General features: G+C 41.7%; 5 protein-coding genes, 1 long non-coding RNA gene and 46 other non-coding genes across 53 annotated transcripts; 24 read left to right on the top strand and 28 right to left on the bottom strand.

The window, feature by feature from the left end:
- Positions 1–8,323: 8,323 nt before the first annotated feature.
- Positions 8,324–8,487, bottom strand: LOC147272220 (U1 spliceosomal RNA). The gene has a single exon (XR_015117024.1). It is a non-coding gene; the product is annotated as a U1 spliceosomal RNA (small nuclear RNA).
- Positions 8,488–9,262: 775 nt separating this feature from the next.
- LOC147272219 (U2 spliceosomal RNA) lies at positions 9,263–9,453 on the bottom strand. Its single transcript, XR_015117179.1, has one exon. It is a non-coding gene; the product is annotated as a U2 spliceosomal RNA (small nuclear RNA).
- Positions 9,454–77,810: 68,357 nt separating this feature from the next.
- trnah-gug (transfer RNA histidin (anticodon GUG)) lies at positions 77,811–77,882 on the top strand. The gene has a single exon. It is a non-coding gene; the product is annotated as a tRNA-His (tRNA).
- Positions 77,883–83,425: 5,543 nt separating this feature from the next.
- Positions 83,426–83,497, top strand: trnam-cau (transfer RNA methionine (anticodon CAU)). Its single transcript has one exon. It is a non-coding gene; the product is annotated as a tRNA-Met (tRNA).
- Positions 83,498–104,100: 20,603 nt separating this feature from the next.
- Positions 104,101–104,172, bottom strand: trnaq-uug (transfer RNA glutamine (anticodon UUG)). The gene has a single exon. It is a non-coding gene; the product is annotated as a tRNA-Gln (tRNA).
- Positions 104,173–106,260: 2,088 nt separating this feature from the next.
- On the bottom strand, positions 106,261–106,333 carry trnar-ucg (transfer RNA arginine (anticodon UCG)). The gene has a single exon. It is a non-coding gene; the product is annotated as a tRNA-Arg (tRNA).
- Positions 106,334–117,999: 11,666 nt separating this feature from the next.
- Positions 118,000–118,072, top strand: trnar-ucg (transfer RNA arginine (anticodon UCG)). The gene has a single exon. It is a non-coding gene; the product is annotated as a tRNA-Arg (tRNA).
- A 2,088-nt stretch (positions 118,073–120,160) lies between these two features.
- On the top strand, positions 120,161–120,232 carry trnaq-uug (transfer RNA glutamine (anticodon UUG)). Its single transcript has one exon. It is a non-coding gene; the product is annotated as a tRNA-Gln (tRNA).
- Positions 120,233–140,333: 20,101 nt separating this feature from the next.
- LOC147272212 (protein NLRC3-like) lies at positions 140,334–157,709 on the top strand. The gene is made up of 8 exons (XM_086202797.1): positions 140,334–140,448; positions 144,913–145,117; positions 145,258–145,368; positions 145,547–145,625; positions 145,727–145,922; positions 146,104–147,898; positions 155,706–155,879; positions 157,670–157,709. Exons 2-8 carry the CDS (start codon positions 144,927–144,929, stop codon positions 157,707–157,709), a joined length of 2,586 nt encoding a protein of 861 aa, XP_086058923.1. The 5' UTR covers positions 140,334–140,448; positions 144,913–144,926.
- Positions 157,710–158,358: 649 nt separating this feature from the next.
- LOC147272211 (uncharacterized) lies at positions 158,359–164,104 on the top strand. Of its 2 annotated transcripts, none has more exons than XR_015116322.1 (4): positions 158,359–158,819; positions 160,277–160,450; positions 161,718–161,891; positions 162,335–164,104. It is a non-coding gene; the product is annotated as an uncharacterized LOC147272211 (long non-coding RNA). The 2 variants fall into 2 exon arrangements; XR_015116318.1 differs by having other exon boundaries at positions 158,359–159,969.
- A 1,900-nt stretch (positions 164,105–166,004) lies between these two features.
- Positions 166,005–166,076, top strand: trnae-cuc (transfer RNA glutamic acid (anticodon CUC)). Its single transcript has one exon. It is a non-coding gene; the product is annotated as a tRNA-Glu (tRNA).
- A 24,077-nt stretch (positions 166,077–190,153) lies between these two features.
- On the top strand, positions 190,154–190,225 carry trnaa-agc (transfer RNA alanine (anticodon AGC)). Its single transcript has one exon. It is a non-coding gene; the product is annotated as a tRNA-Ala (tRNA).
- Positions 190,226–246,395: 56,170 nt separating this feature from the next.
- On the bottom strand, positions 246,396–246,478 carry trnal-cag (transfer RNA leucine (anticodon CAG)). Its single transcript has one exon. It is a non-coding gene; the product is annotated as a tRNA-Leu (tRNA).
- Positions 246,479–290,532: 44,054 nt separating this feature from the next.
- LOC147272207 (U1 spliceosomal RNA) lies at positions 290,533–290,696 on the bottom strand. The gene has a single exon (XR_015116707.1). It is a non-coding gene; the product is annotated as a U1 spliceosomal RNA (small nuclear RNA).
- A 772-nt stretch (positions 290,697–291,468) lies between these two features.
- Positions 291,469–291,659, bottom strand: LOC147272206 (U2 spliceosomal RNA). The gene has a single exon (XR_015117178.1). It is a non-coding gene; the product is annotated as a U2 spliceosomal RNA (small nuclear RNA).
- A 12,408-nt stretch (positions 291,660–304,067) lies between these two features.
- LOC147272201 (protein NLRC3-like) lies at positions 304,068–413,746 on the bottom strand. The gene is made up of 2 exons (XM_086202796.1): positions 413,707–413,746; positions 304,068–305,416 (listed from the first exon to the last, which is right to left on the bottom strand). The coding sequence occupies exons 1-2, from the start codon at positions 413,744–413,746 to the stop codon at positions 304,086–304,088; spliced, it is 1,371 nt and encodes a 456-aa protein (XP_086058922.1). The 3' UTR covers positions 304,068–304,085.
- On the bottom strand, positions 332,670–332,741 carry trnaa-agc (transfer RNA alanine (anticodon AGC)). The gene has a single exon. It is a non-coding gene; the product is annotated as a tRNA-Ala (tRNA).
- trnae-uuc (transfer RNA glutamic acid (anticodon UUC)) lies at positions 407,097–407,168 on the bottom strand. The gene has a single exon. It is a non-coding gene; the product is annotated as a tRNA-Glu (tRNA).
- On the bottom strand, positions 410,120–410,191 carry trnaa-cgc (transfer RNA alanine (anticodon CGC)). The gene has a single exon. It is a non-coding gene; the product is annotated as a tRNA-Ala (tRNA).
- trnae-cuc (transfer RNA glutamic acid (anticodon CUC)) lies at positions 410,990–411,061 on the top strand. Its single transcript has one exon. It is a non-coding gene; the product is annotated as a tRNA-Glu (tRNA).
- On the bottom strand, positions 412,444–415,347 carry LOC147272200 (uncharacterized). The gene has a single exon (XM_086205379.1). The coding sequence runs from the start codon at positions 415,303–415,305 to the stop codon at positions 413,995–413,997; it is 1,311 nt and encodes a 436-aa protein (XP_086061505.1). The 5' UTR covers positions 415,306–415,347; the 3' UTR covers positions 412,444–413,994.
- Positions 415,348–419,966: 4,619 nt separating this feature from the next.
- LOC147272199 (uncharacterized) lies at positions 419,967–422,870 on the bottom strand. Its single transcript, XM_086205462.1, has one exon. It carries the CDS (start codon positions 422,826–422,828, stop codon positions 421,518–421,520), a length of 1,311 nt encoding a protein of 436 aa, XP_086061588.1. The 5' UTR covers positions 422,829–422,870; the 3' UTR covers positions 419,967–421,517.
- A 14,654-nt stretch (positions 422,871–437,524) lies between these two features.
- On the bottom strand, positions 437,525–867,977 carry LOC147272180 (uncharacterized). Its single transcript, XM_086205272.1, has 4 exons — positions 867,593–867,977; positions 852,653–853,251; positions 840,505–840,515; positions 437,525–438,059 (listed from the first exon to the last, which is right to left on the bottom strand). Exons 1-4 carry the CDS (start codon positions 867,975–867,977, stop codon positions 437,525–437,527), a joined length of 1,530 nt encoding a protein of 509 aa, XP_086061398.1.
- On the top strand, positions 439,361–439,432 carry trnae-uuc (transfer RNA glutamic acid (anticodon UUC)). Its single transcript has one exon. It is a non-coding gene; the product is annotated as a tRNA-Glu (tRNA).
- On the top strand, positions 451,392–451,463 carry trnae-cuc (transfer RNA glutamic acid (anticodon CUC)). Its single transcript has one exon. It is a non-coding gene; the product is annotated as a tRNA-Glu (tRNA).
- On the top strand, positions 470,435–470,506 carry trnae-uuc (transfer RNA glutamic acid (anticodon UUC)). The gene has a single exon. It is a non-coding gene; the product is annotated as a tRNA-Glu (tRNA).
- On the bottom strand, positions 524,637–524,800 carry LOC147272195 (U1 spliceosomal RNA). The gene has a single exon (XR_015116915.1). It is a non-coding gene; the product is annotated as a U1 spliceosomal RNA (small nuclear RNA).
- On the bottom strand, positions 525,343–525,533 carry LOC147272194 (U2 spliceosomal RNA). The gene has a single exon (XR_015116447.1). It is a non-coding gene; the product is annotated as a U2 spliceosomal RNA (small nuclear RNA).
- Positions 546,836–546,917, top strand: trnal-aag (transfer RNA leucine (anticodon AAG)). The gene has a single exon. It is a non-coding gene; the product is annotated as a tRNA-Leu (tRNA).
- Positions 550,847–550,920, bottom strand: trnan-guu (transfer RNA asparagine (anticodon GUU)). The gene has a single exon. It is a non-coding gene; the product is annotated as a tRNA-Asn (tRNA).
- On the top strand, positions 564,410–564,482 carry trnak-cuu (transfer RNA lysine (anticodon CUU)). Its single transcript has one exon. It is a non-coding gene; the product is annotated as a tRNA-Lys (tRNA).
- On the bottom strand, positions 568,819–568,890 carry trnae-uuc (transfer RNA glutamic acid (anticodon UUC)). The gene has a single exon. It is a non-coding gene; the product is annotated as a tRNA-Glu (tRNA).
- On the top strand, positions 570,516–570,587 carry trnaa-ugc (transfer RNA alanine (anticodon UGC)). Its single transcript has one exon. It is a non-coding gene; the product is annotated as a tRNA-Ala (tRNA).
- On the top strand, positions 629,499–629,581 carry trnal-aag (transfer RNA leucine (anticodon AAG)). Its single transcript has one exon. It is a non-coding gene; the product is annotated as a tRNA-Leu (tRNA).
- On the bottom strand, positions 633,573–633,646 carry trnan-guu (transfer RNA asparagine (anticodon GUU)). Its single transcript has one exon. It is a non-coding gene; the product is annotated as a tRNA-Asn (tRNA).
- trnal-aag (transfer RNA leucine (anticodon AAG)) lies at positions 647,612–647,693 on the top strand. Its single transcript has one exon. It is a non-coding gene; the product is annotated as a tRNA-Leu (tRNA).
- Positions 651,740–651,812, bottom strand: trnar-ucg (transfer RNA arginine (anticodon UCG)). The gene has a single exon. It is a non-coding gene; the product is annotated as a tRNA-Arg (tRNA).
- Positions 714,331–714,402, bottom strand: trnam-cau (transfer RNA methionine (anticodon CAU)). Its single transcript has one exon. It is a non-coding gene; the product is annotated as a tRNA-Met (tRNA).
- Positions 720,431–720,502, top strand: trnam-cau (transfer RNA methionine (anticodon CAU)). Its single transcript has one exon. It is a non-coding gene; the product is annotated as a tRNA-Met (tRNA).
- On the bottom strand, positions 740,889–740,971 carry trnal-aag (transfer RNA leucine (anticodon AAG)). Its single transcript has one exon. It is a non-coding gene; the product is annotated as a tRNA-Leu (tRNA).
- Positions 846,686–846,757, bottom strand: trnaa-cgc (transfer RNA alanine (anticodon CGC)). The gene has a single exon. It is a non-coding gene; the product is annotated as a tRNA-Ala (tRNA).
- Positions 867,978–869,269: 1,292 nt separating the features above from the next.
- trnae-uuc (transfer RNA glutamic acid (anticodon UUC)) lies at positions 869,270–869,341 on the top strand. Its single transcript has one exon. It is a non-coding gene; the product is annotated as a tRNA-Glu (tRNA).
- A 12,041-nt stretch (positions 869,342–881,382) lies between these two features.
- On the top strand, positions 881,383–881,454 carry trnae-cuc (transfer RNA glutamic acid (anticodon CUC)). Its single transcript has one exon. It is a non-coding gene; the product is annotated as a tRNA-Glu (tRNA).
- Positions 881,455–950,554: 69,100 nt separating this feature from the next.
- On the bottom strand, positions 950,555–950,626 carry trnaa-agc (transfer RNA alanine (anticodon AGC)). Its single transcript has one exon. It is a non-coding gene; the product is annotated as a tRNA-Ala (tRNA).
- A 6,081-nt stretch (positions 950,627–956,707) lies between these two features.
- trnal-uag (transfer RNA leucine (anticodon UAG)) lies at positions 956,708–956,789 on the top strand. The gene has a single exon. It is a non-coding gene; the product is annotated as a tRNA-Leu (tRNA).
- Positions 956,790–1,057,742: 100,953 nt separating this feature from the next.
- On the bottom strand, positions 1,057,743–1,057,814 carry trnaa-agc (transfer RNA alanine (anticodon AGC)). Its single transcript has one exon. It is a non-coding gene; the product is annotated as a tRNA-Ala (tRNA).
- Positions 1,057,815–1,064,022: 6,208 nt separating this feature from the next.
- On the top strand, positions 1,064,023–1,064,104 carry trnal-uag (transfer RNA leucine (anticodon UAG)). The gene has a single exon. It is a non-coding gene; the product is annotated as a tRNA-Leu (tRNA).
- A 52,756-nt stretch (positions 1,064,105–1,116,860) lies between these two features.
- On the bottom strand, positions 1,116,861–1,116,933 carry trnar-acg (transfer RNA arginine (anticodon ACG)). The gene has a single exon. It is a non-coding gene; the product is annotated as a tRNA-Arg (tRNA).
- A 2,189-nt stretch (positions 1,116,934–1,119,122) lies between these two features.
- Positions 1,119,123–1,119,196, bottom strand: trnan-guu (transfer RNA asparagine (anticodon GUU)). Its single transcript has one exon. It is a non-coding gene; the product is annotated as a tRNA-Asn (tRNA).
- A 5,639-nt stretch (positions 1,119,197–1,124,835) lies between these two features.
- Positions 1,124,836–1,124,907, top strand: trnaq-uug (transfer RNA glutamine (anticodon UUG)). Its single transcript has one exon. It is a non-coding gene; the product is annotated as a tRNA-Gln (tRNA).
- Positions 1,124,908–1,142,988: 18,081 nt separating this feature from the next.
- Positions 1,142,989–1,143,060, bottom strand: trnam-cau (transfer RNA methionine (anticodon CAU)). The gene has a single exon. It is a non-coding gene; the product is annotated as a tRNA-Met (tRNA).
- A 5,958-nt stretch (positions 1,143,061–1,149,018) lies between these two features.
- On the top strand, positions 1,149,019–1,149,090 carry trnam-cau (transfer RNA methionine (anticodon CAU)). The gene has a single exon. It is a non-coding gene; the product is annotated as a tRNA-Met (tRNA).
- Positions 1,149,091–1,153,433: the final 4,343 nt, after the last annotated feature.

Raw genomic sequence — 1,153,433 nt, 5'->3', positions numbered from 1 at the left:
AACATGGAAGGGGCTTTGGGGTCTTGTGTTTCAGCTCTGTAAGTTCTGGATGGTTGAAAATGTCAGAATCAGTCCTCTCACTGACATCAATCATTGGTGTGACTTTTGGTAGCTTCAGCTCAAATGAAACCAGGGAAGAGGGGCCAGACTTTGAGGAGCCCCTTAGGGTTAGTGGATGCCCCCGGACCGTGCTTGGGCCCCTGAGCACCTAGATGGCTGAAATTCCCAGCACATGCTACTCTGGGGCATCACACTATGTGTGTAAAGTTTGGTGGATGTAGCCCAAGCAGAAACACCAGAACCCAGATTTGATCCTCAATTCTGCTCCAAAAGGCTCTCGGAGTGCAAAAGTCCCAGACCCTGATTTTTCCCAGTTTCACAAGGGGATAGTTTTTTCTCTTTGAACCTAGGAAGTTTAAATTTGAGTGTGTTGTTCTGTTCTCGAAGGATCACATCTGTGCTGGTTTGACCCCCCTAAGTCCTTTCTGCTGTCCGTAAAGGGCGTGGCAAAGTCCAGTAAAGTCTTTAAATGAAGCATCATAACTGGTCAAAGTTGCTCCAAATGAGATGAGCTTTCTGGGAGGAGTTCACACCTCTGCCAGAAACCAATATTTAAAACTTTGAAGCCCCACCTCCTTCCTGAAGCCACTTCCTGTTTGGGAGGGGGTTCTAGAATTATTCCACCAGATTAGGATTTCATAAAGTTTCAGGTCTGTATCCACTGGAGAGGCCAATGAGAGCAAAAGAGCAACAGGGTCAAAGGTCAACAGGCCTCGTGTCTCAGCCAGGCCTCAAAGGGTTAAGTGAGCCTTTTGGAGCTCCTTTGAAAAAAGGCCTGACACCAATCTTGTTCAGGACCAACATGAAGAAGGATCTTTGGAACATTTTCACATCTTTAAGACCGCCTTGACTCCTTTTTATAGCAGGAGTCACTGAACAGCACAAAGCTGCTATTGCAGCCATCAGGCCTCATTTCTGATCAGTTATTATTGTTGAAACAAAGCTGAATATCAATTATTGATTTTTATTGTCATCATTTTGAACACCTGATGAGAGAAACACAATAAAAACATTTGAAAAGGAAGGATCAGAGTGTTGTTGTACTGCAATACTACAGTACAGCATCAGAGACACTCAGTTATTGATTGCCTGAATGATTGATTTACCCAGAAGAGGAACAGCTTTGTTGGAGCAGTAAAAATACACACATCAGAACGACAAAGTTACATTTGAAAAGAAACTACATGACATTACCAGCACAACATCTGAAGAACAGTTAGGATCAATTTAACTGGTCAGATAGTTAGGACTTCTTTAATGATATCCTTGATGAACCCAGACATCAGAGTGGTTTGTTCCCCTCAATCATAAATCTGTAAATACAGCGTGAAGTGATGGAACTAAAAGGCCACCTCTGAGTGCAGGAGTGAGCCTCTGTGACGGATGTGACGTCAGCAGACCGCCATTAGTTTGAGTCATTGTTTATATTCTTAATGCTGATTGGTCGATCTATAATGGTGACAAATGGACTTCGTAGGTAGAATAAACATCCAGAAATTAAATGAATTTGTAGATTGTCTTATTAATCAAAAGATGAAGTATTAAAAATATTTGTTTTTTTTCCTCGGAGTGAGCGACAACTACCGGATTTTCTCACAGAAGAACGGGGCCGACTTCCCCGGAAGCAGATGTTTGACATTCCTGGGGCACTAAAATCCATTTCATATTATTCTTTATTGAACAGCGAACATTATGGAAATAAAATTTATATTTCTCGCCAGAAATGTCCTTAAAATGCTTTTTAAAAATCAAACCTATCTTGAAATGACACTCGTCCGTAATGGCGTCCTTAGCAACCAACATAGCAACAGTAGAAATGTGACACTGTAACGACTCTCTTCCGAGAGGTGAAAGATTCACCGTAATAACGAACAAACCAAAGATAAAACACAAGAACTGAGCAAAGATTATGAAAACAAAATGCATATTTCTCTCTAGAAATGTCATCAGAATGCTTTATTAAATCAAAACTATCTTGGAAGAAGGCACTTTCCTCCGAAAATGACAGGAGCGGCCGCCATGTTTTTGTTTTGAGAGGCCCGCATGAAAGAGTCACATGACCTACCAGCGCTCCAATAGAAAAGAAGAGGGGAAAAAAACATACACATTTCACAATTTTTTGGCCTTTATCGTAGAACTGATATGTTTTGACCTGTGGACAAACGGAGCCTTTTCACGTTTTGACATGAGACTGGGTTGTCAAAAGCAAAGACCAGACAGCAGGACATCAAAATAAAAGATCCAGACACTAAAACTACAAGTAGAAACAAGAAGAAATACTAAAAGCTTTGGAAAGATACTACAAGGTTGGATATACATTATTATATACACTACTATTCTCACTGACTCCTAAAGAGGGACAGGAAACATTAGAATGTGGATCAGATCAGCTGATTTCAGTGTTGAGTCCATCCCTCCATCCACTTTCTGTTCTTATCCTTTAAGGGTCATGGAGGGGGGGGGGGCGATCCCAGGTGACATTGGGCAAGAGGCAGGGTTCACCCTGGACAGGTCACCAGTCCATCAGGAGAAATGAGGTGGTTGGTGTCATGCAACCTAAACTAAAACATTAGTCAGATCAAATTCAGATTAAAGCAAGAGTCTCCAGATCAAAGTCAGAATTCCTGATGATGTCATCAGGGCTTTGACAGTAGCTAGAATTCTGTCTTTGATCTCAGGAGGACATGAAAGAAACACAATTGAGGAAAGTAGAAGAGAGCTTGGCAGCATGATGGTGCAGTGGTGAGCACTGTGGCCTCACAGCAAGAAGGTTCTGGGTTTGAGTCCAGGCTCGGGTGAGGAATCTTTCTGTGTAGAGCCTGCATGTTCTCCCCATGAATGCGTGGGTTCTCTCTGGTACTCCGGCTCCTTCCCACTGTCCAAAGACATGTAATTGGGGACGAGGCTGATTGGACACTCTAAATTGACCGTAGGTATGAATGTGAGTGTGAATGGTTGTTCGTCTCTGTATGCTGACCCTGTGATGGACTGGTGACCTGTCCAGGGTGAACCCCGCCTCTGGCCCGTAGATGCTGGGATAGGCTACACCCCCCATGACCATCAATGTGGGTGTTTTGTTAATTGCATGCCACATGAAATTATTATTGGTCACTTTTCTAGCAACAGTCTCACAGTGGCAAGACAAGAACACTTCTACTTTTAATGTTGACAGTTTGTTCAACACTAAGCTTCATCCAGTACCATGTTGTCAAACACTGGAACCTCCACAGCACCTGAACAGGGACTTGAACCCTGGACCCTCACATTAAAAGTCTGATGCTCTACCGTCTGAGCTCCTCAGGCTCTTTCTACAGCATTGAGACAGGAACAGAAACACCTGTGAAGGTCAAACTGATGCTTTCTTGACTTGTTCAGTCCTCCATGTTAAAGTCCTCCATGCTTTTGATTGGTTCTGATTCTCTGTGGCAAAATCCAACAAGAGGCTCCAAAAATGTCCTGAATGTCACAAGAATGCACAGGACAAGATGTTAGTTTCCTTCATGTCTGCAGTTCCTCCACTGGAAAGTAAAGTCAATGCTGCTCCTCTGCTGAAACCTGGGATCGGACCAGGGACCTTTAGATCTTCAGTCTAAGGCTCTCCCAACTGAGCTGGTTCAGTTCTGAGTGAGGGCTCTGCTTCTCTCATTTATAATCTCTTCCACTCTCACTGGACCTTAGAGAGGATTGGAGCTTCTGAAGTCCTGACACATTGAACAGTTCTCCAGGACCATTTTTGATGGATGTCTGAATCACACCAGCCTTTTTTGTTTGTCTTCTTGCACCACCGTGCCGCCCCTACTAGTCGTCTACATATCAGTGTTCTCAGTATTGCACGAACATTCACATCAGTATTGTGCTAATATTTTATTTCCTGGCTCTTCAATCCTCCTATTATGAAGTTGATTGCTTCAGCGACCAGGAGACGTTATCATTGGCAGCTAGTTTACTATTATTGCTGCTGCTGTTGTTGGTTGTGTGTCTGTCTTCCATCCCCCTGTCCCTCTGTCTTTCTCTCTGCTTGTCTTTCACCCTCATCTTGTTCCCATCTTTTTGTCATTCTCTCCCTCCTTTCTCTCTGTCTTTTGTCTTTCCTTCTCTATATTTGTCTTCTGCTGTCTGTCCTGTCCTGCTCTCTTTCAACAACCAACCAGTCAAAGCAGACGTCCGGTTAAAAAAATATGATAAAAGAACTCTTGGTTTGATTTGGCTTGAGACATGAAGAAGATAGGATTGTTTTCCTTTCATTTTAGAAGCTTTTCCAGATTCATGAAAAGATCATCAATCAGTGCAGTATTTCAGACAGACTTCTGGTCCGTGAGGACGAGGAATCCAGCACAGATCCACAGAACTCCAACTGCCATCTTTGATGGTTCCTTTACAGTCTGTAGGGTGGAGAGATCCTCCTGAGTCTGGCTTGGAATGTTTGTCTGTGGATGTGTTGGCCCTGTGATGGACTGGTGACCTGTCCAGGGTGAACACGGCCTGTCGCCCAAAAGCTGCTGGGATAGGCTCCACCCCCTCATGACCCTGAACAGGATAAGCAGAAGACAATGGACAGAAGTCCTGACACATTGAACAGTTCTCCAGGACCATTTTTGATGAAGGTCTGGATCACACCAGCCTTTTTTGTTTGTCTTCTTCCAGTGTCCTCAACATTGTGTGAGCCAATAATTCCACATCTGTACCAGACACACCTCTGGTTGGTGGGTTGATGGATCTTTCTGTTCGAACAGTGTCTTTTATCTTGCTTTTATCTTTTCTATCTTTTCTTTGTATCTGCATTCTGTGGTGCACGGTGGCTCTGGAAGAGCGCTCTAACTATTGTCACTGTACCCCCCCCCCCCCGTACAACAAAAATAAAAGATTCTGATTCCGATTCTGACACACACACACACACACACACACACACACACACACACACACACACACACGTGTATCAACATGATGTTCCGAATGTTTCACTGTCTGTGGTTGTCCAGCTCTCCTTGCCTCTTCACTGTCATTGTCAGAACTCGGAGCAGTCTTCCTCTCTAGGTGATGTCTCTGAGTGATGATGATTGCTGTCTGTTCAACCAGCTTCATTTGTTGATATCTGAGAAGGACTGAAGACAGCAAAGTGTGCTGATTGGCCAACAACCCCTCACAGGTCAAAGGTCACTGCTCTGAGGCGGACCAGTTTACTGTAACAGTGGTGGCACCACCCACTGCTGGCGCTCTCTTCAGTGCTTCTTGTTTCTGCCCTTTATGTGTGAGCTCCTAGAGCAGCTGGTCCGGCTCCTCCCCCTTTTCTTTTCTATTCCTCTAATTTATTTTTTGATTTTCTATTTTTGTAATTCATCATCGATCTCGGCTCACGGTCGCTACACTCTTGACCTCCTGTGAGCCTTGAAGAGAGAGAAGCCACCTTTGTGTCGGAGCAGAGCAGCTTAGTCCAGGCAGCCAGCAGCCTGAGACCAGAGGGTAGCCAATCAACACGCTTCCCTTCTTCATCGATCGAATCTCAGCGGGAGCCACGGTCGACGAGGTGGAGGCTTTGGAGACAGTCCTCCCACCAGTTCGTTGGAGAGGCGTCGTACATCGATGGGAGAATCCAGCTGAGAACGTCAGCCGGTTACGTTGGTTTTCACCGATTCAGGCCTGGACTCCTGTCTCGCTGCCAAACTCCGCCTGACTCCGTAGAGCTGGTCAGCCTCCACTCAGTCCTCTTCATTTGGTTGGAGGTCACTATCGTTCATCCTACACACCTTTCCACCTGCCTCTTAGCCGTCTACTTGAAGCTCAGATAAATCCAGGTTAATTCATACCTGCTACTCAATATGGGCCTTAATTACTCTGCTGGAATTATCACTCTGTCTTAAGGGTTTTCTTAATTGTATTAAATCCTCTTTAATTTCCAAGAAGTCTTCCAACTCATTCATTCATGCAAGCCACTGATCCACAAGACCTCATTGATGAGCTTCAACCTGAGACTGATTGTTTCTCATTGGACGAGACACCCATTCAATGAGACTCATTGGCAGTCCATTGAAATCTACTGGTATTCCTGGTGAGTTGATTTAACAACATGAGCTGACAGAATCTACGTTCAGGTAGGAACCACCACATCCAGGGGTCTGGACCTTTGAGCAGGCAGAGCCATCAAAGTAGCAGACTAAGCTAGCAGACATTAGCATTGAGAAGAAACTGATACCTGAGCCTACTTTTGGGTCTGGTCAGGTGATGACACAATAAAATGACATCATTGTCAGACTGACGCCTGCTCAACACTGACCAAACGCCGCCCTATTGCATCGTGGGAAATTTCTGCTTGGCTTGCGTCCATCAAAACACACAAAGAAATTTCTCCAGAATCAGGATTGACAGTGGATACAATTGATTCCACACTGGTTTTTCATTCTGAGTCGGGTGCAGGTGTGGAATTTCAGACACAGTCTGTGTTTGTGTTGTTTATTCAGTGATTTTTCTTACAATTCCCAATCAAAGCCCCACATTGCTAATGAACTCAAAATGATGCTAACAGTAATGTAGTGATAGTTGCCAATAAACTAAGTGATGCTGACAGTCATGTGGTAAGAGTTGCTTCGAACCTCAAAGTAATGCGACAGTGATTTCAGAAGAATTGCTAATGATCTCAAAATGATGCGACAGTGATGTAGTAAGAGATGCTAAAAAACTCAAAACGATGCAAACAGTAATGTAGTGATAGTTGCTAATAAACTCAGTGATGCTTACAGTAATGTAGTAAGTGTTTCGAACTCCCTCAAAATGATGCTGACAGTCATGTTGTAAGAGTTGCTAAAAACCACAAAATAATGCGACTGTGATGTCGGAAGAATTGCTCATGATCTCAAAATGATGCGACGGTAATCTAGTAAGAGCTGCTAATAAATTCAAAATGATGCTAACAGTAATGTAGTGAAAGTTTCGAATAACCTCAAAGTGATGCTGACAGTCATGTGGTTAGAGTTTCGAGTAACCTAAAAATGATGCGGACAGTAATGTATTAAGAGTTGCTAATAACCTCAAAATAATGCGACAGTGATTTCAGAAGAATTTCTAATGAACTCAAAATGATGCTAACAGTAATGTAGTGATAGTTGCTAATAAACTCAGTGATACTTACAATAATGTAGTAAGAGTTTCAAACTCCCTCAAAATGATGCTGACAGTCATGTAGTAAGAGTTGCTACTAAACTCAAAATAATGCGACAGTGATGTCGGAAAAGTTGCTAATGAACTCAAAATGATGCTACAGTGATGTAGTAAGAGATGCTAAAAAACTAAAAATGATGCTGACGGTAATGTAGGAAGAGTTGAAACTAACGTTAAAATGATGCTACACTGATGTCATAAGAATTGCTCATGAACTCAAAATGATGCTAACAGTAATGTAGTAAGAGTTTCGAACTACCTCAAAGTGATGCTGACAGTCATGTAGTAAGAGTTGCTACGAACCTCAAAATAATGCGACAGTGATGTCGGAAGAACTGCTAAGGAACTCAAAATGATGCTAACTGTAATGTAGTGAAAGTTTCGAATAACCTCAAAGTGATGCTGACAGTCATGCAGTAAGAGTTGCTACGAACCTCAAAATAATGCGACAGTGATGTCAGAAGAATTGCTAATGATCTCAAAATGATGCGACAGTGATTAAGTAAGAATTGCTCATGATCTCAAAATGATGCTACAGTGATGCCGGAAGAATTGTTAATGAATTCAAGAATGATGCTGACAGTAATGTAGTGATAGTTGCTAATAAACTCAAAGTTATGCTGACAGTAATTTATTAAGAGTTGCTAAAAACCTTAAAATAATGACACAGTAATGTAGTAAGAGTTGCTATGAAACTAAAAATAATGCGACAGTGATGTAAGAAGAATTGCTAATGATCTCAAAATGATGCGACAGTGATGTCGTCAGAACTGAGAGTCCGGGTTTTCCAAGTTGATCTCCTCCCACGCATGAATTCTCTCTGGTATCCTTCCACTTACTGCGAAGACGAGCCGTGGATGTATTGTCCTGAGCCCAGGGCTTGTCAGATACCATGACCCTCAACTAAATGTGGCAGAAACCCTGCCCTCTTCATTTAGGGCTGGAAGGTGTGAGAGGTACTGTGAGCTCATCGAGGCTACGTCCTCCGCGGTCTCCTCAGGCTGGCCAGCACAAGAGGAGACCGCCAACTGGCCGGGACAGGCGGTCACCGTTGTTGTTGTTGCCGCCGTGGTCGGCCTTTCTTTCTTTCTTTCCTTTTTTCACACGATCACAGGGGAGAGCACGGACGCAGTCCCCCACTGTCAGAAATTATGCAGTTGAGATTCGCACATTTGGGGAATACACCAGGGTCAGCACAGCCCCAGTGCAATGGCTGTGCCTCACCCGGGGAGAACCACCTTGCTGATCATGGTATCTCCCCTGCCAGGTAAGTATGACTTGCTGAGCTTAGGAACAGACATGAGCTTCAGGGACACAGCCTTCTGACTGACAGGCAGGGAGGCCGACACAGCGCCTGATCTTTCGTTACTTGTGCAAATCTGCCGCGTGCGCAGCCCCCTTTGTTTCTCACAACGATGCCGGATGTCGGATATCCCAAGCCTGGGAAGCTCGACCGATGCCGTTTTCAAGGCTCACCTTCTCGCTGGGGGCACCAGCGTGGCCTCTAACCGCACGCATCGTGCCCCGCAGTAAAAAAAACAATCTCCGTCCGCTTTCACCCTTGGATGGAGCGTCGCGACCATGAGAGCTGTCAACGCAAGCGGCCCAATTCCGAAAGACTGAAGGCAGCAAGCTGGGGTTTCACATTTCAACATCAAGTTCACAACCCATCTCTGGGCAAAACAGGCACATTGAAGGTTCAGGTCTTTCAGAGTCCATTCCAAAGCCTTTTGGGAAAGGCTCCGAGAGCAGTGCCGTCAGCGGACCTCCATCCTTATCTGGAGTGCAAACGGAGCCACAACTTGACGCCCAGCGGCAGCGCGGGCGGAAATCCAGCCCCGGCCTCATGTGCAGCACTCAACAGTTGGCCTGAAGAGCACGGGATTTGCTCCTGACAAAAGGGGAGGGGCCCGCACTGTTCCTGGAAGGCCATTGCGGCCGCAGGCTGAGGAAAAGCTGCAGTGCAGGAGGACAACCCTGGTCCGGCTTTGGGTGGAGCAGGTGAGCGAGTGCCTGGCGGAGGCTTGTTTTATTTCCAACAAGAAATGCGGGGCATTGCACCACTCCTGGAAACACTGCAATACCAGGTTGATGCGTGGAAAGGACGGAGCAAGCTCCCGTTCCATCTCCCTGTTCCAAAAAGCAATTTAATATATGGTTCCCGGATAGGGAACGTACCAGATATTAAACTGATAAGAACAGATACTACACTTGATCTTAGCCAAAAGGCCGAGAAGCGATGCCTGTCAGCCACCCGACGTGAGAGCCAGCACCCCCGGTACAGCCAATCCCGGCCGCGGCTGTGGGCAGGAACTGCAACATTTTGGGTGGCGACACAAAATGCAGTGCCATAAACACTACATCTGGCACACTGGTTGTCCCCACTGCTATCCAAAGCAAAGGCAATCGGTGCCTTCACCCTGCTATGCTAGTGGGGCGACTCAAAGTAAAACAAAGCAGTGTTCAAAGCCACAAGCCAGCGACTCATCCTGGAGTCGGGGTTTTCCAAGTCCCCCACTGTCAGAAATTATGCAGTTGAGATTCCCACATTTGGGGAATTCACCAGGGTATCCAAAGCCCGGGAAGCTCAGCCGATGCCGTTTTCAAGGCTCAACTTCACGCTCGGTGAACCAGCGTGGCCTCGAACCGCATTAGAATTGCTAATAAACTCAAAATGATGCTAAAAGTAATGTTGTGAAAGTTTCTAATAACCTCAAAGTAATGCTGACAGTCATGTAGTAAGAGTTTCTATGAACTTCAAAATAATGCGACAATGATGTCGTAAGAATTGCTAATAAACTCAAAATGATGCTAACAGTAATGTAGTGATAGTTGCTAATAAACTCAGTGATGCTTACAGTAATGTAGTAAGTGTTTCGAACAACCTCAAAGTGATGCTGAAAGTCATGTAGTAAGAGTTGCTACTAACCTCAAAATAATGCAACAGTAATGTAGTAAGAATTGCTAATGAACTCAAAATGATGCTGACAGTAATCTAGTGAGAGCTGCTAATAAACTCAAAATGATTCTGACAGTAATGTAGTAAGAGCTGCTAATAACGTCAAAATAATGCTACAGTGATGTCGTAAGAATTGCTAATAAAATCAAAATGATGCTCACAGTGATGTAGTGATAGTTGTTAATAAACTCAGTGAAGCTTAAAGTAATGTAGTAAGTGTTTTTAACAACCTCAAAGTGATTCTGACAGTCATGTAGTAAGAGTTAAAAACGAACCTTAAAATAATGCTAACAGTAATTTAGTAAGAGCTGCTAATAACCTCAAAATAATGCGACAGTAATGTAGGAAGAATTGTTAATGAAATCAAAAATGATGCTAACATTAATGTAGTGATAGTTGCTTATAAACTAAAAGTGATGCTTAAAGTAATGTAGTAAGTGTTTCGAACAACCTCAAAGTGATGCTGACAGTCAGTTAGAAAGAGTTGCTTAAAATAATGCAACAGTAATGTAGTAAGAGTTGCTAACAACCTCAAAATAATGCGACAGTGATGTCAGAAGAATTGGTAATAACCTCAAAATGATGCTGAAAGTGATGTCGTCAGAATTGCTCATGAACTCAAGATGATGCTAACAGTAATGTAGTGATAGTTGCTAATAAACTCACTGGTGCTTAAAGTAATGTAGTCAGTGTTTTAAACAACCTCAAAGTGATGCTGACAGTCATGTAGTAAGAGTTGCTACGAAACTCAAAATAATGCGACAGTGATGTCGTAAGAATTGCTATTGAACTCAAAACGATGCTAACAGTAACGTGGTGATAGATGCTAATAAACTCAGTGATGCTGACAGTAATGTAGTAATAGTTGCTAAAAACCTCAAAATGATGCGACAGTGATGTCGTAAGAATTGCTAATGAACTCAAAATGATGCGACAGTGATGTCGTAAGAATTCCTAATGAACTCAAAATGATGCGACAGTGATGTCAGAAGAATTGCAAATGAACTCAAAATGATGCTGACGGTCATGAAGTGAGAGTTGCTACTATCCTCAAAATGATGCTACAGTGATGTAGGAAGAGTTGCTACGAACCTCAAAATAATGCGACAGTTATGTTCTAAGAATTTCAAATGAACTCAAAATGATGCTGATGGTAATCTAGTAAGAGTTGCTAAAAAACTCAAAATAATGCGAAAGTGATGTCGTAAGAATTGCTAATAAACTCAAAATAATACTGACATTATTGTAGTAATAGTTGCTACGAACCTCAAAATGATGCTACAGTGAGGTCGTAAAGATTGCTAATGAACTCAAAATGATGCTACAGTGATGTAGGAAGAATTGTTAATGAATTAAAGAATGATGCTGATGGTAATGTTGTGAGAGTTGCGAAAAACCTCAATATGATGATTACAATAATGTCGTAAGAATTCCTAATGAACTCAAAATGATGCTACAGTGATATTCTAAGGATTGCTAATAAACTCAAAATGATGCTAACAGTAATGTAGTGATAGTTGCTAACAAACTCAAAGTGATGCTGACAGTAATGTAGTGAAAGTTTCGAATAACCTCAAAGTGATGCTGACAGTCTTGTAGTAATATTTGCTACGAACCTCAAAATGATGCTACAGTGATGTAATTAGAGTTACTAATGATCTCAAAATGATGCTGAGAGTGATGTCGTAAGATTTGCTAATAACCTCAAAAAATGCTACAGTGATGTAGGAAGAGTTGCTAACGACCTCAAAAACAATGCTACAGGGATGTAGGAAGAGTTGCTAATAACCTCAAAATAATGCGACAGAGATGTCGTAAGAATTGCTAATGAAATCAAAATAATGCTAACAGTAATGCAGTGAAAGATTCGAATAACCTCAATGATAATAATGAACTCAAAATGATGCTGACAGTGATGTAATGAGAGTATCTACTAATTTCAAAAAGATGCGAAAGTGATGTCATGAGAGTTGCTTCTATCCTCAAAATGATGCTACAGTGATGTAGTGAGAGTTTCGATGAACCTCAAAATGATGCTACAGTGATGTACTGAGAGTTGCTTAAAACCTTAAAATGATGCTGACAGTCATGTAGTGAGAGTTGCTACTATCCTCCAAATGATGCTACAGTGATGTAGTGAGAGTTGCTTAAAATCTCAAAATAATGCAACAGTGATGTGGTGAGAGTTGCTTCTGTCACGACCCGGCTCAGAAATCGTGACATCGAAGGAGGGAGACGCAGACTAAACGTGACACACAACTAATAATTTATTATTAGTAACGCAAAATCAACACAAGGCAAACCATAACGTTTAGTGGAGTGTGGTTATCAGTAGTGTCAGTGGTGAGTGCGAGTGTGTGCATGAGTGTACAGGGGGTGTATGTGTGCGGTGTGATGGATGCAGAGAACTAAACAAGACATAACTCAAGAAACACAACCATCGCTCCGACGTGGGCCAGGAGGAGTGAGCGAGAGACAGCCGGCCAGGTTGGCCGCCTGCTTTATAGCTGGGAGACGCCGGGCCCAGGTGCTCCCAATTAGTCAGCAGCTCCGCCCCATGAAGCTCGAACCAGAGAAGGGAAGGAAGTGAAAAATAATGCAACGCCCCCATGCCCGTGACCATGGAGACGTGACACTACGAACCTCAATATGATGCTACAGTAATGTAGTGAGAGTTAGTACTAATCTAAGAAATGATGCTCCAGTGATGTAAAAAAAAATTGCTACAAACCTAAGAAATGATGCTACAGTGATTTAGTGAGAGTTGCTGAAAACCTCAAAATGATGCTAAGTGTCATGAAGTGAGAGTTGCTACTTTCCTCAAAATGATGCTGCAGTGATGTAGTAAGAGTTGCTAAAAATCTCAAAATGATGCTTCAGTGATGTGGTGAGAGTTGCTAAAAACCTCAAAATGATGCGACAGTAATGTAGTGAGAGTTGCTTAAAACCTCAAAATGATGCCACAGTAATGTAGTGAGAGTTGCTAAAAACCTCAAAATGATGCTACAGTGATGTAGTAAGAGTTGCTTAAAACCTCGAAATGATGCTACAGTAATGTAGTGAGAGTTCCTAAAAACCTCAAAATGATGCTTACAGTCATGTAGTGAGAGTTGCTAAAAACCTCAAAATGATGCTACAGTGATGTAGGAAGAGTTGCTAAAAACCTCAAAATAATGCTCCAGTGATGTAGTGAGAGTTGCTACTAATCTAAGAAATGATGCTCCAGTGATGTAGTGAGAGTTGCTTAAAACCTCAAAATGATGCTACAGTGATGTAGTGAGAGTTGCTACTATCCTCAAAATGATGCTACAGTGACGTAGTGAGAGTTGCTTAAAATCTCAAAATGATTCAACAGTGATGTGGTGAGAGTTGCTTCTAACCTCAAAATGATGCTACAGTGATGTAGTGAGAGTTGCTACGAACCTCAAAATGATACTACAGTGATGTGGTGAGAGTTGCGAAAAACCTCAAAATGATGCTACAGGAATGTAGTGAGAGTTGCTACGAACCTCAAAATGATGCTAACAGTAATGTAGTGAGAGTTGCTACGAACCTCAAAATGATGCTACAGTGATGTAGTGAGAGTTGCTACTAACCTCAAAATGATGCTACAGTGATGTGGTGAGAGTTGCTACTAACCACAAAATGATGCTACAGTAATGTAGTGAGTTGCTACGAACCTCAAAATGATGCTACAGTGATGTGGTGAGAGTTGCGAAAAACCTCATAATGATGCTACAGTAATGTAGTGAGAGTTGCTACGAACCTCAAAATCATGCTCCAGTGATGCAGTGAGAGTTGCTTAAAACCTTAAAATGATGCTGACAGTCATTTAGTGAGAGTTGCTACTATCCTCCAAATGATGCTACAGTGATGTAGTGAGAGTTGCGACTATCCGACAAATGATGCTACAGTGATGTAGTGAGAGTTGCTACTATCCTCAAACTGATGCTACAGTTATGTAGTGAGAGTTGCTTAAAATCTATAAATGATGCTTCAGTGATGTGGTGAGAGTTGCTAAAAATCTCAAAATGATGCTTCAGTGATGTAGTGAGAGTTGCTACTTATCTCAAAATGATGCTACAGTGATGTAGTGAGAGTTGCTAAAACCCTAAAAATGATACTGACAGTAGTGTAGTGACAGTTTCTGCTGAACTCAAAATAAAGCTACAGTAATGTAGTGAGAGTTGCTACGAACCTCAAAATGATGCCAAAGTGAGGGAATGAGAGCTGCTACGAACCTCAAAATGATGCTAAAGTCATTTAGTGAGAGTTGCTAAAAACCTAAAAATGATACTGACAGTAATGTAGTGTGAGTTTCTGTTAACTCAAAATAATGCTACAGTGATGTAGTGAGAGTTGCTACCAACCTCAAAATGATGCTGATAGTGATGTAGTGACAGTTGCTAAAAATCTCAAAATGATGCTATCAGTAATGTTGTGACAGTTGCTAAAAACCTCAAACTGATGCTACAGTGATGTAGTGAGAGTTGCTACTAATCTCAAAATGACGCTGACACTCATGTCGTGGGAGTTTCAAAAATCCTCAAAATGATGCTCCAGTGATGTAGTGAGAGTTGCTACTAATCTCAAAATGATGCTGACAGTGATGTAATGAGAGTTGCTACTAACCTAAGAAATGATGCTACAGTGATGTGGTGAGAGTTGCTAAAAACCTCAAAATGATGATTACAGTAATGTATTGAGAGTTGCAACTCACCTAAAAATGATGCTGGAGTGATGTCGTGAGAGTTGCTAAAAACCTAAGAAATGATGCTGCAGTGATGTGGTGAGAGTTGCTACGATGCTCAAATGATGCTACAGTGATGTAATAAGAATTGCCACTCACCAAACAAATGATGCTACAGTGATGTAGTGAGAGTTGCGAAAAACCTCAAAATGATGCCACAATAATGTAGTGAGAGTTGCGACGAACCTCAAAATGATGCTGAAGTGATGTAATGAGAGTTGCTACTAACCTAAGAAAGGATGCTACAGTGATGTGGTGAGAGTTCTACGAACCTCAAAATGATGCTGACAGTTATGTAGTGAGAATTGCTACGAACCTTTAAATGATTCTACAGTGATGTAGTGAGTTACTACTATCCTCAAAATGATGCTTCAGTGATGTAGTAAGAGTTGCTACTACCCTAAGAAATGATGCTCCAGTGATGTGGTGAGAGTTGCTACTACCCTAAGAAATGATGCTCCAGTGATGTGGTGAGAGTTGCTAAAAACCTCAAAATGATGCTGACAGTAATGTAGTGAGAGTTTCTGCTAAACTCAAAATGATTCTTCAGTGATGTAGTGAGAGTTTCAACTATTCTCAAAATGATTCTTCAGTGATGTAGTGAGAGTTGCTACTAACCTGAAAATGATGTGACACTGATGTGGTGAGAGTTCTACGAACCTCAAAATGATGCTCAAGTGATGTAATGACAGTTGCTACTAATTTAAAAATGATGCTAAAGTGATGTAATGAGAGTTGCTACGAACCTAAGAAATGATGCGACAGTGATGTAGTGAGAGTTACTAGGATGCTCAAAATGATGCTGACAGTAATGTAGTAAGAGTTGCTTAAAACCTAAAAATTGACGCTAAAGTCATGGAGTGAGAGTTGCTACGAACCTCAAAATGATGCAGTGATGAAGTAAGAGTTGACACTATCCTCAAATTGATGCTTACAGTAATGTAGTGAGAGTTTCTTCTTAACTGAAAATAAAGCTACAGTGATGTCGTGAGAGTTTCTTCTTAACTGAAAATAAAGCTACAGTGATGTAGTGAGAGTTTCTTCTCACATAAGAAATGATAATCAAGTGATGTAATGAGAGATGCTACGAACCTAAGAAATGATGCTACAGTGTTGTGGTGAGAGTTGCTACTAATGTCAAAATGATGCGGACAGTGATGTAATGAGAGTTGCTACTAACCTAAGAAATGATGCTGCAGAGATGTGGTGAGAGTTGCTACGATGCTCAAAATGATGCTAAAGTGATGTAATGACAGTTGCTACTAACCTAAGAAATGATGCTACAGTGATGTGGTGAGAGTTGCTACGAATCTCAAAATGATGCGACAGTGATGTAAAGAGAGTTGCGACGAACCTCAAAATGATGCTAAAGTGATGTAGTGAAACTGCGACTAACCTCAAAATGATGCTTGCAGTGATGTCGTGAGAGTTGCTATGAACCTCAAAATGATGCGAACGTGATGTAATGAGAGTTGCTATTAACCTAAGAAATGATGCGACAGTGATGTAATGAGATTTGCTTAAAACCTAAAAATGATGCTACAGTGATGTAGTGAGAGTTACTACGAACCTCAAAATGAATCTGCAGTGATGAAGTAAGAGTTTCTGCTTAACTGAAAATAGAGCTACAGTGATGTAGTGAGAGTTGCTACTCATCTAAAAATTATGCTACAGTCATGTCATAAGAGTTTCTTCTCACATAAGAAATGATAATCAAGTCATGTAATGAGAGATGCTACTCACCTAAGAAATGATGCTACATTAATGTCGTGGGAGTTGCTACTCATTTCAAAATGATGCTGACAGTGATGGAGTGAGAGTTGCTCGTAACCTAAAAATGATACGACAGTGATGTAGTGAGAGTTGCTACTAAGCTAAGAAGTGATGCTACAGTGATGTGGTGAGAGTTGATAGTAATTTCAAAATAATGCTAAAGCAGTGTAATGAGAGTTGCTACTTCCCTAAGAAATGATGCTACAGTGATGTAGTGAGAGTTGCTACGAACCGCAAAATGATGCTACAGTGATATAATGAGGTTTGCTATTTACCTAAGAAATGATGCTACAGTGATGTGGTGAGAGCTGCTACAAAGCTCAAAATGATGCTACAGTGATGTAATGAGGGTTGCTACGAATCTCAAAAAGATGCTACAGTAATGTCGTGAGAGTTGCGACTATCCTCAAAATGATGCTAAAGTGATGTGGTGAGAGTTGCTACTTACCTAAGAAATGATGCTACAGTGATGTGGTGAGAGTTGCTACTAATCTCAAAATGATGCTAAAGTGATGTGGTGAGAGTTGCTACTTACCTAAGAAATGATGCTACAGTGATGTGGTGAGAGTTGCTACTAATCTCAAAATGATGCTGACAGTGATGGAGTGAGATTTGCTACGAATCTCAAAATGATGCTACAGTGATGTCGTGAGAGTTGCGACTATCCTCAAAATGATGCGACAGTGATGTAGTGAGAGTTGCTACAAATCTCAAAATGATGCTGACAGTGATGTCGTGAGAGTTGCTACGATCCTCAAAATGATGCTAAAGTGATGTAATGAGAGTTGCTACAAACCTAAGAAGTGATGCTACAGTGATGTGGTGAGAGTTGATAGTAATTTCAAAATAATGCTAAAAGAAGTGTAATGAGAGTTGCTACTTCCCTAAGAAATGATGCTACAGTGATGTAGTGAGAGTTGCTACGAACCGCAAAATGATGCTGCAGTGATGTAGTGAGAGTTGCTACGAATCTCAAAATGATGCTGACAGTGATGTCGTGAGAGTTGCTACGATCCTCAAAATGATGCTAAAGTGATGTAATGAGAGTTGCTACAAACCTAAGAAGTGATGCTACAGTGATGTGATGAGAGTTGATAGTAATTTCAAAATAATGCTAAAGCAGTGTAATGAGAGTTGCTACTTCCCTAAGAAATGATGCTACAGTGATGTCGTGAGAGTTGCTACGAACCGCAAAATGATGCTACAGTAATATAATGAGGTTTGCTATTTACCAAAGAAATGATGCTACAGTGATGTGGTGAGAGTTTCTACAAAGCTCAAAATGATACTGAGAGTAATGTAGTGTGAGTTGCTACGAATTTCAAAATGATGCTAAAGTGATGTAATGAGAGTTGCTAATAACCTCAAAATGATGCTACAGTGATGTGAGCTTCATAAAGACCCAGGCCACTATTTGTGGTCATGCATCATTGTTGCTGACCAATGGTCCAACTTCATCAGTCAGTCAGTCAGAGACATTAGCATTTGTCGGCCTGGCCTGCTGCCAAAGACTAACACTGCTTTAGTTGATTTACCTGTGCAGCCATGTCACGCTCCTCTCTGCCACCTCCACGGTCAGACGCCAGGTTAAACCAGCCAATGGCGTAAGAATCACTCTCAGAATCTGAAGCCCTCGTAGCTGCAGGGTTTTTCCACACAGCTTCTGTTGAGAGACAAAGTCCATCACTTGATTAACTCTCACCAACAGAAATGTGCAGTTTTCCACTCAGGACAGCTGCTGCATGCTGCTGTTTGTAAAAAGAAGGTCCAGTGGATCCGTTCAGTTCTACATTATTCAGCAGAGAGATGTCACCATTGAATAATGACCATATTTCCTAAAATTATAGCTCAACCACAGAGGGACCAGGCTACTAGAATGACCTCTGTTTACTAGAAGTGCTTCTCCTATGGTGGTGAACTCCTCAGCTGTCAGTGGAGTCAGATCTGTCTTAGAGAGGCCAGAGGTTCCCACACTGGTTCCCTCTCATCATGCAGCCCTGACAGCTGTGTGTGCTGTTCCAGCGTGTTGGCACCTCACTGATGAGTTTCAGGGTTGGCCCTCCCATCTGTTGCTGCACCTGAGCCAGCTTCTCCTTGGCTGTAGTGCTGATCTGAAGGATGTGACAGTGTTCCTGGCTTTGTGTCTGATGATGGAAGTGGGGATCTGATCACAGGATTTTCTGACTCCTAGATTCAGACGATGTGCAGTGCAGACTGAGTGGTGAATTTGGAGCTGTCTAGTGGATGCTGTCATGTTTGGTGCTGCGTCGCTCACAAGACACTTGACTTTGTTGGTGATGGCCCAGTCCTCCATCAGGCCTCTTTGGACTGGGGCCAAACTGTCAGCAGGGTGACTTTGTGGAAAGTCTTGCACTCCCAACACATTCATTCTCACTAATGCAGTGACAGGTCAGAGCCAAGGGAGCCTCCATGTCCACAGATGTCCACATGGCAGCTGGACTTCCTTTTTCACTCCTTCCCGTTCCTCCTGGTACTTTTTGGCCACCGTTTGTTTGATGGTCTGAAAATGACACCCAGAGTAAATCAATACATTGAAATTCAAGATGAAATAAACTGGAGATATCAACAACTGCTTTAGATCATTTCCACACAAACCTTTCTGGTTGGCAAACATATGAGGCTCAAGGACCTGAACCAGTTCCCTGAACCCTTCCCTCTCAACAGTGCTGAGGGGCTGGCAGTCCTTCAGGATCAAATTCAGCAGAGCCTCATCCAGCATCTGCTTCCTGGAAGCTGGATGGTTCAAAATGAAGGAGAGAAGAAATGAATAGGAATTAATGATCAATGAAGCAACTGTGAGTCAGTTGGAGAGTGGCTGTATACCTGAGTTCATCCTGGTGGATCTGGGACTTCATTCTCATGCCTGGCCCCATCAGGCCTCAGCACTGAAGAGGTGCTTTTGTTGAGATGAGACGCTTCTGTCCAACAAATGCCACATTCAACCTGCAGAAAAGAACATGAGTGCTCAGCTAAAAGTTCCTTTCTTCATGGTGACTGGTGTTTCTTAGTCTTAGACCACCAGGTTTCCAATGAGGTGTATCGGATACGTTGTTGTGTGCCGCTGAAATCCGTCCAATTCCGGCGTTGTTTCCTCATGAAATATGTTTGCCTTAAAGCTCATTAAAGTGTTGAACCACAATATCGTTCACCATAACTGAGTCATCTTCAAGATAACCTACTTCTACATTCCAGTCCCGGCTGCTCCTGTTCTGCTGCAGTCCAGAAAACAACAACCCGATACAATTGGCGCTCCTTCCCACAGCTCCGGCCCGGATCCGCATGGTTCCGCTGACTGACTGTGAGACGCGCTCCCTCCAGAGTGGCACAGCCCGATGGGGGTCCTTATCTGGCACGGGGGCGTAAAACAGGTGCGACTGAAAAGCCTGGTTTATTCTGCGTCGAGGGAACGCGTTGCTCTGCAATTCACCGCCAAGCCGCTAGGGGGTGTGGCTTTGTCTTTGTATTGTTTACGGGGCTCTTGTCGGATTCCTTGGTTTTCTTCCGGTCACAGACAACAATTGTTGGCCATTTGTCAGTCTTTGTAGTGCCGCCAATAATCCTTTCTTCGGCTTGGTCCATTTTTTCTTGGAGCTTTCACCACAGAAACTTTGAAAATGGCGGTGTTGTTGTGCTGCGAACGGTTCTGATCCACCTTCCCTCCCCCTGTAGCTCCTCCTGTGTCCCCTCAGCGCTCTTGTTAGAACGGTTCTGATCCATCTTCCCTCCCCCCGTAGCTCCTCCTGTGTCCCCTCAGCGCTCTTGTTAGAACGGTTCTGATCCACCTTCCCTCCCCCTGTAGCTCCTCCTGTGTCCCCTCAGCGCTCTTGTTAGAACGGTTCTGATCCACCTTCCCTCCCCCTGTTGCTCCTCCTGTGTCCCCTCAGCGCTCTTGTTAGAACGGTTCTGATCCACCTTCCCTCCCCCTGTAGCTCCTCCTGTGTCCCCTCAGCGCTCTTGTTAGAATGGTTCTTATCCACCTTCCCTCCCCCTGTAGCTCCTCCTGTGTCCCCTCAGGTTTCCAAACTCCCTCCCACTGGCTGGTGCTGAAGGAGGGCCAGAGCTCCTCCTACAGGAGCCCATCCTGGCCTCCCCTGCTGCAGCTCCTCCACTGACCTCCCACCAGAGAGATGAGTCCCCTGGTTCAGAGGTGACAGACCACCTCTGGGAGCAGACAACAGAGACCACATCAGGCTGGACTCCTTGCAGGTACGGAGGCTGACGGCTGCTGAGTGAGTGAGTTTACGACGCTCCCACCACTGCTGCTGGATTGATTTAACACATCTGGAATATTTAGATTTATTCTGGGTCAACATCTGCATCTGTTGAAGTCCTCAGTCTCCATGCAGGTGGTGTTGTTCCAGATAAAAGGTCTCAATAACAGCATCACTCCAGATGAAACCATTCCAAAGAAGGCTAAGTGGAGCTGGCATATCAGCCCCCAATGGAAGCCTGCTGCTGCTGCCAAGCTCTCCATGTCATCATGGAAAAGTTGATTGTTCAACTCAATGTTTTTCCCATTGGGAGGAGATTTGTTGTTCCACCATGAAGTCTTTTCTGGTGATGAGTTTGTGTGTTGTAGTAGCATGAAGATATCTTGTTATCATGATCAACTCATCTGGCCTGGTGGAAGAACGCTGCTGTGGATTCAGACGAGTCAAATCTGAACCAGGGACTTGTAGTTTTTTCCTCGGTCTCTGGACTCATAAAATGGAGACCGGCCCAGTTTGACACTTTTGAACTCCTCCATGAGGTTCAAATCTCATGACTGAGATTCATGATTGGAAACATGTACCATTGAACATCGCTCTCATCCTTCTACTCAGAACGCTGCGGTGGACTCCACCGTGTCCAGGCTTTGGGCAGATACGTCTTCATCCTCCACCGCCACCAGCCGCTCCACCCCACCCACCCTGTGCAGGTCTACATTACCAGGGTCGGATCTGGCAGGGTGGAGGATCTTTGATTCATCTTAGCTTTCCTGCTCCAGCTGTTTGAGAAACATTCAAATGGAGATGGTTGTTTGTGTCTTTCAGGCCACGCCAACGCCTCCTTCTGTCCCCACGCTTACGGCTGCCGAAAAGTGCCGGTGTCTGAAAACCAGATCATTCTGGATGTGCCGGACCACCAGGTCCTCCTCACCTGCAGGTTCCTGCAGGCAGAGCACTGTGGTGGTAGGTTTCCTGCTCCTCTGCTGGACTGATACCCTCTCCCTTTCCCCACACGTATCTGCTGTTTCTACTCTGTGCCTCCTTCTCCTCTGTCAGGCCTGGACTTCTTCCTTCTGTCTCTCCAGGATTACGTCCTGGTGGTGCCTGAGAGCAGCTCCAGCTCCAGCTCCCTGAACCAAGAACCACTGGAGAAATCTGACCACTTCATCAGCAACTGTGGCCTCAACAGCTTTCATGTCAAGTCGGTGTCTCTCAGCCTGAGTTGGTCCCTGTTCTGTATCCCTGAATGTTCTAGAGGAACTAAACTGGGCCTGGCTGGGACGCTTCTGTCTGCTCAGATTTGGGTTGTGAATGCATTCAGATGTTATTTACAAGCATTGGAACTGACGACCTGAGCCTCAAGAATATTTAGTTCTTGATTTACTTTCTCTTGCAGGGTTTCATTTTGTGCTAATTTTCTTTTGAAGATCTTTGTTTTTTGTTGTCCTTCCATTGAGCAAGTTTGGCTAAGAACCTTTTCCCCTCTAAACTAATTTTCCTAAAATGTCTCGCTAACGTTTCCTTTTTCTCTGTCGTCCCTCCTGTCCTTCGTCTCCATTCTGTCTCAGCTCAGCTGTGTCTCTTGGGCTCTCTTCAACAAGGGCGCCCTGCCTTGTGCCTGCCATGAGGTTGGAGCTGAGAGTGACACCTGCGAGCCATTTGGTGGTCGGTGCCGCTGCAGGCCCCACGTGATTGGCCGAGACTGCTCCATGTGGGCCGCGGGTTGCTGGGGATTCCCTACTGCAGACGTGAGTGTCAGATTGGATGAATGATGAGTAATAAGGGCTTTAAATGATGAGTGAGAGGACGGACCAAACCAACCTGTCCAACCATCAGAGGAAAGTTTGTTGTTCTAGTTTCAACTATCACTACATTACTGTCAGCATCATTTTGAGTTCATTAGCAATTCTTACGACATCACTGTTAGCATCATTTTGACATCATTAGCAATTCTTCCTAAATCACTGTAGCATTATTTTGAGGTGATTAGCAACTCTTACTACATGACTCTCAGCATCATTTTTAGGTTATTCGCAAGTGTCACTACATTACTGTTAGCATCATTTTGAGTTCATTAGCAATTATTACAACATCACTGTCGCAATATTTTGAGGTTCGTAGCAACTCTTACTACATGACTGTCAGCATCACTTTGAGGTTATTCGAAACTTTCACTCCATTAATCTTAGCATCATTTTAGTTCATTAGCAATTCTTACTTAATCACTGTCGCATCATTTTGATATCATTTGCAATTCTTCTGACATTACTGTCGCATTATTTTGAGGTTCATAGCAACTCTTACTACATGACTGTCAGCATCACTTTGAGGTTGTTCGAAACACTTACTACATCACTGTAAGCATCACTGAGTTGATTAGCAACTATCACTACATTACTGTTAGCATCATTTTGAGTTCATCAGCAATTCTTCCAACATCACGATCGCAATATTTTGAGATCACTAGCAATTCTTACTACATCACTGTAGCATTATTTTGAGGTTCGTAGCAACACTTACTACATGACTGTCAGCATCACATTGAGGTTGTTCAAAACTTTCACTTCATTACTGTTAGCATCATTTTGAGTTCATTAGCAATTCTTACTCAATCACTGTCGCATCATTTTGAGGTTCGGAGCAACTCTTACTACATGACTGTCAGCATCAATTTGAGGTTGTTCAAAACACTTACTACATTACTGTAAGCATCACTGAGTTGATTAGCAACTATCACTACGTTACTGTTAGCATCATTTTGAGTTCAATAGCAATTCTTCCAACATCACTGTCGCATCATTTTGAGATCATTAGCAATTCTTACTACATCACTGTAGCATTATTTTGAGGTTCATAGCAACTCTTACTACATGACTGTCAGCATCACTTTGAGGTTATTCGAAACTTTCACTCCATTAATCTTAGCATCATTTTAGTTCATTAGCAATTCTTACTTAATCACTGTCGCATCATTTTGATATCATTTGCAATTCTTCTGACATTACTGTCGCATTATTTTGAGGTTCATAGCAACTCTTACTACATGACTGTCAGCATCACTTTGAGGTTGTTCGAAACACTTACTACATCACTGTAAGCATCACTGAGTTGATTAGCAACTATCACTACATTACTGTTAGCATCATTTTGAGTTCATCAGCAATTCTTCCAACATCACTATCGCAATATTTTGAGGTTCGTAGCAACTCTTATTACATTACTGTTGCATTATTTAAAGGTTCGTAGCAACTCTTACTAAATTACTGTCAGCATCGCTTTGAGTTTATTAGCAACTATCACTACATTACTGTTAGCATCATTTTGAGTTCATTAGCAATTCTTACGACATCACTGTAGCATTAAATTGAGGTTCGTAGCAACTCTTACTACATGACTGTCAGCATCACTTTGAGGTTGTTCGAAACACTTATTACATTACTGTAAGCATCACTGAGTTTATTAGCAACTATCACTACATTACTGTTAGCATCATCTTGAGTTCATTAGCAATTCATAAGACATCACTGTCAAAATCATTTTTGATTTTATTAAAATCTTCCTACATCACTGAAGCATCATTTTTAAGTTCTTAGCAGCTATCACTACGTTACTGTGAGCATCATTTTTAGTTTATTAGCAATTCTTTCAACATCACTGTCGCATCATTTTGAGTTCATTAGCAATTCTTCTGACATCACTGTAGCATTATTTTGAGGTTCATAGCAACTCTTACTACATGACTGTCAGCATCACTTTGAGGTTATTCGAAACTTTCACTCCATTAATCTTAGCATCATTTTAGTTCATTAGCAATTCTTACTTAATCACTGTCGCATCATTTTGATATCATTTGCAATTCTTCTGACATTACTGTCGCATTATTTTGAGGTTCATAGCAACTCTTACTACATGACTGTCAGCATCACTTTGAGGTTGTTCGAAACACTTACTACATCACTGTAAGCATCACTGAGTTGATTAGCAACTATCACTACATTACTGTTAGCATCATTTTGAGTTCATCAGCAATTCTTCCAACATCACTATCGCAATATTTTGAGGTTCGTAGCAACTCTTATTACATTACTGTTGCATTATTTAAAGGTTCGTAGCAACTCTTACTAAATTACTGTCAGCATCGCTTTGAGTTTATTAGCAACTATCACTACATTACTGTTAGCATCATTTTGAGTTCATTAGCAATTCTTACGACATCACTGTAGCATTAAATTGAGGTTCGTAGCAACTCTTACTACATGACTGTCAGCATCACTTTGAGGTTGTTCGAAACACTTATTACATTACTGTAAGCATCACTGAGTTTATTAGCAACTATCACTACATTACTGTTAGCATCATCTTGAGTTCATTAGCAATTCATAAGACATCACTGTCAAAATCATTTTTGATTTTATTAAAATCTTCCTACATCACTGAAGCATCATTTTTAAGTTCTTAGCAGCTATCACTACGTTACTGTGAGCATCATTTTTAGTTTATTAGCAATTCTTTCAACATCACTGTCGCATCATTTTGAGTTCATTAGCAATTCTTCTGACATCACTGTCAGCATCATTTTGAGTTCATTAGCAATTCTTACGACATCACTGTAGCATTAAATTGAGGTTCGTAGCAACTCTTACTACATGACTGTCAGCATCACTTTGAGGTTCTTCGAAACACTTACGACATTACTGTAAGCATCACTGAGTTGATTAGCAATTATCACTACATTACTGTAAGCATCACTGAGTTTCTTAGCAACTATCACTACATTACTGTTAGCATCATCTTGAGTTCATTAGCAATTCTTCCGACATCACTGTCGCAATATTTTGAGGTTCGTAGAAACTTTGACTACATTACTGTAGCATTATTTTGAGGTTCGTAGCAACTCTTACTACATGACCATCAGCATCATTTTGAGGTTATTCGAAACTTTCACTCCATTACTTTTAGCATCATTTTGAGTTCATTAGCAATTCTTCCAACATCACTATCGCAATATTTTGAGGTTCGGAGTAAATCTTATTACATTACTGTTGCATTATTTAATGGTTCGTAGCAACTGTTACTACATTACTGTCAGCATCACTTTGAGTTTATTAGCAACTATCACTACATTACTGTTAGCATCATTTTGAGTTCATTAGCAATTCATAAGACATCACTGTCAAAATCATTTTTGATTTTATTAAAATCTTCCTACATCACTGTAGCATCATTTTTAAGTTCTTAGCAGATATCACTACGTTACTGTGAGCATCATTTTTAGTTTATTAGCAATTCTTTCAACATCACTGTCAACATCATTTTGAGTTCATTAGCAATTCTTCTGACATCACTGTCGCATCATTTTTAAGTTCTTAGTAACTATCACTACGTTACTGTCAGCATCACTTTAAGTTCATTAGCAATTCTTTCAACATCACTGTCAGCATTATTTTGAGTTCATTAGCAATTCTTCTGACATCACTGTTGCATTATTTTGAGGTTCGTAGCAACTCTTACTACATGACTGTCAGCATCACTTTGAGGTTGTTCGAAACACTTACTACATTACTGTAAGCATCACTGAGTTGATTAGCAACTATCACTACGTTACTGTTAGGATCATTTTGAGTTCATTAGCAATTCTTACTACATCACTGCGCATCATTTTGAGATCATTAGCAATTCTTCCGACATCACTGTCGCATTATTTTGAGGTTCGTAGCAACTCTTACTACATGACTGTCAGCATCACTTTGAGGTTATTCGAAACGTTCACTCCATTACTGTTAGCATCATTTTGAGTTCATTAGCAATTCTTACTAAATCACTGTCGCATCATTTTGAGATCTTTTGCAATTCTTCTGACATCACTGTCGCATTATTTTGAGGTTCGTAGCAACTCTTACTACATGACTGTCAGCATCACTTTGAGGTTTTTCGAAACACTTACTACATTACTGGAAGCATCACTGAGTTGATTAGCAACTATCACTACATTACTGTTACTATCATTTTGAGTTCATTAGAAATTCATCCGACATCACTGTCGCAATATTTTGAGGTTCGTAGCAACTTTTACTACATCACTGTCGCATTATTTTGAGGTTCGTAGCAACTCTTACTACATGACCGTCAGCATTACTTTGAGGTTATTCAAAACTTTCACTCCATGACTCTTAGCATCATTTTGAGTTCATTAGCAATTCTTACTAAATGACTGTCGCATCATTTTGAGATCATTAGCAATTCTTCCGACATCCCTTTCGCATCATTTTGAGGTTCGTAGCAACTCTTACTACATGACTGTCAGCATCACTTTGAGTTTATTAGCAACTATCACGACATTACTGTTAGCATCATTTTGAGTTTATTAGTAATTCTTACGACATCACTGTAGCATTAAATTGAGTTCATTAGCAACTCTGACTACATGACTGTCAGCATCACTTTGAAGTTCTTCGAAACACTTACTACATGACTGTCAGCATCACTTTGAGGTTGTTCGAAACTCCTACTACATTATTGTAAGCATCACTGAGTTCATTCGCAACTATCACTACATTATTGTTAGCATCATCTTGTGTTCATTAGCAATTCTTACGACATCACTGTCGCATTATTTTGAGGTTTGAAGCAACTCTTACTACTGTACTTTTTGCATCATTTTGAGGTTAGAAGCAACTCTTAATACATGACTGTCAGCATCACTTTGAGGTTGTTCGAAACGTTCACTCCATTACTGTTAGCATCATTTTGAGTTCATTAGCAATTCTTACTAAATCACTGTCGCATCATTTTGAGATCTTTTGCAATTCTTCTGACATCACTGTCGCATTATTTTGAGATTCGTAGCAACTCTTACTACATGACTGTCAGCATCACTTTGAGGTTATTCGAAACACTGACTACATTACTGTAAGCCTCACTGAGTTGATAAGCAACTATCAATACATTACTGTTAGCATCATTTTAAGTTCATTAGCAATTCTTCCGACATCACTGTCGCAATATTTTGAGGTTCGTAGCATCTTTTACTACATTACTGTCGCATTATTTTGAGGTTCGTAGCAACTCTTAATACATGACTGTCAGCATCACTTTGAGGTTATTCGAAACACTTACTACATTACTGTAAGCATCACTGAGTTGATTAGCAACTATCACTACATTACTGTTAGCATCATTTTGAGTTCATTATGAATTCTTCCGACATCACTGTCGCAATATTTTGAGGTTCGTAGCAACTTTTACTACATTACTGTCACATTATTTTGAGGTTCGTAGCAACTCTTAGTACATGACTGTCAGCATCATTTTGAGGTTATTCAAAGTTTCACTCCATTATTGTTAGCATCATTTGGAGTTCATTAGCAATTCTTACTACATCACTGTCGCATCATTATGAGATCATTAGCAATTCTTCCGACATCACTGTCGCAATATTTTGAGGTTCGTAGCAACTCTGACTACATTATTTTTGCATTATTTTAAGGTTCGTAGCAACTCTTAGTACATGACTTTCAGCATCACGTTGAGGTTGTTCAAAGTTTCACTCCATTAGTGTTAGCATCATTTTGAGTTCATTAGCAATTCTTCCGACATCACTGTCGCAATATTTTGAGGTTCGTAGCAACTCTTACTACATTATTGTTGCATTATTTTAAGGTTTGTTGCAACTCTTACTGCATTACTGTCAGCATCACTTTGAGTGTATTCGCAACTATCATACATTACTGTTAGCATCATTTTGCGTTGTTGAGCAATTCTCACAACATCACTGTAGCATTAAATTGAGTTCATTAGCAACTCTTACTAAATGACTGTCAGCATCACATTGAGGTTATTCAAAGTTTCACTCCATTACTTTTAGCATCATTTTGAGTCCATTAGCAATTCTTACTACATCACTGTCGCATCACTTTGAGGTTGTTTGAAACTCTGACTACATGACTGTCAGCATCATTTTGAGGTTGTTGGAAACACTTACTACATTAATTTAAGCATCACTGAGTTAATAGCAACTATCACTACATTACTTTTAGCATCATTTTGAGTTCATTAGCAATTCTTACGACATCACTGTCCCATCATTTTGAGTTCATTAGCAATTCTTACTACATCACTGTCGCATCATTTTGAGTTCATTAGCAATTCTTACTACATCACTGTCGCATCATTTTGAGATCATTAGCAATTCTTCTACAATCACTGTCGCATTATTTTGAGGTTCGTAGCAACTCTTACTACATTATTGTTGCATTATTTAAAGGTTCGTAGCAACTCTTACTAGATTACTGTCAGCATCACTTTGAGTTTATTAGCAACTATCACGACATTACTGTTAGCATCATTTTGAGTTTATTAGCAATTCTTACGACATCACTGTAGCATTGAATTGAGTTCATTAGCAACTCTTACTACATGACTGTCAGCATCACTTTGAGGTTATTCGAAACTTTCACTCCATTACTGTTAGCATCATTTTGAGTTCATGAGCAAATCTTACTACATCACTGTCGCATCATTTTTAGATCATTAGCAATTCTTCCGACATCACTGTCGCATTAGTTTGAGGTTCGTAGCAACTGTTACTACATGACTGTCAGCATCACTTTGAGGTTATTCGAAACACTTACTACATTACTGTAAGCATCACTGAGTTGATTAGCAACTATCACTACATTACTGTAAGCATCATTTTAAGTTCATTAGCAATTCTTCCGACATCACTGTCGCAATATTTTGAGGTTCGTAACAACTCTAACTACATTATTGTTGCATTATTTCAAGGTTCGTAGCAACTCTTACTACATTATTGTTGCATTATTTTAAGGTTCGTAGCAACTCTTACTACATTACTGTCAGCATCACTTTAAGTTTATTAGCAACTATCACTACATTACTGTTAGCATCATTTTGAGTTCATGAGCAATTCTCACGACATCACTGTAGTATTAAATTGAGTTCATTAGCAACTCTTATTAAATGACTGTCAGCATCACTTTGAGTTTATTTTGAAAATTTCACTCCATTTCTGTTCGCATCATTTTGAGTTCATTAGCAATTCTTACTACATCACTGTCGCATCATTTTGAGATCATTAGCAATTCTTCCGACATCACTGTCGCATCATTTTGAGTTCATTAGCAATTCTTACTACATCACTGCGCATCATTTTGAGATCATTAGCAATTCTTCTGACATCACTGTCGCATTATTTTGAGGTTCGCAGCAACTCTTAGTACATGACTGTCAGCATCACTTTGAGGTTATTCGAAACGTTCACTCCATTACTGTTAGCATCATTTTGAGTTCATTAGCAATTCTTACTAAATCACTGTCGTATCATTTTGAGATCTTTTGCAATTCTTCTGACATCACTGTCGCATTATTTTGAGGTTCGTAGCAACTCTTACTACATGACTGTCAGCATCACTTTGAGGTTATTCGAAACACTTACTACATTACTGTAAGCCTCACTGAGTTGATAAGCAACCATCACTACATTACTATTAGCATCATTTTAAGTTCATTAGCAATTCTTCCGAAATCACTGTCGCAATATTTTGAGGTTCGTAGCATCTTTTACTACATTACTGTCGCATTATTTTGAGGTTCGTAGCAACTCTTTGTACATGACTGTCAGCATCACTTTGAGGTTATTCGAAACACTTACTACATTACTGTCAGCATCACTGAGTTGATTAGCAGCTATCACTATATTACTGTTTGCATCATTTTGAGTTCATGAGGAATTCTTCCGACATCACTGTCGCAATATTTTGAGGTTCGTAGCAACTTTTATTACATTACTGTCACATTGTTTTGAGGTTCGTAGCAACTCTTAGTACATGACTGTCAGCATCACTTTGAGGTTATTCAAAGTTTCACTCCATTACTGTTAGCATCATTTTGAGTTCATTAGCAATTCATAAGACATCACTGTCAAAATCATTTTTGATTTTATTAAAATCTTCCTACATCACTGTAGCATCATTTTTAAGTTCCTAGCAGCTATCACTACGTTCCTGTGAGCATCATTTTTAGTTTATTAGCAATTCTTTCAACATCACTGTCAGCATCATTTTGAGTTCATTAGCAATTCTTCTGACATCACTGTTGCATTATTTTGAGGTTCGTAGCAACTCTTAATACATGACTCTCAGCATCACTTTAAGGTTGTTCAAAACACTTACTACATGACTGTCAGCATCACTTTGAGGTTGTTCGAAACACTGACTACATTACTGAAAGCATCACTGAGTTGATTAGCAACTATCACTACGTTACTGTTAGCATCATTTTGAGTTCAATAGCAATTCATACTACATCACTGTAGCATTATTTTGAGATCATTAGCAATTCTTACTACATCACTGGAGCATTATTTCGAGGTTCGTAGCAACTCTTACGACATGACTGTCAGCATCACTTTGAGGTTATTCGAAACTTTCACTCCATTAATCTTAGCATCATTTTGAGTTCATTAGCAATTCTTACGAAATCACTGTCGCATCATTTTGATATCATTAGCAATTCTTCTGACATCACTGTCGCATTATTTTGAGGTTCGTAGCAACTCTTACTACATGACTGTCAGCATCACTTTGAGGTTTTTCGAAACACTTACTACATTACTGGAAGCATCACTGAGTTGATTAGCAACTATCACTACATTACTGTTACTATCATTTTGATATCATTAGCAATTCTTCTGACATCACTGTCGCAATATTTTGAGATTCGGAGCAACTTTTACTACATTACTGTAGCATTATTTTGAGGTTCGTAGCAACTCTTACTACAGGACCGTTAGCATCACTTTGAGGTAATTCGAAACTTTCACTCCATTACTGTTAGCATCATTTTGAGTTCATTAGCCATTCTTACTACATCACTGCGCATCATTTTGAGATCATTAGCAATTCTTCTGACATCACTGTCGCATTATTTTGAGGTTCGTAGCAACTCTTAGTACATGACTGTCAGCATCACTTTGAGGTTATTCGAAACGTTCACTCCATTACTGTTAGCATCATTTTGAGTTCATTAGCAATTCTTTCTAAATCACTGTCGTATCATTTTGAGATCTTTTGCAATTCTTCTGACATCACTGTCGCATTATTTTGAGGTTCGTAGCAACTCTTACTACATGACTGTCAGCATCACTTTGAGGTTATTCGAAACACTTACTACATTACTGTAAGCCTCACTGAGTTGATAAGCAACCATCACTACATTACTATTAGCATCATTTTAAGTTCATTAGCAATTCTTCCGAAATCACTGTCGCAATATTTTGAGGTTCGTAGCATCTTTTACTACATTACTGTTGCATTATTTTGAGGTTCGTAGCAACTCTTTGTACATGACTGTCAGCATCACTTTGAGGTTATTCGAAACACTTACTACATTACTGTCAGCATAACTGAGTTGATTAGCAGCTATCACTTTATTACTGTTTGCATCATTTTGAGTTCATTAGGAATTCTTCCGACATCACTGTCGCAATATTTTGAGGTTCGTAGCAACTTTTATTACATTACTGTCACATTGTTTTGAGGTTCGTAGCAACTCTTAGTACATGACTGTCAGCATCACTTTGAGGTTATTCAAAGTTTCACTCCATTACTGTTAGCATCATTTTGAGTTCATTAGCAATTCATAAGACATCACTGTCAAAATCATTTTTGATTTTATTAAAATCTTCCTACATCACTGTAGCATCATTTTTAAGTTCCTAGCAGCTATCACTACGTTCCTGTGAGCATCATTTTTAGTTTATTAGCAATTCTTTCAACATCACTGTCAGCATCATTTTGAGTTCATTAGCAATTCTTCTGACATCACTGTTGCATTATTTTGAGGTTCGTAGCAACTCTTAATACATGACTCTCAGCATCACTTTAAGGTTGTTCAAAACACTTACTACATGACTGTCAGCATCACTTTGAGGTTGTTCGAAACACTTACTACATTACTGTAAGCATCACTGAGTTGATTAGCAACTATCACTACGTTACTGTTAGCATCATTTTGAGTTCAATAGCAATTCATACTACATCACTGTAGCATTATTTTGAGATCATTAGCAATTCTTACTACATCACTGGAGCATTATTTCGAGGTTCGTAGCAACTCTTACGACATGACTGTCAGCATCACTTTGAGGTTATTCGAAACTTTCACTCCATTAATCTTAGCATCATTTTGAGTTCATTAGCAATTCTTACGAAATCACTGTCGCATCATTTTGATATCATTAGCAATTCTTCTGACATCACTGTCGCATTATTTTGAGGTTCGTAGCAACTCTTACTACATGACTGTCAGCATCACTTTGAGGTTTTTCGAAACACTTACTACATTACTGGAAGCATCACTGAGTTGATTAGCAACTATCACTACATTACTGTTACTATCATTTTGATATCATTAGCAATTCTTCTGACATCACTGTCGCAATATTTTGAGGTTCGTAGCAACTTTTACTACATCACTGTCGCATTATTTTGAGGTTCGTAGCAACTCTTACTACATGACCGTCAGCATTACTTTGAGGTTATTCAAAACTTTCACTCCATGACTCTTAGCATCATTTTGAGTTCATTAGCAATTCTTACTAAATGACTGTCGCATCATTTTGAGATCATTAGCAATTCTTTCGACATCCCTTTCGCATTATTTTGTGGTTCGTAGCAACTCTTACTACATGACTGTCAGCATCACTTTGAGGTTGTTCGAAACACATACTATATCACTGTCGCATCATTTTGAGATCATTAGCAATTCTTCTACAATCACTGTCGCATTATTTTGAGGTTCGTAGCAACTCTTACTACATTATTGTTGCATTATTTAAAGGTTCGTAGCAACTCTTACTAGATTACTGTCAGCATCACTTTGAGTTTATTAGCAACTATCACGACATTACTGTTAGCATCATTTTGAGTTTATTAGCAATTCTTACGACATCACTGTAGCATTAAATTGAGTTCATTAGCAACTCTTACTACATGACTGTCAGCATCACTTTGAGGTTATTCGAAACTTTCACTCCATTACTGTTAGCATCATTTTGAGTTCATGAGCAAATCTTACTACATCACTGTCGCATCATTTTTAGATCATTAGCAATTCTTCCGACATCACTGTCGCATTAGTTTGAGGTTCGTAGCAACTGTTACTACATGACTGTCAGCATCACTTTGAGGTTATTCGAAACACTTACTACATTACTGTAAGCATCACTGAGTTGATTAGCAACTATCACTACATTACTGTAAGCATCATTTTAAGTTCATTAGCAATTCTTCCGACATCACTGTCGCAATATTTTGAGGTTCGTAACAACTCTAACTACATTATTGTTGCATTATTTCAAGGTTCGTAGCAACTCTTACTACATTATTGTTGCATTATTTTAAGGTTCGTAGCAACTCTTACTACATTACTGTCAGCATCACTTTAAGTTTATTAGCAACTATCACTACATTACTGTTAGCATCATTTTGAGTTCATGAGCAATTCTCACGACATCACTGTAGTATTAAATTGAGTTCATTAGCAATTCTTATTAAATGACTGTCAGCATCACTTTGAGGTTATTTTGAAAATTTCACTCCATTTCTGTTAGCATCATTTTGAGTTCATTAGCAATTCTTACTACATCACTGTCGCATCATTTTGAGATCATTAGCAATTCTTCCGACATCACTGTCGCATCATTTTGAGATCATTAGCAATTTTTCGAGATCACTGTCGCATTATTTTGAGGTTCGTAGAAACTCTTAGTACATGACTGTCAGCATCACTTTGAGGTTATTCGAAACACTTACTACATTACTGTAAGCCTCACTGAGTTGATAAGCAACTATCAGTACATTACTGTTACCATCATTTTAAGTTCATTAGCAATTCTTCCGACATCACTGGCGCAATATTTTGAGGTTCGTAGCAACTTTTACTACATTACTGTCGCATTATTTTGAGGTTCGTAGCAACTCTTTGTACATGACTGTCAGCATCACTTTGAGGTTATTCTAAACACTTACTACATTACTGTAAGCATCACTGAGTTGATTAGCAACTATCACTACATTACTGTGAGCATCATTTTGAGTTCATTCGGAATTCTTCCGACATCACTGTCGCAATATTTTGAGGTTCGTAGCAACTTTTACTACATTACTGTCACATTATTTTGAGGTTCGTAGCAACTCTTAGTACATGACTGTCAGCATCACTTTGAGATTATTCAAAGTTTCACTCCATTACTGTTAGCATCATTTTGAGTTCATTAGCAATTCTTACTACATCACTGTCGCATCATTTTGAGATCATTAGCAATTCTTCCGACATCACTGTCGCAATATTTTGAGGTTCGTAGCAACTCTTACTCCATTATTGTTGCATTATTTTAAGGTTCGTAGCAACTCTTAGTACATGACTGTCAGCATCACTTTGAGGTTATTCAAAGTTTCACTCCATTACTGTTAGCATCATTTTGAGTTCATTAGCAATTCTTACTACATCACTGTCGCATCATTTTGAGATCATTAGCAATTCTTCCGACATCACTGTCGCAATATTTTGAGGTTCGTAGCAACTTATACTACATTATTGTTGCATTATTTTAAGGTTCATAGCAACTCTTACTACATTACTGTCAGCGTCACTTTGAGTTTATTAGCAACTATCACTACATTACTGTTAGCATCATTTTGCGTTGTTGAGCAATTCTCACAACATCACTGTAGCATTAAATTGAGTTCATTCGCAACTCTTACTAAATGACTGTCAGCATCACTTTGAGGTTATTCAAAGTTTCACTCCATTACTGTTAGCATCATTTTGAGTTCATTAGCAATTCTTACTACATCACTGTCGCATCACTTTGAGGTTGTTTGAAACTCTTACTACATGACTGTCAGCATCACTTTGAGGTTGTTGGAAACACTTACTACATTACTTTAAGCATCACTGAGTTAATAGCAACTATCACTACATTACTTTTAGCATCATTTTGAGTTCCTTAGCAATTCTTACTACATCACTGTCGCATCATTTTGAGTTCATTAGCAATTCTTACAACATCACTGTCGCATCATTTTGAGATCATTAGCAATTCTTCCGACATCACTGTCGCAATATTTTGAGGTTCGTAGCAACTCTTCCTACATTATTGTTGCATTATTGTAAGGTTCGTAGCAACTCTTACTACATGACTGTCAGCATCACTTTGAGTTTATTAGCAACTATACCTACATTACTGTCAGCATCACTTTAAGTTTATTAGCAACTATCACTACATTACTGTTAGCATCATTTTGAGTTCATGATTAATTCTCACGACATCACTGTAGCATTAAATTGAGTTCATTAGCAACTCTTACGAAATGACTGTAAGCATCACTTTGAGTTTATTAGCAACTATCACTACATTACTGTTAGCATCACTGAGTTAATAGCAACTATCACTACATTACTTTTAGCATCATTTTGAGTTCATTTGCAATTCTTACGACATCACTGTCCCATCATTTTGAGTTCATTAGCAATTCTTAATACATCACTGTCGCATCATTTTGAGTTCATTAGCAATTCTTACTACATCACTGTCGCATCATTTTGAGATCATTAGCAATTCTTCCAACATCACTGTCGCAATATTTTGAGGTTCGTAGCAACTCTTACTACATTATTGTTGCATTATTTTAAGGTTCGTAGCAAGTCTTCCTACATGACTGTCAGCATCACTTTGAGTTTATTAGCAACTATACCTACATTACTGTCAGCATCACTTTAAGTTTCTTCGCAACTATCACTACATTACTGTGAGCATCATTTTGAGTTCATGAGCAATTCTCACGACATCACTGTAGCATTAAATTGAGTTCATTAGCAACTCTTACTAAATGACTGTCAGCATCACTTTGAGTTTATTAGCAACTATCACTACATTACTGTTAGCATCACTGAGTTGATTAGCAACTATCACTACATTACTGTTAGCATCATATTGAGTTCATTAGCAATTCTTCCGACATCACTGTCACAATATTTTGAGGTTCGTAGCAACTTTTACTACATTACTGTCGCATTATTTTGAGGTTCGTAGCAACACTTACTACATGACTTTCAGCATCACTTTGAGGTTATTTTGAAAATTTCACTCCATTTCTGTTAGCATCATTTTGAGTTCATTAGCAATTCTTACTACATCACTGTCGCATCATTTTGAGATCATTCGCAATTCTTCCGACATCACTGTCGCAATATGTTGAGGTTCGTAGCAACTCTTAGTACATGACTGTCAGCATCACTTTGAGGTTATTCGAAACGTTCACTCCATGACTGTTAGCATCATTTTGAGTTCATTAAAAATTCTTTCTAAAGCGACATCACATCTTTAGCAATTCTTCCGACATCACTGTCGCAATATTTTGAGGTTCGTAGCAACTCTTACTAAATTATTGTTGCATTATTTTAAGGTTTGTAGCAACTCTTACTACATGACTGTTAGCATCACTTTGAGTTTATTAGCAACTATACCTACATTACTGTCAGCATCACTTTAAGTTTATTAGCAACTATCACTACATTACTGTTCGCATCATTTTGAGTTTATGAGCAATTCTCACGACATCACTGTAGCATTAAATTGAGTTCATTAGCAACTCTTACTAAATGACTGTCAGCATCACTTTGAGTTTATTAGCAACTTTCACTACATTACTGTTAGCATCACTGAGTTAATAGCAACTATCACTACATTACTTTTAGCATCATTTTGAGTTCATTAGCAATTCTTACGACATCACTGTCCCATCATTTTGAGTTCTTTAGCAATTCTTACTACATCACTGTCGCATCATTTTGAGTTCATTAGCAATTCTTACTACATCACTGTCGCATCATTTTGAGATCATTAGCAATTCTTCCGACATCACTGTCGCAATATTTTGAGGTTCGTAGCAACTCATACTACATTATTGTTGCATTATTTTAAGGTTCGTAGCAACTCTTACTACATGACTGTCAGCATCACTTTGAGTTTATTAGCAACTATACCTACATTACTGTCAGCATCACTTTAAGTTTATTAGCAACTATCACTACATTACTGTTAGCATCATTTTGAGTTCATGAGCAATTCTCACGACATCACTGTAGCATTAAATTGAGTTCATTAGCAACTCTTACTAAATGACTGTCAGCATCACTTTGAGTTTATTAGCAACTATCACTACATTACTTTTAGCATCATTTTGAGTTCATTAGCAATTCTTACGACATCACTGTCCCATCATTTTGAGTTCATTAGCAATTCTTACTACATCACTGTCGCATCATTTTGAGTTCATTAGCAATTCTTACTACATCACTGTCGCATCATTTTGAGATCATTAGCAATTCTTCCGACATCACTGTCGCAATATTTTGAGGTTCGTAGCATCTCTTACTACATTATTGTTGCATTATTTTAAGGTTCGTAGCAACTCTTACTACATGACTGTCAGCATCACTTTGAGTTTATTAGCAACTATACCTACATTACTGTCAGCATCACTTTAAGTTTATTAGCAACTATCACTACATTACTGTTCGCATCATTTTGAGTTCATGAGCAATTCTCACGACATCACTGTAGCATTAAATTGAGTTCATTAGCAACTCTTACTAAATGACTGTCAGCATCACTTTGAGTTTATTAGCAACTATCACTACATTACTGTTAGCATCACTGAGTTGATTAGCAACTATCACTACATTACTGTTAGCATCATATTGAGTTCATTAGCAATTCTTCCGACATCACTGTCACAATATTTTGAGGTTCGTAGCAACTTTTACTACATTACTGTCGCATTATTTTGAGGTTCGTAGCAACACTTACTACATGACTTTCAGCATCACTTTGAGGTTATTTTGAAAATTTCACTCCATTTCTGTTAGCATCATTTTGAGTTCATTAGCAATTCTTACTACATCACTGTCGCATCATTTTGAGATCATTCGCAATTCTTCCAACATCACTGTCGCAATATGTTGAGGTTCGTAGCAACTCTTAGTACATGACTGTCAGCATCACTTTGAGGTTATTCGAAACGTTCACTCCATGACTGTTAGCATCATTTTGAGTTCATTAAAAATTCTTTCTAAAGCGACATCACATCTTTAGCAATTCTTCCGACATCACTGTCGCAATATTTTGAGGTTCGTAGCAACTCTTACTAAATTATTGTTGCATTATTTTAAGGTTTGTAGCAACTCTTACTACATGACTGTCAGCATCACTTTGAGTTTATTAGCAACTATACCTACATTACTGTCAGCATCACTTTAAGTTTATTAGCAACTATCACTACATTACTGTTCGCATCATTTTGAGTTTATGAGCAATTCTCACGACATCACTGTAGCATTAAATTGAGTTCATTAGCAACTCTTACTAAATGACTGTCAGCATCACTTTGAGTTTATTAGCAACTTTCACTACATTACTGTTAGCATCACTGAGTTAATAGCAACTATCACTACATTACTTTTAGCATCATTTTGAGTTCATTAGCAATTCTTACGACATCACTGTCCCATCATTTTGAGTTCTTTAGCAATTCTTACTACATCACTGTCGCATCATTTTGAGTTCATTAGCAATTCTTACTACATCACTGTCGCATCATTTTGAGATCATTAGCAATTCTTCCGACATCACTGTCGCAATATTTTGAGGTTCGTAGCAACTCATACTACATTATTGTTGCATTATTTTAAGGTTCGTAGCAACTCTTACTACATGACTGTCAGCATCACTTTGAGTTTATTAGCAACTATACCTACATTACTGTCAGCATCACTTTAAGTTTATTAGCAACTATCACTACATTACTGTTAGCATCATTTTGAGTTCATGAGCAATTCTCACGACATCACTGTAGCATTAAATTGAGTTCATTAGCAACTCTTACTAAATGACTGTCAGCATCACTTTGAGTTTATTAGCAACTATCACTACATTACTTTTAGCATCATTTTGAGTTCATTAGCAATTCTTACGACATCACTGTCCCATCATTTTGAGTTCATTAGCAATTCTTACTACATCACTGTCGCATCATTTTGAGTTCATTAGCAATTCTTACTACATCACTGTCGCATCATTTTGAGATCATTAGCAATTCTTCCGACATCACTGTCGCAATATTTTGAGGTTCGTAGCATCTCTTACTACATTATTGTTGCATTATTTTAAGGTTCGTAGCAACTCTTACTACATGACTGTCAGCATCACTTTGAGTTTATTAGCAACTATACCTACATTACTGTCAGCATCACTTTAAGTTTATTAGCAACTATCACTACATTACTGTTCGCATCATTTTGAGTTCATGAGCAATTCTCACGACATCACTGTAGCATTAAATTGAGTTCATTAGCAACTCTTACTAAATGACTGTCAGCATCACTTTGAGTTTATTAGCAACTATCACTACATTACTGTTAGCATCACTGAGTTGATTAGCAACTATCACTACATTACTGTTAGCATCATATTGAGTTCATTAGCAATTCTTCCGACATCACTGTCACAATATTTTGAGGTTCGTAGCAACTTTTACTACATTACTGTCGCATTATTTTGAGGTTCGTAGCAACACTTACTACATGACTTTCAGCATCACTTTGAGGTTATTTTGAAAATTTCACTCCATTTCTGTTAGCATCATTTTGAGTTCATTAGCAATTCTTACTACATCACTGTCGCATCATTTTGAGATCATTCGCAATTCTTCCGACATCACTGTCGCAATATGTTGAGGTTCGTAGCAACTCTTAGTACATGACTGTCAGCATCACTTTGAGGTTATTCGAAACGTTCACTCCATGACTGTTAGCATCATTTTGAGTTCATTAAAAATTCTTTCTAAAGCGACATCACATCTTTAGCAATTCTTCCGACATCACTGTCGCAATATTTTGAGGTTCGTAGCAACTCTTACTAAATTATTGTTGCATTATTTTAAGGTTTGTAGCAACTCTTACTACATGACTGTCAGCATCACTTTGAGTTTATTAGCAACTATACCTACATTACTGTCAGCATCACTTTAAGTTTATTAGCAACTATCACTACATTACTGTTCGCATCATTTTGAGTTTATGAGCAATTCTCACGACATCACTGTAGCATTAAATTGAGTTCATTAGCAACTCTTACTAAATGACTGTCAGCATCACTTTGAGTTTATTAGCAACTTTCACTACATTACTGTTAGCATCACTGAGTTAATAGCAACTATCACTACATTACTTTTAGCATCATTTTGAGTTCATTAGCAATTCTTACGACATCACTGTCCCATCATTTTGAGTTCTTTAGCAATTCTTACTACATCACTGTCGCATCATTTTGAGTTCATTAGCAATTCTTACTACATCACTGTCGCATCATTTTGAGATCATTAGCAATTCTTCCGACATCACTGTCGCAATATTTTGAGGTTCGTAGCAACTCATACTACATTATTGTTGCATTATTTTAAGGTTCGTAGCAACTCTTACTACATGACTGTCAGCATCACTTTGAGTTTATTAGCAACTATACCTACATTACTGTCAGCATCACTTTAAGTTTATTAGCAACTATCACCACATTACTGTTAGCATCATTTTGAGTTCATGAGCAATTCTCACGACATCACTGTAGCATTAAATTGAGTTCATTAGCAACTCTTACTAAATGACTGTCAGCATCACTTTGAGTTTATTAGCAACTATCACTACATTACTTTTAGCATCATTTTGAGTTCATTAGCAATTCTTACGACATCACTGTCCCATCATTTTGAGTTCATTAGCAATTCTTACTACATCACTGTCGCATCATTTTGAGTTCATTAGCAATTCTTACTACATCACTGTCGCATCATTTTGAGATCATTAGCAATTCTTCCGACATCACTGTCGCAATATTTTGAGGTTCGTAGCATCTCTTACTACATTATTGTTGCATTATTTTAAGGTTCGTAGCAACTCTTACTACATGACTGTCAGCATCACTTTGAGTTTATTAGCAACTATACCTACATTACTGTCAGCATCACTTTAAGTTTATTAGCAACTATCACTACATTACTGTTCGCATCATTTTGAGTTCATGAGCAATTCTCACGACATCACTGTAGCATTAAATTGAGTTCATTAGCAACTCTTACTAAATGACTGTCAGCATCACTTTGAGTTTATTAGCAACTATCACTACATTACTGTTAGCATCACTGAGTTGATTAGCAACTATCACTACATTACTGTTAGCATCATTTTGAGTTCATTAGCAATTCTTCCGACATCACTGTCGCAATATTTTGAGGTTCGTAGCAACTCTGACTACATTATTGTTGCATTATTTTAAGGTTCGTAGCAACTCTTAGTACATGACTGTCAGCATCACTTTGAGGTTATTTTGAAAATTTCACTCCATTTCTGTTAGCATCATTTTGAGTTCATTAGCAATTCTTACTACATCACTGTCGCATCATTTTGAGATCATTAGCAATTCTTCCGACATCACTGTCGCATTATTTTGAGGTTCGTAGCAACTCTTAGTACATGACTGTCAGCATCACTTTGAGGTTATTCGAAACACTTACTACATTACTGTAAGCATCACTGAGTTGATTAGCAATTCTTACTAAATCACTGTCTCATCATTTTGAGATCTTGAGCAATTCTTCTGACATCACTGTCGCATTATTTTGAGGTTCGTCGCAACTTTTACTACATTACTGTCACATTATTTTGAGGTTTGTAGCAACTCTTAGTACATGACTTTCAGCATCACTTTGAGGTTATTCAAAGTTTCAATCCATTACTGTTCGCATCATTTTGAGTTCATTAGCAATTCTTACTACATCACTGTCGCATCATTTTGAGATCATTAGCAATTCTTCCGACATCACTGTCGCAATATTTTGAGGTTCGTAGCAACTCTTACTACATTATTGTTGCATTATTTTAAGGTTCGTAGCAACTCTTACTACATTACTGTCAGCATCACTTTGAGTTTATTAGCAACTATCACTACATTACTGTTAGCATCATTTTGCGTTGTTGAGCAATTCTCAGAACATCACTGCAGCATTAAATTGAGTTCATTAGCAACTCTTACTAAATGACTGTCAGCATCACTTTGAGGTTATTCAAAGTTTCACTCCATTACTGTTAGCATCATTTTGAGTTCATTTGCAATTCTTACTCCATCACTGTCGCATCACTTTGAGGTTCGTAGCAACTCTTACTACATGACTGTCACCATCATTTTGAGGTTATTCGAAACACGTACTACATTACTGTAAGCCTCACTGAGTTGATAAGCAACTATCACTACATTACTGTTAGCATCATTTTGAGTTCATTAGCAATTCTTACGACATCACGGTCGCATCATTTTGAGTTCATTAGCAATTCTTACTACATCACTGTCGCATCATTTTGAGATCATTAGCAATTCTTCCTACATCACTGTCGCATCATTTTGAGATCATTAGCAATTCTTCTGACATCACTGTCGCAATATTTTGAGGTTCGTAGCAACTCTTACAACATTATTGTTGCATTATTGTAAGGTTCGTAGCAACTCTTACTACATTACTGTCAGCATCACTTTGAGTTTATTAGCAACTATCACTACATTACTGTTAGCATCATTTTGAGTTTATGAGCAATTCTCACGACATCACTGTAGCATTAAATTGAGTTCATTAGCAACTCTTACTAAATGACTGTCAGCATCACTTTGAGGTTGTTCGAAACTCTTACTACATTACTGTAAGCATCACTGAGTTTCTTAGCAACTATCACTACATTACTGTTAGCATCATCTTGAGTTCATTAGCAATTCATCCGACTTCACTGTCGCAATATTTTGAGGTTCGCAGCAACTATCACTACATTACTGTTAGCATCATTTTGAGGTTAGAAGCAACTGTTACTACATGACTGACAGCATCACTTTTAGGTTGTTGGAAACACTTACTACATTACTGTAAGCATCACTGAGTTAATTAGCAACTATCACTACATGACTGACAGCATCACTTTTAGGTTGTTGGAAACACTTACTACATTACTTTAAGCATCACTGAGTTTCTTAGCAACTATCACTACATTACTGTTAGCATCATCTTGAGTTCATTAGCAATTCTTCCGACATTACTGTCACAATATTTTGAGGTTCGTAGCGACTTTTACTCCATTACTGTCGCATTATTTTGAGGTTTGTAGCAACACTTACTACATGACTGTCAGCATCACTTTGAGGTTATTCGAAAGTTTCACTCCATTACTGTTAGCATCATTTTGAGTTCATTAGCAATTCTTACTACATCACTGTCGCATCATTTTGAGATCATTAGCAATTCTCCCGACATCACTGTCGCATTATATTGAGGTTCGTAGCAACTCTTGCTACATGACTGTCACCATCACTTTGAGGTTATTCGAAACACTAACTACATTACTGCAAGCATCACTGAGTTGATTAGCAACTATCACTACATTACTTTTAGCATCATTTTAAGTTCATTAGCAATTCTTCCGACATCACTGTCGCAATATTTTGAGGTTCGTAGCAACTTTTACTACATTACTGTCGCATTATTTTGAGGTTCGTAGCAACTATTAGTACATGACTGTCAGCATCACTTTGAGGTTATTTGAAACTTTCACTCCATTACTGTTAGCATCATTTTGAGTTCATTTGCAATTCTTACTTCATCACTGTCGCATCATTTTGAGATCATTTGCAATTCTTCTGACATCACTGTCACATTATTTTGAGGTTCGTAGCAACTCTGACTACATTATTGTTGCATTATTTTAAGGTTCGTAGCAACTCTTACTACATGACTGTCAGCATCACTTTTAGTTTATTAGCAACTATCATTACATTACTGTTAGCATCATTTTGAGTTTATTAGAAATGCTTCCGACACCACTGTCGCAATATTTTGAGGTTCGTAGCAACACTTACTACATGACTGTCAGCATCACTTTGAGGTTATTCGAAACTTTCACTCCATTACTGTTAGCATCATTTTGAGTTCATTAGCAATTCTTACTACATCACTGTGGCATCAGTTTGAGATCATCAAGAATTCTTTTGACATCACTGTCAGCATCACTTTGAGTTCATTAGCAACTATCACTACATTAGTTGTAGCATCATTTTGAGGTTAGAAGCAACTCTTACTGCATGACTGTCAGCGTCACTTTGAGGTTGTTCGAAACACTTACTACATTACTGTAAGCATCACTGAGTTGATTAGTTACTATCACTACATTACTGTTAGCATCATTTTGAGTTCATTAGCAATTCTTCCGACATCACTGTCGCAATATTTTGAGGTTTGTAGCAACACTTACTACGACTGACAGCATCACTTTGAGGTTGTTCGAAACATTTACTACATTACTGTAAGCATCACTGACTTGATTAGCAACTATCACTACATTACTGTCGCATCATTTTGACATCATTAGCAATTCTTCTGACATCACTGTCGCAATATTTTGAGGTTTGTAGCAACTTTTACTACATTACTGTCGCATTATTTTTAGGTTCGTAGCAACTCTTACTACATGACTGTAAGCATCACTTTGAGTTTCTTAGCAACTATCACTACATTACTGTTAGCATCATTTTGAGTTAATGAGCAATTCTTACGACATCACTGTAGCATTGAATTGAGTTCATTAGCAACTCTGACTAAATGACTGTCAGCATCACTTTGTGGTTGTTCGAAACTCTTACTACATTACTTTAAGCATCACTGAGTTTCTTAGCAACTATCGCTACATTACTGTTAGCATCATCTTGACTTCATTATCAATTCTTCCGACATCACTGTCGCAATATTTTGAGGTTCGTAGCAACTTTTACTACATGACTGTCGCATTATTTTGAGATTTGTAGCAACACTTACGACATGACTGTCAGCATCACTTTGAGGTTATTCAAAAGTTTCACTCCATTACTGTTAGCATCACTTTGAGGTTATTCGAAAGTTTCACTCCATTACTGTTAGCATCATTTTGAGTTCATTAGCGATTCTTACTACATCACTGTCGCATCATTTTGAGATCATTAGCAATTCTCCCGACATCACTGTCGCATTATATTGAGGTTCGTAGCAACTCTTGCTACATGACTGTCAGCATCAATTTGAGGTTATTCGAAACACTTACTACATTACTGCAAGCATCACTGAGTTGATTAGCAACTATCACTACATTACTTTTAGCATCATTTTAAGTTCATTAGCAATTCTTCCGACATCACTGTCGCAATATTTTGAGGTTTGTAGCAACTTTTACTACATTACTGTCGCATTATTTTGAGGTTCGTAGCAACTATTAGTACATGACTGTCAGCATCACTTTGAGGTTATTTGAAACTTTCACTCCATTACTGTTAGCATCATTTTGAGTTCATTCGCAATTCTTACTTCATCACTGTCGCATCATTTTGAGATCATTTGCAATTCTTCTGACATCACTGTCACGCTATTTTGAGGTTCGTAGCAACTCTGACTACATTATTGTTGCATTATTTTAAGGTTCGTAGCAACTCTTACTACATGACTGTCAGCATCACTTTTAGTTTATTAGCAACTATCACTACATTACTGTTAGCATCATTTTGAGTTTATTAGAAAAACTTCCGACATCACTGTCGCAATATTTTGAGGTTCGTAGCAACACTTACTACATGACTGTCAGCATCACTTTGAGGTTATTCGAAACTTTCACTCCATTACTGTTAGCATCATTTTGAGTTCATTAGCAATTCTTACTACATCACTGTGGCATCAGTTTGAGATCATTTACAATTCTTTTGACATCACTGTCAGCATCACTTTGAGTTCATTAGCAACTATCACTACATTACTTGTAGCATCATTTTGAGGTTAGAAGCAACTCTTACTACATGACTGTCAGCGTCACTTTGAGGTTGTTCGAAACACTTACTACATTACTGTAAGCATCACTGACTTGATTAGCAACTATCACTACATTACTGTCGCATCATTTTGAGATCATTAGCAATTCTTCTGACATCACTGTCGCAATATTTTGAGGTTTGTAGCAACTTTTACTACATTACTGTCGCATTATTTTTAGGTTCGTAGCAACTCTTACTACATGACTGTCAGCATCACTTTGAGTTTATTAGCAACTATCACTACATTACTGTTAGCATCATTTTGAGTTAATGAGCAATTCTTACGACATCACTGTAGCATTGAATTGAGTTCATTAGCAACTCTTACTAAATGAGTGTCAGCATCACTTTGAGGTTGTTCGAAACTCTTACTACATTACTTTAAACATCACTGAGTTTCTTCGCAACTATCGCTACATTACTGTTAGCATCATCTTGAGTTCATTAGCAATTCTTCCGACATCACTGTCGCAATATTTTGAGGTTCGTAGCAACTTTTACTACATGACTGTCACATTATTTTGAGGTTTGTAGCAACACTTACGACATGACTTTCAGCATCACTTTGAGGTTATTCGAAAGTTTCACTCCATTACTGTTAACATCATTTTAAGTTCATTAGCAATTCTTCCGACATCACTGTCGCAATATTTTGAGGTTCGTAGCAACTCTTACTACATGACTGTCAGCATCACTTTGAGGTTGTTTGAAACACTTACTACATCACTGTCAGCATCACTGAGTTGATTAGCCAGTATCACTACATTACTGTTAGCATCATTTTGAGGTTAGAAGCAACTTTTACTACATGACTGACAGCATCACTTTTAGGTTGTTCGAAACACTTACTACAATACTGTAAGCATCACTGAGTTAATTAGCAACTATCACTACATTACTGTTAGCATCATTTTTAGTTCATTAGCAATTCTTCCAACATCACTGTCGCAATATTTTGAGGTTCATAGCAACACTTACTACATGACTGTCAGCATCACTTTGAGGTTATTTCGAAACTTTCACTCCATTACTGTTAGCATCATTTTGAGTTCATTAGCAATTCTTACTACACCACTGTCGCATCATTTTGAGTTCATTAGCAATTCTTCCGACATCACTGTCGCAATATTTTGAGGTTCGTAGCAACTTTTACTAAAATTCTGTCGCATTATTTTGAGGTTTGTAGCAACACTTACTACATGACTGTCAGCATCACTTTGAGGTTATTCGAAAGTTTCACTACATTACTGTTAGCATCATCTTGAGTTCATTAGCAATTCTTCCGACATCACTGTTGCAATATTTTGAGGTTCGTAGCAACTTTTACTACATTACTGTTGCATTATTTTGAGGTTCGTAGCAACTCTTAGTACATGACTGTCAGCATCACTTTGAGGTTGTTCGAAACTCTTCCTACATTACTTTAAGCATCACTGATTTTCTTAGCAACTATCGCTAAATTACTGTTAGCATCATCTTGACTTCATTATCAATTCTTCCGACATCACTGTTGCAATATTTTGAGGTTCGTAGCAACTTTTACTACATGACTGTCGCATTATTTTGAGATTTGTAGCAACACTTACGACATGACTGTCAGCATCACTTTGAGGTTATTCGAAAGTTTCACTCCATTACTGTTAGCATCATTTTGAGTTCATTAGCGATTGTTACTACATCACTGTCGCATCATTTTGAGATCATTAGCAATTCTCCCGACATCACTGTCGCATTATTTTGAGGTTCGTAGCAACTCTTGCTACATGACTGTCAGCATCACTTTGAGGTTGTTCGAAACACTTACTACATTACTGCAAGCATCACTGAGTTGATTAGCAACTATCACTACATTACTTTTAGCATCATTTTAAGTTCATTAGCAATTCTTCCGACATCACTGTTGCAATATTTTGAGGTTCGTAGCAACTTTTACTACATCACTGTCGCATTATTTTGAGATTTGTAGCAACACTTACGACATGACTGTCAGCATCACTTTGAGGTTATTCGAAAGTTTCACTCCATTACTGTTAGCATCATTTTGAGTTCATTAGCGATTGTTACTACATCACTGTCGCATCATTTTGAGATCATTAGCAATTCTCCCGACATCACTGTCGCATTACTTTGAGGTTCGTAGCAACTCTTGCTACATGACTGTCAGCATCACTTTGAGGTTATTCGAAACACTTACTACATTACTGCAAGCATCACTGAGTTGATTAGCAACTATCACTACATTACTTTTAGCATCATTTTAAGTTCATGAGCAATTCTTCCGACATCACTGTCGCAATATTTTGAGGTTCGTAGCAACTTTTACTACATTACTGTCGCATTATTTTGAGGTTCGTAGCAACTATTAGTACATGACTGTCAGCATCACTTTGAGGTTATTCGAAACGTTCACTGCATTACTGTTAGCATCATTTTGTGATCATTAGCAATTCTTCTAACATCACTATCGCATCATTTTGAGATCTTTAGCAATTCTTCTGACATCACTGTTGCATCATTTTGAGGTTCGTTGCAACACTTACTACATGACTATCAGCATCACTTTGAGGTTATTCGAAAGTTTCACTCCATTACTGTTAGCATCATCTTGAGTTAATTAGCAATTCTTCCGACATCACTGTCGCAATATTTTGAGGTTCGTAGCAACTTTTACTACATTACTTTTAGCATCATTTTGAGGTTCGTAGCAACTCTTACTACATGACTGTCGCATTATTTTGAGGTTCGTAGCAACTCTTACTACATGACTGTCAGCATCACTTTGAGGTTATTCGAAACGTTCACTCCATTACTGTTAGCATCATTTTGAGTTCATTAGCAATTCTTACTAAATCACTGTCGCATCATTTTGAGATCATTAGCAATTCTTCTGACATCACTGTCACATTATTTTGAGGTTCGTAGCAACTCTTACTACATTATTGTTGCATTATTTTAAGGTTCGTGGCAACTCTTACTACATTACTGTCAGCATCACTTTGAGTTTTTTAGCAACTATCACTACATTACTGTTAGCATCATTTTGAGTTGTTGAGCAATTCTCACGACATCACTGTAGCATTCATACCTTCACGACGGAGGACGTGGTGAGAGCCCTCAGGAGGACCAGGGAAAGGAGCTCACCCGGCCCCGACAACATCAGAAGCAGAGTCCTGAGGCACTGTGCGGGGCAACTAGGCATCGTTTTCCGGACTCTATTTCAACACTCCATGGACAGTCACACAGTTCCCCAGCTGTGGAAACACTCCACAGTCATCCCCATCCCCAAAAAAACCAACCCAAAGTCTCTGAACGATCTCCGCCCCGTGGCCTTCACCTCCCTGGTGATGAAGGCCATGGAGAAGATCATAAAACAGCACATCATCAGAGCAACCGACCCCCTGATGGACCCACTCCAGTTTTCTTATCGCGCACGCAGAGGCGTCGAGGATGCAAAAATCTTCATCTTGGACTCCATCCACAAGCACCTGGAGCTTCCTAACTCCTCCGCCAGACTTCTGTTCGCTGATTTCTCATCAGCATTTAACACACTGCAGCCCCACATCCTGGCCACCAAACTCTCCTCCTGCTTCCATCTGGACGACCAGCTTATACTGTGGATTCTGGACTTTCTGACCAACAGGACTCAGAAAGTTCGGGTCAACAACTCCCTTTCGGACCTCCGCTTCACCTCAACTGGCTCCCCCCAAGGCTGTGTGCTCTCCCCCCTGCTCTTCCTCCTCTACACAGATGACTGCCGATCCACACAGCCCAACTGCCACCTGGTGAAATATGCTGACGACACAGTTCTCCTGTCACTGCTGTCAGGCCCAGCACGACATCATGGACCCACTCTTCAGGAGTTTGTAGAGTGGTGTGACAGCTCCAAACTAGAACTGAACGTCAGCAAGACCAAAGAGATGGTGGTGACCTTCTCCAGCAAGCAGAGGGATCTGGCTTCTGCTGTCATCACCACCATCCACGGGAAGCCAGTGGAAGTGGTCGAAGAGTACAAATACCTGGGCACAATCTTTGACAACCTCCTGAACTTTTCTGCCAACACAGAGGAGATTCTCAGGAGGTGTCACCAACGACTGTTCCTCCTCAGGAAACTCAATTCCTTTGGAGTCAGCGCACCCATAATGATGACTTTCTACTACACCTTTGTGGAAAGCATCATCACATCCTCCATAACCTGCTGGTTCCACTCCCTCAGCCTCCAGAACCGGAACAGACTGCAGCGCACTGCATCAGTGTGCTCCAAAATCATCGGCCTGCCTGTAAGAACTCTTTCACACGTTTACAGCCAACAGGCCCTGAGACAGGGAGCCAAGATCATCGAAGACCCCTCACACATACTCCACTCTGCATTTGAATGGCTCCCCTCTGGGCGACGCCTCCGCTGTGTGGCCTGCAGAACTGAGAGGAGGAAAGCCACCATTGTCCCCAAAGCCATTCTTCTCTTTAACTCCAGCTGCTAACACCTTCCCCACACCAACACCCGACACACACACACCTACATACTCTCCCCGGACTACTCAATATCCTGTCTTCACTGTTACACTGTTTATACTGTTTACATTGTCTGCACATTATTCACTCACTCCAGTCACCTTACTCTTCATTCTACATTGTGTACATACTGTATGTAGTATATTTATTGTATTTTTATCTTTAATCTTATTTTTATTCTCTTATTTATTCCCACTGTCATGTCCGTTTTTTTTTTTCTTTGTTTTGTTTTTTAATGTCATGCTGCTCAGTTGTACCGTATTTTAATTGCCCCTCGGGGATAAATAAAGTCATCTGAATCTGAATCTGAATCTGAATCTGAATTTGAATGAATCTGAAGCATTAAATTGAGTTCATTAGCAACTCTTACTAAATAACTGTCAGCATCACTTTGAGGTTATTCGAAACTCTTACTACATTACTGTAAGCATCACTGACTTGATTAGCAACTATCACTACATTACTGTTAGCATCATTTTGAGTTGTTGAGCAATTCTCACGACATCACTGTAGCATTAAATTGAGTTCATTAGCAACTCTTAATAAATGACTGTCAGCATCACTTTGAGGTTGTTCGAAACTCTTACTACATTACTGTAAGCATCACTGAGTTTCTTAGCAACTTTAGCTACATTACTGTTAGCATCATCTTGAGTTCATTAGCAATTCTTCCAACATCACTGTCGCAATATTTTGAGGTTCGTAGCAAGTTTACTACATTACTGTCGTATTATTTTGAGGTTCGTAGCAACTCTGACTACATGACTGTCAGCATCACTTTGAGGTTATTCGAAACGTTCACTCCATTACTGTTAGCATCATTTTGAGATCAATACCAATTCTTCTGACATCACTGTCGCATCATTTTGAGATCTTTAGCAATTCTTCCGACATCACTGTCGCATTATTTTGAGGTTCGTAGCAACTCTTACTACATGACTGTCAGCATCACTTTGAGGTTATTCGAAACACTTACTACATTACTGTAAGCATCATTGACTTGATTAGCAACTATCACTACATTACTGTTAGCATCATCTTGAGTTCATTAGCAATTCTTCCGACATCACTGTCGCAATATTTTGAGGTTCGTAGCAACTCTTTCTACATTATTGTTGCATTATTTTAAAGTTCGTAGCAACTCTTAATACATTACTGTCGCATCACTTTGAGTTTATTTGCAACAATCACTACATTAGTGTTGGCATCATTTTGAGTTTTTGCGCAATTCTCACGAAATCACTGTAGCATTAAATTGAGTTCATTAGCAACTCTTACTACATGACTGTCAGCATCACTTTGAGGTTGTTCGAAACTCTTACTACATTACTGTAAGCATCACTGAGTTTCTTAGCAACTATCACTACATTATTGTTAGCATCATCTTGAGTTCATTAGCAATTCTTCCGACATCACTTTCGCAATATTTTGAGGTTCGTAGCAACTCTTGACATCACTGTAGCATTAAATTGAGTTCATTAGCAACTCTTACTAAATGCTACGAAATGCTACTAAAGTGTACTCGACAACTCGACATCACTGTAGCATTACATTGAGTTCATTGGCAACTCTTACTAAATGACTGTCAGCATCACTTTGAGGTTGTTCGAAACTCTTACTACATTACTGTAAGCATCACTGAGTTTCTGAGCAACTATCACTACATTACTGTTCGCATCATCTTGAATTCATTAGCAATTCTTCCGACATCACTGTCGCAATATTTTGAGGTTCGTAGCAACTTTTACTACATTACTGTCGCATTATTTTGAGGTTCGTAGCAACACTTACTACATGACTGTCAGCATCACTTTGAGGTTATTCGAAACACTTACTACATTACTGTAAGCATCACTGAGTTGATGAGCAACTATCACTACATTACTGTTAGCATCATTTTGAGTTCATTAGAAATTCTTACTACATCACTGTCGCATCATTTTGAGATCTTCAGCAACTCTTCCTACATGACTGTCAACATCACTTTGAGGTTATTCGAAACGTTCACTCCATAACTGTTAGCATCACTTTGAGTTCATTAGCAATTCTTACTAAATCACTGTCGCATCATTTTGAGATCATTAGCAATTCTTCTGACATCACTGTCACATTATTTTGAGGTTCGTAGCAACTCTTACTACATTATTGTTGCATTATTTTAAGGTTCGTACCAAGTCTTACTACATTACTGTCAGCATCACTTTGAGTTTATGAGCAACTATCACTACATTACTGTTAACATCATTTTGAGTTATTGAGCAATTCTCACAACATCACTGTAGCATTAAATTGAGTTCATTAGCAACTCTTCCTAAATGACCTTCAGCATCACTTTGAGGTTGTTCGAAACTCTTTCTACATTACTTTAAGCATCACTGAGTTTCTTAGCAACTATCACTACATTACTGTTAGCATCATCTTGAGTTCATTAGCAATACTTCCGACATCACTGTCGCAATATATGAGGTTCGTAGCAACTTTTACTACATTACTGTCGCATTATTTTGAGGTTCGTAGCAACTCTTAGTACATGACTGTCAGCATCACTTTGAGGTTATTCGATACGTTCACTCCATTACTGTTAGCATCATTTTGAGTTCATTAGCAATTCTTACTCAATCACTGTCGCATCATTTTGAGATCATGAGCAATTCTTCTGACATCACTGTCACATTATTTTGAGGTTCGTAGCAACTCTTACTACATTATTGTTGCATTATTTTAAGGTTCGTAGCAACTCTTACTACATTACTGTCAGCATCACTTTGAGTTTATTAGCAACTATCACTCCATTACTTTTAGCATCATTTTGAGTTCATGACCAATTCTCACGACATCACTTTAGCATTGAATTGAGTTCATTAGCAACTCTTTCTAAATGACTGTCAGCATCACTTTGAGGTTATTCGAAAGTTTCACTCCATTACTGTTAGCATCATTTTGAGTTCATTAGCAATTCTTACTACATCACTGTCGCATCATTTTGAGATCATTAGCAAATCTTCCGACATCACTGTCGCATTATTTTGAGGTTCGTAGCAACTCTTACTACATTATTGTTGCATTATTTTAAGGTTCGTAGCAACTCTTACTACATTACTGTCAGCATCACTCTGAGTTTATGAGCAACTATCACTTCATTACTGTTAGCATCATTTTAAGTTCATTAGCAATTCTTCCGACATCACTGTTCCCAATATTTTGAGGTTTGTCGCAACTTTTACTACATTACTTTCGCATTATTTTGAGGTTCGTAGCAACTCTTAGTACATGACTGTCAGCATCACTTTGAGTTTATTAGCAACTATCACTACATTACTGTTCGCATCATTTTGAGTTTATGAGCAATTCTCACGACATCACTTTAGGATTGTATTGAGTTCATTAGCAACTCTTTCTAAATGACTGTCAGCATCACTTTGAGGTTGTTCGAAACTCTTACTACATTACTGTCAGCATCACTGAGTTTCTTAGCAACTATCACTACATTACTTTTAGCATCATCTTGAGTTCATTAGCAATTCTTCCGACATCACTGTCGCAATATTTTGAGGTTCGTAGCAACTCTTTCTACATTACTGTCGCATTATTTAAAGATTCGTAGCAACTCTTAGTACATAACTGTCAGCATCACTTTGAGGTTGTTCGAAACACTTACTACATTACTATAAGCATCACTGACTTGATTAGCAACTATCACTACATTACTGTTAGCATCATTTTAAGTTCATTAGCAATTCTTCCGACATCACTGTCGCAATATTTTGAGGTTCGTAGCAACTTTTACTACATTACTGTCGCATTATTTTGAGGTTCGTAGCAACTCTTAGTACATGACTGTCAGCATCACTTTGAGGTTATTCGAAACACTTACTACATTACTGTAAGCATCACTGAGTTGATTAGCAACTATCACTACATTACTGTTAGCATCATTTTGAGTTCATTAGCAATTCTTCCGACATCACTGTCGCAATATTTTGAGGTTCTTAGCAACTTTTACTACATTACTGTCGCATTATTTTGAGGGTCGTAGCAACACTTACTACATGACTGTAAGCATCACTTTGAGGTTATTTGAAAGTTTCACTCCATTACTGTTATCATCATTTTGAGTTCATTAGCAATTTTTACTACATCACTGTCGCATCATTTTGAGATCATTAGCAATTCTTCCGACATCACTGTCACATTATTTTGAGGTCCGTAGCAACTCTTACTACATTATTGTTGCATTATTTTAAGGTTCGTAGCAACTCTTTCTACATTACTGTCAGTTTCACTTTGAGTTTATTAGCAACTATCACTACATTACTGTTAGCATCATTTTGAGTTGTTGAGCAATTCTCACGACATCACTGTGGCATTAAATTGAGTTCATAAGCAACTCTTCCTAAATGACCTTCAGCATCACTTTGAGGTTGTTCGAAACTCTTTCTACATTACTTTAAGCATCACTGAGTTTCTTAGCAACTATCACTACATTATTTTTAGCATCATCTTGAGTTCATTCGCAATACTTCCGACATCACTGTCGCAATATTTTGAGGTTCGTAGCAACTCTTAGTACATGACTGTCAGCATCACTTTGAGGTTATTCGAAACGTTCACTCCACTACTGTTAGCATCATTTTGAGTTCATTAGCAATTCTTACTACATCACTGTCGCATCATTTTGAGATCATTAGCAATTCTTCTGACATCACTGTCACATTATTTTGAGGTTCGTAGCAACTCTTACTACATTATTGTTGCATTATTTTAAAATTCGTAGCAACTCTTACTACATTACTGTCAGCATCACTTTGAGTTTATTAGCAACTGTCACTACATGACTGTCAGCATCACTTTGAGGTTGTTCGAAACACTTACTACATTACTGTAAGCATCACTGACTTGATTAGCAACTATCACTACATCACTGTTTGCATCATTTTAAGTTCATTAGCGATTCTTCCGACATCACTGTCGCAATATTTTGAGGTTCGTAGCAACTTTTACTGCATTACTGTCGCATTATTTTGAGGTTCGTAGCAACTCTTAGTACGTGACTGTCAGCATCACTTTGAGGTTATTCGAAACACTTACTACATTACTGTAAGCATCACTGACTTGATTAGCAACTATCACTACATTACTGTTAGCATCATTTTGAGTTGTTGAGCAGTTCTCACGACATCACTGTAGAATTAAATTGAGTTCATTAGCAACTCTTAATAAATGACTGTCAGCATCACTTTGAGGTTGTTCGAAACTCTTACTACATTACTGTAAGCATCACTGAGTTTCTTAGCAACTTTAGCTACATTACTGTTTGCATCATCTTGAGTTCATGAGCAATTCTTCCAACATCACTGTCGCAATATTTTGAGGTTCGTAGCAACTTTACTACATTACTGTCGTATTATTTTGAGGTTCGTAGCAACTCTGACTACATGACTGTCAGCATCACTTTGAGGTTATTCGAAACGTTCACTCCATTACTGTTAGCATCATTTTGAGATCAATACCAATTCTTCTGACATCACTGTCGCATCATTTTGAGATCTTTAGCAATTCTTTCGACATCACTGTCGCATTATTTTGAGGTTCGTAGCAACTCTTACTACATGACTGTCAGCATCACTTTGAGGTTATTCGAAACACTTACTACATTACTGTAAGCATCATTGACTTGATTAGCAACTATCACTACATTACTGTTAGCATCATCTTGAGTTCATTAGCAATTCTTCCGACATCACTGTCGCAATATTTTGAGGTTCGTACCAACTCTTACTACATTATTGTTGCATTATTTTAAAGTTCGTAGCAACTCTTAATACATTACTGTCGCATCACTTTGAGTTTATGAGCAACAATCACTACATTAGTGTTGGCATCATTTTGAGTTTTTGCGCAATTCTCACGAAATCACTGTAGCATTAAATTGAGTTCATTAGCAACTCTTACTACATGACTGTCAGCATCACTTTGAGGTTGTTCGAAACTCTTACTACATTACTGTAAGCATCACTGAGTTTCTTAGCAACTATCACTACATTACTGTTAGCATCATCTTGAGTTCATTAGCAATTCTTCCGACATCACTTTCGCAATATTTTGAGGTTCGTAGCAACTCTTGACATCACTGTAGCATTAAATTGAGTTCATTAGCAACTCTTACTAAATGCTATGAAATGCTACTAAAGTGTACTCGACAACTCGACATCACTGTAGCATTACATTGAGTTCATTGGCAACTCTTACTAAATGACTGTCAGCATCACTTTGAGGTTGTTCGAAACTCTTACTACATTACTGTAAGCATCACTGAGTTTCTGAACAACTATCACTACATTACTGTTCGCATCATCTTGAATTCATTAGCAATTCTTCCGACATCACTGTCGCAATATTTTGAGGTTCGTCGCAACTTTTACTACATTACTGTCGCATTATTTTGAGGTTCGTAGCAACACTTACTACATGACTGTCAGCATCACTTTGAGGTTATTCGAAACACTTACTACATTACTGTAAGCATCACTGAGTTGATGAGCAACTATCACTACATTACTGTTAGCATCATTTTGAGTTCATTAGAAATTCTTACTACATCACTGTCGCATCATTTTGAGATCTTCAGCAACTCTTCATACATGACTGTCAACATCACTTTGAGGTTATTCGAAACTCTTACTACATTACTGTAAGCATCACTGACTTGATTAGCAACTATCACTACATTACTGTTAGCATCATCTTGAGTTCATTAGCAATACTTCCGACATCACTGTCGCAATATTTTGAGGTTCGTAGCAACTTTTACTACATTACTGTCGCATTATTTTGAGGTTTCGGAGGAACTCTTAGTACATGACTGTCAGCATCACTTTGAGGTTATTCGAAACGTTCACTCCATAACTGCTAGCATCATTTTGAGTTCATTAGCAATTCTTACTAAATCACTGTCGCATCATTTTGAGGTCATTAGCAATTCTTCTGACATCACTGTCACATTATTTTGAGGTTCGTAGCAACTCTTACTACATTATTGTTGCATTATTTTAAGGTTCGTAGCAAGTCTTACTACATTACTGTCAGCATCACTTTGAGTTTATGAGCAACTATCACTACATTACTGTTAACATCATTTTGAGTTATTGAGCAATTCTCACAACATCACTGTAGCATTAAATTGAGTTCATTAGCAACTCTTCCTAAATGACCTTCAGCATCACTTTGAGGTTGTTCGAAACTCTTTCTACATTACTTTAAGCATCACTGAGTTTCTTAGCAACTATCACTACATTACTGTTAGCATCATCTTGAGTTCATTAGCAATACTTCCGACATCACTGTCGCAATATATGAGGTTCGTAGCAACTTTTACTACATTACTGTCGCATTATTTTGAGGTTCGTAGCAACTCTTAGTACATGACTGTCAGCATCACTTTGAGGTTATTCGATACGTTCACTCCATTACTGTTAGCATCATTTTGAGTTCATTAGCAATTCTTACTCAATCACTGTCGCATCATTTTGAGATCATGAGCAATTCTTCTGACATCACTGTCACAATTTTTTGAGGTTCGTAGCAACTCTTACTACATTATTGTTGCATTATTTTAAGGTTCGTAGCAACTCTTACTACATTACTGTCAGCATCACTTTGAGTTTATTAGCAACTATCACTCCATTACTTTTAGCATCATTTTGAGTTCATGAACAATTCTCACGACATCACTTTAGCATTGAATTGAGTTCATTAGCAACTCTTTCTAAATGACTGTCAGCATCACTTTGAGGTTATTCGAAAGTTTCACTCCATTACTGTTAGCATCATTTTGAGTTCATTAGCAATTCTTACTACATCACTGTCACATCATTTTGAGATCATTAGCAATTCTTCCGACATCACTGTCGCATTATTTTGAGGTTCGTAGCAACTCTTACTACATTATTGTTGCATTATTTTAAGGTTCGTAGCAACTCTTACTACATTACTGTCAGCATCACTCTGAGTTTATGAGCAACTATCACTTCATTACTGTTAGCATCATTTTAAGTTCATTAGCAATTCTTCCGACATCACTGTCGCAATATTTTGAGGTTTGTCGCAACTTTTACTACATTACTGTTCGCATCATTTTGAGTTTATGAGCAATTCTCACGACATCACTTTAGGATTGTATTGAGTTCATTAGCAACTCTTTCTAAATGACTGTCAGCATCACTTTGAGGTTGTTCGAAACTCTTACTACATTACTGTCAGCATCACTGAGTTTCTTAGCAACTATCACTACATTACTTTTAGCATCATCTTGAGTTCATTAGCAATTCTTCCGACATCACTGTCGCAATATTTTGAGGTTCGTAGCAACTTTGACTACATTACTGTCGCATTATTTAGAGATTCGTAGCAACACTTACTACATGACTGTCAGCATCACTTTGAGGTTATTCGAAACACTTACTACATTACTATAAGCATCACTGACTTGATTAGCAACTATCACTACATTACTGTTAGCATCATTTTGAGTTCATTAGCAATTCTTCCGACATCACTGTCGCAATATTTTGAGGTTCGTAGCAACTTTTACTACATTACTGTCGCATTATTTTGACATTCGTAGCAACTCTTAGTACATGACTGTCAGCATCACTTTGAGGTTATTCGAAACGTTCACTCCACTACTGTTAGCATCATTTTGAGTTCATTAGCAATTCTTACTACATCACTGTCGCATCATTTTGAGATCATTAGCAATTCTTCTGACATCACTGTCACATTATTTTGAGGTTCGTAGCAACTCTTACTACATTATTGTTGCATTATTTTAAGGTTCGTAGCAACTCTTACTACATTACTGTCAGCATCACTTTGAGTTTATTAGCAACTATCACTACATTACTGTTAGCATCATTTTGAGTTTATGAGCATTTCTCACGACATCACTGTAGCATTGAATTGAGTTCATTAGCTACTCTTTCTAAATGAATGTCAGCATCACTTTGAGGTTGTTCGAAACTCTTCCTACATTACTGTAAGCATCACTGACTTGATTAGCAAATACCACTACATGACTGTTAGCATCATTTTAAGTTCATTAGCAATTCTTCCGACATCACTGTCGCAATATTTTGAGGTTCGTAGCAACTTTTACTACATTACTGTCGCAATATTTTGAGGTTCTTATCAAATCTTAGTACATGACTGTCAGCATCACTTTGAGGTTCTTCGAAACACTTACTACATTACTGTAAGCATCACTGAGTTGATTAGCAACTATCACTACATTACTGTTAGCATCATTTTGAGGGTCGTAGCAACACTTACTACATGACTGTAAGCTTCACTTTGAGGTTATTCGAAAGTTTCACTCCATTACTGTTCGCATCATTTTGAGTTCATTCGCAATTCTTAGTACATCACTGTTGCATCATTTTGAGATTATTAGTAATTCTTCCGACATCACTGTCGCAATATTTTGAGGTTCGTAGCAACTCTTACTACATTACTGTCAGCATCACTTTGAGTTTATTAGCAACGATCACTACATTACTGTTAGCATCATTTTGAGTTGTTGAGCAATTCTCACGACATCACTGTAGAATTAAATTGAGTTCATTAGCAACTCTTCCTTAATGACCTTCAGCATCACTTTGAGGTTGTTCGAAACACTTACTACATGACTGTCAGCATCACTTTGAGGTTATTCGAAACGTTCACTACATTACTGTTAGCATCATTTTGAGTTCATTACCAATTCTTTCTAAATCACTGTCGCATCATTTTGAGATCATTCGCAATTCTTCTGACATCACTGTAACATTATTTCGAGGTTCGTAGCAACTTTTACTACATTATTGTTGCATTATTTTAAGGTTCGTAGCAACTCTTACTACATTACTGTCAGCATCACTTTGAGTTTATTCGCAACTATCACTACATTACTGTTAGCATCATTTTGAGTTTATGAGCAATTCTCACGACATCACATTAGCATTGAATTGAGTTCATTAGCAACTCTTTCTAAATGACTGTCAGCATCACTTTGAGGTTGTTCGAAAGTCTTACTACATTACTGTAAGTATCACTGAGTTTCTTAGCAACTATCACTACATTACTGTTAGCATCATCTTGAGTTCATTAGCAATTCTTCCGACATCACTGTCGCAATATTTTGAGGTTCGTAGCAACTTTTACTACATTACTGTCGCATTATTTTGAGGTTCGTAGCAACACTTACTACATGACTGTAAGCATCACTTTGAGGTTATTCGAAACTTTCACTCCATTACTGTTCGCATCATTTTGAGTTCATGAGCAATTCTTACTACATCACAGTCGCATCATTTTGAGATCATTAGCAATTCTTCCGACATCACTGTCGCAATATTTTAAGGTTCATAGCAACTCTTACTACATTACTGTCAGCATCACTTTGAGTTTATTAGCAACTATCACTACATTACTGTTAGCATCATTTTGAGTTGATGAGCAATTCTCACGACATCACTGTAGCATTGAATTGAGTTCATTAGCAACTCTTTCTAAATGACCTTCAGCATCACTTTGAGGTTGTTCGAAACACTTACTACATGACTGTCAGCATCACTTTGAGGTTATTCGAAACGTTCACTACATTACTGTTAGCATCATTTTGAGTTCATTACCAATTCTTTCTAAATCACTGTCGCATCATTTTGAGATCATTCGCAATTCTTCTGACATCACTGTAACATTATTTCGAGGTTCGTAGCAACTTTTACTACATTATTGTTGCATTATTTTAAGGTTCGTAGCAACTCTTACTACATTACTGTCAGCATCACTTTGAGTTTATTCGCAACTATCACTACATTACTGTTAGCATCATTTTGAGTTTATGAGCAATTCTCACGACATCACATTAGCATTGAATTGAGTTCATTAGCAACTCTTTCTAAATGACTGTCAGCATCACTTTGAGGTTGTTCGAAAGTCTTACTACATTACTGTAAGTATCACTGAGTTTCTTAGCAACTATCACTACATTACTGTTAGCATCATCTTGAGTTCATTAGCAATTCTTCCGACATCACTGTCGCAATATTTTGAGGTTCGTAGCAACTTTTACTACATTACTGTCGCATTATTTTGAGGTTCGTTGCAACACTTACTACATGACTGTAAGCATCACTTTGAGGTTATTCGAAACTTTCACTCCATTACTGTTCGCATCATTTTGAGATCATTAGCAATTCTTACTACATCACTGTCGCAATATTTTAAGGTTCATAGCAACTCTTACTACATTACTGTCAGCATCACTTTGAGTTTATTAGCAACTATCACTACATTACTGTTAGCATCATTTTGAGTTGATGAGCAATTCTCACGACATCACTGTAGCATTGAATTGAGTTCATTAGCAACTCTTTCTAAATGACTGTCAGCATCACTTTGAGGTTGTTCGAAACTCTTACATTACTGTAAGCATCACTGAGTTTCTTTGCAACTATCACTACATTACTGTTAGCATCATCTTGAGTTCATTAGCAATTCTTCCGACATCACTGTCGCAATATTTTGAGGTTCGTAGCAACTTTTACGACATTACTGTCGCATTATTTAGAGATTCGTAGCAACTCTTCGTACATAACTGTCAGCATCACTTTGAGGTTGTTCGAAACACTTACTACATTATTATAAGCATCACTGACTTGATTAGCAAATATCACTACATTACTGTTAGCATCATTTTAAGTTCATTAGCAATTCTTCCGACATCACTTTCGCAATATTTTGAGGTTCGTAGCAACTTTTACTACATTACTGTCTTATTATTTTGAGGTTCGTAGCAACTCTTAATACATGACTGTCAGCATCACTTTGAGGTTATTCGAAAGACTTACTACATTACTGTAAGCATCACTGAGTTGATTAGCAACTATCACTACATTACTGTTAGCATCATTTTGAGTTCATTAGCAATTCTTCCGACATCACTGTCGCAATATTTTGAGGTTCGTAGCAACTTTTACTACATTACTGTGACATTATTTTGAGGTTCGTAGCAACTCTTAGTACATGACTGTCAGCATCACTTTGAGGTTATTCGAAACGTTCACTCCATTACTGTTAGCATCATTTTGAGTTCATTAGCAATTCTTACTAAATCACTGTCGCATCATTTTGAGATCATGAGCAATTCTTCTGACATCACTGTCACATTATTTTGAGGTTCGTAGCAACTCTTACTACATTATTGTTGCATTATTTTAAGGTTCGTAGCAACTCTTACTACATTACTGTCAGCATCACTTTGAGTTTATTAGCAACTATCACTCCATTACTTTTAGCATCATTTTGAGTTCATGACCAATTCTCACGACATCACTTTAGCATTGAATTGAGTTCATTAGCAACTCTTATTAAATGCCTGTCAGCATCACTTTGAGGTTGTTCGAAACTCTTACTAAATTACTGTAAGCATCACTGAGTTGATTAGCAACTATCACTACATTACTGTTAGCATCATTTTGAGTTTATGAGCAATTGTCACGACATCACTGTAGCATTGAATTGAGTTCATTAGCAACTCTTCCTAAATGACTGTCAGCATCACTTTGAAGTTTTTCGAAACACTTCCTCCATGACTGTCAGCATCACTGAGTTGATTAGCAACTACCACTACATTACTGTTAGCATCATTTTGAGTTAATTAGCAATTCTTCCGACATCACTGTCGCAATATTTTGAGGTTCGTAGCAACTTTTACTACATTACTGTCGCATTATTTTGAGGTTCGTAGCAACACTTACTACATGACTGTAAGCATCACTTTGAGGTTATTCGAAAGTTTCACTCCATTACTGTTAGCATCATTTTGAGTTCATTAGCAATTCTTACTACATCACTGTCGCATCATTTTTAGATCATTAGCAATTCTTCCGACATCACTGTCGCAATATTTTGAGGTTCATAGCAACTCTTACTACATTACTGTTGCATTATTTTAAGGTTCGTAGCAACTCTTACTACATTACTGTCAGCATCACTTTGAGTTTATTAGCAACTATCACTACATTACTGTTAGCATCATTTTGAGTTCATGAGCAATTCTCACGACATCACTGTAGCATTAAATTGAGTTCATTAGCAACTCTAACTACATGACTGTCAACATCACTTTGAGGTTATTCGAAAGTTTTACTCCATTACTGTTAGCATCATTTTGAGTTCATTAGCAATTCTTACTACATCACTGTCTCATCATTTTGAGATCATTAGCAATTCTTCCGACATCAATGTCGCAATATTTTGAGGTTCGTAGCAACTCTTACTACATTACTCTCAGCATCACTTTGAGTTTATTAGCAGCTATCACTACATTACTATTAGCATCATTTTGAGTTGTTGAGCAATTCTCACGACATCACTGTAGCACTAAATTGAGTTCATTAGCAACTCTTACTACATGACTGTCAGCATCACTTTGAGGTAGTTCGAAACTCTTACTACATTACTGTAAGCATTACTGAGTTTCTTAGCAACTATCACTACATTACTGTTAGCATCATCTTGAGTTCATTAGCAATTCTTCCGACATCACTGTCGCATTATTTTGAGGTTCGTAGCAACTCTAACTACATTATTGTTTCATTATTTTAAGGTTCGTAGCAACTCTTACTACATTACTGTCAGCATCACTTTGAGTTTATTAGCAACTATCACTACATTACTGTTAGCATCATTTTGAGTTGTTGAGCAATTCTCACGACATCACTGTAGCATTATTTTGAGGTTCGTAGCAACTCTAACTACATGACTGCAAGCATCACTTTGAGGTTGTTCGAAACTCTTACTACATTACTGTAAGCATCACTGAGTTTCTTAGCAACTATCACTACATTACTGTTAGCATCATCTTGAGTTCATTAGCAATTCTTCCGACATCACTGTCGCAATATTTTGAGGTTCGTAGCAACTTTTACTACATTACTGTCGCATTATTTTGAGGTTCGTAGCAACACTTACTACATGACTGTAAGTATCACTTTGAGGTTATTCGAAACGTTCACTCCATTACTGTTAGCATCATTCTGAGTTCATTAGCAATTCTTCCGACAGCACTGTTGCATCATTTTGAGATCATTACCAATTCTTCTGACATCACTGTCACATTATTTTGAGGTTCGTAGCAACTCTTACTCCATTATTGTTGCATTATTTTAAGGTTCGTAGCAACTCTTACTACATTACTGTCATCATCACTTTGAGTTTATTAGCAACTATCACTACATTACTGTCACATCATTTTGAGTTTATGAGCAATTCTCACGACATCACTGTAGCATTGAATTGAGTTCATTAGCAACTCTTACTAAATGACTGTCAGCATCACTTTAGGTTGTTCGAAACTCTTCCTACATTACTGTAAGCATCACTGAGTTGATTAGCAACTATCACTACATTACTGTTAGCATCATTTTGAGTTCATGAGCAATTCTTCCGACATCACTGTTGCAATATTTTGAGGTTCGTAGCAACTTTTACTACATTACTGTCGCATTATTTTGAGGTTCGTAGCAACACTTACTACATAACTGTAAGTATCACTTTGAGGTTATTCGAAAGTTTCACTCCATTACTGTTAGCATCATTTTGAGTTCATTGGCAATTCTTAGTACATCACTGTCGCATCATTTTGAAATCATTAGCAATTCTTCAGACATCACTGTCGCAATATTTTGAGGTTCGTAGCAACTCTTACTACATTACTGTAAGCATCACTGAGTTTCTTTGCAACTGTCACATTACTGTTGGCATCATTTTAAGTTCATTAGCAATTCTTACTACATCACTGTCACATCATTTTGAGATCATTAGCAGTTCTTCCGACATCACTGTCGCAATATTTTGAGGTTCATAGCAACTCTTAGTACAAGACTGTCAGCATCACTTTGAGGTTATTCGAAACGTTCCCTCCATTACTGTTAGCATCATTTTGAGTTCATTAGCAATTCTTACTAAATCACTGTCGCATCATTTTAAGATCTTTAGCAATTCTTCTGACATCACTGTCGCATTATTTTGAGGTTCGTAGCAACTCTTACTACATTATTGTTGCATTATTTTAAGGTTCGGAGCAACTCTTACTACATTACTGTCAGCATCACTTTGAGTTCATTAGCAACTATCACTACATTACTGTTTGCATCATTTTGAGTTAATCAGCAATTCTCACGACATCACTGTAGCATTGAATTGAGTTCATTAGCAACTCTTACTAAATGACTGTCAGCATCACTTTGAGGTTGTTCGAAACTCTTACTACATTACTGTAAGCATCACTGAGTTTCTGAGCAACTATCACTACATTACTGTTAGCATCCTCTTGAGTTCATGAGCAATTCTTCCGACATCACTGTCGCAATATTTTGAGGTTCGTAGCAATTTTTACTACATCACTGTCGCATTATTTTGAGGTTCGTAGCAACTCTTAGTACATGACTGTCAGCATCACTTTGAGGTTATTCGAAACGTTCACTCCATTACTGTTAGCATCATTTTGAGTTCATCAGCAATTCTTATGACATCACTGTAGCATCATTTTGAGATCTTTAGCAATTCTTCTGACATCACTGTCGCATTATTTGAGGTTCGTAGCAACTCTTACTACATGACTGTCAGGATCACTTTGAGGTTGTTCGAAACACGTACTGCATTACTGTAAGCATCACTGAGTTGATTAGCAACTTGAAGTCCATCACTGTTAGCGTCATTTTGACTTCATTAGCAATTCTTACTACATCACTGTCGCATCATTTTTAGATCATTAGCAATTCTTCCGATATCACTGTCGCATTATTTTGAGGTTCGTAGCAACTCTTACTACATTACTGTTGCATTATTTAAAGGTTCGAAGCAACTCTTACTACATTACTGTTGCATTATTTAAATGTTCGTAGCAACTCTTACGACATTACTGTAAGCATCACTGAGTTTATTAGCAACTATCACTACATTACTGTTAGCATCATTTTGAGTTCATTAGCAATTCTTAGGACATCACTGTCCCATCAGTTTGAGATCATTAGCAATTCTTCTGACATCACTGTCGCATTATTTTGAGGTTCGTAGCAACTTTTACTACATTACTGTCGCATTATTTTGAGGTTCGTAGCAACTCTTACTACATGATTGTCAGCATCACTTTGAGGTTGTTCGAAACACTTACTACATTACTTTCAGCATGACTTTGAGGTTATTCGAAACGTTCACTCCATTACTGTTAGCATCATTTTGAGTTCATTAGCAATTCTTACTAAATCACTGTCGCATCATTTTGAGATCTTTCGCAATTCTTCTGACATCACTGTCGCATTGTTTTGAGGTTCGTAGCAACTCTTACTACATGACCGTCAGCATCACTTTGAGGTTGTTCCAAACTCTTACTACATTACTGTAAGCATAACTGAGTTGATTAGCAACTATCACTACATTACTGCTAGCATCATTTTGAGTTTATTAGCAATTCTTACGACATCACTGTAGCATTAAATTGAGGTTCGTAGCAATTCTTGCTACATGACTGTCAGCATCACTTTGAGGTTGTTCGAAACTCTTACTACATTACTGTAAGCATTACTGAGTTTCTTAGCAAATATCACTACATTACTGTTAGCATCATCTTGAGTTCATTAGCAATTCTTCCGACATCACTGTCGCAATATTTTGAGGTTCGTAGCAACTCTTACTACATTATTGTTGCATTATTTTAAGTTTCGTAGCAACTCTTACTATATTACTGTCAGCATCACTTTGAGTTTATTAGCAACTATCACTACATTACTGTTAGCATCATTTTGAGTTGTTGAGCAATTCTCACGACATCACTGTAGCATTAAATTGAGTTCATTAGCAACTCTTACTACATGACTGTCAGCATCACTTTGAGGTTGTTCGAAACTCTTACTACATTACTTTAAGCGTCACTGAGTTTCTTAGCAACTATCACTACATTACTGTTAGCATCATCTTGAGTTCATTAGCAATCCTTCCGACATCACTGTCGCAATATTTTGAGGTTCGTAGCAACTCTTACTACATTATTGTTGCATTATTTTAAGGTTCGTAGCAACTCTTACTACATGACTGTCAGTCTCACTTTGAGTTTATTAGCAACTATCACTACATTACTGTTTGCATCATTTTGAGTTGTTGAGCAATTCTCACGACATCACTGTAGCATTGAACTGAGTTCATTAGCAACTCTTACTAAATGACTGTCAGCATCACTTTGAGGTTATTCGAAACTCTTACTACTTTACTGTAAGCATCACTGAGTTTCTTAGCAACTATCACTACATTGCTGTTAGCATCATCTTGATTTCATTAGCAATTCCTACGACATCACTGTCGCAATATTTTGAGGTTTGTAGCAACTTTTACTACATGACTTTCAGCATCATTTGAAATTGTTCGAAACACTTACGACATTACTGTAAGCCTCACTGAGTTTATTCGCAACTATCACTACATTACTGTTAGCATCATTTTGAGTTCATTAGCAATTCTGACTCCATCACTGTCACATCATTTTGGGATCATAAGCAATTCTTCCGACATCACTGTCGCATTTTTTGGAGGTTCGTAGCAACTCTTACTACATTACAATTGCATTGTTTTGAGGTTAGTAGCAACTCTTACTACATGACTGTCAGCATCACTTTGAGGTTGTTCGAAACTTTGACTTCATTACTGAAAGAATCACTGAGTTTATAGCAACTATCACTACATTACTGTTGGCATCATTTTGAGTTTATGAGCAATTCTTACTCCATCACTGTCGCATCATTTTGAGATCATTGGCAATGTTTCCAACATCACTGTTGCATTATTTTGAGGTTCGAAGCAACTCTTACTACATGACTGTCAGCATTACTTTGAGGTTATTCGAAACTTTCACTACATTACTGTTAGCATCATTTTGAGTTCATTAGCAATTCTTCCGACATCACTGTAGCATTATTTTGTTGTTAGTAGCAACTCTTACTACACGACTGTCAGCATTACTTTGAGGTTGTTCAAAACACTTTCTACATTACATTTAGCATCTTTTTTAGTTCATTAGCAATTCTTAATCCATTACTGTCACATCACTTTGAGATCATTAGCAATTCTTCAAACATCACTGTCGCATTATTTTGAGGTTGGGAGCAACTCTTACTACATTCGTGTCAGCATCACTTTGAGTTTATTAGCAACTATCACTACATTACTGTTAGCATCATTTTGAGATCATTAGCAATTCTTCCGACATCACTGTAGCATTATTTTGAGGTTTTGAGGTACCTTTGTTTGTAACCGATCTGCTGACCAGCGAGACGCCACCACGCACGGCTGTCGGCTCCGTAAAGGAGGGAGAGGAAGTGGAAAGGACGGAGAAGGGTCGGACCAGGTCTACTGCAAGGTGACCACTCACTATCGTCTGCCACACTGCCCCTCATGGTGGGGAGTGTAGCGCTATCCTGCCACAGTACATTTGTTTCATTCTTTTGCTCTTGCACTTTCATTAAAATGGACTTGACTTGAGAATGTTTTGTTTCAAAATATAGAAGAATTCCCAGATTTATAGGTAGCATGAGTATGAAGTTGCACTTGCACCCGGTGGGAAAATGTCCTCTGCATTTGACTCTCACTATGTAGGAGCAGTGGTAGCAGTGTCAGCCTGGGGGCTTGGTCAAGATCAATGACAGGAGTAGCAGACAGGTAATATCCATAGCATGCATGTTGTTTGAGAGGAGTAAGGGTACACTGTTGGTCTCTGACCTGATGCGCTGTCATCAGCACAAATGATCTGTTCCTAAACATCAAAATCTACCATCCCCCCTGATTGTTTTTTACAACTGGAGTACTGGTTAACACTTTAGAAAGCCTTCATTCAGAGCTGTGAAGAACCTTTAACCTGATATCCCAGACAAAGTGGGCCACTAACTGGCCAGATGAAGCTATGCTAGGCTGCTGTACTCTGAAGAGCTAAAGTAGCAGCTTCTGAGAGGGATGCTAACCTGGATGTGTTCATCTCCTACTTTAATATCAGCCCCCAACTTGGAGCTCTGACAGCCTCCAGCTTTTTGTTCCTGTTTCTGCTTCAGTCAACAGGGAACTCCAACCTGCAGTCGAATCTTCAACAACAATGGAATAGAAAAGTGAGGAAGAAAAACTAGAATAAACTTACAAAGCTGAGAAATGTTCATGAAGAAGAAAGGCACACGTTATGATTGAGGCCAGAAACTAAAACTCCACACCAAATGTACTTTGACTTGTAGGATAATGAACTTGAATGTGTTGAAACAGAAGATCAATGAATCCACTACCACACAACAAGATGATGACCCCCTACCACAAGATGGCGTCACAGATCCTGACGCTCTGAGCAGGAAACACCAAGCAAAACATTACAACAAAGCTCCTGTTGTTCCCTACAGGAAAAACTGTGGCTCTGATGAGAAGAAGGATCCCAGCCTCCTCTGAGGATCCATGGCCGCACCATTGGGTAGAAGGACGATGGGGTCGGCACCAGGAGGAACCCTGGTGTCTCCGATGCAGGGGAGATGGAGCAGTGAAGAGGCCACATTGTGGCGTCCTAAAGAGGACATTTGGTGGAGCCTGAGACAGCAAACATCACGCCCCCTTCATCAGAAGAACCACAGCACCAGAAGAAAGAATCCTGGCAGTGACGACAGGGAGGATCAGGGTGACCTCCTCTCCTCCACCTTTGAACCTTCAAATGAACTTTAAAAAGCTTTAGAGTGGAGAAGGATTTTAAAACATTTTATTGTTTTTTCCTTTCATTCTCATTTGTGCGATTGTCTGATTTATTAGAAATAAACACTGTCTGCTGGGTTTCCATTGACTGTGATTCTCTTTGCATGCAAGTTGAAAGTTCTGCCAATAAAAACCACAAGTATTTGAAGACCAAAGGAAGAACCCCCAAAGTCAGGACCCTGAGATCAAAGTGAGCGCTCTGATCTCAGAGGTCTGGGATATTTCCCATCCCATGGCCCTTCAAATAAGAGCCCTGTGTCTCTGTCTCAAAGTTTTCAACCGTATTTGTTTGTTAAATTAAAACCAGACGACCACTGTGGTCCTTTTTACACGGTAAGTAAAGCACAGATGCCCTGGTGGACCTGTTGGCACCCTGGACTTTGAATCCAGTGATCTGAGTCCAAGTCTCAGTTCCAGCAGGTTTCCTGCAGCCTTCAGCAGAGCTGCCATGTTTCTCTGTAGAGAACTAAGTGATGCTCTCAGCAGGTTGAGGGCACCACCAACACGTGAGGGATGAACCTCTGACTTCCTTCTTGTCAAACAGGAAACTCCTAGTACCTCATTTGAGTAAAGTACCTCATATTCCTGACATCCAAGTAGTAGTGAAGTGGAGGAAGAAGGGAGGAGATCTCCAACAGGATCCTTCTTCCCTCTGTCCTCCTTGATCTCATGGATCACCACAGTCAAGGGGAGACCCAAGCTCCCGGATGGATCTGGCACTCAGGAACTGCTGAGTTTTCCAGTGGACTTTGTTCCATCCATGGTTCAGGAACAGGACTCCTCCTGGTTAACCTGGTATCTTTCCACCCAACTGTGGGTTCTTGGAGAATTTTTCATGTCATGTCAAGAAATCAGGCTGGTGGGTTTTTCAATGAGAGAAATTCTGGTAACTTAATTAAGTGGCATGTTTGTTGAAGCAGTAATTAACTGATAAATTAAGGAAGGCCTGGCCAGTCTTTGCTCCCAGGTCATACGATGGAGTTAGAAAGTCCTGAATCAATCTGGAGTTCCATGATTTCCTTGTGGTTCATGATCCTTTTGCCAATGTAGTCTGGAACAAGAGCAAGATGAACCTCCAAATATCAACAGGTTGATTGCAGGTGATGTCAAGTGGTATTTAGAGGAACCTCCTCTTTGTGTTTGGTTCCATGGTGGAATGGTGAGCCCTCTGGACTCTGGGTCCAGTGATCCCAGTTCAAGTCTCAGAAGGACCTTCCTGTCTGGAATGTGTCCCATGTAACAAACTGATCAAGAGATGTTACGTGGTTCAAACGTTCTGGTTTCTTACTGCCATGAACTCAGACTGTGTGTTTTATGTTAACAATAAATGTAACAACTAAGGAGCCAGTAGCTCCTGTGGAAAAAATTCTACTTTGTCAGTGAATGAATTCATTTGATATTGAAGTCTGCAACTGTCAGTGTCTGTCAGGATGGCCGAGCGGTCTAAGGCGCTGCGTTCAGGTCGCAGTCTCTCCTGCAGGCGTGGGTTCAAATCCCACTTCTGACAAAGGACATTTTCTCCACATTCCTATGCATCCACAATGGTAAATTCCAAACCCAGTTGAAGCTGCTCTCCACTGATGGGAGTGAGTGGTTGAACTGGCAGTAGAGGATGCAAAGGAGCTTCCCTGTGATGGTCCAACATCGCCTGGTTTCCTCCAACATGGAGCAGCCACTAAACTCTAACTTCAATGTTGGATCAAAGTCTACTGAAGAAATGTGTTTTCTTTCAAGTCACATTTTGTCCATTAACTTCATAATCAGAGACTCCATCTCATCACATGACTAAAGTCTGGGTTCTGGATTGGTGGTAAAATATCCTTCCATGCCCCTCACTAGTTTGCAGACAGAAAAGCATATTTTACTGGTTTCAAATCTCTTAGCTTGTTCTCTCTCTTAAAGCAGCTGAGGCAGCTTTCATTGTGTGATTTATTTTAAAATATAAATATGGAACAGAACCATTGGAATCAGATGTCAGGACATTTGAAGGAATGTCAATCTCCTGTTGAAATGTTGCAGTGTGCAGCTGAGGCTCTCTGGCAGTGGCACCAGGAGCCCCAATGGCAGAACCTGGACCCTCCTGGAGGAGAACCACAGGTGAGGGCCTTCTTGGCTCCAGATTGATGGAAATCAAGTGTCTGAGGCTGTTAGCAGCCATTAAGTTGATCTGGTTGGCACTGGTATTTGTTCTTGCTGCAGCTCAGGAGTGATTCAGGAGAAGAGTTTCAGAACAGCCCAGGTTGGGGAGTGGAATTTTAAAATTTCCCCTGGAACCAGACAACCTTGGGAGGTAAAACCTCCAATCATAGCCACTCAGATGCAGCAGCAGAAGAAGCTGTCATCCACCCTGACAGTCAGAGCATCAAGTCAAGAAAACATCACCATCTTGTAGTTCCAAACCTCCACCTGTCAGATTCAGCTACTTCTGATTGTGGGACTTTAAACTTGAACACAATGGAATTTGGACAAGGAGTTTTCCTTCCAGTCCAAACATCATCATCCAGCCTCCAACCAGAGGTCCATCAGTTATCATGGAGCCACAGGTGGAGTCTGGATTCTTTTCTGGAATGAGACGGCAATGACAGTCCTGCCAAGTGACATCACTGACATGACAGGATGACTTCAGTCATGTGACTGGATGACTTCAGTCATGTGACTGGATGGCAGTGCAGATTCCAATGTAGAGGTTGGGGAAATAGTCTCTGAGAATCCAACTTGAAGCCATGCCCTCCTTGTTCTTCAAAAACCCAAACAGCGACCATCAGTCTCCCACCAATCCTGTACTTGGGTTCAATGTTGCTGTTCCATTTTGCAGCATTCATCCCCTCATTCTAGAGGCTTTAACATGAAAATGAAAATGCTGAGAGACACAAATGCAAATCAGGGTATTTGACCAGAGGTGACACATCTTTTAATACTTTTCTTGTTATATTTGTTATATATGTTCTGTATGGTTATATTTGTTATGGTTGTTATGGAGTTTATGGTTATTATCTCTGTTTCTTGTGTCTTTGTCTTTGTTGTCCTCCCCTTCGTCCGTCCTGGATTTTTGACCTTGGTTGCAGGAAGCGTGTGACCTCAAGTCCTTTTTCTGTGTTGCTGAACGTAGAGCCTTGCTTCATTGTGCTCGCTAAAGTGTGATCGTCCCTGCTAATTCCTTATTTCGTTGACTAATTGACAACCAAAAATTAATACCTACTTGCTTTATTTGGCTGAAGTTTAAAAGACCATCATTCTGGTAGCAACAGTCTTTCTGCCTTGTAAACACGCTAAGCTAACGATGGCTTCTCCCTCTTGTCCTCCTCTCTCCTGCTCAGAGTGCCACATGTTTTCTTCCTCCTCTGCCTCCTTTCGTGATACTGATAAGTGTGTTAAATGTAGTTTTTTTGTTGTGTTGGAGGTGAGGCTTAGCGATGTTGAATTGGACCAGCAGCGGCTCTGCACCAAAAGCTGCGAGAGCTAGCCAACCCTCACTAGCTGGTGCAGACCATCTTAGCTGAGCTCCTGGCTTAGGCCCAACTAGCACTCCCCCAGAAGCTCCCAAGCATCTGGGAGAGCGCCAAGAAAAGTTGGGCCTAAGCTAGGATGTGCTTGCTCATGAAGAATTGTTGGGTGTAAATTCATTTAAGGAGTGTTGAACTGGACCTGTTCTACTTGTAAAGTGTAACTTTTGTTATTTGGTGCTTTACAGGGTGATGACTTGCTGGGGACACTTTATCACAGCAGTGGACAAACATCAGCATTCAACACCCAGCAGCTCCTCTGATCAACAGAACAAGTTAAAGTATTCTGAGAAGGAGGGCATCGATCCCTCTACTGCTCACATGCTAAGCTAGAGCTCTACCATTGGAGCTAATTCCCCTGTTAAGGAGCGCAGCAGATAATGCACCTTGACCTTCATGCATGGTTTAATGAGCGTCACCAGTTGAAGCTTCTCTGGTTGACCAATGTAATGGAGACCAAGGGTTCCATGACATCAATGATTAATTGAAGGTAGCATTTGTCTTGGTATTAACAGTTTATGTAAATTAGAGGCACACACACATGTTAATGGTCAGGTTTATTGAATCAGCAAACAAGTGAAACTTTTTCTCTGCCATGTGTTCCAGGGAGGGACCTGGGAAGCACAGGGGGACCGGCCATCCTGCCTGTGGAAAATGAAGACCCCAGTGTCAGTCAGTGGGAATCACTGTGCAAGGCCTGGTATTTAGTGTTGATCTAGTTTGTGTCATGTAAATGTGGCAGTTTCAGTCGTCACGGTCAGTCCTCACCTCTTCCTGGTGGTTTCCTTAAAGGGGGTGGAGCCAAAAGGGGAGAGTGGCCCAAGGAAGCTCCTTAAGAGCTGTAGGTGCAAACCTTTGCTCCCAGATGGGGGAGGGGGTACAATCACAGACAAGGTTCATTGAATGATTATGTGGATGTATGACTGAGTTGGTGTAGTAGTCTGGAATCATGTATATATTTAGTCAGGTTAAGTTGTTGAGATGGTGCTGGTTTGATGTAAATATTGATTGTAGAGCATGGTTGTGGTCTCACCTCCACTCTATGGGCCATCCATCGTCATCTTCTGCTTATTCCTTACTAGTAAGGGTCGCGGGGGGGCTGGAGCCTATCCCAGCATCTATGGGCGAGAGGCGGGGTTCACCCTGGACAGGTCGCCAGTCCATCGCAGGGCCAACACACAGAGACAAACAACCATTCACACTCATACCTACGGTCAATTTAGAGAATCCAATCAGCCTCGTCCCCAAATTGCATGTTTTTGGACTGTGGGAGGAAGCTGGAGTATCAGAGAGGACGCACGCCGGCACGGGGAGAACATGGAGACTCCACACAGAAAGATCCCGCGCCCGAGCCAAAACTCAAACCTGGAACCTTCTTGCTGTGAGGGCACAGTGCTAACCACTGCACCACCATGCAGGCTCGCTCTAGGGGCTGGTCTGTCTAATTTCCTTTAGCCAGGAGGGAATTAAAGGCAGTCAGGGGTTTTTAATTTAAGTTGATGGTGTCTCATGCAATCTCTTTCAATACTCCAGTGGTGGTTTAAGTGAAGAAAAACATGGGTTAGTCAGTAGGACTCTGTGTGTGTGTGTGTGTGTGTGTGTGTGTGTGTGTTTGTGTGTGTGTGTTTGTGTGTGTGTTTCCATGCAGACTTTCCCTTGTAACAACCGATTTGATTTGGAAACCATCTCATCTAAATCTCCTCTCCAAAAACCCTCTTCTGCAACTTTGTACCCAAGTTGTCTCCTCATCAGGCACCACAGTATCCAGTAGGTTCAGTTAAAACAGTCATCAGTGATTAATGTTCATGTTCAATGATGAGGTTTTGATTTATTCTTCTAGAATCATCTGAAGAAACCCTCCTCAACACAGTGAAGCCTTCATCTGACAGGAGGAGTTTCTTTTCCCAGTGATTCCACTGACAGTGAAAAGCTTTGTTCATCAGACTGGTCTGATAGGATCAACTACTGGTTGCTCTGGAGTGCAAACAGCAACCTGTCAGGAAACATTAGTCAGATCAAAGCCAAGATTAAAGAAAGGGCCTCCAGATCAAAGACAGAATTGATGATGATGTCATCAGGGGGCTTTGATAGTATATTTATTTGTACCTGGAATTCTGTCTTTGATCTCAGGAGGACATGAAAGAAACCCAATTGAGGAAAGCAGAGGAGAACATTCAGCTTCATTAGAAACACTTGAACTGTTGAACAGTAGAATTTGTTTGAAACAGTTTACAACACTGAGTGACAGGACTGAAGAGGGGAGATTTTGGTATTTTCAGTTTAATTCTAACTTAAAACTGGGCATGAACATTTTTAGTCGTTCATATTCTAACATACAGAGGAAGTCATGACATTCCCTTTTTTTAACCTGTCCTGTTCAGGAAATGGAAATGGAAATTTAGCTGCTATGTTGAATCAGAAAAACCTTTTGAAGTCTACATTTGCTTCAGTCAGAAAGTGGACTGTTGTTAACTCTCAAAATGGTTGGTGACTCTGGTGGAAGAAAATATCCTTATGAACCTCTTTTTAACAGACACATATTTCTAAAGATGCAGGTTTATTTTATTTTTCTTCTTTTAGCAGAGGATGGTTTCAATCCATCCACCTCTGGGTTCTGGGCCCAGCACGCTTCCTCTGCGCCACTCTGCTCTACCATTGACAGAACAGTCCTTGTTTTAGGAGAGCATTCTCTGTCTTTGTCTCTGCCCTGCTCTCCTGCTCTCTTTCCCCTCATTTAGTCCTTGACATGATCCATGCTCTACAGCTCTGCGGGTGGAATGAAGACCTGCGTCTGCTCTGCCCGTGCCGTCCTTCGTCTCAACCTAAATTGTTTGACCCACCTTTATAATGCTGCAGACAACACAACCAAACTGGCCCCGATCAGGATTTGACAGGCCGAAACATGCCCTAAAAACACCAAGAATAATATCCACCACCTTCTGAACGGGGCCTGGCCCGTCTCCTGCATCAGGGGCCGCCGCAGTCGCCCATCAGCTGTTCAACAGCTGTTCGCCGCAACACTCAATGAGACAAAGACATCGAAGCTCAAACTGCTGTTGAGGAAGCCGTGATCGTATAGTGGTTAGTACTCTGCGTTGTGGCCGCAGCAACCCCGGTTTGAATCCGGGTCACGGCAGCATGAGATAAATTTCTCTGTGTGTATTGATGGACACAAGCCAAGCAGAAATTTCCCACAATGCAATAGGGCAGTGTTTGGTCAGTGCTGAGCAGGCGTCAGTCTGAAAATGATGTCATATTATTGTGTCATCACTTGACCAGACCCAAAAGTAGGCTCAGGTATCAGTTTCTTCTCAATGCTAACGTCTGCTAGCTTAGTCTGCTACTTTGATGGCTCTGCCTGCTCAAAGGTCCAGACCCCTGGATGTGGTGGTTCCTACCTGAACGTAGATTCTGTCAGCTCATGTTGTTAAATCAACTCATCAGGAACACCAGTAGATTTCAATGGACTGACAATGAGTCTCATTGAATGGTCAACATGTCAAATATGAAGTCATCACCTGAGGAGGTCTGCTGCTGGAATGAAGCTCCAGATATTCACAAGATATTCTAGATCTTAAAATAAAGCATTTTTATATTTGATTTCTTATTCATTCAGGTCATCCAGTCATGTGACTGAAGTCATCCAGTCACGTGACTGAAGTCATCCAGTCATGTCAGTGTTGTCACTTGGCAGGACTGTCACTGCCGTCTCATTCTAGAAAAGAATCCAGACTCCACATACAAGATGGTTGATGTTTCCTTGACTTGATGCTCTGACTGTCAGGGTAGATGACAGCTTCTTCTGCTGCTGCATCTGAGTGGCTAGGATTGGAGGTTTTACCTCCCAAGGTTGTTTGGTTTTAGGGGAAACTTCAAAATTCCAGTCCCCAACCTGGGCTGTTCTGAAACTCTTCTCCTGAATCACTCCTGAGTTCTTGTTAAGAGCTGGAAATGAGCTGCAGCAAGAAAAAATACCAGTGCCAACCAGATCAACTTCATGGCTGTTTTTGTAGTGATTTGGTTCTAAACAAATAAAACTGACTTGACTTGATTTGGTGCCTCATGAGGAGAAAATTTGGGCACAAATGTTGGACAAGAGTGTTTGTGGAGGGTGTTTTTTTGTTGTTGTTGCAGTGTTGTAAGTCACTGTAACTGCAGCTGAATGATTGAACTTTCTCCAAATGTCCTCAAGATGGTTTCCAATGACATCAGTTGTCACAAGAGGAAGTCTGCATGTAAACACACTCAGGTGTGCCCAGCTATTCTTATGAGAACATTCGATCAACTTCATTCTATGTGCAGCCTAACCTTAATCTTAATCTTAATCTTAACCAACTGAATCTTAATCTTTATTTGAAACTAAACTCAATCCAGACCTTCACTCTGAAAGAACTCACAAACTGCATTGCGCTGCATCAGGGCCGGTCTTTGGTCCCCATGAGGACGAGGACTCCTGATCAGTGTTGATGATGGAAATGGTCTCCAACACCATAAAACAAGAAATACACACACGTGTAAACACACACAGTGACCCCGCATGTCGTTTTTGCCCAACTTAAATTTTCATTCATTACCCAGAACCTCTCAAAAGCCCTGAAGAAAAATTGAATATTTGGAGTTTGAAAGCCATAAATCACATCCATATCATCTCGTCCATCTCAGTCTGATCTCATCTTTGTTGTTTTTTTTAAAGAGGGACAAATTGGTACTTGGTTAAAAAAGCACTGTGGGAAAATGATCCTGCTTTCAGGGAGGTCTTTGGTGAGTTTGCTAACAATGCAGAGAACCATGACGGTACCAAGCACAAGGCTGCTGCCCTCTGCATCACAGCTACACTTTGGAGTCTGTTTGAACTGAATGGGAAGGGTCTGACATCATCATACCAGTACAACAACAAGTGACCATGAACCAAAAGAAAACCTTCACTGATGAGTCCATGGATCTCATTGATCTGTGCCATTTCCTGATCTTCAGGTTCTGTCTTTGATTTCTTTCTTTGATCTCTAAATTCTGTGCTTTGGTTTCCTTGGTCAGTCTTTGAATTCTGGTTCATAATAAAAAAGAACTCCCAGCATATTTCTGCAGACCATAGATAGGGATTTTTACCAACTGCACCATAGCAACCCTCTTGCTGTCTGCTGTTGTACCATTGAAAAGTAAGACAGCCTGGCAGTCAACAAACTGGGCTCAACAGAAGAATGTCAACTAAAGATGGATTAAAGACCAGGAGGAAATGTAACCAACCTACAAAGATGGAGGGGAATTGAGACCCACATGTTTGCCATCCTTGATGAACTGTCCACTGGTGCAGGGGATGAGGTCATGGCCATGATCTGGGAGCCAGTCCTGGATGTTAAATGCCCTGATGATGGACAGTGCAGTGGCAAAATGTCCGGTCCACTGACTGAACTCTGCCACAAATGAGGAACAACAGTCAGCAAGGAGTAGAAACGAAGAGGAGAAATGGAGAGAACAGAAAGAATGAGAGATCATGGAGGAAAGAGGCTGATATTTGCAAGTGTCCTGAGTACAACACAGCAATCTAGAGAAACCATGACCTGGATTACTGAGGACCTCCACTGGCAGTTCATTTTTGTTGATCATAGGGCCATGCTGGGTGAAGCAGGAATGAATCCTGGGACTGAGGTTGTGGAGCAATGGTCACCTTTCCTGCTGAAACTGTCAATTCTTCTGCTTGGTTCTCTCCACAAAACCAGTCCCTTAACGGAGCTCAAACCCCAGTTACAGCTGTGAGAGCCCAGAATCTGACACACTGGACCATCAGGAACAGCTTTGTGCTTTCAAACAACAGAGACGACACTCAAGGACTCAGGGAACGCAGGAATCTCTGGCCTCAGCTGACATGTTGAATTTCAGCAACACTTCATGATGCTGAGTTTAGCAAACCAATGAGAAGATGAAGGAGGCCATCAACTCCTTCAAGCTCAACATCTCCACTGCTTTACCCAGGAGGTCAGGAGGTCAAAGCAGAACCTGCACCCCCCACCTCTGATGTTTACTCCACACAGAGATGAGGGGTCTGTTCAGAAGAGTGAGCTGGAGTCTGGGCAAGTCTTTTCATTCAGTCCCTGGTTGAAACAATTGTCTCCACCAACTTCAGTGTGGGTCTGGACCTGCACAGGTTACAATTCGTGTCTTGGTCCCAAGGGTTTGTTGAACCAGAGAAGCTTCAAGTGGTGACGCTCATTAAACCCTGCATGAAGGTCAACCTGCATTATCTGCTGTGCTCATTAGCAGGGACTTAGCTCCAATGGTAGAGTGCTAGCTTAGCATGTGAGAGGTAGAGGGATCCATGCCGTCCTTCTGAGAATACTTTAACTTGTTCTGTTGATCAGAGGAGCTGCTGGTTGATGAATGCTGATGTTTGTCCACTGCTGTGATAAAGTGTCCCCTGTTACTGAGATGTGGATGAACACCTGCTCAGGTCAAAGCTGCAATCAAACCAGGGACTCTGAACCACACAGTGAAGGAGTTTGTCATCAAGATTTATGGCAGCTTTGAAACTTCCCACCATCTCCTGAATGTGGAGCAACTTGTCCTGCCAAAACTGTCCCCTCTTCCATTCTTAATAACACCTGTCCTGACTGGCAATCAAGCTAGGCTGCAGCGGTGAAAGCACTGAATGCAGCCAGGATACACAATGACTCAGGATACACAGGAATCTGTTGACTCAGCTGGAGAAGCAGAGGGTCCACCAAGACCAGCAGACACCTTCATTCTTGATTCTTGATTTCAAGGGCAGCCCCTTGAGATGCACCATCTCATTTTGGAGGGGGTCCTGACAAATAATGACCAACAATACAACAATAATAAAAGTAGATTCTATTTTCAACACAAGGACACACACATCATACACCCAGGTACAGGCCAACAATGTTCCCCAAAGCCCCCCCCCCCCCCCCACCACCACCACCACCATCCAGTATTATACAAAGTATGATCAGAGATCCCACTGCAGAATAAGAGTGGGCCTGTGTTCACATACTCATACATTTAAACACCCATCTAAATAAATACTGCTTCCATGCACCATTAAAGTACACAATGCATATTCATACACAAATATCCACATATTTACAGTACAGAGAACAAACAAGAACAAGTAGAGAGTGAATCCTGGAGAGAAAAGGGGAGGTGCATCAGAAACAAGAGCAGATGTTTGAAAATGCTTGATGATTTGAAGATGAGAAAGGAAGAGAGAGACCCAAGTGAGGAGGAAAGGTTGTTCCAATCTGATGGAGCTTTAAATACAACCGGTCAAAGCAGGAGGCCGTCCCCACTGATCCTGGATCTGCTCGACGTTCCTGCCTGTTAAAAGGAAGGTGTTCATCACCACTGTTGCAGGATGTGCTGCTGATGGAGAATAGTTGGGTGTAGATTCATTGAAGCAGTTTGGTGCTGGACCTGCTCTACTAGTAAAGAGTCATGAGAGAACTTTGTTGTGATTTGGTTCTAACAAATAAAAATGATTTGACTTGATTTGGTGCCTCAGGAGGAGAAAATTTGGGCACAAAAGTTGGACAAGAGTGTTTGTGGAGGTTGTGGATCAAAGTTCTATTTATATCCAACACATAAAATCAAACAATGTGAAGCAGGCTAATGAACAATAAATCAAATATAAAAATGCTATATTTTAAGATCTAGAATATCTTGTGAATATCTGGAGCTTCATTCCAGCAGCAGACCTCCTCAGGTGATGACTTCATATTTGACATGTTTACCATTCAATGAGACTCATTGTCAGTCCATTGAAATCTACTGGTGTTCCTGGTGAGTTGATTTAACAACATGAGCTGACAGAATCTACGTTCAGGTAGGAACCACCACATCCAGGGGTCTGGACCTTTGAGCAGGCAGAGCCATCAAAGTAGCAGACTAAGCTAGCAGACGTTAGCATTGAGAAGAAACTGATACCTGAGTCTACTTTTGGGTCTGGTCAAGTGATGACACAATAATATGACATCATTGTCAGACTGACGCCTGCTCAACACTGACCAAACACTGCCCTATTGCATCGTGGGAAATTTCTGCTTGGCTTGTGTCCATCAACACACACAAAGAAATTTATCTCATGCTGCCGTGACGCAGATTCGAACCAGGGTTGCTGCGGCCACAACACAGAGTACTAACCACTATACGATCATGGCTTCCGCAACAGCAGTTTGAGCTTCTATGTCTTTGTCTCATTGAGTGTTGCGGCGAACAGCTGTTGAACAGCTGATGGGCGACTGCGGCGGCCCCTGATGCAGGAGACGGGCCAGGACCCGTTCAGAAGGTGGTGAATATTATTCTTGATGTTTTTAGGGCATGTTCCCACCCATCTTCACGTGGGTGACAAAAATGGATTTTTTGTAAAGATTTCGGCGCGAGTTCGGCCTGTCAAATCCTGACAGCCAGTTTGGTTGTGTATTCTGCAGCGAGAGCGCGCCTGGCACGCTCAGCGGGAGCGAGTCCGATCATTATAAAGGTGGGTCAAACAATTTAGGTTGAGACGAAGGATGGCACGGGCAGAGCAGACGAAGGTCTTCATTCCACCCGCAGAGCTGTAGAGCATGGATCATGTCAAGGACTAAATGAGGGGAAAGAGAGCAGGAGAGCAGGGCAGAGACAAAGACAGAGAATGCTCTCATAAAACAAGGACTGTTCCGTCAATGGTAGAGCAGAGTGGCGCAGCGGAAGCGTGCTGGGCCCATAACCCAGAGGTCGATGGATCGAAACCATCCTCTGCTAGAAGAAGAAAAATAATATGAACCAGTGTCTTTAGAAATGCGTGTCTGTTAAAAAGAGGTTCATAAGAATTTTTTCTTCCTCCACAATCACCAACCATTGTGAGAGTTAACAACAGTCCACTTTCTGACTGAAGCAAAAGTAGACTTCAAAAGGTTTTTCTGATTCAACATAGCAGCTAAATTTCCATTTCCATTTCCTGAACAGGACAGGTTAAAAAAAAGGGAATGTCATGACTTCCTCTGTATGTTAGAATGTGAACAACTAAAAATGTTCATGCCCAGTTTTAAGTTAGAATTAAACTGAAAATACCAAAATCTCCCCTCTTCAATCCTGTCACTCAGTGTTGTAAACTGTTTCAAACAAATTCTACTGTTCAACAGTTCGAGTGTTTCTAATGAAGCTGAATGTTCTCCTCTACTTTCCTCAGTTGTGTTTCTTTCATGTCCTCCTGAGATCAAAGACAGAATTCCAGGTACAAATAAAGACACTATCAAAGCCCCCCTGATGACATCATCATCAATTCTGTCTTTGATCTGGAGGCTCTTGCTTTAATCTTGGCTTTGATCTGACTAATGTTTCCTGACAGGTTGCTGTTTCCACTCCAGAGCAACCAGTAGTTGATCCTATCAGACCAGTCTGATGAACGTAGCTTTTCACTGTCAGTGGAATCACTGGGAAAAGAAACTCCTCCTGTCAGATGAAGGCTTCACTGTGTTGAGGAGGGTTTGTTCAGATGATTCTAGAAGAATAAATCAAAACCTCATCATTGAACATGAACATTAATCACTGATGACTGTTTTAACTGAACCTACTGGATACTGTGGTGCCTGATGAGGAGACAACTTGGGTACAAAGTTGCAGAAGAGGGTTTTTGGAGAGGAGATTTAGATGAGATGGTTTCCAACACACACACAGAGTCCTACTGACTAACCCATGTTTTTCTTCACTTAAACCACCACTGGAGTATTGAAAGAGATTGCATGAGACACCATCAACTTACATTAAAAACCCCTGACTGCCTTTAATTCCCTCCTGGCTGCAGGAAATTAGACAGACTAGCCCACAGCGGGGCTGCACGGTGGTGCAGTGGTCAGCACTGTGCCTTCACAGCAAGAAGGTTCCGGGTTCGGGTCCTGGCTCGGGCGTGGGATCTTTCTGTGTGGAGTTTGCATGTTCTCCCCGGGCCTGCGTGGGTTCTCTCCAGGTACTCCGGCTTCCTCCCACTGTCCAAAGACATGGACATTAGGGGACGAGGCTGATTGATACTCTAAATTGACCGTAGGCGTGAGCGTGAATGGTTGTTCGTCTGTGTGTTGGACCTGCGATGGACTGGTGACCTGTCCAGGGTGAACCCCGCCTCTCGCCCGTAGATGCTGGGATAGGCTCCAGCCCCCCCCCCCCCCGCGACCCTTACTAGTAAGGAATAAGCAGAAGATGACGATGGATGGCCCATAGAGTGGAGGTGAGACCACAACCATGCTCTACAATCAATATTTACATCAAACCAGCAACAACTTAACCTGACTAAATATATACATGATTCCAGACTACTACACCAACTCAATCATACATCCACATAATCATTCAATGAACCTCGCCTGTGATTGTACCCCCTCTCCCATCTGGGAGCAAAGGTTTGCACCTACAGCTCTTAAGGAGCTTCCTTGGGCCACTCTCCCCTTTTGGCTCAACCCCTTTAAGGAAACCACCAGGAAGAGGTGAGGACTGACGTGACGACTGAAACTGCCACATTTACATAAGACAAACTAGATCAACACTAAATACCAGGCCTTGCACAGTGATTCCCACTGACTGACACTGGGGTCTTCATTTTCCACAGGCAGGATGGCCGGTCCCCCTGTGCTTCCCAGGTCCCTCCCTGGAACACATGGCAGAGAAAAAGTTTCACTTGTTTGCTGATTCAATAAACCTGACCATTAACATGTGTGTGTGCCTCTAATTTACATAAACTGTTAATACCAAGACAAATGCTACCTTCAATTCATCATTTATGTCATGGAACCCTTGGTCTCCATTACATTGGTCAACCAGAGAAGCTTCAACTGGTGAAGGTCATTCAACCATGCATGAAGGTCAACCTGCATCATCTGCTGTGCTCCTTAACAGGGGAATTAGCTCAAATGGTAGAGCGCTCGCTTAGCATGTGAGAGGTAGAGGGATCGATGCCCTCATTCTCCAGTATACTTTAACTTGTTCTGTTGATCAGAAGAGCTGCTGGGTGATGAATGCTGATGTTTGTCCACTGCTGTGATAAAGTGTCCCCTGTTACTAAGATGAGGATGAACACCTGCTCAGGTCAAAGCTGCAATGAAGTCAAGTCATCACCCTGTAAAGCACCAAATAACAAAAGTTACACTTTACAAGTAGAACAGGTCCAGTTCCACACTCTTTAAATGAATTTACACCCAACAATTCTTCATGAGCAAGCACATCCTAGCTTAGGCCCAACTTTTCTTGGCGCTCTCCCAGATGCTTGGGAGCTTCTGGGGGAGCGCTAGTTGGGCCTAAGCCAGGAGCTAAGCTAAGTTGGTCTGCACCAGCGAGTGAGGGTTGGCTAGCTCTTGCAGCTTTTGGTGCAGAGCCGCTGCAGGTCCAATTCAACATCGCTAAGCCTCACCTCCAACACAACAAGAAAACTATATTTAACACACTTATCAGTATCACTAAAGGAGGCAGAGGAGGAACAAAACATGTGGCACTCTGAGCAGGAGAGAGGAGGACAAGAGGGAGAAGCCATCGTTAGCTTAGCGTGTTTACAAGGCAGAAAGACTGTTGCTACAAAAATGATGGTCTTTTAAACTTCAGCCAAATAAAGCAAGTAGGTATTAATTTTTGGTGGGTAATTAGTCAACGAAATAAGGAATTAGCAGGGAGGATCACACTTTAGCTAACACAATGAAGCAAGGCTCTACGTTCAGCAACACAGAAAAAGGAGTTGAGGTCACACGCTTCCTGCAACCAGGGTCAAAAATCCAGGACAGACGAAGGGGAGGACAACAAAGACAAAGACACAAGAAACAGAGATAATAACCATAAACTCCATAACAACCATAACAAATATAACCATACAGAACATATATAACAAATATAACAAGAAAAGCATTAAAAAATGTCACCTCTGGTCAAATACTCTGATTTGCATTTGTGTCTCTCAGCATTTTCATTTTCATGTTAAAGCCTCCAGAATGAGGGGAGGGGTCAGGGGCAGTTTTCTGTGTTGTCTGCAAACTGAATTACAGGAAACCTGAACTTCCACTGTCAATGTATCCAACTGATTCATCATTGTTTGATCTATACATAGATAACTTGTAGTTATTGCCCACACACTCACACACACACACACACACACACACACACACACACACACACACACACACACACACACACACACACACACACACACATTTTGTGAAACAACTCAGGAGACATTAGGTGTTTTACTTCGAGGGATTCATTCATGATAAATGAGCATGGAGGAGACCCAGTAATCATCAACACAAGCGTCACATGAGCAGGTCACCACCCACTTTTATTGATTGGTTCTTGTAAGAATCACTCCTAACGCCATCAGGATGCCATTTTTTGTCCTGCCCTGTCTCAACTGTTGGAGCACAGCTACAGCCTGAACTCTGCCACTACCTTATCCCTCCCTAACAACCTCATCCAGACCCACTATCTGGACTAGCCTGACCCCCCTGACCCTCAGTCACTCGTAGCGCCTCCCACCGGAGGGAATAGGAGCATCGGTGAGCTCTGACTGTTGGGATGCACATCCATGTGATGGAAGAGCTGTTTTATACAGGGAATCATTTGACCTCTTGACCTGTGTGGGCAGGTACAGAGGGACGATTCCATCATGAACAATAATATTACGAAACAAATGGGTCTTTAGCTTCTTTCTGAAGGCGTCCTCAGCGTCCTCATGTCCAGTGGGAGAGCGTTCCAGAGTCTAGGAGCTGCAAACTGGAAGGTTCACTCTCCTTCAGTGAGGCTGAATCCCTGTGGTCAGGGAGGATAAAGGACCCCACAGGTATCACTAAAGTGCTTTAGACTGCAAAGCACTCAGCTAATCAAGCTGGGATCAACTGCTGTGGTGATCAAGGTATCATCATATAGAACAAACAAAGAAAACAAAGTTGAGGAAAAGCACACAAAGAAAAAACTATGAACATAAACAGAACATCTTCTACACCAGATGTCACACGGCTCAGTAGACCTCTGGTTTGACCCCTAGCAGGTCCAGTCTCCAGGGTGCCCCCATCATTCTGCTTTTCAGTTGCAGGATATGCAGCAGAATCCCGTCGCTCCTCTGCAGAAGAACATATGAGAGCGTCTGCTTGCTCTTCTCTGGCTGGACGAAGGGGAGAGTCTGCTTGCTCTTCTCTGGCTGGACGTAGGGGAGAGTCTGTTTGCTCTTCTCTGGCTGGACGTAGGGGAGAGTCTGCTTGCTCTTCTCTGGCTGGACGTAGGGGAGAGTCTGCTTTCTCTTCTCTGGCTGGACGTAGGGGAGAGTCTGCTTGCTCTTCTCTGGCTGGACGTAGGGGAGAGTCTGTTTGCTCTTCTCTGGCTGGACGTAGGGGAGAGTCTGCTTGCTCTTCTCTGGCTGGACGTAGGGGAGAGTCTGTTTGCTCTTCTCTGGCTGGACGTAGGGGAGAGTCTGCTTGCTCTTCAGAAGTTTGCTGGACCTTCACTTGAAGGTTATGATTTTCCTCTTTCAAACAGCTTTTTAAATCATGAAGATTTCCCAGGATTTCCCTCTGAGCACTGCTCCTTTTCTTCTTTTGTGTTCTCACTGCACATAGAAGACTCTGAACTTCACCGTTCAGACTGTCACTCTTTGTGGGGTCCTGGTCCTTCCTTGATTCAAGGTGGGCCAACTCTGCAGTGAAGGTCTCTGTCTCCTGAGATGCAGTAGAAACTCGTCTCCTCAAACATCCATTTTCTGCCTCTCTCTCCTCACTCTGGGACCTCAGCTGTTCAAGAGTCGCCTTCTTCTCAGTGAGTTCTTGTCTCATTTTGTTCTTCTCTGCTTGGATGGAGTTGAGCTCACACTTGAGGTCACACTTCTCCTTGTAAACCATCTTCACCTGAAGCTGAAGATTGTGGAGTTGTGTGTTCAGGTCTCTGATCTGAGTCTGGTTCTCCTCCCTCACAGATTCAAGGTTGCCCACCATGGCAGACATGTTCTCTACCAGCTGATATGCAATAATCTTCTCTTGTCCAAGACTAGAAACCTGTCCCCACAAATTCTGGTTTTCTGTCCATCTCTTGTCACACAGAGACTGAAGCTGATCAAGTGCACTTTTCTTCTCTGTCAGGTCTTCCTCAAGACATTTCATCTCCACCTGTTCACTCTCCCTCAGAGACTGAACCTGGGTCAGCTCTTTTCTGAGCTCATTGTTCTCTCCATCAACCTTCCTCCCCTCACACTGAAGACTGTGGACTGTTGCGTTCAGATCTTCTATCTGAGTCTGGTTCTTGTCCTGGACCGTTTGGAGGTTGGCCACCACAGCAGTGAGGTTCTGGAGCTCCTGGATTGCTCTTTTATTCTCACGTTCAAGAGTAGAAACTTGTTCCCTCAAATTCAGGTTTTCTGCCTGTGTGTTGTCACACAGAGACTGAAGCTGCTCAAGGGCAGCTTTCTTCTCAGTCAGGTCCTCCTGCTCTGTCAGCCTGAGAGATGGAGGAGCAGGATCACATTGACCAGGATCATTCAGTGGATAAATCCAGCTCCTACTGAGACCCACCAGATCTCTGAATGCTCCAACTACACAATCCAATGGAGTCATAGCCTTCTGTCCTGGGTTGATCTGAAGATCTTGAGCCAGACTAAATCTCCTGGAACTGTCAAGTCTTTAAAGACCAAAACTGCCCCATAAAAGTGGAGTCTGGATTCTTTTCTAGAATGAGACGGCAATGACAGTCCTGCAGAGTGACATCACTGATATGACTGGATGACTTCAGTCACGTGACTGGATGACTTCAGTCACATGACTGGAGGACAGTGTAGATACCAATGTAGAGGTTGGGGAAATAGTCTCTGAGAATCCAGCTTGAAGCCACGCCCTCCTTGTTCTTCAAAAACCCAAACAGCGACCATCAGTCTCCCTCCAATCCTGTACTTGGGTTCAGTGTTGCTGTTCCATTTTGCAGCAGTAGGTGTCGCTGTGATACCAGGTTCAGATCAAGATTCCCAACTCCAGCTCATGTTGGTGACCTAAGTACCAGGGTAAAATGGCGCTTCAGTGGATCATGTGATCAACTCATGTGTGTCCTCACTGCTCCACAGGTCTGTCAAATGTTCTGTAAAATAGTTGGACCCAGCAGAGCTGCTAGATTAGGAGCTGATGGAGTCGTTGCAGATACCAGGGTCCAAAGTCCAGCTTGAACCTGGTTTGTGTAGTTCTTTGTCAAGCTAGCAGCCATTCTTTTCACTGCCAAGCTAAAGTGACTTCTGTCAACAAAGGTCAACATACAAAAGGATATTTCTACTGGCAGTTCAAGATTTTGATCAAACTCCTTTTTCAGAGCTGGAACCTTCCTCTTGTGTCAGCTTTCTGTTCCCATCTCTATGGTAACGGTCAGTTTTGACCCACGTCTTCAATCAGCTGTCAAATAAACTAAAACAATTTTCTATCCTCCAAGTTGTTTCCATCTCTTGGTGACCTTGTTAGGCTTCCTTATCCATGGAAATATTGGTTTGAAAATTTAGTTGTGGGCCTCTGGACATTTTTTTAGTCACTAAACCCTCGATTTCAGTTTAAAAAATGGTAAAATGAACCTCAAGAAAATCCTAGAAATGTCCCCAGTCTGAGACCCCAGCTCCACCCCATGGACAGCCTCCTGGATGATGTCCTCAAGCAGCATCCCTGTTTGTCTCCTGGCTGCAGCTGGATGCCCTCACAACCCTTAGACAGAGACAACCAGCACTGGCATCATTTTAATGCCACCGTTCAACAGTGAATCTGCTGGTTTCCTTTTTTTAGGAGCTGATGGGAGCTGCACAGAGAAGCTCTTTGAGACAGGAACCATTCAGAGCTCCACCCTGCTTCTTCCAGCAGGATCCACAGATCCACCAACACACCAGCTGCCTGATGTCCATAGCCTATGCCAGTATCTTCAGGCGAGAGGCAGGGTTCACCCTGGACAGGTCACCAGTCCATCACAGGTCCAACACATAGAGACAGACAACCATTCGCTCTCACAGTCACACCTACAGTCAATTTAGAGTATCAATCAGCCTCGTCCCCTCTTGATGTCTTTGGACTGTGCGAGGAAGCTGGAGTACCAGAGAGAACCCACACAGGAACAGGGAGAACATGGAGACTCACACAGAAAGATCCTGTGCTGGAGCCGGGACCTTCTTGCTGTGAGGAGACAGTGCTGACCACTGCACCACCGTGCAGTCGCTGTCTAATGTGTGGAGGCTTTTGACCAGGATTCCTAGACAGCACAGCTGGACTCACTCAACAGCTAACTTGTTAGCACCGACTAGACAGGAGTGCTTCTATGGTTTTACTCAGAGTTTCAATGTTTTTAAAAGATGTCTCATTCAGCCTGTGGGTTTGAGTGATCACTCTTCAGTCTCCTGTTCTGTTTTCTGTTTGAGAGTCAGGTTGTCATCAACACTCACCGTCACACCGTGATGTCACTGCTTGACCTGAAGTCCCAGTCTTCAAGAGTTTCTCCCCAAACTGTCAACCTGCTGTGACTCATACGACAGCCGACACACAAACATTTGTTAAAATGACTAAACATTTCAAATGCTTTTATTGTGAAGCCCTGGATGGAACACATTCCCATGAAAATGCTGCTTTTATTGTGAGGCTTGGCCTCCAAATCAGTCCACACATTCAACTCTGATGTCATCAGATCAGAAGGTGGCAGTGTTGTGTCTGTTTGTGTGTCTCTGGTTCCTCTTCCTGCCTCTGCTGTCTTCTTTCAGGTCTTCTTGATGGTCCGGCTTCTTCTCCTCCATCGAGGGGTTGCTCTCACCGAGTGGAAGCCTTGTAAACCTGGTGATTCCAAGATGGCTGCTGTGTTCATTCCTTGTTACTGTTATGGTGTTGATTCACTACACGCCCACATTGTTGTGCTGATTAGAGAAAAAGGTTATGTTTCCATCCAAGTGTCCTGCATAACTCTCAGCTAGTAACTTAACATAAGAGGTAACTTGGTGTGGAGAGTAGAAAATACTTGAAGTGAGAAAATACTTGAAGTGGGAAGACTGAGAATACTTCAATATGTGAGCCTGTGTACTTGAGCTTTGGCCTTGTTTCAGTGTCAGGAACCAATCAGAGCAGCCTCCTCCTGACTAAACAGCTCTACTCATCAAGCCCCTGACCCCAGACTCTTCTTGGTGAACTGATCAGAGATCAGATTAGTAGAGAAGCAGTGACACAAAGGGAAACTTCCTCATTCCCTGAACGCAGCTTCATCAAACAGAGCAATGCTAACTGTTCACCTGCAGTGTTGTTCAAGAGGGGTGGAGAGAGCAGGGAGGAAGAGAGGTGGAGAGAAGAGCACGGGGTCTCCATCCAGGGATCTGCTGTTATTTTCTCAGCCCCCCTTCTCCCTTCCTTCCTGCTCACACACTTTGTCACGTGGACACGTGTTATTTGTAAATGGAAAGGTGCCAGAGTTCAACAGGGCTGAGTTTTCTCTCCAGTTTGACGGCCAAATTTGGTCAAATAATTGGAGATGAAGAGGAAGAGAGCGTTGTATCGTCCACGTTTGTGAGGAAGATCTTTTCGTGCCATCACTGAGGAATCGCTCTCTTGATTTCTTTTGTTTTTGAAAGAAAGATATGGTCAGTTCCAAAAATTGGATCATTGTGATTGACAGGACCAGGCTCAGACACAGGACAGAAGCAGGGTTCACGGCAAGGGACGTTGATGTTCTTGTACTCCGAGCAGAGAAACCAAACGGCTGCAAACGTATCCACTAAATCTAGACTATCGGATAAAACTTTCAAAAACTCTCAGGGGCCGAAGAACACAAGACAGGCACGGCTGCATTAACAAGGTAGAGGCTGTGGCAGGAACTGTGGATCGACGGGCTGGAGTGAGCACACAAGGACGAGACAGGAGTGAAGGCTGGATGAGGCGTCATGAAGCCTGTGGACGCCATGACACTGTGTTACTGTCACTGAATACTGACACCTGCTGGACTGCAAACTTCCCTGCAGGCTTGACCGACTGAACTGACACTGATTTGATGACCCGTGAACACAATAAGATCATTGAAGTCTTTGCGTTCATACTGGATCGTTCCATGTCTTTGAACAATGGGACCATGATGTGAAAGTCTCAGTGAAAGTGATGGGAATGAGGACGCTTTGTTTTTACAATTTTTATTAAAAAAAGAAGTTTTTCCAACGTTTTCAAATCAAGTCTGTTGGGTTTCTTGAAGCGATTTCTCCTGCCGTGGAGAACACACGCTCACATGGCCCTGATGATGACGGCCTGCACAGGAAGTCTGTGGCCAGCAGGAAGAGGCTGGGACAGGCAGTCTGCTGGCTCTTCAGTGCACCAGAGGATCTTGAGTCCGTCCAGTATCTGCTAGTGTAACGAAGTTAAGAGTTGTGATCCCACTTGCCATTTAAAACACATTCACAAAACACGGGAACTGGGGTTTCCTACTGCAATTAAAGGCAGCACCCCCTGTGGTTTAGGGTCGTGCACCCTGGGGGGGTAGCAACAGTCGGACCTCGCTGCCTCCGGGGTCGGTGTATGACTTATGAGCTCTGTCTTTGTTTTATATTAATTACTTTATTTTAATATGAAGGAGTGGTTTAAGTTATATTTTGAATCATAAAGCTCCCGTACAGTCGAGCCTGTCCTTTTTTTTTTTATAAAAAGCTGACTGTGTTTTTCTTTTATTTTTGTTTACAAATGGCTAGAGTTACACGTGTTAGCTAACCTGCACTTTTTTTCATTTTACTTCTTGCAGCCGTGTATGTGTGTGTGTGAACGGGCGAACTGGACTGACTGTGTGTTAAATCTCCATGCCAGGTACGCATTGTGTTATTTTATGTTCATTTGTGGATTGTATGAACAGTCGGACCTCGCTGCCTCCGGGCCGTGTATGTGTGTGTGTGTGTGTGAACGGGCGAACTGGACTGACTGTGTGTTAAATCTCCATGCCAGGTCAGTCCAGACGAGAAATAAACGGCGAGTGTGCCAACGGTGAAACAGACTACCTCGTCCTTAAATACACAACGCAAGTGAAGTACAAGAACCGCTACACTAGTATCGCTGTACTCGCTGTACTTGATGTACTCGCTGTACTTGATGTACTCGCTGGAGTTGCACTTCTTCCAAGTCTCCCCACTTCATCATCCAAGTGCTGCCACAGGTCATTTAAAGAAAAAAACAAACAAACAAACAAACCGTCCTTTTAGTACAATTTCCAAAAACGAACACGATGATGAACAACATGGCTGATGGGGCTGAGAGAACTGTAATGGAAACGAAGCTCCAACAGACGCGCGAACCAGAGGGAGGAAACCACGGCGTTTCACTGCTTTACATTTAGAATCTCACGCCAAGCCGGAGAAGCAGGTCCTGAATCAGTCACGTGGTCACTGCCAGCTGGCGAGGCTTCGGACGTCACCACATACGTCATCAATACGCGCTTCACAAAACGAGAAGAAGACGCGGGAAGCTTTGAACACAACAAGGAAAGAAGGAGAAGTCCGTGAAGCCCCGGCCTCGGTCTTTGTCTCCTGAAGGCTGAGTGGCGCCGGTAGAACCTCAACATGTGCGCCGCGCAGCTGCTGCTGGTGTCGGTCCAGGAGCGGATCCTCGCCGCCGCTGAAGACTTCCTGCTGCAGCTGGGAGAAGGAGACTCAGCGGCTGGAGTCCCGGTGCTGAGAGCGCTGCTCACCGAGCGGCTGGCGGCGGCCGCGGAGCAGATCGTGGCTCTGCTGGAGGAAACCGTGGCGGAGTACGAGCGGGAGAACCGCCGGCAGAGGTTGCTGCTCGATGCCGTGCTGAAGCCCCGAGTCAGGCTGGACAGAGCAGGTGAGTCCCCGCAGGGACCTGCTGGGCCCCTCATTCAGTCCAGGAAGTGGAGCTGCAGCAGGGCCGGTTCTAGACAGGCATTTGTAAGGGGGCAGACAGGAATGTGAAGGGGGCACATGGTGGCGACTGAAGCCTGATTTATGCTTCTGCGTCGTGGCGACGCCGTCGCCCCTACGTCGTCATTGTGCATTTATAGTTCTGCGTCGAGGGAACGCGTTGCTCTGTAATTCACTGCCAAGCCACTAGAGGGGTGTGGCTTTATCTTCGTATGGTTTTGGGGGACTCTTGTCGAATTCCTTAGTTTTCTTCCGGTCAAAGCACATGGGTCAGAGACAGAGACAACAATGGAAGTTGTAAAGGTGGTCATACCTGCGAACCTCCTCGATAACTCTTTCTTCGGCTTGGTCCATTTTTATTTTTGCGTGTTGCTCTCACCACAGAAACTTAAAAAATAGCGGTGTTGTTGTGCTGAACCGGAAACCTCGTGTCAGTGGACCAATCACAGTTTGTTGACGTTCACGTCACGTCAGGATTTTTTGGAGGTGCACGTCGGGCTACGGCGTAGGGGTCTGCGTTGACGGCGTAGGTACGGCGTCGCCACGACGCAGAAGCATAAATCAGGCTTGAGGCCGGAAAGGGTGTGGTGGTTTTGGGGGGGGGGGGGGTAAGGTGGTTCTCTGGATCACTGTTTTTGTCATGTAATTGGATTGCACTTTGTCAGACCTTCACCCTCAGACCGGTCCAACCTGGTCCCACATGAAGGCTAAAGCCCAGTTCACACTGCAAGATTTTAGGCGTCAGTGACTTCCCTCCCCCAATCAGGCTGAGGCATTAATGAACGCTCCTGTGCGCCGACAAATCTTGTCGTGTGAACAGCAGCCTGATTGAGCGTCGATGGTGTGAACAGCAGGGCCTGTCGCTAACAAAAGTAGCGTAGTTTGAACAGGGCTTGAGCTTCTGCTGGTGGAACTCTGAGGGTCCCTGAGGCCCCAAACCCCTGACCAGGAGGAGGTGGCAGTCCCTCGGGGCCAAATTAAAAAAGAAAACTAAAAAAACATTTCTGGTTCCAATTCTAAGATCAACTTACAAAATAAAGTCAGACCCAATAAGAGCTCTCAATGTAGCCGATATTTACCAAACTGAAGGGTTGGCGTTGTGTTAAACCTCTTGTTTGTCTTCTTGTCCTGTTCTCAGCTTCTTGTTTGGAGCACCTGAACTCTGCACCTGAACAGCTCCACTCTCCTTTCTCACCAATCCACTCCTCAACAACAGCCTCCTGTTTCCCTTTGCAAACTCTAACAAACCTCCATATCCAAGTCATGTGTTCTGGACTTCTCATGGCCCAAGTTGACCAAAGTCCTCTTTCTTTGATGGAACGTGGTTTGATGGTAGGGGGTTCAGATCTGTGACAAAGCAGAGAAGGAACTCTCCCAAGATGCTGAGACGCATCAATGACAGGGCTCGGAGGGAAAGAGAGGAGGTGAACCTGTCCTCTCAGTGATGCCTTTTCCAGTGGATTCTTCAGCTTCTGCAATAAATCTGGTCCACATTCAGTTTGTGGCTCATCTGTTACTTTCTGAAGGGAGAGAGAGAGAAAGAGAAACGTCATTCTGAGTGCAACCCAACACAGCAAAAAGCTGTGCTGGAACCTGACGGGCTACATCCTGGCTCGTTAGGGTCCAAGCAGTGATTGATGGTGATGGAGGCAGTGGGGTTGGGAGGGGGTGTGTGTGTGTTTGTGTGTCACGAGAAGATACACACACAAACACACACACAGCGGTGTGACAGAGAGATGAGAGGAAGCTGACACTGTATCACGCACCTTTTTCAGCAGATTTTTCCGCTGCTGCAGATCATTTTGTCAACTCTTAATCCAGTAATGTTGGGAGTCCATCAGGATTTGTGGGGTTTTTAACTTCTAAAATTTTGTGGAAAAATCCCAGAGACAAACTCCACCTTCAGGAGCCAGAAAGAAGGATTGGATTGTTTTTCTGAAGGCAAAGGTGGTCCAATCCCATCCATGATCCCAGACCTGCTCAGTGCCCCCTCAGATAAAGATGGTGGATCAAATCAACAACAACAAGTCAGTAAAAGTCAAAGAGCAGGCAGCACAATGTTGGTGGGACTTGTTCTGATGATGGAGCTCCATTCTACCACCATCATGGATCAGACACATGAGGAAAGCTGTGGAGCAGCTGAAGGTGGTTGCTGCCAGGCTGAAGACCACCAGACACATCAGGAGGACCAGGATGGTGATGCTGAAAGAGCAGCACTGACTCAGTCAGCACACACACACACACACACACACACACACACGTGTCAGCAGTCTCTCTGTCTCCTGCAGCAAGTCACATGATATCCAAATGAGTCCCGTCAGAATGAACCAATGTTACAGCAGCTTTAGGGGACAAAATCCAAAGGCAAACCTCCTGCAGACACCAGTGAAGCTCTGTTGTTTCATTTCAATGCAGTTTCAGTCCAGATCAGTGAGTCCAGAGCTGCTAGCTTGACAGCTAAACACGGAGCATCACAACACTCAGCAGGACCCTGGCTGGAGTCGTTCTGCCAGCTTGAAGTGACGTCACTCATGCAGCTCTTTGAGTGTCTCAGTGGTTCAGACCTCCAGTGCTCCAACATGAACAGGAACCTTGAAGACCATCAACCATTCATCAACAGTACAGAACAATGAGAAGAGTTTCCACTTCTAAATAAAAGGCTATCACACTGTTACTACTACAATATTACAGTATTAGAGGTTTAGAAAGTTCACCAAATTAAGAGTAAAATGATATCATAGGCATTGACTCAGCTACATGTAGAATACAAATGCAAAGCCAGAAAACCTGGAGAGAACCCACGTAGGAACAGGGAGAACATGCAGACTCACACAGAAAGATCCTGTGCTTGAGCAGGGGCTCGAACCCAGAACCTTGTTGCTGTGAGGTGACAGGTTGAACCACTGCACCACTGTGCCTCCTATAATGGAAACTATACAGGCCTTTTAAAAAGTTATTTTTGTTCACTGCCCAGCCGGCCTGGGCTGGACCGGCCATTCAAGAATTGTCCCACTTTTCCCAGTGGCCAGGATGTCCCTGGACCCCACACACTGACCAGGACACTGGGAGGCGGTACTCATGCTAATGCTAGCCAGCAAGTGTCTCTGGTCTTGTTGTGTCTGTAATGAGGGCCATTGTGTTCCAACTGAGCAGGAATGTAAAAACATAGAAGATTTTAATAGCTGACGGCTATTTGGTGTTGTTAGAGTGGATAAACCTCACCTTGTGATTATGAATGGACAAAACCATTCAGTGATGGGGACCTATGACCTTTGACCTGGGTGACCCAACGTTGATCCAAGCATCTGAAGCCAGCGTTTCTGTTCCCAGTTTGCTGACTGGTCCTCAGTAGCAGGACGTCTCTTTTCATTGAGTTGATTTCTGTTTCTGTCTGTTGCTCCGCTGTTTCAGAGTCAAATGAAGAGATTTCTGATGTTGCTGTTTGTGTCCTGCAGATGTGGAGCAGCTGCTGGTGATTAAAGAAGAGGTTCCCCCTGAGCTGCAGGACCCAGAGCCCCCCCACATTAAAGAGGAGAGGGAGGAGCTCTGGACCAGTGAGGAGGGAGGGCAGCTTCAAGGGCAGCAGGAGGCTGATATCACCACGTTCCCCTTCACTCTGGTCCCTGTGAAGAGAGAAGGGGACGAAGAGAAACCTCAGTTCCCACAGCTTCATCAGAGTCTAACTGAGGAGAACTTGAAGGAAGAGTGTCTGAGCAGCAGCCCAGTTCATCCTCTGAAAACAGAAGCTGATGGAGAAGAGAGTGGAGGACCAGAACCAGAACCAGCCAGCAAGGTAGATCCAGATCCACTTGTACAACCCCAGACTGAAGACCAGATGTCAGACTCTTCTGAAGCTGAGCCTGAAGTCAGTGAGGATGATTGGGTCAGACCTGATAACACGGCCACCTCTGAGCACAAGGAACCCTTTGGCTCCAGGAGGAATTTGCTTCAGAAATTGAGACCAGGACAGGAAGTGAGTCATTGCAGCTCAAAAGAGCAAAAAGTAAAGACTGAAAGAGAATCAGAGATCATCAGGAACGTGAACTTTGGTCCTTCTGAATCTGAGACAGAAGTCAGGAAGGATGAGCGTCCCTTTAGGTGCTCAACATGCAGTAAAGATTTTAGGAACAGAAGGAGTTTGAATAATCACATGAGAACACACACTGGGGAGAAAACATTCCCATGCTCAGTTTGTGGCAGAAGATTCTCAGAAAAGGGTAATTTGAGAAGACACATGAGAAGACACACTGGAGAGAAACCATTTCCCTGCTCAGTTTGTGGCAAAAGATTCTCAGAAAAGAGAGGTCTGAAAAGACACATGAAAATGCACAATGGGGAGAAACCATTCCCCTGCTCAGTTTGTGGCACAAGATTTTCAGAAAATGGGCATCTGAAAATGCACATGAGAACTCACACAGGGGAGAAGCCATTCCCCTGCTCCATTTGTGGAAAAATGTTCTCTGTTCAAGGATATTTGAAAAGCCACATAAGAACACATACTAGAGAGAAACCATTCCTCTGCTCAATTTGTGGCACAAGATTCTCAGAAAAGAGATATCTGAAAAACCACGAGAACACACACTGGGGAGAAACCATTCCCCTGCTCACTTGGTGCTGAAAGATTCTTGATAAAGGCACAACTGAAAAAACACATAAGAACGCACACTGGGGAGAAACCATTCCCCTGCTCAGTTTGTGCTAAAAGATTCTCGGTAAAGGGACACCTGAAAAGACACATGAGAATGCACAGTGGGGAGAAACCATTTTTCCAAACATGACACTGAAGCCATGACAAAAGAGTGGGAGACGCAGGTTGAAAGCCAATAATGAATGTATTTAACTAAAAAAAAACACAACAATAAATCAAAAATGGGCCCAGGTGCTTCCAACTAGGAGGAATGAACAGCTCCCCACCCTCCAGATACCTGCTGCAACACAAGAAACATCATGAAAGACACGAGATTCTGCGTGACTTTTCTGTTAAACCTGTGTTGAGAGCTAATTTGCAGTATGCAACCAAACCAGGTTACTTTTGAATGTTGCAAAAATACATCCCTGCAATTCTTCAAAAATAATTAATAATACAAGAACACACATTTGGTTTGTTTTGCACTGGAATTGTCCTTTAAGAGCTTCACAAGCTGGGAGAAGGATTTTAAACACTACTCTGGATTTTACTGGAGGCCAGTGCAGCGAAGCTAAGATTTGCGTGATGTGCTCTCTCTTCCTAGTTTCTGTCTATGCTTCTTGTCTATGCTTTATGCTTTATTTCTATGCATGCACCTGCATTGTGGACCAGCTGCAGAGTCTTCAACCACTTGTTAGTACAGCCTGATAATAAAGTAAATAAAAATATATGATAATAAAGAGTTAAAATAGAGCAGTGACATCACTAGATAATGTGTCTCTAAGGGGTTTTGGGCCAAGCACAGGAACTTCTGTCTTATCAGAGTTGAACAGTAACAAGTTATAAGTCATCCAGGCCTTCATGTCTGGAATGCATGCTTGTAGTTTGGATAACTGTTGGCCTTCATCCGGCTTTATTGATAAATATAATTGATTATCATCTGTGAAACAATGGAAATGTATGGAGTGTTTTTGAATAATATGACCTAAAGGAAGCATATATAAAGTGAAGAGTATCGGCCCCAGCACTGAACCTTGGGGAACACCGTGTTTAACTTTGGTTTGCATGGAAGATTTATTGTTAATGAGTAGGGCTGGGTTTAAAAAATCGATTTAATCCATTTGAATCAATTTTCCTTTTCATGGTTTGATATCGATTCATAAAACCCACAGATCGATTCCTAACTTGCAGAGAACAGCCTGTGTATCAACTCTGGCAGTCTCGCATGATCAGCGTTTGGCGGCAGTTTTAATGGAATGTGATCTTGCGAGAATTTACTACCAGTCAAGCAAACATGGCGGACTGAAGCACAACCCTGAAGGCACACTCGGTGAGATTAAAGGCCGATGTTTGGGTGCACTTTGGTTTTAAGGACGGAGAAAATGACGACTTGGGGGGGGGGGCAATATGCAAACTATGCAACGGGATGGTAAAGTACTGTGGGAATATGACAAATCTCCACTTGTCAAGACATCACCCAGCAGAAAACCAGTCGACACGGCTCAAACAACGCAGCCTGGAGCAGGTATAAGATAACCGAGGCTGTTGCAGTTTTTATATGCAAAGACATTGGACAATACCAAACATGAACGCAAGCTTAAAACAAAGCATCGAAACTTCGCTTCACTCAGCAGAGAACGTGGCATTGACTTGTGATTGTTAGACGTCAAGAGCAACAGATTCATATCTGACCATTCCAGCTCACTACATTAGCGACTGGGTCCTCGCATGCCATGTTCTTCAAACCAGAGCCGTGGAAACCAGCCACACAGCGAGAAAACTCAGCGAACTGTTATTCAGTGCAATAGGCGAGTGGAAGCTTAGGAACAAGGTGCCAGCCATCGAAACTGACAATGCAGCAAATATTGTCCGCGCTGCGGAGATGACGGGCTTGTTGCACATTGGTTGCTTTGCACACCTTCTTAATTTAGCCTCGCAAACTGCGCTGAAAGTCCCTACAGCTGCACGCTTGCTCGGCAGAGTCAGACGCATGGCTGCATTTTTTCATCGTAGCTCTACGGCGAGCCGCATCCTCAGTGAGAAGCAAAGGGTGCTGGAGCTTCCTGAGCACAAGATGGTGATTGACGTGGTGACACGTTGGAATAGCTCACTGGAGATGCTGGACCGTTTCCTCCAGCAGCAACCAGCCATCTCAGCAGCTCTGCTGTCACCTGAAGTACGCAGAAACGAGAAAGATGTCTGCACGTTGACAGAAGTGGACGTAAGAGTCCCAGAGGATGTGGTCAAAGCCCTTCAGCCACTGAAAGCAGCTACTCTTGCCAAGTCTGAGGAAAAATCCCCGACTCTGTCCATCATTGCACCCTTGCATGCACAACTGTTGGAAGAGATGCGCTGTGTCCCCCAGGATTCAACAGTCATCAAAGAGGTCAGGACAGCAGCAGACAACAACCTCAATTCAAGGTAAGCTTAAAAAGTATGTTGGTGAATGCGTGTGCATTCATGCACATTCATTTCCAATTAAATTATATTTAAGTGATCAAATATATCTTTTCAAGGTTCGTGCCTTGAAGGACAGGCTCTATGTTGCTTCAGCGTCAGACCCTCGTTTCAAGGCTCTGCCTTTCTTGCCTGATGAGGCCTGGAACCACACATTCTCCCGACTGGTGACTGAAGCTTCTGTTGTGGCACAGGCGGAGGCTTCTAATGTAAGTTATTGACACAAAAAAAACCTTATTTCCTACAGTTTTTGTACTTTACTGTATTCAACTCAAATTTAATTTGTCTTCATTATTTTAATATTAAGCAGATGTATTCTGAATTGTATTCCAAGTGTCTTTCCAGATCATTTTCTTGCTATTTTCAAACAGCAAACATCTGCTTTTGGTGGAAAAGAAGAAGCTGTGCCTGATCCCGTTGAAGATGTTGCTCCACCAAAGAGACCAAAGGAATCCTCTGCGCTGATGTCTCTCCTAGGGTCAGCCTACATGCGGAAAGAGACAGTTACACAGAAAACTGTATTTGAAAAGGCCCAGGATGAAATCAAAATATACAGGGAAGTAACACCCATTCCACTCTCTGAGAATCCTCTCAACTGGTGGAGAACACATGCAAAGCAGGATCCCCTATTGGCCCACCAAGTAAAACGGTACCTTTGTGTACCTGGTACCAGTGTCCCGTCCGAGCGGGTTTTTTCCACCACTGGGGATGTTGTGACGGCAAAAAGGAGCTGCCTTACTCCTCAACATGTTGATCAACTCCTTTTCATGCAGAAAAATCGTACTCTCTCCAACAAGTAAGAAAAGGGATGACAGGTCTTGAAGTTTTATGGACTTAGGTTTGTGATTATTGTTCAGAAGTTTACAAGATCTTTTTTATTCGTGTGTCAAGAAAACCCTTTAAGGAGTAATTCAGAACTGTTTAGACTTGTAAATACTTTTCTTTTTTGCATGAATGAAAAACAAACCAAACCCAAACAGGAAGTTCAGAATGCCTGGAAAACAAGATGGAATGTCACCACTTGTCTGATGGTGTTTTTCAGTTTACATTGTATGTTTCAAATATACAGACCATGTTCCAAAAAACTGAGATATTGGCGCTATTTTAATTTGCCTACATTTATTTGAGTCAACAGATGGCTGTTAATTCTGTTCTGATGCAGTTGTCACAACCATTGTAGTGTTATTGCACAGAAGCTGTGAGACAGTTGTAGCTAAGTGAGTGTCCTGTTTATGTGTGTCATCTTTGGAGAAACTTTATTTACAATGTCTATCTTGTAATTTATTTCAATTTGATTTATATACATTCATTTTTTGTTGTTGTCAGTCACTTGGTCAGGTTTAAATAAATAAATAAATGGACGTTGAATCGAATTGAATCGTGAATTGAATTGAATCGGACCTCGGAAAATCAAATCAAATCGATTAGGAAAATCTGAATCGATACTCAGCCCTACTGACTGGTATTTGTTGTTAAACTGGACAGTTTGTCTGTTGAAGCTCTTTAAGTTGATCTGGTTGGACACAAATCTTAGCCACTCAGATGCAGCAGCAGAAGAAGCTGTCATCCACCCTGACAGTCAGAGCATCAAGTCAAGGAAACATCAACCATCTTGTAGTTCCAAACCTTCACCTGTCAGATTCAGCTACTTCTTATTGTGGGATTTTAACTTTGAACACAAACAGTGTCTCGACGCACGATGGCCCAAAAACGGCCCGCATCCCGATTGCAGATCAGCACCACACCAGACCCAGGATTGGTCCAGTTCTGATTTTACTTCAGTATTTGGCACCTTCGGATGTTCGGACCGAATCCAGTTAGTTACACACATTTTCATTTCACCTTGGATTTTGGAGCTTTCGGGTTAAAACCTGTATTTCATGTGTGGGCCACAACCGTCATGTGTGCACCACAGCCGGATCAGGAAGCTTTCAAACGGATCTGGCCCAAAGACTCCTGCTATCTGGGTAGTGTAGATGCCAATGTAGTGGTTGGGGAAATAGTCTCTGAGAATCCAACTTGAAGGTCCTGCTAAGTGTTGTGATGCTCAAATGTTCTGTAAAATAGTTGGACCCTCAGCAAAGATACTAGATTAGGAGTTGATGGAGTCGTTGCAGATACCAGGGTCCAAAGTCCAGCTTGAACCTGGTTTGTGCAGTTCTTTGTCAAGCTAGCAGCGATTCTTTCTTTTCACATGGCCGTGTCTCCTGATGACTCAGGACCAGTTGATGTCCATTTACCTGTCATGGTGACAGAGAACTTTGTCCAGCTCAACCAGGACAAAACTGAGGTCTTAATTGAAGGTGGTGGCAGCGTTGTTAGGGCCTGAGCCTCCTCCCAACCAGCCACAGCCAAGTAGCACGAGTTGGCCATAGAAAAATGCAATTCCTCTTTCAATGTCCGTCACAGACTTGCTGGAGACTCCACCGAGATTTGAACTCGGATCACTGGATTCAAAGTCCAGAGTGCTAACCATTACACCATGGAACCAGTCCAAAAAAAAAAGACATGAGTGAGAAAAATTATGGCGCTTATCATGTAGGAGGGACTACAGTGGTTGTCTGGTTTAAATTTTCACGAACATCCATCCATCCATTCATCCATTGTCTTCCGCTCATTCCTGTTAATGGTTGCAGACTCCTTTTTCATAGCTGGAACCTTCCTCTTGTGTCAGCTTCCTGTTCCCATCTCTATGTTAATGGTCAGTTTTGACCCACGTCTTCAATCAGCTGTCAAATAAACTAAAACAATTTTCTATCATGGTTCAGGTTAACAAAATCCTCATCAACTTCTCTGGTCCAATCACATTTATGTTGGCACACAGAGAACAGATCTAGAGTCAGAGCTGAGACTTCAGTCTAAGCACCTTAAGATGGAGGAGAAGAAGCCCTGATTTCTGGGTCTCACAGTCTTTTTACTCTCTTGGCTCCACCCACACAGGGCAGGAGAACATCCTCATAGAGAGTCAGTGTTTTTCCATGTTTAACCAAATCAGCTCTCAGTGGTTAAGAACAGGTGAGTTAGTGAGTGTGGTTCGTTCTAATCTGATGTCCAAGCTGCAGGAAACAGCAAAGCCAAACAGTACAGAAGCCTTTCAGCATTCATGCAGACTGGAAAGAGGCTGAAATGCTCCCTGCTTCTGGAAGGAGCAGAGATGGAGCCAGAAAAAACACAGAATTTACCCAGACTCTGATTTGAACTAGCAAGAGACTCAAGCTGGTCATGAAGTATGATTGGCTGCCTCTTCGTGATGTCATTCACACACTTGTATAATCAGGATGTGAGCTGAGGGGTGGAGATCAATGAGTCCTGGAGACGTTCAATAATGTCCACAACTTTGGCACCAGGAAGACAGCAGGTGATGGCACCTGGGAGTTCAACAGACCTGATGATTGAACCACCAATCACAAGGATTTCAGCCTCCATTGTAAACAGAGAGTTTAGATGAGAGAGAACCTGCTGTCAGCCTCACCAGTCAGGGCAGTGGTAGAGGCAGCAGAGTTGAATGAAGCAGGATCACCTGGCAGGTCTCAGCTGGAGGTGATGACATCACTGGCCTCAGTCCTAACCAGTGCTCTGCCTAACAACACGGACGATGGTGAGAAACCAGTAGAAGCACTCTGAGAGTTGGAGACAGCAGGAGGAGAGAGACCACGACAGAGTCACCCATGGGAAACTGTTGGATCCACTCAGGACAAACTGGACAGACACAGATCAAAGACAGAATTGATGATGATGTCATCAGGGGGCTTTGATGGTGTCTTTATTTGTACCCAGAATTCTGTCTTTGATCTCAGGAGGACATGAAAGAAACACAACTGAGGAAAGAAGAGGCGAACATTCAGCTTCATTAGAAACACTTGAACTGTTGAACAGTAGAATTTGTTTGAAACAGTTTACAACACTGAGTGACAGGATTGAAGAGGGAAGAGTTTTCTACTTTAAATTTAATTCTAACTTTGAACTGGGGATGAACATTTTTAGTCGTTCATATTCTAACATACAGAGGAAGTCATGTCATTCCCTTTTTTAAAAAAGAAAAACATGTGAAGCTCCTCCCCCCAGCTCCAGATGGACAGACAGACATGAGAGTGGCCAGGAAGCAAAGAAGTGTTGTGCTCCTCTCCAGTGCTCTGGTGTTGTTGTGCTCTTCTCAGCTCCATCATGAAGACCTGCTGGCACTGGGCGCTGGTGGAAGTTTGCAGCTCTCACTGGAAAGTCCTGAGGCTCCTCCCACTCTGAAGCAGGCAGTTGCTCCCAGCCAGCCCACACTTTCACTCTCTGGTGTAGGAGTGAAGAACAAAATCATAATCAAGAACCATCACTCTTTCATTGGGGCTCCTTTCTCCTTGTTCTGATACAGAAACTCAACAGCTTCTATCATTGATTTGACAGGAAATGTTGATGACACACTGGGATTTTTGTTCTCCTGCTGTCACTGTCAAGTGCAGCTTAACATGAGAGGTAGCAGGATCATTCATGTGTTCATGTTTCCAGCAGACAAGGAGGGAACCTGGGAGGACTTCAGTGACTTTGATCAGTGGTTCTCACTTCATCTTCTCAGTATAAAGTTTAAAGTGAGCTGGCCAGGAGTTGAACCTAGAATCTTCTGATCCGAAGTCAGACGCGTTGTCCATTGCGCCACCAGCCCTACAGAGGGGAGGTGCTTATACAAAAAGAGTCAACACCTTCATTTGTATGTCAGAAAATTTCAATGATATGGTGGCATTTTCTGTTTTTGTGCTGTCTGATTGTCTAAATATCAGGTTTAGATCATCAAATTAACACTGGAACAAAACATAATAAACATTAATTATTTAACATTCAAAAAAAAAAAGAAAGAGAACCTGCATCATCCCAGCCATGAAGACCTCAACATGGTTGAAGAGAAAGTCTTGGGTTGGATTCTTGTGTTTTGCAGCATCCTTGATGAGTCTGCATAGAAACATTGGTGTTGTGGACCCACATCCACCAGGAGTGGAGCTCAACCAAGAAGAGCAAGAGGAGAATGTTTGTGGAGGAGCTGGGAAGTTCCCTGGTCAAGCCACACACTGAGGGAAGGGAACGGACGCCCCGAGACCCAGACGCTGCAGCCTTGCTCAGACAGCTGCAGAGCTCAGCAGCACTCCATCCATGCCATCAGCAACACAGAGAGCATCCACACCAGCGTCCTCCTCAGCAGCCCTGCCTCAACACCAACCAGAACAGCCACAGCCACAACCCCCTCAGGACCTGGATTCTTTCTAAATACTTTTTAAAGGCGTGTTCTGTCCAGGTAGAAGACATGATTTGTTTCTTTGGATGAAATAAAAATGGATGAAAACGTCCAGAACATCCCTCCCAAATCTGATTTCTTCAATTGAAAGAACTCTAACATTTCTAGATTCATTCCCTCCAGTAAGGTCTTATTTCCAGCTCTGCTCTCCCTCCACTACTGTTCAGTGTAGTATTTATTTTACTGACTACTTCATTGACAGGTGGTAAAACTTTCTGGTGTTTCCTGAACTTAACTGAGTGCTGCTCAGTAAAGTTGCCATGACTTGAGATTCTCTTCCTGCTGGGTCCATTTCAACATTCTTATCCTTCCTATCACTGGAGATAAAGTATCAGTCAGGGCTGTACTTGATTAGTACTGCATATAGTACACATCAGTCACTGCCATTACACAGTGGAATGGTAGTTGAAGTACTGTTTACCAGCAAGCTGAAAACTGTTGTGGTCTTTGACAATTCTCTTGTTTCTGAATGAAAATCCTGTGAAGGAGAATCATGGAGACATCCTAAAAATGGCTGAGGTCTCTGAGCTGCAGCAGGTCTGAGCTGCTTTTGATGCCCAGATGATGAGGAGGCAGTGAATGGTGGGTTTGGTGGAGCTGGAAAAAGGCTGCAGGTGGTGAGGGGTCTGCTGGTGTCAGGACTTCCTCTCCAGGTCTGAGGGCTTCTCCCTGCAGTTCCCACAAACACCACAACAGTCCTGGAACCCCTGTGGAGGACCATGATGACCCCGATGCACCATCAGGCCATCAAAAACCAGTCCTGATGGTCAAAAAGGTCCCTCCACTCATCCAGGCTCAACTCTAGAAGAAGCTTCTGGAACAGATGAGCAAACACACTCAAATATAAATCCTGATGTAAACACACTGGCAAACCAACGTTTACCACAATGTTGATTTTTACAATTTCCTTCAATGTTTGAAAACCATCAAAGTGGACAGAAGCCCAGATGGTCCAAACCTGTTTCCTGTCTCCTGCCATTGTGGAGAGCCTCTGTTCTGTCCTGCTGCTGTCCAGTTATCTCTCCTGAGCTCCTCTGCTGGTTCCACCTTGAAGAGGGTCTGAGCTAGAACGAGGGAACGCGTTGCTCTGTAATTCACTGCCAAGCCACTAGAGGGGTGTGGCTTTATCTTCGTATGGTTTTGGGGGACTCTTGTCGAATTCCTTAGTTTTCTTCCGGTCAAAGCACATGGGTCAGAGACAGAGACAACAATGGAAGTTGTAAAGGTGGTCATACCTGCGAACCTCCTCGATAACTCTTTCTTCGGCTTGGTCCATTTTTATTTTTGCGTGTTGCTCTCACCACAGAAACTTAAAAAATAGCGGTGTTGTTGTGCTGAACCGGAAACCTCGTGTCAGTGGACCAATCACAGTTTGTTGACGTTCACGTCACGTCAGGATTTTTTGGAGGTGCACGTCGGGCTACGGCGTAGGGGTCTGCGTTGACGGCGTAGGTACGGCGTCGCCACGACGCAGAAGCATAAATCAGGCTTGAGGCCGGAAAGGGTGTGGTGGTTTTGGGGGGGGGGGGGGTAAGGTGGTTCTCTGGATCACTGTTTTTGTCATGTAATTGGATTGCACTTTGTCAGACCTTCACCCTCAGACCGGTCCAACCTGGTCCCACATGAAGGCTAAAGCCCAGTTCACACTGCAAGATTTTAGGCGTCAGTGACTTCCCTCCCCCAATCAGGCTGAGGCATTAATGAACGCTCCTGTGCGCCGACAAATCTTGTCGTGTGAACAGCAGCCTGATTGAGCGTCGATGGTGTGAACAGCAGGGCCTGTCGCTAACAAAAGTAGCGTAGTTTGAACAGGGCTTGAGCTTCTGCTGGTGGAACTCTGAGGGTCCCTGAGGCCCCAAACCCCTGACCAGGAGGAGGTGGCAGTCCCTCGGGGCCAAATTAAAAAAGAAAACTAAAAAAACATTTCTGGTTCCAATTCTAAGACCAACTTACAAAATAAAGTCAGACCCAATAAGAGCTCTCAATGTAGCCGATATTTACCAAACTGAAGGGTTGGCGTTGTGTTAAACCTCTTGTTTGTCTTCTTGTCCTGTTCTCAGCTTCTTGTTTGGAGCACCTGAACTCTGCACCTGAACAGCTCCACTCTCCTTTCTCACCAATCCACTCCTCAACAACAGCCTCCTGTTTCCCTTTGCAAACTCTAACAAACCTCCACATCCAAGTCATTTGTTCTGGACTTCTCATGGCCCAAGTTGACCAAAGTCCTCTTTCTTTGATGGATCGTGGTTTGATGGTAGGGGGTTCAGATCTGTGACAAAGCAGAGAAGGAACTCTCCCAAGATGCTGAGACGCATCAAAGACAGGGCACGGAGGGAAAGAGAGGAGGTGAACCTGTCCTCTCAGTGATGCCTTTTCCAGTGGATTCTTCAGCTTCTGCAATAAATCTGGTCCACATTCAGTCTGTGGCTCATCTGTTACTTTCTGAAGGGAGAGAGAGAGAAAGAGAAATGTCATTCTGAGTGCAACCCAGTGGGCCAAAATCCCATCACAGCGATGTGAAAGACTCATCGCCTCTTATCGCTCATGCTTGACTGCAGTTATTGCTGCAAAAGGTGGTTCAACCAGCTGTTAGGGTCAGATACTGGGCAAATACTTTTGTACAGCACTGTAACTCTCATTCTCCTGCAGGATCACATGATAGAAATTAACTGATGAATCAACTAGCAGATGTGATCATGAATGGACAAAACCATTCAGCAGAGGGGACCTATGACCTTTGACCTGTGTGACCCAACGTTGATCCAAGCATCTGAAGCCAGCGTTTCTGTTCCCAGTTTGCTGACTGGTCCTCAGTAGCAGGACGTCTCTGTTCATTGAGTTGATTTCTGTTTCTGTCTGTTGCTCCGCTGTTTCAGAGTCAAATGAAGAGATTTCTGATGTTGCTGTTTGTGTCCTGCAGATGTGGAGCAGCTGCTGGTGATTAAAGAAGAGGTTCCCCCTGAGCTGCAGGATCCAGAGCCCCCCCACATTAAAGAGGAGTGGGAGGAGCTCTGGACCAGTGAGGAGGGAGGGCAGCTTCAAGGGCAGGAGGAGGCTGATATCACCACGTTCCCCTTCACTCTGGTCCCTGTGAAGAGTGAAGGGGACGAAGAGAAACCTCAGTTCCCACAGCTTCACCAGAGTCTAACTGAGGAGAACTTGAAAGAAGAGTCTCTGAGCAGCAGCCCAGTTCATCAACTGAAAACAGAAGTTGATGGAGAAGAGAGTGGAGGACCAGAACCAGAACCAGCCAGCAAGGTAGATCCAGATCCACTTGTACAACCCCAGACTGAAGACCAGATGTCAGCGTCTTCTGAAGCTGAGACTGAAGTCAGTGAGAATGATTGGGTCAGACCTGATAACACGGCCACCTCTGAGCACAAGGAACCCTTTGGCTCAAGGAGGAATTTGCCTCAGAAACTGAGCCCAGGACAGGAAGTGACTCACTGCAGCTCAAAAGAGCAAAAAGTAAAGACTGAAAGAGAATCAGAGATCATCAGGAACGTGACCTTTGGTCCTTCTGAACCTCAGAAAGAAGTCAGGAAGGATAAGCGTCCATTTAGGTGCTCAACATGCAGTAAAGGTTTTGATTACAGAGGTGGTTTAGATACACACATGAGAACTCACACTGGGGAGAAACCGTTCCCCTGCTCAGTTTGTGGCAAAAGATTCTCAGTTAAGGGAGATCTGAAAAGACACATGAGAACACACACTGGGGAGAAACCATTTCCCAGCTCAGAGTGTGGAAAAAGATTCTCATTGAAGGGACATCTAAAAAGACACATGAGAACACACACTGGGGACAAACTGTTTCTCTGCTCAGCTTGTGGCAGAAGGTTTTCAGAAAAGGGATGTCTGAAAAAGCACATGAGAACGCACACTGGAGAGAAACTGTTTCCCTGCTCAGTTTGTGGCGGAAGATTTGCAGAAAAGGGATATCTGAAAATACACATGAGAACACACACTGGGGAGAAACCATTCCTTTGCTCAGTTTGTGGCAGAAGATTCCCAGTGAAGGCAAATTTAGAATCACACATGAGAAGACACACTGGGGAGAAACCATTTCCCTGCTCAGTGTGTGGAAAAAGATTCTCATTGAAGGGACATCTTAAAACACACATGAGAACCCATACTGGGGAGAAACCACCTTGCCATGCTGTGGCTTTGAAGCGTGACAAGAGAGCGAGACGCAGGTTGAAGGCCCATCCAGCCATCCAGCCATTGTCTTCTGCTTCCTGTTAAGGGAAGGGGGGGGGTGGAGCTTATCCCAGCGTCTATGGGCAAGAGGTGGGTTCACCCTGGACAGGTCGCCAGTTCGTCACAGGGCCAACACATAGAGACAGACAACCATTCACTCTCACAGTCACACCTACAGTCAATTTAGAGTATCAATCAGCCTCGTCCCCTCTTGATGTCTTTGGACTGTGGGAGGAAGCTGGAGTACCAGAGAGAACCCACACAGGAACAGAGAGAACATGCAGACTCACACAGAAAGATCCGGCACTTGAGCTGGGACTCGAATCCGGAACCTTCTTTCTGTGAGGCAACAGTGCTGACCACTGCACCACTGGGCAGCTCAGGTTGCAGGCCAAATAATGAAATTATTTCATGAAGAAAAAAATGCAACAATAAACCAAAATTGAACTCAGAACAATGTGATGTGATCATCAGTACAGTTGGTGGTGTGGGTTCGTGTGTGCATGTGTGTAAGGGAGGTGGGAGGAAGAGATGTTGGCTGCTGAACTTCAAAGAGACAATGGATGAGGAGGAAGAGAGGCTCCTGGCCAGCAAGGCAGGTTCTGTATGTAGAGAGCACCGGGCCCAGGAGCTTCAACTAGGAGGAACGAACAGCCCCCCACCCTCCAGATACCTGCTGCAACACAGCTGCTTTCTCCAGGATTTTAGAGAGGAGGGGAGGTTAGCTATCAGTCCATAGTTGGCTAGAACCTCAGGGTCTAGAGGAGGCCTCTGAAGCAGTGGTTTAATGACAGCTCCCTTCAAGGACTGTGGTTCATATCCTGTTACTACAGACAGAGGAATCAGATTGAATAAAGAGGTGCTCACTGAGGGAAGACTTCCTTAGGCAGCCTAGTAGGAAATAATCTAAGAGACAGGATGAAGGTTTTGATGAGGTCATCATTGAATGAAGTTCTGGACTGTTAATTTGATAAAACTGGTCTAAAGAAATATCTGGTTTAACAGCAGTTTCTGTGTTTACTGAGGCTCTGGCTCTACTGAGGACCTTCTTATGTATTTTAAGACGATTCTGCCTCTTGTTTAGTTGCCAAGTTTTGAAAACTACCACAGAGCTGTTCTCTGTTGTTAATGTTCTTCTTTTTGAAGGACCGATGGAGTCGTTAGTGTGGTGGTGTTTATTGTACTGCTGTGTTGTGATGTCGAAGTCTACGTCAAGCATTGTGACAGCCACCAATCACGAGCCACAAGTCTCCAGTCACGAGCTGCTCGTCTCAAGCCTCCAGGTTTCCCTGGTCTCTCACCTCCAGTCTCTCATCTTAAGCCAAGTCTCCAGTCTCCAGTCTCTCGTCTTAAGCCTCCAGTCTCTCCAGTCTCCAGCCTCCAGTCTCCAGTCTCTTTCACAAACCTCTTTTGTTCACCCTCCTTCCCCTCCTCTTCATTTGGGTCTACTTCCCTTCACCCTGCCTCCTGCCAAACAAAGGAAATGCGTCACCAAACAAAGGAAAAAGCAAGCTTCTGCAGCAGTGAGCCTGCAGTTTTATCTCCCATGAGATCAACCTCCAAATGACTCAACTCAGAACAGGCATCTCTGTTGTTGTCTTCCATCCAGTTACTTAACAGTGAACTTAAAGTTAACAGAAGAATAGAAAGTTTATTAAAAGACAAGTTTATGAGGACAGTTCATAAAAAGGTTTAAAGAGAGTATTTTTCTTAACTCACTGTACAGTTTTAAAGTTGTCAGTGCTTTTGCTTCCATGTAGAGGCTCTGCTTGTATCCTCACCCCTGTGTTTGACTATTTGGAGTGGATGTTATCAACCTTCATCAACCCTAACTGACCAATGAACAGCCTGGTGTCAAAGTGCCGCCGGGTCTCATTTGATGGCCGAGGGTCCGACCTCATTTTGTAAAGTAGACGCCTGTCTCAAATAAACGCCAGGTTCGTTTAAACGCCTGGGGGCCGTTATTTGAGATTAATGTTATCTTAACTTGGTTTCATGTAAGATTTTGCAATTTATTTTAACTTCCCAGTAATTTATGTCTCATGATGTCAGTGCACCACAGACAGCAAATCTTCAAGCTCACGGTTCCATGCAAAAAAAGAAAAAAAAAGATCTTCAAGGTGGTAACGCATCGTTGTGAATGTGTAGATCTGCTATTTTGGCCTCATGAGACTGTCGTGGAAGTGGAAGGATACGGGCCTCAAGTTGTCACGCCCTTTTCTTACTAATAAAGTGTTCTTGTGTAAAGTGTTCTCTGGACAATCTTGATATTTGCACTACTGTTCTTTAAAGTACTACAGTATATTGTTATACCTTGTATACCTATTGCTAAAAAAATAATAATAGTGGCCCAGTGCTGGCCAGTGCCAAAATAAAAGCCTGTTACCAATCGACGCCTGGTCTCTTTTAAACGCCCGGGCCACTAATTAGTCATTTACTGTCTCTCTAAAGGAAAGAGCAACAATACAGTTTAAATAGATTGATTGAAGGCAATCAACAAAAACAGCATTTGCTATTTTTCATGTTTTTCACTTTTCAATTTTTTTTTAAATCTAAGTTCTGTAGAAAAGAAAATCACTCTTCTTCTTCTTCTGTGTTTTACGGCAACTGTTGTCCAAGTTTGAAACTCCACATTAGAACTGCAGCATCAATCAATCAATCAATGGATTTGGATGGATTTTGCGTTTGTTTTGTCTTGTCTTTTATTCCTTGTACTTGTGGTCATCATTGTCTCCAATCAGAAAATCTGAGGCTGGGACGTCTTGATGACGCTTGAAGAAAGGAAGCAGGTCTCAGAGGAGTGTGGACAGTGCAGTCCTCAGCTTTCTAGTTCCTGGTCTCCAGCCCTTCTCTCTTGTTGAGCAGCCAGCATCTCAGAGCCTTGTCCAAGACCTGCAGCCAAACTGCACCGTCTGCTCCACATTCACGTTTAAAAACTGAGTGGATGTCATCAGGGAGGGAAAATGCTGGAGTTCCTTGTCCTTTGCTTGGATTTGTTTGCTTTTTTATTGAGTTTGACTCGCTGGAAGAAGACTTGTTGATCCAGGAATGAAGCTGGATTCTTCTGTGCAGAGCATTCATTGAGTTGAAGTGTGGCTGTACATTCAATGATCAGTGTTATGGTTTCCTCTCCTGTGTTAAGTTGTTGCTCACACACACACACACACACACACACACACACACACACACACGCGCGCGTGTATCAACATGATGTTCCGAATGTTTCACTGTCTGTGGTTGTCCAGCTCTCCTTGCCTCTTCACTGTCATTGTCAGAACTCTGAGCAGTCTTCCTCTCCAGGTGATGTCTCTGAGTGATGATGATTGCTGTCTGTTCAACCAGCTTCATTTGTTGATATCTGAGAAGGACTGAAGACAGCAAAGTGTCCTGATTGGCCAACAACCCCTCACAGGTCAAGGTCACTGCTCTGAGGTGGACCAGTTTACTGTAACAGTGGTGGCACCATCCACTGCTGGCGCTCTCTTCAGTGCTTCTTGTTTCTGCCCTTTGTGTGTGAGCTCCTAGAGCAGCTGGTCCGGCTCCCCCCCCCTTTTCTTTTCTATTCCACTAATTTTTTGGGGGGATTTTCTATTTTTGTAATTCATCATCGATCTCGGCTCACGGTCGCTACACTCTTGACCTCCTGTGAGCCTTGAAGAGAGAGAAGCCACCTTTGTGTCGGAGAAGAGCAGCTTAGTCCAGGCAGCCAGCAGCCTGAGACCAGAGGGTAGCCCATCAACGCGCTTCCCTTCTTCATCGAGCGAATCTCAGCGGGAGCCACGGTCGACGAGGTGGAGGCTTTGAAGGCCGTCCTCCCACCAGTTCGTTGGAGAGGCGTCGTACATCGATGGGAGAATCCAGCTGAGAACGTGAGCCGGTTACGTTGGTTTTCACCGATTCAGGCCTGGACTCCTCCTGATTAAGAGTCTCATGCTCTACCGACTGAGCTAGTCAGGCTACACCTGAGTAGCTTCAATAGCCTGAAGTGATCAGAGTGAGAGACGCTACAAGCTCTTCATCAGACTCACAGTCACATGAGCCATCACATGATTGATGGATGACCACAAACACCTTCATCTTTGACAAAGAAGTCAAATAAAAGGTGAACCACAGATGAGACACCAGTGGTAAAAACACTAAAGTGCTGTCAAGGAGAAACAGGATACGAGCAAACACACACACAAGTTACAGAGAGAGAACTCTCCCAGAGGGAACCACTCAAAGGAGAACCTAGAGATCATCAGGCTGGATGACCTCATCAACATGAGACAGGTGGATAGGAAACAAGCTCAGAGATGTCAGGAACATGAGATCCAAGTGGTGAGAGAGCAAGAACTGGTGAGGTTCCAGAACCAGGAGTGAGGTGAAGCCTGCATCACCTACTGGGAGCTTTTAGTCTAAGGTTCAACTTGGACTTGAATGATTTCTGCAGAGACAACGTGCAGGGAGGGAATTTGGAGATGAAGAACAAGTTCCTCTCAGGCTTTCATGGAGTTTTCAGGGGTCAAACAGACCCTCCTCTGATTGGTTGTCAGATGTGTTCTCATTGCACCACAGCCTCCAGGTTGAGGGTTCTGATCCTAGTCAGACACATTGACTCTGATGCTGCTGAGCCTGAAGGGAGGATGAAGAAAGGAGTGTCTGAGAGAGCTTCACCAGACAAACTGTCCAGTTGAACAACAAACACTAGTCAGTAGGAATGTTGCTGCTGGGACCCTGATTCAAACCAGGGTTGCTGCAGCCACAACACAGAGGACTGACCACTAGAGGATCAGGGCCTCCTGGAGGCTGAGGTTGGAGCTGCTATGTCTTTGTCTCACTGAGAGATGAAAGACAATTGGAGTCCACAAAGAAATCATTGAGAAATCAAGGAGAGATCAAAGAAAGAATTCTAAGATCAAACACAGAACTCTGAGATCAAAGACAATTGGAGTCCACAGAGAAATCATTGAGAAATCAAGGAGAGATCAAAGAAAGAATTCTAAGATCAAACACAAACACAAACCCAACCCAACGACTCGGGTCCTGGACACCAGCAGACCTCTCAACACCTGCAGCATTTTTTCAGCTCCACACAAACCCAAAATTCACTGAATTTTTAGATCAAACACAAAACTCTGAGATCAAAGGTTGAAGTTTCCCAAGGTTCAGTTCTAGCTCAGACCCTCTTCAAGGTGGAACCAGCAGAGGAGCTCAGGAGAGATAACTGGACAGCAGCAGGACAGAACAGAGGCTCTCCACAATGGCAGGAGACAGGAAACAGGTTTGGACCATCTGGGCTTCTGTCCACTTTGATGGTTTTCAAACATTGAAGGAAATTGTAAAAATCAACATTGTGGTAAACGTTGGTTTGCCAGTGTGTTTACATCAGGATTTATATTTGAGTGTGTTTGCTCATCTGTTCCAGAAGCTTCTTCTAGAGTTGAGCCTGGATGAGTGGAGGGACCTTTTTGACCATCAGGACTGGTTTTTGATGGCCTGATGGTGCATCGGGGTCATCATGGTCCTCCACAGGGGTTCCAGGACTGTTGTGGTGTTTGTGGGAACTGCAGGGAGAAGCCCTCAGACCTGGAGAGGAAGTCCTGACACCAGCAGACCCCTCACCACCTGCAGCCTTTTTCCAGCTCCACCAAACCCACCATTCACTGCCTCCTCATCATCTGGGCATCAAAAGCAGCTCAGACCTGCTGCAGCTCAGAGACCTCAGCCATTTTTAGGATGTCTCCATGATTCTCCTTCACAGGATTTTCATTCAGAAACAAGAGAATTGTCAAAGACCACAACAGTTTTCAGCTTGCTGGTAAACAGTACTTCAACTACCATTCCACTGTGTAATGGCAGTGACTGATGTGTACTATATGCAGTACTAATCAAGTACAGCCCTGACTGATACTTTATCTCCAGTGATAGGAAGGATAAGAATGTTGAAATGGACCCAGCAGGAAGAGAATCTCAAGTCATGGCAACTTTACTGAGCAGCACTCAGTTAAGTTCAGGAAACACCAGAAAGTTTTACCACCTGTCAATGAAGTAGTCAGTAAAATAAATACTACACTGAACAGTAGTGGAGGGAGAGCAGAGCTGGAAATAAGACCTTACTGGAGGGAATGAATCTAGAAATGTTAGAGTTCTTTCAATTGAAGAAATCAGATTTGGGAGGGATGTTCTGGACGTTTTCATCCATTTTTATTTCATCCAAAGAAACAAATCATGTCTTCTACCTGGACAGAACACGCCTTTAAAAAGTATTTAGAAAGAATCCAGGTCCTGAGGGGGTTGTGGCTGTGGCTGTTCTGGTTGGTGTTGAGGCAGGGCTGCTGAGGAGGACGCTGGTGTGGATGCTCTCTGTGTTGCTGATGGCATGGATGGAGTGCTGCTGAGCTCTGCAGCTGTCTGAGCAAGGCTGCAGCGTCTGGGTCTCGGGGCGTCCGTTCCCTTCCCTCAGTGTGTGGCTTGACCAGGGAACTTCCCAGCTCCTCCACAAACATTCTCCTCTTGCTCTTCTTGGTTGAGCTCCACTCCTGGTGGATGTGGGTCCACAACACCAATGTTTCTATGCAGACTCATCAAGGATGCTGCAAAACACAAGAATCCAACCCAAGACTTTCTCTTCAACCATGTTGAGGTCTTCATGGCTGGGATGATGCAGGTTCTCTTTCTTTTTTTTTTTGAATGTTAAATAATTAATGTTTATTATGTTTTGTTCCAGTGTTAATTTGATGATCTAAACCTGATATTTAGACAATCAGACAGCACAAAAACAGAAAATGCCACCATATCATTGAAATTTTCTGACATACAAATGAAGGTGTTGACTCTTTTTGTATAAGCACCTCCCCTCTGTAGGGCTGGTGGCGCAATGGACAACGCGTCTGACTTCGGATCAGAAGATTCTAGGTTCAACTCCTGGCCAGCTCACTTTAAACTTTATACTGAGAAGATGAAGTGAGAACCACTGATCAAAGTCACTGAAGTCCTCCCAGGTTCCCTCCTTGTCTGCTGGAAACATGAACACATGAATGATCCTGCTACCTCTCATGTTAAGCTGCACTTGACAGTGACAGCAGGAGAACAAAAATCCCAGTGTGTCATCAACATTTCCTGTCAAATCAATGATAGAAGCTGTTGAGTTTCTGTATCAGAACAAGGAGAAAGGAGCCCCAATGAAAGAGTGATGGTTCTTGATTATGATTTTGTTCTTCACTCCTACACCAGAGAGTGAAAGTGTGGGCTGGCTGGGAGCAACTGCCTGCTTCAGAGTGGGAGGAGCCTCAGGACTTTCCAGTGAGAGCTGCAAACTTCCACCAGCGCCCAGTGCCAGCAGGTCTTCATGATGGAGCTGAGAAGAGCACAACAACACCAGAGCACTGGAGAGGAGCACAACACTTCTTTGCTTCCTGGCCACTCTCATGTCTGTCTGTCCATCTGGAGCTGGGGGGAGGAGCTTCACATGTTTTTCTTTTTTAAAAAAGGGAATGACATGACTTCCTCTGTATGTTAGAATATGAACGACTAAAAATGTTCATCCCCAGTTCAAAGTTAGAATTAAATTTAAAGTAGAAAACTCTTCCCTCTTCAATCCTGTCACTCAGTGTTGTAAACTGTTTCAAACAAATTCTACTGTTCAACAGTTCAAGTGTTTCTAATGAAGCTGAATGTTCGCCTCTTCTTTCCTCAGTTGTGTTTCTTTCATGTCCTCCTGAGATCAAAGACAGAATTCTGGGTACAAATAAAGACACCATCAAAGCCCCCTGATGACATCATCATCAATTCTGTCTTTGATCTGTGTCTGTCCAGTTTGTCCTGAGTGGATCCAACAGTTTCCCATGGGTGACTCTGTCGTGGTCTCTCTCCTCCTGCTGTCTCCAACTCTCAGAGTGCTTCTACTGGTTTCTCACCATCGTCCGTGTTGTTAGGCAGAGCACTGGTTAGGACTGAGGCCAGTGATGTCATCACCTCCAGCTGAGACCTGCCAGGTGATCCTGCTTCATTCAACTCTGCTGCCTCTACCACTGCCCTGACTGGTGAGGCTGACAGCAGGTTCTCTCTCATCTAAACTCTCTGTTTACAATGGAGGCTGAAATCCTTGTGATTGGTGGTTCAATCATCAGGTCTGTTGAACTCCCAGGTGCCATCACCTGCTGTCTTCCTGGTGCCAAAGTTGTGGACATTATTGAACGTCTCCAGGACTCATTGATCTCCACCCCTCAGCTCACATCCTGATTATACAAGTGTGTGAATGACATCACGAAGAGGCAGCCAATCATACTTCATGACCAGCTTGAGTCTCTTGCTAGTTCAAATCAGAGTCTGGGTAAATTCTGTGTTTTTTCTGGCTCCATCTCTGCTCCTTCCAGAAGCAGGGAGCATTTCAGCCTCTTTCCAGTCTGCATGAATGCTGAAAGGCTTCTGTACTGTTTGGCTTTGCTGTTTCCTGCAGCTTGGACATCAGATTAGAACGAACCACACTCACTAACTCACCTGTTCTTAACCACTGAGAGCTGATTTGGTTAAACATGGAAAAACACTGACTCTCTATGAGGATGTTCTCCTGCCCTGTGTGGGTGGAGCCAAGAGAGTAAAAAGACTGTGAGACCCAGAAATCAGGGCTTCTTCTCCTCCATCTTAAGGTGCTTAGACTGAAGTCTCAGCTCTGACTCTAGATCTGTTCTCTGTGTGCCAACATAAATGTGATTGGACCAGAGAAGTTGATGAGGATTTTGTTAACCTGAACCATGATAGAAAATTGTTTTAGTTTATTTGACAGCTGATTGAAGACGTGGGTCAAAACTGACCATTAACATAGAGATGGGAACAGGAAGCTGACACAAGAGGAAGGTTCCAGCTATGAAAAAGGAGTCTGCAACCATTAACAGGAATGAGCGGAAGACAATGGATGAATGGATGGATGGATGTTCGTGAAAATTTAAACCAGACAACCACTGTAGTCCCTCCTACATGATAAGCGCCATAATTTTTCTCACTCATGTCTTTTTTTTTTGGACTGGTTCCATGGTGTAATGGTTAGCACTCTGGACTTTGAATCCAGTGATCCGAGTTCAAATCTCGGTGGAGTCTCCAGCAAGTCTGTGACGGACATTGAAAGAGGAATTGCATTTTTCTATGGCCAACTCGTGCTACTTGGCTGTGGCTGGTTGGGAGGAGGCTCAGGCCCTAACAACGCTGCCACCACCTTCAATTAAGACCTCAGTTTTGTCCTGGTTGAGCTGGACAAAGTTCTCTGTCACCATGACAGGTAAATGGACATCAACTGGTCCTGAGTCATCAGGAGACACGGCCATGTGAAAAGAAAGAATCGCTGCTAGCTTGACAAAGAACTGCACAAACCAGGTTCAAGCTGGACTTTGGACCCTGGTATCTGCAACGACTCCATCAACTCCTAATCTAGTATCTTTGCTGAGGGTCCAACTATTTTACAGAACATTTGAGCATCACAACACTTAGCAGGACCTTCAAGTTGGATTCTCAGAGACTATTTCCCCAACCACTACATTGGCATCTACACTACCCAGATAGCAGGAGTCTTTGGGCCAGATCCGTTTGAAAGCTTCCTGATCCGGCTGTGGTGCACACATGACGGTTGTGGCCCACACATGAAATACAGGTTTTAACCCGAAAGCTCCAAAATCCAAGGTGAAATGAAAATGTGTGTAACTAACTGGATTCGGTCCGAACATCCGAAGGTGCCAAATACTGAAGTAAAATCAGAACTGGACCAATCCTGGGTCTGGTGTGGTGCTGATCTGCAATCGGGATGCGGGCCGTTTTTGGGCCATCGTGCGTCGAGACACTGTTTGTGTTCAAAGTTAAAATCCCACAATAAGAAGTAGCTGAATCTGACAGGTGAAGGTTTGGAACTACAAGATGGTTGATGTTTCCTTGACTTGATGCTCTGACTGTCAGGGTGGATGACAGCTTCTTCTGCTGCTGCATCTGAGTGGCTAAGATTTGTGTCCAACCAGATCAACTTAAAGAGCTTCAACAGACAAACTGTCCAGTTTAACAACAAATACCAGTCAGTAGGGCTGAGTATCGATTCAGATTTTCCTAATCGATTTGATTTGATTTTCCGAGGTCCGATTCAATTCAATTCACGATTCAATTCGATTCAACGTCCATTTATTTATTTATTTAAACCTGACCAAGTGACTGACAACAACAAAAAATGAATGTATATAAATCAAATTGAAATAAATTACAAGATAGACATTGTAAATAAAGTTTCTCCAAAGATGACACACATAAACAGGACACTCACTTAGCTACAACTGTCTCACAGCTTCTGTGCAATAACACTACAATGGTTGTGACAACTGCATCAGAACAGAATTAACAGCCATCTGTTGACTCAAATAAATGTAGGCAAATTAAAATAGCGCCAATATCTCAGTTTTTTGGAACATGGTCTGTATATTTGAAACATACAATGTAAACTGAAAAACACCATCAGACAAGTGGTGACATTCCATCTTGTTTTCCAGGCATTCTGAACTTCCTGTTTGGGTTTGGTTTGTTTTTCATTCATGCAAAAAAGAAAAGTATTTACAAGTCTAAACAGTTCTGAATTACTCCTTAAAGGGTTTTCTTGACACACGAATAAAAAAGATCTTGTAAACTTCTGAACAATAATCACAAACCTAAGTCCATAAAACTTCAAGACCTGTCATCCCTTTTCTTACTTGTTGGAGAGAGTACGATTTTTCTGCATGAAAAGGAGTTGATCAACATGTTGAGGAGTAAGGCAGCTCCTTTTTGCCGTCACAACATCCCCAGTGGTGGAAAAAACCCGCTCGGACGGGACACTGGTACCAGGTACACAAAGGTACCGTTTTACTTGGTGGGCCAATAGGGGATCCTGCTTTGCATGTGTTCTCCACCAGTTGAGAGGATTCTCAGAGAGTGGAATGGGTGTTACTTCCCTGTATATTTTGATTTCATCCTGGGCCTTTTCAAATACAGTTTTCTGTGTAACTGTCTCTTTCCGCATGTAGGCTGACCCTAGGAGAGACATCAGCGCAGAGGATTCCTTTGGTCTCTTTGGTGGAGCAACATCTTCAACGGGATCAGGCACAGCTTCTTCTTTTCCACCAAAAGCAGATGTTTGCTGTTTGAAAATAGCAAGAAAATGATCTGGAAAGACACTTGGAATACAATTCAGAATACATCTGCTTAATATTAAAATAATGAAGACAAATTAAATTTGAGTTGAATACAGTAAAGTACAAAAACTGTAGGAAATAAGGTTTTTTTTGTGTCAATAACTTACATTAGAAGCCTCCGCCTGTGCCACAACAGAAGCTTCAGTCACCAGTCGGGAGAATGTGTGGTTCCAGGCCTCATCAGGCAAGAAAGGCAGAGCCTTGAAACGAGGGTCTGACGCTGAAGCAACATAGAGCCTGTCCTTCAAGGCACGAACCTTGAAAAGATATATTTGATCACTTAAATATAATTTAATTGGAAATGAATGTGCATGAATGCACACGCATTCACCAACATACTTTTTAAGCTTACCTTGAATTGAGGTTGTTGTCTGCTGCTGTCCTGACCTCTTTGATGACTGTTGAATCCTGGGGGACACAGCGCATCTCTTCCAACAGTTGTGCATGCAAGGGTGCAATGATGGACAGAGTCGGGGATTTTTCCTCAGACTTGGCAAGAGTAGCTGCTTTCAGTGGCTGAAGGGCTTTGACCACATCCTCTGGGACTCTTACGTCCACTTCTGTCAACGTGCAGACATCTTTCTCGTTTCTGCGTACTTCAGGTGACAGCAGAGCTGCTGAGATGGCTGGTTGCTGCTGGAGGAAACGGTCCAGCATCTCCAGTGAGCTATTCCAACGTGTCACCACGTCAATCACCATCTTGTGCTCAGGAAGCTCCAGCACCCTTTGCTTCTCACTGAGGATGCGGCTCGCCGTAGAGCTACGATGAAAAAATGCAGCCATGCGTCTGACTCTGCCGAGCAAGCGTGCAGCTGTAGGGACTTTCAGCGCAGTTTGCGAGGCTAAATTAAGAAGGTGTGCAAAGCAACCAATGTGCAACAAGCCCGTCATCTCCGCAGCGCGGACAATATTTGCTGCATTGTCAGTTTCGATGGCTGGCACCTTGTTCCTAAGCTTCCACTCGCCTATTGCACTGAATAACAGTTCGCTGAGTTTTCTCGCTGTGTGGCTGGTTTCCACGGCTCTGGTTTGAAGAACATGGCATGCGAGGACCCAGTCGCTAATGTAGTGAGCTGGAATGGTCAGATATGAATCTGTTGCTCTTGACGTCTAACAATCACAAGTCAATGCCACGTTCTCTGCTGAGTGAAGCGAAGTTTCGATGCTTTGTTTTAAGCTTGCGTTCATGTTTGGTATTGTCCAATGTCTTTGCATATAAAAACTGCAACAGCCTCGGTTATCTTATACCTGCTCCAGGCTGCGTTGTTTGAGCCGTGTCGACTGGTTTTCTGCTGGGTGATGTCTTGACAAGTGGAGATTTGTCATATTCCCACAGTACTTTACCATCCCGTTGCATAGTTTGCATATTGCCCCCCCCCCCCAAGTCGTCATTTTCTCCGTCCTTAAAACCAAAGTGCACCCAAACATCGGCCTTTAATCTCACCGAGTGTGCCTTCAGGGTTGTGCTTCAGTCCGCCATGTTTGCTTGACTGGTAGTAAATTCTCGCAAGATCACATTCCATTAAAACTGCCGCCAAACGCTGATCATGCGAGACTGCCAGAGTTGATACACAGGCTGTTCTCTGCAAGTTAGGAATCGATCTGTGGGTTTTATGAATCGATATCAAACCATGAAAAGGAAAATTGATTCAAATGGATTAAATCGATTTTTTAAACCCAGCCCTACTCATTAACAATAAATCTTCCATGCAAACCAAAGTTAAACACGGTGTTCCCCAAGGTTCAGTGCTGGGGCCGATACTCTTCACTTTATATATGCTTCCTTTAGGTCATATTATTCAAAAACACTCCATACATTTCCATTGTTTCACAGATGATAATCAATTATATTTATCAATAAAGCCGGATGAAGGCCAACAGTTATCCAAACTACAAGCATGCATTCCAGACATGAAGGCCTGGATGACTTATAACTTGTTACTGTTCAACTCTGATAAGACAGAAGTTCCTGTGCTTGGCCCAAAACCCCTTAGAGACACATTATCTAGTGATGTCACTGCTCTATTTTAACTCTTTATTATCATATATTTTTATTTACTTTATTATCAGGCTGTACTAACAAGTGGTTGAAGACTCTGCAGCTGGTCCACAATGCAGGTGCATGCATAGAAATAAAGCATAAAGCATAGACAAGAAGCATAGACAGAAACTAGGAAGAGAGAGCACATCACGCAAATCTTAGCTTCGCTGCACTGGCCTCCAGTAAAATCCAGAGTAGTGTTTAAAATCCTTCTCCCAGCTTGTGAAGCTCTTAAAGGACAATTCCAGTGCAAAACAAACCAAATGTGTGTTCTTGTATTATTAATTATTTTTGAAGAATTGCAGGGATGTATTTTTGCAACATTCAAAAGTAACCTGGTTTGGTTGCATACTGCAAATTAGCTCTCAACACAGGTTTAACAGAAAAGTCACGCAGAATCTCGTGTCTTTCATGATGTTTCTTGTGTTGCAGCAGGTATCTGGAGGGTGGGGAGCTGTTCATTCCTCCTAGTTGGAAGCACCTGGGCCCATTTTTGATTTATTGTTGTGTTTTTTTTTAGTTAAATACATTCATTATTGGCTTTCAACCTGCGTCTCCCACTCTTTTGTCATGGCTTCAGTGTCATGTTTGGAAAAATGGTTTCTCCCCACTGTGCATTCTCATGTGTCTTTTCAGGTGTCCCTTTACCGAGAATCTTTTAGCACAAACTGAGCAGGGGAATGGTTTCTCCCCAGTGTGCGTTCTTATGTGTTTTTTCAGTTGTGCCTTTATCAAGAATCTTTCAGCACCAAGTGAGCAGGGGAATGGTTTCTCCCCAGTGTGTGTTCTCGTGGTTTTTCAGATATCTCTTTTCTGAGAATCTTGTGCCACAAATTGAGCAGAGGAATGGTTTCTCTTTAGTATGTGTTCTTATGTGGCTTTTCAAATATCCTTGAACAGAGAACATTTTTCCACAAATGGAGCAGGGGAATGGCTTCTCCCCTGTGTGAGTTCTCATGTGCATTTTCAGATGTCCATTTTCTGAAAATCTTGTGCCACAAACTGAGCAGGGGAATGGTTTCTCCCCATTGTGCATTTTCATGTGTCTTTTCAGACCTCTCTTTTCTGAGAATCTTTTGCCACAAACTGAGCAGGGAAATGGTTTCTCTCCAGTGTGTCTTCTCATGTGTCTTCTCAAATTACCCTTTTCTGAGAATCTTCTGCCACAAACTGAGCATGGGAATGTTTTCTCCCCAGTGTGTGTTCTCATGTGATTATTCAAACTCCTTCTGTTCCTAAAATCTTTACTGCATGTTGAGCACCTAAAGGGACGCTCATCCTTCCTGACTTCTGTCTCAGATTCAGAAGGACCAAAGTTCACGTTCCTGATGATCTCTGATTCTCTTTCAGTCTTTACTTTTTGCTCTTTTGAGCTGCAATGACTCACTTCCTGTCCTGGTCTCAATTTCTGAAGCAAATTCCTCCTGGAGCCAAAGGGTTCCTTGTGCTCAGAGGTGGCCGTGTTATCAGGTCTGACCCAATCATCCTCACTGACTTCAGGCTCAGCTTCAGAAGAGTCTGACATCTGGTCTTCAGTCTGGGGTTGTACAAGTGGATCTGGATCTACCTTGCTGGCTGGTTCTGGTTCTGGTCCTCCACTCTCTTCTCCATCAGCTTCTGTTTTCAGAGGATGAACTGGGCTGCTGCTCAGACACTCTTCCTTCAAGTTCTCCTCAGTTAGACTCTGATGAAGCTGTGGGAACTGAGGTTTCTCTTCGTCCCCTTCTCTCTTCACAGGGACCAGAGTGAAGGGGAACGTGGTGATATCAGCCTCCTGCTGCCCTTGAAGCTGCCCTCCCTCCTCACTGGTCCAGAGCTCCTCCCTCTCCTCTTTAATGTGGGGGGGCTCTGGGTCCTGCAGCTCAGGGGGAACCTCTTCTTTAATCACCAGCAGCTGCTCCACATCTGCAGGACACAAACAGCAACATCAGAAATCTCTTCATTTGACTCTGAAACAGCGGAGCAACAGACAGAAACAGAAATCAACTCAATGAAAAGAGACGTCCTGCTACTGACAACCAGTCAGCAAACTGGGAACAGAAACGCTGGCTTCAGATGCTTGGATCAACGTTGGGTCACCCAGGTCAAAGGTCATAGGTCCCCATCACTGAATGGTTTTGTCCATTCATAATCACAAGGTGAGGTTTATCCACTCTAACAACACCAAATAGCCGTCAGCTATTAAAATCTTCTATGTTTTTACATTCCTGCTCAGTTGGAACACAATGGCCCTCATTACAGACACAACAAGACCAGAGACACTTGCTGGCTAGCATTAGCATGAGTACCGCCTCCCAGTGTCCTGGTCAGTGTGTGGGGTCCAGGGACATCCTGGCCACTGGGAAAAGTGGGACAATTCTTGAATGGCCGGTCCAGCCCAGGCCGGCTGGGCAGTGAACAAAAATAACTTTTTAAAAGGCCTGTATAGTTTCCATTATAGGAGGCACAGTGGTGCAGTGGTTCAACCTGTCACCTCACAGCAACAAGGTTCTGGGTTCGAGCCCCTGCTCAAGCACAGGATCTTTCTGTGTGAGTCTGCATGTTCTCCCTGTTCCTACGTGGGTTCTCTCCAGGTTTTCTGGCTTTGCATTTGTATTCTACATGTAGCTGAGTCAATGCCTATGATATCATTTTACTCTTAATTTGGTGAACTTTCTAAACCTCTAATACTGTAATATTGTAGTAGTAACAGTGTGATAGCCTTTTATTTAGAAGTGGAAACTCTTCTCATTGTTCTGTACTGTTGATGAATGGTTGATGGTCTTCAAGGTTCCTGTTCATGTTGGAGCACTGGAGGTCTGAACCACTGAGACACTCAAAGAGCTGCATGAGTGACGTCACTTCAAGCTGGCAGAACGACTCCAGCCAGGGTCCTGCTGAGTGTTGTGATGCTCCGTGTTTAGCTGTCAAGCTAGCAGCTCTGGACTCACTGATCTGGACTGAAACTGCATTGAAATGAAACAACAGAGCTTCACTGGTGTCTGCAGGAGGTTTGCCTTTGGATTTTGTCCCCTAAAGCTGCTGTAACATTGGTTCATTCTGACGGGACTCATTTGGATATCATGTGACTTGCTGCAGGAGACAGAGAGACTGCTGACACGTGTGTGTGTGTGTGTGTGTGTGTGTGTGTGTGTGTGTGTGTGTGTGTGTGTGTGTGTGTGTGTGTGCTGACTGAGTCAGTGCTGCTCTTTCAGCATCACCATCCTGGTCCTCCTGATGTGTCTGGTGGTCTTCAGCCTGGCAGCAACCACCTTCAGCTGCTCCACAGCTTTCCTCATGTGTCTGATCCATGATGGTGGTAGAATGGAGCTCCATCATCAGAACAAGTCCCACCAACATTGTGCTGCCTGCTCTTTGACTTTTACTGACTTGTTGTTGTTGATTTGATCCACCATCTTTATCTGAGGGGGCACTGAGCAGGTCTGGGATCATGGATGGGATTGGACCACCTTTGCCTTCAGAAAAACAATCCAATCCTTCTTTCTGGCTCCTGAAGGTGGAGTTTGTCTCTGGGATTTTTCCACAAAATTTTAGAAGTTAAAAACCCCACAAATCCTGATGGACTCCCAACATTACTGGATTAAGAGTTGACAAAATGATCTGCAGCAGCGGAAAAATCTGCTGAAAAAGGTGCGTGATACAGTGTCAGCTTCCTCTCATCTCTCTGTCACACCGCTGTGTGTGTGTTTGTGTGTGTATCTTCTCGTGACACACAAACACACACACACCCCCTCCCAACCCCACTGCCTCCATCACCATCAATCACTGCTTGGACCCTAACGAGCCAGGATGTAGCCCGTCAGGTTCCAGCACAGCTTTTTGCTGTGTTGGGTTGCACTCAGAATGACGTTTCTCTTTCTCTCTCTCTCCCTTCAGAAAGTAACAGATGAGCCACAAACTGAATGTGGACCAGATTTATTGCAGAAGCTGAAGAATCCACTGGAAAAGGCATCACTGAGAGGACAGGTTCACCTCCTCTCTTTCCCTCCGAGCCCTGTCATTGATGCGTCTCAGCATCTTGGGAGAGTTCCTTCTCTGCTTTGTCACAGATCTGAACCCCCTACCATCAAACCACGTTCCATCAAAGAAAGAGGACTTTGGTCAACTTGGGCCATGAGAAGTCCAGAACACATGACTTGGATATGGAGGTTTGTTAGAGTTTGCAAAGGGAAACAGGAGGCTGTTGTTGAGGAGTGGATTGGTGAGAAAGGAGAGTGGAGCTGTTCAGGTGCAAACAGAGTTCAGGTGCTCCAAACAAGAAGCTGAGAACAGGACAAGAAGACAAACAAGAGGTTTAACACAACGCCAACCCTTCAGTTTGGTAAATATCGGCTACATTGAGAGCTCTTATCGAGTCTGACTTTATTTTGTAAGTTGATCTCAGAATTGGAACCAGAAATGTTTTTTTAGTTTTCTTTTTTAATTTGGCCCCGAGGGACTGCCACCTCCTCCTGGTCAGGGGTTTGGGGCCTCAGGGACCCTCAGAGTTCCACCAGCAGAAGCTCAAGCCCTGTTCAAACTACGCTACTTTTTGTTAGCGACAGGCCCTGCTGTTCACACCATCGGCGCTCAATCAGGCTGCTGTTCACACTACAAGATTTGTCGGTGCACAGGAGTGTTCAGACTACAGGATTTTCCCCGTCAGGAGGCGTGGCCAACTGCACAGCTGACCAGGAAACTCTTGGACGCAGCGCACGCCCCTTTCATTGTAAACATGGAGGTGGAGCAGAACGCAGCCCTCCAGGTCCTTAGTGCGCTACCATGGAGCCAAGAATCCTGTGTCCAAGGATATGGTGAACCCTTCCTAGAATCCATGCCCCTCCTCATTGTTGTTGGTGGCTCTGCGTCACTCCCCCACTGCCAGAGCTCCCATGTCTGCTGTCATTGGCTGCAGCTCCGTTTACGTCACTGCCACAAGTCCTGATATCCAGCAGTGCTGGTGTCCACTTTTTGTCACCGACGTCGCATGCGACCTCCCAGTCCACTGTCTTGGATCTGTTCACCCTCATTACTGTAGTGTGGTGGTCATTGATGCCTCAGCCTGATTGGGGGAGGGAAGTCACTGACGCCTAAAATCTTGGAGTGAACTGGGCTTTAGCCTTCATGTGGGACCAGGTTGGACCGGTCTGAGGGTGAAGGTCTGACAAAGTGCAATCCAATTACATGACAACAACAGTGATCCAGAGACCCACCTACCCCCCCCCCCCAACACCACCACACCCTTTCCCGCCTCAGTCGCCATCATGTGCCCCTTCACATTTCTGTCTGCCCCCTTATAAATGCCCGTCGAGAACCGGCCCTGCTGCAGCTCCACTTCCTGGACTGAATGAGGGGCCCAGCAGGTCCCTGCGGGGACTCACCTGCTCTGTCCAGCCTGACTCGGGGCTTCAGCACGGCATCGAGCAGCAACCTCTGCCGGCGGTTCTCCCGCTCGTACTCCGCCACGGTTTCCTCCAGCAGAGCCACGATCTGCTCCGCGGCCGCCGCCAGCCGCTCGGTGAGCAGCGCTCTCAGCACCGGGACTCCAGCCGCTGAGTCTCCTTCTCCCAGCTGCAGCAGGAAGTCTTCAGCGGCGGCGAGGATCCGCTCCTGGACCGACACCCGCAGCAGCTGCGCGGCGCACATGTTGAGGTTCTACCGGCGCCACTCAGCCTTCAGGAGACAAAGACCGAGGCCGGGGGTTCACGGACTTCTCCTTCTTTCCTTGTTGTGTTCAAAGCTTCCCGCGTCTTCTTCTCGTTTTTTGAAGTGCGTATTGATGACGTATGTGGTGACGTCCGAAGCCTCGCCAGCCGGCAGTGACCACGTGACTGATTCAGGACCTGCTTCTCCGGCTTGGCGTGAGATTCTAAATCTAAAGCAGTGAAACGCCGTGGTTTCCTCCCTCTGGTCCGCGCATCTGTTGGAGTTTCGTTTCCAGAGGTGAACCAGCGAGGAAGAGCAGGTTTTCCCCGTCTGGGAACATCTGGAGTTGATTTCTCCTCATCAGCTCTGCTCCTACTGATGACTGTAGGAATTTTTCAACAAGTCATCATTAATCAATCAGAAGGACCCACAGAGTCTATATTACGCTGTTCAAAATCTGAAGAGGACACCCTCTAGTCTAAAGTGATCCTTAAATGTGACAACAGTTGATAACAAACTACCAGAAGAGAAACCAGTGTGTTGCATATCAAAGTATTTGTAGCTGGGTCAGTGTGACTGTGAGCCTTCATCTTAACAGCTAAATTGATCCTTAAATGTGACAACAGTTGATAACAAACTACCAGAAGAGAAACCAGTCTGTTGCATTTCAAAGTATTTGTAGCTGCGTCAGTGTGACTGTGAGCCTTCATAGCCAGCATGAAGGAGCTGGTTTCATCTTTGCTGGGGAAATCCCACACACAACTGCTCTCAGTTCCAAATGTGTGTGTCCTCACTCCTCCGTCCTCCTGCTGCCCTCAGAATACAGACACAATTCAACCTGGCAAGTTTGGAGCATAGAAGTGCTCCTGAAGAGATGTGTGTCAGCCCACAGCTGGCTGTTCTTACCTGGAACCTCAAGATGAAACTGCTTCCACAGATTCGAAATGAATCTGATGTTGACTTTTGGACAAATCACCTGTTCATCAGTTCATCATCACTTCCATCCATTTCTACTGCTTATCTTGTTATAGAAAGGAGTCTATCTGCTGTGTGACTGAGGCAGTTACTGTGAGCTGCTGCATGTCTCAGTGTGTGTGTGTGTGTGTGTGTGTGTGTGTGTGTGTGTGTGTCAGTGACGTGCGGTCAGGGGAGGCAAGTGAGGCCGTGCCTCGCCCGTCATCATGGAAAGAAAAAAATGTAAATTGAAAAAAATAAAAGCAATTATTGTATTTTTCCTTTGATTTGTACGATAAAGTTATTTTGCTTTTAACTCAACCAGTTTTAAGTTATTTTTTATTCAAAATCACAGATTTTTCATATTTATCGTTCAAATACTGAGAAGAGACGTGCGGTGAGGCACCAGGCAGCTGAGCCTCACCAGGCATTGCTCAATGACTCGGCTAACTGTGCTGCATGCTATGCAGGGAGCCCGTATTGCTGTCTCTTTCTATGGCGCTATTAAAATGTTCAAATACTTCTGCGAAACAAACTACATTTCTATAGTTTAGCTGGTGAATATCATGTAGAGTGTTTTTGTATACACTGAGTGTAACGTGTTTCTTGTGCTGAGCGATCATAAAACGGCTGCGAAAAGGTGCTGGGTGAGGCACGCAGTTCTCCTGCCTCATGGAGGAGGCGCTAGTGAGCCCAGGGATTCTGCTTGCGCCTCCTCCGGTCCGCTGCAGAAGAAGAAGTGACAGCGAACTACAATTTACTGTTAGGAAAGTCAAGTGCAGTCATTCAGTTATTGTAATCATTTTTGGACCTAAACACCACAGGGACACACTCTTGAATCGGATCTCTACTCTAGATGGCATCACCCTAACTTTGAGTACAACTGCAAGGAACCTTGAGGTCATTTTTGACCAGGACCTTTCCTTCAGCTCCCACATAAAGCATGTGACTAGGACCGCCTTCTTCCATCTGCGAAGTATCGCTAAGATTAGGAAGATCCTTTCCCAGAGTGATGCTGAAAAACTGGTGCATGCATTTATCACTTCTCGGCTGGACTACTGCAACTCTCTCCTGTCAGGATGTCCTAAATACTCCCTAAAGAGTCTCCAGCTGGTCCAGAACGCTGCAGCGAGGGTTTTGACGGGAGTTAAGAAGAGAGAACACATCTCTCCCACTTTAGCTTCTCTCCACTGGCTTCCTGTAGGATCGAGAATCGACTTCAAAGTCCTTCTGCTGACTTATAAGGCTCTCAATGATAAAGCTCCATCCTATTTGAAAGAGCTCATTAGTCCCTACTGTCCGACCAGAGCACTCCGCTCCCAGAATGCAGGTCTTTTCGTGATTCCCAGTATCTCTAAAATCAGACTGGGAGGTAGAGCCTTTAGTTACCGGGCTCCTCTACTATGGAACCAGCTCTCTCCATGGGTCAGAGAGGCAGACACTTTAACTACGTTTAAGTCCAGGCTTAAGACCTTCCTCTATGACAGAGCCTTCAGTTAGGACTGGTTCAGGTAGCTCTGAACCATTGATAGCTATGCTGCTATAGGCTTAGACTGCTGGGGGACACATCAGGTTACATGGAGCCCTTCCCTCCTCTCCTCTCCTCTCCCCCTCTCTCCTCCCTGCACATTTTTGGAACTGTCATTACCATTACTTGTTGCACTTTGTAGTTTGGCCTTGGTGTCTCGCAGTCTCTCTGTGTTTCCACAGATCCACCAGAGCCCCAACCGCCGCCTGCATCGCCCCCCCCCCTCTTATTCCCTACTGTTACACCGGCCTGCGCTCCCCTTCCATGAACCAGTCTGCCATCCAGTCCCCCATCAAGCTGGCTTGATGGCTCTCCCTGCCTCCCCTACCAGAAGCTTCCTTCTTCAGCTGTTATTAACATTTCCGTGTTTCTCACATTTTGTATTGTAAACTGTTTTCTTGTCTGTAACAACATCTACTGCACGTCTGTCCGTCCTGGGTGAGGGATCCCTCCTCTGTTGCTCACCCTGAGGTTTCTCAGATTTTTCCCTGTTAAAAGGGTTTTCTATGGAGTTTTTCCTCAGTCGATGTGAGGGTCTAAGGGCAGAGGATGTTGTTATGATGCCATGTGAAGCCCTTTGAGACAAACTGTTTGTGAAAACGGGCTATACAAATAAAATTGCCTTGCCTTGCCTTGCCTTATTTTTTTTCTCCTGAGTGGCCGTAATGTCACAATGGAGGATTACATTTCTAAGCTAAAACAATTTTCTAAATTGGATTTTCAATGGAAGCAGGAGGTTCACGCTAAAGTATCCAGAGCGCTGAAGAAGCTGTGGCAGACAGAAGCCAAAACATGGAGAACATTTTTTGACTGTTTTTATTATTAAATGCAGGTTTTTTTTCATATGTTGACAGATCTGATTGTGATGGAGTCGGTGCCTCACCAGCCATGAACCTCACCACACGTCACTGTCTTCCAGTGAACGTCCAACTATCCTCTGAAATAAGAGATGAATCTTTCCCTGCTGAGACTCCTGATCTCTGACTGTCACTAGCATGTGCTAGCAGAATACAGCACTCCTTCTTCATGATCTGTCTTTGTCTCTGACCAGCTCTCCTGCTCTCTTTCCTCCTACCAGTCAAAGCAGACATCCGCACCTACTGATCTTGGATCTGCTGCCCGTTCCTGCCTGGTAAAAGAAGGAACCAGCACCTGGTTCTCCAGGCTGAATGAACTCCAGGACGTTGGCCAGCCGTGTCAGTTGAAACCTTATTTGTCCAAATAGAGAAAAAATAAGTCTGATTGTTGATGAAAGATGTCATCATGGCTTTGAAACTGTGGTTGGTGACCAGCCAACATGAGCACATTCATGGAAGAATAGCAGTAAAAACAGGAAGTGTCAGTTAGCAAATACTCACCAGTCTGTCACGATCATACTTGATTCTAGTGGAACAAAATGGCTGCTGCTGACTGTGCTGCCTGGTGGAGGATCACTCTTCACCATCCTCTCAGGCCTTGATGGAACCTAAAAGGCCAGTTCCTGGAGAAGATCCTCTAGGGGTCCAGGTTAAAGCGGCGCCCCAGCTGGCACCAGGCGCTGACCCAGGTCCTGCATGGGAGATACTGTCAGTTCTGTTCTGCCCTGCTCACAACCACAGGCTGGTGTTGAGGCCTGCAGCAACCAGGGCCCCAGTCACCAAGAGTATAAAGGCTGGTCATTGTGGCAGTGGGAGGAGTCAAAATGAAGACAGACCAATGAGAGCAGGACGTTCCTGGAGAAGTCAGAAGAACTTGACCATGTTTCCTACAGTACCCAGGAGGCCTGGTAGTTGTTGAAGGAAGCTCCAAAAGCAAAGAGCAGACAGCAGGACATCAAAAGAAAAGATCCAGACACTAAAACTACAAGTAGAAACAAGAAGAAATACTCAAAGCTTTGGAAAGATACTACAAGGTTGGATATACATTATTATATACACTACTATTCTCATTGACTCCTAAAGAGGGACAGGAAACATTAGAATGTGGGTCAGATCAGCTGATTTCAGTGTTGAGTCCATCCCTCCATCCACTTTCTGTTGTTGTCCTTTAAGGGTCATGGGGGGGGGGGGCGATCCCAGGTGACATTGTTCAAGAGGCAGGGTTCACCCTGGACAGGTCACCAGTCCATCAGGAGAAATGAGGTGGTCAGCATCATGCAACCTAAACTAAAACATTAGTCAGATCAAATTCAGATTAAAGCAAGAGTCTCCAGATCAAAGTCAGAATTCCTGACGATGTCATCAGGGCTTTGACAGTAACTAGAATTCTGTGTTTGATCTCAGGAGGATATGAAAGAAACACAATTGAGAAAAGTATATGAGACCACGGCGGCATGATGGTGCAGTGGTTAGCACTGTGGCCTTACAGCAAGAAGGTTCTGGGTTTGAGTCCAGGCTCAGGTGCAGAATCTGCATCTTCTCCCCGTTCATGCGTGGGTTCTCTCTGGTACTCCGGCTCCTTCCCACCGTCCAAAGATGTGTAATTTGGGATGAGGCTGATTGGACACTCTAAATTGACCGTAGGTATGAATGGTTGTTCGTCTCTGTATGTTGGCCCTGCAATGGACTGGCAACCTGTCCAGGGTGAACCCTGCCTCTGGCCTGTAGATGCTGGGATAGGTTCCAGACCCCTCGACCATCAATGTAGGTCTTTTGTTAATTGCATGCCACATTAAATTATTATTGGTCACTTTTCTAGCAACAGTCTCACAGTGTCAAGACAAGAACACTTCTACTTTTGATGATGACAGTTTGTTCAACACTAAACTTCATCCAGTACCATGTTGTCCAACACTGGAACCTCCACAGCACCTGAACAGGGACTTGAACCCTGGACCCTCACATTAAAAGTCTGATGCTCTACCATCTGAGCTACTCAGGCTCTTTCTACAGCATTGAGACAGGAACAGAAACACCTGTGAAGGTCAAACTGATGCTTTCTTGACTTGTTCAGTCCTCCATGTTAAAGTCCACCAGGCTTTTGATTGGCTCTGATTCTCTGTGGCAAAATCCAACAAGAGGCTCCAAAAATGTCCTGAATGTCACAAGGTAAGGCGATTTTATTTGTAGAGCCCATTTTCACCAACAGTTTGTCTCAAAGGGCTTCACATGGCATCATAACAACATCCTCTGCCCTTAGACCCTCACATCGACTGAGGAAAAACTCCATAGAAAACCCTTTTAACAGGGAAAAATCTGAGAAACCTCAGGGTGAGCAACAGAGGAGGATCCCTCACCCAGGACGGACAGACGTGCAGTAGATGTTGTTACAGACAAGAAAACAGTTTACAATACAAAATGTGGGAAACACGGAAATGTTAATAACAGCTGAAGAAGGAAGCTTCTGGAAGGGGAGGCAGGGAGAGCAAGCCAGCTTGATGGGGGACTGGATGGCAGACTGGTTCATGGAAGGGGAGCGCAGGCCGCTGTAACAGTAGGGAATAAGGGGGGGGGGCGATGCAGGCGGCGGTTGGGGCTCAGGTGGATCTGTGGAAACACAGAGAGACTGCGAGACACCAAGGCCAAACTACAAAGTGCAACAAGTAGTGGTAGTGACAGTTCCAAAAATGTGTGGGGAGGAGAGAGGGGGAGAGGAGAGGAGAGGAGGGAAGGGCTCCATGTAACCTGATGTGTCCCCCAGCAGTCTAAGCCTGTAGCAGCATAGCTATCAATGGTTCAGAGCTACCTGAACCAGTCCTAACTGAAGGCTCTGTCATAAAGGAAAGTCTTAAGCCTGGACTTAAACGTAGTTAAAGTGTCTGCCTCTCTGACCCATGGAGAGAGCTGGTTCCACAGTAGAGGAGCCCGGTCACTAAAGGCTCTACCTCCCAGTCTGTTTTTAGAGATACTGGGAATCACTAAAAGACCTGCATTCTGGGAGCGGAGTGCTCTGGTCGGACAGTAGGGACTAATGAGCTCTTTCAAATAGGATGGAGCTTTATCATTGAGAGCCTTATAAGTCAGCAGAAGGACTTTGAAGTCGATTCTATTTGAGTATTTGAGTGTTTTATTTGTCACCAAGGGATCGAGCCCAAGGCGAAATTGCATTACACTACTCAAAGCCTGATACAACGATCACAAGCGGTCACAATTATTACAGATTGAAAGTAATAATGGTACACTTCAGAAATTTAACAACAGCACATATACATTTGCTGTGTATGTACGCTAAACTTGAGCAGTCCGTTGACCCAATGGAGGCAAGATCCTACAGGAAGCCAGTGGAGAGAAGCTAAAGTGGAGAGATGTGTTCTCTCTTCTTAACTCCTGTCAGAACCCTGGCTGCAGCGTTCTGGACCAGCTGGAGACCCTTTAGGGAGTATTTAGGACATCCTGACAGGAGAGAGTTGCAGTAGTCCAGCCTAGAAGTGATAAATGCATGGACCAGTTTTTCAGCATCACTCTGGGAAAGGATATTCCTAATCTTAACGATACTTTGCAGATGGAAGAAGGCGGTCCTAGTCACATGCTTTATGTGGGAGCTGAAGGAAAGGTCCTGGTCAAAAATGACCCCAAGGTTCCTTGCAGTTGTACTCGGAGTTAGGGTGATGCCATCTAGAGTAGAGATCCGATTCAAGAGTGTGTCCCTGAGGTGTTTAGGTCCAAACACGATGACCTCAGTTTTATCTGAATTTAGCATTAAGAAGTTAGAAGACATCCAGGATTTAATGTCTTTCAGGCAGTCTTGCAGATGAGTAAACTGGCTTGTGTCGTCTGGCTCCATCGACAAGTAAGGTTGTGTGTCATCTGCATAACAGTGAACAGAGGGCAGTAGAATATCAAATCTAGAGGTTTGGTCCATTGTATCACGATGACATCAAAGACAAAATTCTGAAATCAAAGAGTAAAAAAATTCTGGGTTCAAAGAATTCTGAAGTCAAGTTTTGGAAGTCGACCATGAACATGAACCTCCAAGTCTGAAGTTTAAACTGGTAGCTGTGGTTTGACTGGTTTGTTGTTTAAGTTACCAGGTTTGTAAATACTTTCCCATTCAGGGCCTTGAATTTCAGGGGAGTCCTTCGACAAAGTCATGTCCAAATAAGGGCATTTCTGGTTCCTTGAAGCTGCCTTTGATGCTCAGCCACAGGTAAATCCCTCCTCCTGGTAACAGGACAAAGTAAACATTGTCCCCATGGTACTGAATCAGGGAGATTTGAATGTGTGGGGTTTCTTTGTTCTTCATCTTCATGACTGAACAGAGAAGCTTTAGTTGATGGCAGTTTTCAAAGTGGAGCTGCTGCCAAAGGGGCTTTCCTCCATTGTCAGGGTCCTGCTTCTATTTGGGCGGTGAGGACTCTTTCTGAGCCGCTTCTTGAAGGGAAGTGAAACAATGTGTGAGTGAGTGACTGCTGGAGCAGAGAAACATCTGACAGAAACTCCTTCAAGAGGAAATCTGCTCTCACAGTCCTGGTGTCCTAGCAGCAGGATTTGATTGACAGCTAGCCTGTCCTCTAATCTGAGCGGTGTCTTCTAGGTGATGTCCCTCCCTCCCTAACGGTGCTGCCCCCCTCCAGCCAGGAGCTGCAGCAGGGGAGGGTCACGCTGGTGTTGTTGGCCAACAAGGGCTTCCCTTCAGACTGGAGTCTGGCCTGGAAGGTGGACGGCAGCAGCAGCGGCGGCTGGGAGGAGAGCAGGAGCCCCGGGGTGCTGGAGAAGGACGGCCTCTACAGCTGGAGCAGCACCCTGAGGCTCCCCGCAGACCAGTGGAGGAAGGTGGGCTGGGTGAGTTGTGAGGCCACCCAGGGCTCCCAGACTCCAGTGTCAGAGGTGCTGAGGAGAGACCAGTGTTCCCAGTCCTGACCTGACTCACTGGGACTCTGAACTCTGCAACAGTTTTCCTCTGTAAACGTTGCCATCAGAATGTTTGCTGCTCCATTTTGATTGTTGCTCTCCAGCTTCAGCTCAATAAAAACCTCTTCATCACATCAGTCCCATGTGGAGCTGCGTTGTTCCAACAACACTGAGCTCTCAGCTCATAGCAGTTCTACAATAAAGGTTCCAACACAACGTTCCATTGATCCATGAACAAAGCAGGCAGTGAGACCATGATGATGTCACATCTGTCCACTGTCCAGATGTCAGAGCTGAAAATGATACGATGCCATGTTCCCTTCAACAACAGTCCAGCAGAAAGCCACCATGAAGACCTGAGGAGAAGCAAGGCAGCTCACCACAGTCAGGAACTCCCAGTCACCTCAACAAGGTTTCTGTCCACTCACGTTCAACCAGACCAGCAGATCAACTGCATCCCCACTGCCTCACCACCAGAGGGAAGTAGAACATCAACCATAGAGGCTCCCACTGAGGAATGAACACCACCACCAGCAGACGGCTCTCCCTCTCTGACAGCATTTAAAGGAGGTTTCCTGGAGTGACTGGTCTGATCAGTCACTCCAGCTTCCAGTAAACCATTCAGTTGAAAATACCAGCAAGTCCCATAAACCTCCTGAACATAGAGAGGGAAACATCCCTCAGAATAAGGACACACAATAAAAACCAAAGAAATGCTTGGGTCCAGTCCCCCCTGACTGAGGACACCTGAGCAGACCTGACTCAGGCTGACCAGGTTGTGTTTGTTCATGTTTAGTGTTGGTGAGTGTGTGTCCTTGTGTGTTTGTGAGTGTTCATATGTGTGGTGTGACTGAGCTTCATCCAGGAGTGTGGCTGAGAGGAGCAGAGAGAGAGCAGTGCTGTGTGAAAGGAACTAAACTCCACGTTCCAGTACACAGAGCTTGATGGGCTCTGTTGGTCCTCTAGCAGTCAGACCTGGGTTCAACACTGCTGCAGTTCTACATCTGGACCACGTTTTGTTCAAGTCTAATTCATGTTTCCCCTTCACACAAAACTGGTCATGCATTTGTTTTAAATCAAAGAATTCTTGTACTTTATTCCATCAATGTGAACCCTTTGTTCATGGAAACTGTTTCATCTAGCAAATCTATAACCTGCACTTCTTCTGAAGATCTTGTGTCGCTCCATGTTGGAGTTCCAAAGTTGGAGGTAAGAGTGAGGGTGTGAGAGGAGGGCTGGACGGGTGAGGAGGGAGAGGTTGAAGTGGACAAAAGGCCAGGCTGCAGCACAGATAGAGGAGTTGTTGTTGCCCAGTTCTGATGGAGGAGTCAGAGTGAAAGGAGGGAAAGGAACCTGAACGAGTGAAAGGAGAGGTGTGTATGACTGAAGGGGAAACGCCTCCTGGCTCCTCCAGCTGTGATTGGTGGGAATGGTCAGTGGGCGTGACTAAGGTGTGTGTGGGTATTGTAGTACAGTTGACTCATAGCTTGGCAACCAGCCCAGAAGATACACAGACACAGAAAGTTAAAAATAGTCCCCCCGTGCTCACCTGGACTCCTGCACAGACGTTCATGTTTTTCCTCTTGTCTTTTATTCCAAGTGCCAATAGAAGAACAGGTTAAAGGTGCAACTTGTAAAATGAGTACCGTATCAACCGTCCTAATCGGGGCGAAGAACCCAGAGCTTTTAAAACAAAGGTTAGAAATTTCTGAAAAGTGGGAGAAGCGAACCAAAGGGACGACCCCAGCATGGCCCGAGGGTGGCACCTCTAATGTGTAAAGACTTCAGTCAGATAACAATATGAATAATATTGATGGCAGTTCAGGTCTGAATGGGGGAGCAGGAGGAAAACTGGGAGATGATGAGACCCTGGACAGAGACAAGCTGCAGCTGTTCAAAGACGTCTCTCAGGGAATCCTGGAAGAACTCGATGTGACCTCATGAAGGTCTGGAAGTGTTGAAGCAGGGACAGGAACTCAACTGCTGCTGCTGGGATCCATCTGATCTGGAGCCATCATAGAGGCAGGCAGCACCATCTAGTGGAGAGATGGGACAACTGCATGTAACTGGTTTCTGCCTGTGGCCTGACTGGTTTTCAGGTTGTTCTCGTTGACTTGTTATGAGGAAGCGACGCCAGATCAAATGCACATAAACACCTGGCCTGAGGAGGGAGAAGGAGCAGCGTCTCTCTGATCCAGGTATGAAGGCCATGATTAATGGACATGTCTGTCCATGTCGGTCACCTGTTTGTCTTGAACCGCTAACTGAATTAAAGGAGGGGGAAGAAGGAGGGAAGAAAAGAACCATTGAACGAGTGTGCAGGTTGAGTTCAGCAGGTGAGAACCCCCCAGACCAACAGGATCCCTCTGACTGAGTTGGCTCCCTGCTTGAGTGTCCAGCTGAACCGTCTCCATCAGGAGGTGTGAAGGTGGGATTCTAGCTGGTTCACAACGAGCGTCAGTGGGAACGTTCACAGCAAACCAGCAGCGCTTGGTTTCTCATGTTGTGTCATCAGGGAAGAATGCAGGGAGAGTATGAACGGGTCCAACCGGATCTTAACATGCCAGACTTCACACTGGAGTTGAGGGACAGCCGCTGTGTCTCATCCAGACATGAAAGAGGGTCCTGACCACAGCATCATTCAGTGTTGCTGTTTGAGGTCCTGGAGGCGGAGCAGCTGCTAGAAAAGCCTGAGTTTATGATTCTGAGCTGTTGGAGGAGTGAAGCTGAGACTCAAACCTGGAATCTGATCCGAACCATCAGAGTTTCCTGATGCTTGGATCAACATTCCGAGTAGGAATGTTGGACTGAGATCTTTCCAAAGTCAGAGCTGCTGGTTCCTTCACCTGCACTCGCTGCTTCATGGAGATTCTGTTCTCCATCAGAAGGTGATGACACCAACAGTCTGATAGTCAGGTTGTCATGGTGATACGTTTGTGACTCTGGTCCCAGGTTGGGACCGGAGTCACAAACTGTTCTGTGAAACACAGAGAAACACAGCAACAATGAAGACACACAGCAGCCCGTTCATCGTCCAGATCATGGACATAGTAAAGAGTAGATCCCGCATCCGCCGCTACCACGAATGGGCGCTGTCAAGAAATGCCGCCGCCAACTTGGTCCGGTCGCCCGCCTCACTCTGCACCGCTGTTTAACCGGCGCAATGAAGTCTCAGCGCATTAAATGAATCATAGTTCGCTCAATACTACGCTATTTTTTCCTCTACAAAAGTCATTCAAAGATTCATGATGGAGGCCATAACTTTTTGGCGTTTTCAAACACTCATGATGAATCAAATAATATTTTAGAAGATGCCGGCAGTGGCTGTAGATGCCATAGTAACATAATTAATCAAGGATAACTAGGTTAGAGCTGGTTCCTGCTACGTCTCAGTGATTATTAAAAACTGGCCATTTTAATTGGCTAATTTAATATATATTTGATTTTGTTTAATTTTATAGATCTGTATACACACACTAATAATGTCATATAGAAGCAGACTGTCTACTTTAATAATTGGAAAATTGAAGAAATACCCACAAATATAGAGCCTACATATCCAAAAATTGCACAATTTCAAGTTAAACCTAAGAACATCCATCCATCATCATCTGCTGCTTATTCCTACACATTAATGGTCGCGGGGGGCTGGAGCCTATCCCATCACCTATGGGCAAGAGGCGGTGTTCACCCTGGACAGGTCACCAGTCCATCACAGGGCCAACACACAGAGACGAACAACCATTCACACTCACACCTACGGTCAATTTAGAGTATCAATCAGCCTCATCCCCTCTTGATGTCTTTGGACTGTGGGAGGAAGCTGGAGTACCAGAGAGAACCCACACAGGAACAGGGAGAACATGGAGACTCACACAGAAAGATCCTATGCTGGAGCCGGGACTCCAACCTGGAACCTTCTTGCTGTGAGGCCACAGTGCTGACCACTGCACCACCGTGCAGACCCCCAAGAACATATGAGATAATATTCAATTTGTAGTCATAGTACAATGAATACTATTAGTATTAATAGTATACTATAAATAGTACCATAAACTGAGCAAACACGTACTGTAATGCTTAAAGTAGTATTTTTGTGGCTGCCGGGTCATCCTGAGGAGTCTCAGATCTGCTGGAGGCAAGACAGAAAGACAGGGATGGATGGATAAGATGGATAGATACAAAAAAATCTTTAAAAAAAAAGAGTTCACTTTCCTACTTTCTATTTTATTCCTTCAAGTTTCTTCTCTCCCAAACAGTTTTCCAATCGAATGCTAATCTGTTGCTAACACCAAAGTTGCTATAATTGTGAATAAGTCAGCTGTCTTCAAGTGACTCTACCATCAGGTAGAATGTTGAGGAAACGTTTAATCCTACTTGTGAAAAGTTAACCCTTGAGCCCTGCTCGCTACCGTCCGCACACTGGCACAGGAATACGGCGCACAGTGCTCCGGCATCGCTGAATCACCATACGAATGACTGGAGCGTATGGGAGCTTGACCGGACCAAGATGGCGGCCGTATTTCTCGCTGCGCAGCAGTCCGAGCGGTGTCTACTCTTTATTGTGTCCATGGTCCAGATCGTGTCTGAGGCATACCACCCAGGCGCACCTGCTCCTGTGACGAAGGTTCCACCCTGATGCGGCACATTTTCACCATGTTTCAATGTCGAAACTGACATAAAATTTAACATGACAGCGATGTTGTTCAATTCTATTAAGGGGGTATTAAACCCTGGCAACAAAGAAATTTTTTTTTTAATTAAATGAATATCTAAACAGGCTGCACGGTGGTGCAGTGGTCAGCACTGTGGCCTCACAGCAAGAAGGTTCCGGGTTCGAGTCCTGGCTCCAGCACAGGATCTTTCTGTGTGGAGTCTCCATGTTCTCCCTGTTCCTGTCTGGTCCCTTCTGTATATAGCTGCTTTATTACATTTGTGTATCACAACTGGGGAAATAAATATTGTTACAACTTATGCAACTCTGTCGTGTTTTGCCATCAGTGGTTTAATGTCTGGATCCCACCACTGCCACCAAATGTCACACCCCGGACACGGTTATGGGTAGTGTGAGACCCAGACATTAAACCATTGATGGCAAAACACGACAGAGTTGCATAAGTTGTAACAATATTTATGTCCCCAGTTGTGATACACAAATGTAATAAAGCAGCTATATACAGAAGGGACCAGAGGTCTGTAATAAAAATAATCAAAACTAAATAACAAGCTCAAAACCAAAGCATAATAACTCAGATACAAATCAAAATATTTAACAATGATCAAATGCATACATTCTATGTTTTAGCAGTATACTTTCAAGAATAAATCAAATATGCATATTCTGTGTTTTAGCAGTCACAATACTTTCAACAAGAATAAATCAAATATGCATATTCTATGTTTTAGCAGTCAATACTTTCAACAAGAATAAGTCAATGCGCATATCAACCATGGTTTACTCTTAGCTTAATCAATAGAAAGAACATCATAACTTGGAAACAATAGAACTTTTGAGAAACAATATTCACCTCTGGACCTCAGCAATGAGCACCTCACCCCAGCAGAGTTAACAGCAGACTGCCTTGTAAGCCCACTCTCACCCCTTATATACTCTCATGGCCCCTCCCACCAGACAGACCAAAGACCAGTTAAGGGGAGTTGTATTGTTTTCCCAAATTGTTCTGTGTACCTTAACATACAGCAAAGAAACACCATGTCCTTCAGTGACCATATATATCTGCTACTTTGCAATAAACAAATGTCCAGTGTCCTTCATTGACCAAACCCATTCACATGTCCATGTACTGTTCGAGTTCCCCTGTCTCCGGACAGGGAATGGTTCGCCCCAATTTGGGCGTAGCCTTCGACGCCTACTTAAAGGCTCCAGCCCCACCCTGACTCTTTTAGGATCCAGTTCAGAGCCCTGGTGAGGGAGAAGGTTGTAATTTGTTTGATGCATGGTTTTGTGAATAAATGTCCTTTAATGTTGCTGGTTGTTTCCGGGTTTGTCCATGTTATCCCACCAAACAATTGTGCACTTATTGAGGTGGGTTAGGGACAAACAGTGACAGTGGGGTCTAGACTGTCACAGGTTCTCTCTGGTACTCCAGCTTCCTCCACAGTCCAAAGACATCAAGAGGGGACGAGGCTGATTGATACTCTAAATTGACTGTAGGTGTGACTGTGAGTGAGAATGGTTGTTTGTCTCTGTATGTTGGTCCTGCGATGGACTGGCGACCTGTCCAGGGTGAACCCCGCCTCTCACCTGTAGATGCTGGGATAGGCTCCACCCTCCCACCCCGCGACCCTGACTAGTAAGGAATAAGCGGCAGACGACGATGGAATATCTCAACACAAAAATGGTCGCACTATTTTTGGGCATGTCACACGTTCATTTGTCAGACTTTGATGTTGGATCTGATAGCAGCTCTTTCAGTTCAGAGCAGCTCAACCAGACAAAGTTCAACTGTCCTCCTGGAGTCCAAAGGTTCAGGTCTTCTTGCTGCTATCAGATGACTTCCATCCTCCAGACAGAGAAGAATGAATGTCTCTCCACCATGTTTCTGAAGAGGAGAAGGATTTGAACTTGGAGGAGTCACAAGTTTGGGTCCTGAGATGTGAAGCTTGTTGATAAATGAAGGTGTTGTTGTGTTTGTGTGAAGGTTTGAACTCTGATATGAATCAGAGTGAGGACCTAGAGGAGGGAGCCCCTCCCCAGAAAACCAGGCTGGACTCTACTGGTCCTGGAGCTGGAGCTGGAGCTGGACCTGGAGCTGGACCTGGACCCAGGTGTGTGTCCTTCAGAAGCAACGCCTGTATGGATCAGCCGATTTCTTTCAAAGATGGTCAACAGTCTTCTGGTCAGAGGTGAGCTCTGAGGACTGAAACTCATTTTTCTCAGGCATTTTTTTTATCGTCATCATTAAAACGTTTGACCTTCAACATTTTCCTGTTTTCCTGGATGATTTTTCCTGATCGTCAGCATTGATCAGTGTTGTTTCCATCAGGTTCTCTCAGAGGACACCAGACCCCCCCGAACCCAGCTGTGTGTCCATGAAGAGTGATTGGTCTATGGGTCTTCCTCTCAAGTTCAAAGGTGGACTGGAGTCTGATCCCAGGTGAGAATGTAAACTGTCTGTTCTGATACGATCTCTTCCACTCAAGAGCAGGGGGCTATGGGCAGGTCTGGGACCAGCCACAGACCCCCCCATCTCTGCTGGGTCCAGGTCCCTGCTACCATGAAGGTCCCTGGTGTTCCTTTACTATTGGTTCTTTGACTTCATCTTGTCTCCACAGACTTGATCAGCAGAACTCAGATGGTCTCGGTGGTGAGTCCATCCAGCAACACCCAGCACACCTGGACTCCATCTTTATGGTCTGTGAGGGTTCAGTCACTCACTGGAGACCAGCAGGTTTTCAGTCACATGACCTGTTTTTGCCTCCACTCGTTTCACTCTGACATTTATTCTGTTCCAGCTGCTGGAGGAGAAGATTGTTGACTTTGTGAAGAAGGAGCTGAAGAGATTCCGGAGGGTTCTGAGTCCAGATGAACCAGAGGAGTGGTTGGATGATGAGGAGGAGCAGAGGAGGAGCAGAGAGGCGTTCATGAAGATCACACTGGACTTCCTCAAGAGAATGAATCAGGAGCAGCTGGCTGACCGTCTGCTCAGCAGTAAGATGATTTGAACAGCTTTAAAGCTGGAGTGCATCATGTTTTGATCCAAATGAAGGTTCCTCACATTCAAGCCCTCGTCAAACCAGTTCCAGCTTCCTTCCTGCAGCACCCAGATATATCAGGACCAGGACGAGTCCCAGTGTTCACCCTTGACTCCATTTGTTCTTTGTTCATTCAGGAACTTCTGCAGCCTGCCAAAGTCAACTGAAGTCCAACCTGCAGAAGAAGTTTGAGTGTGTATTTGAGGGGGTCGCTAAAGCAGGAAACCCAAGCCTTCTGAATCAGATCTACACAGAGCTCCACATCACCGAGGGAGGGGCTGCAGAGGTCAATGAGGAACACGAGGTCAGACAGATTGAGGCAGCATCCAGGAAACCAGCCGCACGAGACACAACCATCAGACTAGAAGACCTCTTTAGAGCCTCAGCTGGAAGAGAGACAGCAGTCAGGACCGTGCTGACAAAGGGAGTGGCTGGCATCGGGAAGACGGTCCTAACACACAAGTTGACACTGGACTGGGCTGAAGGCAGAACCAACCAGCACATAGACTTCATGTTCCCGTTCACCTTCAGAGAGCTGAATGTGCTGAAGCAGAGGAACTTCAGCTTGGTGGAACTTGTTCATCTCTTCTTCTCTGAAATCAAAGAAGCAGGAATCAGCAGGTTGGAAGAGTTCCAGGTTGCGTTGATCTTTGACGGTCTGGACGAGTGTCGACTCCCTCTGGACTTCCACAACAACCGGACCGTGACCGATGCTACAGAGTCCACCTCAGTGGACGAGCTGCTGACAAACCTCATCAGAGGGACACTGCTTCCCTCCGCTCACCTCTTGATGACCACACGACCTGCAGCAGCCAATCAGATCCCTGCTGAGTGTGTTGACATGGTGACGGAGGTGAGAGGGTTCACTGACCCCCAGAAGGAGGAGTACTTCAGGAAGAGATTCAGAGATGAGGAACAGGCCGAGACCATGGTCTCCCACATCAAGAGGTCCCGAAGCCTCCACATCATGTGTCACATCCCCGTCTTCTGCTGGATCACTGCGACCGTCCTGGAGGACCTGTTGACCACCAGAGAGAGAGGAGAATTGCCAAAGACCCTGACTGAGATGTACATCCACTTCCTGGTGGTTCAGGCCAAAGTCAAGAAGGTCAAGTATGATGGAGGAGCTGAGACGGATCCACACTGGACTCCAGAGAGCAGGAGGATGATGAAGGCTCTGGGAAAACTGGCTTTTGATCAGCTGCAGAGAGGCAACCTGATCTTCTATGAATGTGACCTGACAGAGTGTGGCATCGACATCAGAGCAGCCTCTGTGTACTCAGGAGTGTTCACTCAGATCTTCAGAGAGGAGAGAGGACTGTACCAGGACCGGGTGTTCTGCTTCGTTCATCTGAGTGTTCAGGAGTTTCTGGCTGCTCTTCATGTCCATCTGACCTTCATCAACTCTGGAGTCAATCTGCTGACAGAGAAACAAACATCCCGGAGGTCACGAGTCTTCAGAGGTGAACCTGAACTAAATAACCTGCACCAGAGAGCTGTGGACCAGGCCTTGAAGAGTCCCAATGGACACCTGGACTTGTTCCTCCGCTTCCTCCTGGGTCTCTCACTGCAGACCAATCAGACTCTCCTGCAAGGTTTGGTGTCACAGACAGAAAGAAGCTCAGAGACCAAACAGGAAATAGTTGAGTTCATCAAGACGAAGATGAATGAGGATCTGTCTCCAGAGAGAAGCATCAACCTGATCCACTGTCTGAATGAACTGAACGATGATTCTCTGGTGGAGGAGATCCAGCGTCTGCTGGGATCAGGACGTCTGTCCTCAGCTAAACTGTCTCCAGCTCAGTGGTCGGCTCTGGTCTTCATCTTACTGTCCTCAGAAGATCTGGACGTGTTTGACCTGAGCAAATATTCAGCTTCAGAGGAGGCTCTTCTGAGGCTGCTGCCAGTGGTCAAAGCTTCAACTGCAGCTCGGTAGGTGGATGAAGTCCTGGATGTGTGATGAGACTTTTACCAGTTGAACTTCATATGTGAGGAACACCTCTGGTTCTCATCCTCCACCCTCTCATGGTCTGAGTCTCTGTAGGAAGTTGGAGCAGGATAGAACAGGAAAGAACAGAGACCAGAATGTGGTGGAACAGGGAGGACATTTGGCCGATGTCCCGTCCAAAGAGTTTGGTCAGAATGATGAGAGCAGAACATCCTGAGCTGGACTACTAGATATTTCTTCTAGTTTAACAAGCTCTCCTCCACATGAAGGGAAGGCATTCATGAGGGCTGAAGTTCAATCATGATGTCCATGTTCTGTTTCTCCAACAACTGATCAGAAGAGTCTTTTTGTTCTGATCTCATCAGATGTCTGTGTAGGTTCTCATTCATCCAGGTCATCGTAGATCGAAGCGAAGTAAAATCTGGTCAACTGGAAGTAAGTTTATCTTGAAGACGTTTCACCTCTCATCCGAGAGGCTTCTTCAGTTCTAGTGAAGAGTGTGGAAACTCCAGCTTATAAACCTATGTGGGAGTGGTCAGTGCTATTGTGGTGGAAACGACCCTCCCGAGACTCACCTGGCCTCCCCAAACGACAGTCGTGGTGCAGTGTCAGGGAGTTTCAGGGGTGGTCGTTAGGGAGTTTCACCGACCACTCAGATGCTAATGGGCTGTGCTGGCAGCAGCCGTTCCACATGGGTCTTTCAGCTGAGCTCTTTGGGGAAGGTTTGAAAGGACTTGGTTGTAAATAGGTGAAAGGAAATGTCGCAGTCCACCTCCTCTGTTCAAAGATGGTTTCTCTATCTTGACGTGGATGGCTTCTTTAACTCCTCTTTCAAACCATCTGTCCTCTCTGTCGAGGATTTGGACATGGTCGTCCTGGAAGGAGTGGCTTTCCTCCTTGAGGTGGAGGAAAACCGCTGAGTCCTGTCCTCCAGAGTTGGCTCTTCTATGTTGGGCCATGCGCTTGTTGAGGGGCTGTTTGGTTTCCCCTATGTAGAGATCCGTACAGTGAGGTCTGCACGGATCTGCCTGCAGAGGAGGTGGACTGCGACATTTCCTTTCACCTATTTACAACCAAGTCCTTTCAAAGCTTCCCCAAAGAGCTCAGCTGAAAGACCCATGTGGAACGGCTGCTGCCAGCACAGTCCATTAGCATCTGAGTGGTCGGTGAAACTCCCTAACGACCACCCCTGAAACTCCCTGACACCTCACAACGACTGTCGTTTGGGGAGGCCAGGTGAGTCTCGGGAGGGTCGTTTCCACCACAATAGCACTGACCACTCCCACATAGGTTTATAAGCTGGAAATTCCACACTCTTCACTAGAACTGAAGAAGCCTCTTGGATGAGAGGTGAAACGTCTTCAAGATAAACCTACGTCCAGTTGACCAGATTTTACTTCGCTTCGATCTCATCAGATGTTCTTCTGGTTTTACTTTGTTCTTCTCCTCCTTTTCCTCTGGTGGATGCTTGATAAATTCCCTCCAGAGCCTATTTTTCTTCTTAAAGTCTTTCTCCAAACCCTTTGTTCACCTTGGTTCCCTCCTCTTTAGGAACTTGTCTCAACTCCTTCAACAGACAACGTCGGTCAAAAAGAGTCCAAAATGGCTGTCAAACCTCATCCTAGGATTCCCTGCTGTCCTCTCCAGAAACTTCCTGTCAATCAGGACTCTCAGGTTCTGCTCTGAGCCTTCATTGCCTCTGGTGATTTGTTCCCTCCAAACTCTTCCTCTGCCTGTTTGTTCTGAGTTTGAAGTTCTTCTTCATCTCTGCCACTGTAAACAGGCAAATGGTGGCTCCCACCAGCCACTAACAGTTGACTTTCCTCTGTCCATCAATCACATTGATAGAAAGATTGTCCATCAGTGCTGCTCTGTTCTCTCAGGTTCTCTTAGGTTCTACAACGACTGGATAGAAACTCCACTCAACATGAAGGAACAAATTCTGCAGTTTTGAATGATCAACAGATTTCACCAAATCCAACAAACCAAACTCTCACTTTATCCTGATGCTCTTCATGTCATCCTGGAAGTGGATGAAACTGATCGACGCGTGACCCGGCGCTCTAGAAACACAACTAACTAATATGGTTCTGCATCTGTCAGCCTCAATTTCAGAGGTCACACATCCATCAGCTTCTCAGTAACCATGGTGATCTGATCAAGAACCTGGCATTGAAGAGCAACAGCCCCCTCTCTCTCTGACCCTGGTTGGACTAAACCTTTCAGAGCCTCTCCTCCATGCTGCAGCTCATTATCATTCAGCCAAGGCTCCAAAGTTGCTGCTCACTAAATCTCTGCTGAAACTGATGACGCTCTCTTTGATTGAGGAGAAGTTGCTGCAGAGCCTCCTGCTGGTGAAGTGAAGGACTGAAAACTGCTCCATTTGACTCCAGAACTGAACTCCTCTTCAGAATAACAGTCACAGTTCAAGCTGATGTTCTGGTGGAAGTGGATCTCTGATCAGTGGCATTTTCTAACTCCTAAATTGTTGGATCTTGACAGCAGAAGACTTCCAAAGTGTGGATTCACTCATTTTCTTCCAGTTTTCCCAGATTTATCTCTCCCAAACTGAGGTTGCTGATATTTCACAGCACAACTCCATTGACAGTGGGACATCTCCTCACCCCTCCTCCTCTCCTCCTCAACATTCAACATTGTCATGAATGTTGATCAAGATCTTCCAGGTCTCTGACCACTGTCACTTTTACCTGCTCAGGTGAGCGTTCAGTCTGATCAGGACTCTCCAGCTCCTCTCCACCAGTCCTGAATTCTCTTCCTCTTTGTCAGGATTCTGTCTCAGTCTCAGTTTGTCTTTGTGAGAGGCTCTTCTGCATGGACACCTGGACTCTTTGCTCCTCAGCTTCATGTTTTCTGCTCACAAATGGAGCGATGATGCTGAGCCTGTTGTTGTGTCTCTGGTTTGGTGGACGAGCAGCGATCTGGTCCCTGTTCATAGGAACCTCTCTGTTGTTGAAGAACTCCCTGACTCGCTGCTCAAGTGACTGCAGTTCACCTCTGGGTGCGTCCTCACCCTGCTGGTCAGCAGCTGTGAGGCAGCAGAGGTGCGGTGGCTGGTCTCAGGTCCAGACATCACCAAGTCCTCGTCCTTGTTTGTTGCTCCAAATCTTCCCCTCTCTTTTCAGTCTCTTCTCTTCTCTGGTCTTCTTCTTTGATGGCAGCCTTCAGGTGCTGCTCTTCATCAGTCTAATCTAGTTGGTCCCTCTGTTGCTGGCAACCTGACGTCGATCCTCTGACTTGAAGTTCAGAGACTTTTGAACTTCCTCATCGTCTTCTGCTGGTTTATTAGCAATGTTTTCTTTGGTTCATTATGAATGGACTTGGAAAGAAAAAAGAAAACAACTTTCCTGAGAGACTCCAGCTCATCCAATATGGCCGCTGTGACATCACATTGTAGCACACGTCATCAAAAGAGACCAAAAATAGTAGAAATCAATCAGACAAGTTTTTTTTTTTTACCCTGTCCTGTTCAGCAGCAGCATCCATGTTCCTGGTGCCTTGTTGGACTGAAGCAGTTCTACTCTGCTAAGGAGGAACCTGATAAACTCCTCCTATCTGTGTTGAACTTCATTAGGAATGGTGTTGGTTCATTGATGAAGCTACCAGACTGAGACTCAGGAGAGGACAGGAAGAGAGACCAAGGACAGGACAGGGAGGACAAGGGGGGGGGGGGGGACAAAAACAACAACAGCAATAGCAGAAAAAAAACAAAAAAACAAAAACCAAACAAACAAACAAAGAAAAAGTAACAACAACAACAGAGAGGAGAAAAGAAAAAAAAAAGGAAAAAACATTGGTTGCAGAATTTCCAGTGCAGGTTTACCATTTGGTTTAATATAATTTTTAGATAAATGTCTGAGTGTGTGATTATGGGTCAGTTGTGCACCGCATGCGTTTGTGTGTATACGTGTGTGTATGTGTATGTGTGTGTGCAACAGTTTGTCTTGGATGCTGTGCGTAGCTGGCTGTAGCTGATGTGGGGGGCCAGGACATCGCACCCCCAGTCCAGGATAGCAGGCAGGTCAGGAACAAGCCACCAGAGCACCCAGAAACCCCCAGGACACAGGGAGCCCCAGGCCACCCCTCCCCCAGGAAACAGCCACAGGCCAAACCCATGCCAGGACCCGTAGGAAAGCATAGGAGCAGCAAACCCCACCCAGAAGCAACCCACAGAGAGACGGGGCAGAGATGACCCCGGTCCCACCGGGCACCCCCCCCCCCCACAGCATGAGCAGAGCCCAGGGGCACAGGGCCCCTCTGGCCCGAGACCCGACCAGAGCCCCCCAAGAGGTCCGCCAGCGGCGAGGCCGACACCCACCCACACCCCACACCCAGGCAGGGCAGCCACAGCCCACCACAACGACCAGGCCCACCGCCCCCGAATGGAGATACCCCCCCAACCCCCGATCCCCATCCCCTCCACCCATCCCCTGTTCTCCCCCTCCCCCCAGAGCAGGCGGGCTTCAGGCTATAGGGCACCACCAGCCAGCCAGCCGGGAACCCCCACTCCCCTGAGAGGCCCAGCCCACCCGCCAGGGTGAGCTGAAGGCACGCACGCCCAGGACCGCCACCCCCGGACAAAACAATCATACCCTCATCTTCCTCCATACAGGTGCTGAGTACTCCATAGATGCTGATACGGTCCAGGGCACCTCAGACTTAGTGAAACCGCCAGCGAGCGATCCACCACACAACAGCAGGGCCCGTGACCAACCCCAGCCCAACCACCATGCTGGGAAGAGGACCAGCCCCCCCCACAAAGAGCCCCGGGCAGGCCCCCAGGCCTGCAATCGTGCAGTTAGCAAAGGAGGCAGCACTGGACCCACTCCCTGCCCCAGCTGCCCCCCCATCCCAACATGGGTGCAGGGTGCGTGTTGTGCATAGGAATGTAGATGTGATGATGTGGATGACTAGAATGTAGTTAAAATTGGCGGAGGCACCCAGGGCATGGGAGCCCCGCCGGTTGCAGACGGCAGAGTCTCCCAGTACATCCTCATGCACTCCCCCAAGCCCTAAATGTCTACGATGTGATTAAAATTGGGGGGTCCAGCCCCTCAAGGCCTAGTGATACATAAGATGTGATGTGATGGGACAGAGAGGCGATGAGAGGGGCTGAGGAATGGGCCAGACCTGCAGGGGGCCAACTTCCAGACTGGTCCCGCTGGACACCCCGTCACCACTGCAACCAGCCGACAGGGAGTCTAGCCTACCTGGTCCAGGGGTCTGATTGGAGCACCAAGGGGCACTGTCCAGAGATCTGGGCAGAGGGTCCACCACCGCGCAGTGCGAGGGCAGACTCCAGCTCATCCAATATGGCTGCTGTGACATCACATTGTAGCACACGTCACGCCAGTTGAGTCTTCCTGTTCTTATAAAGCTGGAAACTCCCTCAGAATCAGACCAGTGGGTTCAAACTAGTTCACATTGTTAAAGTGATGCTTCACCTAACAAGTGGATTCTGCTGGTCAAGAACTCACCAACAGGAGTCGTGAGCTCTCAGAGAGGTTCTCCTCCTGCATGACTTGTGTGGGACTGCAGAATGCAGGAGGATCCGGTCACGTCTCTTTAGCTTGAAGCTACTTTACTTTATTTATATCTATATGGCACTTTTCAGACAGAAACTGCAACACAAAGTGCTTCACAGAAATAAAAGAAAAACATTAAATACAATATAAAGCCACCGAGACCGCCCGACCCGGACAGACGGGCACACTCCACATATAATGCAGAGGCCCCCGGCTCTCTGGGCCTGGACGATCCCAAGGATGACGCCCCTGCGGGCGGACCAGACACACCTCCCAGTGTGGAGGGCCCCCACCAGGAAACACTGGAGCTAAAAACTGAAAGACTAAAAACTAAAAGACTAAAAGAAGGTAGAATAGGAAAGAACAGAAATTACAATGATATTTAAGTATCAGAATGACATAAAAATATATATATATATATATACATATATACTTTTATATATATATATGTATGTATATATATATATATACATACATATAAAATCTAAAAGTTTAAGAGCTAATTGAAAAGTAGAATAAAAAAATTAAAAGATAAAATATAGTGATGAAATTAAAGGATAAAAGAGACTGCATCAGTTAAATCAGTTCAAAGCGAAGCTAAAAAGGTGAGTCTTGAGCCTGATAACGACAGCTACCAACAGCTAAACTGTCCAGAAACTTCTGTTTCCAAACTCTCCAGGTCATCGTCTTCTTGTCCAGGCGCATATTTTTGAGTACTTGAAAGTCAAAAGCACTCATTGGGTGATGTATCGCTTTAAAGATGAACACTAAAGAATTAAAATCAATCACTGAGCAGAGAATGAGAACAGATTTCATCATTGATGAGTTGGTGTTGACGCCATGTTTGCTCATGTTTCCATTTCTTCTTCAGGCTGAGGGATTGTGAGCTCTCAGAGAGAAGTTGTTCAGTTCTGTCTTCAGTTCTCAGCTCTCAGTCCTCCAGTCTGAGACAACTGGACCTGAGTGGGAACCTGCTGCAGGATTCAGGAGTGGAGCTGCTGTCTGCTGGACTGGAGGATCCACACTGTCACCTGGAAACTCTCAGGTCAGAGTCCAGCTCTCATCTTAGCAGGCCTCCACTCCACCCTCTCCTGGTGGGATATATATATATAGATATAGATATCTATATCTATCTATATCTATCTATATTTATATCTATATCTATATCTATATCGATATATATATATATATATATATATATATATATATATATATATCGATATAGATAGATAGATAGATATAAAATAATCCTGAAAATAATGAATTGGAATAAAATAGAGGCAGAGAGGAAATGATGGCAAAAGACAAAGAGAATTAAAATGGAGCAGTGAAATACAGGAAGATGAGGATCAAAGCTCTGGTGAAGAGAGAACAATGTTGAAGAATGAATGAAGGAAGAAAGACAGAACTAGAAACTGATTCAAAATGGAGTCAAACGATCAACCAGGAAGACATCAGTTTAATTGAAAGGATAAATTTTATATATATACATATATATGTATATATATGTATATATGTATATATATATATATGTGTATATATGTATATATGTATGTATATATGTATATATATGTATATGTATGTATATATATGTATATATGTATATATGTATGTATATATGTATTTATGTGTATATATATGTGTGTGTGTGTGTGTGTGTGTGTGTGTGTGTGTGTGTATATATATATATATATATATATATATATATATATATATATGTGTGTGTGTATTCATTTATTTATTTCTACTGGTGCGATATATATATATATACAGTGTATATATATATATATATATATATATATATATATATATATATGTATATATATATATATATATATACATATATACATACATATAAAATCTAAAAGTTTAAGAGCTAATTGAAAAGTAGAATAAAAAAATTAAAAGATAAAATATAGTGATGAAATTAAAGGATAAAAGAGACTGCATCAGTTAAATCAGTTCAAAGCGAAGCTAAAAAGGTGAGTCTTGAGCCTGATAACGACAGCTACCAACAGCTAAACTGTCCAGAAACTTCTGTTTCCAAACTCTCCAGGTCATCGTCTTCTTGTCCAGACGCATATTTTTGAGTACTTGAAAGTCAAAAGCACTCATTGGGTGATGTATCGCTTTAAAGATGAACACTAAAGAATTAAAATCAATCACTGAGCAGAGAATGAGAACAGATTTCATCATTGATGAGTTGGTGTTGACGCCATGTTTGCTCATGTTTCCATTTCTTCTTCAGGCTGGAGACGTGTGAGCTCTCAGAGAGAAGTTGTTCAGTTCTGTCTTCAGTTCTCAGCTCTCAGTCCTCCAGTCTGAGAGAACTGGACCTGAGCCTGAACCTGCTGCAGGATTCAGGAGTGGAGCTGCTGTGTGCTGGACTGGAGGATCCACACTGTCACCTGGAAACTCTCAGGTCAGAGTCCAGCTCTCATCTTAGCAGGCCTCCACTCCACCCTCTCCTGGTGGGATATATATATATATATATATATATATATATATATATATATATATATATATATATATATATATATATATATATATATATATATATATATATATATATATATATATATATATATATATATATATATATATAAAGATATATATATATATATATAAAGATATATATATATATATATATATAAAGATATATATAAAGATATATAAAGATATATATATATATATACATATATATATATATATATATATATATGAAACTCTGAACATATTGAATGAAACTCTGAATATATTGAATGAAACTCTGAATATATATATTCGAAACTCTGAATATATATATTCGAAACTCTGAATATATGGAATGAAACTTTGAATATATGGAATGAAACTTTGAATATATATATGAAACTCTGAATATATATATGAAACTCTGAATATATATATTCAGTTTCATTCCATATATTCAGAGTTTCATTCCATATATTCAGAGTTTCATTCCATATATTCAGAGTTTCATATATATATTCAGTTTCATTCAATATATTCAAGGTTTCGGCAAATCTCATTTGCATTTGTCTGTCTGTCCACAGTCCGCTGTGTCAGTAACGTGTCCAAAGCTGACAATGTGTCGCCGATCATCAAATATGTTCAGTACTAAACTTACGTTCAGCCTGCATTGGTCTATGAATGTGGGCGATTCTTACTGTATATGAACAATATATGAAGAGCTACCCTTTCAGTTCACGAAATCCCTGCAGCTGCAGCAGCTTCTCCAGTCCCGGAGAAGTGCCGCGTCAGAGCACAGTGCCATTACGCATGGCCGATCACTGTTTTACCTTCATTGAACCACCTGAAAATTATACCAAGCGAACCATACAGATCTAAATACGATCACTGTTTAACCTTCAATGAACCACCTGAAAACTATATCAAGCGAACCATACAGATCTAAATACGATCACTGTTTTACCTTCATTGAACCACCTGAAAACTATATCGAGCGAACCATACAGATCTAAATACGATCACTGTTTTACCTTCATTGAACCACCTGAAAACTATATCGAGCTAACCATACAGATCTAAATATGATCACTGTTTAACCTTCATTGAACCACCTGAAAACTATATTGAGCGAACCATACAGATCTAAATACGATCACTGTTTTACCTTCATTGAACCACCTGAAAACTATATCGAGCGAACCATACAGATCTAAATACGATCACTGTTTTACCTTCATTGAACCACCTGAAAACTATATCGAGCGAACCATACAGATCTAAATACGATCACTGTTTTACCTTCATTGAACCACCTGAAAACTATATCGAGCGAACCATACAGATCTAAATACGATCACTGTTTTACCTTCATTGAACCACCTGAAAACTATATCGAGCGAACCATACAGATCTAAATACGATCACTGTTTAACCTTCATTGAACCACCTGAAAACTATATCGAGCGAACCATACAGATCTAAATACGATCACTGTTTTACCTTCATTGAACCACCTGAAAACTATATCAAGCTAACCATACAGATCTAAATACGATCACTGTTTTACCTTCATTGAACCACCTGAAAACTATATCGAGCGAACCATACAGATCTAAATACGATCACTGTTTTACCTTCATTGATCCACCTGAAAACTATATCGAGCGAACCATACAGATCTAAATACGGACCTCGACACACAGCAGAGTGTTCCGTTAATAGTTCTGCTTTTCTATGAAGGAAAAACATGGCCGCCCGCAGGCACTGCCATGAAGTCTGACGTCAGTCGAGTTTCATATATATATTCAGAGTTTCACTCCATATATTCAGGATTCATTATATATATTCAAAGTTTCATTCAATATATTCAAAGTTTCATTCAATATATTCAAAGTTTCATTCCATATATTCAGGGTTTCATTCAATATATTAAGATTTTCATATATATATTCAGAGTTTATTTCAATATATTCAGAGTTTCATATATATATTCAGAGTTTTGTATACATATTCAGAGTTTCATTCAATATATTCAGATTTTCATATATATATTCAGAGTTTATTTCAATATATTCAGAGTTTCGTATATATATTCAGAGTTTATTTCAATATATTCAGAGTTTCGTATATATATTCAGAGTTTCATATATATATATTCAGCTCAAGGGGCCTCACCAGAGGTTTTAGTGGGCACTTTAGAGCAGCGACTAAACTCCTAGGAGGAGCTGAGGGGCTGCACTGGTTCATCCACTGAAGACCAGTAGACATGCTGGTTGAGACCAGGAAGTGCTTGAACAACAAGCCCACAACAGGACCATCAATGTGCACACTGGAAGACAACCAGTGGAGACACTTAGAACCATGAAATGTGGCTCTGCTTCTGGTTCTGCTCAGGACTGGGACTGCCCAGTTCTGACTGATGACACGGATCCTAAAGGTCAAAGGTCAACTTGACTGTGACATCATCATCCATCACTGAAGGCCTCTTAGTGACATCTTCAGGATCAATGATGACTTCATTTTCCCACCATGACATTTCAATGTTCTATCAAAGTTCTTGAAGGTTCCCTATCAACCTGTTTAAATATGCAAATGAGGCATCAACTCCAAACGTCCACATATCAAAGCTGATCCTGAACCAGAGATGAGAACAGATTTCATCATTGATGAGTTGGTGTTGACGCCATGTTTGCTCATGTTTCCATTTCTTCTTCAGGCTGGTGAAGTGTAAGCTCTCAGAGAGAAGTTGTTCAGTTCTGTCTTCAGTTCTCAGCTCTCAGTCCTCCAGTCTGAGACAACTGGACCTGAGCCTGAACCTGCTGCAGGATTCAGGAGTGGAGCTGCTGGGTGCTGGACTGGAGGATCCCCACTGTCACCTGGAAACTCTCAGGTCAGTAGCAGAAACCTGCCTCCCCCACTGAGCGTCACCTGGATGGATCTTATGTGGTTGGAATGATTCACCTTAACAAAGATTTGATTTGAATCACGATTCATGACTGCAGCTTTGATTCATTTAGAACGATTGGAGTCGATTCAATTCGGGGTCTCTAAAGTGATTCAGTCACTTTTTGCCAGACTTCAACTGAACTGTCCAACTGTGCCATGAATACCAGGCTACTAGAGAGTTCAGGGAGGAGTCCCAGATCTCTGCTGTTTGCTGTAGGGAATCAGGTTTAAAATAATGGACAGAAACAAGAACACAACAGTTCATGGCAAATGTCTACCTTTTGTTTGAATTATCAGTGCTTTGCATGTTGCAGCATCACAGCACAACAATAAAGTGCACCAAAGCTCTGTTCAGGTTCATGAGGGCGGTCCTGGCCGGCCCAGGTGTGGCGCCTCAGGAGGTGGTTGAACAGATCAGTGGTGTTGCCGTTGTGTTTTATTCCACATTTACATTCTCCAAACAGCCACTGACTGATTGAAACCTCCTCCGTCTTTCTAAAAGCCAAAGTGTTGACATGCACTCTCCAAAACCATGGCAGGAAAATGTCTCTCTCTCCTCTGCGTGTCCATCAGAACGCCAGTTTGCTGAGCACAGATGGATGCATGTGAATGGTAGGGTTAGAAAGTGGTTCATCGATCTCTGGATGAGTGGTTCCACACCTGGATCTGATAGTGGGAGAGAGACACAGAGAGCAGAGAATGAGTGGACACGGCAGCCAAACGTCCTGAAACGTGACCTGTGATTGAGACACAACCCCATGAGGTCATGTTGTCCTCAGAGCCGTCAGAAGAATCTCTCTCAGTGAGCTGTCACGTGATCAGACGGTGTCATAATACGCCGCCGTTCGCTCAGCGATGGTCTTTCTGCTTCAACAGAGGACATCAGCTGATCCTTCACTGGGGCCCAGGACTCATTGGTGGACAAACCACTGAGAGAATGTGGCCCCATGTGGACCAGACCACCTCTGAATGTGGTTCCAGTGATCAGATCTCAGGAAACATGGAGTGCTGGCACGCCTGCTATTAAGACTGACAGCAAGAGGAGAGAGAAGTCAATGATTCACTCTGAAGAAACAAGAGACTCTCAAACGTCTGTGAGCATGAAATCATGACAATTAATATCCCCAAGGTCAACTTGACTGTGACATCATCATCCAGCACTAAAGGCCTCTTAGTGACATCTTCAGGATCAATGATGACTTCATTTTCCCACCATGACATTTGAATGTTCTATCAAAGTTCTTGAAGGTTCCCTATCAACCTGTTTAAATATGCAAATGAGGCTTCAACTCCAAACGTCCACATATCAAAGCTGATCCTGAACCAGAGATGAGAAGAGATTTCATCATTGATAAGTTGGTGTTGACGCCATGTTTGCTCATGTTTCCATTTCTTCTTCAGGCTGAGGGGCTGTAAGCTCTCAGAGAGAAGTTGTTCAGTTCTGTCTTCAGTTCTCAGCTCTCAGTCCTCCAGTCTGAGACAACTGGACCTGAGCCTGAACCTGCTGCAGGATTCAGGAGTGGAGCTGCTGTGTGCTGGACTGGAGGATCCACACTGTCACCTGGAAACTCTCAGGTCAGAGTCCAGCTCTCATCTTAGCAGGCCTCCACTCCACCCACAATTTCTTTACTTTGACTCAAACGTTCATGATGAATTGGTTAGATTTTGGGGTTCAAAGGTCATGTGACAACAAAACATGTTCTTAATGAAGAGATTTGAGCCGATGTTCAAGCCACATGAAGGTCAGTTTTATTCTGGAGGGTCGATCGTAGCCTGATCAGTGAGCAACCGGCCGTCTGACATTTGGAGGAATTTCAAACGCTCAGAAGTGTCGGTCAGCGTCGTCGTGATCTCCTACAGTGGAAGCAGAGCTACCAGCCCTTTCTCCAACCTCAGGTCACCTGACACTTATACAGTGATGAGCCACATCACGGAGGCAGGTTGGTTGCTATGGCAACAGCAGGAATGCCTGTCAACTACTGCTGTGAATCTGTTCTTTATGAATAGTCACCTTCCAAACCTCCCTCAGTGGTCACCATGTAGCAGTGGGACGTCACTCAAGAAGTGATGGTCAACTTCAGCACGAGTGCCTGAGTCCAATGTGTTGTTTTCCTGACCTCCAGCCTGGATTTCCAGTTGTTTCCAGGGAACAGCAGCATTTGCTGCCGCCTCCATAAAAAGGCTCCAGCCACCCAGAGGTGTCTGCCTGCTTCGTGCAGCGGCTCCAAGCACTTCTGGTTGAACACGTCTCTCTTTGATGTGGGTGGGGACTCGTCACCATGGTAACACAGTGGAGGAGGAGCTTGTTCCTGTGGTTCATCCTTAACTATGAATGTGTGATAGATTCTCTAGTAATGGAGAAAGAAGCGTTTTATCAGAGGGTAGTGAGAAGGTGAACTCCTGTCGTGAGTGACGGGACTCAACAACCTGTACGCTGTCATGACAGTGAAACAGCAGAAACCTCACTGATCAAAGCAGGTCACCAGAGAGAAGTCAGAACAAAGACTGGAGGAGGAAGTGTTCCATTTGTTGGTGAAGACCAGAGGAACTTGACAAAGCAGCTGCTGGTGTGGGAAGCAGTGAGAGCAGATGGACAGAATCCAGCTGTTTGTCAACAGTTCCTCTGGAATATCCTGCTGGTAGTAGATTACTGAGGCCTGGTAGCTTTGTTCCCGAGGAAACTGTCACTGTGACGGTGCAGTTGGACCACAGCCTTTAGCCTGGCACTGCAAAAGCAACTATAAAAACCTCACTAACTTGGAGTGAAGACCATCAACATCTGAGAGGTTCAGGTTCCAGGATTTGGTAGAACAGTGAATTAACTCTGTTCTCTTAACTGCAGCCTTTTAGGTTGTGGGATCAGAGAGGAAGGTTTTACTTCTCTGGCCTCGTCTCTGAGCTCCAACCCCTCCCACCTGAGAGAGCTGCACCTGAGGTTCAATCATCCAGGAGGCCCAGGAGTGGAGCTGCTGTCTGCTGGACTGAAGGATCCTCACTGGAGGCTGGAGACTCTCAGGTAGGAACATAGAAGCAGAGCTTCAGAACAACAATAAAGGTTCTCCCCAGAACTTCCTCAGAACTGATTCAGTCATATTTGCTTTGTTCTCTGGTGTTTGATCAGACGTTAGACCAACTGGAGGAGGCCCTCAGGGAGATGTTGGGCCCCAAAGTGACATCAAAATATTTCAGACATGATGGACAGTTTCACAAAATACTGATTATTTTTAGTTTGTTTCATTCATAACTGTTACAGTGAAATACTATAAAGCAGCACATCTAAAGTTCACTGCAGTTTGTAAAGACAATTTCCCTGAAATGTGGGTGCAGAGGGACTTCCTGCAAGGTGGTGCCTGAGGCCTCCATCAGACCTCCTGTGTCTTTAAACTGTCCCACTATGCTGAGCGTTTGCTTCCTGCTGAGGCTCATACCCACCACGTCTTTTTGATGTCTTTCCTCCAGGCTCTAGACACCAGCCTGATGGACTTGAAGGTGCTTCACATGTGGAGTTTGTCTCCTGAAGGACGAGCTACTTGAGTGCATCCTTGCTGGTCTCTCCCTGCCCAGAAAAGGAGTGTTGAGTTTCTCTGTACAGCTTCTGAGCCCAACCAGCGGAGGTTGATTCCCTGAGGCTCAGTTCCCCAGACAGCTTCAAGATTCAGGCTTTCTCAGCTTTTCCAGATGAAGGTTGTTCCTGATTGTCTCATGTTTGTATTCCTGCTGACCCCTGACCCTGGTAACCCTCCTGATGAAGGTTGTTCCTGATTGTCTCATGTTTGTATTCCTGCTGACCCCTGACCCTGGTAACCCTCCTGATGAAGGTTGTTCCTGATTGTCTCTTGTTTGTATTCCTGCTGACCCCTGACCCTGGTAACCCTCCTGATGAAGGTTGTTCCTGATTGTCTCTTGTTTGTATTCCTGCTGACCCCTGACCCTGGTAACCCTCCTGATGAAGGTTGTTCCTGATTGTCTCATGTTTGTATTCCTGCTGACCCCTGACCCTGGTAACCCTCCTGATGAAGGTTGTTCCTGATTGTCTCTTGTTTGTATTCCTGCTGACCCCTGACCCTGGTAACCCACCTGATGAAGGTTGTTCCTGATTGTCTCTTGTTTGTATTCCTGCTGACCTCTGACCCTGGTAACCCTCCTGATGAAGGTTGTTCCTGATTGTCTCTTGTTTGTATTCCTGCTGACCCCTGACCCTGGTAACCCTCCTGATGAAGGTTTCTGCTGCATTCAAAGAGAACTTCTTGACATGAACTTTTTTATAGACTTTACAACGACGTTAAAATGAAACAGATGTTTGATTCCCAAGAACTCAGGTTGTCAAAGGTTGTTGAAGCTGAGCTGAAACGAATCCCTTGGGCCAGCAGACGTTCTCTTTTCTATCCATGTTAGAATTAAATAGATGAGGACTCCCAACTCCTTGAACCGTTGAGCAAAGGAAGTCAGAAGTGAGGTTCATCTTGAAAGAGTACCAAACTCCATGTGATGTTAAAGGGAGACAGGATTCAGGTCTGTCCTCCTCAGCATGGATGAGGACTGCAAGGTAGTGATTGGATGATGATCCCTTAAGGAGTGAACTGACACACTACACTAACTGTGTCGGCACTGTTTTGACACTGTGTTGGCCACTCAATAGCGACCCCTGCAGGAGCTCTCAATCATTGCAGATAAACAAACTGAAAAAAGATGGAAAAGCTTCCATACTGCTAACCCAACATCAGCCTGTGAAATAACATTTAATCGCTCATCCTTTCCTTCAAATATCATCTCATCATTGCAGAATTTCATTTGTTCAATTTGTTTGTGTAAATGCTGAAATGAGTCGCTGTGTAAAATGGAGCAAATTTGTCTATAAAACAATTCAGAACTGAAATTTTCAACTTCTCTATGGAATTTTGTGAACTTAAGTGTTGAATCATATAAAATAAAAGACTAAAAAGTGATTCATTTCTGCATTTTTATTGAGGAACACAAGTTCTGTCAGGTCCATTCACGTCAAGAAACAATGGGATGATAATGTGCTTGATTGTTTATTCTAGCACAAACTGGTGGTACGGCTCTGTTCAGAGGAGTCCCCTGAGAATTTTTCATGAGCACCATGAAACAGGGGACCAGCAGCATGAGGGAAGGTTCTCCCAGTTTAAGACTGGAAGAGCAAACATACCCCCGTGAACAGAGCAGCAACATGACATGGAATGAACTATGCCATGTATACACGACAAGGTGGAGCTGGGGAGGTGGAGGGTAGCAAGTTGTGAGCAGGAGCAATTGTACAGGAAATGGCAGCAGATAGCAGCAGGCAGAGCAGCATAGCCAGAAGCTAGCAGAGCGGTCGTTGAGGCCGGGTGACATTTAAGTTGAGAGGGGTCAATCAGAAGTGAGGGATTTGATCAGCTGATGCGGAGCAGCTGTAGATAAGCTGATTGATCAGTTCGATTGATGGATGGGAAAGCCAATCGCGGCTTTCCCGCGGACTTTAGCTTTTTGGTGACAGCGCCACCTATCGAATTAGATGACAGCAAAATACTCCTTTCTAACTATAGTATAAAAGGTTTATTCCACCAAAATACTACTTCCTGTCCTTTCGTTTCTAACTATAGTATAAATGGTTTCTTCCAATTCCACAAAATACTTTCTAATTTATAGTTTTAAAGGTTCGTTCCACCAAAATACTTTCTAATTTATAGTTTTAAAGGTTCGTTCCACCAAAATACTTTCTAATTTATAGTTTTAAAGGTTTGTTCCACCAAAATACTTTCTAATTTATAGTTTTAAAGGTTCGTTCCACCAAAATACTTTCTAATTTATAGTTTTAAAGGTTCGTTCCACCAAAATACTGCTTCCTGTCCAACTTCTCAGTTTTAAAGGTTCCTTCAGTTGAGGGCTCCTGGTTCTGTGTGAGGGGTTGAGGGTCGATATGGGATGATGAGGAAGATTTCATGTCCCGATGGTCCTGCTAAAGTAACTGTGAGTCATGACATCAAACAATGTCATCAAAATACGCTTGAACTTTTAAAATGGTAATAAAATCCACTGGAATCATTTTACCACAAACACTTTTATTGTGATTTTGTGAGCATCATTTTTCAAACATTATAACATAAACTTTAAAAAGGGTCCATTCACTAACACTCTTACTTGAAGGTAGTCACTGATATCAGTAAATAGCTGATAAAGATTTGTGCTCATGTTTTAATTCTCTACTCTGACCTGTGCTGAGACACTGGACCAGAGAGGAAGACCTGCTCAGCCTCCTGCATGGACCAATTCTGCAGCTCAGTGATGACGACGAGGGATTCAGCATTGAGTTCAAGCATTGAGCGATCTACCACTGAGCTACACCCCCTCTGTCAGAGTCACTGTTTTACTGATGCAGCAACACAAACACAGACACAACATTTTTATTCTTCATTTTAGGGATAAAAAGGAAGTCAGCCTGTGATCTCAAAGGCTCTGTGATCTCAGTAGTTTCACTGTGATGTCAGCCCACACAACCTTAGACCACAGAGGCAAGTCAGGCTCCAGGAAGCTGAGGCTGCTCCGTTCTCAGTCCAGTCCAGAGTGAAGGTTTCCCTCTCTGAAGCTTTCCAATCCAGCCCAGATCCTCTCTGACTAGCAGGAGTCTTTGACCAGGAAATGAGAATTATATTGAACGTCTGCTCATCCTCAGAATGAAGTAAAAGTATTTGTGTTCCTAAAATAATCTCCAGATGCTAAGATCAATTATTAACATTGATTGACAGCTCTAAACTGACCCATCATCACTATACAGTTGCAAACTGAGGACTGGAATATTTAGAAATCCACAGATGCTCATAACAACTGGTAGTACAAGTACATAGTAGAGACGACTGTAGGAAGTAGCAGTTGTGAGCCTTGAAGAAAATGCAGTAAAGACAGGAAGCCCCATCACATTGTCAGTGTTTCAGTGACTGGCATTGTGAAGAGACTGAGACAAAGTCAGTTATGAATGGAGGGCTGAGTTGGAGCAGAGGGGGGCAGGATCCTGGGGGGGCTGAGGTGTCTGGTGGTCTTGGTGGACCCTCTGCATCTCAAGCTGAGACCACAGAGTCCTGTGTTCTTGAGTCATTGTGTATAGTCTCTTTTGTTGGAGAGCTCAGTGTGGTCCCTGATGGTCTAGTGGCTAGGATTCGGCGCTCTCACCGCCGCGGCCTGGGTTCGATTCCCGGTCAGGGAATGAGTTATTTAGAGGTTGAGGGAGAGGTGATCAGGTGGTCCACATGATGGTGGAGGTGATGAACTGTGAATCCATCATGGCTCCACTCTCACCCCCATTGTAGTGTTCTTGGTTCACTCTGCCATGGCCCCATGTTGAAGGGTGACTGTCTCATTCAGGTTCAACCCTTTGTAAGACACTATTAAGTCACTGACTCCTGCAAGGACAAACTCTGGTCAGTGTGGTCCCTGATAGTCCAGTGGCTAGGACTGGTGCTCTCACTGCCACAGCCTAGGGTTCAAGTCCTGGTCAGGGAAGCTGTGGATACCCTGAGGTTCTAGCCAACTATGGACTGATAGCTGACCTCCCCTCCTCTCTAAAATCCTGGAGAAAGTAGCTGCTAATCAGCTGAGTGACTTCCTCCATAACAAGAGTTGATTTGAGGGTTTCAGCCTGGTTTTAGAGCACAGCACTGGTAGAAGTCACTGGATATATAAATATATATTATAGATAAATATCGGCCGACTCATCAATGGCTGAGGAATACATTCAGTCAGTAGCATATCAGTCCTCTGAAGCTGTAACGTGAGCCCACTTCTACCGACTAGAGGAGAGGTAAAATTACACCTGAAATCTGAGGTTTGTCCCTCAAAAAGAACCGCGATGTACTAAAAGTTTCCTCCCCAGAATGATTCTATCAACAAACACTTTAAATTGATATTCTGGAGTTTTATTTCAGTCGCCTGGAATGTGCTGTGGAGTGAGTAAGATGGTATTTAAATGGCAGGCCTATCCACTCGCGCTAGCACTAGCATTGCAGATAGCGTCAGCAGGACCAGACCCAATGGGTCCAAAACTGTCTCCAGTTGCTGGTAGCACCCTGGTGAGCTGGGAAGGCCAAAGGTCCAAAAAAGTGAACCTCCCCTTCAAGACTGCAACTGCTCCAGAAAGCAGCTGCACGTGCATGGACAGGAACTAGGAGGAGAGACCACATCACCAATCCAGAACACAGTTTAAAATCCTTCTCCTCACTCTTAAAGCTCTGAAAGGAAAATTCCAGCTAAAAAGGAACCTCGGGTGTGTTCTTGTGTTTTTATTATTTCTAACGATTGCAAATGGAACCCAGTTGTGGTGAATAGTAATAAAAAGAAGAAAGAGAAGTAACATAATTTCTTAATTTCTGTATAGATTTGCCAATCCGATTCAAAACCAGATATTATCGCTGCCTGTTTTGCTTCATTTCTCCATCTCACTGCTTCTCTTAGTTCTGTGTCCACCCAGGGTGATTTCATATTCCTGACTGTATATTTTCTTAGAGGAGCATGTCCTTTCCTTGCAGTTACCACTGGGTTCTGATCAGAACACCCCACTGGTCTAGATAATGCTTTGGAACAGAAATAGCTCCAGTTTGGGAGTATGTGGTCTGTGCATGTTTCACTTTCGCCCCATCTTTCCTAGAACACTCTTGTTGATCTTTCCACCATCTGTGTTCAATTACATGTTCTTGCATCGCAGCTTCTCTTGAAGTGGACAAGTTCCAATCTATGTTTGTGTCTCCAGGCAAATAAATGTCTCGATCAAGATGGCGTCCTCTATCTAACATGAAACCTTGCACTTGGTGGTCTGGACACACCCTACAAGCAATGGTTGAACATGAGGTAGACTGATTTGCACCCAGATCACTTCAGTATTGCAGCCATCAAATCCAATCTTTCTTTTGCTGGAATGTGATTTTGTACATAAACTGCTCCACCTCCTCCATAGCTGTTCCTGTCTCTTGTAAAAATATTGTACCCCTGGATTCCCAGTGCATCCTCATTGAATGTATCATCAAGGTGAGTTTGTGATCTTGCCAATCGATGGATATCCAAGGACAAGAGTTGGGACACTTCTGTTATTCTATTTCTCAGGCTGCAGATATTTATGTGAGCCGACTGAAACCCTTTTCTTGGTAAATTAATTACAATCATAATAAACATAAATGGGACTTAATCGTCTTTCCTTTATTTTGTGAACCATAACACACAACCACACAACCACACACACAGACACACACGATTTTCCAATTAACATACTGCAACCTCATCTTCTCACCCCACCCCCACTGATGAACTATCTGGCCACGACTTGTCTTCCAATAACAATACAGCCACATGCAACAGGACAGTTTGTGTCCATGTGTAGAGTCAAAACATATATACACATACACACATGTACACACATGATGTCATCATAAAGAAACCCTTCCTCTGGGGAATTGTGAGTCATGTAATGTGCTATAGGGCCGAGTCGTTGTGCTTCTATTCCTTCTACAGCAGCCACGGAAATATGGGGCGAGGTTTTATCAACCTGAAACAGTGACAAAGCCAAACCTCCAACGTTTGGTAGATAGAAAACACCTTTTGGGGTTCTTGCCAAAGTATCTGAGAACACAGAGAATTGTGATCCCGTATTTGGGTCTAACAGTTTGAAGTAGGCAACATCCGTTCCTGTCATATCAACATGTAGAGTTACATGGAGGTCTTGTAAACCTGTTAACCTGGAATGATCTGGCAGGTCTTCTTTTCCTGCTAAGAAATCATCCGTCTGAATCCAGGACACCGTCAGCATCTGATTGAAAAGGAGTACATGAGAGAATAATAGCATCCTGTATTTACAGCCTGTAGCATGTTGAAGAAGCACTTAGAGTCATGGTCAGGGACTGTGGTATGAACGCCTTCAGGAGAACAATGAATAGTTGCACGCCACTTGGTGAACAAATCCCGACCCAATAGATTACTTGGTGAGTTATCAGTGATTACAAATGGATGCTCTCATGAAATGAGTCCAAATTGAACTTTGGCTGGTGCTCCAATGGACTTTGCATAGTTGCTCCAGCAATTGCTACTGTTTTTATATTTTCAGAAGTAGGAACTAATCCTACACGGTTAGCATCTGACTTATTAATGGTGGAAACTGTTGCACCTGTGTCCACTAAGAGTTCAGCAGATTTTCCATCTCCTGATAATTCAACTTTAGGTTCAGCAGTTAGAGTTATTTGAGAGCATTCAGTTACAACTTTCTGTTTTTCATTTTTAGTGTTTCACACACTGGAAGACACTGAAGTGCTGTCCTATTGTTGAGGGGGATGCCACAGGTTCAGAGGCGGTCCTGGTCTGGGGCCCTGTTGAGTCTGAGGTCTGGGGTGCCAGTTTCCTCTTCCTGTTGGTCTTGGCCTTCAACCCCTCTACCTCTTCTAGGATACAATCCTCTTCATTAATCACTTCTTCTCCTTCATCATTTAACACACATTTTTGTCCTGGTATCCTAGGTTTCCAGGTTCTAGTTCTTCTTCTAAATGCAGGGCTCCATTGAGCAGTGGGAGAGAGTGAGGCAGACAAGTTCTGCTCTCTTTTAGGAAGCTTAGACAGTTCACCAAGTGACGGAACAGGACTTTGGAGATCATCATTGGCAGCAGCTGCTCAAGCAGAGGTGGAGGACTGAGTAGGTTTGCTATTGGGAGTCTGCTGCTGTAACTGGTAAAAGGTGTTCTCCTACCAGTCTACATGATCAGTGGAGTCGTTGCATCGAGTCTGTAACCTCAGGTGTTTAGGATCCCATCCTCGTCACCATTAATTGTGGTCCAGTGGCCCAGTGTGGGGGGGTCGTCCGGCGGAGCAGTGAACAGAAAGGAGGCGTGGTCTCTTTCTCAAACCTTACACACTTTATTCATGCATGAGAGAGAAGTTACAGCACTCATAGAGCATCAGAAGTTCTCTGGTGTTTCTGAGGAACAGTCAGCTATTGATCACCGTGGGGAGGGGACATACAGATTGGAGGTAGAGTCATGTCACATCCAAGGATTCTCAAAATCTCAATATAGGCGCCCAGGTTGAGGTCAAATGGTTCAGATTATTAAAATTAACACATACAAACATCAATCTGCCAACCACAAAGTAAGTTTACAACTTTGAAACCTGGAGCATGAGGGTACACACTTCAGCTCCTGTGGTTTGACCCAAATATATTGTAACGTCCATGAATAAGCATCCTATTCTGCATGAATAGCACTTTTACAACATGAGCAAACATTCTCTAAGGTTTTAACCGTCTCAGCTGTGACGCTCTTCCACATTCTGCCTGACGTTTGCAGAGAAACATAGAAACCAACAGGTCATCTTCAGCTGCACAGTCATATATTTCCATTAGCTCATTTCTGAAGAACTCACATTAAATAATAGAAAAAGATACATAAGAGAAACATAGAACAGGAGAGTGCTCAAACAATAAAGAAACTAAGCGAGGTTCAACAGAATGAAAGGAGATCCCTGACATGGCCGGATTCCTTTCCTTTGCTAATTAATTAGTAAGATCATGATTAGAATGTTAGCATTTTACAGTTCTGTGACCTCAGAATATCTGGGACTCTAAAGGAAATCACTTACATGACTGGAATCCCTTTCTTGGCTTATTAAAGGATCTCAAGCCCTTCAGGACCCTGTTCTTCTGGGGGGGGGGGGGTTGACGTTCCCCTCGCTGTGTCTCTTGTATGGCAGCAGGTATCTGGAGGGAAGGGAGCTGTTCATTCCTCCGAGATGGAAGCACCTGGGTCCAGAGCTCTCTTCATTAACTAATATTAAGTGTTTTTCTGTTGTCTTATATATTATCTTTTAATAACACTTTGTACTCACGCATACTTACAAGTCAAGCATATACATGATATAAGCTTACGTAGATCTAAAAGACAATTGTTCTTGGAATGTGTATCTGTGTTATCTCCACTATTTATGAGTTCCTTCCTGGTGTCGGAACGGTACCAACTAGTCCTGGTGCTCAGGAGATTTGTGGGACCCCCTTGTAAAACCCCTTTAACTACTTCCAGATGTTCAAGAGTTCAAAAAAGGTGACTTGCAGCTAAGTCATTGATTCTGCCTGGGATGCATGAGCAGGACATCCCGGATCAATCACTAACATTCAAGAAGTACATTGATGAACTAAATACAGTGTTGGATCATTTTCTACCTCTTTGGGAACTGCCACAGAAACAACTTTGTTACACAGTGAAAGTTTCGAATAACCTCAAAGTGATGCTGACAGTCATGTAGTAAGAGTTGCTAACAACCTCAAAATAATGCGTCAGTGTGTCAGATGCGGGATATGATGGATGATGAGACCAAAGTGCAGACCGTAGGAATGGTGCAAAAGAGGTTTATTCGGAACTGAAGGCTTGAGGCGGGGCGAGAGGCCGAAGGCTTGAGGCGTGGCGAGAGGCCGAAGGCTTGACGTGAGACAGGAGGCTTGACAAGACGAGACGAGAAAAAACTGTGATAACGACAAATGCAGACAAATGATGACAGCCAAAAAACGACAACTGATGACAATGACCTGACCAGGAACTAAGGAGACACACAGGTTAAATACAAGCGGGGAAAAGAGACACAGGTGGTGCAATCACCCAGGTGAGACACATGAGGTAATCACAGGAGGGAGGTGAGGAAGACAGGACATGACTACAAAATAAAACAGGACACACGAGACAGGGATCTTGACACAGTGATGTCGGAAGAATTTCTAATGATCTCAAAATGATGCGACAGTGATGTAGTAAGAATTGCTAATGAACTCAAAATGATGCCAACAGTAATGGAGTGAAAGTTTCGAATAACCTCAAAGTGATGCTGACAGTCATGTAGTAAGAGTTGCTACAAACCTCAAAATAATGCGAAAGTAATGTAGTAAAAGTTGCTACGAACCTCAAAATATTGCTACAGTGATGTCGGAAGAATTGCTAATGAACTCAAAATGATGCTAACAGTAATGTAGTGATAGTTGCTAATCAACTCAGTGATGCTTACAGTAATATAGTAAGAGTTGCTACGAACCTTAAAATAATGCAACAATAATGTAGTAAGAGTTGCTGCGAACCTCAAAATAATGCAACAGTGATGTCAGAAGAATTGCTAATGATCTCAAAATGATTCTAACAGTGATTTAGTAGGAATTGCTAATGAACTCAAAATGATGATAAGATTAATGGAGTGAAAGTTTCGAATAACCTCAAAGCGATGCTGACAATCATGTAGTAAGAGTTGCTATGAACCTCAAAATAATGCGACAGTAATGTAGTAAGAGTTGCTACGAACCTCAAAATAATGCGAAAGTGATTTCGGAAGAATTGCTAATGATCTCAAAATGATGCGACAGTGATGTAGTAAGAATTGTTTATGTACTCAAAATGTTTTAACAGTAATGCAGTGATAGTTTAGGATAACCTCAAAGTGATGCTGACAGTCATGTAGTAAGAGTTGCTACGAACCTCAAAATAAGGCGACAGTGATTTTGTAAGAACTGCTAATGAACTCAAAATGATGCTGACATTAATGTAGTGATAGTTGTGAATAAACTCATTGATGCTTACAGTAATGTAGTAAGAGTTGATACGAACCTCAAAATAATGCGACAGTGATGTAGGAAGAATTGCTAATGATCTCAAAATGATGCTAACACTGATGTAGTAAGAATTGCTAATGAACTCAAAATGATGCTGACAGTAATGTAGTAAGAGTTGAAACTAACCTCAAAATGATGCGACAGTGATGTTGAAGAATTACTAATAAACTCAAAATGATGCTAACGGTAATGTAGTGCCAGTTGCTAATAAACTCAGTGATGCTAACAGTAATGTAGTAAGTTTTTCGAACAACCTAAAAGTGATGCTGACAGTCATGTAGTAAGAGTTGCTACTAACCTCAAACTAATGCAACAGTAATGTAAGAGTTGCTACGAACTTCAAAATAATGCGACAGTTATGTCGGAAGAATTGCTAATGATCTCAAAATGATGCGACAGTGATGTCGTAAGAATTGCTAATGAACTCAAAATGATGCTAAGAGTAATGAAGTGATAGCTGCTAATAAAATCAGTGATACTTTCAGTAATGTACTAAGTGTTTCGAACAACCTCAAAGTGAGGCTGAAAGTCATGTGATTAAAGTTGCGAGTCACCTAAAAATGATGCTGACAGTAATGTAGCAAGAGTTGCTACGAAGCTCAAAATAATGCGAGTGATGTAGTAAGAATTGCTCATGAACTCAAAATGATGCTAACAGTAATGTAGTGATGGTTACTAATGAACTCAGTGATGCTTACAGTAATGTAGTAAGAGTTACTACTAATCTCAAACTAATGCAAAAGTAATTTAGTAAGAGTTGATACGAACCTCAAAAAAATGCGACAGTGATGTCGGACGAATGGCAAATGATCTCAAAATGATGCGACAGTGATGTAGTAAGAATTGCTAATGAACTCAAAATGATGTTAAAAGTAATGTAGTGATAGTAGCGAATAAACTCAAAGTGATGCTGACAGTAATGTAGTAAGAGTTGCTAAGAACCTCAAAATAATGCCAGAGTGATGTTGGAAGAATTGCTAATGATCCCAAAATAATGCGACAGTGATATCGTAATTATTGCTAATAACCTCAAAATAATGCGACAGTGATGTCGTGAGAATTGCTAATGATTTCAAAATGATGCGACAGTGATGTAGTAAGAATTGCTAATAAACTCAAAATGATGCGACAGTGATGTAGAAAGAATTGCAAATTAACTCAAAATGATGCTAACAGTAATGGAGTGAAAGTTTTGAATAACCTCAAAGTGATGCTGACAGTCATGTAGTAAGAGTTGCTACAAAACTTAAAATAATGCAACAGTAATGTAGTAAAAGTTGCTACGGACCTCAAAATAATGCGAAAGTGATGTCGTAAGAATTGCTAATGATCTCAAAATGATGCGACAGTGATGTAGTAAGAATTGCTAATGAACTCAAAATGATGCTAACAGTAATGGAGTAAAGTTTCGAATAACCTCAAAGTGATGCTGACAGTCATGTAGTAAGAGTTGCTACGAACCTTAAAATAATGCAAAAGTAATGTAGTAAGAGTTACTACGAACCACAAAATAATGCGGCAGTAATGTAGTAAAAGATGCAACGAACCTCAAAATATTGCGACAGTGATGTCGGAAGAATTGGTAATGAACTCAAGATGATTCTAACAGTAATGTAGTGATGGTTACTAATAAACTCAGCGAAGCTTACAGTAATGTAGTAAGTGTTTCCAACAACCTCAAAGTGATGCTGACAGTCATGTAGTAAGAGTTACTACTAACCTCAAACTAATGCAAAAGTAATTTAGTAAGAGTTGATACAAACCTAAAAAAGATGCGACAGTGATGTCAGAAGAATGGCTAATGATCTCAAAATGATGCGACAGTGATGTAGTAAGAATTGCTAATGAACTCAAAATGATGCTAACAGTAATGGAGTGAAAGTTTCGAATAACCTCAAAGTGATGCTGACAGTCATGTGGTTCGAGATGCGAGTAACCTAAAAATGATGCTGACAGTGATGTAGTAAGAGCTGCTAATAACCTAAAAATAATGCTACAGTGAGGAAGGATGAATTGTTAATTAACTCAAAAATGATGCCAACAGTAATGTAGTGATAGTTGCTAATAAACTCAAAGTGATGCTGACAGTAATGGAGCAAGTGTTTCGAACAACCTCAAAGTGGTGCTTACAGTCATGTAGAAAGAGTTGTCATGAACCTTAAAATATTGCAACAGTAATGTAGTATGAGTTGCTAAGAACCTCAAAATAATGCGACAATGATGTCAGAAGAATTGGTAATGATCTCAAAATGATGCTAACAGTAATGGAGTGAAAGTTTCAAATAACCTCAAAGTGATGCTGACAGTCATGTAGTAAGAGTTGCTATTAACCTCAAAATGATGCGACAGTGATGGAGAAGGAATTGGTAATGATCTCAAAATGATGCTAACAGTAATGGAGTGAAAGTTTCAAATAACCTCAAAGTGATGCTGACAGTCATATGGTTAGAGTTGCGAGTAACCTAAAATTGATGCTGACAGTAATCTAGTAAGAATTGCTAAGAACCTAAAAATAATGCTACAGTGATGTCGTGAGAATTGCTAATGATTTCAAAATGATGCGACAGTGATGTAGGAAGAATTGTTAATGAATTCAAAAATGATGCTGACAGTAATGGAGTGATAGTTGCTAATAAACACAGTGATGCTTACAGTAATATAGTAAGTGTTTCGAACAACTTCAAAGTGATGCTGTAAGTCATGTAGTAAGAGTTGCTACGAACCTCCAAATAATGCGACAGTGATGTAGAAAGAATTGCTCATGAACTCAAAATGATGCTAACAGTAATGGAGTGAAAGTTTCCAATAACCTCAAAGTGATGCGGACAGTCATGTGGTTAGAGTTGCAAGTAACCGAAAAATGATGCTGACAGTGATGTAGTAAGAATTGCTATTAAACTCAAAAAGATGCGAACAGTAACTTAGTGATAGCTTCTAATAAACTCAGTGATGCTTACAGTAATGTAGGAAGTTACTAATAACCTGAAAATAATGCTACAGTGATGTAGTAAGAGTTGCTACGAACCTCAAAAAAATGCGACAGTGATGTCGGAAGAATTGCTAATGATCTCAAAATGATGCGACAGTGATGTAGTTAGAATTGCTAACGAACTCAAAATGATGCTAACAGTAATGGAGTGAAAGTTTCCAATAACCTCAAAGTGATGCTGACAGTCGTGGTTAGAGTTGCGAGTAACCTAAAAATGATGCTGACAGTGATGTAGTTAGAATTGCTATTAAACTCAAAATGATGCTAAAAATGACGTAGTGATAGTTGATAATAAACTCAGTGATGCTTACAGTAATGTAGTAAGTGTTTCAAACAACCTCAAAGTGATGCTGACAGTCATGTGGTTAGAGTTGCTACGAACCTTAAAATAATGCGACAGTGATGTCGGAAGAATTGCTAATCATCTCAAAATGATGCTGACAGTCATGTAGTAAGAATTGCTAATAAACTCAAAATGATGCTAACAGTAATGTAGTGAAAGTTTGGAATAACCTCAAAGTGATGCTGACAGTAATGTAGTAAGAATTGCTCATGAATCCAAAATGATGCTAACAGTAATGTAGTGATGGTTACTAATAAACTCAGTGATGCTGACAGTAATGTAGAAAGAATTGCTACAAACCTCAAAATAATGCTATAGTGATGTAGAAAGAGTTGCTACGAACCTCAAAATAATGCGACAGTGATGTCAGAAGAATTGCTAAGGTACTCAAAATGATGCTTACAGTAATGAAGTGAAAACTTCGAATAACCTCAAAGTGATGCTGAAAGTCATGTGGTTAGAGTTGCGAGTAACCTAAAAATGATGCTGACAGCGATGTCGTAAGAATTGCTATGAAACTCAAAATGTTGCTAACAGTAACGTTGTGATAGTTGCTAATAAACTCAGTGATGCTTACAGTAATGTAGTAAGTGATTCGAACAACCTCAGAGTGATAGTGAAAGTCACGTAGTAAGAGTTGCTACTAACCTCAAAAAAACACTACAGTGATGTCTTAAGAATTGCTAATGATCTCAAAATGATGCTAACTGTAACGTAGTGATAGTTGCTAATAAACTCAGTGATGCTGACAGTAATGTAGTAAGAGTTGCTACGAATATCAAAATAATGCGACAGTGATGTCAGAAGAATTGATAATGATCTCAAAATGATGCGACAGTGATGTCGTCAGAGTTGCTATGAAACTCAAAATGATGCTAACAGTAACGTAGTGATAGTTGCTAATAAACTCAGTGATGCTGACCGTAATGTAGTAAGTGTTTCGAACAACCTCAGAGTGATGCTGACAGTAATGAGGTAAGAGTTGCTACGAATATCAAAATAATGCGACAGTGATGTCAGAAGAATTGATAATGATCTCAAAATGATGCGACAGTGATGTCGTCAGAGTTGCTACGGACCTCCAAATAACGCGACAGTGATGGCGGAAGAATTGCTAATGATCTCAAAATGATGCGACAGTGATGGAGTAAGAATTGCGAATGTACTCAAAATGATGCGAATAGTAATGGATTGAAAGTTTCGAATCACCTCAAAGTGATGCTGACAGTCATGCTGTTGGAGTTGAAAGTAACCTAAAAATGATGCTGACAGTGATGTCGTAAGAACTGCTATTAAACTCAAAAAGATGCTAACAGTAACGTAGTGATAGTTGCTAATAAAGTCAGTGATGCTTACAGTAATGTAGTAAGAGTTTCAAACAACCTCAAAGTGATGCTGACAGTCATGTAGTAATGGTTGCTACAAACCTCAAAATAATGCTTCAGTGATGTAGTAAGAGTTGCTACAAACCTCAAAATGATGCTAACAGTAATGTAGTGAGAATTGCTAATAAACTCAGTGATGCAGACAGTATTGTAGTATGTGTTTCGAACAACCTCAAAGTGATGCTGACAGTCATGTGGTTAGAGTTGCTACTAACCTTAAAATAATGCAAAAGTAATGTAGTAAGAGTTGCTACTAACCTTAAAATAATGCAACAGTAATGTAGTCAGAGTTGCTACGAATATCAAAATAATGCGACAGTGATGTGAGAAGAATTGGTAATGATCTCAAAATGATGCGACAGTGATGTCATGTGAATTGCTAATCATCTCAAAAGGATGCTAACTGTAATGTAGTGAAAGTTTCGAATAACCTCAAAGTGATGCTGACAGTCTTGTAATAAAAGTTGCTACGAACCTCAAAATAATGCGACAGTGATGTCGTTAGAATTGCGAATAAACTCAAAATGATGCTAACAGTAATGTAGTGATAGTTGCTAATAAACTCAGTGATGTTTACAGTAATGTAGTAAGTGTTTCGAACAACCTCAAAGTGATGCTGACAGTCATGTAGTGAGAGTTGCTACGAACCTCAAAATAATGCGACAGTGATGTAGTAAGAAATGCTAATGATCTCAAAATGATGGTGACAGTAATGGAGTAAGAATTGCTAATGAACTCAAAATGATGCTAACAGTATTTTCGTGATAGTTGCTAATAAACTCAAAGTGATGCTGACAGTAATGTAGCAAGTGTTTCGAATAACCTCAAAGTGATGCTGACAGTCATGTAGTAAGAGTTGCTACGAACCTCAAAATAATGCAACAGTAATGTAGTAAGAGTTGCTATGAACCTCCAAATAATGCGACAGTGATGTCAGAAGAATTGGAAATTATCTCAAAATGCCAACAGTGATGTAGTGAAAGTTTCGAATAACCTCAAAGGGATGCTGACAGTCATGTGGTTAGAGTTGCGAGTAACTTAAAAATGATGCTAAACTCAAAACAATGCAACAGTAATGTAGTAAGAGTTGCAACTAATCTCAAAATAATGCTACAGTGATGAAGGAAGAATATCTAATGATCTCAAAATGATGTGACAGTGATGTCGTAATAATTGCTAATGACCTCAAAATGATGCTAACAGTAATGGAGTGAAAGTTTCGAATGACCTCATAGTGATGCTGACAGTCATGTGGTTCGAGGTGCAAGTAACCTAAAAATGATGCTGACAGTGATGTAGTAAGAGCTGCTAATAACCTCAAAATAATGCTACAGTGAGGTAGGAAGAATTGTTAATGAACTCAAAAATGATGCTGACAGTGATGTAGTGATAGTTGCTAATGAACTCAAAGTGATGCTGACAGTCATGTAGAAAGAGTTGCCATGCACCTTAAAATATTACAACAGTAAGGTAGTATGAGATGCTATGAACATCAAAATAATAAGACAGTGATGTAGTAAGAAATGCTAATGATCTCAAAATGATGGTGACAGTAATGGAGTAAGAATTGCTAATGAACTCAAAATGATGCTAACAGTTTTGTAGTGATAGTTGCAAATAAACTCAAAGTGATGCTGACAGTAATGCAGTAAGTGTTTCGAGTAACATCAAAGTGATTATTATTATTATTATTATTATTATGATTATTATTATTATGTGACAGTCATGTAGAAAGAGTTGCTATGAACCTCCAAATAATGCGACAGTGATGTCAGAAGAATTGGAAATTATCTCAAAATGCCAACAGTGATGTAGTGAACGTTTCGAATAACCTCAAAGTGATGCTGACAGTGATGTAGTAAGAGTTGCTACTAACCTCAAAATAATGCAACAGTAATGTAGTAAGAGTTGCTACTAACCTCAAAATAATGCTACAGTGATGTCGTAAGAATTGCTAATGAACTCAAAATGATGCTAACAGTAATGTAGTGATAGTTGCGAATAAACTCCGCGATGCTTACAGTAATGTAGTAAGTGTTTCGAACAACCTCAAAGTGAAGCTGACAGTCATGCAGTAAGAGTTGCTACAAACCTTCAAATAATGCAACAGTCATGTCGTAAGAGTTGCTACGAACCTCAAAATAATGCGACAGTGATGTCAGAAGAATTGGTAATGATCTCAAAATGATGCTAACAGTAATGTAGTGATAGTTGCTAATAAACTCAGTGATGCTTACAGTGATGTAGTAAGAGTTGCTACGAACCTCAAAATAATGCGAAAGTGATGTCGGAAGAATTGCTAATGAACTCAAAATGATGCTGACAGTGATGTCATAAGAAATGCTATTTAACTCAAAATGATGCTAACAGTAATGCAGTGATAGTTGCTAATCAACTAAGTGATGCTTCCAGTAATGTAGGAAGTGTTTCGAACAACCTCAAAGTGATGCTGACAGTCATGTAGTAAGAGTTGCTACGAACCTCAAAATAATGCGACAGTAATGTCGTAAAAGTTGCTACAAACCTCAAAATATTGCGACAGTGATGTCGGAAGAATTGCTAATGAACTCAAGATGATGCTAACAGTAATGTAGTGAAAGTTTCGAATAACCTCAAAGTGATGCTGAAAGTCATGTACGAAGAGTTGCTACGAACCTCAAAATAATGCGACAGTAATGTCGTAAAAGTTGCTACAAACCTCAAAATATTGCGACAGTGATGTCGGAAGAATTGCTAATGAACTCAAGATGATGCTAACAGTAATGTAGTGATAGTTGCTAATAAACTCAGTGATGCTACAGTGATGTAGGGAGAGTTGGTCATGACATCAAAATGATGCTCCAGTGATGTCAGCTTCATAAAGACCCAGGCCACTATTTGTGGTCATGCATCATTGTGGCTGACCAATGGTCCAACTTCATCAGTCAGTCAGTCAGAGACATTAGCATTTGTCGGCCTGGCCTGCTGCCAAAGACTAACTCTGCTTTAGTTGATTTACCTCTTCAGCCATGTCACGCTCCTCTCGGCCACCTCCACGGTCAGACGCCAGGTTAAACCAGCCAATGGCGGAAGAATCACTCTCAGAATCTGAAGCGCTCGTAGCTGCAGGGTTTTTCCACACAGCTTCTGTTGAGAGACAAAGTCCATCGCTTGATTAACTCTCACCAACAGAAATGTGCAGTTTTCCACTCAGGACAGCTGCTGCATGCTGCTGTTTGTAAAAAGAAGGTCCAGTGGATCCGTTCAGTTCTACATTATTCAGCAGAGAGATGTCACCATTGAATAATGACCATATTTCCTCAAATTATAGCTCAACCACAGAGGGACCAGGCTACTAGAATGACCTCTGTTTACTAGAAGTGCTTCTCCTATGGTGGTGAACTCCTCAGCTGTCAGTGGAGTCAAATCTGTCTTAGAGAGGCCAGAGGTTCCCACACTGGTTCCCTCTCATCATGCAGCCCTGACAGCTGTGTGTGCTGTTCCAGCGTGTTGGCACCTCACTGATGAGTTTCAGGGTTGGCCCTCCCATCTGTTGCTGCACCTGAGCCAGCTTCTCCTTGGCTGTAGTGCTGATCTGAAGGATGTGACAGTGTTCCTGGCTTTGTGTCTGATGATGGAAGTGGGGATCTGATCACAGGATTTTCTGACTCCTAGATTCAGACGATGTGCAGTGCAGACTGAGTGGTGAATTTGGAGCTGTCTAGTGGATGCTGTCATGTTTGGTGCTGCGTCGCTCACAAGACACTTGACTTTGTTGGTGATGGCCCAGTCCTCCATCAGGCCTCTTTGGACTGGGGCCAAACTGTCAGCAGGGTGACTTTGTGGAAAGTCTTGCACTCCCAACACATTCATTCTCACGAATGCAGTGACAGGTCAGAGCCAAGGGAGCCTCCATGTCCACAGATGTCCACACGGCAGCTGGACTTCCTTTTTCACTCCTTCCCGTTCCTCCTGGTACTTTTTGGCCACCGTTTGTTTGATGGTCTGAAAATGACACCCAGAGTAAATCAATACATTGAAATTACAGATGAAATAAACTGGAGATATCAACGACTGCTTTAGATCATTTCCACACAAACCTTCCTGGTTGGCAAACATATGAGGCTCAAGGACCTGAACCAGTTCCCTGAACCCTTCCCTCTCAACAGTGCTGAGGGGCTGGCAGTCCTTCAGGATCAAATTCAGCAGAGCCTCATCCAGCATCTGCTTCCTGGAAGCTGGATGGTTAAAGATGAAGGAGAGAAGAAATGAATAGGAATTAATGATCAATGAAGCAACTGTGAGTCAGTTGGAGAGTGGCTGTATACCTGAGTTCATCCTGGTGGATCTGGGACTTCATTCTCATGCCTGGCCCCATCATGCCTCAGCACTGAAGAGGTGCTTTTGTTGAGATGAGACGCTTCAGTCCAACAAATGCCACATTCAACCTGCAGAAAAGAACATGAGTACTCAGCTAAAAGTTCCTTTCTTCATGGTGACTGGTGTTTCTTAGTCTTAGACCACCAGGTTTCCAATGAGGTGTATCGGATACGTTGTTGTGTGCCGCTGAAATCCGTCCAATTGCGGCGTTGTTTCCTCATGAAATGTGTTTGCCTTAAAGCTCATTAAAGTGTTGAACCACAATATCGTTCACCATAACTGAGTCAACTTCAAGATAACCTACTTCTACATTCCAGTCCCGGCTGCTCCTGTTCTGCTGCAGTCCAGAAAACAACAACCCGATACAATTGGCGCTCCTTCCCACAGCTCCGGCCCGGATCCGCATGGTTCCGCTGACTGACTGTGAGACGCGCTCCCTCCAGAGTGGCACAGCCCGATGGGGGTCCTTATCTGGCACGGGGGCGTAAAACAGGTGCGACTGGAAAGCCTGGTTTATTCTGCGTCGAGGGAACGCGTTGCTCTGCAATTCACCGCCAAGCCGCTAGGGGGTGTGGCTTTGTCTTTGTATTGTTTACGGGGCTCTTGTCGGATTCCTTGGTTTTCTTCCGGTCACAGACAACAATTGTTGGCCATTTGTCAGTCTTTGTAGTGCCGCCAATAATCCTTTCTTCGGCTTGGTCCATTTTTTCTTGGAGCTTTCACCACAGAAACTTTGAAAATGGCGGTGTTTTTGTGATGCGATTGAACCGGAAATGACGTTCTGAGCGGACCAATCACAGTCCTCGACGTTGAAGTCACCACGCGTCGACGCGACACGGAGGCAGGATTTTGTTGGGGTTTTCGTCGACGCGACGCAGAAGCATAAATCAGGATTTAGTGGTTTAGAATCTCACGCCAAACCGGAGAACCAGGTCTTGAATCAGTCATGTGGTCACTGCCGGCCGGCGAGGCTTTGGACGTCACTAAATACGTCATCGATAACCGTTTTTCAAAACGAAATCCTGGATCACTCCACTCATCACTACCGCTGCTACCAGGTTAGCGAGTCTGGAGTGACACAGAGAACAGAGCTTGGACTCTGCTCGTTTTGAAGAAGAAGAAGAAGAAGAAAAGAAGCGGAAGGCCTCGGTCTTTGTCTCCTGAAGGCTGAGTGGCGCCGGTAGAACATCAACATGTGCGCCGCGCAGCTGCTGCGGGTGTCGGTCCAGGAGCGGATCCTCGCCGCCGCTGAAGACTTCCTGCTGCAGCTGGGAGAAGGAGACTCAGCGGCTGGAGTCCCGGTGCTGAGAGCGCTGCTCACCGAGCGGCTGGCGGCGGCCGCGGAGCAGATCGTGGCTCTGCTGGAGGAAACCGTGGCGGAGTACGAGCGGGAGAACCGCCGGCAGAGGTTGCTGCTCGATGCCGTGCTGAAGCCCCGAGTCAGGCTGGACAGAGCAGGTGAGTCCCCCCACACTGACCAGGAGAACCGAGAGACCGCAGTCCTGCCAGCAAGTGTCTCCGGTCTGGTTGTGTCCGTAATCCGGGTCATTGTGCTCAGACCGTCTGAGCAGGAATGGAACAACGTAGAAGTGTTTCGTAGTTGACGGCTATTCGGTGTTGGTGGAGCCTTAAAACCTCACCTGGCTCGGGACACGCTGGGCGCCATCTTGGCTGCTTCCTGACCAACATGTAGATGGCGCTGTTTGGTTTCCAGGCTGCGTCCTTCCCGCCGTAGTTCTACTGCTTTTTGTATTTGTTTGGAAGAAAAAAACAAAACTAAGAAACACGGAGAAACATCTCATAGGTTACACGTTACAAATTTTGTCCCAGCCAGAGTTTTCCTCAGTTACTGGGAAGGAAAGACACATTTCCTGATTATTATTAATAAACTAATCTTCGACCTTGGCTGACTGCATGTTGCTGTGTTTGGGTGGGCTGACATGTTTAGCATCAGTACAGGTTCCCTCTGGTTCTAGGGACTGAACTCTCATTCTCCTACAGGGTCTCATTCTAGAAATGAACATTCTGACTAGCAGATGTGATCATGAATGGACAAAACCATTCAGCAGAGGGGACCTATGACCTTTGACCTGGGTGACCCAACGTTGATCCAAGCATCTGAAGCCAGCGTTTCTGTTCCCAGTTTGCTGACTGGTCGTCAGTGGCAGGACGTCTCTTTTCACTGAGTTGATTTCTGTTTCTGTCTGTTGCTCCGCTGTTTCAGAGTCAAATGAAGAGATTTCTGATGTTGCTGTTTGTGTCCTCCAGATGTGGAGCAGCTGCTGGTGATTAAAGAAGAGGTTCCCCCTGAGCTGCAGGACCCAGAGCCCCCCCACATTAAAGAGGAGTGGGAGGAGCTCAGGATCAGTGAGGAGGGAGGGCAGCTTCAAGGGCAGGAGGAGGCTGATATCACCACGTTCCCCTTCACTCTGGTTCCTGTGAAGAGTGAAGGGGACGAAGAGAAACCTCAGTTCCCACAGCTTCACCAGAGTCTAACTGAGGAGAACTTGAAAGAAGAGTCTCTGAGCAGCAGCCCAGTTCATCCTCTGAAAACAGAAGCTGATGGAGAAGAGTGTGGAGGACCAGAACCAGAACCAGCCAGCAAGGTAGATCCAGATCCACTTGTACAACCCCAGACTGAAGACCAGATGTCAGACTCTTCTGAAGCTGAGACTGAAGTCAGTGAGGATGATTGGGTCAGACCTGATAACACGGCCACTTCTGAGCACAAGGAACCCTTTGGCTCAAGGAGGAATATGCTTCAGAAATTGAGCCCAGGACAGGAAGCGAGTCATTGCAGCTCAAAAGAACAAATACTAAAGACTGGAAGAGAATCAGAGATCATCAGGAACGTGACCCTTGGTCCTTCTGAATCTGAGACAGAAGTCAGTGAGGATGAGCGTCCCTTTAGGTGCTCAAAGTGCAGTAAAGGTTTTAGTTACAGAAGGAATTTGGATGTACACATGAAAACACACACTGGAGAAAAACCATACCCGTGCTCAGTTTGCGGCACAGGGTTTTCAGAAAATGGATATCTAAAAAGACACATGAAGAGAACACATACTGGAGAGAAACCATTCCCATGCTCAGTTTGTGGCACCAAATTTGCAGAAAAGGCAAGTGTGAAAAGACACATTAGGAGAGCCCATACTGGAGAGAAACCATTCCCATGCGCAGTTTGCAGCACAAGATTTTCAGAAAGGGATTGTCTGAAAAGACACATTAGGAGAGCCCATACTGGAGAGAAACCATTCCCCTGCTCAGTTTGCGGCACAAGATTTTCAGAAAGGGGTTGTCTGAATAGACATATGAGAAGACATACTGGAGAGAAACCATTCGGCTGCTCAGTGTGTGGCAAAACATTCTCAGAACAGGGACATCTGAAAAGGCACCTGAACGTGCACACTGGGGAGAAACCATTTCCCTGTGCACTTTGTGGCAAAAGATTCTCACAAAAGGGAAATCTGGGAAAGCACATGAAAACGCACACTGGGGAGAAAACATTCCCCTGTGCATTTTGTTGCAAAAGATTTTCAGAAAAAGGATGTCTGAAAAGACACATGAGGAGAACACACACTTGAGAGACATTTGTCTTGCTGAATTAGTTGCAAAAACTTCCTAGATGAGGAAAACATGAAACAACACAACAGAAAAATGTCCTTTGTCCATTCTGTGTTGGTGTGACTCAAACTGAGTAGATAATGCAATTTATCATGGTCGTTCAGACCCAACTTGGAGGTTCTGGTTTTAGAAAGCGTTTTTCAGATAATGCAGCAGGAAATGAACTCAGTTAACCCGACATAATGGAGCCATCATTGGATATGACGGTGAGAGGGCTGATCTTATTTTCTCTGAGGTCACCATGGAAAGATCCACCTGGTACCACTTACTGATCTTTATATTGACGTATTGATCACTGATCAAACACTGAATTATCTTTGAGTGTCTTCAGACTATCTTACATGAGTGTATGTTATTGTTACGATGGTTTCTCTTCCTGGTTCCTGTCAATACATGTGCAGCTGTCAAGTCTTTAATCACTTGTTGGTGCAGCCTGATAATAAAGAATTACAAAAGTCCAGCCTAGATGGAACTCATACATGGAGTTTTAGACAACTGCTGGCCTTCATCCAGCTTTATTGATAAATATAATTGAGTATCATCTGTGTAACAATGGAAATTTATGGACTGTTTCCCAATAATATGACCTAAAGGAAGCATACATAAAGTGAAGAGTATTGGCCCCAGCACTGAACCTTGAGGAACACCGTGTTTAACTTTGGTTTGTATAGAAGATTTATCATTAACGTCTACAAACTGAAATCAACCTGGTGAATACGATTGAAACCACTTTAATGTTCCCTGAATGCACAGTTTAATCGTAATAATGGTTGTGTATGTACGCTGAACTTGAACAGTCCGTTGTCCCAATGGAGGCAAGTGAGAGTGAGGCCTGCAGCCAGACTACAAGGTCGGCGCTGCCACCCCAAGGGAGGTGGAGAGGGCAGAGGCAGGGGTCAGGAACACACGGGGGAAGGGGAGGGGAGGATAGTACGCGCCATTTACGTCACCAAGACAGAAGGAGTTCTCCTGGAGGATAAACAATGGGGCGGCCGACCTTCAGCAGCCGATAAGGAAGCTGTGTTTGGGTTTGGGCGGAGGAGAACACATTCCAATCTGTCTTCTCTTTCAGTCCAATCCAAATTGTAAAGTTAAATTTCTGGTCTTCAACATCACTCTCCTCTTTGCAGAGCGGCCAACTGCTCCAAGATGGTTTCCATCCTGGGTTTCAGTTCAAGAGTCTGTTGTTGCCCCGCTCTGCCAACCTCAGTCATTGCGTTGTCAATGACTGAGGTTGTGTGAGCTGCACATCACATCAAGTGTTGATGCCCACCAAGGGGTGTCTTTTCAAAAAGAGGAATATTACGCCTCCATTTCACACAGACGAGACGGCAAATTTGGCACATTTTCTGTCTAAAAAGGGCTGGAGAGAGATGGAGGTGAGGGAGGAGAGGAGACAGAGAGGTGGGGAAGAGAAGAGAGAGAGACCAGACATTATGTTTGCTGCTCCATTTTGATTGTTGCTCTCCAGCTTCAGCTCAATAAAAACCTCTTCATCACATCAGTCCCATGTGGAGCTGCGTTGTTCCAACAACACTGAGCTCTCAGCTCATAGCAGTTCTACAATAAAGGTTCCAACACAACGTTCTATTGATCCATGAACAAAGCAGGCAGTGAGACCATGATGATGTCACATCTGTCCACTGTCCAGATGTCAGAGCTGAAAATGATAGGATGCCATGTTCCCTTCAACAACAGTCCAGCAGAAAGCCACCATGAAGACCTGAGGAGGAGCAAGGCAGCTCACCACAGTCAGGAACTCCCAGTCACCTCAACAAGGTTTCTGTCCACTCACGTTCAACCAGACCAGCAGATCACCTGCATCCCCACTGCCTCACCACCAGAGGGCAGTAGAACATCAACCATAGAGGCTCCCACTGAGGAATGAACACCACCAGCAGCAGACAGCTCTCCCTCCCTGACAGCATTTAAAGGAGATGAATGATGGATCATCAAACTCCACCATTCACTGTGACTCAGGGCCGCTCCCTCTGCTCTGACTCTCTTTGATTGTTTGTCTTTGTTTTATTCAATCAAGTTGTTCCTCCTCTCTCTCTTCTTGCTGCTCTACCCCCCCCCCCATGTGATGTCTACTACCTCCTCCTCCTTGATGACACTCATTGTGAGGTCTCTTCATCAGCCCTCCTCTGCTTTCTGAGCCACAAACAGTTTTTCTGAGTCGCTAAAACCCCGAACTCCATCTTGAACCCAGACTCTCAGAAGCCTGACCACATTTACTGAACTGGTCCCTCTTTGGTGAAACCATCACCACGTTTCTGAAGGCTCTGAATGTCCTGATGCTGATGTCATTCTGCTTCCTCTGACACAGGCAGCTTTGGTCCGTTCTGGCACTGTGACATCAAAGACTAAATGCTGAGATCAAGAAGAACATTTACAAAACATGAACAAAACTTGATGACAGAATTCTTTGTCCTCCTCCATCACCACGATGCCATCGATGGTCCGTTACTGTTGCAGTGCAGTAACATCATGAGTTGTGTCAAACCATCTCTGTCAGCTCTGCCAGTGTCTGGAGTGACGTCTCCAAGGACACTTGCTGCCAGGACTACAGAGGAAACATCAACATCTGTTTGCATCTGGCTTCAACTGTACTTTTCCTCTAGGTTCAACTTTGCTAGGTTACAGTGACTTGTGTACAGAGTAGTGACTTGATCAGCTGGTGGTGATGATGTAGCTTTAGGATGCTAACACAGTTGTTACTCAGGGCACCGCTGGTTGTAATTTAGAGTCCAATGAGAAACGCTCAGTCTCAGGTTCCAGCTTGTCAGTGAGTTCTTTGAGGGTCAGAGGCTTACATACAAATATAAAAACCAGTTGAAACACTTCCTGGAATTTTAAGAGGATTGAATACAAACAAGGAAGCGCGTAAGACAGAGTAATAATACCAGTAAAGCAATGAAGGCACATGGAGGATCAGACATGAATCATAAGATTTATCTGAGACTCAAGTGGACGGCAAAGGTAGCAGGTGAGAAGGTGTTCAGGATGAAGGGTCAGTGACCTCCAAACAAAGAAAACTACTGAATGGAGGTTGAGCAGAGTCTGGGGAGTCAGGTGGAGCTGGCAGTGAGACAGGAGTTGAGGCCGGAACAGATGCAGCACTGGTCTTTGTTACTGTGACAGCATGACAACCAACAGGACCTGCTCACGTTCTCAGCTGGATTGTTCTCATCAATGTACGGAACCTCTCCAACAACCTGGTGGGGGGACGGCCTACCAAGCCTCCATCTCAACGACCGTGGCTCCCACTGGGATCCGCGATGCTCTTCTCAGGCACAAGGGGGCTTCTCTCCGCTGGTCAGGATGGAGATTCAAGGCTCACGGGAGGTCAACAGTATTGTGACCGTGAAAAGGGGGAGAGGAGAAGTTCTGTTTCAAGTTAAAGAACAAAGAAACAAAAAAGTAAGCAGAAGAGAAAGAAAAGAGGAGAGACGGACCAGCAGCTGGAGGAGCTCACGGAAAAATAAGAAGCGCTGAAGAGCCTGAACCCAACCCAACTGTAACGGATGGTGTCGTGACTATTATAATAAACTGGTCCGCCGTGGGGGTGACCTTTGACCTGTGTGGGGCTGCTGGCCAATCAGCACCCTTTGCCGTCCTCAGTACTTCTCAGATATTCCTGTATTAAACGGGTCAACAGAGGGCAGTCATGCATCCCTCAGATCCTCTAGAGCAGGGGTTTTCAGTTAAAATTCTCCTGGGTCCAGTTTTCAAACCTCTTCAAGCTTGGGTCTGGAGGCCTAGCACAGTTTTTCATGACTGCTGATTTCAGTGATGGGCCCACGCCTGCATGTTAGCCAGCAGTCGAGCTGTGCTTTATGATCCAGGGGCATCTTTAGCCGATGGAGGTAGACTTTAAGGCTGTTGTATCAGTGTCTGTTTGGTCAACAATGAACTTTCAGATCGAATGAAGTCGCCGACATTTCAATAATAGTCGGTTTTATTGTCTGCTTTTTTTCCACATTAACCTTAAACCTATTGTCCAGCAGGGGGCAACATAAAGAGAAGAGTGAAATGAAAATGGATTCAAAAATACTCAGAATTTACTGGCATTTGACTGCACGTATATGACTATGTGAGTGTGTGTGTGTGTGTGTTTGTGTGTGTGTGTGTGTGTGTGTGTGTGTTTTGAAGACGACTTCTTGACTCCATTTTTGTTGTCACTCTTCTCTTAATTTTCAGTTTCACTCATTAAAATGAAGCAGCTTTGACGTGTGTACTTCTCTTGTACGTCAACAACTTTGATCTTTAAGCTGACAAACACACCACACGTCACTCACTCTATAGATTAAATCTGCTGATAACACAAAACACGTGACCCTGTGACCCTGCATGACGTTTTGCTCCAACTTTCCAGAACTAATAGGAGGAACAGCATGGATCGTTCTGAGCAAGAACTCTGACATCACCATCATCATGAACAAGAAGGCAGTAGGACTCAACTTCAACAAATCTGAAATGTCCCCTTAAGCTCCTGCTACTTTGAACTGATGCCTAAACCTTCAGTTTCCATTCATCACTCAGAACCTCTCACAACCACAGAAGAACAAGCAAAGGTTAGGAGCAGTAAAGCCTTCAATAATGACATCATCATGTTTGAGGGTTTCCTTCCCTCAAACTGTTTCTACCAACACGACAGAATCCTGGAAATATTTCAGGTGTTGACCTCCCAGCAGCCTGAAGGTCAACCTGCATTATCTGTTATGTTGCTGAGCAGAGGAAGGAGCTCAATGGTAGAGTGCTAGCTTAGCATGTGAGAGGTGGTGGGATCGGTGCCCTCGTTCTCCAGAAGACTTCAGCTTGTTCTGTTGTTGAGCTCTGATGAAACCACTGACTTTGAACCACACACAAAGTGAAGGAGTGACTTAAGATTGATGGCACCTGAGGAACTTCTAGGTTTCCTAAAATCAACTGGAAATTCATTCACCAGTTAAACAGTGACTCTACCAGAGGGGATGTAGCTTAGTGGTAGAGCGCATGCTGAGCATGTGTGAGGCCCTGGGTTCAATCCCCGGCATCTCCGGCTGGTCATCGTAGCCTTCATCTTATCTGCTAAAGTGATCCTTAAATGTGACAACAGTCGATTCACTATCAGAAGACATCTTCTCCATGTTCAAGGTGGGCGAACTTTCCACAAATATTCAAAATTACTTTTGAAAATGAAAACATGGATCAAACCTGCCCTGTCAATCACCCACAATGGGCGGATCGTCCCACTCCCTATCAGGTTCCCCACTCCGTGACCCAGGAGGCTCCCTCTCCCTATCAGGACTAGAAATCCATTGGGGTCTCCCTGCTCAGGTAGGAGTCCTGCCCACAACGTTAAGCTGTTGATGTTCTAGAGGAGACAACATCTGATCTTTGTTAGATCCACCAGTCAAAGGGTTTCTTTAAAGGCTGTAGCAGCTGAGAATGAGGAATTAATAACCATCTTAGTGAGGACATTTTGAAACATGATGACATTTTATTGACTTGTAGCACTGCAAAAATCATCTCCCCTCCAAAAACCCTCTTCTCCAACTCTGTACTCAAGTTGTCTCCTCATCAGGCACCACAGGATCCAGGATGTTCAGTCAAAAAATCATTAGTGATTTCAAAAATGGCCATCAGACACAAAATAAGACTTCAAACAGGTTTACAACTTTATTTGATGTTGGCTCATTTTGTCCATTTTGCCTCCACACTGTCCTTCATCACAGCATTTAACATCAGGACTGCTCCCAGATCAGCTCCATGACCTCATCCCTGCACCAGAGTACCGCCCAAGTTCATCAAGGATGGCCAACATGAGCAGGTCTAGATTCACCTCCATCTTTGGAGGTTGTTGAATTTCCTCCTGAGGACCGTCAGGCTGTTTCCTTACTTTGCTGTGACCCAACAGCAGACAGCAACAAGGACTGTGGTGCACTTGGTAAAATCACCATCTGGAGTCTGGACCAAGATGATGATGTGATCCTTTGATGAGTTTAGAATCAGTCAGAGATCAAAGACTGGAGCAGGAATTCAATGCACAGAACCCAGAGATCAAAGACAGAATTCAGACATCAAACTCAGAATTCAACGATCAATCAATTTGAGGAACCAGCATCTCATGTGAAGATGCTTCTGAACTCATGAAGTGAAATCCTAACAAATAGAGATGAATGAGTCCAACTGGGACTGGCAACCTGTCCAGGGTGTACCCTGCCTCTTGCCCGTAGATGCTGGGATAGGCTCCAGCCCCCCCGCGACCCTTAATAGTAAGGAATAAGCGGAAGATGACGATGGATGATGGATGGAGTCCAACTGGACCTGAACAGGAGAGAAATAAAGGAGTTATTGTTATGCAATTGTTATTTATTTCCAGGCCAGGTGAGGGTTGGATTTTGTTCATTCATGTTGAAGTGAACTGACAGTGGGACTGAGGACCTGGGCTGAAGTCCAGCTCACTGCTGGTTTAATAAAACCACCTGATTGTTTTTCCTATCAGCTCTGATCTGATGGAAGAAACAAAAAGCCAAACTTCATTCGTCCGTGTCCAAACTCCAAGTCTGTTGATGTACAGCACTCCAGTTATTTGTTTCTTTCCAGACAGAAGCAGGTTGGTGGAGGAATAAAACCTCAACAGTGAACAAACAGCAATGAGAGAAGTGAATCCTGCACTCAGAGAAGTTGTGTCTGCACTCGCCAACCAGGAAACGCGTCTATCTTCTGTGTGACTGGGGCAGCTGCTGAGAGCTGCGTTTCTCAGCTGTGTGGGGGCGGGACTCTGTGTGTGATTGACAGGTCAACTGTCTGCCAGACAATGTTGTGGGACACAAACACAAAATGCGAGGTGCCATTTCCATTCTGGGTCGATCAGCTCTGGGACCGTTTTGTCTTTTGAATGAAGAAATGCATTAATTTCAGGTAGCAGCTTGTAAAAATGCCCCGGCTCAACCACCAGACCTCTGTGTACACTGTCAAGAAAAAAAATTATAAAAAAACAGTAAAAAGTCTGGCAGCAGAGTTTCCAGACGAATACCGGCAAATTACAGTAATGAACTGTTCCACAAAATTACATGGAACAAACTGTAAAAATACACAGCAGGTTTCACAGTCCCAACTCATTAAATTACAGTCCATTTAGTGTTGATAAATGTGCATTCAACTGCAGGAAAACAGGCCCATCATGGAAAAACACATGAAGAACAAGGACCTTTCAGGTTCTTCTCTAAGTTCAGGGCTCTTACTGGTTCATTTATGAAACAAACCAGTCTATGAGCAGGAATTTCCCATTAAAAAGTTCATTTGACAGTTGAAAAGCAAGCATAGTCCATCAAAATAGCCAAGTTTAAGGTCAATCACTGTCAATTGAAGCTATTTAGTTGTTACTTTATGAAACTGAGCCAACTTTCTACAGTGATTTCCTGTTAGATTCTGGTTTCTCCAAGTATAAAAACTACAACAATGTATAAACACAGAATCTGTACTTGGAACAATAGAGAATTTCTGCATATTTCCAGTATCAGTCCATCACTTTAGAGGATTGGAATGTAAAATAATCATTGGACAATGGAAATCATTTATCCTTTAACGAAACAACTTCAGTGCAGAGTTGATAACTGCACTTCAAACTCTGAACTGGTGTCCACATCAATGTGGAATTTGAGGAGGCCACAGCCACCAAATTTCCCAGAGTTCTTGACTATTTGCAGTCTCTTCCCTTGGAGAAGTCAAGTGGAACTACAAGACAAGGAGCAGAAATCCAAGCTGCTGGTGGACCACGTGGTGCTGTGTTGATGCTACTTTCCCACTCAAAGGGGATCGTGCAGGAATGTTCCACACGGTTGACCAAACTTCCATTGCAGAAGAGATTCAGGCAGTTCCACCCACGCCATGCATCCTTGTATGCTGTAAGTGTGAGGCAATACAATACAGTATGTTTCAGTGACATACATTTAGACAAAAGACCTTGGTTTACTGGGTGATGTTTATTGACATGCCAATTGGATTGTGGTGCCAATATGGCTGACTTGGTCGGTGTAAATCTTATCATCAATAAACAAAGTACACACAAATGTTCAAATTACTTTTCTAGACTTTAGTCCCCAAAGGAATTTCAGGCACCTGAAAGTGACTTTCATAAATCTGTGTGTGTGTGTACAGTACATGTCCCCAAAATGGACAATAAAATTATTGGTCCCCAATCTCAAGGATAAAATGATGCTCCAGTGATGCAGTGAGAGTTGCTACAAAACTCAAAATGATGCTGTCAATAATACAGTAAGACTTGCGACTAAGATCAAAATGATGCAAAAGTGATGTAATGAGAGTTTCTTCTCAACTAAGAAATGATGCTCCAGTGATGTAGTGAGAGTTGCTAAAGACCTCAAAATGATGCTACAGTGATGTAATGAGAGTTGCTACGATCCTAAAAATGATGCTGTCAGTGATGTGGTGAGAGTTGCTACTAATCTCAAAATGATGCTAAAGTGATGTGGTGAGAGTTGCTACTAATCTCAAAATGATGCGACAGTGATGTAGTGAGAGTTGCTACGTACCTCAAAATGATACAACAGTAATGTGGTGAGAGTTGCTATTAAACTAAAAATGATGCTAAAGTGATGTAATGAGGGTTGCTAAAAACCTAAAAATGATGCTCCAGTGATGTAGTGAGCTGCTTAAAACCTCAAAATGATGCTACAGTGATGTAGTGAGAGTTGCTCGAAACCTCTAAATGATGCTACAGTGATGTTGTGAGAGTTGCTACTAATCTCAAAATGATGCTTCAGTGATGTCATGAGAGTTGCTACATATTTCAAAATGATGCTAAAGTGATGTAATGACAGTTGCTAAAAACCTAAGAAATTATGCTACAGTGATGTAGTGAGAGTTGCTACGAACCTAAAAATGATGCTCCAGTAATGAAGTGAGAGTTGCTACGAACCTATAAATGATGCTAGAGTGATGTAGTAAGAGTTGCTTTAAACCTCAAAATGATTCCACAGTCATGTAGTGAGAGTTGCTTAAAACGTTAAAATGATGCTGACAGTTATGTAGTGAGAGTTGCTACTAACCTCAAAATGATGCTCTTGTGATGGATTTAGAGTTGCTAGAAACCTAAAAAATGATGTTACAGTAATATTGTAAGAGTTGCTACGAACCTCAAAATGATGCTACAGTAATGTATTAAGTTGCTAAAAACCTCAAAATGATGCTAAAGTGATGTGGTGAGAGTTGCTTAAAATCTCAAAATGATGCTACAGTGATGTGGTGAGAGTTTCTTAAAATCTTAAAATGATGCTAAAGTAATGTAGTGAGAGTTGCTCAAAACCTCAAAATGATGCTCCAGTAATGTAGTGAGAGTTGCTATGAACCTCAAAATGATGCCCCAGTGATGTTGTGAGAGTTGCTAGGAACCTCAAAATGATGCTACAGTAATGTCGTGAGAGTTGCTACGAAGCTCAAAATGATGCGACAGTAATGTGGCGTGAGTTGCTAGGAACCTCAAAATGATGCTACAGTAATGTAGTGAGAGTTGCTACGATCCTAAAAATGATGCTCCAGTAATGTATTAAGTTGCTAAAAACCTCAAAATGATGCTCCAGTGATGTAGTGAGAGTTGCTACTATCCTCCAAATGATGCTAAAGTGTTGTAGTAAGAGTTGCTAAAAATCTCAAAATGATGCTCCAGTGATATCGTGAGAGTTGCTACGAACCTCAAAATGAAGCTCCAGTGATGCAGTAAGAGTTGCTTAAAACCTTAAAATGATGCTGACATTCATGTAGTGAGAGTTGCTAAAAATCTAAAAATGATGCTGTAAGTAATGTACTGAGACTTGCTACGAACCTCAATAATGCTACAGTAATGTTGTAAGTGTTGCTAAAAATCTCCAAATGATGCTACAGTAATGTAGTGAGAGTTGCTACGAACATCAAAATGATGCGACAGTAATGTGGTGAGAGTTGCTAAGAACCTCAAAATGATGCTACAGTAATGTATTAAGTTGCTAAAAACCTCAAAATGATGCTAAAGTGATGTGGTGAGAGTTGCTTAAAATCTCAAAATGATGCTACAGTGATGTGGTGAGAGTTTCTTAAAATCTTAAAATGATGCTACAGTAATGTAGTGAGAGTTGCTCAAAACCTCAAAATGATGCTCCAGTAATGTAGTGAGAGTTGCTATGAACCTCAAAATGATGCCCCAGTGATGTTGTGAGAGTTGCTAGGAACCTCAAAATGATGCTACAGTAATGTCGTGAGAGTTGCTACGAAGCTCAAAATGATGCGACAGTAATGTGGCGTGAGTTGCTAGGAACCTCAAAATGATGCTACAGTAATGTAGTGAGAGTTGCTACGATCCTAAAAATGATGCTCCAGTAATGTATTAAGTTGCTAAAAACCTCAAAATGATGCTACAGTGATGTAGTGAGAGTTGCTACGAACCTCAAAATGATGCGACAGTGATGTAGTGAGAGTTGCTACGAACCTCAAAATGATGCTACAGTAATGTAGTGAGAGTTGCTATTAACCTAAAAATGATGCTACAGTTATGTAGTGAGAGTTGCTATGAACCTCAAAATGATGCTACAGTAATGTAGTAAGAGTTGCTAAAAATCTCAAAATGATGCTAAAGTGATGTATTTAGTGTTGGTAAAAACCTCAAAATGATGCTCCAGTGATGTAGTGAGAGTTGCTACTATCCTCCAAATGATGCTAAAGTGTTGTAGTAAGAGTTGCTAAAAATCTCAAAATGATGCTCCAGTGATATCGTGAGAGTTGCTACGAACCTCAAAATGAAGCTCCAGTGATGCAGTAAGAGTTGCTTAAAACCTTAAAATGATGCTGACATTCATGTTGTGAGAGTTGCTAAAAATCTAAAAATGATGCTGTAAGTAATGTACTGAGACTTGCTACGAACCTCAATAATGCTACAGTAATGTTGTAAGTGTTGCTAAAAATCTCCAAATGATGCTACAGTAATGTAGTGAGAGTTGCTACGAACATCAAAATGATGCGACAGTAATGTGGTGAGAGTTGCTAAGAACCTCAAAATTATGCTACAGTAATGTAGTAAGAGTTGCTACGATCCTAAAAATGATGCTCCAGTAATGTATTAAGTTGCTAAAAACCTCAAAATGATGCTACAGTGATGTAGTGAGAGTTGCTACGATCCTAAAAATGATGCTCCAGTGATGTAGTAAGTTGCTAAAAACCTCAAAATGATGCTACAGTGATGTAGTGAGAGTTGCTACGAAACTCAAAATGATGCTACAGTCATGTATGAAGTTGCGAAAAACCTCAAAATGATGCTGCAGTGATGTAGTGAGAGTTGCTACTAATCTAAGAAATGATGCTAAAGTGATGTAGTGAGAGTTGCTTCAAATCTCAAAATGATGCTACAGTGATGTGGTGAGAGTTTCTTAAAATCTTAAAATGATGCGACAGTGATGTGGTGAGAGTTGCTACTATCCTCCAAATGATGCTACAGTGATGTAGTGAGAGTTGCTAAAAATCTCAAAATGATGCGACAGTGATGTGGTGAGAGTTGCTAAAAACCTCAAAATGATAGTGTCAGTAATGTAGTAAGAGTTGGTAAAAATCTCAAAATGATGCTAAAGTGATATAGTGAGAGTTGCTACGAACCTCAAAATGATGCTACAGTAATGTAGTAGGACTTGCTAAAAATCTAAAAATGATGCTGTAAGTAATGTAGTGAGACTTGCTACGAACCTCAATAATGCTACAGTAATGTTGTAAGTGTTGCTAAAAATCTCAAAATGATGCCACAGTGATGTAGTGAGAGTTGCCACGAACCTCAAAATGATGCTACAGTAATGTAGTGAGAGTTGCTATGATCCTAAAAATGATGCTACAGTCATGTAGTAAGAGTTGCTAAAAATCTAAAAATGATGCTAAAGTGATGTGTTGAGAATTAAAAAAAAAAAAAGTCAAAATGATGCTGTCAGTAATGTAGTGAGAGTTGCTACGAACCTCAAAATGATGCTACAGTCATGTAGTGAGAGTTGCTACGAACCTCAAAATGATGCTACAGTGATGTAGTAAGTGTTGGTAAAAACCTCAAAATGATGCTCCAGTGATATAGTGAGAGTTGCTACTCATCTAAGAAATGATGCTAAAGTGATGTAGTGAGAGTTGCTTCAAATTTCAAAATGATGCGACAGTGATGTGGTGAGAGTTGCTACGAACCTCAAAATGATGCTACAGTGATGTAGTGAGAGTTGCTACGATCCTCAAAATGATGCTACAGTAATGTATTAGGTTGCTAAAAACCTCAAAATGATGCTACAGTGATGTAGTGAGAGTTGCTACGATCCTAAAAATGATGCTCCAGTGATGTAGTAAGTTGCTAAAAACCTCAAAATGATGCTACAGTGATGTAGTGAGAGTTGCTACGAAACTCAAAATGATGCTACAGTCATGTATGAAGTTGCGAAAAACCTCAAAATGATGCTGCAGTGATGTAGTGAGAGTTGCTACTAATCTAAGAAATGATGCTAAAGTGATGTAGTGAGAGTTGCTTCAAATCTCAAAATGATGCTACAGTGATGTGGTGAGAGTTTCTTAAAATCTTAAAATGATGCGACGGTGATGTGGTGAGAGTTGCTACTATCCTCCAAATGATGCTACAGTGATGTAGTGAGAGTTGCTTAAAATCTCAAAATGATGCGACAGTGATGTGGTGAGAGTTGCTAAAAACCTCAAAATGATAGTGTCAGTAATGTAGTAAGAGTTGGTAAAATCTCAAAATGATGCTAAAGTGATGTATTTAGTGTTGGTAAAAACCTCAAAATGATGCTCCAGTGATGTAGTGAGAGTTGCTACTATCCTCCAAATGATGCTAAAGTGATGTAGTAAGAGCTGCTAAAAATCTCAAAATGATGCTCCAGTGATATCGTGAGAGTTGCTACGAACCTCAAAATGAAGCTCCAGTGATGCAGTAAGAGTTGCTTAAAACCTTAAAATGATGCTGACATTCATGTAGTGAGAGTTGCTAAAATTCTAAAAATGATGCTGTAAGTAATGTACTGAGACTTGCTACGAACCTCAATAATGCTACAGTAATGTTGTAAGTGTTGCTAAAAATCTCCAAATGATGCTACAGTAATGTAGTGAGAGTTGCTACGAACATCAAAATGATGCGACAGTAATGTGGTGAGAGTTGCTAAGAACCTCAAAATTATGCTACAGTAATGTAGTAAGAGTTGCTACGATCCTAAAAATGATGCTCCAGTAATGTATTAAGTTGCTAAAAACCTCAAAATGATGCTACAGTGATGTAGTGAGAGTTGCTACGAAACTCAAAATGATGCTACAGTCATGTATTAAGTTGCGAAAAACCTCAAAATGATGCTGCAGTGATGTAGTGAGAGTTGCTACTAATCTAAGAAATGATGCTAAAGTGATGTAGTGAGAGTTGCTTCAAATCTCAAAATGATGCTACAGTGATGTGGTGAGAGTTTCTTAAAATCTTAAAATGATGCGACAGTGATGTGGTGAGAGTTGCTTAAAATCTCAAAATGATGCGACAGTGATGTGGTGAGAGTTTCTTAAAATCTCAAAATGATGCGACAGTGATGTTGTGAGAGTTGCTAAAAACCTCAAAATGATAGTGTCAGTAATGTAGTAAGAGTTGGTAAAAATCTCAAAATGATGCTAAAGTGATATAGTGAGAGTTGCTACGAACCTCAAAATGATGCTACAGTAATGTAGTAGGAGTTGCTAAAAATCTAAAAATGATGCTGTAAGTAATGTAGTGAGACTTGCTACGAACCTCAAAAATGCTACAGTAATGTTGTAAGTGTTGCTAAAAATCTCAAAATGATGCTACAGTGATGTAGTAAGTGTTGGTAAAAACCTCAAAATGATGCTCCAGTGATATAGTGAGAGTTGCTACTCATCTAAGAAATGATGCTAAAGTGATGTAGTGAGAGTTGCTTCAAATTTCAAAATGATGCGACAGTGATGTGATGAGAGTTGCTACTATCCTCCAAATGATGCTACAGTGATGTTGTGAGAGTTGCTTAAAATCTCCAAATGATGCTACAGTCATGTAGTGAGAGTTGCTACGGACCTCAAAATGATGCTCCAGTGATGCAGTCAGAGTTGCTTAAAACCTCAAAATGATGCTGACAGTAATGTAGTGAGAGTTGTTAAGAACCTCAAAATGATGCTACAGTGATGTAGTGAGAGTTGCTACGAACCTCAAAATGATGCTACAGTGATGTTGTGAGAGTTGCTTAAAATCTCAAAATGATGCAACAGTGATGTGGTGAGAGTTTCTCAAAAAACTCAAAATAATGCAACAGTGATGTGGTGAGAGTTTCTCAAAAAACTCAAAATGATGCGACAGTGATGTGGTGAGAGTTGCTACTATCCTCCAAATGATGCTACAGTGATGTAGTGAGAGTTGCTACGGACCTCAAAATGATGCTCCAGTGATGCAGTAAGAGTTGCTTAAAACCTCAAAATGATGCTGACAGTAATGTAGTGAGAGTTGTTAAGATCCTCAAAATGATTCTACAGTGATGTAGTGAGAGTTGCTACGATACTCAAAATGATGCCACAGAAATGTAGTGAGAGTTGTTACTATCCTCAAAATGATGCGACAGTAATGTGGTGAGAGTTGCTACGAACCTCAAAATGATGCTACAGTGATGTAGTGAGAGTTGCTACGATCCTGAAAATGATGCTACAGTAAAGTATTTGGTTGCTAAAAACCTCAAAATGATGCTACAGTGATGTAGTGAGAGTTGCTACTAACCTCAAAATGATGCTCTTGTGATGTATTTAGAGTTGCTAGAAACCTCGAAATGATGCTACAGTAATGTATTAAGTTGCTAAAAACCTCAAAATGATGCTACAGTGATGTGGTGAGAGTTGCTACTATCCTCCAAATGATGCTGCAGTAATGTAGTGAGAGTTGCTAAAAACCTCAAAATGCTGCTACAGTGATGTCGGAAGAGTTGCTAAAAATCTCAAAATGATGCTAAAGTGATGTGGTGAGAGTTGCTTACAATCTCACAATGTTGCTAAAGTGATGTGATGAGAGTTGCTCAAAACCTCAAAATGATGCTGTCTGTAATGTAGTGAGAGTTGCTACGAACCTCAAAATGATGCTCCAGTGATGTCGTGAGAGTTGCTACGAACCTCAAAATGATGCTACAGTAATGTAGTAGGAGTTGCTAAAAATCTAAAAATGATGCTGAAGTGATGTGGTGAGAGTTGCTAAAATCCTCAAAATGATGCTACAGGATGTAGTGAGAGTTGCCACGAACCTCAAAATGATGCTACAATAATGTTATAAGAGTTGCTATTAAACTAAAATGATGCTAACAGTAAAGTAGTGATAGTTGCTAAAAACTCAGTGATGCTTACAGTAATGTAGTAAGAGTTGCTATTAAACTCAAAATGATGCTAACAGTAATGTAGTGATAGTTGCAAATAAACTCAGTGATGCTTACAGTAATGTAGTAAGTCTTTCGAACAACCTCAAAATAATGCAACAGTAGTGTAGTAAGAGTTGCTACGAACCTCAAAATAATGCGACAGTGATGTCGGAAGAATTGCTAATGATCTCAAAATGATGCGACAGTGATGGAGTAAGAATAGCTAATGAATTCAAAATGATGCTAACAGTAACGTAGTGATAGTTGCTAATAAACTCAGTAATGCTTACAGTAATTTAGTAAGTGTTTCGAACAACTTTAAAAGTGATGCTGACAGTCATGTAGTCAGAGTTGCTGCGAACCTCAAAATAATGCGACAATGATGTCAAAGAATTGCTAATGATCTCAAAATGATGCTAACAGTAATGGAGTGATAGTTGCTAATAAACTAAAAGTGATGCTGACAGTAATATAGTAAGAGTTGCTACGAACCTTAAAATAATGCAACAATAATGTAGTAAGAGTTGCTACGAACCTCAAAATATTGCGACAGTGATGTCGGAAGAATTGCTAATGATCTCAAAATGATGCGACAGTGATGTAGTAAGAATTGCTAATGAACTCAAAATGATGCTAACAGTAATGGAGTGAACAATTCGAATAACCTCAAAGTGATGCTTAAAGTCATGTAGTAAGTGTTGCTACGACCCTCAAAATAATGCGACAGTAATGTAGTAAAAGTTGCTACGAACCTCAAAATATTGCGACAGTGATGTCGGAAGAATTGCTAATGAACTCAAAATGATGCTAACAGTAATGTAGTGACAGTTGATAATCAACTCAATGATGCTTACAGTAATGTAGTAAGAGTTTCGAATAACCTCAAAGTGATGCTGACAGTCATGTACTAAGAGTTGCTACAAACGTCAAAATAATGCGACAGTAATGTCGTAAAAGTTGCTACGAACCTCAAAATATTGCGACAGTGATGTCGGAAGAATTGCTAATTAACTTAAAATGATGCTAACAGTAATGTAGTGGTAGTTGCTAATCAAGTCAGTGATGCTTACAGTAATGTAGTAAGTGTTTCGAACAACCTCAAAGTGATTGTGACAGTCATGTAGTAAGAGTTGCTACGAACCTCAAAATAATGCGACAGTGATGTCGGAAGAATTGCTCAAGATCTCAAAATGATGCGAAAGTGATGTCGGAAGAATTGCTAATGAACTCAAAATGATGCTAACAGTAATGTAGTGAAAGTTTCAATAACCTCAAAGTGATGCTGACAGTCATGTGGTTAGAGTTGCAAGTAACCTAAAAATGATGCTGACAGTAATGTAGTAAGAGTTGCTAATAACCTCAAAATGATGCTAACAGTAACGTAGTGGTAGTTGCTAATAAACTCAGTGATGCTTACAGTAATGTAGTAAGAGTTGCTACTAACCTCAAAATGATGCGACAGTGATGTCGGAAGAATTGCTCATGAACTCAAAACGATGCTAAAAGTAATGGAGTGAAAGTTTCAAATAACCTCAAAGTGATGATCACAGTCAAGTAGTAAGAGTTGCTACGAACCTCAAAATGATGCGACAGTGATGTAGTAAGAATTGCTAATGAACTCAAAATGATGCTAACAGTAATGGAGTGAAAGTTTCAAATAACCTCAAAGTGATGCTGACAGTCATGTAGTAAGAGTTGCTACGAACCTTAAAATAATGCAACAGTAATGCAGAGAAAGTTGCTACGAACCTCAAAATAATGCGACAGTGATGTCGGAAGAATTGCTAATGATCTCAAAATGATGCGACAGTGATGTAGTAAGAATTGCTAATGAACTCAAATTGATGCTAACAGTAATGGAGTGAAAGTTTCAAATAACCTCAAAGTGATGCTGACAGTCATGTAGTAAGAGTTGCTCCGACCCTCAAAATAATGCGACAGTGATGTCGGAAGAATTGCTAATCATCTCAAAATGATGTGACAGTGATGGAGTAAGAATTGCTAATGAACTCAAAATGATGCTAACAGTAATGGAGTGATAGTTGCTAATCAACTCAGTGATGCTAACAGTAATGTAGTAAGAGTTTCGAATAACCTCAAAGTGATGCTGACAGTCATGTACTAAGAGTTGCTACGAACGTCAAAATAATGCGACAGTAATGGAGTAAAAGTTGCTACGAACCTCAAAATATTGCGACAGTGATGTCGGAAGAATTGCTAATGAACTTAAAATGATGCTAACCGTAATGTAGTGATAGTTGCTAATCAAGTCAGTGATGCTTACAGTAATGTAGTAAGTGTTTCGAACAACCTCAAAGTGATTGTGACAGTCATGTAGTAAGAGTTGCTACGAACCTCAAAATAATGCGACAGTGATGTCGGAAGAATCGCTAAAGATCTCAAAATGATGCGACAGTGATGTCAGAAGAATTGGTCATGATCTCAAAATGATGCGAACAGTAATGGAGTGAATGTTTCAAATAACCTCAAAGTGATGCTGACAGTCATGTACGAAGAGTTGCTTCGAATCTCAAAATAATGCTAAGAGTAATGTAGTGATAGTTGCTAATAACCTCAAAGTGATGCTGACAGTCATGTACTAAGAGTTGCTACGAAAGTCAAAATAATGCGACAGTAATGTAGTAAAAGTTGCTACGAACCTCAAAATATTGCGACAGTGATGTCTGAAGAATTGCTCATGAACTCAAAACGATGCTAAAAGTAATGGAGTGAACGTTTCAAATAACCTCAAAGTGATGATCACAGTCAAGTAGTAAGAGTTGCTACGAACCTCAAAATAATGCGACAGTGATGTCGGAAGAATTGCTAATGATCTCAAAATGATGCGACAGTGATGTAGTGAAAGTTTCAAATAACCTCAAAGTGATGCTGACAGTCATGTAGTAAGTGTTGCTATGAACCTTAAAATAATGCTACAATAATGTAGTAAGAGTTGTTAAAACCTCAAAATAATGCTACAGTGATGTCGGAAGAATTGCTAATCATCTCAAAATGATGTGACAGTGATGGAGTAAGAATTGCTAATGAACTCAAAATGATGCTAACAGTAATGGAGTGAAAGTTTCAAAAAACCTCAAAGTATTGCTGACAGTCATGTGGTTATTGTTGCGACGAACCTTTAAATAATGCAACACTAATGCAATGAAAGTTGCTACGAACCTCAAAATAATGCGACAGTGATGGCAGAAGAATTGCTAATGATCTCAAAATTGTGCTAACAGTAATGTAGTGAAAGTTTCGAATAACCTCAAAGTGATGCTGACAGTCATGTAGTAAGTGTTGCTACGAACCTCAAAATATTGCAACAGTGATGTCGGAAGAATTGCTAATGATCTCAAAATGATGTGACAGTGATGTCAGAAGAATTGCTAATGAACTCAAAATGATGCTAAGAGTAATGTAGTGATAGTTGCTAATAACCTCAAAGTGATGCTGACAGTCAAGTACTAAGAGTTGCTACGAAAGTCAAAATAATGCGACAGTAATGTAGTAAAAGTTGCTACGAACCTCAAAATATTGCGACAGTGATGTCGGAAGAATTGCTAATGAACTTAAAATGATGCTAACAGTAATGTAGTGGTCGTTGCTAATCAAGTCAGTGATGCTTACAGTAATGTAGTAAGTGTTTCGAACTACCTCAAAGTGATTGTGACAGTCATGTAGTAAGAGTTGCTACGAACCTCAAAATGATGCGACAGTGATGTAGTAAGAATTGCTAATGAACTCAAAATGATGCTAACAGTAATGGAGTGAAAGTTTCAAATAACCTCAAAGTGATGCTGACAGTCATGTAGTAAGAGTTGCTACGAACCTTAAAATAATGCAACAGTAATGCAGAGAAAGTTGCTACGAACCTCAAAATAATGCGACAGTGATGTCGGAAGAATTGCCATTAAACTCAAAATGATGCTTACAGTAATATCGTGAAGGTTTCAAATAACCTCAAAGTGATGGTGACAGTCATGTAGTAAGAGTTGCTCCGACCCTCAAAATAATGCGACAGTGATGTCGGAAGAATTGCTAATGATGTCAAAATGATGCGACAGTGATGGAGTAAGAATTGCTAATGAACTCAAAATGATGCTAACAGTAATGTAGTGAAAGTTTCAATCAACTCAAAGTGATGCTGACAGTCATATGGTTAGAGTTGCGGATAACCTAAAAATGATGCTGACAGTAATGTAGTAAGAGTTGCTAAAAACCTCAAAATAATGCTACAGTCATGTCGGAAGAATTGCTAATCATCTCAAAATGATGTGACAGTGATGGAGTAAGAATTGCTAGAGATCTCAAAATGATGCGACAGTGATGTCATAAGAATTGCTAATGAACTCAAAATGATGGTAACAGTAATGGAGTGAAAGTTTCAAAAAACCTCAAAGTGATGCTGACAGTCATGCAGTAAGTGTTGCCACGAACTTCAAAATATTGCAACAGTGATGTCGTAAGAATTGCTAATGATCTCAAAATGATGCGACAGTGATGTCGTAAGAATTGCTAGAGATCTCAAAATGATGCGACAGTGATGTCGTAAGAATTGCTAATGAATTCAAAATGATGCAAAATGTAATGGAGAGAACGTTTCAAATAATCTAAAAATGATGCTGAAAGTCATGTAGTAAGAGTTGCTACGAACCTTAAAATAATGCGACAATGATGTCGGAAGAATTGCTAATGAACTCAAAATGATGCTAACAGTAATGTAGTGAAAGTTTCAATAACCTCAAAGTGATGCTGACAGTCATGTGGTTAGAGTTGCAAGTAACCTAAAAATTATGCTGACAGTAATGTAGTAAGAGTTGCTAATAACCTCAAAATGATGCTAACAGTAACGAAGTGGTAGTTGCTAATAAACTCAGTGATGCTTACAGTAATGTAGTAAGAGTTGCTACGAACCTCAAAATAATGCGACAGTGATGTCGGAAGAATTGCTAATGATCTCAAAATGATGCGACAGTGATGTAGTAAGAATTGCTAATGAACTCAAAATGATGCTAACAGTAATGGAGTGAAAGTTTCAAATAACCTCAAAGTGATGCTGACAGTCATGTAGTAAGAGTTGCTCCGACCCTCAAAATAATGCGACAGTGATGTCGGAAGAATTGCTAATCATCTCAAAATGATGTGACAGTGATGGAGTAAGAATTGCTAATGAACTCAAAATGATGCTAACAGTAATGGAGTGATAGTTGCTAATCAACTCAGTGATGCTAACAGTAATGTAGTAAGAGTTTCGAATAACCTCAAAGTGATGCTGACAGTCATGTACTAAGAGTTGCTACGAACGTCAAAATAATGCGACAATAATGGAGTAAAAGTTGCTACGAACCTCAAAATATTGCGACAGTGATGTCGGAAGAATTGCTAATGAACTTAAAATGATGCTAACTGTAATGTAGTGATAGTTGCTAATCAAGTCAGTGATGCTTACAGTAATGTAGTAAGTGTTTCGAACAACCTCAAAGTGATTGTGACAGTCATGTAGTAAGAGTTGCTACGAACCTCAAAATAATGCGACAGTGATGTCGGAAGAATCGCTAAAGATCTCAAAATGATGCGACAGTGATGTCAGAAGAATTGGTAATGATCTCAAAATGATGCGAACAGTAATGGAGTGAATGTTTCAAATAACCTCAAAGTGATGCTGACAGTCATGTACGAAGAGTTGCTACGAATCTCAAAATAATGCGACAGTAATGTAGTAAAAGTTGCAACGAACCTCAAAATATTGCGACCTCAAAGTGATGCTTACAGTCATGTAGTAAGAGTTGCTAATGAACTCAATTTAATGCTACAGTGATGTAGTGATAGTTGCTAATAAACTCAAAGTGATGCTGACAGTAATGTAGTAAGAGTTGCTACAAACCTAAAAATGATGCTGACAGTAATGTAGTAAGAGTTGCTAATAACCTCAAAATGATGCTAACAGTAACGTAGTGGTAGTTGCTAATAAATTCAGTGATGCTTACAGTAATGTAGTAAGAGTTGCTACTAACCTCAAAATGATGCGACAGTGATGTCGGAAGAATTGCTCATGAACTCAAAACGATGCTTACAGTAATGGAGTGAAAGTTTCAAATAACCTCAAAGTGATGATCACAGTCAAGTAGTAAGAGTTGCTACGAACCTCAAAATAATGCGACAGTGATGTCGGAAGAATTGCTAATGATCTCAAAATGATGCGACAGTGATGTAGTAAGAATTGCTAATGAACTCAAAATGATGTTAACAGCAATGGAGTGAAAGTTTCAAATAACCTCAAAGTGATGCTGACAGTCATGTAGTAAGTGTTGCTACGAACCTTAAAATAATGCAACAGTAATGCAGAGAAAGTTGCTACGAACCTCAAAATAATGCGACAGTGATGTCGGAAGAATTGCAATTAAACTCAAAATGATGCTAACAGTAATGTCGTGAAGGTTTCAAATAACCTCAAAGTGATGGTGACAGTCATGGAGTAAGAGTTGCTCCGACCCTCAAAATAATGCGACTGTGATGTCGGAAGAATTGCTAATGATGTCAAAATGATGCGACAGTGATGGAGTAAGAATTGCTAATGAACTCAAAAAGATGATAACAGTAATGGAGTGAAAGTTTCAATAAACTCAAAGTGATGCTGACAGTCATATGGGTAGAGTTGCGGATAACCTAAAAATGATGCTGACAGTAATGTAGTAAGAGTTGCTAAAAACCTCAAAATAATGCTACAGTGATGTCGGAAGAATTGCTAATCATCTAAAAATGATGTGAAAGTGATGGAGTAAAAATTGCTAATGAACTCAAAATGATGCTAACAGTAATGGAGTGAAAGTTTCAAAAAACCTCAAACTATTGCTGACAGTCATGTGGTTGGAGTTGCTAATAACCTCAAAATGATGCTAAAAGTAATGGAGTGAAAGTTTCAAATAACCTCAAAGTGATGATCACAGTCAAGTAGTAAGAGTTGCTACGAACCTCAAAATAATGCGACAGTGATGTCGGAAGAATTGCTAATGATCTCAAAATGATGCGACAGTGATGTAGTAAGAATTGCGAATGAACTCAAAATGATGCAAACAGTCATGTAGTGAAAGTTTCAATAAACTCAAAGTGATGCTGACAGTCATATGGTTAGAGTTGCGGATAACCTAAAAATGATGCTGACAGTCATGTACTAAGAGTTGCTACGAACGTCAAAATAATGCAACCGTAATGTAGTAAAAGTTGCTACGAACCTCAAAATATTGCGACAGTGATGTCGGAAGAATTGCTAATGAACTTAAAATGATGCTAACAGTAATGTAGTGGTAGTTGCTAATCAAGTCAGTGATGCTTACAGTAATGTAGTAAGTGTTTCGAACAACCTCAAAGTGATTGTGACAGTCATGTAGTAAGAGTTGATAGGAACCTCAAAATAATGCGACAGTGATGTCGGAAGAATTGCTAAAGATCTCAAAATGATGCGACAGTGATGTCAGAAGAATTGGTAACGATCTCAAAATGATGCTAACAGTAATGGAGTGAATGTTTCAAAAAACCTCAAAGTGATGCTGACAGTCATGTACTAAGAGTTGCTACGAATCTCAAAATAATGCGACAATAATGTAGTAAGAGTTGCGACGAACCTAAAAATATTGCGACAGTGATGTCGGAAGAATTGCGAATGATCTCAAAATGATGCGACAGTGATGTAGTAAGAATTGGTAACGATCTCAAAATGATGCTAACAGTAATGGAGTGAATGTTTCGAATAACCTCAAAGTGATGCTGACAGTCATGTAGTAAGAGTTGCTGCGAACCTTAAAATAATGCAACAATAATGTAGTAAGAGTTGCTACGAACCTCAAAATAATGTGACAGTGATGTCAGAAGAATTGCTAATGATCTCAAAATGATGCGACAGTGACTTAGTAAGAATTGCTAATGAACTCAAAATGATGCTAACAGTAATGGAGTGATAGTTGCTAATCAACTCAGTGATGCTTACAGTAATGTAGTAAGTGTTTCAAATAACCTCAAAGTGATGCTGACAGTCATGTAGTAAGAGTTGCTACGAACCTCAAAATAATGCGACAGTGATGTCGGAAGAATTGCTAAAGATCTCAAAATGATGCGACAGTGATGTCAGAAGAATTGGTAATGATCTCAAAATGATGCTAACAGTAATGGAGTGAATGTTTCAAATAACCTCAAAGTGATGCTGACAGTCATGTACTAAGAGTTGCTACGAACCTCAAAATAATGCGACAGTGATGTCAGAAGAATTGCTAATGAACTCAAGATGATGCTAACAGTAATGGAGTGAAACTTTCGAATAACCTCAAAGTGATGCTGACAGTCATGTAGTAAAAGTTGCTACGAACCTCAAAATATTGGGACAGTGATGTCGGAAGAATTGCTAATGAACTCAAAATGATGCTAACAGTAATGTAGTGATAGTTGCTAAGAAACTCAGCGATGCTTACAGTAATGTCGTAAGTGTTTCGAATAACCTCAAAGTGATGCTGACAGTCATGTAGTAAGAGTTGCAACTAATCTCAAAATAATGCAACAATAATGTAGTAAGAGTTGCTACAAACCTCAAAATAATGTGACAGTGATGTCAGAAGAATTGCTAATGATCTCAAAATGATGCGACAGTGACTTAGTAAGAATTGCTAATGAACTCAATTTAATGCTACAGTGATGTCGTGAGAATTGCTCATGAACTCAAAATGATGCTAACAGTAATGTAGTGATAGTTGCTAATAAAGTCAAAGTGATGCTGACAGTCATGTAGTAAAAGTTGCTACGAACCTCAAAATATTGGGACAGTGATGTCGGAAGAATTGCTAATGAACTCAAAATGATGCTAACAGTAATGTAGTGATAGTTGCTAAGAAACTCAGTGATGCTTACAGTAATGTAGTAAGTGTTTCGAATAACCTCAAAGTGATGCTGACAGTCATGTAGTAAGAGTTGCAACTAATCTCAAAATAATGCAACAATAATGTAGTAAGAGTTGCTACGAACCTCAAAATAATGTGACAGTGATGTCAGAAGAATTGCTAATGATCTCAAAATGATGCGACAGTGACTTAGAAAGAATTGCTAATGAACTCAAAATGATGCTAACAGTAATGGAGTGATAGTTGCTAATCAACTCAGTGATGCTTACAGTAATGTAATAAGTGTTTCGAATAACTTCAAAGTGATGCTGACAGTCATGTAGTAAGAGTTGCTAGGGACCTCAATATAATGCGACAGTAATGTAGTAAAAGTCGCTACGAACCTCAAAATATTTCGACAGTGATGTCGGAAGAATTGCTAATGAACTAAAAATGATGCTAACAGTAATGTAGTGATAGTTGCTAATAAACTCAGTGATGCTTACAGTAATGTAGTAGGTGTTTCGAATAACCTCAAAGTGATGGTGACAGTCATTAGGAAGAGTTGCTACGAACCTCAAAATAATACGACAGTGATGTCAGAAGAATTGCTAAAGATCTCAAAATGATGCGACAGTGATTTAGTAAGAATTGCTCATGAACTCAAAATGATGCAAACAGTAATGGAGTGAACGTTTTGAATAACCTCAAAGTGATGCTGACAGTCATGTAGTAAAAGTTGCTACGAATCTCAAAATATTGCGACAGTGATGTCGGAAGAATTGCTAATGATCTCAAAATGATGCGACAGTGATGTAGTAAGAATTGCTACTGAACTCAAAATGATGCTAACAGTAATGGAGTGAATGTTTCAAATAACCTGAAAGTGATGATCACAGTCAAGTAGTAAGAGTTGCTACGAACCTCAAAATAATGCGACAGTGATGCGACAGTGATGTCGTAAGAATTGCTCATGAACTCAAAATGATGTGACAGTGATGGAGTAAGAATTGCTAATGAACTCAAAATGATGCTAACAGTAATGTAGTGATAGTTGCTAATAACCTCAAAGTGATGCTGACAGTCATGTACTAAGAGTTGCTACGAACGTCAAAATAATGCGACAATAATGTAGTAAAAGTTGCTACGAACCTCAAAATATTGCGACAGTGATGTCGGAAGAATTGCTAATGAACTTAAAATGATGCTAACAGTAATGTAGTGGTCGTTGCTAATCAAGTCAGTGATGCTTACCGTAATGTAGTAAGTGTTTCGAACAACCTCAAAGTGATTGTGACAGTCATGTAGTAAGAGTTGCTACGAACCTCAAAATAATGCGACAGTGATGTCGGAAGAATTGCTAAAGATCTCAAAATGATGCTAACAGTAATGGAGTGAAACTTTCGAATAACCTCAAAGTGATGCTTAAAGTCATGTAGTAAGAGTTGCTAATGAACTCAATTTAATGCTACAGTGATGTCGTGAGAATTGCTTAAAAACTTAAAATGATGCTAAAAGTAATGTAGTGATAGTTGCTAATAAACTCAAAGTGATGCTGACAGTAATGTAGTAAGAGTTGCTACGAACCTTAAAATAATGCAACAGTAATGTAGTAAGAGTTGCTACGAACCTCAAAATATTGCGACAGTGATGTAGTAAGAATTCCAAATGATCTCAAAATGATGCTAACAGTAATGTAGTGATAGTTGCTAATCAACTCAGTGATGCTTCCAGTAATGTAGGAAGAGTTTCGAATAACCTCAAAGTGATGGTGACAGTCATGAAGGAAGAGTTGCTACGAACCTCAAAATAATGCGACAGTGATGTCAGAAGAATTGCTAAAGATCTCAAAATGATGCGACAGTGATTTAGTAAGAATTGCTCATGAACTCAAAATGATGCTAACAGCAATGGAGTGAACGTTTCGAATAAACTCAAAGTGATGCTGACAGTCATGTCGTAAAAGTTGCTACGAACCTTAAAATAATGCAACAACAATGTAGTAAGAGTTGCTACGAACCTCAAAATAATGTGACAGTGATGTCAGAAGAATTGCTAATGATCTCAAAGTGATGCGACAGTGATTTAGTAAGAATTGCTAATGAACTCAAAATGATGCTAACAGTAATGGAGTGAAACTTTCGAATAACCTCAAAGTGATGCTGACAGTAATGTAGTAAGTGTTGCTACAAACCTCAAAATAATGCGAAAGTAATGCAGTAAAAGTTGCTACGAACCTCAAAATATTGCAACAGTGATGTCGGAAGAATTGCTAATGAACTCAAGATGATGCTAACAGTAATGTAGTGATAGTTGCTAATCAACTCAGTGATGCTTACAGTAATGTAGTAGGTGTTTCGAATAACCTCAAAGTGATGGTGACAGTCATTAGGAAGAGTTGCTACGAACCTCAAAATAATACGACAGTGATGTCAGAAGAATTGCGAAAGATCTCAAAATGATGCGACAGTGATTTAGTAAGAATTGCTCATGAACTCAAAATGATGCTAACAGTAATGGAGTGAACGTTTCGAATAAACTCAAAGTGATGCTGACAGTCATGTAGTAAAAGTTGCTACGAACCTTAAAATAATGCAACAACAATGTAGTAAGAGTTGCTAAAAAACCTCAAAATAATGCGACAGTGATGTCGGAAGAATTGCTAAAGATCTCAAAATGATGCGACAGTGATGTCAGAAGAATTGGTAATGATCTCAAAATGATGCTAACATTAATGGAGTGAACGTTTCGAATAACCTCAAAGTGATGCTGACAGTCATGTACTAAGAGTTGCTACGAATCTCAAAAAAAAATGCGACAGTAATGTAGTAAAAGTTGCTACGAACCTCAAAATATTGCGACAGTGATGTCGGAAGAATTGCTAATGAACTCAAGATGATGCTAACAGTAATGGAGTGAAACTTTCGAATAACCTCAAAGTGATGCTGACAGTCATGTAGTAAGAGTTGCTACGAACCTCAATATAATGCGAAAGTAATGTAGTAAAAGTCGCTACGAACCTCAAAATATTGCGACAGTGATGTCGGAAGAATTGCTAATCATCTCAAAATGATGTGACAGTGATGGAGTAAGAATTGCTAATGAACTCAAAATGATGCTAACAGTAATGGAGTGATAGTTGCTAATCAACTCAGTGATGCTAACAGTAATGTAGTAAGAGTTTCGAATAACCTCAAAGTGATGCTGACAGTCATGTACTAAGAGTTGCTACGAACGTCAAAATAATGCAACAATAATGTAGTAAGAGTTGCTACGAACCTCAAAATATTGCGACAGTGATGTCGGAAGAATTGCTAATGAACTCAAAATGATGCGACAGTGATGTAGGAAGAATTGCTAATGAACTCAAAATGATGCTAGCAGTAATGGAGTGAAACTTTCGAATAACCTCAAAGTGATGCTGACAGTCATGTAAAAAGAGTTGCTACGAACCTCAAAATAATGCGACAGTAATGTAGTAAAAGTTGCTACGAACCTCAAAATATTGCGACAGTGATGTCGGAAGAATTGCTAATGAACTCAAGATGATGCTAACAGTAATGTAGTGATAGTTGCTAAGAAACTCAGTGATGCTTACAGTAATGTAGTAAGAGTTTCGAACAACCTCAAAGTGATGCTGACAGTCATTTAGTAAGAGTTGCTAATGAACTCAATTTAATGCTACAGTGATGTCATGAGAATTGCTCAACATCTCAAAATGATGCTAACAGTAATGTAGTGATAGTTGCTACTCAAGTCAGTGATGCTTACAGTAATGTAGTAAGTGTTGCTACAAACCTCAAAATAATGCGACAGTAATGTAGTAAAAGTTGCTACGAACCTCAAAATATTGCGACAGTGATGTCGGAAGAATTACTAATGAACTCAAGATGATGCTCACAGTAATGTAGTGATAGTTGCTAATCAACTCAGTGATGCTTACAGTAATGTAGTAGGTGTTTCGAATAACCTCAAAGTGATGGTGACAGTCATTTGGAAGAGTTGCTACGAACCTCAAAATAATACGTCAGTGATGTCAGAAGAATTGCTAAAGATCTCAAAATGATGCGACAGTGATTTAGTAAGAATTGCTCATGAACTCAAAATGATGCTAACAGTCATGGAGTGAACGTTTCGAATAAACTCAAAGTGATGCTGACAGTCATGTAGTAAAAGTTGCTACGAACCTTAAAATAATGCAACAACAATGTAGTAAGAGTTGCTACGAACCTCAAAATAATGTGACAGTGATGTCAGAAGAATTGCTAATGATCTCAAAGTGATGCGACAGTGATTTAGTAAGAATTGCTAAACAACTCAAAATGATGCTAACAGTAATGGAGTGAAACTTTCGAATAACCTCAAAGTGATGCTTACAGTCATGTAGTAAGAGTTGCTACGAACCTCAAAATAATGCGACAGTAATGTAGTAAAAGTTGCTATGAACCTCAAAATATTGCGACAGTGATGTCGGAAGAATTGCTAATGAACTCAAAATGATGCTAACAGTAATGTAGTGATAGTTGCTAATCAACTCAGTGATGCTTACAGTAAAGTAGTAAGTGTTTCGGACAATTTCAAATGATGCTGAAAGTCATGTAGTAAGAGTTGCTAATGAACTCAATTTAATGCTACAGTGATGTCGTGAGAATTGCTCAACATCTCAAAATGATGCTAACAGTAATGTAGTGATAGTTGCTAATAAAGTCAAAGTGATGCTGAGAGTCATGTAGTAAGAGTTGCTACGAACCTCAATATAATGCGACAGTAATGTCGGAAGATTTGCAAATGATCTCAAAATGATGCGACAGTGATGTAGTAAGAATTGCTAATGAACTCAAAATGATGCTAACAGTAATGTAGTGATAGTTGCTAATCAACTCAGTGATGCTTACAGTAATGTAGTAAGTGTTTCGAATAACCTCAAAGTGATGCTGACAGTCATGTAGTAAGTGTTTCGAACAACTTCAAAGTGATGCTGACAGTCATGTAGTAAGAGTTGCTAATGAACTCAATTTAATGCTACAGTGATGTCGTGAGAATTGCTCATGAACTCAAAATGATGCTAACAGTAATGTAGTGATAGTTGCTAATAAACTCAAAGTGATGCTGACAGTAATGTAGTAAGAGTTGCTACGAACCTTAAAATAATGCAAAAATAGTGTAGTAAGAGTTGCTACGAACATCAAAATAATGCGAAAGTGATGTCGGAAGAATTGCTAATGATCTCAAAATGATGCGACACTGATGTAGGAAGAATTGCTAATGAACTCAAAATGATGCTAACAACAAAGGAGTGAAAGTTTCGAATAACCTCAAAGTGATGCTGACAGTCATGTAGTTAGAGTTGCTACTAACCTCAATTTAATGCTACAGTGATGTGGTGAGAGTTGATAGTAATTTCAAAATCACACTAAAGTGATGTAATGAGAGTTGCTACATACCTAAGAAATGATGCTAAAGTGATGTGGTGAGAGTTGCTACTTACCTAATAAATGATGCTACAGTGATGTGGTGAGAGTTGCTACGAACCTCAAAATGATGCTACAGTAATGTCGTGAGAGTTGCTACGATCCTCAAAATGATGCTAAAGTGATGTAATGAGAGTTGCGACAAACCTAAGAAGTGATGCTACAGTGATGTGGTGAGAGTTGCTACGAACCTAAAAATGATGCTACAGTGATGTAATGAGAGTTGCTAGGAATCTCAAAATGATGCTCCAGTAATGTCGTGAGAGTTGCAACTATCCTCAAAATTATGCTACAGTGATGTAATGAGAGTTGCTACAAATGTCCAAATGATGCTAGAGTGATGTAATGAGAGTTGCTACAAACCTAAGAAATGATGCTACAGTGATGTGGTGAGAGTTGATAGTAATTTCAAACTCACGCTGAAGTGATGTAATGAGAGTTGCTACTTACCTAAGAAATGATGCTACAGTGATGTGATGAGAGTTGCTACGAATCTCAAAATGATGCTACAGTAATGTCGTGAGAGTCGCGACTATCCTCAAAATGATGCGACAATGATGTAGTGAGAGTTGCTACGATCCTCAAAATGATGCTACAGTGATGTTATGACAGTTGCTACTAACCTAAGAAATTATGCTGACAGTGTTGTGGTGACAGTTGATAGTAATTTCAAAATCATGCTAAAGAGATGTCATGAGAGTTGCTTCTAACCAAACAAATGATGCTCCAGTGATGTGGTGAGAGTTGCTACGAACCTCAAACTGATACTTCCAGTAATGTCGTGAGAGTTGCTACAAACCTCAAAATGATGCTGCAGTGATGTCATGGGAGTTGCTACTAACCTAAGAAATGATGCTACAGTTATATAATGAGAGTTGCTACAAATGTCAAAGTGATGCAACAGTGATGTAGTGAGAGTTGCTACGATCCTCAAAATGATGCTCCAGCGATGTGGTGAGAGTTGATAGTAATTTAAAAATCACGCTAAAGTGATGTCTTGAGAGTTGCTACGATCCTCAAAATGATGCTAAAGTGATGTAATAAGAGTTGCTACTTACCTGAGAAATGATGTTACAGTGATGTGGTGAGAGTTGCTACGAACCTCAAAATGGTGCTAAAGTGATGTAATGAGAGTTGCTCCGAATCTCAAAATGATTCTAGAGTGATGTCGTGAGAGTTGCGACTATCCTCAAAATGATGCGACAGTGATGTAGTGAGAGTTGCTACGATCCTCAAAATGATGCTACAGTGATGTAATGACAGTTGCTACTAACCTAAGAAATTATACTGACAGTGTTGTGGTGAGAGTTGATAGTAATTTCAAAATCATGCTAAAGTGATGTCATGAGAGTTGCTTCTAACCGAAGAAATGATGCTACAGTGATGTCATGGGAGATGCTACTAACCTAAGAAATGATGCTACAGTGATGTCGTGAGAGTTGCAACAAACCTCAAAATGATGCTACAGTGATGTGGTGAGAGTTGCTACTAACCTAAGAAATGATGCCACAGTGATGTAATGAGAGTTGCGACAAACCTAAGAAGTGATGCTACAGTGATGTGGTGAGAGTTGATACTCATTTCAAAATAATGCTAAAGTGGTGTCGTGAGAGTTGCTACGAACCGCAAAATGATGCTACAGTGATGTAATGAGAGTTGCTACTTACCTAAGAAATGATGCTACAGTGATGTGGTGAGAGTTGCTACGAACCTCAAAATGATGGTACAGTGATGTAATGACAGTTGCTAGGAATCTCAAAATGATGCTCCAGTAATGTCGTGAGAGTTGCGACTATCCTAAAAATGATGCGACAGTGATGTGATAATTACGATAAAGCTCATAATGAAATTACAGTGATGTAGTGAGAGTGGCTAAAAACCTCAAAAACGCTGCTAAAGTGATGTCTTAAGAATTGCTACTAACCAAAGAAATGAATCTCCAGTGATGTGGTGAGAGTTGTTAATTACCTGAAAATGATGTGACAGTGATGTAATGAGAGTTGATACTAATCTCAAAATGATGCTACAGTGATGTGGTGAGAGTTGATAGTAATTTAAAAATCACGCTAAAGTGATGTAATGAGTTGCTACTTACCTAAGAAATGATGCTACAGTGATGTCGTGAGAGTTGCTAGGAACCTCAAAATGATGCAGGGTGACTTTGTGGAAAGTCTTGCACTCAGAGAGAGAGAGAGACAGCAGTCAGGACCGTGCTGACAAAGGGAGTGGCTGGCATCGGGAAGACGGTCCTAACACACAAGTTGACACTGGACTGGGCTGAAGGCAGAACCAACCAGCACATAGACTTCATGTTCCCGTTCACCTTCAGAGAGCTGAATGTGCTGAAGCAGAGGAACTTGAGCTTGGTGGAACTTGTTCATCTCTTCTTCTCTGAAATCAAAGAAGCAGGAATCAGCAGGTTGGAAGAGTTCATCACTGCGACAGTGATGTAATGAGAGCTGCTACGATCCTCAAAATGAGGTGGCAGTGATGTAGTGAGAGTTGATACTAATCTCAAAATGATGCTGACAGTGATGTGGTGAGAGTTGATAGTAATTTCAAAATCATGCTAAAGTGATGTCATGAGAGTTGCTACTTACCTAAGAAATGATGCTACAGTGATGTCACGGGAGTTGCTACTGACCTAAGAAATGATGCTACAGTGATGAATTGAGAGTTGCTACAAATGTCAAAATGATGCGACTGATGTAGTGAGAGTTGCTACGATCCTCAAAATGATGCTACATTCATGTGGTGAGAGTTGATAGTAATTTCAAAATCATGCTAAAGTGATGTAATGAAAGTTGCTACATACCTAAGAAATGATGCTACAGTGATGTGGTGAGAGTTGTTAATTACCTGAAAATGATGCGACAGTGATGTAATGAGAGTTGCTACTATCCTCAAAATGATGCGACAGTGATGCGATAATTGCGATGAAGCTCAAAATGAAACTACAGTGATGTAGTGAGAGTTGCTAGGAACCTCAAAATGATGCAGGGTGACTTTGTGGAAAGTCTTGCACTCCCAACACATTCATTCTCATGAATGCAGTGACAGGTCAGAGCCAAGGGAGCCTCCATGTCCACAGATGTCCACATGGCAGCTGGACTTCCTTTTTCACTCCTTCCCGTTCCTCCTGGTACTTTTTGGCCACCGTTTGTTTGATGGTCTGAAAATGACACCCAGAGTAAATCAATACATTGAAATTCAAGATGAAATAAACTGGAGATATCAACTACTGCTTTAGATCATTTCCACACAAACCTTTCTGGTTGGCAAACATATGAGGCTCAAGGACCTGAACCAGTTCCCTGAACCCTTCCCTCTCAACAGTGCTGAGGGGCTGGCAGTCCTTCAGGATGAAATTCAGCAGAGCCTCATCCAGCATCTGCTTCCTGGAAGCTGGATGGTTAAAGATGAAGGAGAGAAGAAATGAATAGGAATTAATTCTCCATGAAGCAACTGTGAGTCAGTTGGAGAGTGGCTGTATACCTGAGTTCATCCTGGTGGATCTGGGACTTCATTCTCATGCCTGGCCCATCATGCCTCAGCACTGAAGAGGTGCTTTTGTTGAGATGAGACGCTTCTGTCCAACAAATGCCACATTCAACCTGCAGAAAAGAACATGAGTACTCAGCTAAAAGTTCCTTTCTTCATGGTGACTGGTGTTTCTTAGTCTTAGACCACCAGGTTTCCAATGAGGTGTATCGGATACGTTGTTGTGTGCCGCTGAAATCCGTCCAATTCCGGCGTTGTTTCCTCATGAAATATGTTTGCCTTAAAGCTCATTAAAGTGTTGAACCACAATATCGTTCACCATAACTTAGTCAACTTCAAGATAACCTACTTCTACATTCCAGTCCCGGCTGCTCCTGTTCTGCTGCAGTCCAGAAAACAACAACCCGATACAATTGGCGCTCCTTCCCACAGCTCCGGCCCGGATCCGCATGGTTCCGCTGACTGACTGTGAGACGCGCTCCCTCCAGGGTGGCACAGCCCGATGGGGGTCCTTATCTGGCACGGGGGCGTAAAACAGGTGAGACTGAAAAGCCTGGTTTATTCTGCGTCGAGGGAACGCGTTGCTCTGCAATTCACCGCCAAGCCGCTAGGGGGTGTGGCTTTGTCTTTGTATTGTTTACGGGGCTCTTGTCGGATTCCTTGGTTTTCTTCCGGTCACAGACAACAATTGTTGGCCATTTGTCAGTCTTTGTAGTGCCGCCAATAATCCTTTCTTCGGCTTGGTCCATTTTTTCTTGAAGCTTTCACCACAGAAACTTTGAAAATGGCGGTGTTTTTGTGCTGCGACTGAACCGGAAATGACGTTCTGAGCAAACCAATCAAAGTCCTCGACGTTGACGTCACCACGCGTTGACGCGACACGGAGGCAGGATTTTGTTGGGGTTTTCGTCGACGCGACGCAGAAGCATAAATCAGGCTTTAGTGGTTTAGAATCTCACGCCAAGCCGGAGAACCAGGGTTTGAATCCGTCACGTGGTCACTGCCGGTCGGCGAGGCTTTGGACGTCACTAAATACGTCATCAATACCCGTTTTTCAAAACGAAATCCTGGATCACTCCACTCACCACTACCGCTGCTACCAGGTTAGCGAGTCTGGAGTGACACAGAGAACAGAGCTTGGACTCTGCTCGTTTTGAAGAAGAAGAAGAAGAAAAGAAGCGGAAGGCCTCGGTCTTTGTCTCCTGAAGGCTGAGTGGCGCCGGTAGAACCTCAACATGTGCGCCGCGCAGCTGCTGCGGGTGTCGGTCCAGGAGCGGATCCTCGCCGCCGCTGAAGACTTCCTGCTGCAGCTGGGAGAAGGAGACTCAGCGGCTGGAGTCCCGGTGCTGAGAGCGCTGCTCACCGAGCGGCTGGCGGCGGCCGCGGAGCAGATCGTGGCTCTGCTGGAGGAAACCGTGGCGGAGTACGAGCGGGAGAACCGCCGGCAGAGGTTGCTGCTCGATGCCGTGGTGAAGCCCCGAGTCAGGCTGGACAGAGCAGGTGAGTCCCCCCACACTGACCAGGAGAACCGAGAGACCGCACTCCTGCCAGCAAGTGTCTCCTGTCTGGTTGTGTCCGTAATCCGGGTCATTGTGTTCAGACCGTCTGAGCAGGAGTGGAACAACGTAGAAGTGTTTAGTAGTTGACGGCTATTCGGTGTTGGTGGAGCCGTTAAACCTCCAAAGGCCCGGGACGCGCTGGGCGCCATCTTGGCTGCGTCCCGCCCAACAAGTAGGTGGCGCCGTCCGGTTTCCGGGGGTCAGATCGAACTTTGCTCAGCTCCAACCCAGACTGTCACTGTCAGGATTGTTGTGTCAGAGAGGTGGAGGAGAGGAATCAGTGATGGAGACTCAGGATCGATGGAGAACCTCTTGATTCACAGCAGCCCTGCTAACAACACAGTCAGAGATGTCTTCCAATGAGACAGAACACAGCTTTATACTGATGACAGGCTGTGTGTGTGTGTGTCTTCTCTTTTTTCTGGTGGTTGACATGTTGAGCATCAGTACAGGTCACCTCTGGTTCTAGTATTTGTGAATATTCTCAGTTTTCCAGGTCATCCTAATTCTCAAGCCAGGCAGCTGGACTCTCCTCTTGTAAGTGAAGACGTTTGGCCTCTCATCCAAGAAGCTCCTTCAGTTCTAAAATTCAGTGGAAGTATCAGGAACAGAACCACCCCAGGGGGTGGAGGCAAAAACAAGTGGTGGTCAGGCCAGAACGAGAGGCTCATGAGGTGGAGATGTGAGTCCTTGGCCTCAGTTCTGGGTCGTTACCCTCCCAGCCCTCTTGGGGGGTCGTTCAGGTCACCTGAATGAAGGCGTGAAGGCTGGCTGCACCTCCTGGGGAGGGTCTGAGGACAGCATTGTAGGTGGGTGCCAGGTGGTGTCTGAGGCTCTGGTTTTCTGTCTCATGGTGTTGTTGGGCTTAAAGTGCACAGGGATCTGATGTGTGTTAAAGATCCTTCTAAGTTTCTCTGAAACTCCTGCCACATATGGTCATGGGGGGGGGGGGGGGGGGGGGGGGGCTCAGACACCATTTATGACCCCCCCACAATGCCATCTCTAGATCCACTGAGCTTTCACGCCTTCATTCGGGTGACCTGAACGACCCTGTTTCCATGCCCCTGGGGTGGTTCTCTACCTGAGACTTCCCAATGAATTTTAGAACTGAAGCAGCTTCTTGGATGAGAGGCGTCTTCACTTACAAGAGGAGAGTCCAGTTTCTGGTTTGATCATCTTTTGAGACCTCTGGTTCGAGGGACTGAACTCTCATTCTCCTACAGGGTCTCATTCTAGAAATGAACATTCTGACTAGCAGATGTGATCATGAATGGACAAAACCATTCAGCAGAGGGGACCTTTGACCTTTGACCTGGGTGACCCAACGTTGATCCAAGCATCTGAAGCCAGCGTTTCTGTTCCCAGTTTGCTGACTGGTCGTCAGTAGCAGGACGTCTCTTTTCATTGAGTTGATTTCTGTTTCTGTCTGTTGCTCCGCTGTTTCAGAGTCAAATGAAGAGATTTCTGATGTTGCTGTTTGTGTCCTGCAGATGTGGAGCAGCTGCTGGTGATTAAAGAAGAGGTTCCCCCTGAGCTGCAGGACCCAGAGCCCCCCCCCCCCCACATTAAAGAGGAGTGGGAGGAGCTCTGGACCAGTGAGGAGGGAGGGCAGCTTCAAGGGCAGGAGGAGGCTGATATCACCACGTTCCCCTTCACTCTGGTTCCTGTGAAGAGTGAAGGGAACGAAGAGAAACCTCAGTTCCCACATCTTCATCAGAGTCTAACTGAGGAGAACTTGAAAGAAGAGTCTCTGAGCAGCAGCCCAGTTCATCCTCTGAAAACAGAAGCTGATGGAGAAGAGTGTGGAGGACCAGAACCAGAACCAGCCAGCAAGGTAGATCCAGATCCACTTGTACAACCCCAGACTGAAGACCAGATGTCAGACTCTTCTGAAGCTGAGACTGAAGTCAGTGAGGATGATTGGGTCAGACCTGATAACACGGCCACCTCTGAGCACAAGGAACCCTTTGGCTCAAGGAGGAATTTGCTTCAGAAATTGAGCCCAGGACAGGAAGTGACTCATTGCAGCTCAAAACATGAAAAAGTAAAGACTGAAAGAGAATCAGAGATCATCAGGAACGTGACCTTTGGTCCTTCTGAACCTCAGACAGAAGTCAGGAAGGATGAGCGTCCCTTTAGGTGCTCAACATGCAGGAAAGGTTTTAGATATAGAAGTGGTTTAGGTACACACATGAGAACACACACTGGGGAGAAACCATTTCCCTGCTCAGTTTGTGGCAAAAGTTTTTCAGTAAAGGGAAGTCTGAAAAATCACATGAGAACACACACTGGGGAGAAACCATTTCCCTGCTCAGTTTGTGGCAAAAGTTTTTCAGTAAAGGGAAGTCTGAAGAAACACATGAGAACACACACTGGGGAGAAACCTTTCCCCTGCTCAGTTTGTGGCACAAGATTGTCAAATAAGGCAAATCTAGAATCACACATGAGAACCCACACTGGGGAGAAACCATTCCCCTGCTCAGTTTGTGGCAAAAAATTCTCAGTTAAGGCAAGTCTTGAAAGACACATGAGAACCCATACTGGGGAGAAAACACTTTGCCATGCTGTGGCTTTGAAGCATGACAAGAGAGCGAGGTGCAGGTAGGGCTGAATGAACTGCCCCCCACCCTCCAGATACCTGCTGCAACACAACTGCTTTCTCCAGGATTTTAGAGAGGAGGGGAGGTTAGCTATCAGTCCATAGTTGGCTAGAACCTCAGGGTCTAGAGGAGGCCTCTGAAGCAGTGGTTTAATGACAGCTCCCTTCAAGGACTGTGGTTCATGTCCTGTTACTACAGACAGAGGAATTGGATTGAATAAAGAGGTGCTCACTGAGGGAAGACTTCCTGAAGCAGCCTAGTGGAAGTGGAAGGATACGGGCCTCAAGTTGTCACGCCCCTTTCCTTCCTAATAAAGTGTTCTTGTGTAAAGTGTTCTCTGGACAATCTTGATATTTGCACTACTGTTCTTTAAAGTACTACAGTATATTGTTATACCTTGTATACCTATTGCTAAAAAAATAATAATAGTGGCCCAGTGCTGGCCAGTGCCAAAATAAAAGCCTGTTACCAATCAACGCCTGGTCTCTTTTAAACGCCCGGGGTCCACATCGATTTTGCTACTAATTTGTCATTTATGGTACATATGCATGCACACACACACACACACACACTTGGATATATATGCCTTTTACTGCAGGAACCAACCAGAACCATCCAGAACCTGAACCTCTATATCTGATTCTGGGTCTGTTTGTTTACATAAGCTAACACACGGCACAGGTCGGCCTGGTTTTAGAAAGTTTCTTGGAATCCTTATCATCAATAAAGTATCAAATATTTTGCATAGTAAATGCATGCATGGCCTCATATTTTGCCATTTTAACGTGCTTTAAGTTGACGGTGCCCACCTGTGGTGTCAATGTTTCTATGTTTGTCTGTTCTGGTCTGAATGAAAGAAGAGGTTTTCTTGGTCATGTGACGTGGATGAGAGTTCAACTAGAACTTCCTGATTCAACAGGATTTGAGTTTGTTGGGATTTTGTCAAAGCCACCAACCAAACCTCTGAGTGGTGCAGATGTCTGCTGCCTCCTCAGAGCAGACTGGAGCTCAGCCTCACTCACCTGTGGGGGCCCCAGCAGAGCCACCGTGTGATGGAGTTTCAGTTCAGGCTCCAAGGTCCTGGATTGAATTGGTGTTTTGTGTTTTTAGGCCTCCTGGCACCGATGAATGAATGAACCTTTGTTCCAGAGGGAGCTGGTGTCAGGTCAGTCCCTGTTTCTACAAGACCTCCTGCTGCAGAGCCACATTGGGAAACATCCATCCATCCATTTTCTTCCACTTATCCTGTTTAGGATTGTGTGTGTGTGTGTGTCAAGTCAAGTCACAACAAAGTTCTCTCATGACTCTTTACTAGTAGAGCAGGTCCAGCACCAAACTCCTTCAATAAACCTCCACCCAACAATTCTCCACCAGCAGCACATCCTGCAACAGTGGTGATGAAAACCTTCCTTTTAACAGGCAGGAACGTCGAGCAGATCCAGGATCAGTGGGGACGGCCTTCTGCTTTGACCGATTGGGGGGAAAGAGAGCAGGAGAGCAGGGCAGAGACAAAGACAGATAAGGCTCTCCTAAAACAAGGAGTGTTCAGTCAATGGTAGAGCAGAGGAAGCGTGCTGGGCCCATAACCCAGAGGTCGATGGATCAAAACCATCCTCTGCTAAAAGAAGAAAAATAAAATGAACCAGTGTCTTTAGAAATGTGTGTCTGTTAAAAAGAGGTTCATAAGGATTTTTTCTTCCTCCACAATCACCAACCATTGTGAGAGTTAACAACAGTCCACTTTCTGACTGAAGCAAAAGTAGACTTCAAAAGGTTCTTCTGATTCAACATAGCAGCTAAATTTCCATTTCCATTTCCTGCAGGACAGGTTAAAAAAAAGGGAATGTCATGACTTCCTCTGTATGTTAGAATATGAACGACTAAAAATGTTCATGCCCAGTTTTAAGTTAGAATTAAACTGAAAATACAAAACTCTTCCCTCTTCAATCCTGTCACTCAGTGTTGTAAACTGTTTCAAACAAATTCTACTGTTCAACAGTTCAAGTGTTTCTAATGAAGCTGAATGTTCTCCTCTACTTTCCTCAATTGTGTTTCTTTCATGTCCTCTTGAGATCAAAGACAGAATTCTTGGTACAAATAAATACACTATCAAAGCCCCCTGATGACATCATCATCAATTCTGACTTTGATCTGGAGGCTCTTGCTTTAATCTTGGCTTTGATCTGGCTAATGTTTCCTGACAGGCTGCTGTTTCCACTCCAGAGCAACCAGTAGTTGATCCTATCAGACCAGTCTGATGAACGAAGCTTTTCACTGTCAGTGGAATCACTGGGAAAAGAAACTCCTCCTGTCAGATGAAGGCTTCACTGTGTTGAGGAGGGTTTGTTCAGATGATTCTGGAAGAATAAATCAAAACCTCATCATTGAACATGAACATTAATCACTGATGACTGTTTTAACTGAACCTACTGGATACTGTGGTGCCTGATGAGGAGACAACTTGGGTACAAAGTTGAAGAAGAGGGTTTTTGGAGGGAGATTTAGATGAGATGGTTTCCAAATCAAATCGGTTGCCACGAGGGAAAATCTGCATGGAAACAAACACACACACACACACACACACACACACAGAGTCCTACTGACTAACCCATGTTTTTCTTCACTTAAACCACCACTGGAGTATTGAAAGAGATTGCATGAGACACCATCAACTTACATTAAAAACCCCTGATTGCCTTTAATTCCCTCCTGGCTGCAGGAAATTAGACAGACGAGCCCCTAGAGCGGGGCTGCATGGTGGTGCAGTGGTTAGCACTGTGCCCTCACAGCAAGAAGGTCCCGGCTCGGGCGTGGGATCTTTCTGTGTGGAGTTTGCATGTTCTCCCCAGGCCTGCGTGTGTTCTCTTCAGGTACTCCGGCTTCCTCCCACAGTCCAAAGACATGGACATTAGGGGACTAGGCTGATTGATACTCTAAATTGACCGTAGGTGTGTGGGTGAATGGTTGTTCGTCTCTGTGTGTTGGCCCTGTGATGGACTGGCAACCTGTCCAGGGTGAACACCGCCTCTCGCCCGTAGATGCTGGGATAGGCTCCAGTTTATTTGACAGCTGATTGGAACAGCAACATTGAACCAAGTACAGGATTGGAGGGAGACTGATGGTTGCTGTTTGGGTTTTTGAAGAACAAGGAGGGTGTGGCTTCAATGTGGATTCTCAGAGACTATTTCCCCAACCTCTACATTGGAATCTGCACTGCCATCCAGTCTCATGACTGAAGTCATCCAGTCATGTCAGTGAGTGAGGACACACATGAGTTGATCACATGATCCACTGAAGCACCATTTTACCTGCCACTGAGGTCACCAACATGAACTGGAGTTGGGAATCTTGAACTGAACCTGGTATCACAGCGACACCTGCTGCTGCAAAATGGAACAGCAACATTGAACCAAGTACAGGATTTGAGGGAGACTGATGGTCTCCTTTTGGGTTTTTCAAAAACAAGGAATGCGTGGCTTCAAGCTGGATTCTCAGAGACTATTTACCCAACCTCTACATTGGCATCTACACTGTCATCCAGTCATGTGACTGAAGTCATCCAGTCACATGACTGAAGTCATCCATTCATGTCAGTGATGTCACTCTGCAGGACTGTCATTGCCATCTCCTTCGAGAAAAGAATCCAGACTCCTCATTTCTGGGGCAGTTTTGGTCTTTAAACACTTGACAGTTCCAGGAGATTTAGTATGGCTCAAGATCTTCAGATCAACCCAGGACAGAAGGCTATGACTCCATTGGATTGTATAGTTGGAGCATTCAGAGATCTGGTGGATCTCAGTAGGAGCTGTATTTATCCACTGAATGATCCTGGTCAGTGTGATCCTGCTCCTCCATCTCTAAGGCTGACAGAGCAGGAGGACCTGACTGAGAAGAAAGCTGCCCTTGAGCAGCTTCAGTCTCTGAATGACAACACACAGGCAGAAAACCAGAACTTGAGGGAGCAAGTTTCTACTCTTGAACGTGAGAATAAAAGAGCAATCCAGGAGCTACAGAACCTCACTGCTGTGGTGGCCAACCTCAAAACGGTCCAGGACAAGAACCAGACTCAGAAAGAAGATCTGAACGCAACAGTCCACAGTCTTCAGTGTGAGGGGAGGAAGGTTGATGGAGAGAACAATGAGCTCAGAAAAGAGCTGACCCAGGTTCAGTCTCTGAGGGAGAGTGAACAGGTGGAGATGAAATGTCTTGAGGAAGACCTGACAGAGAAGAAAAGTGCGCTTGATCAGCTTCAGTCTCTGTGTGACAAGAGATGGACAGAAAACCAGAATTTGTGGGGACAGGTTTCTAGTCTTGGACAAGAGAAGATTATTGCCTATCAGCTGGTAGAGAACATGTCTGCCATGGTGGGCAACCTTGAATCTGTGAGGGAGGAGAACCAGACTCAGATCAGAGACCTGAACACACAAGTCCACAATCTTCAGCTTGAGGTGAAGATGGTTTGCAAGGAGAAGTGTGACCTCAAGTGTGAGCTCAACTCCATCCAGGCAGAGATTAACAATATGAGAGAAGAACTCACTGAGAAGAAGATGACTCTTGAACAGCTGAGGTCCCAGAGTGAGGAGAGACAGGCAGAAAATGGATGTTTGAGGAGACGAGTTTCTACTGCATCTCAGGAGACAGAGAATGTATGAGAATGCAGGTTGACCTTCATCATGGTTGGATGAGCGTCACCAGTTGAAGCTTCTCTGGTTGGCCAATGTAATGGAGACCAAGGGTTCCATGACATCAATGATTAATTGAAGGTAGCATTTGTCTTGGTATTAACAGTTTATGTAAATCAGAGGCACACACACATGTTAATGGTGAGGTTTATTGAATCAGCAAACAAGTGAAACATTTTCTATGCCATGTGTTCTGGGGGGGGACCTGGGAAGCACAGGGGGACCGGCCATCCTGCCTGTGGAAAATGAAGACCCCAGTGTCAGTCAGTGGTAATCACTGTGCAAGGCCTGGTATTTCGTGTTGATCTAGTTTGTCTCATGTAAATGTGGCAGTTTCAGTCGTCACGTCAGTCCTCACCTCTTCCTGGTGGTTTCCTTAAAGGGGGTGGAGCCAAAAGGGGAGAGTGGCCCAAGGAAGCTCCTTAAGAGCTGTAGGTGCAAACCTTTGCTCCCAGATGGGGGAGGGGGTACAATCACAGGCGAGGTTCATTGAATGATTATGCATGTGGATGTATGATTGAGTTGGTGTAGTAGTCTGGAATCATGTATATATTTAGTCAGATTCAGTTGTTGAGATGGTGCTGGTTTGATGTAAATATTGATTGTAGAGCATGGTTGTGGTCTCACCTCCACTCTGTGGGCCATCCATCATCATCTTCTGCTTATTCCTTACTAGTAAGGGTCGCGGGGGGGCTGGAGCCTATCCCAGCATCTACGGGCGAGAGGCGGGGTTCACCCTGGACAGGTCGCCAGTCCATCGCAGGGCCAACACATAGAGACGAACAAACATTCACACTCACAGTCACACCTACAGTCAATTTAGAGTATCAATCAGCCTCGTCCCCTAATGTCCATGTCTTTGGACAGTGGGAGGAAGCCGGAGTACCTGGAGAGAACCCACGCAGGCCTGGGGAGAACATGGAGACTCCACACAGAAAGATCCCACGCCCGAGCCGGGACTCGAACCCGGGACCTTCTTGCTATGAGGGCACAGTGCTGACCACTGCACCACCGTGCAGCCCCGCTATGGGCTGGTCTGTCTAATTTCCTGCAGCCAGGAGGGAATTAAAGGCAGTCAGGGGTTTTTAATTTAAGTTGATGGTGTCTCATGCAATCTCTTTCAATACTCCAGTGGTGGTTTAAGTGAAGAAAAACATGGGTTAGTCAGTAGGACTCTGTGTGTTTGTGTGTGTGAGAAGTGGACTGTTGTTAACTCTCACAATGGTTGGTGATTGTGGAGGAAGAAAAAATCCTTATGAACCTCTTTTTAACAGACACACATTTCTAAAGACACTGGTTCATTTTATTTTTCTTCTTCTAGCAGAGGATGGTTTCGATCCATTGACCTCTGGGTTATGGGCCCAGCACGCTTCCTCTGCGCCACTCTGCTCTAACATTAACTGAACAGTCCTTGTTGTAGAAGAGCATTATCTGTCTTTGTCTCTGCCCTGCTCTCCTGCTCTCTTTCCCCTCATTTAGTCCTTGACATGATCCATGCTCTACAGCTCTGCGGGTGGAATGAAGACCTGCGTCTGCTCTGCCCGTGCCGTCCTTCGTCTCAACCTAAATTGTTTGACCCACCTTTATAATGATCGGACTCGCTCCCGCTGAGCGCGCCAGGCGCTGCAGACAACACAACCAAACTGGCCCCGATCAGGATTTGACAGGCCGAACTCGCGCCGAAATCTTTACAAAAAATCCATTTTTGTCACCCACATGAAGATGGGTGGGAACATGCCCTAAAAACACCAAGAATAATATCCACCACCTTCTGAACGGGGCCTGGCCCGTCTCCTGCATCAGGGGCCGCCGCAGTCGCGCCTCAGCTTTTCAACAGCTGTTCGCCGCAACACTCAATGAGACAAAGACATAGAAGCTCACGCTGCTGTTGAGGAGGCCCTGATCCTAGAGTGGTTAGTACTCTGTGTTGTGACCACAGCAACCCGGTTTGAATCCGGGTCACGGCAGCATGAGATAAATTTCTTTGTGTGTATTGATGGACACAAGCCAAGCAGAAATTTCCCACGATGCAATAGGGCAGTGTTTGGTCAGTGTTGAGCAGGCGTCAGTCTGACAATGATGTCATATTATTGTGTCATCACCTGACCAGACCCAAAAGTAGGCTCAGGTATCAGTTTCTTCTCAATGCTAACGTCTGCTAGCTTGGTCTGCTACTTTGATGGCTCTGCCTGCTCAAAGGTCCAGACCCCTGGATGTGGTGGTTCCTACCTGAACGTAGATTCTGTCAGCTCATGTTGTTAAATCAACTCACCAGGAACACCAGTAGATTTCAATGGACTGACAATGAGTCTCATTGAATGGTAAACATGTCAAATATGAAGTCATCACCTGAGGAGGTCTGCTGCTGGAATGAAGCTCCAGATATTCACAAGATATTGTAGATCTTAAAATAAAGCATTTTTATATTTGATTTATTGTTCATTAGCCTGCTTCACATTGTTTGATTTTATGTGTTGTATATCAATAGAACTTTGATCCACAACCTCCACAAACACTCCAACTTTTGTGCCCAAATTTTCTCCTCCTGAGGCACCAAATCAAGTCAAGTCATTTTATTTGTTAGAACCAAATCACAACAAAAGTTCTCTCATGACTCTTTACTAGTAGAGCAGGTCCAGCACCAAACTGCTTCAATGAACCTCCACCCAACAGTTCTCCATCAGCAGGACATCCTGCAACAGTGGTGATGAAAACCTTCCTTTTAACAGGCAGGAACGTCGAGCAGATCCAGGATCAGTGGGGACGGCATCCTGCTTTGACCGGTTGTATTTTAAGCTCCATCAGATTGGAACAACCTTTCCTCCTCACTTGGGTCTCTCTCTTCCTTTCTCATCTTCAAATCATCAAGCATTTTCAAACATCTGCTCTTGTTTCTGATGCACCTCCCCTTTTCTCTCCAGGATTCACTCTCTACTTGTTCTTGTTTGTTCTCTGTACTGTAAATATGTGGATATTTGTGTATGAATATGCATTGTGTACTTTCATGGTGCATGGAAGCAGTATTTATTTAGATGGGTGTTTAAATGTATGCGTATGTGAACACAGGCCCACTCCTTTTCTGCAGTGAGATCTCTGATCATACTTTGTATAATACTGGATGGTGGGGGGGGGGGGCTTTGGGGAACATTGTTGGCCTGTACCTGGGTGTATGATGTGTGTGTCCTTGTGTTGAAAATAGAATCTACTTTTATTATTGTTGTATTGTTGGTCATTATTTGTCAGTACCCCCTCCAAAATGAGATGGTGCATCTCAAGGGGCTGCCCTTGAAATCAAGAATCAAGAATGAAGGTGTCTGCTGGTCTTGGTGGACCCTCTGCTTCTCCAGCTGAGTCAACAGATTCCTGTGTTGCTTGAGTCATTGTGTATCCTGGCTGCATTCAGCGCTTTCACCGCTGCAGCCCAGCGTGATTGCCAGTCAGGACAGGTGTTATTAACAATGGAAGAGGGGACAGTTTTGGCAGGACAAGTTGCTCCACATTCAGGAGATGGTGGGAAGTTTCAAAGCTGCCATAAATCTTGATAACAAACTCCTTCACTGTGTGGGAGGCTCAGAGTCCCTGGTTTGATTGCAGCTTTGACCTGAGCAGGTGTTCATCCACATCTCAGTAACAGGGGACACTTTGTCACACCAGTGGACAAACATCAGCATTCATCACCCAGCAGCTCCTCTGATCAACAGAACAAGCTGAAGTATTCTGGAGAATGAGGGCATCGATCCCTCTACCTCTCACATGCTAAGCTAGCACTCTACCATTGGAGCTAAGTCCCTGCTAATGAGCACAGCAGATGATGCAGGTTGACCTTCATGCAGGGTTGAATGAGCGTCACCACTTGAAGCTTCTCTGGTTCAACAAACCCTTGGGACCAAGACAGGAATTGGAACCTGTGCAGGTCCAGACCCATACTGAAGTTGGTGGAGACAATTGTTTCAACCAGGGACTGAATGAAAAGACTTGCCCAGACTCCTGCTCGCTCTTCTGAACCGACCCCTCATCTCTGTGTGGAGTAAACATCAGAGGTGGGGGGTGCAGGTTCTGCTTTGACCTCTGACCTCCTGAGGTAAAGCAGTGGAGATGTTGAGCTTGAAGGAGTTGACGGCCTCCTTCATCTTCTCATTGGTTTGCTAAACTCAGCATCATGAAGTGTTGCTGAAATTCAACATGTCAGCTGAGGCCAGAGATTCCTGCGTTCCCTGAGTCCTTGAGTGTCGTCTCTGTTGTTTGAAAGCACAAAGCTGTTCCAGATGGTCCAGTGTGTCAGATTCTGGGCTCTCACAGCTGTAACTGGGGTTTGAGCTTCGTTAAGGGACTGGTTTTGTGGAGAGAACCAAGCAGAAGAATTGACAGTTTCAGCAGGAAAGGTGACCATTGCTCCACAACCTCAGTCCCAGGATTCATTCCTGCTTCACCCAGCATGGCCCTATGATCAACAGAAATGAACTGCCAGTGGAGGTCCTCAGTAATCCAGGTCATGGTTTCTCTAGATTGCTGTGTTGTAGTCAGGACACTTGCAAATATCAGCCTCTTTCCTCCATGATCTCTCATTCTTTCTGTTCTCTCCATTTCTCCTCTTCGTTTCTACTCCTTGCTGACTGTTGTTCCTCATTTGTGGCAGAGTTCAGTCAGTGGACCAGACATTTTGCCACTACACTGTCCATCATCAGGGCATTTAACATCCAGGACTGGCTCCCAGATCATCGCCATGACCTCATCCCCTGCACCAGTGGACAGTTCATCAAGGATGGCAAACATGTGGGTCTCAATTCCCCTCCATCTTTGTAGGTTGGTTACATTTCCTCCTGGTCTTTAATCCATCTTTAGTTGACATTTTTCTGTTGAGCCCAGTTTGTTGACTGTCAGGCTGTCTTACTTTTCAATGGCACAACAGCAGACAGCAAGAGGGTTGCTATGGTGCAGTTGGTAAAATCCCTATCAATGGTCTGCAGAAATATGCTGGGAGTTCTTTTTTTTTCATTAACAGAAATTCAAAGACTGACCAAGGACACCAAAGCTCAGAATTTAGAGATCAAAGAAAGAAATCAAAGACAGACCCTGAAGATCAGGAAATGGCACAGATCAATGAGATCCATGGATTCATGAGTGACGGTTTTCTTTGTTTCACGGTCAGTTTTTGTCGTACTGGTGTGATGATGTCAGGCCCTTCACATTCAGTTCAAACAGACTCCAAAGTGTAGCTGTGATGCAGAGGGCAGCAGCCTTGTGCTTGGTTCCGTCATGGTTCTCTGCATTGTTAGCAAACTCACCAAAGACCTCCCTGAAAGCAGGATCATTTTCCCAGAGTGCTTTTTTAACCAAGTACCAATTTGTCCCTCTTTAAAAAACAACAAACAAAGATGAGGTCAGACTGAGATGGACGAGATGATATGGATGTGATTTATGGCTTTCAAACACCAAATATTCAATTTTTCTTCAGGGATTTTGAGAGGTTCTGGGTAATGAATGAAAATTTAAGTTGGACAGAAACGACATGCGGGGTCACTGTGTGTGTTTACACGTGTGTGTATTTCTTGTTTTATTGTGTTGGAGACCATTTCCATCATCAACACTGATCAGGAGTCCCCGTCCTCATGGGGACCAAAGACCGGCCCTGATGCAGCGCAATGCAGTTTGTGAGTTCTTGCATGAATTTCAGAGTCAAGGTCTGGATTGAGTTTAGTTTCAAATAAAGATTAAGATTCAGTTGGTTAAGATTAAGATTAAGATTAAGATTAAGGTTAGGCTGCACATAGAATGAAGTTGATCGAATGTTCTCATAAGAATAGCTGGGCACACCTGAGTGTGTTTACATGCAGACTTCCTCTTGTGACAACTGATGTCATTGGAAACCATCTTGAGGAGATTTGGAGAAAGTTCAATCTTTTAGCTGCAGTTACAGTGACTTACAACACTGCAACAACAACAAAAAACACCCTCCACAAACACTCTTGTCCAACATTTGTGCCCAAATTTTCTCCTCATGAGGCGAAATCACGACAAAAACAGCCATTAAATTGATCTGGTTGGGCACTGGTATTTGTTCTTGCTGCAGCTCATTTCCAGCTCTTAACAAGAACTCAGGAGTGATTCAGGAGAAGAGTTTCAGAACAGCGAAGGTTGGGGATTGGAATTTTGAAGTTTCACCATGAACCAAACAACCTTGGGAGGTAAAACCTCCAATCATAGCCACTCAGATGCAGCAACAGAAGAAGCTGTCATCTACCCTGACAGTCAGAGCATCAAGTCAATAAAACATCAACCATCTTGTATGTGGAGTCTGGATTCTTTTCTAGAATGTGACGGCAATGACAGTCCTGCCAAGTGACATCACTGACATGACTGGATGACTTCAGTCACGTGACTGGATGACTTCAGTCACATGACTGGATGACCTGAATGAATAAGAAATCAAATATAAAAATGCTTTATTTTAAGATCTAGAATATCTTGTGAATATCTGGAGCTTCATTCCAGCAGCAGACCTCCTCAGGTGATGACTTCATATTTGACATGTTTACCATTCAATGAGACTCATTGTCAGTCCATTGAAATCTACTGGTGTTCCTGGTGAGTTGATTTAACAACATGAGCTGACAGAATCTACGTTCAGGTAGGAACCACCACATCCAGGGGTCTGGACCTTTGAGCAGGCAGAGCCATCAAAGCAGCAGACTAAGCTAGCAGACATTAGCATTGAGAAGAAACTGATACCTGAGCCTACTTTTGGGTCTGGTCAGGTGATGACACAATAATATGACATCATTGTCAGACTGACACCTGCTCAACACTGACCAAACACCACCCTATTGCATTGTGGGAAGTTTCTGCTTGGCTTGTGTCCATCAATACACACAAAGGAATTTGTCTCATGCTGCCGGGACCCGGATTTGAACCGGGGTTGCTGCGGCCACAACACAGAGTACTAACCACTATACGATCACGGCCTCCTCAACAGCAGCTTGAGCTTCTTTGTCTTTGTCTCATTGAGTGTTAGGGCGAACAGCTGTTGAACAGCTGAGGCGCGACTGCGGCGGCCCCTGATGCAGGAGACGGGCCAGGCCCCGTTCAGAAGGTGGTGGATATTATTCTTGGTGTTTTTAGGGCATGTTTCGGCCTGTCAAATCCTGATCGGGGCCAGTTTGGTTGTGTTGTCTGCAGCACCTGGCGCGCTCAGCGGGAGCGAGTCCGATCATTATAAAGGTGGGTCAAACAATTTAGGTTTAGACGAAGGACGGCACGGGCAGAGCAGACGCAGTTCTTCATTCCACCCGCAGAGCTGTCGAGCATGTATCATGTCAAGGACTAAATGAGGGGAAAGAGAGCAGGAGAGCAGGGGAGCAGGGGAGCAGGAGAGCAGGGCAGAGACAAAGACAGAGAATGCTCTCCTAAAACAAGACCTGTTCAGTCAATGGTAGAGCAGAGTGGTGCAGAGGAAGCGTGCTGGGCCCATAACCCAGAGGTCGATGGATCAAAACCATCCTCTGCTAAAAGAACAAAATAAAATGAACCTTAGAAATGTGTGTCTGTTAAAAAGAGGTTCATAAGGATTCTTTCTTCCTCCACAATCACCAACCATTGTGAGAGTTAACAACAGTCCACTTTCTGACTGAAGCAAAAGTAGACTTCATAAGTTTTTTCTGATTCACCATAGCAGCTAAATTTCCATTTCCTGAACAGGACAGGTTAAAAAAAAGGGAATGACATGACTTCCTCTGTATATTAGAATATGAATGACTAAAAATGTTCATGCCCAGTTTTAAGTTAGAATTAAACTGGAAATACCAAAATCTTCCCTCTTCAATCCTGTCACTCAGTGTTGTAAACTGTTTCAAACAAATTCTACTGTTCAACAGTTCAAGTGTTTCTAATGAAGCTGAATGTTCTCCTCTGCTTTCCTCAATTGGGTTTCTTTCATGTCCTCCTGAAATCAAAGACAGAATTCTAGGTACAAATAAATATACTATCAAAGCCCCCTGATGACGTCATCATCAATTCTGACTTTGATCTGGAGGCTCTTGCTTTAATCTTGGCTTTGATCTGACTAATGTTTCCTGACAGGTTGCTGTTTCCACTCCAGAGCAACCAGTAGTTGATCCTATCAGACCAGTCAGATGAACGAAGCTTTTCACTTTACCAGTGGAAAATCTGGGAAAAGAAACTCCTCCTGTCAGATGAAGGCTTCACTGTGTTGAGGAGGGTTTGTTCAGATGATTCTAGAAGAATAAATCAAAACCTCATCATTGAACATGAACATTAATCACTGATGACTGTTTTAACTGAACCTACTGGATACTGTGGTGCCTGATGAGGAGACAACTTGGGTACAAAGTTGAAGAAGAGGGTTTTTGGAGAGGAGATTTAGATGAGATGGTTTCCAAATCAAATCGGTTGTCACAAGGGAAAGTCTGCATGGAAACACACACACACACACACACACACACACACACACACACACACACACACACACACACACACACACACACACACACACAGAGTCCTACTGACTAACCCATGTTTTTCTTCACTTAAACCACCACTGGAGTATTGAAAGAGATTGCATGAGACATCATCAACTTAAATTAAAAACCCCTGACTGCCTTTAATTCCCTCCTGGCTGCAGGAAATTAGACAGACCAGCCCCTAGAACGGGGCTGCACGGTGGTGCCGTGGTTAGCACTGTGCCCTCACAGCAAGAAGGTTCCGGGTTCGAGTCCTGGCTCGGGCGTGGGATCTTTCTGTGTGGAGTCTCCATGTTCTCCCCGTGCCTGCGTGCGTCCTCTCTGATACTCCAGCTTCCTCCCACAGTCCAAAGACATGCAATTTGGGGACGAGGCTGATTGGATTCTCTAAATTGACCGTAGATGTGAGTGTGAATGGTTGTTTGTCTCTGTGTGTTGGCCCTGCCATGGACTGGCGACCTGTCCAGGGTGAACACCGCCTCTCGCCCGTAGATGCTGGGATAGGCTCCACCCCCCCCGCGACCCTTACTAGTAAGAAATAAGCAGAAGATGACGATGGATGGCCCATAGAGTGGAGGTGAGACCACAACCATGCTCCACAATCAATATTTACATCAAACCAGCACCATCTCAATAACATAACCTGACTAAATATATACATGATTCCAGACTACTACACCAACTCAATAATACATCCACATGCATAATCATTCAATGAACCTTGCCTGTGATTGTACCCCCTCCCCCATCTGGGAGCAAAGGTTTGCACCTACAGCTCTTAAGGAGCTTCCTTGGGCCACTCTCCCCTTTTGGCTCCACCCCCTTTAAGGAAACCACCAGGAAGAGGTGAGGACTGACTGTGACGACTGAAACTGCCACATTTACATGAGACAAACTAGATCAACACTAAATACCAGTTCTTGCACAGTGATTCCCACTGACTGACACTGGGGTCTTCATTTTCCACAGGCAGGATGGCCGGTCCCCCTGTGCTTCCCAGGTCCCTCCCTGGAACACATGGCATAGAAAATGTTTCACATGTTTGCTGATTCAATAAACCTCACCATTAACATGTGTGTGTGCCTATAATTTACATAAACTGTTAATGCCAAGACAAATGCTGCCTTCAATTAATCATTTATGTCATGGAACCCTTGGTCTCCATTACATTGGTCAACCAGAGAAGCTTCAACTGGTGACGCTCATTCAATCATGCATGAAGGTCAAGGTGCATTATCTGCTGTGCTCCTTAGCAGGGGAATTAGCTCAAATGGTAGAGCGCTCGCTTAGCATGTGAGAGGTAGAGGGATCGATGCCCTCATTCTCCAGAATACTTTAACTTGTTCTGTTGATCAGAGGAGCTGCTGGGTGATGAATGCTGATGTTTGTCCACTGGTGTGATAAAGTGTCCCCTTTTACTGAGATGTGAATAAACACCTGCTCAGTTCAAATCTGCAATGAAGTCAAGTCATCACCCTGTAAAGCACCAAATAACAAAAGTTACACTTTACAAGTAGAACAGGTCCAGTTCCACACTCCTTAAATGAATTTACACCCAACTATTCTTCATGAGCAAGCACATCCTAGCTTAGGCCCAACTTTTCTTGGCGCTCTCCCAGATGCTTGGGAGCTGCTGGGGGAGCGCTAGTTGGGCCTAAGCTAGGAGCTAAGCTAAGGTGGTCTTCACCAGCTAATGAGGGCTGGCTAGCTCTTGCAGCTTTTGGTGCAGAGCCGCTGCAGGTCCAATTCAACCTCGCTAAGCCTCACCTCCAACACAACAAAAAACTACATTTAACACACTTATCAGTATCACTAAAGGAGGCAGAGGAGGAACAAAACATGTGGCACCCTGAGCAGGAGAGAGGAGAACAAGAGGGAGAAGCCATCGTTAGCTTAGCGTGTTTACAAGGCAGAAAGACTGTTGCTACAAGAATGATGGTCTTTTAAACTTCAGCCAAATAAAGCAAGTAGGTATTAATTTTTGGTGGGTAATTAGTCAACGAAATAAGGAATTAGCAGGGAGGATCACACTTTAGCGAGCACAATGAAGCAAGGCTCTACGTTCAGCAACACAGAAAAAGGAGTTGAGGTCACACGCTTCCTGCAACCAAGGTCAAAAATCCAGGACGGACGAAGGGGAGGACAACAAAGACAAAGAAACAAGAAACAGAGATAATAACCTTAAACTCCATAACAACCATAACACATATTGCTCACACACACACACACATACACACACACACATTTTGTGAAACATCTCAGGAGTCATCAGGTGTTTTACTCAGAGGGATTCATTCATGATAAATGAGCATGGAGGAGACCCAGTAATCATCAACACAAGCGTCACATGAGCAGGTCACCACCCACTTTTATTGATTGGTTCTTGTAAGAATCACTCCTAACGCCATCAGGAGGTCATTTTTTTGTCCTGCCCTGTCTCAACTGTTGGAGCACAACTACAGCCTGAACTCTGCCACTACCTTATCCCTCCCTAACATCCTCATACAGACCCACTATCTGGACTAGCCTGACCCCCCTGACCCTCATCAGTCACTCGTTGTGCCTCACACTGGAGGGAATAGGAGCGTCTGTGAGCTCTGACTGTTGGGATGCACATCCATGTGATGAAGAGCTGTTTTAAAGAGGGAATCATTTGACCTCTTGACCTGTGTGGGCAGGTACAGAGGGACAATTCCATCATGAACAATAATATTACGAAACAAATGGGTCTTTAGCTTCTTTCTGAAGGTGTCCACAGCGTCCTCATGTCCAGTGGGAGAGCGTTCCAGATTCTAGGAGCTGCAACCTGGAAGGTTCACTCTCCTTCAGTGAGGCTGAATCCCTGTGGTCAGGGAGGATAAGGGACCCCACAGGTATCACTAAAGTGCTTTAGACTGCAAAGCACTCAGCTAATCAAGCTAGGATCAACTGCTGTGGTGATCAAGGTATCATCATATATAACAAACAAAGAAAACAGAGTTGAGGAAAAGCACACAAAGAAGAAACTGTGAACATAAACAGAGCATCTTCTACACCAGATGTCACACGGCTCAGTAGACCTCTGGTTTGACCCGTAGCAGGTCCAGTCTCCAGGGTGCCCCCATCATTCTGCTTTTCAGTCGCAGGACATGCAGCAGAATCCCATCGCTCCTCTGCAGAAGAACATGTGAGAGCGTCTGCTTGCTCTTCTCTGGCTGGACGTAGGGGAGAGTCTTCTTGCTCTTCTCTGGCTGGACGTAGGGGAGAGTCTGTTTGCTCCTCTCTGGCTGGACGTAGGGGAGGGTCTGCTTGCTCTTCTCTGGCTGGACGTAGGGGAGAGTCTGCTTGCTCTTCTCTGGCTGGACGTAGGGGAGAGTCTGTTTGCTCTTCTCTGGCTGGACGTAGGGGAGGGTCTGCTTGCTCTTCAGAAGTTTGCTGGACCTTCGCTTGAAGGTCATGATTTTCCTCTTTCAAAAAGCTTTTTAAATCATGAAGATTTCCCAGGATTTCCCACTGAGCACTGCTCCTTTTCTTCTTTTGTGTTCTCACTGCACATAGAAGACTCTGAACTTCAACGTTCAGACTGCCAGTCTTTGTGGGGTCCTGGTCCTTCCTTGATTCAAGGTGGGCCAACTCAGCAGTGAAGGTCTCTGTCTCCTGAGATGCAGTAGAAACTCGTCTCCTCAAACATCCATTTTCTGCCTGTCTCTCCTCACTCTGGGACCTCAGCTGTTCAAGAGTCATCTTCTTCTCAGTGAGTTCTTCTCTCATATTGTTAATCTCTGCCTGGATGGAGTTGAGCTCACACTTGAGGTCACACTTCTCCTTGCAAACCATCTTCACCTCAAGCTGAAGATTGTGGACTTGTGTGTTCAGGTCTCTGATCTGAGTCTGGTTCTCCTCCCTCACAGATTCAAGGTTGCCCACCATGGCAGACATGTTCTCTACCAGCTGATAGGCAATAATCTTCTCTTGTCCAAGACTAGAAACCTGTCCCCACAAATTCTGGTTTTCTGTCCATCTCTTGTCACACAGAGACTGAAGCTGATCAAGCGCACTTTTCTTCTCTGTCAGGTCTTCCTCAAGACATTTCATCTCCACCTGTTCACTCTCCCTCAGAGACTGAACCTGGGTCAGCTCTTTTCTGAGCTCATTGTTCTCTCCATCAACCTTCCTCCCCTCACACTGAAGACTGTGGACTGTTGCGTTCAGATCTTCTTTCTGAGTCTGGTTCTTGTCCTGGACCGTTTTGAGGTTGGCCACCACAGCAGTGAGGTTCTGTAGCTCCTGGATTGCTCTTTTATTCTCACGTTCAAGAGTAGAAACTTGCTCCCTCAAGTTCTGGTTTTCTGCCTGTGTGTTGTCATTCAGAGACTGAAGCTGCTCAAGGGCAGCTTTCTTCTCAGTCAGGTCCTCCTGCTCTGTCAGCCTTAGAGATGGAGGAGCAGGATCACATTGACCAGGATCATTCAGTGGATAAATACAGCTCCTACTGAGATCCACCAGATCTCTGAATGCTCCAACTATACAATCCAATGGAGTCATAGCCTTCTGTCCTGGGTTGATCTGAAGATCTTGAGCCAGACTAAATCTCCTGGAACTGTCAAGTGTTTAAAGACCAAAACTGCCCCAGAAATGAGGAGTCTGGATTCTTTTCTCGAAGGAGATGGCAATGACAGTCCTGCAGAGTGACATCACTGACATGAATGGATGACTTCAGTCATGTGACTGGATGACTTCAGTCACATGACTGGATGACAGTGTAGATGCCAATGTAGAGGTTGGGTAAATAGTCTCTGAGAATCCAGCTTGAAGCCACGCATTCCTTGTTTTTGAAAAACCCAAAAGGAGACCATCAGTCTCCCTCAAATCCTGTACTTGGTTCAATGTTGCTGTTCCATTTTGCAGCAGCAGGTGTCGCTGTGATACCAGGTTCAGTTCAAGATTCCCAACTCCAGTTCATGTTGGTGACCTCAGTGGCAGGTAAAATGGTGCTTCAGTGGATCATGTGATCAACTCATGTGTGTCCTCACTTCTCCACAGGTCTGTCAAATGTTCTGTAAAATAGTTGGACCCAGCAGAGCTGCTAGATTAGGAGTTGATGGAGTCGTTGCAGATACCAGGGTCCAAAGTCCAGCTTGAACCTGGTTTGTGCAGTTCTTTGTCAAGCTAGCAGCCATTCTTGTCACTGCCAAGCTAAAGTGACTTCTGTCAACAAAGGTCAACATACAAAAGGATATTTCTACTGGCAGTTCAAGATTTTGATCAAACTCCTTTTTCAGAGCTGGAACCTTCCTCTTGTGTCAGCTTTCTGTTCCCATCTCTATGGTAATGGTCAGTTTTGACCCACGTCTTCAATCAGCTGTCAAATAAACTATGACAATTTTCTATCCTCCAAGCTGTTTCCATCTCTTGGTGACCTTGTTAGGCTTCCTTATCCATGGAAATATTGGTTTGAAGATTTAGTTGTTGGCCTCTGGACCTTTTTTTAGTCACTAAATCTTCAATTTCAGTTAAAAAAAATGGCAAAAAGAATCTCAAGAAAATCCTAGAAATAAACCAAAGGTTGTTGTGTTTCCTGACCGTTACTGAGGGTGTTAGAACACATCTCTGACATGGATTGGTTTGATTTAGTATTCATTTTAGTATCATTAACTATTGGAACATCCATGGTGTTATGGGTCAGTTTAGACCCTCATAAATTTACTTCAAGAAATATGGCAAAAAAGTATCTTTTTCAGCAACAGAACTTTAATACAAACACAAAATGAAAAGCAGAACAAGCCAGAACCCAAAATATGGATTTGCAAGGTCAACAAACAACAACCAGTCAAGCAAACCAAACCAACAGAAACCAGTTACTGGTTCAAAACCAGGAAAAAACAAAAACAGAGTAAGAGTCGTTTAAAGTTCAGATGCTTGTGTGTCACTTCTGTGTGTTCTTTCCAGAGATGTTCCTGCAGTTGAAGCACCATCCGTCCGTCCTGCTGTCCTGACTGCTAGGGCAGTCCTGACCCTCTTTCTTCTGGAACCAGGTCCTGAGGGGGTTGTGGCTGTGGCTGTTCTGGTTGGTGTTGAGGCAGGGCTGCTGGGGAGGACGCTGGTGTGGATGCTCTCTGTGTTGCTGATGGCATGGATGGAGTGCTGCTGAGCTCTGCAGCTGTCTGAGCAAGGCTGCAGCGTCTGGGTCTCGGGGCGTCCGTTCCCTTCCCTCAGTGTGTGGCTTGACCAGGGAACTTCCCAGCTCCTCCAGAAACATTCTCCTCTTGCTCTTCTTGGTTGAGCTCCACTCCTGGTGGATGTTGGTCCACAACACCAATGTTTCTATGCAGACTCATCAAGGATGCTGCAAAACACAAGAATCCACCACAAGACTTTCTCTTCAACCATGTTGAGGTCTTCATGGCTGTGATGATGCAGGTTCTCTTTCTTATTTTCTTTTTTAAAAATTCAGTAGTTTCATGTTAAATAATTAATGTAATATTAAAAAAGTTGATCACCTTTTATTAATTACTGTATTCTGTTTTGTTCCAGTGTTGATGATCTAAACCTGATATTTAGAAAAGCAGACAGCACAAAAACAGAAAATGCCACCATATCATTGAAATTTTCTTTCATGCATCTGAATGTGTAGACTCTTTTTGCAGAAGCCCCTCCCCTCTGTAGGGCTGGTGGTGCAATGGACAACGCGTCTGACTTTGGATCAGAAGATTCTGGATTCAACTCCTGGCTCCGTTCAAACTTCATAAACAAAAGCTTTCACACCTGAAGTGAGAACCAGTGATCAAAGTCACTGAAGTCCTCCCAGGTTTCCTCCTTGTCTGCTGGAAACATGAACACATGAATGATCCTGCTACCTCTCATGTTAAGCTGCACTTGACAGTGACAGCAGGAGAACAAAAATCCCAGTGTGTCATCAACATTTCCTGTCAATCAATGATAGAAGCTGTTGAGTTTCTGGATCAGAACAAGGAGAAAGGAGCCCCAATGAAAGAGTGATGGTTCTTGATTCTGATTTTGTTCTTCACTCCTACACCAGAGAGTGAAAGTGTGGGCTGGCTGGGCGCAACTGCCTGCTTCAGAGTGGGAGGAGCCTCAGGACTTTCCAGTGAGAGCTGCAAACTTCCACCAGCGCCCAGTGCCAGCAGGTCTTCATGATGGAGCTGAGAAGAACACAACAACACCAGAGCACTGGAGAGGAGCACAACACTTCTTTGCTTCCTGGCCACTCTCATGTCTGTCTGTCCATCTGGAGTTGGGGGGAGGAGCTTCACATGTTTTTCTTTTTTAAAAAAGGGAATGTCATGACTTCCTCTGTATGTTAGAATATGAACTACTAAAAATGTTTATCCACAGTTTAAAGTTACAAATTAATTTTAAAGTAGAAAACTCTCCCCTCTTCAATCCTGTCACTCAGTGTTGTAAACTGTTTCAAACAAATTCTACTGTTCAACAGTTCAAGTGTTTCTAATGAAGCTGAATGTTCTCCTCTACATTCCTCAGTTGGGTTTCTTTCATGTCCTCCTGAGATCAAAGACAGAATTCTAGTTACTGTCAAAGCCCTGATGACATCATCAGGAATTCTGACCTGTCCAGGGTAAACTCTGAACCCACGCCTCCTCAAAGACTGGGGATCTGCTGACCCTGCCTCTTGCCCAATGTCACCTGGGATCGCCACCCCCCCCCCCCATGACCCTTAAAGGATAAGAACAGAAAGTGGATGGAGGGATGGACTCAGCACTGAAATCAGCTGATCTGATCCACATTCTAATGTTTCCTGTCCCTCTTTAGGAGTCAATGAGAATAGTAGTGTATATAATAATGTATATCCAACCTTGTAGTATCTTTCCAAAGCTTTTAGTATTTCTTCTTGTTTCTACTTGTAGTTTTAGTGTCTGGATCTTTTCTTTTGATGTCCTGCTGTCTGCTCTTTGCTTTTGGAGCTTCCTTCAACAACTACCAGGCCTCCTGGGTACTGTAGGAAACATGGTCAAGTTCTTCTGACTTCTCCAGGAACGTCCTGCTCACATTGGTCTGTCTTCATTTTGACTCCTCCCACTGCCACAATGACCAGCCTTTATACTCTTGGTGACTGGGGCCCTGGTTGCTGCAGGCCTCAACACCAGCCTGTGGTTGTGAGCAGGGCAGAACAGAACTGACAGTATCTCCCATGCAGGACCTGGGTCAGCGCCTGGTGCCAGCTGGGGCACCGCTTTAACCTGGACCCCTAGAAGATCTTCTCCAGGAACTGGCCTTTTTCAGTCGAAACAGCGTGAAACTTCAAGTAAAGAATTAAAATTATTTAATTCACAATGAGGCCTCTGTCAAAAAATGAAGGCACAACTGACTACCTCCCCATGACTTCACTCTGATAACCAGGAGGTAACCTGGTAGTCAGAGCAGCGATGCTCAGGTCTGTGGACTCAGAAGAGGGTTCTTCTTTTGGTCACAGGTTTGAAGTGGAAGTGAAAGGAGAGGCAGTTAGAGACCTGCCACACCTCTCCAGTGACCTGGGACATGATGGCAGTGGTGGGATTTGAACCCACGCCTCCTCAGAGACTGGAACCTTAATCCAGCGCCTTAGACCGCTCAGCCACACTACCTCACTGTGCTGCTCTCTGAGTTGGTCTGCTAAAGGCATGTTGAAGAGGAAGTAACAATAATATAAAACTTATTCTGAAGGGGGACCCCTTTCCTCCCACGGTCACAGGAAGTGACAACAGCGCCGCTAGAAGCAGGAAAGAAATGGTAAAAGGACTCAGTTTGTACAGAGCCTTTCTACCTCAGCAGCACTCAAGGAGCTGAACAATGTCCTCTCATTCACACACACTCACACACTGATGCTGAAGGCTGCCATGCAAGGAGCCAACCTACTCATCAGAAGTATTTAGGGGTTCAGTCTCTTACTCAAGGACACTTTGACATGGTCACTGGAGAAAGTGAGGATCAAACCAGCCACCCTTTGGTTGCCAGACGGCCACGCTACTCCTGAGTCATGTGACCTGGATAAGATGGTGAACTACAGCTGATCGCCATGCTAGCAAACCTCTTTTGTTTGGTTGTTGTTTAGTGACTGTGGATGAATACACAGGAGAAGTTGAGCATAAATTTGTGTTCCCTGTTCACTTGAATATCTGCAGGAGTGTGAGGTGGAAATAATACTCGGAGGAGAATGAGAGTTCAGTCTCTGCGCTATGACCTGTGCTGACACTAAAACATGTCAGCCCACAGAACAAAGATGGCAGTCCTCTGGGAGAGCAGGTACACCACACATACATGAAGAAACCCTACAGGAAACAAATGTGTTGCCAGAGACTTTTACTCTGTTTTTGTTGTTTACCCAAGAACAGGATTGGAGGGAGACTGATGGTCGCTGTTTGGGTTTTTGGAAAACAAGGAGGCTGTGGGTTCAAGCTGGATTCTCAGAGACTATTTCCCCAACCTGTACATTGGCATCTACACTGTCATCCAGTCACATGACTGAAGTCATCCAGTCACGTGACTGAAGTCATCCAGTCACGTGACTGAAGTCATCCAGTCACGTGACTGAAGTCATCCAGTCACATGACCTGAGTCATCCATTCATGTCAGTGATGTCACTTGGCAGGACTGTCATTGCCGTCTCATTCCAGAAAAGAACCCAGACTCCACCTGTGGCTCCATGATAACTGATGGACCTCTGGTTGGAGGCTGGACGATGATGTTTGGACTGGAAGGAAAACTCCTTGTCCAAATTCCATTGTGTTCAAGTTTAAAGTCCCACAATAAGAAGTAGCTGAATCTGACAGGTGGAGGTTTGGAACTACAAGATGGTGATGTTTCCTTGACTTGATGCTTTGACTGTCAGGGTGGATGACAGCTTCTTCTGCTGCTTCATCTGAGTGGCTATGATTGGAGGTTTTACCCTCCAAGGTTGTTTGGTTCCAGGGGAAATTTTAGAATTCCAGTCCCCAACCTGGGCTGTTCTGAAACTCTTCTCCTGAATCACTCCTGAGCTGCAGCAAGAACAAATACCAGTGCCAACCAGATCAACTTCATGGCTGCTAACAGCCTCAGACACTTGATTTTCATCAATCTGGAGCCAAGAAGGCCCTCACCTGTGGTTCTCCTCCAGGAGGGTCCAGGTTCTGCCATTGTGGCTCCTGGTGCCACTGCCAGAGAGCCTCAGCTGCACACTGCAACATTTCAACAGGAGATTGACATTCCTTCAAATGTCCTGACATCTGATTCCAATGGTTCTGTTCCATATTTATATTGTAAATCAATCACACAATGAAAGCTGCCTCAGCAGGTTTAAGAGAGAGAACAAGCTAAGAGATCTGAAACCAGTAAAATATGCTTTTCTGTGTGCAAACTAGTGAGGGGCATGGAAGGATATTTTACCACCAATACAGAACCCAGACTTTAGTCATGTGATGAGATGGAGTCTCTGATGATGAAGTTAATGGACAAAATTTGAATTAAAAGAAAACACATTTCTTCAGCAGACTTTGATCCAACATTGAAGTTAGAGTTTGGTGGCTGCTCCATGTTGGAGGAAACCAGGCGATGTTGGGACATCACAGGGAAGCTCCTTTGCCTCCTCTGCTGCCAGTTCAACCACTCACTCCCATCAGTGGAGAGCAGCTTCAACTGGGTTTGGAATGTACCACTGTGGATGCATAGGAATGTGGAGAAAATGTCCTTTGTCAGAAGTGGGATTTGAACCCACACCTCCAGGAGAGACTGCGACCTGAACGCAGCGCCTTAGACCGCTCGGCCATCCTGACAGACACTGACAGTTGCAGACTGAATTAATTGACTGACAAAGTAGAATTTTTTCCACAGGAGCTACTGGCTCCTTAGTTGTTGCATTTATTGTTAACATTAAACACACAGTCTGAGTTTATGGCAGTAAGAAATGATTTTCATTTTTCTAAAGGACAAGAAATGAACCAGAACATTAGAACCACATTGCATCTCTTGATCAGTTTGTTACATGGGACACCTTCCAGACAGGAAGGTCCCACCAAGACTTGAACTGGGATCACTGGATCCAGAGTCCAGAGGGCTCACCATTCCACCATGGAACCAAACACAAGGAGGACGTTCCTCAAAATACCACTTGACATCACCTGCAATCAACCTGTTGATATTTGGAGGTTCATCTTGCTCTTGTTCCAGACTACATTGGCAAAAGGATCATGAACCACAAGGAAATCATGGAACTCCAGATTTATTCAGGACTTTCTAACTCCATCGTATGACCTGGGAGCAAAGACTGGCCAGGCCTTCCTTAATTTATCAGTTAATTACTGCTTCAACAAACATGCCACTTAATTAAGTCACCAGAATTTCTCTCATTGAAAAACCCACCAGCCTGATTTCTTGACATGACATGAAAAATTCTCCAAGAACCCACAGTTGGGTGGAAAGATACCAGGTTAACCAGGAGGAGTCCTGCTCCTGAACCATGGATGGAACAAAGTCCACTGGAAAACTCAGCAGTTCCTGAGTGCCAGATCCATCCGGGAACTTGGGTCTCCCCTTGACTGTGGTGATCCATGAGATCAAGGAGGACAGAGGGAAGAAGGATCCTGTTGGAGATCTCCTACCTTCTTCCTCCACTTCACTACTACTTGGATGTCAGGAATATGAGGTACTTTACTCAAATGACGTATTAGGAGTTTCCTGTTTGACAAGAAGGAAGTCAGAGGTTCATACCTCACTTGTTGGTGGTGCCCTCAACCTGCTGAGAGCATCACTTAGTTCTCTACAGAGAAACATGGCAGCTCTGCTGAAGGCTGCAGGAAACCTGCTAAAACCTGCTGGAACTGAGACTTGGACTCAGGTCACTGGATTCAAAGTCCAGGGTGCCAACAGGTCCACCAGGGCATCTGTGCTTTACTTACCGTGTAAAAAGGACCACAGTGGTCGTCTGGTTTTAATTTAACAAACAAATATGGTTGAAAACTTTGAGACAGAGACACAGGGCTCTTATTTGAAGGGCCATGGGATGGGAAATATCCTAGACCTCTGAGATCAGAGCTCTCACTTTGATCTCAGGGTCCTGACTTTGGGGGTTCTTCCTTTGGTCTTCAAATACTTGTGGTTTTTATTGGCAGAACTTTCAACTTGCATGCAAAAAGAGAATCACAGTCAATGTAAACCCAGCAGACAGTGTTTATTTCTAATAAATCAGACAATCACACAAATGAGAATGAAAGGAAAAAACAAAGAAAGGTTTTAAAATCCTTCTCCACTCTAAAGCTTTTTAAAGTTCATTTGAAGGTTCAAAGGTGGAGGTGAGGAGGTCACCCTGATCCTCCCTGTCGTCACTGCCGTGATTCTTTCTTCTGGTGCTGTGGTTCTTCTGATGAAGGGGGCGTGATGTTTGCTGTCTCAGGCTCCACCAAATGTCCTCTTTAGGACGCCACAATGTGGCCTCTTCACTGCTCCATCTTCCCTGCATCGGAGACACCAGGGTTCCTCCTGGTGCCGACCCCATCGTCCTTCTACCCAATGGTGCGGCCATGGATCCTCAGAGGACGCTGGGATCCTTCTTCTCATCAGAGCCACAGTTTTTCCTGGAGGGAACAACAGGAGCTTTGTTGTAATGTTTTGCTCGATGTTTCCTGCACAGACCGTCAGGATCTGTGACGCCATCTTGTGGTAGGGGGTCATCATCTTGTTGTGTGGTAGTGGATTCATTGATCTGCTGTTTCAACACATTCAAGTTCATTATCCTACAAGTCAAAGTACATTTGGTGTGGAGTTTTAGTTTCTGGCCTCAATCATAACGTGTGCCTTTCTTCTTCATGAACATTTCTCAGCTTTGTAAGTTTATTCTAGTTTTTCTTCCTCACTTTTCTATTCCATTGTTGTTGAAGATTCTATTGCAGGTTGGAGTTCCCTGTTGACTGAAGCAGAAACAGGAACAACAAGCTGGAGGCTGTCAGAGCTCCAAGTTGGGCCGCTGATATTAAAGTAGGAGATGAACACATCCAGGTTAGCATCCCTCTCAGAAGCTGCTACTTTAGCTCTTCAGAGTACAGCAGCCTAGCATAGCTTCATCTGGCCAGTTAGTGGCCCACTTTGATGTCTGGGATATCAGGTTCAAGGTTCTTCACAGCTCTGAATGAAGGCTTTCTAAAGTGTTAACCAGTACTCCAGTTGTAAAAAACAATCAGGGGGGATGGTAGATTTTGATGTTTAGGAACAGATCATTTGTGCTGATGACAGCGCATCAGGTGAGAGACCAACAGTGTACCCTTACTCCTCTCAAACAACATGCATGCTATGGATATTACCTGTCTGCTACTCCTGTCATTGATCTTGACCAAGCCCCCAGGCTGACACTGCTACCACTGCTCCTACATAGTTAGAGTCAAATGCAGAGGACATTTTCCCACCGGGTGCAAGTGCAACTTCATACTCATGCTACCTATAAATCTGGGAATTCATCTATATTTTGAAACAAAACGTTCTCAAGTCAAGTCCATTTTAATTAAAGTGCAAGAGCAAAAGAATGAAACAAATGTACTGTGGCAGGATGGCGCTACACTCCCCACCGTGAGGGGCAGTGTGGCAGACGATAGTGAGTGGTCACCTAGAAGTAGACCTGGTCCGACCCTTCTCCGTCCTTTCCACTTCCTCTCCCTCCTTCACGGAGCTGACAGCCGTGCGTGGTGGCGTCTCGCTGGTCAGCAGAAAGGTTACAAACAAAGGTACCTCAAAACCTCAAAATAATGCTACAGTGATGTCGGAAGAATTGCTAATGAACTCAAAATGATGCTAACAGTAATGGAGGAAGAGTTGCTAATAACCTCAAAATAATGCTACAATGATGTTGTAAAAATTGCTAATGATCTCAAAATGATGCGACAGTGATGTCATAAGAATTGCTAATGAACTCAAAATTATGCTAACAGTAATGTAGTGATAGTTGCTAATAAACTCAAAGTGATGCTGACAGTCGTGTAGTAAGAGTTGCTACTAACCACAAAATAATGCTACAGTGATGTCGGAAGAATTGCTAATGAACTCAAAATGATGCTAACAGTAATGTAGTGATAGTTGCTAATAAACTCAGTGAGGCTTACAGTAATGTAGTACGTGTTTCTAACAATTTCAAATGATGCTGAAAGTCATGTAGTAAGAGTTGCTACTACCCTCAAAATAATGCTACAGTGATGACGTAGGAATTGCTAATGAACGCAAAATAATGCGAAAGTAATGTCGGAAGAATTGCTAATGATCTCAAAATGATGCTAAGAGTAATGTAGTGATAGTTGCTAATAAACTCAGTGATGCTTTCAGTAATATAGTAAATGTTTCGGATAACCTCAAAGTGATGCTGACAGTCATGTACTAAGAGTTGCTACTAACCTCAAAACAATGCAACAGTAATGTAGTAAGAGTTGCTACGAACCTCCAAATAATGCGACAGTGATGTCGGAAGAATTGCTAATGATCTCAAAATGATGTGACAGTGATGTCGTAAGAATCACTAATGAACACAAAATGATGCTAACAGTAATGTAGTGATAGTTGCTAATAAACTCAGTGAGGCTTACAGTAATGCAGTACGTGTTTCGAACAATTTCAAATGATGCTGAAAGTCATGTAGTCAGAGTTGCTACTACCCTCAAAATAATGCTACAGTGATGTCGTAGGAATTGCTAATGAACGCAAAATAATGCGAAAGTAATGTCGGAAGAATTGCCAATGATCTCAAAATGATGCTAAGAGTAATGTAGTGATAGTTGCTAATAAACTCAGTGATGCTTTCAGTAATATAGTAAATGTTTCGGAAAACCTCAAAGTGATAGTGACAGTCATGTAGTAAGAGTTGCTACGAACCTCAAAATAATGTAACAGTGATGTTGGAAGCATTGCTAATGATCTCAAAATGATGCGACAGTGATGGAGTAAGAATTGCTAATGAACTCAAAATGATGCTAAGAGTAATGTAGTGATAGTTGCTAATGATCTCAAAGTGATGCTAACAGTAATGTAGTGAAAGTTTCGAATAACCTCAAAGTGATGCTGACAGTCATGTAGTAAGAGTTGCTAGTAACCTCAAAACAATGCGACAGTGATGTTGGAAGCATTGCTAATGATCTCAAAATGATGCGACAGTGATGGAGTAAGAATTGCTAATGAACTCAAAATGATGCTAAGAGTAATGTAGTGATAGTTGCTAATGACCTCAAAGTGATGCCGACAGTCATGTAGTAAGAGTTGCTTCGAACCTCAAAATAATGCGACAGTGATGTCGGAAGAATTGCTAATGATCTCAAAATGATGCGACAGTGATGTAGTAAGAATTGCTAATGAAGTCAAAATGACGCTAACAGTGATGTACTTAAAGTTGCTCATCAACTCAGTGATGCTTACAGTAATGCAGTACGTGTTTCGAACAACCTCAAAGTGATGCTGAAAATCATGCAGTAAGAGTTGCTTGAACCTCAAAATAATGCGACAGTGATGTAGTAAGAATTGCTAATGAAGTCAAAATGACGCTAACAGTGATGTAGTAAGAATTGCTAATGAACTCAAAATGATGCTAACAGTAATGGAGTGAAAGTTTCGAATAACCTCAAAGTGATGCTGACAATCATGTAGTAAGTGTTGCTACGAACCTCAAAATATTGCGACAGTGATGTCGGAAGAATTGCTAATGAACTCAAAATGATGCTAACAGTAATGTAGTGATAGTTGCTAATTAACTCAGTGATGCTTACGGTAATGTAGTAAGTGTTTGGAACAACCTCAAAGTGATGCTGACAGTCATTTAGTAAGAGTTGCAACTAACCTCATAATGATGCTAACAGTAATGTAGTGATAGTTGCTAATGAACTCAAAGTGATGCTGACATTCATGTAGTAAGTGTTTCGAACAACCTCAAAGTGATGCTGACAGTGATGTAGTAAGAGTTGCTACGGACCTCAAAATAATGCGACAGTGATGTAGTAAGAATTGCTAATGAACTCAAAATGATGCTAACAGTAATGGAGTGAAAGTTTCGAATGACCTCAAAGTGATGCTGACAGTCATGTGGTTTGAGTTGCGAGTAAATTAAAAATGATGCTGACAGTGATGTCGTAAGAATTGCTATTGAACTCAAAACAATGCTAACAGTAACGTAGTGATAGTTGCTAACAAACTCAGTGATGCTTACAGTAATGTAGTAAGAGTTGCTACGAACCTTTAAATAATGCAACAGTAATGTAGTCAGAGTTGCTACGAACCTCAAAATAGTGCGACAGTGATGTCAGAAGAATTGCTAATGATCTCAATTTAATGCTACAGTGATGTCGTAAGAATTGCTAATAAACTCAAAATGATGCGAACAGTAATGTAGTGATAGTTGCTAATAAACTCCAAGTGATGCTGACAGTAATGTAGTAAGAGTTGCTACGAACCTCAAAATAATGCAACAGTAATGTAGTAAGAGTTGCTACGAACCTCAAAATAATGCGACAGTGATGTCAGAAGAATTGCTAATGATCTCAAAATGTTGCGACAGTGATGTAGTAAGAATTGCAAATGAACTCAAACTGATGCTACCAGTAATGGAGTGAAAGTTTCGAATAACCTCAAAGTGATGCTGACAGTCATGTAGTAAGTGTTGCTACGAACCTCAAAATAATGCGACAGTAATGTAGTAAAAGTTGCTACGAACCTCAAAATATTGCGACAGTGATGTCGGAAGAATTGCTAATGAACTCAAAATGATGCTAACAGTAATGTAGTGATAGTTGCTAATTAACTTAGTGATGCTTACAGTAATGTAGTAAGAGTTTCGAACAACCTCAAAGTGAAGCTGACAGTCATGTAGTAACAGTTGCTTCTAACCTCAAAATGATGCTAACAGTAATGTAGTAAGAGTTGCTACGAACCTCAAAATAATGCGACAGTGATGTCGGAAGAATTGCTAATGAACTCAAAATGATGTTAACAGTAATGTAGTGATAGTTGGTAATAAACTCAGTGATGCTGACAGTAATGTAGTAAGAGTTGCTACGAACCTTTAAATAATGCAACAATAATGTAGTAAGAGTTGCTACGAACCTCAAAATAATGCGACAGTGATGTCAGAAGAATTGCGAATGATCTCAAAATGATGCGACAGTGATGTAGTAAGAATTGCTAATGAACTCAAAATGATGCTAACAGTAATGGAGTGAAAGTTTCGAATAACCTCAAAGTGATGCTGACAGTCATGTAGTAAGTGTTGCTACGAACCTCAAAATAATGCGACAGTAATGTAGTAAAAGTTGCTACGAACCTCAAAATATTGCGACAGTGATGTCGGAAGAATTGCTAATGAACTCAAAATGATGCTAACAGTAATGTAGTGATAGTTGCTAATTAACTTAGTGATGCTTACAGTAATGTAGTAAGAGTTTCGAACAACCTCAAAGTGAAGCTGACAGTCATGTAGTAACAGTTGCTTCTAACCTCAAAATGATGCTAACAGTAATGTAGTAAGAGTTGCTACGAACCTCAAAATAATGCGACAGTGATGTCGGAAGAATTGCTAATGAACTCAAAATGATGTTAACAGTAATGTAGTGATAGTTGGTAATAAACTCAGTGATGCTGACAGTAATGTAGTAAGAGTTGCTACGAACCTTTAAATAATGCAACAATAATGTAGTAAGAGTTGCTACGAACCTCAAAATAATGCGACAGTGATGTCAGAAGAATTGCTAATGATCTCAAAATGATGCGACAGTGATGTAGTAAGAATTGCTAATGAACTCAAAATGATGCTTACAGTAATGGAGTGAAAGTTTCGAATAACCTCAAAGTGATGCTGACAGTCATGTAGTAAAAGTTGCTACGAACCTCAAAATATTGCGACAGTGATGTCGGAAGAATTGCTCATGAACTCAAAATGATGCTAACAGTAATGTAGTTATAGTTGCTAATTAACTCAGTGATGCTTACAGAAATGTAGTAAGTGTTTCGAACAACCTCAAAGTGATGCTGACAGTCATGTAGTAAGAGTTTCGAACAATCTCATCCACCCCCGGGGCTCTGCCACCGCGGAGTTGTTTAACTGCCTCGGCGACTTCTTCCCCGGAGATTGGACGACCCCCCCCCAAGCACTCCCCAGACTCGGTCTCCTCCACGGAGTACGTGCTGGTGGGATTGAGGAGTTCCTCAAAGTATTCCTTCCACCGCCCAATTATCTCCCCAGTTGACGTCAGCAGCCTCCCACCCCCACTGTAAACAGTGTGGGCAAGTTGCCGCCTTCCCCCACTGAGGCGACGGACGGTTTGCCAGAACCTTTTTGGAGCTGACCGATAGTCGTTCTCCATGGCCTCACCGAACTCTTCCCACGCCCGCGTTTTTGCTTTGGCGACCGCCACAGCTGCACACCGTTTGGCCTGCCGGTAGCGGTCAGCTGCCTCTGGAGACCCACAGGCCAGCCATGCCCTGTAAGCCTCCTTCTTCAGCCTGACGGCTCCCCTCACCTCTGGTGTCCACCAGCGTGTTCGAGGATTACCCCCGCGGCCGGCCCCAGCAGCGTTGCGGCCACAGCTCACAGCAGCCGCCTCAACAATGGCAGAGCGGAACATGGCCCATTCGGACTCAATGTCCCCCACTACCCCCGTGATGTGATCAAAGCTCTGCCGGAGGTGGGAGTTAAAGATCGTTCTGACTGGTTCTTCTGCCAGGCGTTCCCAACAAACCCTCACTACTCGTTTGGGCCTGCCAGGTCTGCGCGGCATCTTCCCCTGCCATCTGATCCATCTCACCACCAGGTGGTGATCAGTTGACAGCTCAGCTCCTCTCTTCACCCGAGTGTCCAGAACATGCGGTCGCAGGTCAAATGATACGACTATAAAATCGATCATAGACCTGCGACCTAGGGTGTCCTGGTGCCATGTGCAATGTGGGCATCCTTATGCCCGAACATGGTGTTCGTTATGGCCAAACTGCGACTTGCACAGAAGTTCAATAACTGAACACCACTCGGGTTCAGGTCGAGCCTGCCGTTCCTCCCAATCACACCTCTCCAGGTCACGCTGTCGTTGCCCACGTGAGCGTTGAAGTCTCCCAGTAGGACAATGGAGTCCCCAGCCGGGGCACCATCCAGTACCCTTCCCAAGGACTCCAAAAAGGGTGGGTACTCTGAACTAGTGTTCGGCGCATATGCGCAGACCACAGTCAGGACCCGTTCCCCGACCCGAAGGCGCAGGGAAGCAACCCTTTCGTCCACGGGGGTAAACCCCAACGTACAGGCAGAGAGTCGAGGGGCAACCAAAAAGCCCACCCCCGCCCTCTGCCTCTCACCCGGAGCAACTCCAGCAAAAGAGAAAGTCCAACCCCTCTCAAGGACTCGGGTTCCGGACCCAGAGCTATATGTCGAGGTGAGGCCGACTATATCTAGCCGGTAACACTCAACCTCTTCCACCAGCTCCAGCTCCTTCCCCACCAGAGAGGTAACGTTCCATGTCCCAAAAGCCAGCTTCCATGTCTGTGGTTCAGACAGCCGAGGCACCCACCTGAAACTGCCACCCAAACCACATTGCACTGGACCCCTCCGGTTCCCCCGATGAGTGGTGAGTCCAAGGGAGGACGTGCCTGTGTCTCCTCTTCGGGCTGGGCCTGGCCGGGCCCCGCGGACCAAGGCCCGGACACCAGGCGCTCGCCTTCGAGCCGCCACCCTGGGCCTGGCTCAAGGGCGGGGCCCCAGTGCCCCTCCGAGCAGGGTACATGTAGCACTTGCTGGTTTTTCCATGAAGGGTCTGTTGAACCGTTCTTTGTCTGGCCCTTCGCCTAGGACCAGTCTGCCTTGGGTGACCCTACCAGGGGAAAAATGCCCCCGACAGCATTGCTCCTAGGGTCACTAGGGCACTCAAACTCCTCCATCACGGTAAGGTGACGGTTCCAGGAGGAGTAAGAGTTGCTACTAAACTCAATTTAATGCTACAGTGATGTCGTAAGAATTGCTAATAAACTCAAAATGATGCTAACAGTAATGTAGTGATAGTTGCTAATAAACTCAAAGTGATGCTGACAGTAATGTAGTAAGAGTTGCTACGAACCTTTAAATAATGCAACAGTAATGTAGTAAGAGTTGCTACGAACCTCAAAATATTGCGAAAATGATGTTGGAAGAATTGCTAATGAACTCAAAATAATGCTAACAGTAATGGAGTGAAAGTTTCGAATAACCTCAAAGTGATGCTGACAGTCATGTAGTAAGAGTTGCTAGTAATCTCAAAACAATGCGACAGTGATGTTGGAAGCATTGCTAATGATCTCAAAATGATGCGACAGTGATGGAGTAAGAATTGCTAATGAACTCAAAATGATGCTAAGAGTAATGTAGTGATAGTTGCTAATGACCTCAAAGTGATGCCGACAGTCATGTAGTAAGAGTTGCTTCGAACCTCAAAATAATGCGACAGTGATGTCGGAAGAATTGCTAATGATCTGAAAATGATGCAACAGTGATGTAGTAAGAATTGCTAATGAACTCAAAATAATGCTAACAGTAATGGAGTGAAACTTTCGAATAACCTCAAAGTGATGCTGACAGTCATGTAGTAAGTGTTGCTACAAACCTCAAAATAATGCAAAAGAAATGTAGTAAAAGTTGCTACGAACCTCAAAATATTGCGACAGTGATGTCGGAAGAATTGCTAATGAACTCAAGATGATGCTAACAGTAATGTAGTGATAGTTGCTAATAAACTCAAAGTGATGCTGACAGTAATGTAGTAAGAGTTGCTACGAACCTTAAAATAATGCAACAATAATGTAGTAAGAGTTGCTACGAACCTCAAAATAATGTGACAGTGATTTCAGAAGAATTGCTAATGATCTGAAAATGATGCGACAGTGATGTAGTAAGAATTGCTAATGAACTCAAAATGATGCTAACAGTAATGGAGTGAAATTTTCGAATAACCTCAAAGTGATGCTGACAGTCATGTAGTAAGAGTTGCTGCGAAACTCAAAATATTGCGACAGTGAAGTCGGAAGAATTGCTAATGATCTCAAAATGATGCGACAGTGATGTCGTAAGAATTGCTAATGAACTCAAAATGATGCTAACAGTAATGGAGTGAAACTTTCGAATAACCTCAAAGTGATGCTGACAGTCATGTAGTAAGTGTTGCTACGAACCTCAAAATAATGCGACAGTAATGTCGTAAAAGTTGCTACGAACCTCAAAATATTGCGACAGTGATGTCGGAAGAATTGCTAATGAACTCAAGATGATGCTAACAGTAATGTAGTGATAGTTGCTAAGAAACTCAGTGATGCTTACAGTAATGTAGTAAGAGTTTCGAACAACCTCAAAGTGATGCTGACAGTCAGTTAGTAAGAGTTGCTAATGAACTCAATTTAATGCTACAGAGATGTCGTGAGAATTGCTCAACAACTCAAAATGATGCGAACAGTAATGTAGTGATAGTTGCTAATAAACTCAAAGTGATGCTGACAGTCATGTACTAAGAGTTGCTACGAACCTGAAAATAATGCAACAATATTGTAGTAAGAGTTGCGACGAACCTCAAAATAATGTGACAGTGATGTCAGAAGAATTGCTAATAATCTGAAAATGATGCGACAGTGATGTAGTAAGAATTGCTAATGAACTCAAAATGATGCTAACAGTAATGGAGTGAAAGTTTCTAATAACCTCAAAGTGATGCTGACAGTCATGTAGTAAGTGTTGCTACGAACCTCAAAATAATGCGACAGTAATGTCGTAAAAGTTGCTACCAAGCTCAAAATATTGCGACAGTGATGTCGGAAGAATTGCTAATGAACTCAAGATGATGCTAACAGTAATGTAGTGATAGTTGCTAAGAAACTCAGTGATGCTTACAGTAATGTAGTAAGAGTTTCGAACAACCTCAAAGTGATGCTCACAGTCATTTAGTAAGAGTTGCTAATGACCTCAATTTAATGCTACAGTGATGTCGTGAGAATTGCTCAACAACTCAAAATGATGCTAACAGTAATGTAGTGATAGTTGTTACGAACCTCAAAATATTGCGACAGTGATGTCGGAAGAATTGCTAATGAACTCAAAATGATGCTAACAGAAATGTAGTGATAGTTGCAAATCAAGTCAGTGATGCTTACAGTAATGTAGTAAGTGTTTCGAACAACCTCAAAGTGATGCTGTCAGTCATGTAGTAAGAGTTGCTACGAACCTCAAAATAATGCGACAGTGATGTCAGAAGAATTGCTAAAAATCTCAAAATGATGCGACAGTGATGTCAGAAGAATTGGTAATGATCTCAAAATGATGCTAACAGTAACGTAGTGATAGATGCTAATAAACTCAGTGATGCTTACAGTAATGTAGTAAGAGTTGCTACTAACCTCAAAATGATGCTAATAGTAATGTAGTGATAGTTGCTAATAAAGTTAAAGTGATGCTGACAGTAATGTAGTAAGTGTTTCGAACAAACTCAAAGTGATGCTGACAGTCATTTAGTAAGAGTTGCTAATGAACTCAATTTAATGCTACAGTGATATCGTGAGAATTGCTCAACAACTCAAAATGATGCTAACAGTAACGCAGTGATAGATGCTAATAAACTCAGTGATGCTGACAGTAATGTAGTTAGAGATGCTTTGAACCTCAAAATAATGCGACAGTGATGTCAGAAGAATTGGTAATGATCTCAAACTGATGGGACAGTGATGTCGTAAGAATTGCTAATGAACTCAACATGATGCTAACAGTAATGTAGTAAGTGTTTCGAATAACCTCAAAGTGATGCTGACAGTCATGTACTAAGAGTTGCTACGAACCTCAAAATAATGGGACAGTAATGTAATAAAAGTTGCTACGAACCTCAAAATATTGCGACAGTGATGTCGGAAGAATTGCGAATGAACTCAAGATGATGCTAACAGTAATGTAGTGATAGTTGCGACGAAACTCAGTGATGCTGACAGTAATGTCGTAAGAGTTGCTACGAACCTTAAAATAATGCAACAATAATGTAGTAAGAGTTGCCACGAAACTCAATATAATGCGACAGTAATGTAGTAAAAGTTGCTACGAACCTCAAAATATTGCGACAGTGATGTCAGAAGAATTGCTAATGAACTTAAAATGATGCTAACAGTAATGTAGTAAGTGTTTCGAATAACCTCAAAGTGATGGTGACAGTCATGTAGTAAGAGTTGCTACGAACCTTGAAATAATGCGACAGTGATGTCAGAAGAATTGCTAAAGATCTCAAAATGATGCGACAGTGATTTAGTAAGGATTGCTAATGAACTCAAAATGATGCTAACAGTAATGTAGTGATAGTTGCTCATAAACTCAAAGTGATGCTGACAGTAATGTAGTCAGAGTTGCTATGAACCTTAAAATAATGCAACAATAATGTAGTAAGAGTTGCTACCAAGCTCAAAATATTGCGACAGTGATGTCGGAAGAATGGGTAATGATCTCAAAATGATGCGACAGTGATGTCAGAAGAATTACTAATTAACTCAAAATGATGCTAACAGTAATGGAGTGAAAGTTTCGAATAACCTCAAAGTGATGCTGACAGTCATGTACTAAGAGTTGCTATGAACCTCAAAATAATGCGACAGTAATGTAGTAAAAGTTGTGACGAACCTCAAAATATTGCGACAGTTATGTCAGAAGAATTGCTAATGAACTTAAATGATGCTAAAAGTAATGTAGTGATAGTTGCTAATCAACTCAGTGATGCTTGAAGTAATGTAGTAAGTGTTTCGAATAACCTCAAAGTGATGCTGACAGTCATGTAGGAAGAGTTGCTACGAACCTCAAAATAATGCGACAGTGATGTCAGAAGAATTACTAATGATCTCAAAATGATGCGACAGTGAAGTAGTAAGAATTGCTAGTGAACTCAAAATGATGCTAACAGTAATGGAGTGAAAGTTTCGAATAAACTCAAAGAGATGCTGACAGTCATGTAGTAAGAGTTGCTACGAACCTCAAAATAATGCGACAGTAATGTAGTAAAGTTGCTACGAACCTCAAAATATTGCGACAGTGATGTCGGAAGAATTGCTAATGAACTCAAAATGATGCTAACAGTAATGTAGTGATAGTTGCTAATCAACTCAGTGATGCTGACAGTGATGTAGTAAGTGTTTCGAACAACCTCAAAGTGATGCTGAAAGTCATGTAGTAAGAGTTGCTACGAACCTCAAAATAATGCGACAGTGATGTCAGAAGAATTGCTAAAGATGTAAAAATGATGCGACAGTGATGTCAGAAGAATTGGTAATGATCTCAAAATGATGTGACAGTGATGTCGTAAGAATTACTAATTAACTCAAAAAAATGCTAACAGTAATGGAGTGAAACTTTCGAATAACCTCAAAGTGATGCTTACAGTCATGTAGTAAGTGTTGCTAAGAACCTCAAAATAATGCGACAGTAATGTAGTAAAAGTTGCTACGAAGCTCAAAATATTGCAACAGTGATGTCGGAAGAATTGCTCATGAACTCAAGATGATGCTTACAGTAATGTAGTGATAGTTGCTAAGAAACTCAGTGATGCTTAAAGTAATGTAGTAAGAGTTTCGAACAACCTCAAAGTGATGCTGACAGTCATTTAGAAAGAGTTGCTAATGAACTCAATTTAATGCTACAGTGATGTCGTGAGAATTGCTCCACAACTCAAAATGATGCTAACAGTAATGTAGTGATAGTTTCGAATAACCTCAAAGTGATGCTCACAGTAATGTAGTAAGAGTTGCTACGAACCTTAAAATAATGCAACAATAATGTAGTAAGAGTTGCTACGAACCTCAAAATATTGCGACAGTGATGTCGTGAGAATTGCTCAACAACTCAAAATGATGCTAACAGTAATGTAGTGATAGTTGCTAATAAACTCAAAGTGATGCTGACAGTAATGTAGTAAGAGTTGCTACGAACCTCAAAATATTGCGACAGTGATGTCGGAAGAATGGCTAATGATCTCAAAATGATGCGACAGTGATGTCGGAAGAATTACTAATGAACTCAAAATGATGCTAACAGTAATGGAGTGAAACTTTCAAATAACCTCAAAGTGATGCTGACAGTCATGTACTAAGAGTTGCTATGAACCTCAAAATAATGCGACAGTAATGTAGTAAAAGTTGCAACGAACCTCAAAATATTGCGACAGTGATGTCGGAAGAAATGCTCATGAACTCAAGATGATGCTAACAGCAATGTAGTGATAGTTGCTAAGAACCTCAGTGATGCTTACAGTAATGTAATAAGAGATCCGAAAAACCTCAAAGTGATGCTGACAGTCATGTAGTAAGAGTTGCTACGAACCTCAAAATAATGCGACAGTAATGTAGTAAAAGTTGCTACGAACCACAAAATATTGCGACAGTGATGTCGGAAGAATTGCTAATGAACTCAAAATGATGCCAACAGTAATGTAGTGATAGTTGCTCATCAACTCAGTGATGCTGACAGTGATGTAGTAAGTGTTTCGAACAACCTCAAAGTGATACTGACAGTCATGTAGTAAGAGTTGCTACAAACCTCAAAATAATGCGACAGTAATGTAGTAAAAGTTGCAACGAACCTCACATTATTGCGACAGTGATGTCGGAAGAATTGCTCATGAACTCAAGATGATGCTAACAGCAATGTAGTGATAGTTGCTAAGAAACTCAGTGATGCTTATAGTAATGTAGTAAGAGTTTCGAAAAACCTCAAAGTGATGCTGACAGTCATTCAGTAAGAGTTGCGAATGAACTCAATTCAATGCTACAGTGATGTCGTGAGAATTGTTCATGAACTCAAAATGATGCTAACAGTAATGTAGTGATAGTTGCTAATAAACTCAAAGTGATGCTGACAGTAATGTAGTAAGAGTTGCTACAAATCTCAAAATAATGTGACAGTGATGTCAGAAGAATTGCTAATGATCTCAAAATGATGCGACAGTGATGTAGTAAGAATTGCAAATGAACTCAAAATGATGCTAACAGTAATGGAGTAAGAATTGCTAATGAACTCAAAATGATGCGACAGTGATGTAGTAAGAATTGCTAATGAACTCAAAATGATGTGAACAGTAATGGAGTGAATGTTTCGAATAACCTCAAAGTGATGCTGACAGTCATTTAGTAAGAGTTGCCAATGAACTCAATTCAATGCTACAGTGATGTCGTGAGAATTGCTAATAAACTCAAAGTGATGCTGACAGTCATGTAGTTAGAGTTGCTAGGAACCTTAAAATAATGCAACAATAATGTAGTAAGAGTTGCTACGAACCTCAAAATAATGTGACTGTGATGTCAGAAGAATTGCTAATGATCTCAAAATGATGCGACAGTGATTTAGTAAGAATTGCTGATGAACTCAAAATGATGCTAACAGTAATGAAGAGAAAGTTTCGAATAACCTCAAAGTGATGCTGACAGTCATGTAGTAAGAGTTGCTACGAACCTCAAAATATTGCGACAGTGATGTCGGAAGAATTGCTAATGAACTCCAAATGATGCTGAATGTAATGTAGTAAGAATTGCTAGTGAACTCAAAATGATGCTAACAGTAATGGAGTGAAAGTTTCGAATAACCTCAAAGAGATGCTGACAGTCATGTAGTAAGAGTTGCTACGAACCTCAAAATAATGCGACAGTAATGTAGTAAAAGTTGCTACGAACCTCAAAATATTGCGACAGTGATGTCGGAAGAATTGTTAATGAACTCAAAATGATGCCAACAGTAATGTAGTGATAGTTGCTAATCAACTCAGTGATGCTGACTGTGATGTAGTAAGTGTTTCGAACAACCTCAAAGTGATGCTGACAGTCATGTTGTAAGAGTTGCTACGAACCTCAAAATAATGCGACAGTGATGTCAGAAGAATTGCTAATGATCTCAAAATGATGCGACAGTGATTTAGTAAGAATTGCTAATGAACTCAAAATGATGCTAACAGTAATGGAGTGAACGTTTCGAATAACCTCAAAGTCATGCTGACAGTCATGTACTAAGAGTTGCTACGAACCTCAAAACAATGCAACAGTGATGTCGGAAGAGTTGCTAATGAACTCAAGATGATGCTAACAGTAATGGAGTGAAACTTTCGAATAACCTCAAAGTGATGCTGACAGTCATGAAGTAAGTGTTGCTACGAACCTCAAAATCATGCGACAGTAATGTAGTAAAAGTTGCTACGAACCTCAAAATATTGCGACAGTGATGTCCGAAGAATTGCTAATGAACTCAAGATGATGCTAACAGTAATGGAGTGAAACTTTCGAATAACCTCAAAGTGATGCTGACAGTCATTTAGTAAGAGTTGCTAATGAACTCAAAATGATGCGACAGTGATGTCGTGAGAATTGCTCAACAACTCAAAATGATGCTAACAGTAATGTAGTGATAGTTGCTAATCAACTCAGTGATGCTTACAGTAATGTAGTAAGTGTTTCGAATAACCTCAAAGTGATGCTTACAGTCATTCAGTAAGAGTTGCTACGAACCTGAAAATAATGCGACAGTAATGTATTAAAAGTTGCTACGAACCTCAAAAAATTGCGACAGTGATGTCGGAAGAATTGCTAATGAACTTAAAATGATGCTAACAGTAATGTAGTGATAGTTGCTAATCAAGTCAGTGATGCTAAAAGTAATGTAGTAAGTGTTTCGAAACACCTCAAAGTGATGCTGACAGTCATGTAGTAAGAGTTGCTACGAACCTCAAAATAATGCAACAATAATGTAGTAAGAGTTGCTACGAACCTCAAAATAATGTGACAGTGATGTCAGAAGAATTGCTAATGAACTCAAAATGATGCGACAGTGATGTAGTAAGAATTGCTAATGAACTCAAAATGATGCAAACAGTAATGTAGTGATAGTTGCTAATAAACTCAAAGTGATGCTGACAGTCATGTAGTAAGAGTTGCTAGGAACCTTAAAATAATGCAACAATAATGTCGTAAGAGTTGCTATGAACCTCAAAATAATGTGACAGTGATGTCAGAAGAATTGCTAATGATCTCAAAATGATGCGACAGTGATTTAGTAAGAATTGCTGATGAACTCAAAATGATGCTAACAGTAATGGAGTGAAAGTTTCGAATAACCTCAAAGTGATGCTGACAGTCATGTGGTAAGAGTTGCTACGAACCTTAAATTATTACGACAGTGATGTAGTAAAAGTTGCTACGAACCTCAAAATATTGCGACAGTGATGTCGGAAGAATTGCTAATGAACTTAAAATGATGCTAACAGTAATGAAGTGATAGTTGCTAATCAACTCAGTGATACTTACAGTAATGTAGTAAGTGTTTCGAACAACCTCAAAGTGATGCTGACAGTCATTCAGTAAGAGTTGCGAATGAACTCAATTCAATGCTACAGTGATGTCGTGAGAATTGTTCATGAACTCAAAATGATGCTAACAGTAATGTAGTGATAGTTGCTAATAAACTCAAAGTGATGCTGACAGTAATGTAGTAAGAGTTGCTACCAATCTCAAAATAATGTGACAGTGATGTCAGAAGAATTGCTAATGATCTCAAAATGATGCGACAGTGATGTCGGAAGAATTGCTAATGAACTTAAAATGAAGCTAACAGTAATGAAGTGATAGTTGCTAATCAACTCAGTGATACTTACAGTAATGTAGTAAGTGTTTCGAACAACCTCAAAGTGATGCTGACAGTCATTTCGTAAGAGTTGCTAATGAACTCAATTTAATGCTACAGTGATGTCGTGAGAATTGCTCAACAACGCAAAATGATGCTAACAGTAATGTAGTGATAGTTGCAAATGAACTCAAAGTGATGCTGACAGTAATGTAGTAAGAGTTGCGACGAACCTTAAAATATTGCGAAAGTGATGTCGGAAGAATTGCTAATGATCTCAAACTGATGCGACAGTGATGTAGTAAGAATTGCTAATGAACTCAAAATGATGCAAAAAGTAATGGAGTGAAACTTTCAAAATAACCTCAAAGTGATGCTGAAAGTCATGGAGCAAGAGTTGCTACGAACCTCAAAATAATGCGACAGTGATGTCAGAAGAATTGCTAAAGATCTCAAAATGATGCGCCAGTGATGTCAGAAAAATTGGTCATGATCTCAAAATGATGCTAACAGTAATGGAGTGAACGTTTCGAATAACCTCAAAGTGATGCTGACAGTAATGTAGTAAAAGTTGCTAGGAACCTCAAAATATTGCGACAGTGATGTCGGAAGAATTGTTAATGAACTCAAAATGATGCCAACAGTAATGTAGTGATAGTTGCTAATCAACTCAGTGATGCTGACAGTGATGTAGTAAGTGTTTCGAACAACCTCAAAGTGATGCTGACAGTCATGTTGTAAGAGTTGCTACGAACCTCAAAATAATGCGACAGTGATGTCAGAAGAATTGCTAATGATCTCAAAATGATGCGACAGTGATTTAGTAAGAATTGCTAATGAACTCAAAATGATGCTAACAGTAATGGAGTGAACGTTTCGAATAACCTCAAAGTCATGCTGACAGTCATGTACTAAGAGTTGCTACAACCTCAAAACAATGCAACAGTGATGTCGGAAGAGTTGCTAATGAACTCAAGATGATGCTAACAGTAATGGAGTGAAACTTTCGAATAACCTCAAAGTGATGCTGACAGTCATGAAGTAATTGTTGCTACGAACCTCAAAATCATGCGACAGTAATGTAGTAAAAGTTGCTACGAACCTCAAAATATTGCGACAGTGATGTCCGAAGAATTGCTAATGAACTCAAGATGATGCTAACAGTAATGGAGTGAAACTTTCGAATAACCTCAAAGTGATGCTGACAGTCATTTAGTAAGAGTTGCTAATGAACTCAAAATGATGCGACAGTGATGTCGTGAGAATTGCTCAACAACTCAAAATGATGCTAACAGTGATGTAGTGATAGTTGCTAATGAACTCAAAATGATGCTAACAGTAATGGAGTGAAACTTTCGAATAACCTCAAAGTGATGCTTACAGTCATGTAGTAAGTGTTGCTACGAACCTCAAAATAATGCGACAGTATTGTAGTAAAAGTTGCTACGAACCTCAAAATATTGCGACAGTGATGTCGGAAGAATTGCTAATGAACTTAAAATGATGCTAACAGTAATGTAGTGATAGTTGCTAATCAAGTCAGTGATGCTAAAAGTAATGTAGTAAGTGTTTCGAAACACCTCAAAGTGATGCTGACAGTCATGTACTAAGAGTTGCTACGAACCTCAAAATAATGCAACAATAATGTAGTAAGAGTTGCTACGAACCTCAAAATAATGTGACAGTGATGTCAGAAGAATTGCTAATGAACTCAAAATGATGCGACAGTGATGTAGTAAGAATTGCTAATGAACTCAAAATGATGCAAACTGTAATGTAGTGATAGTTGCTAATGAACTCAAAATGATGCTAACAGTAATGGAGTGAAACTTTCGAATAACCTCAAAGTGATGCTTACAGTCATGTAGTAAGTGTTGCTACGAACCTCAAAATAATGCGACAGTATTGTAGTAAAAGTTGCTACGAACCTCAAAATATTGCGACAGTGATGTCGGAAGAATTGCTAATGAACTCAAAATGATGCTAACAGTAATGTAGTGATAGTTGCTAATCAACTCAGTGATGCTTACAGTAATGTAGTAAGTGTTTCGAATAACCTCAAAGTGATGCTTACAGTCATGTACTAAGAGTTGCTACGAACCTGAAAATAATGCGACAGTAATGTATTAAAAGTTGCTACGAACCTCAAAAAATTGCGACAGTGATGTCGGAAGAATTGCTAATGAACTTAAAATGATGCTAACAGTAATGTAGTGATAGTTGCTAATCAAGTCAGTGATGCTAAAAGTAATGTAGTAAGTGTTTCGAAACACCTCAAAGTGATGCTGACAGTCATGTAGTAAGAGTTGCTACGAACCTCAAAATAATGCAACAATAATGTAGTAAAAGTTGCTACGAACCTCAAAATATTGCGACAGTGATGTCGGAAGAATTGCTAATGAACTCAAAATGATGCTAACAGTAATGTAGTGATAGTTGCTAATCAACTCAGTGATGCTTACAGTAATGTAGTAAGTGTTTCGAATAACCTCAAAGTGATGCTTACAGTCATGTACTAAGAGTTGCTACGAACCTGAAAATAATGCGACAGTAATGTATTAAAAGTTGCTACGAACCTCAAAAAATTGCGACAGTGATGTCGGAAGAATTGCTAATGAACTTAAAATGATGCTAACAGTAATGTAGTGATAGTTGCTAATCAAGTCAGTGATGCTAAAAGTAATGTAGTAAGTGTTTCGAAACACCTCAAAGTGATGCTGACAGTCATGTAGTAAGAGTTGCTACGAACCTCAAAATAATGCAACAATAATGTAGTAAGAGTTGCTACGAACCTCAAAATAATGTGACAGTGATGTCAGAAGAATTGCTAATGAACTCAAAATGATGCGACAGTGATGTAGTAAGAATTGCTAATGAACTCAAAATGATGCAAACAGTAATGTAGTGATAGTTGCTAATAAACTCAAAGTGATGCTGACAGTCATGTAGTAAGAGTTGCTAGGAACCTTAAAATAATGCAACAATAATGTCGTAAGAGTTGCTATGAACCTCAAAATAATGTGACAGTGATGTCAGAAGAATTGCTAATGATCTCAAAATGATGCGACAGTGATTTAGTAAGAATTGCTGATGAACTCAAAATGATGCTAACAGTAATGGAGTGAAAGTTTCGAATAACCTCAAAGTGATGCTGACAGTCATGTGGTAAGAGTTGCTACGAACCTTAAATTATTGCGACAGTGATGTAGTAAAAGTTGCTACGAACCTCAAAATATTGCGACAGTGATGTCGGAAGAATTGCTAATGAACTCCAAATGATGCAAACAGTAATGTAGTGATAGTTGCTAATCAAGTCAGTGATGCTTACAGTAATGTAGTAAGTGTTTCGAATAACCTCAAAGTGATGCAGAAAGTCATGTAGGAAGAGTTGCTACAAACCTCAATATAATGCAACAGTAATGTAGTAAAAGTTGCTACGAACCTCAAAATATTGCGACAGTGATGTCGGAAGAATTGCTAATGAACTTAAAATGATGCTAACAGTAATGAAGTGATAGTTGCTAATCAACTCAGTGATACTTACAGTCATGTAGTAAGTGTTTCGAACAACCTCAAAGTGATGCTGACAGTCATGTAGTAAGAGTTGCTACGAACCTCAAAATAATGCGACAGTGATGTCAGAAGAATTGCTAATGAACTCAAAATGATGCTAAAAGTAATGGAGTGAAACTTTCAAATAACCTCAAAGTGATGCTGACAGTCATGTACGAAGAGTTGCTAATGAACTCGATTCAATGCTACAGTGATGTCGTGAGAATTGTTCATAAACTCAAAATGATGCTAATAGTAATGTAGTGATAGTTGCTAATAAACTCAAAGTGATGCTGACAGTCATGTAGTAAGAGTTGCTACGAACCTTAAAATAATGCAACAATAATGTAGTAAGAGTTCCTACGAACCTCAAAATAATGTGACAGTTATGTCAGAAGAATTGCTAGTGATCTCAAAATGATGCGACAGTGATTTAGTAAGAATTGCGAATGAACTCAAAATGATGCTAACAGTAATGGAGTGAACGTTTCGAATAACCTCAAAGTCATGCTGACAGTCATGTACTAAGAGTTGCTACGAACCTCAAAATAATGCGACAGTAATGTCAGAAGAATTGCTAATGATCTCAAAATGATGCGACAGTGATGTAGTAAGAATTGCTAATGAACTCAAAATGATGCTAACAGTAATGGAGTGAAACTTTTGAATAACCTCAAAGTGATGCTGACAGTCATGTAGTAAGTGTTGCTACGAACCTCAAAATATTGCGACAGTGATGTCGGAAGAATTGCTAATGTTCTCAAAATGATGCTAAAGTGATGTCGTAAGAATTGCTAATGAACTCAAGATGATGCTAACAGTAATGGAGTGAAACTTTCGAATAACCTCAAAGTGATGCTGACAGTCACGTTGTAAGTGTTGCTACGAACCTCAAAATAATGCGACAGTAATGTAGTAAAAGTTGCTACGAACCTCAAAATATTGCGACAGTGATGTCAGAAGAATTGCTAATGAACTCAAAATGATGCTAACAGTAATGTAGTGATAGTTGCTAATAAACTCAGTGATGCTTACAGTAATGTAGTCAAAGTTTCGAACAACCTCAAAGTGATGCTGAAAGTCATGTAGTAAGAGTTGCTAATGAACTCAATTTAATGCGACTGTGATGTCGTAAGAATTGCTAATGAACTCAAAATGATGCTAACAGTAATGGAGTGAAAGTTTCGAATAACCTCAAAGTGATGCTGACAGTCATGTAGTAAGAGTTGCTATAAAACCTCAAAATAATGCGACAGTAATGCAGTAAAAGTTGCTACGAACCTCAAAATATTGCGACAGTGATGTCGGAAGAATTGCAAACGAACTCAAAATGATGCTAACAGTAATGTAGTGATAGTTGCTAATCAACTCAGTGATGCTTACAGTAATGTACTAAGTGTTTCGAACAACCTCAAAGTGATGCTGAAAGTCATGTAGTAAGAGTTGCTACGAACCTCAAAATAATGTGACAGTGATGTAGTGATAGTTGCTAATCAACTCAGTGATGCTGACAGTCATGTAGTAAGAGTTGCTACGAACCTCAGAATAATGTGACAGTAATGTAGTAAAAGTTGCTACAAACCTCAAAATATTGCGACAGTGATGTCAGAAGAATTGCTAATGATCTCAAAATGATGCGACAGTAATGTAGTGATAGTTGCTAATCAAGTCAGTGATGCTTACAGTAATGTAGTAAGAGTTGCTTCGAACCTCAAAGTAATGCGACAGTGATGTCAAAAGAATTGTTAATGATCTCAAACTGATGCGACAGTGATGTAGTAAGAATTGCTAATGAACTCAAAATGATGCTAACAGTAATGGAGTGAAAGTTTCGAATAATCTCAAAGTGATGCTGACAGTCATGTAGTAAGTGTTGCTATGAACCTCAAAATATTGCGACAGTGATGTCGGAAGAATTGCTAATGAACCTAAAATGATGCTAGCAGTAATGTAGTGACAGTTGCTGAGAAACTCAGTGATGCTTACAGTAATGTAGTAAGAGTTTCGAACAACCTCAAAGTGATGCTGACAGTCATTTAGTAAGAGTTGCTAATGAACTCAATTTAATGCTACAGTGATGTCGTGAGAATTGTTCAACAACGCAAAATGATGCTAACAGTAATGTAGTGATAATTGCTAATGAACTCAAAGTGATGCTGACAGTCATTTAGTAAGAGTTGCTAATGAACTCAATTTAATGCTACAGTGATGTCGTGAGAATTGCTCAACAACGCAAAATGATGCTAACAGTAATGTAGTGATAGTTGCTAATGAACTCAAAGTGATGCTGACAGTAATGTAGTAAGAGTTGCGACGAACCTTAAAATATTGCGAAAGTGATGTCGGAAGAATTGCTAATGATCTCAAACTGATGCGACAGTGATGTAGTAAGAATTGCTAATGAACTCAAAATGATGCTAACAGTAATGGAGTGAAACTTTCAAAATAACCTCAAAGTGATGCTGAAAGTCATGGAGCAAGAGTTGCTACGAACCTCAAAATAATGCGACAGTGATGTCAGAAGAATTGCTGAAGATCTCAAAATGATGCGACAGTGATGTCAGAAAAATTGGTCATGATCTCAAAATGATGCTAACAGTAATGGAGTGAACGTTTCGAATAACCTCAAAGTGATGCTGACAGTAATGTAGTAAAAGTTGCTAGGAACCTCAAAATATTGCGACAGTGATGTCGGAAGAATCGCTAATGAACTCAAGATGATGCTAACAGTAATGTAGTGAAAGTTGCTAAGAAACTCAGTGATGCTGACAGTCATGTAGTCAGAGTTGCTAATGAACTCAATTTAATGCTACAGTGATGTCGTAAGAATTGCTAATAAACTCAAAATGATGCTAACATTAATGTAGTAAGAGTTGCTACGAACCTTAAAATAATGCAACAATAATGCAGGAAGAGTTGCTACGAACCTCAAAATAATGTGACAGTGATGTCAGAAGATTGCAAATGATCTCAAAATGATGTAACAGTAATGTAGTAAGACTTGCTAAGAACCTCAAAATAATGCGACAGTAATGTAGTAAAAGTGGCTACGAACCTCAAAATATTGCGACAGTCATGTCGGAAGAATTGCTAATGAACTCAAAATGATGCTAACACTAATGTAGTGATAATTGCTAATCAACTCAGTGATGCTTACAGTAATGTAGTAAGTGTTTAAAACAGCCTCAAAGTGATGCTGACAGTAATGTCGTAAGTGTTTCGAAAAACCTCAAAGTGATTATGACAGTCATGTAGTAAGAGTTGCTTCGAACCTCTAAGTAATGCGACAGTGATGTCAAAAGAATTGTTAATGATCTCAAAATGATGCGACATTGATGTAGTAAGAATTGCTAATGAACTCAAAATGATGCTAACAGTAATGGAGTGATAGTTGCTAATTAACTCAGTGATGCTTACAGTAATGTAGTAAGTGTTTCGAATAACCTCAAAGTGATGGTGACAGTCATGTCGTAAGAGTTGCTACGAACCTTGAAATAATGCGACAGTGATGTCAGAAGAATTGCTAAAGATCTCAAAATGATGCGACAGTGATTTAGTAAGGATTGCTAATGAACTCAAAATCATGCTAACAGTAATGGAGTGAAAGTTTCGAATAACCTCAAAGTGATGCTGACAGTCATGGACTAAGAGTTGCTACGAACCTCAAAATAATGCGACAGTAATGTTGTAAAAGTTGCTACGAACCTCAAAATATCGCGACAGTGATGTCAGAAGAATTGCTAATGAACTCAAAATGATGCTAACAGTAATGTAGTGATAGTTGCAAATAAACTCAGTGATGCTTACAGTAATGTAGTAAGTGTTTCGAACAACCTCAAAGTGATGCTGACAGTCATAGAATAAGAGTTGCCACTAACCTCAAAATAATGCGACAGTCATGTCAGAAGAATTGCTAAAGATCTCAAAATGATGCAACAGTGATTTAGTAAGAATTGCCAATGAACTCAAAATGATGCTAACAGTAATGGAGTGAACGTTTCGAATAACCTCAAAGTGATGCTGACAGTCATGTAGTAAGTGTCGCTACTTACCTCAATTTAATGGTACAGTGATGTCTATGAATTGCAAATAAACTCAAAATGATGCTAACTGTAATGTAGTGATAGTTTCTAATAAACTCAAAGTGATGCTGACAGTAATGTAGTAAGAGTTGCTACGAACCTTGAAATAATGCAACGGTAATGTTGTAAAAGGCAAGGCAATTTATTTAAAAGTTGCTGCGAACATCAAAATAATGAGACAGTGATGTCAGAAGAATTGGTAATGATCTCAAACTGATGGGACAGTGATGTCGTAAGAATTGCTAATGAACGCAAATTGATGCTCCAGTGATGTAGTGAGAGTTGCTACGAATATCAAAATGATGCTACAGTAATGTAGTGAGAGTTGCTACAAACCTCAAAATGATGCTACAGTGATGTCATGGGAGTTGCTACTAACCTAAGAAATGATGCTACAGTGATGAAATGAGAGTTGCTACAAATGTCAAAATGATGCTTCCAGTATTGTAGTGAGAGTTGCTACAAACCTCAAAATGATGCTACAGTGATGTCATGGGAGTTGCTACTAACCTAAGAAATGATGCTACAGTGATGCAGTGAGAGTTGATAGTAATTTCAAAATAAAGCTAAAGCGGTGTAATGAGAGTTGATACTTCCCTAAGAAATGATGCTACAGTGATGTAGTGAGAGTTGCTACGAACCGCAAAATGATGCTACAGTGATGTAATGAGGGTTGCTATTTACCTAAGAAATGATGCTACAGTGATGTGGTGAGAGTTGCTACTAACCTAAGAAATGATGCGACAGTGATGTAGAGAGAGTTGCGACTAATCTCAAAATGATGGTTACAGTGATGTAGTGAGAGTTGCTACGATGCTCAAAATGATGCTTACAGTAACGTCGTGAGAGTTGCTACGAACCTCAAAATGATGCTGAAAGTGATGTAGTGAGAGTTGCTACTAACCTAAGAAACGATGCTACAGTGATGTCATAAGAATTGCTACTAACCAAAGAAATGATGCTACAGTGATGTGGTGAGAGTTGCTACGAATCTCAAAATCATGCTACAGTGATGTAATGAGAGTTGCTACTAACCTAAGAAGTTATGCTCCAGTGATGTGGTGAGTGTTGATAGTAATTTAAAAATCATGCTAAAGTGATGTAGTGAGAGTTGCTACGATCCTCAAAATGATGCTACAGTGATGTAATGAGAGTTGCTACGAATCTCAAAATGATGATACAGTAATGTCGTGAGAGTTGCGACTATCCTCAAAATGATACTAAAGTGATGTAGTGAGAGTTGCTACGATCCTCAAAATTATGTTAAGTGATGTAATGAGAGTTGCGACAAACCTAAGAAGTGATGCTACAGTGATGTGGTGAGAGTTGATACTAATTTCAAAATAATGCTAAAGTGGTGTAGTGAGAGTTGCTACGAACCGCAAAATGATGCTACAGTGATGTAATGAGAGTTGCTACTTACCTAAGAAATGATGCTACAGTGATGTGGTGAGAGTTGCTACGAACCTCAAAATGATGCGACAGTGATGTAATGACAGTTGCTAGGAATCTCAAAATGATGCTCCAGTAATGTTGTGAGAGTTGCGACTATCCTCAAAATGATGCTACAGTGATGTAATGAGAGTTGCTACAAATGTCCAAATGATGCTAGAGTGATGTAATGAGAGTTGCTACAAACCTGAGAAATGATGCGACAGTCATGTGCTGAGAGTTGATAGTAATTTCAAAATCATGCTAAAGTGATGTAATGAGAGTTGCTACTTACCTCAGAAATGATGCGACAGTGATGTGGTGGGATTGCTCCGAACCTCAAAATGATGCTACAGTGATGTAATGAGAGTTGCTACTTACCTGAGAAATGATGCGACAGTGATGTGGTGAGAGTTGCTACGAACCTCAAAATGATGCTACAGTGATATAATGAGAGTTGCGACTTACCTAAGAAATGATGTTACAGTGATGTGGTGAGAGTTGCTACGAACCTCAAAATGATGCTACAGTGATGTAATGAGAGTTCCTACAAATCTCAAAATGATGCTGCAGTAATGTCGCGAGAGTTGCGACTATCCTCAAAATGATGCGACAGTGAAGTAGTGAGAGTTGCCAGGATCCTCAAAATGATGCGACAGTGATGTGGTGAGAGTTGCTACGATCCTCAAAATGAGGTGGCAATGATGTAGTGAGAGTTGATACTAATCTCAAAATGATGCTGACAGTGATGTAGTGAGAGTTGATACGATGCTCAAAATGATGCTTACAGTAATGTTGTGAGAGTTGCTTAAAACCTCAAAATAATGCTACAGTAATGTCGTGAGAGTTGCCTCTATCCTCAAAATGATGCGACAGTGATGTAGTGAGAGTTGCTACGATCCTCAAAATGATGTTAAGTGATGTAATGAGAGTTGCGACAAACCTAAGAAGTGATGCTACAGTGATGTGGTGAGAGTTGATACTAATTTCAAAATAATGCTAAAGTGGTGTAGTGAGAGTTGCTACGAACCGCAAAATGATGCTACAGTGATGTAATGAGAGTTGCCACAAATGTCCAAATGATGCTTAAGTGATGTAATGAGAGTGGCTACAAACCTAAGAAATGATGCTACAGTGATGTAATGAGAGTTGCTACAAATGACCAAATGATGCTAGAGTGATGTAATGAGAGTTGCTACAAACCTATGAAATTATGCTACAGACATGTGCTGAGAGTTGATAGTAATTTCAAAATCATGCTAAAGTGATGTAATGAGAGTTGCTACTTACCTGAGAAATGATGCGACAGTGATGTGGTGAGAGTTGCTACGATCCTCAAAATGATGCTAAAGTGATGTAATGAGGGTTGCGACAAACCTAAGAAGTGATGCTACAGTGATGTCGTGAGAGTTGCTACATACCTAAGAAATGATGCTACAGTGATGTGGTGAGAGTTGCTACAAACCTAAAAATTATGCTACAGTGATGTAATGAGAGTTGCTAGGAATCTCAAAATGATGCTCCAGTAATGTGGTGAGAGTTGCGACTATCCTCAAAATGATGCGACAGTGATGTGGTGAGAGTTGCTACGATCCTCAAAATGAGGTGGCAATGATGTAGTGAGAGTTGATACTAATCTCAAAATGATGCTGACAGTGATGTAGTGAGAGTTGATACTAATCTCAAAATGATGCTACAGTGATGCAGTGAGAGTTGATAGTAATTTCAAAATAAAGCTATAGCGGTGTAATGAGAGTTGATTCTTCCCTAAGAAATTATACTACAGTGATGTCATGAGAGTTGCTTCTAACCGAAGAAATGATGCTACAGTGATGTAGGCAGAGTTGGTAGGATTCTCAAACTGATGCTTCCAGTAATGTAGTGAGAGTTGCTACAAACCTCAAAATGATGCTACAGTGATGTCATGGGAGTTGCTACTAACCTAAGAAATGATGCTACAGTGATGCAGTGAGAGTTGATAGTAATTTCAAAATAAAGCTATAGCGGTGTAATGAGAGTTGATTCTTCCCTCAGAAATGATGCTACAGTGATGTAGTGAGAGTTGCTACGAACCGCAAAATGATGCTACAGTGATGTAATGAGGGTTGCTATTTACCTAAGAAATGATGCTACAGTGATGTGGTGAGAGTTGCTACTAACCTAAGAAATGATGCGACAGTGATGTAGTGAGAGTTGCGACTAATCTCAAAATGATGGTACAGTGATGTAGTGAGAGTTGCTACGATGCTGAAAAATGATGGTACAGTGATGTAGTGAGAGTTGCTACGATGCTCAAAATGATGCTTACAGTAATGTTGTGAGAGTTGCTTAAAACCTCAAAATAATGCTACAGTAATGTCGTGAGAGTTGCCTCTATCCTCAAAATGATGCGACAGTGATGTAGTGAGAGTTGCTACGATCCTCAAAATGATGTTAAGTGATGTAATGAGAGTTGCGACAAACCTAAGAAGTGATGCTACAGTGATGTGGTGAGAGTTGATACTAATTTCAAAATAATGCTAAAGTGGTGTAGTGAGAGTTGCTACGAACCGCAAAATGATGCTACAGTGATGTAATGAGAGTTGCCACAAATGTCCAAATGATGCTTAAGTGATGTAATGAGAGTGGCTACAAACCTAAGAAATGATGCTACAGTGATGTAATGAGAGTTGCTACAAATGACCAAATGATGCTAGAGTGATGTAATGAGAGTTGCTACAAACCTATGAAATTATGCTACAGACATGTGCTGAGAGTTGACAGTAATTTCAAAATCATGCTAAAGTGATGTAATGAGAGTTGCTACTTACCTGAGAAATGATGCGACAGTGATGTAGTGAGAGTTGCTACGATCCTCAAAATGATGCTACAGTGATGTTATGACAGTTGCTACTAACGTAAGAAATTATGCTGACAATGTTGTGGTGACAGTTGATAGTCATTTCAAAATCATGCTAAAGTGATGTCATGAGAGTTGCTTCTAACCAAACAAATGATGCTACATTGATGTGGTGAAATTTGCTACGAACCTCAAACTGATGCTACAGTGATGTCATGGGAGTTGCTACTAACCTAAGAAATGATGCTACAGTGATATAATGAGAGTTGCTACAAATGTCAAAATGATGCAATAGTGATGTAGTGAGAGTTACTACGATCCTCAAAATGATGCTACAGTGATGTGGTGAGAGTTGCTACGAACCTCAAAATGATGCTACAGTTATGTAATGAGAGTTGCCTCTTACCTAAGAAATGATGCTACAGTGATGTGGTGATAGTTGCTACGAACCTCAAAATAATGCTACAGTGATGTAATGAGAGTTGCCACGAATCTCAAAATGATGCTACAGTAATGTCGCGAGAGTTGCGACTATCCTCAAAATGATACGACAGTAATGTAGTGAGAGTTGCTACGATTCTCAAAATGATGCAACAGTGATGTGATGAGAGCTGCTACGATCCTCAAAATGAGGTGGCAGTGATGTAGTGACAATTGATACTAATCTCAAAATGATGCTAAAGTGATGTAATGAGAGTAGCTACAAACCTAAGAAGTGATGCTACAGTGATGTGGTGAGAGTTGATAGTAATTTCAAAATGATGCTAAAGCGGTGTAATGAGAGTTGCTACTAACCGAAGAAATGATGCTACAGTGATGTGGTGAGAGTTGCTACGAACCTCAAAATGATGCAACAGTGATGTAATGAGAGTTGCTACGAATCTCAAAATGATGCCAGAGTGATGTAATGAGATTTGCTACAAACCTAAGAAATGATGCTACAGTAATGTCGTGAGAGTTGCGACTATCCTCAAAATGATGCGACAATGATGTATTGAGAGTTGCTACGATCCTCAAAATGATGCTACAGTGATGTGGTGAGAGTTGCTACGATCCTCAAAATGATGCTACAGTGATGTTATGACAGTTGCTACTAACCTAAGAAATTATACTGACAGTGTTGTGGTGAGAGTTGATAGTAATTTCAAAATCATGCTGAAGTGATGTCATGAGAGTTGCTACGATCCTCAAAATGATGCAACAGTGATGTAATGAGAGTTGCTACGAATATCAAAATGATGCTACAGTAATGTAGTGAGAGTTGCTACAAACCTCAAAATGATGCTCCAGTGATGTCATGGGAGTTGCTACTAACCTAAGAAATGATGCTACAGTGATGCAGTGAGAGTTGATAGTAATTTCAAAATAAAGCTAAAGCGGTGTAATGAGAGTTGATACTTCCCGAAGAAATGATGCTACAGTGATGTAGTGAGAGTTGCTACGAACCGCAAAATGATGCTACAGTGATGTAATGAGGGTTGCTATTTACCTAAGAAATGATGCTACAGTGATGTGGTGAGAGTTGCTACTAACCTAAGAAATGATGCGACAGTGATGTAGAGAGAGTTGCGACTAATCTCAAAATGATGGTTACAGTGATGTAGTGAGAGTTGCTACGATGCTCAAAATGATGCTTACAGTAACGTCGTGAGAGTTGCTACGAACCTCAAAATGATGCTGAAAGTGATGTAGTGAGAGTTGCTACTAACCTAAGAAACGATGCTACAGTGATGTCATAAGAATTGCTACTTCCCTAAGAAATGATGCTACAGTGATGTAGTGAGGTTTGCTACGAACCGCAAAATGATGCTACAGTGATGTAATGAGGGTTGCTATTTACCTAAGAAATGATGCTACAGTGATGTGGTGAGAGTTGCTACTAACCTAAGAAATGATGCGACAGTGATGTAGTGAGAGTTGCAACTAATCTCAAAATGATGGTACAGTGATGTAGTGAGAGTTGCTACGATGCTCAAAATGATGGTACAGTGATGTAGTGAGAGTTGCTACGATGCTCAAAATGATGCTTACAGTAATGTTGTGAGAGTTGCTTAAAACCTCAAAATAATGCTACAGTAATGTCGTGAGAGTTGCCTCTATCCTCAAAATGATGCGACAGTGATGTAGTGAGAGTTGCTACGATCCTCAAAATGATGTTAAGTGATGTAATGAGAGTTGCGACAAACCTAAGAAGTGATGCTACAGTGATGTGGTGAGAGTTGATACTAATTTCAAAATAATGCTAAAGTGGTGTAGTGAGAGTTGCTACGAACCGCAAAATGATGCTACAGTGATGTAATGAGAGTTGCCACAAATGTCCAAATGATGCTTAAGTGATGTAATGAGAGTGGCTACAAACCTAAGAAATGATGGTTCAGTGATGTAATGAGAGTTGCTACAAATGACCAAATGATGCTAGAGTGATGTAATGAGAGTTGCTACAAACCTATGAAATTATGCTACAGACATGTGCTGAGAGTTGATAGTAATTTCAAAATCATGCTAAAGTGATGTAATGAGAGTTGCTACTTACCTGAGAAATGATGCGACAGTGATGTGGTGAGAGTTGCTACGATCCTCAAAATGATGCTAAAGTGATGTAATGAGGGTTGCGACAAACCTAAGAAGTGATGCTACAGTGATGTCGTGAGAGTTGCTACATACCTAAGAAATGATGCTACAGTGATGTGGTGAGAGTTGCTACAAACCTAAAAATTATGCTACAGTGATGTAATGAGAGTTGCTAGGAATCTCAAAATGATGCTCCAGTAATGTCGTGAGAGTTGCGACTATCCTCAAAATGATGCGACAATGATGTAGTGAGAGTTGCTACGAACCTCAAAATGATGCTACAGTGATGTTATGACAGTTGCTACTAACGTAAGAAATTATGCTGACAATGTTGTGCTGAGAGTTGATAGTAATTTCAAAATCATGCTAAAGTGATGTAATGAGAGTTGCTACTTACCTGAGAAATGATGCGACAGTGATGTGGTGAGAGTTGCTACGATCCTCAAAATGATGCTAAAGTGATGTAATGAGGGTTGCGACAAACCTAAGAAGTGATGCTACAGTGATGTCGTGAGAGTTGCTACATACCTAAGAAATGATGCTACAGTGATGTGGTGAGAGTTGCTACAAACCTAAAAATTATGCTACAGTGATGTAATGAGAGTTGCTAGGAATCTCAAAATGATGCTCCAGTAATATCGTGAGAGTTGCGACTATCCTCAAAATGATGCGACAATGATGTAGTGAGAGTTGCTACGATCCTCAAAATGATGCTACAGTGATGTTATGACAGTTGCTACTAACGTAAGAAATTATGCTGACAATGTTGTGGTGACAGTTGATAGTCATTTCAAAATCATGCTAAAGTGATGTCATGAGAGTTGCTTCTAACCAAACAAATGATGCTACATTGATGTGGTGAAATTTGCTACGAACCTCAAACTGATGCTACAGTGATGTCATGGGAGTTGCTACTAACCTAAGAAATGATGCTACAGTGATATAATGAGAGTTGCTACAAATGTCAAAATGATGCAATAGTGATGTAGTGAGAGTTACTACGATCCTCAAAATGATGCTACAGTGATGTGGTGAGAGTTGCTACGAACCTCAAAATGATGCTACAGTTATGTAATGAGAGTTGCCTCTTACCTAAGAAATGATGCTACAGTGATGTGGTGATAGTTGCTACGAACCTCAAAATAATGCTACAGTGATGTAATGAGAGTTGCCACGAATCTCAAAATGATGCTACAGTAATGTCGCGAGAGTTGCGACTATCCTCAAAATGATACGACAGTAATGTAGTGAGAGTTGCTACGATTCTCAAAATGATGCAACAGTGATGTGATGAGAGCTGCTACGATCCTCAAAATGAGGTGGCAGTGATGTAGTGACAATTGATACTAATCTCAAAATGATGCTAAAGTGATGTAATGAGAGTAGCTACAAACCTAAGAAGTGATGCTACAGTGATGTGGTGAGAGTTGATAGTAATTTCAAAATGATGCTAAAGCGGTGTAATGAGAGTTGCTACTAACCGAAGAAATGATGCTACAGTGATGTGGTGAGAGTTGCTACGAACCTCAAAATGATGCAACAGTGATGTAATGAGAGTTGCTACGAATCTCAAAATGATGCTAGAGTGATGTAATGAGATTTGCTACAAACCTAAGAAATGATGCTACAGTAATGTCGTGAGAGTTGCGACTATCCTCAAAATGATGCGACAATGATGTATTGAGAGTTGCTACGATCCTCAAAATGATGCTACAGTGATGTGGTGAGAGTTGCTACGAATATCAAAATGATGCTACAGTAATGTAGTGAGAGTTGCTACAAACCTCAAAATGATGCTCCAGTGATGTCATGGGAGTTGCTACTAACCTAAGAAATGATGCTACAGTGATGAAATGAGAGTTGCTACAAATGTCAAAATGATGCTTCCAGTATTGTAGTGAGAGTTGCTACAAACCTCAAAATGATGCTACAGTGATGTCATGGGAGTTGCTACTAACCTAAGAAATGATGCTACAGTGATGCAGTGAGAGTTGATAGTAATTTCAAAATAAAGCTAAAGCGGTGTAATGAGAGTTGATACTTCCCGAAGAAATGATGCTACAGTGATGTAGTGAGAGTTGCTACGAACCGCAAAATGATGCTACAGTGATGTAATGAGGGTTGCTATTTACCTAAGAAATGATGCTACAGTGATGTGGTGAGAGTTGCTACTAACCTAAGAAATGATGCGACAGTGATGTCATAAGAATTGCTACTAACCAAAGAAATGATGCTACAGTGATGTGGTGAGAGTTGCTACGAATCTCAAAATGATGCTACAGTGATGTAATGAGAGTTGCTACTAACCTAAGAAGTTATGCTCCAGTGATGTGGTGAGTGTTGATAGTAATTTAAAAATCATGCTAAAGTGATGTAGTGAGAGTTGCTACGATCCTCAAAATGATGCTACAGTGATGTAATGAGAGTTGCTACGAATCTCAAAATGATGATACAGTAATGTCGTGAGAGTTGCGACTATCCTCAAAATGATGCTACAGTGATGTGGTGTGAGTTGCTACGAACCTCAAAATAATGCTACAGTGATGTAATGAGAGTTGCTACTAATCTCAAAATGATGCTAGAGTGATGTAATGAGATTTGCTACAAACCTAAGAAATGATGCTACCGTGATGTGGTGAGAGTTGATAGTAATTTCAAAATCATGCTAAAGTGATGTAATGAGAGTTGCTACTTATCAAAGAAATGATGCTACAGTGATGTAGGCAGAGTTGCTACGATGCTCAAACTGATGCTTCCAGTAATGTTGTAAGAGTTGCTACAAACCTCAAAATGATGCTACAGTGATGTCATGGGAGTTGCTACTGACCTAAGAAATGATGCTACAGTGATGAATTGAGAGTTGCTACAAATGTCAAAATGGTGCGACTGATGTCGTGAGAGTTGCTACGATCCTCAAAATGATGCTACATTCATGTGGTGAGAGTTGATAGTAATTTCAAAATCATGCTAAAGTATTGTAATGAAAGTTGCTACATACCTAAGAAATGATGCTACAGTGATGTGGTGAGAGTTGCTACGAACCTCAAAATGATGCTACAGTGATGTAATGAGAGTTGCTACGAATCTCAAAATGATGCTACAGTAATGTCGTGAGAGTTGCTACGAAACGGAGAAATGATGCGACAGTGATGTGGTGAGAGTTGCTACGAACCTCAAAATGATGCAACAGTGATGTAATGAGAGTTGCTACGAATCTCAAAATGATGCTACAGTAATGACGTGAGAGTTGCTACTATCCTAAAAATGATGCGACAGTGATGTGATAATTACGATGAAGCTCATAATGAAATTACAGTGATGTAATGAGAGCTGCTCCGATCCTCAAAATGAGGTGGCAGTGATGTAGTGAGAGTTGATACTAATCTCAAAATCAAGCTACAGTGATGGAATGAGAGTTGCTACGAATCTCAAAATGATGCTACAGTAATGTCGTGAGAGTTGCGACTATCCTCAAAATGATGCGACAATGATGTATTGAGAGTTGCTACGATCCTCAAAATGATGCTACAGTGATGTAATGAGGGTTGCTACGGTCCTCAAAATGATGCTGCAGTGATGTTATGACAGTTGCTACTAACCTAAGAAATTATGCTGACAGTGTTGTGGTGAGAGTTGATAGTAATTTCAAAATCATGCTACAGTGATGTCATGAGAGTTGCTTCTAACCGAAGAAATGATGCTACAGTGATGTAGGCAGAGTTGCTACGATGCTCAAACTGATGCTTCCAGTAATGTAGTGAGAGTTGCTACAAACTTCAAAATCATGCTACAGTGATGTAGTGAGAGCTGCTACGAACCTCAAAATGATGCAGGGTGACTTTGTGGAAAGTCTTGCACTCCCAACACATTCATTCTCACGAATGCAGTGACAGGTCAGAGCCAAGGGAGCCTCCATGTCCACAGATGTCCACATGGCAGCTGGACTTCCTTTTTCACTCCTTCCCGTTCCTCCTGGTACTTTTTAGCCACCGTTTGTTTGATGGTCTGAAAATGACACCCAGAGTAAATCAATCCATTGAAATTCAAGATGAAATAAACTGGAGATATCAACGACTGCTTTAGATCATTTCCACACAAACCTTTCTGGTTGGCAAACATATGAGGCTCAAGGACCTGAACCAGTTCCCTGAACCCATCCCTCTCAACAGTGCTGAGGGGCTGGCAGTCCTTCAGGATCAAATTCAGCAGAGCCTCATCCAGCATCTGCTTCCTGGAAGCTGGATGGTTAAAGATGAAGGAGAGAAGAAATGAATAGGAATTAATTCTCAACGAAGCAACTGTGAGTCAGTTGGAGAGTGGCTGTATACCTGAGTTCATCCTGGTGGATCTGGGACTTCATTCTCATGCCTGGCCCCATCATGCCTCAGCACTGAAGAGGTGCTTTTGTTGAGATGAGACGCTTCTGTCCAACAAATGCGACATTCAACCTGCTGAAAAGAACATGAGTACTCAGCTAAAAGTTCCTTTCTTCATGGTGACTGGTGTTTCTTAGTCTTAGACCACCAGGTTTCCAATGAGGTGTATCGGATACGTTGTTGTGTGCCGCTGAAATCCGTCCAATTCTGGCGTTGTTTCCTCATGAAATATGTTTGCCTTAAAGCTCATTTAAGTGTTGAACCACAATATCGTTCACCATAACTGAGTCAACTTCAAGATAACCTACTTCTACATTCCAGTCCCGGCTGCTCCTGTTCTGCTGCAGTCCAGAAAACAACAACCCGATACAATTGGCGCTCCTTCCCACAGCTCCGGCCCGGATCCGCATGGTTCCGCTGACTGACTGTGAGACGCGCTCCCTCCAGAGTGGCACAGCTCGATGGGGGTCCTTATCTGGCACGGGGGCGTAAAACAGGTGCGACTGGAAAGCCTGGTTTATTCTGCGTCGAGGGAACGCGTTGCTCTGCAATACACCGCCGAACCGCTAGGGGGCGTGGCTTTGTCTTTGTATTGTTTACGGGGCTCTTGTCGGATTCCTCGGTTTTCTTCCGGTCACAGACAACAATTGTTGGCCATTTGTCAGTCTTTGTAGTGCCGCGAAGAGGCGTTGTAGACGTGGTCGTACTTGAGCACCTCCTCGATAATCCTTTCTTCAGCTTGGTCCATTTTTTCTTGGAGCCTTCACCACAGAAACTTTGAAAATGGCGGGGTTGTGCTGCGACTGAACCGGAAATAACGTTCTGAGCGGACCAATCACAGTCCTCGACCTTGACGTCACCACGCGTCGACGCGATGCGTCAGCAGGATTTTTTGGAGGCGCGTCTCAGGCTACAGCGTCTTTAGGGGTCTGCGTCGACGGCGGAGGTACGAATACTACTCGACACAGAAGCATAAATCAGGCTTAAATCAGGCTTTATAGTCCAACAGGAAGTTAGCATGTCAGGGATGAGACACCCTGATAGTCCAAAAGGAAGTTAGCATGTCAGGGATGAGACACCCTCATAGTCCAACAGGAAGTTAGCATGTCAGGGATGAGACACGCTGATCGTCCAACAGGAAGTTAGCATGTAAGGGATGAGACACGCTTATCGTCCAACAGGAAGTTAGCATGTCAGGGATGAGACGCGCTTATCGTCCAACAGGAAGTTAGCATGTCAGGGATGAGACACCCTGATCGTCCAACAGGAAGTTAGCATGTCAGGGATGAGACACCCTGATAGTCCAACAGGAAGTTAGCATCTCCATGGTTCCCTTGACCAGAAGCCAGTGGGATCGTTCCATTCTGACATCTTGATTGACATTTGTCCTTCTCTTAGCTAAATAGCTGGCAATTATTTGAAAAAAAAAACGTGATTTACTTTTTGTATTTTGATCTTCAGCTCATTTGCATACTTTTGTTGAAATTCTCCCCTTTTTGTCTTTTTTTTCTGCTGTTTTTAGCACAAAGTCCACCTGGTGCCTAAAGACCAGTTCAGCATGGACTACGTTGAACCTTCAGTCCGCTGCATCAGCACCCATGGACGGTTCCCCCCTGACAGGAGGATTCTGGTGAGGAACATTAGTGGGACAGCGCTCTCTTCAACTCTGATCCACCTTCCCTCCCCCTGTAGCTCCTCCTGTGTCCCCTCAGAGCTCTTGTTAGAACGGTTCTGATCCACCTTCCCTCCCCCTGTAGCTCCTCCTGTGTCCCCTCAGCGCTCTTGTTAGAACGGTTCTGATCCACCGTCCCTCCCCCTGTAGCTCCTCCTGTGTCCCCTCAGCGCTCTTGTTAGAACGGTTCTGATCCACCTTCCCTCCCCCTGTAGCTCCTCCTGTGTCCCCTCAGCGCTCTTGTTAGAAGGGTTCTGATCCACCTTCCCTCCCCCTGTAGCTCCTCCTGTGTCCCCTCAGCGCTCTTGTTAGAACGGTTCTGATCCACCTTCCCTCCCCCTGTAGCTCCTCCTGTGTCCCCTCAGCGCTCTTGTTAGAACGGTTCTGATCCACCTTCCCTCCCCCTGTAGCTCCTCCTGTGTCCCCTCAGCGCTCTTGTTAGAACGGTTCTGATCCACCTTCCCTCCCCCTGTAGCTCCTCCTGTGTCCCCTCAGGCTCTTGTTAGAACGGTTCTGATCCACCTTCCCTCCCCCTGTAGCTCCTCCTGTGTCCCCTCAGCGCTCTTGTTAGAACGGTTCTGATCCACCTTCCCTCCCCCTGTAGCTCCTCCTGTGTCCCCTCAGGCTCTTGTTAGAACGGTTCTGATCCACCTTCCCTCCCCCTGTAGCTCCTCCTGTGTCCCCTCAGCGCTCTTGTTAGAACGGTTCTGATCCACCTTCCCTCCCCCTGTAGCTCCTCCTGTGTCCCCTCAGGCTCTTGTTAGAACGGTTCTGATCCACCTTCCCTCCCCCTGTAGCTCCTCCTGTGTCCCCTCAGCGCTCTTGTTAGAACGGTTCTGATCCACCTTCCCTCCCCCTGTAGCTCCTCCTGTGTCCCCTCAGTGCTCTTGTTAGAACGGTTCTGATCCACCTTCCCTCCCCCTGAAACTCCTCCTGTGTCCCTTCAGCGCTCTTGTTAGAACGGTTCTGATCCACCTCCCCTCCCCCTGTAGCTCCTCCTGTGTCCCCTCACGTTTCCAAACTCCCTCCCACTGGCTGGTGCTGAAGGAGGGCCAGAGCTCCTCCTACAGGAGCCCATCCTGGCCTCCCCCGCTGCAGCTCCTCCACTGCCCTCCCACCAGAGAGATGAGCCCCCTGGTTCAGAGGTGACAGACCACCTCTGGGAGCAGACAACAGAGACCACATCAGGCTGGACTCCGTGCAGGTACGGAGGCTGACGGCTGCTGAGGGAGTGAGTTTACGACGCTCCCACCACTGCTGCTGGATTGATTTAACACATCTGGAATATTTAGATTTATTCTGGGTCAACATCTGCATCTGTTGAAGTCCTCAGTCTCCATGCAGGTGGTGTTGTTCCAGATAAAAGGTCTCAATAACAGCATCACTCCAGATGAAACCATTCCAAAGAAGGCTAAGTGGAGCTGGCATATCAGCCCCCAATGACAGATGATGACAGTTTGTTCAACACTAAACTTCATCCAGTACCATGTTGTCAAACACTGGAACCTCCACAGCACCTGAACAAGGACTTGAACCCTGGACCCTCAGATTAAAAGTCTGATGCTCTACCCTCTGAGCTCCTCAGGCTCTTTCTACAGCATTGAGACAGGAACAGAAACACCCGTGAAGGTCAAACTGATGCTTTCTTGACTTGTTCAGTCCTCCATGTTAAAGTCCTCCATGCTTTTGATTGGCTCTGATTCTCTGTGGCAAAATCCAACAAGAGGCTCCAAAAATGTCCTGAATGTCACAAGAATGCACAGGACAAGATGTTAGTTTCCTTCATGTCTGCAGTTCCTCCACTGGAAAGTAAAGTCAATGCTGCTCCTCTGCTGAAACCTGGGATCGGACCAGGGACCTTTAGATCTTCAGTCTAAGGCTCTCCCAACTGAGCTGGTTCAGTTCTGAGGGAGGGCCCTGCTTCTCTCATTTATAATCTCTTCCACTCTCACTGGACCTTAGAGAGGATTGGAGCTTCTGAAGTCCTGACACATTGAACAGTTCTCCAGGACCATTTTTGATGGATGTCTGGATCACACCAGCCTTTTTTGTTTGTCTTCTTGCACCACCGTGCCGCCCCTACTAGTCGTCTACATATCAGTGTTCTCAGTATTGCACGAACATTCACATCAGTATTGTGCTAATATTTTATTTCCTGGCTCTTCAATCCTCCTATTATGAAGTTGATTGCTTCAGCGACCAGGAGACGTTATCATTGGCAGCTAGTTTACTATTATTGCTGCTGCAGTTGTTGGTTGTGTGTCTGTCTTCCATCCCCCTGTCCCTCTGTCTTTCTCTCTGCTTGTCTTTCACCCTCATCTTGTTCCCATCTTTTTGTCATTCTCTCCCTCCTTTCTCTCTGTCTTTTGTCTTTTCTTCTCTTTGTTTGTCTTCTGCTGTCTGTCCTGTCCTGCTCTCTTTCAACAACCAACCAGTCAAAGCAGATGTCCGGTGAAAAAAATATGATAAAAGAACTCTTGGTTTGATTTGGCTTGAGACATGAAGAAGATAGGATTGTTTTCCTTTCATTTTAGAAGCTTTTCCAGATTCATGAAAAGATCATCAATCAGAGCAGTATTTCAGACAGACTTCTGGTCCGTGAGGACGAGGAATCCAGCACAGATCCACAGAACTCCAACTGCCATCTTTGATGGTTCCTTTACAGTCTGTAGGGTGGAGAAATCCTCCTGAGTCTGGCTTGGAATGTTTGTCTGTGGATGTGTTGGCCCTGTGATGGACTGGTGACCTGTCCAGGGTGAACACGGCCTGTCGCCCAAAAGCTGCTGGGATAGGCTCCACCCCCTCATGACCCTGAACAGGATAAGCAGAAGACAATGGACAGAAGTCCTGACACATTGAACAGTTCTCCAGGACCATTTTTGATGAAGGTCTGGATCACACCAGCCTTTTTTGTTTGTCTTCTTCCAGTGTCCTCAACATTGTGTGAGCCAATAATTCCACATCTGTACCAGACACACCTCTGGTTGGTGGGTTGATGGATCTTTCTGTTCTAACAGTGTCTTTTATCTTGCTTTTATCTTTTCTATCTTTTCTTTGTATCTGCATTCTGTGGTGCACGGTGGCTCTGGAAGAGCGCTCTAACTAACTATTGTCACTGTACCCCCCCCCCCCCCCCGTACAACGAAAATAAAAGATTCTGATTCCGATTCTGACACACACACACACACACACACACACACACACACACACGTGTATCAACATGATGTTCCGAATGTTTCACTGTCTGTGGTTGTCCAGCTCTCCTTGCCTCTTCACTGTCATTGTCAGAACTCGGAGCAGTCTTCCTCTCCAGGTGATGTCTCTGAGTGATGATGATTGCTGTCTGTTCAACCAGCTTCATTTGTTGATATCTGAGAAGGACTGAAGACAGCAAAGTGTGCTGATTGGCCAACAACCCCTCACAGGTCAAAGGTCACTGCTCTGAGGCGGACCAGTTTACTGTAACAGTGGTGGCACCATCCACTGCTGGCGCTCTCTTCAGTGCTTCTTGTTTCTGCCCTTTGTGTGTGAGCTCCTAGAGCAGCTGGTCCGGCTCACCCCCCCCCCCCTTTTCTTTTCTATTCCTCTAATTTATTTTTTGATTTTCTATTTTTGTAATTCATCATCGATCTCGGCTCACGGTCGCTACACTCTTGACCTCCTGTGAGCCTTGAAGAGAGAGAAGCCACCTTTGTGTCGGAGAAGAGCAGCTTAGTCCAGGCAGCCAGCAGCCTGAGACCAGAGGGTAGCCAATCAACGCGCTTCCCTTCTTCATCGAGCGAATCTCAGCGGGAGCCACGGTCGACGAGGTGGAGGCTTTGGAGGCCGTCCTCCCACCAGTTCGTTGGAGAGGCGTCGTACATCGATGGGAGAATCCAGCTGAGAATGTAAGCCGGTTACGTTGGTTTTCACCGATTCAGGCCTGGACTCCTGTCTCGCTGCCAAACTCCGCCTGACTCCGTAGAGCTGGTCAGCCTCCACTCAGTCCTCTTCATTTGGTTGGAGGTCACCATCGTTCATCCTACACACCTTTCCACCTGCCTCTTTGCCGTCTACTTGAAGCTCAGATAAATCCAGGCTAATTCATACCTGCTACTCAATATAGGCCTTAATTACTCTGCTGGAATTATCACTCTGTCTTAAGGGTTTTCTTCATTGTATTAAATCCTCTTTAATTTCCAAGAAGTCTTCCAACTCATTCATTCATGCAAGCCACTGATCCACAAGACCTCATTGATGAGCTTCAACCTGAGACTGATTGTTTCTCGTTGGACGAGACACCCATTCAATGAGACTCATTGTCAGTCCATTGAAATCTACTGGTGTTCCTGGTGAGTTGATTTAACAACATGAGCTGACAGAATCAACGTTCAGGTAGGAACCACCACATCCAGGGGTCTGGACCTTTGAGCAGGCAGAGCCATCAAAGTAGCAGACTAAGCTAGCAGACATTAGCATTGAGAAGAAACTGATACCTGAGCCTACTTTTGGGTCTGGACCTTTGAGCAGGCAGAGCCATCAAAGCAGCAGACTAAGCTAGCAGACGTTAGCATTGAGAAGAAACTGATACCTGAGCCTACTTTTGGGTCTGGTCAGGTGATGACACAATAATATGACATCATTGTCAGACTGACGCCTGCTCAACACTGACCAAACGCCGCCCTATTGCATTGTGAGAAATTTCTGCTTGGCTCGCGTACATCAAAACACACAAAGAAATTTCTCCAGAATCAGGATTGACAGTGGATACAATTGATTCCACACTGGTTTTTCATTCTGAGTCGGGTGCAGGTGTGGAATTTCAGACACAGTCTGTGCTTGTGTTGTTTATTCAGTGATTTTTCTTACAATTCCCAATCAAAGCCCCACATTGCTAATGAACTCAAAATGATGCTAACAGTAATGTAGTGATAGTTGCTAATAAACTAAGTGATGCTGACAGTAATGTAGTAAGTGTTTCGAACTCCCTCAAAATGATGCTGACAGTAATGTAGTAAGAGTTGCTAATAACCTCAAAATAATGCGACTGTGATGTGGGAAGAATTGCTAATGACCTTAAAATGATGCTTCAGTGATGTAGTAAGAATTGCTAATAAACTCAAAATGATGCTAACAGTAATGTAGTGATAGTTGCAGCTAAACTCAGTGATGCTTACAGTAATGTAGTAAGTGTTTCGAACTACCTCAAAGTGATGCTGACAGTCATGTAGTAAGAGTTGCTACGAACCTCAAAATAATGCGACAGTGATGTTGGAAGAATTGCTAATGATCTCAAAATGATGCGACAGTGATTTAGTAAGAATTGCTAACGAACTCAAAATGACGCTAACAGTAATGGAATGAAAGTTTCGAACAACCTCAAAGTGATGCTGACAGTGATGTCGTCAGAATTGAGAGTCGGGGTTTTCCAAGTTGATCTCCTCCCACGCATGAATTCTCTGGTATCCTTCCACTTACTGCGAAGACGAGCCGTGGATGTATTGTCCTGAGCCCAGGGCTTGTCAGATACCATGACCCTCAACTAAATGTGGCAGAAACCCTGCCCTCTTCATTTAGGGCTGGAAGGTGTGAGAGATACTGGGAGCTCATCGAGGCTACGTCCTCCGCGGTCTCCTCAGGCTGGCCAGCAAAAGAGGAGACCACCAACTGGACGGGACAGGCGGTCACCGTTGTTGTTGCCGCCGTCGTCGGCCTTTCTTTCTTTCTTTCGTTTTTTTCACACGATCACAGGGGAGAGCGCGGACGCAGTCCCCCACTGTCAGAAATTATGCAGTTGAGACTCCCACATTTGGGGAATTCACCAGGGTCAGCACAGCCCCAGTGCAATGGCTGAGCCTCACCCGGGGAGAACCACCTTGCTGATCATGGTATCTCCCCTGCCAGGTAAGTATGACTCGCTGAGCTTAGGAACAGACATGAGCTCCAGGGACACAGCCTTCTGACTGACAGGCAGGGAGGCCGACACAGCGCCTGATCTTTCCTACCTTGTGCCAATCTGCCGCGTGCGCAGCCCCCTTTGTTTCTCACAACGATGCCGGATGTCGGATATCCCAAGCCCGGGAAGCTCGACCGATGCCGTTTTCAAGGCTCACCTTCTCGCTGGGGGCACCAGCGTGGCCTCTAACCGCACGCATCGTGCCCCGCAGTAAAAAAAACAATCTCCGTCCGCTTTCACCCTTGGATGGAGCGTCGCGACCATGAGAGCTGTCAACGCAAGCGGCCCAATTCCGAAAGACTGAAGGCAGCAAGCTGGGGTTTCACATTTCAACATCAAGTTCACAACCCATCTCTGGGCAAAACAGGCACATTGAAGGTTCAGGTCTTTCAGAGTGCATTCCAAAGCCTTTTGGGAAAGGCTCCGAGAGCAGTGCCGTCAGCGGACCTCCATCCTTATCTGGAGTGCAAACGGAGCCACAACTTGACGCCCAGCGGCAGCGCGGGCGGAAATCCAGCCCCGGCCTCATGTGCAGCACTCGAGAGTTGGCCTGAAGAGCACGGGATTTGCTCCTGACAAAAGGGGAGGGGCCCGCACTGTTCCTGGAAGGCCATTGCGGCCGCAGGCTGAGGAAAAGCTGCAGTGCAGGAGAACCCTGGTCCGGCTTTGGGTGGAGCAGGTGAGCGAGTGCCTGGCGGAGGCTTGTTTTATTTCCGACGAGAAATGCGGGGCATTGCACCACTCCTGGAAACACTGCAATACCAGGTTGATGCGTGGAAAGGACGGAGCAAGCTCCCGTTCCATCTCCCTGTTCCAAAAAGCAATTTAATATATGGTTCCCGGATAGGGAACGTACCAGATATTAAACTGATAAGAACAGATACTACACTTGATCTTAGCCAAAAGGCCGAGAAGCGATGCCTGTCAGCCACCCGACGTGAGAGCCAGCACCCCCGGTACAGCCAATCCCGGCCGCGGCTGTGGGCAGGAACTGCAACATTTTGGGTGGCGACACAAAATGCAGTGCCATAAACACTACATCTTGCACACTGGTTGTCCCCACTGCTATCCAAAGCAAAGGCAATCGGTGCCTTCACCCCGCTATGCTTGTGGGGCGACTCAAAGTAAAACAAAGCGGTGTTCAAAGCCACAAGCCAGCGACTCATCCTGGAGTCGGGGTTTTCCAAGTTGATCTCCTCCCACGCATGAATTCTCTGGTATCATTCCACTTACTGCGAAGACGAGCCGTGGATGTATTGTCCTGAGCCCAGGGCTTGTCGGATACCATGACCCTCAACTAAATGTGGCAGAAACCCTGCCCTCTTCATTTAGGGCTGGAAGGTGTGAGAGATACTGGGAGCTCATCGAGGCTACGTCCTCCGCGGTCTCCTCAGGCTGGCCAGCACAAGAGGAGACCGCCAACTGGCCGGGACAGGCGGTCACCGTTGTTGTTGTTGCCGCCGTGGTCGGCCTTTCTTTCTTTCTTTCCTTTTTTCACACGATCACAGGGGAGAGCACGGACGCAGTCCCCCACTGTCAGAAATTATGCAGTTGAGATTCCCACATTTGGGGAATTCACCAGGGTATCCAAAGCCCGGGAAGCTCGGCCGATGCCGTTTTCAAGGCTCACCTTCTCGCTCGGTGAACCAGCGTGGCCTCGAACCGCATTAGAATTGCTAATGAACTCAAAATGATGCTAAAAGCAATGTTGTGAAAGTTTCGAATAACCTCAAAGTAATGCTGACAGTCATGTAGTAAGAGTTTCTTTGAACTTCAAAATAATGCGACAATGATGTCGGAAGAATTGCTAATAATCTCAAAATAATGCGACAGTGATGTCGGAAGAATTGCTAATAAACTCAAAATGATGCTGACGGTAATTTTGGAAAAGTTGAAACTAACCTCAAATTGATAATACAGTGATGTCGTAAGAATTGCTAATAAACTCAAAATGATGCTAACAGTAATGTAGTGATAGTTGCTAATAAACTCAGTGATGCTTACAGTAATGTAGTAAGTGTTGCTACTAACCTCAAAATAATGCAACAGTAATGTAGTAAGAATTGCTAATGAACTCAAAATGATGCTGACAGTAATCTAGTAAAAGTTGCTACGAACCTCAAAATATTGCAACAGTGATGTCGGAAGAATTGCTAATAAACTCAAAATGATGCTAACAGTGATGTAGTGATAGTTGTTAATAAACTCAGTGAAGCTTAAAGTAATGTAGTAAGTGTTTTTAACAACCTCAAAGTGATTCTGACAGTCATGTAGTAAGAGTTAAAAACGAACCTTAAAATAATGCTAACAGTAATTTAGTAAGAGCTGCTAATAACTTCAAAATAATGCGACAGTAATGTAGGAAGAATTGTTAATGAAATAAAAAATGATGCTAACATTAATGTAGTGATAGTTGCTTATAAACTAAAAGTGATGCTTAAAGTAATGTAGTAAGTGTTTTGAACAACCTCAAAATAATGCGACAGTGATGTCAGAAGAATTGGTAATAACCTCAAAATGATGCTGAAAGTGATGTGGTCAGAATTGCTAATGAACTCAAGATGATGCTAACAGTAATGTAGTGATAGTTGCTAATAAACTCATTGGTGCTTAAAGTAATGTAGTAAGAGTTTTTAACAACCTCAAAGTGATGCTGACAGTCATGTAGTAAGAGTTGCTACGAAACTCAAAATAATGCGACAGTGATGTAGTAAAAGTTGCTACGAACCTCAAAAAAATGCGACAGTGATGTCGGAAGAATTGATAATGATCTCAAAATTATGCGACAGTGATGTCGTAAGAATTGCAAATAAACTCAAAATGATACTAACAGTAATGTAGTGAAAGTTTCGAATAACCTCAAAGTGATGCTGACAGTCATGTGGTTAGAGCTGCGAGTAACCTAAAATTGATGATGACAGTGATGTCGTAAGAATTGCTATTGAACTCAAAACGATGCTAACAGTCACGTGGTGAGAGATGCTAATAAACTCAGTGATGCTGACAGTAATGTAGTAATAGTTGCTAATAACCTCAAAATGATGCGACAGTGATGTCGTAAGAATTTCTACTGAACTCAAAATGATGCGACAGTGATGTTGTAAGAATTGCTAATGAACTCAAAATGATGCGACAGTGATGTCAGAAGAATTGCAAATGAACTCAAAATGATGCTGACGGTCATGAAGTGAGAGTTGCTACTATCCTCAAAATGATGCTACAGTGGTGTAGGAAGAGTTGCTACGAACCTTAAAATAATGCGACAGTGATGTTCTAAGAATTTCAAATGAACTCAAAATGATGCTGACGGTAATCTAGTAAGAGTTGCTAAAAAACTCAAAATAATGCGACAGTGATGTCGTACGAATTCCAAATGAACTCAAAATGATGCTACCGTGATGTTCTAAGGATTGCTAATAAACTCAAAATGATGCTAACAGTAATGTAGTGATAGTTGCTAACAAACTCAAAGTGATGCTGACAGTAATGTAGTGAAAGTTTCGAATAACCTTAAAGTGATGCTGACAGTCTTGTAGTAATATTTGCTACGAACCTCAAAATGATGCTACAGTGATGTAATTAAAGTTACTAATGATCTCAAAATGTTGCTGAGAGTGATGTCGTAAGATTTGCTAATAACCTCAAAAAATGCTACAGTGATGTAGGAAGAGTTGCTAACGACCTCAAAAACAATGCTACAGGGATGTAGGAAGAGTTGCTAATAACCTCAAAATAATGCGACAGAGATGTCGTAAGAATTGCTAATGAAATCAAAATAATGCTAACAGTAATGCAGTGAAAGATTCGAATAACCTCAATGATAATAATGAACTCAAAATGATGCTGACAGTGATGTAATGAGAGTATCTACTAATTTCAAAAAGATGCGAAAGTGATGTCATGAGAGTTGCTTCTAACCTAATAAATGATGCGAAAGTGATGTGGTGAGAGTTGCTTAAAACCTTAAAATGATGCTGACAGTCATGTAGTGAGAGTTGCTACTATCCTCCAAATGATGCTACAGTGATGTAGTGAGAGTTGCTTAAAATCTCAAAATAATGCGACAGTGATGTGGTGAGATTTGCTTCTGTCACGACCCGGCTCAGAAATCGTGACATCGAAGGAGGGAGACGCAGACTAAACGTGACACACAACTAATAATTTATTATTAGTAAGGCAAAATCAACACAAGGCAAACCATAACGTACAGTGGAGTGTGGTTATCAGTCGTGTCAGTGGTGAGTGTGAGTGTGTGCATGAGTGTACAGGGGGTGTATGTGTGCGGTGTGATGGATGCAGAGAACTAAACAAGACATAACTCAAGAAACACAACCATCGCTCCGACGTGGGCCAGGAGGAGTGAGCGAGAGACAACCGGCCAGGTTGGTCGCCTGCTTTATAGCTGGGAGACGCCGGGCCCAGGTGCTCCCAATTAGTCAGCAGCTCCGCCCCATGAAGCTCGAACCTGAGAAGGGAAGGAAGTCAAAAATAATGCAACGCCCCCATGCCCGTGACCATGGGGACGTGACACTACGAACCTCAATATGATGCTCCAGTAATGTAGTGAGAGTTGCTACTAATCTAAGAAATGATGCTCCAGTGATGTAAAAAGAATTGCTACAAACCTAAGAAATGATGCTACAGTGATTTAGTGAGAGTTGCTTAAAACCTCAAAATGATGCTGACAGTGATGTAGTGAGAGTTGCTTAAAACCTCAAAATGATGCTCCAGTAATGTAGTGAGAGTTGCTACTAATCTAAGAAATGATGCTCCAGTGATGTAAAAAGAATTGCTACAAACCTAAGAAATGATGCTACAGTGATGTAGTGAGAGTTGCTACTAATCTAAGAAATGATGCTCCAGTGATGTAATAAGAATTGCTACAAACCTAAGAAATGATGCTACAGTGATTTAGTGAGAGTTGCTTAAAACCTCAAAATGATGCTACAGTGATGTAGTGAGAGTTGCTACTAATCTAAGAAATGATGCTCCAGTGATGTAATAAGAATTGCTACAAACCTAAGAAATGATGCTACAGTGATTTAGTGAGAGTTGCTTAAAACCTCAAAATGATTCTTCAGTGATGTGGTGAGAGTTGCTAAAAACCTCAAAATGATGCTACAGTAATGTAGTGAGAGTTGCTTAAAACCTCAAAATGATGCTACAGTAATGAAGTGAGAGTTGCTAAAAACCTCAAAATGATGCTGTCAGTAATGTAGTGAGAGTTGCTAAAAACCTCAAAATGATGCTACAGTGATGTAGTGAGAGTTGCTACGAACCTCAAAATGATGCTACAGTAATGTAGTGAGAGTTGCTACGAACCTCAAAATGATGCTAACAGTAATGTAGGGAGAGTTGCGACGAACCTCAAAATGATGCTACAGTGATGTAGTGAGAGTTGCTCCAAACCTCAAAATGATGCTACAGTGATATAATGAGGTTTGCTATTTACCTAAGAAATGATGCTACAGTGATGTGGTGAGAGTTTCTACAAAGCTCAAAATGATACTGAGAGTAATGTAGTGTGAGTTGCTACGAATTTCAAAATGATGCTAAAGTGATGTAATGAGAGTTGCTAATAACCTCAAAATGATGCTACAGTGATGTGAGCTTCATCAAGACCCAGGCCACTATTTGTGGTCATGCATCATTGTTGCTGACCAATGGTCCAACTTCATCAGTCAGTCAGTCAGAGACATTAGCATTTGTCGGCCTGGCCTGCTGCCAAAGACTAACACTGCTTTAGTTGATTTACCTGTGCAGCCATGTCACGCTCCTCTCGGCCACCTCCACGGTCAGACGCCAGGTTAAACCAGCCAATGGCGTAAGAATCACTCTCAGAATCTGAAGCGCTCGTAGCTGCAGGGTTTTTCCACACAGCTTTGTTGAGAGACAAAGTCCATCACTTGACTAACTCTCACCAACAGAAATGTGCAGTTTTCCACTCAGGACAGCTGCTGCATGCTGCTGTTTGTAAAAAGAAGGTCCAGTGGATCCGTTCAGTTCTACATTATTCAGCAGAGAGATGTCACCATTGAATAATGACCATATTTCCTAAAATTATAGCTCAACCACAGAGGGACCAGGCTACTAGAATGACCTCTGTTTACTAGAAGTGCTTCTCCTATGGTGGTGAACTCCTCAGCTGTCAGTGGAGTCAAATCTGTCTTAGAGAGGCCAGAGGTTCCCACACTGGTTCCCTCTCACCATGCAGCCCTGACAGCTGTGTGTGCTGTTCCAGCGTGTTGGCACCTCACTGATGAGTTTCAGGGTTGGCCCTCCCATCTGTTGCTGCACCTGAGCCAGCTTCTCCTTGGCTGTAGTGCTGATCTGAAGGATGTGACAGTGTTCCTGGCTTTGTGTCTGATGATGGAAGTGGGGATCTGATCACAGGATTTTCTGACTCCTAGATTCAGACGATGTGCAGTGCAGACTGAGTGGTGAATTTGGAGCTGTCTAGTGGATGCTGTCATGTTTGGTGCTGCGTCGCTCACAAGACACTTGACTTTGTTGGTGATGGCCCAGTCCTCCATCATGCCTCTTTGGACTGGGGCCAAACTGTCAGCAGGGTGACTTTGTGGAAAGTCTTGCACTCCCAACACATTCATTCTCACGAATGCAGTGACAGGTCAGAGCCAAGGGAGCCTCCATGTCCACAGATGTCCACATGGCAGCTGGACTTCCTTTTTCACTCCTTCCCGTTCCTCCTGGTACTTTTTGGCCACCGTTTGTTTGATGGTCTGAAAATGACACCCAGAGTAAATCAATACATTGAAATTAGAGATGAAATAAACTGGAGATATCAACGACTGCTTTAGATCATTTCCACACAAACCTTTCTGGTTGGCAAACATATGAGGCTCAAGGACCTGAACCAGTTCCCTGAACCCATCCCTCTCAACAGTGCTGAGGGGCTGGCAGTCCTTCAGGATGAAATTCAGCAGAGCCTCATCCAGCATCTGCTTCCTGGAAGCTGGATGGTTAAAGATGAAGGAGAGAAGAAATGAATAGGAATTAATTCTCAACGAAGCAACTGTGAGTCAGTTGGAGAGTGGCTGTATACCTGAGTTCATCCTGGTGGATCTGGGACTTCATTCTCATGCCTGGCCCCATCATGCCTCAGCACTGAAGAGGTGCTTTTGTTGAGACGAGACGCTTCTGTCCAACAAATGCGACATTCAACCTGCAGAAAAGAACATGAGTACTCAGCTAAAAGTTCCTTTCTTCATGGTGACTGGTGTTTCTTAGTCTTAGACCACCAGGTTTCCAATGAGGTGTATCGGATACGTTGTTGTGTGCCGCTGAAATCCGTCCAATTCTGGCGTTGTTTCCTCATGAAATATGTTTGCCTTAAAGCTCATTAAAGTGTTGAACCACAATATCGTTCACCATAACTGAGTCAACTTCAAGATAACCTACTTCTACATTCCAGTCTCGGCTGCTCCTGTTCTGCTGCAGTCCAGAAAACAACAACCCGATACAATTGGCGCTCCTTCCCACAGCTCCGGCCCGGATCCGCATGGTTCCGCTGACTGACTGTGAGACCGCTCCCTCCAGAGTGGCACAGCCCGATGGGGGTCCTTATCTGGCACGGGGGCGTAAAACAGGTGCGACTGGAAAGCCTTGTTTATTCTGCGTCGAGGGAACGCGTTGCTCTGCTCTTCACCGCCAAGCCGCTAGGGGGTGTGGCTTTGTCTTTGTATTGTTTACGGGCTCTTGTCGGATTCCTTGGTTTTCTTCCGGTCACAGACAACAATTGTTGGCCATTTGTCAGTCTTTGTAGTGCCGCCAATAATCCTTTCTTCGTCTTGGTCAATTTTTTTCTTGGAGCTTTCACCACAGAAACTTTGAAAATGGCGGTGTTGTTGTGCTGCGACTGAACCGGAAAGACGTTTTGAGCGGACAAATCACAGTCCTCGACGTTGACGTCACCACGCGTCGACGCGACGCAGAAGCATAAATCAGGCTTTAGTGGTGTAGAATCTCACGCCAAGCCGGAGAACCAGGTCCTGAATCCGTCACGTGGCCACTTCCGGTCGGCGAGGCTTTGGACGTCACTAAATACGTCATCAATACGCGCTTTTCAAACCGAAATCCTGGATCACTCCACTCATCACTACCGCTGCTACCAGGTTAGCGAGTCTGGAGTGGCACAGAGAACAGAGCTTGGACTCTGCTCGTTTTGAAGAAGACGAAGAAGAAAAGAAGCGGAAGGCCTCGGTCTTTGTCTCCTGAAGGCTGAGTGGCGCCGGTAGAACCTCAACATGTGCGCCGCGCAGCTGCTGCGGGTGTCGGTCCAGGAGCGGATCCTCGCCGCCGCTGAAGACTTCCTGCTGCAGCTGGGAGAAGGAGACTCAGCGGCTGGAGTCCCGGTGCTGAGAGCGCTGCTCACCGAGCGGCTGGCGGCGGCCGCGGAGCAGATCGTGGCTCTGCTGGAGGAAACCGTGGCGGAGTACGAGCGGGAGAACCGCCGGCAGAGGTTGCTGCTCGATGCCGTGCTGAAGCCCCGAGTCAGGCTGGACAGAGCAGGTGAGTCCCCCCACACTGACCAGGAGAACCGGTGTTGTGTCGCTCCCAGCAGCATCGACCGATAGCGATGTCTGTCTGTTTATGCCACTGTGACGCTCATTAAATGTCGGTCACATTTTATGTTATTTTGATTAATTTTTAATGTTATTTCTGTCCCATGTAAAATGGGAGAGTTTTGTCATTCCGCCAGCAGGGGGCAGTGTCGCGGGCTGCTTCTCCCGGTGAACGCCGGTTTGCTTCCCAGTCTTCACGGAGAAGCTGAACAGAGCAGACGCGTCTCACCGATTGTCTTAATTATCCTGTTTTACAGGAAACATCATCTGCATACAGAGTCTCAATCTGAGACCTGTAACACCACCGCCTCAAAAAATCACATCTTTGTGTTTGGTCCTTTTTGGCTCCTCATAACCACTGCAGGCTCCTCTTAATCAAGCTAAGGATCGTTCCAGGCTCACTAATGAGCCCCTCCTCTCCATTCAGGCCCAGGTTTAAAATCCTGTCAGCTCAATTCTCTCAGTGAGCAAATGCTGTGGGGGGGGGGGGGGGGTGCCCGGTGGGACCGGGGTCATCTCTGCCCCGTCTCTCTGTGGGTTGCTTCTGGGTGGGGTTTGCTGCTCCTATGCTTTCCTACGGGTCCTGGCATGGGTTTGGCCTGTGGCTGTTTCCTGGGGGAGGGGTGGCCTGGGGCTCCCTGTGTCCTGGGGGTTTCTGGGTGCTCTGGTGGCTTGTTCCTGGACTGCCTGCTATCCTGGACTGGGGGTGCGATGTCCTGGCCCCCCACATCAGCTACAGCCAGCTACGCACAGCATCCAAGACAAACTGTTGCACACACACATACACATACACACACGTATACACACATAAACGCATGCGGTGCACAACTGACCCATAATCACACACTCAGACATTTATCTAAAAATTATATTAAACCAAATGGTAAACCTGCTCTGGAAATTCTGCAACCAATGTTTTTTTCCTTTTTTTTTCTTTTCTCCTCTCTGTTGTTGTTGTTACTTTTTCTTTGTTTGTTTGTTTGGTTTTTGTTTTTGTTTTTTTTTCTGCTATTGCTGTTGTTGTTTTTGTCCCCCCCACTTGTCTTCCCCTGTCCTGTCCCTGCTCTCTCTTCCTGTCCTCTCCCTGCTCTCTCTTCCTGTCCTCTTCTGTCCTCAGTCCGGTAGCTTCATCAATGAACCAACACCATTCCTAATAAAGTTCAACACAGATGGTGATAGGAGGAGTTTATCAGGTTCCTCCTTAGCAGAGTAGAACTGCTTCAGTCCAACAAGGCACCAGGAACATGCATGCTGCTGATGAACAGGACAGGTTAAAAAAAAAAAACTTGTCTGATTGATTTCTACTATTTTTGGTCTCTTTTGATGACGTGTGCTACAATGTGATGTCACAGCGGCCATATTGGATGAGCTGGAGTCTCTCAGGAAAGTTGTTTTCTTTTTTCTCTCCAAGTCCATTCAGAATGAACCAAAGAAAACACTGCTAATAAACCAGCAGAAGACGAGGAGGAAGTTCAAAAGTCTCTGAACTTCAAGTCAGAGGATCGACGTCAGGTTGCCAGCAACAGAGGGACCAACTAGATTAGACTGATGAAGAGCAGCACCTGAAGGCTGCCATCAAAGAAGAAGACCAGAGAAGAGAAGAGACTGAAAAGAGAGGGGAAGATTTGGAGCAACAAACAAGGACGAGGACTTGGTGATGTCTGGACCTGAGACCAGCCACCGCACCTCTGCTGCCTCACAGCTGCTGACCAGCAGGGTGAGGACGCACCCAGAGGTGAACTGCAGTCACTTGAGCAGCGAGTCAGGGAGTTCTTCAACAACAGAGAGGTTCCTATGAACAGGGACCAGATCGCTGCTCGTCCACCAAACCAGAGACACAACAACAGGCTCAGCATCATCGCTCCATTTGTGAGCAGAAAACATGAAGCTGAGGAGCAAAGAGTCCAGGTGTCCATGCAGAAGAGCCTCTCACAAAGACAAACTGAGACTGAGACAGAATCCTGACAAAGAGGAAGAGAATTCAGGACTGGTGGAGAGGAGCTGGAGAGTCCTGATCAGACTGAACGCTCACCTGAGCAGGTAAAAGTGACAGTGGTCAGAGACCTGGAAGATCTTGATCAACATTCATGACAATGTTGAATGTTGAGGAGGAGAGGAGGAGGAGTGAGGAGATGTCCCACTGTCAATGGAGTTGTGCTGTGAAATATCAGCAACCTCAGTTTGGGAGAGATAAATCTGGGAAAACTGGAAGAAAATGAGTGAATCCACACTTTGGAAGTCTTCTGCTGTCAAGATCCAACAATTTAGGAGTTAGAAAATGTCACTGATCAGAGATCCACTTCCACCAGAACATCAGCTTGAACTGTGACTGTTATTCTGAAGAGGAGTTCAGTTCTGGAGTCAAATGGAGCAGTTTTCAGTCCTTCACTTCACCAGCAGGAGGCTCTGCAGCAACTTCTCCTCAATCAAAGAGAGCGTCATCAGTTTCAGCAGAGATTTAGTGAGCAGCAACTTTGGAGCCTTGGCTGAATGATAATAATGAGCTGCAGCATGGAGGAGAGGCTCTGAAAGGTTTAGTCCAACCAGGGTCAGAGAGAGAGGGGGCTGTTGCTCTTCAATGCCAGGTTCTTGATCAGATCACCATGGTTACTGAGAAGCTGATGGATGTGTGACCTCTGAAATTGAGGCTGACAGATGCAGAACCATATTAGTTAGTTGTGTTTCTAGAGCGCCGGGTCACGCGTCGATCAGTTTCATCCACTTCCAGGATGACGTGAAGAGCATCAGGATAAAGTGAGAGTTTGGTTTGTTGGATTTGGTGAAATCTGTTGATCATTCAAAACTGCAGAATTTGTTCCTTCATGTTTAGTGGAGTTTCTATCCAGTCGTTGTAGAACCTAAGAGAACCTGAGAGAACAGAGCAGCACTGATTGACAATCTTTCTATCAATGTGATTGATGGACAGAGGAAAGTCAACTGTTAGTGGCTGGTGGGAGCCACCATTTGCCTGTTTACAGTGGCAGAGATGAAGAAGAACTTCAAACTCAGAACAAACAGACAGAGGAACAGTTTGGAGGGAACAAATCACGGGAGGCAATGAAGGCTCAGAGCAGAACCTGAGAGTCTTCATTGACAGGAAGTTTCTGGAGAGGACAGCAGGGAATCCTAGGATGAGGTTTGACAGCCATTTTGGACTCTTTTTGACCGATGTTGTCTGTTGAAGGAGTTGAGACAAGTTCCTAAAGAGGAGGGAACCAAGGTGAACAAAGGGTTTGGAGAAAGACTTTAAGAAGAAAAATAGGCTCTGGAGGGAATTTATCAAGCATCCACCAGAGGAAAAGGAGGAGAAGAACAAAGTAAAACCAGAAGAACATCTGATGAGATCGAAGCGAAGTAAAATCTGGTCAACTGGACGTAAGTTTATCTTGAAGACGTTTCACCTCTCATCCGAGAGGCTTCTTCAGTTCTAGTGAAGAGTGTGGAAACTCCAGCTTATAAACCTATGTGGGAGTGGTCAGTGCTATTGTGGTGGAAACGACCCTCCCGAGACTCACCTGGCCTCCCCAAACGACAGTCGTTGTGAGGTGTCAGGGAGTTTCAGGGGTGGTCGTTAGGGAGTTTCACCGACCACTCAGATGCTAATGGACTGTGCTGGCAGCAGCCGTTCCACATGGGTCTTTCAGCTGAGCTCTTTGGGGAAGCTTTGAAAGGACTTGGTTGTAAATAGGTGAAAGGAAATGTCGCAGTCCACCTCCTCTGCAGGCAGATCCGTGCAGGCCTCACTGCACGGATCTCTACATAGGGGAAACCAAACAGCCCCTCAACAAGCGCATGGCCCAACATAGAAGAGCCAACTCTGGAGGACAGGACTCAGCGGTTTTCCTCCACCTCAAGGAGGAAAGCCACTCTTTCCAGGACGATCATGTCCAAATCCTCGACAGAGAGGACAGATGGTTTGAAAGAGGAGTTAAAGAAGCCATCCACGTCAGGATAGAGAAACCATCTTTGAACAGAGGAGGTGGACTGCGACATTTCCTTTCACCTATTTACAACCAAGTCCTTTCAAAGCTTCCCCAAAGAGTTCAGCTGAAAGACCCATGTGGAACGGCTGCTGCCAGCACAGCCCATTAGCATCTGAGTGGTCGGTGAAACTCCCTAACGACCACCCCTGAAACTCCCTGACACCTCACAACGACTGTCGTTTGGGGAGGCCAGGTGAGTCTCGGGAGGGTCGTTTCCACCACAATAGCACTGACCACTCCCACATAGGGTTATAAGCTGGAGTTTCCACACTCTTCACTAGAACTGAAGAAGCCTCTCGGATGAGAGGTGAAACGTCTTCTAGATAAACCTACGTCCAGTTGACCAGATTTTACTTCGCTTCGATCTACGATGACCTGGATGAATGAGAACCTACACAGACATCTGATGAGATCAGAACAAAAAGACTCTTCTGATCAGTTGTTGGAGAAACAGAACATGGACATCATGATTGAACTTCAGCCCTCATGAATGCCTTCCCTTCATGTGGAGGAGAGCTTGTTAAACTAGAAGAAATATCTAGTTGTCCAGCTCAGGATGTTCTGCTCTCATCATTCTGACCAAACTCTTTGGACGGGACATCGGCCAAATGTCCTCCCTGTTCCACCACATTCTGGTCTCTGTTCTTTCCTGTTCTATCCTGCTCCAACTTCCTACAGAGACTCAGACCATGAGAGGAAGGAGGATGAGAACCAGAGGTGTTCCTCACGTATGAAGTTCAACTGGTAAAAGTCTCCTCACACATCCAGGACTTCATCCACCTACCGAGCTGCAGTTGAAGCTTTGACCACTGGCAGCAGCCTCAGAAGAGCCTCCTCTGAAGCTGAATATTTGCTCAGGTCAAACACGTCCAGATCTTCTGAGGACAGTAAGATGAAGACCAGAGCCGACCACTGAGCTGGAGACAGTTTAGCTGAGGACAGACGTCCTGATCCCAGCAGAGGCTGGATCTCCTCCACCAGAGAATCATCGTTCAGTTCATTCAGACAGTGGATCAGGTTGATGCTTCTCTCTGGAGACAGATCCTCATTCATCTTCGTCTTGATGAACTCAACTATTTCCTGTTTGGTCTCTGAGCTTCTTTCTGTCTGTGACACCAAACCTTGCAGGAGAGTCTGATTGGTCTGCAGTGAGAGACCCAGGAGGAAGCGGAGGAACAAGTCCAGGTGTCCATTGGGACTCTTCAAGGCCTCGTCCACAGCTCTCTGGTGCAGGTGTTTTAGTTCAGGTTCACCTCTGAAGACTCGTGACCTCGGGGATGTTTGTTCCTCTGTCAGCAGATTGACTCCAGAGTTGATGAAGGTCAGATGGACATGAAGAGCAGCCAGAAACTCCTGAACACTCAGATGGACAAAGCAGAACACCCGGTCCTGGTACAGTCCTCTCTCCTCTCTGAAGATCTGAGTGAACACTCCTGAGTACACTGAGGCTGCTCTGATGTCGATGCCACACTCTGTCAGGTCGCATTCATAGAAGATCAGGTTGCCTCTCTGCAGCTGATCAAAAGCCAGGTTTCCCAGAGCCTCCATCATCCTCCTGCTCTCTGGAGTCCAGTGTGGATCCGTCTCAGCTCCTCCATCATACTTGACCTTCTTGACTTTGGCCTGAACCACCAGGAAGTGGATGTACATCTCAGTCAGGGTCTTTGGTAGTTCTCCTCTCTCTCTGGTGGTCAACAGGTCCTCCAGGACGGTCGCAGTGATCCAGCAGAAGACGGGGATGTGACACATGATGTGGAGGCTTCGGGACCTCTTGATGTGGGAGACCATGGTCTCGGCCTGTTCCTCATCTCTGAATCTCTTCCTGAAGTACTCCTCCTTCTGGGGGTCAGTGAACCCTCTCACCTCCGTCACCATGTCAACACACTCAGCAGGGATCTGATTGGCTGCCGCAGGTCGTGTGGTCATCAAGAGGTGAGCGGAGGGAAGCAGTGTCCCTCTGATGAGGTCTGTCAGCAGCTCGTCCACTGAGGTGGACTCTGTAGCATCGGTCACGGTCTGGTTGTTGTGGAAGTCCAGAGGGAGTCGACACTCGTCCAGGCCATCAAAGATCAACGCAACCTGGAACTCTTCCAACCTGCTGATTCCTGCTTCTTTGATTTCAGAGAAGAAGAGATGAACAAGTTCCACCAAGCTCAAGTTCCTCTGCTTCAGCACATTCAGCTCTCTGAAGGTGAACGGGAACATGAAGTCTATGTGCTGGTTGGTTCTGCCTTCAGCCCAGTCCAGTGTCAACTTGTGTGTTAGGACCGTCTTCCCAATGCCAGCCACTCCCTTTGTCAGCACGGTCCTGACTGCTGTCTCTCTCTCTCTCTGAGTGCAAGACTTTCCACAAAGTCACCCTGCATCATTTTGAGGTTCCTAGCAACTCTCACGACATCACTGTAGCATCATTTCTTAGGTAAGTAGCAACTCTCATTACATCACTTTAGCGTGATTTTTAAATTACTATCAACTCTCACCACATCACTGTAGCATCATTTTGAGATTAGTATCAACTCTCATTACATCACTGTCGCATCATTTTCAGGTAATTAACAACTCTCACCACATCACTGGAGCATCATTTCTTTGGTTAGTAGCAATTCTTAAGACATCACTATAGCATCGTTTTTGAGGTTTTTAGCCACTCTCACTACATCACTTTCAACATAATTTTGAGGTTAGTAGCAACTCTCACTACATCGCTGTAATTTCATTCTGAGCTTCATCGTAATTATCATATCACTGTCGCATCATTTTTAGGATAGTAGCAACTCTCACGTCATTACTGTAGCATCATTTTGAGATTCGTAGCAACTCTCACTCCATCACTGTAGCATCATTTCTTCGGTTAGTAGCAACTCTCATGACATCACTGTTGAATCATTTTGAGGTTCGTAGCAACTCTCACCACATCACTGTAGCATCATTTCTTAGGTATGTAGCAACTTTCATTACATCACTTTAGCATGATTTTGAAATTACTATCAACTCTCACCACATGAATGTAGCATCATTTTGAGGATCGTAGCAACTCTCACTACATCAGTCGCATCATTTTGACATTTGTAGCAACTCTCAATTCATCACTGTAGCATCATTTCTTAGGTCAGTAGCAACTCCCATGACATCACTTTAGCATCATTTCTTAGGTAAGTAGCAACTCTCATTACATCACTTAAGCATGATTTTGAAATTACTATCAACTCTCACCACATCACTGTGGCATCATTTCTTAGGTTTGTAGCAAATCTCATTGCATCACTCTAGCATCATTTTGAGATTAGTAGCAACTCTCATTACATCACTGTAGCATAATTTTGAGGATAGTCGCAACTCTCACGACATTACTGGAGCATCATTTTGAGATTCCTAGCAACTGTCATTACATCACTGTAGCATCATTTTTAGGTTCGTAGCAACTCTCACCACATCACTGTAGCATCATTTCTTAGGTAAGTAGCAACTCTCACGACATCACTGTAGCATCACTTCTTAGGTTTGTCGCAACTCTCATTACATCACTTTAGCATCATTTTGAGGATCGTAGCAACTCTCACGACATTACTGTAGCATCATTTTGAGGTTCGTAGCAACTCTCACCACATCACTGTAGCATCATTTATTAGGTAAGTAGCAACTCTCACCACATCACTTTAGCATCATTTCTTAGGTATGTAACAACTCTCATTACATCACTTTAGCGTGATTTTGAAATTACTATCAACTCTCACCACATCACTGTAGCATTAAATTGAGGTTAGTAGCAACTCTTACTACATGACTGTCAGCATCACTTTGAGGTTATTCGAAACTTTCACTACTTTGTTGTGAGCATCATTTTGAGTTCATTAGCAATTCTTACGACATCACTTTCGCATTATTTTGATGTTCGTAGCAACTCTTACTACATTATTTTTGCATTATTTAAAGGTTCGTAGCAACTCTCACGACATTACTGTTAGCATCATTTTGAGTTTATTAGCAATTCTTCCTAAATCACTGTCGCATCATATTGAGATCTTTAGCAATTCTTCTGACATAACTGTCTCAATATATTTAGGTTCGTAGCAACTTTTACTACATTACTGTCGCATTATTTTGAGGTTCATAGCAACTCTTACTACATTATTGTTGCATTATTTAAAGGTTCGTAGCAACTCTTACTACATGACTGTCAGCATCACTTTGAGGTTGTTCAAAACACTTACTACATTACTGTAAGCATCACTGAGTTTATTAGTAACTATCATTACGTTACTGTTAGCATCGTTTTGAGGTCAATAGCAATTCTTACGACATCACTGTCAGGATCATTTTTAATTTACTCGCAACTCAAACCACATGACTGTCAGCATCACTTTGAGGTTTTTCGAAACATTCACTCCATTACTGTGAGCATCATTTTGAGTTCATTAGCAATTCTTACTACATCACTGTCACATCATTTTGAGATCATTAGCAATTCTTCCGACATCACTGTCGCATTATTTTGAGGTTCGTAGCAACTCTTACGACATGACTGTCAGCATCACTTTGAGGTTGTTCAAAACACTTACTACATTACTGGAAGCATCACTGAGTTGAATAGCAACTATCATTACGTTACTGTTAGCATCGTTTTGAGGTCAATAGCAATTCTTACGACATCACTGTCAGGATCATTTTTAATTTACTCGCAACTCAAACCACATGACTGTCAGCATCACTTTGAGGTTTTTCGAAACTTTCACTCCATTACTGTTAGCATCATTTTGAGTTCATTAGCAATTCTTACTACATCACTGTCACATCATTTTGAGATCATTAGCAATTCTTCCGACATCACTGTCGCATTATTTTGAGGTTCGTAGCAACTCTTACTACATGACTGTCAGCATCACTTTGAGGTTGTTCAAAACACTTACTACATTACTGTAAGCATCACTGAGTTTATTGGTAACTATCATTACGTTACTGTTAGCATCGTTTTGAGGTCAATAGCAATTCTTACGACATCACTGTCAGGATCATTTTTAATTTACTCGCAACTCAAACCACATGACGGTCAGCATCACTTTGAGGTTTTTGGAAACTTTCACTCCATTACTGTTAGCATCATTTTGAGTTCATTAGCAATTCTTACTACATCACTGTCACATCATTTTGAGTTTTTTAGCAATTCTTACAACATCACTGTCGCATTATTTTGAGGTTAGTAGGAACTCTTACTACATGACTGTCAGCATCACTTTGAGGTTGTTCAAAACACTTACTATATTACTGTAAGCATCACTGAGTTTATTAGTAACTATCATTACGTTACTGTTAGCATCGTTTTGAGGTCAATAGCAATTCTTACGACATCACTGTCAGGATCATTTTTAATTTACTCGCAACTCAAACCACATGACGGTCAGCATCACTTTGAGGTTATTCGAAAGTTTCACTCCATTACTGTTAGCATCATTTTGAGTTCATTAGCAACTTTCACTACATCACTGTCGCATCATTTTGAGATCATTAGCACTTCTTCCAACATCACTGTCGCATTATTTTGAGGTTCGTAGCAACTCTTAGTACAAGACTGTCAGCATCACTTTGAGGTTATTCGAAACGTTCACTCCATTACTGTTAGTTGCTATTCAACTCAGTGATGCTATCAGTACATCACTGTTAGCATCATTTTGAGTTCATTAGCAATTCTTACTACATCACTGTCGCATCATTTTGAGATCATTAGCAATTCTTCCGACATCACTGTCGCAATATTTTGAGGTTCGTAGCAACTCTTACTACATTTTTGTTGCATTATGTTAAAGTTCGTAGCAACTCTTACTACATTACTGTGAGCATCACTTTGAGTTTATTAGCAACTATCACTCCATTACTGTTAGCATCATTTTGAGTTGTTGAGCAATTCTTCCGACATCACTGTCGCATTATTTTGAGGTTCGTAGCGACTTTTACTACATTACTGTCGCATTATATTGAGGTTCGTAGCAACACTTACTCCATGACTGTCAGCATCACTGACTTGATTAGCAACTATCACTACATTACTGTTGAGATCATTAGCAATTCTTCCCACATCACTGTCTCATTATTTTGAGGTTCGTAGCAACACTTACTACATGACTGTCAGCATCACTTTGAGGTTATTCGAAAGTTTCACTCCATTACTGTTAGCATCATTTTGAGTTCATTAGCAACTTTCACTACATCACTGTCGCATCATTTTGAGATCATTAGCACTTCTTCCAACATCACTGTCGCATTATTTTGAGGTTCGTAGCAACTCTTACTACATTATTGTTGCATTATTTTGAGGCTCGTAGCAACTCTTAGTACAAGACTGTCAGCATCACTTTGAGGTTATTCGAAACGTTCATTCCATTACTGTTAGCATCATTTTGAGTTCATGAGCAATTCTTATTAAATCACTGTCGCATCATTTTGAGATCTTTAGCAATTCTTCTGAAATCACTGTCGCATTATTTTGAGGTTCGTAGCAACTCTTACTACATGACTGTCAGCATCACTTTGAGGTTATTAGCAACTATCACAACATTACTGTTAGCATCATTTTGAGTTCATGAGCAATTCTCACGACATATCTGTAGCATTAAATTGAGTTCATTAGCAACTCTTACTAAATGACTGTCAGCATCACTTTGAGGTTGTTCGAAACTCTTCCTACATTACTGTAAGCATCACTGAGTTGATTAGCAACTATCACTACATTACTGTTAGCATCATTTTGAGTTCATGAGCAATTCTTACTACATCACTGTCGCATCATTTTGAGATCATTAGCAATTCTTCTGAAATCACTGTCACATTATTTTGAGGTTCGTCGCAACTCTTCCTACATTATTGTTGCATTATTTTAAGGTTCGTAGCAACTCTTACTACATTACTGTCAGCATCACTTTGAGTTTATTAGCAACTATCACTACATTACTGTTAGCATCATTTTGAGTTCATGAGCAATTCTCACGACATCACTGTAGCATTAAATTGAGTTTATTAGCAACTCTGACTACATGACTGTCAGCATCACTTTGAGGTTATTCGAAACTCTTACGACATTACTGTAAGCATCACTGACTTGATTAGCAACTACCACTACATTACTGTTAGCATCATTTTAAGTTCATTAGAAATTCTTCCGACATCACTGTCGCAATATTTTGAGGTTCGTAGCAACTTTTACTACATGACTGTCAGCATCACTTTGAGGTTATTCGAAACGTTCACTCCATTACTGTTAGCATCATTTTGAGTTCATGAGCAATTCTTACTAAATCACTGTCCCATCATTTTGAGATCTTTAGCAATTCTTCTGACATCACTGTCGTATTATTTTGAGGTTCGTAGCAACTCTTACTACATGACTGTCAGCATCACTTTGAGGTTATTCGAAACACTTCCTACATTACTGTAAGCATCACTGAGTTGATTAGCAACTATCACTACATTACTGTTAGCATCATTTTAAGTTCATTAGCAATTCTTCCGACATCACTGTCGCAATATTTTGAGGTTCGTCGCGACTTTTACTACATTACTGTTGCATTATATTGAGGTCCGTAGCAACTCTTACTACATGACTGTCAGCATCACTTTGAGGTTATTCGAAACACTTACTACATTACTGTAAGCATCACTTTGAGTTGATTAGCAACTCTCACTACATTACTGTTAGCATCATTTTGAGTTCATTAGCAATTCTTCTGAAATCACTGTCACATTATTTTGAGGTTCGTCGCAACTCTTCCTACATTATTGTTGCATTATTTTAAGGTTCGTAGCAACTCTTACTACATTACTGTCAGCATCACTTTGAGTTTATTAGCAACTATCACTACATTACTGTTAGCATCATTTTGAGTTCATGAGCAATTCTCACGACATCACTGTAGCATTAAATTGAGTTTATTAGCAACTCTTACTACATGACTGTCAGCATCACTTTGAGGTTATTCGAAACTCTAACTACATTACTGTAAGCATCACTGACTTGATTAGCAACTACCACTACATTACTGTTAGCATCATTTTAAGTTCATTAGAAATTCTTCCGACATCACTGTCGCAATATTTTGAGGTTCGTAGCAACTTTTACTACATGACTGTCAGCGTCACTTTGAGGTTATTCGAAACGTTCACTCCATTACTGTTAGCACCATTTTGAGTTCATGAGCAATTCTTACTAAATCACTGTCGCATCATTTTGAGATCTTTAGCAATTCTTCTGACATCACTGTCGTATTATTTTGAGGTTCGTAGCAACTCTTACTACATGACTGTCAGCATCACTTTGAGGTTATTCGAAACACTTCCTACATTACTGTAAGCATCACTGAGTTGATTAGCAACTATCACTACATTACTGTTAGCATCATTTTAAGTTCATTAGCAATTCTTCCGACATCACTGTCGCAATATTTTGAGGTTCGTTGCGACTTTTACTACATTACTGTTGCATTATATTGAGGTCCGTAGCAACTCTTACTACATGACTGTCAGCATCACTTTGAGGTTATTCGAAACACTTACTACATTACTGTAAGCATCACTTTGAGTTGATTAGCAACTATCACTACATTACTGTCAGCATCATTTTGAGTTCATTAGCAATTCTTACTAAATCACTGTCGCATCATTTTGAGATCATTAGCAATTCTTCTGACATCACTGTCACATTATTTTGAGGTTCGTCGCAACTCTTCCTACATTATTGTTGCATTATTTTAAGGTTCGTAGCAACTCTTACTACATTGCTGTCAGCATCACTTTGACTTTATTAGCAACTATCACTACATAACTGTTAGCATCATTTTGAGTTCATGAACAATTCTCACGACATCACTGTAGCATTAAATTGAGTTCATTAGCAACTCTTATTAAATGACTGTCAGCATCACTTTGAGGTTGTTCGAAACTCTTCCTACATTACTGTAAGCATCACTGAGTTGATTAGCAACTATCACTACATTACTGTTAGCATCATTTTCAGTTCATTAGCAATTCTTCTGACATCACTTTCGCAATATTTTGAGGTTCGTAGCAACTTTTACTACATTACTGTCTCATTATTTTGAGGTTCGTAGCAACACTTACTACATGACTGTCAGCATCACTTTGAGGTTATTCGAAAGTTTCACTCCATTACTGTTAGCATCATCTTGAGTTCATTAGCAATTCTTCCGACATCACTGTCGCAATATTTTGAGGTTCGTTGCAACTTTTACTACATTACTGTCGCATTATTTTGAGATTCGTAGCAACTCTTTGTACATGACTGTCAGCATCACTTTGAGGTTATTCGAAACATTCAATCCATTACTGTTAGCATCATTTTGAGATCATTACCAATTCTTCTGACATCACTGTCGCATCATTTTGAGATCATTAGCAATTCTTCCGACATCACTGTCGCATTATTTTGAGGTTCGTAGCAACTCTTACTACATGACTGTCACAATCACTTTGAGGTTGTTCGAAACACTTACTACATTACTGTAAGCATCACTGACTTGATTAGCAACTACCACTACATTACTGTTAGCATCATTTTAAGTTCATTAGCAATTCTTCCGACATCACTGTCGCAATATTTTGAGGTTCGTAGCAACTTTTACTACATTACTGTCGCATTATTTTGAGGTTCGTAGCAACTCTCACGACATTACTGTTAGCATCATTTTGAGTTTATTAGCAATTCTTCCTAAATCACTGTCGCATCATTTTGAGATCTTTAGCAATTCTTCTGACATCACTGTCTCAATATATTTAGGTTCGTAGCAACTTTTACTACATTACTGTCGCATTATTTTGAGGTTCATTGCAACTCTTACTACATTATTGTTGCATTATTTAAAGGTTCGTAGCAACTCTTACTACATGACTGTCAGCATCACTTTGAGGTTGTTCAAAACACTTACTACATTACTGTAAGCATCACTGAGTTTATTAGTAACTATCATTACGTTACTGTTAGCATCGTTTTGAGGTCAATAGCAATTCTTACGACATCACTGTCAGGATCATTTTTAATTTACTCGCAACTCAAACCACATGACTGTCAGCATCACTTTGAGGTTTTTCGAAACATTCACTCCATTACTGTGAGCATCATTTTGAGTTCATTAGCAATTCTTACTACATCACTGTCACATCATTTTGAGATCATTAGCAATTCTTCCGACATCACTGTCGCATTATTTTGAGGTTCGTAGCAACTCTTACGACATGACTGTCAGCATCACTTTGAGGTTGTTCAAAACACTTACTACATTACTGGAAGCATCACTGAGTTGAATAGCAACTATCATTACGTTACTGTTAGCATCGTTTTGAGGTCAATAGCAATTCTTACGACATCACTGTCAGGATCATTTTTAATTTACTCGCAACTCAAACCACATGACTGTCAGCATCACTTTGAGGTTTTTCGAAACTTTCACTCCATTACTGTTAGCATCATTTTGAGTTCATTAGCAATTCTTACTACATCACTGTCACATCATTTTGAGATCATTAGCAATTCTTCCGACATCACTGTCGCATTATTTTGAGGTTCGTAGCAACTCTTACTACATGACTGTCAGCATCACTTTGAGGTTGTTCAAAACACTTACTACATTACTGTAAGCATCACTGAGTTTATTGGTAACTATCATTACGTTACTGTTAGCATCGTTTTGAGGTCAATAGCAATTCTTACGACATCACTGTCAGGATCATTTTTAATTTACTCGCAACTCAAACCACATGACTGTCAGCATCACTTTGAGGTTTTTCGAAACTTTCACTCCATTACTGTTAGCATCATTTTGAGTTCATTAGCAATTCTTACTACATCACTGTCACATCATTTTGAGTTTTTTAGCAATTCTTACAACATCACTGTCGCATTATTTTGAGGTTAGTAGGAACTCTTACTACATGACTGTCAGCATCACTTTGAGGTTGTTCAAAACACTTACTACATTACTGTAAGCATCACTGAGTTTATTAGTAACTATCATTACGTTACTGTTAGCATCGTTTTGAGGTCAATAGCAATTCTTACGACATCACTGTCAGGATCATTTTTAATTTACTCGCAACTCAAACCACATGACTGTCAGCATCACTTTGAGGTTTTTCGAAACTTTCACTCCATTACAATTAGCATCATTTTGAGTTCATTAGCAATTCTTACTACATCACTGTCACATCATTTTGAGATCATTAGCAATTCTTCCGACATCACTGTCGCATTATTTTGAGGTTCGTAGCAACTCTTACTACATGACTTTCAGCATCACTTTGAGGTTATTCGAAACGTTCACTCCATTACTGTTAGTTGCTATTCAACTCAGTGATGCTATCAGTACATTACTGTTAGCATCATTTTGAGTTCATTAGCAATTCTTACTACATCACTGTCGCATCATTTTGAGATCATTAGCAATTCTTCCGACATCACTGTCGCAATATTTTGAGGTTCGTAGCAACTCTTACTACATTATTGTTGCATTATGTTAAAGTTCGTAGCAACTCTTACTACATTACTGTGAGCATCACTTTGAGTTTATTAGCAACTATCACTCCATTACTGTTAGCATCATTTTGAGTTGTTGAGCAATTCTTCCGACATCACTGTCGCATTATTTTGAGGTTCGTAGCGACTTTTACTACATTACTGTCGCATTATATTGAGGTTCGTAGCAACACTTACTCCATGACTGTCAGCATCACTGACTTGATTAGCAACTATCACTACATTACTGTTAGCATCATTTTGAGTTCATTAGCAATTCTTACTACATCACTGTCGCATCATTTTGAGATCATTAGCAATTCTTCCCACATCACTGTCTCATTATTTTGAGGTTCGTAGCAACACTTACTACATGACTGTCAGCATCACTTTGAGGTTATTCGAAAGTTTCACTCCATTACTGTTAGCATCATTTTGAGTTCATTAGCAACTTTCACTACATCACTGTCGCATCATTTTGAGATCATTAGCACTTCTTCCAACATCACTGTCGCATTATTTTGAGGTTCGTAGCAACTCTTAGTACAAGACTGTCAGCATCACTTTGAGGTTATTCGAAACTTTCACTACATTACTGTTAGCATCATTTTGAGTTCATGAGCAATTCTTATTAAATCACTGTCGCATCATTTTCAGATCTTTAGCAATTCTTCTGACATCACTATCGCATTATTTTGAGGTTCGTAGCAACTCTTACTACATGACTGTCAGCATCATTTTGAGGTTATTAGCAACTATCACAACATTACTGTTAGCATCATTTTTAGTTCATGAGCAATTCTCACGACATATCTGTAGCATTAAATTGAGTTCATTAGCAACTCTTACTAAATGACTGTCAGCATCACTTTGAGGTTGTTCGAAACTCTTCCTACATTACTGTAAGCATCACTGAGTTGATTAGCAACTATCACTACATTACTGTTAGCATCATTTTGAGTTCATGAGCAATTCTTACTACATCACTGTCGCATCATTTTGAGATCTTTTGCAATTCTTACGACATCACTGTCGCAATATTTTGAGGTTCGTAGCAACTCTTACTACATTACTGTTGCATTATTTTAAGGTTCGGAGCAACTCTTACTACATTACTTTCAGCATCACTTTGACTTTATTAGCAACTATCACTACATTACTGTTAGCATCATTTTGAGTTTTTGAGCAATTCTCACGACATCACTGTAGCATTAAATTGAGTTTATTAGCAACTCTTACTACATGACTGTCAGCATCACTTTGAGGTTGTTCGAAACTCTTACTACATTACTGTAAGCATCACTGACTTGATTAGCAACTACCACTACATTACTGTTAGCATCATTTTAAGTTCATTAGAAATTCTTCCGACATCACTGTCGCAATATTTTGAGGTTCGTAGCAACTTTTACTACATGACTGTCAGCATCACTTTGAGGTTATCCGAAACGTTCACTCCATTACTGTTAGCATCATTTTGAGTTCATGAGCAATTCTTACTAAATCACTGTCGCATCATTTTGAGATCTTTAGCAATTCTTCTGACATCACTGTCGTATTATTTTGAGGTTCGTAGCAACTCTGACTACATGACTGTCAGCATCACTTTGAGGTTATTCGAAACACTTCCTACATTACTGTAAGCATCACTGAGTTGATTAGCAACTATCACTACATTACTGTTAGCATCATTTTAAGTTCATTAGCAATTCTTCCGACATCACTGTCGCAATATTTTGAGGTTCGTCGCGACTTTTACTACATTACTGTTGCATTATATTGAGGTCCGTAGCAACTCTTACTACATGACTGTCAGCATCACTTTGAGGTTATTCGAAACACTTACTACATTACTGTAAGCATCACTTTGAGTTGATTAGCAACTCTCACTACATTACTGTTAGCATCATTTTGAGTTCATTAGCAATTCTTACTAAATCACTGTCGCATCATTTTGAGATCATTAGCAATTCTTCTGAAATCACTGTCACATTATTTTGAGGTTCGTCGCAACTCTTCCTACATTATTGTTGCATTATTTTAAGGTTCGTAGCAACTCTTACTAATTACTGTCAGCATCACTTTGAGTTTATTAGCAACTATCACTAGATTACTGTTAGCATCATTTTGAGTTCATTAGCAATTCTTCCGACATCACTGTCGCAATATTTTGAGGTTCGTTGCGACTTTTACTACATTACTGTTGCATTATATTGAGGTCCGTAGCAACTCTTACTACATGACTGTCAGCATCACTTTGAGGTTATTCGAAACACTTACTACATTACTGTAAGCATCACTTTGAGTTGATTAGCAACTCTCACTACATTACTGTTAGCATCATTTTGAGTTCATTAGCAATTCTTACTAAATCACTGTCGCATCATTTTGAGATCATTAGCAATTCTTCTGAAATCACTGTCACATTATTTTGAGGTTCGTCGCAACTCTTCCTACATTATTGTTGCATTATTTTAAGGTTCGTAGCAACTCTTACTACATTACTGTCAGCATCACTTTGAGTTTATTAGCAACTATCACTACATTACTGTTAGCATCATTTTGAGTTCATGAGCAATTCTCACGACATCACTGTAGCATTAAATTGAGTTTATTAGCAACTCTTACTACATGACTGTAAGCATCACTGACTTGATTAGCAACTACCACTACATTACTGTTAGCATCATTTTAAGTTCATTAGAAATTCTTCCGACATCACTGTCGCAATATTTTGAGGTTCGTAGCAACTTTTACTACATTACTGTCTCATTATTTTGAGGTTCGTAGCAACACTTACTACATGACTGTCAGCATCACTTTGAGGTTATTCGAAAGTTTCACTCCATTACTGTTAGCATCATCTTGAGTTCATTAGCAATTCTTCCGACATCACTGTCGCAATATTTTGAGGTTCGTTGCAACTTTTACTACATTACTGTGGCATTATTTTGAGATTCGTAGCAACTCTTTGTACATGACTGTCAGCATCACTTTGAGGTTATTCGAAACATTCAATCCATTACTGTTAGCATCATTTTGAGATCATTACCAATTCCTCTGACATCACTGTCGCTTCATTTTGAGATCATTAGCAATTCTTCCGACATCACTGTCGCATTATTTTGAGGTTCGTAGCAACTCTTACTACATGACTGTCACAATCACTTTGAGGTTGTTCGAAACACTTACTACATTACTGTAAGCATCACTGACTTGATTAGCAACTATCACTACATTACTGTTAGCATCATCTTGAGTTCATTACCAATTCTTCCGACATCACTGTCGCAATATTTTGAGGTTCGTAGCAACTTTTACTACATTACTGTCGCATTATTTTGAGGGTCGTAGCAACACTTACTACATGACTGTAAGCATCACGTTGAGGTTATTCGAAAGTTTCACTCCATTACTGTTAGCATCATTTTGAGTTCATTAGCAATTCTTACTACATCACTGTCGCATCATTTTGAGATCATTAGCAATTCTTCCGACATCACTGTCGCAATATTTTGAGGTTCGTCGCAACTCTTACTCTATTATTGTTGCATTATTTTAAGGTTCGTAGCAACTCTTACTACATGACTGTCAGCATCACTTTGAGTTTATTAGCAACTATCACTACATTACTGTGAGCATCATTTTGAGTTGTTGAGCAATTCTCATGACATCACTGTAGCATTAAATTGAGTTCATTAGCAACTCTTCCTAAATGACATTCAGCATCACTTTGAGGTTATTCGAAACGTTCACTCCATTACTGTTAGCATCATTTTGAGTTCATTAGCAATTCTTACGAAATCACTGTCGCATCACTTTGAGATCATTAGCAATTCTTCTGACATCACTGTCACATTATTTTGATGTTCGTAGCAACTCTTACTACATTGTTGTTGCATTATTTTAAGGTTCGTAGCAACTTTTAATACATGACTGTCAGCATCACTTTGAGTTTATTCGAAACGTTCACTCCATTACTGTTAGCATCATTTTGAGTTCATGAGCAATTCTTACTAAATCACTGTCGCATCATTTTGAGATCTTTAGCAATTCTTCTGACATCACTGTCGTATTATTTTGAGGTTCGTAGCAACTCTTCCTAATGACTGTCACCATCACTTTGAGGTTATTCGAAACACCTACTACATTACTGTAAGCATCACTGAGTTGATTAGCAACTTTCACTACATTACTGTTAGCATCATTTTGAGTTCATTAGCAATTCTTACTCCATCACTGTCGCATCATTTTGACGTCATTAGCAATTCTTCCGACATCACTGTCGCATTATTTTGAGGGTCGGAGCAACTCTTACTACATGACTGTCAGCATCACTTTGAGGTTATTTGAAACCTTCTCGACATTACTGTTAGCATCATTTTGAGTTTAATAGCAATTCTTCCGACATCACTGTCGCATTATTTTGAGGTTCGTAGCAACTTTCTCTGCATTACTGTTGCATTATTTTAAGGTTCGTAGCAACTCTTACTACATGACTGTCAGCATCACTTTGAGGTTATTTGAAACTTTCACTCCATTACTGTTAGCATCATTTTGAGTTCATTAGAAATTCTTACTACATCACTGTCGCATCATTTTGAGATCATTAGCAATTCTTCCGACATCACTGTCGCATTATTTTGAGGTTCGTAGCAACTCTTACTACTTGACTGTGATCATCACTTTGAGGTTATTTGAAACTTTCACTCCATTACTTTTAGCATCGTTTTGAGTTCATTAGCAATTCTTACTACATCACTGTCGCATAATTTTGAGATCATTAGCAATTCTTCCGACATCACTGTGGCATCATTTTGAGGTTAGTAGCAACTCTTACTACATTACTGTAAGCATCACTGAGTTTATTAGCAACTACCACTACGTTACTGTTAGCATCATTTTGAGATCATGAGCAATTCTTCCGACATCACTGTCGCATTATTTTGAGGTTCGAAGCAACTCTTACTACATGACTGTCAGCATCACTTTGAGGTTATTGAAACTCTTACTACATTACTGTCGCATCATTTTGAGGTTCGTGGCAACTCTCACTACATCCTGTAGCATCATTTTTAGATTTTTAGCAACTCCTACTACATTACTGTGACATCATTTTGAGGTTCGTAGCAACTCTCACGACATCACTGAAGCATCATTTTGAGGTTCGTAGCAACTCTCACTACATTACAGACAGCATCATTTTGATGTTTTGAGCAACTCTCATCACATCACTTTAGCAACATTGTGAGATTTTTAGCAACTCTCACCACATCACTTTAGCATCATTTTGAGATTTTTAGCAACTCTTCCGACATAACTGTAGCAGCATTTTGAGGTTTTTAGCAACTCTCACCACATCACTGTCGCATCATTTTAAGATTATAAGAAACTCTCACCACATAACTTTAGCATCATTTTGAGGTTTTTAGCAACTTAATACATTACTGTAGCATCATTTTGAGGTTTCTAGCAACTCTAAATACATCACAAGAGCATCATTTTGAGGTTAGTAGCAACTCTCACTACATCACTGTAGCATCATTTTGAGGTTTTTAGCAACCAAATACTTTACTGTAGCATCATTTTCAGGATCGTAGCAACTCTCACTACATCACTGTAGCATCATTTTGAGGTTTTAGCAACCTAATACATTACTGTAGCATCATTTTGAGGATCGTAGCAACTCTCACTACATCACTGTAGCATCATTTTGAGGTTCGTAGCAACTCTCACCACATCACTGTAGCATCATTTTGAGGATAGTAAAAACTCTCACTCCATTTCTGTAGCATCATTTATAGTATCGTAGCAACTCTCACTACATCACTGTCGCATCATTTTGAGGATAGTAACAACTCTCACTACATTTCTGTAGCATCATTTTGAGTATCGTAGCAACTCTCACTACATCTCTGTAGAATCATTTTGAGGATCGTAGCAACTCTCACTACATTACTGTCAGCATCATTTTGAGGTTTTAAGCAACTCTTACTGCATCACTGGAGCATCATTTTGAGGTCCGTAGCAACTCTCACTACATCACTGTTGCATCATTTGGAGATATTAAGCAACTCTAACTACATCACTGTAGCATCATTTTGAGGTTCGTAGCAACTCTCACAACATTACTGTCAGCATCATTTTGAGGTTTTTAGCAACTCTCATTACATCACTGTTGCATCATTTTGAGGTTCTTAACAACTCTCACTACATTACTGTCAGCATCATTTTGAGGTTTTAAGCAACTCTAACCACATCACTGTAGCCTTATTTTGAGATTTTTAGCAACTATCACTACATAAATGTAGCATCATTTTGAGATTAGTAGCAACTCTCATTACATCACTTTAGCATCATTTTGAGGTTAGTCGCAACTCTCACTACATCACTGACAGCATCATTTTTAGGATCGTAGCAACTCTCACTACATTACTGTAGCATCATTTTGAGGTCCGTAGCAACTCTCACTACATGACTGTAGCATCATTTGGAGGATAGTAGCAACTCTCACCACATCACTGTCGCATCATTTTGAAATTTGAAGCAACTCTCACTACATCACTTTAGCATCATTTCTTAGATGAGTAGCAACTCTCACTATATCACTGGAGCATCATTTTGTGGTTTTTACCAACACTTACTACATCACTGTAGCATCATTTTGAGGTTCGTAGCAACTCCCACTACATGACTGTAGCATCATTTTGAGGTTCGTAGCAACTCTCACTACATTACTGACAGCATCATTTTGACTTTTTTTTTTTCAACTCTCAACACATCACTTTAGCATCATTTTTAGATTTTTAGCAACTCTTACTACATGACTGTAGCATCATTTTTAGGATCATAGCAACTCTCACTACATTACTGTAGCATCACTTTGAGGTTCTTAGCAACTCTCACCACATTACTGTAGCATCATTTTGAGGTTCGTGGCAACTCTCACTACATCACTGTTGCATCATTTTGAGATTTTTAGCAACACTTACAACATTACTGTAGCATTATTGAGGTTCGTAGCAAGTCTCACTACATTACTTACAGCATCATTTTTAGATTTTTAGCAACTCCTACTACATTACTGTAGCATCATTTTGAGGTTCGTAGCAACTCTCACTGTATCACTTTAGCATCATTTTGAGATTTTTACCAACTCTTACTCCATTACTGACACGATCATTTTGAGGTTTTTAGCAACTCTCACCACATCACTGTCGCATCATTTTGAGATTTTAAGCAACTCTCACTACATCACTGTAGCATCATTTGGAGGATAGTAGCAACTCTCACCACATCACTGTCACATCATTTTAAGATTTTAAGAAACTCTCACCACATCACTGTAGCATCATTTTGAGATTTGAAGCAACTCTCACTACATCACTTTAGCATCATTTCTTAGATTAGTAGCAACTCTCACTACATCACTGCAGCATCATTTTGAGGTTTTTCGCAACTTAATACATGACTGTAGCATCATTTTGAGGTTCGTAGCAACTCTCACTATATCACTGTAGCATCATTTTGAGGTTTTTAGCAACTTAATACATTACTGGAGCATCATTTTTAGGATCGTAGCAACTCTCACTACATCACTGTAGCATCATTTTGAGGTTTTTAGCAACTTAATACATTACTGGAGCATCATTTTTAGGATCGTAGCAACTCTTACTACATTACTGTAGCATAATTTTGAGGTTCTTAGCAACTCTCACCACATTACTGTCGCATCATTTTGATGTTCGTAGCAACTCTCACTACATTACTGTAGCATCATTTGGAGATTTTTAGCAACACTTACAACATTACTGTAGCATTATTGAGGTTCGTAGCAAGTCTCAGTACATTACTTACAGCATCATTTTTAGATTTTTAGCAACTCTCACTACATGAATGTCAGCATCATTTTAAGGTTTTAAGCAACTCTTACTGCATCACTGGAGCTTCATTTTGAGGTTCGTAGCAACTCTCACGATATCACTGGATCATCATTTTGAGATTTTTAGCAACTCTTACTACATCACTTTAGCATCATTTGGAGGATAGTAGCAACTCTCACTACATCACTGGAGCATCATTTTGAGATTTTTAGCAACTCTTACTACATTACTGTAGCATCATTTGGAGGTTCATAGCAACTCTCACTACATAACTGTAGCATCATTTTGAGGTTCATAGCAACTCTCATTACATTACTGTAGCATCATTTTGAGGTTCGTAGCAACTCTCACTACATAACTGTAGCATCATTTTGAGGTTCGTAGCAACTCTCACTACATCACTGTAGCATCATTTTGAGGTTTTTAGCAACTTAATACATTACTGGAGCATCATTTTTAGGATCATAGCAACTCTCACTACATTACTGTAGCATCATTTTGAGGTTCCTAGCAACTCACGCCACATTATTGTCGCATCATTTTGAGCTTCGTAGCAACTCTCACTACATTACTGTAGCATCATTTTGAGGTTCCTAGCAACTCTCACAACATCACTGGGGCATCATTTTGAGGTTCATAGCAACTCTCACTACATTACTGGAGCATCATTTTGAGGTTTTGAGCAACTCTCACGACATTACTGGAGCATCATTTTAAGATTTTAAGAAACTCTCACCACATCACTGTAGCATCATTTTGAGATTTTAAGAAACTCTCACCACATCACTGTAGCATCATTTTGAGATTTTAAGAAACTCTCACCACATCATTGTAGCATCATTATGAGATTTTAAGCAACTCTCACCACATCACTTTAGCATCATTTTGAGGTTTTTAGCAACTTAATACATTACTGTAGCATCATTTTGAGGTTCGTAGCAACTCTTACAATATTACTGTAACATCATTTTTTAGGTTTCTAGCAACTCTAAATCCATCACAAGAGCATCATTTTGAGGTTAGTAGCAACTCTCACTTCATAACTGTCAGCATCATTTTAACGTTTTAAGCAACTCTCACTACATGACTGTGGAATCATTTTGAGGTTTAAAGCAACTCTTACCACATCACTCTAGCATCATTTATAGGTTCGTAGCAACTCTCACTTCATTACTGGAGCATCATTTTTAGGTTCGTAGCAACTCTCAATTCATCACTTTTGCATCATTTTGAGGTTTTTCGCAACTCTCACCACATCACTGACAGCATCATTTTGAGATTTTTAGCAACTCTTCCTACATCACTGTAGCATCATTTTTAGGATAGTTGCAAATCTCACTTCATGACTGTCAGCATCATTTTGAGGTTCGTAGCAACTATTACCACATCACTGTCACATCATTTTGAGATTTTAAGCAACTCTCACTACATCACTGTAGCATCATTTGGAGGATAGTAGCAACTCTCACCACATCACTGTAGCATCATTTTTAAAGGTTTTAAGCAACTCTTACTGCATCACTGGAGCTTCATTTTGAGGTTCGTAGCAACTCTCACGATATCACTGGAGAATCATTTTGAGATTTTTTGCAACTCTTACTCCATCACTTGAGCATCATTTGGAGGATAGTAGCAACTCTCACGACATTACTGCAGCATCATTTTGAGGTTGTAGCAAGTCTCACTACATTACTGACAGCATCATTTTTAATTTTTTTGCAACTTTCACCACATCACTTGAGCATCATTTTGAGATTTTTAGCAACTCTTACTACATTACTGTAGCATCATTTTGAGGTTCGTAGCAACTCTCACTACATAACTGTAGCATCATTTTGAGGTTCGTAGCAACTCTCACTACATCACTGTAGCATCATTTTGACGTTTTTAGCAACTTAATACATTACTGGAGCATCATTTTCAGGATCGTAGCAACTCTCACTACATTACTGTAGCATCATTTTGAGGTTCCTAGCAACTCACGCCACATTACTGTCGCATCATTTTGAGCTTCGTAGCAACTCTCACTACATTACTGTAGCATCATTTTGAGGTTCCTAGCAACTCTCACAACATCACTGGGGCATCATTTTGAGGTTCATAGCAACTCTCACTACATTACTAGAGCATCATTTTGAGGTTTTAAGAAACTCTCACCACATCACTGTAGCATCATTTTGAGATTTTAAGAAACTCTCACCACATCACTGTAGCATCATTTTGAGATTTTAAGAAACTCTCACCACATCACTGTAGCATCATTTTGAGATTTTAAGCAACTCTCACCACATCACTTTAGCATCATTTTGAGGTTTTTAGCAACTTAATACATTACTGTAGCATCATTTTGAGGTTCGTAGCAACTCTTACAATATTACTGTAACATCATTTTTTAGGTTTCTAGCAACTCTAAATCCATCACAAGAGCATCATATTGAGGTTAGTAGCAACTCTCACTTCATAACTGTCAGCATCATTTTAACGTTTTAAGCAACTCTCACTACATGACTGTGGAATCATTTTGAGGTTTAAAGCAACTCTCACTACATTACTGGAGCATCATTTTTAGGTTCGTAGCAACTCTCAATTCATCACTTTTGCATCATTTTGAGGTTTTTAGCAACTCTCACCACATCACTGTAGCATCATTTTTAGGATAGTAGCAAATCTCACTTCATGACTGTCAGCATCATTTTGAGGTTCGTAGCAACTATTACCACATCACTGTCACATCATTTTGAGATTTTAAGCAACTCTCACTACATCACTGTAGCATCATTTGGAGGATAGTAGCAACTCTCACCACTTCACTGTAGCATCATTTTTAAAGGTTTTAAGCAACTCTTACTGCATCACTGGAGCTTCATTTTGAGGTTCGTAGCAACTCTCACGATATCACTGGAGAATCATTTTGAGATTTTTAGCAACTCTTACTACATCACTTTAGCATCATTTGGAGGATAGTAGCAACTCTCACGACATTACTGCAGCATCATTTTGAGGTTGTAGCAAGTCTCACTACATTACTGACAGCATCATTTTTAATTTTTTTGCAACTTTCACCACATCACTTGAGCATCATTTTGAGATTTTTAGCAACTCTTACTACATTACTGTAGCATCATTTTGAGGTTCGTAGCAACTCTCACTACATAACTGTAGCATCATTTTGAGGTTCGTAGCAACTCTCACTACATCACTGTAGCATCATTTTGACGTTTTTAGCAACTTAATACATTACTGGAGCATCATTTTTAGGATCGTAGCAACTCTCACTACATTACTGTAGCATCATTTTGAGGTTCCTAGCAACTCACGCCACATTACTGTCGCATCATTTTGAGCTTCGTAGCAACTCTCACTACATTACTGTAGCATCATTTTGAGGTTCCTAGCAACTCTCACAACATCACTGGGGCATCATTTTGAGGTTCATAGCAACTCTCACTACATTACTAGAGCATCATTTTGAGGTTTTAAGAAACTCTCACCACATCACTGTAGCATCATTTTGAGATTTTAAGAAACTCTCACCACATCACTGTAGCATCATTTTGAGATTTTAAGAAACTCTCACCACATCACTGTAGCATCATTTTCAGATTTTAAGCAACTCTCACCACATCACTTTAGCATCATTTTGAGGTTTTTAGCAACTTAATACATTACTGTAGCATCATTTTGAGGTTCGGAGCAACTCTTACAATATTACTGTAACATCATTTTTTAGGTTTCTAGCAACTCTAAATCCATCACAAGAGCATCATATTGAGGTTAGTAGCAACTCTCACTTCATAACTGTCAGCATCATTTTAACGTTTTAAGCAACTCTCACTACATGACTGTGGAATCATTTTGAGGTTTAAAGCAACTCTCACTACATTACTGGAGCATCATTTTTAGGTTCGTAGCAACTCTCACTACATTACTGGAGCATCATTTTTAGGATAGTAGCAAATCTCACTTCATGACTGTCAGCATCATTTTGAGGTTCGTAGCAACTATTACCACATCACTGTAGCATCATTTTTAGGATAGTAGCAAATCTCACTTCATGACTGTCAGCATCATTTTGAGGTTTTTAGCAACTCTCACCACATCACTGTAGCATCATTTTTAGGATAGTAGCAAATCTCACTTCATGACTGTCAGCATCATTTTGAGGTTCGTAGCAACTATTACCACATCACTGTCACATCATTTTGAGATTTTTAGCAACTCTCACTACATCACTGTAGCATCATTTGGAGGATAGTAGCAACTCTCACTACATCACTGTAGCATCATTTTTAAAGGTTTTAAGCAACTCTTACTGCATCACTGGAGCTTCATTTTGAGGTTCGTAGCAACTCTCACGATATCACTGGAGAATCATTTTGAGATTTTTAGCAACTCTTACTACATCACTTTAGCATCATTTGGAGGATAGTAGCAACTCTCACGACATTACTGCAGCATCATTTTGAGGTTGTAGCAACTCTCACTACATTACTGACAGCATCATTTTGAGATTTTTAGCAACTCTTACTACATTACTGTAGCATCATTTTGAGGTTCGTAGCAACTCTCACTACATAACTGTAGCATCATTTTGAGGTTCGTAGCAACTCTCACTACATCACTGTAGCATCATTTTGAGGTTCGTAGCAACTCTCACTACATCACTGTAGCATCATTTTGAGGTTTTTCGCAACTTAATACATTACTGGAGCATCATTTTTAGGATCACAGAAACTCTCACCACATTACTGTCAGCATCATTTTGATGTTCGTAGCAACTCTCACTACATTACTGTAGCATCATTTTGAGGTTTGTGGCAACTCTCACCACATCACTTTAGCAACATTTTGAGATTTTTAGCAACACTTACAACATTACTGTAGCATTATTGAGGTTCGTAGCAAGTCTCACTATATTACTTACAGCATCATTTTTAGATTTTTAGCAACTCTCATCACATTACTTTAGCATCATTTTGAGGTTCGTAGCAACTCTCACTACATCACTGAAGCAGCATTTTGAGGTTTTTCGCAACTTTCACTACTTCACTGTAGCATCATTTGGAGGATAGTAGCAACTCTCACCACATCACTGTCGCATCTTTTTAAGATTTGAAGAAACTCTCATCACATCACTGTAGCATCATTTCTTAGATTAGTAGCAACTCTCACTACATCACTGGAGCATCATTTTGAGGTTTTAAGCAACTCTTACTACATCACTGTAGCAACATTTTGAGGTTTTTAGCAACTTAATACATTACTGTAGCATCATTTTGAGGTTTTTAGCAAGTCTCACCACATCACTATAGCATCATTTTGAGATTTTTAGCAACTCTTACTACATCACTTTAGCATCATTTCTTAGATTAGTAGAAACTCTCACTACATCACTGGAGCATCATTTTGAGGTTTTTACCAACACTAAATACATCACTGCAGCATCATTTTTTAATTTTTTTGCAACTCTCACCACATCACTTTAGCATCATTTTGAGATTTTTAGCAACTCTTACTACATTACTGTAGCATCATTTTGAGGTTCATAGCAACTCTCACTACATAACTGTAGCATCATTTTGAGGATCGTAGCAACTCTCACTACATTACTGTAGCATCATTTTGACATTTTTAGCAACTCCTACTGTATTACTGTAGCATCATTTTGAGGTTGGTAGAAACTCTCACTACAATACTGTAGCATCATTTCTTAGGTTTGTAGCAATTCTTATTACATCACTGGAGCATCATTTCTTAGATTCGTAGCAACTCTCATTACATCACTGCAGCATCATTTTGTGATTCGTAGCAACTCTCACTACATTACTGTCAGCATCATTTTGATGTTTTTAGCAACTCTTACTACATCACTGTAGCATCATTCTGAGGTTCTTCACAACTCTCACTACATTACTGTCAGCATCATTTTGAGGTTTTTAGCAACTCTCACTACATCACTGGAGCATCATTTTGAGGTCCGTAGCAACTCTCACTACATCACTGTAGCATCATTTTGAGATTTTAAGCAACTCTCACTACATCACTGTAGCATCATTTGGAGGATAGCAGCAACTCTCACCACATCACTGTCGCATCATTTTGAGTTTTTTAAGAAACTCTCACTACATCACTGTCGCATCATTTTGAGATTTTAAGCAACTCTTACTGCATCACTGGAGCATCATTTTGAGGTTCGTAGCAACTCTCACTACATCACTGTCAGCATCATTTTTAGCATAGTAGCAACTCTCACTACATCACTGTAGCATAATTTCTTAGGTTTTTAGCAACTGTCATTACATCACTTTAGCATCATTTTGAAATATGTAGCAACTCTCATGACATCACTGAAGCATCATTTTGAGATTAGTAGCAACTCTCACAACATCACTGTAGAATCATTTTGAGGATCTTAACAACTCTCACTACATTACTGTAGCATCATTTTGAGGTTTTAAGCAGCTCACTACATCACTGTAGCATCATTTTGAGGATCTTAACAACTTTCACCACATCACAATAGCATCATTTTGAGGTTTTTAGCAACCCTCATTACATCACTGTCGCATCATTTTTAGTTTAATAGCAACTCTCACGACATCACTATAAGCATCATTTTGAGGTTAGTCGCAACTCTCGCTACATCACTGACAGCATCATTTTTAGGATCGTAGCAACTCTCATTACATCACTGTAGCATCATTTTGAGGTCTTTAGCAACTCTCACTACATCACTGGAGCATCATTTCTTAGTTGAGAAGAAACTCTCATTACATCACTTTAGCATCATTTTGATCTTAGTCGCAAGTCTTACTGTATTATTGGCAGCATCATTTTGAGGTTTGTAGCAACTCTCACTACATCACTGGAGCATCATTTTATCCTTGAGATTGGGGACCAATAATTTTAATGTCCATTTTGGGGACATGTACTGTACACACACACACAGATTTATGAAAGTCACTTTCAGGTGCCTGAAATTCCTTTGGGGACTAAAGTCTAGAAAAGTAATTTGAACATTTGTGTGTACTTTGTTTATTGATGATAAGATTTACACCGACCAAGTCAGCCATATTGGCACCACAATCCAATTGGCATGTCAATAAACATCACCCAATAAACCTAGGTCTTCTGTCTCAATGTATGTCACTGAAACATACTGTATTGTATTGCCTCACACTTACAGCATAAAAGGATGCATGGCGTGCGTGGAACTGCCTGAATCTCTTCTGCAATGGAAGTTTGGTCAACCGTGTGGAACATTCCTGCACGATCCCCTTTGAGTGGGAAAGTAGCATCAACACAGCACCACGTGGTCCACCAGCAGCTTGGATTTCTGCTCCTTGTCTTGTAGTTCCACTTGACTTCTCCAAGGGAAGAGACTGCAAATAGTCAAGAACTCTGGGAAATTTGGTGGCTGTGGCCTCCTCAAATTCCACATTGATGTGGACACCAGTTCAAAGTTTGAAGTGCAGTTATCAACTCTGCACTGAAGTTGTTTCGTTAAAGGATAAATGATTTCCATTGTCCAATGATTTTTTTACATTCCAATCCTCTAAAGTGATGGACTGATACTGTAAATATGTAGAAATTCTCTATTGTTCAAAGTACAGATTCTGTGTTTATACATTGTTGTAGTTTTTATACTTGGAGAAACCAGAATCTAACAGGAAATCACTGTAGAAAGTTGGCTCAGTTTCATAAAGTAACAACTAAATAGCTTCAATTGACAGCGATTGACCTTAAACTTGGCTATTTTGATGGACTATGCTTGCTTTTCCACTGTCAAATGAACTTTTTAACGGGAAATTCCTGCTCATAGACTGGTTTGTTTCATAAATGAACCAGTAAGAGCCCTGAACTTAGAGAAGAACCTGAAAGGTCCTTGTTCTTCATGTGTTTTTCCATGATGGGCCTGTTTTCCTGCAGTTGAATGCACATTTATCAACACTAAATGGACTGTAATTTAATGAGTTGGGACTGTGAAACCTGCTGTGTATTTTTACAGTTTATTCCATGTAATTTTGTGGAACAGTTCATTACTGTAATTTGACGGTATTCGTCTGGAAACTCTGCTGACTGACTTTTTACTGTTTTTTTTCTAGTTTTTTTTCTTGACAGTGTACACAGAGGTCTGGTGGTTGAGCCGGGGCATTTTTACAAGCTGCTACCCGCATTCAAAAGACAAAACGGTCCCAGAGCTGATCGACCCAGAATGGAAATGGCACCTCGCATTTTGTGTTTGTGCCCCACAACATTGTCTGGCAGACAGTTGACCTGTCAATCACACACAGAGTCCCGCCCCCACACAGCTGAGAAACGCAGCTCTCAGCAGCTGCCTCAGTCACACAGAAGATAGACGCGTTTCCTGGTTGGCGAGTGCAGACACAACTTCTCTGAGTGCAGGATTCACTTCTCTCATTGCTGTTTGTTCACTGTTGAGGTTTTATTCCTCCACCAACCTGCTTCTGTCTGGAAAGAAACAAATAACTGGAGTGCTGCACATCAACAGACGTGGAGTTTGGACACGGACGAATGAAGTTTGGCTTTTTGTTTCTTCCATCAGATCAGAGCTGATAGGAAAAACAATCAGGTGGTTTTATTAAACCAGCAGTGAGCTGGACTTCAGCCCAGGTCCTCAGTCCCACTGTCAGTTCACTTCAACATGAATGAACAAAATCCAACCCTCACCTGGCCTGGAAATAAATAACAATTACATAACAATAACTCCTTTATTTCTCTCCTGTTCAGGTCCAGTTGGACTCATTTATCTCTATATGGTAGGATTTCACTTCATGAGTTCAGAAGCATCTTCACATGAGACGCTGGTTCCTCACATTGATTGATCGTTGAATTCTGTATTTGATCTCTGAATTCTGTGTTTGATGTCTGAATTCTGTGTTTGATCTCTGAATTCTGTGTTTGATGTCTGAATTCTATGTGTGATGTCGGAATTCTGTGTTTGATCTCTGGGTTCTGAGCATTGATCTCCTGCTTCAGTCTTTGATCTCTGACTGATTCTAAACTCATCAAAGGATCACATCAGCATCTTGCTCCAGACTCCAGATGGTGGTTTTACCAAGTGCACCATAGTCCTTGTTGCTGTCTGCTGTTGGGTCACAGCAAAGTAAGGAAACAGCCTGACGGTCCTCAGGAGGAAATTCAACAGCCTCCAAAGATGGAGGTGAATCTAGACCTGCTCATGTTGGCCATCCTTGATGAACTTGGGCGGTACTCTGGTGCAGGGATGAGGTCATGGAGCTGATCTGGGAGCAGTCCTGATGTTAAATGATGGGATGAAGGACAGAGTGGAGGCAAAATGGACAAAATGTGTCAACATCAAATAAAATTGTAAACCTGTTTGAAGTCTTATTTTGTGTCTGATGGCCATTTTTAAAATCACTAATGATTTTTTTGACTGAACGTCCTGGATCCTGTGGTGCCTGATGAGGAGACAACTTGAGTACAGAGTTGGAGAAGAGGGTTTTTGGCGGGGAGATGATTTTTGCAGTGCTACAAGTCAATAAAATGTCATCATGTTTCAAAATGTCCTCACTAAGATGGTTATTAATTCCTCATTCTCAGCTGCTACAGCCTTTAAAGAAACCCTTTGACTGGTGGATCTAACAAAGATCAGATGTTGTCTCCTCTAGAACATCAACAGCTTAACGTTGTGGGCAGGACTCCTACCTGAGCAGGGAGACCCCAATGGATTTCTAGTCCTGATAGGGAGAGGGAGCCTCCTGGGTCGCGGAGTGGGGAACCTGATAGGGAGTGGGACGATCCGCCCATTGTGGGTGATTGACAGGGCAGGTTTGATCTATGTTTTCATTTTCAAAAGTAATTTTGAATATTTGTGGAAAGTTCGCCCACCTTGAACATGTAGAAGATGTCTTCTGATAGTTAATCGACTGTTGTCACATTTAAGGATCACTTTAGCTGACAAGATGAAGGCTACAAAGGACCAGCTGGAGATGCCGGGGATTGAACCCAGGGCCTCATACATGCTCAGCATGCGCTCTACCACTGAGCTACACCCCCTCTGGTAGAGTCACTGTTTAACTGGTGAATGAATTTCCAGTTGATTTTAGGAAACCTAGAAGTTCCTCAGGTGCCATCAATCTTAAGTCACTCCTTCACTTTGTGTGTGGTTCAAAGTCAGTGGTTTCATCAGAGCTCAACAACAGAACAAGCTGAAGTCTTCTGGAGAACGAGGGCACCGATCCCACCACCTCTCACATACTAAGCTAGCGCTCTACCATTGAGCTCCCTCCTCTGCTCAGCAACATAACAGATAATGCAGCTTGACCTTCAGGCTGCTGGGAGGTCAACACCTGAAATATTTCCAGGATTCTGTCGTGTTGGTAGAAACAGTTTGAGGGAAGAAAACCCTCAAACATGATGATGTCATTATTGAAGGCTTTACTGCTCCAAACCTTTGCTTGTTCTTCTGTGGTTGTGAGAGGTTCTGAGTGATGAATGGAAACTGAAGGTTTAGGCATCAGTTCAAAGTAGCAGGAGCTGAAGGGGACATTTCAGATTTGTTGAAGTTGAGTCCTACTGCCTTCTTGTTCATGATGATGGTGATGTCAGAGTTCTTGCTCAGAACGGTCCATGCTGTTCCTCCTATTAGTTCTGGAAAGTTGGAGCAAAACGTCATGCAGGGTCACAAGGTCACGTGTTTTGTGTTATCAGCAGATTTAATCTATAGAGTGAGTGACGTGTGGTGTGTTTGTTAGGAGTTTAAAGACCAAAGTTGTTGATGCACAAGAGAAGTAAACACGTCAAAGCTGCTTCATTTTAATGAGTGAAACTGAAAATTAAGAGAAGAGTGACAACAAAAATGGAGTCAAGAAGTCGTCTTCAAAACACACACACACACACACACACACTCACATAGTCATATACGTGCAGTCAAATGCCAGTAAATTCTGAGTATTTTTGAATCCATTTTCATTTCACTCTTCTCTTTATGTTGCCCCCTGCTGGACAATAGGTTTAAGGTTAATGTGGAAAAAAAGCAGACAATAAAAGCGACTATTATTGAAATGTCGGCGACTTCATTCGATCTGAAAGTTCATTGTTGACCAAACAGACACTGATACAACAGGCTTAAAGTCTACCTCCATCGGCTAAAGATGCCCCTGGATCATAAAGCACAGCTCGACTGCTGGCTAACATGCAGGCGTGGGCCTATCACTGAAATCAGCAGTCATGAAAAACTGTGCTAGGCCTCCAGACCCAAGCTTGAAGAGGTTTGAAAACTGGACCCAGGAGAATTTTAACTGAAAACCCCTGCTGTAGAGGATCTGAGGGATGCATGACTGCCCTCTGTTGACCCGTTTAATACAGGAATATCTGAGAAGTACTGAGGACGGCAAAGGGTGCTGATTGGCCAGCAGCCCCACACAGGTCAAAGGTCACCCCCACGGCGGACCAGTTTATTATGATAGTCACGACACCATCCGTTACAGTTGGTTGGGTTCAGGCTCTTCAGCGCTTCTTATTTTTCCGTGAGCTCCTCCAGCTGCTGGTCCGTCTCTCCCCTTTTCTTTCTCTTCTGCTTACTTTTTTGTTTCTTTGTTCTTTAACTTTAAACAGAACTTCTCCTCTCCCCCTTTTCACGGTCACAATACTGTTGACCTCCCGTGAGCCTTGAATCTCCATCCTGACCAGTGGAGAGAAACCACCTTGTGCCTGAGAAGAGCATCGCGAATCCCAGTGGGAGCCACGGTCGTTGAGGTGGAGGCTTGGTAGGCCGTCCCCCCACCAGGTCGTTGGAGAGGTTCCGTACATTGATGAGAACAATCCAGCTGAGAACGTAAGCAGGTCCTGTTGGTTGTCGTGCTGTCACAGTGACAAAGACCAGTGCTGCATCTGTTCAGGCCTCAACTCCTGTCTCACTGCCAGCTCCACCTGACTCCTCAGACTCTGCTCAACCTCCATTCAGGAGTTTTCTTTGTTTGGAGGTCACTAACCCTTCATCCTGAACACCTTCTCACCTGCTACCTTTGCCGTCCACTTGAGTCTCAGATAAATCTTGTGATTCATGTCTGATCCTCCATATGCCTTCATTGCTTTACTGGTATTATTACTCTGTCTTACGCGCTTCCTTGTTTGTATTCAATCCTCTTAAAATTCCAGGAAGTGTTTCAACTGGTTTTTATATTTGTATGTAAGTCTCTGACCCTCAAAGAACTCACTGACAAGCTGGAACCTGAGACTGAGCGTTTCTCATTGGACTCTAAATTACAACCAGCGATGCCCTGAGTAACAACTGTGTTAGCATCCTAAAGCTACATCATCACCACCAGCTGATCAAGTCACTACTCTGTACACAAGTCACTGTAACCTAGCAAAGTTGAACCTAGAGGAAAAGTACAGTTGAAGCCAGATGCAAACAGATGTTGATGTTTCCTCTGTAGTCCTGGCAGCAAGTGTCCTTGGAGACGTCACTCCAGACACTGGCAGAGCTGACAGAGATGGTTTGACACAACTCATGATGTTACTGCACTGCAACAGTAACGGACCATCGATGGCATCGTGGTGATGGAGGAGGACAAAGAATTCTGTCATCGTTTTGTTCATGTTTTGTAAATGTTCTTCTTGATCTCAGCATTTAGTCTTTGATGTCACAGTGACAGAACGGACCAAACCTGCCTGTGTCAGAGGAAGCAGAATGACATCAGCATCAGGACATTCAGAGCCTTCAGAAACGTGGTGATGGTTTCACCAAAGAGGGACCAGTTCAGTAAATGTGGTCAGGCTTCTGAGAGTCTGGGTTCAAGATGGAGTTCGGGGTTTTAGCGACTCAGAAAAACTGTTTGTGGCTCAGAAAGCAGAGGAGGGCTGATGAAGAGACCTCACAATGAGTGTCATCAAGGAGGAGGAGGTAGTAGACATCACATGGGGGGGGGGTAGAGCAGCAAGAAGAGAGAGAGGAGGAACAACTTGTTTGAATAAAACAAAGACAAACAATCAAAGAGAGTCAAAGCAGAGGGAGTGGCCCTGAGTCACAGTGAATGGTGGAGTTTGATGATCCATCATTCATCTCCTTTAAATGCTGTCAGGGAGGGAGAGCTGTCTGCTGCTGGTGGTGTTCATTCCTCAGTGGGAGCCTCTATGGTTGATGTTCTACTGCCCTCTGGTGGTGAGGCAGTGGGGATGCAGGTGATCTGCTGGTCTGGTTGAACGTGAGTGGACAGAAACCTTGTTGAGGTGACTGGGAGTTCCTGACTGTGGTGAGCTGCCTTGCTTCTCCTCAGGTCTTCATGGTGGCTTTCTGCTGGACTGTTGTTGAAGGGAACATGGCATCCTATCATTTTCAGCTCTGACATCTGGACAGTGGACAGATGTGACATCATCATGGTCTCACTGCCTGCTTTGTTCATGGATCAATGGAACGTTGTGTTGGAACCTTTATTGTAGAACTGCTATGAGCTGAGAGCTCAGTGTTGTTGGAACAACGCAGCTCCACATGGGACTGATGTGAAGAAGAGGTTTTTATTGAGCTGAAGCTGGAGAGCAACAATCAAAATGGAGCAGCAAACATAATGTCTGGTCTCTCTCTCTTCTCTTCCCCACCTCTCTGTCTCCTCTCCTCCCTCACCTCCATCTCTCTCCAGCCCTTTTTAGACAGAAAATGTGCCAAATTTGCCGTCTCGTCTGTGTGAAATGGAGGCGTAATATTCCTCTTTTTAAAAAGACACCCCTTGGTGGGCATCAACACTTGATGTGATGTGCAGCTCACACAACCTCAGTCATTGACAACGCAATGACTGAGGTTGGCAGAGCGGGGCAACAACAGACTCTTGAACTGAAACCCAAGATGGAAACCATCTCGGAGCAGTTGGCCGCTCTGCGAAGAGGAGAGTGATGTTGAAGACCAGAAATTTAACTTTACAATTTGGATTGGACTGAAAGAGAAGACAGATTGGAATGTGTGCTCCTCTGCCCAAACCCACAGCTTCCTTATCGGCTGCCCCATTGTTTATCCTCCAGGAGAACTCCTTCTGCCTTGGTGACGTAAATGGCGCGTACTATCCTCCCCTCCCCTTCCCCCGTGTGTTCCTGACCCCTGCCTCTGCCCTCTCCACCTCCCTTGGGGTGGCAGCACCAACCTTGTAGTCTGGCTGCAGGCCTCACTCTCACTTGCCTCCATTGGGACAACGGACTGTTCAAGTTCAGCGTACATACACAACAAATGTATATGTGCTGTCGTTAATTCTGAAGTGTACCATTATTACGATTAAACTGTGCATTCAGGGAACATTAAAGTGGTTTCAATCGTATTCATCAGGTTGATTTCAGTTTGTAGACGTTAATGATAAATCTTCTATACAAACCAAAGTTAAACACGGTGTTCCTCAAGGTTCAGTGCTGGGGCCAATACTCTTCACTTTATGTATGCTTCCTTTAGGTCATATTATTGGGAAACAGTTCATAAATTTCCATTGTTACACAGATGATACTCAATTATATTTATCAATAAAGCTGGATGAAGGCCAGCAGTTGTCTAAAACTCCATGTATGAGTTCCATCTAGGCTGGACTTTTGTAATTCTTTATTATCAGGCTGCACCAACAAGTGATGAAAGACTTGACAGCTGCACATGTATTGACAGGAACCAGGAAGAGAAACCATCGTAACAATAACATACACTCATGTAAGATAGTCTGAAGACACTCAAAGATAATTCAGTGTTTGATCAGTGATCAATACGTCAATACAAAGATCAGTAAGTGGTACCAGGTGGATCTTTCCATGGTGACCTCAGAGAAAATAAGATCAGCCCCCTCACCGTCATATCCAATGATGGCTCCATTATGTCAGGTTAACTGAGTTTATTTCCTGCTGCATTATCTCAAAAACGCTTTCTTAAACCAGAACCTCCAAGTTGGGTCTGAACGACCATGATAGATTGCATTATCTACTCAGTTTGAGTCACACCAACACAGAATGGACAAAGGACATTTTTCTGTTGTGTTGTTTCATGTTTTCCTCATCTAGGAAGTTTTTGCAACTAATTCAGCAAGACAAATGTCTCTCAAGTGTGTGTTCTCCTCATGTGTCTTTTCAGACATCCTTTTTCTGAAAATCTTTTGCAACAAAATGCACAGGGGAATGGTTTCTCCCCAGTGTGCGTTTTCATGTGCTTTCCCAGATTTCCCTTTTGTGAGAATCTTTTGCCACAAAGTGCACAGGGAAATGGTTTCTCCCCAGTGTGCACGTTCAGGTGCCTTTTCAGATGTCCCTGTTCTGAGAATGTTTTGCCACACACTGAGCAGCCGAATGGTTTCTCTCCAGTATGTCTTCTCATATGTCTATTCAGACAACCCCTTTCTGAAAATCTTGTGCCGCAAACTGAGCAGGGGAATGGTTTCTCTCCAGTATGGGCTCTCCTAATGTGTCTTTTCAGACAACCCCTTTCTGAAAATCTTGTGCTGCAAACTGAGCATGGGAATGGTTTCTCTCCAGTATGTGTTCTCGTCATGTGTCTTTTCACACTTGCCTTTTCTGCAAATGTGGTGCCACAAACTGAGCATGGGAATGGTTTCTCTCCAGTATGTGTTCTCTTCATGTGTCTTTTTAGATATCCATTTTCTGAAAACCCTGTGCCGCAAACTGAGCACGGGTATGGTTTTTCTCCAGTGTGTGTTTTCATGTGTACATCCAAATTCCTTCTGTAACTAAAACCTTTACTGCACTTTGAGCACCTAAAGGGACGCTCATCCTCACTGACTTCTGTCTCAGATTCAGAAGGACCAAAGGTCACGTTCCTGATGATCTCTGATTCTCTTCCAGTCTTTAGTTTTTGTTCTTTTGAGCTGCAATGACTCGCTTCCTGTCCTGGGCTCAATTTCTGAAGCATATTCCTCCTTGAGCCAAAGGGTTCCTTGTGCTCAGAAGTGGCCGTGTTATCAGGTCTGACCCAATCATCCTCACTGACTTCAGTCTCAGCTTCAGAAGAGTCTGACATCTGGTCTTCAGTCTGGGGTTGTACAAGTGGATCTGGATCTACCTTGCTGGCTGGTTCTGGTTCTGGTCCTCCACACTCTTCTCCATCAGCTTCTGTTTTCAGAGGATGAACTGGGCTGCTGCTCAGAGACTCTTCTTTCAAGTTCTCCTCAGTTAGACGCTGATGAAGATGTGGGAACTGAGGTTTCTCTTCGTTCCCTTCACTCTTCACAGGAACCAGAGTGAAGGGGAACGTGGTGATATCAGCCTCCTCCTGCCCTTGAAGCTGCCCTCCCTCCTCACTGGTCCAGAGCTCCTCCCACTCCTCTTTAATGTGGGGGGGCTCTGGGTCCTGCAGCTCAGGGGGAACCTCTTCTTTAATCACCAGCAGCTGCTCCACATCTGCAGGACACAAACAGCAACATCAGAAATCTCTTCATTTGACTCTGAAACAGCGGAGCAACAGACAGAAACAGAAATCAACTCAATGAAAAGAGACGTCCTGCTACTGACGACCAGTCAGCAAACTGGGAATAGAAACGCTGGCTTCAGATGCTTGGATCAACGTTGGGTCACCCAGGTCAAAGGTCACTGGTCCCCTCTGCTGAATGGTTTTGTCCATTCATGATCACATCTGCTAGTCAGAATGTTCATTTCTAGAATGAGAGGTGAGTGCTGGACCACTGTGACCTGTACTGATGCTAAAAATGTCAGCCCACCCAAACACAGCAACATGCAGTCAGCCAAGGTCTAAGATTACTTTATTAATAACAATCAGGAAATGTCCCTTTCCTTTCCAGTAATTGAGGAAAACTCTGGCTGGGACAAAATTTGTAACGTGTAACCTATGAGATGTTTCTCCGTGTTTCTTAGTTTTGTTTTTTTCTTCCATACAAATACAAAAAGCAGTAGAACTACGGCGGGAAGGACGCAGCCTGGAAACCAAACAGCGCCATCTACATGTTGGTCAGGAGGCAGCCAAGATGGCGCCCAGCGTGTCCCGAGCCAGGTGAGGTTTTAAGGCTCCACCAACACTGAATAGCCGTCAACTACGAAACACTTCTACGTTGTTCCACTCCTGCTCAGACGGTCTGAGCACAATGACCCGGATTACGGACACAACCAGACCGGACACACTTGCTGGCAGGACTGCGGTCTCTCGGTTCTCCTGGTCAGTGTGGGGGGACTCACCTGCTCTGTCCAGCCTGACTCGGGGCTTCACCACGGCATCGAGCAGCAACCTCTGCCGGCGGTTCTCCCGCTCGTACTCCGCCACGGTTTCCTCCAGCAGAGCCACGATCTGCTCCGCGGCCGCCGCCAGCCGCTCGGTGAGCAGCGCTCTCAGCACCGGGACTCCAGCCGCTGAGTCTCCTTCTCCCAGCTGCAGCAGGAAGTCTTCAGCGGCGGCGAGGATCCGCTCCTGGACCGACACCCGCAGCAGCTGCGCGGCGCACATGTTGAGGTTCTACCGGCGCCACTCAGCCTTCCGGAGACAAAGACCGAGGCCTTCCGCTTCTTTTCTTCTTCGTCTTCTTCAAAACGAGCAGAGTCCAAGCTCTGTTCTCTGTGCCACTCCAGACTCGCTAACCTGGTAGCAGCGGTAGTGATGAGTGGAGTGATCCAGGATTTCGTTTTGAAAAACGATTATCGATGACGTATTTAGTGACGTCCAAAGCCTCGCCGACCGGCAGTGACCACGTGACTGATTCAAGACCTGGTTCTCCGGCTTGGCGTGAGATTCGAAACCACTAAAGCCTGATTTATGCTTCTGCGTCGCGTCCACGCAAACCCCAACAAAATCCTGCCTCCGTGTCGCGTCAACGCGTGGTGACGTCAACGTCGAGGACTGTAATTGGTCTGCTCAGAACGTCATTTCCGGTTCAGTCGCAGCACAACAACACCGCCATTTTCAAAGTTTCTGTGGTGAAAGCTTCAAGAAAAAATGGACCAAGCCGAAGAAAGGATTATTCGCGGCACTACAAAGACTGACAAATGGCCAACAATTGTTGTCTGTGACCGGAAGAAAACCAAGGAATCCGACAAGAGCCCCGTAAACAATACAAAGACAAAGCCACACCCCCTAGCGGCTTGGCGGTGAATTGCAGAGCAACGCGTTCCCTCGACGCAGAATAAACCAGGCTTTCCAGTCGCACCTGTTTTACGCCCCCGTGCCAGATAAGGACCCCCATCGAGCTGTGCCACTCTGGAGGGAGCGCGTCTCACAGTCAGTCAGCGGAACCATGCGGATCCGGGCCGGAGCTGTGGGAAGGAGCGCCAATTGTATCGGGTTGTTGTTTTCTGGACTGCAGCAGAACAGGAGCAGCCGGGACTGGAATGTAGAAGTAGGTTATCTTGAAGTTGACTCAGTTATGGTGAACGATATTGTGGTTCAACACTTTAATGAGCTTTAAGGCAAACATGTTTCATGAGGAAACAACGCCGGAATTGGACGGATTTCAGCGGCACACAACAACGTATCCGATACACCTCATTGGAAACCTGGTGGTCTCAGACTAAGAAACACCAGTCACCATGAAGAAAGGAACTTTTAGCTGAGCACTCATGTTCTTTTCTGCAGGTTGAATGTCGCATTTGTTGGACAGAAGCGTCTCATCTCAACAAAAGCACCTCTTCAGTGCTGAGGCATGATGGGGCCAGGCATGAGAATGAAGTCCCAGATCCACCAGGATGAACTCAGGTAACAGCCACTCTCCAACTGACTCACAGTTGCTTCATTGATCATTAATTCCTCTTCATTTCTTCTCTCCTTCATCTTTAACCATCCAGCTTCCAGGAAGCAGATGCTGGATGAGGCTCTGCTGAATTTCATCCTGAAGGACTGCCAGCCCCTCAGCACTGTTGAGAGGGAAGGGTTCAGGGAACTGGTTCAGGTCCTTGAGCCTCATATGTTTGCCAACCAGAAAGGTTTGTGTGGAAATGATCTAAAGCAGTCGTTGATATCTCCAGTTTATTTCATCTCTAATTTCAATGTATTGATTTACTCTGGGTGTCATTTTCAGACCATCAAACAAACGGTGGCCAAAAAGTACCAGGAGGAACGGGAAGGAGTGAAAAAGGAAGTCCAGCTGCCATGTGGACATCTGTGGACATGGAGGCTCCCTTGGCTCTGACCTGTCACTGCATTCGTGAGAATGAATGTGTTGGGAGTGCAAGACTTTCCACAAAGTCACCCTGCTGACAGTTTGGCCCCAGTCCAAAGAGGCATGATGGAGGACTGGGCCATCACCAACAAAGTCAAGTGTCTTTTGAGCGACGCAGCACCAAACATGACAGCATCCACTAGACAGCTCCAAATTCACCACTCAGTCTGCACTGCACATCGTCTGAATCTAGGAGTCAGAAAATCCTGTGATCAGATCCCCACTTCCATCATCAGACACAAAGCCAGGAACACTGTCACATCCTTCAGATCAGCACTACAGCCAAGGAGAAGCTGGCTCAGGTGCAGCAACAGATGGGAGGGCCAACCCTGAAACTCATCAGTGAGGTGCCAACACGCTGGAACAGCACACACAGCTGTCAGGGCTGCATGATGAGAGGGAACCAGTGTGGGAACCTCTGGCCTCTCTAAGACAGATTTGACTCCACTGACAGCTGAGGAGTTCACCACCATAGGAGAAGCACTTCTAGTAAACAGAGGTCATTCTAGTAGCCTGGTCCCTCTGTGGTTGAGCTATAATTTTAGGAAATATGGTCATTATTCAATGGTGACATCTCTCTGCTGAATAATGTAGAACTGAACGGATCCACTGGACCTTCTTTTTACAAACAGCAGCATGCAGCAGCTGTCCTGAGTGGAAAACTGCACATTTCTGTTGGTGAGAGTTAATCAAGTGATGGACTTTGTCTCTCAACAGAAGCTGTGTGGAAAAACCCTGCAGCTACGAGCGCTTCAGATTCTGAGAGTGATTCTTACGCCATTGGCTGGTTTAACCTGGCGTCTGACCGTGGAGGCGGCAGAGAGGAGCGTGACATGGCTGCACAGGTAAATCAACTAAAGCAGTGTTAGTCTTTGGCAGCAGGCCAGACCGACAAATGCTAATGTCTCTGACTGACTGATGAAGTTGGACCATTGGTCAGCCACAATGATGCATGACCACAAATAGTGGCCTGGGTCTTGATGGAGCTCACAAGACTGTTAGCATCATTTTGAGTTTACTACCAACTCTTACTACATCACTGTAGCATTATTTTGAGGTTCGTAGCAACTCTTACTACATGACTGTCAGCATCACTTTGAGGTTATTTTGGAAGTTTCACTCCATTACTGTTAGCATCATTTTGAGTTCATTAGCAATTCTTACTAAATCACTGTCGCATCATTTTGAGATCTTTAGCAATTCTACTGACATCACTGTCGCATTATTTTGAGGTTCGTAGCAACTCTTACTACATGACTGTAAGCCTCACTGAGTTGATTAGCAACTATCACTACATTACTGTTAGCATCATTTTGAGTTCATTAGCAATTCTTCCTACATCACTGTCGCATCATTTTGAGATCTTTAGCAATTCTACTGACATCACTGTCGCATTATTTTGAGGTTCGTAGCAACTCTTACTACATGACTGTCAGCATCACTTTGAGGTTATTCAAAACACTTACTACATGACTGCAAGCATCACTGAGTTGATTAGCAACTATCACTACATTACTGTTAGCATCATTTTGAGTTCATTAGCAATTCTTCCTACATCACTGTCGCATCATTTTGAGGTTCGTAGCAACTCTTACTACATGACTGTCAGCATCACTTTGAGGTTATTCGGAACTCTTACTACATTACTGTAAGCATCACTGAGTTGATTAGCAACTATCACTACATTACTGTTAGCATCATTTTGAGTTCATTCGCAATTCTTCCGACATCACTGTCGCATTATTTTGAGGTCCGTAGCAACTCTTACTCCATGACTGTCAGCATCACTTTGAGGTTATTCGAAATGTTCACTCCATTACTGTTAGCATCATTTTGATTTCATTAGCAATTCTTACTACATCACTGTCGCATCATTTTGAGATCATTAGCAATTCTTCCGACATCACTGTCACATTATTTTGAGGTTCGTAGCAACTCTCACTCCATTATTGTTGCATTATTTTAAGGTTCGTAGCAACTCTTACTACATTACTGTCAGCATCACTTTGAGTTTATTAGCAACTATCACTACATTACTGTTCGCATCATTTTGAGTTTATGAGCAATTCTCATGACATCACTGTAGCATTGAATTGAGTTCATTAGCAACTCTTACTAAATGACTGTGAGCATCACTTTGAGGTTGTTCGAAACTCTTTCTACATTACTGTAAGCATCACTGAGTTTCTTAGCAACTATGACTACATTACTGTTAGCATCATCTTGAGGTCATTAGCGATTCTTCCGACATCACTGTCGCATTATTTTGAGGTTCGTAGCAACTCTTACTACATGACTGTCAGCATCACTTTGAGGTTATTCGAAACACTTAGTACATTACTGTAATTATCACTGAGTTGATTAGCAACTATAACTACATTACTGTTAGCATCATTTTAAGTTCATTAGCAATTCTTCCGACATCACTGTCGCAATATTTTTAGGTTCGTAGCATCTTTTACTACATTACTGTCGCAATATTTTGAGGTTCGTAGCAACACTTACTACATGACTGTCAGCATCACTTTGAGGTTATTCGAAACTTTCACTCCATTACTGTTAGCATCATCTTGAGTTCATTAGCAATTCTTCCGACATCACTGTCGCATTATTTTGAGGTTCGTAGCAACACTTACTACATGACTGTCAGCATCACTTTGACGTTATTCGAAACTTTCACTCCATTACTGTTAGCATCATTTTGAGTTCATTCGCAATTCTTACTACATCACTGTCGCATCATTTTGAGATCATTAGCAGTTCTTCCGACATCACTGTCGCATTATTTTGAGGTTCGTAGCAACTCTTAGTACATGACTGTCAGCATCACTTTGAGGTTATTCGAAACACTTACTACATTACTGTAAGCATCACTGAGTTGATTAGCAACTATCACTACATTACTGTTAGCATCATTTTGAGTTCATTAGCAGTTCTTCCGACATCACTGTCGCAATATTTTGAGGTTCGTTGCAACTCTTACTACATTATTGTTGCATTATTTTAAGGTTCGTAGAAACTCTTACAACATTACTGTCAGCATCACTTTGAGTTTATTAGCAACTATCACTACATTACTGTTAGCATCATTTTGAGTTGTTGAGCAATTCTCACGACATCACTGTAGCATTAAATTGAGGTCATTAGCAACTCTTACTAAATGACTGTCAGCATCACATTGAGGTTGTTCGAAACTCTTACTACATTACTGTAAGCATCACTGAGTTTCTTAGCAACTATCACTACATTACTGTTAGCATCATTTTAAGTTCATTAGCAATTCTTACGACATCACTTTCGCAATATTTTGAGGTTCGTAGCAACACTTACTACATGACTGTCAGCATCACTTTGAGGTTAATCGAAACTTTCACTCCATTACTGTTAGCATCATTTTGAGTTCATTAGCAATTCTTACTACATCACTGTCGCATCAGTTTGAGATCATTAACAATTCTTTTGACATCACTGTCGCATTACTTTGAGGTTCGTAGCAACTCTTACTACATTACTGTCAGCGTCACTTTGAGTTTATTAGCAACTATCACCACATTACTGTTAGCATCATTTTGAGTTCATTAGCAATTCTTACTACATCACTTTCACATCATTTTGAGATCATTAGCAGTTCTTCCGACATCACTGTCGCAATATTTTGAGGTTCGTAGCAACTCTAACTGCATTATTTTTGCATTATTTTAAGGTTCGTAGCAACTCTTACTGCATTACTGTCAGCATCACTTTCAGTTTATAAGCAACTATCACTACATTACTGTTAGCATCATTTTGAGTTTTTGAGCAATTATCACGACATCACTGTAGCATTGAATTGAGTTCATTAGCAACTCTTACTAAATGACTGTCAGCATCACTTTGAGGTTGTTCGAAACTCTTTCTACATTACTGTAAGCATCACTGAGTTTCTTAGCAACTATGACTACATTACTGTTAGCATCATCTTGAGGTCATTAGCGATTCTTCCGACATCACTGTCGCATTATTTTGAGGTTCGTAGCAACTCTTACTACATGACTGTCAGCATCACTTTGAGGTTATTCGAAACACTTAGTACATTACTGTAATTATCACTGAGTTGATTAGCAACTATAACTACATTACTGTTAGCATCATTTTAAGTTCATTAGCAATTCTTCCGACATCACTGTCGCAATATTTTTAGGTTCGTAGCATCTTTTACTACATTACTGTCGCAATATTTTGAGGTTCGTAGCAACACTTACTACATGACTGTCAGCATCACTTTGAGGTTATTCGAAACTTTCACTCCATTACTGTTAGCATCATCTTGAGTTCATTAGCAATTCTTCCGACATCACTGTCGCATTATTTTGAGGTTCGTAGCAACACTTACTACATGACTGTCAGCATCACTTTGACGTTATTCGAAACTTTCACTCCATTACTGTTAGCATCATTTTGAGTTCATTCGCAATTCTTACTACATCACTGTCGCATCATTTTGAGATCATTAGCAGTTCTTCCGACATCACTGTCGCATTATTTTGAGGTTCGTAGCAACTCTTAGTACATGACTGTCAGCATCACTTTGAGGTTATTCGAAACACTTACTACATTACTGTAAGCATCACTGAGTTGATTAGCAACTATCACTACATTACTGTTAGCATCATTTTGAGTTCATTAGCAGTTCTTCCGACATCACTGTCGCAATATTTTGAGGTTCGTTGCAACTCTTACTACATTATTGTTGCATTATTTTAAGGTTCGTAGAAACTCTTACAACATTACTGTCAGCATCACTTTGAGTTTATTAGCAACTATCACTACATTACTGTTAGCATCATTTTGAGTTGTTGAGCAATTCTCACGACATCACTGTAGCATTAAATTGAGGTCATTAGCAACTCTTACTAAATGACTGTCAGCATCACATTGAGGTTGTTCGAAACTCTTACTACATTACTGTAAGCATCACTGAGTTTCTTAGCAACTATCACTACATTACTGTTAGCATCATTTTAAGTTCATTAGCAATTCTTACGACATCACTTTCGCAATATTTTGAGGTTCGTAGCAACACTTACTACATGACTGTCAGCATCACTTTGAGGTTAATCGAAACTTTCACTCCATTACTGTTAGCATCATTTTGAGTTCATTAGCAATTCTTACTACATCACTGTCGCATCAGTTTGAGATCATTAACAATTCTTTTGACATCACTGTCGCATTACTTTGAGGTTCGTAGCAACTCTTACTACATTACTGTCAGCGTCACTTTGAGTTTATTAGCAACTATCACCACATTACTGTTAGCATCATTTTGAGTTCATTAGCAATTCTTACTACATCACTTTCACATCATTTTGAGATCATTAGCAGTTCTTCCGACATCACTGTCGCAATATTTTGAGGTTCGTAGCAACTCTAACTGCATTATTTTTGCATTATTTTAAGGTTCGTAGCAACTCTTACTGCATTACTGTCAGCATCACTTTCAGTTTATAAGCAACTATCACTACATTACTGTTAGCATCATTTTGAGTTTTTGAGCAATTATCACGACATCACTGTAGCATTAAAATGAGTTCATTCGCAACTCTTACTAAATGACTGTCAGCATCACTTTGAGGTTGTTCGAAACTCTTTCTACATTACTTTAAGCATCACTGAGTTTCTTAGCAACTATCACTACATTACTGTTAGCATCATCTTGAGTTCATTAGCAATTCTTCCAACATCACTGTCGCAATATTTTGAGGTTCGTAGCAAGTTTTACTACAATACTGTCGCATTATTTTGAGGTTCGTAGCAACTCTTACTACATGACTGTCAGCATCTCTTTGAGGTTATTCGAAACATTCACTCCATTACTGTTAGCATCATTTTGAGTTCATTAGCAATTCTTACCAAATCACTGTCGCATCATTTTGAGATCTTTAGCAATTCTTCCGACATCACTGTCGCAATATTTTGAGGTTCGAAGCAACTCTAACTACATTATTTTTGCATTATTTTAAGGTTCGTAGCAACTCTTCCTGCATTACTGTCAGCATCACTTTCAGTTTATTAATTACTGTTCGCATCATTTTGAGTTAATGAGCAATTCTCACGACATCACTGTAGCGTTAAATTGAGTTCATGAGCAACTCTTTCTAAATGACTGTCAGCATCACTTTGAGGTTGTTCGAAACTCTTACTACATTACTGTAAGCATCACTGAGTTTCTGAGCAACTATCACTACATTCCTGTTAGCATCATCTTGAGTTCATGAGCAATTCTTCCGACATCACTGTCGCAATATTTTGAGGTTCGTAGCAACTTTTACTACATTACTGTCGCATTATTTTGAGGTTCGTAGCAACACTTACTACATGACTTTCAGCATCACTTTGAGGTTATTCGAAAGTTTCACTCCATTACTGTTCGCATCATCTTGAGTTCATTAGCAATTCTTCCGACATCACTGTCACATCATTTTGAGATCATTAGCAATTCTTCCGACATCACTGTCGCATTATTTTGAGGTTCGTAGCAACTCTTACTACATGACTGTCAGCATCACTTTGAGGTTATTCGAAACACTTACTACATTACTGTAAGCATCACTGAGTTGATTAGCAACTATCACTACATTACTGTTAGCATCATTTTGAGTTCATTAGCAATTCTTCCGACATCACTGTCGCAATATTTTGAGGTTCGTAGCAACTCTTACTAAATTACTGTTGCATCATTTTGAATTCATGAGCAATTCTTCCTAAATCACTGTCGCATCATTTTGAGATCTTGACCAATTCTTCCGACATCACTGTCGCATTATTTTGAGGTTCGTAGCAACTCTTACTACATGACTGTCAGCATCACTTTGAGGCTGTTCGAAACACTTACTACATCACTGTCAGCATCACTGAGATGATTAGCAACTATCACTACATTACTGTTAGCATCATTTTGAGTTCATTAGCAATTCTTCCGACATCACTGTCGCAATATTTTAAGGTTCGTAGCAACTCTTACTACATTATTGTTGCATTATTTTAAGGTTCGTAGCAACTCTTACCACATTACTGTCAGCATCACTTTGAGTTTATTAGCAACTATCACTACATTACTGTTAGCATCATTTTGAGTTTTTGAGCAATTCTCACGACATCACTGTAGCATTAAATTGAGTTCATTAGCAACTCTTACTAAATGACTGTCAGCATCACTTTGAGGTTGTTCGAAACTCTTTCTACATTACTTTAAGCATCACTGAGTTTCTTAGCAACTATCACTACATTACTGTTAGCATCATCTTGAGTTCATTAGCAATTCTTCCAACATCACTGTCGCAATATTTTGAGGTTCGTTGCAACTTTTACTACATGACTGTCAGCATCTCTTTGAGGTTATTCGAAACGTTCACTCCATTACTCTTAGCATCATTTTGAGTTCATTAGCAATTCTTACTAAATCACTGTCGCATCATTTTGAGATCTTTAGCAATTCTTCTGACATCACTGTCGCATTATTTTGAGGTTCGTAGCAACTCTTACTACATGACTGTCAGCATCACTTTGAAGTTGTTCGAAACACTTACTACATCACTGTCAGCATCACTGAGTTCATTAGCAACTATCACTACATTACTGTTAGCATCATTTTGAGTTCATTAGCAATTCTTCCGACATCACTGTCGCAATATTTTGAGGTTCGTAGCAACTTTTACTACATTACTGTCGCATTATTTTGAGGTTCGTAGCAACACTTACTACATGACTGTCAGCATCACTTTGAGGTTATTCGAAAGTTTCACTCCATTACTGTTAGCATCATCTTGAGTTCATGAGCAATTCTTCCGACATTACTGTCGCATTATTTTGAGGTTCGTTGCAACTTTTACTACATTACTGTCGCATTATTTTGAGGTTCGTAGCAACTCTTACGACATGACTGTCAGTATCACTTTGAGTTTATAAGCAACTATCACTACATTACTGTTAGCATCATTTTGAGTTTTTGAGCAATTCTCACGACATCACTGTAGCATTAAATTGAGTTCATTAGCAACTCTTACTAAATGACTGTCAACATCACTTTGAGGTTGTTCGAAACTCTTTCTACATTACTTTAAGCATCACTGAGTTTCTTAGCAACTATCACTACATTACTGTTAGCATCATCTTGAGTTCATTAGCAATTCTTCCAACATCACTGTCGCAATATTTTGAGGTTCGTAGCAACTTTTACTACAATACTATCGCATTATTTTGAGGTTCGTAGCAACTCTTACCACATGACTGTCAGCATCACTTTGAGGTTATTCGAAACTTTCACTCCATTACTGTTAGCATCATTTTGAGTTCACTAGCAATTCTTACTACATCACTGTCGCAATATTTTGAGGTTCGTAGCAACTCTTACTTCATGACTGTCAGCATCACTTTGAGGTTGTTCGAAACACTTACTACATCACTGTCAGCATCACTGAGATGATTAGCAACTATCACTACATTACTGTTAGCATCATTTTGAGTTCATTAGCAATTCTTCCGACATCACTGTCGCAATATTTTAAGGTTCGTAGCAACTCTTACTACATTATTGTTGCATTATTTTAAGGTTCGTAGCAACTCTTACTACATGACTGTCAGCATCACTTTGAGTTTATTAGCAACTATCAATACATTACTGTAAGCATCATTTTGAGTTTTTGAGCAATTCTCACGACATCACTGTAGCATTAAATTGAGTTCATTAGCAACTCTTACTAAATGACTGTCAGCATCACTTTGAGGTTGTTCGAAACTCTTTCTACATTACTTTAAGCATCACTGAGTTTCTTAGCAACTATCACTACATTACTGTTAGCATCATCTTGAGTTCATTAGCAATTCTTCCAACATCACTGTCGCAATATTTTGAGGTTCGTTGCAACTTTTACTACATTACTGTCGCATTATTTTGAGGTTCGGAGCAACTCTTACTACATGACTGTCAGCATCTCTTTGAGGTTATTCGAAACGTTCACTCCATTACTCTTAGCATCATTTTGAGTTCATTAGCAATTCTTACTAAATCACTGTCGCATCATTTTGAGATCTTTAGCAATTCTTCTGACATCACTGTCGCATTATTTTGAGGTTCGTAGCAACTCTTACTACATGACTGTCAGCATCACTTTGAAGTTGTTCGAAACACTTACTACATCACTGTCAGCATCACTGAGTTCATTAGCAACTATCACTGCATTACTGTTAGCATTATTTTGAGTTCATTAGCAATTCTTCCGACATCACTTTCGCAATATTTTGAGGTTCGTAGCAACACTTACTACATGACTGTCGCATTATTTTGAGGTTCGTAGCAACACTTACTACATGACTGTAAGCATCACTTTGAGGTTTTTCGAAACTTTCACTCCATCAATGTTAGCATCATTTTGAGTTCATTAGCAATTCTTACTACATCACTGTCGCATCATTTTGAGATCATTAGCAATTCTTCTGAAATCACTGTCGCATTACTTTGAGGTTATTAGCAACTCTTACTACATTACTGTCTGCATCATTTTTAGGTTACTTGAAACTCTTACTACATTACTGTCAGCATCACTTAGTTTATGAGCAACTATCACGACATTACTGTTAGCATCATTTTGAGTTCTTTAGCAATGTGGGGCTTTGATTGGGAATTGTAAGAAAAATCACTGAATGAACAACACAAACACAGACTGTGTCTGAAATTCCACACCTGCACCCGACTCAGAATGAAAAACCAGTGTGGACTCAATTGTATCCACTATCCATACTGATTCTGGAGAAATTTCTTTGTGTGTTTTGATGGACGGGAGCCAAGCAGAAATTTCCCACAATGCAATAGGGCGGCGTTTGGTCAGTGTTGAGCAGGCGTCAGTCTGACAATGATGTCATATTATTGTGTCATCACTTGACCAGACCCAAAAGTAGGCTCAGGTATCAGTTTCTTCTCAATGCTAACGTCTGCTAGCTTAGTCTGCTACTTTGATGGCTCTGCCTGCTCAAAGGTCCAGACCCCTGGATGTGGTGGTTCCTACCTGAACGTAGATTCTGTCAGCTCATGTTGTTAAATCAACTCACCAGGAACACCAGTAGATTTCAATGGACTGACAATGAGTCTCATTGAATGGGTGTCTCGTCCAACGAGAAACAATCAGTCTCAGGTTGAAGCTCATCAATGAGGTCTTGTGGATCAGTGGCTTGCATGAATGAATGAGTTGGAAGACTTCTTGGAAATAAAAGAGGATTTAATACAATTAAGAAACCCTTAAGACAGAGTGATAATTCCAGCAGAGTAAGGCCCATATTGAGTAGCAGGTATGAATTAGCCTGGATTTATCTGAGCTTCAAGTACACGGCTAAGAGGCAGGTGGAAAGGTGTGTAGGATGAACGATGGTGACCTCCAACCAAATGAAGAGGACTGAGTGGAGGCTGACCAGCTCTACGGAGTCAGGCGGAGTTTGGCAGCGAGACAGGAGTCCAGGCCTGAATCGGTGAAAACCAACGTAACCGGCTTACGTTCTCAGCTGGATTCTCCCATCGATGTACGACGCCTCTCCAACGAACTGGTGGGAGGACGGCCTCCAAAGCCTCCACCTCGTCGACCGTGGCTCCCGCTGAGATTCGCTCGATGAAGAAGGGAAGCGCGTTGATGGGCGACCCTCTGGTCTCAGGCTGCTGGCTGCCTGGACTAAGCTGCTCTTCTCCGACACAAAGGTGGCTTCTCTCTCTTCAAGGCTCACAGGAGGTCAAGAGTGTAGCGACCGTGAGCCGAGATCGATGATGAATTACAAAAATAGAAAATCAAAAAATAAATTAGAGGAATAGAAAAGAAAAGGGGGAGGAGCCGGACCAGCTGCTCTAGGAGCTCACACACAAAGGGCAGAAACAAGAAGCACTGAAGAGAGCGCCAGCAGTGGATGGTGCCACCACTGTTACAGTAAACTGGTCCGCCTCAGAGCAGTGACCTTTGACCTGTGAGGGGTTGTTGGCCAATCAGCACACTTTGCTGTCTTCAGTCCTTCTCAGATATCAACAAATGAAGCTGGTTGAACAGACAGCAATCATCATCACTCAGAGACATCACCTGGAGAGGAAGACTGCTCCGAGTTCTGACAATGACAGTGAAGAGGCAAGGAGAGCTGGACAACCACAGACAGTGAAACATTCGGAACATCATGTTGATACACGTGTGTGTGTGTGTGTGTGTGTGTGTGTGTGTGTGTGTGTGTGTAACCATGTTAAACTCTTTTAAATAAATGTTTCAACCTGCTATTTTTTGGATGCTGTATGATTCCTGCAACCCCAGACTAACTCAGGTGTTCGTACTGCAACCTAAAGTATGGTGATGAGGAGAATGATGAACAATCCACAAGGTGATCAGAAAATAAGAAATGGATTCAGGAACAACAAACCCATCTCTGAACATGTGATTGAAACATGTGAGTGGGACTGGCAGAACCTGGCTTTACCTCAAAGTGTCTCATCCAGAGATCTGTGACAGGCGTCTGCTGTGGAGGGTCAATCTGTCCGTCCACATTCAGATCATCGATGCAGCGACTCTGCTAGGATCAAACTACTCAGGATGAAACAGACCAATGTGGACATCAAGTAGCAACTCAGCAGCTGATCAACAGAGTCCTCAGCACCAGTAGAGCCTGGTCCTGGTCCCTGGGGGGCTCCAACCACCAGCCTCTCTGTTAACAGCCGAGCGCCACAGAGACTCTGAGTCTCCTGCATGAAGAGTTTTCAGGCTAAATTCAGTGTGTGAGGTCCACACTGCACATTTGAGGGACCATCAAGGACAGAGGAGAGTCTGACTGTCATGGTGAAAGCCTTCAGCACTAGAACTGAAACAGCCCCACCATCTTAACCCCCCCAGACCAAACATCATCGTCCAGCCTCCAACCAGAGGTCCATCAGTTATCATGGAGCCACAGGTGGAGTCTGGATTCTTTTCTAGAATGAGACGGCAGTGACAGTCCTGCAGAGTGACATCACTGACATGACTGGATGACTTCAGTCACGTGACTGGATGACTTCAGTCACGTGACTGGATGACTTCAGTCACGTGACTTCAGTGCCAAACAGTGCACATTGGTGCCGACCAGTCAAAACCACCTCAGACTGTATCATTCTATATGCTTGGCTGTAGTGTGTGTGTGTGTGTGTGTGTGTGTGTTTTTAAAAAGGCAAAAAACTCTTTTTTTAAGCAACAGAACTTTAATACAAACACAAAATGAAAAGCAGAACAAGCCAGAACCCAAAATATGGATTTACAGAGGAAGCGTGCTGGGCCCAGAACCCAGAGGTGGATGGATCAAAACCATCCTCTGCTGAAAGAAGGGAACAAAATAAACCTGGTTGTTTTGAAATGTGAATCTGTTGAAGAGGGTGGAAATGGTGAGGGAGTCAGTTGTTCCTTTTGTTTTATGACAGAGACCTCATTGTGAACTAAATCATTTTAATTCTTTACTTGAAGATTCATGCTTTTTCGCTCAAAATGTTTGACAACTTCCTCCATGCTGGTGCCCCATCACACACAACAGGTGCACTTGTCCTCTTTTCTCCTCTGACCCTCAAACATTCACAGTCTTCCAGTGAACGTCCAATTGTCCTCTGAAATAAGAGATGAATCTTTCCCTGCTGAGACTCCTGATCTCTGACTGTCACTAGCATGTGCTAGCAGAATACAGCACTCCTTCTTCATGATCTGTCTTTGTCTCTGACCAGCTCTCCTGCTCTCTTTCCTCCTACCAGTCAAAGCAGACATCTTCACCTACTGATCTTGGATCTGCTGCCCGTTCCTGCCTGGTAAAAGAAGGAACCAGCACCTGGTTCTCCAGGCTGAATGAACTCCAGGACGTTGGCCAGCCATGTCAGTTGAAACCTTATTTGTCCTAATAGAGAAAAAATAAGTCTGATTGTTGATGAAAGATGTCATCATGGCTTTGAAACTGTGGTTGGGGACCAGCCAACATGAGCACATTCATGGAAGAATAGCAGGAAAAACAGGAAGTGTTAGTTAGCAAGTACTCACCAGTCTGTCACTATCATACTTGATTCTAGTGGAACAAAATGGCTGCTGCTGACTGTGCTGCCTGGTGGAGGATCACTCTTCACCATCCTCTCAGGCCTTGATGGAACCAAAAAGGCCAGTTCCTGGAGAAGATCCTCTAGGGGTCCAGGTTAAAGCGGTGCCCCAGCTGGCACCAGGCGCTGACCCAGGTCCTGCATGGGAGATACTGTCAGTTCTGTTCTGCCCTGCTCACAACCACAGGCTGGTGTTGAGGCCTGCAGCAACCAGGGCCCCAGTCACCAAGAGTATAAAGGCTGGTCATTGTGGCAGTGGGAGGAGTCAAAATGAAGACAGACCAATGTGAGCAGGACGTTCCTGGAGAAGTCAGAAGAACTTGACCATGTTTCCTACAGTACCCAGGAGGCCTGGTAGTTGTTGAAGGAAGCTCCAAAAGCAAAGAGCAGACAGCAGGACATCAAAAGAAAAGATCCAGACACTAAAACTACAAGTAGAAACAAGAAGAAATACTAAAAGCTTTGGAAAGATACTACAAGGTTGGATATACATTATTATATACACTACTATTCTCACTGACTCCGAAAGAGGGACAGGAAACATTAGAATGTGGATCAGATCAGCTGATTTCAGTGTTGAGTCCATCCCTCCATCCACTTTCTGTTCTTATCCTTTAAGGGTCACGGGGGGGGGGGGGCGATCCCAGGTGACGTTGTTCAAGAGGCAGGGTTCACCCTGGACAGGTCACCAGTCCATCAGGAGACATGAGGTGGACGGTATCATGCAACCTAAACTAAAACATTCGTCAGATCAAATTCAGATTAAAGCAAGAGTCTCCAGATCAAAGTCAGAATTCCTGATGATGTCATCAGGGCTTTGACAGTAGCTAGAATTCTGTCTTTGATCTCAGGAGGACATGAAAGAAACACAATTGAGGAAAGTAGAAGAGAGCATGGCTGCATGATGGTGCAGTGGTGAGCACTGTGGCCTCACAGCAAGAAGGTTCTGGTTTGAGTCCAGGCTCGGGTGGGGAATCTTTCTGTGTAGAGCCTGCATGTTCTCCCCATGAATGCGTGGGTTCTCTCTGGTACTCCGGCTCCTTCCCACCGTCCAAAGACATGTAATTGGGGACGAGGCTGATTGGACACTCTAAATTGACCGTAGGTATAAATGGTTGTTCGTCTCTGTGTGCTGACCCTGTGATGGACTGGTGACCTGTCCAGGGTGAACCCCGCCTCTGGCCCGTAGATGCTGGGATAGGCTCCACCCCCCCCCCCCTCGACCATCAGTGTAGGTGTTTTGTTAATTGCATGCCACATGAAATTATTGTTTATTACTGTTGGTCAGTTTTCTAGCGACAGTCTCACAGTGGCAAGACAAGAACACTTCTACTTTTGATGATGACAGTTTGTTCAACACTAAACTTCATCCAGTACCATGTTGTCAAACACTGGAACCTCCACAGCACCTGAACAGGGACTTGAACCCTGGACCCTCAGATTAAAAGTCTGATGCTCTACCGTCTGAGCTCCTCAGGCTCTTTCTACAGCATTGAGACAGGAACAGAAACACCTGTGAAGGTCAAACTGATGCTTTCTTGACTTGTTCAGTCCTCCATGTTAAAGTCCACCATGCTTTTGATTGGCTCTGATTCTCTGTGGCAAAATCCAACAAGAGGCTCCAAAAATGTCCTGAATGTCACAAGAATGCACAGGACAAGATGTTAGTTTCCTTCATGTCTGCAGTTCCTCCACTGGAAAGTAAAGTCAATGCTGCTCCTCTGCTGAAACCTGGGATCGGACCAGGGACCTTTAGATCTTCAGTCTAAGGCTCTCCCAACTGAGCTGGTTCAGTTCTGAGTGAGGGCCCTGCTTCTCTCATTTATAATCTCTTCCACTCTCACTGGACCTTAGAGAGGATTGGAGCTTCTGAAGTCCTGACACATTGAACAGTTCTCCAGGACCATTTTTGATGAAGGTCTGGATCACACCAGCCTTTTTTGTTTGTCTTCTTGCACCACCGTGCCGCCCCTACTAGTCGTCTACATATCAGTGTTCTCAGTATTGCACGAACATTCACATCAGTATTGTGCTAATATTTTATTTCCTGGCTCTTCAATCCTCCTATTATGAAGTTGATTGCTTCAGCGACCAGGAGACGTTATCATTGGCAGCTAGTTTACTATTATTGCTGCTGCTGTTGTTGGTTGCGTGTCTGTCTTTCATCCCCCTGTCCCTCTGTCTTTCTCTCTGCTTGTCTTTCACCCTCATCTTGTTCCCATCTTTTTGTCATTCTCTCCCTCCTTTCTCTCTGTCTTTTGTCTTTCCTTCTCTATATTTGTCTTCTGCTGTCTGTCCTGTCCTGCTCTCTTTCAACAACCAACCAGTCAAAGCAGATGTCCGGTTAAAAAAATATGATAAAAGAACTCTTGGTTTGATTTGGCTTGAGACATGAAGAAGATAGGATTGTTTTCCTTTCATTTTAGAAGCTTTTCCAGATTCATGAAAAGATCATCAATCAGTGCAGTATTTCAGACAGACTTCTGGTCCGTGAGGACGAGGAATCCAGCACAGATCCACAGAACTCCAACTGCCATCTTTGATGGTTCCTTTACAGTCTGTAGGGTGGAGAGATCCTCCTGAGTCTGGCTTGGAATGTTTGTCTGTAGATGTGTTGGCCCTGTGATGGACTGGTGACCTGTCCAGGGTGAACACGGCCTGTCGCCCAAAAGCTGCTGGGATAGGCTCCACCCCCTCCATGACCCTGAACAGGATAAGCAGAAGACAATGGACAGAAGTCCTGACACATTGAACAGTTCTCCAGGACCATTTTTGATGAAGGTCTGGATCACACCAGCCTTTTTTGTTTGTCTTCTTCCAGTGTCCTCAACATTGTGTGAGCCAATAATTCCACATCTGTACCAGACACACCTCTGGTTGGTGGGTTGATGGATCTTTCTGTTCTAACAGTGTCTTTTATCTTGCTTTTATCTTTTCTATCTTTTCTTTGTATCTGCATTCTGTGGGGCACGGTGGCTCTGGAAGAGCGCTCTAACTATTGTCACTGTACCCCCCCCCCCCCCCGTACAACGAAAATAAAAGATTCTGATTCCGATTCTGACACACACACACACACACACACACACACACGCGTGTATCAACATGATGTTCCGAATGTTTCACTGTCTGTGGTTGTCCAGCTCTCCTTGCCTCTTCACTGTCATTGTCAGAACTCGGAGCAGTCTTCCTCTCCAGGTGATGTCTCTGAGTGATGATGATTGCTGTCTGTTCAACCAGCTTCATTTGTTGATATCTGAGAAGGACTGAAGACAGCAAAGTGTGCTGATTGGCCAACAACCCCTCACAGGTCAAAGGTCACTGCTCTGAGGCGGACCAGTTTACTGTAACAGTGGTGGCACCATCCACTGCTGGCGCTCTCTTCAGTGCTTCTTGTTTCTGCCCTTTGTGTGTGAGCTCCTAGAGCAGCTGGTCCGGCTCCTCCCCCTTTTCTTTTCTATTCCTCTAATTTATTTTTTGATTTTCTATTTTTGTAATTCATCATCGATCTCGGCTCACGGTCGCTACACTCTTGACCTCCTGTGAGCCTTGAAGAGAGAGAAGCCACCTTTGTGTTGGAGAAGAGCAGCTTAGTCCAGGCAGCCAGCAGCCTGAGACCAGAGGGTAGCCCATCAACGCGCTTCCCTTCTTCATCGAGCGAATCTCAGCGGGAGCCACGGTCGACGAGGTGGAGGCTTTGGAGGCCGTCCTCCCACCAGTTCGTTGGAGAGGCGTCGTACATCGATGGGAGAATCCAGCTGAGAACGTAAGCCGGTTACGTTGGTTTTCACCGATTCAGGCCTGGACTCCTGTGTCGCTGCCAAACTCCGCCTGACTCCGTAGAGCTGGTCAGCCTCCACTCAGTCCTCTTCATTTGGTTGGAGGTCACCATCGTTCATCCTACACACCTTTCCACCTGCCTCTTAGCCGTCTACTTGAAGCTCAGATAAATCCAGGCTAATTCATACCTGCTACTCAATATGGGCCTTAATTACTCTGCTGGAATTATCACTCTGTCTTAAGGGTTTTCTTCATTGTATTAAATCCTCTTTAATTTCCAAGAAGTCTTCCAACTCATTCATTCATGCAAGCCACTGATCCACAAGACCTCATTGATGAGCTTCAACCTGAGACTGATTGTTTCTCGTTGGACGAGACACCCATTCAATGAGACTCATTGTCAGTCCATTGAAATCTACTGGTGTTCCTGGTGAGTTGATTTAACAACATGAGCTGAGAGAATCTACGTTCAGGTAGGAACCACCACATCCAGGGGTCTGGACCTTTGAGCAGGCAGAGCCATCAAAGTAGCAGACTAAGCTAGCAGACATTAGCATTGAGAAGAAACTGATACCTGAGCCTACTTTTGGGTCTGGTCAGGTGATGACACAATAAAATGACATCATTGTCAGACTGACGCCTGCTCAACACTGACCAAACGCCGCCCTATTGCATTGTGGGAAATTTCTACTTGGCTCGCGTCCATCAAAACACACAAAGAAATTTCTCCAGAATCAGTATGGTTAGTGGATACAATTGAGTCCACACTGGTTTTTCATTCTGAGTCGGGTGCAGGTGTGGAATTTCAGACACAGTCTGTGTTTGTGTTGTTCATTCAGTGATTTTTCTTACAATTCCCAATCAAAGCCCCACATTGCTAATGAACTCAAAATGATGCGAACAGTAATGTAGTGATAGTTGCTAATAAACTAAGTGATGCTGACACTCATGTGGTTAGAGTTTCAAGTAACCTAAAAATGATGCAGACAGTAATGTAGTAAGAGTTGCTAATAACCTCAAAGTAATGCGACAGTGATTTCAGAAGAATTGCTAATGATCTCAAAATGATGCGACAGTGATTTAGTAAGAATTGCTAATGAACTCAAAATGATGCTGACAGTAATGTAGTGATAGTTGCTACGAACCTCAAAATAATGCGACTGTGATGTCAGAAGAATTGCAAATGAACTTAAAATGATGCTAAAAGTAATGTAGTGATAGTTGCTAATCAAGTCAGTGATGCTTGCAGTAATGTAGTAAGTGTTTCAAACAACCTCAAAGTGATGCTGACAGTCATGTAGTAAGAGTTGCTACGAACCTCAAAATAATGTGACAGTAATGTAGTAAAAGTTGCCACGAACCTCAAAATATTGCGACAGTGATGTCGGAGTAATTGCTAATAAACTCAAAATGATGCTAACAGTTATGTAGTGATAGTTGCTAATCAACTCAGTGATGCTTACAGTAATGTAGTAAGAGTTTCCAACAACCTGAAAGTGATGCTGACAGTCATGTAGTAAGTGTTTTCAACAACTTCAAAGTGATGCTGACAGTCTTGTAGTAAGAGTTGCTAATGAACTCAATTTAATGCGACAGTGATGTCTTAAGAATTGCTAATAGACTCAAAATTATGCTAACAGTAAAGTAGTAAGAGTTGCTTCGAACCTCAAAATAAAACAACGGTGATGTGGTAAAAGTTGCTACGAACCTCAAAATATTGCGACAGTGTATCGGAAGAATAGCTAATTAACTCAAAATGAAGCTAACAGTAATGTAGTGATAGTTGCTAATCAATTCAGTGATGCTTACAGTAATGTAGTAAGTGTTTCGAAAAACCTCAAAGTGATGCTGACAGTCATGTAGTAAGAGTTGCTACGAACCTCAAAATAATGCGACAGTGATGTCAGAAGAATTGCTAAAGATCTCAAAATGATGCGACAGTGATTTAGAAAGAATTGCTAATGAACTCAAAATGATGCTAACAGTAATGGAGTGAACATTTCGAACAACCTCAAAGTGATGCTGAAAGTCATGTACTAAGAGTTGCTACGAAGCTAAAAATAATGTGACAGTGATGTCGGAAGAATTGCTAATGATCTCAAAATGATGCGACAGTGATGTAGTAAGAATTGCTAATGAACTCAAAATGATGCTAACAGTAATGGAGTGAAAGTTTCGAATAACCTCAAAATGATGCTGACGGTCATGTAGTAAGAGTTGCTACGAACCTCAAAATAATGCGACTGATGTCAGAAGAATTGCTAAAGATCTCAAAATGATGCGACACTGATTTAGTAAGAATTGCTAATGAACTCAAAATGATGCTAACAGTAATGGAGTGAAAGTTTCGAACAACCTCAAAGTGATGCTGATAGTCATGTAGTAAGAGTTGCTTCGAACCTCAAAATAATGCGACAGTGATGTCGGAAGAATTGCTAGTGATCTCAAATGATGTGACAGTGATGTAGTAAGAATTGCTAATGAACTCAAAATGATGCTAACAGTAATGGAGTGAAAGTTTCGAATAACCTCAAAGTGATGCTGACAGTCATGTGGTTTGAGTTGCGAGTAAATTAAAAATGATGCTGAAAGTGATGTTGTAAGAATTGCTATTGAACTCAAAACGATGCTAACAGTATCGTAGTGATAGTTGCAAATAAACTCAGTGATGCTTACAGTAATGTAGTAAGTGTTTCGAACAACCTCAAAGTGATGCTGACAGTCATGTAGTAAGAGTTGCTACTAACCTCAAAGTGATGCTAACAGTAATGTAATGATAGTTGCTAATGAACTCAAAGTGATGCTGACAGTAATGTAGTAAGTGTTTCAAACAACCTCAAAGTGATGCTGACAGTCATGTCGTAAGAGTTGCTACTAACCTCAATTTAATGCTACAGTGATGTCTATGAATTGCTAATAAACTCAAAATGACGCTAACAGTAATGTAGTGATAGTTGCTAATAAACTCAGTGATGCTTACAGTAATGTAGTAAGTGTTTCAAACAACCTCAAAGTGATGCTGACAGTCATGTAGTAAGAGTTGCTACTAACCTCAATTTAATGCTACAGTGATGTCTATGAATTGCTAATAAACTCAAAATGACGCTAACAGTAATGTAGTGATAGTTGCTAATAAACTCAAAATGATGCTAAAAGTAATGTAGTGATAGTTGCTAATCAACTCAGTGATGCTTACAGTAATGTAGTCAGTGTTTCGAACAACCTCAAAGTGACGCTGACAGTCATTTAGTAAGAGTTGCTACTAACCTCAATTTAATGCTACAGTGATGTCTATGAATTGCTAATAAACTCAAAATGATGCTAACAGTAATGGAGTGAAAGTTTCGAATAACCTCAAAGTGATGCTGACAGTCATGTGGTTTGAGTTGCGAGTAAATTAAAAATGATGCTGAAAGTGATGTTGTAAGAATTGCTATTGAACTCAAAACGATGCTAACCGTATCGTAGTGATAGTTGCAAATAAACTCAGTTATGCTTAAAGTAATGTAGTAAGTGTTTCGAACAACCTCAAAGTGATGCTGACAGTCATGTAGTAAGAGTTGCTACTAACCTCAAAGTGATGCTAACAGTAATGTAATGATAGTTGCTAATGAACTCAAAGTGATGCTGACAGTAATGTAGTAAGTGTTTCAAACAACCTCAAAGTGATGCTGACAGTCATGTCGTAAGAGTTGCTACTAACCTCAATTTAATGCTACAGTGATGTCTATGAATTGCTAATAAACTCAAAATGACGCTAACAGTAATGTAGTGATAGTTGCTAATAAACTCAGTGATGCTTACAGTAATGTAGTAAGTGTTTCAAACAACCTCAAAGTGATGCTGACAGTCATGTAGTAAGAGTTGCTACTAACCTCAATTTAATGCTACAGTGATGTCTATGAATTGCTAATAAACTCAAAATGACGCTAACAGTAATGTAGTGATAGTTGCTAATAAACTCAAAATGATGCTAAAAGTAATGTAGTGATAGTTGCTAATCAACTCAGTGATGCTTACAGTAATGTAGTCAGTGTTTCGAACAACCTCAAAGTGACGCTGACAGTCATTTAGTAAGAGTTGCTACTAACCTCAATTTAATGCTACAGTGATGTCTATGAATTGCTAATAAACTCAAAATGACGCTAACAGTAATGTAGTGATAGTTGCTAATAAACTCAGTGATGCTTACAGTAATGTAGTAAGTGTTTCAAACAACCTCAAAGTGATGCTGAAAGTCATGTAGTAAGAGTTGCTACTAACCTCAATTTAATGCTACAGTGATGTCTATGAATTGCTAATAAACTCAAAATGACGCTAACAGTAATGTAGTGATAGTTGCTAATAAACTCAGTGATGCTTACAGTAATGTAGTAAGTGTTTCAAACAACCTCAAAGTGATGCTGACAGTCATGTAGTAAGAGTTGCTTCTAACCTCAAAATGATGCTAAAAGTAATGTAGTGATAGTTGCTAATGAACTCAAAGTGATGCTGACAGTAATGTAATGATAGTTGTTAATAAACTCAGTGATGCTTACAGTAATGTAGTAAGTGTTTCGAACAACCTCAAAGTGATGCTGATAGTCATATAGTAAGAGTTGCTACGAACCTCAAAATAATGCGACAGTGATGTCAGTAGAATTGCTAAAGATCTCAAAAAGATGCGACAGTGATTTAGTAAGAATTGCTAATGAACTCAAAATGATGCTAACAGTAATGGAGTGAACGTTTCGAATAACCTAAAAGTGATGCTGACAGTCATATAGTAAAAGTTGCTACGAACCTCGAAATATTGCGACAGTGATGTCGGAAGAGTTGCTAATGAACTCAATTTAATGCGACAGTGATGTCGTGAGAATTGCTCAACAACTCAAAATGATGCTAACAGTAATGTAGTGATAGTTGCTAATAAACTCAAAGTGATGCTGACAGTAATGTAGAAAGAGTTGCTACGAACCTTAAAATAATGCAACAATAATGTAGTAAGAGTTGCAACGAACCTCAAGATATTGCGACAGTGATGTCGGAAGAATTGCTAATGATCTCAAAATGATGCTACAGTGATGTAGTAAGAATTGCTAATGAACTCAAAATGATGCTAACAGTAATGTAGTGATAGTTGCTAATCAACTCAAAATGATGCTAACAGTAATGTAGTGAAAGTTTCGAACAACCTCAAAGTGATGCTGACAGTCATGTAGTAAGATTTGCAACGAACCTCAAAATGATGCAACAGTGAATGAGTAAGAATTGCGAATGAACTCAAAATGATTCTAACAGTAATGTAGTGAAAGTTTCGAATAACCACAAGTGATGCTGACAGTCATTTAGTTGGAGTTGCAACGAACCTCAAAATGATGCGACAGTTATGGAGTAAGAATTGCTGATGAACTCAAAATAATGTTAACAGTAATGTAGTGAAAGTTTCGAATAACTTCAAAGTGATGCTGACAGTCTTGTGGTTAGAGTTGCGAGTAACCTAAAAATGATGCTGACAGTAATGTAGTAAGAGTTGCTAATAACCTCAAAATAATGCTACAGTGATGTCGTAAGAATTGCTAATGATATCAAAATGATGCGACAGTGAATGAGTAAGAATTGCTAATGAACTCAAAATAATGCTAACAGTAATGGAGTGAAAGTTTCGAATAACCTCAAAGTGATGCTGACAGTCATGTAGTTAGAGGTGCGAGTAACCTAAAAATGATGCTGACAGTGATGTCGTGAGAATTGCTCAACAACTCAAAATGATGCTAACAGTAATGTAGTGATAGTTGCAAATGATATCAAAATAATGCGACAGTGATGGAGTAAGTGTTGCTACGAACCTCAAAATAAAGCGACAGTGATGTCAGAAGAATTGCTAATGAACTCAAAATGATGCTAACAGTAATGTAGTGATAGTTGCTAATTAACTCAGTGATGCTTACAGTAATGTAGTAAGAGTTTCGAATAACCTCAAAGTGATGCTGACAGTCATGTAGTAAGAGTTGGTTCGAACCTCAAAATAATGCGACAGTGATGTCAGAAGAATTGGTAATGATCTCAAACTGATGGGACAGTGATGTCGTAAGAATTGCTAATGAACTCAAAATGATGCTAAAAGTAATGTAGTGATAGTTGCTAATAAACTCAGTGATGCTTACAGTAATGTAGTAAGAGTTGCTACGAACCTCAAAATAATGCTACAGTGATGTCGTAAGAATTGATAATGAACTCAAAATGATGCTAACAGTAATGTAGTGATAGTTTCTAATAAACTCACAGTGATGCTGACAGTAATTTAGTAAGAATTGCTACGAACCTTTAAATAATGCAACAGTCATGTAGTAAGAATTGCTACGATTCTCAAAATAATGCGACAGTGATGTCGAAAGTATTGCTAATGATCTCAAAATGATGCGACAGTGATGTAGTAAGAATTGCTAATGAACATAAAATGATGCTAACAGTAATGGAGTGAAAGTTTCGAATAACCTCAAAGTGATACTGACAGTCATGTAGTAAGAGTTGCTACGAACCTCAAAATAATGCCACAGAAATGTAGTTAAAGTTGCTACGAACCTCAAAATAATGCGACAGTGATGTCAGAAGAATTGGTAATGATCTCAAACTGATGGGACAGTGATGTCGTAAGAATAGCTTATGAACTCAAGATGATGCTAAAAGTAATGTAGTGATAGTTGCTAATAAACTCAGTGATGCTTACAGTAATGTAGTAAGTGTTTCGAACAACCTCAAACTGATGCTGACGGTCATGTAGTAAGAGTTTCTACGAACCTCAAAATAATACGACAGTGATGTCGGAAGAATTGCTAATGATCTCAAAGTGATGCGACAGTGATGTAGTAAGAATTGCTAATGAACTCAAAATGATGCTAACAGTAATGGAGTGAAAGTTTCGAATAACCTCAAAGTGATGCTGACAGTCATGTACTAAGAGTTGGTACGAACCTTAAAATAATGCAACAGTAATGCAGTAAGAGTTGCTCCGAACCTAAAAATAATGCGACAGTGATGTCGGAAGAATTGCTAATGATCTCAAAATGATGCAACAGTAATGGAGTAAGAATTGCTAATGTACTCAAAATGATGCTAATAGTAATGTAGTGAAAGTTTCGAATAACCTCGAAGCGATGCTGACAGTCATGTGGTTAGAGTTGCTACGAACCTCAAAATAATGCGAAAGTGATGTCAGAAGAATTGGTAATGATCTCAAACTGATGGGACAGTGATGTCGTAAGAATTGCTAATGAACTTAAAATGATGCTAAAAGTAATGTAGTGATAGTTGCTAATCAACTCATTGATGCTTACAGTAATGTAGTAAGAGTTTCGAACAACCTCAAAGTGATGCTGACAGTCATGTAGTAAGTGTTTCGAACAACTTCAAAGTGATGCTGACAGTCATGTAGTAAGAGTTGCTCATGAACTCAATTTAATGCTACAGTGATGTCGTAAGAATTGCTAACAAACTCAAAATGATGCTAAAAGTAATGTAGTGATAGTTGCTAATCAACTCATTGATGCTTACAGTAATGTAGTAAGTGTTTCGAAAAACCTCAAAATAATGCGACAGTCATGTACTAAGAGTTGCTTCGAACCTCAGAATGATGGTAACAGTAATGGAGTGATCGTTGCTAATCAACTCATTGATGCTTACAGTAATGTAGTAAGTGTTTCGAAAAACCTCAAAATAATGCGACAGTGATTTCGGAAGAATTGCCAATGAACTCAACATGATGCTAACAGTAATGGAGTAAGAAGTGCGAATGTACTCAAATTGATGCTAAATGTAATGTAGTGAAAGTTTTGAATAACTTCAAAGTGATGCTGACAGTCATGTAGTAAGAGTTGCTACGAACCTAAAAATAATGCGACAGTGATGTAGTAAAAGTTGCTACGAACCTCAAAATAATGCGACAGTGATGTCGGAAGAATTGCTAATGATCTCAAAATGATGCGACAGTAATGGAGTAAGAATTGCTAATGTACTCAAAATGATGCTAATAGTAATGTAGTGAAAGTTTCGAATAACCTCAAAGTGATGCTGACAGTCATGTAGTAAGAGTTGCTACGAACCTAAAAATAATGCGACAGTGATGTTGGAAAAATTGCTAAAAAAACTCAAAATGATGCTGACGGTAATGTAGGAAGAGTTGAAACTAACGTTAAAATGATGCTACAGTGATGTCATAAGAATTGCTAATAAACTCAAAATGATGCTAAAAGTAATGTAGTGACAGTTGCGAATGAACTCAGTGATGCTTACAGTAACGTAGTTAGTATTTCGAACTACCTCCAATTGATGCTGACAGTAATGTATTAAGAATTGCTATGAACCTCAAAATAATGCGACAGTGATTTCAGAAGAATTGGTAATGAACTCAAAATAATGCTAACATCACTGTAGTGAAGGTTTGGAATAACCTCGAAGTGATTATGACAGTCATGTAGTAAGAGTTGCTACAAACCTCAAAATAATGCGACAGTGATTTCAGAAGAATTGGTAATGATCTCAAACTGATGCTACAGTGATGTCATAAGAATTGCTAATAAATTAAAATGATGCTAACAGTAATGTAGTGACAGTTGCTAATAAACTATGTGATGCTTACAGTAATGGAGTAAGTGTTTCAAACTACCTCCAAGTGATGCTGACAGTCATGTAGTAAGAATTTCTACGAACCTTAAAATAATGCGACAGTGATGGAGGAAGAATTGATAATAAACTCAAAATGATGTTAACAGTAATGTAGCAAGTGTTTCGAAAAACCTCAAAGTGATGCTGAAAGTCATGTAGTAAGAGTTGCAACAAACCTCAAAATAATGCGACAGTGATTTCAGAAGAATTGCTAATGATCTCAAAATGATGGTACAGTGATGTCGTAAGAATTGCTAATGAACTCAAAATGATGCTAACAGTAATGTAGTGATAGTTGCTAATAAACTCAGTGATGCATACAGTAATGTAGTAAGTGTTTCAAACAACCTCAAAGTGATGCTGACAGTCATGTAGTAAGAGTTGCTACTAACCTCAAAATAATGCGACAGTGATGTAGTAAGAATTGCTAATGAACTCAAAATGATGCTAACAGTAATGGAGTGATAGTTGCTAATAAACTCAAAGTGATGCTGACAGTAATGTAGTAAAAGTTGCTACGAACCTTTAAATAATGCAACAGTGATGTCAGAAGAATTGCTAATGAACTCAAAATGATGCTAACAGTAATGGAGTGAAAGTTTCAAACAACCTCAAAGTGATGCTGACAGTCATGTAGTAAGAGTTGCTACTAACCTCAAAATAATGCGACAGTGATGTAGTAAGAATTGCTAATGAACTCAAAATGATGCTAACAGTAATGTAGTGATAGTTGCTAATAAACTCAAAGTGATGCTGACAGTAATGTAGTAAAAGTTGGTACGAACCTTTAAATAATGCGACAGTGATGTCAGAAGAATTGCTAATGAACTCAAAATGATGCTAACAGTAATGGAGTGAAAGTTTCGAATAACCTCAGAGTGATGCTGACAGTCATGTAGGAAGAGTTGCTACGAACCTCAAAATAATGCGACAGTTATTTCGTAAGAATTGCTAATAAACTCTAAATGATGCTGACGGTAATGGAGGAAGAGTTGAAACTAACCTCAAAATGATGCTACAGTTATGTCGTAAGAATTGCTCTTAAATTCAAAATGATGCTAACAGTAATGTAGTGATAGTTCCTAATAAACTCAGTGATGCTTACAGTAATGTAGTAAGTGTTTTGAACAACCTCAAAGTGATGCTGACAGTCATGTGGTCATGAAACTTTCAGTCCATTACTGTTAGCATCATTTTGAGTTCATTAGCAATTCTTACTACATCACTGTCACATCATTTTGGGATCATTAGCAGTTCTTCCGACATCACTGTCGCATTATTCGGAGGTTCGTAGCAACTCTGACTACATGACTGTCAGCATCACTTTGAGGTTATTCGAAACTCTTACTACATTACTGTAAGCATCACTGAGTTTATTGGGAACTATCACTACATTACTTTTTGCATCATTTTGAGTTCATTAGCAATTCTTACTAAATCACTGTAGCATCATTTTGAGATCATTAGCAATTCTTCTGACATCACTGTTGCATTATTTTGAGGTTCGTCGCAACTCTTACTACATGACTGTCAGCATTACTTTGAGGTTGTTCAAAACTCTTACTACATTACTGTAAGCATCACTGAGTTGATTAACAACTATCACTACGTTACTGTTAGCATCATTTTGAGTTCAATAGCAATTCTTCCAACATCACTGTCGCATCATTTTTTTGCAACTCTTACGACATTAATTAGCAACTCTTACTACATTACAATCAGCATCATTTTTAGGTTACTCGAAACTCTAACCACATGACTGTCAGCATCGCTTTGAGGTTATTCGAAACTTTCACTACATTACAGTTAGCATCATATTGAGTTCATTACATTTCTTACGACATCACTGTCGCATCATTTTGAGATAATTAGCAGTTCTTCTGACATCACTGTCGCATTATTTTTTAGGTTCATAGCAACTCTTACTACATTACTGTTGTATTATTTTAAGGTTCGTACCAACTCTTACTCCATGACTGTCAGCATCACTTTTAGGTTGTTCAAAACACTTACTACATTACTGTAAGCATCACTGAGTTTATGAGCAACTATCACTACGATACTGTTGTCATCATTTTGAGTTCAATAGCAATTCTTACGACATCAATGTCGCATCATTTTGAGAATATTTGCAATTCTTCCTACATCACTGTATCATTATTTTGAGGTTATTAGCAACTCTTACTACATTACAATCAGCATCATTTTTAGGTTACTCGCAACTCTAACCACATGACTGTCAGCATCACTTTGAGGTTGTTCGAAAAACTTACTACATTACTGTAAGCATCACTTTGACTTTATAAGCAACTATCACTACATTACTGTTAGTATCATTTTGAGGTTAGTTGCAACTCTTACTACATGACTGTCAGCATCACTTTGAGGTTGTTCGAAACACTTACTACAATACTGTAAGCATCACTGAGTTGATTCGCAACTATCACTACATTACTGTTACCATCATTTTGAGTTCATTAGAAATTCATCCGACATCACTGTCGCAATATTTTGAGGTTCGTAGCAACTTTTACGACATCACTGTCGCATTATTTTGAGGTTCGTAGCTACTCTTACGACATGACCGTCAGCATTACTTTGAGGTTCTTCAAAACTTTCACTCCATTACTGTAATTATCATTTTGAGTTCATTAGCAACTCTTACTACATGACTGTCATCATCACTTTGAGGTTGTTCGAAACACTTACTACATCACTGTCGCATCATTTTGAGATCATTAGCAATTCTTCTCCAATCACTGTCGCATTATTTTGAGGTTCGAAGCAACTCTTACTACATTATTGTTGCATTATTTAAAGGTTCGTAGCAACTCTTACTACATTACTGTCAGCATCACTGAGTTCATTAGCAACTATCACCACATTATTGTTAGCATCATCTTGTGTTCATTAGCAATTCTTACGACATCACTGTCGCAATATTTTGAGGTTCGTAGCAACACTTACTACATGACTGTCAGCATCACTTTGAGGTTATTCGAAACTTTCACTCCATTACTGTTAGCATCATTTTGAGTTCCTTAGCAATTCTTACTACATCACCGTCGCATCAGTTTGAGATCATTAACAATATTTTTGACATCACTGTCGCATTACTTTGAGGTTCGAAGCAACTCTTACTACATTACTGTTAGCATCATTTTGAGTTTATTAGCAACTATCACTACATTACTGTTAGCGTCATTTTGAGTTTATTAGCAATTCATAGACATCACTGTAGCATTAAATTGAGGTTAGTAGCAACTCTTACTACATGACTGTCAGCATCACTTTGAGGTTGTTTGAAACACTTACTACATTACTGTAAGCATCACTGACTTTATTAGCAACTATCACTACATTACTGTTAGCATCATTTTGAGGTTAGAAGCAACTGTTACTACATGACTGACAGCATCACTTTTAGGTTGTTGGAAACACTTACTACATTACTGTAAGCATCACTGAGTTAATTAGCAACTATCACTCCATTACTGTTAGCATCATTTTGAGTTCATTAGCAATTCTTCCGACATCACTGTCGCATTATTTTGAGGTTCGTAGCAACTCTTACTACATGACTGTCAGCATCACTTTGAGGTTATTCGAAACACTTACTACATTACTGTAAGCATCACTGACTTGATTAGCAACTATCACTACATTACTGTTAGCATCATTTTGAGTTCATTAGCAATTCTTCCGACATCACTGTCGCAATATTTTGAGGTTCGTCGCAACTTTTACTACATTACTGTCACATTATTTTGAGGTTCGTAGCAACTCTTACTACATTATTGTTGCATTATTTTAAGGACCGTAGCAACTCTTACTACATTACTGTCAGCATCACTTTGAGTTTATTAGCAACTATCACTACATTACTTTTTGCATCATTTTGAATTAATGAGCAATTCTCACAACATCACTGTAGCATTGAATTGAGTTCATTCGCAACTCTTACTAAATGACTGTCAGCATCACTTTGAGGTTATTCGAAACACTTACTACATTACTGCAAGCATCACTGACTTGATTAGCAACTATCACTACATTACTGTTAGCATCATTTTAAGTTCATTAGCAATTCTTCCAACATTACTGTCGCAATATTTTTAGGTTCGTAGCAACTTTTACTACATTACTGTCGCATTATTTTGAGGTTTGTCGCAACTCTTAGTACATGACTGTCAGCATCACTTTGAGATTATTCGAAACGTTCACTCCATTACTGTGAGCATCATTTTGAGTTCATTAGCAATTCTTCTGACATCACTGTCGCATCATTTTGAGATCTTTAGCAATTCTTCTGACATCACTGTCACAATATTTTGAGGTTCGTAGCAACTCTTACTACATTATTGTTGCATTATTTTAAGGTTGGTAGCAACTCTTACTACATTACTGTCAGCATCACTTTGAGTTTATTTGCAACTATCACTACATTACTGTAAGCATCATTTTGAGTTGTTCAGCAATTCTCACGACATCACTGTAGCATTAAATTGAGTTCATTAGCCACTCTTACTAAATGAATCTCAGCATCACTTTGAGGTTGTTCGAAACTCTTACTACATTACTGTCAGCATCACTGAGTTTCTTAGCAACTTTCACTACATTACTGTTAGCATCATCTTGAGTTCATTAGCGATTCTTCCGACATCACTGTCGCAATATTTTGAGGTTCGTAGCAACTTTTACTACATTACTGTCGCATTATTTTGAGGTTCGTAGCAACTCTTAGTACGTGACTGTCAGCATCACTTTGAGGTTATTCGAAACACTTACTACATTACTGTAAGCATCACTGAGTTGATTAGCAACTATCACTACATTACTGTTAGCATCATTTTGAGTTCATTAGCAATTCTTCCGACATCACTGTCGCAATATTTTGAGGTTCGTAGCAACTCTGTCTACATTATTGTTGCATTATTTTAAGGTTCGTAGCAACTCTTACTACATGACTGTCAGGATCACTTTGAGGTTCTTCGAAAGTTTCACTCCATTACTGTTATCATCATTTTGAGTTCATTAGCAATTCTTACTACATCACTGTCGCATTATTTTGAGGTTCGTAGCAACTCTTACTACATGACTGTCAGCATCACTTTGAGGTTATTCGAAACACTTACTACATTACTGTAAGCACCACTGAGTTGATTAGCAACTATCACTACATTACTGTTAGCATCATTTTGAGTTCATTAGCAATTCTTCCGACATCACTGTCGCAATATTTTGAGGTTCGTTGCAACTTTTACTACATTACTGTCGCATTATTTTGAGGATCGTAGCAACTCTTAGTACATGACTGTCAGCATCACTTTGAGGTTATTCGAAACACTTACTACATGACTGTCAGCATCACTTTCAGGTTATTCGAAACTTTTACTCCATTACTGTTAACATCATTTTGAGTTCACTAGCAATTCTTACTATATCACTGTCGCATCATTTTGAGATCATTTGCAATTCTTCTGACATCACTGTCGCAATATTTTGAGGTTCGTAGCAACTTTTACTGCATTACTGTCGCATTATTTTGAGGTTCGTAGCAACTCTTAGTACATGACTGTCAGCATCACTTTGAGGTTATTCGAAACGTTCACTCCATTACTGTTAGCATCATTTTGATTTCATTAGCAATTCTTACTAAATCACTGTCGCATCATTTTGAGATCATTAGCAATTCTTCTGACATCACCGTCACATTATTTTGAGGTTCGTAGCAACTCTTACTACATGACTGTCAGCATCACTTTGAGGTTATTAGCAACTATCACTACATTACTGTTCGCATCATTTTGAGTTCATGAGCAATTCTCACGACATCACTGTAGCATTGAATTGAGTTCATTAGCAACTCTTACTACATTATTGTTGCATTATTATAAGGTTCGTAGCAACTCTTACTACATTACTTTCAGCATCACTTTGAGTTTATTAGCAACTATCACTACATTACTGTTCGCATCATTTTGAGTTCATGAGCAATTCTCACGACATCACTGTAGCATTGAATTGAGTTCATTAGCAAATCTTATTAAATGACTGTCAGCATCACTTTGAGGTTGTTCGAAACTCTTACTACATTACTGTAAGCATCACTGAGTTTCTTTGCAACTTTCACTACATTACTGTTAGCATCATCTTGAGTTCATTAGCGATTCTTCCGACATCACTGTCGCAATATTTTGAGGTTCGTAGCAACTTTTACGACATTACTTTCGCATTATTTTGAGGTTTTATAGCAACACTTACTACATGACTGTCAGCATCACTTTGAGGATATTCGAAACGTTCACTCCATTACTGTTAGCATCATTTTGAGTTCATTAGCAATTCTTACTACATCACTGTCGCATCATTTTGAGATCATTAGCAATTCTTCCGACATCACTGTCGCATTATTTTGAGGTTCGTAGCAACTCTTTGTACAAGACTGTCAGCATCACTTTGAGGTTATTCGAAACGTTCACTCCATTACTGTTAGCATCATTTTGAGTTCATTAGCAATTCTTCCGACATCACTTTCGCAATATGTTGAGGTTCGTAGCAACTTTTACTACATTACTGTCGCATTATTTTAAGGTTCCTAGCAACTCTTACTACATGACTGTCAGCATCACTTTGAGTTTATTTGCAACTATCACTACATTACTGTTAGCATCATTTTGAGTTAATGAGCAATTCTCACGACATCACTGTAGCGTTGAATTGAGTTCATTAGCAACTCTTACTAAATGACTTTCAGCATCACTTTGAGGTTGCTCGAAACTCTTACTACATTACTTTAAACATCACTGAGTTTCTTAGCAACTATCGGTACATTACTGTTAGCATCATCTTTTGTTCATTAGCAATTCTTCCGACATCACGGTCGCAATATTTTGAGGTTCGTAGAAACTTTTACTACATTACTGTCGCATTTTTTGAGGTTCGTAGCAACACTTACTACGTGACTGTCAGCATCACTTTGAGGTTATTCGAAACACTTACTGCATTACTGTCAGCATCACTGAGTTGATTAGCAACTATCACTACATTACTTTTGCGTCATTTTGAGTCCATTAGCAATTCTTAATACATCACTGTCGCATCATTTTGAGATCATTAGCAATTCTTCCGACATCACTGTCGCAATATTTTTAGGTTCGTTGCAACTCTTACTACATTATTGTTGCATTATTTTAAGGTTCGTAGCAACTCTTACTACATGACTGTAAGCATCACTTTGAGGTTATTCGAAAGTTTCACTCCATTACTGTTAGCATCATTTTGAGGTCATTAGCAATTCTTACTACATCACTGTCGCATCATTTTGAGATCATTCGCAATTCTTCTGACATCACTGTCGCATTATTTTGATGTTCGTAGCAACACTTAGTACAAGACTGTCAGCATCACTTTGAGGTTATTCGAAACGTTCACTCCATTACTGTTAGCATCATTTTGGGTTCATGAGCAATTCTTCCGACATCACTGTCGCAATATGTTGAGGTTCGTAGCAACTTTTACTACATTACTGTCGCATTATTTTAAGGTTCCTAGCAACTCTTACTACATGACTGTCAGCATCACTTTGAGTTTATTTGCAACTATCACTACATTACTGTTAGCATCATTATGAGTTAATGAGCAATTCTCACGACATCACTGTAGCGTTGAAATGAGTTCATTAGCAACTCTTACTAAATGACTGTCAGCATCACTTTGAGGTTGTTCGAAACTCTTACTACATTACTTTAAACATCACTGAGTTTCTTAGCAACTATCGGTACGTTACTGTTAGCATCATCTTTAGTTCATTAGCAATTCTTCCGACATCACTGTCGCAATATTTTGAGGTTCGTAGCAACTTTTACTACATGACTGTCACATTATTTTGAGGTTTGTAGCAAAACTTACGACATGACTGTAAGCATCACTTTGAGGTTATTCGAAAGTTTCACTCCATTACTGTTAGCATCATTTTGAGTTCATTCGCAGTTCTTCCAACATCACTGTCGCAATATTTTGAGGTTCTTATTAACTTTTACTACATTACTGTCGCATTATTTTGAGGTTCGTAGCAACTCTTACTACCTGACTGTCAGCATCACTTTGAGGTTATTCGAAAGTTTCACTCCATTACTGTTAGCATCATTTTGAGTTCATTAGCAATTCTTACTACATCACTGTCGCATCATTTTGAGATCATTAGCAATTCTTCTGACATCACTGTCAAAATATTTTGAGGTTCGTAGAAACTCTTACTACATTATTGTTGCATTATTTTAAGGTTGGTAGCAACTCTTACTACATTACTGTCAGCATCACTTTGAGTTTATTAGCAACTATCACTACATTACTGTTAGCATCATTTTGAGTTGTTGAGCAATTCTCACGACATCACTGTAGCATTAAATTGAGTTCATTAGTAACTCTTACTAAATGACTCTCAGCATCACTTTGAGGTTGTTCGAAACTCTTACTACATTACTGTCATCATCACTGAGTTGATGAGCAACTATCACTACATTACTGTTAGCATCATTTTGAGTTCATTAGCAATTCTTCCGACATCACTGTCGCAATATTTTGAGGTTCGTAGCAACTTTTACTACATTACTGTCGCATTATTTTGAGGTTCGTAGCAACTCTTAGTACTTGACTGTCAGCATCACTTTGAGGTTATTCGAAACACTTACTACATTACTGTAAGCATCACTGAGTTGATGAGCAACTATCACTACATTACTGTTCGCATCATTTTGAGTTCATTAGCAATTCTTCCGACATCACTGTCGCAGTATTTTGAGGTTCGTAGCAACTCTTACTACATTACTGTCAGCATCACTTTGAGTTTATTAGCAACTATCACTACATTACTGTTGGCATCATTTTGAGTTTTTGAGCAATTCTTCTGACATCACTGTCACATTATTTTGAGGTTCGTAGCAACTCTTACTACATTATTGTTGCATTATTTTAAGGTTCGGAGCAACTCTTACTACATGGCAGTCAGCATCACTTTGAGGTTATTCGAAAGTTTCACTCCATTACTGTTGTCATCATTTTGAGTTCATTAGCAATTCTTACTACATCACTGTCGCATTATATTGAGGTTCGTAGCAACTCTTACTACATGACTGTCAGCATCACTTTGAGGTTATTCGAAACACTTACTACATTACTGTAAGCACCACTGAGTTGATTAGCAACTATCACTACATAACTGTTAGCATCCTTTTGAGTTCATTAGCAATTCTTCTGACATCACTGTCGCAATATTTTGAGGTTCGTAGCAACTCTTACTACATTATTGTTGCATTATTTTAAGGTTCGTAGCAACTCTTACTACATGACTGTCAGCATCTCTTTGAGTTTATTAGCAACTATCACTACATTACTGTTAGCATCATTTTGAGTTTATTCGAAATGCTTCCGACATCACTGTCGCAATATTTTGAGGTTCGTAGCAACACTTACTACATGACTGTCAGCATCACTTTGAGGTTATTCGAAACTTTCACTCCATTACTGTTAGCATCATTTTGAGTTCATTAGCATTTCTTACTACGTCACTGTCGCATCATTTTGAGATATTTAGCAATTCTTCCGACATCACTGTCGCATTATTTTGAGGTTCGTAGCAACTCTTACTACATGACATTCACCATCACTTTGAGGTTATTCGAAACACTTACTACATTACTGTAAGCATCACTGAGTTGATGAGCAACTATCAATACATTACTGTTAGCATCATTTTAAGTTCATTAGCAATTCTTCCGACATCACTGTCGCAATATTTTGAGGTTCCTAGCAACTTTTACTACATTACTGTCGCATTATTTTGAGGTTCGTAGCAACTCTTACTACATGACTGTCAGCATCTCTTTGAGGTTATTCGAAACTTTCACTCCATTACTGTTAGCATCATTTTTTAGTTCACTAGCAATTCTTACTACATCACTGTCGCATCATTTTCAGATCATTAACAATTCTTCTGACATCACTGTCACATTATTTTGAGGTTCGTAGCAACTCTTACTACATGACTGTCAGCATCACTTTGAGGTTCTTCGAAACACTTACTACATTACTGTAAGCATCACTGACTTGATTAGCAACTATCACTACATTACTGTTAGCATCATTTTAAGTTCATTAGCAATTCTTCCGACATCACTGTCGCAATATTTTGAGGTTCGTAGCAACTTTTACTACATTCCCGTGCAATATTTTGAGGTTTGTAGCAACTCTTACTACATGACTGTCAGCATCTCTTTGAGGTTATTCGAAACTTTCACTCCATTACTGTTAGCATCATTTTGAGTTCACTAGCAATTCTTACTACATCACTGTCGCATCATTTTCAGATCATTAACAATTCTTCTGACATCACTGTCACTTTATTTTGAGGTTCGTAGCAACTCTTACTACATGACTGTCAGCATCACTTTGAGGTTATTCGAAACACTTACTACATTACTGTAAGCATCACTGACTTGATTAGCAACTATCACTACATTACTTTTAGCATCATTTTGAGTTCATTAGCAATTCTTCCGACATAACTGTCGCAATATTTTGAGGTTCGTAGCAACTTTTACAACATTACTGTCGCATTATTTTGAGGTTCGTAGCAACTCTTACTACATGACTGTCAGCATCACTTTGAGGTTGTTCGAAACACTTAATACATTACTGTCAGCATCACTGAGTTGATTAGCAACTATCACTTCATTACTGTTCGCATCATTTTGAGTTCATTAGCAGTTCTTCCGACATCACTGTCGCAATATTTTGAGGTTCGTATTAACTTTTACTACATGACTGTCGCAATATTTTGAGGTTCGTAGCAACTTTTACTACATTATTGTTGCATTATTTTGAGGTTCGTAGCAACTTTTACTACATTATTGTCAGCATCACTTTGAGTTTTTTAGCAACTATCACTACATTACTGTTAGCATCATTTTGAGTTGTTGAGCAATTCTCACGACATCACTGTAGCATTAAATTGAGTTGATTAGCAACTCTTACTAAATTACTGTCAGCATCACTTTGAGGTTGTTAGAAACTCTTTCTACATTACTTCAAGCATCACTGAGTTTCTTAGCAACTATCACTACATTACTGTTAGCATCATTTTGAGTTCATTAGCAATTCTTCCGACATCACTGTCGCAATATTTTGAGGTTCGTAGCAACTTTTACTACATTACTGTCGCATTATTTTGAGGTTCGTAGCAACACTTACTACATGACTGTCAGCATCACTTTGAGGTTATTCGAAAGTTTCACTCCATTACTGTGAGCATCATCTTGAGTTCATTAGCAATTCTTCCGACATCACTGTCGCAATATTTTGAGGTTCGTAGCAACTTTTACTACATTCCCGTGCAATATTTTGAGGTTCTTAGCAACTCTTACTACATGACTGTCAGCATCACTTTGAGGTTCTTCGAAACACTTACTACATTACTGTAAGCATCACTGACTTGATTAGCAACTATCACTACATTACTGTTAGCATCATTTTAAGTTCATTAGCAATTCTTCCGACATCACTGTCGCAATATTTTGAGGTTCGTAGCCACTTTTTCTACATTCCCGTGCAATATTTTGAGGTTCTTAGCAACTCTTACTACATGACTGTCAGCATCACTTTGAGGTTCTTCGAAACACTTACTACATTACTGAAAGCATTACTGACTTGATTCGCAACTATCACTACATTACTTTTAGCATCATTTTGAGTTCATTAGCAATTCTTCCGACATCACTGTCGCAATATTTTGAGGTTCGTAGCAACTTTTACTACATTACTGTCGCATTATTTTAGGTTCGAAGCAACTCTTACTACATGACTGTCAGCATCTCTTTGAGGTTATTCGAAACTTTCACTCCATTACTGTTAGCATCATTTTAAGTTGTTGAGCAATTCTCACGACATCACTGTAGCATTAAATTGAGTTCATTATCAACTCTTACTAAATGACTGTCAGCATCACTTTGAGGTTGTTAGAAACTCTTTCTACATTACTTTAAGCATCACTGAGTTTCTTAGCAACTATCACTACTTTACTGTTAGCATCATTTTGAGTTCATTAGCAATTCTTCCGACATCACTGTCGCAATATTTTGAGGTTCGTAGCAACTTTTACTACATTACTGTCGCATTATTTTGAGGTTCGTAGCAACACTTACTACATGACTGTCAGCATCACTTTGAGGTTATTCGAAAGTTTCACTCCATTACTGTTAGCATCATCTTGAGTTCATTAGCAATTCTTCCGACATCACTGTCGCAATATTTTGAGGTTTGTAGCAACTTTTACTACATTCCCGTGCAATATTTTGAGGTTCTTAGCAACTCTTACTACATGACTGTCAGCATCACTTTGAGGTTCTTCGAAACACTTACTACATTACTGAAAGCATTACTGACTTGATTCGCAACTATCACTACATTACTTTTAGCATCATTTTGAGTTCATTAGCAATTCTTCCGACATCACTGTCGCAATATTTTGAGGTTCGTAGCAACTTTTACTACATTACTGTCGCATTATTTTAGGTTCGAAGCAACTCTTACTACATGACTGTCAGCATCTCTTTGAGGTTATTCGAAACTTTCACTCCATTACTGTTAGCATCATTTTGAGTTGTTGAGCAATTCTCACGACATCACTGTAGCATTAAATTGAGTTCATTAGGAACTCTTACTAAATGACTGTCAGCATCACTTTGAGGTTGTTAGAAACTTTTTCTACATTACTTTAAGCATCACTGAGTTTCTTAGCAACTATCACTACTTTACTGTTAGCATCATTTTGAGTTCATTAGCAATTCTTCCGACATCACTGTCGCAATATTTTGAGGTTCGTAGCAACTTTTACTACATTACTGTCGCATTATTTTGAGGTTCGTAGCAACACTTACTACATGACTGTCAGCATCACTTTGAGGTTATTCGAAAGTTTCACTCCATTACTGTTAGCATCATCTTGAGTTCATTAGCAATTCTTCCGACATCACTGTCGCAATATTTTGAGGTTTGTAGCAACTTTTACTACATTCCCGTGCAATATTTTGAGGTTCTTAGCAACTCTTACTACATGACTGTCAGCATCACTTTGAGGTTCTTCGAAACACTTACTACATTACTGAAAGCATTACTGACTTGATTCGCAACTATCACTACATTACTTTTAGCATCATTTTGAGTTCATTAGCGATTCTTCCGACATCACTGTCGCAATATTTTGAGGTTCGTAGCAACTTTTACTACATTACTGTCGCATTATTTTAGGTTCGAAGCAACTCTTACTACGTGACTGTCAGCATCTCTTTGAGGTTATTCGAAACTTTCACTCCATTACTGTTAGCATCATTTTGAGTTGTTGAGCAATTCTCACGACATCACTGTAGCATTAAATTGAGTTCATTAGGAACTCTTACTAAATGACTGTCAGCATCACTTTGAGGTTGTTAGAAACTCTTTCTACATTATTTTAAGCATCACTGAGTTTCTGAGCAACTATCACTACATTACTGTTAGCATCATTTTGAGTTCATTAGCAATTCTTCCGACATCACTGTCGCAATATTTTGAGGTTCGTAGCAACTTTTACTACATTACTGTCGCATTATTTTGAGGTTCGTAGCAACACTTACTACATGACTGTCAGCATCACTTTGAGGTTATTCGAAAGTTTCACTCCATTACTGTTAGCATCATCTTGAGTTCATTAGCATTTCTTACTACGTCACTGTCGCATCATTTTGAGATCATTAGCAATTCTTCCGACATCACTGTCGCAATATTTTGAGGTTCGTAGCAACTTTTACTACATGACTGTCACCATCACTTTGAGGTTTTTCGAAACACTTACTACATTACTGTAAGCATCACTGAGTTGATGAGCAACTATCACTACATTACTGTTAGCATCATTTTAAGTTCATTAGCAATTCTTCCGACATCACTGTCGCAATATTTTGAGGTTCGTAGCAACTTTTACTCCATTACTGTGGCATTATATTGAGTTCATTAGCAACTCTTACTACATGACTGTCAGCATCACTTTGAGGTTATTCGAAACACTTACTACATTACTGTAAGCATCACTGACTTGATTAGCAACTATCACTACATTACTGTTAGCATCATTTTAAGTTCATTAGCAACTCTTACTACATGACTGTCAGCATCACTTTGAGGTTATTCGAAACACTTACTACATTACTGTAAGCATCACTGACTTGATTAGCAACTATCACTACATTACTGTTCGCATCATTTTAAGTTCATTAGCAATTCTTCCGACATCACTGTCGCAATATTTTGAGATTCGTAGCAACTTTTACTACATTCCCGTGCAATATTTTGAGGTTCTTTGCAACTCTTACTACATGACTGTCAGCATCACTTTGAGGTTCTTCGAAACACTTACTACATTACTGTAAGCATCACTGACTTGATTAGCAACTATCACTACATTACTTTTAGCATCATTTTAAGTTCATTAGCAATTCTTCCGACATCACTGTCGCAATATTTTGAGGTTCGTAGCAATTTTTACTACATTATTGTTGCATTATTTTGAGGTTCGTAGCAACTTTTACTACATTATTGTCAGCATCACTTTGAGTTTTTTAGCAACTATCACTACATTACTGTTAGCATCATTTTGAGTTGTTGAGCAATTCTCACGACATCACTGTAGCATTAAATTGAGTTCATTAGCAACTCTTACTAAATTACTGTCAGCATCACTTTGAGGTTGTTAGAAACTCTTTCTACATTACTTTAAGCATCACTGAGTTTCTTAGCAACTATCACTACATTACTGTTAGCATCATTTTGAGTTCATTAGCAATTCTTCCGACATCACTGTCGCAATATTTTGAGGTTCGTAGCAACTTTTACTACATTACTGTCGCATTATTTTGAGGTTCGTAGCAACACTTACTACATGACTGTCAGCATCACTTTGAGGTTATTCGAAAGTTTCACTCCATTACTGTTAGCATCATTTTGAGTTCACTAGCAATTCTTACTACATCACTGTCGCATCATTTTCAGATCATTAACAATTCTTCTGACATCACTGTCACATTATTTTGAGATTTGTAGCAACTCTTACTACATGACTGTCAGCATCACTTTGAGGTTGTTCGAAACACTTAATACATTACTGTCAGCATCACTGAGTTGATGAGCAACTATCACTACATTACTGTTAGCATCATTTTAAGTTCATTAGCAATTCTTCCGACATCACTGTCGCAATATTTTGAGGTTCGTAGCAACTTTTACTCCATTACTGTGGCATTATATTGAGTTCATTAGCAATTCTTCCGACATCACTGTCGCAATATTTTGAGGTTCGTAGCAACTTTTACTACATTACTGTCGCATTATTTTGAGGTTCGTAGCAACACTTACTACATGACTGTCAGCATCACTTTGAGGTTATTCGAAAGTTTCACTCCATTACTGTTAGCATCATCTTGAGTTCATTAGCATTTCTTACTACGTCACTGTCGCATCATTTTGAGATCATTAGCAATTCTTCCGACATCACTGTCGCATTATTTTGAGGTTCGTAGCAACTCTTACTACATGACTGTCACCATCACTTTGAGGTTATTCGAAACACTTACTACATTACTGTAAGCATCACTGAGTTGATGAGCAACTATCACTACATTACTGTTAGCATCATTTTAAGTTCATTAGCAATTCTTCCGACATCACTGTCGCAATATTTTGAGGTTCGTAGCAACTTTTACTCCATTACTGTGGCATTATATTGAGTTCATTAGCAACTCTTACTACATGACTGTCAGCATCACTTTGAGGTTATTCGAAACACTTACTACATTACTGTAAGCATCACTGACTTGATTAGCAACTATCACTACATTACTGTTAGCATCATTTTAAGTTCATTAGCAACTCTTACTACATGACTGTCAGCATCACTTTGAGGTTATTCGAAACACTTACTACATTACTGTAAGCATCACTGACTTGATTAGCAACTATCACTACATTACTGTTAGCATCATTTTAAGTTCATTAGCAATTCTTCCGACATCACTGTCGCAATATTTTGAGGTTCGTAGCAACTTTTACTACATTCCCGTGTAATATTTTGAGGTTCTTAGCAACTCTTACTACATGACTGTCAGCATCACTTTGAGGTTCTTCGAAACACTTACTACATTACTGAAAGCATTACTGACTTGATTAGCAACTATCACTACATTACTTTTAGCATCATTTTGAGTTCATTAGCAATTCTTCCGACATCACTGTCGCAATATTTTGAGGTTCCTAGCAACTTTTACTACATTACTGTCGCATTATTTTGAGGTTCGAAGCAACTCTTACTACATGACTGTCAGCATCTCTTTGAGGTTATTCGAAACTTTCACTCCATTACTGTTAGCATTATTTTGAGTTCACTAGCAATTCTTACTACATCACTGTCGCATCATTTTCAGATCATTAACAATTCTTCTGACATCACTGTCACATTATTTTGAGGTTCGTAGCAACTCTTACTACATTACTGTCAGCATCACTGAGTTGATTAGCAACTATCACTACATTACTGTTAGCATCATTTTGAGTTCATTAGCAGTTCTTCCGACATCACTGTCGCAATATTTTGAGGTTCGTATTAACTTTTACTACATGACTTTCGCAATATTTTGAGGTTCGTAGCAACTTTTACTACATTATTGTTGCATTATTTTGAGGTTCGTAGCAACTTTTACTACATTATTGTCAGCATCACTTTGAGTTTTTTAGCAACTATCACTACATTACTGTTAGCATCATTTTGAGTTGTTGAGCAATTCTCACGACATCACTGTAGCATTAAATTGAGTTCATTAGCAACTCTTACTAAATGACTGTCAGCATCACTTTGAGGTTGTTAGAAACTCTTTCTACATTACTTTAAGCATCACTGAGTTTCTTAGCAACTATCACTACATTACTGTTAGCATCATTTTGAGGTCATTAGCAATTCTTCCGACATCACTGTCGCAATATTTTGAGGTTCGTAGCAACTTTTACTACATTACTGTCGCATTATTTTGAGGTTCGTAGCAACACTTACTACATGACTGTCAGCATCACTTTGTGGTTATTCGAAAGTTTCACTCCATTACTGTTAGCATCATCTTGAGTTCATTTGCAATTCTTCCGACATCACTGTCGCAATATTTTGAGGTTCGTTGCAACTTTTACTACATTACTGTCGCATTATTTTGAGGTTCGTAGCAACTCTTAGTACATGACTGTCAGCATCACTTTGAGGTTATTCGAAACGTTCACTCCATTACTGTTAGCATCATTTTGAGTTCATTAGCAATTCTGACTAAATCACTTTCGCATCAGTTTTCGATCTTTAGGATTTCTTCTGACATCACTGTCGCATTATTTTGAGGTTCGTAGCAACTCTTACTACATGACTGTCAGCATCACTTTGAGGTTGTTCGAAAAACTTACTACATCACTGTCAGCAACAATGAGTTGATTAGCAACTATCACTACATTACTGTTAGCATCATTTTGAGTTCATTAGCAATTCTTCCGACATCACTGTCGCAATATTTTGAGGTTCGTAGCAACTTTTACTACATTACTGTCGCATTATTTTGAGGTTCGTAGCAACTCTTACTACATGACTGTCAGCATCTCTTTGAGGTTATTCGAAACTTTCACTCCATTACTGTTAGCATCATTTTGAGTTCACAAGCAATTCTTACTACATCACTGTCGCATCATTTTCAGATCATTAACAATTCTTCTGACATCACTGTCACATTATTTTGAGGTTCGTAGCAACTCTTACTACATGACTGTCAGCATCACTTTGAGGTTGTTCGAAACACTTAATACATTACTGTCAGCATCACTGAGTTGATTAGCAACTATCACTTCATTACTGTTAGCATCATTTTGAGTTCATTAGCAGTTCTTCCGACATCACTGTCGCAATATTTTGAGGTTCGTATTAACTTTTACGACATGACTGTCGCAATATTTTGAGGTTCGTAGCAACTTTTACGACATTATTGTTGCATTATTTTGAGGTTCGTAGCAACTTTTACTACATTACTGTTAGCATCATCTTGAGTTCATGAGCGATTCTTCCGACATCACGGTCGCAATATTTTGAGGTTCGTAGCAACTTTTACTACATTACTGTCGCATTATTTTGAGGTTTGTAGCAACACTTACTCCATGACTGTCAGCATCATTTTGAGGTTTTTCGAAAGTTTCACTCCATCACTGTCGCATCATTTTCAGATCATTAACAATTCTGATGACATTACTGTCGCATCATTTTTGAGATCATTCGCAATTCTTCTGACATCACCGTCACATTATTTTAAGGTTCGTCGCAACTCTTACTACATGACTGTCAGCATCACTTTGAGTTTATTAGCAACTATCACTACATTACTGTTCGCATCATTTTGAGTTTATGAGCAATTCTCACGACATCACTGTAGCATTGAATTGAGTTCATTAGCAACTCTTACTACATTATTGTTGCATTATTTTAAGGTTCGTAGCAACTCTTACTACATTACTGTCAGCATCACTTTGAGTTTATTAGCAACTATCACTACATTACTGTTCGCATTATTTTGAGTTCATGAGCAATTCTCACGACATCACTGTAGCATTGAATTGAGTTCATTAGCAACTCTTACTAAATGACTGTCAGCATCACTTTGAGGTTGTTCGAAACTCTTACTACATTACTGTAAGCATCACTGAGTTTCTTAGCAACTTTCACTACATTACTGTTAGCATCATCTTGAGTTCATGAGCGATTCTTCCGACATCACGGTCGCAATATTTTGAGGTTCGTAGCAACTTTTACTACATTACTGTCGCATTATTTTGAGGTTTGTAGCAACACTTACTCCATGACTGTCAGCATCATTTTGAGGTTTTTCGAAAGTTTCACTCCATTACTGTTAGCATCATTTTGAGTTCATTAGCAATTCTTACTACATCACTGTCGCATCATTTTGAGATCATTAGCAATTCTTCCGACATCACTGTCGCATTATTTTGAGGTTCGTAGCAACTCTTTGTACAAGACTGTCAGCATCACTTTGAGGTTATTCGAAACGTTCACTCCATTACTGTTAGCATCATTTTGAGTTCATGAGCACTTTTTTCTAAATCACTGTCGCATCATTTTGAGATCTTTAGCAATTCTTCCGACATCACTGTCACATTATTTTGAGGTTCGTAGCAACTCTTAGTACATGACTGTCAGCATCACTTTGAGGATATTCGAAAGTTTCACTCCATTGCTGTTAGCATCATCTTGAGTTCATTCGCAATTCTTCCGACATCACTGTCGGAATATTTTAAGGTTCGTAGCAACTCTTACTACATTACTGTCAACATCACTTTGAGTTTATTAGCAACTATCACTACATTACTGTTAGCATTATTTTGAGTTTTTGAGCAATTCCCACGACATCACTGTAGCATTGAACTGAGTTCATTAGCAACTGTTACTGAATGACTGTCAGCATCACTTTGAGGTTGTTCGAAACTCTTACTACATTATTTTAAGCATCACTTAGTTTCTTAGCAACTATCACTACATTACTGTTAGCATCATCTTGAGTTCATTAGCAATTCTTCCGACATCACTGTCGCATCATTTTGAGATCATTACCAATTCTTCTGATATCACTGTCACATTATTTTGAGGTTCGTAGCAACTCTTACTACATAACTGTAAGTATCACTTTGAGGTTATTCGAAAGTTTCACTCCATTACTGTTAGCATCATTTTGAGTTCATTAGCAATTCTTACGACATCACTGTTGCTTCATTTTGAGATCATTAGCAATTCTTCCGACATCACTGTCGCAATATTTTGAGGTTCGTAGCAACTCTTACTACATTACTGCAAGCATCACTGAGTTTCTTATAAACTATCACTACATTACTGTTTGCATCATTTTGAGTTAATGAGCAATTCTCACGACATCACTGTAGCAATATTTTGAGGTTCGTAGCAACTCTTACTACATTACTGTCAGCATCACTTTGAGTTCATTAGAAACTATCACTACATTACTGTTAGCATCATTTTCAGTTAATGATTAATTCTCACGACATCACTGTAGCATTAAATTGAGTTCATTAGCAACTCTTACTAAATGACTGTCAGCATCACTTTGAGGTTGTTCGAAACTCTTACTACATTACTGTAATCATCACTGAGTTTCTTAGCAACTATCACTACATTACTGTTAGCATCATCTTGAGTTCATGAGCAATTCTTACTATATCACTGTCGCATCATTTTAAGATCTTCAGCAATTCTTCTGACATCACTGTCGCATTATTTTGAGGTTCGTAGCAACTCTTACTAAATGACTGTCAGCATCACTTTGAGGTTATTCGAAACACTTACTACATTACTGTAAGCATCACTGACTTGATTAGCAACTATCACTACATTACTGTTAGCATCATTTTGAGTTCATTAGCAATTCTTCCGACATCACTGTCGCAATATTTTGAGGTTCGTAGCAACTTTTACTACATTACTGTTGCATTATTTTGAGGTTCGTAGCAACTCTTACTACATGACTGTCAGCATCACTTTGAGGTTATTGGAAACTTTCACTCCATTACTTTTAGCATCATTTTGAGTTCATTAGCAATTCTTACTAAATCACTGTCGCATCATTTTAAGATCATTAGCAATTCTTCTGACATCACTGTCACATTATTTTGAGGTTCGTAGCAACTCTAACTACATTACTTTTGCTTTATTTAAAGGTTCGTAGCAACTCTTACTACATTACTGTCAGCATTACTTTGAGTTTATTAGCAACTATCACTACATTACTTTTAGCATCATTTTGAGTTCATGAGCAATTCTCACGACATCACTGTAGCATTGATTTGAGTTCATTAGCAACTCTTATTAAATGACTGTCAGCATCACTTTGAGGTTGTTCGAAACTCTGACTACATTACTGTCAGCATCACTGAGTTTCTTAGCAACTATCACTACATTACTGTTAGCATCATTTTGAGTTCATTGGCAATCCTTCCGACATCACTGTCCCATTATTTTGAGGTTCGTAGCAACTCTTACTACATGACTGTCAGCATCACTTTGAGGTTGTTCGAATCTCTTACTACATTACTGTAAGCATCACTGACTTGATTAGCAACTACCACTACATTACTGTTAGCATCACCTTGAGTTCATTAGCAATTCTTCCGACATCACTGTCGCAATATTTTGAGGTTCGTAGCAACTTTTACTACATTACTTTCGCATTATTTTGAGGTTCGTAGCAACTTTTACTACATTACTTTCGCATTATTTTGAGGTTCGTAGCAACTCTTACTACATGACTGTCAGCATCACTTTGAGGTTATTCGAAACACTAACTACATTACTGTAAGCATGACTGAGTTGATTAGCAACTATCACTACATTACTGTTCGCATCATTTTGAGTTCATAAGCAATTCTTCCGACATCACTGTTGCAATATTTTGAGGTTCGTAGCAACTTTTACTCCATGACTGTCGCATTATTTTGAGGTTCGTAGCAACACTTACTACATGACTGTCAGCATCACTTTGAGGTTGTTCGAAACTCTTACTACATTACTGTAAGCATCACTGACTTGATTAGCAACTACCACAACATTACTGTTAGCATCATCTTGAGTTCGATAGCAATTCTTCCGACATCACTGTCGCAATATTTTGAGGTTGGTAGCAACTTTTACTACATGACTGTCAGCATCACTTTGAGGTTATTCGAAACACTTACTACATTACTGTAAGCATCACTGACTTGATTAGCAACTATCACTACATTAATGTTAGCAATATTTTGAGTTCATTAGCAATTCTTCCGACATCACTGTCACATTATTTTGAGGTTCGTAGCAACTCTAACTACATTACTGTTGCTTTATTTAAAGGTTCGTAGCAACTCTTACTACATTACTGTCAGCATTACTTTGAGTTTATTAGCAACTATCACTACATTACTGTTAGCATCATTTTGAGTTTATGAGCAATTCTCACGACATCACTGTAGCATTGAACTGAGTTCATTCGCAACTCTTACTAAATGACTGTCAGCATCACTTTGAGGTTATTCGAAACTCTTACTACATTACTGTAAGCATCACTGAGTTTCTTAGCAACTATCACTACATTGCTGTTAGCATCATCTTGAGTTCATGAACAATTCTTCCGACATCACTGTCGCAATATTTTGAGGTTCGTAGCAACTTTTACTACATTACTTTCGCATTATTTTGAGGTTTGTAGCAACACTTACTACATGACTGTCAGCATCACTTTGAGGTTATTCGAAAGTTTGACTCCATTACTGTTAGCATCATTTTGAGTTCATTTGCAATTCTTACTACATCACTGTCGCATCATTTTGAGATCATTAGCAATTCTTCCGACATCACTGTCGCAATATTTTGAGGTTCGTAGCAACTTTACTACATTACTTTCGCATTATTTTGAGGTTTGTAGCAACACTTACTACATGTCTGTCAGCATCACTTTGAGGTTATTCGAAAGTTTCACTCCATTACTGTTAGCATCATTTTGAGTTCATTAGCAATTCTTACTACATCACTGTCGCATCATTTTGAGATCATTAGCAATTCTTCTGACATCACTGTCACATTATTTTGAGGTTCGTAGCAACTCTTAGTACATTATTGTTGCATTATTTTAAGGTTCGTAGCAACTCTTACTACATTACTGTCATCATCACTTTGAGTTTATTAGCAACTGTCACTACATTACTGTCGCATCATTTTGAGTTTATGAGCAATTCTCACGACATCACTGTAGCATTGAATTGAGTTCATTAGCAACTCTTACTAAATGACTGTCAGCATCACTTTGAGGTTGTTCGAAACTCTTCCTACATTACTGTAAGCATCACTGAGCTGATTAGCAACTATCAGTACATTACTGTTAGCATCATTTTGAGTTCATTAGCAATTCTTCCGACATCACTGTCGCAATATTTTGAGGTTCGTAGCAACTTTTACTACATTACTGTCGCATTATTTTGAGGTTCGTAGCAACACTTACTACATTACTGTCAACATCACTTTGAGTTTCTTAGCAACTATCACTACATTACTGTTAGCATCATTTTAAGTTCATTAGCAATTCTTACTACATCACTGTCACATCATTTTGAGATCATTAGCAGTTCTTCCGACATCACTGTAGCATTAAATTGAGTTCATTAGCAACTCTTACTAAATGACTGTCAGCATCACTTTGAGGTTGTTCGAAACTCTTACTACATTACTGTAAGCATCACTGAGTTTCTTAGCAACTATCCCTACATTACTGTTAGCATCATCTTGAGTTCATGAGCAATTGTTACTAAATCACCGTCGCATCATTTTACGATCTTTAGCAATTCTTCTGACATCACTGTCGCATTATTTTAAGGTTCGTAGCAACTCTTACTACATGACTGTCAGCATCACTTTGAGGTTGTTCGAAACACTTATTACATCACTGTAAGCATCACTGAGTTAATTAGCAACTACCACTACATTACTGTTAGCATCATCTTGAGTTCATTAGCAATTCTTCCGACATCACTGTCGCAATATTTTGAGGTTCGTAGCAACTTTTACTACATTACTGTCAGCATCACTTTGAGTTTATTAGAAACTATCACGACATTACTGTTAGCATCATTTTGAGTTAATGAGCAATTCTCACGACATCACTGTAGCATTAAATTGAGTTCATTAGCAACTGTTACTAAATGACTGTCAGCATCACTTTGAGGGTGTTCGAAACTCTTACTACATTACTGTAAGCATCACTGAGTTTCTTAGCAACTATCACTACATTACTGTTAGCATCATCTTGAGTTCATTAGCAATTCTTACTAAATCACTGTCGCATCATTTTAAGATCTTGAGCAATTCTTCTGACATCACTGTCGCATTATTTTGAGGTTCGTAGCAACTCTTAGTACAAGACTGTCAGCATCACTTTGAGGTTATTCGAAACGTTCAAGCCATTACTGTTCGCATCATTTTCAGTTCATGAGCAATTCTTACGACATCACTGTCGCATCATTTTGAGTTCATTAGCAATTCTTCCGACATCACTGTCGCATCATTTTGAGATCATGACCAATTCTTCTGACATCACTGTCACATTATTTTGAGGTTAGTAGCAACTCTTACTACATTATTGTTGCATTATTTTAAGGTTCCTAGCAACTCTTACTACATTACTGTCAGCTTCACTTTGAGTTTATTAGCAACTATCACTACATTACTGTTAGCATCATTTTGAGTTGTTGAGCAATTCTCAAGACATCACTGTAGCATTGAACTGAGTTCATTAGCAACTCTCACTAAATGACTGTCAGCATCACTTTGAGGTTATTCGAAACTCTTACTACATTACTGTAAGCATCACTGAGTTTCTTAGCAACTATCACTACATTGCTGTTAGCATCATCTTGAGTTCATTAGCAATTCTTCCGACATCACTGTCGCAATATTTTGAGGTTCGTAGCAACTTTTACTACATTACTTTCGCATTATTTTGAGGTTTGTAACAACACTTACTACATGACTGTCAGCATCACTTTGAGGTTATTCGAAAGTTTCACTCCATTACTGTGAGCATCATTTTGAGTTCATTAGCAATTCTTACTATATCACTGTCGCATCATTTTGAGATCATTAGCAATTCTTCCGACATCACTGTCGCAATATTTTGAGGTTCGTAACAACTTTTACTACATTACTTTCGCATTATTTTGAGGTTTTTAGCAACACTTACTACATGACTGTCAGCATCACTTTGAGGTTATTCGAAAGTTTCACTCCATTACTGTTTGCATCATTTTGAGTTCATTAGCAATTCTTACTACATCACTACATCACCTCATATTTTGAGGTTCGTAGCAACTTTTACTACATTACTGTCGCATTATTTGGAGGTTCGTAGCAACACTTACTACATAACTGTCAGCATCACTTTGAGGTTATTCGAAAGTTTCACTCCATTATTGTTAGCATCATTTTGAGTTCATTTGCAATTCTTCCGACATCACTGTCGCAATATTTTGACGTTCGTAGCAACTCTTTCTACATTACTGCAAGCATCACTGAGTTTCTTCGCAACCATCACTACATTACTGTTAGCATCATTTTAAGTTCATTAGCAATTCTTACTACATCACTGTCACATCATTTTGAGATCATTAGCAGTTCTTCCGACATCACTGTCGCAATATTTTGAGGTTCGTAGCAACTCTTACTACATTACTGTCAGCATCACTTTGAGTTAATGAGCAATTCTCACGACATCACTGTAGCATTAAATTGAGTTCATTAGCAACTGTTACTAAATGACTGTCAGCATCACTTTGAGGTTGTTTGAAACTCTTACTACATTACTGTAAGCATCACTGAGTTTCTTAGCAACTATCACTACATTACTGTTAGCATCATCTTGAGTTCATTAGCAATTCTTACTAAATCACTGTCGCATCATTTTAAGATCTTTAGCAATTCTTCTGACATCACTGTCGCATTATTTTGAGGTTCGTAGCAACTCTTACTACATGACTGTCAGCATCACTTTGAGGTTATTCGAAACACTTACTACATTACTGTAAGCATCACTGACTTGATTCGCAACTATCACTACATTACTGTTAGCATCATTTTGAGTTCATTAGCAATTCTTCTGACATCACTGTCGCAATATTTTGAGGTTCGTAGCAACTTTTACTACATTACTGTCGCATTGTTTTGAGGTTCGTAGCAACTCTCACTACATGACTGTCAGCATCACTTTGAGGTTATTGGAAACTTTCACTCCATTACTTTTAGCATCATTTTGAGTTCATGAGCAATTCTTACTACATCACTGTCGCATCATTTTGAGATCATGAGCAATTCTTCTGACATCACTGTCACATTATTTTGAGGTTCGTAGCAACTCTAACTACATTACTGTTGCTTTATTTAAAGGTTCGTAGCAACTCTTACTACATTACTGTCAGCATTACTTTGATTTTATTAGCAATTCTCACGACATCACTGTCCCATTATTTTAAGGTTCGTAGCAACTCTTACTACATGACTGTCAGCATCACTTTGAGGTTGTTCGAAACTCTTACTACATTACTGTTAGCATCACTGACTTGATTAGCAACTACCACTACATTACTCTTAGCATCATCTTGAGTTCATTAGCAATTCTTCCGACATCACTGTCGCAATATTTTGAGGTTCGTAGCAACTTTTCCTACATTACTTTCGCGTTATTTTGAGGTTCGTATAAACTCCTACTACATGACTGTCAGCATCACTTTGAGGTTATTTGAAAGTTTCACTGCATTACTGTTAGCATCACTGACTTGATTAGCAACTACCACTACATTACTGTTTGCATCATTTTGAGTTCATGAGCAATTCTTCTGACATCACTGTCACATTATTTTGAGGTTCGTAGCAACTCTTAGTACGTGACTGTCAGCATCACTTTGAGGTTATTCGAAACGTTCACTCCATTACTGTTAGCATCATTTTGAGTTCATTAGCAATTCTTACTAAATCACTGTCGCATCATTTTGAGATCATTAGCAATTCTTCTGACATCACTGTCACATTATTTTGAGGTTCGTAGCAACTCTTACTACATTATTGTTGCATTATTTTAAGGTTCGTAGCAACTCTTACTACATTACTGTCAGCATCACTTTGAGTTTATTAGCAACTATCACTACATTACTGTGAGCATCATTTTGAGTTCATGAGCAATTCTCACGACATCACTGTAGCATTGAATTGAGTTCATTAGCAACTCTTACTAAATGACTGTCAGCATCACTTTGAGGTTGTTCGAAACTCTGACTACATTACTGTAAGCATCACTGAGTTTCTTAGCAACTATCACTACATGACTGTTAGCATCATCTTGAGTTCATTAGCAATTCTTTCGACATCACTGTCGTATTTATTTTTAGGTTCGTAGCAACTTTAACTACATTACTGTCTTATTATTTTGAGGTTCGTAGCAACTCTTAGTACATGACTGTCAGCATCACTTTGAGGTTGTTCGAAACTCTTACTACATTACTGTAAGCATCACTGAGTTTCTTAGCAACTATCACTACCTTACTGTTAGCATCTTCTTGAGTTCATTAGCAATTCTTCCGACATCACTGTCGCAATATTTTGACGTTCGTAGCAACTCTTACTACATGACTGTCAGCATCACTTTGAGGTTATTCGAAACACTCACTACATTACTGTAAGCATCACTGAGTTGATTAGCAAGTATCACTACATTACTGTTAGCATCATTTTGAGTTCATTAGCAATTCTTCCGACATCACTGTCGCAATATTTTGAGGTTCGTAGCAACACTTACTACATGACTGTCAGCATCACTTTGAGGTTATTCGAAAGTTTCACTCCATTACTGTTAGCATCATTTTGAGTTCATTAGCAATTCTTTCTACATCACTGTCGCATCATTTTGAGACCATTAGCAATTCTTCCGACATCACTGTCGCAATATTTTGAGGTTCGTAGCAACTCTTAATACATTACTGTTGCATTATTTTGAGGTTCGTAGCAACTCTTACTACATTAATGTTGCATTATTTTGAGGTTCGTAGCAACTCTTACTACATTACTGTCAGCATCACTTTGAGTTTATTAGCAACTATCACTACATTACTGTTAGCATCATTTTGAGTTGTTGAGAAATTCTCACGACATCACTGTAGCATTAAATTGAGTTCATTAGCAACTCTTACTAAAAGGCTGTCAGCATCACTTTGAGGTTATTCGAAAGTTTCACTCCATTACTGTTAGCATCATCTTGAGTTCATTAGCAATTCTTCCGACATCACTGTCGCAATATTTTGAGGTTCGTAGCAACTTTTACTACATTACTGTCGCATTATTTTTAGATTCGTAGCAACTCTTAGTACATGACTGTCAGCATGACTTTGAGGTTATTCGAAACTTTCACTCCATCACTGTCGCATCATTTTTAGATCTTTAGCAATTCTTCCGACATCACTGTAGTATTATTTTGTGGTAAGTAGCAACTCTTACTACATGACTGTCAGCATCACTTTGAGGTTGTTCGAAACACCTACTACATTTCTGTCAGCATCACTCTGAGATCATGAGCAACTATCACTACATTACTTTTAGCATCATTTTGAGTTTATTAGCAATTCTTACTCCATCACTGTCGCATTATTTACGTTCGAAGCAACTCTCACTACATGACTGTCAGCATCACTGATTTTATTAGCAACTATCACTACATTACTCTTAGCATCATTTTGAGTTCATTAGCAATTCTTATGACATCACTGTAGCATCATTTTGAGATCATTAGCAATTCTTCCGACATTACTTTCGCATTATTTTGAGTTCATTAGCAATTCCTACGACATCACTGTAGCATTATTTTGAGGTTATTAGTAACTCTTACTACATTACTGTCAGCATCACTGAGTTTATTAGCAACTCTCACTACATTACTGTTAGCATCATTTTGAGTTCATCAGCAATTCTTCCGACATCACTGTCGCAATATTTTGAGGTTCGTAGCAACACTTACTACATGACTGTCAGCATCACTTTGAGGTTATTCAAAAGTTTCACTCCATTACTGTTAACATCATTTTGAGTTCATTAGCAATTCTTACTACATCACTGTCGCATCATTTTGAGACCATTAGCAATTCTTCCGACATCACTGTCGCAATATTTTGAGGTTCGTAGCAACTCTTACTACATTACTGTTGCATTATTTTGAGGTTCGTAGCAACTCTTACTACATTACTGTCAGCATCACTTTGAGTTTATTAGCAACTATCACTACATTACTGTTAGCATCATTTTGAGTTGTTGAGAAATTCTCACGACATCACTGTAGCATTAAATTGAGTTCATTAGCAACTCTTACTAAAAGGCTGTCAGCATCACTTTGAGGTTATTCGAAAGTTTCACTCCATTACTGTTAGCATCATCTTGAGTTCATTAGCAATTCTTTCGACATCACTGTCGTATTTATTTTTAGGTTCGTAGCAACTTTAACTACATTAATGTCGCATTATTTTGAGGTTCGTAGCAACTCTTAGTACATGACTGTCAGCATCACTTTGAGGTTATTCGAAACGTTCACTCCATTACTGTTAGCATCATTTTGAGTTCATTAGCAATTCTTACTAAATCACTGTCGCATCATTTTGAGATCATTAGCAATTCTTCCGACATCACTGTAGTATTATTTTGTGGTAAGTAGCAACTCTTACTACATGACTGTCAGCATCACTTTGAGGTTGTTCGAAACACTTTCTACATTTCTGTCAGCATCACTTTGAGATCATGAGCAACTATCACTACATTACTTTTAGCATCATTTTGAGTTTATTAGCAATTCTTACTCCATCACTGTCGCAACATTTTGAGATCATTATCAATTCTTCCAACATCACTGTCGCATTATTTACGTTCGAAGCAACTCTCACTACATGACTGTCAGCATCACTGATTTTATTTGCAACTATCACTACATTACTCTTAGCATCATTTTGAGTTCATTAGCAATTCTTATGACATCACTGTAGCATCATTTTGAGATCATTAGCAATTCTTCCGACATTACTTTCGCATTATTTTGAGGTTCGTAGCAACTCTTACTACATTACTGTTGCATTATTTTGAGGTTTGTAGCAACTCTTACTACATTACTGTCAGCATCACTTTGAGTTTATTAGCAACTATCACTACATTACTGTTAGCATCATTTTGAGTTGTTGAGAAATTCTCACGACATCACTGTAGCATTAAATTGAGTTCATTAGCAACTCTTACTAAAAGGCTGTCAGCATCACTTTGAGGTTATTCGAAAGTTTCACTCCATTACTGTTAGCATCATCTTGAGTTCATTAGCAATTCTTTCGACATCACTGTCGTATTTATTTTTAGGTTCGTAGCAACTTTAACTACATTACTGTCGCATTATTTTGAGGTTCGTAGCAACTCTTAGTACATGACTGTCAGCATCACTTTGAGGTTATTCGAAACGTTCACTCCATTACTGTTAGCATCATTTTGAGTTCATTAGCAATTCTTACTAAATCACTGTCGCATCATTTTGAGATCATTAGCAATTCTTCTGACATCACTGTCAAATTATTTTGAGGTTCGTAGCAAGTCTTACTACATTATTGTTGCATTATTTTAAGGTTCGTAGCAACTCTTACTACATTACTGTAAGCATCACTGAGTTTCTTAGCAACTATCACTACATGACTGTTAGCATCATCTTGAGTTCATTAGCAATTCTTCCGACATCACTGTCGTATTTATTTTTAGGTTCGTAGCAACTTTAACTACATTACTGTCTTATTATTTTGAGGTTCGTAGCAACTCTTAGTACATGACTGTCAGCATCACTTTGAGGTTGTTCGAAACTCTTACTACAATACTGTAAGCATCACTGAGTTTCTTAGCAACTATCACTACCTTACTGTTAGCATCATCTTGAGTTCATTAGCAATTCTTCCGACATCACTGTCGCAATATTTTGAGGTTCGTAGCAACTCTTACTACATGACTGTCAGCATCACTTTGAGGTTATTCGAAACACTCACTACATTACTGTAAGCATCACTGAGTTGATTAGCAAGTATCACTACATTACTGTTAGCATCAGTTTGAGTTCATTAGCAATTCTTCCGACATCACTGTCGCAATATTTTGAGGTTCGTCGCAACACTTACTACATGACTGTCAGCATCACTTTGAGGTTATTCGAAAGTTTCACTCCATTACTGTTAGCATCATTTTGAGTTCATTAGCAATTCTTTCTACATCACTGTCGCATCATTTTGAGACCATTAGCAATTCTTCCGACATCACTGTCGCAATATTTTGAGGTTCGTAGCAACTCTTACTACATTACTGTTGCATTATTTTGAGGTTCGTAGCAACTCTTACTACATTACTGTTGCATTATTTTGAGGTTCGTAGCAACTCTTACTACATTACTTTCAGCATCACTTTGAGTTTTTTAGCAACTATCACTACATTACTGTTAGCATCATTTTGAGTTGTTGAGCAATTCTCACGACATCACTGTAGCATTAAATTGAGTTCATTAGCAACTCTTACTAAAAGGCTGTCAACATCACTTTGAGGTTATTCGAAAGTTTCACTCCATTACTGTTAGCATCATCTTGAGTTCATTAGCAATTCTTCCGACATCACTGTCGCAATATTTTGAGGTTCGTAGCAACTTTTACTACATTACTGTCGCATTATTTTTAGATTCGTAGCAACTCTTAGTACATGACTGTCAGCATGACTTTGAGGTTATTCGAAACTTTCACTCCATCACTGTCGCATCATTTTGAGATCTTTAGCAATTCTTCCGACATCACTGTAGTATTATTTTGTGGTAAGTAGCAACTCTTACTACATGACTGTCAGCATCACTTTGAGGTTGTTCGAAACACTTACTACATTTCTGTCAGCATCACTTTGAGATCATGAGCAACTATCACTACATTACTGTTAGCATCATTTTGAGTTTATTAGCAATTCTTACTCCATCACTGTCGCAACATTTTGAGATCATTAGCAATTCTTCCAACATCACTGTCGCATTATTTACGTTCGAAGCAACTCTCACTACATGACTGTCAGCATCACTGATTTTATTAGCAACTATCACTACATTACTCTTAGCATCATTTTGAGTTCATTAGCAATTCTTATGACATCACTGTAGCATCATTTTGAGATCATTAGCAATTCTTCCGACATTACTTTCGCATTATTTTGAGTTCATTAGCAATTCCTACGACATCACTGTAGCATTATTTTGAGGTTATTAGTAACTCTTACTACATTACTGTCAGCATCACTGAGTTTATTAGCAACTCTCACTACATTACTGTTAGCATCATTTTGAGTTCATTAGCAATTCTTCCGACATCACTGTCGCAATATTTTGAGGTTCGTAGCAACACTTACTACATGACTGTCAGCATCACTTTGAGGTTATTCGAAAGTTTCACTCCATTACTGTTAGCATCATTTTGAGTTCATTAGCAATTCTTCCGACATCACTGTCGCAATATTTTGAGGTTCGTAGCAACTCTTACTACATTACTGTTGCATTATTTTGAGGTTCGTAGCAACTCTTACTACATTACTGTTGCATTATTTTGAGGTTCGTAGCAACTCTGACTACATTACTGTCAGCATCACTTTGAGTTTATTAGCAACTATCACTACATTACTGTGAGCATCATTTTGAGTTGTTGAGAAATTCTCACGACATCACTGTAGCATTAAATTGAGTTCATTAGCAACTCTTACTAAAAGGCTGTCAGCATCACTTTGAGGTTATTCGAAAGTTTCACTCCATTACTGTTAGCATCATCTTGAGTTCATTAGCAATTCTTCCGACATCACTGTCGCAATATTTTGAGGTTCGTAGCAACTTTTACTACATTACTGTCGCATTATTTTTAGATTCGTAGCAACTCTTAGTACCTGACTGTCAGCATGACTTTGAGGTTATTCGAAACTTTCACTCCATCACTGTTGCATCATCTTGAGTTCATTAGCAATTCTTTCGACATCACTGTCGTATTTATTTTTAGGTTCGTAGCAACTTTAACTACATTACTGTCGCATTATTTTTCGGTTCGTAGCAACTCTTAGTACATGACTGTCAGCATCACTTTGAGGTTATTCGAAACGTTCACTCCATTACTGTTAGCATCATTTTGAGTTCATTAGCAATTCTTACTAAATCACTGTCGCATCATTTTGAGATCATTAGCAATTCTTCTGACATCACTGTCACATTATTTTGAGGTTCGTAGCAACTCTTACTACATTACTGTTGCATTATTTTAAGGTTCGTAGCAACTCTTACTACATTACTGTAAGCATCACTGAGTTTCTTAGCAACTATCACTACATGACTGTTAGCATCATCTTGAGTTCATTAGCAATTCCTACGACATCACTGTCGTATTTATTTTTAGGTTCGTAGCAACTTTAACTACATTACTGTCTTATTATTTTGAGGTTCGTAGCAACTCTTAGTACATGACTGTCAGCATCACTTTGAGGTTGTTCGAAACTCTTACTACATTACTGTAAGCATCACTGAGTTTCTTAGCAACTATCACTACCTTACTGTTAGCATCATCTTGAGTTCATTAGCAATTCTTCCGACATCACTGTCGCAATATTTTGAGGTTCGTAGCAACTCTTACTACATGACTGTCAGCATCACTTTGAGGTTATTCGAAACACTCACTACATTACTGTAAGCATCACTGAGTTGATTAGCAAGTATCACTACATTACTGTTAGCATCATTTTGAGTTCATTAGCAATTCTTCCGACATCACTGTCGCAATATTTTGAGGTTCGTAGCAACTCTTACTACATGACTGTCAGCATCACTTTGAGGTTATTCGAAAGTTTCACTCCATTACTGTTAGCATCATTTTGAGTTCATTAGCAATTCTTTCTACATCACTGTCGCATCATTTTGAGACCATTAGCAATTCTTCCGACATCACTGTCGCAATATTTTGAGGTTCGTAGCAACTCTTACTACATTACTGTTGCATTATTTTGAGGTTCGTAGCAACTCTTACTACATTACTGTTGCATTATTTTGAGGTTCGTAGCAACTCTTACTACATTACTGTCAGCATCACTTTGAGTTTATTAGCAACTATCACTACATTACTGTTAGCATCATTTTGAGTTGTTGAGAAATTCTCACGACATCACTGTAGCATTAAATTGAGTTCATTAGCAACTCTTACTAAAAGGCTGTCAGCATCACTTTGAGGTTATTCGAAAGTTTCACTCCATTACTGTTAGCATCATCTTGAGTTCATTGGCAATTCTTCCGACATCACTGTCGCAATATTTTGAGGTTCGTAGCAACTTTTACTACATTACTGTCGCATTATTTTTAGATTCGTAGCAACTCTTAGTACATGACTGTCAGCATGACTTTGAGGTTATTCGAAACTTTCACTCCATCACTGTCGCATCATTTTGAGATCTTTAGCAATTCTTCCGACATCACTGTAGTATTATTTTGTGGTAAGTTGCAACTCTTACTACATGACTGTCAGCATCACTTTGAGGTTGTTCGAAACACTTACTACATTTCTGTCAGCATCACTTTGAGATCATGAGCAACTATCACTACATTACTGTTAGCATCATTTTGAGTTTATTAGCAATTCTTACTCCATCACTGTCGCAACATTTTGAGATCATTAGCAATTCTTCCAACATCACTGTCGCATTATTTACGTTCGAAGCAACTCTCACTACATGACTGTCAGCATCACTGATTTTATTAGCAACTATCACTACATTACTCTTAGCATCATTTTGAGTTCATTAGCAATTCTTATGACATCACTGTAGCATCATTTTGAGATCATTAGCAATTCTTCCGACATTACTTTCGCATTATTTTGAGTTCATTAGCAATTCCTACGACATCACTGTAGCATTATTTTGAGGTTATTAGTAACTCTTACTACATTACTGTCAGCATCACTGAGTTTATTAGCAACTCTCACTACATTACTGTTAGCATCATTTTGAGTTCATTAGCAATTCTTCCGACATCACTGTCGCAATATTTTGAGGTTCGTAGCAACACTTACTACATGACTGTCAGCATCACTTTGAGGTTATTCGAAAGTTTCACTCCATTACTGTTAGCATCATCTTGAGTTCATTAGCAATTCTTCCGACATCACTGTCGCAATATTTTGAGGTTCGTAGCAACTCTTACTACATTACTGTTGCATTATTTTGAGGTTCGTAGCAACTCTTACTTCATTACTGTCAGCATCACTTTGAGTTTATTAGCAACTATCACTACATTACTGTTAGCATCATTTTGAGTTGTTGAGAAATTCTCACGACATCACTGTAGCATTAAATTGAGTTCATTAGCAACTCTTACTAAAAGGCTTTCAGCATCACTTTGAGGTTATTCGAAAGTTTCACTCCATTACTGTTAGCATCATCTTGAGTTCATTAGCAATTCTTCCGACATCACTGTCGCAATATTTTGAGGTTCATAGCAACTTTTACTACATTACTGTCGCATTATTTTTAGATTCGTAGCAACTCTTAGTACATGACTGTCAGCATGACTTTGAGGTTATTCGAAACTTTCACTCCATCACTGTCGCATCATTTTGAGATCTTTAGCAATTCTTCCGACATCACTGTAGTATTATTTTGTGGTAAGTAGCAACTCTTACTACATGACTGTCAGCATCACTTATAGGTTGTTCGAAACACTTACTACATTTCTGTCAGCATCACTTTGAGATCATGAGCAACTATCACTACATTACTGTGAGCATCATTTTGAGTTTATTCGCAATTCTTACTCCATCACTGTCGCAACATTTTGAGATCATTAGCAATTCTTCCAACATCACTGTCGCATTATTTACGTTCGAAGCAACTCTCACTACATGACTGTCAGCATCACTGATTTTATTAGCAACTATCACTACATTACTCTTAGCATCATTTTGAGTTCATTAGCAATTCTTATGACATCACTGTAGCATCATTTTGAGATCATTAGCAATTCTTCCGACATTACTTTCGCATTATTTTGAGTTCATTAGCAATTCCTACGACATCACTGTAGCATTATTTTGAGGTTATTAGTAACTCTTACTACATTACTGTCAGCATCACTGAGTTTATTAGCAACTCTCACTACATTACTGTTAGCATCATTTTGAGTTCATTAGCAATTCTTCCGACATCACTGTCGCAATATTTTGAGTTTCGTAGCAACACTTACTACATGACTGTCAACATCACTTTGAGGTTATTCGAAAGTTTCACTCCATTACTGTTAGCATCATTTTGAGTTCATTAGCAATTCTTACTACATCACTGTCGCATCATTTTGAGATCATTAGCAATTCTTCCGACATCACTGTCGCAATATTTTGAGGTTCGTAGCAACTCTTACTACATTACTGTCAGCATCACTTTGAGTTTATTAGCAACTATCACTACATTACTGTTAGCATAATTTTGAGTTGTTGAGCAATTCTCACAACATCACTGTAGCATTAAATTGAGTTCATTAGCAACTCTTACTAAATGACTGTCGCATTTTTTGGAGGTTCGTAGCAACTGTTACTACATCACTGTCAGCATTACTTTGAGGTTATTCGAAACTTTCACTACATTACTGTTCGCATCATTTTGAGTTCATTAGCAATTCTTCCGACATCACTGTATCATTATTTTGTGGTTAGTAGCAACTCTTACCACATGACTGTCAGCATCACTTTGAGGTTGTTCGAAACTTTCACTTCATTACTGAAAGAATCACTGAGTTTATTAGCAACTATCACTACATTACTTTTAGCATCATTTTGAGTTCATTAGTAATTCTTACTACATCACTGTCGCATCATTTTGAGATCATTGGCAATGTTTCCAACATCACTGTCGCATTATTTTGAGGTTCGTAGCAACTCTTACTACATCACTGTCAGCATTACTTTGAGGTTATTCGAAACTTTCACTACATTACTTTTAGCATCATTTTGAGTTCATTAGCAATTTTTACAACATCATTGTAGCATTATTTTGAGTTCATTAGCAACTCTTTCTCCATTACTGTCGCATCATTTTGAGATCATGAGCAATTCTTCCGACATCACTGTTTTGAGGTTTTGAGGTACCTTTGTTTGTAACCTCGTCCCCACTGATCCTGGATCTGCTCGAGGTTCCTGCCTGTTAAAAGGAAGGTTTTTATCACCACTGTTGCAGGATGTGCTGCTGATGGAGAATTGTTGGCTATAAACTCATTGAACTCACTCCAAGTCAATAGTTTTGAGCAAACTCACGACTCCTGATGTTTAACTCAATTGTTTGTTAAACACAGAGATCCAGGTGTAGTCCCTCTATGTTCATCCACTAAACTAGAATAGAGTTCTCCTCTTTCCATGGTGGAACAAAGAAGGGGGTGGGTCAATAAGAATATGATCTTTGGACGTTACAGCATCTAAAGACTCAAATCCATATTTCAGGATACATATTTGAGAGGGAGGAAACAGTGATGGGAGGCTGGAGGCTTGAAGGGCTTGATTTTTAGCGGCCAGTGAAGCCACCTTTTGCTGGCTGAGTTCCAGAGACTCATGGAGGCTCTTTGTGGAGGATTTCCACGAGAGAGTCCAGCATCGAAACTTGTTAGTTTCCTGTCAACTGAGTCCAGGATGTCCCCGAGGTCCTTATTGGGTGATGAGGGTGCGCTGGACGGTCGGCTTCTTTTGGGAAGTGGGGTCACCACGTTACCGGTCCTCCCCATGACGGGTCGGTGGCAGCACTCGTCTACGTTCTCCTGCAGACTTTCTGCGGTTCCTTCTTCCAGATTTTATTGATGAGGATTGTTGTGGATGAGAGAATTGAAAATTCTTACTGCAGTTTGAGGTTTTGATGATTCAAACTGTGTAGATTGGCGTTAAGAAGTTAGCTAGTTTGGATAAATTCAGGTGTGAGCCACCACACTGAATCAGGCACAGGTAGGACGTTCACCCTGACATAGAACATCAACAGTTTAACGTTGCTGGCAGGACTCCAACCTGAGCAGGGACACCCCAATGGATTTCTAGTCCATCGCCTTCACCACTCAGCCACAACGACCACATTCACACACACATTTGAAGAGGATGGATATTCACAAAATGATCTTAATTTCTGTCACAAGCCCATTTGTGTGAGGTCCTATTTTCTCTTTTTCAGCATTCCTTTGTTTCCAGGTCTCTAATAAGTGCAGAATTACAAAGACAAGCAAGCTGGATCCATCCTGGGCAGGTGATATGAGCCATTGACCACTGGCCAGAGACCCTGGCACAGACGTTGGGGGTGGTGAGAGAGAGCATTTCTACAATTATATTCTACATTTATAGAAGTCTACAATCCTACAATTTCATTGAGCAGACGCTTTTGTCCACAGCCACGTACGTACATCACATGTATAGAATATATATGTTCCTCTTTCATCTACTGATTAACCACTAAATGCAGTCAAATGCCAGTAAATTCTGAGCATTTATTCATTATTCATGATTATTCATTATTTTTGAATCCATTTTCACTGTCACTCTTCTGTTCATTTTCAGTTTGATTCATAAAAATGAACAAACTTTGACGTGTTTTCTTCTCTTGTGTGTCAACAACTTTGGATTGAATCTCCTGACAAACAGACCACATGACCAGGAGGAAGTGTTGTTGGTGAGTTTGGCCCCTGAGCTCAAGACAGTTGGGACCAATAAAGGACAGCTTCCAATGCAGCTGTGAAGCCTCGTTGTCAGCTGGGAGGAACGACAGGTGTCTCCCTCTAGTGGCTCCTCACAGCAACACCAGCCTCATTTCATTCACATGCATCCACCACCTCACTACCAAAGGCCAGTTGGGCCTCCACAGACAGGAGAGTTTCAAGTGTTGGACAAAGGTCTTTAAGATGTTCTTATTAATTCTATAACATCTGAGATTAAAATCTATGGAATTACAACCAACAAGCAGCCAAACACCTGATCAGATGCTCCTTCATGAGGCTGAGAAGAATCAATCTAAACTGGGATGAAGAAAATTAACTGAGAGGAGAAACCTCCTGATTGGATGACATGGACCCACCTGATCCATGTCAGCCTTGTTGGAGCAGAAAGAGGTGGATCAGAGGAATCAGTGGATCAAGACTCAGGTGGCAGATGAAGAATCTCTTTATTCACAATGGAGTCAGAGAAATCTTCCAACGTGAGAGAACGTGACAGACCATTTTATACTGAAGACAGGCTGTGTGTGTGTGTGTGTGTGCGTGTGCGTGTGTGTGTGTGTGTGTGTGTGTGTGTGTGTGTGTGTGTGTGTGTGTGTGTTTATGTGCAGACTTTTCCCTGGAACAACGTTTTTTATTTGAAGCAAGAAAGCAAGAGCCTCCAGATCAAAGTCAGAATTGATGATGATGTCATCAGGGCTTTGATAGTGTATTTATTTGTACCTAGAATTCTGTCTTTGATCTCAGGAGGATGTGAGAGAAACTCAACTTTAAAAAGTATATGAGAGCATTCAGCTTGGTTAGAAAACATTTTGACTGTTCAACAGTAGAGTTTGTTAGAAACAGTTTACAACACTCAGAATTAAATTGAAGATACAAAAACCTTCCACACTTAAATCCTGTCTCTAACTTCAAACTGGGGATGAACATTTTTATAATCAATCTGTCTCTATGTGATGGCCCTGCCATGGACTGGTGACCTGTCCAGGATAATCCCCGCCCCTCACCTGAGGGATAGGCTCCACCCCCACAAACCATTGCAGATCATCAATAACCAAAGCTACTAAGGAGGATTACAGAGTTTGGGAGTCAGTGACTTAATAGAGTCTAACAAAGGGTTGGACCTGAATGAGACAGTCACCCTTCAACATGGGGCCATGGCAGAGTGAACCAAGAACACTACAATGGGGGTGAGAGTGGAGCCATGATGGACTCACAGTTCATCACCTCCACCATCATGTGGACCACCTGATCACCTCTCCCTCAACCTCTAAATAACTCATTCCCTGACCGGGAATCGAACCCGGGCCGCGGCGGTGAAAGCGCCGAATCCTAGCCACTAGACCATCAGGGACCACACTGAGCTCTCCAACAACAGAGACTATAGACAATGACTCAAGAACACAGGACTCTGTGGTCTCAGCTTGAGATGCAGAAGGTCCACCAAGACCACCAGACACCTCAGCCCCCTAAAGACAGTCCACCCCCAGGATCCTGCCCCCTCTGCTCCAACTCAGCCCTCCATTCATAACGTGACTTTCGCTACGTCCGAACTGCCAAGTACCAACCTACGTTCTCCTGCTACGACCTGAACATGGCGGCACCACTCAGACACCCGAGAAGATTGGTGGGGAAGCACGACCTCTGCTGGCAGAGCACAGACACCGCAATTAGGTAGACAGCACCAACGAAAGCCCCACCTGCTGGCCTGACTGTGGTACTGCACTCCACTCTGAACGCACCCTTCACTCATTCTCTATTATTAAGCACGTTAACGCACCTGTAAAGGTGTGTTCACATTATATACATATTATATATTTATGCTTGGCCGTTTTTGATGAACTTGGGCGGTACTCTGGTGCAAAGATGAGGTCATGGAGCTGATCTGGGAGCAGTCCTGATGTTAAATGCTGTGATGAAGGACAGTGTAGAGGAAAAATGCGTCAAATTTAAATTTTAAACAGTTTAACGTTGTTGGCAGGACTCCAACCTGAGCAGGGAGACCCCAATGGATTTCTAGTCCATCGCCTTCACCACTCGGCCACAACGACCACATTCACACACTTTTGTAGGAGACTGAAATTAGACAATGAAAGTTCATGTCAGCACAGTCAAACATTTTTTGTCCTCTCTCAAAGACAAACTATTGTGTGTGTGTGTGTGTGTGTGTGTGTGTGTGTGTGTGTGTGTGTGTGTGTGTGTGTGTCAGTGTTGTGACTGAGCGGTGAAGAAGACGACCTTCTGACTCCATTTTCTTTGTTGCTCTTCTATCAGTTCCTCAGTTTCTCTCATCAAGTGAAGCAGCTTTGACAGGTTTACTTCTCTGTGTGTTCACAACTTTGGTCTTTAAACTCCTGACAAACTCACCACGTCACACATTTGGTGAATTAAAGCAACAAATAATGACATCATGATGATTCAGGTTCGGGGGGCACGGCCTGGAGGAAGAGTGGCCGTCTAGCAGAGTTGCTGGTTCAGTTCTCACTTCAGCTGGTGACCATGTTGAAGTGTCCTTGAGCAAGACACTGAGCCCCTCATTGCCCCTGATGACCAGCATCCAAGACCAACAAGCTTCTGATTGGCTCTGATTCTCTGAGCCAAAATCCAACACAGGAAACAGAAACTCTTGAGGTTGTCTCACATTTTTTAAAGAAACTCAGCACAGGACAGTGATAGGAGGCTGGTTTCCTTGATGTGGGCTTCACCTCCACTGTTGTCCACATTTAAATGCTGGCTGATGCTGGTCCCCTGTTGAAACCTGGACCAGACCAGGGACCTTCAGACCTTCAGTCTAACGCTGTTCCAGCATTGGATGAAAAAGTCTGGTCCTCTCATCTTCTTCAACATTGACTTGTTCTACCAGGACAAGAGAATCTGAGCTTGGATGTCATTTAGCAGTCAAAGGCTTGTTAAACTGGTCAACATCAGCTGGTGTTCACTCTGATGATGTAGCGATGGTCTGGATTCTTCCTTCTGGAGCACCAAGCTGCTGGGAAGAAGCCTGATGATGTCAGAGTTGTGTTCAGTGGCTCCTGCTGGGTCCATTTCTGACAAATGGGCTCCAAAGAGTTCAGCTGTTTCAAAGGCTAAGAGAAAGCAGCACATCATGGCGGTCAGGAGACGAGGTGGCCGAGTGGTTAAGGTGATGGACTGCTGATCCATTGAGCTCTGCAGGCGTGGGTTCCAATCCCATCCTCATCGTAGGAGACTTTGGTTTCTGCTCCTAGATTCTGGAACGACTCTGAACTGTGAGGCTTTGCAAGAGGAGATTCTGCAGCACCTGAGAGCTGCAGTTCCAGGACCCCACAGCACCACCTACTGAATTGGATGATAAAATGCATTTGTTGGACTTTTGTTTTTTGGTGACAGCGCCACCTATCAAATTAGATGATAGCAAAATACTACTTTCTAACTGTAGTATTAAAGGTTTATTCATTCATTTTAAACTTTTTGGAGGAAACAACTGTAAATTAACCAGCAGTTACTGGTGATGCTTCACAGTTTCCAAGCTCAAACGGCCTCCTGCTTGTTGGACTCACAATTTCCAAAAAATGTAGACATCAAAAGTCAAATCATGTTTTTGTTTGGTTTTGTGTTGTTTTGTTTTTTACTGGAGGAAAACTTCAAATTGTGATGATGTGTCTGACTTAGAAACTGAACCCCCAAAAATCAAAAAGTCTCCTTCTTCTGTGCCGTGATCTCTGAGCTGATCATGATTGATCTCATCAATAATCCTTGGCAGCCGACCAGTCACACACAGCCCCCCCCCCCCACACACACACACTGAGACATGCAGCAGCTCACAGTAACTGCCTCAGTCACACAGCAGATAGACTCCTTTCTATAACAAGATAAGCAGTAGAAAATGGATGGAAGTGATGATGAACTGATGAACAGGTGATTTGTCCAAAAGTCAACATCAGATTCATTTCCAATCTGTGGAAGCAGTTTCATCTTGAGGTTCCAGGTAAGAACAGCCAGCTGTGGGCTGACACACATCTCTTCAGGAGCACTTCTATGCTCCAAACTTGCCAGGTTGAATTGTGTCTGTATTCTGAGGGCAGCAGGAGGACGGAGGAGTGAGGACACACACATTTGGAACTGAGAGCAGCTGTGTGTGGGATTTCCCCAGCAAAGATAAAACCAGCTCCTTCATGCTGGCAATGAAGGCTCACAGTCACACTGACCCAGCTACAAATACTTTGATATGCAACAGACTGGTTTCTCTTCTGGTAGTTTGTTATCAACTGTTGTCACATTTATGGATCAATTTAGCTGGTAAGATGAAGGCTCCAAAGGACCAGCTGGAGATGCCGGGGATTGAACCCGGGGCCTCATACATGCGAAGCATGCCCTCTACCACTGAGCTACATCCCCTCTGTCAGAGTCACTGTTTAACTGATGCAGCAACACAAACACAGACACAACATTTTTCTCCTTCATTTTAGGGATAAAAAGGAAGTCAGCCTGTGATCTCAAAGGCTCTGTGATCTCAGTAGTTTCACTGTGATGTCAGCCCACACAGCCTTAGACCACAGAGGCAAGTAAGGCTCCAGGAAGCTGAGGCTGCTCCGTTCTCAGTCCAGTCCAGAGTGCAGGTTTTCCTCTCTGAAGCTTTCCAATCCAGCCCAGATCCTCTCTGACTAGCAGGAGTCTTTGACCAGGAAATGAGAATTATATTGAACGTCTGCTCATCCTCAGAATGAAGTAAAAGTATTTGTGTTCCTAAAATAATCTTCAGATGTTAAGATCAATTATTAACATTGATTGACAGCTCTAAACTGACCCATCATCACTATACAGTTGCAAACTGAGGACTGGAATATTTAGAAATCCACAGTTGCTCATAACAACTGGTAGTACAAGTACACAGTAGAGACGACTGTAGGAAGTAGCAGTTGTGAGCCTTGAAAAAAATGCAGTAAAGACAGGAAGCCCCCATCACATTGTCAGTGTTTCAGTGACTGGCATTGTGAAGAGACTGAGACAAAGTCACGTTATGAATGGAGGGCTGAGTTGGAGCAGAGGGGGACAGGATCCTGGGGGTGGACTGTCTTTAGGGGGCTGAGGTGTCTGGTGGTCTTGGTGGACCCTCTGCATCTCAAGCTGAGACCACAGAGTCCTGTGTTCTTGAGTCATTGTTTATAGTCTCTGTTGTTGGAGAGCTCAGTGTGGTCCCTGATGGTCTAGTGGTTAGGATTCGGCGCTCTCACCGCCGCGGTCCGGGTTCGATTCCCGGTCAGGGAATGAGTTATTTAGAGGTTGAGGGAGAGGTGATCAGGTGGTCCACATGATGGTGGAGGTGATGAACTGTGAGTCCATCATGGCTCCACTCTCACCCCCATTGTAGTGTTCTTGGTTCACTCTGCCATGGCCCCACGTTGAAGGGAAACTGTCTCATTCAGGTTCAACCCTTTGTTAGACTCTATTAAGTCACTGACTCCTGCAAGGACAAACTCTGGTCAGTGTGGTCCCTGATGGTCTAGTGGCTAGAATTGGTGCTCACACTGCCACAGCCTAGGGTTCAAGTCCTGGTCAGGGAAGCTGTGGATACCCTGAGGTTCTAGCCAACTATGGACTGATAGCTGACCTCCCCTCCTCTCTAAAATCCTGGAGAAAGCAGCTGCTAATCAGCTGAGTGACTTCCTCCATAACAAGAGTTGATTTGAGGGTTTTAGAGCCCAGCACAGAGACAGCACTGGTAGAAGTCACTGGATATATAAATATATATTATAGATAAATATCGGCCGACTCATCAATGGCTGAGGAATACATTCAGTCAGTAGCATAACAGTCCTCTGAAGCTGTAACGTGAGCCCACTTCTACCGACTAGAGGAGAGGTAAAATTACACCTGAAATCTGAGGTTTGTCCCTCAAAAAGAACCGCGATGTACTAAAAGTTTCCTCCCCAGAATGATTCTATCAACAAACACTTTAAATTGATATTCTGGAGTTTTATTTCAGTCGCCTGGAATTTGCTGTGGAGTGAGTAAGATGGTATTTAAATGGCAGGCCTATCCACTCGCGCTAGCACGAGCATTGCAGATAGCGTCAGCAGGACCAGACCCAATGGGTCCAGAACTGTCTCCAGTTGCTGGGAGCACCCTGGTGAGCTGGGAAGGCCAAAGGTCCAGAAAAGTGAACCTCCACTTCAAGACTGCAGCTGCTCCAGAAAGCAGCTGCAGTCTTGAAGTGGAGGAAGAAGTGCATGGACAGGAACTAGGAGGAGAGACCACATCACCAATCCAGAACAGAGTTTAAAATCCTTCTCCTCAGTCTTAAAGCTCTGAAAGGAACATTCCAGCTAAAAAGGAACCTCAGATGTGTTCTTGTGTTTTTATTATTTCGAACGATGGCAGGGATTTGGTTTGAGAGCATCCATGTCTAACTAGGTTTTGGTGCATACTGCTAATTAGCTCCCACCGCAGGTCGTGGGGGCAGCAGATAAACAGACAAATCATAACAAGAACATCCACTCCAAATAGTCAAACACCAGGGTGGTGATCAAGTAGAGCCTCTGCATGTCAACAAAAGCACTGACAACTTTAAAAGAGAACAGAAAGTTTATTAAAAGACAAGTTTATAAGGACAGTTAAAGGTGTGTAGACGGCTGTTTACACTTTAATTCAGCTGTAGAAGAAGAAGACCTTCACTGTGAAAACTCATCCTGTGTTACAGCCGCCCCTCCAGGACGGTCAGGGACCAACTTCAGTCCTGGTCCTGATACACCGGAAATCCAACCAATCCCTCCCATAGGAACCATGTATTTGTTAAAGCAGCGCTCGCTGTGTCTGTGTAGGAGCCGGTACTGAGCGTATACTGCATGTGTACTACTACTAAAGGTACTTCACCAGAGGCTCCAGCTGATGTCACATATTTCTCCATCAGCTGGATGACATCACTGATATCAGAGACTCCGCCCACTCATTTATTTTCACACATCTCAAAGACAATTCAGTGTTTGATCAGGGATCAATACATCAATATAAAGATCAGTACTTGGTGCCAAGTGGATCTTTGATGGTGACCTCAGAGAAATCAGATCAGCCCTCACACCCTCCTGTCCAATGGTGGCTCCATGATTTCAGCTTCATCCTGTCTCTTTCCTGATGTGTTTTCCCTTCTGCTTTCAAAAACTCTTTACACCCACAACCTTCATGTCTGGCCTCCACCACCATGATTAGTTTCAGTTTCTCCTCAGCTTCAGTCACACAACACAGGATGGACAAAGGAAGTTTCTCTGTTGCGTCGTCTCAAGTTTTCCTGACCTGAGGAGCTTTGTTAACTAACTCAGCAAGACTGATGTCTCTCAGCTGTGTGTTCTCATCATTGTTCTCCATGTAGACACGTTGTCTCCACTGACCATAATCCACTCACCTTCCTTCATTCGTTGCAGTGTCCCAACCAGAGACCAGTCAGGTGGTCTCTGTTCCTGCAGTCATACTGGATATTCGCTATGTGAAGGGGACCAACAAAGTGGTGGTGGACGTGTTGTCTAGAGTTCCTCAGTGTGGTATTTGATTGTGACCGGTTTTCCTCTCTCTGGTTCTCCTCTTGTCTTTTCCTAGCCTCTTAAATTGCAACAAGAGATGCTGGACCACCGGAGCAGGCCACTGGTTCCCCTCCTGATAGTTTGACCTTATCCGAGCAGTCCAATGGGGGACGTATATGGTTTTTAGAGGTTTAGTGAATTATCATTTTGGGATTCAAGAAAAATTACATTCATGGTATTTTGGTAGCGGGATTCCCTTCAGGACCCTGTTCTTGTAGGGGGGTGTGATGGTCCCTTGGCTGATGTCTTTCATGATGTTTCTTGTGTTGCAGCAGGGAGCTGGAGAGTGGGGAGCTGTTCATTCCTCCTAGTTGGTTAGTTGCTCTCTTCATAAAGAACCCGCCTTGCCGGCCAGGAGCCGCTCTTCCTCCTCATCCATTGTCACTTTCATTTTCAGCAGCCAACATCTCTTCCTTACAGCTCCCTTACACTCATGCAACCATAACATTGACTCCATTGCCTGTCAAATCCCATGGCTCTTTTTGTTCTATTTTGTTTTGTTGTTGTTTTCTTGGTTAAAAAAAACATTATTTGGCTTCCTACCCACATCTCCCACTGTTTTGCCATTGCTTCAGAGCCAAGTCGTGAGAAATGGTTTCTCCCCAGTGTGGGTTCTCATGTGACTTTTCAGATGTCCCTATTCTGAGAATTTTTTACCACAAACTGAGCAGGGGAAGGGTTCTCCTCAGTGTGCATTCTCGTGTGTCTTTTCAGACATCCCTTTTCTGAGAATCTTTTGCCACACACAGTGCAGGGGAATGGTTTCTCCCCAGTGTGCATTTTCATATGTCTTTTCAGATGTCCCTTTTCTGGGAATCTTTTATGACATACTGAGCAAGGGAATGGTTTCTCCCCAGTGTGCACTTTCATGTGTCTTTTCAGACATCCCCTTTCTGAAAATCTTTTGCAACAAACTGAGCAGGGGAATGGTTTCTCCCCAGTGTGCATTCTCATGTGTCTTTTCAGATGTCCCTTTTCTGAGAATCTTTTACTACACACTGAGCAGGGGAATGGTTTCTCCCCAGTGTGTGCTCTCATGTGTGATTCTAGATGTGCCTTCACTGAGAATCTTGTGCCACAAACTGAGCAAGGGAATGGTTTCTCCCCAGTATGTGTTCTCATGTGTCTTTTCACACATCCCTTATCTGAAAATTTTATGCCACAAACAGAGCAGGGGAATGGTTTCTCCCCAGTGTGCGTTCTCATGTGTCTTTTCAGACATCCCTTTTCTGAAAATTTTTTGATACAAAGTAAGCATGGAAAAGGTTTCTCTCCAGTGTGTGTTCTCATGTGTCTTTTCAGACATCCCTTTTCTGAAAACGTTCTGCCACAAACTGAGCAGGGGAATGGTTTCTCCAAAGTGTGTGTTCTCATGTGTGATTTCAGATTCCCCGTTGAGAATCTTTTACCACAAACTGGGCATGGGAATGGTTTCACTCCAGTATGTGTTCTCATGTGTCTATTCAGACATCCCTTTACAGAAAATCTTTTGCCGCAAACTGAGCAGGGGAATGGTTTTTCTCCAGTATGTGTTCTCATGTGCGTTTTAAGATGTCGCTTTTCTGAGAATCTTTTGCCACACACTGAGCATGGGAATGGTTTCACACCAGAGTGTGTTCTCATGTGAGTATCCAAACTACTTCTGTAACGAAAACCTTTACTGCATGTTGAGCACCTAAATGGACGCTCATCCTCACTGACTTCTGTCTCAGATTCAGAAGGACCAAAGGTCACGTTCCTGATGATTTCTGATTCTCTTCCAGTTTTTAGTTTTTGCTCTTTTGAGCTGCAATGACTCACTTCCTGTCCTGGGCTCAGTTTCTGAAGCAAATTCCTCCTTGAGCCAAAGGGTTCCTTGTGCTCAGAGGTGGCCGTGTTATCAGGTCTGACCCAATCATCCTCACTGACTTCAGTCTCAGCTTCAGAAGAGTCTGACATCTGGTCTTCAGTCTTAGGTTGTACAAGTGTATCTGGATCTACCTTGCTGGCTGGTTCTGGTTCTGGTCCTCCACTCTCTTCTCCATCAGCTTCTGTTTTCAGAGGATGAATTGGGCTCCTGCTCAGAGACTCTTCTTTCAAGTTCTCCTCAGTTAGACTCTGATGAAGCTGTGGGAACTGAGGTTTCTCTTCGTCCCCTTCACTCTTCACAGGGACCAGAGTGAAGGGGAACGTGGTGATATCAGCCTCCTCCTGCCCTTGAAGCTGCGCTCCCTCCTCACTGGTCCAGAGCTCCTCCCACTCCTCTTTAATGTGGGGGGGCTCTGGGTCCTGCAGCTCAGGGGGAACCTCTTCTTTAATCACCAGCAGCTGCTCCACATCTGCAGGACACAAACAGCAACATCAGAAATCTCTTCATTTGACTCTGAAACAGCGGAGCAACAGACAGAAACAGAAATCAACTCAATGAAAAGAGACGTCCTGCTACTGACGACCAGTCAGCAAACTGGGAACAGAAACGCTGGCTTCAGATGCTTGGATCAACGTTGTGTCACCCAGGTCAAAGGTCATAGGTCCCCTCTGCTGAATGCCTTTGTCCATTCATAATCACATTCACTCGTTGGAATGTTAGTGTCTATAATGGGACAAATGGACAATTCTTGAACGGCCAGTCCAACCCAAGGTCGCCAAGAAAAATCTTTCTTTTTTTAAGTAGGCCTTTATAATATCCGTGTCAGCCTACATCTTAATGTCAAAAAAGAAGCAACATGCACAGCATCCTGGGCCAGCCTGACACACACACACGACACGGCAAGGCTGAGTGAAGCAGTCCTAGTCCCCTATTATCCAGCTAGAACCCTTCGCTCCCAGGATGGAGGGTTACTGGTGGTTCCTAGAGTTCTAAAAGTAGAATGGGAGCCAGAGCCTTCAGCTATCAGGCTCCCCTCCTGTGGAACGGTTTGAGTCCGGGATGCCCCCCCCCCCCCAAGACCTTCCTTTTTGATCAAACTTATAGTTAGGACAGCTTAAACCGGCCCTTCGATATTTTGCTGTAGGCTTCAACCTGGTTTATGCTTCTGCATGGCATCAACGCCGTACCTACACTGTCGACGCAGACCTACATGGACCCTACGCCGCAGCAGACGTGCACCTCCAAAATGTCCTGACTATTCATTGTGTCGACACGTCGTGACGTGAACATCAAGGACTGTGATTGGTCCGTTCAGAGGAGTCGCCGAATGCATTTAGAGGTGGAAGAACCTCCACGACAAAATGTGCGTCTCCGGAAGAAAATGGCCACAAGTCGTGTTTTTCATGTTCAAGGTTTTAAGTTTGATTCATGAAAACAAAGTCGTTCAAAGAGAAGCACTGGACTTTCTGTTGGAAATAGTTTTGTTTTGGAATCTGACAAGAGCCCCCGAAACCATAGAAAGACACAGCCACACCCCCTAGCAGCTTGGAGGTGAGCTGCAGAGCAACGCATTCCCTCAACACAGAACTGGGCACTGGGCTTCTCTCTCCTCCTCTCTGTCCTCCTATATGTGTCATACATAAATCACACACATAACTAACTCCTCTTCTCCCCTCATCCCAGATCCTGGTGCTGCTGAGGAGGCTGCAGACCTGAAGAGGCTCAAGCTGCCACCCGTAGCTCCACCTGCTCACGTCCCCGTCTGTCCATCAGTCTCTTCCTTTCTCTCTCTCTTTATCTCTGTCCCTCTCTTTCCTTCTGCATATCTGTCTTCCTCCATTCTCTGTCTTTGTCTCTGCCCTGCTCTCCTGCTCTCTTTCCCCCTAACCAGTCAAAGCAGAAGGCCATCCCCACTGATCCTGGATCTGCTCGACGTTCCTGCCTGTTAAAAGGAAGGTTTTCATCACCACTGTTGCAGGATGTGCTGCTGGTGGAGAATTGTTGGGTGGAGGTTCATTGAAGGAGTTTGGTTCGAGACCTGCTCTACTAGTAAAGAGTCATGAGAGAACTTTGTTGTGATTTGGTTCAAACAAATAAAATTGACTTGACTTGAACGTGATGATAGTGTGGAAAAACTGTCAAAAAGAATGAAGACAGGTGAGAAAGAAAAGGGAGGATTAAAAAGAAGAGATTAAAGAAAAGCTATGGTTCTGCTGAGTGTTGTGATGCTCATGTTTAGCTGTCAAGCTAGCAGCTCTGGACTCACTGATCTGGACTGAAACTGCATTGAAATGAAACAACAGAGCTTCACTGGTGTCTGCAGGAGGTTTGCCTTTGGATTTTGTCCCCTAAATCGACTGTAACATTGGTTCATTCTGACGGGACTCATTTGGATATCATGTGACTTGCTGGAGACAGAGAGACTGCTGACACGTGTGTGTGTGTGTGTGTGTGTGTGTGTGTGTGTGTGTGTGTGTGTGTGTGTGTGTGTGTGTGTGTGCTGACTGAGTCCCACCAACATTGTGCTGCCTGCTCTTTGACTTTGTCTCAGGGGTTTTTCCAGCTGGTCTGGACCACTTGGTCTGATGAAGCTCCAGCTAGAATTCCTAGACTTTGTTTCTGAGCTACTAAAACCTCCCTTTATGTTGGGAACAATGCAGCAGGTCCCTGCGGGGACTCACCTGCTCTGTCCAGCCTGACTCGGGGCTTCAGCACGGCATCGAGCAGCAACCTCTGCCGGCGGTTCTCCCGCTCGTACTCCGCCACGGTTTCCTCCAGCAGAGCCACGATCTGCTCCGCGGCCGCCGCCAGCCGCTCGGTGAGCAGCGCTCTCAGCACCGGGACTCCAGCCGCTGAGTCTCCTTCTCCCAGCTGCAGCAGGAAGTCTTCAGCGGCGGCGAGGATCCGCTCCTGGACCGACACCCGCAGCAGCTGCGCGGCGCACATGTTGAGGTTCTACCGGCGCCACTCAGCCTTCAGGAGACAAAGACCGAGGCCGGGGGTTCACGGACTTCTCCTTCTTTCCTTGTTGTTTGAAAACGTCCCGCGTCTTCGTCTCGTTCTGTGAAGCGCGTATTGATGACGTATGTGGTGACGTCCAAAGCCTCGTGAGCCGGCAGTGACCACGTGACTGATTCAGGACCTCCTTCTCCGGCTTGGCCTGAGATTCTAAATGTAAAGCAGTGAAACGCCGTGGTTTCCTCCCTCCTCGTCCAAAAGCGTTCGCTATTTGATCAAAGGAAGGAGAAACAAGTGACTCGATGTTGTGGAGGCTGAACTCCGAGTTGAGAGAACTTTCATTCTGATCTGAGAGCAGCAACAAAGCCACTGAGAAAAACTGAACCACTGTCAGAGTCGGCACAGCATCAGCAGTCAGGCTGTGTTCACACTGGGAGAAACCATCGGACAGAAACCTCCCTCAGTCACACTGAAGGAACCTGAACTGACTGCTGCAGCTGGGACACACACACACACACACACACACACACACACACACACACTCAGCAGGAAACATGAACAGAGAGATAAAAGCACAGGATGCCTCCTCCTCCTCCTTCCAGAGATCAACTGATCTCCAGATTGACTTCAATTCTTTGATCAGAATTCTTCTTCCTCCTTGATAGATTTATTGATACTTTGTCATAGACGGTCCATTCCTATTGGAGGATGTTAAAGAGCAGGAGAACCAGGTTCCCATGGACTGATAGCTGACCTCCCCTCCTCTCTAAAATCCTGGAGAAAGCAGCTGCTAATCAGCTGAGTGACTTCCTCCATAACAAGAGTTGATTTGAGGGTTTTAGAGCCCAGCACAGAGACAGCACTGGTAGAAGTCACTGGATATATAAATATATATTATAGATAAATATCGGCCGACTCATCAATGGCTGAGGAATACATTCAGTCAGTAGCATAACAGTCCTCTGAAGCTGTAACGTGAGCCCACTTCTACCGACTAGAGGAGAGGTAAAATTACACCTGAAATCTGAGGTTTGTCCCTCAAAAAGAACCGCGATGTACTAAAAGTTTCCTCCCCAGAATGATTCTATCAACAAACACTTTAAATTGATATTCTGGAGTTTTATTTCAGTCGCCTGGAATTTGCTGTGGAGTGAGTAAGATGGTATTTAAATGGCAGGCCTATCCACTCGCGCTAGCACGAGCATTGCAGATAGCGTCAGCAGGACCAGACCCAATGGGTCCAGAACTGTCTCCAGTTGCTGGGAGCACCCTGGTGAGCTGGGAAGGCCAAAGGTCCAGAAAAGTGAACCTCCACTTCAAGACTGCAGCTGCTCCAGAAAGCAGCTGCAGTCTTGAAGTGGAGGAAGAAGTGCATGGACAGGAACTAGGAGGAGAGACCACATCACCAATCCAGAACAGAGTTTAAAATCCTTCTCCTCAGTCTTAAAGCTCTGAAAGGAACATTCCAGCTAAAAAGGAACCTCAGATGTGTTCTTGTGTTTTTATTATTTCGAACGATGGCAGGGATTTGGTTTGAGAGCATCCATGTCTAACTAGGTTTTGGTGCATACTGCTAATTAGCTCCCACCGCAGGTCGTGGGGGCAGCAGATAAACAGACAAATCATAACAAGAACATCCACTCCAAATAGTCAAACACCAGGGTGGTGATCAAGTAGAGCCTCTGCATGTCAACAAAAGCACTGACAACTTTAAAAGAGAACAGAAAGTTTATTAAAAGACAAGTTTATAAGGACAGTTAAAGGTGTGTAGACGGCTGTTTACACTTTAATTCAGCTGTAGAAGAAGAAGACCTTCACTGTGAAAACTCATCCTGTGTTACAGCCGCCCCTCCAGGACGGTCAGGGACCAACTTCAGTCCTGGTCCTGATACACCGGAAATCCAACCAATCCCTCCCATAGGAACCATGTATTTGTTAAAGCAGCGCTCGCTGTGTCTGTGTAGGAGCCGGTACTGAGCGTATACTGCATGTGTACTACTACTAAAGGTACTTCACCAGAGGCTCCAGCTGATGTCACATATTTCTCCATCAGCTGGATGACATCACTGATATCAGAGACTCCGCCCACTCATTTATTTTCACACATCTCAAAGACAATTCAGTGTTTGATCAGGGATCAATACATCAATATAAAGATCAGTACTTGGTGCCAAGTGGATCTTTGATGGTGACCTCAGAGAAATCAGATCAGCCCTCACACCCTCCTGTCCAATGGTGGCTCCATGATTTCAGCTTCATCCTGTCTCTTTCCTGATGTGTTTTCCCTTCTGCTTTCAAAAACTCTTTACACCCACAACCTTCATGTCTGGCCTCCACCACCATGATTAGTTTCAGTTTCTCCTCAGCTTCAGTCACACAACACAGGATGGACAAAGGAAGTTTCTCTGTTGCGTCGTCTCAAGTTTTCCTGACCTGAGGAGCTTTGTTAACTAACTCAGCAAGACTGATGTCTCTCAGCTGTGTGTTCTCATCATTGTTCTCCATGTAGACACGTTGTCTCCACTGACCATAATCCACTCACCTTCCTTCATTCGTTGCAGTGTCCCAACCAGAGACCAGTCAGGTGGTCTCTGTTCCTGCAGTCATACTGGATATTCGCTATGTGAAGGGGACCAACAAAGTGGTGGTGGACGTGTTGTCTAGAGTTCCTCAGTGTGGTATTTGATTGTGACCGGTTTTCCTCTCTCTGGTTCTCCTCTTGTCTTTTCCTAGCCTCTTAAATTGCAACAAGAGATGCTGGACCACCGGAGCAGGCCACTGGTTCCCCTCCTGATAGTTTGACCTTATCCGAGCAGTCCAATGGGGGACGTATATGGTTTTTAGAGGTTTAGTGAATTATCATTTTGGGATTCAAGAAAAATTACATTCATGGTATTTTGGTAGCGGGATTCCCTTCAGGACCCTGTTCTTGTAGGGGGGTGTGATGGTCCCTTGGCTGATGTCTTTCATGATGTTTCTTGTGTTGCAGCAGGGAGCTGGAGAGTGGGGAGCTGTTCATTCCTCCTAGTTGGTTAGTTGCTCTCTTCATAAAGAACCCGCCTTGCCGGCCAGGAGCCGCTCTTCCTCCTCATCCATTGTCACTTTCATTTTCAGCAGCCAACATCTCTTCCTTACAGCTCCCTTACACTCATGCAACCATAACATTGACTCCATTGCCTGTCAAATCCCATGGCTCTTTTTGTTCTATTTTGTTTTGTTGTTGTTTTCTTGGTTAAAAAAAACATTATTTGGCTTCCTACCCACATCTCCCACTGTTTTGCCATTGCTTCAGAGCAAGTCGTGAGAAATGGTTTCTCCCCAGTGTGGGTTCTCATGTGACTTTTCAGATGTCCCTATTCTGAGAATTTTTTACCACAAACTGAGCAGGGGAAGGGTTCTCCTCAGTGTGCATTCTCGTGTGTCTTTTCAGACATCCCTTTTCTGAGAATCTTTTGCCACACACAGTGCAGGGGAATGGTTTCTCCCCAGTGTGCATTTTCATATGTCTTTTCAGATGTCCCTTTTCTGGGAATCTTTTATGACATACTGAGCAAGGGAATGGTTTCTCCCCAGTGTGCACTTTCATGTGTCTTTTCAGACATCCCCTTTCTGAAAATCTTTTGCAACAAACTGAGCAGGGGAATGGTTTCTCCCCAGTGTGCATTCTCATGTGTCTTTTCAGATGTCCCTTTTCTGAGAATCTTTTACTACACACTGAGCAGGGGAATGGTTTCTCCCCAGTGTGTGCTCTCATGTGTGATTCTAGATGTGCCTTCACTGAGAATCTTGTGCCACAAACTGAGCAAGGGAATGGTTTCTCCCCAGTATGTGTTCTCATGTGTCTTTTCACACATCCCTTATCTGAAAATTTTATGCCACAAACAGAGCAGGGGAATGGTTTCTCCCCAGTGTGCGTTCTCATGTGTCTTTTCAGACATCCCTTTTCTGAAAATTTTTTGATACAAAGTAAGCATGGAAAAGGTTTCTCTCCAGTGTGTGTTCTCATGTGTCTTTTCAGACATCCCTTTTCTGAAAACGTTCTGCCACAAACTGAGCAGGGGAATGGTTTCTCCAAAGTGTGTGTTCTCATGTGTGATTTCAGATTCCCCGTTGAGAATCTTTTACCACAAACTGGGCATGGGAATGGTTTCACTCCAGTATGTGTTCTCATGTGTCTATTCAGACATCCCTTTACAGAAAATCTTTTGCCGCAAACTGAGCAGGGGAATGGTTTTTCTCCAGTATGTGTTCTCATGTGCGTTTTAAGATGTCGCTTTTCTGAGAATCTTTTGCCACACACTGAGCATGGGAATGGTTTCACACCAGAGTGTGTTCTCATGTGAGTATCCAAACTACTTCTGTAACGAAAACCTTTACTGCATGTTGAGCACCTAAATGGACGCTCATCCTCACTGACTTCTGTCTCAGATTCAGAAGGACCAAAGGTCACGTTCCTGATGATTTCTGATTCTCTTCCAGTTTTTAGTTTTTGCTCTTTTGAGCTGCAATGACTCACTTCCTGTCCTGGGCTCAGTTTCTGAAGCAAATTCCTCCTTGAGCCAAAGGGTTCCTTGTGCTCAGAGGTGGCCGTGTTATCAGGTCTGACCCAATCATCCTCACTGACTTCAGTCTCAGCTTCAGAAGAGTCTGACATCTGGTCTTCAGTCTTAGGTTGTACAAGTGTATCTGGATCTACCTTGCTGGCTGGTTCTGGTTCTGGTCCTCCACTCTCTTCTCCATCAGCTTCTGTTTTCAGAGGATGAATTGGGCTCCTGCTCAGAGACTCTTCTTTCAAGTTCTCCTCAGTTAGACTCTGATGAAGCTGTGGGAACTGAGGTTTCTCTTCGTCCCCTTCACTCTTCACAGGGACCAGAGTGAAGGGGAACGTGGTGATATCAGCCTCCTCCTGCCCTTGAAGCTGCGCTCCCTCCTCACTGGTCCAGAGCTCCTCCCACTCCTCTTTAATGTGGGGGGGCTCTGGGTCCTGCAGCTCAGGGGGAACCTCTTCTTTAATCACCAGCAGCTGCTCCACATCTGCAGGACACAAACAGCAACATCAGAAATCTCTTCATTTGACTCTGAAACAGCGGAGCAACAGACAGAAACAGAAATCAACTCAATGAAAAGAGACGTCCTGCTACTGACGACCAGTCAGCAAACTGGGAACAGAAACGCTGGCTTCAGATGCTTGGATCAACGTTGTGTCACCCAGGTCAAAGGTCATAGGTCCCCTCTGCTGAATGCCTTTGTCCATTCATAATCACATTCACTCGTTGGAATGTTAGTGTCTATAATGGGACAAATGGACAATTCTTGAACGGCCAGTCCAACCCAAGGTCGCCAAGAAAAATCTTTCTTTTTTTAAGTAGGCCTTTATAATATCCGTGTCAGCCTACATCTTAATGTCAAAAAAGAAGCAACATGCACAGCATCCTGGGCCAGCCTGACACACACACACGACACGGCAAGGCTGAGTGAAGCAGTCCTAGTCCCCTATTATCCAGCTAGAACCCTTCGCTCCCAGGATGGAGGGTTACTGGTGGTTCCTAGAGTTCTAAAAGTAGAATGGGAGCCAGAGCCTTCAGCTATCAGGCTCCCCTCCTGTGGAACGGTTTGAGTCCGGGATGCCCCCCCCCCCCCAAGACCTTCCTTTTTGATCAAACTTATAGTTAGGACAGCTTAAACCGGCCCTTCGATATTTTGCTGTAGGCTTCAACCTGGTTTATGCTTCTGCATGGCATCAACGCCGTACCTACACTGTCGACGCAGACCTACATGGACCCTACGCCGCAGCAGACGTGCACCTCCAAAATGTCCTGACTATTCATTGTGTCGACACGTCGTGACGTGAACATCAAGGACTGTGATTGGTCCGTTCAGAGGAGTCGCCGAATGCATTTAGAGGTGGAAGAACCTCCACGACAAAATGTGCGTCTCCGGAAGAAAATGGCCACAAGTCGTGTTTTTCATGTTCAAGGTTTTAAGTTTGATTCATGAAAACAAAGTCGTTCAAAGAGAAGCACTGGACTTTCTGTTGGAAATAGTTTTGTTTTGGAATCTGACAAGAGCCCCCGAAACCATAGAAAGACACAGCCACACCCCCTAGCAGCTTGGAGGTGAGCTGCAGAGCAACGCATTCCCTCAACACAGAACTGGGCACTGGGCTTCTCTCTCCTCCTCTCTGTCCTCCTATATGTGTCATACATAAATCACACACATAACTAACTCCTCTTCTCCCCTCATCCCAGATCCTGGTGCTGCTGAGGAGGCTGCAGACCTGAAGAGGCTCAAGCTGCCACCCGTAGCTCCACCTGCTCACGTCCCCGTCTGTCCATCAGTCTCTTCCTTTCTCTCTCTCTTTATCTCTGTCCCTCTCTTTCCTTCTGCATATCTGTCTTCCTCCATTCTCTGTCTTTGTCTCTGCCCTGCTCTCCTGCTCTCTTTCCCCCTAACCAGTCAAAGCAGAAGGCCATCCCCACTGATCCTGGATCTGCTCGACGTTCCTGCCTGTTAAAAGGAAGGTTTTCATCACCACTGTTGCAGGATGTGCTGCTGGTGGAGAATTGTTGGGTGGAGGTTCATTGAAGGAGTTTGGTTCGAGACCTGCTCTACTAGTAAAGAGTCATGAGAGAACTTTTGTTGTGATTTGGTTCAAACAAATAAAATTGACTTGACTTGAACGTGATGATAGTGTGGAAAAACTGTCAAAAAGAATGAAGACAGGTGAGAAAGAAAAGGGAGGATTAAAAAGAAGAGATTAAAGAAAAGCTATGGTTCTGCTGAGTGTTGTGATGCTCATGTTTAGCTGTCAAGCTAGCAGCTCTGGACTCACTGATCTGGACTGAAACTGCATTGAAATGAAACAACAGAGCTTCACTGGTGTCTGCAGGAGGTTTGCCTTTGGATTTTGTCCCCTAAATCGACTGTAACATTGGTTCATTCTGACGGGACTCATTTGGATATCATGTGACTTGCTGGAGACAGAGAGACTGCTGACACGTGTGTGTGTGTGTGTGTGTGTGTGTGTGTGTGTGTGTGTGTGTGTGTGTGTGTGTGTGTGTGTGTGTGCTGACTGAGTCCCACCAACATTGTGCTGCCTGCTCTTTGACTTTGTCTCAGGGGTTTTTCCAGCTGGTCTGGACCACTTGGTCTGATGAAGCTCCAGCTAGAATTCCTAGACTTTGTTTCTGAGCTACTAAAACCTCCCTTTATGTTGGGAACAATGCAGCAGGTCCCTGCGGGGACTCACCTGCTCTGTCCAGCCTGACTCGGGGCTTCAGCACGGCATCGAGCAGCAACCTCTGCCGGCGGTTCTCCCGCTCGTACTCCGCCACGGTTTCCTCCAGCAGAGCCACGATCTGCTCCGCGGCCGCCGCCAGCCGCTCGGTGAGCAGCGCTCTCAGCACCGGGACTCCAGCCGCTGAGTCTCCTTCTCCCAGCTGCAGCAGGAAGTCTTCAGCGGCGGCGAGGATCCGCTCCTGGACCGACACCCGCAGCAGCTGCGCGGCGCACATGTTGAGGTTCTACCGGCGCCACTCAGCCTTCAGGAGACAAAGACCGAGGCCGGGGGTTCACGGACTTCTCCTTCTTTCCTTGTTGTTTGAAAACGTCCCGCGTCTTCGTCTCGTTCTGTGAAGCGCGTATTGATGACGTATGTGGTGACGTCCAAAGCCTCGTGAGCCGGCAGTGACCACGTGACTGATTCAGGACCTCCTTCTCCGGCTTGGCCTGAGATTCTAAATGTAAAGCAGTGAAACGCCGTGGTTTCCTCCCTCCTCGTCCAAAAGCGTTCGCTATTTGATCAAAGGAAGGAGAAACAAGTGACTCGATGTTGTGGAGGCTGAACTCCGAGTTGAGAGAACTTTCATTCTGATCTGAGAGCAGCAACAAAGCCACTGAGAAAAACTGAACCACTGTCAGAGTCGGCACAGCATCAGCAGTCAGGCTGTGTTCACACTGGGAGAAACCATCGGACAGAAACCTCCCTCAGTCACACTGAAGGAACCTGAACTGACTGCTGCAGCTGGGACACACACACACACACACACACACACACACACACACACACTCAGCAGGAAACATGAACAGAGAGATAAAAGCACAGGATGCCTCCTCCTCCTCCTTCCAGAGATCAACTGATCTCCAGATTGACTTCAATTCTTTGATCAGAATTCTTCTTCCTCCTTGATAGATTTATTGATACTTTGTCATAGACGGTCCATTCCTATTGGAGGATGTTAAAGAGCAGGAGAACCAGGTTCCCATGTATGGAACTAGAATATTTATATACTGTATTGCAGTCGTTTCCAACATCCATCCATCCATTGTCTTCCACTTATTCCTGTTAAGGGTCATGGGGGTGGAGCCTATCGCAGAGTCTACAGGTGAGAGGCGGGGTTCACCCTGGACAGGTCAGCAGTCCATCACAGGACCAACACATAGAGACAGACAACCATTCACTCTCACAGTCACACCTACAGTCAATTTAGAGTATCAATCAGCCTCGTCCCCTCTTGATGTCTTTGGACTGTGGAGGAAGCTGGAGTACCAGAGAGAACCCACACAGGAACAGGGAGAACATGGAGACTCACACAGAAAGATCCTGTGCTCCAGCCGGGACTGGAACCCTGAACCTTCTTGCTGTGAGGTATTTTTATCTCACAAGTGGAAAAATGTAGAATCTTCATGTCATTACATGTCGTTCTCCATTGGGTCACTAGGGGGCAGCACCTACCTGCATCACCAATATGAGCCTTCAGTCTGTCAGGGGGTAGAATTCAGTCACCACCAATGACATCAGAGTCAGAGTTTAGATATCAAAGACAGACATTAAAGCCTCTCTGATAAAACAAAAATATACTGCAATATTTTTTTCCAAAGTGAGACCCTCTTTATTCTCTAGTTTAATCTGCTGCAGTAATAATGAGCATCTTTGTCAGTCTACTGATGAATGTCAGATATCTTTGATGACCAAACCTGGACGTTTGTCTCAGTTTGACTGGAAGTCTCATTCATTCATTTCTCCTCCATGATTTCCTGCAATGATTTCCTGGTTCTGCTCCATTCAGGTTCAGAGAGCTGAGATTAAAATCACTCAGGAATAAAAGAGGAGACACCAACAAGTCAGCATGGAAGAGGAGCAGCTTTTCAAACTGGTCACCCTGGCTGCTGGTCTGGGCCTCCCTTTGCCTCGGTGCTCCTTGAACCAGTGAAGGTCCTGGTCCAGTCTTCTCCACTGAGTCCTCGTGAACAGGGAGCACCTCCCCACCAGAGAGGTGCAGGGCAAAGGAAAGGAAAACTCCAACCAGAATGAACGCTGCACTAAAAACTGCCCTCCATTTCTTGAGGGGAACGTTGGGTCTTCCTCAGGCAAATGGCAGTCAGCAGTGGCTCAACATCTGAACTGAGCCCAGACCTGGTCAGCTGATCATTCACCAGCTCAGCCCCTCCCACTCATGACGAAGACCTTGAAAACCCCAACATCACCTCCTCCACCTCAGTCTGGCGTGTGTGGATGGAGGGCTGTGACGTCAGCGGCGATGACATCACTGACACAAACACACTGATCTCTGACTGGTCTGGTCTGAGTGGGATTCAGTGACATCACACAACCTGCACCAGATGAAGGGGCGGGGCACCCAGGAGCTGTGACATCACTGGTGACTCTTGTTGGGCCGCCTTCTTGGCCAAAGTGGAGGAGAACAGGACCCAAATACAGACGGGGGAGAGGAGCGTTCAACAAAAGGAGGCTTGAATGATGAAAATACAAAGAACAACAAAGGAACTCAAAGCACCAACAGAGGAGAAAAGACAAAGTAGCAAACAAAAGCCAAACTTCCACTGGAAACTTGGAGGAGCTGGAACAGGAGGGAGAGAACATGAGGCTGAGAACCCTGGAGAATGAGAGGTGGACAAATCCACCAGCGCAGCATCAGGAGAGCAAAGAAACCAGAAGGAGCTTTGAGGAGCTGCTGACATGCAGCCAGGGAGCGTCTGCCTGAGATGGGAGGAGCTGCTCATCCACCCAGATGGAGAAGCAGCCATCTTGCTCTTCTGACGCCGACTCAGAAGGAACAGAGGAGGTGAGGGGCCTCACGTTGTCATGGCGACATGGAAACATTCCACTCTGTCAGTGGTGCCTCCATCAGACGCACTTTGTCTTTGTGAAGATCAAAGTGAAAGGAAATAATAAAATAAAACAATGAAGGCTGCATGAACTGAGTGACACACTTGAGGATGACATCAGCGAAATGTGTGATGTCACACTGCTGAGTCGTGAGGTCACCACCAGAGAACAAATGAGTGATGAGATGCTGATTATTGACTCTCTACTTTAAATGATCTCACTCTCTTCCAGCTGGAAGAAGTTTGAGGATGAATGAAGTCAAGAACTGGAAAAATGGAGAACATTCATGTCATTACATGTTGTTCTCCACTGGGTCACTAGGGGGCAGCACCTACCTGCAACTCCTGGGAGCCCTCAGTCTCACCTCATTTTCAGGCTCCAACTAAAATGAAGCTTCAACTCTTCTGAATCCTCTCCACCTGTCAGATCTGTTTGAAACTTCCAGGTTTGATCAACATCCCAGTCTGAACACATCTACAGGTCAGCAGTGACCACAGCACCACCTACTGGCAGCAGGAAATGACAGATTTGACACTGAGATGTCCTCGTCACGGCGTGATGGAGAGTTCTGATGATTCATCAGCACAATCAAACTCTGAGAACTCCTCCCTGCATGGTTGATGAGGGTCAAAGTTCCCATGTGGCTCACTTCAGGTGGAGGACCAGAGATTTTAGGCTCATGTGAGTGGTTGATTCTAATGTAAGAATAACAGACCACAGACTAGTCAGTGAATAAAACTGCCGACTTCTTTATAGACAGAAAATGTCAGAAAAACAAAAACTATTGGTTCCAAACCCTTTACATCCACACACATTCAATAAAGGAGTCTCCCTCCAACCAACAGACAGAAACCAGACCTCAGGAGAATCAGGTTATTGACCTCTTTTGAGTCTTATTTGAAGTTAACCCGACTTATTTGAGTTGAGGTTTAATTTGGTGGCTGGATTTCTATGATTGTTTGTTTACTTCACGGTGTCTATTTGAGTTTCCTCAGTCTAGGTTCTCATTTGATCTTGGTTCAGCCTATTGATGAGTTTTAGTTCTACGTTCCCTCTTCCTGTTGGGTTGTTTCACCGGCTCTATCCAAGCTTGAACTCCCTTTCAACAACCCACTCATGGAACACCGATTTGGCACACAATCAGGAAACGTGAACAAAACAAAGTCATAAAAATAAAACTCAGGGCCAAAGTATTTCAATTTACAACTCAATCTCACAAATCAATGATCAGAGTCTCTCCCGTTCATCACCAGTCTTTTCGTTCAGTCCGTTATCAGTCCAAAAGAAATTCAAGGTGTCTCTGTGAAACCTGTCAGTTCTGTCCTACCACAATCCCACCGTCAGGGTCAGTGTCACCTGGGTGGGTGAGGTTTGCAGCGCCATTTTCCACTCCGACTCTCTCTCTCCTGTGGGTGGCTCGCCATCTTTTCTCCACAGCGTCAGGTGTGTTCGCACACCAGTGATCCCGCCTACAAAACCTGGCAAAATCCTCGTTCACAACGCAATCAACAAAATCCAGAATCATGGACAGCAGTTGAGTCCAGTGTCTTCTCAAAAAATGAAGGGACCAAGGAGAAAACCTCAAAAGAGTCTGCTTTGTTTACTCTTTCCTCTCTCATTCTCGAGTCGTCCGTCTGCTTTAGTTTACTTTATTTATATTTGTACAGCACTTTTCATCCAGAGACTGCAACACAAAGTGCTTCACAGAACTGAGAGAAAACAGGCAACGTTTAATAAAATATAAAACAATACAATAAATACATGTTAAGAACCCGGCCTTCCCAACCCACATGACCTCATACATGCACACACCACCCCCCCCTCCCACACACACACACACACAACCACACACTGACTGTCAGTAGGAACATGGCAGGGCACTGAAAATCCTAGTGAGGAAAGACCACCTATGGGGGGCCATCCTCACCAGGAGGTGCCACAGCCCACAACCACAGGGAGCGCCGCCACCCAGACCCCCCCGACCCGGACAGACGGGTACACTCCACATATAATGCAGAGCCCCCCAGCTCTCCGGGCCTGGACGATCCCAAGGACGACGCCCCTGTGGGCGGACCAGACACACCTCCCAGTGTGGAGGGCCCCCACCAGGAAACACTGGAGCTAAAAACTAAAAGACTCAAAGAAGGTAGAATAGGAAAGAACAGAAATTACAATGATATTAAAATATCAGAATGACATAAAATATATATAAAATCTAAAAGTTTTAAGAGCTAATAAAAAAGTAGAATAAAATAATTAAAAGACAAAAGTAACAATAAGATATCGTGATAAAATTAAAGGCTAAGAGAGACTAAGTCAGTTAAAAGCTAAGCTAAAAAGGGGAGTCTTGAGCCTCCTTTTGAAAACATCAACAGTCTCTGCGGTCCTGATGTTCTCTGGCAGGCTGTTCCAGAACTTTGGGCCATAATGGCTGGATGCAGCCTCCCCGTGGGTTTTAGTTCTGACTCTTGGAACGACTAAAAGGCCGGTGCCAGAGGACCTCAGGGTCCGCGATGGTTGATATGATAAAAGCAGTTCAGATAAATAAGGTGGGCCAAGACCATTAAGACACTTAAAAACTACTAAAAGAACCTTAAAATCGATCCTGAAACACACGGGGAGCCGATGCAGCGACATTAAAACTGGTGTAATGAGCTCCCGCCCTCTGGTCCTCGTCAGCACACGTGCTGCAGAATTCTGGAGTCATTGTAGATTATAGATGGTTGTTTTGGGGAGACCAGAGAGCAGCAGGGCACTACAAGAATCTGAAGGACTGGAAATAAAAGCATGCATCAGCACCTCCGTGTTGGCCTGAGAGGAACGGGCGACTCTGGCTCTGTTCTTAAGATGATAAAAACCTCTCTTAGTTATGTTCTTGACATGTGGAATGAAATTCAGCTCAGAGTCAAAAATGACGCCCAGGTTCTTTACAGATTGTGAAGGTGATGTGATCCTTTGATGAGTTTAGGATCAGTCAGAGATCAAAGACTGAAGCAGGAGATCAATGAACAGAATTCAGACATCAAAGACAGAATTCAGACATCAAACACATCCCCGATGGAGGCTACACCCCCCCCAGACAGTTTCCATTTAAGTCGTAAGTTTTACGACTTAAATGATCCATTGTGCGCTTCACGCGTGGGTTCGAATCCCGTCGTAGGAGACTTTCTTCTCCTAGATTATGGAATTACTGTGAGGCTTTTAACTGACACAGATACCAGCTGACTCAACTTCCCTTTCACATCCTGACCAAAACAACTCTGACACCCAGAGCTTGCATGTGTCAATCACCTCTGGAGAAGGTCCCGCCCCCTTAGAGCAAAAATCCTCCCATCAGTGAAGAAAACTGAAGACACCTCTTGGATGAGAGCTGAAGCGTCTTCTAGAAACCTGAAACAGTCCACTTGACACATTTAAATAATTCTACAATCCTACAGTTTCACTGAGCTTTTGTCCAAAGCCATGTTCATGTATCACATGTATATAATATATATGTGACACTCTTTCATCTACTCATTAACAAAAATGCAGTCTAATTCCAGTAAATTTGTGCAGAAGAAAACGTTATTTGTGCTGCTTCTTTATTTATTTATTAAGTTTAGTTAGTATTTTTTAATGTGTTTTCTTTCAAGTCACATTTTGTCCATTAACTTCATAATCAGAGTCTCCATCTCATCACATGACTAAAGTCTGGGTTCTGTATTGGTGGTAAAATATCCTTCCATGCCCCTCACTAGTTTGCACACAGAAAAGCATATTTTACTGGTTTCAGATCTCTTAGCTTGTTCTCTCTCTTAAACCTGCTGAGGCAGCTTTCATTGTGTGATTGATTTTAAAATATAAATATGGAACAGAACCATTGGAATCAGATGTCAGGACATTTGAAGGAATGTCAATCTCCTGTTGAAATGTTGCAGTGTTCAGCTGAGGCTCTCTGGCAGTGGCACCAGGAGCCACAATGGCAGAACCTGGACCCTCCTGGAGGAGAACCACAGGTGAGGGCCTTCTTGGCTCCAGATTGATGGAAATCAAGTGTCTGAGGCTGTTAGCAGCCATTAAGTTGATCTGGTTGGCACTGGTATTTGTTCTTGCTGCAGCTCAGGAGTGATTCAGGAGAAGAGTTTCAGAACAGCCAAGGTTGGGGACTGGAATTCTAAAATTTCCCCTGGAACCAAACAACCTTGGAGGGTAAAACCTCCAATCATAGCCACTCAGATGCAGCAGCAGAAGAAGCTGTCATCTACCCTGATAGTCAGAGCATCAAGTCAAGAAAACATCACCATCTTGTAGTTCCAAACCTCCACCTGTCAGATTCAGCTACTTCTTATTGTGGGACTTTAAACTTGAACACAATGGAATTTGGACAAGGAGTTTTCCTTCCAGTCCAAACATCATCGTCCAGCCTCCAACTAGAGGTCCATCAGTTATCATGGAGCCACAGGTGGAGTCTGGATTCTTTTCTAGAATGAGACGGCAGTGACAGTTCTGCCAAGTGACATCACTGACATGAATGGATGACTTCAGTCACATGACTGGATGACTTCAGTCACGTGACTGGATGACTTCAGTCACGTGACTGGATGACAGTGTAGATGCCAATGTAGAGGTTTGGGAAATAGTCTCTGAGAATCCAGCTTGAAGCCACGCCCTCCTTGTTCTTCAAAAAGTCTCCCTGCAATCCTGTACTTGGGTTCAGTGTTGCTGTTCCATTTTTCAGCTGCAGGTGTCGCTGTGATACCAGGTTCAGTTCAAGATTCCCAACTCCAGCTCATGTTGGTGACCTCAGTGGCAGGTAAAATGGTGCTTCAGTGGATCATGTGATCAACTCATGTGTGTCCTCACTGCTCCACAGGTCTGTCAAATGTTCTGTAAAATAGTTGGACCCAGCAGAGCTGCTAGATTAGGAGTTGATGGAGTCGTTGCAGATACCAGGGTCCAAAGTCCAGCTTGAACCTGGTTTGTGCAGTTCTTTGTCAAGCTAGCAGCCATTCTTGTCACTGCCAAGCTAAAGTGACTTCTGTCAACAAAGGTCAACATACAGAAGGATATTTCTACTGGCAGTTCAAGATTTTGATCAAACTCCTTTTTCAGAGCTGGAACCTTCCTCTTGTGTCAGCTTCCTGTTCCCATCTCTATGGTAACGGTCAGTTTTGACCCACGTCTTCAATCAGCTGTCAAATACACTAAAACAATTTTCTATCCTCCAAGTTGTTTCCATCTCTTGGTGACCTTGTTAGGCTTCCTTATCCATGGAAATATTGGTTTGAATATTTAGTTGTGGGCCTCTGGACCTTTTTTTAGTCACTAAATCTTCAATTTCAGTTAAAAAAAATGGTAAAAAGAACCTCAAGAAAATCCTAGAAATAAACCAAAGGTTGTTGTGTTTCCTGACCGTTACTGAGGGTGTTAGAACACATCTCTGACATGGATTGGTTTGATTTAGTATTCATTTTAATATCATTAACTATTGGAACATCCATGGTGTTATGGGTCAGTTTAGACCCTCATATTTACTTCAAGAAAAAGAGAAAAAAGTCTCTTTTTCATCAACAGAACTTTAATACAAACACAAAATGAAAAGCAGAACAAGCCAGAACCCAAAATATGGATTTGGAAGGTCAACAAACAACAACCAGTCAAGCAAACCAAACCAACAGAAACCAGTTACTGGTTCAAAACCAGTAAAAAACAAAAACAGAGGAAAAGTCTCTGTGTGTAAGAACATGCATGTGTGTGTGTGTGTGTGTGTGTGTGTGTGTGTGTGTGTGTGTGTCAAAAACTGACCCACTTCTTTTGCCAACATGAGCCCACAGTGGTGGTGTCTCTAAAGAGGTGGAGCTCTGTCCTTCACCTGCTAGGTTCCAGCAGGCAGCTCAGGTCTAGTTTTCTTCACTGAGCCACCATGATGAGTTTCCTCTGAGAAGTTCTTGTCCAAGGTCCCAGCTGGTAAAACCACTGTCACCAGTGATACTGGGACCCTGCAGTCCAGTGGTCTTATCAGGACCACACTGGACCTGCCGTCTTTGTTTGTTGTGTTGTTGTGCAGGTCGATGGGAGAACGAGGCTGATGAGAGTCCCTGAAGCTCCCATGACTGGGAGAGGAGCTGCTGGCAGTGTTGCTGACAGTGCACTTCTGACTTCAGGTTTGGCTCTGATTGTTGCTTTATCATCTTATTTTGATAACTGGGTCTAAACCAATCCTTATGATTTTATAATTCAGTGAAAAACATTTTCTGTTTTATTTTGTTGAACTAGAGGTTCCTGACAAAGTCAGAAAGCCTTGATGCAGTCAACAAGTTGATGTGCTTCTTTGATGCATTTAGAACCTCCAACAAGTCACACAGGAGGAAGGTTAAATCATGTGACCATCATCATAACAGCTGTTGACCTTGTTTAACTAGTTGGTGGTGCTAAATATCACCAGCTAGCTAAAGTTAACTAGCTAATGTTGCTAGCTAGCTAATATTATTTTCTAACTTCAGGCCTAAAATTTGGATTGACTGTTAAAATTGTTCACCTCACCTTTGTAACACCAGGTTTTTTCTTGATGATGTCATTGTAACTGCCTTTCTGATTCTAAAATATAAATGCATCCAAGAATAAAAATGTCAAACTGCCCCTCCATGGAAACATCATATTTAATATACTGCATTATTCTTTTCCAGTGTACTACACTATATTTTTGTTTTATCAGAGAGACTTTAATGTCTGTCTTTGATCTCTGAACTATGACTCTGATGTCATTGGTGGTGACTGAATTCTACCACCTGACAGACTGGGAAGGCTCATATTGGTGATGTCATCATAAATATATGAAGGTCTTGTTTCAATGAATTGAAGTGAAATAACTCGTTATTTTGTTTGTGGTTGTCATGGTGACTCAGGGTGTCGGGGCTCCATTGATGATGGCATTTTGTCGTGGTTGTGCACGTGTGACACTCAAGGTGAACACACTCACAGCTGATTGGACCAACTCAGATCAGCTGTTCTGAACCTGATACTCAGAGTTTCCATCTCAGTGTCAACTCAGGAGTGACTGAGGAGAAGAGTTTCAGAACAGCCACAGTTGGGGGACTTCCATCCAGCAGCCATTTTCTATCCCTGTAAGGAGTTAAGGGATCTGGAGCTGCTGGGTTCAGGTGGATCCAGAACACAAGATGGAGGTCAGTCAGGACCCCAGAAGGAGACCAGCATCTGGAAGGTGGAGATGCTTTAATCTGACACCGTTGTGTCAACAGTTCTGAAATCAGAACAAAAATAAACAGTAGTATTTCCACCTGCTGCTCCTGCATGTATTCAAGTGAACAGGAACACAGATTCATGCTCAACTTCTCCTGTGTGTTCATCCACAGTCACTAAACAACAACAACCAAACAAAGGGGGGTAGGAGGTAGAAAGGCTCTGTACAAACTGAGTCCTTTTACCATTTCTTTCCTGCTTCTAGTGGCGCTGTCGTCACTTCCTGTGACCGCAGGATGGAAGGGGTCCCCCTTCAGAATACGTTTTTTATCATTGTTACTTCCTCTTCAACATGCCTTTAGCAGACCAACTCACTGACTGGCTCAGTGAGGTAGTGTGGCCGAGCGGTCTAAGGTGCTGGATTAAGGCTCCAGTCTCTGAGGAGGTGTGGGTTCAAATCCCACCACTGCCATCATGTCTCTGGAGAGGTGTGGCAGGTCTCTCCCAACCACTCTGTGCTGGAGGTGTTGGCTGCTTTTATCACTCTGGGAAGAAAATGTCCTGAACTTGAGGTGTTCTCCTCATCTTGAGCGCTCCAAAACAACAATGTGCAGTAACGCTGAGCTGCCTTCAAGTCAACAACATGGGCACAGTGTACCCAGAGCCACAGGCTCCTCCCAGTATATGCAGCACTGCCGGTGACTCTCCAAACTGAAGCTGATCCAGGACCAGCTCAGGAGGAGCCATGGAGAAGACAGGCTCTCTGATTTAATGCTGCTGTCTATTGAGAGGAACATCCCAGTTGACTCCAATAAGGCTGCTGATGTCTTCAAACCCAGGACCAGAAGAAGAACCCTCCTCTGAGTCCACAGACCTGAGCACCGCTGCTCTGACTACCAGGTTACCTCCTGGTTATCAGTGTGAAGTCATGGTGAGGTGGTCAGTTGTTCCTGGTGTTTTATGACAGAGGCCTGGTAGTTAAACACTGAATTAAATCATTTTAATTCTTTACTTGAAGTTTCTTGCTGTTTAGCTGGAAATGTATGACAACTTCCTCCATGCTGGTGCCCCATCACACACAACAGGTGCACTTGTCCTCTTTTCTCCTCTGACCCTCAAACATTCCACCAGTGAACGTCCAATTATCTTCTGAAATAAGAGATGAATCTTTCCCTGCTGAGACTCCTGATCTCTGACTGTCACTAGCATGTGCTAGCAGAATACAGCACTCCTTCTTCATGATCTGTCTTTGTCTCTGACCAGCTCTAATAAATAACTAATTAATATTAAATATTAATTATACGGGGCACCACCCTGAAGAGTTCAGGGAAACTAAAAAACGACCAAACTTGTAACAGTTACCAGTCTCTAACAGAGTTTATCTACTAACAGTCAATATTCTGTAACATTAACGACCAAGGGACAGCTCTGATGTTGGAGGATGAGATCAGAGCACTGCTATTGCTGAGACACGTGACCACAAGTTGGTACACAAAAGACACTACGACTCCTCTCTTATAATAAAAATATATTTATTAACACAGTGCATCCATCAATCAGCAACTATCTAACTAACAATCTTAACACAGTCGTCTCATTCACCCATTCACACACACAATGATGGTGGAGGCTGCCATGCAAGGCGCCAACCTACTCATCAGGAGCAATTATGGGTTCAGTATCTTGCTCAAGGACACTTGGACATGGTCACCGGGGTCGGGGATCGAACCTTTGGTTGCTCGACCTCTACCCCTGAGCCATGCCGCTTGTTTGCAGTAGCCTTGCTTTTTCCCCATTAACTAATACTAATGAAATGTTCTTTTTAGAACACTTGTGATAATGTGTTCACACAATGTGAGGGATCTTCATGTTTTTGCATGTAACCAAGTCAGTATTTACTTGTCTGTTGCAATGTGGGTGATGCCATCTGTTACATCATAATGTAGAACTGCACCAGCTTTAAACCACTTGCTTTACAGCAGAACACTCACATTTATTGGGCAACTGTATCTGACAATCTAGTCACATACTGGGGAGGGGAACAATTACTCCCCATTGTGCATTCTCATGTGGGATTTCAGACTTTCCTTAACTGAGAATTTTTTGCCACAAACCATGCAGGAGAATGGTTTCTCTCCAGCATGCATTCTCACGTGTCTTTTTCGATTCCATTTTGAGAAACTCTTGCCACATATTGAGCAGAGGAACGGTTTCTCCCCAGTGTGTACGCTCATGTGTGATTCCAGATTCCCGTTAACTCGGAATCCTTTGCCACAAAACGGGCAGGAGAATGGTTTCTCCCCAGTATGCGTTCTCATGTGTGTTTTCAGATGTTGCTTTCCTTTGAATCTTGTTCCGCAAAATGAGCAGGGGAATGGTTTCTCCCCAGAATGCGTTCTCATGTGCATTTTCATATGTTCATTTTCTGAGAATTCTTTGCCACAAAATGGGCAGGGGAATGGTTTCTCCCCAGTGTGTATTCTCATATGTCTTTTCAGATTTCCCTTTGAGAATCTTTTGCCACAAACTGAGCAGGGGAATGGTTTCTCCCCAGTGTGTGTTCTCATGTGAGTATCCAAACTACTTCTGTAACTAAAACCTTTACTGCATGTTGAGCACCTAAAGGGACGCTCATCCTCACTGACTTCAGTCTCAGATTCAGAAGGACCAAAGTTCACATTCCCGATGATCTTTGATTCTCTTTCAGTCTGTAGTTTTTGCTCTTTTGAGCTGCAATGAGTCACTTCCTGTCCTGGTCTCAGTTTCTGAAGCAAATTCCTCCTTGAGCCAAAGGGTTCCTTGTGCTCAGAGGAGGCCGTGTTATCAGGTCTGACCCAATCATCCTCACTGACTTCAGTCTCAGCTTCAGAAGAGTCTGACATCTGGTCTTCAGTCTGGGGTTGTACAAGTGGATCTGGATCTACCTTGCTGGCTGGTTCTGGTTCTGGTCCTCCACTCTCTTCTTCATCAGCTTCTGTTTTCAGAGGATGAACTGGGCTGCTGCTCAGAGACTCTTCTTTCAAGTTCTCCTCAGTTAGACTCTGATGAAGCTGTGGGAACTGAGGTTTCTCTTCGTCCCCTTCACTCTTCACAGGGACCAGAGTGAAGGGGAACGTGGTGATATCAGCCTCCTCCTGCCCTTGAAGCTGCCCTCCCTCCTCACTGGTCCAGAGCTCCTCCCACTCCTCTTTAATGTGGGGGGGCTCTGGGTCCTGCAGCTCAGGGGGAACCTCTTCTTTGATCACCAGCAGCTGCTCCACATCTGCAGGACACAAACAGCAACATCAGAAATCTCTTCATTTGACTCTGAAACAGCGGAGCAACATTTATCCTATTCAGCTGGCGATTTATCAAAGATATCAGATCTTTCTGAAGACAGGCTGTGTGTGTGTGTGCGTGTGTGTGTGTGTGTGTGTGTGTGTGTGTGTGTGTGTGTGTGTGTGTGTGTGTGTGTGTGACTGAATAATAACCAGACTAACTTTTATCATTGACCAAGTCGAGTTGACTCACTAAATTCATAACTGAATGATTATTTAATTAATAAACAGAACATGTGTCTAAAGTCATGATCAAATTCATGTAAAATCTGAGCAACGAGGGTTTGAAAATGTTCCAATGAGACAAACCAATGTTGACAGTTAAAGGATCTTAGTTGTGGTGGCAGCAGGCCTGTTCCAAGAGCTTTGCTCACATTCCTGATCAGGCTTCATAATGGTTCTGGACCACTGTGTGATAGAAGCTGATCCTGCGGGTGGACTGTCTTTAGGGGGCTGAGGTGTCTGGTGGTCTTGGTGGACCCTCTGCATCTCAAACTGAGACCACAGAGTCCTGTGTTCTTGAGTCATTGTCTATAGTCTCTGTTGTTGGAGTGCTCTGTGTGGTCCCTGATGGTCTAGTGGCTAGGATTTGGCGCTTTCACCGCTGCGGCCCGGGTTCGATTCCCGGTCAGGGAATGAGTTATTTAGAGGTTGAGGGAGAGGTGATCAGGTGGTCCACATGATGGTGGAGGTGATGAACTGTGAATCCATCATGGCTCCACTCTCACCCCCATTGTAGTGTCCTTGGTTCACTCTGCCATGGCCCCATGTTGAAGGGTGACTGTCTCATTCAGGTTCAACCCTTTGTTAGACTCTATTAAGCCACTGACTCCTGCAAGGACAAACTCTGTAATCCTCCTTAGTAGCTTTGGTTCCTTGCAGCACAGAAAGTCCATTCACTGATGTAGGAACTGGAAAACTTAGAGCTCCATTCCTTCCTCCATTGAGCAGAACAAACACAGAACAGAGAGCAGTTCCTCCTACAGTTCTCAGAAAGTCTGAGGGCACCAAAGAAAGGAGGGAAATGTAATCAATGTTGAATTCATTTACATTTCTTATATTTGATCAAAGCTAGAACTTAATAAGCTGCCATCAACCTTGATGACCAACTCCTTCACTGTGTAGTTTAAAGTCCCTGGTTTGATTTGTGTCAGGACTTCAGAAGCTCCAATCCTCTCTAAGGTCCAGTGAGAGTGGAAGAGATTATAAATGAGAGAAGCAGGGCCCTCACTCAGAACTGAACCAGCTCAGTTGGGAGAGCCTTAGACTGAAGATCTAAAGGTCCCTGGTCCAATCCCAGGTTTCAGCAGAGGAGCAGCATTGACTTTACTTTCCAGTGGAGGAACTGCAGACATGAAGGAAACTAACATCTTGTCCTGTGCATTCTTGTGACATTCAGGACATTTTTGGAGCCTCTTGTTGGATTTTGCCACAGAGAATCAGAGCCAATCAAAAGCCTGGTGGACTTCAACATGGAGGACTGAACAAGTCAAGAAAGCATCAGTTTGACCTTCACAGGTGTTTCTGTTCCTGTCTCAATGCTGTAGAAAGAGCCTGAGGAGCTCAGACGGTAGAGCATCAGACTTTTAATGTGAGGGTCCAGGGTTCAAGTCCCTGTTCAGGTGCTGTGGAGGTTCCACTGTTTGACAACATGGTACTGGATGAAGTTTAGTGTTGAACAAACTGTCATCATCAAAAGTAGAAGTGTTCTTGTCTTGCCACTGTGAGACAGTCGCTAGAAAACTGACCAACAATAATTTCATGTGGCATGCAATTAACAAAAGACCACAAATGAAACTGGTCAAGTCAGTTTTATTTGTATTGCGCCAAACAACAAAGTTCTCTCATGACTCTTTACTAGTAGAGCAGGTCCAGCACCAAACTCCTTCAATGAACCTCCACCCAACAATTCTCCACCAGCAGCACATCCTGCAACAGTGGTGATAAAAACCTTCCTTTTAACAGGCAGGAACGTGGAGCAGATCCAGGATCAGTAGAAAGGGATGTTTGCTTTGACCGGATGGGGGGGAAAGAGAGCAGGAGAGCGGGGCAGAGACAAAGACAGAGAATGGAGGAAGACAGATATACAGAAGGAAAGAGAGGGACAGAGATAAAGAGAGAGAGAAGTGAAGAGACTGGTGGACAGACAGGAGAAATGGTGAAGGGTGGATGAGGCGTCATGAAGCCTGTGGACGCCATGACACTGTGTTACTGTCACTGAATACTGACACCTGCTGTACTGTAAACTTCCCTGCAGGCTTGACCGACTGAACTGACACTGATTTGATGACCCGTGAACACAATGAGATCATTGAAGTCTTTGCATTCATACTGGATCGTTCCATGTCTTTGAACAATGGGACCATGATGTGAAAGTCTCAGTGAAAGTGATGGGAATGAGGACGCTTTGTTTTTACAAATTTTTAATAAAAAAGAAGTTTTTCCAACGTTTTCAAATCAAGTCTGTTGGGTTTCTTGAAGCGATTTCTCCTGCCGTGGAGAACACACGCTCACATGGCCCTGATGATGACGGCCTGCACAGGAAGTCTGTGGCCAGCAGGAAGAGGCTGGGACAGGCAGTCTGCTGGCTCTTCAGTGCACCAGAGGATCTTGAGTCCGTCCAGTATCTGCTAGTATCGCTGTACTTGCTGTACTTGATGTACTCGCTGTACTTGATGTACTCGCTGTACTTGATGTACTCGCTGGAGTTCCACTTCTTCCAAGTCTCCGCACTTCATCATCCAAGTGCTGCCACAGGTCATTTAAAGAAAAAACAAACAAACAAACAAACTGTCCTTTTAGTACAATTTCCAAAAACCAACACGATGATGAACAACATGGCTGATGGGGCTGAGAGAGCTGTGATGGAAACGAAGCTGCAACAGACGCGCGGACCAGAGGGAGGAAACCACGGCGTTTCACTGCTTTACATTTAGAATCTCACGCCAAGCCGGAGAAGCAGGTCCTGAATCAGTCACATGGTCACTGCTGGCTGGCGAGGCTTCGGACGTCACCACATACGTCATCAATACGCGCTTCACAGAACGAGACGAAGACGCGGGAAGCTTTGAACACAACAAGGAAAGAAGGAGAAGTCCGTGAACCCCCGGCCTCGGTCTTTGTCTCCTGAAGGCTGAGTGGCGCCGGTAGAACCTCAACATGTGCGCCGCGCAGCTGCTGCGGGTGTCGGTCCAGGAGCGGATCCTCGCCGCCGCTGAAGACTTCCTGCTGCAGCTGGGAGAAGGAGACTCAGCGGCTGGAGTCCCGGTGCTGAGAGCGCTGCTCACCGAGCGGCTGGCGGCGGCCGCGGAGCAGATCGGGGCTCTGCTGGAGGAAACCGTGGCGGAGTACGAGCGGGAGAACCGCCGGCAGAGGTTGCTGCTCGATGCCGTGCTGAAGCCCCGAGTCAGGCTGGACAGAGCAGGTGAGTCCCGCAGGGACCTGCTGGGCCCCGAATTCAGCCAGGAAGTGGAGCTGCAGAGGCCCTCAGAGAGCATTTTAGGGGATTTTAGGTATAAAAAGCCATTTCCGGGTTGTGTGTGAACGTCTGAAAGGTAAAATGTAAAAATTCAAAGGTCAAAATCAAAGGGTAAACTAGTTTTTCTGTGGATTGTTGTCCAGCCTTCTTGTGTAGTTTTTACCCTGTCCTGTTCAGCAGCAGCATCCATGTTCCTGGTGCCATGTTGGACTGAAGCAGTTCTACTCTGCTAAGGAGGAACCTGATAAACTCCTCCTATCACCATCTGGGTTGAACTTTATTAGGAATGTGTTGGTTCATTGATGAAGCTACCGGACTGAGACTCAGGAGAGGACAGGAAGAGAGAGCAGGGACAGGACAGGAAGAGAGAGCAGGGACAGGACAGGGAGGACAAGGGGGGGGGGCAACAATAGGAGAAAAACAAACAAACAAAAACAGTAACAACAATAACAACAGAGATTTATCGAGGATTCGATCTGAAATTCTACTGGTCACCAAGAGACAAACTATAAAAATAGACCAGAGAGAGAGAGAGAGAGAGAGTAGAGCCAGCAGGTATTTCTTCTCAGAGTATTACAGTTCTACAACACAGAACAACAGAAGTTATCAGTCGAGAAAAACTCTCACTGACCTGTCTTTGTAGCCAGAGAGGCGTGTATTTTGAGACCAGGTGTGTGTGTGCGTGTGTGTGTGTGTGTGTGTGTGTGTGTGTGTGTGTGTGTGTGTGTGTGTGTGTGTGTGTGTGTGCTACGGTTTGTCTTGGATGCTGTGGGTAGCTGACTGTAGCTGATGTGGGGGACCAGAACATCACACCCCCAGTCCAGGATAGCAGGCAGGTCAGGACCAAACCACCAGGGCACCCAGAAACCCCCTGAACACAGGGAGCCCCAGGAACCCCCCCCCCCCAGGCCCCCAGGCCCGCGCTGGTGCAGTTAGCAAAAGGGGCAGCAATGGACCCACTCCCCGCCCCAGCTGCCCCCCCATCCCAACATGGGTGCAGGGTGTGTGTTGTGCGTGGGAGTGTAGATGTGATGGTGTGGATGACTAGAATGTAGTTAAAATCCAGGGAGGCACCCGGGGCGTGGGAGCGCCGCCGGTTGCTTGTTTGTGCCATTTATTCTTTTTTATATATAAATATTAATATTAATATTGGCCCAGACGTTATGTGTGCCAGAGAGCTAAGTATTTCCTGTGTAGGTGTTTTTTGTGTTGTGTTATTTTTTGATGGCGCCATGAGGATCATGAAGTGAAAGAAACAAAGACCTGACGCATCAGTGGATCTCAGGAATCATCACTCCAGGGCTGGAACCTGAGGTGTGAGTCACTGTCAGTGGTCAATGTTAAGAACACTCCCATTGACAGGCATCAGAAGCATGTTACCATTGGACTGAACCAAGACAAGACCAAGCTGAGGGGACATTCACACTGTGTTGCTAACTCCTGCTAACTGAGTCGTGTGTGACAGGCTGGCCCAGCATGCTGTGCATGTTGGTGTCCTTGTGTCGTTCTTCTGTAGGCTGCTACGGTGCTACCTTGTTAAAAGATGATCCTGTAGACTGGAAGTTATATCAGCCCATTAAAAACAACCTTTTTTTCTCCACTGCCCGGTTGGCCTGGGCTGGACCGGCCATTAGGGAATCATTCCACTTCTCCCAGTGGCCAGCACCTCCCTGGCTGTGAGTGCAGGTGGGCTGACATGTTTAGCATCGGTACAGGTTCCCTCTGGTTCTAGGGACTGAACTCTCATTCTCCTACAGGGTCTCATTCTAGAAATGAACATTCTGACTAGCAGATGTGATGATGAATGGACAAAACCATTCAGCAGAGGGGACCTTTGACCTTTGACCTGGGTGACACAACGTTGATCCAAGCATCTGAAGCCAGCGTTTCTGTTCCCAGTTTGCTGACTGGTCGTCAGTAGCAGGACGTCTCTTTTCATTGAGTTGATTTCTGTTTCTGTCTGTTGCTCCGCTGTTTCAGAGTCAAATGAAGAGATTTCTGATGTTGCTGTTTGTGTCCTGCAGATGTGGAGCAGCTGCTGGTGATTAAAGAAGAGGTTCCCCCTGAGCTGCAGGACCCAGAGCCCCCCCACATTAAAGAGGAGTGGGAGGAGCTCTGGACCAGTGAGGAGGGAGGGCAGCTTCAAGGACAGGAGGAGGCTGATATCACCACGTTCCCCTTCACTCTGTTCCCTGTGAAGAGTGAAGGGGACGAAGAGAAACCTCAGTTCCCACAGCTTCATCAGAGTCTAACTGAGGAGAACATGCAAGAAGAGTCTCTGAGCAGCAGCCCAGTTCATCCTCTGAAAACAGAAGCTGATGGAGAAGAGAGTGGAGGACCAGAACCAGAACCAGCCAGCAAGGTAGATCCAGATCCACTTGTACAACCCCAGACTGAAGACCAGATGTCAGACTCTTCTGAAGCTGAGACTGAAGTCAGTGAGGATGATTGGGTCAGACCTGATAACACGGCCTCCTCTGAGCACAAGGAACCCTTTGGCTCAAGGAGGAATTTGCTTCAGAAACTGAGCCCAGGACAGGAAGTGACTCATTGCAGCTCAAAAGAGCAAGAAGTAAAGACTGAAAGAGAATCAGAAATCATCAGGAACGTGAACTTTGGTCCTTCTGAATCTGAGACAGAAGTCAGTGAGGATGAGCGTCCATTTAGGTGCTCAAAGTGCAGTAAAGGTTTTAGATATAGAAGTGGTTTAGGTACACACATGAGAAAACACACTGGGGAGAAACCGTTCCCCTGCTCAGTTTGTGGCATAAGATTTTCAGTTAAGGAACGTCTAGAATTACACATGAGAACACACACTGGGGAGAAACCATTCCCCTGCTCAGTTTGTGGCAAAAGATTCTCTGTTAAGGTTTGTCTGACGAGACACATGAAAACACACACTGGGGAGAAACCATTTCCCTGCTCAGTTTGTGACAAAAGGTTCCCAGAAAAGACATGTCTGATAAGACACATGAGAACACACACTGGGGAGAAACCATTCTCATGCTCAGTTTGTGGCACAAGATTTTCAGAAAAGGGATCTCTGAAAAGACACATGAGAATGCACACTGGGGTGGAACCTCTTGTCTTGACAGCTCTGAAGCAGACAAGAGTGGGAGATGTAGGTTGAAGGCCAAATAATGACTTTATTTAAACCAATGATACATCAAAGATGAACTCAGTGAGCGATGTCACTGTCAGTGAAGTCTATGGTTGTGGTTGTGTGTGAGTGTTAGGGAGGTGTAAGGAGGAGACGATGGATGAGGAGGAAGAGAGGCAACTCGAGACAAGACGTCCACCACCATGTTGTCGTCCCCTTCACATAGTAAATATCCAGGCAGTATAACTGCAGGAACAGAGACCACCTGACTGGTCTCTGGTTGGGACACTGCAACGAATGAAGGAAGGTGAGTGGATTATGGTCAGTGTAGACAACGTGTCTACATGGAGAACAATGATGAGAACACACAGCTGAGAGACATCAGTCTTGCTGAGTTAGTTAACAAAGGAAAAGATGAGACGACGCAACAGAGAGACTTCCTTTGTCCATCCTGTGTTGTGTGACTGAAGCTGAGGAGAAACTGAAACTAATCATGGTGGTGGAGGCCAGACTTGAGGGTTGTGGGTGTAAAGAGTTTTTGAAAGCAGAAGGGAAAACACAGCAGGAAAGAGACAGGATGAAGCTGAAATCATGGAGCCACCATTGGACAGGAGGGTGTGAGGGCTGATCTGATTTCTCTGAGGTCACCATCAAAGATCCACTTGGCACCAAGTACTGATCTTTATAATGAAGTATTGATCCCTGATCAAACACTGAATTGTCTTTGAGATGTGTGAAAATAAATGAGTGGGTGGAGTCTCTGATATCAGTGATGTCATCCAGCTGTTTGAGAAATATGTGGCATAAGCTGGAGCCTCCGGTGAAGTACCTTTAGTAGTAGTACACATGCAGTATACGCTCAGTACCGGCTCCTACACAGACACAGCGAGCGCTGCTTTAACAAATACATGGTTCCTATGGGAGGGATTGCTTGGATTTCCGGTGTATCAGGACCAGGACTGAAGTTGGTCCCTGACCGTCCTGGAGGGGCGGCTGTAACACAGGATGAGTTTTCACAGTGAAGGTCTTCTTCTTCTACAGCTGAATTAAAGTGTAAACAGCAGTCTACACACCTTTAAATGTCCTTATAAACTTGTCTTTTCATAAACTTTCTGTTCTCTTTTAAAGTCGTCAGTGCTTTTGTTTCCATGTAGAGGCTGTACTTGATCACCACCCTTGTGTTTGACTGTTTGGAGTGGATGTTATCTACAGACATCTTTCTACTTTAAATAGATGAAAGACTTGTTTTTCCATCTCATGTTGTTCCTGCAATGATTGAAGGCAACAAACAACAACACATAATTTGCCATTTTTCATGTTATTTTGAACTTTTCCATTTTTATCTCAGTTCCGGGTAAAAATCCTTCTTCCTCTTCTGTGTTTTACGGCAGCTGTTCTCTGAGTTTGAAACTCCACATTAGAACTGCAGCATCAATCAATCAATCAATCAATCAATGGATTTGGATGGATTTTGCGTTTGTTTTGTCTGCTCTTTTTTTCGTTGTACTTGTGGTCATCATTGTCTCCAATCAGAAAATCTGAGGCTGGGACGTCTTGATGACGCTTGAAGACAGGAAGCAGGTCTCAGAAGAGTGTCGACAGTCTGGTGCTGCATTTCTCTCTCTTCTAGACTCAACTGGTGTCCATCAGTCTGTCCATGAACGCCCTCACTGTCACAACCACACCTCCACCTCCTCCTAACATGTGGAACTGAAGCTGAACATCTAGTTGTGTTTCCACAGAACGCTTTTATCAGACCACCAATCAATCACTTTGGAATTTGGACTGATCAACTACAGTCCACTCAGGAAAACAGTGGTTTCCAGATGTTTGTCTGATCAGGCCACACCTGGATTTAAGGAAGCGATTCCAGTGGTGCTAAATTCAGTGTCGTGTCCCATTGTTACAGAGGACACTGTTGTCAACCTTAGTCCCTCCCAAATTGATAGTTTTATCAATAGAGCAACAGGCACCTTAGGATCAACTCTGGACTCATTTGCCCCACTAAAAACTAAATCTATAAATCCAAGGAAACAAGCACCTTGGTACAATTCAGAAACCAGACAGCTTCAACAAAAAACCCAGAAGTTCAAGAGAATATGGCGCTGCCCCAACTGGAGGAGTCTCATTTAGTCTGGCAAGACAGCCTTAAAAGCTATAAGAAAGCCCTTCGTATAGCGAGAGCAGCCTACTACTCAGCACTAATAGAGGAACACAAGAACAACCCAGGTTCCTCTTCTTTCATGGACTTCTTTAATGACAAAATTGTCCTTATTAGAGAGAAAATTCACCTCCTCCTGCCATCAGCTGACAACATGGCACCTATAGCCTCAGAAGCCTTAGAGGCTGCTGGAGGACCAGACGTACACTTGATAGTTTTTGTACCGTGAGCCTTGATGAGCTCAGTTCAATCATTTCCTCCTCTAAACTATCCACCTGTCTTCTAGACCCCATCCCAACCAAGCTACTTAAGGACTCTCTACCCTTCGTTAGCACCTCCCTCTTAGATATGATCAATGTGTCTAGTATCTGGTTACGTCCCACAGTCCTTTAAAGTGGCAGTAATTAGACCCCTCCTCAAAAAGCAACCCTGGATCCAGAAGTTTTGGCCAACTTCAGACCAACATCAAATCTTCCTTTTCTCACCAAAATTCTGGAGAAAGCAGTTGCTAAACAGCTCTGTGACTTCTCCATAGCAACAGCCTATGAGAGGATTTCCAGTCAGGGTTCAGGATTCATCCTAGCACAGAAACAGGACTAGTCAAAGTTACCAATGACCTCCTACTAGCATCAGATGAGGGACTGGTCTCTGTGCTGGTCTTATTAGATCTTAGTGCAGCTTTTGATACCATTGATCACCATATCCTTCTACGGAGACTGGAACATGTCATTGGCATTAAAGGAACTGCACTTAACTGGTTCAGGTCCTATTTACTAGGTCGATCTCAGTTTGTACTGACTAATGATAAACCCTCGGAAACCACTGCAGTCTCTTATTGTGTTCCTCAAGGCTCTGAGCTTGGACCAATCCTCTTCACCCTTTATCTGCTTCCTCTCGGTCACATTATTAGGAAACACTCAATTAATTTTCACTGCTATGCTGACGACACACAGCTGTACTTATCAATGCATCCACATGAAATAAATCAGCTGACTAAACTGGAGGCCTGTCTAAAGGAGATAAAAAACTTGGATGACCCTTAATTTCCTTTTATTGAACTCTGACAAAACTGTGTCATGAAATAACTTCTGTTGTGATTTGGTGACTTGACTTGACTTTTAGGTTAGAATTAATTTTAAAGCAGAAAACTCTTCCCTCTTCAATCCTGTCACTCAGTGTTGTAAACTGTTTCAAACAAATTCTACTGTTCAACAGTTCAAGTGTTTCTAATGAAGCTGAATGTTCTCTTCTACTTTCCTCAATTGTGTTTCTTTCATGTCCTCCTGAGATCAAAGACAGAATTCTAGCTACTGTCAAAGCCCTGATGACATCGTCAGGAATTCTGACTTTGATCTGGAGACTCTTGCTTTAATCTTAATTTGATCTGACTAATGTTTTAGTTTAGGTTGCATGATACCGACCACCTCATTTCTCCTGATGGACTGGTGACCTGTCCAGGGTGAACCCTGCCTCTTGAACAATGTCACCTGGGATCGCCCCCCCCCCCCCATGACCCTTAAAGGATAAGAACAGAAAGTGGATGGAGGGATGGACTCAACACTGAAATCAGCTGATCTGATCCACATTCTAATGTTTCCTGTCCCTCTTTAGGAGTCAGTGAGAATAGTAGTGTATATAATAATGTATATCCAACCTTGTAGTATCTTTCCAAAGCTTTGAGTATTTCTTCTTGTTTCTACTTGTAGTTTTAGTGTCTGGATCTTTTCTTTTGATATCCTGCTGTCTGCTCTTTGCTTTTGGAGCTTCCTTCCCAACAACTACCAGGCCTCCTGGGTACTGTAGGAAACATGGTCAAGTTCTTCTGACTTCTCCAGTAACGTCCTGCTCACATTGGTCTGTCTTCATTTTGACTCCTCCCACTGCCACAATGACCAGCCTTTATACTCTTGGTGACTGGGGCCCTGGTTGCTGCAGGCCTCAACACCAGCCTGTGGTTGTGAGCAGTGCAGAACAGAACTGACAGTATCTCCCATGCAGGACCTGGGTCAGCGCCTGGTGCCAGCTGGGGCACCGCTTTAACCTGGACCCCTAGAAGATCTTCTCCAGGAACTGGCCTTTTTGGTTCCATCAAGGCCTGAGAGGATGGTGAAGAGTGATCCTCCACCAGGCAGCACAGTCAGCAGCAGCCATTTTGTTCCACTAGAATCAAGTATGATAGTGACAGACTGGTGAGTACTTGCTAACTGACACTTCCTGTTTTTACTGCTATTCTTCCATGAATGTGCTCATGTTGGCTGGTCCCCAACCACAGTTTCAAAGCCATGATGACATCTTTCATCAACAATCAGACTTATATTTTCTCTATTTGGACAAATAAGGTTTCAACTGACACGGCTGGCCAACGTCCTGGAGTTCATTCAGCCTGGAGAACCAGGTGCTGGTTCCTTCTTTTACCAGGCAGGAACGGGCAGCAGATCCAAGATCAGTAGGTGCGGATGTCTGCTTGACTGGTAGGAGGAAAGAGAGCAGGAGAGCTGGTCAGAGACAAAGACAGACAATGAAGAAGGAGTGCTGTATTCTGCTAGCACATGCTAGTGACAGTCAGAGATCAGGAGTCTCAGCAGGGAAAGATTCATCTCTTATTTCAGAGGACAATTGGACGTTCACTGGAAGACAGTGAATGTTTGAGGGTCAGAGGTGAAAAGAGGACAAGTGCACCTGTTGTGTGTGATGGGGCACCAGCATGGAGGAAGTTGTCAAACATTTTGAGTGAAAAAGCGTGAATCTTCAAGTAAAGAATTAAAATGATTTAGTTCACAATGAGGTCTCTGTCATAAAACAAAAGGAACAACTGACTCCCTCACCATTTCCACCCTCTTCAACAGATTCACATTTCAAAACAACCAGGTTTATTTTGTTCCCTTCTTTTAGCAGAGGATGGTTTTGATCCATCCACCTCTGGGTTCTGGGCCCAGCACGCTTCCTCTGTAAATCCATATTTTGGGTTCTGGCTTGTTCTGCTTTTCATTTTGTGTTTGTATTAAAGTTCTGTTGCTGAAAAAAAATACTTTTTTGCCTTTTTAAAAACACACACACACAAATAGTTTGTCTTTGAGAGAGGACAAAAAAATATTTGACTGTGCTGACATTAAGATGAATTTTTGAATTTCAGTCTCCTACAAAAGTGTGTGAATGTGGTCGTTGTGGCCGAGTGGTGAAGGCGATGGACTAGAAATCCATTGGGGTCTCCCTGCTCAGGTTGGAGTCCTGCCAACAACGTTGAACTGTTGACAATTTAAATTTGACTCATTTTTCCTCCACACTGTCCTTCATCACAGCATTTAACATCAGGACTGCTCCCAGATCAGCTCCATGACCTCATCCCTGCACCAGAGTCCCACCCAAGTTCATCAAAAACGGCCAAACATAAATATATAATATGTATATAATGTGAACACACCTTTACAGGTGCGTTAATGTGCTTAATAATCGAGAATGAGTGAAGGGTTTGTTCAGAGTGGAGTGCAGTACCACAGTCAGGCCAGCAGGTGGGGCTTTCGTTGGTGCTGTCGACCTAACTGCAGTATCTGTGCTCTGCCAGCAGAGGTCGTGCTTCACCACCAATCTTCTCGGGTGTCTGAGTGGTGCCGCCATGTTTAGGTCGTAGCAGGAGGACGTAGGTTGGTACTTGGCAGTTCGGACGTAGCGAAAGTCAGTTATGAATGGAGGGCTGAGTTGGAGCAGAGGGGGGACAGGATCCTGGGGGTGGACTGTCTTTCGGGGGCTGAGGTGTCTGGTGGTCTTGGTGGACCCTCTGCATCTCAAGCTGAGACCACAGAGTCCTGTGTTCTTGAGTCATTGTGTATAGTCTCTGTTGTTGGAGAGCTCAGTGTGGTCCCTGATGGTCTAGTGGCTAGGATTCGGCGCTCTCACCGCCGCGGCCCGGGTTCGATTCCCGGTCAGGGAATGAGTTATTTAGAGGTTGAGGGAGAGGTGATCAGGTGGTCCACGTGATGGTGGAGGTGATGAACTGTGAATCCATCATGGCTCCACTCTCACCCCCATTGTAGTGTTCTTGGTTCACTCTGCCATGGCCCCATGTTGAAGGGTGACTGTCTCATTCAGGTTCAACCCTTTGTTAGACTCTATTAAGTCACTGACTCCTGCAAGGACAAACTGTAATCCTCCTTAGTAGCTTTGGTTATTGATGATCTGCAATGGTTCGTGGGGGGTGGAGCCTATCCCAGCAGCCCTCAGGTGAGGGGCGGGGTTTATCCTGGACAGGTCACCAGTCCATGGCAGGGCCAACACATAGAGACAGATTGATTATAAAAATGTTCATCCCCAGTTTGAAGTTAGAGACAGGATTTAAGTGTGGAAGGTTTTTGTCTTCAATTTAATTCTGAGTGTTGTAAACTGTTTCTAACAAACTCTACTGTTGAACAGTCAAAATGTTTTCTAACCAAGCTGAATGCTCTCATATACTTTTTAAAGTTGAGTTTCTTTCATGTCCTCCTGAGATCAAAGACAGAATTCTAGGTACAAATAAATACACTATCAAAGCCCCCTGATGACATCATCATCAATTCTCTCTTTGATCTGGAGGCTCTTGCTTCAAATAAAAACCGTTGTTCCATGGAAAGATTTGCATATAAACACACAGACACACAGACACAGACACAGACACACACAGACACAGACACACACACACACACACACACACACACACACACACACACACTCCCAGTCACTAACCCATATTGTCACCACTTAAACACCACTAGAGTATTGACAGAGATTCCACATGTTGGTCAACCAGAGAAGCTCCAACTGGTGAAGGTCATCCAACCCTGCATGAAGGTCAACCTCCATCATCTGCTGCTCATTAGCAGGGACTTAGCTCCAATGGTAGAGTGCTAGCTTAGCATGTGAGAGGTAGAGGGATCGATGCCCTCATTCTCCAGAATACTTCAGCTTGTTCTGTTGATCAGAGGAGCTGCTGGGTGATGAATGCTGATGTTTGTCCACTACTGTGATAAAGTGTCCCCTGTTACTGAGATGAGGATGAACACCTGCTCAGGTCAAAGCTGCAATCAAACCAGGGACTCTGAACCTCCCACACAGTGAAGGAGTTTGTCCTGCAGGTTGATGGACGCTTTGGAATTCCTTCAACATTGATTCCTTTCCTGTCTCCTGCTGAGTCAGCATCCAGAACCTGGTCAAGAGGAGGCTGAGAGCTCAGGAGGTGATGTGACGGCTGGTTGGACAACTCAGCAGCCAGAGCTTCCAGTCTGAGACCCCAGCTCCACACCATGGAGAGCCTCCTGGATGATGTCCTCAAGCAGCGTCCCTGTTTGTCTCCTGGCTGCACCTGGACGCCTTAACAGCTCTGAGAGTCCAGCAGTGTTGCTCTCTGTCCATCTGATGTCCGTCCTCTCCTGTGTTCATCCGTTGAGGAGAAGGGAGATGGATTTCTCTTCCTCTCTTCTCTCCAGACGACCTTCATGTGTCAAACTACTTTGTGCTGCTCAAAGATCAAACTGATCCAGTGGCTCCAGGTGCCTCCACCTCTCTGGACTCAATTCTGACTTTGATCTGTGTCTGTCCAGCCAGTCCTGAGTGGATCCAACAGTTTCCCATGGGTGACTCTGTCGTGGTCTCTCTCCTGCTGTCTCCAACTCTCAGAGTGCTTCTACTGGTTTCTCTCCATCGTCCCTGTTGCTAGGCAGAGCACTGGTGAGGACTGAGGCCAGTGATGTCATCACCTCCAGCTGAGACCTGCCAGGTGGTCCTGCTTCATTCAACTCTGCTGCCTCTGCCACTGCCCTGACTGGTGAGGCTGACAGCAGGTTCTCTCTCATCTAAACTCTCTGTTTACAATGGAGGCTGAAATCCTTGTGATTGGTGGTTCAATCATCAGGTCTGTTGAACTCCCAGGTGCCATCACCTGCTGTCTTCCTGGTGCCAAATTTGTGGACATTATTGAACGTCTCCAGGACTCATCGACCTCCACCCCTCCTGCAGGTTCTCCCTGTCTCTGTGTGGGTTCTCTCTGGTTCTCCAGCTTCCTCCCACAGTCCAAAGACATCAAGAGGGTAGTGGTTACCTGGACACTCTAAATGACTGAGTGTGAATGGTTGTCTGTCTGTGTGTGCTGGTCCTGGGATGGACTGGCGACCCATCAAGGGTGAACCCCCTCCTCACCCATTGTCAGCTGTGATAGGCTCCACCCCCATGTACCATTGCAGACAATCAGTATAGAAATGGAAACTTAGCTGCAATGTTGAATCACTAAAACCTTCTGAAGACTTCTTTTGCTTCAGTGGAAAAGTAGAATGTTATTAACTCTCTCAATGATTTGAATTCTGACTTCCACCTCTTTTTATCAGATCCACATTTCAAAACAACCAGGTTTATTTGGCTCCTTTCTTTTAGCAGAGGATGGTTTTGATCCATCAACCTCTGGGTTCTGGTCCCAGCTCTCTTCCTCTGCTCCTCTCTGCTCCTCTCTGCTCTACCATCTATTAAACAGGCCTTGATTTAGTATTATTTATTTCTTTTATTATTATTATTAATTATTTTATTGACTTCACACTGATAACCAGGAGGTAACCTGGTAGTCAGAGCAGCGGTGCTCAGGTCTGTGGACTCAGAGGAGGATTATGTCTGGATCTTTTCTTTTGATATCCTGCTGTCTGCTCTTTGCTTTTGGAGCTTCCTTCAACAACTACCAGGCCTCCTGGGTACTGTAGGAAACATGGTCAAGTTCTTCTGACTTCTCCAGGAACGTCCTGCTCTCATTGGTCTGTCTTCATTTTGACTCCTCCCACTGCCACAATGACCAGCCTTTATACTCTTGGTGACTGGGGCCCTGGTTGCTGCAGACCTCAACACCAGCCTGTGGTTGTGAGCAGTGCAGAACAGAACTGACAGTATCTCCCATGCAGGACCTGGGTCAGCGCCTGGTGCCAGCTGGGGCACCGCTTTAACCTGGACCCCTAGAAGATCTTCTCCAGGAACTGGCCTTTTTGGTTCCATCAAGGCCTGAGAGGATGGTGAAGAGTGATCCTCCACCAGGCAGCACAGTCAGCAGCAGCCATTTTGTTCCACTAGAATCAAGTATGATAGTGACAGACTGGTGAGTACTTGCTAACTGACACTTCCTGTTTTTACTGCTATTCTTCCATGAATGTGCTCATGTTGGCTGCTCCCCAACCACAGTTTCAAAGCCATGAGGACATCTTTCATCAACAATCAGACTTATTTTTTCTCTATTTGGACAAATAAGGTTTCAACTGACACGGCTGGCCAACGTCCTGGAGTTCATTCAGCCTGGAGAACCAGGTGCTGGTTCCTTCTTTTACCAGGCAGGAACGGGCAGCAGATCCAAGATCAGTAGGTGCGGATGTCTGCTTTGACTGGTAGGAGGAAAGAGAGCAGGAGAGCTGGTCAGAGACAAAGACAGATCATGAAGAAGGAGTGCTGTATTCTGCTAGCACATGCTAGTGACAGTCAGAGATCAGGAGTCTCAGCAGGGAAAGATTCATCTCTTCTTTCAGAGGACAATTGGACGTTCACTGGAAGACAGTGAATGTTTGAGGGTCAGAGGAGAAAAGAGGACAAGTGCACCTGTTGTGTGTGATGGGGCACCAGCATGGAGGAAGTTGTCAAACATTTTGAGCGAAAAAGCGTGAATCTTCAAGTAAAGAATTAAAATGATTTAGTTCACAATGAGGTCTCTGTCATAAAACAAAAGGAACAACTGACTCCATCACCATTTCCACCCTCTTCAACAGATTCACATTTCAAAACAACCAGGTTTATTTTGTTCCCTTCTTTTAGCAGAGGATGGTTTTGATCCATCCACCTCTGGGTTCTGGGCCCAGCACGCTTCCTCTGTAAATCCATATTTTGGGTTCTGGCTTGTTCTGCTTTTCATTTTGTGTTTGTATTAAAGTTCTGTTGCTGAAAAAAAGACTTTTTTGCCTTTTTAAAAACACACACACACACACACTACAGCCAAGCATATAGAATGATACAGTCTGAGGTGGTTTTGACTGGTAGGCACCAGTGTGCACTGTTTGGCACTGAAGTCACGTGACTGAAGTCATCCAGTCACGTGACTGAAGTCATCCATTCATGTCAGTGATGTCACTCTGCAGGACTGTCACTGCCGTCTCATTCTAGAAAAGAATCCAGACTCCACCTGTGGCTCCATGATAACTGATGGACCTCTGGTTGGAGGCTGGACGATAATGTTTGGTCTGGGGGGGTTAAGATGGTGGGGCTGTTTCAGCTCTAGTGCTGAAGGCTTTCACCATGACAGTCAGACTCTCCTCTGTCCTTCATGGTCCCTCAAATGTGCAGTGTGGACCTCACACACTGAATTTAGCCTGAAAACTCTTCATGAACAGCAGGAGACTCAGAGTCTCTGTGGCGCTCGGCTGTTAACAGAGAGGCTGGTGGTTGGAGCCCCCCAGGGACCAGGACCAGGCTCTACTGGTGCTGAGGACTCTGTTGATCAGCTGCTGAGTTGCTACTTGATGTCAACATTGGTCTGTTTCATCCTGAGTAGTTTGATCCTAGCAGAGTGGCTGCATCGATGATCTGAATGTGGACGGACAGACTGACCCTCCACAGCAGACGCCTGTCACAGATCTCTGGATGAGACACTTTGAGGTAAAGCCAGGTTCTGCCAGTCCCACTCACATGTTTCAATCACATGTTCAGAGATGGGTTTGTTGTTCCTGAATCCATTTCTTATTTTCTGATCACCTTGTGGATTGTTCATCATTCTCCTCATCACCATACTTTAGGTTGCAGTACGAACACCTGAGTTAGTCTGGGGTTGCAGGAATCATACAGCATCCAGATAATAGCAGGCTGAAACATTTATTTAAAAGAGTTTAACATGGTTACACACACACACACACACACACACACACACACAGCCTGTCTTTGGTATAAAATGGTCTGTCACATTCTCTCACATTGCACAACAACACAACAAACAAAGACGGCAGGTCCAGTGTGGTCCTGATAAGACCACTGGACTGCAGGGTCCCAGTATCACTGGTGACAATGGTTTTACCAGCTGGGACCTTGGACAAGAACTTCTCAGAGGAAACTCATCATGGAGGCTCAGTGAAGAAAACTAGACCTGAGCTGCCTGCTGGAACCTAGCAGGTGAAGGACAGAGCTCCACCTCTTTAGAGACACCACCACTGTGGGCTCATGTTGGCAAAAGAAGTGGGTCAGTTTTTGACACACACACACACACACACACATACACACACACTTGGATATACATGCCTTTAACTGCTTCAATTACTGCAGGAACCAACCAGAACCATCCAGAACCTGAACCTCTATATCTGATTCTGGGTCTGTTTGTTTCCATAGGCTAGCACACGGCACAGGTCGGCCTGGTTTTAGAAAGTTTCTTGGAATCCTTATTATCAATAAAGTATTCAATATTTTGCATAGTAAATGCATGCATGGCCTAATATTTTGCCATTTTAACGTGCTTTAAGTTGACGGTGCCCACCTGTCGTGTCAATGTTTCTATGTTTGTCTGTTCTGGTCTGAATGAAAGAGGAGGTTTTCTTGGTCATGTGACGTGGGTGAGAGTTCAACTAGAACTTCCTGCTTCAACAGGATTTGAGTTTGTTGGGATTTTGTCAAAGACACCAACCAAACCTCTGAGTGGTGCAGATGTCTGCTGCCTCCTCAGAGCAGACTGGAGCTCAGCCTCACTCACCTGTGGGAGCCCCAGCAGAGCCACCGTGTGATGGAGTTTCAGTTTAGGATCCAAGGTCCTGGATTGAATTGGTGTTTTGTGTTTTTAGGCCTCCTGGCACCGATGAATGAATGAACCATTGTTCCAGAGGGAGCTGGTGTCAGGTCAGTCCCTGTTTCTACAAGACCTCCTGCTGCAGAGCCACACTGGGAAACATCCATCCATCCATTTTCTTCCACTTATCCTGTTTAGGATTGTGTGTGTGTGTGTGTGTGTGTGTGTGTGTGTGTGTGTGTGTGTTAAGTCACAACAAAGTTCTCTCATGACTCTTTACTAGTACAGCAGGTCCAGCACCAAACTGCTTCAATGAATCTACACCAACAATTCTCCACCAGCAGCACATCCTGCAACAGTGGTGATGAACACCTTCCTTTTAACAGGCAGGAACGTGGAGCAGATCCAGGATCAGTGGGGACGGCCTTCTGCTTTGACCGGGTGGGGGGGAAAGAGAGCAGGAGAGCAGGGCAGAGACAAAGACAGAGAATGCTGTCCTAAAACAAGGCCTGTTCAGTCAATGGTAGAGCAGAGTGGCGCAGAGGAAGTGTGCTGGGCCCAGAACCCAGAGGTTGATGGATCAAAACCATCCTCTGCTAAAAGAAGAAAAATAAAATGAACCTGCATCTTTAGAAATGTGTGTCTGTTAAAAAGAGGTTCATAAGGATTTTTTCTTCCTCCACAATCACCAACCATTGTGAGAGTTAACAACAGTCCACTTTCTGACTGAAGCAAAAGTAGACTTCAAAAGGTTTTTCTGATTCAACATAGCAGCTAAATTTCCATTTCCATTTCCTGAACAGGACAGGTTAAAAAAAGGGAATGACATGACCAAACTGGGAAACATCCATTTTCTTCCACTTATCGAGGGGGGTGGGGGTGGGCTGGAGCCTATCAATGTAAAACATTTGAAATTCAGATCCCTTCTTCTTTTCCTGCTCCAGCAGAGTGGCTCAGCAGAAGAGAGCTGGGCCCAGAACCCAGAGGTCAATGGATTGAAACCATCCTCTGCTGAAAGAACAAATAAAACAAACCACAACCAGGCTCTACAATCAGTACCCCCCCCCCCCCCCCCCCCAATCTGGGACCAAAGGTTTGCACCTACAGCTCCTAAGGAGCTTCCTTGGGCCACTCTCCCCTTTTGGCTCCACCCCCTTTAAGGAAACCACCAGGAAGAGGTGAGGACTGACCGTGACGACTGAAACTGCCACATTTACATGAGACAAACTAGATCAACACTAAATACCAGGCCTTGCACAGTGATTCCCACTGACTGACACTGGGGTCTTCATTTTCCACAGGCAGGATGGCCGGTCCCCCTGTGCTTCCCAGGTCCCTCCCTGGAACACATGGCATAGAAAATGTTTCACATGTTTGCTGATTCAATAAACCTGACCATTAACATGTGTGTGTGCCTCTAATTTACATAAACTGTTAATACCAAGACAAATGCTACCTTCAATTCATCATTCATGTCATGGAACCCTGGGTCTCCATTACATTGGTCAACCAGAGAAGCTTCAACTGGTGACGCTCATTCAACCCTGCATGAAGGTCAACCTGCATCATCTGCTGCTCATTAGCAGGGAATTAGCTCAAATGGTAGAGCGCTCGCTTAGCATATGAGAGGTAGAGGGATCGATGCCCTCATTCTCCAGAATACTTTAACTTGTTCTGTTGATCAGAGGAGCTGCTGGGTGATGAATGCTGATGTTTGTCCACTGGTGTGATAAAGTGTCCCCTGTTACTGAGATGTGAATGAACACCTGCTCAGGTCAAAGCTGCAATGAAGTCAAGTCATCACCCTGTAAAGCACCAAGTAACAAAAGTTACACTTTACAAGTAGAACAGGTCCAGTTCCACACTCCTTAAATGAATTTACACCCAACAATTCTTCATGAGCAAGCACATCCTAGTTTAGGCCCAACTTTTCTTGGCGCTCTCCCAGATGCTTGGGAGCTTCTGGGGGAGCGCTAGTTGGGCCTAAGCTAGGAGCTAAGCTAAGTTGGTCTGCACCAGCTAGTGAGGGTTGGCTAGCTCTCGCAGCTTTTGGTGCAGAGCCGCTGCAGGTCCAATTCAACCTCGCTAAGCCTCACCTCCAACACAACAAAAAACTACATTTAACACACTTATCAGTATCACTAAAGGAGGCAGAGGAGGAACAAAACATGTGGCACTCTGAGCAGGAGAGAGGAGAACAAGAGGGAGAAGCCATCGTTAGCTTAGCGTGTTTACAAGGCAGAAAGACTGTTGCTACAAGAATGATGGTCTTTTAAACTTCAGCCAAATAAAGCAAGTAGGTATTAATTTTTGGTGGGTAATTAGTCAATGAAATAAGGAATTAGCAGGGAGGATCACACTTTAGCTAGCACAATGAAGCAAGGCTCTACGTTCAGCAACACAGAAAAAGGAGTTGAGGTCAAACGCTTCCTGCAACCAAGGTCAAAAATCCAGGACGGACGAAGGGGAGGACAACAAAGACAAAGACACAAGAAACAGTGATAATAACCATCAACTCCATAACAACCATAACAAATATAACCATACAGAACATATATAACAAATATAACAAGAAAAGTATGAAAAGATATGTCACCTCTGGTCAAATACCCTGATTTGCATTTGTGTCTGTCAGCATTTTCATTTTCATGTTAAAGCCTCCAGAATGAGGGGAGGGGTCAGGGGCAGTTTTCTGTGTTGTCTGCAAACTGAATTACAGGAAACCTGAACTTCCACTGTCAATGTATCCAACTGATGAATAATTGTTTGATCTATACATAGATAACTTGTAGTTATTGCCCACACACACACACACACACACACACACACACACACAAACATTTTGTGAAACAACTCAGGAGTCATCAGGTGTTTTACTTAGAGGGATTCATTTATGATAAACGAGCATGGAGGAGACCCAGTAATCATCAACACAAGCGTCACATGAGCAGGTCACCACCCACTTTTATTGATTGGTTCTTGTAAGAATCACTCCTAACGCCATCAGGATGTCATTTTTTGTCCTGCCCTGTCTCAACTGTTGGAGCACAACTACAGCCTGAACTCTGCCACTACCTTATCCCTCCCTAACAACCTCATACAGACCCACTATCTGGACTAGCCTGACCCCCCTGACCCTCATCAGTCACTCGTAGTGCCTCCCACTGGAGGGAATAGGAGCATCTGTGAGCTCTGACTGTTGGGATGCACATCCATGTGATGAAGAGCTGTTTTAAACAGGGAATCATTTGACCTCTTGACCTGTGTGGGCAGGTACAGAGGGACGATTCCATCATGAACAATAATATTACTAAACAAATGGGTCTTTAGCTTCTTTCTGAAGGTGTCCACAGCGTCCTCATGTCCAGTGGGAGAGCATTCCAGAGTCTAGGAGCTGCAACCTGGAAGGTTCCCTCTCCTTCAGTGAGGCTGAATCCCTGTGGTCAGGGAGGATAAGGGACCCCACAGGTATCACGAAAGTGCTTTAGACTGCAAAGGACACAGCTAATCAAGCTGGGATCAACTGCTGTGGTGATCAAGGTATCATCATATATAACAAACAAAGAAAACAAAGTTGAGGAAAAGCACACAAAGAAAAAACGATGAACATGAACAGAGCATCTTCTACACCAGATGTCACACGGCTCAGTAGACCTCTGGTTTGACCCCTAGCAGGTCCAGTCTCCAGGGTGCCCCCATCATTCTGCTCTTCAGTCACAGGACATGCAGCAGAATCCCGTCGCTCCTCTGCAGAAGAACATGTGAGAGCCTGCTTGCTCTTCTCTGGCTGGACGTAGGGGAGAGTCTGTTTGCTCTTCTCTGGCTGGACGTAGGGGAGAGTCTGTTTGCTCTTCTCTGGCTGGACGTAGGGGAGTGTCTGCTTGCTCTTCTCTGGCTGGACGTAGGGGAGAGTCTGCTTGCTCTTCTCTGGCTGGACGTAGGGGAGAGTCTGTTTGCTCTTCTCTGGCTGGACGTAGGGGAGAGTCTGTTTGCTCTTCTCTGGCTGCACGTAGGGGAGAGTCTGTTTGCTCTTCTCTGGCTGGACGTAGGGGAGAGTCTGCTTGCTCTTCTCTGGCTGGACGTAGGGGAGTGTCTGCTTGCTCTTCTCTGGCTGGACGTAGGGGAGAGTCTGCTTGCTCTTCTCTGGCTGGACGTAGGGGAGAGTCTGTTTGCTCTTCTCTGGCTGGACGTAGGGGAGAGTCTGTTTGCTCTTCTCTGGCTGCACGTAGGGGAGAGTCTGTTTGCTCTTCTCTGGCTGGACGTAGGGGAGAGTCTGCTTGCTCTTCTCTGGCTGGACGTAGGGGAGAGTCTGCTTGCTCTTCTCTGGCTGGACGTAGGGGAGAGTCTGCTTGCTCTTCTCTGGCTGGACGTAGGGGAGAGTCTGTTTGCTCTTCTCTGGCTGGACGTAGGGGAGAGTCTGCTTGCTCTTCTCTGGCTGGACGTAGGGGAGAGTCTGCTTGCTCTTCTCTGGCTGGACGTATGGGAGAGTCTGTTTGCTCTTCTGTGGCTGGACGTAGGGGAGAGTCTGACTTGACACACACACACACACACACACACACACAATCCTAAACAGGATAAGTGGAAGAAAATGGATGGATGGATGTTTCCCAGTGTGGCTCTGCAGCAGGAGGTCTTGTAGAAACAGGGACTGACCTGACACCAGCTCCCTCTGGAACAATGGTTCATTCATTCATCGGTGCCAGGAGGCCTAAAAACACACAAAACACCAATTCAATCCAGGACCTTGGATCCTAAACTGAAACTCCATCACACGGTGGCTCTGCTGGGGCCCCCACAGGTGAGTGAGGCTGAGCTCCAGTCTGCTCTGAGGAGGCAGCAGACATCTGCACCACTCAGAGGTTTGGTTGGTGTCTTTGACAAAATCCCAACAAACTCAAATCCTGTTGAATCAGGAAGTTCTAGTTGAACTCTCATCCACGTCACATGACCAAGAAAACCTCCTCTTTCATTCAGACCAGAACAGACAAACATAGAAACATTGACACCACAGGTGGGCACCGTCAACTTAAAGCACGTTAAAATGGCAAAATATGAGGCCATGCATGCATTTATTATGCAAAATATTTGATACTTTATTGATAATAAGGATTCCAAGAAACTTTCTAAAACCAGGCCACCCTGTGCCGTGTGCTAGACTATGGAAACAAACAGACCCAGGATCAGATATAGAGGTTCAGGTTCTGGATGGTTCTGGTTGGTTCCTGCAGTTAAAGGCATATATATCCAAGTGTGTGTGTGTGTGTGTGTGTGTGTGCATGCATGTGTACCATAAATGAGCAATTCGTAGCAAAGTCGATGTGGACCCCGGGCGTTTAAAAGAGACCAGGCGTCGATTGGTAACAGGCTTTTATTTTGGCGCTGGCCAGCACTGGGCCACTATTATTATTTTTTTTAGCAATAGGTATACAAGGTATAACAATATACTGTAGTACTTTAAAGAACAGTAGTGCAAATATCAAGATTGTCCAGAGAACACTTTACACAAGAACACTTTATTAGTAAGAAAAGGGGCGTGACAACTTGAGGCCCGTATCCTTCCACTTCCACGACAGTCTCATGAGGCCAAAAGAGCAGATCTACACATTCACAACGACGCGTTACCACCTTGTAGATCTTTTTTTTTGCATGGAACCGTGAGCTTGAAGATTTGCTGTCTGCGGTGCACTGACATCATGAGACATAAATTACTGGGAAGTTCAAATAAATTGCAACATCTTACATGAAACCAAGTTAAGATAACATTAATCTCTGTCACGACCCGGCTCACAGATCGTGACATCGAAGGAGGGAAACGCGGAGTCAACGTCACACACAACTAATAATTTATTATTAACAATGCAAAATCAAAACAAGGCAAACCATAACATACAATGGAGTGTGGTTATCAGTAGTGTCAGTGGTGAGTGCGAGTGTGTGCATGAGTGTACAGGGGGTGTATGTGTGCGGTGTGATGGATGCAGAGAACTAAACAAGACATAACTCAAGAAACACAACCATCGCTCCGACGTGGGCCAGGAGGAGTGAGCGAGAGCCTGTCGGCCAGGTTGGCCGCCTGCTTTATAGCTGGGAGACGCCCGGGCCCAGGTGCTCCCAATTAGTCAGCAGCTCCGCCCCGTAAAGCTCCAACCTGGGAAGGGAAGGAAGTCACAAATGATGCCACGCCCCCATGCCCATGACCATGGGGACGTGACACCCCCCCCCCACAAAAACGGGGTCCCAAAAGGAACCCCGACAACAGAGCAAAAAACAAAAACAACTAAAGTGCGCGCCCACAAGCCAGCACGTGTGCCACTACAACTGAACACCAAGGAAAGAGAACAAATCCACCGACAGAAGGACCAAGAGAGACCCACATAACCAACCAGCCAGAAGATAACCACCACCGATTGTTCTGGAAGCTTGACAAATCCCGAACCAACAGCCTTCCCCAGCAACCGGTGCACCTGGGAAGCAAATTAAGAGGCAGGAGGAGGCCAGGAGAGAACAGCAAACAGAACACATGAAGACTCTGGAAAGAATCAGGGAACCCTGGACAACGCGTCTGCCACCACGTTATCCGACCCTTTCACATGCCGAATGTCCAAGCAGTACGACTGCAGGAAGAGGGACCACCTAATCAGGCGCTGGTTTGGACACTGCAGTGAATGAAGGAAAGTCAGGGGGTTATGATCTGTAAAAACAACCAGCGGAGTGCTGCCGCCTACATAAACATCAAAGTGCTTCAAGGCTAAAATCAGAGCTAGCGCCTCCTTCTCAATAACCGAGTAGTTCATTTGGCATGGAGTAAACTTTTTGGAAAAAAAACTGACAGGCCTCTCTACTCCCAGGTCATCAACCTGCATAAGCACAGCTCCTGCTCCGACGTGACTGGCGTCAACAGACAGCTGGAACGGTCGGTCCAGCCGTGGTGCCGCCAGGACTGGAGCCCTGCAAAGGAGTGTTTTAACCTGTTCAAATGCGTTGTGGCAGGCTGGCGTCCAGACATACTTGGCTTTCTCCTTAAGTAGGTCAGTGAGAGGTGCCACCACTGTGGAGAAATTCCTGCAGAAACTTCTATAATAACCCACAAGGCCAAGGAACCGCATCAGCTCCTTCTTTGACGTTGGAACTGAATATTTCGACACAGCCTCAACCTTCGCACCCACCGGACGCACCTCACCCTGCCCAACCACTCTGCCAAGGTAGGTCACAGTTGCCCTTGCAAACTCACACTTTGCAAGATTAACTGTGAGCCTAGCCTCTGCTAACCGGCTGAACAACTCACGGACGCGGCCCATGTGAGCTTCCCAGGTGTCAGAGAACACCACAACATCATCTAAATATACGGCGCATCCCTGCATATCACCCACCACACGGTTCATCAAACGTTGAAATGTAGCTGGAGCGTTCCGCAGCCCAAACGGCATTACCGTGTATGAGTATAAACCTGTTGGAGTGATAAACGCTGCAATCTCCCGTGCTCGCGGGGAAAGGGGAATTTGCCAATAACCCTTCAGGAGGTCAAACTTGCTGACAAACTTTGCCGCGCCAACCTGGTCAACACAGTCATCCATCCTAGGAAGGGGAAAGGAGTCCGGCTTAGTCACGGAGTTCACCTTTCTAAAATCAGAGCAAAAACGCAGGGTGTTATCTGACTTTGGTACGAGCAGGCATGGAGAGGACCAGCTAGATGAGCAAGGCTCTGCAATACTATTCTCCAGCATATACTTAACCTCGTGTTCAAGTCGATTGCGTTTTTCAAGGTTAACCCGATAAAACCTCTGCCGGATCGGTTTGGCATCCCCCACATCAATATCATGCTCGGCCAGGTGAGTGCGGCTAGGAGTGTCGCCAAACAAAGAAGGGAAACCCTGGATCAGCTGGGTTAGCTCTATCTGGCGTGACTTAGGCAAGTGTGCCAGCAGCCCCCCTAGGTTGCAGAGGGTCTCAGAATTTCTCAATCGGCTGTGCATTAGAGCTTCATCTATGACATCAGTCTCCGCGTTCCCCTCAACTAACGGCCCGGGAGGAGGCACCCCCGACACGGGACCAACCACGCAAACTGACCGCACCACTGGACCCAATCCTGCCACCACTGGGACCGCCCCAGAGTCACGCGCATGGTAGGGCTTCAACAGGTTGACATGGCACAGTTGGGTTGGCCTGCGGCGCTGCGGTGTTGAAATTATATAGTTCTGGTCAGAGATCTTCTTAAGCACCGTATGTGGGCCGGAGAATTTTGCCTGAAATGGAGAAGAAACCAAAGGAAGAAGGGCCAAAACCTGATCACCCGGGGTTAAGACGCGACGCTCTGTCAGACGATCATACAGACCCTTCATCTTACCCTGGGCCGAGGCCAACTTACTTCTTGCCAGCTCACCAGCAGCATACAGCCTGTGTCTGAACCCATTCACATAATCAAGCAAGTTCTCCGGCGGCTCAGAGTCCCTCCAGCCACTAGACACCGCAGCCAACGGGCCCCTCACCGTGTGCGAGAAAACCAGTTCGTTTGGACTGAACCCAGTACTTTCCTGCGTGGCCTCTCTCGCCGCCAGCATCAACCATGGCAGACCGTCCTCCCAGTCCCTACCCAGCTCTGTGCAATAGGCACGTAGGGCTGACTTCAGCGTCTGATGGAAGCGCTCCAAAGCCCCCTGACTTTGAGCATGGTAGGCAGAGCTCTGATTATGTTGTATTCGGAGCTGCTTTAAAACCTGAGAAAACAGGCGAGACGAGAAATTAGAACCCTGATCCGACTGCACAACCCTTGGGATACCAAACACGGAGATGAACTGGGAAAGGGCCCGAACAACAGCCCGGGTCGTAATTGTACGCAGAGGATAAGCGGCTGGGTAACGGGTACTCTGACACATGACCGTCAAAAGGTATGCTGCCCCCGACTTTGAGCGTGGCAGGGGGCCCACACAATCCACTAGTAGATGTTCAAAGGGCTGACTGATGGCTGGGATGGGACATAATGGCACTGGTTTTAAAACCTGATTTGGCTTATCAGTCAACTGACAGGTATGACAGGTCTTTACAAAAGCAGCCACATCCTTCTTCAACAGAGGCCAGAAGAAATGTCTCAGTAACCTGTCGTATGTTTTCCTTACCCCGGCGTGACCTGACTCGTCATGGGCTACCTTCAGCACCGACTGCCTGAGAGTCACCGGCACCACAATCTGCCACACAGGGTCGCCTGGTGAACTCCCATCATGCCGCATCCACTTCCTGACCAGCAGTGAATCCTCCAAGAAATACCCACACACACAGTCATCGCGCTCACTCGTGGGCCGGACCTTCTCAAATAAACCCGTCAAGGACAGGTCCCCCTGCTGCTGTGCCACCAAATCACTGCGCGTTACTGACCCTGGAAAATCAGCCAAAGGAATAGCGAACTTTTCAGAAATTTCTGCCCCATCCACCTGGCCACCAGTGCTAGCCTTGGCCATGGCTCGTGTCACCGCACAGGCGGAAAAGACATCTGGGAAGTCACGCTCCACATTATCAGGTGTTGACCTCAGCAGCGGCACGGACGCCACGACCGGTGGGGGAATGTCAGGCCACACCTGGGCGCCAACCAAATTGTTCCCCAGGACAACAGACACCCCTGGGATCGGCAATGCCGGTCGCACGGCCAATTCAGCAAAGCCCTGGAACAGGTCACACTCCAACCACACCTTGTGCAGTGGAACCCACAACACATTGAGGTCCATCCCCCTAACAGGTACAGAACAACCTGTATCCGTCTCCTCTGAGAGTGGCAGAACCCCAGCCTGAATGAATGAGTCAACCGCCCCCGTGTCTCTCAACACCCGCACTGAAGTTTTGTGGTCACTCTCCGACAGTGAAACAAAACCGTCACCAATGAATGGTTTGTAAGCTGCCAACTCAGGGGGGTAAGAACACGCCTCCCGCAGGGAAACATTGGGCATCGCTTTAGGTGCTGGTGAAACTGGCACAGCAAGGCCAGCCCCCTTCGGCTTACCCAACACAGCAGTCTTAGGTCTGCCATGAAGCACCGGACAGTCCTGCTTCCAATGTCCCTGTTTTCGGCAGTAATGGCAGGTTGTTTCTCTTTCACCGCCACTGCTCACACGCTTACCAGGGCCAGCAACCGGCAGAGTTTTATCTCGTTGACAAAAATAATTTGCACCACCGGCACCACCCCAATTACCTTGACCCCCCAGCGGGAACTCACCAAACCCGCACCTGTGGGTTAGCACATAATCATCCGCCAGAGCGGCAGCCTCTGCCGCAGTCTCTGCCTTCTGTTCACTGATATATGTCGCAACCCGCGTAGGAACAGAGTTTTTTAATTGCTCCAAGACCACCAGGTTACACAACCCGTCAAAGTCACTCACGTTGGAAGCGGAGCACCAGCGGTTAAAATGACACGTCAACTCACGTGCAAACTCCAAGTGACTTTGCTTAACCCCGCGCTTCCAAGATCTGAACCGCAGCCGGTAAGCCTCGGGAACCAGTTCGTAGGCTTTGAGGACTGCCGACTTCACCGATGCGTAACTACGGGAGTCCGCGTCACTCAGCGATGAATACGCCTGGGCTCTTCCCGTTAACACACACTGCAGCATCAGCGTGCGCGCGGAATCGGGCCAGTTGCGCGCCTCAGCCACCCGCTCAAAAAGCGAAAAGAAAAGCTCCGGATCATGCTCCGAAAATTTTGGCAAAAGCCGCAGGTTGCTCAGCACGTCAAAATCATCCGGAGACTCGAAAAGGTAACCGGACGTCCTAGGGCTAGCCTCGGCGGCACGGAGCTTACCCTCGCCAACCAGCGCCAGTCTCACCCGCTCAACCTCCAGCCGGGCCTGCTCGCCCTGCTGGCGCAACCTCTCCTTTTCGAGCTTGAACTTCTCCTGTTCTAACTGCAGTAGGAGAAGTTCCTTCTGCTGCTCGTACGATAAACTCGACGCCGACGGGTTCAACGGCGACTCAACTTCCGGCAGAACACCCTTGTCCTGCAAACTCGCTCTTAACACGGCCTTCACTCGCTGTTTCTGGCCCCGATCATCAACTTCTACATTATAATGCTCAGCAATCCTACACAGCTGCTCCTTGGTGAACAAATCAAGCAAGTCCCCCGAGGGGCAAGCAAAAAAGTCGTCCACTGACGCCATCTTACTGCGAACCTAAGAACGAAGCGCACAAGTGAAGCCCCAACCGGTGCACTGACTGCCGCAGCGCAAGTGAGCAAGCGAACCCCACTAGCTCACTGCCTAGCCGTGTCTACCTACCTAACTCAACCCTGGTCTTCGTGCAGGTACAGGTGGCGGGTAATTACGCACAGTAAACCAGCGGACGAGTAGAGCAACCAGAAACTGGCGACCCACTCGGACCCACGGATGTGCTCCCGAGCATGTAGCTCTAACCACTTTCTCCGCAACACTAAAAGAAAACAACAACCAGGCGAAACCCAAAGGAGCAACGCCTCTTTACCTGGCAGGGGAACACTCGCTCTCCACAAAAGCGCACACAGCCAACACCAGGAACATTCACTTACCTATAGCCGAGCCGTCATGCCCGCGAACAGGACTCCGCGCCCTCCAACACGACGCGGCCACAGCTGGCACTGCGGCCACCGTAGCTCCAGCGACGTCACAAGTGAAACGCACCCGGAAGAGCGCCGAACACTGCCCGACCACCAGGCAGGACAGACAGACGAGCCACAACCAACAAAACTACAAGGCTCCCGGACGAGCCCCCATATGTCACGACCCGGCTCACAGATCGTGACATCGAAGGAGGGAAACGCGGAGTCAACGTCACACACAACTAATAATTTATTATTAACAATGCAAAATCAACACAAGGCAAACCATAACATACAATGGAGTGTGGTTATCAGTAGTGTCAGTGGTGAGTGCGAGTGTGTGCATGAGTGTACAGGGGGTGTATGTGCGCGGTGTGATGGATGCAGAGAACTAAACAAGACATAACTCAAGAAACACAACCATCGCTCTGACGTGGGCCAGGAGGAGTGAGCGAGAGCCTGTCGGCCAGGTTGGCCGCCTGCTTTATAGCTGGGAGACGCCCGGGCCCAGGTGCTCCCAATTAGTCAGCAGCTCCGCCCCGTAAAGCTCCAACCTGGGAAGGGAAGGAAGTCACAAATGATGCCACGCCCCCATGCCCATGACCATGGGGACGTGACAAGTTTAAAGACCAAAGTTGTGAACACACAGAGAAGTAAACCTGTCAAAGCTGCTTCACTTGATGAGAGAAACTGAGGAACTGATAGAAGAGCAACAAAGAAAATGGAGTCAGAAGGTCGTCTTCTTCACCGCTCAGTCACAACACTGACACACACACACACACACACACACACACACACACACAAATAGTTTGTCTTTGAGAGAGGACAAAAAATGTTTGACTGTGCTGACATGAACTTTCATTGTCTAATTTCAGTCTCCTACAAAAGTGTGTGAATGTGGTCGTTGTGGCCGAGTGGTGAAGGCGATGGACTAGAAATCCATTGGGGTCTCCCTGCTCAGGTTGGAGTCCTGCCAACAACGTTAAACTGTTTAAAATTTAAATTTGACGCATTTTTCCTCTACACTGTCCTTCATCACAGCATTTAACATCAGGACTGCTCCCAGATCAGCTCCATGACCTCATCTTTGCACCAGAGTACCGCCCAAGTTCATCAAAAACGGCCAAGCATAAATATATAATATGTATATAATGTGAACACACCTTTACAGGTGCGTTAACGTGCTTAATAATAGAGAATGAGTGAAGGGTGCGTTCAGAGTGGAGTGCAGTACCACAGTCAGGCCAGCAGGTGGGGCTTTCGTTGGTGCTGTCTACCTAATTGCGGTGTCTGTGCTCTGCCAGCAGAGGTCGTGCTTCCCCACCAATCTTCTCGGGTGTCTGAGTGGTGCCGCCATGTTCAGGTCGTAGCAGGAGGACGTAGGTTGGTACTTGGCAGTTCGGACGTAGCGAAAGTCACGTTATGAATGGAGGGCTGAGTTGGAGCAGAGGGGGCAGGATCCTGGGGGTGGACTGTCTTTAGGGGGCTGAGGTGTCTGGTGGTCTTGGTGGACCTTCTGCATCTCAAGCTGAGACCACAGAGTCCTGTGTTCTTGAGTCATTGTCTATAGTCTCTGTTGTTGGAGAGCTCAGTGTGGTCCCTGATGGTCTAGTGGCTAGGATTCGGCGCTTTCACCGCCGCGGCCCGGGTTCGATTCCCGGTCAGGGAATGAGTTATTTAGAGGTTGAGGGAGAGGTGATCAGGTGGTCCACATGATGGTGGAGGTGATGAACTGTGAGTCCATCATGGCTCCACTCTCACCCCCATTGTAGTGTTCTTGGTTCACTCTGCCATGGCCCCATGTTGAAGGGTGACTGTCTCATTCAGGTCCAACCCTTTGTTAGACTCTATTAAGTCACTGACTCCCAAACTCTGTAATCCTCCTTAGTAGCTTTGGTTATTGATGATCTGCAATGGTTCGTGGGGGTGGAGCCTATCCCTCAGGTGAGGGGCGGGGTTTATCCTGGACAGGTCACCAGTCCATGGCAGGGCCATCACATAGAGACAGATTGATTATAAAAATGTTCATCCCCAGTTTGAAGTTAGAGACAGGATTTAAGTGTGGAAGGTTTTTGTATCTTCAATTTAATTCTGAGTGTTGTAAACTGTTTCTAACAAACTCTACTGTTGAACAGTCAAAATGTTTTCTAACCAAGCTGGATGCTCTCATATACTTTTTAAAGTTGAGTTTCTCTCACATCCTCCTGAGATCAAAGACAGAATTCTAGGTACAAATAAATACACTATCAAAGCCCTGATGACATCATCATCAATTCTGACTTTGATCTGGAGGCTCTTGCTTTCTTGCTTCAAATAAAAAACGTTGTTCCAGGGAAAAGTCTGCACATAAACACACACACACACACACACACGCACACGCACACGCACACGCACACGCACAGCCTGTCTTCAGTATAAAATGGTCTGTCACGTTCTCTCACGTTGGAAGATTTCTCTGACTCCATTGTGAATAAAGAGATTCTTCATCTGCCACCTGAGTCTTGATCCACTGATTCCTCTGATCCACCTCTTTCTGATCCAACAAGGCTGACATGGATCAGGTGGGTCCATGTCATCCAATCAGGAGGTTTCTCCTCTCAGTTAATTTTCTTCATCCCAGTTTAGATTGATTCTTCTCAGCCTCATGAAGGAGCATCTGATCAGGTGTTTGGCTGCTTGTTGGTTGTAATTCCATAGATTTTAATCTCAGATGTTATAGAATTAATAAGAACATCTTAAAGACCTTTGTCCAACACTTGAAACTCTCCTGTCTGTGGAGGCCCAACTGGCCTTTGGTAGTGAGGTGGTGGATGCATGTGAATGAAATGAGGCTGGTGTTGCTGTGAGGAGCCACTAGAGGGAGACACCTGTCGTTCCTCCCAGCTGACAACGAGGCTTCACAGCTGCATTGGAAGCTGTCCTTTATTGGTCCCAACTGTCTTGAGCTCAGGGGCCAAACTCACCAACAACACTTCCTCCTGGTCATGTGGTCTGTTTGTCAGGAGATTCAATCCAAAGTTGTTGACACACAAGAGAAGAAAACACGTCAAAGTTTGTTCATTTTTATGAATCAAACTGAAAATGAACAGAAGAGTGACAGTGAAAATGGATTCAAAAATAATGAATAATCATGAATAATGAATAAATGCTCAGAATTTACTGGCATTTGACTGCATTTTGTGGTTAATCAGTAGATGAAAGAGGAACATATATATTCTATACATGTGATGTACGTACGTGGCTGTGGACAAAAGCGTCTGCTCAATGAAATTGTAGGATTGTAGACTTCTATAAATGTAGAATATAATTGTAGAAATGCTCTCTCTCACCACCCCCAACGTCTGTGCCAGGGTCTCTGGCCAGTGGTCAATGGCTCATATCACCTGCCCAGGATGGATCCAGCTTGCTTGTCTTTGTAATTCTGCACTTATTAGAGACCTGGAAACAAAGGAATGCTGAAAAAGAGAAAATAGGACCTCACACAAATGGGCTTGTGACAGAAATTAAGATCATTTTGTGAATATCCATCCTCTTCAAATGTGTGTGTGAATGTGGTCGTTGTGGCTGAGTGGTGAAGGCGATGGACTAGAAATCCATTGGGGTGTCCCTGCTCAGGTTGGAGTCCTGCCAGCAACGTTAAACTGTTGATGTTCTATGTCAGGGTGAACGTCCTACCTGTGCCTGATTCAGTGTGGTGGCTCACACCTGAATTTATCCAAACTAGCTAACTTCTTAACGCCAATCTACACAGTTTGAATCATCAAAACCTCAAACTGCAGTAAGAATTTTCAATTCTCTCATCCACAACAATCCTCATCAATAAAATCTGGAAGAAGGAACCGCAGAAAGTCTGCAGGAGAACGTAGACGAGTGCTGCCACCGACCCGTCATGGGGAGGACCGGTAACGTGGTGACCCCACTTCCCAAAAGAAGCCGACCGTCCAGCGCACCCTCATCACCCAATAAGGACCTCGGGGACATCCTGGACTCAGTTGACAGGAAACTAACAAGTTTCGATGCTGGACTCTCTCGTGGAAATCCTCCACAAAGAGCCTCCATGAGTCTCTGGAACTCAGCCAGCAAAAGGTGGCTTCACTGGCCGCTAAAAATCAAGCCCTTCAAGCCTCCAGCCTCCCATCACTGTTTCCTCCCTCTCAAATATGTATCCTGAAATATGGATTTGAGTCTTTAGATGCTGTAACGTCCAAAGATCATATTCTTATTGACCCTCCCCCTTCTTTGTTCCACCATGGAAAGAGGAGAACTCTATTCTAGTTTAGTGGATGAACATAGAGGGACTACACCTGGATCTCTGTGTTTAACAAACAATTGAGTTAAACATCAGGAGTCATGAGTTTGCTCAAAACTATTGACTTGGAGTGAGTTCAATGAGTTTATAGCTAACAATTCTCCATCAGCAGCACATCCTGCAACAGTGGTGATAAAAACCTTCCTTTTAACAGGCAGGAACCTCGAGCAGATCCAGGATCAGTGGGGACGAGGTTACAAACAAAGGTACCTCAAAACCTCAAAACAGTGATGTCGGAAGAATTGCTCATGATCTCAAAATGATGCGACAGTAATGGAGAAAGAGTTGCTAATGAACTCAAAATAATGCTACAATGATGTTGTAAAAATTGCTAATGAACTCAAAATGATGCTAACAGTAATGTAGTGAAAGTTTCGAATAACCTCAAAGTAATGCTGACAGTGATGTAGTAAGAGTTGCTACGAACCTCAAAATAATGCGACAGTGATGTTGGAAACATTGCCAATGATCTCAAAATGATGCGACAGTGATGTAGTAAGAATTACTAATGAACTCAAAATGATGCTAACAGTAATGTAGTGATAGTTGCTAATAAACTCAGTGATTCTTTCAGTAATGAAGTGAAAGTTTCGAACAACCTCAAAGTGATGCTGACAGTCATGTGGTAAGAGTTGCTACTAACCACAAAATAATGATACAGTGATGTCGGAAGAATTGCTAATGAACTCAAAATGATGCGAACAGTAATGTAGTGAAAGTTTCGAATAACCTCAAAGTAATGCTGACAGTGATGTAGTAACAGTTGCTACGAACCTCCAAAAAATGCGACAGTCATTTAGTAAGAGTTGCTAATGAACTCAATTTAATGCTACAGTGATGTTGTGAGAATTGCTCAACAACTCAAAATTATGCTAACAGTAATGTAGTGATAGTTGCTAATAAACTCAAAGTGATGCTGACAGTAATGTAGTAAGAGTTGCTACGAACCTCAAAATATTGCGACAGTGATGTCGGAAGAATTGCTAATGATCTCAAAATGATGCGACAGTGATGTAGTAAGAATTGCTAATGAACTCAAAATGATGCTAACAGTAATGTAGTGAGAGTTGCTAATAAACTCAGTGATGCTGACAGTAATGTAGTAAGAGTTACTAATAACCTCAAAATAATGCTACAGTGATGTCGTAGGAATTGCTAATGAACTCAAAATAATGCGAAAGTAATGTCGGAAGAATTGCTAATGATCTCAAAATGATGCTACAGTGATGTAATAAGAATTGCTAATGAACTCAAAATGATGCTAAGAGTAATGTAGTGATAGTTGCTAATAAAATCAGTGATGCTGACAGTCATGTAGTGAGAGTTGCTTCGAACGTAAATAATGCGACAGTGATGTTGGAAGAATTGCTAATGATCTCAAAATGTTGCGACAGTGATGGAGTAAGAATTGCGAATAAACTCAAAATGATGCTCACAGTAATGTAGTGATAGTTGCTCATGATCTCAAAGTGATGCTGACAGAAATGTAGTAAGTGTTTCGAACAACCTATAAGTGATGCTGACAGTCATGTAGTAAGAGTTGCTACTTACCACAAAATAATACTACAGTGATGTCGGAAGAATTGCTAAAGATCTCAAAATGATGCGACAGTGATGGAGTGAAAGTTTCGAATAACCTCAAAGTCATGCTGACAGTCATGTACTAAGAGTTGCTACGAATCTAAAAATAATGCGACAGTAATGTAGTAAAAGTTGCTATGAACCTCAAAATATTGCGACAGTGATGTCGGAAGAATTGCTAATGAACTCAAGATGATGCTAACAGTAATGGAGTGAAACTTTCGAATAACCTCAAAGTGATGCTGACAGCCTTTTAGTAAGAGTTGCTAATGAACTCAATTTAATGCTACAGTGATGTCGTGAGAATTTCTCAACAACTCAAAATGATGCTAACAGTAATGTAGTGATAGTTGCTAATAAACTCAAAGTGATGCTGACAGTAATGTAGTAAGAGTTGCTACGAACCTCAAAATAATGCAACAGTAATGTAGTAAGAGTTGCTACGAACCTCAAAATAATGCAACAGTAATGTAGTAAGAGTTGCTACGAACCTCAAAATATTGCGACAGTGATGTCGGAAGAATTGCTAATGGTCTCAAAATGATGCGACAGTGATGTAGAAAGAATTGCTAATGATCTCAAAATGATGCTAAAAGTAATGTAGTGATACTTGCTAATCAACTCAGTGATGCTTACAGTAATGTAGTAAGAGTTGCTACGAACCTCAAAATAATGTGACAGTGATGTCAGAAGAATTGCTAATGATCTCAAAATGATGCGACAGTGATTTAGTAAGAATTGCTAATGAACTCAAAATGATGCTAACAGTAATGGAGTGAACGTTTCGAATAACCTCAAAGTGATGCTGACAGTCATGTACTAAGAGTTGCTACGAACCGAAAAATAATGCGACAGTAATGTAGTTAAAGTTGCTACGAACCTAAAAATAAATACGACAGTGATGTCGAAAGAATTGCTAATGAACTCAAGATGATGCGACAGTGATGGAGTGAAAGTTTCGAATAACCTCAAAGTCATGCTGACAGTCATGTACTAAGAGTTGCTACGAATCTAAAAATAATGCGACAGTAATGTAGTAAAAGTTGCTACGAACCTCAAAATATTGCGACAGTGATGTCGGAAGAATTGCTAATGAACTCAAGATGATGCTAACAGTAATGGAGTGAAACTTTCGAATAACCTCAAAGTGATGCTGACAGCCTTTTAGTAAGAGTTGCTAATGAACTCAATTTAATGCTACAGTGATGTCGTGAGAATTTCTCAACAACTCAAAATGATGCTAACAGTAATGTAGTGATAGTTGCTAATAAACTCAAAGTGATGCTGACAGTAATGTAGTAAGAGTTGCTACGAACCTCAAAATAATGCAACAGTAATGTAGTAAGAGTTGCTACGAACCTCAAAATAATGCAACAGTAATGTAGTAAGAGTTGCTACGAACCTCAAAATATTGCGACAGTGATGTCGGAAGAATTGCTAATGAACTCAAAATGATGCTAACAGTAATGGAGTGAAACTTTCGAATAACCTCAAAGTGATGCTGACAGTCATGTAGTAAGTGTTGCTACGAACCTCAAAATATTGCGACAGTAATGTCGGAAGAATTGCTAATGAACTCAAAATGATGCTAACAGTAATGTAGTGAGAGTTGCTAATAAACTCAGTGATGCTGACAGTAATGTAGTAAGAGTTACTAATAACCTCAAAATAATGCTACAGTGATGTCGTAGGAATTGCTAATGAACTCAAAATAATGCGAAAGTAATGTCGGAAGAATTGCTAATGATCTCAAAATGATGCTACAGTGATGTCATAAGAATTGCTAATGAACTCAAAATGATGCTAAGAGTAATGTAGTGATAGTTGCTAATAAAATCAGTGATGCTGACAGTCATGTAGTGAGAGTTGCTTCGAACGTAAATAATGCGACAGTGATGTTGGAAGAATTGCTAATGATCTCAAAATGTTGCGACAGTGATGGAGTAAGAATTGCGAATAAACTCAAAATGATGCTAACAGTAATGTAGTGATAGTTGCTCATGATCTCAAAGTGATGCTGACAGAAATGTAGTAAGTGTTTCGAACAACCTATAAGTGATGCTGACAGTCATGTAGTAAGAGTTGCTACTTACCACAAAATAATACTACAGTGATGTCGGAAGAATTGCTAAAGATCTCAAAATGATGCGACAGTGATGGAGTGAAAGTTTCGAATAACCTCAAAGTCATGCTGACAGTCATGTACTAAGAGTTGCTACGAATCTAAAAATAATGCGACAGTAATGTAGTAAAAGTTGCTACGAACCTCAAAATATTGCGACAGTGATGTCGGAAGAATTGCTAATGAACTCAAGATGATGCTAACAGTAATGGAGTGAAACTTTCGAATAACCTCAAAGTGATGCTGACAGCCTTTTAGTAAGAGTTGCTAATGAACTCAATTTAATGCTACAGTGATGTCGTGAGAATTTCTCAACAACTCAAAATGATGCTAACAGTAATGTAGTGATAGTTGCTAATAAACTCAAAGTGATGCTGACAGTAATGTAGTAAGAGTTGCTACGAACCTCAAAATAATGCAACAGTAATGTAGTAAGAGTTGCTACGAACCTCAAAATAATGCAACAGTAATGTAGTAAGAGTTGCTACGAACCTCAAAATATTGCGACAGTGATGTCGGAAGAATTGCTAATGGTCTCAAAATGATGCGACAGTGATGTAGAAAGAATTGCTAATGAACTCAAAATGATGCTAACAGTAATGGAGTGAAACTTTCGAATAACCTCAAAGTGATGCTGACAGTCATGTAGTAAGTGTTGCGACGAACCTCAAAATATTGCGACAGTGATGTCGGAAGAATTGCTAATGAACTCAAAATGATGCTAACAGTAATGTAGTGATACTTGCTAATCAACTCAGTGATGCTTACAGTAATGTAGTGAGTGTTTCGAATAACCTCAAAGTGATGCTGACAGTCATGTAGTAAGAGTTGCTACGAACCTCAAAATATTGCGACAGTGATGTCGGAAGAATTGCTAATGAACTCAAGATGATGCTAACAGTAAGGTAGTGATAGTTGCTAAGAAACTCAGTGATGCTTACAGTAATGTAGTAAGAGTTTCGAACAACCTCAAAGTGATGCTGACAGTCATGTACTAAGAGTTGCTACGAACCTCAAAATAATAAGACAGTAATGTAGTTAAAGTTGCTACGAACCTAAAAATAAATACGACAGTGATGTCGGAAGAATTGCTAATGAACTCAAGATGATGCTAACAGTCATGTAGTGATAGTTGCTAAGAAACTCAGTGATGCTTACAGTAATGTAGTAAGAGTTGCTACGAACCTTAAAATAATGCAACAGTAATGTAGTAAGACTTGCTACGAACCTCAAAATAATGTGACAGTGATGTCAGAAGAATTGCTAATGATCTCAAAATGATGCGACAGTGATTTAGTAAGAATTGCTAATGAACTCAAAATGATGCTAACAGTAATGGAGTGAACGTTTCGAATAACCTCAAAGTGATGCTGACAGTCATGTAGTAAGTGTTGCTACGAACCTCAAAATATTGCGACAGTGATGTCGGAAGAATTGCTGATGACCTCAAAATGATGCTAACAGTAATGTAGTGAGAGTTGCTAATAAACTCAGTGATGCTGACAGTAATGTAGTAAGAGTTACTAATAACCTCAAAATAATGCTACAGTGATGTCGTAGGAATTGCTAATGAACTCAAAATAATGCGAAAGTAATGTCGGAAGAATTGCTAATGATCTCAAAATGATGCTACAGTGATGTCATAAGAATTGCTAATGAACTCAAAATGATGCTAAGAGTAATGTAGTGATAGTTGCTAATAAAATCAGTGATGCTGACAGTCATGTAGTGAGAGTTGCTTCGAACGTAAATAATGCGACAGTGATGTTGGAAGAATTGCTAATGATCTCAAAATGTTGCGACAGTGATGGAGTAAGAATTGCTAATAAACTCAAAATGATGCTAAAAGTAATGTAGTGATAGTTGCTCATGATCTCAAAGTGATGCTGACAGAAATGTAGTAGGTGTTTCGAACAACCTCAAAGTGATGCTGACAGTCATGTAGTAAGAGTTGCTACTTACCACAAAATAATACTACAGTGATGTCGGAAGAATTGCTAAAGATCTCAAAATGATGCGACAGTGATGGAGTGAAAGTTTCGAATAACCTCAAAGTCATGCTGACAGTCATGTACTAAGAGTTGCTACGAATCTAAAAATAATGCGACAGTAATGTAGTAAAAGTTGCTACGAACCTCAAAATATTGCGACAGTGATGTCGGAAGAATTGCTAATGAACTCAAGATGATGCTAACAGTAATGGAGTGAAACTTTCGAATAACCTCAAAGTGATGCTGACAGCCTTTTAGTAAGAGTTGCTAATGAACTCAATTTAATGCTACAGTGATGTCGTGAGAATTTCTCAACAACTCAAAATGATGCTAACAGTAATGTAGTGATAGTTGCTAATAAACTCAAAGTGATGCTGACAGTAATGTAGTAAGAGTTGCTACGAACCTCAAAATAATGCAACATTAATGTAGTAAGAGTTGCTACGAACCTCAAAATAATGCAACAGTAATGTAGTAAGAGTTGCTACGAACCTCAAAATATTGCGACAGTGATGTCGGAAGAATTGCTAATGGTCTCAAAATGATGCGACAGTGATGTAGAAAGAATTGCTAATGAACTCAAAATGATGCTAACAGTAATGGAGTGAAACTTTCGAATAACCTCAAAGTGATGCTGACAGTCATGTAGTAAGTGTTGCTACGAACCTCAAAATATTGCGACAGTGATGTCGGAAGAATTGCTAATGAACTCAAAATGATGCTAACAGTAATGTAGTGATACTTGCTAATCAACTCAGTGATGCTTACAGTAATGTAGTGAGTGTTTCGAATAACCTCAAAGTGATGCTGACAGTCATGTAGTAAGAGTTGCTACGAACGTCAAAATATTGCGACAGTGATGTCGGAAGAATTGCTAATGAACTCAAGATGATGCTAACAGTAAGGTAGTGATAGTTGCTAAGAAACTCAGTGATGCTTACAGTAATGTAGTAAGAGTTTCGAACAACCTCAAAGTGATGCTGACAGTCATGTACTAAGAGTTGCTACGAACCTCAAAATAAAAAGACAGTAATGTAGTTAAAGTTGCTACAAACCTAAAAATAAATACGACAGTGATGTCGGAAGAATTGCTAATGAACTCAAGATGATGCTAACAGTCATGTAGTGATAGTTGCTAAGAAACTCAGTGATGCTTACAGTAATGTAGTAAGAGTTGCTACGAACCTTAAAATAATGCAACAATAATGTAGTAAGACTTGCTACGAACCTCAAAATAATTTGACAGTGATGTCAGAAGAATTGCTAATGATCTCAAAATGATGCGACAGTGATTTAGTAAGAATTGCTAATGAACTCAAAATGATGCTAACAGTAATGGAGTGAACGTTTCGAATAACCTCAAAGTGATGCTGACAGTCATGTACTAAGAGTTGCTACGAACCTCAAAATAATGCGACAGTAATGTAGTTAAAGTTGCTACGAACCTAAAAATAAATACGACAGTGATGTCGAAAGAATTGCTAATGAACTCAAGATGATGCTAACAGTAATGGAGTGAAACTTTCGAATAACCTCAAAGTGATGCTGACAGCCTTTTAGTAAGAGTTGCTAATGAACTCAATTTAATGCTACAGTGATGTCGTGAGAATTTCTCAACAACTCAAAATGATGCTAACAGTAATGTAGTGATAGTTGCTAATAAACTCAAAGTGATGCTGACAGTAATGTAGTAAGAGTTGCTACGAACCTCAAAATAATGCAACAGTAATGTAGTAAGAGTTGCTACGAACCTCAAAATAATGCAACAGTAATGTAGTAAGAGTTGCTACGAACCTCAAAATATTGCGACAGTGATGTCGGAAGAATTGCTAATGGTCTCAAAATGATGCGACAGTGATGTAGTAAGAATTGCTAATGAACTCAAAATGATGTTAACAGTAATGGAGCGAAACTTTCGAATAACCTCAAAGTGATGCTGACAGTCATGTAGTAAGTGTTGCTACGAACCTCAAAATATTGCGACAGTGATGTCGGAAGAATTGCTGATGAACTCAAAATGATGCTAAGAGTAATGTAGTGAGAGTTGCTAATAAACTCAGTGATGCTGACAGTAATGTAGTAAGAGTTACTAATAACCTCAAAATAATGCTACAGTGATGTCGTAGGAATTGCTAATGAACTCAAAATAATGCGAAAGTAATGTCGGAAGAATTGCTAATGATCTCAAAATGATGCTACAGTGATGTCATAAGAATTGCTAATGAACTCAAAATGATGCTAAGAGTAATGTAGTGATAGTTGCTAATAAAATCAGTGATGCTGACAGTCATGTAGTGAGAGTTGCTTCGAACGTAAATAATGCGACAGTGATGTTGGAAGAATTGCTAATGATCTCAAAATGTTGCGACAGTGATGGAGTAAGAATTGCTAATAAACTCAAAATGATGCTAAAAGTAATGTAGTGATAGTTGCTCATGATCTCAAAGTGATGCTGACAGAAATGTAGTAAGTGTTTCGAACAACCTCAAAGTGATGCTGACAGTCATGTACTAAGAGTTGCTACGAACCTCAAAATAATGCGACATTAATGTAGTTAAAGTTGCTACGAACCTAAAAATAAATACGACAGTGATGTCGAAAGAATTGCTAATGAACTCAAGATGATGCTAACAGTAATGGAGTGAAACTTTCGAATAACCTCAAAGTGATGCTGACAGCCTTTTAGTAAGAGTTGCTAATGAACTCAATTTAATGCTACAGTGATGTCGTGAGAATTTCTCAACAACTCAAAATGATGCTAACAGTAATGTAGTGATAGTTGCTAATAAACTCAAAGTGATGCTGACAGTAATGTAGTAAGAGTTGCTACGAACCTCAAAATAATGCAACAGTAATTTAGTAAGAGTTGCTACGAACCTCAAAATAATGCAACAGTAATGTAGTAAGAGTTGCTACGAACCTCAAAATATTGCGACAGTGATGTCGGAAGAATTGCTAATGGTCTCAAAATGATGCGACAGTGATGTAGTAAGAATTGCTAATGAACTCAAAATGATGCTAACAGTAATGGAGTGAAACTTTCGAATAACCTCAAAGTGATGCTGACAGTCATGTAGTAAGAGTTGCTAATGAACTCAAAATAATGCAACAGTAATGTAGTAAGAGTTGCTACGAACCTCAAAATATTGCGACAGTGATGTCGGAAGAATTGCTAATGGTCTCAAAATGATGCGACAGTGATGTAGAAAGAATTGCTAATGAACTCAAAATGATGCTAACAGTAATGGAGTGAAACTTTCGAATAACCTCAAAGTGATGCTGACAGTCATGTAGTAAGTGTTGCTACGAACCTCAAAATATTGCGACAGTGATGTCGGAAGAATTGCTAATGAACTCAAAATGATGCTAACAGTAATGTAGTGATACTTGCTAATCAACTCAGTGATGCTTACAGTAATGTAGTGAGTGTTTCGAATAACCTCAAAGTGATGCTGACAGTCATGTAGTAAGAGTTGCTACGAACGTCAAAATATTGCGACAGTGATGTCGGAAGAATTGCTAATGAACTCAAGATGATGCTAACAGTAAGGTAGTGATAGTTGCTAAGAAACTCAGTGATGCTTACAGTAATGTAGTAAGAGTTTCGAACAACCTCAAAGTGATGCTGACAGTCATGTACTAAGAGTTGCTACGAACCTCAAAATAAAAAGACAGTAATGTAGTTAAAGTTGCTACAAACCTAAAAATAAATACGACAGTGATGTCGGAAGAATTGCTAATGAACTCAAGATGATGCTAACAGTCATGTAGTGATAGTTGCTAAGAAACTCAGTGATGCTTACAGTAATGTAGTAAGAGTTGCTACGAACCTTAAAATAATGCAACAATAATGTAGTAAGACTTGCTACGAACCTCAAAATAATTTGACAGTGATGTCAGAAGAATTGCTAATGATCTCAAAATGATGCGACAGTGATTAAGTAAGAATTGCTAATGAACTCAAAATGATGCTAACAGTAATGGAGTGAACGTTTCGAATAACCTCAAAGTGATGCTGACAGTCATGTACTAAGAGTTGCTACGAACCTCAAAATAATGCGACAGTAATGTAGTTAAAGTTGCTACGAACCTAAAAATAAATACGACAGTGATGTCGAAAGAATTGCTAATGAACTCAAGATGATGCTAACAGTAATGGAGTGAAACTTTCGAATAACCTCAAAGTGATGCTGACAGCCTTTTAGTAAGAGTTGCTAATGAACTCAATTTAATGCTACAGTGATGTCGTGAGAATTTCTCAACAACTCAAAATGATGCTAACAGTAATGTAGTGATAGTTGCTAATAAACTCAAAGTGATGCTGACAGTAATGTAGTAAGAGTTGCTACGAACCTCAAAATAATGCAACAGTAATGTAGTAAGAGTTGCTACGAACCTCAAAATAATGCAACAGTAATGTAGTAAGAGTTGCTACGAACCTCAAAATATTGCGACAGTGATGTCGGAAGAATTGCTAATGGTCTCAAAATGATGCGACAGTGATGTAGTAAGAATTGCTAATGAACTCAAAATGATGTTAACAGTAATGGAGCGAAACTTTCGAATAACCTCAAAGTGATGCTGACAGTCATGTAGTAAGTGTTGCTACGAACCTCAAAATATTGCGACAGTGATGTCGGAAGAATTGCTGATGAACTCAAAATGATGCTAAGAGTAATGTAGTGAGAGTTGCTAATAAACTCAGTGATGCTGACAGTAATGTAGTAAGAGTTACTAATAACCTCAAAATAATGCTACAGTGATGTCGTAGGAATTGCTAATGAACTCAAAATAATGCGAAAGTAATGTCGGAAGAATTGCTAATGATCTCAAAATGATGCTACAGTGATGTCATAAGAATTGCTAATGAACTCAAAATGATGCTAAGAGTAATGTAGTGATAGTTGCTAATAAAATCAGTGATGCTGACAGTCATGTAGTGAGAGTTGCTTCGAACGTAAATAATGCGACAGTGATGTTGGAAGAATTGCTAATGATCTCAAAATGTTGCGACAGTGATGGAGTAAGAATTGCTAATAAACTCAAAATGATGCTAAAAGTAATGTAGTGATAGTTGCTCATGATCTCAAAGTGATGCTGACAGAAATGTAGTAAGTGTTTCGAACAACCTCAAAGTGATGCTGACAGTCATGTAGTAAGAGTTGCTACTTACCACAAAATAATACTACAGTGATGTCGGAAGAATTGCTAATGATCTCAAAATGATGCGACAGTGATTTAGTAAGAATTGCTAATGAACTCAAAATGATGCTAACAGTAATGGAGTGAACGTTTCGAATAACCTCAAAGTGATGCTGACAGTCATGTACTAAGAGTTGCTACGAACCTCAAAATAATGCGACATTAATGTAGTTAAAGTTGCTACGAACCTAAAAATAAATACGACAGTGATGTCGAAAGAATTGCTAATGAACTCAAGATGATGCTAACAGTAATGGAGTGAAACTTTCGAATAACCTCAAAGTGATGCTGACAGCCTTTTAGTAAGAGTTGCTAATGAACTCAATTTAATGCTACAGTGATGTCGTGAGAATTTCTCAACAACTCAAAATGATGCTAACAGTAATGTAGTGATAGTTGCTAATATACTCAAAGTGATGCTGACAGTAATGTAGTAAGAGTTGCTACGAACCTCAAAATAATGCAACAGTAATGTAGTAAGAGTTGCTACGAACCTCAAAATAATGCAACAGTAATGTAGTAAGAGTTGCTACGAACCTCAAAATATTGCGACAGTGATGTCGGAAGAATTGCTAATGGTCTCAAAATGATGCGACAGTGATGTAGTAAGAATTGCTAATGAACTCAAAATGATGCTAACAGTAATGGAGTGAAACTTTCGAATAACCTCAAAGTGATGCTGACAGTCATGTAGTAAGAGTTGCTAATGAACTCAAAATAATGCAACAGTAATGTAGTAAGAGTTGCTACGAACCTCAAAATATTGCGACAGTGATGTCGGAAGAATTGCTGATGAACTCAAAATGATGCTAACAGTAATGTAGTGATACTTGCTAATCAACTCAGTGATGCTTACAGTAATGTAGTGAGTGTTTCGAATAACCTCAAAGTGATGCTGACAGTCATGTAGTAAGAATTGCTACGAACGTCAAAATATTGCGACAGTGATGTCGGAAGAATTGCTAATGAACTCAAGATGATGCTAACAGTAAGGTAGTGATAGTTGCTAAGAAACTCAGTGATGCTTACAGTAATGTAGTAAGAGTTTCGAACAACCTCAAAGTGATGCTGACAGTCATGTACTAAGAGTTGCTACGAACCTCAAAATAAAAAGACAGTAATGTAGTTAAAGTTGCTACAAACCTAAAAATAAATACGACAGTGATGTCGGAAGAATTGCTAATGAACTCAAGATGATGCTAACAGTCATGTAGTGATAGTTGCTAAGAAACTCAGTGATGCTTACAGTAATGTAGTAAGAGTTGCTACGAACCTTAAAATAATGCAACAATAATGTAGTAAGACTTGCTACGAACCTCAAAATAATTTGACAGTGATGTCAGAAGAATTGCTAATGATCTCAAAATGATGCGACAGTGATTTAGTAAGAATTGCTAATGAACTCAAAATGATGCTAACAGTAATGGAGTGAACGTTTCGAATAACCTCAAAGTCATGCTGACAGTCATGTACTAAGAGTTGCTACGAACCTCAAAATAATGCGACAGTAATGTAGTTAAAGTTGCTACGAACCTAAAAATAAATACGACAGTGATGTCGAAAGAATTGCTAATGAACTCAAGATGATGCTAACAGTAATGGAGTGAAACTTTCGAATAACCTCAAAGTGATGCTGACAGCCTTTTAGTAAGAGTTGCTAATGAACTCAATTTAATGCTACAGTGATGTCGTGAGAATTTCTCAATAACTCAAAATGATGCTCACAGTAATGTAGTGATAGTTGCTAATAAACTCAAAGTGATGCTGACAGTAATGTAGTAAGAGTTGCTACGAACCTCAAAATAATGCAACAGTAATGTAATAAGAGTTGCTACGAACCTCAAAATAATGCAACAGTAATGTAGTAAGAGTTGCTACGAACCTCAAAATATTGCGACAGTGATGTCGGAAGAATTGCTAATGGTCTCAAAATGATGCGACAGCGATGTACTAAGAATTGCTAATGAACTCAAAATGATGCTAACAGTAATGGAGCGAAACTTTCGAATAACCTCAAAGTGATGCTGACAGTCATGTAGTAAAAGTTGCTACGAACCTCAAAATATTGCGACAGTGATGTCGGAAGAATTGCTGATGAACTCAAAATGATGCTAAGAGTAATGTAGTGAGAGTTGCTAATAAACTCAGTGATGCTGACAGTAATGTAGTAAGAGTTACTAATAACCTCAAAATAATGCTACAGTGATGTCGTAGGAATTGCTAATGAACTCAAAATAATGCGAAAGTAATGTCGGAAGAATTGCTAATGATCTCAAAATGATGCTACAGTGATGTCATAAGAATTGCTAATGAACTCAAAATGATGCTAAGAGTAATGTAGTGATAGTTGCTAATAAAATCAGTGATGCTGACATTCATGTAGTGAGAGTTGCTTCGAACGTAAATAATGCGACAGTGATGTTGGAAGAATTGCTAATGATCTCAAAATGTTGCGACAGTGATGGAGTAAGAATTGCTAATAAACTCAAAATGATGCTAAAAGTAATGTCGTGATAGTTGCTCATGATCTCAAAGTGATGCTGACAGAAATGTAGTAGGTGTTTCAAACAACCTCAAAGTGATGCTGACAGTCATGTAGTAAGAGTTGCTACTTACCACAAAATAATACTACAGTGATGTCGGAAGAATTGCTAATGATCTCAAAATGATGCGACAGTGATTTAGTAAGAATTGCTAATGAACTCAAAATGATGCTAACAGTAATGGAGTGAACGTTTCGAATAACCTCAAAGTGATGCTGACAGTCATGTACTAAGAGTTGCTACGAACCTCAAAATAATGCGACATTAATGTAGTTAAAGTTGCTACGAACCTAAAAATAAATACGACAGTGATGTCGAAAGAATTGCTAATGAACTCAAGATGATGCTAACAGTAATGGAGTGAAACTTTCGAATAACCTCAAAGTGATGCTGACAGCCTTTTAGTAAGAGTTGCTAATGAACTCAATTTAATGCTACAGTGATGTCGTGAGAATTTCTCAACAACTCAAAATGATGCTAACAGTAATGTAGTGATAGTTGCTAATAAACTCAAAGTGATGCTGACAGTAATGTAGTAAGAGTTGCTACGAACCTCAAAATAATGCAACAGTAATGTAGTAAGAGTTGCTACGAACCTCAAAATAATGCAACAGTAATGTAGTAAGAGTTGCTACGAACCTCAAAATATTGCGACAGTGATGTCGGAAGAATTGCTAATGGTCTCAAAATGATGCGACAGTGATGTAGTAAGAATTGCTAATGAACTCAAAATGATGCTAACAGTAATGGAGTGAAACTTTCGAATAACCTCAAAGTGATGCTGACAGTCATGTAGTAAGTGTTGCTACGAACCTCAAAATATTGCGACAGTGATGTCGGAAGAATTGCTGATGAACTCAAAATGATGCTAACAGTAATGTAGTGAGAGTTGCTAATAAACTCAGTGATGCTGAAAGTAATGTAGTAAGAGTTACTAATAACCTCAAAATAATGCTACAGTGATGTCGTAGGAATTGCTAATGAACTCAAAATAATGCGAAAGTAATGTCGGAAGAATTGCTAATGATCTCAAAATGATGCTACAGTGATGTCATAAGAATTGCTAATGAACTCAAAATGATGCTAAGAGTAATGTAGTGATAGTTGCTAATAAAATCAGTGATGCTGACATTCATGTAGTGAGAGTTGCTTCGAACGTAAATAATGTGACAGTGATGTTGGAAGAATTGCTAATCTCAAAATGTTGCGACAGTGATGGAGTAAGAATTGCTAATAAACTCAAAATGATGCTAAAAGTAATGTAGTGATAGTTGCTCATGATCTCAAAGTGATGCTGACAGAAATGTAGTAGGTGTTTCAAACAACCTCAAAGTGATGCTGACAGTCATGTAGTAAGAGTTGCTACTTACCACAAAAAAATACTACAGTGATGTCGGAAGAATTGCTAAAGATCTAAAAATGATGCGACAGTGATGGAGTGAAAGTTTCGAATAACCTCAAAGTCATGCTGACAGTCATGTACTAAGAGTTGCTACGAATCTAAAAATAATGCGACAGTAATGTAGTAAAAGTTGCTACGAACCTCAAAATATTGCGACAGTGATGTCGGAAGAGTTGCTAATGAACTCAAGATGATGCTAACAGTAATGGAGTGAAACTTTCGAATAACCTCAAAGTGATGCTGACAGCCTTTTAGTAAGAGTTGCTAATGAACTCAATTTAATGCTACAGTGATGTCGTGAGAATTTCTCAACAACTCAAAATGATGCTAACAGTAATGTAGTGATAGTTGCTAATAAACTCAAAGTGATGCTGACAGTAATGTAGTAAGAGTTGCTACGAACCTCAAAATAATGCAACATTAATGTAGTAAGAGTTGCTACGAACCTCAAAATAATGCAACAGTAATGTAGTAAGAGTTGCTACGAACCTCAAAATATTGCGACAGTGATGTCGGAAGAATTGCTAATGGTCTCAAAATGATGCGACAGTGATGTAGAAAGAATTGCTAATGAACTCAAAATGATGCTAACAGTAATGGAGTGAAACTTTCGAATAACCTCAAAGTGATGCTGACAGTCATGTAGTAAGTGTTGCTACGAACCTCAAAATATTGTGACAGTGATGTCGGAAGAATTGCTAATGAACTCAAAATGATGCTAACAGTAATGTAGTGATACTTGCTAATCAACTCAGTGATGCTTACAGTAATGTAGTGAGTGTTTCGAATAACCTCAAAGTGATGCTGACAGTCATGTAGTAAGAGTTGCTACGAACGTCAAAATATTGCGACAGTGATGTCGGAAGAATTGCTAATGAACTCAAGATGATGCTAACAGTAAGGTAGTGATAGTTGCTAAGAAACTCAGTGATGCTTACAGTAATGTAGTAAGAGTTTCGAACAACCTCAAAGTGATGCTGACAGTCATGTACTAAGAGTTGCTACGAACCTCAAAATAATAAGACAGTAATGTAGTTAAAGTTGCTACGAACCTAAAAATAAATACGACAGTGATGTCGAAAGAATTGCTAATGAACTCAAGATGATGCTAACAGTCATGTAGTGATAGTTGCTAAGAAACTCAGTGATGCTTACAGTAATGTAGTCAGAGTTTCGAACAACCTCAAAGTGATGCTGACAGTCATTTAGTAAGAGTTGCTAATGAACTCAATTCAATGCTACAGTGATGTCGTGAGAATTGCTCATGAACTCAAAATAATGCTCACAGTAATGTAGTGATAGTTGCTAATAAACTCAAAGTGATGCTGACAGTAATGTAGTAAGAGTTGCTACGAACCTTAAAATAATGCAACAATAATGTAGTAAGACTTGCTACGAACCTCAAAATAATGTGACAGTGATGTCAGAAGAATTGCTAATGATCTCAAAATGATGCGACAGTGATTTAGTAAGAATTGCTAATGAACTCAAAATGATGCTAACAGTAATGGAGTGAACGTTTCGAATAACCTCAAAGTGATGCTGACAGTCACGTACTAAGAGTTGCTACGAACCTCAAAATAATGTGACAGTGATGTCAGAAGAATTGCTCATGAACTCAAAATGATGCAAACAGTAATGTAGTGGTAGTTGCTAATCAAGTCAGTGATGCTAACAGTAATGCAGTGAAACTTTCAAATAACCTCAAAGTGATGCTGACAGTCATGTAGTAGGAGTTTATACGAACCTCAAAATAACGCGAAAGTAATGTAGGAAAAGTTGCTACGAACCTCAAAATATTGCGACAGTGATGTCGGAAGAATTGCTAATGAACTCAAGATGATGCTAAGAGTAATGTAGTGGTAGTTGCTAATCAAGTCAGTGATGCTAACAGTAATGTAGAAAGAGTTTCGAACAACCTCAAAGTGATGCTGACAGTCATGTAGTAAGAGTTGCTACGAACCTTAAAATAATGGGACAGTGATGTCGGAAGAATTGCTAATAAACTCAAAATGATGCTAACAGTAATGTAGTGATAGTTGCTAAGAAACTCAGTGATGCTTACAGTAATGTAGTAAGAGTTTCGAACAACCTCAAAGTGATGCTGACAGTCATTTAGTCAGAGTTGCTAATGAACTCAATTCAATGCTACAGTGATGTCGTGAGAATTGCTAATAAAATCAAAGTAATGCTGAGAGTAATGTAGTAAGAGTTGCTACGAACCTTTAAATAAAGCAACAGTAATGTAGTTAGAGTTGCTACGAACCTCAAAATAATGTGACAGTGATGTCAGAAGAATTGCTCATGATCTCAAAATGATGCGACAGTGATGTAGTAAGAATTGCTCATGAACTCAAAATGATGCTAAAAGTAATGGAGTGAAAGTTTCCAATCACCTCAAAGTGATGCTGACAGTCATGTAGTGAGAGTTGCTACGAACCTCAAAACAATGCGACAGTAATGTAGTAAAAGTTGCTACGAACCTCAAAATATTGCGACAGTGATGTCAGAAGAATTGCTAATGAACTCAAAATGATGCTAACAGTAATGTAGTGATAGTTGCTAATCAAGTCAGTGATGCTTACAGTAATGTAGTAAGTGTTTCGAATAACCTCAAAGTGATGCTGACAGTCATGTAGTAAGAGTTGCTACGAACCTCAAAATAATGCGACAGTGATGTCAGAAGAATTGCTAAAGATCTTAAAATGATGCGACAGTGATTTAGTAAGAATTGCTAATGAACTCAAGATGATGCTAACAGTAATGTAGTGATAGTTGCTAAGAAACTCAGTGATGCTTACAGTAATGTAGTAAGAGTTTCAAACAACCTCAAAGTGATGCTGACAGTCATTTAGTAACAGTTGCTAATGAACTCAATTTAATGCTACAGTGATGTCGTGAGAATTGCTCATTAACTCAAAGTGATGCTGACAGTAATGTAGTAAGAGTTGCTACGAACCTCAAAATATTGCATCAGTGATGTCGGAAGAACTGCTAATGATCTCAAAATGATGTGACAGTGATGTAGTAAGAATTGCTAATGAACTTAAAATGATGCTAACAGTAATGTAGTGATGGTTGCGAAGAAACTCAGTGATGCTTGCAGTAATGTAGAAAGAGTTGCTACGAACGTCAAAATATTGCGACAGTGATGTCGGAAGAATTGCAAATGAACTCAAAATGATGCTAACAATAATGGAGTGAAACTTTCGAATAACCTCAAAGTGATGCTGACAGTTATGTAGTAAGTGTTGCTACGAACCTCCAAATAATGCGACAGTAATGTAGTAAAAGTTCCTACGAACCTCAAAATATGAGGTGATGTAGTGATGTAGTAAGAATTGCTAATGAACTCAAAATGATGCAAACAGTAATGGAATGAAACTTTCGAATAACCTCAAAGTGATGCTGACAGTCATGTAGTAAGTGTTGCTAAAAACCTCAAAATAATGCGAAAGTAATGTAGTAAAAGTTGCTACGAACCTGAAAATATTGCGACAGTGATGTCGGAAGAATTGCTAATGATCTCAAAATGATGCGACAGTGATAAAGTAAGAATTGCTAATGAACTCAAAATGATGCTCACAGTAATGGAGTGAAACTTTCGAATAACCTCAAAGTGATGCTGACAGTCATGTAGTAAGTGTTGTTACAAACCTCAAAATAATGCGAAAGTAATGTAGGAAAAGTTGCTACGAACCTCAAAATATTGCGACAGTGATGTCTGAAGAATTGCTAATGAACTCAAGATGATGCTAAAAGCAATGTAGTGATAGTTGCTAAGAAACTCAGTGATGCTTACAGTAATGTAGTAAGAGTTTCGAATAACCTCAAAGTGATGCTGACAGTCATTTAGTGAGAGTTGCTAATGAACTCAGTTCAATGCTACAGTGATGTCTTGAGAATTGCTCAACAACTCAAAATGATGCTAACAGTAATGTAGTGATAGTTGCTAATAAACTCAAAGTGAAGCTGACAGTAATGTAGTAAGAGTTGCTACGAACCTTAAAATAATGCAACAATAATGTAGTAAGAGTTGCTACGAACCTCAAAATAATGTGACAGTGATGTCAGAAGAATTGGTCATGATCTCAAAATGATGCGACAGTGATGTCGGAAGAATTGCTAATGATCTCAAAATGATGCGACAGTGATGTCGTAAGAATTGCTCATGAACTGAAAATGATGCGAACAGTAATGGCGTGAACGTTTCGAATAACCTCAAAGTGATGCTGACAGTCTTGTACTAAGAGTTGCTACGAACCTCAAAATAATGCGACAGTGATGTCAGAAGAATTGCTAAAGATCTTAAAATGATGCGACAGTGATTTAGTAAGAATTGCTAATGAACTCAAGATGATGCTAACAGTAATGTAGTGATAGTTGCTAAGAAACTCAGTGATGCTTACAGTAATGTGGTAAGAGTTTCGAACACCCTCAAAGTGATGCTGACAGTCATTTAGTAACAGTTGCTAATGAACTCAATTTAATGCTACAGTGATGTCGTGAGAATTGCTCATTAACTCAAAATGATGCTAACAGTAATGTCGTGATAGTTTCTAATAAACTCAAAGTGATGCTGACAGTAATGTAGTAAAAGTTGCAACGAACCTCAAAATATTGCGACAGTGATGTCGGAAGAATTGCAAATGAACTCAAGATGATGCTAACAGTAATGGAGTGAAACTTTCGAATAACCACAAAGTGATGCTGACAGTCATGTAGTAAGTGTTGCTACGAACCTCAAAATAATGCGACAGTAATGTAGTAAAAGTTGCTACGAACCTCAAAATATTGCGACAGTGATGTCGGAAGAATTGCTAATGAACTCAAAATGATGCTAACAGTAATGTAGTGATAGTTGCTAAGAAACTCAGTGATGCTTAAAGTAATGTAGAAAGAGTTTCTAACAACCTCAAAGTGATGCTGACAGTCATTTAGTAAGAGTTGCTAATGAACTCAATTTAATGCTACAGTGATGTCGTGAGAATTGCTCAACAACTCAAAATGATGCTAACAGTAATGTAGTGATAGTTGCTAAAAAACTCAAAGTGATGCTGACAATAATGTAGTAAAAGTTGCTACGAACCTCAAAATAATGCAACAATAATGTAGTAAAAGTTGCTACGAACCTCAAAATATTGCGACAGTCATGTAGTAAAAGTTAATACGAACCTCAAAATATTGCGACAGTGATGTCGGAAGAACAGCTAATGAACTCAAAATGATGCTGACAGTAATGTAGTGATAGTTGCTAAGAAACTCAGTGATGCTTAAAGTAATGTAGAAAGAGTTTCTAACAACCTCAAAGTGATGCTGACAGTCATTTAGTAAGAGTTGCTAATGAACTCAATTTAATGCTACAGTGATGTCGTGAGAATTGCTCAACAACTCAAAATGATGCTAACAGTAATGTAGTGATAGTTGCTAAAAAACTCAAAGTGATGCTGACAATAATGTAGTAAAAGTTGCTACGAACCTCAAAATAATGCAACAATAATGTAGTAAAAGTTGCTACGAACCTCAAAATATTGCGACAGTCATGTAGTAAAAGTTAATACGAACCTCAAAATATTGCGACAGTGATGTCGGAAGAACTGCTAATGAACTCAAAATGATGCTAACAGTAATGTAGTGATAGTTGCTAATCAACTCAGTGATGCTGACAGTAATGTAGTAAGTGTTTCGAACAACCTCAAAGTGATGCTGACAGTCATGTAGTAAGAGTTGCTACGAACCTCAAAATAATGTGACAGTGATGTCAGAAGAATTGTTAATGATCTGAAAATGATGCGACAGTGATGTAGTAAGAATTGCTAGTGAACTCAAAATGATGCTAACAGTAATGGAGTGAAAGTTTCGAATAACCTCAAAGAGATGCTGACAGTCATGTAGTAAGAGTTGCTTCGAACCTAAAATAATGCGACAGTAATGTCGGAAGAATTGCTAATGAACTCAAAATGATGCTAAAAGTAATGTAGTGATAGTTGCGAATAAAGTCAGTAATGCTTTCAGTAATGTAGTAAGTGTTTCGAAGAACCTCAAAGTGATGCTGACAGTCATGTAGTAAGAGTTGCTAAGAACCTCAAAATATTGCACGGGAATGTAGTAAAAGTTGCTACGAACCTCAAAATATTGCGACAGTGATGTCGGAAGAATTGCTAATGAACTTAAAATGATGCTAAAAGTAATGTAGTGATAGTTGCTAATCAAGTCAGTGATGCTTACAGTAATGTAGTAAGTGTTTCGAAGAACCTCAAAGTGATGCTGACAGTCATGTAGTAAGAGTTGCTAAGAACCTCAAAATATTGCACGGGAATGTAGTAAAAGTTGCTACGAATCTCAAAATATTGCGACAGTGATGTCGGAAGAATTGCTAATGAACTTAAAATGATGCTAACAGTAATGTAGTGATAGTTGCTAATCAAGTCAGTGATGCTTACAGTCATGTAGTAAGTGTTTCGAATAACCTCAAAGTGATGCTGACAGTCATGTAGTAAGAGTTGCTAATGAACTTAAAATGATGCTAACAGTAATGTAGTGATAGTTGCTAATCAAGTCAGTGATGCTTACAGTAATGTAGTAAGTGTTTCGAATAACCTCAAAGTGATGCTGACAGTCATGTAGTAAGAGTTGCTAATGAACTCAATATAATGCCACAGTAATGGAGTAAAAGTTGCTACGAACCTCAAAATATTGCGACAGTGATGTCGGAAGAATTGCTAATGAACTTAAAATGATGCTAACAGTAATGTAGTGATAGTTGCTCATCAACTCAGTGATGCTTACAGTCATGTAGTAAGTGTTTCGAATAACCTCAAAGTGATGGTGACAGTCATGTAGTAAGAGTTGCTACGAACCTCAAAATAATGCGACAGTGATGTCGGAAGAATTGCTAATGATCTCAAATGATGCGACAGTGACGTAGTAAGAAATGCTAATGAACTCAAGATGATGCTAACAGTAATGGAGTGAAACTTTCGAATAACCTCAAAGTGATGCTGACAGTCATGTAGTAAGTGTTGCTACGAACCTCAAAATAATGCGACAGTAATGTAGTAAAAGTTGCTACGAACCTCAAAATATTGCTACAGTGATGTCGTGAGAATTGCTCATTAACTCAAAATGATGCAAACAGTAATGTAGTGATAGTTGCTAAGAAACTCAGTGATGCTTGCAGTAATGTAGTAAGAGTTGCTACGAACCTCAAAATATTGCGACAGTGATGTCGGAAGAATTGCTAATGATCTCAAAATGATGCGACAGTGATGTTGTAAGAATTGCTAATGAACTCAAAATGATGCTAACAGTAATGGAGTGAAACTTTCGAATAACCTCAAAGTGATACTTACAGTTATGTAGTAAGAGTTGCTACGAACCTCAAAATAATGTGACAGTGATATTAGAAGAATTGGTAATGATCTCAAAATGATGCGACAGTGATGTCGGAAGAATTGCTAATGAACTCAAGATGATGCTAACGGTAATGTAGTGATAGTTGCTAAGAAACTAAGTGATGCTTAAAATAATGTAGTAAGAGTTTCGAACAACCTCAAAGTGATGCTGACAGTCATTCAGTAACAGTTGCTAATGAACTCAGTTCAATGCTACAGTGATGTCGTGGGAATTGCTCAACAACTCAAAATAATGCTAACAGTAATGTAGTGATAGTTGCTAATAAACTCAAAGTGATGTTGACAGTAATGTAGTAAGAGTTGCTACGAACCTTAAAATATTCCGACAGTGATGTCGGAAGAATTGCGAATGAACTCAAGATGATGCTAACAGCAATGGAGTGAAACTTTCGAATATCCTCAAAGTGATGCTGACAGTCATGTACTAAGAGTTGCTACGAACCTCAAAATAATGCGACAGTGATGTCGGAAGAATTGCTAAAGATCTCAAAATGATGCGACAGTGATTTAGAAAAAAGTGCTCATGAACTCAAAATGATGCTAACAGTAATGGAGTGAACGTTTCGAATAACCTCAAAGTGATGCTGACAGTCTTGTACAAAGAGTTGCTACGAACCTCAAAATAATGCGACAGTGATGTCGGAAGAATTGCTAATGATCTCAAAATGATGCGACAGTGATGTAGTAAGAATTGCTAATGAACTCAAAATGATGCTAACAGTAATGGAGTGAAACTTTCGAAAAACCTCAAAATGATGCTGACAGTCATGGAGTAAGTGTTGCTACAAACCTCAAAATAATGCGACAGTAATGTAGTAAAAGTTGCTACGAACCTCAAAATATTGCGACCGTGATGTCGGAAGAATCGCTAATGAACTCAAGATGATGCTAACAGTAATGTAGTGAAAGTTGCTAAGAAACTCAGTGATGCTTACAGTAATGTAGTAAGAGTTTCGAACAACCTCAAAGTGATGCTGACAGTCATTTAGTAAGAGTTGCTAATGAACTCAATTCAATGCTACAGTGATGTCGTGAGAATTGCTCATAAACTCAAAATAATGCGAACAGTAATGTAGTGATAGTTGCTAATAAACTCAAAGTGATGCTGACAGTAATGTAGTAAGAGTTGCTACGAACCTTAAAATAATGCAACAATAATGTAGTAAGAGTTGCTAATGAACTCAATTCAATGCTACAGTGATGTCGTGAGAATTGCTCATAAACTCAAAATGATGCGAACAGTAATGTAGTGATAGTTGCTAATAAACTCAAAGTGATGCTGACAGTCATGTAGTAAGAGTTGCTACGAACCTTAAAATAATGTGACGGTGATGTCAGAAGAATTGCTAATGATCTCAAAATGATGCGACAGTGATGTCATCAGAATTGTTAATGATCTGAAAATGATGCGACAGTGATGTAGAAAGAATTGCTAATGAACTCAAAATGATGCTAACAGTGATGTAGTGATAGTTGCTAAAAAACTCAAAGTGATGCTGACAATAATGTAGTAAAAGTTGCTACGAACCTCAAAATAATGCAACAATAATGTAGTAAAAGTTGCTACGAACCTCAAAATATTGCGACAGTCATGTAGTAAAAGTTAATACGAACCTCAAAATATTGCGACAGTGATGTCGGAAGAACTGCTAATGAACTCAAAATGATGCTAACAGTAATGTAGTGATAGTTGCTAATCAACTCAGTGATGCTGACAGTAATGTAGTAAGTGTTTCGAACAACCTCAAAGTGATGCTAACAGTCATGTAGTAAGAGTTGCTACGAACCTCAAAATAATGTGACAGTGATGTCAGAAGAATTGTTAATGATCTGAAAATGATGCGACAGTGATGTAGTAAGAATTGCTAGTGAACTCAAAATAATGCAAACAGTAATGGAGTGAAAGTTTCGAATAACCTCAAAGAGATGCTGACAGTCATGTAGTAAGAGTTGCTTCGAACCTCAAAATAATGCGACAGTAATGTAGTAAAAGTTGCTAGGAACCTCAAAATATTGCGACAGTGATGTCGGAAGAATTGCTAATGAACTCAAAATGATGCTAAAAGTAATGTAGTGATAGTTGCTAATCAAGTCAGTAATGCTTTCAGTAATGTAGTAAGTGTTTCGAAGAACCTCAAAGTGATGCTGACAGTCATGTAGTAAGAGTTGCTAAGAACCTCAAAATATTACACGGGAATGTAGTAAAAGTTGCTACGAACCTCAAAATATTGCGACAGTGATGTCGGAAGAATTGCTAATGAACTTAAAATGATGCTAACAGTAATGTAGTGATAGTTGCTAATCAAGTCAGTGATGCTTACAGTAATGTAGTAAGTGTTTCGAATAACCTCAAAGTGATGCTGACAGTCATGTAGTAAGAGTTGCTAATGAACTCAATATAATGCCACAGTAATGGAGTAAAAGTTGCTACGAACCTCAATATAATGCTACAGTGATGTCGTGAGAATTGCTCATTAACTCAAAATGATGCAAACAGTAATGTAGTGATAGTTGCTAAGAAACTCAGTGATGCTTGCAGTAATGTAGTAAGAGTTTCTACGAACCTCAAAATATTGCGACAGTGATGTCGGAAGAATTGCTAATGATCTCAAAATGATGCGACAGTGATGTCGTAAGAATTGCTAATGAACTCAAAATGATGCTAACAGTAATGGAGTGAAACTTTCGAATAACCTCAAAGTGATACTTACAGTTATGTAGTAAGAGTTGCTACGAACCTCAAAATAATGTGACAGTGATATCAGAAGAATTGGTAATGATCTCAAAATGATGCGACAGTGATGTCGGAAGAATTGCTAATGAACTCAAGATGATGCTAACAGTAATGTAGTGATAGTTGCTAAGAAACTAAGTGATGCTTAAAATAATGTAGTAAGAGTTTCGAACAACCTCAAAGTGATGCTGACAGTCATTCAGTAACAGTTGCTAATGAACTCAGTTCAATGCTACAGTGATGTCGTGGGAATTGCTCAACAACTCAAAATAATGCTAACAGTAATGTAGTGATAGTTGCTAATAAACTCAAAGTGATGTTGACAGTAATGTAGTAAGAGTTGCTACGAACCTTAAAATATTCCGACAGTGATGTCGGAAGAATTGCGAATGAACTCAAGATGATGCTAACAGCAATGGAGTGAAACTTTCGAATATCCTCAAAGTGATGCTGACAGTCATGTACTAAGAGTTGCTACGAACCTCAAAATAATGCGACAGTGATGTCGGAAGAATTGCTAAAGATCTCAAAATGATGCGACAGTGATTTAGAAAAAAGTGCTCATGAACTCAAAATGATGCTAACAGTAATGGAGTGAACGTTTCGAATAACCTCAAAGTGATGCTGACAGTCTTGTACAAAGAGTTGCTACGAACCTCAAAATAATGCGACAGTGATGTCGGAAGAATTGCTAATGATCTCAAAATGATGCGACAGTGATGTAGTAAGAATTGCTAATGAACTCAAAATGATGCTAACAGTAATGGAGTAAGTGTTGCTACAAACCTCAAAATAATGCGACAGTAATGTAGTAAAAGTTGCTACGAACCTCAAAATATTGCGACCGTGATGTCGGAAGAATCGCTAATGAACTCAAGATGATGCTAACAGTAATGTAGTAAGAGTTTCGAACAACCTCAAAGTGATGCTGACAGTCATTTAGTAAGAGTTGCTAATGAACTCAATTCAATGCTACAGTGATGTCGTGAGAATTGCTCATAAACTCAAAATAATGCGAACAGTAATGTAGTGATAGTTGCTAATAAACTCAAAGTGATGCTGACAGTAATGTAGTAAGTGTTGCTACGAACCTTAAAATAATGCAACAATAATGTAGTAAGAGTTGCTAATGAACTCAATTCAATGCTACAGTGATGTCGTGAGAATTGCTCATAAACTCAAAATGATGCGAACAGTAATGTAGTGATAGTTGCTAATAAACTCAAAGTGATGCTGACAGTCATGTAGTAAGAGTTGCTACGAACCTTAAAATAATGTGACGGTGATGTCAGAAGAATTGCTAATGATCTCAAAATGATGCGACAGTGATGTCATCAGAATTGTTAATGATCTGAAAATGATGCGACAGTGATGTAGTAAGAATTGCTAATGAACTCAAAATGATGCTAACAGTGATGTAGTGATAGTTGCTAAAAAACTCAAAGTGATGCTGACAATAATGTAGTAAAAGTTGCTACGAACCTCAAAATAATGCAACAATAATGTAGTAAAAGTTGCTACGAACCTCAAAATATTGCGACAGTCATGTCGTAAAAGTTAATACGAACCTCAAAATATTGCGACAGTGATGTCGGAAGAACTGCTAATGAACTCAAAATGATGCTAACAGTAATGAAGTGATAGTTGCTAATCAACTCAGTGATGCTGACAGTAATGTATTAAGTGTTTCGAACAACCTCAAAGTGATGCTAACAGTCATGTAGTAAGAGTTGCTACGAACCTCAAAATAATGTGACAGTGATGTCAGAAGAATTGTTAATGATCTGAAAATGATGCGACAGTGATGTAGTAAGAATTGCTAGTGAACTCAAAATGATTCTAACAGTAATGGAGTGAAAGTTTCGAATAACCTCAAAGAGATGCTGACAGTCATGTAGTAAGAGTTGCTACGAACCTCAAAATAATGCGACAGTAATGTAGTAAAAGTTGCTACGAACCTCAAAATATTGCGACAGTGATGTCGGAAGAATTGCTAATGAACTCAAAATGATGCTAACAGTAATGTAGTGATAGTTGCTAATCAACTCATTGTTGCTGACAGTGATGTAGTAAGTGTTTCGAACAACCTCAAAGTGATGCTGACAGTCATGTAGTAAGAGTTGCTACGAACCTCAAAATAATGCGACAGTGATGTCAGAAGAAATCCTAAAGATCTAAAAATGATGCGACAGTGATTTAGTCAGAATTGCTAATGAACTCAAAATGATGCTAACAGTAATGGAGTGAACGTTTCGAATAACCTCAAAGTGATGCTGACAGTCATGTACTAAGAGTTGCTACGAACCTCAAAATAATGCGACAGTAATGTAGTAAAAGTTGCAACGAACCTCAAAATATTGCGACAGTGATGTCGGAAGAATTACAAATGAACTCAAGATGATGCTAACAGTAATGGAGTGAAACTTTCGAATAACCACAAAGTGATGCTGACAGTCATGTAGTAAGTGTTGCTACGAACCTCAAAATAATGCGACAGTAATGTAGTAAAAGTTGCTACGAACCTCAAAATATTGCGACAGTGATGTCGGAAGAATTGCTAATGAACTCAAAATGATGCTAACAGTAATGTAGTGATAGTTGCTAAGAAACTCAGTGATGCTTAAAGTAATGTAGAAAGAGTTTCTAACAACCTCAAAGTGATGCTGACAGTCATTTAGTAAGAGTTGCTAATGAACTCAATTTAATGCTACAGTGATGTCGTGAGAATTGCTCAACAACTCAAAATGATGCTAACAGTAATGTAGTGATAGTTGCTAAAAAACTCAAAGTGATGCTGACAATAATGTAGTAAAAGTTGCTACGAACCTCAAAATAATGCAACAATAATGTAGTAAAAGTTGCTACGAACCTCAAAATATTGCGACAGTCATGTAGTAAAAGTTAATACGAACCTCAAAATATTGCGACAGTGATGTCGGAAGAACTGCTAATGAACTCAAAATGATGCTAACAGTAATGTAGTGATCGTTGCTAATCAACTCAGTGATGCTGACAGTAATGTAGTAAGTGTTTCGAACAACCTCAAAGTGATGCTGACAGTCATGTAGTAAGAGTTGCTACGAACCTCAAAATAATGTGACAGTGATGTCAGAAGAATTGTTAATGATCTGAAAATGATGCGACAGTGATGTAGTAAGAATTGCTAGTGAACTCAAAATAATGCTAACAGTAATGGAGTGAAAGTTTCGAATAACCTCAAAGAGATGCTGACAGTCATGTAGTAAGAGTTGCTTCGAACCTCAAAATAATGCGACAGTAATGTAGTAAAAGTTGCTAGGAACCTCAAAATATTGCGACAGTGATGTCGGAAGAATTGCTAATGAACTCAAAATGATGCTAAAAGTAATGTAGTGATAGTTGCTAATCAAGTCAGTGATGCTTACAGTAATGTAGTAAGTGTTTCGAATAACCTCAAAGTGATGCTGACAGTCATGTAGTAAGAGTTGCTAATGAACTCAATATAATGCCACAGTAATGGAGTAAAAGTTGCTACGAACCTCAAAATATTGCGACAGTGATGTCGGAAGAATTGCTAATGAACTTAAAATGATGCTAACAGTAATGTAGTGATAGTTGCTCATCAACTCAGTGATGCTGACAGTAATGTATTAAGTGTTTCGAACAACCTCAAAGTGATGCTGACAGTCATGTAGTAAGAGTTGCTACGAACCTCAAAATAATGTGACAGTGATGTCAGAAGAATTGTTAATGATCTGAAAATGATGCGACAGTGATGTAGTAAGAATTGCTAGTGAACTCAAAATGATGCTAACAGTAATGGAGTGAAACTTTCGAATAACCTCAAAGTGATGCTGACAGTCATGTAGTAAGTGTTGCTACGAACCTCAAAATAATGCGACAGTAATGTAGTAAAAGTTGCTACGAACCTCAAAATATTGCAACAGTGATGTCGGAAGAATTGCTAATGAACTCAAAATGATGCTAACAGTAATGTAGTGATAGTTGCTAAGAAACTCAGTGATGCTTGAAGTAATGTAGAAAGAGTTTCTAACAACCTCAAAGTGATGCTGACAGTAATTTAGTAAGAGTTGCTAATGAACTCAATTTAATGCTACAGTGATGTCGTGAGAATTGCTCAACAACTCAAAATGATGCTAACAGTAATGTAGTGATAGTTGCTAAAAAACTCAAAGTGATGCTGACAATAATGTAGTAAAAGTTGCTACGAACCTCAAAATAATGCAACAATAATGTAGTAAAAGTTGCTACGAACCTCAAAATATTGCGACAGTCATGTAGTAAAAGTTAATACGAACCTCAAAATATTGCGACAGTGATGTCGGAAGAACTGCTAATGAACTCAAAATGATGCTAACAGTAATGTAGTGATAGTTGCTAATCAACTCAGTGATGCTGACAGTAATGTAGTAAGTGTTTCGAACAACCTCAAAGTGATGCTGACAGTCATGTAGTAAGAGTTGCTACGAACCTCAAAATAATGTGACAGTGATGTCAGAAGAATTGTTAATGATCTGAAAATGATGCGACAGTGATGTAGTAAGAATTGCTAGTGAACTCAAAATGATGCTAACAGTAATGGAGTGAAAGTTTCGAATAACCTCAAAGAGATGCTGACAGTCATGTAGTAAGAGTTGCTTCGAACCTAAAATAATGCGACAGTAATGTAGTAAAAGTTGCTACGAACCTCAAAATATTGCGACAGTGATGTCGGAAGAATTGCTAATGAACTCAAAATGATGCTAAAAGTAATGTAGTGATAGTTGCGAATCAAGTCAGTAATGCTTTCAGTAATGTAGTAAGTGTTTCGAAGAACCTCAAAGTGATGCTGACAGTCATGTAGTAAGAGTTGCTAAGAACCTCAAAATATTGTACGGGAATGTAGTAAAAGTTGCTACGAACCTCAAAATATTGCGACAGTGATGTCGGAAGAATTGCTAATGAACTTAAAATGATGCTAAAAGTAATGTAGTGATAGTTGCTAATCAAGTCAGTGATGCTTACAGTAATGTAGTAAGTGTTTCGAAGAACCTCAAAGTGATGCTGACAGTCATGTAGTAAGAGTTGCTAAGAACCTCAAAATATTGCACGGGAATGTAATAAAAGTTGCTACGAATCTCAAAATATTGCGACAGTGATGTCGGAAGAATTGCTAATGAACTTAAAATGATGCTAACAGTAATGTAGTGATAGTTGCTAATCAAGTCAGTGATGCTTACAGTAATGTAGTAAGTGTTTCGAATAACCTCAAAGTGATGCTGACAGTCATGTAGTAAGAGTTGCTAATGAACTTAAAATGATGCTAACAGTAATGTAGTGATAGTTGCTAATCAAGTCAGTGATGCTTACAGTAATGTAGTAAGTGTTTCGAATAACCTCAAAGTGATGCTGACAGTCATGTAGTAAGAGTTGCTAATGAACTCAATATAATGCCACAGTAATGGAGTAAAAGTTGCTACGAACCTCAAAATATTGCGACAGTGATGTCGGAAGAATTGCTAATGAACTTAAAATGATGCTAACAGTAATGTAGTGATAGTTGCTCATCAACTCAGTGATGCTTACAGTAATGTAGTAAGTGTTTCGAATAACCTCAAAGTGATGGTGACAGTCATGTAGTAAGAGTTGCTACGAACCTCAAAATAATGCGACAGTGATGTCGGAAGAATTGGTAATGATCTCAAAATGATGCGACAGTGACGTAGTAAGAAATGCTAATGAACTCAAGATGATGCTAACAGTAATGGAGTGAAACTTTCGAATAACCTCAAAGTGATGCTGACAGTCATGTAGTAAGTGTTGCTACGAACCTCAAAATAATGCGACAGTAATGTAGTAAAAGTTGCTACGAACCTCAAAATATTGCGACAGTGATGTCGGAAGAATTGCTAATGAACTCAAAATGATGCTAACAGTAATGTAGTGATAGTTGCTAAGAAACTCAGTGATGCTTGAAGTAATGTAGAAAGAGTTTCTAACAACCTCAAAGTGATGCTGATAGTAATTTAGTAAGAGTTGCTAATGAACTCAATTTAATGCTACAGTGATGTCGTGAGAATTGCTCAACAACTCAAAATGATGCTAACAGTAATGTAGTGAAAGTTGCTAAAAAACTCAAAGTGATGCTGACAATAATGTAGTAAAAGTTGCTACGAATCTCAAAATAATGCAACAATAATGTAGTAAAAGTTGCTACGAACCTCAAAATATTGCGACAGTCATGTAGTAAAAGTTAATACGAACCTCAAAATATTGCGACAGTGATGTCGGAAGAACTGCTAATGAACTCAAAACGATGCGAACAGTAATGAAGTGATAGTTGCTAATCAACTCAGTGATGCTGACAGTAATGTATTAAGTGTTTCGAACAACCTCAAAGTGATGCTGACAGTCATGTGGTAAGAGTTGCTACGAACCTCAAAATAATGCGACAGTAATGTTGTAAAAGTTGCTACGAACCTCAAAATATTGCGACAGTTATGTCGGAAGAATTGCTAATGAACTCAAAATGATGCTAAAAGTAATGTAGTGATAGTTGCTAATCAAGTCAGTGATGCTTACAGTAATGTAGTAAGTGTTTCGAATAACCTCAAAGTGATGCTGACAGTCATGTAGTAAGAGTTGCTACGAACCTCAAAATAATGTGACAGTGATGTCAGAAGAATTGTTAATGATCTGAAAATGATGCGACAGTGATGTAGTAAGAATTGCTAGTGAACTCAAAATGATGCTAACAGTAATGGAGTGAAACTTTCGAATAACCTCAAAGTGATGCTGACAGTCATGTAGTAAGTGTTGCTACGAACCTCAAAATAATGCAACAGTAATGTAGTAAAAGTTGCTACGAACCTCAAAATATTGCGACAGTCATGTAGTAAAAGTTAATACGAACCTCAAAATATTGCGACTGATGTCGGAAGAACTGCTAATGAACTCAAAATGATGCTAACAGTAATGTAGTGATAGTTGCTAATCAACTCAGTGATGCTGACAGTAATGTAGTAAGTGTTTCGAACAACCTCAAAGTGATGCTGACAGTCATGTAGTAAGAGTTGCTACGAACCTCAAAATAATGTGACAGTGATGTCAGAAGAATTGTTAATGATCTGAAAATGATGCGACAGTGATGTAGTAAGAATTGCTAGTGAACTCAAAATGATGCTAACAGTAATGGAGTGAAACTTTCGAATAACCTCAAAGAGATGCTGACAGTCATGTAGTAAGAGTTGCTAAGAACCTCAAAATATTGCACGGGAATGTAGTAAAAGTTTCTACCAACCTCAAAATATTGCGACAGTGATGTCGGTAGAATTGCTAATGAACTTAAAATGATGCTAACAGTAATGTAGTGATAGTTGCTAATCAAGTCAGTGATGCTTACAGTAATGTAGTAAGTGTTTCGAATAACCTCAAAGTGATCCTGACAGTCATGTAGTAAGAGTTGCTAATGAACTCAATATAATGCCACAGTAATGGAGTAAAAGTTGCTACGAACCTCAAAATATTGCGACAGTGATGTCGGAAGAATTGCTAATGAACTTAAAATGATGCTAACAGTAATGTAGTGATAGTTGCTAATCAAGTCAGTGATGCTTACAGTAATGTAGTAAGTGTTTCGAATAACCTCAAAGTGATGCTGACAGTCATGTAGTAAGAGTTGCTAATGAACTCAATATAATGCCACAGTAATGGAGTAAAAGTTGCTACGAACCTCAAAATATTGCGACAGTGATGTCGGAAGAATTGCTAATGAACTTAAAATGATGCTAACAGTAATGTAGTGATAGTTGCTCATCAACTCAGTGATGCTTACAGTAATGTAGTAAGTGTTTCGAATAACCTCAAAGTGATGGTGACAGTCATGTAGTAAGAGTTGCTACGAACCTCAAAATAATGCGACAGTGATGTCGGAAGAATTGCTAATGATCTCAAAATGATGCGACAGTGACGTAGTAAGAAATGCTAATGAACTCAACATGATGCTAACAGTAATGGAGTGAAAGTTTCGAATAACCTCAAAGTGATGCTGACAGTCATGTAGTAAGTGTTGCTACGAACCTCAAAATAATGCGACAGTAATGTAGTAAAAGTTGCTACGAACCTCAAAATATTGCGACAGTGATGTCGGAAGAATTGCTAATGAACTCAAAATGATGCTAACAGTAAAGTAGTGATAGTTGCTAAGAAACTCAGTGATGCTTGAAGTAATGTAGAAAGAGTTTCTAACAACCTCAAAGTGATGCTGACAGTCATTTAGTAAGAGTTGCTAATGAACTCAATTTAATGCTACAGTGATGTCGTGAGAATTGCTCAACAACTCAAAATGATGCTAACAGTAATGTAGTGATAGTTGCTAAAAAACTCAAAGTGATGCTGACAATAATGTAGAAAAAGTTGCTACGAACCTCAAAATAATGCAACAATAATGTAGTAAAAGTTGCTACGAACCTCAAAATATTGCGACAGTCATGTAGTAAAAGTTAATACGAACCTCAAAATATTGCGACAGTGATGTCGGAAGAACTGCTAATGAACTCAAAACGATGCGAACAGTAATGAAGTGATAGTTGCTAATCAACTCAGTGATGCTGACAGTAATGTATTAAGTGTTTCGAACAACCTTAAAGTGATGCTGACAGTCATGTGGTAAGAGTTGCTACGAACCTCAAAATAATGCGACAGTAATGTTGTAAAAGTTGCTACGAACCTCAAAATATTGCGACAGTTATGTCGGAAGAATTGCTAATGAACTCAAAATGATGCTAAAAGTAATGTAGTGATAGTTGCTAATCAAGTCAGTGATGCTTACAGTAATGTAGTAAGTGTTTCGAATAACCTCAAAGTGATGCTGACAGTCATGTAGTAAGAGTTGCTACGAACCTCAAAATAATGTGACAGTGATGTCAGAAGAATTGTTAATGATCTGAAAATGATGCGACAGTGATGTAGTAAGAATTGCTAGTGAACTCAAAATGATGCTAACAGTAATGGAGTGAAACTTTCAAATAACCTCAAAGTGATGCTGACAGTCATGTAGTAAGTGTTGCTACGAACCTCAAAATAATGCAACAGTAATGTAGTAAAAGTTGCTACGAACCTCAAAATATTGCGACAGTCATGGAGTAAAAGTTAATACGAACCTCAAAATATTGCGACAGTGATGTCGGAAGAACTGCTAATGAACTCAAAATGATGCTAACGGTAATGTAGTGATAGTTGCTAATCAACTCAGTGATGCTGACAGTAATGTAGTAAGTGTTTCGAACAACCTCAAAGTGATGCTGACAGTCATGTAGTAAGAGTTGCTACGAACCTCAAAATAATGTGACAGTGATGTCAGAAGAATTGTTAATGATCTGAAAATGATGCGACAGTGATGTAGTAAGAATTGCTAGTGAACTCAAAATGATGCTAACAGTAATGGAGTGAAAGTTTCGAATAACCTCAAAGAGATGCTGACAGTCATGTAGTAAGAGTTGCTACGAACCTCAAAATATTGCACGGGAATGTAGTAAAAGTTGCTACGAACCTCAAAATATTGCGACAGTGATGTCGGAAGAATTGCTAATGAACTTAAAATGATGCTAACAGTAATGTAGTGATAGTTGCTAATCAAGTAAGTGATGCTTACAGTCATGTAGTAAGTGTTTCGAAGAACCTCAAAGTGATGCTGACAGTCATGTAGTAAGAGTTGCTAAGAACCTCAAAATATTGCACGGGAATGTAGTAAAAGTTGCTACGAACCTCAAAATATTGCGACAGTGATGTCGGAAGAATTGCTAATGAACTTAAATTGATGCTAACAGTAATGTAGTGATAGTTGCTAATCAAGTCAGTGATGCTTACAGTAATGTAGTAAGAGTTGCTAATGAACTTAAAATGATGCTAACAGTAATGTAGTGATAGTTGCTAATCAAGTCAGTGATGCTTACAGTAATGTAGTAAGTGTTTCGAATGACCTCAAACTGATCCTGACAGTCATGTAGTAAGACTTGCTAATGAACTCAATATAATGCCACAATTGCTCAACAACTTAAAATGATGCTAACAGTAATGGAGTGAAAGTTTCGAATAACCTCAAAGAGATGCTGACAGTCATGTAGTAAGAGTTGCTTCGAACCTAAAATAATGCGACAGTAATGTAGTAAAAGTTGCTACGAACGTCAAAATATTGCGACAGTGATGTCGGAAGAATTGCTAATGAACTCAAAATGATGCTAAAAGTAATGTAGTGATAGTTGCGAATCAAGTCAGTAATGCTTTTAGTAATGTAGTAAGTGTTTCGAAGAACCTCAAAGTGATGCTGACAGTCATGTAGTAAGAGTTGCTAAGAACCTCAAAATATTGCACGGGAATGTAGTAAAAGTGGCTACGAACCTCAAAATATTGCGACAGTGATGTCGGAAGAATTGCTAATGAACTTAAAATGATGCTAACAGTAATGTAGTGATAGTTGCTAATCAAGTCAGTGATGCTTACAGTAATGTAGTAAGTGTTTCGAAGAACCTCAAAGTGATGCTGACAGTCATGTAGTAAGAGTTGCTACGAACCTCAAAATATTGCACGGGAATGTAGTAAAAGTTGCTACATACCTCAAAATATTGCGACAGTGATGTCGGAAGAATTGCTAATGAACTCAAGATGATGCTAACAGTAATGGAGTGAAACTTTCGAATAACCTCAAAGTGATGCTGACAGTCATGTAGTAAGTGTTGCTACGAACCTCAAAATAATGCGACAGTAATGTAGTAAAAGTTGCAACGAACCTCAAAATATTGCGACAGTGATGTCGGAAGAATTGCTAATGAACTCAAAATGATGCTAACAGTAATGTAGTGATAGTTGCTAAGAAACTCAGTGATGCTTGAAGTAATGTAGAAAGAGTTTCTAACAACCTCAAAGTGATGCTGACAGTAATTTAGTAAGAGTTGCTAATGAACTCAATTTAATGCTACAGTGATGTCGTGAGAATTGCTCAACAACTCAAAATGATGCTAACAGTAATGTAGTGATAGTTGCTAAAAAACTCAAAGTAATGCTGACAATAATGTAGTAAAAGTTGCTACGAACCTCAAAATAATGCAACAATAATGTAGTAAAAGTTGCTACGAACCTCAAAATATTGCGACAGTCATGTAGTAAAAGTTAATACGAACCTCAAAATATTGCGACAGTGATGTCGGAAGAACTGCGAATGAACTCAAAATGATGCGAACAGTAATGAAGTGATAGTTGCTAATCAACTCAGTGATGCTGACAGTAATGTATTAAGTGTTTCGAACAACCTCAAAGTGATGCTGACAGTCATGTAGTAAGAGTTGCTACGAACCTCAAAATAATGCGACAGTAATGTTGTAAAAGTTGCTACGAACCTCAAAATATTGCGACAGTGATGTCGGAAGAATTGCTAATGAACTCAAAATGATGCTAAAAGTAATGTAGTGATAGTTGCTAATCAAGTCAGTGATGCTTACAGTAATGTAGTAAGTGTTTCGAATAACCTCAAAGTGATGCTGACAGTCATGTAGTAAGAGTTGCTACGAACCTCAAAATAATGTGACAGTGATGTCAGAAGAATTGTTAATGATCTGAAAATGATGCGACAGTGATGTAGTAAGAATTGCTAGTGAACTCAAAATGATGCTAACAGTAATGGAGTGAAAGTTTCGAATAACCTCAAAGAGATGCTGACAGTCATGTAGTAAGAGTTGCTACGAACCTCAAAATAATGCGACAGTAATGTAGTAAAAGTTGCTACGAACCTCAAAATATTGCGACAGTGATGTCGGAAGAATTGCTAATGAACTCAAAATGATGCTAACAGTAATGTAGTGATAGTTGCTAATCAAGTCAGTGATGCTTACAGTAATGTAGTAAGTGTTTCGAATAACCTCAAAGTGATGCTGACAGTCATGTAGTAAGAGTTGCTAATGAACTTAAAATGATGCTAACAGTAATGTAGTGATAGTTGCTAATCAAGTCAGTGATGCTTACAGTAATGTAGTAAGTGTTTCGAATAACCTCAAAGTGATCCTGACAGTCATGTAGTAAGACTTGCTAATGAACTCAATATAATGCCACAGTAATGGAGTAAAAGTTGCTACGAACCTCAAAATATTGCGACAGTGATGTCGGAAGAATTGCTAATGAACTCAAAATGATGCTAAAAGTAATGTAGTGATAGTTGCGAATCAAGTCAGTAATGCTTTCAGTAATGTAGTAAGTGTTTCGAAGAACCTCAAAGTGATGCTGACAGTCATGTAGTAAGAGTTGCTAAGAACCTCAAAATATTGGACGGGAATGTAGTAAAAGTTGCTACGAACCTCAAAATATTGCGACAGTGATGTCGGAAGAATTGCTAATGAACTTAAAATGATGCTAACAGTAATGTAGTGATAGTTGCTAATCAAGTCAGTGATGCTTACAGTAATGTAGTAAGTGTTTCGAAGAACCTCAAAGTGATGCTGACAGTCATGTAGTAAGAGTTGCTAAGAACCTAAAAATATTGCACGGGAATGTAGTAAAAGTTGCTGAGAACCTCAAAATATTGCGACAGTGATGTCGGAAGAATTGCTAATGAACTTAAAATGATGCTAACAGTAATGTAGTGATAGTTGCTAATCAAGTCAGTGATGCTTACAGTAATGTAGTAAGTGTTTCGAATAACCTCAAAGTGATGCTGACAGTCATGTAGTAAGAGTTGCTAATGAACTTAAAATGATGCTAACAGTAATGTAGTGATAGTTGCTAATCAAGTCAGTGATGCTGACAGTAATGTAGTAAGTGTTTCAAATAACCTCAAAGTGATCCTGACAGTCATGTAGTAAGAGTTGCTAATGAACTCAATATAATGCCACAGTAATGGAGTAAAAGTTGCTACGAACCCCAAAATATTGCGACAGTGATGTCGGAAGAATTGCTAATGAACTTAAAATGATGCTAACAGTAATGTAGTGATAGTTGCTAATCAAGTCAGTGATGCTTACAATAATGTAGTAAGTGTTTCGAATAACCTCAAAGTGATGGTGACAGTCATGTAGTAAGAGTTGCTACGAACCTCAAAATAATGCGACAGTGATGTCGGAAGAATTGCTAATGATCTCAAAATGATGCTACAGTGACGTAGTAAGAAATGCTAATGAACTCAAGATGATGCTAACAGTAATGGAGTGAAACTTTCGAATAACCTCAAAGTGATGCTGACAGTCATGTAGTAAGTGTTGCTACGAACCTCAAAATAATGCGACAGTAATGTAGTAAAAGTTGCTACGAACCTCAAAATATTGCGACAGTGATGTCGGAAGAATTGCGAATGAACTCAAAATGATGCTAACAGTAATGTAGTGATAGTTGCTAAGAAACTCAGTGATGCTTAAAGTAATGTAGAAAGAGTTTCTAACAACCTCAAAGTGATGCTGACAGTCATTTAGTAAAAGTTGCTAATGAACTCAATTTAATGCTACAGTGATGTCGTGAGAATTGCTCAACAACTCAAAATGATGCTAACAGTAATGGAGTGAAAGTTTCGAATAACCTCAAAGAGATGCTGACAGTCATGTAGTAAGAGTTACTTCGAACCTAAAATAATGCGACAGTAATGTAGTAAAAGTTGCTACGAACCTCAAAATATTGCGACAGTGATGTCGGAAGAATTGCTAATGAACTCAAAATGATGCTAAAAGTAATGTAGTGAGAGTTGCGAATCAAGTCAGTAATGCTTACAGTAATGTAGTAAGTGTTTCGAAGAACCTCAAAGTGATGCTGACAGTCATGTAGTAAGAGTTGCTAAGAACCTCAAAATATTGCACGGGAATGCAGTAAAAGTTGCTACGAACCTCAAAATATTGCGACAGTGATGTCGGAAGAATTGCTAATGAACTCAAAATGATGCTAACAGTAATGTAGTGATAGTTGCTAAAAAACTCAAAGTGATGCTGACAATAATGTAGTAAAAGTTGCTACGAACCTCAAAATAATGCAACAATAATGTAGTAAAAGTTGCTACGAACCTCAAAATATTGCGACAGTCATGTAGTAAAAGTTAATACGAACCTCAAAATATTGCGACAGTGATGTCGGAAGAACTGCTAATGAACTCAAAATGATGCTAACAGTAATGAAGTGATAGTTGCTAATCAACTCAGTGATGCTGACAGTAATGTAGTAAGTGTTTCGAACAACTTCAAAGTGATGCTGACAGTCATGTAGTAAGAGTTGCTACGAACCTCAAAATAATGTGACAGTGATGTCAGAAGAATTGTTAATGATCTGAAAATGATGCGACAGTGATGTAGTAAGAATTGCTAGTGAACTCAAAATGATGCTAACAGTAATGGAGTGAAAGTTTCGAATAACCTCAAAGAGATGCTGACAGTCATGTAGTAAGAGTTGCTACGAACCTCAAAATAATGCGACAGTAATGTAGTAAAAGTTGCTACGAACCTCAAAATATTGCGACAGTGATGTCGGAAGAATTGCTAATGATCTCAAAATGATGCGACAGTGACGTAGTAAGAATTGCTAATGAACTCAAAATGATGCTAACAGTAATGGAGTGAACGTTTCGAATAACCTCAAAGTGATGCTGACAGTCATGTAGTAAGTGTTGCTACAAACCTTAAAAAAATGGGACAGTAATGTAGTAAAAGTTGCTACGAACCTCAAAATATTGCGACAGTGATGTCTGAAGAATTGCTAATAAACTCAAGATGATGCAAACAGTAATGTAGTGATAGTTGCTAAGAAACTCAGTGATGCTTACAGTAATGTAGTAAGTGTTTCAAACAACCTCAAAGTGATGCTGACAGTCATTTCGTAAGAGTTGCTAATGAACTCAATTAAATGCTACAGTGATGTCGTGAGAATTGCTCATGAACTCAAAATGATGCTAACAGTAATGTAGTGATAGTTGCTAATAAACTCAAAGTGATGCTGACAGTAATGTATTAAGAGTTGCTACGAACCTGAAAATAATGCAACAAAAATGTAGTAAGAGTTGCTACGAACCTCAAAATATTGCGAAAGTGATGTCGGAAGAACTGCTAATGATCTCAAAATGATGTGAAAGTGATGTAGTAAGAATTGCTAATGAACTCAAAATGATGCTAACAGTAATGGAGTGAAAGTTTCGAATAACCTCAAAGTGATGCTGACAGTCATGTAGTAAGTGTTGCTACGAACCTCAAAATAATGCGACAGTAATGTAGTAAAAGTTGCTACGAACCTCAAAATATTGCGACAGTTATGTCGGAAGAATTGCTAATGAACTCAAAATGATGCTAAAAGTAATGTAGTGATAGTTGCTAATCAAGTCAGTGATGCTTACAGTAATGTAGTAAGTGTTTAGAATAACCTCAAAGTGATGCTGACAGTCATGTAGTAAGAGTTGCTACGAACCTCAAAATAATACGACAGTGATGTCGGAAGAATTGCTAAAGATCTCAAAATGATGCGACAGTGATTTAGAAAAAAGTGCTCATGAACTCAAAATGATGCTAACAGTAATGGAGTGAACGTTACGAATAACCTCAAAGTGATGCTGACAGTCTTGTACAAAGAGTTGCTACGAACCTCAAAATAATGAGACAGTGATGTCGGAAGAATTGCTAATGATCTCAAAATGATGCGACAGTGATGTAGTAAGAATTGCTAATGAACTCAAAATGATGCTAACAGTAATGGAGTGAAACTTTCGAAAAACCTCAAAATGATGCTGACAGTCATGGAGTAAGTGTTGCTACAAACCTCAAAATAATGCGACAGTAATGTAGTAAAAGTTGCTACGAACCTCAAAATATTGCGACAGTGATGTCGGAAGAATTGCTAATGAACTCAAGATGATGCTAACAGTAATGCAGTGATAGTTGCTAAGAAACTCAGTGATGCTTAAAGTAATGTGGAAAGAGTTTCTAACAACCTCAAAGTGATGCTGACAGTCATTTAGTAAGAGTTGCTAATGAACTCAATTTAATGCTACAGTGATGTCGTGAGAATTGCTCAACAACTCAAAATGATGCTAACAGTAATGTAGTGATAGTTGCTAAAAAACTCAAAGTGATGCTGAAAATAATGTAGTAAAAGTTGCTACGAACCTCAAAATAATGCAACAATAATGTAGTAAAAGTTGCTACGAACCTCAAAATATTGCAACAGTCATGTAGTAAAAGTTAATACGAACCTCAAAATATTGCGACAGTGATGTCGGAAGAACTGCTAATGAACTCAAAATGATGCTAACAGTAATGAAGTGATAGTTGCTAATCAACTCAGTGATGCTGACAGTAATGTAGTAAGTGTTTCGAACAACCTCAAAGTGATGCTGACAGTCATGTAGTAAGAGTTGCTACGAACCTCAAAATAATGTGACAGTGATGTCAGAAGAATTGTTAATGATCTGAAAATGATGCGACAGTGATGTAGTAAGAATTGCTAGTGAACTAAAAAATGATGCTAACAGTAATGGAGTGAAAGTTTCGAATAACCTCAAAGAGATGCTGACAGTCATGTAGTAAGAGTTGCTACGAACCTCAAAATAATGCGACAGTAATGTAGTAAAAGTTGCTAGGAACCTCAAAATATTGCGACAGTGATGTCGGAAGAATTGCTAATGAACTTAAAATGATGCGAACAGTAATGTAGTGATAGTTGCTCATCAACTCAGTGATGCTTACAGTAATGTAGTAAGTGTTTCGAATAACCTCAAAGTGATGGTGAATGTCATGTAGTAAGAGTTGCTACGAACCTCAAAATAATGCGACAGTGATGTCGGAAGAATTGCTAAATATCTCAAAATGATGCGACAGTGACGTAGTAAGAAATGCTAATGAACTCAAAATGATGCTAACAGTAATGGAGTGAAAGTTTCGAATAACCTCAAAGTGATGCTGACAGTCATGTAGTAAGTGTTGCTACGAACCTCAAAATATTGCGACAGTGATGTCGGAAGCATTTCGAATAAACTCAAAATGATGCTAACAGTAATGTAGTGATAGTTGCTAATAAACTCAAAGAGATGCTGACAGTCATGTAGTAAGAGTTGCTACGAACCTTAAAATAATGCAACAATAATGTAGTAAGAGTTGCTACGAACCTCAAAATATTGCGACAGTGATGTCAGAAGAATTGCTAATGAACTCAAAAGGATGCTAACAGTTATGTAGTGATAGTTGCTAATCAACTCAGTGATGCTTACAGTAATGTAGTAAGTGTTTCGAATAACCTCAAAGTGATGGTGACAGTCATGTAGTAAGAGTTGCTACGAACCTCAAAATAATGCGACAGTGATGTCGGAAGAATTGCTAATGATCTCAAAATGATGCGACAGTGACGTAGTAAGAAATGCTAATGAACTCAAGATGATGCTAACAGTAATGGAGTGAAACTTTCGAATAACCTCAAAGTGATGCTGACAGTCATGTAGTAAGTGTTGCTACGAACCTCAAAATAATGCGACAGTAATGTAGTCAAAGTTGCTACGAACCTCAAAATATTGCGACAGTGATGTCGGAAAAATTGCTAATGAACTCAAAATGATGCTAAAAGTAATGTAGTGATAGTTGCTAAGAAACTCAGTGATGCTTAAAGTAATGTAGAAAGAGTTTCTAACAACCTCAAAGTGATGCTGACAGTCATTTAGTAAGAGTTGCTAATGAACTCAATTTAATGCTACAGTGATGTCGTGAGAATTGCTCAACAACTCAAAATGATGCTAACAGTAATGTAGTGATAGTTGCTAAAAAACTCAAAGTGATGCTGACAATAATGTAGTAAAAGTTGCTACGAACCTCAAAATAATGCAAAAATAATGTAGTAAAAGTTGCTACGAACCTCAAAATATTGCAACAGTCATGTAGTAAAAGTTAATACGAACCTCAAAATATTGCGACAGTGATGTCGGAAGAACTGCTAATGAACTCAAAATGATGCTAACAGTAATGAAGTGATAGTTGCTAATCAACTCAGTGATGCTGACAGTAATGTAGTAAGTGTTTCGAACAACCTCAAAGTGATGCTGACAGTCATGTAGTAAGAGTTGCTACGAACCTCAAAATAATGTGACAGTGATGTCAGAAGAATTGTTAATGATCTGAAAATGATGCGACAGTGATGTAGTAAGAATTGCTAGTGAACTAAAAAATGATGCTAACAGTAATGGAGTGAAAGTTTCGAATAACCTCAAAGAGATGCTGACAGTCATGTAGTAAGAGTTGCTACGAACCTCAAAATAATGCGACAGTAATGTAGTAAAAGTTGCTACGAACCTCAAAATATTGCGACAGTGATGTCGGAAGAATTGCTAATGAACTTAAAATGATGCGAACAGTAATGTAGTGATAGTTGCTCATCAACTCAGTGATGCTTACAGTAATGTAGTAAGTGTTTCGAATAACCTCAAAGTGATGGTGAATGTCATGTAGTAAGAGTTGCTACGAACCTCAAAATAATGCGACAGTGATGTCGGAAGAATTGCTAAATATCTCAAAATGATGCGACAGTGACGTAGTAAGAAATGCTAATGAACTCAAAATGATGCTAACAGTAATGGAGTGAAAGTTTCCAATAACCTCAAAGTGATGCTGACAGTCATGTAGTAAGTGTTGCTACGAACCTTAAAATAATGCAACAATAATGTAGTAAGAGTTGCTACGAACCTCAAAATAATGTGACAGTGATGTCAGAAGAATTGCTCAAAAACTCAAAATGATGCCAACAGTAATGTAGTGATAGTTGCTAATAAACTCAAAGTGATGCTGACAGTAATGTAGTAAGAGTTGCTACGAACCTCAAAATACTGCGACAGTGATGTCGGAAGAATTGCTAATGAACTCAAAATGATGCTAACAGTAATGTAGTGATAGTTGCTCATCAATTCAGTGATGCTTACAGTTATGTAGTAAGTGTTTCGAATAACCTCAAAGTGATGCTGACAGTCAAGTACTAAGAGTTGCTACGAACCTCAAAATAATGCGACAGTAATGTAGTAAAAGTTGCTACGAACCTCAAAATATTGCGACAGTGATGTCGGAAGAATTGCTAATGAACTCAAAATGATGCTAACAGTAATGTAGTGATAGTTGCTAATCAACTCAGTGATGCTGACAGTAATGTAGTAAGAGTTTCGAACAACCTCAAAGTGATGCTGAGAGTCATTTAGTAAGAGTTGCTAATGAACTCAATTTAATGCTACAGTGATGTCGTGAGAATTGCTCAACAACTCAAAATGATGCTAACAGTAATGTAGTGATAGTTGCTAATAAACTCAAAGTGATGCTGACAGTAATGTAGTAAGAGTTGCTACCAACCTTAAAATAATGCAACAATAATGTAGTAAGAGTTGCTACGAACCTCAAAATATTGTGACAGTGATGTCAGAAGAATTGCTAATGATCTCAAAATGATGCGACAGTGATGTAGTAAGAATTGCTAATGAACTCAAAATGATGCTAACAGTAATGGAGTGAAACTTTCGAATAACCTCAAAGTGATGCTGACAGTCAGGTAGTAAGAGTTGCTACGAACCTCAAAATAATGCGACAGTAATGTTGTAAAAGTTAATAAGAACCTCAAAATATTGCGACAGTGATGTTGGAAGAACTGCGAATGAACTCAAAATGATGCTAACAGTAATGGAGTGAAACTTTCGAATAACCTCAAAGTGATGCTTACAGTCATGTCGTAAGTGTTGCTACAAACCTCAAAATAATGTGACAGTCATGTAGTAAAAGTTGCTACGAACCTCAAAATATTGCGACAGTGATGTCGGAAGAATTGCTAATGAACTAAAGATGATGCTAACAGTAACGTACCGATAGTTGCTAAGAAACTCAGTGATGTTTAAAGTAATGTAGTAAGAGTTTCGAACAACCTCAAAGTGATGCTGACAGTCATTTAGTAAGAGTTGCTAATGAACTCATTTCAACGCTACAGTGATGTCGTGAGAATTGCTCATTAACTCAAAATGATGCTAACAGTAATGTAGTGATAGTTGCAAATAAACTCAAAGTGATGCTGACAGTCATGTAGTAAGAGTTGCTAGGAACCTTAAAATAATGCGACAGTAATGTAGTAAAAGTTGCTACGAACCTCAACATATTGCGACAGTGATGTCGGAAGAATTGCTCATGAACCCAAAAAGATGCTAACAGTAATGGAGTGAACGTTTCGAATAACCTCAAAGTGATGCTGACAGTCTTGTACTAAGTGTTGCTACGAACATCAAAATAATGCGACAGTGATGTCAGAAGAATTGCGAATGATCTCAAAATGATGCGACAGTGATGTAGTAAGAATTGCTAATGACCTCAAAATGATGCTAACAGTAATGGAGTGAAACTTTCGAATAACCTCAAAGTGATGCTTACAGTCATGTAGTAAGAGTTGCTCCGAACCTTAAAATAATGCAACAATAATGTAGTAAGAGTTGCAACGAACCTAAAAATATTGCGACAGTGATGTCGGAAGAATTGCTAATGATCTCAAAATGATGCGACAGTGATGTATTACGAATTGCTAATGGACTCAAAATGATGCAAAAGTAATGTAGTGATAGTTGCTAATCAACTCAGTGATGCTGAGAGTAATGCAGTAAGTGTTTCGAATAACCTCAAAGTGATGCTGACAGTCACGTAGTAAGTGTTGCTACGAACCTCAAAAAATGCGACAGTAATGTAGTAAAAGTTTCTACGAACCTCAAAATATTGCGACAGTGATGTCGGAATAATTGCTAATGAACTAAAGATGATGCTAACAGTAATGTACCGATAGTTGCTAAGAAACTCAGTGATGTTTAAAGTAATGTAGTAAGAGTTTCGAACAACCTCAAAGTGATGCTGAAAGTCATTTAGTAAGAGTTGCTAATGAACTCAATTCAACGCTACAGTGATGTCGTGAGAATTGCTGAACAACTCAAAATGATGCTAACAGTAATGTAGTGATAGTTGCAAATAAACTCAAAGTGATGCTGACAGTCATGTAGTAAGAGTTGCTAGGAACCTTAAAATAATGCGACAGTAATGTAGTAAAAGTTGCTACGAACCTCAACATATTGCGAAAGTGATGTCGGAAGAATTGCTCATGAACTCAAAATGATGCTAACAGTAATGGAGTGAACGTTTCGAATAACCTCAAAGTGATGCTGACAGTCTTGTACAAAGAGTTGCTACGAACCTCAAAATAATGCGACAGTGATGTCGGAAGAATTGCTAATGATCTCAAAATGATGCGACAGTGATGTAGTAAGAATTGCTAATGAACTCAAAATGATGCTAACAGTAATGGAGTGAACGTTTCGAATATCCTCAAAGTGATGCTGACAGTCATGTAGTAAGTGTTGCTATAAAACCTCAAAATAATGCGAAAGTAATGTCGTAAAAGTTGCTACGAACCTCAAAATATTGCGACAGTGATGTCGGAAGAATCGCTAATGAACTCAAGATGATGCTAACAGTAATGTAGTGAAAGTTGCTAAGAAACTCAGTGATGCTTACAGTAATGTAGTAAGAGTTTCGAACAACCTCAAAGTGATGCTGACAGTCATTTAATAAGATTTGCTAATGAACTCAATTCAATGCTACAGTGATGTCGTGAGAATTGCTCATGAACTCAAAATGATGCGAACAGTAATGTAGTGATAGTTGCTAATAAACTCAAAGTGATGCTGAAAGTAATGTAGTAAGAGTTGCTACGAACCTTAAAATAATGCAACAATAATGTAGTAAGAGTTGCTAATGAACTCAATTCAATGCTACAGTGATGTCGTGAGAATTGCTCATGAACTCAAAATGATGCGAACAGTAATGTAGTGATAGTTGCTAATAACCTCAAAGTGATGCTGACAGTCATGTAGTAAGAGTTGCTACGAACCTCAAAATAATGTGACGGTGATGTCAGAAGAATTGCTAATGATCTCAAAATGATGCGACAGTGATTTAGTAAGAATTGCTAATGAAATCAAAATGATGCTAACAGTAATGGAGTGAACGTTTCGAATAACCTCAAAGTGATGCTGACAGTCATGTACTAAGAGTTGCTACGAACCTCAAAATAATGCGACAGTAATGCAGTAAAAGTTGCTACGAACCTCAAAATATTGCGACAGTGATGTCAGAAGAATTGCAAATGATCTCAAAATGATGCGACAGTGATATAGTAAGAATTGCTAATGAACTCAAAATGATGTTAACAGTAATGGAGTAAAAGTTTCGAATAACCTGAAAGTGATGCTGACAGTCATGTAGTAAGTGTTTCGAATAACCTCAAAGTGATGCTGACAGTCATGTACTAAGAGTTGCTACGATCCTCAAAATAATGCGACAGTAATGTAGTAAAAGTTGCGACGAACCTCAAAATATTGCGACAGTGATGTCGGAAGAATTGCTAATGAACTCAAAATGATGCTAACAGTAATGTAGTGATAGTTGCTAATCAACTCAGTGGTGCTAACAGTAATGTAGTAAGTGTTTCGAATAACCTCAAAGTGATGCTGACAGTCATGTAGTAAGAGTTGCTACGAACCTCAAAATAATGCGACAGTGATGTAGTAAGAATTGCTAATGAACTCAAAATGATGATAACAGTAATGGAGTGAAACTTTCGAAGAACCTCAAAGTGATCCTGACAGTCATGTAGTAAGAGTTGCTACGAACCTTAAAATAATGCAACAATAATGTAGACAGAGTTGCTACGAACCTCAAAATATTGCGACAGTGATGTCGGAAGAATTGCTAATGAACTCAAAATGATGCTAACAGTAATGTAGTGATAGTTGCTAATCAACTCAGTGATGCTTACAGTAATGTAGTAAGTGTTTCGAATAACCTCAAAGTGATGCTGACAGTCACGTACTAAGAGTTGCTACGAACCTCAAAATAATGCGACAGTAATGTAGTAAAAGTTGCTACGAACCTCAAAATATTGCGACAGTGATGTCGGAAGAATCGCTAATGAACTCAAGATGATGCTAACAGTAATGTAGTGAAAGTTGCTAAGAAACTCAGTGATGCTGACAGTAATGTAGTAAGAGTTTCGAACAACCTCAAAGTGATGCTGAGATTCATTTAGTAAGAGTTGCTAATGAACTCAATTTAATGCTACAGTGATGTCGTGAGAATTGCTGAACAACTCAAAATGATGCTAACAGTAATGTAGTGATAGTTGCAAATAAACTCAAAGTGATGCTGACAGTAATGTAGTAAGAGTTGCTACCAACCTTAAAATAATGCAACAATAATGTAGTAAGAGTTGCTACGAACCTCAAAATATTGTGACAGTGATGTCAGAAGAATTGCTAAAGATCTCAAAATGATGCGACAGTGATGTCAGAAGAATTGCTAATGAACTCAAAATGATGCTCACAGTAATGGAGTGAACGTTTCGAATAATCTCAAAGTGATGCTGACAGTCATGTACTAAGAGTTGCGACAAACCTCAAAATAATGCGACAGTAATGTAGTAAAAGTTGCTACGAACCTCAAAATATTGCGACAGTAATGTCGGAAGAATTGCTAATGAACGTAAAATGATGCTAACAGTAATGTAGTGATAGTTGCTAATCAAGTCAGTGATGCTTGCAGTAATGTAGTAAGTGTTTCGAATAACCTCAAAGTGATGCTGACAGTCATTTAGTAAGAGTTGCGAATGAACTCAATTCAATGCTACAGTGATGTTGTGAGAATTGCTCATTAATTCAAAATGATGCAAAAAGTAATGTAGTGATAGTTGCTAATAAACTCAAAGTGATGCTGACAGTAATGTAGTAAGAGTTGCTACGGTCCTTAAAATAATGCAACAATAATGTAGTAAGAGTTGCTACGAACCTCAAAATAATGTGACAGTAATGTAGTAAAAGTTAATACGAACCTCAAAATATTGCGACAGTGATGTCGGAAGAATTGCTAATGAACTCAAAATGATGCTAACAGTAATGTAGTGATAGTTGCTAATCAAGTCAGTGATGCTTACAGTCATGTAGTAAGTGTTTCGAATAACCTCAAAGTGATGCTGACAGTCATGTAGGAAGAGTTGCTACGAACCTCAAAATAATGCGACAGTGATGTCGGAAGAATTGCTAATGAACTCAAAATGATGCTAACAGTAATGGAGTGATAGTTGCTAATTAACTCAGTGATGCTTACAGTAATGTAGTAAGTGTTTCCAACAACCTAAAAGTGATGCTGTCAGTCATGTAGTAACAGTTGCTTCTAACCTCAAAATGATGCTAACAGTAATGTAGTGATAGTTGCTAATAAACTCAGTGATGCTTACAGTCATGTAGTAAGAGTTGCTACGAACCTCAAAATAATGCAAGAATAATGTAGTAAGAGTTGCTAAAAACCACAAAATAATGCGACTGTGATGTCGGAAGAATTGCTCATGATCTCAAAATGATGCGACGGTAATCTAGTAAGAGCTGCTAATAAATTCAAAATGATGCTAACAGTAATGTAGTGAAAGTTTCGAATAACCTCAAAGTGATGCTGACAGTCATGTGGTTAGAGTTTCGAGTAACCTAAAAATGATGCGGACAGTAATGTATTAAGAGTTACTAATAACCTCAAAATAATGCGACAGTGATTTCAGAAAAATTTCTAATGAACTCAAAATGATGCTAACAGTAACGTAGTGATAGTTGCTAATAAACTCAGTGGTACTTACAATAATGTAGTAAGAGTTTCAAACTCCCTCAAAATGATGCTGACAGTCATGTAGTAAGAGTTGCTACTAAACTCAAAATAATGCGACAGTGATGTCGGAAGAGTTGCTAATGAACTCAAAATGATGCTACAGTGATGTAGTAAGAGATGCTAAAAAACTAAAAATGATGCTGACGGTAATGTAGGAAGAGTTGAAACTAACGTTAAAATTATGCTACACTGTTGTCATAAGAATTGCTAATACACTCAAAATGATGCTTACAGTAATGTAGTAAGTGTTTCGAACTACCTCAAAGTGATGCTGACAGTCATGTAGTCAGAGTTGCTACGAACCTCAAAATAATGCGACAGTGATGTTGGAAGTATTGCTAATGAACTCAAAATGATGCTAACTGTAATGGAATGAAAGTTTCGAATGGCCTCAAAGTGATGCTGACAGTCATGTAGTAAGAGTTGCTACAAAACTCAAAATAATGCGACAGCGATGTCGGAAGAATTGCTAATAAACTCAAAATGATGCTGACGGAAATCTAGTAAGAGCTGCTAATGATCTCAAACTGATGCTACAGTGATGTTGTAAGAATTGCTAATGATATCAAAATGATGTGACGGTCATGTAGTAAGAATTGCTAATGAACTCAAAATAATGCCAACAGTAATGTAGCGATAGTTGCTAATAAACTCAGTGATGCTTACAGTAATGTCGTAAGTGTTTCGAACTACCTCAAAGTGATGCTGACAGTCATGTAGTAAGAGTTGCTACGAACCTCAAAATAATGCGACAGTGATGTCGGAAGAACTGCTAAGGAACTCAAAATGATGCTAACTGTAATGTCGTGAAAGTTTCGAATAACCTCAAAGTGATGCTGACAGTCATGCAGTAAGAGTTGCTACGAACCTCAAAATAATGCGACAGTGATGTCAGAAGAATTGCTAATGATCTCAAAATGATGCGACAGTGATGTAGTGAAAGTTTCGAATAACCTCAAAGTGATGCTGACAGTCACCTGGTTAGAGTTGCGAGTAACCTAAAAATGATGCTGAGAGTAATGTAGTAAGAGTTGCTAATAACCTCAAAATAATGCTACAGTGATGTCGGAAGAATTGTTAATGAACTCAAAGTGATGCTGACAGTCATGTAGTGATAGTTGCTAATAAACTCAGTTATGCTTACAGTAACGTAGTAAGTGTTTTGAACAACCTCAAAGTGAAGCTGACAGTCATGTAGTAAGAGTTGCTACTAACCTCAAAATTATACTACGGTGATGTCGTAAGAATTGCTAATGATCTCAAAATGATGCTACAGTGATGCCGGAAGAATTGCTAATGAATTCAAGAATGATGCTGACAGTAATGTAGTGATAGTTGCTAATAAACTCAAAGTGATGCTGACAGTAATTTATGAAGAGTTGCTAAAAACCTTAAAATAATGACACAGTAATGTAGTAAGAGTTGCTATGAAACTAAAAATAATGCGACAGTGATGTAAGAAGAATTGCTAATGATCTGAGATGAGAGTCAGGGTTTTCCAAGTTGATCTCCTCCCACGCATGAATTCTCTGGTATCATTCCACTTACTGCGAAGACGAGCCGTGGATGTATTGTCCTGAGCTCAGGGCTTGTCAGATACCATGACCCTCAACTAAATGTGGCAGAAACCCTGCCCTCTTCATTTAGGGCTGGAAGGTGTGAGAGATACTGGGAGCTCATCGAGGCTACGTCCTCCGCGGTCTCCTCAGGCTGGCCAGCACAAGAGGAGACCGCCAACTGGCCGGGACAGGCGGTCACCGTTGTTGTTGTTGCCGCCGTGGTCGGCCTTTCTTTCTTTCTTTCCTTTTTTCACACGATCACAGGGGAGAGCGCGGACGCAGTCCCCCACTGTCAGAAATTATGCAGTTGAGATTCCCACATTTGGGGAATTCACCAGGGTCAGCAGAGCCCCAGTGCAATGGCTGAGCCTCACCCGGGGAGAACCACCTTGCTGATCATGGTATCTCCCCTGCCAGGTAAGTATGACTCGCTGAGCTTAGGAACAGACATGAGCTCCAGGGACACAGCCTTCTGACTGACAGGCAGGGAGGCCGACACAGCGCCTGATCTTTCCTACCTTGTGCCAATCTGCCGCGTGCGCAGCCCCCTTTGTTTCTCACAACGATGCCGGATGTCGGATATCCCAAGCCCGGGAAGCTCAGGCACATTGAAGGTTCAGGTCTTTCAGAGTGCATTCCAAAGCCTTTTGGGAAAGGCTCCGAGAGCAGTGCCGTCAGCGGACCTCCATCCTTATCTGGAGTGCAAACGGAGCCACAACTTGACGCCCAGCGGCAGCGCGGGCGGAAATCCAGCCCCGGCCTCATGTGCAGCACTCGAGAGTTGGCCTGAAGAGCACGGGATTTGCTCCTGACAAAAGGGGAGGGGCCCGCACTGTTCCTGGAAGGCCATTGCGGCCGCAGGCTGAGGAAAAGCTGCAGTGCAGGAGGAGAACCCTGGTCCGGCTTTGGGTGGAGCAGGTGAGCGAGTGCCTGGCGGAGGCTTGTTTTATTTCTGACGAGAAATGCGGGGTATTGCACCACTCCTGGAAACACTGCAATACCAGGTTGATCCGTGGAATGGACGAAGCAAGCTCCCGTTCCATCTCCCTGTTCCAAAAAGCTATTTAATACATGGTTCCCGGATAGGGAACGTACCAGATATTAAACTGATAAGAACAGATACTACACTTGATCTTAGCCAAAAGGCCGAGAAGCGATGCCTGTCAGCCACCCGACGTGAGAGCCAGCACCCCCGGTACAGCCAATCCCGGCCGCGGCTGTGGGCAGGAACTGCAACATTTTGGGTGGCGACACAAAATGCAGTGCCATAAACACTGCATCTGGCGCACTGGTTGTCCCCACTGCTATCCAAAGCAAAGGCAATCGGTGCCTTCACCCTGCTATGCTAGTGGGGCGACTCAAAGTAAAACAAAGCGGTGTTCAAAGCCACGAGCCAGCGACTCATCCTGGAGTCGGGGTTTTCCAAGTTGATCTCCTCCCACGCATGAATTCTCTGGTATCATTCCACTTACTGCGAAGACGAGCCGTGGATGTATTGTCCTGAGCCCAGGGCTTGTCAGATACCATGACCCTCAACTAAATGTGGCAGAAACCCTGCCCTCTTCATTTAGGGCTGGAAGGTGTGAGAGATACTGGGAGCTCATCGAGGCTACGTCCTCCGCGGTCTCCTCAGGCTGGCCAGCACAAGAGGAGACCGCCAACTGGCCGGGACAGGCGGTCACCGTTGTTGTTGTTGCCGCCGTGGTCGGCCTTTCTTTCTTTCTTTCCTTTTTTCACACGATCACAGGGGAGAGCGCGACAACAGACACGCTTATCGTCCAACAGGAAGGTAGCATGTCGGGGATGAGACACGCTTATCGTCCAACAGGAAGTTAGCATGTCGGGGATGAGACACGCTTATCGTCCAACAGGAAGTTAGCATGTCGGGGATGAGACACGCTTATCGTCCAACAGGAAGTTAGCATGTCGGGGATGAGACACGCTTATCGTCCAACAGGAAGTTAGCATGTCGGGGATGAGACACGCTTATCGTCCAACAGGAAGTTAGCATGTCGGGGATGAGACACGCTTATCGTCCAACAGGAAGTTAGCATGTCAGGGATGAGACACGCTTATTGTCCAACAGGAAGTTAGCATGTCAGGGATGAGACACCCTGATAGTCCAACAGGAAGTTAGCATCTCCATGGTTCCCTTGACCAGAAGCCAGTGGGATCGTTCCATTCTGACATCTTGATTGACATTTGTCCTTCTCTTAGCTAAATAGCTGGCAATCATTTGAAAAAAACCTTGATTTACTTTTTGTATTTTGATCTTCAGCTCATTTGCATACTTTTGTTAAAATTCTCCCCTTTTTGTCTTTTTTTTCTGCTGTTTTTAGCACAAAGTCCACCTGGTGCCTAAAGACCAGTTCAGCATGGACTACGTTGAACCTTCAGTCCGCTGCATCAGCACCCATGGACGGTTCCCCCCTGACAGGAGGATTCTGGTGAGGAATATTAGTGGGACAGCGCTCTTGTTAGAACGGTTCTGATCCACCTTCCTCCCCCTGTAGCTCCTCCTGTGTCCCCTCAGCGCTCTTGTTAGAACGGTTCTGATCCACCTTCCCTCCCCCTGTAGCTCCTCCTGTGTCCCCTCAGAGCTCTTGTTAGAACGGTTCTGATCCACCTTCCCTCCCCCTGTAGCTCCTCCTGTGTCCCCTCAGCGCTCTTGTTAGATCGGTTCTGATCCACCTTCCCTCCCCCTGTAGCTCCTCCTGTGTCCCCTCAGCGCTCTTGTTAGAACGGTTCTGATCCACCTTCCCTCCCCCTGTAGCTCCTCCTGTGTCCCCTCAGCGCTCTTGTTAGAAGGGTTCTGATCCACCTTCCCTCCCCCTGTAGCTCCTCCTGTGTCCCCTCAGCGCTCTTGTTAGAAGGGTTCTGATCCACCTTCCCTCCCCCTGTAGCTCCTCCTGTGTCCCCTCAGCGGTCTTGTTAGAAGGGTTCTGATCCACCTTCCCTCCCCCGTAGCTCCTCCTGTGTCCCCTCAGAGCTCTTGTTAGAAGGGTTCTGATCCACCTTCCCTCCCCCTGTAGCTCCTCCTGTGTCCCCTCATGTTTCCAAACTCCCTCCCACTGGCTGGTGCTGAAGGAGGGCCAGAGCTCCTCCTACAGGAGCCCATCCTGGCCTCCCCCGCTGCAGCTCCTCCACTGACCTCCCACCAGAGAGATGAGCCCCCTGGTTCAGAGGTGACAGACCACCTCTGGGAGCAGACAACAGAGACCACATCAGGCTGGACTCCGTGCAGGTACGGAGGCTGACGGCTGCTGAGTGAGTGAGTTTACGACGCTCCCACCACTGCTGCTGGATTGATTTCACACATCTGGAATATTTAGATTTATTCTGGGTCAACATCTGCATCTGTTGAAGTCCTCAGTCTCCATGCAGGTGGTGTTGTTCCAGATAAAAGGTCTCAATAACAGCATCACTCCAGGTGAAACCATTCCAAAGAAGGCTAAGTGGAGCTGGCATATCAGCCCCCAATGGAAGCCTGCTGCTGCTGCCAAGCTCTCCATGTCATCATGGAAAAGTTGATTGTTCAACTCAATGTTTTTCCCATTGGGAGGAGATTTGTTGTTCCACCATGAAGTCTTTTCTGGTGATGAGTTTGTGTGTTGTAGTAGCATGAAGATATCTTGTTATCATGATCAACTCATCTGGCCTGGTGGAAGAACGCTGCTGTGTTTGGATTCAGACGAGTCAAATCTGAACCAGGGACTTGTAGTTTTATCCTCGGTCTCTGGACTCATAAAATGGAGACCGGCCCAGTTTGACACTTTTGAACTCCTTCATGATGTTCAAATCTCATGACTGAGATTCGTGATTGGAAACATCGGCGGTTCAGGAAAGAAAACATGTACCATTGAACATCGCTCTCATCCTTCTACTCAGAAGGCTGCGGTGGACTCCACCGTGTCCAGGCTTTGGGCAGATACGTCTTCATCCTCCACCACCACCAGCCGCTCCACCCCACCCACCCTGTGCAGGTCTACATTACCAGGGTCGGATCTGGCAGGGTGGAGGATCTTTGATTCATCTTAGCTTTCCTGCTCCGGCTGTTTGAGAAACATTCAAATGGAGATGGTTGTTTGTGTCTTTCAGGCCACGCCAACGCCTCCTTCTGTCCCCACGCTTACGGCTGCCGAAACGTGGCGTTGTCTGAAAACCAGATCATTCTGGATGTGCCGGACCACCAGGTCCTCCTCACCTGCAGGTTCCTGCAGGCAGAGCACTGTGGTGGTAGGTTTCCTGCTCCTCTGCTGGACTGATACCCTCTCCCTTTCCCCACACGTATCTGCTGTTTCTACTCTGTGCCTCCTTCTCCTCTGTCAGGCCTGGACTTCTTCCTTCTGTCTCTCCAGGATCACGTCCTGGTGGTGCCTGAGAGCAGCTCCAGCTCCAGCTCCCTGAACCAAGAACCACTGGAGAAATCTGACCACTTCATCAGCAACTGTGGCCTCAACAGCTTTCATGTCAAGTCGGTGTCTCTCAGCCTGAGTTGGTCCATGTTCTGTATCCCTGAATGTTCTTGAGGAACTAAACTGGGCCTGACTGGGACGCTTCTGTCTGCTCAGATTTGGGTTGTGAATGCATTCAGATGTCATTTACAAGCATTGGAACTGAAGACCTGAGCCTCAAGAATATTTAGTTCTTGATTTACTTTCTCTTGCAGGGTTTCATTTTGTGCTAATTTTCCTTTGAAGATCTTTGTTTTTTTGTTCTCCTTCCATTTAGCAAGTTTGGCTAAGAACCTTTTCCCCACTAAACTAATTTTCCTAAAATGTCTCGCTAACGTTTCCTTTTTCTCTGTCGTCCCTCCTGTCCTTCGTCTCCATTCTGTCTCAGCTCAGCTGTGTCTCTTGGGCTCTCTTCAACAACGGCGCCCTGCCTTGTGCCTGCCATGAGGTTGGAGCTGAGAGTGAAACCTGCGAGTCATTTGGTGGTCGGTGTCGCTGCAGGCCCCACGTGATTGGCCGAGACTGCTCCATGTGGGCCGCGGGCTGCTGGGGATTCCCCACTGCAGACGTGAGTGTCAGATTGGATGAATGATGAGTAATAAGGGCTTTTAATGATGAGTGAGAGGACGGACCAAACCAACCTGTCCAACCATCAGAGGACAGTTTGTTGTTCTAGTTTCAACTCTTACTACATTACTGTTAGCATCATTTTGGGATCATTAGCAATTCTTACTACATCACTGTAGCATTATTTTTAGGTAACTCGCAACTTTCACTACATTACTGTTAGCATCATTTCGAGTTCATTAGCAATTCTTATTACATCACTGTCGCATCATTTTGAGATCATCAGCAATTCTTACGACATCATTGTCGCATCATTTTGAGATCATTAGCAAATCTTCTGACATCACTGTTGCATTATTTTGAGGTTCGTAGCAACTCTTACTACATGACTGTCAGCATCACTTTGAGGTTATTCAAAACTTTCACTACATTACTGTTCGCATCATTTTGAGTTTATTTGCAATTCTTCCGACATCACTGTAGCATTATTTTGAGGTTATAAGCAACTCTTACTACATTAGTGTTGCATTATTTTAAGATTCGTAGCAACTCTTCCTACATGACTGTCAGCATCACTTTGAGGTTATTCGAAACTTTCACTACATTACAGTTAGCATCATTTTGAGTTCATTACAATTCTTACTACGTCACTGTCGCATCATTTTGAGATCATTAGCAATTCTTCCAAAAATCACTGGCGCATTATTTTGAGGTTCGTAGCAACTCTTACTACATTATTGTTGCATTATTTTAAGGTTCGTAGCAACTCTTCCTACATGACTGTCAGCATCACTTTGAGGTTATTCGAAACTTTCACTCCATTACTGTTAGCATCATTTTGAGTTCATTAGCAATTCTTACTACATCACTGTCACATCATTTTGAGATCATTAGCAATTCTTCCGACATCACTGTCGCAATATTTTGAGGTTCGTAGCAACTCTTACTACATTACTGTTGCATTATTTTGAGGTTAGTAGCAACTCTAACTACATGACTGTCAGCATCACTTTGAGGTTGTTCGAAACACTGACTAAATTACTGTAAGCATCACAGAGTTGATTAGCAAATATCACTACATTACTGTGAGCATCATTTTGAGTTCATTAGCAATTCTTACGACATCACTGTAGCATCATTTTGAGGTTAGTTTCAACTCTTTCTACATTACCGTTAGCATCATTTTTAGTTTATTAGCAATTCTTCTGACATCACTGTCGCATCATTTTTAGATCATTAGCAATTCTTCTGACATCACTGTCGCATTATTTGGAGGTTCGTAGCAACTCTTACTACATGACTGTCAGCATCACTTTAACTTTATTGGCAACTTTCACTACATTACTGTTAGCATCACTTTGAGTTTATTAGCAACTATCACTACATTACTGTTAGCATCATTTTGAGTTTATGAGCAATACTTACGACATCACTGTAGCATTAAATTGAGGTTAGTAGCAACTCTTACTACATGACTGTCAGCATCACTTTGAGGTTGTTCGAATCTCTTACTACATTACTGTAAGCATCACTGAGTTGAATAGCAACTATCACTACATTACTGTTAGCATCATTTTTAGTTCATTAGCAATTCTTCCGACATCACTGTCGCAATATTTTGAGGTTCGTAGCAACTTTTACTACATTACTGTAGCATTATTTGGAGATTCGGAGCAACTCTTACTACATGACCGTTAGCATCACTTTGAGGTAATTCGAAACTTTCACTCCATTACTGTTGGCATCATTTTGAGTTCATTAGCATTTCTTACTACATCACTGTCGCATCATTTTGAGATCATTAGCAATTCTTCCGACATCAGTGTCGCATCATTTTGAGGTTAGAAGCAACTCTTACTACATGACTGTCATCATTTTGAGTTCATTAGCAATTCTTACTAAATCACTGTCGCATCATTTTGAGATCATGAGCAATTCTTCTGACATCAATGTCACATTATTTTGAGGTTCGTAGCAACTCTTACTACATGACTGTCAGCATCACTTTGAGTTTATTAGCAATTTTCACTCCATTACTTTTAGCATCATTTTGAGTTCATGACCAATTCTCACGACATTACATTATTACATTATTGTTGCATTATTTTAAGTTCATTAGCAATTCTCACGACATCACTGTAGCATTGAATTGAGTTCATTAGCAACTCTTTCTAAATGACTGTCAGCATCACTTTGAGGTTGTTCGAAACACTTACTACATTACTTTAAGCATCACCGAGTTGATTAGCAACTATCACTACATTACTGTTAGCATCATTTTGAGTTCATTAGAAATTCTTCCGACATCACTGTCGCAATATTTTGAGGTTCGTAGCAACTTTTACTACATTACTTTCGCATTATTTTGAGGTTCGTAGCAACTCTTACTACATGACTGTCAGCATCACTTTGAGGTTATTCGAAAGTTTCACTCCATTACTTTTAGCATCATCTTGAGTTCATTAGCAATTCTTCCGACATCACTGTCGCAATATTTTGAGGTTCGTAGCAACTTTTACTACATTACTGTCGCATTATTTTGAGGTTCGTAGCAACTCTTAGTACATGACTGTCAGCATCACTTTGAGGTTATTCGAAACGTTCACTCCATTACTGTTAGCATCATTTTGAGTTCATTAGCAATTCTTACTAAATCACTGTCGCATCACTTTGAGATCATTAGCAATCCTTCCAACATCACTGTCGCAATATTTTGAGGTTCGTAGCAACCTTTACTACATTACTGTTGCATTATTTTAAGGTTCGTAGCAACTCTTACGACATTACTGTCAGCATCACTTTGAGTTTATTAGCAACTATCACTACATTACTGTTAGCATCATTTTGAGATCATTACCAATTCTTCTGACATCACTGTCGCATCATTTTGAGATCTTTAGCAATTCTTCCGACATCACTGTCGCATTATTTTGAGGTTCGTAGCAACTCTTACTACATGACTGTCAGCATCACTTTGAGGTTGTTCGAAACACTTACTACATTACTGTCAGCATCACTGACTTGATTAGCAACGACCACTACATTACTTTTAGCATCATTTTAATTTCATTAGCAATTCTTCCGACATCACTGTCGCAATATTTTGAGGTTCGTAGCAACTTTTACTACATGACTGTCAGCATCACTTTGAGGTTATTCGAAACGTTCACTCCATGACTGTTAGCATCATTTTGAGTTCATGAGCAATTCTTACTAAATCACTGTCGCATCATTTTGAGATCTTTAGCAATTCTTCTGACATCACTATCGTATTATTTTGAGGTTCGTAGCAACTATTCCTAATAACTGTCACCATCACTTTGAGGTTATTCGAAACACTTACTACATTACTGTAAGCATCACTGAGTTTATTTGCAACTATCACTACATTACTGTTAGCATCATTTTAAGTTCATTAGCAATTCTTCCGACATCACTGTCGCAATATTTTGAGGTTCGTAGCGACTTTTACTACATTACTGTCGCATTATGTTGAGGTCCGTAGCAACTCTTACTACATGACTGTCAGCATCACTTTGAGGTTATTCGAAAGTTTCACTCCATTACTGTTAGCATCATTTTGAGTTCATTAGCAATTCTTACTACATCACTGTCGCATCATTTTGAGATCATTAGCAATTCTTCAGACATCACTGTCGCAATATTTTGAGGTTCATAGCAACTCTTACTACATTACTGTTGCATTATTTTAAGGTTCGTAGCAACTCTTACTACATTACTGTCAGCATCACTTTGAGTTTATTAGCAACTATCACTACATTACTGTTAGCATCATTTTGAGTTTTTGAGCAATTCTCACGACATCACTGTAGCATTAAATTGAGTTCATTAGCAACTCTTACTAAATTACTGTCAGCATCACTTTGAGGTTATTCGAAAGTTTTACTCCATTACTGTTAGCATAATTTTGAGTTCATTCGCAATTCTTACTGCATCACTGTCGCATCATTTTGAGATCATTAGCAATTCTTCCGACATCACTGTCGCATTATTTTTAGGTTCGTAGCAACTCTTACTACATTACTGTCAGCATCACTTTGAGTTTATTAGCAACTATCACTACATTACTGTTAGCATCATTTTAAGTTCATTAGCAATTCTTCCGACATCACTGTCGCAATATTTTGAGGTTCGTAGCAACTTTTACTACATTACTGTCTTATTATTTTGAGGTTCGTAGCAACTCTTTCTACATGACTGTCAGCATCACTTTGAGTTTATTAGCAACTATCACTACATTACTGTTAGCATCATTTTGAGTTTATGAGCAATTCTCACGACATCACTTTAGCATTGAATTGAGTTCATTAGCAACTCTTTCTAAATGACTGTCAGCATCACTTTGAGGTTGTTCGAAACTCTTACTACATTACTGTAAGCATCACTGAGTTTCTTAGCAACTATCACTACATTACTTTTAGCATCATCTTGAGTTCATTAGCAATTCTTCCGACATCACTGTCGCAATATTTTGAGGTTCGTAGCAACTTTTACTACATTACTGTCGCATTATTTAGAGATTCGTAGCAACTCTTAGTACATAACTATCAGCATCACTTTGAGGTTATTTGAAAGTTTCACTCCATTACTGTTAGCATCATTTTGAGTTCATTAGCAATTCTTACTACATCACTGTCGCATCATTTTGAGATCATTAGCAATTCTTCCGACATCACTGTCGCAATGTTTTGAGGTTCGTAGCAACTCTTACTACATCATTGTTGCATTATTTTAAGGTTCGTAGCAACTCTTACTACATTACTGTCAGCATCACTTTGAGTTTATTGGACTATCACTACATTACTGTTAGCATCATTTTGAGTTTATGAGCAATTCTCACGACATCACTGTAGCATTGAATTGAGTTCATTAGCAACTCCTTAATGAACTTCAGCATCACTTTGAGGTTGTTCGAAACACTTACTACATGACTGTCAGCATCACTTTGAGGTTATTCGAAAGTTTCACTCCATTACTGTTAGCATCATCTTGAGTTCATTAGCAATACTTCAGACATCACTGTCGCAATATTTTGAGGTTCGTAGTAACTTTTACTAAATTACTGTCGCATTATTTTGAGGTTCGTAGCTACACTTACTACATGACTGTCAGCATCACTTTGAGTTTATTCGAAACGTTCACTCCATTACTGTTAGCATCATTTTGAGTTCATTAGCAATTCTTACTAAATCACTGTCGCATCATTTTGAGATCATTCGCAATTCTTCTGACATCACTGTCACATTATTTCGAGGTTCGTAGCAACTCTTACTACATTATTGTTGCATTATTTTAAGGTTCGTAGCAACTCTTACTACATTACTGTCATCATCACTTTGAGTTTATAAGCAACTATCACTACATTACTGTTAGCATCATTTTGAGTTGATGAGCAATTCTCACGACATCACTGTAGCATTGAATTGAGTTCATTAGCAACTCTTTCTAAATGACTGTCAGCATCACTTTGAGGTTGTTCGAAACTCTTACTACATTACTGTAAGCATTACTGAGTTTCTTAGCAACTATCACTCCATTACTGTTAGCATCATCTTGAGTTCATTAGCAATTCTTCCGACATCACTGTCGCATTATTTTGAGGTTTGTAGCAACTCTTACTACATTTTTGTTTCATTATTTTAAGGTTCGTAGAAACTCTTACTACATTACTGTCAGCATCACTTTGAGTTTATTAGCAACTGTCACAACATTACTGTTAGCATCATTTTGAGTTGTTGAGCAATTCTCACGACATCACTGTAGCATTATTTTGAGGTTCGTAGCAACTCTAACTACATGACTGTCAGCATCACTTTGAGGTTGTTCGAAACTCTTACTACATTACTTTAAGCATCACTGAGTTTCTTAGCAACTATCACTACATTACTGTTAGCATCATCTTGAGTTCATTAGCAATCCTTCTGACAATACTGTCGCAATATTTTGAGGTTCGTAGCAACTTTCACTACATCACTGTCGCATCATTTTGAGATCATTACCAATTCTTCTGACATCACTGTCACATTATTTTGAGGTTCCTAGCAACTCTTATTACATTATTGTTGCATTATTTTAAGGTTCGTAGCAACTCTTACTACATTACTGTCATCATCACTTTGAGTTTATTAGCAACTATCACTACATTACTGTCGCATCATTTTGAGTTTATGAGCAATTCTCACGACATCACTGTAGCATTGAATTGATATCATTAGCAACTCTTACTAAATGACTGTCAGCATCACTTTAGGTTGTTCGAAACTCTTCCTACATTACTGTAAGCATCACTGAGTTGATTAGCAACTATCACAACATTACTGTTAGCATCATTTTGAGTTCATGAGCAATTCTTCCGACATCACTGTTGCAATATTTTGAGGTTCGTAGCAACTTTTACTAAATTACTGTCGCATTATTTTGAGGTTCGTAGCAACACTGACTACATAACTGTAAGTATCACTTTGAGGTTATTCGAAAGTTTCACTCCATTACTGTTAGCATCATTTTGAGTTCATTTGCAATTCTTAGTACATCACTGTCGCATCATTTTGAAATCATTAGCAATTCTTCCGACATCACTGTCGCAATATTTTGAGGTTCGTAGCAACTCTTACTACATTACTGTAAGCATCACTGAGTTTCTTTGCAACTATCACTACATTACTGTTAGCATCATTTTAAGTTCATTAGCAATTCTTACTACATCACTGTCACATCATTTTGAGATCATGAACAATTCTTCTGACATCACTGTCGCATTATTTTGAGGTTCGTAGCAACTCTTACTACAAGACTGTCAGCATCACTTTGAGGTTATTCGAAACGTTCACTCCATTACTGTTAGCATCATTTTGAGTTCATGAGCAATTCTTACTACATCACTGTCGCATCATTTTGAGATCATTAACAATTCTTCTGACATAACTGTCGCATTATTTTGAGGTTATTCGAAACTCTTACTACATTACTGTAAGCATCACTGAGTTTCTTTGCAACTATCACTACATTACTGTTAGCATCATTTTAAGTTCATTAGCAATTCTTCCGACATCACTGTCGCAATATTTTGAGGTTCGTAGCGACTTTTACTACATTACTGTCGCATTATGTTGAGGTCCGTAGCAACTCTTACTACATGACTGTCAGCATCACTTTGAGGTTATTCGAAAGTTTCACTCCATTACTGTTAGCATCATTTTGAGTTCATTAGCAATTCTTACTACATCACTGTCGCATCATTTTGAGATCATTAGCAATTCTTCCGACATCACTGTCGCAATATTTTGAGGTTCATAGCAACTCTTACTACATTACTGTTGCATTATTTTAAGGTTCGTAGCAACTCTTACTACATTACTGTCAGCATCACTTTGAGTTTATTAGCAACTATCACTACATTACTGTTAGCATCATTTTGAGTTTTTGAGCAATTCTCACGACATCACTGTAGCATTAAATTGAGTTCATTAGCAACTCTTACTAAATGACTGTCAGCATCACTTTGAGGTTATTCGAAAGTTTTACTCCATTACTGTTAGCATCATTTTGAGTTCATTCGCAATTCTTACTGCATCACTGTCGCATCATTTTGAGATCATTAGCAATTCTTCCGACATCACTGTCGCATTATTTTTAGGTTCGTAGCAACTCTTACTACATTACTGTCAGCATCACTTTGAGTTTATTAGCAACTATCACTACATTACTGTTAGCATCATTTTAAGTTCATTAGCAATTCTTCCGACATCACTGTCGCAATATTTTGAGGTTCGTAGCAACTTTTACTACATTACTGTCTTATTATTTTGAGGTTCGTAGCAACTCTTTCTACATGACTGTCAGCATCACTTTGAGTTTATTAGCAACTATCACTACATTACTGTTAGCATCATTTTGAGTTTATGAGCAATTCTCACGACATCACTTTAGCATTGAATTGAGTTCATTAGCAACTCTTTCTAAACGACTGTCAGCATAACTTTGAGGTTGTTCGAAACTCTTACTACATTACTGTAAGCATCACTGAGTTTCTTAGCAACTATCACTACATTACTGTTAGCATCATTTTAAGTTCATTAGCAATTCTTACTACATCACTGTCACATCATTTTGAGATCATGAGCAGTTCTTCCGACATCACTGTCGCAATATTTTGAGGTTCGTAGCAACTTTTACTACATTACTGTCGCATTATTTTGAGGTTCGTAGCAACTCTTAGTACATGACTGTGAGCATCACTTTGAGGTTATTCGAAACGTTCACTCCATTACTGTTAGCATCATTTTGAGTTCATTAGCAATTCTTACTACATCACTGTCACATCATTTTGAGATCATTAACAATTCTTCTGACATCACTGTCGCATTATTTTGAGGTTCGTAGCAACTCTTACTACAAGACTGTCAGCATCACTTTGAGGTTATTCGAAACGTTCACTCCATAACTGTTAGCATCATTTTGAGTTCATGAGCAATTCTTACTACATCACTGTCGCATCATTTTGAGATCATTAACAATTCTTCTGACATCACTGTCGCATTATTTTGAGGTTCGTAGCAACTCTTACTACATTATTGTTGCATTATTTTTAGGTTCGTAGCAACTCTTACTACATTACTGTCAGCATCACTTTGAGTTTATTAGCAACTATCACTACATTACTGTTAGCATCATTTTGAGTTTATCAGCAATTCTCACGACATCACTGTAGCATTGAATTGAGTTCATTAGCAACTCTTACTAAATGACTGTCAGCATCACTTTGAGGTTGTTCGAAACTCTTACTACATTACTGTAAGCATCACTGAGTTTCTTAGCAACTGTCACTACATTACTGTTAGCATCATCTTGAGTTCATTAGCAATTCTTCCGACATCACTGTCGCAATATTTTGAGGTTCGTAGCAACTTTTACTACATTACTGTCGCATTATTTTGAGGTTCGTAGCAACTCTTAGTACATGACTGTCAGCATCACTTTGAGGTTATTCGAAACGTTCACTCCATTACTGTCAGCATCATCTTGAGTTCATTAGCAATCCTTCCGACAACACTGTCGCAATATTTTGAGGTTCGTAGCAACTTTTACTACATTACTGTCGCATTATTTTGAGGTTCGTAGCAACTCTTACTACATGACTGTAAGCATCACTTTGAGATTATTCGAAACGTTCACTCCATTAATGTTAGCATCATTCTGAGTTCATTAGCAATTCTTCTGACATCGCTGTCACATTCTTTTGAGGTTCGTAGCAACTCTTACTACATTATTGTTGCATTATTTTAAGGTTCGTAGCAACTCTTACTACATCACTGTCATCATCACTTTGAGTTTATTAGCAACTATCACTACATTACTGTCGCATCATTTTGAGTTTATGAGCAATTCTCACGACATCACTGTAGCATTGAATTGAGTTCATTAGCAACTCTTACTACATGACTGTCAGCATCACTTTGAGGTTGTTTGAAACACTTACTACATTACTGTAAGCATCACTGAGTTGATTAGCAACTATCACTACATTACTGTTAGCATCATTTTGAGTTCATTAGCAATTCTTCCGACATCACTGTTGCAATATTTTGAGGTTCGTAGCAAGTTTTACTACATTACTGTCGCATTATTTTGAGGTTCATAGCAACACTTACTACATAACTGGAAGTATCACTTTGAGGTTATTCGAAAGTTTCACTCCATTACGGTTAGCATCATTTTGAGTTCATTAGCAGTTCTTCCGACATCACTGTCGCAATATTTTGAGGTTCGTAGCAACTTTTACTACATTACTGTCGCATTATTTTGAGGTTCGTAGCAACTCTTAGTACATGACTGTGAGCATCACTTTGAGGTTATTCGAAACGTTCACTCCATTACTGTTAGCATCATTTTGAGTTCATGAGCAATTCTTACTAAATCACTGTCGCATCATTTTAAGATCTTTAGCAATTCTTCTGACATCACTGTCGCATTATTTTGAGGTTCGTAGCAACTCTTACTACATTATTGTTGCATTATGTTAAAGTTCGTAGCAACTCTTACTACATTACTGTCAGCATCACTTTGAGTTTATTAGCAACTATCACTACATTACTGTTAGCATCATTTTGAGTTTATCAGCAATTCTCACGACATCACTGTAGCATTGAATTGAGTTCATTAGCAACTCTTACTAAATGACTGTCAGCATCACTTTGAGGTTGTTCGAAACTCTTACTACATTACTGTAAGCATCACTGAGTTTCTGAGCAACTATCACTACATTACTGTTAGCATCATCTTGAGTTCATGAGCAATTCTTCCGACATCACTGTCGCAATATTTTGAGGTTCGTAGCAACTCTTAGTACATGACTGTCAGCATCACTTTGAGGTTATTCGAAACGTTCACTCCATTACTGTTAGCATCATTTTGAGTTCATCAGCAATTCTTATGACATCACTGTAGCATCATTTTGAGATCTTTAGCAATTCTTCTGACATCACTGTCGCATTATTTGAGGTTCGTAGCAACTCTTACTACATGACTGTCAGGATCACTTTGAGGTTGTTCGAAACACGTACTGCATTACTGTAAGCATCACTGAGTTGATTAGCAACTTTAAGTCCATCACTGTTAGCGTCATTTTGACTTCATTAGCAATTCTTACTACATCACTGTCGCATCATTTTTAGATCATTAGCAATTCTTCCGACATCACTGTCGCATTATTTTGAGGTTCGTAGCAACTCTTACTACATTACTGTTGCATTATTTAAAGGTTCATAGCAACTCTTACTACATTACTGTTGCATTATTTAAATGTTCGTAGCAACTCTTACGACATTACTGTAAGCATCACTGAGTTTATTAGCAACTATCACTACATTACTGTTAGCATCATTTTGAGTTCATCAGCAATTCTTAGGACATCACTGTCCCATCAGTTTGAGATCATTAGCAATTCTTCTGACATCACTGTCGCATTATTTTGAGGTTCGTAGCAACTTTTACTACATTACTGTCGCATTATTTTGAGGTTCGTAGCAACTGTTACTACATGATTGTCAGCATCACTTTGAGGTTGTTCGAAACACTTACTACATTACTGTCAGCATCACTTTGAGGTTGTTCGAAAGTGTCACTCCATTTCTGTTCGCACCATTTTGAGTTCATTAGCAATTCTTACTAAATCACTGTTGCATCATTTTGAGATCTTTAGCATTTCTTCTGACATCACTGTCGCATTATTTTGAGGTTCATAGCAACTCTTACTACATGACTGTCAGCATCACTTTGAGTTTATGAGCAACTATCACTACATTACTGCTAGCATCATTTTGAGTTTATTAGCAATTCTTACGACATCACTGTAGCATTAAATTGAGGTTCGTAGCAACTCTTGCTACATGACTGTCAGCATCACTTTGAGGTTGTTCGAAACTCTTACTACATTACTGTAAGCATTACTGAGTTTCTTAGCAACTATCACTACATTACTGTTAGCATCATCTTGAGTTCATTAGCAATTCTTCCGACATCACTGTCGCAATATTTTGAGGTTCGTAGCAACTCTTACTACATTATTGTTGCATTATTTTAAGGTTCGTAGCAACTCTTACTACATTACTGTAAGCATCACTGAGTTTCTTAGCAACTATCAGTACATTACTGTTAGCATCATTTTGAGTTCATTAGCAATTCTGACTCCATCACTGTCACATCATTTTGAGATCATTAGCAATTCTTCTGACATCACTGTCGCATTTTTTGGAGGTTCGTAGCAACTCTTACTACATTACAACTGCATTGTTTTGAGGTTAGTAGCAACTCTTACTACATGACTGTCAGCATCACTTTGAGGTTGTTCGAAACTTTCACTTCATTACTGAGTTAATCACTGAGTTTATAGCAACTATCACTCCATTACTGTTGGCATCATTTTAAGTTTATTAGCAATGTTTCCAACATCACTGTCGCATTATTTTGAGGTTCGAAGCAACTCTTACTACATGACTGTCAGCATTACTTTGAGGTTATTCGAAACTTTCACTACATTACTGTTAGCATCATTTTGATTTCATTAGCAATTCTTCCGACATCACTGTAGCATTATTTTGTTGTTAGTAGCAACTCTTACTACACGACTGTCAGCATTACTTTGAGGTTGTTCGAAACACTTTCTACATTACATTTAGCATCTTTGTTAGTTCATTAGCAATTCTTAATCCATTACTGTCACATCACTTTGAGATCATCAGCAATTCTTCAAACATCACTGTCGCATTATTTTGAGGTTGGTAGCAACTCTTACTACATTCGTGTCCGCATCACTTTGAGTTTATTAGCAACTATCACTACATTACTGTTAGCATCATTTTGAGATCATGAGCAATTCTTCCGACATCACTGTAGCATTATTTTGAGGTTTTGAGGTACCTTTTTTTAACCGATCTGCTGACCAGCGAGACGCCACCACGCACGGCTGTCGGCTCCGTAAAGGAGGGAGAGGAAGTGGAAAGGACGGAGAAGGGTCGGACCAGGTCTACTGCTAGGTGACCACTCACTATCGTCTGCCATACTGCCCCTCATGGTGGGGAGTGTAGCGCTATCCTGCCACGGTACATTTGTTTCATTCTTTTGCTCTTGCACTTTCATTAAAATGGACTTGACTTTAGAATGTTTTGTTTCAAAATATAGAAGAATTCCCAGATTTATAGGTAGCATGAGTATGAAGTTGCACTTGCACCCGGTGGGAAAATGTCCTCTGCATTTGACTCTCACTATGTAGGAGCAGTGGTAGCAGTGTCAGCCTGGGGGCTTGGTCAAGATCAATGACAGGAGTAGCAGACAGGTAATATCCATAGCATGCTTGTTGTTTTAGAGGAGTAAGGGTACACTGTTGGTCTCTCACCTGATGCGCTGTCATCAGCACAAATGATCTGTTCCTAAACATCAAAATCTACCATCCCCCTGATTGTTTTTTACAACTGGAGTACTGGTTAACACTTTAGAAAGCCTTCATTCAGAGCTGTGAAGAACCTTGAACCTGATATCCCAGACATCAAAGTGGGCCACTAACTGGCCAGATGAAGCTATGCTAGGCTGCTGTATTCTGAAGAGCTAAAGTAGCAGCTTCTGAGAGGGATGCTAACCTGGATGTGTTCATCTCCTACTTTAATATCAGCCCCCAACTTGGAGCTCTGACAGCCTCCAGCTTGTTGTTCCTGTTTCTGCTTCAGTCAACAGGGAACTCCAACCTGCAGTAGAATCTTCAACAACAATGGAATAGAAAAGTGAGGAAGAAAAACTAGAATAAACTTACAAAGCTGAGAAATGTTCATGAAGAAGAAAGGCACACGTTATGATTGAGGCCAGAAACTAAAACTCCACACCAAATGTACTTTGACTTGTAGGATAATGAACTTGAATGTGTTGAAACAGCAGATCAATGAATCCACTACCACACAACAAGATGATGATCCACTACCACAAGATGGCGTCACAGATCCTGACACTCTAAGCAGGAAACACAGAGCAAAACATTACAACAAAGCTCCTGTTGTTCCCTCCAGGAAAAACTGTGGCTCTGATGAGAAAAGGATCCCAGCCTCTTCTGAGGATCCATGGCCGCACCATTGGGTAGAAGGACGATGGGGTCGGCACCAGGAGGAACGCTGGTGTCTCCGATGCAGGGAAGATGGAGCAGTGAAGAGACCACATTGTGGCGTCCTAAAGAGGACATTTGGTGGAGACTGAGACAGCAAACATCCCGCCCCCTTCATCAGAAGAACCACAGCACAAGAAGAAAGAATCCTGGCAGTGACGACAGGGAGGATCAGGGTGACCTCCTCACCACCACCTTTGAACCTTCAAATGAACTTTAAAAAGCTTTAGAGTGGAGAAGGATTTTAAAACATTTTATTGTTTTTTTTCTTTCATTCTCATTTGTGCGATTGTCTGATTTATTAGAAATAAACACTGTCTGCTGGGTTTACATTGACTGTGATTCTCTTTTTGCATGCAAGTTGAAAGTTCTGCCAATAAAAACCACAAGTATTTGAAGACCAAAGGAAGAACCCCCAAAGTCAGGACCCTGAGATCAAAGTGAGCGCTCTGATCTCTGAGGTCTGGGATATTTCCCATCCCATGGCCCTTCAAATAAGAGCCCTGTGTCTCTGTCTCAAAGTTTTCAAACCGTATTTGTTTGTTAAATTAAAACCAGACGACCACTGTGGTCCTTTTTACACGGTAAGTAAAGCACAGATGCCCTGGTGGACCTGTTGGCACCCTGGACTTTGAATCCAGTGACCTGAGTCCAAGTCTCCGTTCCAGCAGGTTTCCTGCAGCCTTCAGCAGAGCTGCCATGTTTCTCTGTAGAGAACTAAGTGATGCTCTCAGCAGGTTGAGGGCACCACCAACAAGTGAGGGATGAACCTCTGACTTCCTTCTTGTCAAACAGGAAACTCCTAATACCTCATTTGAGTAAAGTACCTCATTTTCCTGACATCCAAGTAGTAGTGAAGTGGAGGAAGAAGGGAGGAGATCTCCAACAGGATCCTTCTTTCCTCTGTCCTCCTTGATCTCATGGATCTCCACAGTCAAGGGGAGACCCAAGCTCCTGGATGGATCTGGCACTCAGGAACTGCTGAGTTTTCCAGTGGACTTTGTTCCATCCATGGTTCAGGAACAGGACTCCTCCTGGTTAACCTGGTATCTTTCCACCCAACTGTGTGTTCTTGGAGAATTTTTCATGTCATGTCAAGAAATCAGGCTGGTGGGTTTTTCAATGAGAGAAATTCTGGTAACTTAATTAAGTGGCATGTTTGTTGAAGCAGTAATTAACTGATAAATTAAGGAAGGCCTGGCCAGTCTTTGCTCCCAGGTCATACGATGGAGTTAGAAAGTCCTGAATCAATCTGGAGTTCCATGATTTCCTTGTGGTTCATGATCCTTTTGCCAATGTAGTCTGGAACAAGAGCAAGATGAACCTCCAAATATCAACAGGTTGATTGCAGGTGATGTCAAGTGGTATTTAGAGGAACCTCCTCCTTGTGTTTGGTTCCATGGTGGAAGGGTGAGAACTCTGGATCCAGTGATCCCAGTTCAAGTCTTGGTGGGACCTTCCTGTCTGGAATGTGTCCCATGTAACAAACTGATCAAGAGATGCAATGTGGTTCTAATGTTCTCGTTCCTTTCTTACTGCCATGAACACAGACTGTGTGTTTAATGTTAACAATAAATGCAACAACTCATGAGCCAGTAGCTCCTGTGGAAAAAATTCTACTTTGTCAGTGAATTAATTCAGTCTGCAACTGTCAGTGTCTGTCACGATGGCCGAGCGGTCTAAGGCGCTGCGTTCAGGTCGCAGTCTCTCCTGGAGGCGTGGGTTCGAATCCCACTTCTGACAAAGGACATTTTCTCCACATTCCTATGCATCCACAATGGTACATTCCAAACCCAGTTGAAGCTGCTCTCCACTGAGGGGAGTGAGTGGTTGAACTGGCAGCAGAGGAGGCAAAGGAGCTTCCCTGTTATGGCCTGGTTTCCTCCAACATGGAGCAGCCACCAAAATCTAACTTCAATGTTGGATCAAAGTCTGCTGAAGAAATGTATTTTCTTTCAAGTCACATTTTGTCGATTAACTTCATAATCAGAGTCTCCATCTCATCACATGACTAAAGTCTGGGTTCTGTATTGGTGGTAAAATATCCTTCCATGCCCCTCACTAGTTTGCACACAGAAAAGCATATTTTACTGGTTTCAGATCTCTTAGCTTGTTCTCTCTCTTAAAGCAGCTGAGGCAGCTTTCATTGTGTGATTCATTTTAAAATATAAATATGGAACAGAACCATTGGAATCAGATGTCAGGACATTTGAAGGAATGTCAATCTCCTGTTGAAATGTTGCAGTGTGCAGCTGAGGCTCTCTGGCAGTGGCACCAGGAGCCCCAATGGCAGAACCTGGACCCTCCTGGAGGAGAACCACAGGTGAGGGCCTTCTTGGCTCCAGATTGATGGAAATCAAGTGTCTGAGGCTGTTAGCAGCCATGAAGTTGATCTGGTTGGCACTGGTATTTTTTCTTGCTGCAGCTCAGGAGTGATTCAGGAGAAGAGTTTCAGAACAGCCCAGGTTGGGGACTGGAATTTTAGAATTTCCCCTGGAACCAAACAACCTTGGAGGGTAAAACCTCCAATCATAGCCACTCAGATGCAGCAGCAGAAGAAGCTGTCATCTACCCTGACAGTCAGAGCATCAAGTCAAGAAAACATCACCATCTTGTAGTTCCAAACCTCCACCTGTCAGCTTCAGCTACTTCTTATTGTGGGACTTTAAATTTGAACACAATGGAATTTGGACAAGGAGTTTTCCTTCCAGTCCAAACATCATCGTCCAGCCTCCAACCAGAGGTCCATCAGTTATCATGGAGCCACAGGTGGAGTCTGGGTTCTTTTCTAGAATGAGACGGCAATGACAGTCCTGCCAAGTGACATCACTGACATGACAGGATGACTTCAGTCACGTGACTGGATGACTTCAGTCATGACTGGATGACTTCAGTCACATGACTGGATGACAGTGGAGATGCCAATGTAGAGGTTGGGGAAATCGTCTCTGAGAATCCAGCTTGAACCCACAGCCTCCTTGTTTTCCAAAAACCCAAACAGCGACCATCAGTCTCCCTCCAATCCTGTACTTGGGTAAACAACAAAAACAGAGTAAAAGTCTCTGGCAACATATTTGTTTCCTGTAGGGTTTCTTCATGTATGTGTGATGTACCTGCTTTCCCAGAGGACTGCCATCTTTGTTCTGTGGGCTGACATGTTTTAGTGTCAGCACAGGTCATAGCGCTGAGACTGAACTCTCATTCTCCTCCAAGTAGTATTTCCACCTCACACTCCTGCATATTCAAGTGAACAGGGAACACAAACTTATGCTCAACTTCTCCTGTGTATTCATCCACAGTCACTAAACAACAACCAAACCAAACAAAAGGGGTTTGCTAGCATGGCGATCAGCTGTAGTTCACCCTCTTATCCAGGTCACATGACTCAGGAGTAGCGTGGCCATCTGGCAACCAAAGGGTGGCTGGTTTGATCCTCACTTTCTCCAGTGACCATGTCAAAGTGTCCTTGAGTAAGAGACTGAACCCCTAAATACTTCTGATGAGTAGGTTGGCTCCTTGCATGGCAGCCTTCAGCATCAGTGTGTGAGTGTGTGTGAATGAGTGGACATTGTTCAGCTCCTTGAGTGCTGCTGAGGTAGAAAGGCTCTGTACAAACTGAGTCCTTTTACCATTTCTTTCCTGCTTCTAGCAGCGCTGTCATCACTTCCTGTGACCGTGGAGGGAAGGGGTCCCCCTTCAGAATAAGTTTGATATCATTGTTACTTCCTCTTCAACATGCCTTTAGCAGACCAACTCAGAGAGCAGCACAGTGAGGTAGTGTGGCCGAGCGGTCTAAGGCGCTGGATTAAGGCTCCAGTCTCTGAGGAGCCGTGGGTTCAAATCCCACCACTGCCATCATGTCCCAGGTCACTGGAGAGGTGTGGCAGGTCTCTTACTGCCTCTCCTCTCTCTTCCACTGAGGTCTTCAAACCTGTGACCAGAAGAAGAACCCTCCTCTGAGCACCACTGCTCTGACTACCAGGTTACCTCATGGTGATCAGTGTGAAGTCATGGGGAGGTGGTCAGTTGTTCCTCTGTTTTATGACAGAGGCTTCATTGTGAATTAAATAATTTTAATTCTTTACTTGAAGTTTCACGCTGTTTCGATTGAAAAAGGCCAGTTCCTGGAGAAGATCTTCTAGGGGTCCAGGTTAAAGCGGTGCCCCAGCTGGCACCAGGCGCTGACCCAGGTCCTGCATGGGAGATACTGTCAGTTCTGTTCTGCACTGCTCACAACCACAGGCTGGTGTTGAGGCCTGCAGCAACCAGGGCCCCAGTCACCAAGAGTATAAAGGCTGGTCATTGTGGCAGTGGGAGGAGTCAAAATGAAGACAGACCAATGTGAGCAGGACGTTCCTGGAGAAGTCAGAAGAACTTGACCATGTTTCCTACAGTACCCAGGAGGCCTGGTAGTTGTTGAAGGAAGCTCCAAAAGCAAAGAGCAGACAGCAGGACATCAAAAGAAAAGATCCAGACACTAAAACTACAAGTAGAAACAAGAAGAAATACTAAAAGCTTTGGAAAGATACTACAAGGTTGGATATACATTATTATATACACTACTATTCTCCTGACTCCTAAAGAGGGACAGGAAACATTAGAATGTGGATCAGATCAGCTGATTTCAGTGTTGAGTCCATCCCTCCATCCACTTTCTGTTCTTATCCTTTAAGGGTCATGGGGGGGGGGGGGGCGGCGATCCCAGGTGACATTGTTGAAGAGGCAGGGTCAGCAGATCCCCAGTCTTTGAGGAGGCGTGGGTTCAGAGTTCACCCTGGACAGGTCAGAATTCCTGATGATGTCATCAGGGCTTTGACAGTAACTAGAATTCAGTCTTTGATGTCAGGAGAACATGAAAGAAACACAATTGAGGAAAGTAGAGGAGAACATTCAGCTTCATTAGAAACACTTGAACTGTTGAACAGTAGAATTTGTTAGAAACAGTTTACAACACTGAGTGACAGGATTGAAGAGGGAAGATTTTTCTACTTAAAATTTAATTCTAACTTTAAACTGGGCATGAACATTTTTAGTCGTTCATATTCTAACATGCAGAGGAAGTCATGTCATTCCCTTTTTAAAAAAAGAAAAAACATGTGAAGCTCCTCCCCCCAACTCCAGATGGACAGACAGACATGAGAGTGGCTAGGAAGCAAAGAAGTGTTGTGCTCCTCTCCAGTGCTCTGGTGTTGTTGTGTTCTTCTCAGCTCCATCATGAAGACCTGCTGGCACTGGGCGCTGGTGGAAGTTTGCAGCTCTCACTGGAAAGTCCTGAGGCTCCTCCCACTCTGAAGCAGGCAGTTGCTCCCAGCCAGCCCTCACTTTCACTCTCTGGTGTAGGAGTGAAGAACAAAATCAGAATCAAGAACCATCACTCTTTCATTGGGGCTCCTTTCTCCTTGTTCTGATCCAGAAATTCAACAGCTTCTATCATTGATTGACAGGAAATGTTGATGACACACTGGGATTTTTGTTCTCCTGCTGTCACTGTCAAGTGCAGCTTAACATGAGAGGTAGCAGGATCATTCATGTGTTCATGTTTCCAGCAGACAAGGAGGAAACCTGGGAGGACTTCAGTGACTCTGATCAGTGGTTCTCACTTCATCTTCTCAGTATAAAGTTTAAAGCGAGCTGGCCAGGAGTTGAACCTAGAATCTTCTGATCCGTAGTCAGACACGTTATCCATTGCACCACCAGCCCTGTGAAGAAGCTGCTATGTTCATGTGTGCTTGCTTTTACAGAAAATCCCAACAACGTGGTGGCATTTTCAGGGGACACAATGGTGCAGTGGTCAGCACTGTGGCCTCCCAGCAAGAAGGTTCAGCTCTCCTCCTATTTGGTTGCTAGGAACCTGAATCAGTCCTCAGTGGAGCGGTGCTGCTGAGGCTGAGTGAGGCTGAGTGAGGGACTGAGCAGGAGCCAGCAGGTCCAAGCAGGTTCAAGCAGGTTCAGGCAAACTCCCCTCGGTCCACCAACATCAAAGCAGAGGAACTGAGTTCATCGAACAAAATGATTCATATCATCTCCTCTTGGAATGTTCTGGAACTACAAGTACACTTAAAATGGCTGACTTATGACAACAGAAGGAACTTTGAAGTAGATTTGATTTATTTAAGTCAGTGACAGTCATTTTTTCAAGAATTTAGTTCAGGTAACTTGATTGTTTTACTAAGATGAGCTTTAATGTTATACCATTGAAAAAAGACCTTCATGTATTTATGATGACATCACCAATAGGAGCCTTCAGTCTGTCAGGGGGTAGAGTTCAGTCACCACCATGACATCAGAGTCAGAGTTTAGAGATCAAAGACAGACATTAAAGTCTCACATTAAAGTCTCTCTTATTAAAAAAATTAAAGTGTTATATCTTTGAAAATATACTGCAATACATGAAATATTATATTTACATGAATGGTAACCTCGTTCTTATATTCTTTAATATACTGCAATAGTAATGGACCCTCTATGACACTGTAGTGATGAATCTATCAAGGAGTAAAAATGATTATAATCAGAATTTTGAAGTCAAGTTTGAGATCAGTTTGATCCTCTATCTCCCTCCCCCCTCTCTCTCCCTGTCTCCCCCCCTCTCTCCCTCTCTCTCTGTCTCCCCCCTCTCTCTGTCTACCCCCCCTCTCCCTCTCTCTCTCCCCCTCCCCCCCCTCCCTCTATCTCTCTCTCCCCCCTCTCTCTGTCTCTCTCTGTCTCTCTCTCAGGAGCTTTTAAATGAAAATTTTAATAAAACAGAACAGGAGACTGAAGAGTGATCACTCAAACCCACAGGCTGAATGGGACATCTTTTAAAAAATTGAACCACTGAGTAAAACCATAGAAGCGCTCCTGTCTAGTCGGTGCTAACAAGTTAGCTGTTGAGTGAGTCCAGCTGTGCTGTCTAGGAATCCTGGTCAAAAGCCTCCACTCATCAAACAGCTGGTGTGTTGGTGGATCTGTGGATCCTGCTGGAAGAAGCAGGGTGGAGCTCTGAATGGTTCCTGTCTCAAAGAGCTTCTCTGTGCAGCTCCCATCAGCTCCTAAAAACAGGAAACCAGCAGATTCAGTGTTGAACAGTGGCATTAAAATGTCTCAAAAGCTGTCCTGTCCACCATTTGTTGGTGCAAAGACATTTAAAAACACAAGTTGAACATTTGCCAAAGTTGCTCTCACCTTCTTTCAAACACCTGGAATGATTTCCTCCAAACCAAAAGAAACTGGTAAAAAAAACAACAACAACAAAAACTCCTGGAGAATCAAACTCCACCCTCTGCTCCAACTGGACTTGGGACTTCAAATGACCCCCATTAAAAGCCTGCCTGCATCCCCATTCACTGACTGTTGTGCTGTGGGTCTCCTGGACAAACATGGCAGGATCCTCTTGATCTCCAGGAGAATAAAAGAGGGAACCCTAGAAAACAAGTCAGCGTGAAAGAGGAGCAGATTTTAAAACTCCTCATCATTTCCACCTCCAGGAGTGAAGCCTCCCGGGACCCAAGAGGCTCCAGCTGGCAGAGCTCTCACTGGTTTCTCCACCACCTCGCTAACCTGAGCTGGAGCATCTGAGAACCAAACAGTGACCCCCTTCACTCCAGAGCCGACTCCACAAACTCTGAGCCCCCACTTTACCCACAGCCAGCAGGCCTCCTCAACACTGCATGACACACGACGACTAAATTTAACACTTCTCATCAAGAGATCTGTCACAGGTGTCTACTGTGGAGGGTCAATCTATCCGTCCACATTCAGATCATTAACGCAGCGACTCCTAAGCACCAGTAGAGCCTGTTCATCGTCCCTGGGTGGGCTTGAACCACCAGCCTCTCGGTTAACAGCCGAGCGCGCTGACCGATTGCGCCACAGAGACTCTGAGTCACCTGCTTTTCATGAAGAGTTTTCAGGCTAAATTCAGTGTGTGAGGTCCACACTGCACATTTGAGGGACCATGAAGGACAGAGGAGAGTCTGGCTGTCATGGTGAAAGCCTTCAGCACTAGAACTGAAACAGCCCCACCATCTGAACCCCCCCAGACCAAACAGGCTTCATCAGAAACAGACACACCTCCTAGAACATCCAGAGATCATCAGTCTGATTAATAGAACATGACAAACAATCAAGAACATGTTATTGTTTGATCAGAAGCTGAAACAATGTTTCTATGTTTGTCAGTTCTGGTCTGAATGAAAGAGGAGGTTTTCTTGGTCATGTGACGTGGATGAGAGTTCAACTAGAACTTCCTGATTCAACAGGATTTGAGTTTGTTGGGATTTTGTCAAAGCCACCAACCAAACCTCTGAGTGGTGCAGATGTCTGCTGCCTCCTCAGAGCAGACTGGAGCTCAGCCTCACTCACCTGTGGGAGCCCCAGCAGAGCCACCGTGTGATGGAGTTTCAGTTTAGGATCCAAGGTCCTGGATTGAATTGGTGTTTTGTGTTTTTAGGCCTCCTGGCACCATCAATGGTAGATGTCTGTGTAGGTTCTCATTCATCCAGGTCATCGTAGATCGAAGCGAAGTAAAATCTGGTCAAATGGACGCAAGTTTATCTTGAAGACGTTTCACCTCTCATCCGAGAGGCTTCTTCAGTTCTAGTGAAGAGTGTGGAAGCTCCAGCTTATAAACCTATTTGGGAGTGGTCAGTGCTTTTGTGGTGGAAACGACCCTCCCGAGACTCACCTGGCCTCCCCAAACGACAGTCGTTGTGAGGTGTCAGGGAGTTTCAGGGGTGGTCGTTAGGGAGTTTCACCGACCACTCAGATGCTAATGGGCTGTGCTGGCATCAGCCGTTCCACATGGGTCTTTCAGCTGAACTCTTTGGGGAAGCTTTGAAAGGACTTGGTTGTAAATAGGTGAAAGGAAATGTCGCAGTCCACCTCCTCTGTTCAAAGATGGTTTCTCTATCCTGACGTGGATGGCTTCTTTAACTCCTCTTTCAAACCATCTGTCCTCTCTGTCGAGTATTTGGACATGGTCGTCCTGGAAGGAGTGGCTTTCCTCCTTGAGGTGGAGGAAAACCGCTGAGTCCTGTCCTCCAGAGTTGGCTCTTCTATGTTGGGCCATGCGCTTGTTGAGGGGCTGTTTGGTTTCCCCTATGTAGAGATCCGTGCAGGCCTCACTGCATCTGACAGCGGATACCAGATTGCTTTTCTGGCTGTGAGGGGTGGGATCTTTGGGGTGAACCAGTCTTTGTCTCAGAGTGTTGTCTGGTTTGGGGAGGCCAGGTGAGTCTCGGGAGGGTCGTTTCCACCACAATAGCACTGGACACAATAGCACAAGGAGCTTCACATGTTTTTTCTTTTTTTAAAAAGGGAATGTCATGACTTCCTCTGTATGTTAGAATATGAACGACTAAAAATGTTCATGCCCAGTTTTAAGTTAGAATTAAACTGAAAATACAAAAATCTCCCCTCTTCAATCCTGTCACTCAGTGTTGGAAATTGTTTCAAACAAATTCTACTGTTCAACAGTTCAAGCGTTTCTAATGAAGCTGAATGTTCTCCTCTGCGTTCCTCAACTGTGTTTCTTTCATGTCCTCCTGAGATCAAAGACAGAATTCTAGGTACAAATAAAAACACTATCAAAGCCTCCTGATGACATCATCATCAATTCTGTCTTTGATCTGTGTCTGTCCAGCTTGTCCTGAGTGGATCCAACAGTTTCCCATGGGTGACTCTGTCGTGGTCTCTCTCCTGCTGTCTCCAACTCTCAGAGTGCTTCTACTGGTTTCTCTCCATCGTCCCTGTTGCTAGGCAGAGCACTGGTGAGGACTGAGGCCAGTGATGTCATCACCTCCAGCTGAGACCTGCCAGGTGATCCTGCTTCATTCGACTCTGCTGCCTCTGCCACTGCCCTGACTGGTGAGGCTGACAGCAGGTTCTCTCTCATCTAAACTCTCTGTTTACAATGGAGGCTGAAATCCTTGTGATTGTTGGTTCAATCATCAGGTCTGTTGAACTCCCAGGTGCCATCACCTGCTGTCTTCCTGGTGCCAAAGTTGTGGACATTATTGAACGTCTCCAGGACTCATCGATCTCCACCCCTCCTGCAGGTTCTCCCTGTCTCTGTGTTGGTTCTCTCTGGTACTCCAGCTTCCTCCCAAAGTCCAAAGACATCAAGAGGGTAGTGGTTACCTGGACACTCTAAATGACTGTGAGTGTGAATGGTTGTCTGTCTGTGTGTGTTGGTCCTGGGATGGACTGGTGACCCATCAAGGGTGAACCCAGGGCTGGACTGGCCACCTGGCCGATGCACATCTTTGGGCCGGCCCATAACTGTCATAATTTTTTTTTCAAAAGTGTATAGTTTTTAATCGACTGTAACGGTATCGGAGACGCGAAACGCGGCCCATTGGTTGATTTTCTTGAAGGACATTGGGCTCATCCAATGAAATCTCTCAGCTCTCTCTCTTTCTCTTAGTCAAGCCATGCTGTTGCAATGGAAGTGGAGGAGTCAGATCAGACAGTTGGAGACTATTTTAGTCGCCCTTCTTCCACACAGAGGACTGATTTTTTTAAGTTTCATCCTCAACAAGATTCCATAAACCCTGTCGTCCAGAGGCTCTTCGTTAGAACGGACGGCACGACGTGGAAATGGCTGACTTATTGTGGTCAACGTCATGCTTTGTTTTGTTTTGTTTGCCCTGCTTTTAGCAAGCCCAGTGATCCAAGTGTCTTCATTAGAGGCCTGACAGACTGGAGGCATGTGCACCAAAGAGTAGAGGAGCATGAGAGAGGCATGGCACAGAGGCAGTGTGCTGAGGCCTATTTTTGAAACTGCTCCAGAGCAAGACTGGCCACCTCCTTGAGGGAAGACAGCTGACAGGACACCGTGAGCAGGTTAAGAAGCAGGGCTGGACTGGGACCAAAAAATGGCCCTGGCATTTTTCATCCCTGGCAGCCCTCCATGGTTATTTACACGATATGTGTAAGCACACGCCATACCAGAGGATGTATGCGCACATTTTGAAGTTTCAAAAATTAAAATAAAGTGCAGTATTCTACATGGAAGACAGTAACCATGTTAAAAGAGTGATACTCTTTCACTACTCACAGAGACCTTCTTCTTCCACTACACGTTCCAACACCTGACGTCTCTTCTTCCCAGTCCAGCCCTGGAAGAACGCGTCGAGTTTTGGAAATTCGGCTGCTTTTCTTCTCCGGAGTCTCTCTTTTTCGGCTCCTCCTTTCTCCTTCCTCTTACTGGGCAACATTCTTCATGGCTTCTGACTGCAAGGCGGCCGCTGAGTGGTGGCACTACAACTGGATGGGTCTGTTTCTCATTTTAACACAAAAACAAACTAACCGCTGTTTCTGCATGTTTACCAGAAATATACTGTATATTTTGAAATGCCTGCTCACACCGGCCCATCCGGCTACATCCACCAAACTTTACACACATAATATAATATCATACTAATAATATAATACCCCTAAACACAAGCCCCAAAGCAGTAGTTGTTTTGTTTTTCTTCATAAAGGAGGTGCACTGTCATGACTACGATATCTCTGGCAACAAACATGGAAGGGGCTTTGGGGTCTTGTGTTTCAGCTCTGTAACTTCTGGATGGCTGAAAATGTCAGAATCAGTCCTCTCACTGACATCAACCATTGGTGTGACTTTTGGTAGCTTCAGCTCAAATGAAACCAGGGAAGAGGGGCCAGACTTTGAGGAGCCCATTAGGGTTAGTGGATGCCCCGGGACCGTGCTTGGGCCCCTTAGCACCTAGATGGCTGAAATTCCCAGCACATGCTACTCTGGGGCATCACACTATGTGTGTAAAGTTTGGTGGATGTAGCCCAAGTAGAAACACCAGAACCCAGATTTGATCCTCAATTCTGCTCCAAAAGGCTCTCGGAGTGCAGAAGTCCCAGACCCTGATTTTGCCCAGTTTCACAAGGGGATAGTTTTTTCTCTTTGAACCTAGGAAGTTGAAATTTTAGTGTGTTGTTCTGTTCTTGAAGGATCACATCTGTGGTGGTTTGACCCCCCTAAGTCCTTTCTGCTGTCCGTAAAGGGCGTGGCAAAGTCCAGTAAAGTCTTTAAATGAAGCATCATAACTGGTCAAAGTTGCTCCAAATGAGATGAGCTTTCTGGGAGGAGTTCACACCTCTGCCAGAAACCAATATTTAAAACTTTGAAGCCCCACCTCCTTCCTGAAGCCACTTCCTGTTTGGGAGGGGGTTCTAGAATTATTCCACCAGATTAGGATTTCATAAAGTTTCAGGTCTGTATCCACTGGAGAGGCCAATGAGAGCAAAAGAGCAACAGGGTCAAAGGTCAACAGGCCTCATGTCTCAGCCAGGCCTCAAAGGGTTAAGTGAGCCTTTTGGAGCTCCTTTGAAAAAAGGCCTGACACCAATCTTGTTCAGGACCAACATGAAGAAGGATCTTTGGAACATTTTCACATCTTTAAGACCGCCTTGACTCTTTTTTATAGCAGGAGTCACTGAACAGCACAAAGCTGCTATTGCAGCCATCAGGCCTCATTTCTGATCATTTATTATTGTTGAAACAAAGCTGAATATCAATTATTGATTTTTATTGTCATCATTGTGAACACCTGATAAGAGAAACACAATAAAAACATTTGAAAAGGAAGGATCAGAGTGTTGTTGTACTGCAATACTACAGTACAGCATCAGAGACACTCAGTTATTGATTGCCTGAATGATTGATTTCCCCAGAAGAGGGACAGCTTTGTTGGAGCAGTAAAAATACACACATCAGAACGACAAAGTTACATTGGAAAAGAAACTACATGACATTACCAGCACAACATCTGAAGAACAGTTAGGATCAATTTAACTGGCCAGATAGTTAGGATTTCTTTAAAGATATCCTTGATGAACCCAGACATCAGAGTGGTTTGTTCCCCTCAATCATAAATCTGTAAATACAGCGTGAAGTGATGGAACTAAAAGGCCACCTCTGAGTGCAGGAGTTAGCCTCTGAGACGGATGTGACGTCAGCAGACCGCCATTAGTTTGAGTCATTGTTTATATTCTTAATGCTGATTGGTCGATCTATAATGGTGACAAATGGACTTTGTAGGTAGAATAAACATCCAGAAATTAAATGAATTTGTAGATTGTCTTATTAATCAAAAGATAAAGTATTAAAAATATTTGTTTTTTTTCCTTGGAGTGAGCGACAACTACTGGATTTTCTCACAGAAGACAAACCAAACAAACAAACAAACCAAAGATTATACTCAAGAACTGAGCGAAGATTCTGAAAACAAAATGCACCCCGCCTCTCGCCCGTAGACGCTGGGATAGCAGTTGAAGAGGCCAATGACCACGAGGAAAGACAACCTGAGGCTGACGCAGCGCAGAAAAGACATCAGGCAGAACCCCTGAGAGCAGAGCTTGCTAGCATTGGTGAAGGCATGAGACTCAAGCAGGAACTCCAGAACCACTGAGAACAATTAAAGACCAACTTAAAAGAACCATGAGGTAAGAAGTTCCCCCTCAGATGTGATATTGAACACAAAGTCCCAGAAAGTAATGAAGAACTAGAGGAGCAAAAATGATCTCCTGGATAAAAGTCAACACAACTGCTAGAGAACAAACTGATGACATCAATGAGTCCCTAAATAAGAGGCCACTTTGATTCTTAAGCCATGATTCAGCGCTCAGACCCTGATAAACCCTCCAGATGAGGGTTGTTCCTGATTCTCTCATGTTTGTATTCCTGCTGGCCCCTGACCCTGGTAACCCTCCTGATGAAGGTTGTTCCTGATTGTCTCTTGTTTGTATTCCTGCTGACCCCTGACCCTGGTAACCCTACTGATGAAGGTTGTTCCTGATTGTCTCTTGTTTGTATTCCTGCTGACCCCTGACCCTGGTAACCCTCCTGATGAAGGTTGTTCCTGATTGTCTCTTGTTTGTCTTCCTGCTGACCCCTGACCCAGCTAACCCTCCTGATGAAGGTTGTTCCTGATTGTCTCTTGTTTGTATTCCTGCTGACCCCTGACCCTGGTAACCCTCCTGATGAAGGTTGTTCCTGATTGTCTCTTGTTTGTATTCCTGCTGACCCCTGACCCTGGTAACCCTCCTGATGAAGGTTGTTCCTGATTGTCTCATGTTTGTATTCCTGTTGACCCCAGACCCTGGTAACCCTCCTGATGAAGGTTGTTCCTGATTGTCTCTTGTTTGTATTCATGTTGACCCCTGACCCTGGTAACCCTCCTGATGAAGGTTGTTCCTTATTGTCTCTTGTTTGTATTCCTGCTGACCCCTGACCCTGGTAACCCTCCTGATGCAGGTTGTTCCTGATTGTCTCTTGTTTGTATTCCTGCTGACCCCTGACCCTGGTAACCCTCCTGATGAAGGTTGTTCCTGATTGTCTCTTGTTTGTATTCCTGCTGACCCCTGACCCAGCTAACCCTCCTGATGAAGGTTGTTCCTGATTGTCTCTTGTTTGTATTCCTGCTGACCCCTGACCCTGGTAACCCTCCTGATGAAGGTTGTTCCTGATTGTCTCTTGTTTGTATTCCTGCTGACCCCTGACCCTGGTAACCCTCCTGATGAAGGTTGTTCCTGATTGTCTCTTGTTTGTATTCCTGCTGACCCCTGACCCTGGTAACCCTCCCGATGAAGGTTGTTCCTGATTGTCTCTTGTTTGTATTCCTGCTGACCCCTGACCCTGGTAACCCTCCTGATGAAGGTTGTTCCTGATTGTCTCATGTTTGTATTCCTGCTGACCCCTGACCCTGGTAACCCTCCTGATGAAGGTTGTTCCTGATTGTCTCATGTTTGTATTCCTGCTGACCCCAGACCCTGGTAACCCTCCTGATGAGGGTTGTTCCTGATTCTCTCATGTTTGTATTCCTGCTGACCCCTGACCCTGGTAACCCTCCTGATGAAGGTTGTTCCTGGAGCAGGGGTTCGAGTGCCATCTCCACCTTAACACCAGATGTTACAGTTGATTGCAACTTTAGTTTTGGTTTGTAATTCTAACATTGTACCACATAAAACACAAAAATACATTCATATGAACAATAATGAACTGGGCCCTTTAAGAAAATAAAGTGTCCTCATGTGAGTTTTCTCACTTTTGTTAACCTTGAAAGTTCACAGGCTCCAAGTCAGAGTTCCTTCAGATCAAGTGGGGTTTGATCTGTGAGTTCCAAAGCTAATAATCCCTGAGATTGAAAGTAGCAATGAGTGCATTCTTTCTACCGTAAACTGTAGCTGGTGCCGATCCAGATGCCTGGCGTGATCCTACCACAGAGCAGATGGTTCACCTGCTATTCCAGAGCATGTAGACACTGGTGTCTGGAATCAAGCTGGGTGGCTCACCATCTCTGGAATCTACTGGAATCTTGTGGACCGTCCCCACTGATCTAAAGACACAGGCTTCCAGTCTCTGTTGTGATTCATTCAGGACTGATCTCTCTTCTGTTTCTCTGTTGTTGAACAACTTTAGACCTGATTAGCAAAGCACTCAGTCCTGCTGAATGCAAGTACTTGTATGAAGATTCTCTCTTGTGGTTCAATTTCTTGAATTCAATTCTTGAATGAATTCACAGTAAAATTATTTTACTCTCACACAAAAAAAAATACGCTCAGCATATTTTGACACAATAAGAATACCATTACATATTAAACTGCTCCTGTTTAACCAACGTGTCAATAAAAATATCAACTATTTCACATGTTTAACATGCTTTAAATCAATAACCTCACCAGTTTTTGGTGAAATCAACATTGTTAGTGTTTTAACTCAGAATAAAATAAATATGTGAATAAATCCCCATTTTTCTCTCTTTGCATAAAATACACCACTTTGCATGAAGACTTGTTCTCTAAACAATAACAACAAACATTCCTCACATCAGCACAAAACAGCTGTGTGCTAAGACCAGTAGAAGAAATGTGCATTTTAGGGTGCTCCTCCAAACTGAGGTGCTCTTATGGCTCCAATAAACCCTGACAGAAGAATGGAGATTCAGCATAGCACCGCCCCCACAGCGTGAGACAGCAGCAGCAGCAGCAGCAGCAGCAGCAGCAGCAGCAGCAGCAGCAGCTCATCTACCAACAGTCAAAGGATATCTCTCTGATTTGCATGTGCTCCACTCCTGAAGACGTCAGGGTTCAGACTCCCAGCAGGGTGGAAAGAGTTGGCCGACGTGATGACCGATTATTCTGGTGTCAAACTGGCGTCAGGACTCCTCCTGGCTCTGATTAATGTGGTCACTACCTGCGGCGCCACAGAATGGACAGCACATCTGAAATTAAAACAAGAGGACAGGCTTGGACGCCTGGGATAGAGGGTTGAATGTAGTATTTGAACGATAATCAGGCTCTAATCTCAGTTTATCTCATCGCTACCAGCAAGCAGGCTCACAACAGACAAGCAAAGGGGCAGCGTGAACATGTTAGTAACATGAACGTCCCGTAATGTGAGGCGTTGTACCGTGATATCTTTGAATTAGCATTTTAAGTTAATTTTATGTAAACACAGTCAAATAAATCACATTACCACGCTACGCCGTAACTTGATTTTCTTCCCGCTCTTCTTGGAAACCAAACGTCTGTCAGCCGTCTCGTCTCCTCTCCTACGCGTCTCTGCATTGAGCTGTTGGGCTGAGAGCGCCCCCTGCAGGTTCGGTGCACTTCCGTTGGGGGCAACTGGTTTTGCAGCGTTTTCATTTTGGAGCCGCTTTCTTGGTTCGCTTCCTGTTGTGCGATGCATCGTTTCTCTGTTTGCGGCGCAAAATGTGATGATGCATTTGTTTTTGTTTGTTGCATCACGCTTTTTTCACTTGCACGGCGTTAGTCTTTTTACCACCTCGTGTACATGGAGCCGGTCTGGGCCTACATCTCAGCAGACCCTTGCTACTGCTCTGCGTTGTGTTGAGTGGGAGAAGGAGACTCAGTGTTTGGTATTCGCCCAAACAGGTGGTGTGATTTATTTCTGCACAGAAATAAATTTGAAAAATGCAGCAGCATTCATCCACCGGACCGGGGGCGCCGCCAGAAATTTTGGGCCCCTTGAAAGATTCAAATTTTGCCCCCCAAATCCCCCCCCCCCCCCCATCATCATAACTGCATTTTTTGTCAGACTTTTCATTGCCTGTTCATGGACCATGAGTTTGTGTGACTTTAAATAAACGTATAAACTTATTACAAGTTACTTAATTACAAACGTGGAAAACTTTCTGAAGTGCTGAATGTTGTGTTGATTTAAACTAAGAATCTGACCAAAAACATGTGAGACAAGCCCCCAGCACCAGCACCACCCCACCTCTCCCACCAGCTCGTTGAGGTTTCACCACGTTTCAAAATAATGCGTCTCAATGAGGTTCCAGCTTTCACTGAGTGGCTGCCTTTTTTTCTGTCCCAGTCTGTGCAGAGATAAAAGCAATTCCAATCCTTTTTTGTCTTTTCCCTGCCATTTGCTGCCTTTTTGTACTTCAAGTTCATCACCAAAATATTTCCACTACATACAAACAACATGAAGACATCTTCACTTACACTGCTCACACAGTAAAGACTTCAATGCCCAAGTCGAGGCGCCGAGTCTTCTTTGTAGCAAAGTCACAAATTCAATATTTGAAGTCCAGTGAGCGAGCCAATTCCCTTTCAGCTGAAAGTGTTGCAGGACCCTTCAGGCTCTCTTGCCCCATGGTCGACCTGAGGTGACTCAGGATCAGTCTGAGTTTACTGAATGCCCTTCCTCCACCAGCAACCGTAACGGGCAGAGGGCAAAAAAATCCTAAGTGCACACAAACCTCTCCCAAAATGCTCTGGAGTTGCATTTGATAGACTGCATAGAGCAGATCAGGACGAGTGCAGTCAGAAGGGAGAGTGGCAGAATGGACTGCACTGTTTCAGGGATGCAGGCCAGTGAGATGCATTGTAGTGAACTCACACTCAGCCTTCCATGAGTTCCCCTAACAGTCAATAATTTAACTGAACTGTGATCAAGGCTGGAAGTAACACAATAAAGAAATCAACTATAAAGAATGTGTGACAGATTAGACCCACATAGGGATACCCACACGCCCCCAACCCACAAGTTGGGTTTGTGGCAGAGCACTGATGGACCAGGGCCTTAAAAACTAGAATCCTACAGCCTTTATGTACTGCTTAGCTCCTTCTCCAAACCTGGTTCCAGTAGTTTGGGTGGGCGTGTCCTCCTGAAGCTGAATCTGTGCATATTTAGGGCACCCATTAGTCATGAGCTCAGCACCAGCAGAACGTAGTATTTTATCTTGTACTGAGTCCAGTTTATCTCGCAAGTTCACCCACTTCAGCTGTTTGTTCACCGTGACGACAAAGGCAGCGTTTTTAAATGAGAACTGGCACTGCACCGCTCGCTGTAAACTTGTTCTCCTGGTTGGCTCATCGGGCCGCGTTCATCAGAACCCTGTTCTCATTCACGAGCGTTTAGAACTCTCAAGGCCAGTGAGCCTACCTTCTTGGAGAAGAACTGAGGGACCAGTTGTCTGCCTCTTTTCTTCCTCTCTTCTTTCTCCCGTCTTCCTCTTCGTTTGAGCCAACCAGACTTCATTATTACCGCTCGTTTCTCACACCGTCCATCAGCGACTCAGCGGCTGTGAGCGCACACCTGCAGCAGCGGCAGAGTGACGGAGCTCAGAGCGGCATTCGCGGGTTTGAATTGGACTGCACCATTGTGCAAGAGGGGGGGGGGGATGACAATGTGATGAAGAACTCAAGAAAAAAGTAATGGAAATCGACAACCATGTTTAATTAGCTTATTTTAAATGATCTTTTTTTTTTTTTACTTTACAGCCCCACTGAGGGCCCCTGTCAGTGCTCGGGCCCTTAGAACCGTTCCCATGTACCCCCCCCCCCCCAGCAGCGCCCAAGGTCATGCCATCCATTGGATCACCAGCCCTGTGAAAACCTCTTCATGTTCATGTGTACTTCATTTTACAGAGAATCCAAACGATCTGGTGGCATTTTCAGGGGACACAATGGTGCAGTGGTGAGCACTGCTGCCTCCCAGCAGGAAGGTTCCAGATTGGAGCCCCAGCTGTGTGAGTCTGCATGTTCCCTCTGTTCCTGTGTGGGTTCTCTCTGGCCTCAGTGGCAGGTAAAATGGTGCTTCAGTGGATCATGTGATCAACTCATGTGTGTCCTCACTGCTCCACAGGTCTGTCAAATGTTCTGTAAAATAGTTGGACCCAGCAGAGCTGCTAGATTAGGAGTTGATGGAGTCGTTGCAGATACCAGGGTCCAAAGTCCAGCTTGAACCTGGTTTGTGCAGTTCTTTGTCAAGCTAGCAGCCATTCTTGTCACTGCCAAGCTAAAGTGACTTCTGTCAACAAAGGTCAACATACAAAAGGATATTTCTACTGGCAGTTCAAGATTTTGATCAAACTCCTTTTTCAGAGCTGGAACCTTCCTCTTGTGTCAGCTTTCTGTTCCCATCTCTATGGTAACGGTCAGTTTTGACCCACGTCTTCAATCAGCTGTCAAATAAACTAAAACAATTTTCTATCCTCTAAGTTGTTTCCATCTCTTGGTGACCTTGTCAGGCTTCCTTATCCATGGAAATATTGGTTTGAATATTTAGTTGTGGGCCTCTGGACCTTTTTTTAGTCACTAAACCCTGGATTTATTTTTTCAGCAACAGAACTTTAATACAAACACAAAATGAAAAGCAGAACAAGCCAGAACCCAAAATATGGATTTGCAAGGTCAACAAACAACAACCAGTCAAGCAAACCAAACCAACAGAAACCAACTACAAATTGTTTGAGTCATGACAAAGTCCAGGACCCACTTTTCACCCTGCAATGTAAACCAATGGGAGGCTGTCTCCTCAGACACACATAGCCTCAAACTGACGCTTCTCTCGTCTACACTGTAACTCTCTCCACTTCACAAATAACTTCACTACATTCCTGACAAAAATGCCTACTAAAATAAGTTACATTCAACTTTTGACCACAATCTGGGGATTGATGAGCCTTTTTCAAACAACAAACTCTCCAAAAATCCTCTCTCCTCTCCACTCTGACAGAGAGCAGCGGGGGAGGGGCTCTTAGAGGCTCAGCTCTGATTCTCACTTGGTGTCACACTGAGGCTTCTACCTCCTAAACTACAAGTCCCACCGCTCTCATAAAATACATCCTTGGATTCAGGACGACTCCTGCTACTTTTCTGCAGTGGACAGAAGGAGGCTCAGGCCCAAACTACACTGCCTCCAGCTTTAATTAAGACCTCAGTTTTGTTCTCTGCCTCCATGACAGGTTAATGGACATCAACTGGTCCTGAGTCACCAGGAGACACGGCGATGTCCAGCTGAGTGACATCAGCAGGACTGTGGAGGTTTATACTGAGTCTCCTGACGACAAGTGGCAGTACAGAGATATTAAAGAGGGTCTGAGCTAAAACTGAACCTTGGGGAACTTCAACCTTTGATCTCAGAGTTCTGTTTTTAATCTTAGAATTCTTTCTTTGATCTCTCCTTGATTTCTCAATGATTTCTTTGTGGACTCCAATTGTCTCTGATCTCTCAGTGAGACAAAGACAGAGCAGCTCCAACCTCAGCCTCCAGGAGGCCCTGATCCTCTAGTGGTCAGTCCTCTGTGTTGTGATTGCAGCAACCCTGGTTTGAATCAGGGTCCCAGCAGCAACATTCCTACTGACTAGTGTTTGTTGTTCAGCTGGACAGTTTGTCTGGTGAAGCTCTCTCAGACACTCCTTTCTTCATCCTCCCTTCAGGCTCAGCAGCATCAGAGTCAATGTGTCTGACTAGGATCAGAACCCTCAACCTGGAGGCTGTGGTGCAATGAGAACACATCTGACAACCAATCAGAGGAGGGTCTGTTTGACTCCTGAAAACTCCATTAAAGCTGAGAGGAACTTGTTCTTCATCTCCAAATTCCCTCCCTGCACGTTGTCTCTCCAGAAATCATTCCAGTCCAAGTTGAACCTTAGACTAAAAGCTCCCAGGAGGTGATGCAGGCTCCACCTCACTCCTGGTTCTGGAACCTCACCAGTTCTTGCTCTCTCACCACTTGGATCTCATGTTCCTGACATCTCTGAGCTTGTTTCCTATCCACCTGTCTCATGTTGATGAGGTCATCCAGCCTGATGATCTCTAGGTTCTCCTTTGAGTGGTTCCCTTTGGGAGAGTTCTCTCTCTGTAACTTGTGTGTGTGTTTGCTCGTATCCTGTTTCTCCTTGACAGCACTTTAGTGTTTTTACCACTGGTGTGTCATCTGTGGTTCACCTTTTATTTGACTTCTTTGTCAAAGATGAAGGTGTTTGTGGTCATTCATCAATCATGTGATGGCTCATGTGACTGTGAGTCTGATGGAGAGCTTGTAGCGTCTCTCAATCTGATCACTTCAGGCTATTGAAGCTACTCTGATGTAGCCTGACTAGCTCAGTCGGTAGAGCATGAGACTCTTAATCTCAGGGTCGTGGGTTCAAGCCCCACGTTGGGCGTTCATCTTGAACATCCCTGCTTGTCCTCTCACTTTCTGCAGCTGTGGGGCTTTGATTGGAATTGAAAGAAAAATCACTGAATGAACAACACAAACACAGACTGTGTCTGAAGTTCCACACCTGCACCCGACTCAGAATGAAAAACCAGTGTGGAATCAATTGTATCCACTGTCAATTCTGATTCTGGACAAATTTCTTCATATGTATTGATGGACGCGAGCCAAGCAGAAATTTCCCACAATGCCATAGTGTTTGGTCAGTGTTGAGCAGGCGTCAGTCTGACAATGATCTCATATTATTGTGTCATCACCTGACCAGACCCAAAAGTAGGCTCAGGTATCAGTTTCTTCTCAATGCTAATGTCTGCTAGCTTAGTCTGCTACTTTGATGGCTCTGCCTGCTCAAAGGTCCAGACCCAAAAGTAGGCTCAGGTATCAGTTTCTTCTCAATGCTAATGTCTGCTAGCTTAGTCTGCTACTTTGATGGCTCTGCCTGCTCAAAGGTCCAGACCCCTGGATGTGGTGGTTCCTACCTGAACGTAGATTCTGTCAGCTCATGTTGTTAAATCAACTCACCAGGAACACCAGTAGATTTCAATGGACTGACAATGAGTCTCATTGAATGGGTGTCTCGTCCAATGAGAAACACTCAGTCTCAGGTTGAAGCTCATCAATGAGGTCTTGTGGATCAGTGGCTTGCATGAATGAATGAGTTGGAAGACTTCTTGGAAATTAAAGAGGATTTAATACAATTAAGAAAACCCTTAAGACAGAGTGATAATTCCAGCAGAGTAATTAAGGCCCATATTGAGTAGCAGGTATGAATTAGCCTGGATTTATCTGAGCTTCAAGTAGACGGCTAAGAGGCAGGTGGAAAGGTGTGTAGGATGAACGATGGTGACCTCCAACCAAATGAAGAGGACTGAGTGGAGGCTGACCAGCTCTACGGAGTCAGGCGGAGTTTGGCAGCGAGACAGGAGTCCAGGCCTGAATCGGTGTGTGGCAGCACAGACAGCTGTGAGCTGTCATGCCTAATTGGCAATTGCACAGCCAACCACCGGAGACGCCCTCACTCATAAGAGGGGCGATTCCCTCCCTGCCCCATCTCTCTCCCTCTCTCTCTCTCGCTGCTCCTGACGGGTGACGTCATTTCCGCGCCGGATGTTTTGCTTCGGACAGGTAACGCGGCTTGTCTGCTCACCTGCTGCTCTTGGCTCACGTAGCACTGAGCTAATGATTGTGTATTGTGCTGCAGAGCGGCCGATTTGGTAATGAGAGTCCTGCCAAGTGACATCACTGACATGAATGGATGACTTCAGTCACATGACCCAAACAGCGACCATCAGTCTCCCTCCAATCCTGTACTTGGGTAAACAACAAAAACAGAGTAAAAGTCTCTGGCAACATATTTGTTTCCTGTAGGGTTTCTTCATGTATGTGTGGTGTACCTGCTTTCCCAGAGGACTGCCATCTTTGTTCTGTGGGCTGACATGTTTTAGTGTCAGCACAGGTCATAGCGCTGAGACTGAACTCTCATTCTCCTCCAAGTATTATTTCCACCTCACACTCCTGCAGATATTCAAGTGAACAGGGAACACAAATTTATGCTCAACTTCTCTTGTGTATTCATCCACAGTCACTAAACAACAACCAAACCAAACAAAAGGGGTTTGCTAGCATGGCGATCAGCTGTAGTTCACCATCTTATCCAGGTCACATGACTCAGGAGTAGCGTGGCCATCTGGCAACCAAAGGGTGGCTGGTTTGATCCTCACTTTCTCCAGTGACCATGTCAAAGTGTCCTTGAGTAAGAAACTGAACCCCTAAATACTTCTGATGAGTAGGTTGGCTCCTTGCATGGCAGCCTTCAGCATCAGTGTGTGAGTGTGTGTGAATGAGAGGACATTGTTCAGCTCCTTGAGTGCTGCTGAGGTAGAAAGGCTCTGTACAAACTGAGTCCTTTTACCATTTCTTTCCTGCTTCTAGCAGAGCTGTCGTCACTTCCTGTGACCGTGGAGGGAAGGGGTCCCCCTTCAGAATAAGTTTTATATCATTATGTTACTTCCTCTTCAACATGCCTTTCACAGACCAACTCAGAGAACAGCTCAGTGAGGTAGTGTGGCTGAGCGGTCTAAGGTGCTGGATTAAGGCTCCAGTCTCTGAGGAGGTGTGGGTTCAAATCCCACCACTGCCATCATGTCCCAGGTCACTGGAGAGGTGTGGCTCTCACAGCCTTTCCTTTCACTTCCACAGGTATCTTCAAACCTGTGACCAAAAGAAGAAGTAGGTCCTGAAAACTCTCCAGCTGGTCCAGAACACTGCTGCCCGTGTGTTGACTAGAACTGGTAGAAGAGACCATGTCTCTCCTGTACTGGCTTCTCTGCATGGCTCCCTGTCACATTCAGAATAGAATTCTAAATTCTCCTTCTACCATCAAAGTCCTCAACAGTCAGGCTCCTTCCTACCTGACAGAGCTCCTAGTCCCCTATTATCCAGCTAGAACCCTTCGCTCCCAGGATGCAGGGTTACTGGTGGTTCCTAGAGTTCTGAAAGTAGAATGGAGCCAGAGCCTTCAGCTATCAGGCTCCCCTCCTGTGGAACCGTCTCCCAGTTTCAGTGCTCACAGTGGTCCTCAGTGAGCTCAGGGAGCTTGTGAGGATAACCAGACACATGAAAAACTCGAGGGAACATTGGCTGGAGCTCAGTGTCTCCTGATGTACATGGCAGGGCAGCTGCTGCTGATGTCATCAAAATGAGCCCTGGAATCACAAGGTTTGCTGTGACGAGAGGCAGTGACATCAAGACATGTTTGGAGCTGTTTATGGTTGATGGTTCTGTTCATGCCACTGTCACTACAAAGAGTCAGCATTGCTGTGACAAACCTCAAAGGAAAAAAAGTCCATGGTGACAAGTGGAAAGACATTGATGAGGGACACCTGGATGCTTCTATTGGTGTTCTTCTTCTTCCTGGAGTGTTCAGATCCTGCAGTGAGGCCACTGATCGTCTCTGGGACGCATCGACAGGCAGAAATATTTTCCGGGCCACAAGGCCACTTCAGAACTTTCAACGAACATCAAGAGTCCTCAGATTTGACGACAGAGACACCGGAGCAAGAACTGACAAGCTTGCCCCCATTGGGGATGTCTGGGAAAGATGGGTGCAGCTCCTTGCACCAACATTCAACCCAGGGCCAGAGGTGAGAGTGGATGAACGTCTTGTCCCTTTCTGAGGAAAATGCCCCTTCCAGCAGTCCATGCCCAGTAACCAGGAAGGACGGCAGAGCAGAGTTTGTGTTCTGGCTTGTTCTGCTTTTCATTTAGTGTTTATATTAAAGTTCTGTTGCTGAAAAAAAGACTTTTATGCCAAACCCAAAGGTTCATTTTTTCATTTTTTTAATTGAAATCGAGGGTTTACTGAGTAAAAAAAGGTCCAGAGGCCCACAACAAAATATTCAAATCAATATTTCCATGGATAAGGAAGCCTACCAAGGAAACCAAGAGATGGAAACAACTTGGATGATAGAAAATTGTTTTTAGTGAATTTTACAGCTGATTGAAGATGTGGGTCAAAACTGACCGTTACCATAGAGATGGGAACAGAAAACTCAAATGGAAGCTCAAAAGGGGACTTAGCTCCAATGGTAGAGTGCTAGCTTAGCATGTGGGAGGTAGAGGGATCCATGCCCTCCTTCTCAGAATACTTCAGCTTGTTCTGTTGATCAGAGGAGCTGCTGGGTGATGAATGCTGATGTTTGTCCACTGCTGTGATAAAGTGTCCCCTGTTACTGAGATGAGGATGAACACCTGCTCAGGTCAAAGCTGCAATCAAACCAGGGACTCTGAACCTCCCACACAGTGAAGGAGTTTGTCCTGCAGGTTGATGGACGCTTATTAAGTTCTATCTTTGATCAAATATAAGAAATGTAAAATAATTCAACATTGATTGCATTTCCCTCCTTTCTTTGGTGCCCTCAGACTTTCTGAGAACTGTAGGAGGAACTGCTCACTATTCTGTGTTTCTTCTGCTCAGTGGAGGAAGGAACGAAGGACCGGAGCTCTAAGATTTTCAGTTCCTACATCAGTGAACAGACTTTCTGTGCTGCAAGGAACCAAAGCTACTAAGGAGGATTACAGAGTTTGGGAGTCAGTGACTTAATAGAGTCTAACAAAGGGTTGAACCTGAATGAGACAGTCACCCTTCAACATGGGGCCATGGCAGAGTGAACCAAGAACACTACAATGGGGGTGAGAGTGGAGCCATGATGGATTCACAGTTCATCACCTCCACCATCATGTGGACCACCTGATCACCTCTCCCTCAACCTCTAAATAACTCATTCCCTGACCGGGAATCGAACCCGGGCTGCGGCGGTGAAAGCGCCGAATCCTAGCCACTAGACCATCAGGGACCACACTGAGCTCTCCAACAACAGAGAGTATAGACAATGACTCAAGAACACAGGACTCTGTTGTCTCAGCTTGAGATGCAGAGGGTCCACCAAGACCACCAGACACCTCAGCCTCCTAAAGACAGTCCACCCCAAGGATCCTGTCCCCCTCTGCTCCAACTCAGCCCTCCATTCATAACTGACTTTGTCTCAGTCTCTTCCCAATGCCAGTCACTGAAACACTGACAATGTGATGGGGGCTTCCTGTCTTTATTACATTTTCTTCAAAGGATCCCGTGTGTCTTCTTTCTCTCTGTCTGTACTGGAGTGTGGTACCAGGCCCAGCTTGAACGGGTGACTGTGTCTGAGTGGGTCGAGGCTGGGCTGCAGGTATTGGGAGGTTTGAACCCATCTGTGAGGCTCCAGGTGGAGCGATCACCTGTGAGGGTCCAGGGACAGCAGGAAGCTGCACAGATGGTAAAGACATGGAGGGGAGACAGGTGGTGCTGGAGCAGTGACAGGAAGTGTCTGGCATTTTGGTTCATCCTGTGAGATGACGTGAGGTTGTGGTTTTGCCTCCAGCCTCACCTCCTCATCAGTGTTCAAAAGGTTCAAAGGTGAAAAAATGGGATTCAACCAAACAGCTGGAATGAAGAGTTGGTAACACTTGCAGAGCTGCAGGGAGCTGGACAGGTCTCACCGTGGGGGGATTTGTCCCACAGATCCTGCTGAAGTGGCTCCTCCTCCTGAGACCTGCAATGCTGGCTGGACCTTTGGAAAAAGAACACAACAAATCTTCATAAACATTTACTTCAGCAGGAACACACAAGAAGGTGGGACTGGTTCCTTTTTCATGTTCACTATTTTGTCGTCTTGGTTCATGTTTTGGTTGTCAAAGTTAATTCTGAATATTTGTGGAAAGTTCGCCTGCCTTTACTTGTACCAATACTTCCTTTAGTAACAAATTAAAAAGCTCAAGCTAAACTTCAGTCAGGACAACCATTCTTTCTCATTCTTCGACCTCTGTTTTATGTCCATGACCATCCTGTCTGTCACCTTTTGTGATGGAGACATCGGTTGATGACATCAGCAACGGTCCTCAACCTAACTGCCTCTGCCAGAAGTGAGCTGTCATCTGTCTCAGGGGACACAGTCGGGTGGACCGGGGCGGATGAGGGCCTGCTGCTTCCTTGAAATATTTCTAAATATTTCAGTTGCAACTGTATAGTGATGGTGGCTCAGTTTAGAGCTGTCAATCAATGTTAATAACTGATCTTAGCATCTGGAGATTATTTTAGGAACACAAATACTTTTACTTCATTCTGAGGATGAGCAGACGTTCAATATAATTCTCATTTCCTGGTCAAAGACTCCTGCCAGTCAGAGAGGATCTGGGCTGGATTGGAAAGCTTCTGAGAGGAAAACCTTCACTCTGGACTGGACTGAGAACGGAGCAGCCTCAGCTTCCTGGAGCCTGACTTGCCTCTGTGGTCTAAGGTTGTGTGGGCTGACATCACAGTGAAACTACTGAGATCACAGAGCCTTTGAGATCACAGGCTGACTTCCTTTTTATCCCTAAAATGAAGAATAAAAATGTTGTGTCTGTGTTTGTGTTGCTGCATCAGTTAAACAGTGACTCTGACAGAGGGGGTGTAGCTCAGTGGTAGAGCGCATGCTTTGCATGTATGAGGCCCCGGGTTCAATCCCTGGCATCTCCAGCTGGTCCATTGGAGCCTTCATCTTATCAGCTAAATTGATCCTTAAATGTGACAACAGTTGATAACAAACTACCAGAAGAGAAACCAGTCTGTTGCATATCAAAGTATTTGTAGCTGGGTCAGTGTGACTGTGAGCCTTCATAGCCAGCATGAAGGAGCTGGTTTTATCTTTGGAGGGGAAATCACACACACAGCTGCTCTCAGTTCCAAATGTGTGTGTCCTCACTCCTCCGTCCTCCTGCTGCCCTCAGAATACAGACACAATTCAACCTGGCAAGTTTGGAGCATAGAAGTGCTCCTGAAGAGATGTGTGTCAGCCCACAGCTGGCTGTTCTTACCTGGAACCTCAAGATGAAACTGCTTCCACAGATTGGAAATGAATCTGATGTTGACTTTTGGACAAATCACCTGTTCATCAGTTCATCATCACTTCCATCCATTTTCTACTGCTTATCTTGTTATAGAAAGGAGTCTATCTGCTGTGTGACGGAGGCAGTTACTGTGAGCTGCTGCATGTCTCAGTGTGTGTGTGTGTGGGGGGGGGGGGGCTGTGTGTGACTGGTCGGCTGCCAAGGATTATTGATGAGATCAATCATGATCAGCTCTGAGATCACGGCACAGAAGAAGGAGACTTTTTGATTTTTGGGGGTTCAGTTTCTAAGTCAGACACATCATCACAATTTGAAGTTTTCCTCCAGTAAAAAACAAAACCAAACAAAAACATGATTTGACTTTTGATGTCTCCATTTTTTGGAAATTGTGAGTCCAACAAGCAGGAGGCCGTTTGAGCTTGGAAACTGTGAAGCATCACCAGTAACTGCTGGTTAATTTACAGGTGTTTCCTCCAAAAAGTTTAAAATGAACTCAATGCTGAATCCCTCGTCGTCATCACTGAGCTGCAGAATTGGTCCATGCAGGAGGCTGAGCAGGTCTTCCTCTCTGGTCCAGTGTCTCAGCACAGGTCAGAGTAGAGAATTAAAACATGAACACAAATCTTTATCAGCTATTTACTGATATCAGTGACTACCTTCAAGTAAGAGTGTTAGTGAATGGACCCTTTTTTAAGTTTATGTTATAATGTTTGAAAAATGATGCTCACAAAAACACAATAAAAGTGTTTGTGGTAAAATGATTCCAGTAGATTTTATTGCCATTTTAAGAGTTCAAGCGTATTTTGATGACATTGTTTGATATCATGACTCACAGTTACTTTAGCAGGACCATCGGGACATGAAATCTTCCTCATCATCCCATATCGACCCTCAACCCCTCACACAGAACCAGGAGCCCTCAACTGAATGAACCTTTAAAACTATAAATTAGAAAGTATTTTGGTGGAACGAACCTTTAAAACTATAAATTAGAAAGTATTTTGGTGGAATGAACCTTTAAAACTATAAATTAGAAAGTATTTTGGTGGAATGAACCTTTAAAACTATAAATTATAAAGTATTTTGGTGGAACGAACCTTTAAAACTATAAATTAGAAAGTATTTTGGTGGAACGAACCTTTAAAACTATAAATTAGAAAGTATTTTGGTGGAACGAACCTTTAAAACTATAAATTAGAAAGTATTTTGGTGGAACGAACCTTTAAAACTATAAATTAGAAAGTATTTTGGTGGAATGAACCTTTAAAACTATAAATTAGAAAGTATTTTGGTGGAATGAACCTTTAAAACTATAAATTAGAAAGTATTTTGGTGGAATGAACCTTTAAAACTATAAATTAGAAAGTATTTTGGAGGAATTGGAAATTAGGTATAAAAGGAAAATAATCCTTTTATACAGTAGTTAGAAACTAAAGGACAGGAAGTAGTATTTTGGTGGAATAAACCTTTAAAACCATCGTTACAAAGTAGTATTTTGAGATCATCTAATTCGATAGGTGGCGCTGTCACCAAACTAGAGCCCCAGGACTGCATGTTATCATCCAATTCAGTAGGTGGTGCTGTGGGGTCCTGGAACTGCAGCTCTCTGGTGCTGCAGGATCTCCTCTTGAAAAGCCTCACACTTCAGAGTCGTTCCAGAATCTAGGAGCAGAAACCAAAGTCTCCTACGACGAGGATGGGATTGGAACCCACGCCTGCAGAGCTCAATGGATCAGCAGTCCATCACCTTAACCACTCGGCCACCTCGTCTCCTGACCACCATGATGTGCTGCTTTCTCTGAGCCTTTTAAACAGCTGAACTCTTTGGAGCCCATTTGTCAGAAATGGACCCAGCAGGAGCCACTGAACACAACTCTGACATCATCAGGCTTCTTCCCAGCAGCTTGGTGCTCCAGAAGGAAGAATCCAGACCATCGCTACATCATCAGAGTGAACACCAGCTGATGTTGACCAGTTTAACAAGCCTTTGACTGCTAAATGACATCCAAGCTCAGATTCTCTTGTCCTGGTAGAACAAGTCAGTGTTGAAGAAGATGAGAGCACCAGTCTCTTTCATCCAATGCTGGAACAGCGTTAGACTGAAGGTTAAAGGCAAGTTTTGAACTGAAGAAGCTTCTTGGACCTCTAAACTTCTTAACTCTCTTTCTCCAAGAACTGCGCCTGGACGACGGCCGTTTCCAGCGCTACTTCAGGCTGACGAGGTTCCTGTTCGATGACCTGTTTGTGAGGATCGGTGCCAGGATATCAAGGTCCAACACCAACTCCAGGCTCCAGGACCGTTGACATGACTTCCCTGACGCCAGGGGAATCTCAACGCTGACAGGCTCTCTGGACTCCTTGTCATGAGAATTTGTCACAAAAGTTGAATACTTTCAAATGCATGAATACGCGTCACTCACGTTGCCGGCGAGTACACACACCAGTTCAGCTCTCTACATGGACTTTACATGTGAACTTGTTGCACGAAAATTTGTGTCACGATTGATGTGAACACGCCTTCAGACTGTGAGGGCTGACATCACAGTGAAATGACAGAGATCACAGAGCCTTTGAGATCACAGGCTCAGTTACGTCCAGTTGACCAGATTTTACTTCGCTTCGATCTACGATGACCTGGATGAATGAGAACCTACACAGACATCTTGCCGAACACTATGGGAAGGACATCCTTAGTGTGGTGCGGGAATGCGAAAGGACTGCAAGGAAAATCGCAGACTACAGGAACCATCTACGTTCCAACCTCCGATGCCGCCAATACAACCTCATTCCCACTAGCCTACTACTAGGATCCACCGTGAGGGGCCACAGGGCCAGCAAGATTTTGGAACGGGCACAAAATCAGCTTCTCAACGAGAGAGTGAGACAGGTCCATTTCACCATCGAGGGACTAAAGACCAAGCTAGATCACCTTAATCAAGAGTTATCGCCATTTTTGCCACCCGCCATCTTGGACAAGGTCACCTCCTTCGTTGGGACAGCCCAACTATCTCAACATCAGAAGAGCAAGGAGAGGCAGAAAAGGACTTTCGCTCGCCTCCAGTCTCGCCTCGACCGGGAACGAGAAGCAGAAGGCCCAACCCCAGCGGACTCACAGGACAGGTGGATAAGGAACTTATCCAACAGGGAGCTCACCAGTCCTGAGAAACGCGTCCTTGCCAAAGGAATGAACTTTGCTGTCACCCCGAAACATCTCCCGACGGTGGACCTCATCACTGCCACAGAATCCGCCATCAAGAAGAACAACCTCTCCACCACAAAAGCAGATGAACTACGACTCAAGGTCACAGCGGCCCTCTCCGAAGCGAAGGTCCCCTCTGCCAACCTCTTGGTCCAGGAAAGGAAGGCCTTGAATGCACTGAGCAAAGATGAGAACATCACCATCCTTCCGGCTGACAAAGGAAGATGCATGGTGGTCCTTGACACAACTGACTACCAGGACAAGATCAGTTCTCTTCTCAGTGACATTCACACATATGAGACCTTAAAACGCGACTGAGTTGCTGCTGCCAGCACAGTCCATTAGCATCTGAGTGGTCGGTGAAACTCCCTAACGACCACCCCTGAAACTCCCTGACACCTCACAACGACTGTCGTTTGGGGAGGCCTGGTGAGTCTCGGGAGGGTCGTTTCCACCACATTAGCACTGACCACTCCCACATAGGTTTATAAGCTGGAGTTTCCACACTCTTCACTAGAACTGAAGAAGCCTCTCGGATGAGAGGTGAAACGTCTTCAAGATAAACTTACGTCCATTTGACCAGATTTTACTTCGCTTCGATCTACGATGACCTGGATGAATGAGAACCTACACAGACATCCCTAAAATGAAGAAAATAAATGTTGTGTCTGTGTTTGTGTTCCTGCATCAGTTAAACAGTGACTCTACCACAGGGGGTGTAGCTCAGTGGTAGAGCGCATGCTGAGCATGTGTGAGGCCCTGGGTTCAATCCCTGGCATCTCCAGCTGGTCCTGTGTAGCCTTCATCTTATCAGCTCAAGTGATCCTTAAATGTGACAACAGTCGATTCACTATCAGAAGACATCTTCTCCATGTTCAAGTTGGGCTAACTGTCCACAAATATTCAAAATTACTTTTGAAAATGAAAACATAGATCAAACCTGCCCTGTCAATCACCCACAATGGGCGGGTCATCCCACTCCCTATCAGGTTCCCCACTCCGTGACCCAGGAGGCTCCCTCTCCCTATCAGGACTAGAAATCCATTGGGGTCTCCCTGCTCAGGTAGGAGTCCTGCCCACAACGTTAAGCTGTTGATGTTCTAGAGGAGACAACATCTGATCTTTGTTAGATCCACCAGTCAAAGGTTTTCTTTAAAGGCTGTAGCAGCTGAGAATGAGGGAGAGAGAGAATTAATAACCATCTTAGTGAGGACATTTTGAAAAATGATGACATTTTATTGACTTGTAGCACTGCAAAAATCATCTCCCCTCCAAAAACCCTCTTCTCCAACTCTGTACTCAAGTTGTCTCCTCATCAGGCACCACAGGATCCAGGACGTTCAGTCAAAAAAATCATTAGTGATTTTAAAAATGTCCATCAAACACAAAATAAGACTTCAAACAGGTTTACAACTTTATTTGATGTTGACACATTTTGTCCATTTTGCCTCCACACTGTCCTTCATCACAGCATTTAATATCAGGACTGCTCCCAGATCAGCTCCATGACCTCATCCCTGCACCAGAGTACCGCCCAAGTTCATCAAGGATGGCCAACATGAGAGGGTCTAGATTCACCTCCATCTTTGGAGGTTGTTGGATTTCCTCCTGAGGACCGTCAGGCTGTTTCCTTACTTTGCTGTGACCCAACAGCAGACAGCAACAAGGACTGTGGTGCACTTGGTAAAATCACCATCTGGAGTCTGGACCAAGATGCTGATGTGATCCTTTGATGAGTTTAGAATCAGTCAGAGATCAAAGACTGGAGCAGGAATTCAATGCACAGAACCCAGAGATCAAAGACAGAATTCAGACATCAAACACAGAATTCAACGATCAATCAATTTGAGGAACCAGCATCTCATGTGAAGATGCTTCTGAACTCATGAAGTGAAATCCTAACAAATAGAGATGAATGAGTCCAACTGGGACTGGCGACCTGTCCAGGGTGTACCCCGCCTCTTGCCCGTAGATGCTGGGATAGGCTCCAGCCCCCCCGCGACCCTTAATAGTAAGGAATAAGCGGAAGATGATGATGGATGGAGTCCAACTGGACCTGAACAGGAGAGAAATAAAGGAGTTGTTATGTAATTGTTATTGATTTCCAGGCCAGGTGAGGGTTGGATTTTGTTCGTTCATGTTGAAGTGAACTGACAGTGGGACTGAGGACCTGGGCTGAAGTCCAGCTCACTGCTTGTTTAATAAACCACCTGATTGTTTTTCCTATCAGCTCTGATCTGATGGAAGAAACAAAAAGCCAAACTTCATTCGTCCGTGTCCAAACTCCAAGTCTGTTGATGTGCAGCACTCCAGTTATTTGTTTCTTTCCAGACAGAAGCAGGTTGGTGGAGGAATAAAACCTCAAGAGTGAACAAACAGCAATGAGAGAAGTGAATCCTGCACTCAGAGAAGTTGTGTCTGCACTCGCCAACCAGGAAACGCGTCTATCTTCTGTGTGACTGAGGCAGCTGCTGAGAGCTGCGTTTCTCAGCTGTGTGGGGGCGGGACTCTGTGTGCCCCGGCTCAACCACGAGACCTCTGTGTACACTGTCAAGAAAAAAAACTATAAAAAAACGGTAAAAAGTCTGGCAGCAGAGTTTCCAGACGAATACCGTCAAATTACAGTGATGAACTGTTCCACAAAATTACATGGAATAAACTGTAAAAATACACAGCAGCTTTCACAGTCCCAACTCATTAAATTACAGTACATTAAAGGTGCCATAGAGAGGTTGAAGGGGTATTAATTCTTGTTCTGTGGTGTGATATGTAACCCCACAAAAAATGGTTGGGTCTGTGATGGCTCAGTAGCTTCCTAAAAGGCTCTCTGAAACCGCTATGTTACCATGTTGGGTTTAGAATGCCTCATTTGTCCCTATTGGGGTCGTTTCTGACCTCATCTGGCAACCTCATTATTTATGCAAGTGCATGAGTTGACGGAGATCAGTTGCAGTTGTTTATCTGGCAACCTCATTTAACTACTACTCGGTGATTGGCTGCCCTCACTGTCACTGAAAAGAAAGTACTCCCACTTTCTTGGCTAACTGTCGCCAGTGCTAAGTGTGACGGCTACTGTCAATTGACAACATTCCATATCATACAACAACATTCGTAAGATAAGATACCAAGTAGCCACGGCCCATTCGCAGATCCAACCGTATATGCAGCGGCGGGGTGACCGTCGGGACAACTGGGAGTTTTCCTGGTGGCCTGGCCCCTTGGTAGCCTGCCTGGCTGGCGAGATTCCTTCCCCCTCAAGCCAGGCCAGGCCAGCTAGCGACAGACAGCGCAGATAAAACAAAGGTCTCAATTGTATCGAGGCCATTCCTTCAATCAATCTGCTCAGTCAGTGCTGCTGCTGCAGGCTCCAGTTTGTGTCACGCTAGCGAGCGACACAAGAGGGCTGCGCTCACTCGGCTCGCTCAAATAATCGCCCCCCCCCCCCCGAAATATGTCAAAGGGGTGTGTGTGAGTGGGGGGGGGGGGGGCACTGACTGAACTGTGACGTAACACTTCAGCCAAAATCGCATTGGTCCATTTTCCCACGGCGATTCAAAAAAGGGGAGATCCTTCAAACAGAGGTTATGACACTGCCTCACACTTGGTGTGTGTTCCCCACAGCTGGGGGACGTTGAAGAAACACCAAAAACACAAAAACAATGATTTTCATTCTAGGTACCCTTTAATTGTTGATAAATGTGAATTAAACTGCAGGAAAAAAGGCCCATCACGTAAAAACACATGAAGAACAAGGACCTTTCAGGTTCTTCTCTAAGTTCAGGGCTCTTACTGGTTCATTTATGAAACAAACCAGTCTATGAGCAGGAATTTCCCATTAAAAAGTTCATTTGACAGTGGAAAAGCAAGCATAGTCCATCAAAATAGCCAAGTTTAAGGTCAATCACTGTCAATTGAAGCTATTTAGTTGTTACTTTATGAAACTGAGCCAACTTTCTACAGTGATTTCCTGTTAGATTCTGATTTCTCCAAGTATAAAAACTACAACAATGTATAAACACAGAATCTGTACTTTGAACAATAGAGAATTTCTGCATATTTACAGTATCAGTCCATCACTTTAGAGGATTGGAATGTAAAATAATCATTGGACAATGGAAATCATTTATCCTTTAACGAAACAACTTCAGTGCAGAGTTGATAACTGCACTTCAAAATTTGAACTGGTGTCCACATCAATGTGGAATTTGAGGAGGCCACAGCCACCAAATTTCCCAGAGTTCTTGACTATTTGCAGTCTCTTCCCTTGGAGAAGTCAAGTGGAACTACAAGACAAGGAGCAGAAATCCAAGCTGCTGGTGGACCACGTGGTGCTGTGTTGATGCTACTTTCCCACTCAAAGGGGATCGTGCAGGAATGTTCCACACGGTTGACCAAACTTCCATTGCAGAAGAGATTCAGGCAGTTCCACCCACGCCATGCATCCTTTTATGCTGTAAGTGTGAGGCAATACAATACAGTATGTTTCAGTGAAATACATTGAGACAGAAGACCTTGGTTTATTGGGTGATGTTTATTGACATGCCAATTGGATTGTGGTGCCAATATGGCTGACTTGGTCGGTGTAAATCTTATCATCACAAAACAAAGTACAATTTGTACTTGTAAGTACACACAAATGTTCAAATTACTTTTATAGACTTTAGTCCCCAAAGGAATTTAAGGCACCTGAAAGTGACTTTCATAAATCTGTGTGTCTGTGTACAGTACATGTCCCAAAAATGGAAAATAAAATTATTGGTCCCCAATCTCAAGGATAAAATTACGCTACAGTGATGTAGTGAGAGTTGCGACAAACCTCAAAATGATGCTACAGTGATGTAGTGAGAGTTTCTACTAAACTTAAAATAATGCAACAGTATTGTAGTAAGAGTTGCTACGAACCTCAAAATAATGCGACAGTCATGTAGTGAGAGTTGCTACTAACCTCAAAATAATGCGACAGTGATGTCGGAAGAATTGCTAATGATCTCAAAATGATGCTAACAGAAATGTAGTGAAAGTTTCGAATAACCTCAAAGTGATGTTGACAGTCATGTGGTTAGAGTTGCGAGTAACCTAAAAATGATGCTGACAGTGATGTAGTAAGAGTCGCTAATAACCTCAAAATGATGCTACAGTGATGTCGTAAGAATTGCTAATGATCTCCAAATGATGCTACGGTGATTAAGTAAGAATTGCTAATGAACTCAAAATGATGCTAACAGTAATGTAGTGATAGTTGCTAATAAACTCAGTGATGCTGAATGTAATGTAGTAAGAGTTGATACAAACCTAAAAATGCGACAGTGATGTGGGAAGAATTGCTAATGATCTCAAAATGATGCGACAGTGCTGTAGTAAGAATTGCTAATAAACTCAAAATGATGCTAACAGTAATGGAGTGATAGTTGCTAATAAACTCAGTGATGCTGATAGTAATGTAGTAAGGGTTGCAACAAACCTTAAAATAATGACACAGTAATGTGGTAAGAGTTGCTACGAACCTAAAAATAATGCGACAGTGATGTCAGAAGAATTGCAAATGATCTCAAAATGAGGTGACAGTGATATTCTTAAGACTAGCTAATAAACTCAAAATGGTACTGACGGTAATGTAGTGATAGTTGCTAATAAACTCAGTGATGCTTACAGTAATGTAGTAAGTGTTTCGAACAACCTCAAAGTGATGCTGACAGTCATGTAGTCAGGGTTGCGACGAACTTAAAAATAATGCGACAGTGATCTTGGAACAATTGCTAATGATCTAAAAATGATGCGACAGTGATGTAGTAAGAATTGATACCAATCTCAAAATAATGCAACAGTGATGTCGTAAGAATTGCTAATGAACTAAAAATGATGCTAAAAGCAATGTAGTGAGAGTTGCTAATAAACTCAGGGATGCTTACAGTAATGTAGAAAGAGTTTACAACAACCTCAAAGTGATGCTGACAGTCACGTAGTAAGAGTTGGTACGAACCTTAAAATAATGCAACAATAATGTAGTAAGAGTTGCTACGAATATCAAAATAATGCGACAGTGATGTCAGAAGAATTGCTAATAAACTCAAAATGATGCTAACAGTAATGTAGTGAAAGTTTTGAATAACCTCAAAGTGATGTTGACACTCATGCGGTTAGAGTTGCGAGTAACCTAAAAATGATGCTGACAGTAATATAGTAAGAGTTGCTAATAACCTCAAAATAATGCTACAGTGATGTCTTAAGAATTGCTAATGATCTCAAAATGATGCGACAGTGATCTAGTAAGAATTGCTAATGAACTCAAAATGATGCCAACAGTAATGGAGTGAAAGTTTCGAATAACCTCAAAGTGATGCTGAAAGTCATGTAGTAAGGGTTGCTACGAACCTCAAAATAATGCGAAAGTGACATCGGAAGAATTGGTAATGATCTCAAAATGATGCTACAGTGATGTCGTAAGAATTGCGAATGATCTCAAAATGATGCGACAGTGATGTCGTAAGAATTGCTAATGAACTCAGTGATGCTTACAATAATGTAGTAAGTGTTTCTAACAACCTCAAAGTGATGCTGACAGTGATGTAGTAAGAGATGCTACTAAACTCAAAATAATGCAACAGTAATGTAGTAAGAGTTGCTACGAACCTCAAAAAATGCGAAAGTGATGTCAGAAGAATTGCTAATGATCTCAAAATGATGCGACAGTGATGTAGTAAGAATTGTTAATGAACTCAAAATGATGCTAACAGTAATGTAGTGAAAGTTTCGAATAACCTCAAAGTGATGCTGACAGTCATGTGGTTAGAGTTGCGAGTAACCTAAAAATGATGCTGACAGTGATGTCGTAAGAATTGCTATTAAACTCAAAACGATGCTAACAGTAACGAAGTGATAGTTGCTAAAAAACTCAGTGATGCTTACAGTAATGTAGTCAGTGTTTCGAACAACCTCAAAGTGATGCTGACAGTCATGTAGTAAGAGTTGCTACGAACCTCAAAATAATGCGACAGTGATGTCGGTAGAATTGCTCATGATCCCAAAATGATGCGACGGTGATGGAGTAAGAATTGCTAAGGAAATTAAAATGATGGTAAAAGAAATGTAGTGAAAGTTTCAAATAACCTCAAAGTGATGCTGACAGTCATGTGGTTAGAGTTGCGAGTAACCTAAAAATGATGCTGACAGTGATGTCGTGAGATTTGCTAATGATTTCAAAATGATGCGACAGTGATGTAGTAAGAATTGCTAATAAACTCAAAATGATGCGACAGTGATGTAGTAAGAGTTGCTAGTAACCTCAAAATAATGCTACAGTGATGTAGTAAGAGTTGCTACGAACCTCAAAATAATGCGACAGTGATGTCGGAAGAATTGCTAATGATCTCAAAATGATGCGACAGTGATGTAGTAAGAATTGCTAATGTACTCAAAATGATGCGAATAGTAATGGAGTGAAAGTTTCGAATAACCTAAAAATGATGCTGACAGTGATGTCTTAAGAACTGCTATTGAACTCAAAAAGATGCTAACAGTAACGTAGTGAGAGTTGCTAATAAACTCAGTGATGCTGACAGTAATGTCGTAAGTGTTTCGAACAACCTCAAAGTGAGGCTGATAGTCATGTGGTTAGAGTTGCTACGAACCTTAAAATAATGCAACAATAATGTAGTAAGAGTTGCTACGAACCTCAAAATAATGCGACAGTGATGTCGGAAGAATTGCTAATGATCTCAAAATGATGCGACAGTGATTTAGAAAGAATTGCTAATGAACTCAAAATGATGCTAACAGTAATGGAGTGAACGTTTCGAATAACCTCAAAGTGATGCTAACAGTAATGTAGTAAGAGTTGCTACGAACCTCAAAATATTGCGACAGTGATGTCAGAAGAATTGCTAAAGATCTCAAAATGATGCGACAGTGATGTAGTAAGAATTGCTAATGAACTCAAAATGATGCTAACAGTAATGGAGTGAAAGTTTCGAGTAACCTCAAAGTGATGCTTACAGTCCTGTAGTAAGTGTTGCTTCGAACAACCTTAAGGTGATGCTGACAGTCATTTAGTAAGAGTTGCTATTGAACTCAATTCAATGCTACAGTGATGTCGTGGGAATTGCTCATAAACTCAAAATGATGCTAACAGTAATGTAGTGATAGTTGCTAATAAACTCAAAGTGATGGTGACAGTAATGTAGTAAGAGTTGCTAGGAACCTTAAAATAATGCAACAATAATGTAGTAAGAGTTGCTACGAACCTCAAACTATTGCGGCAGTGATGTCAGAAGAATTGCTGATGATCTCAAAATGATGCGACAGTGATTTAGTAAGAATTGCTAATGAACTCAAAATGATGCTAACAGTAATGGAGTGAACGTTTAGAATAACCTCAAATTGATGCTGACAGTCATGTACTAACAGTTGCTACGAACCTCAAAATAATGCGACAGTAATGTAGTAAAAGTTGCTACGAACCTCAAAATATTGCGACAGTGATGTCGGAAGAATTGCTAATGAACTCAAGATGATGCTAACAGTAATGGAGTGAAACTTTCGAAAAACCTCAAAGTGATGCTGATAGTCATGTACTAAGAGTTGCTACGAACCTCAAAATAATGCGACAGTAATGTAGTAAAACTTGCTACGAACCTCAAAATATTGCGAAAGTGATGTCGGAAGATTTGCTAATGAACTCAAGATTATGCTAACAGAAATGTAGTGATAGTTGCTAAGAAACTCAGTGATGCTTACAGTAATGTAGAAAGAGTTTCGAAAAACCTCAAAGTGATGCTGACAGTCATTTAGTAAGAGTTGCTAATGAACTCAATTTAATGCTAAAGTGATGTCGTGAGAATTGCTCATAAACTCAAAATGATGCTAACAGTAATGTAGTGATAGTTGCTAATAAACTCAAAGTGATGCTGACAGTAATGTAGTAAGATTTGCTACAAATCTCAAAATAATGTGACAGTGATGTCAGAAGAAATGATAATGACGTCAAAATGATGCGACAGTGATGTAGTTAGAATTGCTAATGAACTCAAAATGATGCCAACAGTAATGGAGTGAAACTTTCGAATAACCTCAAAGTGATGCTTACAGTCATGAAGTAAGTGTTGCTACGAACCTCAAAATAATGCGACAGTAATGTAGTAAAAGTTGCTACGAACCTCAAAATATTGCGACAGTGATGTCGGAAGAATTGCTAATGAACTCAAGATGATGCTAACAGTAATGGAGTGAAACTTTCGAAAAACCTCAAAGTGATGCTGATAGTCATGTACTAAGAGTTGCTACGAACCTCAAAATAATGCGACAGTAATGTAGTAAAACTTGCTACGAACCTCAAAATATTGCGAAAGTGATGTCGGAAGATTTGCTAATGAACTCAAGATTATGCTAACAGAAATGTAGTGATAGTTGCTAAGAAACTCAGTGATGCTTACAGTAATGTAGAAAGAGTTTCGAAAAACCTCAAAGTGATGCTGACAGTCATTTAGTAAGAGTTGCTAATGAACTCAATTTAATGCTAAAGTGATGTCGTGAGAATTGCTCATAAACTCAAAATGATGTTAACAGTAATGTAGTGATAGTTGCTAATAAACTCAAAGTGATGCTGACAGTAATGTAGTAAGATTTGCTACAAATCTCAAAATAATGTGACAGTGATGTCAGAAGAAATGATAATGACGTCAAAATGATGCGACAGTGATGTAGTTAGAATTGCTAATGAACTCAAAATGATGCCAACAGTAATGGAGTGAAACTTTCGAATAACCTCAAAGTGATGCTTACAGTCATGAAGTAAGTGTTGCTACGAACCTCAAAATAATGCGACAGTAATGTAGTAAAAGTTGCTACGAACCTCAAAATATTGCGACATTGATGTCGGAAGAATTGCTAATGAACTCAAAATGATGCTAACAGTAATGTAGTGATAGTTGCTAATCAATTCAGTGATGCTTACAGTAATGTAGGAAGTGTTTCGAATAACCTCAAAGTGATGCTGACAGTCATGTACTAAGAGTTGCTACGAACCTCAATATAATGCAACAGTAATGAAGTAAAAGTTGCTACGAACCTCAAAATATTGAGACAGTGATGTCGGAAGAATTGCTAATGAACTCAAAATGATGCTAACAGTAATGTAGTGATAGTTGCTAATCAACTCAGTGATGCTAACAGTAATGTAGTAAGAGTTTCGAATAACCTCAAAGTGATGGTGAAAGTCATGTAGGAAGAGTTGCTACGAATCTCAAAATAATGCGACAGTGATGTCAGAAGAATTGCTCATGAACTTAAAATGATGCTAACAGTAATGTAGTGATAGTTGCTAATCAACTCAGTGATGCTTACAGTAATGTAGTAAGTGTTTCGAATAACCTCAAAGTGACGGTGACAGTCATGTAGTAAGAGTTGCTACGTACCTTAAAATAATGCAACAATAATGTTGTAAGAGTTGCTACAAACCTCAAAATAATGTGACAGTGATGTCAGAAGAATTGCTAATGATCTCAAAATGATGCGACAGCGATTTAGTAAGAATTGCTAATGAACCAGTCATGTAGTAAGAGTTGCTACGAAACTCAATATAATGGGACAATAATGTCGTAAAAGTCGCTACGAACCTCAAAATATTGCGACAGTGATGTCAAAAGAATTGCTAATGAACTTAAAATGATGCTAACAGTAATGTAGTGATAGTTGCTAATCAACTCAGTGATGCTAAAAGTAATGTAGTAAGTGTTTCGAATAACCTCAAAGTGATGCTGACAGTCATGTAGTAAGAGTTGCTACGAACCTCAAAATAATGCGACAGTGATGTCAGAAGAATTGCTAAAGCTCTCAAAATGATTCGAAAGTGATTTAGTAAGAATTGCTCATGAACTCAAAATGATGCTAACAGTAATGGAGTGAACGTTTCGAATAACCTCAAAGTGATGCTGACAGTCATGTAGTAAGTGTTGCTATGAACCTCAAAATAATGCGACAGTGATGTCGGAGGAATTGCAAATGAACTCAAGATGATGCTAACAGCAATGTAGTGATAGTTGCTAATAAACTCAGTAATGCTTACAGTAATGTAGTAAGAGTTTCGAACAACCTCAAAGTGATGCTGACAGTCATGTAGTAAGAGTTGCCAATGAACTCAATTCAGTGCTACAGTGATGTCGTGAGAATTGCTCAACAACTCAAAATGATGCTAACAGTAATGTAGTGATAGCTGCTGATAAACTAAAAGTGATGCTGACAGTAATGTATTAAGAGTTGCTACGAACCTTAAAATAATGCAACAATAATGTAGTAAGAGTTGCTACGAACCTCAAAATATTGCGACAGTGATGTTGGAAGAATTGCTAATGATCTCAAAATGATGCGACAGTGATGTAGTAAGAATTGCTAATCAACTCAAAATGATGCTAACAGTAATGGAGTGAACGTTTTGAATAACCTCAAAGTGATACTTACAGTCATGTAGTAAGTGTTGCTACGAACCTCAAAATAATGGGACAATAATGTAGTAAAAGTCGCTACGAACCTCAAAATATTGCGACAGTGATGTCGGAAGAATTGCTAATGAACTCAAAATGATGCTGACAGTCATGTAGTGATAGGTGCTAATCAACTCAGTGATGCTTACAGTAATGTAGGAAGAGTTTCGAATAACCTCAAAGTGTTGCTTACAGTCATGTAGTAAGTGTTGCTCCGAACCTCAAAATAATGCGACAGTAATGTAGTAAAAGTTGCTACGAACCTCAAAATATTGCGACAGTGACGTCGGAAGAATTGCTAATGATCTCAATATGATGCGACAGTGATTTAGTAAGAATTGCTAATGAACTCAAAATGATGCTAACAGTAATGGAGTGAACGTTTCGAATAACCTCAAAGTGTTGCTTACAGTCATGTAGTAAGTGTTGCTACGAACCTCAAAAAAATGCGACAGGAATGTAGTAAAAGTTGCTACGAACCTCAAAATATTGCGACAGTGATGTCAGAAGAATTGCTAATGAACTCAAGATGATGCTAACAGTAATGGAGTGAAACTTTCGAATAACTTCAAAGTGATGCTGACAGTCATGTAGTAAGAGTTGCTACGAACCTCAAAATAATGCGACAGTAATGTAGTAAAAGTTGCTACGAACCTCAAAATATTGCGACAGTGATGTCGGAAGAATTGCTAATGAACTCAAGATGATGCTAACAATAATGTAGTGATAGTTGCTAAGAAACTCAGTGATGCTTACAGTAATGTAGTAAGAGTTTCGAACAACCTCAAAGTGATGTTGACCGTCATTTAGTGAGAGTTGCTTATGAACTCAATTTAATGCTACAGTGATGTCGTGAGAATTGCTCAACAACTCAAAATGATGCTAACAGTAATGTAGTGATAGTTGCTCATAAACTCAAAGTAATGCTGACAGTAATGTAGTAAGAGTTGCTACGAACCTTAAAATAATGCAACAATAATGTAGTAAGAGTTGCTACGAACCTCAAAATATTGCGACAGTGATGTCGGAAGAATTGCTAATGAACTCAAAATGATGCTAACAGTAATGTAGTGATAGTTGCTAATCAACTCAGTGATGCTTACAGTAATGTAGTAAGTGTTTCGAATAACCTATAAGTAATGCTGACAGTCATGTAGTAAGAGTTCCTACGTACCTTAAAATAATGCAACAATAATGTAGTAAGAGTTGCTACAAACCTCAAAATAATGTGACAGTGATGTCAGAAGAACTGCTAATGAACCAGTCATGTAGTAAGAGTTGCTACGAACCTCAATATAATGGGACAATAATGTAGTAAAAGTCGCTACGAACCTCAAAATATTGCGACAGTGATGTCAAAAGAATTGCTAATGAACTTAAAATGATGCGACAGTAATGTAGTGATAGTTGCTAATCAACTCAGTGATGCTTACAGTAATGTAGTAAGAGTTTCGAACAACCTCAAAGTGATGCTGACAGTCATGTAGTAAGAGTTGCTAAGAAACCCCAAAATAATGCGACAGTGATGTCAGAAGAATTGCTATAGCTCTCAAAATGATTCGAAAGTGATTTAGTAAGAATTGCTCATGAACTCAAAATGATGCTAACAGTAATGGAGTGAACGTTTCGAATAACCTCAAAGTGATGCTGACAGTCTTGTAGTAAGAGTTGCTACGAACCTCAAAATAATGCGACAGTGATGTCGGAAGAATTGCTCATGATCTCAAAATGATGCGACAGTGATGTAGTAAGAATTGCTCATGAACTCAAAATGATGCTAACAGTAATGGAGTGAAACTTTCGAATAACCTCAAAGTGATGCTGACAGTCATGTACTAAGAGTTGCTACAAACCTCAAAATAACGTGACAGTAATGTAGTAAAAGTTGCTACGAACCTCAAAATAATGCGACAGTAATGTAGTAAAAGTTGCTACGAACCTCAAAATATTGCGACAGTGATATCGGAAGAAATGCTCATGAACTCAAAATGATGCTAACAGTAATGTAGTGATAGTTGCTAATCAACTCAGTGATGCTTACAGTAATGTAGTAAGTGTTTCGAATAACCTCAAAGTGATGCTTACAGTCATGCAGTAAGTGTTGCTACAAACCTCAAAATAATGCGAAAGTAATGTCGTAAAAGTTGCTAGAAACCTCAAAATATTGCGACAGTGATGTCGGAAGAATTGCTAATGAACTCAAGATGATGCTAACCGTAATGTAGTGATAGTTGCTAATCAACTCAGTGATGCTGACAGTAATGTAGTAAGAGTTGCTACGAACCTTAAAATAATGCAACAATAATGTAAAAAGAGTTGCTACGAACCTCAAAATATTGCGACAGTGATGTCAGAAGAATTGCTAATGATCTCAAAATGATGCGACAGTGATGGAGTAAGAATTGCTCATGAACTCAAAATGATGCTAACAGTAATGGAGTGAAACTTTCAAATAACCTCAAAGTGATGCTTACAGTCATGTAGTAAGTGTTGCTACGAACCTCAAAATAATGCGACAGTAATGTAGTAAAAGTTGCTACGAACCTCAAAATATTACGACAGTGATGTCGGAAGAATTGCTAATGATCTCAAAATGATGCGACAGTGATGGAGTAAGAATTGCTCATGAACTCAAAATGATGCTAACAGTAATGGAGTGAAACTTTCAAATAACCTCAAAGTGATGCTTACAGTCATGTAGTAAGTGTTGCTACGAACCTCAAAATAATGCGACAGTAGTGTAGTAAAAGTTGCTACGAACCTCAAAATATTGCAACAGTGATGTCGGAAGAATTGCGAATGAACTCAAAATGATGCAAACAGTAATGTAGTGATAGTTGCTAATCAACTCAGTGATGCTTACAGTAATGTAGTAAGTGTTTCGAATAACCTCAAAGTGATGCTGACAGTCATGTAGGAAGAGTTGCTACGAACCTCAAAATAATGCGACAGTGATGTCAGAAGAATTGCTAAAGATCTCAAAATGATTCAAAAGTGATTTAGTAAGAATTGCTCATGAACTCAAAATGATGCTAACAGTAATGGAGTGAACGTTTCGAATAACCTCAAAGTGATGCTGACAGTCTTGTAGTAAGAGTTGCTACGAACCTTAAAATAATGCAACAATAATGTAGTAAGAGTTGCTACGAACCTCAAAATAATGTGACAGTGATGTCGGAAGAATTGCTAATGATGTCAAAATGATGCGACAGTGATGTAGTAAGAATTGCTAATGAACTCAAAATGATGATAACAGTAATGGAGTGAAACTTTCGAATAACCTCAAAGTGATGCTAATAGTCATGTAGTAAGTGTTGCTCCGAACCTCAAAATAATGAAACAGTCATGTAGTTAAAGTTGCTACGAACCTCAAAATATTGCGACAGTGATGTCAGAAGAATTGCTAATGAACTCAAGATGATGCTAACAGTAATGTAGTGATAGTTGCTAATAACCTCAAAGTGATGCTGACAGTAATGTAGTAAGAGTTGCTACGAACCTCAAAATATTGCGACAGTGATGTCGGAAGAATTGCTAATGAACTCAAGATGATGCTAACAGTAATGTAGTGATAGTTGCTAAGAAACTCAGTGATGCTTACAGTAATGTAGTAAGAGTTTCGAACAACCTCAAAGTGATGCTGACAGTCATGTAGTAAGAGTTGCTAATGAACTCAATTTAGTGCTACAGTGATGTCGGGAGAATTGCTCAACAACTCAAAATGATGCTAACAGTAATGTAGTGATAGCTGCTAATAAACTCAAAGTGATGCTGACAGTAATGTATTAAGGAGTTGCTACGAACCTTAAAATAATGCAACAATAATGTAGTCAGAGTTGCTACGAACCTCAAAATATTGCGACAGTGATGTCGGAAGAATTGCTAATGATCTCAAAATGATGCGACGGTGATTTAGTAAGAATTGCTAATGAACTCAAAATGATGCTAACAGTAATGGAGTGAACGTTTCGAATAACCTCAAAGTGATGCTTACAGTCATGTAGTAAGTGTTGCTACGAACCTCAAAATAATGCGAATGGAATGTAGTAAAAGTTGCTACGAACCTCAAAATATTGCGACAGTGATGTCAGAAGAATTGCTAATGAACTCAAGATGATGCTAACAGTAATGGAGTGAAACTTTCGAATAACCTCAAAGTGATGCTGACAGTCATGTAGTAACAGTTGCTACGAACCTCAAAATAATGCGACAGTAATGTAGTAAAAGTTGCTACGAACCTCAAAATATTGCGACAGTGATGTCGGAAGAATTGCTAATGAACTCAAGATGATGCTAACAGTAATGTAGTGATAGTTGCTAAGAAACTCAGTGATGCTTACAGTAATGTAGTAAGAGTTTCGAACAACCTCAAAGTGATGCTGACAGTCATTTAGTAAGAGTTGCTAATGAACTCAATTTAATGCTACAGTGATGTCGTGAGAATTGCTCAACAACTCAAAATGATGCTAACAGTAATGTAGTGATAGTTGCTAATAAACTCAAAGTGATGCTGACAGTAATGTAGTAAGAGTTGCTACGAACCTCAAAATAATGCGACAGTGATGTCAGAAGAATTGCTAAAGCTCTCAAAATGATTCGAAAGTGATTTAGTAAGAATTGCTCATGAACTCAAAATGATGCTAACAGTAATGGAGTGAACGTTTCGAATAACCTCAAAGTGATGCTGACAGTCATGTAGTAACAGTTGCTACGAACCTCAAAATAATGCGACAGTAATGTAGTAAAAGTTGCTACGAACCTCAAAATATTGCGACAGTGATGTCGGAAGAATTGTTAATGAACTCAAGATGATGCTAACATTAATGTAGTGATAGTTGCTAAGAAACTCAGTGATGCTTACAGTAATGTAGTAAGAGTTTCGAACAACCTCAAAGTGATGCTGACAGTCATTTAGTAAGAGTTGCTAATGAACTCAATTTAATGCTACAGTGATGTCGTGAGAATTGCTCAACAACTCAAAATGATGCTAACAGTAATGTAGTGATAGTTGCTAATAAACTCAAAGTGATGCTGACAGTAATGTAGTAAGAGTTGCTACGAACCTCAAAATAATGCGACAGTGATGTCAGAAGAATTGCTAAAGCTCTCAAAATGATTCGAAAGTGATTTAGTAAGAATTGCTCATGAACTCAAAATGATGCTAACAGTAATGGAGTGAACGTTTCGAATAACCTCAAAGTGATGCTGACAGTCATGTAGTAAGTGTTGCTATGAACCTCAAAATAATGCGACAGTGATGTCGGAGGAATTGCTAATGAACTCAAGATGATGCTAACAGCAATGTAGTGATAGTTGCTAATAAACTCAGTAATGCTTACAGTAATGTAGTAAGAGTTTCGAACAACCTCAAAGTGATGCTGACAGTCATGTAGTAAGAGTTGCCAATGAACTCAATTCAGTGCTACAGTGATGTCGTGAGAATTGCTCAACAACTCAAAATGATGCTAACAGTAATGTAGTGATAGCTGCTGATAAACTCAAAGTGATGCTGACAGTAATGTATTAAGAGTTGCTACGAACCTTAAAATAATGCAACAATAATGTAGTAAGAGTTGCTATGAACCTCAAAATATTGCGACAGTGATGTCGGAAGAATTGCTAATGATCTCAAAATGATGCGACAGTGATGGAGTAGGAATTGCTCATGAACTTAAAATGATGCTAACAGTAATGGAGTGAAACTTTCAAATAACCTCAAAGTGATGCTTACAGTCATGTAGTAAGAGTTGCTATGAACCTCCAGATAATGCGACAGTAATGTAGTAAAAGTTGCTACGAACCTCAAAATATTGCGACAGTGATGTCGGAAGAATTGCTAATGAACTCAAAATGATGCTAACAGTAATGTAGTGATAGTTGCTAATCAACTCAGTGATGCTTACAGTAATGTAGTAAGTGTTTCGAATAACCTCAAAGTGATGCTGACAGTCATGTAGTAAGAGTTGCTACGTACCTTAAAATAATGCAACAATAATGTAGTAAGAGTTGCTACAAACCTCAAAATAATGTGACAGTGATGTCAGAAAAATTGCTAATGATCTCAAAATGATGCGACAGTGATTTAGTAAGAATTGCTCATGAACCAGTCATGTAGTAAGAGTTGCTACGAACCTCAATATAATGGGACAATAATGTAGTAAAAGTCGCTACGAACCTCAAAATATTGCGACAGTGATGTCAAAAGAATTGCTAATGAACTTAAAATGATGCTAACAGTAATGTAGTGATAGTTGCTAATCAACTCAGTGATGCTTACAGTAATGTAGAAAGTGTTTCGAATAACCTCGAAGTGATGCTGACAGTCATGTAGTAAGAGTTGCTATGAACCTCAAAATAATGCGACAGTGATGTCAGAAGAATTGCTAAAGCTCTCAAAATGATTCGAAAGTGATTTAGTAAGAATTGCTCATGAACTCAAAATGATGCTAACAGTAATGGAGTGAACGTTTCGAATAACCTCAAAGTGATGCTGACAGTCATGTAGTAAGAGTTGCTACGAACCTCAAAATAATGCGACAGTAATGTCGTAAAAGTTGCTACGAACCTCAAAATATTGCGACAGTGATGTCGGAAGAATTGCTAATGAACTCAAAATGATGCTAACAGTAATGTAGTGATAGTTGCTAATCAACTCAGTGATGCTTACAGTAATGTAGTAAGTGTTTCGAATAACCTCAAAGTGATGCTGACAGTCATGTAGTAAGAGTTGTTACGTACCTCAAAATAATGCGACAGTGATGTCAAAAGAATTTCTAAAGATCTCAAAATGATTCAAAAGTGATTTAGTAAGAATTGCTCATGAACTCAAAATGATGCTAACAGTAATGGAGTGAACGTTTCGAATAACCTCAAAGTGATGCTGACAGTCTTGTAGTAAGAGTTGGTACGAACCTCAAAATAATGCGACAATGATGTCGGAAGAATTGCTAATGATCTCAAAATGTTGCGACAGTGATGTAGTAAGAATTGCTCATGAACTCAAAACGATGCTAACAGTAATGGAGTGAAACTTTCGAATAACCTCAAAGTGATGCTGACAGTCATGTACTTAGAGTTGCTACGAACCTCAAAATAATGTGACAGTAATGTAGTAAAAGTTGCTACGAACCTCAAAATAATGCGACAGTAATGTAGTAAAAGTTGCTACGAACCTCAAAATATTGCGACAATGATGTCGGAAGAAATGCTCATGAACTCAAAATGATGCTAAAAGTAATGGAGTGAAACTTTCGAATAACCTCAAAGTGATGCTGACAGTCATGTACTAAGAGTTGCTACGAACCTCAAAATAATGTGACAGTAATGTAGTAAAAGTTGCTACGAACCTCAAAATAATGCGACAGTAATGTAGTAAAAGTTGCTACGAACCTCAAAATATTGCGACAGTGATGTCGGAAGAAATGCTAATGAACTCAAAATGATGCTAACAGTAATGTAGTGATAGTTGCTAATCAACTCAGTGATGCTTACAGTAATGTAGTAAGTGTTTCGAATAACCTCAAAGTGATGCTGACAGTCATGTAGTAAGTGTTGCTACAAACCTCAAAATAATGCGAAAGTAATGTAGTAAAAGTTGCTAGAAACCTCAAAATATTGCGACAGTGATGTCGGAAGAATTGCTAATGAACTCAAGATGATGCTAACAGTAATGTAGTGATAGTTGCTAATAACCTCAAAGTGATGCTGACAGTAATGTAGTAAGAGTTGCTACGAACCTCAAAATATTGCGACAGTGATGTCGGAAAAATTGCTAATGAACTCAAGATGATGCAAACAGTAATGTAGTGATAGTTGCTAAGAAACTCAGTGATGCTTACAGTAATGTAGTAAGAGTTTCGAACAACCTCAAAGTGATGCTGACAGTCATGTAGTAAGTGTTGCTACAAACCTCAAAATAATGCGAAAGTAATGTAGTAAAAGTTGCTAGAAACCTCAAAATATTGCGACAGTGATGTCTGAAGAATTGCTAATAAACTCAAGATGATGCTAACAGTAATGTAGTGATAGTTGCTAAGAAACTCAGTGATGCTTACAGTAATGTAGTAAGAGTTTCGAACAACCTCAAAGTGATGCTGACAGTCATTTAGTAAGAGTTGCGAATGTACTCAGTTCAATGCTACAGTGATTTCGTGAGAATTGCTCAAATACTCAAAATGATGCTAACAGTAATGTAGTGATAGTTGGTAATAAACTCAAAGTGATGCTGACAGTAATGTAGTAAGAGTTGCTACGAACCTTAAAATAATGCAACAATAATGTAGTAAGAGTTGCTACGAACCTCAAAATAATGTGACAGTGATGTCGGAAGAATTGCTAATGATGTCAAAATGATGCGACAGTGATGTAGTAAGAATTGCTAATGAACTCAAAATGATGATCACAGTAATGGAGTGAAACTTTCGAATAACCTCAAAGTGATGCTGACAGTCATGTCGCAAGTGTTGCTCCGAACCTTAAAATAATGCAACAATAATGTAGTAAGAGTTGCTACGAACCTCAAAATAATGTGACAGTGATGTCGGAAGAATTGCTAATGATGTCAAAATGATGCGACAGTGATGTAGTAAGAATTGCTAATGAACTCAAAATGATGATCACAGTAATGGAGTGAAACTTTCGAATAACCTCAAAGTGATGCTGACAGTCATGTCGTAAGTGTTGCTCCGAACCTCAAAATAATGCGACAGTAATGTAGTAAAAGTTGCTACGAACCTCAAAATATTGCGACAGTGATGTCGGAAGAATTGCTAATGAACTCAGTGATGCTAACAGTAATGGAGTGATAGTTGCTAATAACCTCAAAGTGATGCTGACAGTAATGTAGTAAGAGTTGCTACGAACCTCAAAATAATGCAACAGTGATGTCAGAAGAATTGCTAATGATCCCCAAAAAACTGTTACAGTGATGTCGTAAGAATTGCTAATGATCTCAAAATGATGCGACAATGATGTCGTAAGAATTGCTAATAAACTCAAAATGATGCTCACAGTAATGTAGTGATAGTTGCTAATAAACTACATGATGCTTGCAGTAATGTAGTAAGTGTTTTGAACAACCTCAAAGTGATGCTGACAGTCATGTAGTAAGAGTTGCTACTAACGTCAAAATAATGCTACAGTGATGTCGTAAGAATTGCTAATGAACTCAAAATGATGTTGACAGGAATGTAGTAAGTCTGGTAATAACCTTAAAATAATGCTAGTGATGTAGTACGAATGGCTAATGATCTGAAATGATGGGACAGTGATGTTGTAATAATTGCTAATAACCTCGAAATGATGCTAACAGTCATGTAGTAAGAGTTGAAACTAGAACAACAAACTGTCCTCTGATGGTTGGACAGGTTGGTCTGGTCCGTCCTCTCACTCATCATTAAAAGCCCTTATTACTCATCATTCATCCAATCTGACACTCACGTCTGCAGTGGGGAATCCCCAGCAACCCGCGGCCCACATGGAGAAGTCTCGGCCAATCTCATGGGGACTGCAGCGGCACCAACCACCAAATGGCTCGCAGTTGTCACTTTCAGCTCCAACCTCATGGCAGGCACAAGGCAGGGCGCCGTTGTTGAAGAGAGCCCAAGAGACACAGCTGAGCTGAGACAGAATGGAGACGAAGGACAAGAGGGACGACAGAGAAAAAGGAAACGTTAGCGAGACATTTTAGGAAAATTAGTTTAGTGGGGAAAAGGTTCTTAGCCAAACTTGCTAAATGGAAGGACAACAAAAAAACAAAGATCTTCAAAAGAAAATTAGCACAAAATGAAAACCTGCAAGAGAAAGTAAATCAAGAACTAAATATTCTTGAGGCTCAGGTCTTTAGTTCCAATGCTTGTAAATGACATCTGAATGCATTCACAACCCAAATCTGAGCAGACAGAAGCGTCCCAGTCAGGCCCAGTTTAGTTCCTCTAGAACATTCAGGGATACAGAACATGGACCAACTCAGGCTGAGAGACACCGACTTGACATGAAAGCTGTTGAGGCCACAGTTGCTGATGAAGTGGTCAGATTTCTCCAGTGGTTCTTGGTTCAGGGAGCTGGAGCTGGAGCTGCTCTCAGGCACCACCAGGACGTAATCCTGGAGAGACAGAAGGAAGAAGTCCAGGCCTGACAGAGGAGAAGGAGGCACAGAGTAGAAACAGCAGATACGTGTCGGGAAAGGGAGAGGGTATCAGTCCAGCAGAGGAGCAGGAAACCTACCACCACAGGGCTCTGCCTGCAGGAACCTGCAGGTGAGGAGGACCTGGTGGTCCGGCACATCCACAATGATCTGGTTTTCAGACACCGGCACGTTTCGGCAGCCGTAAGCGTGGGGACAGAAGGAGGCGTTGGCGTGGCCTGAAAGACACAAACAACCATCTCCATTTTAATGTTTCTCAAACAGCCGGAGCAGGAAAGCTAAGATGAATCCAAGATCCTCCACCCTGCCAGATCCGACCCTGGTAATGTAGACCTGCACAGGGTGGGTGGGGTGGAGCGGCTGGTGGTGGTGGAGGATGAAGACGTATCTGCCCAAAGCCTGGACACGGTGGAGTCCACCGCAGCCTTCTGAGTAGAAGGATGAGAGCGATGTTCAATGGTACATGTTTTCTTTCCTGAACCGCCGATGTTTCCAAACACGAATCTCAGTCATGAGATTTGAACATCATGAAGGAGTTCAAAAGTGTCAAACTGGGCCGGTCTCCATTTTATGAGTCCAGAGACAGAGGATAAAACTACAAGTCCCTGGTTCAGATTTGACTCGTCTGAATCCAAACACAGCAGCGTTCTTCCACCAGGCCAGATGAGTTGATCATGATAACAAGATATCTTCATGCTACTACAACACACAAACTCATCACCAGAAAAGACTTCATGGTGGAACAACAAATCTCCTCCCAATGGGAAAAACATTGGGAGGAGAAACAAGAGCGCTGAGGGGACACAGGAGGAGCTACAGGGGGAGGGAAGGTGGATCAGAACCGTTCTAACAAGAGCGCTGAGGGGACACAGGAGGAGCTACAGGGGGAGGGAAGGTGGATCAGAACCGTTCTAACAAGAGCGCTGTCCCACTAATGTTCCTCACCAGAATCCTCCTGTCAGGGGGGAACCGTCCATGGGTGCTGACGCAGCGGACTGAAGGTTCAACGTAGTCCATGCTGAACTGGTCTTGAGGCACCAGGTGGACTTTGTGCTAAAAACAGCAGAAAAAAAAGACAAAAAGGGGAGAATTTTATCAAAAGTATGCAAATGAGGTGAAGATCAAAATACAAAAAGTAAATCAAGGTTTTTTTTTTCAAATGATTGCCAGCTATTTAGCTCAGAGAAGGACAAATGTCAATCAAGATGTCAGAATGGAACGATCCCACTGGCTTCTGGTCAAGGGAACCATGGAGATGCTAACTTCCTGTTGGACTATCAGGGTGTCTCATCCCTGACATGCTAACTTCCTGTTGGACGATAAACGTGTCTCATCCATGACATGCTAACTTCCTGTTGGACGATAAATGTGTCTCATCCCTGACATGCTAACTTCCTGTTGGACTATCAGGGTGTCTCATCCCTGACATGCTAACTTACTGTTGGACGATAAGCGTGTCTCATCCCTGACATGCGAACTTCCTGTTGGACTATCAGGGTGTCTCATCCCTGACATGCTAACTTCCTGTTGGACGATCAGGGTGTCTCATCCCTGACATGCTAACTTCCTGTTGGACGATAAGCGTGTCTCATCCCTGACATGCTAACTTCCTGTTGGACGATAAGCGTGTCTCATCCCTGACATGCTAACTACCTGTTGGACTATGAGGGTGTCTCATCCCTGACATGCTAACTTCCTTTTGGACTATCAGGGTGTCTCATCCCTGACATGCTAACTTCCTGTTGGACGATAAGCGTGTCTCATCCCTGACATGCTAACTTCCTTTTGGACTATCAGGGTGTCTCATCCCTGACATGCTAACTTCCTGTTGGACTATAAAGCCTGATTTAAGCCTGATTTATGCTTCTGCGTCGAGTAGTATTGTATAGTATTCGTACCTACGCCGTCGACGCAGACCAGACGCTGTAGCCTGAGACGCGCCTCCAAAAAATCCTGCTTCCGCATCGCGTCGACGCGAGGTGACGTCAACGTCGAGGACTGTGATGGGTCCGCTCAGGACGTTATTTCCGGTTCAGTCGCAGCACAACACCGCCATTTTCAAAGTTTCTGAGGTGAAAGCTTCAAGAAAAAATGGACCAAGCAGAAGAAAGGATTATTCGCGGCACTACAAAGACTGACAAATGGCCAACAATTGTTGTCTGTGACCGGAAGAAAACCAAGGAATCCGACAAGAGCCCCGTAAACAATACAAAGACAAAGCCACACCCCCTAGCGGCTTGGCGGTGTATTGCAGAGCAACGCGTTCCCTCGACGCAGAATAAACCAGGCTTTCCAGTCGCACCTGTTTCACGCCCCCGTGCCAGATAAGGACCCCCATCGGGCTGTGCCACTCTGGAGGGAGCGCGTCTCACAGTCAGTCAGCGGAACCATGCGGATCCGGGCCGGAGCTGTGGGAAGGAGCGCCAATTGTATCGGATTGTTGTTTTCTGGACTGCAGCAGAACAGGAGCAGCCGGGACTGGAATGTAGAAGTAGGTTATCTTGAAGTTGACTCAGTTATGGTGAACGATATTGTGGTTCAACACTTTAATGAGCTTTAAGGCAAACACATTTCATGAGGAAACAACGCCGGAATTGGACGGATTTCAGCGGCACACAACAACGTATCCGATACACCTCATTGGAAACCTGGTGGTCTAAGACTAAGAAACACCAGTCACCATGAAGAAAGGAACTTTTAGCTGAGCACTCATGTTCTTTTCTGCAGGTTGAATGTCTCATTTGTTGGACAGAAGCGTCTCATCTCAACAAAAGCACCTCTTCAGTGCTGAGGCATGATGGGGCCAGGCATGAGAATGAAGTCCCAGATCCACCAGGATGAACTCAGGTATACAGCCACTCTCCAACTGACTCACAGTTGCTTCATTGATCATTAATTCCTATTCATTTCTTCTCTCCTTCATCTTTAACCATCCAGCTTCCAGGAAGCAGATGCTGGATGAGGCTCTGCTGAATTTCATCCTGAAGGACTGCCAGCCCCTCAGCACTGTTGAGAGGGAAGGGTTCAGGGAACTGGTTCAGGTCCTTGAGCCTCATATGTTTGCCAACCAGAAAGGTTTGTGTGGAAATGATCTAAAGCAGTCGTTGATATCTCCAGTTTATTTCATCTCTAAATTCAATGTATTGATTTACTCTGGGTGTCATTTTCAGACCATCAAAACAAACGGTGGCCAAAAAGTACCAGGAGGAACGGGAAGGAGTGAAAAAGGAAGTCCAGCTGCCATGTGGACATCTGTGGACATGGAGGCTCCCTTGGCTCTGACCTGTCACTGCATTCGTGAGAATGAATGTGTTGGGAGTGCAAGACTTTCCACAAAGTCACCCTGCTGACAGTTTGGCCCCAGTCCAAAGAGGCCTGATGGAGGACTGGGCCATCACCAACAAAGTGAAGTGTCTTGTGAGCGACGCAGCACCAAACATGACAGCATCCACTAGACAGCTCCAAATTCACCACTCAGTCTGCACTGCACATCGTCTGAATCTAGGAGTCAGAAAATCCTGTGATCAGATCCCCACTTCCATCATCAGACACAAAGCCAGGAACACTGTCACATCCTTCAGATCAGCACTACAGCCAAGGAGAAGCTGGCTCAGGTGCAGCAACAGATGGGAGGGCCAACCCTGAAACTCATCAGTGAGGTGCCAACACGCTGGAACAGCACACACAGCTGTTAGGGCTGCATGATGAGAGGGAACCAGTGTGGGAACCTCTGGCCTCTCTAAGACAGATTTGACTCCACTGACAGCTGAGGAGTTCACCACCATAGGAGAAGCACTTCTAGTAAACAGAGGTCATTCTAGTAGCCTGGTCCCTCTGTGGTTGAGCTATAATTGTAGGAAATATGGTCATTATTCAATGGTGACATCTCTCTGCTGAATAATGTAGAACTGAACGGATCCACTGGACCTTCTTTTTACAAACAGCAGCATGCAGCAGCTGTCCTGAGTGGAAAACTGCACATTTCTGTTGGTGAGAGTTAATCAAGCGATGGACTTTGTCTCTCAACAGAAGCTGTGTGGAAAAACCCTGCAGCTACGAGCGCTTCAGATTCTGAGAGTGATTCTTACGCCATTGGCTGGTTTAACCTGGCGTCTGACCGTGGAGGTGGCCGAGAGGAGTGTGACATGGCTGCACAGGTAAATCAAGTAAAGCAGTGTTAGTGTTTGGCAGCAGGCCAGGCCGACAAATGCTAATGTCTCTGACTGACTGACTGATGAAGTTGGACCATTGGTCAGCCACAATGATGCATGACCACAAATAGTGGCCTGGGTCTTTATGAAGCTCACATCACTGTAGCATCATTTTGAGGTTACGAGCAACTCTCATTACATCACTTAAGCATCATTTCTTAGCTTAGTAGCAACTCTCATTGCATAACTTTAGCATCATTTTGAGATTAGTAGCAACTCTCACTACATTACTGTAGCATCATTTTGACATTAGTAGCAACTCTCACTACATCACTTAAGCATCATTTTGAGATTCGTAGCAACTCTCACTACATCACTGTGGCATCATTTCTTAGGTTAGTAGCAACTCTCACTACATTACTGTAGCATCATTTTGACATTAGTAGCAACTCTCATTACATCACTTTTGCATCATTTTGAGATTCGTAGCAAATCTCACTACATTACTGTTGCATAATTTCTTAGATTAGTAGCAACTCTCATTACATCACTGTAGCATCATTTTGACATTAGTAGCAACTCTCACTACATCACTTAAGCATCATTTTGAGATTCGTAGCAACTCTCACTACATCACTGTGGCATCATTTCTTAGGTTAGTAGCAACTCTCACTACATTACTGTAGCATCATTTTGACATTCGTAGCAACTCTCATTACATCACTTTTGCATCATTTTGAGATTCGTAGCAAATCTCACTACATTACTGTAGCATAATTTCTTAGATTAGTAGCAACTCTCATTGCATAACTTTAGCATCATTTTGAGATTAGTTGCAACTCCCACTACATCACTGTAGCATAATTTCTTAGGTTAGTAGCATCTCTCATTGCATTACTTGATTATCATTTCTTATTTGAGAAGAAACTCTTATTACATGACTGTAGCATAATTTTTAGATGAGTAGCAACTCTCACTACATCACTGAAACTCCATTTTCAGTTAAGCAGAAACTCTCACTCCATGACTGTAGCATCATTTTGAGGTTTTAAGCAACTCTCACTACATCACTGTCGCATCATTTCTTAGGTTAGTAGCGACTCTCATTACATCACTGAAGCATCACTTTGAAAATAGGAGCAACTCTCACTACATCAGTGTAAAATCATTCTTAGGTTTGTAGCAACTCTCATTGCATCACTTTAGCATCATTTTGAGGTTAGTCGTGACTCTCATTACATCACTTTAGCATCATTTTGAGATTCGTAGCGAATCTCACTACATCACTGTCGCATCATTTCTTAGGTTAATAGCAACTCTCATTACATCACGTTCGCATCATTTTGAGGTTCGTAACAACTCTCATTATATCACTGTCAGCATCATTTACTAGGTTCTTTACATCACTTTAGCATCATTTGGAAATTAGTAGCAACTGTCATTCCATCACTTTAGCATCATTTTGAGATTCGTAGCAACTCCCACTACATTAATATAGCATCATTTCTTAGATGAGTAGCAACTCTCATGACATCACTGTCACCATCATTTTGATGTTAGTCGCAGTTTCACGACATCACTGTAAGCATCATTTTGAGGTTCGTCGCAACTCTCATTACATCACTGTCAGCATCATTTTAACATTAGTAGCAACTCTCACTACATCACTGTCGCATCATTTACTAGGTTCTTTACATCACTTTAGCATCATTTGGAAATTAGTAGCAACTGTCATTCCATCACTTTATCATCATTTTGAGATTCGTAGCAACTCCCACTACATTAATATAGCATCATTTCGTAGGTGAGTAGCAACTCTCATTACATCACTGTCACCATCATTTTGACATTAGTAGCAACTCTCACTACATCACTGTAGCATCATTTCTTAGGTTCGTAGCATCTCTCATTACATCACTTGATTATCATTTGTTATGTGAGAAGAAACTCTCACTACATCACTGTAGCTTTATTTTCAGTTTAGAAGAACCTCTCACTACATTACTGTAAGCATCATTTTAAGGATAGTGTCAACTCTTACTTCATCACTGTAGCATCATTTTGAGGTTCGTAGTAACTCTCACTCCATGACCTTTGCATCATTTTTTAGGTTTTAAGGAACTCTCACTACATTACTGTCAGCATCATTTTGAGCATCCTAGTAACTCTCACTACATCACTGTTGCATCATTTTGAGGTTCGTAGCAACTCTCATTACATCACTTTTGCATCATTTTGAGATTAGTAGCAACTCTCACTACATCACTGTAGCATCATTTTGAGGTTCGTAGCAACTCTCATTACATCACTTTTGCATCATTTTGAAATTAGTAGCAACTCTCATTACATCACTTTAGCATCATTTTGAGATTAGTAGCAACTCTCACCACATCACTGTAGCATCATTTTGAGGTTCGTAGAAACTCTCACCACATCACTGTCGCATCATTTCTTAGGTTAATAGACACTCTGATTACATCACGTTCGCATCGTTTTGAGGTTCGTAGCAACTCTCACGACATCACTGCAAGCATTATTTTGAGGTTAGTCGCAGTTTCACTACATCACTGTAAGCATCATTTTGAGGTTCGTCGCAACTCTCATTACATCACTGTAGCATCATTTTGACATTAGTAGCAACTCTCACTACATCACTGTAGCATCATTTTGAGGTTCGTAGCAACTCTCACCACATCACTGTAGCATAATTTCTTAGGGAAGTAGCAACTCTCATTACATCACTTAGCATCATTTTGAGGTTCGTAGCAACTCTTACTACATGACTGTCAGTATCACTTCGAGGTTGTTCGAAACACTAAGTACATTACTGTAAGCATCACTGAGTTGATTAGCAACTGTCACTGCACGACGGTTCGCATCATTTTGAGTTCATTAGCAATTCTTCCGACATCACTGTCGCAATATTTTGAGGTTCGTAGCAACTTTTACTACATTACTGTCGCATTATTTTGAGGTTCGTAGCAACTGTCAGCATCACTTTGAAGTTGTTCGAAACACTTACTCCATGAATGTCAGCATCACTTTGAGGTTGTTTGAAACTCTTACTACATTACTGTAAGCATCACTGAGCTTATTTGCAACTATCACTACATTACTGTTAGCATCATCTTGAGTTCATTAGCAAATCTTACGACATCACTGTCGCATCATTTTGAGACCATTAGCAATTATTCTGACATCACTGTCGCAATATTTTGAGGTTCGTATTAACTATTACTACATGTCTTTCAGCATCACTTTGAAGTTGTTCGAAACTTTCACTCCATTAATGTTAGCATCATTTTGAGTTTATTAGCAATTCTTACTAAATCACTGTCGCATCATTTTGAGATCTTTAGCAATTCTTCTGACATCACTGTCGCATTATTTTGAGGTTCGTAGCAACTCTTCCTGCATGACTGTCAGCATCACTTTGAGGTTGTTGGAAACACTTAGTACATTACTGTCAGCATCACTGAGTTGATTAGCAACTATCACTACATTACTGTTAGCATCGTTTTGAGTTCAATAGCAATTCTTACGACATCACTGTCAGCATCATTTTTTTTTACTCGCAACTCAAACCACATGACTGTCAGCATCACTTTGAGGTTATTCGAAACTTTCACTCCATTACTGTTAGCATCACTTTGAGTTAATTAGCAATTCTTACTAAATCACAGTCGCATCATTTTGAGATCTTCAGCAATTCTTCTGACATCACTGTCGCATTATTTTGAGTTTCGTAGCAACTCTTACTACATTACTGTCAGCATCACTTTGAAGTTGTTCGAAACTTTCACTCCATTAATGTTAGCATCATTTTGAGTTTATTAGCAATTCTTACTAAATCACTGTCGCATCATTTTGAGATCTTTAGCAATTCTTCTGACATCACTGTCGCATTATTTTGAGGTTCGTAGCAACTCTTCCTGCATGACTGTCAGCATCACTTTGAGGTTGTTGGAAACACTTAGTACATTACTGTCAGCATCACTGAGTTGATTAGCAACTATCACTACATTACTGTTAGCATCGTTTTGAGTTCAATAGCAATTCTTACGACATCACTGTCAGCATCATTTTTTTTTACTCGCAACTCAAACCACATGACTGTCAGCATCACTTTGAGGTTATTCGAAACTTTCACTCCATTACTGTTAGCATCACTTTGAGTTCATTAGCAATTCTTACTAAATCACAGTCGCATCATTTTGAGATCTTCAGCAATTCTTCTGACATCACTGTCGCATTATTTTGAGTTTCGTAGCAACTCTTACTACATTACTGTCAGCATCACTTTGAGGTTGTTCTAAACGTTCACTCCATTACTGTTAGCATCATTTTGAGTTGATTAGCAATTCTTACTAAATCACTGTCGCATCATTTGAGATCTTTAGCAATTCATCTGACATCACTGTCGCAATATTTTGAGGTTCGTAGCAACTTTTTCTACATTACTGTCGCATTATTTTGAGGTTCGTAGCAACTCTTACTACATGACCGTCAGCATCACTTTGAGGTTATTCGAAACTTTCATTCCATTACTGTTAGCATCATTTTGAGTTCATTAGCAATTCTTACGACATCACAGTAGCATTCAATTGAGTTCATTAGCAACTCTTACTACATGACTGTCAGCATCACTTTGAAGTTTTTCGAAACACTTACTACATGACTGTCAGCATCACTTTGAGGTTGTTTGAAACTCTTACTACATTACTGTAAGCATCACTGAGTTTATTAGCAACTATCACGACATTACTGTTAGCATCATCTTGAGTTCATTCGCAATTCTTACGACATCACTGTCGCATCATTTAAAGACCATGAGCAATTATTCTGACATCACTGTCGCAATATTTTGAGGTTCGTATTAACTCTTACTACATGTCTTTCAGCATCACTTTGAAGTTGTTCGAAACTTTCACTCCATTAATGTTAGCATCATTTTGAGTTTATTAGCAATTCTTCTGACATCACTGTCGCATTATTTTGATGTTCGTAGCAACTCTTACTACATTACTGTTGCATTATTTAAAGGTTCGTAGCAACTCTTACTACATTACTGTCAGCATAACTTTGAGTTTATTAGCAACTTTCACTCCATTCATGTTAGCATCAATTTGAGTTCATTAGCAATTCTTACTAAATCACTGTAGCATCATTTTGAGATCTTTAGCAATTCTTCTGACATCACTGTCGCATTATTTTGAGGTTCGTAGCAACTCTTACTACATGACTGTCAGCATCACTTTGAGGTTGTTCTAAACGTTCACTCCATTACTGTTAGCATCATTTTGAGTTGATTAGCAATTCTTACTAAATCACTGTCGCATCATTTGAGATCTTTAGCAATTCATCTGACATCACTGTCGCAATATTTTGAGGTTCGTAGCAACTTTTTCTACATTACTGTCGCATTATTTTGAGGTTCGTAGCAACTCTTACTACATGACCGTCAGCATCACTTTGAGGTTATTCGAAACTTTCACTCCATTACTGTGAGCACCCTTTTGAGTTCATCAGCAATTCTTACTAAATCACTGTAGCATCATTTTGAGATCATTAGCAATTCTTCTGACTTCACTGTCGCATTATTTTGAGGTTCGTAGCAACTCTTACTACATGACTGTCAGCATCACTTTGAGGTTGTTCAAAACGTTCACTCCATTAATGTTAGCATCATTTTGACTTTATTAGCAATTCTTACTAAATCACTGTCGCATCATTTTGAGATCTTTAGCAATTCTTCTGACATCACTGTCGCATTATTTTGAGGTTCGTAGCAACTCTTACTACATGATTGTCAGCATCACTTTGAGGTTGTTCGAAACACTTACTACATTACTGTAAGCATCACTGAGTTGATTAGCAACTATCACTACATTACTGTAAGCATTATCTTGAGTTCATTAGAAATTCTTCCGACATCACTGTCGCAATATTTTGAGGTTCGTATCAACTTTTACTAAATTACTGTCGCATTATTTTGAGGTTCGTAGCAACTCTTACTACATCACTGTCGCATCATTTTGAGATCATTAGCAATTCTTCCGACATCACTGTCGCATTATTTTGAGGTTCGTAGCAACTCTTACTACATTACTGTCAGCATCACTTTGAGGTTGTTCGAAACACTTACTACATTACTGTAAGCATCACTGAGTTGATTAGCAGCTATCACTACATTACTGTTTGCATCATTTTGAGTTCATTAGCAATTCTTACTAAGTCACTGTCGCATCATTTTGAGATCTTTAGCAATTCATGTGACATCACTGTCGCAATATTTTGAGGTTCGTAGCAACTTTTTCTACATTACTGTCGCATTATTTTAAGGTTCATAGCAACTCTTACTACATGACCGTCAGCATCACTTTGAGGTTATTCGAAACTTTCACTCCATTACTGTTAGCATCATTTTGAGTTCATTAGCAATTCTTCCGACATCACTGTCGCATTATTTTGAGGTTCGTAGCAACTCTTAGTACAAGACTGTCAGCATCACTTTGAGGTTATTCGAAAGTTTCACTCCATTACTGTTAGCATCATTTTGAGTTCATTAGCAATTCTTTCTACATCACTGTCGCATCATTTTGAGATCATTAGCAATTCTTCCGACATCACTGTCGAAATATTTTGAGGTTCGTAGCAACTTTTACTACATTACTGTCGCATTATTTTTAGGTTCGTAGCAACACTTACTACATGACTGTCAGCATCACTTTGAGGTTATTCGAAAGTTTCACTCCATTACTGTTAGCATTATCTTGAGTTCATTAGCAATTCTTCCGACATTACTGTCGCAATATTTTGACGTTCGTAGCAACTCTTACTACATTATTGTTGCATTATTTTAAGGTTCGTAGCAACTCTTACTACATTACTGTCAGCATCACTTTGAGGTTGTTCGAAACTCTTACTACATTACTTTAAGCATCACTGAGTTTCTTAGCAACTATCACTACATTACTGTTAGCATCATCTTGAGTTCATTAGCAATTCTTCCGACATCACTGTCGCAATATTTTCAGGTTCGAAGCAACTTTTACTACATTACTGTCGCATTACTTTGAGGTTCGTAGCAACACTTACTACATGACTGTAAGCATCACTTTGAGGTTATTCGAAAGTTTCACTCCATTACTGTTAGCATCATTTTGAGTTCATTAGCAATTCTTACTACATCACTGTCGCATCATTTTGAGATCATTAGCAATTCTTCCGACATCACTGTTGCAATATTTTGAGGTTCGTAGCAACTCTAACTACATTACTGTTGCATTATTTTAAGGTTTGTAGGAACTCTTACTTCATTACTATCAGCATCACTTTGAGTTTATTAGCAACTATCACTACATCACTGTTAGCATCATTTTGAGTTGTTGAGCAATTCTCACGACATCACTGTAGCATTAAATTGAGTTCATTAGCAACTCTTACTAAATGACTGTCAGCATCACTTTGAGGTTGTTCGAAACTCTTTCTACATTACTGTAAGCATCACTGAGTTTCTTAGCAACTATCACTACATTACTGTTAGCATCATCTTGAGTTCATTAGCAATTCTTCCAACATCACTGTCGCAATATTTTGAGGTTCGTAGCAATTCTTACTACATGACTGTCAGCATCACTTTGAGGTTGTTTGAAACTCTTACTACATTACTGTAAGCATCACTGAGTTTATTAGCAACTATCACTACATTACTGTTAGCATCATCTTGAGTTCATTAGCAATTCTTACGACATCATTGTCGCAATATTTTGAGGTTCGTATTAACTATTACTACATGTCTTTCAGCATCACTTTGAAGTTGTTCGAAACTTTCACTCCATTAATGTAAGCATCATTTTGAGATCTTTAGCAATTCTTCTGACATCACTGTCGCATTATTTTTAGGTTCGTAGCAACTCTTACTGCATGACTGTCAGCATCACTTTGAGGTTGTTCGAAACACTTAGTACATTACTGTAAGCATCACTGAGTTGATTAGCAACTATCACTACATTACTGTTAGCATCATTTTGAGTTCATTAGCAATTCTTCCGACATCACTGTCGCAATATTTTGAGGTTCGTAGCAACTTTTACTACATTGCCGTCGCATTATTTTGAGGTTCGTAGCAACTCTTACTACATGACTGTCAGCATCACTTTGAGGTTATTCGAAACTTTCACTCCATTACTGTTAGCATCATTTTGAGTTCATTAGCAACTCTTACTACATGACTGTCAGCATCACTTTGAAGTTTTTCGAAACACTTACTACATGACTGTCAGCATCACTTTGAGGTTCGTAGCAACTCTTACTACATTACTGTCAGCATCACTTTGAGTTTTTTAGCAACTATCACTACATTACTGTTAGCATCATCTTGAGTTCATTAGCAATTCTTACGACATCACTGTCGCATCATTTTGAGACCATTAGCAATTATTCTGACATCACTGTCGCAATATTTTGAGGTTCGTATTAACTCTTACTACATGTCTTTCAGCATCACTTTGAAGTTGTTCGAAACTTTCACTCCATTAATGTTAGCATCATTTTGAGTTTATTAGCAATTCTTACTAAATTACTGTCGCATCATTTTGAGATCTTTAGCAATTCTTCTGACATCACTGTCGCATTATTTTGATGTTCGTAGCAACTCTTACTACATTACTGTTGCATATTTAAAGGTTCGTAGCAACTCTTTCTACATTACTGTCAGCAGAACTTTGAGTTTATTAGCAACTTTCACTCCATTCATGTCAACATCAATTTGAGTTCATTAGCAATTCTTACTAAATCACTGTAGCATTATTTTGAGATCTTTAGCAATTCTTCTGACATCACTGTCGCATTATTTTGAGGTTTGTAGCAACTCTTACTACATGACTGTCAGCATCACTTTAAGGTTGTTCGAAACACTTACTACATTACTGTAAGCATCACTGAGTTGATTAGCAACTATCACTACATTACTGTAAGCATTATCTTGAGTTCATTAAAAATTCTTCCGACATCACTGTCGCAATATTTTGAGGTTCGTATCAACTTTTACTAAATTACTGTCGCATTATTTTGAGGTACGTTGTAGCACTTACTACATGACTGTTAGCATCACTTTGAGGTTATTCGAAACTTTCACTCCATTAGTGTTAGCATCATTTTGAGTTCATTAGCAATTCTTACTACATCACTGTCGCATCATTTTGAGATCATTAGCAATTCTTCCGACAACACTGTCGCATTATTTTGAGGTTCGTAGCAACTCTTACTATATCACTGTCAGGATCACTTTGAGGTTTTTCGAAACGTTCACTCCATTACTGTTAGCATCAATTTGAGTTTATTAGCAATTCTTACTAAATTACTGTCGCATCATTTTGAGATCTTTAGCAATTCTTCTGACATCACTGTCGCATTATTTTGATGTTCGTAGCAACTCTTACTACATTATTGTTGCATTATTTTGAGGTTCGTAGCAACTCTTACTACATGATTGTCAGCATCACTTTGAGGTTGTTCGAAACACTTACTACATTACTGTAAGCATCACTGAGTTGATTAGCAACTATCACTACATTACTGTAAGCATCATTTTGAGATCATTAGCAATTCTTCCGACATCACTGTCGCATTATTTTGAGGTTCGTAGCAACTCTTACTACATTACTGTCAGCATCACTTTGAGGGTGTTCGAAACACTTACTACATTACTGTAAGCATCACTGAGTTGATTAGCAGCTATCACTACATTACTGTTTGCATCATTTTGAATTCATTAGCAATTCTTACAAAATCACTGTCGCATCATTTTGAGATCTTTAGCAATTCATGTGACATCACTGTCGCAATATTTTGAGGTTCGTAGCAACTTTTTCTACATTACTGTCGCATTATTTTAAGGTTCATAGCAACTCTTACTACATGACCGTCAGCATCACTTTGAGGTTATTCGAAACTTTCACTCCATTACTGTTAGCATCATTTTGAGTTCATTAGCAACTATCACTACTTTACTGTTAGCATCATTTTAAGTTCATTAGCAATTCTTCCAACATCACTGTCGCATTATTTTGAGGTTCGTAGCAACTTTTACTACATTACTTTCGCAATATTTTGAGGTTCGTAGCAACACTTACTACATGACTGTGAGCATCACTTTGAGGTTATTCGAAACGTTCACTCCATTACTGTTAGCATCATTTTGAGTTCATTAGCAATTCTTACGAAATCACTGTAGCATCATTTTGAGATCATTAGCAATTCTTCCGACATTACTGTCGCATCATTTTGAGATCTTTAGCAATTCATGTGACATCACTGTCGCAATATTTTGAGGTTCGTAGCAACTTTTTCTACATTACTGTCGCATTATTTTGAGGTTCGTAGCAACTTTTCCTACATTACTGTCGCATTATTTTGAGGTTCGTAGCAACTCTTAGTACATGACTGTCAGCATCACTTTGAGGTTATTCTAAACGTTCCCTCCATTACTGTTAGCATCATTTTGAGTTCATTAGCAATTCTTACTAAATCACTGTCGCATCATTTTGAGATCCTTAGCAATTCTTCTGACATTACTGTCGCATTATTTTGAGGTTCGTAGCAACTCTTACTACATTATTGTTGCATTATTTTAAGGTTCGTAGCAACTCTTACTACATTACTTTCAGCATCACTTTGAGTTTATTAGCAACTATCACTAAATTACTGTTAGCATCATTTTGAGTTGTTGAGCAATTCTCACGACATCACTGTAGCATTAAATTGAGTTCATTAGCAACTCTTACTAAATGACTGTCAGCATCACTTTGAGGTTGTTCGAAACTCTTACTACATTACTGTAAGCATCACTGAGTTTCTTAGCAACTATCACTACATTACTGTTAGAATCATCTTGAGTTCATTAGCAATTCTTCCGACATCACTGTCGCAATATTTTGAGGTCCGTAGCAACTTTTACTACATTTCTGTCACATTATTTTGAGGTTCGTAGCAAATCTTACTACATGACTGTAAGCATCACTTTGAGGTTATTTGAAAGTTTCCCTCCATTACTGTTTGCATCATTTTGAGCTATGAGCAATTCTTACTACATCACTGTCGCATCATTTTGAGATCATTAGCAATTCTTCCGACATCACTGTCGCAATATTTTGAGGTTCGTAGCAACTCTTACTACATGACTGTCAGCATCACTTTGAGGTTATTCGAAAGTTTCACTCCATTACTGTTAGCAACATCTTGAGTTCATTAGCTATTCTTCCGACATCACTGTCGCAATATTTTGAGGTTCGTAGCAACTTTTACTACATTACTGTCGCATTATCTTGATGTTCGTAGCAATTTTTACTACATTACTGTCGCATTATCTTGAGGTTCGTAGCAACTCTTACTACATGACTGTCAGCATCACTTTGAGGTTATTCGAAACGTTCACTACATTACTGTTAGCATCATTTTAAGTTCATTAGCAATTCTTACTACATTACTGTTAGCATCATTTTGAGATCATTAGCAGTTCTGCCGACATCACTGTCGCAATATTTTGAGGTTCGTAGCAACTCTTACTACATTATTGTTGCATTATTTTACGGTTCGTAGCAACTCTTACTACATTACTGTCAGCATCACTTTGAGTTTATTAGCAACTATCACTACATTACTGTCGCATCATTTTGAGTTCATTAGCAATTCTTACGACATCACAGTAGCATTCAATTGAGTTCATTAGCAACTCTTACAAAATGACTGTCAGCATCACTTTGAGGTTGTTCGAAACTCTTACTACATTACTGTAAGCATCACTGAGTTTCTTAGCAACTATCACTACATTATTGTTAGCATCATCTTGAGTTCATTAGCAATTCTTCCGACATCACTGTCGCAATATTTTGAGGTTCGTAGCAACTTTTACTAAATTACTGTCGCATTATCTTGAGGTTCGTAGCAACTCTTAGTATATGACTGTCAGCATCACTTTGAGGTTATTCGAAAATTTCACTCCATTACTGTTAGCATCATTTTGAGTTCATTAGCAATTCTTACTACAACACTGTCGCATCATTTTTAGATCATTAGCAATTCTTCTGACATCACTGTCGCAATATTTTGAGGTTCGTAGCAACTCTTACTACATTATTGTTGCATTATTTTAAGGTTCGTAGCAACTCTTACTACATTACTGTCAGCATCACTTTGAGTCTATTAGCAACTATCACTACATTACTGTTAGCATCATTTTAAGTTCATTAGCAATTCTTACTACATTACTGTTAGCATCATTTTGAGTTCATTAGCAGTTCTTCCGACATCACTGTCGCAATATTTTGAGGTTCGTAGCAACTCTTACTACATTATTGTTGCATTATTTTAAGGTTCGTAGCAACTCTTACTACATTACTGTCAGCATCACTTTGAGTTTATTAGCAACTATCACTACATTACTGTCGCATCATTTTGAGTTCATTAGCAATTCTTACGACATCACAGTAGCATTCAATTGAGTTCATTAGCAACTCTTACTACATGACTGTCAGCATCACTTTGAAGTTTTTCGAAACACTTACTACATGACTGTCAGCATCACTTTGAGGTTGTTTGAAACTCTTACTACATTACTGTAAGCATCACTGAGTTTATTAGCAACTATCACTACATTACTGTCGCATCATTTTGAGTTCATGAGCAATTCTCACGACATCACTGTAGCATTGAATTGAGTTCATTAGCAACTCTTACTAAATGACTGTCAGCATCACTTTGAGGTTGTTCGAAACTCTTTCTACATTACTGTAAGCATCACTGAGTTTCTTAGCAACTATCACTACATTATTGTTAGCATCATCTTGAGTTCATTAGCAATTCTTCCGACATCACTGTCGCAATATTTTGAGGTTCGTAGCAACTTTTACTACATTACTGTCGCATTATTTTGAGGTTCGTAGCAACACTTACTACATGACTGTCAGCATCACTTTGAGGTCATTCAAAACATTCACTCCATTACTGTTAGCATCATTTTGAGTTCATTAACAATTCTTACTAAATCACTGTCGCATCATTTTGAGATCATGAGCAATTCTTCCGACAACACTGTCGCATTATTTTGAGGTTCGTAGCAACTCTTCCTACATGACTGTCACCATCACTTTTGAGGTTATTCGAAACACTTACTACATGACTGTAAGCATCACTGAGTTGATTAGCAACTATCACTACATTACTGTTAGCATCATTTTAAGTTCATTAGCAATTCTTCCGACATCACTGTCGCAATATTTTGAGGTTCGTAGCGACGTTTACTACATTACTGTCGCATTATATTGAGGTTCGTAGCAACTTTTCCTACATGACTGTCACCATCACTTTTGAGGTTATTCGAAACATTTACTACATTACTGTAAGCATCACTGACTTGATTAGCAACTATCACTCCATTACTGTTAGCATCATTTTGAGTTCATTAGCAATTCTTACTACATCACTGTCGCATCATTTTGAGATCATTAGCAATTCTTCTGACATCACTGTCCCATTAATTTGAGGTTCGTAGCAACTCTTCCTACATTATTGTTGCATTATTTTAAGGTTCGTAGAAACTCTGACTACATTACTGTCAGCATCACTTTGAGTTTATTAGCAACTATCACTACATTACTGTTAGCATCATTTTGAGTTCATGAGCAATTCTCACGACATCACTGTAGCATTGAATTGAGTTCATTAGCAACTCTTACTAAATGACTGTCAGCATCACTTTGAGGTTGTTCGAAACTCTTACTACATTACTGGAAGCATCACTGAGTTTCTTAGCAACTATCACTACATTATTGTTAGCATCATCTTGAGTTCATTAGCAGTTCTTCCGACATCACTGTCGCAATATTTTGAGGTTCGTAGCAACTTTTACTACATTACTGTCGCATTATCTTGAGGTTCGTAGCAACTCTTAGTACATGACTGTCAGCATCACTTTGAGGTTATTCGAAAATTTCACTCCATTACTGTTAGCATCATTTTGAGTTCATTAGCAATTCTTCCGACATCACTGTCGCATCATTTTGAGATCATTAGCAATTCTTCTGACATCACTGTCGCAATATTTTGAGGTTCGTAGCAACTCTTACTACATTATTGTTGCATTATTTTAAGGTTCGTAGCAACTCTTACTACATTACTGTCAGTATCACTTTGAGTTTATTAGCAACTATCACTACATTACTGTTAGCATCATTTTAAGTTCATTAGCAATTCTTACTACATTACTGTTAGCATCATTTTAAGATCATTAGCAGTTCTTCCGACATCACTGTCGCAATATTTTGAGGTTCGTAGCAACTCTTACTACATGACTGTTGCATTATTTAAAGGTTCGTAGAAACTCTTACTACATTACTGTAAGCATCACTGAGTTTATTAGCAACTATCACTACATTGCTGTTAGCATCATTTTCAGTTCATTAGCAATTCTTCCGACATCACTGTCGCAATATTTTGAGGTTCGTAGCAACTTTTACTACATTACTGTTGCATTATTTTGAGGTTAGTAGCAACTCTTACTACATGACTGTCAGCATCACTTTGAGGTTATTCGAAACTTTCACTCCATTACTGTTAGCATCATTTTTGGTACATTAGCAATTCTTACTACATCACTGTTGCATCATTTTTAGATCATTAGTAATTCTTCTGACATCACTGTCGCATTATTTTGAGGTTCGTAGCAACTCTTACTACATTACTGTCAGCATCACTTTGAGTTTTTTAGCAACTATCACTACATTACTGTTAGCATCATTTTGAGTTTATGAGCAATTCTCACGACATCACTGTAGCATTGAATTGAGTTCATTAGCAACTCTTACTAAATGACTGTCAGCATCACTTTGAGATTGTTCGAAACTCTTACTACATTACTGTAAGCACCAATGAGTTTCTTAGCAACTATCACTACATTACTGTTAGCATCATTTTAAGTTCATTAGCAATTCTTACTACATTACTGTCGCATCATTTTGAGATCATTAGCAATTCTTCCGACATCACTATCGCAATATTTTGAGGTTCGTAGCAACTTTTACTACATTTCTGTCGCATTATATTGAGGTTCGTAGCAACTCTTCCTACATGACTGTCAGCATCACTTTGAGGTTGTTCGAAACTCTTACTACATTACTGTAAGCATCACCGAGTTGATTAGCAACTATCACTACATTACTGTTAGCATCATTTTAAGTTCATTAGCAATTCTTCCGACATCACTGTCGCAATATTTTGAGGTTTGTAGCGACTTTTACTACATTACTGTCGCATTATATTGAGATTCTTAGCAACTATCACTACATTATTGTTAGCATCATCTTGAGTTCATTAGCAATTCTTCCGACATCACTGTCGCAATATTTTGAGGTTCGTAGCAACTTTTACTACATTACTGTCGCATTATTTTGAGGTTCGTAGCAACACTTACTACATGACTGTCAGCATCACTTTGAGGTTATTCGAAGGTTTCACTCCATTACTGTTAGCATCATTTTTAGTTCATTAGCAATTCTTACTACATCACTGTCGCATCATTTTGAGATCATTAGCAATTCTTACTTAATCACTGTCGCATCATTTTTAGATCATTAGCAATTCTTCTGACATCACTGTCACATTATTTTGAGGTTCGTAGCAACTATCACTACATTATTGTTGCATTATTTAAAGGTTCGTAGAAACTCTTACTACATCACTGTCAGCATCACTTTGAGTTTATTAGCAACTATCACTACATTACTGTTAGCATCATTTTGAGTTTATTAGCAATTCTCACGACATCACTGTAGCATTGAATTGAGTTCATTAGCAACTCTTACTAAATGACTTTCAGCATCACTTTGAGGTTGTTCGAAACTCTTACTACATTACTGTAAGCATCACTGAGTTTCTGAGCAACTATCACTACATTACTGTTAGCATCATTTTAAGTTCATTAGCAATTCTTACTACATTACTGTCGCATCATTTTGAGATAATTAGCAATTCTTCCGACATCACTGTCGCAATATTTTGAGGTTCGTTGCAACTCTTACTACATTACTGTTGCATTTTTTAAGGTTCGTAGCAACTCTTACTACATGACTGTCAGCATCACTTTGAGGTTGTTTGAAACTCTTACTACATTACTGTAAGCATCACTGAGTTTATTAGCAACTATCACTACATTACTGTCGCATCATTTTGAGTTCATGAGCAATTCTCACGACATCACTGTAGCATTGAATTGAGTTCATTAGCAACTCTTACTAAATGACTGTCAGCATCACTTTGAGGTTGTTCGAAACTCTTTCTACATTACTGTAAGCATCACTGAGTTTCTTAGCAACTATCACTACATTATTGTTAGCATCATCTTGAGTTCATTAGCAATTCTTCCGACATCACTGTCGCAATATTTTGCGGTTCGTAGCAACTTTTACTACATTACTGTCGCATTATTTTGAGGTTCGTAGCAAAACTTACTACATGACTGTCAGCATCACTTTGAGGTCATTCAAAACATTCACTCCATTACTGTTAGCATCATTTTGAGTTCATTAACAATTCTTACTAAATCACTGTTGCATCATTTTGAGATCATGAGCAATTCTTCCGACAACACTGTCGCATTATTTTGAGGTTCGTAGCAACTCTTCCTACATGACTGTCACCATCACTTTTGAGGTTATTCGAAACACTTACTACATGACTGTAAGCATCTCTGAGTTGATTAGCAATTATCACTACATTACTGTTAGCATCATTTTAAGTTCATTAGCAATTCTTCCGACATCACTGTCGCAATATTTTGAGGTTCGTAGCGACTTTTACTACATTACTGTCGCATTATATTGAGGTTCGTAGCAACTATCACTACATTACTGTTAGCATCATTTTAATTTCATTAGCAATTCTTCCGACATCACTGTCGCAATATTTTGAGGTTCGTAGCGACTTTTACTACATTACTGTCGCATTATATTGAGGTTCGTAGCAACTCTTACTACATGACTGTCAGTATCACTTTGAGGTTTTTCGAAACACTTACTACATTACTGTAAGCATCACTGACTTGATTAGCAACTATTACTACATTACTGTTAGCATCATTTTGAGTTCATTAGCAATTCTTCCGACATCACTGTCGCAATATTTTGAGGTTCGTAGCAACTTTTTCTACATTACTGTCGCATTATTTTGAGGTTCGTAGCAACTCCTACTACATGACTGTCAGCATCACTTTGAGGTTGTTCGAAACTCTTACTACATTACTGTAAGCATCACTGACTTGATTAGCAACTATCACTACGTTACTGTTAGCATCATTTTGAGTTTATGAGCAATTCTTACTAAATCACTTTCGCATCATTTTGAGATCTTTAGCAATTTTTCTGACATCACTGTCGCATTATTTAGAGGTTCGTAGCAACTCTTCCTACATGACTGTCACCATCACTTTTGAGGTTATTCGAAACACTTACTACATGACTGTAAGCATCACTGAGTTGATTAGCAACTATCACTACATTACTGTTAGCATCATTTTAAGTTCATTAGCAATTCTTCCGACATCACTGTCGCAATATTTTGAGGTTCGTAGCGACTTTTACTACATTACTGTCGCATTATATTGAGGTTCTTAGCATCTATCACTACATTATTGTTAGCATCATTTTGAGATAATTAGCAATTCTTCCGACATCACTGTCGCAATATTTTGAGGTTCGTTGCAACTCTTACTACATTACTGTTGCATTTTTTAAGGTTCGTAGCAACTCTTACTACATGACTGTCAGCATCACTTTGAGGTTGTTTGAAACTCTTACTACATTACTGTAAGCATCACTGAGTTTATTAGCAACTATCACTACATTACTGTCGCATCATTTTGAGTTCATGAGCAATTCTCACGACATCACTGTAGCATTGAATTGAGTTCATTAGCAACTCTTACTAAATGACTGTCAGCATCACTTTGAGGTTGTTCGAAACTCTTTCTACATTACTGTAAGCATCACTGAGTTTCTTAGCAACTATCACTACATTATTGTTAGCATCATCTTGAGTTCATTAGCAATTCTTCCGACATCACTGTCGCAATATTTTGCGGTTCGTAGCAACTTTTACTACATTACTGTCGCATTATTTTGAGGTTCGTAGCAAAACTTACTACATGACTGTCAGCATCACTTTGAGGTCATTCAAAACATTCACTCCATTACTGTTAGCATCATTTTGAGTTCATTAACAATTCTTACTAAATCACTGTTGCATCATTTTGAGATCATGAGCAATTCTTCCGACAACACTGTCGCATTATTTTGAGGTTCGTAGCAACTCTTCCTACATGACTGTCACCATCACTTTTGAGGTTATTCGAAACACTTACTACATGACTGTAAGCATCTCTGAGTTGATTAGCAATTATCACTACATTACTGTTAGCATCATTTTAAGTTCATTAGCAATTCTTCCGACATCACTGTCGCAATATTTTGAGGTTCGTAGCGACTTTTACTACATTACTGTCGCATTATATTGAGGTTCGTAGCAACTATCACTACATTACTGTTAGCATCATTTTAATTTCATTAGCAATTCTTCCGACATCACTGTCGCAATATTTTGAGGTTCGTAGCGACTTTTACTACATTACTGTCGCATTATATTGAGGTTCGTAGCAACTCTTACTACATGACTGTCAGTATCACTTTGAGGTTTTTCGAAACACTTACTACATTACTGTAAGCATCACTGACTTGATTAGCAACTATTACTACATTACTGTTAGCATCATTTTGAGTTCATTAGCAATTCTTCCGACATCACTGTCGCAATATTTTGAGGTTCGTAGCAACTTTTTCTACATTACTGTCGCATTATTTTGAGGTTCGTAGCAACTCCTACTACATGACTGTCAGCATCACTTTGAGGTTGTTCGAAACTCTTACTACATTACTGTAAGCATCACTGACTTGATTAGCAACTATCACTACGTTACTGTTAGCATCATTTTGAGTTTATGAGCAATTCTTACTAAATCACTTTCGCATCATTTTGAGATCTTTAGCAATTTTTCTGACATCACTGTCGCATTATTTAGAGGTTCGTAGCAACTCTTCCTACATGACTGTCACCATCACTTTTGAGGTTATTCGAAACACTTACTACATGACTGTAAGCATCACTGAGTTGATTAGCAACTATCACTACATTACTGTTAGCATCATTTTAAGTTCATTAGCAATTCTTCCGACATCACTGTCGCAATATTTTGAGGTTCGTAGCGACTTTTACTACATTACTGTCACATTATATTGAGGTTCTTAGCATCTATCACTACATTATTGTTAGCATCATCTTGAGTTCATTAGCAATTCTTCCGACATCACTGTCGCAATATTTTGAGGTTCGTAGCAACTTTTACTACATTACTGTCGCATTATTTTGAGGTTCGTAGCAACACTTACTACATGACTGTCAGCATCACTTTGACGTTATTCGAAGGTTTCACTCCATTACTGTTAGCGTCATTTTGAGTTCATTAGCAATTCTTACTACATCACTGTCGCATCATTTTGAGATCATTAGCAATTCTTACTTAATCACTGTCGCATCATTTTGAGATCATTAGCAATTCTTCTGACATCACTGTCACATTATTTTGAGGTTCGTAGCAACTATCGCTACATTATTGTTGCATTATTTTAAGTTCATTAGCAATTCTCACGACATCACTGTAGCATTGAATTGAGTTCATTAGCAACTCTTACTAAATGACTGTCAGCATCACTTTGAGGTTATTCGAAACTCTTACTACATTACTGTAAGCATCACTGAGTTTCTTAGCAACTATCACTACATTACTGTTAGCATCATTTTAAGTTCATTAGCAATTCTTACTACATCACTGTCGCAATATTTTGAGGTTCGTAGCAACTTTTACTACATTACTGTCGCATTATATTGAGGTTCGTAGCAACTCTTACTACATGACTGTCAGCATCACTTTGAGGTTTTTCGAAACTCTTACTACATTACTGTAAGCATCACTGACTTGATTAGCAACTATCACTCCATTACTGTTAGCATCATTTTGAGTTCATGAGCAATTCTTACTACATCACTGTCGCATTATTTTGAGGTTCGTAGCAACTCTTACTACAAGACTGTCAGCATCACTTTGAGCTTATTCGAAACGTTCACTCCATTTCTTTTAGCATCATTTTGAGTTCATGAGCAATTCTTACTAAATCACTTTCGCATCATTTTGAGATCTTTAGCAATTTTTCTGACATCACTGTCGCATTATTTTGAGGTTCGTAGCAACTCTTCCTACATGACTGTCACCATCACTTTTGAGGTTATTCGAAACACTTACTACATGACTGTAAGCATCACTGAGTTGATTAGCAATTATCACTACATTACTGTTAGGATCATTTTAAGTTCATTAGCAATTCTTCCGACATCACTGTCGCAATATTTTGAGGTTCGTAGCGACTTTTACTACATTACTGTCGCATTATATTGAGGTTCGTAGCAACTATCACTACATTACTGTTAGCATCATTTTAATTTCATTCGCAATTCTTCCGACATCACTGTCGCAATATTTTGAGGTTCGTAGCGACTTTTACTACATTACTGTCGCATTATATTGAGGTTCGTAGCAACTCTTACTACATGACTGTCAGCATCACTTTGAGGTTATTTGAAAGTTTCACTCCATTACTGTTAGCATCATTTTGAGTTCATTAGCAATTCTTCCGACATCACTGTCACAATATTTTGAGGTTCGTAGCAACTCTTACTACATTATTGTTGCATTATTTTAAGGTTCGTAGAAACTCTGACTACATTACTGTCAGCATCACTTTGAGTTTATTAGCAACTATCACTACATTACTGTTAGCATCATTTTGAGTTCATGAGCAATTCTCACGACATCACTGTAGCATTGAATTGAGTTCATTAGCAACTCTTACTAAATGACTGTCAGCATCACTTTGAGGTTGTTCGAAACTCTTACTACATTACTGTAAGCATCACTGAGTTTTTTTAGCAACTATCACTACATTATTGTTAGCATCATCTTGAGTTCATTAGCAATTCTTCCGACATCACTGTCGCAATATTTTGAGGTTCGTAGCAACTTTTACTACATTACTGTCGCATTATCTTGAGGTTCGTAGCAACTTTTCCTACATGACTGTCAGCATCACTTTGAGGTTATTCGAAAATTTCACTCCATTACTGTTAGCATCATTTTGAGTTCATTAGCAATTCTTCCGACATCACTGTCGCATCATTTTGAGATCATTAGCAATTCTTCTGACATCACTGTCGCAATATTTTGAGGTTCGTAGCAACTTTTACTACATTACTGTCGCATTATATTGAGGTTCGTAGCAACTCTTACTACATGACTGTCAGCATCACTTTGAGGTTGTTCGAAACTCTTACGACATTACTGTAAGCATCACTGACTTGATTAGCAACTATCACTCCATTACTGTTAGCATCATTTTGAGTTCATGGGCAATTCTTACTACATCACTTTCGCATTATTTTGAGGTTCGTAGCAACTCTTACTACAAGACTGTCAGCATCACTTTGAGCTTATTCGAAACGTTCACTCCATTCCTGTTAGCATCATTTTGAGTTCATGAGCAATTCTAACTAAATCACTTTCGCATCATTTTGAGATCTTTAGCAATTTTTCTGACATCACTGTCGCATAATTTTGAGGTTCGTAGCAACTCTTCCAACATGACTGTCACCATCACTTTTGAGGTTATTCGAAACACTTACTACATGACTGTAAGCATCACTGAGTTGATTAGCAACTACCACTACATTACTGTTAGCATCATCTTGAGTTCATTAGCAATTCTTCCGACATCACTGTCGCAATATTTTAAGGTTCGAAGCAACTTTTACTACATTACTGTTAGCATCATCTTGAGTTCATTAGCAATTCTTCAAACATCACTGTCGCAATATTTTGAGGTTCGTAGCAACACTTACTACATGACTGTCAGCATCACTTTGAGGTTATTCGAAAGTTTCACTCCATTACTGTTTGCATCATTTTGAGTTCATTTGCAATTCTTACTACATCACTGTCGCATCATTTTAAGATCATGTGCAATTCTTCCGACATCACTGTCGCATTATTTTGAGGTTCGTAGCAACTCTTAGTACAAGACTGTCAGCATCACTTTGAGGTTATTCGAAACGTTCACTCCATTACAGTTAGCATCATTTTGAGTTCATGAGCAATTCTTACTAAATCACTGTCGCATCATTTTGAGATCTTTAGCAATTCTTCTGACATCACTGTCGCAATATTTTGAGGTTCGTAGCAACTTTTACTACATTACTTTCGCATTATTTTGAGGTTCGTAGCAACTCTTAGTACATGACTGTCAGCATCACTTTGAGGTTATTTGAAACGTTCACTCCATTACTTTTAGCATCATTTTGAGTTCATTAGCAATTCTTACTAAATCACTGTCGCATCATTTTGAGATCATTAGCAATACTTCTGACATCACTGTCACATTATTTTGAGGTTCGTAGCAACTCTTACTACATTATTGTTGCATTATTTTTAGGTTCCTAGCAACTCTTCCTACATTACTGTCAGCATCACTTTGAGTTTATTAGCAACTATCACTACATTACTGTTAGCATTATTTAAAGTTCATTATCAGTTCTTCCGACATCACTGTCGCAATATTTTGAGTTTCGTAGCAACTCTTACTACATTACTGTCAGCATCACTTTGAGTTTATTAGCAACTATCACTACATTACTGTTAGCATCATTTTGAGTTCATTAGCAATTCTTACTACATCACTGTCGCATCATTTTCAGATCATTAGCAATTCTTCTGACATCACTGTCGCATTATTTTGAGGTTCGTAGCAACTCTTACTACATTACTGTTGCATTATTTTAAGGTTCGTAGCAACTCTTACTACATTACTTTCAGCATCACTTTTAGTTTATTAGCAACTATCACTACATTACTGTTAGCATCATTTTGAGTTTATTACCAATTCTCACGACATCACTGTAGCATTAAATTGAGGTTAGTAGCAACTCTTCCTACATGACTGTCAGGATCACTTTGAAGTTGTTTGAAACACTTACTACATTACTGTCAGCATCACTTTGAGTTCATTAGCAACTTTCACCACATTACTGTTAACATCATTATGAGGTTGGAACAACCTCAAAGTGATGCTGACAGTCATGTGGTAAGAGTTGCTACTAAACACTTACTACATTACCGGAAGCATCACTGAGTTAATTAGCAACTATCACTACATTACTGTTAACATCATTTTGAGTTCATTCGCAATTCTTCCGACATCACTGTCGCAATATTTTGAGGTTCGTAGCAACACTTACTACATGACTTTCAGCATCACTTTGAGGTTGTTCAAAACCCTTACTGCATAACTGTCAGCATCACTTTGAGTTTATTAGCAACTATCACTACATTACTGTTAGCATCATTTTGAGTTCATTAGCAATTCTTATGACATCACTGTAGCATTACTTTGAGGTTAGTAGCAACTCTTACTACACTACTGTCAGCATTACTTTGAGGTTGTTCGAAACACTTACTACATTACTGTAAGCATCACTGAGTTTATTAGCAACTATCACTACATTACTGTTAGCATCATTTTGAGTTCATTAGCAATTCTTATGACATCACTGTAGCATCATTTTGAGATCATTAGCAATTCTTCCGACATTACTTTCGCATTATTTTGCGTTCATTAGCAATTCTTACGACATCACTGTAGCATTATTTTGAGGGTAGTAGCAACTCTTACTACATGACTTTCAGCATCATTTGAAATTGTTCTAAACTTTCACTTCATTACTGAAAGCATCACTGAGTTTATAGCAACTATCACTCCATCACTGTCGCATTAATTTGAGGTTCGAAGCAACTCTTACTACATCACTGTCAGCCTTACATTGAGGTTATTCGAAACTTTCACTTCATTACTGTTAGCATCACTGAGTTTATTAGCAACTATCACTACATTACTGTTAGCATCATTTTGAGTTCATTAGCAATTCTTCTGACATCACTGTAGCATTATTTTGTGGTTAGTAGCAACTTTTACTACATTACTGTCGCATTATCTTGAGGTTCGTAGCAACTCTTACTGCACGACTGTCAGCATCACTTTGAGTTTATTAGCAACTATCACTACATTACTTTTAGCATAATTTTGAGTTCATTAGCAATTCTGATGACATCACTGTCGCATAATTTTGAGATCATTAGGAATTCTTCTGACATCACTGTAGCATTATTTTGAGGTTATTAGCAACTCTTCCTCCATTACTGTTAGCATCATTTTGAGTTCATTAGCAATTCTTCCGACATCACTGTAGCATTATTTTGAGGTTTTGAGGTACCTTTGTTTGTAACCGATCTGCTGACCAGCGAGATGCCACCACGCACGGCTGTCGGCTCCGTAAAGGAGGGAGAGGAAGTGGAAAGGACGGAGAAGGGTCGGACCAGGTCTACTGCTAGGTGACCACTCACTATGTGTGCCACACTGCCCCTCATGGTGGGGAGTGTAGCGCTATCCTGCCACAGTACATTTGTTTCATTCTTTTGCTCTTGCACTTTAATTAAAATGGACTGGACTTGAGAATGTTTTGTTTCAAAATATAGAAGAATTCCCAGATTTATAGGTAGCATGAGTATGAAGTTGCACTTGCACCCGGTGGGAAAATGTCCTCTGCATTTGACTCTAACTATGTAGGAGCAGTGGTAGCAGTGTCAGCCTGGGGGCTTGGTCAAGATCAATGACAGGAGTAGCAGACAGGTAATATCCATAGCATGCATGTTGTTTTAGAGGAGTAAGGGTACACTGTTGGTCTCTCACCTGATGCGCTGTCATCAGCACAAATGATCTGTTCCTAAACATCAAAATCTACCATCCCCCCTGATTGTTTTTTACAACTGGAGTACTGGTTAACACTTTAGAAAGCCTTCATTCAGAGCTGTGAAGAACCTTTAACCTGATATCCCAGACATCAAAGTGGGCCACTAACTGGCCAGATGAAGCTATGCTAGGCTGCTGTACTCTGAAGAGCTAAAGTAGCAGCTTCTGAGAGGGATGCTAACCTGGATGTGTTCATCTCCTACTTTAATATCAGCCCCCAACTTGGAGCTCTGACAGCCTCCAGCTTGTTGTTCCTGTTTCTGCTTCAGTCAACAGGGAACTCCAACCTGCAGTAGAATCTTCAACAACAATGGAATAGAAAAGTGAGGAAGAAAAACTAGAATAAACTTACAAAGCTGAGAAATGTTCATGAAGAAGAAAGGCACACGTTATGATTGAGGCCAGAAACTAAAACTCCACACCAAATGTACTTTGACTTGTAGGATAATGAACTTGAATGTGTTGAAACAGCAGATCAATGAATCCACTACCACACAACAAGATGATGACCCCCGACCACAAGATGGCGTCACAGATCCTGACGCTCTGAGCAGGAAACACCGAGCAAAACATTACAACAAAGCTCCTGTTGTTCCCTCCAGGAAAAACTGTGGCTCTGATGAGAAGAAGGATCCCAGCCTCCTCTGAGGATCCATGGCCGCACCATTGGGTAGAAGGACGATGGGGTCGGCACCAGGAGGAACCCTGGTGTCTCCGATGCAGGGAAGATGGAGCAGTGAAGAGGCCACATTGTGGCGTCCTAAAGAGGACATTTGGTGGAGCCTGAGACAGCAAACATCACGCCCCCTTCATCAGAAGAACCACAGCACCAGAAGAAAGAATCCTGGCAGTGACGACAGGGAGGATCAGGGTGACCTCCTCACCTCCACCTTTGAACCTTCAAATGAACTTTAAAAAGCTTCAGAGTGGAGAAGGATTTTAAAACATTTTATTGTTTTTTTCCTTTCATTCTCATTTGTGCGATTGTCTGATTTATTAGAAATAAACACTGTCTGCTGGGTTTACATTGACTGTGATTCTCTTTTTGCATGCAAGTTGAAAGTTCTGCCAATAAAAACCACAAGTATTTGAAGACCAAAGGAAGAACCCCCAAAGTCAGGACCCTGAGATCAAAGTGAACGCTCTGATCTCAGAGGTCTGGGATATTTCCCATCCAATGGCCCTTCAAATAAGAGCCCTGTGTCTCTGTCTCAAAGTTTTCAACCGTATTTGTTTGTTAAATTAAAACCAGACGACCACTGTGGTCCTTTTTACACGGTAAGTAAAGCACAGATGCCCTGGTGGACCTGTTTGCACCCTGGACTTTGAATCCAGTGACCTGAGTCCAAGTCTCAGTTCCAGCAGGTTTCCTGCAGCCTTCAGCAGAGCTGAATGTTTCTCTGTAGAGAACTAAGTGATGCTCTCAGCAGGTTGAGGGCACCACCAACAAGTGAGGTATGAACCTCTGACTTCCTTCTTGTCAAACAGGAAACTCCTAATACCTCATTTGAGTAAAGTACCTCATATTCCTGACATCCAAGTAGTAGTGAAGTGGAGGAAGAAGGGAGGAGATCTCCAACAGGATCCTTCTTCCCTCTGTCCTCCTTGATCTCATGGATCACCACTGTCAAGTGGAGACCCAAGCTCCCGGATGGATCTGGCACTCAGGAACTGCTGAGTTTTCCAGTGGACTTTGTTCCATCCATGGTTCAGGAACAGGACTCCTCCTGGTTAACCTGGTATCTTTCCACCCAACTGTGGGTTCTTGGAGAATTTTTCATGTCATGTCAAGAAATCAGGCTGGTGGGTTTTTCAATGAGAGAAATTCTGGTAACTTAATTAAGTGGCATGTTTGTTGAAGCAGTAATTAACTGATAAATTAAGGAAGGCCTGGCCAGTCTTTGCTCCCAGGTCATACGATGGAGTTAGAAAGTCCTGAATAAATCTGGAGTTCCTTGATTTCCTTGTGGTTCTTGTTCCTTTTGCCAATGTAGTCTGGAACAAGAGCAAGATGAACCTCCACATAGCAACAGGTTGATTGCAGGTGATGTCAAGTGGTATTTTGAGGAACCTCCTCCTTGTGTTTGGTTCCATGGTGGAAGGGTGAGCACTCTGGACTCTGGATCCAGTGATCCCAGTTCAAGTCTTGGTGGGACCTTCCTGTCTGGAATGTGTCCCATGTAACAAACTGATCAAGAGATGTTTTGTGGTTCAAATGTTCTGGTTCATTTCTTGTCCTTTAGAAAAATGAAAATCATTTCTTACTGCCATGAACTCAGACTGTGTGTTTAATGTTAACAATAAATAAACCAACTAAGGAGCCAGTAGCTCCTGTGGAAAAAAATTCTACTTTGTCAGTGAATTAATTCAGTCTGCAACTAAGTTTCTGTCAGGATGGCCGAGCGGTCTAAGGCGCTGCGTTCAGGTCGCAGTCTCTCCTGGAGGCGAGGGTTCAAATCCCACTTCTGATAAAGGACATTTTCTCCACATTCCTATGCATCCACAGTGGTACATTCCAATCCCAGTTGAAGCTGCTCTCCACTGATGGGAGTGAGTGGTTGAACTTGCAGCAGAAGAGGCAAAGGAGCTTCCCTGTGACAGTCCAACATCGCCTGGTTTCCTCCAACATGGAGCAGCCACCAAAACTGATCTTCAAATGTTGGATCAAAGTCTGCTGAAGGAATGTGTTTTCTTTGAAGTCACATTTTGTCCATTAACTTCATAATCAGAGTCTCCATCTCATCACATGACTAAAGTCTGGGTTCTGTATTGGTGGTAAAATATCCTTCCATGCCCCTCACTAGTTTGCACACAGAAAAGCATATTTTACTGGTTTCAGATCTCTTAGCTTGTTCTCTCTCTTAAAGCAGCTGAGGCAGCTTTCATTGTGTGATTGATTTAAAATATAAATATGGAACAGAACCATTGGAATCAGATGTCAGGACATTTGAAGGAATGTCAATCTCCTGTTGAAATGTTGCAGTGTGCAGCTGAGGCTCTCTGGCAGTGGCACCAGGAGCCCCAATGGCAGAACCTGGACCCTCCTGGAGGAGAACCACAGGTGAGGGCCTTCTTGGCTCCAGATTGATGGAAGTCAAGTGTCTGAGGCTGTTAGCAGCCATGAAGTTGATCTGGTTGGCACTGGTATTTGTTCTTGCTGCAGCTCAGGAGTGATTCAGGAGAAGAGTTTCAGAACAGCCCAGGTTGGGGACTGGAATTTTAAAATTTCCCCTGGAACCAAACAACCTTGGAGGGTAAAAGCTCCAATCATAGCCACTCAGATGCAGCAGCAGAAGAAGCTGTCATCCACCCTGACAGTCAGAGCATCAAGTCAAGAAAACATCACCATCTTGTAGTTCCAAACCTCCACCTGTCAGATTCAGCTACTTCTGATTGTGGGACTTTAAATTTGAACACAATGGAATTTGGACAAGGAGTTTTCCTTCCAGTCCAAACATCATCGTCCAGCCTCCAACCAGAGGTCCATCAGTTATCATGGAGCCACAGGTGGAGTCTGGATTCTTTTCTAGAATGAGACGGCAATGACAGTCCTGCCAAGTGACATCACTGACATGAATGGATGACTTCAGTCACGTGACTGGATGACTTCAGTCACGTGACTGGATGACTTCAGTCACGTGACTGGATGACTTCAGTCACGTGACTGGATGACTTCAGTCACATGACTGGATGACAGTGTAGATGCCAATGTAGAGGTTGGGGAAATAGTCTCTGAGAATCCAGCTTGAACCCACAGCCTCCTTGTTTTCCAAAAACCCAAACAGCGACCATCAGTCTCCCTCCAATCCTGTACTTGGGTAAACAACAAAAACAGAGTAAAAGTCTCTGGCAACATATTTGTTTCCTGTAGGGTTTCTTCATGTATGTGTGGTGTACCTGCTTTCCCAGAGGACTGCCATCTTTGTTCTGTGGGCTGACATGTTTTAGTGTCAGCACAGGTCATCGCGCTGAGACTGAACTCTCATTCTCCTCCAAGTATTATTTCCACCTCACACTCCTGCATATATTCAAGTGAACAGGGAACACAAATTTATGCTCAACTTCTCCTGTGTATTCATCCACAGTCACTAAACAACAACCAAACCAAACAAAAGAGGTTTGCTAGCATGGCGATCAGCTGTAGTTCACCATCTTATCCAGGTCACATGACTCAGGAGTAGCGTGGCCATCTGGCAACCAAAGGGTGGCTGGTTTGATCCTCACTTTCTCCAGTGACCATGTCAAAGTGTCCTTGAGTAAGAGACTGAACCCCTAAATACTTCTGATGAGTAGGTTGGCTCCTTGCATGGCAGCCTTCAGCATCAGTGTGTGAGTGTGTGTGAATGAGAGGACATTGTTCAGCTCCTTGAGTGCTGCTGAGGTAGAAAGGCTCTGTACAAATTGAGTCCTTTTACCATTTCTTTCCTGCTTCTAGCAGCGCTGTTGTCACTTCCTGTGACCGTGGAGGGAAGGAGTCCCCCTTCAGAATAAGTTTGATATCATTGTTACTTCCTCTTCAACATGCCTTTCGCAGAACAACTCAGAGAGCAGCACAGTGAGGTAGTGTGGCCGAGCGGTCTAAGGTGCTGGATTAAGGTTCCAGTCCTCTCAGGAGGCGTGGGTTCAAATCCCACCACTGCCATCATGTCCCAGGTCACTGGAGAGGTGTAGCAGGTCTCTAACTACCTCTCCTCTGTCTTCCACTGATATCTTCAAACCTGTGACCAAAAGAAGAACCCTCCTTTGAGTCCACAGACCTGAGCATCACTGCTCTGACTACCAGGTTACCTCCTGGTTATCAGGGTGAAGTCATGGTGAGGTAGTCAGTTGTTCCTTTGTTTTATGACAGAGGCCTCATTGTGAATTAAATAATTTTAATTCTTTACTTGAAGTTTCACGCTGTTTCGACTGAAAAAGGCCAGTTCCTGGAGAAGATCTTCTAGGGGTCCAGGTTAAAGCGGTGCCCCAGCTGGCACCAGGTGCTGACCCAGGTCCTGCATGGGAGATACTGTCAGTTCTGTTCTGCCCTGCTCACAACCACAGGCTGGTGTTGAGGCCTGCAGCAACCAGGGCCCCAGTCACCAAGAGTATAAAGGCTGGTCATTGTGGCAGTGGGAGGAGTCAAAATGAAGACAGACCAATGTGAGCAGGACGTTCCTGGAGAAGTCAGAAGAACTTGACCATGTTTCCTACAGTACCCAGGAGGCCTGGTAGTTGTTGGGAAGGAAGCTCCAAAAGCAAAGAGCAGACAGCAGGACATCAAAAGAAAAGATCCAGACACTAAAACTACAAGTAGAAACAAGAAGAAATACTAAAAGCTTTGGAAAGATACTACAAGGTTGGATATACATTATTATATACACTACTATTCTCATTGACTCCTAAAGAGGGACAGGAAACATTAGAATGTGGATCAGATCAGCTGATTTCAGTGTTGAGTCCATCCCTCCATCCACTTTCTGTTCTTATCCTTTAAGGGTCATGGGGGGGGGGGGGGGAATCGCAGGTGACATTGGGCAAGAGGCAGGGTTCACCCTGGACAGGTCACCAGTCCATCAGGAGAAATGAGGTGGTCGGTATCATGCAACCTAAACTAAAACATTAGTCAGATCAAATTCAGGTTAAAGCAAGAGTCTCCAGATCAAAGTCAGAATTCCTGATGATGTCATCAGGGCTTTGACAGTAGCTAGAATTCTGTCTTTGATCTCAGGAGGACATGAAAGAAACCCAATTGAGGAAAGTAGAGGAGAACATTCAGCTTCATTAGAAACACTTGATCTGTTGAACAGTAGAATTTGTTTGAAACAGTTTACAACACTGAGGGACAGGATTGAAGAGGGAAGAGTTTTGTATTTTCAGTTTAATTCTAACTTTAAACTGGAGATGAACATTTTTAGTAGTTCATATTCTAACATACAGAGGAAGTCATGTCATTCCCTTTTTAAAAAAATAAAAACATGTGAAGCTCCTCCCCCCAGCTCCAGATGGACAGACAGACATGAGAGAGGCCAGGAAGCAAAGAAGTGTTGTGCTCCTCTCCAGTGCTCTGGTGTTGTTGTGTTCTTCTCAGCTCCATCATGAAGACCTGCTGGCACTGGGCGCTGGTGGAAGTTTGCAGCTCTCACTGGAAAGTCCTGAGGCTCCTCCCACTCTGAAGCAGGCAGTTGCTCCCAGCCAGCCCACACTTTCACTCTCTGGTGTAGGAGTGAAGAACAAAATCAGAATCAAGAACCATCTCTCTTTCATTGGGGCTCCTTTCTCCTTGTTCTGATCCAGAAATTCAACAGCTTCTATCATTGATTGACAGGAAATGTTGATGACACACTGGGATTTTTGTTCTCCTGCTGTCACTGTCAAGTGCAGCTTAACATGAGAGGTAGCAGGATCATTCATGTGTTCATGTTTCCAGCAGACAAGGAGGAAACCTGGGAGGACTTCAGTGACTCTGATCAGTGGTTCTCACTTCATCTTCTCAGTAAAAAGTTCCAAGCGAGCTGGCCAGGAGTTGAACCTAGAATCTTCTGATCCGTAGTCAGACGCGTTATCCATTGCGCCACTAGCCCTGTGAAGAAGCTGCTGTGTTCATGTGTGCTTGCTTTTACAGAAAATCCCAACAAGGTGGTGGCATTTTCAGGGGACACAATGGTGCAGTGGTCAGCACTGTGGCCTCACAGCAAGAAGGTTCAGCTCTCCTCCTATTTGGTTGCTAGGAACCTGAATCAGGCCTCAGTGGAGCGGTGCTGCTGAGGCTGAGTGAGGCTGAGTGAGGGACTGAGCAGGAGCCAGCAGGTCCAAGCAGTTTCAGGCAAACTCCCCTCGGTCCACCAACATCAAAGCAGAGGAACTGAGTTCATCTAACAAAATGATTCATATCATCTCCTCTTGGAATGTTCTGGAACTACAAGTACACTTAAAATGGCCGACTTATGACAACAGAAGGAACTTTGAAGTAGATTTGATTTATTTAAGTCAGTGACAGTCATTTTTTCAAGAATTTAGTAACTTGATTGTTTTACTAAGATGAGCTTTAATGTTATACCATTGAAAAAAGACCTTCATGTATTTATGATGACATCACCAATAGGAGCCTTCCCAGTCTGTCAGGGGGTAGAGTTCAGTCACCACCAATGACATCAGAGTCAGAGTTAGAGATCAAAGACAGACATTAAAGTCTCACATTAAAGTCTCTTATTAAAAAAATTAAAGTGTTATATCTTTGAAAATATACTGCAATACATGAAATATTATATTTACATGAATGGTAACCTCGTTCTTATATTCTTTAATATACTGCAATAGTAATGGACCCTCTATGACACTGTAGTGATGAATCTATCAAGGAGTACAAATGATTATAATCAGAATTTTGAAGTCAAGTTTGAGATCAGTTTGATCCTCTATCTCCCTCCCCCCTCTCTCTCCCTGTCTCCCCCCCTCTCTCCCTCTCTCTCTGTCTCCCCCCTCTCTCTGTCTACCCCCCCTCTCCCTCTCTCTCTCCCCCTCCCCCCCTCCCTCTATCTCTCTCTCCCCCCTCTCTCTGTCTCTCTCTGTCTCTCTCTCAGGAGCTTTTAAATGAAAATTTTAATAAAACAGAACAGGAGACTGAAGAGTGATCACTCAAACCCACAGGCTGAATGGGACATCTCTTAAAAACATTGAACCACTGAGTAAAACCATAGAATCGCTCCTGTCTAGTCGGTGCTAACAAGTTAGCTGTTGAGTGAGTCCAGCTGTGCTGTCTAGGAATCCTGGTCAAAAGCCTCCACTCATCAAACAGCTGGTGTGTTGGTGGATCTGTGGATCCTGCTGGAAGAAGCAGGGTGGAGCTCTGAATGGTTCCTGTCTCAAAGAGCTTCTCTGTGCAGCTCCCATCAGCTCCTAAAAACAGGAAACCAGCAGATTCAGTGTTGAACAGTGGCATTAAAATGTTTCCAAAGCTGTCCTGTCCACCATTTGTTGGTGCAAAGACATTTAAAAACACCAGTTGAACATTTTCCAAAGTTGCTCTCACCTTCTTTCAAACACCTGGAATGATTTCCTCCAAATCAAAAGAAACTGGTGAAAAAAACAACAACAAAAACTCCTGGAGAATCAAACTCCACCCTCTGCTCCACTGGACTTGGGACTTCAAATGACCCCCATTAAAAGCCTGCCTGCATCCCCATTCACTGACTGTTGTGCTGTGGGTCTCCTGGACAAACATGGCAGGATCCTCTTGATCTCCAGGAGAATAAAAGAGGGAACCCTAGAAAACAAGTCAGCGTGAAAGAGGAGCAGATTTTAAAACTCCTCATCATTTCCACCTCCAGGAGTGAAGCCTCCCAGGACCCAAGAGGCTCCAGCTGGCAGAGCTCTCACTGGTTTCTCCACCACCTCGCTAACCTGAGCTGGAGCATCTGAGAACCAAACAGTGACCCCCTTCACTCCAGAGCCGACTCCACAAACTCTGAGCCCCCACTTTACCCACAGCCAGCAGGCCTCCTCAACACTGCATGACACACGACGACTAAAATTAACACTGAAGCGTCTCATCCAGAGATCTGTGACACGAGTCTGCTGTGGAGGGTCAGTCTGTCCGTCCACATTCAGATCATTAACACAGCAACTCCTAAGCACCAGTAGAGGCTGGTCATCGTCCCTGGGTGGGCTCGAACCACCAGCCTCTCGGTTAACAGCCGAGCGCGCTGACCGATTGCGCCACAGAGACTCTGAGTCTCCCGCTTTTCATGAAGAGTTTTCAGGCTAAATTCAGTGTGTGAGGTCCACACTGCACATTTGAGGGACCATGAAGGACAGAGGAGAGTCTGACTGTCATGGTGAAAGCCTTCAGCACTAGAGCTGAAACAGCCCCACCATCTTAACCCCCCCAGACCAAACAGGCTTCATCAGAAACAGACCCCCCTCCTAGAACATCCAGAGATCATCAGTCTGATTCCTAGAACATGGCAAAAAAATCAAGAACTTGTTATTGTTTGATCAGAAGCTGAAACAATGTTTCTATGTTTGTCTGTTCTGGTCTGAATGAAAGAGGAGGTTTTCTTGGTCATGTGACGTGGATGAGAGTTCAACTAGAACTTCCTGATTCAACAGGATTTGAGTTTGTTGGGATTTTGTCAAAGCCACCAACCAAACCTCTGAGTGGTGCAGATGTCTGCTGCCTCCTCAGAGCAGACTGGAGCTCAGCCTCACTCACCTGTGGGAGCCCCAGCAGAGCCACCGTGTGATGGAGTTTCAGTTTAGGATCCAAGGTCCTGGATTGAATTGGTGTTTTGTGTTTTTAGGCCTCCTGGCACCATCAATGGTAGAGCAGAGTGGAGCAGAGGAAGCGTGCTGGGCCCAGAACCCAGAGGTCGATGGATCGAAACCATCCTCTGCTAAAAGAAGAAAAATAAAATGATCCAGTGTCTTTAGAAATGTGTGTCTGTTAAAAAGAGGTTCATCAGGATTTTGTCTTCCTCCACAATCACCAACCATTGTGAGAGTTAACAACAGTCCACTTTCTGACTGAAGCAAAAGTAGACTTCAAAAGGTTCTTCTGATTCAACATAGCAGCTAAATTTCCATTTCCATTTCCTGAACAGGACAGGTTAAAAAAAGGGAGTCATGACTTCCTCTGTATGTTAGAATATGAACGACTAAAAATGTTCATGCCCAGTTTTAAGTTAGAATTAAACTGAAAATACCAAAATCTTCCTTCTTCAATCCTGTCACTCAGTGTTGTAAACTGTTTCAAACAAATTCTACTGTTCAACAGTTCAAGTGTTTCTAATGAAGCTGAATGTTCTCCTCTACTTTTCTCTATTGGGTTTCTTTCATGTCCTCCTGAGATCAAAGACAGAATTCTAGGTACAAATAAAGACACTATCAAAGCCTCCTGATGACATCATCAATTCTGTCTTTGATCTGTGTCTGTCCAGCCTGTCCTGAGTGGATCCAACAGTTTCCCATGGGTGACTCTGTCGTGGTCTCTCTCCTCCTGCTGTCTCCAACTCTCAGAGTGCTTCTACTGGTTTCTCCCCATCGTCCCTGTTGCGAGGCAGAGCACTGGTGAGGACTGAGGCCAGTGATGTCATCACCTCCAGCTGAGACCTGCCAGGTGATCCTGCTTCATTCAACTCTGCTGCCTCTGCCACTGCCCTGACTGGTGAGGCTGACAGCAGGTTCTCTCTCATCTAAACTCTCTGTTTACAATGGAGGCTGAAATCCTTGTGATTGGTGGTTCAATCATCAGGTCTGTTGAACTCCCAGGAGCCACCACCTGCTGTCTTCCTGGTGCCAAAGTTTGTGGACATTATTGAACGTCTCCAGGACTCATCGACCTTCACCCCTCCTGCAGGTTCTCCCTGTCTCTGTGTGGGTTCTCTCTGGTTCTCCAGCTTCCTCCCACAGTCCAAAGACATCAAGAGGGTAGTGGTTACCTGGACACTCTAAATGACTGTGAGTGTGAATGGTTGTCTGTCTGTGTGTGTGTGTTGGTCCTGGGATGGACTGGTGACCCATCAGGGGTGAACCCAGGGCTGGACTGGCCATCTGGCCGATGCACATCTTTGGGCCGGCCCATAACTGTCATAATTTTTTTTTCAAAAGTGTATAGTTTTTAATCGACCGTAACGGTATCGGAGACGCGAAACGCGGCCCATTGGTTGATTTTCTTGAAGGACATTGGGCTCGTCCAATGAAATCTCTCAGCTCTCTCTCTTTCTCTTCGTCAAGCCATGCTGTTGCAATGGAAATGGAGGAGTCAGATCAGACAGTTGGAGACTATTTTAGTCACCCTTCTTCCACACAGAGGACTGATTTTTTTAAGTTTCATCCTCAACAAGATTCCATAAACCCTGTCGTCCAGAGGCTCTTCATTAGAACGGACGGCACGACGTGGAAATGGCTGACTTATTGTGGTCAACGTCATGCTTTGTTTTGTTTTGTTTGCCCTGCTTTTAGCAAGCCCAGTGATCCAAGTGTCTTCATTAGAGGCCTGACAGACTGGAGGCATGTGCACCAAAGAGTAGAGGAGCATGAGAGAGGCATGGCACAGAGGCAGTGTGCTGAGGCCTATTTTTGAAACTGCTCCAGAGCAAGACTGGCCTCCTCCTTGAGGGAAGACAGCTGACAGGACACCGTGAGCAGGTTAAGAAGCAGGGCTGGACTGGGACCAAAAAATGGCCCTGGCATTTCTCATCCCTGGCAGCCCTCCATGGTTATTTACACGATATGTGTAAGCACACGCCATACCAGAGGATGTATGCGCACATTTTGAAGTTTCAAAAATTAAAATAAAGTGCAGTATTCTACATGGAAGACAGTAACCATGTTAAAAGAGTGATACTCTTTCACTACTCAGAGACCTTCTTCTTCCACTACACGTTCCAACACCTGACGTCTCTTCTTCCCAGTCCAGCCCTGGAAAGAACGCGTCGAGTTTTGGAAATTCGGCTGCTTTTCTTCTCCGGTGTCTCTCTTTTTCGGCTCCTCCTTTCTCCTTCCTCTTACTGGGCAACATTCTTCATGGCTTCTGACTGCAAGGCGGCCGCTGAGTGGTGGCACTACAACTGGATGGGTCTGTTTCTCATTTTAACACAAAAACAAACTAACCGCTGTTCCTGCGTTTTTACCAGAAATATATATTTTGAAATGCCTGCTCACACCGGCCCATCCGGCTACATCCACCAAACTTTACACACATAATATAATATAATAATATAATATAATAACGCTGAACACAAGCCCCAAAGCAGTAGTTGTTTTGTTTTTCTTCATAAAGGAGGTGCACTGTCATGACTACGATATCTCTGGCAACAAACATGGAAGGGGCTTTGGGGTCTTGTGTTTCAGCTCTGTAACTTCTGGATGGCTGAAAATGTCAGAATCAGTCCTCTCACTGACATCCACCATTGGTGTGACTTTTGGTGGCTTCAGCTCAAATGAAACCAGGGAAGAGGGGCCAGACTTTGAGGAGCCCCTTAGGGTTAGTGGATGCCCCGGGACCGTGCTTGGGCCCCTTAGCACCTAGATGGCTGAAATTCCCAGCACATGCTACTCTGGGGCATCACACTATGTGTGTAAAGTTTGGTGGATGTAGCCCAAGTACAAACACCAGAACCCAGATTTGATCCTCAATTCTGCTCCAAAAGGCTCTCGGAGTGCAGAAGTCCCAGACCCTGATTTTGCCCAGTTTCACAAGGGGATAGTTTTTTCTCTTTGAACCTAGGAAGTTGAAATTTTAGTGTGTTGTTCTGTTCTCGAAGGATCGCATCTGTGCTGGTTTGACCCCCCTAAGTCCTTTCTGCTCTCCGTAAAGGGCGTGGCAAAGTCCAGTAAAGTCTTGAAATGAAGCATCATAACTGGTCAAAGTTGCTCCAAATGAGATGAGATTTCTGGGAGGAGTTCACACCTCTGCCAGAAACCAATATTTAAAACTTTGAAGCCCCACCTCCTTCCTGAAGCTACTTCCTGTTTGGGAGGGGGTTCTAGAATTATTCCACCAGATTAGGATTTCATAAAGTTTCAGGTCTGTACCCACTGGAGAGGCCAATGAGAGCAAAAGAGCAACAGGGTCAAAGGTCAACAGGCCTCGTGTCTCAGCCAGGCCTCAAAGGGTTAAGTGAGCCTTTTGGAGCTCCTTTGAAAAAAGGCCTGTCACCAATCTTGTTCAGGACCAACATGAAGGATCTTTGGAACATTTTCACATCTTTAAGACCGCCTTGACTCCTTTTTATAGCAGGAGTCACTGAACAGCACAAAGCTGCTATTGCAGCCATCAGGCCTCATTTCTGATCAGTTATTATTGTTGAAACAAAGCTGAATATCAATTATTGATTTTTATTGTCATCATTTTGAACACCTGATAAGAGAAACACAATAAAAACATTTGAAAAGGAAGGATCAGAGTGTTGTTGTACTGCAATACTACAGTACAGCATCAGAGACACTCAGTTAGTGATTGCCTGAAAGATTGATTTACCCAGAAGAGGAACAGCATTGTTGGAGCAGTAAAAATACACACATCATAACAACAAAGTTACATTGGAAAAGAAACATGACATTACCAGCACAACATCTGAAGAACAGTTAGGATTAATTTAACTGGCCAGATAGTTAGGATTTCTTTAATGATATCCTTGATGAACCCAGACATCAGAGTGGTTTGTTCCCCTCAATCATAAATCTGACCCTGGTAACCCTCCTGATGAAGGTTGTTCCTGATTGTCTCTTGTTTGTATTCCTGCTGACCCCTGACCCTGGTAACCCTCCAGATGAAGGTTGTTCCTGATTGTCTCATGTTTGTATTCCTGCTGACCCCTGACCCTGGTAACCCTCCTGATGAAGGTTGTTCCTGATTCTCTCATGTTTGTATTCCTGCTGACCCCTGACCCTGGTAACCCTCCTGATGAGGGTTGTTCCTGATTCTCTCGTTTTTATTCCTGCTGACCCCTGACCCTGGTAACCCTCCTGATGAAGGTTGTTCCTGATTGTCTCATGTTTGTATTCCTGCTGACCCCTGACCCTGGTAACCCTCCTGATGAAGGTTGTTCCTGATTGTCTCTTGTTTGTCTTCCTGCTGACCCCTGACCCTGGTAACCCTCCAGATGAAGGTTGTTCCTGATGGTCTCATGTTTGTATTCCTGCTGACCCCTGACCCTGGTAACCCTCCTGATGAAGGTTGTTCCTGATTGTCTCTTGTTTGTCTTCCTGCTGACCCCTGACCCTGGTAACCCTCCTGATGAAGGTTGTTCCTGATTCTCTCATGTTTTTATTCCTGCTGACCCCTGACCCTGGTAACCCTCCTGATGAAGGTTGTTGCTGATTGTCTCATGTTTTTATTCCTGCTGACCCCTGACCCTGGTAACCCTCCTGATGAAGGTTGTTCCTGATTGTCTCTTGTTTGTCTTCCTGCTGACCCTGGTAACCCTCCTGATGAAGGTTGTTCCTGATTCTCTCATGTTTTTATTCCTTCTGACCCCAGACCCTGATAAAACCTCCTGATGCAGGTTTCTGTTTGCTTTTGTAACCCAATCCTGGAATATCCATGTCTCTCTGGGTTCATGTGGAGCAGGGGTTCGAGTGCCATCTCCACCTTAACACCAGATGTTACAGTTGATTGCAACTTTAGTTTTGGTTTGTAATTCTAAGATTGTACCACATAAAACACAAAAATACATTCATATGAACAATAATGAACTGGGCCCTTTAAGAAAATAAAGTGTCCTCATGTGAGTTTTCTCACTTTTGTTAACCTTGAAAGTTCACAGGCTCCAGGTCAGAGTTCCTTCAGATCAAGTGGGGTTTGATCTGTGAGTTCCAAAGCTAATAATCCCTGAGATTGAAAGTAGCAATGAGTGCATTCTTTCTACCGTAAACTGGAGCTGGTGCCGATCCAGATGCCTGGCGTGATCCTACCACAGAGCAGATGGTTCACCTGCTATTCCAGAGCATGTAGACACTGGTGTCTGGAATCAAGCTGGGTGGCTCACCATCTCTGGAATCTACTGGAATCTTGTGGACTGCCCCCACTGATCTAAAGACACAGGGTTCCAGTCTCTGTTGTGATTCATTCAGGACTGATCTCTCTTCTGTTTCTCTGTTGTTGAACAACTTTAGACCTGATGAGCAAAGCACTCAGTCCTGCTGAATGCAAGTACTTGTATGAAGATTCTCTCTTGTGGTTCAATTTCTTGAATTCAATTCTTGAATGAATTCACAGTAAAATTATTTCACTCTCACACAAAAAAAAAAAATACGCTCAGCATATTTTGACACAATAAGAATACCATTACATATTAAACTGCTCCTGTTTAACCAACGTGTCAATAAAAATATCAACTATTTCACATGTTTAACATGCTTTAAATCAATAACCTCACCAGTTTTTGGTGAAATCAACATTGTTAGTGTTTTAACTCAGAATAAAATAAATATGCGAATAAATCCCCATTTTTCTCTCTTTGCATAAAATACACCACTTTGCATGAAGACTTGTTCTCTAAACAATAACAACAAACATTCCTCACATCAGCACAAAACAGCTGTGTGCTAAGACCAGTAGAAGAAATGTGCATTTTAGGGTGCTCCTACAAACTGAGGTGCTCTTATGGCTCCAATAAACCCTGACAGAAGAATGGAGATTCAGCATAGCACCGCCCCCACAGCGTGAGGCAGCAGCAGCAGCAGCAGCAGCAGCAGCAGCAGCAGCAGCAGCAGCAGCAGCAGCAGCAGCAGCAGCAGCAGCAGCAGCAGCAGCTCATCTACCAACAGTCAAAGGATATCTCTCTGATTTGCATGTGCTCCACTCCTGAAGGTGTCAGGGTTCAGACTCCCAGCAGGGCGGAATGAGTTGGCCGACGTGATGACCGATTATTCTGGTGTCAAACTGGCGTCAGGAGTCCTCCTGGCTCTGATTAATGTGGTCACTACCTGCGGCGCCACAGAATGGACAGCACATCTGAAATTAGAAAGAAGAGGACAGGCTTGGACGCCTGGGATAGAGGGTTGAATGTAGTATTTGAACGATAATCAGTCTCTAATCTCAGTTTATCTCATCGCTACCAGCAAGCAGGCTCACAATAGACAAGCAAAGGGGCAGCGTGAACATGTTAATAACATGAACGTCCCGTAATGTGAGGCGTTGTACCGTGATATCTTTGAATTAGCATTTTAAGTTAATTTTATGTAAACACAGTCAAATAAAGTCACATTACCACGCTACGCCGTAACTTGATTTTCTTCCCGCTCTTCTTGGAAACCAAACGTCTGTCAGCCGTCTCGTCTCCTCTCCTACGCGTCTCTGCATTGAGCTGTTGGGCTGAGAGCGCCCCCTGCAGGTTCGGTGCACTTCCGTTGGGGGCAACTGGTTTTGCAGCGTTTTCATTTTGGAGCCGCTTTCTTGGTTCGCTTCCTGTTGTGCGATGCATCGTTTCTCTGTTTGCGGCGCAAAATGTGATGATGCATTTGTTTTTGTTTGTTGCATCACGCTTTTTTCACTTGCACCGCGTTAGTCTTTTTACCACCTCGTGTACATGGAGCCGGTCTGGGCCTACATCTCAGCAGACCCTTGCTACTGCTCTGCGTTGTGTTGAGTGTTGAGTGGGAGAAGGAGACTCAGTGTTTGGTATTCGCCCAAACAGGTGGTGTAATTTATTTCTGCACAGAAATAAATTTGAAAAATGCAGCAGCATTCATCCACCGGACCGGGGGCGCCGCCAGAAATTTTGGGCCCCTTGAAAGATTCAAATTTTGCCCCCCAAATCCCCCCCCCCCCCATCATCATAACTGCCTTCTTTGTCAGACTTTTCATTGCCTGTTCATGGACCATGAGTTTGTGTGACTTTAAATAAACGTATAAACTTATTACAAGTTACTTAATTACAAAGCCTGGAAAACTTTCTGAAGTGCTGAATGTTGTGTTGATTTGAACTAAGAATCTGACCAAAACTCGATCATAGACCTGCGACCTAGGGTGTCCTGGTGCCACGTGCACCGGTGGGCATCCTTCAAGCAAACATGGTGTTCGTTATGGACAAACTGCGACTTGCACAGAAGTCCAATAACTGAACACCACTCTGGTTCAGGTCGGGCCTGCCGTCCCTCCCAATCACACCCCTCCAGGTCACGCTGTCGTTGCCCACGTGAGCGTTGAAGTCTCCCAGTAGGACAATGGAGTCCCCAGCCGGAGCACCATCCAGTACTCTTCCCAAGGACTCCAAAAAGGGTGGGTACTCTGAACTGGTGTTCGGAGCATTCGCGCACACCACCGTCAGGACCCGTTCCCTGACCCGAAGGCGCAGGGAAGCAACCCTTTCGTCCACCGGGGTAAACCCCAACGTACAGGAAGAGGGTCGAGGGGCAAAAACATGTGAGACAAGCCCCCAGCACCAGCACCACCCCACCTCTCCCACCAGCTCGTTGAGGTTTCACCACGTTTCAAAATAATGCGTCTCAATGGGGTTCCAGCTTTCACTGAGTGGCTGCCTTTTTTTCTGTCCCAGTCTGTGCAGAGATAAAAGCAATTCCAATCCTTTTTTGTCTTTTCCCTGCCATTTGCTGCCTTTTTGTACTTCAAGTTCATCACCAAAATATTTCCACTACATACAAACAACATGAAGACATCTTCACTTACACTGCTCACACAGTAAAGACTTCAATGCCCAGGTCGAGGTGCCGAGTCTTCTTTGTAGCAAAGTCACAAATTCAATATTTGAAGTCCAGTGAGCGAGCCAATTCCCTTTCAGCTGAAAGTGTTGCAGGACCCTTCAGGCTCTCTTGCCCCATGGTCGACCTGAGGTGACTCAGGATCAGTCTGAGTTCACTGAATGCCCTTCCTCCACCAGCAACCGTAACGGGCAGAGGGCAAAAAAATCCAAAGTGCACACAAACCTCTCCAAAAATGCTCTGGAGTTGCATTTGATAGACTGCATAGAGCAGATCAGGACGAGTGCAGTCAGAAGGGAGAGTGGCAGAATGGACTGCACTGTTTCAGGGATGCAGGCCAGTGAGATGCATTGTAGTGAACTCACACTCAGCCTTCCATGAGTTCCCCTAACAGTCAATAATTTAACTGAACTGTGATGAAGGCTGGAAGTAACACAATAAAGAAATCAACTATAAAGAATGTGTGACAGATTAGACCCACATAGGGATACCCACACGCCCCCAACCCACAAGTTGGGTTTGTGGCAGAGCACTGATGGACCAGGGCCTTAAAAACTAGAATCCTACAGCCTTTATGTACTGCTTAGCTCCTTCTCCAAACCTGGTTCCAGTAGTTTGGGTGGGCGTGTCCTCCTGAAGCTGAATCTGTGCATATTTAGGGCACCCATTAGTCATGAGTTCAGCACCAGCAGAACGTAGTATTTTATCTTGTACTGAGTCCAGTTTATCTCGCAAGTTCACCCACTTCAGCTGTTTGTTCACCGTGACGACAAAGGCAGCGTTTTTAAATGAGAACTGGCACTGCACCGCTCGCTGTAAACTTGTTCTCCTGGTTGGCTCATCGGGCCGCGTTCACCAGAACCCTGTTCTCATTCACGAGCGTTTAGAACTCTCAAGGCCAGTGAGCCTACCTTCTTGGAGAAGAACTGAGGGACCAGTTGTCTGCCTCTTTTCTTCCTCTCTTCTTTCTCCCGTCTTCCTCTTCGTTTGAGCCAACCAGACTTCATTATTACCGCTCGTTTCTCACACCGTCCATCAGCGACTCAGCGGCTGTCAGCGCACACCTGCAGCAGCGGCAGAGTGACGGAGCTCAGAGCGGCATTCGCGGGTTTGAATTGGACTGCACCATTGTGCAAGAGGGGGGGGGGAAATGACAATGTGATGAAGAACTCAAGAAAAAAGTAATGGAAATCGACAACCATGTTTAATTAGATCATTTTAAATGATCTTTTTTTTTTTTTTACTTTACAGCCCCACTGAGGGCCCCTGTCAGTGCTCGGGCCCTTAGAACCGTTCCCATGTACCCCCCCCCCCAGCAGCGCCCATGGTCATGCCATCCATTGGCTCACCAGCCCTGTGAAAACCTCTTCATGTTCATGTGTACTTCATTTTACAGAGAATCCAAACGATCTGGTGGCATTTTCAGGGGACACAATGGTGCAGTGGTGAGCACTGCTGCCTCCCAGCAGGAAGGTTCCAGATTGGAGCCCCAGCTGTGTGCGTCTGCATGTTCTCCCTGTTCCTGCGTGGGTTCTCTCTGGCCTCAGTGGCAGGTAAAATGGTGCTTCAGTGGATCATGTGATCAACTCATGTGTGTCCTCACTGCTCCACAGGTCTGTCAAATGTTCTGTAAAATAGTTGGACCCAGCAGAGCTGCTAGATTCGGAGTTGATGGAGTCGTTGCAGATACCAGGGTCCAAAGTCCAGCTTGAACCTGGTTTGTGCAGCTCTTTGTCAAGCTAGCAGCCATTCTTGTCACTGCCAAGCTAAAGTGACTTCTGTCAACAAAGGTCAACATACAAAAGGACATTTCTACTGGCAGTTCAATATTTTGATCAAACTCCTTTTTCAGAGCTGGAACCTTCCTCTAGTGTCAGCTTTCTGTTCCCATCTCTATGTTAACGGTCAGTTTTGACCCACGTCTTCAATCAGCTGTCAAATAAACAAACAATTTTCTATCCTCCAAGTTGTTTCCATCTCTTGTTTCCTTGTTAGGCTTCCTTATCCATGGAAATATTGGTTTGAATATTTAGTTGTGGGCCTCTGGACCTTTTTTTAGTCACTAAACCCTCGATTTCAGTTAAAAAAATGGTAAAATGAACCTCAAGAAAATCCTAGAAATAAACCAAAGGTTGTTGTGTTTCCTGACCGTTACTGAGGGTGTTAGAACACATCTCTGACATGGATTGGTTTGATTTAGTATTCATTTTAATATCATTAACTATCGGAACATCCATGGTGTTATGGGTCAGTTTAGACCCTCATAAATTTACTTCAAGAAAAAGAGAAAAAAAGTCTCTTTTTCAGCAACAGAACTTTAATACAAACACAAAATGAAAAGCAGAACAAGCCAGAACCCAAAATATGGATTTGGAAGGTGTGACAGTCTAGACCCCACTGTCACTGTTTGTCCCTAACCCACCTCAATAAGTGCACAATTGTTTGGTGGGATAACATGGACAAACCCGGAAACAACCAGCAACATTAAAGGACATTTATTCAACAAAACCATGCATCAAACAAACAAATTACAACCTTCTCCCTCACCAGGGCTCTGAACTGGATCCTAAAAGAGTCAGGGTGGGGCTGGAGCCTTTAAGTAGGCGTCGAAGGCTACGCCCAAATTGGGGCGAACCATTCCCTGTCCGGAGACAGGGGAACTTGAACAGTACATGGACATGTGAATGGGTTTGGTCAATGAAGGACACTGGACATTTGTTTATTGCAAAGTGGCAGATATATATGGTCACTGAAGGACATGGTGTTTCTTTGCTGTATGTTAAGGTACACAGAACAATTTGGGAAAACAATACAACTCCCCTTAACTGGTCTTTGGTCTGTCTGGTGGGAGGGGCCATGAGAGTATATAACGGGTGAGAGTGGGCTTACAAGGCAGTCTGCTGTTAACTCTGCTGGGGTGAGGTGCTCATTGCTGAGGTCCAGAGGTGAATATTGTTTCTCAAAAGTTCTATTGTTTCCAAGTTATGATGTTCTTTCTATTGATTAAGCTAAGAGTAAACCATGGTTGATATGCGCATTGACTTATTCTTGTTGAAAGTGTTGTGACTGCTAAAACATAGAATATGCATATTTGATTTATTCTTGTTGAAAGTATACTGCTAAAACATAGAATGTATGTGTTTGATCATTGTTAAATAATTTGATTTGCATTTTGCTAAATTAATTTGTATGAGTTATTATGCTTTTGTTTTGAACTTGTTATTGAGTTTTGATTATTTTTATTACAGACCTCTGGTCCCTTCTGTATATAGCTGCTTTATTACATTTGTGTATCACAACTGGGGAAATAAATATTGTTACAACTTATGCAACTCTGTCGTGTTTTGCCATCAATGGTTTAATGTCTGGGTCTCACACTACCCATACCCGTGTCTGGGGTGTGACAGAAGGTCAACAAGCAACAACCAGTCAAGCAAATCAAACCAACAGAAACCAGTTACTGGTTCAAAACCAGTAAAAAACAAAAACGGAGGAAAAGTCTACGTGTGTAACAACATGTGTGTGTCAAAAACTGACCCACTTCTTTTGCCAACATGAGCCCACAGTGGTGGTGTCTCTAAAGAGGTGGAGCTCTGTCCTTCACCTGCTAGGTTCCAGCAGGCAGCTCAGGTCTAGTTTTCTTCACTGAGCCTCCATGATGAGTTTCCTCTGAGAAGTTCTTGTCCAAGGTCCCAGCTGGTAAAATCATTGTCACCAGTGATACTGGGACCCTGCAGTCCAGTGGTCTTATCAGGACCACACTGGACCTGCAGTCTTTGTTTGTTGTGGTGTTGTGCAGGTCGATGGGAGAACGAGGCTGAGAGTCCCTGAAGCTCCCATGACTGGGAGAGGAGCTGCTGGCAGTGTTGCTGACAGTGCACTTCTGACTTAAGGTTTGGCTCTGATTGTTGCATCATCCTATTTTGATCACTGGTCCAGACAGACCCTCACTATTTGATCATTCAGTGAACATTTGTTGGTTTGATTTGGTTGAACTAGAGCTTCCTGACAAAGTCAAAAAGCCTTGATGCAGTCCACAAATTGATGTGGTTCTTTGCTGCATTTAAAACCTCACACAGGAGGAAGGTTAAATCACGTGACCATCACCTTTTGTAAGGAGGTTTTGTCTTGATGTCACTGCCTTTCTACAATTTCATTTAGCAGACGCTTTTGTCCAAAGCAACGTACAACACAAGAAAGAATTAAGACCTAATTAAGGAAAAGTCCAAAGGAAGCACAAAAGTACTACAGTGGTGACTTGGTCACAGGTACCGCCATCTAGCGGCAGAAGAAGTGTCGCCCCCCTCTTTTTTTTTAATATAACAGACATACAACACACTTAGTGCTACATAATCACTAAGTGCTGGGTCTTGGACCCTCTGACTGATTCTACCCCACAGGACAAAGAGGAGCAGAGTCAGGTTAAGTGCCTCGGTGCTCTCTGAACAATTGAGTCTTCAATTGTCTCTTAAAAGTAGAGAGGGACTCAGCAGAACGCACAGAGTTCGGTAGTTTGTTCCACCATTTGGGAACAACAGAAGTGAAGAGTCTGGCTAGGGATTTGGAGCAGCGCTGGGCTGGAAGCACCAGGCGTCTTTCGCATGCAGAGCGTAGTGGGCAAGAAGGAGAGTAGACCTGGATCAGGGATTCCAGGTAGGCTGGAGCTGTTCTTGTGACTGTTTTGTAAGCCAAGAGAAGTGCCTTGAATTTGATCCTGGCTGCCACTGGAAGCCAGTGAAGAGAAACCAGCAGCGGGGTGACATGTGTCCTTTTGGGCTGGTTGAAGACCAGATGTGCTGCTGCATTCTGGATCATCTGCAGAGGCTTGAATGAGCATGCAGGGAGGCCTGCCAGAAGAGAGTTGCAGTAGTCAATGCGTGAGATGACAAGAGCCTGAACCAGAATCTGTGTGGTCTGTTGGATCAGGAAGGGTCTGATCTTCCTGATGTTGTAAAGGGCATAACGGCAAGACCGAGAAACTGAGGCCACATGAACCTGAAAGGTCAGTTGGTCATCAATCATGACACCCAGGTTTCTGGTTGAGTTTGTGGGTGCAAGTAGGCTCGGGTCAAGTTGGACACTGACGTGAGGCTGAACAGATGGACAAGCTGGAAAGACCATAAGTTCAGGTGGATCCAGAACACAAGGTGGAGGTCAGTCAGGACCCCAGAAGGAGACCAGCATCTGGAAGGTGGAGATGCAAAAATAAACAGTATTTCCACCTCACACTCCTGCATGTATTCAAGTGAACAGGAACACAGATTCATGCTCAACTTCTCCTGTGTGTTCATACACAATCACTAAACAACAACAACCAAACAAAGGGGGTTTGCTAGCATGGCTGCTGAGGTAGAAAGGCTCTGTACAAACTGAGTCCTTTTACCATTTCTTTCCTGCTTCTAGCGGCGCTGTTGTCACTTCCTGTGACCGTGGAGGGAAGGAGTCCCCCTTCAGAATCATTTTGATATCATTGTTACTTTCTCTTCAACATGCCTTTAGCAGACCAACTCACTGACTAGCTCAGTGAGGTAGTGTGGCTGAGTGGTCTAAGGCACTGGATTAAGGCTCCAGTCTCTGAGGAGGCGTGGGTTCAAATCCCACCACTGCCATCATGTCCCAGGTCTCTGGAGAGGTGTGGCAGGTCTCTGCCAGCCTCTCTGTGCTGCAGGTGTTGGCTGCTTTTATCACTCTGGGAAGAAAATGTCCTGAAGTTGAGGTGTTCTCCTCATCTTGAACTCTCCAAAACAACAATGTGCAGTAACGCTGAGCTGCCTTCAAGCCAACAACATGGGCACAGTGTACCCAGAGCCACAGGCTCCTCCCAGTATATGCAGCACTGCCAGTGACCTCTGCTTCAGTGTAACGGTGACGCTCCAAACTGAAGCTGATCCAGGACCAGCTCAGGAGGAGCCATGGAGCAGACAGGCTCTCTGATTTAATGCTGCTGTCTATTGAGAGGAACATCCCAGTTGACTCCAACAAGGCTGCTGATGTCTTCAAACCCAGGACCAGAAGAAGAACCCTCCTGAGTCCACAGACCTGAGCACCGCTGCTCTGACTACCAGGTTACCTCCTGGTTATCAGGGTGAAGTCATGGTGAGGTGGTCAGTTGTTCCTTGGGTTTTATTCCAGAGGCCTGGTAGTTAAACACAGAATTAAATCATTTTAATTCTTTACTTGAAGTTTCATGCTGTTTAGCTGGAAATGTTTTCCAACTTCCTCCATGCTGGTGCCCCATCACACACAACAGGTGCACTTGTCCTCTTTTCACCTCTGACCCTCAAACATTCAGTCTTCCAGTGAACATCCAATTGTCCTCTGAAATAAGAGATGAATCTTTCCCTGCTGAGACTCCTGATCTCTGACTGTCACTAGCATGTGCTAGCAGAATACAGCACTCCTTCTTCATGATCTGTCTTTGTCTCTGACCAGCTCTCCTGCTCTCTTTCCTCCTACCAGTCAAAGCAGACATCCGCACCTACTGAGCTTGGATCTGCTGCCCGTTCCTGCCTGGTAAAAGAAGGAACCAGCACCTGTTTCTCCAGGCTGAATGAACTCCAGGACGTTGGCCAGCCGTGTCAGTTGAAACCTTATTTGTCCAAATAGAGAAAAAAATAAGTCTGATTGTTGATGAAAGATGTCATCATGGCTTTGAAACTGTGGTTGGGGACCAGCAAACATGAGCACATTCATGGAAGAATAGCAGTAAAAAAAGGAAGTGTTAGTTAGCAAGTACTCACCAGTCTGTCACTATCATACTTGATTCTAGTGGAACAAAATGGCTGCTGCTGACTGTGCTGCCTGGTGGAGGATCACTCTTCACCATCCTCTCAGGCCTTGATGGAACCAAAAAGGCCAGTTCCTGGAGAAGATCTTCTAGGGGTCCAGGTTAAAGCGGTGCCCCAGCTGGCACCAGGCGCTGACCCAGGTCCTGCATGGGAGATACTGTCAGTTCTGTTCTGCCCTGCTCACAACCACAGGCTGGTGTTGAGGCCTGCAGCAACCAGGGCCCCAGTCACCAAGAGTATAAAGGCTGGTCATTGTGGCAGTGGGAGGAGTCAAAATGAAGACAGACCAATGAGAGCAGGACGTTCCTGGAGAAGTCAGAAGAACTTGACCATGTTTCCTACAGTACCCAGGAGGCCTGGTAGTTGTTGAAGGAAGCTCCAAAAGCAAAGAGCAGACAGCAGGATATCAAAAGAAAAGATCCAGACACTAAAACTACAAGTAGAAACAAGAAGAAATACTAAAAGCTTTGGAAAGATACAAGGTTGGATATACATTATTATATACACTACTATTCTGACTGACTCCTAAAGAGGGACAGGAAACATTAGAATGTGGATCAGATCAGCTGATTTCAGTGTTGAGTCCATCCCTCCATCCACTTTCTGTTCTATCCTTTAAGGGTCATGGGGGGGGCGATCCCAGGTGACATTGTTCAAGAGGCAGGGTTCACCCTGGACAGGTCACCAGTCCATCAGGAGAAATGAGGTGGTCGGTATCATGCAACCTAAACTAAAACATTAGTCAGATCAAATTCAGATTAAAGCAAGAGTCTCCAGATCAAAGTCAGAATTCCTGATGATGTCATCAGGGCTTTGACAGTAACTAGAATTCTGTCTTTGATCTCAGGAGGACATGAAAGAAAGACAATTGAGAACAGTATATGAGACCACGGCGGCATGATGGTGCAGTGGTCAGCACTGTGGCCTCACAGCAAGAAGGTTCTGGGTATGAGTCCAGGCTCGGGTGCAGAATCTGCATCTTCTCCCCGTTCATGCGTGGGTTCTCTCTGGTACTCCAGCTTCCTCCCACAGTCCAAAGACATGTAATTGGGGACGAGGCTGATTGATACTCTAAATTGACTGTAGGTATGAATGTGAGTGTGAATGGTTGTTCGTCTCTGTATGTTGGCCCTGCGATGGACTGGCGACCTGTCCAGGGTGAACCCCGCCTCTGGCCTGTAGATGCTGGGATAGGCTCCACCCCCCATGACCATCAATGTGGGTGTTTTGTTAATTGCATGCCACATGAAATTATTATTGGTCACTTTTCGAGCGACTGTCTCACAGTAGCAAGACAATAACACCTCCTTTTGACGTTGACAGTTTGTTCAACACTAAACTTCATCCAGTACCATGTTGTCAAACACTGGAACCTCCACAGCACCTGAACAGGGACTTGAACCCTGGACCCTCACATTAAAAGTCTGATGCTCTGCCGTCTGAGCTCCTCAGGCTCTTTCTACAGCATTGAGACAGGAACAGAAACACCTGTGAAGGTCAAACTGATGCTTTCTTGACTTGTTCAGTCCTCCATGTTGAAGTCCACCATGCTTTTGATTGGCTCTGATTCTCTGTGGCAAAATCCAACAAGAGGCTCCAAAAATGTCCTGAATGTCACAAGGTAAGGCAATTTTATTTGTAGAGCCCGTTTTCACAAACAGTTTGTCTCAAAGGGCTTCACATGGCATCATAACAACATCCTCTGCCCTTAGACCCTCACATCGACTGAGGAAAAACTCCATAGAAAACCCTTTTAACAGGGAAAAATCTGAGAAACCTCAGGGTGAGCAACAGAGGAAGGATCCCTCACCCAGGAGGACAGACGTGCAGTAGATGTTGTTACAGACAAGAAAACAGTTTACAATGCAGAATGTGGGAAACATGGAAATGTTAATAACAGCTGAAGAAGGAAGCTTCTGGTAGGGGAGGCAGGGAGAGCAAGCCAGCTTGATGGGGGACTGGATGGCAGACTGGTTCATGGAAGGGGAGCGCAGGCCGGTAGGGAATAAGGGGGGGGGGGGCGATGCAGGCGGCGGTTGGGGCTCTGGTGGATCTGTGGAAACACAGAGAGACTGCGAGACACCAAGGCCAAACTACAAAGTGCAACAAGTAGTGGTAGTGACAGTTCCAAAAATGTGCAGGGAGGAGAGGAGGAGGGAAGGGCTCCATGTAACCTGATGTGTCCCCCAGCAGTCTAAGCCTGTAGCAGCATAGCTATCAATGGTTCAGAGCTACCTGAACCAGTCCTAACTGAAGGCTCTGTCATAGAGGAAGGTCTTAAGCCTGGACTTAAACGTAGTTAAAGTGTCTGCCTCTCTGACCCATGGAGAGAGCTGGTTCCACAGTAAAGGAGCCCGGTAACTAAAGGCTCTACCTCCCAGTCTGTTTTCAGAGATACTGGGAATCACTAAAAGACCTGCATTCTGGGAGCGGAGTGCTCTGGTCGGACAGTAGGGACTAATGAGCTCTTTCAAATAGGATGGAGCTTTATCATTGAGAGCCTTATAAGTTAGCAGAAGGACTTTGAAGTCGATTCTAGATCCTACAGGAAGCCAGTGGAGAGAAGCGTTCTCTCTTCTTAACTCCCGTCAAAACCCTCGCTGCAGCGTTCTGGACCAGCTGGAGACTCTTTCGAGAGTATTTAGGACATCCTGACAGGAGAGAGTTGCAGTAGTCAAGCCGAGAAGTGATAAATGCATGCACCAGTTTTTCAGCATCACTCTGGGAAAGGATCTTCCTAATCTTAGCGATACTTCGCAGATGGAAGAAGGCGGTCCTGGTCACATGCTTTAAGCACCAAAGAGAAGCCACCTTGGAGGATTTCAGTGACTTTTATCAAAGGTCCCACTTGAGTAGGAAGTTCCAACCGAGCTGGCCAGGAGTTGAACCTAGAATCTTCTGATCCGAAGTCAGACGCGTTCTCCTTTACGCCACCAGCCCTACAGGAAAGGTTTGTCTGAATAGAAGAAAGGCAACATGTTCATTTGTACTTGATTTGACAGGAAGTTTCAATGATAGGGTGGCATTTTCTGGTTTTGTGCTGCCAGATTGTCTAAATATCAAGTTTACATCATCAAGTTATCACTGGAACACGAGGAGAGAATACAGTAATAAAAACATGATCATTTACAAAATATATCATACATGAATTATTTTACATGAAATGATTCACTTTTTGAAGAAGAAAATAAGAAAGACAACCTAAACGACCAGGGCTCTGCACACGACGTGTAGCGACCAGCGGGACGGCTTTGGCCCTCTTAATGACTGCTAAGTGTCACTGACAGAAACTGACGCCTCAAATGGAGACGTGAGGCCAACAAGAACACCCTTCAGCAGCTTCCTGAACACTGTCTCTCCCTAGAATTGCAGATTATTCACAACACAGTAAAGTGTTGAAGGAGGAACTGTTGCCTCTTCTTCTGCCCAGGATGGTTCCACCTCAGGGGAGAGGTTCACTAAATACTCATCAGCTTCTCTGGTCCAAGAAAATTGATGTTGGCTCACAGAGACCAGATGCAGAGTCAGACCTGAGACTTCAGTCCAACCACCTTAAGATGGAGGAGAAGAAGCCCTGATTTCTGGGTCTCAGTCTTTTTCCACTCTCTTGGCTCCACCCACACAGGGGGCGGATCTATCATCAGCCACATCTGGAGCATCCCAGCATCCCTGGATATGTGGAAAGGGTTTTTTCAAGAATGGCCACCAAATGGAGTGACAGCAGGAACAGGAGCTCCATGGAGCTCAAAGGAGGGATCCCTCTCAGCTTGGAGCAGTCCCGGGGCCTCATGTATCAACGAGGTTTACGCAAGAAAAACTTGCGTACGCCAGGATCGACGCTCATGTTCAGATGTATCAATGCGAAAAATTCTGCGATTCTTGCGTTGTTTCACCCGAACTCTAGAGCTGCCGTAGAAGTTGGCGGAAAGCCGATTCTTGCGTTAACTGCACTTTGGTCAGTTGGCGACACCCTGTGGCGGTGTTTGGTAACTGGCATTTTTTGATAACCGCACATACATTGGGTCCAAAAAGCCTTCCAGCGGGAGATGGCGGACCATTCCGGGGTGAGTCAGTCGACCCTCGGCCAGGCCAGGCCCTGGGTGGGGGACCTGATCATTGAACAGACCAATATTAATTTGCAGCAAGAGCCGGATTCTCTAATGTCTAATTCTCTAATGACTGCACTCATGTTGCCAGAAAAATGCCGTCCCATGAGGAACACGCTTACGTTCATCGTAAGGGTTTCCACTCCAATGTGCAGATCATCGATGCGCAGAGGCTGGAGGGATGGACATCGATCCCGGCCGGGCAGCCGTCCTCGCACGCCAGAATTTCATTTCCACAGTGTGAAAGGGTAAGAAGCTACCACACGATTCCTGAAGCCAGATTAATTTATTTTGTCCACTAAACGTTCCAGAACATTTATCAGGCGGTCGAGCCGCTCACTGATCCCCGTTATTCCCCTAATAATGTCCTCGTGCGACTGCAGGACTGCCTGTGTGAGGACCCTCCCTCTGGATCCCTGTGGGCCGGAGGATGTGCCGCTGGGTCCAGGTGGGCGGGAGGACCGTCCACCGCTTGTTGGCCTGGTGCTGGTGCTGGGGCCGGGGGACGGGCTGCCCGAATGCTGCTGGTCCTGGCGGATGACTCTGAGCCCGTGGACGGGCTGGCGCGGGAGCCGGCAGGGGTGCTGCACGTTGGCGGCATGGCTGACGGATCAATTTCTATTAAACATATTGGTTTATTTAATGTCTGATTCTGTGTATTTGTTGCCTTTACATCTGTGGCAAAGCATTTCTTACTGCCATGAACTCAGACTGTGTGTTTAATGTTAACAATAAATGCAACAACTAAGGAGCCAGTAGCTCCTGTGGAAAAAATTCTACTTTGTCAATGAATTAATTCAGTCTGCATCTAAGTTTCTGTCAGGATGGCCGAGCGGTCTAAGGCGCTGCGTTCAGGTCGCAGTCGCTCCGGGAGGCGTGGGTTCAAAGCCCACTTCTGACAAAGGACCAACATTCCTATGCATCCACAGTGGTAAACTCCAAACCCAGTTGAAGCTGCTCTCACTGATGGGAGTGAGTGGTTGAACTGGCAGCAGAGGAGGCAAAAGAGCTTCCCTGTGACGTCCCAACATCGCCTGGTTTCCTCCAACATGGAGCAGCCACCAAACTCTAACTTCAATGTTGGATCAAAGTCTGCTGAAGGAATGTGTTTTCTTTCAAGTCACATTTTGTCCATTAACTTCATAATCAGAGTCGCCATCTCATCACATGACTAAAGTCTGGGTTCTGTATTGGTGGTAAAATATCCTTCCATGCCCCTCACTAGTTTGCACACAGAAAAGCATATTTTACTGGTTTCAGACCTCTTAGCTTGTTCTCTCTCTTAAAGCAGCTGAGGCAGCTTTCATTGTGTGATTGATTTAAAATATAAATATGGAACAGAACCATTGGAATCAGATGTCAGGACATTTGAAGGAATGTCAATCTCCTGTTGAAATGTTGCAGTGTGCAGCTGAGGCTCTCTGGCAGTGGCACCAGGAGCCACAATGGCAGAACCTGGACCCTCCTGGAGGAGAACCACAGGTGAGGGCCTTCTTGGCTCCAGATTGATGGAAATCAAGTGTCTGAGGCTGTTAGCAGCCATTAAGTTGATCTGGTTGGCACTGGTATTTGTTCTTGCTGCAGCTCAGGAGTGATTCAGGAGAAGAGTTTCAGAACAGCCCAGGTTGGGGACTGGAATTCTAAAATTTCCCCTGGAACCAGACAACCTTGGGAGGTAAAAGCTCCAATCATAGCCACTCAGATGCAGCAGCAGAAAGACGCTGTCATCTACCCTGACAGTCAGAGCATCAAGTCAAGGAAACATCACCATCTTGTAGTTCCAAACCTCCACCTGTCAGATTCAGCTACTTCTTATTGTGGGACTTTAAACTTGAACACAATGGAATTTGGACAAGGAGTTTTCCTTCCAGTCCAAACATCATCGTCCAGCCTCCAACCAGAGGTCCATCAGTTATCATGGAGCCACAGGTGGAGTCTGGATTCTTTTCTAGAATGAGACGGCAATGACAGTCCTGCCAAGTGACATCACTGACATAAATGGATGACTTCAGTCACGTGACTGGATGACTTCAGTCACGTGACTGGATGACTTCAGTCACATGACTGGATGACTTCAGTCACATGACTGGATGACAGTGTAGATACCAATGTAGAGGTTGGGGAAATAGTCTCTGAGAATCCAGCTTGAACCCACAGCCTCCTTGTTTTCCAAAAACCCAAACAGCGACCATCAGTCTCCCTCCAATCCTGTTCTTGGGTAAACAACAAAAACAGAGTAAAAGTCTCTGGCAACATATTTGTTTCCTGTAGGGTTTCTTCATGTATGTGTGGTGTACCTGCTTTCCCAGAGGACTGCCATCTTTGTTCTGTGGGCTGACATGTTTTAGTGTCAGCACAGGTCATAGCGCTGAGACTGAACTCTCATTCTCCTCCAACTATTATTTCCACCTCACACTCCTGCAGATATTCAAGTGAACAGGGAACACAAATTTATGCTCAACTTCTCCTGTGTATTCATCCACAGTCACTAAACAACAACCAAACCAAACAAAAGAGGTTTGCTAGCATGGCGATCAGCTGTAGTTCACCATCTTATCCAGGTCACATGACTCAGGAGTAGCGTGGCCGTCTGGCAACCAAAGGGTGGCTGGTTTGATCCTCACTTTCTCCAGTGACCATGTCAAAGTGTCCTTGAGTAAGATACTGAACCCCTAAATACTTCTGATGAGTAGGTTGGCTCCTTGCATGGCAGCCTTCAGCATCAGTGTGTGAGTGTGTGAATGAGAGGACATTGTTCAGCTCCTTGAGTGCTGCTGAGGTAGAAAGGCTCTGTACAAACTGAGTCCTTTTACCATTTCTTTCCTGCTTCTAGCAGCGCTGTCGTCACTTCCTGTGACCGTGGAGGGAAGGGGTCCCCCTTCAGAATCAGTTTGATATCACTGTTACTTCCTCTTCAAAATGCCTTTTGCAGACCAACTCAGAGAGCAGCACAGTGAGGTAGTGTGGCCAAGCGGTCTAAGGGGCTGGATTAAGGCTCCAGTCTCTGAGGAGGCCTGGGTTCAAATCCCACCACTGCCATCATGTCCCAGGTCACTGGAGAGGTGTGGCAGGTCTCTCACAGCCTCTCCTCTCTCTTCCACTGATATCTTCAAACCTGTGACCAAAAGAAGAACCCTCCTTTGAGTCCACAGACCTGAGCATCGCTGCTCTGACTACCAGGTTACCTCCTGGTTATCAGGGTGAAGTCATGGTGAGGTAGTCAGTTGTTCCTTTGTTTTATGACAGAGGCCTCATTGTGAATTAAATAATTTTAATTCTTTACTTGAAGTTTCACGCTGTTTCGATTGAAAAAGACCAGTTCCTGGACAAGATCTTCCAGGGGTCCAGGTTAAAGCGGTGCCCCAGCTGGCACCAGGCGCTGACCCAGGTCCTGCATGGGAGATACTGTCAGTTCTGTTCTGCCCTGCTCACAACCACAGGCTGGTGTTGAGGCCTGCAGCAACCAGGACCCCAGTCACCAAGAGTATAAAGGCTGGTCATTGTGGCAGTGGGAGGAGTCAAAATGAAGACAGACCAATGAGAGCAGGACGTTCCTGGAGAAGTCAGAAGAACTTGACCATGTTTCCTACAGTACCCAGGAGGCCTGGTAGTTGTTGAAGGAAGCTCCAAAAGCAAAGAGCAGACAGCAGGACATCAAAAGAAAAGATCCAGACACTAAAACTACAAGTAGAAACAAGAAGAAATACTCAAAGCTTTGGAAAGATACTACAAGGTTGGATATACATTATTATATACACTACTATTCTCATTGACTCCTAAAGAGGGACAGGAAACATTAGAATGTGGATCAGATCAGCTGATTTCAGTGTTGAGTCCATCCCTCCATCCACTTTCTGTTCTTATCCTTTAAGGGTCACGGGGGGGGGGGGGGGGGCGATCCCAGGTGACATTGTTCAAGAGGCAGGGTTCACCCTGGACAGGTCACCAGTCCATCAGGAGAAATGAGGTGGTCGGTATCATGCAACCTAAACTAAAACATTAGTCAGATCAAATTCAGATTAAAGCAAGAGTCTCCAGATCAAAGTCAGAATTCCTGATGATGTCATCAGGGCTTTGACAGTAGCTAGAATTCTGTCTTTGATCTCAGGAGGACATGAAAGAAACACAATTGAGGAAAGTAGAAGAGAGCATGGCAGCATGATGGTGCAGTGGTGAGCACTGTGGCCTCACAGCAAGAAGGTTCTGGGTTTGAGTCCAGGCTCGGGTGGGGAATCTTTCTGTGTAGAGCCTGCATGTTCTCCCCATGAATGCGTGGGTTCTCTCTGGTACTCCGGCTCCTTCCCACTGTCCAAAGACATGTAATTGGGGACGAGGCTGATTGGACACTCTAAATTGACCGTAGGTATGAATGGTTGTTCGTCTCTGTGTGCTGACCCTGTGATGGACTGGCGACCTGTCCAGGCTCCGGCCCGTAGATGCTGGGATAGGCTCCAGCCCCCCCCTCGACCATCAATGTGGGTGTTTTGTTAATTGCATGCCACATGAAATTATTATTGGTCAGTTTTCTAGCAACTGTCTCACAGTGGCAAGACAAGAACACTTCTACTTTTGATGATGACAGTTTGTTCAACACTAAACTTCATCTAGTACCATGTTGTCAAACACTGGAACCTCCACAGCACCTGAACAGGGACTTGAACCATGGACCCTCAGATTAAAAGTCTGATGCTCTACCCTCTGAGCTCCTCAGGCTCTTTCTACAGCATTGAGACAGGAACAGAAACACTTGTGAAGGTCAAACTGATGCTTTCTTGACTTGTTCAGTCCTCCATGTTGAAGTCCACCATGCTTTTGATTGGCTCTGATTCTCTGTGGCAAAATCCAACAAGAGGCTCCAAAAATGTCCTGAATGTCACAAGAATGCACAGGACAAGATGTTAGTTTCCTTCATGTCTGCAGTTCCTCCACTGGAAAGTAAAGTCAATGCTGCTCCTCTGCTGAAACCTGGGATCGGACCAGGGACCTTTAGATCTTCAGTCTAAGGCTCTCCCAACTGAGCTGGTTCAGTTCTGAGTGAGGGCCCTGCTTCTCTCATTTATAATCTCTTCCACTCTCACTGGACCTTAGAGAGGATTAGAGCTTCTGAAGTCCTGACACATTGAACAGTTCTCCAGGACCATTTTTGATGAAGGTCTGGATCACACCAGCCTTTTTTGTTTGTCTTCTTGCACCACCGTGCCGCCCCTACTAGTCGTCTTCATATCAGTGTTCTCAGTATTGCACGAACATTCACATCAGTATTGTGCTAATATTTTATTTCCTGGCTCTTCAATCCTCCTATTATGAAGTTGATTGCTTCAGCGACCAGGAGACGTTATCATTGGCAGCTAGTTTACTATTATTGCTGCTGCTGTTGTTTGTTGTGTGTCTGTCTTCCATCCCCCTGTCCCTCTGTCTTTCTCTCTGCTTGTCTTTCACCCTCATCTTGTTCCCATCTTTTTGTCATTCTCTCCCTCCTTTGTCTCTGTCTTTTGTCTTTCCTTCTCTATATTTGTCTTCTGCTGTCTGTCCTGTCCTGCTCTCTTTCAACAACCAACCAGTCAAAAAAATATGATAAAAGAACTCTTGGTTTGATTTGGCTTGAGACATGAAGAAGATAGGATTGTTTTCCTTTCATTTTAGAAGCTTTTCCAGATTCATGAAAAGATCATCAATCAGTGCCGTATTTCAGACAGACTTCTGGTCCGTGAGGACGAGGAATCCAGCACAGATCCACAGAACTCCAACTGCCATCTTTGATGGTTCCTTTACAGTCTGTAGGGTGGAGAGATCCTCCTGAGTCTGGCTTGGAATGTTTTTCTGTGGATGTGTTGGCCCTGTGATGGACTGGTGACCTGTCCAGGGTGAACACGGCCTGTCGCCCAAAAGCTGCTGGGATAGGCTCCACCCCTCCATGACCCTGAACAGGATAAGCAGAAGACAATGGACAGAAGTCCTGACACATTGAACAGTTCTCCAGGACCATTTTTGATGAAGGTCTGGATCACACCAGCCTTTTTTGTTTGTCTTCTTCCAGTGTCCTCAACATTGTGTGAGCCAATAATTCCACATCTGTACCAGACACACCTCTGGTTGGTGGGTTTATGGATCTTTCTGTTCTAACAGTGTCTTTTATCTTGCTTTTATCTTTTCTATCTTTTCTTTGTATCTGCATTCTGTGGTGCACGGTGGCTCTGGAAGAGCACTCTAACTATTGTCACTGTACCCCCCCCCCCCGTACAACGAAAATAAAAGATTCTGATTCCGATTCTGACACACACACACACACACACACACACACACACACACACGTGTATCAACATGATGTTCCGAATGTTTCACTGTCTGTGGTTGTCCAGCTCTCCTTGCCTCTTCACTGTCATTGTCAGAACTCTGAGCAGTCTTCCTCTCCAGGTGATGTCTCTGAGTGATGATGATTGCTGTCTGTTCAACCAGCTTCATTTGTTGATATCTGAGAAGGACTGAAGACAGCAAAGTGTGCTGATTGGCCAACAACCCCTCACAGGTCAAAGGTCACTGCTCTGAGGCGGACCAGTTTACTGTAACAGTGGTGGCACCATCCACTGCTGGCGCTCTCTTCAGTGCTTCTTGTTTCTGCCCTTTGTGTGTGAGCTCCTAGAGCAGCTGGTCCGCCCCCCCCCCTTTTCTTTTCTATTCCTCTAATTTATTTTTTGATTTTCTATTTTTGTAATTCATCATCGATCTCGGCTCACGGTCGCTACACTCTTGACCTCCTGTGAGCCTTGAAGAGAGAGAAGCCACCTTTGTGTCGGAGAAGAGCAGCTTAGTCCAGGCAGCCAGCAGCCTGAGACCAGAGGGTAGCCCATCAACGCGCTTCCCTTCTTCATCGAGCGAATCTCAGCGGGAACCACGGTCGACGAGGTGGAGGCTTTGGAGGCGGTCCTCCCACCAGTTCGTTGGAGAGGCGTCGTACATCGATGGGAGAATCCAGCTGAGAACGTAAGCCGGTTACGTTGGTTTTCACCGATTCAGGCCTGGACTCCTGTCTCGCTGCCAAACTCCGCCTGACTCCGTAGAGCTGGTCAGCCTCCACTCAGTCCTCTTCATTTGGTTGGAGGTCACCATCGTTCATCCTACACACCTTTCCACCTGCCTCTTTGCCGTCTTTAAGCTCAGATAAATCCAGGCTAATTCATACCTGCTACTCAATATGGGCCTTAATTACTCTGCTGGAATTATCACTCTGTCTTAAGGGTTTTCTTAATTGTATTAAATCCTCTTTAATTTCCAAGAAGTCTTCCAACTCATTCATTCATGCAAGCCACTGATCCACAAGACCTCATTGATGAGCTTCAACCTGAGACTGATTGTTTCTCGTTGGACGAGACACCCATTCAATGAGACTCATTGTCAGTCCATTGAAATCTACTGGTGTTCCTGGTGAGTTGATTTAACAACATGAGCTGACAGAATCTATGTTCAGGTAGGAACCACCACATCCAGGGGTCTGGACCTTTGAGCAGGCAGAGCCATCAAAGTAGCAGACTAAGCTAGCAGACATTAGCATTGAGAAGAAACTGATACCTGAGCCTACTTTTGGGTCTGGTCAAGTGATGACACAATAATACGAGATCATTGTCAGACTGACGCCTGCTCAACACTGACCAAACGCCACCCTATTGCATTATGGGAAATTTCTGCTTGGCTCGCGTCCATCAAAACACACAAAGAAATTTCTCCAGAATCAGTATTGACAGTGGATACAATTGAGTCCACACTGGTTTTTTCATTTTGAGTCAGGTGCAGGTGTGGAACTTCAGACACAGCCTGTGTTTGTGTTGTTCATTCAGTGATTTTTCTTTCAATTCCCAATCACAGCTGCAGAAAGTGAGAGAACAAGCAGGGATGTTCAAGATGAACGCCCAACGTGGGGCTTGAACCCACGACCCTGAGATTAAGAGTCTCATGCTCTTCATCAGACTCACAGTCACATGAGCCATCACATGATTGATGAATGACCACAAACACCTTCATCTTTGACAAAGAAGTCAAATAAAAGGTGAACCACAGATGAGACACCAGTGGTAAAAACACTAAAGTGCTGTCAAGGAGAAACAGGATACGAGCAAACACACACACAAGTTACAGAGAGAGAACTCTCCCAGAGGGAACCACTCAAAGGAGAACCTCGAGATCATCAGGCTGGATGACCTCATCAACATGAGAAAGGTGGATCAGTAGACTTTGATCCAACATTTGAAGATCAGTTTTGGTGGCTCCTCCATGTTGGAGGAAACCAGGCAATGTTGGACCCTCACAGGGAAGCTCCTTTGCCTCCTCTGCTGCCAGTTCAACCACTCACTCCCATCAGTGGAGAGCAGCTTCAACTGGTTTCCATTGTGGATGCACAGGAATGTGGAGAAAACGTCCTTTGTCAGAAGTGGGATTCGAACCCACACCTCCAGGAGAGACTGCGACCTGAACGCAGCGCCTTAGACCGCTCAGCCATCCTGACAGACACTGAAAGGTGCAGACTTCAATATCAAATGAATTAGTTCATTGACAAAGTAGAATTTTTTAAAATGTTAACATTAAACACACAGTCTGAGTTCATGACAGTAAGAAATGAATTTCATTTTTCTGAAGGACAAGAAATGAACCAGAACATTAGAACCACATTGATCAGTTTGTTACATGGGACACCTTCCAGACAGTGATGTAGTAAGAATTGCTAATGAACTCAAAATGATGCGAAAAGAAATGGAGTGAAAGTTTCGAATAACCTCAAAGTGATGCTGAAAGTAATGTAGTAAGAGTTGCTAAGAACCTCAAAATAATGCAACAGTGATGTCGGAAGAATTGATAATGAACTCAAAATGATGCTAACAGTAATGTAGTGGTAGTTGCTAATCAAGTCAGTGATGCTTACAGTAATGTAGTAAGTGTTTCGAACAACCTCAAAGTGATGCTGACAGTCATGTAGGAAGAGTTGCTACGAACCTCAAAATAATGCGACAGTAATGTAGTAAAAGTTGCTACGAACCTCAAAATATTGCGACAGTGATGTCGGAAGAATTGCTAATGAACTCAAGATGATGCTAAAAGTGATGTAGTGGTAGTTGCTAATCAAGTCAGTGATGCTTACAGTAATGTAGTAAGTGTTTCGAACAACCTCAAAGTGATGGTGACAGTCATGTAGTAAGACTTGCTACGAACCTCAAAATAATGCGACAGTGATGTCGGAAGAATTGCTAATGAACTCAAGATGATGCTAAAAGTAATGTAGTAAGAGTTTCAAACACCCTCAAAGTGATGCTGACAGTCATTTAGAAAGAGCTGCTAATGAACTCAATTCAATGCAACAGTGATGTCGTGAGAATTGCTCATTAACTCAAAATGATGCTAACAGTAATGTAGTGATAGTTGCTAAAAAACTCAAAGTGATGCTGACAGTAATGTAGTAAGAGTTGCTACGAACCTCAAAATAATGTGACAGTGATGTCAGAAGAATTGCTAATGATCTCAATATGATGCGACAGTGATTTAGTAAGAATTGCTAATGAACTCAAAATGATGCTAACAGTAATGGAGTGAACGTTACGAATAACCTCAAAGTGATGCTAACAGTCATGTACTAAGAGTTGCTCCGAACCTCAAAATAATGCGACAGTAATGTCAGAAGAATTGCTAATGAACTCAAGATGATGCGACAGTGATGTAGTAAGAATTGCTAATGAACTCAAAATGATGCTAACAGTAATGGAGTGAAACTTTCGAATAACCTCAAAGTGATGCTCACAGTCATGTAGTAAGTGTTGCTACGAACCTCAAAATAATGCGACAGTAATGTAGTAAAAGTTGCTACGAACCTCAAAATATTGCCACAGTGATGTCGGAAGAATTGCTAATGAACTCAAAGTGATGCTAACAGTAATGTAGTGATAGTTGCTCATCAACTCAGTGATGCTGACAGTAATGTAGTAAGTGTTTCGAATAACCTCAAAGTGATGCTGACAGTCATGTAGGATGAGTTGCTACGAACCTCAAAATAATGCGACAGTAATTTAGTAAAAGTTGCGACGACCCTCAAAATATTGCGACAGTGATGTCGGAAGAATTGCTCATGAACTTAAAATGATGCGACAGTAATGTAGTGGTAGTTGCTAATCAAGTCAGTGATGCTTACAGTAATGTAGTAAGTGTTTCGAACAACCTCAAAGTGATGCTGACAGTCATATAGTAAGAGTTGCTATGAACCTCAAAATAATGCGACAGTGATGTCGGAAGAACTGCTTAAGATCTCAAAATGATGCGACAGTGATGTCGGCAGAAATGCTAATGAACTTAAAATGATGCTAACAGTAATGTAGTGGTAGTTGCTAATCAAGTCAGTGATGCTTACAGTAATGTAGTAAGTGTTTCGAATAACCTCAAAGTGATGGCGACAGTCATGTAGGAAGAGTTGCTACGAACCTCAAAATAATGCGACAGTCATGGAGTAAGACTTGCTACGAACCACAAAATAATGCGACAGTGATGTCGGAAGAATTGCTAATGATCTCAAAATGATGCGACAGTGATGTAGTAAGAATTGCTAATGAACTCAAAATGATGCTAACAGTAATGGAGTGATAGTTGCTAATCAACTCAGTGATGCTTACAGTAATGTAGTAAGTGTTTCGAATAACCACAAAGTGATGCTGACAGTCATGTACTAAGAGTTGCGACGAACCTCAAAATAATGCGACAGAAATGTAGTAAAAGTTACTACGAACCTCAAAATATTGCGACAGTGATGTCGGAAGAATTGCTCATGAACTTAAAATGATGCTAACAGTAATGTAGTGGTAGTTGCTAATCAAGTCAGTGATGCTTACAGTCATGTAGTAAGTGTTTCAAACAACCTCAAAGTGATGCTGACAGTCATATAGTAAGAGTTGCTACGAACCTCAAAATAATGCGACAGTCATGTCGGAAGAATTGCTTCAGATCTCAAAATGATGCGACAGTGATGTCGGCAGAAATGCTAATGAACTTAAAATGATGCAAACAGTAATGTAGTGATAGTTGCTAATCAAGTCAGTGATGCTTACAGTAATGTAGTAAGTGTTTCGAATAACCTCAAAATGATGGTGACAGTCATGTAGGAAGAGTTGCTACGAACCTCAAAATAATGCGACAGTAATGTAGTAAGAGTTGCTACGAACCTCAAAATAATGCGACAGTGATGTCAGAAGAATTGCTAATGAACTAAAGATGATGCTAACAGTAATGTAGTGGTAGTTGCTAATCAAGTCAGTGATGCTTACAGTAATGTAGTAAGTGTTTCGAACAACCTCAAAGTGATGCTGACAGTCATGTAGTAAGACTTGCTACGAACCTCAAAATAATGCGACAGTGATGTCGGAAGAATTGCTAATGAACTCAAGATGATGCTAACAGTAATGTAGTAAGAGTTTCGAACACCCTCAAAGTGATGCTGACAGTCATTTAGTAAGAGTTGCTAATGAACTCAATTCAATGCTACAGTGATGTCGTGAGAATTGCTCATAAACTCAAAATGATGCTAACAGTAATGTAGTGATAGTAATTTAATCAACTCAGTGATGCTTACAGTAATGTAGTAAGTGTTTCGAATAACCTCAAAGTGATGCTGACAGTCATGTACTAAGAGTTGCTACGAACCTCAAAATAATGCGACAGTAATATAGTAAAAGTTGCTACGAACCTCAAAATATTGCGACAGTGATGTCGGAAGAATTGCTCATGAACTTAAAATGATAAGACAGTAATGTAGTGGTAGTTGCTAATCAAGTCAGTGATGCTTACAGTAATGTAGTAAGTGTTTCGAATAACCTCAAAGTGATGCTGACAGTCATGTACTAAGAGTTGCTACGAACCTCAAAATAATGCGACAGTAATGTAGTAAGAGTTGCTACGAACCTCAAAATATTGCGACAGTGATGTCGGAATAATTGCTCATGAACTTAAAATGATGCTAACAGTAATGTAGTGGTAGTTGCTAATCAAGTCAGTGATGCTTACAGTAATGTACTAAGTGTTTCGAACAACCTCAAAGTTATGCTGACAGTCATATAGTAAGAGTTGCTACGAACCTCAAAATAATGTGACAGTGATGTCGGAAGAATTGCTTAAGATCTGAAAATGATGCGACAGTGATGTCGGCAGAAATGCTAATGAACTTAAAATGATGCAAACAGTAATGTAGTGGTAGTTGCTAATCAAGTCAGTGATGCTTACAGTAATGTAGTAAGTGTTTCGAATAACCTCAAAGTGATGGTGACAGTCATGTAGGAAGAGTTGCTACGAACCTCAAAATAATGCGACAGTAATGTAGTAAGAGTTGCTACGAACCTCAAAATAATGCGACAGTGATGTCAGAAGAATTGCGAAAGATCTCAAAATGATGCGACAGTGATTTAGTAAGAAATGCTCATGAACTCAAAATGATGCTAACAGTAATGGAGTGAACGTTTCGAATAACCTCAAAGTGATGCTGACAGTCTTGTACTAAGAGTTGCTACGGACCTCAAAATAATGCGACAGTGATGTCGGAAGAATTGCGAATGATCTCAAAATGATGCAACAGTGATGTAATAAGAATTGCTAATGAACTCAAAAGATTCTAACAGTAATGGAGTGAAAGTTTCGAATAACCTCAAAGTGATGCTGACAGTCATGTAGTAAGTGTTGCTACGAACCTTAAAATAATGCAAAAACAATGTAGTAAGAGTTGCTACAAACCTCAAAATAATGCGAAAGTAATGTAGTAAAAGTTGCTACGAACCTCAAAATATTGCGACAGTGATGTCGGAAGAACTGCTAATGAACTAAAGATGATGCTAACAGTAATATAGTGGTAGTTGCTAATCAAGTCAGTGATGCTTACAGTAATGTAGTAAGTGTTTCGAACAACCTCAAAGTGATGCTGACAGTCATGTAGTAAGAGTTGCTACGAACCTCAAAATAATGCGACAGTGATGTCGGAAGAATTGCTAATGAACTCAAGATGATGCTAACAGTAATGTAGTAAGAGTTTCGAACACCCTCAAAGTGATGCTGACAGTCATTTAGTAAGAGTTGCTAATGAACTCAATTCAATGCTACAGTGATGTCGTGAGAATTGCTCATAAACTCAAAATGATGCTAACAGTAATGGAGTGAAAGTTTCGAATAACCTCAAAGTGATGCTGACAGTCATGTAGTAAGAGTTGCTACGAACCTCAAAATAATGTGACAGTGATGTCGGAAGCATTGCTAATGAACTCAAGATGATGCTAACAGTAATGTAGTGATAGTTGCTAATCAACTCAGTGATACTTACAGTAATGTAGTAAGTGTTTCGAACAACCTCAAAGTGATGCTGACAGTCATGTAGGAAGAGTTGGTACGAACCTCAAAATAATGCGAAAGTAATGTAGTAAAAGTTGCCACGAACCTCAAAATATTGCGACAGTGATGTCGGAAGAATTGCTAATGAACTCAAGATGATGCTAACAGTAATGCAGTGGTAGTTGCTAATCAAGTCAGTGATGCTTACAGTAATGTAGTAAGTGTTTCGAACAACCTCAAAGTGATGCTGACAGTCATGTAGTAAGACTTGCTACGAACCTCAAAATAATGTGACAGTGATGTCGGAAGCATTGCTAATGAACTCAAGATGATGCTCACAGTAATGTAGTAAGAGTTTCGAACACCCTCAAAGTGATGCTGACAGTCATTTAGTAAGAGTTGCAAATGAACTCAATTCAATGCTACAGTGATGTCGTGAGAATTGCTAAAAAACTCAAAGTGATGCTGACAGTAATGTAGTAAGAGTTGCTACGAACCTCAAAATAATGTGACAGTGATGTCAGAAGAATTGCTAATGATCTCAAAATGATGCGACAGTGATTTAGTAAGAATTGCTAATGAACTCAAAATGATGCTAACAGTAATGGAGTGAACGTTTCGAATAACCTCAAAGTGATGCTGACAGTCATGTAGGAAGAGTTTCGAACACCCTCAAAGTGATGCTGACAGTCATTTAGTAAGAGTTGCTAATGAACTCAATTCAATGCTACAGTGATGTCGTGAGAATTGCTCATAAACTCAAAATGATGCTAACTGTAATGGAGTGAAACTTTCGAATAACCTCAAAGTGATGCTGACAGTCATGTAGAAAGAGTTGCTACGAACCTCAAAATATTGCGACAGTGATGTCGGAAGAATTGCTAATGAACTCCAAATGATGCCAACAGTCATGTAGTGATAATTGATAATCAAGTCAGTGATGCTTACAGTAATGTAGTGAAAGTTTCGAATAACCTCAAAGTGATGCTTACAGTCATGTAGTAAGTGTTGCTACGAACCTCAAAATATTGCGACAGTAATGCAGTAGAAGTTGCTACGAACCTCAAAATATTGCAACAGTGATGTCGGAAGAATTGCTAATGAACTCAAAATGATGATAACAGTAATGTAGTGATAGTTGCGAATCAACTCAGTGATGCTTACAGTAATGTAGTAAGTGTTTCGAATAACCTCAAAGTGATGCTTACAGTCATGTAGTAAGTGTTGCTACGAACCTCAAAATATTGCGACAGTAATGCAGTAAAAGTTGCTCCGAACCTCAAAATATTGCGACAGTGATGTCGGAAGAATTGCTCATGAACTCAAAATGATGATAACAGTAATGTAGTGATAGTTGCTAATCAACTCAGTGATGCTTACAGTAATGTAGTAAGTGTTTCGAATAACCTCAAAGTGATGCTGACAGTCATGTACTAAGAGTTGCTACGAACCTCAAAACAATGCGACAGTGATGTCGGAAGAATTGCTCATGAACTTAAAATGATGCGACAGTAATGTAGTGGTAGTTGCTAATCAAGTAAGTGATGCTTACAGTAATGTAGTAAGTGTTTCGAATAACCTCAAAGTGATGGTGACAGTCATGTAGGAAGAGTTGCTACGAACCTCAAAATAATGCGACAGTAATGTAGTAAGAGTTGCTACGAACCTCAAAATAATGCGACAGTGATGTCAGAAGAATTGCTAATGATCTCAAAATGATGCGACAGTGATTTAGTAAGAATTGCTAATGAACTCTTAATGATGCTAACAGTAATAGAGTGAACGTTTCAAATAACCTCAAAGTCATGCTGACAGTCATGTACTAAGAGTTGCTACGAACCTCAAAATAATGCGACAGAAATGCAGTAAAAGTTGCTACGAATCTCAAAATATTGCGACAGTGATGTCCGAAGAATTGCTAATGAACTCAAGATGATGCTAACAGTAATGGAGTGAAACTTTCGAATAACCTCAAAGTGATGCTGACAGTCATGTAGTAAGAGTTGCTACGAACCTCAAAATAGTGCGACAGTGATGTCGGAAGAATTGCTAATGAACTCCAAATGATGCTAACAGTAATGTTGTGATAGTTGCTAATCAAGTCAGTGATGCTTACAGTAATGTAGTGAAAGTTTCGAATAACCTCAAAGTGATGCTGACAGTCATGTAGTAAGAGTTGCTACAAACCTCAATATAATGCAACAGTAATGTAGTAAAAGTTGCTTCGAGCCTCAAAATATTGCGACAGTGATGTCGGAAGAATTGCTAATGAACTTAAAATGATGCTAACAGTAATGTAGTGATAGTTGCTAATCAACTCAGTGATACTTACAGTAATGATGTAAGTGTTTCGAACAACCTCAAAGTGATGCTGACAGTCATGTAGGAAGAGTTGGTACGAACCTCAAAATAATGCGACAGTGATGTCGGAAGAATTGCTAAAGATCTCAAAATGATGCGACAGTGATTTAGTAAGAATTGCTCATGAACTCAAAATGATGCTAACAGTAATGGAGTGAACGTTTCGAATAACCTCAAAGTGATGCTTACAGTCATGTAGTAAGTGTTGCTACGAACCTCAAAATAATGCGACAGTAATGTAGTAAAAGTTGCTACGAACCTCAAAATATTGCGACAGTGATGTCGGAAGAATTGCTCATGAACTTAAAATGATGCTAACAGTAATGTAGTGGTAGTTGCTAATCAAGTCAGTGATGCTTACAGTAATGTAGTAAGTGTTTCGAACAACCTCAAAGTGATGCTGACAGTCATATAGTAAGAGTTGCTACGAACCTCAAAATAATGCGACAGTGATGTCGGAAGAATTGCTTAAGATCTCAAAATGATGCGACAGTGATGTCGGAAGAAATGCTAATGAACTTAAAATGATGCTAACAGTAATGTAGTGGTAGTTGCTAATCAAGTCAGTGATGCTTACAGTAATGTAGTAAGTGTTTCGAATAACCTCAAAGTGATGCTGACAGTCATGTAGGAAGAGTTGGTACGAACCTCAAAATAATGCGACAGTGATGTCGGAAGAATTGCTAAAGATCTCAAAATGATGCGACAGTGATTTAGTAAGAATTGCTCATGAACTCAAAATGATGCTAACAGTAATGGAGTGAACGTTTCGAATAACCTCAAAGTGATGCTTACAGTCATGTAGTAAGTGTTGCTACGAACCTCAAAATAATGCGACAGTAATGTAGTAAAAGTTGCTACGAACCTCAAAATATTGCGACAGTGATGTCGGAAGAATTGCTCATGAACTTAAAATGATGCTAACAGTAATGTAGTGGTAGTTGCTAATCAAGTCAGTGATGCTTACAGTAATGTAGTAAGTGTTTCGAACAACCTCAAAGTGATGCTGACAGTCATATAGTAAGAGTTGCTACGAACCTCAAAATAATGCGACAGTGATGTCGGAAGAATTGCTTAAGATCTCAAAATGATGCGACAGTGATGTCGGAAGAAATGCTAATGAACTCAAAATGATGCTAACAGTAATGTAGTGATAGTTGCTAATCAACTCAGTGATACTTACAGTAATGATGTAAGTGTTTCGAACAACCTCAAAGTGATGCTGACAGTCATGTAGGAAGAGTTGGTACGAACCTCAAAATAATGCGACAGTGATGTCGGAAGAATTGCTAAAGATCTCAAAATGATGCGACAGTGATTTAGTAAGAATTGCTCATGAACTCAAAATGATGCTAACAGTAATGGAGTGAACGTTTCGAATAACCTCAAAGTGATGCTTACAGTCATGTAGTAAGTGTTGCTACGAACCTCAAAATAATGCGACAGTAATGTAGTAAAAGTTGCTACGAACCTCAAAATATTGCGACAGTGATGTCGGAAGAATTGCTCATGAACTTAAAATGATGCTAACAGTAATGTAGTGGTAGTTGCTAATCAAGTCAGTGATGCTTACAGTAATGTAGTAAGTGTTTCGAACAACCTCAAAGTGATGCTGACAGTCATATAGTAAGAGTTGCTACGAACCTCAAAATAATGCGACAGTGATGTCGGAAGAATTGCTTAAGATCTCAAAATGATGCGACAGTGATGTCGGAAGAAATGCTAATGAACTTAAAATGATGCTAACAGTAATGTAGTGGTAGTTGCTAATCAAGTCAGTGATGCTTACAGTAATGTAGTAAGTGTTTCGAATAACCTCAAAGTGATGCTGACAGTCATGTAGGAAGAGTTGGTACGAACCTCAAAATAATGCGACAGTGATGTCGGAAGAATTGCTAAAGATCTCAAAATGATGCGACAGTGATTTAGTAAGAATTGCTCATGAACTCAAAATGATGCTAACAGTAATGGAGTGAACGTTTCGAATAACCTCAAAGTGATGCTTACAGTCATGTAGTAAGTGTTGCTACGAACCTCAAAATAATGCGACAGTAATGTAGTAAAAGTTGCTACGAACCTCAAAATATTGCGACAGTGATGTCGGAAGAATTGCTCATGAACTTAAAATGATGCTAACAGTAATGTAGTGGTAGTTGCTAATCAAGTCAGTGATGCTTACAGTAATGTAGTAAGTGTTTCGAACAACCTCAAAGTGATGCTGACAGTCATATAGTAAGAGTTGCTACGAACCTCAAAATAATGCGACAGTGATGTCGGAAGAATTGCTTAAGATCTCAAAATGATGCGACAGTGATGTCGGAAGAAATGCTAATGAACTTAAAATGATGCTAACAGTAATGTAGTGGTAGTTGCTAATCAAGTCAGTGATGCTTACAGTAATGTAGTAAGTGTTTCGAATAACCTCAAAGTGATGGTGACAGTCATGTAGGAAGAGTTGCTAAGAACCTCAAAATAATGCGACAGTAATGTAGTAAGAGTTGCTACGAACCTCAAAATAATGCGACAGTGATGTCAGAAGAATTGCTGAAGATCTCAAAATGATGCGACAGTGATTTAGTAAGAATTGCTCATGAACTCAAAATGATGCTAACAGTAATGGAGTGAAACTTTCGAATAACCTCAAAGTGATGCTTACAGTCATGTAGTAAGTGTTTCGAATAACCTCAAAGTGATGCTGACAGTCATGTACTAAGAGTTGCTCGGAACCTCAAAATAATGCGACAGTAATGTAGTAAAAGTTGCTACGAACCTCAAAATATTGCGACAGTGATGTCGGAACAATTGCTAATGAAATAAAAATGATGCGAACAGTAATGTAGTGATAGTTGCTAATCAACTCAGTGAGGCTTACAGTAATGTATTCAGTGTTTCGAATAACCTCAAAGTGATGGTGACAGTCATGTAGTAAGAGTTGCTACGAACCTCAAAATAATGCGACAGTGATGTCAGAAAAATTGCTAAAGATCTCAAAATGATGCGACAGTGATTTAGTAAGAATTGCTAATGAACTCAAAATGATGCTAACAGTAATGGAGTGAACGTTTCGAATAACCTCAAAGTGATGCTGACAGTCATGTACTAAGAGTTGCTACGAACCTCAAAATAATGCGACAGTGATGTCGGAAGAATTGCTAATGATCTCAAAATGATCCTACAGTGATGTAGTAAGAATTGCTAATGAACTCAAAATGATGCTAGGAGTAATGGAGTGAAACTTTCAAAATAACCTCAAAGTGATGCTAACAGTCATGTAGTAAGTGTTGCTACGAACCTCAAAATAATGCGACAGTAATGTAGTAAAAGTTGCTACGAACCTCAAAATATTGCGACAGTGATGTAGGAAGAATTGCTAATGAACTCAAGATGATGCTAACAGTAATGTAGTGGTAGTTGCTAATCAAGTCAGTGATGCTTACAGTAATGTAGTAAGTGTTTCGAACAACCTCAAAGTGATGCTGACAGTCATGTAGTAAGAGTTGCTACGAACCTCAAAATAATGCGACAGTGATGTCGGAAGAATTGCTAATGAACTCAAGATGATGCTAACAGTAATGTAGTAAGAGTTTCGAACACCCTCAAAGTGATGCTGACAGTCATTTAGTAAGAGTTGCTAATGAACTCAATTCAATGCTACAGTGATGTCGTGAGAATTGCTCATAAACTCAAAATGATGCTAACAGTAATGGAGTGAAACTTTCGAATAACCTCAAAGTGATGCTGACAGTCATGTAGTAAGAGTTGCTACGAACCTCAAAATATTGCGACAGTGATGTCGGAAGAATTGCTAATGAACTCCAAATGATGCTAACAGTCATGTAGTGATAATTGATAATCAAGTCAGTGATGCTTACAGTAATGTAGTGAAAGTTTCGAATAACCTCAAAGTGATGCTGACAGTCATGTAGTAAGAGTTGCTACGAACCTCAAAATATTGCGACAGTGATGTCGGAAGAATTGCTAATGAACTCCAAATGATGCTAACAGTAATGTAGTGATAGTTGATAATCAAGTCAGTGATGCTTACAGTAATGTTGTGAAAGTTTCGAATAACCTCAAAGTGATGCTGACAGTCATGTAGTAAGAGTTGCTACAAACCTCAAAATAATGCGACAGTGATGTCGGAAGAATTGCTAATGAACTCCAAATGATGCTAACAGTCATGTAGTGATAATTGATAATCAAGTCAGTGATGCTTACAGTAATGTAGTGAAAGTTTCGAATAACCTCAAAGTGATGCTGACAGTCATGTAGTAAGAGTTGCTACGAACCTCAAAATATTGCGACAGTGATGTCAGAAGAATTGCTAATGATCTCAAAATGATGCGACAGTCATTTAGTAAGAGTTGCGAATGAACTCAATTCAATGCTACAATGATGTCGTGAGAATTGCTAAAAAACTCAAAGTGATGCTGACAGTAATGTAGTAAGAGTTGCTACGAACCTCAAAATAATGCGACAGTAATGTCAGAAGAATTGCTAATGATCTCAAAATGATGCGACAGTGATGTCGTAAGAATTGTTATTAAACTCAAAATCATGCTAACAGTAAGGTAGTGATAGTTGCTAATAAACTCAGTGATGCTTACAGTAATGTAGTAAGTGTTTCGAACAACCTCAAAGTGATGCTGACTGTCATGTAGTAAGAGTCGCTACTAACCTCCAAATAATGCTACAGTGATGTCGGAAGAAATGCTAATGATCTCAAAATGATGCGACAGTGATGTCAGAAGAATTGCTAATGAACTCAAAATGATGCTAACAGTAATGGAGTGAAAGTTTCGAATAACCTCAAAGTGATGCTGACAGTCATGTGGTTAGAGTTGCGAGTAACCTAAAAATGATGCTGACGGTGATGTCATAAGAATTGCTATTAAAATCAAAATGATGCTAACAGTAATTTAGTGATAGTTGCTAATAAACTCAGTGATGCTTACAGTAATATCGTAAGAGTTGCTATGATCCTTAAAATAATGCAACAGTCATGTAGTAAGAGTTGCTACGAACCTCAAAGTAATGCGACAGTGATTTCAGAAGAATTGGTAATGATCTCAAAATGATGCGACAGTGATGTCGTAAGAATTGCAATTAAACTCAAAATGATTCTAACAGTAATGTAGTGATAGTTGCTAATAATCTCAGTGATGCTTACAGTAATGTAGTAAGTGTTTCGAACAACCTCAAAGTGATGCTGACAGTCATGTAGTAAGAGTTGCTACGAACCTCCAAATAATGCGACAGTGATTTAGTAAGAATTGCTAATAAACTCAAAATGATGTTAACAGTAATGTAGAGATAGTTGCTAATAAACTCAAAGTGATGCTGACAGTAATGTAGTAAGAGTTGCTATGAACCTTAAAATAATGCGACAGTGATGTCAGATGAATTGGTAATGATCTCAAAATGATGCGACAGTGATGTCCGAAGAATTGCGAATGCACTCAAAATGATGCTAACAGTAATGCAGTGATAGTTGCTAATAATCTCAGTGATGCTTACAGTAATGTAGTAAGAGTTTCGAACAACCTCAAAGTGATGCTGACAGTCTTGTAGTAAGAGTTGCGACTACCCTCAAAATAATGCTACAGTGATGTAGTGGGAGTTTCAACTATTCTCAAAAGGATGCTTCAGTGATGTAGTGAGATTTGCTACTAACCTCAAAATGATGCTACAGTAATGCAATGAGAGTTGCTATTGACCTAACAAATGATGCTACTGTGATGTGGTGAGAGTTGCGAAAAACCTCAAACATGCTGACAATAATGTAGAAAGAGTTGCTAAAAATCTCAAAATGATGCCACAGAAATGTAGTGAGAGTTGCTACGAACCTCAAAATGATGCTACAGTGATGTGGTGAGAGTTGCTACGAACCTCAAAATGATGCTACAGTGATGTGGTGAGAGTTGCGACTAACATTAAAATGATGCTCCAGTGATGTAGTGAGAGTTGCTAAAAACCTCAAAATGATGCTACAGTCATGTAGTGAGAGTTGCTACTATCATCAGATTGATGCTACAGTAATGTCGTGAGAGTTCTCCTCACCTCAAAATAATGCTGACAGTAATGTAGTGAGAATTGCTAGGAACCTTTAAATGATTCGACAGTGGTGTAGTAAGAGTTACTACTATCCTCAAAACGATGCTCCAGTGATGTAGTAAGAGTTGCTACTACCCTCAGAAATGATGCTCTAGTGATGTGGTGAGAGTTGCTAAAAACCTCAAAATGATGCTACACTGATGTGGTGAGAGTTCTACGAACCTCAAAATGATGCTAGAGTGATGTGAGAGTTGCTACTAATTTAAAAATGATGCTAAAGTGATGTAATGAGAGTTGCTACGAACCTAAGAAATTATGCGACAGTGATGTAGTGAGAGTTGCTACTAATGTTAAAATGATGCTGACAGTGATGTAATGAGAGTTTCGACGAACCTCAAAATGATACTTACAGTGATGTAGTGAAACTGCGACGAACATCAAAATGATGCTTGCAGTGATATAATGAGAGTTGTTCCGAACCTCAAAATGATGCGAACGTGATGTAATGAGAGTTGCTATTAACCTAAGAAATGATGCTACAGTGATGTAGTGAGAGTTGCTACTATTTTCAAAATGATGCTTCAGTGATGTAATGAGAGTCACGACTAACCTCAAAATGATGCTAAAGTGATGCAATGAGAGTTGCTACGAATCTCAAAATGATGCTAAAGTGATGTAATGAGAGTCGCTACTAACCTAAGAAATGATGCTACAGTGATGTAGTGAGAGTTTCAACTAATCTCAAAATGATGCTTCAGTGATGTGAGAGTTGCTCCTAACCTCAAAATGATGTTACAGTCATGTGGTGAGAGTTGCTACTAATCTCAAAATGATGCTAAAGTGATGTAATTAGAGTTGCTACTAACCTAAGAAATGATGCGACAGTGATGTAGTGAGAGTTGCTGGGATGCTCAAAATGATGCTTACAGTCATGTAGTGAGAGTTTCAACTAATCTCAAAATGATGCTTCAGTGATGTGAGAGTTGCTCCTAACCTCAAAATGATGTTACAGTCATGTAGTGAGAGTTGCTACTCATCTAAAAATTATGCGACAGTCATGTAATAAGAGTTTCTTCTCAAATAAGAAATGATAATCAAGTAATGCAAAATGATGCTACACTGATGTGGTGAGAGTTCTACGAACCTCAAAATGATGCTAGAGTGATGTGAGAGTTGCTACTAATTTAAAAATGATGCTAAAGTGATGTAATGAGAGTTGCTACTAACCTAAGAAATTATGCTACAGTGATGTAGTGAGAGTTGCTACTAATGTCAAAATGATGCTGACAGTGATGTAATGAAAGTTGCAACAAACCTCAAAATGATGATTACAGTGATGTAGTGAGAGTTTCAACTAATCTCAAAATGATGCTTCAGTGATGTGAGAGTTGCTCCTAACCTCAAAATGATGTTACAGTCATGTGGTGAGAGTTGCTACTAATCTCAAAATGATGCTAAAGTGATGTAATTAGAGTTGCTACTAACCTAAGAAATGATGCGACAGTGATGTAGTGAGAGTTGCTGGGATGCTCAAAATGATGCTTACAGTCATGTAGTGAGAGTTTCAACTAATCTCAAAATGATGCTTCAGTGATGTGAGAGTTGCTCCTAACCTCAAAATGATGTTACAGTCATGTAGTGAGAGTTGCTACTCATCTAAAAATTATGCGACAGTCATGTAATAAGAGTTTCTTCTCAAATAAGAAATGATAATCAAGTAATGCAAAATGATGCTACACTGATGTGGTGAGAGTTCTACGAACCTCAAAATGATGCTAGAGTGATGTGAGAGTTGCTACTAATTTAAAAATGATGCTAAAGTGATGTAATGAGAGTTGCTACTAACCTAAGAAATTATGCTACAGTGATGTAGTGAGAGTTGCTACTAATGTCAAAATGATGCTGACAGTGATGTAATGAAAGTTGCAACAAACCTCAAAATGATGATTACAGTGATGTAGTGAGAGTTGCTACTAATCTAAGAAATGATGCTACAGTGATGTAGTGAGAGTTTCAATTAATCTCAAAATGATGCTTCAGTGATGTGAGATTTGCGACTAACCTAAAATGATTTTACAGTCATGTGGAAACAGTTGCTAAAAATCTAAAAATGATGCCACAGTAATGTAGTGAGAGTTGCGACGAATCTCAAAATGATGCTTCCAGTGATGTAGTGAGATTTGCTACGAATCTCAAAATGATGCTACAGTGATGTAACGAGAGTTGCTACTAATGTCAAAATGATGCTTAAGTGATGTAGTGAGAGTTGCTACGAATCTCAAAATGATGCTTAAGTGATGTAGTGAGAGTTGCTACTAATGTCAAAATGATGCTACAGTAATGTAGTGAGAGTTGCTACTAATGTCAAAATGATGCTACAGTAATGTAGTGACAGTTGCTACTAATTTCAAAATGATGCTAAAGTGATGTAATGAGAGTTGCTACTAACCTGAGAAATGATGCGACAGTGATGTAGTGAGAGTTGCTTACAACCTCAAAATGATGCTACAGTCATGGAGTGAGAGTTACTACGAATCTCAAAATGATGCTAACAGTCTTGTGAGCTTCATCAAGACACAGGCCACGATTTGTGGTCATGCATCATTGTTGCTGAACAATGGTCCAACTTCATCTGTCAGTCAGTCAGAGACATTAGCATTTGTCGGCCTGGCCTGCTGCCAAAGAGTAACTCTGCTTTAGTTGATTTACCTGTGCAGCCATGTCACGCTCCTCTCGGCCACCTCCACGGTCAGACGCCAGGTTAAACCAGCCAATGGCGTAAGAATCACTCTCAGAATCTGAAGCGCTCGTAGCTGCAGGGTTTTTCCACACAGCTTCTGTTGAGAGACAAAGTCCATCACTTGATTAACTCTCACCAACAGAAATGTGCAGTTTTCCACTCAGGACAGCTGCTGCATGCTGCTGTTTGTAAAAAGAAGGTCCAGTGGATCCGTTCAGTTCTACATTATTCAGCAGAGAGACGTCACCATTGAATAATGACCATATTTCCTAAAATTATAGCTCAACCACAGAGGGACCAGGCTACTAGAATGACCTCTGTTTACTAGAAGTGCTTCTCCTATGGTGGTGAACTCCTCAGCTGTCAGTGGAGTCAAATCTGTCTTAGAGAGGCCAGAGGTTCCCACACTGGTTCCCTCTCACCATGCAGCCCTGACAGCTGTGTGTGCTGTTCCAGCGTGTTGGCACCTCACTGATGAGTTTCAGGGTTGGCCCTCCCATCTGTTGCTGCACCTGAGCCAGCTTCTCCTTGGCTGTAGTGCTGATCTGAAGGATGTGACAGTGTTCCTGGCTTTGTGTCTGATGATGGAAGTGGGGATCTGATCACAGGATTTTCTGACTCCTAGATTCAGACGATGTGCAGTGCAGACTGAGTGGTGAATTTGGAGCTGTCTAGTGGATGCTGTCATGTTTGGTGCTGCGTCGCTCACAAGACACTTGACTTTGTTGGTGATGGCCCAGTCCTCCATCAGGCCTCTTTGGACTGGGGCCAAACTGTCAGCAGGGTGACTTTGTGGAAAGTCTTGCACTCCCAACACATTCATTCTCACGAATGCAGTGACAGGTCAGAGCCAAGGGAGCCTCCATGTCCACAGATGTCCACATGGCAGCTGGACTTCCTTTTTCACTCCTTCCCGTTCCTCCTGGTACTTTTTGGCCACCGTTTGTTTGATGGTCTGAAAATGACACCCAGAGTAAATCAATACATTGAAATTAGAGATAAAATAAACTGGAGATATCAACTACTGCTTTAGATCATTTCCACACAAACCTTTCTGGTTGGCAAACATATGAGGCTCAAGGACCTGAACCAGTTCCCTGAACCCTTCCCTCTCAACAGTGCTGAGGGGCTGGCAGTCCTTCAGGATGAAATTCAGCAGAGCCTCATCCAGCATCTGCTTCCTGGAAGCTGGATGGTTAAAGATGAAGGAGAGAAGAAATGAATAGGAATTAATGATCAACGAAGCAACTGTGAGTCAGTTGGAGAGTGGCTGTATACCTGAGTTCATCCTGGTGGATCTGGGACTTCATTCTCATGCCTGGCCCCATCATGCCTCAGCACTGAAGAGGTGCTTTTGTTGAGATGAGACGCTTCTGTCCAACAAATGAGACATTCAACCTGCAGAAAAGAACATGAGTACTCAGCTAAAAGTTCCTTTCTTCATGGTGACTGGTGTTTCTTAGTCTTAGACCACCAGGTTTCCAATGAGGTGTATCGGATACGTTGTTGTGTGCCGCTGAAATCCGTCCAATTCCGGCGTTGTTTCCTCATGAAATATGTTTGCCTTAAAGCTCATGAAAGTGTTGAACCACAATTTCGTTCACCATAACTTAGTCAACTTCAAGATAACCTACTTCTACATTCCAGTCCCGGCTGCTCCTGTTCTGCTGCAGTCCAGAAAACAACAACCCGATACAATTGGCGCTCCTTCCCACAGCTCCGGCCCGGATCCGCATGGTTCCGCTGACTGACTGTGAGACGCGCTCCCTCCAGAGTGGCACAGCCCGATGGGGGTCCTTATCTGGCACGGGGGCGTAAAACAGGTGCGACTGGAAAGCCTGGTTTATTCTGCGTCGAGGGAACGCGTTGCTCTGCAATACACCGCCAAGCCGCTAGGGGGTGTGGCTTTGTCCTTGTAATGTTTACGGGGCTCTTGTCGGATTCCTTGCTTTTCTTCCGGTCACAGACAACAATTGTTGGCCATTTGTCAGTCTTTGTAGTGCCGCGAAGAGGCGTTGTAGAGGTGGTCGTACTTGAGCACCTCCTCGATAATCCTCTCTTCGGCTTGGTCCATTTTTTCTTGGAGCTTTCACCACAGAAACTTTGAAAATGGCGGTGTTGCTTTGCCGCGACTGAACCGGAAATAACGTTGTGAGCGGGACCAATCACAGTCCTCGACGTTGACGTCACCACGCGTCGACGCGATGCGTAAACAGGATTTTTTGGAGGCGCGTTTCAGGCTACGGCGTACGGTCTGCGTCGACGGCGTAGGTACGAATACTACTCGACACAGAAGCATAAATCAGGCTTAAATCAGGCTTTATAGTCCAACAGGAAGTTAGCATGTCATGGATGAGACACGCTTATCGTCCAACAGGAAGTTAGCATGTCAGGGATGAGACACGCTGATAGTCCAACAGGAAGTTAGCATGTCAGGGATGAGACACGCTTATCGTCCAACAGGAAGTTAGCATGTCAGGGATGAGACACGCTTATCGTCCAACAGGAAGTTAGCATGTCAGGGATGAGACACCCTGATAGTCCAACAGGAGGTTAGCATGTCAGGGATGAGACACGCTTATCGTCCAACAGGAAGTTAGCATGTCAGGGATGAGACACCCTGATAGTCCAACAGGAAGTTAGCATCTCCATGGTTCCCTTGACCAGAAGCCAGTGGGATCGTTCCATTCTGACATCTTGATTGACATTTGTCCTTCTCTTAGCTAAATAGCTGGCAATCATTTGAAAAAAACCTTGATTTACTTTTTTTATTTTGATCTTCAGCTCATTTGCATACTTTTGTTAAAATTCTCCCCTTTTTGTCTTTTTTTTCTGCTGTTTTTAGCACAAAGTCCACCTGGTGCCTAAAGACCAGTTCAGCATGGACTACGTTGAACCTTCAGTCCGCTGCATCAGCACCCATGGACGGTTCCCCCCTGACAGGAGGATTCTGGTGAGGAACATTAGTGGGACAGCGCTCTTGTTAGAACGGTTCTGATCCACCTTCCCTCCCCCTGTAGCTCCTCCTGTGTCCCCTCAGCGCTCTTGTTAGAACGGTTCTGATCCACCTTCCCTCCCCCTGTAGCTCCTCCTGTGTCCTCTCAGCGCTCTTGTTAGAACGGTTCTGATCCACCTTCCCTTCCCCTGTAGCTCCTCCAGTGACCCCTCAGCGCTCTTGTTAGAAGGGTTCTGATCCACCTTCCCTCCCCCTGTAGCTCCTCCAGTGTCCCCTCAGCGCTCTTGTTAGAACGGTTCTGATCCACCTTCCCTCCCCCTGTAGCTCCTCCTGTGTCCCCTCAGCGCTCTTGTTCGAACGGTTCTGATCCACCTTCCCTCCCCCTGTAGCTCCTCCTGTGTCCCCTTAGCGCTCTTGTTAGAACGGTTCTGATCCACCTTCCCTCCCCCTGTAGCTCCTCCTGTGTCCCCTCAGCGCTCTTGTTAGAACGGTTCTGATCCACCTTCCCTCCCCCTGTAGCTCCTCCTGTGTCCCCTCAGGCTCTTGTTAGAACGGTTCTGATCCACCTTCCCTCCCCCTGTAGCTCCTCCTGTGTCCCCTCATCGCTCTTGTTAGAACGGTTCGGATCCACCTTCCCTACCCCTGTAGCTCCTCCTGTGTCCCCTCAGCGCTCTTGTTAGAACGGATCTGATCCACCTTCCCTCCCCCTGTAGCTCCTCCTGTGTCCCCTCAGCGCTCTTGTTGGAAGGGTTCTGATCCACCTTCCCTCCCCCTGTAGCTCCTCCTGTGTCCCCTCAGGCTCTTGTTAGAACGGATCTGATCCACCTTCCCTCCCCCTGTAGCTCCTCCTGTGTCCCCTCAGCGCTCTTGTTGGAAGGGTTCTGATCCACCTTCCCTCCCCCTGTAGCTCCTCCTGTGTCCCCTCAGCGTTCTTGTTAGAAGGGTTCTGATCCACCTTCCCTCCCCCTGTAGCTCCTCCTGTGTCCCCTCAGCGTTCTTGTTAGAAGGGTTCTGATCCACCTTCCCTCCCCCTGTAGCTCCTCCTGTGTCCCCTCAGCGCTCTTGTTGGAAGGGTTCTGATCCACCTTCCTTCCCCCTGTAGCTCCTCCAGTGTCCCCTCAGCGCTCTTGTTAGAACGGTTCTGATCCACCTTCCATCCCCCTGTAGCTCCTCCTGTGTCCCCTCAGCGCTCTTGTGAGAATGGTTCTGATCCACCTTCCCTCCCCCTGTAGCTCCTCCTGTGTCCCCTCAGCGCTCTTGTTGGAAGGGTTCTGATCCACCTTCCCTCCCCCTGTAGCTCCTCCTGTGTCCCCTCAGCGCTCTTGTTAGAAGGGTTCTGATCCACCTTCCCTTCCCCTGTAGCTCCTCCTGTGTCCCCTCAGCGCTCTTGTTAGAAGGGTTCTGATCCACCTTCCCTCCCCCTGTAGCTCCTCCTGTGTCCCCTCACGTTTCCAAACTCCCTCCCACTGGCTGGTGCTGAAGGAGGGCCAGAGCTCCTCCTACAGGAGCCCATCCTGGCCTCCCCCGCTGCAGCTCCTCCACTGACCTCCCACCAGAGAGATGAGCCCCCTGGTTCAGAGGTGACAGACCACCTCTGGGAGCAGACAACAGAGACCACATCAGGCTGGACTCCGTGCAGGTACGGAGGCTGACGGCTGCTGAGTGAGTGAGTTTACGACGCTCCCACCACTGCTGCTGGATTGATTTAACACATCTGGAATATTTAGATTTATTCTGGGTCAACATCTGCATCTGTTGAAGTCCTCAGTCTCCATGCAGGTGGTGTTGTTCCAGATAAAAGGTCTCAATAACAGCATCACTCAAGGTGAAACCATTCCAAAGAAGGCTAAGTGGAGCTGGCATATCAGCCCCCAATGGAAGCCTGCTGCTGCTGCCAAGCTCTCCATGTCATCATGGAAAAGTTGATTGTTCAACTCAATGTTTTTCCCATTGGGAGGAGATTTGTTGTTCCACCATGAAGTCTTTTCTTGTGATGAGTTTGTGTGTTGTAGTAGCATGAAGATATCTTGTTATCATGATCAACTCATCTGGCCTGGTGGAAGAACGCTGCTGTGTTTGGATTCAGACGAGTCAAATCTGAACCAGGGACTTGTAGTTTTATCCTCGGTCTCTGGACTCATAAAATGGAGACCGGCCCAGTTTGACACTTTTGAACTCCTCCATGATGTTCAAATCTCATGACTGAGATTCGTGATTGGAAACATCGGCGGTTCAGGAAAGAAAACATGTACCATTGAACATCGCTCTCATCCTTCTACTCAGAACGCTGCGGTGGACTCCACCGTGTCCAGGCTTTGGGCAGATACGTCTTCATCCTCCACCACCACCAGCCGCTCCACCCCACCCACCCTGTGCAGGTCTACATTACCAGGGTCGGATCTGGCAGGGTGGTGGATCTTTGATTCATCTTAGCTTTCCTGCTCCGGCTGTTTGAGAAACATTAAAATGGAGATGGTTGTTTGTGTCTTTCAGGCCACGCCAACGCCTCCTTCTGTCCCCACGCTTACGGCTGCCGAAACGTGCCGGTGTCTGAAAACCAGATCATTCTGGATGTGCCGGACCACCAGGTCCTCCTCACCTGCAGGTTCCTGCAGGCAGGGCCCTGTGGTGGTAGGTTTCCTGCTCCTCTGCTGGACTGATACCCTCTCCCTTTCCTGACACGTATCTGCTGTTTCTACTCTGTGCCTCCTTCTCCTCTGTCAGGCCTGGACTTCTTCCTTCTGTCTCTCCAGGATTACGTCCTGGTGGTGCCTGAGAGCAGCTCCAGCTCCAGCTCCCTGAACCAAGAACCACTGGAGAAATCTGACCACTTCATCAGCAACTGTGGCCTCAACAGCTTTCATGTCAAGTCGGTGTCTCTCAGCCTGAGTTGGTCCCTGTTCTGTATCCCTGAATGTTCTAGAGGAACTAAACTGGGCCTGACTGGGACGCTTCTGTCTGCTCAGATTTGGGTTGTGAATGCATTCAGATGTCATTTACAAGCATTGGAACTAAAGACCTGAGCCTCAAGAATATTTAGTTCTTGATTTACTTTCTCTTGCAGGGTTTCATTTTGTGCAATTTTTCTTTTGAAGATCTTTGTTTTTTTGTTGTCCTTCCATTTAGCAAGTTTGGCTAAGAACCTTTTCCCCACTAAACTAATTTTCCTAAAATGTCTCGCTAACGTTTCCTTTTTCTCTGTCGTCCCTCCTGTCCTTGGTCTCCATTCTGTCTCAGGTCAGCTGTGTCTCTTGGGCTCTCTTCAACAACGGCGCCCTGCCTTGTGCCTGCCATGAGGTTGGAGCTGAGAGTGACACCTGCGAGTCATTTGCTGGTCGGTGCCGCTGCAGGCCCCACGTGATTGGCCGAGACTGCTCCATGTGGGCCGCGGGCTGCTGGGGATTCCCCACTGCAGACGTGAGTGTCAGATTGGATGAATGATGAGTAATAAGGGCTTTTAATGATGAGTGAGAGGACGGACCAAACCAACCTGTCCAACCATCAGAGGACAGTTTGTTGTTCTCGTTTCAACTCTTACTACATTACTGTAAGCATCACTGAGTTTTATTAGGAACTATCACTACATTACTGTTAGCATCATTTTGAGTTCATCAGCAACTTTCACTACATTACTGTTAGCATCATTTTGGGATCATTAGCAATTCTTACTACATCACTGTCAGCCTCATTTTGAGTTTATTATCAGTTCTTACTACATCACTGTCAGCATCATTTTTGAATTCATTAACAATTCTTCCTACATAACTGTAGCATTATTTTGAGGTTTTTAGCAGCTCTTACTAAATTACTGTCATCATTTTGAGGTTATTAGCAGCTCTTACTAGATTACTGTTAGCATCATTTTGAGGTTATTCGAAAATTTCACTCCATTACTGTTAGCATCATTTTGAGTTCATTAGCAATTCTTGCGCCAGCACTGTCACATCATTTTGAGTTCATTAGCAATTCTTGCGCCAGCACTGTCACATCATTTTGAGATCAATAGAAATGCTTCCAACATCACTGTAGCATTATTTTGAGGTTCGTAGCAACTCTTACTACATGACTCTCAGCATCATTTTTAGGTTACTCGCAACTTTCACTACATTACTGTTAGCATCATTTTGAGTTCATTAGCAATTATTATTACATCACTGTCATATCATTTTAGATCATTACCAATTCTTCTGACATCACTATAGCATTATTTTGAGGTTCGGAGCAACTCTTCCTACATGACTGTCAGCATCACTTTGAGGTTATTCGAAACTTTCACTCCATTACTGTTAGCATCATTTTGAGTTCATTAATGAGTTCATTAGCAATTCTTAAGACATCACTAGCATTATTTTGAGGTTATTAGCAATTCTTACTACATCACTGTCCCATCATTTCAGATCATTAGCCATTCGTACTACATCACTGTCACATTATTTTGAGGTTCATAGTAACTCTTACTACATCACTCGCATTATTTTAAGGTTATTACCAGACTTACTACATTCCTGTCAGCATCATTTTGAGTTTATTAGCAGCTCTTACTAGATTACCGTCAGCATCATTTTGAGATCATTAGCAATTTTTACGACATCACTGTAGCATTATTTTGAGGTTATTAGCAACTCTTAATACATTACTGTCAGCATCATTTTTAGGTTATTCGAAACTTTCACTCCATTACTGTTAGCATTATTTTGAGTTCATTAGCAACTCTTCTGACATCACTGTCACATCATTTTGAGGTTAGTATCAACTCTTACTCCATGACTGTCAGCATCACTTTGAGGTTGTTCGAAACACTCACAACATTACTGTAAACATCACTGAGATTATTAGCAATTATCACTACGTTACTTTTGGCATCATTTTGAGTTCATTCCCAAATATTCCTACATCACTGTCCCATCATTTTGAGATCATGAGCAATTCTTACGACATCACTGTCGCATTATTTTGAGGTTATTAGCAACTCTTACTACATTTCTGTCAGCACCATTTTTAGGTTACTCGCATCTCTAACCACATGACTGTCAGCATCACTTTAAGGTTATTCGAAACTTTCACTACATTACTGTCAGCATCACTTTGAGTTTATTGGCAATTTTCACTACATTACTGTAAAAATCATTTTGAGTTCATAAGCAATTCTTACGACATCATTGTCGCATCATTTTGAGATCATTAGCAATTCTTCTGACATCACTGTCACATTTTTTTGGGATCATTAGCAATTCTTCTGACATCACTGACGCATTGTTTTGAGGTTCGTAGCAACTCTTACTACATTGCTGTTGCATTATTTTGAGGTTCGTAGCAACTCTTATTACATGACTGTCAGCATCACTTTGAGGTTATTCAAAACTTTCACTACATTACTGTTAGCATCATTTTGAGTTTATTTGCAATTCTTACTCCATCACTGTCGCATCATTTTGAGATCATAAGCAATTCTTCCGACATCACTGTAGCATTATTTTGAGGTTATCAACACCTCTTACTACATTACTGTCAGCATCATTTTTAGGTTACTCACAACTTTCACTACATTACTGTTAGCATCATTTCGAGTTCATTAGCAATTCTTACTACATCACTGTCCCATCATTTCAGATCATAAGCAATTCTTACTACATCAATGTCACATCATTTTGAAGTTCGTAGTAACTCTTACTACATTACTGTTGCATTATTTTAAGGTTTGTAGCAACTCTTCCTATATGACTGTCAGTACATTTTGAGTTTATTGGCAACTTTCACTACATTACTGTTACCATCATTTTGAGTTCATTAGCAATTCTTTCGACATTATTATCGCATCATTTTGAGATCATTAGCAATTCTTCCGACATCACTGTCAGCATCATTTTTAGGTTACTCGCAACTCAAACCACATTACTGTCAGCATCACTTTTAGGTTATTCGAAACTTTCACTACATTACTGTTAGCATCATTTTGAGTTTATTTGCAATTCTTACTCCATCACTGTCGCATCATTTTGAGATCATTACCAATTCTTCTGACATCACTGTTGCATTATTTTGAGGTTCGTAGCAAGTCTTACTACATGACTCTCAGCATCATCTTGAGGTTATCTGAAACTTTCACTACATTACTGTTAGCATCATTTTGAGTTCATTAGCAATTCTTGCGAAATCACTGTAGCATTATTTTGAGGTTATTAGCAACTCTTACTACATTATTGTCAGCATCATTTTTAGGTTACTCGAAACTTTAACCACATGACTGTCAGCATTACTTTGAGGTTAATCGAAACTTTCACGAAATTACTGTTCGCATCATTTTGAGTTCATTAGCAATTCTTACTCCATCACTGTCGCATCATTTTGATATCATTAGCAATTCTTACGACATCAGTGTAGCATTATTTTGAGGTCATTAGCAACTCTGACTACATTACTGTCAGCATCATTTTTAGGTTACTCGCAACTCTAACCACATGACTGTCAGCATCACTTTAAAGTTGTTCGAAACTTTCACTACATTACTGTTAGCATCATTTTGAGTTCATTAGCAATTCTTACTCAATCACTGTCGCATCATTTTGAGGTACGTTGCGACTCTTACTACATTACTGTCAGCATCACTTTGAGGTTGTTCGAAACTTTCACTACATTACTGTTCCCATCATTTTGAGTTCATTAGCAATTCTTCCGACATCACTGTCGCATTGTTTTGAGGTTCGTAGCAGCTCTTACTACATTACTGTCAGCATCATTTTTAGGTTACTCGCAACTTTCACTACATTACTGTTAGCATCATTTTGAACTTAATAGCAATTCTTACGACATAACTGAAGCATCATTTTGAGGTTAGTTTCAACTCTTCCTCCATTACCGTCAGCATCATTTAGAGTTTATTAGCAATTATTTCGAAATAACTGTCGCATTATTTTGGAGTTCGTAGCAACACTTACTACATGACTGTCAGCATCACTTTGAGGATATTCGAAACTTTCACTCCATTACTGTTAGCATCATTTTGAGTTCATTAGCAATTCTTACTACATCACTGTCGCATCATTTTGAGATAATTAACAATTCTTCTGACATCACTGTTGCATAATTTTGAGATCATTAGCAATTCTTCTGACATCACTGTCGCATTATTTTGAGGTTATTAGCAACTCTTACTACATTACAATCAGCATCATTTTTAGGTTACTCGCAACTCCAACCACATGACTGTCAGCATCGCTTTGAGGTTATTCGAAACTTTCACTACATTACAGTTAGCATCATTTGAGTTCATGAGCAATTCTTACTACATCACTGTCGCATCATTTTGAGATCATTAGCAATTCTTCTGACATCACTGTCGCATTATTTTTTAGGTTCATAGAAACTCTTACTACATTACTGTTGTATTATTTTAAGGTTCGTAGCAACTCTTACTACATGACTGTCAGCATCACTTTGAGGTTGTTCGAAACACTTACTACATTACTGTAAGCATCACTGAGTTTATTAGCAACTATCACGACGTTACTGTTGTCATCATTTTGAGTTCAATAGCAATTCTTACGACATCAATGTCGCATCATTTTGAGATCATTAGCAATTCTTACTACATCACTGTAGCATTGTTTTGAGGTTATTAGCAACTCTTACTACATTACAATCAGCATCATTTTTAGGTTACTCGCCACTCTAACCACATGACTGTCAGCATCACTTTGAGGTTGTTCGAAACACTTACTACATCACTGTCGCATCATTTTGAGATCATTAGCAATTCTTCTGACATCACTGTCACATTATTTTGAGGTTCGTAGCAACTCTTACTACATTATTGTTGCATTATTTAAAGGTTCGTAGCAACTCTTACTACATTACTGTCAGCATCACTTTGAGTTTATTAGCAACTATCACGACATTACTGTTAGCATCATTTTGAGTTTATTAGCAATTCTTACGACATCACTGTCGCATTAAATTGAGTTCATTAGCAACTCTTACTACATGACTGTCAGCATCACTTTGAAGTTGTTCGAAGCACTTACTACATGACTGTCAGCATCACTTTGAGGTTGTTCGAAACTCTTACTACATTACTGTAAGCATCACTGAGTTCATTAGCAACTATCACTACATCACTGTTAACATCATCTTGAGTTCATGAGCAATTCTTACGACATCACTGTCCCATCAGTTTGAGATCATTACCAATTCTTCTAACATCAGTGTCGCATTATTTTGAGGTTCGAAGCAACTCTTACTACTTTACTGTTGCATTTTTTAAGGTTCGTAGCAACCCTTACTACTTGACTGTCAGAATCACTTTGAGGTTGTTCGAAACACTTACTATATTACTATCAGCATCACTTTGAGTTAATTAGCAACTATCACTACATTACTGTTAGCATCATTTTGAGGTTAGAAGCAACTCTTACTACATGACTGTCAGCATCACTTTGAGGTTGTTCGAAACACTTACTTCATTACTGTAAGCATCACTGAGTTGATTAGCAACTATCACTACATTACTGTTAGCATCATTTTGAGTTCATTAGCAATTCTTCTGACATCACTGTCGCAATATTTTGAAGTTCGTAGCAACTTTTGCTACATTAATGTCGCATTATTTTTAGGTTCGTAGCAACACTTAGTACATGACTGTCAGCATCACTTTGAGGTTATTCGAAACGTTCACTCCATTACTGTTAGCATCATTTTGAGTTCATTAGCAATTCTTACTAAATCACTGTCGCATCATTTTGAGATCTTTAGCAATTCTTATGACATCACTGTCGCATTATTTTGAGGTTCGAAGCAACTCTTACTCCATGACTGTCAGCATCACTTTGAGGTTGTTCGAAACACTTACTACATTACTTTAAGCATCACTGACTTGATTAGCAACTATCACTACATTACTGTTAGCATCATTTTGAGTTCATTAGCAATTCTTTGGACATCACTGTCGCAATATTTTGAGGTTCGTAGCAACTTTTACTACATTACTGTCGCATTATTTTGATGTTCGTAGCAACTCTTACTACTTGACTGTCAGCATCACTTTGAGGTTATTCGAAACTTTCACTCCATTACTTTTAGCATCATTTTGAGATCATTAGCAATTCTTCTGACATCACTGTCGCATCATTTTGAGATCTTTAGCAATTCTTCTGACATCACTGTTGCATTATTTTGAGGTTCGTAGCAATTCTTACTACATGACTGTCAGCATCACTTTGAGGTTCTTCGAAACACTTATTACATTACTGTAAGCATTACTGACTTGATTAGCAACTGTCACTACATTACTGTTGGCATCATTTTGAGTTCATTAACAATTCTTCCGACATCACTGTCAAAATATTTTGAGGTTCGTAGCAACTCTTACTACATTACTGTTGCATTATTTTAAGGTTCGTAGCAACTCTTACTACATTACTGTCAGCATCACTTTGAGTTTATTAGCAACTATCACTACATTACTGTTAGCATCATTTTGAGTTTATGAGCAATTCTCATGACATCACTGTAGCATTAAATTGAGTTCATTCGCAACTCCTACTAAATGACTGTCAGCATCGCTTTGAGGTTATTCGAAACACTTACTACATGACTGTCAGCATCACTTTGAGGTTTTTCGAAACGTTCACTCCATTACTGTTAGCATCATTTTGAGATCATTACCAATTCTTCTGACATTACTGTCGCATCATTTTGAGATCTTTAGCAATTCTTCTGACATCACTGTCGCATTATTTTGAGGTTCGTAGCAACTGTGACTACATGACTGTAAGCATCACTTTGAGGTTTTTCGAAACACTTACTACATTACTGCAAGCATCACTGAGTTGAATAGCAACTATCACTACATTACTGTTCGCATCATTTTAACTTCATTAGCAATTCTTCCGACATCACTGTCGCAATATTTTGAGGTTCGTAGCAACTTTTACTACATTACTGTCGCATTATTTTGAGGTTCGGAGCAACTCTTAGTACATCACTGTCAGCATCACTTTGAGGTTATTCGAAACGTTCACTCCATTACTGTTAGCATCATTTTGAGACCATTACCAATTGATCTGACATCACTGTCGCATCATTTTGAGATCTTTAGCAATTCTTCTGACATCACTGTCGCATTATTTTGAGGTTCGTAGCAACTCTTACTACATTACTGTCAGCATCACTTTGAGGTTCTTCGAAACACTTACTACATTACTGTAAGCATTACTGACTTGATTAGCAACTATCACTACATTACTGTTAGCATCATTTTGAGTTCATTAGCAATTCTTCCGACATCACTGTCGCAATATTTTGAGGTTTGTAGCAACTTTTACTACATTACTGTCGCATTATTTTGAGGTTCGTACCAACTCTTAGTGCATGACTGTCAGCATCACTTTGAGGTTATTCGAAACTTTCACTCCATTACTGTTAGCATCATTTTGAGTTCATTAGCAATTCTTACTACATCACTGTCGCATCATTTTGAGATCATTAGCAATTCTTCCGACATCACTGTCGCATTATTTTGAGGTTCGTAGCAACTCTTAGTACAAGACTGTCAGCATCACTTTGAGGTTATTCTAAACACTTACTACATTACTGTAAACATCACTGAGTTGATTAGCAACTATCACTACATTACTGTTAGCATCATTTTGAGTTCATTAGCAATTCTTCCAACATCACTGTCGCAATATTTTGAGGTTCGTAGCAACTTTTACTACATTACTGTAGCATTATTTTGAGGTTCGTAGCAACTCTTTCTACATGACTGTCAGCATATCTTTGAGGTTTTTCGAAACGTTCACTCCATTACTGTTAGCATCATTTTGAGATCATTACCAATTCTTCTGACATCACTGTCGCATCATTTTGAGGTTCGTAGCAACTCTTACTACATGACTGTCAGCATCACTTTGAGGTTGTTCGAAACACTTACTACATTACTGTAATCATCACTGACTTGATTAGCAACTACCACTACATTACTGTTAGCATCATTTTAAGTTCATGAGCAATTCTTCCGACATCACTGTCGCAATATTTTGAGGTTCGTAGCAACTTTTACTACATTACTGTCGCATTATTTTGAGGTTCGTAGCAACTCTTACTACATGACTGTCAGCATCACTTTGAGGTTATTCGAAACTTTCACTCCATTACTTTTAGCATCATTTTGAGTTCATTCGCAATTCTTACTACATCACTGTCGCATCATTTTGAGATCATTAGCAATTCTTCCGACATCACTGTCGCATTATTTTGAGGTTCGTAGCAACTCTTAGTACAAGACTGTCAGCATCACTTTGAGGTTATTCGAAACGTTCACTCCATTACTGTTAGCATCATTTTGAGTTCATGAGCAATTCTTTCTTAATCACTGTCGCATCATTTTGAGATCTTTAGCAATTCTTCCGACATCACCGTCGCATTATTTTGAGGTTCGTAGCAACTCTTACTACATGACTGTCACCATCACTTTGAGGTTATTTGAAACACTTACTACATTATGGTAAGCATCACTGAGTTGATTAGCAACTATCACTACATTACTGTTAGCATCATTTTGAGTTCATTAGAAATTCTTCCGACATCACTGTCACATCATTTTGAGGCTCGTAGCAACTCTTACTACATTATTGTTGCATTATTTTTAGGTTCGTAGCAACTCTTACTACATTACTGTCAGCATCACTTTGAGTTTATTAGCAACTATCACTACATTACTGTTAGCATCATTATGAGTTCATGAGCAATTCTCACGACATCACTGTCGCATTGAATTGAGTTCATTCGCAAGTCTTACTAAATGACTGTCAGCATCACTTTGAGGTTGTTCGAAACGTTCACTCCATTACTGTTAGCATCATTTTGAGATCATTACCAATTCTTCTGACATCACTGTCGCATTATTTTGAGGTTCGTAGCAACTCTTACTACATGACTGTCAGCATCATTTTGAGGTTCTTCAAAACACTTACTACATTACTGTAAGCATTACTTACTTGATTAGGAAGTATCACTACATTACTGTTAACATCATCTTGAGTTCATTAGCAATTCTTCCGACATCACTGTCGCAATATTTTGAGGTTCGTAGCAACTTTTACTACATTACTGTCGCATTATTTTGAGGTTTTTAGCAACACTTACGACATGACTGTCGGAATCACTTTGAGGTTTTTCGAAAGTTTCATTCCATTCCTGTTAGCATCATTTTGAGTTCATTAGCAATTCTTACTACATCACTGTCGCATCATTTTGAGATCATTAGCAATTCTTCCGACATCACTGTCGCATTATTTTGAGGTTCGTAGCAACTCTTAGTACAACACTGTCAGCATCACTTTGAGGTTATTCGAAACGTTCACTCCATTACTGTTAGCATCATTTTGAGTTCATGAGCAATTCTTACTACATCACTGTCCCATCATTTTGAGATCTTTAGCAATTCTTCCGACATCACTGTCGCATTATTTTGAGCTTCGTAGCAACTCTTATTACATGACTGTCACCATCACTTTGAGGTTATTCGAAACACTTACTACATTACTGTAAGCATCACTGAGTTGATTAGCAACTATCACTACATTACTGTTAGCATCATTTTAAGTTCATTAGCTATTCTTCCGACATCACTGTTGCAATATTTTGAGGTTCGTAGCAACTTTTACTCCATAACTGTCGCATTATATTGAGGTTCGTAGCAACTCTTACTACATGACTGTCAGCATCACTTTGAGGTTATTCGAAACACTTACTACATTACTGTCAGCATCACTTTGACTTTTTTAGCAACTATCACTACATTACTGTTAGCATCATTTTGAGTTCATGAGCAATTCTCACGACATCACTGTAGCATTGAATTGAGTTCATTAGCAACTCTTACTAAATGACTGTCAGCATCACTTTGAGGTTGTTCGAAACTCTTACTACATTCCTGTAAGCATCACTGAGTTTCTTAGCAACTTTCACTACATTACTGTTAGCATCATCTTGAGTTCATTAGCGATTCTTCTGACATCACTGTCGCATCATTTTGAGATCTTAAGCAATTCTTCCGACATCACTGTCGCATTATATTGAGGTTCGTAGCAACTCTTACTACATTACTGTCAGCATCACTTTGAGTTTATTAGCAACTATCACTACATTACTGTTAGCATCATTTTGAGATCATTACCAATTCTTCTGACATCACTGTCGCATCATTTTGAGATCTTTAGCAATTCTTCTGACATCACTGTCACATCATTTTGAGGTTCGTAGCAACTCTTGCTACATGACTGTCAACATCACTTTGAGGTTATTCGAAACACTTACTCCATTACTGTAAGCGTCACTGAGTTGATTCGCAACTATCACTACATTACTGTTAGCATCATTTTGAGTTCATTAGCAATTCTTCCGACATCACTGTCGCAATATTTTGAGGTTCGTAGCAACTTTTACTACATTACTGTCGCATTATTTTTAGGTTTTTAGCAACACTTACGACATGACTGTCAGAATCACTTTGAGGTTATTCGAAACGTTCACTCCATTACTGTTAGCATCATTTTGAGATCATTACCAATTCTTCTGACATCACATTCGCATCATTTTGAGGTTCGTAGCAACTCTTACTACATGACTGTCAGCATCACTTTGAGGTTGTTCGAAACACTTACTACATTACTGTAATCATCACTGACTTGATTAGCAACTATCACTACATTACTGTTAGCATCATTTTGAGTTCATTAGCAATTCTTCCGACATCACTCGAAATATTTTGAGGTTCGTAGCAACTTTTACTACATTACTGTCGCATTATTTTGAGGTTCGTCGCAACTCTTACTACATGACTGTCAGCATCACTTTGAGGTTATTCGAAACTTTCACTCCATTACTGTTAGCATCATTTTGAGTTCATTAGCAATTCTTACTACATCACTGTCGCATCATTTTGGGATCATTAGCAATTCTTCCGACATCACTGTCACTTCATTTTGAGGCTCGTAGCAACTCTTACTACATTATTGTTGCATTATTTTTAGGTTCGTAGCAACTCTTACTACATTACTGTCAGCATCACTTTGAGTTTATGAGCAACTATCACTACATTACTGTTACCATCATTATGAGTTCATGAGCAATTCTCACGACATCACTGTAGCATTGAATTGAGTTCATTAGCAAGTCTTACTAAATGACTTTCAGCATCACTTTGAGGTTGTTCGAAACGTTCACTCCATTACTGTTAGCATCATTTTGAGATCATTACCAATTCTTCTGACATCACTGTCGCATTATTTTGAGGTTCGTAGCAACTCTTACTACATGACTGTCAGCATCATTTTGAGGTTCTTCAAAACACTTACTACATTACTTTAAGCATTAATTTCTTGATTAGGAAGTATCACTACATTACTGTTAACATCATCTTGAGTTCATTAGCAATTCTTCCGACATCACTGTCGCAATATTTTGAGGTTCGTAGCAACTCTTAATACAACACTGTCAGCATCACTTTGAGGTTATTCGAAACGTTCACTCCATTACTGTTTGCATCATTTTGAGTTCATGAGCAATTCTTACTACATCACTGTCCCATCATTTTGAGATCTTTAGCAATTCTTCCGACATCACTGTCGCATTATTTTGAGCTTCGTAGCAACTCTTACTACATGACTGTCAGCATCACTTTGAGGTTATTCGAAACACTTACTACATTACTGTAAGCATCACTGAGTTGATTAGCAACTATCACTACATTACTGTTAGCATCATTTTAAGTTCATTAGCTATTCTTCCGACATCACTGTTGCAATATTTTGAGGTTCGTAGCAACTTTTACTACATAACTGTCGCATTATATTGAGGTTCGTAGCAACTCTTACTACATGACTGTCAGCATCACTTTGAGGTTGTTCGAAACTCTTACTACATTCCTGTAAGCATCACTGAGTTTCTTAGCAACTTTCACTACATTACTGTTAGCATCATCTTGAGTTCATTAGCGATTCTTCTGACATCACTGTCGCATCATTTTGAGATCTTAAGCAATTCTTCCGACATCACTGTCGCATTATTTTGAGGTTCGTAGCAACTCTTACTATATGACTGTCAGCATCACTTTGAGGTTGTTCGAAACACTTACTACATTACTGTAAGCATCACTGACTTGATTAGCAACTACCACTACATTACTGTTAGCATCATTTTAAGTTCATGAGCAATTCTTCCGACATCACTGTCGCAATATTTTGAGGTTCGTAGCAACTTATACTACATTACTGTCGCATTATTTTGAGGTTCGTAGCAACTCTTACTACATGACTGTCAGCATCACTTTGAGGTTATTCGAAACACTTACTACATTACTGTAAGCATTACTGAGTTGATTAGCAACTATCACTACATTACTGTTCGCATCATTTTGAGTTCATTAGAAATTCTTCCGACATCACTGTCGCATTATATTGAGGTTCGTAGCAACTCTTACTACATTACTGTCAGCATAACTTTGAGTTTATTAGCAACTATCACTACATTACTGTTAGCATCATTTTGAGATCATTACCAATTCTTCTGACATCACTGTCGCATCATTTTGAGATCTTTAGCAATTCTTCTGACATCACTGTCACATCATTTTGAGGTTCGTAGCAACTCTTGCTACATGACTGTCAACATCACTTTGAGGTTATTCGAAACACTTACTACATTACTGTAAGCGTCACTGAGTTGATAAGCAACTATCACTACATTACTGTTAGCATCATTTTGAGTTCATTAGCAATTCTTCCGACATCACTGTCGCAATATTTTGAGGTTCGTAGCAACTTTTACTACATTACTGTCGCATTATTTTTAGGTTTTTAGCAACACTTACGACATGACTGTCAGAATCACTTTGAGGTTATTCGAAACGTTCACTCCATTACTGTTAGCATCATTTTGAGATCATTAGCAATTCTTCTGACATCACTGTCGCATCATTTTGAGATCTTTAGCAATTCTTCTGACATCACTGTTGCATTATTTTGAGGTTCGAAGCAATTCTTACTACATGACTGTCAGCATCACTTGGAGGTTCTTCGAAACACTTACTACATTACTGTAAGCATTACTGACTTGATTAACAACTATCACTACATTACTGTTAGCATCATTTTGAGTCCATTAACAATTCTTCCGACATCACTGTCAAAATATTTTGAGGTTTGTAGCAACTTTTAGTACATTACTGTCGCATTATTTTGAGGTTCGTAGCAACTCTTAGTACATGACTGTCAGCATCACTTTGAGGTTATTCGAAACGTTCACTCCATTACTGTTAGCATCATTTTGAGATCATTACCAATTCTTCTGACATCACTGTCACATCATTTTGAGGTTCGTAGCAACTCTTACTACATGACTGTCAGCATCACTTTGAGGTTGTTCGAAACACTTACTACATTACTGGAAGCATCACTGACTTGATTAGCAACTATCACTACATTACTGTTAGCATCATTTTGAGTTCATTAGCAATTCTTCCGACATCACTCGAAATATTTTGAGGTTCGTAGCAACTTTTACTACATTACTGTCGCATTATTTTGAGGTTCGTAGCAACTCTTACTACATGACTGTCAGCATCACTTTGAGGTTATTCGAAACTTTCACTCCATTACTGTTAGCATCATTTTGAGTTCATTAGCAATTCTTACTACATCACTGTCGCATCATTTTGGGATCATTAGCAATTCTTCTGACATCACTGTCACATTATATTGAGGTTCGTAGCAACTCTTACTACATTATTGTTGCATTATTTTAAGGTTTGTAGCAACTCTTACTACATTACTGTCAGCATCACTTTGAGTTTAATAGCAACTTTCACTACATTACTGTTAGCATCATTTTGAGTTCATGAGCAATTCTCATGACATCACTGTAGCATTGAATTGAGTTCATTAGCAACTCTTACTAAATGACTGTCAGCATCACTTTGAGGTTGTTCGAAACGTTCACTCCATTACTGTTAGCATCATTTTGAGATCATTCCCAATTCTTCTGACATCACTGTCGCATTATTTTGAGGTTCGTAGCAACTCTTACTACATGACTGTCAGCATCATTTTGAGGTTCTTCGAAACACTTACTACATTACTGTAAGCATTACTTACTTGATTAGGAAGTATCACTACATTACTGTTAACATCATCTTGAGTTCATTAGCAATTCTTCCGACATCACTGTCGCATTATTTTGAGCTTCGTAGCAACTCTTATTACATGACTGTCACCATCACTTTGAGGTTATTTGAAACACTTACTACATTACTGTAAGCATCACTGAGTTGATTAGCAACTATCACTACATTACTGTTAGCATCATTTTAAGTTAATTAGCTATTCTTCCGACATCACTGTTGCAATATTTTGAGGTTCGTAGCAACTTTTACTAAATGACTGTCAGCATCACTTTGAGGTTGTTCGAAACTCTTACTACATTCCTGTAAGCATCACTGAGTTTCTTAGCAACTTTCACTACATTACTGTTAGCATCATCTTGAGTTCATTAGCGATTCTTCTGACATCACTGTCGCATCATTTTGAGATCTTAAGCAATTCTTCCGACATCACTGTCGCATTATTTTGAGGTTCGTAGCAACTCTTACTATATGACTGTCAGCATCACTTTGAGGTTGTTCGAAACACTTACTACATTACTGTAAGCGTCACTGAGTTGATTCGCAACTACCACTACATTACTGTTAGCATCATTTTAAGTTCATAAGCAATTCTTCCGACATCACTGTCGCATTATTTTGAGGTTCGTAGCAACTCTTACTAAATGACTGTCAGCATCACTTTGAGGTTATTCGAAACACTTACTACATTACTGTAAGCGTCACTGAGTTGATTCGCAACTATCACTACATTACTGTTAGCATCATTTTGAGTTCATTAGCAATTCTTCCGACATCACTGTCGCAATATTTTGAGGTTCGTAGCAACTTTTACTACATTACTGTCGCATTATTTTGAGGTTTTTAGCAACACTTACGACATGACTGTCAGAATCACTTTGAGGTTATTCGAAACGTTCACTCCATTACTGTTAGCATCATTTTGAGATCATTAGCAATTCTTCTGACATCACTTTCGCATCATTTTGAGATCTTTTGCAATTCTTCTGACATCACTGTTGCATTATTTTGAGGTTCGTAGCAATTCTTACTACATGACTGTCAGCATCACTTTGAGGTTCTTCAAAACACTTACTACATTACTGTAAGCATTACTGACTTGATTAGCAACTATCACTACATTACTGTTAGCATCATTTTGAGTCCATTAACAATTCTTCCGACATCACTGTCAAAATATTTTTACGTTTGTAGCAACTTTTACTACATTACTGTCGCATTATTTTGAGGTTCGTAGCAACTCTTAGTACATGACTTTCAGCATCACTTTGAGGTTATTCGAAACGTTCACTCCATTACTGTTAGCATCATTTTGAGATCATTACCAATTCTTCTGACATCACTGTCACATCATTTTGAGGTTCGTAGCAACTCTTACTACATGACTGTCAGCATCACTTTGAGGTTGTTCGAAACACTTACTACATTACTGTAATCATCACTGACTTGATTAGCAACTATCACTACATTACTGTTAGCATCATTTTGAGTTCATTAGCAATTCTTCCGACATCACTCGAAATATTTTGAGGTTCGTAGCAACTTTTACTACATTACTGTCGCATTATTTTGAGGTTCGTAGCAACTCTTACTACATGACTGTCAGCATCACTTTGAGGTTATTCGAAACTTTCACTCAATTACTGTTAGCATCATTTTGAGTTCATTAGCAATTCTTACTACATCACTGTCGCATCATTTTGGGATCATTAGCAATTCTTCTGACATCACTGTCACATTATTTTAAGGTTCGTAGCAACTCTTACTACATTATTGTTGCATTATTTTAAGGTTTGTAGCAACTCTTTCTACATTACTGTCAGCATCACTTTGAGTTTAATAGCAACTTTCACTACATTACTGTTAGCATTATTTTGAGTTCATGAGCAATTCTCACGACATCACTGTAGCATTGAATTGAGTTCATTAGCAATGCTTACTAAATGACTGTCAGCATCACTTTGAGGTTGTTTGAAACGTTCACTCCATTACTGTTAGCATCATTTTGAGATCATTACCAATTCTTCCGACATCACTGTCGCATTATTTTGAGGTTTTTAGCAACACTTACGACATGACTGTCAGAATCACTTTGAGGTTATTCGAAAATTTCATTCCATTCCTGTTAGCATCATTTTGAGTTCATTAGCAATTCTTACTACATCACTGTCGCATCATTTTGAGATCATTAGCAATTCTTCCGACATCACTGTCGCATTATTTTGAGGTTCGTAGCCACTCTTAGTACAACACTGTCAGCATCACTTTGAGGTTATTTGAAACGTTCACTCCATTACTGTTAGCATCATTTTGAGTTCATGAGCAATTTTTACTACATCACTGTCGCATCATTTTGAGATCTTTAGCAATTCTTCCGACATTACTGTCGCATTATTTTGAGGTTCGTAGCAACTCTTATTACATGACTGTCACCATCACTTTGAGGTTATTCGAAACACTTACTACATTACTGTAAGCATCACTGAGTTGATTAGCAACTATCACTACATTACTGTTAGCATCATTTTGAGTTCATTAGCTATTCTTCCGACATCACTGTTGCAATATTTTGAGGTTCGTAGCAACTTTTACTACATTACTGTCGCATTATATTGAGGTTCGTAGCAACTCTTATTACATGACTGTCAGCATCACTTTGAGGTTATTCGAAACACTTACTACATTACTGTAAGCATCACTGACTTGATTAGCAACTATCACTACATTACTGTTAGCATCATTTTGAGTTCATTTGCAATTCTTCTGACATCACTGTCACATCATTTTGAGGTTTGTAGCAACTCTTACTACATTATTGTTGCATTATTTTAAGGTTCGTAGCAACTCTTACTACATTACTGTCAGCATCACTTTGAGTTTTTTAGCAACTATCACTACATTACTGTTAGCATCATTTTGAGTTTATGAGCAATTCTCACGACATCACTGTAGCATTGAATTGAGTTCATTAGCAACTCTTACTAAATGACTGTCAGCATCACTTTGAGGTTGTTCGAAACTCTTACTACATTCCTGTAAGCATCACTGAGTTTCTTAGCAACTTTCACTACATTACTGTTAGCATCATCTTGAGTTCATTAGCGATTCTTCTGACATCACTGTCGCATCATTTTGAGATCTTAAGCAATTCTTCCGACATCACTGTCGCATTATTTTGAGGTTCGTAGCAACTCTTACTATATGACTGTCAGCATCACTTTGAGGTTGTTCGAAACACTTACTACATTACTGTAAGCATCACTGACTTGATTAGCAACTACCACTACATTACTGTTAGCATCATTTTAAGTTCATGAGCAATTCTTCCGACATCACTGTCGCAATATTTTGAGGTTTGTAGCAACTTATACTACATTACTGTCGCATTATTTTGAGGTTCGTAGCAACTCTTACTACATGACTGTCAGCATCATTTTGAGGTTCTTCGAAACACTTACTACATTACTGTAAGCATTACTTACTTGATTAGGAAGTATCACTACATTACTGTTAACATCATCTTGAGTTCATTAGCAATTCTTCCGACATCACTGTCGCAATATTTTGAGGTTCGTAGCAACTTTTACTACATTACTGTCGCATTATTTTGAGGTTTTTAGCAACACTTACGACATGACTGTCAGAATCACTTTGAGGTTATTCGAAAGTTTCATTCCATTCCTGTTAGCATCATTTTGAGTTCATTAGCAATTCTTACTACATCACTGTCGCATCATTTTGAGATCATTAGCAATTCTTCCGACATCACTGTCGCATTATTTTGAGCTTCGTAGCAACTCTTATTACATGACTGTCACCATCACTTTGAGGTTATTCGAAACACTTACTACATTACTGTAAGCATCACTGAGTTGATTAGCAACTATCACTACATTACTGTTAGCATCATTTTGAGTTCATTAGCTATTCTTCCGACATCACTGTTGCAATATTTTGAGGTTCGTAGCAACTTTTACTACATTACTGTCGCATTATATTGAGGTTCGTAGCAACTCTTATTACATGACTGTCAGCATCACTTTGAGGTTATTCGAAACACTTACTACATTACTGTAAGCATCACTGACTTGATTAGCAACTATCACTACATTACTGTTAGCATCATTTTGAGTTCATTTGCAATTCTTCTGACATCACTGTCACATCATTTTGAGGTTTGTAGCAACTCTTACTACATTATTGTTGCATTATTTTAAGGTTCGTAGCAACTCTTACTACATTACTGTCAGCATCACTTTGAGTTTTTTAGCAACTATCACTACATTACTGTTAGCATCATTTTGAGTTTATGAGCAATTCTCACGACATCACTGTAGCATTGAATTGAGTTCATTAGCAACTCTTACTAAATGACTGTCAGCATCACTTTGAGGTTGTTCGAAACTCTTTCTACATTCCTGTGAGCATCACTGAGTTTCTTAGCAACTTTCACTTCATTACTGTTAGCATCATCTTGAGTTCATTAGCGATTCTTCTGACATCACTGTCGCATCATTTTGAGATCTTAAGCAATTCTTCCGACATCACTGTCGCATTATTTTGAGGTTCGTTGCAACTCTTACTATATGACTGTCAGCATCACTTTGAGGTTGTTCGAAACACTTACTACATTACTGTAAGCATCACTGACTTGATTAGCAACTACCACTACATTACTGTTAGCATCATTTTAAGTTCATGAGCAATTCTTCCGACATCACTGTCGCAATATTTTGAGGTTCATAGCAACTTTTACTACATTATTGTCGCATTATTTTGAGGTTCGTAGCAACTCTTACTACATGACTGTCAGCATCACTTTGAGGTTATTCGAAACACTTACTACATTACTGTATGCATCACTGACTTGATTAGCAACTACCACTACATTACTGTTAGCATCATTTTGAGTTCATTAGAAATTCTTCCGACATCACTGTCGCATTATATTGAGGTTCGTAGCAACTCTTACTACATTACTGTCAGCATCACTTTGAGTTTATTAGCAACTATCACTACATTACTTTTAGCATCATTTTGAGACCATTACCAATTCTTCTGACATCACTGTCGCATCATTTTGAGATCTTTAGCAATTCTTCCGACATCACTGTCGCATTATTTTGAGGTTCGTTGCAACTCTTTCTACATTTCTGTTGCATTATTTTAAGGTTCGTAGCAACTCTTACTACATTACTGTCAGCATCACTTTGAGTTCATTAGCAACTCTTACTAAATGACTGTCAGCATCACTTTGAGGTTGTTCGAAACTCTTACTACATTACTGTAAGCATCAGTGAGTTTCTTAGCAACTATCACTACATTACTGTTAGCATCATTTTGAGTTGTTGAGCAAATCTCACGACATCACTGTAGCATTAAATTGAGTTCATAGCAACTCTTACTAAATGACCGTCAGCATCACTTTGAGGTTGTTCGAAACTCTTTCTACATTACTGTAAGCATCACTGAGTTTCTTAGCAACTATCACTACATTACTGTTAGAAATAATCTTGAGTTCATTCGCAATTCTTACTACATCACTTTCGCATTATTTGGAGGTTTGTAACAACTCTTACTACATGACTGTCAGCATCACTTTGAGGTTATTCGAAACTTTCACTCCATTACTGTTAGCATCATTTTGAGTTTATTAGCAAATCTTACGACATCACTGTCGCATTATTTTGAGGTTCGTAGTGTGGCAAGGCGAGCGGTGGAGAACAGTTGCCAACAACGCCACCTCGGGGCTTTCACCCCAGGATATAAACAAAATTTCAAAATGACCAGGCTTCCACTTGAACAAAGGCACACAGTTCGAGAGATACAACAGGAAAGGATCGTGATTTCCAATTATAAAATACTTTTATTAGAAAAATAGTTTAAAATGAGCAACAGACTAAATGAATACCAATGGATATAATAAGGAGTGCAAGAGGAATTACCGAAAGGAACAGGGGACAGGGCTGGGGCTTACCATGACAGCGGTAACGAAAAGGGAGGGATCCAAAAAAACTACACTGCGGCCGTGACACAGCAAACCAAAAAATAATCATGAATAAGGAACCACCACCAGGGGGACCGCTGCCGCTCTGGGCCCTCAACACCTGTCAAAGAAAAGAACACCATTAAAAACATGAAATCAAGGCAACCCTCACACACGAACCAAATATCACTACTCCAAATATCCCAACAGAAACTGTTTTAAATCCAAATGATCAAAATGGGGAGCAAAAGGAACTAATAATAATAATAATAATAATAATAATAATCAGGGTTCTAAACAATAAATCAAATGTAACCCACAAAAACTAACAGTAATAATTCAAAGAAAGAAATAACAAATAGAAAAGGAATAAACTCAAGTAATTAAGGAAATGTCTGCCCCTCTAATCAAAACCAGGCTCCAAGGGGGATGGCTCAGCGCCGATGAGGGTCGGGATGCCCTCTCTTGGCCCACGTTGAGGCTCTTATAAAGGCCATAGTGCACGGCTTTAACTGCCGTTACTGGGAGCAGAGCCGTTATGAGTCGAATCAGCAAGAATCCAGACTGAAGAAGAGGAGAAGAAGAAGAAGAAGAAGAACCAAAACAGCAGCGAGGCTCACAGCAGCGATTGACGGCTACGCACTGCAAAATAAACAAGTTAACCTGATTAAAATGTGGATGAAGGGCATTACAGAATAACAAAAGCTAAGAATAAACATTTCCTACCGGAGAGCAGAATCGTGGCGTCAGACGAGGCAGGAGGAGGAAGCCCGCAGCCCAGACTACACAAACGATGGCCGGGAGAGGATAATCAGAACACCACAGACCATCGGCAGCTTGATATGAAAGGCAGACAACTACGCGTCTTACCCACAGAAAGCGCACCACGCACACACCGGCCCAAGGGAGACAGCCCAGCTCCCGGTAACACCACACCGCTGGACGGAGCAAAACTGGAGTAAACAGGGGGCCCAGGACACTGAATAATGGAGCAGAGCAAGCATGCATACCTTTGTTTGTAACCGATCTGCTGACCAGCGAGACGCCACCACGCACGGCTGTCGGCTCTGTAAAGGAGGGAGAGGAAGTGGAAAGGACGGAGAAGGGTCGGACCAGGTCTATTTCTAGGTGACCACTCACTATCGTCTGCCACACTGCCCCTCATGGTGGGGAGTGTAGCGCTATCCTGCCACAGTACATTTGTTTCATTCTTTTGCTCTTGCACTTTCATTAAAATGGACTTGACTTGAGAATGTTTCGTTTCAAAATATAGATGAATTCCCAGATTTATAGGTATCATGAGTATGAAGTTGCACTTGCACCCGGTGGGAAAATGTCCTCTGCATTTGACTCTAACTATGTAGGAGCAGTGGTAGCAGTGTCAGCCTGGGGGCTTGGTCAAGATCAATGACAGGAGTAGCAGACAGGTAATATCCATAGCATGCATGTTGTTTTAGAGGAGTAAGGGTACACTGTTGGTCTCTCACCTGATGCGCTGTCATCAGCACAAATGATCTGTTCCTAAACATCAAAATCTACCATCCCCCCTGATTGTTTTTTACAACTGGAGTACTGGTTAACACTTTAGAAAGCCTTCATTCAGAGCTGTGAAGAACCTTGAACCTGATATCCCAGACATCAAAGTGGGCCACTAACTGGCCAGATGAAGCTATGCTAGGCTGCTGTATCCTGAAGAGCTAAAGTAGCAGCTTCTGAGAGGGATGCTAACCTGGATGTGTTCATCTCCTACTTTGATATCAGCCCCCAACTTGGAGCTCTGACAGCCTCCAGCTTGTTGTTCCTGTTTCTGCTTCAGTCAACAGGGAACTCCAACCTGCAGTAGAATCTTCAACAACAATGGAATAGAAAAGTGAGGAAGAAAAACTAGAATAAACTGACAAAGCTGAGAAATGTTCATGAAGAAGAAAGGCACACGTTATGATTGAGGCCAGAAACTAAAACTCCACACCAAATGTGCTTTGACTTGTAGGGTAATGAACTTGAATGTGTTGAAACAGCAGATCAATGAATCCACTACCACACAACAAGATGATGACCCCCTACCTCAAGATGGCGTCACAGATCCTGACGCTCTGAGCAGGAAACACCGAGCAAAACATTACAACAAAGCTCCTGTTGTACCCTCCAGGAAAAACTTTGGCTCTGATGAGAAGAAGGATCCCAGCGTCCTCTGAGGATCCATGGCCGCACCATTCGGTAGAAGGACGATGGGGTCAGCACCAGGAGGAACCCTGGTGTCTCCGATGCAGGGAAGATGGAGCAGTGAAGAGGCCACATTGTGGCGTCCTAAAGAGGACATTTGGTGGAGCCTGAGACAGCAAACATCACGCCCCCTTCATCAGAAGAACCACAGCACCAGAAGAAAGAATCCTGGCAGTGACGACAGGGAGGATCAGGGTGACCTCCTCACCACCACCTTTGAACCTTCAAATGAACTTTAAAAAGCTTTAGAGTGGAGAAGGATTTTAAAACATTTCATTGTTTTTTCCTTTCATTCTCATTTGTGCGATTGTCTGATTCATTAGAAATAAACACTGTCTGCTGGGTTTACATTGACTGTGATTCTCTTTTTGCATGCAAGTTGAAAGTTCTGCCAATAAAAACCACAAGTATTTGAAGACCAAAGGAAGGACCCCCAAAGTCAGGACCCTGAGATCAAAGTGAGCGCTCTGATCTCAGAGGTCTGGGATATTTCCCATCCCATGGCCCTTCAAATAAGAGCCCTGTGTCACTGTCTCAAAGTTTTCAACCGTATTTGTTTGTTAAATTAAAACCAGACGACCACTGTGGTCCTTTTTACACGGTAAGTAAAGCACAGATGCCCTGGTGGACCTGTTGGCACCCTGGACTTTGAATCCAGTGACCTGAGTCCAAGTCTCAGTTCCAGCAGGTTTCCTGCAGCCTTCAGCAGAGCTGCCATGTTTCTCTGTAGAGAACTAAGTGATGCTCTCAGCAGGTTGAGGGCACCACCAACAAGTGAGGGATGAACCTCTGACTTCCTTCTTGTCAAACAGGAAACTCCTAATACGTCATTTGAGTAAAGTACCTCATATTCCTGACATCCAAGTAGTAGTGAAGTGGAGGAAGAAGGGAGGAGATCTCCAACAGGATCCTTCTTCCCTCTGTCCTCCTTGATCTCATGGATCACCACAGTCAAGGGGAGACCCAAGCTCCCGGATGGATCTGGCACTCAGGAACTGCTGAGTTTTCCAGTGGACTTTGTTCCATCCATGGTTCAGGAGCAGGACTCCTCCTGGTCAACCTGGTATCTTTCCACCCAACTGTGGGTTCTTGGAGAATTTTTCATGTCATGTCAAGAAATCAGGCTGGTGGGTTTTTCAATGAGAGAAATTCTGGTAACTTAATTAAGTGGCATGTTTGTTGAAGCAGTAATTAACTGATAAATTAAGGAAGGCCTGGCCAGTCTTTGCTCCTAGGTCATACGATGGAGTTAGAAAGTCCTGAATCAATCTGGAGTTCCATGATTTCCTTGTGGTTCATGATCCTTTTGCCAATGTAGTCTGGAACAAGAGCAAGATGAACCTCCAAATAGCAACAGGTTTATTGCAGGTGATGTCAAGTGGTATTTGGAGGAACCTCCTCCTTGTGTTTGGTTACATGGTGGAATGGTGAGAACTCTGGATCCAGTGATCCCAGTTCAAGTCTTGGTGGGACCTTCCTGTCTGGAAGGTGTCCCATGTAACAAACTGATCAAGAGATGCAATGTGGTTCTAATGTTCTGGTTCATTTCTTCCTGCCATTAACTCAGACAGTGTGTTTAATGTTAACAATTTAAAAAATTCTACTTTGTCAGTGAATTAATTCATTTCATATTACAGTCTCCACCTTTCAGTGTCTGTCAGGATGGCCGAGCGGTCTAAGGCGCTGTGTTCAGGTCGCAGCCTCTCCTGGAGGCGTGGGTTCAAATCCCACTTCTGACAAAGGACATTTTCTCCACATTCCTATGCATCCACAGTGGTACATTCCAAACCCAGTTGAAGCTGCTCTCCACTGATGGGAGTGAGTGGTTGAACTGGCAGCAGAGGAGGCAAAGGAGCTTCCCTGTGACGGTCCAACATTGCCTGGTTTCCTCCAACATGGAGCAGCCACCAAACTCTAACTTCAATGTTGGATCAAAGTCTGCTGAAGAAATGTGTTTGGTTCAAAAACCCATTTGTGTTCATCCTTCAATTCACATTTTGTCCATTAACTTCATCATCAGAGTCTCCATCTCATCACATGACTAAAGTCTGGGTTCTGTGTTGGTGGTAAACATCCTTCCACTCACCCAGGCTCCTCACTGGTCTGCACACAGAAATGCATATTTTACTGGTTTAACCAGTTCCTCAAGTAGTTTAGGAAAAAAGACACTTTGTTAGCTCCTGTAAAGGTCCCACTTTGGGTCGTAACACTTTTTTCCTGACTGCTTGACGTCTCAGTCAGAACAGCTGAGATGAGAACTGAATGTCTGGATTTCTTCCTGACATCATCAGGGTCTGAGGAGTTCATTAAAAAAAGGATTCAGTCAGATGGGAGTTAGAACTTGGAGACCAAAGAAGGAACCTCCAAATTCAGGACCCTGAGATCAAAGTGAAAGCTCTGATCTCAGAGGTCTGGGATATTTCACATCCTGATGGCCCTCCAAAATAAGAGCCCTGTGTCACTGTCTAAAAATCATCATTTGTTTGTGAAAAAATCAGGGTATGTTTGTCAGACTTTGTCAGACCTTTCCCCAAATCATCATTTGTTTGTGGAAATTAGATCCAGAAAACCACTGCAGTCCCTCGTACATGATTAGTGCCATAGTTTGTCTCACACGTTTCCTCTTTGATGGTTCCATGGTGGAATGGTGAGCACTCTGGACTCTGAATCCAGTGATCCCAGTTCAAACCTCAGTGGGGCCTCCAGCAGGTCTCTGACAGGTGTTGATAGAGGAGTTGTGGCTGCTGACTACAGTGGAAGACACCATCAACAATGATGTGTAGAAGCTCTCAGCTCCTTCAGTCACATGACTGGGTCATCCTGTCATGTCAGTGATGTCACTTGGCAGGACTGCCATTGCATTCTTAATTCTATAACATCTGAGATTAAAATCTATGGAATTACAACCAACAAGCAGCCAAACACCTGATCAGATGCTCCTTCATCAGGCTGAGAAGAATCAATCTAAACTGGGATGAAGAAAATTAACTGAGAGGAGAAACCTCCTGATTGGATGACATGGACCCACCTGATCCATGTCAGCCTTGTTGGAGCAGAAAGAGGTGGATCAGAGGAATCAGTGGATCAAGACTCAGGTGGCAGATGAAGAATCTCTGTATTCACAATGGAGTCAGAGAAATCTTCCAACGTGAGAGAACGTGACAGACCATTTTATACTGAAGACAGGCTGTGTGTGTGTGTGTGTGTGTGTGTGTGTGTGTGTGTGTGTGTGTGTGTGTGTGTGTGTGTGTGTCCCTACTGACTGGAAACTGAATAATAACCAGACTAACTTTTGTCATGGACCAAGTCTGGTTGACTCACTAAATTCATAACTCAAGTGATTATTTAATTAATGAACAGAACATTTGTCTAAAGTCATGATCAAATTCATGTAAAATCTGAGCAACGAGGGTTTGAAAATGTTCCAATGAGCCAAACCAATGTTGACAGTTAAAAGAAGCCAATGTGGGAGGATTCTTTCTGTCTCAGCAGTAAAGACCAATCCCACAGCGCCAACCAGGTTGATTGCAGGTGATGTCAAGTGGTATTTAGAGGAAGCTCCTCCTTGTGTTTGGTTCCATGGTGGAATGGTGAGCCCTCTGGACTCTGGGTCCAGTGATCCCAGTTCAAGTCTCAGAAGGACCTTCCTGTCTGGAATGTGTCCCATGTAACAAACTGATCAAGAGATGTTACGTGGTTCAAATGTTCTGGTTCGTTTCTTACTGCCATGAACACAGACTGTGTGTTTAATGTTAACAATAAATGCAACAACTAAGGAGCCAGTAGCTCCTGTGGAAAAAAAATTCTACTTTGTCAGTGAATTAATTCAGTCTGCAACTTTCAGTGTCTGTCAGGATGGCCGAGCGGTCTAAAGCGCTGCGTTCAGGTCGCAGTCTCTCCTGGAGGCGTGGGTTCGAATCCCACTTCTGACAAAGGACATTTTCTCCACATTCCTATGCATCCACAATAGTAAATTCCAAACCCAGTTGAAGCTGCTCTCCACTGATGGGAGTGAGTGGTTGAACTGGCAGCAGAGGAGGCAAAGGAGCTTCCCTGTGATGGTCCAACATCGCCTGGTTTCCTCCAACATGGAGCAGCCACCAAAATCTAACTTCAATGTTGGATCAAAGTCTGCTGAAGAAATGTGTTTTCTTTCAATTCACATTTTGTCCATTAACTTCATAATCAGAGACTCCATCTCATCACATGACTAAAATCTGGGTTCTGTATTGGTGGTAAAACATCCTTCCATGCCCCTCACTAGTTTGCACACAGAAAAGCATATTTTACTGGTTTCAGATCTCTTAGCTTGTTCTCTCTCTTAAAGCAGCTGAGGCAGTTTTCATTGTGTGATTCATTTTAAAATATAAAGATGGAACAGAACCATTGGAATCAGATGTCAGGACATTTGAAGGAATGTCAATCTCCTGTTGAAATGTTGCAGTGTGCAGCTGAGTCTCTCTGGCAGTGGCACCAGGAGCCACAATGGCAGAACCTGGACCCTCCTGGAGGAGAACCACAGGTGAGGGCCTTCTTGGCTCCAGATTGATGGAAATCAAGTGTCTGAGGCTGTTAGCAGCCATGAAGTTGATCTGGTTGGCACTGGTATTTGTTCTTGCTGCAGCTCAGGAGTGATTCAGGAGAAGAGTTTCAGAACAGCCCAGGTTGGGGACTGGAATTCTAAAATTTCCCCTGGAACCAAACAACCTTGGAGGGTAAAAGCTCCAATCATAGCCACTCAGATGCAGCAGCAGAAGAAGCTGTCATCTACCCTGACAGTCAGAGCATCAAGTCAAGAAAACATCACCATCTTGTAGTTCCAAACCTCCACCTGTCAGATTCAGCTACTTCTGATTGTGGGACTTTAAACTTGAACACAATGGAATTTGGACAAGGAGTTTTCCTTCCAGTCCAAACATCATCGTCCAGCCTCCAACCAGAGGTCCATCAGTTATCATGGAGCCACAGGTGGAGTCTGGATTCTTTTCAAGAAGGAGACGGCAATGACAGTCCTGCCAAGTGACATCACTGACATGACAAGATGACTTCAGTCATGTGACTGGATGACTTCAGTCATGTGACTGGATGGCAGTGCAGATTCCAATGTGGAGGTTGGGGAAATAGTCTCTGAGAATCCAACTTGAAGCCACGCCCTCCTTGTTCTTCAAAAACCCAAACAGCGACCATCAGTCTCCCACCAATCCTGTACTTGGTTCAATGTTGCTGTTCCATTTTGCAGCATTCATCCCCTCATTCTGGAGGCTTTAACATGAAAATGAAAATGCTGAGAGACACAAATGCAAATCAGGGTATTTGACCAGAGGTGACATATCTTTTAATGCCTTTCTTGTTATATTTGTGATATATGTTCTGTATGGTTATATTTGTTATGGTTGTTATGGAGTTTATGGTTATTATCTCTGTTTCTTGTGTCTTTGTCTTTGTTGTCCTCCCCTTCGTCCGTCCTGGATTTTTGACCTTGGTTGCAGGAAGCGTGTGACCTCAAGTCCTTTTTCTGTGTTGCTGAACGTAGAGCCTTGCTTCATTGTGCTAGCTAAAGTGTGATCCTCCCTGCTAATTCCTTATTTCGTTGACTAATTACCCACCAAAAATTAATACCTACTTGCTTTATTTGGCTGAAGTTTAAAAGACCATCATTCTGGTAGCAACAGTCTTTCTGCCTTGTAAATTCTCCACTCCAAGCTAACGATGGCTTCTCCCTCTTGTCCTCCTCTCTCCTGCTCAGAGTGCCACATGTTTTCTTCCTCCTCTGCCTCCTTTAGTGATACTGATAAGTGTGTTAAATGTAGTTTTCTTGTTGTGTTGGAGGTGAGGCTTAGCGATGTTGAATTGGACCTGCAGCGGCTCTGCACCAAAAGCTGCGAGAGCTAGCCAATGCTCACTAGCTGGTGCAGACCAACTTAGCTTAGCTCCTGGCTTAGGCCCAACTAGCGCTCCCCCAGAAGCTCCCAAGCATCTGGGAGAGCGCCAAGAAAAGTTGGGCCTAAGCTAGGATATGCTTGCTCATGAAGAATTGTTGGGTGTAAATTCATTTAAGGAGTGTTGAACTGGACCTGTTCTACTTGTAAAGTGTAACTTTTGTTATTTGGTGCTTTACAGGGTGATGACTTGCTGGGGACACTTTATCACAGCAGTGGACAAACATCAGCATTCAACACCCAGCAGCTCCTCTGATCAACAGAACAAGTTAAAGTATTCTGAGAAGGAGGGCATCGATCCCTCTACTGCTCACATGCTTAGCTAGCGCTCTACCATTGGAGCTAATTCCCCTGTTAAGGAGCACAGCAGATAATGCAGCTTGACCTTCATGCATGGTTTAATGAGCGTCACCAGTTGAAGCTTCTCTGGTTGACCAATGTAATGGAGACCAAGGGTTCCATGACATCAATGATTAATTGAAGGTAGCATTTGTCTTGGTATTAAGAGTTTATGTAAATTAGAGGATCACACACATGTTAATGGTGAGGTTTATTGAATCAGCAAACAAGTGAAACATTTTCTATGCCATGTGTTCCAGGGGGGGACCTGGGAAGCACAGGGGGACCGGCCATCCTGCCTGTGGAAAATGAAGACCCCAGTGTCAGTCAGTGGTAATCACTGTGCAAGGCCTGGTATTTAGTGATGATCTAGTTTGTCTCATGTAAATTTGGCAGTTTCAGTCATCACGGTCAGTCCTCACCTCTTCCTGGTGGTTTCCTTAAAGGGGGTGGAGCCAAAAGGGGAGAGTGGCCCAAGGAAGCTCCTTAAGAGCTGTAGGTGCAAACCTTTGCTCCCAGATGGGGGAGGTGGTACAATCACAGACAAGGTTCATTGAATGATTATGTGGATGTATGACTGAGTTGGTGTAGTAGTCTGGAATCATGTATATATTTAGTCAGGTTAAGTTGTTGTTGGTTTGATGTAAATATTGATTGTAGAGCATGGTTGTGGTCTCACCTCCACTCTATGGGCCATCCATCGTCATCTTCTGCTTATTCCTTACTAGTAAGGGTCGCGGGGGGGGGGGGCTGGAGCCTATCCCAGCATCTATGGGCGAGAGGCGGGGTTCACCCTGGACAGGTCGCCAGTCCATCACAGGGCCAACACACAGAGACGAACAACCATTCACACTCATACCTACGGTCAATTTAGAGAATCCAATCAGCCTCGTCCCCAAATTGCATGTTTTTGGACTGTGGGAGGAAGCTGGAGTATCAGAGAGGACGCACGCAGGCACGGGGAGAACATGGAGACTCCACACAGAAAGATCCCGCGCCCGAGCCAGGACTCGAACCCGGAACCTTCTTGCTGTGAGGGCACAGTGCTAACCACTGCACCATCGTGCAGGCCCGCTATGGGGGCTGGTCTGTCTAATTTCCTGCAGCCAGGAGGGAATTAAAGGCAGTCAGGGGTTTTTAATTTAAGTTGATGGTGTCTCATGCAATCTCTTTCAATACTCCAGTGGTGGTTTAAGTGAAGAAAAACATGGGTTAGTCAGTAGGACTCTGTGTGTGTGTGTGTGTGTGTGTGTGTGTGTGTGTGTGTGTGTGTGTGTGTGTGTGTGTGTGTGTGTGTGTGTGTTTCCATGCAGACTTTCCCTTGTGACAACCGATTTGATTTGGAAACCATCTCATCTAAATCTCCTCTCCAAAAACCCTCTTCTGCAACTTTGTACCCAAGTTGTCTCCTCATCAGGCACCACAGTATCCAGTAGGTTCAGTTCAAACAGTCATCAGTGATTAATGTTCATGTTCAATGATGAGGTTTTGATTTATTCTTCTAGAATCATTTGAACAAACCCTCCTCAACACTGTGAAGCCTTCATCTGACAGGAGGAGTTTCTTTTCCCAGTGATTCCACTGACAGTGAAAAGCTACGTTCATCAGACTGGTCTGATAGGATCAACTACTGGTTGCTCTGGAGTGCAAACAGCAACCTGTCAGGAAACATTAGTTAGATCAAAGCCAAGATTAAAGCAAGAGCCTCCAGATCAAAGACAGAATTGATGATAATGTCATCAGGGGGCTTTGATAGTATATTTATTTGTACCTAGAATTCTGTCTTTGATCTCAGGAGGACATGAAAGAAACACAATTGAGGAAAGCAGAGGAGAACATTCAGCTTCATTAGAAACACTTGAACTGTTCAACGGTAGAATTTGTTTGAAACAGTTTACAACACTGAGTGACAGGATTGAAGAGGGGAGATTTTGGTATTTTCAGTTTAATTCTAACTTAAAACTGGGCATGAACATTTTTAGTATTTCATATTCTAACATACAGAGGAAGTCATGACATTCCCTTTTTTTTAACCTGTCCTGTTCAGGAAATGGAAATGGAAATTTAGCTGCTATGTTGAATCAGAAAAACCTTTTGAAGTCTACTTTTGCTTCAGTCAGGAAGTGGACTGTTGTTAACTCTCACAATGGTTGGTGATTCTGGTGGAAGAAAATATCCTTATGAACCTCTTTTTAACAGACACATATTTCTAAAGATGCAGGTTTATTTTATTTTTCTTCTTTTAGCAGAGGATGGTTTCGATCCATCGACCTCTGGGTTATGGGCCCAGCACGCTTCCTCTGCGCCACTCTGCTCTACCATTGACGGAACAGTCCTTGTTTTAGGAGAGCATTATCTGTCTTTGTCTCTGCCCTGCTCTCCTGCTCTCTTTCCCCTCATTTAGTCCTTGACATGATCCATGCTCTACAGCTCTGCGGGTGGAATGAAGACCTGCGTCTGCTCTGCCTGTGCCGTCCTTCGTCTCAACCTAAATTGTTTGACCCACCTTTATAATGCTGCAGACAACACAACCAAACTGGCCCCGATCAGGATTTGACAGGCCGAAACATGCCCTAAAAACACCAAGAATAATATCCACCACCTTCTGAACGGCGCCTGGCCCGTCTCCTGCATCAGGGGCCGCCGCAGTCGCGCATCAGCTGTTCAACAGCTGTTCGCCGCAACACTCAATGAGACAAAGACATCGAAGCTCAAACTGCTGTTGAGGAAGCCGTGATCGTATAGTGGTTAGTACTCTGCGTTGTGGCCGCAGCAACCCGGGTTCGAATCCGGGTCACGGCAGCATGAGATAAATTTCTTTGTGTGTATTGATGGACACAAGCCAAGCAGAAATTTCCCACAATGCAATTGGGCAGTGTTTGGTCAGTGCTGAGCAGGCGTCAGTCTGAAAATGATGTCACATTATTGTGTCATCACTTGACCAGACCCAAAAGTAGGCTCAGGTATCAGTTTCTTCTCAATGCTAACGTCTGCTAGCTTAGTCTGCTACTTTGATGGCTCTGTCTGCTCTAAGGTCCAGACCCCTGGATGTGGTGGTTCCTACCTGAACGTAGATTCTGTCAGCTCATGTTGTTAAATCAACTCACCAGGAACACCAGTAGATTTCAATGGACTGACAATGAGTCTCATTGAATGGTAAACATGTCAAATATGAAGTCATCACCTGAGGAGGTCTGCTGCTGGAATGAAGCTCCAGATATTCACAAGATATTCTGGATCTTAAAATAAAGCATTTTTATATTTGATTTCTTATTCATTCAGGTCATCCAGTCATGTGACTGAAGTCATCCAGTCACGTGACTGAAGTCATCCATTCATGTCAGTGATGTCACTTGGCAGGACTGTCATTGCCGTCTCATTCTAGAAAAGAATCCAGACTCCACATACAAGATGGTTGATGTTTTCTTGACTTGATGCTCTGACTGTCAGGGTAGATGACAGCTTCTTCTGCTGCTGCATCTGAGTGGCTAGGATTGGAGGTTTTACCTCCCAAGGTTGTTTGGTTCCAGGGGAAACTTCAAAATTCCAGTCCCCAACCTGGGCTGTTCTGAAACTCTTCTCCTGAATCACTCCTGAGCTCTTGTTAAGAGCTGGAAATGAGCTGCAGCAAGAAAAAATACCAGTGCCAACCAGATCAACTTCATGGCTGTTTTTGTAGTGATTTGGTTCTAAACAAATAAAACTGACTTGACTTGATTTGGTGCCTCATGAGGAGAAAATTTGGGCACAAAGGTTGGACAAGAGTGTTTGTGGAGGGGTGTTTTTTTGTTGTTGTTGCAGTGTTGTAAGTCACTGTAACTGCAGCTGAATGATTGAACTTTCTCCAAATGTCCTCAAGATGGTTTCCAATGACATCAGTTGTCACAAGAGGAAGTCTGCATGTAAACACACTCAGGTGTGCCCAGCTATTCTTATGAGAACATTCGATCAACTTCATTCTATGTGCAGCCTAACCTTAATCTTAATCTTAATCTTAACCAACTGAATCTTAATCTTTATTTGAAACTAAACTCAATCCAGACCTTCACTCTGAAAGAACTCACAAACTGCATTGCGCTGCATCAGGGCCGGTCTTTGGTCCCCATGAGGACGAGGACTCCTGATCAGTGTTGATGATGGAAATGGTCTCCAACACCATAAAACAAGAAATACACACACGTGTAAACACACACAGTGACCCCGCATGTCGTTTTTGCCCAACTTAAATTTTCATTCATTACCCAGAACCTCTCAAAAGCCCTGAAGAAAAATTGAATATTTGGAGTTTGAAAACCATAAATCACATCCATATCATCTTGTCCATCTCAGTCTGATCTCATCTTTGTTGTTTTTTTAAAGAGGGACAAATTGGTACTTGGTTAAAAAAGCACTGTGGGAAAATGATCCTGCTTTCAGGGAGGTCTTTGGTGAGTTTGCTAACAATGCAGAGAACCATGACGGTACCAAGCACAAGGCTGCTGCCCTCTGCATCACAGCTACACTTTGGAGTCTGTTTGAACTGAATGTGAAGGGTCTGACATCATCACACCAGTACGACAACAAGTGACCATGAACCAAAAGAAAACCTTCACTGATGAGTCCATGGATCTCATTGATCTGTGCCATTTCCTGATCTTCAGGTTCTGTCTTTGATTTCTTTCTTTGATCTCTAAATTCTGTGCTTTGGTTTCCTTGGTCAGTCTTTGAATTCTGGTTCATAATAAAAAAGAACTCCCAGCATATTTCTGCAGACCATAGATAGGGATTTTACCAACTGCACCATAGCAACCCTCTTGCTGTCTGCTGTTGTGCCATTGAAAAGTAAGACAGCCTGGCAGTCAACAAACTGGGCTCAACAGAAGAATGTCAACGAAAGATGGATTAAAGACCAGGAGGAAATGTAACCAACCTACAAAGATGGAGGGGAATTGAGACCCACATGTTTGCCATCCTTGATGAACTGTCCACTGGTGCAGGGGATGAGGTCATGGCCATGATCTGGGAGCCAGTCCTGGATGTTAAATGCCCTGATGATGGACAGTGCAGTGGCAAAATGTCTGGTCCACTGACTGAACTCTGCCACAAATGAGGAACAACAGTCAGCAAGGAGTAGAAACGAAGAGGAGAAATGGAGAGAACAGAAAGAATGAGAGATCATGGAGGAAAGAGGCTGATATTTGCAAGTGTCCTGAGTACAACACAGCAATCTAGAGAAACCATGACCTGGATTACTGAGGACCTCCACTGGCAGTTCATTTCTGTTGATCATAGGGCCATGCTGGGTGAAGCAGGAATGAATCCTGGGACTGAGGTTGTGGAGCAATGGTCACCTTTCCTGCTGAAACTGTCAATTCTTCTGCTTGGTTCTCTCCACAAAACCAGTCCCTTAACGGAGCTCAAACTCCAGTTACAGCTGTGAGAGCCCAGAATCGGACACACTGGACCATCAGGAACAGCTTTGTGCTTTCAAACAACAGAGACGACACTCAAGGACTCAGGGAATGCAGGAATCTCTGGCCTCAGCTGACATGTTGAATTTCAGCAACACTTCATGATGCTGAGTTTCGCAAACCAATGAGAAGATGAAGGAGGCCGTCAACTCCTTCAAGCTCAACATCTCCACTGCTTTACCCAGGAGGTCAGGAGGTCAAAGCAGAACCTGCACCCCCCACCTCTGATGTTTACTCCACACAGAGATGAGGGGTCTGTTCAGAAGAGTGAGCTGGAGTCTGGGCAAGTCTTTTCATTCAGTCCCTGGTTGAAACAATTGTCTCCACCAACTTCAGTATGGGTCTGGACCTGCACAGGTTCCAATCCCTGTCTTGGTCCCAAGGGTTTGTTGAACCAGAGAAGCTTCAAGTGGTGACGCTCATTAAACCCTGCATGAAGGTCAACCTGCATTATCTGCTGTGCTCATTAGCAGGGACTTAGCTCCAATGGTAGAGTGCTAGCTTAGCATGTGAGAGGTAGAGGGATCCATGCCGTCCTTCTGAGAATACTTTAACTTGTTCTGTTGATCAGAGGAGCTGCTGGGTGATGAATGCTGATGTTTGTCCACTGCTGTGATAAAGTGTCCCCTGTTACTGAGATGTGGATGAACACCTGCTCAGGTCAAAGCTGCAATCAAACCAGGGACTCTGAACCACACAGTGAAGGAGTTTGTCATCAAGATTTATGGCAGCTTTGAAACTTCCCACCATCTCCTGAATGTGGAGCAACTTGTCCTGCCAAAACTGTCCCCTCTTCCATTCTTAATAACACCTGTCCTGACTGGCAATCAAGCTAGGCTGCAGCGGTGAAAGCACTGAATGCAGCCAGGATACACAATGACTCAGGATACACAGGAATCTGTTGACTCAGCTGGAGAAGCAGAGGGTCCACCAAGACCAGCAGACACCTTCATTCTTGATTCTTGATTTCAAGGGCAGCCCCTTGAGATGCACCATCTCATTTTGGAGGGGGTCCTGACAAATAATGACCAACAATACAACAATAATAAAAGTAGATTCTATTTTCAACACAAGGACACACACATCATACACCCAGGTACAGGCCAACAATGTTCCCCAAAGCCCCCCCCCCCACCACCACCACCACCACCACCATCCAGTATATTATACAAAGTATGATCAGAGATCCCACTGCAGAATAAGAGTGGGCCTGTGTTCACATACTCATACATTTAAACACCCATCTCAATAAATACTGCTTCCATGCACCATTAAAGTACACAATGAATATTCATACACAAATATCCACATATTTACAGTACAGAGAACAAACAAGAACAAGTAGAGAGTGAATCCTGGAGAGAAAAGGGGAGGTGCATCAGAAACGAGAGCAGATGTTTGAAAATGCTTCATGATTTGAAGATGAGAAAGGAAGAGAGAGACCCAAGTGAGGAGGAAAGGTTGTTCCAATCTGATGGAGCTTTACATACAACCGGTCAAAGCAGGAGGCCGTCCCCACTGATCCTGGATCTGCTCGACGTTCCTGCCTGTTAAAAGGAAGGTGTTCATCACCACTGTTGCAGGATGTGCTGCTGATGGAGAATTGTTGGGTGTAGATTCATTGAAGCAGTTTGGTGCTGGACCTGTTCTACTAGTAAAGAGTCATGAGAGAACTTTTGTTGTGATTTGGTTCTAACAAATAAAAATGATTTGACTTGATTTGGTGCCTCAGGAGGAGAAAATTTGGGCACAAAAGTTGGACAAGAGTGTTTGTGGAGGTTGTGCATCAAAGTTCTATTTATATCCAACACATAAAATCAAACAATGTGAAGCAAGCTAATGAACAATAAATCAAATATAAAAATGCTTTATTTTAAGATCTAGAATATCTTGTGAATATCTGGAGCTTCATTCCAGCAGCAGACCTCCTCAGGTGATGACTTCATATTTGACATGTTTACCATTCAATGAGACTCATTGTCAGTCCATTGAAATCTACTGGTGTTCCTGGTGAGTTGATTTAACAACATGAGCTGACAGAATCTACGTTCAGGTAGGAACCACCACATCCAGGGGTCTGGACCTTTGAGCAGGCAGAGCCATCAAAGTAGCAGACTAAGCTAGCAGACATTAGCATTGAGAAGAAACTGATACCTGAGTCTACTTTTGGGTCTGGTCAAGTGATGACACAATAATATGACATCATTGTCAGACTGACGCCTGCTCAACACTGACCAAACACTGCCCTATTGCATCGTGGGAAATTTCTGCTTGGCTTGTGTCCATCAACACACACAAAGAAATTTATCTCATGCTACCGTGACGCGGATTCGAACCAGGGTTGCTGCGGCCACAACACAGAGTACTGACCACTATACGATCATGGCTTCCGCAACAGCAGTTTGAGCTTCTATGTCTTTGTCTGATTGAGTGTTGCGGCGAACAGCTGTTGAACAGCTGATGGGCGACTGAGGCGGCCCCTGATGCAGGAGACGGGCCAGGACCCGTTCAGAAGGTGGTGAATATTATTCTTGGTGTTTTTAGGGCATGTTCCCACCCATCTTCACGTGGGTGACAAAAATGGATTTTTTGTAAAGATTTCGGCGCGAGTTCGGCCTGTCAAATTCTGATCGGGGCCAGTTTGGTTGTGTTGTCTGCAGCGCCTGGCGCGCTCAGCGGGAGCGAGTCCGATCATTATAAAGGTGGGTCAAACAATTTAGGTTGAGACGAAGGACGGCACGGGCAGAGCAGACGCAGGTCTTCATTCCACCCGCAGAGCTGTAGAGCATGGATCATGTCAAGGACTAAATGAGGGGAAAGAGAGCAGGAGAGCAGGGCAGAGACAAAGACAGAGAATGCTCTCATAAAACAAGGACTGTTCCGTCAATGGTAGAGCAGAGTGGCGCAGAGGAAGCGTGCTGGGCCCATAACCCAGAGGTCGATGGATCGAAACCATCCTCTGCTAAAGGAAGAAAAATAAAATGAACCAGTGTCTTTAGAAATGCGTGTCTGTTAAAAAGAGGTTCATAAGGATTTTTTCTTCCTCCACAATCACCAACCATTGTGAGAGTTAACAACAGTCCACTTTCTGACTGAAGCAAAAGTAGACTTCAAAAGGTTTTTCTGATTCAACATAGCAGCTAAATTTCCATTTCCATTTCCTGAACAGGACAGGTTAAAAAAAAGGGAATGTCATGACTTCCTCTGTATGTTAGAATGTGAACGACTAAAAATGTTCATGCCCAGTTTTAAGTTAGAATTAAACTGAAAATACCAAAATCTCCCCTCTTCAATCCTGTCACTCAGTGTTGTAAACTGTTTCAAACAAATTCTACTGTTCAACAGTTCGAGTGTTTCAAATGAAGCTGAATGTTCTCCTCTACTTTCCTCAGTTGTGTTTCTTTCATGTCCTCCTGAGATCAAAGATAGAATTCCAGGTACAAATAAAGACACTATCAAAGCCCCCCTGATGACATCATCATCAATTCTGTCTTTGATCTGGAGGCTCTTGCTTTAATCTTGGCTTTGATCTGACTAATGTTTCCTGACAGGTTGCTGTTTGCACTCCAGAGCAACCAGTAGTTGATCCTATCAGACCAGTCTGATGAACGTAGCTTTTCACTGTCAGTGGAATCACTGGGAAAAGAAACTCCTCCTGTCAGATGAAGGCTTCACTGTGTTGAGGAGGGTTTGTTCAGATGATTCTGGAAGAATAAATCAAAACCTCATCATTGAACATGAACATTAATCACTGATGACTGTTTGAACTGAACCTACTGGATACTGTGGTGCCTGATGAGGAGACAACTTGGGTACAAAGTTGAAGAAGAGGGTTTTTGGAGAGGAGATTTAGATGAGATGGTTTCCAAATCAAATCGGTTGTCACAAGGGAAAGTCTGCATGGAAACACACACACACACACACACACACACACACACACACACAGAGTCCTACTGACTAACCCATGTTTTTCTTCACTTAAACCACCACTGGAGTATTGAAAGAGATTGCATGAGACACCATCAACTTACATTAAAAACCCCTGACTGCCTTTAATTCCCTCCTGGCTGCAGGAAATTAGACAGACTAGCCCATAGCGGGGCTGCACGGTGGTGCAGTGGTCAGCACTGTGCCTTCACAGCAAGAAGGTTCTGGGTTCGGGTCCTGGCTCGGGCGTGGGATCTTTCTGTGTGGAGTTTGCATGTTCTCCCCGGGCCTGCGTGGGTTCTCTCCAGGTACTCCGGCTTCCTCCCACTGTCCAAAGACATGGACATTAGGGGACGAGGCTGATTGATACTCTAAATTGACCGTAGGCGTGAGCGTGAATGGTTGTTCGTCTGTGTGTTGGACCTGCGATGGACTGGTGACCTGTCCAGGTTGAACCCCGCCTCTCGCCCGTAGATGCTGGGATAGGCTCCAGCCCCCCCCCCCCCCGTGACCCTTACTAGTATGGAATAAGCAGAAGATGACGATGGATGACCCATAGAGTGGAGGTGAGACCACAACCATGCTCTACAATCAATATTTACATCAAACCAGCAACAACTTAACCTGACTAAATATATACATGATTCCAGACTACTACACCAACTCAATCATACATCCACATAATCATTCAATGAACCTCGCCTGTGATTGTACCCCCTCTCCCATCTGGGAGCAAAGGTTTGCACCTACAGCTCTAAAGGAGCTTCCTTGGGCCACTCTCCCCTTTTGGCTCCACCCCCTTTAAGGAAACCACCAGGAAGAGGTGAGGACTGACGTGACGACTGAAACTGCCACATTTACATAAGACAAACTCGATCAACACTAAATACCAGGCCTTGCACAGTGATTCCCACTGACTGACACTGGGGTCTTCATTTTCCACAGGCAGGATGGCCGGTCCCCCTGTGCTTCCCAGGTCCCTCCCTGGAACACATGGCATAGCAAATGTTTCACATATTTGCTGATTCAATAAACCTGACCATTAACATGTGTGTGTGCCTCTAATTTACATAAACTGTTAATACCAAGACAAATGCTACCTTCAATTCATCATTTATGTCATGGAACCCTTGGTCTCCATTACATTGGTCAACCAGAGAAGCTTCAACTGGTGACGCTCATTCAACCATGCATGAAGGTCAACCTGCATCATCTGCTATGCTTTTTAACAGGGGAATTAGCTCAAATGGTAGAGCGCTCGCTTAGCATGTGAGAGGTAGAGGGATCGATGCCCTCATTCTCCATTATACTTTAACTTGTTCTGTTGATCAGAAGAGCTGCTGGGTGATGAATGCTGATGTTTGTCCACTGGTGTGATAAAGTGTCCCCTGTTACTGAGATGAGGATGAACACCTGCTCAGGTCAAAGCTGCAATGAAGTCGAGTCATCACCCTGTAAAGCACCAAATAACAAAAGTTACACTTTACAAGTAGAACAGGTCCAGTTCCACACTCTTTAAATGAATTTACATCCAACAATTCTTCATGAGCAAGCACATCCTAGCTTAGGCCCAACTTTTCTTGGCGCTCTCCCAGATGCTTGGGAGCTTCTGGGGGAGCGCTAGTTGGGCCTAAGCCAGGAGCTAAGCTAAGTTGGTCTGCACCAGCGAGTGAGGGTTGGCTAGCTCTTGCAGCTTTTGGTGCAGAGCCGCTGCAGGTCCAATTCAACATCGCTAAGCCTCACCTCCAACACAACAAGAAAACTACATTTAACACACTTATCAGTATCACTAAAGGAGGCAGAGGAGGAACAAAACATGTGGCACTCTGAGCAGGAGAGAGGAGGACAAGAGGGAGAAGCCATCATTAGCTTAGCCTGTTTACAAGGCAGAAAGACTGTTGCTACAAGAATGATGGTCTTTTAAACTTCAGCCAAATAAAGCAAGTAGGTATTAATTTTTGGTGGGTAATTTGTCAACGAAATAAGGAATTAGCAGGGAGGATCACACTTTAGCTAACACAATGAAGCAAGGCTCTACGTTCAGCAACACAGAAAAAGGAGTTGAGGTCACATGCTTCCTGCAACCAGGGTCAAAAATCCAGGACGGACGAAGGGGAGGACAACAAAGACAAAGACACAAGAAACAGAGATAATAACCATAAACTCCATAACAACCATAACAAATATAACCATACAGAACATATATAACAAATATAACAAGAAAAGCATTAAAAAATGTCACCTCTGGTCAAATACTCTGATTTGCATTTGTGTCTCTCAGCATTTTCATTTTCATGTTAAAGCCTCCAGAATGAGGGGAGGGGTCAGGGGCAGTTTTCTGTGTTGTCTGCAAACTGAATTACAGGAAACCTGAACTTCCACTGTCAATGTATCCAACTGATTCATAATTTTTTGATCTATACATAGATAACTTGTAGTTATTGCCCACACACTCACACACACACACACACACACACACACACACACACACACACACACACACACACACACACACACACACATTTTGTGAAACAACTCAGGAGACATTAGGTGTTTTACTCAGAGGGATTCATTCATGATAAATGAGCATGGAGGAGACCCAGTAATCATCAACACAAGCGTCACATGAGCAGGTCACCACCCACTTTTATTGATTGGTTCTTGTAAGAATCACTCCTAACGCCATCAGGATGTCATTTTTTGTCCTGCCCTGTCTCAACTGTTGGAGCACAGCTACAGCCTGAACTCTGCCACTACCTTATCCCTCCCTAACAACCTCATACAGACCCACTATCTGGACTAGCCTGACCCCCCTGACCCTCAGTCACTCGTAGCGCCTCCCACCGGAGGGAATAGGAGCATCGGTGAGCTCTGACTGTTGGGATGCACATCCATGTGATGGAAGAGCTGTTTTAAACAGGGAATCATTTGACCTCTTGACCTGTGTGGGCAGGTACAGAGGGACGATTCCATCATGAACAATAATATTACTAAACAAATGGGTCTTTAGCTTCTTTCTGAAGGCGTCCTCAGCATCCTCATGTCCAGTGGGAGAGCGTTCCAGAGTCTAGGAGCTGCAAACTGGAAGGTTCACTCTCCTTCAGTGAGGCTGAATCCCTGTGGTCAGGGAGGATAAGGGACCCCACAGGTATCACTAAAGTGCTTTAGACTGCAAAGCACTCAGCTAATCAAGCTGGGATCAACTGCTGTGGTGATCAAGGTATCATCATATAGAACAAACAAAGAAAACAAAGTTGAGGAAAAGCACACAAAGAAAAAACTATGAACATAAACAGAACATCTTCTACACCAGATGTCACACGGCTCAGTAGACCTCTGGTTTGACCCTTAGCAGGTCCAGTCTCCAGGGTGCCCCCATCATTCTGCTTTTCAGTTGCAGGATATGCAGCAGAATCCCGTCGCTCCTCTGCAGAAGAACATATGAGAGCGTCTGCTTGCTCTTCTCTGGCTGCACGTAGGGGAGAGTCTGCTTGCTCTTCTCTGGCTGGACGTAGGGGAGAGTCTGCTTGCTCTTCTCTGGCTGGACGTAGGGGAGAGTCTGTTTGCTCTTCTCTGGCTGGACGTAGGGGAGAGTCTGCTTGCTCTTCTCTGGCTGGACGTAGGGGAGAGTCTGTTTGCTCTTCTCTGGCTGGACGTAGGGGAGAGTCTGCTTGCTCTTCTCTGGCTGGACGTAGGGGAGAGTCTGCTTGCTCTTCTCTGGCTGGACGTAGGGGAGAGTCTGCTTGCTCTTCTCTGGCAGGACGTAGGGGAGAGTCTGTTTGGTCTTCTCTGGCTGGACGTAGGGGAGAGTCTGCTTGCTCTTCTCTGGCTGGACGTAGGGCAGAGTCTGCTTGCTCTTCTCTGGCTGGACGTAGGGGAGAGTCTGTTTGCTCTTCTCTGGCTGGACATAGGGGAGAGTCTGCTTGCTCTTCTCTGGCTGGACGTAGGGGAGAGTCTGCTTGCTCTTCTCTGGCTGGACGTAGGGGAGAGTCTGTTTGCTCTTCTCTGGCTGGACGTAGGGGAGAGTCTGCTTGCTCTTCTCTGGCTGGACGTAGGGGAGAGTCTGTTTGCTCTTCTCTGGCTGGACGTAGGGGAGAGTCTGCTTGCTCTTCAGAAGTTTGCTGGACCTTCACTTGAAGGTTATGATTTTCCTCTTTCAAACAGCTTTTTAAATCATGAAGATTTCCCAGGATTTCCCTCTGAGCACTGCTCCTTTTCTTCTTTTGTGTTCTCACTGCACATATAAGACTCTGAACTTCACCGTTCAGACTGTCACTCTTTGTGGGGTCCTGGTCCTTCCTTGATTCAAGGTGGGCCAACTCTGCAGTGAAGGTCTCTGTCTCCTGAGATGCAGTAGAAACTCGTCTCCTCAAACATCCATTTTCTGCCTCTCTCTACTCACTCTGGGACCTCAGCTGTTCAAGAGTCGCCTTCTTCTCAGTGAGTTCTTGTCTCATTTTTTTCTTCTCTGCTTGGATGGAGTTGAGCTCACACTTGAGGTCACACTTCTCCTTGTAAACCATCTTCACCTGAAGCTGAAGATTGTGGAGTTGTGTGTTCAGGTCTCTGATCTTAGTCTGGTTCTCCTCTCTCACAGATTCAAGGTTGCCCACCATGGCAGACATGTTCTCTACCAGCTGATATGCAATAATCTTCTCTTGTCCAAGACTAGAAACCTGTCCCCACAAATTCTGGTTTTCTGTCCATCTCTTGTCACACAGAGACTGAAGCTGATCAAGTGCACTTTTCTTCTCTGTCAGGTCTTCCTCAAGACATTTCATCTCCACCTGTTCACTCTCCCTCAGAGACTGAACCTGGGTCAGCTCTTTTCTGAGCTCATTGTTCTCTCCATCAACCTTCCTCCCCTCACACTGAAGACTGTGGACTGTTGCGTTCAGATCTTCTATCTGAGTCTGGTTCTTGTCCTGGACCGTTTGGAGGTTGGCCACCACAGCAGTGAGGTTCTGGAGCTCCTGGATTGCTCTTTTATTCTCATGTTCAAGAGTAGAAACTTGTTCCCTCAAATTCAGGTTTTCTGCCTCTGTGTTGTCACACAGAGACTGAAGCTGCTCAAGGGCAGCTTTCTTCTCAGTCAGGTCCTCCTGCTCTGTCAGCCTGAGAGATGGAGGAGCAGGATCACATTGACCAGGATCATTCAGTGGATAAATCCAGCTCCTACTGAGATCCACCAGATCTCTGAATGCTCCAACTACACAATCCAATGGAGTCATAGCCTGTTCTGGGTTGATCTGAAGATCTTGAGCCAGACTAAATCTCCTGGAACTGTCAAGTCTTTAAAGACCAAAACTGCCCCATAAAAGTGGAGTCTGGATTCTTTTCTAGAATGAGACGGCAATGACAGTCCTGCAGAGTGACATCACTGATATGACTGGATGACTTCAGTCACGTGACTGGATGACTTCAGTCACATGACTGGAGGACAGTGTAGATACCAATGTAGAGGTTGGGGAAATAGTCTCTGAGAATCCAGCTTGAAGCCACGCCCTCCTTGTTCTTCAAAAACCCAAACAGCGACCATCAGTCTCCCTCCAATCCTGTACTTGGGTTCAGTGTTGCTGTTCCATTTTGCAGCAGTAGGTGTCACTGTGATACCAGGTTCAGTTCAAGATTCCCAACTCCAGCTCATATTGGTGACCTCAGTACCAGGGTAAAATGGTGCTTCAGTGGATCATGTGATCAACTCATGTCTGTCCTCACTGCTCCACAGGTCTGTCAAATGTTCTGTAAAATACTTGGACCCAGCAGAGCTGCTAGATTAGGAGTTGATGGAGTCGTTGCAGATACCAGGGTCCAAAGTCCAGCTTGAACCTGGTTTGTGCAGCTCTTTGTCAAGCTAGCAGCCATTCTTTTCACTGCCAAGCTAAAGTGACTTCTGTCAACAAAGGTCAACATACAAAAGGATATTTCTACTGGCAGTTCAAGATTTTGATCAAACTCCTTTTTCAGAGCTGGAACCTTCCTCTTGTGTCAGCTTTCTGTTCCCATCTCTATGGTAACGGTCAGTTTTGACCCACGTCTTCAATCAGCTGTCAAATAAACTAAAACAATTTTCTATCCTCCAAGTTGTTTCCATCTCTTGGTGACCTTGTTAGGCTTCCTTATGCATGGAAATATTGGTTTGAAGATTTAGTTGTTGGCCTCTGGACCTTTTTTTAGTCACTAAACCCTCGATTTCAGTTAAAAAATGGTAAAATGAACCTCAAGAAAATCCTAGAAATGAACCAAAGGTTGTTGTGTTTCCTGACCGTTACTGAGGGTGTTAGAACACATCTCTGACATGGACTGGTTTGATTTAGTATTCATTTTAATATCATTAACTATTGGAACATCAATGGTGTTATGGGTCAGTTTCGACCCTCATATATTTACTTCAAGAAAAAGAGAAAGAAGTCTCTTTTTCAGCAACAGAACTTTAATACAAACACAAAATGAAAAGCAGAACAAGCCAGAACCCAAAATATGGATTTGGAAGGTCAACAAACAACAACCAGTCAAGCAAACCAAACCAACAGAAACCACTTACTGGTTCAAAACCAGTAAAAAACAAAAACAGAGGAAAAGTCTCTGTGTGTAAGAACATGCATGTATGTGTGTGTGTGTGTGTGTGTGTGTGTGTGTGTGTGTGTGTGTGTGTGTGTGTGTGTGTGTGTGTGTGTCAAATACTGACCCACTTCTTTTGCCAACATGAGCCCACAGTGGTGGTGTCTCCAAAGAGGTGGAGCTCTGTCCTTCACCTGCTAGGTTCCAGCAGGCAGCTCAGGTCTAGTTTTCTTCACTGAGCCACCATGATGAGTTCCCTCTGAGAAGTTCTTGTCCAATGTCCCCAGTCTGAGACCCCAGCTCCACCCCATGGACAGCCTCCTGGATGATGTCCTCAAGCAGCATCCCTGTTTGTCTCCTGGCTGCAGCTGGATGCCCTCAAAACCCTTAGACAGAGACAACCAGCACTGGCATCATTTTAATGCCACTGTTCAACACTGAATCTGCTGGTTTCCTGTTTTTAGGAGCTGATGGGAGCTGCACAGAGAAGCTCTTTGAGACAGGAACCATTCAGAGCTCCACCCTGCTTCTTCCAGCAGGATCCACAGATCCACCAACACACCAGCTGCCTGATGTCCATAGCCTATGCCAGTATCTTCAGGCGAGAGGCAGGGTTCACCCTGGACAGGTCACCAGTCCATCACAGGTCCAACACATAGAGACAGACAACCATTCGCTCTCACAGTCACACCTACAGTCAATTTAGAGTCTGGATTAACCTGGTCCCCTCTTGATGTCTTTGGACTGTGGGAGGAAGCTGGAGTACCAGAGAGAACCCACACAGGAACAGGAGAACATGGAGACTCACACAGAGAGATCCTGTGCTGGAGCCGGGACTGGAACCAGGAACCTTCTTGCTGTGAGGAGACAGTGCTGACCACTGCACCACCGTGCAGCCCTGGATGGGACACATTCCCATGAAAATGCTGCTTTTATTGTGAGGCTTGGCCTCCAAATAGTCCACACATTCAACTCTGATGTCATCAGATCAGAAGGTGGCAGTGTTGTGTCTGTTTGTGTGTCTCTGGTCCCTCTTCCTGCCTCTGCTGTCTTCTTTCAGGTCTTCTTGATGGTCCGGCTTCTTCTCCTCCATCGAGGGGTTGCTCTCACCGAGTGGAAGCCTTGTAAACCTGGTGATTCCAAGATGGCTGCTGCGTTCATTCCTCGTTACTGTTATGGTGTTGATTCACTCCACGCCCACATTGTTGTGCTGATTAGAGAAAAAGGTTATGTTTCCATCCAAGTGTCCTGCACAACTCTCAGCTAGTAACTTAACATAAGAGGTAACTTGGTGTGCAGAGTAGAAAATACTTGAAGTGAGAAAATACTTGAAGTGGGAAGACTGAGAATACTACAATATGTGAGCCTGTGTACTTGAGCTTTGGCCTTGTTTCAGTGTCAGGAACCAATCAGAGCAGCCTCCTCCTGACTAAACAGCTCTACTCATCAAGCCCCTGACCCCAGACTCTTCTTGGTGAACTGATCAGAGATCAGATCAGTAGAGAAGCAGTGACACAAAGGGAAACTTCCTCATTCCTGAACGCAGCTTCATCAAACAGAGCAATGCTAACTGTTCACCTGCAGTGTTGTTCAAGAGGGGTGGAGAGAGCAGGGAGGAAGAGAGGTGGAGAGAAGAGCACGGGGTCTCCATCCAGGGATCTGCTGTTATTTTCTCAGCCCCCCTTCTCCCTTCCTTCCTGCTCACACACTTTGTCACGTGGACACGTGCTATTTGTAAATGGAAAGCTGCCAGAGTTCAAAAGGGCTGAGTTTTCTCTCCAGTTTGACGGCCAAATTTGGTCAAATAATTGGAGATGAAGAGGAAGAGAGCTTTGTATCGTCCACGTTTGTGAGGAAGATCTTTTCATGCCATCACAGAGGAATCGCTCTCTTGATTTCTTTTGTTTTTGAAAGAAAGATATGGTCAGTTCCAAAAATTGGATCATTGTGATTGACAGGACCAGGCTCAGACACAGGACAGAAGCAGGGTTCACGGCAAGGGACGTTGATGTTCTTGTACTCCGAGCAGAGAAACCAAACGGCTGCAAACGTATCCACTAAATCTAGACTATCGGATAAAACTTTCAAAAACTCTCAGAGGCCGAAGAACACAAGACAGGCACGGCTGCATTAACAAGGTAGAGGCTGTGGCAGGAACTGTGCATCAACGGGCTGGAGTGAGCACACAAGGACGAGACAGGAGTGAAGGGTGGATGAGGCGTCATGAAGCCTGTGGACGCCATGACACTGTGTTACTGTCACTGAATACTGACACCTGCTGGACTGTAAACTTCCCTGCAGGCTTGACCGACTGAACTGACACTGATTTGATGACCCGTGAACACAATGAGATCATTGAAGTCTGCGTTCATACTGGATCGTTCCATGTCTTTGAACAATGGGACCATGATGTGAAAGTCTCAGTGAAAGTGATGGGAATGAGGACGCTTGTGGGCTTTGATTTTACAATTTTTTATTAAAAAAAAGTTTTACCAACGTTTTCAAATCAAGTCTGTTGGGTTTCTTGAAGCGATTTCTCCTGCCGTGGAGCTCCAACAGACGCGCGAACCAGAGGGAGGAAACCACGGCGTTTCACTGCTTTACATTTAGAATCTCACGCCAAGCCGGAGAAGCAGGTCCTGAATCAGTCACGTGGTCACTGCCGGCTGAAGAGGCTTCGGACGTCACCACATACGTCATCAATACGCGCTTCACAAAACGAGAAGAAGACGCGGGAAGCTTTGAACACCACAAGGAAAGAAGGAGAAGTCCGTGAAGCCCCGGCCTCGGTCTTTGTCTCCTGAAGGCTGAGTGGCGCCGGTAGAACCTCAACATGTGCGCCGCGCAGCTGCTGCGGGTGTCGGTCCAGGAGCGGATCCTCGCCGCCGCTGAAGACTTCCTGCTGCAGCTGGGAGAAGGAGACTCAGCGGCTGGAGTCCCGGTGCTGAGAGCGCTGCTCACCGAGCGGCTGGCGGCGGCCGCGGAGCAGATCGTGGCTCTGCTGGAGGAAACCGTGGCGGAGTACAAGCGGGAGAACCGCCGGCAGAGGTTGCTGCTCGATGCCGTGCTGAAGCCCCGAGTCAGGCTGGACAGAGCAGGTGAGTCCCCGCAGGGACCTGCTGCATCGTTCCCAACATAAAGGGAGGTTTTAGTAGCTCAGGAAACAAAGTCCAGGAATTCTAGCTGGAGCTTCATCAGACCAAGTGGTCCAGACCAGCTGGAAAAACCCCTGAGACAAAGTCAAAGAGCAGGCAGCACAATGTTGGTGGGACTCAGTCAGCGCACACACACACACACACACACACTCACCTCAGCAGTCTCTCTGTCTCCTGCAGCAAGTCACATGATATGCAAATGAGTCCCGTCAGAATTCACTAAAGTTACAGCAGCTTTAGTGGACAAACTACAAAGGTAGAACTCCTGGAGACACCAGTGAAGCTCTGTTGATCATTTTAATGCAGTTTCAGTCCAGATCCAGAGACCAGATCCAACTTTGCTCAGCTCCAACCCAGACTGTCACTGTCAGGATTGTTGTGTCAGAAAGAGGTGGAGGAGAGGAATCAGTGATGGAGACTCAGGTATGGATGGAGAGCCTCTTGATTGACAGCAGCCCTGCTAACAACACAGTCAGAGATGTCTTCCAACGAGACAGAACACAGCTTTATACTGAAGACAGGCTGTGTGTGTGTGTGTGTGTGTGTGTGTGTGTGTGTGTGTGTGTGTGTGTGTGTGTGTGTGTGTGTGTGTGTGTGTTTGCCTTGATGATCTACCAGGAAGGGATGGTCATTCCCAGATTGTTCTTATCTTGGACCTTGGCTGACTGTACGTGGGTGTGCAGGGACGTGCTGGGCCCCTAATTCAGTCCAGGAAGTTCAACTACTGAGGCCCTCAGCCACGCGCCAGCGAGAGCATTTTAGGAGACTTGAGGTGTGAATCACTGTCAGTGGTCAATGTTAAGAACACTCCCATTGACAGGCATCAGTAGCATGTTACCATTGAACTGAACCAAGACAAGACCAAGCTGAGGGGACATTCACACTGTGTTGCTAACTACTGCTAACTGAGTCGTGTGTGACAGGCTGGCCCAGCATGCTGTGCATGTTGGTGTCCTTGTGTCGTTCTTCTGTAGGCTGCTACGGTGCTACCTTGTTAAAAGATGATCCTGTAGACTGGAAATTATATCAGCCCATTAAAAACAACCTTTTTTTCTCCCCTGCCTGGTTGGCCTGGGCTGGACCGGCCATTAGGGAATCATTCCACTTCTCCCAGTGGCCAGCACCTCCCTGGCTGTGAGTGTAGGTGGGCTGACATGTTTAGCATCGGTACAGGTTCCCTCTGGTTCTAGGGACTGAACTCTCTTTCTCCTACAGGGTCTCATTCTAGAAATGAACATTCTGACTAGCAGATGTGATCATGAATGGACAAAACCATTCAGCAGAGGGGACCTATGACCTTTGACCTGGGTGACCCAACGTTGATCCAAACATCTGAAGCCAGCGTTTCTGTTCCCAGTTTGCTGACTGGTCGTCAGTAGCAGGACGTCTCTTTTCATTGAGTTGATTTCTGTTTCTGTCTGTTGCTCCGCTGTTTCAGAGTCAAATGAAGAGATTTCTGATGTTGCTGTTTGTGTCCTGCAGATGTGGAGCAGCTGCTGGTGATTAAAGAAGAGGTTCCCCCTGAGCTGCAGGACCCAGAGCCCCCCCACATTAAAGAGGAGTGGGAGGAGCTCTGGACCAGTGAGGAGGGAGGGCAGCTTCAAGGACAGGAGGAGGCTGATATCACCACGTTCCCCTTCACTCTGGTCCCTGTGAAGAGTGAAGGAGACGAAGAGAAACCTCAGTTCCCACAGCTTCACCAGAGTCTAACTGAGGAGAACTTGAAAGAAGAGTCTCTGAGCAGCAGCCCAGTTCATCCTCTGAAAACAGAAGCTGATGGAGAAGAGTGTGGAGGACCAGAACCACAACCAGAACCAGCCAGCAAGGTAGATCCAGATCCACTTGTACAACCCCAGACTGAAGACCAGATGTCAGACTCTTCTGAAGCTGAGCCTGAAGTCAGTGAGGATGATTGGGTCAGACCTGATAACACGGCCACCTCTGAGCACAAGGAACCCTTTGGCTCAAGGAGGAATTTGCTTCAGAAACTGAGCCTAGGACAGGAAGTGACTCATTGCAGCTCAAAAGAGCAAAAAGTAAAGACTGAAAGAGAATCAGAGATCATCAGGAACGTGAACTTTGGTCCTTCTGAATCTGAGACAGAAGTCAGGAAGGATGAGCGTCCCTTTAGGTGCTCAACATGCAGTAAAGGTTTTAGAAACAGAAGGAGTTTGGATAAACACATGAGAACACACACTGGGGAGAAACCGTTCCCATGCTCAGTTTGTGGAGGAAGGTTTTCAGAAAAGGGATATCTGAAAAGACACATGAGAACACACACAGGGGAGAAACCATTCTCCTGCTCAGTTTGTGGCACAACATTTTCAGAAAAGGGGCATCTGAAAAGACACATGAGAACGCACACTGGGGAGAAACCATTCCCATGCTCAGTTTGTGGCACAAGATTCTCAGTTAAGGAACATCTAGAATCACACATGAGAATGCACACAGGGGAGAAACCATATCCCTGCTCAGTGTGTGGCACAAGATTTTCAGAAAGGGGGCATCTGAAAAGACACATGAGAACACACACTGGGGAGAAACCATATCCCTGTTCAGTTTGTTGCAAAAGATTCTCAGTTAAGGGAGATCTGAAAACACACATGAGAACACACACTGGGGAGAAACCATTTCCCTGCTCAGTTTGTGGCAGAAAGTTTTCAGAAAAGGGATATCTGAATAGACACATGAGAACACACACTGGGGAGAAACCATTCCCCTGCTCCGTTTGTGGCACAAGATTTTCAGAAAAGGGGCATCTGAAAAGACACATGAGAACTCACACTGGGGAGAAACCATATCCCTGCTCACTTTGTGGCAAAAGATTCTCAGTTCAGGGAGATCTGAAAACACACACGAGAACTCATACTGGGGAGAAACCATTCCCCTGCTCAGTTTGTGGTAAAAGATTCTCAGAAAAGGGACATCTGAAAAGACACATGAGAACGCACACTGGGAAGAAACCACCTTTGCAAGACGTGGCTTTGAAGCGTGACAAGAGTGGGAGACGCAGGTTGACGGCCAAAAAATAAATTTATTTCATGAAAAAACACAACCATGAACCAAAATTGAACTCAGACAACAATGTGATGTGAACATCAGTCCAGTTGGTGGTGTGGGTTCATGTGTGCATGTGTGTAAGGGAGGTGGAAAGAAGAGATGTTGTCTGCTGAAAGTCGAAGTCATAATGGATGAGGAGGAAGAGAGGCTCCCGGCCAGCAAGGCGGGTTCTGTATGTAGAGAGCACCGGGCCCAGGAGCTTCAACTAGGAGGAACGAACGGCCCCCCACCCTCCAGATACCTGCTGCAACACAAGGAACAGCATGAAAGGCACCAGCCACGGGACCTTTATACCCCCCCCCCCCCCCACACACACACACACACACACACACCCTCAAGAAAGAGGTCCGGAAGCAAGTCACGGCACCTGAAAGTACCTGAAATGCATTTTTTTTAAAAGCCAAAATGATAATGATCCAAACCCCCTCAAACCATGTACATCACCCATTGTTCTGTACAGATGAGGTAAACCTATCAGGAGGTGAACCAGTGGCTGCTCCGGTGGTCCAGCATCTCTTGTCCCAAGGTACCGCATTGACCGGTGCACCCAGAAAGCAATGATGTAGGAGGCTAGGAAAAGACAAGAGGAGAACCAGAGAGAGGAAAACAGTTCACTGTCAATTTCCACACTGAAGGAACTCTAGACAACGCGTCCACCACCACTTTGTTGGTCCCCTTCACACAGGAACTATCCAGTGTGACTGCAGGAACAGAGACAAAGAGAGGAGAAAACACAGCAGGAAAGAAACAGGATGAAGCTGAAATCATGGAGCCACCATTGGACAGGAGGGTGTGAGGGCTGATCTGATTTCTCTGAGGTCACCATCAAAGATCCACTTGGCACCAAGTACTGATCTTTATATTGATGTATTGATCCCTGATCAAACACTGAATTGTCTTTGAGATGTGTGAAAATAAATGAGTGGGCGGAGTCTCTGATATCAGTGATGTCATCCAGCTGATGGAGACATATGTGACATCAGCTGGAGCCTCTGGTGAAGTACCTTTAGTAGTAGTACACATGCAGTACACGCTCAGGACCGGCTCCTACACTTCCTACTACGCTCAGGCAGGGTGCTGTGCTGCTGGGCACCACTCAAACAAATACATGGTTCCTATGGGAGGAATTGGTTGGATTTCCGGTGGATCAGCACCAGGACTGAAGTTGGTCCCTGACCGTCCTGGAGGGGCGGCTGTAACATAGGATGAGTTTTCACAGTGAAGGTCTTCTTCTTCTACAGCTGAATTAAAGTGTAAACAGTCGTCTACACACCTTTTAACTGTCCTTATAAACTTGTCTTTTAATAAACTTTCTGTTCTCTTTTAAAGTCATCAGTGCTTTTGTTTCCATGTAGAGGCTCTACTTGATCACCACCCTTGTGTTTGACTATTTGGAGTGGATGTTCTCTACTAGGAGTGCCACGATAGGTCGTGCTAGAGCTGTAAAACTGTTTTGCGATAACTGATAGGTCATTTTTCTAGTCATACAATCAAGGGCACATTTCAATCTCTGAAAAAGCCATTCTTCTCTTCTTGACTGTAGTCATTTATTTTCAACACAAGATGGCGCTCTGAACTATGTAGTGGTCTGCACTCTGACCCGCGTCAGTCACCCCTCCCTTCCTGTTAATTTGTTGACATTTCAGAGCGAGCACATGGAAGATGGACACTAATTCAGACAACATTGAAATCGAAGATGTCCCCATTTCTTTTAAATCCCTTGTATGGCACCATTTCGGTTTCCCAGTTGAGAAGAAAAATGGAGAACGAGTTGCAGACAAAACAGCAACGATCTGCAAACTTTGCAAGACGATTTGTCGTACACCCTTTCTAACACGTCCAACATGCAGTCATATGCAGCTCCACCACAGAGAAATTAAATTAGCGCCTGCTACTGCAAACAGAGAATCACTCCCCAAAGGCCAGACGACGCTGACAACCAGATTTGCCCCTCAACTTCCACCATCAAGTCCAAGAGCGATGGCAATTACACGGGATATTGGCTACATGATCGCATATGGTAAGAGACCATTTTCTATTGTGGAAGATCCGTCGGTCAGGCGTTTACTCAGGAGGATGGACCTGAAATACACTGTCCCATTACGTACGCATTTTAGCACTAAAGTAGTCCCTAAAATCTATGAAGAGACGAAGGCCAGAGTCAAACAGTCCCTTCAAGAGACAAAAAGCATCACGATTGCAACGGACGGCTGGACTTCAAGAAGCACAAAGAGCTACATCACAATCACAGCACACGGTATCAACAACGACTGGGAAATGGAAAATGTGCTCCAAACGCGTCCCATCTCCGAGTCCCACACAGGTAGGGCTGATGCAGTACTGCTGGTTAATGCAGATTATTCTTGTTTTGTGAAAATTGCTTTGTGAAGCACTTTGTCACTTTTTCCTTGAGAGATTTAAATAATAAACGTACGTATTTACTGATCGGTGTCAACATTGCAGACGTCCTGTGGAAAGCCCTTGCTGAATGGGAACTTCAGAGGGCAAACCATGTGATCGCAATCGTCACTGACAACGCTCGCAATATGGATGTGGCTGTGCGCGAGGCGGGCTTCGAGCTCCACATCAAGTGCTTTGCACATAGCGCCAATCTGGCATCTCAAGCTGGCCTTCGTGTTGGGCCCATCAGCCGTTTACTCGGGAGAGTGAGGCGCGTGAGTACTTTTTTCCACAAGAGTCCCCCTGCTGAGGCCGTGTTGGAGTCCAAACAGAAGCAGTTACAGCTGCCATCGCGCAAGCTGATCACGGATGTACCAACTCGGTGGAACTCCAACCTGGACATATTGGAAAGATATCTGGAGCAGCAAGCCACCATCGGAGCAACTCTCACCAGCCCTGAGATCAAACGCAACGCCCGGGACGTCAATACCCTGGACAGAAGAGACTTCTCACTTGCTGAAGACCTGGTGAAACTCCTCCAACCCCTCAAAACTGCTACTGTGGTCATGTGTGACGAGAAGGCTCCCACCGTGTCTCTTATTGTGCCACTCAAAAGCATGATCGAACAGGTAGGCCTAATTTAAATGAATACTACCACTGCTTTTTATATTGTTCTTTACCTGTTTTCCCTGTTCTTATTTTTGCTTCGTCTGTTTCAATACTTTGTGTTCATATTGTAAGTGCTACAACTAAAGCAAATTGTTATTTATTGTTTTTCTAACAGAGCATGGCGCCACACCCAGATGATTCCCCTGCCATAGCTGAAACAAAGAGAGAAATCCTCAACAATATCTCAGAAAGATACAGTGGGGATGTGTATGACCGTCTGCTGGAGTGCACAGCGCTGGACCCCAGGTTTCGGGGTCTACCTCAGCTAAACCACGACCAGCGTGAGGCTGTCTTCCTCAGGATCCAGGAAACAGTAAATCTGGTAGGCCCATGTCTTTCTTCTTTTCATCTTCCACAATTCCTTTGTTGGTTAATTGTGTGTGTGTGTGTGTGTGTGTGTGTGTGTGTGTGTGTGTGTGTGTGTGTGTGTGTGTGTGTGTGTGTTTTGAGACAGTTTCAGAGTAAATGTGTGTTGAGGAGGGGGGCTTTGTTGCTTGTCTAAAGGAAGGATCATGCACTGATGCCAGTCTTTCTACTCTTAGACCACAGATGAGGAGACTAATGCCAGGGGAGCAGCCGGTGAAGATCCGCCAGATGAAGGACAGGGGGCTGGGCTGCAACTGGAAGAGCCTGCTTCCAAGAAGACAGCACTTGAAGATCTACTTGGGGACTCATTTTCTGCTGTGCCAGAAGAACTGTTCAGAGAGAGTAGTGAGAGAGATTGGCATGTACAGAAGAGAGGCATCCATCCCACTCACCAGTTGCCCCTTGAAGTGGTGGAAAGAGAACTGTTTTCAGTGTCCTTTGCTGTCTCGTCTTGCGAAAGCTTATCTTTCCATCCCTGCTACCTCAGTTCCAAGTGAACGTGTATTTTCTACTGCAGGGGACATCGTTACTGCCCAAAGATCCCAACTGCTGCCAGAAAATGTGGACATGCTAGTATTCCTCAAGAAGAATGTGGTCCTCCCTCCTGACGAGGCTGGGGCATGTGGCTTGATACCCTTAGCTCTGTGATGAGCTTTAACAAAGCCTACTGATAATAAGTGATCATTGATCATTGATCAGCCTACTGCTAATTGATATGTTGGCATTTTGAGTTTTGGACGTTTCATAGTAACAGTTAATTTATTTTTTGTTGTACTTGTTCAATTTCTGGAAGACACACTATTCAGCTGAGTTTGTAGCAAAATAATTTTACTTTTAAGGAAAGAAGAAACTGATGATGCATGCTTTTAGTTAAGTTTGTGAACTACTTGTGTCAAGTTTATTCATAATGGTTGGTCAGGCTTGCCTGTTACATAAAGTGTAACTAAATAGAAAAATATGGCAAAAGCACTTTTGTTTAATATTTTGTCATCAAATCCTGATGAATCTCTGGTGGAAGTAATGACCTGGTTCTCTCTGTGTTAGAAATTCATGGTACCTGCTAAAAATCCTACACTTGTACTTTAATGCGACTGATCGCTCATGGAAACCCTTAAATGGCAGCTCAACACTGGGAATGGGAAAAGATTTGCTTTCAAAGCAACTTGTGATGTGTTTGAGTTCTGGAGCATCTCAACATTTCAGAAATGAAGGTGGAGATTAGTAGTCAGTATGTTTTTTTATGTCAGTTTGTTTCATAAATGAACCAGTCAGAGCCCTGAACTTAGAGAAGAACCTGAAAGGTCCTTGTTCTTCATGTGTTTTTCCATGATGGGCCTGTTTTCCTGCAGTTGAATGCACATTTATCAACACTAAATGGACTGTAATTTCATCAGTTTGGACTGTGAAAGCTGCTGTGTATTTCTACAGTTTCTTCCATGTAATTTTGAGGAACAGTTTATTACTGTAATTTGACGGTACCGTCTGGAAACTCTGCTGCCAGACTTTTTACCGTTTTTTTTACAGTGCAGGCATCGATTCAACCTTCTTCCTCAAGTAAAGTACAGGCACTTCAGTGTACTTGTACATCTTCAGTATTGTCTTTTGTTCCTTTGCAGTGTTTGCTGCTTCAGTTTCATCCATGGTTCAACGTTCACATGGCACATTAAATCAGAAAATCCAGCCACATGAGACACTTGACAGGTGTTGATGTGGACTGAAGTGTCAGCAGACCTCTGGTCAGGGCGGCCACCTGCTGGTTTGGTGCCATGAAAAGAGGCCAGGCAGGGTTATGAGTATGATTTATGTATGACACATATAGGAGGACAGAGAGGAGGAGAGAGAAGCCCAGAAATTTGCTTCATGTGGGCATTAAAGGACAGATCCTGATCAAAGAGAACTCCTAGGTTCCTTAGGGTGGTGCTGGGGGCCAAGGTGATACCTTCCAGGGTACCTGTCTCATTAGATAAACTTGTAAAGTGTCATGAGATAACTTCTGTTGGGATTTGGCACAGAATAAATAAAATTGACTTGACTTGACTTTGAAGTTAGAATTAAATTTAAATTAGAAAACTCTTCCCTCTTCAATCCTGTCCCTCAGTGTTGTAAACTGTTTCAAACAAATTCTACTGTTCAACAGTTCACGTGTTTCTAATGAAGCTGAATGTGCTCTCTTCTACTTTCCTCAATTGGGTTTCTTTCATGTCCTCCTGAGATCAAAGACAGAATTCTAGCTACTGTCAAAGCCCTGATGACATCATCAGGAATTCTGACCTGTCCAGGGTTCACCCTGAACCCACGCCTCCTCAGAGACTGGAGATCTGCTGACCCTGCCTCTTGCCCAATGTCACTTGGGATCGCCCCCCCCCCCCCCCCATGACCCTTAAAGGATAAGAATAGAAAGTGGATGGAGGGATGGACTCAACACTGAAATCAGCTGATCTGATCCACATTCTAATGTTTCCTGTCCCTCTTTAGGAGTCAGTGAGAATAGTAGTGTATATAATAATATATATCCAACCTTGTAGTATCTTTCCAAAGCTTTTAGTATTTCTTCTTGTTTCTACTTGTAGTTTTAGTGTCTGGATCTTTTCTTTTGATGTCCTGCTGTCTGCTCTTTGCTTTTGGAGCTTCCTTCAACAACTACCAGGCCTCCTGGGTACTGTAGGAAACATGGTCAAGTTCTTCTGACTTCTCCAGGAACGTCCTGCTCACATTGGTCTGTCTTCATTTTGACTCCTCCCACTGCCACAATGACCAGCCTTTATACTCTTGGTGACTGGGGCCCTGGTTGCTGCAGGCCTCAACACCAGCCTGTGGTTGTGAGCAGGGCAGAACAGAACTGACAGTATCTCCCATGCAGGACCTGGGTCAGCACCTGGTGCCAGCTGGGGCACCGCTTTAACCTGGACCCCGAGAAGATCTTCTCCAGGAACTGGCCTTTTTCAGTCGAAACAGCGTGAAACTTCAAGTAAAGAATTAAAATTATTTAATTCACAATGAGGCCTTTGTCATAAAACAAAGGAACAACTGACTACCTCACCATTGACTTCACACTGACAACCAGGAGGTAACCTGGTAGTCAGAGCAGCAATGCTCAGGTCTGTGGACTCAGAGGAGGATTCTTCTTTTGGTCACAGGTTTGAAGACCTCAGTGGAAGAGAGAGGAGAGGCAGTTAGAGACCTGCCACACCTCTCCAGTGACCTGGGATATGATGGCAGTGGTGGGATTTGAACCCACGCCTCCTCAGAGGACTGGAGCCTTAATCCAGCACCTTAGACCACTCGGCCACACCACCTCACTGTGCTGTTCTCTGAGTTGGTCTGCTAAAGGCATGTTGAAGAGGAAGTAACAATGATATCAAACTTATTCTGAAGGGGGACCCCTTTCCTTCCACGGTCACAGGAAGTGACGACAGCGCTGCTAGAAGCAGGAAAGAAATGGTAAAAGGACTCAGTTTGTACAGAGCCTTTCTACCTCAGCAGCACTCAAGGAGCTGAACAATGTCCTCTCATTCACACACACTCACACACTGATGCTGAAAGCTGCCATGCAAGGAGCCAGCCTACTCATCAGAAGTATTTAGGGGTTCAGTATCTTACTCAAGGACACTTTGACATGGTCACTGGAGAAAGTGAGGATCAAACCAGCCACCCTTTGGTTGCCAGACGGCCACGCTAATCCTGAGTCATGTGACCTGGATAAGATGGTGAACTACAGCTGATCGCCACGCTAGCAAACCTCTTTTGTTTGGTTTGGTTGTTGTTTAGTGACTGTGGATGAATACACAGGAGAAGTTGAGCATAAATTTGTGTTCCCTGTTCACTTGAATATCTGCAGGAGTGTGAGGTGGAAATACTACTTGGAGGAGAATGAGAGTTCAGTCTCAGCGCTATGACCTGTGCTGACACTAAAACATGTCAGCCCACAGAACAAAGATGGCAGTCCTCTGGGAAAGCAGGTACACCACACATACATGAAGAAACCCTACAGGAAACAAATATCTCCAGATGCGATGGAGGAGCAAGTAGCCCTGTTCCAAGATGGCCGCCCTGTAGGCACGCTGCTGTTGCGAGCCTTAGCAGTCAATGCAGTATGAATAGATGTCTATGGATGGAATTCACTGCAAGAGCAGGCTAGCAAACATTTAATGAATGTAAAGAATCAGAAAGGCAATAACAATGACATCATCAATACAAAACCTTGTGTTACAAAGGTGAGGTGAACAATTTCAACAGTCAATCCCAAATTTAGGCCTGAAATTGGAAAATAATATTAGCTAGCTAGCTAACATGAGCTAGTTAATGTTAGCAAGCTGGCAAGATTTAGCACCATCAACTAGTTAAACAAGGTCAACAGCTGTTATGATGATGGTCACATGATTGAAAAGATTCAAATCAACTCTCTGTATCAATGTGAGATAGAGTGACATAAATGAATAGAACATTACTCACTGACTGAAAACTGAAAAAGCACCAGACTTTGGTCAACTTTTTTATTGACTTTTTATACTTCTTCCAATCAACACTGCCCAGACTTGATTTGTGGAAATAAGACTCACACATTCGACTGTCATGGAGGGAGCGCCACTGATGAAGTTTGGTCAGACGGTGCAGACACACTTGACCCCAGAGAGGTGAGCAGGTTTTGGACCAAGTTGGAACTTGTCAAGTATTTGAGACAGAAAATGACAGAAAGCTGAGGCTGTGTTCTGGTTCTGCTTGTTTCAGATTCATTCCCTCCCAGTAAGGTCTTATTTCCAGCTCTGCTCTCCCTCCACTACTGTTCAGTGTAGTATTTATTTTACTGACTACTTCATTGACAGGTGGTAAAAATGTCTGGTGTTTCCTGAACTTAACTGAGTGCTGCTCAGTAAAGTTGCCATGACTTGAGCTTCTCTTCCTGCTGGGTCCATTTCAACATTCTTATCCTTCCTATCACTGGAGATAAAGTATCAGTCAGGGCTGTACTTGATTAGTACTGCATATAGTACACATCAGTCACTGCCATTACACAGTGGAATGGTAGTTGAAGTACTGTTTAGCAGCAAGCTGAAAACTGTTGTGGTCTTTGACAGTTCTCTTGTTTGTGAATGAAAATCCTGTGAAGGAGAATCATGGAGACATCCTAAAAATGGCTGAGGTCTCTGAGCTGCAGCAGGTCTGAGCTGCTTTTGATGCCCAGATGATGAGGAGGCAGTGAATGGTGGGTTTGGTGGAGCTGGAAAAAGGCTGCAGGTCGTGACGGGTCTGCTGGTGTCAGGACTTCCTCTCCAGGTCTGAGGGCTCCCCCCTGCAGTTCCCACAAACACCACAACAGTCCTGGAACCCCTGCAGGTGGTGGAGTACCATGATGACCCTGATGCACCATCAGGGCATCAAAAACCAGTCCTGATGGTCAAAAAGGTCCCTCCACTCATCCAGGGTCAACTCTAGGAGAAGCTTCTGGAACAGATGAGCAAACACTCTCAAATATAAATCCTGATGTAAACACACTGGCAAACCAACTGAGGCAGGATGGCGCTACACTCCCCACCGTGAGGGGCAGTGTGGCAGACGATAGTGAGTGGTCACCTAGAAGTAGACCTGGTCCGACCCTTCTCCGTCCTTTCCGCTTCCTCTCCCTCCTTTACGGAGCCAACAGCCGTGTGTGGTGGCGTCTCGCTGGTCAGCAGATCAGTTACAAACAAAGGTATGCATGCTTGCTCTGCTCCATTCTTCAGTGTCATGGGCCCCCTGTTTACTCCAGTTTTGCTCCGTCCAGCGGTGTGGTGTTACCGGGAGCTGGGCTGTCTCCCTTGGGCCGGTGTGTGCATGGTGCGCTTTCTGTGGGTAAGACGCGTAGTTGTCTGCCTTTCATATCAAGCTGCCGATGGTCTGTGGTGTTCTGATTATCCTCTCCCGGCCATCGTTTGTGTAGTCTGGGCTGCGGGCTTCCTCCTCCTGCCTCGTCTGACGCCACGATTCTGCTCTCCGGTAGGAAATGTTTATTCTTAGCTTTTGTTATTCTGTAATGCCCTTCATCCACATTTTAATCAGGTTAACTTGTTTATTTTGCAGTGCGTAGCCGTCAATCGCTGCTGTGAGCCTCGCTGCTGTTTTGGTTCTTCTTCTTCTTCTTCTTCTCCTCTTCTTCAGTCTGGATTCTTGCTGATTCGACTCATAACGGCTCTGCTCCCAGTAACGGCAGTTAAAGCCGTGCACTATGGCCTTTATAAGAGCCTCAACGTGGGCCAAGAGAGGGCATCCCGACCCTCATCGGCGCTGAGCCATCCCCCTTGGAGCCTGGTTTTGATTAGAGGGGCAGACATTTCCTTAATTACTTGAGTTTATTCCTTTTCTATTTGTTATTTCTTTCTTTGAATTATTACTGTTAGTTTTTGTGGGTTACATTTGATTTATTGTTTAGAACCCTGATTATTATTATTATTATTATTATTATTATTAGTTCCTTTTGCTCCCCATTTTGATCATTTGGATTTAAAACAGTTTCTGTTGGGATATTTGGAGTAGTGATATTTGGTTCGTGTGTGAGGGTTGCCTTGATTTCATGTTTTTAATGGTGTTCTTTTCTTTGACAGGTGTTGAGGGCCCAGAGCGGCAGCGGTCCCCCTGGTGGTGGTTCCTTATTCATGATTATTTTTTGGTTTGCTGTGTCACGGCCGCAGTGTAGTTTTTTTGGATCCCTCCCTTTTCGTTACCGCTGTCATGGTAAGCCCCAGCCCTGTCCCCTGTTCCTTTCGGTAATTCCTCTTGCACTCCTTATTATATCCATTGGTATTCATTTAATCTGTTGCTCATTTTAAACTATTTTTCTAATAAAAGTATTTTATAATTGGAAATCACGATCCTTTCCTGTTGTATCTCTCGAACTGTGTGCCTTTGTTCAAGTGGAAGCCTGGTCATTTTGAAATTTTGTTTATATCCTGGGGTGAAAGCCCCCAGGTGGCGTTGTTGGCAACTGTTCTCCACCGCTCGCCTTGCCACACTACGAACCTCAAAATAATGCGACAGTGATGTCGTAAGATTTGCTAATAAACTCAAAATGATGCTAACAGTAATGGAGTGAAAGTTTCGAATAACCTCAAAGTGATGCTGACAGTCATGTAGTAAGAGTTGTTACAAACCTCCAAATAATGCGAAAGTGATGTAGTAAGAATTGCGAATGAACTCAAGATTATTTCTAACAGTAATGTAGTGATAGTTGCTAAGAAACTCAGTGATGCTTACAGTAATGTAGAAAGAGTTTCGAACAACCTCAAAGTGATGCTGACGGTCATTTAGTAAGAGTTGCTATGAACTCAATTTAATGCTACAGTGATGTCGTGAGATTTGCTCAACAACTCAAAATGATGCTAACAGTAATGTAGTGATAGTTGCTAAGAAACTCACTGATGCTTACAGTAATGTAGTAAGAGTTTCGAACAACCTCAAAGTGATGCTGACAGTCATTTAGTAAGAGTTGCTAATGAACTCAAAGTGATGCTGACAGTAATGTAGTAAGAGTTGCTACGAACCTTAAAATAATGCAACAGAAATGTAGAAAGAGTTGCAACGAACCTCAAAATAATGCGACAGTGATGTCGGAAGAATTGCTAAAGATCTCAAAATGATGCGACAGTGATGTCAGAAGAATTGGTAATGGTCTCAAAATGATGCTAAAAGTAATGTAGTGATAGTTGCTAATAAACTCAAAGTGATGCTGACAGTAATGTAGTAAGAGTTGCTACGAACCTCAATATAATGCGACAGTGATGTCGGAAGAATTTCTAATGAACTCAAAATGATGCTAACAGTAATGTAGTGGTAGTTGCTAATCAAGTCAGTGATGCATACAGTAATGTAGTAAGTGTTTCGAATAACCTCAAAGTGATGCTGACAGTCATGTAGTAAGAGTTGCTACGAACCTCAAAATAATGCGACAATAATGTAGTAAAAGTTGCTATGAACCTCAAAATATTGCGACAGTGATGTCGGAAGAATTGCTCATGAACTTAAAATGATGCTAACAGTAATGTAGTGGTAGTTGCTAATCAAGTCAGTGATGCTTACAGTAATGTAGTAAGTGTTTCGAACAACCTCAAAGTGATGCTGACAGTCATATAGTAAGAGTTGCAACGAACCTCAAAATAATGCGACAGTGATGTCGGAAGAATTGCTTAAGATCTCAAAATGATGCGACAGTGATGTCAGAAGAATCGCTAATGAACTCAAGATGATGCTAACAGTAATGAAGTGAAAGTTGCTAAGAAACTCAGTGATGCTCACAGGAATGTAGAAAGAGTTTCGAACAACCTCAAAGTGATGCTGACAGTCATTTAGTAAGAGTTGCTAATGAACTCAATTCAATGCTACAGTGATGTCGTGAGAATTGCTCATAAACTCAAAATGATGCTAACAGTAATGTAGTGATAGTTGCTAAAAAACTCAAAGTGATGCTGACAGTAATGTAGTAAGAGTTGCTACGAACCTTAAAATAATGCAACAATAATGTAGTAAGAGTTGCTACAAACCTCAAAATGATGTGACAGTGATGTCAGAAGAATTGCAAATGAACTCAAAATGATGCTAACAGTAATGTAGTGATAGTTGCTAATCAAGTCAGTGATGCTTACAGTAATGTAGTAAGTGTTTCGAATAACCTCAAAGTGATGCTGACAGTCATGTAATAAGAGTTGCTACGAACCTCAATATAATGCGACAGTAATGTAGTAAAAGTTGCTACGAACCTCAAAATATTGCAACAGTGATGTCGGAAGAATAGCTAATGAACTCAAAATGATGCTAACAGTAATGTAGTGATAGTTGCTAATCAACTCAGTGATGCTTACAGTAATGTAGTAAGTGTTTCGAATAACCTCAAAGTGATGGTGACAGTCATGTAATAAGAGTTGCTACGAAGCTCAAAATAATGCGACAGTGATGTCGGAAGAATTGCTAATGATCTCAAAATGATGCGACAGTGATGTAGTAAGAATTGCTAATGAACTCAAAATGATGCTAACAGGAATGGAATGAAACTTTCGAATAACCTCAAAGTGATTCTGACAGTCATGTCGTAAGTGTTGCTAAAAACCTCAAAATAATGCGACAGTAATGTAGTAAAAGTTGCTACGAACCTCAAAATATTGCGACAGTGATGTCGGAAGAATTGCTAATGAACTCAAGATGATGTTAACAGTAATGTAGTGATACTTCCTAATCAAGTAAGTAATGCTTACAGTAATGTAGTAAGTGTTTCGAAGAACCTCAAAATGATGCTGACAGTCATGTAGTAAGAGTTGCTACGAACCTCAAAATAATGCGACAGTGATGTCAGAAGAATTGGTAATGATCTCAAAATGATGCTAACAGTAATGGAGTGAACGTTTCGAACAACCTCAAAGTGATGCTGACAGACATTTAGTAAGCATTGCTAATGAACTCAATTCAATGCTACAGTGATGTCGTGAGAATTGCTCATGAACTCAAAATGATGCTAACAGTAATGTAGTGAAAGTTGCTATTAAACTCAAAGTGATGCTGACAGTAATGTAGAAAGAGTTGCTACAAACCTTAAAATATTGCGACAGTGATGTCGGAAGAAATGCTAATGAACTCAAAATGATGCTAACAGTAATGTAGTGATAGTTGCGAATCAACTCAGTGACGCTTACAGTAATGTAGTAAGTGTTTCGAATAACCTCAAAGTGATGTTGACAGTCATGTACTAAGAGTTGCTACGAACCTCAAAATAATGCGACAGTAATGTAGTAAAAGTTTCTACAAACGTAAAAATATTTTGACAGTGATGTCGGAAGAATTGTTAATGGACTCAAAATGATGCTAACAGTAATGTAGTGATAGTTGCTAATCAAGTCAGTAATGCTTACAGTAATGTAGTAAGTGTTTCAAAGAACCTCAAAGTGATGCAGACAGTCATGAAGTAAGAATTGCTACGAACCTCAAAATGATGTGACAGTGATGTCAGAAGAATTGCTAAAGATCTCAAAATGATGCGACAGTGATGTCAGAAGAATTGGTAATGATCTCAAAATGATGCTAACAGTAATGTAGTGATAGTTGCTAATAAACTCAAAGTGATGCTGACAGTAATGTAGTAAGAGTTGCTACGAACCTCAATATAATGCGACAGTGATGTCGGAAGAATTTCTAATGAACTCAAAATGATGCGAACAGTAATGTAGTGATAGTTGCTAATCAACTCAGTAATGCTTACAGTAATGTAGTAAGTGTTTCGAATAACCTCAAAGTGATGCTGACAGTCATGTAGTAAGAGTTGCTACGAACCTCAAAATAATGCGACAGTAATGTAGTATAAGTTGCTACAAACCTCAAAATATTGCGACAGTGATGTCGGAAGAATTGCTCATGAACTTAAAATGATGCTAACAGTAATGTAGTGGTAGTTGCTAATCAAGTCAGTGATGCTTACAGTAATGTAGTAAGTGTTTCGAACAACCTCAAAGTGATGCTGACAGTCATATAGTAAGAGTTGCTACGAACCTCAAAATAATGCGACAGTGATGTCGGAAGAATTGCTTAAGATCTCAAAATGATGCGACAGTGATGTCAGAAGAATCGCTAATGAACTCAAGATGATGCTAACAGTAATGTAGTGAAAGTTGCTAAGAAACTCAGTGATGCTTACAGGAATGTAGTAAGAGTTTCGAACAACCTCAAAGTGATGCTGACAGTCATTTAGTAAGAGTTGCTAATGAACTCAATTCAATGCTACAGTGATGTCGTGAGAATTGCTCATAAACTCAAAATGATGCAAACAGTAATGTAGTGATAGTTGCTAAAAAACTCAAAGTGATGCTGACAGTAATGTAGTAAGAGTTGCTACGAACCTTAAAATAATGCAACAATAATGTAGTAAGAGTTGCTACAAACCTCAAAATGATGTGACAGTGATGTCAGAAGAATTGCAAATGAACTCAAAATGATGCTAACAGTAATGTAGTGATAGTTGCTAATCAAGTCAGTGATGCTTACAGTAATGTAGTAAGTGTTTCGAATAACCTCAAAGTGATGCTGACAGTCATGTAATAAGAGTTGCTACGAACCTCAATATAATGCGACAGTAATGTAGTAAAAGTTGCTACGAACCTCAAAATATTGCAACAGTGATGTCGGAAGAATAGCTAATGAACTCAAAATGATGCTAACAGTAATGTAGTGATAGTTGCTAATCAACTCAGTGATGCTTACAGTAATGTAGTAAGTGTTTCGAATAACCTCAAAGTGATGGTGACAGTCATGTAATAAGAGTTGCTACGAACCTCAAAATAATGCGACAGTAATGTCGGAAGAATTGCTAAAGATCTCAAAATGATGCGACAGTGATGTAGTAAAAATTGCTCATGAACTCAAAATGATGCTAACAGTAATGGAGTGAACGTTTCAAATAACCTCAAAGTGATGCTGACAGTGTTGTACTAAGAGTGGCTACGAACCTCAAAATAATGCGACAGTGATGTCGGAAGAATTGCTAATGATCTCAAAATGATGCGACAGTGATGTAGTAAGAATTGCTAATGAACTCAAAATGATGCTAACAGGAATGGAATGAAATTTTCGAATAACCTCAAAGTGATTCTGACAGTCATGTCGTAAGTGTTGCTAAAAACCTCAAAATAATGCGACAGTGATGTCGGAAGAATTGGTAATGATCTCAAAATGATGCTAACAGTAATGGAGTGAACGTTTCAAACAACCTCAAAGTGATGCTGACAGTCATTTAGTAAGCATTGCTAATGAACTCAATTCAATGCTACAGTGATGTCGTGAGAATTGCTCATGAACTCAAAATAATGCTAACAGTAATGTAGTGAAAGTTGCTATTAAACTCAAAGTGATGCTGACAGTAATGTAGAAAGAGTTGCTACAAACCTTAAAATAATGCAACAATAATGTAGTAAGAGTTGCTACGAACCTTAAAATAATGTGACAGTGATGTCAGAAGAATTGCTAATGATCCCAAAATGATGCGACAGTGATGTAGTAAGAATTGCTAATGAACTCAAAATGATGCTAACAGTAATTGAGTGAAAGTTTCGAATAACCTCAAAGTGATGCTGACAATCATGTAGTAAGAGTTGCTACGAACCTCAAAATAATGCGACAGTAATGTAGTAAAAGTTGCTACGAACCTCAAAATATTTCGAGTGATGTCGGAAGAATTGCTAATGAACTCAAAATGATGCTAACAGTAATGTAGTGATAGTTGCTAATCAAGTCAGTGATGATTACAGTAATGTAGTAAGTGTTTCGAACAACCTCAAAGTGATGCTGACAGTCATGTAGTAAGAGTTGCTACGAACCTCAAAATGATGTGACAGTGATGTCAGAAGAATTGGTAATGATCTCAAAATGATGCTAACAGTAATGGAGTGAACGTTTCGAATAACCTCAAAGTGATGCTGAAAGTCATGTACTAAGAGTTGCTACGAACCTCAAAATAATGCGACAGTAATGTAGTAAAAGTTGCTACAAACGTAAAAATATTTTGACAGTGATGTCGGAAGAATTGTTAATGGACTCAAAATGATGCTAACAGTAATGTAGTGATAGTTGCTAATCAAGTCAGTAATGCTTACAGTAATGTAGTAAGTGTTTTGAAGAACCTCAAAGTGATGCTGACAGTCATGTAGTAAGAATTGCTACGAACCTCAAAATAATGCAACAGTGATGTCAGAAGAATTGCAAAAGATCTCAAAATGATGCGAAAGTGATGTCAGAAGAATTGCTAATGATCTCAAAATGATGCTAACAGTAATGGAGTGAACGTTTCGAATAACCTCAAAGTGATTCTGACAGTCATGTCGTAAGTGTTGCTAAAAACCTCAAAATAATGCGACAGTAATGTAGTAAAAGTTGCTACGAACCTCAAAATATTGCGACAGTGATGTCGGAAGAATTGCTAATGAACTCAAAATGATGCTAACAGTAATGTAGTGATAGTTGCGAATCAACTCAGTGACGCTTACAGTAATGTAGTAAGTGTTTCGAATAACCTCAAAGTGATGCTGACAGTCATATAGTAAGAGTTGCTACGAACCTCAAAATAATGCGACAGTGATGTCGGAAGAATTGCTTAAGATCTCAAAATGATGCGACAGTGATGTCAGAAGAATCGCTAATGAACTCAAGATGATGCTAACAGTAATGTAGTGAAAGTTGCTAAGAAACTCAGTGATGCTTACAGGAATGTAGTAAGAGTTTCGAACAACCTCAAAGTGATGCTGACAGTCATTTAGTAAAAGTTGCTACGAACCTCAAAATATTGCAACAGTGATGTCGGAAGAATAGCTAATTAACTTAAAATGATGCTAACAGTAATGTAGTGATAGTTGCTAATCAACTCAGTGATGCTTACAGTAATGTAGTAAGTGTTTCAAATAACCTCAAAGTGATGGTGACAGTCATGTAATAAGAGTTGCTACGAAGCTCAAAATAATGCGACAGTGATGTCGGAAGAATTGCTAATGAACTCAAGATGATGTTAACAGTAATGTAGTGATACTTCCTAATCAAGTAAGTAATGCTTACAGTAATGTAGTAAGTGTTTCGAAGAACCTCAAAATGATGCTGACAGTCATGTAGTAAGAGTTGCTACGAACCTCAAAATAATGCGACAGTGATGTCAGAAGAATTGGGAATGATCTCAAAATGATGCTAACAGTAATGGAGTGAACGTTTCGAACAACCTCAAAGTGATGCTGACAGTCATTTAGTAAGAGTTGCTAATGAACTCAATTCAATGCTACAGTGATGTCATGAGAATTGCTCATGAACTCAAAATGATGCTAACAGTAATGTAGTGAAAGTTGCTATTAAACTCAAAGTGATGCTGACAGTAATGTAGTAAGAGTTGCTACAAACCTTAAAATAATGCAACAATAATGTAGTAAGAGTTGCTACGAACCTCAATATAATGTGACAGTGATGTCAGAAGAATTGCTAATGATCCCAAAATGATGCGACAGTGATGTAGTAAGAATTGCTAATGAACTCAAAATGATGCTAACAGTAATGGAGTGAAAGTTTCGAATAACCTCAAAGTGATGCTGACAGTCATGTAGTAAGAGTTGCTACGAACCTCAAAATAATGCGACAGTAATGTAGTAAAAGTTGCTACGAACCTCAAAATATTTCGAGTGATGTCGGAAGAATTGCTAATGAACTCAAAATGATGCTAACAGTAATGTAGTGATAGTTGCTAATCAAGTCAGTGATGCTTCCAGTAATGTAGTAAGTGTTTCGAACAACCTCAAAGTGATGCTGACAGTCATGTAGTAAGAGTTGCTACGAACCTCAAAATGATGTGACAGTGATGTCAGAAGAATTGGTAATGATCTCAAAATGATGCTAACAGTAATGGAGTGAACGTTTCGAATAACCTCAAAGTGATGCTGACAGTCATGTACTAAGAGTTGCTACGAACCTCAAAATAATGCGACAGTAATGTACTAAAAGTTGCTACAAACCTCAAAATATTTTGACAGTGATGTCGGAAGAATTGTTAATGGACTCAAAATGATGCTAACAGTAATGTAGTGATAGTTGTTAATCAAGTCAGTAATGCTTACAGTAATGTAGTAAGTGTTTCGAAGAACCTCCAAGTGATGCTGACAGTCATGTAGTAAGAATTGCTTCGAACCTCAAAATAATGCAACAGTGATGTCAGAAGAATTGCTAAAGATCTCAAAATGATGCGACAGTGATGTCAGAAGAATTGCTAATGATCTCAAAATGATGCTAACAGTAATGGAGTGAACGTTTCGAATAACCTCAAAGTGATTCTGACAGTCATGTCGTAAGTGTTGCTAAAAACCTAAAAATAATGCGACAGTAATGTAGTAAAAGTTGCTACGAACCTCAAAATATTGCGACAGTGATGTCGGAAGAATTGCTAATGAACTCAAAATGATGCTAACAGTAATGTAGTGATAGTTGCTTATCAACTCAGTGACGCTTACAGTAATGTAGTAAGTGTTTCGAATAACCTCAAAGTGATGTTGACAGTCATGTAGCAAGAGTTGCTACGAACCTCAAAATGATGTGACAGTGATGTCAGAAGAATTGCTAAAGATCTCAAAATGATGCGACAGTGATGTCAGAAGAATTGGTAATGATCTCAAAATGATGCTAACAGTAATGTAGTGATAGTTGCTAATAAACTCAAAGTTATGCTGACAGTAATGTAGTAAGAGTTGCTACGAACCTCAATATAATGCGACAGTGATGTCGGAAGAATTTCTAATGAACTCAAAATGATGCGAACAGTAATGTAGTGATAGTTGCTAATCAACTCAGTAATGCTTACAGTAATGTAGTAAGTGTTTCGAATAACCTCAAAGTGATGCTGACAGTCATGTAGTAAGAGTTGCTACGAACCTCAAAATAATGCGACAGTAATGTAGTATAAGTTGCTACGAACCTCAAAATATTGCGACAGTGATGTCGGAAGAATTGCTCATGAACTTAAAATGATGCTAACAGTAATGTAGTGGTAGTTGCTAATCAAGTCAGTGATGCTTACAGTAATGTAGTAAGTGTTTCGAACAACCTCAAAGTGATGCTGACAGTCATATAGTAAGAGTTGCTACGAACCTCAAAATAATGCGACAGTGATGTCGGAAGAATTGCTTAAGATCTCAAAATGATGCGACAGTGATGTCAGAAGAATCGCTAATGAACTCAAGATGATGCTAACAGTAATGTAGTGAAAGTTGCTAAGAAACTCAGTGATGCTTACAGGAATGTAGTAAGAGTTTCGAACAACCTCAAAGTGATGCTGACAGTCATGTAGTAAGAGTTGCTACGAACCTCAATATAATGCGACAGTTATGTAGTAAAAGTTGCTACGAACCTCAAAATATTGCAACAGTGATGTCGGAAGAATAGCTAATGAACTTAAAATGATGCTAACAGTAATGTAGTGATAGTTGCTAATCAACTCAGTGATGCTTACAGTAATGTAGTAAGTGTTTCGAATAACCTCAAAGTGATGCTGACAGTCATGTAGTAAGAGTTGCTAATGAACTCAAAGTGATGCTGACAGTAATGTAGTAAGAGTTGCTACGAACCTTAAAATAATGCAACAGTAATGTAGTAAAAGTTGCTACGAACCTCAAAATAATGCGACAGTGATGTCGGAAGAATTGCTAATGATCTCAAAATGATGCGACAGTGATGTAGTAAGAATGGCTAATGATCTCAAAATGATGCGACAGTGATGTAGTAAGAATGGCTAATGATCTAAAAATGATGCTACAGTGATGTAGTAAGAATTGCTAATGAACTCAAAATGATGCTGACAGTAATGGAGTGAAAGTTTCGAATAACCTCAAAATAATGCAACAGTAATATAGTTAGAGTTGCTACGAACCTCAAAATAATGCGACAGTGATGTCGGAAGAATTGCTAATGATCTCAAAATGATGCGACAGTGATGGAGTAAGAATTGCTAATGAACTCAAAATGATGCTAACAGTAATGTAGTGAAAGTTTTGAATAACCTCAAAGTGATGCTGACAGTCATGTGGTTAGAGTTGCGAGTAAATTAAAAATGATGCTGACAGTGATGTCAGAAGAATAAGTAATGATCCCAAAATGATGCGACAGTGATGTCGTAAGAATTGCTAATAAACTCAAAATGATGCAAACAGTAATGTAGTGAAAGTTGATAATAAACTAAGTGATGCTTACAGTAATGTAGTAAGTGTTTCGAACAACCTAAAAGTGATGCTGAGAGTCATGTAGTAAGAGTTGCTACGATCCTTAAAATAATGTAAGAGTTATGTAGTAAGACTTGCTACGAATATCAAAATAATAAGACAGTGATGTCAGAAGAATTGGTAATGAACTCAAAATGATGCTAACAGTAATGGAGTGAAAGATTCGAATAACCTCAAAGTGATGCTTACAGTCATGTAGTAAGTGTTGCTATGAACCTTAAAATAATGCAACAGTAATTTCGAAAGAGTTGCTACTAACCTCAAAATAATGCGACAGTGATGTCGGAAGACTTGGTAATGATGTCAAAATGATGCGACAGTGATGGAGTAAAAATTGCAAATGAACTCAAAATGATGCTAACTGTAATGTAGTGATAGTTGCTAATGAACTCAGTGATGCTTCCAGTAATGTAGTAAGTGTTTCGAACAACCTCAAAGTGATGCTGACAGTCATGGAGTAAGAGTTGCTTCTAAACTCAAAATGATGCTAACAGTAATGTAGTGATAGTTGCTAATAAACTCAGTGATGCATACAGTAACGTAGTAAGTGTTTCGAACATCCTCAAAGTGATGCTGACAGTCACGTAGTAAGAGTTGCGACTAACCTCAAAATAATGCGACAGTGATGTCAGAAGAATTGCTAATGATCTCAAAATGATGCGACAGTGATGTCTTAAGAATTGCAAATGAACTCAAAATGATGCTAACAGTAATGTAGTGATAGTTGCTAATGAACTCAGTGATGCTTACAGTAATGTAGTATGAGTTGCTACTAACCTCAAAATAATGCGACAGTGATGTCGGAAGAATTGCTAATGATCTCAAAATAATGCAACAGTGATGTCAGGAGAATTGCTAATGAACTCAAAATGATGCTAACAGAAATGGAGTGAAAGTTTCGAATAACCTCAAAGTGATGCTGACAGTCATGTAGTAAGAGTTGCTACGAACCTCAAAATATTGCGACAGTGATGTCGGAAGAATTGCTAATAAACTCAAAATGATGCTAACAGTAACGTAGTGATCGTAACTCATAAACTCAAAGTGATGCTGACAGTAATGTAGTAAGAGTTGCTACGAACCTTAAAATAATGCAACAATAATGGAGGAAGAGATGCAATGAACCTCAAAATAATGTGACAGTGATGTCAGAAGAATTGCTAATGATCTCAAAATGATGCGACAGTGATGTAGTAAGAATTGCTAATGAACTCAAAATGATGCTAACAGTAATGTAGTGATAGTTGCTAATCAACTCAGTGATGCTTACAGAAATGTAGTAAATGTTTCGAACAACCTCAAAGTGATGCTGACATTCATTTAGTAAGAGTTGCTTCTAACCTCAAAATGATGCTAACAGTAATGTAGTGATAGTTGCTCATAAACTCAAAGTGATGCTGACAGTCATGTAGTAAGTGTTTCGAACAACTTCAAAGTGATGCTGACAGTCATGTTGTAAGAGTTGCCAATGAAATCAATTTAATGCTACAGTGATGTCGGAAGAATTGCTAATGATCTCAAAATGATGCAACAGTAATGTGGTAAGAGTTGCTACGGACCTCAAAATAATGCGACAGTGATGTCAGAAGAATTGCTAATGATCTCAAAATGATGCAACAGTAATGTAGGAAGAGTTGCATAGAACCTCAAAATAATGCGACAGTAATGTAGTAAAAGTTGCTACGAATATCAAAATAATGCGACAGTGATGTCAGAAGAATTGCTAATGATCTCAAAATGATGCGACAGTGATGTAGTAAGAATGGCTAATGATCTCAAAATGATGCGAATGTGATGTAGTAAGAATTGCTAATGAACTCAAAATGATGCTGACAGTAATGTAGTAAAAGTTGCTACGAACCTCAAAATAATGCGACAGTGATGTCGGAAGAATTGCTAATGATCTCAAAATGATGCGACAGTGATGTAGTAAGAATGGCTAATGATCTCAAAATGATGCGACAGTGATGTAGTAAGAATGGCTAATGATCTAAAAATGATGCTACAGTGATGTAGTAAGAATTGCTAATGAACTCAAAATGATGCTGACAGTAATGGAGTGAAAGTTTCGAATAACCTCAAAATAATGCAACAGTAATATAGTTAGAGTTGCTACGAACCTCAAAATAATGCGACAGTGATGTCGGAAGAATTGCTAATGATCTCAAAATGATGCGACAGTGATGGAGTAAGAATTGCTAATGAACTCAAAATGATGCTAACAGTAATGTAGTGAAAGTTTTGAATAACCTCAAAGTGATGCTGACAGTCATGTGGTTAGAGTTGCGAGTAAATTAAAAATGATGCTGACAGTGATGTCAGAAGAATAAGTAATGATCCCAAAATGATGCGACAGTGATGTCGTAAGAATTGCTAATAAACTCAAAATGATGCAAACAGTAATGTAGTGAAAGTTGATAATAAACTAAGTGATGCTTACAGTAATGTAGTAAGTGTTTCGAACAACCTAAAAGTGATGCTGAGAGTCATGTAGTAAGAGTTGCTACGATCCTTAAAATAATGTAAGAGTTATGTAGTAAGACTTGCTACGAATATCAAAATAATAAGACAGTGATGTCAGAAGAATTGGTAATGAACTCAAAATGATGCTAACAGTAATGGAGTGAAAGATTCGAATAACCTCAAAGTGATACTTACAGTCATGTAGTAAGTGTTGCTATGAACCTTAAAATAATGCAACAGTAATTTCGAAAGAGTTGCTACTAACCTCAAAATAATGCGACAGTGATGTCGGAAGACTTGGTAATGATGTCAAAATGATGCGACAGTGATGGAGTAAAAATTGCAAATGAACTCAAAATGATGCTAACTGTAATGTAGTGATAGTTGCTAATGAACTCAGTGATGCTTCCAGTAATGTAGTAAGTGTTTCGAACAACCTCAAAGTGATGCTGACAGTCATGGAGTAAGAGTTGCTTCTAAACTCAAAATGATGCTAACAGTAATGTAGTGATAGTTGCTAATAAACTCAGTGATGCATACAGTAACGTAGTAAGTGTTTCGAACATCCTCAAAGTGATGCTGACAGTCACGTAGTAAGAGTTGCGACTAACCTCAAAATAATGCGACAGTGATGTCAGAAGAATTGCTAATGATCTCAAAATGATGCGACAGTGATGTCTTAAGAATTGCAAATGAACTCAAAATGATGCTAACAGTAATGTAGTGATAGTTGCTAATGAACTCAGTGATGCTTACAGTAATGTAGTATGAGTTGCTACTAACCTCAAAATAATGCGACAGTGATGTCGGAAGAATTGCTAATGATCTCAAAATAATGCAACAGTGATGTCAGGAGAATTGCTAATGAACTCAAAATGATGCTAACAGAAATGGAGTGAAAGTTTCGAATAACCTCAAAGTGATGCTGACAGTCATGTAGTAAGAGTTGCTACGAACCTCAAAATATTGCGACAGTGATGTCGGAAGAATTGCTCATGAACTCAAAATGATGCTAACAGTAACGTAGTGATCGTAACTCATAAACTCAAAGTGATGCTGACAGTAATGTAGTAAGAGTTGCTACGAACCTTAAAATAATGCAACAATAATGGAGGAAGAGATGCAATGAACCTCAAAATAATGTGACAGTGATGTCAGAAGAATTGCTAATGATCTCAAAATGATGCGACAGTGATGTAGTAAGAATTGCTAATGAACTCAAAATGATGCTAACAGTAATGTAGTGATAGTTGCTAATCAACTCAGTGATGCTTACAGAAATGTAGTAAATGTTTCGAACAACCTCAAAGTGATGCTGACATTCATTTAGTAAGAGTTGCTTCTAACCTCAAAATGATGCTAACAGTAATGTAGTGATAGTTGCTCATAAACTCAAAGTGATGCTGACAGTCATGTAGTAAGTGTTTCGAACAACTTCAAAGTGATGCTGACAGTCATGTTGTAAGAGTTGCCAATGAAATCAATTTAATGCTACAGTGATGTCGGAAGAATTGCTAATAAACTCAAAATGATGCTAACAGTAATGTAGTAATAGTTGCTAATAAACTCAAAGTGATGCTGACAGTAATGTAGTAAGTGTTGCTACGAACCTCAAAATAATGTGACAGTGATGTCAGAAGAATTGCTAATGATCTCAAAATGATGCAACAGTAATGTGGTAAGAGTTGCTACGGACCTCAAAATAATGCGACAGTGATGTCAGAAGAATTGCTAATGATCTCAAAATGATGCAACAGTAATGTAGGAAGAGTTGCATAGAACCTCAAAATAATGCGACAGTAATGTAGTAAAAGTTGCTACGAACCTCAAAATATTGCGACAGTCATGTCGGAAGAATTGCTAATGAACTCAAAATGATGCGACAGTGATGTCGGAAGAATTGCTAATGATCTCAAAATGATGCGACAGTGATGTAGTAAGAATTGCTCATGAACTCAAAAGGGTGCTAACAGTAATGGAGTGAAAGTTTCGAAAAACCTCAAAGTGATGCTGACAGTCATGTGGTTTGAGTTGCGAGTAAATAAAAAATGATGCTGACAGTGATGTAGTAAGAGTTGCTACGAACCTAAAAAATAATGCGACAGTGATGTCAGAAGAATTGCTAATGATCTCAAAATGATGCTACAGTGATTAAGTAAGAATTGCTAATGAACTCAAAATGATGCTAACAGTAATGTAGTGATAGTTGCTAATAAACTCAAAGTGATGCTGACAGTAATGTAGTAAGAGTTGCTTCGAACCTTAAAATAATGCAACAATAATGTAGTAAGAGTTGCTACGAACCTCAAAATAATACGACAGTGATGTCAGAAGAATTGCTAAAGATCTCAAAATGATGCGACAGTGATGTCAGAAGAATTGCTAATGATCTCAAATGATGCTAACAGTAATTTAGTAAGAATTGCTAATGAACTCAAAATGATGCTAACAGTAATGGAGTGAAAGTTTCTAATAACCTCAAAGTGATGCTGACAGTCATGTAGTAAGTGTTGCAACAAACCTTAAAATAATGCGACAGTAATGTAGTAAAAGTTGCTACGAACCTCAAAATATTGCGACAGTGATGTCGGAAGAATTGCTGATGAACTCAAGATGATGCTAACAGTAATGTAGTGATAGTTGCTAATCAAGTCAGTGATGCTTACAGTAATGTAGTAAGTGTTTCGAACAACCTCAAAGTGATGCTGACAGTCATGTAGTAAGAGTTGCTACGAACCTCAAAATAATGCTACAGTGATGTCTTGAGAATTGCTCAACAACTAAAAATGATGCTAACAGTAATGTAGTGATAGTTGCTAATCAACTCAGTGATACTTACAGTAATGTAATAAGTGTTTCGAACAACCTCAAAGTGATGCTGACAGTCATGTAGTAAGAGTTGCTAGGAACCTTAAAATAATGCAACAAGAATGTAGTAAGAGTTGCTACGAAACTCAAAATAATGTGACAGTGATGTCAGAAGAATTGCTCATGATCTCAAAATGATGCGACAGTGATTTAGTAAGAATTGCTGATGAACTCAAAATGATGCGAACAGTAATGGAGTGAATGTTTCGAATAACCTCAAAGTGATGGTGACAGTCATGTAGTAAGAGTTGCTACAAACCTCAATATAATGCAACAGTAATGTAGTAAAAGTTGCTACGAACCTAAAAATAATGCGACAGTGATGTAGTAAGAGTTGCCACGAACCTCAAAATATTGCGACAGTGATGTTGGAAGAATTGCTAATGAACTCAAGATGATGCTAACAGTAATGGAGTGAAACTTTCGAATGACCTCAAAGTGATGCTGACAGTCATGTAGTAAGTGTTGCTACGAACCTCAAAATAATGCGACAGTAATGTAGTAAAAGTTGCTACGAACCTAAAAATATTGCGACAGTGATGTCGGAAGAATTGCTAATGAACTCAAGATGATGCCAACAGTAATGTAGCGATAGTTGCTAAAAAACTCAGTGATGCTTACAGTTATGTAGTAAGAGATTCGAACAACCTCAAAGTGATGCTGACAGTCATGTAGTAAGAGTTGCTAAAAAACTCAATTTAATGCTACTGTGATGTCGTAAGAAGTGCTAATGAACTCAAAATGATGCGAACCGTAATGTAGTGATAGTTTCTAATCAACTCAGTGATGCTTCCAGTAATGTACTAAGTGTTTCGAACAACCTCAAAGTGATGCTGACAGTAATGTAGTAAGAGTTGCTACGAACCTCAAAATAATGCGACAGTGATGTCAGAAGAATTGCTAATGATCTCAAAATGATGCGACAGTGATGTAATAAGAATTGCTAATGAACTCAAAATGATGCTAACTGTAATGGAGTGAAAGTTTCGAACAACCTCAAAGTGATGCTGACAGTCGTGGTTTGAGTTGCGAGTAAATAATAAATGATGCTGACAGTGATGTCATAAGAGTTGCTACGAACCTCAAAATAATGCGACAGTGATGTCGGAAGAATTGCTGATGATCTCAAAATGATGCGACAGTGATGTAGCAAGAATTGCTCATGAACTCAAAATGATGCTAACAGTAATGGAGTGAAAGTTTCAAATAACCTCAAAGTGATGATGACAGTCATGTAGTAAGTGTTGCAACGAACCTTAAAATAATGCAACAGAAATGTAGTAAAAGTTGCTACGAACCTCAAAATATTGCGAAAGTGATGTCGGAAGAATTTCTAATGAACTCAAGATGATGCTAACAGTAATGTACTGAAAGTTGCTAATCAACTCAGTGATGCTTACAGTAATGTAGTAAGTGTTTCGAACAACCTCAAAGTGATGCTGACAGTCATGTAGTAAGAGTTGCTACAAACCTCAAAATAATGCGACAGTGATGTCAGAAGAATTGCTAAAGATCTCAAAATGATGCAACAGTGATTTAATAAGAATTGCTAATGAACTCAAAATGATGCTAACAGTAATGGAGTGAACGTTTCGAACAAACTCAAAGTGATGCTGACAGTAATGTAGTAAGAGTTGCTACGAACCTCAAAATAATGTTAGAGTGATGTGGGAAGAATTGCTAATGATCTCAAAATGATGCGACAGTGATGTAGTAAGAATTGCTAATGAACTCAAAATGATGCTAACAGTAATGGAGTGAAAGTTTCGAATAACCTCAAAGTGATGCTGACAGTCATGTAGTAAGTGTTGCAACGAACCTCAAAATAATTCGACGGTAATGAAGTAAAAGTTGCTATGAACCTCAAAATATTGCGACAGTGATGTCGGAAGAATTTCTAATGAACTCAAGATGATGCTAACAGTAATGTAGTGATAGTTGCTAATCAACTCAGTGATGCTTACAGTAATGTAGTAAGTGTTTCGAATGACCTCAAAGTGATGCTGACGGTTATGTAGTAAGAGTTGCTACGAACCTCAAAATAATGCGACAGTAATGTAGAAAATGTTGCTAGGAACCTCAAAATATTGCGACAGTGATGTCAGATGAATTGGTTAAGATCTCAAAATGATGCGACAGTGATGTAGTAAGAATTGCTTATGAACTTAAAATGATGCTAACAGTAATGGAGTGAAAGTTTCGAATAACCTCAAAGTGATGCTGACAGTCATGTGGTTTGAGTTGCGAGTAAATAAAAAATGATGGTGACAGTGATGTCTTAAGAATTGCTATTGAACTCAAAACGATGCTAACAGTAATGTAGTGATAGTTGCTCATCAACTCAGTGATGCTTACAGTAATGTAGCAAGAGTTTCGAACAACCTCAAAGTGATGCTGACAGTCATTTAGTAAGAGTTGCTACGAACCTCAAAATAATGCGACAGTGATGTCAGAAGAATTGCTAAAGATCTCAAAATGATGCGACAGTGATTTAGTAAGAATTGCAAATGATCTCAAAATGATGCAACAGGGATTTAGTAAGAATTGCTAATGAACTCAAAATGATGCTAACATTGATGGAGTGAAAGTTTCGAATAACCTCAAAGTGATGCTGACAGACATGTAGAAAGAGTTAAAACGAACCTAAAAATATTGTGACAGTGATGTCGGAAGAATTGCTAATGATCTCAAAATGATGCGACAGTGATGTCGTCAGAATTGCTAATTAACTCAAGATGATGCTAACAGTAATGTAGCGATACTTGCTAAAAAACTCAGTGATGCTTACAGTATTGTAGTAAGTGTTTCGAACAACCTCAAAGTGATGCTGACAGTCATGCAGTAAGAGTTGCTACGAACCTCAAAATAATGCGACAGTGATGTCAGAAGAATTGTGAATGTTCGCAAAATGATGCGACAGTGATGTAGTAAGAATTGCTAATGAACTCAAAATGATGGTAACAGTAATGGAGTGAAAGTTTCGAATAACCTCAAAGTGATTCTGACAGTCATGTGGTTTGACTTGCGAGTAAATAAAAAATGATGCTGACAATGATGTCGTAAGAATTGCTCTTGAACTCAAAACGATGCTAACAGTAATGTAGTGATAGTTGCTAATCAACTCAGTGATGCTTACAGTAATGTAGCAAGAGTTTCGAACAACCTCAAAGTGATGCTGACAGTCATGTAGTAAGAGTTGCTACGAACCTCATAATAATGCGACAGTGCTGTCAGAAGAATTGCTAAAGATCTCAAAATGATGCGACAGTGATTTAGTAACAATTGCTAATGAACTCAAAATGATGCTAACAGTAATGGATTGAACGTTTCGAATAACCTCAAGGTGATGCTGAATGTAATGTAGTAAGAGTTGCTACGTACCTCAAAATAATGCGACAGTGATGTCAAAAGAATTGCTAAAGATCTCAAAATGATGCGACAGTGATTTAGTAAGAATTGCTAATGAACTCAAAATGATGCTAACAGTAATGGAGTGAAAGTTTCGAATAACCTCAAAGTGATGCTGACAGTCATGTAGGAAGTGTTGCAACGAACCTTAAAATAATGCGACAGTAATGTAGTAAAAGTTGCTACGAACCTCAAAATATTGCGACAGTTATGTCGGAAGAATTGCTAATGATCTCAAAATGATGCGACGGTGATTTAGTAAGAGTTGCTAATGAACTCAATTTAATGCTACAGTGATGTCGTGAGAATTGCTCATGAACTCAAAATGATGCTAACCGTAATGTAGTGATAGTTGCTAATAAACTCAAAGTGATGCTGACAGTAATGTAGTAAGAGTTGCTACGAACCTTAAAATAATACAACAATAATGTAGTAAGAGTTGCTACGAACCTCAAAATATTGCGACAGTGATGTCGGAATAATTGCTAATGATCTCAGAATGATGCGACAGTGATGTAGTAAGAATTGCTAATCAACTCAAAATGATGCTAAAAGTAATGGAGTGAAACTTTCGAATAACCTCAAAGTGATGCTGACAGTCATGTCGTAAGTGTTGCTACGAACCTCAAAATAATGCGACAGTAATGTAGTAAAAGTCGCTACGAACCTCAAAATATTGCGACAGTGGTGTCGGAAGAATTGCAAATGAACTCAAAATGATGCTAACAGTAATGTAGTGATACTTGCTAATCAACTCAGTGATGCTTACAGTAAGGTAGTAAGTGTTTCGAACAACCTCAAAGTGATGCTGACAGTCATATAGGAAGAGTTGCTACGAACATCATAATAATGCAACAGTGATGTCAGAAGAATTGCTAAAGATCTCAAAATGATGCGACAGTGATGTAGTAAGAATTGCTAATGAACTCAAAATGATGCTAACAGTAATGGAGTGAACGTTTCGAATATCCTCAAAGTGATGCTGACAGTCATGAACTAAGAGTTGGTACGAACCTTAAAATAATGCGACAGTAATGTAGTAAAAGTTGCTACGAACCTCATAATATTGCGACAGTGATGTCGGAAGAATTGCTAATGAACTCAAAATGACGCTAACAGTAATGGAGTGAACGTTTCGAATAACCTCGAAGTGATGCTGACAGTCATGTAGTAAGAGTTGCTACGAACCTCAAAATAATGCGACAGTGATGTCAGAAGAATTGGTAATGATCTCAAACTGATGGGACAGTGATGTCGTAAGAATTGCTAATGAAGTAGAAATGATGCTAACAGTAATGTAGTGATAGTTGCTAATAAACTCAGTGATGCTTACAGTAATGTAGTAAGAGTTTCGAACAACCTCAAAGTGATGCTGACAGTCATGTGGTTTGAGTTGCGAATAAATAAAAAATGATGCTGACAGTGATGTCGTATGAATTGCTATTGAACTCAAAACAATGCTAACAGTGAGGTAGTGATAGATGCTAATAAACGCAGTGATGCTAACAGTAATGTAGTGATAGTTGCTAATCAACTCAGTGATGCTGAAAGTAATGTAGTAAGTGTTGCTACGAACCTCAAAATAATGCGACAGTAATGTAGTAAAAGTTGCTACGAACCTCAAAATATTGCAACAGTGATGTCGGAAGAATTGCTCATGAACTCAAGATGATGTTAACAGTAATGTAGTGATAGTTGCTAAGGAACTCAGTGATGCTGACAGACATGTAGTAAGTGTTTCGAACAACCTCAAAGTGATGCTGACAGTCATGTAGTAAGAGTTACTACGAACCTCAAAATAATGCAACAGTGATGTCAGAAGAATTGCTAAAGATCTCAAAATGATGCGACAGTGATTTAGTAAGAATTGCGAATGAACTCAAAATGATGCGAACAGTCATGGAGTGAACGTTTCGAATAACCTCAAAGTGATGCTGACAGTCATGTACTAAGAGTTGCTACGAACCTCAAAATAATGCGACAGTAATGTAGTAAATGTTGCTACGAACCTCAAAATATTGCGACAGTGATGTCGGAAGAATTGCTAATGAACTCAAGATGATGCTAACAGTAATGCAGTGAAACTTTCGAATAACCTTAAAGTGATGCTGAAAGTCATGTAGTAAGAGTTTCGAACAACCTCAAAGTGATGCTGACAGTCATTTAGTAAGAGATGATAATGAACTCAATTTAATGCTACAGTGATGTTGTGAGAATTGCTCATCAAAACAAAATGATGCTAACAGTAATGTAGTGATAGTTGCAAATAAATTCAAAGTGATGCTGACAGTAATATGTAAGAGTTGCTACGAACCTCAAAATATTGCGACAGTAATGTCGGAAGAATTGCTAATGATCTCAAAATGATGCGACAGTGATGTATTAAGAATTGCTAATGAACTCAAAATGATGCTAAAAGTAATGGAGTGAAACTTTCGAATAACCTCAAAGTGATGCTGACAGTCATGAAGTAAGTGTTGCTACGAACCTCAAAATAATGCGACAGTAATGTAGTAAAAGTTGCTACGAACATCAAAATAATGCGACAGTGATGTAAGAAGAATTGGTAATGATCTCAAACTGATGGGAAAGTGATGTCGTAAGAATTGCTAATGAACTCAAGATGATGCTAACAGTAATGTAGTGATAGTTGCTAATAAACTCAGTGATGCTTACAGTAATGTAGTCAGAGTTTCGAACAACCGAAAGTGATGCTGACAGTCATGTCGTAAGAGTTGCTACGAACATCAAAATATTGCGACAGTGATGTCAGAAGAATTGCTAAAGATCTTAAAATGATGCGACAGTGATTTCGTAAGAATTGCTAATGAACTCAAAATGATGCTAACAGTAATGGAGTGAACGTTTCGAATAACCTCAAAGTGATGCTGACAGTCATGTACTAAGAGTTGCTACGAACCTCAAAATATTGCGACAGTAATGTCGGAAGAATTGCTAATGATCTCAAAATGATGCGACAGTGATGTATTAAGAATTGCTAATGAACTCAAAATGATGCTAAAAGTAATGGAGTGAAACTTTCGAATAACCTCAAAGTGATGCTGACAGTCATGTACTAAGAGTTGCTACAAACCTAAAAATGATGCTAACAGCAATGTAGTGATAGTTGCTAATGAACTCAAAGTGATGCTGAAAGTAATGTAGTAAGTGTTTCGAAAAACCTCAAAGTGATTCTGACAGTCATGCAGTAAGAGTTGCTACGAACCTCAAAATAATGCGACAGTGATGTCAGAAGAATTGCTAAAGATCTCAAAATGATGCGACAGTGATTTAGTAAGAATTGCTCATGAACTCAAAATGATGCTAACAGTAATGGAGTGAAACTTTCGAATAACCTCAAAGTGATGCTGACAGTCATGTGGTTTGATTTGCGAGTAAAGTAAAAATGATGCTGTCAGTCATGTAGTAAGAGTTGCTACTAACCTTAAAATGATGCTAACAGTAATGTAGTGATAGTTGCTAATGAACTCAAAGTGATGCTGACAGTAATGTAGTCAGTGTTTCGAACAACCTCAAAGTGATTATGACAGTCACGTAGTAAGGGTTGCTACGAACCTAACAATAATGCTGCAGTAAAGTAGTAAGACTTGCTTCGAACCTCTAAGTAATGCGACAGTGATGTCAAAAGAATTGTTAATGATCTCAAAATGATGCGACAGTGATTAAGTAAGAATTGCTAATGAACTCCAAATGATGCTAACAGTAATGGAGGGAACGTTTCGAATAACCTCAAAGTGATGCTGACAGTCATATCGTAAGAGTTGCCATGAAACTAAAAAAAAATGCGAAAGTGATGTCGGAAGAATTGCTAATGATCTCAAAATGATGCGACAGTGATGTAGTAAGAATTGCTAATGAACTCAAAATTATGCAAACAGTAATGGAGTGAAAGTTTCGAATAACCTCAAAGTGATGCTGACAGTCATGTTGTAAGTGTTGCTACGAACCTAAAAATAATGCGAAACTAATGGAGTAAAAGTTGCTACGAACCTCAAAATATTGCGACAGTGATGTCGGAAGAATTGCTCAAAAGAATTGTTAATGATCTCAAACTGATGGGACAGTGAGTGTCGTAAAAATTGCTAATGAACTAAAAATGATGCTAACAGTAATGTAGTGATAGTTGATATGAACTCAGTGATGCTTACAGTATTGTAGTAAGAGTTTCGAACAACCTCAAAGTGATGCTGTCAGTCAAGTAGTAAGAGTTGCTACGAACCTAAAAATAATGTGAGTGATGTCAGAAGAATTGCTAATGAACTCAAAATGATGCTAACAGCAATGGAGTGAACGTTTCGAATAACCTCAAAGTGATGCTGAAACTCATGTAGTAAGAGTTGCTAATGAACTCAATTTAATGCTACAGTCATGTCGTAAGAATTGCTAATAAACTCAAAATGATGCTAACATTAATGTAGTAAGAGTTGCTACGAACCTTAAAATAATGCAACAATAATGCAGTAAGAGTTGCTACGAACCTCAAAATAATGTGACAGTGATGTCAGAAGATTGCAAATGATCTCAAAATGATGTAACAGTAATGTAGTAAGAGTTGCTAAGAACCTCAAAATAATGCGACAGTAATGTAGTAAAAGTGGCTACGAACCTCAAAATATTGCGACAGTCATGTCGGAAGAATTGCTAATGAACTCAAAATGATGCTAACACTAATGTAGTGATAATTGCTAATCAACTCAGTGATGCTTACAGTAATGTAGTAAGTGTTTAAAACAACCTCAAAGTGATGCTGACAGTCATGTAGTAAGAGTTGCTACAAACCTCAAAATAATGCTAACAGTAATGGAGTGATAGTTGCTAATAAACTCAAAGTGATGCTGACAGTAATGTAGTAAGAGCTGCTACGAACCTCAAAAAAAATGTGAAAGTGATGTCGGAAGAATTGCGAATGATCTCAAAATGATGCGACAGTGATGTAGTAAGAATTGCTAATGAACTCAAAATTATGCTAACAGTAATGGAGTGAAAGTTTCGAATAACCTCAAAGTGATGCTGACAGTCATGTCGTTTGATTTGCGAGTAAATTAAAAATGATGCTGTCAGTCATGTAGTAAGAGTTGCTACTAACCTTAAAATGATGCCAACAGTAATGTAGTGATAGTTGCTAATTAACTCAGTGATGCTTACAGTAATGTAGTAAGTATTTCGAACAACCTCAAAGTGATGCTGACAGTCATGTAGTAAGAGTTGCAACGAACCTCAAAATAATGCGACAGTGATGTCAGAAGAACTGCTAATGATCTCAAAATGATGCAACAGTGATGTAGGAATAATTGCTAATGAACTCAAAATGATGCTAACAGTAATGGAGTGAAAGTTTCGAATAACCTCAAAATGATGCTGACAGTAATGTAGTAAGAGTTGCTACGAATATCAAAATAATGCGACAGTGATGTCTATGAATTGCTAATAAACTCAAAATGATGCTAACAGTAATGTAGTGATAGTTGCTAATGAACTCAAAGTGATGCTGACAGTAATGTAGTAAGGGTTGCTACGAACCTTAAAATAATGCAACAGTAAAGTAGTAAGAGTTGCTACGAACATCAAAATAATGCAACAGTGATGTCAGAAGAATTGCTAATGATCTCAAAATGATGCGACAGTTATTTAGTAAGAATTGCTAATGAACTCAAAATCATGCTAACAGTAATGGAGTGAAAGTTTCGAATAACCTCAAAGTGATGCTGACAGTCATGTACTAAGAGTTGCTACGAACCTCAAAATAATGCGACAGTAATGTAGTTAAAGTTGCTACGAACCTCAAAATATCGCGACAGTGATGTCAGAAGAATTGCTAATGAACTCAAAATGATGCTAACAGTAATGTAGTGATAGTTGCTAATAAACTCAGTGATGCTTACAGTAATGTAGTAAGTGTTTCGAACAACCTCAAAGTGATGCTGACAGTCATGTAGTAAGAGTTGCCACTAACCTCAAAATAATGCGACAGTCATGTCAGAAGAATTGCTAAAGATCTCAAAATGATGCAACAGTGATTTAGTAAGAATTGCTAATGAACTCAAAATGATGCTAACAGTAATGTAGTAAGTGTTTCGAAAAACCTCAAAGTGATGCTGACAGTCATGTAGTAAGAGTTGCTCCGAACATCAAAATAATGTGACAGTAATGTCAGAAGAATTGCTGAAGATCTCAAAATGATGCGACAGTGATTTAGTAAGAATTTCTAATGAACTCAAAATGATGCTAACAGTAATGGAGTGAACGTTTCGAATAACCTCAAAGTGATGCTGACAGTCATGTAGTAAGTGTTGCTACTTACCTCAATTTAATGTTACAGTGATGTCTATGAATTGCTAATAAACTCAAAATGATGCTGACAGTGATGTCTTAAGAATTGCTATTGAACTCAAAACGATGCTAACAGTAATGTAGTGAAAGTTGCTAATCAACTCAGTCATTCTTACAGTAATGTAGCAAGAGTTTCGAACAACCTCAAAGTGATGCTGACAGTCATGTAGTAAGAGCTGCTACGAACCTCAAAAAAAATGTGAAAGTGATGTCGGAAGAATTGCGAATGATCTCAAAATGATGCGACAGTGATGTAGTAAGAATTGCTAATGAACTCAAAATTATGCTAACAGTAATGGAGTGAAAGTTTCGAATAACCTCAAAGTGATGCTGACAGTCATGTCGTTTGATTTGCGAGTAAATTAAAAATGATGCTGTCAGTCATGTAGTAAGAGTTGCTACTAACCTTAAAATGATGCCAACAGTAATGTAGTGATAGTTGCTAATTAACTCAGTGATGCTTACAGTAATGTAGTAAGTATTTCGAACAACCTCAAAGTGATGCTGACAGTCATGTAGTAAGAGTTGCAACGAACCTCAAAATAATGCGACAGTGATGTCGGAAGAACTGCTAATGATCTCAAAATGATGCAACAGTGATGTAGGAATAATTGCTAATGAACTCAAAATGATGCTAACAGTAATGGAGTGAAAGTTTCGAATAACCTCAAAATGATGCTGACAGTAATGTAGTAAGAGTTGCTACGAATATCAAAATAATGCGACAGTGATGTCTATGAATTGCTAATAAACTCAAAATGATGCTAACAGTAATGTAGTGATAGTTGCTAATGAACTCAAAGTGATGCTGACAGTAATGTAGTAAGGGTTGCTACGAACCTTAAAATAATGCAACAGTAAAGTAGTAAGAGTTGCTACGAACATCAAAATAATGCTAACAGTAATGGAGTGATAGTTGCTAATAAACTCAAAGTGATGCTGACAGTAATGTAGTAAGAGCTGCTACGAACCTCAAAAAAAATGTGAAAGTGATGTCGGAAGAATTGCGAATGATCTCAAAATGATGCGACAGTGATGTAGTAAGAATTGCTAATGAACTCAAAATTATGCTAACAGTAATGGAGTGAAAGTTTCGAATAACCTCAAAGTGATGCTGACAGTCATGTCGTTTGATTTGCGAGTAAATTAAAAATGATGCTGTCAGTCATGTAGTAAGAGTTGCTACTAACCTTAAAATGATGCCAACAGTAATGTAGTGATAGTTGCTAATTAACTCAGTGATGCTTACAGTAATGTAGTAAGTATTTCGAACAACCTCAAAGTGATGCTGACAGTCATGTAGTAAGAGTTGCAACGAACCTCAAAATAATGCGACAGTGATGTAGTAAGTGTTGCTACTTACCTCAATTTAATGGTACAGTGATGTCTATGAATTGCTAATAAACTCAAAATGATGCTGACAGTGATGTCTTAAGAATTGCTATTGAACTCAAAACGATGCTAACAGTAATGTAGTGAAAGTTGCTAATCAACTCAGTCATTCTTACAGTAATGTAGCAAGAGTTTCGAACAACCTCAAAGTGATGCTGACAGTCATGTAGTAAGAGTTGCTACGAACCTCAAAATAATGCGACAGTGATGTCAGAAGAATTGCTAAAGATCTCAAAATGATGCGACAGTGATTTAGTAAGAATTGCTAATGATCTCAAAATGATGCGACAGTGATGTAGTAAGAATTACGAATGAACTCAAAATGATGCTAACAGTAATGGAGTGAAAGTTTCGAATAACCTCAAAGTGATGCTGACAGTCATGTGGTTTGAGTTGCGAGTAAATAAAAAATGATGCTGACAGTGATGTCTTAAGAATTGCTATTGAACTCAAAACGATGCTAACAGTAATGTAGTGATAGTTGCTTATCAACTCAGTGATGCTTACAGTAATGCAGCAAGAGTTTCGAATAACCTCAAAGTGATGCTGACAGTAATGTAGTAAGAGTTGCTACGAACCTCAAAATAATGCGACAGTGATGTCAGAAGAAGTGCTAATGATCTCAAAATGATGCGACAGTGATGAAGTAAGAATTGCTAATGAACTCAAAATTATGCTAACAGTAATGGAGTGAAAGTTTCGAAGAACCTCAAAGTGATGCTGACAGTCATGTAGTAAGTGTTGCTACTTACCTCAATTTAATGGTACAGTGATGTCTATGAATTGCTAATAAACTCAAAATGATGCTAACAGTTATGTAGTGATAGTTGCTAATGAACTCAAAGTGATGCTGAAAGTAATGTCGTAAGTGTTTTGAACAACCTCAAAGTGATTATGACAGTCATGAAGTAAGGGTTGCTATGAACCTTAAAATAATGCAACAGTAAAGTAGTAAGAGTTGCTACGAACATCAAAATAATGCAACAGTGATGTCAGAAGAATTGCTAATGATCTCAAAATGATGCGACAGTGATTTAGTAAGAATTGCTAATGAACTCAAAATCATGCTAACAGTAATGGAGTGAAAGTTTCGAATAACCTCAAAGTGATGCTGACAGTCATGTACTAAGAGTTGCTACGAACCTAAAAATAATGCGACAGTAATGTAGTAAAAGTTGCTACGAACCTCAAATTATCGCGACAGTGATGTCAGAAGAATTGCTAATGAACTCAAAATGATGCTAACAGTAATGTAGTGATAGTTGCTAATAAACTCAGTGATGCTTACAGTAATGTAGTAAGTGTTTCGAACAACCTCAAAGTGATGCTGACAGTCATGTAGTAAGAGTTGCCACTAACCTCAAAATAATGCGACACTCATGTCAGAAGAATTGCTAAAGATCTCAAAATGATGCAACAGTGATTTAGTAAGAATTGCAAATGAACTCAAAATGATGATAACAGTAATGTAGTAAGTGTTTCGAACAACCTCAAAGTGATGCTGACAGTCATGTAGTAAGAGTTGCTCCGAACATCAAAATAATGCGACAGTAATGTCAGAAGAATTGCTAAAGATCTCAAAATGATGCGACAGTGATTTAGTAAGAATTGCTAATGAACTCAAAATGATGCTAACAGTAATGGAGTGAACGTTTCGAATAACCTCAAAGTGATGCTGACAGTCATGTAGTAAGTGTTGCTACTTACCTCAATTTAATGGTACAGTGATGTCTATGAATTGCTAATAAACTCAAAATGATGCTAACTGTAATGTAGTGATAGTTTCTAATAAACTCAAAGTGATGCTGACAGTCATGTAGTAAGAGTTGCTACGAACCTTTAAATAATGCAACGGTAATGTAGTAAAAGGCAAGGCAATTTATTTAAAAGTTGCTACGAACATCAAAATAATGCGACAGTGATGTCAGAAGAATTGGTTATGATCTCAAACTGATGGGACAGTGACGTCGTAAGAATTGCTAATGAACGCAAAATGATGCTAAAGTAATGTAGTGAAAGTTGGTAATAAACCTCAAAGTGATGCTGACAGTCACGTAGTAAGAGTTGCTACGAACCTCAATTTAATGCGACAGTGATGTGGTGAGAGTTGATAGTAATTTCAAAATCACGCTAAAGTGATGTAATGAGAGTTGCTACATACCTAAGAAATGATGCTAAAGTGATGTGGTGAGAGTTGCTACTTACCTAATAAATGATGCTACAGTGATGTGGTGAGAGTTGCTACGATCCTCAAAATGATGCTAAAGTGATGTAATGAGAGTTGCGACAAACCTAAGAAGTGATGCTTCAGTGATGTCGTGAGAGTTGCTACATACCTAAGAAATGATGCTGCAGTGATGTGGTGAGAGTTGCTAGGAATCTCAAAATGATGCTCCAGTAATGTCATGAGAGTTGCGACTATCCTCAAAATGATGCGACAATGATGTAGTGAGAGTTGCTACGATCCTCAAAATGATGCTACAGTGATGTTATGACAGTTGCTACTAACCTAAGAAATTATGCTGACAATGTTGTGGTGACAGTTGATAGTCATTTCAAAATCATGCTAAAGTGATGTCATGAGAGTTGCTTCTAACCAAACAAATGATGCTACATTGATGTGGTGAGATTTGCTACGAACCTCAAACTGATGCTACAGTGATGTCATGGGAGTTGCTACTAACCTAAGAAATGATGCTACAGTGATATAATGAGAGTTGCTACAAATGTCAAAATGATGCAACAGTGATGTAGTGAGAGTTACTACGATCCTCAAAATGATGCTACAGTGATGTGGTGAGAGTTGCTAGTAATTTCAAAATCACGCTAAAGTGATGTCGTGAGAGTTGCTACGATCCTCAAAATGATGCTAAAGTGATGTAATGAGAGTTGCGAATAACCTAAGAAGTGATGCTACAGTGATGTGGTGAGAGTTGATACTCATTTCAAAATAATGCTAAAGTGGTGTCGTGAGAGTTGCTACGAACCGCAAAATGATGCTACAGTGATGTAATGAGAGTTGCTACTTACCTAAGAAATGATGCTACAGTGATGTGGTGAGAGTTGATACTCATTTCAAAATAATGCTAAAGTGGTGTCGTGAGAGTTGCTACGAACCGCAAAATGATGCTACAGTGATGTAATGAGAGTTGCTACTTACCTAAGAAATGATGTTACAGTGATGTGGTGAGAGTTGCTACGAACCTCAAAATGATGCTACAGTGATGTAATGAGAGTTGCTACAAATCTCCAAATGATGCTAGAGTGATGTAATGAGAGTTGCTACAAACCTAAGAAATGATGCTACAGTGATGTAATGAGAGTTGCTACAAATGTCCAAATGATGCTAGAGTGATGTAATGAGAGTTGCTACAAACCTAAGAAATGATGCTACAGTGATGTGGTGAGAGTTGATAGTAATTTCAAAATCATGCTAAAGTGATGTAATGAGAGTTGCTACTTACCTTAGAAATGATGGTACAGTGATGTGGTGATAGTTGCTACGAACCTCAAAATGATGCTACAGTGATGTAATGAGAGTTGCCACGAATCTCAAAATGATGCTACAGTAATGTCGCGAGAGTTGCGACTATCCTCAAAATGATGTGGCAGTGATGTAGTGACAATTGATACTAATCTCAAAATGATGCTAAAGTGATGTAATGAGAGTAGCTACAAACCTAAGTGATGCTACAGTGATGTGGTGAGAGTTGATAGTAATTTCAAAATGATGCTAAAGCGGTGTAATGAGAGCTGCTACTAACCGAAGAAATGATGCTACAGTGATGTGGTGAGAGTTGCTACGAATCTCAAAATGATGCTAGAGTGATGTAATGAGATTTGCTACGATCCTCAAAATGATGCTACAGTGATGTTATGACAGTTGCTACTAACCTAAGAAATTATACTGACAGTGTTGTGGTGAGAGTTGATAGTAATTTCAAAATCATGCTAAAGTGATGTCATGAGAGTTGCTACGATCCTCAAAATGATGCAACAGTGATGTAATGAGAGTTGCTACGAATATCAAAATGATGCTACAGTAATGTAGTGAGAGTTGCTACAAACCTCAAAATGATGCTACAGTGATGTCATGGGAGTTGCTACTAACCTAAGAAATGATGCTACAGTGATGTGGTGAGAGTTGCTACTAACCTAAGAAATGATGCAACAGTGATGTAGTGAGAGTTGCGACTAATCTCAAAATGATGGTTACAGTGATGTAGTGAGAGTTGCTACGATGCTCAAAATGATGCTTACAGTAACGTCGGGAGTTGCTACGAACCTCAAAATGATGCTGAATGTGATGTAGTGAGAGTTGCTACTAACCTAAGAAACGATGCTACAGTGATGTAGTGAGAGTTGCTACGAATCTCAAAATGATGCTACAGTGATGTTATGAGAGTTGCTACTAACCTAAGAAGTTATGCTACAGTGATGTGGTGAGTGTTGATAGTAATTTAAAAATCATGCTAAAGTGATGTAGTGAGAGTTGCTACGATCCTCAAAATGATGCTACAGTGATGTAATGAGAGTTGCTACTAACCTAAGAAGTTATGCTACAGTGATGTGGTGAGTGTTGATAGTAATTTAAAAATCATGCTAAAGTGATGTAGTGAGAGTTGCTACTATCCTCAAAATGATGCTACAGTGATGTAATGAGAGTTGCTACGAATCTCAAAATGATGCGACAGTAATGTCGTGAGAGTTGCGACTATCCTCAAAATGATACTAAAGTGATGTAGTGAGAGTTGCTACTATCCTCAAAATGATGCTACAGTGGTGGAATGGGAGTTGCTAAGAATCTCAAAATGATGCTACAGTAATGTCGTGAGAGTTTCGAGTATCCTCAAAATGATGCGACAGTGATGTAGTGAGAGTTGCTACGATCCTCAAAATGATGTTAAAGTGATGTAATGAGAGTTGCGACAAACCTAAGAAGTGATGCTACAGTGATGTGGTGAGAGTTGATACTAATTTCAAAATAATGCTAAAGTGGTGTAGTGAGAGTTGCTACGATCCTCAAAATGATGTTAAGTGATGTAATGAGAGTTGCGACAAACCTAAGAAGTGATGCTACAGTGATGTGGTGAGAGTTGATACTAATTTAAAAATAATGCTAAAGTGGTGTAGTGAGAGTTGCTACGACCCGCAAAATGATGCTGCAGTGATGTAATGAGAGTTGCTACTTACCTAAGAAATGATGCTACAGTGATGTGGTGAGAGTTGCTACGAACCTCAAAATGATGCTACAGTGATGTAATGACAGTTGCTAGGAATCTCAAAATGATGCTCCAGTAATGTTGTGAGAGTTGCGACTATCCTCAAAATGATGCGACAGTGATGTAATGAGAGTTGCTACAAATGTCCAAATGATGCTAGAGTGATGTAATGAGAGTTGCTACAAACCTAAGAAATGATGCGACAGTCATGTGCTGAGAGTTGATAGTAATTTCAAAATCATGCTAAAGTGATGTAGTGAGAGTTGCTACGAACCTCAAAATGATGCAGGGTGACTTTGTGGAAAGTCTTGCACTCCCAACACATTCATTCTCACTAATGCAGTGACAGGTCAGAGCAAAGGGAGCCTCCATGTCCACAGATGTCCACATGGCAGCTGGACTTCCTTTTTCACTCCTTCCCTTTCCTCCTGGTACTTTTTAGCCACCGTTTGTTTGATGGTCTGAAAATGACACCCAGAGTAAATCAATACATTGAAATTAGAGATGAAATAAACTGGAGATATCAACTACTGCTTCAGATCATTTCCACTCAAACCTTTCTGGTTGGCAAACATATGAGGCTCAAGGACCTGAACCAGTTCCCTGAACCCTTCCCTCTCAACAGTGCTGAGGGGCTGGCAGTCCTTCAGGATGAAATTCAGCAGAGCCTCATCCAGCATCTGCTTCCTGGAAGCTGGATGGTTAAAGATGAAGGAGAGAAGAAATGAATAGGAATTAATGATCAGTGAAGCAACTGTGAGTCAGTTGGAGAGTGGCTGTATACCTGAGTTCATCCTGGTGGATCTGGGACTTCATTCTCATGCCTGGCCCCATCATGCCTCAGCACTGAAGAGGTGCTTTGGTTGAGATGAGACGCTTCTGTCCAACAAATGCGACATTCAACCTGCAGAAAAGAACATGAGTACTCAGCTAAAAGTTCCTTTCTTCATGGTGACTGGTGTTTCTTAGTCTTAGACCACCAGGTTTCCAATGAGGTGTATCGGATACGTTGTTGTGTGCCGCTGAAATCCGTCCAATTCCGGCGTTGTTTCCTCATGAAATATGTTTGCCTTAAAGCTCATTAAAGTGTTGAACCACAATATCGTTCACCATAACTTAGTCAACTTCAAGATAACCTACTTCTACATTCCAGTCCCGGCTGCTCCTGTTCTGCTGCAGTCCAGAAAACAACAACCCGATACAATTGGCGCTCCTTCCCACAGCTCCGGCCCGGATCCGCATGGTTCCGCTGACTGACTGTGAGACGCGCTCCCTCCAGAGTGGCACAGCCCGATGGGGGTCCTTATCTGGCACGGGGGCGTAAAACAGGTGCGACTGGAAAGCCTGGTTTATTCTGCGTCGAGGGAACGCGTTGCTCTGCAATTCACCGCCAAGCCGCTAGGGGGTGTGGCTTTGTCTTTGTGTTGTTTACGGGGCTCTTGTCGGATTCCTTGGTTTTCTTCCGGTCACAGACAACAATTGTTGGCCATTTGTCAGTCTTTGTAGTGCCGCAATAAATCCTTTCTTCGGCTTAGTCCATTTTTTCTTGAAGCTTTCACCACAGAAACTTTGAAAATGGCAGTGTTGTTGTGCTGCGACTGAACCGGAAATGACGTTCTGAGCAAACCAATCACAGTCCTCGACGTTGACGTCACCACGCGTTGACGCGACGCGTAGGCAGGATATTTTGGAGGCGCGCGTCCGGCTACGGCGTCGGGTCCGCGGAGGGGTCTGCGTTGACGGCGTAGGTACGGTGTCAACGCGACGCAGAAGCATAAATCAGGCTTTATAATCCAATAGGAAGTTAGCATGTCAGGGATGAGACACCCTTATCGTCCAACAGGAAATTAGCATGTCAGGGATGAGACACCCTTATCGTCCAACAGGAAGTTAACATGTCAGGATGAGACTCCCTTACAGTCTAACAGGAAGTTAGCATGTCAGGGATGAGACATCCTTATCGTCCAACAGGAAGTTAACATGTCAGGATGAGACACCCTTATAGTCCAACAGGAAGTTAGCATGTCAGGGATGAGACACCCTGATCGTCCAACAGGAGGTTAGCATGTCAGGGATGAGACACCCTTATCGTCCAACAGGAAGTTAGCATCTCCATGGTTCCCTTGACCAGAAGCCAGTGGGATCGTTCCATTCTGACATCTTGATTGACATTTGTCCTTCTCTTAGCTAAATAGCTGGCAATCATTTGAAAAAAACCTTGATTTACTTTTTCTATTTTGATCTTCAGCTCATTTGCATACTTTTGTGAAAATTCCCCCCCCCTTTTTTTTTTTTTTGCTGCTGTTTTTAGCACAAAGTCCACCTGGTGCCTAAAGACCAGTTCAGCATGGACTACGTTGAACATTCAGTCCGCTGCATCAGCACCCATGGACGGTTCCCCCCTGACAGGAGGATTCTGGTGAGGAATATTAGTGGGACAGCACTCTTGTTAGAAGGGTTCTGATCCACCTTCCCTCCCCCTGTAGCTCCTCCTGTGTCCCCTCAGCGCTCTTGTTAGAAGGGTTCTGATCCACCTTCCCTCCCCCTGTAGCTCCTCCTGTGTCCCCTCAGCGCTCTTGTTAGAACGGTTCTGATCCACCTTCCCTCCTCCTGTAGCTCCTCCTGTCTCCCCTCAGCTCTCTTGTTGAACGGTTCTGATCCACCTTCCCTCCCCCTGTAGCTCCTCCTGTGTCCCCTCAGCGCTCTTGTTAGAACGGTTCTGATCCACCTTCCCTCCCCCTTTAGCTCCTCCTGTGTCCCCTCAGCGCTCTTGTTAGAACGGTTCTGATCCACCTTCCCTCCCCCTGTAGCTCCTCCTGTGTCCCCTCATGTTTCCAAACTCCCTCCCACTGGTTGGTGCTTAAGGAGGGCCAGAGCTCCTCCTACAGGAGCCCATCCTGGCCTCCCCCGCTGCAGCTCCTCCACTGCCCTCCCACCAGAGAGATGAGCCCCCTGGTTCAGAGGTGACAGACCACCTCTGGGAGCAGACAACAGAGACCACATCAGGCTGGACTCCGTGCAGGTACGGAGGCTGACGGCTGCTGAGTGAGTGAGTTTACGACGCTCCCACCACTGCTGCTGGATTGATTTAACACATCTGGAATATTTAGATTTATTCTGGGTCAACATCTGCATATGTTGAAGTCCTCAGTCTCCATGCAGGTGGTGTTGTTCCAGATAAAAGGTCTCAATAACAGCATCACTCCAGATGAAACCATTCCAAAGAAGGCTAAGTGGAGCTGGCATATCAGCCCCCAATGGAAGCCTGCTGCTGCTGCCAAGCTCTCCATGTCATCATGGAAAAGTTGATTGTTCAACTCAATGTTTTTCCCATTGGGAGGAGATTTGTTGTTCCACCATGAAGTTTTTTCTTGTGATGAGTTTGTGTGTTGTAGTAGCATGAAGATATCTTGTTATCATGATCAACTCATCTGGCCTGGTGGAAGAACGCTGCTGTGTTTGGATTCAGACGAGTCAAATCTGAACCAGGGACTTGTAGTTTTATCCTCGGTCTCCGGACTCATAAAATGGAGACCGGCCCAGTTTGACACTTTTGAACTCCTCCATGAGGTTCAAATCTCATGACTGAGATTCGTGATTGGAAACATCGGCGGTTCAGGAAAGAAAACATGTACCATTGAACATCGCTCTCATCCTTCTACTCAGAACGCTGCGGTGGACTCCACCGTGTCCAGGCTTTGGGCAGATACGTCTTCATCCTCCACCACCACCAGCCACTCCACCCCACCCACCCTGTGCAGGTCTACATTACCAGGGTCGGATCTGGCAGGGTGGAGGATCTTTGATTCATCTTAGCTTTCCTGATCCGGCTGTTTGAGAAACATTAAAATGGAGATGGTTGTTTGTGTCTTTCAGGCCACGCCAACGCCTCCTTCTGTCCCCACGCTTACGGCTGCCGAAACGTGCCGGTGTCTGAAAACCAGATCATTTTGGATGTGCCGGACCACCAGGTCCTCCTCACCTGCAGGTTCCTGCAGGCAGAGCCCTGTGGTGGTAGGTTTCCTGCTCCTCTGCTGGACTGATACCCTCTCCCTTTCCCGACACGTATCTGCTGTTTCTACTCTGTGCCTCCTTCTCCTCTGTCAGGCCTGGACTTCTTCCTTCTGTCTCTCCAGGATTACGTCCTGGTGGTGCCTGAGAGCAGCTCCAGCTCCAGCTCCCTGAACCAAGAACCACTGGAGAAATCTGACCACTTCATCAGCAACTGTGGCCTCAACAGCTTTCATGTCAAGTCGGTGTCTCTCAGCCTGAGTTGGTCCATGTTCTGTATCCCTGAATGTTCTAGAGGAACTAAACTGGGCCTGACTGGGACCCTTCTGTCTGCTCAGATTTGGGTTGTGAATGCATTCAGATGTCATTTACAAGCATTGGAACTAAAGACCTGTGCCTCAAGAATATTCAGTTCTTGATTTACTTTCTCTTGCAGGGTTTCATTTTGTGCTAATTTTCTTTGTTTGTTTGTTTCTTTCTTTCTTTGTTTGTTTGATCTTTGTTTTTTGTTGTCCTTCCATTTAGCAAGTTTGGCTAAGAACCGTTTCCCCACTAAACTAATTTTCCTAAAATGTCTCGCTAACGTTTCCTTTTTCTCTGTCGTCCCTCCTGTCCTTCGTCTCCATTCTGTCTCAGCTCAGCTGTGTCTCTTGGGCTCTCTTCAACAACGGCGCCCTGCCTTGTGCCTGCCATGAGGTTGGAGCTGAGAGTGACACCTGCGAGCCATTTGGTGGTCGGTGCCGCTGCAGGCCCCACGTGATTGGCCGAGACTGCTCCATGTGGGCCGCGGGCTGCTGGGGATTCCCCACTGCAGACGTGAGTGTCAGATTGGATGAATGATGAGTAATAAGGGCTTTTAATGATGAGTGAGAGGACGGACCAAACCAACCTGTCCAACCATCATAGGACAGTTTGTTGTTCTCGTTTCAACACTTACTACATTACTGTCAGCATCATTTTGAGTTTATGAGCAACGATCACTACATTACTGTTAGCATCATTTTGAGTTTATTATCAATTCTTACTACATCACTGTCAGCATCATTTTTGAATTCATGAACAATTCTTCCTACATAACTGTAGCATTATTTTGAGGTTTTTAGCAGCTCTTACTAGATTACTGTTAGCATCATTTTGAGGTTATTCGAAAATTTCTCTCCATTAATGTTAGCATCATTTTGAGTTCATTAGCAATTCTTCCGACATCACTGTCGCAATATTTTGAGGTTCGTAGCAACTTTTACTACATTAATGTCGCATTATTTTTAGGTTCGTAGCAACACTTAGTACATGACTGTCAGCATCACTTTGAGGTTATTCGAAACGTTCACTCCATTACTGCTAGCATCATTTTGTGTTCATTAGCAATTCTTACTAAATCACTGTCGCATCATTTTGAGATCTTTAGCAATTCTTCTGACATCACTGTCGCATTATTTTGAGGTTCGTAGCAACTCTTATGACATGACTGTCACCATCACTTTGAGGTTATTCGAAACACTTACTACATTACTGTAAGCATCACTGAGTTGATTATCAACTATCACTACATTACTGTTAGCATCATTTTGAGTTCATTAGCAATTCTTACGACATCATTGTCGCATTATTTTGAGGATCGTAGCAACTGTTACTACATGACTGTCAGCATCACTTTGAGGTTATTCGAAACACTTAGTACATTACTGTAAGCATCACTGAGTTGATTATCAACTATCACTACATTACTGTTAGCATCATTTTAAGTTCATTAGCAATTCTTCCGACATCACTGTCGCAATATTTTGAGGTACGTAGCAACTTTTACTACATTACTGTCGCATTATTATGAGGTTCGGAGCAACTCTTAGGACATGACTGTCAGCATCACTTTGAGGTTATTCGAAACGTTCACTCCATTACTGTTAGCATCATCTTGAGGCCATGAGCAATTCTTCTGACATCACTGTCGCAATATTTTGAGGTTCGTAGCAACTTTTACTACATTACTGTTGCATTATTTTCAGGTTCATAGCAACTGTTTGTACATGACTGTCAGCATCACTTTGAGGTTATTCGAAACGTTCACTCCATTACTGTTAGCATCATTTTGAGTTCATTAGCAATTCTTACTAAATCACTGTTGCATCATTTTGAAATCTTTAGCAATTCTTCTGACATCACTGTCGCATTATTTTGAGGTTCGTAGCAACTCTTACTACTTGACTGTGAGCATCACTTTGAGGTTATTCGAAACGTTCACTCCATTATTGTTAGCATCATTTTGAGATCATTAGCAATTCTTACTACATCACTGTCGCATCATTTTGAGGTTAGAAGCAACTCTTACTACATGACTGTCAGCGTCACTTTGAGGTTTTGCGAAACACTTACTACATTACTGTAAGCATCACTGAGTTGATTAGCAACTATCACTACATTACTTTTAGCATCATTTTGAGTTTATTAGCAACTATCACGACATTACTGTTCGCGTCATTTTGAGTTTATTAGAAATTCATAGACATCACTGTAGCATAAAATTGAGGTTAGTAGCAACTCTTACTACATGACTGTCAGCATCACTTTGAGGTTGTTTGAAACACTTACTACATTACTGTAAGCATCACTGAGTTTATTAGCAACTATCACTACATTACTGTTAGCATCATTTTGAGGTTAGAAGCAACTGTTACTACATGACTGACATCATCAGTTTTAGGTTGTTCGAAACACTTACTACATTACTGTAACCATCACTGAGTTAATTAGCAACTATCACTACATTACTGTTAGCATCATTTTGAGTTCATTAGCAATTCTTCCGACATCACTGTTGCATTATTTTGAGGTTCGTAGCAACTCCTACGACATGACTGTCAGCATCACTTTGAGGTTGTTCGAAACACTTACTGCATTACTGTAAGCATCACTGACTTGATTAGCAACTATCACTACATTACTGTTGGCATCATTTTGAGTTTTGAGTCAACTTCAAAGTGATGCTGACAGTCATGTAGTCAGTGTTGCTACAAACCTCAATATAATGCGACAGTAATGTAGTAAAAGTTGCTACGAACCTCAAAATATTGCGACAGTGATGTCGGAAGACTTGCTAATGAACTTAAAATGATGCTAACAGTAATGTAGTTTATAGTTGCTAATCAACTCAGTGATGCTTCCAGTAATGTAGTTAGAGTTTCGAACAACCTCAAAGTGATGGTGACAGTCATGTAGTAACAGTTGCTACGAACCTCAAAATAATGCGAAAGTAATGTAGGAATAGTTGCTACGAACCTCAAAATATTGCGACAGTGATGTCGGAAGAATCGCTAATGAACTCAAGATGATGCAAACAGTAATGTTGTGAAAGTTGCTAAGAAACTCAGTGATGCTTACAGTAATGTAGTAAGAGTTGCTACGAACCTTAAAATAATGCAACAATAATGTAGTAAGAGTTGCTACGAACCTCAAAATATTTCGACAGTGATGTCGGAAGAATTGCTAATGAACTCAAAATGATGCTAACAGTAATGTAGTGATAGTTGCTAATCAACTCAGTGATGCTTACAGTAATGTAGTAAGTGTTTCGAACAACCTCAAAGTGACGCTGACAGTCATGTAGTAAGAGTTGCTTCTAACCTCAAAATGATGCTAAAAGTAATGTAGTGATAGTTGCTAATAAACTTTAAGTGATGCTGACAGTAATGTAGTGATAGTTGCTAATGAACTCAAAGTGATGCTGACAGTAATGTAGTAAGAGTTGCTTCGAACCTCAAAGTAATGTGACAGTGATGTCAAAAGTATTGTTAATGATCTCAAACTGATGCGACAGTGATGTAGTAAGAATTGCTAATGAACTCAAAATGATGCAAACAGTAATGGAGTGAAAGTTTCGAATAACCTCAAAGTGATGCTGACGGTCATGTAGTAAGAGTTGCTACGAACCTCAAAATAATGCGACAGTAATGTAGTAAAAGTTGCTACGAACCTCAAAATATTGCGACAGTGATGTCGGAAGAATTGCTGATGAACTCAAAATGATGCTAACAGTAATGTAGTGATAGTTGCAAATCAACTCAGTGGTGCTTACAGTAATGTAGTAAGTGTTTCGAATAACCTCAAAGTGATGCTGACAGTCATGTAGTAAGTGTTTCGAATAACCTCAAAGTGATGCTGACAGTCATGTACTAAGAGTTGCTACGAACCTCAAAATAATGCGACAGTCATGTAGTAAAAGTTGCTACGAACCTCAAAATATTGCGACAGTGATGTCGGAAGAATTGCTGATGAACTCAAAATGATGCTAAAAGTAATGTAGTGATAGTTGCTAATCAAGTCAGTGATGCTTACAGTAATGTAGTAAGTATTTCGAATAACCTCAAAGTGATGCTGACAGTCATGTATTAAGTGTTGCTACGAACCTCAATATAATGCGACAGTAATATAGTAAAAGTTGCTACGAACCTCAAAATATTGCGACAGTGATGTCGGAAGAATTGCTAATGAACTCAAAATGATGCTAAAAGTAATGTAGTGATAGTTGCTAATCAACTCAGTGATGCTTACAGTAATGTAGTTAGAGTTTCGAACAACCTCAAAGTGATGGTGACAGTCATGTAGTAACAGTTGCTACATACCTCAAAATAATGCGACAGTGATGTCGAAAGAATTGCTAAAGATCTCAAAATGATGCGACAGTGATTTAGAAAGAATTGCTCATGAACTCAAAATGATGCTAACAGTAATGGAGTGAACGTTTCGAATAACCTCAAAGTGATGCTGACAGTCATGTAGTAAGTGTTGCTACAAACCTCAAAATAATGCGAAAGTAATGTAGTAAAAGTTGCTACGAACCTCAAAATATTGCAACAGTGATGTCGGAAGAATCGCTAATGAACTCAAGATGATGCTAACAGTAATGTTGTGAAAGTTGCTAAGAAACTCAGTGATGCTTACAGTAATGTAGTAAGTGTTTCGAACAACCTCAAAGTGACGCCGACAGTCATGTAGTAAGAGTTGCTTCTAACCTCAACATGATGCTAAAAGTAATGTAGTGATAGTTGCTAATGAACTCAAAGTGATGCTGACAGTAATGTAGTAAGAGTTGCTATGAACCTTAAAATAATGCAACAATAATGTAGTAAGAGTTGCTACGAACCTCAAAATAATGTGACGGTGATGTCAGAAGAATTGCTAATGATCTCAAAATGATGCGACAGTGATTTAGTAAGAATTGCTATTTAAATCAAAATGATGCTAAAAGTAATGGAGTGAACGTTTCGAATAACCTCAAAGTGATGCTGACAGTCATGTACTAAGAGTTGCGACGAACCTCAAAATAATGCGACAGTAATGTAGTAAAAGTTGCTACGAACCTCAAAATATTGCGACAGTGATGTCTATGAATTGCTAATAAACTCAAAATGACGCTAACAGTAATGTAGTGATAGTTGCTAATAAACTCAAAATGATGCTAAAAGTAATGTAGTGATAGTTGCGAAACAACTCAGTGATGCTTACAGTAATGTAGTAAGTGTTTCGAACAACCTCAAAGTGACGCTGACAGTCATGTAGTAAGAGTTGCTTCTAACCTCAAAATGATGCTAAAAGTAATGTAGTGATAGTTACGAATGAACTCAAAGTGATGCTAGCAGTAATGTAGTAAGAGTTGCTTCGAACCTCAAAGTAATGCGACAGTGATGTCAAAAATATTGTTAATGATCTCAAACTGATGCGACAGTGATGTAGTAAGAATTGCTAATGAACTCAAAATGATGCTAACAGTAATGGAGTGAACGTTTCGAATAACCTCAAAGTGATGCTGATAGTCTTGTACAAAGAGTTGCTACGAACCTCAAAATAATGCGACAGTGATGTCGGAAGAATTGCTAATGATCTCAAAATGACGAGACAGTGATGTAGTAAGAATTGCTAATGAACTCAAGATGATGCCAACAGTAATGTTGTGAAAGTTGCTAAGAAACACAGTGATGCTTACAGTAATGTCGTAAGAGTTTCGAACAACCTCAAAGTGATGCTGACAGTCATGTAGTAAGAGTTGCTACTAACCTCAAAATAATGCAACAGTAATGTAGTAAGAGTTGCTACGAACCTCCGCATAATGCGACAGTGATGTCAGAAGAATTGCTAATGATCTCAAAATGATGTGACAGTGATGTAGTAAGAATTGCTAATGAACTCAAAATGATGCTAACAGTAATGGAGTGAAAGTTTCGAATAACCTCAGAGTGATGCTGACAGTCATGTACTAAGAGTTGCTACGAACCTCAAAATAATGCGCCAGTTATTTCGTAAGAATTGCTAATAAACTCTAAATGATGCTGACGGTAATGGAGGAAGAGTTGAAACTAACCTCAAAATGATGCTACAGTTATGTCGTAAGAATTGCAATTAAATTCAAAATGATGCTCACAGTAATGTAGAGATAGTTCCTAATAAACTCAGTGATGCTTACAGTAATGTAGTCAGTGTTTTGAACAACCTCAAAGTGATGCTGACAGTCATGTGGTCAGAGTTGCGAGTAACCTAAAATTGATGCTGACAGTAATGTAGTAAGAGTTGCTACGAACCTCAAAATAATGCTACAGTGATGTCGTAAGAATTGCTAATCATCTAAAAATGATGCGACAGTGATGTCGTAAGTGTTTCGAACAACCTCAAAGTGATGCTGACAGTAATGTAGTAAGAGTTGCTACGAACCTTAAAATAATGCAACAGTAATGTAGTAAGAGTTGCTACGAACCTCAAAATGATGCGACAGTGATGTAGTAAGAATTGCTAAAAAACTCAAAATGATGCTAACAGTATGGAAGTGAAAGTTTCGAATAACCTCAAAGTGATGCTGACAGTAATGTAGTAAGAGTTGCTATGAACCTAAAAATAATGCAACAGTAATGTGGTAAGAGTTTCTATGAACCTCAAAATAGTGCGAGAGTGATGTCAGAAGACTCGGTAATGATGTCAACATGATGCGACAGTGACGTAGTAAGAATTGTAATGAACTCAAAATGATGCTAACAGTAATGAAGTGAAAGTTTCGAATAACCTCAAAGTGATGCTGACAGTCATGTGGGAAGAGTTGCTATGAACCTTAAAATAATGCAACACTAATGTAGTAAGAGTTACGACGAACTTCAAAATGATGTGACAGTGATGTAGTAAGAATTGCTTATGATTTGAAATGATGGGACAGTGATGTCGTAAGAATTGCAAATGAACTCAAAATGATGATAACAGAAATGGAGTGAATGTTTCGAATAACCTCAAAGTGATGCTGACAGTCATGTAGTCAGAGTTGCTACGAGCCTCAAAATGATGCGACAGTGATTGAGTAAGAATTGCTAATGAATTCAAAATGATGCTAACAGTAATGAAGTGAAAGTTTCGAACAACCTCAAAGTGATGCTGACAGTCATGTTGTAAGAGTTGCAACGAACCCCAAAATGATGCGACAGTGATGGAGTAAGAATTGCTAATGAACTCAAAATAATGCTAACAGTAATGTAGTGAAAGTTGCCAATAAACTCAAAATGTACTGACAGTCATGTAGGAAGAGTTGCTACAAACCTTAAAATAATGCAACAGTAATGTAGTAAGAGTTACTACGAACTTCAAAATGATGTGACAGTGATGTAGTAAGAATTGCTTATGATCTGAAATGATGGCACAGTGATGTAGTAAGAGCTGCTGATAACCTCAAAATGATGCTGACAGTGATGTCGGAAGAATTGCTAATGAACTCAAAATGATGCTAACAGTAATGTAGTGAAAGTTTATAATAACCTCAAAGTGATGCTGACAGTCATGTAGTAAGAGTTGCTACGAACCTCAAAATAATGCAACAGTAATGTAGTAAGAGTTGCTACGAACCTTAAAAAATGCAACAATAATGTAGTAAGAGTTGCTACGAACCTCCAAATAATGCGACAGTGATGTCGGAAGAATTGCTAATGATCTCAAAATGATGCGACAGTGATGTTGTAATAATTGCTAATGAACTCAAAATGATGCTAACAGTAATGGAGTGAAAGTTTGGAATAACCTCAAAGTGATGCTGACAGTCATGTAGTAAGAGTTGCTAATAACCTCAAAATAATGCTACAGTGATTTAGGAAGAATTGCTAATGATCTCAAAATGACGTGACAGTGATGTCGGAAGAATTGCTAATGAACTCAAAATGATGCTCACAGTAATGTAGTGATAGTTGCTAATCAACTCAGTGATGCTTACAGTAATGTAGTAAGTGTTAAAACTAGAACAACAAACTGTCCTCTGATGGTTGGACAGGTTGGTTTGGTCCGTCCTCTCACTCATCATTAAAAGCCCTTATTACTCATCCTTCATCCAATCTGACACTCACGTCTGCAGTGGGGAATCCCCAGCAGCCCGCGGCACACATGGAGCAGTCTCGGCCAATCACGTGGGGCCTGCAGCGGCACCGACCACCAAATGACTCGCAGGTGTCACTCTCAGCTCCAACCTCATGGCAGGCACAAGGCAGGGCGCCGTTGGTGAAAAGAGCCCAAGAGACACAGCATAGCTGAGACAGAATGGAGACGAAGGACAGGAGGGATGACAGAGAAAAAGGAAACGTTAGCGAGACATTTTAGGAAAATTAGTTTAGTGGGGAAACGGTTCTTAGCCAAACTTGCTCAATGGAAGGACAACAAAAAACAAAGATCTTCAAAAGAAAATTAGCACAAAATGAAACCCTGCAAGAGAAAGTAAATCAAGAACTAAATATTCTTGAGGCTCAGGTCTTTAGTTCCAATGCTTGTAAATGACATTTGAATGCATTCACAACCCAAATCTGAGCAGACAGAAGCGTCCCAGTCAGGCCCAGTTTAGTTCCTCTAGAACATTCAGGGATACAGAACATGGACCAACTCAGGCTTGGAGACACCGACTTGACATGAAAGCTGTTGAGGCCACAGTTGCTGATGAAGTGGTCAGATTTCTCCAGTGGTTCTTGGTTCAGGGAGCTGGAGCTGGAGCTGCTCTCAGGCACCACCAGGATGTGATCCTGGAGAGACAGAAGGAAGAAGTCCAGGCCTGACAGAGGAGAAGGAGGCACAGAGTAGAAACAGCAGATACGTGTCGGGAAAGGGAGAGGGTATCAGTCCAGCAGAGGAGCAGGAAACCTACCACCACAGGGCTCTGCCTGCAGGAACCTGCAGGTGAGGAGGACCTGGTGGTCCGGCACATCCAGAATGATCTGGTTTTCAGACACCGGCACGTTTCGGCAGCCGTAAGCTTGGGGACAGAAGGAGGCGTTGGCGTGGCCTGAAAGACACAAACAACCATCTCCATTTGAATGTTTCTCAAACAGCCGGAGCAGGAAAGCTAAGATGAATCAAAGATCCTCCACCCTGCCAGATCCGACCCTGGTAATGTAGACCTGCACAGGGTGGGTGGGGTGGAGCGGCTGGTGGTGGTGGAGGATGAAGACGTATCTGCCCAAAGCCTGGACACGGTGGAGTCCACCGCAGCGTTCTGAGTAGAAGGATGAGAGCGATGTTCAATGGTACATGTTTTCTTTCCTGAACCGCCGATGTTTCCAATCACGAATCTCAGTCATGAGATTTGAACATCATGGAGGAGTTCAAAAGTGTCAAACTGGGCCGGTCTCCATTTTATGAGTCCGGAGACCGAGGATAAAACTCCAAGTCCCTGGTTCAGATTTGACTCGTCTGAATCCAAACACAGCAGCGTTCTTCCACCAGGCCAGATGAGTTGATCATGATAACAAGATATCTACATGCTACTACAACACACAAACTCATCACCAGAAAAGACTTCATGGTGGAACAACAAATCTCCTCCCAATGGGAAAAACATTGAGTTGAACAATCAACTTTTCCATGATGACATGGAGACCTTGGCAGCAGCAGCAGGCTTCCATTGGGGGCTGATATGCCAGCTCCACTTAGCCTTCTTTGGAATGGTTTCACCTGGAGTGATGCTGTTATTGAGACCTTTTATCTGGAACAACACCACCTGCATGGAGACTGAGGACTTCAACAGATGCAGATGTTGACCCAGAATAAATCTAAATATTCCAGATGTGTTAAATCAATCCAGCAGCGGTGGTGGGAGCGTCGTAAACTCACTCACTCAGCAGCTGTCAGCCTCCGTACCTGCACGGAGTCCAGCCTGATGTGGTCTCTGTTGTCTGCTCCCAGAGGTGGTCTGTCACCTCTGAACCAGGGGGCTCATCTCTCTGGTGGGAGGTCAGTGGAGGAGCTGCAGCGGGGGAGGCCAGGATGGGCTCCTGTAGGAGGAGCTCTGGCCCTCCTTCAGCACCAGCCAGTGGGAGGGAGTTTGGAATCGTGAGGGGACACAGGAGGAGCTTCAGGGGGACGGAAGTTGGATCAGAACCGTTCTAACAAGAGCGCTGAGGGGACACAGGAGGAGCTACAGGGGGAGGGAAGGTGGATCAGAACCGTTCCAACAAGAGCGCTGAGGGGACACAGGAGGAGCTACAGGAGGAGGGAAGGTGGATCAGAACCGTTCTAACAAGAGCGCTGAGGGGACACAGGAGGAGCTACAGGGGGAGGGAAGGTGGATCAGAACCGTTCTAACAAGAGCGCTGAGGGGACACAGGAGGAGCTACAGGGGGAGGGAAGGTGGATCAGAACCGTTCTAACAAGAGCGCTGAGGGGACACAGGAGGAGCTACAGGGGGAGGGAAGGTGGATCAGAATCGTTCTAACAAGAGCGCTGAGGGGACACAGGAGGAGCTACAGGGGGAGGGAAGGTGGATCAGAACCGTTCTAACAAGAGCGCTGAGGGGACACAGGAGGAGCTACAGGGGGAGGGAAGGTGGATCAGAACCGTTCTAACAAGAGCGCTGTCCCACTAATGTTCCTCACCAGAATCCACCTGTCAGGGGGGAACCGTCCATGGGTGCTGATGCAGCGGACTGAAGGTTCAACGTAGTCCATGCTGAACTGGTCTTTAGGCACCAGGTGGACTTTGTGCTAAAAACAGCAGAAAAAAAGACAAAAAGGGGAGAATTTTAACAAAAGTATGCAAATGAGCTGAAGATCAAAATAGAAAAAGTAAATCAAGTTTTTCTTCAAATGATTGCCAGCTATTTAGCTCAGAGAAGGACAAATGTCAATCAAGATGTCAGAATGGAACGATCCCACTGGCTTCTGGTCAAGGGAACCATGGAGATGCTATCTTCCTGTTGGACTATCAGGGTGTCTCATCCCTGACATGCTAACTTCCTGTTGGACTATCAGGGTGTCTCATCCCTGACATGCTAACTTCCTGTTGGACTATCAGGGTGTCTCATCCCTGACATGCTAACTTCCTGTTGGACGATCAGGGTGTCTCATCCCTGACATGCTAACTTCCTGTTGGATGATAAGCGTGTCTCATCCCTGACATGCTAACTTCCTGTTGGACGATAAGCGTGTCTCATCCCTGACATGCTAACTACCTGTTGGACTATCAGGGTGTCTCATCCCTGACATGCTAACTACCTGTTGGACTATGAGGGTGTCTCATCCCTGACATGCTAACTTCCTTTTGGACGATCAAGGTGTCTCATCCCTGACATGCTAACTTCCTTTTCGACTTTCAAGCCTAATTTCAGCCTGAATTATGCTTCTGTGTCGGGTAGTATTCGTACCTCCACCGTCGACGCAGACCGTACGCTGTAGCCTGACACGCGCCTCCAAAAAATCCTGTTTCCGCAACGCGTCAACGCGTGGTGACGTCAACGTCGAGGACTGTGATTGGTCCGCCCAAAACGTCATTTCCGGTTCAGTCGCAGCACAACACCGCCATTTTCAAAGTTTCTGTGGTGAAGGCTCCAAGAAAAAATGGACCAAGCTGAAGAAAGGATTATCGAGGAGGTGCTCAAGTACGACCACCTCTACAACGCCTCTTCGCGGCACTACAAAGACTGACAAATGGCCAACAATTGTTGTCTGTGACCGGAAGAAAACCAAGGAATCCGACAAGAGCCCCGTAAACAATACAAAGACAAAGCCACACCCCCTAGCGGCTTGGCGGTGAATTGCAGAGCAACGCGTTCCCTTGAAGCAGAATAAACCAGGCTTTCCAGTCGCACCTGTTTTACGCCCCCGTGCCAGATAAGGACCCCCATCGGGCTGTGCCACTCTGGAGGGAGCGCGTCTCACAGTCAGTCAGCGGAACCATGCGGATCCGGGCCGGAGCTGTGGGAAGGAGCGCCAATTGTATCGGGTTGTTGTTTTCTGGACTGCAGCAGAACAGGAGCAGCCGGGACTGGAATGTAGAAGTAGGTTATCTTGAAGTTGACTAAGTTATGGTGAACGATATTGTGGTTCAACACTTGAATGAGCTTTAAGGCAAACACATTTCATGAGGAAACAACGCCGGAATTGGACGGATTTCAGCGGCACACAACAACGTATCCGATACACCTCATTGGAAACCTTGTGGTCTAAGACTAAGAAACACCAGTCACCATGAAGAAAGGAACTTTTAGCTGAGCACTCATGTTCTTTTCTGCAGGTTGAATGTGGCATTTGTTGGACAGAAGCATCTCATCTCAACAAAAGCACCTCTTCAGTGCTGAGGCATGATGGGGCCAGGCATGAGAATGAAGTCCCAGATCCACCAGGATGAACTCAGGTATACAGCCACTCTCCAACTGACTCAAAGTTGCTTCATTGATCATTAATTCCTCTTCATTTCTTCTCTCCTTCATCTTTAACCATCCAGCTTCCAGGAAGCAGATGCTGGATGAGGCTCTGCTGAATTTGATCCTGAAGGACTGCCAGCCCCTCAGCACTGTTGAGAGGGAACTGGTTCAGGTCCTTGAGCCTCATATGTTTGCCAACCAGAAAGGTTTGTGTGGAAATGATCTAAAGCAGTAGTTGATATCTCCAGTTTATTTCATCTCTAATTTCAATGTATTGATTTACTCTGGGTGTCATTTTCAGACCATCAAACAAACAGTGGCCAAAAAGTACCAGGAGGAACGGGAAGGAGTGAAAAAGGAAGTCCAGCTGCCATGTGGACATCTGTGGACATGGAGGCTCCCTTGGCTCTGACCTGTCACTGCATTCGTGAGAATGAATGTGTTGGGAGTGCAAGACTTTCCACAAAGGCACCCTGCATCATTTTGAGGTTCGTAGCAACTCTCACCACATCACTAGAGCATCATTTCTTTGGTTAGAAGCAATTCTTATGAGATCACTGTAGCATCGGTTTGAGGTTTGAGGTCAACTCTCAATACATCACTGTAGTTTCATTATGAGCTTCATCGCAATTGTCGCATCATTTTTAGGATTTTGAGGACATCGCTCACCACATCACTGTAGCATCATTTCTTAGGTATGTAGCAACTCTCATTAAATCACTTTAGCGTGATTTTGAAATTACTATCAACTCTCACCACATCACTGTAAGCATTCATTTTGAGATTAGTATCAACTCTCACTACATCACTGCCACCTCATTTTAAGGATCGTAGCAACTCTCACTACATCACTGTCAGCTTCATTTTGAGATTCGTATCAACTCTCACTACATCACTCTTGCATCATTTTCAGGATCGTAGCAACTCTCACTACGTCACTGTCGCATCATTTTGAGTATAGTCGCAACTCTCGCGACATTACTGTAGCATCATTTTGAGATTCGTAGCAACTCTCATTACATCACTCTAGCATCATTTGGACATTTGTAACAACTCTCATTACATCACTTTAGCGTGATTTTGAAATTACTATCAACTCTCACCACATCACTGTAGCATCATTTTGAGATTAGTAACAACTCTCACTACATCACTGTAGCATCATTTTGCGGTTCGTAGCAACTCTCACTACACCACTTTAGCATTATTTTGAAATTAGTATCAACTCTGGCCACATCACTGTAGCATCACTTCTTAGGTTTGTCGCAACTCTCATTACATCACTGTCGTATCATTTTGAGGATAGTCGCAACTCTCACCACATCACTGCAGCATCATTTCTTAGGTAAGTAGCAACTCTCATTACATCACTTTAGCGTGATTTTGAAATTACTATCAACTCTCACCACATCACTGTCGCATCATTTTGAGGATCTGTCGCATCATTTTGAGGATAGTCGCAACTCTCACCACATCACTGCAGCATCACTTCTTAGGTTTTTTAGCAACTCTCATTACATCACTTTAGCATCATTTTGAGAATCGTAGCAACTCTCACTACATCACTGTTGCATCATTTTGAGGATAGTAGCAACTCTCACGACATTACTTTAGCATCATTTTGAGATTCGTAGCAACTCTCATTTCATCACTGTAGCATCATTTTGAGGTTCGTCGCAACTCTCACCACATCACTGTAGCATCATTTCTTAGGTAAATAGCAACCCTCATTACATCACTGTACCATCATTTTGAGGTTCGTAGCAACTCTCACCACATCACTGTCGCATCATTTCTTAGGGAAGTAGCAACTCTCATTACACCGCTTTAGCATTATTTTGAAATTACTATCATCTCTCACCACATCACTGTAGCATCACTTCTTAGGTTTTTTAGCAACTCTCATTACATCACTTTAGCATCATTTTGAGAATCGCAGCAACTCTCACTACATCACTGTTGCATCATTTCGAGGATAGTAGCAACTCTCACGACATTACTTTAGCATCATTTTGAGATTCGTAGCAACTCTCACTACATCATTGTAGCATATTTTCTTAGGGAAGTAGCAACTCTCATTACACCTCTTTAGCATTATTTTGAAATAGTATCAACTCTCACCACATCACTGTAGCATCACTTCTTAGGTTTGTAGCAACTCTCATTACATCACTTTAGCGTGATATGGAAATTACTATCAACTCTCACCACATCACTGTAGCATTATTTCTTAGTTAAATAGCAACCCTCATTATATCACTGTAGCATCATTTTGCGGTTCGTAGCAACTCTCACCACATCACTGTAGCATCATTTCTTAGGGAAGTAGAAACTCTCATTACACCCCTTTAGCATTATTTTGAAATTAATATCAACTCTCACCACATCACTGTAGCATCATTTTGAGGATCGTAGCAACTCTCACTACATCACTGTCGCATCATTTTGAGGATAGTCGCAACTCTCGCGACATCAGTGTTGCATCATTTTTTAGGGAAGTAGCAACTCTCATTACACTGCTTTAGCATTATTTTGAAATTACTATCAACTCTCACCACATCACAGTAGCATCACTTCTTAGGTTTGTAGCAACTCTCATTACATCACTTTAGCAACATTTAGAGGTTCGTAGCAACTCTCACCACATCACTGTAGCGTGATTTTGAGATTAGTAGCAACTCTCATTACATCACTGTAGCATCACTTCTTAGGTTCGTAGCAACTCTCACTACATCACTGTCGCATCATTTTGAGATTCGTAGCAACTCTCACCACATCACTGTAGCATCATTTTGAGGTTCGTAGCAACTCTCACCACATCACTGTAGCATCATTTCTTAGGTAAATAGCAACCCTCATTACATCACTGTAGCATCATTTTGAGGTTCGTAGCAACTCTCACCACATCACTGTAGCATCATTTTGCGGTTCGTAGCAACTCTCACTACATCATTGTAGCATCATTTCTTAGGGAAGTAGCAACTCTCATTACACCGCTTTAGCATTATTTTGAAATTACTATCAACTCTCACCACATCACTGTAGCATCACTTCTTAGGTTTGTAGCAACTCTCATTACATCACTTTAGCGTGATATGGAAATTACTATCAACTCTCACCACATCACTGTCGCATCATTTTGAGGATCGTAGCAACCCTCATTACATCACTGTAGCATCATTTTGAAGTTCGTAGCAACTCTCACCACATCACTGTAGCATTATTTCTTAGGTAAATAGCAACCCTCATTATATCACTGTGGCATCATTTTGCGGTTCGTAGCAACTCTCACTACATCACTGTAACATCATTTTGAGGTTCGTAGCAACTCTCACCACATCACTGTAACATCATTTTGAGGTTCGTAGCAACTCTCACCACATCACTGTGGCATCATTTCTTAGGTAAATAGCAACCCTCATTACATCACTGTACCATCATTTTGAGGTTCGTAGCAACTCTCACCACATCACTGTCGCATCATTTCTTAGGGAAGTAGCAACTCTCATTACACCGCTTTAGCATTATTTTGAAATTACTATCATCTCTCACCACATCACTGTAGCATCACTTCTTAGGTTTTTTAGCAACTCTCATTACATCACTTTAGCATCATTTTGAGACTCGTAGCAACTCTCACTACATCACTGTTGCATCATTTTGAGGATAGTAGCAACTCTCACGACATTACTTTAGCATCATTTTGAGATTCGTAGCAACTCTCATTTCATCACTGTAGCATCATTTTGAGGTTCGTAGCAACTCTCACCACATCACTGTAGCATCATTTCTTAGGTAAATAGCAACCCTCATTATATCACTGTGGCATCATTTTGCGGTTCGTAGCAACTCTCACCACATCACTGTAACATCATTTTGAGGTTCGTAGCAACTCTCACCACATCACTGTGGCATCATTTCTTAGGTAAATAGCAACCCTCATTACATCACTATACCATCATTTTGCGGTTCGTAGCAACTCTCACTACATCATTGTAGCATAATTTCTTAGGGAAGTAGCAACTCTCATTACACCGCTTTAGCATTATTTTGAAATTAGTATCAACTCTCACCACATCACTGTAGCATCACTTCTTAGGTTTGTAGCAACTCTCATTACATCACTTTAGCGTGATATGGAAATTACTATCAACTCTCACCACATCACTGTAGCATTATTTCTTAGTTAAATAGCAACCCTCATTATATCACTGTAGCATCATTTTGCGGTTCGTAGCAACTCTCACTACATCACTGTAGCATCATTTCTTAGGGAAGTAGCAACTCTCATTAGACCCGTTTAGCATTATTTTGAAATTACTATCAACTCTCACCACATCACTGTAGCATCACTTCTTAGGTTTGTAGCAACTCTTATTACATCACTTTAGCGTGATTTTGAAATTACTATCAACTCTCACCACATCACTGTAAGCATTCATTTTGAGATTAGTATCAACTCTCACTACATCACTGCCAGCTCATTTTAAGGATCGTAGCAACTCTCACCACATCACTGTCGCATCATTTTGAGGATCGCAGCAACTCTCACTACAAAACTGTCGCATCATTTTGAGGATAGTCGCAACTCTCGCGACATTACTGTAGCATCATTTTGAGATTCGTAGCAACTCTCACCACATCACTGTAGCATCATTTTGAGGATCGTAGCAACTCTCACTACATCACTGTCGCATCATTTTGAGGATAGTCGCAACTCTCGCGACATCAGTGTAGCATCATTTTTTAGGGAAGTAGCAACTCTCATTACACTGCTTTAGCATTATTTTGAAATTACTATCAACTCTCACCACATCACAGTAGCATCACTTCTTAGGTTTGTAGCAACTCTCATTAAATCACTTTAGCAACATTTTGAGGTTCGTAGCAACTCTCACCACATCACTGTAGCGTGATTTTGAGATTAGTAGCAACTCTCATTACATCACTGTAGCATCACTTCTTAGGTTCGTAGCAACTCTCACTACATCACTGTCGCATCATTTTGAGATTCGTAGCAACTCTCACCACATCACTGTAGCATCATTTTGAGGTTCGTAGCAACTCTCACCACATCACTGTAGCATCACTTCTTAGGTTTGTAGCAACTGTCACGACATTACTGTACCATCATTTTGAGATTCGTAGCAACTCTCACCACATCACTGTAGCATCATTTCTTTGGTAAATAGCAACCCTCATTACATCACTGTAGCATCATTTTGAGGTTCGTAGCAACTCTCACCACATCACTGTCGCATCATTTCTTAGGTAGATAGCAACCCTCATCATATCACTGGAGCATCATCTTGCGGTTCATAGCAACCCTCATTACATCACTGTAGCATCATTTTGAGGTTCGTAGCAACTCTCACCACATCACTGTAGCATCATTTCTTAGGTAAATAGCAACCCTCATTACATCACTGTAGCATCATTTTGAGGTTCGTAGCAACTCTCACCACATCACTGTGGCATCATTTTGCGGTTCGTAGCAACTCTCACTACATCATTGTAGCATCATTTCTTAGGGAAGTAGCAACTCTCATTACACCGCTTTAGCATTATTTTGAAATTACTATCAACTCTCACCACATCACTGTAGCATCACTTCTTAGGTTTGTAGCAACTCTCATTACATCACTTTAGCGTGATATGGAAATTACTATCAACTCTCACCACATCACTGTCGCATCATTTTGAGGATCGTAGCAACCCTCATTACATCACTGTAGCATCATTTTGAAGTTCGTAGCAACTCTCACCACATCACTGTAGCATTATTTCTTAGGTAAATAGCAACCCTCATTATATCACTGTGGCATCATTTTGCGGTTCGTAGCAGCTCTCACCACATCACTGTACCATCATTTTGAGGTTCGTAGCAACTCTCACCACATCACTGTACCATCATTTTGAGGTTCGTAGCAACTCTCACTACATCACTGTAGCATCATTTCTTAGGGAAGTAGCAACTCTCATTACACCGCTTTAGCATTATTTTGAAATTACTATCATCTCTCACTTCATCACTGTAGCATCACTTCTTAGGTTTTTTAGCAACTCTCATTACATCACTTTAGCATCATTTTGAGAATCGTAGCAACTCTCACTACATCACTGTTGCATCATTTTGAGGATAGTAGCAACTCTCACGACATTACTTTAGCATCATTTGGAGATTCGTCGCAACTCTCATTTCATCACTGTAGCATCATTTTGAGGTTCGTAGCAACTCTCACCACATCACTGTAGCATCATTTCTTAGGTAAATAGCAACCCTCATTATATCACTGTGGCATCATTTTGTGGTTCGTAGCAACTCTCACCACATCACTGTAACATCATTTTGAGGTTCGTCGCAACTCTCACCACATCACTGTAGCATCATTTCTTAGGTTTGTAGCAACTCTCATTACATCACTTTAGCGTGATTTTGAAATTACTATCAACTCTCACCACATCACTGTGGCATCACTTCTTAGGTTTGTAGCAACTCTCATTACATCACTTTAGCGTGATTTTGAAATTACTATCAACTCTCACCACATCACTGTAAGCATTCATTTTGAGATTAGTATCAACTCTCACTACATCACTGCCACCTCATTTTAAGGATCGTAGCAACTCTCACCACATCACTGTCGCATCATTTTGAGGATTGCAGCAACTCTCACTACAAAACTGTCGCATCATTTTGAGGATAGTCCCAACTCTCGCGACATTACTGTAGCATCATTTTGAGATTCGTAGCAACTCTCACCACATCACTGTAGCATAATTTTGAGGATCGTAGCAACTCTCACTACATCACTGTCCCATCATTTTGAGGATAGTCGCAACTCTCGCGACATCAGTGTAGCATCATTTTTTAGGGAAGTAGCAACTCTCATTACACTGCTTTAGCATTATTTTGAAATTACTATCAACTCTCACCACATCACAGTAGCATCACTTCTTAGGTTTGTAGCAACTCTCATTAAATCACTTTAGCAACATTTTGAGGTTCGTAGCAACTTTCACCACATCACTTTAGCGTGATTTTGAGATTAGTAGCAACTCTCATAACATCACTGTAGCATCACTTCTTAGGTTCGTAGCAACTCTCACTACATCACTGTCGCATCATTTTGAGATTCGTAGCAACTCTCACCACATCACTGTAGCATCATTTTGAGGTTCGTAGCAACTCTCACCACATCACTGTAGCATCACTTCTTAGGTTTGTAGCAACTGTCACGACATTACTGTACCATCATTTTGAGATTCGTAGCAACTCTCACCACATCACTGTAGCATCATTTCTTTGGTAAATAGCAACCCTCATTACATCACTGTAGCATCATTTTGAGGTTCGTAGCAACTCTCACCACATCACTGTAGCATCATTTCTTAGGTAGAATGCAACCCTCATCATATCACTGGAGCATCATCTTGCGGTTCATAGCAACCCTCATTACATCACTGTAGCATCACTTCTTAGGTTTGTCGCAACTCTCATTACATCACTTTAGCATCATTTTGAGGATCGTAGCAACTCTCACTACATCACTGTCGCATCATTTTGAGATTCGTAGCAACTCTCACCACATCACTGTAGCATCATTTTGAGATTCGTAGCAACTCTCACCACATCACTGTAGCATCATTTCTTAGGGAAATAGCAACCCTCATTATATCACTGTAGCATCATTTTGCGGTTCGTAGCAACTCTCACTACATCACTTTAGCATCATTTCTTAGGGAAGTAGCAACTCTCATTACACCCCTTTAGCATTATTTTGAAATTACTTTTAACTCTCACCACATCACTGTAGCATCACTTCTTAGGTTTGTAGCAACTCTCATTACATCACTTTAGCGTGATTTTGAAATTACTATCAACTCTCACCACATCACTGTCAGCATCATTTTGAGATTAGTATCAACTCTCACTACATCACTGCCACCTCATTTTAAGGATCGTAGCAACTCTCACCACATCACTGTAGCATCATTTATTAGGTAAGTAGCGACTCTCATTACATCACTGTCGCATCATTTTGAGGATAGTCGCAACTCTCACAACATTACTGTAGCATCATTTTGAGATTCGTAGCAGCTCTCATTACATCACTTTAGCATCATTTTAAGGATCGTAGCAACTCTCACCAAATCACTGTCAGCATCATTTTGAGGTAAGTAGCAACTGTCACGACATTACTGTAGCATCATTTTGAGATTTATAGCATCTCTCATTACATCACGTTAGCATCACTTCTTAGGTTCGTAGCAACTCTCACTACATCACTGTCGCATCATTTTGAGATTCGTAGCAACTCTCACCACATCACTGTAGCATCATTTCTTAGTTAAATAGCAACCCTCACCACATCACTGTAGCATCATTTTGAAGTTCGCAGCAACTCTCACCACATCACTGTAGCATCATTTCTTAGGTAAATAGCAACCCTCATTATATCACTGGAGCATCATTTTGAGGATCGTAGCAACTCTCACCACATCCCTGCAGCATCACTTCTTAGGTTTGTCGCAACTCTCATTACATCACTTTAGCATCATTTTGAGGATCGTAGCAACTCTCACCACATCACTGTCGGATCATTTTGAGATTCGTAGCAACTCTCACCACATCACTGTAGCATCATTTTGAGATTCGTAGCAACTCTCACCACATCACTGTAGCATCATTTCTTAGGTAAATAGCAACCCTCATTACATCACTGTAACATCATTTTGAGATTCGTAGCAACTCTCCCCACATCACTGTCGCATCATTTTGAGGATCGTAGAAACCCTCATTACATCACTGTAGCATCATTTTGAAGTTCGTAGCAACTCTCACCACATCACTGTAGCATCATTTCTTAGGGAAATAGCAACCCTCATTATATCACTGTAGCATCATTTTGCGGTTCGTAGCAACTCTCACTACATCACTGTAGCATCATTTCTAAGGGAAGTAGCAACTCTCATTACACCCCTTTAGCATTATTTTGAAATTACTTTTAACTCTCACCACATCACTGTAGCATCACTTCTTAGGTTTGTAGCAACTCTCATTACACCACTTTAGCGTGATTTTTTAAATTACTATCAACTCTCACCACATCACTGTCAGCATCATTTTGAGATTAGTATCAACTCTCACTACATCGCTGCCACCTCATTTTAAGGATCGTAGCAACTCTCACCACATCACTGTCGCATCATTTTGAGATTCGTAGCAACTCTCACCACATCACTGTAGCATCATTTCTTAGGTAAATAGCAACCCTCATTACATCACTGTAGCATCATTTTGAGGTTCGTAGAAACTCTCACTACATCACTGTCGCATCGTTTTGAGGATAGTCGCAACTCTCACGACATTACTGTAGCATGATTTTGAGATTCGTAGCAACTCTCACTACATCACTGTAGCATCATTTTGAGGTTCGTCGCAACTCTCACCACATCACTGTAGCATCATTTCTTAGGAAAGTAGCAACTCTCATTACATCACTTTAGCATGATTTTGAAATTACTATCAACTCTCACTACATCACTCTAGCATCATTTCTTAGGTAAGTAGCAACTCTCATTACATCACAATACCATGATTTTGAAATTACTATCAACTCTCATTACATCACTGTAGCATCATTTGGACATTTGTAGCAACTCTCATTACATCACTGGAGCATCATTTTGAGGTTCGTAGCAACTCTCACCACATCACTGTAGCATCATTTATTAGGTAAGTAGCAACTCTCATTACATCACTGTCGCATCATTTTGAGGATAGTCGCAACTCTCACGACATTACTGTAGCATCATTTTGAGATTCGTAGCAGCTCTCATTACATCACTTTAGCATCATTTTAAGGATCGTAGCAACTCTCACCACATCACTGTCAGCATCATTTTGAGCTAAGTAGCAACTGTCACGACATTACTGAAACATCATTTTGAGATTTATAGCATCTCTCATTACATCACTGTAGCATCACTTCTTAGGTTCGTAGCAACTCTCACTACATCACTGTCGCATCATTTCTTAGGTAAATAGCAACCCTCATGATATCACTGTAGCATCATTTTGCGGTTCGTAGCAACTCTCACTACATCACTGTAGCATCATTTCTTAGGTAAATCGCAACCCTCATTACATCACTGTAGCATCATTTTGAGGTTCGTAGCAACTCTCACCACATCACTGTAGCATCATTTCTTAGGGAAGTAGCAACTCTCATTACACCGCTTTAGCATTATTTGAAATTACTATCAACTCTCACCACATCACTGTAGCATCACTTCTTTGGTTTGTAGCAACTGTCACGACATTACTGTACCATCATTTTGAGATTCGTAGCAACTCTCACCACATCACTGTAGCATCATTTCTTGGTAAATAGCAACCCTCATTACATCACATCATTTCTCTCTCTGACTGTAGCATCATTTTGAAATTAGTAGCAACTCTCATTACATCAGTTTAGCATCATTTTCAGGTTTTAACACCTCTCACCTCTCACATCACTGGAGCATCATTTTGAGGTTCGTAGCAACTCTCACTACATCACTGTAGCATCATTTTGAGGTTTTAAAAAAATCTCACCACATCACTGGAGCATTATTTCTTAGGTTAGTAGCAACTCTCATTACATCACTTTAGCATCATTTTGAGCATCGTAGCAACTCTCACTACATCACTGTCAGCATCATTTTGAGGTTAGTCGCAACTCTCACTACATCACTGTCAGCATCATTTTGAGGTGAGCAGCAACTCTCACTACATGACTGTAGCATCATTTTGAGGTTTTATGCAACTCTCACTGCAATACTGTCAGCATCATTTTAGCATAGTAGAAGCTCTCACCACATCACTGAAGCATAATTTCTTAGGTTAGAAGAAACTCATTACATCACTTCAGCATCATTTTGACATTAGTAGCAACTCTCACTACATCACTGGAGCATCATAATGAAATTAGTCGCAACTCTCACTACATCACTGTAGCAGCATTTCTTAGGTTAGTAGCGACATTCATTACATTACTTTAGCATTATTTTGAAATTAGTAGTAACTCTCACTACATTACTGTCATCATCATTTTGAGGTTAGTAGCAACTCTCACTACATTACTGTGTCTTCATTTTGAGGTTAGTAGCAACTCTCATTACATCACTGTAGCATCATTTTGAGGTTAGTAGCAACTCTCATTACATCACTGTAGCATCATTTCTCAGGTTAGGATCAAGTCTCATTAAGTCACGAGCATCATTTTTTTGAGGTTCGCAACAACTCTCACTACATTACTGTCAGCATAATTTCTCAGGTTCATAGCAACTCTCATTACATCACTTTAGCATGATTTTGAGCATCGCAGCAACTCTCATCACATCACTGTAGTATCATTTCTTAGGTTCGTAGCAACTCTCATTAAATCAATTTAGCATCATTTTGAAATTAGTAGCAACTCTCATTACATCATTTTAGCATCATTTTCAGGTTTTAAGCAACTCTCACCACATCACTGGAGCATCATTTTCAGGTTCGTAGCAACTCTCACAACATCACTGTAGCATCATTTTGAGGTTTTAAACAGATCTCACCACATCACTGTAGCATCATTTCTTTGGTTTGTAGCAACTCTCATTACATCACTTTAGCATGATTTTGAGCATCGTAGAAACTCTCATCACATCACTGTAGCATCATTTCTTAGGTTCGTAGCAACTCTCATTACATCACTTTAGCATCATTTTGAGATTAGTAGCAACTCTCACTACATCACTGTAGCATCATTTCTGAGCTTAGTAGCAACTCTTACGACATCACTTGACCATCATTTTTAGGTTCGTAGCAACTCTCACTACATCACTCTAGCATCATTTTGAGGTTTTAAACAACTCTCACCACATCACTTCAGCATCATTTTAAGATTAGTAGCAACTGTCACCACATCACTGGAGCATCATTTTGAGGTTCATAGCAACTCTCACTACATCACTGTAGCATCATTTTGAGATTCGTAGCAACTCTCACTACATCACTGTAGCATAATTTTGAGGTTTTAAACAAATCTCACCACATCACTGTAGCATCATTTCTTTGGTTTGTAGCAACTCTCATTACATGACTTTAGCATGATTTTGAGCATCGTAGCAACTCTCACTACATCAGTGTCAGCATCATTTTGAGCATTGCAGCAACTCTCATCACATCACTGTAGCATCATGTCTTAGGTTAGTTGCAACTCTCATTACAACACTTTCGCATCATTTTGAGATTCGTAGCAACTCTCACTACATCACTGTAGCACCATTTCTTAGGTTCGTAGCAACTGTCATTACATCACTTCAGCATCATTTTGAGATTCGTTGCAAATGTGATTACATCACTTTGCATTATTTTGAGATCAGTAGCAACTCTCACCTCATCACTTTCACATCATTTCTTGGGTTCGTAGCAACTCTCATTACATCACTGTAGCATCATTTATTAGGTTTGTAGCAACTCTCATTACATCACTTCAGCATCATTTTGAGGTTAGTCGCAACTCTCACTACATGACTGTAACATCATTTTGAGGTTTTAAGCAACTCTCACCACATCACTGGAGCATTATTTCTTAGGTTAGTAGCAACTCTCATTACATCACTTTAGCATCATTTTGAGCATCGTAGCAACTCTCACTACATCACTGTCAGCATCATTTTGAGGTTAGTCGCAACTCTCACTACATCACTGTCAGCATCATTTTGAGGTGAGCAGCAACTCTCACTACATGACTGTAGCATCATTTTGAGGTTTTATGCAACTCTCACTACAATACTGTCAGCATCATTTTAGCATAGTAGCAGCTTTCACCACATCACTGTAGCATAATTTCTTAGGTTAGAAGAAACTCATTACATCACTTCAGCATCATTTTGAGATTAGTAGCAACTCTCACTACATCACTGTAGCATCATAATGAAATTAGTCGCAACTCTCACTACATCACTGTAGCATCATTTCTTAGGTTAGTAGCGACATTCATTACATTACTTTAGCATTATTTTGAAATTAGTAGTAACTCTCACTACATTACTGTCATCATCATTTTGAGGTTAGTAGCAACTCTCACTACATTACTGTGTCTTCATTTTGAGGTTAGTAGCAACTCTCATTACATCACTGTAGCATCATTTTGAGGTTAGTTGCAACTCTCACTACATTACTGTCAGCATAATTTCTCAGGTTCATAGCAACTCTCATTACATCACTTAAGCATGATTTTGAGCATCGCAGCAACTCTCATCACATCACTGTAGTATCATTTCTTAGGTTCGTAGCAACTCTCATTAAATCAATTTAGCATCATTTTGAAATTAGTAGCAACTCTCATTACATCATTTTAGCATCATTTTCAGGTTTTAAGCAACTCTCACCACATCACTGGAGCATCATTTTCAGGTTCGTAGCAACTCTCACAACATCACTGTAGCATCATTTTGAGGTTTTAAACAAATCTCACCACATCACTGTAGCATCATTTCTTAGGTTCGTAGCAACTCTCATTAAATCAATTTAGCATCATTTTGAAATTAGTAGCAACTCTCATTACATCACTTTAGCATGATTTTGAGCATCGTAGCAACTCTCATCACATCACTGTAGCATCATTTCTTAGGTTCGTAGCAACTCTCATTACATCACTTTGGCATTATTTTGAGCATCGTAGCAACTCTCACCTCATCACTTTCGCATCATTTCTTGGGTTCGTAGCAACTCTCATTACATCACTGTATCATCATTTCTTATGTTAGTAGCAACTCTCATGAAGTCACTTCAGCATCATTTTGAGGTTAGTAGCAACTCTCTCTACATCACTGTGCCTTCATTTTGACGTTCGTAGGAACTCTCATGACATCACTGTCAGCATCATTTTGAGGTTCGTAGCAACTCTCACCACATCACTTTCGCATCATTTCTTGGGTTCGTAGCAACTCTCACCACATCACTGGAGCATTATTTCTTAGGTTAGTAGCAACTCTCTCTACATCACTGTGCCTTCATTTTGACGTTCGTAGCAACTCTCACTACATTACTGTCAGCATCATTTCTTAAGTTCGTAGCAACTCTCACCACATCACTTTCGCATCATTTCTTGGGTTCGTAGCAACTCTCATTACATCACTGGAGCATTATTTCTTAGGTTAGTAGCAACTCTCATTACATCACTGTAGCATAATTTCTTAGGTTTGTCGCAACTGTCCTTACATAACTTCAGCATCATTATGAAATTAGTAGCAACTCTCGGAGCGGAAGTTCCCGTCAGAGCCGGAGATGGTCGCTTAAGGAAAGCTTGCTCGATTACGAACTAAACTTTTGCCCCTAAGAAGTATAAAACTGAGAAGTTAAGCCAATTAAAGTCATCGCGGGGTGAGGATGGCGTCTGGTGCAGCCAAAGACAGGAAAACTAGAGCGCTGAAGCCGACGTCTAACAAGCCTGCCGTTGGAGAAAGCGAGCAGCGGCAGCCGGGAGCTACCGCTAAAGCTACTGTGGGAGCCGCAGCCAAGGAAGCAGTCCGTTCGCCGCCGCCTGCTACGACCGCCTGGGCTGAGGCGGACAAGGAGGAGGAGGAGACGGTTGGTCTCGCCACGATCCTGAGAGAACTACGTGACTTCAGGCAAGACAACAAACGTCAGTTGCAGGAAATTAAAGGAGAACTTGATAAAACGAACTCCAGGCTAACTGATGCCGAGGCTAGGATATCGGCTAACGAGGATGGGCTGCAGCAGGTGAACGAGGTGCTCTCCAGCAGAGAATAACGGCACTGGAGGGCTACGGGAGAAGATCGAACATCCGCATTCACGGCGTGAAGGAGGGTTCCGAGCCTCCGGGCCCCATGATTCCGTTTGTTGAGAAACTGCTGCGGGAAAATCTGGGCATCCCTGACGGAAGAGTCTTACAAATACAGAGAGCTCATCGTGCGTTGGCGCCACTGCCCGACAAAGATAGACCACCGAGATCCATAGTGGTCAATTTCCTCAACTTTACGGATAAAGAAGAAGTGGTGAAGCTTGCCTGGCAGAAGAGAGGTTTTGTGTGGCAGAACCAGAAAGTCAATATTGACCATGACTATCCACCTGAAATTCTTGTCAAGAGGAAGGAGTATGCGGAGTCGCGCAGGGTCCTGAAGGAGAATGACATTCGGTTCCAGACATTGTATCCAGCCCGCTTCAATATCCACCATGCCGACGGGGTGAGGATCTACACTGCGGTGGAAGAGGCGACGGCAGACCTGGCGAACCGGGGGCTCCCGGTCAAGGTTTTCAAGGAACCAGCATCACTGTGGGAGAGGATCCAGAGGGGGTCGTGGCAGAAGGCGAGAGGTGGAAGGCAGACCACACGGCAAAGCGGAGCTCCGGGATATAAAGAAAAACTGCAGGCGTTTAGAAGAGGCGACGTGGAGTGAAAAGGAGCATCTCTTCTGAATTGGACAGCGAGGAAGGCAAAAAGGAGGTTTTTGCACCGACACAGACGCTAATATGCTATCATGTTTAAAGAGAGATCGAGACTTTTCTTTAGGTTGTCATCGGTATGGAGGGCCCTCTAACACGGTTAGGTTATGGAGGCTATCCCTCGGATGGGAGGCTGGTCGGCTGGGGAAGACCACAGCCGGAACACAAGTTCATCAGGGTGACGTTGTTAGTGTTTGATTGCACTATTGTTAATAATTTTGAGTTTGTTTCTGCTTCCCCAGGTGCTGAGGGGTTTTGGTTTACATGTATGAGGAGAAGGGGTGCCATAAAATGCCTACTGTATATAACATGCAGGGGGATCCAGTCAAAATAATTACTTTCAATGTAAATGGGGTTTTGAATCCTATTAAAAGACATAAAATACAAACAAAGTTGAAAAGGGAGAAGGCGCAGTTTGCTCTGCTTCAAGAGACACATATGAGTCAGGCTGAGCATCTGAAACTTAAAAGGATGGGAGTTCAACACGTGTTCTCGTCAGCTGATGGGACCAGTCATGAAAAAGGAGTTGCAACCCTAATTTCAAGTGCAATCAATTACGAACACATTTCTGAAGTGATGGATGGAGAGGGGAGGTTTGTGAGTAATACAGGCAAGATAGAGGGTACATTGGTGACCATTATAAATGTGTATATACCACCGGGAAGCGATTGGCCCTTATACAGACGTATTCTAGACTTAATGGTGAATTCACAGGGAGTGGTCATTTGTGGGGGAGACTTTAACATAAAATTGTCCAACATGGACTCTTCTGCCACGACGGGTTTGAATAATCCTATTAGTAGGAAGGTGAACGCGCTCATGGGAGAACTGGGATTGATCGATGTGTGGAGAGAGCTGCATCCTGACGACAGAGAGTATACACTTTATAGTTGCCCTCACGCTGCATACGGTTGGACTATTTTGTTATGTTTACAGTCGATGGGTTCAGAGTACGGAGCTGCGATATTGAAACAATAGACTTGTCTGATCATAGCCCAGTTTCTATGTCAATACACCTCGGGAGAAAGAAAAGAGCAAGCCTCTGGCGATTAAATTCATATATATTGAACAAGCCAACAATAGTGGCGAAGATAAAGAAAGATATTCAAGAATTTATGGAATTAAACAATTCTGAGGAAATATCCCCAGCAATATTATGGGACACTTTAAAGGCAGTGATGAGAGGGAAACTTATATCTTTGACTGCTCATTTGAAAAAAGTTAAACGACAGAAGCTATTGACTTTAGAAGACAAATTAAAACATTTACAGTTGGCGGAGGTGGTACTAATCATACTCTAAAGCAAGAAATTAAAAAAATTCAGGCTGAAATTAATAACATTTACTCCCAGGAAACACAGAAGAATTTTCTTTTCTTAAGGCAAAAGTATTACGAAGCAGGTGGCAAATCAGCCAAGTACCTGGCTTTTCAGGCTCCACAGGCGATGCGGGAGGAATACGAATTATTATGGGATAATGATCACATTAAATATTTGGGTATAAACGTATCAAAGGACCCATCAAAGTTATCCCAGGCAAATTTTGACCCTATATCAATAAAAATTAAATCAGACTTACACAGGTGGAACTTAATTCCCTTCTTAAGCTTGATTTCGAGAATAAGTGCAATTAAAATGAATGTACTTCCCCGCTTGCTCTACTTATTTAGAAATTTGCCAATAAAAGTGGAGGAGAACCAATTTAGGGAATGGGATAAATTGATCTCGCGCTTTATATGGCAAGGGAAAAAACCGAGAATCAAATTTAGCACTCTTCAGTTGAGAAAAGATAAGGGGCGCTTGGCTCTTCCAAACTTGAGGAAATACTATGATGCTGCACAACTAACGCCCTTACTATACTGGAGCAACGAGGGGTACAGATCTAGCTAAACAAACACCTGGTTGCATATTTGAGTAACTGTTTGCTGTTGTCTGTGGTTTGAGATGTAAATAGATTAAACAGTGGTAGAACCACTACTTCCATTGGATGCTGCTGCTCAGATGTGGGGACAGAGATCTTCTACATAACAGGAGCAACTGTGAGAAAAATCTTAAGATTCATTGTTCTAGAGGTAGAATATTAGGAAAATATGGCCGTTGGTGGCTTAAATCAGTCCAACACACACTGTAGCAGTATGAATTCTGATTGGACACACGACTCAACATTTACGGCAACACGAAAGGTCGACAGTTTTTCCTCATTGGTGGCTGGACTTCATTTTGGCGTCCTGCTGACAACCTTTCATTCAAGGGAGTTGTCTTTAAATCTCATTCATCATAATGGAAAACCAGTGTATTGCAGGAAACAAATGCATTGTGACATTGAATATGATGAGCATAAATGATTAAAAGTAAAGTTAGAGATACATTGAAAGTGATTATATAAAAGATGTAATTATAATTTTTAATTACAAATTAAAAAGAGAATAGAAAATATCTAATAATTTGAAAATCAATTCTAAATTATTTACCACTACAATTCTCTTGGCATCAATTATTTAAATGTTTTGAACTCTATTTATTCTGGTGGAACTCTCTAGGTTCTTCATGACATAGTTCACTCTATGTTTGGGTTCATCCACTGTATAAGCTTCTGCTTGGAATGCCACTGAACTTTTGTCTATTATTGTCAGGACGGCAGAGATGGAGGCAAAGCTCTGAGTAATCATCAATGATCGAACTGAGAAGTTGGTCCTTCCATCAGGAATCCCACCCACTGTGAATGAGCTGCAAACTATTGTGAAGGAGACCTTTCAGTCTTCAGTATTTGGACTTGGAATTTGAAGATTACTTTACTCTCCATAACAGTGGTCAGATTAAACACAAAGACACCATAAAGGTTGTTCACACTGCCCCCCTTGTTCTGAACTTGCTTCCAGTTGAGGAAAGTTTGAACACTTCCTTTGTTCAGCAGTTAACTGACTCTGAGTCTGTATGCTATGCAGAGTCAACTGCAGCTGATGCAGTGTCATCTCCTGGAACATCATCTTCACAGGACACCATTAGCCTGTCAACTGTCAGGGCGAAGTACACCAGAACGTTGTCAACCATGGCCAAAACAGTTCCCCATTCCACAGTTTGCGTACGAAACTGAGATGTACCTTGAAAGAGCCACTGAAGTCTTCAAGAAGGATGGAACACTTCTGACTACCTCGAAGATCAAGTCTGACACAATTGAGAAGCTGGCTGAAACTGTCTATAGATATACAGCCTGTCCATCAGGGTCACACATAGGGGATGTTGCTGAAGCACTTGTTAAGAAATATCCTTGTCTCAAGGAACCCGGCTCCTTTGGAGGTTACTGTGGCTGGCAACAAAGCATCAAATATAAGATGGCAAATTATCGCACCAAACTCCGAGGCTATGGTGTTCCTGAGGTGTTGTGCAGTGCACAGAAACGCAAGGCTCCCGCAGACCAGAAGTCTGCAAAAAATGTAAAAAAGCCTCGAAAGGCAGAGGTTAACTACCTCCCTCCTTACCCAGCCGGAGAAGATGAAGAAAGCCAAGGGCAAGAGAGGATTCAGTTGCTTACTGAAGTAAAGAAAAAGGACAATAACGCATTGGTAAAAGAAAAAATGGCCAAAGCATTTGCACACAGAAGAAATGAAATCATCAACCTGTCACCCAGCACAGAGGACATCAAAGCCAGATGGCGGGCTCTATTTGAGCCAACTCAAGTGAGTTACAAGTGCATGCTAATCAGAAATATTCCTTGCCCATCGTGAAGGATTGCACTTGTGGTTCTGCTTTTGGCTCTTGGATACAAAATGTACGTTGCATTACTGTCATCTATTTTCTAAATTACATTTTCAAGATCAAATTTTGAAATGAATAAAATATTTTTTAATGTATTACTTGGAAAAATGTAAATAGTAGAGGAACATTGAAGATTACAGTATGCTAACCAAAACATTTAATTAAAAGGGTCATATTATGTTCCTTTCCCAGTTTAATATTGATGTATTCACGATGCATTAACTAACATTCGTTGAGAAGCCCACTCTTCTGTGATTGGCCAACTGCTTAGAGTACCGTATTTTCCGCACTATAAGGCGCACCTAAAAGCCCTTAATTTTCTCAAAAACCGACATTGCGCCTTATTATCCGACGCGTCTTATATATGGATCAACATTGGTTAATTATGGATACCGTAGTCAGGGGGCGTGGCCGAAGTAACAGTGGTAAAAACAGTACAGGAGAATTCTGGTCTCACACCACTTGTGTGTGTATAAAAACCCCAAAATGGCACCTTTCAAGAGACGCGCTTACGACGCAGAGTTCAAACTCAAGGCTGCCAGTCAGCAGCTACCGGTACGCACGGTACCGTGTTGTGAATGCACTGACTTGTTTTGGGAGTGAACAGTGTTGTCAGAACGTTGCTTTGTATTCTATTAATAAAGTTTGACTGACTGACTTAGCTGACTGTTTTGTTGACATTCCCTTGAGCACAGCTCCATCTAGTGGATGCATAACGCATCCCCAGCCACGACAGTCGTTGATATTCTATGCTCTTATAATGCGGTGTGCCCTGTATTTGAAAACAGTTTTAAAACAGGCCAAAGAGCTGCTTTGTGAATACACAGACATTTTTACGTAGATTCGGGCAACTTCTTAAATAAGTAATGGAAAGTAGAGTTGAACCAGTTGCTGTGGATGACTTCAAGCTTCAGGAATGAACTTTCAGTGACACATAGAGATTGGTTGTCAGGTGACCAGCCTGTGCTAGCGAAGGTAGAATAAGATATTCATCAGTACAGTGCCTGGCAGAAATGATGTAGCAATGGATTGATATCATTGACAAATATTTACAACTGTAACCATAGTTTCTGGTGTTAGTGAATTGTTTTGATTTGTTGGTGAACTGATTGGATCCTATTCAACTTACCTGGTGTATTTTTTATGCACGTTTTGTAAGTACATTATCTCAGATTTATTTTATGTAAATAGGGTGCATCACAAGCAACAGCCATGACAAACCGAACTGCTGGAAGCAATTTGTGAGATGGGACCTTCTCCTTTGGCTGTACTGTCCGATATACACAATGCTGTCTCTATGACAGGATGCTGATGGTGACACTGTGTCGCTGGACCTTGCTGTTAAAAGCCTGAAGATCTACAACCTCAAGACCAATATGTCCGAGGGTCCTGAGGACATCGGTATTGTGGTCGAGGGTGTGAGAGTTCTGACTGATCTGGGTAACTTTCCAAGGGCTTGTTCCCTGCTCGTTGGGTTGGCATTTGCTGTGAATCTTGCCTATCCAAAGGAACTCAGGTACACGTTTGAAGTATTCCAGAAGCTTCTCCTCGAGCTGGATAGTTCAAAGCTGTCCCCAAAAGTGGACCGCCTCAGGAGTAAGCTACTGGCTTAACAAGAAGGACCATTGCAGGTCAACAAAGGACTCTCACTCTTACTGTCAAAACTGATCAACAAGACTTTGTTCAATGCTGGAGTTTCAGTGAAGGTAGTCATTAAGGTAAAATGTCAAAAAGTTTGAATTTCCGCAGCGTATTTTTTCTTGCAGTGCATAATAACTGTTAATACGTTGTTTTTTGTCTGTGTTGACAATACAAGGTTGTGAATGCTTCTGTGCCATGGGATGGCACTGTCCAAGAGCCCCCCTTTCCAAGGACAGACCCAGTTGTTGTCATTTGTGGTGATGTGGCTTTTTACACGGCTTTTGCATCTTCAGAGACCTGTCACATGACCCTTGTGTAACTGTGACTTTTTGTTGTTCATGCCAACTGCACGACTGAAGAGTTATCGTCCATCCATCGTCATCTTCCGCTTATTCCTACACACATTAAGGGTCGCGGGGGGTGGAGCCTATCCCAGCATCTACGGGCGAGAGGCGGGGTTCACCCTGGACAGGTCGCCAGTCCATTGCAGGGCCAACATACAGAGATGGACAACCATTCACACTCACATTCATACCTACGGTCAATTTAGAGTATCAATCAGCCTCGTCCCCTAATGTCCATGTCTTTGGACAGTGGGAGGAAGCTGGAGTACCCGGAAAGAACCCACGCAGACACGGGGAGAACATGCAAACTCCACACAGAAAGATCCTGTGCTGGAGCCGGGACTCAAACCCGGAACCTTCTTGCTGTGAGGCCACAGTGCTGACCACTGCACCACCGTGCACCCGTCATTGTATGATTCATTTTGAAATATAAAGATGGAACAGAACCATTGGAATCAGATGTCAGGACATTTGAAGGAATGTCAATCTCCTGTTGAAATGTTGCAGTGTGCAGCTGAGGCTCTCTGGCAGTGGCACCAGGAGCCACAATGGCAGAACCTGGACCCTCCTGGAGGAGAACCACAGGTGAGGGCCTTCTTGGCTCCAGATTGATGGAAATCAAGTGTCTAAGTTCTGTTAGCAGCCATGAAGTTGATCTGGTTGGCACTGGTATTTGTTCTTGCTGCAGCTCAGGAGTGATTCAGGAGTGATTCAGGAGAAGAGTTTCAGAACAGCCCAGGTTGGGGACTGGAATTTTAGAATTTCCCCTGGAACCAGACAACCTTGGGAGGTAAAACCTCCAATCATAGCCACTCAGATGCAGCAGCAGAAGAAGCTGTCATCCACCCTGACAGTCAGAGCATCAAGTCAAGAAAACATCACCATCTTGTAGTTCCAAACCTCCACCTGTCAGATTCAGCTACTTCTTATTGTGGGACTTTAAATTTGAACACAATGGAATTTGGACAAGGAGTTTTCCTTCCAGTCCAAACATCATCGTCCAGCCTCCAACCAGAGGTCCATCAGTTATCATGGAGCCACAGGTGGAGTCTGGATTCTTTTCTAGAATGAGACGGCAATGACAGTCCTGCCAAGTGACATCACTGACATGAATGGATGACTTCAGTCACGTGACTGGATGACTTCAGTCACATGACAGGATGACTTCAGTCACGTGACTGGATGACTTCAGTCACATGACTGGATGACAGTGTAGATGCCAATGTAGAGGTTGGGGAAATAGTCTCTGAGAATCCAGCTTGAAGCCACAGCCTCCTTGTTTTCCAAAAACCCAAACAGCGACCATCAGTCTCCCTCCAATCCTGTACTTGGGTAAACAACAAAAACAGAGTAAAAGTCTCTGGCAACATATTTGTTTCCTGTAGGGTTTCTTCATGTATGTGTGGTGTACCTGCTTTCCCAGAGGACTGCCATCTTTGTTCTGTGGGCTGACATGTTTTAGTGTCAGCACAGGTCATAGTGCTGAGACTGAACTCTCATTCTCCTCCAAGTAGTATTTCCACCTCACACTCCTGCATATATTCAAGTGAACAGGGAACACAAATTTATGCACAACTTCTCCTGTGTATTCATCCACAGTCACTAAACAACAACCAAACCAAACAAAAGAGGTTTGCTAGCATGGCGATCAGCTGTAGTTCACCATCTTATCCAGGTCACATGACTCAGGAGTGGCGTGGCCGTCTGGCAACCAAAGGGTGGCTGGTTTGATCCTCACTTTCTCTAGTGACCATGTCAAAGTGTCCTTGAGTGAGATACTGAACCCCTAAATACTTCTGATGAGTAGGTTGGCTCCTTGCATGGCAGCCTTCAGCATCAGTGTGTGAGTGTGTGTGAATGAGAGGACATTGTTCAGCTCCTTGAGTGCTGCTGAGGTAGAAAGGCTCTGTACAAACTGAGTCCTTTTACCATTTCTTTCCTGCTTCTAGCAGCGCTGTCGTCACTTCCTGTGACCGTGGAAGGAAGGGGTCCCCCTTCAGAATCAGTTTGATATCATGATGTTACTTCCTCTTCAACATGCCTTTAGCAGACCAACTCAGAGAACAGCTCAGTGAGGTAGTGTGGCCAAGCGGTCTAAGGCGCTGGATTAAGGCTCCAGTCTCTGAAGAGGTGTGGGTTCAAATCCCACCACTGCCATCATGTCCAAGGTCACTGGAGAGGTGTGGCAGGTCTCTCACAGCCTTTCCTTTCACTTCTACTCATATTTTCAAACCTGTGACCAAAAGAAGAAATAGGACCTTAAAGACTCTCCAGCTGGTCCAGAACACTGCTGCCTGACTAGAACTAGTAGAAGAGACCATGTCTGTCCTGTGCTGGCTTCTCTGCATGGCCCCCAGTCAAATTCAGAATAGAATTCTAAATTCTCCTTCTACCATCAAAGTCCTCAACAGTCAGGCTCCTTCCTACCTGACAGAGCTCCTAGTCCCCTAGGGGTTACTGGTGGTTCCTAGAGTTCTAAAAGTAGAATGGAGCCAGAGCCTTCAGCTATCAGGCTCCCCTCCTGTGGAACCGTCTCACAGTTTCAGTCCAGGATGCAGGCACCCTCTCGACCTATAAGAGCAGACTAAAGACCTTCCTTTTTGATCAGGCTTATAGTTGGGCTGCTTAGGCTGGCCATTAGATCTGCTGCTATAGGCTTAGGCTGCTGGGGGATCTCCCATGGTGCACTGGGCTTCTCTCTACTCCTCTCTTCCCTCTCTGTCCTCCTTTAATTGTCATTTATAAATCATACTCAGATGTGTCACTAACTCCCTCTCCCCTCATCCCAGATCTGGGTGCTGCTGGAGGAGGCTGCAAACCTGCAAACCTGAAGAGCTCAGTCTCCCACAATAACCTCAAAGTGATGCTGACAGTCATGTGGTAAGAGTTGCTACGAACCTTTGAATAATGCAACAGTGATGTCAGAAGAATTGCTAATGATCTCAAAATGATGCGACAGTGATGTAGTAAGAATTGCTAATGATCTCAAAATGATGCTAACAGTAATGGAGTGAAACTTTCGAATAACCTCAAAGTGATGCTGACAGTCATGTAGTAAGTGTTGCTACGAACCTCAAAAAAATGCGACAGTGATGTCAGAAGAATTGCTAATGATCTCAAAATGATGCTACAGTGATGTCGTAAGAATTGCAAATGAACTCAAGATGATGCTAACAGTAATGTCGTGATAGTTGCTAATAAACTCAGTGATGCTTACAGTAATGTAGTAAGAGTTTCGAACAACCTCAAAGTGATGCTGACAGTCATGTAGTAAGAGTTGCTACTGAACTCAATTTAATGCGACAGTGATGTCGTAAGAATTGCTAATGAACTCAAAATGATGCTAACAGTAATGGAGTGAAAGTTTCGAATAACCTCAAAGTGATGCTGACAGTCATGTAGTAAGAGTTGCTACGAACCTCAAAATAATGCGACAGTGATGTCGGAAGAATTGCTAATGAACTCAAAATGATGCTAACAGTAATGTAGTGATAGTTGCTAATCAACTCAGTGATGCTTACAGTAATGTACTAAGTGTTTCGAACAACCTCAAAGTGATGCTGACAGTCATGCAGTAAGAGTTGCTACGAACCTCAATATAATGCGACAGTGAGGTCAGAAGAATTGCTAAAGATCTCAAAATGATGCGACAGTGATTTAGTAAGAATTGCTAATGAACTCAAAATGATGATAACAGTAATGGAGTGAATGTTTCGAATAACCTCAAAGTGATGCTGACAGTCATGTAGGAAGAGTTTCTATGAACCTCAAAATAATGCGACAGTGATGTCGGAAGAATTGCTAATGATCTCAAAATGATGCGACAGTGATGTAGTAAGAATTGCTAATGAACTCAAAATGATGCTAAAAGTAATGGAGTGAAAGTTTCGAAAAACCTCGGAGTGATGCTGACAGTCATGTAGGAAGAGTTGCTACGAACCTCAAAATAATGCGACAGTTATTTCGTAAGAATTGCTAATAAACTCTAAACGATGCTGACGGTATTGGAGGAAGAGTTGAAACTAACCTCAAAATGATGCTAAAGTTATGTCGTAAGAATTGCTATTAAACTCAAAATGATGCTAACAGTAATGTAGAGATAGTTGCTAATAAACTCAGTGATGCTTACAGTAATGTAGTAAGTGTTTCGAACAACCTCAAAGTGATGCTGACAGTCATGTAGTAACAGTTGCTACGAACCTCCAAATAATGCAACAGTGATGTTGGAAGAATTGCTAATGATCTTAAAATGATGCAACAGTGACGTAGTAAGCATTGTAATGAACTCAAAATGATGCTGACGTAATGGAGGAAGAGTTGAAAATAACCTAAAAATGCTGCTACAGTGATGTCGTAAGAATTGCTAATCATCTAAAAATGATGCGACAGTGATGTCGTAAGAATTGTTAATGAACTCAAAATGATGGTAACAGTAATGGAGTGAAAGTTGCTAATAAACTCAAAGTGATGCTGACAGTAATGTAGTAAGTGTTTCGAACAACCTCAAAGTCATGCTGACAGTCATGTAGTAAGAGTTTCTACGAACCTTAAAATAATGCGAGAGTGATGTCAGAAGAATCGGTAATGATCTCAAAATGATGCGACAGTGATGGAGTAAGAATTGCAAATAAACTCAAAATGATGCTAACAGTAATGTAGTGAAAGTTTCGAATAACCTCAAAGTGATGCTGACAGTCATGTAGTAAGAGTTGATACTAACCTCAAAATAATGCAACAGTGATGTAGTAAGAGTTGCTACGAACCTAAAAATAATGCGACAGTGATGTCAGAAGAGTTGCTAATGAACTCAAAATGATGCTAACAGCAATGGAGTGAAAGTTTCGAATAACCTCAAAGTGATGTTGACAGTCATGGAATAAGAGTAGCTCTGAACCTTAAAATAATGCAACAGTGATGTAGTAAGAGTTGCTACGAACCTAAAAATAATGCGACAGTGATGTCAGAAGAGTTGCTAATGAACTCAAAATGATGCTAACAGTAATGGAGTGAAAGTTTCGAATAACCTCAAAGTGATGTTGACAGTCATGTAATAAGAGTAGCTATGAACCTTAAAATAATGCAACAGTGATGTCAGAAGAATTGCTAATGATCTCAAAATGATGCGACAGTGATGTCGTACGAACTGCTAATGAACTCAAAATGATGCTAACAATAATGTAGTGAAAGTTTCAAACAACCTAAAAATGATGCTGACAGTAATGTAGTAAGAGTTGCTACGAACCTCCAAATAATGCGACAGTGATGTCGGAAGAATTGCTAATGATCTCAAAATGATGCGACAGTGATGGAGTAAGAATTGCTAATGAACTCAAAATGATGCTAACAGTAATGCAGTGAAAGTTTCGAATAACCTCAAAGTGATGCTGACAGTCATGTGGTTAGAGTTGCGAGTAACCTAAAAATGATGCTGACAGTAATGTAGTAAGAGTTGCTAATAACCTCAAAATAATGCTACAGTGATGTCGCAAGAATTGCTAATGAACTCAAAATGATGCTAACAGTAATGTAGTGAAAGTTTCGAATAACCTCAAAATGATGCTGACAGTCATGTAGTAAGAGTCGCTACGAACCTCAAAATAATGCAACAGTGATGTCGGAAGAATTGCTAATAAACTCAAAATGAAGCTCACAGTAATGTAGTGATAGTTGCAAATAAACTACATGATGCTTGCAGTAATGTAGTCAGTGTTTTGAACAACCTCAAAGTGATGCTGACAGTCATGTAGTAAGAGTTGCTACTAACGTCAAAATAATGCTCCAGTGATGTCGTAAGAATTGCTAATCACCTCAAATTGATGCTGACAGGAATGTAGTAAGTCTGCTAATAACCTTAAAATAATGCAACAGTGATGTAGTAAGAGTTACTACGAACCTCAAAATAATGTGACAGTGATGTAGTACGAATGGCGAATGATCTGAAATGATGGGACAGTGATGTAGTAAGAATTGCTAATGAACTTAAAATGATGCTAACAGTAATGTAGTGAAAGATGCGAGTAACCTCAAAGTGATGCTGAAAGTCATGTGGTTAGAGTTGGGAGTAACCTAAAAATGAGGCTGACAGTAATGTAGTAAGAGCTGCGAATGAACTCAAAATAATGCGACAGTGATGTCGGAAGAATTTCTAATGATTTCTAAATGATGCGACAGTAATGTACTAAGAATTGCTAATAACCTCAAAATAATGCTAGTGATGTCGTAAGAATTGCTAATGAACTCATTAATGAACTCAAAATGATGCTAACAGTAATGGAGTGAAATTTTCGAATAACCTCAAAGTGATGCTGACAGTCATGTAGTAAGAGCTGCTAAAAACCTCAAAATAATGCTACAGTGATGTAGTAAGAATTGATAATAAACTCAAAATGATGCTGACAGTCATGTAGTAAGAGTTGAAACTAGAACAACAAACTGTCCTCTGATGGTTGGACAGGTTGGTTTGGTCCGTCCTCTCACTCATCATTAAAAGCCCTTATTACTCATCATTCATCCAATCTGACACTCACGTCTGCAGTGGGGAATCCCCAGCAACCCGCGGCCCACATGGAGCAGTCTCGGCCAATCACGTGGGGTCTGCAGCGGCACCGACCACCAAATGGCTCGCAGGTGTCACTCTCAGCTCCAACCTCATGGCAGGCACAAGGCAGGGCGCCGTTGTTGAAGAGAGCCCAAGAGACACAGCTGAGCTGAGACAGAATGGAGACGAAGGACAGGAGGGACGACAGAGAAAAAGGAAACGTTAGCGAGACATTTTAGGAAAATTAGTTTAGTGGGGAAAAGGTTCTTAGCCAAACTTGCTAAATGGAAGGACAACAAAAAACAAAGATCTTCAAAAGAAAATTTGCACAAAGTGAAACCCTGCAAGAGAAAGTAAATCAAGAACTAAATATTCTTGAGGCTCAGGTCTTTAGTTCCAATGCTTGTAAATGACATCTGAATGCATTCACAACCCAAATCTGAGCAGACAGAAGCGTCCCAGTCAGGCCCAGTTTAGTTCCTCTAGAACATTCAGGGATACAGAACAGGGACCAACTCAGGCTGAGAGACACCGACTTGACATGAAAGCTGTTGAGGCCACAGTTGCTGATGAAGTGGTCAGATTTCTCCAGTGGTTCTTGGTTCAGGGAGCTGGAGCTGGAGCTGCTCTCAGGCACCACCAGGACGTAATCCTGGAGAGACAGAAGGAAGAAGTCCAGGCCTGACAGAGGAGAAGGAGGCACAGAGTAGAAACAGCAGATACGTGTCAGGAAAGGGAGAGGGTATCAGTCCAGCAGAGGAGCAGGAAACCTACCACCACAGGGCTCTGCCTGCAGGAACCTGCAGGTGAGGAGGACCTGGTGGTCCGGCACATCCAGAATGATCTGGTTTTCAGACACCGCCACGTTTCGGCAGCTGTAAGCGTGGGGACAGAAGGAGGCGTTGGCGTGGCCTGAAAGACACAAACAACCATCTCCATTTGAATGTTTCTCAAACAGCCGGAGCAGGAAAGCTAAGATGAATCAAAGATCCTCCACCCTGCCAGATCCGACCCTGGTAATGTAGACCTGCACAGGGTGGGTGGGGTGGAGCGGCTGGTGGTGGTGGAGGATGAAGACGTATCTGCCCAAAGCCTGGACACGGTGGTGTCCACCGCAGCGTTCTGAGTAGAAGGATGAGAGCGATGTTCAATGGTACATGTTTTCTTTCCTGAACCGCCGATGTTTCCAATCACGAATCTCAGTCATGAGATTTGAACATCATGAAGGAGTTCAAAAGTGTCAAACTGGGCCGGTCTCCATTTTATGAGTCCAGAGACCGAGGATAAAACTACAAGTCCCTGGTTCAGATTTGACTCGTCTGAATCCAAACACAGCAGCGTTCTTCCACCAGGCCAGAGGAGTTGATCATGATAACAAGATATCTTCATGCGACTACAACACACAAACTCATCACAAGAAAAGACTTCATGGTGGAACAACAAATCTCCTCCCAATGGGAAAAACATTGAGTTGAACAATCAACTTTTCCATGATGACATGGAGACCTTGGCAGCAGCAGCAGGCTTCCATTGGGGGCTGATATGCCAGCTCCACTTAGCCTTCTTTGGAATGGTTTCACCTGGAGTGATGCTGTTATTGAGACCTTTTATCTGGAACAACACCACCTGCATGGAGACTGAGGACTTCAACAGATGCAGATGTTGACCCAGAATAAATCTAAATATTCCAGATGTGTTAAATCGATCCAGCAGCAGTGGTGGGAGCGTCGTAAACTCACTCACTCAGCAGCTGTCAGCCTCCGTACCTGCACGGAGTCCAGCCTGATGTGGTCTCTGTTGTCTGCTCCCAGAGGTGGTCTGTCACCTCTGAACCAGGGGGCTCATCTCTCTGGTGGGAGGTCAGTGGAGGACCTGCAGCGGGGGAGGCCAGGATGGGCTCCTGTAGGAGGAGCTCTGGCCCTCCTTCAGCACCAGCCAGTGGGAGGGAGTTTGGAAGCGTGAGGGGACACAGGAGGAGCTACAGGGGGAGGGAAGGTGGATCAGAACCCTTCTAACAAGAGCGCTGAGGGGACAGAGGAGGAGCTACAGGGGGAGGGAAGGTGGATCAGAACCGTTCTAACAAGAGCGCTGAGGGGACACAGGAGGAGCTACAGGGGAGGGAAGGTGGATCAGAACCGTTCTAACAAGAGCGCCGAGGGGACAGAGGGGGGAGCTACAGGGGGAGGGAAGGTGGATCAGAACCGTTCTAACAAGAGCGCTGAGGGGACACAGGAGGAGCTACAGGGGGAGGGAAGGTGGATCAGAAACGTTCTAACAAGAGCGCTGAGGGGACACAGGAGGAGCTACAGGGGGAGGGGAGGTGGATCAGAACCGTTCTAACAAGAGCGCTGAGGGGACACAGGAGGAGCTACAGGGGGAGGGAAGGTGGATCAGAACCGTTCTAACAAGAGCGCTGAGGGGACACAGGAGGAGCTACAGGGGGAGGGAAGGTGGATCAGAACCGTTCTAACAAGAGCGCTGTCCCACTAATGTTCCTCACCAGAATCCTCCTGTCAGGGGGGAACCGTCCATGGGTGCTGATGCAGCGGACTGAGGGTTCAACGTAGTCCATGCTGAACTGGTCTTTAGGCACCAGGTGGACTTTGTGCTATAAACAGCGGCAAAAAAACAACAACAAAAAAAAAAGGGGGAGAATTTTAACAAAAGTATGCAAATGAACTGAAGATCAAAATAGAAAAAGTAAATCAAGGTGTTTTTCAAATGATTGCCAGCTATTTAGCTAAGAGAAGGACAAATGTCAATCAAGATGTCAGAATGGAACGATCCCACTGGCTTCTGGTCAAGGGAACCATGGAGATGCTAACTTCCTGTTGGACTATCAGGGTGTCTCATCCCTGACATGCTAACTTCCTGTTGGACTATTAGGGTGTCCCATCCCTGACATGCTAACTTCCTGTTGGACTATCAGGGTGTCTCATCCCTGACATGCTAACTTCCTGTTGGACGATAAGCGTGTCTCATCCCTGACATGCGAACTTACTGTTGGACTATAAAGTCTGATTTATGCTTCCGCGTCGCATAGTATTCATACCTACGCCGTCGACGAAGACCCCTACGCAGACCCTCCGCCGTAGCCAGACGCGCACCTCCAAAATATCCTTCCTCCGTGTCGCGTCGACGCGGGGTGACGTCACGTCGAAGACTATGATTGGTTTGCTCAGAACGTCATTTCCGGTTCAGTCGCAGCACAACAACACCGCCATTTTCAAAGTTTCTGTGGTGAAAGCTTCAAGAAAAAATGGACCAAGCAGAAGAAAGGATTATTCGCGGCACTACAAAGACTGACAAATGGCCAACAATTGTTGTTTGTGACCGGAAGAAAACCAAGGAATCCGACAAGAACCCCGTAAACAATACAAAGACAAAGCCACACCCCCTAGCGGCTTGGCGGTGAAGAGCAGAGCAACGCGTTCCCTCTACGCAGAATAAACCAGGCTTTCCAGTCGCACCTGTTTTACGCCCCCGTGCCAGATAAGGACCCCCATCGGGCTGTGCCACTCTGGAGGGAGCGCATCTCACAGTCAGTCAGCGGAACCATGCGGATCCGGGCCGGAGCTGTGGGAAGGAGCGCCAATTGTATCGGGTTGTTGTTTTCTGGACTGCAGCAGAACAGGAGCAGCCGGGACTTGAATGTAGAAGTAGGTTATCTTGAAGTTGACTCAGTTATGGTGAACGATATTGTGGTTCAACACTTTAATGAGCTTTAAGGCAAACATATTTCATGAGGAAACAACGCCGGAATTGGACGGATTTCAGCGGCACACAACAACGTATCCGATACACCTCATTGGAAACCTGGTGGTCTAAGACTAAGAAACACCAGTCACCATGAAGAAAGGAACTTTTAGCTGAGTACTCATGTTCTTTTCTGCAGGTTGAATGTGGCATTTGTTGGACAGAAGCGTCTCATCTCAACAAAAGCACCTCTTCAGTGCTGAGGCATGATGGGGCCAGGCATGAGAATGAAGTCCCAGATCCACCAGGATGAACTCAGGTATACAGCCACTCTCCAACTGACTCACAGTTGCTTCATTGATCATTAATTCCTATTCATTTCTTCTCTCCTTCATCTTTAACCATCCAGCTTCCAGGAAGCAGATGCTGGATGAGGCTCTGCTGAATTTCATCCTGAAGGACTGCCAGCCCCTCAGCACTGTTGAGAGGGAAGGGTTCAGGGAACTGGTTCAGGTCCTTGAGCCTCATATGTTTGCCAACCAGAAAGGTTTGTGTGGAAATGATCTAAAGCAGTCGTTGATATCTCCAGTTTATTTCATCTCTAATTTTAATGTATTGATTTACTCTGGGTGTCATTTTCAGACCATCAAACAAACGGTGGCTAAAAAGTACCAGGAGGAACGGGAAGGAGTGAAAAAGGAAGTCCAGCTGCCATGTGGACATCTGTGGACATGGAGGCTCCCTTGGCTCTGACCTGTCTCTGCATTCGTGAGAATGATTGTGTTGGGAGTGCAAGACTTTCCACAAAGTCACCCTGCTGACAGTTTGGCCCCAGTCCAAAGAGGCCTGATGGAGGACTGGGCCATCACCAACAAAGTGAAGTGTCTTGTGAGCGACGCAGCACCAAACATGACAGCATCCACTAGACAGCTCCAAATTCACCACTCAGTCTGCACTGCACATCGTCTGAATCTAGGAGTCAGAAAATCCTGTGATCAGATCCCCACTTCCATCATCAGACACAAAGCCAGGAACACTGTCACATCCTTCAGATCAGCACTACAGCCAAGGAGAAGCTGGCTCAGGTGCAGCAACAGATGGGGGGGCCATGACTGTCAGCATCATTTTTATTTCATAAGCAACTCTCATTACATCACTTTAGCATCATTTTGAGTTCATTAGCAATTCTAACTCCATTACTGTCACATCATTTTTAGATCATGACCAATTCTTCCAAAATCACTGTCGCATTATTTGGAGGATCGTAGCAACTCTTACTACATTACTGTCAGCATCACTTTGAGTTTATTAGCAACTATCACTACATTACTGTTAGCATCATTTTGAGTTGATTAGCAATTCTTCCGACATCACTGTCGCATTATTTTGAGGTTTCTTAGAAACTCTTACTACATTACTGTTGCATTGTTTTGAGGTTCGTAGTAACTCTTACTACATGACTGTCAGCATCACTTTGAGGTTGTTCGAAACACTTACTACATTACTGTAAGCATCACTGAGTTTATTAGCAACTATCACTACATGACTGTTAGCATAATTTTGAGTTCATCAGCAATTCTTACGACATCACTGTCGTCTTAATTTTATGTCCGTAGTAACTCTTACTACATGACTGTCAGCCTCACTTTGAGGTTGTTCGAAACACTTACTACATCACTGTCGCATCACTTTGAGTTTATGAGCAACTATAACTCCATTACTTTTAGCATCACTTTGAGTTCATTTCAAATTTCACTTCATTACTGTTAGCATCATTCTGAGTTCATTAGCAATTCTTCCGACATCACTGTAGCATTATTTTGAGATCATTAGCAATTCTTACTACATCACTGTCGCATTATTTTAGGATCGTAGCAACTCTTAATACATCACTGTCGCATCATTTTTAAGTTACTCGCAACTCTAACCACATGACTGTCAGCATCACTTTGAGGTTATTCGAAACTTTCACTACATTACTTTAGCATCATTTTGAGATCATTAGCAATTCTTACTACATCACTGTTGCATCATTTTTGAGATCATTTCCAATTCTTCCAACATCACTGTCGCATTATTTGAGGTTCGTAGCAACTCTTACTATATCACTGTTGCATTATTTTGAGGTTCATAGCAACTCTTACTACATGACTGTCAGCATCACTTTGAGATGATTAGCAACAATCACTGCATTACTGTTAGCATCATTTTGAGTTCATTAGCAATTCTTACTACATCACTTTCGCATCATTTTTAGATCATTTGCAATTCTTCCAACATCACTGTCGCATTTTTTGAGGTTCGTAGCAACTCTTACTATATCACTGTTGCATTATTTTGAGGTTCATAGCAACTCTTACTACATGACTGTCAGCATCACTTTGAGATTATTAGCAACTATCACTACATTACTTTTAGCATCATTTTGAGTTCATTAGCAATTCTGATTACATCACTGTCGCATCAATTTGAGATCATTTGCAATTCTTCCAACATCACTGTCGCATTTTTTGAGGTTCGTAGCAACTCTTACTACATGACTGTCAGCATCACTTTGAGATCATTAGCAACTATCACTACATTACTTTTAGCATCATTTTGAGTTCATTAGCAATTCTTACTTCATCACTGTCGCATCATTTTGAGATCATTAGAAATTCTTCCTACATCACTGTAGCATTATTTTGAGGTTATTAGCAACTCTTACTACATGACTGTCAGCATCACTTTGGGGTTGTTCGAAACAAATATTACATTACTGTCAGCATCACTGAGTTTATTAGCAACTATCACTAAATTACTGTTAGCATCATTTTGAGTTCATTTCCAATTCTTCTGACATCACTTTCGCTCTATTTTGAGGTGATTAGTAACTCTTACTACATGACTGTCAGCATCACTTTGGGGTACTTCGAAACACTTACTACATTACTGTAAGCATCACTGAGTTTATTAGCAACTATCGCTAAATTACTGTTAGCATCATTTTGAGTTTATTAGCAATTCTTACGACATCACTGTTGTATTAATTTGAGGTTCGTAGTAACTCTTACTACATGACTGTCAGCCTCACTTTGAGGTTGTTCGAAACACTACATGACTGTCAGCATCACTTTGAGTTTATTAACAACTATCACTACATTACTGTTAGCATCATTTTGAGTTTATTAGCAATTCTTACGACATCACCGTCGCATCATTTTGAGATCATTAGCAATTTTTACGACATCATTGTAGCATTATTTTGAGGTTATTAGCAACTTTTACTACATTACTGTCAGCATCATTTTTAGGTTACTCGCAACTCTAACCACATGACTGTCAACATCACTTTGAGGTTATTCGAAACTTTCACTACATTATTGTTAGCATCATTTTGAGATCATTAGCAATTCTTCCTCCATTACTGTCACATCATTTTTAGATCATGACCAATTCTTCCAACATCAGTGTCGCATTATTTGGAGGATCGTAGCAACTCTTACTACATTACTGTCAGCATCACTTTGAGTTTATTTGCAACTATCACTACATTACTGTTAGCATCATTTTGAGTTGATTAGCAATTCTTCCGACATCACTGTCGCATTATTTTGAGGTTATTAGCAGCTCTTACTACATTACTGTCAGCATCATTTTGAGTTCATTAGCAATTCTTCCGACATCACTGTCGCATTATTTGGAGGTTCGTAGCAACTCTTACTACATTACTGTTTCATGATTTTGAGGTTAGTAGCAACTCTTACTACATGACTGTCAGCATCACTTTGATTTCATTTCAACTTTCACTTCATTACTTTTAGCATCATTTTTGATTTTATTAGCAATTCTTCCGACATCACTGTCGCATTATTTTGAGGTCATTAGCAACTCTGACTACATGACTGTCAGCATCACTTTGAGGTTATTCGAAACTTTCACTACATTACTGTTAGCATCATTTTGAGTACATTAGCAATTCTTACTCCATTACTGTCAGCATCATTTTGAGATCATGAGCAATTCTTCCGACATCACTGTCACATTATTTTAGGATCGTAGCAACTCTTAATACATCACTGTTGCATTATTTTGAGGTTAGTAGCAACTATCACTACATTACTTTTAGCATCATTTAGAGTTTATTAGCAATTCTTACGACATCACTGTCGCATCATTTTGAGATCAATAGCAATTTTTACGACATTATTGTAGCATTATTTTGAGGTTATTAGCAACTTTTACTACATTAATGTCAGCATCATTTTTAGGTTACTCGCAACTGTAACCACATGACTGTCAACATCACTTTGAGGTTATTCGAAACTTTCACTAAATTACTTTTAGCATCATTTTGAGTTTATTAGCAATTCTCACGACATCACTGTCGCATCATTTTGAGATCATGAGCAATTTTTACGACATCATTGTAGCATTATTTTGAGGTTATTAGCAACTCTTACTACATTATTGTCAGCATCATTTTGAGTTCATTAGCAATTCTTACTCCATGACTGTCACATCATTTTTAGATCATGACCAATACTTCCAACATCACTGTCGCATTATTTGGAGGATCGTAGCAACTCTTACTACATTACTGTCAGCATCACTTTGAGTTTATTAGCAACTATCACTACATTACTGCTAGCATCATTTTGAGTTGATTAGCAATTCTTACGACATCACTGTCGCATCATTTTGAGATTATTAGTAATTCGTCCGACATCACTGTCGCATTATTTTGAGGTTATTAGCAGCTCTTACTACATTACTGTCAGCATCATTTTGAGTTCATTAGCAATTCTTCCGACATCACTGTCGCATTATTTGGAGGTTTCTTAGAAACTCTTACTACATTACTGTTGCATTGTTTTGAGGTTAGTAGCAACTCTTACTACATGACTGTCAGCATCACTTTGAGGTTGTTCGAAACACTTACTACATTACTGTAAGCATCACTGAGTTTATTAGCAACTATCAATACATTACTGTTAGCATCATTTTGAGTTCATCAGCAATTCTTACGACATCACTGTCGCATTATTTTGAGATCATTAGCAATTCGTCCGACATCACTGTCGCATTATTTTGACGTTCACAGCAACTCTTACTACATGACTGTCAGCATCACTTTGAGTTCATTAGCAACTATCACTACATTACTGTCAGCATCACTTTGAGTTCATTTCAAATTTCACTTCATTACTGTTAGCATCATTTTGAGTTGATTAGCAATTCTTCCGACATCACTGTAGCATTATTTTGATATCATTAGCAATTCTTACTACATCACTGTAGCATTATTTTGAGGTTATTTGCAACTCTTACTGCATGACTGTCACCATCATTTTTAGGTTACTCGCAACTCTAACCACATGACTGTCAGCATCACTTTGAGGTTATTCGAAACTTTCACTACATTACTGTTAGCATCATTTTGAGTACATTAGCAATTCTTACTCCATTACTGTCAGCATCATTTTGATATCATGAGCAATTCTTCCGACATCACTGTCGTATTATTTTGAGGTTCGTTGCAACTCTGACTACATCACTGTCAGCATCACTTTGAGTTTATTAGCAACTATCACTACATTACTGTTAGCATCATTTTGAGTTTATTAGCAATTCTTACAACATCACTGTCGTATTTATTTGAGGTTCGTAGTAACTCTTACTACATGACTGTCAGCCTCACTTTGAGGTTGTTCCAAACACTTACTACATTACTGTCAGCATCACTTTGAGGTTATTCGAAAGTTTCACTACATTACTGTTAGCATCATTTTGAGTTCATTAGCAATTCTTACGACATCACTGTCGCATCATTTTGAGATCATTAGCAATTTTTACGACATCATTGTAGCATTATTTTGAGGTTATTAGCAACTTTTACTACATTAATGTCAGCATCATTTTTAGGTTACTCGCAACTGTAACCACATGACTGTCAACATCACTTTGAGGTTATTCGAAACTTTCACTAAATTACTTTTAGCATCATTTTGAGATCATTAGCAATTCTTACTCCATTACTGTCAGCATCATTTTGAGATCATGAGCAATTCTTCCGACATCACTGTCGCATTATTTTAGGATCGTAGCAACTCTTAATACATCACTGTCGCATTATTTTGAGGTTCGTAGCAACTCTTACTACATGACTGTCAGCATCACTTTGAGATTATTAGCAACTATCACTGCATTACTGTTAGCATCATTTTGAGTTCATTAGCAATTCTTACTACATTACTGTCGCATAATTTTGAGATCATTTGCAATTCTTCCAACATCACTGTCACATTTTTTGAGGTTCGTAGCAACTCTTACTATATCACTGTCGCATTATTTTGAGGTTCATAGCAACTCTTACTACATGACTGTCAGCATCACTTTGAGATTATTAGCAACTATCACTGCATTACTGTTAGCATCATTTTGAGTTCATTAGCAATTCTTACTACATCACTGTCGCATCATTTTTAGATCATTTGCAATTCTTCCAACATCACTGTCGCATTTTTTGAGGTTCGTAGCAACTCTTACTATATCACTGTCGCATTATTTTGAGGTTCATAGCAACTCTTACTACATGACTGTCAGCATCACTTTGAGATTATTAGCAACTATCACTGCATTACTGTTAGCATCATTTTGAGTTCATTTCCAATTCTTCTGACATCACTTTCGCTCTATTTTGAGGTGATTAGCAACTCTTACTACATGACTGTCAGCATCACTTTGGGGTACTTCGAAACACTTACTACATTACTGTAAGCATCACTGAGTTTATTAGCAACTATCACTAAATTACTGTTAGCATCATTTTGAGTTTATTAGCAATTCTTACGACATCAGTGTCGTCTTAATTTGAGGTTCATAGTAACTCTTACTACATGACTGTCAGCCTCACTTTGAGGTTGTTCGAAACACTTACTACATGACTGTCAGCATCACTTTGAGTTTATTAGCAACTATCACTACATTACTTTTAGCATCATTTTGAGTTTATTAGCAATTCTTACGACATCACTGTCGCATCATTTTGAGATCATTAGCAATTTTTACGACATTATTGTAGCATTATTTTGAGGTTATTAGCAACTTTTACTACATTAATGTCAGCATCATTTTTAGGTTACTCGCAACTGTAACCACATGACTGTCAACATCACTTTGAGGTTATTCGAAACTTTCACTAAATTACTTTTAGCATCATTTTGAGTTTATTAGCAATTCTTACGACATCACTGTCGCATCATTTTGAGATCATTAGCAATTTTTACGACATCATTGTAGCATTATTTTGAGGTTATTAGCAACTCTTACTACATTACTTTAGCATCATTTTGAGTTTATTAGCAATTCTTACTACATCACTGTTGCATCATTTTTGAGATCATTTCCAATTCTTCCAACATCACTGTCGCATTATTTGAGGTTCGTAGCAACTCTTACTATATCACTGTTGCATTATTTTGAGGTTCATAGCAACTCTTACTACATGACTGTCAGCATCACTTTGAGATGATTAGCAACAATCACTGCATTACTGTTAGCATCATTTTGAGTTCATTAGCAATTCTTACTACATCACTTTCGCATCATTTTTAGATCATTTGCAATTCTTCCAACATCACTGTCGCATTTTTTGAGGTTCGTAGCAACTCTTACTACATGACTGTCAGCATCACTTTGAGATTATTAGCAACTATCACTACATTACTTTTAGCATCATTTTGAGTTCATTAGCAATTCTTACTTCATCACTGTCGCATCATTTTGAGATCATTAGCAACTCTTACTACATTACTGTCAGCATAATTTTTTCTTCATGAACAATTCTTCCTACATCACTGTAGCATTATTTTGAGGTTATTAGCAACTCTTACTACATGACTGTCAGCATCACTTTGGGGTTGTTCGAAACACTTATTACATTACTGTAAGCATCACTGAGTTTATTAGCAACTTTCACTACATTACTGTTAGCATCATTTTGAGTTCATTTCCAATTCTTCTGACATCACTTTCGCTCTATTTTGAGGTGATTAGCAACTCTTACTACATTACTGTCAGCATCACTTTGAGTTTATAAACAACTATCACTACATTACTGTTAGCATCATTTTGAGTTGATTAGCAATTCTTACGACATCACTGTCGCATCATTTTGAGATCATTAGTAATTCGTCCGACATCACTGTCGCATTATTTTGAGGTTATTAGCAGCTCTTACTACATTACTGTCAGCATCATTTTGAGTTCATTAGCAATTCTTCCGACATCTCTGTCGCATTATTTGGAGGTTTCTTAGAAACTCTTACTACATTACTGTTGCATTGTTTTGAGGTTAGTAGCAACTCTTACTTCATGACTGTCAGCGTCACTTTGAGTTTATTAGCAACTATCACTACATTACTGTTAGCATCATTTTGAGTTGATTAGTAATTCTTACGACATCACTGTCGCATCATTTTGAGATCATGAGGAATTCTTCCGACATCACTGTCGCATTATTTTGAGGTTCGTAGCAACTCTTCCTATATCACTGTCGCATTATTTTGAGGTTCGTAGCAACTCTTACTACATGACTGTCAGCATCACTTTGAGATTATTAGCAACTATCACTGCATTACTGTCACATCATTTTGAGATCATTAGCAATTCTTCTGACATCACTGTCGCATTATTTTGAGGTTCGTAGCAACTCTTCCTATATCACTGTCGCATTATTTTTAGGTTCGTAGCAACTCTTACTACATGACTGTCAGCATCACTTTGAGATTATTAGCAACTATCACTGCATTACTGTTAGCATCATTTTGAGTTCATTAGCAATTCTTACTACATCACTGTCGCATCAATTTGAGATCATTTGCAATTCTTCCAACATCACTGTCGCATTTTTTGAGGTTCGTAGCAACTCTTACTACATGACTGTCAGCATCACTTTGAGATTATTAGCAACTATCACTACATTACTTTTAGCATCATTTTGAGTTCATTAGCAATTCTTACTTCATCACTGTCGCATCATTTTGAGATCATTAGAAATTCTTCCTACATCACTGTAGCATTATTTTGAGGTTATTAGCAACTCTTACTACATGACTGTCAGCATCACTTTGGGGTTGTTCGAAACAAATATTACATTACTGTCAGCATCACTGAGTTTATTAGCAACTATCACTAAATTACTGTTAGCATCATTTTGAGTTCATTTCCAATTCTTCTGACATCACTTTCGCTCTATTTTGAGGTGATTAGCAACTCTTACTACATGACTGTCAGCATCACTTTGGGGTACTTCGAAACACTTACTACATTACTGTAAGCATCACTGAGTTTATTAGCAACTATCGCTAAATTACTGTTAGCATCATTTTGAGTTTATTAGCAATTCTTACGACATCACTGTCGTATTAATTTGAGGTTCGTAGTAACTCTTACTACATGACTGTCAGCCTCACTTTGAGGTTGTTCGAAACACTACATGACTGTCAGCATCACTTTGAGTTTATTAGCAACTATCACTACATTACTGTTAGCATCATTTTGAGTTTATTAGCAATTCTTACGACATCACCGTCGCATCATTTTGAGATCATTAGCAATTTTTACGACATCATTGTAGCATTATTTTGAGGTTATTAGCAACTTTTACTACATCACTGTCGCATCATTTTGAGATCATTAGCAATTCTTCTGACATCACTGTCGCAATATTTTGAGGTTCGAAGCAACTGTTACTACATTATTTTTGCATTATTTTAAGGTTCGTAGCAAGTCTTCCTACATGACTGTCACCATCACTTTGAGGTTATTCGAAACACTTACTACATTACTATAAGCATCACTGAGTTGATTAGCAACTATCACGACATTACTGTTAGCATCATTTTAAGTTCATTAGCAATTCTTCCGACATCACTGTCGCAATATTTTGAGGTTCGTAGCAACTTTTACTATATTACTGTCGCATTATTTTGAGGTTCGTAGCAACTCTTACTACATGACTGTCAGCATCACTTAGAGGTTATTCGAAACACTTACTACATTACTGTAAGCATCACTGACTTGATTAGCAACTATCACTACATTACTGTTAGCATCATTTTAAGTTCATGAGCAATTCTTACTACATCACTGTCGCATCATTTTAAGATCTTTAGCAATTCTTCTGACATCACTGTCGCATTATTTTGAGGTTCGTAGCAACTCTTACTACATTACTGTAAGCATCACTGACTTGATTAGCAGCTACCACTACATTACTGTTAGCATCATCTTGAGTTCATTAGCAATTCTTCCGACATCACTGTCGCAATATTTTGAGGTTCGTAGCAACTTTTACTACATTACTTTCACATTATTTTGAGGTTCGTAGCAACTCTTACTACATGACTGTCAGCATCCCTTTGAGGTTATTCGGAACACTTACTACATTACTGTAAGCATCACTGAGTTGATTAGCAACTATCACTACATTACTGTTAGCATCATTTTGAGTTCATTAGCAATTCTTCCGACATCACTGTCGCAATATTTTGAGGTTCGTAGCAACATTTACTACATTACTGTCGCATTATTTTGAGTTTCGTAGCAACACTTCCTACATGACTGTCAGCATCACTTTGAGGTTATTTGAAAGTTTCACTCCATTATTGTTTGCATCATTTTGAGTTCATTAGCAATTCTTTCGACATCACTGTCGCAATATTTTGAGGTTCGTAGCAACTTTTACTACATCACTGTCGCAATATTTTGAGGTTCGTAGCAACTTTTACTTCATTACTGTCGCATTATTTTGAGGTTCGTAGCAACACTTACTACATGACTGTCAGCATCACTTTGAGGTTATTCGAAAGTTTCACTCCATCACTGTTAGCATCATTTTTAGTTCATTAGCAATTCTTACTACATCACTGTTGCATCATTTTGAGATCATTAGCAATTCTTCTGACATCACTGTCACATTATTTTGAGGTTCGTAGCAACTCTTACTACATTATTTTTGCATTATTTTAAGGTTCGTAGCAACTCTTACTACATTACTGTCAGCATCACTTTGAGTTTATTAGCAACTATCACTACATGACTGTTAGCATCATCTTGAGTTCATTAGCAATTCTTCCGACATCACTGTCGTATTTATTTTTAGGTTCGTAGCAACTTTAACTACATTACTGTCGCATTATTTTGAGGTTCGTAGGAACTCTTAGTACATGACTGTCAGCATCACTTTGAGGTTATTCGAAACGTTCACTCCATTACTGTTTGCATCATTTTGAGTTCATTCGCAATTCTTACTAAATCACTGTCGCATCATTTTGAGATCATTAGCAATTCTTCTGACATCACTGTCACATTATTTTTAGGTTCGTAGCAACTCTTACTACATTATTGTTGCATTATTTTAAGTTTCGTAGCAACTCTTACTACATTACTGTCAGCATCACTTTGAGTTTATTAGCAACTATCACTACATTACTTTTTGCATCATTTTTAGTTTCTGAGCAATTCTCACGACATCACTGTAGCATTGAATTGAGTTCATTAGCAACTCTGACTAAATGACTGTCAGCATCACTTTGAGGTTGTTCGAAACTCTTACTACATTACTGTAAGCATCACTGAGTTTCTTAGCAACTATCACTACATTACTGTTAGCATCATCTTGAGTTCATTAGCAATTCTTCCGACATCACTGTCGCATTATTTTGAGGTTCGTAGCAACACTTACTACATGACTGTCATCATCACTTTGAGTTTATTCGAAAGTTTCACTCCATGACTGTTAGCATCATTTTGAGTTCATTAGCAATTCTTACTACATCACTGTCGCATCATTTGGAGATCATTAGCAATTCTTCCGACATCACTGTCGCAATATTTTGAGGTTCGTAGCAACTCTTACTACATTACTGTCGCATTTTTTGGAGGTTCGTAGCAACTATCACTACATTACTGTTTGCATCCTTTTGAGTTTATCAGCAATTCTCACGACATCACTGTAGCATTGAATTGAGTTCATTAGCAACTCTTACTAAATGACTGTCAGCATCACTTTGAGGTTGTTCGAAACTCTTACTACATTACTGTAAGCAACACTGACTTGATTAGCAACTACCACTACATTACTGTTAGCATCATCTTGAGTTCATTAGCAATTCTTCCGACATCACTGTCGCAATATTTTGAGGTTCGTAGCAACTTTTACTGCATTACTTTCGCATTATTTTTAGGTTCGTAGCAACTCTTACTACATGACTGTCAGCATCACTTTGAGGTTATTCGAAACACTTACGACATTACTGTAACATGACTGAGTTGATTAGCAACTATCACTACATTACTGTTAGCATCATTTTGAGTTCATTAGCAATTCTTCCGACATCACTGTCGCAATATTTTGAGGTTCGTAGCAACTTTTACTTCATTACTGTCGCATTATTTTGAGGTTCGTAGCAACACTTACTACATGACTGTCAGCATCACTTTGAGGTTATTCGAAAGTTTCACTCCATCACTGTTAGCATCATTTTTAGTTCATTAGCAATTCTTACTACATCACTGTTGCATCATTTTGAGATCATTAGCAATTCTTCTGACATCACTGTCACATTATTTTGAGGTTCGTAGCAACTCTTACTACATTATTTTTGCATTATTTTAAGGTTCGTAGCAACTCTTACTACATTACTGTCAGCATCACTTTGAGTTTTTTAGCAACTATCACTACATGATTGTTAGCATCATCTTGAGTTCATTAGCAATTCTTCCGACATCACTGTCGTATTTATTTTTAGGTTCGTAGCAACTTTAACTACATTACTGTCGCATTATTTTGAGGTTCGTAGGAACTCTTAGTACATGACTGTCAGCATCACTTTGAGGTTATTCCAAACGTTCACTCCATTACTGTTAGCATCATTTTGAGTTCATTCGCAATTCTTACTAAATCACTGTCGCATCATTTTGAGATCATTAGCAATTCTTCTGACATCACTGTCACATTATTTTTAGGTTCGTAGCAACTCTTACTACATTATTGTTGCATTATTTTAAGGTTCGTAGCAACTCTTACTACATTACTGTCAGCATCACTTTAAGTTTATTAGCAACTATCACTACATTACTTTTTGCATCATTTTTAGTTTATGAGCAATTCTCACGACATCACTGTAGCATTGAATTGAGTTCATTAGCAACTCTGACTAAATGACTGTCAGCATCACTTTGAGGTTGTTCGAAACTCTTACTACATTACTGTAAGCATCACTGAGTTTCTTAGCAACTATCACTACATTACTGTTAGCATCATCTTGAGTTCATTAGCAATTCTTCCGACATCACTGTCGCATTATTTTGAGGTTCGTAGCAACACTTACTACATGACTGTCATCATCACTTTGAGGTTATTCGAAAGTTTCACTCCATTACTGTTAGCATCATTTTTAGTTCATTAGCAATTCTTACTACATCACTGTCGCATCATTTTGAGATCATTAGCAATTCTTCCGACATCACTGTCGCAATATTTTGAGGTTCGTAGCAACTCTTACTACATTACTGTCAGCATCACTTTGAGGTTGTTCGAAAATTTCACTTCATTACTGAAAGAATCACTGAGTTTATAGCAACTATCACTACATTACTTTTAGCATCATTTTGAGTTTATTAGCAATTCTTACTCCATCACTGTCGCATCATTTTGAGGTTCGAAGCAACTCTTACTACATCACTGTCAGCATTACTTTGAGGTTCGTAGCAATTCTTACTACATGACTGTCAGCATCACTTTGAGGTTGTTCGAAACACTTTCTACATTACATTTAGCATCTCTTTTAGTTCATTTGCAATTCATACTAAATCACTGTCGCATCATTTTGAGATCATTAGCAATTCTTCTGACATCACTGTCGCATTATTTTGAGGTTGGTAGCTACTCTTACTATATTAGTGTCAGCATCACTTTGAGTTTATTAGCAACTACCACTACATTACTGTTAGCATCATTTTGAGTTCATTAGCAATTCTTATGACATCACTGTCGCATTATTTTGAGGTTGGTAGCTACTCTTACTATATTAGTGTCAGCATCACTTTGAGTTTATTAGCAACTATCACTACATTACTGTTAGCATCATTTTGAGATCATTAGGAATTCTTCCGACATCACTGTAGCAATATTTTGAGGTTCGTAACAACTTTTACTACATTACTGTAGCATTATTTTGAGGTTAGTAGCAACTCTTACTACATGACTGTCAGCATCACTTTGAGGTTATTTGAAACTTTCACTACATTACTGTTAGCATCATTTTGAGTTCAATAGCAATTTTTACAACATCATTGTAGCATTATTTTGAGGTTATTAGCAACTCTTCTTCCATTACTGTTGCATCATCTTGAGTTCATTAGCAATTCTTCCGACATCACTGTAGCATTATTTTGAGGTTTTGAGGTACCTTTGTTTTTTAACCTCGTCCCCACTGATCCTGGATCTGCTCGATGTTCCTGCCTGTTAATAGGAAGGTTTTCATCACCACTGTTGCAGGATGTGCTGCTGATGGAGAATTGTTGGGTGGAGGTTCATTGAAGGAGTTTGGTGCTGGACCTGCTCTACTAGTAAAGAGTCAGGAGAGAACTTACTTGTGATTTTGTGCAATACAAATAAAATTAACTTGACCAGTGTTATTTGTAGTCTTTTGTTAATTGCATGCCACATTAAATTATTGTTGGTCACTTTTCTAGCAACAGTCTCACAGTGGCAAGACAAGAACACTTCTACTTTTAATGTTGACAGTTTGTTCAACACTGAACTTCATCCAGTACCATGTTGTCAAACACTGGAACCTCCACAGCACCTGAACAGGGACTTGAACCCTGGACCCTCAGATTAAAAGTCTGATGCTCTACCGTCTGAGCTCCTCAGGCTCTTTCTACAGCATTGAGACAGGAACAGAAACACCTGTGAAGGTCAAACTGATGCTTTCTTGACTTGTTCAGTCCTCCATGTTGAAGTCCATCATGCTTTTGATTGGCTCTGATTCTCTGTGGCAAAATCCAACAAGAGGCTCCAAAAATGTCCTGAATGTCACAAGAATGCACAGGACAAGATGTTAGTTTCCTTCATGTCTGCAGTTCCTCCACTGGAAAGTAAAGTCAATGCTGCTCCTCTGCTGAAACCTGGGATCAGACCAGGGACCTTTAGATCTTCAGTCTAAGGCTCTCCCAACTGAGCTGGTTCAGTTCTGAGGGAGGGCCCTGCTTCTGTCATTTATAATCTCTTCCACTCTCACTGGACCTTAGAGAGGATTGGAGCTTCTGAAGTCCTGACACATTGAACAGTTCTCCAGGACCAAACTGAACGAACTGAAGAAGCTTCTTGGAACTCTAAACTTCTTAACTCACTTTCTCCAAGAACTGTGCCTGGACGAAGGCCGTTTCCAGCTGTCCTTCAAGCTGACGAGGGCCAAGTTTGATGACCTGTTTGTGAGGATATCAAGGATGGACACCAACTACAGGCTCCAGGTCCATTGACATGACTTCCCTGACACCAGGGGAATGTCAGTGCTGACAGGCTCTCTGGACTCATTGTCATGAGAATTTGTCACATCAGTTGAATATCTTCACATACGTGAATTCATTGAAGGAGTGTGGTTCTGGACCTGCTCTACCTGTCAAGTGTCTTGAGAGAACGTTTGTTGTGATGTGGCACAATATAAATAACATTGACTCGACAATAAATCGACTCTTTCCCCAACCATTTAAAGCAAACAGCCGTTCCCACTGATCCTGGATCTGCGCAACGTCCCTGCTTTTTAAAAGGAAAATTGTCATCATTGCTTTTGCAGGATGTGCTGGCTGATGGAGAATTGTTGGCTATAAACTCATTGAAGTCAGTCCAAGTCAATAGTTTTGAGCAAACTCATGACTCCTGATGTTTAACTCAATTGTTTGTTAAACACAGAGATCCAGGTGTAGTCCCTCTATGTTCATCCACTAAACTAGAATAGAGTTCTCCTCTTTCCATGGTGGAACAAAGAAGGGGGAGGGTCAATAAGAATATGATCTTTGGACGTTACAGCATCTAAAGACTCAAATCCATATTTCAGGATACATATTTGAGAGGGAGGAAACAGTGATGGGAGGCTGGAGGCTTGAAGGGCTTGATTTTTAGCGGCCAGTGAAGCCACCTTTTGCTGGCTGAGTCCCAGAGACTCATGGAGGCTCTTTGTGGAGGATTTCCACGAGAGAGTCCAGCATGGAAACTTGTTAGTTTCCTGTCAACTGAGTCCAGGATGTCCCCGAGGTCCTTATTGGGTGATGAGGGTGCGCTGGACGGTCGGCTTCTTTTGGGAAGTGGGGTCGCCACGTTACCGGTCCTCCCCACGACGGGTCGGTGGCAGCACTCGTCTACGTTCTCCTGCAGACTTTCTGCGGTTCCTTCTTCCAGATTTTATTGATGAGGATTGTTGTGGATGAAAGAATTGAAAATTCCTGACTGCAGTTTGAGGTTTTGATGATTCAAACTGTGTAGATTGGCGTTAAGAAGTTAGCTTGTTAGGATAAATTCAGGTGTGAGCCACCACACTGAATCAGGCACAGGTAGGACGTTCACCCTGACATAGAACATCAACAGCTTAACGTTGCTGCAGGACTCCAACCTGAGCAGGGAGACCCCAATGGATTTCTAGTCCATCGCCTTCACCACTCAGCCACAACAACCACATTCACACACATTTGAAGAGGATGGATATCCACAAAATGATCTTAATTTCTGTCACAAGCCCATTTGTGTGAGGTCCTATTTTCTCTTTTTCAGCATTCCTTTGTTTCCAGGTCTCTAATAAGTGCAGAATTACAAAGACAAGCAAGCTGGATCCATCCTGGGCAGGTGATATGAGCCCACTGACCACTGGCCAGAGACCCTGGCACAGACGTTGGGGGTGGTGAGAGAGAGCATTTCTACAATTATATTCTACATTTATAGAAGTCTACAATCCTACAATTTCATTGAGCAGACGCTTTTGTCCACAGCCACGTACGTACATCACATGTATAGAATATATATGTTCCTCTTTCATCGACTGATTAACCACAAAATGCAGTCAAATGCCAGTAAATTCTGAGTATTTATTCATTATTCATGATTATTTATTTTTGAATCCATTTTCACTGTCACTCTTCTGTTCATTTTCAGTTTGATTCATAAAAATGAACAAACTTTGACGTGTTTTCTTCTCTTGTGTGTCAACAACTTTGGATTGAATCTCCTGACAAACAGACCACATGACCAGGAGGAAGTGTTGCTGGTGAGTTTGGCCCCTGAGCTCAAGACAGTTGGGACCAATAAAGGACAGCTTCAAATGCAGCTGTGAAGCCTCATTGTCAGCTGGGAGGAACGACAGGTGTCTCCCTCTAGTGGCTCCTCACAGCAACACCAGCCTCATTTCATTCACATGCATCCACCACCTCACTACCAAAGGCCAGTTGGGCCTCCACAGACAGGAGAGTTTCAAGTGTTGGACGAAGGTCTTTAAGATGTTCTTATTAATTTTATAACATCTGAGATTAAAATCTATGGAATTACAACCAACAAGCAGCCAAACACCTGATCAGATGCTCCTTCATGAGGCTGAGAAGAATCAATCTAAACTGGGATGAAGAAAATTAACTGAGAGGAGAAACCTCCTGATTGGATGACATGGACCCACCTGATCCATGTCAGCCTTGTTGGAGCAGAAAGAGGTGGATCAGAGGAATCAGTGGATCAAGACTCAGGTGGCAGATGAAGAATCTCTGTATTCACAATGGAGTCAGAGAAATCTTCCAACGTGAGAGAACGTGACAGACCATTTTATACTGAAGACAGGCTGTGTGTGTGTGTGTGTGTGTGTGTGTGTGTGTGTGTGTGTGTGTGTGTGTGTTTATGTGCAGACTTTTCCCTGGAACAACGTTTTTTATTTGAAGCAAGAAAGCAAGAGCCTCCAGATCAAAGTCAGAATTGATGATGATGTCATCAGGGGGCTTTTATTGTTTATTTATTTGTACCTAGAATTCTGTCTTTGATCTCAGGAGGACATGAGAGAAACTCAACTTTAAAAAGTATATGAGAGCATTCAGCTTGGTTAGAAAACATTTTGACTGTTCAACAGTAGAGTTTGTTAGAAACAGTTTACAACACTTAGAATTAAATTGAAGATACAAAAACCTTCCACACTTAAATCCTGTCTCTAACTTCAAACTGGGGATGAACATTTTTATAATCAATCTGTCTCTATGTGATGGCCCTGCCATGGACTGGTGACCTGTCCAGGATAAACCCCGCCCCTCACCTGAGGGATAGGCTCCACCCCCACGAACCATTGCAGATCATCAATAACCAAAGCTACTAAGGAGGATTACAGAGTTTGGGAGTCAGTGACTTAATAGAGTCTAACAAAGGGTTGGACCTGAATGAGACAGTCACCCTTCAACATGGGGCCATGGCAGAGTGAACCAAGAACACTACAATGGGGGTGAGAGTGGAGCCATGATGGACTCACAGTTCATCACCTCCACCATCATGTGGACCACCTGATCACCTCTCCCTCAACCTCTAAATAACTCATTCCCTGACCAGGAATCAAACCCAGGCCGCGGCGGTGAAAGCGCTAAATCCTAGCCTCTAGACCATCAGGGACCACACTGAGCTCTCCAACAACAGAGACTATAGACAATGACTCAAGAACACAGGACTCTTTGGTCTCAGCTTGAGATGCAGAGGGTCCACCAAGACCACCAGACACCTCAGCCCCCTAAAGACAGTCCACCCCCAGGATCCTGCCCCCTCTGCTCCAACTCAGCCCTCCATTCATAACGTGACTTTCGCTACGTCCGAACTGCCAAGTACCAACCTACGTCCTCCTGCTACGACCTGAACATGGCGGCACCACTCAGACACCCGAGAAGATTGGTGGGGAAGCACGACCTCTGCTGGCAGAGCACAGACACCGCAATTAGGTAGACAGCACCAACGAAAGCCCCACCTGCTGGCCTGACTGTGGTACTGCACTCCACTCTGAACGCACCCTTCACTCATTCTCTATTATTAAGCACGTTAACGCACCTGTAAAGGTGTGTTCACATTATATACATATTATATATTTATGCTTGGCCGTTTTTGATGAACTTGGGCGGTACTCTGGTGCAAAGATGAGGTCATGGAGCTGATCTGGGAGCAGTCCTGATGTTAAATGCTGTGATGAAGGACAGTGTGGAGGAAAAATGGGTCAAATTTCAATTTTAAACAGTTTAACGTTGTTGGCAGGACTCCAACCTGAGCAGGGAGACCCCAATGGATTTCTAGTCCATCGCCTTCACCACTCGGCCACAACGACCACATTCACACACTTTTGTAGGAGACTGAAATTAGACAATGAAAGTTCATGTCAGCACAGTCAAACATTTTTTGTCCTCTCTCAAAGACAAACTATTTGTGTGTGTGTGTGTGTGTGTGTGTGTGTGTGTGTGTGTGTGTGTGTCAGTGTTGTGACTGAGCAGTGAAGAAGACGACCTTCTGACTCCATTTTCTTTGTTGCTCTTCTATCAGTTCCTCAGTTTCTCTCATCAAGTGAAGCAGCTTTGACAGGTTTACTTCTCTGTGTGTTCACAACTTTGGTCTTTAAACTCCTGACAAACTCACCACGTCACACATTTGGTGAATTAAAGCAACAAATAATGACATCATGATGATTCAGGTTAGGGGGGCACGGTCTGGAGGCAGAGTGGCCGTCTAGCAGAGTTGCTGGTTCAGTTCTCACTTCAGCTGGTGACCATGTTGAAGTGTCCTTGAGCAAGACACTGAGCCCCTCATTGCTCCTGATGACCAGCATCCAAGACCAACAAGCTTCTGATTGGCTCTGATTCTCTGAGGCAAAGTCCAACACAGGAAACAGAAACTCTTGAGGTTGTCTCACATTTTTTAAAGAAACTCAGCACAGGACAGTGATAGGAGGCTTGTTTCCTTGATGTGGGCTTCACCTCCACTGTTGTCCACATTTAAATGCTGGCTGATGCTGGTCCCCTGTTGAAACCTGGACCAGACCAGGGACCTTCAGACCTTCAGTCTAACGCTGTTCCAGCATTGGATGAAAGAGACTGGTGCTCTCATCTTCTTCAACATTGACTTGTTCTACCAGGACAAGAGAATCTGAGCTTGGATGTCATTTAGCAGTCAAAGGCTTGTTAAACTGGTCAACATCAGCTGGTGTTCACTCTGATGATGTAGCGATGGTCTGGATTCTTCCTTCTGGAGCACCAAGCTGCTGGGAAGAAGCCTGATGATGTCAGAGTTGTGTTCAGTGGCTCCTGCTGGGTCCATTTCTGACAAATGGGCTCCAAAGAGTTCAGCTGTTTAAAAGGCTCAGAGAAAGCAGCACATCATGGTGGTCAGGAGACGAGGTGGCCGAGTGGTTAAGGTGATGGACTGCTGATCCATTGAGCTCTGCAGGCGTGGGTTCCAATCCCATCCTCGTCGTAGGAGACTTTGGTTTCTGCTCCTAGATTCTGGAACGACTCTGAAGTGTGAGGCTTTTCAAGAGGAGATCCTGCAGCACCAGAGAGCTGCAGTTCCAGGACCCCACAGCACCACCTACTGAATTGGATGATAAAATGCAGTTCTGGGACTTTTGTTTTTTGGTGACAGCGCCACCTATCGAATTAGATGATAGCAAATTACTCCTTTCGAACTACAGTATTAAAGGTTTATTCCACCAAAATACTACTTCCTGTCCTTTAATTTCTGACAACTGTATAAAAGGATTATTCCAATTCCTCCAAAATACTTTCAAACAAGTTATAGTTTTAAAGGTTTATTCCACCAAAATACTTTCTAATTTATAGTTTTAAAGGTTTGTTCCACCAAAATACTTTCTAATTTATAGTTTTAAAGGTTCGTTCCACCAAAATACTTTCTAATTTATAGTTTTAAAGGTTCGTTCCACCAAAATACTTTCTAATTTATAGTTTTAAAGGTTCGTTCCACCAAAATACTTTCTAATTTATAGTTTTAAAGGTTCATTCCACCAAAATACTTTCTAATTTATAGTTTTAAAGGTTCATTCCACCAAAATACTGCTTTCTGTCCAACTTCTCAGTTTTAAAGGTTCCTTCAGTTGAGGGCTCCTGGTTCTGCGTGAGGGGTTGAGGGTCGATATGGGATGATGAGGAAGATTTCATGTCCCGATGGTCCTGCTAAAGTAACTGAGAGTCATGATATCAAACAATGTCATCAAAATATGCTTGAACTCTTAAAATGGCAATAAAATCTACTGGAATCATTTTACCACAAACACTTTTATTGTGTTTTTGTGAGCATCATTTTTCAAACATTATAACATAAACTTTAAAAAGGGTCCATTCACTAACACTCTTACTTGAAGGTAGTCACTGATATCAGTAAACAGCTGATAAAGATTTGTGTTCATGTTTTAATTCTCTACTCTGACCTGTGCTGAGACACTGGACCAGAGAGGAAGACCTGCTCAGCCTCCTGCATGGACCAGTTCTGCAGCTCAGTGATGACGACGAGGGATTCAGCATTGAGTTCATTTTAAACTTTTTGGAGGAAACAACTGTAAATTAACCAGCAGTTACTGGTGATGCTTCACAGTTTCCAAGCTCAAACGGCCTCCTGCTTGTTGGACTCACAATTTCCAAAAAAGGTAGACATCAAAAGTCAAATCATGTTTTTGTTTGGTTTTGTGTTGTTTTGTTTTTTACTGGAGGAAAACTTCAAATTGTGATGATGTGTCTGACTTAGAAACTGAACCCCCAAAAATCAAAAAGTCTCCTTCTTCTGTGCCGTGATCTCTGAGCTGATCATGATTGATCTCATCAATAATCCTTGGCAGCCGACCAGTCACACACAGCCCCCCCACACACACACACTGAGACATGCAGCAGCTCACAGTAACTGCCTCAGTCACACAGCAGATAGACTCCTTTCTATAACAAGATAAGCAGTAGAAATGGATGGAAGTGATGATGAACTGATGAACAGGTGATTTGTCCAAAAGTCAACATCAGATTCATTTCCAATCTGTGGAAGCAGTTTCATCTTGAGGTTCCAGGTAAGAACAGCCAGCTGTGGGCTGACACACATCTCTTCAGGAGCACTTCTATGCTCCAAACTTGCCAGGTTGAATTGTGTCTGTATTCTGAGGGCAGCAGGAGGACGGAGGAGTGAGGACACACACATGTGGAACTGAGAGCAGCTGTGTGTGGGATTTCCCCAGCAAAGATAAAACCAGCTCCTTCATGCTGGCTATGAAGGCTCACAGTCACACTGACCCAGCTACAAATACTTTGATATGCAACAGACTGGTTTCTCTTCTGGTAGTTTGTTATCAACTGTTGTCACATTTAATGATCAATTTAGCTGACAAGATGAAGGCTCCAAAGGACCAGCTGGAGATGCCGGGGATTGAACCCGGGGCCTCATACATGCGAAGCATGCGCTCTACCACTGAGCTACATCCCCTCTGGTAGAGTCACTGTTTAACTGATCAAACACAAATTTTAGGGATAAAAAGGAAGTCAGCCTGTGATCTCAAAGGCTCTGTGATCTCAGGAGTTTCACTGTGATGTCAGCCCACACAACCTTAGACCACAGAGGCAAGTCAGGCTCCAGGAAGCTGAGGCTGCTCCGTTCTCAGTCCAGTCCAGAGTGAAGGTTTCCCTCTCAGAAGCTTTCCAATCCAGCCCAGATCCTCTCTGACTAGCAGGAATCTTTGACGAATAAAAAATCATTATATTGAACGTCTGCACATCCTCAGAATGAAGTAAAAGTATTTGTGTTCCTAAAATAATCTCCAGATGCTAAGATCAATTATTAACATTGATTGACAGCTCTAAACTGACCCACCATCACTATACAGTTGCAACTGAAATATTTAGAAATATTTCAAGGAAGCAGCAGGCCCTCATCCGCCCCGGTCCACTCGACTGTGTCCCCTTAGACAGATGACAGCTCACTTCTGGCAGAGGCAGTTAGGTTGAGGACCGTTGCTGATGTCATCAACTGATGTCTCCATCACCAAAGGTGACAGACAGGATGGTCATGGACATAAAACAGAGGTCGAAGAATGAGAAAGAATGGTTGTCCTGACTGAAGTTTAGCTTGAGCTTTTTAATTTGTTACTAAAGGAAGTATTGGTACAAGTAAAGGCAGGCGAACTTTCCACAAATATTCAGAATTGACTTTGACAACCAAAACATGAACCAAGACGACAAAATAGTGAACATGAAAAAGGAACCAGTCCCACCTTCTTGTGTGTTCCTGCTGAAGTAAATGTTTATGAAGATTTGTTGTGTTCTTTTTCCAAAGGTCCAGCCAGCATTGCAGGTCTCAGGAGAAGGAGCCACTTCAGCAGGATCTGTGGGACAAATCCCCCCACGGTGAGACCTGTCCAGCTCCCTGCAGCTCTGCAAGTGTTACCAACTCTTCATTCCAGCTGTTTGGTTGAATCCCATTTTTTCACCTTTGAACCTTTTGAACACTGATGAGGAGGTGAGGCTGGAGGCAAAACCACAACCTCACGTCATCTCACAGGATGAACCAAAATGCCAGACACTTCCTGTCACTGCTCCAGCACCACCTGTCTCCCCTCCATGTCTTTACCATCTGTGCAGCTTCCTGCTGTCCCTGGACCCTCACAGGTGATCGCTCCACCTGGAGCCTCACAGATGGGTTCTAACCTCCCAATACCTGCAGCCCAGCCTCGACCCACTCAGACACAGTCACCCGTTCAAGCTGGGCCTGGTACCACACTCCAGTACAGACAGAGAGAAAGAAGACACACGGGATCCTTTGAAGAAAATGCAGTAAAGACAGGAAGCCCCCATCACATTGTCAGTGTTTCAGTGACTGGCATTGTGAAGAGACTGAGACAAAGTCAGTTATGAATGGAGGGCTGAGTTGGAGCAGAGGGGGCAGGATCCTGGGGGTGGACTGTCTTTAGGGGGCTGAGGTGTCTCTGCATCTCAAGCTGAGACCACAGAGTCCTGTGTTCTTGAGTCATTGTCTATAGTCTCTGTTGTTGGAGAGCTCAGTGTGGTCCCTGATGGTCTAGTGGCTAGGATTCAGCGCTCTCACCGATGTGGCCCAGGTTCGATTCCCGGTCAGGGAATGAGTTATTTAGAGGTTGAGGGAGAGGTGATCAGGTGGTCCACATGATGGTGGAGGTGATGAACTGTGAGTCCATCATGGCTCCACTCTCACCCCCATTGTAGTGTTCTTGGTTCACTCTGCCATGGCCCCATGTTGAAGGGTTCAACATTCAGGTTCAACCCTTTGTTAGACTCTATTAAGTCACTGACTCCCAAACTCTGTAATCCTCCTTAGTAGCTTTGGATCCTCCTCAGCACAGAAAGTCCATTCACTGATGTAGGAACTGGAAAACTTAGAGCTCCAGTCCTTCGTTCCTTCCTCCACTGAGCAGAACAAACACAGAACAGAGAGCAGTTCCTCCTACAGTTCTCAGAAAGACTGAGGGCACCAAAGAAAGGAGGGAAATGCAATCAATGTTGAATTCATTTACATTTCTTATATTTGATCAAAGATAGAACTTAATAAGTGTCCATCAACCTGCAGGACAAACTCCTTCACTGTGTGTGGTTCAGAGTCCCTGGTTTGATTGCAGCTTTGACCTGAGCAGGTGTTCATCCTCATCTCAGTAACAGGGGACACTTTATCACAGCAGTGGACAAACATCAGCATTCATCACCCAGCAGCTCCTCTGATCAACAGAACAAGCTGAAGTATTCTGAGAATGAGGGCATCGATCCCTCTACCTCTCACATGCTAAGCTAGCACTCTACCATTGGAGCTAAGTCCCTGCTAATGAGCAGCAGATGATGGAGGTTGACCTTCATGCAGGGTTGGATGACCTTCGCCAGTTGGAGCTTCTCTGGTTGACCAACATGTGGAATCTCTGTCAATACTCTAGTGGTGTTTAAGTGATGACAGTATGGGTTAGTGACTGGGAGTCTTGGATTGGACTAGGCTGATTGGATTCTCTAAATTGACCGTAGGTATGAATGTGAGTGTGAATGGGAGTGTGTGTGTGTGTGTGTGTGTGTGTGTTTGTGTGTGTGTATGTGTGCGCGTGTGTGTTTGTGTGTGTGTATGTGTGTGTGTTTGTTTTTGTGTTTGTATGCAGATTTTTGCCTGGAACAACGGATTTTATTTGAAGCAAGAGCCTCCAGATCAAAGTCAGAATTGATGATGATGTCATCAGGGGGCTTTGATAGTGTATTTATTTGTACCTAGAATTCTCTCTTTGATCTCAGGAGGACATGAAAGAAACCCAACTGAGGAAAGTAGAGGAGAACATTCAGCTTCATTAGAAACACTTGAACTGTGTTGAATTATATATATATAATTTTATATATATATATATAATTCAACATATATTGAATCATCATATAACACACATATATATATATATATATATATATATATATATATATACAATGGATGGATGGATATATATATATATAAAAATCCTTCTGTAAATATCTTTTCTGTCTGTAAATCCTTATTTCTGTTCTCCACTCTTTATTATGCTATCTCTTGCTACCCCAGGACCAGAGTTCAATTTTCGTACCACCAACATGGAAATGTGAGTGGTTTGACAATCAAGATCCTTGAATCCTTGAATCCTTGAATCCAAACGTCTACAGAAACATAAAAACTGCAGCATCAAAAACGATAAGGAGAGTGATTTTCATTTCAATGTTTTATTCAAACGTCCCACAAAAGAAAGGAGTTTACTGTTCAGTCCACAAACAAACTCCAACTCTGCTTTCAAGAACTCATCCCCCTGTTGAAGCTCTGGTCTCCATGGCAACAAAGCGCACGCCTTCATAAAAGCTGTCAACCACTCAGGAGCCAGCCTGCATTTGTGTGTGGAAAGAGATAGAAACCCCAAAAGATGGTGCACATTAGTCTCTCTCCTCAGCTTCAGTGTTCAGACACAGCAGTGTGTGTGTGTGTGTGTGTGTGTGTGTGTGTGTGTGTGAGCAACAACTTAACACAGGAAAGGAAACCATAACACTGATCATTGAATGTACAGCCACACTTCAACTCAATGAATGCTCTGCACAGAAGAATCCAGCTTCATTCCTGGATCAACAAGTCTTCTTCCAGCGAGTCAAACTCAATAAAAAAATCAAACAAATCCAAGCAAAGGACAAGGAACTCCAGCATTTTCCCTCCCTGATGACATCCACTCAGTTTTTAAAGGTGAATGTGGTGCAGACGGTGCAGTTTGGCTGCAGGTCTTGGACAAGGCTCTGAGACGCTGGCTGCTCAACAAGAGAGAAGGGCTGGAGACCAGGAACTAGAAAGCTGAGGACTGCACTGTCCACACTCCTCTGAGACCTGCTTCCTTTCTTCAAGCGTCATCAAGACGTCCCAGCCTCAGATTTTCTGATTGGAGACAATGATGACCACAAGTACAACGAAAAAAAGAGAAGACAAAACAAATGCAAAGTCCATCCAAATCCATTGATTGATTGATTGATTGATTGACTGATTGATTGCTGCAGTTCTAATGTGGAGTTTCAAACTTAGAGAACAGCTGCCGTAAAACACAGAAGAGGAAGAAGAAGGATTTTTATCCATAACTGAGATAAAAATTGAAAAGTTCAAAATAACATGAAAAATGGCAAATAATGTGTTGTTGTTTGTTGCCTTCAATCATTGCAGGAACAACATGAGATGGAAAAACAACTCTTTCATCTATTTAAAGTAGAAAGATGTCTGTAGACAACATCCACTCCAAACAGTCAAACACAAGGGTGGTGATCAAGTAGAGCCTCTACATGGAAACAAAAGCACTGACAACTTTAAAAGAGGACAGAAAGTTTATGAAAAGACAAGTTTATAAAGACAGTTAAAAGGTGTGTAGACGACTGTTTACACTTTAATTCAGCTGTAGAAGAAGAAGACCTTCACTGTGAAAACTCATCCTGTGTTACAGCCGCCCCTCCAGGACGGTCAGGGACCAACTTCAGTCCTGGTCCTGATACACCGGAAATCCAAGCAATCCCTCACATAGGAACCATGTATTTGTTAAAGCAGCGCTCGCTGTGTCTGTGTAGGAGCCGGTACTGAGCGTATACTGCATGTGTACTACTACTAAAGGTACTTCACCGGAGGCTCCAGTTGATGTCACATATTTCTCCATCAGCTGGATGACATCAATGATATCAGAGACTCCGCCCACTCATTTATTTTCACACATCTCAAAGACAATTCAGTGTTTGATCAGGATCAATACATCAATATAAAGATCAGTAATTGGTGCCAAGTGGATCTTTGATGGTGACCTCAGAGAAATCAGATCAGACCTCACACCCTCCTGTCCAATGGTGGCTCCATGATTTCAGCTTCATCCTGTCTCTGTCCTGCTGAGTTTTCTCCTCTCTTTGTCTCTGTTCCTGCAGTCACACTGGATAGTTCCTGTGTGAAGGGGACCAACAAAGTGGTGGTGGACGCGTTGTCCAGAGTTCCTTCAGTGTGGAAATTGATAGTGAACTGTTTTCCTGTCTCTGGTTCTCCTCTTGTCTTTTCCTAGCCTCCTACATCATTGCTTTCTGGGTGCACTGGTCAATGCGGTACCTTGGGACAAGAGATGCTGGACCACCAGAGCAGCCACTGGTTCACCTCCTGATAGGTTTACCTCATCTGTACAGAACAATGGGTGATGTACATGGTTTGAGGGGGTTTGGTTCATTATCATTTCGGCTTTTAAAAAAAATGCATTTCAGGTACTTTGGTGCCGTGACTTGCTTCTGGACCCCTTTCTTGAGGGTGTGTGTGTGTGTGTGTGTGTGTGTGTGTGGGGGGGGTATAAAGGTCCCGTGGCTGGTGCCTTTCATGCTGTTCCTTGTGTTGCAGCAGGTATCTGGAGGGTGGGGGGCTGTTCGTTCCTCCTAGTTGAAGCTCCTGGGCCCGGTGCTCTCTACATACAGAACCCGCCTTGCTGGCCGGGAGCCTCTCTTCCTCCTCATCCATTGTCACTTTGATTTTCAGCAGACAACATCTCTTCTTTCCACCTCCCTTACACACATGCACACATGAACCCACACCACCAACTGTACTGACGATCACATCACATTGTTGTCTGAGTTCAATTTTGGTTCATCGTTGTGTTTTTTCATGAAATAAATTCATTTTTTGGCCGTCAACCTGCGTCTCCCACTCTTGTCACGCTTCAAAGCCACGTCTTGCAAAGGTGGTTTCTTCCCAGTGTGCGTTCTCATGTGTCTTTTCAGATGTCCCTTTTCTGAGAATCTTTTACCACAAACTGAGCAGGGAAATGGTTTCTCCCCAGTATGAGTTCTCATGTGTTTTCAGATCTCCCTGAACTGAGAATCTTTTGCCACAAAGTGAGCAGGGATATGGTTTCTCCCCAGTGTGAGTTCTCATGTGTCTTTTCAGATGCCCCTTTTCTAAAAATCTTATGCCACAAATAGAGCAGGGAAATGGTTTCTCCCCAGTGTGTGTTCTCATGTGTCTATTCAGATATCCCTTTTCTGAAAACCTTCCGCCACAAACTGAGCAGGGAAATGGTTTCTCCCCAGTGTGTGTTCTCATGTGTGTTTTCAGATCTCCCTTAACTGAGAATCTTTTGCCACAAACTGAACAGGGATATGGTTTCTCCCCAGTGTGTGTTCTCATGTGTCTTTTCAGATGCCCCCTTTCTGAAAATCTTGTGCCACAAACTGAGCAGGGATATGTTTTTTCCCCTGTGTGCATTCTCATGTGTGATTCTAGATGTTCCTTAACTGAGAATCTTGTGCCACAAACTGAGCATGGGAATGGTTTCTCCCCAGTGTGCGTTCTCATGTGTCTTTTCAGATGCCCCTTTTCTGAAAATCTTGTGCCACAAACTGAGCAGGGGAATGGTTTCTCCCCTGTGTATGTTCTCCTGTGTCTTTTCAGATATCCCTCTTCTGAAAACCTTCCTCCACAAACTGAGCATGGGAACAGTTTCTCCCCAGTGTGTGTTCTCATGTGTACATCCAAACGCCTTCTGTTTCGAAAACCTTTACTGCATGTTGAGCACCTAAAGGGACACTCATCCTCACTGACTTCAGGCTCAGCTTCAGAAGAGTCTGACATCTGGTCTTCAGTCTGGGGTTGTACAAGTGCATCTGGATCTACCTTGCTGGCTGGTTCTGGTTCTGGTTCTCCACTCTCTTCTCCATCAGCTTCTGTTTTCAGAGGATGAACTGGGCTGCTGCTCAGAGACTCTTCTTTCAAGTTCTCCTCAGTTAGACTCTGGTGAAGCTGTGGGAACTGAGGTTTCTCTTCGTCCCCTTCACTCTTCACAGGGACCAGAGTGAAGGGGAATGTGGTGATATCAGCCTCCTCCTGCCCTTGAAGCTGCCCTCCCTCCTCACTGATCCTGAGCTCCTCCCACTCCTCTTTAATGTGGGGGGGCTCTGGGTCCTGCAGCTCAGGGGGAACCTTTTCTTTAATCACCAGCAGCTGCTCCACATCTGCAGGACACAAACAGCAACATCAGAAATCTCTTCATTTGACTCTGAAACAGCGGAGCAACAGACAGAAACAGAACTCAACTCAATGAAAAGAGACGTCCTGCTACTGACGACCAGTCAGCAAACTGGGAACAGAAACACTGGCTTCAGATGCTTGGATCAACGTTGTGTCACCCAGGTCAAAGGTCATAGGTCCCCTCTGCTGAATGGTTTTGGTCCATTCATGATCACATCTGCTAGTCAGAATGTTCATTTCTAGAATGAGACCCTGTAGGAGAATGAGAGTTCAGTCCCTAGAACCAGAGGGAACCTGTACCGATGCTAAACATGTCAGTCCACCTACACTCACAGCCAGGGAGGTGCTGGCCACTGGGAGAAGTGGAATGATTCCCTAATGGCCGGTCCAGCCCAGGCCAACCGGGCAGTGGAGAAAAAAAGGTTGTTTTTAATGGGCTGATATAATTTCCAGTCTACAGGATCATCTTTTAACAAGGTAGCACCGTAGCAGCCTACAGAAGAACGACACAAGGACACCAACATGCACAGCATGCTGGGCCAGCCTGTCACACACGACTCAGTTAGCAGGAGTTAGCAACACAGTGTGAATGTCCCCTCAGCTTGATCTTGTCTTGGTTCAGTTCAATGGTAACATGCTTTTGATGCCTGTCAATGGGAGTGTTCTTAACATTGACCACTGACAGTGACTCACACCTCAAGTCTCCTAAAATGCTCTCGCTGGCGCGCGGCTGAGGGCCTCAGGAGTTGAACTTTCTGGACTGAATTAGGGGCCCAGCACGTCCCTGCACACCCAAACAGCCAAGTCAGCCAGGATCCAAGATAAGAACAATCTGGGAATGACCATCCCTTCCTGGTAGATCATCAAGCCAAACACACACACACACACACACACACACACACCCACACACACACACACACACACACACACACACACACACACAGCCTGTCTTCAGTATAAAGCTGTGTTCTGTCTCGTTGGAAGACATCTCTGACTGTGTTGTTAGCAGGGCTGCTGTGAATCAAGAGGTTCTCCATCGATCCCTGAGTCTCCATCACTGATTCCTCTCCTCCACCTCTTTCTGACACAACAATCCTGACAGTGACAGTCTGGGTTGGAGCTGAGCAAAGTTGGATCTGGTCTCTGGATCTGGACTGAAACTGCATTAAAATGATCAACAGAGCTTCACTGGTGTCTGCAGGAGTTCTACCTTTGTAGTTTGTCCCCTAAAGCTGCTGTAACTTTAGTGAATTCTGACGGGACTCATTTGGATATCATGTGACTTGCTGCAGGAGACAGAGAGACTGCTGACACGTGTGTGTGTGTGTGTGTGTGTGTGTGTGTGTGTGTGTGTGCTGCCTGAGTCCCACCAACATTGTGCTGCCTGCTCTTTGACTTTGTCTCAGGGGTTTTTCCAGCTGGTCTGGACCACTTGGTCTGATGAAGCTCCAGCTAGAATTCCTGGACTTTGTTTCTGAGCTACTAAAACCTCCCTTTATGTTGGGAACAATGCAGCAGGTCCCTGCGGGGACTCACCTGCTCTGTCCAGCCTGACTCGGGGCTTCACCACGGCATCGAGCAGCAACCTCTGCCGGCGGTTCTACCGCTCGTACTCCGCCACGGTTTCCTCCAGCAGAGCCACGATCTGCTCCGCGGCCGCCGCCAGCCGCTCGGTGAGCAGCGCTCTCAGCACCGGTACTCCAGCCGCTGAGTCTCCTTCTCCCAGCTGCAGCAGGAAGTCTTCAGCGGCGGCGAGGATCCGCTCCTGGACCGACACCCGCAGCAGCTGCGCGGCGCACATGTTGAGGTTCTACCGGCGCCACTCAGCCTTCAGGAGACAAAGACCGAGGCCGGGGGTTCACGGACTTCTCCTTCTTTCCTTGTTGTGTTCAAAGCTTCCCGCTTCTTCTTCTCGTTTTGTGAAGCGCGTATTGATGACGTATATGGTGACGTCCGAAGCCTCTTCAGCCGGCAGTGACCACGTGACTGATTCAGGCCCTGCTTCTCCGGCTTGGCGTGAGATTCTAAATGTAAAGCAGTGAAACGCCGTGGTTTCCTCCCTCCTCGTCCAAAAGCGTTCGCTATTTGATCAAAGGAAGGAGAAACAAGTGACTCCATGTTGTGGAGGCTGAACTCAGAGTTGAGAGAACTTTCATTCTGATCTGAGAGCAGCAACAAAGCCACTGAGAAAAACTGAACCACTGTCAGAGTCGGCACAGCATCAGCAGTCAGGCTGTGTTCACACTGGGAGAAACCATCGGACAGAAACCTCCCTCAGTCACACTGAAGGAACCTGAACTGACTGCTGCAGCTGGGACACACACACACACACACACACACACACACACACACACACAGCAGGAAACATGAACAGAGACATAAAAGCACAGGATGCCTCCTCCTCCTCCTTCCAGAGATCAACTGATCTCCAGATTGACTTCAATTCCTTGATCAGAATTCTTCTTCCTCCTTGATAGATTTATTGATACTTTGTCATAGACGGTCCATTCCTATTGGAGGATGTTAAAGAGCAGAAGAACCAGGTTCCCATGTATGGAACTAAAATATTTATATACTGTATTGCAGTAGTTTCCAACATCCATCCATCCATTGTCTTCCTCTTATTCCTGTTAAGGGTCATGGGGCTGGAGCCTATCCCAGATTCTACAGGCGAGAGGCGGGGTTCACCCTGGACAGGTCACCAGTCCATCACAGGACCAACACATAGAGACAGACAACCATTCACTCTCACAGTCACACCTACAGTCAATTTAGAGTATCAATCAGCCTCGTCCCCTCTTGATGTCTTTGGACTGTGGGAGGAAGCTGGAGAACCAGAGAGAACCCACGCAGGAACAGGAGAACATGGAGACTCCACACAGAAAGATCCTGTGCTCCAGCCGGGACTGGAACCTGGAACCTTCTTGCTGTGAGGTATTTTTATCTCACAAGTGGAAAAATGTAGAATCTTCATGTCATTACATGTCGTTCTCCATTGGGTCACTAGGGGGCAGCACCTACCTGCATCGCCAATATGAGCCTTCAGTCTGTCAGGGGGTAGAATTCAGTCACCACCAATGACATCAGAGTCAGAGTTTAGACATCAAAGACAGACATTAAAGCCTCTCTGATAAAACAAAAATATACTGCAATATTTTTTTCCAAAGTGAGACCCTCTTTATTCTCTAGTTTCATCTGCTGCAATAATAATGAGCATCTTTGTCAGTCTACTGATGAATGTCAGATATCTTTGATGACCAAACCTGGACGTTTGTCTCAGTTTGACTGGAAGTCTCATTCATTCATTTCTCCTCCATGATTTCCTGCAATGATTTCCTGGTTCTGCTCCATTCAGGTTCAGAGAGCTGAGATTAAAATCACTCAGGAATAAAAGAGGAGACACCAACAAGTCAGCATGGAAGAGGAGCAGCTTTTCAAACTGGTCACCCTGGCTGCTGGTCTGGGCCTCCCTTTGCCTCGGTGCTCCTTGAACCAGTGAAGGTCCTGGTCCAGTCTTCTCCACTGAGTCCTTGTCAACAGGGAGCACCTCCCCACCAGAGAGGTGCAGGGCCAGAGAGGAAAGGAAAACTCCAACCAGAATGAACGCTGCACTAAAAACTGCCCTCCATTTCTTGAGGGGAACGTTGGGTCTTCCTCAGGCAAATGGCAGTCAGCAGTGGCTCAACATCTGAACTGAGCCCAGACCTGGTCAGCTGATCATTCACCAGCTCAGCCCCTCCCACTCATGACGAAGACCTTGAAAACCCCAACATCACCTCCTCCACCTCAGTCTGGCGTGTCTGGATGGAGGGCTGTGATGTCAGCAGCGATGACATCACTGACACAAACACACTGATCTCTGACTGGTTTGGTCTGAGTGGGATTCAGTGACATCACACGACCTGCACGAGATGAAGGGGCGGGGCACCCAGGAGCTGTGACATCACTGGTGACTCTTGTTGGGCCGCCTTCTTGGCCAAAGTGGAGGAGAACAGGACCCAAATACAGACGGGGGAGAGGAGCGTTCAACAAAAGGAGGCTTGAATGATGAAAAGACAAAGAACAACAAAGGAATTCAAAGCACCAACAGAGGAGAAAAGACAAAGTAGCAAACAAAAGCCAAACTTCCACTGGAAACTTGGAGGAGCTGGAACAGGAGGGGGAGAACATGAGGCTGAGAACCCTGGAGAATGAGAGGTGGACAAATCCACCAGCGCAGCATCAGGAGAGCAAAGAAACCAGAAGGAGCTTTGAGGAGCTGCTGACATGCAGCCAGGGAGCGTCTGCCTGAGATGGGAGGAGCTGCTCATCCACCCAGATGGAGAAGCAGCCATCTTGCTCTTCTGACGCCGACCGGCAGAAGGAACAGAGGAGGTGAGGGGCCTCACGTTGTCATGGCGACATGGAAACATTCCACTCTGTCAGTGGTGCCTCCATCAGACGCACTTTGTCTTTGTGAAGATCAAAGTGAAAGGAAATAATAAAATAAAACAATGAAGGCTGCATGAACTGAGTGACACACTTGAGGATGACATCAGCGAAATGTGTGATGTCACACTGCAGAGTCGTGAGGTCACCACCAGAGAACAAATGAGTGATGAGATGCTGATTATTGACTCTCTACTTTAAATGATCTCACTCTCTTCCAGCTTGAAGAAGTTGGAGGATGAATGAAGTCAAGAACTGGAAAAATGGAGAACGTTCATGTCATTACATGTTGTTCTCCATTGGGTCACTAGGGGGCAGCACCTACCTGCAACTCCTGGGAGCCCTCAGTCTCACCTCATTTTCAGGCTCCAACTAAAATGAAGCTTCAACTCTTCTGAATCCTCTCCACCTGTCAGATCTGTTTGAAACTTCCAGGTTTGATCAACATCCCAGTCTGAACACATCTATAGGTCAGTAGTGACCACAGCGCCACCTACTGGCAGCAGGAAATGACAGATTTGACACTGAGATGTCCTCGTCACGGCGTGATGGAGAGTTCTGATGATTCATCAGCACAATCAGACTCTGAGAACTCCTCCCTGCATGGTTGATGAGGGTCAAAGTTCCCATGTGTCTCACTTCAGGTGGAGGACCAGAGATTTTAGGCTCATGTGAGTGGTTGATCTAATGTAAGAATAACAGACCACAGACTAGTCAGTGAATAAAACTGCAGACTTCTTTATAGACAGAAAATGTCAGAAAAACAAAAACTATTGGTTCCAAACCCTTTACATCCACACACATTCAATAAAGGAGTCTCCCTCCAACCAACAGACAGAAACCAGACCTCAGGAGAATCAGGTTATTGACCTCTTTTGAGTCTTATTTGAAGTTAACCCGACTTATTTGAGTTGAGGTTTAATTTGGTGGCTGGATTTCTATGATTGTTTGTTTACTTCACGGTGTCTATTTGAGTTTCCTCAGTCTAGGTTCTCATTTGATCTTGGTTCAGCCTATTGATGAGTTTTAGTTCTACGTTCCCTCTTCCTGTTGGGTTGTTTCACCGGCTCTATCCAAGCTTGAACTCCCTTTCAACAACCCACTCATGTAACACCGATTTGGCACACAATCAGGAAATGTGAACAAAACAAAGTTATAAAAATAAAACTCAGTGCCAAAGTATTTCAATTTACAACTCAATCTCACAAATCAATGATCAGAGTCTCTCCCGTTCATCACCAGTCTTTTCGTTCAGTCCGTTATCAGTCCAAAAGAAATTCAAGGTGTCTCTGTGAAACCTGTCAGTTCTGTCCTACCACAATCCCACCGTCAGGGTCAGTGTCACCTGGGTGGGTGAGGTTTGCAGCGCCATTTTCCACTCTGACTCTCTCTCTCCTGTGGGTGGCTCGCCATCTTTTCTCCACAGCGTCAGGTGTGTTCGCACACCAGTGATCCCGCCTACAAAACCTGGCCAAATCCTCGTTCACAACGCAATCAACAAAATCCAGAATCATGGACAGCAGTTGAGTCCAGTGTCTTCTCAAAAAATGAAGGGACCAAGGAGAAAACCTCAAAAGAGTCTGCTTTGTTTACTCTTTCCTCTCTCATTCTCGAGTCGTCCGTCTGCTTTAGTTTACTTTATTTATATTTGTACAGCACTTTTCATCCAGAGACTGCAACACAAAGTGCTTCACAGAACTGAGAGAAAACAGGCAACGTTTAATAAAATATAAAACAATACAATAAATACATGTTAAGAACCCGGCCTTCCCAACCCACATGACCTCATACATGCACACACCACCCCCCCCTCCCACACACACACACACACAACCACACACTGACTGTCAGTAGGAACATGGCAGGGCACTGAAAATCCTAGTGAGGAAAGACCACCTATGGGGGGCCATCCTCACCAGGAGGTGCCACAGCCCACAACCACAGGGAGCGCCGCCACCCAGACCCCCCCGACCCGGACAGACGGGTACACTCCACATATAATGCAGAGCCCCCCAGCTCTCCGGGCCTGGACGATCCCAAGGACGACGCCCCTGAGGGCGGACCAGACACACCTCCCAGTGTGGAGGGCCCCCACAGGAAACACTGGAGCTAAAAACTAAAAGACTCAAAGAAGGTAGAATAGGAAAGAACAGAAATTACAATGATATTAAAATATCAGAATGACATAAAATATATATAAAATCTAAAAGTTTTAAGAGCTAATAAAAAAGTAGAATAAAATAATTAAAAGACAAAAGTAACAATAAGATATCGTGATAAAATTAAAGGCTAAGAGAGACTAAGTCAGTTAAAAGCTAAGCTAAAAAGGGGAGTCTTGAGCCTCCTTTTGAAAACATCAACAGTCTCTGCGGTCCTGATGTTCTCTGGCAGGCTGTTCCAGAACTTTGGGCCATAATGGCTGGATGCAGCCTCCCCGTGGGTTTTAGTTCTGACTCTTGGAACGACTAAAAGGCCGGTGCCAGAGGACCTCAGGGTCCGCGATGGTTGATATGATAAAAGCAGTTCAGATAAATAAGGTGGGCCAAGACCATTAAGACACTTAAAAACTACTAAAAGAACCTTAAAATCGATCCTGAAACACACGGGGAGCCGATGCAGCGACATTAAAACTGGTGTAATGAGCTCCCGCCCTCTGGTCCTCGTCAGCACACGTGCTGCAGAATTCTGGAGTCATTGTAGATTATAGATGGTTGTTTTGGGGAGACCAGAGAGCAGCAGGGCACTACAAGAATCTGAAGGACTGGAAATAAAAGCATGCATCAGCACCTCCGTGTTGGCCTGAGAGGAACGGGCGACTCTGGCTCTGTTCTTAAGATGATAAAAACCTCTCTTAGTTATGTTCTTGACATGTGGAATGAAATTCAGCTCAGAGTCAAAAATGACGCCCAGGTTCTTTACAGATTGTGAAGGTGATGTGATCCTTTGATGAGTTTAGGATCAGTCAGAGATCAAAGACTGAAGCAGGAGATCAATGAACAGAATTCAGACATCAAAGACAGAATTCAGACATCAAACACATCCCCGATGGAGGCTACACCCCCCCCAGACAGTTTCCATTTAAGTCGTAAGTTTTACGACTTAAATGATCCATTGTGCGCTTCACGCGTGGGTTCGAATCCCGTCGTAGGAGACTTTCTTCTCCTAGATTATGGAATTACTGTGAGGCTTTTAACTGACACAGATACCAGCTGACTCAACTTCCCTTTCACATCCTGACCAAAACAACTCTGACACCCAGAGCTTGCATGTGTCAATCACCTCTGGAGAAGGTCCCGCCCCCTTAGAGCAAAAATCCTCCCATCAGTGAAGAAAACTGAAGACACCTCTTGGATGAGAGCTGAAGCGTCTTCTAGAAACCTGAAACAGTCCACTTGACACATTTAAATAATTCTACAATCCTACAGTTTCACTGAGCTTTTGTCCAAAGCCATGTTCATGTATCACATGTATATAATATATATGTGACACTCTTTCATCTACTCATTAACAAAAATGCAGTCTAATTCCAGTAAATTTGTGCAGAAGAAAACGTTATTTGTGCTGCTTCTTTATTTATTTATTAAGTTTAGTTAGTATTTTTTAATGTGTTTTCTTTCAAGTCACATTTTGTCCATTAACTTCATAATCAGAGTCTCCATCTCATCACATGACTAAAGTCTGGGTTCTGTATTGGTGGTAAAATATCCTTCCATGCCCCTCACTAGTTTGCACACAGAAAAGCATATTTTACTGGTTTCAGATCTCTTAGCTTGTTCTCTCTCTTAAACCTGCTGAGGCAGCTTTCATTGTGTGATTGATTTTAAAATATAAATATGGAACAGAACCATTGGAATCAGATGTCAGGACATTTGAAGGAATGTCAATCTCCTGTTGAAATGTTGCAGTGTTCAGCTGAGGCTCTCTGGCAGTGGCACCAGGAGCCCCAATGGCAGAACCTGGACCCTCCTGGAGGAGAACCACAGGTGAGGGCCTTCTTGGCTCCAGATTGATGGAAATCAAGTGTCTGAGGCTGTTAGCAGCCATTAAGTTGATCTGGTTGGCACTGGTATTTGTTCTTGCTGCAGCTCAGGAGTGATTCAGGAGAAGAGTTTCAGAACAGCCAAGGTTGGGGACTGGAATTCTAAAATTTCCCCTGGAACCAAACAACCTTGGAGGGTAAAACCTCCAATCATAGCCACTCAGATGCAGCAGCAGAAGAAGCTGTCATCTACCCTGATAGTCAGAGCATCAAGTCAAGGAAACATCACCATCTTGTAGTTCCAAACCTCCACCTGTCAGATTCAGCTACTTCTTATTGTGGGACTTTAAACTTGAACACAATGGAATTTGGACAAGGAGTTTTCCTTCCAGTCCAAACATCATCGTCCAGCCTCCAACCAGAGGTCCATCAGTTATCATGGAGCCACAGGTGGAGTCTGGATTCTTTTCTAGAATGAGACGGCAGTGACAGTCCTGCCAAGTGACATCACTGACATGAATGGATGACTTCAGTCACATGACTGGATGACTTCAGTCACGTGACTGGATGACTTCAGTCACGTGACTGGATGACAGTGTAGATGCCAATGTAGAGGTTTGGGAAATAGTCTCTGAGAATCCAGCTTGAAGCCACGCCCACCTTGTTCTTCAAAAAGTCTCCCTGCAATCCTGTACTTGGGTTCAGTGTTGCTGTTCCATTTTTCAGCTGCAGGTGTCGCTGTGATACCAGGTTCAGTTCAAGATTCCCAACTCCAGCTCATGTTGGTGACCTCAGTGGCAGGTAAAATGGTGCTTCAGTGGATCATGTGATCAACTCATGTGTGTCCTCACTGCTCCACAGGTCTGTCAAATGTTCTGTAAAATAGTTGGACCCAGCAGAGCTGCTAGATTAGGAGTTGATGGAGTCGTTGCAGATACCAGGGTCCAAAGTCCAGCTTGAACCTGGTTTGTGCAGTTCTTTGTCAAGCTAGCAGCCATTCTTGTCACTGCCAAGCTAAAGTGACTTCTGTCAACAAAGGTCAACATACAGAAGGATATTTCTACTGGCAGTTCAAGATTTTGATCAAACTCCTTTTTCAGAGCTGGAACCTTCCTCTTGTGTCAGCTTCCTGTTCCCATCTCTATGGTAACGGTAAGTTTTGACCCACGTCTTCAATCAGCTGTCAAATACACTAAAACAATTTTCTATCCTCCAAGTTGTTTCCATCTCTTGGTGACCTTGTTAGGCTTCCTTATCCATGGAAATATTGGTTTGAATATTTAGTTGTGGGCCTCTGGACCTTTTTTTAGTCACTAAATCTTCAATTTCAGTTAAAAAAATGGTAAAAAGAACCTCAAGAAAATCCTAGAAATAAACCAAAGGTTGTTGTGTTTCCTGACCGTTACTGAGGGTGTTAGAACACATCTCTGACATGGATTGGTTTGATTTAGTATTCATTTTAATATCATTAACTATTGGAACATCCATGGTGTTATGGGTCAGTTTAGACCCTCATATTTACTTCAAGAAAAAGAGAAAAAAGTCTCTTTTTCATCAACAGAACTTTAATACAAACACAAAATGAAAAGCAGAACAAGCCAGAACCCAAAATATGGATTTGGAAGGTCAACAAACAACAACCAGTCAAGCAAACCAAACCAACAGAAACCAGTTACTGGTTCAAAACCAGTAAAAAACAAAAACAGAGGAAAAGTCTCTGTGTGTAAGAACATGCATGTGTGTGTGTGTGTGTGTGTGTGTGTGTGTGTGTGTGTGTGTGTGTGTGTGTGTGTCAAAAACTGACCCACTTCTTTTGCCAACATGAGCCCACAGTGGTGGTGTCTCTAAAGACGTGGAGCTCTGTCCTTCACCTGCTAGGTTCCAGCAGGCAGCTCAGGTCTAGTTTTCTTCACTGAGCCACCATGATGAGTTTCCTCTGAGAAGTTCTTGTCCAAGGTCCCAGCTGGTAAAACCACTGTCACCAGTGATACTGGGACCCTGCAGTCCAGTGGTCTTATCAGGACCACACTGGACCTGCCGTCTTTGTTTGTTGTGTTGTTGTGCAGGTCGATGGGAGAACGAGGCTGATGAGAGTCCCTGAAGCTCCCATGACTGGGAGAGGAGCTGCTGGCAGTGTTGCTGACAGTGCACTTCTGACTTCAGGTTTGGCTCTGATTGTTGCTTTATCATCTTATTTTGATAACTGGGTCTAAACCAATCCTTATGATTTTATAATTCAGTGAAAAACATTTTCTGTTTTATTTTGTTGAACTAGAGGTTCCTGACAAAGTCAGAAAGCCTTGATGCAGTCAACAAGTTGATGTGCTTCTTTGATGCATTTAGAACCTCCAACAAGTCACACAGGAGGAAGGTTAAATCATGTGACCATCATCATAACAGCTGTTGACCTTGTTTAACTAGTTGGTGGTGCTAAATATCACCAGCTAGCTAAAGTTAACTAGCTAATGTTGCTAGCTAGCTAATATTATTTTCTAACTTCAGGCCTAAAATTTGGATTGACTGTTAAAATTGTTCACCTCACCTTTGTAACACCAGGTTTTTTCTTGATGATGTCATTGTAACTGCCTTTCTGATTCTAAAATATAAATGCATCCAAGAATAAAAATGTCAAACTGCCCCTCCATGGAAACATCATATTTAATATACTGCATTATTCTTTTCCAGTGTACTACACTATATTTTTGTTTTATCAGAGAGACTTTAATGTCTGTCTTTGATCTCTGAACTATGACTCTGATGTCATTGGTGGTGACTGAATTCTACCACCTGACAGACTGGGAAGGCTCATATTGGTGATGTCATCATAAATATATGAAGGTCTTGTTTCAATGAATTGAAGTGAAATAACTCGTTATTTTGTTTGTGGTTGTCATGGTGACTCAGGGTGTCGGGGCTCCATTGATGATGGCATTTTGTCGTGGTTGTGCACGTGTGACACTCAAGGTGAACACACTCACAGCTGATTGGACCAACTCAGATCAGCTGTTCTGAACCTGATACTCAGAGTTTCCATCTCAGTGTCAACTCAGGAGTGACTGAGGAGAAGAGTTTCAGAACAGCCACAGTTGGGGGACTTCCATCCAGCAGCCATTTTCTATCCCTGTAAGGAGTTAAGGGATCTGGAGCTGCTGGGTTCAGGTGGATCCAGAACACAAGATGGAGGTCAGTCAGGACCCCAGAAGGAGACCAGCATCTGGAAGGTGGAGATGCTTTAATCTGACACCGTTGTGTCAACAGTTCTGAAATCAGAACAAAAATAAACAGTAGTATTTCCACCTGCTGCTCCTGCATGTATTCAAGTGAACAGGAACACAGATTCATGCTCAACTTCTCCTGTGTGTTCATCCACAGTCACTAAACAACAACAACCAAACAAAGGGGGGTAGGAGGTAGAAAGGCTCTGTACAAACTGAGTCCTTTTACCATTTCTTTCCTGCTTCTAGTGGCGCTGTCGTCACTTCCTGTGACCGCAGGATGGAAGGGGTCCCCCTTCAGAATACGTTTTTTATCATTGTTACTTCCTCTTCAACATGCCTTTAGCAGACCAACTCACTGACTGGCTCAGTGAGGTAGTGTGGCCGAGCGGTCTAAGGTGCTGGATTAAGGCTCCAGTCTCTGAGGAGGTGTGGGTTCAAATCCCACCACTGCCATCATGTCTCTGGAGAGGTGTGGCAGGTCTCTCCCAACCACTCTGTGCTGGAGGTGTTGGCTGCTTTTATCACTCTGGGAAGAAAATGTCCTGAACTTGAGGTGTTCTCCTCATCTTGAGCACTCCAAAACAACAATGTGCAGTAACGCTGAGCTGCCTTCAAGTCAACAACATGGGCACAGTGTACCCAGAGCCACAGGCTCCTCCCAGTATATGCAGCACTGCCGGTGACTCTCCAAACTGAAGCTGATCCAGGACCAGCTCAGGAGGAGCCATGGAGAAGACAGGCTCTCTGATTTAATGCTGCTGTCTATTGAGAGGAACATCCCAGTTGACTCCAATAAGGCTGCTGATGTCTTCAAACCCAGGACCAGAAGAAGAACCCTCCTCTGAGTCCACAGACCTGAGCACCGCTGCTCTGACTACCAGGTTACCTCCTGGTTATCAGTGTGAAGTCATGGTGAGGTGGTCAGTTGTTCCTGGTGTTTTATGACAGAGGCCTGGTAGTTAAACACTGAATTAAATCATTTTAATTCTTTACTTGAAGTTTCTTGCTGTTTAGCTGGAAATGTATGACAACTTCCTCCATGCTGGTGCCCCATCACACACAACAGGTGCACTTGTCCTCTTTTCTCCTCTGACCCTCAAACATTCCACCAGTGAACGTCCAATTATCTTCTGAAATAAGAGATGAATCTTTCCCTGCTGAGACTCCTGATCTCTGACTGTCACTAGCATGTGCTAGCAGAATACAGCACTCCTTCTTCATGATCTGTCTTTGTCTCTGACCAGCTCTAATAAATAACTAATTAATATTAAATATTAATTATACGGGGCACCACCCTGAAGAGTTCAGGGAAACTAAAAAACGACCAAACTTGTAACAGTTACCAGTCTCTAACAGAGTTTATCTACTAACAGTCAATATTCTGTAACATTAACGACCAAGGGACAGCTCTGATGTTGGAGGATGAGATCAGAGCACTGCTATTGCTGAGACACGTGACCACAAGTTGGTACACAAAAGACACTACGACTCCTCTCTTATAATAAAAATATATTTATTAACACAGTGCATCCATCAATCAGCAACTATCTAACTAACAATCTTAACACAGTCGTCTCATTCACCCATTCACACACACAATGATGGTGGAGGCTGCCATGCAAGGCGCCAACCTACTCATCAGGAGCAATTATGGGTTCAGTATCTTGCTCAAGGACACTTGGACATGGTCACCGGGGTCGGGGATCGAACCTTTGGTTGCTCGACCTCTACCCCTGAGCCATGCCGCTTGTTTGCAGTAGCCTTGCTTTTTCCCCATTAACTAATACTAATGAAATGTTCTTTTTAGAACACTTGTGATAATGTGTTCACACAATGTGAGGGATCTTCATGTTTTTGCATGTAACCAAGTCAGTATTTACTTGTCTGTTGCAATGTGGGTGATGCCATCTGTTACATCATAATGTAGAACTGCACCAGCTTTAAACCACTTGCTTTACAGCAGAACACTCACATTTATTGGGCAACTGTATCTGACAATCTAGTCACATACTGGGGAGGGGAACAATTACTCCCCATTGTGCATTCTCATGTGGGATTTCAGACTTTCCTTAACTGAGAATTTTTTGCCACAAACCATGCAGGAGAATGGTTTCTCTCCAGCATGCATTCTCACGTGTCTTTTTCGATTCCATTTTGAGAAACTCTTGCCACATATTGAGCAGAGGAACGGTTTCTCCCCAGTGTGTACGCTCATGTGTGATTCCAGATTCCCGTTAACTCGGAATCCTTTGCCACAAAACGGGCAGGAGAATGGTTTCTCCCCAGTATGCGTTCTCATGTGTGTTTTCAGATGTTGCTTTCCTTTGAATCTTGTTCCGCAAAATGAGCAGGGGAATGGTTTCTCCCCAGAATGCGTTCTCATGTGCATTTTCATATGTTCATTTTCTGAGAATTCTTTGCCACAAAATGGGCAGGGGAATGGTTTCTCCCCAGTGTGTATTCTCATATGTCTTTTCAGATTTCCCTTTGAGAATCTTTTGCCACAAACTGAGCAGGGGAATGGTTTCTCCCCAGTGTGTGTTCTCATGTGAGTATCCAAACTACTTCTGTAACTAAAACCTTTACTGCATGTTGAGCACCTAAAGGGACGCTCATCCTCACTGACTTCAGTCTCAGATTCAGAAGGACCAAAGTTCACATTCCCGATGATCTTTGATTCTCTTTCAGTCTGTAGTTTTTGCTCTTTTGAGCTGCAATGAGTCACTTCCTGTCCTGGTCTCAGTTTCTGAAGCAAATTCCTCCTTGAGCCAAAGGGTTCCTTGTGCTCAGAGGAGGCCGTGTTATCAGGTCTGACCCAATCATCCTCACTGACTTCAGTCTCAGCTTCAGAAGAGTCTGACATCTGGTCTTCAGTCTGGGGTTGTACAAGTGGATCTGGATCTACCTTGCTGGCTGGTTCTGGTTCTGGTCCTCCACTCTCTTCTTCATCAGCTTCTGTTTTCAGAGGATGAACTGGGCTGCTGCTCAGAGACTCTTCTTTCAAGTTCTCCTCAGTTAGACTCTGATGAAGCTGTGGGAACTGAGGTTTCTCTTCGTCCCCTTCACTCTTCACAGGGACCAGAGTGAAGGGGAACGTGGTGATATCAGCCTCCTCCTGCCCTTGAAGCTGCCCTCCCTCCTCACTGGTCCAGAGCTCCTCCCACTCCTCTTTAATGTGGGGGGGCTCTGGGTCCTGCAGCTCAGGGGGAACCTCTTCTTTGATCACCAGCAGCTGCTCCACATCTGCAGGACACAAACAGCAACATCAGAAATCTCTTCATTTGACTCTGAAACAGCGGAGCACCATTTATCCTATTCAGCTGGCGATTTATCAAAGATATCAGATCTTTCTGAAGACAGGCTGTGTGTGTGTGTGCGTGTGTGTGTGTGTGTGTGTGTGTGTGTGTGTGTGTGTGACTGAATAATAACCAGACTAACTTTTATAATTGACCAAGTCGAGTTGACTCACTAAATTCATAACTGAATGATTATTTAATTAATAAACAGAACATGTGTCTAAAGTCATGATCAAATTCATGTAAAATCTGAGCAACGAGGGTTTGAAAATGTTCCAATGAGACAAACCAATGTTGACAGTTAAAGGATCTTAGTTGTGGTGGCAGCAGGCCTGTTCCAAGAGCTTTGCTCACATTCCTGATCAGGCTTCATAATGGTTCTGGACCACTGTGTGATAGAAGCTGATCCTGCGGGTGGACTGTCTTTAGGGGGCTGAGGTGTCTGGTGGTCTTGGTGGACCCTCTGCATCTCAAACTGAGACCACAGAGTCCTGTGTTCTTGAGTCATTGTCTATAGTCTCTGTTGTTGGAGAGCTCAGTGTGGTCCCTGATGGTCTAGTGGCTAGGATTTGGCGCTTTCACCGCTGCGGCCCGGGTTCGATTCCCGGTCAGGGAATGAGTTATTTAGAGGTTGAGGGAGAGGTGATCAGGTGGTCCACATGATGGTGGAGGTGATGAACTGTGAATCCATCATGGCTCCACTCTCACCCCCATTGTAGTGTCCTTGGTTCACTCTGCCATGGCCCCATGTTGAAGGGTGACTGTCTCATTCAGGTTCAACCCTTTGTTAGACTCTATTAAGCCACTGACTCCTGCAAGGACAAACTCTGTAATCCTCCTTAGTAGCTTTGGTTCCTTGCAGCACAGAAAGTCCATTCACTGATGTAGGAACTGGAAAACTTAGAGCTCCATTCCTTCCTCCATTGAGCAGAACAAACACAGAACAGAGAGCAGTTCCTCCTACAGTTCTCAGAAAGTCTGAGGGCACCAAAGAAAGGAGGGAAATGTAATCAATGTTAAATTCATTTACATTTCTTATATTTGATCAAAGCTAGAACTTAATAAGCTGCCATCAACCTTGATGACCAACTCCTTCACTGTGTAGTTTAAAGTCCCTGGTTTGATTTGTGTCAGGACTTCAGAAGCTCCAATCCTCTCTAAGGTCCAGTGAGAGTGGAAGAGATTATAAATGAGAGAAGCAGGGCCCTCACTCAGAACTGAACCAGCTCAGTTGGGAGAGCCTTAGACTGAAGATCTAAAGGTCCCTGGTCCGATCCCAGGTTTCAGCAGAGGAGCAGCATTGACTTTACTTTCCAGTGGAGGAACTGCAGACATGAAGGAAACTAACATCTTGTCCTGTGCATTCTTGTGACATTCAGGACATTTTTGGAGCCTCTTGTTGGATTTTGCCACAGAGAATCAGAGCCAATCAAAAGCCTGGTGGACTTCAACATGGAGGACTGAACAAGTCAAGAAAGCATCAGTTTGACCTTCACAGGTGTTTCTGTTCCTGTCTCAATGCTGTAGAAAGAGCCTGAGGAGCTCAGACGGTAGAGCATCAGACTTTTAATGTGAGGGTCCAGGGTTCAAGTCCCTGTTCAGGTGCTGTGGAGGTTCCAGTGTTTGACAACATGGTACTGGATGAAGCTTAGTGTTGAACAAACTGTCATCATCAAAAGTAGAAGTGTTCTTGTCTTGCCACTGTGAGACAGTCGCTAGAAAACTGACCAACAATAATTTCATGTGGCATGCAATTAACAAAAGACTACAAATGACACTGGTCAAGTCAGTTTTATTTGTATTGCGCCAAACAACAAAGTTCTCTCATGACTCTTTACTAGTAGAGCAGGTCCAGCACCAAACTCCTTCAATGAACCTCCACCCAACAATTCTCCACCAGCAGCACATCCTGCAACAGTGGTGATGAAAACCTTCCTTTTAACAGGCAGGAACGTGGAGCAGATCCAGGATCAGTAGAAAGGGATGTTTGCTTTGACCGGATGGGGGGGAAAGAGAGCAGGAGAGCGGGGCAGAGACAAAGACAGAGAATGGAGGAAGACAGATATACAGAAGGAAAGAGAGGGACAGAGATAAAGAGAGAGAGAAGTGAAGAGACTGGTGGACAGACAGGAGAAGTGGTGAAGGGTGGATGAGGCGTCATGAAGCCTGTGGACGCCATGACACTGTGTTACTGTCACTGAATACTGACACCTGCTGGACTGTAAACTTCCCTGCAGGCTTGACCGACTGAACTGACACTGATTTGATGACCCGTGAACACAATGAGATCATTGAAGTCTTTGCATTCATACTGGATCGTTCCATGTCTTTGAACAATGGGACCATGATGTGAAAGTCTCAGTGAAAGTGATGGGAATGAGGACGCTTTGTTTTTACAAATTTTTAATAAAAAAGAAGTTTTTCCAACGTTTTCAAATCAAGTCTGTTGGGTTTCTTGAAGCGATTTCTCCTGCCGTGGAGAACACACGCTCACATGGCCCTGATGATGACGGCCTGCACAGGAAGTCTGTGGCCAGCAGGAAGAGGCTGGGACAGGCAGTCTGCTGGCTCTTCAGTGCACCAGAGGATCTTGAGTCCGTCCAGTATCTGCTAGTATCGCTGTACTTGCTGTACTTGATGTACTCGCTGTACTTGATGTACTCGCTGTACTTGATGTACTCGCTGGAGTTCCACTTCTTCCAAGTCTCCGCACTTCATCATCCAAGTGCTGCCACAGGTCATTTAAAGAAAAAACAAACAAACAAACAAACCGTCCTTTTAGTACAATTTCCAAAAACCAACACGATGATGAACAACATGGCTGATGGGGCTGAGAGAGCTGTGATGGAAACGAAGCTGCAACAGACGCGCGGACCAGAGGGAGGAAACCACGGCGTTTCACTGCTTTACATTTAGAATCTCACGCCAAGCCGGAGAAGCAGGTCCTGAATCAGTCACATGGTCACTGCTGGCTGGCGAGGCTTCGGACGTCACCACATACGTCATCAATACGCGCTTCACAGAACGAGACGAAGACGCGGGAGGTTTTCAAACAACAAGGAAAGAAGGAGAAGTCCGTGAACCCCCGGCCTCGGTCTTTGTCTCCTGAAGGCTGAGTGGCGCCGGTAGAACCTCAACATGTGCGCCGCGCAGCTGCTGCGGGTGTCGGTCCAGGAGCGGATCCTCGCCGCCGCTGAAGACTTCCTGCTGCAGCTGGGAGAAGGAGACTCAGTGGCTGGAGTCCCGGTGCTGAGAGCGCTGCTCACCGAGCGGCTGGCGGCGGCCGCGGAGCAGATCGGGGCTCTGCTGGAGGAAACCGTGGCGGAGTACGAGCGGGAGAACCGCCGGCAGAGGTTGCTGCTCGATGCCGTGCTGAAGCCCCGAGTCAGGCTGGACAGAGCAGGTGAGTCCCGCAGGGACCTGCTGGGCCCCGAATTCAGCCAGGAAGTGGAGCTGCAGAGGCCCTCAGAGAGCATTTTAGGGGATTTTAGGTGTAAAAAGCCATTTCCGGGTTGTGTGTGAACGTCTGAAAGGTAAAATGTAAAAATTCAAAGGTCAAAATCAAAGGGTAAACTAGTTTTTCTGTGGATTGTTGTCCAGCCTTCTTTTGTAGTTTTTACCCTGTCCTGTTCAGCAGCAGCATCCATGTTCCTGGTGCCATGTTGGACTGAAGCAGTTCTACTCTGCTAAGGAGGAACCTGATAAACTCCTCCTATCACCTTCTGTGTTGAACTTTATTAGGAATGTGTTGGTTCATTGATGAAGCTACCGGACTGAGACTCAGGAGAGGACAGGAAGAGAGAGCAGGGACAGGACAGGAAGAGAGAGCAGGGACAGGACAGGGAGGACAAGGGGGGGGGGCAACAATAGGAGAAAAACAAACAAACAAAAACAGTAACAACAATAACAACAGAGATTTATCGAGGATTCGATCTGAAATTCTACTGGTCACCAAGAGACGAACTATAAAAATAGACCAGAGAGAGAGAGAGAGAGAGAGTAGAGCCAGCAGGTATTTCTTCTCAGAGTATTACAGTTCTACAACACAGAACAACAGAAGTTATCAGTCGAGAAAAACTCTCACTGACCTGTCTTTGTAGCCAGAGAGGCGTGTATTTTGAGACCAGGTGTGTGTGTGCGTGTGTGTGTGTGTGTGTGTGTGTGTGTGTGTGTGTGTGTGTGTGTGTGTGTGTGTGTGTGTGTGCTACGGTTTGTCTTGGATGCTGTGGGTAGCTGACTGTAGCTGATGTGGGGGACCAGAACATCACACCCCCAGTCCAGGATAGCAGGCAGGTCAGGACCAAACCACCAGGGCACCCAGAAACCCCCTGAACACAGGGAGCCCCAGGAACCCCCCCCCCCCAGGCCCCCAGGCCCGCGCTGGTGCAGTTAGCAAAAGGGGCAGCAATGGACCCACTCCCCGCCCCAGCTGCCCCCCCATCCCAACATGGGTGCAGGGTGTGTGTTGTGCGTGGGAGTGTAGATGTGATGGTGTGGATGACTAGAATGTAGTTAAAATCCAGGGAGGCACCCGGGGCGTGGGAGCGCCGCCGGTTGCTTGTTTGTGCCATTTATTCTTTTTTATATATAAATATTAATATTAATATTGGCCCAGACGTTATGTGTGCCAGAGAGCTAAGTATTTCCTGTGTAGGTGTTTTTTGTGTTGTGTTATTTTTTGATGGCGCCATGAGGATCATGAAGTGAAAGAAACAAAGACCTGACGCATCAGTGGATCTCAGGAATCATCACTCCAGGGCTGGAACCTGAGGTGTGAGTCACTGTCAGTGGTCAATGTTAAGAACACTCCCATTGACAGGCATCAGAAGCATGTTACCATTGGACTGAACCAAGACAAGACCAAGCTGAGGGGACATTCACACTGTGTTGCTAACTCCTGCTAACTGAGTCGTGTGTGACAGGCTGGCCCAGCATGCTGTGCATGTTGGTGTCCTTGTGTCGTTCTTCTGTAGGCTGCTACGGTGCTACCTTGTTAAAAGATGATCCTGTAGACTGGAAGTTATATCAGCCCATTAAAAACAACCTTTTTTTCTCCACTGCCCGGTTGGCCTGGGCTGGACCGGCCATTAGGGAATCATTCCACTTCTCCCAGTGGCCAGCACCTCCCTGGCTGTGAGTGCAGGTGGGCTGACATGTTTAGCATCGGTACAGGTTCCCTCTGGTTCTAGGGACTGAACTCTCATTCTCCTACAGGGTCTCATTCTAGAAATGAACATTCTGACTAGCAGATGTGATGATGAATGGACAAAACCATTCAGCAGAGGGGACCTTTGACCTTTGACCTGGGTGACACAACGTTGATCCAAGCATCTGAAGCCAGCGTTTCTGTTCCCAGTTTGCTGACTGGTCGTCAGTAGCAGGACGTCTCTTTTCATTGAGTTGATTTCTGTTTCTGTCTGTTGCTCCGCTGTTTCAGAGTCAAATGAAGAGATTTCTGATGTTGCTGTTTGTGTCCTGCAGATGTGGAGCAGCTGCTGGTGATTAAAGAAGAGGTTCCCCCTGAGCTGCAGGACCCAGAGCCCCCCCACATTAAAGAGGAGTGGGAGGAGCTCTGGACCAGTGAGGAGGGAGGGCAGCTTCAAGGACAGGAGGAGGCTGATATCACCACGTTCCCCTTCACTCTGTTCCCTGTGAAGAGTGAAGGGGACGAAGAGAAACCTCAGTTCCCACAGCTTCATCAGAGTCTAACTGAGGAGAACATGCAAGAAGAGTCTCTGAGCAGCAGCCCAGTTCATCCTCTGAAAACAGAAGCTGATGGAGAAGAGAGTGGAGGACCAGAACCAGAACCAGCCAGCAAGGTAGATCCAGATCCACTTGTACAACCCCAGACTGAAGACCAGATGTCAGACTCTTCTGAAGCTGAGACTGAAGTCAGTGAGGATGATTGGGTCAGACCTGATAACACGGCCTCCTCTGAGCACAAGGAACCCTTTGGCTCAAGGAGGAATTTGCTTCAGAAACTGAGCCCAGGACAGGAAGTGACTCATTGCAGCTCAAAAGAGCAAGAAGTAAAGACTGAAAGAGAATCAGAAATCATCAGGAACGTGAACTTTGGTCCTTCTGAATCTGAGACAGAAGTCAGTGAGGATGAGCGTCCATTTAGGTGCTCAAAGTGCAGTAAAGGTTTTAGATATAGAAGTGGTTTAGGTACACACATGAGAACACACAGTGGGGAGAAACCATTCCCCTGCTCAGTTTGTGGCAAAAGATTCTCTGTGAAGGGACATCTGACAACACACATGAGAAAACACACTGGGGAGAAACCGTTCCCCTGCTCAGTTTGTGGCATAAGATTTTCAGTTAAGGAACGTCTAGAATTACACATGAGAACACACACTGGGGAGAAACCATTCCCCTGCTCAGTTTGTGGCAAAAGATTCTCTGTTAAGGTTTGTCTGACGAGACACATGAAAACACACACTGGGGAGAAACCATTTCCCTGCTCAGTTTGTGACAAAAGGTTCCCAGAAAAGACATGTCTGATAAGACACATGAGAACACACACTGGGGAGAAACCATTCTCATGCTCAGTTTGTGGCACAAGATTTTCAGAAAAGGGATCTCTGAAAAGACACATGAGAATGCACACTGGGGTGGAACCTCTTGTCTTGACAGCTCTGAAGCAGACAAGAGTGGGAGATGTAGGTTGAAGGCCAAATAATGACTTTATTTAAACCAATGATACATCAAAGATGAACTCAGTGAGCGATGTCACTGTCAGTGAAGTCTATGGTTGTGGTTGTGTGTGAGTGTTAGGGAGGTGTAAGGAGGAGACGATGGATGAGGAGGAAGAGAGGCAACTCGAGACAAGACGTCCACCACCATGTTGTCGTCCCCTTCACATAGTAAATATCCAGGCAGTATAACTGCAGGAACAGAGACCACCTGACTGGTCTCTGGTTGGGACACTGCAACGAATGAAGGAAGGTGAGTGGATTATGGTCAGTGTAGACAACGTGTCTACATGGAGAACAATGATGAGAACACACAGCTGAGAGACATCAGTCTTGCTGAGTTAGTTAACAAAGGAAAAGATGAGACGACGCAACAGAGAGACTTCCTTTGTCCATCCTGTGTTGTGTGACTGAAGCTGAGGAGAAACTGAAACTAATCATGGTGGTGGAGGCCAGACTTGAGGGTTGTGGGTGTAAAGAGTTTTTGAAAGCAGAAGGGAAAACACAGCAGGAAAGAGACAGGATGAAGCTGAAATCATGGAGCCACCATTGGACAGGAGGGTGTGAGGGCTGATCTGATTTCTCTGAGGTCACCATCAAAGATCCACTTGGCACCAAGTACTGATCTTTATAATGAAGTATTGATCCCTGATCAAACACTGAATTGTCTTTGAGATGTGTGAAAATAAATGAGTGGGTGGAGTCTCTGATATCAGTGATGTCATCCAGCTGTTTGAGAAATATGTGGCATAAGCTGGAGCCTCCGGTGAAGTACCTTTAGTAGTAGTACACATGCAGTATACGCTCAGTACCGGCTCCTACACAGACACAGCGAGCGCTGCTTTAACAAATACATGGTTCCTATGGGAGGGATTGCTTGGATTTCCGGTGTATCAGGACCAGGACTGAAGTTGGTCCCTGACCGTCCTGGAGGGGCGGCTGTAACACAGGATGAGTTTTCACAGTGAAGGTCTTCTTCTTCTACAGCTGAATTAAAGTGTAAACAGCAGTCTACACACCTTTAAATGTCCTTATAAACTTGTCTTTTCATAAACTTTCTGTTCTCTTTTAAAGTCGTCAGTGCTTTTGTTTCCATGTAGAGGCTCTACTTGATCACCACCCTTGTGTTTGACTATTTGGAGTGGATGTTATCTACAGACATCTTTCTACTTTAAATAGATGAAAGACTTGTTTTTCCATCTCATGTTGTTCCTGCAATGATTGAAGGCAACAAACAACAACACATAATTTGCCATTTTTCATGTTATTTTGAACTTTTCCATTTTTATCTCAGTTCCGGGTAAAAATCCTTCTTCCTCTTCTGTGTTTTACGGCAGCTGTTCTCTGAGTTTGAAACTCCACATTAGAACTGCAGCATCAATCAATCAATCAATCAATCAATGGATTTGGATGGATTTTGCGTTTGTTTTGTCTGCTCTTTTTTTCGTTGTACTTGTGGTCATCATTGTCTCCAATCAGAAAATCTGAGGCTGGGACGTCTTGATGACGCTTGAAGACAGGAAGCAGGTCTCAGAAGAGTGTCGACAGTCTGGTGCTGCATTTCTCTCTCTTCTAGACTCAACTGGTGTCCATCAGTCTGTCCATGAACGCCCTCACTGTCACAACCACACCTCCACCTCCTCCTAACATGTGGAACTGAAGCTGAACATCTAGTTGTGTTTCCACAGAACGCTTTTATCAGACCACCAATCAATCACTTTGGAATTTGGACTGATCAACTACAGTCCACTCAGGAAAACAGTGGTTTCCAGATGTTTGTCTGATCAGGCCACACCTGGATTTAAGGAAGCGATTCCAGTGGTGCTAAATTCAGTGTCGTGTCCCATTGTTACAGAGGACACTGTTGTCAACCTTAGTCCCTCCCAAATTGATAGTTTTATCAATAGAGCAACAGGCACCTTAGGATCAACTCTGGACTCATTTGCCCCACTAAAAACTAAATCTATAAATCCAAGGAAACAAGCACCTTGGTACAATTCAGAAACCAGACAGCTTCAACAAAAAACCCAGAAGTTCAAGAGAATATGGCGCTGCCCCAACTGGAGGAGTCTCATTTAGTCTGGCAAGACAGCCTTAAAAGCTATAAGAAAGCCCTTCGTATAGCGAGAGCAGCCTACTACTCAGCACTAATAGAGGAACACAAGAACAACCCAGGTTCCTCTTCTTTCATGGACTTCTTTAATGACAAAATTGTCCTTATTAGAGAGAAAATTCACCTCCTCCTGCCATCAGCTGACAACATGGCACCTATAGCCTCAGAAGCCTTAGAGGCTGCTGGAGGACCAGACGTACACTTGATAGTTTTTGTACCGTGAGCCTTGATGAGCTCAGTTCAATCATTTCCTCCTCTAAACTATCCACCTGTCTTCTAGACCCCATCCCAACCAAGCTACTTAAGGACTCTCTACCCTTCGTTAGCACCTCCCTCTTAGATATGATCAATGTGTCTAGTATCTGGTTACGTCCCACAGTCCTTTAAAGTGGCAGTAATTAGACCCCTCCTCAAAAAGCAACCCTGGATCCAGAAGTTTTGGCCAACTTCAGACCAACATCAAATCTTCCTTTTCTCACCAAAATTCTGGAGAAAGCAGTTGCTAAACAGCTCTGTGACTTCTCCATAGCAACAGCCTATGAGAGGATTTCCAGTCAGGGTTCAGGATTCATCCTAGCACAGAAACAGGACTAGTCAAAGTTACCAATGACCTCCTACTAGCATCAGATGAGGGACTGGTCTCTGTGCTGGTCTTATTAGATCTTAGTGCAGCTTTTGATACCATTGATCACCATATCCTTCTACGGAGACTGGAACATGTCATTGGCATTAAAGGAACTGCACTTAACTGGTTCAGGTCCTATTTACTAGGTCATCTCAGTTTGTACTGACTAATGATAAACCCTCGGAAACCACTGCAGTCTCTTATTGTGTTCCTCAAGGCTCTGAGCTTGGACCAATCCTCTTCACCCTTTATCTGCTTCCTCTCGGTCACATTATTAGGAAACACTCAATTAATTTTCACTGCTATGCTGACGACACACAGCTGTACTTATCAATGCATCCACATGAAATAAATCAGCTGACTAAACTGGAGGCCTGTCTAAAGGAGATAAAAAATTTGGATGACCCTTAATTTCCTTTTATTGAACTCTGACAAAACTGTGTCATGAAATAACTTCTGTTGTGATTTGGTGACTTGACTTGACTTTTAGGTTAGAATTAATTTTAAAGCAGAAAACTCTTCCCTCTTCAATCCTGTCACTCAGTGTTGTAAACTGTTTCAAACAAATTCTACTGTTCAACAGTTCAAGTGTTTCTAATGAAGCTGAATGTTCTCTTCTACTTTCCTCAATTGTGTTTCTTTCATGTCCTCCTGAGATCAAAGACAGAATTCTAGCTACTGTCAAAGCCCTGATGACATCGTCAGGAATTCTGACTTTGATCTGGAGACTCTTGCTTTAATCTTAATTTGATCTGACTAATGTTTTAGTTTAGGTTGCATGATACCGACCACCTCATTTCTCCTGATGGACTGGTGACCTGTCCAGGGTGAACCCTGCCTCTTGAACAATGTCACCTGGGATCGCCCCCCCCCCCCCATGACCCTTAAAGGATAAGAACAGAAAGTGGATGGAGGGATGGACTCAACACTGAAATCAGCTGATCTGATCCACATTCTAATGTTTCCTGTCCCTCTTTAGGAGTCAGTGAGAATAGTAGTGTATATAATAATGTATATCCAACCTTGTAGTATCTTTCCAAAGCTTTGAGTATTTCTTCTTGTTTCTACTTGTAGTTTTAGTGTCTGGATCTTTTCTTTTGATATCCTGCTGTCTGCTCTTTGCTTTTGGAGCTTCCTTCCCAACAACTACCAGGCCTCCTGGGTACTGTAGGAAACATGGTCAAGTTCTTCTGACTTCTCCAGTAACGTCCTGCTCACATTGGTCTGTCTTCATTTTGACTCCTCCCACTGCCACAATGACCAGCCTTTATACTCTTGGTGACTGGGGCCCTGGTTGCTGCAGGCCTCAACACCAGCCTGTGGTTGTGAGCAGTGCAGAACAGAACTGACAGTATCTCCCATGCAGGACCTGGGTCAGCGCCTGGTGCCAGCTGGGGCACCGCTTTAACCTGGACCCCTAGAAGATCTTCTCCAGGAACTGGCCTTTTTGGTTCCATCAAGGCCTGAGAGGATGGTGAAGAGTGATCCTCCACCAGGCAGCACAGTCAGCAGCAGCCATTTTGTTCCACTAGAATCAAGTATGATAGTGACAGACTGGTGAGTACTTGCTAACTGACACTTCCTGTTTTTACTGCTATTCTTCCATGAATGTGCTCATGTTGGCTGGTCCCCAACCACAGTTTCAAAGCCATGATGACATCTTTCATCAACAATCAGACTTATATTTTCTCTATTTGGACAAATAAGGTTTCAACTGACACAGCTGGCCAACGTCCTGGAGTTCATTCAGCCTGGAGAACCAGGTGCTGGTTCCTTCTTTTACCAGGCAGGAACGGGCAGCAGATCCAAGATCAGTAGGTGCGGATGTCTGCTTGACTGGTAGGAGGAAAGAGAGCAGGAGAGCTGGTCAGAGACAAAGACAGACAATGAAGAAGGAGTGCTGTATTCTGCTAGCACATGCTAGTGACAGTCAGAGATCAGGAGTCTCAGCAGGGAAAGATTCATCTCTTATTTCAGAGGACAATTGGACGTTCACTGGAAGACAGTGAATGTTTGAGGGTCAGAGGTGAAAAGAGGACAAGTGCACCTGTTGTGTGTGATGGGGCACCAGCATGGAGGAAGTTGTCAAACATTTTGAGTGAAAAAGCGTGAATCTTCAAGTAAAGAATTAAAATGATTTAGTTCACAATGAGGTCTCTGTCATAAAACAAAAGGAACAACTGACTCCCTCACCATTTCCACCCTCTTCAACAGATTCACATTTCAAAACAACCAGGTTTATTTTGTTCCCTTCTTTTAGCAGAGGATGGTTTTGATCCATCCAACTCTGGGTTCTGGGCCCAGCACGCTTCCTCTGTAAATCCATATTTTGGGTTCTGGCTTGTTCTGCTTTTCATTTTGTGTTTGTATTAAAGTTCTGTTGCTGAAAAAAAATACTTTTTTTCCTTTTTAAAAACACACACACACAAATAGTTTGTCTTTGAGAGAGGACAAAAAAATATTTGACTGTGCTGACATTAAGATGAATTTTTGAATTTCAGTCTCCTACAAAAGTGTGTGAATGTGGTCGTTGTGGCCGAGTGGTGAAGGCGATGGACTAGAAATCCATTGGGGTCTCCCTGCTCAGGTTGGAGTCCTGCCAACAACGTTGAACTGTTGACAATTTAAATTTGACTCATTTTTCCTCCACACTGTCCTTCATCACAGCATTTAACATCAGGACTGCTCCCAGATCAGCTCCATGACCTCATCCCTGCACCAGAGTCCCACCCAAGTTCATCAAAAACGGCCAAACATAAATATATAATATGTATATAATGTGAACACACCTTTACAGGTGCGTTAATGTGCTTAATAATCGAGAATGAGTGAAGGGTTTGTTCAGAGTGGAGTGCAGTACCACAGTCAGGCCAGCAGGTGGGGCTTTCGTTGGTGCTGTCGACCTAACTGCAGTATCTGTGCTCTGCCAGCAGAGGTCGTGCTTCACCACCAATCTTCTCGGGTGTCTGAGTGGTGCCGCCATGTTTAGGTCGTAGCAGGAGGACGTAGGTTGGTACTTGGCAGTTCGGACGTAGCGAAAGTCAGTTATGAATGGAGGGCTGAGTTGGAGCAGAGGGGGGACAGGATCCTGGGGGTGGACTGTCTTTCGGGGGCTGAGGTGTCTGGTGGTCTTGGTGGACCCTCTGCATCTCAAGCTGAGACCACAGAGTCCTGTGTTCTTGAGTCATTGTGTATAGTCTCTGTTGTTGGAGAGCTCAGTGTGGTCCCTGATGGTCTAGTGGCTAGGATTCGGCGCTCTCACCGCCGCGGCCCGGGTTCGATTCCCGGTCAGGGAATGAGTTATTTAGAGGTTGAGGGAGAGGTGATCAGGTGGTCCACGTGATGGTGGAGGTGATGAACTGTGAATCCATCATGGCTCCACTCTCACCCCCATTGTAGTGTTCTTGGTTCACTCTGCCATGGCCCCATGTTGAAGGGTGACTGTCTCATTCAGGTTCAACCCTTTGTTAGACTCTATTAAGTCACTGACTCCTGCAAGGACAAACTGTAATCCTCCTTAGTAGCTTTGGTTATTGATGATCTGCAATGGTTCGTGGGGGGTGGAGCCTATCCCAGCAGCCCTCAGGTGAGGGGCGGGGTTTATCCTGGACAGGTCACCAGTCCATGGCAGGGCCAACACATAGAGACAGATTGATTATAAAAATGTTCATCCCCAGTTTGAAGTTAGAGACAGGATTTAAGTGTGGAAGGTTTTTGTCTTCAGTTTAATTCTGAGTGTTGTAAACTGTTTCTAACAAACTCTACTGTTGAACAGTCAAAATGTTTTCTAACCAAGCTGAATGCTCTCATATACTTTTTAAAGTTGAGTTTCTTTCATGTCCTCCTGAGATCAAAGACAGAATTCTAGGTACAAATAAATACACTATCAAAGCCCCCTGATGACATCATCATCAATTCTCTCTTTGATCTGGAGGCTCTTGCTTCAAATAAAAACCGTTGTTCCATGGAAAGATTTGCATATAAACACACAGACACACAGACACAGACACAGACACACACAGACACAGACACGCACACACACACACACACACACACACACACACACACACACACACTCCCAGTCACTAACCCATATTGTCACCACTTAAACACCACTAGAGTATTGACAGAGATTCCACATGTTGGTCAACCAGAGAAGCTCCAACTGGTGAAGGTCATCCAACCCTGCATGAAGGTCATCCTCCATCATCTGCTGCTCATTAGCAGGGACTTAGCTCCAATGGTGGAGTGCTAGCTTAGCATGTGAGAGGGAGAGGGATCCATGCCCTCCTTCTCAGAATACTTCAGCTTGTTCTGTTGATCAGAGGAGCTGCTGGGTGATGAATGCTGATGTTTGTCCACTACTGTGATAAAGTGTCCCCTGTTACTGAGATGAGGATGAACACCTGCTCAGGTCAAAGCTGCAATCAAACCAGGGACTCTGAACCTCCCACACAGTGAAGGAGTTTGTCCTGCAGGTTGATGGACGCTTTGGAATTCCTTCAACATTGATTCCTTTCCTGTCTCCTGCTGAGTCAGCATCCAGAACCTGGTCAAGAGGAGGCTGAGAGCTCAGGAGGTGATGTGACGGCTGGTTGGACAACTCAGCAGCCAGAGCTTCCAGTCTGAGACCCCAGCTCCACACCATGGAGAGCCTCCTGGATGATGTCCTCAAGCAGCGTCCCTGTTTGTCTCCTGGCTGCACCTGGACGCCTTAACAGCTCTGAGAGTCCAGCAGTGTTGCTCTCTGTCCATCTGATGTCCGTCCTCTCCTGTGTTCATCCGTTGAGGAGAAGGGAGATGGATTTCTCTTCCTCTCTTCTCTCCAGACGACCTTCATGTGTCAAACTACTTTGTGCTGCTCAAAGATCAAACTGATCCAGTGGCTCCAGGTGCCTCCACCTCTCTGGACTCAATTCTGACTTTGATCTGTGTCTGTCCAGCCAGTCCTGAGTGGATCCAACAGTTTCCCATGGGTGACTCTGTCGTGGTCTCTCTCCTGCTGTCTCCAACTCTCAGAGTGCTTCTACTGGTTTCTCTCCATCGTCCCTGTTGCTAGGCAGAGCACTGGTGAGGACTGAGGCCAGTGATGTCATCACCTCCAGCTGAGACCTGCCAGGTGGTCCTGCTTCATTCAACTCTGCTGCCTCTGCCACTGCCCTGACTGGTGAGGCTGACAGCAGGTTCTCTCTCATCTAAACTCTCTGTTTACAATGGAGGCTGAAATCCTTGTGATTGGTGGTTCAATCATCAGGTCTGTTGAACTCCCAGGTGCCATCACCTGCTGTCTTCCTGGTGCCAAATTTGTGGACATTATTGAACGTCTCCAGGACTCATCGACCTCCACCCCTCCTGCAGGTTCTCCCTGTCTCTGTGTGGGTTCTCTCTGGTTCTCCAGCTTCCTCCCACAGTCCAAAGACATCAAGAGGGTAGTGGTTACCTGGACACTCTAAATGACTGAGTGTGAATGGTTGTCTGTCTGTGTGTGCTGGTCCTGGGATGGACTGGCGACCCATCAAGGGTGAACCCCCTCCTCACCCATTGTCAGCTGTGATAGGCTCCACCCCCATGTACCATTGCAGACAATCAGTATAGAAATGGAAACTTAGCTGCAATGTTGAATCACTAAAACCTTCTGAAGACTTCTTTTGCTTCAGTGGAAAAGTAGAATGTTATTAACTCTCTCAATGATTTGAATTCTGACTTCCACCTCTTTTTATCAGATCCACATTTCAAAACAACCAGGTTTATTTGGCTCCTTTCTTTTAGCAGAGGATGGTTTTGATCCATCAACCTCTGGGTTCTGGTCCCAGCTCTCTTCCTCTGCTCCTCTCTGCTCCTCTCTGCTCTACCATCTATTAAACAGGCCTTGATTTAGTATTATTTATTTCTTTTATTATTATTATTAATTATTTTATTGACTTCACACTGATAACCAGGAGGTAACCTGGTAGTCAGAGCAGCGGTGCTCAGGTCTGTGGACTCAGAGGAGGATTATGTCTGGATCTTTTCTTTTGATATCCTGCTGTCTGCTCTTTGCTTTTGGTGCTTCCTTCAACAACTACCAGGCCTCCTGGGTACTGTCGGAAACATGGTCAAGTTCTTCTGACTTCTCCAGGAACGTCCTGCTCACATTGGTCTGTCTTCATTTTGACTCCTCCCACTGCCACAATGACCAGCCTTTATACTCTTGGTGACTGGGGCCCTGGTTGCTGCAGACCTCAACACCAGCCTGTGGTTGTGAGCAGTGCAGAACAGAACTGACAGTATCTCCCATGCAGGACCTGGGTCAGCGCCTGGTGCCAGCTGGGGCACCGCTTTAACCTGGACCCCTAGAAGATCTTCTCCAGGAACTGGCCTTTTTGGTTCCATCAAGGCCTGAGAGGATGGTGAAGAGTGATCCTCCACCAGGCAGCACAGTCAGCAGCAGCCATTTTGTTCCACTAGAATCAAGTATGATAGTGACAGACTGGTGAGTACTTGCTAACTGACACTTCCTGTTTTTACTGCTATTCTTCCATGAATGTGCTCATGTTGGCTGCTCCCCAACCACAGTTTCAAAGCCATGAGGACATCTTTCATCAACAATCAGACTTATTTTTTCTCTATTTGGACAAATAAGGTTTCAACTGACACGGCTGGCCAACGTCCTGGAGTTCATTCAGCCTGGAGAACCAGGTGCTGGTTCCTTCTTTTACCAGGCAGGAACGGGCAGCAGATCCAAGATCAGTAGGTGCGGATGTCTGCTTTGACTGGTAGGAGGAAAGAGAGCAGGAGAGCTGGTCAGAGACAAAGACAGATCATGAAGAAGGAGTGCTGTATTCTGCTAGCACATGCTAGTGACAGTCAGAGATCAGGAGTCTCAGCAGGGAAAGATTCATCTCTTCTTTCAGAGGACAATTGGACGTTCACTGGAAGACTGTGAATGTTTGAGGGTCAGAGGAGAAAAGAGGAGAAGTGCACCTGTTGTGTGTGATGGGGCACCAGCATGGAGGAAGTTGTCAAACATTTTGAGCGAAAAAGCGTGAATCTTCAAGTAAAGAATTAAAATGATTTAGTTCACAATGAGGTCTCTGTCATAAAACAAAAGGAACAACTGACTCCCTCACCATTTCCACCCTCTTCAACAGATTCACATTTCAAAACAACCAGGTTTATTTTGTTCCCTTCTTTTAGCAGAGGATGGTTTTGATCCATCCACCTCTGGGTTCTGGGCCCAGCACGCTTCCTCTGTAAATCCATATTTTGGGTTCTGGCTTGTTCTGCTTTTCATTTTGTGTTTGTATTAAAGTTCTGTTGCTGAAAAAAAGACTTTTTTGCCTTTTTAAAAACACACACACACACACAAACACACTACAGCCAAGCATATAGAATGATACAGTCTGAGGTGGTTTTGACTGGTAGGCACCAGTGTGCACTGTTTGGCACTGAAGTCACGTGACTGAAGTCATCCAGTCATGTGACTGAAGTCATCCAGTCATGTCAGTGATGTCACTCTGCAGGACTGTCACTGCCGTCTCATTCTAGAAAAGAATCCAGACTCCACCTGTGGCTCCATGATAACTGATGGACCTCTGGTTGGAGGCTGGACGATAATGTTTGGTCTGGGGGGGTTAAGATGGTGGGGCTGTTTCAGCTCTAGTGCTGAAGGCTTTCACCATGACAGTCAGACTCTCCTCTGTCCTTCATGGTCCCTCAAATGTGCAGTGTGGACCTCACACACTGAATTTAGCCTGAAAACTCTTCATGAACAGCAGGAGACTCAGAGTCTCTGTGGCGCTCGGCTGTTAACAGAGAGGCTGGTGGTTGGAGCCCCCCAGGGACCAGGACCAGGCTCTACTGGTGCTGAGGACTCTGTTGATCAGCTGCTGAGTTGCTACTTGATGTCCACATTGGTCTGTTTCATCCTGAGTAGTTTGATCCTAGCAGAGTGGCTGCATCGATGATCTGAATGTGGACGGACAGATTGACCCTCCACAGCAGACGCCTGTCACAGATCTCTGGATGAGACACTTTGAGGTAAAGCCAGGTTCTGCCAGTCCCACTCACATGTTTCAATCACATGTTCAGAGATGGGTTTGTTGTTCCTGAATCCATTTCTTATTTTCTGATCACCTTGTGGATTGTTCATCATTCTCCTCATCACCATACTTTAGGTTGCAGTACGAACACCTGAGTTAGTCTGGGGTTGCAGGAATCATACAGCATCCAAATAATAGCAGGCTGAAACATTTATTTAAAAGAGTTTAACATGGTTACACACACACGCACACACACACACACACACACAGCCTTTCTTTGGTATAAAATGGTCTGTCACGTTCTCTCACATTGCACAACAACACAACAAACAAAGACGGCAGGTCCAGTGTGGTCCTGATAAGACCACTGGACTGCAGGGTCCCAGTATCACTGGTGACAATGGTTTTACCAGCTGGGACCTTGGACAAGAACTTCTCAGAGGAAACTCATCATGGAGGCTCAGTGAAGAAAACTAGACCTGAGCTGCCTGCTGGAACCTAGCAGGTGAAGGACAGAGCTCCACCTCTTTAGAGACACCACCACTGTGGGCTCATGTTGGCAAAAGAAGTGGGTCAGTTTTTGACACACACACACACACACACACACATACACACACACTTGGATATACATGCCTTTAACTGCTTCAATTACTGCAGGAACCAACCAGAACCATCCAGAACCTGAACCTCTATATCTGATTCTGGGTCTGTTTGTTTCCATAGGCTAGCACACGGCACAGGTCGGCCTGGTTTTAGAAAGTTTCTTGGAATCCTTATTATCAATAAAGTATTAAATATTTTGCATAATAAATGCATGCATGGCCTCATATTTTGCCATTTTAACGTGCTTTAAGTTGACGGTGCCCACCTGTCGTGTCAATGTTTCTATGTTTGTCTGTTCTGGTCTGAATGAAAGAGGAGGTTTTCTTGGTCATGTGACGTGGATGAGAGTTCAACTAGAACTTCTTGATTCAACAGGATTTTAGTTTGTTGGGATTTTGTCAAAGCCACCAACCAAACCTCTGAGTGGTGCAGATGTCTGCTGCCTCCTCAGAGCAGACTGGAGCTCAGCCTCACTCACCTGTGGGAGCCCCAGCAGAGCCACCGTGTGATGGAGTTTCAGTTTAGGCTCCAAGGTCCTGGATTGAATTGGTGTTTTGTGTTTTTAGGCCTCCTGGCACCGATGAATGAATGAACCATTGTTCCAGAGGGAGCTGGTGTCAGGTCAGTCCCTGTTTCTACAAGACCTCCTGCTGCAGAGCCACACTGGGAAACATCCATCCATCCATTTTCTTCCACTTATCCTGTTTAGGATTGTGTGTGTGTGTGTGTGTGTGTGTGTGTGTGTGTGTGTGTGTGTGTGTGTTAAGTCACAACAAAGTTCTCTCATGACTCTTTACTAGTACAGCAGGTCCAGCACCAAACTGCTTCAATGAATCTACACCAACAATTCTCCACCAGCAGCACATCCTGCAACAGTGGTGATGAACACCTTCCTTTTAACAGGCAGGAACGTGGAGCAGATCCAGGATCAGTGGGGACGGCCTTCTGCTTTGACCGGGTGGGGGGGAAAGAGAGCAGGAGAGCAGGGCAGAGACAAAGACAGAGAATGCTGTCCTAAAACAAGGCCTGTTCAGTCAATGGTAGAGCAGAGTGGCGCAGAGGAAGTGTGCTGGGCCCAGAACCCAGAGGTTGATGGATCAAAACCATCCTCTGCTAAAAGAAGAAAAATAAAATGAACCTGCATCTTTAGAAATGTGTGTCTGTTAAAAAGAGGTTCATAAGGATTTTTTCTTCCTCCACAATCACCAACCATTGTGAGAGTTAACAACAGTCCACTTTCTGACTGAAGCAAAAGTAGACTTCAAAAGGTTTTTCTGATTCAACATAGCAGCTAAATTTCCATTTCCATTTCCTGAACAGGACAGGTTAAAAAAAGGGAATGACATGACCAAACTGGGAAACATCCATTTTCTTCCACTTATCGAGGGGGGTGGGGGTGGGCTGGAGCCTATCAATGTAAAACATTTGAAATTCAGATCCCTTCTTCTTTTCCTGCTCCAGCAGAGTGGCTCAGCAGAAGAGAGCTGGGCCCAGAACCCAGAGGTCAATGGATTGAAACCATCCTCTGCTGAAAGAACAAATAAAACAAACCACAACCAGGCTCTACAATCAGTACCCCCCCCCCCCCAATCTGGGACCAAAGGTTTGCACCTACAGCTCCTAAGGAGCTTCCTTGGGCCACTCTCCCCTTTTGGCTCCACCCCCTTTAAGGAAACCACCAGGAAGAGGTGAGGACTGACCGTGACGACTGAAACTGCCACATTTACATGAGACAAACTAGATCAACACTAAATACCAGGCCTTGCACAGTGATTCCCACTGACTGACACTGGGGTCTTCATTTTCCACAGGCAGGATGGCCGGTCCCCCTGTGCTTCCCAGGTCCCTCCCTGGAACACATGGCATAGAAAATGTTTCACATGTTTGCTGATTCAATAAACCTGACCATTAACATGTGTGTGTGCCTCTAATTTACATAAACTGTTAATACCAAGACAAATGCTACCTTCAATTAATCATTCATGTCATGGAACCCTGGGTCTCCATTACATTGGTCAACCAGAGAAGCTTCAACTGGTGACGCTCATTCAACCCTGCATGAAGGTCAACCTGCATCATCTGCTGCTCATTAGCAGGGAATTAGCTCAAATGGTAGAGCGCTCGCTTAGCATATGAGAGGTAGAGGGATCGATGCCCTCATTCTCCAGAATACTTTAACTTGTTCTGTTGATCAGAGGAGCTGCTGGGTGATGAATGCTGATGTTTGTCCACTGGTGTGATAAAGTGTCCCCTGTTACTGAGATGTGAATGAACACCTGCTCAGGTCAAAGCTGCAATGAAGTCAAGTCATCACCCTGTAAAGCACCAAGTAACAAAAGTTACACTTTACAAGTAGAACAGGTCCAGTTCCACACTCCTTAAATGAATTTACACCCAACAATTCTTCATGAGCAAGCACATCCTAGTTTAGGCCCAACTTTTCTTGGCGCTCTCCCAGATGCTTGGGAGCTTCTGGGGGAGCGCTAGTTGGGCCTAAGCTAGGAGCTAAGCTAAGTTGGTCTGCACCAGCTAGTGAGGGTTGGCTAGCTCTCGCAGCTTTTGGTGCAGAGCCGCTGCAGGTCCAATTCAACCTCGCTAAGCCTCACCTCCAACACAACAAAAAACTACATTTAACACACTTATCAGTATCACTAAAGGAGGCAGAGGAGGAACAAAACATGTGGCACTCTGAGCAGGAGAGAGGAGAACAAGAGGGAGAAGCCATCGTTAGCTTAGCGTGTTTACAAGGCAGAAAGACTGTTGCTACAAGAATGATGGTCTTTTAAACTTCAGCCAAATAAAGCAAGTAGGTATTAATTTTTGGTGGGTAATTAGTCAATGAAATAAGGAATTAGCAGGGAGGATCACACTTTAGCGAGCACAATGAAGCAAGGCTCTACGTTCAGCAACACAGAAAAAGGAGTTGAAGTCAAACGCTTCCTGCAACCAAGGTCAAAAATCCAGGACGGACGAAGGGGAGGACAACAAAGACAAAGACACAAGAAACAGTGATAATAACCATCAACTCCATAACAACCATAACAAATATAACCATACAGAACATATATAACAAATATAACAAGAAAAGTATGAAAAGATATGTCACCTCTGGTCAAATACCCTGATTTGCATTTGTGTCTGTCAGCATTTTCATTTTCATGTTAAAGCCTCCAGAATGAGGGGAGGGGTCAGGGGCAGTTTTCTGTGTTGTCTGCAAACTGAATTACAGGAAACCTGAACTTCCACTGTCAATGTATCCAACTGATGAATAATTGTTTGATCTATACATAGATAACTTGTAGTTATTGCCCACACACACACACACACACACACACACACACACACACACACACACACACAAACATTTTGTGAAACAACTCAGGAGACATCAGGTGTTTTACTTAGAGGGATTCATTTATGATAAACGAGCATGGAGGAGACCCAGTAATCATCAACACAAGCGTCACATGAGCAGGTCACCACCCACTTTTATTGATTGGTTCTTGTAAGAATCACTCCTAACGCCATCAGGATGTCATTTTTTGTCCTGCCCTGTCTCAACTGTTGGAGCACAACTACAACCTGAACTCTGCCACTACCTTATCCCTCCCTAACAACCTCATACAGACCCACTATCTGGACTAGCCTGACCCCCCTGACCCTCATCAGTCACTCGTAGTGCCTCCCACTGGAGGGAATAGGAGCATCTGTGAGCTCTGACTGTTGGGATGCACATCCATGTGATGAAGAGCTGTTTTAAACAGGGAATCATTTGACCTCTTGACCTGTGTGGGCAGGTACAGAGGGACGATTCCATCATGAACAATAATATTACTAAACAAATGGGTCTTTAGCTTCTTTCTGAAGGTGTCCACAGCGTCCTCATGTCCAGTGGGAGAGCATTCCAGAGTCTAGGAGCTGCAACCTGGAAGGTTCCCTCTCCTTCAGTGAGGCTGAATCCCTGTGGTCAGGGAGGATAAGGGACCCCACAGGTATCACGAAAGTGCTTTAGACTGCAAAGCACTCAGCTAATCAAGCTGGGATCAACTGCTGTGGTGATCAAGGTATCATCATATATAACAAACAAAGAAAACAAAGTTGAGGAAAAGCACACAAAGAAAAAACGATGAACATGAACAGAGCATCTTCTACACCAGATGTCACACGGCTCAGTAGACCTCTGGTTTGACCCCTAGCAGGTCCAGTCTCCAGGGTGCCCCCATCATTCTGCTCTTCAGTCACAGGACATGCAGCAGAATCCCGTCGCTCCTCTGCAGAAGAACATGTGAGAGCCTGCTTGCTCTTCTCTGGCTGGACGTAGGGGAGAGTCTGTTTGCTCTTCTCTGGCTGGACGTAGGGGAGAGTCTGTTTGCTCTTCTCTGGCTGGACGTAGGGGAGAGTCTGCTTGCTCTTCTCTGGCTGGACGTAGGGGAGAGTCTGCTTGCTCTTCTCTGGCTGGACGTAGGGGAGAGTCTGCTTGCTCTTCTCTGGCTGGACGTAGGGGAGAGTCTGTTTGCTCTTCTCTGGCTGGACGTAGGGGAGAGTCTGCTTGCTCTTCTCTGGCTGGACGTAGGGGAGAGTCTGCTTGCTCTTCTCTGGCTGGACGTATGGGAGAGTCTGTTTGCTCTTCTGTGGCTGGACGTAGGGGAGAGTCTGACTTGACACACACACACACACACACACACACACAATCCTAAACAGGATAAGTGGAAGAAAATGGATGGATGGATGTTTCCCAGTGTGGCTCTGCAGCAGGAGGTCTTGTAGAAACAGGGACTGACCTGACACCAGCTCCCTCTGGAACAATGGTTCATTCATTCATCGGTGCCAGGAGGCCTAAAAACACACAAAACACCAATTCAATCCAGGACCTTGGATCCTAAACTGAAACTCCATCACACGGTGGCTCTGCTGGGGCCCCCACAGGTGAGTGAGGCTGAGCTCCAGTCTGCTCTGAGGAGGCAGCAGACATCTGCACCACTCAGAGGTTTGGTTGGTGTCTTTGACAAAATCCCAACAAACTCAAATCCTGTTGAATCAGGAAGTTCTAGTTGAACTCTCATCCACGTCACATGACCAAGAAAACCTCCTCTTTCATTCAGACCAGAACAGACAAACATAGAAACATTGACACCACAGGTGGGCACCGTCAACTTAAAGCACGTTAAAATGGCAAAATATGAGGCCATGCATGCATTTATTATGCAAAATATTTGATACTTTATTGATAATAAGGATTCCAAGAAACTTTCTAAAACCAGGCCACCCTGTGCCGTGTGCTAGACTATGGAAACAAACAGACCCAGGATCAGATATAGAGGTTCAGGTTCTGGATGGTTCTGGTTGGTTCCTGCAGTTAAAGGCATATATATCCAAGTGTGTGTGTGTGTGTGTGTGTGTGTGTGTGCATGCATGTGTACCATAAATGAGCAATTCGTAGCAAAGTCGATGTGGACCCCGGGCGTTTAAAAGAGACCAGGCGTCGATTGGTAACAGGCTTTTATTTTGGCGCTGGCCAGCACTGGGCCACTATTATTATTTTTTTTAGCAATAGGTATACAAGGTATAACAATATACTGTAGTACTTTAAAGAACAGTAGTGCAAATATCAAGATTGTCCAGAGAACACTTTACACAAGAACACTTTATTAGTAAGAAAAGGGGCGTGACAACTTGAGGCCCGTATCCTTCCACTTCCACGACAGTCTCATGAGGCCAAAAGAGCAGATCTACACATTCACAACGACGCGTTACCACCTTGTAGATCTTTTTTTTTGCATGGAACCGTGAGCTTGAAGATTTGCTGTCTGCGGTGCACTGACATCATGAGACATAAATTACTGGGAAGTTCAAATAAATTGCAACATCTTACATGAAACCAAGTTAAGATAACATTAATCTCTGTCACGACCCGGCTCACAGATCGTGACATCGAAGGAGGGAAACGCGGAGTCAACGTCACACACAACTAATAATTTATTATTAACAATGCAAAATCAAAACAAGGCAAACCATAACATACAATGGAGTGTGGTTATCAGTAGTGTCAGTGGTGAGTGCGAGTGTGTGCATGAGTGTACAGGGGGTGTATGTGTGCGGTGTGATGGATGCAGAGAACTAACCAAGACATAACTCAAGAAACACAACCATCGCTCCGACGTGGGCCAGGAGGAGTGAGCGAGAGCCTGTCGGCCAGGTTGGCCGCCTGCTTTATAGCTGGGAGACGCCCGGGCCCAGGTGCTCCCAATTAGTCAGCAGCTCCGCCCCGTAAAGCTCCAACCTGGGAAGGGAAGGAAGTCACAAATGATGCCACGCCCCCATGCCCATGACCATGGGGACGTGACACCCCCCCCCCCCACAAAAACGGGGTCCCAAAAGGAACCCCGACAACAGAGCAAAAAACAAAAACAACTAAAGTGCGCGCCCACAAGCCAGCACGTGTGCCACTACAACTGAACACCAAGGAAAGAGAACAAATCCACCGACAGAAGGACCAAGAGAGACCCACATAACCAACCAGCCAGAAGATAACCACCACCGATTGTTCTGGAAGCTTGACAAATCCCGAACCAACAGCCTTCCCCAGCAACCGGTGCACCTGGGAAGCAAATTAAGAGGCAGGAGGAGGCCAGGAGAGAACAGCAAACAGAACACATGAAGACTCTGGAAAGAATCAGGGAACCCTGGACAACGCGTCTGCCACCACGTTATCCGACCCTTTCACATGCCGAATGTCCAAGCAGTACGACTGCAGGAAGAGGGACCACCTAATCAGGCGCTGGTTTGGACACTGCAGTGAATGAAGGAAAGTCAGGGGGTTATGATCTGTAAAAACAACCAGCGGAGTGCTGCCGCCTACATAAACATCAAAGTGCTTCAAGGCTAAAATCAGAGCTAGCGCCTCCTTCTCAATAACCGAGTAGTTCATTTGGCATGGAGTAAACTTTTTGGAAAAAAAACTGACAGGCCTCTCTACTCCCAGGTCATCAACCTGCATAAGCACAGCTCCTGCTCCGACGTGACTGGCGTCAACAGACAGCTGGAACGGTCGGTCCAGCCGTGGTGCCGCCAGGACTGGAGCCCTGCAAAGGAGTGTTTTAACCTGTTCAAATGCGTTGTGGCAGGCTGGCGTCCAGACATACTTGGCTTTCTCCTTAAGTAGGTCAGTGAGAGGTGCCACCACTGTGGAGAAATTCCTGCAGAAACTTCTATAATAACCCACAAGGCCAAGGAACCGCATCAGCTCCTTCTTTGACGTTGGAACTGAATATTTCGACACAGCCTCAACCTTCGCACCCACCGGACGCACCTCACCCTGCCCAACCACTCTGCCAAGGTAGGTCACAGTTGCCCTTGCAAACTCACACTTTGCAAGATTAACTGTGAGCCTAGCCTCTGCTAACCGGCTGAACAACTCACGGACGCGGCCCATGTGAGCTTCCCAGGTGTCAGAGAACACCACAACATCATCTAAATATACGGCGCATCCCTGCATATCACCCACCACACGGTTCATCAAACGTTGAAATGTAGCTGGAGCGTTCCGCAGCCCAAACGGCATTACCGTGTATGAGTATAAACCTGTTGGAGTGATAAACGCTGCAATCTCCCGTGCTCGCGGGGAAAGGGGAATTTGCCAATAACCCTTCAGGAGGTCAAACTTGCTGACAAACTTTGCCGCGCCAACCTGGTCAACACAGTCATCCATCCTAGGAAGGGGAAAGGAGTCCGGCTTAGTCACGGAGTTCACCTTTCTAAAATCAGAGCAAAAACGCAGGGTGTTATCTGACTTTGGTACGAGCAGGCATGGAGAGGACCAGCTAGATGAGCAAGGCTCTGCAATACTATTCTCCAGCATATACTTAACCTCGTGTTCAAGTCGATTGCGTTTTTCAAGGTTAACCCGATAAAACCTCTGCCGGATCGGTTTGGCATCCCCCACATCAATATCATGCTCGGCCAGGTGAGTGCGGCTAGGAGTGTCGCCAAACAAAGAAGGGAAACCCTGGATCAGCTGGGTTAGCTCTATCTGGCGTGACTTAGGCAAGTGTGCCAGCAGCCCCCCTAGGTTGCAGAGGGTCTCAGAATTTCTCAATCGGCTGTGCATTAGAGCTTCATCTATGACATCAGTCTCCGCGTTCCCCTCAACTAACGGCCCGGGAGGAGGCACCCCCGACACGGGACCAACCACGCAAACTGACCGCACCACTGGACCCAATCCTGCCACCACTGGGACCGCCCCAGAGTCACGCGCATGGTAGGGCTTCAACAGGTTGACATGGCACAGTTGGGTTGGCCTGCGGCGCTGCGGTGTTGAAATTATATAGTTCTGGTCAGAGATCTTCTTAAGCACCGTATGTGGGCCGGAGAATTTTGCCTGAAATGGAGAAGAAACCAAAGGAAGAAGGGCCAAAACCTGATCACCCGGGGTTAAGACGCGACGCTCTGTCAGACGATCATACAGACCCTTCATCTTACCCTGGGCCGAGGCCAACTTACTTCTTGCCAGCTCACCAGCAGCATACAGCCTGTGTCTGAACCCATTCACATAATCAAGCAAGTTCTCCGGCGGCTCAGAGTCCCTCCAGCCACTAGACACCGCAGCCAACGGGCCCCTCACCGTGTGCGAGAAAACCAGTTCGTTTGGACTGAACCCAGTACTTTCCTGCGTGGCCTCTCTCGCCGCCAGCATCAACCATGGCAGACCGTCCTCCCAGTCCCTACCCAGCTCTGTGCAATAGGCACGTAGGGCTGACTTCAGCGTCTGATGGAAGCGCTCCAAAGCCCCCTGACTTTGAGCATGGTAGGCAGAGCTCTGATTATGTTGTATTCGGAGCTGCTTTAAAACCTGAGAAAACAGGCGAGACGAGAAATTAGAACCCTGATCCGACTGCACAACCCTTGGGATACCAAACACGGAGATGAACTGGGAAAGGGCCCGAACAACAGCCCGGGTCGTAATTGTACGCAGAGGATAAGCGGCTGGGTAACGGGTACTCTGACACATGACCGTCAAAAGGTATGCTGCCCCCGACTTTGAGCGTGGCAGGGGGCCCACACAATCCACTAGTAGATGTTCAAAGGGCTGACTGATGGCTGGGATGGGACATAATGGCACTGGTTTTAAAACCTGATTTGGCTTATCAGTCAACTGACAGGTATGACAGGTCTTTACAAAAGCAGCCACATCCTTCTTCAACCGAGGCCAGAAGAAATGTCTCAGTAACCTGTCGTATGTTTTCCTTACCCCGGCGTGACCTGACTCGTCATGGGCTACCTTCAGCACCGACTGCCTGAGAGTCACCGGCACCACAATCTGCCACACAGGGTCGCCTGGTGAACTCCCATCATGCCGCATCCACTTCCTGACCAGCAGTGAATCCTCCAAGAAATACCCACACACACAGTCATCGCGCTCACTCGTGGGCCGGACCTTCTCAAATAAACCCGTCAAGGACAGGTCCCCCTGCTGCTGTGCCACCAAATCACTGCGCGTTACTGACCCTGGAAAATCAGCCAAAGGAATAGCGAACTTTTCAGAAATTTCTGCCCCATCCACCTGGCCACCAGTGCTAGCCTTGGCCATGGCTCGTGTCACCGCACAGGCGGAAAAGACATCTGGGAAGTCACGCTCCACATTATCAGGTGTTGACCTCAGCAGCGGCACGGACGCCACGACCGGTGGGGGAATGTCAGGCCACACCTGGGCGCCAACCAAATTGTTCCCCAGGACAACAGACACCCCTGGGATCGGCAATGCCGGTCGCACGGCCAATTCAGCAAAGCCCTGGAACAGGTCACACTCCAACCACACCTTGTGCAGTGGAACCCACAACACATTGAGGTCCATCCCCCTAACAGGTACAGAACAACCTGTATCCGTCTCCTCTGAGAGTGGCAGAACCCCAGCCTGAATGAATGAGTCAACCGCCCCCGTGTCTCTCAACACCCGCACTGAAGTTTTGTGGTCACTCTCTGACAGTGAAACAAAACCGTCACCAATGAATGGTTTGTAAGCTGCCAACTCAGGGGGGTAAGAACACGCCTCCCGCAGGGAAACATTGGGCATCGCTCTAGGTGCTGGTGAAACTGGCACAGCAAGGCCAGCCCCCTTCGGCTTACCCAACACAGCAGTCTTAGGTCTGCCATGAAGCACCGGACAGTCCTGCTTCCAATGTCCCTGTTTTCGGCAGTAATGGCAGGTTGTTTCTCTTTCACCGCCACTGCTCACACGCTTACCAGGGCCAGCAACCGGCAGAGTTTTATCTCGTTGACAAAAATAATTTGCACCACCGGCACCACCCCAATTACCTTGACCCCCCAGCGGGAACTCACCAAACCCGCACCTGTGGGTTAGCACATAATCATCCGCCAGAGCGGCAGCCTCTGCCGCAGTCTCTGCCTTCTGTTCACTGATATATGTCGCAACCCGCGTAGGAACAGAGTTTTTTAATTGCTCCAAGACCACCAGGTTACACAACCCGTCAAAGTCACTCACGTTGGAAGCGGAGCACCAGCGGTTAAAATGACACGTCAACTCACGTGCAAACTCCAAGTGACTTTGCTTAACCCCGCGCTTCCAAGATCTGAACCGCAGCCGGTAAGCCTCGGGAACCAGTTCGTAGGCTTTGAGGACTGCCGACTTCACCGATGCGTAACTACGGGAGTCCGCGTCACTCAGCGATGAATACGCCTCCTGGGCTCTTCCCGTTAACACACACTGCAGCATCAGCGTGCGCGCGGAATCGGGCCAGTTGCGCGCCTCAGCCACCCGCTCAAAAAGCGAAAAGAAAAGCTCCGGATCATGCTCCGAAAATTTTGGCAAAAGCCGCAGGTTGCTCAGCACGTCAAAATCATCCGGAGACTCGAAAAGGTAACCGGACGTCCTAGGGCTAGCCTCGGCGGCACGGAGCTTACCCTCGCCAACCAGCGCCAGTCTCACCCGCTCAACCTCCAGCCGGGCCTGCTCGCCCTGCTGGCGCAACCTCTCCTTTTCGAGCTTGAACTTCTCCTGTTCTAACTGCAGTAGGAGAAGTTCCTTCTGCTGCTCGTACGATAAACTCGACGCCGACGGGTTCAACGGCGACTCAACTTCCGGCAGAACACCCTTGTCCTGCAAACTCGCTCTTAACACGGCCTTCACTCGCTGTTTCTGGCCCCGATCATCAACTTCTACATTATAATGCTCAGCAATCCTACACAGCTGCTCCTTGGTGAACAAATCAAGCAAGTCCCCCGAGGGGCAAGCAAAAAAGTCGTCCACTGACGCCATCTTACTGCGAACCTAAGAACGAAGCGCACAAGTGAAGCCCCAACCGGTGCACTGACTGCCGCAGCGCAAGTGAGCAAGCGAACCCCACTAGCTCACTGCCTAGCCGTGTCTACCTACCTAACTCAACCCTGGTCTTCGTGCAGGTACAGGTGGCGGGTAATTACGCACAGTAAACCAGCGGACGAGTAGAGCAACCAGAAACTGGCGACCCACTCGGACCCACGGACGTGCTCCCGAGCATGAAGCTCTAACCACTTTCTCCGCAACACTAAAAGAAAACAACAACCAGGCGAAACCCAAAGGAGCAACGCCTCTTTACCTGGCAGGGGAACACTCGCTCTCCACAAAAGCGCACACAGCCAACACCAGGAGCATTCACTTACCTATAGCCGAGCCATCATGCCCGCGAACAGGACTCCGCGCCCTCCAACACGACGCGGCCACAGCTGGCACTGCGGCCACCGTAGCTCCAGCGACGTCACAAGTGAAACGCACCCGGAAGAGCGCCGAACACTGCCCGACCACCAGGCAGGACAGACGGACGAGCCACAACCAACAGAACTACAAGGATCCCGGACGAGCCCCCATATGTCACGACCCGGCTCACAGATCGTGACATCGAAGGAGGGAAACGCGGAGTCAACGTCACACACAACTAATAATTTATTATTAACAATGCAAAATCAAAACAAGGAAAACCATAACGTACAGTGGAGTGTGGTTATCAGTAGTGTCAGTGGCGAGTGTGTGCATGAGTGTACAGGGGGTGTATGTGTGCGGTGTGATGGATGCAGAGAACTAAACAAGACATAACTCAAGAAACACAACCATCGCTCCGACGTGGGCCAGGAGGAGTGAGCGAGAGCCTGTCGGCCAGGTTGGCCGCCTGCTTTATAGCTGGGAGACGCCGGGCCCAGGTGCTCCCAATTAGTCAGCAGCTCCGCCCCGTAAAGCTCCAACCTGGGAAGGGAAGGAAGTCACAAATGATGCCACGCCCCCATGCCCATGACCATGGGGACGTGACATCTCAAATAATGGCCCCCAGGCGTTTAAATGAACCTGGCGTTTATTTGAGACAGGCGTCTACTTTACAAAATGAGGTTGGACCCTCGGCCATCAAATGAGACCCGGCGGCACTTTGACACCAGGCTGTTAATTGGTCAGTTAGGGTTGATGAAGGTTGATAACATCCACTCCAAATAGTCAAACACAGGGGTGAGGATACAAGCAGAGCCTCTACATGGAAACAAAAGCACTGACAACTTTCAAACTGTACAGCGAGTTAAGAAAAATACTCTCTTTAAACCTTTTTATTAACGGTCCTCATAAACCTGTCTTTTAATAAACTTTCTATTCTTCTGTTAACTTTAAGTTCACTGTTCAGTAACTGGATGGATGACAACAACAGAGATGCCTGTTTCTGAGTTTAGTCATTTGGAGGTTGATCTCATGGTGGATAAAACTGCAGGCTCACTGCTGCAGAAGCTTGCTTTTTCCTTTGTTTGGTGACGCATTTCCTTTGTTTGTCAGGAGGCAGGGTGAAGGGAAGTAGACCCAAATGAAGAGGAGGGTAAGGAGGGTGCACAAAAGAGGTTTGTTAAAGAGACTGGAGACTGGAGAGACTGGAGGCTGGAGACGAGAGACTGGAGAATTGAGACTGGAGAGACTAGAGGCTTAACATGAGAGACTGGAGGTGAGAGACCAGGGAAACCTGCAGGCTTGAGACTAGCAGCTCGTGACTGGAGACTTGTGGCTTGTGATTGGCGGCTGTCACAATGCTTGACGTAGACTTCGACATCACAGCACAGCAGTACAATAAACATCACCACACTAACGACCCCATCGGTCCTTTAAAAAGAAGATCATTAACAACAGAGAACAGCTCTGTGGTAGAATTCCATCACCAGGCAACTAAACAAGAGGCAGAATCATCTTAAAATACATAAGAAGGTCCTCAGTAAAGCCAGAGCCGCCTCAGTAAACACAGAAACTGCTGCTAAACCAGATATTTCTTTAGACCACTTTTATCAAATTAACAGTCCAGAACTTCATTCAATGATGACCTCATCAAAACCTTCATCCTGTCTCTTAGATTGTTTCCTACTAGGCTGCCTAAGGAAGTCTTCCCTCAGTGAGCACCTCTTTATTCAATCTGATTCCTCTGTCTGTAGTAACAGGACATGAACCACAGTCCTTGAAGGTAGCTGTCATTAAACCACTGCTTCAGAAGCCTCCTCTAAACCCTGAGGTTCCAGCCAACTATGGACTGACAGCTAACCTCCCCTCCTCTCTAAAATCCTGGAGAAAGCAGCTGTATTGCAGCAGGTATCTGGAGGGTGGAGGGCTGTTCATTCAGCCCTACCTGCACCTCGCTCTTTTGTCATGCTTCACAGCCACAGCATGGCAGTGTTTTCTCCCCAGTGTGGGTTCTCATGTGTCTTTCAAGACTTGCCTTAACTGAGAATTTTTTGCCACAAACTGAGCAGGGGAATGGTTTCTCCCCAGTGTGTATTCTCATGTGTGATTCTAGATTTGCCTTATTTGACAATCTTGTGCCACAAACTGAGCAGGGGAATGGTTTCTCCCCGGTGTGTGTTCTCATGTGTTTTTTCAGACACCCCTTTTCTGAAAACTTTTTGCCACAAACTGAGCAGGGGAATGGTTTCTCCCCAGTGTGTGTTCTCATGTGTTTTTTCAGACACCCCTTTTCTGAAAACCTTTTGCCACAAACTGAGCAGGGGAATGGTTTCTCCCCAGTGTGTGTTCTCATGTGATTTTTCAGACTTCCCTTTACTGAAAAACTTTTGCCACAAACTGAGCAGGGAAATGGTTTCTCCCCAGTGTGTGTTCTCATGTGATTTTTCAGACTGCCCTTTACTGAAAATTTTTTGCCACAAACTGAGCAGGGGAACGGTTTCTCTCCAGTGTGTGTTCTCATGTGTCTTTTCATACATACCTTTTCTGAAAACCTTTTGCCACAAATTGAGCAGGGGAACGGTTTCTCCCCAGTGTGTGTTCTCATGTGTGTACCTAAACCACTCCTGTATCTAAAACCTTTACTGCATGTTGAGCACCTAAAAGGATGCTCATCCTCACTGACTTCTGTCTCAGATTCAGAAGGACCAAAGGTCACGTTCCTGGTGATCTCTGATTCTCTTTCAGTCTTTACTTTTTGCTCTTTTGAGCTGCAATGAGTCACTTCCTGTCCTGGGCTCAGTTTCTGAAGCAAATTCCTCCTTGAGCCAAAGGGTTCCTTGTGCTCAGAGGTGGCCGTGTTATCAGGTCTGACCCAATCATTCTCACTGACTTCAGTCTCAGCTTCAGAAGAGTCTGACATCTGGTCTTCAGTCTGGGGTTGTACAAGTGGATCTGGATCTACCTTGCTGGCTGGTTCTGGTTCTGGTCCTCCACTCTCTTCTCCATCAGCTTCTGTTTTCAGATGATGAACTGGGCTGCTGCTCAGAGACTCTTCTTTCAAGTTCTCCTCAGTTAGACTCTGATGAAGCTGTGGGAACTGAGGTTTCTCTTCGTCCCCTTCACTCTTCACAGGGACCAGAGTGAAGGGGAACGTGGTGATATCAGCCTCCTCCTGCCCTTGAAGCTGCCCTCCCTCCTCACTGGTCCAGAGCTCCTCCCACTCCTCTTTAATGTGGGGGGGCTCTGGGTCCTGCAGCTCAGGGGGAACCTCTTCTTTAATCACCAGCAGCTGCTCCACATCTGCAGGACACAAACAGCAACATCAGAAATCTCTTCATTTGACTCTGAAACAGCGGAGCAACAGACAGAAACAGAAATCAACTCAATGAAAAGAGACGTCCTGCTACTGACGACCAGTCAGCAAACTGGGAACAGAAACGCTGGCTTCAGATGCTTGGATCAACGTTGGGTCACCCAGGTCAAAGGTCACTGGTCCCCTCTGCTGGATGGTTTTGTCCATTCATGATCACATCTGCTAGTCAGAATGTTCATTTCTAGAATGAGACCCTGTAGGAGAATGAGAGTTCAGTCCCTAGAACCAGAGTTCTCAAAAGATGATCAAACCAGAAACTGGACTCTCCTCTTGGAAGTGAAGACGCCTCTCATCCAAGAAGCTGCTTCAGTTCTAAAATTCAGTGGGAAGTCTCAGGTAGAGAACCACCCCAGGGGCATGGAAACAGGGTCGTTCAGGTCACCTGAATGAAGGCGTGAAAACTCAGTGGATCTAGAGATGGCATTGTGGGGGGGTCATAAATGGTGTCTGAGCCCCCCCCCCCCCCATGACCATATGTGGCAGGAGTTTCAGAGAAACTCAGAAGGATCTTGAACACACATCAGATCCCTGTGCACTTTAAGCCCAACAACACCATGAGACAGAAAACCTCAGCCTCAGACACCACCTGGCACCCACCTACAATGCTGTCCTCAGACCCTCCCCAGGAGGTGCAGCCAGCCTTCACGCCTTCATTCAGGTGACCTGAACGACCCCCCAAGAGGGCTGGGAGGGTAACGACCCAGAACTGAGGCCAAGGACTCACATCTCCACCTCATGAGCCTCTCGTTCTGGCCTGACCACCACTTGTTTTTGCCTCCACCCCCTGGGGTGGTTCTGTTCCTGATACTTCCACTGAATTTTAGAACTGAAGGAGCTTCTTGGATGAGAGGCCAAACGTCTTCACTTACAAGAGGAGAGTCCAGCTGCCTGGCTTGAGAATTAGGATGACCTGGAAAACTGAGAATATTCACAAATACTAGAACCAGAGGTGACCTGTACTGATGCTCAACATGTCAACCACCAGATAAAAAGAGGAGACACACACACACACACACACACACACACACAGCCTGTCTTCAGTATAAAGCTGTGTTCTGTCTCGTTGGAAGACATCTCTGACTGTGTTGTTAGCAGGGCTGCTGTGAATCAAGAGGTTCTCCATCCATACCTGAGTCTCCATCACTGATTCCTCTCCTCCACCTCTTTCTGACACAACAATCCTGACAGTGACAGTCTGGGTTGGAGCTGAGCAAAGTTGGATCTGACCCCCGGAAACCGGACGGCGCCACCTACTTGTTGGGCGGGACGCAGCCAAGATGGCACCCAGCGCGTCCCGGGCCTTTGGAGGTTTAACGGCTCCACCAACACCGAATAGCAGTCAACTACTAAACACTTCTCCGTTGTTCCACTCCTGCTCAGACGGTCTGAACACAATGACCCGGATTACGGACACAACCAGACAGGAGACACTTGCTGGCAGGAGTGCGGTCTCTCGGTTCTCCTGGTCAGTGTGGGGGGACTCACCTGCTCTGTCCAGCCTGACTCGGGGCTTCAGCACGGCATCGAGCAGCAACCTCTGCCGGCGGTTCTCCCGCTCGTACTCCGCCACGGTTTCCTCCAGCAGAGCCACGATCTGCTCCGCGGCCGCCGCCAGCCGCTCGGTGAGCAGCGCTCTCAGCACCGGGACTCCAGCCGCTGAGTCTCCTTCTCCCAGCTGCAGCAGGAAGTCTTCAGCGGCGGCGAGGATCCGCTCCTGGACCGACACCCGCAGCAGCTGCGCGGCGCACATGTTGAGGTTCTACCGGCGCCACTCAGCCTTCAGGAGACAAAGACCGAGGCCTTCCGCTTCTTTTCTTCTTCTTCTTCTTCAAAACGAGCAGAGTCCAAGCTCTGTTCTCTGTGCCACTCCAGACTCGCTAACCTGGTAGCAGCGGTAGTGATGAGTGGAGTGATCCAGGATTTCGTTTTGAAAAACGGTTATCGATGACGTATTTAGTGACGTCCAAAGCCTCGCCGACCGGCAGTGACCACGTGACGGATTCAAACCCTGGTTCTCCGGCTTGGCGTGAGATTCTAAACCACTAAAGCCTGATTTATGCTTCTGCGTCGCGTCGACGAAAACCCCAACAAAATCCTGCCTCCGTGTCGCGTCAACGCGTGGTGACGTCAACGTCGAGGACTTTGATTGGTTTGCTCAGAACGTCATTTCCGGTTCAGTCGCAGCACAAAAACACCGCCATTTTCAAAGTTTCTGTGGTGAAAGCTTCAAGAAAAAATGGACCAAGCCGAAGAAAGGATTATTCGCAGCACTACAAAGACTGACAAATGGCCAACAATTGTTGTCTGTGACCGGAAGAAAACCAAGGAATCCGACAAGAGCCCCGTAAACAATACAAAGACAAAGCCACACCCCCTAGCGGCTTGGCGGTGAATTGCAGAGCAACGCGTTCCCTCGACGCAGAATAAACCAGGCTTTTCAGTCTCACCTGTGTTACGCCCCCGTGCCAGATAAGGACCCCCATCGGGCTGTGCCACTCTGGAGGGAGCGGTCTCACAGTCAGCGGAACCATGCGGATCCGGGCCGGAGCTGTGGGAAGGAGCGCCAATTGTATCGGGTTGTTGTTTTCTGGACTGCAGCAGAACAGGAGCAGCCGGGACTGGAATGTAGAAGTAGGTTATCTTGAAGTTGACTCAGTTATGGTGAACGATATTGTGGTTCAACACTTTAATGAGCTTTAAGGCAAACATATTTCATGAGGAAACAACGCCGGAATTGGACGGATTTCAGCGGCACACAACAACGTATCCGATACACCTCATTGGAAACCTGGTGGTCTCAGACTAAGAAACACCAGTCACCATGAAGAAAGGAACTTTTAGCTGAGCACTCATGTTCTTTTCTGCAGGTCGAATGTCGCATTTGTTGGACAGAAGCGTCTCATCTCAACAAAAGCACCTCTTCAGTGCTGAGGCATGATGGGGCCAGGCATGAGAATGAAGTCCCAGATCCACCAGGATGAACTCAGGTATACAGCCACTCTCCAACTGACTCACAGTTGCTTCATGGAGAATTAATTCCTATTCATTTCTTCTCTCCTTCATCTTTAACCATCCAGCTTCCAGGAAGCAGATGCTGGATGAGGCTCTGCTGAATTTCATCCTGAAGGACTGCCAGCCCCTCAGCACTGTTGAGAGGGAAGGGTTCAGGGAACTGGTTCAGGTCCTTGAGCCTCATATGTTTGCCAACCAGAAAGGTTTGTGTGGAAATGATCTAAAGCAGTAGTTGATATCTCCAGTTTATTTCATCTTTAATTTCAATGTATTGATTTACTCTGGGTGTCATTTTTAGACCATCAAACAAACGGTGGCCAAAAAGTACCAGGAGGAACGGGAAGGAGTGAAAAAGGAAGTCCAGCTGCCATGTGGACATCTGTGGACATGGAGGCTCCCTTGGCTCTGACCTGTCACTGCATTAGTGAGAATGAATGTGTTGGGAGTGCAAGACTTTCCACAAAGTCACCCTGCATCATTTTGAGGTTCCTAGCAACTCTCACTACATCACTGTAGTTTCATTTTGAGGTTCGTAGCAACTCTCACCACATCACTGTAGCATCATTTCTTAGGTAAGTAGCAACTCTCATTACATCACTGTAGCATCATTTTGCGGTTCGTAGCAACTCTCACGACACCACTTTAGCATTATTTTGAAATTAGAATCAACTCTCACCACATCACTGTAGCATCACTTCTTAGGTTTGTCGCAACTCTCATTACATCACTGTCGCATCATTTCTTAGGTTAGTAGCAACTCTCACCACATCACTGTAGCATCATTTTGAGGTTTGTAGCAACTCTCACGACATCACTGTAGCATCATTTCTTAGGTTAGTAGCATCTCCCATGACATCACTGTAGCATCATTTCTTCGGTTAGAAGCAACTCTCATGACATCACTTTAGCATGATTTTGAAATTACTATCAACTCTCACCACAACACTGTCAGTATAATTTCTTAGGTTAGTAGCAACTGTCATAACATCACTGTAGCATCATTTTGAGGATCGTAGCAACTCTCACTACATCACTGTCGCATCATTTTGAGGATCGTAGCAACTCTCACTACATCACTGTCGCATCATTTTGAGGATAGTCGCAACTCTCACGACATTACTGTAGCATCATTTTAAGATTCGTGGCAACTCTCACCACATCACTGCAGCATCATTTTAAGATTAGTAGCAACTCTCAATACATCACTGTAGAATCATTTTGAGATTCGGAGCAACTCTCATTACATCACTTTAGCATCATTTTGAGGTTCGTAGCAACTCTCACCACATCACTGTAACATCATTTCTCAGGTAAGTAGCAACTCTTATTACATCACTTTAGCATCATTTTGAGGATCGTAGCAACTCTCAAGACATCACTTTAGCGTGATTTTTAAATTACTATCAACTCTCACCACATCGCTGGAGCATCATTTTGAGGATCGTAGCAACTCTCACTACATCACTGTTGCATCACTTTGACATTTGTAGCAACTCTCATTATATAACTGTAGCATCATTTCTTAGGTTAGTAGCAACTCCCATGACATCACTGTAGCATCATTTGTTTGGTTAGAAGCAACTCTCATGACATCGCTTTAGGATAATTTTGAAATTACTATCAACTGTCACCACAACACTGTCAGCATAATTTCTTAGGTTAGTAGCAACTGTCATAACATCACTGTAGCATCATTTTGAGGATCGTAGCAACTCTCACTACATCATTGTCGCATCATTTTGAGGATAGTCGCGACTCTCACGACATTACTGTAACATCATTTTGAGATTCGTAGCAACTCTCACCACATCACTGTTGCATCATTTCTTAGGTAAGTAGCAACTCTCATTACATCACTTCAGCGTGATTTTGAAATTACTATCAACTCTCACCACATCACTGTAGCATCATTTCTTAGGTTTGTAGCAACTCTCATTACATCACTCTAGCATCATTTGGACATTTGTAGCAACTCTCATTACATCACTAGCATAATTTTGAGGATAGTCGCAACTCTCACGACATTACTGGAGCATCATTTTGAGGTTCGTAGCAACTCTCACCACATCACTGTAACATCATTTCTCAGGTAAGTAGCAACTCTTATTACATCACTTTAGCATCATTTTGAGGATCGTAGCAACTCTCACGACATTACTGTAGCATCATTTTGAGGTTCGTAGCAACTCTCACCACATCACTGTAGCATCATTTATTAGGTAAGTAGCAACTCTCACCACATCACTTTAGCATCATTTCTTAGGTATGTAGCAACTCTCATTACATCACTTTAGCGTGATTTTGAAATTACTATCAACTCTCACCACATCACTGTAGCATTAAATTGAGGTTAGTAGCAACTCTAACTACATGACTGTCAGCATCACTTTGAGGTTATTCGAAACTTTCACTCCTTTGTTGTTAGCATCATTTTGAGTTCATTAGCAATTCTTACTACATCAGTGTCGCATCATTTTGAGATCATTAGCAATTCTTCCGACATCACTTTCGCATTATTTTGATGTTCGTAGCAACTCTTACTACACTATTTTTGCATTATTTAAAGGTTCGTAGCAACTCTCACTACATTACTGTTAGCATCATCTTGAGTTCATTAGCAATTCTTCCGACATCACTGTCGCAATATTTTGAGGTTCGTAGCAACTTTCACTACATTATTGTTGCATTATTTTAAGGTTCGTAGTAACTCTTACTACATTACTGTCAGCATCACTTTGAGTTTATTAGCAACTATCACTACATTACTGTTAGCATCATTTTGAGTTCATGAGCAATTCTCACGACATCACTGTAGCATTAAATTGAGTTCATTAGCAACTCTTACTAAATGACTGTCAGCATCACTTTGAGGTTGTTCGAAACTCTTCCTACATTACTGTAAGCATCACTGAGTTGATTAGCAACTATCACTACATTACTGTTAGCATCATTTTGAGTTCATTAGCAATTCTTCCGACATCACTGTCGCAATATTTTGAGGTTCATAGCAACTTTTACTACATTACTGTCGCATTATTTTGAGGTTCGTAGCAACTCTTACTACATGACTGTAAGCACCACTTTGAGGTTATTCGAAAGTTTCACTCCATTACTGTTAGCATCATTTTGAGTTCATTAGCAATTCTTCCTACATCACTGTCGCATCATTTTGAGTTCATTAGCAATTCTTCCGACATCACTGTCGCAATATTTTGAGGTTCGTAGCGACTTTTACTACATTACTTTCGCATTATATTGAGGTTCGTAGCAACTCTTACTACATGACTCTCAGCATCACTTTGACTTTATTAGCAACTATCACTACATTACTGTTAGCATCATTTTGAGTTGTTGAGCAATTCTCACGACATCACTGTAGCATTAAATTGAGTTCTTTAGCAACTCTTACTGAATGACTGTCAGCATCACTTTGAGGTTGTTCGAAACTCTTACTGCATTACTGTAAGCATCACTGAGTTTCTTAGCAACTATCACGACATTACATTTAGCATCATCTTGAGTTCATTAGCAATTCTTCCGACATCACTGTCGCAATATTTTGAGGTTCGTAACAACTTTTACTACATTACTGTCGCATTATTTTGAGGTTCGTAGCAACACTTACTACATGACTGTCAGCATCACTTTGAGGTTATTCGAAAGTTTCACTCCATTACTGTTAGCATCATCTTGAGTTCATTAGCAATTCTTCCGACATCACTGTCGCAATATTTTGAGGTTCGTAGCAACTTTTACTACATTACTGTCGCATTATTTTGAGGTTTGTAGCAACACTTACTACATTACTGTAAGCATCACTGAGTTTATTAGCAACTATCACTCCATTACTTTTAGCATCATTTTGAGTTCATTAGCAATTCTTACTAAATCACTGTCGCATCATTTTGAGATCATTAGCAATTCTTCTGACATCACTGTCACATTTTTTTGAGGTTCGTAGCAACTCTTACTACATTATTGTTGCATTATTTTAAGGTTCGTAGCAACTCTTACTACATTACTGTCAGCATCACTTTGAGTTCATTAGCAACTATCACTACATTACTGTTAGCATCATTTTGAGTTCATGAGCAAATCTCACGACATCACTGTAGCATTAAATTGAGTTCATTAGCAACTCTTACTAAATGACTGTCAGCATCACTTTGAGGTTGTTCGAAACTCTTCCTACATTACTGTAAGCATCACTGAGTTGATTAGCAACTATCACTACATTACTGTTAGCATCATTTTGAGTTCATTAGCAATTCTTACGACATCACTGTCGCATCATTTTGAGATAATCTGCAATTCTTCCGACATTACTTTCGCATTATATTGAGGTTCGTAGCAACTCTTACTACATGACTCTCAGCATCACTTTGACTTTATTAGCAACTATCACTACATTACTGTTAGCATCATTTTGAGTTGTTGAGCAATTCTCACGACATCACTGTAGCATTAAATTGAGTTCTTTAGCAACTCTTACTAAATGACTGTCAGCATCACTTTGAGGTTGTTCGAAACTCTTACTACATTACTGTAAGCATCACTGAGTTTCTTAGCAACTATCACGACATTACATATAGCATCATCTTGAGTTCATTAGCAATTCTTCCGACATCACTGTCGCAATATTTTGAGGTTCGTAACAACTTTTACTACATTACTGTCGCATTATTTTGAGGTTCGTAGCAACACTTACTACATGACTGTCAGCATCACTTTGAGGTTATTCGAAAGTTTCACTCCATTACTGTTAGCATCAGTGATCTTGAGTTCATTAGCAATTCTTCCGACATCACTGCCGCAATATTTTGAGGTTCGTAGCAACTTTTACTACATTACTGTCGCATTATTTTGAGGTTTGTAGCAACACTTACTACATTACTGTAAGCATCACTGAGTTGATTAGCAACTATCACTCCATTACTTTTAGCATCATTTAAGGTTCGTAGCAACTCTTCCTACATGACTGTCACCATCACTTTGAGGTTATTCGAAACACTGACTACATTACTGTAAGCATCACTGAGTTGATTAGCAACTACCACTACATTACTGTTAGCATCATTTTTAGTTTATTAGCAATTCTTCCGACATCACTGTCGAAATATTTTGAGGTTCGTAGCGACTTTTACTACATTACTGTCGCATTATATTGAGGTCCCTAGCAATTCTTACTACATGACTGTCAGCATCACTTTGAAGTTATTCGAAACACTTATTACATTACTGTAAGCATCACTGAGTTGATTAGCAACTATCACTCCATTACTGTTAGAATGATTTTGAGTTCATTAGCAATTCTTACTAAGTCACTGTCGCATCATTTTGAGATCATTAGCAATTCTTCTGACATCACTGTCACATTATTTTGAGGTTCGTAGCAACTCTTACTACATTATTGTTGCATTATTTTAAGGTTCGCAGCAACTCTTACTACATGACTGTCAGCATCACTTTGAGGTTATTCGAAACACTTACTACATTACTGTAAGCATCACTGAGTTTCTTCGCAACTATCACTACATTACTGTTAGCATCATTTTGAGTTCATTAGCAATTCTTCCGACATCATTGTCCCAATATTTTGAGGTTCGTAGCAACTTTTACTACATTACTGTCGCATTATTTTGAGGTTCGTAGCAACTCTTACTACATGACTGTAAGCATCACTTTGAGGTTATTCGAAAGTTTCACTCCATTACTGTTAGCATCATTTTGAGTTCATTAGCAATTCTTCCTACATCACTGTCGCATCATTTTGAGTTCATTAGCAATTCTTCCGACATCACTGTCGCAATATTTTGAGGTTTGTAGCGACTTTTACTACATTACTTTCGCATTATATTGAGGTTCGTAGCAACTCTTACTACATGACTCTCAGCATCACTTTGACTTTATTAGCAACTATCACTACATTACTGTTAGCATTATTTTGAGTTGTTGAGCAATTCTCACGACATCACTGTAGCATTAAATTGAGTTCTTTTGCAACTCTTACTAAATGACTGTCAGCATCACGTTGAGGTTGTTCGAAACTCTTACTACATTACTGTAAGCATCACTGAGTTTCTTAGCAACTATCACGACATTACTTTTAGCATCATCTTGAGTTCATTAGCAATTCTTCCGACATCACTGTCGCAATATTTTGAGGTTCGTAACAACTTTTACTACATTACTGTCGCATTATTTTGAGGTTCGTAGCAACACTTAGTACATGACTGTCAGCATCACTTTGAGGTTATTCGAAACGTTCACTCCATTACTGTTAGCATCATTTTGAGATCATTACCAATTCTTCTGACATCACTGTCGCATCATTTTGAGATCATTAGCAATTCTTCTGACATCACTGTCACATTATTTTGAGGTTCGTAGCAACTCTTACTACATTGTTGTTGCATTATTTTAAGGTTCGTAGCAACTTTTACTACATGACTGTCAGCATCACTTTGAGTTTATTCGAAACGTTCACTCCATTACTGTTAGCATCATTTTGAGTTCATGAGCAATTCTTACTAAATCACTGTCGCATCATTTTGAGATCTTTAGCAATTCTTCTGACATCACTGTCGTATTATTTTGAGGTTCGTAGCAACTCTTCCTAATGACTGTCACCATCACTTTGAGGTTATTCGAAACACCTACTACATTACTGTAAGCATCACTGAGTTGATTAGCAACGACCACTACATTACTGTTAGCATCATCTTGAGTTCATTAGCAATTCTTTCGACATCACTGTCGCAATATTTTGAGGTTCGTAGCAACTTTTACTACATTACTTTCGCATTATTTCGAGGTTTGTAGCAACACTTACTACATTACTGTCAGCATCACTTTGAGGTTATTCGAAAGTTTCACTCCATTACTTTTAGCATCATTTTGAGTTCATTAGCAATTCTTACTAAATCAGTCGCATCACTTTGAGATCATTAGCAATTCTTCTGACATCACTGTCACATTATTTTGAGGTTCGTAGCAACTCTTACTACATTGTTGTTGCATTATTTTAAGGTTCGTAGCAACTCTTTCTACTTGACTGTCACCATCACTTTGAGGTTATTCGAAACACTTACTACATTACTGTAAGCATCACTGAGTTGATTAGCAACTATCACTACATTACTGTTAGCATCATTTTAAGTTCATTAGCAATTCTTCCGACATCACTGTCGCATCATTTTGAGATCATTAGCAATTCTTCTGACATCACTGTCACATTTTTTTTAGGTTCGTAGCAACTCTTACTACATTATTGTTGCATTATTTTAAGGTTCGTAGCAACTCTTACTACATTACTGTCAGCATCACTTTGAGTTTATTAGCAACTATCACTACATTACTGTTAGCATCATTTTGAGTTCATGAGCAATTCTCACGACATCACTGTAGCATTAAATTGAGTTCATTAGCAACTCTTACTAAATGACTGTCAGCATCACTTTGAGGTTGTTTGAAACTCTTCCTACATTACTGGAAGCATCACTGAGTTGATTAGCAACTATCACTACATTACTGTTAGCATCATTTTGAGTTCATTAGCAATTCTTACTACATCACTGTCACATCATTTTGAGATCATTTGGAATTCTTACTACATCACTGTCGCAATATTTTGAGGTTCGTAGCAACTCTTACTACATTGCTGTTGCATTATTTTAAGGTTCGTAGCAAGTCTTACTACATTACTGTCAGCATCACTATGAGTTTATTAGCAACTATCACTACATTAGTGTTAGCATCATTTTGAGTTTTTAAGCAATTCTCACGACATCACTGTAGCATTAAATTGAGTTCATTCGCAACTCTTACTACATGACTTTAAGCATCACTTTGAGGTTATTCGAAAGTTTCACTCCATTACTGTTCGCATCATTTTGAGATCTTTAGCAATTCTTCCGACATCACTGTCGCATCATTTTGAGGGTAGTAGCAACTCTTACTACATTACTGTAAGCATCACTGAGTTTATTAGCAACTACCACTACGTTACTGTTAGCATCATTTTTAGGTTATTAGCAACTCTTACTACATTACTGTCAGCATCATTTTTAGGTTACTTGCAACTCGAACCACATGACTGTCAGCATCACTTTGAGGTTATTGAAACTTTCACTACATTACTGTTTGCATCATTTTGAGTTCATGAGCAATTCTTACTAAATCACTGTCGCATCATTTTGAGATCTTTAGCAATTCTTCTGACATCACTGTCGTATTATTTTGAGGTTCGTAGCAACTGTTCCTAATGACTGTCACCATCACTTTGAGGTTATTCGAAACACCTACTACATTACTGTAAGCATCACTGAGTTTATTAGCAACTATCACTACATTACTGTTAGCATCATTTTTAGTTCATTAGCAATTCTTCCGACATCACTGTCGAAATATTTTGAGGTTCGTAGCGACTTTTACTACATTACTGTCGCATTATATTGAGGTCCCTAGCAACTCTTACTACATGACTGTCAGCATCACTTTGAGGTTATTCGAAACACTTATTACATTACTGTAAGCATCACTGAGTTGATTAGCAACTATCACTCCATTACTGTGAGCATCATTTTGAGTTCATTAGCAATTCTTACTAAGTCACTGTCGCATCATTTTGAGATCATGAGCAATTCTTCTGACATCACTGTCATATTATTTTGAGGTTCGTAGCAACTCTTACTACATTATTGTTGCATTATTTTAAGGTTCGCAGCAACTCTTACTACATGACTGTCAGCATCACTTTGAGGTTATTCGAAACACTTACTACATTACTGTAAGCATCACTGAGTTTCTTAGCAACTATCACTACATTACTGTTAGCATCATTTTGAGTTCATTAGCAATTCTTCCGACATCACTGTCCCAATATTTTGAGGTTCGTAGCAACTTTTACTACATGACTGTCAGCATCACTTTGAGGTTATTCGAAAGTTTCACTCCATTTCTTTTAGCATCATCTTGAGTTCATTAGCAATTCTTCTGACATCACTGTCGCATTATTTTGAGGTTCGTAGCAACTCTTATTACATGACTGTCAGCATCACTTTGAGGTTATTCGAAACACTTACTACATTACTGTAAGCATCACTGAGTTGATTAGCAACTATCACTACATTACTGTTAGCATCATTTTAAGTTCATTAGCAATTCTTCTGACATCACTGTCGCATCATTTTGAGTTCATTAGCAATTCTTCCGACATCACTGTCGCAATATTTTGAGGTTCGTTGCAACTTTTACTACATTACTGTCGCATTATATTGAGGTTCGTAGCAACTCTTACTACATGACTCTCAGCATCACTTTGACTTTATTAGCAACTATCACTACATTACTGTTAGCATCATTTTGAGTTCATGAGCAATTCTCACGACATCACTGTAGCATTAAATTGAGTTCATTAGCAACTCTTACTACATGACTGTAAGCATCACTTTGAGGTTATTCGAAAGTTTCACTCCATTACTGTTAGCATCATCTTGAGTTCATTAGCAATTCTTCTGACATCACTGTCGCAATATTTTGAGGTTCGTTGCAACTTTTACTACATTACTGTCGCATTATTTTGAGATTCGTAGCAACTCTTAGTACATGACTGTCAGCATCACTTTGAGGTTATTCGAAACACTTCCTACATTACTGTTAGAATCATTTTGAGATCATTCCCAATTCTTCTGACATCACTGTTGCATCATTTTGAGATCTTTAGCAATTCTTCCGACATCACTGTCGCATTATTTTGAGGTTCGTAGCAACTCTTACTACATGACTGTCACAATCACTTTGAGGTTGTTCGAAACACTTACTACATTACTGTAAGCATCACTGACTTGATTAGCAACGACCACTACATTACTGTTAGCATCATTTTAAGTTCATTAGCAATTCTTCCGACATCACTGTCGCATTATTTTGACGTTCGTAGCAACTCTTAGTACATGACTGTCAGCATCACTTTGAGGTTATTAGCAACTATCACTACATTACTCTTAGCATCATTTTGAGTTCATTAGCAATTCTTCTGACATCACTGTCACATCATTTTGAGATCATTAGCAATTCTTCCGACATCACTGTTGCAATATTTTGAGGTTCGTAGCAACACTTACTACATGACTGTCAGCATCACTTTGAGGTTATTCGAAACTTTCACTACATTACGGTTAGCACAATTTTGAGATCATTAGCAATTCTTCTGCCATCACTGTCGCATTATTTTGAGGTTCGTAGCAACTTTCATTGCATTACTGTTGCATTATTTAAAGGTTCGTCGCAACAATAACCACATGACTGTCAGCAATACTTTGAGGTTTTTTGAAACTTTCACTCCATTACTGTTAGCATCATTTTGAGTTCATTAGCAATTCTTACTCCATCACTGTCACATCATTTTGAGATGATTAGCAATTCTTCTGCCATCACTGTCGCATTATTTTGAGGGTCGTAGCATCACTTACTACATGACTGTAAGCATCACGTTGAAGTTATTCGAAAGTTTCACTCCATTACTGTTAGCATCATTTTGAGTTCATTAGCAATTCTTACTACATCACTGTCGCAATATTTTGAGGTTCGTCGCAACTCTTACTACATCATTGTCGCATTATTTTGAGATTCGTAGCAACTCTTAGTACATGACTGTCAGCATCACTTTGAGTTTATTTGAAACATTCACTCCATTACTGTTAGCATCATTTTGAGATCGTTACCAATTCTTCTGACATCACTGTCGCATCATTTTGAGATCTTTAGCAATTCTTCCGACATCACTGTCGCATTATTTTGAGGTTCGTAGCAACTCTTACTACATGACTGTCAGCATCACTTTGAGGTTGTTCGAAACACTTACTACATTACTGTAAGCATCACTGACTTGATTAGCAACTACCACTACATTACTGTTAGCATCATTTTAAGTTCATTAGCAATTCTTCCGACATCACTGTCGCAATATTTTGAGGTTCGTAGCAACTTTTACTACATTACTGTCGCATTATTTTGACGTTCGTAGCAACTCTTAGTACATGACTGTCAGCATCACTTTGAGTTTATTCGAAACGTTCACTACATTACTGTTAGCATCATTTTGAGTTCATTAGCAATTCTTACTACATCACTGTCGCATCATTTTGAGATCATTAGCAATTCTTCCGACATCACTGTCGCATTATTTTGAGGTTCGTAGCAACTCTTACTACTTGACTGTGATCATCACTTTGAGGTTATTTGAAACTTTCACTCCATTACTTTTAGCATCGTTTTGAGTTCATGAGCAATTCTTCCGACATCACTGTCGCATTATTTTGAGGTTAGTAGCAACTCTTACTACATTACTGTAAGCATCACTGAGTTTATTAGCAACTACCACTACGTTACTGTTAGCATCATTTTGAGGTTATTAGCAACTCTTACTACATTACTGTCAGCATCATTTTTAGGTTTGTAGCAACTCTTACTACATTACTGTCAGCATCACTTTGAGTTTTTGAGCAATTCTCACGACATCACTGTAGCATTAAATTGAGTTCATTAGCAACTCTTACTACATGACTGTAAGCATCACTTTGAGGTTATTCGAAAGTTTCACTCCATTACTGTTAGCATCATCTTGAGTTCATTAGCAATTCTTCCGACATCACTGTCGCAATATTTTGAGGTTCGTTGCAACTTTTACTACATTACTGTCAGCATCATTTTTATGTTTGTAGCAACTCTTACTACATTACTGTCAGCATCACTTTGAGTTTTTGAGCAACTCTCACTACATCACTGGAGCATCATTTTGAGGTTTTTACCAACACTTACTACATCACTGTAGCATCATTTTGAGGTTCGTAGCAACTCTCACTACATGACTGTAGCATGATTTTGAGGTTCGTAGCAACTCTCACTACATTACTGACAGCATCATTTTGACTTTTTTTTTTTTTAATTCTCAACACATCACTTTAGCATGATTTTTAGATTTTTAGCAACTCTTACTACATGACCGTAGCATCATTTTTAGGATCATAGCAACTCTCACTACATTACTGTAGCATCATATTGAGGTTCGTGGCAACTCTCACTACATCACTGTAGCATCATTTTGAGATTTTTAGCAACACTTACAACATTACTGTAGCATTATTGAGGTTCGTAGCAAGTCTCACTACATTACTTACAGCATCATTTTTAGATTTTTAGCAACTCCTACTACATTACTGTAGCATCATTTTGAGGTTCGTAGCAACTCTCACTATATCACTTTAGCATCATTTTGAGATTTTTACCAACTCTTACTACATTACTGACACTATCATTTTGAGGTTTTTAGCAACTCTCACCACATCACTGTCGCATCATTTTAAGATTTTAAGAAACTCTCACCACATCACTGTAGCATCATTTTGAGATTTTTAGCAACTCTCACTACATCACTGGAGCATCATTTTGAGGTTTTTAGCAACTCTCCCTACATCACTGTAGCATCATTTTGAGTTTCGTAGCAACTCTCACTACATCACTGTAGCATCATTTTGAGGTTTTTAGCAACTTAATACATTACTGGAGCATAATTTTTAGGATCGTAGCAACTCTCACTACATCACTGTAGCATCATATTGAGGTTTTTAGCAACTTAATACATTACTGGAGCATCATTTTTAGGATCGTAGCAACTCTTACTACATTACTGTAGCATAATTTTGAGGTTCTTAGCAACTCTCACCACATTACTGTCGCATCATTTTGATGTTCGTAGCAACTCTCACTACATTACTGTAGCATCATTTTGAGGTTCCTAGCAACTCTGACAACATCACTGGGGCATCATTTTGAGGTTCATAGCAACTCTCACTACATTACTGGAGCATCATTTTGAGGTTTTTAGCAACTCTCACCACATCACTGTCGCATCATTTTGAGATTTTAAGAAACTCTCACCACATCACTGTCGCATCATTTTGAGATTTTAAGCAACTCTCACCACATCACTGTCGCATCATTTTAAGATTTTAAGAAACTCTCACCACATCACTGTAGCATCATTTTGAGTTTCGTAGCAACTCTCACTACATCACTGTAGCATCATTTTGAGGTTTTTAGCAACTTAATACATTACTGGAGCATAATTTTTAGGATCGTAGCAACTCTCACTACATCACTGTAGCATCATATTGAGGTTTTTAGCAACTTAATACATTACTGGAGCATCATTTTTAGGATCGTAGCAACTCTTACTACATTACTGTAGCATAATTTTGAGGTTCTTAGCAACTCTCACCACATTACTGTCGCATCATTTTGATGTTCGTAGCAACTCTCACTACATTACTGTAGCATTATTGAGGTTCGTAGCAAGTCTCAGTACATTACTTACAGCATCATTTTTAGAATTTTAGCAACTCTCACTACATGAATGTCAGCATCATTTTAAGGTTTTAAGCAACTCTTACTGCATCACTGGAGCTTCATTTTGAGGTTCGTAGCAACTCTCACGATATCACTGGAGAATCATTTTGAGATTTTTAGCAACTCTTACTACATCACTTTAGCATCATTTGGAGGATAGTAGCAACTCTCACTACATCACTGGAGCATCATTTTGAGGTTTTTACCAACACTAAATACATCACTTTAGTATCATTTTGAGATTTTTACCAACTCTTACTACATTACTGACACTATCATTTTGAGGTTTTTAGCAACTCTCACCACATCACTGTCGCATCATTTTAAGATTTTAAGAAACTCTCACCACATCACTGTAGCATCATTTTGAGATTTGAAGCAACTCTCACTACATCACTTTAGCATCATTTCTTAGATTAGTAGCAACTCTCACTACATCACTGCAGCATCATTTTGAGGTTTTTCGCAACTTAATACATGACTGTAGCATCATTTTGAGTTTCGTAGCAACTCTCACTACATCACTGTAGCATCATTTTGAGGTTTTTAGCAACTTAATACATTACTGGAGCATCATTTTTAGGATCGTAGCAACTCTTACTACATTACTGTAGCATAATTTTGAGGTTCTTAGCAACTCTCACCACATTACTGTCGCATCATTTTGATGTTCGTAGCAACTCTCACTACATTACTGTAGCATCATTTGGAGATTTTTAGCAACACTTACAACATTACTGTAGCATTATTGAGGTTCGTAGCAAGTCTCACTACATTACTTACAGCATCATTTTTAGAATTTTAGCAACTCTCACTACATGAATGTCAGCATCATTTTAAGGTTTTAAGCAACTCTTACTGCATCACTGGAGCTTCATTTTGAGGTTCGTAGCAACTCTCATGATATCACTGGAGCATCATTTTGAGATTTTTAGCAACTCTTACTACATCACTTTAGCATCATTTGGAGGATAGTAGCAACTCTCACTACATCACTGGAGCATCATTTTGAGGTTTTTACCAACACTAAATACATCACTTTAGCATCATTTTGAGATTTTTAGCAACTCTTACTACATTACTGTAGCATCATTTTGAGGTTCATAGCAACTCTCACTACATAACTGTAGCATCATTTTTAGGTTCATAGCAACTCTCACTACATTACTGTAGCATCATTTTGAGGTTTTTAGCAACTCTCACGACATAACTGTAGCATCATTTTTAGGTTCGTAGCAACTCTCACTACATCACTGTAGCATCATTTTGAGGTTTTTAGCAACTTAATACATTACTGGAGCATCATTTTTAGGATCGTAGCAACTCTCACTACATTACTGTAGCATCATTTTTAGGATCGTAGCAACTCTCACTACATTACTGGAGCATCATTTTGAGGTTTTGAGCAACTCTCACTACATTACTGTAGCATCATTTTAAGATTTTAAGAAACTCTCACCACATCACTGTAGCATCATTTTGAGATTGTAAGCAACTTAATACATTACTGTAGCATCATTTTGAGGTTTTTAGCAACTCTTCCGACATCACTGTAGCAGCATTTTGAGGTTTTTAGCAACTCTCACTACATTACTGTAGCATCATTTGGAGGATAGTAGCAAATCTCACCACATCACTGTAGCATCATTTTGAGGTTTTTAGTAACTTAATACATTACTGTAGCATCATTTTGAGGTTTCTAGCAACTCTAAATACATCACAAGAGCATCATTTTGAGGTTAGTAGCAACTCTCACTACATCACTGTAGCATCATTTTGAGGTTTTTAGCAACCAAATACTTTACTGTAGCATCATTTTCAGGATCGTAGCAACTCTCACAACATCACTGAAGCATCATTTTGAGGTTTTTTGCAACCTAATACATTACTGTAGCATCATTTTGAGGATCGTAGCAACTCTCACTACATCACTGTAGCATCATTTTGAGGTTCGTAGCAACTCTCACCACATTACTGTAGCATCATTTTGAGGATAGTAACAACTCTCACTACATCACTGTAGAATCATTTTGAGGATCTTAACAACTCTCACTACATTACTGTCAGCATCATTTTGAGGTTTTAAGCAACTCTGACTGCATCACTGGAGCATCATTTTGAGTTTTTTGAGAAACTCTCACCACATCACTGTTGCATCATTTTGAGTTTTTTGAGAAACTCTCACCACATCACTGTTGCATCATTTTGAGATTTTAAGCAACTCTCACAACATCACTGTCGCATCATTTTGAGGTTCGTAGCAACTCTCACTACATCACTGTAGCATCATTTTGAGGATCTTAACAACTCTCACTACATTACTGTCAACATCATTTTGAGGTTTTAAGCAACTCTGACTGCATCACTGGAGCATCATTTTGAGTTTTTTGAGAAACTCTCACCACATCACTGTTGCATCATTTTGAGTTTTTTGAGAAACTCTCACCACATCACTGTTGCATCATTTTGAGATTTTAAGCAACTCTCACAACATCACTGTAGCATCATTTTGAGGTTCGTAGCAACTCTCACTACATCACTGTAGCATCATTTTGAGGTTCTTAACAACTCTCACTACATTACTGTCAGCATCATTTTGAGGTTTTAAGCAACTCTGACTGCATCACTGGAGCATCATTTTGAGGTCCGTAGCAACTCTCACTACATGACTGTAGCATCATTTGGAGATTTTAAGCAACTCTCACAACATCACTGTAGCATCATTTGGAGGATAGTAGCAACTCTCACCACATCACTGTCGCATCATTTTGAAATTTGAAGCAACTCTCACTACATCACTTTAGCATCATTTCTTAGATGAGTAGCAACTCTCACTACATCACTGTAGCATCATTTTGAGGTTCGTAGCAACTCTCACTACATGACTGTAGCATTATTTTGAGGTTCGTAGCAACTCTCACTACATTACTGACAGCATCATTTTGACTTTTTTTTTTTTTAACTCTCAACACATCACTTTAGCATGATTTTTAGATTTTTAGCAACTCTTACTACATGACCGTAGCATCATTTTTAGGATCATAGCAACTCTCACTACATTACTGTAGCATCATATTGAGGTTCGTGGCAACTCTCACTACATCACTGTAGCATCATTTTGAGATTTTTAGCAACACTTACAACATTACTGTAGCATTATTGAGGTTCGTAGCAAGTCTCACTACATTACTTACAGCATCATTTTTAGATTTTTAGCAACTCCTACTACATTACTGTAGCATCATTTTGAGGTTCGTAGCAACTCTCACTATATCACTTTAGCATCATTTTGAGATTTTTACCAACTCTTACTACATTACTGACACTATCATTTTGAGGTTTTTAGCAACTCTCACCACATCACTGTCGCATCATTTTGAGATTTTAAGAAACTCTCACCACATCACTGTCGCATCATTTTGAGATTTTAAGCAACTCTCACCACATCACTGTCGCATCATTTTAAGATTTTAAGAAACTCTCACCACATCACTGTAGCATCATTTTGAGTTTCGTAGCAACTCTCACTACATCACTGTAGCATCATTTTGAGGTTTTTAGCAACTTAATACATTACTGGAGCATAATTTTTAGGATCGTAGCAACTCTCACTACATCACTGTAGCATCATATTGAGGTTTTTAGCAACTTAATACATTACTGGAGCATCATTTTTAGGATCGTAGCAACTCTTACTACATTACTGTAGCATAATTTTGAGGTTCTTAGCAACTCTCACCACATTACTGTCGCATCATTTTGATGTTCGTAGCAACTCTCACTACATTACTGTAGCATTATTGAGGTTCGTAGCAAGTCTCAGTACATTACTTACAGCATCATTTTTAGAATTTTAGCAACTCTCACTACATGAATGTCAGCATCATTTTAAGGTTTTAAGCAACTCTTACTGCATCACTGGAGCTTCATTTTGAGGTTCGTAGCAACTCTCACGATATCACTGGAGAATCATTTTGAGATTTTTAGCAACTCTTACTACATCACTTTAGCATCATTTGGAGGATAGTAGCAACTCTCACTACATCACTGGAGCATCATTTTGAGGTTTTTACCAACACTAAATACATCACTTTAGCATCATTTTGAGATTTTTACCAACTCTTACTACATTACTGACACTATCATTTTGAGGTTTTTAGCAACTCTCACCACATCACTGTCGCATCATTTTAAGATTTTAAGAAACTCTCACCACATCACTGTAGCATCATTTTGAGATTTGAAGCAACTCTCACTACATCACTTTAGCATCATTTCTTAGATTAGTAGCAACTCTCACTACATCACTGCAGCATCATTTTGAGGTTTTTCGCAACTTAATACATGACTGTAGCATCATTTTGAGTTTCGTAGCAACTCTCACTACATCACTGTAGCATCATTTTGAGGTTTTTAGCAACTTAATACATTACTGGAGCATCATTTTTAGGATCGTAGCAACTCTTACTACATTACTGTAGCATAATTTTGAGGTTCTTAGCAACTCTCACCACATTACTGTCGCATCATTTTGATGTTCGTAGCAACTCTCACTACATTACTGTAGCATCATTTGGAGATTTTTAGCAACACTTACAACATTACTGTAGCATTATTGAGGTTCGTAGCAAGTCTCACTACCTTACTTACAGCATCATTTTTAGAATTTTAGCAACTCTCAGTACATGAATGTCAGCATCATTTTAAGGTTTTAAGCAACTCTTACTGCATCACTGGAGCTTCATTTTGAGGTTCGTAGCAACTCTCACGATATCACTGGAGCATCATTTTGAGATTTTTAGCAACTCTTACTACATCACTTTAGCATCATTTGGAGGATAGTAGCAACTCTCACTACATCACTGGAGCATCATTTTGAGGTTTTTACCAACACTAAATACATCACTTTAGCATCATTTTGAGATTTTTAGCAACTCTTACTACATTACTGTAGCATCATTTTGAGGTTTTTAGCAACTCTCACGACATAACTGTAGCATCATTTTTAGGTTCGTAGCAACTCTCACTACATCACTGTAGCATCATTTTGAGGTTTTTAGCAACTTAATACATTACTGGAGCATCATTTTTAGGATCGTAGCAACTCTCACTACATTACTGTAGCATCATTTTTAGGATCGTAGCAACTCTCACTACATTACTGGAGCATCATTTTGAGGTTTTGAGCAACTCTCACTACATTACTGTAGCATCATTTTAAGATTTTAAGAAACTCTCACCACATCACTGTAGCATCATTTTGAGATTGTAAGCAACTTAATACATTACTGTAGCATCATTTTGAGGTTTTTAGCAACTCTTCCGACATCACTGTAGCAGCATTTTGAGGTTTTTAGCAACTCTCACTACATTACTGTAGCATCATTTGGAGGATAGTAGCAAATCTCACCACATCACTGTAGCATCATTTTGAGGTTTTTAGTAACTTAGTACATTACTGTAGCATCATTTTGAGGTTTCTAGCAACTCTAAATACATCACAAGAGCATCATTTTGAGGTTAGTAGCAACTCTCACTACATCACTGTAGCATCATTTTGAGGTTTTTAGCAACCAAATACTTTACTGTAGCATCATTTTCAGGATCGTAGCAACTCTCACTACATCACTGTAGCATCATTTTGAGGTTTTTAGCAACCTAATACATTACTGTAGCATCATTTTGAGGATCGTAGCAACTCTCACTACATCACTGTAGCATCATTTTGAGGTTCGTAGCAACTCTCACCACATTACTGTCGCATCATTTTGAGGATAGTAACAACTCTCACTACATCACTGTCGAATCATTTTGAGGATCTTAACAACTCTCACTACATTACTGTCAGCATCATTTTGAGGTTTTAAGCAACTCTGACTGCATCACTGGAGCATCATTTTGAGTTTTTTGAGAAACTCTCACCACATCACTGTTACATCATTTTGAGTTTTTTGAGAAACTCTCACCACATCACTGTTGCATCATTTTGAGATTTTAAGCAACTCTCACAACATCACTGTAGCATCATTTTGAGGTTCGTAGCAACTCTCACTACATCACTGTAGCATCATTTTGAGGTTCTCAACAACTCTCACTACATTACTGTCAGCATCATTTTGAGGTTTTAAGCAACTCTGACTGCATCACTGGAGCATCATTTTGAGGTCCGTAGCAACTCTCACTACATGACTGTAGCATCATTTGGAGATTTTAAGCAACTCTCACAACATCACTGTAGCATCATTTGGAGGATAGTAGCAACTCTCACCACATCACTGTCGCATCATTTTGAAATTTGAAGCAACTCTCACGACATCACTTTAGCATCATTTCTTAGATGAGTAGCAACTCTCACTATATCACTGGAGCATCATTTTGAGGTTTTTACCAACACTTACTACATCACTGTAGCATCATTTTGAGGTTCGTAGCAACTCTCACTACATGACTGTAGCATGATTTTGAGGTTCGTAGCAACTCTCACTACATTACTGACAGCATCATTTTGACTTTTTTTTTTTTTAACTCTCAACACATCACTTTAGCATGATTTTTAGATTTTTAGCAACTCTTACTACATGACCGTAGCATCATTTTTTGGATCATAGCAACTCTCACTACATTACTGTAGCATCATATTGAGGTTCGTGGCAACTCTCACTACATCACTGTAGCATCATTTTGATATTTTTAGCAACACTTACAACATTACTGTAGCATTATTGAGGTTCGTAGCAAGTCTCACTACATTACTTACAGCATCATTTTTAGATTTTTAGCAACTCCTACTACATTACTGTTGCATCATTTTGAGGTTCGTAGCAACTCTCACTATATCACTTTAGCATCATTTTGAGATTTTTACCAACTCTTACTACATTACTGACACTATCATTTTGAGGTTTTTAGCAACTCTCACCACATCACTGTCGCATCATTTTGAGATTTTAAGAAACTCTCACCACATCACTGTCGCATCATTTTGAGATTTTAAGCAACTCTCACCACATCACTGTCGCATCATTTTAAGATTTTAAGAAACTCTCACCACATCACTGTAGCATCATTTTGAGTTTCGTAGCAACTCTCACTACATCACTGTAGCATCATTTTGAGGTTTTTAGCAACTTAATACATTACTGGAGCATAATTTTTAGGATCGTAGCAACTCTCACTACATCACTGTAGCATCATATTGAGGTTTTTAGCAACTTAATACATTACTGGAGCATCATTTTTAGGATCGTAGCAACTCTTACTACATTACTGTAGCATAATTTTGAGGTTCTTAGCAACTCTCACCACATTACTGTCGCATCATTTTGATGTTCGTAGCAACTCTCACTACATTACTGTAGCATCATTTGGAGATTTTTAGCAACACTTACAACATTACTGTAGCATTATTGAGGTTCGTAGCAAGTCTCAGTACATTACTTACAGCATCATTTTTAGAATTTTAGCAACTCTCACTACATGAATGTCAGCATCATTTTAAGGTTTTAAGCAACTCTTACTGCATCACTGGAGCTTCATTTTGAGGTTCGTAGCAACTCTCACGATATCACTGGAGAATCATTTTGAGATTTTTAGCAACTCTTACTACATCACTTTAGCATCATTTGGAGGATAGTAGCAACTCTCACTACATCACTGGAGCATCATTTTGAGGTTTTTACCAACACTAAATACATCACTTTAGCATCATTTTGAGATTTTTACCAACTCTTACTACATTACTGACACTATCATTTTGAGGTTTTTAGCAACTCTCACCACATCACTGTCGCATCATTTTGAGATTTTAAGCAACTCTCACTACATCACTGTAGCATCATTTGGAGGATAGTAGCAACTCTCACCACATCACTGTCGCATCATTTTAAGATTTTAAGAAACTCTCACCACATCACTGTAGCATCATTTTGAGATTTGAAGCAACTCTCACTACATCACTTTAGCATCATTTCTTAGATTAGTAGCAACTCTCACTACATCACTGCAGCATCATTTTGAGGTTTTTCGCAACTTAATACATGACTGTAGCATCATTTTGAGTTTCGTAGCAACTCTCACTACATCACTGTAGCATCATTTTGAGGTTTTTAGCAACTTAATACATTACTGGAGCATCATTTTTAGGATCGTAGCAACTCTTACTACATTACTGTAGCATAATTTTGAGGTTCTTAGCAACTCTCACCACATTACTGTCGCATCATTTTGATGTTCGTAGCAACTCTCACTACATTACTGTAGCATCATTTGGAGATTTTTAGCAACACTTACAACATTACTGTAGCATTATTGAGGTTCGTAGCAAGTCTCACTCCATTACTTACAGCATCATTTTTAGAATTTTAGCAACTCTCACTACATGAATGTCAGCATCATTTTAAGGTTTTAAGCAACTCTTACTGCATCACTGGAGCTTCATTTTGAGGTTCGTAGCAACTCTCACGATATCACTGGAGCATCATTTTGAGATTTTTAGCAACTCTTACTACATCACTTTAGCATCATTTGGAGGTTCGTAGCAACTCTCACTACATCACTGGAGCATCATTTTGAGGTTTTTACCAACACTAAATACATCACTTTAGCATCATTTTGAGATTTTTAGCAACTCTTACTACATTACTGTAGCATCATTTTGAGGTTCATAGCAACTCTCACTACATAACTGTAGCATCATTTTTGGGTTCATAGCAACTCTCACTACATTACTGTAGCATCATTTTGAGGTTTTTAGCAACTCTCACGACATAACTGTAGCATCATTTTTAGGTTCGTAGCAACTCTCACTTCATCACTGTAGCATCATTTTGAGGTTTTTAGCAACTTAATACATTACTGGAGCATCATTTTTAGGATCGTAGCAACTCTCACTACATTACTGTAGCATCATTTTTAGGATCGTAGCAACTCTCACTACATTACTGGAGCATCATTTTGAGGTTTTGAGCAACTCTCACTACATTACTGTAGCATCATTTTAAGATTTTAAGAAACTCTCACCACATCACTGTAGCATCATTTTGAGATTTTAAGCAACTTAATACATTACTGTAGCATCATTTTGAGGTTTCGAGCAACTCTAAATACATCACAAGAGCATCATTTTGAGGTAAGTAGCAACTCTCACCACATCACTGTAGCATCATTTTCAGGATCGTATCAACTCTCACTACATCACTGTAGCATCATTTTGAGGTTTTTAGCAACCTAATACATTACTGTAGCATCATTTTGAGGATCGTAGCAACTCTCACTACATCACTGTAGCATCATTTTGAGGTTCGTAGCAACTCTCACCACATTACTGTCGCATCATTTTGAGGATAGTAACAACTCTCACTACATTTCTGTAGCACCATTTTGAGTATCGTAGCAACTCTCACTACATCACTGTAGAATCATTTTGAGGATCTTAACAACCCTCACTACATTACTGTCAGCATCATTTTGAGGTTTTAAGCAACTCTTACTGCATCACTGGAGCATCATTTTGAGGTCCGTAGCAACTCTCACTACATCACTGTAGCATCATTTGGAGGATAGTAGCAACTCTCACCACATCACTGTCGCATCATTTTGAGTTTTTTGAGAAACTCTCACCACATCACTGTTGCATCATTTTGAGTTTTTTGAGAAACTCTCACCACATCACTGGAGCATCATTTTGAGGTCCGTAGCAACTCTCACTACATGACTGTAGCATCATTTGGAGATTTTAAGCAACTCTCACAGCATCACTGTAGCATCATTTGGAGGATAGTAGCAACTCTCACCACATCACTGTCGCATCATTTTGAAATTTGAAGCAACTCTCACTATATCACTTTAGCATCATTTTGAGATTTTTACCAACTCTTACTACATTACTGACACTATCATTTTGAGGTTTTTAGCAACTCTCACCACATCACTGTCGCATCATTTTGAGATTTTTAGCAACTCTCACTACATCACTGTAGCATCATTTGGAGGATAGTAGCAACTCTCACCACATCACTGTCACATCATTGTAAGATTTTAAGAAACTCTCACCACATCACTGTAGCGTCATTTTGAGATTTGAAGCAACTCTCACTACATCACTTTAGCATCATTTCTTAGATTAGTAGCAACTCTCACTACATCACTGCAGCATCATTTTGAGGTTTTTCGCAACTTCATACATGACTGTAGCATCATTTTGAGTTTCGTAGCAACTCTCACTACATCACTGCAGCATCATTTTGAGGTTTTTAGCAACTTAATACATTACTGGAGCATCATTTTTAGGATCGTAGCAACTCTTACTACATTACTGTAGCATAATTTTGAGGTTCTTAGCAACTCTCACCACATTACTGTCGCATCATTTTGATGTTCGTAGCAACTCTCACTACATTACTGTAGCATCATTTGGAGATTTTTAGCAACACTTACAACATTACTGTAGCATTATTGAGGTTCGTAGCAAGTCTCACTACATTACTTACAGCATCATTTTTAGAATTTTAGCAACTCTCAGTACATGAATGTCAGCATCATTTTAAGGTTTTAAGCAACTCTTACTGCATCACTGGAGCTTCATTTTGAGGTTCGTAGCAACTCTCATGATATCACTGGAGCATCATTTTGAGATTTTTAGCAACTCTTACTACATCACTTTAGCATCATTTGGAGGATAGTAGCAACTCTCACTACATCACTGGAGCATCATTTTGAGGTTTTTACCAACACTAAATACATCACTTTAGCATCATTTTGAGATTTTTAGCAACTCTTACTACATTACTGTAGCATCATTTTGAGGTTCATAGCAACTCTCACTACATAACTGTAGCATCATTTTTAGGTTCATAGCAACTCTCACTACATTACTGTAGCATCATTTTGAGGTTTTTAGCAACTCTCACGACATAACTGTAGCATCATTTTTAGGTTCGTAGCAACTCTCACTACATCACTGTAGCATCATTTTGAGGTTTTTAGCAACTTAATACATTACTGGAGCATCATTTTTAGGATCGTAGCAACTCTCACTACATTACTGTAGCATCATTTTTAGGATCGTAGCAACTCTCACTACATTACTGGAGCATCATTTTGAGGTTTTGAGCAACTCTCACTACATTACTGTAGCATCATTTTAAGATTTTAAGAAACTCTCACCACATCACTGTAGCATCATTTTGAGATTGTAAGCAACTTAATACATTACTGTAGCATCATTTTGAGGTTTTTAGCAACTCTTCCGACATCACTGTAGCAGCATTTTGAGGTTTTTAGCAACTCTCACTACATTACTGTAGCATCATTTGGAGGATAGTAGCAAATCTCACCACATCACTGTAGCATCATTTTGAGGTTTTTAGTAACTTAATACATTACTGTAGCATCATTTTGAGGTTTCTAGCAACTCTAAATACATCACAAGAGCATCATTTTGAGGTTAGTAGCAACTCTCACTACATCACTGTAGCATCATTTTGAGGTTTTTAGCAACCAAATACTTTACTGTAGCATCATTTTCAGGATCGTAGCAACTCTCACAACATCACTGAAGCATCATTTTGAGGTTTTTTGCAACCTAATACATTACTGTAGCATCATTTTGAGGATCGTAGCAACTCTCACTACATCACTGTAGCATCATTTTGAGGTTCGTAGCAACTCTCACCACATTACTGTAGCATCATTTTGAGGATAGTAACAACTCTCACTACATCACTGTAGAATCATTTTGAGGATCTTAACAACTCTCACTACATTACTGTCAGCATCATTTTGAGGTTTTAAGCAACTCTGACTGCATCACTGGAGCATCATTTTGAGTTTTTTGAGAAACTCTCACCACATCACTGTTGCATCATTTTGAGTTTTTTGAGAAACTCTCACCACATCACTGTTGCATCATTTTGAGATTTTAAGCAACTCTCACAACATCACTGTCGCATCATTTTGAGGTTCGTAGCAACTCTCACTACATCACTGTAGCATCATTTTGAGGATCTTAACAACTCTCACTACATTACTGTCAACATCATTTTGAGGTTTTAAGCAACTCTGACTGCATCACTGGAGCATCATTTTGAGTTTTTTGAGAAACTCTCACCACATCACTGTTGCATCATTTTGAGTTTTTTGAGAAACTCTCACCACATCACTGTTGCATCATTTTGAGATTTTAAGCAACTCTCACAACATCACTGTAGCATCATTTTGAGGTTCGTAGCAACTCTCACTACATCACTGTAGCATCATTTTGAGGTTCTTAACAACTCTCACTACATTACTGTCAGCATCATTTTGAGGTTTTAAGCAACTCTGACTGCATCACTGGAGCATCATTTTGAGGTCCGTAGCAACTCTCACTACATGACTGTAGCATCATTTGGAGATTTTAAGCAACTCTCACAACATCACTGTAGCATCATTTGGAGGATAGTAGCAACTCTCACCACATCACTGTCGCATCATTTTGAAATTTGAAGCAACTCTCACTACATCACTTTAGCATCATTTCTTAGATGAGTAGCAACTCTCACTACATCACTGTAGCATCATTTTGAGGTTCGTAGCAACTCTCACTACATGACTGTAGCATTATTTTGAGGTTCGTAGCAACTCTCACTACATTACTGACAGCATCATTTTGACTTTTTTTTTTTTTAACTCTCAACACATCACTTTAGCATGATTTTTAGATTTTTAGCAACTCTTACTACATGACCGTAGCATCATTTTTAGGATCATAGCAACTCTCACTACATTACTGTAGCATCATATTGAGGTTCGTGGCAACTCTCACTACATCACTGTAGCATCATTTTGAGATTTTTAGCAACACTTACAACATTACTGTAGCATTATTGAGGTTCGTAGCAAGTCTCACTACATTACTTACAGCATCATTTTTAGATTTTTAGCAACTCCTACTACATTACTGTAGCATCATTTTGAGGTTCGTAGCAACTCTCACTATATCACTTTAGCATCATTTTGAGATTTTTACCAACTCTTACTACATTACTGACACTATCATTTTGAGGTTTTTAGCAACTCTCACCACATCACTGTCGCATCATTTTGAGATTTTAAGAAACTCTCACCACATCACTGTCGCATCATTTTGAGATTTTAAGCAACTCTCACCACATCACTGTCGCATCATTTTAAGATTTTAAGAAACTCTCACCACATCACTGTAGCATCATTTTGAGTTTCGTAGCAACTCTCACTACATCACTGTAGCATCATTTTGAGGTTTTTAGCAACTTAATACATTACTGGAGCATAATTTTTAGGATCGTAGCAACTCTCACTACATCACTGTAGCATCATATTGAGGTTTTTAGCAACTTAATACATTACTGGAGCATCATTTTTAGGATCGTAGCAACTCTTACTACATTACTGTAGCATAATTTTGAGGTTCTTAGCAACTCTCACCACATTACTGTCGCATCATTTTGATGTTCGTAGCAACTCTCACTACATTACTGTAGCATTATTGAGGTTCGTAGCAAGTCTCAGTACATTACTTACAGCATCATTTTTAGAATTTTAGCAACTCTCACTACATGAATGTCAGCATCATTTTAAGGTTTTAAGCAACTCTTACTGCATCACTGGAGCTTCATTTTGAGGTTCGTAGCAACTCTCACGATATCACTGGAGAATCATTTTGAGATTTTTAGCAACTCTTACTACATCACTTTAGCATCATTTGGAGGATAGTAGCAACTCTCACTACATCACTGGAGCATCATTTTGAGGTTTTTACCAACACTAAATACATCACTTTAGCATCATTTTGAGATTTTTACCAACTCTTACTACATTACTGACACTATCATTTTGAGGTTTTTAGCAACTCTCACCACATCACTGTCGCATCATTTTAAGATTTTAAGAAACTCTCACCACATCACTGTAGCATCATTTTGAGATTTGAAGCAACTCTCACTACATCACTTTAGCATCATTTCTTAGATTAGTAGCAACTCTCACTACATCACTGCAGCATCATTTTGAGGTTTTTCGCAACTTAATACATGACTGTAGCATCATTTTGAGTTTCGTAGCAACTCTCACTACATCACTGTAGCATCATTTTGAGGTTTTTAGCAACTTAATACATTACTGGAGCATCATTTTTAGGATCGTAGCAACTCTTACTACATTACTGTAGCATAATTTTGAGGTTCTTAGCAACTCTCACCACATTACTGTCGCATCATTTTGATGTTCGTAGCAACTCTCACTACATTACTGTAGCATCATTTGGAGATTTTTAGCAACACTTACAACATTACTGTAGCATTATTGAGGTTCGTAGCAAGTCTCACTACATTACTTACAGCATCATTTTTAGAATTTTAGCAACTCTCAGTACATGAATGTCAGCATCATTTTAAGGTTTTAAGCAACTCTTACTGCATCACTGGAGCTTCATTTTGAGGTTCGTAGCAACTCTCACGATATCACTGGAGCATCATTTTGAGATTTTTAGCAACTCTTACTACATCACTTTAGCATCATTTGGAGGATAGTAGCAACTCTCACTACATCACTGGAGCATCATTTTGAGGTTTTTACCAACACTAAATACATCACTTTAGCATCATTTTGAGATTTTTAGCAACTCTTACTACATTACTGTAGCATCATTTTGAGGTTTTTAGCAACTCTCACGACATAACTGTAGCATCATTTTTAGGTTCGTAGCAACTCTCACTACATCACTGTAGCATCATTTTGAGGTTTTTAGCAACTTAATACATTACTGGAGCATCATTTTTAGGATCGTAGCAACTCTCACTACATTACTGTAGCATCATTTTTAGGATCGTAGCAACTCTCACTACATTACTGGAGCATCATTTTGAGGTTTTGAGCAACTCTCACTACATTACTGTAGCATCATTTTAAGATTTTAAGAAACTCTCACCACATCACTGTAGCATCATTTTGAGATTGTAAGCAACTTAATACATTACTGTAGCATCATTTTGAGGTTTTTAGCAACTCTTCCGACATCACTGTAGCAGCATTTTGAGGTTTTTAGCAACTCTCACTACATTACTGTAGCATCATTTGGAGGATAGTAGCAAATCTCACCACATCACTGTAGCATCATTTTGAGGTTTTTAGTAACTTAGTACATTACTGTAGCATCATTTTGAGGTTTCTAGCAACTCTAAATACATCACAAGAGCATCATTTTGAGGTTAGTAGCAACTCTCACTACATCACTGTAGCATCATTTTGAGGTTTTTAGCAACCAAATACTTTACTGTAGCATCATTTTCAGGATCGTAGCAACTCTCACTACATCACTGTAGCATCATTTTGAGGTTTTTAGCAACCTAATACATTACTGTAGCATCATTTTGAGGATCGTAGCAACTCTCACTACATCACTGTAGCATCATTTTGAGGTTCGTAGCAACTCTCACCACATTACTGTCGCATCATTTTGAGGATAGTAACAACTCTCACTACATCACTGTCGAATCATTTTGAGGATCTTAACAACTCTCACTACATTACTGTCAGCATCATTTTGAGGTTTTAAGCAACTCTGACTGCATCACTGGAGCATCATTTTGAGTTTTTTGAGAAACTCTCACCACATCACTGTTACATCATTTTGAGTTTTTTGAGAAACTCTCACCACATCACTGTTGCATCATTTTGAGATTTTAAGCAACTCTCACAACATCACTGTAGCATCATTTTGAGGTTCGTAGCAACTCTCACTACATCACTGTAGCATCATTTTGAGGTTCTCAACAACTCTCACTACATTACTGTCAGCATCATTTTGAGGTTTTAAGCAACTCTGACTGCATCACTGGAGCATCATTTTGAGGTCCGTAGCAACTCTCACTACATGACTGTAGCATCATTTGGAGATTTTAAGCAACTCTCACAACATCACTGTAGCATCATTTGGAGGATAGTAGCAACTCTCACCACATCACTGTCGCATCATTTTGAAATTTGAAGCAACTCTCACGACATCACTTTAGCATCATTTCTTAGATGAGTAGCAACTCTCACTATATCACTGGAGCATCATTTTGAGGTTTTTACCAACACTTACTACATCACTGTAGCATCATTTTGAGGTTCGTAGCAACTCTCACTACATGACTGTAGCATGATTTTGAGGTTCGTAGCAACTCTCACTACATTACTGACAGCATCATTTTGACTTTTTTTTTTTTTAACTCTCAACACATCACTTTAGCATGATTTTTAGATTTTTAGCAACTCTTACTACATGACCGTAGCATCATTTTTTGGATCATAGCAACTCTCACTACATTACTGTAGCATCATATTGAGGTTCGTGGCAACTCTCACTACATCACTGTAGCATCATTTTGATATTTTTAGCAACACTTACAACATTACTGTAGCATTATTGAGGTTCGTAGCAAGTCTCACTACATTACTTACAGCATCATTTTTAGATTTTTAGCAACTCCTACTACATTACTGTTGCATCATTTTGAGGTTCGTAGCAACTCTCACTATATCACTTTAGCATCATTTTGAGATTTTTACCAACTCTTACTACATTACTGACACTATCATTTTGAGGTTTTTAGCAACTCTCACCACATCACTGTCGCATCATTTTGAGATTTTAAGAAACTCTCACCACATCACTGTCGCATCATTTTGAGATTTTAAGCAACTCTCACCACATCACTGTCGCATCATTTTAAGATTTTAAGAAACTCTCACCACATCACTGTAGCATCATTTTGAGTTTCGTAGCAACTCTCACTACATCACTGTAGCATCATTTTGAGGTTTTTAGCAACTTAATACATTACTGGAGCATAATTTTTAGGATCGTAGCAACTCTCACTACATCACTGTAGCATCATATTGAGGTTTTTAGCAACTTAATACATTACTGGAGCATCATTTTTAGGATCGTAGCAACTCTTACTACATTACTGTAGCATAATTTTGAGGTTCTTAGCAACTCTCACCACATTACTGTCGCATCATTTTGATGTTCGTAGCAACTCTCACTACATTACTGTAGCATCATTTGGAGATTTTTAGCAACACTTACAACATTACTGTAGCATTATTGAGGTTCGTAGCAAGTCTCAGTACATTACTTACAGCATCATTTTTAGAATTTTAGCAACTCTCACTACATGAATGTCAGCATCATTTTAAGGTTTTAAGCAACTCTTACTGCATCACTGGAGCTTCATTTTGAGGTTCGTAGCAACTCTCACGATATCACTGGAGAATCATTTTGAGATTTTTAGCAACTCTTACTACATCACTTTAGCATCATTTGGAGGATAGTAGCAACTCTCACTACATCACTGGAGCATCATTTTGAGGTTTTTACCAACACTAAATACATCACTTTAGCATCATTTTGAGATTTTTACCAACTCTTACTACATTACTGACACTATCATTTTGAGGTTTTTAGCAACTCTCACCACATCACTGTCGCATCATTTTGAGATTTTAAGCAACTCTCACTACATCACTGTAGCATCATTTGGAGGATAGTAGCAACTCTCACCACATCACTGTCGCATCATTTTAAGATTTTAAGAAACTCTCACCACATCACTGTAGCATCATTTTGAGATTTGAAGCAACTCTCACTACATCACTTTAGCATCATTTCTTAGATTAGTAGCAACTCTCACTACATCACTGCAGCATCATTTTGAGGTTTTTCGCAACTTAATACATGACTGTAGCATCATTTTGAGTTTCGTAGCAACTCTCACTACATCACTGTAGCATCATTTTGAGGTTTTTAGCAACTTAATACATTACTGGAGCATCATTTTTAGGATCGTAGCAACTCTTACTACATTACTGTAGCATAATTTTGAGGTTCTTAGCAACTCTCACCACATTACTGTCGCATCATTTTGATGTTCGTAGCAACTCTCACTACATTACTGTAGCATCATTTGGAGATTTTTAGCAACACTTACAACATTACTGTAGCATTATTGAGGTTCGTAGCAAGTCTCACTACATTACTTACAGCATCATTTTTAGAATTTTAGCAACTCTCACTACATGAATGTCAGCATCATTTTAAGGTTTTAAGCAACTCTTACTGCATCACTGGAGCTTCATTTTGAGGTTCGTAGCAACTCTCACGATATCACTGGAGCATCATTTTGAGATTTTTAGCAACTCTTACTACATCACTTTAGCATCATTTGGAGGTTCGTAGCAACTCTCACTACATCACTGGAGCATCATTTTGAGGTTTTTACCAACACTAAATACATCACTTTAGCATCATTTTGAGATTTTTAGCAACTCTTACTACATTACTGTAGCATCATTTTGAGGTTCATAGCAACTCTCACTACATAACTGTAGCATCATTTTTGGGTTCATAGCAACTCTCACTACATTACTGTAGCATCATTTTGAGGTTTTTAGCAACTCTCACGACATAACTGTAGCATCATTTTTAGGTTCGTAGCAACTCTCACTTCATCACTGTAGCATCATTTTGAGGTTTTTAGCAACTTAATACATTACTGGAGCATCATTTTTAGGATCGTAGCAACTCTCACTACATTACTGTAGCATCATTTTTAGGATCGTAGCAACTCTCACTACATTACTGGAGCATCATTTTGAGGTTTTGAGCAACTCTCACTACATTACTGTAGCATCATTTTAAGATTTTAAGAAACTCTCACCACATCACTGTAGCATCATTTTGAGATTTTAAGCAACTTAATACATTACTGTAGCATCATTTTGAGGTTTCGAGCAACTCTAAATACATCACAAGAGCATCATTTTGAGGTAAGTAGCAACTCTCACCACATCACTGTAGCATCATTTTCAGGATCGTATCAACTCTCACTACATCACTGTAGCATCATTTTGAGGTTTTTAGCAACCTAATACATTACTGTAGCATCATTTTGAGGATCGTAGCAACTCTCACTACATCACTGTAGCATCATTTTGAGGTTCGTAGCAACTCTCACCACATTACTGTAGCATCATTTTGAGGATAGTAACAACTCTCACTACATTTCTGTAGCACCATTTTGAGTATCGTAGCAACTCTCACTACATCACTGTAGAATCATTTTGAGGATCTTAACAACCCTCACTACATTACTGTCAGCATCATTTTGAGGTTTTAAGCAACTCTTACTGCATCACTGGAGCATCATTTTGAGGTCCGTAGCAACTCTCACTACATCACTGTAGCATCATTTGGAGGATAGTAGCAACTCTCACCACATCACTGTCGCATCATTTTGAGTTTTTTGAGAAACTCTCACCACATCACTGTTGCATCATTTTGAGTTTTTTGAGAAACTCTCACCACATCACTGGAGCATCATTTTGAGGTCCGTAGCAACTCTCACTACATGACTGTAGCATCATTTGGAGATTTTAAGCAACTCTCACAGCATCACTGTAGCATCATTTGGAGGATAGTAGCAACTCTCACCACATCACTGTCGCATCATTTTGAAATTTGAAGCAACTCTCACTATATCACTTTAGCATCATTTTGAGATTTTTACCAACTCTTACTACATTACTGACACTATCATTTTGAGGTTTTTAGCAACTCTCACCACATCACTGTCGCATCATTTTGAGATTTTTAGCAACTCTCACTACATCACTGTAGCATCATTTGGAGGATAGTAGCAACTCTCACCACATCACTGTCACATCATTGTAAGATTTTAAGAAACTCTCACCACATCACTGTAGCGTCATTTTGAGATTTGAAGCAACTCTCACTACATCACTTTAGCATCATTTCTTAGATTAGTAGCAACTCTCACTACATCACTGCAGCATCATTTTGAGGTTTTTCGCAACTTCATACATGACTGTAGCATCATTTTGAGTTTCGTAGCAACTTTCACTACATCACTGTAGCATCATTTGGAGATTTTTAGCAACACTTACAACATTACTGTAGCATTATTGAGGTTCGTAGCAAGTCTCAGTACATTACTTACAACATCATTTTTAGATTTTTAGCAACTCTCACTACATGAATGTGAGCATCATTTTAAGGTTTTAAGCAACTCTTACTGCATCACTGGAGCTTCATTTTGAGGTTCGTAGCAACTCTCACGATATCACTGGAGAATCATTTTGAGATTTTTAGCAACTCTTACTACATCACTTTAGCATCATTTGGAGGTTTTTACCAACACTAAATACATCACTTTAGCATCATTTTGAGGTTCGTAGCAACTCTCACTACATAACTGTAGCATCATTTTGAGGTTCGTAGCAACTCTCACTACATCACTGTAGCATCATTTTGAGGTTTTTAGCAACTTAATACATTACTGGAGCATCATTTTTAGGATCGTAGCAACTCTCACTACATCACTGACAGCATCATTTTGAGATTTTTAGCAACTCTTCCTCCATCACTGTAGCATCATTTTTAGGATAGTAGCAAATCACACTTCATGACTGTCAGCATCATTTTGAGGTTCGTAGCAACTCTCACTACATCACTGTAGCATCATTTGGAGGATAGTAGCAACTCTCACTACATCACTTTAGCATCATTTTTAAAGGTTTTAAGCAACTCTTACTGCATCACTGGAGCTTCATTTTGAGGTTCGTAGCAACTCTCACGATATCACTGGAGAATCATTTTGAGATTTTTAGCAACTCTTACTACATCACTTTAGCATCATTTGGAGGATAGTAGCAACTCTCACTACATTACTGCAGCATCATTTTGAGGTTGTAGCAACTCTCACTACATTACTGACAGCATCATTTTTAATTTTTTTGCAACTTTCACCACATCACTTGAGCATCATTTTGAGATTTTTAGCAACTCTCACAACATCACTGGGGCATCATTTTGAGGTTCGTAGCAACTCTCACTACATTACTGTAGCATCATTTTGAGGTTCATAGCAACTCACGCCACATTACTGTCGCATCATTTTGAGCTTCGTCGCAACTCTCACGACATTACTGTAGCATCATTTTGAGGTTCCTAGCAACTCTGACAACATCACTGGGGCATCATTTTGAGGTTCATAGCAACTCTCACTACATTACTGGAGCATCATTTTGAGGTTTTGAGCAACTCTCACTACATTACTGTAGCATCATTTTAAGATTTTAAGAAACTCTCACCACATCACTGTAGCATCATTTTGAGATTTTAAGCAACTCTCACCACATCACTTTAGCATCATTTTGCGGTTTTTAGCAACTTAATACATTACTGTAGCATCATTTTGAGGTTCATAGCAACTCTTACAGTATTACTGTAACATCATTTTTTAGGTTTCTAGCAACTCTAAATCCATCACAAGAGCATCATTTTGAGGTTAGTAGCAACTCTCACTTCATAACTGTCAGCATCATTTTAACGTTTTAAGCAATTCTCACTACATGACTGTGGAATCATTTTGAGGTTTAAAGCAACTCTTACCACATCACTCTAGCATCATTTATAGGTTCGTAGCAACTCTCACTTCATTACTGGAGCATCATTTATAGGTTCGTAGCAACTCTCACTACATTACTGTAGCATCATTTTTAGGTTCGTAGCAACTCTCAATTCATCACTTTTGCATCATTTTGAGGTTTTTAGCAACTCTCACCACATCACTGACAGCATCATTTTGAGATTTTTAGCAACTCTTCCTCCATCACTGTAGCATCATTTTTAGGATAGTAGCAAATCTCACTTCATGACTGTCACATCATTTTGAGATTTTAAGCAACTCTCACTACATCACTGTAGCATCATTTGGAGGATAGTAGCAACTCTCACTACATTACTGACAGCATCATTTTTAATTTTTTTTGCAACTTTCACCACATCACTTGAGCATCATTTTGAGATTTTTAGCAACTCTTACTACATTACTGTAGCATCATTTTGAGGTTCGAAGCAACTCTCACTACATAACTGTAGCATCATTTTGAGGTTCGTAGCAACTCTCACTACATCACTGTAGCATCATTTTGAGGTTTTTAGCAACTTAATACATTACTGGAGCATTATTTTTAGGATCACAGAAACTCTCACCACATTACTGTAGCATCATTTTGAGGTTTGTGGCAACTCTCACCACATCACTTTAGCAACATTTTGAGATTTTTAGCAACACTTACAACATTACTGTAGCATTGTTGAGGTTCGTAGCAAGTCTCACTACATTACTTACAGCATCATTTTTAGATTTTTAGCAACTCTCATCACATTACTTTAGCATCATTTTGAGGTTCGTAGCAACTCTCACTACATCACTGGAGCATCATTTTGAGGTTCGTAGCAACTCTCACTACATGACTGACAGCATCATTTTGAGATTTTTAGCAACTCTCATCACATCACTTTAGCATCATTTTGAGATTTTTAGCAACTCTCACCACATCACTGAAGCATCATTTTGAGATTTTTAGCAACTCTCACTACATCACTGGAGCATCATTTTGAGGTTTTTAGCAACTCTCCCTACATCACTGTAGCATCATTTCTTAGATTAGTAGCAACTCTCACTACATCACTGGAGCATAATTTTTAGGTTCGTTGCAACTCTCACTACATTACTGACAGCATCATTGTGAGGATTTTAGCAACTCTCGCCACATCACTTTACCATCATTTTGAGATTTTAAGCAACTCTTCTGACATCACTGTAGCAGCATTTTGAGGTTTTTAGCAACTCTCACCACATCACTGTCGCATCTTTTTAAGATTTTAAGAAACTCTCACCACATCACTGTAGCATCATTTTGAGGTTTTTAGCAAGTCTCACCACATCCCTATAGCATCATTTTGAGATTTTTAGCAACTCTTTCTACATCACTTTAGCATCATTTCTTAGATTAGTAGAAACCCTCACCACATCACTTTAGCATCATTTTGAGATTTTTAGCAACTTAATACATTACTGGAGCATCATTTTTGGGATCGTAGCAACTCTCACTACATTACTGTAGCATCATTTTGAGGTTCCTAGCAACTCACGCCACATTACTGTCGCATCATTTTGAGCTTCGTAGCAACTCTCATGACATTACTGTAGCATCATTTTGAGGTTCCTAGCAACTCTCACAACATCACTGGGGCATCATTTTGAGGTTCATAGCAACTCTCACTACATTACTGTAGCATCATTTTAAGATTTTAAGAAACTCTCACCACATCACTGTAGCATCATTTTGAGATTTTAAGCAACTTCATACATTACTGTCGCATCATTTTGAGGTTCGTAGCAACTCTTACAATATTACTGTAACATCATTTTTTAGGTTTCTAGCAACTCTAAATCCATCACAAGAGCATCATTTTGAGGTTAGTAGCAACTCTCACTTCATAACTGTCAGCATCATTTTAACGTTTTAAGCAACTCTCACTACATGACTGTGGAAATCATTTTGAGGTTTAAAGCAACTCTTCCTACATCACTCTAGCATCATTTATAGGTTCGTAGCAACTCTCACTTCATTACTGGAGCATCATTTTTAGGATAGTAACAAATCTCACTTCATGACTGTCGGCATCATTTTGAGGTTCGTAGCAACTATTACCACATCACTGTCACATCATTTTGAGATTTTAAGCAACTCTCACTACATCACTGTAGCATCATTTGGAGGATAGTAGCAACTCTCACTACATCACTGTAGCATCATTTTTAAAGGTTTTAAGCAACTCTTACTGCATCACTGGAGCTTCATTTTTAGGTTCGTAGCAACTCTCACGATATCACTGGAGAATCATTTTGAGATTTTTAGCAACTCTTACTGCATCACTTTAGCATCATTTTGAGGTTGTAGCAACTCTCACTACATTACTGACAGCATCATTTTTAATTTTTTTGCAACTTTCACCACAGCACTTGAGCATCATTTTGAGATTTTTAGCAACTCTTACTCCATCACTGTAGCATCATTTTGAGGTTCGTAGCAACTCTCACTACATAACTGTAGCATCATTTTTAGGATCACAGAAACTCTCACCACATTACTGTAGCATCATTTTGAGGTTTGTGGCAACTCTCACCACATCACTTTAGCAACATTTTGAGATTTTTAGCAACACTTACAACATTACTGTAGCATTATTGAGGTTCGTAGCATCTCTCACTACATTACTTACAGCATCATTTTGAGATTTTTAGCAACTCTTCCTCCATCACTGTAGCATCATTTTTAGGATAGTAGCAAATCTCACTTCATGACTGTCACATCATTTTGAGATTTTAAGCAACTCTCACTACATCACTGTAGCATCATTTGGAGGATAGTAGCAACTCTCACTACATTACTGACAGCATCATTTTTAATTTTTTTTGCAACTTTCACCACATCACTTGAGCATCATTTTGAGATTTTTAGCAACTCTTACTACATTACTGTAGCATCATTTTGAGGTTCGAAGCAACTCTCACTACATAACTGTAGCATCATTTTGAGGTTCGTAGCAACTCTCACTACATCACTGTAGCATCATTTTGAGGTTTTTAGCAACTTAATACATTACTGGAGCATCATTTTTAGGATCACAGAAACTCTCACCACATTACTGTAGCATCATTTTGAGGTTTGTGGCAACTCTCACCACATCACTTTAGCAACATTTTGAGATTTTTAGCAACACTTACAACATTACTGTAGCATTATTGAGGTTCGTAGCAAGTCTCACTACATTACTTACAGCATCATTTTTAGATTTTTAGCAACTCTCATCACATTACTTTAGCATCATTTTGAGGTTCGTAGCAACTCTCACTACATCACTGGAGCATCATTTTGAGGTTCGTAGCAACTCTCACTACATGACTGACAGCATCATTTTGAGATTTTTAGCAACTCTCACCACATCACTGAAGCATCATTTTGAGATTTTTAGCAACTCTCACTACATCACTGGAGCATCATTTTGAGGTTTTTAGCAACTCTCCCTACATCACTGTAGCATCATTTCTTAGATTAGTAGCAACTCTCACTACATCACTGGAGCATAATTTTTAGGTTCGTTGCAACTCTCACTACATTACTGACAGCATCATTGTGAGGATTTTAGCAACTCTCGCCACATCACTTTACCATCATTTTGAGATTTTTAGCAACTCTTCTGACATCACTGTAGCAGCATTTTGAGGTTTTTAGCAACTCTCACCACATCACTGTCGCATCTTTTTAAGATTTTAAGAAACTCTCACCACATCACTGTAGCATCATTTTGAGGTTTTTAGCAAGTCTCACCACATCCCTATAGCATCATTTTGAGATTTTTAGCAACTCTTACTACATCACTTTAGCATCATTTCTTAGATTAGTAGAAACTCTCACCACATCACTTTAGCATCATTTTGAGATTTTTAGCAACTTAATACATTACTGGAGCATCATTTTTGGGATCGTAGCAACTCTCACTACATTACTGTAGCATCATTTTGAGGTTCCGAGCAACTCACGCCACATTACTCTCGCATCATTTTGAGCTTCGTAGCAACTCTCATGACATTACTGTAGCATCATTTTGAGGTTCCTAGCAACTCTCACAACATCACTGGGGCATCATTTTGAGGTTCATAGCAACTCTCACTACATCACTGTAGCATCATTTTAAGATTTTAAGAAACTCTCACCACATCACTGTAGCATCATTTTGAGATTTTAAGCAACTTCATACATTACTGTCGCATCATTTTGAGGTTCGTAGCAACTCTTACAATATTACTGTAACATCATTTTTTAGGTTTCTAGCAACTCTAAATCCATCACAAGAGCATCATTTTGAGGTTAGTAGCAACTCTCACTTCATAACTGTCAGCATCATTTTAACGTTTTAAGCAACTCTCACTACATGACTGTGGAAATCATTTTGAGGTTTAAAGCAACTCTTCCTACATCACTCTAGCATCATTTATAGGTTCGTAGCAACTCTCACTTCATTACTGGAGCATCATTTTTAGAATAGTAACAAATCTCACTTCATGACTGTCGGCATCATTTTGAGGTTCGTAGCAACTATTACCACATCACTGTCACATCATTTTGAGATTTTAAGCAACTCTCACTACATCACTGTAGCATCATTTGGAGGATAGTAGCAACTCTCACTACATCACTGTAGCATCATTTTTAAAGGTTTTAAGCAACTCTTACTGCATCACTGGAGCTTCATTTTTAGGTTCGTAGCAACTCTCACGATATCACTGGAGAATCATTTTGAGATTTTTAGCAACTCTTACTGCATCACTTTAGCATCATTTGGAGGATAGTAGCAACTCTCACTACATTACTGCAGCATCATTTTGAGGTTGTAGCAACTCTCACTACATTACTGACAGCATCATTTTTAATTTTTTTGCAACTTTCACCACAGCACTTGAGCATCATTTTGAGATTTTTAGCAACTCTTACTCCATCACTGTAGCATCATTTTGAGGTTCGTAGCAACTCTCACTACATAACTGTAGCATCATTTTTAGGATCACAGAAACTCTCACCACATTACTGTAGCATCATTTTGAGGTTTGTGGCAACTCTCACCACATCACTTTAGCAACATTTTGAGATTTTTAGCAACACTTACAACATTACTGTAGCATTATTGAGGTTCGTAGCAAGTCTCACTACATTACTTACAGCATCATTTTGAGATTTTTAGCAACTCTCATCACATTACTTTAGCATCATTTTGAGGTTCGTAGCAACTCTCACTACATCACTGGAGCATCATTTTGAAGTTCGTAGCAACTCTCACTACATAACTGTAGCATCATTTTGAGGATCGTAGCAACTCTCACTACATTACTGTAGCATCATTTTGAGGTTCTTAGTCACTCTCACCACATTTCTGTCACATCATTTTGAGGTTCGTGGCAACTCTCACTACATCAATGTAGCATCATTTTGAAGATTTTAGCAACTCTCACCACATCACTTTAGCATCATTTTGAGATTTTTAGCAACACTTACAACATTACTGTAGCATTGTTGAGGTTCGTAGCAAGTCTCACTCCATTACTTAGCGCATCATTTTTAGATTTTTAGCAACTCCTACTTCATTACTGTAGCATCATTTTGAGGTTCGTAGCAACTCTCACTACATCACTGGAGCATCATTTTGAGGATAGTAGCAAATCTCACTTCATGACTGTCAGCATCATTTTTAGGTTCTTAGCAACTCTCACTTCATCACTGTAGCATCATTTTGAGGTTTTTAGAAACCTAATAAATTACTGTAGCATCATTTTGAGGATCGTAGCAACTCTCACTACATCACTGTAGCATCATTTTGAGGTTCGTAGCAACTCTCACCACATTAGTGTAGCATAATTTTTAGGATTTTATCAACTCTCACCACATCACTTTAGCATCATTTTGACATTTTTAGCAACTCCGACTCTTTTACTGTAGCATCATTTTGAGGTTCGTAGAAACTCTCACTACATTACTGTCAGCATCATTTTGAGATTTTAAGCAACTCTCACTACATCACTGGAGCATCATTTTGAGGTTCGTAGCAACTCTCATTACATCACTGCAGCATCATTTTGTGATTCGTAGCAACTCTCACTACATTACTGTCAGCATCATTTTGATGTTTTTAGCAACTCTTACTACATCACTGTAGCATCATTTTGAGGTTCTTCACAACTCTCACTACATTACTGTCAGCATCATTTTGAGGTTTTTAGTAACTCTCACTACATCACTGGAGCATCATTTTGAGGTCCGTAGCAACTCTCACTACATCACTGTAGCATCATTTTTAGATTTTAAGCAACTCTCACTCCATCACTGTTGCATCATTTTGAGTTTTTTAAGAATCTCTCACCACATCACTGTCGCATCATTTTGAGTTTTTTAAGAAACTCTCACCACATCACTGTCGCATCATTTTGAGATTTTAAGCAACTCTCACTACATCACTGGAGCATCATTTTGAGGTTCGTAGCAACTCTCACTACATCACTGTCAGCATCATTTTTAGCATAGTAGCAACTCTCACTACATCACTGTAGCATAATTTCTTAGGTTTTTAGCAACTGTCATTACATCACTTTAGCATCATTTTGAAATATGTAGCAACTCTCATGACATCACTGAAGCATCATTTTGAGATTAGTAGCAACTCTCACTACATCACTGTAGCATCATTTAGAGGTTTCTAGCAACTCTCACTACATCACTGTAGCATCATTTTGAGGTTTTAAGCAGCTCACTACATCACTGGAGCATCATTTTTAGGTTTTTAGCAACCCTCATTACATCACTTTTGCATCATTTTTAGTTTAATAGCAACTCTCACGACATCACTATAAGCATCATTTTGAGGTTAGTCGCAACTCTCGCTACATTACTGTCAGCATCATTTTTAGATTTTTAGCAACTCTCACTCCATCACTGTATCATCATTTTGAGGTTTTAAGCAACTCACTACATCACTGGAGCATCATTTTGAGGTTTTTAGCAACTCACCACATCACTGGAGCATCATTTTGAGGTTTTTAGCAACTCTCACGACATCACTATAAGCATCATTTTGAGGTTAGTCGCAACTCTCACTACATCACTGTCAGCATCATTTCTTAGGTTTTTAGCAACTGTCATTACATCACTCTAAGCATCATTTTGAGGTTAGTAGCAACTGTAATTACATCATAGTCAGCATCATTTTGAGGTTCGTAGCAACTCTCACCACATTACTGGTGTATCATTTCTTAGGTAAGTAGCAACTCTCACTACATCACTGTCGCTTCATTTCTTAGGTTATTCGAAACTGTCATTGCATCACTGTAGCATCATTTTGAGGTACGTAGCAACTCTCACTACATCACTGTCGCATCATTTTGAGATTAGTAGCAACTCTCACCACATCACTGACAGCATCATTTTTAGGATCGTAGCAACTCTCATTACATCACTGTAGCATCATTTTGAGGTCTTTAGCAACTCTCACTACATCACTGGAGCATCATTTCTTAGTTGAGAAGAAACTCTCATTACATCACTTTAGCATCATTTTGATCTTAGTCGCAAGTCTTACTGTATTATTGACAGCATCATTTTGAGGTTTGTAGCAATTCTCACTACATCACTGGAGCATCATTTTATCCTTGAGATTGGGGACCAATAATTCTATTGTCCATTTTGGGGACATGTACTGTACACACACACACAGATTTATGAAAGTCACTTTCAGGTGCCTGAAATTCCTTTGGGGACTAAAGTCTAGAAAAGTAATTTGAACATTTGTGTGTACTTTGTTTATTGATGATAAGATTTCCACCGACCAAGTCAGCCATATTGGCACCACAATCCAATTGGCATGTCAATAAACATCACCCAGTAAACCAAGGTCTTCTGTCTCAATGTATGTCACTGAAACATACTGTATTGTATTGCCTCACACTTACAGCATACAAGGATGCATGGCGTGGGTGGAACTGCCTGAATCTCTTCTGCAATGGAAGTTTGGTCAACCGTGTGGAACATTCCTGCACGATCCCCTTTGAGTGGGAAAGTAGCATCAACACAGCACCACGTGGTCCACCAGCAGCTTGGATTTCTGCTCCTTGTCTTGTAGTTCCACTTGACTTCTCCAAGGGAAGAGACTGCAAATAGTCAAGAACTCTGGGAAATTTGGTGGCTGTGGCCTCCTCAAATTCCACATTGATGTGGACACCAGTTCAGAGTTTGAAGTGCAGTTATCAACTCTGCACTGAAGTTGTTTCGTTAAAGGATAAATGATTTCCATTGTCCAATGATTATTTTACATTCCAATCCTCTAAAGTGATGGACTGATACTGGAAATATGCAGAAATTCTCTATTGTTCCAAGTACAGATTCTGTGTTTATACATTGTTGTAGTTTTTATACTTGGAGAAACCAGAATCTAACAGGAAATCACTGTAGAAAGTTGGCTCAGTTTCATAAAGTAACAACTAAATAGCTTCAATTGACAGTGATTGACCTTAAACTTGGCTATTTTGATGGACTATGCTTGCTTTTCCACTGTCAAATGAACTTTTTAATGGGAAATTCCTGCTCATAGACTGGTTTGTTTCATAAATGAACCAGTAAGAGCCCTGAACTTAGAGAAGAACCTGAAAGGTCCTTGTTCTTCATGTGTTTTTCCATGATGGGCCTGTTTTCCTGCAGTTGAATGCACATTTATCAACACTAAATGGACTGTAATTTAATGAGTTGGGACTGTGAAACCTGCTGTGTATTTTTACAGTTTATTCCATGTAATTTTGTGGAACAGTTCATTACTGTAATTTGACGGTATTCGTCTGGAAACTCTGCTGCCAGACTTTTTACTGTTTTTTTATAATTTTTTTTCTTGACAGTGTACACAGAGGTCTGGTGGTTGAGCCGGGGCATTTTTACAAGCTGCTACCTGAAATTAATGCATTTCTTCATTCAAAAGACAAAACGGTCCCAGAGCTGATCGACCGATCGACCATCGATGGAAATGGCACCTCGCATTTTGTGTTTGTGTCCCACAACATTGTCTGGCAGACAGTTGACCTGTCAATCACACACAGAGTCCCGCCCCCACACAGCTGAGAAACGCAGCTCTCAGCAGCTGCCCCAGTCACACAGAAGATAGACGCGTTTCCTGGTTGGCGAGTGCAGACACAACTTCTCTGAGTGCAGGATTCACTTCTCTCATTGCTGTTTGTTCACTGTTGAGGTTTTATTCCTCCACCAACCTGCTTCTGTCTGGAAAGAAACAAATAACTGGAGTGCTGTACATCAACAGACTTGGAGTTTGGACACGGACGAATGAAGTTTGGCTTTTTGTTTCTTCCATCAGATCAGAGCTGATAGGAAAAACAATCAGGTGGTTTCATTAAACCAGCAGTGAGCTGGACTTCAGCCCAGGTCCTCAGTCCCACTGTCAGTTCACTTCAACATGAATGAACAAAATCCAACCCTCACCTGGCCTGGAAATAAATAACAATTGCATAACAATAACTCCTTTATTTCTCTCCTGTTCAGGTCCAGTTGGACTCCATCCATCATCCATCGTCATCTTCCGCTTATTCCTTACTATTAAGGGTCGCGGGGGGGCTGGAGCCTATCCCAGCATCTACGGGCAAGAGGCAGGGTACACCCTGGACAGGTCGCCAGTCCCAGTTGGACTCATTCATCTCTATTTGTTAGGATTTCACTTCATGAGTTCAGAAGCATCTTCACATGAGATGCTGGTTCCTCAAATTGATTGATCGTTGAATTCTGTGTTTGATCTCTGAATTCTGTCTTTGATCTCTGGGTTCTGTGCATTGAATTCCTGCTCCAGTCTTTGATCTCTGACTGATTCTAAACTCATCAAAGGATCACATCAGCATCTTGGTCCAGACTCCAGATGGTGATTTTACCAAGTGCACCACAGTCCTTGTTGCTGTCTGCTGTTGGGTCACAGCAAAGTAAGGAAACAGCCTGACGGTCCTCAGGAGGAAATTCATCAGCCTCCAAAGATGGAGGTGAATCTAGACCTGCTCATGTTGGCCATCCTTGATGAACTTGGGCGGTACTCTGGTGCAGGGATGAGGTCATAGAGCTGATCTGGGAGCAGTCCTGATGTTAAATGCTGTGATGAAGGACAGTGCGGAGGCAAAATGGACAAAATGAGCCAACATCAAATAAAGTTGTAAACCTGTTTGAAGTCTTATTTTGTGTCTGATGGCCATTTTTAAAATCACTAATGATTTTTTGACTGAACATCCTGGATCCTGTGGTGCCAGATGAGGAGACAACTTGAGTACAGAGTTGGAGAAGAGGGTTTTTGGAGGGGGGATGATTTTTGCAGTGCTACAAGTCAATAAAATGTCATCATGTTTCAAAATGTCCTCACTAAGATGGTTATTAATCCCTCATTCTCAGCTGCTACAGCCTTTAAAGAAAACCTTTGACTGGTGGATCTAACAAAGATCAGATGTTGTCTCCTCTGGAACATCAACAGCTTAACGTTGTGGGCAGGACTCCTACCTGAGCAGGGAGACCCCAATAGATTTCTAGTCCTGATAGGGAGAGGGAGCCTCCTGGGTCACGGAGTGGGGAACCTGATAGGGAGTGGGACGATCCGCCCATTGTGGGTGATTGACAGGGCAGGTTTGATCTATGTTTTCATTTTCAAAAGTAATTTTGAATATTTGTGGACAGTTCGCCCACCTTGAACATGGAGAAGATGTCTTCTGATAGTGAATCAACTGTTGTCACATTTAAGGATCACTGTGGCAGGTAAGATGAAGGCTACAATGACCAGCCGGAGATGCCGGGGATTGAACCCAGGGCCTCACACATGCTCAGCATGCGCTCTACCACTGAGCTACATCCCCTCTGGTAGAGTCACTGTTTAACTGGTGAATGAATTTCCAGTTGATTTTAGGAAACCTAGAAGTTCCTCAGGTGCCATCAATCTTAAGTCACTCCTTCACTTTGTGTGTGGTTCAAAGTCAGTGGTTTCATCAGAGCTCAACAACAGAACAAGCTGAAGTCTTCTGGAGAACGAGGGCACCGATCCCACCACCTCTCACATGCTAAGCTAGCGCTCTACCACTGAGCTCCTTCCTCTGCTCAGCAACATAACAGATAATGCAGGTTGACCTTCAGGCTGCTGGGAGGTCAACACCTGAAATATTTCCAGGATTCTGTTGTGTTGGTAGAAACAGTTTGAGGGAAGAAAACCCTCAAACATGATGATGTCATTATTAAAGGCTTTACTGCTCCTAACCTTTGCTTGTTCTTCTGTGGTTGTGAGAGGTTCTGAGTGATGAATGGAAACTGAAGGTTTAGGCATCAGTTCAAAGTAGCAGGAGCTTAAGGGGACATTTCAGATTTGTTGAAGTTGAGTCCGACATCCTTCTTGTTCATGACGATGGTGATGTCAGAGTTCTTGCTCAGAACGATCCATGCTGTTCCTCCTATTAGTTCTGGAAAGTTGGAGCAAAACGTCATGCAGGGTCACAGGGTCACGTGTTTTGTGTTATCAGCAGATTTAATCTATAGAGTGAGTGACGTGTGGTGTGTTTGTCAGCTTAAAGACCAAAGTTGTTGATGCACAAGAGAAGTACACACGTCAAAGCTGCTTCATTTTAATGAGTGAAACTGAAAATTAAGAGAAGAGTGACAACAAAAATGGAGTCAAGAAGTCGTCTTCAAAACACACACACACACTCTCTCACACACACTCTCACACACACACACACACACACACACACAAACACACACACACACACTCACTCACATAGTCATATACGTGCAGTCAAATGCCAGTAAATTCTGAGTATTTTTGAATCCATTTTCATTTCACTCTTCTCTTTATGTTGCCCCCTGCTGGACAATAGGTTTAAGGTTAATGTGGAAAAAAAGCAGACAATAAAAACGACTATTATTGAAATGTCGGCGACTTCATTCGATCTGAAAGTTCATTGTTGACCAAACAGACACTGATACAACAGGCTTAAAGTCTACCTCCATCGGCTAAAGATGCCCCTGGATCATAAAGCACAGCTCGACTGCTGGCTAACATGCAGGCGTGGGCCCATCACTGAAATCAGCAGTCATGAAAAACTGTGCTAGGCCTCCAGACCCAAGCTTGAAGAGGTTTGAAAACTGGACCCAGGAGAATTTTAACTGAAAACCCCTGCTGTAGAGGATCTGAGGGATGCATGACTGCCCTCTGTTTACCCGTTTAATACAGGAATATCTGAGAAGTACTGAGGACGGCAAAGGGTGCTGATTGGCCAGCAGCCCCACACAGGTCAAAGGTCACCCCCACGGCGGACCAGTTTATTATAATAGTCACGACACCATCCGTTACAGTTGGGTTGGGTTCAGGCTCTTCAGCGCTTCTTATTTTTCCGTGAGCTCCTCCAGCTGCTGGTCCGTCTCTCCTCTTTTCTTTCTCTTCTGCCTACTTTTTTGTTTCTTTGTTCTTTAACTTTAAACAGAACTTCTCCTCTCCCCCTTTTCACGGTCACAATACTGTTGACCTCCCGTGAGCCTTGAATCTCCATCCTGACCAGCGGAGAGAAGCCCCCTTGTGCCTGAGAAGAGCATCGCGGATCCCAGTGGGAGCCACGGTCGTTGAGATGGAGGCTTGGTAGGCCGTCCCCCCACCAGGTCGTTGGAGAGGTTCCGTACATTGATGAGAACAATCCAGCTGAGAACGTGAGCAGGTCCTGTTGGTTGTCGTGCTGTCACAGTAACAAAGACCAGTGCTGCATCTGTTCAGGCCTCAAATCCTGTCTCACTGCCAGCTCCACCTGACTCCTCAGACTCTGCTCAACCTCCATTCAGTAGTTTTCTTTGTTTGGAGGTCACTGACCCTTCATCCTGAACACCTTCTCACCTGCTACCTTTGCCGTCCACTTGAGTCTCAGATAAATCTTATGATTCATGTCTGATCCTCCATGTGCCTTCATTGCTTTACTGGTATTATTACTCTGTCTTACGTGCTTCCTTGTTTGTATTCAATCCTCTTAAAATTCCAGGAAGTGTTTCAACTGGTTTTTATATTTGTATGTAAGCCTCTGACCCTCAAAGAACTCACTGACAAGCTGGAACCTGAGACTGAGCGTTTCTCATTGGACTCTAAATCACATCCAGCAGTGCCCTGAGTAACAACTGTGTTAGCATCCTAAAGCTACATCATCACCACCAGCTGATCAAGTCACTACTCTGTACACAAGTCACTGTAACCTAGCAATGTTGAACCTAGAGGAAAAGTACAGTTGAAGCCAGATGCAAACAGATGTTGATGTTTCCTCTGTAGTCCTGGCAGCAAGTGTCCTTGGAGACGTCACTCCAGACACTGGCAGAGCTGACAGAGATGGTTTGACACAACTCATGATGTTACTGCACTGCAACAGTAACGGACCATCGATGGCATCGCGGTGATGGAGGAGGACAAAGAATTCTGTCATCAAGTTTTGTTCATGTTTTGTAAATGTTCTTCTTGATCTCAGCATTTAGTCTTTGATGTCACAGTGACAGAACGGACCAAAGCTGCCTGTGTCAGAGGAAGCAGAATGACATCAGCATCAGGACATTCAGAGCCTTCAGAAACGTGGTGATGGTTTCACCAAAGAGGGACCAGTTCAGTAAATGTGGTCAGGCTTCTGAGAGTCTGGGTTCAAGATGGAGTTCAGGGTTTTAGCGACTCAGAAAAACTGTTTGTGGCTCAGAAAGCAGAGGAGGGCTGATGAAGAGACCTCACAATGAGTGTCATCAAGGAGGAGGAGGTAGTAGACATCACATGGGGGGGGTAGAGCAGCAAGAAGAGAGAGAGGAGGAACAACTTGATTGAATAAAACAAAGACAAACAATCAAAGAGAGTCAGAGCAGAGGGAGCGGCCCTGAGTCACAGTGAATGGTGGAGTTTGATGATCCATCATTCATCTCCTTTAAATGCTGTCAGGGAGGGAGAGCTGTCTGCTGGTGGTGGTGTTCATTCCTCAGTGGGAGCCTCTATGGTTGATGTTCTACTGCCCTCTGGTGGTGAGGCAGTGGGGATGCAGGTGATCTGCTGGTCTGGTTGAACGTGAGTGGACAGAAACCTTGTTTAGGTGACTGGGAGTTCCTGACTGTGGTGAGCTGCCTTGCTCCTCCTCAGGTCTTCATGGTGGCTTTCTGCTGGACTGTTGTTGAAGGGAACATGGCATCCTATCATTTTCAGCTCTGACATCTGGACAGTGGACAGATGTGACATCATCATGGTCTCACTGCCTGCTTTGTTCATGGATCAATGGAACATTGTGCAAACATAATGTCTGGTCTCTCTCTCTTCTCTTCCCCACCTCTCTGTCTCCTCTCCTCCCTCACCTCCATCTCTCTCCAGCCCTTTTTAGACAGAAAATGTGCCAAATTTGCTGTCTTGTCTGTGTGAAATGGAGGCGTAATATTCCTCTTTTTAAAAAGACACCCTCGTGTGGGCATCAACACTTGATGTGATGTGCAGCTCACACAACCTCAGTCATTGACAACGCAATGACTGAGGTTGGCAGAGCGGGGCAACAACAGACTCTTGAACTGAAACCCAGGATGGAAACCATCTCGGAGCAGTTGGCCGCTCTGCAAAGAGGAGAGTGATGTTGAAGACCAGAAATTTAACTTTACAATTTGGATTGGACTGAAAGAGAAGACAGATTGGAATGTGTGCTCCTCCGCCCAAACCCACAGCTTCCTTATCGGCTGCCCCATTGTTTATCCTCCAGGAGAACTCCTTCTGCCTTGGTGACGTAAATGGCGCGTACTATCCTCCCCTCCCCTTCCCCCATGTGTTCTTGACCCCTGCCTCTGCCCTCTCCACCTCCCTTGGGGTGGCAGCGCCGACCTTGTAGTCTGGCTGCAGGCCTCACTCTCACTTGCCTCCATTGGGACAACGGACTGTTCAAGTTCAGCGTACATACACAACAAATGTATATGTGCTGTCGTTAATTCTGAAGTGTACCATTATTACGATTAAACTGTGCATTCAGGGAACATTAAAGTGGTTTCAATCGTATTCATCAGGTTGATTTCAGTTTGTAGACGTTAATGATAAATCTTCTATACAAACCAAAGTTAAACACGGTGTTCCTCAAGGTTCAGTGCTGGGGCCAATACTCTTCACTTTATGTATGCTTCCTTTAGGTCATATTATTGGGAAACAGTCCATAAATTTCCATTGTTACACAGATGATACTCAATTATATTTATCAATAAAGCTGGATGAAGGCCAGCAGTTGTCTAAAACTCCATGTATGAGTTCCATCTAGGCTGGACTTTTGTAATTCTTTATTATCAGGCTGCACCAACAAGTGATTAAAGACTTGACAGCTGCACATGTATTGACAGGAACCAGGAAGAGAAACCATCGTAACAATAACATACACTCATGTAAGATAGTCTGAAGACACTCAAAGATAATTCAGTGTTTGATCAGTGATCAATACGTCAATACAAAGATCAGTAAGTGGTACCAGGTGGATCTTTCCATGGTGACCTCAGAGAAAATAAGATCAGCCCTCTCACCGTCATATCCAATGATGGCTCCATTATGTCAGGTTAACTGAGTTCATTTCCTGCTGCATTATCTGAAAAACGCTTTCTAAAACCAGAAACTCCAAGTTGGATCTGAACGACCATGATAAATTGCATTATCTACTCAGTTTGAGTCACACCAACACAGAATGGACAAAGGACATTTTTCTGTTGTGTTGTTTCATGTTTTCCTGATCTGGGAAGTTTTTGCAAGACAAATGTCTCTCAAGTGTGTGTTCTCCTCATGAGTGTGTTTACATGCAGGCTTCCTCTTGTGACAACTGATGTCATTGGAAACCATCTTGAGGACATTTGGAGAAAGTTCAATCTTTTAGCTGCAGTTACAGTGACTTACAACACTGCAACAACAACAAAAACACCCCTCCACAAACACTCTTGTCCAACATTTGTGCCCAAATTTTCTCCTCATGAGGCATCAAATCACTACAAAAACAGCCATTAAGTTGATCTGGTTGGGCACTGGTATTTGTTCTTGCTGCATCATCGTCCAGCCTCCAACCAGAGGTCCCTCAGTTATCATGGAGCCACAGGTGGAGTCTGGATTCTTTTCTGGAATGAGACGGCAATGAGAGTCCTGCCAAGTGACATCACTGACATGAATGGATGACTTCAGTCACGTGACTGGATGACTTCAGTCACATGACTGGATGACAGTGTAGATGCCAATATAGAGGTTGGGGAAATCGTCTCTGAGAATCCAGCTTGAACCCACGCCCTCCTTGTCCTTCAAAAACCCAAACAGCGACCATCAGTCTCCCTCCAATCCTGTACTTGGTTCAATGTTGCTGTTCCATTTTGCAGCAGTAGGTGTCGCTGTGATACCAGGTTCAGTTCAAGAGTCCCAACTCCAGCTCATGTTGGTGACCTCAGTGGCAGGTAAAATGGTGCTTCAGTGGATCATGTGATCAACTCATGTGTGTCCTCACTGCTCCACAGGTCTGTCAAATGTTCTGTAAAATAGTTGGACCCAGCAGAGCTGCTAGATTAGGAGTTGATGGAGTCGTTGCAGATACCAGGGTCCAGTTCCATCCTCACTACCCCTGGTGACCATGTCAAAGTGTCCTTGAGTGAGATACTGAACCCCCAAATACTTCTGATGAGTAGATTGGCTCCTTGCATGGCAGCCTTCAGCATCAGTGTGTGAGTGTGTGTGAATGAGAGGACATTGTTCAGCTCCTTGAGTGCTGCTGAGGTAGAAAGGCTCTGTACAAATAGAGTCCTTTTACCATTTCTTTCCTGCCTCTAGCGGCGCTGTCGTCACTTCCTGTGACCGTGGGAGGAAAGGGGTCCCCCTTCAGAATAAGTTTGATATCATGATGTTACTTCCTCTTCAACATGCCTTTAGCAGACCAACTCAGAGAACAGCTCAGTGAGGTAGTGTGGCCGAGCGGTCTAAGGCGCTGGATTTAGGCTCCAGTCTCTGAGGAGGCGTGGGTTCAAATCCCACCACTGCCATCATGTCCCAGGTCACTGGAGAGGTGTGGCAGGTCTCTCACAGCCTCTCCTCTCTCTTCCACTGATGTCTTCAAACCTGTGACCAGAAGAAGAATCCTCCTGTGAGTCCACAGACCTGAGCACTGCTGCTCTGACTACCAGGTTACCTCCTGGTTATCAGAGTGAAGTCATGGTGAGGTAGTCAGTTGTTCATTTTGTTTTATGACAGAGGCCTCATTGTGGATTAAATAATTTTAATTCTTTACTTGAAGTTTCACGCTGTTTCGATTGAAAAAGGCGAGTTCCTGGAGAAGATCTTCCAGGGCGTCCAGGTTAAAGCGGTGCCCCAGCTGGCACCAGGCGCTGACCCAGGTCCTGCATGGGAGATACTGTCAGTTCTGTTCTGCCCTGCTCACAACCACAGGCTGGTGTTGAGGCCTGCAGCAACCAGGGCCCCAGTCACCAACAGTATAAAGGCTGGACATTGTAGCAGTGGGAGGAGTCAAAATGAAGACAGACCAATGTGAGCAGGACGTTCCTGGAGAAGTCATCCATCCACTTTCTATTCTTATCCTTTAAGGGTCACGGGGGGGGGGGTGATCCCAGGTGACATTGTTCAAGAGGCAGGGTTCACCCTGGACAGGTCACCAGTCCATCAGGAGAAATGAGGTGGTCGGTATCATGCAACCTAAACTAAAACATTAGTCAGGTCAAATTCAGATTAAAGCAAGAGTCTCCAGATCAAAGTCAGAATTCCTGATGATGTCATCAGGGCTTTGACAGTAGCTAGAATTCTGTCTTTGATCTCAGGAGGACATGAAAGAAACCCAATTGAGGAAAGTAGAAGAGAACATTCAGCTTCATTAGAAACACCTGAACTGTTGAACAGTAGAATTTGTTTGAAACAGTTTACAACACTGAGTGACAGGTTTGAAGAGGGAAGAGTTTTCTACTTTAAATTTAATTCTAACTTCAAAGTCGTCAAGTCAATTTTATTTATTTTGTGCCAAATCCCAACAGAAGTTATCTCATGACACTTTACAAGTTTATCTAATGAGACAGGTACTCTGGAAGGTATCACCTTGGCCCCCAGCACCACCCTAAGGAACCGAGGAGGTCTCTTTGATCAGGATCTGTCCTTTCATGCCCACATTCAGCAAATTTCTAGGACTGCTTTCTTTCATTTGTGAAACATTGCTGAGATCAGACACATCCTGTCTCAAAAAGATGCAGAAGAACTAGTCCATGCCTTTGTCACTTCCAGGCTGGATTACTGCAATTCCCTCCTATCAGGCTGCACCAGGAGGTCTCTAAAGACTCTCCAGCTGGTCCAGAACGCTGCTGCCTGACTAGAACTAGTAGAAGAGACCATGTCTCTCCTGTACTGGCCTCTCTGCATGGCTCCCTGTCAAATTTAGAAGAGAATTCAAAATTCTCCTTCTACCATCAAAGTCCTCAACAGTCAGGCTCCTTCATACCTGACAGAGCTCCTAGTCCCCTATTATCCAGCTAGAACCCTTCGCTCCCAGGATGCAGGGTTACTGGTGGTTCCTAGAGTTCTGAAAGTAGAATGGAGCCAGAGCCTTCAGCTATCAGGCTCCCCTCCTGTGGAACCGTCTCCCAGTTTCAGTCCAGGATGCAGACACCCTCTTGACCTATAAGAGCAGACGAAAGACCTTCCTTTTTGATCAGGCTTATAGTTGGGCTGCTTAGGCTGGCCCTTAGATATGCTGCTAAAGGCTTAGACTGCTGGGGGATCTCCCATGGTGCACTGGGCTTCTCTCTCCTCCTCTCTGTCCTCCTATATGTGTCATACATAAATCATACTCATATGTATTACGAACTCGTCTCCTTCTCCAGAGCCTTCAGGCTCCCCTCATCCCAGATGTGGGTGCTGCTGGAGGAGGCTGCAGACCTGAAGAGGCTCAAGCTGCCACCCGTAGCTCCACCTGCTCACCGTCTGTCCATCAGTCTCTTCACTTCTCTCTCTCTTTATCTCTGTCCCACTCTTTCCTTCTGCATATCTGTCTTCCTCCATTATCTGTCTTTGTCTCTGCCCCGCTCTCCTGCTCTCTTTCCCTCCAACCGGTCAAAGCAGAAGGCCGTCCCCACTGATCCTGGATCTGCTCGACGTTCCTGTCTGTTAAAAGGAAGGTTTTTGTCGCCGCTGTTGCAGGATGTGCTGCTGGTGGAGAATTGTTGGGTGGAGGTTCATTGAAGGAGTTTGGTGCTGGACCTGCTCTACTAGTAAAGAGTCATGAGAGAACTTTTGTTGTGATTTGGCGCAATACAAATAAAACTGACTTGACCAGTGTTATTTGTAGTCTTTTGTTAATTGCATGCCACATGAAATTATTATTGGTCACTTTTCTAGCGACTGTCTCACAGCATCAAGACAAGAACACTTCTACTTTTGATGATGACAGTTTGTTCAACACTAAACTTCATCCAGTACCATGTTGTCAAACACTGGAACCTCCACAGCACCTGAACAGGGACTTGAACCCTGGACCCTCAGATTAAAAGTCTGATGCTCTACCGTCTGAGCTCCTCAGGCTCTTTCTACAGCATTGAGACAGGAACAGAAACACCTGTGAAGGTCAAACTGATGCTTTCTTGACTTGTTCAGTCCTCCATGTTAAAGTCCACCATGCTTTTGATTGGCTCTGATTCTCTGTGGCAAAATCCAACAAGAGGCTCCAAAAATGTCCTGAATGTCACAAGAATGCACAGGACAAGATGTTAGTTTCCTTCATGTCTGCAGTTCCTCCACTGGAAAGTAAAGTCAATGCTGCTCCTCTGCTGAAACCTGGGATCGGACCAGGGACCTTTAGATCTTCAGTCTAAGGCTCTCCCAACTGAGCTGGTTCAGTTCTGAGTGAGGGCCCTGCTTCTCTCATTTATAATCTCTTCCACTCTCACTAGAACTTAGAGAGGATTGGAGCTTCTGAAGTCCTGACACAAATCAAACCAGAGACTTTGAACTACACAGTGAAGGAGTTGGTCATCAAGGTTGATGGCAGCTTATTAAGTTCTATCTTTGATCAAATATAAGAAATGTAAATGAATTCAACATTGATTGCATTTCCCTCCTTTCTTTGGTGCCCTCAGACTTTCTGAGAACTGTAGGAGGAACTGCTCTCTGTTCTGTGTTTGTTCTGCTCAATGGAGGAAGGAACCAAGGACCGGAGCTCTAAGTTTTCCAGTTCCTACATCAGTGAATGGACTTTCTGTGCTGCAAGGAGCCAAAGCTACAAAGGAGGATTACAGAGTTTGTCCTTGCAGGAGTCAGTGACTTAATAGGGTCTAACAAAGGGTTGGACCTGAATGAGACAGTCACCCTTCAACATGGGGCCATGGCAGAGTGAACCAAGAACTGTACAATGGGGGTGAGAGTGGAGCCATGATGGATTCACACTTCATCACCTCCACCATCATGTGGACCACCTGATCACCTCTCCCTCAACCTCTAAATAACTCATTCCCTGACCGGGAATCGAACTCAGGCCATGGCGGTGAGAGCGCCAAATCCTAGCCACTAGACCATCAGGGACCACACTGAGCTCTCCAACAACAGAGACTATAGACAATGACTCAAGAACACAGGACTCTGTGGTCTCAGCTTGAGATGCAGAGGGTCCACCAAGACCACCAGACACCTCAGCCCCCTAAAGACAGTCCAACCCCAGGATCAGCTTCTATCACTCAGTGGTCCAGAACCATTATGGAGCCTGATCAGGAATGTGAGCAAAGCTCTTGGAACAGGCCTGCTGCCACCACAACTAAGATCCTGCAGGTCACTAGAAACTCCAGTGTCCAGCTGACAAGTGGACGTTCCTCTGATCTGTGGTGGTGCTGAGTTTAGCAAACACCTCCAACAAGAAGATGAAGGAGGCCATCAACTCCTCCAAGCTCAACATCTATACTGGCTTTACTGGGAGGTCAGGAGGTCAAAGCAGATCTTCCCCCTCCACTTCAGATGGTTTCTACTCACAGAGATGAGGGACCAGTTCAAACCAGCTCCCTGGAGCTCCCTTAAGCCATTGTTCCCCTCAGCAAACATCTGGATCTGGACCTGCACCGGTGCTGACTTGTGTCTTGAGTACCCAGAGTTTGTTGAACCAGAGAAGCTTCAACTGGTGGCGGTCGTACAACCAAGCGTGAAGGTGAGCCTGCATTGTCTGATCTGGAGCTCACAGGAATTAGCAAGTTAGTGACTGTTCTAGAGTTGCTGCTGAGTTGAATTTGAATTTATTTGTTAAAAGGTTCCAGTTTCTATGAGGTCAGGGAAGATTGGTGTGGATCTAAAGGTCCCTGTTGATCCCAGGACATTGTTTTGACTCATTTGAACATTTTCAAACCCTCGTTGCTCAGATTTTACATTAATTTGATCATGACTTCAGACAAATGTTCTGTTTATTAATTAAATAATCACTTTAGTTATGAATTTAGTGAGTCAACCAGACTTGGTCAAAGATAAAAGTTAGTCTGGTTATTATTCAGTTTCCAGTCAGTAGGGACACACACACACACACACACACACACACACACACACACACACACACACACACACAGCCTGTCTTCAGTATAAAATGGTCTGTCACGTTCTCTCACGTTGGAAGATTTCTCTGACTTCATTGTGAATACAGAGATTCTTCATCTGCCACCTGAGTCTTGATCCACTGATTCCTCTGATCCACCTCTTTCTGCTCCAACAAGGCTGACATGGATCAGGTGGGTCCATGTCATCCAATCAGGAGGTTTCTCCTCTCAGTTAATTTTCTTCATCCCAGTTTAGATTGATTCTTCTCAGCCTGATGAAGGAGCATCTGATCAGGTGTTTGGCTGCTTGTTGGTTGTAATTCCATAGATTTTAATCTCAGATGTTATAGAATTAAGAATGCAATGGCAGTCCTGCCAAGTGACATCACTGACATGACAGGATGACCCAGTCATGTGACTGAAGGAGCTGAGAGCTCCTACACATCATTGTTGATGGTGTCTTCCACTGTAGTCAGCAGCCACAACTCCTCTATCAACACCTGTCAGAGACCTGCTGGAGGCCCCACTGAGGTTTGAACTGGGATCACTGGATTCAGAGTCCAGAGTGCTCACCATTCCACCATGGAACCATCAAAGATGAAACGTGTGAGACAAACTATGGCACTAATCATGTATGAGGGACTGCAGTGGTTTTCTGGATCTAATTTCCACAAACAAATGATGATTTGGGGAAAGGTCTGACAAAGTCTGACAAACCTACCCTGATTTTTTCACAAACAAATGATGATTTTTAGACACTGACACAGGGCTCTTATTTTGGAGGGCCATCAGGATGTGAAATATCCCAGACGTCTGAGATCAGAGTGTTCACTTTGATCTCAGGGTCCTGAATTTGGAGGTTCTTCCTTTGGTCTCCAAGTTCTAACTCCCATCTGACTGAATCCTTTTTTTCATGAACTCCTCAGACCCTGATGATGTCAGGAAGAAATCCAGACATTCAGTTCTCATCTCAGCTGTTCTGACTGAGACGTCAAGCAGTCAGGAAAAAAGTGTTACGACCCAAAGTGGGACCTTTACAGGAGCTAACAAAGTGTCTTTTTTCCTAAACTACTTGAGGAACTGGTTAAACCAGTAAAATATGCATTTCTGTGTGCAGACCAGTGAGGAGCCTGGGTGAGTGGAAGGATGTTTACCACCAACACAGAACCCAGACTTTAGTCATGTGATGAGAGGGAGACTCTGATGATGAAGTTAATGGACAAAATGTGAATTGAAGGATGAACACAAATGTGATTTTGAACCAAACACATTTCTTCAGCAGACTTTGATCCAACATTGAAGTTAGAGTTTGGTGGCTGCTCCATGTTGGAGGAAACCAGGCGATGTTGGACTGTCACAGGGAAGCTCTTTTGCCTCCTCTGCTGCCAGTTCAACCACTCACTCCCATCAGTGGAGAGCAGCTTCAACTGGGTTTGGAATTTACCACTGTGGATGCATAGGAATGTGGAGAAAATGTCCTTTGTCAGAAGTGGGATTTGAACCCACGCCTCCAGGAGAGACTGCGACCTGAACGCAGCGCCTTAGACCGCAGCGCCTTAGACCGCTCAACCATCCTGACAGACACTGAAAGTTGGAGACTGAATTACTTCACTGACAAAGTAGAATTTTTGTTAACATTAAACACCCAGTCTGTGTTCATGGCAGGAAGAAATGAATGTGTGTGTGTGTGTGTGTGTGTGTGTGTGTGTGTGTGTGTCAAGTCACAACAAAAGTTATCTCATGACACTTTACTAGTAGAGCAGGTCCAGCACCAAACTCCTTCAATGAATCTACACCCAACAATTCTCCACCAGCAGCACATCCTGCAACAGTGGTGATGAAAACCTTCCTTTTAACAGGCAGGAACGTGGAGCAGATCCAGGATCAGTGGGGACGGCCTTCTGCTTTGACCGGTTGGGGGGAAAGAGAGCAGGAGAGCAGGGCAGAGACAAAGACAGATAAGGCTCTCCTAAAACAAGGCCTGTTCAGTCAATGGTAGAGCAGAGTGGCGCAGAGGAAGCGTGCTGGGCCCAGAACCCAGAGGTTAACCTAACTTTCGAATAACCTCAAAGTGATGCTGAGAGTCATGTCGTAAGTGTTGCTACGAACCTCAAAATAATGTGACAGTAATGTAGTAAAAGTTGCTACGAACCTCAAAATATTGCGACAGTGATGTCGGAAGAAATGCTAATGAACTCAAAATGATGCTAACAGTAATGTAGTGATAGTTGCTAATCAACTCAGTGATGCTTACAGTAATGTAGTAAGTGTTTCGAATAACCTCAAAGTGATGCTGACAGTCATGTAGTAAGAGTTGCTACGAACCTCAAAATAATGCAACAGTAATGTAGTAAGAGTTGCTACGAACCTCAAAATATTGCGAAAGTGATGTCGAAAGAATTGCTAATGAACTCAAGATGATGCTAACAGTAATGTAGTGATAGTTGCAAAGAAACTCAGTGATGCTTACAGTAATGTAGGAAGAGTTTTGAACAACCTCAAAGTGATGCTGACAGTCATTTAGTAAGAGTTGCTAATGAACTCAATTCAATGCTACAGCGATGTCGTGAGAATTACTCATAAACTCAAAATGATGCGACAGTAATGTAGTGATAGTTGCTAATAAACTCAAAGTGATGCTGACAGTAATGTAGTAAGAGTTGCTACGAACCTTAAAATAATGCAACAATAATGTAGTAAGAGTTGCTACGAACATCAAAATATTGCGACAGTGATGTCGGAAGAATTGCTAATGATCTCAAAATGATGCGACAGTGATTTAGTAAGAATTGCTAATGAACTCAAAATGATGCTAACTGTAATGGAGTGAAACTTTCGAATAACCTCAAAGTGATGCTGACAGTCATTTAGTAAGAGTTGCTAATGAACTCAATTTAATGCTACAGTGATGTCGTGAGAATTGCTCAACAACTCAAAATGATGCTAACAGTAATGGAGTGAAACTTTCGAATAACCTCAAAGTGATGCTGACAGTCATGTAGTAAGAGTTGCTACGAACCTCAAAATAATGCGACAGTCATGTCGTAAAAGTTGCTACGAACCTCAAAATATTGCGACAGTGATGTCGGAAGAATTGCTAATGAACTCAAGATGATGCTAACAGTAATGTAGTGATAGTTGCTAATCAACTCAGTGATGCTTACAGTAATGTAGTAAGTGTTTCGAATAACCTCAAAGTGATGCTTACAGTAATGTAGTAAGTGTTTCGAATAACCTCAAAGTGATGCTTACAGTCATGTAGTAAGAGTTGCTACAAACCTCAAAATAATGCGAAAGTAATGTAGTAAAAGTTGCTACGAACCTCAAAATATTGTGACAGTGATGTCGGAAGAATTGCTAATGAACTCAAGATGATGCTAACAATAATGTAGTGATAGTTGCTAAGAAACTCAGTGATGCTTATAGAAATGTAGGAAGAGTTTCAAACAACCTCAAAGTGATGCTGACAGTCATTTAGTAAGAGTTGCTAAGGAACTCAGTTCAATGCTACAGTGATTTCGTGAGAATTGCTTAACAACTCAAAATGATGCTAAAAGTAATGTAGTGATAGTTGCTAATAAACTCAAAGTGATGCTGACAGTCATGTAGTAAGATTTGCTACGAACCTCAAAATAATGTGACAGTAATGTAGTAAAAGTTGCTACGAACCTCAAAATAATGCGACAGTAATGTAGTAAAAGTTGCTACGAACCTCAAAATATTGCGACAGTGATGTCGGAAGAAATGCTAATGAACTCAAAATGATGCTAACAGTAATGTAGTGATAGTTGCTAATCAACTCAGTGATGCTTACAGCAATGCAGTAAGTGTTTCGAATAACCTTAAAGTGATGCTTACAGTCATGTAGTAAGTGTTGCTACGAACCTCAAAATGTTGCAACAGTGATGTCGGAAGAATTGCTAATGAACTCAAGATGATGCTAACAGTAATGTAGTGATAGTTGCTAAGAAACTCAGTGATGCTTACAGTAATGTAGTAAGAGTTTCGAACAACCTCAAAGTGATGCTGACAGTCATTTAGTAAGAGTTGCTAATGAACTCAGTTCAGTGCTACAGTGATTTTGTGAGAATTGCTCAACAACTCAAAATGATGCTAACAGTAATGTAGTGATAGTTGCTAAGAAACTCAAAGTGATGCTGACAGTAATGTAGTAAGAGTTGCTAGGAACCTTAAAATAATGCAACAATAATGTAGTAAGAGTTGCTACGAACCTCAAAATAATGTGAGTGTGATGTCGGAAGAATTGCTAATGATCTCAAAATGATGCGACAGTGATGTAGTAAGAATTGCTAATGAACTCAAAATGATGATAACAGTAATGGAGTGAAACTTTCGAATAACCTCAAAGTGATGCTAACAGTCATGTAGTAAGTGTTGCTACGAACCTCAAAATATTGCGACAGTGATGTCGGAAGAATTGCTAATGAACTCAAGATGATGCAAACAGTAATGTAGTGATAGTTGCTAAGAAACTCAGTGATGCTTACAGTAATGTAGTAAGAGTTTCGAACAACCTCAAAGTGATGCTGACAGTCATTTAGTAAGAGTTGCTACGAACCTTAAAATAATGCAACAATAATGTAGTAAGAGTTGCTACGAACCTCAAAATAATGTGACAGTGATGTCAGAAGAATTGCTAATGATCTAAAAATGATGCGACAGTGATGTAGTAAGAGTTGCTACTAACCTCAAAATATTGCGACAGTGATGTCGGAAGAACTGCTAATGATCTCAAAATGATGTGACAGTGATGTAGTAAGAATTGCTAATGAACTTAAAATGATGCTAACAGTCATGTAGTGATAGTTGCTAAGAAACACAGTGATGCTTACAGTAATGTAGTAAGAGTTGCTACGAACCTTAAAATAATGCAACAATAATGTAGTAAGAGTTGCTACGAACCTCAAAATATTGCGACAGTGATGTCGGAAGAATTGCTAATGATGTCAAAATGATGCGACAGTGATGTAGTAAAAGTTGCTACGAACCTCAAAATATTGCGACAGTGATGTCGGAAGAATTGCTAATGAACTCAAGATGATGCTAACAGTAATGTAGTGATAGTTGCTAAGAAACTCAGTGATGCTTACAGTAATGTAGGAAGAGTTTCGAACAACCTCAAAGTGATGCTGACAGTCATTTAGTAAGAGTTGCTAATGAACTCAATTTAATGCTACAGTGATGTCGTGAGAATTGCTCAACAACTCAAAATGATGCTAACAGTAATGTAGTGATAGTTGCTAATAAACTCAAAGTGATGCTGACAGTAATGGAGTAAGAGTTGCTACGAACCTTAAAACAATGCAACAATAATGTAGTAAGAGTTGCTACGAACCTCAAAATATTGCGACAGTGATGTCGGAAGAATTGCTAATGATCTAAAAATGATGCGACAGTGATGTAGTAAGAATTGCTAATGAACTCAAAATGATGCGAACAGTAATGGAGTGAAACTTTCGAATAACCTCAAAGTGATGCTAACAGTCATGTAGTAAGTGTTGCTACGAACCTCAAAATATTGCGACAGTGATGTCGGAAGAATTGCTAATGAACTCAAGATGATGCAAACAGTAATGTAGTGATAGTTGCTAAGAAACTCAGTGATGCTTACAGTAATGTAGTAAGAGTTTCGAACAACCTCAAAGTGATGCTGACAGTCATTTAGTAAGAGTTGCTACGAACCTTAAAATAATGCAACAATAATGTAGTAAGAGTTGCTACGAACCTCAAAATAATGTGACAGTGATGTCAGAAGAATTGCTAATGATCTAAAAATGATGCGACAGTGATGTAGTAAGAGTTGCTACGAACCTCAAAATATTGCGACAGTGATGTCGGAAGAACTGCTAATGATCTCAAAATGATGTGACAGTGATGTAGTAAGAATTGCTAATGAACTTAAAATGATGCTAACAGTCATGTAGTGATAGTTGCTAAGAAACACAGTGATGCTTACAGTAATGTAGTAAGAGTTGCGACGAACCTTAAAATAATGCAACAATAATGTAGTAAGAGTTGCTACGAACCTCAAAATATTGCGACAGTGATGTCGGAAGAATTGCTAATGATGTCAAAATGATGCGACAGTGATGTAGTAAAAGTTGCTACGAACCTCAAAATATTGCGACAGTGATGTCGGAAGAATTGCTAATGAACTCAAGATGATGCTAACAGTAATGTAGTGATAGTTGCTAAGAAACTCAGTGATGCTTACAGTAATGTAGGAAGAGTTTCGAACAACCTCAAAGTGATGCTGACAGTCATTTAGTAAGAGTTGCGAATGAACTCAATTTAATGCTACAGTGATGTCGTGAGAATTGCTCAACAACTCAAAATGATGCTAACAGTAATGTAGTGATAGTTGCTAATAAACTCAAAGTGATGCTGACAGTCATGGAGTAAGAGTTGCTACGAACCTTAAAACAATGCAACAATAATGTAGTAAGAGTTGCTACGAACCTCAAAATATTGCGACAGTGATGTCGGAAGAATTGCTAATGATCTAAAAATGATGCGACAGTGATTTTGTGAGAATTGCTAATGAACTCAAAATGATGCTAACAGTAACGGAGTGAAACTTTCGAATAACCTCAAAGTGATGCTGACAGTCATATAGTAAGAGTTGCGACGAACCTCAAAATAATGTGACAGTAATGTAGTAAAAGTTGCTACGAACCTCAAAATATTGCGACAGTGATGTCGGAAGAAATGCTAATGAACTCAAAATGATGCTAACAGTAATGTAGTGATAGTTGCTAATCAACTCAGTGATGCTTACAGCAATGTAGTAAGTGTTTCGAATAACCTCAAAGTGATGCTTACAGTCATGTAGTAAGAGTTGCTACAAACCTCAAAATAATGCGAAAGTAATGTAGTAAAAGTTGCTACGAACCTCAAAATATTGCGACAGTGATGTCGGAAGAATTGCTAATGAACTCAAGATGATGCTAACAATAATGTAGTGATAGTTGCTAAGAAACTCAGTGATGCTTACAGAAATGTAGGAAGAGTTTCTAACAACCTCAAAGTGATGCTGACAGTCATTTAGTAAGAGTTGCTAAGGAACTCAGTTCAATGCTACAGTGATTTCGTGAGAATTGCTTAACAACTCAAAATGATGCTAAAAGTAATGTAGTGATAGTTGCTAATAAACTCAAAGTGATGCTGACAGTAATGTAGTAAGAGTTGCTAATGAACTTAAAATGATGCAACAATAATGTAGTAAGAGTTGCTACGAACCTCAAAATATTGCGACAGTGATGTCGGAAGAATTGCTAATGATCTCAAAATGATGCGACAGTGATGTAGTAAGAATTGCTAATGAACTCAAAATGATGCTAACAGTAATGGAGTGATAGTTGCTAATAAACTCAAAGTGATGCTGACAGTCATGGAGTAAGAGTTGCTACGAACCTTAAAACAATGCAACAATAATGTAGTAAGAGTTGCTACGAACCTCAAAATATTGCGACAGTGATGTCGGAAGAATTGCTAATGATCTAAAAATGATGCGACAGTGATGTAGTAAGAATTGCTAATGAACTCAAAATGATGCGAACAGTAATGGAGTGAAACTTTCGAATAACCTCAAAATAATGTGACAGTAATGTAGTAAAAGTTGCTACGAACCTCAAAATATTGCGACAGTGATGTCGGAAGAAATGCTAATGAACTCAAAATGATGCTAACAGTAATGTAGTGATAGTTGCTAATCAACTCAGTGATGCTTACAGCAATGTAGTAAGTGTTTCGAATAACCTCAAAGTGATGCTTACAGTCATGTAGTAAGTGTTGCTACGAACCTCAAAATATTGCAAAAGTGATGTCGGAAGAATTGCTAATGAACTCAAGATGATGCTAACAGTAATGTAGTGATAGTTGCGAAGAAACTCAGTGATGCTTACAGTAATGTAGGAAGAGTTTCGAACAACCTCAAAGTGATGCTGACAGTCATTTAGTAAGAGTTGCTAATGAACTCAATTTAATGCTACAGTGATGTCGTGAGAATTGCTCAAACACACAAAATGATGCTAACAGTAATGTAGTGATAGTTGCTAATAAACTCAAAGTGATGCTGACAGTAATGGAGTAAGAGTTGCTACGAACCTTAAAACAATGCAACAATAATGTAGTAAGAGTTGCTACGAACCTCAAAATATTGCGACAGTGATGTCGGAAGAATTGCTAATGATCTAAAAATGATGCGACAGTGATGTAGTAAGAATTGCTAATGAACTCAAAATGATGTGAACAGTAATGGAGTGAAACTTTCGAATAACCTCAAAGTGATGGTAACAGTCATGTAGTAAGTGTTGCTACGAACCTCAAAATATTGCGACAGTGATGTCGGAAGAATTGCTAATGAACTCAAGATGATGCAAACAGTAATGTAGTGATAGTTGCTAAGAAACTCAGTGATGCTTACAGTAATGTAGTAAGAGTTTCGAACAACCTCAAAGTGATGCTGACAGTCATTTAGTAAGAGTTGCTACGAACCTTAAAATAATGAAACAATAATGTAGTAAGAGTTGCTACGAACCTCAAAATAATGTGACAGTGATGTCAGAAGAATTGCTAATGATCTAAAAATGATGCGACAGTGATGTAGTAAGAGTTGCTACGAACCTCAAAATATTGCGACAGTGATGTCGGAAGAACTGCTAATGATCTCAAAATGATGTGACAGTGATGTAGTAAGAATTGCTAATGAACTTAAAATGATGCTAACAGTCATGTAGTGATAGTTGCTAAGAAACACAGTGATGCTTACAGTAATGTAGTAAGAGTTGCTACGAACCTTAAAATAATGCAACAATAATGTAGTAAGAGTTGCTACGAACCTCAAAATATTGCGACAGTGATGTCGGAAGAATTGCTAATGATGTCAAAATGATGCGACAGTGATGTAGTAAAAGTTGCTACGAACCTCAAAATATTGCGACAGTGATGTCGGAAGAATTGCTAATGAACTCAAGATGATGCTAACAGTAATGTAGTGATAGTTGCTAAGAAACTCAGTGATGCTTACAGTAATGTAGGAAGAGTTTCGAACAACCTCAAAGTGATGCTGACAGTCATTTAGTAAGAGTTGCGAATGAACTCAATTTAATGCTACAGTGATGTCGTGAGAATTGCTCAACAACTCAAAATGATGCTAACAGTAATGTAGTGATAGTTGCTAATAAACTCAAAGTGATGCTGACAGTCATGGAGAAAGAGTTGCTACGAACCTTAAAACAATGCAACAATAATGTAGTAAGAGTTGCTACGAACCTCAAAATATTGCGACAGTGATGTCGGAAGAATTGCTAATGATCTAAAAATGATGCGACAGTGATGTAGTAAGAATTGCTAATGAACTCAAAATGATGCTAACAGTAATGGAGTGAAACTTTCGAATAACCTCAAAGTGATGCTGACAGTCATGTAGTAAGAGTTGCTACGAACCTCAAAATAATATGACAGTAATGTAGTAAAAGTTGCTACGAACCTCAAAATATTGCGACAGTGATGTCGGAAGAAATGCTAATGAACTCAAAATGATGCTAACAGTAATGTAGTGATAGTTGCTAATCAACTCAGTGATGCTTACAGCAATGTAGTAAGTGTTTCGAACAACCTCAAAGTGATGCTGACAGTCATTTAGTAAGAGTTGCTATGAACCTTAAAATAATGCAACAATAATGTAGTAAGAGTTGCTACGAACCTCAAAATAATGTGACAGTGATGTCAGAAGAATTGCTAATGATGTCAAAATGATGCGACAGTGATTTAGTAAGAATTGCTAATGAACTCAAAATGATGCTAACTGTAATGGAGTGAAACTTTCGAATAACCTCAAAGTGATGCTGACAGTCATTTAGTAAGAGTTGCTAATGAACTCAATTTAATGCTACAGTGATGTCGTGAGAATTGCTCAACAACTCAAAATGATGCTAACAGTAATGGAGTGAAACTTTTGAATAACCTCAAAGTGATGCTGACAGTCATGTAGTAAGAGTTGCTACGAACCTCAAAATAATGTGACAGTGATGTCGGAAGAATTGCTAATGATGTCAAAATGATGCTAACAGTCATGTAGTAAGTGTTGCTACGAACCTCAAAATATTGCGACAGTGATGTCGGAAGAATTGCTAATGAACTCAAGATGATGCTAACAGTAATGTAGTGATAGTTGCTAAGAAACTCAGTGATGCTTACAGTAATGTAGTAAGAGTTTCGAACAACCTCAAAGTGATGCTGACAGTCATTTAGTAAGAGTTGCTACGAACCTTAAAATAATGCAACAATAATGTAGTAAGAGTTGCTACGAACCTCAAAATAATGTGACAGTGATGTCAGAAGAATTGCTAATGATCTAAAAATGATGCGACAGTGATGTAGTAAGAGTTGCTACGAACCTCAAAATATTGCGACAGTGATGTCGGAAGAACTGCTAATGATCTCAAAATGATGTGACAGTGATGTAGTAAGAATTGCTAATGAACTTAAAATGATGCTAACAGTCATGTAGTGATAGTTGCTAAGAAACACAGTGCTGCTTACAGTAATGTAGTAAGAGTTGCTACGAACCTTAAAATAATGCAACAATAATGTAGTAAGAGTTGCTACGAACCTCAAAATATTGCGACAGTGATGTCGGAAGAATTGCTAATGATGTCAAAATGATGCGACAGTGATGTAGTAAAAGTTGCTACGAACCTCAAAATATTGCAAAAGTGATGTCGGAAGAATTGCTAATGAACTCAAGATGATGCTAACAGTAATGTAGTGATAGTTGTTAAGAAACTCAGTGATGCTTACAGTAATGTAGGAAGAGTTTCGAAAAACCTCAAAGTGATGCTGACAGTCATTTAGTAAGAGTTGCTAATGAACTCAATTTAATGCTACAGTGATGTCGTGAGAATTGCTCAAAAACTCAAAATGATGCTAACAGTAATGTAGTGATAGTTGCTAATAAACTCAAAGTGATGCTGACAGTCATGGAGTAAGAGTTGCTACGAACCTTAAAACAATGCAACAATAATGTAGTAAGAGTTGCTACGAACCTCAAAATATTGCGACAGTGATGTCGGAAGAATTGCTAATGATCTAAAAATGATGCGACAGTGATGTAGTAAGAATTGCTAATGAACTCAAAATGATGTGAACAGTAATGGAGTGAAACTTTCGAATAACCTCAAAATAATGTGACAGTAATGTAGTAAAAGTTGCTACGAACCTCAAAATATTGCGACAGTGATGTCGGAAGAAATGCTAATGAACTCAAAATGATGCTAACAGTAATGTAGTGATAGTTGCTAATCAACTCAGTGATGCTTACAGCAATGTAGTAAGTGTTTCGAATAACCTCAAAGTGATGCTTACAGTCATGTAGTAAGTGTTGCTACGAACCTCAAAATATTGCAAAAGTGATGTCGGAAGAATTGCTAATGAACTCAAGATGATGCTAACAGTAATGTAGTGATAGTTGCTAAGAAACTCAGTGATGCTTACAGTAATGTAGGAAGAGTTTCGAACAACCTCAAAGTGATGCTGACAGTCATTTAGTAAGAGTTGCTAATGAACTCAATTTAATGCTACAGTGATGTCGTGAGAATTGCTTAAACACACAAAATGATGCTAACAGTAATGTAGTGATAGTTGCTAATAAACTCAAAGTGATGCTGACAGTAATGGAGTAAGAGTTGCTACGAACCTTAAAACAATGCAACAATAATGTAGTAAGAGTTGCTACGAACCTCAAAATATTGCGACAGTGATGTCGGAAGAATTGCTAATGATCTAAAAATGATGCGACAGTGATGTAGTAAGAATTGCTAATGAACTCAAAATGATGCTAACAGTAATGTAGTGAAACTTTCGAATAACCTCAAAGTGATGCTGACAGTCATGTAGTAAGAGTTGCTACGAACCTCAAAATAATATGACAGTAATGTAGTAAAAGTTGCTACGAACCTCAAAATATTGCGACAGTGATGTCGGAAGAAATGCTAATGAACTCAAAATGATGCTAACAGTAATGTAGTGATAGTTGCTAATCAACTCAGTGATGCTTACAGCAATGTAGTAAGTGTTTCGAATAACCTCAAAGTGATGCTTACAGTCATGTAGTAAGTGTTGCTACGAACCTCAAAATATTGCAACAGTGATGTCGGAAGAATTGCTAATGAACTCAAGATGATGCTAACAGTAATGTAGTGATAGTTGCTAAGAAACTCAGTGATGCTTACAGTAATGTAGTAAGAGTTTCGAACAACCTCAAAGTGATGCTGACAGTCATTTAGTAAGAGTTGCTAATGAACTCAGTTCAGTGCTACAGTGATTTTGTGAGAATTGCTCAACAACTCAAAATGATGCTAACAGTAATGTAGTGATAGTTGCTAAGAAACTCAAAGTGATGCTGACAGTAATGTAGTAAGAGTTGCTAGGAACCTTAAAATAATGCAACAATAATGTAGTAAGAGTTGCTACGAACCTCAAAATAATGTGAGTGTGATGTCGGAAGAATTGCTAATGATCTCAAAATGATGCGACAGTGATGTAGTAAGAATTGCTAATGAACTCAAAATGATGATAACAGTAATGGAGTGAAACTTTCGAATAACCTCAAAGTGATGCTAACAGTCATGTAGTAAGTGTTGCTACGAACCTCAAAATATTGCGACAGTGATTTCGGAAGAATTGCTAATGAACTCAAGATGATGCTAACAGTAATGTAGTGATAGTTGCTAAGAAACTCAGTGATGCTTACAGTAATGTAGGAAGAGTTTCGAACAACCTCAAAGTGATGCTGACAGTCATTTAGTAAGAGTTGCTATGAACCTTAAAATAATGCAACAATAATGTAGTAAGAGTTGCTACGAACCTCAAAATAATGTGACAGTGATGTCAGAAGAATTGCTAATGATGTCAAAATGATGCGACAGTGATTTAGTAAGAATTGCTAATGAACTCGAAATGATGCTAACTGTAATGGAGTGAAACTTTCGAATAACCTCAAAGTGATGCTGACAGTCATTTAGTAAGAGTTGCTAATGAACTCAATTTAATGCTACAGTGATGTCGTGAGAATTGCTCAACAACTCAAAATGATGCTAACAGTATTGGAGTGAAACTTTTGAATAACCTCAAAGTGATGCTGACAGTCATGTAGTAAGAGTTGCTACGAACCTTAAAATAATGCAACAATAATGTAGTAAGAGTTGCTACGAACCTCAAAATATTGCGACAGTGATGTCGGAAGAATTGCTAATGATGTCAAAATGATGCGACAGTGATGTAGTAAAAGTTGCTACGAACCTCAAAATATTGCGACAGTGATGTCGGAAGAATTGCTAATGAACTCAAGATGATGCTAACAGTAATGTAGTGATAGTTGCTAAGAAACTCAGTGATGCTTACAGTAATGTAGGAAGAGTTTCGAACAACCTCAAAGTGATGCTGAAAGTCATTTAGTAAGAGTTGCTAATGAACTCAATTTAATGCTACAGTGATGTCGTGAGAATTGCTCAACAACTCAAAATGATGCTAACAGTAATGTAGTGATAGTTGCTCATAAACTCAAAGTGATGCTGACAGTAATGGAGTAAGAGTTGCTACGAACCTTAAAACAATGCAACAATAATGTAGTAAGAGTTGCTACGAACCTCAAAATATTGCGACAGTGATGTCGGAAGAATTGCTAATGATCTCAAAATGATGCGACAGTGATGTAGTAGGAATTGCTAATGAACTCAAAATGATGCTAACAGTAATGGAGTGAAACTTTCGAATAATCTGAAAGTGATGCTTACAGTCATGTAGTAAGAGTTGCTACGAACCTCAAAATAATGAAAAAATAATGTAGTAAGAGTTGCTACGAACCTCAAAATAATGCAACAATAATGTAGTAAGAGTTGCTACGAACCTCAAAATAATGCGACAGTGATGTCGGAAGAATTGCTAAAGATCTCAAAAATGCGACAGTGATGTCAGAAGAATTGCTAATGATCTCAAAATGATGCTAACAGTAATGGAGTGAAACTTTCGAATAACCTCAAAATGATGCTTACAGTCATGTAGTAAGAGTTGCTACGAACCTCAAAATAATGCGACAGTAATGTAGTAAATGTTGCTACGAACCTCAAAATATTGCGACAGTGATGTCGGAAGAATTGCTAATGAACTCAAAATGATGCTAACAGTAATGTAGTGATAGTTCCTAATCAACTCAGTGATGCTTACAGTAATGTAGTAAGTTTTTCGAATAACCTCAAAGTAATGCTGACAGTCATGTACTAAGAGTTGCTACGAACCTCAAAATAATGCGACAGTAATTTCGTAAAAGTTGCTACGAACCTCAAAATAATGCGACAGTGATGTCGGAAGAATTGCTAATGAACTCAAGATGACGCTAACAGTAATGTAGTGAAAGTTGCTAAGAAACTCAGTGATGCTTACAGTAATGTAGTAAGAGTTTCGAACAACCTCAAAGTGATGCTGACAGTCATTTAGTAAGAGTTGCTAATGAACTCAATTCAATGCTACAGTAATGTCGTGAGAATTGCTCATAAACTCAAAATGATGCGAACAGTAATGTAGTGATAGTTGCGAATAAACTCAAAGTGATGCTGACAGTAATGTAGTAAGAGTTGCTACGAACCTCAAAATATTGCGACAGTGATGTCGGAAGAACTGCTAATGATCTCAAAATGATGTGAAAGTGATGTAGTAAGAATTGCTAATGAACTCAAAATGATGCTAACAGTAATGGAGTGAAACTTTCGAATAACCTCAAAGTGATGCTGACAGTCATGTAGTAAGTGTTGCTACGAACCTCAAAATAATGCGACAGTAATGTAGTAAAAGTTGCCACGAACCTCAAAATATTGCGACAGTGATGTCGGAAGAATTGCTAATAAACTCAAAATGATGCTAACAGTAATGTAGTGATAGTTGCTAATTAACTCAGTGATGCTTACAGTAATGTAGTAAGTGTTTCGAATAACCTCAAAGTGATGCTGACAGTCATGTAGCAAGAGTTGCTATGAACCTCAAAATAATGCAACAGTGATGTCGGAAGAATTGCAAATGATCTCAAAATGATGCGACAGTGATGTAGTTAGAATCGCTAATGAACTCAAAATGATGCTAAAAGTAATGGAGTGAAACTTTCGAATAACCTCAAAGTGATGCTGAAAGTCATGTCGTAAGTGTTGCTACAAATCTCAAAATAATGCGACAGTCATGTATTTAAGTTGCTACGAACCTCAAAATATTGCGAAAGTGATGTCGGAAGAATTGCTAATGAACTCAAAATGATGCTAACAGTAATGGAGTGAATGTTTCGAATAACCTCAAAGTGATGCTGACAGTCATGTAGAAAGTGTTGCTACAAACCTCAAAATAATGCGACAGTGATGTCGGAAGAATTGCTAATGATCTATAAATGATGCGACAGTGATGTAGTAAGAATTGCTAATGAACTCAAAATGATGCTAACAGTAATGGAGTGAAACTTTCGAATAACCTCAAAGTGATGCTGACAGTCATGTAGTATGTGTTGCTACAAACCTCAAAATAATGCGAAAGTAATGTAGTAAAAGTTGCTACGAAACTCTTAATATTGCGACAGTGATGTCGGAAGAATCGCTAATGAACTCAAGATGATGCTAACAGTAATGTAGTCAAAGATGCTAAGAAACTCAGTGATGCTTACAGTAATGTAGTAAGAGTTTCGAACAACCTCAACGTGATGCTGACAGTCATTTAGTAAGAGTTGCTAATGAACTCAATTCAATGCTACAGTGATGTCGTGAGAATTACTCATAAACTCAAAATGATGCGAACAGTAATGTAGTGATAGTTGCTAATAAACTCAAAGTGATGCTGACAGTCATGTAGTAAGAGTTGCTACGAACCTTAAAATAATGCAACAATTATGTAGTAAGAGTTGCTACGAACCTCAAAATATTGCGACAGTGAAGTCGGAAGAACTGCTAATGATCTCAAAATGATGTGAAAGTGATGTAGTAAGAATTGCTAATGAACTCAAAATGATGCTAACAGTAATGTAGTGATAGTTCCTAATCAACTCAGTGATGCTTACAGTAATGTAGTAAGTTTTTCGAATAACCTCAAAGTGATGCTGACAGTCATGTAGTAAGAGTTGCTACGAACCTCAAAATAATGCGACAGTGATGTCGGAAGAATTGCTAATGAACTCAAAATGATGCTAAAAGTAATGTAGTGATAGTTGCTAATCAAGTCAGTGATGCTTAAAGTAATGTAGGAAGTGTTTCGAATAACCTCAAAGTGATGCTGACAGTCATGTAGTAAGTGTTGCTACGAACCTCAAAATAATGCGACAGTAATGTAGTAAAAGTTGCCACGAACCTCAAAATATTGCGACAGTGATGTCGGAAGAATTGCTAATGAACTCAAAATGATGCTAACAGTAATGTAGTGATAGTTGCTAATTAACTCAGTGATGCTTACAGTAATGTAGTAAGTGTTTCGAATAACCTCAAAGTGATGCTGACAGTCATGTAGCAAGAGTTGCTATGAACCTCAAAATAATGCAACAGTGATGTCGGAAGAATTGCAAATGATCTCAAAATGATGCGACAGTGATGTAGTTAGAATCGCTAATGAACTCAAAATGATGCTAAAAGTAATGGAGTGAAACTTTCGAATAACCTCAAAGTGATGCTGAAAGTTATGTCGTAAGTGTTGCTACAAATCTCAAAATAATGCGACAGTCATGTATTTAAGTTGCTACGAACCTCAAAATATTGCGAAAGTGATGTCGGAAGAATTGCTAATGAACTCAAAATGATGCTAACAGTAATGGAGTGAATGTTTCGAATAACCTCAAAGTGATGCTGACAGTCATGTACTAAGAGTTGCTACGAACCTCAAAATATTGCGACAGTGATGTCGGAAGAATTGCTAATGAACTCAAGATGATGCTAACAGTAGAGGAAGTGAAACTTTCGAATAACCTCAAAGTGATGCTGACAGTCATGTAGAAAGTGTTGCTACAAACCTCAAAATAATGCGACAGTGATGTCGGAAGAATTGCTAATGATCTATAAATGATGCGACAGTGATGTAGTAAGAATTGCTAATGAACTCAAAATGATGCTAACAGTAATGGAGTGAAACTTTCGAATAACCTCAAAGTGATGCTGACAGTCATGTAGTAAGTGTTGCTACAAACCTCAAAATAATGCGAAAGTAATGTAGTAAAAGTTGCTACGAAACTCTTAATATTGCGACAGTGATGTCGGAAGAATCGCTAATGAACTCAAGATGATGCTAACAGTAATGTAGTCAAAGATGCTAAGAAACTCAGTGATGCTTACAGTAATGTAGTAAGAGTTTCGAACAACCTCAACGTGATGCTGACAGTCATTTAGTAAGAGTTGCTAATGAACTCAATTCAATGCTACAGTGATGTCGTGAGAATTACTCATAAACTCAAAATGATGCGAACAGTAATGTAGTGATAGTTGCTAATAAACTCAAAGTGATGCTGACAGTCATGTAGTAAGAGTTGCTACGAACCTTAAAATAATGCAACAATTATGTAGTAAGAGTTGCTACGAACCTCAAAATATTGCGACAGTGAAGTCGGAAGAACTGCTAATGATCTCAAAATGATGTGAAAGTGATGTAGTAAGAATTGCTAATGAACTCAAAATGATGCTAACAGTAATGTAGTGATAGTTCCTAATCAACTCAGTGATGCTTACAGTAATGTAGTAAGTTTTTCGAATAACCTCAAAGTGATGCTGACAGTCATGTAGTAAGAGTTGCTACGAACCTCAAAATAATGCGACAGTGATGTCGGAAGAATTGCTAATGATCTCAAAATGATGCGACAGTGATGTAGTAAGAATTGCTAATGAACTCAAAATGATGCTAACAGTAATGGAGTGAATGTTTCGAATAACCTCAAAGTGATGCTGACAGTCATGTACTAAGAGTTGCTACGAACCTCAAAATATTGCGACTGATGTCGGAAGAATTGCGAATGAACTCAAGATGATGCGAACAGTAATGGAGTGAAACTTTTGAATAACCTCAAAGTGATGCTGACAGTCATGTAGTAAGTGTTTCTACAAACCTCAAAATAATGCGACAGTAATGTAGTAAAAGTTGCTACGAACCTCAAAATAATGCGACAGTAATGTAGTAAAAGTTGCTCCGAAACTCAAAATATTGCGACAGTAATGTCGGAAGAATTGCTAATGAACTCAAAATGATGCTAAAAGTAATGTAGTGATAGTTGCTAATCAAGTCAGTGATGCTTAAAGTAATGTAGGAAGTGTTTCGAATAACCTCAAAGTGATGCTGACAGTCATGTAGTAAGAGTTGCTACGAAACTCAATATAATGCGACAGTAATGTAGTAAAAGTTGCTACGAACCTCAAAATATTGCGACAGTGATGTCAGAAGACTTGCTAATGAACTTAAAATGATGCTAACAGTAATGTAGTTTATAGTTGCTAATCAACTCAGTGATGCTTCCAGTAATGTAGTTAGAGTTTCGAACAACCTCAAAGTGATGGTGACAGTCATGTAGTAACAGTTGCTACGAACCTCAAAATAATGCGAAAGTAATGTAGGAAAAGTTGCTACGAACCTCAAAATATTGCGACAGTGATGTCGGAAGAATCGCTAATGAACTCAAGATGATGCAAACAGTAATGTTGTGAAAGTTGCTAAGAAACTCAGTGATGCTTACAGTAATGTAGTAAGAGTTGCTCCGAACCTTAAAATAATGCAACAATAATGTAGTAAGTGTTGCTACGAACCTCAAAATATTTCGACAGTGATGTCGGAAGAATTGCTAATGAACTCAAATGATGCTAACAGTAATGTAGTGATAGTTGCTAATCAACTCAGTGATGCTTACAGTAATGTAGTAAGTGTTTCGAACAACCTCAAAGTGACGCTGACAGTCATGTAGTAAGAGTTGCTTCTAACCTCAAAATGATGCTAAAAGTAATGTAGTGATAGTTGCTAATGAACTCAAAGTGATGCTGACAGTAATGTAGTGATAGTTGCTTCGAACCTCAAAGTAATGTGACAGTGATGTCAAAAGTATTGTTAATGATCTCAAACTGATGCGAAAGTGATGTAGTAAGAATTGCTAATGAACTCAAAATGATGCAAACAGTAATGGAGTGAAAGTTTCGAATAACCTCAAAGTGATGCTGACGGTCATGTAGTAAGTGTTTCGAATAACCTCAAAGTGATGCTGACAGTCATGTACTAAGAGTTGCTACGAACCTCAAAATAATGCGACAGTCATGTAGTAAAAGTTGCTACGAACCTCAAAATATTGTGACAGTGATGTCGGAAGAATTGCTGATGAACGCAAAATGATGCTAACAGTAATGTAGTGATAATTGCTAATCAACTCAGTGGTGCTTACAGTAATGTAGTAAGTGTTTCGAATAACCTCAAAGTGATGCTGACAGTCATATAGTAAGAGTTGCTATGAACCTCAAAATAATGCGACAGTGATGTAGTAAGAATTGCTAATAAACTCAAAATGATGCTAACAGTAATGTAGTGATAGTTGCTAATCAACTCAGTTATGCTTACAGTAATGTAGTAAGTGTTTCGAATAACCTCAAAGTGATGCTGACAGTCATGTACTAAGAGTTGCTACGAACCTCAAAATAATGCGACAGTAATGTAGTAAAAGTTGCTACGAACCTCAAAATATTGCGACAGTGATGTCGGAAGAATTGCTAATGAACTCAAAATGATGCTAACAGTAATGTAGTGATAGTTGCTAATAAACTCAAAATGATGCTAAAAGTAATGTAGTGATAGTTGCTAAACAACTCAGTGATGCTTACAGTGATGTAATAAGTGTTTCGAACAACCTCAAAGTGACGCTGACAGTCATGTAGTAAGAGTTGCTTCTAACCTCAAAATGATACTAAAAGTAATGTAGTGATAGTTACGAATGAACTCAAAGTGATGCTAGCAGTAATGTAGTAAGAGTTGCTTCGAACCTCAAAGTAATGCGACAGTGATGTCAAAAATATTGTTAATGATCTCAAACTGATGCGACAGTGATGTAGTAAGAATTGCTAATGAACTCAAAATGATGCTAACAGTAATGGAGTGAAAGTTTCGAATAACCTCAAAGTGATGCTGACAGTCATGTAGTAAGAGTTGCTACGAACCTCAAAATAATGCGACAGTGATGTCTGAAGAAATGCTAATGAACTCAAAATGATGCTAACAGTAATGTAGTGATAGTTGCTAATAAACTCAAAGTGATGCTATGTAGTAAGAGTTGCTACGAACCTTAAAATAATGCAACAATAATGTCGTAAGAGTTGCTACGAAACTCAAAATATTGCGACAGTGATTTCGGAAGAATTGCTAATGAACTCAAAATGATGCTAACAGTAATGTAGTGATAGTTGCTAATTAACTCAGTGATGCTTACAGTAATGTAGTAAGTGTTTCGAACAACCTCAAAGTGATGCTGATAGTCATATAGTCAGAGTTGCTACGAACCTTAAAATAATGCGACAGTGATGTCAGGAGAATCGCTAAAGATCTCAAAAAGATGCGACAGTGATTTAGTAAGAATTGCTCAACAACTCAAAATTATGCTAACAACAATGTAGTGATAGTTGCTAATAAACTCAAAGTGATGCTGAAGGTAATGTAGTAAGAGATGCTACGAACCTTAAAATAATGCAACAATAATGTAGTAAGAGTTGCAACGAACCTCAAAATATTGCGACAGTGATGTCGGAAGAATTGCTAATGATCTCAAAATGATGCGACAGTGATGTAGTAAGAATTGCTAATGAACTCAAAATGATGCTAACAGTAATGTAGTGATAGTTGCTAGTCAACTCAGTTATGCTTACAGTAATGTAGTCAGTGTTTCGAATACCCTCAAAGTGGTGCTGACAGTCATGTACTAAGAGTTGCTACAAACCTCAAAATAATGCGACAGTAATGTAGTAAAAGTTGCTACGAACCTCAAAATATTGCGACAGTGATGTCGGAAGAATTGCAAATGAACTCAAAATGATGCTAAAAGTAATGTAGTGATAGTTGCTAATCAACTCAGTGATGCTTACACTAATGTAGTGAGTGTTTCGAATAACCTCAAAATAATGCAACAATAATGTAGTAAGAGTTGCTACGAAACTCAAAATATTGCGACAGTGATGTCGGAAGAACTGCTAATGATCTCAAAATGATGTGAAAGTGATGTAGTAAGAATTGCGAATGAACTCAAAATGATGCTAACAGTAATGGAGTGAAAGTTTCGAATAACCTCAAAGTGATGCTGACAGTCATGTAGTAAGTGTTGCTACGAACCTCAAAATATTGCGACAGTGATGTCGGAAGAATTGCTAATGAACTCAAAATGATGCTAAAAGTAATGTAGTGATAGTTGCTAATCAAGTCAGTGATGCTTACAGTAATGTAGTAAGAGTTTCGAACAACCTCAAAGTGATGCTAACAGTAATGTAGTAAGTGTTTCGAATAACCTCAAAGTGATGCTGACAGTCATGTAGTAAGAGTTGATACGAACCTCAATATAATGCGACAGTAATGTCGTAAAAGTTGCTACGAACCTCAAAATATTGCGACAGTGATGTCGGAAGAATTGCGAATGAACTCTAAATGATGCTAAAAGTAATGTAGTGATAGTTGCTAATCAACTCAGTAATGCTTCCAGTAATGTAGTTAGAGTTTCGAACAACCTCAAAGTGATGGTGACAGTCATGTAGTAACAGTTGCTACGAACCTCAAACTAATGCGACAGTGATGTCGAAAGAATTGCTAATGATCTCAAAATGATGCGACAGTGATTTAGAAAGAATTGCTCATGAACTCAAAATGATGCTAACAGTAATGGAGTGAACGTTTCGAATAACCTCAAAGTGATGCTGATAGTCTTGTACAAAGAGTTGCTACGAACCTCAAAATAATGCGACAGTGATGTCGGAAGAATTGCTAATGATCTCAAAATGATGAGACAGTGATGTAGTTAGAATTGCTAATGAACTCAAAATGATGCTAACAGTAATGGAGTGAAACTTTCGAAAAACGTCAAAGTGATGCTGACAGTCATGTAGTAAGTGTTGCAACAAACGTCAAAATAATGCGAAAGTAATGTCGTAAAAGTTGCTACGAACCTCAAAATATTGCGACAGTGATGTCGGAAGAATCGCTAATGAACTAAAGATGATGCCAACAGTAATGTTGTGAAAGTTGCTAAGAAACACAGTGATGCTTACAGTAATGTAGTAAGAGTTTCAAACAACCTCAAAGTGATGCTGACAGTCATGTAGTAAGAGTTGCTACTAACCTCAAAATAATGCAACAGTAATGTAGTAAGAGTTGCTACGAACCTCCGAATAATGCGACAGTGATGTCAGAAGAATTGCTAATGATCTCAAAATGATGTGACAGTGATGTAGTAAGAATTGCTAATGAACTCAAAATGATGCTAACAGTAATGTAGTGAAAGTTTCGAATAACCTCAGAGTGATGCTGACAGTCATGTAGTAAGAGTTGCTACGAACCTCAAAATAATGCGCCAGTTATTTCGTAAGAATTGCTAATAAACTCTAAATGATGCTGGCGGTAATGGAGGAAGAGTTGAAACTAACCTCAAAATGATGCTACAGTTATGTTGTAAGAATTGCAATTAAATTCAAAATGATGCTAACAGTAATGTAGAGATAGTTCCTAATAAACTCAGTGATGCTTACAGTAATGTAGTAAGTGTTTTGAACAACCTAAAAGTGATGCTGACAGTCATGTGGTCAGAGTTGCGAGTAACCTAAAATTGATGCTGACAGTAATGTAGTAAGAGTTGCTACGAACCTCAAAATAATGCTACAGTGATGTCGTAAGAATTGCTAATCATCTAAAAATGATGCGACAGTGATGTCGTAAGAGTTGCTACGAACCTTAAAATAATGCAACAGTAATGTAGTAAGAGTTGCTACAAACCTCAAAATAATGCGACAGTGATTTTTGGAAGAATTGCTAATGATCTCAAAATGATGCGACAGTGATGTAGTAAGAATTGCTAATGAACTCAAAATGATGCTAACAGTATGGAAGTGAAAGTTTCGAATAACCTCGAAGTGATGCTGACAGTAATGTAGTAGGAGCTGCTATGAACCTAAAAATAATGCAACAGTAATGTGGTAAGAGTTTCTATGAACCTCAAAATAGTGTGAGAGTGATGTCAGAAGACTCGGTAATGATGTCAACATGATGCGACAGTGATGTCGTAAGAATTGCTAATGAACTCAAAATGATGCGACAGTGACGTAGTAAGAATTGTAATGAACTCAAAATGATGCTAACTGTAATGTAGTGAAAGTTTCGAATAACCTCAAAGTGATGCTGACAGTCATGTAGGAAGAGTTGCTATGAACCTTAAAATAATGCAACACTAATGTAGTAAGAGTTACGACGAACTTCAAAATGATGTGACAGTGATGTAGTAAGAATTGCTTATGATTTGAAATGATGGGACAGTGATGTAGTAAGAATTGCAAATGAACTCAAAATGATGATAACAGAAATGGAGTGAATGTTTCAAATAACCTCAAAGTGATGGTGACAGTCATGTAGTCAGAGTTGCTACGAGCCTCAAAATGATGCGACAGTGATTGAGTAAGAATTGCTAATGAACTCAAAATGATGCTAACAGTAATGAAGTGAAAGTTTCGAACAACCTCAAAGTGATGCTGACAGTCATGTTGTAAGAGTTGCTACGAACCTCAAAATAATGTGCCAGTTATTTCGTAAGAATTGCTAATAAACTCTAAATGATGCTGACGGTAATGGAGGAAGAGTTGAAACTAACCTCAAAATGATGCTACAGTTATGTCGTAAGAATTGCAATTCAATTCAAAATGATGCTAACAGTAATGTAGAGATAGTTCCTAATAAACTCAGTGATGCTTACAGTAATGTAGTAAGTGTTTTGAACAACCTCAAAGTGATGCTGACAGTCATGTGGTCAGAGTTGCGAGTAACCTAAAATTGATGCTGACAGTAATGTAGTAAGAGTTGCTGCAAACCTCAAAATAATGCGACAGTAATGTAGTAAAAGTTGCTACGAACCTCAAAATATTGCGACAGTGATTTCGGAGGAATTGCTAATGAACTCAAAATGATGCTAACAGTAATGTAGTGATAGTTGCTAGTTAACTCAGTGATGCTTACAGTAATGTAGTAAGTGTTTCGAACAACCTCAAAGTGATGCTGATAGTCATATAGTCAGAGTTGCTACGAACCTTAAAATAATGCGACAGTGATGTCAGGAGAATTGCTAAAGATCTCAAAAAGATGCGACAGTGATTTAGTAAGAATTGCTCAACAACTCAAAATTATGCTAACAGCAATGTAGTGATAGTTGCTAATAAACTCAAAGTGATGCTGAAGGTAATGTAGTAAGAGTTGCTACGAACCTTAAAATAATGCAACAATAATGTAGTAAGAGTTGCAACGAACCTCAAAATATTGCGACAGTGATGTCGGAAGAATTGTTAATGATCTCAAAATGATGCGACAGTGATGTAGTAAGAATTGCTAATGAACTCAAAATGATGCTAACAGTAATGTAGTGATAGTTGCTAATCAACTCAGTTATGCTTACAGCAATGTAGTCAGTGTTTCGAATACCCTCAAAGTGATGCTGACAGTCATGTAGTAAGAGTTGCTATGAAACTCAAAATATTGCGACAGTGATGTCGGAAGAATTGCTAATGAACTCAAAATGATGCTAAAAGTAATGTCGTGATAGTTGCTAATCAACTCAGTGATGCCTACACTTATGTAGTGAGTGTTTCGAATAACCTCAAAATAATGCAACAATAATGTAGTAAGAGTTGCTACGAAACTCAAAATATTGCGACAGTGATGTCGGAAGAACTGCTAATGATCTCAAAATGATGTGAAAGTGATGTAGTAAGAATTGCGAATGAACTCAAAATGATGCTAACAGTAATAGAGTGAAAGTTTCGAATAACCTCAAAGTGATGCTGACAGTCATGTAGTAAGTGTTGCTACGAACCTCAAAATAATGCTACAGTGATGTAGTAAAAGTTGCTACGAACCTCAAAATATTGCGACAGTGATGTCGGAAGAATTGCTAATGAACTCAAAATGATGCTAAAAGTAATGTAGTGATAGTTGCTAATCAAGTCAGTGATGCTTACAGTAATGTAGTAAGTGTTTCGAATAACCTCAAAGTGATGCTGACAGTCATGTAGTAAGAGTTGCTACGAACCTCAATATAATGCGACAGTAATGTCGTAAAAGTTGCTACGAACCTCAAAATACTGCGACAGTGATGTCGGAGGAATTGCTAATGAACTCAAAATGATGCTAAAAGTAATGTAGTGATAGTTGCTAATCAACTCAGTGATGCTTCCAGTAATGTAGTTAGAGTTTCGAACAACCTCAAAGTGATGGTGACAGTCATGTAGTAAGAGTTGCTACGAACCTCAAACTAATGCGACAGTGATGTCGAAAGAATTGCTAATGATCTCAAAATGATGCGACAGTGATTTAGAAAGAATTGCTCATGAACTCAAAATGATGCTAACAGTAATGGAGTGAACGTTTCGAATAACCTCAAAGTGATGCTGATAGTCTTGTACAAAGAGTTGCTTCGAACCTCAAAATAATGCGACAGTGATGTCGGAAGAATTGCTAATGATTTCAAAATGATGAGACAGTGATGTAGTAAGAATTGCTAATGAACTCAAAATGATGCTAACAGTAATGGAGTGAAACTTTCGAAAAACGTCAAAGTGATGCTGACAGTCATGTAGTAAGTGTTGCTACAAACGTCAAAATAATGCGAAAGTAATGTAGTAAAAGTTGCTACGAACCTCAAAATATTGCGACAGTGATGTCGGAAGAATCGCTAATGAACTCAAGATGATGCCAACAGTAATGTTGTGAAAGTTGCTAAGAAACACAGTGATGCTTACAGTAATGTAGTAAGAGTTTCGAACAACCTCAAAGTGATGCTGACAGTCATGTAGTAAGAGTTGCTACTAACCTCAAAATAATGCAACAGTAATGTAGTAAGAGTTGCTACGAACCTCCGAATAATGCGACAGTGATGTCAGAAGAATTGCTAATGATCTCAAAATGATGTGACAGTGATGTAGTAAGAATTGCTCATGAACTCAAAATGATGCTAACAGTAATGGAGTGAAAGTTTCGAATAACCTCAGAGTGATGCTGACAGTCATGTACTAAGAGTTGCTACGGACCTCAAAATAATGCGCCAGTTATTTCGTAAGAATTGCTAATAAACTCTAAATGATGCTGACGGTAATGGAGGAAGAGTTGAAACTAACCTCAAAATGATGCTACAGTTATGTCGTAAGAATTGCAATTCAATTCAAAATGATGCTAACAGTAATGTAGAGATAGTTCCTAATAAACTCAGTGATGCTTACAGTAATGTAGCAAGTGTTTTGAACAACCTCAAAGTGATGCTGACAGTCATGTGGTCAGAGTTGCGAGTAACCTAAAATTGATGCTGACAGTAATGTAGTAAGAGTTGCTACGAACCTCAAAATAATGCTACAGTAATGTCGTAAGAATTGCTAATCATCTAAAAATGATGCGACAGTGATGTCGTAAGTGTTTCGAACAACCTCAAAGTGATGCTGACAGTAATGTAGTAAGAGTTGCTACGAACCTTAAAATAATGCAACAGTAATGTAGTAAGAGTTGCTACGAACCTCAAAATAATGCGACAGTGATTTTTGGAAGAATTTCTAATGATCTCAAAATGATGCGACAGTGATGTAGTAAGAATTGCTAATGAACTCAAAATGATGCTAACAGTATGGAAGTGAAAGTTTCAAATAACCTCAAAGTGATGCTGACAGTTATGTAGTAGGAGTTGCTATGAACCTAAAAATAATGCAACAGTAATGTGGTAAGAGTTTCTATGAACCTCAAAATAGTGCGAGAGTGATGTCAGAAGACTCGGTAATGATGTCAACATGATGCGACAGTGATGTCGTAAGAATTGCTAATGAACTCAAAATGATGCGACAGTGACGTAGTAAGAATTGTAATGAACTCAAAATGATGCTAACTGTAATGTAGTGAAAGTTTCGAATAACCTCAAAGTGATGCTGACAGTCATGTAGGAAGAGTTGCTATGAACCTTAAAATAATGCAACACTAATGTAGTAAGAGTTACGACGAACTTCAAAATGATGTGACAGTGATGTAGTAAGAATTGCTTATGATTTGAAATGATGGGACAGTGATGTAGTAAGAATTGCAAATGAACTCAAAATGATAACAGAAATGGAGTGAATGTTTCGAATAACCTCAAAGTGATGGTGACAGTCATGTAGTCAGAGTTGCTACGAACCTCAAAATGATGCGACAGTGATGGAGTAAGAATTGCTAATGAACTCAAAATGATGCTAACAGTAATGAAGTGAAAGTTTCGAACAACCTCAAAGTGATGCTGACAGTCATGTTGTAAGAGTTGCACACAACCCCAATCAACTTTTCCATGATGACATGGAGAGCTTGGCAGCAGCAGCAGGCTTCCATTGGGGGCTGATATGCCAGCTCCACTTAGCCTTCTTTGGAATGGTTTCACCTGGAGTGATGCTGTTATTGAGACCTTTTATCTGGAACAACACCACCTGCATGGAGACTGAGGACTTCAACAGATGCAGATGTTGACCCAGAATAAATCTAAATATTCCAGATGTGTTAAATCAATCCAGCAGCAGTGGTGGGAGCGTCGTAAACTCACTCACTCAGCAGCCGTCAGCCTCCGTACCTGCACAGAGTCCAGCCTGATGTGGTCTCTGTTGTCTGCTCCCAGAGGTGGTCTGTCACCTCTGAACCAGGGGGCTCATCTCTCTGGTGGGAGGGCAGTGGAGGAGCTGCAGCGGGGGAGGCCAGGATGGGCTCCTGTAGGAGGAGCTCTGGCCCTCCTTCAGCACCAGCCAGTGGGAGGGAGTTTGGAAACCTGAGGGGACACAGGAGGAGCTACAGGGCGAGGGAAGGTGGATCAGAACCGTTCTAACAAGAGCCTGAGGGGACACAGGAGGAGCTACAGGGGGAGGGAAGGTGGATCAGAACCGTTCTAACAAGAGCGCTGAGGGGACACAGGAGGAGCTACAGGGCGAGGGAAGGTGGATCAGAACCGTTCTAACAAGAGCCTGAGGGGACACAGGAGGAGCTACAGGGGGAGGGAAGGTGGATCAGAACCGTTCTAACAAGAGCGCTGAGAGGACACAGGAGGAGCTACAGGAGGAGGGAAGGTGGATCAGAACCGTTCTAACAAGAGCGCTGAGAGGACACAGGAGGAGCTACAGGGGGAGGGAAGGTGGATCAGAACCGTTCTAACAAGACCGCTGAGGGGACACAGGAGGAGCTACAGGGGGAGGGAAGATGGATCAGAACCCTTCTAACAAGAGCGCTGAGGGGACACAGGAGGAGCTACAGGGGGAGGGAAGGTGGATCAGAACCGTTCTAACAAGAGCGCTGAGGGGACACAGGAGGAGCTACAGGGGGAGGGAAGGTGGATCAGAACCGTTCTAACAAGAGCGCTGAGGGGACACAGGAGGAGCTACAGGGGGAGGGAAGGTGGATCAGAACCGTTCTAACAAGAGCGCTGAGGGGACACAGGAGGAGCTACAGGGGGAGGGAAGGTGGATCAGAACCGTTCTAACAAGAGCGCTGAGGGGACACAGGAGGAGCTACAGGGGGAGGGAAGGTGGATCAGAACCCTTCTAACAAGAGCGCTGAGGGGACACAGGAGGAGCTACAAGGGGAGGGAAGGTGGATCAGAACCGTTCTAACAAGAGCGCTGAGGGGACACAGGAGGAGCTACAGGGGGAGGGAAGGTGGATCAGAACCGTTCTAACAAGAGCACTGAGGGGACACAGGAGGAGCTACAGGGGGAGGGAAGGTGGATCAGAACCGTTCTAACAAGAGCGCTGAGGGGACACAGGAGGAGCTACAGGGGGAGGGAAGGTGGATCAGAACCGTTCTAACAAGAGTGCTGAGGGGACACAGGTGGAGCCACAGGGGGAGGGAAGGTGGATCAGAACCGTTCTAACAAGAGCGCTGAGGGGACACAGGAGGAGCTGCAGACTGAAGGTTCAACGTAGTCCATGCTGAACTGGTCTTTAGGCACCAGGTGGACAGCAGAAAAAAAAGACAAAAAGGGGAGAATTTTAACAAAAGTATGCAAATGAGCTGAAGATCAAAATACAAAAAGTAAATCACGTTTTTTTTTTCAAATAATTGCCAGCTATTTAGCTAAGAGAAGGACAAATGTCAATCAAGATGTCAGAATGGAACGATCCCACTGGCTTCTGGTCAAGGGAACCATGGAGATGCTAACTTCCTGTTGGACTATCAGGGTGTCTCATCCCTGACATGCTAACTTCCTGTTGGACTATCAGGGTGTCTCATCCCTGACATGCTAACTTCCTGTTGGACGATAAGCGTGTCTCATCCCTGACATGCTAACTTCCTGTTGGACGATAAGCGTGTCTCATCCCTGACATGCTAACTTCCTGTTGGACGATAAGCGTGTCTCATCCCTGACATGCTAACTTCCTGTTGGACGATAAGCGTGTCTCATCCCTGACATGCTAACTTCCTGTTGGACGATAAGCGTGTCTCATCCCTGACATGCTAACTTCCTGTTGGACGATAAGCGTGTCTCATCCCTCACATGCTAACTTCCTGTTGGACGATAAGCGTGTCTCATCCCTGACATGCTAACTTCCTGTTGGACGATAAGCGTGTCTCATCCCTCACATGCTAACTTCCTGTTGGACGATAAGCGTGTGTCATCCCTGACATGCTAACTTCGTGTTGGACAATAAGTGTGTCTCATCCCTGACATGCTAACTTCCTGTTGGACTATGAGGGTGTCTCATCCCTGACATGCTAACTTCCTGTTGGACTATCAGGGTGTCTCATCCCTGACATGCTAACTTCCTGTTGGACTATAAAGCCTGATTGAAGCCTGATTTATGCTTCTGTGTCGAGTAGTATTCGTACCTACGCCGTCGTCGCAGACCGTACGCCGTAGCCTGAAACGCGCCTCCAAAAAAATCCTACTTACGCATCGCGTCGGCGCGTGGTGACGTCAACGTCGAGGACTGTGATTGGTCCGCTCAGAACGTTATTTCCGGTTCAGTCGCAGCACAGCAACACCGCCATTTTCAAAGTTTCTGTGGTGAAGGCTCCAAGAAAAAATGGACCAAGCTGAAGAAAGGATTATCGAGGAGGTGCTCAAGTACGACCACCTCTACAACGCCTCTTCGCGGCACTACAAAGACTGACAAATGGCCAACAATTGTTGTCTGTGACCGGAAGAAAACCAAGGAATCCGACAAGAGCCCCGTAAACAATACAAAGACAAAGCCACACCCCCTAGCGGCTTGGATGTGAATTGCAGAGCAACGACGCAGAATAAACCAGGCTTTTCAGTCGCACCTGTTTTACGCCCCCGTGCCAGATAAGGACCCCCATCGGGCTGTGCCACTCTGGAGGGAGCGCGTCTCACACTCAGTCAGCGGAACCATGCGGATCCGGGCCGGAGCTGTGGGAAGGAGCGCCAATTGTATCGGGTTGTTGTTTTCTGGACTGCAGCAGAACAGGAGCAGCCGGGACTGGAATGTAGAAGTAGGTTATCTTGAAGTTGACTCAGTTATGGTGAACGATATTGTGGTGCAACACTTTAATGAGCTTTAAGGCAAACATATTTCATGAGGAAACAACGCCGGAATTGGACGGATTTCAGCGGCACACAACAACGTATCCGAGACACCTCATTGGAAACCTGGTGGTCTAAGACTAAGAAACACCAGTCACCATGAAGAAAGGAACTTTTAGCTGAGTACTCATGTTCTTTTCTGCAGGTTGAATGTCGCACTTGTTGGACAGAAGCGTCTCATCTCAACAAAAGCACCTCTTCAGTGCTGAGGCATGATGGGGCCAGGCAGGAGAATGAAGTCCCAGATCCACCAGGATGAACTCAGGTATACAGCCACTCTCCAACTGACTCACAGTTGCTTCGTTGATCATTAATTCCTATTCATTTCTTCTCTCCTTCATCTTTAACCATCCAGCTTCCAGGAAGCAGATGCTGGATGAGGCTCTGCTGAATTTCATTCTGAAGGACTGCCAGCCCCTCAGCACTGTTGAGAGGGAAGGGTTCAGGGAACTGGTTCAGGTCCTTGAGCCTCATATGTTTGCCAACCAGGAAGGTTTGTGTGGAAATGATCTAAAGCAGTAGTTGATATCTCCAGTTTATTTCATCTTTAATTTCAATGTATTGATTTACTCTGGGTGTCATTTTCAGACCATCAAACAAACGGTGGCCAAAAAGTACCAGGAGGAACGGGAAGGAGTGAAAAAGGAAGTCCAGCTGCCATGTGGACATCTGTGGACATGGAGGCTCCCTTGGCTCTGACCTGTCACTGCATTAGTGAGAATGAATGTGTTGGGAGTGCAAGACTTTCCACAAAGTCACCCTGCATCATTTTGAGGTTCGTAGCAACTCTTACTGCATCACTGTAGCTTCATTTTGAGGTCAACAGAAAGTCTTACTACATTACTGTCAACATCATTTCTTAGGTTAGTCGCAACTCTCACGACATCACTGTCAACATCATTTTGAGGTCAGTAGCAACTCTCACTACATCACTGTAAGGAGCAACTCTTACCACATTACTTTTGCATTATTTTAAGGTTTTAAGAAACTGTCATTATATCACTTTTAGCATCATTTTGAGGTTTTTAGCAACTCTCACCACATCACTATAGCATCATTTTGTAATTAATAGCAACTCTCATTACATCACTGTAGCATCATTTCTTGGGTTAGGAGCAACTCTTATTAAGTCACTGTAGCATCATTTGAAGATGATGAGCAACTCTCATCACATAAATGAAGAATAATTTCTTAGGTTAGTAGAAACTCTCATTGCATCACTTCAGCATCGTTTTGAGATGATTAGCAACTCATCACATCACTGTAGTACCCTTTCTTAGGTAAGTAGCAACTCTCACTGCATCACTGTAGCATCATTTCTTAGGTTAGAAGAAACTCTCATTACATCACTGGCATCATTCTGAGATTGGATTGCAACTCTCATTACATCACTTTAGCATCATTTTGACATTAGTAGCAACTCTCACTACATCAATTCAGCATTATTTTGAGGTTCGTAGCAACTCTCACGACATGACTAGCATCATTTTGAGGTTTTAATGAACTCTCATGACATCACTTTAGCATCATTTTGAGATTAGTAGCAAGTCTCACTACGTCACTGTAGCATCATTTCTTAGGTTAGTAGCAACTGTCATTACATCACTTTAGCATCATTTTTAGATTAGTAGCAACTCTCACGACATCACTGTAGCATCATTTCTTTGGTTAGTAGCAACTCTCATTACATCACTTTAGGATCATTTTTAGATTAGTAGCAACTCTCACTACATCACTGTAGTATCATTTCTTAGGTTAGTAGCAACTCTCATGAAGTCACTGTAGCATCATTTTGAGGTTCGTAGCAACTCTCACTACATAACTTTAGCATCATTTTTAGATTAGTAGCAACTCTCACTACATCACTGTAGCATCATTTCTTTGGTTAGGAGCAACTCTCATTACATCACTTTAGGATCATTTTTAGATTAGTAGCAACTCTCACCACATCACTGTAGTATCATTTCTTTGTTTAGTAGCAACTCTCACTGCATCACTGTAGCATCATTTCTTAGGTTAGTAGCAACTCTCATTACATCACTGTGGCATCATTTTGAGGTTAGTATCAACTCTTACTACAAGACTGTAGCATCATTTTTAGGTTAGTAGCAATTTATTACATCACTGTAGCATCATTTCTTTGGTTAGGAGCAACTCTCATTAAGTCACTGTGGCATCATTTTGAGGTTCGTAGCATCTCTCACCACATCACTGTAGCATCATTTCTTAGGTTTGAAGCAACTCTCATTACATCACTTTAGCATAATTTTGAAATTCTTAGCAACTCTCATTACATCACTTTAGCATCATTTTGAGATGATTAGCAACTCTCATTACATCACTTTAGCATAATTTTGAAATTCTTAACAACTCTCATTGCATCACTTTAGCATCATTTTGAGATGATTAGCAACTCTCATCACATCACTGTAGCATCCTTTCTTAGGTTAGTAGCAACCCTCACTACATCACTGTCAACATCATTTTGAGGTCAGTAGCAACTCTCACTAACTCACTGTAGCATCATTTCTTCGGTTCGTAGCAACTCTCATTACATCACTTCAGCATCATTATGAGGTTCGTAGCAGCTCTCACTACATTACTGTAGCATCATTTCTTAGGTTCCTAGCAACTCTCACTACATCACTGTAGCATCATTTCTGAGGTTAGGAGCAACTTTCATGAAGTCACTGTAGCATCATTTTGAGGTTCGTAGCAACTCTCACTACATCACTGTAGCATCATTTCTTAGGTTAGTAGCAACTCTCATTACATCACTGTAGCATAATTTCTTTGTTTAGTAGCAACTCTCACTACATCACTGGAGCATCATTTCTTAGGTTCGTAGCAACTGTCATTACATTACTGTAGCATCATTTATTAGGTTCTTCGCAACTCTCACTCCATCACTGTCGCATTATTTTGAGAGTTTTAGCAAATCTTACTACATTACTGTCAGCATCATTTTGAGCATCATAGTAACTCTCACTACATTACTGTAGCATCATTTCTTAGGTTAGTAGCAACTCTCATTACATCACTTAAGCATCGTTTTGAGATGAGTAGCAACTCTCACTACATCACTGTAGCATCATTTCTTTGGTTAGTAGCAACTCTCACTACATGACTGTAGCATCATTTCTTAGGTTCGTAGCAACTGTCATTACATTACTTTAGCATCATTTCTTTGGTTAGTAGCAACTCTCACTACATCACTGTAGCATCATTTCTTAGGTTAGTAGCAACTCTCATTACATCACTTTAGCATCATTTTGAGATGAGTAGAACTCTCACTACATCACTGTCAGCATCATTTTGAGGTTTTAAGTAACTCACTGCATTACTGTCAGCATCATTTTGAGCATAGTGGCAACTCTCACCACATCACTGTAGCATCATTTCTTAGGTTAGTAGCAACTCTCATTACATCACCTTTGCATCATTTTGAGATGAGTAGCAACTCTCACTTCATCACTGTAGCATCATTTCTTAGGTTAGTAGCAACCCTCACTACATCACTGTCAACATCATTTTGAGGTCAGTCGCAACTCTCACTACATCACTGTAGCATCATTTCTTCGGTTCGTAGCAACTCTCATTACATCACTCTAGCATCATTATGAGGTTAGTAGCAACTCTCATTACATCACTTCAGCATCATTATGAGGTTCGTAGCAACTCTCACTACATTACTGTAGCATCATTTCTTCGGTTCGTAGCAACTCTCACGACATCACTGTAGCATCATTTTCTGAGGTTAGGAGCAACTCTCATGAAGTCACTGTAGCATCATTTTGAGGTTCGTAGCAACTCTCACTACATCACTTTAGCATCATTTTTAGATTAGTAGCAACTCTCACTACATCACTGTCGCATCATTTCTTTGGTTAGTAGCAACTCTCATTACATCACTTTAGGATCATTTTTAGATTAGTAGCAACTCTCACCACATCACTGTAGTATCATTTCTTAGGTTAGTAGCAACTCTCATTACATCACTGTAGCATCATTTTGAGGTTTTAAGTAACTCTCACTGCATTACTGTCAGCATCATTTTTAGCATAGTGGCAACTCTCACCACATCACTTTAGCATCATTTCTTAGGTTAGTAGCAACTCTCATTACATCACCTTAGCATCATTTTGAGATGAGTAGCAACCCTCACTACATCACTGTAGCATCATTTCTTTGTTTAGTAGCAACTCTCACTGCATCACTGTAGCATCATTTCTTAGGTTCGCAGCAACTGTCATTACATTACTGTAGCATCATTTCTTAGGTTAGTAGCAACTCTCATTACATCACTGTGGCATCATTTTGAGATGAGTAGCAACTGTCACGACATCACTGCAGCCTTATTTTGAGGTAAGCAGAAATTCTCAGTACATTACTGTTAGCATCATTTTGAGGTTAGTAGCAACTCTCACTACATGACTGTAGCATCATTTTTAGGTTAGTAGCAATTTATTACATCACTGTAGCATCATTTCTTAGGTTAGGAGCAACTCTCATTAAGTCACTGTGGCATCATTTTGAGGTTCGTAGCATCTCTCACCACATCACTGTAGCATCATTTCTTAGGTTTGAAGCAACTCTCATTACATCACTTTAGCATAATTTTGAAATTCTTAGCAACTCTCATTACATCACTTTAGCATCATTTTGAGATGATTAGCAACTCTCATTACATCACTTTAGCATAATTTTGAAATTCTTAACAACTCTCATTACATCACTTTCGCATCATTTTGAGATGATTAGCAACTCTCATCACATCACTGTAGCATCCTTTCTTAGGTTAGTAGCAACCCTCACTACATCACTGTCAACATCATTTTGAGGTCAGTAGCAACTCTCACTACATCACTGTAGCATCATTTCTTCGGTTCGTAGCAACTCTCATTACATCACTTCAGCATCATTATGAGGTTCGTAGCAACTCTCACTACATTACTGTAGCATCATTTCTTAGGTTCCTAGCAACTCTCACTACATCACTGTAGCATCATTTCTGAGGTTAGTAGCAACTCTCATTACATCACTGTAGCATCATTTCTTTGTTTAGTAGCAACTCTCACTACATCACTGGAGCATCATTTCTTAGGTTCGTAGCAACTGTCATTACATTACTGTAGCATCATTTATTAGGTTCTTCGCAACTCTCACTCCATCACTGTCGCATTATTTTGAGAGTTTTAGCAAATCTTACTACATTACTGTCAGCATCATTTTGAGCATCATAGTAACTCTCACTACATTACTGTAGCATCATTTCTTAGGTTAGTAGCAACTCTCATTACATCACTTAAGCATCGTTTTGAGATGAGTAGCAACTCTCACTACATCACTGTAGTATCATTTCTTTGGTTAGTAGCAACTCTCACTACATGACTGTAGCATCATTTCTTAGGTTCGTAGCAACTGTCATTACATTACTTTAGCATCATTTCTTTGGTTAGTAGCAACTCTCACTACATCACTGTAGCATCATTTCTTAGGTTAGTAGCAACTCTCATTACATCACTTTAGCATCATTTTGGGTTGAGTAGAACCCTCACTACATCACTGTCAGCATCATTTTGAGGTTTTAAGTAACTCTCACCACATCACTGTAACATCATTTCTTAGGTTAGTAGCAACTCTCAGTACATCACCTTAGCATCATTTTGAGATGAGTAGCAACTCTCACTACATCACTGTAGCATCATTTCTTAGGTTAGTAGCAACCCTCACTACATCACTGTCAACATCATTTTGAGGTCAGTAGCAACTCTCACTACATCACTGTAGCATCATTTCTTAGGTTAGTAGCAACTCTCATTACATCACTTTAGCATCATTTTGAGATGAGTAGAACTCTCACTACATTACTGTCAGCATCATTTTGAGCATAGTGGCAACTCTCACCACATCACTGTAACATCATTTCTTAGGTTAGTAGCAACTCTCAGTACATCACCTTAGCATCATTTTGAGATGAGTAGCAACTCTCACTTCATCACTGTAGCATCATTTCTTTGTTTAGTAGCAACTCTCACTACATCACTGTCGCATCATTTCTTAGGTTCGTAGCAACTGTCATTACATTACTGCAGCATCATTTCTTAGGTTCGTAGCAACTCTCACTCCATCACTGTAGCATTATTTTGAGAGATTTAGCAAATCTTACTACATTACTGTGAGCATCATTTTGAGCATCATAGTAACTCTCACTACATCGCTGTAGCATCATTTCTTAGTTTAGTAGCAACTCTCATGACATCACTTAAGCATCGTTTTGAGATGAGTAGCAACTCTCACTACATCACTGTAGCATAATTTCTTAGGTTAGTAGTAACTGTCATTTCATCACTTTATCATCATTTTGAGATGAGTATTAACTCTCATTACATCACTTTAGCATCATTTTGAGATGAGTAGAACTCTCACTACATCACTGTAGCATCATTTTGAGATGAGTAGCAACTCTCACTACATCACTGCAGCCTTATTTTGAGGTAAGCAGAAATTCTCAGTACATTACTGTCAGCATCATTTTGAGGTGAGTAGCAACTCTCACTACATGATTGTAGCATCATTTTTAGGTTAGTAGCAATTTATTATATCACTGTAGCATCATTTCTTAGGTTAGTACTAACTCTCATTACATCACTTTAGCATCATTTTGAGATGAGTAGAACTCTCACTACATCACTGTCAGCATCATTTTGAGGTTAGTAGAAACTCTCACTACATGACTGTAGCATCATTTTTAGGTTAGTAGCAATTTATTACATCACTGTAGCATCATTTCTTAGGTTAGTAGCAACTCTCATTACATCACTTTAGCATCATTTTGAGATGAGTAGCAACTCTCACTACATCACTGTAGCATCATTTTGAGATGAGTAGCAACTCTCACTACATCACTGCAGCCTTATTTTGAGGTAAGCAGAAATTCTCAGTACATTACTGTCAGCATCATTTTGAGGTTAGTAGCAACTCTCACTACATGACTGTAGCATCATTTCTTAGGTTAGGAGCAACTCTCATTAAGTCACTGTGACATCATTTTGAGGTTCGAAGCATCTCTCACCACATCACTGTAGCATCATTTCTTAGGTTAGTAGCAACTCTCACTACATCACTGTAGCATCATTTCTTTGTTTAGTAGAAACTCTCACTGCATCACTGTAGCATCATTTCTTAGGTTCGTAGCAACTGTCATTACATTACTGTAGCATCATTTCTTAGGTTAGTAGCAACTCTCATTACATCACTGTGGCATCATTTTGAGATGAGTAGCAACTCTCACGACATCACTGCAGCCTTATTTTGAGGTAAGCAGAAATTCTCAGTACATTACTGTCAGCATCATTTTGAGGTTAGTAGCAATTTGTTACATCACTGTAGCATCATTTCTTAGGTTAGTAGCAACTCTCACTACATCACTGTAGCATCATTTCTTTGTTTAGTAGAAACTCTCACTGCATCACTGTAGCATCATTTCTTAGGTTCGTAGCAACTCTCATTACATCACTGTAGCATCATTTCTTAGGTTAGTAGCAACTCTCATTACATCACTGTGGCATCATTTTGAGATGAGTAGCAACTCTCACAACATCACTGCAGCCTTATTTTGAGGTAAGCAGAAATTCTCAGTACATTACTGTCAGCATCATTTTGAGGTGAGTAGCAACTCTCACTACATGACTGTAGCATCATTTTTAGGTTAGTAGCAATTTATTCTTTCACTGTAGCATCATTTCTTAGGTTAGTAGCAACTCTCATTACATCACTTTAGCATCATTTTGAGATGAGTAGAACTCTCACGACATCACTGTCAGCATCATTTTGAGGTTAGTAGAAACTCTCACTACATGACTGTAGCATCATTTTTAGGTTAGTAGCAATTTATTACATCACTGTAGCATCATTTCTTAGGTTAGTAGCAACTCTCATTACATCACTTTAGCATCATTTTGAGATGAGTAGCAACTCTCACTACATCACTGTAGCATCATTTTGAGATGAGTAGCAACTCTCACTACATCACTGCAGCCTTATTTTGAGGTAAGCAGAAATTCTCAGTACATTACTGTCAGCATCATTTTGAGGTTAGTAGCAACTCTCACTACATGACTGTAGCATCATTTCTTAGGTTAGGAGCAACTCTCATTAAGTCACTGTGACATCATTTTGAGGTTCGAAGCATCTCTCACCACATCACTGTAGCATCATTTCTTAGGTTAGTAGCAACTCTCACTACATCACTGTAGCATCATTTCTTTGTTTAGTAGAAACTCTCACTGCATCACTGTAGCATCATTTCTTAGGTTCGTAGCAACTGTCATTACATTACTGTAGCATCATTTCTTAGGTTAGTAGCAACTCTCATTACATCACTGTGGCATCATTTTGAGATGAGTAGCAACTCTCACGACATCACTGCAGCCTTATTTTGAGGTATGCAGAAATTCTCAGTACATTACTGTCAGCATCATTTTGAGGTTAGTCGCAATTTGTTACATCACTGTAGCATCATTTCTTAGGTTAGGAGCAACTCTCATTAAGTCACTGTGGCATCATTTTGAGGTTCGTAGCATCTCTCACCACATCACTGTAGCATCATTTCTTAGGTTTGAAGCAACTCTCATTACATCACTTTAGCATAATTTTGAAATTCTTAGCAACTCTCATTACATCACTTTAGCATCATTTTGAGATGATTAGCAACTCTCATTACATCACTTTAGCATAATTTTGAAATTCTTAACAACTCTCATTGCATCACTTTAGCATCATTTTGAGATGATTAGCAACTCTCATCACGTCACTGTAGCATCCTTTCTTAGGTTAGTAGCAACCCTCACTACATCACTGTCAACATCATTTTGAGGTCAGTAGCAACTCTCACGACATCACTGTAGCATCATTTCTTCGGTTCGTAGCAACTCTCATTACATCACTTCAGCATCATTATGAGGTTCGTAGCAACTCTCACTACATTACTGTAGCATCATTTCTTAGGTTCCTTGCAACTCTCACTACATCACTGTAGCATCATTTCTGAGGTTAGGAGCAACTCTCATGAAGTCACTGTAGCATCATTTTGAGGTTCGTAGCAACTCTCACTACATCACTGTAGCATCATTTCTTAGGTTAGTAGCAACTCTCATTACATCACTGTAGCATCATTTCTTTGTTTAGTAGCAACTCTCACTACATCACTGGAGCATCATTTCTTAGGTTCGTAGCAACTGTCATTACATTACTGTAGCATCATTTATTAGGTTCTTCGCAACTCTCACTCCATCACTGTCGCATTATTTTGAGAGTTTTAGCAAATCTTACTACATTACTGTCAGCATCATTTTGAGCATCATAGTAACTCTCACTACATTACTGTAGCATCATTTCTTAGGTTAGTAGCAACTCTCATTACATCACTTAAGCATCGTTTTGAGATGAGTAGCAACTCTCACTACATCACTGTAGCATCATTTCTTTGGTGAGTAGCAACTCTCACTACATGACTGTAGCATCATTTCTTAGGTTCGTAGCAACTGTCATTACATTACTTTAGCATCATTTCTTTGGTTAGTAGCAACTCTCACTACATCACTGTAGCATCATTTCTTTGGTTAGTAGCAACTCTCATTACATCACTTGAGCATCATTTCTTAGGTTCGTAGCAACTCTCACCACATCACTGTAGCATCATTTCTTAGGTTCGTAGCAACTCTCACTCCATCACTGTAGCATTATTTTGAGAGTTTTAGCAAATCTTACTACATTACTGTCAGCATCATTTTGAGCATCATAGTAACTCTCACTACATCACTTTAGCATCATTTCTTAGGTTCGTAGCAACTCTCATTACATCACTTTAGCATCATTTTGAGATGAGTAGAACTCTCACTACATCACTGTCAGCATCATTTTGAGGTTAGTAGCAACTCTCACTACATTACTGTAGCATCATTTTTTGGTTAGTAGCAATTTATTACATCACTGTAGCATCATTTCTTAGGTTAGTAGCAACTCTCATTACATCACTTTAGCATCATTTTGAGATGAGTAGCAACTCTCACTACATCACTGTAGCATCATTTCTTTGTTTAGTAGCAACTCTCACTACATCACTGTAGCATCATTTCTTAGATGAGTAGCAACTCTCATTACATCACTTAAGCATCGTTTTGAGATGAGTAGCAACTCTCACTACATCACTCTAGCATCATTTCTTTGGTTAATAGCAACTCTCACTCCATCACTGTAGCATTATTTTGAGATTTTTAGCAAATCTTGCTAGATTACTCTCAGCGTCATTTTGAGGAAAGGAGCAACTCTCACCACATTACTATCGCATTATTCTAAGTTTTTTTCGAAACTCATTATATCACTTTTAGCATCATTTTGAGGTTTTTAGCAACTCTCTACATATCACTGGAGCATCATTTCTTGGGTTAGTAGCAGAAATTCTCATGACATTACTGTTAGCACCATGATGAGGTTAGTCGCAACTCTCATGACATTACTGTAAGCATCATTATGAGATTAGTAGCAACTCTCACGACATCACTGTAGCATCATTTTGAGGTTTTAAAAAAAATGTAAAGAAAATTTCGTTGACATTTCCACCATGGTTAATGACAAGAAAGCAATCTTGAATCTAAGCAACTCTCACAAGATTACTGTGAGCATCATTTTAGCATAGTAGCAGCTCTCACCACATCACTGTAGCATCATTTTGAGATGAGTAGCAGCTCTCACCACATCACTGTAGCATCATTTTGAGATGAGTAGCAGCTCTCACTACATGACTGCAGCATCATTTTTAGGTTAGTCGCAATTTATTACATCACTGTAGCATCATTTCTTAGTTTAGGAGCAACTCTCATTAAGTCACTGTAGCATCATTTTGAGGTACGTAGCAACTCTCACTACATCACTGTCAGCATCATTTTAAAGTTAGAAGCAAGTCTCACTTCATCATTTTAGCATCATTTTTAAATTAGTAGGAACTCTCATTACATCACTTTAGCATCATTTTGAGATGAGTAGCAACTCTCATCACACCACTGTAGCATCATTTCTTAGGTTAGGAGCAACTCTCATGAAGTCACTGTAACATCATTTTGAGGTTCGTAGCAACTCTCACTACATCACTGTCAGCATCATTTTAAGGTTAGAAGCAAGTCTCACGACATGACTGTAGCATCATTTTGAGGTTTTAATCAACTCTCATGACATCACATTAGCATCATTTTGAGATTAGTAGCAAGTCTCACTGCATCACTGTCGCATAATTTCTTAGGTTAGATGCAACTGTCATTACATCTATTCAGCATCATTTTGAAATTAGTAGCAACTCTCATTACATCACTGTAGTATCATTTTGAGATGAGTAGCAACTCTCACTACATCACTGCAGCCTTATTTTGAGGAAAGCAGAAATTCTCAGTACATTACTGTCAGCATCATTTTGAGGTTTGTAGCAACTCTCACTACATGACTGTAGCATCATTTTTGGGTTAGTAGCAATTTATTACATCACTGTAGCATCATTTCTTAGGTTAGGAGCAACTCTCATTTAGTCACTGTAGCATCATTTTGAGGTTCGTAGCAACTCTCACTACATCACTGTCAGCATCATTTTAAGGTTAGAAGCAAGTCTCACGACATGAGTGTAGCATCATTTTGAGGTTTTAATCAACTCTCATGACATCACATTAGCATCATTTTGAGATTAGTAGCAAGTCTCACTGCATCACTGTCGCATAATTTCTTAGGTTAGCAGCAACTGTCATTACATCTATTCAGCATCATTTTGAAATTAGTAGCAACTCTCATTACATCACTGTAGTATCATTTTGAGATGAGTAGCAACTCTCACTACATCACTGCAGCCTTATTTTGAGGTAAGCAGAAATTCTCAGTACATTACTGTCAGCATCATTTTGAGGTTTGTAGCAACTCTCACTACATGACTGTAGCATCATTTTTGGGTTAGTAGCAATTTATTACATCACTGTAGCATCATTTCTTAGGTTAGGAGCAACTCTCATTAAGTCACTGTAGCATCATTTTGAGGTTCGTAGCAACTCTCACCACATCACTGTAGCATCATTTCTTAGGTTTGTAGCAACTCTCATTACATCACTTTAGCATAATTTTGAAATTCTGAGCAACTCTCATTACATCACTTAAGCATCATTTTGAGATGATTAGCAACTCTCATCACATCACTGTAGCATCCTTTCTTAGGTTAGTAGCAACTCTCACTACATCACTGTAACATCCTTTCTTAGGTTAGTAGCAACCCTCACTACATCACTGTCAACATCATTTTGAGGTCAGTAGCAACTCTAACTAAATCACTGGAGCATCATTTCTTCGGTTCGTAGCAACTCTCATTACATCACTTCAGCATCATTATGAGGTTCGTAGCAACTCTCACTTCATCACTGTTGCATCATTCCTTTGGTTAATAGCAACTCTCACTACATCACTGTAGCATCATTTCTGAGGTTAGTAGCAACTCTCATGACGTCACTTTAGCTTCATTTTTAAATTAGTAGGAACTCTCATTACATCACTTTATTATCATTTTGAGATGAGTGGCAACTCTCATCACATCACTGTAGCATCATTTCTTAGGTTAGGAGCAACTCTCATGAAGTCACTGTAGCATCATTTTAAGGTTCGTTGCAACTCTCACTACATCACTGTCAGCATCATTTTAAGGTTAGTAGCAACTCTCACTACATCACTGTAGCATCATTTCTGAGGTTAGTAGCAACTCTCATTACATCACTTTAGCATTTTTTGAAATTAATAGCAACTCTCATTACATCGCTTTAGCATCATTTTTAGATTAGTGGCAAATGTCACTACATCACTGTAGCATCATTTCTTTGGTTAGTAGCAACTCTCATTACAACACTTTAGCATCATTTTGAGGTTCGTCACAACTGTCACTACATTACTGTAGCATCATTTTGAGATGAGTAGGAACTCTCACTACATCACTGTAGCATCATTTTGAGATGAGTAGGAACTCTCAATACATCACTGTAGCATCATTTCTTTGTTTAGTAGCAACTCTCACTACATCACTGTAGCATTATTTTGAGAGTTTTAGCAAATCTTACTGCATTACTGTCAACATCATTTTGAGCATCATAGCAACTCTCACTACATCACTTTAGCATCATTTCTTAGGTTCGTAGCAACTCTCATTACATCACTTTAGCATCATTTTGAGATGAGTAGAACTCTCACTACATCACTGTCAGCATCATTTTGAGGTTAGTAGCAACTCTCACTACATTACTGTAGCATCATTTTTAGGTTAGTAGCAATTTATTACATCACTGTAGCATCATTTCTTAGGTTAGTAGCAACTCTCATTACATCACTTTAGCATCATTTTGAGATGAGTAGCAACTCTCACTACATCACTGTAGCATCTTTTCTTTGTTTAGTAGCAACTCTCACTACATCACTGTAGCATCATTTCTTAGATGAGTAGCAACTCTCATGACATCACTTAAGCATCGTTTTGAGATGAGTAGCAACTCTCACTACATCACTCTAGCATCATTTCTTTGGTTAATAGCAACTCTCACTCCATCACTGTAGCATTATTTTGAGATTTTTAGCAAATCTTGCTAGATTACTCTCAGCGTCATTTTGAGGAAAGGAGCAACTCTCACCACATTACTATCGCATTATTTTAAGTTTTTTTCGAAACTCATTATATCACTTTTAGCATCATTTTGAGGTTTTTAGCAACTCTCTACATATCACTGGAGCATCATTTCTTGGGTTAGTAGCAGAAATTCTCATGACATTACTGTTAGCACCATGATGAGGTTAGTCGCAACTCTCATGACATTACTGTAAGCATCATTATGAGGTTAGTAGCAACTCTCACGACATCACTGTAGCATCATTTTGAGGTTTTAAAAAAAATGTAAAGAAAATTTCGTTGACATTTCCACCATGGTTAATGACAATAAAGCAATCTTGAATCGAAGCAACTCTCACAAGATTACTGTGAGCATCATTTTAGCATAGTAGCAGCTCTCACCACATCACTGTAGCATCATTTTGAGATGAGTAGCAGCTCTCACCACATCACTGTAGCATCATTTTGAGATGAGTAGCAGCTCTCACTACATGACTGCAGCATCATTTTTAGGTTAGTAGCAATTTATTACATCACTGTAGCATCATTTCTTAGTTTAGGAGCAACTCTCATTAAGTCACTGTAGCATCATTTTGAGGTACGTAGCAACTCTCACTCCATCACTGTCAGCATCATTTTAAAGTTAGAAGCAAGTCTCACTTCATCATTTTAGCATCATTTTTAAATTAGTAGGAACTCTCATTACATCACTTTAGCATCATTTTGAGATGAGTAGCAACTCTCATCACACCACTGTAGCATCATTTCTTAGGTTAGGAGCAACTCTCATGAAGTCACTGTAACATCATTTTGAGGTTCGTAGCAACTCTCACTACATCACTGTCAGCATCATTTTAAGGTTAGAAGCAAGTCTCACGACATGACTGTAGCATCATTCCTTTGGTTAATAGCAACTCTCACTACATCACTGTAGCATCATTTTGAGATGAGTGGCAACTCTCATCACATCACTGGAGCATCATTTCTTAGGTTAGGAGCAACTCTCATGAAGTCACTGTAGCATCATTTTAAGGTTCGTTGCAACTCTCACTACATCACTGTCAGCATCATTTCTGAGGTTAGTAGCAACTCTCATTACATCACTTGAGCATTTTTTGAAATTAATAGCAACTCTCATTACATCGCTTTAGCATCATTTTTAGATTAGTAGCAAATGTCACTACATCACTGTAGCATCATTTCTTTGGTTAGTAGCAACTCTCATTACAACACTATAGCATCATTTTGAGGTTCGTGGCACCTCTCACTTCATCACTGTAGCATCACTTTGAGGATTTTAGCAACTCTCACCACATCACTTTAGCATCATTTTGAGATTTTTAGCAACACATACAACATTACTGTAGCATTGTTGAGGTTCGTAGCAAGTCTCACTACATTACTTACAGCATCATTTTTAGATTTTTATTAGCAACTCTCACTACATTACTGTCAGCATCATTTTAAGGTTTTAAGCAACTCTTATTGCATCGCTGGAGCATCATTTTGAGGTCCGTAGCAACTCTCACTACATTACTGGAGCATCATTTGGAGATTTTAAGCAACTGTCACTACATCACTGTAGAATCATTTGAAGGATAGTAGCAACTCTCACCACATCACTGTCGCATCATTTTTAGTTTTTTAAGAAACTCTCACCACATCACTGTGGCATCATTTTGAGATTTTAAGCAACTCTCACTACATGAATGTCAGCATCATTTTAAGGTTTTTACCAACACTAAATACATCACTGCAGCATCATTTTGAGGTTCGTAGCAACTCTCACTACATTACTGTAGCATCATTTTGAGGTTCGTAGCATCTCTCACTACATTACTGACAGCATCATTTTTAATTTTTTTGCAACTCTCACCACATCACTTTTGCATCATTTTGAGGTTTTTAGTTACTTAATACATGACTGGAGTATCATTTTTAGGATCGTAGCAACTCTCACTACATCACTGTAGCATCATTTTTAAGTTCGTAGCAACTCTCACGACATAACTGTAGCATCATTTTGAGGTTCGTGGCAACTCTCACTACATCAGTGGTGCATCATTTTGAGGTTCGTAGCAACTCTCACTACATAACTGTAGCATCATTTTGAGGTTCGTAGCAACTCTCACTATAACAGTGGAGAATCATTTTGAGGTTTTTAGCAACTTCATACATTACTGTAGCATCATTTTGAGGATCGTAGCAACTCTCACTACATTACTGTAGCATTATTTTTAGGTTCGTAGCAACTCTCACTACATTACTGTAGCATCATTTTTAGGTTCGTAGCAACTCTCACTACATTACTGTAGCATCATGTTGAGGTTCGTAGCATCTCTCACTACATTACTGACAGCATCATTGTGAGGTTTTTAGCAACTCTCGCCACATCACTTCAGCATCATTTTGAGATTTTTAGCAACTCTTCCGACATCACTGTAGCAGCATTTTGAGGTTTTTAGCAACTTTCAATTCATCACTTTAGCATCATTTTGAGGTTCGTGGCAACTCTCACTTCATCACTGTCGCATCATTTTGAGGTTTTTAGCAACTTAATACATTACTGGAGCATCATTTTTAAGATCCTAGCAACTCTCACTACATCACTGTAGCATCATTTTGAAGATTTTTGCAACTCTCACCACATCACTTTAGCATCATTTTTAGGATCGTAGCAACTCTCACTACATCACTGTAGCATCATTTTGAGGATCGTAGCAACTCTCACTACATCACTGTAGAATCATTTTGAGGTTTTTAGCAACTTAATACATTACTGGAGCTTCATTTTTAAGATCCTAGCAACTCTCACTACATCACTGTAGCATCATTTTGAAGATTTTTGCAACTCTCACCACATCACTTTAGCATCATTTTGAGATTTTTAGCAACACTTCCAAAATTACTGTAGCATTATTGAGGTTCGTAGCAAGTCTCACTACATTACTTACAGCATCATTTTTAGATTTTTAGCAACTCCTGCAACATTACTGTAGCATCATTTCAAGGTTCGTAGCAACTCTCACTACATCACTGGAGCATCATTTTGAGGTTTTTAGCAACTTAATACATTACTGTAGCATCATTTTGAGGATCGTAGCAACTCTCACTACATTACTGTAGCATCATGTTGAGGTTCGTAGCATCTCTCAATACATTACTGACAGCATCATTGTGAGATTTTTAGCAACTCTCGCCACATCACTTTAGCATCATTTTGAAATTTTTAGCAACTCTTCCGACATCACTGTAGCAGTTTTTTAAGGTTTTAAGCAACTCTCACTACATGACTGTGGAATCATTTTGAGGTTTTAAGCAACTCCTACCACATCACTGTAGCATCATTTATAGGTTCGTAGAAACTCTCACTTCATTACTGGAGCATCATTTATAGGTTCGTAGCAACTCTCACTACATTACTGTGGAGTCATTTTGAGATTTTTAGCAAGTCTCACCACATCACTGTAGCATCATTTTGAGATTTTTAGCAACTCTTACTACATTACTGTAGCATCATTTTTAGATTCGTAGCAACTCTCACTCCATCACTGACAGCATCATGTTGAGGTTTTTAGCAACTCTCACCACATCACCGAAGCATAATTTTGAGATTTTTAGCAACTCTTCCTACATCACTGCAGCATCATTTTGAGGATAGTAGCAACTCTCACTAAATCAGTGGAGCATCATTTTTAGGTTTTTGCAACTTTCAGCACATCACAGTCGCATCATTTTGAATTTTTAAGCAACTCTCACTACATCACTGGAGCATCATTTTGAGGTTCGTAGCAACTCTCACTACATCACTCTAGTATCATTTTTAGGTTTTTAGCAACTTAATACATTACTAGAGCATCATTTTTAGGATCCTAGCAACTCTCACTACATTACTGGAGCATCATTTTGAGGTTCGTAGCAACTCTCACTACATCACTGTAGCATCATTTTGAAGATTTTTGCAACTCTCACCACATCACTTTAGCATCATTTTGAGATTTTTAGCAACACTTACAACATTACTGTAGCATTATTGAGGTTCGTAGCAAGTCTCACTACATTACTTAGAGCATCATTTTTAGATTTTTAGCAACTCCTGCAACATTACTGTAGCATCATTTTGAGGTTCGTAGCAACTCTCACTACATAACTGTAGCATCATTTTGAGGTTCGTAGCAACTCTCACTACATCAGTGGAGCATCATTTTGAGGTTTTTAGCAACTTAATACATTACTGTAGCATCATTTTGAGGATCGTAGCAACTCTCACTACATTACTGTAGCATCATTTTTAGGTTCGTAGCAACTCTCACTACATTACTGTAGCATCATGTTGAGGTTCGTAGCATGTCTCACTACATTACTGACAGCATCATTGTGAGGTTTTTAGCAACTCTCGCCACATCACTTTAGCATCATTTTGAGATTTTTAGCAACTCTTCCGACATCACTGTAGCAGCATTTTGAGGTTTTTAGCAACTTTCAATTCATCACTTTAGCATCATTTTGAGGTTCGTGGCAACTCTCACTTCATCACTGTAGCATCACTTTGAGGATTTTAGCAACTCTCACCACATCACTGTCGCATCATTTTGAGGTTTTTAGCAACTGAATACATTACTGGAGTATCATTTTTAGGATCGTAGCAACTCTCACTACATAACTGTAGCATCATTTTCAGGTTTTTAGCAACTTAATACATTACTGGAGCATCATTTTTAGGATCCTAGCAACTCTCACTACATTACTGGAGCATCATTTTGAGGTTCGTGGCAACTCTCACTACATCACTGTAGCATCATTTTGAAGATTTTTGCAACTCTCACCACATCACTTTAGCATCATTTTGAGATTTTTAGCAACACTTACAACATTACTGTAGCATTATTGAGGTTCGGAGCAAGTCTCACTACATTACTTACAGCATCATTTTTAGATTTTTAGCAACTCCTGCAACATTACTGTAGCATCATTTTGAGGTTCGTAGCAACTCTCACGACATAACTGTAGCATCATTTTGAGGTTCGTAGCAACTCTCACTACATCAGTGGTGCATCATTTTGAGGTTTGTAGCAACTTAATACATTACTGTAGCATCATTTTGAGGTTCGTAGCAACTCTCACTACATAACTGTAGCATCATTTTGAGGTTCGTAGCAACTCTCACTACAACAGTGGAGAATCATTTTGAGGTTTTTAGCAACTTAATACATTACTGTAGCATCATTTTGAGGATCGTAGCAACTCTCACTACATTCCTGTAGCATCATTTTTAGGTTCGTAGCAACTCTCACTACATTACTGTAGCATCATTTTAAGGTTCGTAGCATGTCTCACTACATTACTGACAGCATCATTGTGAGGTTTTTAGCAACTCTCGCCACATCACTTCAGCATCATTTTGAGATTTTTAGCAACTCTTCCGACATCACTGTAGCAGCATTTCGAGGTTTTTAGCAACTTTCAATTCATCACTTTAGCATCATTTTGAGGTTCGTGGCAACTCTCACTTCATCACTGTCGCATCATTTTGAGGTTTTTAGCAACTTAATACATTACTGGAGTATCATTTTTAGGATCGTAGCAACTCTCACTACATCACTGTAGCATCATTTTGAGGTTTTTAGCAACTTAATACATTACTGGAGCATCATTTTTAAGATCCTAGCAACTCTCACTACATCACTGTAGCATCATTTTGAAGATTTTTGCAACTCTCACCACATCACTTTAGCATCATTTTGAGATTTTTAGCAACACTTCCAAAATTACTGTAGCATTATTGAGGTTCGTAGCAAGTCTCACTACATTACTTACAGCATCATTTTTAGATTTTTAGCAACTCCTGCAACATTACTGTAGCATCATTTCAAGGTTCGTAGCAACTCTCACTACATAACTGTAGCATCATTTTGAGGTTTTTAGCAACTTAATACATTACTGTAGCATCATTTTGAGGATCGTAGCAACTCTCACTACATTACTGTAGCATCATTTTGAGGTTCGTAGCAACTCTCACTACATTACTGTAGCATCATGTTGAGGTTCGTAGCATCTCTCAATACATTACTGACAGCATCATTGTGAGATTTTTAGCAACTCTCGCCACATCACTTTAGCATCATTTTGAAATTTTTAGCAACTCTTCCGACATCACTGTAGCAGCATTTTGAGGTTTTTAGCAACTTTCACTACTTCACTGTAGCAGCATTTGGAGGATAGTAGCAACTCTCACCACATCACTGTAGCATCATTTCTTAGATTAGTAGCAACTCTCACTACATCACTGGAGCATCATTTTGAGGTTTTTAGCAACTTAATACATTACTGTAGCATCATTTTGAGGTTTTAAGCAACTCTCACTACATGACTGTGGAATCATTTTGAGGTTTTAAGCAACTCCTACCACATCACTGTAGCATCATTTATAGGTTCGTAGAAACTCTCACTTCATTACTGGAGCATCATTTATAGGTTCGTAGCAACTCTCACTACATTACTGTGGAGTCATTTTGAGATTTTTAGCAAGTCTCACATCATCACTGCAGCATCATTTTGAGATTTTTAGCAACTCTTACTACATTACTGTAGCATCATTTTTAGATTCGTAGCAACTCTCACTACATCACTGTAGCATCATTTCTTAGATTAGTAGCAACTCTCACTACATCACTGGAGAATCATTTTGAGGTTTTTAGCAACTTAATACATTACTGTAGCATCATTTTGAGGTTTTAAGCAACTCTCACTACATGACTGTGGAATCATTTTGAGGTTTTAAGCAACTCCTACCACATCACTGTAGCATCATTTATAGGTTCGTAGAAACTCTCACTTCATTACTGGAGCATCATTTATAGGTTCGTAGCAACTCTCACTACATTACTGTGGAGTCATTTTGAGATTTTTAGCAAGTCTCACCACATCACTGTAGCATCATTTTGAGATTTTTAGCAACTCTTACTACATTACTGTAGCATCATTTTTAGATTCGTAGCAACTCTCACTACATCACTGTAGCATCATTTCTTAGATTAGTAGCAACTCTCACTACATCACTGGAGAATCATTTTGAGGTTTTTAGCAACTTAATACATTACTGTAGCATCATTTTGAGGTTTTAAGCAACTCTCACTACATGACTGTGGAATCATTTTGAGGTTTTAAGCAACTCCTACCACATCACTGTAGCATCATTTATAGGTTCGTAGAAACTCTCACTTCATTACTGGAGCATCATTTATAGGTTCGTAGCAACTCTCACTACATTACTGTGGAGTCATTTTGAGATTTTTAGCAAGTCTCACCACATCACTGTAGCATCATTTTGAGATTTTTAGCAACTCTTACTACATTACTGTAGCATCATTTTTAGATTCGTAGCAACTCTCACTACATCACTGACAGCATCATGTTGAGGTTTTTAGCAACTCTCACCACATCACCGAAGCATAATTTTGAGATTTTTAGCAACTCTTCCTACATCACTGCAGCATCATTTTGAGGATAGTAGCAACTCTCACTAAATCAGTGGAGCATCATTTTTAGGTTTTTGCAACTTTCAGCACATCACAGTCGCATCATTTTGAATTTTTAAGCAACTCTCACTACATCACTGGAGCATCATTTTGAGGTTCGTAACAACTCTCACTACATCACTCTAGTATCATTTTTAGGTTTTTAGCAACTTAATACATTACTAGAGCATCATTTTTAGGATCCTAGCAACTCTCACTACATTACTGGAGCATCATTTTGAGGTTCGTAGCAACTCTCACTACATCACTGTAGCATCATTTTGAAGATTTTTGCAACTCTCACCACATCACTTTAGCATCATTTTGAGATTTTTAGCAACACTTACAACATTACTGTAGCATTATTGAGGTTCGTAGCAAGTCTCACTACATTACTTAGAGCATCATTTTTAGATTTTTAGCAACTCCTGCAACATTACTGTAGCATCATGTTGAGGTTCGTAGCATGTCTCACTACATTACTGACAGCATCATTGTGAGGTTTTTAGCAACTCTCGCCACATCACTTTAGCATCATTTTGAGATTTTTAGCAACTCTTCCGACATCACTGTAGCAGCATTTTGAGGTTTTTAGCAACTTTCAATTCATCACTTTAGCATCATTTTGAGGTTCGTGGCAACTCTCACTTCATCACTGTAGCATCACTTTGAGGATTTTAGCAACTCTCACCACATCACTGTCGCATCATTTTGAGGTTTTTAGCAACTGAATACATTACTGGAGTATCATTTTTAGGATCGTAGCAACTCTCACTACATAACTGTAGCATCATTTTCAGGTTTTTAGCAACTTAATACATTACTGGAGCATCATTTTTAGGATCCTAGCAACTCTCACTACATTACTGGAGCATCATTTTGAGGTTCGTGGCAACTCTCACTACATCACTGTAGCATCATTTTGAAGATTTTTGCAACTCTCACCACATCACTTTAGCATCATTTTGAGATTTTTAGCAACACTTACAACATTACTGTAGCATTATTGAGGTTCGGAGCAAGTCTCACTACATTACTTACAGCATCATTTTTTGATTTTTAGCAACTCCTGCAACATTACTGTAGCATCATTTTGAGGTTCGTAGCAACTCTCACGACATAACTGTAGCATCATTTTGAGGTTCGTAGCAACTCTCACTACATCAGTGGTGCATCATTTTGAGGTTTGTAGCAACTTAATACATTACTGTAGCATCATTTTGAGGTTCGTAGCAACTCTCACTACATAACTGTAGCATCATTTTGAGGTTCGTAGCAACTCTCACTACAACAGTGGAGAATCATTTTGAGGTTTTTAGCAACTTAATACATTACTGTAGCATCATTTTGAGGATCGTAGCAACTCTCACTACATTCCTGTAGCATCATTTTTAGGTTCGTAGCAACTCTCACTACATTACTGTAGCATCATTTTAAGGTTCGTAGCATGTCTCACTACATTACTGACAGCATCATTGTGAGGTTTTTAGCAACTCTCGCCACATCACTTCAGCATCATTTTGAGATTTTTAGCAACTCTTCCGACATCACTGTAGCAGCATTTCGAGGTTTTTAGCAACTTTCAATTCATCACTTTAGCATCATTTTGAGGTTCGTGGCAACTCTCACTTCATCACTGTCGCATCATTTTGAGGTTTTTAGCAACTTAATACATTACTGGAGTATCATTTTTAGGATCGTAGCAACTCTCACTACATCACTGTAGCATCATTTTGAGGTTTTTAGCAACTTAATACATTACTGGAGCATCATTTTTAAGATCCTAGCAACTCTCACTACATCACTGTAGCATCATTTTGAAGATTTTTGCAACTCTCACCACATCACTTTAGCATCATTTTGAGATTTTTAGCAACACTTCCAAAATTACTGTAGCATTATTGAGGTTCGTAGCAAGTCTCACTACATTACTTACAGCATCATTTTTAGATTTTTAGCAACTCCTGCAACATAACTGTAGCATCATTTCAAGGTTCGTAGCAACTCTCACTACATAACTGTAGCATCATTTTGAGGTTTTTAGCAACTTAATACATTACTGTAGCATCATTTTGAGGATCGTAGCAACTCTCACTACATTACTGTAGCATCATTTTGAGGTTCGTAGCAACTCTCACTACATTACTGTAGCATCATGTTGAGGTTCGTAGCATCTCTCAATACATTACTGACAGCATCATTGTGAGATTTTTAGCAACTCTCGCCACATCACTTTATCATCATTTTGAAATTTTTAGCAACTCTTCCGACATCACTGTAGCAGCATTTTGAGGTTTTTAGCAACTTTCACTACTTCACTGTAGCAGCATTTGGAGGATAGTAGCAACTCTCACCACATCACTGTAGCATCATTTCTTAGATTAGTAGCAACTCTCACTACATCACTGGAGCATCATTTTGAGGTTTTTAGCAACTTAATACATTACTGTAGCATCATTTTGAGGTTTTAAGCAACTCTCACTACATCACTGGAGCATCATTTTTAGGTTCGTAACAACTCTCACTACATCACTCTAGTATCATTTTTAGGTTTTTAGCAACTTAATACATTACTGGAGCATCATTTTGAGGATCGTAGCAACTCTCACTACATTACTGTAGCATCATTTTGAGGGTCATAGCAACTCTCACTACATCACTATAGCATCATTTTGAGGTTCGTGGCAACTCTCACTTCATCACTGTAGCATCACTTTGAGGATTTTAGCAACTCTCACCACATCACTTTAGCATCATTTTGAGATTTTTAGCAACACATACAACATTACTGTAGCATTATTGAGGTTCGTAGCAAGTCTCACTACATTACTTACAGCATCATTTTTAGATTTTTAGCATCTCTCACTACATTACTGTCAGCATCATTTTAAGTTTTTAAGCAACTCTTATTGCATCGCTGGAGCATCATTTTGAGGTCCGTAGCAACTCTCACTACATTACTGTAGCATCATTTGGAGATTTTAAGCAACTCTCACTACATCACTGTAGAATCATTTGAAGGATAGTAGCAACTCTCACCACATCACTGTCGCATCATTTTTAATTTTTTGAGAAACTCTCACCACATCACTGTGGCATCATTTTGAGATTTTAAGCAACTCTCACTACATGAATGTCAGCATCATTTTAAGGTTTTTACCAACACTAAATACATGACTGCAGCATCATTTTGAGGTTCGTAGCATCTCTCACTACATTACTGACAGCATCATTTTTAATTTTTTTGCAACTCTCACCACATCACTTTAGCATCATTTTGAGGTTCGTAGCAACTCTCACTACATCACTGGAGCATCATTTTGATGTTTTTACCAACACTTACTACATTACTGTAGCATCATTTTGAGGTTCATAGCAACTCTCACTACATAACTGTAGCATCATTTTGAGGTAAGTAGCAACTCTCACTACATCACTGTCGCATCATTTTGAGGTTTTTAGCAACTTAATACATTACTGGAGTATCATTTTTAGGATCGTAGCAACTCTCACTACATCACTGTAGCATCATTTTTAGTTTTTTAGCAACTTAATACATTACTGGAGCATCATTTTTAGGATCCTTGCAACTCTCACTACATTACTGGAGCATCATTTTGAGGTTTTTAGCAACTCTCACTACATTACTGTAGCATCATTTTGAAGATTTTTGCAACTGTCACCACATCACTTTAGCATCATTTTGAGATTTTTAGCAACACTTACAACATTACTGTAGCATTATTGAGGTTCGTAGCAAGTCTCACTACATTACTTACAGCATCATTTTTAGATTTTTAGCAACTCCTGCAACATTACTGTAGCATCATTTTGAGGTTCGTCGCATCTCTCACTACATAACTGTAGCATCATTTTGAGGTTCGTAGCAACTCTCACTACATCAGTGGAGCATCATTTTGAGGTTTTTAGCAACTTTCAATTCATCACTTTAGCATCATTTTGAGGTTCGTGGCAACTCTCACTTCATCACTGTCGCATCATTTTGAGGTTTTTAGCAACTTAATACATTACTGGAGCATCATTTTTAGGTTCGTAGCAACTCTCACTACATTACTGTAGCATCATTTTAAGGTTCGTAGCATGTCTCACTACATTACTGACAGCATCATTGTGAGGTTTTTAGCAACTCTCGCCACATCACTTCAGCATCATTTTGAGATTTTTAGCAACTCTTCCGACATCACTGTAGCAGCATTTTGAGGTTTTTAGCAACTTTCAATTCATCACTTTAGCATCATTTTGAGGTTCGTGGCAACTCTCACTTCATCACTGTAGCATCACTTTGAGGATTTTAGCAACTCTCACCACATCACTGTCGCATCATTTTGAGGTTTTTAGCAACTTAATACATTACTGGAGTATCATTTTTAGGATCATAGCAACTCTCACTACATCACTGTAGCATCATTTTCAGGTTTTTAGCAACTTAATACATTACTGGAGCATCATTTTGAGATTTTTAGCAACACTTCCAAAATAACTGTAGCATTATTGAGGTTCGTAGCAAGTCTCACTACATTACTTACAGCATCATTTTTAGATTTTTAGCAACTCCTGCAACATTACTGTAGCATCATTTCAAGGTTCGTAGCAACTCTCACTACATAACTGTAGCATCATTTTGAGGTTTTTAGCAACTTAATACATTACTGTAGCATCATTTTGAGGATCGTAGCAACTCTCACTACATTACTGTAGCATCTTTTTTAGGTTCGTAGCATCTCTTTACTACATTACTGTAGCATCATGTTGAGGTTCGTAGCATCTCTCAATACATTACTGACAGCATCATTGTGAGATTTTTAGCAACTCTCGCCACATCACTTTAGCATCATTTTGAAATTTTTAGCAACACTTACAACATTACTGTCAGCATCATTTTAAGGTTTTAAGCAACTCTCACTACATGACTGTGGAATCATTTTGAGGTTTTAAGCAACTCCTACCACATCACTGTAGCATCATTTATAGGTTCGTAGAAACTCTCACTTCATGACTGGAGCATCATTTATAGGTTCGTAGCAACTCTCACTACATTACTGTGGAGTCATTTTGAGATTTTTAGCAAGTCTCACCACATCACTGTAGCATCATTTTGAGATTTTTAGCAACTCTTACTACATTACTGTAGCATCATTTTTAGATTCGTAGCAACTCTCACTACATCACTGACAGCATCATGTTGAGTTTTTTAGCAACTCTCACCACATCACCGAAGCATAATTTTGAGATTTTTAGCAACTCTTTCTACATCACTGCAGCATCATTTTGAGGATAGTAGCAACTCTCACTAAATCAGTGGAGCATCATTTTTAGGTTCGTAGCAACTCTCACTACATTACTGTAGCATCATGTTGAGGTTCGTAGCAACTCTCACTACATTACTGACAGCATCATTGTGAGGTTTTTAGCAACTCTCGCCACATCACTTTAGCATCATTTTGAGATTTTTAGCAACTCTTCCGACATCACTGTAGCAGCATTTTTAGGTTTTTAGCAACTTTCACTACTTCACTGTAGCAGCATTTGGAGGATAGTAGCAACTCTCACCACATCACTGTCGCATGTTTTTAAGATTTTAAGAAACTCTCACCACATCACTGTAGCATCATTTCTTGGATTAGTAGCAACTCTCACTACATCACTGGAGCATCATTGTGAGGTTTTAAGCAACTCTTACTACATCACTGTAGCAGCATTTTGAGGTTTTTAGGAACTTAATACGTTACTGTAGCATCATTTTGAGGTTTTTAGCAACTTAATACATTACTGTAGCATTATTTTGAGGTTCGTAGCAACTCTTACAACATTACTGTCGCATCATTTTGAGGTTTTAAGCAACTCTCACTACATGACTGTGGAATCATTTTGAGGTTTTAAGCAACTCCTACCACATTACTGTAGCATCATTTATAGGTTCGTAGCAACTCTCACTTCATTACTGGAGCATCATTTATAGGTTCGTAGCAACTGTCACTACATTACTGTGGAATCATTTTGAGATATTTAGCAACTCTCACTACATCAGTGGAGCATCATTTTGAGGTTTTTGCAACTTTCAACACATCACAGTCGCATGATTTTGAGTTTTTAAGCAACTCTCACTACATAAATCTAGCATCATTTTGAGGTTTTTAGCAACTTAATACATTACTGTAGCAGCATTTTGAGGATTTTAGCAACTCTAACCACATCACTGGAGCATCATTTTCAGTTCCGTAGCAACTCTCACTACATCACTGTAGCATCATTTTGAGATTTTAAGCAACTCTCACTACATCAGTGTCGCATCATTTGGAGGATAGTAGCAACTCTCACCACATCACTGTCGCATCATTTTGAGATTTTAAGCAACTCTCACTACATGACTGTAAGCATCATTTCAAGGTTTTAAGCAACTCTTACTGCATCACTGGAGCATCATTTTGAGATTTGAAGCAACTCTCACTACATCAATTTAGCATCAATTTCTAGATTAGTAGCAACTCTCACTACATCACTGGAGCATCATTTTGAGGTTTTTACCAACACTTAATTCATCACTGCAGCATCAATTTTAGGTTTTTAGCAACTCTCCCCACATCACTGTCGCATCATTTTGAGATTTTAAGCAACTCTCACGACATCACTGTAGCATCATTTGGAGGATAGTAGCAAGTCTCACCACATCACTTTAGCATCATTTCTTAGATTAGTAGCAACTCTCACTACATCACTGTAGCATCATTTTGAGGATAGTAGCAAATCTCACTTCACGACTTTCAGCATCATTTTGAGGTTCGTAGCAACTCTTACTACATCACTGGAGCATCATTTTGAGTTTTTTGAAACTATTACCACATCGCTGTCACATCATTTTGAGATTTTAAGCAACTCTCACGACATCACTGTAGCATCATTTGGAGGATAGTAGCAACTCTCACTACATGACTGTCAGCATCATTTTTAAAGGTTTTAAGCAACTCTTACTGCATCACTGGAGCATCATTTTGAGGTTTTTAGTCAACCTCATACATTACTGTAGCATCATTTTGAGGATCGTAGCAACTCTCACTACATCACTGTAGCATCATTTTGAGGTTTTTAGCAACCTACTACATTACTGTAGCATCATTTTGAGGATCGTAGCAACTCTCACTACATCACTGTAGCATCATTTTGAGGTTCGTAGCAACTCTCACTACATTTCTGTAGCATCATTTTTAGGTTCGTAGCAACTCTCACTACATTACTGTGGCATAATTTTTAAGATTTTAGCAACTCTCACCACATCACTTCAGCATCATTTTGAGATTTTTAGCAACTCTTACTACATTACTGTAGCATCATTTTGAAGTTCGTAGCAACTCTCACAACATTACTGTCAGCATCATTTTGAGGTTTTTAGCAACTCTCACTACATCACTGTAGCATCATTTTGAGGTTCTTAACAACTCTCACAACATTACTGTCAGCATCATTTTGAGGTTTTAAGCAACTCTTACTGCATCACTGGAGCATCATTTTGAGGTCCGTAGCAACTCTCACTATATCACTGGAGCATCATTTTGAGGTTTTTACCAACACTTACTACATCACTGCAGCATCATTTTGAGGTTTTTAGCAACTCTCACTACATGAGTGTAGCATCATTTTGAGGTTCGTAGCAACTCTCACTACATCACTGTAGCATCATTTTGAGGGTCGTAGCAACTCTCACTACATTACTGACAGCATCATTTTGATTTTTTTTTTCAACTCTCACCACATCACTTTAGCATCATTTTGAGATTTTTAGCAACTCTTCCTACATTACTGTAGCATCATTTTGAGGTTCGTAGCAACCCTCACTACAAAACTGTAGCATCATTTTGAGGTTTTTAGCAACTTAATACATTACTGGAGCATCATTTTTAGGATCCTAGCAACTCTCACTACATTACTGTAGCATCTTTTTGAGGTTCTTAGCAACTCTCACCACATTACTGTCGCATCATTTTTATGTTCTGAGCAACTCTCACTACATTACTGGAGCATCATTTTGAGGTTCGTGGCAACTCTCACTACATCACTGTAGCATCATTTTGAGGATTTTAGCAACTCTCGCTACATCACTGTAGCATCATTTTGAGATTTTTAGCAACACTTACAACATTACTGTCAGCATCATTTTAAGGTTTTAAGCAACTCTTATTGCATCACTGAAGCATCATTTTGAGAGTTTTAGCAACTCTCACCACATCACTGAAGCATCATTTTGAGATTTTTAGCAACTCTTCCTATATCACTGTAGCATCATTTCTTAGATTAGTAGCAACTCTCACTACATCACTGGAGCATCATTTTGAGGTTCGTAGCAACTCTCACTACATTACTGTAGCATCATTTTGAGGTTCGTCGCATCTCTCACTACATTACTAACAGCATCATTGTGAGGTTTTAAGCAACTCTCGCCACATCACTTTCGCATCATTTTGAGATTTTTAGCAACTCTTCCGACATCACTGTAGCAGCATTATGAGGTTTTTAGCAACTTTCACTACTTCACTGGAGCATCATTTTGAGGTTTTAAGCACCTCGTACTACATCACTGTAGCAACATTTTGAGGTTTTTAGCAACTTAATACATTACTGTAGCATCATTTTGAGGTTTTTAGCAACTTAATACATTACTGTAGCATCATTTTGAGGTTGGGAGCAACTCTTACAACATTACTGTAGCATCATTTTGAGGTTTTAAGCAACTCTCACTACATGACTGACGAATCATTTTGAGGTTTTAAGCAACTCCTACCACATCACTGTAGCATCATTTATAGGTTCGTAGCAACTCTCACTTCATTACTGGAGCATCATTTATAGGTTCATAGCAACTCTCATTTCATTACTGGAGCATCATTTATAGGTTCGTAGCAACTCTCACTACATTACTGTGGAATCATTTTGAGATTTTTAGGAAGTCTTACTACATTCCTGTAGCATCATGTTGAGGATCGTAGCAACTCTCACTACATTACTGTAGCATCATTTTTAGGTTCGTAGCAACTCTCACTACATTACTGTAGCATCATGTTGAGGTTCGTAGCAACTCTCACTACATTACTGACAGCATCATTGTGAGGTTTTTAGCAACTCTCGCCACATCACCTTAGCATCATTTTGAGATTTTTAGCAACTCTTCCGACATCACTGTAGCAGCATTTTGAGGTTTTTCGCAACTTTCACTACTTCACTGTAGCAGCATTTGGAGGATAGTAGCAACTCTCACCACATCACTGTCGCATGTTTTTAAGATTTTAAGAAACTCTCACCACATCACTGTAGCATTATTTCTTAGATTAGTAGCAACTCTCACTTCATCACTGGAGCATCATTTTGAGGTTTTAAGCAACTCTCACTACATCACTGTAGCATCATTTTGAGATTTTAAGCAACTCTCACGACATGACTGTAAGCATCATTTTAAGGTTTTAAGCAACTCTTTCTGTATCACTGGAGCATCATTTTGAGATTTGAAGCAACTCTCACTACATCACTTTAGCATCATTTTCTCGATTAGTAGCAACTCTCACTACATCACTGGAGCATCATTTGAGGTTTTTACCAACACTTAATACATCACTGCAGCATCATTTTGAGGTTTTTAGCAACTCTCACCACATTACTGTCAGCATCATTTTGAGGTTCGTAGCAACTCTCACCACATCACTGTCGCATCATTTTGAGATTTTAAGCAACTCTCACTACATCACTGTAGCATCATTTGGAGGATAGTAGCAAGTCTCACCACATCACTTTAGCATCATTTCTTAGATTAGTAGCAACTCTCACTACATCACTGTAGCATCATTTTGAGGAAAGTAGCAAATCTCACTTCACGACTGTCAGCATCATTTTGAGGTTCGTAGCAACTCTTACTACATCACTGGAGCATCATTTTGAATTCTTTGAAACTATTACCACATCACTGTCACATCATTTTGAGATTTTAAGCAACTCTCACTACATCACTGTAGCATCATTTGGAGGATTGTAGCAACTCTCACTACATGACTGTCAGCATCATTTTTAAAGGTTTTAAGCAACTCTTACTGCATCACTGGAGCATCATTTTGAGGATCGTAGCAACTCTCATTACATCACTGGAGCATCATTTTGAGGTTTTTTGCAACACTTACATTACTGTAGCATTATTGAGGTTCGTAGCAAGTCTCACTACATTACTTACAGCATCATTTTTAGATTTTTAGCAACTCCTACTACATTACTGTAGCATCATTTTGAGGTTCGTAGCAACTTAATACATTACTGTAGCATCATTTTGAGGTTCGTAGCAACTCTTACAACATTACTGTAGCATCATTTTGAGGTTTAAAGCAACTCCTACCACATCACTGTGGCATCATTTATAGGTTGGTAGCAACTCTCACTTCATCACTGGAGCATCATTTTGAGGTTCGTCGCAACTCTCACTACATTACTGTAGCATCATTTTGAGGTTTGTAGCAACTCTCACTACATTACTGACAGCATCATTGTGAGGTTTTTAGCAACTCTTGCCACATCACTTTAGCATCATTTTGAGATTTTTAGCAACTCTTCTGACATCACTGTAGCAGCATTATGAGGTTTTTAGCAACTTTCACTACTTCACTGGAGCATCATTTCAAGGTTTTAAGCAACTCTCACTACATCACTGTAGCATCATTTGGAGGATAGTAGCAAGTCTCACCACATCACTTTAGCATCATTTCTTAGATTAGTAGCAACTCTCACTACATCACTGTAGCATCATTTCTTAGATTAGTAGCAACTCTCACTACATCACTGGAGCATCATTTTGAGATTAGTAGCAACTCTCACTACATCACTGTAGCAACATTTTGAGGTTTTTAGCAACTTAATACATTACAGTAGCATCATTTTGAGGTTTTTAGCAACTTAATACATGACTGTAGCATCATTTTCAGGTTCGTAGCAACTCTTACAACATTACTGTAGCATCATTTTGAGGTTTTAAGCAACTCTCACTCCATGACTGTGGAACCATTTTGAGGTTTTAAGCAACTCATACCACATCACTGTAGCATCATTTATAGGTTCGTAGCAACTCTCACTTCATTACTGGAGCATCATTTATAGGTTCGTTGCAACTCTCACTACATTACTGTGGAATCATTTTGAGATTTTTAGCAACTCTCACCACATCACCGAAGCGACATTTTGAGATTTTTAGCAACTCTTCCGACATCACTGCAGCATCATTTTGAGGATAGTAGCAACTCTCACTTCATGACTTTCAGCATCATTTTGAGGTTTGTAGGAACGCTCACTACATCAGTGGAGCATCATTTTGAGATTTTAAGCAACTTAATACATTACTGTACCATCATTATGAGGATCGTAGCAACTCTCACTACATTACTGTAGCATCATTTTGAGGATCGTAGCAACTCTCACTACATTACTGTAGCATCATGTTGAGGTTCGTAGCATCTCTCACTACATTACTGACAGCATCATTGTGAGGTTTTTAGCAACTCTCGCCACATCACTTTAGCATCATTTTGAGATTTTTAGCAACTCTTCTGACATCACTGTAGCAGCATTTTGAGGTTTTTAGCAACTTTCACTACTTCACTGGAGCATCATTTTGAGGTTTTAAGCAACTCTTCCGACATCACTGTAGCAACATTTTGAGGTTTTTAGCAACTTAATACATTACTGTAGCATAATTTTGAGGTTTTTAGCAACTTAATACATTACTGTAGCATCATTTTGAGGTTGGTAGCAACTCTTACAACATTACTGTAGCATCATTTTGAGGTTTTAAGCAACTCTCACTACATGACTGTGGAATCATTTTGAGGTTTTAAGCAACTCCTACCACATAACTGTAGCATCATTTATAGGTTCGTAGCAACTCTCACTTCATTACTGGAGCATCATTTATAGGTTCGTAGCAACTCTCACTACATTACTGTAGCATCATGTTGAGGTTCGTAGCATCTCTCACTACATTACTGACAGCATCATTGTGAGGTTTTTAGCAACTCTTGCCACATCACTTTAGCATCATTTTGAGATTTTTAGCAACTCTTCCGACATCACTGTAGCAGCATTTTGAGGTTTTTAGCAACTTTCACTACTTCACTGTCGCAGCATTTGGAGGATAGTAGCAACTCTCACCACATCACTGTCGCATGTTTGTAACATTTTAAGAAACTCTCACTACATCACTGTAGAATCATTTGAAGGATAGTAGCAACTCTCACCACATCACTGTCGCATCATTTTTAATTTTTTGAGAAACTCTCACCACATCACTGTGGCATCATTTTGAGATTTTAAGCAACTCTCACTACATGAATGTCAGCATCATTTTAAGGTTTTTACCAACACTAAATACATCACTGCAGCATCATTTTGAGGTTCGTAGCAACTCTCACTACATTACTGTAGCATCATTTTGAGGTTCGTAGCATCTCTCACTACATTACTGACAGCATCATTTTTAATTTTTTTGCAACTCTCACCACATCACTGCAGCATCATTTTGAGGTTCGTAGCAACTCTCACTACATCACTGGAGCATCATTTTGATGTTTTTACCAACACTTACTACATTACCGTAGCATCATTTTGAGGTTCATAGCAACTCTCACTACATAACTGTAGCATCATTTTGAGGTAAGTAGCAACTCTCACTACATCACTGTCGCATCATTTTGAGGTTTTTAGCAACTTAATACATTACTGGAGTATCATTTTTAGGATCGTAGCAACTCTCACTACATCACTGTAGCATCATTTTGAGTTTTTTAGCAACTTAATACATTACTGGAGCATCATTTTTAGGATCCTAGCAACTCTCACTACATTACTGGAGAATCATTTTGAGGTTCGTGGCAACTCTCACTACATTACTGTAGCATCATTTTGAAGATTTTTGCAACTGTCACCACATCACTTTAGCATCATTTTGAGATTTTTAGCAACACTTACAACATTACTGTAGCATTATTGAGGTTCGTAGCAAGTCTCACTACATTACTTACAGCATCATTTTTAGATTTTTAGCAACTCCTGCAACATTACTGTAGCATCATTTTGAGGTTCGTCGCATCTCTAACTACATAACTGTAGCATCATTTTGAGGTACGTAGCAACTCTCACTACATCAGTGGAGCATCATTTTGAGGTTTTTAGCAACTTAATACATTACTGTAGCATCATTTTGAGGATCGTAGCAACTCTCACTACATTACTGTAGCATCATTTTTAGGTTCGTAGCAACTCTCACTACATTACTGTAGCATCATGTTGAGGTTCGTAGCAACTCTCACTACATTACTGACAGCATCATTGTGAGGTTTTTAGCAACTCTCGCCACATCACTTTAGCATCATTTTGAGATTTTTAGCAACTTTCACTACTTCACTGTAGCAGCATTTGGAGGATAGTAGCAACTCTCACCACATCACTGTCGCATGTTTTTAAGATTTTAAGAAACTCTCACCACATCACTGTAGCATCATTTCTTAGATTAGTAGCAACTCTCACTACATCACTGGAGCATCATTGTGAGGTTTTAAGCAACTCTTACTACATCACTGTAGCAGCATTTTGAGGTTTTTAGGAACTTAATACGTTACTGTAGCATCATTTTGAGGTTTTTAGCAACTTAATACATTACTGTAGCATTATTTTGAGGTTCGTAGCAACTCTTACAACATTACTGTCGCATCATTTTGAGGTTTTAAGCAACTCTCACTACATGACTGTGGAATCATTTTGAGGTTTTAAGCAACTCCTACCACATCACTGTAGCATCATTTTGAGGTTCGTAGCAACTCTCACTACATTTCTGTAGCATCATTTTTAGGTTCGTAGCAACTCTCACTACATTACTGTGGCATAATTTTTAAGATTTTAGCAACTCTCACCACATCACTTCAGCATCATTTTGAGATTTTTAGCAACTCTTACTACATTACTGTAGCATCATTTTGAAGTTCGTAGCAACTCTCACAACATTACTGTCAGCATCATTTTGAGGTTTTTAGCAACTCTCACTACATCACTGTAGCATCGTTTTGAGGTTCTTAACAACTCTCACAACATTACTGTCAGCATCATTTTGAGGTTTTAAGCAACTCTTACTGCATCACTGGAGCATCATTTTGAGGTCCGTAGCAACTCTCACTATATCACTGGAGCATCATTTTGAGGTTTTTACCAACACTTACTACATCACTGCAGCATCATTTTGAGGTTTTTAGCAACTCTCACTACATGAGTGTAGCATCATTTTGAGGTTCGTAGCAACTCTCACTACATCACTGTAGCATCATTTTGAGGGTCGTAGCATCTCTCACTACATTACTGACAGCATCATTTTGATTTTTTTTTTTCAACTCTCACCACATCACTTTAGCATCATTTTGAGATTTTTAGCAACTCTTTCTACATTACTGTAGCATCATTTTGAGGTTCGTAGCAACCCTCACTACAAAACTGTCGCATCATTTTGAGGTTCGTAGCAACTCTCACTACATCACTGTAGCATCATTTTGAGGTTTTTAGCAACTTAATACATTACTGGAGCATCATTTTTAGGATCCTAGCAACTCTCACTACATTACTGTAGCATCTTTTTGAGGTTCTTAGCAACTCTCACCACATTACTGTCGCATCATTTTGATGTTCTGAGCAACTCTCACTACATTACTGGAGCATCATTTTGAGATTTTTAGCAACACTTACAACATTACTGTCAGCATCATTTTAAGGTTTTAAGCAACTCTTATTGCATCACTGAAGCATCATTTTGAGATTTTTAGCAACTCTCACCACATCACTGAAGCATCATTTTGAGATTTTTAGCAACTCTTCCTACATCACTGTAGCACCATTTCTTAGATTAGTAGCAACTCTCACTACATCACTGGAGCATCATTGTGAGGTTTTAAGCAACTCTCGCCACATCACTTTAGCATCATTTTGAGATTTTTAGCAACTCTTCCGACATCACTGTAGCAGCATTATGAGGTTTTTATCAACTTTCACTACTTCACTGGAGCATCATTTTGAGGTTTTAAGCAACTCGTACTACATCACTGTAGCAACATTTTGAGGTTTTTAGCAACTTAATACATTACTGTAGCATCATTTTGAGGTTTTTAGCAACTTAATACATTACTGTAGCATCATTTTGAGGTTCGTAGCAACTCTTACAACATTACTGTAGCATCATTTTGAGGTTTTAAGCAACTCTCACTACATGACTGTGGAATCATTTTGAGGTTTTAAGCAACTCCTACCACATCACTGTAGCATCATTTATAGGTTCATAGCAACTCTCACTTCATTACTGGAGCATCATTTATAGGTTCGTAGCAACTCTCACGACATTACTGTGGAATCATTTTGAGATTTTTAGCAAGTCTAACCACATCACTGTAGCATCATTTTGAGATTTTTAGCAACTCTTACTACATTACTGTAGCATCATTTTGAGGTTCGTAGAAACTCTCACTACATTACTGTAGCATCATGTTGAGGTTCGTAGCAACTCTCACTACATCACTGTCGCATCATTTTGAGGTTTTTAGCAACTTAATACATTACTGGAGTATCATTTTTAGGATCGTAGCAACTCTCACTACATCACTGTAGCATCATTTTGAGTTTTTTAGCAACTTAATACATTACTGGAGCATCATTTTTAGGATCCTTGCAACTCTCACTACATTACTGTAGCATCATGTTGAGGTTCGTAGCATCTCTCACTACATTACTGACAGCATCATTGTGAGGTTTTTAGCAACTCTTCCGACATCACTGTAGCAGCATTTTGAGGTTTTTCGCAACTTTCACTACTTCACTGTAGCAGCATTTGGAGGATAGTCGCAACTCTCACCACATCACTGTCGCATGTTTTTAAGATTTTAAGAAACTCTCACCACATCACTGTAGCATCATTTCTTACATTAGTAGCAACTCTCACTTCATCACTGGAGCATCATTTTGAGGTTTTAAGCAACTCTCACTACATCACTGTAGCATCATTTTGAGATTTTAAGCAACTCTCACTACATCACTGTAGCATCATTTGGAGGATAGTAGCAACTCTCACCACATCACTGTCGCATCATTTTGAGATTTTAAGCAACTCTCACTACATGACTGTAAGCATCATTTTAAGGTTTTAAGCAACTCTTTCTGTATCACTGGAGCATCATTTTGAGATTTGAAGGAACTCTCACTACATCACTTTAGCATCATTTTCTCGATTAGTAGCAACTCTCACTACATCACTGGAGCATCATTTGAGGTTTTTACCAACACTTAATACATCACTGCAGCATCATTTTGAGGTTTTTAGCAACTCTCACCACATTACTGTCAGCATCATTTTGAGGTTCGTAGCAACTCTCACCACATCACTGTCGCATCATTTTGAGATTTTAAGCAACTCTCACTACATCACTGTAGCATCATTTGGAGGATAGTAGCAAGTCTCACCACATCACTTTAGCATCATTTCTTAGATTAGTAGCAACTCTCACTACATCACTGTAGCATAATTTTGAGGAAAGTAGCAAATCTCACTTCACGACTGTCAGCATCATTTTGAGGTTCGTAGCAACTCTTACTACATCACTGGAGCATCATTTTGAATTTTTTGAAACTATTACCACATCACTGTCACATCATTTTGAGATTTTAAGCAACTCTCACTACATCACTGTAGCATCATTTGGAGGATTGTAGCAACTCTCACTACATGACTGTCAGCATCATTTTTAAAGGTTTTAAGCAACTCTTACTGCATCACTGGAGCATCATTTTGAGGATCGTAGCAACTCTCATTACATCACTGTAGCATCATTTTGAGGTTTTTTGCAACACTTACATTACTGTAGCATTATTGAGGTTCGTAGCAAGTCTCACTACATTACTTACAGCATCTTTTTTTAGATTTTTAGCAACTCCTACTACATTACTGTAGCATCATTTTGAGGTTGGTAGCAACTCTTACAACATTACTGTAGCATCATTTTGAGGTTTTAAGCAACTCTCACTACATCACTGTAGAATCATTTTGAGGTTTTCAGCAACTCCTACCACATCACTGTGGCATCATTTATAGGTTCGTAGCAACTCTCACTTCATTACTGGAGCATCATTTATAGGTTCGTAGCAACTCTCACTACATTACTGTGGAATCATTTTGAGATTTTTAGCAAGTCTAACCACATCACTGTAGCATCATTTTGGGATTTTTAGCAACTCTTACTACATTACTGTAGCATCATTTTGAGGTTCGTAGCATCTCTCACTACATTACTGACAGCATCATTGTGAGGTTTTTAGCAACTCTTGCCACATCACTTTAGCATCATTTTGAGATTTTTAGCAACTCTTCCGACATCACTGTAGCAGCATTTTGAGGTTTTTAGCAACTTTCACTACTTCACTGTAGCAGCATTTGGAGGATAGTAGCAACTCTCACCACATCACTGTCGCATGTTTTTAACATTTTAAGAAACTCTCACTACATCACTGTAGCATCATTTCTTAGATTAGTAGCAACTCTCACTTCATCACTGGAGCATCATTTTGAGGTTTTAAGCAACTCTCACTACATCACTGTAGCATCATTTTGAGATTTTTAGCAACTCTCACTACATCACTGTAGCATCATTTGGAGGATAGTAGCAACTCTCACTACATCACTGTAGCATCATTTGGAGGATAGTAGCAACTCTCACCACATCACTGTAGCATCATTTTGAGATTTTAAGCAACTCTCACTACATGACTGTAAGCATCATTTTAAGGTTTTAAGCAACTGTTTCTGTATCACTGGAGCATCATTTTGAGATTTGAAGCAACTCTCACCACATCACTTTAGCATCATTTTGAGGTTTTTACCAACACTTAATACATCACTGCAGCATCATTTTGAGGTTTTTAGCAACTCTCACCACATTAATGTCAGCATCATTTTGAGGTTCGTAGCAACTCTCACCACATCACTGTCGCATCATTTTGAGATTTTAAGCAATTCTCACTACATCACTGTAGCATCATTTGGAGGATAGTAGCAAGTCTCACCATATCACTTTAGCATCATTTCTTAGATTAGTAGCAACTCTCACTACATCACTGTAGCATCATTTTGAGGATAGTAGCAAATCTCACTTCACGACTGTCAGCATCATTTTGAGGTTCGTAGCAACTCTTACTACATCACTGGAGCATCATTTTGAGTTTTTTGAAACTATTACCACATCACTGTCACATCATTTTGAGATTTTAAGCAACTCTCACTACATCACTGTAGCACCATTTGGAGGATCGTAGCAACTCTCACTACATGACTGTCAGCATCATTTTTAAAGGTTTTAAGCAACTCTTACTGGATCACTGGAGCTTCATTTTGAGGTTTTTAGTCAACCTAATACATTACTGTAGCATCATTTTGAGGATCGTAGCAACTCTCACTACATCACTGTAGCATCATTTTGAGGTTTTTTGCAACACTTACAACATGACTGTAGCATTATTGAGGTTCGTAGCAAGTCTCACTACATTACTTACAGCATCATTGTGAGGTTTTTAGCAACTCTCGCCACATCACTTTAGCATCATTTTGAGATTTTTAGCAACTCTTCCGACATCACTGTAGCAGCATTTTGAGGTTTTCAGCAACTTTCACTACTTCACTGTAGCATCATTTGGAGGATAGTCGCAACTCTCACCACATCACTGTCGCATCTTTTTAAGATTTTAAGAAACTCTCACTACATCACTGTAGCATCATTTCTTAGATAAGTAGCAACTCTCACTACATCACTGGAGCATCATTTTGAGGTTTTAAGCAACTCTTACTGGATCACTGGAGCTTCATTTTGAGGTTTTTAGTCAACCTAATACATTACTGTAGCATCATTTTGAGGATCGTAGCAACTCTCACTACATCACTGTCGCATCATTTTGAGGTTTTTTGCAACACTTACAACATGACTGTAGCATTATTGAGGTTCGTAGCAAGTCTCACTACATTACTTACAGCATCATTTTTAGATTTTTAGCAACTCCTACTACATTACTGGAGCATCATTTTGAGGTTCGTAGCAACTTAATACATTACTGTAGCATCATTTTGAGGTTCGTAGCAACTCTCACTTCATTACTGGAGCATCATTTATAGGTTCGTAGCAACTCTCACTACATTACTGTGGAATCATTTTGAGATTTTTAGCAAGTCTAACCACATAACTGTAGCATCATTTTGAGATTCATAGCAACTCTCACTACATCACTGACAGCATTATTTTGAGGTTTTTAGCAACTCTCACCACATCACCGAAGCATCATTTTGAGATTTTTAGCAACTCTTCCTACATCACTGCAGCATCATTTTGAGGTTAGTACCAACTCTCACTTCATGACTCTCAGCATCATTTGAGGTTCGTAGCAACGCTCACTACATCAGTGGAGCATCATTTTGAGATTTTAAGCAACTTAATACATTACTGTAGCATCATTTTGAGGATCGTAGCAACTCTCACTACATTACTGTAGCATCATTTTGAGGTTGGTAGTAACTCTCACTACATTACTGTAGCATCATGTTGAGGTTCGTAGCATCTCTCACTACAGAACTGACAGCATCATTGTGAGGTTTTTAGCAACTCTCGCCACATCACTTTAGCATCATTTTGAGATTTTTACCAACTCTTCCGACATCACTGTAGCAGCATTTTGAGGTTTTTAGCAACTTTCACTACTTCACTGTAGCATCATTTGGAGGATAGTCGCAACTCTCACCACATCACTGTCGCATCTTTTTAAGATTTTAAGAAACTCTCACCACATCACTGTGGCATCATTTCTTAGATTAGTAGCAACTCTCACTACATCACTGGAGCATCATTTTGAGGTTTTAAGCAACTCTTACTACATCACTGTACCAACATTTTGAGGTTTTTAGCAACTTAATACATTACTGTAGCATCATTTTGAGGTTTTAAGCAACTCTCACTACATGACTGTGGAATCATTTTGAGGTTTTAAGCAACTCCTACCACATCACTGTAGCATCATTTATAGGTTCGTAGCAACTCTCACTTCATTACTGGAGCATCATTTATAGGTTCGTAGCAACTCTCACTACATTACTGTGGAATCATTTTGAGATTTTTAGCAAGTCTCACCACATCACTGAAGCATCATTTTGAGATTTTTAGCAACTCTTCCTACATCACTGTAGCATCATTTCTTAGATAAGTAGCAACTCTCACTACATCACTGGAGCATCATTTTGAGGTTCGTAGCATCTCTCACTACATTACTGTAGCATCATTTTGAGGTTCGTAGCATCTCTCACTACATTACTGACAGCATCATTGTGAGGTTTTTAGCAACTCTTACTACATTACTTTCATCATCATTTTAAGGTTTTAAGCAACTCTTATTGCATCACTGAAGCATCATTTTGAGATTTTTAGCAACTCTCACCACATCACTGAAGCATCATTTTTTAGATTTTTAGCAACTCTTCCTACATCACTGTAGCATCATTTCTTAGATTAGTAGCAACTCTCACTACATCACTGGAGCATCATTTTGAGATTAGTAGCAACTCTCACTACATCACTGTAGCAACATTTTGAGGTTTTTAGCAACTTAATACATTACTGTAGCATCATTTTGAGGTTTTCAGCAACTCTCACTACATGACTGTGGAATCATTTTGAGGTTTTAAGCAACTCCGACCACATCACTGTAGCATCATTTATAGGTTCGTAGCAACTCTCACTTCATTACTGGAGCATCATTTATAGGTTCGTAGCAACTCTCACTACATTACTGTGGAATCATTTTGAGATTTTTTTAGCAAGTCTCAACACATCACTGAAGCATCATTTTGAGATTTTTAGCAACTCTTCCTACATCACTGTAGCATCATTTCTTAGATAAGTAGCACCTCTCACTACATCACTGGAGCATCATTTTGAGGTTTTAAGCAACTCTTACAACATCACTGTAGCAACATTTTGAGGTTTTTAGCAACTTAATACATTACTGTAGCATCATTTTGAGGTTTTAAGCAACTGTCACTACATGACTGTGGAATCATTTTGAGGTTTTGAGCAACTCCTACCACATCACTGTAGCATCATTTATAGGTTCGTAGCAACTCTCACTTCATTACTGGAGCATCATTTATTGGTTCGTAGCAACTCTCACTTCATTACTGTGGAATCATTTTGAGATTTTTAGCAAGTCTCACCACATCACTGAAGCATCATTTTGAGATTTTTAGCAACTCTTCCTACATCACTGTAGCATCATTTCTTAGATAAGTAGCAACTCTCACTACATCACTGGAGCATCATTTTGAGGTTCGTAGCATCTCTCACTACATTACTGTAGCATCATTTTGAGGTTCGTAGCATCTCTCACTACATTACTGACAGCATCATTGTGAGGTTTTTAGCAACTCTTACTACATTACTTTCATCATCATTTTAAGGTTTTAAGCAACTCTTATTGCATCACTGAAGCATCATTTTGAGATTTTTAGCAACTCTCACCACATCACTGAAGCATCATTTTGAGATTTTTAGCAACTCTTCCTACATCACTGTAGCATCATTTCTTAGATTAGTAGCAACTCTCACTACATCACTGGAGCATCATTTTGAGATTAGTAGCAACTCTCACTACATCACTGTAGCAACATTTTGAGGTTTTTAGCAACTTAATACATTACTGTAGCATCATTTTGAGGTTTTAAGCAACTCTCACTACATGACTGTGGAATCATTTTGAGGTTTTAAGCAACTCCGACCACATCACTGTAGCATCATTTATAGGTTCGTAGCAACTCTCACTTCATTACTGGAGCATCATTTATGGGTTCGTAGCAACTCTCACTACATTACTGTGGAATCATTTTGAGATTTTTTTAGCAAGTCTCAACACATCACTGAAGCATCATTTTGAGATTTTTAGCAACTCTTCCTACATCACTGTAGCATCATTTCTTAGATAAGTAGCACCTCTCACTACATCACTGGAGCATCATTTTGAGGTTTTAAGCAACTCTTACAACATCACTGTAGCAACATTTTGAGGTTTTTAGCAACTTAATACATTACTGTAGCATCATTTTGAGGTTTTAAGCAACTGTCACTACATGACTGTGGAATCATTTTGAGGTTTTGAGCAACTCCTACCACATCACTGTAGCATCATTTATAGGTTCGTAGCAACTCTCACTTCATTACTGGAGCATCATTTATTGGTTCGTAGCAACTCTCACTTCATTACTGTGGAATCATTTTGAGATTTTTAGCAAGTCTCACCACATCACTGAAGCATCATTTTGAGATTTTTAGCAACTCTTCCTACATCACTGTAGCATCATTTCTTAGATAAGTAGCAACTCTCACTACATCACTGGAGCATCATTTTGAGGTTCGTAGCAACTCTCACTACATTACTGTAGCATCATTTTGAGGTACGTAGCATCTCTCACTACATTACTGACAGCATCATTTTGAGATTTTTAGCAACTCTCACCACATCACTGAAGCATCATTTTGAGATTTTTAGCAACTCTTCCTACATCACTGTAGCATCATTTCTTAGATTAGTAGCAACTCTCACTACATCACTGGAGCATCATTTTGAGATTAGTAGCAACTCTCACTACATCACTGTAGCAACATTTTGAGGTTTTTAGCAACTTAATACATTACTGTAGCATCATTTTGAGGTTTTAAGCAACTCTCACTACATGACTGTGGAATCATTTTGAGGTTTTAAGCAACTCCGACCACATCACTGTAGCATCATTTATAGGTTCGTAGCAAATCTCACTTCATTACTGGAGCATCATTTATAGGTTCGTAGCAACTCTCACTACATTACTGTGGAATCATTTTGAGATTTTTTTAGCAAGTCTCAACACATCACTGAAGCATCATTTTGAGATTTTTAGCAACTCTTCCTACATCACTGTAGCATCATTTCTTAGATAAGTAGCACCTCTCACTACATCACTGGAGCATCATTTTGAGGTTTTAAGCAACTCTTACAACATCACTGTAGCAACATTTTGAGGTTTTTAGCAACTTAATACATTACTGTAGCATCATTTTGAGGTTTTAAGCAACTGTCACTACATGACTGTGGAATCATTTTGAGGTTTTGAGCAACTCCTACCACATCACTGTAGCATCATTTATAGGTTCGTAGCAACTCTCACTTCATTACTGGAGCATCATTTATTGGTTCGTAGCAACTCTCACTACATTACTGTGGAATCATTTTGAGATTTTTAGCAAGTCTCACCACATCACTGAAGCATCATTTTGAGATTTTTAGCAACTCTTCCTACATCACTGTAGCATCATTTCTTAGATAAGTAGCAACTCTCACTACATCACTGGAGCATCATTTTGAGGTTCGTAGCAACTCTCACTACATTACCGTAGCATCATTTTGAGGTACGTAGCATCTCTCACTACATTACTGACAGCATCATTGTGAGGTTTTTAGCAACTCTTACTACATTACTTTCAGCATCATTTTAAGGTTTTAAGCAACTCTTATTGCATCACTGAAGCATCATTTTGAGATTTTTAGCAACTCTCACCACATCACTGAAGCATCATTTTGAGATTTTTAGCAACTCTTCCTACATCACTGTAGCATCATTTCTTAGATTAGTAGCAACTCTCACTACATCACTGGAGCATCATTTTGAGATTAGTAGCAACTTAATACATTACTGTAGCATCATTTTGAGGTTCGTAGCAACTCTTACAACATTACTGTAGCATCATTTTGAGGTTCGTAGCAACTCTTACAACATTACTGTAGCATCATTTTGAGGTTTTAAGCAACTCTCACTCCATGACTGTGGAACCATTTTGAGGTTTTAAGCAACTCCTACCACATCACTGCAGCATCATTTATAGGTTCGTAGCAACTCTCACTTCATTACTGGAGCATCATTTATAGGTTCGTAGCAACTCTCACTACATTACTGTGGAATCATTTTGAGATTTTTAGCAAGTCTAACCACATCCCTGTAGCATCATTTTGAGATTTTTAGGAAGTCTTACTACATTACTGTAGCATCATTTTGAGATTCGTAGCAACTCTCACTACATCACTGACAGCATTATTTTGAGGTTTTTAGCAACTCTCACCACATCACCGAAGCATCATTTTGAGATTTTTAGCGACTCTTCCGACATCACTGCAGCATCATTTTGAGGATAGTAGCAACGCTCACTACATCAGTGGAGCATCATTTTGAGATTTTAAGCAACTTAATACATTACTGTACCATCATTATGAGGATCGTAGCAACTCTCACTACATTACTGTAGCATCATTTTGAGGTCCGTAGCAACTCTTACTACATGACTGTAGCATCATTTTGAGGTTCGTAGCAACTCTTACTACATGACTGTAGCATCATTTCTTAGATTAGTAGCAACTCTTACTACATTACTTTCAGCATCATTTTAAGGTTTTTACCAACACTAAATACATCACTGCAGCATCATTTTGAGGTTCGTACAATCTCTCACTACATTACTGACAGCATCATTTTTAATTTTTTTGCAACTCTCACCACATCACTTTAGCATCATTTTGAGGTTCGTAGCAACTCTCACTGCATCACTGGAGCATCATTTTGATGTTTTTACCAACACTTACTACATTACTGTAGCATCATTTTGAGGTTCATAGCAACTCTCACTACATAACTGTAGCATCATTTTGAGGTAAGTAGCAACTCTCACTACATCACTGTCGCATCATTTTGAGGTTTTTAGCAACTTAATACATTACTGGAGTATCATTTTTAGGATCGTAGCAACTCTCACTACATCACTGTAGCATCATTTTGAGTTTTTTAGCAACTTAATACATTACTGGAGCATCATTTTTAGGATCCTAGCAACTCTCACTACATTACTGGAGCATCATTTTGAGGTTCGTGGCAACTCTCACTACATCACTGTAGCATCATTTTGAAGATTTTTGCAACTGTCACCACATCACTTTAGCATCATTTTGAGATTTTTAGCAACACTTACAACATTACTGTAGCATTATTGAGGTTCGTAGCAAGTCTCACTACATTACTTACAGCATCATTTTTAGATTTTTAGCAACTCCTGCAACATTACTGTAGCATCATTTCAAGGTTCGTAGCAACTCTCACTACATAACTGTAGCATCATTTTGAGGTTTTTAGCAACTTAATACATTACTGTAGCATCATTTTGAGGATCGTAGCAACTCTCACTACATTACTGTAGCATCATTTTTAGGTTTCTAGCAACTCTTTACTACATTATTGTAGCATCATGTTGAGGTTCGTAGCATCTCTCAATACATTACTGACAGCATCATTGTGAGATTTTTAGCAACTCTCGCCACATCACTTTAGCATCATTTTGAAATTTTTAGCAACTCTTCCGACATCACTGTAGCAGCATTTTGAGGTTTTTAGCAACTTTCACTACTTCACTGTAGCAGCATTTGGAGGATAGTAGCAACTCTCACCACATCACTGTAGCATCATTTCTTAGATTAGTAGCAACTCTCACTACATCACTGGAGCATCATTTTGAGGTTTTTAGCAACTTAATACATTACTGTAGCATCATTTTGAGGTTTTAAGCAACTCTCACTACATGACTGTGGAATCATTTTGAGGTTTTAAGCAACTCCTACCACATCACTGTAGCATCATTTATAGGTTCGTAGACACTCTCACTTCATTACTGGAGCATCATTTATAGGTTCGTAGCAACTCTCACTACATTACTGTGGAGTCATTTTGAGATTTTTAGCAAGTCTCACCACATCACTGTAGCATCATTTTGAGATTTTAAGCAACTCTTACTACATTACTGTAGCATCATTTTTAGATTCGTAGCAACTCTCACTACATCACTTACAGCATCATGTTGAGGTTTTTAGCAACTCTCACCACATCACCGAAGCATAATTTTGAGATTTTTAGCAACTCTTCCTACATCACTGCAGCATCATTTTGAGGCTAGTAGCAACTCTCACTAAATCAGTGGAGCATCATTTTTAGGTTTTTGCAACTTTCAGCACATCACAGTCGCAACATTTTGAATTTTTAAGCAACTCTCACTACATCACTGGAGCATCATTTTGAGGTTTTAAGCAACTCTTACTGGATCACTGGAGCTTCATTTTGAGGTTTTTAGTCAACCTAATACATTACTGTAGCATCATTTTGAGGATCGTAGCAACTCTCACTACATCACTGTCGCATCATTTTGAGGTTTTTTGCAACACTTACAACATGACTGTAGCATTATTGAGGTTCGTAGCAAGTCTCACTACATTACTTACAGCATCATTTTTAGATTTTTAGCAACTCCTACTACATTACTGGAGCATCATTTTGAGGTTCGTAGCAACTTAATACATTACTGTAGCATCATTTTGAGGTTCGTAGCAACTCTCACTTCATTACTGGAGCATCATTTATAGGTTCGTAGCAACTCTCACTACATTACTGTGGAATCATTTTGAGATTTTTAGCAAGTCTAACCACATCACTGTAGCATCATTTTGAGATTTTTAGCAACTCTTACTACATTACTGTAGCATCATTTTGAGATTCATAGCAACTCTCACTACATCACTGACAGCATTATTTTGAGGTTTTTAGCAACTCTCACCACATCACCGAAGCATCATTTTGAGGTTTTTCCCAACACTTAATACATCACTGTAGCATCATTTGGAGGATAGTAGCAACTCTCACCACATCACTGTCGCATCATTTCTTAGATTAGTAGCAACTCTCACTACATCACTGGAGCATCATTTTGAGGTTTTAAGCAACTCTCACCACATCACAATCGCATCATTTTGAGATTTTAAGCAACTCTCACTACATGACTGTAAGCATCATTTTAAGGTTTTAAGCAACTCTTTCTGTATCACTGGAGCATCATTTTGAGATTTGAAGCAACTCTCACTACATCACTTTCGCATCTTTTTCTAGATTAGTAGCAACTCTCACTACATCACTGCAGCATCATTTTGAGGTTTTTAGCAACTCTCACCACATTACTGTCAGCATCATTTTGAGGTTCGTAGCAACTCTCACCACATCACTGTAGCATCATTTTGAGATTTTAAGCAACTCTCACTACATCACCGCAGCATCATTTGGAGGATAGTAGCAAGTCTCACCACATCACTTTAGCATCATTTCTTAGATTAGTAGCAACTCTCACTACATCATTGTAGCATCATGTTGAGGATAGTAGCAAATCTCACTTCACGACTGTCAGCATCATTTTGAGGTTCGTAGCAACTCTTACTACATCACTGGAGCATCATTTTGAGTTTTTTGAAACTATTACCACATCACTGTCACATCATTTTGAGATTTTAAGCAACTCTCACTTCATCACTGTAGCATCATTTGGAGGATAGTAGCAACTCTCACTACATGACTGTCAGCATCATTTTTAAAGGTTTTAAGCAACTCTTATTGCATCACTGGAGCATCATTTTGAGGTTTTTAGTCAACCTAATACATTACTGTAGCATCATTTTGAGGATCGTAGCAACTCTCACTCCATCACTGTCGCATCATTTTGAGGTTTTTTGCAACCTAATACATTACTGTAGCATCATTTTGAGGATCGTAGCAACTCTCACTACATCACTGTAGCATCATGTTGAGGATAGTAGCAAATCTCACTTCACGACTGTCAGCATCATTTTGAGGTTCGTAGCAACTCTTACTACATCACTGGAGCATCATTTTGAGTTTTTTGAAACTATTACCACATCACTGTCACATCATTTTGAGATTTTAAGCAACTCTCACGACATCACTGTAGCATCATTTGGAGGATAGTAGCAACTCTCACTACATGACTGTCAGCATCATTTTTAAAGGTTTTAAGCAACTCTTATTTCATCACTGGAGCATCATTTTGAGGTCCGTAGCAACTCTCACTACATTACTGACAGCATAATTTTTAGATTTTTAGCACCTCTCATCACATCACTTTAGCATCATTTTGAGATTTTTAGCAACTCTCACCACATCACTGAAGCATCATTTTTAGATTTTTAGCAACTCTTCCTACATTTCTGTAGCATCATTTCTTAGATTAGTAGCAACTCTCACCACATCACTGGAGCATCATTTTGAGGTTCGTAGCAACTCTCACTACATTACTGTAGCATCATTTTGAGGTTCGTAGCATCTCTCACTACATTACTGACAGCATCATTGTGAGGTTTTTAGCAACTCTCGCCACATCACTTTAGCATCATTTTGAGATTTTTAGCAACTCTTCCGACATCACTGTAGCAGCATTTTGAGGTTTTTTGCAACTTAATACATTACTGTAGCATCATTTTGAGGTTTTAAGCAACTCTCACTACATGACTGTTGAATCATTGTGAGGTTTTAAGCAACTCCTACCACATCACTGTAGCATCATTTATACGTTCGTAGCAACTCTCACTTCATTACTGGAGCATCATTTATAGGTTCGTAGCAACTCTCACTACATTACTGTAGCATCATGTTGAGGTTCGTAGCATCTCTCACTACATTACTGACAGCATCATTGTGAGGTTTTTAGCAACTCTCGCCACATCATTTGAGCATCATTTTGAGATTTTTAGCAACTCTTCCGACATCACTGTAGCAGCATTTTGAGGATAGTAGCAACTCTCACTTCATGACTGTCAGCATCATTTTGAGGTTCGTAGCAACGCTCACTACATCAGTGGAGCATCATTTTTAGATTTTAAGCAAGTTAATACATTACTGTACCATCATTATGAGGATCGTAGCAACTCTCACTACATTACTGTAGCATCATTTTGAGGTTCGAAGCAACTCTCACTACGTTACTGTAGCATCATTTATAGGTTCGTAGCAACTCTCACTTCATTTCTGGAGCATCATTTATAGGTTCGTAGCAACTCTCACTACATTACTGACAGCATCATTGTGAGGTTTTTAGCAACTCTCGCCACATCACTTTAGCATCATTTTGAGATTTTTTAGCAACACTTCCGACATCACTGTAGCAGCATTTTGAGGTTTTTAGCAACTTTCACTACTTCACTGGAGCATCATTTTGAGGTTTTAAGCAACTCTTACTACATCACTGTAGCAACATTTTGAGGTTTTTAGTCACTTAATACATTACTGTAGCATCATTTTGAGGTTTTTAGCAACTTAATACATTAGTGTAGCATCATTTTGAGGTTCGTAGCAACTCTTACAACATTAATGTAGCATCATTTATAGGTTCGTAGCAACTCTCACGACATTACTGTGGAATCATTTTGAGATTTTTAGCAAGTCTCACCACATCACTGAAGCATCACTTTGAGATTTTTTCAGCAACTCTTCCTACATCACTGTAGCATAATTTCTTAGATTAGTAGCAACTCTCACTACATCACTGGAGCATCATTTTGAGGTTCGTAGCAACTCTCACTACATTACTGACAGCATCATTGTGAGGTTTTTAGCAACTCTCGCCACATCACTTTAGCATCATTTTGAGATTTTTAGCAACTCTCGCCACATCACTTTAGCATCATTTTGAGATTTTTAGCAACTCTTCCGACATCACTGTAGCAGCATTTTTAGGTTTTTAGCAACTCTTCCGACATCACTGTAGCAGCATTTTCATGTTTTTAGCAACTTTCACTACTTGACTGGAGCATCATTTTGAGGTTTTAAGCAACTCTTACTACATCACTGTAGCAACATTTTGAGGTTTTTAGCAACTTAATACATTACTGTAGCATCATTTTGAGGTTTTTAGCAACTTAATACATTACTGTAGCATCATTTTGAGGTTCGTAGCAACTCTTAGAACATTACTGTAGCATCATTTTGAGGTTTTAAGCAACTCTCACTACATTACTGTGGAATCATTTGGAGGATAGTAGCACCTCTCACTACATCACTGGAGCATCATTTTGAGTTTTTTGAAACTATTACCACATCACTGTCACATCATTTTGAGATTTTAAGCAACTCTCACTACATCACTGTAGCATCATTTGGAGGATAGGAGCAACTCTCACTACATGACTGTCAGCATCATTTTAAAATTTTTTAAACAACTCTCACTACATCACTGTAGCATCATTTTTAGGTTTTTAGCAACTTAATACATTACTGTAGCATTATTGAGGTTCGTAGCAACTCTCACTACATCACTGTAGCATCATTTTGAGGTTCGTAGCAACTCTCACCACATCACAGTCGCATCATTTTGAGTTTTATAAGAAACTCTCACTACATTACTGTAGCATCATTTTGAGGTTCGTAGCAACTCTCACTACATGACTGTCAGCATCATTTTAAGATTTTAAGCAACTCTTACTGCATCACTGGAGCATCATTTTGAGGTTCGTAGCAACTCTCACTATATCACTGTAGCATCATTTTGAGATTTTTAGCAACTCTTACTACATTACTGTCAGCATAATTTTGAGCATAGTAGCAACTCTCACTACATCACTGTCAGCATCATTTTTAGCATAGTAGCAACTCTCACTACATCACTGTAGCATCATTTCTTAGGTTAGTAGCAACTCCCATTACGTCACTGGAGCATCATTTTGAGATTAGTAGCAACTCTCAGCACATCACTGAAGCATCATTTTGAGATTAGTAGCAACTCTCACCACATCACTGTCGCATCATTTTGAGGTTTTAAGCAACTCACTACATCACTGGAGCATCATTTTGAGGTTCGGAGCAACTCTCACCACATCACTGTAGCAGCATTTTGAGGTTTTTAGCAACTTTCACTACTTCACTGTAGCATCATTTGGAGGATAGTAGCAACTCTCACCACATCACTGTCGCATCATTTCTTAGATTAGTAGCAACTCTCACTACATCACTGGAGCATCATTTTGAGGTTTTAAGCAACTCTCACCACATCACAATCGCATCATTTTGAGATTTTAAGCAACTCTCACTACATGACTGTAAGCATCATTTTAAGGTTTTAAGCAACTCTTTCTGTATCACTGGAGCATCATTTTGAGATTTGAAGCAACTCTCACTACATCACTTTCGCATCTTTTTCTAGATTAGTAGCAACTCTCACTACATCACTGCAGCATCATTTTGAGGTTTTTAGCAACTCTCACCACATTACTGTCAGCATCATTTTGAGGTTCGTAGCAACTCTCACCACATCACTGTAGCATCATTTTGAGATTTTAAGCAACTCTCACTACATCACCGCAGCATCATTTGGAGGATAGTAGCAAGTCTCACCACATCACTCTAGCATCATTTCTTAGATTAGTAGCAACTCTCACTACATCATTGTAGCATCATGTTGAGGATAGTAGCAAATCTCACTTCACGACTGTCAGCATCATTTTGAGGTTCGTAGCAACTCTTACTACATCACTGGAGCATCATTTTGAGTTTTTTGAAACTATTACCACATCACTGTCACATCATTTTGAGATTTTAAGCAACTCTCACTTCATCACTGTAGCATCATTTGGAGGATAGTAGCAACTCTCACTACATGACTGTCAGCATCATTTTTAAAGGTTTTAAGCAACTCTTATTGCATCACTGGAGCATCATTTTGAGGTTTTTAGTCAACCTAATACATTACTGTAGCATCATTTTGAGGATCGTAGCAACTCTCACTCCATCACTGTCGCATCATTTTGAGGTTTTTTGCAACCTAATACATTACTGTAGCATCATTTTGAGGATCGTAGCAACTCTCACTACATCACTGTAGCATCATGTTGAGGATAGTAGCAAATCTCACTTCACGACTGTCAGCATCATTTTGAGGTTCGTAGCAACTCTTACTACATCACTGGAGCATCATTTTGAGTTTTTTGAAACTATTACCACATCACTGTCACATCATTTTGAGATTTTAAGCAACTCTCACGACATCACTGTAGCATCATTTGGAGGATAGTAGCAACTCTCACTACATGACTGTCAGCATCATTTTTAAAGGTTTTAAGCAACTCTTATTTCATCACTGGAGCATCATTTTGAGGTCCGTAGCAACTCTCACTACATTACTGACAGCATAATTTTTAGATTTTTAGCACCTCTCATCACATCACTTTAGCATCATTTTGAGATTTTTAACAACTCTCACCACATCACTGAAGCATCATTTTTAGATTTTTAGCAACTCTTCCTACATTTCTGTAGCATCATTTCTTAGATTAGTAGCAACTCTCACCACATCACTGGAGCATCATTTTGAGGTTCGTAGCAACTCTCACTACATTACTGTAGCATCATTTTGAGGTTCGTAGCATCTCTCACTACATTACTGACAGCATCATTGTGAGGTTTTTAGCAACTCTCGCCACATCACTTTAGCATCATTTTGAGATTTTTAGCAACTCTTCCGACATCACTGTAGCAGCATTTTGAGGTTTTTTGCAACTTAATACATTACTGTAGCATCATTTTGAGGTTTTAAGCAACTCTCACTACATGACTGTTGAATCATTGTGAGGTTTTAAGCAACTCCTACCACATCACTGTAGCATCATTTATACGTTCGTAGCAACTCTCACTTCATTACTGGAGCATCATTTATAGGTTCGTAGCAACTCTCACTACATTACTGTAGCATCATGTTGAGGTTCGTAGCATCTCTCACTACATTACTGACAGCATCATTGTGAGGTTTTTAGCAACTCTCGCCACATCATTTGAGCATCATTTTGAGATTTTTAGCAACTCTTCCGACATCACTGTAGCAGCATTTTGAGGATAGTAGCAACTCTCACTTCATGACTGTCAGCATCATTTTGAGGTTCGTAGCAACGCTCACTACATCAGTGGAGCATCATTTTTAGATTTTAAGCAAGTTAATACATTACTGTACCATCATTATGAGGATCGTAGCAACTCTCACTACATTACTGTAGCATCATTTTGAGGTTCGAAGCAACTCTCACTACGTTACTGTAGCATCATTTATAGGTTCGTAGCAACTCTCACTTCATTTCTGGAGCATCATTTATAGGTTCGTAGCAACTCTCACTACATTACTGACAGCATCATTGTGAGGTTTTTAGCAACTCTCGCCACATCACTTTAGCATCATTTTGAGATTTTTTAGCAACACTTCCGACATCACTGTAGCAGCATTTTGAGGTTTTTAGCAACTTTCACTACTTCACTGGAGCATCATTTTGAGGTTTTAAGCAACTCTTACTACATCACTGTAGCAACATTTTGAGGTTTTTAGTCACTTAATACATTACTGTAGCATCATTTTGAGGTTTTTAGCAACTTAATACATTAGTGTAGCATCATTTTGAGGTTCGTAGCAACTCTTACAACATTAATGTAGCATCATTTATAGGTTCGTAGCAACTCTCACGACATTACTGTGGAATCATTTTGAGATTTTTAGCAAGTCTCACCACATCACTGAAGCATCACTTTGAGATTTTTTCAGCAACTCTTCCTACATCACTGTAGCATAATTTCTTAGATTAGTAGCAACTCTCACTACATCACTGGAGCATCATTTTGAGGTTCGTAGCAACTCTCACTACATTACTGACAGCATCATTGTGAGGTTTTTAGCAACTCTCGCCACATCACTTTAGCATCATTTTGAGATTTTTAGCAACTCTCGCCACATCACTTTAGCATCATTTTGAGATTTTTAGCAACTCTTCCGACATCACTGTAGCAGCATTTTTAGGTTTTTAGCAACTCTTCCGACATCACTGTAGCAGCATTTTCATGTTTTTAGCAACTTTCACTACTTGACTGGAGCATCATTTTGAGGTTTTAAGCAACTCTTACTACATCACTGTAGCAACATTTTGAGGTTTTTAGCAACTTAATACATTACTGTAGCATCATTTTGAGGTTTTTAGCAACTTAATACATTACTGTAGCATCATTTTGAGGTTCGTAGCAACTCTTAGAACATTACTGTAGCATCATTTTGAGGTTTTAAGCAACTCTCACTACATTACTGTGGAATCATTTGGAGGATAGTAGCACCTCTCACTACATCACTGGAGCATCATTTTGAGTTTTTTGAAACTATTACCACATCACTGTCACATCATTTTGAGATTTTAAGCAACTCTCACTACATCACTGTAGCATCATTTGGAGGATAGGAGCAACTCTCACTACATGACTGTCAGCATCATTTTAAAATTTTTTAAACAACTCTCACTACATCACTGTAGCATCATTTTTAGGTTTTTAGCAACTTAATACATTACTGTAGCATTATTGAGGTTCGTAGCAACTCTCACTACATCACTGTAGCATCATTTTGAGGTTCGTAGCAACTCTCACCACATCACAGTCGCATCATTTTGAGTTTTATAAGAAACTCTCACTACATTACTGTAGCATCATTTTGAGGTTCGTAGCAACTCTCACTACATGACTGTCAGCATCATTTTAAGATTTTAAGCAACTCTTACTGCATCACTGGAGCATCATTTTGAGGTTCGTAGCAACTCTCACTATATCACTGTAGCATCATTTTGAGATTTTTAGCAACTCTTACTACATTACTGTCAGCATAATTTTGAGCATAGTAGCAACTCTCACTACATCACTGTCAGCATCATTTTTAGCATAGTAGCAACTCTCACTACATCACTGTAGCATCACTTCTTAGGTTAGTAGCAACTCCCATTACGTCACTGGAGCATCATTTTGAGATTAGTAGCAACTCTCAGCACATCACTGAAGCATCATTTTGAGATTAGTAGCAACTCTCACCACATCACTGTCGCATCATTTTGAGGTTTTAAGCAACTCACTACATCACTGGAGCATCATTTTGAGATTTTAAGCAACACTTACAACATTACTGTAGCATTATTGAAGTTCGTAGCAAGTCTCACTACATTACTTACAGCATCATTTTTAGATTTTTAGCAACTCCTACTACATTACTGTAGCATCATTTTGATTTTGGTTGCAATTCTCACTACATTACTGTAGCATCATTTTGAGGTTCGTAGCAACTCTCACTACATTACTGTAGCATCATGTTTAGGTTCGTAGCATCTCTCACTACATTACTGACAGCATTATTGTGAGGTTTTTAGCAAGTCTGGCCACATCACTTTAGCATCATTTTGAGATTTTTAGCAACTCTTCCGACATCACTGTACCAGCATTTTAAGGTTTTTAGCAACTTTCACTACTTCACTGGAGCATCATTTTGAGGTTTTAAGCAACTCTTACTACATCACTGTAGCAACATTTTTAGGTGTTTAGCAACTTAATACATTACTGTAGCATCATTTTGAGGTTTTTAGCAACTCTCACTACATTACTGTAGCATCATTTTGAGGTTTTAAGCAACTCTCACTACATGACTGTGGAATCATTTTGAGGTTTTAAGCAACTCCTACCACATCACTGTAGCATCATTTATAGGTTCGTAGCAACTCTCACTTCATTACTGGAGCATCATTTATAGGTTTGTAGCAACTCTCACTACATCACTGTAGCATCATTTTGAGGTTCTTAGCAACTCTTACTACATTACTGTAGCATCATGTTGAGGTTCGTAGCATCTCTCACTACATTACTGACAGCATCATTGTGAGGTTTTTAGCAACTCTCGCCACATCACTTTAGCATCATTTTGAGATTTTTAGCAACTCTTCCGACATCACTGTAGCAGCATTTTGAGGTTTTTAGCAACTTTCACTACTTCACTGTAGCATCATTTGGAGGATAGTAGCAACTCTCACCACATCACTGTCGCATCTTTTTAAGATTTTAAGAAACTCTCACCACATCACTGTAGCATCATTTCTTAGATTAGTTGCAACTCTCACTACATCACTGGAGCATCATTTTGAGGTTTTAACCAACTCCTACTACATCACTGTAGCAACATTTTGAGGTTTTTAGCCACTTAATACATTACTGTAGCATCATTTTGAGGTTTTTAGCAACTTAATACATTACTGTAGCATTATTTTGAGGTTCGTAGCAACTCTTACAAAATTACTGTAGCATCATTTTGAGGTTTTAAGCAACTCTCACCACATGACTGTGGAATCATTTTGAGGTTTTAAGCAACTCTCACTACATCACTGTAGCATCATTTATAGGTTCGTAGCAACTCTCACTTCATTACTGGAGCATCATTTTGAGGTTTTAAGCAACTCTCACCACATCACTGTCGCATCATTTTGAGGTTCGTAGCAACTCTCACTACATGACTGTCAGCATCATTTTAAGATTTTAAGCAACTCTTACTGCATCACTGGAGCATCATTTTGAGGTTCGTAGCAACTCTCACTATATCACTGTAGCATCATTTTGAGATTTTTAGCAACTCTTACTACATTACTGTCAGCATAATTTTGAGCATAGTAGCAACTCTCACTACATCACTGTCAGCATCATTTTTAGCATAGTTGCAACTCTCACTACATCACTGTAGCATCATTTCTTAGGTTAGTAGCAACTCCCATTACATCACTGGAGCATCATTTTGAGATTAGTAGCAACTCTCAGCACATCACTGAAGCATCATTTTGAGATTAGTAGCAACTCTCACCACATCACTGTCGCATCATTTTGAGGTTTTAAGCAACTCACTACATCACTGGAGCATCATTTTGAGATTTTAAGCAACACTTACAACATTACTGTAGCATTATTGAAGTTCGTAGCAAGTCTCACTACATTACTTACAGCATCATTTTTAGATTTTTAGCAACTCCTACTACATTACTGTAGCATCATTTGGATTTTGGTTGCAATTCTCACTACATTACTGTAGCATCATTTTGAGGTTCGTAGCAACTCTCACTACATTACTGTAGCATCATGTTTAGGTTCGTAGCATTCTCACTACATTACTGACAGCATGATTGTGAGGTTTTTAGCAAGTCTGGCCACATCACTTTAGCATCATTTTGAGATTTTTAGCAACTCTTCCGACATCACTGTAGCAGCATTTTAAGGTTTTTAGCAACTTTCACGACTTCACTGGAGCATCATTTTGAGGTTTTAAGCAACTCTTACTACATCACTGTAGCAACATTTTTAGGTGTTTAGCAACTTAATACATTACTGTAGCATCATTTTGAGGTTTTTAGCAACTTAATACATTACTGTAGCATCATTTTGAGGTTCGTAGCAACTCTTACAACATTACTGTAGCATCATTTTGAGGTATTAAGCAACTCTCACTACATGACTGTGGAATCATTTTGAGGTTTTAAGCAACTCCTACCACATCACTGTAGCATCATTTATAGGTTCATAGCAACTCTCACTTCATTACTGTAGCATCATTTATAGGTTCGTAGCAACTCTCACTTCATTACTGGAGCATCATTTATAGGTTTGTAGCAACTCTCACTACATCACTGTAGCATCATTTTGAGGTTCTTAGCAACTCTCACTACATTACTGTAGCATCATGTTGAGGTTCGTAGCATCTCTCACTACATTACTGACAGCATCATTGTGAGGTTTTTAGCAACTCTCGCCACATCACTTTAGCATCATTTTGAGATTTTTAGCAACTCTTCCGACATCACTGTAGCAGCATTTTGAGGTTTTTAGCAACTTTCACTACTTCACTGTAGCATCATTTGGAGGATAGTAGCAACTCTCACCACATCACTGTCGCATGTTTTTAAGATTTTAAGAAACTCTCACCACATCACTGTAGCATCATTTCTTAGATTAGTTGCAACTCTCACTACATCACTGCAGCATCATTTTGAGGTTTTAAGCAACTCTTACTACATCACTGTAGCAACATTTTGAGGTTTTTAGCCACTTAATACATTACTGTAGCATCATTTTGAGGTTTTTAGCAACTTAATACATTACTGTAGCATTATTTTGAGGTTCGTAGCAACTCTTACAAAATTACTGTAGCATCATTTTGAGGTTTTAAGCAACTCTCACCACATGACTGTGGAATCATTTTGAGGTTTTAAGCAACTCTCACTACATCACTGTAGCATCATTTATAGGTTCGTAGCAACTCTCACTTCATTACTGGAGCATCATTTTGAGGTTTTAAGCAACTCTCACCACATCACTTTAGCATCATTTTGAGATTTTTAGCAACACTTACAACATTACTGTAGCATTACTGAGGTTCGTAGCAAGTCTCACTACATTACTTACAGCATCATTTTTAGATTTTTTGCAACTCTCACTACATTACTGTAGAATCATTTGAAGGATAGTAGCAACTCTCACCACATCACTGTTGCATCATTTTTAATTTTTTGAGAAACTCTCACCGCATCACTGTGGCATCATTTTGAGATTTTAAGCAACTCTCACTACATGAATGTCAGCATCATTTTAAGGTTTTTACCAACACTAAATACATCACTGCAGCATCATTTTGAGGTTCGTAGCATCTCTAACTACATTACTGACAGTATCATTTTTAATTTTTTTGCAACTCTCACCACATCACTTTAGCATCATTTTGAGGTTCGTGGCAACTCTCACTACATCACTGGAGCATCATTTTGAGGTTTTTAGCAACTTAATACATTACTGGAGCATCATTTTTAGGATCATAGCAACTCTCACTACATCACTGTAGCATCATTTTGAGGTTTGTTGCAACTCTCACTACATCACTTTAGCATCATTTTAAGATTTTCAGCAACACTTACAACATTACTGTAGCATTATTGAGGTTCGTAGCAAGTCTCACTACATTACTTACAGCATCATTTTTAGATTTTTAGCAACTCCTACTACATTACTTGAGCATAATTTTAATTTTGATAGCAATTCTCACTACATTACTGTAGCATCATTTTGAGGTTCGTAGCAACTCTCACTACATTACTGTAGCATCATGTTGAGGTTCGTAGCATCTCTCACTACATTACTGACAGCATTATTGTGAGGTTTTTAGCAAGTCTCGCCACATCACTTTAGCATCATTTTGAGATTTTTAGCAACTCTTCCGACATCACTGTAGCATCATTTTGAGATTTTTAGCAACTCTTCCGACATCACTGTAGCAGCATTTTGAGGTTTTTAGCAACTTTCACTACTTCACTGTAGCATCATTAGGAGGATAGTAGCAACTCTCACCACATCACTGTCGCATCTTTTTAAGATTTTAAGAAACTCTCACCACATCACTGTAGCATCATTTCTTAGATTAGTAGCAACTCTCACGACACCGCTGGAGCATCATTTTGAGGTTTTAAGCAACTCTTACTACATCACTGTAGCAACATTTTGAGGTTTTTAGCAACTTAATACATTACTGTAGCATCATTTTGAGGTTTTTAGCAACTTAATACATTACTGTAGCATTATTTTGAGGTTTGTAGCAACTCTTACAACATTACCGTAGCATCATTTTGAGGTTTTAAGCTACTCTCACTACATGACTGTGGAATCATTTTGAGGTTTTAAGCAACTCCTACCACATCACTGTAGCATCATTTATAGGTTCGTAGCAACTCTCACTTCATTACTGGAGCATCATTTATAGGTTCGTAGCAACTCTCACTACATTACTGTGGAGTCATTTTGAGAATTTTAGCAACTCTCACTACATCAGTGGAGCATCATTTTGAGGTTTTTGCAACTTTCAACACATCACAGTCGCATCATTTTGAGTTTTTTAGCAACTCTCACGACATCACTGGAGCATCATTTTGAGGTTCGTAACAACTCTCACTACATCACTGTAGCATCATTTTGAAGATTTTAGCAACTCTCACCACATCACTTTAGCATCATTTTGAGATTTTTAGCAACACTTACAACATTACTGTAGCATGATTGAGGTTCGTAGCAACTTTCACTACATTACTGTAGCATCATTTTGAGGTTCGTAGCAACTCTCACCACATCACAGTCGCATCATTTTGAGTTTTATAAGAAACTCTCACTACATTACTGTAGCATCATTTTGAGGTTCGTAGCAACTCTCACTACATGACTGTCAGCATCATTTTAAGATTTTAAGCAACTCTTACTGCATCACTGGAGCATCATTTTGAGGTTCGTAGCAACTCTCACTATATCACTGTAGCATCATTTTGAGATTTTTAGCAACTCTTACTACATTACTGTCAGCATAGCATAGTAGCAACTCTCACTACATCACTGTAGCATCATTTCTTAGGTTCGTAGCAACTCTCACTACATCACTGAAGCATCATTTTGAGGTTTCTAGCAACTCTCACTACATTACTGTAGCATCATTTTGAGGTTTTAAGCAACTCACTACATCACTGGAGCATCATTTTGAGGTTTTTAGCAACTCTCATTACATCACTTTAGCATCATTTTGAGTTTAACAGCAACTCTCACGTCATCACTATAAGCATCATTTTGAGGTTAGTAGCAACTGTAATTACATCATAGTCAGCATCATTTTGAGGTTCGTAGCAACTCTCACCACATTACTGGTGTATCATTTCTTAGGTTAGTAGCAACTCTCACTACATCACTGTCGCTTCATTTCTTAGGTTAGTAGAAACATTCATTGCATCACTGTAGCATAATTTTGAGGTACGTAGCAACTCTCACTACATCACTGTCAGCATCATTTTGAGGATAGTTGCAACTCTCACTACATCACTTTAGCATCATTTTGAGATTAGTAGCATCTCTCACCACATCACTGTAGCATCATTTCTTAGGTTTTTAGCAACTCTAACCACATCACTGTAGCCTTATTTTGAGATTTTTAGCAACTATCACTACATCAATGTAGCATCATTTTGAGATTAGTAGCAACTCTCATTACATCACTTTAGCATCATTTTGAGGTTAGTAGCAACTCTCACTACATTACTTTAGCATCATTTTGAAGTTTGAAGCAACTCTCAATACATCACTGGAGCATCATTTTGGGATTATTAGCAACTCTCATTTCATCACTTTAGCATCATTTTGAGGTCTTTAGCAACTCTCACTACATCACTGGAGCATCATTATGAGGATAGTAGCAACTCTCACTACATCACTGCAGCATCATTTTGAGATTAGTAGCAACTTTTACTACATGACTTTAGCATCATTTATTAGGTTAGTAGCAACTCTCACCCCATCACTGTAGCATCATTTCTTAGTTGAGAAGAAACTCTCATTACATCACTTTAGCATCATTTTGATCTTAGTCGCAAGTCTTACTGTATTATTGACAGCATCATTTTGAGGTTTGTAGCAACTCTCACTACATCACTGGAGCATCATTTTATCCTTGAGATTGGGGACCAATAATTTTATTGTCCATTTTGGGGACATGTACTGTACACACACACACAGATTTATGAAAGTCACTTTCAGGTGCCTGAAATTCCTTTGGCGACTAAAGTCTAGAAAAGTAATTTGAACATTTGTGTGTACTTTGTTTTGTGATGATAAGATTTACACCGACCAAGTCAGCCATATTGGCACCACAATCCAATTGGCATGTCAATAAACATCACCCAATAAACCAAGGTCTTCTGTCTAAATGTATGTCACTGAAACATACTGTATTGTATTGCCTCACACTTACAGCATACAAGGATGCATGGCGTGGGTGGAACTGCCTGAATCTCTTCTGCAATGGAAGTTTGGTCAACCGTGTGGAACATTCCTGCACGATCCCCTTTGAGTGGGAAAGTAGCATCAACACAGCACCACGTGGTCCACCAGCAGCTTGGATTTCTGCTCCTTGTCTTGTAGTTCCACTTGACTTCTCCAAGGGAAGAGACTGCAAATAGTCAAGAACTCTGGGAAATTTGGTGGCTGTGGCCTCCTCAAATTCCACATTGATGTGGACACCAGTTCAAAGTTTGAAGTGCAGTTATCAACTCTGCACTGAAGTTGTTTCGTTAAAGGATAAATGATTTCCATTGTCCAATGATTTTTTTACATTCCAATCCTCTAAAGTGATGGACTGATACTGGAAATATGTAGAAATTCTCTATTGTTCCAAGTACAGATTCTGTGTTTATACATGGTTGTAGTTTTTATACTTGGAGAAACCAGAATCTAACAGGAAATCACTGTAGAAAGTTGGCTCAGTTTCATAAAGTAACAACTAAATAGCTTCAATTGACAGTGATTGACCTTAAACTTGGCTATTTTGATGGACTATGCTTGCTTTTCCACTGTCAAATGAACTTTTTTAATGGGAAATTCCTGCTCATAGACTGGTTTGTTTCATAAATGAACCAGTAAGAGCCCTGAACTTAGAGAAGAACCTGAAAGGTCCTTGTTCTTCATGTGTTTTTCCATGATGGGCCTGTTTTCCTGCAGTTGAATGCACATTTATCAAAACTAAATGGACTGTAATTTAATGAGTTGGGACTGTGAAACCTGCTGTGTATTTTTAGTTTATTCCATGTAATTTTGTGGAACAGTTCATTACTGTAATTTGACGGTATTCGTCTGGAAACTCTGCTGTCAGACTTTTTACTGTTTTTTTATAATTTTTTTTCTTGACAGTGTACACAGAGGTCTGGTGGTTGAGCCGGGGCATTTTTACAAGCTGCTACCTGAAATTAATGCATTTCTTCATTCAAAAGACAAAACGGTCCCAGAGCTGATCGACCCAGAATGGAAATGGCACCTCGCATTTTGTGTTTGTGTCCCACAACATTGTCTGGCAGACAGTTGACCTGTCAATCACACACAGAGTCCCGCCCCCACACAGCTGAGAAACGCAGCTCTGAGCAGCTGCCTCAGTCACACAGAAGATAGACGCGTTTCCTGGTTGGCGAGTGCAGACACAACTTCTCTGAGTGCAGGATTCACTTCTCTCATTGCTGTTTGTTCACTGTTGAGGTTTTATTCCTCCACCAACCTGCTTCTGTCTGGAAAGAAACAAATAACTGGAGTGCTGTACATCAAAAGACGTGGAGTTTGGACACGGACGAATGAAGTTTGGCTTTTTGTTTCTTCCATCAGATCAGAGCTGATAGGAAAAACAATCAGGTGGTTTCATTAAACCAGCAGTGAGCTGGACTTCAGCCCAGGTCCACAGTCCCACTGTCAGTTCACTTCAACATGAACGAACAAAATCCAACCCTCACCTGGCCTGGAAATAAATAACAATTACATAACAACTCCTTTATTTCTCTCCTGTTCAGGTCCAGTTGGACTCACTCATCTCTATTTGGTAGGATTTCACTTCATGAGTTCAGAAGCATCTTCACATGAGACGCTGGTTCCTCACATTGATTGATCGTTGAATTCTGTCTTTGATCTCTGAATTCTGTGTTTGATGTCTGAATTCTGTGTTTGATGTCTGAATTCTGTGTTTGATGTCTGAATTCTGTGTTTGATGTCTGAATTCTGTGTGATGTCTGAATTCTGTCTATGATCTCTGGGTTCTGTGCATTGATCTCCTGCTTCAGTCTTTGATCTCTGACTGATTCTAAACTCATCAAAGGATCACATCAGCATCTTGGTCCAGACTCCAGATGGTGGTTTTACCAAGTGCACCACAGTCCTTGTTGCTGTCTGCTGTTGGGTCACAGCAAAGTAAGGAAACAGCCTGACGGTCCTCAGGAGGAAATTCATCAGCCTCCAAATATGGAGGTGAATCTCGACCTGCTCATGTTGGCCATCCTTGATGAACTTGGGCGGTACTCTGGTGCAGGGATGAGGTCATGGAGCTGATCTGGGAGCAGTCCTGATATTAAATGGACAAAATGTGTCAACATCAAATAAAATTGTAAACCTGTTTGAAGTCTTATTTTGTGTCTGATGGCCATTTTTGAAATCACTAATGATTTTTTTGACTGAACGTCCTGGATCCTGTGGTGCCAGATGAGGAGACAACTTGAGTACAAAGTTGAAGAGGAGGGTTTTTGGAGGGGAGATGATTTTTGCAGTGTTCCAAGTCAATAAAATGTCATCATGTTTCAAAATGTCCTCACTAAGATGGTTATTAATCCCTCATTCTCAGCTGCTACAGCCTTTAAAGAAACCCTTTGACTGGTGGATCTAACAAAGATCAGATGTTGTCTCCTCTAGAACATCAACAGCTTAACGTTGTGGGCAGGACTCCTACCTGAGCAGGGAGACCCCAATGGACTTCTAGTCCTGATAGGGAGAGGGAGCCTCCTGGGTCGCGGAGTGGGGAACCTGATAGGGAGTGGGACGACCCGCCCATTGTGGGTGATTGACAGGGCAGGTTTGATCTATGTTTTCATTTTCAAAAGTAATTTTGAACATTTGTGGAAAGTTCGCCCACCTTGAACATGTAGAAGATGTCTTCTGATAGTGAATCGTCTGTTGTCACATTTAAGGATCACTTTAGCTGACAAGATGAAGGCTCCAAAGGACCAGCTGGAGATGCCAGGGATTGAACCCAGGGCCTCATACATGCTCAGCATGCGCTCTACCACTGAGCTACACCCCCTCTGTTAGAGTCACTGTTTAACTGGTGAATGAATTTCCAGTTGATTTTAGGAAACCTAGAAGTTCCTCAGGTGCCATCAATCTTAAGTCTCTCCTTCACTTTGTGTGTGGTTCAAAGTCAGTGGTTTCATCAGAGCTCAACAACAGAACAAGCTGAAGTCTTCTGGAGAACGAGGGCACCGATCCCACCACCTCTCACATGCTAAGCTAGCGCTCTACCATTGAGCTCCTTCCTCTGCTCAGCAACATAACAGATAATGCAGGTTGACCTTCAGGCTGCTGGGAGGTCAACACCTGAAATATTTCCAGGATTCTGTCGTGTTGGTAGAAACAGTTTGAGGAAAGAAAACCCTCAAACATGATGATGTCATTATTGAAGGCTTTACTGCTCCTAACCTTTGCTTGTTCTTCTGTGGTTGTGAGAGGTTCTGAGTGATGCATGGAAACTGAAGGTTTAGGCATCAGTTCAAAGTAGCAGGAGCTTAAGGGGACATTTCAGATTTGTTGAAGTTGAGTCCTACTGCCTTCTTGTTCATGACGATTGTGATGTCAGAGTTCTTGCTCAGAACGATCCATGCTGTTCCTCCTATTAGTTCTGGAAAGTTGGAGCAAAACGTCATGCAGGGTCACAGGGTCACGTGTTTTGTGTTATCAGCAGATTTAATCTATAGAGTGAGTGACGTGTGGTGTGTTTGTCAGCTTAAAGACCAAAGTTGTTGATGCACAAGAGAAGTACACACGTCAAAGCTGCTTCATTTTAATGAGTGAAACTGAAAATTGAGAAGAGTGACAACAAAAATGGAGACAAGAAGTCTTCTTCAAAACACACACACACACACTCTCTCACACACACTCTCACACACACACACACACACAAACACACACACACACACACTCACATAGTCATATACGTGCAGTCAAATGCCAGTAAATTCTGAGTATTTTTGAATCCATTTTCATTTCATTCTTTTCTTTATGTTGCCCCCTGCTGGACAATAGGTTTAAGGTTAATGTGGAAAAAAAGCAGACAATAAATACGACTGAACTATTATTGAAATGTCGGCGACTTCATTCGATCTGAAAGTTCATTGTTGACCAAACAGACACTGATACAACAGCCTTAAAGTCTACCTTCATCGGCTAAAGATGCCCCTGGATCATAAAGCACAGCTCGACTGCTGGCTAACATGCAGGCGTGGGCCCATCACTGAAATCAGCAGTCATGAAAAACTGTGCTAGGCCTCCAGAACCAAGCTTGAAGAGGTTTGACAACTGGACCCAGGAGAATTTTAACTGAAAACCCCTGCTCTGGAGGATCTGAGGGATGCATGACTGCCCTCTGTTGACCTGTTTAATACAGGAATATCTGAGAAGTACTGAGGACGGCAAAGGGTGCTGATTGGCCAGCAGCCCCACACAGGTCAAAGGTCACCCCCACGGCGGACCAGTTTATTATAATAGTCACGACACCATCCGTTACAGTTGGGTTGGGTTCAGGCTCTTCAGCCCTTCTTATTTTTCCGTGAGCTCCTCCAGCTGCTGGTCCGTCTCTCCCCTTTTCTTTCTCTTCTGCCTACTTTTTTGTTTCTTTGTTCTTTAACTTTAAACAGAACTTCTCCTCTCCCCCTTTTCACGGTCACAATACTGTTGCCCTCCCGTGAGCCTTGAATCTCCATCCTGACCAGTGGAGAGAAACCACCTTGTGCCTGAGAAGAGCATCGCGGATCCCAGTGGGAGCCACGGTCGTTGAGATGGAGGCTTGGTAGGCCGTCCCCCCACCAGTTCGTTGGAGAGGTTCCGTACATTGATGGGAACAATCCAGCTGAGAACGTGAGCAGGTCCTGTTGGTTGTCGTACTGTCACAGTAACAAAGACCAGTGCTTCATCTGTTCAGGCCTCAACTCCTGTCTCACTGCCAGCTCCACCTGACTCCTCAGACTCTGCTCAACCTCCATTCAGGAGTTTTCTTTGTTTGGAGGTCACTGACCCTTCATCCTGAACACCTTCTCACCTGCTACCTTTGCCGTCCACTTGAGTCTCAGATAAATCTTATGATTCATGTCTGATCCTCCATGTGCCTTCATTGCTTTACTGGTATTATTCCTCTGTCTTACGTGCTTCCTTGTTTGTATTCAATCCTCTTAAAATTCCAGGAAGTGTTTCAACTGGTTTTTATATTTGTATGTAAGCCTCTGACCCTCAAAGAACTCACTGACAAGCTGGAACCTGAGACTGAGCGTTTCTCATTGGACTCTAAATCACATCCAGCGGTGCCCTGAGTAACAACTGTGTTAGCATCCTAAAGCTACATCATCACCACCAGCTGATCAAGTCACTACTCTGTACACAAGTCACTGTAACCTAGCAAAGTTGAACCTAGAGGAAAAGTACAGTTGAAGCCAGATGCAAACAGATGTTGATGTTTACTCTGTAGTCCTGGCAGCAAGTGTCCTTGGAGACGTCACTCCAGACACTCGCAGAGCTGACAGAGATGGTTTGACACAACTCATGATGTTACTGCACTGCAACAGTAACGGACCATCGATGGCATCGTGGTGATGGAGGAGGACAAAGAATTCTGTCATCAAGTTTTGTTCATGTTTTGTAAATGTTCTTCTTGATCTCAGAATTTAGTCTTTGATGTCACAGTGCCAGAACGGACCAAACCTGCCTGTGTCAGAGGAAGCAGAATGACATCAGCATCAGGACATTCAGAGCCTTCAGAAACGTGGTGATGGTTTCACCAAAGAGGGACCAGTTCAGTAAATGTGGTCAGGCTTCTGAGAGTCTGGGTTCAAGATGGAGTTCAGGGTTTTAGCGACTCACAAAAACTGTTTGTGGCTCAGAAAGCAGAGGAGGGCTGATGAAGAGACCTCACAATGAGTGTCATCAAGGAGGACGAGGTAGTAGACATCACATGGGGGGGGTAGAGCAGCAAGAAGAGAGAGAGGAGGAACAACTTGATTGAATAAAACAAAGACAAACAATCAAAGAGAGTCAGAGCAGAGGGAGCGGCCCTGAGTCACAGTGAATGGTGGAGTCTGATGATCCATCATTCATCTCCTTTAAATGCTGTCAGGGAGGGAGAGCGGTCTGCTGGTGGTGGTGTTCATTCCTCAGTGGGAGCCTCTATGGTTGATGTTCTACTGCCCTCTGGTGGTGAGGCAGTGGGGATGCAGGTGATCTGCTGGTCTGGTTGAACGTGAGTGGACAGAAACCTTGTTGAGGTGACTGGGAGTTCCTGACTGTGGTGAGCTGCCTTGCTTCTCCTCAGGTCTTCATGGTGGCTTTCTGCTGGACTGTTGTTGAAGGGAACATGGCATCCTATCATTTTCAACTCTGACATCTGGACAGTGGACAGATGTGACATCATCATGGTCTCACTGCCTGCTTTGTTCATGGATCAATGGAACGTTGTGTTGGAACCTTTATTGTAGAACTGCTATGAGCTGAGAGCTCAGTGTTGTTGGAACAACGCAGCTCCACATGGGACTGATGTGATGAAGAGGTTTTTATTGAGCTGAAGCTGGAGAGCAACAATCAAAATGGAGCAGCAAACATAATGTCTGGTCTCTCTCTCTTCTCTTCCCCACCTCTCTGTCTCTTCTCCTCCCTCACCTCCATCTCTCTCCAGCCCTTTTTAGACAGAAAATGTGCCAAATTTGCCGTCTCGTCTGTGTGAAATGGAGGCGTAATATTCCTCTTTTTAAAAAGACACCCTTGGTGGGCATCAGCACTTGATGTGATGTGCAGCTCACACAACCTCAGTCATTGACAACGCAATGACTGAGGTTGGCAGAGCGGGGCAACAACAGACTCTTGAACTGAAACCCAAGATGGAAACCATCTCGGAGCAGTTGGCCGCTCTGCAAAGAGGAGAGTGATGTTGAAGACCAGAAATTTAACTTTACAATTTGGATTGGACTGAAAGAGAAGACAGATTGGAATGTGTGCTCCTCCGCCCAAACCCACAGCTTCCTTATCGGCTGCCCCATTGTTTATCCTCCAGGAGAACTCCTTCTGCCTTGGTGACGTAAATGGCGCGTACTATCCTCCCCTCCCCTTCCCCCGTGTGTTCCTGACCCCTGCCTCTGCCCTCTCCACCTCCCTTGGGGTGGCAGCGCCGACCTTGTAGTCTGGCTGCAGGCCTCACTCTCACTTGCCTCCATTGGGACAACGGACTGTTCAAGTTCAGCGTACATACACAACAAATGTATATGTGCTGTCGTTAATTCTGAAGTGTACCATTATTACGATTAAACTGTGCATTCAGGGAACATTAAAGTGGTTTCAATCGTATTCATCAGGTTGATTTCAGTTTGTAGACGTTAATGATAAATCTTCTATACAAACCAAAGTTAAACACGGTGTTCCTCAAGGTTCAGTGCTGGGGCCAATACTCTTCACTTTATGTATGCTTCCTTTAGGTCATATTACTGGGAAACAGTCCATAAATTTCCATTGTTACAAGATGATACTCAATTATATTTATCAATAAAGCTGGATGAAGGCCAGCAGTTGTCTAAAACTCCATGTATGAGTTCCATCTAGGCTGGACTTTTGTAATTCTTTATTATCAGGCTGCACCAACAAGTGATTAAAGACTTGACAGCTGCACATGTATTGACAGGAACCAGGAAGAGAAACCATCGTAACAATAACATACACTCATGTAAGATAGTCTGAAGACACTCAAAGATAATTCAGTGTTTGATCAGTGATCAATACGTCAATACAAAGATCAGTAAGTGGTACCAGGTGGATCTTTCCATGGTGACCTCAGAGAAAATAAGCTCAGCCCCCTCACCGTCATATCCAATGATGGCTCCATTATGTCAGGTTAACTGAGTTCATTTCCTGCTGCATTATCTGAAAAACGCTTTCTAAAACCAGAACCTCCAAGTTGGGTCTGAACGACCATGATAAATTGCATTATCTACTCAGTTTGAGTCACACCAACACAGAATGGACAAAGGACATTTTTCTGTTGTGTTGTTTCATGTTTTCCTGATCTGGGAAGCTTTTGCAAGACAAATGTCTCTCAAGTGTGTGTTCTCCTCATGAGTGTGTTTACATGCAGGCTTCCTCTTGTGACAACTGATGTCATTGGAAACCATCTTGAGGACATTTGGAGAAAGTTCAATCTTTTAGCTGCAGGTACAGTGACTTACAACACTGCAACAACAACAAAAACACCCCTCCACAAACACTCTTGTCCAACATTTGTGCCCAAATTTTCTCCTCATGAGGCATCAAATCACTACAAAAACTGCCATTAAGTTGATCTGGTTGGGCACTGGTATTTGTTCTTGCTGCATCATCGTCCAGCCTCCAACCAGAGGTCCCTCAGTTATCATGGAGCCACAGGTGGAGTCTGGATTCTTTTCTAGAATGAGACGGCAATGACAGTCCTGCAGAGTGACATCACTGACATGAATGGATGACTTCAGTCACATGACTGGATGACTTCAGTCACATGACTGGATGACAGTGTAGATGCCAATAAAGAGGTTGGGGAAATCGTCTCTGAGAATCCAGCTTGAACCCACGCCCTCCTTGTCCTTCAAAAACCCAAACAGCGACCATCAGTCTCCCTCCAATCCTGTACTTGGTTCAATGTTGCTGTTCCATTTTGCAGCAGCAGGTGTCGCTGTGATACCAGGTTCAGTTCAAGATTCCCAACTCAAGCTCATGTTGGTGACCTCAGTGGCAGGTAAAATGGTGCTTCAGTGGATCATGTGATCAACTCATGTGTGTCCTCAGTGCTCCACAGGTCTGTCAAATGTTCTGTAAAATAGTTGGACCCAGCAGAGCTGCTAGATCAGGAGTTGATGGAGTCGTTGCAGATACCAGGGTCCAGTTCCATCCTCACTACCCCTGGTGACCATGTCAAAGTGTCCTTGAGTGAGACACTGAACCCCCAAATACTTCTGATGAGTAGATTGGCTCCTTGCATGGCAGCCTTCAGCATCAGTGTGTGACTGTGTGTGAATGAGAGGACATTGTTCAGCTCCTTGAGTGCTGCTGAGGTAGAAAGGCTCTGTACAAACTGAGTCCTTTTACCATTTCTTTCCTGCTTCTAGCAGCGCTGTTGTCACTTCCTGTGACCGTGGAGGAAAGGGGTCCCCCTTCAGAATAAGTTTGATATCATGATGTTACTTCCTCTTCAACATGCCTTTAGCAGACCAACTCAGAGAGCAGCACAGTGAGGTAGTGTGGCCGAGCGTTCTAAGGCGCTGGATTTAGGCTCCAGTCTCTGAGGAGGCGTGGGTTCAAATCCCACCACTGCCATCATGTCCCAGGTCACTGGAGAGGTGTGGCAGGTTTCTCACAGCCTCTCCTCTCTCTTCCACTGATGTCTTCAAACCTGTGACCAGAAGAAGAATCCTCCTGTGAGTCCACAGACCTGAGCACCACTGCTCTGACTACCAGGTTACCTCCTGGTGATCATGGTGAGGTAGTCAGTTGTTCATTTTGTTTTATGACAGAGGCCTCATTGTGAATTAAATAATTTTAATTCTTTACTTGAAGTTTCACGCTGTTTCGATTGAAAAAGGCGAGTTCCTGGAGAAGATCTTCCAGGGCGTCCAGGTTAAAGCGGTGCCCCAGCTGGCACCAGGCGCTGACCCAGGTCCTGCATGGGAGATACTGTCAGTTCTGTTCTGCCCTGCTCACAACCACAGGCTGGTGTTGAGGCCTGCAGCAACCAGGGCCCCAGTCACCAAGAGTATAAAGGCTGGTCATTGTGGCAGTGGGAGGAGTCAAAATGAAGACAGACCAATGAGAGCAGGACGTTACTGGAGAAGTCATCCATCCACTTTCTATTCTTATCCTTTAAGGGTCATGGGGGGGGGGGTGATCCCAGGTGACATTGTTCAAGAGGCAGGGTTCACCCTGGACAGGTCACCAGTCCATCAGGAGAAATGAGGTGGTCGGTATCATGCAACCTAAACTAAAACATTAGTCAGATCAAATTCAGATTAAAGCAAGAGTCTCCAGATCAAAGTCAGAATTCCTGATGATGTCATCAGGGCTTTGACAGTAGCTAGAATTCTGTCTTTGATCTCAGGAGGACATGAAAGAAACCCAATTGAGGAAAGTAGAAGAGAACATTCAGCTTCATTAGAAACACTTGAACTGTTGAACAGTAGAATTTGTTTGAAACAGTTTACAACACTGAGTGACAGGTTTGAAGAGGGAAGAGTTTTCTACTTTAAATTTAATTCTAACTTCAAAGTCGTCAAGTCAATTTTATTTATTTTGTGCCAAATCCCAACAGAAGTTATCTCATGACACTTTACAAGTTTATCGAATGAGACAGGTACCCTGGAAGGTATCACCTTGGCCCCCAGCACCACCCTAAGGAACCGAGGAGGTCTCTTTGATCAGGATCTGTCCTTTCATGCCCACATTCAGCAAATTTCTAGGACTGCTTTCTTTCATTTGTGAAACATTGCTGAGATCAGACACATCCTGTCTCAAAAAGATGCAGAAGAACTAGTCCATGCCTTTGTCACTTCCAGGCTGAATTACTGCAATTCCCTCCTATCAGGCTGCACCAGGAGGTCCCTAAAGACTCTCCAGCTGGTCCAGAACGCTGCTGCCTGACTAGAACTAGTAGAAGAGACCATGTCTCTCCTGTACTGGCCTCTCTGCATGGCTCCCTGTCAAATTTAGAAGAGAATTCAAAATTCTCCTTCTACCATCAAAGTCCTCAACAGTCAGGCTCCTTCATACCTGACAGAGCTCCTAGTCCCCTATTATCCAGCTAGAACCCTTCACTCCCAGGATGCGGGGTTACTGGTGGTTCCTAGAGTTCTAAAAGTAGAATGGAGCCAGAGCCTTCAGCTATCAGGCTCCCCTCCTGTGGAACCGTCTCACAGTTTCAGTCCAGGATGCAGACACCCTCTTGACCTATAAGAGCAGACGAAAGACCTTCCTTTTTGATCAGGCTTATAGTTGGGCTGCTTAGGCTGGCCCTTAGATATGCTGCTAAAGGCTTAGACTGCTGGGGGATCTCCCATGGTGCACTGGGCTTCTCTCTACTCCTCTCTTCCCTCTCTGTCCTCCTATATGTGTCATACATAAATCATACTCATATGTATTACGAACTCGTCTCCTTCTCCAGAGCCTTCAGGCTCCCCTCATCCCAGATGTGGGTGCTGCTGGAGGAGGCTGCAGACCTGAAGAGGCTCAAGCTGCCACCCGTAGCTCCACCTGCTCACCGTCTGTTCATCAGTCTCTTCACTTCTCTCTCTCTTTATCTCTGTCCCACTCTTTCCTTCTGCATATCTGTCTTCCTCCATTATCTGTCTTTGTCTCTGCCCCGCTCTCCTGCTCTCTTTCCCTCCAACCGGTCAAAGCAGAAGGCCGTCCCCACTGATCCCGGATCTGCTCCACGTTCCTGCCTGTTAAAAGGAAGGTTTTCATCACCACTGTTGCAGGATGTGCTGCTGGTGGAGAATTGTTGGGTGGAGGTTCATTGAAGGAGTTTGGTGCTGGACCTGCTCTACTAGTAAAGAGTCATGAGAGAACTTTTGTTGTGATTTGGCGCAATACAAATAAAATTAACTTGACCAGTGTCATTTGTGGTCTTTTGTTAATTGCATGCCACATGAAATTATTAGTGGTCACTTTTCTAGCGACTGTCTCACAGCATCAAGACAAGAACACTTCTACTTTTGATGATGACAGTTTGTTCAACACTAAACTTCATTCAGTACCATGTTGTCAAACACTGGAACCTCCACAGCACCTGAACAGGGACTTGAACCCTGGACCCTCACATTAAAAGTCTGATGCTCTACCGTCTGAGCTCCTCAGGCTCTTTCTACAGCATTGAGACAGGAACAGAAACACCTGTGAAGGTCAAACTGATGCTTTCTTGACTTGTTCAGTCCTCCATGTTAAAGTCCACCATGCTTTTGATTGGCTCTGATTCTCTGTGGCAAAATCCAACAAGAGGCTCCAAAAATGTCCTGAATGTCACAAGAATGCACAGGACAAGATGTTAGTTTCCTTCATGTCTGCAGTTCCTCCACTGGAAAGTAAAGTCAATGCTGCTCCTCTGCTGAAACCTGGGATCGGACCAGGGACCTTTAGATCTTCAGTCTAAGGCTCTCCCAACTGAGCTGGTTCAGTTCTGAGTGAGGGCCCTGCTTCTCTCATTTATAATCTCTTCCACTCTCACTAGAACTTAGAGAGGATTGGAGCTTCTGAAGTCCTGACACAAATCAAACCAGAGACTTTGAACTACACAGTGAAGGAGTTGGTCATCAAGGTTGATGGCAGCTTATTAAGTTCTATCTTTGATCAAATATAAGAAATGTAAATGAATTCAACATTGATTGCATTTCCCTCCTTTCTTTGGTGCCCTCAGACTTTCTGAGAACTGTAGGAGGAACTGCTCTCTGTTCTGTGTTTGTTCTGCTCAATGGAGGAAGGAACCAAGGACTGGAGCTCTAAGTTTTCCAGTTCCTACATCAGTGAATGGACTTTCTGTGCTGCAAGGAGCCAAAGCTACAAAGGAGGATTACAGAGTTTGTCCTTGCAGGAGTCAGTGACTTAATAGGGTCTAACAAAGGGTTGAACCTGAATGAGACAGTCACCCTTCAACATGGGGCCATGGCAGAGTGAACCAAGAACTCTACAATGGGGGTGAGAGTGGAGCCATGATGGATTCACACTTCATCACCTCCACCATCATGTGGACCACCTGATCACCTCTCCCTCAACCTCTAAATAACTCATTCCCTGACCGGGAATCGAACTCAGGCCATGGCGGTGAGAGCGCCAAATCCTAGCCACTAGACCATCAGGGACCACACTGAGCTCTCCAACAACAGAGACTACAGACAATGACTCAAGAACACAGGACTCTGTGGTCTCAGCTTGAGATGCAGAGGGTCCACCAAGACCACCAGACACCTCAGCCCCCTAAAGACAGTCCACCCCCAGGATCAGCTTCTATCACTCAGTGGTCCAGAACCATTATGGAGCCTGATCAGGAATGTGAGCAAAGCTCTTGGAACAGGCCTGCTGCCACCACAACTAAGATCCTGCAGGTCACTAGAAACTCCAGTGTCCAGCTGACAAGTGGACTTTCCTCTGATCTGTGGTGGTGCTGAGTTTAGCAAACATCTCCAACAAGAAGATGAAGGAGGCCATCAACTCCTTCAAGCTCAACATCTATACTGGCTTTACTGGGAGGTCAGGAGGTCAAAGCAGACCTTCCCCCTCCACCTCAGATGGTTTCTACTCACAGAGATGAGGGACCAGTTCAAACCAGCTCCCTGGAGCTCCCTTAAGCCATTGTCCCCCTCAGCTAACATCTGGATCTGGACCTGCACCGGTGCTGACTTGTGTCTTGAGTCCCCAGAGTTTGTTGAACCAGAGAAGCTTCAACTGGTGGCGGTCGTACAACCAAGCGTGAAGGTGAGCCTGCATTGTCTGATCTGGAGCTAACAGGAATTAGCAAGTTAGCGACTGTTCTAGAGTTGCTGCTGAGTTGAATTTGAATTTATTTGTTAAAAGGTTCCAGTTTCTATGAGGTCAGGGAAGACTGGTGTGGATCTAAAGGTCCCTGTTGATCCCAGGACATTGTTTTGACTCATTTGAACATTTTCAAACCCTCGTTGCTCAGATTTTACATTAATTTGATCATGACTTCAGACAAATGTTCTGTTTATTAATTAAATAATCACTTTAGTTATGAATTTAGTGAGTCAACCAGACTTGGTCAAAGATAAAAGTTAGTCTGGTTATTATTCAGTTTCCAGTCAGTAGGGACACACACACACACACACACACACACAGCCTGTCTTCAGTATAAAATGGTCTGTCACGTTCTCTCACGTTGGAAGATTTCTCTGACTCCATTGTGAATACAGAGATTCTTCATCTGCCACCTGAGTCTTGATCCACTGATTCCTCTGATCCACCTCTTTCTGCTCCAATAAGGCTGACATGGATCAGGTGGGTCCATGTCAGCCAATCAGGAGGTTTCTCCTCTCACTTAATTTTCTTCATCCCAGTTTAGATTGATTCTTCTCAGCCTGATGAAGGAGCATCTGATCAGGTGTTTGGCTGCTTGTTGGTTGTAATTCCATAGATTTTAATCTCAGATGTTATAGAATTAAGAATGCAATGGCAGTCCTGCCAAGTGACATCACTGACATGACAGGATGGCCCAGTCATGTGACTGAAGGAGCTGAGAGCTTCTACACATCATTGTTGATGGTGTCTTCCACTGTAGTCAGCAGCCACAACTCCTCTATCAACACCTGTCAGAGACCTGCTGGAGGACCCACTGAGGTTTGAACTGGGATCACTGGATTCAGAGTCCAGAGTGCTCACCATTCCACCATGGAACCATCAAAGATGAAACGTGTGAGACAAACTATGGCACTAATCATGTATGAGGGACTGCAGTGGTTTTCTGGATCTAATTTCCACAAACAAATGATGATTTGGGGAAAGGTCTGACAAAGTCTGACAAACATACCCTGATTTTTTCACAAACAAATGATGATTTGGGGAAAGGTCTGACAAAGTCTGACAAACCTACCCTGATTTTTTCACAAACAAATGATGATTTTTAGACAGTGACACAGGGCTCTTATTTTGGAGGGCCATCAGGATGTGAAATATCCCAGACGTCTGAGATCAGAGTGTTCACTTTGATCTCAGGGTCCTGAATTTGGAGGTTCTTCCTTTGGTCTCCAAGTTCTAACTCCCATCTGACTGAATCCTTTTTTTAATGAACTCCTCAGACCCTGATGATGTCAGGAAGAAATCCAGACATTCAGTTCTCATCTCAGCTGTTCTGACTGAGACGTCAAGCAGTCAGGAAAAAAGTGTTACGACCCAAAGTGGGACCTTTACAGGAGCTAACAAAGTGTCTTTTTTCCTAAACTACTTGAGGAACTGGTTAAACCAGTAAAATATGCATTTCTGTGTGCAGACCAGTGGGGAGCCTGGGTGAGTGGAAGGATGTTTACCACCAACACAGAACCCAGACTTTAGTCATGTGATGAGATGGAGACTCTGATGATGAAGTTAATGGACAAAATGTGAATTGAAGGATGAACACAAATGTGATTTTGAACCAAACACATTTCTTCAGCAGACTTTGATCCAACATTGAAGTTAGAGTTTGGTGGCTGCTCCATGTTGGAGGAAACCAGGTGATGTTGGACTGTCACAGGGAAGCTCCTTTGCCTCCTCTGCTGCCAGTTCAACCACTCACTCCCATCAGTGGAGAGCAGCTTCAACTGGGTTTGGAATTTACCACTGTGGATGCATAGGAATGTGGAGAAAATGTCCTTTGTCAGAAGTGGGATTTGAACCCACGCCTCCAGGAGAGACTGCGACCTGAACGCAGCGCCTTAGACCGCAGCGCCTTAGACCGCTCAACCATCCTGACAGACACTGAAAGTTGGAGACTGAATTACTTCACTGACAAAGTAGAATTTTTGTTAACATTAAACACCCAGTCTGTGTTCATGGCAGGAAGAAATGAATGTGTGTGTGTGTGTGTGTGTGTGTGTGTGTGTGTGTGTGTGTGTGTGTGTGTGTCAAGTCACAACAAAAGTTATCTCATGACACTTTACTAGTAGAGCAGGTCCAGCACCAAACTCCTTCAATGAATCTACACCCAACAATTCTCCACCAGCAGCACATCCTGCAACAGTGGTGATGAAAACCTTCCTTTTAAAAGGCAGGAACGTGGAGCAGATCCAGGATCAGTGGGGACGGCCTTCTGCTTTGACCGGTTGGGGGGAAAGAGAGCAGGAGAGCAGGGCAGAGACAAAGACAGATAAGGCTCTCCTAAAACAAGGCCTGTTCAGTCAATGGTAGAGCAGAATGGCGCAGAGGAAGCATGCTGGGCCCAGAACCCAGAGGTTAACCTAACTTTCGAATAACCTCAAAGTGATGCTGAGAGTCATGTCGTAAGTGTTGCTACGAACCTCAAAATAATGTGACAGTAATGTAGTAAAAGTTGCTACGAAACTAAAAAAAAAGCGACAGTAATGTAGGAAAAGTTGCTACGAACCTCAAAATATTGCGACAGTGATGTCGGAAGAAATGCTAATGAACTCAAAATGATGCTAACAGTAATGTAGTGATAGTTGCTAATCAACTCAGTGATGCTTACAGTAATGTAGTAAGAGTTTCGAACAACCTCAAAGTGATGCTGACAGTCATGTAGTAAGAGTTGCTACGAACCTAAAAAATAATGCAACAGTAATGTAGTAAGAGTTGCTACGAACCTCAAAATATTGCGAAAGTGATGTCGGAAGAATTGCTAATGAACTCAAGATGATGCTAACAGTAATGTAGTGATAGTTGCAAAGAAACTCAGTGATGCTTACAGTAATGTAGGAAGAGTTTTGAACAACCTCAAAGTGATGCTGACAGTCATTTAGTAAGAGTTGCTAATGAACTCAATTCAATGCTACAGCGATGTCGTGAGAATTACTCATAAACTCAAAATGATGCGACAGTAATGTAGTGATAGTTGCTAATAAACTCAAAGTGATGCTGACAGTAATGTAGTAACAGTTGCTACGAACCTCAAAATATTGCGACAGTGATGTCGGAAGAAATGCTAATGATCTCAAAATGATGTGACAGTGATGTAGTAAGAATTGCTAATGAACTTAAAATGATGCTAACAGTAATGTAGTGATACTTGCTAAGAAACTCAGTGATGCTTACAGTAATGTAGTAAGAGTTGCTACGAACCTCAAAATAATGTGACAGTGATGTCAGAAGAATTGCTAATGATCTCAAAATGATGCGACAGTGATTTAGTAAGAATTGCTAATGAACTCAAAATGATGCTAACAGTAATGGAGTGAAACTTTCGAATAACCTCAAAGTGATGCTGACAGTCATGTAGTAAGAGTTGCTACGAACCTCAAAATAATGCGACAGTAATGTAGTAAAAGTTACTACGAACCTCAAAATATTGCGACAGTGATGTCGGAGGAATTGCTAATGAACTCAAGATGATGCTAACAGTAATGTAGTGATAGTTGCTAAGAAACTCAGTGATGCTAAAAGTAATGTAGAAAGAGTTTCGAACAACCTCAAAGTGATGCTGACAGTCATTTAGTAAGAGTTGCGAATGAACTCAGTTCAATGTTACAGTGATTTCGTGAGAATTGCTTCACAACTCAAAATGATGCTAACAGTAATGTAGTGATAGTTGCTAATAAACTCAAAGTGATGCTGACAGTAATGTAGTAAGAGTTATTAGGAACCTTAAAATAATGCAACAATAATGTAGTCAGAGTTGCTACGAACCTCAAAATATTGCGACAGTGATGTCGGAAGAATTGCGAATGATCTCAAAATGATGCGACAGTGATGTAGTAAGAATTGCTAATGAACTCAAAATGATGCTAACAGTAATGGAGTGAAACTTTCGAATAACCTCAAAGTGATGCTGACAGTCATGTAGTAAGAGTTGCTACGAACCTCAAAATATTGCGACAGTGATGTCGGAAGAAATGCTAATGAACTCAAAATGATGCTAACAGTAATGTAGTGATAGTTGCGAAACAACTCATTGATACTTACAGCAATGTAGTAAGTGTTTCGAATAACCTTAAAGTGATGCTTACAGTCATGTAGTAAGTGTTGCTACGAACCTCAAAATGTTGCAACAGTGATGTCGGAAGAATTGCTAATGAACTCAAGATGATGCTAACAGTAATGTAGTGATAGTTGCTATGAAACTCAGTGATGCTTACAGTAATGTAGTAAGAGTTTCGAACAACCTCAAAGTGATGCTGACAGTCATTTAGTAAGAGTTGCTAATGAACTCAGTTCAGTGCTACAGTGATTTTGTGAGAATTGCTCAACAACTCAAAATGATGCTAACAGTAATGTAGTGATAGTTGCTAATAAACTCAAAGTGATGCTGACAGTAATGTAGTAAGAGTTGCTAGGAACCTTAAAATAATGCAACAATAATGTAGTAAGAGTTGCTACGAACCTCAAAATAATGTGAGTGTGATGTCGGAAGAATTGCTAATGATCTCAAAATGATGCGACAGTGATGTAGTAAGAATTGCTAATGAACTCAAAATGATGATAACAGTAATGGAGTGAAACTTTCGAATAACCTCAAAGTGATGCTAACAGTCATGTAGTAAGTGTTGCTACGAACCTCAAAATATTGCGACAGTGATGTCGGAAGAATTGCTAATGAACTCAAGATGATGCTAACAGTAATGTAGTGATAGTTGCTAAGAAACTCAGTGATGCTTACAGTAATGTAGGAAGAGTTTCGAACAACCTCAAAGTGATGCTGACAGTCATTTAGTAAGAGTTGCTACGAACCTCAAAATAATGTGACAGTGATGTCAGAAGAATTGCTAATGATCTAAAAATGATGCGACAGTGATGTAGTAAGAGTTGCAACGAACCTCAAAATATTGCGACAGTGATGTTGGAAGAACTGCTAATGATCTCAAAATGATGTGACAGTGATGTAGTAAGAATTGCTAATGAACTTAAAATGATGCTAACATTCATGTAGTGATAGTTGCTAAGAAACACAGTGATGCTTACAGTAATGTAGTAAGAGTTGCTACGAACCTTAAAATAATGCAACAATAATGTCGTAAGAGTTGCTACGAACCTCAAAATATTGCGACAGTGATGTCGGAAGAATTGCTAATGATGTCAAAATGATGCGACAGTGATGTAGTAAAAGTTGCTACGAACCTCAAAATATTGCGACAGTGATGTCGGAAGAATTGCTAATGAACTCAAGATGATGCTAACAGTAATGTAGTGATAGTTGCTAAGAAACTCAGTGATGCTTACAGTAATGTCGGAAGAGTTTCGAACAACCTCAAAGTGATGCTGACAGTCATTTAGTAAAAGTTGCTAATGAACTCAATTTAATGCTACAGTGATGTCGTGAGAATTGCTCAACAACTCAAAATGATGCTAACAGTAATGTAGTGATAGTTGCTAATAAATTCAAAGTGATGCTGACAGTAATGGAGTAAGAGTTGCTACGAACCTTAAAATAATGCAACAATAATGTAGTAAGAGTTGCTACGAACCTCAAAATATTGCGACAGTGATGTCGGAAGAATTGCTTATGATCTCAAAATGATGCGACAGTGATGTAGTAAGAATTGCTAATGAACTCAAAATGATGCTAACAGTAATGGAGTGAAACTTTCGAATAACCTCAAAGTTATGCTGACAGTCATGTAGTAAGAGTTGCTACGAACCTCAAAATAATGTGACAGTAATGTAGTAAAAGTTGCTACGAACCTCAAAATAATGCGACAGTAATGTAGTAAAAGTTGCTACGAACCTCAAAATATTGCGACAGTGATGTCGGAAGAAATGCTAATGAACTCAAAATGATGCTAACAGTAATGTAGTGATAGTTGCTAATCAACTCAGTGATGCTTACAGCAATGTAGTAAGAGTTGCTAATGAACTCAGTTCAGTGCTACAGTGATTTTGTGAGAATTGCTCAACAACTCAAGATGATGCTAACAGTAATGTAGTGATAGTTGCTGAGAAACTCAGTGATGCTTACAGTAATGTAGTAAGAGTTTGGAACAACCTCAAAGTGATGCTGACAGTCATTTAGTAAGAGTTGCTAATGAACTCAATTTAATGCTACAGTGATGTCGTGAGAATTGCTCATAAACTCAAAATGATGCTAACAGTAATGTAGTGATAGTTGCTCATAAACTAAAAGTGATGCTGACAGTAATGTAATAAGAGTTGCTACGAACCTCAAAATATTGCGACAGTGATGTCGGAAGAACTGCTAATGATCTACAAATGATGTGACAGTGATGTAGTAAGAATTGCTAATGAACTTAAAATGATGCTAACAGTCATGTAGTGATAGTTTCTAAGAAACTCAGTGATGCTTACAGTAATGTCGTAAGAGTTGCTACGAACCTTAAAATAATGCAACAATAATGTAGTAAGAGTTGCTACGAACCTCAAAATATTGCGACAGTGACGTCGGAAGAATTGCTAATGATGTCAAAATGATGCGACAGTGATGTAGTAAAAGTTGCTACGAACCTCGAAATATTGCGACAGTGATGTCGGAAGAATTGCTAATGAACTCAAGATGATGCTAACAGTAATGTAGTGATAGTTGCTAAGAAACTCAGTGATGCTTACAGTAATGTAGGAAGAGTTTCGAACAACCTCAAAGTGATGCTGACAGTCATTTAGTAAGAGTTGCTAATGAACTCAATTTAATGCTACAGTGATGTCGTGAGAATTGCTCAACAACTCAAAATGATGCTAACAGTAATGTAGTGATAGTTGCTAATAAACTCAAAGTGATGCTGACAGTAATGTAGTAAGAGTTGCTACGAACCTTTAAATAATGCAACAATAATGTAGTAAGAGTTGCTACGAACCTCAAAATATTGCGACAGTGATGTCGGAAGAATTGCTAATGATCTCAAAATGATGCGACAGTGATGTAGTAAGAATTGCTAATGAACTCAAAATGATGCTAACAGTAATGGAGTGAAACTTTCGAATAACCTCAAAGTGATGCTGACAGTCATGTAGTAAGAGTTGCTACGAACCTCAAAATAATGTGACAGTAATGTAGTAAAAGTTGCTACGAACCTCAAAAAAATGCGACAGTAATGTAGTAAAAGTTGCTACGAACCTCCGAATAATGCGACAGTGATGTCAGAAGAATTGCTAATGAACTCAAAATGATGCTAACAGTAATGTAGTGATAGTTGCTAATAAACTCAGTGATGCTTACAGTAATGGAGTAAGTGTTTCGAATAACCTCAAAGTGATGCTGACAGTCATGTAGTAAGAGTTGCTACTAACCTCAATTTAATGCTACAGTGATGTCTATGAATTGCTAATAAACTCAAAATGACGCTAACAGTAATGTAGTGATAGTTGCTAATAAACTCAAAATGATGCTTACAGTAATGTAGTGATAGTTGCTAATCAACTCAGTGATGCTTACAGTAATGTAATAAGTGTTTCGAATAACCTCAAAGTGATGCTGACAGTCATGTACTAAGAGTTGCTACGAACCTCAAAATAATGCGACAGTAATGTAGTAAAAGTTGCTACGAACCTCAAAATATTGCGACAGTGATGTCGGAAGAATTGCTCATGAACTTAAAATGATGCGACACTAATGTAGTGGTAGTTGCTAATCAAGTCAATGATGCTGACAGTAATGTAGTAAGTGTTTCGAATAACCTCAAAGTGATGCTGACAGTCATGGACTAAGAGTTGCTACGAACCTCAAAATAATGCGACAGTAATGTAGTAAAAGTTGCTACGAACCTCAAAATATTGCGACAGTGATGTCGGAATAATTAATCATGAACTTAAAATGATGCTAACAGTAATGTAGTGGTAGTTGTTAATCAAGTCAGTGATGCTTACAGGAATGTAGTAAGTGTTTCGAATAACCTCAAAGTGATGGTGACAGTCATGTAGGAAGAGTTGCTACGAACCTCAAAATAATGCGACAGTAATGTAGTAAGAGTTGCTACGAACCTCAAAATAATGCGACAGTGATATCAGAAGAATTGCTAAAGATCTCAAAATGATGCGACAGTGATTTAGTAATAATTGCTCATGAACTCAAAATGATGCTAACAGTAATGTTGTGAACGTTTCAAATAACCTCAAAGTGATGCTGACAGTCTTGTACAAAGAGTTGCTACGGACCTCAAAATAATGCGACAGTGATGTCGGAAGAATTGCTAATGATCTCAAAATGATGCGACAGTGATGTAATAAGAATTGCTATTGAACTCAAAAAGATGCTAACAGTAATGGAGTGAAAGTTTCGAATAACCTCAAAGTGATGCTGTCAGTCATGTAGTAAGTGTTGCTACGAACCTAAAAATAATGCAACAATAATGTAGTAAAAGTTGCTACGAACCTCAAAATATTGCGACAGCGATGTCGGAAGAATTGCTAATGAACTCAAGATGATGCTAACAGTAATGTAGTAAGAGTTTCGAACACCCTCAAAGTGATGCTGACAGTCATTTAGTAAGAGTTGCGAATGAACTCAATTCAATGCTACAGTGATGTCGTGAGAATTGCTCATAAACTCAAAATGATGCTAACAGTAATGTAGTGATAGTTGCTAAAAAACTCAAAGTGATGCTGACAGTAATGTAGTAAGAGTTGCTACGAACCTCAAAATAATGTGACAGTGATGTCAGAAGAATTGCTAATGATCTCAAAATGATGCGACAGTGATTTAGTAAGAATTGCTAATGAACTCAAAATGATGCTAACAGTAATGGAGTGAACTTTTCGAATAACCTCAAAGTGATGCTGACAGTCATGTACTAAGAGTTGCTACGAACCTCAAAATAATGCGACAGTAATGTAGTAAAAGTTGCTACGAACCTCAAAATATTGCGACAGTGATGTCGGAAGAATTGCTCATGAACTTAAAATGATGCGACAGTAATGTAGTGGTAGTTGCTAATCAAGTCAGTGATGCTTATAGTAATGTAGTAAGTGTTTCGAATAACCTCAAAGTGATTGTGACAGTCATGTAGGAAGAGTTGCTAGGAACCTCAAAATAATGCGACAGTAATGTATTAAGAGTTGCTACGAACCTCAAAATAATGCGACAGTGATGTCAGAAGAATTGCTAATGATCTCAAAATGATGCGACAGTGATTTAGTAAGAATTGCTAATGAACTCAAAATGATGCTAACAGTAATGGAGTGAACGTTTCGAATAACCTCAAAGTGATGCTGACAGTCATGTACTAAGAGTTGCTACGAACCTCAAAATAATGCGACAGTGATGTCGGAAGAATTGCTAATGAACTCAAAATGATGCTAGGAGTAATGGAGTGAAACTTTCAAAATAACCTCAAAGTGATGCTGACAGTCATGTATTAAGTGTTGCTATGAACCTCAACATATTGCGACAGTGATGTCGGAAGAATTGCTAATGAACTTAAAATGATGCGAACAGTAATGTAGTGATAGTTGCTAAGAAACTCAGTGATGCTGACAGTAATGTAGTAAGAGTTGCTACGAACCTCAAAGTGATCCTGAGAGTCATTTAATAAGAGTTGCTTATGAACTCAATTTAATGCTACAGTGATGTAGTAAGAATTGCTAATGAACTCAAAATGATGCTTACAGTAATGGAGTGAACGTTTCGAATAACCTCAAAGTGATGCTGACAGTCATGTAGTAAGAGTTGCTACGAATCTCAAAATAATGCGACAGTAATGTAGTAAAAGTTGCTACGAACCTCAAAATATTGCGACAGTGATGTCGGAAGAATTCCTAATGAACTCAAAATGATGCTAACAGTAATGTCGTGATAGTTGCTAATCAACTCAGTGATGCTTACAGTAATGTAGTAAGTGTTTCGAATAACCTCAAAGTGATGGTGACAGTCATGTAGTAAGAGTTGCTACGAACCTCAAAATAATGCGACAGTGATGTCAGAAGAATTGCTAAAGATCTCAAAATGATGCGACAGTGATTTAGTAAGAATTGCTAATGAACTCAAAATGATGCTAGCAGTAATGGAGTGAACGTTTCGAATAACCTCAAAGTGATGCTGACAGTCATGTCGTAAGAGTTGCTACAAACCTAAAAATAATGCGACATTAATGTAGCAAAATTTGCTACGAACTTCAAAATATTGCGACAGTGATGTCGGAAGAATTGCTGATGAACTCAAAATGATGCTTACAGTAATGTAGTGATAGTTGCTAATCAACTCAGTGATGCTTACAGTAATGTAGTAAGTGTTTCGAACAACCTCAAAGTGATTCTGACAATCATGTAGTAAGGGTTGCTACGAACCTTAAAAAATGCAACAGGAAAGTAGTAAGAGTTGCTTCGAACCTCAAAATAATGCGACACTGATGTCAGAAGAATTGGTAATGATCTCAAACTGATGGGACAGTGATGTCGGAAGAATTGCTAATGAACTCAAGATGATGTTAACAGTAATGTAGTGATAGTTGCTAATGAACTCAGTGATGCTTACAGTAATGTAGTAAGAGTTTCGAACAACCTCAAAGTGATGCTAACAGTCATGTAGTAAGTGTTTCGAACAACTTCAAAGTGATGCTGACAGTCATGTAGTAAGAGTTGCTAATGAACTCAATTTAATGCGACAGTGATGTCGTAAGAATTGCTCACAAACTCAAAATGATGCTAACAGTAATGTCGTGATAGTTGCTAATAAACTCAAAGTGATGCTGACAGTAATGTAATAAGAGTTGCTACGAACCTTTAAATAATGCAACAATAATGTAGTAAGAGTTGCTACGAACCTCAAAATAATGTGACAGTGATGTCAGAAGAATTGCTAATGATCTCAAAATGATGCGACAGTGCTGTAGTAAGTGTTTCGAACAACCTCAAAGTGATGCTGACAGTCATGTGGTTAGAGTGGCGAGTAACCTAAAAATGATGCTGATTGTAATGTAGTAAGAGTTGCTAATAACCTCAAAACAATGCTACAGTGATGTAGTAAGAATTGCTAATGATCTCAAAATGATGCGACATTGATGTCGTAAGAATTGCTATTGAACTCAAAATGATGATAACAGTAACGTCGTGATAGTTGCTAATAAACTCAGTGATGCTTACAGTAATGTAGTAATGTTTCGAAATACCTCAAAGTGATGCTGACAGTCATGTAGTAAGAGTTGCTACGAACCTTAAAATAATACAACAGTAATGTAGTAAGAGTTTCTATGAACCTAAAAAATAATGCGACAGTGATGTCAGAAGAATTGCTAATGATCTCAAAATGATGCGACAGTGATGTAGTAAGAATTGCTAATGAACTCAAAATGATGCAAACAGTAATGGAGTGAAAGTTTCGAATAACCTCAAAGTGATGCTGACAGTCTTGTAGTAAGTGTTGCTACGAACCCCAAAATAATGCGACAGTTATTTCGAAATAATTGCGAATAAACTCTAAATGATGCTGACGGTAATGGAGGAAGAGTTGAAACTAACCTCAAAATGATGCTACAGTTATGTCGTAAGAATTGCTATTAAGTTCAAAATGATGCTAACAGTAATGTAGTGAAAGTTGCGAGTAACCTAAAAATGATGCTGACAGTCATGTAGTAAGAGTTGCGACGAACCTCAAAATAATGCAACAGTGATGTCGGAAGAATTGCTAATGATCTCAAAATGATGCTGACGGTAATCTAGTAAGAGCTGCTAATAACCTCAAAATGATGCGACAGCGATTTACTAAGAATTGCTAATGAACTCAAAATGATGTTGACGGTAATCTAGTAAGAGCTGCTAATAACCTCAAAATGATGCTGACAGGAATGTAGTAAGTCTGGTAATAACCTTAAAGTAATGCTAGTGATGTAGTAAGAGTTACTATGAACCTCAAAATAATGTGACAGTGATGTAGTACGAATGGCTAATGATCTGAAATGATGGGACAGTGATGTAGTAAGAGCTGCGAATGAACTCAAAATAATGCGACAGTGATGTACTAAGAATTGCTAATAACCTCAAAATAATGCTAGTGATGTCTTAAGAATTGCTAATGAACTCATTAATGAACTCAAAATGATGCCAACAGTGACGGAGTGAAAGTTTCGAATGACCTCAAAGTGATGCTGACAGTCATGTAGGAAGAGTTGCTCCGAACCTCAAAATAATGCTACAGTTATGTAGGAAGAATTGTTCATGAATTCAAAAATGATGCTGACAGTGATGTAGTAAGAATTGATAATAAACTCAAAATGATGCTGACAGTGATGTCGTAAGAATTGCTAATGATCCCAAAATGATGCTAACAGTAATGTAGTGATAGTTGCTGATGAACTCAAAATGATGCTGACAGTAATGTAGTAAGAGTTGAAACTAGAACAACAAACTGTCCTCTGATGGTTGGACAGGTTGGTTTGGTCCGTCCTCTCACTCATCATTAAAAGCCCTTATTACTCATCATTCATCCAATCTGACACTCACGTCTGCAGTGGGGAATCCCCAGCAACCCGCGGCCCACATGGAGCAGTCTCGGCCAATCACGTGGGGCCTGCAGCGGCACCGACCACCAAATGACTCGCAAGTGTCACTCTCAGCTCCAACCTCATGGCAGGCACAAGGCAGGGCGCCGTTGTTGAAGAGAGCCCAAGAGACACAGCTGAGCTGAGACAGAATGGAGACCAAGGACAGGAGGGACGACAGAGAAAAAGGAAACGTTAGCGAGACATTTTAGGAAAATTAGTTAAGTGGGGAAAAGGTTATTAGCCAAACTCGCTAAATGGAAGGACAACAAAAAACAAAGATCTTAAAAAGAAAATTTGCACAAAGTGAAACCCTGCAAGAGAAAGTAAATCAAGAACTAAATATTCTTGAGGCTCAGGTCTTTAGTTCCAATGCTTGTAAATGACATCTGAATGCATTCACAACCCAAATCTGAGCAGACAGAAGCGTCCCAATCAGGCCCAGTTTAGTTCCTCTAGAACATTCAGGGATACAGAACAGGGACCAACTCTGGCTGAGAGACACCGACTTGACATGAAAGCTGTTGAGGCCACAGTTGCTGATGAAGTGGTCAGATTTCTCCAGTGGTTCTTGGTTCAGGGAGCTGGAGCTGGAGCTGCTCTCAGGCACCACCAGGACGTGATCCTGGAGAGACAGAAGGAAGAAGTCCAGGCCTGACAGAGGAGAAGGAGGCACAGAGAAGAAACAGCAGATACGTGTGGGGAAAGGGAGAGGGTATCAGTCCAGCAGAGGAGCAGGAAACCTACCACCACAGGGCTCTGCCTGCACGAACCTGCAGGTGAGGAGGACCTGGTGGTCCGGCACATCCAGAATGATCTGGTTTTCAGACACCGGCACGTTTCGGCAGCCGTAAGCGTGGGGACAGAAGGAGGCGTTGGCGTGGCCTGAAAGACACAAACAACCATTTCCATTTGAATGTTTCTCAAACAGCCGGAGCAGGAAAGCTAAGATGAATCAAAGATCCTCCACCCTGCCAGATCCGACCCTGGTAATGTAGACCTGCACAGGGTGGGTGGGGTGGAGCGGCTGGTGGTGGTGGAGGATGAAGACGTATCTGCCCAAAGCCTGGACACGGTGGAGTCCACCGCAGCGTTCTGAGTAGAAGGATGAGAGCGATGTTCAATGGTACATGTTTTCTTTCCTGAACCGCCGATGTTTCCAATCACGAATCTCAGTCATGAGATTTGAACATCATGAAGGAGTTCAAAAGTGTCAAACTGGGCCGGTCTCCATTTTATGAGTCCAGAGACCGAGGATAAAACTACAAGTCCCTGGTTCAGATTTGACTCGTCTGAATCCAAACACAGCAGCGTTCTTCCACCAGGCCAGATGAGTTGATCATGATAACAAGATATCTTCATGCTACTACGACACACAAACTCATCACCAGAAAAGACTTCATGGTGGAACAACAAATCTCCTCCCAATGGGAAAAACATTGAGTTGAACAATCAACTTTTCCATGATGACATGGAGAGCTTGGCAGCAGCAGCAGGCTTCCATTGGGGGCTGATATGCCAGCTCCACTTAGCCTTCTTTGGAATGGTTTCACCTGGAGTGATGCTGTTATTGAGACCTTTTATCTGGAACAACACCACCTGCATGGAGACTGAGGACTTCAACAGATGCAGATGTTGATCCAGAATAAATCTAAATATTCCAGATGTGTTAAATCAATCCAGCAGCAGTGGTGGGAGCGTCATAAACTCACTCACTCAGCAGCCGTCAGCCTCCGTACCTGCACGGAGTCCAGCCTGATGTGGTCTCTGTTGTCTGCTCCCAGAGGTGGTCTGTCACCTCTGAACCAGGGGGCTCATCTCTCTGGTGGGAGGGCAGTTGAGGAGCTGCAGCGGGGGAGGCCAGGATGGGCTCCTGTAGGAGGAGCTCTGGCCCTCCTTCAGCACCAGCCAGTGGGAGGGAGTTTGGAAACCTGAGGGGACACAGGAGGAGCTACAGGGGGAGGGAAGGTGGATCAGAACCGTTCTAACAAGAGCCTGAGGGGACACAGGAGGAGCTACAGGGGGAGGGAAGGTGGATCAGAACCCTTCTAACAAGAGCGCTGAGGGGACACAGGAGGAGCTACAGGGCGAGGGAAGGTGGATCAGAACCGTTCTAACAAGAGCCTGAGGGGACACAGGAGGAGCTACAGGGGGAGGGAAGGTGGATCAGAACCGTTCTAACAAGAGCGCTGAGGGGACACAGGAGGAGCTACAGGGCGAGGGAAGGTGGATCAGAACCGTTCTAACAAGAGCCTGAGGGGACACAGGAGGAGCTACAGGGGGAGGGAAGGTGGATCAGAACCGTTCTAACAAGAGCGCTGAGAGGACACAGGAGGAGCTACAGGAGGAGGGAAGGTGGATCAGAACCGTTCTAACAAGAGCGCTGAGAGGACACAGGAGGAGCTACAGGGGGAGGGAAGGTGGATCAGAACCGTTCTAACAAGACCGCTGAGGGGACACAGGAGGAGCTACAGGGGGAGGGAAGATGGATCAGAACCCTTCTAACAAGAGCGCTGAGGGGACACAGGAGGAGCTACAGGGGGAGGGAAGGTGGATCAGAACCGTTCTAACAAGAGCGCTGAGGGGACACAGGAGGAGCTACAGGGGGAGGGAAGGTGGATCAGAACCGTTCTAACAAGAGCGCTGAGGGGACACAGGAGGAGCTACAGGGGGAGGGAAGGTGGATCAGAACCGTTCTAACAAGAGCGCTGAGGGGACACAGGAGGAGCTACAGGGGGAGGGAAGGTGGATCAGAACCGTTCTAACAAGAGCGCTGAGGGGACACAGGAGGAGCTACAGGGGGAGGGAAGGTGGATCAGAACCCTTCTAACAAGAGCGCTGAGGGGACACAGGAGGAGCTACAAGGGGAGGGGAGGTGGATCAGAACCGTTCTAACAAGAGCGCTGAGGGGACACAGGAGGAGCTACAGGGGAAGGGAAGGTGGATCAGAACCGTTCTAACAAGAGCGCTGAGGGGACACAGGAGGAGCTACAGGGGGAGGGAAGGTGGATCAGAACCGTTCTAACAAGAGCACTGAGGGGACACAGGAGGAGCTACAGGGGGAGGGAAGGTGGATCAGAACCGTTCTAACAAGAGCGCTGAGGGGACACAGGAGGAGCTACAGGGGGAGGGAAGGTGGATCAGAACCGTTCTAACAAGAGTGCTGAGGGGACACAGGTGGAGCCACAGGGGGAGGGAAGGTGGATCAGAACCGTTCTAACAAGAGCGCTGAGGGGACACAGGAGGAGCTGCAGACTGAAGGTTCAACGTAGTCCATGCTGAACTGGTCTTTAGGCACCAGGTGGACAGCAGAAAAAAAAGACAAAAAGGGGAGAATTTTAACAAAAGTATGCAAATGAGCTGAAGATCAAAATACAAAAAGTAAATCACGGTTTTTTTTTCAAATAATTGCCAGCTATTTAGCTAAGAGAAGGACAAATGTCAATCAAGATGTCAGAATGGAACGATCCCACTGGCTTCTGGTCAAGGGAACCATGGAGATGCTAACTTCCTGTTGGACTATCAGGGTGTCTCATCCCTGACATGCTAACTTCCTGTTGGACGATCAGGGTGTCTCATCTCTGACATGCTAACTTCCTGTTGGACGATAAGCGCGTCTCATCCCTGACATGCTAACTTCCTGTTGGACGATAAGCGTGTCTCATCCCTTACATGCTAACTTCCTGTTGGACGATAAGCGTGTCTCATCCCTGACATGCTAACTTCCTGTTGGACGATAAGCGTGTCTCATCCCTGACATGCTAACTTCCTGTTGGACGATAAGCGTGTCTCATCCCTGACATGCTAACTTCCTGTTGGACTATCAGGGTGTCTCATCCCTGACATGCTAACTTCCTGTTGGACTATAAAGCCTGATTTAAGCCTGATTTATGCTTCTGTGTCGAGTAGTATTCGTACCTACGCCGTCGACGCAGACCAGACGCTGTAGCCTGAGACGCGCCTCCAAAAAATCCTGTTTACGCATCGCGTCGACGCGTGGTGACGTCAACGTCGAGTACTGTGATTGGTCCGCTCAGAACGTTACTTCCGGTTTAGTCGCAGCACAACCCCGCCATTTTCAAAGTTTCTGTGGTGAAGGCTCCAAGAAAAAATGGACCAAGCTGAAGAAAGGATTATCGAGGAGGTGCTCAAGTACGACCACCTCTACAACGCCTCTTCGCGGCACTACAGAGACTGACAAATGGCCAACAATTGTTGTCTGTGACCGGAAGAAAACCGAGGAATCCGACAAGAGCCCCGTAAACAATACAAAGACAAAGCCACGCCCCCTAGCGGCTTGGCGGTGTATTCCAGAGCAACGCGTTCCCTCGACGCAGAATAAACCAGGCTTTCCAGTCGCACCTGTGTTACGCCCCCGTGCCAGATAAGGACCCCCATCGGGCTGTGCCTCTCTGGAGGGAGCGCGTCTCACAGTCAGTCAGCGGAACCATGCGGATCCGGGCCGGAGCTGTGGGAAGGAGCGCCAATTGTATCGGGTTGTTGTTTTCTGGACTGCAGCAGAACAGGAGCAGCCAGGACTGGAATGTAGAAGTAGGTTATCTTGAAGTTGACTCAGTTATGGTGAACGATATTGTGGTTCAACACTTTAATGAGCTTTAAGGCAAACATATTTCATCAGGAAACAACGCCGGAATTGGACGGATTTCAGCGGCACACAACAACGTATCCGATACACCTCATTGGAAACCTGGTGGTCTAAGACTAAGAAACACCAGTCACCATGAAGAAAGGAACTTTTAGCTGAGCACTCATGTTCTTTTCTGCAGGTTGAATGTGGCATTTGTTGGACAGAAGCGTCTCATCTCAACAAAAGCACCTCTTCAGTGCTGAGGCATGATGGGGCCAGGCATGAGAATGAAGTCCCAGATCCACCAGGATGAACTCAGGTATACAGCCACTCTCCAACTGACTCACAGTTGCTTCATTGATCATTAATTCCTATTCATTTCTTCTCTCCTTCATCTTTAACCATCCAGCTTCCAGGAAGCAGATGCTGGATGAGGCTCTGCTGAATTTCATCCTGAAGGACTGCCAGCCCCTCAGCACTGTTGAGAGGGAAGGGTTCAGGGAACTGGTTCAGGTCCTTGAGCCTCATATGTTTGCCAACCAGAAAGGTTTGTGTGGAAATGATCTAAAGCAGTAGTTGATATCTCCAGTTTATTTAATCTTTAATTTCAATGTATTGATTTACTCTGGGTGTCATTTTCAGACCATCAAACAAACGGTGGCTAAAAAGTACCAGGAGGAACGGGAAGGAGTGAAAAAGGAAGTCCAGCTGCCATGTGGACATCTGTGGACATGGAGGCTCCCTTGGCTCTGACCTGTCACTGCATTAGTGAGAATGATTGTGTTGGGAGTGCAAGACTTTCCACAAAGTCACCCTGCATCATTTTGAGGTTCGTAGCAGCTCTCACTACATCACTGTAGCATCATTTTGAGGTTTGTAGCAACTCTCACTACATTACTGGAAGCATCAGTTTGAGCATCGTACCAACTCTGCCTACATCACTGTAGCATCATTTCTTCGGTTAGAAGCAACTCTCATGACATCACTTTAGCATGATTTTGAAATTACTTTCAACTCTCACCACAACACTGTCAGTATAATTTCTTAGGTTAGTAGCAACTGTCATAACATCACTGTGGTAGCAACTCTCACCACATCACTGTCGCATCATTTTGAAGATCGTAGCAACTCTCACTACATCACTGTAGCATCATTTTGAGGATAGTCGCAACTCTCGCGAAATTACCGTAGCATCATTTCTTAGGTAAGTAGCAACTCTCATTACATCACTGTAGCATCATTTTGAGGTTCGTAGCAACTCTCACCACATCACTGTAGCATCATTTCTTAGGTAAGTAGCAACTCTCATTACATCACTTAAGCATCATTTTGAGGATCGTAGCAACTCTCACTACATCACTGTCGCATCATTTTGAGGATAGTCGCAACTCTCACGACATTACTGTTGCATCATTTTGAGATTCGGAGCAACTCTCATTTCATCACTGTAGCATCATTTTGAGGATAGTCGCAACTCTCATTTCATCACTGTAGCATCATTTTGAGGATAGTCGCAACTCTCGCGAAATTACTGAAGCATCATTTTGAGATTCGTAGGAACTCTCACCACATCACTGTAGCATCATTTCTTAGGTAAGTAGCAACTCTCATTACATCACTGTAGCATCATTTTGAGGTTCGTAGCAACTCTCACCACATCACTGTCGCATCATTTCTGAGGTAAGTAGCAACTCTCATTACATCACTTTAGCATGATTTTGAAATTACTATCAACTCTCAGCACATGACTGTTGCATCATTTCTTAGGTTTGTAGCAACTCTCATTACATCACTCTAGCATCATTTGGACATTTGTAGCAACTCTCATTACATCACTGTCGCATCATTTTGAGGATAGTCGCAACTCTCACAACATTACTGGAGCATCATTTTGAGATTCCTAGCAACTGTCATTACATCACTGTAGCATCATTTTGAGGTTCGTAGCAACTCTCACCACATCACTGTAGCATCATTTCTTAGGTAAGTAGCAACTCTCATTACATCACTGTAGCATCATTTTGCGGTTCGTAGCAACTCTCACTACACCACTTTAGCATTATTTTGAAATTAGTATCAACTCTCACCACATCACTGTCGCATCACTTCTTAGGTTTGTGGCAACTCTCATTACATCACTTAACATCATTTTGAGGATCGTAGCAACTCTCACTACATCACTTTAGTATAATTTTGAGGATAGTAGCAATTCTCACTACATCACTTTAGCATGATTTTTAAATTACTATCAACACTCACCACATCACTGTAGCATAACTTCTTAGGTTAGTAGCAACTCTCACCACATCGCTGTAGCATCATTTCTTTGGTTAGTCGCAATTCTTATGACATCACTGTAGCATCGTTTCTTAGGTTAGTAGCAACTCTCACTACATCATTTTCAGCATCATTTTGAGGTTCGTAGCAACTCTCATGACGTTACTGTAAGCATCATTTTTAGCATCGTAGCAACTCTCACTACATCACTGTAACCATCATTTTGAGATTAGTCGCAACTCTCACTACATCACTGTCGCATCATTTCTTAGGTTAGTAGCAACTCTCACCACATCACTGTAGCATCATTTCTTAGGTAAATAGCAACCCTCATTACATCACTGTAGCATCATTTTGCGGTTCGTAGCAACTCTCACTACATCACTGTAGCATCATTTCTTAGGGAAGTATCAACTCTCATTACACCGCTTTAGCTTTATTTTGAAATTACTATCAACTCTCACTGCATCACTGTAGCATCATTTCTTAGGTTAGTAGCAACTCCCATGACATCACTGTAGCATCATTTTGAGGTTTGTAGCAACTCTCACTACATTACTGTAGCATCATTTTGATATTCGTAGCAACTCTCATTACATCACTGTTGCATCATTTTGAGGATCGTAGCAACTCTCATGACATCACTTTAGCATGATTTTGAAATTACTATCAACTCTCACCACAACACTGTCAGTATAATTTCTTAGGTTAGTAGCAACTGTCATAACATCACTGTAGCATCATTTTGAGGATCGTAGCAACTCTCACCACATCACTGTAGCATCATTTTGAGGATCGTAGCAACTCTCAATACATCATTGTCGCATCATTTTGAGGATAGTCGCAACTCTCACGACATTACTGTAGCATCATTTCTTAGGTTTGTAGCAAATCTCATTACATCACTCTAGCATCATTTTGAGATTCGTAGCAACTCTCATTACATCACTGTTGCATTATTTTGATGTTCGTAGCAACTCTTACTACTTTACTGTTGCATTATTTTAAGATTTGTAGCAACCCTTACCACATGACTGTCATAATCACTTTGAGGTTGTTCAAAACACTTACTACATTACTGTCAGCATCACTTTGAGTTCATTAGCAACTATCACTACATTACTGTTAGCATCATTTTGAGTTTATTAGCAATTCATAGACATCACTGTACCATTAAATTGAGGTAAGTAGCAACACTTACTACATGACTGTCAGCATCACTTTGAGGTTCTTCGAAACTTTCACTCCATTACTGTTAGCATAATTTTGAGTTCATTAGCAATTCTTACTACATCACTGTCGCATCATTTTGAGATCATTAGCAATTCTTCTGACATCACTGTCGCATTATTTTGATATTCGTAGCAACTCTTACTACATTACTGTCAGCATCACTTTGAGGTTATTCGAAACTTTCACTCCATTACTGTTAGCATCATTTTGAGTTCATTAGCAATTATTCCTACATCACTGTTGCATCATTTTGAGATCATTAGCAGTTCTTCCGACATCACTGTCGCATTATTTTGAGGTTCGTTGCAACTCTTACTACATGACTGTCAGCATCACTTTGAGGTTGTTCGAAACACTTACTACATTACTGTAAGCATCACTGAGTTAATTAGCAACTTTCACTACATTACTGTTAGCATCATTTTGAGTTCATGAGCAATTCTTCCGACATCACTGTCGCAATATTTTGAGATTCGTAGCAACTTTTACTACATCACTTTCGCATTTTTTTTGAGGTTCGTAGCAACTCTTACTATATGACTGACAGGATCACTTTGAGGTTATTCGAAATGTTCACTCCATTACTGTTAGCATCATTTTGAGTTCATTAGCAATTCTTACTAAATCACTGTCGCATCATTTTGAGATCATTAGCAATTCTTCTGACATCACTGTCGCATTTTTTTGAGGTTCGTAGAAACTCTTACTACATGACTGTCAGCATCACTTTGAGGTTATTTGAAACACTTACTACATTACTGTAAGCATCACTGAGTTAATTAGCAACTATCACTCCATTACTGTTCGCATCATTTTGAGTTCATTAGCAATTCTTACTACATCACTGTCGCATCATTTTGAAATCATTAACAATTCTTTTGACATCACTGTCGCATTACTTTGAGGTTCGAAGCCACTCTTACTACTTTACTTCAGCATTATTTTTAGGTTCGTAGCAACCCTTACTACATGACTGTCATAATCACTTTGAGGTTGTTTTAAACACTTACTACATTACTGTAAGCATCACTGAGTTGATTAGCAATTATCACTACATTAGTGTTAGCATCATTTTGAGTTCATTAGCAATTCTTCCGACATGACTGTCGCAATATTTTGAGGTTCGTAGCCACTTTGACTACATTACTGTCGCATTATTTTGAGGTTCTTAGCAAGTCTTACTACATTACTGTTACATCATTTTGAGATCATTTGCAATCTTCTGACATCACTGTCACATTATTTTGAGGTTCGTAGCAACTCTTACTGCATTATTGTTGCATTATTTTAAGGTTCGTAGCAACTCTTACTACATTAATGTTAGCATCATTTTGAGTTTATTAGCAATTCTTACGACATCACTGTAGCATTAAATTGAGTTCATTAGCAACTCTGACTACATGACTGTCAGCATCACTGAGTTTCTTAGCAACTTTCACTACATTACTGTTAGCATCATCTTGAGTTCATTAGCGATTCTTCCGACATCACTGTCACAATATTTTGAGGTTCGTAGCAACTTTTACTTCTTTACTGTCGCATTTTTTTGAGGTTCCTAGCAACTCTTACTACATGACTGTCAGCATCACTTTGAGGTTATTCGAACCGTTCACTCCATTACTGTTAGCATCATTTTGAGATCATGACCAATTTTTCTTACATCACTGTCGCATCATTTTGAGATCTTTAGCAATTCTTCTGACATCACTGTCGCATTATTTTGAGGTTTGTAGCAACTCTTGCTCCATGACTTTCAGCATCACTTTGAGGTTATTTTGAAAGTTTCACTCCATTACTGTTAGCATCATTTTGAGTTCATTAGCAATTCTTACTACATCACTGTCGCATCAGTTTGAGATCATTAGCAATTCTTCCGACATCACTTTCGCAATATTTTAAGGTTCGTAGCAACTCTTACTACATTACTGTCAGCATCATTTTGCGTTGTTGAGCAATTCTCACGACATCACTGTAGCATTAAATTGAGTTCATTAGCAACTCTTACTAAATGACTGTCAGCATCACTTTGAGGTTTTTCGAAAGTTTCACTCCATTACTGTTAGCATCATCTTGAGTTCATTAGCAATTCTTCGGACATCACTGTCGCAATATTTTGAGGTTCGTAGCAACTTTTACTACATTACTGTCGCATGATTTTGAGGTTCGTAGCAACTCTTAGTACATGACTGTCAGCATGACTTTGAGGTTATTCGAAACGTTCACTCCATTACTGTTAGCATCATTTTGAGTTCATTAGCAATTCTTACTAAATCACTGTCGCATCATTTTGAGATCATTAGCAATTCTTCTGACATCACTGTCGCATTATTTTGAGGTTCGTAGCAACTCTTACAACATGACTGTCAGCATCACTTTGAGGTTGTTCAAAACACTTACTACATCACTGTCAGCATCACTGAGTTGATTAGCAACTATCACTACATTACTGTTGGCATCATTTTGAGTTCATTAACAATTCTTCCGACATCACTGTCGCAATATTTTGAGGTTCGTAGCAACTTTTACTACATTACTGTCGCATTATTTTGAGGTTCGTACCAACTCTTACTACATGACTGTCAACATCTCTTTGAGGTTATTCGAAACTTTCTCTCCATTACTGTTAGCATCATTTTGAGTTCACTAGCAATTCTTGCTACATTACTGTTAGCATCATTTGGAGTTCATTAGCAATTCTTCCGACATCACTGTCGCAATATTTTGAGGTTCGTAGCAACTCTTACTACATGACTGTCAGCATCACTTTGAGGTTATTCGAAACATTCACTCCATTACTGTTAGCATCATTTTGAGTTCACTAGCAATTCTTACTACATTACTGTTAACATCATTTTGAGTTCATTAGCAATTCTTACTACATCACTGTCGCATCATTTTGAGTTCATTAGCAATTCTTACTCCATTACTGTTAGCATCATTTTGAGTTCATTTGCAATTCTTACTACATCACTGTGGCATCATTTTGAGATCATTAGCAATTCTTCTGACATCACTGTCACATTATTTTGAGGTTCGTAGCAACTCTTACTACATTATTGTTGCATTATTTTAAGGTTCCTAGCAAGTCTTACTACATTACTGTCAGCATCACTTTGAGTTTATTTGCAACTATCACTACATTACTGTTAGCATCATTTTGAATTCATGAACAATTCTCACGACATCACTGTAGCATTGAATTGAGTTCATTAGCAACTCTTACTGAATGACTGTCAGCATCACTTTGAGGTTTTTCGAAACTCTTACTACATTACTATAAGCATCACTGAGTTTCTTAGCAACTATCACTACATTGCTGTTAGCATCATCTTGAGTTCATGAGCAATTCTTCCGACATCACTGTCGCAATATTTTGAGGTTCGTTGCAACTTTTACTACATTACTGTCGCATTATTTTGAGGTCCGTAGCAACTCTTAGTACATGACTGTCAGCATCACTTTGAGATTATTCGAAAGTTTCACTCCATTACTGTTAGCATCATTTTGAGTTCATTAGCAATTCTTACTACATCACTGTCGCATAATTTTGAGATCTTTAGCAATTCTTGTGACATCACTGTCGCATTATTTTGAGGTTTGTAGCAACTCTTACAACATGACTGTCAGTATCACTTTGAGGTTGTTCGAAACTCTTACGACATCACTGTCAGCATCACTGAGTTGATTAGCAACTATCACTACATTACTGTTGGCATCATTTTGAGTTCATTAGCAATTCTTCCGACATCACTGTCGCAATATTTTGAGGTTCGTAGCAACTTTTACTACATTACTGTCGCAATATTTTGAGGTTCATAGCAACTCTTACTACATTACTGTCAGCATCACTTTGAGGTTATTCGTAAGTTTCACTCCATTACTGTCAGCATCATTTTGAGTTCATTAGTAATTCTTCCGACATCACTGTCGCATCATTTTGAGATCATTAGCCATTCTTCCGACATCACTGTCGCAATATTTTGAGGTTGGTAGCAACTCTTACTACATTATTGTTGCATTATTTTAAGGTTCGTAGCAACTCTTACTACATTACTGTCAGCATCACTTTGAGTTTATTAGCAACTATCACTAATTACTGTTAGCATCATTTTGAGTTGTTGAGCAATTCTCACGACATCACTGTCGCAATATTTTGAGGTTCGTAGCAACTCTTACTACATTATTGTTGCATTATTTTAAGGTTCGTAGCAACTCTTACTACATTACTGTGAGCATCACTTTGAGGTTATTCGAAACTATCACTACATTACTGTTAGCATCATTTTGAGTTTTGGAGCAATTCTCACGACATCACTGTAGCATTAAATTGAGTTCATTAGCAACTCTTTCTAAATGACTGTCAGCATCACTTTGAGGTTGTTCGAAAGTCTTACTACATTACTTTAAGCATCACTGAGTTTCTTAGCAACTATCACTACATTACTGTTCGCATTATCTTGAGTTCATTAGCAATTCTTCCGACATCACTGTCGCAATATTTTGAGCTTCGTAGCAACTTTTACTAAATTACTGTCGCATTATTTTGAGGTTCGTAGCAACACTTACTACATGACTGTAAGCATCACTTTGAGGTTATTCGAAAGTTTCACTCCATTACTGTTAGCATTTTTTTGAGTTCATTAGTAATTCTTACGACATCACTGTCACATCATTTTGAGATCATTACCAATTCTTCTGACATCACTGTCGCATCATTTTTACATCTTTAGCAATTCTTCTGACATCACTGTCGCATTATTTTGAGGTTCGTAGCAACTCTTACTACATGACTGTCAGCATCACTTTGAGGTTGTTCGAAACACTTACTACATCACTGTCAGCATCACTGAGTTGATTAGCAACTATCACTACATTACTGTTAGCATCATTTTGAGTTCATTAGCAATTCTTCCGACATCACTGTCGCAATATTTTGAGGTTTGTAGCAACTTTTACTACATTACTGTCGCATTATTTTGAGGTTCGTAGCAACTCTTACTACATGACTGTCAGCATCTCTTTGAGTTTATTCGAAACTTTCACTCCATTACTGTTAGCATCATTTTGAGTTCACTAGCAATTCTTACTACTTCACTGTCGCATCATTTTGAGATCATTAGCAATTCTTCTGACATCACTGTCGCATTATTTTGAGGTTCGTAGTAACTCTTCCTACATGACTGTCAGCATTATTTTGAGGTTCATAGCAACTCTTACTACATGACTGTAAGCATCACTTTGAGGTTATTCGAAAGTTTCACTCCATTACTGTTAGCATTTTTTTGAGTTCATTAGTAATTCTTACGACATCACTGTCACATCATTTTGAGATCATTACCAATTCTTCTGACATCACTGTCGCATCATTTTTACATCTTTAGCAATTCTTCTGACATCACTGTCGCATTATTTTGAGGTTCGTAGCAGCTCTTACTACATGACTGTCAGCATCACTTTGAGGTTATTCGAAACACTTACTACATTACTTCAAGCATCACTGAGTTTATTAGCAACTATCACTACATTACTTTTAGCATCATTTAAGTTCATTAGCAATTCTTCTGACATAACTGTCGCAATATTTTGAGGTTCGTCACAACTTTTACTACATTGCTGTCGCATTATTTTGAGGTTCGTAGCAACTCTTCGTAGATGACTTTCAGCATCACTTTGAGGTTATTCGAAACGTTCACTCCATTACTGTTAGCATCATTTTGAGTTCATTAGCAATCCTTACTAAATCACTGTCGCATCATTTTGAGATCTTTAGCAATTCTTCTGACATCACTGTCTCATTATTTCAAGGTTCGGAGCAACTCTTACGACATGACTGTCACCATCACTTTGAGGTTATTCGAAACACTTACTACATTACTGTCAGCATCACTGAGTTTCGTCGCAACTATCACTTCATTACTGTTAGCATCATCTTGAGTTCATTCGCAATTCTTCCGACATCACTGTCGCAATATTTTGAGGTTCGGAACAACTTTTATTACATTACTGTCCCATTATTTTGAGGTTCGTAGCAACTCTTAGTACATGACTGTCAGCATCACTTTGAGGTTGTTCGAAACACTTACTACATTACTGTTAGCATCATGTTGAGTTCATTAGGAATTCTTACGACATCACTGTCCCATCAGTTTGAGATCATTACCAATTCTTCTGACATCAGTGTCGCATTATTTTGAGGTTCAAAGCATCTCTAACTACATTACTGTCAGCATCACTGAGTTTATTAGCATCTATCACTACGTTACTGTTCGCATCATTTTGAGTTGTTGAGCAATTCTCACGATATCACTGTAGCATTAAATTGAGATCATTAGCAACTTATACAAAATGACTGTCAGCATCACTTTGAGTTTGTTCTAAACACTTACTACATTACTGTCAGCATCACTTTAACTTTATTAGCAACTATCACTACATTACTATTAGCATCATTTTGAGGTTAGTAGCAACTCTTACTACATTACTGTAAGCATCACTGAGTTTATTAGCATCTATCACTACGTTACTGTTAGCATCATTTTGAGATCATTACCAATTCTTCTGACATCACTGTCGCATCATTTTGAGATTTTTAGCAATTCTTCTGACATCACTGTCGCATTATTTTGAGGTTCGTAGCAACTCTTACTACATGACTGTCGGCATCACTTTGATGTTGTTCGAAACACTTACTACATTACTGTAAGCATCACTGACTTGATTAGCAACTATCACTACATTTCTGTTAGCATCATTTTGAGTTCATGAGCAATTCTTCCGACATTACTGTCGCATTATTTTGAGGTTCGTAGCAACTCTTAGTACATGACTGTCAGCATCACTTTGAGGTTATTCGAAACACTTACTACATTACTGTAAGCATCACTGAGTTGATTAGCAACTATCACTACATTACTTTTAGCATCATTTAAGTTCATTAGCAATTCGTCTGACATAACTGTCGCAATATTTTGAGGTTTGTCGCAACTTTTACTACATTGCTGTCGCATTATTTTGAGGTTATTCTAAACTTTCACTCCATTAATGTTAGCATCATTTTGAGTTCATTAGCAATTCTTACTAAATCACTGTAGCATCATTTTGAGATCATTAGCAATTCTTACTACATCACTGTCGCATCATTTTCAGATTATTAGCAATTCTTCTGACATCACTGTCACATTATTTTGAGGTTCGTCGCAACTCTTACTACATTATTGTTGCATTATTTTAAGGTTCGTAGCAACTCTTACTACATGACTGTCAGCATCACTTTGAGTTTATGAGCAACTATCACTACATTACTGTTAGCATCATTTTGAGTTGTTGAGCAATTCTCACGACATCACTGTAGCATTAAATTGAGTTCATTAGCAACTCTTACTAAATGACTCTCAGCATCACTTTGAGGTTGTTCGAAAATCTTACTACATTACTGTAAGCATCACTGAGTTTCTTAGCAACTATCACTACATTGCTGTTAGCATCATCTTGAGTTCATTAGCAATTCTTCCGACATCACTGTCGCATTATTTTGAGGTTCGTAGCAACTCTTACTACATGACTGTCGGCATCACTTTGATGTTGTTCGAAACACTTACTACATTACTGTAAGCATCACTGACTTGATTAGCAACTATCACTACATTTCTGTTAGCATCATTTTGAGTTCATGAGCAATTCTTCCGACATTACTGTCGCATTATTTTGAGGTTCGTAGCAACTCTTAGTACATGACTGTCAGCATCACTTTGAGGTTATTCGAAACACTTACTACATTACTGTAAGCATCACTGAGTTGATTAGCAACTATCACTACATTACTTTTAGCATCATTTAAGTTCATTAGCAATTCGTCTGACATAACTGTCGCAATATTTTGAGGTTTGTCGCAACTTTTACTACATTGCTGTCGCATTATTTTGAGGTTATTCTAAACTTTCACTCCATTAATGTTCGCATCATTTTGAGTTCATTAGCAATTCTTACTAAATCACTGTAGCATCATTTTGAGATCATTAGCAATTCTTACTACATCACTGTCGCATCATTTTCAGATTATTAGCAATTCTTCTGACATCACTGTCACATTATTTTGAGGTTCGTCGCAACTCTTACTACATTATTGTTGCATTATTTTAAGGTTCGTAGCAACTCTTACTACATGACTGTCAGCATCACTTTGAGTTTATGAGCAACTATCACTACATTACTGTTAGCATCATTTTGAGTTGTTGAGCAATTCTCACGACATCACTGTAGCATTAAATTGAGTTCATTAGCAACTCTTACTAAATGACTCTCAGCATCACTTTGAGGTTGTTCGAAACTCTTACTACATTACTGTAAGCATCACTGAGTTTCTTAGCAACTATCACTACATTGCTGTTAGCATCATCTTGAGTTCATTAGCAATTCTTCCGACATCACTGTCGCAATATTTTGAGGTTCATAGCAACTTTTACGACATTACTGTCGCATTATTTTGAGGTTCGTAGCAACACTTACTACATGACTGTCAGCATCACTTTGAGGTTATTCGAAAGTTTCACTCCATTACTGTTAGCATAATTTTGAGTTCATTAGCAATTCTTACTACATCACTGTCGCATCATTTTCAGATCATTAGCAATTCTTCTGAAATCACTGTCACATTATTTTGAGGTTCGTAGCAACTCTTACTACATTATTGTTGCATTATTTTAAGGTTCCTAGCAACTCTTACTACATTACTGTCAGCATCACTTGGAGTTTATTAGCAACTATCACTACATTACTGTTAGCATCATTTTGAGTTCATGAGCAATTCTCACGACATCACTGTAGCATTGAATTGAGTTCATTACCAACTCTTACTAAATGACTGTCAGTATCACTTTGAGGTTATTCGAAACACTTACTACATTACTGTAAGCATCACTGAGTTGATTAGCAACTATCACTACATTACTTTTAGCATCATTTAAGTTCATTAGCAATTCGTCTGACATACCTGTCGCAATATTTTGAGGTTTGTCGCAACTTTTACTACATTGCTGTCGCATTATTTTGAGGTTATTCTAAACTTTCACTCCATTAATGTTAGCATCATTTTGAGTTCATTAGCAATTCTTACTAAATCACTGTAGCATCATTTTGAGATCATTAGCAATTCTTACTACATCACTGTCGCATCATTTTCAGATTATTAGCAATTCTTCTGACATCACTGTCACATTATTTTGAGGTTCGTCGCAACTCTTACTACATTATTGTTGCATTATTTTAAGGTTCGTAGCAACTCTTACTACATGACTGTCAGCATCACTTTGACTTTATGAGCAACTATCACTACATTACTGTTAGCATCATTTTGAGTTGTTGAGCAATTCTCACGACATCACTGTAGCATTAAATTGAGTTCATTAGCAACTCTTACTAAATGACTGTCAGCATCACTTTGAGGTTGTTCGAAACTCTTACTACATTACTGTAAGCATCACTGAGTTTCTTAGCAACTATCACTACATTGCTGTTAGCATCATCTTGAGTTCATTAGCAATTCTTCCGACATCACTGTCGCAATATTTTGAGGTTCATAGCAACTTTTACGACATTACTGTCGCATTATTTTGAGGTTCGTAGCAACACTTACTACATGACTGTCAGCATCACTTTGAGGTTATTCGAAAGTTTCACTCCATTACTGTTAGCATAATTTTGAGTTCATTAGCAATTCTTACTACATCACTGTCGCATCATTTTCAGATCATTAGCAATTCTTCTGAAATCACTGTCACATTATTTTGAGGTTCGTAGCAACTCTTACTACATTATTGTTGCATTATTTTAAGGTTCCTAGCAACTCTTACTACATTACTGTCAGCATCACTTGGAGTTTATTAGCAACTATCACTACATTACTGTTAGCATCATTTTGAGTTCATGAGCAATTCTCACGACATCACTGTAGCATTGAATTGAGTTCATTACCAACTCTTACTAAATGACTGTCAGCATCACTTTGAGGTTATTCGAAACACTTACTACATTACTGTAAGCATCACTGAGTTGATTAGCAACTATCACTACATTACTTTTAGCATCATTTAAGTTCATTAGCAATTCGTCTGACATACCTGTCGCAATATTTTGAGGTTTGTCGCAACTTTTACTACATTGCTGTCGCATTATTTTGAGGTTATTCTAAACTTTCACTCCATTAATGTTAGCATCATTTTGAGTTCATTAGCAATTCTTACTAAATCACTGTAGCATCATTTTGAGATCATTAGCAATTCTTACTACATCACTGTCGCATCATTTTCAGATTATTAGCAATTCTTCTGACATCACTGTCACATTATTTTGAGGTTCGTCGCAACTCTTACTACATTATTGTTGCATTATTTTAAGGTTCGTAGCAACTCTTACTACATGACTGTCAGCATCACTTTGAGTTTATGAGCAACTATCACTACATTACTGTTAGCATCATTTTGAGTTGTTGAGCAATTCTCACGACATCACTGTAGCATTAAATTGAGTTCATTAGCAACTCTTACTAAATGACTGTCAGCATCACTTTGAGGTTGTTCGAAACTCTTACTACATTACTGTAAGCATCACTGAGTTTCTTAGCAACTATCACTACATTGCTGTTAGCATCATCTTGAGTTCATTAGCAATTCTTCCGACATCACTGTCGCAATATTTTGAGGTTCATAGCAACTTTTACGACATTACTGTCGCATTATTTTGAGGTTCGTAGCAACACTTACTACATGACTGTCAGCATCACTTTGAGGTTATTCGAAAGTTTCACTCCATTACTGTTAGCATAATTTTGAGTTCATTAGCAATTCTTACTACATCACTGTCGCATCATTTTCAGATCATTAGCAATTCTTCTGAAATCACTGTCACATTATTTTGAGGTTCGTAGCAACTCTTACTACATTATTGTTGCATTATTTTAAGGTTCCTAGCAACTCTTACTACATTACTGTCAGCATCACTTGGAGTTTATTAGCAACTATCACTACATTACTGTTAGCATCATTTTGAGTTCATGAGCAATTCTCACGACATCACTGTAGCATTGAATTGAGTTCATTACCAACTCTTACTAAATGACTGTCAGCATCACTTTGAGGTTATTCGAAACACTTACTACATTACTGTAAGCATCACTGAGTTGATTAGCAACTATCACTACATTACTTTTAGCATCATTTAAGTTCATTAGCAATTCGTCTGACATACCTGTCGCAATATTTTGAGGTTTGTCGCAACTTTTACTACATTGCTGTCGCATTATTTTGAGGTTATTCTAAACTTTCACTCCATTAATGTTAGCATCATTTTGAGTTCATTAGCAATTCTTACTAAATCACTGTAGCATCATTTTGAGATCATTAGCAATTCTTACTACATCACTGTCGCATCATTTTCAGATTATTAGCAATTCTTCTGACATCACTGTCACATTATTTTGAGGTTCGTCGCAACTCTTACTACATTATTGTTGCATTATTTTAAGGTTCGTAGCAACTCTTACTACATGACTGTCAGCATCACTTTGAGTTTATGAGCAACTATCACTACATTACTGTTAGCATCATTTTGAGTTGTTGAGCAATTCTCACGACATCACTGTAGCATTAAATTGAGTTCATTAGCAACTCTTACTAAATGACTGTCAGCATCACTTTGAGGTTGTTCGAAACTCTTACTACATTACTGTAAGCATCACTGAGTTTCTTAGCAACTATCACTACATTGCTGTTAGCATCATCTTGAGTTCATTAGCAATTCTTCCGACATCACTGTCGCAATATTTTGAGGTTCATAGCAACTTTTACGACATTACTGTCGCATTATTTTGAGGTTCGTAGCAACACTTACTACATGACTGTCAGCATCACTTTGAGGTTATTCGAAAGTTTCACTCCATTACTGTTAGCATAATTTTGAGTTCATTAGCAATTCTTACTACATCACTGTCGCATCATTTTCAGATCATTAGCAATTCTTCTGAAATCACTGTCACATTATTTTGAGGTTCGTAGCAACTCTTACTACATTATTGTTGCATTATTTTAAGGTTCCTAGCAACTCTTACTACATTACTGTCAGCATCACTTGGAGTTTATTAGCAACTATCACTACATTACTGTTAGCATCATTTTGAGTTCATGAGCAATTCTCACGACATCACTGTAGCATTGAATTGAGTTCATTACCAACTCTTACTAAATGACTGTCAGCATCACTTTGAGGTTATTCGAAACACTTACTACATTACTGTAAGCATCACAGAGTTGATTAGCAACTATCACTACATTACTTTTAGCATCATTTAAGTTCATTAGCAATTCGTCTGACATAACTGTCGCAATATTTTGAGGTTTGTCGCAACTTTTACTACATTGCTGTCGCATTATTTTGAGGTTATTCTAAACTTTCACTCCATTAATGTTAGCATCATTTTGAGTTCATTAGCAATTCTTACTAAATCACTGTAGCATCATTTTGAGATCATTAGCAATTCTTACTACATCACTGTCGCATCATTTTCAGATTATTAGCAATTCTTCTGACATCACTGTCACATTATTTTGAGGTTCGTCGCAACTCTTACTACATTATTGTTGCATTATTTTAAGGTTCGTAGCAACTCTTACTACATTACTGTAAGCATCACTGAGTTTCTTAGCAACTATCACGACATTACTGTTAGCATCTTCTTGAGTTCATTAGCAATTCTTCCGACATCACTGTCGCATTATTTTGAGGTTCGTAGCAACTCTTACTAAATGACTGTCAGCATCACTTTGAGGTTGTTCGAAACTCTTACTACATTACTGTAAGCATCACTGAGTTTCTTAGCAACTATCACTACATTGCTGTTAGCATCATCTTGAGTTCATTAGCAATTCTTCCGACATCACTGTCGCAATATTTTGAGGTTCATAGCAACTTTTACGACATTACTGTCGCATTATTTTGAGGTTCGTAGCAACACTTACTACATGACTGTCAGCATCACTTTGAGGTTATTCGAAAGTTTCACTCCATTACTGTTAGCATAATTTTGAGTTCATTAGCAATTCTTACTACATCACTGTCGCATCATTTTCAGATCATTAGCAATTCTTCTGAAATCACTGTCACATTATTTTGAGGTTCGTAGCAACTCTTACTACATTATTGTTGCATTATTTTAAGGTTCCTAGCAACTCTTACTACATTACTGTCAGCATCACTTGGAGTTTATTAGCAACTATCACTACATTACTGTTAGCATCATTTTGAGTTCATGAGCAATTCTCACGACATCACTGTAGCATTGAATTGAGTTCATTACCAACTCTTACTAAATGACTGTCAGCATCACTTTGAGGTTATTCGAAACACTTACTACATTACTGTAAGCATCACTGAGTTGATTAGCAACTATCACTACATTACTTTTAGCATCATTTAAGTTCATTAGCAATTTGTCTGACATAACTGTCGCAATATTTTGAGGTTTGTCGCAACTTTTACTACATTGCTGTCGCATTATTTTGAGGTTATTCTAAACTTTCACTCCATTAATGTTAGCATCATTTTGAGTTCATTAGCAATTCTTACTAAATCACTGTAGCATCATTTTGAGATCATTAGCAATTCTTACTACATCACTGTCGCATCATTTTCAGATTATTAGCAATTCTTCTGACATCACTGTCACATTATTTTGAGGTTCGTCGCAACTCTTACTACATTATTGTTGCATTATTTTAAGGTTCGTAGCAACTCTTACTACATGACTGTCAGCATCACTTTGAGTTTATGAGCAACTATCACTACATTACTGTTAGCATCATTTTGAGTTGTTGAGCAATTCTCACGACATCACTGTAGCATTAAATTGAGTTCATTAGCAACTCTTACTAAATGACTGTCAGCATCACTTTGAGGTTGTTCGAAACTCTTACTACATTACTGTAAGCATCACTGAGTTTCTTAGCAACTATCACTACATTGCTGTTAGCATCATCTTGAGTTCATTAGCAATTCTTCCGACATCACTGTCGCAATATTTTGAGGTTCATAGCAACTTTTACGACATTACTGTCGCATTATTTTGAGGTTCGTAGCAACACTTACTACATGACTGTCAGCATCACTTTGAGGTTATTCGAAAGTTTCACTCCATTACTGTTAGCATAATTTTGAGTTCATTAGCAATTCTTACTACATCACTGTCGCATCATTTTCAGATCATTAGCAATTCTTCTGAAATCACTGTCACATTATTTTGAGGTTCGTAGCAACTCTTACTACATTATTGTTGCATTATTTTAAGGTTCCTTGCAACTCTTACTACATTACTGTCAGCATCACTTGGAGTTTATTAGCAACTATCACTACATTACTGTTAGCATCATTTTGAGTTCATGAGCAATTCTCACGACATCACTGTAGCATTGAATTGAGTTCATTACCAACTCTTACTAAATGACTGTCAGCATCACTTTGAGGTTGTTCGAAACACTTACTACATTACTGTAAGCATCACTGAGTTTCTTAGCAACTATCACGACATTACTGTTAGCATCTTCTTGAGTTCATTAGCAATCCTTCCGACATCACTGTCGCATTATTTTGAGGTTCGTAGTAACTCTTACTACATGACTGTCAGCATCACTGAGTTTCTTCGCAACTATCACTACATTACTGTTCGCATCATCTTGAGTTCATTCGCAATTCTTCCGACATCACTGTCGCAATATTTTGAGGTTCGTAGCAACTTTTATTACATTACTGTCGCATTATTTTGAGTTTCGTAGCAACTCTTAGTACATGACTGTCAGCATCACTTTGAAGTTGTTCGAAACACTTACTACATTACTGTTAGCATCATGTTGAGTTCATTTGCAATTCGTACGACATCACTGTCCCATCAGTTTTAGATCATTACCAATTCTTCTGACATCACTGTCGCATTATTTTGAGGTTCAAAGCAACTCTTACTACATTACTGTAAGCATCACTGAGTTTATTAGCATCTATCACTGCGTTACTGTTAGCATCATTTTGAGTTGTTGAGCAATTCTTCCGACATCACTGTCGCAATATTTTGAGGTTCGTAGAAACTTTTACAACATTACTGTCGCATTATTTTGAGGTTCGTAGCAACACTTACTACATGACTGTCAGCATCACTTTGAGGTTATTCAAAAGTTTCACTCCATTACAGTTAGCATCATTTTGAGTTCATTAGCACTTCTTACTTAATCACTGTCGCATCATTTTGAGATCTTTAGCAATTCTTCTGACATCACTGTCGCATCATTTTGAGGTTCGTAGCAACTCTTACTACATGACTGTCACCATCCCTTTGAGGTTATTCGAAACACTTACTACATTACTGTTAGCATCATTTTAAGTTCATTAGCAATTCTTCCGACATCACTGTCGCAATATTTTGAGGTTCGTAGCAACTCTTAGTACATGACTGTCAGCATCACTTTGAGGTTATTAGCAACTATCACTACATTACTGTTAGCATCATTTTGAGGTTAGAAGCAACTGTCACTACATGAGTGTCAGCATCACTTTGAGGTTGTTCGAAACACTTACTACAGTACTGTAAGCATCACTGAGTTAATTAGCAACTATCACCACATTACTGTTAGCATCATTTTGAGTTCATTAGCAATTCTTCCGACATCACTTTCGCAATATTTTGAGGTTCGTAGCAACTTTTACTACATTACTGTCGCATTATTTTGAGGTTCGTAGCAACACTTAATACATGACTGTCAGCATCACTTTGAGGTTATTCGAAACTGTCACTCCATTACTGTTAGCATTATTTTGAGTTCATTAGCAATTCTTCCAACATCATTTTCGCAATATTTTGAGGTTCGTAGCAACTTTTACTACATTACTGTCGCATTATTTTGAGGTTCGTAGCAACACTTAATACATGACTGTCAGCATCACTTTGAGGTTATTCGAAACTGTCACTCCATTACTGTTAGCATTATTTTGAGTTCATTAGCAATTCTTCCAACATCATTTTCGCAATATTTTGAGGTTCGTAGCAACTCTTACTACATTACTGTTGCATTATTTAAAGGTTCGTAGCAACTTTTACTACATTACTGTCGCATTATTTTGAGTTTCGTTGCAACACTTAATACATTACTGTCAGCATCACTTTGAGTTTATTAGCAACTATCACTACATTACTTTTAGCATCATTTTGAGTTTATTAGCAATTCTTACGACATCACTGTAGCATTAAATTGAGTTTAGTAGCAACTCTTACTCCTCCTGGAACCGTCACCTTACCGTGGTGGAGGAGTTTGAGTGCCCTAGTGACCCTAGGAGCAATGCTGTCGGGGGCATTTTTCCCCTGGTCGGGTCACCCAAGGCAGACTGTTCCTAGGCGAAGGGCCAGACAAAGAACGGTTCAACAGACCCTTCATGGAAAATCCAGCAAATGCTACATGTACCCTGCCCGGAGGGGCACTGGGGCCCCGCCCTTGAGCCAGGCCCAGGGTGGCGGCTCGAAGGCGAGCGCCTGGTGTCCGGGCCTTGGTCCGCGGGGCCCGGCCAGGCCCAGCCCGAAGAGGAGACACAGGCACGTCCTCCCTTGGACTCACCACTCATCGGGGGAACCGGAGGGGTCCGGTGCAATGTGGTTTGGGTGGCAGTTTCAGGCGGGTGCCTCGGCTGTCTGAACCACAGACATGAAAGCTGGCTTTTGGGACATGGAACGTTACCTCTCTGGTGGGGAAGGAGCTGGAGCTGGTGGAAGAGGTTGAGTGTTACCGGCTAGATATAGTCGGCCTCACCTCGACACATAGCTCTGGGTCCGGAACCCGAGTCCTTGAGAGGGGTTGGACTTTCTCTTTTGCTGGAGTTGCTCCGGGTGAGAGGCAGAGGGCGGGGGTGGGCTTTTTGGTTGCCCCTCGACTCTCTGCCTGTACGTTGGGGTTTACCCCCGTGGACGAAAGGGTTGCTTCCCTGCGCCTTCGGGTCGGGGAACGGGTCCTGACTGTGGTCTGCGCATATGCGCCGAACACTAGTTCAGAGTACCCACCCTTTTTGGAGTCCTTGGGAAGGGTACTGGATGGTGCCCCGGCTGGGGACTCCATTGTCCTACTGGGAGACTTCAACGCTCACGTGGGCAACGACAGCGTGACCTGGAGAGGTGTGATTGGGAGGAACGGCAGGCTCGACCTGAACCCGAGTGGTGTTCAGTTATTGAACTTCTGTGCAAGTCGCAGTTTGGCCATAACGAACACCATGTTCGGGCATAAGGATGCCCACATTGCACATGGCACCAGGACACCCTAGGTCGCAGGTCTATGATCGATTTTATAGTCGTATCATTTGACCTGCGACCGCATGTTCTGGACACTCGGGTGAAGAGAGGAGCTGAGCTGTCAACTGATCACCACCTGGTGGTGAGTTGGATCAGATGGCAGGGGAAGATGCCGCGCAGACCTGGCAGGCCCAAACGAGTAGTGAGGGTTTGTTGGGAACGCCTGGCAGAAGAACCAGTCAGAACGATCTTTAACTCCCACCTCCGGCAGAGCTTTGATCACATCACGGGGGTAGTGGGGGACATTGAGTCCGAATGGGCCATGTTCCGCTCTGCCATTGTTGAGGCGGCTGCTGTGAGCTGTGGCCGCAACGCTGCTGGGGCCGGCCGCGGGGGTAATCCTCGAACACGCTGGTGGACACCAGAGGTGAGGGGAGCCGTCAGGCTGAAGAAGGAGGCTTACAGGGCATGGCTGGCCTGTGGGTCTCCAGAGGCAGCTGACCGCTACCGGCAGGCCAAACGGTGTGCAGCTGTGGCGGTCGCCAAAGCAAAAACGCGGGCGTGGGAAGAGTTCGGTGAGGCCATGGAGAACGACTATCGGTCGGCTCCAAAAAGGTTCTGGCAAACCGTCCGTCGCCTCAGGGGGGGAAGGCGGCAACTTGCCCACACTGTTTACAGTGGGGGTGGGAGGCTGCTGACGTCAACTGGGGAGATAATTGGGCGGTGGAAGGAATACTTTGAGGAACTCCTCAATCCCACCAGCACGTACTCCGTGGAGGAGACAGAGTCTGGGGAGTGCTTGGGGGGGGGTCGTCCAATCTCCGGGGCAGAAGTCGCCGAGGCAGTTAAACAACTCCGCGGTGGCAGAGCCCCGGGGGTGGATGAGGTTGTTCGAAACTCTTACTACATGACGGTCAGCATCACTTTGAGGTTATTCGAAACGTTCACTCCATTACTGTTAGCATCATTTTGGGTTCATTAGCAATTCTTCTGACATCACTGTCGCATTATTTGAGGTTCGTAGCAACTCTAACTACATGACTGTCAGCATCACTTTGAGGTTGTTCGAAACACGTACTGCATTACTGTAAGCATCACTGAGTTGATTAGCAACTTTAAGTACATCACTGTTAGCGTCATTTTGACTTCATTAGCAATTCTTACTACATCACTGTCGCATCATTTTGAGATCATTAGCAATTCTTCCGACATCACTGTCGCATTATTTTGAGGTTCGTAGCAACTCTTACTACATTACTGTTGCATTATTTAAAGGTTCGTAGCAACTCTTACTACATTACTGTTAGCATCACTTTGAGTTCATTCGCAACTATCACTACATTACGGTTAGCATCATTTTGAGTTTATTCGCAATTCTAACGACATCACTGTAGCATTAAAATGAGGTTAGTAGCAACTCTTACTTCATGACTGTCAGCATCACTTTGAGGTTGTTCCAAACTCTGACTACATTACTGTAAGCATCACTGAGTTTATTAGCAACTATCACTACATTGCTGTTAGCATCATTTTCAGTTCATTAGCAATTCTTCCGACATCACTGTCGCAATATTTTGAGGTTCGTAGCAACTCTTACTACATTACTGTCAGCATCACTTTGAGTTTATTAGCAACTATCACTACATTACGGTTAGCATCATTTTGAGTTTATTCGCAATTCTAACGACATCACTGTAGCATTAAAATGAGGTTAGTAGCAACTCTTACTTCATGACTGTCAGCATCACTTTGAGGTTGTTCGAAACTCTTACTACATTACTGTAAGCATCACTGAGTTTATTAGCAACTATCACTACATTGCTGTTAGCATCATTTTCAGTTCATTAGCAATTCTTCCGACATCATTGTCGCAATATTTTGAGGTTCGTAGCAACACTTACTACATGACTGTCAGCATCACTTTGAGGTTATTTGAAACTTTCACTCCATTACTGTTAGCATCATTTTGAGTTCATTAGCAATTCTTACTACATCACTGTTGCATCATTTTTAGATCATTAGCAATTCTTCTGACATCACTGTCGCATTATTTTGAGGTTCGTAGCAACTCTTACTACATTATTGTTGCATTATTTTAAGGTTCGTAGCAACTCTTACTACATTACTGTCAGCATCACTTTGAGTTTATTAGCAACTATCACTCCATTACTGCTAGCATCATTTTGAGTTCATTAGCAATTCTGAGGACATCACCATCAATTTGAGATCTTTAGCAATTCTTCTGACATCACTGTCGCATTATTTTGAGGTTCGTAGCATCTCTTCCTACATGACTGTCAGCATGACTTTGAGTTTATTAGCAACTATCACTACATTACTGCTAGCATCATTTTGAGTTTATTAGCAATTCTTACGACATCACTGTAGCATTAAATTGAGGTTCGTACCAACTCTTGCTACATGACTGTCAGCATCACTTTGAGGTTGTTCGAAACTCTTACTACATTACTGTAAGCATCACTGAGTTTATTAGCAACTATCACTACATTACTGTTAGCATCATTTTGAGTTCATGAGCAATTCTTACTCCATCACTGTCGCATCAGTTTGAGATCATTAGCAATTCTTCTGAAATCACTGTCGCAATATTTTGAGGTTCATAGCAACTCTTACTACATGACTGTCGGCATCACTTTGAGGTCATTAGCAACTATCACTACATTACTCTTAGCATCATTTTGAGTTCATTAGCAATTCTTACTCCATCACTGTCGCATCATTTTGAGATCATTAGCAATGCTTCCAACATCACTGTTGTATTATTTTGAGGTTCGTAGCAACTCTTACTACATGACTGTCAGCATCACTTTGAGGTTATCCGAAACATTTACTATATTACTGAAAGCATCACTGAGTTTATTAGCAACTATCACTACATTACTCTTAGCATCATCTTGAGATCATTAGCAATTCTTCCGACATTACTTTCGCATTATTTTGCGTTCATTAGCAATTCCTACGACATCACTGTAGCATTATTTTAAGGGTAGTAGCAACTCTTACTACATGACTTTCAGCATCATTTGAAATTGTTCGAAACACGTACTACATTACTGTAAGCCTCACTGAGTTTATTAGCAACTATCACTACATTACTGTTAGCATCATTTTGTGTTCATTAGTGATTCTTACGACATCACTGTCACATCATTTTGAGATCATTAGCAATTCTTCCGACATCACTGTCGCATTATTTGGAGGTTCGTAGCAACTCTTACTACATTACTGTTGCATTGTTTTGAGGTTAGTAGCAACTCTTAGTACATGACTGTCAGCATCACTTTGAGGTTATTCGAAACTTTCACTACATTACTGTTAGCATCACTGAGTTTATTAGCAACTATCACTACATTACTGTTAGCATCATTTTGAGTTCATTAGCAATTCTTCCGACATCACTGTGGCATTATTTTGTGGTTAGTAGCAACTCTTACTACACGACTGTCAGCATCACTTTGAGTTTATTAGCAACTATCACTACATTACTGTTAGCATAATTTTGAGTTCATTAGCAATTCTTATGACATCACTGTCGCATCATTTTGAGATCATTAGCAATTTTTACAACATCATTGTAGCATTATTTTGAGGTTATTAGCAACTCCTCCTCCATTACTGTTAGCATCATTTTGAGTTCATTAGCAATTCTTCCGACATCACTGTAGCATTATTTTGAGGTTTTGAGGTACCTTTGTTTGTAACCGATCTGCTGACCAGCGAGACGCCACCACGCACGGCTGTCGGCTCCGTGAAGGAGGGAGAGGAAGCGGAAAGGACGGAGAAGGGTCGGACCAGGTCTACTTCTAGGTGACCACTCACTATCGTCTGCCACACTGCCCCTCATGGTGGGGAGTGTAGCGCTATCCTGCCACAGTACATTTGTTTCATTCTTTTGCTCTTGCACTTTAATTAAAATGGACTTGACTTGAGAATGTTTTGTTTCAAAATACAGATGAATTCCCAGATTTATAGGTAGCATGAGTATGAAGTTGCACTTGCACCCGGTGGGAAAATGTCCTCTGCATTTGACTCTAACTATGTAGGAGCAGTGGTAGCAGTGTCAGCCTGGGGGCTTGGTCAAGATCAATGACAGGAGTAGCAGACAGGTAATATCCATAGCATGCATGTTGTTTGAGAGGAGTAAGGGTACACTGTTGGTCTCTCACCTGATGCGCTGTCATCAGCACAAATGATCTGTTCCTAAACATCAAAATCTACCATCCCCCCTGATTGTTTTTTACAACTGGAGTACTGGTTAACACTTTAGAAAGCCTTCATTCAGAGCTGTGAAGAACCTTGAACCTGATATCCCAGACATCAAAGTGGGCCACTAACTGGCCAGATGAAGCTATGCTAGGCTGCTGTATCCTGAAGAGCTAAAGTAGCAGCTTCTGAGAGGGATGCTAACCTGGATGTGTTCATCTCCTACTTTAATATCAGCGGCCCAACTTGGAGCTCTGACAGCCTCCAGCTTGTTGTTCCTGTTTCTGCTTCAGTCAACAGGGAACTCCAACCTGCAGTAGAATCTTCAACAACAATGGAATAGAAAAGTGAGGAAGAAAAACTAGAATAAACTTACAAAGCTGAGAAATGTTCATGAAGAAGAAAGGCACACGTTATGATTGAGGCCAGAAACTAAAACTCCACACCAAATGTACTTTGACTTGTAGGATAATGAACTTGAATGTGTTGAAACAGCAGATCAATGAATCCACTACCACACAACAAGATGATGACCCCCTACCACAAGATGGCGTCACAGATCCTGACGGTCTGTGCAGGAAACATCGAGCAAAACATTACAACAAAGCTCCTGTTGTTCCCTCCAGGAAAAACTGTGGCTCTGATGAGAAGAAGGATCCCAGCCTCCTCTGAGGATCCATGGCCGCACCATTGGGTAGAAGGACGATGGGGTCGGCACCAGGAGGAACCCTGGTGTCTCCGATGCAGGGAAGATGGAGCAGTGAAGAGGCCACATTGTGGCATCCTAAAGAGGACATTTGGTGGAGCCTGAGACAGCAAACATCACGCCCCCTTCATCAGAAGAACCACAGCACCAGAAGAAAGAATCCTGGCAGTGACGACAGGGAGGATCAGGGTGACCTCCTCACCACCACCTTTGAACCTTCAAGTGAACTTTAAAAAGCTTTAGAGTGGAGAAGGATTTTAAAACATTTTATTGTTTTTTCCTTTCATTCTCATTTGTGCGATTGTCTGATTTATTAGAAATAAACACTGTCTGCTGGGTTTACATCGACTGTGATTCTCTTTTTGCATGCAAGTTGAAAGTTCTGCCAATAAAAACCACAAGTATTTGAAGACCAAAGGAAGAACCCCCAAAGTCAGGACCCTGAGATCAAAGTGAGAGCTCTGATCTCAGAGGTCTGGGATGTTTCCCATCCCATGGCCCTTCAAATAAGAGCCCTGTGTCTCTGTCTCAAAGTTTTCAACCGTATTTGTTTGTTAAATTAAAACCAGACGACCACTGTGGTCCTTTTTACACGGTAAGTAAAGCACAGATGCCCTGGTGGACCTGTTGGCACCCTGGACTTTGAATCCAGTGACCTGAGTCCAAGTCTCCGTTCCAGCAGGTTTCCTGCAGCCTTCAGCAGAGCTGCCATGTTTCTCTGTAGAGAACTAAGTGATGCTCTCAGCAGGTTGAGGGCACCACCAACAAGTGAGGGATGAACCTCTGACTTCCTTCTTGTCAAACAGGAAACTCCTAATACCTCATTTGAGTAAAGTACCTCATATTCCTGACATCCAAGTAGTAGTGAAGTGGAGGAAGAAGGGAGGAGATCTCCAACAGGATCCTTCTTTCCTCTGTCCTCCTTGATCTCATGGATCACCACAGTCAAGGGGAGACCCAAGCTCCTGGATGGATCTGGCACTCAGGAACTGCTGAGTTTTCCAGTGGACTTTGTTCCATCCATGGTTCAGGAGCAGGACTCCTCCTGGTTAACCTGGTATCTTTCCACCCAACTGTGGGTTCTTGGAGAATTTTTCATGTCATGTCAAGAAATCAGGCTGGTGGGTTTTTCAATGAGAGAAATTCTGGTAACTTAATTAAGTGGCATGTTTGTTGAAGCAGTAATTAACTGATAAATTAAGGAAGGCCTGGCCAGTCTTTGCTCCCAGGTCATACGATGGAGTTAGAAAGTCCTGAATAAATCTGGAGTTCCATGATTTCCTTGTGGTTCTTGTTCCTTTTGACAATGTAGTCTGGAACAAGAGCAAGATGAACCTCCAAATAGCAACAGGTTGATTGCAGGTGATGTCAAGTGGTATTTTGAGGAACCTCCTCCTTGTGTTTGGTTCCATGGTGGAATGGTGAGCCCTCTGGACTCTGGATCCAGTGATCCCAGTTCAAGTCTTGGTGGGACCTTCCTGTCTGGAAGGTGTCCCATGTAACAAACTGATCAAGAGATGCAATGTGGTTCTAATGTTCTGGTTCATTTCTTGTCCTTTAGAAAAATGAAATTCATTTCTTACTGCCATGAACTCAGACTGTGTGTTTAATGTTAACAATAAATGCAACAACTAAGGAGCCAGTAGCTCCTGTGGAAAAAATTCTACTTTGTCAGTGAATTAATTCAGTCTGCAACTGTCAGTTTCTGTCAGGATGGCCGAGCGGTCTAAGGCGCTGCATTCAGGTCGCAGTCTCTCCTGGAGGCGTGGGTTCAAATCCCACTTCTGACAAAGGACATATTCTCCTCATTCCTATGCATCCACAATGGTACATTCCAAACCCAGTTGAAGCTGCTCTCCACTGATGGGAGTGAGTGGTTGAACTGGCAGCAGAGGAGGCAAAGGAGCTTCCCTGTGACGTCCCAACATTGCCTGGTTTCCTCCAACATGGAGCAGCCACCAAACTCGAACTTCAATGTTGGATCAAAGTCTACTGAAGAAATGTGTTTTCTTTCAATTCACATTTTGTCCATTAACTTCATAATCAGAGTCTCCATCTCATCACATGACTAAAGTCTGGGTTCTGGATTGGTGGTAAACATCCTTCCATGCCCCTCACTAGTTTGCACACAGAAAAGCATATTTTACTGGTTTCAGATCTCTTAGCTTGTTCTCTCTCTTAAAGCAGCTGAGGCAGCTTTCATTGTGTGATTCATTTTAAAATATAAAGATGGAACAGAGCCATTGGAATCAGATGTCAGGACATTTGAAGGAATGTCAATCTCCTGTTGAAATGTTGCAGTGTGCAGCTGAGGCTCTCTGGCAGTGGCACCAGGAGCCCCAATGGCAGAACCTGGACCCTCCTGGAGGAGAACCACAGGTGAGGGCCTTCTTGGCTCCAGATTGATGGAAATCAAGTGTCTGAGGCTGTTAGCAGCCATGAAGTTGATCTGGTTGGCACTGGTATTTGTTCTTGCTGCAGCTCAGGAGTGATTCAGGAGAAGAGTTTCAGAACAGCCCAGGTTGGGGACTGGAATTCTAAAATTTCCCCTGGAACCAAACAACCTTGGAGGGTAAAAGCTCCAATCCTAGCCACTCAGATGCAGCAGCAGAAGAAGCTGTCATCCACCCTGACAGTCAGAGCATCAAGTCAAGAAAACATCACCATCTTGTAGTTCCAAACCTCCACCTGTCAGATTCAGCTACTTCTTATTGTGGGACTTTAAACTTGAACACAATGGAATTTGGACAAGGAGTTTTCCTTCCAGTCCAAACATCATCGTCCAGCCTCCAACCAGAGGTCCATCAGTTATCATGGAGCCACAGGTGGAGTCTGGATTCTTTTCTAGAATGAGACGGCAATGACAGTCCTGCCAAGTGACATCACTGACATGAATGGATGACTTCAGTCACGTGACTGGATGACTTCAGTCACGTGACTGGATGACTTCAGTCACGTGACTGGATGACTTCAGTCACGTGACTGGATGACAGTGTAGATGCCAATGTAGAGGTTGGGGAAATAGTCTCTGAGAATCCAGCTTGAAGCCACAGCCTCCTTGTTTTCCAAAAACCCAAACAGCAACCATCAGTCTCCCTCCAATCCTGTACTTGGGTAAACAACAAAAACAGAGTAAAAGTCTCTGGCAACATATTTGTTTCCTGTAGGGTTTCTTCATGTATGTGTGGTGTACCTGCTCTCCCAGAGGACTGCCATCTTTGTTCTGTGGGCTGACATGTTTTAGTGTCAGCACAGGTCATAGCGCTGAGACTGAACTCTCATTCTCCTCCAACTATTATTTCCACCTCACACTCCTGCAGATATTCAAGTGAACAGGGAACACAAATTTATGCTCAGCTTCTCCTGTGTATTCATCCACAGTCACTAAACAACAACCAAACCAAACAAAAGGGGTTTGCTAGCGTGGCGATCAGCTGTAGTTCACCATCTTATCCAGGTCACATGACTCAAGAGTAGCGTGGCCATCTGGCAACCAAAGGGTGGCTGGTTTGATCCTCACTTTCTCCAGTGACCATGTCAAAGTGTCCTTGAGTGAGATACTGAACCCCTAAATACTTCTGATGAGTAGGTTGGCTCCTTGCATGGCAGCCTTCAGCATCAGTGTGTGAGTGTGTGTGAATGAGAGGACATTGTTCAGCTCCTTGAGTGCTGCTGAGGTAGAAAGGCTCTGTACAAATAGTCCTTTTACCATTTCTTTCCTGCTTCTAGCGGCGCTGTCGTCACTTCCTGTGACCGTGGAGGGAAGGGGTCCCCCTTCAGAATAAGTTTGATATCATTGTTACTTCCTCTTCAACATGCCTTTAGCAGACCAACTCAGAGAGTAGCACAGTGAGGTAGTGTGGCCGAGCGGTCTAAGGCGCTGGATTAAGGTTCCAGTCTCTGAGGAGGCGTGGGTTCAAATCCCACCCCTGCCATCATGTCTCAGGTCACTGGAGAGATGTGGCAGGTCTCTAACTACCTCTTCTCTGTCTTCCACTGATATCTTCAAACCTGTGACCAAAAGAAGAACCCTCCTCTGAGTCCACAGACCTGAGCATCGCTGCTCTGACTACCAGGTTACCTCCTGGTGACCAGGGTGAAGTCAATGGGGAGGTGGTCAGTTGTTTTATGACAGAGGCTTCATTGTGAATTAAATAATTTTAATTCTTTACTTGTAGTTTCATGCTGTTTCGATTGAAAAAGGCGAGTTCCTGGAGAAGATCTTCTAGGGGTCCAGCTTAAAGCGGTGCCCCAGCTGGCACCAGGTGCTGACCCAGGTCCTGCATGGGAGATACTGTCAGTTCTGTTCTGCCCTGCTCACAACCACAGGCTGGTGTTGAGGCCTGCAGCAACCAGGGCCCCAGTCACCAAGAGTATAAAGGCTGGTCATTGTGGCAGTGGGAGGAGTCAAAATGAAGACCGACCAATGTGAGCAGGACGTTCCTGGAGAAGTCAGAAGAACTTGACCATGTTTCCTACAGTACGCAGGAGGCCTGGTAGTTGTTGAAGGAAGCTCCAAAAGCAAAGAGCAGACAGCAGGACATCAAAAGAAAAGATCCAGACACTAAAACTACCAGTAGAAACAAGAAGAAATACTAAAAGCTTTGGAAAGATACTACAAGGTTGGATATACATTATTATATACACTACTATTCTCATTGACTCCTAAAGAGGGACAGGAAACATTAGAATGTGGATCAGATCAGCTGATTTCAGTGTTGAGTCCATCCCTCCATCCACTTTCTATTCTTGTCCTTTCAGGGTCACGGGGGGGGGGGGGGGGGCGATCGCAGGTGACATTGGACAAGAGGCAGGGTTCACCCTGGACAGGTCAGAATTCCTGATGATGTCATCAGGGCTTTGACAGTAGCTAGAATTCTGTCTTTGATCTCAGGAGGACATGAAAGAAACACAACTGAGGAAAGAAGAGGAGAACATTCAGCTTCATTAGAAACACTTGAACAGTTGAACAGTAGAATTTGTTTGAAACAGTTTACAACACTGAGTGACAGGATTGAAGAGGGAAGGTTTTCTACTTTAAAATTAATTTGTAACTTTAAACTGGAGATGAACATTTTTAGTGGTTCATATTCTAACATACAGAGGAAGTCATGTCATTCCCTTTTTTAAAAAAGAAAAACATGTGAAGCTCCTCCCCCCAGCTCCAGATGGACAGACAGACATGAGAGTGGCCAGGAAGCAAAGAAGTGTTGTGCTCCTCTCCAGTGCTCTGGTGTTGTTGTGTTCTTCTCAGCTCCATCATGAAGACCTGCTGGCACTGGGCGCTGGTGGAAGTTTGCAGGTCTCACTGGAAAGTCCTGAGGCTCCTCCCACTCTGAAGCAGGCAGTTGCTCCCAGCCAGCCCACACTTTCACTCTCTGGTGTAGGAGTGAAGAACAAAATCAGAATCAAGAACCATCACTCTTTCATTGGGGCTCCTTTCTCCTTGTTCTGATCCAGAAACTCAACAGCTTCTATCATTGATTTGACAGGAAATGTTGATGACACACTGGGATTTTTGTTCTCCTGCTGTCACTGTCAAGTGCAGCTTAACATGAGAGGTAGCAGGATCATTCATGTGTTCATGTTTCCAGCAGACAAGGAGGGAACCTGGGAGGACTTCAGTGACTCTGATCAGTGGTTCTCACTTCATCTTCTCAGTATAAAGTTTAAAGCGAGCTGGCCAGGAGTTGAACCTAGAATCTTCTGATCCGTAGTCAGACGCGTTATCCATTGCACCACCAGCCCTGTGAAGAAGCTCCTGTGTTCATGTGTACTTGCTGTTACAGAAAAGCCCAACAAGGTGGTGGCATTTTCAGGGGACACAATGGTGCAGTGGTCAGCACTGTGGCCTCCCAGCAAGAAGGTTCAGCTCTCCTCCTATTTGGTTGCTAGGAACCTGAATCAGTCCTCAGTGGAGCCGTGCTGCTGAGGCTGAGTGAGGCTGAGTGAGGGACTGAGCAGGAGCCAGCAGGTCCAAGCAGGTTCAAGCAGGTTCAGGCAAACTCCCCTCAGTCCACCAACATCAAAGCAGAGGAACAGAGTTCATCTAACAAAATGATTCATATCATCTCCTCTTGGAATGTTCTGGAACTACAAGTACACTTAAAATGGCTGACTTATGACAACAGAAGGAACTTTGAAGTAGATTTGATTTATTTAAGTCAGTCACAGTCATTTTTTCAAGAATTTAGTTCAGGTAACTTGATTGTTTTACTAAGATGAGCTTTAATGTTATACCATTGAAAAAAGACCTTCATGTATTTATGATGACATCACCAATAGGAGCCTTCAGTCTGTCAGGGGGTAGAGTTCAGTCACCACCAATGACATCAGAGTCAGAGTTAGAGATCAAAGACAGACATTAAAGTCTCACGTTAAAGTCTCTCTTATTAAAAAAATTAAAGTGTTATATCTTTGAAAATATACTGCAATACATGAAATATTATATTTACATGAATGGTAACCTCGTTCTTATATTCTTTAATATACTGCAATAGTAATGGACCCTCTATGACCCTGTAGTGATGAATCTATCAAGGAGTACAAATGATTATAATCTGAATTTTGAAGTAAATTTTGAGATCAGTTTGATCCTCTCTCTCTCTCTCCCTCTCTCTCTCTCCCTCTATCTCTCTCCCTCCCTCCCACCCTCTCTCTCTCTCCCTCCCTCTATCTCTCTCTCTCCCTCTCTCTCTCCCTCCCTCTCCCTCTCTCTGTCTCTCTCTCCCTCCCTCTATCTCTCTGTCTCTCTCTCTCCCTCTCTCTCTCTCTCTCTCTCTCTCTCTCAGGAGCTTTTAAATGAATATTTTAATAAAACAGAACAGGAGACTGAAGAGTGATCACTCAAACCCACAGGCTGAATGGGACATCTTTTAAAAATATTGAACCACTGAGTAAAACCATAGAAGCGCTCCTGTCTAGTTGGTGCTAACAAGTTAGCTGTTGAGTGAGTCCAGCTGTGCTGTCTAGGAATCCTGGTCAAAAGCCTCCACACATCAAACAGCTGGTGTGTTGGTGGATCTGTGGATCCTGCTGGAAGAAGCAGGGTGGAGCTCTGAATGGTTCCTGTCTCAAAGAGCTTCTCTGTGCAGCTCCCATCAGCTCCTAAAAACAGGAAACCAGCAGATTCACTGTTGAACGGTGGCATTAAAATGTCTCAAAAGCTGTCCTGTCCACCATTTGTTGGTGCAAAGACATTTAAAAACACCAGTTGAACATTTTCCAAAGTTGCTCTCACCTTCTTTCAAACACCTGGAAGGATTTCCTCCAAATCAAAAGAAACTGGTAAAAAAACAACAACAAAAACTCCTGGAGAATCAAACTCCAGCCTCTGCTCCAACTGGACTTGGGACTTCAAATGACCCCCATTAAAAGCCTGCCTGCATCCCCATTCACTGACTGTTGTGCTGTGGGTCTCCTGGACAAACATGGCAGGATCCTCTTGATCTCCAGGAGTTTAAAAGAGCAGCTCTTTTAAAATGGGTTCTGGCTCCATTCAGGTTGAGAGAGCTGAGACTAAAATCACACATGAATGAAAGAGGGAACCCTAGAAAACAAGTCAGCGTGAAAGAGGAGCAGATTTTAAAACTCCTCATCATTTCCACCTCCAGGAGTGAAGCCTCCCAGGACCCAAGAGGCTCCAGCTGGCAGAGCTCTCACTGGTTTCTCCACCACCTCGCTAACCTGAGCTGTAGCATCTGAGAACCAAACAGTGACCCCCTTCACTCCGGAGCCGACTCCACAAACTCTGAGCCCCCACTTTACCCACAGCCAGCAGGCCTCCTCAACACTGCATGACACACGACGACTAAATTTAACACTGAAGTGTCTCATCCAGAGATCTATCACATGTGTCTGCTGTGGAGGGTCAATCTGTCCGTCCACATTCAGATCATTAACACAGCGACTCCTAAGCACCAGTAGAGCCTATTCATCGTCCCTGGGTGGGCTCGAACCACCAGCCTCTCGGTTAACAGCCGAGCGCGCTGACCGATTGCGCCACAGAGACTCTGAGGCACCTGCTTTTCATGAAGAGTTTTCAGGCTAAATTCAGTGTGTGAGGTCCACACTGCACATTTGAGGGACCATGAAGGACAGAGGAGAGTCTGACTGTCATGGTGAAAGCCTTCAGCACTAGAACTGAAACAGCCCCATCATCTTAACCCCCCCAGACCAAACAGGCTTCATCAGAAACAGACCCCCCTCCTAGAACATCCAGAGATCATCAGTCTGATTAATAGAACATGGCAAACAAACAAGAACATGTTATTGTTTGATCAGATGCTGAAACAATGTTTCTATGTTTGTCTGTTCTGGTCTGAATGAAAGAGGAGGTTTTCTTGGTCATGTGACGTGGATGAGAGTTCAACTAGAACTTCCTGATTCAACAGGGTTTGAGTTTGTTGGGATTTTGTCAAAGCCACCAACCAAACCTCTGAGTGGTGCAGATGTCTGCTGCCTCCTCAGAGCAGACTGGAGCTCAGCCTCACTCACCTGTGGGAGCCCCAGCAGAGCCACCGTGTGATGGAGTTTCAGTTTAGGATCCAAGGTCCTGGATTGAGTTGGTGTTTTGTGTGTTTTTAGGCCTCCTGGCACAGATGAATGAATGAACCATTGTTCCAGAGGGAGCTGGTGTCAGGTCAGTCCCTGTTTCTACAAGACCTCCTGCTGCAGAGCCAAACTGGGAAACATTTGAAACTCAAAATCCTGTTCTTGTCACAATCCTGCTCTCCTAAATCAAGCACTGTTCAGTCAATGGTAGAGCAGAGAGGTGCAGAGGAAGAGAGCTGGGACCAGAACCAGAGGTTGATGGATCAAAACCATCCTCTGCTAGAAGAAGAAAAATAAAATGAACCTGCATCTTTAGAAATGTGTGTCTGTTAAAAAGAGGTTTGTAAGGATTTTGTCTTCCTCCAGAAACACAAATCATTGCGAGAGTTAACAACAGTCTACTTTCTGACTGAAGCAAAAGTTTACTTCAAAAGTTTTTTCTGATTCAACATAGCAGATAAATTTCCATTTCTATACTGATTATTTGTTAAGGTTCGTGGGGGGTGGAGCCTATCACAGCTGACATTGGTCGAGGGGCGGGGTTCACCCTGGACAGGTGATCAGTCCATCACAGGACCAACACATAGAGACAGACAACCATTCACTCTCACAGTCACGCCTACAGTCAATTTAGAGTATCAATCAGCCTCGTCCCCTCTTGATGTCTTTGGACTGTGGGAGGAAGCTGGAGTACCAGAGAGAACCCACACAGGAACAGGAGAACATGGAGACTCACACAGAAAGATCCTGTGATGGAGCCAGGACTGGAACCCTGGGACCTTCTTGCTGTGAGGAGACAGTGCTGACCACTGCACCACCGTGCTGGATTTTCTGTAACATCAAGTACATCTGAACTGGCACTTGACAGTGACAGCAGGAGAACAAAAATCCCAGTGTGTCATCAACATTTCCTGTCAAATCAATGATAGAAGCTGTTGAATTTCTGGATCAGAACAAGGAGAAAGGAGCCCCAATGAAAGAGAGATGGTTCTTGATTCTGATTTTGTTCTTCACTCCTACACCAGAGAGTGAAAGTGAGGGCTGGCTGGGAGCAACTGCCTGCTTCAGAGTGGGAGGAGCCTCAGGACTTTCCAGTGAGAGCTGCAAACTTCCACCAGCGCCCAGTGCCAGCAGGTCTTCATGATGGAGCTGAGAAGAACACAACAACACCAGAGCACTGGAGAATTACTGTGTTCTCTTTTGGTGTCCCAGTGTTAATTTGAGGATCTAAACCTGATATTTAGAAAATCAGACAGCACAAAAAAAGAAAATGCCACCACATCATTGAAATTTTCTGTTATACAAATGAACGTGTTGACTCTTTTTGTATGAGCCCTGCCACTGAGGTCACCAACATGAGCTGGAGTTGGGAATCTTGAACTGAACCTGGTATCACAGCGACCCCTGCTGCTGCAAAATGGAACAGCAACACTGAACCAAGTACAGGATTGGAGGGAGACTGATGGTCGCTGTTTGGGTTTTTGAAGAACAAGGAGGGTGTGGGTTCAAGCTGGATTCTCAGAGACTATTTCCTCTGCTACTCTTACGTCCACTTCTGTCAACGTGCAGACATCTTTCTCGTTTCTGCGTACTTCAGGTGACAGCAGAGCTGCTGAGATGGCTGGTTGCTGCTGGAGGAAACGGTCCAGCATCTCCAGTGAGCTATTCCAACGTGTCACCACGTCAATCACCATCTTGTGCTCAGGAAGCTCCAGCACCCTTTGCTTCTCACTGAGGATGCGGCTCGCCGTAGAGCTACGATGAAAAAATGCAGCGATGCGTCTGACTCTGCCGAGCAAGCGTGCAGCTGTAAGGACTTAAATTAAGAAGGTGTGCAAAGCAACCAATGTGCAACAAGCCCGTCATCTCCGCAGCGCGGACAATATTTGCTGCTGAGATTTCTCGCTGTGTGGCTGGTTTCCACGGCTCTGGTTTGAAGAACATGGCATGCGAGGATCCAGTCGCTAATGTAGTGAGCTGTAATGGTCAGATATGAATGATGATGTCATCAGGGCTTTGACAGTAGCTAGAATTCTGTCTTTGATCTCAGGAGGACATGAAAGAAAGACAATTGAGGAAAGTAGAAGAGAGCATGGCAGCATGATGGTGCAGTGGTGAGCACTGTGGCCTCACAGCAAGAAGGTTCTGGGTTTGAGTCCAGGCTCAGGTGCAGAATCTTTCTGTGGAGAGCCTGCATGTTCTCCCCATGAATGCGTGGGTTCTCTCCGGGTACTCCGGTTCCTTCCCACCGTCCAAAGACGTGTAATTTGGGACGAGGCTGATTAGACTCTCTAAATTGACCGTAGGTATGAATGGTTGTTTGTCTCTGTATGTTGGCCCTGTGATGGACTGGTGACCTGTCCAGGGTGAACCCTACCTCTGGCCCGTAGATGCTGGGAAAGGCTCCAGACCCCTCGACCATCAATGTGGGTCTTTTGTTAATTGCATGCCACATGAAATTATTGTTGGTCAGTTTTCTAGCGACTGTCTCACAGTGGCAAGACAAGAACAAAAAATGAACAAAAATGACTGTCACTGACTTAAATAAATCAAATCTACTTCAAAGTTCCTTCTGTTGTCATAAGTCAGCCATTTTAAGTGTACTTGTAGTTCCAGAACATTCCAAGAGGAGATGATATGAATCCATTTTGTTGGATGAACTCTGTTCCTCTGCTTTGATGTTGGTGAACTGAGGGGAGTTTGCCTGAACCTGCTTGGACCTGCTGGCTCCTGCTCAGTCCCTCACTCAGCCTCACTCAGCCTCAGCAGCACCGCTCCACTGAGGCCTGATTCAGGTTCCTAGCAACCAAATAGGAGGAGAGCTGAACCTTCTTGCTGTGAGGCCACAGTGCTGACCACTGCACCATTGTGTCCCCTGAAAATGACACCATGTTGTTGGGATTTTCTGTAACAGCAAGACCACATGAACACAGCAGCTTCTTCACAGGGCTGGTGGCGCAATGGATAACGAGTCTGACTACGGATCAGAAGATTCTAGGTTCAACTCCTGGCCAGCTCGCTTTAAACTTTATACTGAGAAGATGAAGTGAGAACCACTGATCAAAGTCACTGAAGTCCTCCCAGGTTTCCTCCGTGTCTGCTGGAAACATGAACACATGAATGATCCTGCTACCTCTCATGTTAAGCTGCACTTGACAGTGACAGCAGGAGAACAAAAATCCCAGTGTGTCATCAACATTTCCTGTCAATCAATGATAGAAGCTGTTGAATTTCTGGATCAGAACAAGGAGAAAGGAGCCCCAATGAAAGAGTGATGGTTCTTGATTCTGATTTTGTTCTTCACTCCTACACCAGAGAGTGAAAGTGTGGGCTGGCTGGGAGCAACTGCCTGCTTCAGAGTGGGAGGAGCCTCAGGACTTTCCAGTGAGAGCTGCAAACTTCCACCAGCGCCCAGTGCCAGCAGGTCTACATGATGGAGCTGAGAAGAACACAACAACACCAGAGCACTGGAGAGGAGCACAACACTTCTTTGCTTCCTGGCCTCTCTCATGTCTGTCTGTCCATCTGGAGCTGGGGGGAGGAGCTTCACATGTTTTTTCTTTTTTTAAAAAGGGAATGACATGACTTCCTCTGTATGTTAGAATATGAACGACTAAAAATGTTCATCCACAGTTTAAAGTTAGAATTAAATTTAAAGGAGAAAACTCTTCCCTCTTCAATCCTGTCACTCAGTGTTGTAAACTGTTTCAAACAAATTCTACTGTTCAACAGTTCAAGTGTTTCCAATGAAGCTGAATGTTCTCCTCTTCTTTCCTCAGTTGTGTTTCTTTCATGTCCTCCTGACATCAAAGACAGAATTCTAGGTACAAATAAAGACACCATCAAAGCCCTGATGACATCATCATCAATTCTGACTTTGATCTGTGTCTGTCCAGCTTGTCCTGAGTGGATCCAACAGTTTCCCATGGGTGACTCTGTCATGGTCTCTCTCCTGCTGTCTCCAACTCTCAGAGTGCTACTACTGGTTTCTCTCCATCGTCCCTGTTGCTAGGCAGAGCACTGGTGAGGACTGAGGCCAGTGATGTCATCACCTCCAGCTGAGACCTGCCAGGTGGTCCTGCTTCATTCAACTCTGCTGCCTCTGCCACTGCCCTGACTGGTGAGGCTGACAGCAGGTTCTCTCTCATCTAAACTCTCTGTTTACAATGGAGGCTGAAATCCTTGTGATTGGTGGTTCAATCATCAGGTCTGTTGAACTCCCAGGTGCCATCACCTGCTGTCTTCCTGGTGCCAAAGTTGTGGACATTATTGAACGTCTCCAGGACTCATCGATCTCCCCCCCCTCAGCTCACATCCTGATTATACAGGTGTGTGTGAATGACATCACGAAGAGGCAGCCAATCATACTTCATGACCAGCTTGAGTCTCTTGCTAGTTCAAATCAGAGTCTGGGTAAATTCTGTGTTTTTTCTGGCTCCATCTCTGCTCCTTCCAGAAGCAGGGAGCATTTCAGCCTCTTTCCAGTCTGCATGAATGCTGAAAGGCTTCTGTACTGTTTGGCTTTGCTGTTCCCTGCAGCTTGGACATCAGATTAGAACGAACCACACTCACTAACTCACCTGTTCTTAACCACTGAGAGCTGATTGGGTTAAACATGGAAAAATACTGACTCACTATGAGGATGTTCTCCTGCCCTGTGTGGGTGGAGCCAAGAGAGTAAAAAGACTGAGACCCAGAAATCAGGGCTTCTTCTCCTCCAGCTTAAGGTGGTTAGACTGAAGTCTCAGCTCTGACTCTGGATCTGTTCTCTGTGTGCCAACATAAATGTGATTGGACCAGAGAAGTTGATGAGGATTTTGTTAACCTGAACCATGATAGAAAATTGTTTTAGTTTATTTGACAGCTGATTGAAGACGTGGGTCAAAACTGACCGTTACCATAGAGATGGGAACATGAAGCTGACACAAGAGGAAGGTTCCAGCTCTGAAAAAGGAGTCTGCAACCATTAACAGGAATGAGCGGAAGACAATGGATGAATGGATGGATGTTTGTGAAAATTAAAACCAGACAACCACTGTAGTCCCTCCTACATGATAAGCGCCATAATTTTTCTCACTCATGTCTTTTTTTTAGACTGGTTCCATGGTGTAATGGTTAGCACTCTGGACTTTGAATCCAGTGATCCGAGTTCAAATCTCGGTGGAGCCTCCAGCAGGTCTCTGACGGACTTTGAAAGAGGAATTGGATTTTTCTATGGCCAACTCCTGCTACTTGGCTGTGGCTGGTTGGGAGGAGGCTCAGGCCCTAACAACGCTGCCACCACCTTCAATTAAGACCTCAGTTTTGTCCTGGTTGAGCTGGAGAAAGTTCTCTGTCACCATGACAGGTAAATGGACATCAACTGGTCCTGAGTCATCAGGAGACACGGCGATGTGAAAAGGAAAGAATCGCTGCAAGCTTGACAAATAACTGGCACAAACCAGGTTCAAGCCTGGACTTTGGACACTGGTATCTCCCATCAACTCCTAATCTAGCATCTCTGCTGAGGGTCCAACTATTTTACAGAACATTTGAGCATCACAACACTTAGCAGGACCTTCAAGTTGGATTCTCAGAGACTATTTCCCCAACCACTACATTGGCATCTACACTGCCCAGATAGCAGGAGTCTTTGGGCCAGATCCGTTTGAAAGCTTCCTGATCCGGCTGTGGTGCACACATGACGGTTGTGGCCCACACATGAAATACAGGTTTTAACCCGAAAGCTCCAAAATCCAAGGTGAAATGAAAATGTGTGGAACTAACTGGATTCGGTCCGAACATCCGAAGGTGCCAAATACTAAAGTAAAATCAGAACTGGACCAATCCTGGGTCTGGTGTGGTGCTGATCTGCAATCGGGATGCGGGCCGTTTTTGGGCCATCGTGCGTCGAGACACTGTTTGTGTTCAAAGTTAAAGTCCCACAATAAGAAGTAGCTGAATCTGACAGGTGAAGGTTTGGAACTACAAGATGGTGATGTTTCCTTGACTTGATGCTCTGACTGTCAGGGTGGATGACAGCTTCTTCTGCTGCTGCATCTGAGTGGCTAAGATTTGTGTCCAACCAGATCAACTTAAAGAGCTTCAACAGACAAACTGTCCAGTTTAACAACAAATACCAGTCAGTAGGGCTGAGTATCGATTCAGATTTTCCTAATCGATTTGATTCGATTTTCCGAGGTCCGATTCAATTCAATTCACGATTCAATTCGATATCCATTTATTTATTTATTTAAACCTGACCAAGTGACTGACAACACAAAAAAATGAATGAATATAAATCAAATTAAAATAAATTACAAGATAGACAATGTAAATTATGTATATGTATATATACAATGTATATTATTCAAGTATCTCCAAAGATGACACACATAAACAGGACACTCACTTAGCTACAACTGTCTCACAGCTTCTGTGCAATAACACTACAATGGTTGTGACAACTGCATCAGAACAGAATTAACAGCCATCTGTTGACTCAAATAAATGTAGGCAAATTAAAATAGCGCCAATATCTCCATTTTTTGGAACATGGTCTGTATATTTGAAACATACAATGTAAACTGAAAAACACCATCAGACAAGTGGTGACATTCCATCTTGTTTTCCAGGCATTCTGAACTTCCTGTTTGGGTTTGGTTTGTTTTTCATTCATGCAAAAAAGAAAAGTATTTACAAGTCTAAACAGCTCTGAATTACTCCTTAAAGGGTTTTCTTGACACACGAATGAAAAAGATCTTGTAAACTTCTGAACAATAATCACAAACCTAAGTCCATAAAACTTCAAGACCTGTCATCCCTTTTCTTACTTGTTGGAGAGAGTAAGATTTTTCTGCATGAAAAGGAGTTGATCAACATGTTGAGGAGTAAGGCAGCTCCTTTTTGCCGTCACAACATCCCCAGTGGTGGAAAAAACCCGCTCGGACGGGACACTGGTACCAGGTACACAAAGGTACTGTTTTGCTTGGTGGGCCAATAGGGGATCCTGCTTTGCATGTGTTCTCCACCAGTTGAGAGGATTCTCAGAGAGTGGAATGGGTGTTACTTCCCTGTATATTTTGATTTCATCCTGGGCCTTTTCAAATACAGTTTTCTGTGTAACTGTGTCTTTCCGCATGTAGGCTGACCCTCGGAGAGACATCAGTGCAGAGGATTCCTTTGGTCTCTTTGGTGGAGCAACATCTTCAATGGGATCAGGCACAGCTTCTTCTTTTCCACCAAAAGCAGATGTTTGCTGTTTGAAAATAGCAAGAAAATGATCTGGAAAGTCACTTGGAACACAATTCAGAATACAACTGCTTAATATTAAAATAATGAAGACAAATTAAATTTGAGTTGAATACAGTAAAGTACAAAAACTGTAGGAAATAAGGTTTTTTTTGGTGTCAATAACTTACATTAGATGCCTCCGCCTGTGCCACAACAGAAGCTTCAGTCACCAGTCGGGAGAATGTGTGGTTCCAGGCCTCATCAGACAAGAAAGGCAGAGCCTTGAAACGAGGGTCTGACGCTGAAGCAACATAGAGCCTGTCCTTCAAGGCACGAACCTTGAAAAGATATATTTGATCACTTAAATATAATTTAATTGGAAATGAATGTGCATGAATGCACACGCATTCACCTACATACTTTTTAAGCTTACCTTGAATTGAGGTTGTTGTCTGCTGCTGTCCTGACCTCTTTGATGACTGTTGAATCCTGGGGGACACAGCGCATCTCTTCCAACAGTTGTGCATGCAAGGGTGCAATGATGGACAGAGTCGGGGATTTTTCCTCAGACGTGGCAAGAGTGGCTGCTTTCAGTGGCTGAAGGGCTTTGACCACATCCTCTGCTACTCTTTCGTCCACTTCTGTCAACGTGCAGACATCTTTCTCGTTTCTGCGTACTTCAGGTGACAGCAGAGCTGCTGAGATGGCTGGTTGCTGCTGGAGGAAACGGTCCAGCATCTCCAGTGAGCTATTCCAACGTGTCACCACGTCAATCACCATCTTGTGCTCAGGAAGCTCCAGCACCCTTTGCTTCTCACTGAGGATGCGGCTCGCCGTAGAGCTACGATGAAAAAATGCAGCGATGCGTCTGACTCTGCCGAGCAAGCGTGCAGCTGTAGGGATTTTCAGCGCAGTTTGTGAGGCTAAATTAAGAAGGTGTGCAAAGCAACCAATGTGCAACAAGCCCGTCCTCTCCGCAGCGCGGACAATATTTGCTGCATTGTCAGTTCCGATGGCTGCCACCTTGTTCCTAAGCTTCCACTCGCCTATTGCACTGAATAACAGTTCACTGAGTTTTCTCGCTGTGTGGCTGGTTTCCACGGCTCTGGTTTGAAGAACATGGCATGCGAGGACCCAGTCACTAATGTAGTGAGCTGTAATGGTCAGATATGAATCTGTTGCTCTTGACGTCCAACAATCACAAGTCAATGCTACGTTCTCTGCTGAGTGAAGCGAAGTTTCGATGCTTTGTTTTAAGCTTGCGTTCATGTTTGGTATTGTCACTTCACTTAGGTGTTTGCAAGTCGGCAAAATGTAGCGCGGCTCCAAAGTTTATATGAGACCTCGGAAACTGTCGTTTCCCCGACGCTGTAAGGTCGGATGTCTTTGCATATAAAAACTGCGACAGCCTCGGTTATCTTATACCTGCTCCAGGCTGCGTTGTTTGAGCCGTGTCGACTGGTTTTCTGCTGGGTGATGTCTTGACAAGTGGAGATTTGTCGTATTCCCACAGTACTTTACCATCCCGTTGCATAGGTTGCATATTGCTCCCCCCCCCCCCCAAGTCGTCGTTTTCTCCGTCCTTAAAACCAAAGTGCACCCAAACATCGGCCTTTAATCTTGCCGGGGGTGCCTGCAGGGTTGTGCTTCCTTCCGCCATGTTTGCTTGACTGGTAGTAAATTCTCGCGAGATCACATTCCATTAAAACTGCCACGCTGATCACGCGAGACTGCCAGAGTTGATACACAGGCTGTTCTCTGCGAGTTGGAAATCGATCTGTGGGTTTTATGAATCGATATCAAACCATGAAAAGGAAAATTGATTCAAATGGATTAAATCGATTTTTTAAACCCAACCCTACTCATTAACGATAAATCTTCCATGCAAACCAAAGTTAAACACGGTGTTCCCCAAGGTTCAGTGCTGGGGCCGATACTCTTCACTTTATATATGCTTCCTTTAGGTCATATTATTCAAAAACACTCCATCCATTTCCATTGTTTCACAGATGATACTCAATGATATTTATCAATAAAGCTGGATGAAGGCCAACAGTTATCCAATCTACAAGCATGCATTCCAGACATGAAGGCCCGGATGACTTATAACTTGTTACTGTTCAACTCTGATAAGACAGAAGTTCCTGTGCTTGGCCCAAAACCCCTTAGAGACATTATCTAGTGATGTCACTGCTCTATTGTAACTCTTTATTATCATATATTTTTATTTACTTTATTATCAGGCTGTACTAACAAGTGGTTGAAGACTCTGCAGCTGGTCCACAATGCAGGTGCACACATAGAAATAAAGCGTAAAGCATAGACATCACGCAAATCTTAGCTTCGCTGCACTGGCCTCCAGTAAAATCCAGAGTAGTGTTTAAAATCCTTCTCCCAGCTTGTGAAGCTCTTAAAGGACAATTCCAGTGCAAAACAAACCTAATGTGTGTTCTTGTATTATTAATTATTTTTGAAGAATTGCAGGGATGTATTTTTGCAACATCCAAAAGTAACCTGGTTTGGTTGCATACTGCAAATTAGCTCTCAACACAGGTTTAACAGAAAAGTCACGCAGAATCTCGTGTCTTTCATGATGTTTCTTGTGTTGCAGCAGGTATCTGGAGGGTGGGGAGCTGTTCATTCCTCCTAGTTGGAAGCACCTGGGCCCATTTTTGATTTATCGTGGTGTTTTTTTTAGTTAAATACATTCATTATTGGCTTTCAACCTGCGTCTCCCACTCTTTTGTCATGGCTTCAGTGTCATGTTTGGAAAAATGGTTTCTCCCCACTGTGCATTCTCATGTGTCTTTTCAGGTGTCCCTTTACCGAGAATCTTTTAGCACAAACTGAGCAGGGGAATGGTTTCTCCCCAGTGTGCGTTCTTATGTGATTTTTCAGTTGCGCCTTTATCAAGAATCTTTTAGCACAAAGTGAGCAGGGGAATGGTTTCTCCCCAGTGTGCGTTCTCATGTGTTTTTTCAGATTTCCACTGTCTGACCATCTTTTTCCACAAACTGAGCAGGGGAATGGTTTCTCTCCAGTGTGTGTCCTCATGTGGTTTTTCAGATATCTCTTTTCCGAGAATCTTGTGCCACAAATTGAGCAGAGGAATGGTTTCTCTCTAGTATGTGTTCTTATGTGGCTTTTCAAATATCCTTGAACAGAGAACATTTTTCCACAAATGGAGCAGGGGAATGGCTTCTCCCCTGTGTGAGTTCTCATGTGCATTTTCAGATGCCCATTTTCTGAAAATCTTGTGCCACAAACTGAGCAGGGAAATGGTTTCTCCCCATTGTGCATTTTCATGTGTCTTTTCAGACCTCCCTTTTCTGAGAATCTTTTGCCACAAACTGAGCAGGGGAATGGTTTCTCTCCAGTGTGTCTTCTCATGTGTCTTCTCAAATTACCCTTTTCTGAGAATCTTCTGCCACAAACTGAGCATGGGAATGGTTTCTCCCCAGTGTGTGTTCTCATGTGATTATTCAAACTCCTTCTGTTCCTAAAACCTTTACTGCATGTTGAGCACCTAAAAGGACGCTCATCCTCACTGACTTCTGTCTCAGATTCAGAAGGACCAAAGTTCACGTTCCTGACGATATCTGATTCTCTTTCAGTCTTAACTCTTTGCTCTTTTGAGCTGCAATGAGTCACTTCCTGTCCTGGGCTCAGTTTCTGAAGCAAATTCCTCCTTGAGGTGGCCGTGTTATCAGGTCTGACCCAATCATCCTCACTGACTTCAGTCTCAGCTTCAGAAGAGTCTGATATCTGGTCATCAGTCTCAGGTTGTACAAGTGGATCTGGATCTACCTTGCTGGCTGGTTCTGGTTCTGGTCCTCCATACTCTTCTCCATCAGCTTCTGTTTTCAGAGGATGAATTGGGCTGCTGCTCAGAGACTCTTCTTTCAAGTTCTCCTCAGTTAGACTCTGGTGAAGCTGTGGGAACTGAGGTTTCTCTTCGTCCCCTTCACTCTTCACAGGGACCAGAGTGAAGGGGAACGTGGTGATATCAGCCTCCTCCTGCCCTTGAAGCTGCGCTCCCTCCTCACTGGTCCAGAGCTCCTCCCACTCCTCTTTAATGTGGGGGGGCTCTGGGTCCTGCAGCTCAGGGGGAACCTCTTCTTTAATCACCAGCAGCTGCTCCACATCTGCAGGACACAAACAGCAACATCAGAAATCTCTTCATTTGACTCTGAAACAGCGGAGCAACAGACAGAAACAGAAATCAACTCAATGAAAAGAGACGTCCTGCTACTGACGACCAGTCAGCAAACTGGGAACAGAAACGCTGGCTTCAGATGCTTGGATCAACGTTGGGTCACCCAGGTCAAAGGTCACCGGTCCCCTCTGCTGAATGGTTTTGTCCATTCATAATCACAAGGTGAGGTTTAACCACTCTAACAACACCAAATAGCCGTCAGCTATTAAAATCTTCTATGTTTTTACATTCCTGCTCAGTTGGAACACAATGGCCCGCATTACAGACACAACAAGACCAGAGACACTTGCTGGCTACCATTAGCATGAGTGCCGCCTCCCAGTGTCCTGGTCAGTGTGTGGGGTCCAGGGACGTCCTCTCCACTGGGAAAAGTGGGACAATTCTTGAATGGCCGGTCCAGCCCAGGCCAGCTGGGCAGGGAACAAAAATAACTTTTTAAAAGGCCTGTATAGTTTCCATTATAGGAGGCACAGTGGTGCAGTGGTTCAACCTGTCACCTCACAGCAACAAGGTTCTGGGTTCAAGCCCCGGCTCAGGCACAGGATCTTTCTGTGTGAGTCTGCATGTTCTCCCTGTTCCTACGTGGGTTCTCTCCAGGTTTTCTGGCTCTGCATTTGTATTCCACATGTAGCTGAGTCAATGCTTATGATATCATTTTACTCTTAATTTGGTGAACTTTCTAAACCTCTAATACTGTAATATTGTAGTAGTAACAGTGTGATGGCCTTTTATTTTGAAGTGGAAACTCTTCTCATTGTTCTGTGCTGTTGATGAATGGTTGATGGTCTTCAAGGTTCCTGTTCATGTTGGAGCACTGGAGGTCTGAACCACTGAGACACTCAAAGAGCTGCATGAGTGACGTCGCTTCAAGCTGGCAGAACGACTCCAGCCAGGGTCCTGCTGAGTGTTGTGATGCTCCGTGTTTAGCTGTCAAGCTAGCAGCTCTGGACTCACTGATCTGGACTGAAACTGCATTGAAATGAAACAACAGAGCTTCACTGGTGTCTGCAGGAGGTTTGCCTTTGGATTTTGTCCCCTAAAGCTGCTGTAACATTGGTTCATTCTGACGGGACTCATTTGGATATCATGTGACTTGCTGCAGGAGACAGAGAGACTGCTGACACGTGTGTGTGTGTGTGTGTGTGTGTGTGTGTGTGTGTGTGTGCTGACTGTTTTGATGTTGAGGTGTTAATTGTCATGTTGTATGCATTTCTTTGAAGGTTTTAAATTAAATCAGTAACAACAGGAAATAAACCAATTGTTTCAGGTCGACTTTGTTTCCTGAGTTCCTAAAACTTCCCTTTATGTTGGTAACAATGCAGCTGGAGCCTGGTTCACATTCTGGTCCACAAGTTAGCAGCAGTTGGTGATCCAGTGTGAACGTCATTCAGGCGAGGTGTTGTTGTGGTTCAGTTCAATGGTAACACGCTGCTACTGATTGTTAAGGCAGGGCTTCTTAACAGGACCCAGGAATGAGGGGCCCAGCAGGTCCCTGGGGGACTCACCTGCTCTGTCCAGCCTGACTCGGGGCTTCAGCACGGCATCGAGCAGCAACCTCTGCCGGCGGTTCTCCCGCTCGTACTCCGCCACGGTTTCCTCCAGCAGAGCCACGATCTGCTCCGCGGCCGCCGCCAGCCGCTCGGTGAGCAGCGCTCTCAGCACCGGGACTCCAGCCGCTGAGTCTCCTTCTCCCAGCTGCAGCAGGAAGTCTTCAGCGGCGGCGAGGATCCGCTCCTGGACCGACACCCGCAGCAGCTGCGCGGCGCACATGTTGAGGTACTACCGGCGCCACTCAGCCTTCAGGAGACAAAGACCGAGGCCGGGGGTTCACGGACTTCTCCTTCTTTCCTTGTTGTGTTCAAAGCTTCCCGCGTCTTCTTCTCGTTTTGTGAAGCGCGTATTGATGACGTATATGGTGACGTCCGAAGCCTCTTCAGCCGGCAGTGACCACGTGACTGATTCAGGACCTGCTTCTCCGGCTTGGCGTGAGGTTCTAAATGTAAAGCAGTGAAACGCCGTGGTTTCCTCCCTCTGGTTCGCGCGTCTGTTGGAGCTCCACGGCAGGAGAAATCGCTTCAAGAAACCCAACAGACTTGATTTGAAAACGTTGGAAAAACTTCTTTTTTTAATAAAAATTGTAAAAACAAAGCGTCCTCATTCCCATCACTTTCACTGAGACTTTCACATCATGGTCCCATTGTTCAAAGACATGGAACGATCCAGTATGAACGCAAAGACTTCAATGATCTCATTGTGTTCACGGGTCATCAAATCAGTGTCAGTTCAGTCGGTCAAGCCTGCAGGGAAGTTTACAGTCCAGCAGGTGTCAGTATTCAGTGACAGTAACACAGTGTCATGGCGTCCACAGGCTTCATGACGCCTCATCCACCCTTCACTCCTGTCTCGTCCTTGTGTGCTCACTCCAGCCCGTTGATGCACAGTTCCTGCCACAGCCTCTACCTTGTTAATGCAGCCGTGCCTGTCTTGTGTTCTTCGGCCTCTGAGAGTTTTTGAAAGTTTTATCCGATAGTCTAGATTTAGTGGATACGTTTGCAGCCGTTTGGTTTCTCTGCTCGGAGTACAAGAACATCAACGTCCCTTGCCGTGAACCCTGCTTCTGTCCTGTGTCTGAGCCTGGTCCTGTCAATCACAATGATCCAATTTTTGGAACTGACCATATGTTTCTTTCAAAAACAAAAGAAATCAAGAGAGCGATTCCTCAGTGATGGCACGAAAAGATCTTCCTCACAAACGTGGACGATACAAAGCTCTCTTCCTCTTCATCTCCAATTATTTGACCAAATTTGGCCGTCAAACTGGAGAGAAAACTCAGCCCTGTTGAACTCTGGCAGCTTTCCATTTACAAATAACACGTGTCCACGTGACAAAGTGTGTGAGCAGGAAGGAAGGGAGGAGGGGGGCTGAGAAAATAACAGCAGATCCCTGGATGGAGACCCCGTGCTCTTCTCTCCACCTCTCTTCCTCCCTGCTCTCTCCACCCCTCTTGAACAACACTGCAGGTGAACAGTTAGCATTGCTCTGTTTGATGGAGCTGCGTTCAGGGAATGAGCAAGTTTCCCTTTGTGTCACTGCTTCTCTACTAATCTGATCTCTGATCAGTTCACCAAGAAGAGTCTGGGGTCAGGGGCTTGATGAGTAGAGCTGTTTAGTCAGGAGGAGGCTGCTCTGATTGGTTCCTGACACTGAAACAAGGCCAAAGCTCAAGTACACAGGCTCACATATTGTAGTATTCTCAGTCTTCCCACTTCAAGTATTTTCCCACTTCAAGTATTTTCTACTCTGCACACCAAGTTACCTCTTATGTTAAGTTACTAGCTGAGAGTTATGCAGGACACTTGGATGGAAACATAACCTTTTTCTCTAATCAGCACAACAATGTGGGCGTGTAGTGAATCAACACCATAACAGTAACGAGGAATGAACGCAGCAGCCATCTTGGAATCACCAGGTTTACAAGGCTTCCACTCGGTGAGAGCAACCCCTCGATGGAGGAGAAGAAGCCGGACCATCAAGAAGACCTGAAAGAAGACAGCAGAGGCAGGAAGAGGGACCAGAGACACACAAACAGACACAACACTGCCACCTTCTGATCTGATGACATCAGAGTTGAATGTGTGGACTATTTGGAGGCCAAGCCTCACAATAAAAGCAGCATTTTCATGGGAATGTGTTCCATCCAGGGCTGCACGGTGGTGCAGTGGTCAGCACTGTCTCCTCACAGCAAGAAGGTTCCTGGTTCCAGTCCCGGCTCCAGCACAGGATCTCTCTGTGTGAGTCTCCATGTTCTCCTGTTCCTGTGTGGGTTCTCTCTGGTACTCCAGCTTCCTCCCACAGTCCAAAGACATCAAAAGGGGACGAGGCTGATTGATACTCTAAATTGACTGTAGGTGTGACTGTGAGAGCGAATGGTTGTCTGTCTCTATGTGTTGGACCTGTGATGGACTGGTGACCTGTCCAGGGTGAACCCTGCCTCTCGCCTGAAGATACTGGCATAGGCTATGGACATCAGGCAGCTGGTGTGTTGGTGGATCTGTGGATCCTGCTGGAAGAAGCAGGGTGGAGCTCTGAATGGTTCCTGTCTCAAAGAGCTTCTCTGTGCAGCTCCCATCAGCTCCTAAAAACAGGAAACCAGCAGATTCAGTGTTGAACAGTGGCATTAAAATGATGCCAGTGCTGGTTGTCTCTGTCTAAGGGTTTTGAGGGCATCCAGCTGCAGCCAGGAGACAAACAGGGATGCTGCTTGAGGACATCATCCAGGAGGCTGTCCATGGGGTGGAGCTGGGGTCTCAGACTGGGGACATTGGACAAGAACTTCTCAGAGGAAACTCATCATGGTGGCTCAGTGAAGAAAACTAGACCTGAGCTGCCTGCTGGAACCTAGCAGGTGAAGGACAGAGCTCCACCTCTTTGGAGACACCACCACTGTGGGCTCATGTTGGCAAAAGAAGTGGGTCAGTATTTCACACACACACACACACACACACACACACACACACACACACACACACACACACACACACACACACACATACATGCATGTTCTTACACACAGAGACTTTTCCTCTGTTTTTGTTTTTTACTGGTTTTGAACCAGTAACTGGTTTCTGTTGGTTTGATTTGCTTGACTGGTTGTTGTTTGTTGACCTTCCAAATCCACATTTTGGGTTCTGGCTTGTTCTGCTTTTCATTTTGTGTTTGTATTAAAGTTCTGTTACTGAAAAAGAGACTTCTTTCTCTTTTTCTTGAAGTAAATATATGAGGGTCTAAACTGACCATAACACCATGGATGTTCCAATAGTTAATGATATTAAAATGAATACTAAATCAAACCAGTCCATGTCAGAGATGTGTTCTAACACCCTCAGTAACGGTCAGGAAACACAACAACCTTTGGTTCATTTCTAGGATTTTCTTGAGGTTCATTTTACCATTTTTTAAACTGAAATCGAGGGTTTAGTGACTATAAAAAGGTCCAGAGGCCCACAACTAAATCTTCAAACCAATATTTCCATGGATAAGGAAGCCTAACAAGGTCACCAAGAGATGGAAACAACTTGGAGGATAGAAAATTGTTTTTAGTTTATTTGACAGCTGATTGAAGACGTGGGTCAAAACTGACCGTTACCATAGAGATGGGAACAGAAAGCTGACACAGAGGAAGGTTCCAGCTCTGAAAAAGGAGTTTGATCAAAATCTTGAACTGCCAGTAGAAATATCCTTTTGTATGTTGACCTTTGTTGACAGAAGTCACTTTAGCTTGGCAGTGAAAAGAATGGCTGCTAGCTTGACAAAGAGCTGCACAAACCAGGTTCAAGCTGGACTTTGGACCCTGGTATCTGCAACGACTCCATCAGCTCCTAATCTAGCAGCTCTGCTGGGTCCAACTATTTTACAGAACATTTGACAGACCTGTGGAGCAGTGAGGACACACATGAGTTGATCACATGATCCACTGAAGCGCCATTTTACCCTGGTACTGAGGTCACCAACATGAGCTGGAGTTGGGAATCTTGAACTGAACCTGGTATCACAGCGACACCTACTGCTGCAAAATGGAACAGCAACACTGAACCCAAGTACAGGATTGGAGGGAGACTGATGGTCGCTGTTTGGGTTTTTGAAGAACAAGGAGGGCGTGGCTTCAAGCTGGATTCTCAGAGACTATTTCCCCAACCTCTACATTGGTATCTACACTGTCCTCCAGTCATGTGACTGAAGTCATCCAGTCACGTGACTGAAGTCATCCAGTCATATCAGTGATGTCACTCTGCAGGACTGTCATTGCCGTCTCATTCTAGAAAAGAATCCAGACTCCACTTTTATGGGGCAGTTTTGGTCTTTAAAGACTTGACAGTTCCAGGAGATTTAGTCTGGCTCAAGATCTTCAGATCAACCCAGGACAGAAGGCTGTGACTCCATTGGATTGTGTAGTTGGAGCATTCAGAGATCTGGTGGATCTCAGTAGGAGCTGGATTTATCCACTGAATGATCCTGGTCAATGTGATCCTGCTCCTCCATCTCTCAGGCTGACAGAGCAGGAGGACCTGACTGAGAAGAAAGCTGCCCTTGAGCAGCTTCAGTCTCTGTGTGACAACACACAGGCAGAAAACCTGAATTTGAGGGAACAAGTTTCTACTCTTGAACATGAGAATAAAAGAGCAATCCAGGAGCTCCAGAACCTCACTGCTGTGGTGGCCAACCTCCAAACGGTCCAGGACAAGAACCAGACTCAGATAGAAGATCTGAACGCAACAGTCCACAGTCTTCAGTGTGAGGGGAGGAAGGTTGATGGAGAGAACAATGAGCTCAGAAAAGAGCTGACCCAGGTTCAGTCTCTGAGGGAGAGTGAACAGGTGGAGATGAAATGTCTTGAGGAAGACCTGACAGAGAAGAAAAGTGCACTTGATCAGCTTCAGTCTCTGTGTGACAAGAGATGGACAGAAAACCAGAATTTGTGGGGACAGGTTTCTAGTCTTGGACAAGAGAAGATTATTGCATATCAGCTGGTAGAGAACATGTCTGCCATGGTGGGCAACCTTGAATCTGTGAGGGAGGAGAACCAGACTCAGATCAGAGACCTGAACACACAACTCCACAATCTTCAGCTTCAGGTGAAGATGGTTTACAAGGAGAAGTGTGACCTCAAGTGTGAGCTCAACTCCATCCAAGCAGAGAAGAAAAAAATGAGACAAGAACTCACTGAGAAGAAGGCGACTCTTGAACAGCTGAGGTCCCAGAGTGAGGAGAGAGAGGCAGAAAATGGATGTTTGAGGAGACGAGTTTCTACTGCATCTCAGGAGACAGAGACCTTCACTGCAGAGTTGGCCCACCTTGAATCAAGGAAGGACCAGGACCCCACAAAGAGTGACAGTCTGAACGGTGAAGTTCAGAGTCTTCTATGTGCAGTGAGAACACAAAAGAAGAAAAGGAGCAGTGCTCAGAGGGAAATCCTGGGAAATCTTCATGATTTAAAAAGCTGTTTGAAAGAGGAAAATCATAACTTTCAAGTGAAGGTCCAGCAAACTTCTGAAGAGCAAGCAGACTCTCCCCTACGTCCAGCCAGAGAAGAGCAAGCAGACTCTCCCCTATGTCCAGCCAGAGAAGAGCAAGCAGACTCTCCCCTACGTCCAGCCAGAGAAGAGCAAGCAGACTCTCCCCTACGTCCAGCCAGAGAAGAGCAAGCAGACTCTCCCCTACGTCCAGCCAGAGAAGAGCAAGCAGACTCTCCCCTACGTCCAGCCAGAGAAGAGCAAGCAGACTCTCCCCTACGTCCAGCCAGAGAAGAGCAAGCAGACTCTCCCCTACGTCCAGCCAGAGAAGAGCAAACAGACTCTCCCCTACGTCCAGCCAGAGAAGAGCAAGCAGGCTCTCACATGTTTTTCTGCAGAGGAGCGACGGGATTCTGCTGCATATCCTGCAACTGAAAAGCAGAATGATGGGGGCACCCTGGAGACTGGACCTGCTAAGGGTCAAACCAGAGGTCTACTGAGCCGTGTGACATCTGGTGTAGAAGATGTTCTGTTTATGTTCATAGTTTTTTCTTTGTGTGCTTTTCCTCAACTTTGTTTTCTTTGTTTGTTCTATATGATGATACCTTGATCACCACAGCAGTTGATCCCAGCTTGATTAGCTGAGTGCTTTGCAGTCTAAAGCACTTTAGTGATACCTGTGGGGTCCCTTATCCTCCCTGACCACAGGGATTCAGCCTCACTGAAGGAGAGTGAACCTTCCAGTTTGCAGCTCCTAGACTCTGGAACGCTCTCCCACTGGACATGAGGACGCTGAGGACGCCTTCAGAAAGAAGCTAAAGACCCATTTGTTTAGTAATATTATTGTTCATGATGGAATCGTCCCTCTGTACCTGCCCACAGAGGTCAAGAGGTCAAATGATTCCCTGTTTAAAACAGCTCTTCCATCACATGGATGTGCATCCCAACAGTCAGAGCTCACCGATGCTCCTATTCCCTCCGGTGGGAGGCGCTACGAGTGACTGAGGGTCAGGGGGGTCAGGCTAGTCCAGATAGTGGGTCTGTATGAGGTTGTTAGGGAGGGATAAGGTAGTGGCAGAGTTCAGGCTGTAGCTGTGCTCCAACAGTTGAGACAGGGCAGGACAAAAAATGACATCCTGATGGCGTTAGGAGTGATTCTTACAAGAACCAATCAATAAAAGTGGGTGGTGACCTGCTCATGTGACGCTTGTGTTGATGATTACTGGGTCTCCTCCATGCTCATTTATCATGAATGAATCCCTCGAAGTAAAACACCTAATGTCTCCTGAGTTGTTTCACAAAATGTGTGTGTGTGTGTGTGTGTGTGTGTGTGTGTGTGTGTGTGTGTGTGTGTGTGTGTGTGTGTGTGTGAGTGTGTGGGCAATAACTACAAGTTATCTATGTATAGATAAAAAAATTATGAATCAGTTGGATACATTGACAGTGGAAGTTCAGGTTTCCTGTAATTCAGTTTGCAGACAACACAGAAAACTGCCCCTGACCCCTCCCCTCATTCTGGAGGCTTTAACATGAAAATGAAAATGCTGAGAGACACAAATGCAAATCAGAGTATTTGACCAGAGGTGACATTTTTTAATGCTTTTCTTGTTATATTTGTTATATATGTTCTGTATGGTTATATTTGTTATGGTTGTTATGGAGTTTATGGTTATTATCTCTGTTTCTTGTGTCTTTGTCTTTGTTGTCCTCCCCTTCGTCCGTCCTGGATTTTTGACCCTGGTTGCAGGAAGCGTGTGACCTCAACTCCTTTTTCTGTGTTGCTGAACGTAGAGCCTTGCTTCATTGTGTTAGCTAAAGTGTGATCCTCCCTGCTAATTCCTTATTTCGTTGACAAATTACCCACCAAAAATTAATACCTACTTGCTTTATTTGGCTGAAGTTTAAAAGACCATCATTCTTGTAGCAACAGTCTTTCTGCCTTGTAAACACGCTAAGCTAACGATGGCTTCTCCCTCTTGTCCTCCTCTCTCCTGCTCAGAGTGCCACATGTTTTGTTCCTCCTCTGCCTCCTTTAGTGATACTGATAAGTGTGTTAAATGTAGTTTTCTTGTTGTGTTGGAGGTGAGGCTTAGCGAGGTTGAATTGGACCTGCAGCGGCTCTGCACCAAAAGCTGCAAGAGCTAGCCAACCCTCACTCGCTGGTGCAGACCAACTTAGCTTAGCTCCTGGCTTAGGCCCAACTAGCGCTCCCCCAGAAGCTCCCAAGCATCTGGGAGAGCGCCAAGAAAAGTTGGGCCTAAGCTAGGATGTGCTTGCTCATGAAGAATTGTTGGGTGTAAATTCATTTAAAGAGTGTGGAACTGGACCTGTTCTACTTGTAAAGTGTAACTTTTGTTATTTGGTGCTTTACAGGGTGATGACTTGACTTCATTGCAGCTTTGACCTGAGCAGGTGTTCATCCTCATCTCAGTAACAGGGGACACTTTATCACAGCAGTGGACAAACATCAGCATTCATCACCCAGCAGCTCTTCTGATCAACAGAACAAGTTAAAGTATACTGGAGAATGAGGGCATTGATCCCTCTACCTCTCACATGCTAAGCGAGCGCTCTACCATTTGAGCTAATTCCCCTGTTAAGGAGCACAGCAGATGATGCATGTTGACCTTCATGCATGGTTTAATGAGCGTCACCAGTTGAAGCTTCTCTGGTTGACCAATGTAATGGAGACCAAGGGTTCCATGACATAAATGATGAATTGAAGGTAGCATTTGTCTTGGTATTAACAGTTTATGTAAATTAGAGGCACACACACATGTTAATGGTCAGGTTTATTGAATCAGCAAACATGTGAAACATTTTCTATGCCATGTGTTCCAGGGAGGGACCTGGGAAGCACAGGGGGACCGGCCATCCTGCCTGTGGAAAATGAAGACCCCAGTGTCAGTCAGTGGGAATCACTGTGCAAGGCCTGGTATTTAGTGTTGATCTAGTTTGTCTTATGTAAATGTGGCAGTTTCAGTCGTCACGTCAGTCCTCACCTCTTCCTGGTGGTTTCCTTAAAGGGGGTGGAGCCAAAAGGGGAGAGTGGCCCAAGGAAGCTCCTTAAGAGCTGTAGGTGCAAACCTTTGCTCCCAGATGGGAGAGGGGGTACAATCACAGGCGAGGTTCATTGAATGATTATGTGGATGTATGATTGAGTTGGTGAAGTAGTCTGGAATCATGTATATATTTGGTCAGGTTAAGTTGTTGCTGGTTTGATGTAAATATTGATTGTAGAGCATGGTTGTGGTCTCACCTCCACTCTATGGGCCATCCATCGTCATCTTCTGCTTATTCCTTACTAGTAAGGGTCACGGGGGGGGGGGGGCTGGAGCCTATCCCAGCATCTACGGGCGAGAGGCGGGGTTCACCCTGGACAGGTCACCAGTCCATCGCAGGTCCAACACACAGACGAACAACCATTCACGCTCACGCCTACGGTCAATTTAGAGTATCAATCAGCCTCGTCCCCTAATGTCCATGTCTTTGGACAGTGGGAGGAAGCCGGAGTACCTGGAGAGAACCCACGCAGGCCTGGGGAGAACATGCAAACTCCACACAGAAAGATCCCACGCCCGAGCCAGGACCCGAACCCGGAACCTTCTTGCTGTGAAGGCACAGTGCTGACCACTGCACCACCGTGCAGCCCCGCTATGGGCTAGTCTGTCTAATTTCCTGCAGCCAGGAGGGAATTAAAGGCAGTCAGGGGTTTTTAATGTAAGTTGATGGTGTCTCATGCAATCTCTTTCAATACTCCAGTGGTGGTTTAAGTGAAGAAAAACATGGGTTAGTCAGTAGGACTCTGTGTGTGTGTGTGTGTGTGTGTGTGTGTGTGTGTGTGTGTGTGTGTGTGTGTGTGTGTGTGTGTTTCCATGCAGACTTTCCCTTGTGACAACCGATTTGATTTGGAAACCATCTCATCTAAATCTCCTCTCCAAAAACCCTCTTCTTCAACTTTGTACCCAAGTTGTCTCCTCATCAGGCACCACAGTATCCAGTAGGTTCAGTTAAAACAGTCATCAGTGATTAATGTTCATGTTCAATGATGAGGTTTTGATTTATTCTTCCAGAATCATCTGAACAAACCCTCCTCAACACAGTGAAGCCTTCATCTGACAGGAGGAGTTTCTTTTCCCAGTGATTCCACTGACAGTGAAAAGCTACGTTCATCAGACTGGTCTGATAGGATCAACTACTGGTTGCTCTGGAGTGGAAACAGCAACCTGTCAGGAAACATTAGTCAGATCAAAGCCAAGATTAAAGCAAGAGCCTCCAGATCAAAGACAGAATTGATGATGATGTCATCAGGGGGGCTTTGATAGTGTCTTTATTTGTACCTGGAATTCTATATTTGATCTCAGGAGGACATGAAAGAAACACAACTGAGGAAAGTAGAGGAGAACATTCAGCTTCATTTGAAACACTCGAACTGTTGAACAGTAGAATTTGTTTGAAACAGTTTACAACACTGAGTGACAGGATTGAAGAGGGGAGATTTTGGTATTTTCAGTTTAATTCTAACTTAAAACTGGGCATGAACATTTTTAGTCGTTCACATTCTAACATACAGAGGAAGTCATGACATTCCCTTTTTTTTAACCTGTCCTGTTCAGGAAATGGAAATGGAAATTTAGCTGCTATGTTGAATCAGAAAAACCTTTTGAAGTCTACTTTTGCTTCAGTCAGAAAGTGGACTGTTGTTAACTCTTACAATGGTTGGTGATTGTGGAGGAAGACAAAATCCTTATGAACCTCTTTTTAACAGACACGCATTTCTAAAGACACTGGTTCATTTTATTTTTCTTCTTCTAGCAGAGGATGGTTTCGATCCATCGACCTCTGGGTTATGGGCCCAGCACGCTTCCTCTGCGCCACTCTGCTCTACCATTGACAGAACAGTCCTTGTTTTATGAGAGCATTCTCTGTCTTTGTCTCTGCCCTGCTCTCCTGCTCTCTTTCCCCTCATTTAGTCCTTGACATGATCCATGCTCTACAGCTCTGCGGGTGGAATGAAGACCTGCGTCTGCTCTGCCCGTGCCATCCTTCGTCTCAACCTAAATTGTTTGACCCACCTTTATAATGATCGGACTCGCTCCCGCTGAGCGTGCCAGGCGTGCTCTCGCTGCAGACAACACAACCAAACTGGCCCCGATCAGGATTTGACAGGCCGAACTCGCGCCGAAATCTTTACAAAAAATCCATTTTTGTCACCCACGTGAAGATGGGTGGGAACATGCCCTAAAAACACCAAGAATAATATTCACCACCTTCTGAACGGGTCCTGGCCCGTCTCCTGCATCAGGGGCCGCCGCAGTCGCCCATCAGCTGTTCAACAGCTGTTCGCCGCAACACTCAATGAGACAAAGACATAGAAGCTCAAACTGCTGTTGCGGAAGCCATGATCGTATAGTGGTCAGTACTCTGTGTTGTGGCCGCAGCAACCCTGGTTTGAATCCGCGTCACGGCAGCATGAGATAAATTTCTTTGTGTGTGTTGATGGACACAAGCCAAGCAGAAATTTCCCACGATGCAATAGGGCAGTGTTTGGTCAGTGTTGAGCAGGCGTCAGTCTGACAATGATGTCATATTATTGTGTCATCACCTGACCAGACCCAAAAGTAGGCTCAGGTATCAGTTTCTTCTCAATGCTAACGTCTGCTAGCTTAGTCTGCTACTTCGATGGCTCTGCCTGCTCTAAGGTCCAGACCCCTGGATGTGGTGGTTCCTACCTGAACGTAGATTCTGTCAGCTCATGTTGTTAAATCAACTCACCAGGAACACCAGTAGATTTCAATGGACTGACAATGAGTCTCATTGAATGGTAAACATGTCAAATATGAAGTCATCACCTGAGGAGGTCTGCTGCTGGAATGAAGCTCCAGATATTCACAAGATATTCTAGATCTTAAAATAAAGCATTTTTATATTTGATTTATTGTTCATTAGCCTGCTTCACATTGTTTGATTTTATGTGTTGGATATAAATAGAACTTTGATCCACAACCTCCACAAACACTCTTGTCCAACTTTTGTGCCCAAATTTTCTCCTCATGAGGCACCAAATCAAGTCAAATCATTTTTATTTGTTTGAACCAAATCACAACAAAGTTCTCTCATGACTCTTTACTAGTAGAACAGGTCCAGCACCAAACTGCTTCAATGAATCTACACCCAACAATTCTCCATCAGCAGCACATCCTGCAACAGTGGTGATGAACACCTTCCTTTTAAAAGGCAGGAACGTCGAGCAGATCCAGGATCAGTGGGGACGGCCTCCTGCTTTGATCGGTTGTATTTAAAGCTCCATCAGATTGGAACAACCTTTCCTCCTCACTTGGGTCTCTCTCTTCCTTTCTCATCTTCAAATCATCAAGCATTTTCAAACATCTGCTCTCGTTTCTGATGCACCTCCCCTTTTCTCTCCAGGATTCACTCTCTACTTGTTCTTGTTTGTTCTCTGTACTGTAAATATGTGGATATTTGTGTATGAATATGCATTGTGTACTTTAATGGTGCATGGAAGCAGTATTTATTTAGATGGGTGTTTAAATGTATGAGTATGTGAACACAGGCCCACTCTTATTCTGCAGTGGGATCTCTGATCATACTTTGTATAATACTGGATGGTGGTGGTGGTGGGGGGGGGGTGGGGGGCTTTGGGGAACATTGTTGGCCTGTACCTGGGTGTATGATGTGTGTGTCCTTGTGTTGAAAATAGAATCTACTTTTATTATTGTTGTATTGTTGGTCATTATTTGTCAGGACCCCCTCCAAAATGAGATGGTGCATCTCAAGGGGCTGCCCTTGAAATCAAGTATCAAGAATGAAGGTGTCTGCTGGTCTTGGTGGACCCTCTGCTTCTCCAGCTGAGTCAACAGATTCCTGTGTTGCTTGAGTCATTGTGTATCCTGGCTGCATTCAGTGCTTTCACCGCTGCAGCCTAGCTTGATTGCCAGTCAGGACAGGTGTTATTAAGAATGGAAGAGGGGACAGTTTTGGCAGGACAAGTTGCTCCACATTCAGGAGATGGTGGGAAGTTTCAAAGCTGCCATAAATCTTGATGACAAACTCCTTCACTGTGTGGTTCAGAGTCCCTGGTTTGATTGCAGCTTTGACCTGAGCAGGTGTTCATCCACATCTCAGTAACAGGGGACACTTTATCACACCAGTGGACAAACATCAGCATTCATCACCCAGCAGCTCCTCTGATCAACAGAACAAGTTAAAGTATTCTCAGAAGGACGGCATGGATCCCTCTACCTCTCACATGCTAAGCTAGCACTCTACCATTGGAGCTAAGTCCCTGCTAATGAGCACAGCAGATAATGCAGGTTGACCTTCATGCAGGGTTTAATGAGCGTCACCACTTGAAGCTTCTCTGGTTCAACAAACCCTTGGGACCAAGACATGAATTGTAACCTGTGCAGGTCCAGACCCATACTGAAGTTGGTGGAGACAATTGTTTCAACCAGGGACTGAATGAAAAGACTTGCCCAGACTCCAGCTCACTCTTCTGAACAGACCCCTCATCTCTGTGTGGAGTAAACATCAGAGGTGGGGGGTGCAGGTTCTGCTTTGACCTCCTGACCTCCTGGGTAAAGCAGTGGAGATGTTGAGCTTGAAGGAGTTGACGGCCTCCTTCATCTTCTCATTGGTTTGCGAAACCCAGCATCATGAAGTGTTGCTGAAATTCAACATGTCAGCTGAGGCCAGAGATTCCTGCGTTCCCTGAGTCCTTGAGTGTCGTCTCTGTTGTTTGAAAGCACAAAGCTGTTCCTGATGGTCCAGTGTGTCCGATTCTTGGCTCTCACAGCTGTAACTGGGGTTTGAGCTCCGTTAAGGGACTGGTTTTGTGGAGAGAACCAAGCAGAAGAATTGACAGTTTCAGCAGGAAAGGTGACCATTGCTCCACAACCTCAGTCCCAGGATTCATTCCTGCTTCACCCAGCATGGCCCTATGATCAACAGAAATGAACTGCCAGTGGAGGTCCTCAGTAATCCAGGTCATGGTTTCTCTAGATTGCTGTGTTGTAGTCAGGACACTTGCAAATATCAGCCTCTTTCCTCCATGATCTCTCATTCTTTCTGTTCTCTCCATTTCTCCTCTTCGTTTCTACTCCTTGCTGACTGTTGTTCCTCACTTGTGGCAGAGTTCAGTCAGTGGACCAGACATTTTGCCACTGCACTGTCCATCATCAGGGCATTTAACATCCAGGACTGGCTCCCAGATCATGGCCATGACCTCATCCCCTGCACCAGTGGACAGTTCATCAAGGATGGCAAACATGTGGGTCTCAATTCCCCTCCATCTTTGTAGGTTGGTTACATTTCCTCCTGGTCTTTAATCCATCTTTAGTTGACATTTTTCTGTTGAGCCCAGTTTGTTGACTGCCAGGCTGTCTTACTTTTCAATGGCACAACAGCAGACAGCAAGAGGGTTGCTATGGTGCAGTTGGTAAAATCCCTATCAATGGTCTGCAGAAATATGCTGGGAGTTCTTTTTTATTATGAACCAGAATTCAAAGACCAAAAGCACAGAATTTAGAGATCAAAGAAAGAAATCAAAGACAGAACCTGAAGATCAGGAAATGGCACAGATCAATGAGATCCATGGACTCATCAGTGAAGGTTTTCTTTTGGTTCATGGTCACTTGTTGTCGTACTGGTGTGATGATGTCAGACCCTTCACATTCAGTTCAAACAGACTCCAAAGTGTAGCTGTGATGCAGAGGGCAGCAGCCTTGTGCTTGGTACCGTCATGGTTCTCTGCATTGTTAGCAAACTCACCAAAGACCTCCCTGAAAGCAGGATCATTTTCCCACAGTGCTTTTTTAACCAAGTACCAATTTGTCCCCCTTTAAAAAACCAACAAAGATGAGATCAGACTGAGATGGAAAAGATGATATGGATGTGATTTATGGCTTTCAAACTCCAAATATTAAATTTTTCTTCAGGGCTTTTGAGAGGTTCTGGGTAATGAATGAAAATTTAAGTTGGGCAAAAACGACATGCGGGGTCACTGTGTGTGTTTACACGTGTGTGTATTTCTTGTTTTATGGTGTTGGAGACCATTTCCATCATCAACACTGATCAGGAGTCCTCGTCCTCATGGGGACCAAAGACCGGCCCTGATGCAGCGCAATGCAGTTTGTGAGCTCTTTCAGAGTGAAGGTCTGGATTGAGTTTAGTTTCAAATAAAGATTAAGATTCAGTTGGTTAAGATTAAGATTAAGATTAAGGTTAGGCTGCACATAGAATGAAGTTGATCGAATGTTCTCATAAGAATAGCTGGGCACACCTGAGTGTGTTTACATGCAGACTTCCTCTTGTGACAACTGATGTCATTGGAAACCATCTTGAGGACATTTGGAGAAAGTTCAATCATTCAGCTGCAGGTACAGTGACTTACAACACTGCAACAACAACAAAAAATCACCCTCCACAAACACTCTTGTCCAACATTTGTGCCCAAATTTTCTCCTCATGAGGCATCAAATCACTACAAAAACAGCCATTAAGTTGATCTGGTTGGCACTGGTATTTGTTCTTGCTGCAGCTCAGGAGTGATTCAGGAGAAGAGTTTCAGAACAGCCAAGGTTGGGGACTGGAATTTTGAAGTTTCCCCTGGAACCAAACAACCTTGGGAGGTAAAACCTCCAATCCTAGCCACTCAGATGCAGCAGCAGAAGAAGCTGTCATCCACCCTGACAGTCAGAGCATCAAGTCAAGAAAACATCAACCATCTTGTATGTGGAGTCTGGATTCTTTTCTAGAATGAGACGGCAATGACAGTCCTGCCAAGTGACATCACTGACATGACTGGATGACTTCAGTCACGTGACTGGATGACTTCAGTCACATGACTGGATGACCTGAATGAATAAGAAATCAAATATAAAAATGCTTTGTTTTAAGATCTAGAATATCTTGTGAATATCTGGAGCTTCATTCCAGCAGCAGACCTCCTCAGGTGATGACTTCATATTTGACATGTTTACCATTCAATGAGACTCATTGTCAGTCCATTGAAATCTACTGGTGTTCCTGGTGAGTTGATTTAACAACATGAGCTGACAGAATCTACGTTCAGGTAGGAACCACCACATCCAGGGGTCTGGACCTTAGAGCAGGCAGAGCCATCGAAGTAGCAGACTAAGCTAGCAGACGTTAGCATTGAGAAGAAACTGATACCTGAGTCTACTTTTGGGTCTGGTCAAGTGATGACACAATAATATGACATCGTTTTCAGACTGACGCCTGCTCAGCACTGACCAAACACTGCCCTATTGCATTGTGGGAAATTTCTGCTTGGCTTGTGTCCATCAATACACACAAAGAAATTTATCTCATGCTGCCGTGACCCGGATTCGAACCGGGGTTGCTGCGGCCACAACGCAGAGTACTAACCACTCTAGGATCAGGGCCTCCTCAACAGCAGTTTGAGCTTCTATGTCTTTGTCTCATTGAGTGTTAGGGCGAACAGCTGTTGAAAAGCTGATGCGCGACTGCGGCGGCCCCTGATGCAGGAGACGGGCCAGGCCCCGTTCAGAAGGTGGTGGATATTATTCTTGGTGTTTTTAGGGCATGTTTCGGCCTGTCAAATCCTGATCGGGGCCAGTTTGGTTGTGTTGTCTGCAGCATTATAAAGGTGGGTCAAACAATTTAGGTTGAGACGAAGGACGGCACGGGCAGAGCAGACGCAGGTCTTCATTCCACCCGCAGAGCTGTAGAGCATGGATCATGTCAAGGACTAAATGAGGGGAAAGAGAGCAGGAGAGCAGGGCAGAGACAAACACAGAGAATGCTCTCCTAAAACAAGGACTGTTCTGTCAATGGTAGAGCAGAGTGGCGCAGAGGAAGCGTGCTGGGCCCATAACCCAGAGGTCGATGGATCGAAACCATCCTCTGCTAAAAGAAGAAAAATAAAATAGACCTGCATCTTCAGAAATATGTGTCTGTTAAAAAGAGGTTTATAAGGATATTTTCTTCCACCAGAGTCACCAACCATTGTGAGAGTTAACAACAGTCCACTTTCTGACTGAAGCAAAAGTAGACTTCAAAAGGTTTTTCTGATTCAACATAGCAGCTAAATTTCCATTTCCATTTCCTGAACAGGACAGGTTATAAAAAAGGGAATGTCATGACTTCCTCTGTATGTTAGAATATGAACGACTAAAAATGTTCATGCCCAGTTTAAAGTTAGAATTAAACTGAAAATACCAAAATCTCCCCTCTTCAGTCCTGTCACTCAGTGTTGTAAACTGTTTCAAACAAATTCTACTGTTCAAAGGGTTCAAGTGTTTCTAATGAAGCTGAATGTTCTCCTCTGCTTTCCTCAATTGGGTTTCTTTCATGTCCTCCTGAGATCAAAGACAGAATTCGAGGTACAAATAAATATACTATCAAAGCCCCCTGATGACATCATCATCAATTCTGTCTTTGATCTGGAGGCTCTTGCTTTAATCTTGGCTTTGATCTGACTATGCTTTAATCTTGGCTTTGATCTGACTAATGTTTCCTGACAGGTTGCTGTTTGCACTCCAGAGCAACCAGTAGTTGATCCTATCAGACCAGTCTGATGAACAAAGCTTTTCACTGTCAGTGGAATCACTGGGAAAAGAAACTCCTCCTGTCAGATGAAGGCTTCACTGTGTTGAGGAGGGTTTCTTCAGATGATTCTAGAAGAATAAATCAAAACCTCATCATTGAACATGAACATTAATCACTGATGACTGTTTTAACTGAACCTACTGGATACTGTGGTGCCTGATGAGGAGACAACTTGGGTACAAAGTTGCAGAAGAGGGTTTTTGGAGAGGAGATTTAGATGAGATGGTTTCCAAATCAAATCGGTTGTTACAAGGGAAAGTCTGCATGGAAACACACACACACACACACACACACACACACACACACAAACACACACACACACACACACACACACACACACACACACACACACACACAGAGTCCTACTGACTAACCCATGTTTTTCTTCACTTAAACCACCACTGGAGTATTGAAAGAGATTGCATGAGACACCATCAACTTAAATTAAAAACCCCTGACTGCCTTTAATTCCCTCCTGGCTGCAGGAAATTAGACAGACCAGCCCCTAGAGCGGGCCTGCATGGTGGTGCAGTGGTTAGCACTGTGCCCTCATAGCAAGAAGGTTCCGGGTTCAAGTTTTGGCTCGGGCGCGGGATCTTTCTGTGTGGAGTCTCCATGTTCTCCCCGTGCCGGCGTGCGTCCTCTCTGATACTCCAGCTTCCTCCCACAGTCCAAAAACATGCAATTTGGGGACGAGGCTGATTGGATTCTTTAAATTGACCGTAGGTATGAGTGTGAATGGTTGTTTGTCTCTGTGTGTTGGCCCTGCGATGGACTGGCGACCTGTCCAGGGTGAACCCCGCCTCTCGCCCATAGATGCTGGGATAGGCTCCAGCCCCCCCGCGACCCTTACTAGTAAGGAATAAGCAGAAGATGACGATGGATGGCCCATAGAGTGGAGGTGAGACCACAACCATGCTCTACAATCAATATTTACATCAAACCAGCACCATCTCAACAACTTAACCTGACTAAATATATACATGATTCCAGACTACTACACCAACTCAGTCATACATCCACATAATCATTCAATGAACCTTGTCTGTGATTGTACCCCCTCCCCCATCTGGGAGCAAAGGTTTGCACCTACAGCTCTTAAGGAGCTTCCTTGGGCCGCTCTCCCCTTTTGGCTCCACCCCCTTTAAGGAAACCACCAGGAAGAGGTGAGGACTGACCGTGACGACTGAAACTGCCACATTTACATGAGACAAACTAGATCAACACTAAATACCAGGCCTTGCACAGTGATTCCCACTGACTGACACTGGGGTCTTCATTTTCCACAGGCAGGATGGCCGGTCCCCCTGTGCTTCCCAGGTCCCTCCCTGGAACACATGGCATAGAAAATGTTTCACTTGTTTGCTGATTCAATAAAACTCACCATTAACATGTGTGTGTGCCTCTAATTTACATAAACTGTTAATACCAAGACAAATGCTACCTTCAATTAATCATTGATGTCATGGAACCCTTGGTCTCCATTACATTGGTCAACCAGAGAAGCTTCAACTGGTGACGCTCATTAAACCATGCATGAAGGTCAAGGTGCATTATCTGCTGTGCTCCTTAACAGGGGAATTAGCTCCAATGGTAGAGCGCTAGCTTAGCATGTGAGCAGAAGAGGGATCGATGCCCTCCTTCTCAGAATACTTTAACTTGTTCTGTTGATCAGAGGAGCTGCTGGGTGTTGAATGCTGATGTTTGTCCACTGCTGTGATAAAGTGTCCCCAGCAAGTCATCACCCTGTAAAGCACCAAATAACAAAAGTTACACTTTACAAGTAGAACAGGTCCAGTTCAACACTCCTTAAATGAATTTACACCCAACAATTCTTCATGAGCAAGCACATCCTAGCTTAGGCCCAACTTTTCTTGGCGCTCTCCCAGATGCTTGGGAGCTTCTGGGGGAGCGCTAGTTGGGCCTAAGCCAGGAGCTAAGCTAAGTTGGTCTGCACCAGCTAGTGGGGGTTGGCTAGCTCTCGCAGCTTTTGGTGCAGAGCCGCTGCTGGTCCAATTCAACATCGCTAAGCCTCACCTCCAACACAACAAAAAAACTACATTTAACACACTTATCAGTATCACTAATGGAGGCAGAGGAGGAAGAAAACATGTGGCACTCTGAGCAGGAGAGAGGAGGACAAGAGGGAGAAGCCATCGTTAGCTTAGCGTGTTTACAAGGCAGAAAGACTGTTGCTACCAGAATGATGGTCTTTTAAACTTCAGCCAAATAAAGCAAGTAGGTACGGACGAAGGGGAGGACAACAAAGACAAAGACAAAGACAAGATGGTTGATGTTTTCTTGACTTGATGCTCTGACTGTCAGGGTGGATGACAGCTTCTTCTGCTGCTGCATCTGAGTGGCTAGGATTGGAGGTTTTACCTCCCAAGGTTGTTTGGTTCCAGGGGAAACTTCAAAATTCCAGTCCCCAACCTGGGCTGTTCTGAAACTCTTCTCCTGAATCACTCCTGAGCTGCAGCAAGAACAAATACCAGTGCCAACCAGATCAACTTAATGGCTGTTTTTGTAGTGATTTGATGCCTCATGAGGAGAAAATTTGGGCACAAATGTTGGACAAAGACAAAGACACAAGAAACAGAGATAATAACCATAAACTCCATAACAACCATAACAAATATAACCATACAGAACATATATAACAAATATAACAAGAAAAGTATTAAAAGATGTGTCACCTCTGGTCAGATACCCTGATTTGCATTTATGTCTCTCAGCATTTGCATTTTCATGTTAAAGCCTCCAGAATGAGGGGATGAATGCTGCAAAATGGAACAGCAACATTGAACCCAAGTACAGGATTGGTGGGAGACTGATGGTCGCTGTTTGGGTTTTTGAAGAACAAGGAGGGCATGGCTTCAAGTTGGATTCTCAGAGACAATTTCCCCAACCTCTACATTGGAATCTGCACTGCCATCCAGTCACATGACTGAAGTCATCCAGTCACATGACTGAAGTCATCCTGTCATGTCAGTGATGTCACTTGGCAGGACTGTCATTGCCGTCTCATTCCAGAAAAGAATCCAGACTCCACCTGTGACTCCATGATAACTGATGGACCTCTGGTTGGAGGCTGGACGATGATGTTTGGACTGGAAGGAAAACTCCTTGTCCAAATTCCATTGTGTTCAAATTTAAAGTCCCACAATCAGAAGTAGCTGAATCTGACAGGTGGAGGTTTGGAACTACAAGATGGTGATGTTTTCTTGACTTGATGCTCTGACTGTCAGGGTGGATGACAGCTTCTTCTGCTGCTGCATCTGAGTGGCTATGATTGGAGGTTTTACCTCCCAAGGTTGTCTGGTTCCAGGGGAAATTTTAGAATTCCAGTCCCCAACCTGGGCTGTTCTGAAACTCTTCTCCTGAATCACTCCTGAGCTGCAGCAAGAAAAAATACCAGTGCCCAACCAGATCAACTTAATGGCTGCTAACAGCCTCAGACACTTGATTTCCATCAATCTGGAGCCAAGAAGGCCCTCACCTGTGGTTCTCCTCCAGGAGGGTCCAGGTTCTGCCATTGTGGCTCCTGGTGCCACTGCCAGAGAGCCTCAGCTGCACACTGCAACATTTCAACAGGAGATTGACATTCCTTCAAATGTCCTGACATCTGATTCCAATGGTTCTGT

The sequence above is a fragment of the Aulostomus chinensis genome, chromosome 1 (genome assembly GCF_037954235.1).
Source record: "Aulostomus chinensis isolate RoL2024-O1b breed Wild chromosome 1, RoL_Achi_v1.0, whole genome shotgun sequence".
NCBI lineage: Eukaryota > Metazoa > Chordata > Actinopteri > Syngnathiformes > Aulostomidae > Aulostomus > Aulostomus chinensis.
This window is presented reverse-complemented; position numbering and strand designations above follow the sequence as displayed.

Excerpts from the sequence above, each read along its gene's own strand:
- LOC147272180 (XM_086205272.1), bottom strand. The coding sequence starts at position 867,977 with ATGAGAACACACACTGGGGAGAAACCATTCCCCTGCTCAGTTTGTGGC. Across the intron at positions 853,252-867,592 it reads CTGCTCAATATGTGGCAAGA|GAAGGTTTTCAGAAGAGGGA; the intron begins GTTTCTCAAAAT and ends CAGTTTGTGGAG.
- LOC147272199 (XM_086205462.1), bottom strand. The coding sequence starts at position 422,828 with ATGTCAGACTCTTCTGAAGCTGAGACTGAAGTCAGTGAGGATGATTGG.
- LOC147272200 (XM_086205379.1), bottom strand. The coding sequence starts at position 415,305 with ATGTCAGACTCTTCTGAAGCTGAGACTGAAGTCAGTGAGGATGATTGG.
- LOC147272212 (XM_086202797.1), top strand. The coding sequence starts at position 144,927 with ATGAATCAGAGTGAGGACCTAGAGGAGGGAGCCCCTCCCCAGAAAACC. Across the intron at positions 147,899-155,705 it reads AAAGCTTCAACTGCAGCTCG|GCTGGAGACGTGTGAGCTCT; the intron begins GTAGGTGGATGA and ends TTTCTTCTTCAG. Across the intron at positions 155,880-157,669 it reads TGTCACCTGGAAACTCTCAG|GAAAAACATGGCCGCCCGCA; the intron begins GTCAGAGTCCAG and ends TTTTCTATGAAG.
- LOC147272201 (XM_086202796.1), bottom strand. The coding sequence starts at position 413,746 with ATGGATGAGGAGGAAGAGCGGCTCCTGGCCGGCAAGGCGG. Across the intron at positions 305,417-413,706 it reads GCTCCTGGCCGGCAAGGCGG|AAGCAGGAATCAGCAGGTTG; the intron begins GTTCTTTATGAA and ends CTGAAATCAAAG.